We start from the raw sequence: 1,104,076 nt of genomic DNA, 5'->3' as shown, positions 1-1,104,076 counted from the left end.
CCTTGCAGCGCTGGGGTTCTGGGTTCAAATCCCACCAAGGACAACATCTGCAAGGAGTTTGTATGTTCTCCCTGTGTTTGCGTGGGTTTTCTCCGGGTACTCCGGTTTCCTCCCACATTCCAAAAACATACTGTTAGGGAATTGAGATTGTGAACCCCATTGGGGACAGCGATGATAATGTGTGCAAACAGGTAAAGCGCTGCGGAATATGTTAGAGCTATATAAAGATTATTATTATACGCACTGCATCGCCTAATCCCCGACTCCCTCGATCTCCTGCAACAAAAATAAAATAAACCAACATAAAATACTCCCTGCCCGATGTAGTCCATTTAATAATGTGTCCCACAACAATCTCCTGTGTAGAACAGTCACATGAGGAGATGTGACTTCTCTACCCGGCCTCCGTCGATACACTGACAGGAGCTAATCTGTCCTGCAGTGCATCACTGAGATTTCACCAGAGTTCATGATCTCACTTTACGGCACTGCTGCTCTCAGCGGTACCGCAAGTGACAGAACGAACTCCAGTGATGCACTGCAGTGGGCGATCACCTCCTGTAAGGCTACTTTCACACTAGCGTTAACTGCAATACGTCGCAAAATACGCCGAAAATACGCATCCAGCAAAAGTTCTTGCTGGATGCATTTTTTCATCATAGACTAACATTAGCGATGCATTTGCGACGCATTGCCACACGTCGCGTCCGTTTTGCGACGCTTGGGCGTGTGGTAGCGGACCGTCGGGAGAAAAAAAACGCACAGCGACGGGTCGTTCCCGACGCTAGTGTGAAAGTAGCCTTAGTGTATCACCGGAGGCCGGTAGAGCGGTCACCTCTCCTGATGTGACTGTTCTATACGGGAGATTGTCGTTGGACACTCGTTATTAAATGGACTACATCGGACAGGGAGTAGTTATGTTGGTTTATCATTTTATTTTTTATTTTTGTTGCAGGGGAATGAGGGAGTCGGGGATTAGGTGTTTGGAGAGTATGAATATTGTATGTGAATATGTAATTTTTTTTTTTTTTTTATAATTGAGCACATCATTGGTTCATGCTGTCTCTGTTATATGTGACAGCAGACATAGCCGGATGGGAGTAGTAGTCCCATCACACAATGCTTGGATACACACACAGACACCCGCAGACACCTGCACGCAGACACCCGCGCACACACAGATTTACACAGACACCCGCAGACAGACACACATATATTCTCCGCTCACACAGCACAGCCGTTGCGGTCCAACTCCGGTGGGCCCCCTCACCCCTCGGGGCCCCATAGCAGTCGCATGGCCTGCCGCCCTTGGCGGTACGCCACTGGATCTGATGTACAAACACTGAGAGATCCAGCTCTGATGCCTCGTGCAGATTAGCGTGGACGAGCACTGTGACTGCGCTGAATGAACCCAATGATGGTACAGACTAAATTGCATGTGGCTTCAGAGTTGGGTTTCTCAGCGCTGGCGCATCGGATCACTACTAGACAGGCGTCATATTTATTGTCGTACTGGGATCTATACAGCTGGACCACTAGATTCAGTAGTAAAATCGTCCTGAAAGTTTCCCTTTAAGAGCAGCTGATCATTTGCCAGAAGTGGATAAAGAGATTGTAACAATGATTTAGTAAGAAAAAGGTTTGTGGATCAGAATATGCTAATTTTATGCTAATGACCGGGCTCCTGACTGAATGTGAGGCAATCAGCGCCGAGAGATTGTATAACGCCACAAAATATCATCCAGAATAACAGACAGAAATCAGAAGGACACATAATCCCGGGATTTTTGCTCCAGGACGTTTGTACTTTTGCATAAAAATGGGAATAATTATAAATGAATCTTACAGTATTTCCTGATCACTGATCTATAAATAAAGGACATTTACACCGATGTCACAGTCGTCTTTTTCTGTTACTTTTATTGTGGAATTTAATAAAATGTTTCCCATTCTATTATAATTACAAAACGCTACAAATGCCGGAATATTAGAAAAGTGCAATTCATTCTATTGGGGATAACACTGGCCAACAGTGAAAATGTTTCTGAAATGAAAATAGCTGGTTTGTAATAATTTTAGCATCCTAAAAACGAATATGTTACTTAAAAATCATTATTAGCTCTTGTTGCTGAGATACAGGTCATTTAAGATTATTATGCAGGAAAAGAGGGAAATTTTGAATTTTCAACAAATGTGTATTGGTAAACCTGATTACAGACCTGTTGAACCAATGTCAGCCATTTTATTCATTGTGTCTGCATAGTTTGTACTAATTGAAGTCTCTTTCTCTTGTTGCAGTAATTTTGTGGAGAGAATTTACACTTTGAAAATGCCTCGTAAATGTGCAAATATTGTTAACAATTTTTGTTACGTGTGTGGTTATGTGACATTTGCCAACCAAAGAAGACCAATTACTCCACTTGTGAAGACTGCTTACCATCATTACTTTGCTTATACGTGGCACTTAAATACGTGGCACTTATACGTGGCACTTAAATACGTGGCACTTATATACGTTGCATTTTGAGACCTATAATTTTTCCACATTTTGGTCCACAGAGTCATGTGAGGTCTTGTTTTTTGCGGGACGAGTTGACGTTTTTATTGGTAACATTTTCGGACACGTGACCATTTTTTATCACTTTTTATTCCGATTTTTGTGAGGCAGAATAACCAAAAACCAGCTATTCATGAATTTCTTTATACCGTTCTGCGTTTGGTAAAATTGATAAAGCAGTTTTATTCGTCGGGTCAGTACGATTACAGAGATACCTCATTTATATCATTTTTTAATGTTTTGGCGCTTTTATACGATAAAAACTATTTTATAGAAAAAATAATTATTTTGGCATCGCTTTATTCTGAGGACTATAACTTTTTTATTTTTTTGCTGATGATGCTGTATGGCGGCTCGTTTTTTGCGGGACAAGATGACGTTTTCAGCGGTACCATGGTTATTTATATCCATCTTTTTGATCGCGTGTTATTCCACTTTTTGTTCGGCGGTATGGTAATAAAGCGTTGTTTTTTGCCTCGTTTTTTTGTTTTTTTTCTTACGGTGTTTACTGAAGGGGTTAACTAGTGGGACAGTTTTATAGGTTGGGTCGTTACGGACGCGGCGATACTAAATATGTGTACTGTACTGTGCAATTTATACTCTTGTAATGAATTCTTATCGCTACCTACAGCACATACTTCCATGGCGTGTATCTAAAAAACGAGAGCTAATTAAACAATTCTGTGGGTATATTTGAGTTTCTCGACCCAAAATTAGTAATATTTGCCTATTTTCATCAAAGAAACATAAAAAAAGTTGTTTTTTGTTGGCCTGTGTAATAAACTTACTGGGGAGTTTATCTCCAGAAATATAACACCTTCCGGGCAGTCGCGTTACTTTTTACATAACGTTATTTTTCCGTCAGTCTGGTCGTATGAGGAATATTACGGGAGTTGTTTTGGATTTCATTTTTCCTTCGCTTAGTGTGGGATAAAGATGAGCTGGAAACTTGTTCTGCAGATCTGTGTGATTGTGGCGATATTGAGTTTTTTTTTTGCAGATTTTATTGGGTTTAATAAACTGTTGTCATTTTATGCCCCCATTACTGTTAGGTTCTAATTACTACTGTACATTCTGGGGGGGAAGTTGTAGCGATGGAACAAGCGTCAATTTTAAGTTTTAATTTCTTTTCCTTTACAGAGTTTAACGTGGGGGAATTGATTTTATAATGAATGATCAGACTTTTATGTATGAAACATTACTAAGTCTGCATATTTTTCATTTTTTTTTTCTCAATAATTATGTTTGGAGTGTAAATGTGTGGGGGTGATTTAAACTTATTGTTTATTTAATATGAAAAAAATACATTGAAATCCAATTTAAGGTACATGTGTTTTTATCTGTAATCAATATTTGTTCCATGTTTTGGGGAGGCCGGTAAAATAAAAACGGCACTTCTGGTATATTTTTTTTTCACTGCGTTCGCCATGTAGGTCAGAAGTTGGACAATTTTGTAATCGGGGTCATTACTACTGTGGCAATATCAATTATATGGGGTTTTGTTTTTATATATAATAATAGGTATTAAGCTTACCGTTAATGATGTTTCCAGGAGTCCATCCTGACAGCACTATGGAGGATGTCCTCCTCCCCCTTGCTGGGACAGGAAACACACGAGAGTTCAAAAGGTCCGGTCCCACCCCCAATCCTCAGTGTTGTAACAAGAACTGCCTCAATGGAGATGCAAAAAAATTATATTTAATGGAAAAGAACATAACACCATGCATTGGAACATATTACATCATATGTTAGGAACATAGTACAGACATGTCAGATTCACATTACAATAGCATAACTATATTAACAGGGAGGGAATTACCCATGCTGTCAGGATGGACTCCTGGAAACATCATTAACGGTAAGCTTAATACCTATTTTCCAGGACGTCATCCTGACAGCACTATGGAGAGTACCAAAGCACCTCCTCAGGGTGGGATTACCGCTTGGAGAACCTTTCTCCCGAATGCAGTATGCTGACTGGACAGAACATCAAGTTTATAATGTTTGCAAAAAGTATTCGCACTAGCCCATGTAGCGGCCTTACAAATCTGCTCTAGAGAGGCGCCTGCCCTCTCCGCCCAAGAAGTAGCCATCCCTCTAGTAGAGTGTGCATGGAGACCCTTTGGAGGTGGGATGCCCTCCGACTGGTAGGCCTCGGAGATCACAGATGTGATCCACCGAGCAATGGAGGCCTTAGAGGCCTTTTTACCTTTATTCTTACCGCCAAACAAAATAAACAGATTTGGGTCAATGCGCCATGAGTTGGTGGCTGACAGGTAGTCGATGACCGCCTGTCTGACATCAAGGGAGTGCAGAGCTTCCTCTTTAGCATTAGAAGGGTTACAGCAAAAGGATGGTAACACTATCTCCTGGTTTCTATTTTTGGGGGTTCCCACTTTTGGGATGAACGAGGGATCTAGTTTAAGGACCACACTATCATCCCTGATCTGAAGGTATGGGTCCCTAGTGCACAGGGCTTGAATTTCCCCCACCCTCTTAGCCGTGGTGATCGCCACCAGGAATGCCGTTTTACGAGTCAGGGCCGAAATGGACATGTTATCCGTCGAGGCATAGTTATTTTTGCAGAGGAATCTCAGGACAAGATTAAGGTCCCAAGGAGGAGATAATTGCCTAATGGTGGGGCGCAACCTTCGAGTGGCTCTGATAAATCTAACTATCCAGGGGTGTGTTGCCAGGGGATAGTCTAGAAAGGAGCTAAGTGCCGAGATCTGCACCTTCAAGGTACTTGGCCTAAGCCCTTTATCGAACCCAGCCTGCAGAAAATCCAGAATTCTGGGTAAGTCGGGAGTGCCAGCCGGAACCTCAGACCTGCCACCCTCCAGACAGAAACGCCTCCAGATCTTCAAGTAGATTGCTGACGTGACCAGCTTCCTACTAGCCTTGATAGTGGCTATGACTTGGTCAGACAGGCCTCTTGCCTTCAGGATGTTCCTTTCAGGATCCAGGCTGAGAGATGTAGCTTCTGTGGGTCCGGATGGTACACTGGGCCCTGGTGGATTATGTCTGGTCTGTGAGGGAGCTCCACTGGACTCTATCGCCAGGTCTACTAGAAGAGAGAACCAACTCCTCCTTGGCCAGTATGGAACCACCAAAATTACTCGAGCCTGTTCTTCCTTGATCTTCCTGAGAACAGCCTGGATTAGTGCTATAGGAGGGAATGCATATGAGAGGGGCTCCGTCCAAGCTTGACTTAGACCATCTATCCCTTCTGGCAGATCCCGAGGGTTCAGTGAGAAGAACCTTGAGACCTTCGAGTTTCTCCTGTTTGCGAAGAGGTCTATACTGGGAGTGCCCCAACGCCGGCACAAGTCCTGGAAGATGTCCTGGTTGAGTTCCCACTCTGTTGCAAACACTCTTCTTCTGCTCAAGTAATCTGCTATGACGTTCTGGGAGCCTTCTAGATGGATTGCAGAGATGGAAAGGACCGACCTTTCTCCCCGCCAGCTCCTGGAGAAGATGGTGCCTTGGGCCTCCTTGGTGTTTTAGGAAGGAAACAGTTGTCACGTTGTCGGACAATATCCTGACGTGACGATTCTCCAGAGTGCGACGATTTCTTCTCAGGGCTTCCCAGACAGCATACAGCTCTCTGAAGTTGGATGAGTTGCCGACGACGTCTGGAGGCCATCGTCCCTGGAGGATCCGCCCTTCTAAGTGAGCTCCCCAGCCCCAGGCGCTGGCATCTGTAGTAACTACCACGTAGGGATCGGTAGTCCATAGTACCCCGATTCTTAGATTCTTTGGGTCTGTCCACCAAAGGAGGGATCTTCGTACTGGATCTGGTAGATATAAAATACTGTCCAGAGAAGATTGACGACGGTCCCACTTGGAGAGGATTAAGCTCTGCAGTGGTCTTGAATGGAACTGTGCCCATCTTACGCATGGTATGCATGCCGTCATTAGGCCTAGCGCTCTCATGGCCATTCTTATTGAGACTCTTCGTTCTAGTAGGAGTCTGATCTGAATTTGTATTGCTTCCAGCTTGGATTCGGGTAGTAGGGATATTCTGTTTGCAGAATCCAGACACACACCCAGGAAGACCTTTTTGTGCTCCAGAACCAGGTCTGATTTCTGCCAGTTTATGATCCATCCCAAATGTTCCATTACCGCGATGGTTCGGTTCCTGTGATCCGATAGGATCTCTGGTGTTCTTGCTATCAGGAGAAAGTCGTCGAGATATGGGACTATTATAATCCCCCGGTTTCTTAGGACAGCCACGATCTCCGCCACCAGCTTTGTGAATACGCGAGGTGCTGAGGCAAGTCCAAACGGAAGGCACTGAAACTGGTAGTGGCAGGTCCCGGATGGCAGAACTACCGCGAACCTCAGAAGCCTCCGAGATAGATGGTGGACAAGGACCTGATAATAGGCACTCTTCAAGTCGAGAGTGCACATTACCGCATTCTGGTCTATGAGAAGGATTGCAGAACGGATGGACTCCATAAGAAATCTCTTGTACCTGACCCAGGCATTCAGAGGTTTCAAGTTTACGATTGTGCGAGAGTCGCCTGATGGTTTCGTTATGGAGAACAGGGAAGAGTAATGTCCCTGGCCTACCTCTAGCGGTGGAACTGGTACTATGACTCCTGAGGAAAGCATATCCATTAGGTCTTTTAACATAGGAGAGTCTTGCATAACCACCGTAGGTACGATGTACCTGTCTGGTGGAGGGGAGTAGAACTCTATACTGTAGCCTTCTGACACTGTCCGAAGGACCCATTGATTTTGAGTGACTCTGCCCCAGTTTGCTGCAAAATGGCGAAGCCTTCCCCCTATAAGAGTGGCGTCATTGCGATTTAGATTTAGAGGAGGGGCTGTTCTTACTACCGTGGCCACGGGACCCCCTGTTAAAACCTCTATTGGACCTTCCCCCTCTGAAGTCGGACCTGTAGTCGGACTGTCTTCTAAAGGGAAACCCTCTCCGAAAGGACTGAGGCCTCTTAGGCTTGTCCTCTGGGAACCCTTTTTTCTTGTCTGAGGCTGACTCTAAGATAGTATCAAGGGAAGGACCAAACACCCTTGCACCTGAGAAGGGAATCGAACACAATTTTGTCTTGGACGCATTATCGCCCGACCAAGACCTTAGCCAGACCGCTCTTCTAGCCGCATTGGACAATGATCCATTTCTGGCTGAAAATCTGACTGACTCGGCCGTCATGTCAGATAGAAAAGCTGTGGCAGACTTCATTATGGGGAGAGAGTTTAGGATCTCTGACCTTGGGGTCTTATTAGAGAGGTGCTCCTCTAATTGACCCATCAAAAGGTGCATAGACCGGGCTACCGAGGTAGCTGCAATGTTGGTCTTAATTAGAGCCGCAGAAGACTCCCAGGCTCTCTTTAGCAATATGTCTACCTTTCTATCCATCGGATCGCGCAAGCTTGATGAGTCCTCGAACGGGATAGCTGTCTTTTTGGCGACCTTCGCCACCGGGACATCCAACTTGGGTATCTCGTCCCACAGCTTTACATCGTCCGGCTCAAAGGGTAGGCGCGCCTTAAAGTCTTTAGACAACGTCAGCCGACGTTCTGCCTCCTTCCACTCTTCAAGCACCATAGCCTTGATATGCTCGCTAACTGGGAAGACAGTCTGCCGACGCGACATAAGTCCCCCAAACATCAGGTCCTGCCTGGATTGTGGCTTAGATGTTTCTTCTACTTGCATGATGCATCGCACCGCCTGCACCAGCTCATTCGTGTCCTCCGCCTGGAAAAGGTATTTCCTCTGATGGTCCTGGCTCCCAGAGGGAAGCTCGCCCTCTTCCTCAGAGACAAGGTCTTCAGAGTCAGACCTGTCGTCAGAAGTATAATCCAGCTCCCGTCTGGCCCTTTTGCGGCTGGGCATAGGGCTGGACTTTTCCACCATGGTAGCCAGAGAAGCTTGGACCTCTTCCTTTATTAACCCCTTAGCGACCTTTGACGCATACGCTGCGTCATGAAAGTCGGTGCCAAAACGACCTATGACGCAGCGTATGCGTCATGGAGGGATCGCGCTCCTGCAGATCGGGTGAAGGGGTTAACTCCGATTTCACCCGATCTCCAGGAACAGGGGGAGTGGTGCTTCAGCCCAGGGGGGGTGGCTTCACCCCCTCGTGGCTACGATCGCTCTGATTGGCTGTTGAAAGTGAAACTGCCAATCAGAGCGATTTGTAATATTTCACCCAAAAAAACGGTGAAATATTACAATCCAGCCATGGCCGATGCTGCAATATCATCGGCCATGGCTGGAAAACCTAATCTGCCCCCACCCCACCCCACCGATCGCCCCCCCAGTGCTCCGGTGCGCGGTCCGCCCCCCTAATTAGTTCTGTCCGCTCCTGCGTCCTCCTGTCCGCTCCCCCCGTGCTCCGGTGCCCCCTCCCTGTGCTCCGGTCCCCCCCCCGTGATCCGATCACCCCCCCCTACATACTTACCTGGCCTCCCGGTGTCCGTCCGGCTTCTCCATGGGCGCCGCCATTGTCCAATATGGCGGGCGCCTGCGCACGCAGAGTCTGCCGGCTGGCAGATTCGTTCCAGATCTATTTTGATCACTGCGATATAGCCTATCGCAGTGATCAAAATAAAAAAAAGTAAATGACCCCCCCCCCCCCTTTATCACCCCCATAGGGAGAATAATAAAAATAAATAAAATATATATTTTTTTTTTTCTGCTAGGGTTAGAACTAGGGTTAGAATTAGGGTTAGAATTAGGGGTAGGGTTAGGGGTAGGGTTAGGGCATATGCACACAGTGCAGATTTGGCTGCGAATCCGCAGCGGATTGCCGCGGATCCGCAGCGGATCGGCCGCGGATCCGCAGCGGATTGGCCGCTGCGAATTCGTAGCAGTTTTCCATCAGGTTTACAGTACCATGTACACCTATGGAAAACCAAATCCGCTGTGCCCATGGTGCGGAAAATACCGTGCGGAAACGCTATGTATTTTCCGCAGCATGTCAATTTTGTGCGGATTCCGCAGCGTTTTACACCTGTTCCTCAATAGGAATCCGCAGGTGAAATCCGCACAAAAAAACACTGGAAATCCGCTGTAAATCCGTAGGTAAAACGCAGTGCCTTTTACCTGCGGATTTTTCAAAAATGGTGCGGAAAAATCTCACACGAATCCGCAAAGTGGGCACATAGCCTTAGGGTTAGGGTTGGAATTAGAGTTAGGGTACCGTCTCACAGTGGCACTTTTGTCGCTACGACGGTACGATCCGTGACGTTCCAGCGATATCCATATGATATCGCTGTGTCTGACACGCAGCAGCGATCAGGGACCCTGCTGAGAATCGTACGTCGTAGCAGATCGTTTGGAACTTTCTTTCGTCGCTGGATCTCCCGCTGTCATCGCTGGATCGTTGTGTGTGACAGCGATCCAGCGATGCGTTCACTTGTAACCAGGGTAAACATCGGGTTACTAAGCGCAGGGCCGCGCTTAGTAACCCGATGTTTACCGTGGTTACCAGCGTAAAAGTAAAAAAAAAAACAAAAAAACGTACATACTCACATTTCGGTGTCCTTCAGGTCCCTTGCCGTCTGCTTCCCGCTCTGACTGTCTGCCGGCCGGAAAGTGAGAGCACAGCACAGCAGTGACGTCACCGCTGCGTTCTGCTCTCACTGTACGGCGGCACTCAGTCAGAGCGGGAAGCAGACGGCAAGGGACCTGAAGGACACCGAAATGTGAGTATGTACGTTTTTTTTTTTTTACTTTTACGCTGGTAACCACGGTAAACATCGGGTTACTAAGCGCGGCCCTGCGCTTAGTAACCCGATGTTTACCCTGGTTACCCGGGACCTTGGCATCGTTGGTCGCTGGAGAGCGGTCTGTGTGACAGCTCCCCAGCGACCACACAATGACTTTCCAACGATCACAGCCAGGTCGTATCGCTGGTCGTGATCGTTGGTAAATCGTTATGTGAGACGGTACCCTTAGGGTTGGAATTAGGGCTAGGGTTGGAAATAGGGTTAAGATTAGGCTTGTGGTTAGGGTTAAGGATAGGGTTAGGGTTGTGTTGGGGTTACAGTTGTGGGTAGGGTTGGGATTAGGGTTAGGATTAGGGTTGGATTTAGGGTTACGGGTGTGTTGGGGTTAGGGTTGTGATTAGGGTTATGGCTACAGTTGGGATTAGGGTTAGGGGTGTGTTGGGGTTAGTGTTGAAGTTAGAATTGAGGGGTTTCCACTGTTTAGGCACATCAGGGGTCTCCAAACGCAACATGGCGCCACCATTGATTCCAGCCAATCTTGCGTTCAAAAAGTCAAATGGTGTGCCCTCCCTTCCAAGCCCCGACGTGCGCCCAAACAGTGGTTTACCCCCACATATGGGATACCAGCGTACTCAGGACAAACTGGGCAACAACTATTGGGGTCCAATTTCTCCTGTTACCCTTGCAAAAATAAAAAATTACTTGCTAAAACATAATTTTGAGGAAAGAACAATTATTTTTTATTTTCACGGCTCTACGTTATAAACTTATGTGAAGCACTTGGGGGTTGAAAGTGCTCACCACACATCTAGATAAGATCCTTTTGGGGTCTAGTTTCCAAAATGGGGTCACTTGTGGGTTTTTTCTACTGTTTAGGCACATCAGGGGCTCTGCAAATGCAACGTGACGCCCGCAGACCATTCCATCAAAGTCTGCATTTCAAATGTCACTACTTCCCTTCCGAGCCCTGACGTGCGCCCAAACAGTGGTTTACCCCCACATATGAGGTATCAGCGTACTCACAACAAACTGGGCAACAAATATTGGGGTCCAATTTCTCCTGTTACCCTTGTGAAAATAAACAATTGCTTGCTAAAACATCTTTTTTGAGGAAAGAAAAATTATTTTTTATTTTCACGGCTCTGCGTTGTAAACTTCTGTGAAGCACTTGGGGGTTGAACGTGCTCACCACACATCTAGATAAGTTCCTTGGGGGGTCTAGTTTCCAAAATGGGGTCACTTGTGGGGGGTTTCTACTGTTTAGGCACATCAGGGGCTCTGCAAACGTAACATGATTCCCGCAGACCATTCCATCAAAGTCTGCATTCCAAATCGTCACTACTTCCCTTCCGAGCCCCGCCATGTGCCCAAACAGTGGTTTACCCCCACATATGGGGTATCAGCGTACTCAGGAGAAACTGGACAACAACTTTAGGGGTCAAATTTTTCCTGTTACCCTTGGGAAAATTAAAACATTCTGGGCTAAAAAAATATTTTTGAGGAAAGAAAACACATTTTTTATTTTCACGGCTCTGCGTTATAAACTTCTGTGAAGCACTTGGGGGTTCAAAGTGCTCACCACACATCTAGATAAGTTCCCTTGGGGGTCTAGTTTTCAAAGTGGGGTCAATTGTGGGGAGTTCCTACTGTTTAGGCACATCAGGGGCTCTGCAAACACAACGTGACGCCCGCAGAGCATTCCATTAAAGTCTGCATTTCAAAACGTCACTACTTCCCTTCCGCTCCCCGACGTGTGCCAAAACAGTGGTTTACCCCCACATATGGGGTATCAGCGTACTCAGGAGAAACTGCACAACAACTTTTGGGGTCCAATTTCTCCTGTTACCCTTGGGAAAATAAAAAATTGTGGGTTAAAAAATCATTTTTGAGGAAAGAAAAATAATTTTTTATTTTCATGGCTCGGCGTTATAAACTTCTGTGAAGCACTTGAGGGTTCAAAGTGCTCACCACACATCTAGATTAGTTCCTTGGGAGGTCTAGTTTCCAAAATGGGGTCACTTGTGCGGGAGCTCCAATGTTTAGGCACACAGGGGCTCTCCAAACGCGACATGGTGTCCGCTAATGATTGAAGCTAATTTTCCATTCAAAAAGCCAAATGGCGTGCCTTCCCTTCCGAGCCCTGCCGTGCGCCCAAACAGTGGTTTACCCCCACATATGAGGTATCATCGTACTCAGGACAAACTGGAAAACAATATTTGGGGTCCAATTTTTCCTATTATCCTTGGGAAAATAAAAAACTCCGGGCTAAAAATCATTTTTGAGGAAAGAAAAATATTTTTTTATTTTCATGGCTCTGCGTTATAAACTTCTGTGAAGCACCTGGGGGTTATAAGTGCTCACTATGCATCTAGATAAGTTCCTTGGGGGGTCTAGTTTCCAAAATGGGGTCAATTGTAGGGGAGCTCCAATGTTTAGGCACACAGGGGCTCTCCGAACGCAACATGGTGTCCACTAATGTTTGGAGCTAATTTTCCATTGAAAAAGTCAAATGGCGCGCCTTCCCTTCCAAGCCTTGCCGTGCACCCAAACAGTGGTTTACCCCCACATATGAGGTATCGGCGTACTCAGGAGAAATTGCCCAACACATTTTAGGATCCATTTTATCCTGTTGCCCATGTGAAAATGAAAAAATTGAGGCAAAAACAAATTTTGTGTGAAAAAAAAGTACTTTTTCATTTTTACGGATCAATTTGTGAAGCACCTGAGGGTTTAAAGTGCTCACTATGCATCTAGATAAGTTCCTTGGGGGGTCTAGTTTCCAAAATGGGGTCACTTGTGGGGGAGCTCCAATGTTTAGGCACACGGGGGCTCTCCAAACGCGACATGGTGTCCGCTAAAGATTGGAGCCAATTTTTCATTCAAAAAGTCAAATGGCGCTCCTTCCCTTCCGAGCCCTGCCGTGCGCCCAAACAGTGGTTTACCCCCACATATGAGGCATCAGCGTACTCAGGACAAATTGGACAACAACATTCGTGGTCCAGTTTCTCCTTTTACCCTTGGGAAAATAAAAAAATTGTTGCGAAAAGATCATTTTTGTGACTAAAAAGTTAAATGTTAATTTTTCCCCTCCTTGTTGCTTCTGCTGCTGTGAAACACCTGAAGGGTTAATACACTTCTTGAATGTGGTTTTGAGCACCTTGAGGGGTGCAGTTTTTAGAATGGTGTCACTTTTGGGTATTTTCAGCCATATAGAACCCTCAAACTGACTTCAAATGTGAGGTGGTCCCTAAAAAAAATGGTTTTGTAAATTTTGTTGTAAAAATGAGAAATCACTGGTCAAATTTTATCCCTTATAACTTCCTAGCAAAAAAAAAATTTCTTTCCAAAATTGTGCTGATGTAAAGTAGACATGTGGGAAATGTTATTCATTAACTATTTTGTGTCACATAACTCTCTGGTTTAACAGAATAAAAATTCAAAATGTGAAAATTGCAAAATTTTCAAAATTTTCGCCAAATTTCCGTTTTTTTCACAAATAAACTCAGAAATTATCGACCTAAATTTACCACTAACATGAAGCCCAATATGTCACGAAAAAACAATCTCAGAACCGCAAGGATCCATTGAAGCGTTCCTGAGTTATTACCTCATAAAGGGACACTGGTCAGAATTGCAAAAAACGGCAAGGTCATTAAGGCCAAAATAGGCTGGGTCATGAAGGGGTTAAGGACCTCATCTCGGATAATAGGGTGGGCTGCTCATCTCTCATAACCTTAGATGTGCAATCTGCACATAAGGTTTTGCCATGAGTGTCCGGGAGTTTTGCATTGCATATCGGGCATCTACTGGACTTCCCAGAAGCCTTTCCAGATTTCTTAACTTGGCCAGGGGGGACAGCTGGAGTTCCCTTATCCTTAAATGATATAAGATAGGGAAAGTAACAGGGTGACTCTTATTACCAGGGTGCAGGGGGAGTTTGCGCTCTGCGCACTTACCCCATCCTCAGGTGGCATGCTTTCCATGGCTCCAGAGTATCGGTGCTCCTTGCGGCTGTCAGCGTCTGCCTAAGCGCTACAATTCCTGAGTCCACGCTGGAGCGCACACCTCCCCTGTATCTCCAGCGTTACCGGAAGTGCCGGTAACGAATGGCGCAAACCGGAAGTGACGCGGTCCCCGGAACTTCCGCCGGAAGAGTCAGAGCGCGGTGTCCACGCTGCCTGGATGCTGCCGACCTCGGGGACCGCGTCCGCAGCCGAGAGCCCCCCACCGGGAGGAGCGGCCGCTGGTCTTTGGAGCAGAGGGACCCCCCTCTGGAGGGTTTCTGCCCTGAGCCTCTTGACAGGGGGAAGGATTTGGCAAGCCGCACGATCCCCCTGAGCTCCGGTAAGCTGCGCAGCTTCTCTCGTGCGTCCCTTGCAGGGACAGGAAAAACACTGAGGATTGGGGGTGGGACCGGACCTTTTGAACTCTCGTGTGTCTCCTGTCCCAGCAAGGGGGAGGAGGACATCCTCCATAGTGCTGTCAGGATGAGGTCCTGGAAAAATAAATAGGAAAATGTGAGTTTTTGTTTTCCATTTCGTTAACTTATTATCAGGGATATGACCTTAAATCCCCTCGATCACTCATAATCCCCTGCAATACAGCCCTCTAACCACTTACAGGGGATGTCCAGTAATGTAGAACCGCTTTCTATTATTGTTCCCCACAAAAGTAAAGTATACTGACTGCCTATGGTGTCAGCGCTGTGTTTCTCAGCGGCCATGTGGCATTGTAATGGCAAGTGACTGCTGCAGCCAATCACTAGTCGCTGACTGACTGCAGTGGCCACCTGACACTGTCAACAAGCAATCACAGCTCTGACAACGCAGGAGAGGTGCCGCTATGGGAGGTAGGTATATGTGTTTTTAATTTTATTTAGTGGCACACTAGAAGATAAGGCGTTATCCAGCTTAGGACAACCCCTATAAATGTCACAGATCATAGGTTCTCTAAAACAATCTTTTTTTTCCTCTTCTGGGAGACAGCCATGTGGCAGCAGCTGATGGGTAGAGTAGTAGACACCTGAACATGAGTCAGTGATGCAGCAACAAAAAAGGCAAATACAATTCTGGGATGTATTAACAGAAGCATAGAGTCTAGATCACGTGAAGTCGTTATTGCCCTCTACTCCTCTATGGTCAGACCTCATCTGGAATACTGTGTCCAGCTCTGGGCACATTTAAAAAAAAACACATCAACAAACTGGAGCAAGTTCAGAGAAGAGCGACCAGAATGGTGACCGAGATCCAATCAGAGAGCAGAAGTCAATGCCATAGAGTCAATTAAATCAATTTTATTAACAAAAATCTAAAATGGTACAAGACCATGTAAGAAATGGAGATACAGTACAAATGTGACTGCCCAATCCCATAGCACCCACAGTTATTAGATGTCTTCATATCCAGTTCATCCCTCAAATCCAATTATTAATACAGTTACATGTATAGCCCTTTTACAAAATATTCACAATATGACTCAATTAGTCCAAAGTTGAGACTTTAAACACGTCGGTATATTAAGGCTATAACAAACCTTAGTGCATGGAATATCAAAATAATATCTGAGGGTTTCAATTGTAGGTTTAACAGAATGGTGATCGGTCTGCAAACCACGTCCTATGAGGAACGGTTACAGGATTTGGGAATGTTTAGCTGCAAAACCGAAGACTGAGAGGAGACTTAATAGCTTTTGTCCATGTTCTCCCAAAGTGTGCCCGCATATGTTCTAAATAAAGAACTTTCGCACAAGAGACCGGTGAGTGCACTTCTGTTTTTTCTTTGCCTGGATGTTTAAAGGGATTGTCTCCCACTAGGACAACCTCGTGTTAAACTAAATGTTCACCCCAATAAAATAATAAAGCCTATACTATACCTATACTCACCTCCTGTGCCGTTCCCACAGTGGCTGTTATGACCCCCTCGGGGCTGTGATGTGCTGTTGAGATGCCCGGCACCAATCAGCGCTGGTGTCGCTGTCTCCATCTTCGGACAAACTGAACGTGAAGAGGAAGTCCAGGATGAGGGGGTGAGTTTGGATCGGGATACCCTCCACGAGGCTGGAGGTTGTGGTCTGTATACAGACAGTGAACTTCAGTCTTGTGAACACAGCCTACAACTAATTCTGTAATGGTGCATGTATACTAACGCAGATCGTGTTCGTTCGTGCGTGTCGCCATTTCTAATCACCTATATATTTTGGCATGGTGGGGGGTCCATTTGAAACTTCGCACCGGGGCCCATAACTTTGTAGTTACGCCACTGCCTCACACAGTCAGGATTTTACATCAGTATTTGTAGCCAAAACCAGTAGTGGAACAATTAGAGGAAAAGTATAATAGAAACATATGCTCCACTTCTGAATTTATCACCCACTCCTGGTTTTGGCTTACAAATACTGATCACACACAAGAAAGAACAGTATACTGTGCTATAAAAAGAATTGCCTTTATTGAACAAATACTACAATATGTAGCCAAATCATTAAATTACATTTATATCAGATACCAATAGGTATTAGTACATGAACACTACTTGATAGATTAGGAAAATACATCAACGATGACTACCCGTGAACTCAAAATTCGAGTTAGAGAACATGTAAGGGATATTGAAAAATCTAAGTCCAATAAGAACACCAGTGAGGAGCCTCTGAAAACAATACCGAGGCACTTCAGGGATTTTCACAATTCGGATTCAAGCCTGCTGAAAATAAGAGCAATAGATCAGGTATCAGTAGGACAGAGGGGTGGGGACCTTTTTAAAAAGTTGGCGCAAATTGAAAGTCGCTGGATATATCGTCTAAAAACAGTGACTCCATTGGGGTTAAATGAGAATTTTGGATTTAGCTCTTTCTTGTAGACTTTTTTTGGTGAATATAAATAATCTATGGTTGGTAATTTTAACTTTTAGGGTGGGTGTTTTTATAATATATGGTCTGGAAGAACCGGGTCCATATTGTCATTATTGTTATTGTTGTTGTTTTATTTTATTCTTAATGTTTTATTGTTGTAATTATGTCATAGGTTACTCTATATCAATATCGCTGGTGGCCCATATATTTCATCTATTATACGTGGGATGCAAGCATACAGCGCCTGTATTGGATCTGGACACTTATTGATCCAGGAGGAGAAAGTCCACCACTTGAAGGCTCACAAATCTGTATTTTCAGTTTTCTTCTTTCACCTGTATGTTTTTACCGATATCTCCTGACTGGATATCAGGTTATTATGTATATATCATGTAACTTTTAGCTTTAATTAATGTCACCTTATTCACCACATGATATGGTATATGCTGCTATTATTCTGTTTTAAAATATTTTTGTAATTGTTATTAATGGTAGCTCGGCGATTGGTGGAGCTGATTGCCCTTAAGTAGTATGTGAGCACAGTATAGGTAGGCACATGATGACGGATTTTTTGTTAATAGGCGGAATGGCAATCTGTCATCAGCCGGTATTAATATATTTGCACTATTTCACTAAGCACGATGGCACTTTAAATTTTGAAGTGGACTTTTTTACCTCCATTCATTCTGTTGTGACGTGTGTGCAGCTGTCACTTCCGTCGGTGCGATGGCAAGCGGGCACTAGGAGCAGGACGCCTGCGCTGTCTCTATGACGGCCCAGGTATGTGCTTGCGTTCCACGGCCGCAAACCAGGACACCTAGGAGACGGAGTTTGCCGGCTGCGCACGCGCAGTATACAACGGATATGATGTCAGGATTAGTAACAGGCGGGACCATGCTAAAACGAAACTGGTTCCCTCATTGGATATTGGTTCCTATTTAAGATGTACACACTCTCCCTATAACGTTCGCCTCCTGACGAAGGGACGAAACGCGCGTTGGGGCGCTTTGGAAAACCACGCTGGTCAAGTCACCTCTCCAGTAAGTGCTTACTTTATATATCTTTATGTAACCATTTAGGGATTTAGGTGTCTATCTTGTGAGGACATCACCAGGGTTAGTATTGAGAGTAGCACGGTGCACTTTTTTCATGGAGGGTAGACCAGACTTACGTTGATGTATTTTCCTAATCTATCAAGTAGTGTTCATGTACTAATACCTATTGGTATCTGATATAAATGTAATTTAATGATTTGGCTACATATTGTAGTATTTGTTCAATAAAGGCAATTCTTTTTATAGCACAGTATACTGTTCTTTCTTGTGTGTGATCTATACCTTGGTCAGTTATATGTGCCACTATATGTTAAGGGGATTTTGTGTCTTACAAATACTGATGTAAAATACTGACCAAATACTGCTAGTGTGACGGCAGCCTTAGGATGATCAATGAGTGGAACAGGCGGCCACGAGACGTGGTGAGTTCTCCTGCAATGGAAGTCGTCAAACAGAGGCTGGACAGACATCTGTCTGGGATGATTTAGTGACTTCTGCTTTGAGCAGGGGGTTGGACCAGATGACCCCGGAGGTCCCTTCCAACTCTACCATTCTATGATTCTATAGCAGTAGGCCCATGACTCAGTGGCGTGTCTAGGGGGGCAGCCGGGGCATGTGCCCAGGACGCAGCTGACAGGGGGGTGCAGTCAGGCCACCTAATGTGGCGGTCCGCAGTGTCTCTCCCGGCGGCTGCGTTCTGCCGCCCCCCCCCCGGACTTAGAGTCAGTTGTTCTCTGTGCCGATTGTCAAGCTGACAGTTGGCACAGAGAAGCTGCAGCGCCGGCTCCCAACATGTGCGGACATACCGTGTGCGGCTGCACCGGTCCACGGAGGTGGAGGGGCCCCTGCAGGGTGGCTGCGGCGGACAGGGAGAAATCCCTGCAGCTCCGCTGCTTACAAGAGAAAATAAAAAAAAGTATTTTCACTATATAACTGGATTAGTATAAACCACGTCTTACAAAAAAACTAATACCATAAAATTATGATTTTATTTAAATGTATCTAAAATGAAACAATGTCCTAAAAACTTCACCACCAGGCAAAAATACCACTACACTAAATAAACTCACGATAGGTCGGGGGGCTGGGTGTCCCTATTGTGTCCTATCCATCCCTGCCTGATCCCTATCTGCGGAGGTTGGCACCCTCTTGAGCGCAATATGTCGCCCCCGCTCCTCGGCTGCTCACCCTTAGTGTCCCTAACAGGCTCTCAAATTATGGATGATAGGGAGTATTCATCCTTCTGGACAGGAACGTTCACAATCATAAGTCATAGACTATTCCAAAATACAAAGATTGCTCTCAGGGAATTCCAGATCTAACAATGTATATGGGCACACAGTGAACCAAACACTTAGGGCTGCACAGTGTTTCCACCCCAGACGGTATCACTAAAACCCCATTTAACAAGATCCTGCAGTATCTCTGCACTGAGGTTTAATCATTTGCAGCTCTTGAGACCAATTCGATATGGTGTGCTTTTTGCAGTGTTATCTCAGCATGCTTTTAGGTGCCTCTTAGTTAGATGTTGGCAATAAGAGGTATATTGTGCAGTACCCTCAATATGTCACTGCAATGTCTCTCCACTGAGGCTTAGTCATTACAGCTCTGCTGAGACCCTTTTAATGTGGTGTACCTTTTTACAGTGTCATCTCAGCATGCTTGTTAGTACCCCATATTCAGCGAAATATTAGCCATATAGGATATTTTGTGCAGTGTCCTCAATACATATTCTAGAGATACTAAATCATGGATATTCATCAGAGGCCTCAGTGACATACCCTATTTTTAAAAGGCCTACAGCCAATAATAATATTTATGATTTCATAATATGTCTTCTTGTCACCCTAAAGGCCTCATTACCCCTAGACCTGCACCAGACCCATGTGCATTCCAGAGTTTACCATATATCTATATATACAAGGAGAGAACCTATCGCACTATGCCCCAACATTGGCAGCCATTAGTTTGTGCCCCACATAGAGAATCAACCATCAACAAGATGATAACACCAATCACAATCGGTCTAATTTGTCTACATTCGGTAGATATATGGTTAACAAAGACATCTACTGCACTGTGCCCAAAGGAAAAACATCAGAGGCCAACAAGGTGACAGTGTTAATCCTTATTGCTCCCACTTATCTGTGATCATATTTCGCCTCGACGCGTTTCCCTCCCATGATATAGTTCTTCAGGAGACATATGGGAATATCCGCGTCCTTCAGACATCAGATTCACATAGCGCCTGGCTGCAGGTGTCGTTACCACTTGTGGCCCTTGTGTCTTTAACCCCTTCCCGACATGTGACGGTATAGTACGTCACATGTCGGGACCCCCGCTTTGATGTGCGCTCCGGTGGTGAGCGCACATCAAAGTCGCGACATGTCAGCTGTTTTTTACAGCTGACATGTGCGCGCAATAGCGGCGGGTGAAATCGCGATCACCCGCCGCTATTAACTAGTTAAATGCCGCTGTCAAACTCAGACAGCGGCATTTAACTACCGCATCCGGCCGTGCGGCCGGATATGAGCGCATCGCCGACCCCCGTCACATGATCGGGGGTCGGCGATGTGTCAGGAAGGTAACCATAGAGGTCCTTGAGACCTCTATGGTTACTGATTGCCGGTGGCTGTGAGCGCCACCCTGTGGTCGGCGCTCACAGCACACCTGCAAATCTGCTGTGTAGCAGCGATCTTATGATCACTGCTGCATAGCAGAGCCGATCGGGTTGTGCCTGCTTCTAGCCTCCCATGGAGGCTATAGAAGCATGGCAAAAGTAAAAAAAAAAAGTTTTTAAAAATGTGAAAAAAATAAAAAAAATATAAAAGTTTAAATCACCCCCCTTTCGCCCCAATCAAAATAAATCAATAAAAAAAAAACCCAACCTACACATATTTGGTATCGCCGCGTTCAGAATCGCCCGATCTATCAATAAAAAAAAAGCATTAACCTGATCGCTAAATGGCGTAATGAGAAAAAAATTCGAAACGCCAGATTTACGTTTTTTTGGTCGCCACGACATTGCATTAAAATGCAATAACGGGCGATCAAAAGAACGTATCTACACCAAAATGCTATCATTAAAAACGCCAGCTCGGCACGCAAAAAATAAGCCCTCACCTGACCCCAGATCACGAAAAATGGAGACGCTACGAGTATCGGAAAATGGCGCAATTTTGTTTTGTTTTGTTTTTTGCAAAGTTTGGAATTTTTTTTCACCACTTAGGTGAAAAATAACCTAGTCATGTTAGGTGTCTATAAACTCGTAGTGACCTGGAGAATCATAATGGCAGGTCAGTTTTAGCATTTAGTGAACCTAGCAAAATAGGCAAGCAAAAAACAAGTGTGGGATTGCACTTTTTTTGCAATTTCACTGCACTTGGAATTTTTTTCCCGTTTTCTAGTACACGACATGCTAAAACCAATGATGTCGTTCAAAAGTACAACTCGTCCCGCAAAAAATAAGCCCTCACATGGCCAAATTGACGGAAAAATAAAAAAGTTATGGCTCTGGGAAGGAGGGGAGCGAAAAACGAAAACGGAAAAACGGAAAAAGCTCCGGGGGTGAAGGGGACATGGCTTTTCTAGGGTAACATCAAGTAGGAGATGCAATAGGGCTCCTGTCTGTAAGTTTCTCCATTTCTGCAGTGGATCTCAGGGCGTCACCTGTCTTATACTCAGAGCGCTTCCAAGTGTAGACCCTGAGTTGTATTAAAGGGAACCTGTCACCACGTTTTTTCGGTATGAGATAAAAATACCGTTAAATAGGGCCTGAGCTGTGCATTACACAGTGTATTTTGTGGACCCCGATTCCCCACCTATGCTGCCGAAATACGTTACCGAAGTAGTCGTTTTCGCCTGTCAATCAGGCTGGTCTGGTCAGATGGGTGTGGTGTCCTCCCCCAGATCTTGCGTAGTTTTCCGTTGGTGGCGTAGTGGTGTGCGCATGTCCAAGGTCCCGAATCCTCTGCCAGGGGTGTGAAAACAACAGCGATGTCCGTTATTCCATTGGTGGTCGGTGGGCGCGGCCATCTTGCTTTGGCCGCAGAAGCGGCGCTCTGCTGGCCGCGGCTTCACGAAAATGGCCGCGGGCATCCGCGCGTGCGCAGATGGCTATTGCGGCGGCCATTTTCGTGAAGCCGAGATGCGAATTCTGCTTCACGAAAATGGCCGCCGCGATAGCCATCTGCGCACGCGCGGATGCCCGCGGCCATTTTCCTGAAGCCGCGGCCAGCAGAGCGCCGCTTCTGCGGCCAAAGCAAGATGGCCGCGCCCACCGACCACCAATGGAATAACGGACATCGCTGTTGTTTTCACACCCCTGGCAGTGGATTCGGGACCTTGGACATGCGCACACCACTACGCCACCAACGGAAAACTACGCAAGATCTGGGGGAGGACACCACGCCCATCTGACCAGACCAGCCTGATTGACAGGCGAAAACGGCTACTTCGGTAACGTATTTTGGCAGCATAGATGGGGAATCGGGGTCCACAAAATACACTATTGTAATGCACAGCTCAGGCCCTATTTAACGGTATTTTTATCTCATACCGAAAAAACGGGGTGACAGGTTCCCTTTAAACCTAAACACCCTCTAGGCGCTAGAGGTACACACCGCTTACTGCGCATGCGCCGGCATTCCCCCATCTCCTCGTGGTGTCCAAAACATCACTGAGAACTCCCCCATGTCACTAGGCGGAGACAACGCCGGCGTTCCTGCGCATGCGCGGTAAGATCTGCTGCACCGCCGTAGCTTCCTCCATGTCACTGGACGGAGCCAGCGGTGGTGCTCCTGCGCATGCGCCGTGCTATCCATAGATAGCCCACTGTGCACACGGGACTTTATCCTGGCTTATGCCGGGCGAAACCTTCGGCATTAGACCTTTTCTCATGGGGCTAGGTATTAGTCACCCTCCTGCTATGCTAAATGTCCCCTGAAAGGGATTAGTACCGCATTCCATTATTTTTAAAGGGGCATCCCATAACATTGGTATCCCTCTAGATACGCGGCATCCCGATTATAATAACAAAGCTCCTTATGGCAATCTTATGGATAAAATGGCCACAGCTGTATGTCCCGTATTATCTCTATTGGGATCATATCCGTCTGTAAATGTCATTTAATATATATTTATGACCTACATTCTGAAGATCCATTGGGTTGCTTTTTGTAATATCAGTCTATTCCAGTCTCCCACCTCCCATTTTGTTTCACCACCCCCAGGAGAGCACCTCGCGGTTTCCTTCATGGACGTCCTTCACATGACGCGCTATGGGGGTCTCTATCATTCCTGACGTCCCCAAATGTTCGCTAATCCTCCTTCTCAATTCTCTTTGTTTTGCCAATATAGTTTCTAGGACACGAGCAGGCAGCCATGTAGACCTCCCCTATAGTCTTACAATTGGCGAAGTCCCTACAATCAAATCTCTTGTTATTAGAGGCACTTTCCAATGTCTTTCCTGTCACTATATATTTACAGAAAGAACAGTTTCCACCCCTGAATGTGCCACAGACTCCTCTCAGGCCACGTGCCCTCCTGTTCTGCTCGTTTATAGTGACTGTGTACAAGTCCATCCCTCAGAGCGTCCTCTACGATACCTGACCTGGGGTTTGTCCGGGAGAATATCTGCCAATGTTTCATCAGTGTGAGGAATGCTCCAATGGTTTTTAAGGATCCTGTGTATCCGCTCTGCCTGGTTATCATACACGCCTATAACCCTCAAGATGTCTGTCTCTTCTTTCTTCCTCCTTGGATGAAGGAGCCTGTGTCTATCTCTCCCCAGGACATCTCTAATGCTGGGGCCAGAACCTCATCCGGGTAGCCCCGGCCTCTGAACCTCTCCCTTCACTCGTACACCTGTGTCCTAAAGGTTCCTGGATCTGAGCAATTTCTTTTTGCTTTTAAATATTGTCCCCGTGGGATTCCCCTTTTCAAAGGGACGGGGTGGTGGCTCTCCCAGCGGAGGAGGGAATTAGTGGCTGTGGGTTTACGAAACAACAATATTTAAGAGCAAAAAGAAATTGCTCAGATCCAGGAACAAGTATGTAACACCAGGGGGCGCCATAACAAGTATGTAACACCAGGGGGCGCCATAACCAGTATAGTAACACCAGGGGGCGCCATAACCAGTATGTAACACCAGGGGGCGCCATAACAAGTATGTAACACCAGGGGCGCCATAGCAAGTATGTAACAGCAGGGGACGCCATAACCAGTATGTAACACCAGGGGGCGCCATAACAAGTATGTAACACCAGGGGGCGCCATAACAAGTATGTAACAGCAGGGGCGCCATAGCAAGTATGTAACAGCAGGGGACGCCATAACCAGTATGTAACACCAGGGGGCGCCATAACAAGTATGTAACACCAGGGGGCGCCATAATAAGTATGTAACACCAGGGGGCGCCATAATAAGTATGTAACACCAGGGGGCGTTATAACAAGTATGTAACACCAGGGGGCGCCATAACAAGTATGTAACACCAGGGGGCGCCATAACAAGTATGTAACACCAGGGGGCGTCATAACAAGTATGTAACACCAGGGGGCGCCATAACAAGAATGTAACACCAGGGGGCGCCATAATAAGTATGTAACACCAGGGGGCGTTATAACAAGTATGTAACACCAGGGGGCGCCATAACAAGTATGTAACACCAGGGGGCGCCATAACAAGTATGTAACACCAGGGGGCGTCATAACAAGTATGTAACACCAGGGGGCGCCATAACAAGTATGTAACACCAGGGGGCGCCATAATAAGTATGTAACACCAGGGGGCGTCATAACAAGTATGTAACACCAGGGGGCGCCATAACAAGTATGTAACAGCAGGGGGAGCCATAACAAGTATGTAACACCAGGGGGCGCCATAACAAGTATATAACACCAGGGGGCGCCATAACAAGTATGTAACACCAAGGGGCGCCATAACAAGTATGTAACAGCAGGGGGCGCCATAACAAGTATGTAACACCAGGGGGCACCATAACAAGAATACAATAGCAGGGGGCGGCATAACAAGAATGTAACAGCAGGAGGCGCCACAACAAGTGTGTAACAGCAGGGGGCGCCATAACAAGTATGTAACAGCAGGGGGCGCTATAACAAGTATGTTACACCAGGGGGCGCCATAACAAGTATGTAACACCAGGGGGCGCTATAACAAGAATGTAACACCAGGGGGCACCATAACAAGAATACAATAGCAGGGGGCGGCATAACAAGAATGTAACAGCAGGAGGCGCCACAACAAGTGTGTAACAGCAGGGGGCCCCATAACAAGTATGTAACAGCAGGGGGCGAAATAACAAGTAACACGTATGTAACAGCAGGGGGCGCCATAACAAGTATGTAACAGCAGGGGGCTCCATAACAAGTAAGTAATAGCAGGGGGAGCCAGAACAAAAATGTAACACCTGGCGGAATCATTACAAGTGTGCAACACCAGAGGGCACTATGACAAGTGTGCAATAGCAGGGAACGCCATAACAAGGAAGTAACACCAGGGGCGCTATAACAAGTATGTATCATTGGGCAGCCATAGTAAACATGTAACATTAGAGGGCGCCATAACAAATTTGTAACACCAGGGGGCCCCTTACCAAGTATGTAACAGCAGGTGGTGTTATAAGAAATATATAACAGAAGGGGGCGCCATAACAAGTATAAAACAGCAGAGGGCATCATAATAAGTTTATAATAAACCATTCTTAGACCCCCTCCCATACTGTTTTCTCACACATCTTCCCTGCCCATACTGTCTCATCACACATTCTGAGCCCCCCGGCCATATCTCCTAGGTCATTCTTGCATAAGACTATTTTCTTCGTATTTTATTCACTTTTTAGGGCTCATACCCATTTGCGAGAAAAAAACGGTCTGTAATCTGGACCGAAAAAACGGATGAAAACTATGCAATTGTCATGCGATTTTTTTTAATCGCAACATCCGTATGACATCTGTATTACATCCGTGTGCAATGCGATTTTAACATGAGCTTTTACATACAGCAGTTCTCTGACATTTACACATCGTTTTACAACTAAATATTCTTCAAAACACACACATAGATAGATAGATAGATAGATAGATAGATAGATAGATAGATAGATAGATAGATAGATAGATAGATAGATAGATAAGCCGGCAATTCCTGTGCGCTTACACACTGACAGGTTGCAATAGAATAGATAATATAAATCCATAAAAAAAAAGAACATGGAAGCAATTAGCCATAAAAATGTCAAAATTTTATTGGAATATTTTAAAAACAATAACATATGAACATATTCAATGATAAATACAAAAAAGGGAAGGTAAAACTATACAGAAACCGCCAAAACACACGCAGGCAAAAAAATTGCGTTCAGGAACAGATATAATAAATGTTTTACCCCCAAAAAATGCGCAAAACTCCAAAGACAATGTCTCCAATTAGTGGTACATTATACGCAGGAAAAGAGGCTTGTGTAAATAACCCAAAGCAAAAAAGGCCCTACTTTCCTATATTAGATATATAAACTCCGTGTTTATGATGAGGGCAGGGGACCTAAATGGCTATCAGCCTAAACTCCAAGCATGCTATATAAATAAATAAATCCATTGGAGCAGCACGAGGGGGAAAACATTAGATGTCATTACCTGCGGGTGTTGGCGGCAATTTTTTTGCCTGCGTGTGTTTTGGCGGTTTCTGTATAGTATTACCTTCCCTTTTTTTGTATTTATCATTGAATATGTTCATATGTTATTGTTTTTAAAATATTCCAATAAAATTTTGAAATTTTTATGGCTAATTGCTTCCATGTTCTTTTTTTTGATGGATTTATGGCTTTTTTGAAGCATGCCACACTACTAGGCAGTTATTTATATTTTTGATGTATAGATAATATAAATGTCTACACATAGTATATGTATCTATATATTTAGCAAGCAAAAACATAGATCAGGCACTCACCCAACGTAGCTGTGATAAATGTCCTTTATTCGCTGAACTCAGCGTTTAGACTTCCATGGAGAGGCGGCAGGAGAGTGAACAGGAGAGGGTGCGGGGAAAGAGGTGAGGACGACGGCCGTTTCGCACAAATGTGCTTCCACGGGTCCAAGTGCAAACAACACACATGTCACTTCCTTTTAAGGGGATGGACAATAACGTGAAAAAATGTACAACTGTGCAAACAATAATTAAAAGTACAATTTGCAATAGAAAAGCATACAAAGACATACTATGATCGCAACTCAGCGAACAAAAGGTACTTTATCTAAAAAGTTTCAGGCTGCGATTATATCGTGTATTTTTTCTATAAGAACACCGCCATATCCAGCTTGTCATTCAAGCCAATTGGACCCTGCGCATTGGTGTTTAAAATCCACCTTGCTTCATGTTGAAGCAGCATTTTAATTTCGATCTCCTCCTTGGGGTGGAACTTTAACCATTTCCAGACCTGCAAACCGCAGAACTTCAGGATTTGCACCATGTCGGTTTTTTATATGCTCAATTAGCCGCAATGAACCTTTCCCTGTGGAAATTGATTTATAGTGTTCCCTGAATCTGATAAACAGGGGGCGGATAGTCTTACCGATATAGAAGAATTGGCGTGCACCACCCTCATGTGCTGATGTCTTGGAAGTGTGGAAGTCTGTACAGCTCCGTTTAATGAAATTAACCTGGTAAGAGCATTTCACCGAGTGCCGCAAATTACTCTGAATCTTTAAACAGTTCATCAAAGACTTGTGTCGGTGTGCTGAGCACAGGTGTCAAATCACCAGGTGGAATAAGAAGCACATTATGGAAAATTCGGAAGAAGTATTAATGGATGCAGACATGAACACTCCGAGGGAGTCTGGTTTACTGGCAGGCAGAGAGGGTGCGGTGGAATTCTTTATGGACTGCAACCATAAAGATGAATTGGAAATGATCAGCACAAAGACATTAGAAATGAAGATCCAAACATTGGCTGAAAAAGAAATAAAATTGTATTGGACTATAAAATCGTTAAAATCTTACGTAGATTGCAACCGTGTCCCAAGAGGATTACGTGTATACAAGGACATGTCACAATTTTCGGAAGATGCGTCTTTTAAAGAAGCATGGGAGCAAATCCATCTAGAATGCTCACAAAAACTGCTACTATTAGTAATTTCGCAAAATGAAAAACAGTACGAGCAATTATGTGATCAACTGAACAAAGCAAAAAGAGAACTTTGCGCAAGAGTAGCAGACACGCAGTTTAACATGTTCCTGAAAAAACTGGAGAAAAAATTGGTAGTAATTCAGATTGAAACAAAACAAAATAAAAAAGAAAAATTTCTGCGGGATAGAAATGATTTTGTATCAGGGCAGGTCTTCTCCTGGAACAAGCACAGGAGAGGATTTTCGTTTAGGAGTCGCACTAATAGAAGTTTCAACAAGAAAAAATCAATGAAAGACGGATGGATTACGGATTCAGACTCGAGCGGAGTGGAGGAACAGGGAGATGAGCGCAATACGGCCACCACATCACAATCTACTGAAGTCCCTTTAGGAAGAAAATTAGACGAGGGGGCCGGGGACATCGTAAAACAAAAGAAACGCAAGCAGGTGTTGTGGAGGAAGTGAACAGAACTAATGACCAACTTCGAGTAATCAACCTGTCCAATAAAGTGTTATCAGCTGACCAGGAGCGAGTTTTATCTTTAGGTTTAAACTTTTGTATACCTGAACAATTCAATTTAACCAACTTCAAAATAGACCTCTTTAAAAGCATAAGAAAAATCCATCTGCACAAGCACTTTGCTAGTAATAAAACGAAAACGCAGACGAGAAGTGAACCAACAACAGAGCTCCCGGCCACCATAGGAAATTTAGGTTTCATGGCTTTCCCACCTGTTGACAACAGTGAAATAGATGATACAGCGTTATTGGCAGGTCTGTGTGATGGAGCAGACGATGTTGAAATTGCCAGAGAGAAAGATATTTGTGGAACAACACCTGAACCCTTCAAAGGAGGAATTAAGTCTAAGTATATGCCAGTTATTTCCCCGGGGAATTCTATAGATTTATTTCATGATTTGGTCCTGAAGGATGTGGAAGCACTTTTGTACCGTATACCCCAAAAAAATCTAACACAGAATGAGGAAAAAGCGTTGCAAGAAATGCAACAATGGAAAGATGTTGTCATCAGAAAAGCAAATAAAGGGGGTAACATCATTATATTGGATAAAAACTATTATATCACGGAGGCCTTATCCCAGCTTAATGATAAAACAACTTATGTACCATTAAATAATAATCCCACGACAAAATTTAGAGAAAAATTACGTGCTTTATTGAACAAATTTGTAACGCAGGGCACCGTATCCAAGGCCAGAGCAGAAAAATTGCTGCCTGAATACCCTAAAACTCCACACTGGTACAGTATTCCCAAGATTCACAAGAGTGCTACACATCCTCCAGGACGCCCCATAATCTCGGGGAAAGAATCACTAACCGAGCCTCTCTCACAATTCTTGGATTGGCTCTTAAAACCTTTGTTACAAAAAATCCCGTCCTTTGTTAAGGATTCAGGAGAATTTTTATCAGTTTTGAATAAAATTGACTGGCAATCTAGCTTTACCCTGGCTTCGATAGACATCGTAAGCTTATACACACGGATTCCCCAAAAAAGTGGTCTGGAAGCAATTAAAAAAATTCTATTGAACACTGAGAAAGACATGAATTTTATAACCTTCATTTTGGAAAGTCTAGAATTTGTGTTATCGCATAACGCCTTTAAATTCCTGGACAAGTGGTACTTGCAATGCACAGGCACGGCCATGGGCACGCCGGTCGCATGCGTTTTTGCGAACCTGTTCTTGGCGGCCTTTGAAGAGGAATACATTACATCTATTTCGAATCCCTTCCTTCAACATATGAAATTATATTTAAGGTTTGCCGATGACATTTTTATTATTTGGGACGGTTCAAAAAATGCCTTTGACCATTTTGTAGAGCATCTAAATTGTGTAAATAAGGAGAATATGCGATTCACTTCCACCTATGGCGATAGCCAGTTAGAATTTCTAGATGTAAAAATCAATGTCATCAATGGTGACCTCGTGACTAAGGTACATAAAAAACCCACGGCCACAAACAACTTACTCCATTATAATAGTGCACACCCGTGGAGAACAAGAAAAAGCATACCGTACAGTCAAATGGTTCGTTATAGAAAGATAAACAACAATGATGCAGTTTTTAAGGAGCAAATCGCAGAGCTCAAAACAGGGTTTTTAAAAAGAAACTATCCCGCTAGTATACTGATAGATGCTGAACGCAGAGTAGAAAAATTGTCACAAAATGCGTTGCTAAAAAATCGTAAAAAAACTCAACAAGGGACACAAAAACAACAAAAGTTTACCTTTGCCTTTACTCATAGCCAAATGGACAGGGAAATATACTCGGCAATAAGAAAAAATTGGCACGTCCTGCAAAGCGATCGAGAGCTCTCTAAAATTACTACCCTAGAACCACAATTCGCCTATAAACGTACCAAAAATCTGGGTGATCTTTTAGTCCATAACCGCCTTTTACCTGAAAATCTTAATTGGCTTGAAAAATCTTTACCGCAGGGAAACCACAAATGTGGAAACTGTAATTACTGCCATTTACATCTAACGCAAAATCCCCTCCGTATAGGTGCGACAATACACACGGTTCGGGATTTTATCTTATGTAGAAGTAAGTATGTAGTATATATAATTTATTGTCCATGCCAATTCTTCTATATCGGTAAGACTATCCGCCCCCTGTTTATCAGATTCAGGGAACACTATAAATCAATTTCCACAGGGAAAGGTTCATTGCGGCTAATTGAGCATATAAAAAACCGACATGGTGCAAATCCTGAAGTTCTGCGGTTTGCAGGTCTGGAAATGGTTAAAGTTCCACCCCAAGGAGGAGATCGAAATTAAAATGCTGCTTCAACATGAAGCAAGGTGGATTTTAAACACCAATGCGCAGGGTCCAATTGGCTTGAATGACAAGCTGGATATGGCGGTGTTCTTATAGAAAAAATACACGATATAATCGCAGCCTGAAACTTTTTAGATAAAGTACCTTTTGTTCGCTGAGTTGCGATCATAGTATGTCTTTGTATGCTTTTCTATTGCAAATTGTACTTTTAATTATTGTTTGCACAGTTGTACATTTTTTCACGTTATTGTCCATCCCCTTAAAAGGAAGTGACATGTGTGTTGTTTGCACTTGGACCCGTGGAAGCACATTTGTGCGAAACGGCCGTCGTCCTCACCTCTTTCCCCGCACCCTCTCCTGTTCACTCTCCTGCCGCCTCTCCATGGAAGTCTAAACGCTGAGTTCAGCGAATAAAGGACATTTATCACAGCTACGTTGGGTGAGTGCCTGATCTATGTTTTTGCTTGCTATACATAAAGTCTCGATTTACTTTTCTTCGGTGCACCACCCTCATGTGCTGATGTCTTGGAAGTGTGGAAGTCTGTACAGCTCCGTTTAATGAAATTAACCTGGTAAGAGCATTTCACCGAGTGCCGCAAATTACTCTGAATCTTTAAACAGTATCTATATATTTAATACAGAGCTAGATACCAGAAAAGCCGGTAATTCAATTCTCGGCTTTTGCTATCTCCTTCCCAAACCAGACAGTATATGAGGCATGGTTACATACAGTAAACCATCTCATATCCCTTGTTTTTTTACATATTCCTCACTAATAATGTTACAAGTGTATGTGTGCAAAATTTGGGAGCTCTATGTGTTAAAATAAAGGGTTAAATCACGGAAAAAAATGGCGTGGGCTCCCGCACAATTTTCTCCGCCAGAGTGGTAAAGCCAGTGACTGAGGGCAGATATTAATAGCCAGGAGAGGGTCCATGGTTATTGGCCCCCCCTGGCTAAAAACATCTGCCCCCAGTCACCCCAGAAAAGGCACATCTGGAAGATGCGCCTATTCTGGCACTTGGCCACTCTCTTCCCACTCCCTGTAGCGGTGGGATATGGGGTAATAAAGGGTTAATGTCACCTTGCTATTGTAAGGTGACATTAAGCGAGATTAATAATGGAGAGATGTCAATAAGACACCTATCCATTATTAATCCAATATTAGTAAAGGGTTAAAAATACACACACACACACACACTAAGAATAAAGTATTTTAAAGAAATAAATAAACACATGGAGTTTTATTATCTTTAGTGTATGCTCAATCCAACTGACGACCCTCGTTCTTCTGTAAAAAAAAAAAAAAGGAATATAAAAAAGCAACAATATCCCACACCGGTCCGATGTCCCACAATGTAAATCCATCTGAAGGGTTAAATACAGATACATACAGGTGCTCTGCTAATGCGACTGCTCCTGGCTGTAAAACACTGGGGAATGAATGAAATTATGGTAACGGAGCTTCGGGGACTTGCGATGCCGTCATAGAAGCTGCGCCCCCTGGTGGCATAAACTCATTTGAACTGTAGCATGAGAAAATATTCAGAAAAATTCTGACTTTTCCCGGTGCCTGCGCACTGCAGTACTTTGCTCTGCCCTCAACAGGGCAGACAAAGTAAGCCAGCACAGGAGCTGCAGCGTGAATACAAGAACAGGACGTCATCCGATGAACATGGGAGGCCCCTGACCAGACCACGACGCCCATTGGACCGGACCACAGCAGGACCGCCCCTGGGTGAGTATAATCTAACTTCTTTTTCTCATCAGGTTACATCGGGGGCTTATCTACAGCATTACAGAATGCTGTAGATAAGCCCCTGATGCCTGTGGGCTTAGCTCACCTTCGATTTTGGGGGTGACAGGTTCCCTTTAAGATATACCCTCTGGTCGTGACATCAGTGAGTGGGCTGAGTTATGAAATGCACTCCTCTTTTCTCAGAGGGACTGAAGCGTACTGAGAACTCCTAATTGTCATAACTCAGGGATGGTACCCCGTATAGCAACCACGGAACGACCATTCTTCCAGACATGAGCTGGGTGTTAATTTGAGCCCAAATATGAAGTATCTGTATGACCCGGTTAAGCAGAAATCTATCTTATTCTACTGGTGTTAGAGCTTATAAAAGCCACTGTGTGATGGCTCTGCTGGGGCACATTATAAAAATGTAAGATTCACACCTCTATCAATAATTGGGTCAAGTTATGCCCTACTAATAAGTTTGTACGTGAACAAACAAGCACACATTACCACAGCTGCCTTTCGCCAGCTTAAGGCCGTAAAATACTCAGCGGGGGGCTGCTGCATGAAAACGTATTATTTTGTGATCACTATCACCCAAGTGACCCCCTTCTGTACTTGTAATATTATATTATTGTCACAATCCTGTTTTCGCTCCTGGACCTGCAGATTTCTTCTCAGTTGTGACCAGAGGCTTCATCACCTCGTTACCGGGAGGATTGTTATGAGGCAGAAGAACTTCCCGGCCTCTGTCTGCCCCCATGATCACTATGTGACACGTTTTATTCAGGCCCTAATATATCACAAGTTTTCTATAAATGTTTATTATTTCTAGAAAATCTCCAGCTTTCACTTTCGCTCCAGCTCTCACCTCTCCGTGCTCCTTCTGCCCGGTAACTGCTGATCAGCTGAAGATTCATTTTTCCATTGGAGGAAGCTGCACCTCCCGTCCAATCAGCGCTGAGCTCCGCCCTCCAGTGTACAGTGACTGTAACATTCTTACATTGTATCTGTCCTGGGTGACACTGATGTTCTCTTCTTCTTTGGGTCCCCCCATATATTGGGGCAGGAGGAGGATGTTGCCCCTCATGGTGCTTCTCCTGCACGTGTCTGCAGTGTGCTCTGGTGAGTATGGAGGGTGATCAGTGATTGTACCTGATATTAGAGGATTATTACGTCTTATTTATGTCGTATGTTGTGATTGTAGTTTATGTATCAATGTGTTGTCGTCTATAAGAGGCAGAAATCCATTAGAGAAGCTGCACCTGTCGTGTTCTCCGTAGTGAGGAGGACATGGCGCTGTTTCTGGGGTCTCAGCGTCGGCTCCAGGGATCGGTGTGATCACCGTGTGACCGGATCCAGGAGACCCCGATGTAGGACAAGGCTGAAGTTGGCTTCTTGTTCTTTTTTTATGGTTAACAAGTTAAATTATGAGCAAAAATTATCTAAAAAATCTAATAACCTGCAGTGCGCGGCCCGGAGGTGAATACACCTGAAAGTGGCTACAAAATCTATATAAGTGGCTCAGAAATGGGCACCAAAGGGACTAGTCAAAGGGTTAAATGATGTTGGGCAACTAATCTCACACAGTGATCACACAGAAGGGAATGATCTGAGATGGCCCAAATGAGCTCCTGGCAGAATAGCATCACAGTGCGCAAATCACCACCTATTAGGGATTCTAATAAGTAACGTGTGTTTTTAAAGGGTTAAATGACTTTGGAGATCACAATCCGCTCCTATAGGCCGATCTACGTGGTTCTCGGCATCACAGCAGGTGAGATCCATTGTGCCGGGTGCAGGGAATCGCGGTGATGGTGAGAGATCAGCGGCACAAAGTCATTTAGGCTGGTTTCACACTTGCATTTTGATCTGCAGCGTTTTAAAAAAAAACGCAGGTGGCGAAAAAAAGCATGTAAACGCATGCAAACGCTGCGTTTTTTAGACGCATGCGTTTTTGCATGCAGAAAAAAAACCGCAGCGTTTTGACGCGTTTACATGCGTTTTTTCCTGCGTTTGCGTTTTTGAAACGCATGCTGAGAAGTGTGTGACAGCTGCCAATCATCAAAATCAACTAGAAAACCCACTATTAATAGAATTAGCTAGGGTTAGGGGTAGGGTTAGGATCCCTAGGGTTAGGGTTAGGGTTTTTATTAGAATGTCCTGGTCACCAGGTCACTGACAAGCCACCCCCCACCATCAAGGTGATAAAGGGATCCAAACCCTACCCCTAACCCTTGGGATCGAAACCCTAACCCTAACCCTAACCCTTGGGATCCAAACCCTAACCCTACCCCTAGGGATCCAAACCCTAACCCTAACCCTAACCCAAGTTATCCTAGGGATCCATAGGGATTGGCTATTATGTTGACCTGGAGACCAGGACATTCTTATAATAAAAAGCTTTGTTCAATGTGGACACCCCAAGATATACGGTATTGCTATAGAGTACTAAAAGTATAAACTCGGAGAGTATTCACTGTCATATTGTTAGGGTTAGGGGTAGGGTTAAGGGTAGGGTTAGGATCCCTTTATCACGCTGATGGTGGGGGGTGGCTTATCAGGGTGTATTCTTGTTTTTTTCTATAAAAACACATGCGTTTAAAACACAAGCAAACACATGTACGCAAAAACGCATGCGTTTCCATTTACATCAATGTATTTTTTGACGCAAATCAAACGAAAATGAACGCATGCGGTTTTTTGCGGCAAAAAAAGCATCTGAAAATTACTACATGATGCATTTCTGCAACATGCCGCATGCAGCCAAAAAACGCTTTTAATGTTAAACATAGGGAAAAAAACGCATGCGTTTTTTTTTTCCAAAAACGCTGCAGATCAAAACGCAAGTGTGAAACCAGCCTTATCTCTCCGAGCTCCAGTTTCTCCTTCACAATAGGTGACAATTGTCCGTTTGCTCGTCTGATGCAGATTTTAGGCTCAGAACCCGTTTGGGCCGGATACAGGGACCTGATTATGATTCTTGGCATCTCCTGTGTGTGACTGATGTGAGATCAGTGACTAAAGGTCACAACCCTTGTAAAACACCGGTGACTGATGTGAATCTCTGACAATTCACCGTCTGACACTTTGATGCCATTTTTGTGCCACTTATATATTTTTTGCAGCTGTTTTCATGTGCGTTCACCTCCGGGCGCCGCACTGCGCTGTATTTTATTATTGTGATAACTTTATTAAACTTGTAAAAAAGAAAAAGTTAACAAATGAGAAAATGAACAAATAAGAAACCAACTTTCTCACAGTTTCCTCCAGCTCTCACCTCTCCGTCCTCCCTCTGCCCGGTAACTGCCGATCAGCTGGAGATTCATTCTCCTATTGGAGGACGCTGCACCTCCCGTCCAATCAGCGCTGAGCTCCGCCCTCCTGTGTACAGTGCCTGTGATATTGTTACATTGTATCCATCTTGGGTGACACTTACATTCTCCTCCTCGGGGTCCCCCCATATGTCCATCAGCCATGAGGTGTAAAGAAAGAAATGAGTATCACCGGCCGAGCCGCAAATATTTATTTTACTCACTTATATAGCCCCATTAATTCCACAGCTTTACAGAGATCATCATCGCTGTCCCCATTGGGGCTCACAATCTACATTCCCTATCAGTATGTCTTTATATTGTGGGAGGAAACTGGAGGAACAGGAGGAAACCTATGAGAACACGGGGAGAACATACAAACTAAATAACATAAATAAACCCCTGAAACCCCCAAACCCCGAACATAGCGGTGAACAGAAAAAAAAATGCAGCGCCCCCACTGCCGCAGGGCCGAGGGGTACCCGGCACCGGGTCTCTGGGCTCCTGCTCTGGGGTTGTCACGGTGGCTAGACCCGGTCCGTGGCCCTGCCGTGGGGCGCACAGTCAGTAATGATAGATGTAGCGGTGGTGAGGCTGTAGTGATACGATGTAGCGGTGCAGTGCAGCAAATAACGAGGACACCAGGTTGCAGTCTCTTTACCTCTTTACTGATGATCTCTGGGTCCTCAGTCCAGAATCCAGATCACCAGGCTGCGCAAGTCCGGCCGGTCCAATGGCACCTTCAGAGTTCTCTTAACAGGTGGAAATCTGTGCCTTCCTTCTAGCGCTAAGTGTTGCGGTCCTTCCCTGCTGTGCTTACGGAAAGTCCCCACAACTGTTGTGTCTGTTTCTTAAGTTCCCTCACAACTCGATTAGATGATCTTCTACTAATCTCCATCCCTCCCTGATGTTGCGGTCAGGACGGCACCCGTTTGACGGGTAGGCTCGGAGCTCTTCCGGGACCCTAGAGTCGCCCCTCTCCACAAGTTGCCCCCCAAGACTGCATAGGTGATTAAGGTGAGACAGCCCGCCTGAGACTGACTGTCCTGCCTTGGTTCGAAGTATTGCCTGAAGCTCTATGTAGAAATACTTCCTTCGGCGTTCCGGCCACCGGTTATTTGCGCCTCAGTAGGATGTTGCCTCGGTCTTACAGCACGACCCCTACTGGTATTCTCCTTCTGCTTTGATCTCGTTTCTCACTCAGCACAATCTATCTCGCTTCCAGTCCCTTCTTGGGCACCGCCGCTATTCTGAGCAGGCACGGTCCCGTTACGTTCGCTCAAGTTGCCAAGCCCCTGTCAGGATCCCACCCCTGACAGGGACCCTACTGAATCTTCTCCCGCAACACCCTCTGCCACAGGGTGCTGCCTGGTTCCCATCCAGTCAGCTTTCTCTCTAACTTCCTGCCTGACCCCCAGTTTTACCTGTGTGTGGAGAGTGGCCTAGTAAATAGAACCCTTAGCTCCCCCTGGAGGCCCGGCGGTGAAATGTATTGGTGTCTGTGATACCTGATCAGATGAACTCCTTCAGTGCCATCAGACGTACCATAGCTCCCCTTAGTGGCGGAGCCACAGTACTGCAACGACCAGGACTCTGGGGCGCTGCACTCCCCCCCCGGTTAAATCCAGTACTCCGGGACTGGGAAGAAAACAACAATACAAGTTAGCAAAAAGACATACATTTAGTTGAGTGCAAATAACAATAAGTATACTTGAGCAGAGCTTCCCTTTATGGGAGGTGAGGACACTTGAATGTTACAAACATGGTTAAATAACATAGCAACATGCTATAAATAACTTTTCTTACCCAACCGGGTATTCTACTTGGTACAATTACTGGAACAATAATTTAACATTGCCTTTAAAGGACGTACACTCTAAATCCACTAAAGACCTTCTTATAATCACATTATAAGGCAATTTAACTTTTACATTCTCCTTCTTTAAATCTGCAGGACCGCCTGTCCTAACGGCACCAGACCTACTGCCTCTCCTTTCTTACAGGACCGCTCCTTTCAGCCCGAGCCTTCTGTCTTTTCAACTACTATACATAGTATAGAACATAACATACTTTCAGTTTAGGACCACTGAGCCATCTTCATATGGCTCCTAGGAGGACTCACTGACTAACCCCTACGGGCTCACTTTCTGTCCCCTGTAACACATTATTAACTCTTTCTTGACAATAAACTAACTTTCTACGGAGGACTCAGGGTTTACCTTCTATCCCCATTTTCTATCAACATTATCAACTATTTTCTTATAACATCAATTTTCATCATTACTCTCTTACTAGTAACTATGCAGGACACTGTGCCTACCCCTACGGGCCTACTGCATCTTTCTTCTAGCTCTCACACTTCCTTCTAAAGAACATTATCAACATTTCTTCTTTTTACAGTTAACCAGTTCAATACACATAACTTCTGCATATAAACACTATCATTTTCTTTCAAAGCATTATTATCACGTTACTGTTCTAAAGCAGTATTACTCATAAGTACACAGTTGAACATCCCCTTTAAGAGGGGATCAAGTCTTTCTGAGGTAGCATATCTTCTCAGGCTACCAGTCCATACTCAGCAAAGGCTCCGGTGCGGTATCTTCGCAAAGAGTCTCTCTTTAAGTAAAACCAGTAGGAAGCGCCTTTAAGAAGGTGCAAACTATTTACAATGAGTTTGTATCATGCATTGTTCATGATCGCGGCAGTTCTGGAAACTTTTGTAAAACTTGCAACAAAGTAAACAAAAACAATAGGGATCCCGGGTCAACAAAGGGATCCCTTTAAAAGTTAACCCTAAATGGGTTCAGCAGTAAATCAGGAAACGAACAGTTAAATGAGCTATTTACAATTTTCAGGGTTCGAGGTTTATGCTTGCTCAGGTGGCCTTGGTCCCTGACCTCCGCCGGTTGCGGCATCCATGCTGGTGGCAGGTCCCGCAGGGGCCATCAGATCACCTGGTGTCTGGATTTGGAGGCTGACCTTGCTTGCAAGTTCAGTAGGCGCTACTAGGCGTACGGTGGTGATGGTCACAAGATCTGGCAAGTCTGGATTGGCCATGATCGGGGCAACAGGTGACACTCCCTCAGGGTCACATCGCCGGACATTCTGAGCACACCATCCTTGTGCATTCCGGTGACGGGTGTACGTCACCTGATCCCCCTTTCGTAGTGGATCGCCATCCCGGTCGCAGCAGGGAGTTTTCACGTTGTAACCAGCAACAAAGACATCAGTTGGAAACCCCGGTTCCTGTATGGAGCCCCATCCCTTCTTCGGGTGGAAGACCGACACAGTTCCCCCATTCACCACGTCTTTCCTGCCATGCACAGACTTCTTGCGTTGCGTTTCTTGTTGTTCAACTTCGTCGCGATTCTTCCAGTGCTGGATCAAGCATTGATTGTACTGTTCCCAGGTAAGTATTGCAATGGTGAGACCATCCCCCGGGGCCCCATCCGGCTCAACCCAGGGGGTGTCCCACCGGAGCATCACCCCGTCCGGGCCCACGTCTATGGGTTCTCCCCACCTGGTCGGTAGCGGCGGTATCAACTTCCCCATCGCGCTGGGGGCGAGGACCACCCTCTCGACTGTGAACGAAGGGTTACTGTTGCGGGGAGGATCGATCGCGGGAGCGGGATCGAGCAGGGACGCAGGGGTGTCTTCCGTACCTGCGCCTGATATGATTCCACCGATGTCGATCTGGTCCACTGACGAGGGTGCTGGAGTCGGCAGCAGCTCGGACCGCGGCTCCTCCAATGCGATCCCTGGATGCGGCTCCGCCCGCCGCGGTTCCTCCTCCGCTGCCTCTGAGGTCAGGATGGGTAAGCTCAGCTCCGCTGCCGGTCCCAAGAACTCCGGATCCTTCCACTGCAGGGGACATGGGTCTGCCCCCGGTGGATGAGGGCAAGCCGGGATTGCTCCTTCCTCGTTCCGGCACTTGCTGTTCATCATCGTAGTCTGATGGTCGGTGGCAGTGCATGCATCGGACTCCGCCATTTCTCCAGGGCCGAGCTTCTCCGTCACCCTGTTCCCGCCGTTGCAAATCAGGGGGCGGTTCTCCTCGGATACTGGGTAGATCGTCCTCTCGCAGCAGGAGTCGGAGGGGGCGGTAGCCATTTCTCGCGCCACTCTGGTAGTCTCCTCCCATGGCACGCCCTCCTTCTTCTCCGACGTAGCAATGGCGGCGGCTTTTGGCGGGAACTTCTCTCAGCAAAGGGCAATACACAGTCTCTCAATAAAGTACAGTAAATCACAGTTCTAAGGCACACATGACCTGATTCTTCAGGCTTAAGTAATCCTGTTCGTGACGCCAAGTTTGCAGCGCCCCCACTGCCGCAGGGCCGAGGGGTACCCGGCACCGGGTCTCTGGGCTCCTGCTCTGGGGTTGTCACGGTGGCTAGACCCGGTCCGTGGCCCTACCGTGGGGCACACAGTCAGTAATGATAGATGTAGCGGTGGTGAGGCTGTAGGGATACGATGTAGCGGTGCAGTGCAGCAAATAACGAGGACACCAGGTTGCAGTCTCTTTACCTCTTTACTGATGATCTCTGGGTCCTCAGTCCGGAATCCAGATCACCAGGCTGCGCAAGTCCGGCCGGTCCAATGGCACCTTCAGAGTTCTCTTAACAGGTGGAAATCTGTGCCTTCCTTCTAGCGCTAAGTGTTGCGGTCCTTCCCTGCTGTGCTTACGGAAAGTCCCCACAACTGTTGTGTCTGTTTCTTAAGTTCCCTCACAACTCGATTAGATGATCTTCTACTAATCTCCATCCCTCCCTGATGTTGCGGTCAGGACGGCACCCGTTTGACGGGTAGGCTCGGAGCTCTTCCGGGACCCTAGAGTCGCCCCTCTCCACAAGTTGCCCCCCAAGACTGCATAGGTGATTAAGGTGAGACAGCCCGCCTGAGACTGACTGTCCTGCCTTGGTTCGAAGTATTGCCTGAAGCTCTATGTAGAAATACTTCCTTCGGCGTTCCGGCCACCGGTTATTTGCGCCTCAGTAGGATGTTGCCTCGGTCTTACAGCACGACCCCTACTGGTATTCTCCTTCTGCTTTGATCTCGTTTCTCACTCAGCACAATCTATCTCGCTTCCAGTCCCTTCTTGGGCACCGCCGCTATTCTGAGCAGGCACGGTCCCGTTACGTTCGCTCAAGTTGCCAAGCCCCTGTCAGGATCCCACCCCTGACAGGGATCCTACTGAATCTTCTCCCGCAACACCCTCAGCCACAGGGTGCTGCCTGGTTCCCATCCAGTCAGCTTTCTCTCTAACTTCCTGCCTGACCCCCAGTTTTACCTGTGTGTGGAGAGTGGCCTAGTAAATAGAACCCTTAACTCCCCCTGGAGGCCCGGCGGTGAAATGTATTGGTGTCTGTGATACCTGATCAGATGAACTCCTTCAGTGCCATCAGACGTACCATAGCTCCCCTTAGTGGCGGAGCCACAGTACTGCAATGACCAGGACTCTGGGGCGCTGCAAAAACACTGGAGCAAACTTATAACAGACGTTAAAAATGGCGCAAATTAAAAGAAAATTAGGTGCAAATGGACAACAAGTGAAAAACACCAAAAGTTGCCAAAAAAAGGAGCAAATACAATAATGATTCGGGCCCATAGTCTTCAGTGTGCAGTGAGCAGGATACATAAAAAGTGCACACAGGAAGCTGAGAGAGGTTCTGCAGCAGCTGCAGTGACCTGTACAGTACATGACCCCAGCTGCTGCAGAACATCTGTCAGGAACTTAAAGGCCTGAGCTCTTGCTGTAACTCCCATAGACTTTAACCCCTTACCGACATCTGCCCTACATGTACCGTGCAATGGGAAGTGCGCTCCAGCAAACCGCCATACATGTACGGTGCGACAATAACGTAGAAAAAGTGAAATAGTTTATAAAAATAAATAGGGGAAAGTATAAAAAAAAGAAAATAATATTTTACAAGTAAAAATGCTGTTTTATCTATAAAAACATAAGAAAAGGAAAAGAAGTGCATATTTGGTATCAGCAGATTCAGAACGAACCAATCTATAAAAATAGATTGATTTTAGTGTGGAAAAGTAGCAAAACATAAAAAAAAACTTTATAAGACTGGTGTCTCTGCCATTGTAATGACCCGAAGAATAAAGCTGCCTGATCACGTTTATCGCGTGAAAAAAACAAACATTTATGAATTTCTGCCTCTTGTTCACCGAGCCACCCAAAATAAAAAAAACGATCAAAAATTGCTCTCTAGTCCAAAATGGTACAAATAAAAACATCAACTCATCTCGCAGAAAACAAGCCCCACATAGCTCAATCAGCGGAAAAATAAACAGTTTTAACTCTCAGAATGCGGTGATACAACAACAAATACTATTTTTGTTAATCATTGTTTAGCAAAAAAAGCTAATTATGAAAATACTAATTAACCCCGACGTCGCTGTAATTGTACTGACCCGAAGAATAAAGTCGTCTTATCACGTTTACCGCACAGTGAACGGAAAATAACGTAAGAACATTAAAGACAATTCCTGAATTACTTTTTATTTATTCTGTTTCTCACAAATTGGAATAAAAATCAAATTAAAAATATTATGTACCCCAAATGGCACCAATGAAAACGTCAGCAAAACACAAGCCCCTACTCAGATCTGCTGTCTGTCAATGGAAAAATAGAGGATGTCCATGTTTCTAGTAGTTCAGAGGCGCTGGAAAAGCGACATGGATCTCAGAAACATTCCAGTAAAATCCAAGCTCGGAGCGCACGCACCGACAGTGTCCACAAGCGCAGTGTGGACTAGCGTTATTTTGAGCCGTAACGGGAGTAGTTTCAACTGATTGTGAGAGTGTCGGACCCCCACCAATCTTATATTGAGAGTAGTCTACGTTCACATTTGCGGTCTGCGCCGCAGTGTCGGGCGCCGCAGCGTCGCCGCATGTGTCATGCGCCCCTATATTTAACATGGGGACGCATGGACATGCGTTGCACTTGCGTTTTGCGACGCATGCGTCACTGAGGCGCACGCGTCCGGGCGCAGAGGACGCAGCAAGTTGCATTTTTGCTGCGTCCAAAATCAACCAAAAAAAGGACGCATGCGTCGCAAAACGCAGCGTTTTGCATGCGTTTTGCTGCGTTTTTGTTTGCGTTGTGCGTTGCGTCGCCGACGCTGCGGCGCACAATGCAAATGTGAACGTAGCCTTAGTCGTCAGTTGTTAGGCTGGTTCCACATTTGTGGATGGGGGGCTGCATACGTCCTCCGTGAAGCTCCGCCCACCGCCGCACCTCCTTCGGTCAGCTCCGCCTACATCGGCATGCGTTGCGTTCGGCGCAGGTCGCCGCACCGTCAAAACGACGCATGTGGAGGCATCTGCATACATCGGCATGGCCTGCGTACCTAATGGTAAAGACAGGGTACGCACGCCGCATGCCGACGTAGGGGGAGCTGACCGGAGGAGGTGCAGCGGTGGGCGGAGCTTCACGGAAGACGTACGCAGCCCCCTAAAAGCCAAATGGCGTTCTGTGTCTTCCGAGTCCTATTGTATATCTAAACAAAAATGTATGACCACATATATGGAAGCAAGGAGAGGAAGGAGGAGTGACCTCAGCACAGCCGTCCAGGTAATCATAAAATAAACTTTATTCAGTTCTCAAAGCATACAAATTGTATAAAAACAAGCTGACGCGTTTCTGGCACGTTAGTGCCCCTTAGTCACCTATGCTGGTGGGTGCGCCACAGGCCGGGCTTACCTTGCAGGGACGTAATAAAGTGACTACTAGGTATTCGCTGGAGCTCTGATGGTGACAATAGGCTTTGCCGCCTGTAGTCACCAGGTACCACTCAAGGGCATTCCCTGGATTTGCAGGGTATGAGATACTGAGAGGCGTAGTCAGACAGTCCGAAGTCTGCAGGCATCACAGAATCAGTAAACTTAGCCGAGGTCTGGAGCAGAGAGGTCAGGTGGGACGGTAAACAAGCCGGGTCATTAATGGGTGGCAGAATACAGAGGCATGAACAGGTACAATCAGAATTAGTAGGAGGAGCTGCCTAATAAAGACCCAGCTAGCACGGGATAGGCCAGGGAAGCTAATCTCTGCAGGACCCAGCAAGGTTCAATTCCTGCAGAGACCGGCCATGCCACCTGTGAAGATCTGAGGTTATGGGTTGTAATAATCACCTAGGCAGGTTAACGACGCTACTATTTTTTATTTCTTACATCCATGGTTTTACAACTCTGGGTAGATGGGCAAAATACATTGCCCCAGTACACAAGATGCCCTCCCTGGGGCCGGTAGGCTCACTGCCCCTGTACCAGGCGATACTCACTGTCTCCCAACTTTTGGTTGTCCCACAGATTTTGTATCTCCAGCCAGTATAGTCTGTAGTCACAGTCCTTGCTACTCTAGACGACCGGTAACACAATGTAAAGTCCATGTATTCAGCAGCAACAGTCCCTAATAAAGTTCCTGAAATCCAGACAACATATCCCTCAACAGTAGCACCTGTGTTCAGCCCAGCCGGCATCCGATCTCCAAACTCCATCCATCCATGTGCTCCAGGACCACATGGTAGATCCTCTCCCTTCGACGCCACTCTCCCAAATCTCTGACTAAACATGTGGCTTCTTCCCCCCTTCCTGGTATCAGCCCCCTGAATGGGCAGAAGTGTACACACCATCCCTCTTAAACATTTGCTTTTAGCTCAAGGAATGAAGAATGTTTCAGAAGTCTGTCACCTGGGATTGCATGTGAGACCCCCTATGGTGACCGCTCCTCAGGGTCTCCTATCTCCATCCCCACTATGGGCCTAGTGGCTGGGAGAACAATGACTTGAGGCCCCTGAGATACAGATGAGATTAATAGAATGATTGCTTTACATTTACCTTTAGCAATCTCCTGTCTGACCTTAAGTATACTTAACATCCAACCAGCACATCTTCCTCTGCTTGCTGTCACTGAATGGAAACATTGATTCCTGAGGATGAACTGAGCAGCAGGCAAATCACTAATAAAACACAACAATATCAACGTAACCAGTGCTCCGTGCTGGAAAAAGTCTGCATCCTGTAGAGCTGTGGACTCCGCTCTACATCCATTCGTCCAGTAGTCTTTAGTAAATGGCCAACTCCTCACACCTCCCCTGAGGCTAAATGAAAGCCATGCAGATGCAGCAGTGCTGCAAGACTAACGGGGCAACCTGATGCACGGAGAAACCGCACACTGAGAAGAGACGCTGCAGAGGCATGCGACTTACCACCGTGACAGCTATCTATTCCAAAAGTCAAATGGTGCTTCTTTCCCTTCTGAGCCCTGCCGTGCTCCCAAACAGTAGTTTTCCACCACGTATGGGGTATCAGTGTAATCAGGAGAAATTTCACAAATCTAGTTTTTCATTTTCATGGATCAATGTTATAAAGCACCTGTAGGGTTCAAGATACTCACCACACTACCTTGAGAGGTGCAGTTTCAAATATGGGGTCACTTGTGGGTTTTTTTACTGTTGAGGAATATCAGGGGCTCCGCATACGTGACATGGTGGCCACTATCTATTTAAAAAAACAGCAAAATAAGGCAGAGATGCTTACCTAAAACCCACAAGAACAGAAGCAGTCAAAAAGTCCAATTATATGCAAAATATCAAAATCTTTATTAGAAATATAGGTGAACAGACAGCAGGGGATGAATTCCCCATGATAGCCTCAACACATCTAGAAGGGGCACAGATAGGTGTGCAACAGATTATCCGATGCAAGGCATAATATACCACCCATTTTATCAACACATATAACAGTCAAGTGACATGAATCGCCATAAAGCATAGATACTTGAGTAGTACATACCCTTAGATAGAAATAGTGGTCACTGCGCACACCCTATCGCGCCCACCCCAACGCGCGTTTCGGCGGATGCCTTTCTCACCCCTTGAGAAAGGCATCCGCCGAAACGCGCGTTGGGGTGGGCGCGATAGGGTGTGCGCAGTGACCACTATTTCTATCTACGGGTATGTACTACTCAAGTATCTATGCTTTATGGCGATTCATGTCACTTGACTGTTATATGTGTTGATAAAATGGGTGGTATATTATGCCTTGCATCGGATACTCTGTTGCACACCTATCTGTGCCCCTTCTAGATGTGTTGAGGCTATCATGGGGAATTCATCCCCTGCTGTCTGTTCACCTATATTTCTAATAAAGATTTTGATATTTTGCATATAATTGGACTTTTTGACTGCTTCTGTTCTTGTGGGTTTTTGATATTATTCCGAATTGCAGTCTGTCCACTACAAGTCCTATTCAGTGCCTGAACTCTACGATTCATGAATTTTTTTTTTTATTGATTATAGGCGCTGATATGTTTTCTATTGTATATTAGAGATGCTTACCTGCCTAGGCCTCAAACAAATCCACTATCAGGATGCAGTGGACCCATGTGGTTGAAGATACACAGGTGCAGCATAACCGATGAGGCAGCCACTCTCAACCTGCCAAACTAATGGAGACCCGCGTCAAGGGTCCCCACTTTTTTTTGGAGGATCTTTGAATTCTCTTTTTGTGCTTATGCTGTTTAGAGTTAGGACTCATGAGCGTGGGGACCCTTGACGCGGATCATGAGCTTCCGTATTTTGGCCAAAATATCAACTAATACCTCACATAAAGATTTTTTTCTTATGTGTTTTTTGCACTTTTTTTCGGGTGCAGTTGGGCCCATTTTTGTCTTGTAAACTGTGGTGTCTGTTCACATGGGGTGCATTTGGTTAGCGCTGGGAAGGCCCGCCTGATCTAATAGAAGGGTGTGACTACTAGGCTTGCCTGGATGCTGTGCATCTCCATTGTGTGAACAGCGCCGCTTACAAGTCTTTTATGTGCAGCAATGTGCCAAGCAGCCACCCCCTCCATTAATTTGGCAGGTTGAGAGTGGCTGCCTCATCGGTTATGCTGCACCTGTGTATCTTCAACCACATGGGTCCACTGCATCCTGATAGTGCATTTGTTTGAGGCCTAGGCGGGTAAGCATCTCTGCCTTATTTTGCTGTTTTTTCTAATTTTTGGAGGATCTTTGAATTCTCTTTTTGTGCTTTCACTATCTATTTCAGCCAAATTTGATCTCCAAAAGTCAAATGGCACTTCTGTTCCGAGCCTTGCTGTGCGCTCAAACAGTAGTTTTGTACCATATCTGCACCATATATGGGGTATCTGCTTACTCAGGACAAATTTAGTGGTCCATTTTCTCCTGTTACCCTTGTGAAAATGAAAAACGTGGGGCTGAATCAACCTTTTTTTTTTTTTTTGTTTAGAAAAATTAGAATGTTCATTGTTCCCTGGGAAGCACCTAAAGGGTCAATAAACTTCTTGAATGTTGTTTTGAGCACGTTGGGGTATTTTCTGTTTCATAGGTCACTCAAAATCACTTCAAATGTGATGTTGTCCCTATAAAAAAAATAAAAAATTGGTTCTGTAAATTTAGTTGGAAAATCGAAAATTGCTGATAAACTTTTAGGCTGTGTGCACACGTTGCTGATTTTTCACGTTTTTTTCGCTACAAAAACGCTATAAAACTGCAAAAACAGCATACATTATGCATCTAATCATTTAGAATGAATTCCGCAATTTTTGTGCACATGATGCATTTTTTTCCGCGAAAAAAACGCATCGCGGTAAAAAATGCAGCATGTTAATTAATTTTGCGGATTTTTTGCGGATTTCCCACTATATAATGCATTGGGAAATGTCCGGAAAAATCCGCAAAAAAAACGCACCAGAAATGCGGTAAAAACGCGCAAAAAATGAGCAAAAAACGCATGCAGATTTCTTGCAGAAAATTTCAGGTTTTTCTCAGGAAATTTCTGCAAGAAATCCTGAACGTGTGCACATATCCTTAATGCTTGAAATTCTGATTAAAAAATGATTCTTAAGTAAAGTAGACATGTGGGAAGTGTTATGTAATAACCATTTTGTGTTGGATAATTACCGTATCTGATTTAAGGGCATAAAATGTCAAAGTTTGAACATTGCAAAATGTTCACATTTTTGCTAATTTTTTTATATGTTCATAAATAAATACAAATTGTATTGTTTTAAATTTACCACTAACATAAAGAACAATGAAAAATCATGGACTTACTATAATTTGCATGATAAAAAGAGGTTCTGCACCAGATGCAGTGTGTATAACAGATAATGTTTTTTTCCTGACTGTAATATTATACAATATACTGTATATCATAATGTGAGGGGCAGAGTGCGCATTACAAGCCCGTACAGACCGGAGCGCCATTACACCCTGTACAGACTGGAGCACCATTACACTCTGTACAATGAACACTCTCACATATAGAAATCCTCCCAAAAAAGTGCAATAAAAGACAATATTTAGCTAAAAGAAAAATTTATACTTTATTGAAAATAATATCATGTATTAAAAAAACTGTACAGCTGATAATAGGAGCACATAGGGTTAAAGTACAAAGCAAGCCCAACAATTAATAATACATTGTTATGACCCCAATGGCGAGGGTCTCAGAGATATCAGCAAGTCTGCGAAGTACAAAAATCCAGCTCATAGGGCAGTGGTAACTGGGTTGACCATATATCTACTCCTAACGCCAACCCTAGAAGTAGCCGGGAACATGCCTACGTTGGTCGCTAGATGTCTCGCGCAGCCGGAGAGCTAACTACCCCTAGAAGAGGAAAACAAAGACCTCTCTTGCCTCCAGAGAAAGGACCCCAAAAGTAGGATACGAGCCCCCCACAAATAATAACGGTGAGGTAAGAGGAAATGACAAACACAGAGATGAACTAGGTTTAGCACAGAGAGGCCCACTTACTAATAGCAGAATATAGTAAGATAACTTATATGGTCAACAAAAACCCTATCAAAAAATCCACGCTGGAGATTCAAGAACCCCCGAACCGTCTAACGGCCCGGGGGGAGAACACCAGCCGCCCTAGAGCTTCCAGCAAGGTCAGGATACAGATTATATACAAGCTGGACAAAAATAGCAAACAAAAACAAATTGCAAAAAGCAAAAAACAGACTTAGCTTAATGAAGCAGGAACCAGGATCAGTGGACAAGAGCACTACAGATTAGCTCTGATATCAACGTTGCCAGGCATAGAACTGAAGGTCCAGGGAGCTTATATAGCAACACCCCTGACCTAACGACCCAGGTGAGCATAAAAGGAATGACAGACATACCCAGAGTCAAATCCCTAGTAGCCACTAGAGGGAGCCAAAAAGTAAATTCACAACATACATATACCAATATACCATACAAAAAAAGTATAAAATTATATATATATATATATATATATATATATATATATATATAAAGATGTGAATAATACTCAAAAAAACAATACTCAAACGAACAATGTGAAATCATACACTGTAGATTATCAATTATATTGATGTTTCAATGTCTAGTGTATAAACATAAATATGTGACAAATAAAACCATACTACATAAAAGTGATAATAATTAATGAATGCTGTAAAATGTGCAACAGTGCAAAAAAATGCAAACAGTGCTTGATACCACAATCTATAATGGGTGTACACGCCCCCCGGAAGATGGCAAGCGTCGAAACGCACGTAGGGAGCAGGAGCACGATAGGTATGAGGAGCCCTTAACTTATTTGTAATATTTACCTGCTATTTAAATGTATATTTATCGCACTGCAGCACTTTATACTATTTTCTGCACGGCAGTGCTTCTTATTAAGTGATTGTTGTGAATTCCGCTCTTGGGCTCCCTCCGGTGGTTGTAAGTGGCACTTTTGTGAGTTCTGCTCTTGGGCTCCCTCCGGTGGTTTTAAGTGGTACTGCTGCCCTTGGATTTAGTAGTCAGCAGCTGCTTCCACTGATTGTCTTTCTGGCTCGGCTATTTAGCCTGGTTCTATCCTTCAGCCTGTGCCAGTTGTCAATGGTTCCTGGTTGGATTCACATCTCTGCTTGGATTTCCCTGATATTCTGACCAGTTCAGCAAATATAAGTCCTTGCTTTGTTCTTTTGCAGTCCACTTGTTGTGGACTTAATCTTTCTGCACTTTCTATGTTTTTTCTAGTCCAGCTTGTCAGTATGGATTTATTCAGTTAAGCTGGAAGCTCTGGGAAGCAGATTTACCCTCCACACCTTTAGTCAGGTGTGGAGATTTTTGTAAACTCTGTGGTGGATTTTTCTAGTTTTTAATACTGACCGCACAGTATTCTGTCCTGTTCTATCTATCTAGCTAGACTGGCCTCCTTTGCTACATCCTGGTTTCATTCTGCGTATGTCATTTCCCTCTTACCCCTCTTCTGAAGTTCCTGAGTTTTTGTCGGATTTCCAGGATGTATTTCATGAGCCCAAGTCCAGTTCCCTTCCTCCACATAGGGACTGTGATTGTGCTATTAACTTGATTCCTGGCTGTAAGTTCCCTAAGGGCCGACTTTTCAATCTGTCTGTGCCAGAGCATGCCGCCATGCGGAGTTATGTTACGGAGTCTTTGGAGAAGGGGCATATTCGGCCGTCTTCCTCACCATTGGGAGCGGGATTCTTTTTTGTTGCCAAGAAGGATGGCTCCTTGAGACCCTGTATTGATTATCACCTTCTTAATAAGATCATGGTCAAATTCCAATACCCTTTACCTTTGCTTTCTGATTTGTTTGCTCGGATCAAGGGGGCTAGTTGGTTTACTAAGATGGACCTTCGAGGGGCATATAATCTTGTTCGTAATAAACAGGGTGACGAGTGGAAAACTGCATTTAATACGCCCGAAGGCCATTTTGAATACCTTGTGATGCCTTTCGGGCTCTCTAATGCTCCTTCTGTATTTCAGTCCTTCATGCATGATATTTTCCGCAATTATCTTGATAAATTCATGATTGTGTATTTGGATGATATTTTGATTTTTTCCGATGATTGGGAGTCTCATGTGAAGCAGGTCAGGATGGTATTCCAGATCCTTCGTGATAATGCTTTATTTGTGAAGGGGTCTAAGTGCCTATTTGGAGTTCAGAAGGTCTCTTTTTTGGGTTTCATTTTTTCTCCCTCGTCTATAGAAATGGATCCTGTTAAGGTCCAAGCCATTCATGACTGGATTCAACCCACTCATGACTGGATTCAACCCACATCTGTGAAGAGTCTTCAGAAATTTTTGGGCTTTGCTAATTTTTATCGCCGTTTCATTGCCAACTTTTCCAGTGTGGTTAAGCCCCTGACCGATTTGACGAAGAAAGGCGCTGATGTGACGAATTGGTCCTCTGCGGCTGTTGAGGCCTTTCAGGAGCTTAAACGCCGATTTACTTCTGCCCCTGTGTTGCGTCAGCCGGATGTTTCTCTTCCTTTTCAGGTTGAGGTTGACGCTTCTGAGATTGGGGCAGGGGCCGTTTTGTCTCAGAGGAGTTCTGATGGTTCTTTGATGAAACCGTGTGCCTTTTTTCCCAGAAAGTTTTCGCCTGCGGAGCGCAATTATGATGTCAGCAATCGGGAGTTGTTGGCCATGAAGTGGGCATTTGAGGAGTGGCGACATTGGCTTGAGGGAGCCAAGCACCGCGTTGTGGTCTTGACCGATCATAAGAATCTGATTTACCTCGAGTTGGCCAAGCGGCTGAACCCTAGACAGGCTCGATGGTCCCTGTTTTTCTCCCGTTTTGATTTTGTGGTCTCGTATCTTCCGGGATCTAAGAATGTTAAGGCTGATGCCCTCTCTAGGAGTTTCTTGCCTGATTCTCCTGGAGTCCTTGAGCCGGTTGGCATTCTTAAGGAAGGGGGTGATTCTTTCTGCCATCTCCCCTGATTTACGGCGGGTGCTTCAGGAATTTCAGGCTGATAAACCTGACCGCTGTCCTGTGGGGAAGCTGTTTGTTTCTGATAGATGGACAAGTAAGGTAATTTCTGAGGTTCATTGTTCGGTGTTGGCTGGTCATCCTGGGATTTTTGGTACCAGAGATTTGGTTGCTAGGTCCTTTTGGTGGCCTTCCTTGTCGCGGGATGTGCATTCTTTTGTGCAGTCCTGTGGGACTTGTGCCCGGGCCAAGCCTTGCTGTTCCCGCGCTAGTGGGTTGCTTTTATCTTTGCCGGTCCCTGAGAGGCCCTGGACGCATATTTCCATGGATTTTATTTCGGATCTTCCTGTTTCCCAGAAGATGTCTGTTATCTGGGTGGTTTGTGACCGGTTCTCTAAAATGGTCCATTTGGTACCTTTGCCTAAATTGCCTTCCTCCTCTGATTTGGTTCCATTGTTTTTTCAGCATGTGGTTCGTTTGCATGGCATTCCGGAGAATATTGTGTCTGACAGAGGTTCCCAGTTTGTTTCTAGGTTTTGGCGGGCCTTTTGTGCTAGGATGGGCATTGATTTGTCTTTTTCTTCGGCGTTTCATCCTCAGACAAATGGCCAAACTGAGCGAACTAATCAGACCTTGGAAACCTATTTGAGATGCTTTGTGTCTGCTGACCAGGATGATTGGGTGGCTTTCTTGCCGTTGGCCGAGTTTGCCCTTAATAATCGGGCTAGTTCGGCTACTTTGGTTTCGCCTTTCTTTTGTAATTTTGGTTTTCATCCTCATTTTTCTTCAGGGCAGGTTGAGCCTTCTGATTGTCCTGGTGTGGATTCTGTAATGGACAGGTTACAGCAGATTTGGACTCATGTGGTAGACAATTTGACGTTGTCTCAGGAAAAGGCTCAACGTTTTGCTAACCGCCGTCGGTGTGTTGGTCCCCGGCTTCGGGTGGGGGATTTAGTCTGGTTATCTTCTCGTCATGTTCCTATGAAGGTTTCTTCCCCTAAGTTCAAGCCTCGGTTTATTGGTCCTTATAAGATTTCTGAGATTATCAATCCGGTATCTTTTCGTTTGGCCCTTCCAGCCTCTTTTGCCATCCATAATGTTTTCCATAGATCTTTGTTGCGGAGATATGTGGTGCCCGTTGTTCCCTCTGTTGATCCTCCTGCCCCGGTGTTGGTTGATGGGGAGTTGGAATATGTGGTGGAGAAAATTTTGGATTCTCGTTTTTCGAGGCGGAGGCATAAGTATCTTGTCAAGTGGAAGGGTTATTGCCAGGAAGATAATTCTTGGGTTGTTGCCTCCGATGTCCATGCCGCCGATTTGGTTCATGCTTTTCACTTGGCTCGTCCTGATCGGCCTGGGGGCTCTGGTGAGGGTTCGGTGACCCCTCCTCAAGGGGGGGGTACTGTTGTGAATTCCGCTCTTGGGCTCCCTCCGGTGGTTGTAAGTGGCACTTTTGTGAGTTCTGCTCTTGGGCTCCCTCCAGTGGTTTTAGTAGTCAGCAGCTGCTTCCACTGATTGTCTTTCTGGCTCGGCTATTTAGCCTGGTTCTATCCTTCAGCCTGTGCCAGTTGTCAATGGTTCCTAGTTGGATTCACATCTCTGCTTGGATTTCCCTGATATTCTGACCAGTTCAGCAAAGATAAGTCCTTGCTTTGTTCTTTTGCAGTCCACTTGTTGTGGGCTTAATCTTTCTGCACTTTCTATGTTTTTTTCTAGTCCAGCTTGTCAGTATGGATTTATTCAGTTAAGCTGGAAGCTCTGGGAAGCAGATTTACCCTCCACACCTTAAGGGTATGTTCACACGATCCTGATTTCAACCTTTTTTTTTTCAGGACAAAAACCGCAGCTCTTGGCAGAAAACGCAGGTGCGTTTTTGGTGCATTTTTGGTGCGGTTTTTAGTGCGGTTTTTTAATGCAGTTTTCTCTGCAGACTGTCTGTGTTTGACACAAATAAAGCTTTAACTGCAGTGGGGGAAAAAAAAAAGAAATGATGTCATTTCCTTGTCCAACCCGTTTCTTCTTCCATCCTCCATTTTGGGACTAAACACCAAAATGAGTGGACGTGTTTTGAATGACAGCGCTCCGCAGAGTGCTGAGCGTAGGCCAGATCACAGCCCACGGATCCAGCTCTATCCAGCTATTTAAGTCTACGTTCACATTTGCGGTCTGCGCCGCAGCATCGGGCGCCGCAGCGTCGCCGCATGCATCATGCGCCCCTATATTTAACATGGGGGCGCATGGACATGCGTCGCACTTGCGTTTTGCGCCGCATGCGTCACTGCAGCGCACGCATCCGGGCGCAGAGGACGCAGCAAGTTGCATTTTTGCTGCGTCCAAAATCAATAAAAAAAAGGACGCATGCGGCGCAAAACGCAGCGTTGTGCATGCGTTTTGCTGCGTTTTTGTTTGCGTTGTGTGTTGCGGCGCCGACGCTGCGGCGCACAACGCAAATGTGAACATAGCCTAAGTGCCACGTATTTAAGTGCCACGTATCACGTATTTCAGTGTCACGTATTTCAGTACCACATATTTAAGTGCCACGTATTTAAGTGCCACATATTTAAGTGCCACGTATTTCAGTGCCACGTATTTCAGTGCCACGTATTTCAGTGCCACGTGCCACGTATTTCAGTGCCACGTATCACGTATTTCAGTGCCACGTGCCACGTATTTCAGTGCCACGTATTTCAGTGCCACGTGCCACATATTTCAGTGCCACGTATCACGTATTTCAGTGCCACGTGCCACGTATTTCAGTGCCACGTATTTCAGTGCCACGTATTTCAGTGCCACGTATCACGTATTTCAGTGCCACGTACCACGTATTTAAGTGCCACGTATCACGTATTTCAGTGCCACGTATTTCAGTGCCACGTATTTCAGTGCCACGTATCACGTATTTCAGTGCCACGTGCCACGTATTTCAGTGCCACGCGCCACGTATTTCAGTGCCACGTATCACGTATTTCAGTGCCACGTGCCACATATTTAAGTGCCACGTATCACGTATTTCAGTGCCACGTGCCACGTATTTCAGTGCCACGTATTTCAGTGCCACGTGCCATGTATTTCAGTGCCACGTATCACGTATTTCAGTGCCACGTGCCACGTATTTAAGTGACACGTATCACATATTTAAGTGACACGTATCACGTATAAGTGCCACATATTTAATTGCCACGTATTTAAGTGCCACGTATCACGTATTTCAGTGCCACGTGCCACGTATTTCAGTGCCACGTATTTCAGTGCCACGTATTTCAGTGCCACGTATCACGTATTTCAGTGCCACGTGCCACATATTTAAGTGACACGTATCACGTACTTAAGTGACACGTATCACGTATAAGTGCCACGTGTCACGTATTTAATTGCCACGTATTTAAGTGCCACGTATCCCACGAAGATTTTCCATGGAGAACAGACACATCCAGAGACATGTCTGCTCTCCACGGCTGCAGCAACACACTGACAGGAGCCATAGTTCCTGTCGGTGTGTCACTGCGCATGCGCGAGCGAGTTTACCGGCGGTCATTGACCCCGGCACTCTCGCTTAACAGCAGTGCTGCGTGGGAAAGTTCAACGCAGCTGTACTGCCGTTAACCGAGACGCCGGAGTCATTGAACTCCGGAACAGTACGCGATACACTGCTAGGAGCTTCGCTCCTGGCAGTGTATCGCCGGAGAGCAGGGGATCGGCGTGGGACACTCGTTTTATGGATTCTGCGGACAGGGAGTATGGATTTGATTTTTTATTTTGTGATTTTTTCCTGGAGGATCGAGGGCTTCGCCTACAAGTGTGCTGTTGGTGAGTATATACTCTATGTTATGTGTTGTATGTACTGTACTGTGTGTCATGTATGTGTATTGTGTGTAGGTGTTTTGTGTAACTTTACAATTGTGCTAAGTCGCCGGACACAGGGACAACTCTCCCATCCTAATACCGGATGGGAGTAGTAGTCCCATACGGCGACTTAGCACAATGGTGGCACTAGCGTCGCATGGGGACACACACACGCACACGCACACGCACACACACAGATACACACACAGACACACATACATACACACACATACACACACACACATACCAAATCAATCAAACGGCCGACACGATCCCCATGCGACGGTATGCCTCCATGTCTCTCCGCCCAAGCACTTCCGCCCACGCACTTCCGGCCGCTTCCACCGCACTTCCGGCTGCAGCGGTTCTGCACCACAAACCGCAATAAAACCCGCAGATATATTTTTGATCTGCGGGTTTTACTGCGGGTTTGACCTCACAATGGAGGTCTATGGGTGCAGAACCGCTGCTGTTTCGGGCAAAGAAGTGACATGCTCCTTTTTTCCCGCAGCTATTCAGCGCGGTTTGTTTTTTTTAATTCAGGATCATGTGCACAGCGGTTCCTGTTTTCCATAGGGTACAATGTACTGTACCCTGCATGGAAAAAAGCTGCGGAACCGCAGCGGCAGAACCGCTGCGGTTCTGCAGTAAAAAACGCACTGTGTGAACATGGCCTTAGTCAGGTGTGGAGATTTTTGTAAACTCTGTGGTGGATTTTTCTAGTTTTTAATACTGACCGCACAGTATTCTGTTCTATCTATCTAGCTAGACTGGCCTCCTTTGCTACATCCTGGTTTCATTCTGCGTATGTCATTTCCCTCTCCACTCACAGTCAATATTTGTGGGGGGCTGTCCTATCCTTTGGGGATTTTCTCTGAGGCAAGATAGCTTTCCTGTTTCTATCTTTAGGGGTAGTTAGTCCTCCGGCTGTGACGAGGTGTCTAGGAAGTGACAGGAACATCCCATGGCTACTTCTAGTGTTGTGTTAAGCTCAGGAACTGCGGTCAGTACAGGTACCACCTCCTCCAGAGCACGTCCCATGTTGCTCCTAAACCACCAGTTCATAACAGTGATTCCTATTTGGGATATACTCAGTGCTATTTTTAGCACTAAATGGTGGCCCGATTCTAACGCATCGGGTATTCTAGAATATGTATGTATGTATATAGCAGCCACATAGTATAAAGCACAGGCCACGTAGTATATAGGAGCCATGTAGTATATAGCAGACAAGCAGTATATAACAGCCACGTAGTATATAACACAGCCCTCGTAATATATAGCACAACCCACGCAGTATATAGCACAACCCACGCAGTATATAGCACAACCCACGCAGCATATAACACAGGCCACGCAGTATATAACAGGCCACGCAGTATATAACACAGGCCACGCAGTATATAACAGTGGCCACACAGTATATAACAGTGGCCACACAGTATATAACAGTGGCCATGCAGTATATAACACAGCCCATGCAGTATATAACACTGCCCACGTAGTATATAACACTGCCCACGTAGTATATAGCAGCCACGTAGTATATAACACTGCCCACATAGTATATAACACAGGCCACGCAGTATATAACACTGGCCACATAGTATATAACACAGCCCACGTAGTATTTAGTAGTGTGCGCACCATATCCCTGTAAAAAAAAATTATTAAAATAAAAAAGTTATATACTCACCCACCGGCGTCCAGCGAAGCTGTCACAATGCGCGCGCTGCTGCCGCCAGCTTCCATTCCCAGCGATGCATTGCGAAATTCCCAGATGACTTAGTGGTCTCACGAGACCGCTAAGTCTTCAGGGTAATGTCGCAATGCATCTCTGGGAACGGAAGCTGGCGGCAGCCGCGTGCGTATCGGTGGCCGACAGAAGGTGAGAATAGCAGGTTTTTTGTTTTTTTATTATTTTTAACATTAGATCTTTTTACTATTGATGCTGCATAGGCAGCATCAATAGTAAAAAGTTGGTCACACAGGGTTAATAGCAGTGTTAACGGAGTGCGTTACCCGTGGCATAACGCAGTCCGTTAACGCTGCCATTAACCCTGTGTCAGCGCTGACTGGAGGGGAGTATGGAGCGGCGCCGGGCACTGGACGGAAGTAGGGAGGGACTATTTCTTGGCCGGACTGTGCCCGTCGCTCCAATCAGCGATGCGGGATTTCCGTTACAGACAGACACAAAGACAGACAGAAGTACTCCTTAGACAATTATATAGTGGACTAGATGGTGGCCCGATTCTAGCACATCGGGTATTCTAGAATATGTATGTAGTTTATTTATGAAGTTTTCAGAATAATGCAATTTATACACAGGATTCAGCCAGCCGGCTGCGACCTATTAGCGAAGCGTGGTTCAAATTCCGCGCCAATTGTGGGCGGACGGCACCTGTCGCTAACTGTTCGTGGCCGGGCGTGACCAATCAGTGAAGCCAGGGCCGGCTCCAGGTTTTTGAGGGCCCCGGGCGAAAGAAGTCTCAGTGGGCCCCCTGTTGTGAACTCCGTTCTCGAACTCCCTCCTGTGGTCATGAATGGTACTTCGGCGAGTTCTGTCTGCGGACTCCCTCTGGTGGCTGTGAGTGGAGCTACTAGTGCTTAAGGTTCCTTCTCAGCTGTCCTCGTTTGTGGCTACGGGCTGCTCTATTTAACTCCACTCGGATCATTGATCAATCAATGATTGCTTTACATTTACCTTTAGCAATCTCCTGTCTGACCTTAAGTATACTTAACATCCAACCAGCACATCTTCCTCTGCTTGCTGTCACTGAATGGAAACATTGATTCCTGAGGATGAACTGAGCAGCAGGCAAATCACTAATAAAACACAACAATATCAACGTAACCAGTGCTCCGTGCTGGAAAAAGTCTGCATCCTGTAGAGCTGTGGACTCCGCTCTACATCCATTCGTCCAGTAGTCTTTAGTAAATGGCCAACTCCTCACACCTCCCCTGAGGCTAAATGAAAGCCATGCAGATGCAGCAGTGCTGCAAGACTAACGGGGCAACCTGATGCACGGAGAAACCGCACACTGAGAAGAGACGCTGCAGAGACATGCGACTTACCACCGTGACAGCTATCTATTCCAAAAGTCAAATGGTGCTTCTTTCCCTTCTGAGCCCTGCCATGCTCCCAAACAGTAGTTTTCCACCACGTATGGGGTATCAGTGTAATCAGGAGAAATTTCACAAATCTAGTTTTTCATTTTCATGGATCAATGTTATAAAGCACCTGTAGGGTTCAAGATACTCACCACACTACCTTGAGAGGTGCAGTTTCAAATATGGGGTCACTTGTGGGGTTTTTTACTGGTGAGGAATATCAGGGGCTCTGCATACGTGACATGGCGGCCACTATCTATTTAAAAAAACAGCAAAATAAGGCAGAGATGCTTACCTAAAACCCACAAGAACAGAAGCAGTCAAAAAGTCCAATTACCCCCTGGCGATTCTTGTCACTTGACTGTTATATGTGTTGATAAAATGGGTGGTATATTATGCCTTGCATCGGATACTCTGTTGCACACCTATCTGTGCCCCTTCTAGATGTGTTGAGGCTATCATGGGGAATTCATCCCCTGCTGTCTGTTCACCTATATTTCTAATAAAGATTTTGATATTTTGCATATAATTGGACTTTTTGACTGCTTCTGTTCTTGTGGGTTTTTGATATTATTCCGAATTGCAGTCTGTCCACTACAAGTCCTATTCAGTGCCTGAACTCTACGATTCATGAATTTTTTTTTTATTGATTATAGGCGCTGATATGTTTTCTATTGTATATTAGAGATGCTTACCTGCCTAGGCCTCAAACAAATCCACTATCAGGATGCAGTGGACCCATGTGGTTGAAGATACACAGGTGCAGCATAACCGATGAGGCAGCCACTCTCAACCTGCCAAACTAATGGAGACCCGCGTCAAGGGTCCCCACTTTTTTTTGGAGGATCTTTGAATTCTCTTTTTGTGCTTATGCTGTTTAGAGTTAGGACTCATGAGCGTGGGGACCCTTGACGCGGATCATGAGCTTCCGTATTTTGGCCAAAATATCAACTAATACCTCACATAAAGATTTTTTTCTTATGTGTTTTTTGCACTTTTTTTCGGGTGCAGTTGGGCCCATTTTTGTCTTGTAAACTGTGGTGTCTGTTCACATGGGGTGCATTTGGTTAGCGCTGGGAAGGCCCGCCTGATCTAATAGAAGGGTGTGACTACTAGGCTTGCCTGGATGCTGTGCATCTCCATTGTGTGAACAGCGCCGCTTACAAGTCTTTTATGTGCAGCAATGTGCCAAGCAGCCACCCCCTCCATTAATTTGGCAGGTTGAGAGTGGCTGCCTCATCGGTTATGCTGCACCTGTGTATCTTCAACCACATGGGTCCACTGCATCCTGATAGTGCATTTGTTTGAGGCCTAGGCGGGTAAGCATCTCTGCCTTATTTTGCTGTTTTTTCTAATTTTTGGAGGATCTTTGAATTCTCTTTTTGTGCTTTCACTATCTATTTCAGCCAAATTTGATCTCCAAAAGTCAAATGGCACTTCTGTTCCGAGCCTTGCTGTGCGCTCAAACAGTAGTTTTGTACCATATCTGCACCATATATGGGGTATCTGCTTACTCAGGACAAATTTAGGGGTCCATTTTCTCCTGTTACCCTTGTGAAAATGAAAAACTTGGGGCTGAATCAACTTTTTTTTTTTTTTTTTTTAGAAAAATTAGAATGTTCATTGTTCCCTGGGAAGCACCTAAAGGGTCAATAAACTTCTTGAATGTTGTTTTGAGCACGTTGGGGTATTTTCTGTTTCATAGGTCACTCAAAATCACTTCAAATGTGATGTTGTCCCTATAAAAAAAAATAAAAAATTGGTTCTGTAAATTTAGTTGGAAAATCGAAAATTGCTGATAAACTTTTAGGCTGTGTGCACACGTTGCTGATTTTTCACGTTTTTTTCGCTACAAAAACGCTATAAAACTGCAAAAACAGCATACATTATGCATCTAATCATTTAGAATTAATTCCGCAATTTTTGTGCACATGATGCATTTTTTTCCGCGAAAAAAACGCATCGTGGCAAAAAACGCAGCATGTTAATTAATTTTGCAGATTTTTTGTGGATTTCCCACTATATAATGCATTGGGAATTGTCCGGAAAAATCCGCAAAAAAAAACGCACCAGAAACGCGGTAAAAACGCGCAAAAAACGCATGCAGATTTCTTGCAGAAAATTTCAGGTTTTTCTCAGGAAATTTCTGCAAGAAATCCTGAATGTGTGCACATAGCCTTAATGCTTCAAATTCTGATTAAAAAATGATTCTTATGTAAAGTAGACATGTGGGAAGTGTTATGTAATAACCATTTTGTGTTGGATAATTACCGTATCTGATTTAAGGGCATAAAATGTCAAAGTTTGAACATTGCAAAATGTTCAAATTTTTGCTAATTTTTTTATATGTTCATAAATAAATACAAATTGTATTGTTTTAAATTTACCACTAACATAAAGAACAATGAAAAATCATGAACTTACTATAATTTGCATGATAAAAAGAGGTTCTGCAGCAGATGCAGTATGTATAACAGATAATGTTTTTTTCCTGACTGTAATATTATACAATATACTGTATATCATAATGTGAGGGGCAGAGTGCGCATTACACCCTGTACAGACTGGAGCACCATTACACTCTGTACAATGAATACTCTCACATATAGAAATCCTCCCAAAAAAGTGCAATAAAAGAAAATATTTAGCTAAAAGAAAAATTTATACTTTATTGAAAATAATATCATGTATTAAAAAACTGTACAGCTGATAATAGGAGCACATAGAAAGTACAAAGAAAGCCCAACAATTAGTAATACATATACCAATATACCATACAAAAAAGTATAATATATATATATATATATATATATATATATATATATATATATATATATAAAGATGTGATTAATACTCAAAAAAACAATACTCAAACGAACAATGTGAAATCATACACTGTAGATTATCAATTATATTGATGTTTCAATGTCTAGTGTCTAAACATAAATATGTGACAAATAAAACCATACTACATAAAAGTGATAATAATTAATGAATGCTGTCAAATGTGCACCAGTGCAAAAAAATGCAAACAGTGCTTAATACCACAATCTATAATGGGTGTACACGCCCCCCGGAAGAAGGCAAGCGTCGAAACGCACGTAGGGAGCAGGAGCACGATAGGTATGAGGAGCCCTTAACTTATTTGTAATATTTACCTGCTATTTAAATTTATATTTATCGCACTGCAGCACTTTATACTATTTTCTGTACGGCAGTGGTTCTTATTAAGTGATTCCTATTTGGGATATACTCAGTGTTATTTTTAGCACTAGATGGTGGCCAGATTCTAATGCATCGGGTATTCTAGAATATGTATGTATGTATATAGCAGCCACATAGTTTAAAGCACAGGCCACGTAGTATATAGGAGCCATGTAGTATATAGCAGACAAGCAGTATATATCACAGCCACGTAGTATATAACACAGCCCTCGTAATATATAGCACAACCCACGCAGTATATAGCACAACCCACGCAGTATATAGCACAGCCCACGCAGCATATAACACAGGCCACGCAGTATATAACAGGCCACGCAGTATATAACAGTGGCCACACAGTATATAACAGTGGCCACACAGTATATAGCAGCCATGCAGTATATAACACAGCCCACACAGTATATAACACAGGCCACGCAGTATATAACACAGGACACACAGTATATAACACAGGCCACGCAGTATATAACACAGGCCACGCAGTATATAACACAGGCCACGCAGTATATAACACAGGCCACGCAGTATATAGCACAGCCCACACAGTATATAACACAGGCCACGCAGTATACAACACAGGCCACGCAGTATACAACACAACCCACGCAGTATATAACACAGGCCACGCAATATATAATACAGGCCATGCAGTATATAACACAGCCCACGTAGTATATAACACAGCCCACGCAGTATATAACACAGGCCACGCAGTATATAATACAGGCCACGCAGTATATAACAGTGGCCACGCAGTATATAACACAGCCCACGCAGTATATAACACTGCCCACATAGTATATAACAGTGGCCATGCAGTATATAACACAGCCCATGCAGTATATAACACTGCCCGCGTAGTATATAACACTGCCCACGTAGTATATAGCAGCCACGTAGTATATAACACTGCCCACATAGTATATAACACAGCCCACGCAGCATATAACACTGGCCACATAGTATATAACACAGCCCACGTAGTATATAGTAGTGTGCGCACCATATCCCTGTAAAAAAAAATTATTAAAATAAAAGTTATATACTCACCCACCGGCGTCCAGCGAAGCTGTCACAATGCGCGCGCTGCTGTCGCCAGCTTCCATTCCCAGCGATGCATTGCGAAATTCCCAGATGACTTAGTGGTCTCACGAGACTGCTAAGTCTTCAGGGTAATGTTTCAATGCATCTCTGGGAACGGAAGCTGGCGGCAGCCGCGTGCGTATCGGTGGCTGACAGAAGGTGAGAATAGCAGGTTTTTTGTTTTTTTATTATTTTTAACATTAGATCTTTTTACTATTGATGCTGCATAGGCAGCATCAATAGTAAAAAGTTGGTCACACAGGGTTAATAGCAGCGTTAACGGAGTGCGTTACCCGTGGCATAACGCGGTCCGTTAACGCTGCCATTAACCCTGTGTCAGCGCTGACTGGAGGGGAGTATGGAGCGGCGCCGGGCACTGACTGGACAGAAGTAGGGAGAGACTATTTCTCGGCCGGACTGTGTCCGTCGCTCCAATCAGCGATGCGGGATTTCCGTTACAGACAGACAGAAAGACAGACAGACAGAAGTACTCCTTAGACAATTATATAGTAGACTAGATGGTGGCCCGATTCTAGCACATCGGGTATTCTAGATTATGTATGTAGTTTATTTATGAAGTTTTCAGAATAATGCAATTTATACACAGGATTCAGCCGGCCGCGACCAATTAGCGAAGCGTGGTTCAAATTCCGCGCCAATTGTGGGCGGACGGTGCCTGACGCTAACTGTTCGTGGCCGGGCGTGACCAATCAGTGAAGCCAGGGCCGGCTCCAGGTTTTTGAGGACCCCGGGCGAAAGAAGTCTCAGTGGGCACCCCTCTAACACATACCATGATTCATGATGCACAGATACAGCACAGAAATATAGCACAGCCAAGTAGCATATAACAGCCCACGTAGTATATAGCACAGCGATGTAGCATATAACACAGGCCACGTAGTATATAACACAGCCCACGTAGTATATAGCGCAGCCATGTAGCATATAACACAGCCACATAGTATATAGCACAGCCCACATAGCATATAGCACAGTCCACGTAACATATAGCACAGCCATGTAGCATATAACACAGCCACGTAGTATACAGCACAGCCACATAGTATATTGCACAGCCACACAGTATATGGCACAGCCATGTAGTATATAGCACTGCCCACGTAGTATATTGCCCAGCCACGTATATTGCACAGCTACATAGTATATAGCACAGCTACGTAATATATACCACAGCCCATGTAGTAGATAGCACAGCCCATGTAGTATATAGCACAGGCCACGTAGTGTATAACACAGCCCACGCAGTATATAACACAGACCACATAGTATATAGCACAGCCACGTAGTATATAGCACAGCCCATGCCGTATATAGCACAGCCCATGCAGTATATACCACAGCCCATGTAGTATATAACACAGCCCACGTAGTATATAGCACAGCCACGTAGTATATTGCCCAGCCACGTATGTTGCAAATCCACGTAGTATATAGCACAGCCTCGTAGTATATAACACAGCCCACGCAGTATATAACAGCCCACGCAGTATATAACAGCCCACGTAGTATATAACACAGGCCACATAGTATATAACACACCCCACATAGTATATAGCACAGCCACGTAGTATATTGCCCAGCCACATATATTGCCCAGCCACGTAGTATATAGCACAGCCCACGCAGTATATAACACAGCCACGTAGTATAATGCCAAGCCACGTAATATATTGCACAGCCACATAGTATATTGTTCTGGATTCTGTTGGTGGGCTCCCTCTGGTGGTTACTGCTGGTACTGGGTGACTTTGGTGGGTTGCGGCCTTTGGTTTCCACCTGTCCATCAGAGGCTGGGTGTTTCCTATTTTACCTGGCCTTTCTGTCATTTCCCTTGCCGGCTATCAATGTGTTCAGATGTGCTCTGTTTGGTTCCTGCCTACCTGCTCCCAGATCTTTCAGGATAAGCTAAGTGCTGATTTTCAGTTGTTTGGTTTTTGGTCCAGCTTGCTTAGAATGTCTCTATGCTAGCTGGTTGCTCTAGTGGACTGAGGTTCTCCCCATGTGCCATGAGTTGGCACATGGGTTCTTGTAATCTCAGGATGGTTTTTTTGATTAGGGTTTTTTGCTGACCGCTCAGTCCCCCTTTTGTATCATTCTGCTTTCTAGTTTTTAGCGGGCCTCTATTTGCTAAAGCTATATACATCATCTCTATGTGTGTGCCTTCCTCTCATTTCACCGTCAATACATGTGGGGGGCAACTATACCTTTGGGGTTAATTCCTCTGGAGGCAAGTGAGGTCTTGTTTTCTCTGCAGTACTAGTTAGCTCTTAGGCTGGTGCGTGGCGTCTAGAACCAACGTAGGCACGCTCCCTGGCTATCTCTAGTTGCGTTTGTCAGGCGTAGGGCAGCGGTCAGCCCAGGTTCCATCACCCTAGAGCTCGTCCGATATTTGTTATACTTTGCTTGTCCTGTGCTATCCCTAGCCATTGGGGATTCATGACAGTATAGCCGGCCAACAAAGTGTTAATTGTTTGGGCTGAAGCAGGAGGAAAAGAAGTGTTCAAGGAAAATTTTTTTTTTTTTCCTTCAGAGTTTTGCTGCCTAGCCCTTAATTGCTGTCTAGCTGCTTCTTACCTCCTCTTAACCCTTGAATGGCTCTGATCTTAGCTGTTTATCATGGATGTCCAGAGTTTGGCTTCCAGCCTGAGTAATCTCGCGGCAAAGGTTCAAAACATACAGGATTTCGTTGTTCACACTCCCATGTCTGAACCTAGAATTCCTATTCCAGAGTTTTTTTTTCTGGAGATAGATCTACCTTCCTGAATTTCAGGAACAATTGTAAATTGTTTCTCTCTTTGAAATCTCGCTCCTCTGGAGACCCTGCTCAACAGGTCAAGATTGTTATATCGTTCCTACGGGGCGACCCTCAGAATTGGGCATTTGCATTGGCACCAGGGGATCCTGCGTTGCTCAGTGTGGATGCGTTTTTCTGGCATTGGGATTGCTCTATGAGGAACCTAACCTAGAGATTCAGGCTGAAAAGGCTTTATTAGCCCTCTCTCAGGGGCATGATGAAGCGGAAATATATTGTCAGAAATTTCGGAAATGGTCGGTGCTTACTCAGTGGAATGAGTGCGCCCTGGCTGCAAACTTCAGAAATGGTCTTTCTGAGGCCATTAAGGATATTATGGTGGGGTTCCCTGCGCCTACAGGTCTGAATGAGTCTATGGCTATGGCCATTCAGATTGATCGGCGTTTACGGGAGCGCAAACCCGTGCACCAGTTGGCGGTGTCTTCTGAACAGGCACCTGAGACTATGCAATGTGATAGAATTCAGTCCAGAAGTGAACGGCAAAATTATAGGCGGAAAAATGGTTTGTGTTTTTATTGTGGTGATTCAGCTCATGTTATATCAGCATGCTCTAAACGCACAAAAAGGGTTGATAAATCTTTTGCCATTGATACTCTGCAGTCTAAGTTCATTTTGTCTGTGACTCTGATTTTTTCACTGTCTTCCATTTCCGTCGATGCCTATGTGGATTCAGGCGCTGCCCTGAGTCTTATGGATTGGTCATTTGCTAAACGCTGCGGTTTTCGTCTGGAGCCTCTGGAAGTTCCTATTCCTCTGAAGGGAATTGATTCTACACCATTGGCTATGAATAAACCGCAGTATTGGACACAAGTGACCATGCGCATGACTCCCGTTCATCAGGAGGTGATTCGCTTCCTTGTACTGTATAATTTACATGATGTACTAGTGCTTGGTTTGCCATGGTTACAAACTCATAATCCTGTCCTGGACTGGAAAACAATGTCTGTGCTAAGCTGGGGATGTCAGGGGGTTCATGATTATGCACCTCCGATTTCTATCGCTTCATCGACTCCTTCGGAGATCCCTGCGTTTTTGTCAGATTATAAGGATGTTTTTGAGGAGCCTAAGCTCAATTCGCTCCCTCCTCATAGAGAGTGTGACTGTGCTATAGAATTGATTCCTGGCAGTAAGTTCCCTAAGGGTCGTTTATTTAATCTGTCACTGCCAGAGCATACTGCTATGCGGAATTATATTAAGGAGTCCTTGGAAAAGGGACATATTCGTCCATCTTCGTCCCCTCTGGGAGCAGGTTTTTTTTTCGTGGCAAAAAAAGATGGTTCCCTGAGGCCTTGTATAGATTATCGCCTTCTGAATAAGATTACAGTCAAATACCAGTATCCATTGCCATTATTTACTGATTTGTTTGCTCGCATTAAGGGGGCTAGGTGGTTCACTAAAATAGATCTTCGTGGTGCGTATAATCTGGTGCGGATAAAACAGGGTGATGAGTGGAAAACCGCATTTAATACGCCTGAGGGCCATTTTGAGTATTTGGTAATGCCTTTTGGACTCTCCAATGCTCCGTCAGTCTTTCAGTCCTTTATGCACAATATTTTCCGTGCATATCTGGATAAGTTTATGATTGTGTATTTGGATGATATTTTGGTGTTTTCTGATGACTGGGAGTCTCATGTTCTACAGGTCAGGAAGGTGTTTCAGGTTTTGCGGGCCAATTCTCTGTTTGTGAAGGGCTCAAAGTGTCTCTTCGGAGTCCAGAAGATTTCTTTTTTGGGGTACATTTTTTTCTCCTTCTACTATTGAGATGGATCCCGTTAAGGTTCAGGCTATTTGTGACTGGACACAACCTACATCTGTTAAGAGCCTTCAGAAGTTCTTGGGGTTTGCTAATTTTTATCGTCGGTTCATTGCTAATTTTTCCAGTATTGTTAAACCTTTGACTGATTTGACTAAAAAGGGTGCTGATGTTGCTGATTGGTCTCCTGCGGCCGTGGAGGCCTTTCGGGAACTTAAGCGCCGGTTCTCTTCTGCTCCTGTGTTGTGTCAACCAGATGTTTCACTTCCTTTTCAGGTGGAGGTTGATGCTTCCGAGATTGGAGCGGGGGCGGTTTTGTCACAGAGAAGTTCTAATGGCTCGGTGACGAAGCCATGTGCTTTCTTCTCTAGAAAATTCTCGCCCGCCGAGCGCAATTATGATGTGGGTAATCGGGAGCTTTTGGCCATGAAGTGGGCATTTGAGGAGTGGCGTCATTGGCTTGAGGGTGCTAAACATCGCGTGGTGGTCTTGACTGATCACAAGAATCTCATTTACCTTGAGTCTGCCAGGCGTTTGAATCCTAGACAGGCTCGTTGGTCATTATTTTTTTCTCGTTTCAATTTCGTGGTTTCATACCTGCCAGGTTCAAAGAATGTGAAGGCAGATGCTCTTTCCAGGAGTTTTGTGCCTGACTCTCCTGGAGACACGGGGCCTGCTGGTATCCTTAGGGATGGGGTAATATTGTCCGCCGTATCCCCAGACTTGCGACGCGCATTGCAGGAGTTTCAGGTGGATAAACCGGATCGATGTCCACCAGAAAGACTGTTTGTTCCGGATGATTGGACCAGTAGAGTCATCTCCGAGGTCCATTCTTCTGTGTTGGCTGGTCATCCTGGAATATTTGGTACAAGAGATTTGGTGGCCAGGTCTTTTTGGTGGCCTTCCTTGTCTAGGGATGTGCGTACCTTTGTGCAGTCTTGTGAAGTGTGTGCTCGAGCTAAGCCTTGCTGTTCACGGGCTAGTGGGTTGTTGTTATCTTTGCCCATCCCGAAGAGGCCTTGGACGCACATTTCCATGGATTTTATTTCTGATCTCCCGGTTTCACAGAAAATGTCCGTTATCTGGGTTGTGTGTGACCGCTTTTCTAAGATGGTTCATTTGGTGCCCTTGCCTAAGTTACCCTCCTCCTCTGAGTTGGTTCCTTTGTTTTTTCAGAACGTGGTTCGTTTGCATGGGATTCCGGAGAATATCGTTTCTGACAGGGGATCCCAGTTTGTGTCTAGATTTTGGCGGACGTTTTGTGCCAAGATGGGCATTGATTTGTCTTTCTCGTCTGCATTCCATCCTCAGACGAATGGCCAGACGGAGCGAACTAATCAGACCTTGGAAACTTATTTGAGGTGTTTTGTTTCTGCTGATCAGGATGACTGGGTTGCTTTTTTGCCACTGGCCGAATTTGCTCTTAATAATCGGGCTAGTTCTGCCACGTTGGTCTCTCCTTTTTTTTGTAATTCGGGGTTTCATCCTCGTTTTTCCTCTGGTCAGGGGGAATCTTCGGATTGTCCTGGAGTAGACGTGGTGGTGGACAGGCTACATCAGATTTGGAATCAGGTGGTGGACAATTTGAAGTTATCTCAGGAGAAGACTCAGCAGTTTGCTAATCGCCGTCGCCGCGTGGGTCCCCGACTTCTTGTTGGGGACTTGGTGTGGTTGTCTTCTCGTTTTGTCCCTATGAAGGTCTCTTCTCCTAAGTTCAAGCCTCGGTTCATCGGTCCTTATAGGATCTCGGAGATTCTTAACCCTGTATCTTTTCGTTTGGATCTCCCAGCATCGTTTGCTATTCATAATGTGTTCCATCGGTCGTTGTTGCGGAGGTATGAGGTACCCGTTGTTCCTTCGGTCGAGCTTCCTGCTCCGGTGCTGGTGGAGGGAGAATTGGAGTATGTTGTTGAAAAGATCTTGGATTCTCGTGTTTCCAGACGCAAACTCCAGTATTTGGTTAAGTGGAAGGGTTATGGTCAGGAGAATAATTCTTGGGTGGTCGCCTCCGATGTTCACGCGACTGATTTGGTCCGCGCCTTCCATAGAGCTCACCCTGATCGCCCTGGGGGTTCTCGTGAGGGTTCGGTGACCCCTCCTCAAGGGGGGGGTACTGTTGTGGATTCTGTTGGTGGGCTCCCTCTGGTGGTTACTGCTGGTACTGGGTGACTTTGGTGGGTTGCGGCCTTTGGTTTCCACCTGTCCATCAGAGGCTGGGTGTTTCCTATTTTACCTGGCCTTTCTGTCATTTCCCTTGCCGGCTATCAATGTGTTCAGATGTGCTCTGTTTGGTTCCTGCCTACCTGCTCCCAGATCTTTCAGGATAAGCTAAGTGCTGATTTTCAGTTGTTTGGTTTTTGGTCCAGCTTGCTTAGAATGTCTCTATGCTAGCTGGTTGCTCTAGTGGACTGAGGTTCTCCCCATGTGCCATGAGTTGGCACATGGGTTCTTGTAATCTCAGGATGGTTTTTTTGATTAGGGTTTTTTGCTGACCGCTCAGTCCCCCTTTTGTATCATTCTGCTTTCTAGATTTTAGCGGGCCTCTATTTGCTAAAGCTATATACATCATCTCTATGTGTGTGCCTTCCTCTCATTTCACCGTCAATACATGTGGGGGGCAACTATACCTTTGGGGTTAATTCCTCTGGAGGCAAGTGAGGTCTTGTTTTCTCTGCAGTACTAGTTAGCTCTTAGGCTGGTGCGTGGCGTCTAGAACCAACGTAGGCACGCTCCCTGGCCATCTCTAGTTGCGTTTGTCAGGCGTAGGGCAGCGGTCAGCCCAGGTTCCATCACCCTAGAGCTCGTCCGATATTTGTTATACTTTGCTTGTCCTGTGCTATCCCTAGCCATTGGGGATTCATGACAGTATATAGCACAGCCCACATAGTATATAGCACAATATAGCACAGAGACGTAGTTTATAACACAGCCCACAGTATATAACACAGCCCATGCAGAGTATAACAAAGCCCACGTAGTATATAGCACAGCCCACGCAGTATATAACACCGCCCACATAGCATATAACACAGGCCACGTAGTATATAACACAGCCCACGTAGTATATAGTACAGCCACGTAGTATATAGCACAGCCCATGCAGTATATAACACAGCCCACGTAGTATAACACAGGCCACACAGTGTATAACAGCCCACGTAGTATATAACACAGCCCACATAGTATATAGCACAGCCCACGTAGTATATAGCACAGCCACGTAGTATATAACAGCCCACATAGTATATAACACAGCCACATAGTATATTGCACAGCCACATAGTATATAGCACAGCCACGTAGTATATAACACAGCCACATAGTATATAACACAGCCCACGCAGTATACAGGTCCTTCTCAAAAAATTAGCATATAGTGTTAAATTTCATTATTTACCATAATGTAATGATTACAATTAAACTTTCATATATTATAGATTTATTATCCACCAACTGAAATTTGTCAGGTCTTTTATTGTTTTAATACTGATGATTTTGGCATACAACTCCTGATAACCCAAAAAACCTGTCTCAATAAATTAGCATATTTCACCCGTCCAATCAAATAAAAGTGTTTTTTAATAACAAACAAAAAAAACATCAAATAATAATGTTCAGTTATGCACTCAATACTTGGTCGGGAATCCTTTGGCAGAAATGACTGCTTCAATGCGGCGTGGCATGGAGGCAATCAGCCTGTGACACTGCTGAGATGTTATGGAGGCCCAGGATGCTTCAATAGCGGCCTTAAGCTCATCCAGAGTGTTGGGTCTTGCGTCTCTCAACTTTCTCTTCACAATATCCCACAGATTCTCTATGGGGTTCAGGTCAGGAGAGTTGGCAGGCCAATTGAGCACAGTAATACCATGGTCAGTAAACCATTTACCAGTGGTTTTGGCACTGTGAGCAGGTGCCAGGAAGCATGAAGTGCTCCAAAATCTCCTGATAGCTAGCTGCATTGACCCTGCCCTTGATGAAACACAGTGGACCAACACCAGCAGCTGACATGGCACCCCACACCATCACTGACTGTGGGTACTTGACACTGGACTTCAGGCATTTTGGCATTTCCTTCTCCCCAGTCTTCCTCCAGACTCTGGCACCTTGATTTCCGAATGACATGCAAAATTTGCTTTCATCAGAAAAAAGTACTTGGGACCACTTAGCAACAGTCCAGTGCTGCTTCTCTGTAGCCCAGGTCAGGCGCTTCTGCCGCTGTTTATGGTTCAAAAGTGGCTTTACCTGGGGAATGCGGCACCTGTAGCCCATTTCCTGCACACGCCTGTGCACGGTGGCTCTGGATGTTTCCACACCAGACTCAGTCCACTGCTTCCTCAGGGTCCGGTCACCTCTTCTCGTTGTACAGCGTTTTCTGACACATTGTTTCCTTCCAACAGACTTACCATTGAGGTGCCTTGATACAGCACTCTGGGAACAGCCTATTTGTTGAGAAATTTCTTTCTGGGTCTTACCTTCTTGCTTGAGGGTGTCAATGATGGCCTTCTTGACATCTGTCAGGTCGCTAGTCTTACCCATGATGGGGGTTTTGAGTAATGAACCAGGCAGGGAGTTTTTAAAAGCCTCAGGTATCTTTTGCATGTGTTTAGAGTTAATTAGTTGATTCAGAAGATTAGGGTAATAGGTCGTTTAGAGAACCTTTTCTTGATATGCTAATTTATTGAGACAGGTTTTTTGGGTTATCAGGAGTTGTATGCCAAAATCATCAGTATTAAAACAATAAAAGACCTGACAAATTTCAGTTGGTGGATAATGAATCTATAATATATGAAAGTTTAATTGTAATCATTACATTATGGTAAATAATGAAATTTAACACTATATGCTAATTTTTTGAGAAGGACCTGTATAACAGCCCACGTAATATATAACACAGCCCACGTAGTATATAACACAGCCCACGCAGTATATAACACAGCCCATGTAGTATATAACACAGCCCACATAATATATAACTCAGCCACGTAGTATATTGCCCAGCCACGTATATTGCACAGCCACATAGTATATAGCACAGCCACGTACTATATAACAGCCCACGCAGTATATAAAACAGCCCACATAGTATATAACACAGGCCACATAGTATATAACACAGCCCACGTAGTATATAACACAGCCCACGTAGTATATAACACAGCCCACATAGTATATAACACAGCCCACGTAGTATATAACACAGCCATAGTATATAGCACAGCCACATAGTATATTGCCCAGCCACGTATATTGCACAGCCACGTAGTATATAGCAGACACGTAGTATATAGCACAGCCCACGCAGTATATGACACAGCCACGTAGTATAATGCCCAGCCATGTAATATATTGCACAGCCACGTAGTATATAGCACAGAGACGTAGTATATAACACAGCCCATGCAGTATATAACATAGCTACGTAGTATATTGCCCAGCCACGTAGTATATTGCACAGCCACATAGTATATTGCACAGCCACATAGTATATAGCACAGCCCACATAGTATATAACACAGCCCACGCAGTATATAACACAGCCCACGCAGTATATAACACAGCCCACGCAGTATATAACACAGCCCACGCAGTATATAACACAGCCCACGCAGTATATAACACAGCCCACGCAGTATATAACACAGCCCACGCAGTATATAACACAGCCCACGCAGTATATAACACAGCCCACGCAGTATATAACACAGCCCATGCAGTATATAGCACAGCCATGTAGTATATTGCACAGCCATGTAGTATATATCACAGCCCACAGCATAGACAGCATCAATAGTATAAAGTTGGTCACACAGGGTTAATAGCAGCATTAACGGACTGCATTACACCGCGGCATAACACAGCCATTAATCCTGTGTGAGTGCTAACTGGAGGGGGCACTGACAGGGAGTAGGAAGGGGCGAATTCACGTCCGGACTCTGCCCGTCGCTGATTTGCGGGATGCGGGATTTCCATGACAGACAGACGGAAGTGACCCTTAGACGATTATTTAGATATTATATATATATAATTACACATACATACACACACACACAGTACAGACCAAAAGTTTGAACACACCTTCTCATTTAATGATTTTTTTCTGTATTTTTATGACTATGAAAATTGTACATTCACACTGAAGGCATCAAAACTATGAATTAACACATGTGACTACTGATGCCTACCTCTTGAAGCTCATCAAGAGAATACCAAGAGTGTGCAAAGCAGTCATCAAAGCAAAAGGTGGCTACTTTGAAGGACCTAGAATATAAGACATAATTTCAGTTGTTCACACTTTTTGTTAAGTATATAATTCCACATGTGTGAATTCATAGTTTTGATGCCTTCGGTGTGAATGTATAATTTTCATAGTCAAGAAAATACAGAAAAATCTTTAAATGAGAAGGTGTGTTATGGACCTGGTGGTTAGGTGCACCAGGAATGACCTGATAGTTAAACACGGAATCGGGACGAGCTCTGGGGAAATGGGAACTCTGCTGACCGCAAACCCTACTCCTATCAACACAACTAGAAATAGCCGTGGAGCGTGCCTGACTCTGCCTAGATGCCTCTCTTCACAGCCTAAGAGCTAACTACCCCTAAAGAAAGGAAACAAAGCCTCACTTGCCTCAGAGAAATTTCCCCAAAGGCAAAAGCAGCCCCCCACAAGTATTGACTGTGAGATAAGAGGAAATCACAAACACAGGATGAAATAGGTTTTAGCAAAGAGAGGCCAGTCTAAGTAAACAGATTGAGGATAGAAAAGGGATCTTTGCGGTCAACACAAAAAGCTACAAAAAACACGCAGAGTGTGCAAAAAATACCCCCGCACCGACTCCCGATGCGGTGGTGCCACTCTGCACCCCCAGAGCTTCCAGCTAGCCAGGTAGTTTCATGATAGCAAGCTGGACTAGAACTTAGCAAGAAAAACCATATGTAACAAATGAACAAGCAGGAACTTAGCTTGTGCTGGAGTAGACAGGTCCTCAGAAAGATCCAGGAGAGATCTGAACCAGTACTAGAACATTGACAGCTGGCATGGAGTAACGATCTGAGTGGAGTTAAATAGAGAATCCAGCCTAGCCCTAAACGAGGTCAGCTGGAGAAGGAATCTCAGAACCAGCAGCTCCACTCACAGCCACCAGAGGGAGTCCACGGACAGAACTCACCGAAGTACCATTCATGACCACAGGAGGGAGTTCGAGAACGGAATTCACAACAGTACCCCCCCCCCTTGAGGAGGGGTCACCGAACCCTCACCAGAGCCCCCAGGCTGATCAGGACGAGCCAAATGAAAGGCACAAACTAAATCGGCAGCATGGACATCAGAGGCAACAACCCAGGAATTATCCTGACCATAGCCCTTCCATTTGACCAAGTACTGAAGTTTTCGTCTCGAAATACGAGAATCCAAAATCTTCTCCACCACATACTCCAACTCCCCCTCGACCAACACCGGAGCAGGAGGATCAATGGAGGGAACCATAGGCGCCACATATCTCTGCAGCAACGACCTATGGAACACATTATGGATGGCAAAAGAAGCAGGAAGGGCCAAACGAAATGATACAGGATTAAGAATTTCAGAAATCTTATAAGGACCAATGAAACGAGGCTTAAACTTAGGAGAAGAAACCTTCATAGGAACATAACGAGATGATAACCAAACCAAATCCCCAACACGAAGTCGGGGACCAACACGGCGACGGCGGTTAGCGAAACGTTGAGCCTTCTCTTGGGACAAGGTCAAATTGTCCACCACATGAGTCCAAATTTGTTGCAACCTGTCCACCATAGAATCCACACCAGGACAGTCCGAAGGCTCAACCTGCCCTGAAGAAAAACGAGGATGAAAACCAGAATTACAAAAAAAAGGCGAAACCAAAGTAGCCGAACTGGCCCGATTATTAAGGGCGAACTCAGCCAATGGCAAGAAGGTCACCCAATCATCCTGATCCGCAGAAACAAAGCATCTCAGATAAGTTTCCAAAGTCTGATTGGTTCGTTCGGTTTGGCCATTTGTCTGAGGATGGAAAGCCGAAGAAAAAGACAAATCAATGCCCATCTTAGCACAAAAGGACCGCCAAAACCTTGAAACAAACTGGGAACATCTGTCAGACACGATGTTCTCCGGAATGCCATGCAAACGAACCACATGTTGGAAAAATAATGGAACCAAATCAGAAGAAGAAGGCAATTTAGGCAAGGGTACCAAATGGACCATTTTAGAGAAGTGATCGCAAACCACCCAGATGACCGACATCCTTTGAGAAACAGGAAGATCTGAAATAAAATCCATGGAAACATGCGTCCAAGGCCTTTTCGGGACCGGCAAGGGCAAAAGTAACCCACTGGCACGAGAACAGCAGGGCTTAGCCCGAGCACAAGTCCCACAAGACTGCACAAAAGAACGCACATCCCGTGACAAGGAAGGCCACCAAAAGGACCTAGCCACCAAATCTCTGGTACCAAAAATCCCAGGATGACAAGCCAACACCGAACAATGAACCTCAGAGATAACTCTATTAGTCCATCTTTCAGTGACAAACAGTTTCCCCGCTGGACAACGGTCAGGTCTATCAGCCTGGAACTCCTGCAGCACCCGCCGCAAATCAGGGGAGATGGCAGACAGAACTACCCCCTCTCTGAGAATACCAGCCGGCTCAGGAACCCCAGGAGAATCAGGCACAAAACTCCTTGAAAGGGCATCAGCCTTCACATTCTTAGAACCCGGAAGGTACGAAACCACAAAATTGAAACGGGAGAAAAACAGCGACCAATGAGCCTGTCTAGGATTCAACCGCTTGGCAGACTCGAGATAAGTCAGATTCTTGTGATCTGTCAAGACCACCACGCGATGCTTGGCTCCTTCAAGCCAATGTCGCCACTCCTCGAATGCCCACTTCATAGCCAACAACTCCCGATTGCCAACATCATAATTACGCTCAGCAGGCGAAAACTTTCTCGAAAAGAAAGCGCATGGCTTCATTACAGAGCAATCAGAACTTCTCTGAGACAAAACAGCCCCTGCTCCAATTTCAGAAGCATCAACCTGGACCTGAAAAGGGAGCGAAACATCTGGCTGACACAACACAGGAGCCGAAGAGAAACGACGTTTCAACTCCTGAAAAGCCTCAACGGCCGCAGAGGACCAATTCACCACATCAGCACCCTTCTTGGTCAAATCAGTCAACGGTTTAACAACACTAGAAAAATTAGCGATGAAGCGACGGTAAAAATTGGCAAAGCCCAGAAATTTCTGAAGGCTCTTCACAGATGTAGACCGAGTCCAATCATAAATAGCTTGGACTTTAACAGGATCCATCTCGATAGTAGAAGGGGAAAAATGAAGCCCAAAAAGGAAACCTTCTGAACTCCAAAGAGACACTTAGATCCCTTCACAAACAAGGAATTAGCACGAAGGACCTGGAACACCATTCTGACCTGCTTCACATGGGACTCCCAATCATCCGAAAAGACCAAAATATCATCCAAATATACGATCATGAGTCTATCCAGATACTTTCGGAAGATGTCATGCATAAAGGACTGAAACACAGAGGGAGCATTAGAAAGGCCGAATGGCATCACCAGGTACTTAAAATGGCCCACGAGCGTATTAAATGCTGTTTTCCATTCATCGCCCTGTTTAATACGCACGAGATTATACGCCCCTCGAAGGTCAATCTTGGTGAACCAACTAGCCCCCTTAATCCGAGCAAATAAATCAGACAGTAGAGGCAAAGGGTACTGAAATTTGACCGTGATTTTATTAAGAAGGCGGTAATCTATACAAGGTCTCAGAGAACCATCCTTCTTGGCCACAAAAAAGAACCCTGCTCCCAATGGTGACGACGACGGGCGAATATGCCCTTTCTCCAAGGACTCCTTTATATAACTCCGCATAGCGGCGTGTTCTGGCACAGACAAATTGAAAAGTCGTCACTTAGGGAACTTGCTACCAGGAATCAAATTAATAGCACAATCACAATCCCTATGAGGAGGTAGGGTACTAGACTTGGGCTCATCAAATACATCCCGTAATCAGACAAAATCTCAGGGACTTCAGAAGGAGTGGAGGAAGAAATTGACAATAATGAAACATCCCCATGTACCCCTTGACAACCCCAACTGGACACCGACATCAATTTCCAATCCAATACTGGATTATGGACCTGCAGCCATGGCAAACCCAACACGACCACATCATGCAGATTATGCAACACCAAAAAGCGAATATCCTCCTGATGCGCAGGAGCCATGCACATGGTCAACTGGGTCCAGTACTGAGGCTTATTCTTGGCCAAAGGCGTAGCATCAATTCCCCTCAAAGGAATGGGATGCTGCAAGAAAAAACCACAGCGCCTGGCAAACTCTAAGTCCATCAAATTCAGGTCAGCGCCTGAATCCACAAATGTATAACAGAATAGGATGACAAAGAGCAAATCAGAGTAACGGACAGAAGAAATTTAGGCTGTACAGTACCAATGTACAGTACCAATGGTGACGGACCTAGCGAACCGCTTAGTGCGCTTAGGACAATCCGAGATAGCATGAGTGGAGTCACCACAGTAAAAACACAGCCCATTCTGACGTCTATGTTCTTGCCGTTCAGCTCTGGTCAAAGTCCTATCACATTGCATAGGCTCAGGCCTCTGCTCAGAGGATACCGCCAAATGGTGCACAGTTTTGCGCTCACGTAAGCGCTGATCAATCTGTATAGCCAAGGACATTGATTCATTCAGACCAGCAGGCGTGGGGAACCCCACCATAACATCCTTAAGGGCTTCAGAAAGACCCTTTCTGAATATTGCTGCCAGGGCACACTCATTCCACTGAGTAAGCACAGACCACTTTCTGAAATTCTGGCAATATACCTCCGCTTCATCCTGACCCTGACACAAAGCCAGCAAAATTTTCGCTGCCTGATCCACAGAATTCGGTTCATCATAAAGCAAACCCAGCGCCAGAAAAAACGCATCTACATTACGCAATGCAGGATCTCCTGGCGCCAGAGCGAATGCTCAGTCTTGAGGGTCGCCACGCAACAAAGAAATAATGATTTTTACTTGCTGAATGGTGTCACCAGAAGAGCGGGGTTTCAGAGCAAGAAACAGTTTACAATTGTTTTATAAATTCAGAAATTTAGATCTATCCCCAGAAAATAAATCAGGAATTGGAATTCTAGGCTCCAACATAGGATTCTGAACTACATAATCTTGAATGTTTTGTACCCTTGCAGCGAGTTGATCTACACTAGAGGACAGACCTTGAATGTCCATATCCACACCTAAGTTCTGAACCACCCAGAGTTTAAGGGGAAAAGAAAGGCAAAACACACTGCAGAGAAAAAAAAATGGTCTCAGAACTTCTCTTTTCCCTCTATTGAGATGCATTAACACTTTGTTGGCCAGCTGTACTGTTATGGACCTGGTGGTTAGGTGCATCAGGAATGACCTGATAGTTAAACACGGAATCGGGACGAGCTCTGGGGAAATGGGAACTCTACTGACCACAAACCCTACTCCTATCAACACAACTAGAAATAGCCGTGGAGCGTGCCTGACTCTGCCTAGACGCCTCTTCACAGCCTAAGAGCTAACTACCCCTAAAGAAAGGAAACAAAGCCTCACTTGCCTCAGAGAAATTTCCCCAAAGGCAAAAGCAGCCCCCCACAAGTATTGACTGTGAGATAAGAGGAAATCACAAACACAGGATGAAATAGGTTTTAGCAAAGAGAGGCCAGTCTAAGTAAACAGATTGAGGATAGAAAAGGGATCTTTGCGGTCAACACAAAAAGCTACAAAAACCACGCAGAGTGTGCAAAAAATACCCCCGCACCGACTCCCGATGCGGTGGTGCCACTCTGCACCCCCAGAGCTTCCAGCTAGCCAGGTAGTTTCATGATAGCAAGCTGGACTAGAACTTAGCAAGAAAAACCATATGTAACAAATGAACAAGCAGGAACTTAGCTTGTGCTGGAGTAGACAGGTCCTCAGAAAGATCCAAGAGAGATCTGAACCAGTACTAGAACATTGACAGCTGGCAAGGAGTAACGATCTGAGTGGAGTTAAATAGAGAATCCAGCCTAGCCCTAAACGAGGGCAGCTGGAGAAGGAATCTCAGAACCAGCAGCTCCACTCACAGCCACCAGAGGGAGTCCACGGACAGAACTCACCGAAGTACCATTCATGACCACAGGAGGGAGTTCGAGAACGGAATTCACAACAAGGGTGTGTCCAAACTTTTGGTCTGTATTGTATGTAAGTGAGAGACACACACACACATATATATATATATATATATATATATATATATATATATATATATATTTTTTTTTTTAATTTCATACAGAGCTAGATAGCAGAAAAGTAATTCAATTGCCGGCTTTTGCTATCTCCTTATCAAACCCGACAGGATATGAGATATGGTTACATACAGTAAACCATTTCATATCCCCTCTTTTTTTACATATTCCTCTCTACTAATGTTAGAAGTGTCTGTGTGAAAAATTTGGGGGCTCTAGGTGTTAAAATAAAGGGTTAAATCACGGAAAAAACTGTTGTGGGCTCCCGCGCAATTTTCTTCATCGGAGTGGGAAAGCCAGTGACTGAGGGCAGATATTAATAGCCTAGAGAGGGACTACGGTTATTGCCCCCCTGGCTAAAAACATCTGCCCCCAGCCACCCCAGAAAAGGCACATCTGTAAGATGTCTATTCTGGCACTTAGCCACTCTCTTCCCACTCCACTGTAGCGGTGGGATATGGGGTAATAAAGGGTTAATGTCACCTTGCTAATGTAAGGTGACATTAAGCCAAGTTAATAATGGAGAGATGTCAATAAGACACCTATCCATTATTAATCCAATAATAGTAAAGGGTTAATAATACACACACACATTATGAATAAAGTATTTTAATAAAATAAATACACACATGGGGTTTTAATATCTTTATTGTATGCTCAATCCACCTGAAGACCCTCGATCTGTGAAAAAAAGAAAATAAAAAGCAACAATATCCCATACCTGTCCGGCATACAGTCATATCCCACGATGTAAATCCATCTTAAGGGGTTAAATAATTTTACAACCAGGAGCTTGCTAATGCAACTGTGGCTCCTGCTTATAAAAACTAGAGAATGAATGGAATGCAGGGGAACCTAGCATCGTAGACTTGCGGTGCTGCACCCCCTGCTGGCATAAACTCATGAACTCTAGCGTGGGAATTTTTCTGAATATTTTCTCACGCTAGAGTTCATATGAGTTTATGCCACCAGGTGGCGTATCACCGCAAGTCTACGAAGCTACGTTCCCCTGCATTCCATTAATTCCCCAGTTTTTACAACCAGAAGCGACAGCTGCATTAGCAGGCTCCTGGTTGTAAATTTATTTGTATCCTGTACATACATGTCTATCCTGTACATACGCGTGTATCCTGTACATATGCGTGTATCCTGTACATATGCGTGTATCCTGTACATATGCGTGTATCCTGTACATACGCATGTATCCTCTACATACATGTGTATCCTGTACATACATGTGTATCCTGTACATACGCGTGTATCCTCGACATACGTGTGTATCCTCTACATACATGTGTATCCTGTATATACGTGTGTATCCTGTACATACATGTGTATCCTGTACATACGTGTGAATCCTGTACATACTTGTTTATCCTGTACATACATGTGTATCATCTACTGTACATACAGTGGGGCAAAGAAGTATTTAGTCAGTCAGCAATAGTGCAAGTTCCACCACTTAAAAAGATGAGAGGCGTCTGTAATTTACATCATAGGTAGACCTCAACTATGGGAGACAAACTGAGAAAAAAAAATCCAGAAAATCACATTGTCTGTTTTTTTATCATTTTATTTGCATTTTATGGTGGAAAATAAGTATTTGGTCAGAAACAAAATTTCATCTCAATACTTTGTAATCTATCCTTTGTTGGCAATGACAGAGGTCAAACGTTTTCTGTAAGTCTTCACAAGGTTGCCACACACTGTTGTTGGTATGTTGGCCCATTCCTCCACGCAGATCTCCTCTAGAGCAGTGATGTTTTTGGCTTTTCGCTTGGCAACACGGACTTTCAACTCCCTCCAAAGGTTTTCTATAGGGTTGAGATCTGGAGACTGGCTAGGCCACTCCAGGACCTTGAAATGCTTCTTACGAAGCCACTCCTTCGTTGCCCTGGCGGTGTGCTTTGGATCATTGTCATGTTGAAAGACCCAGCCACGTTTCATCTTCAATGCCCTTGCTGATGGAAGGAGGTTTGCACTCAAAATCTCACGAAACATGGCCCCATTCATTCTTTCATGTACCCGGATCAGTCGTCCTGGCCCCTTTGCAGAGAAACAGCCCCAAAGCATGATGTTTCTACCACCATGCTTTACAGTAGGTATGGTGTTTGATGGATGCAACTCAGTATTCTTTTTCCTCCAAACACGACAAGTTGTGTTTCTACCAAAGAGTTCCAGTTTGGTTTCATCAGACCATAGGACATTCTCCCAAAACTCCTCTGGATCATCCAAATGCTCTCTAGCAAACTTCAGACGGGCCCGTGTCATGTTCCCAATGGCAGGGAATTGTAACAACAGAACACGGGCAAAAACAGGACGAGCTCTAGGGTGATGGAACCTGAGCTGACCGCGATCCTGAACCTCAACACTCAACTAACAGTAGCCGGGGAGCGTTCCTGGGGGGACTCTAGACGCCTCGCGCCAGCCGGAGATCTAGCTTCCCCTATCAGAAGAATCACAGACCTCGCTTGCCTCCAGAGACATATTCCCGCAGAAATAGCAGCCCCCCACATATAATGACGGTGAAATGAGAGGAAGGCACAAACGTAGTTATGAAAACAGATTCAGCAAAAATGAGGCCCGCTAAAAGCTAGATAGCAGAGGATACAAAAGGTGAACTGCGCGGTCAGCTTAAAACCCTTCAAAATACCATCCTGAAATTACTTGAACTCATGTGCCAACTCATGGTACATGAGTGGTAATTTCAGCCCACTAGAGCAACCAGCAGCAGAGAATTACATATCTGCAAGCTGGACTAAAAACATGAAAGCAAACATGAAACAGGGAAATCCAGACTTAGCTTGTCTTGAAGGCTTTAGGAGCAGGTAGCAAAGGTAACAGAGACACACTGATACATTGATAGCCGGCAAGGGAATGACAGGAAAGCCAGGTTAAATAGGAAACACCCAGCCTCTGATGGACAGGTGGAAACCAGAGACCGCAACCTACCAAAGTCACCCAGTACCAGTTGTAACCACCAGAGGGAGCCCAAAAACAGAATCCACAACAGTACCCCCCCCTTGAGGAGGGGTCACCGAACCCTCACGAGAACCCCCAGGGCGATCAGGATGAGCTCTATGGAAGGCGCGGACCAAATCAGTCGCATGAACGTCAGAGGCGACCACCCAGGAATTATCCTCCTGACCATAACCCTTCCACTTGACCAAATACTGGAGTCTACGTCTGGAAACACGAGAATCCAAGATCTTCTCAACAACATACTCCAATTCTCCCTCCACCAGCACCGGAGCAGGAGGCTCAACCGAAGGAACAACGGGCACCTCATACCTCCGCAATAACGACCGATGGAACACATTATGAATAGCAAACGATGCTGGGAGATCCAAACGAAAAGACACAGGGTTAAGAATCTCCAAGATCCTATAAGGACCGATGAACCGAGGCTTGAACTTAGGAGAAGAGACCTTCATAGGGACAAAACGAGAAGACAACCACACCAAGTCCCCAACACGAAGTCGGGGACCCACGCGGCGACGGCGATTAGCAAACTGCTGAGCCTTCTCCTGAGACAACTTCAAATTGTCCACCACCTGATCCCAAATCTGATGCAGCCTGTCCACCACCACGTCTACTCCAGGACAATCCGAAGGCTCCACCTGACCAGAGGAAAAACGAGGATGAAACCCCGAATTACAAAAGAAAGGAGAAACCAAAGTAGCAGAACTAGCCCTATTATTAAGAGCAAATTCGGCCAGTGGCAAAAAGGCAACCCAGTCATCTTGATCAGCAGAAACAAAACACCTTAAATAAGTCTCCAAGGTCTGATTAGTTCGCTCCGTCTGGCCATTCGTCTGAGGATGGAATGCAGACGAGAAAGACAAATTAATGCCCATCTTGGCACAAAACGTCCGCCAAAATCTAGACACAAACTGGGATCCCCTGTCAGAAACGATATTCTCCGGAATCCCATGCAAACGAACCACGTTCTGAAAAAACAAAGGAACCAACTCAGAGGAGGAAGGCAACTTAGGTAAGGGTACCAAATGAACCATCTTAGAAAAGCGATCACACACAACCCAGATAACGGACATTTTCTGTGAGACAGGAAGATCTGAAATAAAATCCATGGAAATGTGCGTCCAAGGCCTCTTCGGGATAGGCAAGGACAACAACAATCCACTGGCCCGAGAACAGCAAGGCTTAGCCCGAGCACACACTTCACAAGACTGCACAAAGGTACGCACATCCCTTGACAAAGAAGGCCACCAAAAAGACCTGGCCACCAAGTCTCTAGTACCAAATATTCCAGGATGACCAGCCAACACAGAAGAATGGACCTCGGAGATGACTCTACTAGTCCAATCATCCGGAACAAACAGTCTTTCTGGTGGACAACGATCAGGTTTATCCGCCTGAAACTCCTGCAATGCACGTCGCAAGTCTGGGGAGACGGCGGACAATATTACCCCATCCCTAAGGATACCAGTAGGCCCAGAGTCTCCAGGAGAGTCAGGCACAAAACTCCTGGAAAGAGCATCTGCCTTCACATTCTTTGAACCTGGCAGGTATGAAACCACAAAATTGAAACGAGAAAAAAACAACGACCAACGAGCCTGTCTAGGATTCAGACGCCTGGCAGACTCAAGGTAAATCAGATTTTTGTGATCAGTCAAGACCACCACACGATGTCTAGCACCCTCAAGCCAATGACGCCACTCCTCAAATGCCCACTTCATGGCCAAAAGCTCCCGATTACCCACATCATAATTACGCTCGGCGGGCGAGAATTTTCTAGAAAAGAACGCACATGGCTTCATCACCGAGCCATCGGAACTTCTCTGTGACAAAACCGCCCCCGCTCCAATCTCGGAAGCATCAACCTCAACCTGAAAAGGAAGTGAAACATCTGGTTGACATAACACAGGAGCAGAAGAAAACCGGCGCTTAAGTTCCTGAAAGGCCTCCACAGCCGTAGGAGACCAATTAGCAACATCAGCACCCTTTTTAGTCAAATCAGTCAAAGGTTTAACAACACTGGAAAAATTAGTAATGAACCGACGATAAAAATTAGCAAAACCCAAGAACTTCTGAAGACTCTTAACAGATGTAGGTTGTGTCCAGTCACAAATAGCCTGAACCTTGACGGGATCCATCTCAATAGTAGAAGGAGAAAAAATGTACCCCAAAAAAGAAATCTTCTGAACTCCGAAGAGACATTTTGAGCCCTTCACAAACAGAGAATTGGCCCTCAGAACTTGAAACACCTTCCTGACCTGTAGAACATGAGACTCCCAGTCATCAGAAAACACCAAAATATCATCCAAATACACAATCATAAACTTATCCAGATATTCACGGAAAATATTGTGCATAAAGGACTGAAAGACTGAAGGAGCATTAGAAAGTCCAAAAGGCATTACCAAATACTCAAAATGGCCCTCAGGCGTATTAAATGCGGTTTTCCACTCATCACCCTGCTTTATCCGCACAAGATTATACGCACCACGAAGATCTATCTTAGTGAACCACCTAGCCCCCTTAATGCGAGCAAACAAATCAGTCAATAATGGCAATGGATATTGATATTTGACTGTAATCTTATTCAGAAGGCGATAATCTATACAAGGCCTCAGGGAACCATCTTTTTTAGCCACGAAAAAAAAACCTGCTCCCAGAGGGGACGAAGATGGACGAATATGTCCCTTTTCCAAGGACTCCTTAATATAATTCCGCATAGCAGTATGCTCTGGCACTGACAGATTAAATAAACGACCCTTAGGGAACTTACTGCCAGGAATTAATTCTATAGCACAGTCACAATCCCTATGAGGAGGGAGCGAATTGAGCTTAGGCTCCTCAAAAACATCCCGATAGTCAGACAAAAACGCAGGGACCTCAGAAGGAGTAGATGAAGCGATTGAAATCAGAGATGCATCATCATGAACCCCCTGACATCCCCAGCTTAACACAGACATTGTTTTCCAATCCAGGACTGGATTATGAGTTTGTAACCATGGCAGACCAAGCACTAGTACATCATGTAAATTATACAGTACAAGGAAGCGAATCACCTCCTGATGAACGGGAGTCATGCGCATGGTCACTTGTGTCCAGTACTGCGGTTTATTCATAGCCAATGGTGTAGAGTCAATTCCCTTTAAAGGAATAGGAACTTCCAGAGGCTCCAGACTAAAACCGCAGCGTTTGGCAAATGACCAATCCATAAGACTCAGGGCAGCGCCCAAATCCACATAGGCATCGACGGAAATGGATGACAGTGAACAAATCAGAGTTACAGACAAAATGAACTTAGACTGCAGAGTACTAATGGCAAAAGATTTATCAACCTTTTTTGTGCGTTTAGAGCATGCTGATATAACATGAGCTGAATCACCACAATAAAAACACAATCCATTTTTCTGCCTATAATTTTGCCGTTCACTTCTGGACTGAATTCTATCACATTGCATAGTCTCAGGTGCCTGTTCAGAAGACACCGCCAACTGGTGCACAGGTTTGCGCTCCCGTAAACGCCGATCAATCTGAATGGCCATAGTCATAGCCTCATTCAGACCTGTAGGCGCAGGGAACCCCACCATAATATCCTTAATGGCCTCAGAAAGACCATCTCTGAAGTTTGCAGCCAGGGCGCACTCATTCCACTGAGTAAGCACCGACCATTTCCGAAATTTTTGACAATATACCTCCGCTTCATAATGCCCCTGAGAGAGGGCTAATAAAGCCATTTCAGCCTGAATCTCCAGGTTAGGTTCCTCATAGAGCAATCCCAGTGCCAGAAAGAACGCATCCACACTGAGCAATGCAGGATCCCCTGGTGCCAATGCAAATGCCCAATTCTGAGGGTCGCCCCGCAGGAAAGATATCACAATCTTGACCTGCTGAGCAGGGTCTCCAGAGGAGCGAGATTTCAAAGAAAGAAACAATTTGCAATTGTTCCTGAAATTCAGGAAGGTAGATCTATCTCCAGAAAAAAACTCTGGAATAGGAATTCTAGGTTCAGACATAGGAGTGTGAACAACAAAATCCTGTATGTTTTGAACTTTAGTAGCGAGATTATTCAGGCTGGAAGCCAAACTCTGGACATCCATGTTAAACAGCTAAGGTCAGAGCCATTCAAGGGTTAAGAGGAGGTAAGAAGCAGCTAGACAGCAATTAAGGGCTAGGCAGGGCCGGCGTTAGGGGCAGGCAGACTAGGCAGCTGCCTGGGGCCCCCGCTGCCCTAGGGGCCCCCAGCCAGGGGCAGACATACTGCTGATGGCACTGCTCCGGGGCCCAGAGGTGGAGGGGGGCCCCTGCAGGCAGGCCCGGTATCATGCAGGGTCGGGCCCCTCTCACTCCCTCCTGTAATCACGGAACACCGGGTGCCGGGGAGAGAGCGGGGCGCGAAGTGCAGGAGATCAAAAAGGGGGCGTGTCATGCAGGGAGAGACGCTGGCCAATGAACGCTTTCCTTACCTCACAGTGACTAGACTGAGGAGAGCGCTCACTGGCTGCCATCTGTCCCCCTGCATGGAGCGTCCCAATCGTGAGTACTCGCCTACAGTCAGGGGCCCCGGCTGCACAGCATATAGAGACATCAGTGGAGGAAGAGCAGGACTTCTTCTGCTCCCTCCACTGTTCTGTTCAGAGCAGGCTGCAGCGTCTCCTCACAGAGAAGAGATGGGGGAGGAGCTCACTGCAGGGGACAGCACGGCAGCAGCAGGGGGCCGATATCAGGTGCTGTCTGCTCTGTGCCCCATCCCCCACAGCGGGGTCTGCAGCCCTCTCCAGCTGAACTGACCTGCAGGGCTCATCTGATCACCTATAGAAGATTAGTATGTATGTATGTATGTATATGCTTGTATGTGTATGTGTGCATCTGTGTGTATCTATGTGTATGTTTCTATCTGTGTGTGTGTGTATCTGTGTATGTACGGTATATGTGTGTATGTATGGTATAGTTGTATGGCTGTGTGTGTATGCATGTACAGTATGTGTGTATCTGTGTATGTGCAATAATTTGTATGGATATATGGTATATATGTATGTTTATGTGCATGTACATACAGTATATGTGTATGTACGGTATGTGTATATACTGTATGTGTGTATGTACGGTACGTGTATGTGTATCTGTATGTTCGGTATATGTGTGTGTATGCATGTACGGTATATGTATGTATGTACGGTATGTGCATTTGGGTGTATTTTATATGTATGTACGGTATGTGTGTACTATATGTATATAACTGTATCTGTATGTACGGTATATGTGTGTGTATCTGTGTGTATGTACGGTATATGTGTGTACGGCATTTGTGTTAATGTACGGTATATGCATGTGTGTATGTACGGTATGTGTATGTATGATGGTATATGTATGTGTATCTGTTTGTATGTATGATATATGTATGTGTTTGCATATACTGTATGTGTATCTGTGTGTACGTACGGTGTATGTATGTGTATTTGTGTGTATGTATGGTATATGTATGTACGGTATGTGTATACTATATGTGTATATAACTGTATGTGTGTATGCATGTAATGTGTATGTCTGTGTGTGTATGTACGGTATGTGTATCTGTGTGTATGTACGGTGTATGTATGTACAGTATATGCCGGAACAAAAATCATTGTTCTCATCAGCACATCGCCCAGTTAAAACTGCAGATATTCTGCTAAGATGATACTATATGGGGACAGATTGATTTACTAGTGATCATTCTGTCCCCAGCCAGTGTAAAGAGGCTGGAAACAAGTGGCGAATGACTTCAATATTGTTGATCACGCTCGTTTAGTGGCCTGAAATCAGCGCATGTAGCTACAACCAAAATGTTTCTGTTGGTGCAATATGTTAGCATTTGGGGCCCCATTTTAAACTTTTGCCTAGGGCCCCACTTTGCCTAAAACCGGCCCTGGGGCTAGGCAGCAAAACTCTGAGGGAAAAAAAAAAAAAAATTCTCCTCAACACTTCTTTTCCTCCTGCTTCAGCCCAAACAATTAACATTTTGTGGGCCGGCTATACTGTCATGTTCCCAATGGCAGGGAATTGTAACAACAGAACACGGGCAAAAACAGGACGAGCTCTAGGGTGATGGAACCTGAGCTGACCGCGATCCTGAACCTCAACACTCAACTAACAGTAGCCGGGGAGCGTTCCTGGGGGGACTCTAGACGCCTCGCGCCAGCCGGAGATCTAGCTTCCCCTACCAGAAGAATCACAGACCTCGCTTGCCTCCAGAGAAATATTCCCGCAGAAATAGCAGCCCCCCACATATAATGACGGTGAAATGAGAGGAAGGCACAAACGTAGTTATGAAAACAGATTCAGCAAAAATGAGGCCCGCTAAAAGCTAGATAGCAGAGGATACAAAAGGTGAACTGCGCGGTCAGCTTAAAACCCTTCAAAATACCATCCTGAAATTACTTGAACTCATGTGCCAACTCATGGTACATGAGTGGTAATTTCAGCCCACTAGAGCAACCAGCAGCAGAGAATTACATATCTGCAAGCTGGACTAAAAACATGAAAGCAAACATGAAACAGGGAAATCCAGACTTAGCTTGTCTTGAAGGCTTTAGGAGCAGGTAGCAAAGGTAACAGAGACACACTGATACATTGATAGCCGGCAAGGGAATGACAGGAAAGCCAGGTTAAATAGGAAACACCCAGCCTCTGATGGACAGGTAGAAACCAGAGACCGCAACCTACCAAAGTCACCCAGTACCAGTTGTAACCACCAGAGGGAGCCCAAAAACAGAATCCACAACAGGCCCGGACATGTACTGGCTTAAGCAGTGGGACACGTCTGGCACTGCAGGATCTGAGTCCATGGTGGCGTAGTGTGTTACTTATGGTAGGCCTTGTTACATTGGTCCCAGCTCTCTGCAGTTCATTCACTAGGTCCCCCCGCGTGGTTCTGGGATTTTTGCTCACCGTTCTTGTGATCATTCTGACCCCACGGGGTGGGATTTTGCGTGGAGCCCCAGATCGAGGGAGATTATCAGTGGTCTTGTATGTCTTCCATTTCTAATTATTGCTCCCACTGTTGATTTCTTCACTCCAAGCTGGTTGGCTATTGCAGATTCAGTCTTCCCAGCCTGGTGAAGGGCTACAATTTTGTTTCTGGTGTCCTTTGACAGCTCTTTGGTCTTCACCATAGTGGAGTTTGGAGTCAGACTGTTTGAGGGTGTGCACAGGCAGGGCCGGCTCCAGGTTTTCATGGGCCCTTGGGCGACAGAACCTCAGTGGGCCCCCTTGTGGAGCAAATCATGTGGCGACAGTAAAACAGCAGGGACCACAGAGACCCAAATATTTTATTTAGAAAAAAACTATGTAAACTTTATAAAAACACTAGTGCAAAATAGAGAAAGTGCAATATATCAGGGAAACTTTTGATAAATTAGCTTCTCTGTAAGTTGTAAACTTCTAAACAAATTTAAACAATTTATGCCTTTTGCTAGATCTTTAACAGTAGTTACTTTTCTTAGGTGCTCCTTTAAACCTTTCTTCTTGATTTCTCTGAAGCAAAACGGTGTATAACGTCATTAAAATCTACACACTCAGCTTCTTCTGCCTCAATGGAAAGAACGGCCAAAGCATTTAACCTGTCCTGAGACATCTGGGACCTGAGGTAGTTCTTAATCAGCTTCAGTTTGCTGAAGCTCCTTTCAGCTGATGCCACTGAGACAGGAACAGTTAACAGCAATTGCAATGCTAAAACAAGATTAGGAAATGTCAAGTACAGTGAGTGAGACACTATATACTGCAAAGTCTCTTGTGGGCTTAGATGATCATCTGGCAACATCCTAGCCAGTGTTTTACATTCTTCCAGCATATCCTCCCCATCAACTGCTGGATCAGAAAAGTTTAAACAGTGTTGCTCTAGCACCGATCCATCAGAGGCTGATTTCTTGAGGTCCGTTAGAAATCCAAATTTGGTAGTGAATTGTTTCAAAAAATTAAATCTTGTATCTATTTCCTCAAGGACGGTGTTAAGCAGAGGCTTGAAGTAAGTTTCTTCAAATTCAGTCCTTGTGTCTAAAAATGACGATCCACTACTTGCTTGCTGGCATGCTGGCTCTTGACAATCTTTATCACTGCATTGTCGAGTTTTTTTTCTCATTCTGTGAGTTGGGTACACAATCGGGATATCGAGCTTTTCACAAATACCAGCAGCTTTACTTTCTGCTGTTTTGAATCCTGATGACAAATATTCTTTAAAAGAAGCAGTCACAGATTCGACAAGTGGAAGGACATCAGCGAGATTAATGGTCTTTGTCTGGACAGCCAGGCTAATTTGATTAACCTGCAGAAGGACATCATACCAAACACATAATGAGACAACAAAAGGGTATGAGCATATGCAGTCTAATAAAAACTTTGCCTCGCTGTATGTGTCACTTGAATATGTAGTAGTAGTACCATGTACAAATACTTCTAGGGCTTCGACAAGCTTGGGAAACTGTAATAAAACAGCTTTCAATGATTGAAGACGAGCACACCACCGTGTCTGAGACAAAGCCTTAAGTGTCAACTGTGACAAATGCTCTTTGGCCACTTCCCACCTTTTTGTCGCTCCAGAGAAAAATGTATAAAGGCGATTTAGGACGTCATAAAAACGTTTGGCTTTGCTCGAACTTTCAGCAGCGTGTACAATGACAAGGTTCCAATTATGTGGCGAGCAGGGTACAAAAAAGGCATAGGGATTTTTTTCTAAAATTATGGCCTGCACTCCTTTGTATTGCCCCCTCATATTGGCACCATTGTCGTAGCATTGACCTCGAATGTCAGATACACATAATCCATGTTCGCTCAGTCTTTCCAAAACAACTCCTGCAAGACTTCTTCCAGTTGTTTCTGTGACATGAACGAATTGCAGAAAACTTTCCTTTACCTCCACTGTTTTTGTTATTTTATCAATCTCCACATATCGCAGCACAAGTGACAACTGCTCTTTTTTGGAGATGTCTGGTGTACAGTCCACTATTATACTGAAAAATTTAGCTTGTTTTACCTTTTGAATTATTATTTCAATCACTGCTTCTGCGATCAGTTGCAAGAACTTGTTTTGCATATCCTTACTTAGGTAGTGGACATTGGTTCCTTCTTTAGCACGCTGCAAGTGTTCCTTCAGAACCAGATCAAAATCGGAGATTAACTCCAGTAACTGCAGAAAAATTCCATTTTGTTCTGTAAACACTGTATCTGACGATCCTCTAAATGGCAGATTATTTTTTGCCATCCATCGAATAACTTTTAACAATCTCAACAATACTTCACGCCACCGCTGTTCTTCTAAACGGAGTTGTTGGCGCAAATCTTTATCAATAGTTCTCTCTGAACTGATGCTTGCCTCTAGCTCTTTCCACTTGACATAATTAGACATGTGGCTGCTAGATACTTCATGGAGGTGCAAAGATCCCTTACCACCGACATGCTTCCAGTCTTTAAATCCACCTGGGCTGGAGAATATTGATCTACTTTGATTGTCAAATAACCGACAACAAAAACAATATATGGAGTCACCAAGCATTGAGTATATTAGCCAATCACGTGGAACCTTTTCTCCAGTACCTATCACCCTGTAATAATGAACAGAAGAAAATCGTCTCTTACTACCATCCGGAAAATCTGTGAGTGGAAAATCGTGAAGATTTACTTGTTTAGGTCCCCTTTTGATAGTTTGGCATCTCTGAAGGTTGGTGATTACATCAGGCCATTTTGCTGGATCATCACTGAGTTCTGGCACAGGTCCAGGATGACAGGGCAGGACTGGCTGGTCTGGAGAATCCAAAGGCATGTCACCTATTTCCTCAATGTTGGAACACGCTTCTAATGAGCCACTAACATTTGGCTGCACATCAGACATGGTAGAAATCACAGATTCTTCATTCTCTTTAGATGCACTCTTCCTGAAGAAACGATCAATAGAAGGTAGCTTCTTGATTTTGTCCTCCAATAACTGTTTATCTTTTCTTTTCTGACTTCCAGACTTGTACTTCTTTGTAGGAGGTCCATGTTGACTTGCCAGTTCTTGGCCTTGATCCGTGCTATCCATTTTAGCCTAAAAAAAATAAAAAGGGATCGCCGCCATCATCTCCGCATCACCGTCATTATTTTTCCTATCACCGCCATCATGTCTCGATCATCTCTGCATCACCGCCATTATTCTCTGCATCAGCACCATCATGTCCCCATCATCATCATCTCTACATCACTTTCATTATTCTCTGCATCACCGCCATTATAAGACCACACCGGGTACCACTCCTTTCAGCTAAGAACAGGAAACTGAGGCTACAATTTGCACAAGCTCATCGAAATTGGACAGTAGAAGATTGGAAAAACGTTGCCTGGTCTGATGAGTCTCAATTTCTGCTGCGATATTCGGATGGTAGGGTCAGAATTTGGCGTAAACAACATGAAAGCATGGATCCATCATGGTGTCATGGTGTGGGGAATATTTTCTTGGCACACTTTGGGCCCCTTAGTACCAATTGAGCATCGTTGCAACGCCACAGCCTACCTGAGTATTGTTGATGACCATGTCCATCCCTTTATGACCACAATGTACCCAACATCTGATGGCTACTTTCAGCAGGATAATGCGCCATGTGCATGTCATAAAGCTAGAATCATCTCAGATTGGTTTCTTGAACATGACAATGAGTTCACTGTACTCAAATGGCCTCCTCAGTCACCAGATCTCAATCCAATAGAGCATCTTTGGGATGTGGTGGAACGGGAGATTCGCATCAGGGATGTGCAGCCAACAAATCTGCGGCAACTGTGTGATGCCATCATGTCAATATGGACCAAAATCTCTGAGGAATGCTTCCAGCACCTTGTTGAATCTCTGCCACGAAGAATTGAGGCAGTTCTGAAGGCAAAAGGGGGTCCAACCGTTACTAGCATGGTCATATATATATATATATATATACCATGCAGTGTACTTACAAAAATGCTGTCAGGCGGTGAGCGGCAGTGGCTTCAGCGGACAGGATGCTCGCATCCCCGGCGTTGAGTGTGCGCTGATGTTCCACAGCGGCTTCAGCGGCTCAGTTTGCGCTGCCATGCGCCGTGGCTCCAGCGGACCGGACGGCTCCCTGTGTCTGCGCTCCTATGTCACATAGGACCAGTGGCGGACACAGAGGCCAAAGGGCCCATGTTCAAAGAATGGTCCTGGGCCCCCCCCTCCCCCATATATAGTGTATAACGCAGCACTTCCACATGTAGTTCAGTCAAGGGAAGGAAAGTAATGTTTATTCATTATATTGGCTGTGTGCGCACACACTCATTCTCACTCACGCTGCCACGCACACACACGCACGCACGCACACGCACTCACACACACACACACACTCACACACTCACACATATATACAAATACATATGATATATACACAGTAACACATATGTATATACATAGTGGACGTTAATTGAGTACTTACTGGCTGCTGTCTGCTGGTTCTGGCGGGCAGGTGTGGTGACAGTGGTGTGCAGCGTATATACAGCGGCGGTGAACCTGCCGATACGAGGGGAGATGGGGAGATCGAGATGGGCAAGTGGACGGCCGAGTCCGACGGCCGTGGTCTGGAGCCGGTGGCTCTGTGACTGTGACACAGACAGAGCCACCTGTGTCCTGCGAGCCGGCGGGTTCTGCGTCCGGAATTCCGCCGGGGTGCAGCAGTGGCTCGCTTCCGGGTCCAGCAAGCAACGGCTGAAGGACGTTCCGCGTGGAGGGGCCGGGCAACATATGGCTGGGCGGGGCTTTCAGCGGGGACTCAGTCTCCTCCGTCCCCTCTGTCTCTGGATCGGCGAGTCGGCGGCCAGTCCCAAGTAAGAAAAAAAAAATAAAAAAAAATTGCCGTCGGATCCTGGGGGCCGGGGGGCCCCCAGAAGTCAGGGGGCCCCGGCATCTGCCCGACCCTGCCGTCCGCTGACGCCGGCCCTGTGCACAGGTGTCTTTTTATACTGATAACAAGTTTAAACAGGTGCCGTTACTACAGGTAATGAGTGGAGGAAAGAGGAGACTCTTAAAGAAGAAGTTACAGGTCTGTGAGAGCCAGAAATCTTGATTGTTTGTTTCTGACCAAATACTTATTTTCCACCATAAAATGCAAATAAAATGATAAAAAAACAGACAATGTGATTTTCTGGATTTTTTTTCTCAGTTTGTCTCCCATAGTTGAGGTCTACCTATGATGTAAATTACAGACGCCTCTCATCTTTTTAAGTGGTGGAACTTGCACTATTGCTGACTGACTAAATACTTTTTTGCCCCACTGTACATGTGTACCCTGTACATACGTGTGTCATCTACATACATGTGTATCCTGTACATACAGTGCCTTGCGAAAGTATTCGACCCCCTGGAACTTTTCAACCTTTTCCCACATATCATGCTTCAAACATAAAGATACCAAATGTTAATTTTTGGTGAAGAATCAACAACAAGTGGAACACAATTGTGAAGTTGAACGAAATTTATTGGTTATTTTAAATTTTTGTGGAAATTTAAACACTGAAAAGTGGGGCGATAGTAAGGAAGGCATTCGGCCTTCCCTTCCAGATCTCTAAACATATGCCACTATTTGGTCACCTGGAATTTCCCCAAGGAACAGAAATCAAAAGAGCGATAGGACAAGCAGGCGATAACATCAAGAAAGCAGGGGATATTATGCATACAGACAGGGCTGCCATCGTAATGCCCTGAGTGGCGTATGGGGCCCGGTGGCAGAGGGGGCCCGCAACGAGCCCCGTCTCTTCTGCTCATCGGGTCCGGGCCCCAGAGGCAGGCGGCTTCTATCGGTAACTGAACCTGCATCCGAGACGCAGGTTCAGTTACTCTATTGCAGCCTTTCGGGCCCGCACTGCAAAGGTTAAAGCCACCAGCCAATCGGAGGCTGACAGCAGACGTCAGCGCGCATCGCCGGAGTATGACGTCATTGTCATTCGCCGGCGAGTGCGCGCTGAAACGCCAGGAGGGATCTTCGCTTCGCCGCAGGAGCGCGGCCAGGTAAGAAGAAAGGTTTTTTATTTTTTTAACTGAAAGCTGCAAGCTGCAATGTGGACCATGTGTCTCCATCCAGCCCGGCACAGAAGGGAGACAGGGAGCAGAATGGAGACGAGGGGGCAGAATGAGACAAGGGGGCAGAATGGAGACAAGGGGGCAGAATGGAGACAAGGGGGCAGAATGAGACAAGGGGGCAGAATGTGTTCTGCAAGCGGTGCTCTAGATAATTGTTATTTCCTGCAGAGACGAGCCCTGGCTGGATGAAGTGACAGCGGTCTGTGCTGGATGAAGATTAAAAGCAAAGATGAAGGACTTCACCTAGACGTCACTGGTGAGTCAGTGTGTTAAACTAATGCTATACACTGTATACTATATACAGTGGTCCTGTGTTGTGATCCTAGTGGTAGAGGATCGCAGAAGTTCCAGCTAAGTCCGCAAACACAAAATCAGCTCATAGGGAGGTGGTAACTTGGCTGACCGTATATCTAATCCTACCGCAACAACTAACAGTAGCCGGGGAACGTACCTACGTTGATTCTAGACGTCTCGCACCAGCCGGAGAACTAACTAACCCTTTCAGAGAAAATAAGACCTCACTTGCCTCAAGAGAAGGGACCCCAAAGTTATGATACAAGCCCCCAACAAATAATAACGGTGAGGTAAGAAGAAAAGACAAACATAAGTATGAACTAGATTTAGCAAAGTGAGGCCCACTAATTAATAGCAGAAAATAGAAAGAGGACTTATACGGTCAGCAAAAAAACCTACAAAAATATCCACGCTGAATATCCAAGAACCCCCGCACCGACTAACGGTGTGGGGGGAGAATATCAGCCCCCTAGAGCTTCCAGCTAAAATCAGAAATCACATTGTAACAAGCTGGGACAAAATAGCAGTAATGCGAATAAACAAAAATAGGAAAGCAGGACTTAGCTTATCTTGCAAAAAGCAGGAGACCAGGAGACAGGAGCCAAAAGACAGACTGACAACATCGATTCCAGGCACTAGACTGAGTATCCAGGAAGTCTAAATAGGAACACCCAAGGCCTAACGAACCAGGTGGGTACAAACCTGGAGAAAGGCAATCCAATTGTCATACCGCTAGTGATCACAAGAGGGAGCCAAGAAATACAATTCACAACAGTACCCCCCCTTTAAGGAGGGGTCACCGAACCCTCACCATGACCACCAGGGCGATCAGGATGAGCCGCGTGAAAAGCACGAACCAAATCGTCCGCATGAACATCAGAGGCGACCACCCAGGAATTATCCTCCTGACCATAGCCCTTCCATTTGACCAGATACTGAAGCCTCCGTCTAGAGAGACGAGAATCCAAGATCTTCTCCACCACGTACTCCAACTCGCCCTCAACCAAGACCGGAGCAGGAGGATCAACAGCAGGAACCACAGGCACAACGTACCGCCGCAACAAAGACCTATGGAACACATTGTGAATGGCAAACGACACCGGAAGATCCAAACAAAAAGAAACCGGGTTAAGGATTTCCAAAATTTTATAAGGACCAATAAAGCGAGGCTTAAACTTAGGAGAGGAAACCTTAAGAGGGACATACCGAGAAGACAACCAAACTAAATCCCCAACACGAAGTCGGGGACCCACACCGCGGCGGCGGTTGGCAAAACGCTGAGCCTTCTCCTGTGACAATTTCAAGTTGTCCACCACATGATTCCAAATCCGCTGCAATCTATCCACCACAGAATCCACCCCAGGACAGTCAGAAGATTCAACATGACCCGAGGAAAAACGAGGATGAAAACCAGAGTTGCAGAAAAATGTCGAAACCAAAGTAGCGGAACTAGCCCGATTATTGAGGGCAAACTCAGCCAACGGCAAGAAGGTCACCCAATCATCCTAATCCGCAGAAACAAAACATCTCAAATAAGCCTCCAGCGTCTGATTAGTTCGCTCAGTTTGGCCATTAGTCTGAGGATGAAAGGCAGATGAGAACGACAAATCAATGCCCATCTTAGCACAAAAAGATCGCCAGAACCTGGACACAAACTGGGATCCTCTGTCAGACACGATATTCTCAGGAATGCCATGCAAACGAACCACATTCTGAAAGAACAAAGGAACCAGATCGGAAGAGGAAGGCAACTTAGGCAAGGGCACCAAATGGACCATCTTGGAAAAGCGATCACACACCACCCAGATGACAGACATACCTTGAGACACCGGAAGATCTGAAATAAAATCCATGGAAATGTGTGTCCAGGGCCTCTTCGGGACTGGCAAGGGAAAAAGCAACCCGCTGGCACGAGAACAGCAAGGCTTAGCCCGAGCACAAATCCCACAGGACTGCACAAAAGAACGCACATCCCGCGACAAGGAAGGCCACCAAAAGGACCTAGCCACCAAAGCTCTGTTACCAAAAATCCCAGGATGCCCTGCCAACACCGAGGAATGAACCTCAGAGATAGCTCTGCTGGTCCATTTATCAGGAACAAACAGTCTATCAGGTGGGCAAGAGTCAGGTCTACCAGCCTGAAATCTCTGCAACACACGTCGCAAATCAGGAGAAATGGCCGACAAAATTACTCCCTCTTTAAGAATACCAGCCGGCTCTGAGACTCCCGGAGAGTCAGGCACAAAACTCCTAGAAAGAGCATCAGCCTTCACATTCTTTGAACCAGGCAGGTATGAGACCACAAAGTCAAAACGGGAGAAAAACAACGACCAACGAGCCTGTCTAGGATTCAGGCGCTTAGCAGACTCGAGATACATCAAATTTTTGTGATCAGTCAAGACCACCACATGATGCTTAGCTCCCTCGAGCCAATGACGCCACTCCTCAAATGCCCATTTCATGGCCAACAACTCCCGATTGCCCACATCATAGTTCCGCTCCGCAGGCGAAAATTTCCTAGAAAAAAAAGCACAAGGTCTCATCACAGAGCAACCAGGGCCTTTCTGCGACAAAACAGCCCCTGCACCGATCTCAGAAGCGTCCACTTCAACCTGAAAGGGAAGTGAGACATCAGGCTGGCACAAAACAGGCGCCGAAGTAAACCGGCGCTTCAGCTCCCGGAAAGTCTCTACGGCTGCCGGAGCCCAATTATCCACATCAGAACCTTTCTTGGTCATATCCGTCAAAGGTTTAACAACGCTAGAGAAATTAGCAATAAAACGACGGTAGAAATTAGCAAAACCCAAGAACTTCTGAAGACTCTTAACAGACGTGGGTTGAGTCCAATCATGAATAGCTCGGACCTTGACTGGGTCCATCTCCACTGTAGAAGGGGAAAAAATGAAACCCAGAAAGGAAACCTTCTGCACTCCAAAGAGACACTTTGAGCCCTTCACAAACAAAGCATTATCACGCAAAACCTGAAACACCATCCTGACTTGCTTTACATGAGAATCCCAATCATCAGAAAAAAACAGAATATCATCCAGATAAACAATCATAAATTTATCTAGATACTTCCGGAAGATGTCATGCATAAAAGACTGAAACACTGAAGGAGCATTAGAGAGCCCAAAAGGCATCACCAAGTACTCAAAATGACCTTCGGGCGTATTGAACGCAGTTTTCCATTCATCTCCCTGCTTAATGCGCACAAGGTTGTACGCACCACGAAGATCTATCTTGGTGAACCACTTGGCACCCTTAATCCGAGCAAACAAGTCCGACAACAGTGGCAAAGGATACTGAAATTTGATCGTGATTTTATACAGAAGCCGATAGTCTATACAAGGTCTCAAAGACCCGTCTTTTTTGGCCACAAAAAAGAATCCCGCACCAAGAGGGGAAGAGGATGGACGAATATGTCCCTTCTCTAAAGACTCCTTTATATAAGAACGCATTGCGACATGTTCAGGTACAGATAGATTAAATAAACGTCCCTTAGGAAATTTACTACCAGGAATCAAATCTATAGCGCAGTCACAGTCCCTATGAGGAGGGAGGGCATTGGACCTGGACTCACTAAATACATCCTGATAGTCCAACAAATACTCCGGAACATCAGAAGGAGTAGAAGAAGCAATAGACACCGACGGGGAATCGCAATGAATTCCCTGACAACCCCAACTTGACACAGACATTGCCTTCCAATCCAAGACTGGATTATGGGTCTGTAGCCATGGCAGACCTAAAACGACCAAATCATGCATTTTATGCAGAACAAGAAAACGAATCACCTCCCGATGTTCAGGAGTCATGCACATGGTCACTTGTGTCCAATACTGCGGTTTATTCTCCGCCAATGGCGTAGCATCAATTCCTCTAAGAGGAATGGAATGTTTTAAAGGCTCCAGGACAAAACCACAGCGCTTGGCAAACGACAAGTCCATAAGACTCAGGGCAGCACCTGAATCCACAAGTGCCATAGCCGGGTAGGAAGACAATGAGCAAATTAGAGTTACAGACAAAATAAACTTAGGATTCAAATTACCAATGGTGACAGGACTAACCATCTTTGTTAGGCGCTTAGAGCATGCTGAGATAACATGTGTAGAATCACCACAGTAAAAACACAACCCATTCTGACGTCTATGATTTCGTCGTTCAGCTCTAGTCTGAATTCTATCACATTGCATTAAGTCCGGTGTCTGTTCAGACAGCACTGCCAGAGGATTAGCAGATTTGCGCTCCCGCAAACGCCGATCTATCTGAATGGCCAGAGCCATAGAATCACTCAGACTTGTAGGAATGGTAAAACCCACCATCACATTCTTAATGGCTTCAGAAAGGCCATTTCTGAAATTTGCGGCCAGAGCACACTCATTCCATTGAGTGAGCACGGACCATTTCCGAAATTTTTGGCAATACACTTCAGCCTCATCCTGGCCCTGAGAGATAGCCAGCAACGCTTTTTCTGCCTGAATTTCAAGATTGGGCTCCTCATAAAGTAAACCGAGCGCCAGAAAAAACGCATCAATATTTGCCAATGCCGGATCTCCTGGCGCCAATGCAAAAGCCCAATCCTGAGAGTCGCCACGCAAGAAAGAGATAACAATTTTAACTTGCTGAGCTGAGTCTCCAGACGAACGCGGTCTCAAAGATAGAAACAATTTACAATTATTCCTAAGATTCCTAAATTTAAATCGATCACCAGAGAAAAGCTCAGGAATAGGTATCTTAGGCTCTGACATAGGACTGCTAGTAACAAAATCCTGAATGCTCTGCACTCGTGCAGCAAGCTGATCCACACTAGTAATCAGAGTCTGAACATTCATATCTGCAGCAGAGCTTCAAGCCACTCAGAGAAAAAGGGGAAGAGAGAGAAAAAAAAACAAAAAACTCAGAACTTCTTTTCTTTTAATCCCGCTTCTGCAATGCTTTAATGGCCTGGAATACTGTTGTGATCCTAGTGGTAGAGGATCGCAGAAGTTCCAGCTAAGTCCGCAAACACAAAATCAGCTCATAGGGAAGTGGTAACTTGGCTGACCGTATATCTAATCCTACCGCAACAACTAACAGTAGCCGGGGAACGTACCTACGTTGATTCTAGACGTCTCGCACCAGCCGGAGAACTAACTAACCCTTTCAGAGAAAATAAGACCTCACTTGCCTCAAGAGAAGGGACCCCAAAGTTATGATACAAGCCCCCAACAAATAATAACGGTGAGGTAAGAAGAAAAGACAAACATAAGTATGAACTAGATTTAGCAAAGTGAGGCCCACTAATTAATAGCAGAAAATAAAAAGAGGACTTATACGGTCAGCAAAAAACCCTACAAAAATATCCACGCTGAATATCCAAGAACCCCCGCACCGACTAACGGTGTGGGGGGAGAATATCAGCCCCCTAGAGCTTCCAGCTAAAATCAGAAATCACATTGTAACAAGCTGGGACAAAATAGCAGTAATGCGAATAAACAAAAATAGGAAAGCAGGACTTAGCTTATCTTGCAAAAAGCAGGAGACCAGGAGACAGGAGCCAAAAGACATAGACTGACAACATCGATTCCAGGCACTAGACTGAGTATCCAGGAAGTCTAAATAGGAACACCCAAGGCCTAACGAACCAGGTGGGTACAAACCTGGAGAAAGGCAATCCAATTGTCATACCGCTAGTGATCACAAGAGGGAGCCAAGAAATACAATTCACAACAGTCCTGTGTACAATGTCACCAGTGATCACTGAATTACCTTTACATTATACACTATATACAGAGCACCAGTGTATAATGTCACAGGTGATCACTGTATTACCTGTACAGACACTTATGGTGATATTAGTATTGTGGGCTTTTTTTTATTACTGATCAGTATTGTAGTATTCAGTCACTATGTGGTGGTAATATGCTGTCCGGCCATGGTGAGGCGGTATTTGTTCCTTATATGTGCTATTATTTGGTCACTATGTGGTGGTAATATGTGGTCTGGTCACGGTGTGGTGGTATTTGTCCCCTGTATGTGGTATTATTGGTGATCATATGGTGGTAATATGTGATCTGGTCATGGTGTAGTGGTATTTGTCCCCTGTATGTGGTATTGGTCATTTTAAAAATTAAAAAATAAATAAAAACATACCTAAATTGTATTGGATACTTTTGTTTTATGTTTAATAGGTTACAGTAGGGTAGGGCCCGACCTTGTCGTGGTGGCGGCTTTAAAAATCTTTTGACTGTGGACAGTTCAAGGGGTGGAGGCGAGGCTGGGGTGGAGCCTGGGCGGAGTCTCAAGGGGGCCCCGAAAATTTTGCCAGTATGGGGCCCCGAAATTCCTAGTGGCAGCCCTGAATACAGAGGTTAAAAGATGGCTGAGCCCACAAGAAATCATGGACAAATTCCATATAGAAAGCAGACACTTCCTACAGGTCATGCAGGTCCATTCTTTTTTGCTTTTCTAGACTTTGTAGGCTGTTTAATGAAGTGGAACTACATATTCTAGATAATAGAGTGGGTATGAGCACTCAGAATGCGAGCATATCCTCAATATACCACACTGTAAGGCCGGTTTCACACTTGCGTTTGTAGCAGCTGCGGACTTCCTCCGTGAAGCCCCGCCCTCCGCCGCTAGCTCCGCCTATTTCTGCATGTGGCCGGTGTACCTATCTTTAACATTAGGTATGCAGGTCGTGCCGCAGTATGCGGATGCTTCCGCATGCGTCGTTTTGACGATGCGGAGACCAGCGTAGGACGCAGCTTGTAGCAATGTTTTATTTTTCCGCATCGTCAAAACGACGCATGCGGAAGCATCCGCATACTGCGGCACGACCTACGCACCTAATGTTAAAGATAGGTACACCGGCCACATGCACAAATAGGCGGAGCTAGCGGCGGAGGGCAGGGCTTCACGGAGGAAGTCCGCAGCCCTCCGCAGCTGTTACAAACGCAAGTGTGAAAGTAGCCAAAGACATAAATTCCTGAAGTTAAAGCAGAACAAGCTGTTTAAGACTTGGGAGAAATGGACCGGGGATAAGGATATCGCAGAGACAACTCTACAGGGGTGGGAACAGGTAAAAAAAATCCATTTTATGTGAAAGATGGAGGGAAACCTATTTTAAGCTGATGCATACAGCATTATATGGTCTCAATATCCCGTCCTCTCCTAGATTCCCCGACAGGATTACAGCGTGCCCTAAGTGCGGAATGCCCTCAACGAATCTCTGGCACGGGGTGTGGGAATGCAGGGCAGTTAGAGAGAACTGGAGACAGGTAGGGGAGCAGGTTCCATCGTGCTGGGGAATCCATCTCCCACAAACGCCACAAACCGCCGGAGACACAACTCACAGGAGTTAAAGCAAAGATCCCTAAAAACATCCACACATTCTTAGTTGTAGCCTTACGTGGTTTATTTGGCAAATGGCTTAAACCAAACGCCCCATCGGTGGTGATGATAATAGCCCAGATGAAACACTTACTGGAAATTGAATTACCGTATATACTCGAGTATAAGCCGACCCGAGTATAAGCCGACCCCCCTAATTTTGCCACAAATGACTGGGAAAACTTAATGACTCGAGTATAAGCCTAGGGTGGAAAATGCAGCAGCTACCGGTAAATTTAAAAAATAAAAATAGATACCAATAAAAGTAAAATTAATTGAGACATCAGTAGGTTAAGTGTTTTTGAATATCATTATTGAATCAGGAGCCCCATATAATGCTCCATACAGTTCATGATGGGCTCCATAAGATGCTCCATATTAAAATATGACCCATACAATGCTGCACAAATACGGATTATGGCCCCATAAGATGCTCCATAGAGATATTTGACCCATATGCTGTTGCTGTGATTAAAAAAAAAATCACATACTCACCTCTCAGGCCCCCAGCACTTGCTATACTCACCTTTCCCGTTCTACTGCCGAGCGCCGCTGTGTCTTCCCCGTCCTCTGCACCTACTTTCAGGCAGAGGGCGGCGCGCACTAATCACGTCATCGCGCCCTCTGACCTGAGCGTCACTGCAGAGGATGCGGAAGACAAAGCGGCGCCGACGGTGGAACAAGGGACAGGTGAATATCGCGCACTGCCCCCGTTATACTCACCTGCTCCTGGCACGGTCCCTGCACATCTGTTCCCCAGCGCGGCTCCACCCCTATGGGAATGGAGTACATATTCATTACTGTAATGAGCGGTACCATGTGACCGCTCACTACAGGAAGAAGCTGCCGGCGCCCAGAGAACCAGGGACCTGCAGGGACAACGCCAGGAGCAGGTGAGTATTATTAGACAGCTCCGCTCCCCCTCCCCTGCCGACCCCTGGGAATGACTCGAGTATAAGCTGAGAGGGGCAATTTCAGCCTAAAAAAATGGGCTGAAATTCTCGGCTTATACTCGAGTGTATACGGTAATAGAGGCGGAAAGGAGTAAAGAAAAATCTGCAGGGAAAGTATTTCCGCTGTGGAAAACGTTCATTGGTTTCCACTATAGTCCCCATGAAATATCGAGAATGATTAGTCCCTTCCGCCACACAGAATGGTGCTGTCTGGTGGATCTGAGCGGGACGTTGGGGGTCTTGGGAACTATTCCAGATGTATAATGTCTATTAAAGATACAACATATATTACCGTAGAACGACACTCTGGACAATGCAAAATACAGTAAAAGAGATTCTCTCCCTTCCCCTATTCCCCTTCTATGTAGTCAGTCTGTCCTTTCTTTCTCTTACTGTTTCCCCAAAATGTGTGTTACAAGGCACTGACGGAGATCTATCTATGTATCTATATACTATTGTAAAAAAGTTATGCGGATCTGTTGTCTGACAAGTAAGATTTATATATGTACTTTTGGTAATTTACAGTGTCATTGCCGATGCTATATCCTATGCTACGTTATCCTATCCAATGTCATGTTCAAAAAAATCAATAAAAATAATGTTTAATAAACAAAAAAAAAATATATATATATATTATTATCCTGTATATACGTGTATCCTGTACATATCTGTGTGTCCTGTACATACGTGTCTCCTCCTGTGAGTGGTGTCCTGTATGTGTGACGTGTAACACTCTGTGTCTCTCAGACAGTCACTCTCTGCGGTATTATCACACGGTGGTCTCAGCTCCGGGGTCCGGGCTGCCGGAGTTCTCATCAGTTGGATATGTGGATGATCGGGAGATTGTGAATTATAACTCAGACAGCGGCAGAGCCCGACCCAAGGTCCAGTGGATGGAGAAAATGGAGGATGGATACTGGGAGGAACAGACACAGATCAGCAAAGGGAATGAGGCGGCATTCAGACATAATGTGAGGACAGCGATGGAGCGATTCAACCAGAGCGGAGGTGAGAAATATACTGTACTAGATGGCAGCCCGATTCTAAAGAATCGGGAGTCTAGAATCCATATATACTTTATTTATTCAAATGTAAGAATAATACAATAAATAATAGTAAGAAAGAACAAAAAATGGCTGCACTCACCAGCTCTTGACAATTCTTGTTATTTAAGGTACAGTTACACAGGATCCATGAACATGCTTATGAGGGGAGTGATGAAAGACATCAGACAACAACTTTGCGTGTTGTGGCAAATGCCACAACAACGGTTCTTTGCTTAAGAACAATAATGTAAATAATAAATAATATGTATCAATAACTATGTATATTGGTATGTTCTTTCTTGGCACAAATTGCAGGAAGTAGTATTCTAGGCAATTATATATTAGATGGGCATTTCCTGAAGGAAATACATGGTGCTTGAACAGCGCTACCAGCTTTACAGCAGCACTTTTCACACACGGGACTGGGGGGCGCGCTTACTTTTGCACCCGGGGCCGGGGGCGCGCTTACTTTTGCACCCGGGGGCGCGCTTACTTTTGCACCCGGGGGCGCACTTACTTTTGCACCCAGGGGCGCACTTACTTTTGCACCCGGGGGCGCACTTACTTTTGGGGCCGCACTTACTTTTGGTGGGCGGGGCTCCTCGGCCTCCGATTTGGTGGGCGGGGACCCTCGGCCTCCGATTTGGTGGGCGGGGCCCCTCGGCCTCCGCTTTGGTGGGCGGGGCCCCTCGGCCTCCGCTTTGGTGGGCGGGGCCCCTCGGCCTCCGCTTTGGTGGGCGGGGCCCCACGGCCTCCGATTTGGTGGGCGGGGACCCTCGGCCTCCGATTTGGTGGGCGGGGACCCTCGGCCTCCGATTTGGTGGGCGGGGACCCTCGGCCTCCGATTTGGTGGGCGGGGACCCTCGGCCTCCGATTTGGTGGGCGGGGACCCTCGGCCTCCGATTTGGTGGGCGGGGACCCTCGGCCTCCGATTTGGTGGGCGGGGACCCTCGGCCTCCGATTTGGTGGGCGGGGACCCTCGGCCTCCGATTTGGTGGGCGGGGACCCTCGGCCTCCGATTTGGTGGGCGGGGACCCTCGGCCTCCGATTTGGTGGGCGGGGACCCTCGGCCTCCGATTTGGTGGGCGGGGACCCTCGGCCTCCGATGTGGTGGGCGGGGACCCTCGGCCTCCGATGTGGTGGGCGGGGACCCTCGGCCTCCGATGTGGTGGGCGGGGACCCTCGGCCTCCGATGTGGTGGGCGGGGACCCTCGGCCTCCGATGTGGTGGGCGGGGACCCTCGGCCTCCGATGTGGTGGGCGGGGACCCTCGGCCTCCGATGTGGTGGGCGGGGACCCTCGGCCTCCGATGTGGTGGTCGGGGCCGGGCCCCTCGGCCTCCGCTTTGGTGGGCGGGGCCGCTCGGCCTTCGATTTGGTGGGCGGGGACCCTCGGCCTCCGATTTGGTGGGCGGGGACCCTCGGCCTCCGATTTGGTTGGCGGGGCCCCTCGGCCTCCGATTTGGTGTGTGCTCTGTCTGGGGCCACTGTGCTCTGCCTGGGGCCCCATATGCTGCCTGGGGCCCCTGTGCTCTGCCTGGGGCCCCATGTTCTGCCTGGGGCCCCTGTGCTCTGCCTGGGGCCCCTGTGCTCTGCCTGGGGCCACTGTGCTCTGCCTGGGGCCCCATGTTCTGCCTGGGGCCACTGTGCTCTGCCTGGGGCCCCATAAGCTGCATGGGGCCCCTGTGCTCTGCCTGGGACCACTGTGCTCTGCCTGGGGCCCCATATGCTGCCTGGGGCCCCTGTGCTCTGCCTGGGGCCCCTGTGCTCTGCCTGGGGCCCCATATGCTGCCTGGGGCCACTGTGCTCTGCCTGGGGCCCCATATGCTGCCTGGGGCCCCTGTGCTCTGCCTGGGGCCCCTGTGCTCTGCCTGGGGCCACTGTGCTCTGCCTGGGGCCCCATATGCTGCCTGGGGCCCCTGTGCTCTGCCTGGGGCCCCATATGCTGCCTGGGGCCCCTGTGCTCTGCCTGGGGCCCCTGTGCTCTGCCTGGGTGTAGGACACTGGTGACGTCACTTATCTCCGGACATTAGCTCCGGACATTAGCTCCGGACATTAGCTCCGGACAAAGCCACGGAAGTTGGCACAAATTGCAGGAAGTAGTATTCTAGGCAATTATATATTAGATACACTATATACACTACACTGTATACACTATATACACACTGCACTGTATACACACTACACTGTATACACTATATACACTACACTGTATACACTATATACACACTACACTGTATACACTATATACACACTACACTGTACACACTATATACACACTACACTGTATACACTATATACACACTACACTGTATACACTATATACACACTACACTGTATACACTATATACACACTACACTGTATACACTATATACACACTACACTGTATACACTATATACACACTACACTGTATACACACTACACTGTATACACACACTACACTGTATACACTATATACACACTACACTGTATACACTATATACACACTACACTGTATACACTATATACACACTACACTGTATACACTATACACACTACACTGTATACACTATATACACACTACACTGTATACACTATATACACTCTACACTATATACACACTACACTGTATACACTATATACACACTACACTGTATACACTATATACACACTACACTGTATACACACACTACACTGTATACACTATATACACACTACACTGTATACACTATATACACACTACACTGTATACACTATATACACACTACACTGTATACACTATATACACACTGCACTGTATACACCAGGGGCGTAACTACCGCGGTCGCAGCGGTCGCCATTGCGACCGGGCCCCGCAGGTCAGGGGCCCCGGGCCGGCAGGTCTGAGCAGGGCCAGGCTGGCCATCGGGCACTTCTGGCAAATGCCAGAAGAGCCGATGCCAGTAGTGGGCCGCTGCACTGTTCCTCCCCCGGAACCCCCCCCAGTGCCGCCGCCGCCGCATTTAACTATACCGGCGTCTATGACACCGGGATAGTTCAATGCAATGATGGGAGGAGAGAGCGTCACCTGACGCTTCCTCTCCCATCATTCCCCGCTCTGCCTCTGACAGTACACTGCGGGTGCGCGATGACGTCATATCATCGTGCACCTGCAGTGTCCTGGGCAGACTGCAGCCGCCAGGAGCAGCGCGGGCAAAAGGAAAGGTGAGGAGAGTTTTTTTTTTTTTTTCTTTTTAACCGGACTGTGGGGCCATTATCGGGGGGGGGGGGGGGGGGGATGAGATGAGATGTGGGCTTTGCTCTATATATCCCTGTGCGGGCTCTGCTGTATATACCCCTGTGGGGGCTGTGCTGTATATATCCCTGTGCGGGCTCTGCTGTATATATCCCTGTGCGGGCTCTGCTGTATATACCACTGTGCGGGCTCTGCTGTATATACCACTGTGCGGGCTCTGCTGTATATACCACTGTGCGGGCTCTGCTGTATATACCACTGTGCGGGCTCTGCTGTATATAACACTGTGCGGGCTGTGCTCTATATACCACTGTGCGGGCTCTGCTGTATATACCACTGTGCGGGCTGTGCTCTATATACCACTGTGCGGGCTGTGCTCTATATACCACTGTGCGGGCTGTGCTCTATATACCACTGCGGGCTGTGCTCTATATACCACTGTGCGGGCTGTGCTGTATATACCACTGTGCAGGCTCTGCTGTATATACCACTGTGCGGGCTGTGCTGTATATACCACTGTGCGGGCTCTGCTGGATATACCACTGTGCGGGCTGTGCTCTATATATCCCTGTGCGGGCTGTGCTGTATATACCACTGTGCGGGCTGTGCTGTATATACCCCTGTGCGGGCTGTGCTGTATATACCACTGTGCGGGCTGTGCTGGATATACCACTGTGCGGTCTGTGCTGGATATACCCCTGTGCGGGCTCTGCTGTATATACCACTGTGCGGGCTGTGCTGGATATACCACTGTGCGGGCTGTGCTCTATATACCACTGTGCGGGCTGTGCTGTATATACCACTGTGCGGGCTCTGCTGTATATACCACTGTGCGGGCTCTGCTGTATATACCACTGTGCGGGCTCTGCTGGATATACCACTGTGAGGGCTGTGCTGTATATACCCCCTGTGCTGGCTGTGCTGTATATACCCCTGTGCGGGCTGTGCTGTATATACCCCTGTGCGGGCTGTGCTGTATATACCCCTGTGCGGGCTGTGCTGTATATACCCCTGTGCGGGCTGTGCTGGATATACCACTGTGAGGGCTGTGCTGGATATACCACTGTGCGGTCTGTGCTGGATATACCACTGTGCGGTCTGTGCTGGATATACCACTGTGCGGGCTGTGCTGGATATACCACTGTGCGGGCTGTGCTGGATATACCACTGTGCGGTCTGTGCTGGATATACCACTGTGCGGTCTGTGCTGGATATACCACTGTGCGGTCTGTGCTGGATATACCACTGTGAGGGCTGTGCTCTATATACCCCCTGTGCTGGCTGTGCTGTATATACCCCTGTGCGGGCTGTGCTGTATATACCCCTGTGCGGGCTGTGCTGTATATACCCCTGTGCGGGCTGTGCTGTATATACCCCTGTGCGGGCTGTGCTGGATATACCACTGTGAGGGCTGTGCTGGATATACCACTGTGCGGTCTGTGCTGGATATACCACTGTGCGGTCTGTGCTGGATATACCACTGTGCGGTCTGTGCTGGATATACCACTGTGCGGGCTGTGCTGGATATACCACTGTGCGGGCTGTGCTGGATATACCACTGTGCGGGCTGTGCTGGATATACCACTGTGTGGGCTGTGCTGGCACCCAACACCATGTTGCAGTGCAGGAGATTCCTGCAACAGTCCGAGGCGTATCTAGGGGAAGCGGGGCGGGGGAAGGTGGGGGGGTTGTGGGGGCGGGGGAAGGTGGGGGGGGGTAGGGGGGGGGGCCCCATTTGGAAGTTCGCACCGGGGCCCATAACTTTGTAGTTACGCCACTGGTATACACTATATACACACTACACTGTATACACACACTACACTGTATACACTATATACACACTACACTGCATACACTATATACACACTACACTGTATACACTATATACACACTGCACTGTATACACTATATACACACTACACTGTATACACAATATACACTCTACACTGTATACACAATATACACACTACACTGTATACACTATATACACACACTACACTGTATACACTATATACACACTACACTGTATACACACTACACTGTATACACTATATACACACTACACTGTATACACTATATACACACTACACTGTATACACTATATACACACACTACACTGTATACACTATATACCCACTACACTGCATACACTATATACACACTACACTGTATACACTATATACACACTACACTGTATACACTATATACACTACACTGTATACACAATATACACACTACACTGTATACACTATATACACACTGCACTGTATACACTATATACACACTACACTGTATACACTATATACACACTACACTGTATACACTATATACACACTACACTGTATACACTATATACACACTACACTGTATACACACTACACTGTATACACTATATACACACACTACACTGTATACACTATATACACACTACACTGTATACACTATATACACACTACACTGTATACACTATATACACACACTACACTGTATACACTACACTGTATACACTATATACACACTACACTGTATACACACTACACTGTATACACACTACACTGTATACACTATATACACACTACACTGTATACACTATATACACACTACACTGTATACACTATATACACACACTACACTATATACACAATATACACTACACCGTATACACTATATACACACTACACTATATACACAATACACACTACACTATATACACACTACACTGTATACACTATATACACACACTACACTATATACACAATATACACTACACTGTATACACTATATACACACTACACTGTATACACTATATACACACACTACACTATATACACACACTACACTATATACACACTACACTGTATACACAATATACACTACACTGTATACACTATATACACACTACACTATATACACAATACACACTACACTGTATACACTATATACACACACTACACTATATACACACACTACACTATATACACAATATACACTACACTGTATACACTATATACACACTACACTATATACACAATACACACTACACTGTATACACTATATACACACTACACTGTATACACTATATACACACACTACACTATATACACAATATACACTACACTATATACACACTACACTGTATACACTATATACACACACTACACTATATACACACTACACTGTATACACAATATACACTACACTGTATACACTATATACACACTACACTATATACACAATACACACTACACTGTATACACAATACACACTACACTGTATACACAATACACACTACACTGTATACACTATATACACACTACACTGTATACACTATATACACACTACACTATATACACTATATACACACTACACTGTATACACTATATGCACACTACACAATACACACTACACTATACACAATATACACTACACTGTATACACTATATACACAATACACACTACACTGTATACACTATATACACAGTACACTGTATACACTATACACACTACACTGTATACACTATATACACACTACACTGTATACACACTACACTGTATACACACTACACTGTATACACTATATACACACTACACTATATACACACACTACACTGTATACACTATATACACACTACACTGTATACACTATATACACACTACACTGTATACACTATATACACACTACACTGTATACACTATATACACACTACACTGTATACACTATATACACACTACTGTATACACTACACTGTATACACACTACACTGTATACACTATACACACACTACACTGTATACACACTACACTGTATACACTATATACACACTACACTGTATACACAATATACACACTACACCGTATACACTATATACACACTACACTGTATACACTATATACACACTACACTATATACACAATATACACACTACACTGTATACACTATATACACACTACACTATATACACACACTACACTATATACACACACTACACCGTATACACTATATACACACTACACCGTATACACTATATACACACTACACTGTATACACAATATACACACTACACCGTATACACTATATACACACTACACTGTATACACTATATACACCCTACACTGTATACACTGTATACACACTACACTGTATACATACGTATGTATCCTGTACATATCTGTGTATCCTGGACGAGGTCATATGTGTTTCTGTTTTGACATAAAAGTTGAGTTTTTATTGGCAATACATTTTTCTGTTATTGTTTTGTGCCTTTTTCTCTTCTTTTCTCCTTGGTTCCCACTGTGGGGCCTCATTATTTTACTCTCCGGTCGCTGGTGTAAGAGGTGGTAATGCTGATGTGTCCCCTGACACCTGTCCTGCACACCTTGCTGATGGAAGGACCTCACAGGTCACACCCAGAGGTTGTTACTTGTCAACCATCGCTTCCCCACAATTAGGGGTTTCGAGCTGCCTAGTGGATGAAAGTAGCAGCCCCCTCCCTCTATTAACCATTTAGATGCTGCTGCTATTGACAGCAGAATCTATGGTGGATAAATGGCCATGACTGGTGCCAGCACCGATCGTGTTTGTTTCTGCAGGGTGTCTGCCGTATTATACATCTAGATCCGGGACATTTCACAAAAAAAATAAAATCTTTTTTTTTTTTTTAATTATAGACAGTTTTTCATTTTTAATCTGAATTTTTTATTTTTGTTCTTTTAGCTAAACTTAGTCCAAGTAAATGTAAAATATCCCCCTATAATTCCCTCCCGGGGGCTTCTTGACGTCTGTCTCCTCGGCTTCAGCAGTAACGAGTTACAGTGGGGCAAAAAAGTATTTAGTCAGTCAGCAATAGTGCAAGTTCCACCACTTACAAAGATGAGAGGCGTCTGTAATTTACATCATAGGTAGACCTCAACTATGGGAGACAAACTGAGAAAAAAAAATCCAGAAAATCACATTGTCTGTTTTTTTAACATTTTATTTGCATATTATGGTGGAAAATAAGTATTTGGTCAGAAACAAAATGTCATCTCAATACTTTGTAATACATCCTTTGTTGGCAATGACAGAGGTCAAACGTTTTCTGTAAGTCTTCACAAGGTTGCCACACACTGTTGTTGGTATGTTGGCCCATTCCTCCATGCAGATCTCCTCTAGAGCAGTGATGTTTTTGGCTTTTCGCTTGGCAACACGGACTTTCAACTCCCTCCAAAGGTTTTCTATAGGGTTGAGATCTGGAGACTGGCTAGGCCACTCCAGGACCTTGAAATGCTTCTTACGAAGCCACTCCTTCGTTGCCCTGGCGGTGTGCTTTGGATCATTGTCATGTTGAAAGACCCAGCCACGTTTCATCTTCAATGCCCTTGCTGATGGAAGGAGGTTTGCACTCAAAATCTCACGATACATGGCCCCATTCATTCTTTCATGTACCCAGATCAGTCGTCCTGGCCCCTTTGCAGAGAAACAGCCCCAAAGCATGATGTTTTCACCACCATGCTTTACAGTAGGTATGGTGTTTGATGGATGCAACTCAGTATTCTTTTTCCTCCAAACACAAAAAGTTGTGTTTCTACCAAACAGTTCCAGTTTGGTTTCATCAGACCATAGGACATTCTCCCAAAACTCCTCTGGATCATCCAAATGCTCTCTAGCAAACTTCAGACGGGCCCGGACATGTACTGGCTTAAGCAGTGGGACACGTCTGGCACTGCAGGATCTGAGTCCATGGTGGCGTAGTGTGTTACTTATGGTAGGCCTTGTTACATTGGTCCCAGCTCTCTGCAGTTCATTCACTAGGTCCCCCATGTGGTTCTTTGGTTTATGCTTACCGTTCTTGTGATCATTTTGACCCCACGGGGTGAGATCTTGAGTGGAGCCCCAGATCGAGGGAGATTATCAGTGGTCTTGAATGTCTTCCATTTTCTAATTATTGCTCCCACTGTTGATTTCTTCACTCCAAGCTGGTTGACTATTGCAGATTCAGTCTTCCCAGCCTGGTGCAGGGCTACAATTTTGTTTCTGGTGTCCTTTGACAGCTCTTTGGTCTTCACCATAGTGGAGTTTGGAGTCAGACTGTTTGAGGGTGTGCACAGGTGTCTTTTTATACTGATAACAAGTTTAAACAGGTGCCATTACTACAGGTAATGAGGGGAGGAAAGAGGAGACTCTTAAAGAAGAAGTTACAGGTCTGTGAGAGCCAGAAATCTTGAATGTTTGTTTCTGACCAAATACTTATTTCCCACCATAATATGCAAATAAAATGTTAAAAAAACAGACAATGTGATTTTCTGGATTTTTTTTTCTCAGTTTGTCTCCCATAGTTGAGGTCTACCTATGATGTAAATTACAGACGCCTCTCATCTTTTTAAGTGGTGGAACTTGCACTATTGCTGACTGACTAAATACTTTTTTGCCCCACTGTATCACAGGAGATCGCGGCCGCCGTCATCGGCTGATATAACACAATGTTGTTAGGAAGAATTGGAAGCAACACAAAAGTCACAACATAAAGTCAGCGGGAACCGTAGTGAGAAACCGGTCACAGAGATCAATCCTCACCGTACAGCAGCCAAGAGGTAATGCAGCCGGACATCAGCAGAGTCCACTGTATCCGGGGACACAGAGGTCTCATCAGCCGGACCCCACATTACAGAACCGCAATGTCTCCGGTTACACAGAGGTCTCATCAGCCGGACCCCACATTACAGAACCACAATGTCTCCAGTTACACAGAGGTCTCATCAGCCGGACCCCCACATTACAGAACCGCAATGTCTCCAGATACACAGAGGTCTCATCAGCCGGACCCCACATTACAGAACCGCAATGTCTCCGGGGCACAGAGGTCTCATCAGCCGGACCCCACATTACAGAACCGCAATGTCTCCAGTTACACAGAGGTCTCATCAGCCGGACCCCACATTACAGAACCGCAATGTCTCCGGGGCACAGAGGTCTCATCAGCCGGACCCCACATTACAGAACCGCAATGTCTCCGGTTACACAGAGGTCTCATCAGCCGGACCCCACATTACAGAACCGCAATGTCTCCGGGGCACAGAGGTCTCATCAGCCGGACCCCCACATTACAGAACCGCAATGTCTCCGGGTACCCAGAGTGTTATGACCCCAATGGCAGAGGGTCTCAGGAATAATGCTAAGTCAGTAAATTCAGAAAACCAGCTCATAGGGCAGTGGTAACTGGGCTGACCATATAACTAATCCTAGCACCACAAATACCAGCAGCCGGGGAACGTTCCTACGTTGATCCTAGACGTCTCGCGCCAGCCGGAGAGCTAACTACCCCTAGAAGGGAAAAGAAAGACCTTTCTTGCCTCCAGAGGAAATACCCCAAAAAGTTGGATAGAAGCCCCCCACAAATAATAACGGTGAGGTAAGAGGAAAAGACAAACATAAGAATGAGCTAGGAATTTAGCAAAGAGAGGCCCACTAGCTAATAGCAGAATATAGAAAGATAACTTATATGGTCAGCAAAAAATCCTATCAAAAATATCCACACTGGAAATTCAAGAACCCCCGAACCGTCTAACGGCCCGGGGGGAGAACACCAGCCCCCTAGAGCTTCCAGCAAGGTCAGGAATCACATTTAGTACAAGCTGGACAAAAATGATAGCAAACAAATAACCCAAAAAACAAAGAAGCAAGACTTAGCTTAATTTAGCACGAACCAGGACCAGCAAACAGGAGCAAACAGAATGTGTCTGATAACACCGATGCCAGGCACTGGACTAAGGTTCCAGGAGGTTTATATAGCAACACCCCTGAAGTAACGACCCAGCTGGGTGCAAACAGAGGGAAGGAAATCCCAGAGTCATATCACTAGTAACCACTAGAGGGAGCCAAAAAAGTCTAATTCACAACAGTACCCCCCCCTTAAGGAGGGGTCACCGAACCCTCACCAAGACCACCAGGGCGATCAGGATGAGCAGCGTGAAAGGCACGAACCAAATCGGCCGCATGCACATCAGAGGCAACCACCCAGGAATTATCCTCCTGACCATAACCCTTCCACTTGACCAAATACTGAAGCCTCCACCTGGAGAGACGAGAATCCAAGATCTTCTCCACCACGTACTCCAACTCGCCCTCAACCAACACCGGAGCAGGAGGCTCAGCAGAAGGAACCACAGGCACAACGTAGCGTCGTAACAAAGACCTATGGAACACGTTGTGAATGGCAAACGAAACCGGAAGATCCAAGCGAAAGGACACAGGATTAAGGATTTCCAATATCTTGTAAGGACCGATGAAGCGAGGCTTAAATTTAGGAGAGGAGACCTTCATAGGAACAAACCGAGAAGACAGCCACACCAAATCCCCAACACGAAGTCGGGGACCCACACCGCGGCGGCGGTTGGCAAAACGCTGAGCCTTCTCCTGTGACAACTTCAAGTTGTCCACCACATGATTCCAGATCTGCTGCAACCTATCCACCACAGAATCTACTCCAGGACAGTCAGAAGGCTCCACATGTCCCGAGGAAAAACGAGGATGGAAACCAGAGTTGCAGAAAAATGGCGAAACCAAAGTAGCGGAACTAGCCTGATTATTTAGGGCAAACTCAGCCAATGGCAAGAAGGTCACCCAATCATCCTGATCTGCCGAAACAAAACACCTCAAGTAAGCTTCCAGAGTCTGATTAGTTCGCTCAGTTTGTCCATTAGTCTGAGGATGAAAGGCAGACGAGAACGATAAATCAATGCCCATCCTAGCACAAAAGGATCGCCAGAACCTGGAAACAAACTGGGATCCTCTGTCAGACACAATATTTTCAGGAATGCCGTGTAAACGAACCACATTCTGAAGGAACACAGGAACCAGATCGGAAGAGGAAGGCAGCTTAGGCAAAGGCACCAAATGGACCATTTTTGAAAAGGGATCACATACCACCCAGATGACAGACATACCCCGAGACACCGGGAGATCAGAAATGAAATCCATGGAAATATGTGTCCAAGGCCTCTTCGGGACAGGCAAGGGCAAGAGCAACCCGCTGGCACGGGAACAGCAAGGCTTAGCTCGAGCACAAGTTCCACAGGACTGCACAAATGACCGTACATCCCGTGACAAGGAAGGCCACCAAAATGACCTAGCCACCAGATCTCTGGTGCCAAAAATTCCCGGATAACCTGCCAACACCGAGGAATGAACCTCGGAAATGACTCTGCTGGTCCACTTATCAGGAACAAACAGTCTGTCAGGTGGACAAGAGTCAGGTCTACCAGCTTGAAATCTCTGCAACACACGTCGCAAATCAGGAGAAATGGCTGACAAAATAACTCCTTCTTTAAGAATACCAACAGGTTCTGTGACTCCAGGAGAGTCAGGCACAAAGCTCCTTGAAAGAGCATCAGCTTTCACATTCTTTGAACCTGGTAAATACGAGACCACAAAGTCAAAACGGGAGAAAAACAATGACCAGCGGGCCTGTCTAGGATTCAAGCGTTTAGCAGACTCGAGATACATCAAATTTTTGTGATCAGTCAAGACCACCACACGATGCTTAGCACCCTCGAGCCAATGACGCCACTCCTCAAATGCCCACTTCATGGCCAGTAATTCCCGATTACCCACATCATAATTCCGCTCAGCAGGCGAAAACTTCCTAGAGAAGAAAGCACATGGTCTCATTACCGAGCAATCAGGGCCTCTCTGTGACAAAACGGCCCCTGCTCCAATCTCAGAAGCGTCCACCTCGACCTGAAAGGGAAGTGAGACATCAGGCTGGCACAAAACAGGCGCCGAAGTAAACCGGCGCTTCAACTCCTGGAATGCCTCCACGGCTGCAGGAGCCCAGTTAGCAACATCAGAACCTTTCTTGGTCATATCCGTCAAAGGTTTAACAACGCTAGAAAAATTAGCGATAAAACGACGGTAGAAGTTAGCAAAACCCAAGAACTTCTGAAGACTCTTAACTGACGTGGGTTGAGTCCACTCATGAATAGCTCGGACCTTGACTGGGTCCATCTCCACAGCAGAAGGGGAAAAAATAAACCCCAAAAAGGGAACTTTCTGTACTCCAAAGAGACACTTTGAGCCTTTAACAAACAAGGCATTCTCACGCAAAACCTGAAACACCATCCTGACCTGCTCCACATGTGAGTCCCAATCTTCAGAGAAAACCAGAATATCGTCCAGATAAACAATCATAAATTTATCCAGATACTTCCGGAAAATATCATGCATAAAGGACTGAAATACTGAGGGAGCATTAGAAAGCCCAAAAGGCATCACCAAGTACTCAAAATGACCTTCGGGCGTTTTAAATGCAGTCTTCCATTCATCACCTTGCTTAATACGCACAAGGTTGTATGCACCACGAAGATCTATCTTGGTGAACCACTTGGCACCCTTAATCCGGGCAAACAAGTCCGACAAGAGAGGCAAAGGATACTGAAATTTTACAGTGATTTTATTCAGTAGCCGATAGTCAATACAAGGTCTCAAAGATCCGTCCTTCTTAGCCACAAAAAAGAATCCCGCACCAAGAGGGGAAGAGGATGGATGGATATGCCCCTTCTCCAGAGACTCCTTGATATATGAACGCATTGCGGCATGCTCAGGTACTGACAGATTAAATAATCTTCCCTTAGGAAATTTACTACCTGGAATCAAATCTATGGCGCAGTCACAGTCCCTATGAGGAGGCAGAGCACTGGATCTGGACTCACTGAATACATCCTGATAATCAGACAAATACTCAGGAACTTCCGAAGGAGTAGAGGAAGCAATAGACACCGGCGGGGAATCAGTATGAATTCCCTGACAGCCCCAACTTGACACAGACATTGCCTTCCAATCCAGGACTGGATTGTGGGTCTGTAACCATGGCAGACCCAAAACGACCAAATCATGCATTTTATGCAGAACAAGAAAACGAATCACCGCCCGATGTTCAGGAGTCATGCACATGGTCACCTGCGTCCAAAACTGCGGTTTATTTTCCGCCAATGGCGTAGCATCAATACCTCTAAGAGGAATAGGATTTACTAACGGTTCAAGAACAAAACCACAGCGCTTGGCAAATGACAGATCCATAAGACTCAGGGCAGCACCTGAATCCACAAACGCCATAACAGGGTAAGAAGACAATGAGCAAATTAAAGTCACAGACAAAATAAATTTAGGTTGCAAATTACCAATGGCGACAGGACTAACAACCCTTGTTAGGCGTTTAGAGCATGCTGATATAACATGTGTAGAATCACCACAGTAAAAACACAACCCATTCTGACGTCTATGATTTTTCCGTTCATTTCTAGTCTGAATTCTATCACATTGCATTAAATCAGGTGTTTGTTCAGACAACACCACCAGAGGATTAGCGGTTTTGCGCTCCCGCAAACGCCGGTCAATTTGAATAGCAAGCGCCATAGAATCATTCAGACTTGTAGGAATGGGGAAACCCACCATCACATTCTTAATGGCTTCAGAAAGGCCATTTCTGAAATTTGCGGCCAGAGCACACTCATTCCACTGAGTAAGCACGGACCATTTCCGAAATTTTTGGCAATACACTTCAGCTTCATCCTGACCCTGAGAAATAGCCAGCAAGGCTTTTTCTGCCTGAATTTCAAGATTGGGTTCCTCGTAAAGCAATCCGAGCGCCAGAAAAAACGCATCAATATTCGCCAATGCCGGATCTCCTGGCGCTAACGAGAAGGCCCAATCCTGAGGGTCGCCCCGCAAGAAGGAGATAACAATTTTAACTTGCTGAGCAGAATCTCCAGATGAACGGGGTCTCAGAGAAAGAAACAATTTACAATTATTCTTGAAATTCCTAAACCTAAATCGATCTCCAGAAAACAATTCCAGAATAGGTATTTTAGGTTCAGACATAGGATTACTGGTAACAAAATCTTGTATACCCTGCACACGAGCTGCCAGCTGGTCTACACTTGTAATCAAGGTCTGGACATTCATGTCTGCAGCAAGCACACGCCACTCAAAGGTAAAGGGGAGGAAGAGAAGGAAGGAAAAAAAAACAACTCAGAATTTCCTTTCTTATTATCCCACTTCTGCAATGCTTTAAACATTCAATATTGGCCTGGCATACTGTTATGACCCCAATGGCAGAGGGTCTCAGGAATAATGCTAAGTCAGTAAATACAGAAAACCAGCTCATAGGGCAGTGGTAACTGGGCTGACCATATAACTAATCCTAGCACCACAAATACCAGCAGCCCGGGAACGTTCCTACGTTGATCCTAGACGTCTCGCGCCAGCCGGAGAGCTAACTACCCCTAGAAGGGAAAAGAAAGACCTTTCTTGCCTCCTGAGGAAATACCCCAAAAAGTTGGATAGAAGCCCCCCACAAATAATAACGGTGAGGTAAGAGGAAAAGACAAACATAAGAATGAGCTAGGAATTTAGCAAAGAGAGGCCCACTAGCTAATAGCAGAATATAGAAAGATAACTTATATGGTCAGCAAAAAATCCTATCAAAAATATCCACACTGGAAATTCAAGAACCCCAACACCAGTCCCCTAGAGCTTCCAGCAAGGTCAGGAATCACATTTAGTACAAGCTGGACAAAAATGATAGCAAACAAATAACCCAAAAAACAAAGAAGAAAGACTTAGCTTAATTTAGCACGAACCAGGACCAGCAAACAGGAGCAAACAGAATGTGTCTGATAACACCGATGCCAGGCACTGGACTAAGGTTCCAGGAGGTTTATATAGCAACACCCCTGAAGTAACGACCCAGCTGGGTGCAAACAGAGGGAAGGAAATCCCAGAGTCATATCACTAGTAACCACTAGAGGGAGCCAAAAAAGTCTAATTCACAACACCAGAGGTCTCATAAGCCGGACCCCACATTACAGAACCGCAATGTCTCCAGTTACACAGAGGTCTCATCAGCCGGACCCCCACATTACAGAACCGCAATGTCTCCAGATACACAGAGGTCTCATCAGCCGGACCCCCACATTACAGAACCGCAATGTCTCCAGTTACACAGAGGTCTCATCAGCCGGACCCCACATTACAGAACCGCAATGTCTCCGGGGCACAGAGGTCTCATCAGCCGGACCCCACATTACAGAACCGCAATGTCTCCAGTTACACAGAGGTCTCATCAGCCGGACCCCCACATTACAGAACCGCAATGTCTCCAGTTACACAGAGGTCTCATCAGCCGGACCCCACATTACAGAACCGCAATGTCTCCGGGGCACAGAGGTCTCATCAGCCGGACCCCACATTACAGAACCGCAATGTCTCCAGTTACACAGAGGTCTCATCAGCCGGACCCCCACATTACAGAACCGCAATGTCTCCAGGGCACAGAGGTATCATCAGCCGGACCCCCACATTACAGAACCGCAATGTCTCCAGTTACATAGAGGTCTCATCAGCCGGACCCCACATTACAGAACCGCAATGTCTCCGGGGCACAGAGGTCTCATCAGACGGACCCCCACATTACAGAACCGCAATGTCTCCGGGTACACAGAGGTCTCATCAGCCGGACCCCACATTACAGAACCGCAATGTCTCCGGGGCACAGAGGTCTCATCAGCCGGACCCCCACATTACAGAACCGCAATGTCTCCGGGGCACAGAGGCCTCATCAGCCGGACCCCACATTACAGAACCGCAATGTCTCCAGATACACAGAGGTCTCATCAGCCGGACCCCCACATTACAGAACCGCAATGTCTCCGGTTACACAGAGGTCTCATCAGCCGGACCCCACATTACAGAACCGCAATGTCTCCGGTTACACAGAGGTCTCATCAGCCGGACCCCACATTACAGAACCGCAATGTCTCCGGGGCACAGAGGTCTCATCAGCCGGACCCCCACATTACAGAGCCGCAATGTCTCCGGGGCACAGAGGTCTCATCAGCCGGACCCCCACATTACAGAACCGCAATGTCTCCAGATACACAGAGGTCTCATCAGCCGGACCCCCACATTACAGAACCGCAATGTCTCCGGTTACACAGAGGTCTCATCAGCCGGACCCCACATTACAGAACCGCAATGTCTCCGGGGCACAGAGGTCTCATCAGCCGGACCCCCACATTACAGAACCGCAATGTCTCCGGGTACACAGAGGTCTCATCAGCCGGACCCCACATTACAGGACTGCAATGTCTCCGGGTACACAGAGGTCTCATCAGCCGGACCCCACATTACAGAATCACAATGTCTCCGGGGCACAGAGGTCTCATCAGCCGGACCCCACATTACAGAACCGCAATGTCTCCGGGTACACAGAGGTCTCATCAGCCGGACCCCACATTACAGAACCGCAATGTCTCCGGGTACACATAGGTCTCATCAGCCGGACCCCCACATTACAGAATCGCAATGTCTCCGGTTACACAGGGGTCTCATCTGCCGGACCCCCACATTTTTGTATTGCTGCTGAATATCTGGATTATTGCTTTGCTGACGTCCGATTCATTATTATTATTGAGCGATGACAGAACAGAGGGTCTCTGAAGGTCGGATACAGGGTCCGATGGGCCGACGACCCAACACCACAATCTGCTGACCGAGCCGTTCTCTTACTGCCTTGTAGGTTGTGTTCACACTGATGTTTGTGGAGCAGAAAACGCTGCAGAAACCACTGGAAAAAATGTTCAGAAGAAAGAACATAATTATGTAACAACAACTCGCTGTTCACATTGTGCAATAATCTGTTCAGTCTTTTCAGCTTCTTTTAAATGCTCAGACTCACAAGACGGCAAAGAAGATTGTAGATTCTCCAGGAAACGCTCAATACTTACTGTAGACGTTAATGGGAAGGATAAGGTGATTTTTCTTGCACTTTTTTTAAGTATTTTTGTCACAAATAACGAAAGTTTTCTTTTCTTTATGGAGACAAAAAACACTCAGGAAACAGCAAAAAACAGAAGTAAAAGACGCTTTAGGTTCACAAAACTCCAGGGAACAAAATAATGTTCTAAAACGTCTTCTGCTTAAAAGTGTAAATTTTTAAATGACGTAAAAAGACACAGTGTGAACACAACCGTAACCTGTCAGACTGAGGGGGGAGAGAAGGGGCCAAGAATGCTCTGTATCACAGTTTATGGCCACAGAGTGAAGGTGAAAAGCCAGAGGGGGCTGAGAACAGAAGAGGCCGGTGTGAAGGGGTTAACCCCGACCACCTCTGCTGCACAGGAGAAATAACAGCGGAAAAGCAAACAGAGAAGGAAGGGGTTAACCCTCTTACAGGGAAAGGTGAGGAGCTGATCACACTGTATTACTCAGGGGAGGAGGATCAGGCAGGAGAAGAGGAGGTCGGGGAATGGAGGAGGCACAGGAAGGAGAGGAGGTCGGGGAATGGAGGAGGCACAGGAAGGAGAAGAGGAGGTCGGGGAATGGAGGAGGCACAGGAAGGAGAAGAGGAGGTCGGGGAATGGAGGAGGCTCAGGAAGGAAAAGAGGTAGGAGAATGGAGAAGGCACAGGTAGAAGAGGAGGTCGGGGAATGGAGGAGGCACAGGCAGGAGAGGAGGAGGTCGGGAATGGAGGAGGCACAGGAAGGAGAAGAGGAGGTCGGGGAATGGAGGAGGCTCAGGAAGGAGAGGAGGTCGGGGAATGGAGGAGGCTCAGGAAGGAGAGGAGGTCGGGGAATGGAGGAGGCACAGGAAGGAAAAGAGGTAGGAGAATGGAGAAGGCACAGGTAGAAGAGGAGGTCGGGGAATGGAGGAGGCACAGGCAGGAGAGGAGGAGGTCGGGAATGGAGGAGGCACAGGCAGGAGAAGAGGAGGTCGGGGAATGGAGGAGGCTCAGGAAGGAGAGGAGGTCGGGGAATGGAGGAGGCACAGGAAGGAGAAGAGGAGGTCGGGGAATGGAGGAGGCACAGGAAGGAGAAGAGGAGGTCAGGGAATGGAGGAGGCACAGGAAGGAGAAGAGGAGGTCGGGGAATGGAGGAGGCTCAGGAAGGAGAAGAGGAGGTCGGGGAATGGAGGAGGCTCAGGAAGGAGAAGAGGTCGGGGAATGGAGGAGGCACAGGAAGGAAAAGAGGTAGGAGAATGGAGAAGGCACAGATAGAAGAGGAGGTCGGGGAATGGAGGAGGCACAGGCAGGAGAGGAGGAGGTCGGGAATGGAGGAGGCACAGGCAGGAGAAGAGGAGGTCGGGGAATGGAGGAGGCTCAGGAAGGAGAGGAGGTCGGGGAATGGAGGAGGCACAGGAAGGAGAAGAGGAGGTCGGGGAATGGAGGAGGCACAGGAAGGAGAAGAGGAGGTCGGGGAATGGAGGAGGCTCTGGTGGAGAAGCTGCACACAGAGGACATTAGTGGGGGCTTCCTGCTGAGCTCGTGTCCCCAGTTCTTTGCTGACAGACGGGAGATGTCGCAGGGAGACGCAGCAGTTACTGATCCAACAACCGTCCGCGCTGTGATCCGGCTGCTCGGGGGTTAACCAGTGTGCGGGGAGGAGCGTGCACAGCAGATGACTGACAGCCGCACAGCGCGTACATCTCTGCCTCCTCCAGGACCTGCGCTGTCTGCTGCCTGGTCACGTGCAGCATCTCCGTACACGTCACTGCTCCACCTGCAGCCTCCACTGATGACAGACAGCTCTACTGTCCAATGAATCACATCACTCAAAATACTATTATCATTATCAGAAGATGAGAATCACTTGCGCCCGAAAATGGCGAATGTCTCCTAGTAATCTCCGCTCTCTACACATCTGCCGCTGGGGGCGCTGTATCCTCAGGGCTGTAGAAGGCGGCGATAAAGAATAAGAACCAGCAATGGTCACTGAGGGGTTACACGATCTCATGTAGTGACGTCAGACTGTGGTCGGTGCACGATGTCTCCGCTGCTCTACATGATCTGTGGCCGATTACACACAGCGGATATCGGGGATTATGGGAAACACCGGGAACATTCATCACTGGACCGTCAGGCTGATATTTCTTCTTTGCTCCTGTGTTGTCTGCAGGTTTCCATTCCTTCCAGGTGATGTCCGGCTGTAAGCTGAGAGATGACGGCGGGATCACTGGGTACCATCAGTTCGGATATGATGGGAGAGAGTTCCTGGCCCTGGACACACAGACGTGGACATATGTCCCCACCATGGCGCAGGCGCAGGCGCAGATCACCGCACAGAGATGGAACAGTCCAGATCTACAAGTGGGGGAGAGATACAAGAATTATGTGGAGAATATCTGTACCGAGTATCTGAAGAAATATGTGGAGAACGGGAGAGAAGATCTGGAGAGGAGAGGTGAGCGCTCATCATCATCATCATCACAGCCCCGCTGTCCTGTCACCTCTGTGTGATTATGGTCATTGCTGTACTTGTAGTCCCCGCTGTCCTCACACTGAACCCCCCCATATAGGTAATAAGCCCCTGTCGGCTCCTGATGGTTCTTCTGTGAATCCATCTTGTCTTACAGCTCCATGTTGTCCTGTTCCTCGGTTCTTCCTTCTAGACATGTCTGACAGCTCGGGGTCACTAGTCCGGGGCGTCCTACACAGACTGACATGGTGCGATCAGTGCGGAGCGGCCACATTGTGCAGGACACAGCCGGTGTCCAGTCATTTATACATTTCCAGGAGGAATAACAGAGGAACCACAGAATGCAGAAACCTAAGAAAAGATGCTCCAGAATTGTCCTAATATAGACGAGTGCGGAGAGGAGACGGCTTCTCTTTAACCCCTTATCGACATTTGACATACCGGTACATTCAGGGTCTTCTCCCTGTCTCTGGTGCGGGCTCAGGAGCTGAGCCACCACATCCCGGCAGATGATGGCTGCTCTATTCATCCATCATCTGCCGCTAAATGCTGGGGGTGAAGCCGAGCTCCAACCATGGCTGTTAATCTGTCAAATGCCGCTGTCAATCGCTGAGAGCAGCATTTACAGCAAACGTTTATTCTAAGCGCCCATCAGCTTCCCGCAGCACGATCGTGGGGAGCTAATGAGCTGTCATGGCAGTCGGGGGTCTGCTGAACACCCCTGTCCCTGTCATGACGGAGCAGAAGACCCTCCTGTAGCTTCACAGGGGACCCCAATTTGTACTATATACCCTATAAAGTAAGAAGTGATGAATGTGTCACATCAACCCCAAGATGGTATTAATAAAAAACACCAACTCCGTGCACACAGTCCCGTCCCTCACAGCCCCGTCACCTGAGCAGTGAACGTTACAGGTTTCGGGAAATAACGACAGAAGCAACATTTTTGTTCTTTAACCCCTTCACCCCCAAGGGTGGTTTGCACGTTAATGACCGGGCCAATTTTTACAGTTCTGACCACTGTCCCTTTATGAGGTTATAACTCTGGAACTCTTCAACGGATCCCGGTGATTCTGACACTGTTTTCTCGTGACATATTGTACTTCATGATAGTGGTAACATTTCTTTGATATTACCTGCGTTTATTTGTGAAAAAAATGGAAATTTGGCGAAAATTTTGAAAATTTTGCAATTTTCCAACTTTGAATTTTTATGCCCTTAAATCACAGAGATATGTCACGCAAAATACTTAATAAGTAACATTTCCCACATGTCTACTTTACATCAGCACAATCTTTGAACCAAAATTTTTTTTTTGTTAGGGAGTTATAAGGGTTAACAGTTGACCAGAAATTTCTCATTTTTACAACACCATTTTTTTTAGGGACCACATCTCATTTGAAGTCATTTTGAGGGGTCTATATGATAAAAAATAACCAAGTGTGACACCATTCTAAAAACTGCACCCCTCAAGGTGCTCAAAACTGCATTCAGGAAGTTTATTAACCCTTCAGGTGTTTCACAGGAATTTTTGGAATGTTTAAAAAAAAATGAACATTTAACTTTTTTTCACACAAAATTTACTTCAGCTCCAATTTGTTTTATTTTACCAAGGGTAACAGGAGAAATTGCACCCCAAAAGTTGTTGTGCAATTTGTCCTGAGTACGCTGATACCCGATATGTGGGTGTAAACCATTGTTAGGGCACATGGCAGAGCTTGGAAGGGAAGGATCGCCATTTGACTTTTCAATGCAAAATTGACTGGAATTGAGATGGGACGCAATGTTGCGTTTGGAGAGCCCCTGATGTGCCTAAACATTGAAACCCCCCACAAGTGACACCATTTTGGAAAGTAGACCCCCTAAGGAACTTATCTAGGTGTGTGGTGAGCACTTTGACCCATTAAGTGATTCACAGAAGTTTATAATGCAGAGCCGTAAAAATAAAAAATCATATTTTTTCACAAAAATGATCTTTTCGCACCCAATTTTTTATTTTCCCAAGGGTAAGAGAAGAAATTGGACCCCAAAAGTTGTTGTACAATTTGTCCTGAGTACGCTGATACCCCATATGTGGGGGTAAACCACTGTTTGGGCGCAAGGGAGAGCTCGGAAGGAAAGGAGCGCCGTTTGACTTTTCAATGCAAAATTGACAGGAATTGAGATGGGATGCCATGTTGCGTTTGGAGAGCCCCTGATGTGCGTAAACATAGAAACCCCACAAGTGACACCATTTTGGAAAGTAGACCCCCTAACGAACTTATCTAGATGTGTGGTGAGCACTTTGACCCACCAAGTGCTTCACAGAAGTTTATAATGTAGAGCCGTAAAAATAAAAAATAAAAATTTTCCCACAAAAATTATTTTTTAGCCCCCAGTTTTGTATTTTCCCAAGGGTAAGAGAAGAAATTGGACCCCAAAAGTTGTTGTCCAATTTGTCCTGAGTACGCTGATACCCCATATGTGGGGGGGAACCACCGTTGGGCGCATGGCAGAGCTCGGAAGGGAAGGAGTGGCATTTGGAATGCAGACTTAGATGGATTGGTCTGCAGGCGTCACATTGCATTTGCAGAGCCCCTGATGTAACTAAACAATAGAAACCCCCCACAAGTGACCCCATATTGGAAACTAGACCCCCCAAGGAACTTATCTAGATGTGTTGTGAGATCTTTGTACCCCCAAGTGTTTCACTACAGTTTATAACGCAGAGCCGTGAAAATAAAAAAATAAAAATTTCCACAAAAATTATTTTTTAGCTCCCAGTTTCGTATTTTCCCAAGGGTAACAGGAGAAATTGGACCCCAAACGTTGTTCTCCAATGTGTCCCGAGTACGCCATATGTTGGGGTAAACCCCTGTTTGGGCGCACGGGAGAGCTCGGAAGGGAAGGAGCACGGTTTTACTTTTTCAACGCAGAATTGGCTGGAATTGAGATCGGACGCCATGTCAAGTTTGGAGAGCCCCTGATGTGCCGAAACAGTGGAAACTCCCCAATTATAACTGAAACCCTAATCCAAATACACCCCTAACCCTAATCCCAACCCTATTCCCAACCGTAAATGTAATCCAAACCCTAACCCTAACTTTAGCCCCAACCCTAACCCTAACCCTAATGGGAAAATGGAAATAAATACTTTTTTTCATTTTAAAATTTTTCCCTAACTAAGGGGGTGATGAAGGGGGGTTTGATTTACTTTTATAGCGGGTTTTTTAGCGGATTTTTATGATTGGCAGCCGTCACACACTAAAAGACGTTTTTTATTGCAAAAAATATTTTTGGCGTTACCACATTTTGAGAGCTATAATTTTTCCATATTTTGGTCCACAGAGCCTTGTGAGGTCTTGTTTTTTGCGGGACGAGTTGACGTTTTTATTGGTAACATTTTCGGGCACGTGACATTTTTTGATCGCTTTTTATTCCGATTTTTGTGAGGCAGAATGACCAAAAACCAGTTATTTATGAATTTCTTTTTTTGGGGGGGGGAGGCGTTTATACCGTTCCACGTTTGGTAAAATGGATAAAGCAGTTTTATTCTTCAGGTCAGTACGATTACAGCGATCTCTCATTTATATCATTTTTTTATGTTTTGGCGCTTTTATATGATAAAAACTATCGCTTTATTCTGAGGACTATACCTTTTTTATTTTTTTGCTGATGATGCTGTATGGCGGCTCTTTTTTTGCGGGACAAGATGACGTTTTCAGCAGTACCATGGTTATTTATATTTATATCCGTCTTTTTGATCGCGTGTTATTCCACTTTTTGTTTGGCGGTAGGATAATAAAGCGTTTTTGCCTTTTTTTTCTTTTTTTTTTTTTAACGGTGTTCACTGAAGGGGTTAACTAGTGGGACAGTTTTATAGGTCGGGTCGTTACGGATGTGGCGATACTAAATATGTGTACTTTTATTGTTTTTTATTTAGATAAAGGAGTGTATTTATTGGAACAATATTTTTTTTTATCATTATTTATTTAGGAATTTTTATTTATTTATTTTTTTTCCACACATGTATTTTTTTTTTTTTACCTTTTTACTTTGCCCCAGGGAGAGACATCACAGTAAAGTGTCAGATCAGCGATCTTAAGTGCACAGCAAGGAGGCTTCCCGGCGCCTGCTCTGAGCAGGCGTTGTGACGTCACCTCCCTGCAGGACCCGGATGCAGCCCCGAGGCCATTTTGGATCTGGGGACTGCAGGGAGGAGACGCTCGGTACAAGGTGAGCACATCGCCTTGTATCGAGGGTCTCAGGGAAGCACGCAGGGAGCCCCCTCCCTGCGCGATGCTTCCCTGTACCGCCGGAACACTGCGATCATGTTTGATCGCAGTGTGCCGGGGGTTAGTGTGCCGGGGGCGGTCCGTGACCGCTCCTGGCACATAGTGCTGGATATCAGCTGCGATAGTCAGCTGACACCCGGCCGCGCTCCCCCCGTGAGCGCGGCCGATCGCTCTGGACGTACTATTCCGCCCTTGGGAAGTAGGGCCCACCCCACATGGACGGAATAGTACGTCCAATGGCAGAAAGGGGTTAAAGTATTTCCAAAATCTTTAATAAATCTCTGCATGTTTAGTATCCCTGTAATCGCACTGACCTGGAGAATCGTGCTGCTGGATCATTTTTACCCTGTAATGAATGCTATAAAAAACAAACAAAAGGCTATTCTAGAATTTTCCAATTTTTTTTTTCCTCACAATTTTTCTTCACTTACCATTTTTTCCTGTTTCCTTAATTTCATGGTGAAATGGACGGTGTCATTCAAAAGTGCAACTTGTCCTGCAGAAAGCAAGGTCTCATGCGGCTTTATAGACAGAAAAAAAAGTTATGGCTCCTATAAGAAGGGAAGACAGAAACAAAAATGTAAAATTGCCATGTCAGGAAGGGGTTAATATCAATCACGTATCATTGTACTGACACGAGATTGGCAACTATATAAATATAAATAGAAACCAGCACAAATTGAAAAACCCAAACACAAAAATAAGGAATATAAAAAGTAATTCAATCTTTATTATGCAAAGTATAAAAACCTTGGGGTGAAGCACAGATTCAAAAGGGAAAATTCCAACAAAGACAAGAGTGGTCATCACCCTATTATACTGGAACTTAAATAAATAAATACACTAATGCATAAATTAATCGTATACCATCTGATGTGAACAGCACTGGCATACAGCATTACATAACTCATCTGTGTGTGACCATGATCAGATTAAGGACAAGTGCTGTGGCTCCATCTAGTGGTTATGTGCAAAAATGCAGAACTTAAGGTAGATATAATAAGAACTGCTGTCCCAAGTAGTGATGAGCGAGTGTACTCGTTGCTCGGGTTTTCCGGAGCACGCTCGGGTGACCTCCGAGTATTTATGACTGCTCGGAGATTTAGTTTTCATCCCCACTAGTGTTGAGCGATACTTTCCGATATCGGGAAATATCGGATCGGACTGATACCCCAAAAATATCGGATATCGCCGATTCCAATACCGGAAACCAATGCAAGTAAATGGGACACAAATATCGGAATGAAAATAAACCCTCTCTTTCCTTGCACGTCCAGTTCGGGAGGGGGGAAGAGTGTGGGCGGTGCATGGGCGGAGACTGTGCATGTCTGTGTGTGAGGGCGGGGTCTGTGCGGGCCTCTCGGGGGTCTGTGCGGGCCTGCTGGGGGTCTGTACGAGCCTCTCGGGGGTCTGTGCGGGCCTGCCGGGGGTCTGTACGAGCCTCTCGGGGGTCTGTGCGGGCCTGCCGGGGGTCTGTACGGGTGTGTACAGGCATCGTCCGATGGGACTACAAGTCCCATCGGGCTATGCCTGCTACAATGACAGTGATTGACACATTAGCCAATGATGGGACAGTAGTAGTCCCATCATCCGGCTAATGTGTTGAATGTAAAAAAAAACCACAAACATACATACATACTACATACATACATAGCACATACTACATACATACAACATACATACTACATACATACAACATACTATATACTACATACATACATACAACATACAGTACAGACCAAAAGTTTGGACACACCTCATTTAAAGATTTTTCTGTACTTTCATGACTATGAAAATTGTACATTCACACTGAAGGCATCAAAACTATGAATTAACACATGTGGCATTATATACTTAACAAAAAAGTGTGAAACAACTGAAATTATGACTTGTATTCTAGGTTCTTCAAAGTAGCCACCTTTTGCTTTGATGACTGCTTTGCACACTTTTGGCATTCTATTGATGAGCTTCAAGAGGTAGTCACCGGGAATGGTCTTCCGACAATCTTGAAGGAGTTCCCAGAGATGCTTAGCACTTGTTAGCCCTTTTGCCTTCACTCTGCGGTCCAGCTCACCCCAAACCATCTCGATTGGGTTCAGGTCTGGTGACTGTGGAGGCCAGGTCATCTGGTGTAGCACCCATCACTCTCCTTCTTGGTCAAATAGCCCTTACACAGCCTGGAGGTGTGTTTGGGGCCATTGTCCTATTGAAAAATAAATGATGGTCCAACTAAAAGCAAACCGGATGGAATAGCATACCACTGTAAGATGCTGTGGTAGCCATGCTGGTTCAGTATGCCTTCAATATTGAATAAATCCCTGTTATGAACTATACTTTTTGGCTCCCTCTTGTGGTCACTCGCGGTATGGCTCTTGGAGACTCTTTCCCCAGGTTGGTCGTCACCTGGTTCGTTAAGACTCTGGGTGTTCCTATTTAAACTTCCTGGAGTCTTAGTCCATTGCCTGGCAACTATGTAATCAGTCCTTGTCTGGTTGCTCTTGTCTACTGGTCCTGATTTTTGCAACAATAAGCGAAGTCCTGCTTTCTTGTTTTTTGTATTATTCTGTATTTTGTCCAGCTTGTTCATAATGTGATTCCTGATTTTGCTGGAAGCTCTAAGGGTGCTGATATTCTCCCCCCATACCGTTAGTCGGTGCGGGGGTTCTTGGATATTCAGCGTGGATATTTTTGTAGGGTTTTTCGCTGACCACATAAGTCCGCTTTCTATATTTCTGCTATTATTTAGTGGGCCTCTCTTTGCTGAATCTAGTTCATACTTACGTTTGTCCTTTCCTCTTACCTCACCGTTATTATTTGTTGGGGGCCTGTACAGAGGCGTAGCTAGGGGTTCAGCTCAGGGGGGGGCGAAAAATCTGAGTGGGCCCCTAACCAATAGCCCTGATTGCAACTGAGGTGGTGCACTCTATTCGTGGGTATAGGAGAACCTCAGCACATTACAGTGCTGTAACTGAAAAAAATCTCTACACAAAAAACAATACTGATTATACCGTCATATGATGATCTCATAATTGTAGATACCAGTGTTGCAGAATATACAAGAGTTTACAATACAGACAATAACTTACAGGTGATGTTCTTTTTGATAATCGTTCACTTTTACACCTTACTCAGACCGACATGCCAACTTCTTCCAGCCAGGACTCCTCTGCAGAGATTACAACAAAGACACATTTGACTTCTCACACATTTCCAGCCCAGTACCCATCTATCTCCAACCTGCACAAAGTACTCAACCCAATACTGAGCCACTTCTGTCACGTGTCCCTACTATTGCACCTGCTGTGTGATACAAAAGCAATGCTCCTCATACTGCCTCACATAATAATGCCACCATTGGGACCTTTACATAGTAGAATGTCTCTTTTGTCCCCCCACAGTAGCTCCCACACTGTATGTAAACCACCCCAGTTTATGACAGACCCCACAGTAACACCCACACTGTATATAGGCCCCCATACCGCATGATGGCCCCCACAGTAGCCTTTAAACTGTACTGTATAATGGCTTCCGCATTAGCTCCCATGCTGTATAATGGCCTCCGAATTAGCTCTAACACTGTATGATGGCTCCCAAAAATAGCTATCATGCTGTATACTGGCCCCACATTAGCTCCCATACTGTATATTGACCCCTGCATTAGCTCTCACACTGTATACTGGCTCCCGCATTAGCTCATCCGCTGTATAATGACCCCCAAATTAGCTCTAACACTGTATAATGGCCCCCGCTGTAGCTCCCATGCCTTTTATTCTGGTCTCTGTCGGTCCCTGTTTGTGGACTACATCTTGCACAGTGCTGATATATATAACAAAGGGCTAAATAGAAGAAAACAGAAACAGCCAGTGGGTGTATATAGAGGCCAGCGTATGTGAATAGCTCCCTTAATGTACCCAGGTAACCCTAAAAGAAATACTATTGTCTGGGCAAGACCCCAAAGAGGGGACCAGAAAGAAAGAGGGAAATAGAAGAGAGGGAGGTAAAATATTACTCATGTAAAGAAGAAAGTGCACACCCTGGTAGGTCTTCTCTTTTATTTCCTTTTCTGCATTTGGGGGGTCTAGTTGGCCAGACTGAGTATATGTTCAGGGGTCTTGTTATCATCTATACGCACCTACTGGCTGTTTGTATTTTCTTCTATTTGGCTCTTATACCATACCAAGTTATACCATATATTTGGGTTTTCACGCTTGCCACCCTGGATTTACAATATGATATGATAGGACCCTCTCCCCGGCTACAGGACCAAGTCACAGAGTGTGTATCTGGAGAGAGAGAGAGGGAGATTTGAAAGCAGCACTAGCAAACAGTGTGTAATATCAGCTGTCAAACCCAAACATTGCAGGCATTTACCGATCTTCAATGCAGCAGCAAAAAAAATGAAAAAACAGAATTTTGGTTCTCCTGGATAAAGGTTCTCAGTAGAACCGACATGTGGCTGAGCCCCAATGGGCTACTAAACACTATTTTTTAATTTTGTCAATGGTGCGCTGCCTTATTTTTTTGCTACTATAAATTTTTACATATGTATGTATATATATATATATATATATATATATATATATATATGCACATACAGTGTATATATACAGGGAAAGACACATTCTTGTTTGTGCTGTCCTGCAGCTGGGGTGACTTCTATCAGGGCAGTGCATGATAGTTACTATTTGTCAGTGGCTCTATCTGAGGCATAATGAGATTTATGGCAGCTGATTTGCATTGGCAGAGTCAGCTGATATGTTTAAAAGTTCAAGTAGACTAGCGCCATAAATCTACTGTGCCTCAGATACAAGACCACAAATACAAGAAAATAAACAATCCAGGACTTGTAGGGCAGCAGCGTCCTGCCCCCTCCTCACTGCACAGACACAACCCCCCCTGCACGAAGCAGCCCAAGTTCTAAATACTCACAGCACCACCTTGTCTTTGCTCCTCTCCGGCGGGAAGAAGTCAGAAGCCTCAAGGCAGCAACTGCTGCGTGGTGACGTCTCTCGTGCAGTCTCTCGTGCAGTCTCTCCTGCAGACACACAGGGTGCAATGGGGGCGTGTGCTATAGAACGGACAGTGATAGTGCAGGGAGATTATGTCTCCCCACACTTCAGTGGAGAGAACTACATCGGCGTGCTGCGTACACCTGCATAGTTAACAGTGGCAGTAACTCTGAGTGGGCCCCCTCAGAGCAAGGGGCCCGGGGCGACCGCACCCTCTGCCCCCCTGGTAGCTACGCTACTGGGCCTGTATCTACTTTGGGGTACCTTTCTCTTGAGGCAAGTGAGGTCTGTATTTTCTCTGAAAGGGTTAGCTAGATCTCCGGCTGGCGCGAGACGTCTAGAACCAACGTAGGTACGTTCCCCGGCTGCTATTAGTTGTGGGCTAGGATCAGGTATGCGGTCAGCTCAGTTACCACCTCCCTAAGAGCTCTTTTTTATGTTTGCAGACTTCGCTGAAGACCCTGAGATCCTCTGCCATTAGGATCACAACAGTATGCCAGGCCACTGAATAGTTAATGCATTGCAGAAGTGGGATTAAAAGAAAAAGAAGTTCTGAGTTTTTTTTTTCTTCCTTCCCCTTTATCTCTGAATGGCTTGAAACTCTGCTACAGACATGAATGTGCAAACTCTGATTACTAGTGTGGATCAGCTTGCTGCACGTGTGCAGGGCATTCAGGATTTTGTTATTAGCAGTCCTATGTCAGAGCCTAAGATACCTATTCCTGAGCTGTTCTCTGGAGATCGATTTAAATTTAGGAATTTTAGGAATAATTGTAAATTGTTTCTATCTTTGAGACCTCGTTCGTCTGGAGACTCAGCTCAGCAAGTTAAAATTGTTATCTCCTTCTTGCGGGGCGACCCTCAGGATTGGGCTTTCTCATTGGCGCCAGGAGATCCGGCATTGGCGAATATTGATGCGTTTTTTCTGGCGCTCGGATTGCTTTATGAGGAGCCCAATCTTGAAATTCAGGCAGAGAAGGCTTTGCTGGCTATTTCTCAGGGCCAGGATGAAGCCGAAGTGTATTGCCAAAAATTTCAGAAATGGTCCGTGCTTACTCAGTGGAATGAGTGTGCTCTGGCCGCAAATTTCAGAAATGGCCTTTCTGAAGCCATTAAGAATGTGATGGTGGGCTTTCCCATTCCTACAAGTCTGAATGATTCTATGACGCTGGCCATTCAGATTGATCGGCGTTTGCGGGAGCGCAAATCCGCTAATCCTTTGGCAGTGCTGTCTGAACAGACGCCTGATTTAATGCAATGTGATAGAATTCAGACTAGAACTGAACGGCAAAATCATAGACGTCAGAATGGGTTGTGTTTTTACTGTGGTGATTCTACACATGTTATATCAGCATGCTCTAAACGCCTAACAAAGTTTTTTAGTCCTGTCGCCATTGGTAACTTGCAGCCTAAATTTATTTTGTCTGTGACTTTAATTTGCTCATTGTCTTCCTACCCTGTTATGGCGTTTGTGGATTCAGGCGCTGCCCTGAGTCTTATGGACTTGTCGTTTGCCAAGCGCTGTGGTTTTGTCCTGGAGCCTTTAGAAAATCCTATTCCTCTTAGAGGAATTGATGCTACGCCATTGGCAGAGAATAAACCGCAGTATTGGACACAAGTGACCATGTGCATGACTCCTGAACATCGGGAGGTGATTCGTTTTCTTGTTCTGCATAAGATACATGATTTGGTCATTTTGGGTCTGCCATGGTTACAGGCTCATAATCCTGTTCTGGATTGGAGGGCTATGTCTGTGTCAAGTTGGGGTTGTCAGGGAATTCATGCTGATTCCCCGCCGGTGTCTATTGCTTCCTCCACTCCTTCAGAAGTTCCTGAGTATTTGTCTGATTATCAGGATGTATTCAGTGAGTCCAGGTCCAGTGCTCTTCCTCCTCATAGGGACTGTGACTGCGCTATAGATTTGATTCCTGGTAGCAAGTTTCCTAAGGGACGATTATTTAATCTGTCGGTACCTGAGCATGCCGCGATGCGTTCTTATATAAAGGAGTCTTTGGAGAAAGGACATATTCGTCCATCCTCTTCCCCTCTTGGTGCGGGATTCTTTTTTGTGGCCAAGAAAGACGGATCTTTGAGACCTTGTATAGACTATCGGCTTCTGAATAAAATCACGGTTAAATTTCAATACCCTCTGCCACTATTGTCGGACTTGTTTGCTCGGATTAAGGGTGCCAGTTGGTTCACCAAGATAGATCTTCGTGGTGCGTACAACCTTGTGCGCATTAGGCAGGGAGATGAATGGAAAACTGCATTTAATACGCCCGAAGGTCATTTTGAGAACTTGGTGATGCCTTTTGGGCTCTCTAATGCCCCTTCAGTGTTTCAATCCTTTATGCATGACATCTTCTGGAAGTATCTAGATAAATTTGTGATTGTTTATCTGGATGACATTTTAGTTTTTTCTGATGATTGGGATTCTCATGTAAAGCAGGTCAGGATGGTGTTTCAGGTTTTGCGTGATAATGCTTTGTTTGTGAAGGGCTCAAAGTGTCTCTTTGGAGTACAGAAGGTTTCCTTTTTGGGTTTTATTTTTTCCCCTTCTGCTGTGGAGATGGACCCAGTCAAGGTCCGAGCTATTCATGATTGAACTCAACCCACGTCTGTTAAGAGTCTTCAGAAGTTTTTGGGTTTTGCTAATTTCTACCGTCGTTTTATTGCTAACTTTTCTAGCGTTGTTAAACCTCTGACGGATATGACCAAGAAAGGTTCTGATGTCGCTAATTGGGCTCCTGCGGCCATTGAGGCCTTCCGGGAGCTGAAGCGCCGGTTTACTTCGGCGCCTGTTTTGTGCCAGCCTGATGTCTCACTTCCCTTTCAGGTTGAAGTGGATGCTTCTGAGATTGGTGCAGGAGCTGTTTTGTCACAGAGAGGCTCTGGTTGCTCTATGATGAAACCATGTGCTTTCTTTTCCAGGAAGTTTTCGCCGGCTGAGGGGAACTATGATGTTGGTAATCGGGAGTTGTTGGCCATGAAGTGGGCATTTGAGGAGTGGCGTCATTGGCTCGAGGGAGCTAAGCATCGTGTGGTGGTCTTGACTGATCACAAAAATCTGATGTATCTCGAGTCTGCTAAACGCCTGAATCCTAGACAGGCTCGTTGGTCATTGTTTTTCTCCCGTTTTGACTTTGTGGTCTCATACCTGCCTGGTTCGAAAAATGTGAAGGCTGATGCTCTCTCTAGGAGCTTTGTGCCTGACTCTCCTGGAGTCTCAGAGCCGGCTGGTATTCTTAAAGAGGAAGTGATTTTGTCGGCCATTTCTCCTGATTTGCGACGTGTGTTGCAGAGATTTCAGGCTGGGAGACCTGACTCTTGTCCACCTGACAGACTGTTTGTTCCTGATAAATGGACCAGCAGAGTTATTTCCGAGGTTCATTCCTCGGTGTTGGCAGGGCATCCTGGGATTTTTGGTACCAGAGATTTGGTGGCTAGGTCCTTTTGGTGGCCTTCCTTGTCACGGGATGTGCGTTCTTTTGTGCAGTCCTGTGGGACTTGTGCTCGGGCTAAGCCTTGCTGTTCTCGTGCCAGCGGGTTGCTTTTGCCCTTGCCCGTCCCGAAGAGGCCTTGGACACACATTTCCATGGATTTCATTTCAGATCTTCCGGTGTCTCAGGGAATGTCTGTCATCTGGGTGGTGTGTGATCGTTTTTCCAAGATGGTCCATTTGGTGCCCTTGCCTAAGTTGCCTTCCTCTTCCGATCTGGTTCCTTTGTTTTTTCAGAATGTGGTTCGTTTGCATGGCATTCCTGAGAATATCGTGTCTGACAGAGGATCCCAGTTTGTGTCCAGATTCTGGCGATCTTTTTGTGCTAAGATGGGCATTGATCTGTCATTCTCGTCTGCCTTTCATCCTCAGACTAATGGCCAAACGGAGCGAACTAATCAGACGCTGGAGGCTTATTTGAGATGTTTTGTTTCTGCGGATCAGGATGATTGGGTGACCTTCTTGCCATTGGCTGAGTTTGCCCTCAATAATCGGGCTAGTTCTGCTACTTTGGTTTCGCCATTTTTCTGCAACTCTGGTTTTCATCCTCGTTTCTCCTCGGGTCATGTTGAGCCTTCTGACTGTCCTGGGGTGGATTCCGTGGTTGATAGGTTGCAGCGGACTTGGAATCATGTGGTGGACAACTTGAAGTTGTCACAGGAGAAGGCTCAGCGTTTTGCCAACCGCCGCCACGGTGTGGGTCCCCGACTTCGTGTTGGGGATTTGGTTTGGTTGTCTTCTCGGTTTGTCCCTCTGAAGGTCTCCTCTCCTAAGTTTAAGCCTCGCTTTATTGGTCCTTATAGAATTTTGGAGGTCCTTAATCCGGTGTCTTTTCGTTTGGATCTTCCTGTGTCGTTTGCCATTCACAATGTGTTCCATAGGTCTTTGTTGCGGCGGTACATTGTGCCTGTGGTTCCTGCTGTTGACCCTCCTGCTCCGGTCTTGGTTGAGGGCGAGTTGGAGTATGTGGTGGAGAAGATCTTAGATTCTCGTCTCTCTAGACGGAGGCTTCAGTATCTGGTCAAATGGAAGGGCTATGGTCAGGAGGATAATTCCTGGGTGGTCGCCTCTGATGTTCATGCGGCCGATTTGGTTCGTGCCTTTCACGCTGCCCATCCTGATCGCCCTGGTGGTCGTAGTGAGGGTTCGGTGACCCCTCCTTAAAGGGGGGGTACTGTTATGAACTATACTTTTTGGCTCCCTCTTGTGGTCACTCGCGGTATGGCTCTTGGAGACTCTTTCCCCAGGTTGGTCGTCACCTGGTTCGTTAAGACTCTGGGTGTTCCTATTTAAACTTCCTGGAGTCTTAGTCCATTGCCTGGCAACTATGTAATCAGTCCTTGTCTGGTTGCTCTTGTCTACTGGTCCTGATTTTTGCAACAATAAGCTAAGTCCTGCTTTCTTGTTTTTTGTTTATTTGTATTATTCTGTTTTTTGTCCAGCTTGTTCATAATGTGATTCCTGATTTTGCTGGAAGCTCTAAGGGGGCTGATATTCTCCCCCCATACCGTTAGTCGGTACGGGGGTTCTTGGATATTCAGCGTGGATATTTTTGTAGGGTTTTTCGCTGACCACATAAGTCCGCTTTCTATATTTCTGCTATTATTTAGTGGGCCTCTCTTTGCTGAATCTAGTTCATACTTACGTTTGTCCTTTCCTCTTACCTCACCGTTATTATTTGTTGGGGGCCTGTATCTACTTTGGGGTACCTTTCTCTTGAGGCAAGTGAGGTCTGTATTTTCTCTGAAAGGGTTAGCTAGATCTCCGGCTGGCGCGAGACGTCTAGAACCAACGTAGGTACGTTCCCCGGCTGCTATTAGTTGTGGGCTAGGATCAGGTATGTGGTCAGCTCAGTTACCACCTCCCTAAGAGCTAGTTTTTATGTTTGCAGACTTCGCTGAAGACCCTGAGATCCTCTGCCATTAGGATCACAACAAATCCCCAACAGTGTCACCAGAAAAGCACCCCCACACATCACACCTCCTCCTCCATGCTTCACGGTGGGAACCAGGCATGTAGAGTCCATCCGTTCACCTTTTCTGTGTCACACAAAGACACGGTGATTGGAACCAAAGATCTCAAATTTGGACTCATCAGACCAAAGCACAGATTTCCAGTGGTCTAATGTCCATTCCTTGTGTTCTTTAGCCCAAACAAGTCTCTTCTGCTTGTTGCCTGTCCTTAGCAGTGGTTTCCTAGCAGCTATTTTACCATGAAGGCCTGCTGCAAAGTCTCCTCTTAACAGTTGTTGTAGAGATGTGTCTGCTGCTAGAACTCTGTGTGGCATTGATCTGGTCTCTAATCTGAGCTGCTGTTAACCTGCGATTTCTGAGGCTGGTGACTCGGATAAACTTATCCTCAGAAGCAGAGGTGACTCTTGGTCTTCCTTTCCTGGGGCGGTCCTCATGTGAGCCAGTTTCTTTGTAGCACTTGATGGTTTTTGCAACTGCACTTGGGGACACTTTCAAAGTTTTCCCAATTTTTCAGATTGACTGACCTTCATTTCTTAAAGTAATGAAGGCCACTCATTTTTCTTTACTTAGCTGCTTTTTTCTTGCCATAATATAAATTCTAACAGTCTATTCAGTAGGACTATCAGCCGTGTATCCACCAGACTTCTGCACAACACAACTGATGGTCCCAACCCCATTTATAAGGCAAGAAATCCCACTTATTAAACCTGACAGGGCACACCTGTGAAGTGAAAACCATTCCCGGTGACTACCTCTTGAAGCTCATCAAGAGATTACCAAGAGTGTGCAAAGCAGTCATCAAAGCAAAAGGTGGTTACTTTGAAGAACCTAGAATATAAGACATATTTTCAGTTGTTTCACACTAGTACATAATTCCACATGTGTTAATTCATAGTTTTGAAGCCTTCCGTGTGAATTTACAATTTTCATAGTCATGAAAATACAGAAAAATCTTTAAATGAGAAGGTGTGTCCAAACTTTTGGTCTGTACTGTACATACATACAACATGCCACATACATACAACATACTACATACATACAGCATACATACAACATACTACATACATACAACATACATACATACAACATACTACATAAATACCACATACATACCACATACATACTACATACGTACAACATACTACATACATACATACTACATACATACATACATACATACATACATACTACATAGATACATACATACAACATACAACATACCACATACATACATACATACATACTACATACATACAACATACTACATACATACTACATACAATACATTCATACATTACATACATACATACAGTACATATAACAAAGAGTACATACTCACCATCACTTGTCATTTTGATCCCTGAAGCCAGTGTCATCTGTAAAAAATATTAAAATAACAAACAAACAATATACGCCCTGATCCGCAGAAATCCACGAGTGTCTCATGACGATCACCCGTGGAGAACAGCAGCGTCAGCTGATGCGACCGCTCTCTAGGGACCCCAGGAATACAATGATGGGAGGAAGGTATCCTTCCGCACTGTATTCCTCCGCCACTGTAAAAAAATAGTCCCTAGTCTCACTTTTGGCACTGCTGTGTGAGAAAGTTCCCACACAGCAATTGCCATAAAGTGAGTCCAGTGAACTACAGTAACCTCTCAGTGATGCACTGCAGGAGCCATTGTCTCCTGTCAGTGTGTCACTGAAGGTCCTATAGAGCAGTGACATCACCCGATGTCACTGTTCTATAGGGGAGATTGTCGTGGGACACTCGTTATTAATTGGACTACTGCGGACAGGTAGTATACGGTTTATTATTTTACGTTTTTTGCAGGTGCTGAAGTATGGTAAGTATGGTTAAATTAAGAATAATAAAATACTTTTTTCTGGCTGTGTCTTTATTTTGTTTTTAACTCTCACTACTCTAGGATTAATAATGGATAGGCGTCTTATTGACGCCTCTCCATTATTAACCCTGCTTAATGTCACCTTACAATAGCAAGGTGACATTAACCCCTGATTACCCCATATCCCACCGCTACACGGGAGTGGGAAGAGAGGGGCTAAGTGCCGGAATTGGCGCATCTGACAGATGCGCCATTTCTGATGCGGCTGCGGACTGGTATTTGTAGCTGGCCAATATTTGTAGCCTCAGAAGGGGATAATACCCATGGCCCCTCTCTAGGCTATGAATATCAGCCCGCAGCTGTCTGCGTAGCCTTTCTGGCTATAAAATATAGGGGGACCCCACGTCATTTTTTTTGGGGGGGGGGGTCTCCGTTTTAATAGCCAGTAAAGGCTACGCAGACAGCTGCGGGCTGATATTCATAGCCTGGGAGGGGCCATGGGTATTATCCCCTTCTGAGGCTACAAATATTGGCCCCTGGCCGTCTGCTTTCCCCTTCTGGCGCAGAAAACTGCGCGGGAGCCCACTCCATTTTTTTTCCCGGTTTTTTTCTTTATGTTCATTAACCCCTTTCTGCCAGCTGACGGAATAGTACGTCAGCTGGCAGATCCCCTGCTTTAAGGTGGGCTCCGGCGGTGAGCCCACCTTAAAGCCGCGACATGTCAGCTGTTTTGTACAGCTGACATGTGCGCGCAATGAGCGCGAGCGGAATCGCGATCCGCCCGCGCCCATTAACTAGTTAAATGCCGCCGTCAAGCGCTGACAGCGGCATTTAACTAGCGCTCCCGGCCACGCGGCCGGAGGTGCTCGCACTGCTGACCCCCGTCACATGATCGGGGGTCAGCAGTACATCGCCATAACAACCAGAGGTCTCCTTGAGACCTCTATGGTTGTTGATGGCCGAATGCTTTGAGCGCCACCCTGTGGTCGGCGCTCAAAGTACACGACCATTTCTGCTACATAGAGGTGATCTGTATTTCACCTCGATGTAGCAGAGCCGATCGAGTTGTGCATGCTTCTAGCCTCCTATGGAGGCTATTGAAGCATGCCAAAATTAAGAAAAAAAAGTGTTTAAAAATATTAAAAAAATAAAAAAAAAATGAAAGTTCAAATCACCCCCCTTTCGCCCCAATCAAAATAAAATAATTAAAAAAAAATCAAACCTACACATATTTGGTATCGCCGCGTTCAGAATTGCCCGATCTATCAATAAAAACAAAGGATTAACCTGACCGCTAAATGGCGTAGCGAGAAAAAAAAATCAAAACGCCAAAATTACGTTTCTTGGTCGCCGCGACATTGCATTAAAATGTAATAACGGGCGATCAAAAGAACGTATCTACACCAAAATGGTATCATTAAAAACGCCAGCTCGGCACGCAAAAAATAAGCCCTCACCTGACCCCAGATCATGAAAATTGGAGACGCTACAGGTATCGGAATATCGCAAAATTTTTTTTATATTTTTTTTTAGCAAACTTTGGAATTTTTTTTCACCACTTAGATAAAAAATAACCTAGACATGTTAGGTGTCTATGAACTCGTAATGACCTGGAGAATCATAATGGCAGGTCAGTTTTAGCATTTGGTGAACTTAGCAAAATAGCCAATCAAAAAACAAGTGTGAGATAGCACTTTTTTTGCAATTTCATCACACTTGGAATTTTTTTCCCGTTTTCTGTTACACGGCATGGTAAAACCAATGGTATCAAAAGTACATCTCGTCCCGCAAAAAATAAGCCCTCACATGGCCATATTGACGGAAAAATAAAAAAGTTATGGCTCTGGGAAGGAGGGGAGCGAAAAACGAAAACGAAAAAAGCTCCGGGGGCGAAAGGCCGATGTTAATTAACCCCATCTATGGATATATCTATCTATAGATTTATCTATAGATACATAGATGTTTCTATGCATATATCTATCTGGCTAATTTCACACATCACGTTTTTGCCGTCAGGCACAACCTGGCGAGTTTTGAAAAAAAAATAAATCTTTTTTTTCTGCTGGATCCGTTTTTTCTCAGAGTTGTATTAGCGCCGGATTGCACCTGATGGCCACATGTTTCATCCGTTTTTTGCCGGATCCGTCAAAAAAGCTGTTTCCGCCGGACGGAAAACACAGAGGAATGGTTTTTCTGTCTGGCGAAAAAACGCACAGCGACGGATCCGTCGAAAAAAGTATGAAACTGAGATGTGAAATGATGAATACGGCCTCCGAATCTGTTTTTTCATGCATGTTTCCATTCAAATCATGCACATTTTCCATTCATTTATTTATTTCCAAAAACCAGATAGATATATAGATAGAAACATCTATGTATCTATAGATATATCTATAGATAGATATATCTATAGATAGGCCGATGTTGATTAATGAACTCAAAGAAAAAAACGGGAACAAAATGGAGCAATTTTCTGCGCCAGAGGGGGAAAGCAGACGGCCGGGGGCCAATATTAGTAGCCTGGGAAGGGGTTAATACCCATGGCCCCTCCCAGGCTATGAACATCAGCCCGCAGCTGTCTGCGTAGCCTTTACTGGCCATTAAAATAGGGGGACCCCCCAAAAAAATGACATGGGGTCCCCCTATATTTTATAGCCAGAAAGGCTATGCAGACAGCTGCGGGCTGATATTCATAGCCTAGAGAGGGGCCATGGATATTGGCCCCCCCAGCTACAAATACCAGCCCGCAGCCGCCCCAGAAATGGCGCATCTGTAAGACGCGCCAATTCCGGCACTTAGCCCCTCTCTTCCCACTCCCGTGTAGCGGTGGGATATGGGGTAATAAGGGGTTAATGTCACCTTGCTATTGTAAGGTGACAGTAAGCCGGGTTAATAATGGAGAGGTGTCAGTAAGACGCCTATCCATTATTAATCCTAGAGTAGTGAAAGAGTTAAAAACAAAATAAAGACACAACCAGAAAAAACTATTTTATTATTCTTAATTTAACCATCCTTACCATACTTCAGCGCCTGCAAAAAACGTAAAGTAATAAACCGTCTACTCCCTGTCCGCCGTAGTCCAATTAATAACACGACGATCTCCCCTATAGAACAGTGACATCGGGTGATGTCACTGCTCTATAGGACCTCCAGTGACAGCTATATTTTATAGCCAGAAAGGCTACGCAGACAGCTGCGGGCTGATATTCATAGAGGCCCATACAGACCCTCGGCAGTCCCACACAGACCCCTGACGGTCACGCAGACAGCTGCAGGCTGATATTCATAGAGGCCCATACAGACCCTCGGCAGTCCCACACAGACCCCTGACGGTCACGCACAGACCCCCGGCAGGCCTGCATAGACCCCCGAGAGGCCCGCACAGACCCCGCCCGCACACACAGACACGCAGTCTCCGCCCACGCACCGCCCACACTCCATTATAGTGCATCATGACATCATTTCAGTAGCCAATCACAGCCATGCCATTAGTTAAAGGGAACCTGTCACCACGTTTTTGGAAGATGGGATAAAAATAGCGTTAAATAGGGGCAGAGGTGGGCGTTACATTAGTGTGTGTGTTATGCGTTTATTACCCACCTAAGTTGCCGAAATAACTTTGCAAAGTCTCCGTTTTCGCCTGTCAATCAGGCTAGTCTGGTCAGATGGGCGTTGTCTTCACCCAGATTTGGCGTAGTTTTCCGTTGGTGGCGTAGTGGTGTGCGCATGCCCAAGGTCCCGAATCCTCTTCCAGGGGATTTAAAATAGCGCGGTGTTCGTTATTGCATTGGTGATCGGTGGGCGCGGCCATCTTCCTTTGGCCGCGCGTGCGCAGAAGCGGCGCTCTGCTGGCCGCGGCTTCAGGAAAATGGCCGCCGCGATATCCATCTGCGCACGCGCGGCATCGCGGCGGCCATTTTCCTGAAGCCGCGGCCAGCAGAGCGCCGCTTCTGCGCACGCGCGGCCAAAGGAAGATGGCCGCGCCCACCGATCACCAATGCAATAACGAACACCGCGCTATTTTAAATCCCCTGGAAGAGGATTCGGGACCTTGGGCATGCGCACACCACTACGCCACCAACGGAAAACTACGCCAAATCTGGGTGAAGACACCACGCCCATGCGACCTGACCAGCCTGATTGACAGGCGAAAACGGAGACTTTGCAAAGTTATTTCGGCAACTTAGGTGGGTAATAAACGCATAACACACACACTAATGTAACGCCCACCTCTGCCCCTATTTAACGCTATTTTTATCCCATCTTCCAAAAACGTGGTGACAGGTTCCCTTTAACATGGCTAACATGCCTAACAGGATGTGCCCACACTTCTTAGGATCCTCATTGGCTGATTAGAATAAAACTGGCTCATTGCATTATGGGAACTTCCGATTCCGGTATTCGATATTGTAAAAGTATCGGAACTCCGATACAGCGAATATCAGCCGATACCCAATATTGCAGTATCGGAATGCTCAACACCAATCCCCACAGCTGAATGATTTACAGCTATTAGCCAGGCTGAGTACATGTGGAGGTTGCCTGGTTACTAGGGAACCCCCACATGTAATCAAGCAGGCTAATAATAATAATCTTTATTTTTATATAGCGCTAACATATTCCGCAGCGCTTTACACACATTATCATCGCTGTCCCCGATGAGGCTCACAATCTAAATTCCCTATCAGTATGTCTTTGGAATGTGGGAGGAAACCGGAGAACCCGGAAGAAACCCACGCAAACACGGAGAGAACGTACAAAGTCAGTAGCTGTAAATCATTCAGCTGCAGCGATGAAAACTAAATCTCCGAGCAGTCATAAATACTTGGAGGTCACCCGACCGTGCTCTGGAAAACCCGAGCAACGAGTATACTCGCTCATCACTTATTACAAGAATATATATAGGAATAACATTAGTGTGCCACATTAACTGATTTATGGAAAAATATGCATAATATTAAATTAATAAGTATAAATTATAGCTCAAGGCCTGAAGAAATTAGAGAAAGTCAGCGAGTGTAGCACACCAGTTAAAGAGAGATATGGGGGCACAGAGCAAGTAATCAAAAAATCACAGTCGTATTCCAATGTGAAAGCGATCAGGCAAGAAGAAGTGTGTGCTAGTGGTATGTCATAACAAGCAAAAATGAGAACATCCTGCACAACACGTATATAGATTGAGAAGGAAAAGAAACTGCAGCACTCACCATTGACTCTTCTTTTCTTTTATTCAATAAAACAAACCTTTGTAGGTTGTGGCATTCTGAAAGGCTTAGGCGTTACGAGGGGAGCGGGGTTGTGCAGGAACGAGACGGACGACGGCCGTTTCGCGCTGTTGCGCTTCTACGGGTCCATGTGATTGTGCTTATGATGTCATATCCTTTTATAGGATTGAGACATCTCACATTTTACTACTATGTGCAAAAATACAGTGATGCGTTAAAAACAACAATGAACTCGAACTACACAATATGGAAAAAACAATCACTAGATGAAAACCGACATGTCGATTTTTTCATTGAGACCCCAGGGGCCTTGCGCATTGGTTTTTAAGATCCACCTGGCTTCTCTTTGCAGAAGTAATTTATTGCGATCACCTCCCTGTTTTGGGAAATTAACCATTTCTAACCCCGCAAATTTTAATACATTAGGGTTACCACCATGACATTCGTGTATGTGCTTGACTAAACGAACTCTCCCTTTCCCCGTAAGGATTGAATTATAATGCTCTCGGAAGCGCACCATAAGGGGTCTTATGGTTTTCCCTATATAAAAACGATTGCAGGGACAGAATATAACATAAACAATAAATTTACTTTTGCAAGTTATGAAATCCTTCACAATGTGATGATGTGTGCCTATTTTTAAAGACATTATAATTAGAAAAGCTGACAAAGGGGGCAACCTAGTGATCCTAGATAGGGCATACTACATTGAGGAGGCTTTATCACAGCTCAGTGATCCGAATACATATCAACTATTAGAAAAAAATCCCACCAATGTTATTAAGGATAAACTACGGTCATTATTACGTAAATATGTAGAAAAAGGTACCATCTCAAAAAAGAGAGCAGAAAAATTAATACCTGAATATCCCAACTATCCCAACTGGTACAGTATCCCGAAAGTTCACAAAAACGCGGAAAAACCTCCTGGACGTCCGATCGTATCCGGAATAAATTCGGTCACGGAACCCCTTTCACAATTTATTGATTGGTCCTTAAAACCCCTACTATATGAAATCCCTTCTTTTATTAAGGACTCAGGAGACTTTCTCCTGGCTATAAAGGACTTCATTTGGCAACCTACATTTGCCCTCACATCTATAGACATTACTAGTTTATATACCAGAATTCCTCAACAAAAGGGCATAGATGCAATTCGTTGTATTCTATCTAACACTGCAAAAGATGAAGATTTCATTTCATTTATAACAGACAGTTTGGGGTTTGTATTGTCCAACAATACATTCAAATTTTTAGATCAGTGGTATTGTCAGAAGGTTGGTACCGCGATGGGTACCCCGGTGGCATGCGTCTTCGCGAACCTGTTTCTTGCAGTGTTTGAGGAGAGGCATGTCACCGGCCCCAAAAACCCCTTTTTGAAACACATACGGCTTTTTTTGCGTTTTGCGGACGATATCTTTATTATTTGGGACGGGGGCGAAGAAATTTTCAACAGTTTTGTAAAATATCTAAATGAAAATGAAGATAATATGAAATTTACATCTATTTTTGGAGGTAATGAAATAGATTTCTTAGATGTTAAATTAGAGATCCAGGAGGGTGTATTAATAACAAGCGTCCACAGAAAAAGTACGGCGACGAACAGTGTTTTGCACTTTAATAGCGCCCACCCGTATCACACAAAGCGCAGTATTCCATTTAGTCAAATGGTCAGATTAAGAAAAATTAATAACAATAATGAGATCTGTAAAGAACAGATTCAAGATTTAAAGGCGCGCTTTAGGGAAAGAGGTTATCCGGAGCCTCTGCTTCAACAGGCTGAGGCACGAGTGTCTAAATTATCTCAAGTGGATCTTTTGAAAAAGGGTAACAAAGGGAAAAATTATAAGAATAAGAGGTTAGAAAACCATAATGAAAACCGCAGATTTCCCTTTATTTTTAAGCACACTCCAGTGGATAGCTTAATACATGCTGCGATTCGTAAAAACTGGCACATCCTTCAAAAGGATCCAGATTTTACAGCAGCGTCCCCATTATTTTCATACAAACGACCAAAAAATATAGGAGACTTAGTTGTGAAAAATCGCATAGATAATCGCAACTTAAATTGGATTGAGAAATCTGCCCCACCTGGCAACCATAAATGCGGAAATTGCAGCATGTGTGCTTTTCATATGACAGATAGTTCTTTAAAAATAGGCACACATCATCACATTGTGAAGGATTTCATAACTTGCAAAAGTAAATTTATTGTTTATGTTATATTCTGTCCCTGCAATCGTTTTTATATAGGGAAAACCATAAGACCCCTTATGGTGCGCTTCCGAGAGCATTATAATTCAATCCTTACGGGGAAAGGGAGAGTTCGTTTAGTCAAGCACATACACGAATGTCATGGTGGTAACCCTAATGTATTAAAATTTGCGGGGTTAGAAATGGTTAATTTCCCAAAACAGGGAGGTGATCGCAATAAATTACTTCTGCAAAGAGAAGCCAGGTGGATCTTAAAAACCAATGCGCAAGGCCCCTGGGGTCTCAATGAAAAAATCGACATGTCGGTTTTCATCTAGTGATTGTTTTTTCCATATTGTGTAGTTCGAGTTCATTGTTGTTTTTAACGCATCACTGTATTTTTGCACATAGTAGTAAAATGTGAGATGTCTCAATCCTATAAAAGGATATGACATCATAAGCACAATCACATGGACCCGTAGAAGCGCAACAGCGCGAAACGGCCGTCGTCCGTCTCGTTCCTGCACAACCCCGCTCCCCTCGTAACGCCTAAGCCTTTCAGAATGCCACAACCTACAAAGGTTTGTTTTATTGAATAAAAGAAAAGAAGAGTCAATGGTGAGTGCTGCAGTTTCTTTTCCTTCTATATCTATTTTGGATTGCCGCATGTGTTTGCATAGCACCACCCTAGTTGGCTCAAGATCGCTATATCCCGACAGCCTAAAGGAAGGATCGCTATATAAGGACATTGCACAAGTGGATGCCACTTCGGTGCCAGTATATTCTTTATTTATACGTATATAGATTGTGATTACATATTTACCACTGTCCCTCTTACACGCATTTCGCAGCGTCGGGGTTTCCTCAGAGAGGGTATGAATAAGTGTTCCAAAGGCGTTTTATATAGGTGTCTAATAAACCACAAGACATGGATTGATTGAGAATATATGGCGAATGGGAGTAACATTCAGTTTCAGAGGGGATTATCCAGGCATTGGCTGCGAGCAAGCAACCCGACCGCCCAGCACGATACTTTATTGGTATCTCCTGGGCAGGGGAGGAAGCAAAAGACAATACTGACATTACAGCAGGGGATCACAGTGGATTCATTTTGTGAGGTAAAATATTTCACTGACTGTTTTTTAAAAATATTTTACCTCAAAAAATGTGTCCTCTGCGATCTCCTGCTGTAATGTCAGTATTGTCTTTTGTTTCTTCCCCTGCCCAGGAGATGTGGTATGTTGTGTACACGGTCAGACACAGACAATTTTTAAAATTAATTTTTGTTCGTCGGAAAACCTCTTTAACCCCTTAGTGACATAGCCAATTTGGTACTTAACCCCTTCACCCCCGGAGCTTTTTCCGTTTTTCCATTTTCGTTTTTCGCTACCCTCCTTCCCAGAGCCATAACTTTTTTATTTTTCCGTCAATTTGGCCATGTGAGGGCTTATTTTTTGCGGGACGAGTTGTACTTTTGAACGACATCATTGGTTTTAGCATGTCGTGTACTAGAAAACGGGAAAAAAATTCCAAGTGCAGTGAAATTGCAAAAAAAGTGCAATCCCACACTTGTTTTTTGCTTGCCTATTTTGCTAGGTTCACTAAATGCTAAAACTGACCTGCCATTATGATTCTCCAGGTCACTACGAGTTTATAGACACCTAACATGACTAGGTTATTTTTCACCTAAGTGGTGAAAAAAAATTCCAAACTTTGCAAAAAACAAAACAAAACAAAATTGCGCCATTTTCCGATACTCGTAGCGTCTCCATTTTTCGTGATCTGGGGTCAGGTGAGGGCTTATTTTTTGCGTGCCGAGCTGGCGTTTTTAATGATAGCATTTTGGTGTAGATACGTTCTTTTGATCGCCCGTTATTGCATTTTAATGCAATGTCGTGGCGACCAAAAAAACGTAAATCTGGCGTTTCGAATTTTTTTCTCATTACGCCATTTAGCGATCAGGTTAATGCTTTTTTTTTATTGATAGATCGGGCGATTCTGAACGCGGCGATACCAAATATGTGTAGGTTGGGTTTTTTTTTTATTGATTTATTTTGATTGGGGCGAAAGGGGGGTGATTTAAACTTTTATATTTTTTTTATTTTTTTCACATTTTTAAAAACTTTTTTTTTTTACTTTTGCCATGCTTCTATAGCCTCCATGGGAGGCTAGAAGCAGGCACAGCCCGATCGGCTCTGCTATGCAGCAGTGATCATAAGATCGCTGCTACACAGCAGATTTGCAGGTGTGCTGTGAGCGCCGACCACAGGGTGGCGCTCACAGCCACCGGCAATCAGTAACCATAGAGGTCTCAAGGACCTCTATGGTTACCTTCCTGACTCATCGCCGACCCCCGATCATGTGACGGGGGTCGGCGATGCGCTCATATCCGGCCGCACGGCCGGATGCGGTAGTTAAATGCCGCTGTCTGCGCTTGACAGCGGCATTTAACTAGTTAATAGCGGCGGGTGATCGCGATTTCACCCGCCGCTATTGCGCGCACATGTCAGCTGTAAAAAACAGCTGACATGTCGCGACTTTGATGTGCGCTCACCGCCGGAGCGCACATCAAAGCGGGGGTCCCGACATGTGACGTACTATACCGTCACATGTCGGGAAGGGGTTAATGACCGAGCCAATTTTTACAATTCTGACCAGTGTCACTTTATGAGGTTATAACTCTGGAACGCTTTATCGGATCCCGCTGATTCTGAGATTGTTTTTTCGTGACATGTTGTACTTCAAGTTAGTGGTAACATTTCTTCGATATTACTTGCGATTATTTATGAAAAAAATGGAAATATGGCGAAAATTTTTAAAATTTTGCAATTTTCAAACTTTGTATTTTTATGCCCTTAAATCAGAGAGATATGTCACAAAAAATAGTTAATAAATAACATTTCTCACATGTCTACTTTACATCAGCACAATTTTGGAAACAATTTTTTTTTTTGTTAGGGAGTTATAAGGGTTAAAAGTTGACCAGCAATTTCTCATTTTTACAACACCATGTTTTTTTTAGGGACCACATCACCTTTGAAGTGATTTTGAGGGGTCTATATGATAAAATAAACAAGTGTGACACCATTCTAAAAACTGCACCCCTCAAGCTGCTCAAAACCACATTCAAGAAGTTTATTAACCCTTTACGTACTTCACAGGAACTAAAACAATGTGGAAGAAAAAAATGAACATTTTACTTTTTTTTGCAAACATTTTACTTCAGAACCATTTTTTTTAATTTTCACAAGTGTAAAAACAGAAATTTAACCACAAATTTTGTTGTGCAATTTTTCCTGAGTACGCCGATACCCCATATGTGGAGGTAAACCACTGTTTGGGCGCACCGCAGAGCTTGGAAGTGAAGGAGCACCGTTTGACTTTTTCAATGCAGAATTGGCTGGAATTGAGATCGGATGCCATGTCGCGTTTGGAGAGTCCCTGATGTGCCTAAACAGTGGAAACCCCCCACAAGTGATACCATTTTGGAAACTAGACCCCTTAAGGAACTTATCTAGATGTGTGGTGAGCACTTTGAACCCCCAAGTGCTTCACAGAAGTTTATAACGTAGAGCCGTGAAAATAAAAAATCTCATTTTTTCTACAAAAATAATCTTTTTGCCCCCAAATTTTTATTTTAACAAGGGTAACAGGAGAAATTAGACCACAAAAGTTGTTGTACAATTTCTCCTGAGTACGTTGATACCCCATATATGGGGGTAAACCACTGTTTGGGCGCACCGCAGAGCTTGGAAGAGAAGGAGTGTCGTTTTACTTTTTCAATGTAGAATTGGCTGGAATTGAGATCGGACGCCATGTCACGTTTGGAGAGCCGCTGATGTGCCTAAACAGTAGAAACCCCCCACATATGACACCATTTTGGAAACTAGACCCCTTAAGGAACTTATCTAGATGTGTGGTGAGCACTTTAAACCCCCAAGTGCTTCACAGAAGTTTATAACGTAGAGCCGTGAAAATAAAAAAATCGAATTTTTTCTACAAAAATGATCTTTTTGCCTCCAAATTTTTATTTTACCAAGGGTAACAGGAGAAAATGGACCCCAGAAGCTGTTGTACAATTTGTCTTGAGTACGCCGACACCCCATATGTGGGGGTAAACCACTGTTTGGGCGCATGGCTGAGCTCGGAAGCAAAGGAGCGCCATTTGACTTTTCAATGCAAAATTGACTGGAATTGAGATCGGACGCCATGTCGCGTTTGGAGAGCCCCTGATGTGCCTAAACAGCAGAAACCCCCCAAAAGTGACCCCATTTTGGAAACTAGACCCCCCATGGAACTTATCTAGATGTGTAGTGAGAACTTTGAATGCCCAAGTGCATCACAGAAGTTTATAATGCAGAGTCGTGAAAATAAAAAATATATATTTTTTAACAATAAAGATTTTTAGCCCCCAAGTTTTTATTTTCACAAGGGTAACAAGAGAAATTGGACCCCAAAAGTTGTTGTCCAATTTGTCCTGAGTATGCTGGTACCCCATATGTGGGGGTAAACCACTGTTTGGGCGCACGGCAGAGCTCGGAAGGGAAGGAGTGCCATTTTGGAATGCAGACTTTGATAGAATTGTCTGCGGGCGTTATGTTGCGTTTGCAGACCCCTAATGTACCTAAACAGTAGAAACCCCCACAAGTGACCAAATTTTGGAAACTAGACCCCCTAAGGAACTTATCTAGATATGTGGTGAGAACTTTGAAAGCTCAAGTGCTTCACAGAAATTTATAATGCAGAGTAGTGAAAATAAAAAAATATATTTTTTTCCAACAAAAAAGATTTTTAGCCCCCAAGTTTTTATTTTCACAAGGGTAACAGGAGAAATTGGACCCAAAAACTTGTTGTCCAATTTATCCCGAGTACGCTGATGCCCCATATGTGGGGGTAAACCACTGTTTGGGCGCACGGCAGAGCTCAGAAGGGAGGGAGTACCATTTGACTTTTTTAGCTCAAAATTGGCTGTCGTGTTTGGAGACCCCCTGATGTACCTAAACAGTGGAAACCCCCCAATTCTAACTCCAACCCTAACCCCAACACAGCCCTAACCCTAATCTCAACCCGATCCATAATCCTAATCACAACCCTAACGATAATCACAACCCTAACCCCAAAACAGCCCTAATCTCAACCCTAACCATAACCCTAATCAAAACCCTAAATCCAACACACCCCTAACCCTAATCCCAACCCTAACCCTAATCCCAACCCTAATCCCAAACGTAACACTAATCCCAACCCTAATCCAAACCCTAACCCTAATCCCAACTCTAACCCTAACTTTAGCCCCAACCCTAACCATAACTTTAGCCCCCGTCGTCACAAAAAAGTTCAATGTAACCTTTTTTTTGTACGTCGCGTCCGCCATTTCCGCGGATGCGTGGCCGTAACTCTGCCCCCTCCTCCCCAGGACATAGACTGGGCAGCGGATGCGTTGAAAAACTGCATCCGCTGCCCACGTTGTGCACAATTTTCACAACGTGCGTCGGTACATCGGGCCGACGCATTGCGACCGCCCTGTACCGACGCAAGTGTGAAAGAAGCCTAAGGCTACTTTCACACTAGCGTCGTACTCGGCCCATCGCAGTGTGTCGGGCCGACGTACCGAGGCTAGCGTTGTAAGCGCCGCACAACGGGTGCAGCGGATGCTGTTTTTTCAACGCATCCGCTGCCCCATTGTGAGGTGCGGGGAGGCGGGGGCGGAGTTCCGGCCACGCATGCGCGGTCGGAAATGGCGGACACGTCGCACAAAAAAAGTTACATGTAGTTTTTTTTGTGTCGACGGTCCGCCGAAGCACGACGCATCCATCGCACGATGGATGCGACATGTGGCAATCCGTCGCAATGCGTCGCTAATGCAAGCCAATGGAGAAAAAACGCATCCTGCAAGCACTTTTGCAGGATGCGTTTTTTCTCCAACGAAGCATTGCGACGGAAGCCAAAAAACGCTAGTGTGAAAGTAGCCTAACCCTAACCCTAAATTTAGCCCCAACCCTAACCCTAACCCTAACTCTAACCCTAACCCTAACCCTAACTCTAACCCTAACCCTAACCCTAAATTTAGCCCCAACCCTAACTCTAACCCTAACTCTAACCCTAACCCTAACTCTAACCCTAACCCTAACTCTAACCCTAACTCTAACCCTAACCCTAACCCTAATTTTAGCCCCAACTTGTCTTCTCCTGCCGGCCGGCAGATGGCAGCAGATGGCGGGCGCACTGCGCATGCGCCCGCCATGATGAAAAAGCCGGCTGGCAGGAGAAGACAGAAGAGGATCCAGGGACCCCGGGTGAGTATGATAGGGTCCTCGAATCCCCCTATTTCTCTGTCCTCTGATGTGCGATCACATCAGAGGACAGAGAAATAACTGATCGCTTTTTTTTTTTTTTTTTTTGCGGTCGCCGGTAAACTGTTAATTACCGGCGATCGCAAAGCAGGGGTCGGTGCAAACCGACCCCGATCATGTTCTTTGGGGTCTCGGCTACCCCCGGCAGCCGAGACCCCAAAGAACATCCGGGTGCCGGGCGGCGGGCGCACTGCGCGTGCGCCCGCCATTCTTTCCCGGAAAAAAGATGGCGGCGCCCATGGGGAGACACGAGGAGCACCGGGGGAGGTAGGTAAGTATTGGGGGGCTATTGGGGGCCATCGGGGACCACATTTCTCTGTCCTCCGATGTGCGATCACATCGGAGGACAGAGAAATTAAACGGCAAATCGCGTTTTTTTTTTTTTTGTTGCGACCGCCGGTAAACGGTTAATTACCGGCGATCGCAACTCGGGGGTCGGTAAAAACCCCCCGAATCATGTTCTCTGGGGTCTCGGCTACCCTCGGCAACCGAGACCCCAGAGAAAATCCGACTCTGGGGGGCGCTATTCACTTTTTCCACAGCGCCGTTAATTAACGGCGCTGTGGATTAAGTACCCTTAGCGGCCGCCGTTAAAAGGCGTATCGGCGGTCGTTAAGGGGTTAAAAAGCAAATATCAACGTCAACATGGCTCCTCCTAAAAAGTACGCCAATGACAATGAAAGTAAACAGCAAAGGCGCAACGTTGAAGACAACAAAGGGCAAATGAGACTCTTGAAGAGCAACAGCATCACTGGGCCAAAAACAATGCATATAAGCGCAGGCGTCAAGCACATGAGTCCCCTGATGCAAAAGTCATTAGATTATCACAGGATTCCATTAGGCAACAACAGCGCCGCATGCCTGCCCCACCGTGACATTACCGCCCTCCCGATGCGATAACATCCGGCCCCCATCTAGTTTGTAATAACTCCCTCTTTTACATGCCCCCCTTACCCAGTATTGAGTGTAAAGAATATAGGACACGCCCCCGATGCGTGATTGGTTCCCCAGCTCCACAAGAAAGGGAGTGTGCCAATAGAATATGTCGGTGGGAGTGTACACCCTACGTGGGTAAGTGCTTAGCGCCGCTCCCCGGTAGCGTGACGTGTGCGGTGTCCAGGAAGCAGCGTCACACGCCATCCTGTGTAACTCCGCCCCCAGACATCCTAGAGTGAAAGGGGAGTGTCCGGAACATCGCTGGATAGACCCGTCGCCATGGACACCAGACAGGACAACACACCGCAAGCGTTCAGCATATAAGATGAAACAGGAAGCTCAGGATGGACATATCGCTGCTGAGCTAAAGCACATTCACTATCCACACATTGCTTATCTGGTAAAATGGCCACCTTAATTTGTGCAGGCAATTATTAGACAAACAGAACACACGTGAATGTGACATATAAACCACACAAGCGAGAAAAATCAAAAGTGCAAGTGCCTCTAAAAGTGCCAATGGGTTAAATATTGAAAATAATATAAATTTAAAAAAAAAATTAAATTGAAAATAATAATTTCATCAGAAAATACATCTGGATGTTTTACAAGTGTTATATAGAAATTAAATCATTCAAAGTATATAAATATATATGTATTAGGATTAATTTATACATTAGTGTATTTATTTATAAATAGGGTGATTACCACTCTTGTCTTTGTTGGAATTTCCCCTTTTGAATCTGTTTTTTAGCCTACTGTTTTTATACTTTGCATAATAAAGATTTAATTACTTTTTATATTACGTATTTTTGTGTTTGGGTATTTCAATTTGTGGTGGTTTTCTAGAAATTCCCATTTCACCCCACTTTTGTGGAGTCCATAACTATAAATAGCTGGTCCGTTAATGACGATTGTCATACATGTAAGGAGACATTACGGAGATCACAGGCAGATTTCGGGTGCTCTTGCATTGTTCTGGCAGCCGTGCGTTGGCCCCGTTGGGGCTTGTGTTGGCGTATTCACTGACGGGCCATATCCTGTAATGGTGTCCACATAGCAAACGTGCGCTCTGCCGTGCAACATTTTCAGGAGTGTACGCCTACTGGAGGGGGACACAAAGATGTAGTCTGGGTGTCCATCTCCCGTAAGTGCGTCATTTTCATCATTTTCAGGCGTGTGCTATGTACGTGTGATCTGGTAGCGGCTGCTCAGGTGCGGCTCTAATCGTAATACGAGTAGCAGTAAAGCTCCGCACTCAGTAGGATTCTGTGCAAGAATTGTGGATTTATTATCAGTCAAGGACAGTCCGTGATAAACAGCTTACATTGACGTTTCGGCCAATCATAGACCTGGTATGTGTGGTGAATGTATACCAATCATAACTGTACAGTGGACTGTGAGCCGTGTGGTTATAAGCGGTCAGTGCTGCAGTGTGGTGACATGGTCACTATCAGAAATGCATCAGAGTAGAGACCCCCAGACAGGAGACAGATCAGATCCGTGCTGCACAGACCCCATTTATACCTTCTTCTTCCCTCTCAGTTCGGCCCCAGGTGAAGGTGTCCGGTCAGGAGAAAGGTGACACCGTGAAGCTTCACTGCCAGGTGTACGGATTTCACCCCCGAGCTGTGGATGTGAAGTGGATGAAGAACAAGGACGAGGTTCACTCATATGAGACCACACACGTCCTCCCCAATCCTGACGGCACCTACCAGATCAGGGTCAGCGCAGAAGTGACCCCCAAAGATGGCGACAGATACTCCTGTTATGTGGATCACCACAGTCTGGAGGAGCCGCTGTACATTGTGTGGGGTGAGTAGTGTCCATACTGGGCGGATGATGGGGTAATACTGGAAAATGTCATGACTGGAGATCACTATTGTGACATGTAATTGTATAGTCACAGGCATATTATTAATATGAAACAACTGAACCGTTCCGTATAATAGTAACTGCAGAATAATCTGTGCTGTGTGTACAGGAGGAAAAACACGATATCTGGCCATTATATCACTTGTATCTGAGGAATAACACGATATCTGGTCATTATATCACTTGTATCTGAGGAATAACACGATATCTGGCTATTATATCACTTGTATCTGAGGAATAACACGATATCTGGCCATTATATCACTTGTATCTGAGGAATAACACGATATCTGTCCATTATATCACTTGTATCTGAGGAATAACACGATATCTGTCCATTATATCACTTGTATCTGAGGAATAACACGATATCTGGCCATTATATCACTTGTATCTGAGGAATAACACGATATCTGGCCATTATATCACTTGTATCTGAGGAAGAACACGATATCTGGCCATTATATCACTTGTATCTGAGGAATAACACGATATGTGGCCATTATATCACTTGTATCTGAGGAATAACACGATATCTGGCCATTATATCACTTGTAGCTGAGGAATAACACGATATCTGGCCATTATATCACTTGTACCTGAGGAATAACACGATCTATGGCCATTATATCACTTGTACCTGAGGAATAACAGGATATCTGGCCATTATATCACTTGTACCTGAGGAATAACACGATATCTGGCCATTATATCACTTGTACCTGAGGAATAACACGATATCTGGCCATTATATCACTTGTATCTGAGGAAGAACACGATATCTGGCCATCATATCACTTGTACCTGAGGAATAACACGATATCTGGCCATCATATCACTTGTATCTAATGAATAACACGATATCTGGCCATTATATCACTTGTATCTGAGGAATAACACGATATCTGGCCATTATATCACTTGTATCTGAGGAATAACACGATATCTGGCCATTATATCACTTGTATCTGAGGAAAAACACGATATCTGGCCATTATATCACTTGTATCTGAGGAATAACACGATATCTGGCCATTATATCTCTTGTATCTGAGGAATAACACGATATCTGGCCATTATATCACTTGTATCTGAGGAATAACACGATATCTGGTCATTATATCACTTGTATCTGAGGAATAACACGATATCTGGCCATTTTATCACTTGTATCTGAGGAATAACACGATATCTGGCCATTATATCACTTGTATCTGAGGAATAACACGATATCCGGCCATTATATCACTTGTATCTGAGGAATAACACGATATCCGGCCATTATATCACTTGTATCTGAGGAATAACACGATATCTGGCCATTATATCACTTGTATCTGAGGAATAACAAGATATCTGGCCATTATATCACTTGTATCTGAGGAATAACACGATATCTGGCCATTATATCACTTGTATCTGAGGAATAACACAATATCTGGCTATTATATCACTTGTATCTGAGGAATAACACGATATCTGGCCATTATATCACTTGTATCTGAGGAATAACACGATATCTGGCCATTATATCACTTGTATCTAATGAATAACACGATATCTGGCCATTATATCACTTGTATCTGAGGAATAACACGATATCCGGCCATTGTATCACTTGTATCTGAGGAATAACACGATATCTGGTCATTGTATCACTTGTACCTGAGGAATAACACGATATCTGGCCATTATATCACTTGTACCTGAGGAATAGCACGATATCTGGCCATTATATCACTTGTACCTGAGGAATAACACGATACCTGGCCATTATATCACTTGTATCTGAGGAATAACACAATATCTGGCCATTATATCACTTGTATCTGAGGAAAAACACGATATCTGGCCATTATATCACTTGTATCTGAGGAATAACACGATATCTGGCCATTATATCTCTTGTATCTGAGGAATAACACGATATCTGGCCATTATATCACTTGTATCTGAGGAATAACACGATATCTGGTCATTATATCACTTGTATCTGAGGAATAACACGATATCTGGCCATTTTATCACTTGTATCTGAGGAATAACACGATATCTGGCCATTATATCACTTGTACCTGAGGAATAACACGATACCTGGCCATTATATCACTTGTATCTGAGGAATAACACAATATCTGGCCATTATATCACTTGTATCTGAGGAATAACACGATATCTGGTCATTGTATCACTTGTACCTGAGGAATAACACGATATCTGGCCATTATATCACTTGTACCTGAGGAATAGCACGATATCTGGCCATTATATCACTTGTACCTGAGGAATAACACGATACCTGGCCATTATATCACTTGTATCTGAGGAATAACACAATATCTGGCCATTATATCACTTGTATCTGAGGAAAAACACGATATCTGGCCATTATATCACTTGTATCTGAGGAATAACACGATATCTGGCCATTATATCTCTTGTATCTGAGGAATAACACGATATCTGGCCATTATATCACTTGTATCTGAGGAATAACACGATATCTGGTCATTATATCACTTGTATCTGAGGAATAACACGATATCTGGCCATTTTATCACTTGTATCTGAGGAATAACACGATATCTGGCCATTATATCACTTGTATCTGAGGAATAACACGATATCCGGCCATTATATCACTTGTATCTGAGGAATAACACGATATCCGGCCATTATATCACTTGTATCTGAGGAATAACACGATATCTGGCCATTATATCACTTGTATCTGAGGAATAACATGATATCTGGCCATTATATCACTTGTATCTGAGGAATAACACGATATCTGGCCATTATATCACTTGTATCTGAGGAATAACACAATATCTGGCTATTATATCACTTGTATCTAATGAATAACACGATATCTGGCCATTATATCACTTGTATCTGAGGAATAACACGATATCCGGCCATTGTATCACTTGTATCTGAGGAATAACACGATATCTGGTCATTGTATCACTTGTACCTGAGGAATAACACGATATCTGGCCATTATATCACTTGTACCTGAGGAATAGCACGATATCTGGCCATTATATCACTTGTACCTGAGGAATAACACGATACCTGGCCATTATATCACTTGTATCTGAGGAATAACACAATATCTGGCCATTATATCACTTGTATCTGAGGAATAACACGATATCTGGCCATTATATCACTTGTATCTGAGGAATAACACGATATCTGGTCATTATATCACTTGTATCTGAGGAATATCACGATATCTGGCCATTATATCACTTGTATCTGAGGAATAACACGATATCTGGCCATTATATCACTTGTATCTGAGGAATAACACGATATCTGGTCATTATATCACTTGTAGCTGAGGAATAACACGATATCTGGCCATTATATCACTTGTATCTGAGGAATAACACGATATCTGGTGATTATATCACTTGTATCTGAGGAATAACACGATATCTGGCCATTATATCACTTGTATCTGAGGAATAACACGATATCTGGCCATTATATCACTTGTATCTGAGGAATAACACGATATCTAGCCATTATATCACTTGTAGCTGAGGAATAACACGATATCTGGCCATTATATCACTTGTAGCTGAGGAATAACACGATATCTGGCCATTATATCACTTGTAGCTGAGGAATAACACGATATCTGGTCATTATATCACTTGTATCTGAGGAATAACACGATATCTGGTCATTATATCACTTGTATCTGAGAAATAACACGATATCTGGCCATTATATCACTTGTATCTGAGGAATAACACGATATCTGGTCATTATATCACTTGTATCTGAGGAATAACACGATATCTGGTCATTATATCACTTGTATCTGAGAAATAACACGATATCTGGCCATTATATCACTTGTATCTGAGGAATAACACGATCTCTGGCCATTATATCACTTGTATCTGAGGAATAACACGATATCTGGTCATTATATCACTTGTATCTGAGGAATAATATGATATCTGGCCATTATATCACTTGTACCTGAGGAATAACACGATCTCTGGCCATTATATCACTTGTATCTGAGGAATAACACGATCTCTGGCCATTATATCACTTGTATCTGAGGAATAACACGATATCTGGTCATTATATCACTTGTATCTGAGGAATAACACGATATCTGGCCATTATATCACTTGTATCTGAGGAATAACACGATATCTGGCCATTATATCACTTGTATCTGAGGAATAACACGATATCTGGCCATTATATCACTTGTATCTGAGGAATAACACGATATCTGGCCATTATATCACTTGTATCTGAGGAATAACACGATATCTGGCCATTATATCACTTGTATCTGAGGAATAACACGATATCTGGCCATTATATCACTTGTATCTGAGGAATAACACGATATCTGGTCATTGTATCACTTGGTTATCTTTGCATCATTTTTGGAGAGCCAAATTCAATTTTTTTTTATTTATTATGGGATGGAATCCTATTCATGCCCCCTGATTAGGAGCGCCACGCAGCCTTCTTTTTTTGTAGTTCCCTTTAAAGTTAATCAGTCTGAGGACAAATCCATAGAACAATCCAAGAGGTCAAGTATAAAAATAATTATCAGAGATGCCCTTGCCAGGTTCATGCTATGTTCCCGGTGATCCCAGATATCTGTTGGAGATGTGCAACAGAAAAGGGGACATATGTTCATATCTGGTGGAAATGCCCGCCTATAAAAAAACTGTGGACGTTAGTCTTTGATCTTTATAATAAATTATCTATTCGCAAAATACAGCCCACGGTAGAACTAGCCCTTTTGTCTCTGTGTGACCTATCGATCTCTGGGTTTAAGAGGAGTCTTCTCAGACATTTTCTCACAGCAATCAGGAACTTGATCCCCCGATATTGGAAGCAGGATCGTTACCCCTCAGGCTCCGATTTTGTTGCGGAACTGAATGATATTTACAGAATGGAACAATTGATAAACCAGTCCACTGGTGATCCTGAAAGATTTTATAACGTTTGGGCTCCATGGATTGTATTCAGGGAGACCCCAGAGCTGGACACGTGGCTATCCGGATTCTAACTTACATTCGAAACTGCCCCGGATGCGTCCACAATGTGGATGCTGCCCCTTAACCCCAACCTGCCATCATGGCTTGAAATCAATGTCTGCATTAACATTGGCTTCTCCATTGCTTCACGGGGACTGGGACCCACCTGGGGGAGGGACCGCATTCCCTATACTTATCGCACCCTTCTATCTTTACCCGCATTCCCCTCCTTTCTTCTTTCCTATAACTCTCTCCTTTCCTAATTGCCTTTTCTACTTAGTGTCGTTCTCTTTTAAAATAAATGACTCAATTAGTGAGTAATGATTAGTTTTCATTGCTATTATTTACGTGTTATAATAATAATAACTTTTGTTATTGTATCGAATGTGATAACATTGGCATTGGCCAATAGCACTCGGAAACCGCTGGGACTTCATCTTCACAATTGAATTTTAGGTTGTATCCTAATATTTTAACCAACTGTGTTTCAGCGTTGTTCCATTTCTGTATTGTTCATTTGCTTCAATAAACTTGATTTATACAAAAATAATTATCAGGAGTGTATTGCACCAGGAGCTGTAATAACACTCATAATGGGTCAGGGAGTGAGTGTAAGGGAAAGAATGACACAGGGCACTGAGGCTGAGCCGTCGGGTTGGTGGCACTGACCATTATACATGAAATTAAACTATAATCCCTGGTGACAATACAGGAGGAGCTCAGAGGACAGTGAAGTATTAGGATGGCACCAACATCAGTGACAGGCGGTGCAGAACCGCGGCCAGGTGAATATGTGACACCCGTCCTCTCAGTACAGGGACAGCACAGGACTTACAAGGCTTCTTTTTCCTGCACTTCCCTCTTGTCTTTCTTGAAATTCAAGTTTTTTCTGTTTCTGCTAAATGATAAGGACCAAGTCAGTGTAGTATGGAGGGGCAGTATATTGTACAGTCAGTCTTGGCAGTGTCACTGCATGTGGCAGATATATATATACATGTGGTCACCAGACATGAAATCAGGAGCTTTATAGGCGACCAGGAGAACATGTGGATTTTCTTTTGCAGATTTCATTTTCAAAAGGGTTAACTATGTGGCAGAAATCACCGACAGACCGGTGACATATCCGGCATGTTGTGGATGTGAAAATCTGCAGTGGAAAATTCCACTACATGTGACTGAGGTTTTGTGACACTAAGTCTAGTTTCGCGCTGGGACGTTGTTGCAGATTTTGGTGCAGAATCAGCAGTGAAAATCTTCTACAAATCTGCAACCTCTGATCATGTCCTAAGGGGGCGCTGCATTAAGATATGGAAATGTAGAGGGTGCACATGTCTGTAACACTACACGTGTCATCAGTACAGCAGAGGAGACTAATGTGAGGCTGATACATGACGCTCTCTGTGTAATCCACAGATCAGATTTACATTTCTGTTTTCCAACTAGAACCAGAGAAGTCCAGTGTCTGGGTCATCGCTTTGGTCGTAGCTCTGGTGGTCGTCGCTGTTCTCGGCATTGGTGGATTTATCTTCTATAGAAGTAAGTGTCAGTAATCCCGCACTTATCATGAGATACTCTGCTAAATAAACAGCAAAAGATGTGATGAATGCATTTGTAAAATTTTTCTTTCACACCCGTCAGTAAAGTGTACCTGTCATATCAGATGACTGTCCAGAATAAACTGTCCTAGAATCATAGAAAGTTAGATTTGTAGTTGGACCTCCAGGGTCATCGTGTCCAAGCCCTGCTCAATGTAGCATTCACTAAACCATCTCAGACAGATGTCTGTCCAGCCTCTGTTTGAAGACTTCCATTGAAGGAGAACTCACCTCCTCTCGTGGCAGCCTGTTCCACTCATTGATCACCCTCACTGTCCTGCGAGGACATGAAGAAAAACACTTATCCCTGGGCTTTACATCACCTGTATCCTATAGTTTTCTACAGTTTTCCCCTCTGTCTCTAACATTCAGTTGTCTCTGAGCTAGTTGTAGGAGAATAGCTGCTCTGATGTCTCTCATATACAGTCGCTGCCAAAAGTCTTGAAATTGACACGAATTTTGGTTTTCACAAAGATTGCTGCTTCCTTTTATAGGGGCATTAACTTTAGATTATTATGAAGAGTGATCATATGAAATAATACAAATTGCAAAGTCATTCATTGCCACGGAGACACATACAGTCATCATTGCTTTGCACCAAAAGTGCTTTACAGGCAAGGACATTGCTACTTTTAAAGATTGCTCCTAAATAAACCATTATTCATCATCAAGAACTTCAAAGGGAAAGGTTCAATTGCTATGAAGAAGACATCAGGGCGCCCAGTAAAGTCCAGCAAGTACCAAGATCGTCTACTATAAAGGATTCAGATGAAACAGAGGTGGGGAAATCTTTTTTCTGCCAAGGACCATTGGGAAATTTATAACATCATTCGCAGTCATACAAAAGTATCTGTCATGCTGCTGCAGTGCAGTATTGAGCAACCTCCACCAGACCAGGGGGAGCTAGTGAGGGAAGTGAGGCTGCACACACAGAGTAGCACTACAGAGCAGCCGCACAGGCACCACCAAGTGGCGAGAGAGTGGTCAGACAAGCCAAGTCAAAAAACAGAAGCAGCAGTACCAGAGGTTGCAGCAGTACATGTGGTCAGGAACAAGCCAGGGGGTTCAGCAACGGTTGGAAGCGGATAAGACAAAGACAGAAGGCAGAAGCGAGTCCGAATACAAGCCAAGTCAAAACCAGGGAATCAAACAAACTTACAGGGAAACACTGGGAAAGGGCAGAAAGAGGGAGTCAACAGACACGGGGCAAGTCAGGGATCACAGCAGGACACGCCGAAGGCAGAACTATAGCTGACACCGCCAGCAGGATGCATCGGAGCTAAATAGCAAACCTGAACCCAGAATGAGGCAGAGAAAAGTTAACCCTTGACATGATCCTCCCGAGAAAAGGGCAGACAGGACAAAACCCCGAAACGGATCATGACATATCAACTTTAAAATGATTCTGCTATATCTGGCCAAAGATTTACAGTGCCTTGCGAAAGTATTCGGCTCCCTGGAACTTTTTTAGAACACGCTTAAAACTGTGGGGATTAATCGTAATAACCTGGGTAGTGCACTCCAAAGAATTGACGTAGCACGTGAAAAGTCTTGGAGACGGGAGAGGGATGTTCTGATTATTGAAGATGTTAACCTCAGGTCATTAGCAGAACGGAGCGCACGGGTAGGGTGGTAGGCGGAGACCAGGGAGGAGATGTAGGGTGGTGCTGAGCCATGGAGTGCTTTGTGGGTGAGGGTAATAAGTTTGTACTGGATTCTGGAGTGAATAGGTAACCAGTGTAATGACTGGCACAAGGTACACAGGATACACGCATACAGTGCCTTACGAAAGTATTCAGCCCCCTGGAACTTTTCAACCTTTTCCCACATATCATGCTTCAAACATAAAGATACCAAATGTAAATTTTTGGTGAAGAATCAACAATAAGTGGAACACAATTGTGAAGTTGAATGAAATTTATAAGGTATTTTAAATTTTTGTGGAAATGTCAAAAACTGAAAAGTGGGGTGTGCAATATTATTCGGCCCCTTTACTTTCAGTGCAGCAAACTCACTCCAGAAGTTCATTGTGGATCTCTGAATGATCCAATGTTGTCCTAAATGCCTAATGATGATAAATATAATCCACTTGTTACAAAAGTATAAATGTAAACACTGGCGCTCTGCAAAGGACTGGCCCAAGGGTGAGATTAGTATAGAGAGCTGCAGGTTCTGTGTGTGCCTGCTGGAAAGCAAAGCCTAAAAATATCGACAATATATCACTGCGCTACTTCATACATGTGTGGAGGACAATGGTAGTGGGGGGGTAATGGTGAAGGTGAAAAATTTGTAAATGAAAAGAAACTTACTGCGATTATGCCAAAATAACGGTTCTGATGAAAAGGTAATGGGTTTAAGAAGGTGATGGTCCCAGCATTTGGTGGAGTAGGGTCTAGTGTGTCCTATAAGCGAAAGGAGTTTTTGATATTAACAATAAAACTTTTATTATGCAGTAAATAGTGGTGGTATGTCTGTAATTGTACTTACTGGAGTGCCGTGAGGCAGTGTGACCCCTTAAAGAGTTGGTGTAGATAGATAGGTTGGTAGTTAATCCGTTGATGCTGCGTTAGTATGCTGCCATTCAAAGGGAGGTATTTTGTCCTGTTAGCATAACATGTAGTCGCTAGGACTTAGCTGTTCGGAGTATAGTGAACTCAGTGATTAAATGGTTCTGCCGTGAGTGGAAATATCAGGATTCAAAAGCAGTACTTACTGTGTGGAGCCTGGATGCAGAGGAGGCGAGCGGTGTGCCTGTGTCTGGATAACTAACCGTTGTGCTGCAGAAGGTGTCCCCTATAGGTGTGCGGGGAACCGCTGCCCTGGAAGCCGATAATAATCACAGGTGCCCCGGCCGGAAGCACGCTGTGTCTGCGGCGGGAATGAAGTGGGCGGAGTTTTGGGGTGACGTCACCTAAGTGTGGATGGGTGCGCAGGAGGAACAGAAAACCGCTTGTGTGTAATCAGGTCTCCGTATAAATGCTCCTGCTCTGTGATAGTCTCAGAGTTCTGTTTGACGCACAGAGAGCATCATGCAGACCAAGGAACACAACAGGCAGGTCCGTGATACTGTTGTGGAGAAGTTTAAAGCTGGATTTGGATACAAAATGATTTCCAAAACTTTAAACATCCCAAGGAGCACTGTGCAAGCGATCATATTGAAATGGAATGAGTATCACACCACTGCAAGTCTAACAAGACCCGGCCGTCCCTCTAAACTTTCATCTCAAACAAGGAGAAGACGGATCAGAGATGCAGCCAAGAGGCCCATGATCACTCTGGATGAACTGCAGAAATCTACAGCTGAGGTGGGACAGTCTGTCCATAGGGCAGCAATCAGTCGTACACTGCACAAATCTGGCCTTTATGGAAGAAGAAAGCCATTTCTCAAAGATATCCATAAAAAGTGTAGTTTAAAGTTTGCAACAAGCCACCTGGGAGACACACCAAACATGTGGAAGAAGGTGCCCTGGTTAGATGAAACCAAAATAGAACTTTTCGGCAACAATGCCAAACGATATGTTTGGCGTAAAGGCAACACAGCTCATCACCCTGAACACACCATCCCCACTGTCAAACATGGTGGTGGAGGCATCATGGTTTGGGCCTGCTTTTCTTTTGGGACAGGGAAGATTGTTAAAATTGATGGGAAGATGGATGGAGCCAAATACAGGACCATTCTTGAAGAAAACCTGTTGGAGTCTGCAAAAGACCTGAGACTGGGACGGAGATTTATCTTCCAACAAGACACTGATCCCAAACATAAAGCAAAATCTACAATGGAATGGTTCACAAATAAACGTATCCAGGTGTTAGAATGGCCAAGTCAGAGTCCAGACCTCAATCCAATCGAGAATCTGTGGAAAGAGCTGAAAACTGCTGTTCACAAACGATCTCCATCAAACCTCGCTGAGCTCGAGCTGTTTGCCAAGGAGGAATTGGCAAGAATTTCCATCTCTCGATGTTCAAAACTGATAGAGACATACCCCAAGCGACATGCAGCTGTAATCGGAGCAAAAGGCGGCGCAACAAAGTATTAAGTTAAAGGGGCTGAATAATAATGCACGCCCCACTTTTCAGTTTTTGAATTTCTACAAAAATTTAAAATAACCAATAAATTTCGTTCAACTTCACAATTGTGTTCCACTTGTTATTGATTCTTCACCAAAAATTTACATTTGGTATCTTTATATTTGAAGCATGTGTGGGAAAAGGTTGAAAAGTTCCAGGGGGCTGAATACCGTACTTTCGCAAGGCACTGTAACTAAAGATTACAAGTCAAAGATTTAAGTCAGATATTATATCTCTAGACTCCGGAGGGAGCAGACGTGCCTATCTACTCTCTGCAAGTCAGAGGAGATATCACGGCGCCGTGCTACTGGCAGCCAATTGCAGCAGCAGCTACTCTTTTTTGTTTCTTTTGTCTCTGTATGTTGTCTGTTCTTTTGGACTTTCTACTGGCTTTGGTACTTTTATGGACTCCTAATTTGTAACCGCGGATTGATGGATGGTTTATACTCTGTGGATCGCACTGTTCCTGTATGACGGACCATTGTGGGAAGGCGGAAACCATTCACCCATACAACCAACTGCCTCTGGACACGCAGCTCTGGATCAGCACCTGGATCTGCCACTTCTACGTACATCCCCCCTACAGGTACATGCAACTCTTAAATGGATACCAGTGATGCGACGCACCCATGGACATGAATCTAATGCAACCACTACCAGCCACAGTTCCACAATATACACAGCTTCTACCTTGTTGGTTACTGATGCAGCCATCCGTGTACAAAGGAGAACACTGGAAACAGTCAGATATGGCGCGTACTGGAGCAAAGGACAGGGACACTGATCTGCTGGTTGCCCCTAACTCTGTCACTAAACGTGTTGTGTATTCAAGGGATCGACTTCTGAAGCTGAGCAGGATGAAGGCTACTCCAGCTGTGGCCATACCACTCGTTCCCCGTGAAGTGTGGAGACCTTTCAGAGGCTGCAGAGCAGTAAAAAGGTGAAGTCCAGGAGAAGAAGGTTTAAACCAGCAGTCCCATCCATTATCATGGGTAATGTAATAAGACGGATGAACTGCCAGCCCTGTGTAAAACCCAGATGGAGTTCAAGGAATGCAGTCTCATGTGCTTTACAGAAACCTGGTTACATGGGGAGGTCCCGGATTCAAGTGTCTCGATTCCAGGGTTTCACATGGTTCGGGCTGATAGAGACAAAGTTAAGTGTGGTAAGAAGAAGGGGGGTGGGGTGATACTATACATTAATAACAGATGGTGCAATCAGTGGCATGTAATTGTGAAGGAAAGTCATTGCTGTCAAAACACTGAACTCTTAGCAGTTGTCCTCAGGCACTACTATCTACCAAGAGAATTCTCCATTTGCATTACAGTAGTCATGTATAAACCTCCATCCGCAAACCAAGAGTCAGCTGGGGAAGTATTGTCAGGGGTGTTAGATCGCCTTCAGACAAAGCACCCAAACTCCTTAACTAATCTCTGGGGACTTTAACAGAGCCATGATCTCAAAGGCTCTTGCAAAGTTCTATCAATATGTAAAATGTGCCACAAGGGACAACAGTATATTGGATCTCCTCTATGCGAATGTTAAAGACACATATTCATCGACTGCACTGCCCCCATGGGGAAATCAGACCACAACCTAATACTATTGTCTCCATCATACCAACCTGTTGTTCGCAAACAACCAGTGACAATAAAGCTAATCAGGAAATGGACTCCAGCGGCTGAGGAGGCGGCTCTACAAGACTGCTTTGACCTCACAGACTGGGCGGTGATATGCGACAGGGGAGAGCATGATGATGTAAATGATATTGTCGGGCGAGTAACTGATTATATAAATTTTGGTACTGACACTTGTACCAGCTAAAAAGATTTGATGTTATGCAAATAACAAGCCTTGGATTACAAAAGAATTGAAACACTTACTAAACAAGAAAGGGGAAAATTAAGAATGCCCATGAGGCGTTCCTATTTAAATTCGAAAAGAAATTGTCACACAATAATTCCATGGAGGTGTGGTCGGGCAGGAAACAGCTAACTGGGTTTAATGCAAAGCCGGAGCAGGGGGAAGTGGATCTGCCCATGGCTAATGAAATGAATGAGTTTTTCAACAGATTCAGCAACACAAGCACAGCGTCATTAGGAATGGGGGACGGAGCCGGGGACCTATCCGCAGCATTGACATTGGGGGATAAACTGCCTGCTTTCACTGTCTCCCAAAGCGACGTGAGAAAACATTTTCGTAGACTAGTTATTGGCAAACCAGCTGGGCCTAATGGCCTCAGTCCACGTGTCCTCAGAGCCTTGTGCAAACCAACTGTGTAGTGTCTTCCAGCACGTGTTTAACTGGAGCCTCCAATCACAGGGGGTACCAGAACTGTGGGAGACCACCTGCCTGGTGATAGTTCCCAAGATCACTTTTCCAACTTCCCTACAAGACTACCGTCCAGTGGCCTTAACATCACATGCTATGAAGTCCTTGGAGAGAATAATACTCGCCTACTTGTGTCCGAGGGTGAGGGCTTTTACTGACCCCCTACAGTTTCCGTACCAGCAGAGATTAAGGGTGGATGATGCTGTAGTGTCTCTGCTACATACAGTACATTCATTCTTGGAGAATGATGGATCTGTAGTTCGCGCCATGTTCTTTGACATCTCAAGTGCTTTCAATACCTTACAGCCGCCTTTACTACGTAATAAGCTGACTGATATGGCGGTAGATAAGGGGATAGTGAACTGGATAAGCGACTACCTGACTGTAAGGATGGGGGAGGTGGTATCTGGCAGTGTACAGAGCAGTGTTGGAGCCCCTCAGGGTGCAGTGCTGTCGCTCTTCCTCTTCACATTGTATACAGCTGACTTTCAGTATAAATCAGATTTTTGTCACCTCCAAAAATTCTCAGATGACTCAGTGATTGTAGGGGACATTGTGGGGGCCGAGGAATATAGAAGGGTGGTTTCTGACTTTGTGGATTGGTGCCGGACTAACTGTCTAGAACTAAATGTAAAGAAAACCAAGGAGTTGGTGGCGAGTTATAGAAGGAAAAAGGAGGATTACTTATCGATCAATATTGCTGGCCAGGAGATTGAGATTGTTGAGAGCTACAAATATTTGGGGGTTCACCTTGACAGTAAACTCGATTGGAGATGTCATACGGAGAAGGTTTACAAGAAGGGAATGAGCAGACTGTACTTTCTTCGGAAGCTCAGGTCATTCAATGTGTGCAGTAAAATGCTGGAAATGTTCTACCAGTCCGTTGTGGCAAACGCCATTTTTTTTTTGCTTTTGAGGAGGTATTGGAGGATTCAGAAGAAGTGTAGGGCTATAATGATCAATAATACACACCCACTATACGAGCTGTTCTTGAAGCAGAAGAGCACATTCAGCAGTCGTCTAATCCTACTAAGGTGCAAGAAGGAGAAATTCAGGAAATCGTTTGTACCTACTGCTATGGGGATGTGTACTGTAATAATTTCTTAAGGGTGGTAGACAACAATGACTGATTGCAGGTGTATTAATGTAAATTAACAGTGACTTACTGTATATACCTGTACTAGCCACATTTATTTGTAATGTTGGTATACTTGTGCAAGATTTGTGTCCTAATATTTTATGCACTGCTGTTGGTATTGCTGCTGTAATACCGTAATTTCCCCCGGGATCAATAAAGTGTATCGTATCGTAACACACCCCTAACGAGATGCTGCTGCTCCTCTTTGGGGAGGCCGTGATGTTAGGTGGCACTGATGATGGGGCTCCTCACAACTTTCAGGTTTTCATCAATCTGTAGCGCTGTTGACTCTTCGAGATGCTAAATTTTGTTAAGAACTTGTAGCAGTAAGCTGTGATGAACACTGATGCACATTTCACTGTATGTCTCCTTAAAGGAAACCTGTCACCCCTTTCCCCCCAGGTGTTTTAACTAAAAGAGCCACCTTGTGCAGCAATAATGCTGCATTCTGTCAAGGTTGCTCTTTTAGTTCGGGTCCCTTCAAAAACGCTGAAATAAATCGCTTTTATAATGTGCCCTTCATACCTGAAGTTTGCCAGGGGGGCATGTCTTTTCCCCCCTCCGTGCGCAGGACGCCGCCACCATTTCCTACCTGAACGTCCCTGGCGCCTGCGCTGTAAGTTTTTTTTGGGGGGCATGCACAGTTTGCGCTGCCCTTCGACTCCCATCACATGATGGGAACTTACAGCGCAGGCACCGGGGACGTTCAGGAAGGAAATGGAGCCCGGAGGCCCTGAGTGATGGCTGGGAGGCGTTTGTGTCAGGGGGGAAAAGACAGCATTAGTGCTGCAGAAGGTGGCTCTTTTAGTTAAAAACGCCTGGGGGGGGGTGACAGGTTCCCTTTAAAGTCATCAATGCTCATGTAACAGTGATAGCACTTAAGCAATGTTAGGTCTGCAGTATACATCACATAGGAGACACAGTGACTGCTGTACATATGTCACTAGGTAACAATGAAACTGCTTAATAAATTACACAAAAGACACTGAGACTGCTGTATATGCATCATATAGGAGACATTGAGGCTGCTGCATATGCTTAACATCGGAAAAACACTGGGACTGCTAAATATGCATCACATAGGCATCACTGTGACTGCTGTATACATTACATAAAAGTCACTGCAACTGCTGCATTCATCATAGAAACTAGCAGGATAAACGCGCAGATCACACTCCACCCACAAAGAACCTCTTGACACTGGCACAGAACATAGTTAGGACATAATTCAGCAGTGCGTGCGCCACGGCATTCAGTAGTGAATGATGCGTGCACAGTCTAGGGAAGAATTAAAAGGCAGGGTGCTAGACAGACTGGTCTGGTGGCCCAAGTACTGCGGCTCCCGGTAATCTGACCGAGGGCTAGAACAAATTACATCATGTTCATAGTTTCCCCACCCCTGACCAAAGGGATCGGTTGAACAGCAGTGCAGAGCTTGCTTTGAAATAGCATCAGGCAGGTGTTAGTGCAGCTGCACGCACAATGGGACTAACGCTTTCAGAGGCTGGCAGAGTTTAAAGAAGGGCATCAAAGAAGCCACTTCTCTCCAAGTCAAACATCAAGGACAAACTGATATTCTGCTGGAAACACAAGGATTTGGAAAATGATTATCTGGGGAGGAAAAGGTGAGCGCTACAATGAGTCCAATGTCTGTCAACAGTACAGCATCTTGTGAGCATTCATGTGTGGGGGCTTTTCATCCATGGAGGGGGCTCACTCACAATTTGCCTAGGATCACTGCCTTGAATAAAGAATATGCAAATTGCCTCTTCAGAGAAAAAGAGGACTTGAACTCTATAGCGCCACCTATTGGAAGTAGCGATCCTACAAGTCACAATCAACCCTTTAACGAGTCTTGCAATATGACAGGATAAATAGCCAAATCAGTATCTCAATTCCCAGACACGCGTGTCAACACTAAAAATATCAAGTCTTTACATAAACTTGATGTATTTCTCAATAAATGTATATGGTAATTAGGCTATGTTCACACTAGGCATTTTTTCAGCTTTTTTAACGCAAATTTTCAGCTGCATTTTACAGTACTAGCTGGCAAAGTCTGAGATTTCAGAAATCTCATGCACACAGCTTGTTTTTTTGTCATCAGTATTTTGTGCCTTTGCTTGTTTTTTGCAGAACAGAGCATGTCACTTTTCACGTTTTTTCAGTGTTTTTCACTCATTGAAAGTAATGGGTGGTGAAAAAAACGCTGCAAAAAATGCAGGTATCTGTTTTTGCTGCGTTTTTTGTGCCAAAACCTGATGAACTAGAAAATGATTTTATCTTTGCACTATACTTTATCAGCATGCACAAGAAACAAATGTAGCTTGGCAAAATGCAGCAAAAAAATGCAACAAAGACCAAGCAAAACCTACTTTTTGGGGCATGTTTCTTACTGCCTAGAGAGCAGGTTTTGCTGCAGAAAAAAAAAGCTGAAAACCGCCTAGTGTGAACATAGCCTTTTATTTCAAAACTTGATGCATGGACCTCAAGCCTGTAAGAGGGGAATTTTTTTTCCACTAAGAAACAAGGGGAGAAGCCCTCCTTAGCACGCCAAGCAACCATCAAAAACTGTTATAGCAATGAAATTAGCGTCCAGCAAGACATCAAGCAGAGATTGAAGCTATAGAGAGTAACTATATGCTAGCACAAGCAGTGGCCATCATGAGGAGCGTGGAGGCAAAGAGGAACCAGACCGAGACCTATTGGAAAGTCAAGTGGATTGGGCTCTAAGGCAGTTGCCAAAAAAATAAACCATCTGACGTTGATGTTATCTCTACAGAACTGCTCAAACCAGGTCTAAGAGCCGCACTCACAGCACTATGTCAGAAAACCTGAAAGATCTGCACATGGCAGAAGGACTGGAAAAAAAAATCAGCTTTTATCCCACTGCTGAAGAAAAGCAACGCCATGGACTGCACCATCTATAGAATCATAGAATGGTAGAGTTGGAAGGGACCTCCTGGGTCATCAGGTCCAACCCCCTGCTCAAAACATGATTCACTAAATCATCCCAGACAGATGTCTGTCCAGCCTCTGTCTGAAGACTTCCATTGAAGGAGAACTCACCACCTCTCGTGACAGTCTGTTCCACTCATTGATCACCCTCACTGTCAAAGTTTTTTCTAATATCTAATCTGTGTCTCCTCCCATTCAATTTCATCCCATTGCTTCTAGTCTTTCCTTGTGCAAATGAGAATAATGATGATCCTTCTACAATGTGACAGCCGTTGAGTTATTTGTAGACAGCTATTAAGTCTCCTTTCAGTCTTCTTTTTTGCAAGCTAAACATTCCCAAATCCTGTAACCGTTCCTCATAGGACATGGTTTGCAGACCGGTCACCATTCTGGTCGTTCCTCTCTGAACTTGCTCTAGTTTGTTGATGTCTTTTTCAAAATGTGGTGCCCAAAACTGGACACAGTATTCCAGATGAGGTCTGACCAAAGAGGAATAGAGGACAATAACGACTTTGCTTGATCTAGACTGTATGCTTCTGTTGATACATCCCAGAATTGCATTTGCCTTTTTTTGCTGCTGCATCACACTGTTGACTCATGTTCAGTTTATGATCTATTAGTATACCCAGGTCTTTTTCACATGTGCTGTTGCTTAGCCCTATTCCTCCCATTCTGTATATGCTTTTTTCATTTTTATTGCCCAGATGTAGTACTTTGCATTTTTCCTTGTTAAAAACCATTGTTAGTTGCTGCCCACTGCTCCAGTTTATTTGTATCTTTTTGAATCCTCTATCTCTTCTCTAGTATTAGCTATCCCTCCTAGCTTTGAGTCATCAGCACATTTAATCAGTGTATGCTCAATTCCTTCATCTACCGCTTTCAGTGGGTGATAGATCTACCGATGGACATCCGGAATATATAATTCTTATCTGTCTAGCCCAAATCGGTGCCGCTATATATAACTTTAATAGAACAAAGAAACTCAGGGCTTCCACACCAGTTTTGGCTGGTATTAGATGGGAGGAGGGAATAAGTAGTTTGTAGCTAAGCCATAAAACTGCTCATACATTGGTATCAAGTTGCACAGAGTATCCGCCATAGGGCTTTGTTTGTTGTACGAGCGAATGCAGAGGGGGAGAAAGGGGGGTCAAAGCTGCAGCGTGTGTGTCTGTGCCATGTACCTTCTAGAATTAATCTCACATTATGATATTTCTACATTATCGTGACACCCAGCCATTTTCATTAGGTGTTTTTTTTTCTACATTTTCGACTGAATCACAATTCAACGGCAAAAAAGCAAAGTCCGATTCTCATTAGTTGATAAATTGATAACTGATAGTAAATTAAACTTGAAAATTACTTGTCAGTTTCATGTTATTTCAGTGACCATTGTGGGATTTTCTTACTTTAGCAGAAGGCACCAACAATGTTGTCCATGTCTGTATTATACCCTCAGGGTATGTGCACACTTAGGTTGGATCTCTGCGGATTTTTCCGCACCAGTTTTTGAAAATCCACAGGTAAACCGCACTGTGGATTACCTGCGGAATTACAGCAGATTTACCGTGGTTTTTGTGCAGATTCCATCTGCGGTTTTACACCTGCGGATTCCTATTGAGGAGCAGGTGTAAACCGCAGCGGAATCTGCACAAAGAATTGACATGCTGTAGAATGTAAACCACAGCGTTTCCACGCTTTTTTTTCCGCAGCATGCACACTGCGTTTTTTGTTTTCCATAGGCTTACATGGTACTGTAAACTCATGGAAAACCGCTGCGGATCCGCAGCAAAATCCGCACCGTGTGCACACAGCCTCATGCTTTGCCTAATTTGCTGTGTTATATCTTAGGGTTGGGGAATCCTTACTTTTCTCCTTGGTCTGTGGGTGCCCTTCCATATTTTATTTGTAGGGGCTCCTGACTGTCTATTGTCTCCCCTCATCTCTCCCCCATTACATTAGATTATTATTATATGTCACCAATGATAATGGCGTCTTCAGGTTTCTCTTCCTAATTCCATCTTATCTGCTTATTTCAGAAAGAAACGCCGGATACAAGGAGACCGACAGTGAGTATTCTGCACATGTGGCTCTGATGGAAGGTTTTGGCAGATTTGCTGTAAGGTCACGGCCGGCATTAAGGAAACACATGGATGTCTTGTGTCCCCAGAGGGAGCGCTGATCTTACAGAGCGACTCTCCATTCTGGATCATAGAGGACAGAGACCCAAGTGGACGACCCCGTCTGTTCCATACACCATAATTACACCCGAGTGGTGCAGGATCAAAAACACATGGCTGCTTTATGTCAAACACAGCACCGGCCCCGTCCACAGGTTGTATGTGATGGATCGGAGCTCAGCCCCATTTACTACAATGGAGCTGCAATACCAGACATGACCTGTGGACAGGGGTGGCGCTGAGTTGGTAGGAAAGCAGACGAGTCTCTAACATACCCCTTTTAGGTTTACAGTAAAGAGAGTCTGCCCCCAAAACTCACATTAAACCTTTTATACATTCATATAGGGGACTTAGCCTCCATAAAATACTTGTAGATTAGATTTTACTTTTTTTGTTTTATATAAAAACAGTTTTAGTTATGTAAATGGGGGTCCTCCGTGTACCCATGGAATGGCCAAGGGCTCAGTGCACCATTCCGCTCCTGTAATTACAATCCTCCACATCTCCACTCATATTGGTTAACATCACTCACTGAGGAGCGCTGCCTGACCTGAATTCCCAGCTCTGCACACACTGACACTGCAGGGGCCAAGAGCTCACACAGTGTCAGTGTGTCCGGGTGCATTCTGATCCCTGTCCTGTCTGCAGCGGCTGCTCACAGGATCACACGGTAGGGGACGGCCAGTGCTGACAGGAGAGGAGAGCGCTCTCACACTGTACCTGCCCACACTCACTCAGCTCCTGCAGTCAATTGTCCTAAAGCAAGGGAATGTGCAATACATGAAATGTGAATAGCATAATGGCTTGTGAAATCTATGAAAAAACACATATGTGAGCCCATCCACCACCGTCAAGGTAATCTCATGGATCGGATGGGTCCCTGACCTGTCTACCTAGTGTGAACACTTACCTCTGGCTAATAACATGGTAAAGCCGGCATTTATAGGAAGGTCGGAACCAACTGTGTTTGGATGTAATTAAAATCACAGCAAGGTGAACATTTGGTTTCGACCTTCCTATAAATACAGGCTTTACCATGTTATTAGCCAGAGGTAAGTGTTCACACTAGGTAGACAGGTCAGGGACCCATCCGATCCATGAGATTACCTTGACGGTGGTGGATGGGCTCACATTTTTTGGCCAAATTTTGTGCTAAGCATCTCGTGTGTTTTTTCATAGATTTCACAAGCCATTATGCTATTCACATTTCATGTATTGCACATTCCCTAGCTTTAGTACAATTGACTGCAGCCATTGATCTATTCCTGCTACGGTGTGATCCTGTGTGCAGCGAGCGGCTGTTACATACAGTAGAGGGATCAGAACGCAGTTGCACCCTGACACTGTGTGTGCTTTCAACCCCTGTAGTGTCAGTGTGTGCAGGTCTGAGGATTGTAATAGAGAGGGTGGTACGGTGCCCTGAGCTCTTAGCCACAGCAATGGTGCACTGAGGACCCTTCATTTACATTTCTAATAAAACTGTTTTATATACAATGAAAGAAGTAAAATCTATAGCACAGGTCTTATTTTATAGGGGCTAAATTTCCTATATGAATGTATCAATGGGGGTCAATTAGAATTTTGTGGATGACAGACACTCTTGAAAGGGAAACTGTCACCAAGTGTTTGCTATGCCATCAGAGAGCAGCATAATGTAGGGGCAGAGACCCTGATTCCCACTTAATGGGCTGCTTGTTGTCATTTTGATAAAATTACTGTTTCATCAGTTGTAGATCTAGCAGTTCTCTGAATGCTGAGCTCTGTATAACCCCACCCACACCACTGATTGGCAACTTTCTGCCTATGCACAGGGTATAACGTTAAGGAACAAGACGTGCACTCTCGCTACTGTTGGTGCAGACTGAACATGGAGGGACACTCCAGAATATAGTCATATACAACAACAGTCGCACTCAAGAAAGAGGTTTTCAGATTTTTAGTTTAGCTGAAAAACGTGATTTTCTTTATTGCAAACACCATAAAAAAGGTGTCACCGCAGTGTTTCAAGGTAGGTGCACACACCAACACCGCAGACACCAGTGCTTTCGTTGCTATAGCCCCTAACGGGACTCCTACACCCCTCCAGGGATCTGTGCCCTCCGCTCTGTCTCTACAACTGTAAGTAAGGTTTGAGAAAGACCTTGTGGGTCAAAACGTTACCTACCTTGAAACACTGCTCCACTTTCTACTCACATTTCATCTGTGACATCTTATAAAACTGTGGGATTTTGCTATAAATCATTTCCTATTTTCACAGCTTCGGACACATCCTCCGTCCCCAATATTACGGCCAACGCCTAATGGTGAGTGGTGATGTCTTCTGTAAATGCCGCCGCCGTGCAATGAAGGGAGAATTAGGGTATGTGCACACGCTGCGGAATGGTGTGCGGATTTTTCCACACTGATCTTGGTAAATCCGCTGGAAATCCGCACTGCGGATTTACTACGGAATTACCGCGGTTTTTGTGCGGATTCCACCTGCGGTTTTACACCTGCGGATTCCTATTGTGGAGCAGGTGTAAACCGCTGCAGAATCCGCACAAAGAATTGACATGCTGCGGAATAAACAATGCTGCATTTCAGCGCATTTTTTTCCACAGCATGGGCACTGCGGATTTTGTTTTCCAAAGGTTTACATGGTACTATAAACGCATGGAAAACTACTGTGAATCCGCAGTGGCCAATCCGCAGCGTGTGCACATAGCCTTAGGAGAAACGTAATGGAGGAAAGTAGGAAAGGGATTGTAAAGAAATTGTGGGGAAGAAAAGTGAGTTTTGTCTTTTTTTCATATATACTGTATAGTGATCATTTATAACGTGATCGTCACTTACAAAAGGAGAATATAAATGCGGTATATTCCTGGTACATGGACGGTGTAGACTGGGGGAGCAGACAGATTCCTTTACAGCTGGTCAAACACTAAAAATGGAGAAAGGCAAAAACTATCAGTGCAGGAGAAGGTTCTCTGTTACAGCCTGGGAGAGACGCCGTTATTAATAATATTCAGTCCTCCCTTCTCTACTGGGAATATAGAGAATCTATCACCTTTTTTTCTGTCCCATTTGAGGCCAGAATAAAGTAAGTGCAGAGAACCTGATTCCATCCCTGGGTCACTGGGCTTCTTGCTGTAGTTTGATAACACGCTGTTTTATCTGCTGCAGATCTTCTAGTCCTCTCAGTGATGAGCTCCTGCTCTGTAGTTCTATATATTCTTTAGCTTAAGCTGGAGTTACACTAAACGACTTACCAACGATCACGACCAGCGATATGACCTGGCCGTGATCGTTGGTAAGTCGTTGTGTGGTCGATGGGGAGCTGTCACACAGACAGCTCTCTCCAGCGACCAACGATCAGGGGAACGACTTCGGCATCGTTGAAACTGTCTTCAACGATGCCGAAGTCCCCCTGCAGCACCCGGGTAACCAGGGTAAACATCGGGTTACTAAGCGCAGGGCCGCGCTTAGTAACCCGATATTTACCCTGGTTACCATTGTAAAAGTAAAAAAAAAAAACACACTACATACTCACATTCTGATGTCTGTCACGTCCCCCGCCGGCGTCCACAGGGTTAAAACTGCCTTCGGCAAGAGCGCTGCTAATATGCATGCGCTGCTGCCGAGAGCTTCTCTGCACTGAATGTGTCAGCGCCGGCAGTAACAGCGGTGACGTCACCGCTGTGCTCTGCTTTACGGCCAGCGCTGACAGTCAGTGCAGGGAAGCTCTCGGCAGCAGCGCATGCATATTAGCAGCGCTCTTGCCGAAAGCAGTTTTAACCCTGTGGACGCCGGGGGACGTGACAGACATCAGAATGTGAGTATGTACTGTTTTTTTTTTTTAACTTTTACAATGGTAGCCAGGGTAAATATCAGGTTACTAAGCACGGCCCTGCACTTAGTAACCCGATATTTACCCTGGTTACAAGTGAACACATCGCTGGATCGGCGTCACACACGCCGATCCAGCGATGACAGCGGGTGATCAGCAACCAAAAAATGGTCCTGATCATTCCCATCGACCAACGATCTCCCAGCAGGGGCCTGATCGTTGGTCGCTGTCACACATAACGAGATCGTTAGCGGGATCGTTGCTACGTCACCAAAAGCGTGACGTTGCAACGATATCGTTAACAATATCGTTATGTATGACTCAGCCTTTAGTCTATCCTAGCCATACAGCTCTGACTGTCAGTTTTCTATGGGCCATAAGCTGTCAGTCAGTGCTGAGTTTAAAAACAATAAACATTGCACCATGATTTACAATAATAATTATTCTAGAATATTGAAACTAGAAAATGGTTAAAAAAGTGCTATATAATGTATATATGAAACATTCGTCTGCAAAATTGCTATGAAAAATACAGTAAATATATGTGAGCTTAACTGCCACGTCAAGGCGTCTTTCAAAAATTGGGTCCCTGTCCTAATATGTCACCTCTCCTGGGGGCAGGAATGGACCAGCTAACTACTTAAAATCACCTGTAGCTGATGGAAGTGGGAGTGCATATGTCCAAAAAGGGTTTGATACAAATAGAGAAAAAGACCAGCACATACAAGCTAGTGTGAACATGTGCCAACCAAAAAAGCGTATAACTTTAAAAACTATAAAGGTTGCACCATGATTTACCAAGAATCAGTACTCCAGAACATTGAAACTGCATTACTGCCATAAAAAATGGGGAAAAAATGCCCTGTATAATATACAGTGGGGCAAAAAAGTATTTAGTCAGTCAGCAATAGTGCAAGTTCCACCACTTAAAAAGATGAGAGGCGTCTGTAATTTACATCATAGGTAGACCTCAACTATGGGAGACAAACTGAGAAAAAAAAATCCAGAAAATCACATTGTCTGTTTTTTTATCATTTTATTTGCATATTATGGTGGAAAATAAGTATTTGGTCAGAAACAAAATTTCATCTCAATACTTTGTAATATATCCTTTGTTGGCAATGACAGAGGTCAAACGTTTTCTGTAAGTCTTCACAAGGTTGCCACACACTGTTGTTGGTATGTTGGCCCATTCCTCCATGCAGATCTCCTCTAGAGCAGTGATGTTTTTGGCTTTTCACTTGGCAACACGGACTTTCAACTCCCTCCAAAGGTTTTCTATAGGGTTGAGATCTGGAGACTGGCTAGGCCACTCCAGGACCTTGAAATGCTTCTTACGAAGCCACTCCTTTGTTGCCCTGGCGGTGTGCTTTGGATCATTGTCATGTTGAAAGACCCAGCCACGTTTCATCTTTAATGCCCTTGCTGATGGAAGGAGGTTTGCACTCAAAATCTCACGATACATGGCCCCATTCATTCTTTCATGTACCCGGCTCAGTCGTCCTGGCCCCTTTGCGGAGAAACAGCCCCAAAGCATGATGTTTCCACCACCATGCTTTACAGTAGGTATGGTGTTTGATGGATGCAACTCAGTATTCTTTTTCCTCCAAACACGACAAGTTGTGTTTCTACCAAACAGTTCCAGTTTGGTTTCATCAGACCATAGGATATTCTCCCAAAACTCCTCTGGATCATCCAAATGCTCTCTAGCAAACTTCAGATGGGCCCGGACATGTACTGGCTTAAGCAGTGGGACACGTCTGGCACTGCAGGATCTGAGTCCATGGTGGCGTAGTGTGTTACTTATGGTAGGCCTTGTTACATTGGTCCCAGCTCTCTGCAGTTCATTCACTAGGTCCCCCCGCGTGGTTCTGGGATTTTTGCTCACCGTTCTTGTGATCATTCTGACCCCACGGGGTGGGATTTTGCGTAGAGCCCCAGATCGAGGGAGATTATCAGTGGTCTTGAATGTCTTCCATTTTCTAATTATTGCTCCCACTGTTGATTTCTTCACTCCAAGCTGGTTGGCTATTGCAGATTCAGTCTTCCCAGCCTGGTGCAGGGCTACAATTTTGTTTCTGGTGTCCTTTGACAGCTCTTTGGTCTTCACCATAGTGGAGTTTGGAGTCAGACTGTTTGAGGGTGTGCACAGGTGTCTTTTTATACTGATAACAAGTTTAAACAGGTGGCATTACTACAGGTAATGAGTGGAGGAAAGAGGAGACTCTTAAAGAAGAAGTTACAGGTCTGTGAGAGCCAGAAATCTTGATTGTTTGTTTCTGACCAAATACTTATTTTCCACCATAATATGCAAATAAAATGATAAAAAAACAGACAATGTGATTTTCTGGATTTTTTTTTTCTCAGTTTGTCTCCCATAGTTGAGGTCTACCTATGATGTAAATTACAGACGTCTCTCATCTTTTTAAGTGGTGGAACTTGCACTATTGCTGACTGACTAAATACTTTTTTGCCCCACTGTATATATGAAATATTTATATGCAAAATTGCTATGAAAAATACAGTAAAAAAGTAGGTACTTGGCCCATAGATTGGCCAATATATGTGAGCCCAACTGCCATGTCAAGGCGTCCTTCAAAAGTTGGGTCATCTCATCATCATCCTTGCAGCTAAACCGAGGTCCACCTATGTAGTTTGGCCTCCTTGTTGTTTAATACTCTGATATTGATGAGCTATCCATAAGGAAGGTCATCAGTATCAGACTGGTGGGGGACTTACATCCGGCTGCTGAAGTGTTTTATTAGTTGCTTTTCATAACAATCACACCAATTCAATAGCATAGAGTGATGGTAGTGTAACTTGATTGACGTAGGGTGACAGTAGTGTCACAACCTTGTGGGTTTTAACCCTTCATCAAGTTTAAACCAGCAAGAACCAGATACGAAATTTAGTGTGATATTTCTCAGCAGTGTGAGGGATGTGATCTCACTTTCAGCCACTGTAACATGGTCCGGGTCATTATAAAGGGGTCTCATAATAGTGAAGAAAGGGTCCATTGTGGAGAGTTCTGGAGAATTAGGAGAACGGGAGAAGGCCTGATGGACACCTTGCAGCATGGAGATAATGAGGTTTATTTAATGAGATTTGAAAGACGGTGGATGAGGAATGATACAGTCTGTAACTCTACTGGAAAGTACGGACGTCCTTGCCGTATCCAAAGATGCTGTCTGAAAGATTAATCTTTGCTGTTGGGTGACATGGAGGCTGCTGTAAAAGCCCATGTGTTGCATCTACAAAGCAGTTGTTGACTGGTGCAGTGAGCTAAGGGGAAATGGTCATCAGCCCTTGGGTCAGTACCAGAGGGAGGGAAAATGACAGAATCAGAGATGTGGTCAGGAAACTACCTTCCTTCGCCCCTGTGCTCCACTGTATGTCTGTGCTGTCAATACTGGACCTACTGAAGAAATTTGGGCTGAAAATCTCGGCTTATACTCGAGTATATACGGTACGTTCTAAAAGTAGATGCATAGAACAAAACCAAGCAACTGAGTCAAAAATATTAGGCTTTCAATTTTTTAAATGAGGAAAAATGAACCAATATCACGTGTCTGAGTGTCAAAAGTATGTGAAACTTTAGAATTAGCAAGGTGAAATTAGTCTGATGCTTTCAATCAATGGAATGTCAATCAGGTGTAAGTGGATGTCCTGTTTCAGAAATCTATCAAAGTCTGATCATCACATCATGTTTGTAGTAGTGTATCATGGCACAAAGGAGATTTCTGAGGACATCAGAAGAGTAGTTGTTGATGATCATCAGGTTGGAAAAGGTTACAAAACATCTCTAATTAGTTTGGAATTCAACAAGCCAGTCAGACATATTGCACAGATGAAAGAAAATCACCCTCCCCAGGAGTGTTTGATCAAAAATGATCACTCTAAAAGTAAGGCGTATTAATAGTCCACGAGGTGACAAAGGAACCCAAGGTAAACTCTAAGCAACTAAAGGCTTCTCTCACATTAGTCAATATTCATGAATCCACCATCAAGAGGACACTGAACAATAATGGTGTGTGGTGTGCATGGCAGGACTGCAAGTCATTTCTCCTCAAAATGAACATTGCTGTCTGCCTACAGTTTGCTAACGATCACCTGGACAAGCAAGAAGGCTAAAAGGAACAATGTTTTGTGGATGGACGAAACAAAATGAGAGCTTTTTGGTTTAAATGAGACACATTGGTTTGGAGAAAGAAATACCCTGCATTCGAGGATAAAAACCTCATGCAATCTGTGAAACACAGTGGTGTCATGGTTTGGTCCAGTTTTGCTGCATCTAGGCCAGGATGGCGGCCATCACTGATGAAACTATAGCATTCAGAGGAAAATGTCACAACATCTGTCCATGAGCTGAATATCAAAGGGAACGTCTGTCATCCTCCAAGACAATGAACCAAAGCACATAAGTCGTTCTACAGAAGAATGGTTAAAGAAGAATAAAGTTTGAGTGAACAAGTCACAGTCCTGACCTTAGTGCTATAGTGGAAGGAGCTGAAGTGAACAGTTATGGGAGAAAATCCAAAGGTGAAGCTGTTTTGTAGAGAGAAATTAGCCACAGTTCCTACAAGTCGATATGCAGGACAAACCAACAATTACTGGACACATTTAGATGCAGTTATTGCTGCAAATTGCAAAACTCCAGATATTGAGAGCAAAGGTTCACAAACTTTTGATCATTTTCCTCAATAATAAAATTGCAAAATCTAATATTTTTGACTCATTTGTTTGGATTCTCTTCATCTACTGATAAGATCTGATGTAGTTTTAGAATTTAGAAATTTATACAGAAATATGGAAAATTCCAGAAGGGTGCTTTTAGAATCACCCTTGCTCTTTCTTCTCTTATCTTTTTGATAACCAATGGAATTAACATCATTGGCGGTAAGGCATAAGCTAGGTCAAACTTCCAAGGATACTGGAGCGAGTCTATCATGTCTGGATGATCCGCTGCGTTTAGGGAGGCGAACATTTGCACCTGTCTGTTTTTTCTGGTCGCAAATAAATCTATTTGTGGAAGACCCCATATGTCTACTATGCTTCTGAATATTTGAGGATTGAGAGTCCATTCTCCTTGGAGCAGCGTGTGGCGACTGAGGAAGTCGGCTTTTAAATTCTCTACTCCTCTGATATGGAGAGCCGTGAGGGATAGAAGATTAACTTCCGCTAAATTGAAGATATTTGTCACTGAAGACTTTAGACTTTCTGATCGCGTTCCGCCTTGACGATTTAAATATGTGACTACTGTCATGCTGTCCGACAGGATTCTTACGTGAGATCCTCGGAGCTGGGGAAGGAAAAATTTTAAAGCATGATTGACTGCTTTCAGTTCCTTACAATTGGAGGACTGCTGAATCTCCACAGCACTCCAGCGACCTTGAGCTATATTCTGACCCAGATGGGCCCCCCACCCCTCTGGGCTTGCGTCAGTGGTAATTATTTTAGAGGGTTTTATTGTCCATGGGACTCCTCCGGACAAGTGGTTTTTATCTAACCACCAGACCAATGAATTAAGCACCTCTTCTGAAAGGGCGATTTTTGTATTCTAATGTCCTTGACAATGAAATTGCGCCAAAAGGATCTCATGTTGTAAGGCCCTAGTATGATATTGGGCCCATTGAACTGCAGGGATGCAGGAAGAGAAAGAGCCTAAGAAGGACATGGCATCCCTTAGTGACATTTGAGTATTAGCGCTTGCCATACTAACTTTCGAGATTATGGCCAACTTCTTGGATTCTGGTTAGAGACATCTCTGACTTATAGAGTCCAAGATTAGCCCCAGGAAGGACTGCAGGGTTTCTGGATGAAGTCTGGACTTCTTGAAATTCACGATCCAACCTAAAGCCTGCAAAGATGAAATGGTATTAGCCAAGCATTCTTTACATTGTGAGGCAGAATTTCCAACTATTAAAAAATCATCCAGGTAAGGTACGATTAGTGTATCCTGATGTCGCAGATAAGCCATAACCTCGAGCATAACTTTCGTGAAAATGCGAGGAGCCATTGAAAGGCTGAATGGCATAGCTGTAAATTGGAAGTGACGGATCCGGCCTCCTAGGTTGACTGCCACCCTGAGGTAGTGTTGGTGTTCTGCATGAATGGGAAGATGGTAATTCGCATCCTTCAAATCTAGACCCGTCATAAAACATCTAGGAAATAAAAGTTTAATAGTAGACCTGATTGATTCCATCTTAAAGGTGTGATCATATAAAAAAAGAATTTAATTTTCTAAGGTTTATTATAGTACGGAATGAACCATCCGGTTTGGGAATCAGAAATAAAGGAGAATAAAATACCCTTCCTTCCTGATTCCTTGGTACTTCTATAAGAACATTTTTAGCCAAAAGGCTGAAAATGTCAACTGGAGCACCTTTTGCTGTTCTGGTGCTCTCAGGGATGTTACAATGAAAGTATCTTGTGGTAGTCGGAAGAATTCTAATCTTAGTCCTGATTTTATTAGGCGGAGGATCCACTGATTTGAAGTTATATGTTCCCATTGTCGGTGAAAAATTCTTAGTGTTTCACCTACTGGTACTTCCTTACTGACGGTGTCTACTGCGTCTAGCTGTTTCGGAGTTACTAAATAAGGCACCTTTCTGTTTTCTTTCCCTCGTTTCCCAACGATCTCTTTGTGGTTCATACGGCCTCCTCTTAAATGGCCGTCTTCTAAACACTCTCCTATAGGAATGAAGAAACTATTTAGGAAAGCCCTTCCTTCTTTCTCCTGCTTTACTGAGTAGGTCATCAAGAACCTTACCAAACAAGAACTCACCCTGGCACGGAATTGTACATAGTCTAGATTTGGACTGTGCATCCCCTTTCCATCCCTTGAGCCAGAGAGCTCGACGAGCCGCGTTCACTAGGCCAGCTGATCTAGCTGCCAGACGCAGAGAATCGGCTGATGCGTCAGCCAAGAATGCTGCAGCACTTCTAATCAACGGAATTGCTTGTAGGATCCTTTCTCTCGTCACCTTGCCTTTGACCTGTTGCTCTAGCTGGTCTATCCACACTAACAGTGACCTCGCTGAGCATGTGCTCGATATGGCTGGCTTAAAGGGAACCTGTCACCCCCCTCAGGCGTTTGTAACTAAAAGAGCCATCTTGTGCAGCACTATTGCTGCATTCTGACAAGGAGGCTCTTTTAGTTATGCTCGCTGCACACGCTGCAATTAACGCTTATAAAATGTGCCCCCTCATACCATGAAATGGTCTCAGGGGCGGGTCTATCCCTCCTAATCAGACGCAGCACAGCCGTCACTCCAGGCCTCTGCGTGCTGCCTCCTCTTGCTTCATTAGCTTCCCTGGTGCCTGTGCTGTTAGTTCGAAAGGCAGCGCAATTGCGCATGCCCGGAAAAAATACTTACAGCGCAGGTGGCGGGAATGCTAATAAAGTAAGAGGAGGCGGCGCCTGGCGCGCACAGGCCCGGAGTGATGGCTGTGCTGCGTCTGATTAGGGGGGAAAGACCCGCCCCCGGGACCATTTCACGGTATGAGTGTGCGCTCCGACCACATCCGGTTTGGCGTGGCAGAGCGCACTTACCCGTGAGATGCTGCCGCCGCCACCTCCTATGCCGGCGGATCCGCACCACTAGCGCTCCCCTCCATAGGCCGGGCTGGCTGCCCGGAATCTGCCAGAAAAGTCCAGGGGGGAGGCTGCATGCAGTGGCTCCCCCGCCGCTGCTACTGATGCCGCAGCCCGTGCTGTTCACATGGAAACCACAGAGGCGGGTGCACAGCTCAGGATACTCCATGTAGATATTCCAGGGTTTCCAATAGGAACAGGAAACCAACGGAGGAGGAGAGGTGGACCGCCCTTTTGTCTCTGTAGGTTTCCTGTTCCTATGGGCGGGTCCCTCTCTCAAAGTGGGTGCGGTCGTGGCGAAGGGTAAAAAATCTACAGTCACACAATTATCTCTATATATAACTGTACAGTCGTCACTCAGAGGCGTCGTGTCCTTTACACAATATGTCGCCTCTCGCTTTCTGGCGTAGTAAGGTTCATGTAGTGACATATACATATATTATTGGTACTTTCCCGTTATAGAAGGTGATGGAGCACTTAGGACATTATTAGACCGGTGTAATAACCTCTAATGGGAGCGGTTTGTACTTTTTGTCATTACAGAGCCGGACGAGAGACGTCTTCTGCCTCTATCCTTGTGGACTGAAGAATCTCCCCATTTATCAGTCATTGCTTCATTTCATTGTGTGTGATTGTACAGGAACCGGCTGTATACAATAATCTCATTATTATTTAGTCTAATCCCGGAATAAAATGACCGCTTAGAAAAAAAACAATTACAAAGCAGAATTGTGAGGCCTCCGGCTGGGTCCTGGTAATGGTGGTCACATTATTTTCTCGGAGATTACAGGAAGTTTTTGGGTGAAGTCTTTACATATTTGTGTGTCTTACACCGTTATTCTCATTAATGGCGCATTATACTGGGGACGGGATGCTTGTATATGACATTATGTCACTTTATTTCATGCTTTTTTACATTCGCTATAACATTTTCTGGAAGGATTTAGGTTTCATTTTCTAGTAGCTTCAGTCTTGTTCTGATTTGGGTGATATTTTTCTATTTGTACGATTTGATATCAGGACAGGAAACATCGGAGAACAGAGCAAATGTTGTATTATACCGGAGGGGTCATTATCCGTTCTTACTTGTTACACAGGGAAATGTCTGCTGGTAGCAGATTAAAAAATCGTTCTTCATCCTCCTGACTCTCGAGGTTCCATGTAAGGCCTCTGTCACATGTCCGTGTTTGTCATTCCATTCTTTCTTTATCCATACCGGAAACACATGGCTGGCACACTGACCCAAAACATGGTGACACCGGTACTGTTATTCCGGTACTGATTTCATACGGGCGTGTAAAGGGGCCTTAGATGGCACTGCAGAGCGCTCACCGTTATCGGCTCCGCATTGATCACTCATCAGGGTAATAACGCCGACTGCATCATCTGATCCCAGCGGGAAGAGGAGGATCGGGGTTGAGTTATTATACGGAGAATGTATAGGAATGAGTTTAATACAAACAGAAAAACTGACCAGCACTTCCCAACTAGTGTGAACAGGTGCCGGCTAACACAACAATTAAGAAACTGCAAGCTGCACTCTGGATTGTTTAGAATGGTAAATCTAGAAAATTTGAACCGCATTACGGCCATAGAAAATAGGTTAAGTGCTATATTCCGTATATATGGCATTTTGGGAAATATATACATAATATAGCACTTACCAATTTTCTATGGAAGTAATGCAGTTCCAATTTTCTAGATTTACCATTCTAAACAATCCAGAGTGCAGCTTTGTATTTTCTTATTAGGGAGGAGTTTCATAGAGAAACTAGTGGTACGACTGTATATCACAAGTGCAACAATAATACCGGTATTGTAGTGATCCGATGTACAAACACCGAGAGATCCAGCTCTGACGCCTCGTGCAGATTAGCGTGGACGAGCGCAGTGAACGTCCAGACTAATCTGCATGTGGCTTCAGAGCTGGATCTCTCAGCGCTGGCGCATGGGAGCACTACTAGACAGGCATCTTATTTAGGCTGCCGTTACACTAGCAGTATTTGGTCAGTATTTTACATCAGTATTTGTAAGCCAAAACCAGGAGTGGGTGATAAAGCCAGAAGTGGTGCATATGTTTCTGTTATACTTTTCCTCTATTTGTTCCACTCCTGGTTTTCGCTTACAAATACTGATGTAAAATACTGACCAAATACTGCTAGCATGACGGCAGCCTTATCGTCATACTGGGATCTATACAGCTGGACCACTAGATTCAGTAGTAAAATCTTCCTGACAGGTTCCCTTTAAGAGCACCTGATCATTTTGCCAGAAGTGGATAAAGCGATTGTAACAATGATTTAGTTAGAAAAATGTTTATGGATCAGAATATGCTAATTTTATACTAATGACCGGGCTCCTGACTGAATGTGAGGCAATCAGCCCCAAGAGATTATATAACACCAAAAATATCATCCAGAATAACAGACAGAAATCAGAAGGACACATAATCCCGTGATTTTCTGCTCCAGGACGTTTGGTTTTTTTTTTGTATAAAAATGGGAATAATTATAATAAATATAAGTGCCTCTTATATTATGTGGAGCTGATATAAATGTATGTTACAGTATTTCCTGATCACTGATCTATAAATAAAGGACATTTCCACCGATGTCACAGTCGTCTTTTTCTGTTACTTTTATTGTGGAATTTAATAAAAATGTTTCCCATTCTATTATAATTACAAAACGCTACAAACACCAGAATATTAGAAAAGTGCAATTCATTCTATTGGGGATAAGAAACTTACTGGGGAGTTTATCTCCAGAAATATAACACCTTCCGGGCAGTCGCGTTACTTTTTACATAACTTTATTTTTCCGTCAGTCTGGTCGTATGAGGACTTTTACGGGAGATGTAATTTTAGATTTCATTTTTCCTTCGCTTAGGCTACTTTCACACTAGCGTCGGGAACAACCCGTCGCTGCGCGTCGGGCCGACGTTCCCGACGCTAGTGTGGTCTCCGCCGCACAACGGGGGCAGCGGATGCATATTTCCCACGCATCCGCTGCCCCATTGTGATGTGCGGGGAAGTGCGGGGAGGTGGGGGCGGAGTTCCGACTGCGCATGCGCGGTCGGAAAAAGCGGACCGTCGGGAGCAAAAAACGTTACATGTAACGTTTTTTTCTCCCGACGGACCGCTACCATACGCCCAAACGCCGCCAAACGCATTCACCGTTTGGAAATGCGTCGCAAATGCGTCGCAAATGCGTCGCTAATGTTACTCTATGACGAAACAACGTATCCAGCAAAAACTTTTGCTGGATGCGGCGTTTCGCAAAAACGACGCATTTGCGACGTATTGCAGTTAACGCTAGTGTGAAACTAGCCTTAGTGTGGGATAAAGATGAGCTGGAAACTTGTTCTGTGTGATTGTTTTTTTTCCAGATTTTACTGGGTTTAATAAACTGTTGTCATTTTATTCCCCCATTACTTTTATGTTCTAATTACTACTGTACATTCTGGGGGGAAGTTGTAGTGAAGGAACAACAATGGCAATTTTAAGTTTACATTTTTTTTTTCATTTACAGAGTTTAACGTGTGGGGGAATTTATTTTATAATGAATGATCAGACTTTTACGTATGAAACATTACTAAGTCTGCATATTTTCCTTTCTTTTTTTTTTTTTTTATAAATATTTATGTTCGGTTTGCAAATGTGTGGGGGTGATTTAAACTTAGTTTTTATTTAATATATGAAAAAAATACATTGAAATCCAATCCATCTGTTTTTATCTTTAAACAATATTTGTTCCATGTTTTTTCACTGCAGTTCCCAGGTAAATTCAGAAATTGGACAATTTTTGTAAGCAGAGTCATTAGTAATGTGGCAATATCAATTATGGTATGTGTTTTATTTTTTTTTCTATAATAAATGGGAAAATGTGTTTTTTTTTTCCATCTTGTTAACTTATTATCAGGGATATGAACTTAAATCCCCTCGATCACTCATAATCCCCTGCAATACAGCCCTCTAACCACTTACAGGGGATGTCCAGTAATGTAGAACCGCTTTCTAACTATTATTCTTCCCCCCAAAGTAAAGTATACTGACTGCCTATAGTGTCAGCGCTGTGTTTCTCATTGGCCATGTGGCATTGTAATGGCAAGGGACTGCTGCAGCCAATCACTAGTCGCTGATTGACTGCAGTGGCCACCTGACATTATGTCAACAAGCAATCACAGCTCTGACAACGCAGGAGAGGTGCCTGTATGGGAGGTAGGTATATGTGTTTTTAACCCCTTCCCGACCTGTGACACAGCGTATGCGTCATGAAAGTCGGTGCCAATCCGACCTGTGACGCATATGCTGTGTCACAGAATGATCGCGTCCCTGCAGATCGGGTGAAGGGGTTAACTCCCATTTTACCCGATCTGCAGAGACAGGGGGAGTGGTACTTCAGCCCAGGGGGGGTGGCTTCACCCCCCCCGTGGCTACGATCGCTCTGATTGGCTGTTGAAAGTGAAACTGCCAATCAGAGCGATTTGTAATATTTCACCTATGAAAATGGTGAAATATTACAATCCAGCCATGGCCGATGCTGCAATAGCATCTGCCATGGCTGGAGACCCCGATCTGCCCCCACCCCACCCCACCGATCGCCTCCCCAGTCGTCCTTTTTGCCCCGATCTCCGTTCCGCTCCCCTCCTCCCTCCTGTCGGCTCCCCTGGTCCTCCTGTCCGCTCCCCAGGTCCTCCGATCCCCCCCGTGTTCCGGTCCCACCCCCCCATACTTACCTAGCTCCGATGTCCCTCCCGGTGTCCGTCCGTCTGCTTCATGGGCGCCGCCATCTTGGAAAATGGCGGGCGCATGCGCAGTGCGCCCGCCGAATCTGCCGGCCGGCAGATTCGTTCCTGCACATTTTGGTCGCTGTGATAAGTTCTATCACAGCGATCAAAATAAAAAAAATAGTAAATAAATCACCCCCTTTATCACCCCCATAGGTAGGGACAATAATAAAATACAGAAAATATAATTATTTTTGTTTTTCCATTAGGGTTAGGGTTAGGGGTAGGGTTAGGGGTAGGGTTGCACTTAGGGCTAGGGTTGCACTTAGGGTTGCACTTAGGGTTGCACTTAGGGCTAGGGTTGCACTTAGGGCTAGGGTTGCACTTAGGGTTGCACTTATGGTTGCACTTAGGGCTAGGGTTGCACTTAGGGCTAGGGTTGCACTTAGGGTTGCACTTGGGGCTAGGGTTGCACTTGGGGCTAGGGTTGCACTTGGGGCTAGGGTTGCACTTGGGGCTAGGGTTAGAATTAGGGTTAGAATTAGGCTATGTGCACACGGTGCGGATTTGGCTGCGGATCCGCAGCGGATTGGTCGCTGCGGATTCGTATCAGTTTTCCATCACGTTTACAGTACCACGTAAACCTATGGAAAACCAAATCCGCTGTGCCCATGGTGCGGAAAATACAGCGCGGAAACGCTGCGTTGTATTTTCCGCAGCATGTCAATTCTTTGTGCAATTCCGCAGCGTTTTACACCTGCTCCATAATAGGAATCCGCAAGTGAAATCCACACAAAAAACACTGGAAATCCGCGGTAAATCCGCAGGTAAAGCGCAGTGCGTTTTACCTGCAGATTTTTCAAAAACTGCGGAAAAATCCACACAAATCCGCAATGTGAGCACATAGCCTTAGGGTTGGAATTAGGGGTAAGACTAGGGTTAGGGGTGTGTTGGGGTTAGGGTTGTGGTTAGGGTTGGGATTAGAGTTAGGGGTGTGTTGGGGTTAGTGTTGGAGTTAGAATTGAGGGGTTTCCACTTTTTAGGCACATCAGGGGGTCTCCAAACGCGACACGGCGCCACCATTGATTCCAGCCAATCTTGCGTTGAAAAAGTAAAATGGTGCTCTCTCCCTTCCGAGCCTCGACGTGTGCCCAAACAGTGCTTTACCCCCACATATGGGGTACCAGCGTACTCAGGAGAAACTGATCAACAACTTTTGGGGTCCAATTTCTCCTGTAACCCTTGGGAAAATAAAAAATTGCGGGCTAAAAAATTATTTTTGAGGAAAGAAAAATGATTTTTTATTTTCACGGCTCTGCGTTATAAACTTCTGTGAAGCACTTAGGGGTTCAAAGTGCTCACCACACATCTAGATTAGTTCGTTGGGAGGTCTAGTTTCCAAAATGGGGTCACTTGTGGGGGGTTTCTACTGTTTAGGCACATCAGGGGCTCTGCAAACGCAACGTGACGCCCGCAGAGCATTCCATCAAAGTCTGCATTTCAAAACGTCACTACTTCCCTTCCGAACCCCGACGTGTGCCCAAGCAGTGGTTTACCCCCACATATGGGGTATCAGCGTACTCAGGAGAAACTGGACAACAACTATTGGGGTCAAATTTCCCCTGTTACCCTTGGGAAAATAAAAAATTCAGGGCTAAAAAAAATTTTTTGAGAAAAGAAAAATTATTTTTTATTTTCATGGCTCTGCGTTATAAACTTCTGTGAAGCACTTGGGGGTTCAAAGTGCTCACCACACATCTAGATTAGTTCGTTGGGAGGTCTAGTTTCCAAAATGGGGTCACTTGTGGGGAAGCTCCAATGTTTAGGCACACAGGGGCTCTCCAAACGCGACATGGTGTCCGCTAAAGATTGGAGCCAATTTTTCATTCAAAAAGTCAAATGGCGCTCCTTCCCTTCCGAGTTCTGCCGTGCGCCCAAACAGTGGTTTACCCCCACATATGAGGTATCAGCGTACTCAGAACAAATTGGACAACAACTTTCGTGGTCCAGTTTCTCCTTTTACCCTTGGGAAAATAAAAAAATTGTTGCTAAAAGATCATTTTTGTGACTAAAAAGTTAAATGTTCATTTTTTCCTTCCATGTTGCTTCTGCTGCTGTGAAACACCTGAAGGGTTAATAAACTTCTTGAATGTGGTTTTGAGCACCTTGAGGGGTGCAGTTTTTAGAATGGTGTCACTTTTGGGTATTTTCAGCCATTTAGAACCCTCAAATTGACTTCAAATGTGAGGTGGTCCCTAAAAAAAATGGTTTTGTAAATTGTTGTAAAAATTAGAAATCACTGGTCAAATTTTAACCCTTATAACTTCCTAGCAAAAAAAAATGTTGTTTCCAAAATTGTGCTGATGTAAAGTAGACATGTGGGAAATGTTATTTATTAACTATTTTGTGTCACATAACTCTCTGGTTTAACAGAATAAAAATTCAAAATGTGAAAATTGCAAAATTTTCAAAATTTTCGCCAAATTTCCATTTTTTTCACAAATAAACGCAGAAATTATCGACCTAAATTTACCACTAACATGAAGCCCAATATGTCACGAAAAAACAATCTCAGAATCGCTACGATCCGTTGAAGCGTTCCCGAGTTATTACCTCATAAAGGGACACTGGTCAGAATTGCAAAAAAACGGCAAGGTCATTAAGGCCAAAATAGGCTGGGTCATGAAGGGGTTAATTTTATGTAGGGGCACACTAAGTTAAGGGGTTATCCAGCTTTGGACAACCCCTATAAATGTCACAGATCATAGGTTCTTAAAAACAATCTTTTTTTTCTTCTTCTGTGAGACAGCCATGTGGCAGCAGCTGATGGGTAGAGTAGTAGACACCTGGCATTAGTCCCATGACTTATGGAGACAATTTCCCATCCTCCAGTAGTGACCAGTATGTGGTTACTGGGAGATGAGCTTCACGTTTGGGAAGTAGTTCATATTCTTCAAGCCTTAATCGGGGAGGGATTTCCCAGAATACAAGACTGGTCACCTTACAATATGGAGACAACCTGCACAGAGGCTTCTCCAAGCAATAAATATATGTGAGCTGAACTATTAAGGCTGTGTGCCCACGTTACGGATTTTTAGCGTTTTTTCGGCGGTTTTCTGCTTAAAAAACGCTTACATTAAGCATCCCATTATTTGAATGCATTCCGCAATTTTTATGACCATGCGTTTTTTCCGCAAAAAAAAAAACGTATCGCGGAAAAAAAACGCAGCATGTTCATTAATTCTGCGGAAAATCTGCGGATTTGCCACTATATAATATAGTATCAGGACGCTCCGGAAAAATAGTAAAGAAAAAAAGGGAGCGGATTTCCTGCGAAAGGAGTCCGGTTTTGTTCAGGAAAATTCTGCGAACATTCTGCAACGTGGGCACATAGCCTAACACTGGAGAAGAATCATCAAATGCCAAACCCACGCCGACACCAAGCCCCACTGACAGCGATGGCATCAGGGGTCAAAGGAGTAGAAACATTTCTCAGTGATTTTAATGCAGTAATATAGCTGGGAACCACTGAGTTATAGATGATGTAGATCCATAGACGATTAGCATCGTTCATACATATTGTATATGATTTCTATGATATTAGATTTTAAATGGTACCAGCAGTTATAAAATATGATATATAAAGCAGATAATTGCACTCAGATCTGTACTGGTTAATAGAATGAATAACTTTATAATAAATATGTAAGAATAAGCCGTATCCTGTATATAACCACAGTCTGATCATACAGTGTAGGACCAAAGTAAAGAGACGTGACAATGTCCTCCTCACCACTGCCAGGAAGATCAGGATTAGCCCATTTATGTTTTTTCGTGAAATGATGTCCAATTTGCCTTTTTTTTTCTGTTTTTTTGTGTTGTTCCAATACACACAGGAAATGAACATGTGTATAAAAATATTTGTAATTGCGATCATTTTCTGGAAGAAATACATTATTTTCTGTAACAATTTCAAGGGTGCCCAAACTTTTGGCCATGACTGTATATTAGGGTTGATCGAATAACACAACACATGCTTGGAGAGCCCAACAAAAAGGTCATCCATGCAGTAGTGACAGAGGCATAGATGAGCATCACGCAGTGAACTCATTCCCTGTGCGCTTCCATCGGGACAACGCAATGCGATCGCGTTGTCCTGATGGTCTCCATGGAGACCCCCAGACCCAAGATGGCCACGGCGTCCTTCCGGGTCCTGCAGGGAAGGTGGCCTCCCAGTGCCTGTGGAGAGCAGGACCTGAGACGCCTCCTTCCCTGCCTGTCAGTCTCTCCTCCGATGTTCTGCAGTGCAGATCGTCAGATCAGTAATATGATGTAATACAGTGATGACAGAGGCCAGACGGAGTCCAGAGTAAAGGTACCTTCACACTAAGCGACGCTGCAGCGATATCGACAACGATGCCGATCGCTGCAGCGTCGCTGTTTGGTCGCTGGAGAACTGTCACACAGACAGCTCTCCAGCGACCAACGATGCCGAAGTCCCCGGGTAACCAGGGTAAACATCGGGTTACTAAGCGCGGGGCAACGATGCCGAAGTCCCCGGGTAACCAGGGTAAACATCGGGTTGCTAAGCGCAGGGCCGCGCTAAGTAACCCGATGTTTACCCTGGTTACCAGTGTAAATGTAAAAAAACAAACACTACATACTTACATTCGCGTCCCCCGGCGTCCGCTTCCCTGCACTGTGTAAGCGCCGGCCCTAACAGCAGAGCGGTGACGTCACCGCTGTGCTTTGCTTTCCGGCCGACACTGACACAGTCAGTGCAGGAAGCTCTGAGCAGCAGCGCGGACGCCGGGGGACGTGACAGACATCAGAAGGTGAGTATGTACTGGTTTTTTTTTTTACTTTTACAATGGTAACCAGGGTAAATATCGGGTTACTAAGCGCGGCCCTGCGCTTAGTAACCCGATATTTACCCTGGTTACCATTGTAAAACATCGCTGGCATCGTTGCTTTTGCTGTCAAACACGACGATACACGCCGATCTGACGACCAAATAAAGTTCTGAACTTTCAGCAACGACCAGCGATATCACAGCAGGATCCAGATCGCTGCTGCATTTCAAACACAACGATATCGCTATCCAGGACACTGCAACGTCACGGATCGCTATCGTTATCGTTGTAAAGTCGCTTAGTGTGAAGGTACCTTAACTCTGCTGCCTCATTATAGTGAATGGATCACTCGGGGGTTTCATCTGTCACGTCACTCTGAGATTTAGATGAAAACCCCGATGTAAGTGCTCAGTGTAGAACACTGGATGTGATGTTACGTAAAATGCTCCCAATAAAAGCTTCAACTCAATCCACAAAAAAGCAAGCCCCCACTCAGGTCTGTCATCTGTTAACGGAAATATAGGGGCTTCCACGTTACTGGTAGTGCAAGGCTCTGGAAAAGCGAAATGGCTCCTCACCCCAAAAAAGAAATTCAGCAAATTCTCCACTCCCAAATTTCCCCCTTCCGAGCCCCAGTGTGCCTAAGGCCGGTTTCACACGTCAGTGGCTCCGGTACGTGAGGTGACAGTTTCCTCACGTACCGGAGACACTGACACACGTAGACCCATAAAAATCAATGCATCTGTTCAGATGTCATTGATTTTTTGCGGACCGTGTCTCCGTGTGCCAAACACGGAGACATGTCAGTGTTCGTGGGAGCGCACGGATTACACGGACCCAATAGAGTCAATGGGTCCGTGTAAAACACGGACCTCACACGGACATTCTCCGTCTGGGGTCCGTGTGCGTGCAGGAGACAGCGCTACAGTAAGCGCTGTCCCCTCCACATGGTGCTGAAGCCGCGATTCATATCCTCTCTGCAGTAGCGTTTGCTGCAGAGAAAATATGAATAATAGTGTTTAAAATAAAGATCTATGTGTCTGCCGCCCCCCCACCCCCTGTGCGCCCCCCCGCTGGTCAGAAAATACTTACCCGGGTCCCCCGTCGGCTGTCGCTCCTTCCTGGTCTGGCCGCGGCTTACTGTATGCGGTCACGTGGGGCCGATCATTTACAATCATGAATAGTCGGCTCCGCCCCTATGGGAGGTGGAGCCACATATTCATGACTGTAAATGATCGGGCCCACGTGACCGCATACACTAGAAGCCGCGGCCAGACCACGAAGGAGCGACAGCCGACGAGGGAGCGGGTAAGTATTTTCTGACCAGCGGGGGGGCGCACAGGGGGTTGGGGGGCGGCGGACACATAGATCTTTATTTTAAACACTATTATTCATATTTTCTCTGCAGCAAACGCTACTGCAGAGAGGATATGAATCGCGGCTTCAGCATGATGCAGAGTGGGTACCACACGCTCCGTGTGGTACCCACTCGCCATACGGGCGGCACACGTGTGCCGCACGTATGGCCTCCGTGAGTTCCCAGGCACACGGACACGGATAACTCCGGTACCGATTTATTCCGGTACCGGAATTATCTGGACGTGTGGGACAGCCCTAAACCACATTTAGCGCCCACATGTTTGGCATTTCTGTAGTGATGAGAGCCCGCCTAACTTACAGGTGCATGTCTCCAGAAACACGGGCTGGGCATATCGTACTGGTGACTACAACGGCAGTTTGCAATTTCCACTTAGTAACATCCTCTGCTGCTTGTTTCTGGAAAACACCCATGGAGTCAAGATCACCACTACACCTGTAGATAAATTACCAACCTGGTAGAATTTCCAAAATTGGGTCACTTGATGGGGAATTCTGCTTTTCCAGCTCAGTATATGGAGTCCGCAAACTATTCTAGGAAACTCTGCGCTCCATGAGGCAAACAGAGCTCCGTCCCTCCAAAGTCTCTCCGTATAGCAGTACTGTACAGCCACATATGGGGTATTTCTACATTCAGCAGAAATTGTGGGACAAATTTTGGTGCCATTTTTACTGTTTTCCCAGTATGAAAATGTAAATTTTGAGGCTAACACAATTTTGGTGGTAAAAATGTAAATTATGGGGGGTTCTGCTGTTCTGGCTCTGCCAATGTAACATGGCACCCTCAAACCAATGCAGCGAAATCTGCACTGTAATATGTCGCTACTTCCCTTCTGAGCTTTGCACTGTGCCTCAAAAGTTGACCACATATGGGGTATGGGTGAACTCACGAGGAATTGCAAAACTAATTGTATCTCGCAATTTCTCCTGTTACCCTCATGAAAATGCAAAAACAGATTTTTGCGGGAAAAATGTTATTTTTTTTATTTCACGGCTTAACGTTATAAACTTCTGTGAAGCACCTAGGGTTTCAAGGTGCTCAATACACATCTAGATAAGTTCTCAAAGGGATCTGGTTTCCAAAATGGTGTCACTTGTTGGGGGTTTCCACTGTTTAGGTACATCAGGGGCTCTCCAAACATGACATGGCGTCCACTAATTATGCCAGCAAGTTTTACATTCAGAAAGTGAAATGGCACTCCTTCCCTTACAAGCCCTGCCGTGTGCAAAACAGTAGTATTGCCCCACATATGGAGTATCAGTATGCTCAGGATAAATTGCACAACAAATTGTAGGGTCCATTTTCTCCAGTTACACTTGTGAAAGTAAAAAAAATTAGGTCTAAAGGAAAATTTTTGTGAAAGAAAAGTAAATGTTTTTTTTTTTTCACATTCCAAAAATTCCTGTGAAGCACCTGAAGGGTTAATAAACTTCTTGAATGTGGTTTTGAGCACCTTGAGGGGTGCAGTTTTAGAATGGTGCAATTTTTGGGTATTTTCTGTCAAAGTCACTTCAAATATGAGGTGGTCCCTAAAAAAAAAAAATGGTTTTGCAAATTTAGTTGGAAAAATGAGAAATCGCTGGTAAACTTTTCACCCTTAGGCTAAGTGCACAAGTTGCGGATTTGATTGCAGTTCCGCAGCGCTTTTTGCTGCACGGAATTGCATCAAATCTGCAGTGTAGTGCACAACCAATGTAAGTCTATGGGAGCCGCAGACTTGTGCACATGCTGCGGAAAACGCCGCACCGAAACGCAGCTTTTTTTCTTCCGCAGCATGTCACTTCTTTTGTGCAGAACTGCAGCGTTTCTGCACCCATAGACTTGAATTGAGTCGGGCACATCCGCAGCAAAACCGCAGATGTAAAAAAGATCTGCGGTTTTGCTGCGGATGTGGGTATGAGAAACGCTGCAATTCGGGAGGAGGGAAGTGTGTGGGTGGGGTCTGCGGGCTGTTCGGGTGTGTGCGGCGCTGTGCGGTACTGTTCGGATGTGTGCGGGGCTGTTCGGATGTGTGCGGGGCTGTTTGGGTGTGTGCGGGGCTGTTTGGGTGTGTGCGGGGCTGTTTGGGTGTGTGCGGGGCTGTTCGGGTGTGTGCTGGGCTGTGCGGGGGGTCTTTGTGGGTGTGTGTGTGTGCAGGCATCATCTGATGGGACTACAAGTCCCATCGGGCTATGCCTGCTACAGTGACAGTGACTGACACATTAGCCAATGATGGGACAGTATTAGTCCCATCATCCGGCTAATGTGTTGAATGTTAAAAAAAACACATATACACATGTACACAACATGCACCATGCAACATACACCATGCAACATGCCACATACAACATGCAACATGCCACATACAACATGCACCATGCCACATACACCACCATGCCACATTCAACATACAACATGCCACATGCAACATGCCACATACACCATACAACAAGCCACATACAACATGGACCATGCAACATGCCACATGCAACATACACCATGCCACATACACCATGCCACATACATCATGCCACATACACCATGCCACATACAGTACATACATATAGACATACAGTACATACAATATAGAGTACATACCGTCACCTTGATCCCCGAAGTCAGTGTCACCTGTAAAAAAATATTAAAATAATAAACAAACAATATACTCCCTGTGTCCACAGATATCCAATTAAAACGAGTGTCCCACGACGATCTCCAGTGGAGAGCAGCCACATCAGCTGATGCGACCGCTCTCCAGGAATACAATGACAGAAGGTATCCTTCCGTAATGTATTCCTCCACCCCTGTGAGAAATAGTCCCAGCCTGCAGATGTCTGCGTAGCCTTTCTGGCTATAAAATATAGGGGGACCCCAAGTCATTTTTTTTTGGGGGGTCCCCCTATTTTAATAGCCAGTAAAGGCTACGCAGACAGCTACGGGCTGATATTCATAGCCGGGGGGGGGGGGGGCATGGATAATAGCCTCTTCCCAGGATACAAACATTGGCCCCCGGCCGTCGGTTTTCCCACTCTGGTGCTGAAAATTGCGAGTGAGCCCACGCCATTTTTTTCCCGTTTCATTTTTGTTCAGTACCATGTAAACGTATGGAAAACAAAATCCGCAGTGCACATGCTGCAGAAAAAAACATTCCAAAAAAGCAGCTGTTTTTTCCGCAGCATGTCAATTCTTTGTGCGGATTCTGCAGCGGTTTACACCTGCTCCTCAAAAGGAATCTGCAGGTGTAAAACCGCAGGTGGAATCCGCACAAAAACCGCGGTAGCAGTGAAGTTTACCTGCTGACTTTGCAAAAACAGTGCACATAGCCTTAGGCTACTTTCACACTAGCGTCGTACGACGCACGTTGCAATGCGTCGTTTTGGAGAAAAAAAGCATCCTGCAAAGTAGCCCCCAGAATGCGTTTTTTCTCCATAGGCTTGCATTAACGACGCATTGCCACACGTCGCATCCGTCGTGCGACGGATGCGTCGTGTTTTGGCGGACCGTCGGCACAAAAAAAGTTACATGTAACTTTTTTTGTGCGTCGAGTCCGCCATTTCCGACCACGCATGCGCGGCCGTAGCTCTGCCCCCTCCTCCCCGGACATTACAATGGGGCAGCGGATGCGTTGAAAAACTGCATCCTCTGCCCCCGTTGTGCTTCCATTTCACAGTATGCGTCGGTACGTCAGCCGGACGCACTGCGACGGGCCGACGCTAGTGTGAAAGTAGCCTTACAGAGTTATTACCTCATAAAGGGACAGTGGTCAGAATTGTAAAAATTGGCCCGGTCAGGAAGGTGAAAACAGGCTTTGGGGCAAAGGGGTTAAATAAACATTTAGGGAGAACTTTTGTTGCAGACCACCCCTTTAGCCTCTGCATGCCGTCATCCACAAACTTCTCATATATTCAAGGAAAATTCACAGACCTCCTCACACACAGTATATAGTGTACGACCCCCAGCCCATCACACCACAGCCCCTCAGAGGACACACATTACATTCATTTACAGTGTAAGGTGTAGTAGACGACCCCCAGCCCCTCAGTGTAAAGTGTAGTAGACCCCCAGCCCCTCATAATATACAAGGTCACATACACCCATCACCTCATAACACACGTTTGCAGACCCTTATTATAGCCCCTCTCACAGTACAATGCAATGTACACCCTGACACCTGTCACCACACAGTGACCCCACAGTGACACCCACCTCCCCTCACTGTACATAAACTATTAGCTGCCATCTGCATCTCACCATCGTGTCCCCGGCCAGGAGCTGCTTACTGCAGCCGGAGGGAAACAGGCGGCACTGACACCGCACAGTCCTGACTGCAGGGAAGGAGCCGGGAATCCTCCTCACCGGGCTCTGCTTGTTACAACATGGCGAGGAACAAGTTGCGGTATTTAAAGGTGCAGTGCCGCTAAAGCAGCAGGCGGCCGGGTGGCCCTAAATAGCTGCTGAGGGTCCGACCTGGGGGCATCTACCCCCTGCCCAACCCTCCACTAGGTGCAAGAGAGATAGCACCTCCATGTTATCTGAGGTAACAGAGAGATGGATGGAGCGTCCTCCATGTTACCTGAGGAAAGTGAGAGAGATAGAGCCTCCTCCATATTGTCTGAGGTAACAGAGAGATGGAGCCCATGTTATCTGAGGTGACTAAGATAGCTGGAGCCTCCTCCATGTTATGTAAGGTAACAGAGAGAGATGGATGGAGCCTCCTCCATGTTATCTGAGGTAACTGAGAGCTGGAGCCCATGTTATCTGAGGTAACTAAGAGAGATGGAGCCTCCTCCATGTTATCAATCTGAGGTAAGGCCGGTTTCACACGTCAGTGGCTCCGGTACGTGAGGTGACAGTTTCCTCACGTACCGGAGACACTGACACACGTAGACCCGTAAAAATCAATGCATCTGTTCAGATGTCATTGATTTTTTGCGGACCGTGTCTCCGTGTGCCAAACACGGAGACATGTCAGTGTTCGTGGGAGCGCACGTATTACACGGACCCATTAAAGTCAATGGGTACGTGTAAAACACGGACCTCACACGGACGTTCTCCGTCTGGGGTCCGTGTGCCTGCAGGAGACAGCGCTACAGTAAGCGCTGTCCCCCCCACATGGTGCTGAAGCCGCGATTCATATGTTCCCTGCAGCAGCGTTTGCTGCAGAGAAAATATGAATAATAGTGTTTAAAATAAAGATCTATGTGTCCGCCGCCCCCCACCCCTTGTGCGCCCCCCCGCTGTTCAGAAAATACTCACCCGCTCCCTCGTTGGCTGTCACTGCTTCCTCTCTGCCCCGCGCCTCCTACTGTATGCGGTCACGTGGGGCCGCTCATTTACTATCATGAAGTCAGCTCCGCCCCTATGGGAGGTGGAGCCACATATTCATGACTGTAAATGATCGGCCCCACGTGACCGCATACACTAGAAGCCGCGGCCAGACCAGGAAGCAGCGAGGGAGGCGGGTAAGTATTTTCTGAACAGCGGGGGGGGGGGGGGGCGCACAGGGGGTGGGGGGGCGGCGGACACATAGATCTTTATTTTAAACACTATTATTCATATTTTCTCTGCAGCAAACGCTGCTGCAGGGAACATATGAATCGCGGCTTCAGCACGATGCAGGGTACCACACGCGTGGGTACCACACGCTCCGTGTGGTACCCATTCGCCATACGGGCGGCACACGTGTGCCGCACGTATGGCCTACGTGAGTTCCCAGGCACACGGACACGGATAACTCCGGTACCGATTTATTCCGGTACCGGAATTATCTGGACGTGTGGGACAGCCCTAACAGAGAGAGATGGATGGAGCCTCCTCCATGTTATCTGAGGTAACAGAGATGGAGCCTCCTCCATGTTATCTGAGGTAACTGAGAGATGCAGTCTCCTCCATGTTATCTGAGGTAACTAAGAGATGGAGCCTCCTTCATGTTATCTGAGGTAACTGAGACAGATGGTGCCTTCATGTTATCTGAGGTAACTGAGACAGATGAAGCCTCCTTCATGTTATCTGAGGTAACTGAGAGAGATGGAGTCTCCTCCATGTTATCTGAGGTAACAGAGATAGCTCCTCCTCCATGTTATATGAGGTAACTAAAAGAGATGGAGCCTCCTCCATGTTATCTGAGGTAACTAAGAGAGATGCAGTCTCCTCCATGTTATCTGAGGTAACAGAGATGCAGTCTCCTCCATGTTATCTGAGGTAACTAAGAGATGGAGCCTCCGTCATGTTATCTGAGGTAACTAAGAGAGATGCAGTCTCCTCCAAGTTATCTGAGGTAACAGAGATGGAGTCTCCGCCATGTTATCTGAGGTAACAGAGAGATAGAACCGCCTCCATGTTATCTGAGGTATGTTAAATATTAATTATTAATTGAATTATTCTTATTTTCAATTCTGTACTGAACACATTGCTTCTTGCTGACATTACAAAGGGCTATTTCTGTGTATGTAGCTTAGAGTATAAGTCAACAAAATATAAAGGGGAACACGTGGTCTGTGGTCTGCCTATCGCAGCTGACATCCGGCACTATGTGCCAGGAGCGGTCACGGACCGCCCCTGGCACATTAACCCCCGGCACACTGCGATCAAACATGATCGCAGTGTACCAGCGGTACAGGGAAGCATCGCGCAGGGAGGGGCCTCCCTGCGTGCTTCCCTGAGACGATCGGTACAAGGCGATGTACTCACCTTGTACGGAGCGTCTCCTCCCTGCAGTCCCCGGATCCAAAATGGCATCGGGGCTGCATCCGGGTACTGCAGGGAGTACTTCCGGGTCCAGTGCAGGCGCTGGTAAGCCTGCAGCGCTGTCAGTCAGATCGCTGATCTGACAGAGTGCTGTGCAAACTGTCAGATCAGCGATCTGTGATGTCCCCCCCTTGGACTCCAGGCGCTCCTTCCCTTCCGAGCTCTGCCATGCGCCCAAACAGTGGTTCCCCCCCACATACGGGGTATCAGCTTACTCAGGACAAATTGGACAACAACTTTTGGGGTCCAATTTCTCCTGTTACCCTTGGGAAAATACCAAACTGGGGGCTCATAAATCCTTTTTGTGAGAAAAAAAAAGAATTTTTATTTTCACGGCTCTGCGTTCTAAACTAGTGAAACACTTGGGGGTTCAAAGCTCTCAAAACACATCTAGATAAGTTCCTTAGGGTGTCTACTTTCCAAAATGGTGTCACTTGTGGGGGGTTTTAATGTTTAGGCACATCAGGGGCTCTCCCAACGCGACATGGTGTCCCATCTCAATTCCAGTCAATTTTGCATTGAAAAGTAAAATGGCGCTCCTTCCCTTCCGAGCTCTGCTATGCGCCCAAACAGTGGTTTACCCCCACATATGGGGTATCAGCGTACTCAGGGCAAATTGCACAACTTTTGTGGTCTAATTTTTTCTCTTACCCTTGGAAAAATAAAAAATTGGGGGCGAAAAGATCATTTTTGTTAAAAAATATGATTTTTTATTTTTACGGCTCTGCATTATAAACTTCTGTGAAGCACTTGTTGGGTCAAAGTGCTCACCACACATCTAGATAAGTTCCTTAAGGGGTCTACTTTCCAAAATGGTGTCATTTGTGGGGGGTTTCAATGTTTATGCACATCAGGGGCTCTCCAAATGCAACATGGCGTCCCATCTCAATTCCAGTCAATTTTGCATTGAAAAGTAAAATGGCGCTCCTTTTCCTTCCGAGCTCTGCCATGCGCCCAAACAGTGGTTTACCCCCACATATGGGGTATCAGCATACTCAGTACAAATTGTACAACAACGTTTGGGGTCCATTTTCTCCTGTTACCCTTGGTAAAATAAGACAAATTGGAGCTGAAATAAATTTTGCGTGAAAATGACTCAAAATGACTTCAAATGAGATGTGGTCCCTAAAAAAAAAATGGTGTTGTAAAAATGAGAAATTGCTGGTCAACTTTTAACTCTTATAACTCCCTAACAAAAAAAAATTTTGCTTCCAAATTTGTGCTGATGTAAAGTAGACATGTGGGAAATGTTACTTATTAAGTATTTTTTGTGACATATCTCTGTGATTTAAGGGCATAAAAATTCAAAGTTGGAAAATTGCGAAATTTTCAAAATTTTCTCCAAATTTCCATTTTTTTCACAAATAAACGCAAGTTATATGAAATAAATTTTACCACTTTCATGAAGTAGAATATGTCACGAGAAAACAATGTCAGAATCGCCAAGATCCGTTGAAGCGTTCCAGAGTTATAACCTCATAAAGGGACAGTGGTCAGAATTGTAAAAATTGGCACTGTCATTAACGTGCAAACCACCCTCGGGGCTTAGGGGGTTAACATTGGCCAAGCCAGCCAGTTTTGATTTTTTGTGCTATTTTTGCGTGAATTTCCTTCACCTTGCACACGGGGGAAGAGAGAAGAGCTTCGCTTGGTTTTGTGCAAGTTTTCAGGAATTCCACTTCAAAACTTCAAGTCACAAAGATCTCACAAGAACCTATGAGTAAGGAGACTTAGCAGGTGTCAGACGGATTGACAAGCACTAGCATTGGAAGTGCTGAAGACAGACGTGCTGAAAATAGACGTGCTGATGATCAGAGCCCAGCATTGTAAAGCAAAGGAACTACAAGCTGAGATATTTCAAGGTAAGAAAAATGGATAGCTTATTTGCAGAATGCAAGATAGCAAATCCAAAGTTAGATTCTAAGCTAATATCTAGGAAAAAAGAAAAAGCAAATTAAAAATGTTTTACATATGGTTTATGTATTTAACAGGTTTGTTACAGAGAAGTCCAAAAAAGACTGTGTAGAAAGAATTTCTAAGGAAATGGAAACTAATGATGTTCCCAAGATTGACTGTAATGTGGAGAATAAACAAGATGTGACGCACGTGTCTGTAATGACCACTCAAGGTGACCTTGTGTCTCATGATGAAAAACAAGATGGAGAAAACGTAGGAGACATGTCAGGGACAGATGTACAAGGGCCACTAAAAATAGAAGACGACTCAGAGGCCCAACTTCAAACTAAATCTAGGAAAATCTTGTTAAAATTATGCAAAATCATTCCTGCATATGATGACAAAATCCATGTGTGCAGAAATTCAGAGATATTTGAGAGTTTTGCTGATAAGTTTGATTTGACTAATGTGGAGAAAAATCAGTTGTTTAAAATGTGACTTCCAGTAACTTTTTCCAGAAGGTTCTCATTAAAAATGTAGAATGATGAGTTCCATGAAATGACTGATATAGAAAGATTAAAAATTTTGATATTCTGGATTAAAAGAAAATTATCCAGATGTTGATATTCTTCTAAAATTTAAGATTGGCCGGATAGAATGCACTTTTACATTCATGTCCATATTTGAAAGGTTGTACAAAACTGTCATTACAAATTGTAATAATCAATGATAAATTGTTTTGTAAACAAATTTGGATTCCTAAATCCTGCATCTCGTGTTATTGCGTCACAAAAAGATTCTTTATTTGAATGTGCGCAATCCCTTGATTTTTGTAGAAAACATGAGAATTTTGAAAGGAAAACAAATTATACTAAGTTTTTTAAAACAGATATAATTAAATCGTATCAGAAGCCAAAATCAAAATTTCCAAAACTGACCCAAAATCACATCTATGAAGCACGAAGAAAATTACATATTTGTTATAAGCCTTATAAAATGATTAAGGACTCGGAGTCCTCCACTGAAGCTGCACTGAAAGGGTTAAAAGCTGACGGGCCAGATCTCTCTGTAAAGATGGCGGAAATTGATAGACAGAAACAGTTGAGCATAAGAAGTGAGCTGACTACTCCATTATCACAGCTCATAAGTCTAAAGATGGCAATTTTGAATAGAAGTTTTCAATAAATTATCGACAGAGAGATAAATTTTGGTTTAGGAATTTGCTAAAACTGTAATTATATTATATAATGTGTAAATGAGTTATGCAATGTATTATTTATTAATATGTAATTATTTTATACAATATAATTCTGCAGTTGTGTGTGTATGTATATATATATATATATATATATATATACATACATACACTCACCGGCCACTTTATTAGGTACACCATGCTAGTAACGGGTTGGACCCCTTTCGCCTTCAGAACTGCCTCAATTCTTCGTGGCATAGATTCAACAAGGTGCTGGAAGCATTCCTCAGAGATTTTGGTCCATATTGACATGATGGCATCACACAGTTGCCGCAGATTTGTCGGCTGCACATCCCAAAGATGCTCCATACAAGGCAGGATGGATCCATGCTTTCATGTTGTTTACGCCAAATTCTGACCCTACCATCCGAATGTCGCAGCAGAAATCGAGACTCATCAGACCAAGCAACGTTTTTCCAATCTTCTACTGTCCAATTTCGATGAGCTTGTACAAATTGTAGCCTCAGTTTCCTGTTCTTAGCTGAAAGGAGTGGTACCCGGTGTGGTCTTCTGCTGCTGTAGCCCATCTGCCTCAAAGTTCGACACACTGTGCGTTCAGAGATGCTCTTAGGCCTACCTTGGTTGTAACGGGTGGCGATTTGAGTCACTGTTGCCTTTCTATCAGCTCGAACCAGTCTGCCCATTCTCCTCTGACCTCTGGCATCAACAAGGCATTTCCGCCCACAGAACTGCCGCTCACTGGATTTTTTTTCTTTTTCGGACCATTCTCTGTAAACCCTAGAGATGGTTGTGCGTGAAAATCCCAGTAGATCAGCAGTTTCTGAAATACTCAGACCAGCCCTTCTGGCACCAACAACCATGCCACGTTCAAAGGCACTCAAATCACCTTTCTTCCCCATACTGATGCTCGGTTTGAACTGCAGGAGATTGTCTTGACCATGTCTACATGCCTAAATGCACTGAGTTGCCGCCATGTGATTGGCTGATTAGAAATTAAGTGTTAACAAGAAGTTGGACAGGTGTACCTAATAAAGTGGCCAGTGAGTGTATACAGGTCCTTCTCAAAAAATTAGCATATAGTGTTAAATTTCATTATTTACCATAATGTAATGATTACAATTAAACTTTCATATATTATAGATTCATTATCCACCAACTGAAATTTGTCAGGTCTTTTATTGTTTTAATACTGATGATTTTGGCATACAACTCCTGATAACCCAAAAAACCTGTCTCAATAAATTAGCATATTTCACCCGTCCAATCAAATAAAAGTGTTTTTAAATAACAAACAAAAAAACCATCAAATAATAATGTTTAGTTATGCACTCAATACTTGGTCGGGAATCCTTTGGCAGAAATGACTGCTTCAATGCGGCGTGGCATGGAGGCAATCAGCCTGTGACACTGCTGAGATGTTATGGAGGCCCAGGATGCTTCAATAGCGGCCTTAAGCTCATCCAGAGTGTTGGGTCTTGCGTCTCTCAACTTTCTCTTCACAATATCCCACAGATTCTCTATGGGGTTCAGGTCAGGAGAGTTGGCAGGCCAATTGAGCACAGTAATACCATGGTCAGTAAACCATTTACCAGTGGTTTTGGCACTGTGAGCAGGTGCCAGGTCGTGCTGAAAAATGAAATCTTCATCTCCATAAAGCATTTCAGCCGATGGAAGCATGAAGTGCTCCAAAATCTCCTGATAGCTAGCTGCATTGACCCTGCCCTTGATGAAACACAGTGGACCAACACCAGCAGCTGACATGGCACCCCACACCATCACTGACTGTGGGTACTTGACACTGGACTTCAGGCATTTTGGCATTTCCTTCTCCCCAGTCTTCCTCCAGACTCTGGCACCTTGATTTCCGAATGACATGCAAAATTTGCTTTCATCAGAAAAAAGTACTTGGGACCACTTAGCAACAGTCCAGTGCTGCTTTTAAGTGGCTTTACCTGGGGAATGCGGCACCTGTAGCCCATTTCCTGCACACGCCTGTGCACGGTGGCTCTGGATGTTTCCACACCAGACTCAGTCCACTGCTTCCTCAGGTTCCCCAAGGTCTGGAATCGGTCCTTCTCCACAATCTTCCTCAGGGTCCGGTCACCTCTTCTCGTTGTACAGCGTTTTCTGCCACATTGTTTCCTTCCAACAGACTTACCATTGAGGTGCCTTGATACAGCACTCTGGGAACAGCCTATTTGTTGAGAAATTTCTTTCTGGGTCTTACCCTCTTGCTTGAGGGTGTCAATGATGGCCTTCTTGACATCTGTCAGGTCGCTAGTCTTACCCATGATGGGGGTTTTGAGTAATGAACCAGGCAGGGAGTTTTTAAAAGCCTCAGGTATCTTTTGCATGTGTTTAGAGTTAATTAGTTGATTCAGAAGATTAGGGTAATAGGTCGTTTAGAGAACCTTTTCTTGATATGCTAATTTATTGAGACAGGTTTTTTGGGTTATCAGGAGTTGTATGCCAAAATCATCAGTATTAAAACAATAAAAGACCTGACAAATTTCAGTTGGTGGATAATGAATCTATAATATATGAAAGTTTAATTGTAATCATTACATTATGGTAAATAATGAAATTTAACACTATATGCTAATTTTTTGAGAAGGACCTGTATATAGTATATAGTAAATACTGTAGCATATTTGTATAAGTAGAGATTGTATAACTGTATTTTTATATGTATAGTGAAATAATTAAAATTTATTCCAGTAATAATAATTAGAATTACATTAATTACATTTTATAAATATATACATATGTATAAGATATTTAAATTGTTTTGTTTTTGAATAAATATGAAATTAATCTTATTTTTTATTTTTCCTTAGAGCTTTCATTTCAAAGGAGGGATTGAACAAAAAAAAACCTCTTACATGAATTTATGTCTTTATTTACACAGGAAGTTATAATAACTGCATGATTTTATATATATTTATATATTTAACACTTAAGAGAAAATAATATATAACTAACAATCTAAAATTTGTGTACTGTAATTTTTGTTCTGTAACATAATCTAAAACTTGTTTTTTTCACTGCGTGGTGCATGACGTGACAACTGTGAGTTAAAAATAAGGATATCATATACCCTTGTTTTAGTGTAAGGGTATGTGCACACGTTGCGGATTCTCTGCGGATCCGCAGTGTTTTTTGCAGTGCAGAAACACTGCAGATCCGCAATTGATTTACAGTACAATATAAATCAATGAGAAAAAAAAATGCTGTGCACATGTTGCGGAAAATCCGCTGCGGAAACGCTGCGGTTTAAAAGACGTATCATGTCATTTCTTTTTTGTGAATCTGCAGCGTTTTTGTACCCATTCCATTATATAAAACCGCAGGGGTGAAAAACGCAGCAAATCCGCAAGAAAAACGCAGCAAAAACGCACAAAAAAACGCTGCGGAACCGCACAAAAAACCGCAGGTGAGTTTTCTACCAGGAGAGGCAGAATCCGCACCAGAAATTCCTAAGCCTAATCCACAACGTGTGCACATAGCCTAAGAAGAATTTAGAAAGCTCCTCAGCCTTTACAAGTCAAATGGATTCAGTTGCAGGCCTGTACCAAATATAGCTGTAGAACAAATGCTCAAGTTTCTTATGGATGAATCCTAACTATAGGTTAAGACAAAAATGTTAGCTAATATGTATTTGGGGAATATTCAAAGAAATATTAAAATATTAAATTTAATAGTTTACAATGCGCATTGATAATTAGAATACAATATTTTGGGTTAATATACATGCATTCTTATTCTTTGTATGTGAAATATGTATTGTGAACCTCTATGTGTGTCACAGTCTGAGTGACGGATGACAGATGAGCGTATGAGCAGCTGCTAAGAGTGAAGTTAACGTAAGAGAGAGTAATGTGGAATGTATGCACAGTATGAAGAGGCCTCATGACTTATGGTATGTTGGAAAAAAAACAACTTGTGTTTATGGGAAATAATGCGATTCAGTTAAATTATTACAATATTAAGATATATTTAAATATTATTTACTCAACATTAGTGTTGAGCGATACCGTCCGATACTTGAAAGTATCGGTATCGGAAAGTATCGGCCGATACCGGCAAAGTATCGGATCCAATCCGATACCGATACCCGATACCAATACAAGTCAATGGGACTCAAGTATCGGACGGTATCCCTGATGGTTCCCAGGGTCTGAAGGAGAGGAAACTCTCCTTCAGGCCCTGGGATCCATATTAATGTGTAAAAGAAAGAATTAAAATAAAAAATATTGCTATACTCACCTCACCGAGGGAACCGGCAGCGTTCTTTGCTTAAAATGCGCGCGTGTCCAGCCTCCCGTGACGTCACGGCTTGTGATTGGTCGCGTCGCCCATGTGACCGCGACGCGACCAATCACAAGCCAGAACGTAATTTTAAAATCCTGAAGGACCTGAAATTACGTCACGGCTTGCTGTGATTGGTCGCGTCGCGGCCACATGGGCGACGCGACCAATCACAAGCCGGGACGTCACGGGAGGCAGGACACGCGCGCATTTTAAAATGCGCGCGTGTCCAGCCTCCCGTGACGTCACGGCTTGTGATTGGTCGCGTCGCCCATGTGACCGCGACGCGACCAATCACAAGCCAGAACGTAATTTTAAAATCCTGAAGGACCTGAAATTACGTCACGGCTTGCTGTGATTGGTCGCGTCGCGGCCACATGGGCGGCACGCGACCAATCACAAGCCGGGACTTCACGTAAGGAAGTAAACGCGCGAATTTTAAGCAAACAACGCTGCCGGTTCCCTCGGTGAGGTCCAGGCTGCGTCGGACAGGTGAGTATAGCAATATTTTTTATTTTAATTCTCTCTTTTACACATTATTACATTAATGTTGTTTCGATACCGATACCCGATACCACAAAAGTATCGGATCTCGGTATCGGAATTCCGATACCCGCAAGTATCGGCCGATACCCGATACTTGCGGTATCGGAATGCTCAACACTACTCAACATATATTTCTATATTTTGTTTGTAATTATTATTACTTGATTTAGTTAATAGTGAATAAGTGCAATCACACATCAATATGGTTTAATCAAGAAAATCTACATTTAGAATAATTTTTCCAAATTATAATCTTATGATATCTAGTGTTTTTTTTTAGTTACATAGATGGGTACACATCTTCAAACAAATATATGGCACAAGCTGATATGACAGTTATAAAATTAATTATTAATTTTGGTTTTTACAAATTAATTTTTTCATAAAGTATTATTTTTGGTAATAAGGGGGAAATGTGTTTTTGATCCAGATTACATCATCACATTTCATCAATACCTCTTCTTCACACATTTTAATAAAGAAAAAAATATGAATAAGGTATTATTGGGTACAATAACATTAAGTATTATAAAAGTCATTTTTTCTCTAATGAAGGGTATTATATGCAAAGTTGCATAATTTCAATATTTTGGTAATCCAAGGTTATGACAACATCTAGATAATGGAAATATTAAAGGGAATGTGTTATTGAGACATAACCTCAGCATTTATCATCAACATATAAAGGCCTTATTTTTATTTTTATTCTCATTTTTATTTTTCATTTTTTCTTCAATTTTTATTTTTATTCTCATTTTTTTTCATTTTTTATTTTTCTTCAATTTTTATTCATAATTTTTATTTTTTATCTCAAGAAAAAAATCAATATTTAATAAAGTAATGTCTAATACAAGGATATTGCTTTATCAAATATAGTGATCATATGGTTTCATTATATAAGAAATGTTTCAATTCTGAGTTAAATACAACAATTCTTTCACTCATTCATTCATTTATTCATATATATTCTTATTTTGGTTCATGATTATGCATTTTTACATATTATTGGTCTAATAAATATAGTTTATTAATAAAGTTTTAATAATAAATATCACCACTTGTTACATAAAAGACACACTGACATCTATGGGTTCAAAAAGAAATTACACCTATGACATAAAAATGTCCTATCATATGAAGAATATGGTTAATAATGTATTATCATTTATTATTATTATTTTGTTTTTCCAAATATAAATTCCATATTAATATTCTGATAATAATGATATGGATATTATTGATTGCTATGGTAAGCTATGATATTATAGGTTAGGAAAATTACCAGATTTGGTATAGAATTGGTATAGGGAATGAAGACTTCAATCAAGATACTGAAGTTACGTTAATAAAGACTTTTCATATTTTTAAATTCAATTGATTCTTAAAAGTTGCAAGAAGAAAAAGCCGTTATCCAGAAGTTCCACAAGGTAACAATGCTATGATTTCTGAGAAATAATAGACTGTGTCAAATACAATTCATGTCATCAGTCACAACTACAGCATCCATTACTGACAACTATGAGTACTGTATCTAAACTGACAACCACAATTGGAGAAGACGATGATCCTATGATGCTAAGATGAACTGTGTTATTATGTTTTATCATGTTCCAGTGGTTTCCTATCACCTATAAGACTTCCATGAAAGCTGGTGAACAATCAGGTAATTGTCAGGACGCTTCAACCCTGACATGTGTCCTGTGCGCTAAGGACTGGTTATGGTGCTATGATTAGCAGGGAAGAGTCAATGTAACCCTTGCTGTGCCGACCAAAGATGTCACACCTGTTCCAAGACCAATGCGGATGATATGGAGATTCCAGATGATTTCCAAGGCGAGCCAATGTAAGTCCAGGTCTTTAAAGGTGACACTGCACAGATATTAAAGCTACATTTCATCTATGGACTTTGTTTTCTTATCAACATTTGAATTTATGGACTTTGACACATGACACACAGTCTCTACAATATCTACATGCCATCATCTATTTCAAAAGAATTATAATAAAGATTGTTTTAAAAGAACCAAGAAGAAGACATCAAGATGAAGACCAGATGACATCAGACCTGAGATGCTTTAATTATGTATAGGGAAGTATAATTATATATTTGATATGAATAGTAGTCACGGCTTACCATAACATGGATTTACATATCATTATGTTATTGAGTAAGTATAACAATATTATTATTATTTATATTATTATTTACTAAATTATTTTGCCAAGAAAGAAGATCTTATTAATATGTTTTATTTGAGGGTTCCAATCAATGTCTGTCACCCTCAAAAGGGGGAATTGTTAAATATTAATTATTAATTGAATTATTCTTATTTTCAATTCTGTACTGAACACATTGCTTCTTGCTGACATTACAAAGGGCTATTTCTGTGTATGTAGCTCAGAGTATAGGTCAACACCATATAAAGGGGAACACGTGGTCTGTGGGACACATTTATAAACGTCTCTTAGGAGGGTGTGGTTGCTTTTTGTTACGTGGGGGCTGTCATCTCCTGCCTTCACCATCATTCTCCATGGACATCAGACAAGTCACGCAAGGAAGGAACAGCTGGTAGCCATAATAATTTCAGACTTCACACAAACAGATGGTTTTTACCATTCAGAACTTTGGGAAAGATGAGTAACAAGCACTGATATTTACACATGGACAATCTGTTCGTAACTATTTCATCTACCTTTATGTTTTGCTGCAATTTGGTTTTTCTGTGGACAATTCAATAAACCACTACTTTTTTTTATGAGAATATCATGACATTTTTTCTTTAACCCCTTCATGACCCAGCCTATTTTGGCCTTAATGACCTTGCCGTTTTTTGCAATTCTGACCAGTGTCCCTTTATGAGGTAATAACTCAGGAACGCTTCAACGGATCCTAGCGATTCTGAGACTGTTTTTTCGTGACATATTGGGCTTCATGTTAGTGGTAAATTTAGGTCGATAATTTCTGAGTTTATTTGTGAAAAAAACGGAAATTTGGCAAAAATTTTGAAAATTTCGCAATTTTCACATTTTTAATTTTTATTCTGTTAAACCAGAGAGTTATGTGACACAAAATAGTTAATAAATAACATTTCCCACATGTCTACTTTACATCAGCACAATTTTGGAAACAAATTTTTTTTTTGCTAGGAAGTTATAAGGGTTAAAATTTGACCAGTGATTTCTCATTTTTACAACAAAATTTACAAAACCATTTTTTTTAGGGACCACCTCACATTTGAAGTCATTTTGAGGGTTCTATATGGCTGAAAATACCCAAAAGTGACACCATTCTAAAAACTGCACCCCTCAAGGTGCTCAAAACCACATTCAAGAAGTTTATTAACCCTTCAGGTGTTTCACAGCAGCAGAAGCAACATGGAAGTAAAAAATGAACATTTAACTTTTTAGTCACAAAAATGATCTTTTAGCAACAATTTTTTTATTTTCCCAAGGGTAAAAGGAGAAACTGGACCACGGACGTTGTTGTCCAATTTGTCCTGAGTATGCTGATACCTCATATGTGGGGGTAAACCACTGTTTGGGCGCACGGCAGGGCTCGGAAGGGAAGGAGCGCCATTTGACTTTTTGAATGAAAAATTGGCTCCAATCTTTAGCGGACACCATGTCGCGTTTGGAGAGCCCCCGTGTGCCTAAACATTGGAGCTCCCCCACAAGTGACCCCATTTTGGAAACTAGACCCCCCAAGGAACTTATCTAGAAGCATAGTGAGCACTTTAAACCCCCAGGTGCTTCACAAATTGATCCGTAAAAATTAAAAAGTACTTTTTTTTTCCCCAAAAAATTATTTTAGCCTCAATTTTTTCATTTTCACATGGGCAACAGGATAAAATGGATCCTAAATTTTATTGGGCAATTTCTCCTGAGTACACCGATACCTCACATGTGGGGGTAAACCACTGTTTGGGCACATGGTAAGGCTCGGAAGGGAAGGAGCGCCATTTGACTTTTTGAATGAAAAAATTATCTCCATCGTTAGCGGACACCATGTCGCTTTTGGAATGCCCCTGTGTGCCTAAACATTGGAGCTCCTCCACAAGTGACCCCATTTTGGAAACTAGACCCCCCAAGGAACTTATCTAGAGGCATAGTGAGCACTTTAAACCCCCAGGTGCTTCACAAATTGATCCGCAAAAATGAAAAAGTACTTTTTTTTCACACAAAATTTCTTTTAGCCTCAATTCTTTCATTTTCACATGGGCAACAGGATAAAATGGATCCTAAAATTTGTTGGGCAATTTCTCCTGAGTACGCTGATACCTCATATGTGGGGGTAAACCACTGTTTGGGTGCACGGCAAGGCTCGGAAGGGGAGGCGTGCCATTTGACTTTTTGAATGGAAAATTAGCTCCAATCGTTAGCGGACACCATGTCGCATTTGGAGAGCCCCTGTGTGCCTAAACATTGGAGATCCCCTACAAGTGACCCCATTTTGGAAACTAGACCCCCCAAGGAACTTATCTAGTTGCATAGTGAGCACTTATAACCCCCAGGTGCTTCACAGAAGTTTATAACGCAGAGCCGTGAAAATAAAAAATAATTTTTCTTTCCTCAAAAATGATTTTTAGCCAAGGATTTTTTATTTTCCCAAGGGTAATAGGAGATATTGGACCCCAAATGTTGTTGTCCAGTTTGTCCTGAGTACAATGATACCCCATATGTGGGGGTAAACCACTGTTTGGGCGCACGGCAGGGCTCAGAAGGGAAGGCACGCCATTTGGCTTTTTGAATGGAAAATTAGCTCCAATCATTAGCGGACACCATGTCGCGTTTGGAGAGCCCCTGTGTGCCTAAACATTGGAGCTCCCGCACAAGTGACCCCATTTTGGAAACTAGACCTCCCAAGGAACTAACCTAGATGTGTGGTGAGCACTTTGAACCCCCAAGTGCTTCACAGAAGTTTATAACGCAGAGCCATGAAAATAAAAAATAATTTTTCTTTTCTCAAAAATGATTTTTTAGCCCACAATTTTTTATTTTCCCAAGGGTAACAGGAGAAATTGGACCCCAAAAGTTGTTGTCCAGTTTCTCCTGAGTACGCTGATACCCCATATGTGGGGGTAAACCACTGTTTTGGCACACGTCAGGGTTCGGAAGGGAAGTAGTGACGTTTTGAAATGCAGACTTTGATGGAATGCTCTGCGGGCGTCAGGTTGCTTTTGCAGAGCCCCTGATGTGCCTAAACAGTAGGAACTCCCCACAAGTGACTCCATTTTGGAAACTAGACCCCCAAGGGAACTTATCTAGATGTGTGGTGAGCACTTTGAACCCCCAAGTGCTTCACAGAAGTTTATAACGCAGAGCCGTGAAAATAATAAATGTGTTTCCTTTCCTCAAAAATATTTTTTTAGCCCAGAATTTTTTATTTTTCCAAGAGTAACAGGAGAAATTGGACCCAAAAGTTGTTGTCCAGTTTCTCCTGAGTACGCTGATACCCCATATATGGGGGTAAACCACTGTTTGGGCACATGCCGGGGCTCGGAAGGGAAGTAGTGATGTTTTGGAATGCAGACTTTGATGGAATGGTCTGCGGGCATCATGTTACGTTTGCAGAGCCCCTGATATGCCTAAACAGTAGAAACCCCCCACAAGTGACCCCATTTTGGAAACTAGACCCCCCAAGGAACTTATCTAGATGTGTGGTGAGCACGTTCAACCCCCAAGTGCTTCACAGAAGTTTACAACGCAGAGCCGTGAAAATAAAAAATCATTTTTCTTTCCTCAAAAAAGATGTTTTAGCAAGCATTTTTTTATTTTCACAAGGGTAACAGAAGAAATTGGGCCCCAATATTTGTTGCCCAGTTTGTTGTGAGTGTGCTGGTACCCCATATGTGGGGGTAAACCACTGTTTGGGCACACGTCAGGGCTCGGAAGGGAAGTAGTGACATTTGAAATGCAGACTTTGATGGAATGGTCTGCGGGCGTCACATTGCATTTGCAGAGCCCCTGATGTGCCTAAACAGTAGAAACACCCCACAAGTGACCCCATTTTGGAAACTAGACCCCCCAAGGAACTTATCTAGATGTGTGATGAGCACGTTCAACCCCCAAGTGCTTCACAGAAGTTTACAACGCAGAGCCGTGAAAATAAAAAATAATTGTTCTTTCCTCAAAAATTATGTTTTAGCAAGTAATTTTTTATTTTTGCAAGGGTAACAGGAGAAATTGGACCCCAACAGTTGTTGCCCAGTTTGTCCTGAGAACGCTGGTACCCCAAATGTGGGGGTAAACCACTGTTTGGGCGCACGTCGGGGCTTGGAAGGGAGGGAGCACCATTTGACTTTTTGAACGCAAGATTGGCTGGGATCAATGGTGGCGCCATGTTGCGTTTGGAGACCCCTGATGTGCCTAAACAGTGGAAACCCCTCAATTCTAACTTCAACACTAACCCCAACACACCCCTAATCCTAATCCCAACTGTAGCCATAACCCTAATCACAACCCTAACCCCAACACACCCCTAACCACAACCCTAACCGCAACACACCCGTAACCCTAATTCCAACCCTAATCCTAACCCTAATCCCAACCCTAACCCTAATCCCAACCCTAACCACAACTGTAACCCCAACGCACCCCTAACCCTATCCGTAACCCTAACCACAAGCCTAATCTTAACCCTATTTCCAACCCTAGCCCTAATTCCAACCCTAAGTCTAATTCCAACCCTAACCCTAAGGCTATGTGCCCACGTTGCGGATTCGTGTGAGATTTTTCCGCACGATTTTTGAAAAATCTGCAGGTAAAAGGCACTGCGTTTTACCTGCGGATTTACAGCAGATTTCCAGTGTTTTTTTGTGCGGATTTCACCTGCGGATTCCTATTGAGGAACAGGTGTAAAACGCTGCGGAATCCGCACAAAGAATTGACATGCTGCGGAAAATACATCGCAGCGTTTCTGCACGGAATTTTCCGCACCATGGGCACAGCGGATTTGGTTTTCCATAGGTGTACATGGTACTGTAAACCTTATGGAAAACTGGTACGAATTCGCAGCGGCCAATCCGCTGTGGATCCGCAGCCAATCCGCTGCGGATCCGCGGCCAATCCGCTGCAGATCCGCGGCCAATCCGCTGCGGATCCGAGGCCAATCCGCTGCGGATCCGCAGCCAAATCCGCACTGTGTGCACATGCCATAACCCTACCCCTAATCCTAACCCTACCCGTAACCCTAACCCTACCCCTAACCCTACCCCTAGTTCTAACCCTAGTTCTAACCCTAACCCTAGTGGAAAAAGAAAAAAAAAATATTTTCTTTATTTTATTATTGTCCCTACCTATGGGGGTGATAAAGGGGGGGGTTTATTTATTATTTTTTTTATTTTGATCGCTGTGATAGAACCTACCACAGCGATCAAAATGTACTTTGTAATTAATCTGCCGGCCGGCAGATTCGGCGGGCGCACTGAGCATGCGCCCGCCATTTTGGAAGATGGCGGCGCCCATGGAGGAGGCGGACGGGCACCGGGAGCCTCGGTAAGTATAAGGGGGGGAGATCGGGGCACGGGGGGGGCGTCGGAGCACGGGGGGGTGACATAGGAGCACGGGGGGAGCGGACAGGAGGACGGGGGAGTGGAGCACAGGACGGAGGGGACTACGGGACAGATCGGTGGCTTGGGGGGGCGATCGGTGGGGTGGGGGGGGTCACTTCAGTATTTCCAGCCATGGCCGATGATATTGCAGCATCGGCCATGGCTGGATTGTAATATTTCACCAGTTTTTTAGGTGAAATATTACAAATCGCTCTGATTGGCAGTTTCACTTTCAACAGCCAATCAGAGCGATCGTAGCCACGGGGGGGTGAACCCCCCCTGGGCTGAAGTACCACTCCCCCTGTCCCTGCAGAACGGGTGAAATCGGAGTTAACCCTTTCACCCGCTCTGCAGCGACGCGATCATTCCATGACGCCACATAGGCGTCATGGGTCGGATTGGCACGGGTTTTCATGACGCCTACGTGGCGTCAAAGGTCGGGAAGGGGTTAAGAATGCACCTGGTAAAGTCCTGATTAAATAAATGTGCGAAAATTAGCATATCTAACAAGGTAACTAAGGCAGATTGAACCTCCTCCATGTTTTGTGAAGTAACAGAGAGATGGCGCCTCCTCCATGTTATCTGAGGTAATAGAGAGGGATAGAGCCTCCTCCATATTATCTGAGGTAACTAAGAGAGATGGAGTATCCTCCATGTTATCTGAGGTAACTAAGAGAGATAGAGCCCATGTTATCTGAGGTAACTAAGAGATGGAGTCTCCATGTTATCTGAGGTAACTAAGAGGAGTATCCATGTTATCTGAGGTAACTAAGAGAGATGAAGTCTCCACGTTATCTGAGGTAGCTAAGAGATAGCGCCTCCTCTGTGTTCTTGTCACGACACAGAGGTCGGGTGGCCCAGGAGCTCCTTCCCTGTCACTACACTACAGGGCGCCCTACTTCCGGGGACACTTCTGAAGGTGAAGATGCTGGGGTCTCCGCCCTTGCCTTATCTCCCAATTATCCTTCCGTCTGTTATCCTCCCCCACCCAGGGAAGAGGGGGCGCTACTGTGCACCAAAGTACACCAACCTGACAAACAAGGCAACACAAACAAGGGTTAACAGAAAACTCCAGGCATACGAAATATTCACTCACATATAACACAGGAATCCATCGGGGCGTGGAGGTAGAGGTATAAACCAAAATAGAGAAAGATAAGGAATTACCACACATACAAACCAAACAACAGTCACAGATAACTCCTCCAATTCTCATATGTACTCCTCTCCCTCCGTTAGCCATGCAGCAATAAAGTTAAGCTAGCTCTGACAAGTATTAGTAACAGAGTCCAGATTATAAAGGGGAAAGTAGTTGCTAACCAAGCTCAGCTGTGAGTACAGGGGTCCCAACATGGCCGATTAACCTCTATTCTGCCAGAAGAAATAAACATTTAAAATGAATATTACTCCAAGAAAGAAAAAGTTTTACACACTTCCATATATTAAATAACAGTAATAATCTTTATTTCAAAATCCAATAAAATTGATAAAAACATGGGGTGATTACCACAGATACAGAGAACAAAGGTGGGTATATCTGGGACTGTAAACCTCCTACACGTACAAATATTTATCTGTGTATACCTAAGAATATAATTGTTTTACCCTATTATGCACATACAAAAATCAGATATACGATACATTTAGCTCATTATTAGCATATCAGATTATATTGACAGAGAAATTTGTTTTGTGCAAACGAGGGCACATCCAGACACAGGTAAAAGTCCCATTTGTCTAAGGCAAAGTTGCAATCAATATATGAGGCGTGGGAGGTTTTGCTCACAGCAGCACAAAACAAATGTATACTTAAATCCACATTTTCATATCAAAATGATGTGTACAGTAATGTCAGCCATAATAATATAACGCAAGAAGCATTATTAAATGAATATAGGTATACAGATGGTATAGTTACCTTGAAGATATAACCCGGAAGACCCACCACACCCGACGCACGTTTCGATATGAAATACTTTGTCCTGAAACATTTAACATTAAGAAGTGCTTCTTCTCAGCGTCGGAGTAGAAGCAATCAGACGCTGCGGTCTTCTGGCTCCACACTGTCGCGGTAACCTCGTGACACTTGTAGTGCCAATTCCTGAGACTCCAAGAAGAGGTACGAACCCCCTACCTGAACTTATTCTGTTTACCTCCCCCAAAACCCTGACCCATTTCCTCTCTTCCAATCCAAAACCCTACAGGACCACAAGTCCACAACTACTGCCCCACATTTGACCCCTTGTTAATTTAATTCTTTACTCCCCCCTTCCCCACATGCACACACTCTACAGGTCCTTCTCAAAAAATTAGCATATAGTGTTAAATTTCATTATTTACCATAATGTAATGATTACAATTAAACTTTCATATATTATAGATTCATTATCCACCAACTGAAATTTGTCAGGTCTTTTATTGTTTTAATACTGATGATTTTGGCATACAACTCCTGATAACCCAAAAAACCTGTCTCAATAAATTAGCATATCAAGAAAAGGTTCTCTAAACGACCTATTACCCTAATCTTCTGAATCAACTAATTAACTCTAAACACATGCAAAAGATACCTGAGGCTTTTAAAAACTCCCTGCCTGCTTCATTACTCAAAACCCCCATCATGGGTAAGACTAGCGACCTGACAGATGTCAAGAAGGCCATCATTGACACCCTCAAGCAAGAGGGTAAGACCCAGAAAGAAATTTCTCAACAAATAGGCTGTTCCCAGAGTGCTGTATCAAGGCACCTCAATGGTAAGTCTGTTGGAAGGAAACAATGTGGCAGAAAACGCTGTACAACGAGAAGAGGTGACCGGACCCTGAGGAAGATTGTGGAGAAGGACCGATTCCAGACCTTGGGGAACCTGAGGAAGCAGTGGACTGAGTCTGGTGTGGAAACATCCAGAGCCACCGTGCACAGGCGTGTGCAGGAAATGTGCTACAGGTGACGCATTCCCCAGGTAAAGCCACTTTTGAACCATAAACAGCGGCAGAAGCGCCTGACCTGGGCTACAGAGAAGCAGCACTGGACTGTTGCTAAGTGGTCCCAAGTACTTTTTTCTGATGAAAGCAAATTTTGCATGTCATTCGGAAATCAAGGTGCCAGAGTCTGGAGGAAGACTGGGGAGAAGGAAATGCCAAAATGCCTGAAGTCCAGTGTCAAGTACCCACAGTCAGTGATGGTGTGGGGTGCCATGTCAGCTGCTGGTGTCGGTCCACTGTGTTTCATCAAGGGCAAGGTCAATGCAGCTAGCTATCAGGAGATTTTGGAGCACTTCATGCTTCCATCGGCTGAAATGCTTTATGGAGATGAAGATTTCATTTTTCAGCACGACCTGGCACCTGCTCACAGTGCCAAAACCACTGGTAAATGGTTTACTGACCATGGTATTACTGTGCTCAATTGGCCTGCCAACTCTCCTGACCTGAACCCCATAGAGAATCTGTGGGATATTGTGAAGAGAAAGTTGAGAGACGCAAGACCCAACACTCTGGATGAGCTTAAGGCCGCTATTGAAGCATCCTGGGCCTCCATAACATCTCAGCAGTGTCACAGGCTGATTGCCTCCATGCCACGCCGCATTGAAGCAGTGATTTCTGCCAAAGGATTCCCGACCAAGTATTGAGTGCATAACTGAACATTATTATTTGATGGTTTTTTTGTTTGTTATTAAAAAACACTTTTATTTGATTGGACGGGTGAAATATGCTAATTTATTGAGACAGGTTTTTTGGGTTTTCAGGAGTTGTATGCCAAAATCATCAGTATTAAAACAATAAAAGACCTGACAAATTTCAGTTGGTGGATAATGAATCTATAATATATGAAAGTTTAATTGTAATCATTACATTATGGTAAATAATGAAATTTAACACTATATGCTAATTTTTTGAGAAGGACCTGTATATTGTCATGCGGCCTGTACACCCAATTTTGGGCTCCCTGGTCCTCCTGTAACGTAGGAACTGATTGGCCATGTAAAGTTATTGCTGAATTTGTCTTTGAGCTACATGCATATATAAAAAGTTGGGGATGTGAAATCTGGCTGACAGATTCCCTTTAAAATTTCCACCCTTGAGATGATGACACTCCCTGATGAAAACATGTCGAAACACAAATCGGGGTTGATACCATCCCAGGGGAAATTGTTTGACTTGGGTATTTATGCCTTACTTTCATAAGTATGCTTTTTTATACATTTATGAATTTTGGTGGCAGTTTATCTCATACGTTCCTTTGCTATAGCAGTGTGCACCATGTAATAGTCTGCTGCCCTCTTGTGGCCATTTAGATATACTACACCTTTGTATCACTCAGCTGTTGTGATTGATGCTGGAGACGTAAGCCCCTGACAATACATCCCAATCTATAGGTGCACAGTGAGATGATCATGGGTTCGCATTGTGAAAGAATGTGCACCGCACAGTTTAGATTTAACAATTTACCTTTGTAAGTAACATTGTTTTCTGCTTCATTGTTTTATACTAAAAAAATGAGAACCTGACGGGGGGGGACAATACTAGGAGGGCGATAGACCTAATCGATGTTGCTAATAAAAAGAAATTACAGTCTCTTATACTAAGTTTTGACTCAGAAAAGGCATTTGATCCCCTCAATTGGTCCTTTCTATTTGAGACGCTGAAAGTGTTTGTCTTTTCGGGCCCTTTCATGACATCTATTAGAGTAGTGTATAACTCCCCTTCTGCCTCTATTAAGTTTCCCTTCAATACTTCTCCCCATTTAAAATATCTAATGGGACCCGCCAGGGCTGCCCTTTATTGCCTTTATTACACGTTTTATGTATAGAGCCTCTGGCGGCAATGATTAGGCAAAATCCAAATATATCAGGGGTAGAGGCTCGAGACCAGATGTTTAAGATTTCTTTATTTGCAGATGACGTCCTTTTGGCCCTAACCAATTTACATATTACGTTACCCAATGTAATGGAAGTTATTAAAAAATATGAGGAATTCTCAGGGTATAAGCTGAACACTTCAAAAACAGAGGCCCTCCTTTCAGAGTTCACCCTTTCCCCTTCTCTTCCCTTCCTTATGTGTGTCCTGTCTTTTTGTTCGTCTATTTGAGGTTACATTTATTATATCTGGGTTTTGCATATGTTCTATTTAGGTCAGGGAATCAATCTGGATCTTTTTGTTTCTTATTCTCTGTATTGTAAAAGTTTGTCTTGAATCATTCTCATTTGTCAAAATTTGTCAAAACTTTAATAAAAATTTACAGTTTAAACAAAAAAAAGAAAAGAGAAACCAAAAGGCCCTGGTTCTGGTTCTGTTGGGTAATGGATATACAGATACAGTCGGCTTCTACAGCAGAAACTTTTGCCATCATGAACTCAATCGTAGGGCCACATTGTGATGATGACGCGGCCTTACTAGGTATACAGGCAATAAGGCTTCTTTTTTGCAGGATGAGTTGCAGTTTTGAATGAAATCATTGATTTTATCATATAAGGTCCTAAAAAATGGGGGAAAAAATCCAAGTGTGGTGAAATTGATAAACCTTGATAGATTAGACATTTATGGATGCGGCGATAGTAAATACCGTATATACTCGAGTATAAGCCGACCCGAGTATAAGTCGAGACCCCTAATTTTGCCACAAAAAAACTGGGAAAACTTATTGACTAGAGTATAAGCCTAGGGTGGGAAATGCAGCAGCTACTGGTACATTTCAAAAATAAAAATAGATACCAATAAACGTAAAATTGATTGAGACATCAGTAGGTTAAGTGTTAAAATGTGCCACATGTAATGCTCCATACAGTTCATTATGGCCCCATAAGATGCTCCATATAAAAATGTGCCACATATAACGCTCCATACAGTTCATTATGGCCCCATAAGATGCTCCATATAAAAATGTGCCACATGTAATGCCCCATACAGTTCATTATGCAATAAAAAAAAAATGACATACCTCTCGTTGTTGCCCGCTGCTCCCCAGCGTCCTGTCTCTCCATAGTGACTGTTCAGGCAGAGGGCGGCGCACACACTAAGGCTACTTTCACACTAGCGTCGGTACGGGGCCGTCGCGCTGCGTCGGCCCGACGTACCGACGCATACTGTGCAAGCGCCGCACAACGGGGGCAGTGGATGCTGTTTTTCCACGCATCCGCTGCCCCATTGTGAGGTGCGGGGAGGTGGGGGCGGAGTTCCGGCCGCGCATGCGCGGTCGGAAATGGCGGACCGTCGGCATAAAAAAAGTTACATGTAACTTTTTTGCTGCCGTCGGTCCGCCACAACACGACGCAACCGTCGCACGACGGTTGCGACGTGTGTCAATGCGTCGCTAATGTTAGTCTATGGGGAAAAAACGCATCCTGCAGACCACTTTGCAGGATGCGTTTTTTCGCCGAAACGGCGCATTGCGACGTATGCAAAAAACCGCTAGTGTGAAAGTAGCCTAATACGTCATCGCACCCTCTGACCTGAACTGCAGAGGATGCGGAAGACGGAGCAGCGATGGAACAGGGAAAAGTGAATATGAAATACTCACCTGCTCTCGGCGCGGTCCCTGGCAGCTTCTCCCGGACAGATGGTCTCCGTGCGCCGGCACCTTCTTCCTCTATTCAGCGGTCACTGGTACCGCTCATTACAGTAATGAATATGCGGCTCCACCCCTATGGGAGTGGAGTCGATATTCATTACTTTAATGAGCGGTACCACGTGACCGCTGAACAGAGGAAGAGCTGCGGGCGCCGGAGACCATGGGACATGCAGGGACCGCGCCAGGAGCAGGTGAGTATGTGACAGTCGCCGCTCCCCCTCACCCGCAGATTCCCCCCCGCCGACCATGTCTCAAGTATAATGCGAGAGGGGCACTTTTAGCCCAAACAAATGGGCTGAAAATCTCGGCTTATACTCGAGTATATATGGTATGTTAATTTTGTTTTTATATCTTTACTTTTAATGGTGGAAAAGTGGATGGATGATTAAAAATTTTATGTTTTTAATTCTCTAAGTATTTTTTTAAACTATTTTTTTAATAAAATTTTCCCTTTCTTTTCTTTCGCACCGCTAGACAACTTCAACGTCCAATTGCACCTGTACTATGTAATGTAATGCAGTATATATTGCATATGTTCCACAGGCTGCTTTTCAACAGAACACCATCATGACAGACATAGGGGTCTTAAGCAGACACCGGTTGCCATGACAAACAATGAGCACCCTGCAGTCACCTCATTGGAGGGGCCAATGGGCGCATGGAACAGCATACCCCCTTGACAACAGCATTTAAAGGGTTAGCGGCAGCAAAGTAAAATCAGTTCTACTCGCTGCGGTCAGTGGCTTTAAACCCCTTTCCAACATCGGGCGTAATAGTACACTGATGTCGGACTCCCTGCCTTTGATGTGGGCGCCGGCGCTGAACCCACATCTTTTCTGGCATATGTCAGCTGTCTTGAACAGCTGATATGTGCCTCTAACATCCGCGGGTGGAATCGCAATCCACCCGCGACTGTTAACCCGTTAAATGCCGCTGTCAGGCTCTGACCGAGGCATTTAACTTGCTCTCTGCAAGCACATCGGAAACCCGCCCATCGGTGACCCCGTCACATGATCACGGGTCACCAATGGGTTTCTCATGACAACCAGAGGTCTCCAGCAGACCTCTATGGTTGTCACTGCTGGATTGCTATGAGCTCCGCCCGGTGGTCGCCGCTCATAGCAAGTGAGCAATTCTGCTACATACAGGTGATCCGGGTCACCCGACTGTAATCCAGGGCATTTACACTGTCCTGGATCTTCATCACTACCAACTACTATGTTACTTTCTTTTTTTTGTCTTTTGAAATTTTGTGCCTCTAAAAGTTTTAATTTAGGATGAAGATAATTTTCTTGAGACTAAACTCTTCTAAATTAGTGCACGCGCTGTAAGAATGAAATCCATTTTCACTGTTATCTGTTCAGGCGGCAGAACCATTAACAATGCAGATATTAGCCGCTGTCTGGAAATGATGTTTCCCATTATGATACCTTGCATTATACTGGGAGATACTGACGCATCTCTGAATACATTTATATCGGGAAGAAGCCGGCGTCCATTGTGCATCCACTTCTCTGGCAGAACATCAGGTACGGATCCTCATTGTGGTCCCTGCATTAGTATGACAATAGGAATATCAGGTGAGACGGGGACAGCCGCGGTCCTGGGTACTCACTGCTCACCAGACAGCAAATTGTAGACATAAAGTCATATTAGGATTTGTCCACAGGGATCGTCCCACTGATCACATAATACAAGGCAAGGTTTATGGAGCGAGGACATAATTAGCACCTTATGTGGTTGGATTTGAGCCCAGGAACCCAGAGCTGATACAGGGCTACCCACTGAGCCACCGAGCTGATATCCAGAGATATACAATATTCATTCCCAGGTGGACAACCACAACCTGCAGGATGAGCAGCCAATAGCAGTCACAGAACCACCTCCCACACGGATGCCATCACCACAGCCACATCAAGCCCCATACCAACACCGCCCACATGTGAAGTTTCCTACTCCAGCTGCACCTGCCCAACATGGCCACTTCAACATACCCAATGTAGGAGAGTGGTCACATCACAACATGGGTATGCTCGGCATGGCCATTCTGAGGGATATACACAAATGGCCCACGCCAATCCACATGATTATGTAAATCCTTACCCAAGTGCCCAGTACCAAGTTCCACCACAGGGCCCTTCCTTGGTCAGTAATCCAGCCTCATCCACCTCTTAGGGTCACAATCTGGTTGGGCCGCAAACTAGCCAAACCACTCATGCTGTCCTCCCGCCATCACCTCCATCTACATGCCATAATTTGTAAGGATTTATCTACTGTACTATTCTTCTTAAACACTTCATAAATGACATGTTTAGTGATATAATAGAAAAAAAATTGTTCCATGTATAAATACGTGGTAGAAATATTGGTTCTTTTAATCTTGTTTTTAACATATAATTAGGATGAGACTATTTAGAAAATCACACTTGAGGATATGATCACCTTTTTTCTTTGGGCTTGTTCAATGCATTCAGGTTGAAATGCTGAGCAAGTTGTGTTATGATGATAAGGATGTATTTATTCTGGCACTTCGGTATTTGTTTTTGTGTGTCCCATAGCGGTGGAGCCGCATATTCATTACTGTAATGAGCGGTACCATGTGAACACTCCATACAGGAAGAAACTGCGGCGCGTGGGAACCAGGGACTGCACCGTGCCAGAAGCAGGTGAGTATAGTGGGGAGGGGGAGCGCTGCGCGATATTCACCTCTCCTCGTTCCAGCCGCCGCTCCGTCTTCAGGCTATGTGCACACTTTGCGGGGTCCTCTGCGGGTTCTCCCGCAGCGGATTTGATAAATCTGCAGGGCAAAACCGCTGCGGTTATCCCTGCAGATTTATCGCGGTTTGTTCCGCGGTTTCCGCTGCGGGTTTACTCCTATACTATTGATGCTGCATATGCAGCAATATGCAGCATCAATAGTAATGTTAAAAATAATAAAAAATGGTTTATACTCACCCTCTGATGTCCCGATCTCCTTGGCGCTGCACGTGGTGGTCCGGTTCCAAAGATGCTGTGCGAGAAGGACCTTCGTGACATCACGGTCATGTGACAGCGACGTCACGGTCATGTGACCGCGACGTCACCGCAGGTCCTGCTCGCACAGCAACCCTGCAACCGGACGGCCGCGTACAGCGCTGAGAGGTGAGTAAATCATTATTTTTTATTTTAATTCTTTTTTTTTTTTACACTAATATGCTTCCCAGGGCCTGGAGGAGAGTCTCCTCTCCTCCACCCCGGGTACCATCTGCACATTATCCGCTTACTTCCCGCATCGTGTGCACAGCCCCATGCGGGAAGTTAGCGGATCAATGCATTCCTGTGTGTGCAGAATCGCAGCGATTCTGCACAAAGAAGTGACATGCTGCGGAATGTAAACTGCTGCGTTTCTGCACAGCGGATTGCGGTTCACATAGGGTTTACATGTAAATGTAAACGCTATGGAAACTGCTGCGGACCCACAGCTGTAGAAACGCTGTGGATCCGCGGTAAAACCCGCAAAATGTGAACATGGCCTCAGCGTCTTCTGCAGTGACGCTCAGGTCAGAGGGCGCGGTGACATGGTTAGTGCGTGCCCTCTGCCTGAGCATCAGTGCAGAAGACGCTGAAGACGGAGCAGCGGCCAGAACGAGGAAAGGTGAATATTTAAAGTGCCGGGGGCCTGAGCGACGAGAGGTGAGTATTTGATCTTTTTTTTTTTTTTATCGCAACAGCAAGTGGGGAAAGTGTCTGTATGGAGCATCTATGGGGCCATAATCAATGTTTGTGCAGCATTATATGGGGCAAATATCTCTATGGAGCATCTTATGGGGCCATAATCAACATTTGTGCAGCATTATATTGGGCAAATGTGTCTATGGAGCATGTTATGGGGCCATTATTAACCTTTATGCAGGATTATATGGAGCATATTTTTTGTTTAAAAAGTTTTTTATTGAAGGATACAATATTCGTGTACACAAATTATGTAATACAATAAACAATGTATAAGTATACAGTTCTACATCTCCTGGGCATCATATAATTGAAACATGTAAAATTGCAATCAGGGTCCAAGAGAAAATAAGATTAACAGCATTACATAATCAAAAGGAAATGACCTTCCTTTTTAACTTATTTTGTTTCTTGTTTAAACACCAAAATAAAGATAAAAGAACAAACAAATAACTTTACATTATTAGAATCACATTAACCTACTGGTAACAATTATTAAGTGCATTGTCGCTTCAATCACACCCTAGCATGTCCTTCATGTCGAATCGGGGGATCTCCTGCCAGTATCCTATTAATATACCATGGGGACTGTTCAAAGCAGGCTATAAGATGGTTTCTCATCTCCTCAGAGAACAAATCAATAAAACTCTCCCAAGTATCAAAAAAGCGGGACACCATGCGATCTTCGCCCAACTGTGCCTCTATCCATTCCATACGAAACACATGTTTTAATTTATTTAAGAACATTGACAGCGTAGGAGGTTCCGCAGTTATCCATTGTTGTAAGATACATTTTTTCCCCACCATAGACACTATAGAGATCAGACGTTTGGCCCCTCTTGTAATTCTCGAACCCTCTCCCGGCCATATTCCCAATATCGCCCACTCCGGCGTACAAGGCATATAATTTAGAAGATGATCTAGACAAAAGTTTTTCACCTCACTCCAAAATCCCATAATCACCTTACAATCCCAAAACTGATGGAAAAGGTCAGCCCCAGGGGCTTCACACTTCAGACAATCAGCCGATTGGGATAAGCCCATGAGAAACGAACGATGTGGGGATACATATGTGCCATGGTACAACCTAAGCAACATCTCCCTATAAGAAGAGGCCGGTAAGGCCTTCCATACATAAGACATTGTCTTGAGGATATGTTCCAAAGTCAAATCTGGAAAACGAGTAAGCCATTTTGGAAGGCCTGTTTTTCGTTTAGTATAGTCCATCTCCCCTCTCAACAAACTATAGAATCTGGAAGTAGAGTAAAATAATAAAGACCCATTTCGTAACATGGTGTCTAGTGGGTTCTCCCAATCAAGCTCCGATAACCGATCTCCTACCCCTGTTGCATAAACCTCCAGGATTGCACAATTCGCAAGACAACCCATTGTCAAAGGAAGGTATCGCCGAGTATTTGTCCAGGAGTGTGGTCTACGTGTCGCGGGATCCACTATAGAGCCCACTGTCACCGCCCGAAACCTAGTGCTCCAATTCTCCACCCCACATCTCAACCCCACGTCTCGATTCCCAAATATTGGCAAGAAAAGTGAGGAATGTGCATTAAGTAAAAATTTATGGCGTATCCTATGCCATATCGTCCACATCACCATTATCAAAGGATTATCCAATACTGAGGAGGGTAACAGCTCCTTATGTGTATGCAGGAGATATAACAAATTGGTATGAGGTATCAAATTCTGGTCTAATTGAGTGTTAGTGTAAATGGAAGTATCATGAACCCAATCTTTGAGATAACGAAGCAGCGCCGCTAGGTTATAATTCTCCAAATTTGGAAAATTAATGCCTCCGTTCGATATACGTTGTTCCAATATAGCCATGCTAATAGCATGATGCTTCTTCCCCCAGATGAAAGTGCGAAACATACCATTTATTAGCCGCAATTCACTAGAGGAAAGCAATATTGGAAGAGACTGTATAAAATATAAAATCTGCGGGAAAACCACCATTTTTAACAAATATGCCCGACCTAAATATGTAAGCGTTAAATGCTGCCATCCATCTAGTTCCCTTTTGATTTTTTGGATAAGAGGAGAGAGGTTACTTCTCTGGAGATCATGAGGGTTCCTAGTTATAAGCACCCCCAAATAAGGCAAAGCTTCCCTGCACCATTCAAAAGTATACAATCCTGCCCATGGTGGCTTACGCGCAGCGCGTAAATTAAGTGCCTTGGATTTAGTTGGATTAATCGAATATCCAGACATAGTCCCCAATTTGTTCATGAGGGCCATGATTTCAGGAAGGGCCTCCTCTGGATTAGCAATGTATAGCAAGATGTCATCAGCAAATGCCGTGAGCTTCAGGCTCAGTCTCCCCACCCGTATTCCTTTAAACAATGTCAAGGATTCCAAAGCACGTATAAGAGGATCGAGGGCAAGGTTGAATAAAATGGGGGAAAGTGGGCAACCTTGACGAGTACCTCTAGTTAGCTCCACCTCCTCTGTTAATTGTTGATTAACTATGATTTTGGACATAGGTGAATTATATAATAATCTGATCAAAGCCGCAAATCTCTCACCAAATCCCTGCTTTTCCAACACCGCCTGTATCCAATGCCACTCAACACTATCAAACGCAGCCTCTGCGTCCAGACTCAGCAATATATTGGGAGAGTTCTTATTTCTAGCTGAAACTATGGTGGCAGCAATTGCCGTACGAATAGCAATAGTCGAGTGTCTGTTTCGGGTGAAACCATATTGGTTAGGTGACAGAATCTCAGTGAGAAACGTCTGTATTCTATTAGCCATAATCTTTGCCAACAGTTTATAATCTAGATTTAACAAGGATATAGGTCTGTATGATGTTATCTGCGTTGGGCTCCTACCTGGCTTTAAAATTAGGGAAGTCAATGCAGAATTAAAGGAAGTTGGAGAAGCGCCTCCATACAAATAATAATTAAATAGATCCTTGAGGAGAGGGACTATATCTGAAGATAGCAATTTGTAATATTCTGCAGGTAAACCATCCGGTCCTGGTGACTTATGATTTGCCAATGCATTAATGGCAGAGCTTATTTCCATTAATGTGATAGGCATCTCCAGAGTCACACGCTGAGAATCTGTCAACATTGGTAATTTCAAAGAATTTAAAGAATGTGCTATGGAGGAGATGTCCCCTCCCCGTGTGGAGTAAAGAGCCGTGTAATGAGCGTGAACCGCCTGTAATATGTCTTTGCTATTAGTCAGGTGGGACCCTGATATGGGATCCACTAAAAGCGGAATTTTCTGTCTGGGGCCTTTTGGATTTGCCAACCTAGCCAGTAAGGTTCCTATTTTATTACCCCATCTAAAGAAATGTTGTCTGTTAAAATCTACTTTCTGTTGGGCTATCTTAGTCAAATGTGCGTTCAATAACGATAAAGCATCCTGCCATTGCGACCAATCCTCTGGAACATTAGATCCCAAGTACCGTCTGTAGGCCAATATGGCCAGTCCCTGGAGGTCTCTCGTTTCCTGACCTGCTTTACGCTTTTTCCCTACCACGTATGCAATAATTCTCCCTCTCATTACTGCCTTGCCCGTCTCCCACATAAGTACAGAGTCATCCCAGTGCTGTATATTATCATCCACAAAATTACCCCACTCTTGTTTAAGGAATGTCTCAAACTCTCTGCTTTTAGACAAGTAGGCTGGGAATCTCCATGAGCCCAGCTGACGCGGGTCACGACCACAGCGAAGGAGCAAAGTGATAGGAATATGATCAGAAATCCCAGCATCCCCTATAGCTGCTTCCATCACCCCCGACAAAAGAGACTCACCTACCAAAAACATGTCAATACGTGAGAGGGATTTATGTGCCTTAGATATGCAGGTGTAGTCCCTCTCCGTCGGATGTAGTACTCGCCATATATCTACCAGGGGAGTGTCACGCATGAGGTTAGTCAGGCCAGGTCCCGGTCCGAAGTAGGAAATGGGCAAAACCGCAGACCTATCTAATTGCGGATCTAGCACAGCATTGAGGTCACCCCCCACCACCAAGTTAGGCAAGTCCATTGTTAAAATCATCTGGGAGACAGATGCAAAAAAGGCGGCATTATCAGCATTGGGGGCATAAATGTTGAACAACGAGTAAGGGGTATCTTCAATAATCACTTTCATAAGAAGGAACCTACTCTGAGGGTCAGTCACCACGTCCCCCGGAGTCACCCGTAAATGTCTAGCAAAGGCTATGGCCACTCCCCGTTTCTTAGAAGAATATGTGGTAGCATAAGTCTGGCCTAACCAGTTATCTTTCAATTGTAATGTATCCCTATGTGACCAATGAGTTTCCTGTAAAAATATAACATCAGGCTTAGCTCGTTTGAGTGCCTGTAATACACGACGCCGTTTTACCGGCGAGTTAAGGCCCACTACATTCCATGATAAGATTTTTAACGGATTACCTGTCTCTTTTCGGCCAGACATGCGCGAAGTTGTCATCATGGTGGATAGAAGGGACAAAGAGGTAGAGCATTTCCAATGTATAGGAACACATAGGGTTTCGGAGTCCCAGCTGCTCCGCCACCCTCTAAAGTAAATAGGTGTGTGACATCATTAGCAACAATACACTTATGCGACAATACAACAACCAGTTTCTTATTTTTATACAAAATTAATATGGAGCATATTTTAATATGGAGCATCTTATGGGGCCCATCATTAACTTTATGGAGCATTATATGGGGTGTATTTTGTATGGAGCATTATATGGGGCCCATCATGAACTGTATGGAGCATTATATGTGGCTCCTGATTCAATATGGATATTCAAAAACACTTAACCTACTGATGTCTCAATTAATTTTACTTTTATTGGTATCTATTTTTACTTTTGAAATTTACCGGTAGCTGCTGCATTTCCCACCCTAGGCTTATACTCGAGTCATTAAGTTTTCCCAGTTTTTTGTGGCAAAATTAGGGGGTCAGCTTATACTCAGGTCGGCTTATACTCGAGTATATACGGTAGTTGTAATTTGAAAAGAAAAAAGGAAGAAACTCACACAAACATAAAATCAGATGATTCAAGGCTTAAAAAAAAAAAAAAATTTGATAGGTCCCAAGTTGAATCCCTGAACAAATATCAAGAACACAAGTAACACACATGCATGTTTTCACAATTTTAACACATACTTTTTTTTCACAATTGCGCATCAAAAATTTTAATTTGATTTCTCCAATACAAAATATAAAGAAACATAGTCTTGTGACATATCAAATGAAAGCCGGTACCGTTCTGAAAAAAATGATGCCTCTGCCACCTCTTTATCTTCATTCTAGCCCAAGATATTATAAAAAAAATGTAAAGCCATACCAGGACAAAATTTGTGCTTTTTCAAAACTTTAGAAATCTGTAAAAAATTAACTGATTAAGAAAAAAAATCTAAACTTTTAATTTGTAATTAACAAAGTTGTACTTCATAAAAACAAAAAATAAAAAAAATCTAAAGACGTCAGGTAAAAAAAATATTCATATTTGGATTACTTGATATGGAATGAGCCTTATGCAAGATAAAAATACCCCCTTAATTACTTGCATGGAGAATGGCTGCAATACCAGACGTAACCAGTGAGTAAAAGTGGCGCTGTTACGGAGAAAAAGCAGACTTGTAACCTTGACTAATCGACTGCTGCCAACCTGACTCTCACCATACAATAAATGGAAACGTTCATAAGACATTATATCCTTTATTTTTATTTCACAGTTATAATTACATCGGTACAATATAAAGGGTGTTTCACATAAGAGGAATTATTTTCTGAGATATGGAGCGAATGACTAAGGGTACTGTCACACAGTACCATTTTGATCGCTACGACGGTACGATTCGTGACGTTCTAGCGATATCGTTACGATATCGCAGTGTCTGACACGCAGCAGCGATCAGGGATCCTGCTGAGAATCGTACGTCGTAGCAGATCGTGTGGAACTTTCTTTCGTCGCTTGATCACCCGCTGACATCGCTGGATCGTTGTGTGTGACAGCGATCCAGCGATGTGTTCGCTTGTAACCAGGGTAAACATCGGGTAACTAAGCGCAGGGCCGCGCTTAGTAACCCGATGTTTACCGTGGTTACCAGCGTAAACGTAAAAAAACAAACAGTACATACTTACATTCCGGTGTCTGTCCTCCAGCGTCTCAGCTTCTCTCCACTGTGTGAGCGTCTGCCAGCCGGAAAGCCAGCACAGCGGTGACGTCTGACGTCACCGCTGTGCTTTCCGGCTATGGCGCTTACACAGTGGAGAGAAGCAGAACGCCGGAGGACAGACACTGGAATGTAAGTATGTACTGTTTGTTTTTTTACGTTTACGCTGGTAACCACGGTAAACATCGGGTTACTAAGCGCGGCCCTGCGCTTAGTTACCCGATGTTTACCCTGGTTACCGGGGACTTCGGCATCGCTCCAGCGCCGTGATTGCAACGTGTGACCGCAGTCTACGACGCTGGAGCGATAATCATACGATCGCTGCGACGTCACGGATCGTGCCGTCGTAGCGATCAAAATGGTACTGTGTGACAGTACCTTAAGCGTCAGTACAGGATAATCATACATTGAGGAATTATGGCTCCTTGTGGACACAATATTTATACTAATGGCACCATCAGGAATCCTGTAATAACAGGACGTGCAGAATGTAAGCCGCCTGGGCATCCATCACCAACAGGACTGTCGGGGCCCAGAAGGTTGGCAGACTCTCCTGCTTCTAATTCTGAGAGTCTCCAAGACTTTGCCTCAGAGATGATCAGGCCCTGTTACCTGATTGTGCCTGTAGAGCCCCCTCGTCACATAGGACATTGGTATAATAAGATGATAGGACGGGCCCCACTACAGACTGTGCATTAGGGCCCTGGAAGCTTCCAGTTATGTCTCTGCAGATAATGGTCACTTAGATATGAAGGGAAGAAGTCAACCGAACATCAGAACATCACCGGCAGCATCGGGACTGTGGGAGCGACAATAGTCTGATAACAGAAAAGTTCCCAGTTAGCACCATTTTATAATTAGCACCACATCAGCTGAAGTCATTAACACAAAAATAAATTACAGAAGTTTATAAGGAAATGTGGAAGCTCGGAATCACTGATGTAAAAGGGATCATTATATCGGCACCTACAGGCGCAGCACCAGGCGATAATTAGTACCTGCAGAAGACCACGCAGCAGTACCAGCTATAGCTGCATTAGATATAAGTATCTTACTATCGCAGATGCTACAGACGTACCAGGAGATCGCACTTATTTCCATGTGTAAACAATAATACTTGTATAAGAGGAGACCATGTCTTCCAGGGAGCAGCAGCGCAGCTGATGTTTTCATAATGACCACAGCACAGCGTTTTCTTTGCTGATTGCAGCCACATGTCCACATTGCAGCTGCACCTCCACCCATACATTGTATAGAGCAGAGTTGGTCACATGGCTGCTGTAAGTAATAGATCTAGCACCACAATAGGGGTTGTTCAAAAATCACAAATTTCTGATAGCTGATTGGCTGTGAAGAATCAAATTTTTCTTTCCAAAATTATTAATTTGTATGTCTTAGAAAGATAACCTCTCAATCTCTTTCCATCAAATCACCAGATCGGATGGCACCACAAATCCTCACTACATATCAGAGAAGGCCTCGTGTAACGAGTCAGATCTAAAGGAGGTTTTCTGAGATTGAACAAACTTTGAAGAGAGCTAATTTGCATATTTGTTTTTCCATAGAGCATTGCCTGTAAGTCTCTATACACCACCTGGATCTCTTCAATAAGAACCAGAACATCTCTAATTTTATTTAAAGACTAACCACTATTTTCATTTTTATTTCATTAATCAATAGTATACAAATAATAAGCAACTTAGTAATATATTTTATCAGAGAAATCTGCTTCTTTATGAATTCAGGGATAAAATAGGTCTTCAGTGAGGACCTAGCATTATATTGGGCAAATGTGTCTATGGAGCATCTTATGGGGCCATTATTAACCTTTATGCAGGATTATATGGGGTGTATTTTGTATGGAGCATCTTATGGGACCCATCATGAACTGTATGGAGCATTATATGGGGCTCCTGATTCAATATGGATATTCAAAAACATTTAACCTACTGATTAATTAATTTTACTTTTATTGGTATCTATTTTCACTTTTGAAATTTACCGGTAGCTGCTGCATTTTCCACCCTAGGCTTATACTCGAGTCATTATGTTTTCCCAGTTTTTGTGGCAAAATTAAGGGGGTCGGCTTATACTCGGGTCGGCTTATACTCGAGTATATACGGTAGTTGTAATTTGAAAAGAAAAAAGGAAGAAACTCACACAAACATAAAATGTCAGATGATTCAAGGCTTAAAAAAAACAAATTTGATAGGTCCCAAGTTGAATCCCTGAACAAATATAATCAAGAACACAAGTAACACACATGCATGTTTTCACAATTGTAACACATACGTTTTTTTCACAATTGCGCATCAACATTTTTAATTTGATTTCTCCAATACAAAATATAAACAAACATAGTCTTGTGACATATCAAATGAAAGCCGGTACCGTTCTGATAAAAATGATTCCTCTCCCAGCTCTTTATCTTCATTCTAGCCCAAGATATTATAAAAAATGTAAAGCCATAACAGGCCAAAATTTGTGCTTTTTCAAAACTTTAGAAATCTGTAAAAAATTAACTGATTAAGAAAAAAAATCAAAACTTTTAATTTGTAATTAACAAAAGTTGTACTTCATAAAAACAAAAAATAAAAAAAATCTAAAGACGTCAGATAAAAAAAAATTCATATTTGGATCACTTGATATGGAATGAGCCTCATACAAGATAAAAATACCCCCTTAATTACTTGCATGGAGAATGGCTGCAATACCAGACGTAACCAGTGAGTAAAAGTGGCGCTGTTATGGAGAAAAAGCAGACTTGTAACCTTGACTAATCGACTGCTGCCAACCTGACTCTCACCACACAGTAAATGGAAACGTTCATAATACATTATATCCTTTATTTTTATTTCACAGTTATAATTCCATCGGTACAATATAAAGGATGTTTCACATAAGAGGAATTATTTTCCGAGATATGGAGCGAACGACTGAGCGTCAGTACAGGATAATCGTACATTGAGGAATTATGGCTCATCGTGGACACAATATTTATACTAATGGAACCATCAGGAATTCTGTAATAACAGGACATGCAGAATGTAAGCCGCCTGGGCATCCATCACCAACAGGACTGTCAGGGCCCAGAAGGTTGGCAGACTCTCCTGGTTCTAATTCTGAGTGTCTCCAAGACTTTGCATCAGAGTTGACCAGGCCCTGTTACCTGATTGTGCCCGTAGAGCCCCCTCGTCACATAGGACATTGGTATAATAAGATGATAGGACGGGCCCCACTACAGACTGTGCATTAGGGCCCTGGAAGCTTCCAGTTATGTCTCTGCAGATAATGGTCACTTAGATATGAAGGGAAGAAGTCAACCGAACATCACCGGCAGCATCGGGACTGTGGGAGCGACAATAGTCTCTGATAACAGAAAAGTTCCCAGTTAGCACCATTTTATAATTAGCACCACATCAGCTGAAGTCATTAACACAAAAATAAATTACAGAAGTTTATAAGGAAATGTGGAAGCACGGAATCACTGATGTAAAAGGGATCATTATATCGGCACCTACAGGCGCAGCACCAGGCGATAATTAGTACCTGCAGAAGACCACGCTGCAGTACCAGCTATAGCTACATTAGATATAAGTATCTTACTATCGCAGATGCTACAGATGTACCAGGAGATCGCACTTATTTCCATGTGTAAACAATAATACTTGTATAAGAGGAGACCAAGTGAGGAAAGGCTGTTCGGTTCCTTCCTGTCTTCCAGGGAGCAGCAGCGCAGCTGATGTTTTCATAATGACCACAGCACAGTTTTTTCTTTGCTGGTTGCAGTCACATGTCCACATTGCAGCTGCACCTCCACCCATACATTGTATAGAGCAGAGTTGGTCACAGGGCTGCTGTAATAGATCTAGCACCACATTAGGGGTTGTTCAAAAATCACAAATTTCTGATAGCTGATTGGCTGTGAAGAATCACATTTTTCTTTCCAAAAATTATGAATTTGTATGTCTTAGAAAGATAACCCCTCAATCTCTTTTGATCAAATCGACAGATATGATGGCACCACAAATCCTCACTACATCTCAGAGACGGCCTCGTGTAACGAGTCAGATCTAAAGGAGGTTTTCTGAGATTGAACAAACTTTGAGGACAGCTAATTTGCATATTTGTTTTTCCATGGCGCATTGCCTGTAAGTCTCTATACACCACCTGGATCTCTTCAATAAGAACCAGAACATCTCTAATTTTATTTAAAGACTAACCACTATTTTCATTTTTATTTCATTAATCAATAGTATACAAATAATAAGCAACTTTGTAATATATTTTATCAGAGAAATCTGCTTCTTTATGAATTCAGGGATAAAATAGGTCTTCAGTGAGGACAGATTTTCCTATTACTGAGTTAGGAGATAACATTTGGTGCTTGTAAAATTCTATGGAGGGGGAGGAGCTAGAGGTAGACACAGACATTCTGCTTCAAGTCCTCCTGAAACAACAGTTCCACTTTTCTTTTTTTTGCCATAGATTTAAAGTGTAGCTGTCATGTCAGAAGTAGAATGTCTGTTTCGGCCTCTAGCTCCTCTCTCCTCCCCTCTGCATAGAATTTTATAAGCACAAACTGTTATCTTTTAGCTCAGTAATGTGGAAGTCCGAATTCTCTGAAGCCACATTTTACCCATAGATTGAGAATTATGAGACTGAATTAGTCTCGGTGGAGAAAGAAGCAGATTCTTCTGATAAGAAATATGACAAAGTTTCTTATTTTCATGTATACTATAGATTTATGGAAAAAAATGTAAAAGATAGTTACTCTTTACACCCAATTAATAAGAGAACATAGCTACTTCCTTAAAGGGATTGTCCACTATTGGGAAGTGCTCAGAGAGGAGGAGCAGAGACAGAGACTGTTATCTACAGAACTCAGCCTTTAGGTGACTTTACACCTCCCAATTTACAGCATGAAAAAAAACACCAATCAGTAATTATTTACAGATCACCGGTGTTTTATTAGCCGGTTTATAAAGGCAGACCGTGCACTAAACCATCTACCGTGGATCTGTAATAAATTGTTCTGCCATTGTTCTCGGCAGCTCGAGTCCTTTTTATACAGGATGATGTGCTGCAGAGAATAATGATATTTTGTGTAGCAGAAAGGATAATTTTATGTGCCGATGATCGTGAAAATAGAGTTCCTAGGAACCCCCGTTGCAGTTCAAAGGCACCTTTAGTCTTGATTGTCAATCAAGCAGCGTGGGGCGCTGCCGGACAGGGAAAACTAAGGAGAAGCCGTGGACTGCAAGTGTACATTCAGCTGCCAGCGCACTTGCAGTCTAATTTTCTAATTTACATAAAGATAAAAATAAGAATTTTCCTGTAGTGAAGCAACAGATCAGGAATATAAAGGTCTTGTTCTAATCAGTGCGTCACAACCTCTGGTTTCCCACCTAAACCACTGCTGACAGATTCCATTTAAAGGGGTTGTCCTGGATAAGAAAAACATGGCTGCTTTCACCCAGAAAATAACAACAGGGGTGGCGCTGTCTCTGGAAGAAGAAAACCATGATTTTCTAGTCCAATACAATCCCTTTAAACAGCCCATTAATAAATGAAAACATTGCATCGGGGGCTGTGACCGCTACCTGATGTCTACGACTGTTATCCGACACATTATCACTTCTGATTATTAGTTACAGATGTCGCATTGATGGACATTTATAGTAATAGTTCCTGTAATTCTAAGATCAGATATGCGACCGTCTCTCCACTATCTTTTTTTAATTTAATTATTTTTTTAAACTTTTTTATAACAGACCCAAATTAAAAAAGTCACCATTTTTTATATATTTGCACAAAAATTTCAAAATGAGCTCAATGTCTAAAGAAGCATCCCCGTTTCATAAAAATGCATGTGATACAATTGTCTTACTTTATTGTATCAATATATTAGTTTTAAGCTCTTTGTATGCTGTCAATAGCATCAATTATTGATTACATCCAATGGATAAATATTGACGCTAAATGCCTTCATGTTTTTCATTTTGCAGCATTTTATAGGTTGAGCAGTGCTGGAGAGCAGCTCTCTCTTCCCCTCTCCCAGTGGAAAATCCCAGCAGAAACTAAAACAGTAATGGCAGCTGGATAGTGCATACAGCAGCATGTAAATCATTGTTTGCCTCTCTCCACTAGTGCTACTTATCATTTTCCAAACGTCACGATTTTTACTGATTACATTCAGCAAAACCATATGAAACAATTCACCAAATTCAGCTACAGATGTTTTGCAACTATAGGTATTGACTACTAAAAAAACTACTGCAATACACTGAGCAAATATATGCCATAAGGCAAGTTGGATGTAAACGTACTTTCTTCTGGGAAGCATAATTTGCCATTGACAGGTGGTAGGAAAAATATATTTACAATCCCCAACAAATTGATGCTTTCATATTAGTTTAGAACTTTCTGTTATACAAAAATATTTTTCCTTTTTTGCTGAAACCGGAAAATCCCTTTAATTTGTCCATTGACCAATCCATTTTATAGGTGTACTAGCCCTTTAGAAAATTGACCGGGGTAGGTATGTGAGAAGAAAATAGACTTAATTCTTAGAATGGAACCCTTTACGTTGCTGCACATCCTATCCTTATGAAGACACGTTTTCCTGATCCTAAGCTGACATTGAGCTTGCAGTGCTGTCATAGGGAAAAGTAGAGGAGAGGTTCAGCACGGAAATGCTAAATCTGGACTTTTTTCATATTCCTTTTTTTAACACTAAAGGGTTAATGGGCACAGATCTAATATATCTGCAATCAGACAGGAGCTTTACAAATGAGAGTTTCTTGTACAGTGAAGTTTTTCCTTTCTGGACATCCTCATTGTGACCACACCTACTGGCAGAAATCGGAATTGCACCCCAGTTCAAAAAAAAAACCTTCTGCCTCAGTTCCTGCATTGTAGGTGTTGCAGCGTCGGATATGTCACTATTAGTTATGGCTGAACATGGTACAGTAATGGACTTGATGGAAACAATGGCTCAGCCTCCGGGGGGGAAATCTTCGTTTCTTGCACACGTGATGCAGCACTGAGACTGGATGCCTTTCAGAGAACACTTCCCAACAGATTTCACAGTATTGCAGAAATTAATTGACAGCTTGTCTTTTTTGCAGGATAGATCTGTGCGAAGGAAAACAGAAGAAAAACATCAGAAAGGAAATAAATGTGGGAGATCAATCAAACAAAGAACTAACAGACGGCAAATATAACACCTACATATATGATATGGAGAGAAGTATAGGACACATGTCTGAGTCTATGAATTCCCATTTCTCATTCAGCCCCTCAACCCCCTGTGTATAATTTTGTCCCCTCGCCAATAATGTCTGGCCACTTAGTTCCAAATGTTAATGTTTCAGCACAAGACATTGTAGACAATTGTAGCTTCAGATTTATGGGAACAGTTTGCAGTAGGCCCTTTCCTGTTCCCCATGATGGTGCCCAGTACACAAGGTCCATACAGACATGGAGAGGGGAGTTTGGTGGATGAACATGAGCGGAGTCCACACCCTAACTCCATCCAACACCAATAATGGTGATTGTGAGCCCGGCCTCCCCCCAATATCAGGTTCTGACCTCCAAATGCTCTTCTGAGTGAAGGGGCCAAAAATCACAACAGAGACCGCCAACATCTTGTACAAATCTTTCCAAGAAAAGTGGGAGCTTTTATATCTGCAGAGGGAAAGGTTCCATAAATCTGCCTAACTCCTTTGCATCAAAGCAGGATTTACCTTCCCGACTAGGCTAAATTTTTCAATTCAGACCTGCGTCAATTTACGAGGTAATAAAATTAGAATGCTTTCACATATTCCAGTGATCCTGAGAATGTTTTTTCGTGACACATTGTACTTTATGTTAGTAGTAAATTTTGGTTGATATGATTTACGTTTATGAAATTATCTAAAATTTGTGAAAAAATTGCCATTTCCAAACTTTGAATTTCTATGCTTATAAAATAAATGTTCATAGCATACAACATAGTTAATAAATAACATTTACCATATGTCTACTTTATGCAGAATTATTTTTTATATAACTTTTTTCTCTTGGGATGTTAAAAAAAGTTAAAAGTGTGGCAGAAATTTTTCATTTTTTCATTAAGTTTACAAAACCTGTATTTTTAGGGACCACATAAAGTTTGAAGTGACTTTGAGGGACCTGAATGTCAGACAATGCACAAACAAGACCCAATTTTAAAAATTACCTCCCTCAGAATAATTATAACTTTCAGGTGCTTCAGAAGAATTAGTGCAAACTAGAAAGAAAAATTATGTTTTTCTTACTAAAAATGATGTTTTAAGCCTTGAATTTTTCATTCTAACAAGGGTAAAAGGAAAAAATGGATCCCATAAGTTGTTGTGAACTTTCTTCTGAATACACTGATACCCCATATGTGGTGGGAAACTACTGTCTGGGCAAATGGCGGGGCTCGAAAGAGATGGGGTGGTATTTGATTTTTGGTGAGCAAATTTAGCAGGAATAGATTGCGAAAACCATGTCACATTTGCAGAGCCCATCATGTGCCACAACAATCAACAAATTTATTAACGTAATTGATTAATATATCTAATTAATTGATTAACTGACCAGCACTTCCTATTGAATTATAGATGTGAATATAAATATAAAAAAATTGTTGTATGAAAAAGTGCTGAAAATAAATTAAAGCAGCTAATTAACTGATTAATACTAATTAACTAGTGCAGCACCTCTAAATTATAGATAGAGAATATGCATATGTGTATCTGCTGTAGGGGTTCACTCTGGCACCAGTTGAGGTAGGCACACGCATGACGTTACTTGGCGCAGAACAGGTAGACTTATTATAGTGCATAAATCACCAACACAAAAGAGGAGCAAACAGTCCTCCAGCATACAAAGAAGAATAAGGACAACCATTTATAAGTCCAGTTCTCTCTCAACTCCTGTCAAGGAGACCAGCACCAAGAAGTCTTTCACCCCTCACTCACAGATACAACTGAGGCAGCTGCTGCCTTAATCAAGCCTCTCAAACCCTGGAAGTGGAGAATGGGAACGGCCAGTCCCACACAGCTCTTCGGGCTGTTCCTAAAACCCGGACCCAAAATCCAAGCCCATTAAAAAAACTCTCTCAGCGCGAACAGTGGTGGAGCCTGCTTTTCCAGGCTTCACATCACAGAGGTTAACAACCTCAGTGACACATATCTCCTGTCTAGGACCTATGCAGCTGCCTTTTTACACTACATGTAGTACAAAAATAAACTAGCTATAAAATAATTAATAAAATGAAATGAATTATGATGTACAAACTAATTGACATAATTACTAATAGTTGATCGATAAAACAATTGCGATCAATTTATTTAAAATGTATACATTTTATATATGTATTACAAATTTAAGCTTATTTAGTTTAATTGTAAGAATATAAATCTAATAAATTAATTATGAATGATCTAATGTGTCTAATAAATTGATGTGATTAACTGGGAAATAGAAGGGCATTGATTTGTGTGTATGTGTTTTTTTGCAGCATGTCAAGGTCGCTTACCGATAAAGTTCTTGTCAGAAGCGCTTGTCACGCTGTTTCTCCTCTGGTCACTCACTGACAGAAGACTGGAGGAGAAAAATTTTATGCATAAAGAAAATCACCACTTTGTTAATGAAGTATTACACAGTGAGTTGTTAATGTAAAAGAGGGCAGGTCACGTCCTCCAGAGAGAGAGAGCTAGAGAGACGCTCCTGAACAGAAAGCTCCACTGCATGAACTCTACAGTCACTAATGACAATAACTTTAATTACGGTCTATAGCGCTATCATATTCTGATGCACTGTTTAGGGTACAGGGAAAAGACGTTTCCAAAGTGGACAACCCATTTAGAAAGGAAAGTGAAGCGTTTCTACTACAAAAGGAAAAAAAAATATTTTAACAATGAATTTAAAAAGGAACATCCACAAAAACCAGAAGACAAGATTTACAATATTGATTTTCGATATCACAGAAAATCTAATCATTTTCATGCGGCCTGTGAGGAATCTAAAGAACGTTGCGTAAGTGTGAAGAAAAATCATGAATCTGGACCTGGTGGGAGTCAAATCAGGAAACAAAACTCGGCAGCCAAAGTTTCCCTTATTTTACAACGTTTAAATACAAGTAAATTAAATGAGGACCGGAGTGTTCTCTTTACCTAATTACAACATTATTATTATAACCTCGGCGAACCTCCTCCAGGGTAGACAATATTGAACTTATCTCATAGCGCTGGAGTTACATTGATCACTGTATGGCGGTATAACACGAGCACTGTATTTAGTTAATAAATGCTCTTTTTCAGCTGGTTTTATGTTAGTCATATGTCCATCATGCCGTTCCTAGAGGAAGACAAATCTTCTGTATTTGATCCCTTGTTCAGATTAGACATGAACGCCATGTACCCCGATTGCTCTTCAGAAGAGCCTTTCTCCCGTTATGGGGGCACTGTGGTATTTTGTAATCTTTTGCCAATGACAGCCATATCCCCGTCCAATAATACCCACTCTGTAATTTTTGTTGCCATCATTACGGCCAACTTCCCATCCGTCCCAGATCCAGCTGAACATTCGTGGATGTGGTAATCTGTCTCTCTGTCCCGGGAGGTCATCGGCCTCTGGAGTATCCATTGCTACTGTTGTTTCAAATTTGCTTAAAAACTTTTTGGATTTTATTTCTCTTATGTCCAAACCTATTCGAAATTCATATATATATGTGTGAGAGTGTAGCCTTAGCTGAATATTGTTACACACTTGTCCCTGATATCACAGGCTATGCTTCCTTCACCTCGGTCCGCTGCCCTCTGTTGTGCTCCATGTCGGATTTTGCAGGTTGCCTGGCTTGGCTCCGTGACTTCATCCCCCTAGTCCTACTTAAAGTCCATCAGGACACACAACTGTGTTTAGGATCCAGATTCAAGACTTTATTTTAGTGTACTCCACTTCCTGTGTACACCATGCTTAATCTGCTTCATTCCCTGCTGACTTCCACGATATCCATCCTGCTGTTCCCAAGATTCCTGAGTGTGCCACGTTCTCGCTCACCACGTGCCATCCTGCCGGCTGCACTAATGAACCTGGGTCTTTGTGGGTCTACTTCACAAGGCGAACCTAACAATTTTGGTTTGTGACTGTATTTTGGACCCCACAATATGTTGGGTAGACCACCATTATTTTCAGCTGTTGCTTCTACGTCTACATGCTCAGCTTGGGAATTTTGACTCTATAACATAAATTTATACCTATAGTTGAGTGGATGATGACAGTGCAGCGCCCCAGAGTCCTGGTCGTTGCAGTACTGTCGCTCCGCCACTAAGGGGAGTGATGGTATGTCTGATGGCACTAAAGGAGTTCACCTGACCAGGTATCACAGACACACATTACACTTCACACTCCGGCTACCAGGGGGAGTGGTTCTATCTAGTAGGCCACTCCTCACACTCTGGTAAAACTGGGGGTTGGATAGGAAGTTGGTGAGAAAGTAGCTGGGAAGAGCTTGAGAGAGGATCTGTCAGGGGTGGGATCCTGACAGAGGCCTAGGAAAGGACCAGCAGCGAAGTATATTGTGGAGAAGTGAGAAACGGGATCACAGCACAAAGGAGATAGAACCAGGAGTCGTGCCTCAAGATCAGCAACATCCTTCTGAGGCGCGTAGCCGGTGGCCGGAACGCCGAGAAAGTAAGAGACTCCACGCGTTACTTTGAACTACGGCAGGGCAGTTAGTTATAGGTTGGCTGCCTCACCTTTACACCTAATGAAGACAACGGAGGCAATAGTGGGAGAGGGGCATCTCTAGGGCCCCTATAAAATAGCTCCAGGCCTACCCCGTCATACCGGTGCGTCCCTTCCATATCATCTGGGGGACGGAGAGAAAGAACAGAAACATACACGACAGTTGTGAGGACTATCCCGTGGTGCTCAGCAGGGAAGGACTACAACACCCAGGCGCTAGAAGGTACACACTGATTTCCACCTGCAAAGGGAACTCTGGATGTGCCTTCGGACCGGCCGGTCTCAGCCAGCCCTGTTTGCAGTGCTCTGGATTGCAGACCCTGAAGCCTTCAGTAAAGAGACTGCAACCCTGTGTCCTCATTATTCATCGCGACTTGCATAACGCACCACCATCACACCTTTCATTGGACGCCCCTTAGCAGGGTCACGGACCGAGCCTAGCCACCGTGACAACCCCAGAACTGAGACAGAGAGGCCCGGTACCAAGTACTCCGTGGCCCTGCGTCTGGGGGCGCTCCAACAGACCCAGAGGAATGGGGAAATTTACCTTGAAGAGTGAACATAGCCTTCCTCATATTAGAAGAAAAACAGCCTGTAAAGCGCTGCCTTGAATGATTTCCAATACGTCGCCTTTTCACATCATAAGTGGCAAAGTGTTTGTGTGCCGAAGCTTTCACATCTACCTATTCAGATCTGCATTTCTTCCAAGGTTGAAAAAACATTTAGTAACAAAGTTTTAAAGTTGAATAACAGTATTAAGGCCGCTGGTTGAGGGTGGATGATGATAGTCGATTCGATTTTTAGTTGTACAATTAGTTTCCTCCAAGGCTCGAAGAAAAAGTCTGATTTTTGTGTGCACAACAGCATCCCTAATGGCCGTGCGTGACTTTGCAGCTTAGTCAAGTGACATACACTAATGGAAACTGCAATTATTTTGGGAGCCCTCTTTTTGAGAGAAAATTATTGCGCCCCCTATTATGATTTTTATTAATGGCAATGAAAAGACCAAAATGGCCATAGCAGAAGAAACGACACCTTGGAGGTGAGGGGAACCTATGTGACCAAGCCTCAGGCAGAAAGACTGTTCCCACTACTGTGGCAACACTACTTATCCGGGTCTGGAAGGTGGGACTCAGACTAATGATGCAGCAGCTCAGCGACCCACATGTGGACACTCCGTGCAAGCTTTCCTGTACACGCTGGAACAGATAAGGGCATGGAAATTGCTCGTGTGCAGATGTAATTCATCCTCCAGCCAAACTGCAGCCTGACACTATTTACTATAAGAAAGGTCACACAAATAGGGTTCAAAGAAAAATAATGTATTAATTGGTAAAATAGCCGGGATCCAGTCACAAAACAAGGATAAGATTATTAACCTGAGAGGCTGGTCTAGAAATCAGACCTCCAGGTTAACTCTATAAATTAGGCCTTTACACTGAGAAACTTGTTCACAGATTGAGGGGCAGCCAAGCTGATGTGATCCATTTCATATTCATCCCCCCTCAGGGAGCAGAATGCCGGACTGCAAAGTTGAGACATTTCTGTAGGTTTTCTCCCTTTTATTTTACAACTGTTTTGCATATTTGTGTGTCACTTTATTTCCATATTTTTTATATCCTTTTATTGTAAGCACTGTACCTTTTCTATTAAAGCTTAAAACTTTAATAAGTTTGAACCTTGTATGCTCTAAAAAATCCATAGCCTTAGAGTGTGTGACCCTGCTGATTGGCAGACAGTAGTAGTAATATTTCCGGGACTCATCGCCCGTGTATTTGGTGAGTGGTGGCAGCGTGTGTGAGCGGGGTGCATGTGTCAGAGTGTGATTTATGCTCCCACTGCAGCATAGGACAGAGGCTGAATACTGGACTGAGTGAGAGGAGATAGATTAACCCTTGCAGGCACAGATTAACCCTTGCAGGCACAACACGTGACAAATTGCAAATTCCAAAGACATACTGATAGCTAATTTAGATTGTGAGCCCCATTGGGGACAGTGATGATAATGTGTGCATACTGTAATGCACTGCGGAATATGTTAGTGCTATATAAAAAAGGCCTTAGGCCTACCAACACACACCTGTGTCTTGCAGGACCTTTGCCGCCTGTCTCTGGTATCCAGGACCTCTGCTGCCTGTCTGCGGCATCCAGGACCTCTGCTGCCTGTCTGCGGCATCCAGGGCTTCTACTGCTTGTCTGCAGCCTCCAGGACCTCTGCTACCTGTCTGCGGTCTCCAGGACCTCTGCTGCCTGTCTGCGGTCTCCAGGGCCTCTGCTACCTGTCTGCACTCTCCAGGACCTCTGCTACCTGTCTGCAGTCTCCAGGGCCTCTGCTACCTGTCTGCAGTCTCCAGGACCTCTGCTCCATGCCTGTCGTCTCCAGCAACTCTGCTACCTGTCTACGGTCTCCAGGACCTCTGCTTCCTGTCTGCGATCTACAGGACTCTGCTTCATGTCTGCGCGTTCTCCAGGAACTCTGACACCTGTCTGCAGTCTCAAGGAACTCTGCTACCTGTTCCCGGACTCCTGTCTGTCCGCAGTCTCCCATAGGTTTACTTCCTTTTTTCCCACATACCTCGGCTGCCTGCTGCACTGATGCCCATGGCTCGTGTGCCCACCTGGAACTTGGGCTTTAAGGATCCACCTCACCTGGTGAGTCTAAGGGTATGTGTCCACGTTCAGGATTGCATCAGGATTTGGTCAGGATTTTATGCAGGTAAAATCCTGACCAAATCTGCACCTGAGGTCACTGGCAGGTCACCTGCGTTGTTCTTGCGTTGTTTCAGCATTGTAAGGACATGCTGCGTTCTGAAAAGACGCGCCGCATGTCCGTTTCCACGGGTCTGACGCATGCATCTTTTAATGCATAGTGGAGATGGGATTTCATGAAATCCCCTCCACTATGCTGTAACATCTGGACGCTGCGTGTTTGACGCTGCGGCTCTACGCAGCGTCAAACATGCAGCGTTTCCTGAACGTGGAAACATACCCCTAAAGTTAGGTGGAGTAGTTTTAAGGGTTGCATAGATTTCCGTAATAATCAGGCATATATGTTTGCCCTGCTAAAATCAATGCAGATTTGTAATATATCTTTATTTTAGACTTCCATTATTCTTAAACAAATCTGCAAATCCCTTGCACTTCCTGCAGACACCACTAGGGAGGGCTCACTGCACACTGTTTTTGAGCTCCCCCTAGTGGTGGCTGCAGCCAGACTGAAGTTTATAAATTACCTCCAAGTCTACGCAGGGGATTCGGAGCGCTGTATCAGACACAGAAACTAATCTCCAATTGCTATAAACCTACAATACAATTTAAAGCAAAGAGTGAATAATTACTGAACAACTCCTGAAAATCAGAATGGGCGACATTCCCTATAAGTACATGGTCACGGCTTTGACTGCTGCACATTTATTTCTCTTCCATGCTGGTCATACAGTGCAGGAATATAATAGTGTCATACTGATTTCCATCTATACTCGCAGTACAACATATCATACTCTGCTTATAGGGAACATGACAATTCCCCCCGATCGAGTGCCGTGAATTCACGCAGACATTACAGATATTAATTATCTCCATTTTTCCGCGGATATTCTGAGATCACAGCGGGGCCTGTAAACAATAATGTGCTGAAGCGAGGATGTCACACTAATTGTAGGCGCCTAGACGACAAGTGTACCGGGTTAGCATCTATAGAAAATCTTCCGTTATGTTGTCAGATAAATTGCAGATAATTGGCTGATTGGATACTTAACCTTTGTGTAATATACACCGAGTGCTACATTGTGATAATAAAGGAATACAAGTCATTAAATTGCAGGCGTCCTACATACACCAGGAGGGGAAATTATCGGCACGTATCCGCTGTGACTCACAGATCATGTCGGGTTCACAGGCTGCGGAGACGTACCATCCTACCTGTGAATGACCCCGACACTGAACTGAACCTATGGACTAGAAATCTTCCCTCTCTGCCTATCTGCCTCCATCCGTGATGATGAGGACAATTGCCCTCAGGTCAGAACCACCGATGACCTTCCAGCTTACTTAAGGGGGTTGCTCAACTCTGGGGACAATTTTACTATTTTATTTTACTTAATTGAATGTATTTGGGGGCTAAAAATAATTATTGCTATTCAGTTTCATTACAAATTTTGCACCGTTTTGCTTTTTTTAAACAATAGCCAGAAAAATTATAGAAGGCAAATGGAGGAACATTTTTAATGAAACACAACTACAAACATGATTTTTTTTTTTAGCCGAAAGTTCGTGAATTTAAGAAATAAAAATTGTACCTGGACGACCTCCGGGTCAGCCAACTATGGCAAGCCTGTTAGACCATACTGAGATCATGGTCTAAGAGGCTTTTGTCAGTGCAACACTGACAGGTATAATGCATTACAGAGCAGGGACAAAGTAAACAAGTAAAAGTAAAATAAAAAATATATATATTTTTTAAAAATCATAAAATAAATAAATGAAGAAAATGAAAAATATTAAACCAATAAATAGGTATTTTTATGTAAAAATAAATAAAATAAACGGTATAATCGTGTCTGGAACAACCCAACCTACAAAAGTTTTACACTATTTAACCCCTTCAGTGAACGCCGCAAATTTTTGGTAAATAAAGTGCCCCAAAAATATGCTTTTTCTTATAACGCCCAAAAAGTGGAATAAAACACAATCAAAAAGTAAAAATGGTAACACTGAAAACGTCAACTTGTCCCGCATAAACCAAGCCGCCATGCAGCTCCATCAGCGGAAAATAACAAAAAAAAGTTATAGCTCTCAGAATAAAGCGATGCAAAATAGTCTTTATTGTGTAAAAGCAGCAATACATAAAAAGTTATAAATCTGGTAAGGCTGTAATCATACTGACTAGTGATGAGCGAGTATACTGGTTGCTTGGGTTTTCCCGAGCACGCTTGGGTGATGTCCGAGTATTTGTAAGTGTTCGGAGATTTAGTTTTTGTAGCCACAGCTGAATGATTTACAGCTGCTACACAGCTTGAATACATGCGGGGATTCTATAACAACCAGGCAACCCCCACATGTACTCAGGCTGGCTAGCAGCCGTAAATCATGCAGCTGCGTCACCAAATCTAAATCTCCGAGCACTTACAAATACTCGGAGACCACCCAAGCGTGCTCGGGAAAACCCTAGCAACGAGTATACTCGCTCATCACTAGTACAAACCCAAAGAATAAAGCTGCCTTATCATTTTTACCATTTGGGAAATGGCATAAAAAACACAAAACAGTTCCTGAATTGTTGTTTTTTGTTCAGTCTGCCTCCCAAAAATCGGAATAGAAAGTGATCAATCAAAAAATGTCACGTGCCCAAAAATGGTACCAATAAAAATTAAAAGTTCGAAAATAGCAAAATTTTTGACAAAATTGCGATACTTTTGTGTTTATTTGTGAAACTATCGGCCAAAATTTACCACTAACATGAAGTACAATGTGTCACAAAAAAAAACAGTCTCAGAATCACTGGGATATGTTGAAGCTTTCCAGAGTTGTTATCACATAAAGTGACAGTGGTCAGAATTGTAATATTTGGCCCAGTTAGTAAGGTTAGAACATTCTCGAATTAAGCATTTACCAAATACAAAGTAGAAAATCACTGGAGTTTGAGAACTATTTATTACCGTACGTAGAGTAGGAGACCTGGCTGCAGTACTACTCCAGCAATGACCACATCCTGGGGAACATAGGATTGACCTTGTTATATTAGCACAATCCGATCCTGGTTTTCCCCAGTAGATATTAGATTATAGTAGATGTAAACCAGATTGTCTATGGATCCTGAGGAATTCAGAATAATATGTTTGGGGCAAGTTTCAGTTGGTCACACTGCTGCCTATAGCCTCCACCCAAAATGTTTTTTTGCCTAGGATTGTCCATCAGCCTTACAGTGAATTTACATTTTACTGACATAAGAAAATGTTTATTAATAAATCAATGTAAATCTACGGTAGAATTCACACTGGGTGGGACCATGTCAGAGATGACCTTGACTTAGCGGCTTGGATTGTGATGAAATGGGATGATGCTGAGAAATAAGAAATCGCAGTCTGTAGGAACAGATCTATACATGTATAAGAGTGTGATGTACTTGCAATCCGATGACAATAATATAGTACATGGTATATAAGTACCAATGTTTCCATCCAATAGACCTTCACTGTTCCGACTATAGGAAACCTGTCCTTCATATTAATAATGCACAGATCCCTGCTCAGACTCAGTTCTCATTACTTATGCAAAGTCTCGATGACTACCTTATGTAATTGCCGAGGACAATCGTCATTAAGAACAATGTGCAATTACCGAACCTCCGCAGTGTGGAACAATTAACGCCAGGTAAGTACTTTACATATACCGTAGTTCACGTACATTACATTTAGTTCTACACAAGGCTCCGATGTTAACTAGAACAAAGGATTGTGAAAAGTTTCATCTGTTTTCACCATCTCTATTTTGTATATTCTCATATATGTTATTAAATGGAACCCGTCATTAGGAATTGGACTCCCAGACGGTTCTCCTGCAGCTTTGGAGGTTTTATTCCCAAGCCTGTTTAAGGTGACCTGGTGTAATCTATGCTCCAGAGAAGTCATCCTCTTCTGGATAGACTGGGTACGCAATCACACACCAGCAGTACATGTGCACATGCGTACTGTCCACCAAACATACCAGAAGCTGCTGGTGGGAGCTTGTAGTGACCTATCCAGCCTGTGGGACATCAATCAAATCGGGAAATGACCAGCCACCCAGACTTCTTAAAAAAATAATTACTCCACCCCAGTGATGGTATATAAACTTGTTTATTAAAAATGGCCTCCCTCTTTGCGGAGCCAACTTGATGAGTATAATGGTTCAGCAGAACTTGGGGGAATTACAGTACTTACAAAGGTAGTTTACTGCAGCCAAGACTTTTCCCTCTGTTACTACATCAAACGTTAGGCTTTCTGCCACCCATGGTAAAGATTCTCCCTCCCCTGAATTAATACCTGTAGATATAGAAGTAAGTAATTGGCTAAGGTGAGTGATATTATGTCTGTGTAATGGGAGAAGGAGATACATTTATGATCCCAGTAGGACTTGTTTTAGCTAAGTCTTCCTGTGTCCAGAAGATGGTTCCTCCCGGGTCATAGCTAAGACTTCCTGTGGCCAGAGGAAGGTTCCTCTCCCTTAGAGCTAAAATATCTTGTGTCCAGAGGATTGTTCTTCCCCTTAAGATCAAAGATTTCCTGTGTACAAAGGATGTTTTTACCCTTCAGTACAAAAACTTTCTGTGTCCAGAAGGCTGTTCCTCCCCCTCAGAGCAAAGGTTTCATGTGTACAGAGAATGGTTCCTCCCCTCAGTGCTAAGGACTTCCTGTGTGCAGAGGATGGTTCCTCCCCCTCCGAGCTAAGATTTCCTGTGTGCAGAGGATGGTTCCTCCCCTCAGTGCTAAGACTTCCTGTGTGCAGAGGATGGTTCCTCCCCCTCTGAGCTAAGATTTCCTGTGTGCAGAGGATGGTTCCTCCCCCTCAGTGCTAAGACTTCCTGTGTGCAGAGGATGGTTCCTCCCCTCAGTGCCAAGACTTCCTGTGTGCAGAGGATGTTCCTCCCCCTCAGTGCTAAGACTTCCTGTGTGCAGAGGATGGTTCCTCCCCCTCAGTGCTAAGACTTCCTTTGTGCAGAGGATGGTTCCTCCCCCTCAGTGCTAAGACTTCCTGTGTGCAGAGGATGGTTCCTCCCCCTCTGAGCTAAGATTTCCTGTGTGCAGAGGATGGTTCCTCCCCCTCAGTGCTAAGACTTCCTGTGTGCAGAGGATGGTTCCTCCCCTCAGTGCTAAGACTTCCTGTGTGCAGAGGATGTTCCTCCCCCTCAGTGCTAAGACTTCCTGTGTGCAGAGGATGGTTCCTCCCTTTCAGTGCTAAGACTTCCTGTGTGCAGAGGATGTTCCTCCCCCTCAGTGCTAAGACTTCCTGTGTGCAGAGGATGGTTCCTCCCCCTCAGTGCTAAGACTTCCTTTGTGCAGAGGATGGTCTCTCCCCCTTGGAGCTAAGACTTTCTGTGTCCAGATGGCTGTTCTTCCCCCTCGGAGAACTGTGTATATGCACAATTGCACTGGAAACCTAGCAGTCCCTGTGATGAAGTGCTGGTTCTGTCCACTAGGCTAAGGCACCATTTTGTGCATTTTTCTGCATTGTAGTGCATAATAAATGCAGTGTATTCCAGTTCCAGCAAAGAACTTTCATGTTTACAACGCTTTTATTAATGTTGTGGAAACTGACCTGCGGTACGATTTTGAAATCCGCAAGATGTTAATTTCTCTTGCGGCAACTATGTTTTATTTGCAGATTTTCCCCAAAGATTTGAATGAATGAGGAAAATTTGCAGGTAAAAAACTCATATGCATTTTAATTGCGTTTCCGCAGCAGAAAAGCACTAAAAATGCCTTTAATCTGCATATGACAGTACAATACAGTTTTATCAAAGCTAAGTAACAGAAAGCATCAAAAAACAAAGTAGTGTTTGACATGCCAAAAAGAGATAAAAACCAGAGATGAAAAAAATGAGATAAACATGCATTTAGAAAAAAACACTAAAAATAACGCAAGTAACCTCACATAGAATTTGGTGTAGAAAATCTGCAACATCAAAAACTTCCCAAATGCTAATGGTGGGACCTTAGACTTACATTTATAATGGCAGCTCAGCATTGTACTGGAGTGGACATACAAGCTTCTGAGATGTAGATGAGGCACGCACACAACTGAGAGAGCCCAGGAGAGGACATGCTGCAGTGCTGTTTTTTTAGGCTTTCTCCTTGTAACTTACCTGAGACTTTAGAGCATTCCTGGTTATTGCATGAATGACTTTCCTGAGGTTTTGGTTCTTTGGCGCAATCACTGTCGTTCACAGTCCGGTTATTATCGGTGTTGACACACTGCACGGTTCTTTGTTGGACGCCTTCCCCACAAGATGCCGAACACTGGAATAGACATTACATTAAATGAATTCTACTTTTCATATGTGCTCAGATTTCCTCTAGTTATAATTACTGGTGGGCGAACCCCTGGATGTTCAGGTCTGGCGGGTTCAGCCAAACAGTGTAAAAAAAGAGTTTGGTGCGAGTACCAGAACAGTACCCGAACCCAAACCCCATTTAGATGAATGGAGGGCCCGAACATCCGTTGTTTGCCTCGCTGTCAGTAATGATCTCAGAGCCGCCGGTGATTCTTGCGTTGTCATGCAGATGACATCATGGGAATCACCCGATGTTTGGGGTTCCAAACCCGAACAGTAACATGGACTTCATGGAGAAGTCCGTGTTTGGGGTCTGTGCCGAACAGTAGGTATTTGTTAGGGACCCCGAACTTTACTGTTCAGGTTTGCCCTTCACTAGTTGCAATGTTGGGATATAATGGATAAATGTAAAACATGAGCGAGATTCCATGTGAAAACACACTCGGAGAATCATAAAGTCAATGGATGACCTATGAAGTGGTGTATCCAGGGGGGAACAGCCGGGGCATGTGCCCCAGGCGCAGCCGACAGGGGGGTCGCCAGCAGGCCGCCTGATGCAGCAGTCCAAGGAGGGGGCTCCCCGTCGGCGGAATTCTGCCACCCCCACACTGAGATTCTTCCATTCTCTGAGCTGGCTGTCAAATTGACAGCCGGCTCAGAGAAAGTGCTGTGCGTCGGTTCTTCAGACGCTAGTACCCTTGATCTATGCCCTGACCGCCGGAGGCACTTGTGGTTTGTGGAAAGTGCTCCAGCCCCAGACGGCTGGGTAATGGAGGCTGGAGCTGAAGACACCGAACTGCCAGAAGGAGAGATGCGGGCGGTGCTGTATGCTACTATGCGGGCTGTGCTATATACTACTATGCGGGCTGTGCTATATACTACTATGTGGGCTGTGCTATATACTACTGTGTGGGCGGTGCTGTATACTACTATGTGGGCTGTGCTATATACTACTATGTGGGCTGTGCTGTATACTACTATGTGGGCAGTGCTGTATACTACTATGTGGGCTGTGCTGTATACTGCTATGTGGGCTGTGCTGTATACTGCTATGTGGGCTGTGCTGTATACTGCAATTTGGGCAGTGCTGTATACTACTATGTGGGCTGTGCTGTATACTGCTATGTGGGCTGTGCTGTATACTGCTATGTGGACTGTGCTGTATACTACTGTGTGGGCGGTGCTGTATACTACTATGTGGGCTGTGCTATATACTACTAAGCAGGCTGTGCTGTATACTACTATGTGGGCAGTGCTGTATACTACTGTGTTCCTCAGATTTCTCCACCACATGCAACTGCACCCGGGAAGGGAGGGGATTGGGGCAGAAATCAGGACATTATGGGGGCAGAAATCTGAGGACATTATGGGGGCAGAAATCTGAGGACATTATAGGGGCAGAAATCTGAGGGGGGGCGCCAAACTGATCCTTTGCCCCGGGTACAGGAAGAGCTAGATACATCTCTGGACCTATTTGTACGCAAAAACTAAATTACCCAAAATGTCTTAAATAGGTTCCCTTCTCAATCCTTATGTTCATTGTCTTATAAAATAGCAACACCTATACTCACCTCCGGTGCCGGCGCTGTTCCAGTGCTGTTGGCACTGGCTCTCCCAGGGCTCATATGACATTGTGTCACATGATTTCTGTGGCCAATCAGTGCTAGATTCACTCTCCCCAACTTCAGACAAATCACATACATCTGGAAGAAGTCAGAGCTGCTGTTGCTCTCACTTTGTCCGGATGTCAATTATATCCATAGGAGAGGACAATGAAGCCAGATACGATTGGCAGCAGGGATTGCATGACATAACAATGTTGCGCAAGCCCTGGGAGAGGTGGTGCAGACACTGCTGGAACAGTACTGGCACCAAAGTTGAGCATAGGTATTATTATTATATAAAGGGGAACGTAGGGACTGAGAAGGGGTTGTCAGGGTCGTGTATGAACCTGGATGATACCACTCATCAGAAATATTGGTAATGTTCGTTAAGAAATTACATTTTGGTCATACAAATAGCCAGACTCACTAGTGTATGGGAACCTCCTGACAGTTAAATTTTTTTGGGGAAAAGAAGGATTAAATATGTTGGTATTTAACACCCTTGACTGTTAGGCATAATGAGAGAACTCTGCTTATTCAGCCCCAGTCTATACAGCAAAGCTGACAAGTGAGTTACAGAAATGAGGAAGTTGTGGCTTTAGTTGCCAGAGTGAGAACTGTAATATTTTAAGATATTTTATGTGGATAGTTGCAAAACATTCCCTAAAATGTGAAAATATGCTTTTGCTCATATATGTATGATGGTCAATGGACCACATGGACTTATAATGGCTGAGTTCTGTTAAGGTCTCTGTCCTCCTGACGCTGTCGATGACATTTGCTGATATTACAGGATCATTAGCAATGTTCTATCACATAATAAGACCAGGAGGATTCGCACAGTGATCTGGGGTCACGTACAAGCACGTCACATTTAGGGATGACCTGGGTCCACTGAGGATGTAAATCTTCTCCTTGGAAGGAGATGTAGAATGTCCTTGATGCCTGGATGTACATTTTACATTATGTAACATAAATTAACACAAACACAAAGTCCTGGTGACACGAAGATTAATTAGGAAACATTCTATAATAGAAGCTTCAAAACTAATAGATATGAAGTAATTTACTGCCGATCACTGGGAATTGTCTGATCGTTTCTACACGTGATTATAAAGGAAAGTAGAGAGCCAGCACTTTTTTTTTGACGTTTGTAATTTTTCATGTAGGAGTAAATCATTTTAATAAGGTTAATTGCAGCTTGTAGTTCAGATGGATGATAAATGGTTTATGTGATCGCAGGAATGGCTGGATGCAAATGCTACATGTAATAATAGTAACAGGACTCATATATTATTATTATTATAAAAAAAATACATAAAATACATGTATATGATTCTAAAAAATACTAGTATACATATAATTAACAATTTAAAGAAGTGTTAAAATCCTAATAAAAAAATATATTCATACTAATAATACATATAACTATAACTTTAGTTAATGCTAATAGTTCAAATAATTCATATAATATATAATGCTACTAATAAAAAATATTAGTACCAACAATAATATACTATATAGTATTAATACATAATTATTTTTTAATAAATACAAATAATAATGATACTAATAATACATAACTAATAATACATATAACAAAAATATATGAAGCATTTAAAGGGGTTGTTTGGTCAGCTCCTGTCTCCTCCTAGGAGTGTTCGGCTTATTAGAATGTACTGATGTAGCGTACGGATGATGGCAGTGATGGGTCAGCTCCTGTCTCCTCCGAGCGTTCTGCTTATCAGAACGTACTGATGTGGAGTGCAGATGATAGCAGTGATGGGTCAGCTCCTGTCTCCTCCTCTGAGAGTTCTGCTTATCAGAACGTACTGATGTGGAGTACAGATGATGGCAGTGATGGGTCAGCTCCTGTCTCCTCCGAGTTTTCTGCCTTTCAGAATGTACTGATGCAGAGTACAGATGATGGCAGTGATGGGTCAGCTCCTGTCTCCTCCTCTGAGCGTTCTGCTTATCAGAATCTACTGATGTTGAGTACAGATGATGGCAGTGATGGGTCAGCTTCTGTCTCCTCATCCGAGTGTTCTGCTTATCAGAACGTACTGATGTGGAGTACAGATGATGGCAGTGATGGGTCAGCTCCTGTCTCCTCCTCCGAGTTTTCTGCCTATAAGAATGTACTGATGTGGAGTACAGATGATGGCAGTGATGGGTCAGCTCCTGTCTCCTCCTCTGAGCGTTCTGCTTATCGGAATGTACTGATGTGGAGTACAGATGATGGCATTGATGGGTCAGCTTCTGTCTCCTCCTCCGAGTGATCTGCTTATCAGAACGTACTGATGTGGAGTACAGATGATGGCAGTGATGGGTCAGCTCCTGTCTCCTCCTCCGAGTTTTCTGCCTATCAGAACGTACTGATGTGGAGTACAGATGATGGCAGTGATGGGTCAGCTCCTGTCTCCTCCTCTGAGCGTTCTGCTTATCAGAATGTACTGATGTGGAGCACAGATGATGGCAGTGATGGGTCAGCTCCTGTCTCCTCCTCCGAGTGTTCTGCCTATCAGAACGTACTGATGTGGAGTACAGATGATGGCAGTGATGGGTCAGCTCCTGTCTCCTCCTCTGAGCGTTCTGCTTATCAGAATGTACTGATGTGGAGTACAGATGATGGCATTGATGGGTCAGCTTCTGTCTCCTCCTCCGAGTGTTCTGCTTATCAGAATGTACTGATGTGGAGTACAGATGATGGCATTGATGGGTCAGCTCCTGTCTCCTCCTCCGAGTGTTCTGCTTATCAGAATGTACAGATGTGGAGTACAGATGATGGCAGTGATGGATCAGCTCCTGCCTCCTCCTCTGAGTGTTCTGCTTATCAGAATGATCTCCTGCAGCAGCTCATCCCCAGAGTTAGTGACACACAGGAGCTGAGCCATCACTGCCATCATCTGTACTCCAAATGTTCTGATATCAGTGCAGCTGGAGGCAGCAAATAGACTGGGGAAAAGTCGTGGTTTGGAAACCACTTACATGCAGTTATTTACAGGAATTAAGACAAATCTCCCCCCAAAAAAGTGATTTGCAAAGTTTAATAACTTTATATGTTGGCCAAAAGTATGGAAAAAAATGAAAATTGAGTTACTCTTTAACCTCTTAAAGGGATTTTCTATTCTTACAAAGTGAGACATATTGCTAGGATATGCTATAATTTTATAATTAGTGGGGGTTCAACTATTAGGACCCCCAACAATCCTAAAAAAATAAAAGGATGACAGATTCCTTAGTAATTTTCTTCCTGTACAGCAGCACTCCTGGAGACGCGGGGGCACCTGCAGTTCTCTCTATGGCGCCCCCTGCAGCATGGGCTGCTCTGATATGGATTCCTAATAGCGCACTGATATATACGTTGTACCTCCGTCCAGTTGCTTGCCCTCCAGCTAACACACGGCTCCAGGCTGCAGTTTAATGTGACAATCGGACTCTTTTTCAAATCACATCGATTTTCTTTTGGGCAAAACACGTCTCGATGTCGGACTCCATTTCCACAGGTCTTTGAACACTGAAATTAGAAGTAATGTACAAACTTTCTATGAACACGTAATTTATCCCTGTACAATACACTGCAGCATAGAATCTCTTAAGGAATCTCCCAGGAAGCTCTGCCTGAGATCACCTACCCCCCCCCCCCCCCAGCCCACTATCTGACCACTCAGATGTTACAGCCTCTATTAATGGCGATGGCGATACTTTAAGGGTTAAACTCTGAACCAATAGCAGCGGTTACTGTGGGGCATGTTATATAGTCCATACCTGCCATGTATTGAGAGGGCCTAACTTCTGAGCACCCTCTATAAACCTGGACTTCAGGAAGGGGTTAAATAAAGTTAAGAGGAGCTTTCAAATTTTCTATAAATCAAGCTTTATCTCTGCTTAAAAGAAAAGTTCTACAACTTTCTAATATACTTTGTGTCTCTCCTGCACTGATTGTTCTTTCTCAAATATCTGTCTACAGTTCTGTCTTCAGTGAGGTATCATATTACAGCGGCTGCTGCTTGTAAAAGTCTATGGAGAGAGGAAAAGGACTGGAAGGAAACACAAGCAGAGAAGAACAAAGGGAAAAAGCTGCAGCTTCTGGCAAAACTACTAAATAAAGAACATGTAATGCCCGGAAATAGTGTTATTCCTCATGTGCACACACGCGTCAGAGTATTCTGATACCACAAGAATGTGTTCAGCATAAACTTAAATAAAATTTGGTGAAATATTCAAAATAATTTTAAAAAAATCACTCTTGCAAAATTCAAGTGGATTTTAGAGCAGATTCTGAAGCTGAAATTCCATCCCAAATACACAAGGAGTGAACCTTAATGTTTGTGGTGTCCTCCGCAAAGTCGGTACATAATAAAAGAGATGATGAAGCTCTCATGAGGATGTGAGGAGGAGAACCTACGGGGGAGTGTAGAAAAACAGCTGCAGATTTAGCCCACACAAAGGTGAAATGTGCAGCCATTCTGTAACCTGTCGAAAATTTTCAAATTTGAAGCAAAACCAATTTATTGCCGAGGTGCGAAAAAGATAATGAGAGGGTAAAAATGGCAAATGGATGGACATGGTGGAGAGATAGAGCAGAGGAAAGAAAAGGAGCTAAAGGTAGGATGAGATGGGGGAGAAGGAGAGAGAAAAAAAGAGGGAGAGGTGGAAAAATAAAAGGACGGAGGGGAAAGAGAGAACGTGGAAAAGGAGAGAATGAAGGGAAGGAGTCCTTACCCTTTTTAAGGAATATTTTGTGGAATTATTAAGTCTCCATTTACCCAGCTGGAGATTTAGAAGGAGCTTTGGTGGGAAGTAAATGTGAGTTGTGGCTCCTGCTTGTTGTGTGTCCCATCTCTTCATCATCCTCGACGCGCGTTGTGTATCATTCTACCATTTTATGGTAAATTCTGACACTGATAGTTACTGGTGACATGGAGATTACCGCACTGTCATCTTCGCTGATGGATTGGATCAAATAGGCACAGACGGCATAAAATAGTGAGCCAGAACCTGGAACTCAGGGGGCAACATCAATACCTTTTATTGTATGTTTTATGGGGGGGCTATCACTCCTGGGAAACTTATATCACTATGGTTATCCTTGTTCTATATAAGGCGACCTACAGGAGGATACATCATTACAAAATCCTCCACAGGCTGCAATTCACATCACAACCACTGGGCGGCCACATACATACACATAGAGCATAAACATCTTCCGACAGCGTATCAGAATTTTTTTTTTCCGAGCTGATCATCTGATACTCCTGGTTTCAGCGTAGTTAAAGTCAAGCAGAATTACGAAAGGACATGTCTAGAGGTTGTATACTGCTACCGTGATGCGCAGCTTTCAGTATTACACAGATCACCATGTCTATGTGTTTTCGGCACACTACCTCGCTCCACGGTTTGGCGAGCCACGACAGGCACGGTTCTGGATTACAGGAGGTGTTCTGCAGCGGGTTGTGCCCGGGACTCTGACAGTGGAAGGGTCTCAGGGGGCGGTTTTCACGGATATCCATGCACTGGATCTCTCGGGTCATGAATCCACTGCCGCAATTAGTCGAACACTGCGCAAGAAATAAGATACACAAGGCTTGTAGGTATATAGATATATACATATATGTGTTCTGAGATGGAGAGAAATGTGGAGGACATCGATAAGCATACGCCGGCAGCACTAGTGATGGAGGATAACATTTTGCTCATTTTGCTTTTGCTCCAGACGATTCATACATCACCATATTACTTCCATGGCCGGAGATCCAATTCTGTGATACCGAGCTCCAAATCTCCTGCAGAGAAACCCGCACCTTAACCCATAGGGGTGGAGTCGCATATTCATCACTGTAATGAGCGGTACCACGTGACCGCTCACACAGGACAGGCTGCAGGCGCTGAGAGGAGGCATCGCAGGAGCTGGGTGAGTATTTCTCTGCAAGCGGCCGGTTGCGCGGGGAGTCGGAAGGGGTTGTTTTGCGGGAGGTGACCCCAAACTTTATTTTTAACAGAAAAAAACTTGATCTTTCATCCCTTCTCTCCTGCAAGCGCTGATTTCAGCTGAGCAGGACAGAAGGGATGAATGCTGGCTTCAGCACCACACGCTGGGGACAGCGCTTACTATAGCGCTGTCTCTCCTGCAAGGTCCGTGTGGTCCTCAGGCGGCACACGGGCGGTACACGGCTGTCGCACGTGTGCCACACTGATGTGCCACATGAGCACACGGACACAGATAACTCTGGTACCGTTTTCTCCGGTACCGGAATTATCTGGACGTGTGAGACTGGCCTTAGGCCGGGATCACAGATACACGAGATACGACTGAGTCTCGCAGGTGAAAACCGAGCTCTGGCATCGGCACTCTGGAGCGAAGCGTGCAGCTCCATCGTCCGCTACAGAGTGCCAGCACCAGAGCTTGGTTTTCACCTGCAAGACTCGGCCATATCTCGTATATGTGTGATCCGGGTCTAACACAGAGGGCACCTGCCCTGTACGGAGTGGGCTCAGCTCCAATTACCTACACCTTAACCCCTTGAGGTACATGTACATCAAGGTGCAAAAGGGGCTAAAGAGCTCACTGTACTGATTATGTATTGAACTCCAGGTGCAGAGAGCGCCCTCTAGTGGTGACTGGAGGCAGCTAAGATCAGTTAATTTAACTTTCTATGCTGGGGACTTGGAGCTCTGCACCCCCCAATATATATATATATATATATATGTAATCTAGTCAAAAAGGACACATTTTGGAGATAAAAAAAAAGTAAAAGCCGAAAATTCACTTTAAGGGCCATTTTTTATGTATAGAAGTTGTATGGCCGTGTAAGCGCTGCTCCTCCAATACAAGCGCCGACACGACCAAAGGATATGAAGAAAGACAGAATCATCTCAATGATACTGTGACAATAATGGCACATAATCCCCACCTTGCTCCAGTTCCCGGACCTCCAGTACGCACATGGACGGAGGTGACATCTTCTCGCAGGGTCCGGCTTTTTCACGCCTCCACAGTCGTCTCCATCTCCGGTGCTGCAGACCACGGGCCTCCAGTACGCGCCCACGCCGCATGTCGTAGAGCACTGTAACGAGAGCGGATCTCATCAGCTTACGGAAAACACATTCGATTTATGGAAAAGAGAGCAGGCGCTACTTGTGTATTTTTATACATTTTCCAAAAACGAGGGCTGGACTCTGATGATGTGGATAACGGTTCCACTCTTACTGGAGATGGTTTTAACTTTTTTTTAGGTTACACATTCAGGATTCCCAGTTATGGTAACTTTCAAATGTCGCGGACGACCACGGTAAGAGCAACGAAAAGCCACGAAAATCCTCCTGTGTGGACAGTCGTAGTATTTTCCTATAATCACCACTAGAGGGAGCTCAGAGCATAGAGATTTCTATACCTGGACAGGAGAGGAGCCCCATCAATAACAGCTATGGGATACCCGAAATGTGTCACTCTTTTAATTTAGCGTTTTTATAAAATGTGTGATTTTATAAAAAAAAAAAATACTTGTTGAGCTTCTTTTTTTTCATTTAGGTATTAATGTTCCATGGGAGTCTGCCATTTGTTTTCTTCAGTGTAACTGTACCACTTACACAAAGGGTATAGGAAAGTAAGTGTGGTATTTCACCCCATCTGCTATGCTGTGAACATGGCCAGACGGCATAGGGCTGTGGCAGCGTGTTAATAGTAGGGTGGATGGTAGCATTCTGGATCCACCAATACAGGGGAAAGGTGCTGCACTGGGATTATTAACAATATTCTCCCCACCTACAGACAACAGAGTAGGAGGCGCTATGTCCCACTAGGGGGCGCAGTTCCCCCACATTTGCAGGAATAGATATATACAAGTTTGCATTCCTAGCGCATTCCAAGCCAAATGTGAGAATTTGCTCCCTCTAGTGGCGAAGAGTAAGAAATAAGTAAAATGTTTATTTTTTCATATGTTTTAAATTGTAATATATATAATATAACTTAAGAACATATGAAACATTAATGCTGTAATACTTTATCAGGAATTCATATCTTTTTCCTGATAATCCCTTTTATTACATCTGTTGCTAGATTAATTGAACAATTAGGGAGCACAATAACAAGTATGGGGCAGCACGGTGGCTCAGTGGTTAGCACTGCAGCCTTACAGCGCTGGAGTCCTGGGTTCAAATCCCACGCAGGACAACATCTGCAAGGAGTTTGTATGTTCTCCCCGTGTTTGCGTGGGTTTCCTCCAGGTTCTCCAGTTTCCTCCCACATTCCAAACGACATACTGATAGGGAATTTAGATTGTGAGCCCCATCAGGGACAGTGATGATACTGTGTGCAAACTGTAAAGCGCTGCGGAATATGTTAGCGCTATATAAAAATAAAGATTATTATAAGTATGTAACAGCAGAGGGCGCCAAAATAAGTATGTAACAGCAGGAGATGCCATAAAAAGAATGTGACACCAGGGGGCGCAATAACAGGTATGTAACACTGGGAGACGTCACAACAAATATGTAACAGCAGGAGGCGCCATAAGTACAATGCTGTCCATGTTTTTGAATATTTAATAATAAAATGTTATAATTTTAGTAAGAAATATGTCCTACTTTAGCAGAGATAAGATTTTCAATGCGTTTTGGCATTGATTCATCATGGAACCACACTTGTAGGACGCTGTTTATCATGCGTTCTTTGGTTGTACAGTCCATTTTGCAAAGACGTCTCTTCACAATGCTCCACAAATTTTCTATAGGATTTAAGTCTGGTGAATTGCCAGGCCAGTGCAGCACTTTTACTATCTTCTTCCAGGAATTTCTTCACACACTTGGAATTGTGGCATGGAGCCAAATCTTGTTGGAATGTCCCTTCAAATTTACTAATGAACGGCACAATAAAACGTCTATGTATTTGGATGAATTCATCATACCATCAGCTGTAAAAAAGCCCCAAAACGTCTGTTTTTAAGCGTGTTTTACAGTTTGTTGATATGATCAGCTCGCAATGGTTCATTTTTGCTTCTAATAAAAACACTTGTTCTGTACACTTGAACAAAAAGATGGGTTTCATCACTGAAAATTACCTTTTTCCACTGGCTAGTGACTGGTAACCAACTTACGATTTTACTTAAAAAATGCTTTGCCCCAATTAATTTGCACAGCGCTGTATGTAACACCAGGGGGCGCCATAACAAGTATGTAACACCAGGGGGCGCCATAACAAGTATGTAACACCAGGGGGAGCCATAACAAGTATGTAACAGCAGAGGGCGCCATAACAAGTATGTAACAGCAGGGAGCGCCATAACAAGTATGTAACAGCAGGGGGCGCCATAACAAGTATGTAAGACCAGGGGGCCCCATAACAAGTATGTAACACCAGGGGGCGCCATAACAAGTATGTAACACCAAGGGGAGCCATAACAAGTATGTAACACCAGGGGGAGCCATAACAAGTATGTAACAGCAGGAGGCGCCATAACAAGTATGTAACACCAGGGGGCGCCATAACAAGTATGTAACAGCAGAGGGCGCCATAACAAGTATGTAACACCAGGGGGAGCCATAACAAGTATGTAACAGCAGAGGGCGCCATAACAAGTATGTAACACCAGGGGGCGCCATAACAAGTATGTAACACCAAGGGGAGCCATAACAAGTATGTAACAGCTGGGGGCGCCATAAAAAGTATGTAAGACCAGGGGGCCCCATAACAAGTATGTAACACCAGGGGGCGCCATAACAAGTATGTAACACCAGGGGGAGCCATAACAAGTATGTAACACCAGGGGGCGCCATAACAAGTATGTAACAGCAGGAGGCGCCATAACAAGTATGTAACAGCAGGGGGCGCCATAACAAGTATGTAACACCAGGGGGCGCCATATCAAGTATGTAACACCAGGGGGCCCCATAACAAGTATGTAACACCAGGGGGCGCCATATCAAGTATGTAACACCAGGGGGCCCCATAACAAGTATGTAACACCAGGGGGCGCCATAACAAGTATGTAACACCAGGGGGCCCCATAACAAGTATGTAACACCAGGGAGCGCCATAACAAGTATGTAACACCAGGAGGCGCCATAACAAGTATGTAACAGCAGGAGACGCCATTATTAACCACTTAACTGCAGAAGCTTTTTTCGGTGTAGCGTTATCGGTTTTCGCTCCCCTCCTTCCCAGAGCCATAACTTTTTTATTTTTCTGTCAATATGGCCATGTGAGGGCTTATTTTCGGGACGAGTTGTACTTTTGAACGACATCATTGGTTTTACCATGTCGTGTACTAGAAAACGGGAACAAAATTCCACGTGCTGTGAAATTGCAAAGAAAGTGCAATCCCACACTTGTTTTTTGATTGGCTTTTTTACTAGGTTCACCAAATGCTAAAACTGACCTGCCATTTAGATTCTCCAGGTCATTACGAGTTCATAGACACCAAACATGTCTAGGTTATTTTTTATCTAAGTGGTGAAAAAAAATTCCAAACTTTGCTAAAAAAAAAACAAAAACATTACGCCATTTTCCGAGACCCGTAGCGTTTTCATTTTTCGTGATCTAGGGTTGGGTGAGGGTTTATTTTTTGCGTGCCGAGCTGGCATTTTTTATATTACAATTTTGGTGCAGATACGTTCTTTTGATCGCCCGTTGTTGCATTTTAATGCAATGTTGCAGCAACAAAAAAAACGTAATTCTGGCGTTTTGACTTTTTTTCTCCTTACGCCGTTTAGCGATCAGGTTACTCCTTTTTTAATTGATAGATCGGGCGATTCTGAATGCGGTGATACCAAATATGTGTAGGTTTGATTTTATTTTGAATGGGGCGAAAGGGGTGTGATTTGAACTTTTATATAATTTTAAAAACATTTTTTTTACTTTTGCCATGCTTCACCATGGAAGGCTAGAAGCTGCCACAACTTGATCGCCACTGCTACATAGGAGCGATGCTCAGATCGCCCCTATGTAGTAGAATTGCAGCATTGCTATGAGCGCCGACCACAGGGTGGCGCACACAGCAATCTGGCACTGACAACCACAGAGATCTCTAGGAGACCTCAGGTTGTCATGCCAACACACCGGTGGCCTGCAATCACGTGACGGGGGTCAGCCGTGCGCGTATTGGCAGCCCGATGGCTGGCCAAAAGCACGATTTAAATGCCTCTGTCAGAGTTTGACAGCGGCATTTAACTGGTTAATAGCCACGGCTGGATCGCGATTCCACCTGCAGCTATTGTGGGCACATGCCAGCTGTACTAAACAGCTGACATGTGCGGGTAAAGATGTGGGCTCACTACCACCCCCTTTGCAGAGAAACAGCCCCAAAGCATGATGTTGCCACCCCCATGCTTCACAGTAGGTATGGTGTTCATTGGATGCAACTCAGCATTCTGTCTCCTCCAAACACCACAAGTTTTGTTTTTACCAAACAGATCTACTTTGGTTTCATCAGACCATATGACATTCTCCCAATACTCTTCTGGATAATCCAAATGCTCTCTAACAAACTGCAGACTGGCCCGGACATGTACTGGCTTAAGCAGGGGGACACGTCTGGCACTGCGGGATCTGAGTCCCTGGTTGCGTAGTGTGTTACTGATGGTAGCTTTTGTTACGGTGGTCCCAGCTCTATGCAGCTCAGTCACTAGGTCCCCCGTGTGGTTCTGGGATTTTTGCTCACCGTTCTTGTGATCATTTCGACCCCACAGGGTGAGATCTTGCATGGATCCCCAGATCAAGGGAGATTATCAGTGGTCTTGTGTGTCTAGCATATTCGTTTTATTGTTTCCACAGTTGATTTCATCACACAAAGCTGCTTGTCTATTGCAGATTCAGTCTTCCCAGCCTAGTGCAGGGCTATGATTTTGTTTCTGGTGTCCTTCGACAGCTCTTTGGTCTTCACCATAGTGGAGTTTGGAGTCAGACTGTTTGAGGTTGTGGACAGGTGTTTTTTATACTGATAACAAGTTCAAACAGGAGCCATTACTACAGGTAATGAGTGGAGGACAGAGGAGCCTCTTAAAGAAGAAGTTACAGGTCTGTGAGAGCCAGAAATCTTGCATGTTTTCAGGTGACCAAAAACTTATTTTCCACCATAATTTGCAAAATAAATCTTGCAAAATCAGACAAGGTGATTTTCTGGATTTGTTTTCTCATTGTGACTCTCCTAGTTGTGGTCTACCTATGATGTCAATTACAGGCCTCTCTCATCTTTTTAAGTGGGAGAACTTGCACAAATGGTGGCTGACTAAATACTTTTTTCCCCACTGTAAAAGTTTGGGAAAAAGTAAAAATTGAAAAAAGATGAAAAAGTTGTTGATAAGGAGCAGGAGGGCGTCAGCATGATGGGGAGTGGTGCATGTGTATACCAGTCTGCGTGTGTATACCATTGTGAGTATGATCCCTTCTTGCTGAGATCCCAGAGATCTGGTCATGGTAGAATATAGAGCAAAAGTGACAGACGACACTTGAATATCGAAAGGTAAAACTTTCACTTGGACCTGAGCTGTGAGATCCCCATATGGGGAGAGGATCCTGCTGAAGGAAAGGTCTGACCCCTCAGCTGTGCTGGACTCTTACTGTAGTTACATTATACATTATGGTTTCATTTGTCACTTTTTAGAATACTAAAGCTCATGGGTTCCTATAAGGTGAGATGTCAGGACACAGATGGCGTTCTGTGCGGAGCTGTAACAGATGGGCAGGATGGGACCCCACTGCAGCCCCACGGTATAATATTATAAGGAGCGAGAATCCGCTTCGCGTCTGACAGTCGTCGTCACCTTTGTCCTTACGCCTTCTCACCTCCGTCCTTCCTTGTGACTCTTCTATCTCTCTGAGATTTGAAGTTACCTTTTAATACAAGTAATTTCATGTCCATGGAGCTGTGATCAGGGAGACAAAAATGTATTGCCACAGGTAGATCCATCATTCTTTTTTCTCTTATTGTGTGTCAATGAGAATTCATCCTTGTTCTAAGGTTTTGCTCTGTCTCCCCCACATATAGTCCCCCTGATGGACATTTAGTACAAATAATTAAGTACACCACATTAGATTCTCATCGCCACACAATAAGAGAAAAAAGAATGGATCTACCTGTGGCCAAATATTTTTGTCTCCCTGATCACAGCACCATGGACATGAAATTACTTGTATTAAAAGGGAACCTAAATTCTCAGAGAAACAGAAAAGTGTGGGAGTATAAACTCATGACAACCTTTGACACACTCAGTGCAGGAATGAATGTGTCTCATGGATTTATGGTTTTTTTTACATAAGTTAAGGAATTTGCTCCTTAGACCTTATGGGGGCATCATAACGAAGAACGAGACCCCAATCAGAGGACAATAAAACATTCACACTCCTTATCTGTGAACTGTTCCAATATTTATGTTTATGCCTCTCCCATAATGATAGTTCTGCTTCACGTTACTTGTCTTATCTATTGCATTATATCTCTGCTGTGTTGTGTATAAATATGTGATTCTTCAGATTTTGTATTAGTCTATGCCCGATGAAGAGACCTGAGTAGTCTGGAAAGCTCGCAATTTGTCATCTTTTCAGTTAGCCATTAAAAGGTATCAACCACTGAGGACTCTCAATTCTAAATATTTTTCTATCTATCCTTCCATCATTTATAGGAGATAGATAACAGATAATTGCTGGTATATCGATATAATAGACACGGCAGATACACAATATGAGATACAGACGCCTCCATCACATTTGCTCTTTTCCCCTACAAGGTTGCCCTCGCTCTTGCTCTCGCTTTTGCTCTTGCTCTCACTATTTCTATTTGCGGTTTGTTACTAAGTTCTTTCTGCTGAACAGTTTGTTCTGGAAACCTGACATCTGCCCTGTCCACGCGAGCCACGCGCTGGAATTGAGAAATAATGATGAGAGTAGTAGATAAAAACCAGCAGCGACACAAGGAATACATTGGAAAATGATTTAAAAGCCGAGCTGAAAGCTGCCGCCGAGAACACGGATATTCAGCTTTTTACCTGCTGACACATTTCTGTGGTTTATTATTTGTGTTACGCTGTTAGGACATGGAATGGGATATTTAAAGGGAAACCGCGCACAAATCTAATGGTTCCTGTGGGAACTTTCACACAAATTGTCCAGATTCACCAATAACGATGTTCCAGCACAGACTGTTCTCGCGGTCGTCCATGTCACAGGAAGTGATGACATCCCATTGGTTGGTCACCTGACTGCTGTGGCCTGTGATTGGCATATGGCTCTAACCACCTGATTTGTCCAGCCAGTCAGAGGCCTCAGCTGTGAGGTGACCAAATAAAGGGAAGTCATCACTTCCTGTCCCCTGAAAGACCCGGAAAATGGCCTCTGCTGTATTGTAGGGGGTTAGAACCGGTGAGTGCTTCTATTTTTTTCTTATTTTATAACGTTCCCTGCCTTTTGAAAATTTTGTTTGGAAGTCGGACAACCCCTTTAAGGAAATAAATGTCTCAGTGTAATATTTCTTTTTCATGCTGCTTCTACATTGTGCCTTTTGATTTTGAGTTTGCTCCCATTCCTTTTGTCCCTTCACATTCTACTATTGTCCTATAATTGCTGACTGAGGGATATTCTCCATGGACAAGAGCAATAGTAATGTCCAGTGGATACTTGAAATATTTCCAGGAGGAATAACAGAGGCACAATGCAGCTCTTAGAAAAGAATTGTTATAAAGATGACTGCTTTCTTGTAGGTGCAGAACCACTTGGGTCCACGGCCATGTCTGGTATTCACTTGATTGGGTCTAAATTACAATATCAAAAAAATTAGATACACGTCACTCCGTATTAGAGTGGGTGCTCGGAGAAGGATACCACTCCCTCAATAAATATATTGGTATATCAAAAATTCCCCTTTTTTCTCCCCTTTTTTTCCCCTTTTTTTCTTTTTCCTTTTTTTCCCCTTTTTTATCTCCTCCTTTTTTCCCCTTCTTTCTTTTTTTCTTTTTCCTTTTCTTTTTCTCCCCTTTTTTTTCCTTTTTTTTTCCCCTTTTTTCCCATTTTTTTCTTCCTTTTTTCTCCTTTTTTCCCCTTTTTTTTGTTTTTTCTTATTACCTTTGAGCTACATATACATTTTTCTTCATAATCTCTTTCTCCTTATGTTTTTTTTTTAATATTTTTACATTTGCCCATATGGTGCTTTTTTCTCCATACCTCAATGGTACTAATTTAATGATGGCTATGTAACTGACCATAGGGCTTATTTTCTGCATATACGCTCTATACTACACTACATGTTTTGTGAATATAAGGTTATTCACTAGTCACAGTTACATTTGATTCATCCTAATCTGTGTTGGAATGTCAATTCAATGATACGTATATACCATGTAATGTTATGTTATGCAACTTCATGTGATTTTGTATATAATGAGAACTTTGTTTCTTTGTATTTGTAATTCATTTTATAAGGCATATATTGATACATCGGCCCGTTTTTTTGTTTTTTGTTTTTGATACTAGTCTGATGAAGGTCTAAATATAAGACCAAAACGTTACGAATATTTGGATTGCTTCATTATAATAAATCTTCACTTGCAAAATTCATTGGAGTGCCGGAATTTTTGATATATATAAATTACAATATCAGTCATGGCCTATTCCCAAGGGTGGCGCTATTTCTGGAGAAAAAAAACCATCTAAAAATAGTGAAAAATTGTACAAACATTTTTCAGAACTTTTCATTATTTTATAGAGCTTCTTACCTCGCTCCAGTCGCCCACTATCCAGTATATGGTGTCCGTCCTATTCCCTGAGGGCTCGGTAGTGTTGTCGCTTGCTGTGTCGTTCAGTATACTGCTGTTTTGAGTCTTCTCTATGTCTGGAGATACCTCCTGGGAGATATTATGGCCAGGCGCTGGCAGCTGATCATGGTTGGCTATGTCCACCACTTCTGGATCCTGCTCATCCCAGTCCTCATACGTAGTATTCTCAGGTGGACTCCCAGTAGTTGGCGGCAGGTTAAGCGGTCTTGAGCTTTCCGTCGTGATCATCACCGGAGATGACGATTGAGGGTGGATTGTGTGGTTCTCCGGGTGAACCTTCACTCTACCCTTGTGTCTCTTACTCCTGGACTCGATGATGTTGTTACTTTCAGCATCGTAGTAGATGTCCGGCTCCTCGGTTGGGACGTCACTTGACTCAAAGTCTTTTTGGGTGTCTGGTTCTTGAGTCAGATAGTCGTACCTCGGGGTTACGTCCGGCATTCGAGTACAGTTGGGTGGAGAGCTGGTGGCATTGAAGAACAAGCCAAGGTCACCTTGTGTCACGTTTTCATTGTTTGTTACGAGGGTCTCATTGACTTCTTTGGGATTGGGGGAAACTTCAGTTGAATTTGTGGCAACTTTTTTCTTGTTACTGGACACGAGGACGAAGTTGTATTTGTAGACCACGTTGAAGCGGGTGGAGTTGGGAATGTCGTAGATTTGGAAGTCTTCTTCTATTGAGTTGGCGGGAGGGAGCGGTGAGGCTGTAGTAGATGGTGGGGTGGTCTCTGCACTTTGCTTCGGAGCTTTAGTTGCTGATGGAAATCTGGGATTCTTTTTAATCAGGAAGAAACGTCTCTTGGGTCCGTGTGTAGTCTTGGGGTAGATTTTGAGGGTTGTTTTGAGGTTCTTGTATTTGGGAGGAAGTTGGTCTGTTTTTTTCTGGAAGGGGCACTGCTGAAGTCCACAGAGAGCTTTGGAGTAGGGTTTTTTAGAAGGGTCACATGATTCGTTGTTGTATTTTGGACATGTCACGTTACGGGTTCGGATGCCACCTCCACATGAGACCGAACACTGAAATGTGAGGAGAAACAAGTATCTTTATACATATATGCTGGTATCAGAACAGATGTAAAACTATAGGACTGCAATAGTTGTGGGAACTCAGAGTAAAAATCACCCACGATATGCAAATTTTTCCTTTCTCTACTCATAGCTATGCCTCTGATGGATTGCACTCCTAGTGGTCTGGCATGGTACTGCAGTTAAGTCATGCAGAAGGGATATGAAAACAAACATTACTTTCTCCAAACCATCTAAAATAAAAGTAAAGCAACCTCAATTAACGATATCTCACTCTTTAATGTACACAGCTCCTGTGCAGTCCTATGTGTCTCTACGGAGACAGACTAAAAGCAAACTCTGTGTAGTCTGGCCTCACAGGTACGTTACCCTCTGGTCCATCAGACACTTCTTCCACCAGGATCAGACTGCACAGAGTGGGTGTGCTTGTAGTCTGTAACCATGAAGACACATAGTACGGCATAGGAGCTGTATACATAAAATGAAAAGATACTTGTAATCAAGACTATTTAATATTTTTTGGGGGCGGCTGGTGAGGGTCAGATCCCAGAAAATAATGCCCTTTTTTTCATTGCAGATCCGATTCATCGATGCTCCCATCAATGCAGCCATTTAATATACTGCAGCCAAACTGTAGCTCAGCCCTTAGAGCTGAGCTACAATACCAGACTCAGTCTTATGCAATGGATGGTGCAGAGTCAGGAACAGCAGTAAAGGGGTCCTTTCATGCTTCTGATTGGTGGGGGTCCAAAATAATCATTGCTTACATATTCATGGTCCATATAAAGGATAAAGGAAGACCATGTGCAAAATGTATACACTGGGTATGGTTACCGCAGAGTCTGAGGGAGCGAAGCACGGTCTAGGGACACAGGGTAAACCCAAATGGGGAACCCGACGTCCGGACCTGCACTACTACTTATAGTGCAGAGGACCAGGTTTGCTTAGAGTGATCCTTTACTAACCCATCATAGACCAGCATCCATGTTTACCTCGGTCCAGTTGCTCACGGACCAGTCGGAGGGACATGATATGTCTCGGTTGCAGGACATATAGTTTTTCGGTTTGGTGAGATGGTGGCAGTCCTGAGAAGACAAGGCTTGTTCATCCGACCCCACTGTTCTGATGCACAGGACCGTCCTCTTCTTCTCACCAGTCGGGCCGCAGGTAGCCGAGCATTCCTGCCAATCCCCGGTCCACCACCTGAAAGCAGAGACGCATCGTGATATCACCAGAATGGAGGAAATGGCTCGTTACAAAAATTAAGAAAAAAATCCTTAGCTGTTATTTGTTTGCCCCTGGACTATAAGACACTATCTATCTATATAATCGTCTAAGGGGTACTTCTGTCTGCCTGTCACGGAAATTCCGGCCCGACCAATCAGCGGCGGGCACAGTCTGGCCGCGAATTCGCCCCTTCCTACTCTGTCAGTGCCCCCTCCAGTCAGCGCTCACACAAGGTTAATGGCTGCGTTATACCGCATTATGCCGCGGTGTAACGCAGTCCGCTAAAGCTGCTGTTAACCCTGTGTGACTAATTTTTTACTATTGATGCTGCCTATGCAACATCAATAGTAAAAAGATCTAATGTTAAAAATAATTATTAAAAATAAAAAATCATTATATACTCACCTTCCGACGCCTTTCCCGCTCCTCGCGATGCTCCAGGCCATGCATTGTGGTCTCACGAGATGATGACGTAGCGATCTCGCGAGACCGCTACGTCATCATCTCGCGAGACCGCAAAGCATTCTTGGGACCGAAGCGTCGCGAGGAGCATCGGTAAACGCCTCGCCTGGATCCGGGGGCCGACGGAAGGTGAGTATATAACTATTTTTTATTTTAATTCTTTTTTTTAACAGGGATATGATGCCCACATTGCTATATACTACGTGGGCTGTGTTATATACTACGTGGGCTGTGTTATATACTGCGTGGGCTGTGTTATATACTACGTCTCTGTGCTATATACTATGTGGGCTGTGTTATATACTACGTGGCTGTGCTATATACTACGTGAGCTGTGCTATATACTACATGACTGTGTTATATACTACATGGGCTGTGCTATATACTACGTAGCTGTGCAATATACATGGCTGGGCAATATATTACGTGGCTGTGTATATACTACGTGGGCTGTGTTATATACTACGTGGCCTGTGTTATATACTACGTGGTCTGTGTTATATACTACGTGGGTTGTGTTATACACTGCGTGGGCTGTGCTATATACTACGTGGGCTGTTATACACTGCGTGGGCTGTGTTATACACTACGTGGGCAGTGTTATACACTACGTGGGCTGTGTTATACACTGCGTGGGCTGTGTTATACACTGCGTGGGCTGTGCTATACACTGCGTGGGCTGTGCTATATACTGCATGGGCTGTGCTATATACTACGTGGGCTGTGCTATATACTGCGTGGGCTGTGCTATATACTACGTGGCTGTGCTATATGCTACGTGGGCTGTGCTATATACTACGTGGCTGTGCTATATACTTCGTGGGCTGTGCTATATGCTACGTGGGCTGTGCTATATGCTACATGGTCTGTGTTATATACTACGTGGCCTGTGCTATATACTATGTGGCCTGTGCTATATGCTACGTGGCTGTGCTATATGCTACGTGGGCTGTGTTATATACTACGTGGGCTGTGTTATATACTACGTGGGCTGTGTTATATGCTACTTGGCTGTGGTATATTTCTCTGCTGTATCTGTTCATCATGAATCGTGGTATGTGTTAAAGAGGGGGGCCCACTGAGACTCTTTCGCCCCGGGGCCCTCAAAAACCTGGAGCCGGCCCTGGCTTCACTCATTGGTCACGCCCGGCCGGCCGCGAACAATCAGCGACAGTCCGGCCGTGAATTGGCACGGAATTTGAACCACGCTTCGCTAATTGGTCAGGCCTGGCCGAATCCTCTGTATAAATTGCATTATTCTGAAAACTTCATAAATAAACTACATACATATTCTAGAATATCCGATGCGTTAGAATCGGGCCACCATCTAGTACCTTATAAAAGCCAATCAGTAAGACTCATCTTTTATTCCTGACCCAAAAAAATTCAGTAATACCCCTCGAAATATGGAGAGATTCCCAAAAATCCATCCTCTTATTTGCTTTTTTTACCTTGATAAATGGTAGATACCCCTCCCTAACTGGCATTATATCTACATACCCAGGCTGGGGGTAGAGGGGCTGCCAGATTTTGCGGCAAGACAAGTATCCCCCCAAACATGTTAAGAAAATACTGATGTAATTATAGTTTGTCCTTTCAGCTTTTTGCTGAAATCTGACATAAAATGTCCAAAACCAAAGTTATACAGCCCTAACCCTAGAAATAACCATAGCTCTAACTCGGGATGGAAAAAGCGTTAAAAAAACACTATAAGACAATTTTTGCTTTTAATTATATTTGGAACAGTTTTCGCAGAAGGTCACTGTCTCTTCTCTTGTAAAACTGCAAGTTAAAAAAGAGGAAGAAAACTGTCTGGCTGAGCCTCTGTCCTTTCATTTGCTGCCTATTCAGAGCACAGTAGTTCAAATAAGTTAATGTCAGCTGCATTAGGCTGACCGAGATGACAAAGCTGACTTTATTTATTCTGAGATATTTGATAATGTTGGTTGCTGCCTATGCGGAGCGCAGGAGCTAATGACAAACTCATCATGACTGGTGTCCTCTGCTTAGTGGCTGAAGGCACCATCACAGATAACAAAGAAGACAACCGCAGAACTTGTGCCGTTACAACAGGCGATTCTTGCACGTGTCGTTTATTGGTCATCTTGGACCATATGAAACTGGGTCCAATGGGTGGGGGGCACGAAATGCTGAGACCATAGAGGTAGTGCCAAAAAACAAGGATTAGCAAAAGTCAATAGGGCTGTGCTATCCCTTTAAGAGCTGCTACACATGGCGACCAGTGTGTGACATTTCCCAGTTTGTACAGGTGACACCTGCGCTGATGGGAGCAGCCACGTCCTCTGCGTGTCACTGTGTGCAGCTCGCGGCTGCGGAGAGGATCCCGTCAGATAATCACTGTAATCAATCGTGTCACATTTCCCCTCTGCAGCGACGAGAATTATCAGGAGGAAATAGATGGAGCAGCGCTAGATTGTTTCATCATTAGGCCAATGGGAAATCCAACACAATGCGCCAGATGTAAGGAGGAAACATTATCACAGCGGCCCCGGCTCCATCCCCACATAGTACTGTGAGAGGCTCCATCTATGAGATCTTACACCAAATCTCACAATACAAACTGTACACAGTATGGCACACTTCTCTTAGACCTGATGAGACTGGTGTACTTACTGTGAAAACTTATTTTAGAATGTCTGTATAATTTTTTTAGGAAGTTTAACATACACATCATCATCTAGTCTAATGAACAGTCCCTCAGTGTCCCTCCTCCCTGCTGCCGAATCTCTGCCTACCTATCCTGATTGACAGCCCCTCAATGTTCCTTCTCCAAGTGTTACTCAAGCTCTGCCCATCTAGCCTGACTGACAGCTCCTCAGTGCCCTCCCTCCTGCTGAATCTTCACCCATCTAGCCTGACTGACAGCTCTTCAAAGTCCCTCCTCGTTGCTTCTTTATGTCCAACAACCTAGTCTGGTTGTCAACTCCTCAGTGTCCCTCCTCCCTGCTGTTGAATCTCCACCCATACTGGAATACTGCAATCTTACTTATTTCACAATTGGGTGACAATACATAGGTGCCCTGCGATCATGTTCTGGGTGACAATACATAGGTGCCCTGCGATCATGTAATTTGAGAGCAGCATGATGTAGGGGAAGAGACCTTGATTCCAGCTGTGTATCAATTACTAGTACATGTTGTCATTTTAATAAAATCAGTATAATATCAGCAGGAGATTATCAGTACAGGACTAAGTACCCCGTGCCTCCTGGTCCAGCCATGCCCACATCACTGATTGGCAGATTTTTACCTATGCATAGTGTACATAGAAAGCAGCCAATCAGTGGTGTGGGTGAGGTTATGCAGGGATCAGCATTCCGAGCTCTGCTAGATCAGCAGCGGAGAACACTGTGATTCTATCACTACTGCAGCAAGCAACACATCGCTGGAATCAGGGTCTCTAACCCTACATCATGCTACTCTTATAGCAAAAACTTGATGGATTTCCTGTAATGCATTTGGGAAAGAAGACAGGGAGATGGACAGTATATTGGGATATATAATTATATATATATTTTTTTATTATTTTGTGCATTTCCATTTTGAAAGCTTTTTTGACGTCCTCACAATCTTCTTTCTGTAAACACCATTTAGGGAAGACGCAAAAGTGCAGAATAAATCAGAAGAGTAGCCGAACCGCAGTATTCAGCTCCACGGCCATGATCAGCGTCATCCACGGCCCACAATCGCCCGGATCCGTTCATCATCTTATGTAACAGACGTCTCCGCACTCTCAGACATAAAAACACATTAAGAGGAAATCAAACAGGATTGCGTCTGGCGTCTCTGCAGATAACACACAATTTGTAGGAGTTCTGTTCCGATCTGCACAAACTGCAGTAATACCGACAAACGCTGTTATCTGGAATAAAACCCTTCACAGCGCAGCGCTTTTAAAGTCATCATTTTTTATTTTTCCACTCAAGGACAGGAGTTTATCTTTTAAGTATGTTGCACTTTTCTATGGAACCATTTTGGGAATATATATATATATATATATATATATATATATATATATATATATAGTATTGAATAACATTATGGTGGAGTGCAAAAAACAGCAATTTGTATTGTTTTTTTAGCTCTTTTTTTCTACAGTATTGTTATGTGATATAAATAATACATTCACCAGTTGTTACAATCCAGTTTATATACTGTCTTTTCTTAGCTTTTACTTTTTTTTTTGCACTTTTTTTAGGCTCACCACTGTGGAACTACCCACTCATCAAACAGATAGAAGTCCTGTGCCATCTACCTTGTCATAAGCATTGATCCCATTGGTTGGCTGCAGCGGTCAGGAGGCACTGGAGTCATGATGTCACCACTGCCAACTGTAAATAATCATCAGGAACAGTGGTGCAGAACTTGTGCTGGAGCGATGAGTAAACTACTGTTATTTTTAACCTTCAGAAGCCCTTGAGTTAATGGAGAGGTGAGCAAAACTCTAATGACAACAATAGATTTGCTCGAACCGTCCGGCAGATTGGCTGGGGTTTGAGCCACCCACCCACTTAATGGATGGGTGAGTGTCACGCACAGTGTGGGAAGACTAAATGCAACACGAAGGGATGAGGGGAGGGGAGGCCAACACTAGGGAAGAGGGAAGTGGAGAACCCTAGGCAGATCTAAAGTCACCCTGTCTGCCCTAAACATCCCTACATAGGTTCTGCACCTATCACCGAGCAGGAACCTAATCCTTGCCTGACCCTGGCGATAAGCATTCTCACTACAAGTAAAGACAGCTGGGATAGACAAAGAAGGGGAACACTTATTTTGAGAAGACTCAGAGACATAATACAGATGTCCTCCACCAGCACCAAAGAGGACAATAGCCGACTGCTATAGCTCCAAGCCTCAACAGGGGGAAATAGAAATATCACCGGCGATTCCCAGAAGCAGCTAGGAAGTTTATAAACACTCAGGTCTAGGTGTGTCAGTTAGAGCCATGGGGGGAAGTTGCCACTGGGTTCAAGAGTCAGAAGGACTAGGAAGGCGTCTGCAAAGCCAACCGCAGATCTTCTGCAGAAAGATGCTGTGTCTGCAGCCTCTGTCACACCCGTAACAGTGAGCCTCGGCGCCCTAAAAAATGAAGATCTGGCTGGGCATAAAACCAGAGAACCTAGAAGGAGGTGGCATGAGGAGTCAGGTGCGGATCCAGGACACATGAGAATAAAGGTAGCAAATTGGTAGCCGGTTGACCGTCATTTTGATGGATTCATGCAACTCAAATTCCTAAAATTTCAGATTCGTCAAAATTCAAAAATTTGAGGAAATTCATAATGACTTTGAAAATTTACGGATCATTTTCCAAAAGTCTAGAACTGTCGAGAAAGCTCTGTCCGCTCCTCGACGAATGCACGAAACAGAACAGAAGTAGATGACGGATAATATGATTTCGACTGACACTAAACAGGTTTAGTACAAAATCCTCCAATAATGGGTCTGTGGCTTCAATTTGGGCTGAGAAATCCAGTCTGATTATTTCTAATTGACGCGCAAACGATGAGCAGACTCCGGCCAAAAACCAGATAATCGGCTCATGCATTTCATGTCATGTCCTTTAAATCACAGACATTGCTTACAATGTCCATTCATAGGAGTGCGGGTTATTATCAGATAATGGGACCAGCATTACCCCGGCCATAATGATCTGTGCGGCTGGTGCCATAAATCAGCATTAGAGAATGAGAAATCTCATATTAAAGGGAAATGCCATCTGCAAATTCAGCAATAAGAGAGGACTAAATGGGAGGAAAATGCACAAATATTACATCTGCAAAATATGGTAATTAAATTGCCGTGCGACTCCGCGCTGACCTCTTCTGCCACATGTAACTGGATGTGGGGAATCATGTCATGGCCACCGCTGTTTGCTCTCTGTCTACTGTTATATTTTACATACATTTTTGACAAACAAACATTTGAACCTCTTGTCGGGATGGCTAATACATCTCTGATCGCCGGGGACCCCCATAATCACAACAATGATGGACTTCAGCTCTCCATTACAAAGGAGGTTCTTGCAGAGCCAAATTGTGCCAGTTTTGGAAAAAATGTGTCCTAATTACAACATGTGATTAAACGCTTATTTGAGCAGGTTTGCAACATTTTGTTACCGCAATTAGTGAAAATTGTAGCCAAAAATGATTGCAAAATGTTACTCACCTATACTGATTCCAGCACCAGTTTGCACATCTTCCTTCTTTGGCCTTTGTCTCTCTCTGATGTCATCACTTTTATCATGACACGCGCCTCTGTTGTCATGTCTCTGGGCCTTCTAAGGCCTGTTCAGGCAGCTGCATGACACCTGAGTATTCAGGTAGTGCAGCTTTCATGCTGGCTACCTTGCTTGGTCTGCCATAAGACAAATCTAACCTAGCATCACTGGTCTATGCCTCAGTGCTTCAAAAGTGTGTCTCCAAACACATCTCTGCCATCTTGCATATTCCATTTGGCTTCAACAAGGTGCATGTCTGCCAATCCAGCTCTGCTGTGCCTGGGTGCAGTCAATACACTTGGCTATGCTACAGCAAGATGCTTGTGTGCCAATCCAGCAAGGCTTTTTCTGGGTGTGTCAATGCTCTTGCCTTTGCTACAATGAGGTGGCTGTCGGCCAATCTGGCTCTACTATTTCTAGATGCTATTTACACATACTGAACCAATCTGAAGGACTGCTAAAAAAATGTAAATGGTACTTACATGGATACATCACCAGAACTACCGTCAGTACATGAATACATCATCAGAACCAAGTTTTAAGTATTTGTGAAGGTTTTGCAGAACTTCTGCTCAGTTTCTGCGCCAAACCCCCCCCCCAGTGTGAACACACCCAAAATTATATTGAGATTTTGGAGCAAAAACTAATCAGAAACTCAACTAAATCCTCCTCATAATCTCAAAACTAAGTTTTGAGGATGTTTCAGTTTTAACATGTCAGTACATGAATGCATCACTAGGACCACTGTCAGTACATGAATACATCACTAGGACCACTGTCAGTACATGAATACATCACTAGGACCACTGTCAGTACATGAATACATCACTAAGACTACCGTCAGTACATGAATACATGAATACATGAATACATGAATACATCACTAGGACTACCGTCATTGGTCAAATGGCGGAAGTATGTAAATAAATGTATATAAATACTACATTAGAGTACGGTGACCATAGTTGTGGCCAGCATAGTCATACAGGATCTAAAAAAGAGAAGGGTTAGAGACCAATAGAAGAATGTCAATTGAAATAGGAACCCCTTTAATGATTTATCACAACATTTGCAGTGGTGGGCCCCTTTAAAAGTCAAACATTGTTATCTCTTATGTAACAAGATGGAAATGTTTCCAGTTCTTCTATTTTCTCTGCACAGAGAGACATTATCAGAGCAAGTGAGGAATCAAAGTCAACCTTGGATGTGTGCGGAAATGTCATGCTATGATCAGAGACAGTTTGTGTTTTTCTTCCTGGTAATCCACCCTACAATCAAGAAATGTAGGCACAAGTGTTTGTGGTGATAGCGGCAGCTGTGTGAGTCTTTTATGTCAGAATGAAGGTTATATAAATCAACGCTAAGTATTGATCGATCTCTTAAAGGGAACCTGCCAGCAGGATTTAGAGCTGTATTCTTGTGTGCAGAACCTCATGTTATACAGAAGTGCCATAAAGCGAGAAGCCCTCGTCTACAGGAAGAAAACCATCTTGCTAGTGCCTCCTATTGAATGTAGCAACTAGTGACGAGCGAGCACTAAAATGCCCAGATGCTCGTTACTAGAATCAAGCAAATATTAATGGTTGGGTGCTCGTTTCAAGTAAGGAGCATAATAGAAGTCAATAGGAAATTTGAGCATTTTTCCTGGAGATTCTCCCAATAGGGGCCGGAAGATCACTGAAATGGATGGAAACAACGCCCGAATGGCATGGGAACAGCATGGCTAAGACCCCTGGATGCATCTCTGACCCCCAAGCCGCTGCTGGGAACAACGTTGTCAGAGTATTACGCCAATTTTACGGACTGACAATAAAACAAATAAGAACCAAAGATCAAATGAATTTTAAAGGAAAAAAATGTCAGGAAATTATTCCTGTGTAATGACTTGTATATAAGGCAATACAAAAAAAGAAGAAAAAAGCCATCTCTCACTGTATTTCCTTATTTTTTTTTTTAGCAATAAATAAATAAGACAAAAAAAAATAAGGGCTCCTTCCTATTTTTAATAACCAGCTAAGGCAAAGCAGACAGCTATTAGCCAATATTATCAGACTGGGAAAGGCCATGGTTATTGCCCCTTCCCAGCTTGTCCCAGAATTGACATTCTTCTATTGTTCTCTAACCCTTCTCTTTTTTAGATCCTGTATGACTATGGTGGCCACAACTATGGTCACTGTACTCTAATGTAGTATTTATACACAAAGTTTATATACATTTATTTACATACTGCCGCCATTTGACCAATGACGGTAGTCCTAGTGGTGTTTCATGTACTGACGGTGGTCCTAGTCATGTATTCATGTACTGACGGTGGTCCTAGTGATGTATTCATGTACTGACGGTGGTCCTAGTGATGTATTCATGTACTGTCAGTGGTTCTTTTTATGCAGCAATTTAACATGCTTCATGTTAAAACTGAAACATCCTCAAAACTTAGCTTTGAGATTATGAGGAGGATTTAGTTGAGTTTCTGATTAGTTGTCCCAGAACTGGCACATCACATTATATGCGCCAATGCTGGCACCCTGCCTCAGCTCTTCCCGATTGTCCTAGTGTGGTGGCAATCGGAGTAATGAGATTTGGAGTTGATGACAACTGTGATTTGTATAAACCTTTAAGGTTACCCAGCAGTCTGATATAAAACAGCGATTTCGCCTGGTCACGTGGACTGGAGTTCCCAGCTGCTGGAACCGCTGGAGGCTGTGAACTCTGTCTCAACAGCTGGGAACTCCAGTAACCTTAACGGCTCCCAACTGTGTGCACATGGTGCATGTTTTATCGTGTTTTGTATTGCGTTTTTTACCTATGTTTTTGTACAGCAATGAATGTTGTTTAAAGCTAGTTGGAAAAAAGGCTTAGCTAAAGAGATAGATAGAGGGATTGATAGAGAAATATCCAGAAGCTTTCTAGGAATAAATAAAAAAAATGGCATGGTATCCCCCCCTTTAGGCTATGGGTTGAACTAGATGGACTTAAAGTCTTCCTTCAACCTTAAAAACAATGTTACTATGTAATAACCAGCTAAGGGAAAGCAGATCGCTTTGAGCTTATATTATCACGCTGTGGAGGCCCCTTGTTTATTGGGCCCTCTCGTGTCAAACCAGCACACACTACCGGATCTCGTAGTGCTGCACTATAGCCAGCAGTGTATGTGACCGGTGGTGTTGTGAACTATACTTTTTGGCTCCCTCTTGTGGTCACTAGCGGTATGGCCTTGGATTGTCTTTCCCCAGGTTGGTAGTCACCTGGTTCGTTAGACCCTGGGTGTTCCTATTTAAACTTCCTGGATTCTTAGTCCATTGCCTGGCATTAATGTAATCAGTCCTTGTCTGGTTGCTCCTGTCTACTGGTCCTGATTTTTGCAAGATAAGCTAAGTCCTGCTTCCTTATTTTTGCTCATTTGTATTGTTTTTTTTTTTGTCCAGCTTGTTCATAATGTGATTCCTGATTTTGCTGGAAGCTCTAAGGGGGCTGATATTCTCCCCCCACACCGTTAGTCGGTGCGGGGGTTCTTGGATATTCAGCGTGGATATTTTTGTAGGGTTTTTCGCTGACCGCATAAGTCCGCTTTCTATATTTCTGCTATTATATAGTGGGCCTCTCTTTGCTGAATCTAGTTCATACTTACGTTTGTCCTTTCTTCTTACCTCACCGTTATTATTTGTTGGGGGCGTATCTTTACTTTGGGGTACCTTTCTCTTGAGGCAAGTGTGGTCTGATTTTCTCTGAAAGGGTTAGTTAGTTCTCCGGCTGGCGCGAGACGTCTAGAACCAACGTAGGTACGTTCCCCGGCAGCTATTAGTTGTGGGTTAGGATCAGGTATGCGGTCAGCTCAGTTACCACCTCCCTATGAGCTGGTTTTTTATGTTTGCAGACTTTGCTGAAAACCCTGAGATCCTCTACCATTGGGATCATAACAGAATGCCAGACCGAGTGAATAGTTAATGCATTGCAGAAGTGGGATTAAAAGAAAAGAAGTTCTGAGTTGTTTTTTTTTCTTCCTCCCCTTTATCTCTGAGTGGCTTGAAGCTCTGCTGCAGACATGAATGTTCAGACTCTGATTACTAGTGTGGATCAGCTTGCTGCACGTGTGCAGGGCATTCAGGATTTTGTTATTAGCAGTCCTATGTCAGAGCCTAAGATACCTATTCCTGAGCTGTTCTCTGGAGATCGATTTAAATTTAGGAATTTTAGGAATAATTGTAAATTGTTTCTATCTTTGAGACCTCGTTCGTCTGGAGACTCAGCTCAGCAAGTTAAAATTGTTATCTCCTTCTTGCGGGGTGACCCTCAGGATTGGGCTTTCTCATTGGCGCCAGGAGATCCGGCATTGGCAAATATTGATGCGTTTTTTCTGGCGCTCGGATTGCTTTATGAAGAGCCCAATCTTGAAATTCAGGCAGAGAAAGCTTTGCTGGCTATCTCTCAGGGCCAGGATGAAACTGAAGTGTATTGCCAAAAATTTCGGAAATGGTCCGTGCTTACTCAGTGGAATGAGTGTGCTCTGGCCGCAAATTTCAGAAATGGCCTTTCTGATACCATTAAGAATGTGATGGTGGGCTTCCCCATTCCTACAAGTCTGAATGATTCTATGACGCTGGCCATTCAGATTGATCGGCGTTTGCGGGAGCGCAAATCCGCTAATCCTCTGGCGGTGTTGTCTGAACAGACACCGGACTTAATGCAATGTGATAGAATTCAGACTAGAACTGAACGGCAAAATCATAGACGTCAGAATGGGTTGTGTTTTTACTGTGGTGATTCTACACATGTTATATCAGAATGCTCTAAATGTTTAACTAAGTTTGTTAGTCCTGTCGCCATTGGTAACTTGCAGCCTAAATTTATTTTGTCTGTGACTTTAATTTGCTCATTGTCTTCCTACCCTGTTATGGCGTTTGTGGATTCAGGTGCTGCCCTGAGTCTTATGGACTTGTCGTTTGCCAAGCGCTGTGGTTTTGTCCTGGAGCCTTTAGAAAATCCTATTCCTCTTAGAGGAATTGATGCTACGCCATTGGCGGAGAATAAACCGCAGTATTGGACACAAGTGACCATGTGCATGACTCCTGAACATCGGGAGGTGATTCGTTTTCTTGTTCTGCATAAGATGCATGATTTGGTCGTTTTGGGTCTGCCATGGTTACAGGCCCATAATCCAGTTTTGGATTGGAGGGCTATGTCTGTGTCAAGTTGGGGTTGTCAGGGAATTCATTGCGATACCCCGTCGGTGTCTATTGCTTCTTCTACTCCTTCTGAAGTCCCTGAGTATTTGTTTGACTATCAGGATGTATTCAGTGAGTCCAGGTCCAGTGCTCTTCCTCCTCATAGGGACTGTGACTGCGCTATAGATTTGATTCCTGGTAGTAAGTTTCCTAAGGGACAATTATTTAATCTGTCGGTACCTGGGCATGCCGCGATGCGTTCTTATATAAAGGAGTCTTTGGAGAAAGGACATATTCGTCCCTCCTCTTCCCCTCTTGGTGCGGGATTCTTTTTTGTGGCCAAGAAAGACGGGTCTTTGAGACCTTGTATAGACTATCGGCTTCTGAATAAAATCATGGTTAAATTTCAATATCCTTTGCCACTATTGTCAGACTTGTTTGCTCGGATTAAGGGTGCCTGTTGGTTCACCAAGATAGATCTTCGTGGTGCGTACAACCTTGTGCGCATTAAGCAGGGAGATGAATGGAAAACTGCATTTAATACGCCCGAAGGTCATTTTGAGTACTTGGTGATGCCTTTTGGGCTCTCTAATGCCCCTTCAGTGTTTCAGTCCTTTATGCATGACATCTTCCGGAAGTATCTAGATAAATTTGTGATTGTTTATCTGGATGACATTTTAGTTTTTTCTGATGATTGGGATTCTCATGTAAAGCAGGTCAGGATGGTGTTTCAGGTTTTGCGCGATAATGCTTTGTTTGTGAAGGGCTCAAAGTGTCTCTTTGGAGTGCAGAAGGTTTCCTTTTTGGGTTTTATTTTTTCCCCTTCTGCTGTGGAGATGGACCCAGTCAAGGTCCGAGCTATTCATGATTGGACTCAACCCACTTCTGTTAAGAGTCTTCAGAAGTTTTTGGGTTTTGCTAATTTCTACCGTCGTTTTATCGCTAATTTTTCTAGCGTTGTTAAACCTCTGACGGATATGACCAAGAAAGGTTCTGATGTTGCTAATTGGGCTCCTGCGGCCGTGGAGGCCTTCCGGGAGCTGAAGCGCCGGTTTACTTCGGCGCCTGTTTTGTGCCAGCCTGATGTCTCACTTCCCTTTCAGGTTGAAGTAGACGCTTCTGAGATCGGTGCAGGGGCTGTTTTGTCGCAGAGAGGCTCTGGTTGCTCTGTGATGAGACCATGTGCTTTCTTTTCCAGGAAGTTTTCGCCTGCTGAGCGGAACTATGATGTTGGTAATCGGGAGTTGTTGGCCATGAAGTGGGCATTTGAGGAGTGGCGTCATTGGCTCGAGGGAGCTAAGCATCGTGTGGTGGTCTTGACTGATCACAAAAATCTGATGTATCTCGAGTCTGCTAAACGCCTGAACCCTAGACAGGCTCATTGGTCATTGTTTTTCTCCCGTTTTGACTTTGTGGTCTCATACCTGCCTGGTTCGAAAAATGTGAAGACTGATGCTCTCTCTAGGAGCTTTGTGCCTGACTCTCCTGGAGTCTCAGAGCCGGCTGGTATTCTTAAAGAGGGAGTAATCTTGTCGGCCATTTCTCCTGATTTGCGACGTGTGTTGCAGAGATTTCAGGCTGGTAGACCTGACCCTTGTCCACCTGACAGACTGTTTGTTCCTGATAAATGGACCAGCAGAGTTATTTCCGAGGTTCATTCCTCGGTGTTGGCAGGGCATCCTGGGATTTTTGGTACCAGAGATTTGGTGGCTAGGTCCTTTTGGTGGCCTTCCTTGTCACGGGATGTGCGTTCTTTTGTGCAGTCCTGTGGGACTTGTGCTCGGGCTAAGCCTTGCTGTTCTCGTGCCAGCGGGTTGCTTTTGCCCTTGCCCGTCCCGAAGAGGCCTTGGACACACATTTCCATGGATTTCATTTCAGATCTTCCGGTGTCTCAGGGAATGTCTGTCATCTGGGTGGTGTTTGATAGTTTTTCCAAGATGGTCCATTTGGTGCCCTTGCCTAAGTTGCCGTCCTCTTCCGATCTGGTTCCTTTGTTTTTTCAGAATGTGGTTCGTTTGCACGGCATTCCTGAGAATATCGTGTCTGACAGAGGATCCCAGTTTGTGTCCAGATTCTGGCGATCTTTTTGTGCTAAGATGGGCATTGATCTGTCGTTCTCGTCTGCCTTTCATCCTCAGACTAATGGCCAAACGGAGCGAACTAATCAGACGCTGGAGGCTTATTTGAGATGTTTTGTTTCTGCGGATCAGGATGATTGGGTGACCTTTTTGCCATTGGCTGAGTTTGCCCTCAGTAATCGGGCTAGTTCCGCTACTTTGGTTTCTCCATTTTTCTGCAACTCTGGTTTTCATCCTCATTTCTCCTCAGGTCATGTTGAGCCTTCTGACTGTCCTGGGGTGGATTCCATGGTTGATAGGTTGCAGCGGACTTGGAATCATGTGGTGGACAACTTGAAGTTGTCACAGGAGAAGGCTCAGCGTTTTGCCAACCGCCGCCGCGGTGTGGGTCCCCGACTTCGTGTTGGGGATTTGGTTTGGTTGTCTTCTCGGTATGTCCCTCTGAAGGTTTCCTCTCCTAAGTTTAAGCCTCGCTTTATTGGTCCTTATAGAATATTGGAGGTCCTTAATCCGGTGTCTTTTCGTTTGGATCTTCCTGTGTCGTTTGCCATTCACAATGTGTTCCATAGGTCTTTGTTGCGGCGGTACATTGTGCCTGTGGTTCCTGCTGTTGACCCTCCTGCTCCGGTCTTGGTTGAGGGCGAGTTGGAGTACGTGGTGGAGAAGATCTTAGATTCTCGTCTCTCTAGACGGAGGCTTCAGTATCTGGTCAAATGGAAGGGCTATGGTCAGGAGGATAATTCCTGGGTGGTCGCTTCTGATGTTCATGCGGCCGATTTGGTTCGTGCCTTACACGCTGCCCATCTTGATCGCCCTGGTGGTCGTAGTGAGGGTTCGGTGACCCCTCCTTAAAGGGGGGGGTACTGTTGTGAACTATACTTTTTGGCTCCCTCTTGTGGTCACTAGCGGTATGGCCTTGGATTGTCTTTCCCCAGGTTGGTAGTCACCTGGTTCGTTAGACCCTGGGTGTTCCTATTTAAACTTCCTGGATTCTTAGTCCATTGCCTGGCATTAATGTAATCAGTCCTTGTCTGGTTGCTCCTGTCTACTGGTCCTGATTTTTGCAAGATAAGCTAAGTCCTGCTTCCTTATTTTTGCTCATTTGTATTGTTTTTTTTTTTGTCCAGCTTGTTCATGTGATTCCTGATTTTGCTGGAAGCTCTAAGGGGGCTGATATTCTCCCCCCACACCGTTAGTCGGTGCGGGGGTTCTTGGATATTCAGCGTGGATATTTTTGTAGGGTTTTTCGCTGACCGCATAAGTCCGCTTTCTATATTTCTGCTATTATATAGTGGGCCTCTCTTTGCTGAATCTAGTTCATACTTACGTTTGTCCTTTCTTCTTACCTCACCGTTATTATTTGTTGGGGGCGTATCTTTACTTTGGGGTACCTTTCTCTTGAGGCAAGTGAGGTCTGATTTTCTCTGAAAGGGTTAGTTAGTTCTCCTGCTGGCGCGAGACGTCTAGAACCAACGTAGGTACGTTCCCCGGCTGCTATTAGTTGTGGGTTAGGATCAGGTATGCGGTCAGCTCAGTTACCACCTCCCTATGAGCTGGTTTTTTATGTTTGCAGACTTTGCTGAAAACCCTGAGATCCTCTACCATTGGGATCATAACACGGTGGTGACTTCAGTAAGGCTACCGAACGGCACACTGAGGGCAGCGTGGGAATTGATGGCTGTGACCGACGGTAACGTTCCTGACTTGTCAATGTGACCTTCTCTCGCCCTGTTCCCATATGCTGCTACAGCATATTAAGCTTTATTCTATGAACGAGCACATGCTGTAGAAGTCAGTGCATCAGTGCAAAGCAAGGTTTGGCTGGTTGTAAGCAGCTTTGGAAGATACGTTCCCCTAAGGGGTTATTACCATGTTCATAAATCAATATTTTTGGATTGCGCTTGTTTACTTCTGTAATTTACTGCTCATTAAAATTTGCAGCTGTTCTTGAGATATTAATTCTTTTCTTCTGTTTACAGCTAGTTGTAAATTGCAAAATTGCTTGTATTTACAAGAATTTCCAACAATATCCATCTATGAAGAAGGGAATATCTCTTTAAAAAAGAACAGCTGTGTATTGTGCATTATCGGAAAGACTTTGGGGTATATAATGCAATATTTAATTTAGGCTTTTACTTCTTTTATGTGGATACTGGCTAGCCCTTAACAAAAATAATACAGTATTTTGAATATTTCAGTTTAGCAATGTTTTAATTTTTACACTAACCACTGACACTTCTTATTTACTTGCAGCTTATGCTTCAGCTTTACTGTGTGAACTTGGATTGGCCAGCAGAGTCATCTCATGATAGGAAGAAAGCATAATCATTAGGGTTAGCAAAGACATTGCATTGTCATAAGAGGGTGGGGGAGATGAACACAGCACTATTGTAATATAGGTCACAGTGAGTTGGCCCCTCAATACCCTACACAAAAGGATGGTCCCCACACACAGTATGCTAGATCCCACACAATATAATGGACCCCACATCCCCCAAACACACTATGATGGACCTCACAGCCCTCCACACACAGTACGTCGGACCCCTCATCCCTCCCACCCACACACAATATAATGGACCTCACATCTCCAAACACACAGTATGATAGATCCCATATACCCCCTTTCAATATGGTGGGTCCAACCCCCACACACAGTATGATGGACTCCACTCTCCAACACACAATATAATGGACCCCACATTCCTCCTTCATACAGTATAATGGACCCCACATCCTCCCCCCACACAATATGATTGACCTCACATCTCCCACACACAGTATAATAGATCCCACATCCCTCAAACAGACAGTATGATGGACCCACTTCCCCCACACACAATATAATGGACATCACATCCCCCCACACACAATATGATGGACCCTACATCCCCCACACACAGTATGATGGACCCTACATCCCTCACACACAGTATGATGGACCTTACATCCCCCACACACAGTATGATGGACCCTATATCCCTCACACACAGTATGATGGACCCTACATCACCCACACACAGTATGATGGACCCTACATCCCCCACACACAGTATGATTGATCCCACTCCCCCCACACACAACATAATGGACATCACATCCCCCCACACACAGTATGATGGACCCTACATCCCCCACACACAGTATGATGGACCGTACATCCTCCACACACAGTATGATTGATCCCACTCCCCCCACACAAAATAATGGACGCCACATCCCTCCCATACACAGCATAATGGACATCACATCCCCCCTCACAGTATGATGGACCCTACATCTTCCACACATGGTATGATGGACCCCACATTCCCCACACACAGAATGATGGACCCCAAAGCCCCCAAAAAGTAAGATGCCGTCACAGGTCTCAACAAGTGCTGACTGGCACAATAATAAAAAATATTTTTCAATAGTTGTAAGGCCGCACCCTAAAATAGCATAGTCTCTCAGGACTCAGAAGCGCACGTCCTTACCAGGGGGTCCAACCCAGTCCACAAATCCGAATATAAATGAAGAAAGGACAGCGCCACTCCAGGATGTGAAGAAAGCAATTTACATTTTAATCTGCCTCCTGCGGCAACGTTTCGGTCCGAGGACCTTTGTCAAGCACAGTACAAAAACACATTTCAACCACCATTATATATCTATAGACACACCCATTAATTAAGCAGTAACCAATAGGTGACCATCTCCCTTAGAAAACCACACAATATAGCAAAATACAATGTTACAAGTATAAAAACAGTCCCACAAAAACAGTCCCACATAGGTCCCATTAGTTAACAGAGTCCAGCTACTCCTGATCGTTCCCAAAGGTACACATATATCCATAAACCCCATAAAACGTACCCAACTCCCAAGAAGTAAACAAGACACATCGCACCAATCAGGACAAATGCATTAATAATTGCCATAGTGATATAGGCGTGTATAGGGCAGAAATCACCCAATTACAAAGATATGCATCCACATCCTATGACCGGCCCATAGCCGGCATGCAATGCGCAGCACCGCGCCAGCTCATAGGATGTTTACCCAGTCCGTCGGTCCTTATCACCGGAAGTGACAACGTCTCACCGAAAGAAACCTATTGCGCATGTCAGAGGTTCATTTACAAACACGCCGTACATGTCCATGGGGTTATACTGCTCAAAGGCTGCACTGCGCATATCCACTTTGTCATAGTGACGTCTCGCCGAAAAAATCCCATTGCGCATGTCAGAGGTTTATTTCACAATCATGCCGCAAATGTCCATAGGATTATTCTGCTCAAAAGCTGCACTGCGCATATCCACGTCATCAACCCGTTTAAGCACCATATTGTGCATGCCCACGGCTCATTTTTCTCCAGTGTCAATGTATATGACAGTAGTTGTCCATAGAAACATATTGCACATATCCCGATTCCATATTGCGTCAATGTTCATGCATATAGCCCCGCTGGTCTCCAATCAGCACTCCATATATAGGATATCTCGGGGATCCGTCAGATGTTCCTCCGATCCGGAGCAAGAATGTGTCACATGATGGGGTACCTATTCAGATCTTATCTGGTAACAATTAAATCTCATTAATTATTCCATTATTCCATACGACTGCATATTTTGGGGTGCCTTCATGGTATGCAAACATATAAGTAAACAGATATCACCCTTTTCAGGATATAAACATACCTGTAATATAATGTTACATATTGACCTAAATACAACCGCCAACACATAAATAAAGAAAAACATACCAAGGGGAAAAAAATAGGAAAAATAGTTCACACAAATACTAACAGTATCATATGGGATATTTATCAATTCAGGGAACTGGCTTATCAGGCTTATCAGGGACGTCAAATCAAAAATCTCACATAAGAACAATATATAAGAGGTTAAAAACAATATACCGATTTGTGCATCACAAGAATCACATTTAAAAAAGACAACTTTGTGGATATTCAATATTTAATCCCTTCGGGGAAAGTGTATCGAGCTCATATATCCATTTGAGTTCTTTTCTCTTAAGGATAGCAACACGATCTCCTCCCCGTCTTAGTATAGGAAACCAACCATGTGGAATCCTCAACCCGCACACCCCTCAGAGATCCAATAAAGTCACTAGTATCCCTAACGTAGGATGGCGCAGAAACTGCAAACCTCCTTAGTAAGTGATCTAGGAAAATCGCCACTTTGTTGCACAAGGAACCCCTACCCGACACAATCGGGCGACCAGGGGGTCTCTGAAGATCAAAGAGGGATCTGCAAACTACTCTTAGTCGTCCGAGCTTGGGCAATTTCCCATGTCTCGGATGCGCGTGTTGCAATAATATGGTGAAAGGGGCATGTTTTTTTCATCCCCATACCGGTAAAAAGTATATGATTCAAAAACGTTATACATGCAAGAGCAGTTTTGTGATCTACGTCCTTAGTTGCCCTTGTGGCTTGTACTATGTGGGTGAGACCACAAAGGAGATCAGGACAAGGATCTCCAAACATAAAAGTACAATTAGGACAAAGCTCATTGACCTTCCGGTACCTAAGCATTTCTATGAATTGAAACATTCGGTGAACCAACTCAGATATAGGGTTATAGATGATGTCCCTATACTAAGACGGGGAGGAGATCGTGTTGCTATCCTTAAGAGAAAAGAACTCAAATGGATATATGAGCTCGATACACTTTCCCCGAAGGGATTAAATATTGAATATCCACAAAGTTGTCTTTTTTAAATGTGATTCTTGTGATGCACAAATCGGTATATTGTTTTTAACCTCTTATATATTGTTCTTATGTGAGATTTTTGATTTGACGTCCCTGATAAGCCTGATAAGCCAGTTCCCTGAATTGATAAATATCCCATATGATACTGTTAGTATTTGTGTGAACTATTTTTCCTATTTTTTTCCCCTTGGTATGTTTTTCTTTATTTATGTGTTGGCGGTTGTATTTAGGTCAATATGTAACATTATATTACAGGTATGTTTATATCCTGAAAAGGGTGATATCTGTTTACTTATATGTTTGCATACCATGAAGGCACCCCAAAATATGGAGTCGTATGGAATAATGGAATAATTAATGAGATTTAACTGTTACCAGATAAGATCTGAATAGGTACCCCATCATGTGACACATTCGTGCTCCGGATCGGAGGAACATCTGACGGATCCCCGAGATATCCTATATATGGAGTGCTGATTGGAGACCAGCGGGGCTATATGCATGAACATTGACGCAATATGGAATCGGGATATGTGCAATATGTTTCTATGGACAACTACTGTCATATACATTGACACTGGAGAAAAATGAGCCGTGGGCATGCACAATATGGTGCTTAAACGGGTTGACGACGTGGATATGCGCAGTGCAGCTTTTGAGCAGAATAATCCTATGGACATTTGCGGCATGATTGTGAAATAAACCTCTGACATGCGCAATGGGATTTTTTCGGCGAGACGTCACTATGACAAAGTGGATATGCGCAGTGCAGCCTTTGAGCAGTATAACCCCATGGACATGTACGGCGTGTTTGTAAATAAACCTCTGACATGCGCAATAGGTTTCTTTCGGTGAGACGTTGTCACTTCCGGTGATAAGGACCGACGGACTGGGTAAACATCCTATGAGCTGGCGCGGTGCTGCGCATTGCATGCCGGCTATGGGCCGGTCATAGGATGTGGATGCATATCTTTGTAATTGGGTGATTTCTGCCCTATACACGCCTATATCACTATGGCAATTATTAATGCATTTGTCCTGATTGGTGCGATGTGTCTTGTTTACTTCTTGGGAGTTGGGTACGTTTTATGGGGTTTATGGATATATGTGTACCTTTGGGAACGATCAGGAGTAGCTGGACTCTGTTAACTAATGGGACCTATGTGGGACTGTTTTTGTGGGACTGTTTTTATACTTGTAACATTGTATTTTGCTATATTGTGTGGTTTTCTAAGGGAGATGGTCACCTATTGGTTACTGCTTAATTAATGGGTGTGTCTATAGATATATAATGGTGGTTGAAATGTGTTTTTGTACTGTGCTTGACAAAGGTCCTCGGACCGAAACGTTGCCGCAGGAGGCAGATTAAAATGTAAATTGCTTTCTTCACATCCTGGAGTGGCGCTGTCCTTTCTTCATTTATATTGGCACAATAATAAAATCTTCTCTCTTGCCCCGTTCCACTGATGTGCTGCTCAATCTAGTGACTCAGACACACAGACTGAATGGTGGAACAGTTCCGCTCTGCCCCCACATCCCAACTAACTGGCTCCATTGCGGCTGTGTGGACTGTCACTATTAACATTCCCCCCATCTCCATCACTTCCTGGAGACTATAGTAGGGTGTTGACCAAGTTCTGTCCATTTACTCCCATTCATTGCACCTGCCTTACAGCACACAAAGCCTGAAGGAAAAAAGTGCATTTCCAATATGGCTGCCCACATGGAAGTCATTAAAATAATGTTAATGTTCCTTTAAATGCAGCTCATATAAACCTATAAATGAAGGTTGTAAACCAAAGAATATCTTCCTTACACCTGCTCATGCGCTGAGATGTCCGGTGGGCTCCTGCCTTCTATAGCCGCCATGTTCTAGGCAGAATCTCCTCCCCAACTACTGTAACTCTCACCATCAAAGCTCGTAGCTTGAATATTAATGCAGCGCTGTCTCATGCATCAGAAAATTATTTGTTTTCTTGCTACATTTTTTTTTTTTATAAATCAAACACATTTCCCTGTGAAGGTCTAAAGCGAAAATCTGCTTAATATTCTGGAATATAATACGTGAGCGTCTTTCTGGCCAATCTCCCGCTCACGGTTCAGTAAACTAATAAATTAATTTTATGGATTTTAAATATTTCGAAACGTTCGCTTCATTGGTCCTGCCATGGAGAAGAAGTATGAATGCAGCACATGTGAGGCAGACGGGAGTTTGCGAGTTAACTCTTCTTTCTGCTTCTGTACATGGACTACCATAAGGCTGTGTTCACACATTGCAAGTTTACTGCGGATTTTCAATCTGGATTTGCAAATGTAAAATCTGCAGAGAATTACAGTAGTAATAAAATGAATGAGAATATTAATAAGGTCGGTAAATTCCATGCTAAAAATTGAACTGTGGCGCACAATTTTTTTTCTGCATCATGTAATGTCTTTGGAGGATTATCACCGTGCGATGCGGAGGTTGAAGGCTGATAAAATGAGAAGGAAATACAGTTTGGGGAAGACAACACGATGGGCAGTATGAGGACATGGTGTGAAAAAGGGCACAAAATGGAAATGGAGAGGGGGCAACGTGAAATGGAGGCAAAGTATGGAGAGAGGTTAGCGTGGGGGGCAGTGTGGAGATATAGAGAGTATAAGGGAAAACCCTGGAGAGCGGGCATCCATGGTGTAGAGTGACTGTGGTTCATACGGGAAGACAATGGGGTGATTATAGATAATTAAAACAGCCAAAGTGGAAGCCATATACCATAGGAGGCTTAATTAGTTCATAAAAAGGACAGATATTGTTATGAAGAGGGCAGTTTAATAACACTATCTTATTTTTAAGGGCACCATGTTAGGATGTGCTGCAGAAGACTGGAGAAGAGGGAATCTGGAGAGACGAGCTGTGGATGTGAAAAGTAATCATGGTGTTCGGACAAGATGGAGACGAAAAGAAAGAAAAGACTCAATCAGAGCAGATGTCACCGGTAAGGTACCTGGGTATAAATGTTTACTTGTTGATCATTACCATGTTCCATCAGTACTTTGGTTTCTGTATGGTCAGCAGTCTCATGAAGACTGATAACTCCCAGCATCTTCTTACTACAGTATTGTTAAAGAGATACTGGGAGCTGTAGGTTAATGAGATACAAATGTATATTGACCTGACTTAACATTACAATTGATTGCTTACTAAGGTTGGTGATGGTGCTTCTGGTGATGTACAGTACTAATGTACTGATGGTAGTTCTTGTGTCATATTCCTGTGCTGATAGCGGTTTTGTTGATGAATTCATGTAGTGATGGTTGTTCTGGTGCTGTGTTCATGTACTACTGATGGCACTGGAGATGCATTCATCACTAGAACCATCATCAGTACATGAATATGAAACCAAAATCATCAGTACATAAGTAGAACACCAGAGCCATCAACAGTACATAAATACAGCACCAGAACAATATTCAGTAAATAAGTATGTCACTAGAACCACCATCGTTATAGGAATATAAAACAAGAATCACCATCAGTACATGAGTACGTCACCAGAACTACCATCAGTACATGAATACAGTACCAGATCCACCATCAGTTTTGTTGTAAACTGTGTTTGTCACATGACAGACTAAAATCAATCATCTGCATTTGTATCCTATTATCTGTAATGGGGTCTGTTTACTTTACATAAGGGCATCCATAAAATGATGGACACCTTAACTGAAAACAAACGGCACACATTATGGTTAAGTCATTTTAGTTTCCATGACTGTTCTTGGGTCTGACATTTAAAATATAGGACATCAGGAATGAATATTGCTATTTGTCCCTATTTTCTAAATGGTCCACAAACTGTGAATGATTCAATATTTACCTTCGAAAATATGCTCCCTATTGAGGCTTTCCCCTAAAGTAGATAACTTTTTAAAAAAAATTTGCAGGTATTTTTTGGTGAAAAAGATAACAAAGCTAGTGGAAGTGGTTGTCAGAGCTTGACACCTGACCTATTGGTGAGGGAGGGGGGATTGCAGTAGGGGTCCTCTTAGTCTCTGACCCATTCCTTTACTTGGGGGCCGAAGGTTCATCGGGAGGTTAAGGAGGGCAGGAGAGGGGGCTTCATCTGCCTAGGGCCTTAAAATACTTTGTCCTGGCCCTGGTAATAATCAGAAAGGGAGAGGAGATGGGAGCAAAATAGATGTTTGGTCTTTAATTGAGGTGGGTGACTGGGTAACCAAAGACAACTTTCCATAGACCCCAAGATGGCTGCTCATAGTTTCGGCTTCTTGTCTTTACATATTTACTTACTCCCATAAGTAACGTACTATGAAGCTGCCGGGATCAGGAACATTCATGATCACATGCTTCACGGCATGGTCCTTCGCAAGCGGGTGTCCTGTGGATTTATTTGGTTTAAAGCTAAACTGGGGAGTGGAAACATTTTCTGGATTGACTTATTATTGTAGGGAAGAACCTGGTGTTTTTTTTTTTAAATTTAGTTGCAGACTGTAAATCTGAAGAGCATTGTCGGGATGATGGAAGCAAAGTAGTACAGAACCGATTTGCTGCATGTCTAAAAGGGATAAGGTCAGTGATCAGAAGCTCGAGGCGCTGGTGGACAGTAGAGCAGGACGTCAGTGGTCGGCTAAGAAACTGGTAAACTACACAAAATGTTTGGGAGGAAATAAGGCAACTTTATAAATGTAGCTGCAGTCCTATGTAATGCCACAGTGCAGCAAGGGGTCTGGTGGGACATGTCACAACGTCACTGGAAATATAAGCATCTTTATGTGATTGGATTCATGGAATCAGCGCTAGGGGTGTGCGGTGGGAGGTTTTGGTGAAATTTAAGCCAAGGTACAAAGTGTTACGGGAGTGTCACCAAAAGTATAGGCATTTCTATATTATTGGAACCATTGTACCACCACTTAATGAGACGACCCTGAAACTATAGGCACCTGTATGTGATTGGAGTCTTTGCACCAATACTAGGGAGTGGTGGGAAACAAACTCGGAGTGGAGGGGCACCAATGGAACTAAACCTCTATGTGATCAAAATCATTGTATCATCATTAGGGGGCTTGGGTAGGACATGTGCCCTAAGTGCTGAAGGTAGAGGGGGCACCCGTGGAACTATGGGAGCTTCTATGTGATTGGAATCATTGCAGAAGTTGGGGATCTTGTTGGACATGTGCTCTCAGTGGTGGGGGTTGACTTGAACTTTAGGCACTAGGTGGGCTTCTGCGGCTTGTGCTCAGGGACCTAAAAGTGGAGGGGGTGCCACTGGAACTATAGTCAATAGTGTCATGATCTCCATGGCCAGAGAACTAGCATAAGCCTCTATAGGAACAAGCTCTTGGAAGATGTAACTGTACTGACCATGAACTAAACCTACCGCATCATCTAGAAGTAGCCAGGTAGCATGTCCTACTTTTTATCCCTATATGCCCAGCGCCGGCCGGAGAACTAAATAATGCTAGCAGAGGGAAATATAAGACCTGACTCACCTCTAGAGAAATGCCCAAAAGGAGACAGAAGCCCCCCACATATATTGGCGGTGATATGAGATGAAACAACAAACGCAGCAGGAAAATAGTTTTAGCAAATTTGAGGTCCGCTTTCTAGATAGCAGAAGACAGAAAGCATACTTTCATGGTCAGTAGAAAACCCTAACAAAACACATCCAGAAATTACTTTAGGACTCTGGCATTAACTCATAATACCAGAGTGGCAATTCCTGATCAACAAGAGCTTTCCAGACACAGTAACGAAACTGCAGCTGTGAACTGGAACCAAAATACAAAAACAAAACATGGACGAATGTCCAACTTATCTAGTAGATGTCTGGGAGCAGGAACAAGCACAGAGAGGCTTCTGATAACATTGTTGACCGGCAAGCATCTAACAGAGAAGCCAGGTTATATAGCGACACCCAGATCTAATCAGAACAGGTGAACAGGGAAGATGATGTCACAAGTTCAATTCCACCAGTAGCCACCGGGGGAGCCCAGAATCCAAATTCACAACAGTACCCCCCCCTCAAGGAGGGGGCACCGAACCCTCACCAGAACCACCAGGGCGATCAGGATGGGCCCTATGAAAGGCACGAACCAGATCAGAGGCATGAACATCAGATGCAGTGACCCAAGAATTATCCTCCTGGCCGTATCCCTTCCACTTGACCAGATACTGGAGTCTCCGTCTGGAAACACGGGAGTCTAGGATTTTTTCCACAACGTACTCCAACTCACCCTCAACCAACACCGGAGCAGGAGGCTCAACGGAAGGCACAACCGGTGCCTCATACCTGCGCAATAACGACCGATGAAAAACGTTATGAATAGAAAAGGATGCAGGGAGGTCCAAACGGAAGGAAACAGGGTTAAGAATCTCCAATATTTTATACGGACCGATGAACCGAGGCTTAAACTTAGGAGATGAGACCCTCATAGGGACAAAACGAGAAGACAACCACACCAAATCTCCAACACAAAGCCGAGGACCAACACGACGGTGACGGTTGGCAAAAAGCTGAGTCTTCTCCTGGGACAACTTTAAATTGTCCATCACCTGCCCCCAGATATGATGCAATCTCTCCACCACCGCATCCACTCCAGGACAATCCGAGGATTCCATCTGACCGGAGGAAAATCGAGGATGGAACCCCGAATTACAGAAAAACGGGGAAACCAAGGTGGCAGAGCTGGCCCGATTATTGAGGGCGAACTCCGCCAATGGCAAAAAAGCAACCCAATCATCCTGGTCAGCAGACACAAAACACCTCAGATATGTCTCCAGGGTCTGATTAGTCCGCTCGGTCTGGCCATTAGTCTGAGGGTGAAAAGCAGACGAAAAAGACAAATCTATGCCCATCCTAGCACAAAATGCCCGCCAAAATCTAGACACAAATTGGGTTCCTCTGTCAGAAACGATATTCTCAGGAATACCATGCAAACGAACAACATTTTGAAAAAACAGGGGCACCAACTCGGAAGAAGAAGGCAATTTGGGCAGGGGAACCAAATGAACCATCTTAGAAAAACGGTCACACACCACCCAGATGACAGACATCTTCTGAGAAACAGGCAGATCTGAAATAAAATCCATCGAGATGTGTGTCCAAGGCCTCTTAGGAATAGGCAAGGGCAACAATAATCCACTAGCCCGAGAACAACAAGGCTTGGCCCGAGCACAAACGTCACAAGACTGCACAAAGCCTCGCACATCTCGTGACAGGGAAGGCCACCAGAAGGATCTTGCCACCAAATCCCTGGTACCAAAAATTCCAGGATGACCTGCCAACGCAGAAGAATGCACCTCAGAGATGACTTTACTGGTCCAATCATCAGGAACAAACAGCCTATCAGGCGGACAACGATCCGGTCTATCCGCCTGAAACTCCTGCAAGGCCCGCCGCAGGTCTGGAGAAACAGCTGACAAGATAACTCCCTCCTTAAGAATACCTGTGGGGTCAGAGTTGCCAGGTGAATCAGGCTCAAAACTCCTAGAAAGGGCATCCGCCTTAACATTCTTAGAACCTGGTAGGTACGATACCACAAAATTAAACCGAGAAAAAAATAATGACCAGCGCGCCTGTCTAGGATTCAGGCGCCTGGCGGTCTCAAGATAAATCAAATTTTTGTGGTCAGTCAATACCACCACCTGATGTCTGGCCCCCTCGAGCCAATGGCGCCACTCCTCAAACGCCCACTTCATGGCCAAAAGCTCCCGATTCCCAACATCATAATTCCGCTCAGCGGGCGAAAATTTACGGGAAAAGAAGGCACAAGGCCTCATCACGGCGCAGTCAGAACTTTTCTGCGACAACACTGCCCCAGCTCCGATCTCAGAAGCGTCGACCTCAACCTGAAAAGGAAGAGTCACATCAGGCTGACGCAACACAGGGGCAGAAGAAAAACGGCGCTTAAGCTCCTGAAAGGCCTCCACAGCATCAGGGGACCAATTAGCAACATCAGCACCCTGTCTAGTCAAATCGGTCAATGGCTTAACGACATCCGAAAAACCAGAAATAAATCGACGATAAAAGTTGGCAAAGCCCAAAAATTTCTGAAGACTTTTAAGAGAAGAGGGCTGCGTCCAATCACAAATAGCTTGAACCTTGACAGGATCCATCTCAATGGAAGAGGGAGAAAAAATATATCCCAAAAAGGAAATTCTCTGAACCCCAAAAACGCACTTAGAACCCTTGACACACAGAGAATTAGACCGCAAAACCTGAAAAACCCTCTTAACTTGCCGGACATGAGAGTCCCAGTCATCCGAAAAAATCAGAATATCATCCAGATACACTATCATAAATTTATCCAAAAAATCGCGGAAAATATCATGCATAAAGGACTGGAAGACTGAAGGGGCATTAGAAAGACCAAAAGGCATCACCAAATACTCAAAGTGGCCCTCGGGCGTATTAAATGCGGTTTTCCACTCATCCCCCTGCCTGATCCGCACCAAATTATACGCCCCACGGAGATCAATCTTAGAGAACCACTTGGCCCCCTTTATGCGAGCAAACAAATCAGTCAGCAACGGCAATGGGTATTGATATTTAACCGTGATTTTATTCAAAAGCCGATAATCAATACATGGTCTCAAAGAGCCGTCTTTTTTTGACACAAAGAAAAAACCGGCTCCTAAGGGAGATGACGATGGACGAATATGTCCCTTTTCCAAGGACTCCTTTATATATTCTCGCATAGCAGTATGTTCAGGCACAGACAGATTAAATAAACGACCCTTTGGGTATTTACTACCCGGAATTAAATCTATAGCACAATCGCACTCCCGGTGCGGAGGTAATGAACCCAGCTTGGGTTCTTCAAAGACGTCACGATAATCAGACAGGAACTCAGGGATTTCAGAGGGAATAGATGATGAAATGGACACCAAAGGTACGTCCCCATGAGTCCCCTTACATCCCCAGCTCAACACAGACATAGCTCTCCAGTCAAGGACTGGGTTGTGAGACTGCAGCCATGGCAATCCCAGCACCAAATCCTCATGTAGATTATACAGCACTAGAAAACGAATAGTCTCCTGGTGATCCGGATTAATACACATAGTCACTTGTGTCCAGTATTGTGGTTTATTATTAGCCAATGGGGTGGAGTCAATCCCCTTCAGAGGAATAAGAGTTTCCAAAGGCTCTAAATCATACCCACAACGATTGGCAAAGGACCAATCCATAAGACTCAAAGCGGCGCCAGAGTCGATATAGGCGTCAGTAGTGATAGATGACAAAGAGCAAATCAGGGTCACAGACAAAATAAATTTAGACTGTAAAGTGCCAATGGAAACGGATCCATCAAGCTTCCTAGTACGCCTAGAGCACGCCGATACAACATGAGTAGAATCCCCACAATAGAAACACAACCCATTTTTCCGTCTAAAATTCTGCCGCTCGCTTCTGGACAGAATTCTATCACACTGCATGCTTTCTGGCGTCTTCTCAGTGGACACCGCCAGATGGTGCACAGGTTTGCGCTCCCGCAGACGCCTATCGATCTGAATGGCCATTGTCATGGACTCATTCAGACCCGCAGGCACAGGGAACCCCACCATAACATCCTTAATGGCATCAGAGAGACCCTCTCTGAAAGTAGCCGCCAAGGCACACTCATTCCACTGAGTAAGCACAGACCATTTACGGAATCTTTGGCAGTAAATTTCAGCTTCATCTTGCCCCTGCGATAGGGACATCAAAGTTTTTTCTGCCTGAAGTTCCAAATGAGGTTCCTCATACAGCAAGCCCAAGGCCAAAAAAAACGCATCCACATTGCGCAACGCAGGATCCCCTGGTGCCAATGCAAAAGCCCAGTCTTGAGGGTCGCCGCGGAGCAAGGAAATCACAATCCCAACCTGCTGTGCAGGGTCTCCAGCAGAACGAGATTTCAGGGACAAAAATAGCTTACAATTATTTCTAAAATTCTGAAAGCTAGATCTATTCCCTGAGAAGAATTCCGGCAAAGGAATTCTCGGCTCAGATACCGGAGCATGAATAATAAAATCTTGCAAATTTTGTACTTTCGTGGTGAGATTATTCAAACCTGCAGTTACACTCTGAAGATCCATTATTAACAGGTGAACACAAAGCCATTCAAAGATTATAAGGAGAGAAAAAAAAAAGAAAGACTGCAGCATAGACAGACTGGCAAGTGATCCAATTAAGAGCACAGAGGAAAAAAAAAAAAAAAAAAAAAAAACTCTCAGCAGACTTCTTATTTCCCTCCTTTCTCAGCCAAGGATTTTAACCCTTTAGTGGGCCGGTCAAACTGTCATGATCTCCATGGCCAGAGAACTAGCATAAGCCTCTATAGGAACAAGCTCTTGGAAGATGTAACTGTACTGACCATGAACTAAACCTACCGCATCATCTAGAAGTAGCCAGGTAGCATGTCCTACTTTTTATCCCTATATGCCCAGCGCCGGCCGGAGAACTAAATAATGCTAGCAGAGGGAAATATAAGACCTGACTCACCTCTAGAGAAATGCCCAAAAGGAGACAGAAGCCCCCCACATATATTGGCGGTGATATGAGATGAAACAACAAACGCAGCAGGAAAATAGTTTTAGCAAATTTGAGGTCCGCTTCCTAGATAGCAGAAGACAGAAAGCATACTTTCATGGTCAGTAGAAAACCCTAACAAAACACATCCAGAAATTACTTTAGGACTCTGGCATTAACTCATAATACCAGAGTGGCAATTCCTGATCAACAAGAGCTTTCCAGACACAGTAACGAAACTGCAGCTGTGAACTGGAACCAAAATACAAAAACAAAACATGGACGAATGTCCAACTTATCTAGTAGATGTCTGGGAGCAGGAACAAGCACAGAGAGGCTTCTGATAACATTGTTGACCGGCAAGCATCTAACAGAGAAGCCAGGTTATATAGCGACACCCAGATCTAATCAGAACAGGTGAACAGGGAAGATGATGTCACAAGTTCAATTCCACCAGTAGCCACCGGGGGAGCCCAGAATCCAAATTCACAACACAATAGTATGTGATTATAATCATTGTATGATGACTGGTGGCAAGGAGCATTGGAACATCACTGGAACAATGGGCACTTCTATGTAACTGAAATAATGATATCAGGGCTAAGGTGTATGGTGGGATTGGTTCCTTAGATGCTGGTGGAGTGACCGCCAGGGCCTAGGGCTACTCGGTACCGGGTCCGGTCGTCATTACAGTAAAGGGGTGGTCACGGAGGCAGCGACCCGGTCTGTGGCCCTGGGAGTCCAAATTAAAGGGACGTCTTTAAAGGGGTTATTGAAATAAGAATATTCGTGACGTCACCTGTGGTATTCAGTCAGGGATGACCGACGCTGCTTAAAGGGGTCCTCTGGGGAGTGATGGCACTGCAGCACGGATGGTATGGCGTCCCACAGGTGAAGCTGGATCCCCATGGCTCCCGGTGTATTTGGCAAAGATGGTGTGGTGCCACAGTCCAGGGTACCAGCAACAGGTGATGGTGGAGTCTAGGCAGCCTGGAAACGAGTTGAATTCCCCTTGTAAGGTCAGATTGGGAGTCTTCCACTATGCGCTGTATAAAGGTCCCTTACTGCCTATGGCTTCTTTCAAGGTCCTCTCACTCCTTGTCCTGGGACAGTACCTGCATCTTAGGCAACGCGACCCGCGTTACAGGGGTCGCTATCCACGGTGACTCCGGGCTCTGGATGTTGCTGTATCTCAGGGTGTAGATGTGGGCAAGTTACTTTCAATCTCCTGCCCTCCAGTTTCTGCTGCGGGGCATGGAGTCCCACACAGCCTCGGGCTCCCGGTGCCCGATTTCTGCGCTTTAGCATGGAGGGAGCCCAATCGCAGCTCTCCTCCAGCTCCTCGCTTCTCTTGTGCTCCTTCACTGTCTCAACAGACTGAATTAACTAACTCCTCCTCCAAACCAGAATATATATATATATATAGGGAAGCTCCCCTGAAACTGGGTCTAGAGCTCCCCCTTCTGGCCTGGGGTCAGAACATGTGGCATGTCCAGGTTACCTGTCAGGATCCTCCTTGTTTCCAAGCATGGCATCACCTTCCCAGAGGGGAAGGCAGTACCACTGTGGTACCCAAACTCCTGGGGTGCCACAATGGGAATGTAGGGGTCGTCACTGGAACCAAAAGCACTTTTATGAGAATCTAATCATTGTTTCACCACCAGGGAGAGGGGAAGGGAGTGCAGGGGGTTTTGTTCTTTAGGTCCTAGGAGTCTGGGGACACCGGTGGGACTATAGGCACTCCTATGTAATCTAAATCTTTGTACCAGTCCTTTAGGGTCTAATGTGGCTTGTGCCCTGGGTACTGGAGGTGGACGTGGTGCCGCTGGACCTATAGGCTCTTCTATGAGGTTGTACTGTGTTTATGAGCGTTGCTATGTGACTGACAGTCGGCCATTCGTGTGTGTCTCGGGCTGCTCTACTTAGGCTCATCTCCTCCACATCTGAATGTATTGTATCTGAATTGCTGGCAGCAAAATCCTGTCCACGATAATCACAAATATAAAACATGATGATTTACAATTTAGAAAAGGGAACGTGCTAATAGAGAAATCCATGTAATGTGGCGCTCGCCCCGACGCGCTCCTCACCAGCTGCTCGCATTGTACTAAATGCAAAGTAATGGAAAGTTATTCATACTATTGACTCCTGAAGAGATGAAGCCCTGAGCCGAGCCGTCGAGCAACGGAGCACAAATGTCTTGTTGATATTCAGCGTTTGTGAGATTAATCCCGTAATTGCAAACTGCAGAGTGACTCTAATGTGACATTCGATTATTTTACATGTCTGGATGTTAACCCTTCACTGTAGTCATAGTGAGAGTCCTCGGAGGACAAGCCTTACATTCCCACTATCACTTCTGTATATTTCTGTGTCCATCCAGTTGACAATAAGAATATTTCCACTGAAAAAAATAAAAATACATGCAACTGAATTTGACTTTTTCAAAGGAGCAGAATATGCTGTGTATATAAGCGGGGGTGGTCCTTTTAGAGGTAGGTGTGGTCTACAGAGATGGGGTGTGGCTTATAAAAAAAAGTGGTACACATCAATTTGTATAAAGGTCATATCATACTCTATAATGGCCATGAAAGGGAATCTAGGTGAGAACACTAAGGGGCTTCAATAGGGGCATAATTACTGTGTTCTTTCCACAATACATATTCCTCTCACCTGTTGTATTTTTTTGGGGGTGAGGGGGTATTTAGAACTTTTACTATGGATCCCCAATGAATGCGGGGTAAGCCGACTTTGGGAGCAAATATTAAAGGCTTATTGCAAAAAAAATCTAGTATTTCCCTATCCACATGACAGAGGATAAAGTGTTGACCCGCAGTAATCCAGAGAATGGGGCTCTGAAAACCCCTGAGAATTTGATTTTCTGGGAATAACCCTTTAAAATTTCTTGACAACGCAGCTGTTCTACTTGCTGATCTTAAAACTTCAAAAGGGGATACGAGCAATGTTCCTGCCTGACAAAATTCTCCATAAGGACGGACGTGTCGTGCATCCATGTTGTTGACGATGCAATGATGAAGGCTCCTACTGAATTACTGCAAGCAGAGATCCTGGAAACTGTGAGGAGTGTAAGAAACATTACCCCTTAGACCTCAGACCAGAGCCTCTCATCCCAGCCAAATCAGTTCTCATACTTTGCACTGACGACAGGCAAAACCCCCGAAACACCACGTCTGCAAATTGAGATTCTGATTTGGTTTTTATCCTAAGTCACATTTCAAGGCCCGTTAAAGGGTCAACAGTGACTTGTAGGATCGCTACTTCCTATAGGTGGCGCTACAGCGTTCAAGTCCTCTTCCTCTCTCAAGAGGCTGTTTCTATAGGACGTAAACTGGACAATTGTCTACACTTTCACCAGGTCGGCGTGTGCTCACCTGGCCGGGCAGTCCTGCAGGTTGCACTTCTTCTGCCTTGACATCGGCTGCTCGTTGGGATCACAGAAGGTATATTTCACCACACCTTTTCCTTTGCTAACACATCTGGCAACCTGGCGCTGAACCCCTGGGAGGGAGATAAAGGAGCCATTAGAGATGTAGCAGTGCCGAGGTTGTCATTTCAATGTACCGTCAGGTAATACAAGTTCTGAGTCATCTTCGATCCGGAGGGAACAATTTAATGATAAATCATCTCTGCAACATCAAAATGGGCAACGTAAAGCCTCAATGCAAAAACGTGGCCGCGAACTATCACAAGTCACATAATATTGAGTAAAGGGAACTATTGGACTGTAAAACTGTAAAAACCTATGTTCATCAGTTCTGATTATCTGAATCTGTAGCTTAATTGCACACTGTTGTTTCCTCAATCTTTGCATAAATCAATAGTGTAAGTGAATATAAAAAAACTTTGTAATATATTTTATTAGACATCTATGCTTATTTCTCCACTTATAAGCCACTTCTTCCCCCTTCGTGCCTCCTGTAGGCATTATTTACTGTAAAAATCCATCCTGTTCAAGGTAAGACAGACTGCTAGCTCACTGAGGAATCAGATTACAGCAGACAATTGAAGCTTATGAAAAGGGAGGGAAGGAAGGAGGAGGAGAATGAGAGGGAAAGGTGGAGAGATGACAGATATCTGCTGCTTTATAGTAAGTGTTCTATTTCACCCAGGAGCAGGATTCACTGCTACTCTGCTCAGCACTGCTGTATAATGTCGTCCATGCTACTAGAAAACAGTAGTAAGTGGATTACTTCACTCCAGGGCTGGAATCATAGCTACACTGCTCGGCACTGCTGTATAATATCCTCTATGATGCTGCTGCTTTCTAGTTAATGCTTTATCTTATTCCAGGGCTGGAATGAAAGCTACACTGCTCGGCACTGCTGTATAATATCTTCTATGCTGCTTTCTAGTAAATGTTTTATCTCACTCCAGAGCTGGAATCACAGGTACACTGCTAACTTCCAGTCATAGGGGTAGTGCAGGGAGTGGGAAAAGTCACCAGTCACTACACAGTGAGCGCAGCTGTAATCACTCCCCGGCACTATGATTGACAGCCTGGACAGCAGCATGTGTCTTCACACGAGGCTGTCAATCAATACTCAGTTGTGCTCCGCCCCAATGACTCAAAACAACTAGTCTCAAGGAGGATAAAACTTAATTTTCTCCCTGTAGCCGCTGCTCCAGTTATCCCACCAGCCAGGATTTTTACCTGCAGTCTCTTTAAATGACTTTAAGGCTTAGGCACTTGGAGGAATTACAGCTCAGTACTAGGGTTGAGCGAAACGGATCGGTCATTTTCATAAATCGACGACTTTTAGGCAAAGTCGGGTTTCATGAAACCCGAACCGATCCTAGTGTGGGATCGGCCATGCGGTACACGATCAGAGCGCCAGAGTCGCGTTTCGTATGACGCTGTTACCGCCGTTTTTCATCCAATGAAGGAGGACGCAGAGTGTGGGCAGAGTGATGACATAGGTCTCTGTCCCCACCATCTTAGACAAGGGCATGGCAGTGATTGGCTTGCTGTCTGCGGCGTCACAGGGGCTATAAAGGGGCGTGCACGCCGACCGCCATCTTACTTCTGCCGATCTGAGCATAGGGAGAGTTTGCTGCAGTTAGTCAGAAGCAGGGACAGAGTTAGGGAGGAAATAAAAAAAAAACCAAACCGCTTGTGCTGGAGCGATTTTCACTGTCCCACACCACCTTTTTGTGCAGGGACAGTGGAGGTCGTATTTTAGTGCAGCAGCTGCATAGCTGTGTGCACGGTGCTGTGCAAACCAACTGCTTTTTTCAAAGCAAAAATCCTGTTGCTCCTTTCTGCCCAGTTACCTGTCTTGTTTATTTGTCTACCATTTTTTTTGTTCAGCAGTCCTTTTTATTGCTGCCATACTTGTCCTGAGATCATTGTAGGAAGCTTGTTATTGCAGTAATTTTTTTTATTTATTTTTTTTATAATAATTACAGCCACTTTCTGCCACGTTCATAGTGTTGTGTTATACCACTGGGCCAGAGTTGTGGTTCAGTGTCTCCCCCCAAAAGTGAGATAGTAATTCTCACACAGTTTATATTCTGCTGTACTGCTAGTGTATCGTATATCAGGCAGCCACTTTCTGCCACGTTCATAGTGTTGTGTTATACCACTGGGACAGAGTTGTGGTTCAGTGTCTCCCCCCAAAAAATGAGGAAGTCTGGTGGAAGAGGCCGTGGGCGGGGGTTGCCAGCTAGTACTGATGGTGGTGGTGGTGCTGCATCTGGTGGTAGTGGCAAAAGCACAGTAGCACCTAAGGCTGGAGGTGTTGAGCCTGCGTCATCATCTGGCTACACAAGGCCTCGAAGGCTCCCTTACCTGGGAGTAGGAAAACAGCTTTTAAAGCCGGAGCAGCAGGAAAAAGTTTTGTCTTTCCTTGCTGACTCAGCCTCTAGCTCTTTCGCCTCCTCTTCCCAAAGTTCAAAATCTAAGAGAGGCCAGTCGTCAGTGGATGCTTCCGGTCCAGAAAAAGACGTTTCCTTGTGTCCTTCTCCCAAACCAAAAGTGATGGATGCGTCAGGCGACACTACAGGTTACTCCATGGAGCTCTTTACCCATACCGTGCCAGGGTTAGAAAGGGAAATTGTACACTGCCCATTACAAGAAGAATCGGACATGGTGTGCACTGATGCACAGCCACAGCTAGATTATGATGCTGTTCCATTGACTCAGATCACTACATTGACCTCGCAGTTTCCTGAGCCAGAATCTGACCCTGATGAGACTATGGTGCCCTGTCCCGAACGCTATAGCACCGGCTTACACGGTGACACTGAGGAAGGTGCACATGACATTGTGGAGGAGGAGGTGATAGATGACCCAGTTCTTGACCCAGATTGGCAGCCATTGGGGGAAGAGGGTGCCGCTGGCACTAGCTCACAAGCAAAGGAGGGTTATCCGCAGCAACACCAATCTACATCGCAACAGCTGTCACCAGCCAGGCCCGTATCAGGCCCAAAACGTGTGACAAAAACAGTTTTAGGACAGCGTGGCCAACCGCTGAAAGTTGCACAGCGTGCAATGCCTGAAAAGGAATTCCATAGTAGGAAGAGTGCAGTGTGGCATTTTTTTGACCAAGATCCCAATGATCAGTCTAAAGTGATCTGTAAGAAATGCTCAACGACCTTTAGCAGAGGGAAGATTCTTAAAAATTTAAATACAACGTGCATGCGTAGACATTTAACCAGCATGCACTTGCAAGCCTGGACTAATTACCAAACGTCCTGTACCGTTGGTGCACCTGGTACACTTAAGTACAATTAAGTGTCTCTGGCGGTGGGGGTGCACACCCAACGTCAGACACACCGTCGTAATATGAGGGGCCCTGGGCCAGTACCGCCGCCCACGAGAGAGTGTTCCCTCCCCCAGCTCAAACAGTGCTCCACCGCTGTTTAGTCGGTGCTGTTAAATCCTTCAATGGCACTGCCAATACAAATTGAGAGATGATAGTAAATATATACAGGGATCATGCCCTCCATTTTGACCTGTGAATACTGTGCACGAACTACCACTATCTGGTACTCAGCAGAGGAACCCACCACTGTACGTTGCTTTGCCACCTGTTTATTTACGAACATTTTTTTTGCAGACATTTAGCCCGCTTTACTATTTAGGCCAACGTACTGTGTCAGCCACTTATTCCAGTTGTCCTCCACCGAACAAAGCAGTGCCACCAGTTTACTCCTGTTACCAGTTTAGAACTGCATTGAGCCAACTTTTTTATTTTAGGCCTAGTATGTCTGTCTGCGCCACTCCTAGCAATCGTCCTCCGCTGACCAAACCAGTGCTGCTTGTGTACCCCTGTTACCCATTTTAAACTGCATTGAGCCAACTTTTTTATTTTAGGCCTAGTAAGTCTGTCTGCGCCACTCCTACTAATCGTCCTCCGCTGACCAAAACAATGCTGCCTGTGTACCCGTTACCCATTTTGAACTGCATTGAGCCAACTTTTTTATTTTAGGCCTAGTAAGTCTGTCTGCGCCACTCCTACTAATCGTCCTCCGCTGACCAAAACAATGCTGCCTGTGTACCCGTTACCCATTTTGAACTGCATTGAGCCAACTTTTTTATTTTAGGCCTAGTAAGTCTGTCTGCGCCACTCCTACTAATCGTCCTCCGCTGACCAAAACAATGCTGCCTGTGTACCCGTTACCCATTTTGAACTGCATTGAGCCAACTTTTTTATTTTAGGCCTAGTAAGTCTGTCTGGGCCACTCCTACTAATCGTCCTCCGCTGACCAAAACAATGCTGCCTGTGTACCCGTTACCCATTTTGAACTGCATTGAGCCAACTTTTTTATTTTAGGCCTAGTAAGTCTGTCTGCGCCACTCCTAGCAATCGTCCTCCGCCTAACAAAACAATGCTGCTTGTGTACCCCTGTTACCCATTTTTAACTGCATTGCACCTACTTTTTTTATTTTAGGCCTACTAAGTCTGTCTGGGCCACTCCAGTCCTGACAATCGTCCTCCGCTTAACAACGCTCTGCCGCCTGTGTACCCCTGTAACCAATTTTAAACTGCATTGAGCCAACTTTTTTAATTTAGGCCTACTACCTGTGTCTGTCTGCGCCACTCAATACAGCTGTCCTTCACTGCACAAAGCAGAGCCTCAATTTGCAGCCGATATCACATATTAAAGTGCATTTGGCCTACTAGTTTGGTTGGGCCTACTAACGGTGTCTGCCGCTCCTTGGTATTCTCCTGTGTTTTTCTCCTGAGCTTCAATCTTCAGGCTTTCGGCCTATAGGAATTTTAAAACTGCATTTGGCCTACTGGTTTGGTTGGGCCTACTAACGGTGTCTGCCGCTCCTTGCTGTTCTCCTCCACTGAACAAAGCAGTGCTGCCTGTTTACTCCTGTTACCAATTTTGAACTGCATTTAGCCTACTTTATTCTTTGGGCCTATATCTGTGTTTCCTCCTCATCCTGCCCATTGCCCAGCCACTGCTAGATGAGTCTGCCGGTACATTGACCCAGACCACTACATTCCCCTTGCACTCTACATAGCCAGTATCTGACCCTGCAGAAAGTCTGGTTCCCCTTCCCGCATACTATACGACCTTACACGGGGACAAAGAGGAAGGTGCAGATGAAAGTGCAGGTTCCTTCAACAAGTGGGTGGGGCATACTCGTTGGCGACGTCACTGGCACAGGGCCCCTCATAGTACGCAAAAGTGTCTCTGCCGGTGGGAGGCGCCCCCACCGTCAATCACAATGCCGTACTTTGAGGGGCCCTGTGCCAGTGGCAATGCGAATGAGTGTGCCCCCCCTGCTTGCTCAGGATCACAGCACTTGCAAAGTTGAAATACTTACCTCTCCCTGCTCCACCGCCGTGACGTAGTCCGCGTTTCCTGGGCCCACGAAAAACTTGAGTCAGCCCTACTCCCCCCACAACTGTTGCCAAATGACCCCCAAATTTTCAATGGCTAACTATTATTATAAGGTAAATTAAGATTGACAAGCTTAAGTAACAAGAATTGATGTTTTTGGCATTAAAATGGGCTCTGTTGGTGTTTTCCTGTCCTCCACTCACTGCCGACTTTGATTCTCCATAGACTTGCATTGGATTTCGTGTTTCGGTCGGATCCCCGACTTTTCGCAATAATCGGCCGATTTCACCCGACCCGACTTTTGACAAAGTCGGGTTTCGCGAAACTCGATCCTGAAAAAGTAAAAGTCGCTCAACCCTACTCAGTACAAGTTCAGCCAACAGTGCATCATATTGGCCTCCCTGTTCCTCCAAATACCTCTGATTTTGTGCATCATGTTCTATCAGATGCCAAATAGTAGAGAAGTTTCCATAGAAGCATTGTTATTAGGACAGAGTACATCTGTTGCATGGTGCCGTACAAAGGCGCCATATAGTGTCATGCCGAGCATTTATGGCTCCGTACTATGGAATCATAGTGACTGCATGCGCCGCTGTGTAAGTCAGTTCTGTCCATATTATTCCCTTTGTTCTTTTACCTTCATTGTTGCTTTTGTTAAGGTTTTTCTCCATCTGGATCATTTAAAGTCAAACACATTTTTCTCTTTCTATCTTGAGCCAATGTCCCTGCTCAGCCCTACAATGTACAGCGATGTTTTGCTGCAGAAACACATAATTACAGTCCTAATTATGTAAAAACGCACATATTGTATCGGTATGTATGAGGCGCCGGCCTTGGATGCAGCACATCTCATGGTATTATATAGCAGTGACCCCTCACCATCACAAAAGTGCATCTAACGGCGAAGGAGCAAAGCAAGGAAAATATAAGCAAAAGGCAAATAAATGTATAAAACCTCCTATAGGGAACATAATCAAAGCCACATAATAAATTCTGACCTTGGTGGAAATGTTGGGAAATGTAATAAGAGATGAAGTCGATACAAATGAATAAACAGGAGCAGAAAGGAGAGAAAAAGGGAATAAAACCGGAACATTCAACACGTGAAAAACTCAATAATAATCATAGAAACATGAATTCAGGGTCGCAGGACGCACAGAGCATCCAACAGTTTTTTTCTCCATCTTATTTCTCGTTTACGTGCAACAATAATTGGGGACGAGATCTTTTTCGTTCCCGACCATCGGCCTGTCCAAGAAAGGACTTCATAGAATCCTAGAATGTTAAAGTTGGAAAGGACCTTCAGGGTCATCGTGTTCAACCCCCTGCTCAATGCAGGATTCGCTAAACCATCTCAGACTGATGTCAGTCCAGCCTCTGTTTGAAGACTTCCATTAAAGGAGAACTCACCACCTCTCGCGGCAGCCTGTTCCACTCATTGACAATGCAATTTTAGTGTAAACCACTTTTTTCTTTGCATCTGCGACAGAGGTCAGATAAGCTCAGACCAACAGAGTAAGAAATGTAAAACAGCATTGTGATAAAAAGGGTCATATATAGCAAGATCCGTGTTCATTCCTATTCCGAAGAAGGGAGATGCTACCGATTGTGGAGACTATTGGACGATTGAGCTCCTATCTCATGCCAGTAAAATACTACTGAAGATCCTACAAAGACGGTTGCGGCCTTACTTTGACAAAGAGCTGCCAAAGGAACAAGCAGGATTCCGAAAAGGCAGAGGAACAAGAGATGTGATTGGTAACATTAGATGGGTAATGGAAAAGGCCAATGATACAACAAGATCTATTTTTGCTTCATTGACTGTATACAGCAAAGCATTTGACTGTGTTGATCATCAGAAACTTTGGAATACCATGAAGGATATGGTTGTGCCGAAACATCTGATCAGCCTCATTAGGAACCTTTACATCAACCAAGAGGCAACAGTGCGAACGGAACGTGGTGACACGGCATGGATCAAAGTAGAGCGAGGAGTCAGAAAAGGCTTATTACAGAGTGTCAAGATGGAAAGCTCGAAAATGGGTCTGCTAGTCACCACAAAGAAGACAAAGATATTAACCACTGCCCAGTACGAACGGGACATATTTGAGATGGATGGCGAAGAACTGGAAGTTGTAAAGAACTTCAGCCTATTTGGATCGATGATCACTCAAGATGCAGCGACGACACCGGAAGTCAATAGGCGTATATCTATGGGCAAATCAACAAGGAAGTCAGTAGATAAGGTCTTTAAATTGAGGAACATTTCACTGGCGATGAAGACATGGCTTGTACATAGTGTGGTCGTTTCTGTACTAACATATAGATGTGAAACCTGGACGATGAAGAAACAAGACAGAAGAAGAATGGATGCCTTAGAAATGTGGCGCTCGAGAAGGATGTTATCAATACCATGGATGCATGGATGGCAAGAAGAACAAACAAATCCATCTTGGAACAAATCAAGCCAGACATGTCACTCAAAGCAAGAATCACCAAGCTAGGACTTGCGAACACATGATACGAAGAGAACAATCACTGAAGAAGGACATCATGGTTGGAGGAATAGAAGAAACAAGGCAAAGATGAAGACCGGCAACCCGATGGCCTCATACAATCAAAATAACATTGGAGAAGACCCTGCTGGAACTATCTAGGCTTGCTCAAGATCGATCTTCCTACAGAGCATTCATCCATCTATTCGCCATGGCTCAAGATCGAGAAGAAGGCTGTTATATAAAATAATTATAGTACCCATATGAGTGTCATACAGACACAAGTCAATATTGTGCCTCATATCAAAGTAAACAATTCGTCATTTAGTACTTTTCCATCCGTGGAGTGGCCACACATAGACACATGTACTGTAGCATCAACCTCATATGATAGAGTATCATATTATTTTTCAAAACTGGTCATCTTATGCCACTGTTTCTAAGTAAGGAGGAAAAGTAAGGCAGAACACACTTATATCTATGCTGTGTCCAATGCAACCAATAGATATTATTCAAGCTTCTAGATCAGATCTAATCGTAAACACAAATGTACAGAAGAGGGCTTTTAACCTCGCGCCATTCATCTTCTGCTATGGGAACAACATTTCGATCCATCATATATATAGTACCTCCATTTACACTAAGTGCCATCAGAAACAAAGAATGAGGCAGTGTGCTCAGCACAGACCACAATGTCCGAGATCTCGCGTAAGACCCTGTCATGCGACAGTAGGTTAATGGCGATGTAACGTACTTTATGTAAGTAGCGCCATTACTCAACCAGCTGAACGATGATGTATATCATATGGTACACTTATCCAGAGAGAGAGATGAAGTATGGTACATATAGGATACATTTGCAGAAAGCATCATTTATACATATCTGAGGGTCAAGACCATGAATCTTTTGCCACATTATTCATAGGAAAATGACAAGAAGAGAAAAATTGTCCTTGAGCTCGGAATATATAGGAATCATAATGCAACAGACAGTCCATGCAGCTGCTATGGGGGCCTAAAGAGGTGGGCTTCAGCCCTGTTATTTATGTCACATTATTTATACAATGCTTTGAAAAACTATTCATAGCTTGTGAAGCTTTCCACATTTAATGAGATCTTGCTTTTTAGAGGCCGTAATGGCACAGCGAATATAAAAAACGTAGAGTAGGACTGCCCCATTATGAGAATGCCGTGAAGTGGCGGGTGGCTCAAAGAATTGATCAATTGTTTGCTAAATGTCTCATTTTTGAAACTCCGTTAGAAATTAATATGTGCATGTGCACTTTATGTTTTGCGTTCTGACCACAAGCAGCGCTGGCTTCTCCCCCTTTTTTACTTTCCACATTTTTCACGTTACAGCCACAAACATAAGTGTATTTTATTGGGATTTTATGTGATACCAACACAAAGTAGCAAGTATTTCTGATGTGTAAAGTAACTGATCCATGGTTTTCTAATTATTTTAAAAATATAAATCTGAAAATGTTATGTACATTTGTATTCAGCCCTTTGTAGTCTAATACCCCTAAATAAAATCCTGACTGACCGATTGTCTCCAGAAGTCACATAATTAATAAATTGAGTCCACCTGTGTGTAATGTTTCCTCAGTATAACTACAGTTGCTTTGTGAAGGCCTCAGAAATTTGGGTAAGACCATTAGGGATCAAACAGCATCATGAAAACCAAAGAGCCCACCAGACAGGTTAGGGATAAAGTTGTGGAGAAGAACAAAGCAGTATTAGGGTATAAAAAACAGCTCAAGCTCTGAACCTCTAATGGAGCATTGTTCAATCCATCATCCAAAAATGGAAGGAGTATGGCACAACTGCAAACCTACCAAGACTTGGTTGTCCACCTAAACTGACATCTCAAGTTAGGAAAGTGCTAATCAGAGAAGCCAAGAGGCCTATGGTCACTCTGGAAGAGCTGCAGAGGTCCACAGCCCAGGTGGGAGAATCTGCCCACAGGACAACTATTAGTCATATACTCCACAAATCTGACCTTTATGGAAGAATGGCAAGAAGGAAACCATTTTTGAAAGCAAATCACAAGTTGTCCCGTTTGCAAAAATCCATGTAGTGGACACAGCGAGCATGTGGAGAAAGGTGCTCTGGTCAGATGAATCCAAAGGAGAACTTTTGGGGCTAAATGTAAAATGCTATGTGTGGTGCAAAACTAGCACTGTACATCACCCTGAAAACACCATCCCCAACATCAGACATGATGGTGGCATCATCCTGCGTTAGGGAGGCTTTAGTTCAGCAGGGTCAGGGAAGCTGGAGAGAAATGAAGGGGAGATGGATATAGCTAATACAGAGCAATCCTGAAGGAAAACTGCAAAAGACTTGAGACTGGAGCATACTTTCACCTTCCAACAGAACAGCAACCCTAAACATCATATCAGAGCTACAATGGAGTGTTCAGATAAGAGCATGTTCACGTCTTTTGTGAACAGCCCAGTCACAGTCCAGACCAAAATCCTATTAAGAATCTGTGACAAGACTTACAAATTGCTGTTCACAGATGTCTCCATCCAATCTCACTGAGCAAGAGCGAGTGTGCAAAGAAGGGGCAAAAAAGTCACCTCTAGATGGGCAAAGCTGGGAGAGACAAACACCAAAAGACTGCAGCAGGAATTGCAGCAAAATGTGGTCCTACAAAATTCTGACTCAGGGGGCTTGAATACACGTCGCAATTTTCAGATTTATATTTTTATTAAAATTTATAGAAAACTCCCAAGTATCATTTCCTTTACACATTTTTGCTGCTTAGTGTTGGTATCACATACAATCTCAATAAAATACATTTAAGTTTGTGGGTCTAACGTGGAAAATTCATGGGGTATGAATACTTTTTCAAGGCACTGTAGATTATGAAATTCATCAGCACAGAAGCTGCAGAAGAGTTTTTTTCTACATTAATCAGTAATCAATGCTCAGAGTCCATTCCTTAGAAAACAGATTTCATTGCTCTTGCTTTATTGTATACTCAAGGACTTTTCAATTTTCGGCATAAAACCAATGCACGGCAGCTCTGATTTACTTTCCAAGCATGTAGACTTCTATTACATTACTTCTGACTTGATTCTTACTTTAATATTTTAAAAAGTTTTATGAGTCACAAAAACAGTTCACACATCAGAAAAATTAGGAATGCAGGGTACAGAATCTGAGAAACAAACCGCCCGCAGCAAGAGCACGTCATCAGGAACATAATCAGATCACATCAGCCGCTTCTGCTCTCTAAAAGCTAAAAAAAAAGCAAAAACAGAAACATAAAAAAAATCTAAAATATACAGTATAGAATATCTGGTTCCATGAAAAATGGCCAAAGGAAAAATGGCCAAAGACATGAATGCCAACACAGAAAATTGCCTATATGGAAAATTGCCTACATGGAAAATTGCCCACATGGACAAAATAACAGTTTATTAAAACAGTTTATTAGCCCCTTCACAACATCGGCTGTACATGTATAGCACATGTCGGAAACAGAGGTATAGAGCAGGCTCACGCAGTGAGCCCGCCCCATACTCAGCAGGAGATGGCTGTGTACTACAGCCAGGACCTGCCACTAACAATCGCGGGTGGAGCAGTGCTCCGCCAGTGATTGTTAACATGTTAAATGCCACTGTCAATACTGGCGGCATTTAATATGTGCCAACGTGCATCATTTTCTCTGCCCATCAGCTCAACTGTGACGTTGAAGAATAAATGGAACAGGCTGCCACGAGAGGTGGTGCGTTCTCCTTCAATGGAAGTCTTCAGAGGCTGGACAGATATCTGTCTGGGAGGATTTAGTGAATCCTGCTTTGAGCAGGGGGTGGGACATGATGACCATGGTGGTCCCTCACAACTCTAACATCGCCTCGGTGTGTAACATCCAAGTCAGCATGAGAACGGCCACGACAAACTTCAGTGGATCTTTCTGGGACGTCTGGAGCTTAAGGCCCAAATTAGACATGGAAGAGCCTGCCTTATTCTTTTCCACAAATGAAGGTCAGATGGAAAACCATGTATGGAAGTTGGGACAGGATTCATGAGAGCTGCGGAGCAGGGTGGAATATCCCAGGGGCCAGACATGCTATCGAGGAGAGGAATAGCTCAGGCTAAAAGTACCGCACGACAACTTATTGTGCTGTAACAACAATTAAATTTGGATAGATCAGTAAAGTTAAAAAGTTTGAAAAGGATAAAGTGTCTTCTGCTGTTCCTGGATTCAGGATCGTGGAGACATAGAAGGTCTCTGGCCAAAATATGAGTGTTATACAATTCACACAGCGCACAAGGGAAACGGGACACTACTTACTTGTGGGGTGCCAGGGTGTGGCAACAAAGCAGCCCCTCACCCGTGACTACCGCCCTGTGCACCTTACACCAGCGCGGTCCTGTAATAGGAGCCACAGGGGTAATAAGTCCGTTCATGACATTTCTTCCTCCTGAATCTTCCCCATCACTTGTGACTGATATTACTGAGAAGTGGAAGGAACCGCAGCAACTCAGCCACGAAGGGGAGACCACGTAACGTTATAGAGCAGGGCTTTGTACCAATTTTTGCATTAAAAAGTGCTAGTTTTATCCATCCATCCATCAATCCGTCTATCATACATTTACCTACATATGAATGTTCAGACCTACTAAAGAAGAACTCCCCACAGCTTCTTCCTCCAGTTTATATTGGCCTCTCTCCTCACTGTAGCTTTGTGCGAGGCTCTACGTATTAGTAGTAATAATGTCCTTTATGGAAATTAGGGCATGAGTGAGCATGTGTAATAGGTAAAACCAAAAAAGTTCCTAATTAGGTCTGGGTAAGGTAGTAAATTTTTTTATATAAAAAAAAATAAATATGCATATAAATATATAACTACCCAGAAGTACCAATAAGGAAAAAAGACAGGGTATAAATATGAATTTATAATTTTATTGCATAAATATCAATGAAAATTAACAGACAAACAGGTAATACGATGCAAGAAACAGCTGAAGAGAGTCGGCAGTATAAACATGAATAGATGCCGAACAGAGAAAATTGAAAAACTACATGGCCACCGACATCGCAGCATGAGGTGCAAAAAGCGATAATAGCACCTGGGGCACTGCACTGAAAAAAGTCTGCCGTGAGAGATTAAATATAGATAGGAAAACGTGGTCCACGTAGATGGAGGTAACCATACGATATAAATGGCTAGTCACTGCCACTAGTTACGAATGATCCACCAGGCGTAATGGGAAGAGTAACCCTATATTTAAGTGCCTAATGGCAAACTATAATGAACGCACAGTGGACAGAACCCTCCATAAGATAATTACATGAACCGTTTACCTTCAGACATAGTGCAGGTCGTCAGCTGACGAAGCCGAGGACGGTGAAACGCGCGTCGAGGCTTCTGCGTGGTACACCGGCGCCCCAGCATACGGCCTGCACTATGTCTGAAGGTAAACGGTTCATGTAATTATCTTATGGAGGGTTCTGTCCACTGTGCGTTCATTATAGTTTGCCATTAGGCCCTTAAATATAGGGTTACTCTTCCCATTACGCCTGGTGGATCATTCGTAACTAGTGGCAGTGACTAGCCATTTATATCGTATGGTTACCTCCATCTACGTGGACCACGTTTTCCTATCTATATTTAATCTCTCACGGCAGACTTTTTTCAGTGCAGTGCCCCAGGTGCTATTATCGCTTTTTGCACCTCATGCTGCGATGTCGGTGGCCATGTAGTTTTTCAATTTTCTCTGATCGGCATCTATTCATGTTTATACTGCCGACTCTCTTCAGCTGTTTCTTGCATCGCATTACCTGTTTGTCTGTTAATTTTCATTGATATTTATGCAATAAAATTATAAATTCATATTTATACCCTGTCTTTTTTCCTTATTGGTACTTCTGGGTAGTTATATATTTATATGCATATTTATTTTTTTTTATATAAAAAAATTTACTACCTTACCCAGACCTAATTAGGAACTTTTTTGGTTTTATGTATGTAGCTTCAGGGATATGGTCCCAAGTAGCTATGGTGACCACTTTGTAGGTTTTTATGTGTAATAGGTAAGTTGACCTGAACCAGAAAGGGGGCATGCCATGAAGAGTAGTTGCCTTTGCCCCACATAATTTTCAACCTACGTATATCTCTCAATGGTGGAGTGGTACGAGGGAGCATGCGAGATAGGTAATCTTTGCAGTCTGCATGAGGTTTTGCAGTCTGTATATATATATATTTAAGACTCACCCGCTCCACATGTGGCACTGCAGTCTGACCAGCTCCCGTACTTCCAGACATAAGCACTATCCACCTCATTGTCCGAGCTGACATCTTTCTGTATGATGTATTCATATATAACCCCAGGGTTATTTTCCTGAAACAGAAGCTAAGCACACATTGTATCAATGTCTGATCCACAGGCTTATATTCAGTATTTAAAAAGTTCAGCAATCTGGGTGATTTCTCAAGCCTTTGCATGAAACATTCCCATTTGGTTGTATCTATAGTTCTCTGAGACACCAAATCTGCTGCTGAGACATAAAGATATACAATAAGAATCTGGTTACCTGCAGCCACCACTAGGGGGAGCTCAGGAGCTTACTGCATACTGTGCAATCATTAAGCTCAATGTATAGTCAGTATGCAGTCAGTATGTAGTAGTGGCTGCAGGCAGCAAAGATTTCATTGTTTACCCCTTTACCTATGCAGAAGATCTGAGGCTCCATATCAGATTTATTATTATAAACAACGATTAAGAAAATATTCAGCACAGAATTTTGTACCTAAAAATTACATGATAATAAAAACTGAAAAGTGTACTTACTGATTTCCCATTCTTTTGCATGTTTGTCACACCTAAATGTTTCAGATCACTAAACAAATTTAAATATTAGACAAAGATAACACAAGTAATCACAAAATGTAGTATATAAATGAAGGTCTTTATTATAAGGGAAAAAGAAATCCAAACCTACAGGGCCCTATGTAAAAAAGTGATTGCCCCCCATAACCAATAAATTCACTGTGGTTTATCACATCTTTAGGAAGCTGAGTTCAAATTCCCTAGCCACACGCAGGCCTGATTACTGCCACACCTGTTCTCAATCAAGAAATCACTTAAATAGTACCTGCCTGACAAAGTGAAGTAAACCAAAAGATCCTCAACAAATAGACATCATGCAGCGATAAAAAGAAATTCTGGAACAAATGAGAGACAAAGTCATTGAGATCTCTCAGTCTGGAAAAGGTTATAAAGCCATTTCTAAAGATTTGGGACTCCAGTGAATTACAATGAGAGCCATTATCCACAAATGGCGAAAACATTACCCCAAAATTACCCCAAAAGCACAGCAATGACTCATCCAAAAGATCACAAAATACCCCAAAACAACATCCAAAGAACTGCAGGCCTCACTTGCCTCACTTAAGGTCAGTGTTCGTGACTCCACCATAAGAAAGAGACTGAGTAAAAATGGCCTGCATGGTAGAGTTCCAAGATGAAATCCATAGCTGAGGAATAAGAACACCAAGGCTCATCTCAGTATTTAAAGAAAACATCTTGATGATCCCAAAAACTTTAGGGAGAATACTCCATGGATTGACGAGACAAAAGTTGAACTTTTTGAAAGGTGTATGTTACATTACATCTGGCATAGAAGTAACACAGCATTTCAGAAAAGGAACATCATACCAACTGTAAAATATGGTGGTAGTGTGATGGTCTGATGTTTTGCTGCTTCAGGACCTGAAAGACTTTTTGTGGTAAATGGAACCATGAATTCTGCTTTCTACCAAAAATCCTAAAGGAGAATGTCTGGCCATCTGTTCGTGGCCTCAAGCTGAAGAAAACTTGGGTTATACAGCAGGATAATGATCGAAAACATACCAGCAAGTCCACCACTGAATGGCTTAAGAAAAACAAAATTAAGACTTTGGAATGGCCTAGTCAAAGTCCTGACCTTATTCCAAATGAGATGCTGTGGCATGACCTTAAAAAGGCGGTTCATGCTCGGAAACCCTTCAAGGTGGCTGAATTACAACAATTCGGCAAAGATGTGTGTCCAAAATTCCTCCAGAGCGTTGTAAAAGACTCATTGTCAGTCATCACAAATGCTTGATTTCAGTTGTTGCTGCTAAGGGTGGCCCAACCAGATATTAGGTTTAGGGGGCAATCACTTTTTCACACTGGGCCCTGTAGGTTTGGATTTCTTTTTCCCTAATAATAAAGACCTTCATTTAGAAACTGCGTTTTGTGTTTACTTGTGTTATCTGTGTCTAATACTTACACCTGTTTGATGATCTGAAACATTTAAGTGTGACAACCATGCAAAAGAATAGGAAATCAGGAAGGGGCAAACGCTTTTTCACACAACTGTATATGAATATATAAAATGTCTGTTTTTTCCTAGAACTAGTTAGATTCCTGAAATACTTAATGTAACATTTTACAGGAAGGGTAATACCATGTGGTAGTTTAGGGTTTGGACCCTTTTTTCTAAGATTGGACCCATGCACACATAGCGAGCTCCATAAAGCCATCTTGGGTGGTTGACACACAACCCAGACCCCAACCCCATCCAACATATTTAGGAAGATGACAATCACAAGCCAAACTTTATTCTCCAACATTGGTGCCTAACATCACAAGATCCCTAGGACACCCCAATATCTTGTGGATCCCATCTCCATGAGGTTGTGATGAGTCAAAAATATTGGCCAAACCACCAATAAGAACTGGTTGGACCCAACCAGTTCTTATTGGTGGTTTGGCCAATATTTTTGACTACTTAGTGTAGATACGCCTATGGAAGAAGGGGCACATTGCTTGTAGGTCACCCAGGGTTCCAGTCTATACAACCAGCCCCGAGCACCACGTACAAACATTTAGCTTCCTAACGGATTCTAGGGGTAATGTTTCCTCTGCTTATCGAGTAACTGCGCTGGCTTCGGAGAGTTTCTGATGATCACCATTTCCATACGTGCTGCCACTAAAACCTTGAACACATTTATAAAACCCAACGCACATGTGAAAATCCCCTTCAGCTGCCGCCACTTCAGCAGCTCAAACATTTCATTTCTGTCTGCAGGAATATCAATGAGCTTGCGTATTCCTGATCCCGTCATGTAATGTTTTATTAACCTGAGGAATAATAAAGGAACATCTGAACCTACAAATGTTTACAAAGCAATATCCGGTTGTGTCACACAGAAGTCTTCTCCGAGGTTGCATTCATCACGCGCTTTCCTGTAATTACCTGGATCCAGATGGACTCGTTGGTGGGCCCCGAGGCGGTGAGGTTTTCCAGATCTTCACTCCTCTCGTAATGAAATGTTGTCCCGGCCACCTTGTAATCTCCAATCCATTGTATAATGAATCCGCCGTTTAGATAATATTTCTCAGGGTCTTCGCTTCTCATGGCGAGAAAATTTCCAGCAGCTGCGACTTCTTGTATTTTTATGGCTCTGGCACCTTTTGGAATAATGCCAATATCAATATATCCTGAGAGAAGAAAACAGGAAAGGTTCAGAATGTTCTAGGGGGACAACCCTTATCAGATCACTAAATGATTACATTTCCGAATGATCCTATATAGAATACCATACAATACCATAGGTTTAGGCAATTTTTAGATCGCGTGTATTTTCCAGAGGAAAAAATCCAAGGCTGATGGTCAGATTTTAGGCACAAATTTGTAGTTTGCACAGATGCCCCATCTTGCACAGAATATCATTTAGAGATACACTTTATGGACCAATAAGCAATGATATGTCAACGTTTATTGAAGTTCTGTTGTGGGCATGTTCTACAGCAGACCTGGGCAAAGTGGGGCTCTTTGGCTTTTCCTATCTGGTCCCCGGAGGGCTGGAAGTTGTGGCTTAATGCACCATGCATTGTGGGAGGAGGGAGTTCATGGCACCATTCAGCCTGTGCGTTTTGAGTCTCAAACGAGCAGTCGTGATGATGTCACTACATCGTACCTGCTGTACTGAGCATCAGTTGCGCAATGTGTAGACCTGACAATCAGTGGAATGGGATTAAGTGAGTAGTTTTAATTTACTTATTTTTCATTCTACATTTTCAGTGAGTAGTTGAAGGGAACTGTGTGTGAGGTTCTGTGGGGCCATCATATAGTGAGGGGGATTTGTAGTGTCCATTATATTGTACGTGGTAGCTGTTCAGGGGGAATAATCATATCTAGGGGGTCATCATACTGTGTGGGGGAGCTGCGGGGTTATCATACTGTGTGGTGAGGAGGTCTGTGTGGGTATCAAATTGTGTGTGGGAGTTGTGGGGTCGTCATACTGTGTGGCGTGAATAGGGGAATCATATTGTGTTTGGGGGTATCATATTGTGTGGGGGTCTGTGTGGGCCATAATACTGTCTGGGGAAGCTGTGGGAGCATCATACTATGTGTCTTTTGACCCAAGTACATCTATACTTATTAAACAAAAAGGTTCTACAAAAGTGTAATAAAATGGCCCCTCTAAAGTAATTAATTTGGCAGTTCTTCCTAGTCATGTGTCAAGATCTGAATAAACAACTAATGAGAACTGTGTCTCAACTGACATAGGAGCTGCATTGTAAGCATGCATACTGGGGCTGCTGACGAAAGGCTGTAACAGGAGAATAAATAAATATTTTCCTCCACTTACTGATTATGGAGAACGGAGGTTGGAGAAAAAGTACTTTGTCAGCTGAGCAGAAGATGTATTTCAATTTCTGTTACAGCCCTTCTCTGGCAACTCACTAGTATGTGTGCTTACGATACAGCTCTACTGTCAGTTAAGACACAGGTCTCAGAAGCAGTGCTTCTTCAGACTAAAACCTGTCCTGACAGGTGACTAGGACAGCCTGCTGCTTGAATTACATGACCAAGGGCATTTTATTACATTATTGGAGAAACACTTAAAGGCTAAATAACAGGAGCAGTTTAAGCTTTATTAAAAGCTTATGTGGTTTTTATTAGGTGCTACTGATAACAACCGAAATTATAATAAGTCCTATGTAACTTATCTTAGCAAAGCAGTAACAGACGTAATCCTGAGCAATATTAAGTAATAAAAATTAATATAAACTAATTGATCAGGCTGTGCTCAGCTCTCTCTTGCTGACTGGCCCCAGTGGTCCTGTGATAAGAGAACAGTGACTTCCGGAGCTGCAGGATCACCAGGGTGATGGCCAGTGAGTATAGCAAATTTTGTTATTTTCACAGAATCCATGCGCCCGGCTAGGATTGTACTTAGTCTAGATAACCCCTTTAAGGAGTTAATAATACAACTGACATGTAAATAATTCACATAAAACCTCTGTGAATTGTTGTAAACTTCGTCTTTCAAGTCAAGAAGAAAAATATAATTACCAAATCCTTCACTTTGATGGAAAGTTTTCCTAACGGTCTGGCAGCTCGATCCGTCTCCCAGGCATATTCCACATCGGTCCTCGGTGGCATTGGAATTTATTTCATAGTCACAGCCCACGCTCTGCAAGAAACACATTACCATGAGAAGCAGATAGCTCCAAAGTGCAATCATACAGTGGAAGAAATAGCTGCTGAGCGGTAACATGGCTGCCCCACTCCGGGCAGAGCCTGGCACCACTTGAGTTTTCTATTGAAGAGATAGCATAAGGTCAATCCAACCCTCTCCAATCCAACCCATAGCTTGACCCAATTACAGATGAAGGATGGTGGAGATAGGATACGGATTTACTGATGTTCATAAAAGAGAGAAACTAATTCTCAAGTCTAGGTGATGAGCAGCATTGGTGGAAGCCAAATTCACCATGTCTGAAGCTCCTCACATGCCAATTGCTTCTTCAGAGAGGAAGAAGTATTTAACTCTAGTGCAACCTATTGGGAGTAGCTAACCTAAAAGTTAATATCGACCCTTTAACGATCCGTGCCATCTGACTTAGGATAAAAGTCAAACCAGTATCTCAGTTTGAAGACACAGTGTTTCGGGGTGTTGCCCCTCGTTAGTGCAAAGTATAAGATCTGATTTTGCTGTATGAGAGATTCTGGCAGGGGTCTAAAGGGTAGCATTTCTTCTTTGGAGAGTGACATGCCTGGCATGCCAGTGAAAGGAGGCTTGTAAACATTACCCCTTAGATAAAGCCCCCCATACACATTAGACTAATGTCGGATATACTTGCCAATATCGACACGTGTAACCGAGAGTTTAATGTGTAATATTGTTGGAGTGATAATTTTGTCCAATTTTGGACTAACAATCCTTTTATTCTTGGCAAGATAAGCCTCCACCAGCTATGTCTACCAGCGGCTTTCTCGTAGAAAACACAGGATCGTTCGGCAGAGTGAATGGTAGAATCGGGTGCGATAGAAGTTGGCCAAGAGATCAGCCAAACCATTGTTCGTTAAATAGCTACCTAACATTTTTGGTGGGCTTTTCACCACTTAAATTACCCTAGATCAAGGGTCTGCACATGAGCATCATCTCCACCGAGGTCTATGGAGGTATCCTCTTAAATTTCAAGGGAACAACACAAATACAGTATATGCCCACATTACACCTATTCTCGGATAGAGTCACGAGACAGCCATTGAGAATCCTAATTTTCTCAGTAGGTAGGGTCCAAATGGTGAGAGTTATATAAGTAACCCATATACATAGTGACTATTAGAGAAGTAATTAGTACATTCTGGGTGAGGCAGATCATGGTAAGAAGGTCCAGTGTGCGCCATGAGAATGGAGAGGTAGGGAACAAATATGACCTCTTCTCTATTCACTGTCTATATGAATGCTGGTACACTACAGATCCTAAAGACCAAGGGAAGTGAATAAAGTGGTGATCACTCATGAGCACTAGCATACACTCACTTGGTATGTAGCTCATTCTTGTAATTGGTGAAGGTCCAAGCGGTCAGACCCCAGTGGTCATTCATTAATAACTTAAACTGTGGATAGGTATTAAATGATATTCTTGGAAGTGACCTTAATAGGAAGAATTGATAGTGCAGAATCTGCATCATGTTCCCCACGTGGTCCTATATTCTGGGAGGAATTGTACAGTTTAGAATTTTCACACAGACCATACATGCATCGGACTGAATATCAATATATGAATATCGTCCAATGGTTTGTATAGACTGGGCTGTGAACGGAGTGGGGCTTATTCATGTACTGCAGCTCAGCTCCTATAAAAGTAAATGTGATCTAAGCGTCAGAACCTACGAATGGCCACTACACGGAGTATGGAGATGGACTGTGAACATCCGGAGGCTCTGGGACTTGCAAACAGGTGATCATCGGGGCACTGGGTGGCACTGATCTGATGATCAATCCCAAGGATAGGTCTTCAATATCAAAGTCCTTGACAAACTCGTTGATAATAATTGAAGCCCAAGCTTCTTAAAACTTGTGAAGTGCCCCCAAATTTATAAAAATGTGATGGACTCCTTCAGAGATAGACACACCCCATAGACTCACTCAGCCTGAAAATTGTTGGAAAAATGGCTAAAAAAATTAAGACAACTAATTAAATTAATTTTTAAATGCGAATGTACGCATTTGTAATGTAATGGAACAAAGTAACTTCTCGATGACGTCAACTGTCTCTTTTTGCACACCAACCATTGTTCAAACTCACTAGAATTTTAAAACATTAATTGACATTAAAGGGTTTTTACCATCTAGGTTATCAATAGGTACCTGATTACTTGTCGGTCACTGGGGACCACCTCAGATCCCGTGGACAAGGGTCTGAAAAGCCCCATTGGAATAGAGAGGTAACTGAGCTGGGCGTTATCGCTCCATTCAAGGGACTGCTGGTTGATAGTCACATGCTGTTCTATTTGACGGCCCAACTTTGGGTTGGTGGTGATCCCAGTAATGAGACCCCCAGTAATTAGCATCCTGTGGATTAGTATTAAATGGCTGAGATGGGAATAGATCTTTATGGATCCAGTAGATGTTGCCAGAAACAGAATAACTTCACATATTCTACGACTAAGGGCTTTGGCCAGAAACGCGTTAGAATGTTGGACTCTTTTTAATCTGTCTGGACAACACTTTTTCCTTTTAATGGAATAAAATAAAAAGCAAATTGTATTTGTATCCAGCCTATGGATCGTTTTTTTCGAACTCCACAGTGAGAGGGTTAATGGAGCAAGTGGAGGACCCTCAGAAGTGCCCTGTGGCCGCGCTCCAGTTTATTACGAGTTGGTTAGCAGAAATATGAAGTGAAGGACAGAGCAATGAGCAGAGAAGCCCTTTAATGAGATTAATAGCTATAATCGTTGGTGCTTGAAATTGCCTATGTTACATGATTTGTTAATCACGACATTAGTATTCCACGGGAAGAAGTAATGACCGAGGCACCCACGCGGCTCGGACAGTGATGTTATAGAAGGCTCAGCCGTCGTGCCACTTGTGGCGTAAGGAAGGAACAATGTAATTAAATGGACAGTTTATCGGGTTCAGAATGTCGGACGCATCGTCTATTTCGCTGCTGTAAAATTCAGTCTGGTCCGTGTTGAATTTATCTGATGCCGCAGTAGAGGACTGTTCAAACCTTGGTAAGATGAAGAAATGGTTGGAAGGGACTGTTCAATTGCCAGTGTTATTATAGAGGTAGTCTCTCCACGGAGCATTATTTCTTGTAGAGTATGTGGTGCTACTATGAGGCAGCATAGCCCGTGCCTATAGGTTTGTAACATGGGCCTATGGGGCCTTCATGTGCTGTCGTATAGGGTCTGTACAAGAGGATCTACCCGGTCTTATGATGACCAGTATATAGAGTTACCACCAGACGGAGCAAGAATCAACAGTGCAAATACTTTAGAAGAAGACAATATGGCCATTATTAGGTGTTTCGGTTCAGATCGGTGTCCTAATTCGTCTAATTAACACAAGGGGAAAAATTTGTGCAGGACTTCTTTCTAATAAAGATTTCCATTGTTATTGTACAGCTACATAAAAAACACCAGGAATGGCAAAACTCTGCACTGTATTGTGAATTTTCAGCTCCTTATAGGGATGGTAAAGAATTAGAAAAACATAGCCACTATTTTCCCTAAAACTGTCCACAGGCTGGGTCGGAATTGGGGGTTAGCTGTATTGAAAAGAATGCGATCGAGCTGCAATATAACGCTCAGCCTTGGGACAGACATGGGGAGGGTTTTGGAAGAAAGCAGCCATGTTTCTCTAATTTTAGGCAGCTTTTTTTAAGCAGTCCAGGAGCCCTTGGGCATGGGGAGAAAAGTCAGAGCAAGGGGAGAAAAGTCGGAGCAAGGGGAGAAAAGTCCAAGCCAGGGAAAGTCTAGAGGAGTCCAGCCATGGAGAGAAAAGTCTGGACACAGGGCAAAGAGGAAGAGTTACTAGAAGAAGAGCCCCAGCATGGGAAGGAGTCCGGCACAGAGAAAAAAAAAGAGGATTCCAGTAAAACAGTGTGAGGAAGGTAAAAATCCACGTATAATTAATTAATTTTAAAATCATGTAAATGTTCACCATGTCCAGCAGCTCATATGATAAATCTCCACACTTCAGCTGTTGGCAGCCTTACTCATGGTTTTAGCATGCTAGTCCAAAAGTCAGATATAAACAAAACAGTTAAAAACACATGTCTCTAATGTCTCTATTAGATCAAAGTGAAGCAGTTATAATGAATCAACTGGTGTTATTCAGGATCAAACATAGCGAGGAATATGGTGGAGAAACTGAGATCCTCAGGATGGAGCCAGTGGTGAATAAATCGGTGGAGGACAGGGCCACCGGATCCATCTTCCACCAATTATCATGTCAGTCAGGAGACTCTGTGAGCAGGAGAAAGTAGCATAGTGCTGGGGGAATGGGAGTAGGGGTGAGTTATTGGTGGTCTTGTTTTTTAAATGTGTATGGATATTTGTATGTTTATTGGAGGCTAGGGGTGGGGCCCACAGTGCAAATATGGAGGAGTCACACTGTATATATGGAGGCTATGTGGGGTGCTCACATTGTATTAATGGAGGCTATATGGGGCTCACACTGTATATATGGAGGCTATGTGGGTCAGCTCAGATTGTATATATGGAGGCTATGTGGGGCTCACACTACATATATGAGACTATGTGGGGCTCACACTACATATATGAGGGTATGTGGGGCTAACACTATATATATGGAGACTATGAGGGGGGCTCATATTGTATACGTGGAGGCTATGTGGGGCAGCTTACACTGTGTATATGAAGGCTATGTGGGCCTTACACTGTCTATATGGAGGTTATGTGGGGGCTCATACTGTATATAGGAGGCTACGTGAGGGCTCATACAGTATATGAGAGGCTATGTGAGAGTTCATTGTATATAGAGAGGTTATGTCGGGGCTCATACTGAATAAAGGGGGGCTGTGTGTCGGCTCATACGTTATATAGGGGGATGCCTGCATACTTAGTTCTGCGCAATATAAAGTGATACAATTAATATTCATATAAATTATTATAATTAATATGTTGATAATAATATTGAGAAGAATTAATTTCAGCCTATTGGTTCATCTCTCCACCACAGTCATGGTCTTTCATATGACCCCTGTAAGACAACGATCAGTCCTAATATTCTGAACAGCCATGTTGGACCTAGCAGCCATCTTGCACGAAGTTTAGCCAACTGATTTTGCAACTAATAAGATGCGGGTCTCGGAGCTTTAGCAGAATGGAGACACAGAATGACATCGGGGATAGTAAATAAGTGGTAGTATATGGTAGTAAGTAGTGTATCTGTTACAGTGATACAGAAACCAGAACAATACAGTTGTCAATATGTGAAGAGTTATTTGAGTAGGCTACAGGTAGAGAGGTGAGTAATGACATTAGCTAAGAGAGACATGTAGATTTATAGACTGTAATGCAGTTTGGGCTAATACTCATTAATGCTGTCATGTTGTGTCATTATATACTTTGTTCTAAAATACACATCTTTGTCGCAATGTGTAGCTTTCTTTGTCTAAATAATGTATAAAAAGCCCCCATGCCATAGTTCGGGGCCAGACCATTGCCATATATCCCAGCGTTGCGTTATTTGTCTGGACACTTGCGAGTGTCTACGTGCTTGTACTCACCTCCTTCTTTATCTGCTCTGTTGCGCTTCTCTGTATAAACCTCAGCCTCGGCTTCAAGGAGAATTGCGTACAGTGTCATCTCGGTCCTTTCATCTCTCAGTAAGGACTTTCTTACAACCCCTTGGGAAAATTAATTCCCCGCCCCTGGTCTAGATATTTGTAGATGATTTCCCAAACAGGCTGAAGGGGCCTTCATCAGGCTAAATATATTTGTAGGAAGTACAGGAACTGAGCTCCAGAAAATGGGGATGAAGATATTGTTTCTGATGAAGCCTCTTCAGACTGGAGGAATGATTGTCTGGAGAAGAGAAGGAGATGCTGCCATGAGTCCTGTGTCTGGAACAGTAAAGCATCTAGACACCACTCATGTGTGGAGGCTACTCATCCATAGAGGGTGCTCAGTCACAACATTGCCTAAGAACACAGCTGTTAATAAAGAGTAAAAAACCTCCAAGAGCAACTTATCCAATCATCCAGGAAAATGTGGGGATGATACACTTTCACCCATGATGAAGACAATGTCAGAAGGGAAAATTGAGAACTATGTGGCTCGGGGAACAAAACATTGACTTTTCGGGTCCATGACTGGAAGCTTCCCAGATCCCAGTGCCATTGAGAACCCGCGGTCAATTCTCAAAGAGCGACAAACAAAACCCAGCAATTGTGAAAACCTTGAGCTCTGATGAGACAAGAACAGGTGGTCATTAGTCATGATCTGCCCATAAGACAATATCCAGCTGCCGGGGCGAAGGGCAGAAGTTTGAAGAAATAAGGGGCATCACTGAGAAAGTTGAGGCTTTTCCGAAACTTCATGTATTTGTCACTAAATGTGTATAAATGTATGAAACGCTTGTATGCAGTAACCGTAAGAAAAAAAAAGATCGAAAAACACTCAAGCAGCAAAATATGAAAACCAAACTTGGTGTCAGTCTAAAAACTTTTGGCCACAACTGTACAGATGGGAAAAGGCCATAATGGGGAGGAAAGTCTAATAAGCGATTCTTTGTGGACTCCTCTCCACTAGTGATGAGCGAGTATACTCGTTGCTCGGGTTTTCCCAAGCACGCTCAGGTGATCTCCGAGTATTTGTTATTGCTCGGAGATATAGTTTTCATCACCTCAGTTGCATGATTTACGGCTGAAAGATACGGTGAATACATGTGAGGAATGCCGGTTTGTTAGGGAATTCTCACATGTATTCAGCATATCTGGCAGCCGTAAATCATGCAACTGAGGCGATGAAAACTATATCTCCGAGCAATAACAAATACTCGGAGATCACCCGAACGTGCTAGAGAAAACCCGAGCAGCGAGTATACTCTATCATCACTACTCTCCACATATCCATCTGTTTGGAAGCCAGTTTCTACCTTTTGAGAACATGAGTTTCTTTTCTGTAATCATGGGACATGTCTGGATTTCTGCTGTGGATTTGGCTTGTGGAAATACTGAGGATTTACCGAAGATCTTATCCAATGCATTGCCTCCGCAGCAAAAACTTACAGGTTGTGGATGTCAAATCCTGACAAAAGATAAGATATCATAAGTTCTCCATATCACTCGTCCTATAATACACATATAAGGAGAGGGACATACTGCCCATGTTCTCAAAGACACATGCATTGTTGCAGTGTATTTTAATGTGTAAAGTGTATTGTGAAATGTGTTATTGGTGACAGTGTTGTGTTCTGCCCAATAGTAGGGAGAATTAGAGTTAATAGCTGACACTAGCCCAGAGTGGGAAGGGCTAAAGTGAAGAGACAGGGACAGTTTCCTGTTAGACGTTAGATAGGGCCCAGCATCTGACAGAAGCAGACCTAAGGTCTGACTAGTCAGCAGAGCTGTGTGACCTGCATGTCCCTGATGTGAGTGGAGACCGAGGCAGTGAATAGCGAGATCTGATATAAAGGAAGGAAAAGTGACACAAGGACAAAGTGATGCAACAAAGATAGGTCCTGAGACAGTGGATGACCGACCGGATGAATGTATTTTCTATACATTTTTCCTATATGATGATGTGAGTCAGTCATTAGTCCGACTTTCTGTGCTTAGTGAGGGATGGGGAGCCATGATGCTTCTTAGCTGGAAGGAGCTAATGAGTCTCGTTGTTACTGAATCTAATTCCATTGGCCCTAACTTAATTACCAGACATTCATGCCGAGCTCATAAGTGAAGCTCTACACAGCGACATGACACCTTTTATTTGCTAAAATGTTGTGAAATGTTCCCTGTTCTTCATGTCTTTGATGGAAATTCTTTCTCCTATGATTTCAGCCTTGGAGATATTCATTTTCCACATGCGATGCAGATTATCATAGGGAATAGCAATCAGAAGGACGAGGGTTGTTATTGTGACACCATTCATTTCATGTGTCACTGGGAAGCCGATCACCACAGAAGAGGTAAAGAACGGCTTGTAACATAGTCACTGACAGAGTAATAGGCCGGGATCAGTCCATCTTAAGAATAGCAGAGACATGAGGACGCGGGAAATAACTATTAGAGAAACAGAATAATGGAGGACACAGTCATAGGGAACATCAAAACGGTATTGACTATTATGGATATTCATCTTTTTGGACTTTTTTATTTTATTATTATTATTATTATTATTATTGGTCTTCAGTTCCAGCTTGAGCTATGGTGACTTGATGGATGAACGTTCTGTAGGAAGATCTATCTTGAGCAAGTCTAGATAGGTCCACCAGGGTCTTCTCCGCTGTTATCTTGATAATATAAACCCATCGGGTTGCCGGTCTTCCTCTTCACCTTGTTCCTTCTATTCTTCCGACCATCATGTTCTTCTCTGATGATTAATCTCTTCATATTATGTGTCCAAAGTAGGCAAGTTGTAGCTTGGTGATCCTTGCTTACAGTGACATGTCTGGCTTGATTTGCCCCAAGATTGATTTGTTTTTCTTCCCATCCATGGTATTGATAACCTCCTTCTCCAGCATCACATTTCGAAGATGTTGAACCTTCTTCTGTCTTGTTTTTTTTTGTCCAGGTTACACGTTCCTATGTTACTACAGAAAAGAGCAAACTATGTACAAGCCGTAGTAATTATGCAATGTCAACCTCTCATACCCTCTTCACTCATTTAAATTCCCCCTGAAGGTGCAATTGTATGATGGATCTCTATCTAATGGTCGAACACCACGGCGTATATTCGGTCAGCGTGCTCTTTGGGTGTGCCACGGACCTCACACAGATCTTATAGACTTATAGACTGAGTTCAATTGGCCTATCTTTCTGTTACGCGTGTAAAAAGAAAAACAAAAATCACAGCATATCCTATTCTGATACGTTTTGCAGATCAGAAGAGGTAGCTCCGGCGCCCGCCTGCAATGTGGTCAATCACACAGAGCCAATCACGTCTATTATTTGTAAACGCTTCCAGAAGTGCAATTTTCTGTTAGATTTCTACAAAAAGGGATCAACATATCATATTTATCCCAAAAATGGTATCAATAATAACTTCAGCTCAGGACACAAAAACCCAACCATCGATCGAAAAATAAAAAAAGTTACAGGTCCCTGAAAATGGTGACATACATCACATTTTTTTTCTCAAATTTCTGAATTTTTGAAAACCTCTAAAATAATGTAAAACATCAATAAGTTTGGTATCGGTGTAATCGTGCTGAGCTAAAGAATCGTGTTGTTCGGTCATTTTTGCCACACAATGAGTACCACAAAAATTAAACCCAATGAGTAATGACTGAATGTTTTTTTTTTTGCATTTTCATTGCACTTGTAAGTTTTTATCACTTAATGGTAAAATAAATGGTGTCATTCTAAACTACCGCTTGTCCCAAAACAAAAGCAAAACAAGCCGTCATATGGTTATGTGGATGGAAATATGCAAAAGTTATGATTCCACGATTGAAGGGCAGGAGAAGTCGAAAAAACAAAAATGAAAAATTCCTGAGCTATTTAACCCCTTCATGACCCAGCCTATTTTGGCCTTAATGACCTGGCCGTTTTTTGCAATTCTGACCAGTGTCCCTTTATGAGGTAATAACTCAGGAACGCTTCAACGGATCCTAGCGATTCTGAGATTGTTTTTTCGTGACATATTGGGCTTCATGTTAGTGGTAAATTTAGGTCGATAATTTCTGAGTTTATTTGTGAAAAAAAAGGAAATTTGGCAAAAATTTTGAAAATTTTGCAATTTTCACATTTTGAATTTTTATTCTGTTAAACCAGAGAGTTATGTGACACAAAATAGTTAATAAATAACATTTCCCACATGTCTACTTTACATCAGCACAATTTTGGAAACTATTTTTTTTTTTGCTAGGAAGTTATAAGGGTTAAAATTTGACCAGTGATTTCTCACTTTTACAACAAAATTTACAAAACCATTTTTTTTAGGGACCACCTCACATTTGAAGTCAGTTTGAGGGTTCTATATGGCTGAAAATACCCAAAAGTGACACCATTCTAAAAACTGCACCCCTCAAGGTGCTCAAAACCACATTCAAGAAGTTTATTAACCCTTCGGGTGTTTCACAGCAGCAGAAGCAACATGGAAGTAAAAAATGAACATTTAACTTTTTAGTCACAAAAATGATCTTTTAGCGAAATTTTTTTAATTTTCGCAAGGGTAAAAGGAGAAACTGGACCACGAACGTTGTTGTCCAATTTATCCTGAGTACGCTGATACCCCATATGTGGGGGGTAAACCACTGTTTTGGCACACGTCGGGGTTCGGAAGGGAAGTAGTGACGTTTTGAAATGCAGACTTTGATGGAATGCTCTGTGGGAGTCAGGTTGCGTTTGCAGAGCCCCTGATGTGCCTAAACAGTAGGAACTCCCCACAAGTGACTCCATTTTGGAAACTAGACCCCCAAGGGAACTTATCTAGATGTGTGGTGAGCACTTTGAACCCCCAAGTGCTTCACAGAAGTTTATAACGCAGAGCCGTGAAAATAATAAATGTGTTTCCTTTCCTCAAAAATATTTTTTTAGCCCAGAATTTTTTATTTTTGCAAGGGTAGGAGAAATTGGACCCCAAAAGTTGTTGTCCAGTTTCTCCCGAGTACGCTGATACCCCATATGTGGGGGTAAACCACTGTTTGGGCACATGCCGGGGCTCGGAAGGGAAGTAGTGACGTTTTGGAATGCAGACTTTGATGGAATGGTCTGCGGGCATCATGTTACGTTTGCAGAGCCCCTGATATGCCTAAACAGTAGAAACCCCCCACAAGTGACCCCATTTTGGAAACTAGACCCCCAAGGAACTTATCTAGATGTGTGGTGAGCACGTTCAACCCCCAAGTGCTTCACAGATGTTTACAACGCAGAGCCGTGAAAATAAAAAATCATTTTTCTTTCCTCAAAAAAGATGTTTTAGCAAGCAATTTTTTATTTTCTCAAGGGTAACAGGAGAAATTGGACCCCAATATTTGTTGCCCAGTTTGTTGTGAGTACGCTGATACCCTATATGTGGGGGTAAACCACTGTTTGGGCACACGTCAGGGCTCGGAAGGGAAGTAGTGACATTTGAAATGCAGACTTTGATGGAATGGTCTGCGGGCGTCACGTTGCATTTGCAGAGCCCCTGATGTGCCTAAACAGTAGAAACACCCCACAAGTGACCCCATTTTGGAAACTAGACCCCCGAAGGAACTTATCTAGATGTGTGGTGAGCACTTTCAACCCCCAAGTGCTTCACAGAAGTTTATAACGCAGAGCCGTGAAAATAAAAAATAATTGTTCTTTCCTCAAAAATTATGTCTTAGCAAGTAATTTTTTATTTTTGCAAGGGTAACAGGAGAAATTGGACCCCAACAGTTGTTGCCCAGTTTGTCCTGAGTACGCTGGTACCCCAAATGTGGGGGTAAACCACTGTTTGGGCGCACGTCGGGGCTTGGAAGGGAGGGAGCACCATTTGACTTTTTGAATGCAAGATTGGCTGGAATCAATGGTGGCGCCATGTTGCGTTTGGAGACCCTTGATGTGCCTAAACAGTGGAAACCCCTCAATTCTAACTTCAACACTAACCCCAACACACCCCTAATCCTAATCCCAACTGTAGCCATAACCCTAATCCCAACCCTAACCCCAACACACCCCTAACCACAACCCTAACCCCAACACACCCGTAACCCTAATTCCAACCCTAATCCTAACCCTAATCCCAACCCTAACCCTAATCCCAACCCTAACCACAACTGTAACCCCAACACACCGCTAACCCTATCCGTAACCCTAACCACAAGCCTAATCTTAACCCTATTTCCAACCCCAGCCCTAATTCCAACCCTAACTCTAATTCCAAACCTAACCCTAAGGGTATGTGCCCACGTTGCGGATTCGTGTGAGATTTTTCCGCTCGATTTTTGAAAAATCTGCAGGTAAAAGGCACTGCGTTTTACCTGCGGATTTACAGCAGATTTCCAGTGTTTTTTGTGCGGATTTCACCTGCGGATTCCTATTGAGGAACAGGTGTAAAACGCTGTGGAATCCGCACAAAGAATTGACATGCTGCGGAAAATACAACGCAGTGTTTCTGCACGGAATTTTCCGCACCATGGGCACAGCGGATTTGGTTTTCCATAGGTGTACATGGTACTGTAAACCTGATGGAAAACTGCTACGAATTCGCAGCGGCCAATCCGCTGCGGATCCGCGGCCAATCCGCTGCGGATCCGCGGCCAATCCGCTGCGGATCCGCAGCCAAATCCGCACATGCCATAACCCTAACCCTACCCCTAACCCTACCTGTAACCCTAACCCTACCCCTAACCCTAACCCTACCCGTAACCCTAACCCTAGTTCTAACCCTAGTTCTAACCCTAACCCTAGTGGAAAAAGAAAAAAAAATATTTTCTTTATTTTATTATTGTCCCTACCTATGGGGGTGATAAAGGGGGGGTTTATTTGTTATTTTTTTATTTTGATCGCTGTGATAGAACCTACCACAGCGATCAAAATGTACTTGTAATGAATCTGCCGGCTGGCAGATTCGGCGGGCGCACTGAGCATGCGCCCGCCATTTTGGAAGATGGCGGCGCCCAGCGAGGAGACGGACCGACACCGGGAGCCTCGGTAAGTATAAGGGGGGGAGATCGGGGCACGGGGGGGCGTCGGAGCACCGGGGGGTGACATAGGAGCAGGGGGGGAGCGGGCAGGAGGACGGGGGAGCGGAGCACAGGACGGAGGGGACCGGACCCCATAACGGAGGACTGGGGGGGCGATCGGTGGGGTGGGGGGGTCACTTCAGGTTTTCCAGCCATGGCCGATGATATTGCAGCATCGGCCATGGCTGGATTGTAATATTTCACCAGTTTTTTAGGTGAAATATTACAAATCGCTCTGATTGTCAGTTTCACTTTCAACAGCCAATCAGAGCGATCGTAGCCATGGGGGGGTGAAGCCACCCCCCCTGGGCTGAAGTACCACTCCCCCTGTCTCTGCAGATCGGGTAAAATAGGAGTTAACCCTTTCACCCGATCTGCAGGGACGCGATCATTCCATGACGCCACATAGGCGTCATGGGTCGGATTGGCACAGGTTTTCATGACGCCTACGTGGCATCATGGGTCGGGAAGGGGTTAAGGGATTAAAATAATAAGAACTCTTAACCCACTGGACACAGGTCTCCTGTCCTTATTATCAGTGGGCCCTCGACTGGAATTAGAGTTTTGTTGTACAATTAGGATGGAAACACAGAACATATCATATACATAGAAGATGCAGTCGTCGCCTGTTACCATGTGATATAATAGGAGGAAAACCATTAGTAAATTGCGCTTGGTTTGAGGTTAATGATCGCCATTTAGATTGGAGTTTTCTGCTGCTGAAATTTACTTTAATTGGTAAATTTGCTTTAAACCTTAGTGCATTTACAAAAGGCGCCTCCATTAAGGGTTTAACCCCGTGCTTGCTTCCATTTGCAATACCAATTATTTCATCCCAGAGGCTCATATAGCCTGTCGCCATGTCTCATCTCAGTGCTGAAAAATTCCATAAAATCTGAGGTCTAATTGCAGAACAAGACGCCATATGATGCAATGAAATGTCCTGACGCTCAGTTTTTTTCTCTGTCTGTGTGTCTGACGGAAGGAGAGCTCCAGAGAAGGGTTTATGTGCAACTGTGCTGGACTCGGTTGATTGTAACCTAAGCAGGCGGAATCCCGAAGGCCTAAGGACTGTGATATAAGTTATCGTTGTGTTTCTCATTTTTGACAGAGCGGCTGTGCTTATTTTGTTGAACCCTGCACTGGTTATGCCGTGGTTTAAATAAACCAGCAGAAGATACGTTCCTATCGCTACCTCTGAGTGAGTTGACCACATGCAGGTAACGTTCCAGGAACACGTGTAGCTGCTGCAGATGCTGGGTAAAGGATGGTATAAGGATGGAATAGCGCTCATACAAAATGGAGGAGATGATCAAGCACCTTATACTAAGCCAGCAGCAGCACCAGTAGCACCGAGAGCAGCAGCATGGCCAAGAACAGCAGCACCGAGACAAATCTTTCTCACAGTTTTCGAGAGGATAGCTGACTGAGAGAGACTTCAACCAGAGCAGTGAGTGTAGGTGCTGGCGCCATATTTGACAGGTGAACCCCAAAAGGTGTATTAAGACATAGCACTGCAGGATGCCAAGGAATATGCCAAGCTAAACCCCCTCGCTTGCAGATGTTTGACTTGCTACATCTAGTCCAAAAGTGGCTACAGCCAGGGTCTTCCACTCTTGCCCAGATAGTCGAGTGTACATGTATGGTGATGGACAGATTCATCCATTCCCTTCTCAAGACGGTGCAGACCTGGGTTGCCCAACGTGACCCTAGGAAAGTGGATGATCTAGTTGTCCTAGTGGAGAGGTATCAGATTGCTGAGAAAGCTCTAGGGAAATAGGATGTTATGACTTCTCTATACTGGAATACCCAAAAGAGGGTGGGCTCGCCACGGAGAGGGGGTCTAGAGTCAAATACGGGGAACGTCCAAATTCCGCTGAAGACGTGTTCTGTTGGTGATGTCACAATCCTGGACACATTCAGTGGGGAGAAAAAGTATTTAGTCAGCCACTAATTGTGCAAGTTCTCTCACTTAAAAAGATGAGAGGCCTGTAATTGACATCATAGGTAGACCACAACTATGAGAGTCAAAATGAGAAAACAAATCCAGAAAATCACCTTGTCTGATTTGGTAAGATTTATTTTGCAAATTATGGTGGAAAATAAGTATTTGGTCACCTAAAACATGCAAGATTTCTGGCTCTCACAGACCTGTAACTTCTTCTTTAAGAGGCTCCTCTGTCCTCCACTCATTACCTGTAGTAATGGCACCTGTTTGACCTCGTTATCAGTATAAAAGACACCTGTCCACAACCTCAAACAGTCACACTCCAAACTCCACTATGGTGAAGACCAAAGAACTGTCGAAGGACACCAGAAACAAAATCGTAGCCCTGCACCAGGCTGGGAAGACTGAATCTGCAATAGGCAAGCAGCTTGGTGTGATGAAATCAACTGTGGGAGCAATAACAAGAAAATGGAAGACATACAAGACCACTGATAATCTGGGGCTCCATGCAAGATCTCAACCCATGGGCTCAAAATTATCATAAGACCTTGTGAATGACCTGTATAGTGCTGGGTCCACCGTAACAAAGGCTACCATCAGTAACACACTACACCACCAGGGACTCAGATCCTGCAGTGCCAGACGTGTCTGTCGTGAATTCTGTTTTTGGGCTCCCTCTGGTGGTTACTGGTGGTACTGGCTGACTTTTGTCTTGCACCTGTTCCCATCAGGAAACTGGGAGTTTCCTATTTAGTCTGGCTTCTCAGTCATTCTAGTGCCGGCAATCAATGTTACCAGAGCACCTCTGTTGCTTGCTACCTGCTCCAAGTCTGCAATTCAGCTAAGTTGGATCTTTGGCATTTTTTGTGTTTGTTTGTCCAGCATGCATTTATATTTCTCTTGCTGCTGGAAGCTCTAGTGATCTGAAATTACTACTCCGGTGTCATGAGTTGATAACGGAGTTAAAGTAATTTCAGGATGGCTGTTTAGGGTTTTGAGGTGACCGCGAAGTCCTCTTTTGTATTTTCTGCTATCTAGTCAGAGGGCCTCTCTTTGCTGAATCTATATTCATACTGCGTACGTGTTTTCCTCTTACCTAACCGTTATTATATGTGGGGGGCTACTATCACTATTGGGGTTTCCCTGGAGGCAAGCCAGGTCTGTGTATTCCTCTACTAGGGGGTAACTAGATCTCCGGCTGGTGCGAGGTGTCTAGGGATAATCGTAGGCACACCCCCTGGCTACTATTAGTTGCGTGTTAGGTTCAGCGTCGCGGTCATCTGAGATTCCATCATTCCTAGAGCTAGTCCGTTTTTGCCTGAGTCCCTGCCATTGGGAACCATGACAGTATTGCCGGCCGCAAATGTATTAAAGGTATTGGCTGAAGAAAGAGAGAAAAGAAGAAGTTTCTGACACTTTTTTTTTTTTTTTTTACTCAGAAGTTCTGTCTAGCCATAATTGCAATCTGCTGCTTTTTTCTCTCCTCTTAACCCCTGAATGGCTCAGATCTCAGCTGTTGAGAAATGGATATCCAGAGTTTAGCTACAGGCCTGAGTGCTCTTGCTTCTAAGGTTCAAAATATCCAAGACTATGTTATACATGCTCCTATGTCAGAACCCAAGATTCCTATACCTGAGTTCCTTTCTGGAGATAGATCTCGTTTTTTGAATTTTAAGCACAATTGTAGATTGTATCTTTCTCTGAGATCTCGTTCCGCTGGAGACTCTGCTCAGCAGGTTGGAATTGTGGTTTCCTTGTTGCGGGGTGACCCCCAGAATTGGGCATTTGCATTGGCACCAGGGGATCCTGCGCTGCTCAATGTGGATGCGTTTTTTCTGGCACTGGGGTTGCTCTATGAGGAACCTAATTTGGAGATTCAGGCTGAAAAGGCCTTGATAGCCCTCTCTCAAGGGCATGATGAAGCTGAAATATATTGTCAAAAATTTCGAAAATGGTCTGTGCTTACTCAGTGGAATGAGTGCGCCCTGGCGGCGAATTTCAGAGAAGGTCTCTCTGACGCCGTTAAAGATGTCATGGTGGGGTTTCCTACGCCCACAGGTCTGAATGAATCCATGACTATGGCTATTCAGATTGATCGGCGTTTACGGGAGCGCAAACCTGTGCACCATTTGGTGGTGTCTTCTGAGCAGACACCGGAGATTATGCAATGTGATAGAATTCTGTCCAGAAGTGAACGGCAGAATTATAGGCGTAAAAATGGGTTGTGCTTCTACTGTGGTGATTCTGCTCATGTTATATCAGCATGCTCTAAACGCACAAAAAAGGTTGATAAGTCTTTTGCAATTGGCACTTTACAGTCTAAGTTTATTTTGTCTGTAACTTTGATCTGTTCATTATCATCTATTACTGTGGATGCCTATGTGGATTCTGGCGCTTCCTTGAGTCTTATGGATTTGTCCTTTGCCAGACGTTGTGGGTTTAGCCTAGAGCCTTTGGAAGTTCCTATCCCTCTGAAGGGTATCGACTCCACACCTTTGGCTAGGAATAAACCACAATACTGGACACAAGTGACTATGTGTATGACTCCTGACCATCGGGAGGTGATTCGCTTCCTTGTGTTGCATAACTTGCATGATGTCTTAGTGCTTGGATTGCCATGGTTGCAAACTCATAATCCAGTCCTTGACTGGAAAACAATGTCTGTGTTAAGCTGGGGATGTCAGGGGGCTCATGGGGAAGTACCTTTGGTTTCCATTGCTTCATCTACTTCCTCTTAAATTCCGGCATTTTTGTCTGATGTTTTTGAGGAGCCCAAACTTAGTTCTCTCCCCCCTCACAGGGATTGTGATTGTGCTATAGACTTGATTCCGGGCAGCAAGTTTCCCAAGGGTCGTTTGTTTAATCTGTCTGTGCCTGAGCATGCTGCTATGCGGGAGTATATTAAGAAGTCCTTGGAAAAGGGACATATCCGTCCATCCTCATCCCCTTTAGGAGCAGGTTTTTTTTTCGTGGGTAAAAAAGATGGCTCCCTGAGGCCCTGTATTGATTATCGCCTGTTGAATAAGATTACAGTCAAATACCAGTATCCTTTGCCACTATTGACTGATTTATTTGCTCGTATTAAAGGGGCAAAGTGGTTCTCTAAGATTGATCTTCGGGGTGCGTATAATTTGGTGCGGATTAAGCAGGGAGATGAGTGGAAAACTGCATTTAATACGCCCGAGGGCCATTTTGAGTATTTGGTAATGCCTTTTGGTCTTTCTAATGCTCCTTCAGTCTTTCAGTCCTTTATGCACGATATTTTCCGTAAATACCTGGATAAATTTATGATTGTGTATTTGGATGATATTTTGATTTTTTCGGATGACTGGGAGTCGCATGTTCAACAGGTTAGGAAGGTTTTTCAGGTTTTGCGGGCCAATTCTTTGTTTGTAAAGGGTTCAAAGTGTATTTTTGGGGTTCAGAAGATCTCCTTTTTGGGGTATATTTTTTCCCCTTCTTCTGTTGAGATGGATCCTGTCAAGGTTCGGGCTATTTGAGATTGGACGCAGCCTACTTCCCTGAAGAGTCTTCAGAAGTTCTTGGGCTTTGCTAATTTCTATCGTCGATTTATAACTGGGTTTTCAAGTGTTGCTAAACCTCTGACTGATTTGACTAAGAAGGGTGCTGATGTTGCCAATTGGTCCTCTGCGGCTGTGGAGGCCTTTCGGGAGCTTAAGCACCGCTTTTCTTCCGCCCCTGTGTTGCGCCAGCCTGATGTTTCGCTCCCTTTTCAGGTCGAGGTTGATGCTTCCGAGATTGGAGCGGGGGCGGTTTTGTCGCAGAGAAGTCCCGATTGCTCAGTGATGAGACCATGTGCATTCTTCTCTCGAAAGTTTTCGCCCGCCGAGCGAAATTATGATGTTGGTAATCGGGAGCTCTTGGCTATGAAGTGGGCATTTGAGGAGTGGCGTCATTGGCTTGAGGGTGCTAGACATCAGGTGGTGGTCTTGACTGATCACAAGAATCTGATTTACCTTGAGTCTGCCAGGCGTCTGAATCCTAGACAGGCGCGCTGGTCGTTGTTTTTCTCCCGGTTTAATTTTGTGGTTTCTTACCTGCCGGGTTCAAAAAATGTGAAGGCAGATGCCCTTTCTAGGAGTTTTGAGCCTGACTCCTCTGGTGATTCTGAGCCTACGGGTATCCTTAAGGATGGGGTGATTTTGTCTGCTGTCTCCCCAGACTTGCGACGTGCTTTGCAGGAGTTTCAGACTGATAGGCCTGATCGTTGTCCGCCTGGGAGACTGTTTGTTCCAGATGAATGGACCAGTAGAGTCATCTCGGAGGTTCATTCTTCTGTGTTGGCAGGTCACCCTGGAATTTTTGGTACCAGAGATTTGGTGGCCAGGTCCTTCTGGTGGCCTTCCCTGTCTCGGGATGTGCGTGCCTTTGTACAGTCTTGTGATGTTTGTGCTCGGGCCAAGCCTTGCTGTTCTCGGGCTAGTGGATTGTTGTTGTCCTTGCCTATTCCGAAGAGGCCGTGGACGCACATCTCTATGGACTTTATCTCGGACCTCCCGGTTTCTCAGAAAATGTCCGTCATTTGGGTGGTGTGTGACCGTTTTTCTAAGATGGTTCATTTGGTACCCTTGCCCAAATTGCCTTCTTCATCTGAGTTGGTTCCTTTATTTTTTCAGAATGTGGTTCGTTTACATGGTATCCCGGAAAACATCGTTTCTGACAGGGGGTCTCAATTTGTGTCTAGGTTCTGGCGAGCGTTCTGTGCCAGGATGGGCATTGATTTGTCTTTTTCGTCTGCATTCCATCCTCAGACTAATGGCCAGACGGAGCGAACTAATCAGACCTTGGAGACTTATTTGAGGTGTTTTGTGTCTGCTGATCAGGATGATTGGGTCGCCTTTTTGCCGTTGGCAGAGTTTGCCCTCAATAATCGGGCCAGTTCTGCCACTCTGGTTTCTCCTTTCTTTTGCAATTCAGGGTTTCACCCTCGTTTTTCATCTGGCCAGGTGGAATCTTCGGATTGCCCTGGAGTGGACACGGTGGTGGATAGACTGCACCGGATTTGGAGTCATGTGGTGGACAATTTGAAGATGTCTCAGGAGAAGACTCAGCAGTTTGCTAATCGTCATCGTCGTGTGGGTCATCATCTCCGTGTTGGGGACTTGGTGTGGTTATCTTCTCGTTTTGTCCCTATGAAGGTCTCTTCTCCTAAGTTTAAACCTCGGTTCATAGGTCCTTATAAGATTTTGGAGATTCTTAATCCTGTATCTTTTCGTTTGGACCTACCAGCATCTTTCACCATTCATAATGTCTTCCATCGGTCGTTGTTGCGGAGGTACGAGGTACCGGTTGTTCCTTCTGTTGAGCCTCCTGCTCCTGTGCTGGTGGAGGGTGAATTGGAGTATGTTGTGGAGAAGATTTTGGACTCTCGCGTTTCCAGACGGAGACTTCAATATTTGGTTAAATGGAAGGGATACGGTCAGGAGGATAATTCTTGGGTGACTGCCTCCGATGTTCATGCCTCTGATTTGGTTCGCGCCTTTCATAGGGCGCATCCAGATCGCCCTGGTGGTTCTCATGAGGGTTCGGTGCCCCCTCCTTAAGGGGGGGGGGGTACTGTTGTGAATTCTGTTTTTGGGCTCCCTCTGGTGGTTACTGGTGGTACTGGCTGACTTTTGTCTTGCACCTGTTCCCATCAGGAAACTGGGAGTTTCCTATTTAGTCTGGCTTCTCAGTCATTCTAGTGCCGGCAATCAATGTTACCAGAGCACCTCTGTTGCTTGCTACCTGCTCCAAGTCTGCAATTCAGCTAAGTTGGATCTTTGGCATTTTTTGTGTTTGTTTGTCCAGCATGCATTTATATTTCTCTTGCTGCTGGAAGCTCTAGTGATCTGAAATTACTACTCCGGTGTCATGAGTTGATAACGGAGTTAAAGTAATTTCAGGATGGCTGTTTAGGGTTTTGAGGTGACCGCGAAGTCCTCTTTTGTATTTTCTGCTATCTAGTCAGAGGGCCTCTCTTTGCTGAATCTATATTCATACTGCGTACGTGTTTTCCTCTTACCTAACCGTTATTATATGTGGGGGGCTACTATCACTTTTGGGGTTTCCCTGGAGGCAAGCCAGGTCTGTGTATTCCTCTACTAGGGGGTAACTAGATCTCCGGCTGGTGCGAGGTGTCTAGGGATAATCGTAGGCACACCCCCTGGCTACTATTAGTTGCGTGTTAGGTTTAGCGTCGCGGTCATCTGAGATTCCATCATTCCTAGAGCTAGTCCGTTTTTGCCTGAGTCCCTGCCATTGGGAACCATGACACGTGTCTCCCTGTTTAAGACAGTACATGTCCGGTCCAGTCTGAAGTTTGCCAGAGAGCATTTGGATTATCCAGAAGAGTATTGGGAGAATGTCATATGGTCGGATGAAACCAAAGTAGAACTGTTTGGTAGAAACAAAACTCATCGTGTTTGGAGGAGATGCTGAGTTGCATCCAAAGAACACCATACCTACTGTGAAGCATGGGGGTGGCAACATCATGCTTTGGGGCTGTTTCTCTACAACTCTTTACGACTGATCCATGTACATAAAAGAATGAATGGGGCCATATATCGTGAGATTTTGAGTGCAAACCTCCTTCCATCAGCAAGGGAATTGAAGATGAAACGTGGATGGGTCTTTCAGCATGATAATGATCCCAAGCACACCGCCAGGGCAACGAAGGAGTGGCTTCATAAGAAGCATATGAAGGTCCTGGAGTGGCCTAGCCAGTCTCCAGATCTCAACCCCATAGAAAACCTTTGGAGGGAGTTGAAAGTCCGTGTTGCCAAGCGAAAAGCCAAAAACATCACTGCTCTAGAGGAGATCTGCTTGGAGGAATGGGCCAACATACCACCAACAGTGTGTGCCAACCTTGCGAAGACTAACAGAAAACGTTTGACCACTGTCATTGGCAACAAGGGATATATAACAAAATATTGAGATGAACTTTTGTTAATGACCAAATACTTATTTTCCACCATAATTTGCTAAATAAATCTTCCCAAATCAGACAAGGTGATTTTCTGGATTTGCTTTCTCATTGTGACTCTCATAGTTGTGGTCTACATATGATGCCAATTACAGGCCTCTCATCTTTTTAAGTGGGAGAAATTGCACAATTGGTGGCTGACTAAATACTTTTTTCCCCACTGTATACATGATGGCCACCTGTCCATCCATTCCCCACATATACATGGCGACCCTTTCTCTATCCGTTCCTCACATATAAACATGGTGGACCCCTCCCCATCCGTTCCCCACATATACGTTGCGGCCCCCTCCAGCCATCCTCCACATATACATGATGACCCTCTCTCCATCCATTTCTCCAGCCTTGCCTGGTGGTCCCCTGTACTCCCCGTAGCTGTAAGTCCCACCTGCTTTGTGTTTTATCTTCTCCAATAAAATGGCCGCTGATTGTACGGCTCGACAAGAGTAATTAATTACCGCCTTAAAAAGCTAAAATAAACCTGTTCCCACGTAGCGCATCTTATAAATATTCTAATAAGTCTCTGCTGCTGATTAGAAGTAAATGAACACGGAGCGTCTCACGCGAGGAGAGTCGGAGTCAATATACACACAGAAGATTAAACGCCGTCTATTGATGGACGCCGCAGACAAGACGCGCATTTCATCTGCCTGATTAAGTTCTCCTGTGACTTATTATCCGGAGACGTTCGGATGAGATCCCGAGAACATAAGTGAATTACAAGCCCGGACTAAACACAAGGAAGAAACAGCATTAACATAAACTATATGTACGTGTCAGATTAATGAAATCAGCTTATTCCTCAGCCCAGATGTGGCGGCTCGTCACCGGAACTTACCCAGCGCTTCGTTTTTGTCATTTTACCAAATTTTTTAAATGCAAGAACCAATTACAGTAGGATATCAAAAAATAAGATCCCGGCTTCACCGCTAACATGAGTGTGTATTATTAAAGATTCAGCAAAAAGCAACTGTTTCCTCTGTGTAATATGTGTTTATTTACTAATATACTTCATTACTAATGTATATTCACCTGCTCGGCTTCAACGCAAAATTAGAGCTTCCACCGCCTTCTTTTTTGGTGATGGGCTCCTAGGGGGCTGGCTATCAGGCTTATTTCAATAGCTAAACCAGCCCCCTTTACTGTAGATGGAAAATTGTCATGGTTCACTGTTAAAATGGGCAGTCAGACAGTCCCATGCCGGGTCCATGTGCCAATACCTAACAGTGGGGCATAAATATGTCTGCTGTGAACCAAGCTTAGATCCACATTTTTGCATTGATTTATTTCTTGGTACATTTTTACAGTCTTAAGAAATATATATCTTTTTTTTTTATTTATGTATTTTTTAATGTAAAATTCCAAATGTCCAAATATTAAAATTCTGACTGCCTGCGGTCACCACTAGGGGGAGCTCAGCAATAACTTCTTGTAGTGACAGCTAATAATGGCGATGGAGTAGAAGTCCTGATGTTCTGCGATATCTCGTGCATTTGCGTCTTAAAGGGGCGCCCAAAAGTAGAAAGTAGGAGTCCACTTTATTCCACTCATATGTCTGGTATTGCATCTCAGCGCTATTTACTTGAATGGACTATAGCTGTTATACCAGACGTGGTATTATTTGTGGGAGAAAAAAAATCTAATTTTTTTAAAGGTGCATACATCCCGCTTATAAAATTTGGTGCCTAATATGGAGCAAGTTCTGATGAGATTTTTTTTAAAATAATAATTGCATTTTATGCAACTAACTCGACAGATAGGTAAACATGTTATTCTGGAGCGAAACCTACAAAAATAAGTTTCAAATAAATTCTGAGCTACAGTTCACACCTCAGACATGATGGCGGCCCCTAGAAACATAATAGAATTATAAACATGAATTAAAAACATACAATCAGAAAATAATAACAGACTATAAAGTACACAATAATGAATAAAATAAATATATAAAAATTGTACAATCCATTTAAGTTTTTTTTTTAATCCTCCATTATGGACTGTCACTAACGCTCCTTGGTACAGTGTATAAATGTAAATCTAAATCTTATTAATATTTTTATTTTATGTGAAATATTGTAAATGATTCTCCATTTCTATTCTACGAGGCGTCGGGACATGGTCCAGCGTGAAATACTGAAGTAAGTGAGACATACCAAATACCTTACACATGCCATTAATGCAGACGTCGCGGCTGTCGCTCCCCTCGAAACACGGAGTCCCGTCAATGACGGCGTCGAGGAGCTTGTTCACGTAATTCGCTTCTGTGTTTCGGCAATGAAGTTCACAGGGATTAGCTGTGGGGAGAGTGAGGACAGGATGAGCAAGTGATCGCAGCCGTCCGCCTGGGTCCACGTTTAGTGATAGTATCAATATTCCAGATCAGTGGTCCCTAAAGAGGATTTTGGGGGTCATCAATACCTAACTAAAGGCAGTAACTGGCATAACATTACAAAAGAACCACTAATTACTGCTCCTCATCACTCATCATTCTAAAAATTGTTACTCCTCTAACTATAAAGAAGTCTACAATCAGGCCGTTTTTCCTTCATGGGTCCATGGATTTGCGGTACAGTTTTCCGAATAAGTATTTCCTGCATATGGCACAGTATAAAGTGAAGGAATAGTAGACGTTTATTCACCCTTTTCCCCAAATCTCAATACACTATTGGGTCACAGCAAAACTTTATACTGGCTGCAATTCACATCACAACCACTGGGTGGCTATCACAGCTATATGTGGCCACCCAGTGGTTGTGATGTGTATTGCAGCTAGATTAGAGTTTTACTATGGCCCAATATTATATTGATTTTGTATTGTTTATAAATATAGTATACATTTCTGACAGTATCACAAAGTCAGGTTTTTTTTAGTCTAACCTAGCCAGCCTTAGAATATTAGGACTATTGTTAGAAAAGTACACTTTTGCTCGCGCATACAAACCGGCAGATATCAGTAGACGTTACACTGACAGCGCTAACAACCAATGTGAAAGGGAGTAGGGTCGGATTACCCCTTTAAATGATAACATCCATTTTGCCACAAGGTGGCGCTCACTGCCTGCATATTTATAGCATTCCCATTGAAGTCTATATCTTCCTGCTCAGGAAGAAAATACGGTATAATACAGTCTGACTTCTGTGTTCTTCTTATTACATGACTTGTGCGGAAAGTTCTCTGCACTTAAATTTCACCACAACCCTTGTTTCCCAGATACAACCCCAAAATATCCATTTTAATAATATTTTGTAAGAAAGGTGACCCACTCTTAAAGACACATGTGCGCCTACTACACCAGAGCCGTATCTCCCACAATAACGACATATAAAAGGAAAGAGAAAAATAAAGTTCTGCACAATGTAACAAGCAAATGACACAACAAAGCCGCCAGATGTTCCTGCGCTCCTCGGCTCATGTGTGATTTTTGGGACTATGTAAATGGAAATGTGGAATCCCCTTTAAGAGGATTTCCAATTTTTTACATGCCTGTTTTAGTAAACGCTGTAATAATTATTTTGTTCACATGGTATTTCTAAAGTATTATTTCTTAGGACTCTGCATTGTGCTGTTCCTCTGTTATTCCTCCTATGAATTTCTGAATAAAGTGACAACTGGGTGTTACTAATTAGGGGCGTGTCTCTGTAGACTCTCACAATGACCAATCAGTGCTGCCCGAGTCAGACTGTATGGCGACACATCCTTTCTGCCACTACAAGGTGTCTGTCTAATTCAACCAATGCAGAGGCTGCTGTAATCACAGGACTTTGTTATCTAGCGGATTCCTTCTACTGTACAAAGTTTGTGTATTATTTAGCTCCCTATTGCCGAAGGTCTCTTTCTTCTGTTATTGGGGAACTCACAGTGAACATATGGAATATACACCTCCGAATCCAATGCACGAAATATATATATACAGTATATATATATTTATATATATATATATATATATATATATATATATATATATATGAATATGGTCACTTCCAGCTGCACAATAAGAAAAAAAAGAGCCACTACTAGGTGCCACCACCAATCATTTCTACAGGCTGATAGGACACCAATTACAGGTAGTGTATGGCTTCAAGGGTGCGGTTTATAGAACAAGAGGAACAGAGCTATTAAATTTCATATATCTAATCCAGAAAATTTGCACTGTTTATAAAAAATATACAAGATGATACAAAACAATATGATACATACAATTGCATGAAATGAAAAGGAATAATGAAAGAGAATTACTAAACCTGATATCATGGAAATGGCTCAGAGCTTAGTGAAAGGAGGTACTCTTTAGTAAAACGGTTAGACCCCTTAGAAAGCTGTACTTTCCAAGGACTGACAAAGGATCAAACCCAATTTATGCTTTTATTAGATAAAAGTTTCGCCCACATACTGTACCGCCCCTTGATGAGCTCATGTGGAGGCTGGTTGTGGAATGTGCTCACTCTTCAGGATTTTATGAGATTCCCAATGTACATGATATCTTCACCCCTGGAGGTCCCAAGTGGGAGATATTGTCACTGTGTTTCCTATTGCGATACTACCTTTTGATAGAGATGGAATATGGCATGTGTAGCATCACCTATCGAAGTTGGAGGGGTTCTAATGGCCCTATGGTGATGTGAGTGAATACATCATATCTATCACTTCGCTACAACGCCATAAATATATCTTCCATAAATATCAGATCAATGCAAACGCCCAATATTCATATCTGGACACCGGAGACAGTGTCTTACTGCAATTGTCCAGTTTTTCTTTTGTAGAGTTACCTCTGAAGGTGTTAGATTTTTCACTTCTCTGCTTCTTGAATATACTGATCTCAGACTCTATGTATTTTTTCCCATTAAATCTACCTCTTGTAAATACCTGGTCATTGCAGGGGCTTCTACTTCAATGGAGGTTGAAGTGTCAGCTCTCTTTCTACTTTCCCTACTTTAATTAGTTTTTCACTACCTCAGTTATAATTAGTCTCATATGTTTACTGTAGGGTGATTTTTTCCCTCCTGGGAAAGATCTGTATGTATTTTCATTTTTCCTTACGACAAGTATCCTGTTGCTGAAGGATACATAAATAAACATGGTAGTAAGGAGAAAATCTGCTGAAATTTGATTCAGCAGTTTGCTCAAATTTGGCAAGAAAATTGATGAAAATTAATGAATTTATTCAGATTTGAACTGATTGACTCAATTTTAGCTATGGCGGGGTGCACGGACATTGGCAACTCACTGAACAGAGAATAGCTGGAGAATCGAGCTGCGACTCACTGATGTAAATGTCTGAGACATGAACATTCCTATATGGCATCTTGCATTGGTACAAGGGATTAGGGCTGAGCTGCAATACCAGGTGCCGTCCATGGGCAAGTGTGGCGCTGTCTCACCCCGTTTAGTACGTCTTCCCACATACCTGTGTTATATATGGGATACCATGAATGCAGCTCATTTTTATAGAGCACGGTGTCAAACTCGGCGCACTGCATCTGACGGAAGGACGGCCGGTTCTTAGGACAGGGGTTCGTCTTACACATTCTGTATCGCTTCCTTTCCCCAGTACAATATTTCCCTCCAAACTTTGGTCTAAAAACAAAGAAATAAAAAAATATTAAAAAAACTCAAAAATAATGCAGGTAAAAATTGTGAAAATTAATTACCAATCCCTTTAAAACTTCTATAAATTTGCAGTAAGTCAATGCGTGTCTACAGCTCCTATGCAGAGCAATTGGTCTCCGTGGTAACAGACAACAATCAAACTCTGTGTAGTCAGATTGTGCTGTAGAATTTACTGTTGACTCTACATTAAATTAATGGCTAATTGTAACCTAATGGAAGAAATAGAGAATGGATGGTAGTCTGTAACCCAAAATGGTCGATTTTTATTTTTGCTCTTTTTGTGAATGATGTGGTTGCAGCCGAATATCTGTGTGATACTCACTCTGGGTTATTACATTTCCGCTCTGCGCTCTGTACCCCGGCGCCGCACGTTCGTGTACAGTGCGACCATGACGTCCATGACCCCCAGGCTCCATTTACAGTGTCCGGTTGTTTTCCTACGGTGACACACGCACCATTGATGCACCACTGCAAAGGGACAACATTCATGGTCAAAACAGATAAATAATAAATAATAATAATTTTTTCTGTCCACTGATGACTCATTTTTTGAAGGTTTTATTGATACCAATTTGTGGTTTACTTACACAATCTTTTCATCGCTTTTTATTCCTTTCTTTTAGGAAGGAATAATGACGAAAAAACAGAAATTTGTGTATTTAGTTCCCAGTGATCTATACAGTATCACCTATACTCTTTTCACTAGGGTCAGACACTGACAATTTGGGGCCCCTGTGCAAGAAATGTGTTTGGACCCCCCTACTTTTACGGTGACCAAGTTACAGATATATATACTGTGTAATCTCTCATTATGTATATTGCCTTCCCTTATTACACAGTGTCCTCTCTTGTTATGTACAGCACCATCCCTTATATATTGGATTCTCATTATTTTTCTTACTTTTAGCGCCCTGTTCTATATTACATACAGTCCTCTGGTCTTCTGTTCAGATGCTGCCCCATCAGTAGTCATTTTATATCTAACAAGAGAAGGGAATATGTAATAAAAGAGGGCATTGTGAATAACAAAAATAACAAGAATAGGCCGTGCAAGGGACGGTGCTATACATAGAAAGATAATACCATATATTAATGGGACAGTACTGTACTTAACGACAGAACACTACATAATAAGGGACCACCCCATACATAACTAGAGAGGATGCAACATAATAAGGGACTCCCGTTCCAGTAATAATATCCCCTCATACTGGGCCCATTCCTGGGATAATGTCTTCCATTCTGGTCTCATTCTTGGTAGAATGTATCCCATCCAGGGCTGCTTCCTGGCATAAAGTGCCTCCTTCTGGTCTCCTTCTTTTGATAAAATGCCCCATCCTGGTCCATTTCCTGGTATAATGTGCCTCATCCTGATCCCTTTCATTTGATAATGTGCCCCATCCTGGTCCGTTTCCTTGTATAATGTGCCCAATCCTGGTCCCCTTTCTTTGATAATGTACCCCATCCTGCTACATTTTCTGGTATAATGTGCCCCATCCTGGCTCATTTCCTGGTATAATGTGCCCCATCCTGATCCCCTTCATTTCATATTATTCCCCATCCTGGTATAATGTTCCTCATCCTGGTATAATGTGCCCAATCCCGGTATAATGTTCCTCATCCTGGTCTCCTTCCTTTGATAATGTGCTCCATCCTGGTCCGTTTCCTTGTATAATGTGCCCAATCCTGGTCCCCTTCCTAGGATAATGTGCCCCATCCTGGTATAATGTACCCCATCCTGGCCCATTTCCTGGTATATTGTGCCCCATCCTGGCCCATTTCCTGGTATAATGTGCCCCCTCCTGATCCCCTTCATTTGATATTATTCCCCAACCTGGTATAATGTTCGCCATCCTGGTCCCCTTCCTTTGATAATGTGCCCCATACTGGTCCATTTCCTTGTATAATGTGCACCATCCTGGTATAATGTGCCCCATCTTGGTATAATGTGCCCCATCCTGATCCCCTTCATTTGATAATGTGCCCCATCCTGGTATAATGTTCTTCATCCTAGTCTCCTTCCTTTGATAATGTGCCCCATCCTGGTCCGTTTCCTTGTATAATGTGCCCCATCCTGGTCCCCTCTATTTGATAACATGCTCCATCCAGGTTCCCTTCCTAGGATAATGTGCCCCATTCTGGCCTCTTCTATTGATAATGTGCCCCATCCTGGTCCATTTCCTGGAATAATGTGTCCTCTTCGGTTCTCCATTACATAAAAAAAAAAGATTATTCCAAAACTCCTCCATATCCCACACCGTGCTCTTTTACAGCCACTGCAGGAGCTGGGAGCTGAGTTCAGCTTGGGCACCATGGCGCATGATGCCAGCGCCATGCACCGGAGTAACGGGCTCCCCGGTGTCAGCGGCCGGCCTCTTATTGGTCTGCATCTTGTTTTGCAATGCAGGGAGTCGTAGTGTATTTCAGCTGAATGTGGCTCTGAGGATGCACATCCAGCAGAAATAATCGCTGGTGCCGGCATGCTCCCTTTCACCTTCAGCTGCACTGGACACACTGGCGATATGTCTGCTGCTGATTTTCACCAAAGAACCCCTTTGAGTTAGCCTCTCCGTACTCGCTATTGACCTCTTTTCTGTTCCATCCACAGTTTCTCGACAGCTTTCCACCCGTTTTGTGTAAACTACGGTTTCTCCATTAATATAATTGCCTATAGGTCTTAGATTCCTGCCCACCTTTGAGGACCCTCACAAGCCAAAGTAGATATTACTACTTCCAAATTTGCTTCCTCTTTTTTTGCAAGAGGTGCCCTAGTTTCTATCCCAACTAGGGCTACAAGAATATGCAAAGCAGGATCCTCAATCAAGGATCTAATCTCAGTCATCTATGGTAAATTACTTAAAAGGGTTCTCTGGGGCAATCGGCACTCCCGCCATTTTGCTGTTCCTGGTGCCGGCAGGAAGTGATCAGTTGCAGAGCTGGACAACTCCATCAACTGCATAGTGGCCACGGCCCGATACTGCACATCTGCCCCCTATTCGAATCAATAGCTGGTAGTTGCCACTAAACAATTGATGGACCTGCACAACTGATTACTTCTGGCCACCGTCCACACCGGAAACAACTGATCGGTGGATGTGTCGGGTGTCGTATCCCCACCAATGACCTATCGTAAGAATAGTCCACAATCTGAAAGTCCAAGAGAAACCCTTTAATCCAGCCCCAGAATAGTTAGCGTGTCACCTGCGAATGTCTAATAGGGATGGGTCCTTGTCTGACAATAAAAGGCTCCTCATTTGAATAAATCAGTCTAAAACTGCCACGTGTATAACCTCCTACACACAGGCTTAATACAAAACACCAGTTTTTTGGTAACCAAGTTCTGCATAGTCTAACTCCGGTTATTCTGCCAGTCTGTTGGAGAAGCGGCTTCCCCGGAGGGTCATTGTTTTTTTTCTCCTGGAACTATTATTTATGCTGGTGGTAACATCCCTTACTCATCGAGTCCTATCTATCATTCTCCCACTGGACCCTCGGTCCTATCTCTCAATTTATTTCCTATGGTTGTTGGGTAGGTAGTGACCAGATGACTTCTGCACAGTTTCACAGCAGCTCGGTGCCTAATTACTTCCCAATGGAAACAGACGTCTCTCCCCTCTGTACTCAGCCTAGATACTAGTGCCAAGGACATCAGAAGCATAGACCACTGCATATGATGGAGAGGTTCAGTAAGGCGTGGGATCTAGGGGACATCAACGCGGCTGCTCTTGATACATGGAGAATATACGACTGACTTTATTCCCCTTCTTCCCTCTCTTTCCTTCCCCTTCCTTCTACGTTTGTCCTTAGTTATCAATATATTAGATTATTTTTAGTCAAAGGAAAGTTTTCATCAGAAAATATAATGACCTTTGTACACCCTCATTAACTGCTTCCATGCAAAAGTTAGAGGCGGGATCCAACCATTGAATTGGCCCCTGGGGCCAATGTGAAAATTGCAAGATCTTACAATTTTAATTTTTTAATACAGATTGTGATATGTAAAAAACAAGCAAAAAAAACAAAAACCATTACCACATAGTTTTTAAGAATAGATTTAACACAAAAACACAAAAATCTGATTTAAACAATAAGTCATTTTTATTTTTTTTAACGGCCTTGTGCTCGATCTCAAGCCATGGCGACTTGATGGATGAACGCTCTGTAGGAAGATCGATCTTGTGCAAGCCTAGGTAGGTCCACCAGGGTCTTCTCCACCATTATCTTGTTTGTTTCAAGGTTACTAGTTACTAGTTATTAGGTTACTAGTCTACCTCTTTGTCTTGTTCCTTCTATTCTTCTGACCGTGATATCCTTCTACAGTGATCACTCTCTTCATATGATGTGTCCGCAAGTCGTAGCTTGGTGATCCTTGCTTCAAGTCACATGTCTGCCTTGATCTGTTCCAAAACTGATTTGTTTGTTCTTCTTGCCGTCCATGGTATTGATAACATCCTCCTGCAGCACCACATATTGAAGGCATCGATTCATATTTTGTCTTGTTTCTTTATCATCCAGATTCAGCATCTTTATGTTCCACAGAGAAGACCCAACTATGTTGTGAATTCTGCTCTTGGGCTCCCTCCGGTGGTTGTAAGTGGTAGCGCTGCTGTCTCTGAATCACAGCATTTATCAGGTGTTTTCACTTTTTGCAATTTGGACAGGGCTATTTAGTCTTGCTTCACCCTTTAGTCAGTGCCAGTTGTCCGTTGTTCCTGGAGGATTCACATCCCTGCCTGGTCTCTTCTGCTTTGCAGTTCTTTTCAACAAAGATAAGTTCTGGCCTTGATTTTGCTGTCCACATGCTGTGGTCTTATTGTTCAGTTATTTTCCATGTTTTGTCTTGTCCAGCTTGGTCTGTATAAGGATTTGTTTAGCCAAGCTGGTATCTCTGGAGATGCAGATATACCCTCCATGTCTTTAGTTAGCTGTGGAGTTTTTGTATTTTCTGTGGTGGATATTTTCTAGTGTTTTAATACTGACCGCATAGTACTCTGTCCTGTCCTTTCTATTTAGCTAGAAGTGGCCTCCTTTGCTAAATTCTCATTTCAGTCTGTGTATGTTTTTTCCCTCTCCTCTCACAGTCAATATTTGTGGGGGGCTGCTGTTATGAACTATACTTTTGGGCTCCCTCTTGTGGTCACTCGCGGTATGGCTCTTGGATTCTCTTTCCTCAGCTTGGTAGTCACCTGTTCGTTAAGACTCTGGGTGTTTCTATTTAAACTTCCTGGAGTCTTAGTCCATTGCCTGGCATCCATGTAATCAGTCCTTGTCTGGTTGCTCTTGTCTACTGGTCCTGATTTTTGCAACATAAGCTATGTCCTGCTTTCTTGTTTTTTGTTTATTTGTATTATTCTGTTTTTTGTCCAGCTTGTTCATAATGTGATTCCTGATTTTGCTGGAAGCTCTTAGGGGGCTGATATTCTCCCCCCATACCGTTAGTCGGTACGGGGGTTCTTGGATATTCAGCGTGGATATTTTAGTAGGGTTTTTCGCTGACCACATAAGTCCGCTTTCTATATTTCTGCTATTATTTAGTGGGCCTCTCTTTGCTGAATCTAGTTCATACTTACGTTTGTCCTTTCCTCTTACCTCACCGTTATTATTTGTTGGGGGCCTGTATCTACTTTGGGGTATCTTTCTCTGGAGGCAAGTGAGGTCTGTATTTTCTCTGAAAGGGTTAGTTAGATCTCCGGCTGGCGCGAGACGTCTAGAACCAACGTAGGCACGTTCCCCGGCTGCTATTATTTGTGGGCTAGGATCAGGTATGTGGTCAGCTCAGTTACCACCTCCCTAAGAGCTAGTTTTTATGTTTGCAGACTTTGCTGAAGACCCTGAGATCCTCTGCCATTAGGATCACAACAGGCTGCCTGTTCTTTGGGGATTTTCTCTGAGGCAAGATAGTTTTCCCTTTTCTATCTCTAGGGGTAATTAGTCCTCCGGCTGTGTCGAGATGTCTAGGGAGCGCTAGGTACATTCCACGGCTACTTCTAGTTGCGGTGTTAGGTTCAGGGTCTGCGGTCAGTACAGGTACCACCTTCTCCAGAGTACGTCCCATGCTGCTCTTAGGCCACCAGATCATAACACAACTATGAATGAGCCATGTCTTCGTTACCAGTGAAATGTTCCTCGATTTAAACATCTTGTCCAGTGACTTCATTGTTGATTTTCCCATTGCTATTCTCCTATTGATTTCCAGTTTCATTGCTTTATCTTGAGTGATCATCAATCTGAGTAGGTTGATGTAAATCGGTTGTGCAGACAGTCCCAAAAAATTTCACGTATGTCGGTCAAATCGAAGTTGGAAACAGCCTGTTGTCTAGTTCGATTATGCAGTGTGACTTTAATCTTTACTGTCAGAAGTTCATTATCAGTTCCACAGTCAGCTCCTGGCGTTGTTTTCACGGTAATTATAGACAACCTCCATCTTTGGCAAACACATATGTACTCAATCTATCTTCTAATCTTCTTGTAGGCCCCATTCGGGGATGGCAGAAGGTATTAAAGGTGGACAGATGATTTTTCATACAAAATGTGACACTAGTCACTACTCAATGTGATGCTAGTCACTACTAATGGACTTTCCGTGAGGCAAGATAGTCAAGAGGTCCGGGATCAGTACCAAAAGGGTTTGTAATAGACAAAGGTAAAAGACAAAAGTGTAGTCAGGTCACAGTCCGAGGTTAGAGTATAAGGAAGGTAGCGGATCAAGTCAAAGGAGTAAGTCAAATGGATGATCAAGGGTAAATCCACAGAAGAAATACACACACCACGTATGCTAAATAGCCTCGTAATTACCAAGAATGGATGAGACCTGGATGAGATCTCACAGACCTAGACAGATAAGAAGGCTGAGCTGTCATTCACAAAATTCACACCTCTGCCTCATATTGAGTGGTTGAGCTGTCACTTACAAACCTGACAGCTCAGCAAGCCCTCGATCCCATAGGGCAGCAGAGCTGTCATTTAGAACGTCCATAGGACACCATGATTGGTTGAATCATGACAGAAAAGTCAATGAAATGTCTTCCAGCCTCGTTTCATTCAGCTAGTCTAAAGATTACAACCATGGTTCCATGTTTTACATGGGCCACTTTGGCATTCAAGTCTCCGATGATATTGAATAAGTCTTGTTTTAGCTTTTGTTGATTTCCTCTTGAACTTGATTGTAGAATAGTTCAACATCCTGCTCCTTGGCTTCTGTTGTTGGTGAGTACACCTGTGACATGGATTGTCGCTCCTCGTAGTCGTATCGATATGACTATCACTGACTGCATTGTACTTCAGGACACTGACGGACAATATTCAGTTGCAAATAAAAGTGACACCGTTTCGTCTTAGGTTATCGGGTGATCATTGCCAGATTAGTAGACCCAATGTTTGTTTGACTGGAAATGTCTGGATTGAGTCCATCTTGATTTGCTAATTCCAAGTAAGTTGAGTCCTTTTGTGTCCATTTTGGCTTTAACAACGTTGAGTTTGGGATGATAGTTTCCCTTCATTTGTTCAATGTCATACTTGTTCTCAATTCTATGACTGACTTCACGCGAACGTTTAACATTGCATTACCTCCAATTTTTTGGGTGTGAATAACTCTCAATTAGTGACTTATTCATTTGAGGCAAATTCATCAAACCATTTGCATATTTTTTTTTTTCAAGTCCTCTTTTTGTTCTTTAGTTAGTTTTCTGATTTTTACATTTTTCTGGATGAAAAGCAGCTTTTTTTATTTAAAAAAGCTGCTAAATTTGGTGCAACTCTACTTCAGTCACCTCCCTTGGTGATTTTATGTACATCAGTTATTTTACAGATTTTTTTGTGAAACATGTCCCTTTTCCTTCTATGAAGTCTCAAAAAGACAATTTTTAGGCCCTGTGCAAAATTTATGATTCGCATGCGCCATTTCAATGAATTTGACACAAAATATCTCACCGAAAAACCACAAATAAAAAAAAAGTAACTTAGCAAAAAATGCAAATAATGAATTGGGGCCTTTATATAGAACTTCACTTGTTTAATAAAGTAAAAATATCATGACTTTTTCTTTCCGTTCTGGTGGATGTCCACCATTGTCCTATTATTTCCTGATACAGATGTGTCAAGATCATTGTACACACCTGCTTTACGGGTAATTAGACTTTAAAAAAACTTTTTATTTTATCAGCTGGGCCCAGTGGCAGGAGACTCAGACCAATGGCTGAAATGAAGGCACAGAAGCATGTGAAGAGTGAAAAGTCTATGATCCCATGGTCTTCTTGTGAGCATGAATCGACAATTAAATATTGTTTTCGGCATACATAAATTTGCCTCGTTCGGATACTACCACCCCCTACATCTCCATTGTGAGCACTTGCGGCTCGTTATCTTTATTGCTTCTTGGATTATGGACTGAGTGGTTTTGCTAACGAACTATTACAAGACAATTCTGAAAATGCCAATATCGCTCAGACCGCACATAATGTCTCAGGTACTGAATGAGAAGGCAGAGCAGCGTGGATACGTCTTATCTGCAGTCGATGCCCTATCTCCTCGTTCAGCATAATTATGATATCTGTAATATGCGGTTACCAAGGTTCCTCCTGCAGAAATTGATTTTTTAATACCCAGTGGTGAGAGCGGTCCCATGTCTCTTAGGCAATCTACATTAAAAGGGCTCGTCCATCATATTGTAGGTCAAACATAATCAACACAAGATGGAAGATTCCACAACTTTATAATATACTTTATGTTTCAATTAATCTCCATTTTCAAGTTCTCTCCTTGTCAGTAAAGAAGAACGATCAGAGGCTGAAAACAGGACTTATTACAGTGGACCATTGTAACAGTTTCACTGACAGCAATCTTGGAAATAATGAGCGACTGAAACATAAAATGTAAATTAGAAAGGCAGGCATGCAAATTAGCTTTCTCACAGAGTAAAGCAGAGCCATCAATTGGAGATAGCTACGATATAAGTCAATGTCCAGCTATTTAAAGGGGAAACATCACTTGCCATAAATATGTAATTGTGTTCCCCTAGTATAAATGCCGCTGTTCTCCTGAATCCGGCATTATTTTTCTTTTGTTCCTGTGCCTCTCTGTTCCTGAGATATAGCCCCTTATTCCCTGTATGGAAATCTAGACTTGCTAGGCAACTGGGCGTGGTCCTCAATGCTTCCTTGTGGGTGTCTTCATGAGGGCCACGCCCCTTAAGCTTACAAAATTAGATTTATATACAAAAGAGTAGGAGGTCATATCTCAGGAACGCTGAGGCGCAGGAAGAAAAGGAAAACAACGCCGGATTCAGGAGAACAGCGGCATTTACACCAGGTTAAAAAAAAATCTATATTTAATGGGCCTCCAATAGGTGGCTCACTCTTCTGGAAGATAGAAAATTTGCTTTCTTATTTTTTTGTCATAAAGCATTGAAAAGAAGACTCCATAATTCACTGATCTTCTTAAGGTAATTAATTCCCCTTTCCCCAAAAATAAATGCAAAAAAGAAAAAGCTGCAGTGCTGCAACACACAACCTGACCTATAGACACGAGAAGCGCTAATTCTGGAAGAAAGCATTCATACATATTGTATAATGTTTTTCTTAAGCTCATATAACACAAAGGTTCCTGAAGGTAGGGTTAATAGATACATAGGTGCTAAAAATTAAAAATACCTTATTTTCCCCACATCTGGTCCCATCCGCTGTAGCGTCAAGTTTGGATCTGCATGAATCCCTTACTGCACACCACAAAGTCTGGCACACATTCTGCAAAAAAATAAAAAATGGAGCAAACCATAAGATATCACCTAATGCTAATTAACACTGTACTATCTTGTACTGTAACTTTGCATTAGCTTGTGATAAGTTGCCTAAGAACAAGAATCTGAAAGTTTGAACACCCCCATGCAACTCCATGGTACAGGTATGTAATGGTTAATATGTTAATTTCCTCCTCGTTCCTTCCATTTTTATCTGACAGGACAGCAGGGGTGTAGCTTTACTTTCCTGGTCTTTCTTGCAGGAAGAACCGCAGGGGCGGGATCAATCTGCAGGAAAATTACTTGCAGACAGAGACGGTTGGTGATTGTGGAGAAATGATGAGTGGTAGCCGATCTGAGACATTCATTTTACATTTCTTTCAATTTTTATGACAAAATTGAGTTGATGACCCCTGCCGAAAATTACCGATAGGTAGTCCTCATGGAAGTGTTTAGCTGAAGCTCAGGTTTTACCCGGCAGCCAGGGCAGCTGAAGGCTGTATTTCTGTCATCTTCGTGTATGAAATAGAGGTACCAATGGGACTGTTAGTTCTACTAGTCTCAGTGAACACAGGACTGGTCACGAGATCACAGGATCCTGGTAGTTTAAGGTTGTGAAGACCCACTGTAATAGGACTGGTCTCAGTTACACTAAAACATGTTTATCATAAAAATTCAATATATAAAGCAAGTCAACCAATACTGTAGCCTTCTTGACCTGTGAGTGACAGTTCGACAATAAAAATAAAGTGGAAAAAGCAAACAAAAATTTATAATTTCAGAAAAAATAATTGACTATACCCAATTACTTTTGCAAATCTAACCAAAACAAATTATTCTAAAATAGAAGTGTAGTAGTATGTAAAAATGTGGCTTAAAAAAGTTTATTTTTACTGTTGTTTTCAACTATTTGCCTAAAATTCTATAAAAAATAATAAAGAAAGAAAAAATAAAAGTCACAAAAATCACACCCATTAAATAAAAAAGCTATAGCTGGTCACCTAACACATACTAAAGAGTCCAAAATATTCAGGACCTCATTACAGAACTTATACATTAGTCAGCTTACAACAAAATAGGTGACGAATATATGATTGCGGGGGTCAGACAGCAGGACCCCTCATCGATCACATGAGCGAGGGTCCCACCGTCCTGAGTGACCACAGCTCCAATAACTGTTTACAACCGAACCTATTCCTCAGGAGGTCCCTGCAGTCGGATCACAAAGTGATCATCCATTTATCACCTTCCCTGTGGGTAGGTTACGGTATATACGGCATGTTGTGTAGAGGACGACCCTTTTAAAGGTGGAGCTATTTAAAATTTTTCAATCACTCCTGTGTACTCTCCACATTTCTTATTATTATGTTCATGGCTGCTGTAAAACACGTGAGTCACTGTGCGGTATCATTTATTAATCCATTTACGGTATTATTTTATTACACTTATCAGTGAAGATCTTTGTATAATTTAAGGCTGGGTTTTGGACACATTTTTCCATCATATCTCAGTACATATTAAATTAATTTTGCATACACCATATTAGATCAATTTGTGTATTGTTTGCTTCACTGCCTCACTATTCCCAGGAAATCTAGATTAATAATGTAAGAGTACACCCGGCTTGTTGGTATTAGGCACCTCATCCATAACAGCTGCATTACTATTACTCTAGTTAATCATTATCCCGTGTATCGGGGACTACATATGTTTCCATTATTATGATTATTTGCCAGGGTTCAGGTCTCTAATGGCCGCGCTAATAAGTATGGAAAGCCGCTAATCTGATTAAATTAACTGGCGGGAGCATTTTGAGATGCATATTAGACATATTGCAGCACCGCGACCCCCAGCATACCTTTTAGACAACCTTATCTGGCCTCGTCCTCGGCTAGTTTTTCGAGAAATGTGATAATGAGAAGTAGAGGTGTAAGATGAATATTTACAACCTGCAAATCCAGGAAACAGGACGAAACGTGATAATCCGAGAGGCACAAGATCCTCCGGTGCGGAACGGGATCTCATACATTACTAGCCCCTATAAACCCAGCCCGGTGTAGAGGAGTATGGAACAAGTCACTGGGGTCTAAGTCGTGGCCGGCAACCTAATAACTAACCACATAATAATAAATACATTTCCACATGGTGAATCAGTCTGAAAGAGCAGAAATATCTAAAAAATGGTCATTCTTGATTGATCTCCTATTTTTGATTGTTTGGCAGACTTTCCTGAAGACGTGTGGGTTAGCACTGGGGCAGGGCTCCTGCTGCAGCAAAATGCTTCACAGTCAGAAAAAAAGGTCTGAGTTTTGTAAAAAAATAAATAAATAAAATTAAAAAATGGGTGAAATTACTTTTTTTTTAGGAATTTATGAGTACTTTATTAATTATTTCTCATGAATTTGATTTTTCTGCCATCTTCGTGTATTAGCACCAGGTGTAGCAAACAGCTGTAAAGAGTAGATCTCTAGAGGGTGATTTTTGTGTGTAGCCTGCACTGAAGAGCAAATCTGGATGGGGGTAAGATAGGAAACCCTGAGCTCGGCATGCTGGCTTGGTGTGATTCAGTGGAAAAGCTTCGACTGTCATTATACCAGTAACGGGGGCTCTGGGTGTCACTACTGGGCGTGGAGCAGGAGCTGGATGTGCCTCGCGACCTTCTCTCAGAGCTGAATGTGTCTCTCAAGGTGAGAAAGTTTGAGGACCTCTGATGTATACTATGGTGAGATAGTGATCTCATCTCTCCAGATCCAGTGCTGCGTTGCTTCTCTTCTCCGGACTGTCTCTTGTATTCTCTGGCACATTGGGTTTGCCACAGACATGTTGCTGAGTCATATAAGCCCGGTTGCCTGAGTATTCAGGTAGCTTGAGTTCTACTACTTTATTGTTCTAGCTCAACGTCATCTGCTCTCCGTTATGACGAATCTGCTGTTCCAGCTTGTCTGATCTGTTGGGTGGCTCTGCTGCTCCAGACTGTTAGATTCCGTGCCCACTTCAGTAACCCCACTATACCAGCTATCTAGCATCAGGTCTGCACACCAACAAGACCAATATTCCATATCAGCTACTACAGGTTTCGGCTACAACCACAACGCTGTTCCAGCTCATCCACACATGGTCTCCCCCATTAGAACTCCACTGTTCCAGTTCTGCTACATACAGTCTTCTCTACTCCAGTTTAGCTACTTCAGATTGGCTACACTTCTGCAGGTCTCTACATCCCCAGTACTGCTACACTACAGACTCATCCACCTGCTGCGCCAGCACCTCCTGTCCGTGCTGCGTAACATCTGTTTATCCAGACAGAGGTTTTGAGGATCAAAAATAACTTTTCATCCTAACGTTCCCTTGATGGTTTGAAGATTTACTTTCTAGTCTGTGTTGAGCTACATAAACCTGTATATGAGGATAAACATATGTCTTGGGCTAATAATTATGGGATTTGGGCTAGTCGTTATGGGATTTTACCTTTATAGGAATGACTTGCATAAGTCAAAGTAAAAAAGGAAACATTGATAAAAGTTTAGGAATTAGGAATAGCAGCCAGGAGCAACAAACTGGGCCTGATGGAGTTGCCTGGGGGCCAATGTGGTCATTTAGAAGTTGGTATTGTGCAGTTTTTAGCATATGGACTCACATCCACTAGTTGGCAGAAGGTAGCGTTGGGCCCGTACTGCAGCTGGCACTGGTGGTTGACGTCATACAGCACTCCTGGGGCGATTAGCGGGAGCTTAAAATCCTTCTTTGCAGGTAAGTCATCAAGGCAGGACCCCCATCCGCGACTGTAGAGCAAGAAGAGAACCAAATCAGAAGCCACCTTATAAAGCATGGATTCCCCAATGAATAAGGAGCTTAGCAACTTTAAGATCTATCCATTATTACTCTTCTGGAAACCGCCAACAAGTATGAACTGCTGTTTATGGATTTTAGTCTTTCGTGCCTGTTTAGTAGTTTTGAGAGCAACACATGATTGTCTGCCCTACATAACCTGACGCACGAATGCCCTGATAATCATTAATATAGGCACACGGGTGTATAAGGACGTAAAAGGACCCATCATTCTTTAGAATCATAGATCGAACTATCAAACTCTACAACTCCTGCTTATTGATGGTGATTTTTTTTTCAGTGCTCCTTAGCAGTACTAACACAATGCTACGCTAGTCCATGTGGCTGTATCTGGTACTGCACTGAAGCCCCATACATGTAAATAGGGCAGAGTTGAAGTCCCAGATACAGGTGCATAGATCCAAAACGCTGTGTGTTGACAAACTAAAGTGGAAAAATTCCCTGCAGAGTCACTGAAGGTTTGAAAAACTTCTAAAAAGCGAATTAACTTTTTATAATTATCAACATTTTATATTCATTTCTCATTATTTCTTTTCCAGTGCAGGGCTGAAAAACTCCTAAATGCTGTAGATCTAAATGATACCTGCTGTTACCTGCTGCCACCACCAGAGGGAGCTGCATATTGTGTTATTATTGAGTGCGCTGTATAAATGTATACAGGCAGCACTTGAGTGCCATCTAGTGGCGGCTGTTGGCATCCAGAATGTTTTATTTGAATCTATGTCTATACTGGGGGTTTGGAGCTCTGAATCAGGAAAAAAAAACCTCAAACTTATAAGGAAATAATCACAGAAATCAGAATCGAATTTTAAAGCTATTTAGGTAAAAAAAATGTGCTACAAGGGAGACATAGATTTTATGGCTGCAGGGGTGGGACATGGACAGATATTAACAGTATCAAGGGGTAAACTGAATCACAGGTGACTCACTCTAAAAAACGTGTAATATATTCTTTGCTGCAGGGCGACCATGTCAGCGGCGAGGTGTCATACTGCAGCTGACGGGACATTATATATGGCTGTCCTCCTGAAGATTCACAGTCGTTTCCTTGGCCATCGTGCTGGATTCCAAAACTGGATGAAAATCAGAAAATCATAAACCTTATTCATACAATCGTATTAGAATTTCAAGATACACATTTTTAAAATACGTAAAATGGGTCTAAGGGTCATGTGACAATACAATTGAATTCACTCGATATTAATAAATACCGCGCTCCAAGGGTTTAAAAATAGTTGGAAATAAACCAAAAGTTAGATGCTAATTCACTTTGGACCGGTAAATTTAGCAGCATATAGGGGCAGTGTACAGCACTATTGTCAAAACAGCCGTTGGCTACAACCAATATAACCAACAGTTTGAAGTAGCTTACAGTTAATACGTGCCTTAAATACAATTAGAATAATCGGCTGATAACCCACATACCATACTGGTTTCGCTGCTTGCTTAAGGTGAAAAATGGTCCCAGATGTGTAAGGTGCTCTACCGCGGTGGACCGAGGGAGGTGGTCCTTTGGGAGCGGTGGCGATAAGCAGGGAGCACGGCGATACCGCTTATCCAGCGAGAAGACCGGGTACCGATGCACAGTACAGAGCCAGGAACCGTCCCGGCCGGAGACGATCCTGGTTGTACTGGAATAATGGCCGGCGCTGCTAGGCAGCGTGTGACGTCACAGGCCTACGGAGTCTCGTTTGGGACACAAAGCAAACCAACACGTTTCGGAGTGTACCGCACTCCTTCCTCAGGGTTACCCCGAGGCCATTATTCCAGTACAACCAGGATCGTCTCCGGCCGGGACGGTTCCTGGCTCTGTACTGTGCATCGGTACCCGGTCTTCTCGCTGGATAAGCGGTATCGCCGTGCTCCCTGCTTATCGCCACCGCTCCCAAAGGACCACCTCCCTCGGTCCACCGCGGTAGAGCACCTTACACATCTGGGACCATTTTTCACCTTAAGCAAGCAGCGAAACCAGTATGGTATGTGGGTTATCAGCCGATTATTCTAATTGTATTTAAGGCACGTATTAACTGTAAGCTACTTCAAACTGTTGGTTATATTGGTTGTAGCCAACGGCTGTTTTGACAATAGTGCTGTACACTGCCCCTATATGCTGCTAAATTTACCGGTCCAAAGTGAATTAGCATCTAACTTTTGGTTTATTTCCAACTATTTTTAAACCCTTGGAGCGCGGTATTTATTAATATCGAGTGGTTTATTTGCTGTGGCAGAGTGTGCACAGATCTGCCTTAATACCTGCAGCACTTGGGTTGGTCTTCTTAGTAGCGCCAGTGTGCTTTATTGTTGTGACAATTGAATTCATTTTTTTATTGACAATCCTTTAAGTCCCAAGTTTACAAATTGCTCTGAGTTCTCTAAATGTATACCCCAACTACTGCTGCATGTTACCTGGTTGTATTTGTCATCACCACACCCCTCACACCACATCATGTCCTGCTATTGGTTGAAGTTGCTCATCACAAACTTTTGCTCTGCAGCTATTGGCTGAAGCTGCTCCTCACAGACTTCCTGCTTTGCTGCTATTGGCTGAAGCTGCTCCTCACAGACTTCCTGCTTTCCTGTTATTGGCTGAAACTACTCATCACAAACTTCCTGATTTGCTGCTTTCAACTGAAGCTGCTCCTTGCAGACTTCCTGCTTTGCTGTTATGTACTGAAACTGCTCCTCACAAAGTTCCTGCTTTGCTGCTATTAACTGAAGATGCTCCTCACAGGTTTCCTGCTTTGCTGCTATTGGCTGAAGCTGCTCCTCACAGGCTTCCTGCTTTGCTGCTATTGGCTGAAGCTGCTCCTCACAGGCTTCCTGCTTTGCTGCTATTGGCTGAAGCTGCTCCTGGCAGACTTCCTGCTTTGCTGCTATTGGCTGAAGCTGCTCCTCACAGATGTTTTCTGCTCTGCTCGCCTCTGCATACACTCTGTGTATAAGACTGGGAACACTGCTTTGTTACAACAGTTTTCGCTGCTTTCTGGTTATCCTTAAAAGGGAGCAGAATTCCCAGTGTTACGGGTATTTTGTGCAGAGTGCATGTGCAGCGCCCCAGAGTCCTGGTCGTTGCAGTACTGTGGCTCCGCCTCTAAGGGGAGCTATGGTACGTCTGATGGCACTGAAGGAGTTCATCTGATCAGATATCACAGACACCAATACATTTCACCGCCGGGCCTCCAGGGGGAGCTAAGGGTTCTATTTACTAGGCCACTCTCCACACACTGGTAAAACTGGGGGTCAGGCAGGAAGTTAGACAGAAAGCTGACTGGGTTGGAACCAGGCAACACCTTGTGGCAGAGGGTGTTGTGGGGGAAGATTCGGTAGGGCCCCTGTCAGGGGTGGGATCCTGACAGCGGCATGGCAACTGGACAGAACGTAACGGGACCGTGCCTGCTCAGCATAGCGGCGGTGCCCAAGGAAGGATTAGAAGCGAGATAGATTGTGCTGAGTGAGAAACGAGATCAAAGCAAGAAGGAGAAACACCAGTAGGGGTCGTGCTGTAAGACCGAGGCAACATCCTACTGAGGCGCAAACAACCGGTGGCCAGAATGCCGAAGGAAGTATTTCTATATACAGCTTCAGGCAATACTTCGAACCTACGGCAGGACAGTCAGTCTCAGGCGGGCTGTCTCACCTAAATCACCTATGCAGTCTTGGGGGGCAACTTGTGGAGAGGGGCGACTCTAGGGTCCCGGAAGAGCTCCGAGCCTACCCGTCAAACGGGTGCCGTCCTAACCGTAACATCAGGGAGGGACGGAGGATTAGCAGAACATCATCTAATCGTGTTGTGAGGGAACTTAAGAAACAGACACAACAGTTGTGGCGACTTTCCGTAAGCACAGCAGGGAAGGACCGCAACACATAGCGCTAGAAGGAAGGCACAGATTTCCACCTGTGAAGAGAACTCTGGAGGTGCCATCGGACCGGCCGGACTTGCGCAGCCTGGTGAACCATATTCCGGACTGAGGACCCAGAGATCTTCAGTAAAGAGGTAAAGAGACTGCAACCTGGTGTCCTCGTTATTTACTGCACCGCACCACCACCACTATAGCATCATCCATCATATCTATCACTGTGCGCCCCTCAGCAGGGTCACGGACCGGGCCTAGCCACCGTGACAACCCCGGAGCTGGGACTCAGAGGCCCGGTACCGGGTACCCCTCGGCCCTGCGGCAGTGTGGGGGCGCTCCATTTTGGCGTCACGAACAGGATCTACTTAAGCCTGAAGAATCAGGTCATGTGCGCCTTGGGACTGTGATTTATTGTGCTTGGACTGTACTTTATTGCAAGGACTGTGCTGTGCCATTTGCCGCCAAAACCGCCGCCATTGCAGTGCAGGAGAAGAAGAGGGGCGTGGAGTAGGCGTAGACAAGCTGGAAAGCGCGAAAGACAATGACCGCCCAGTCTAAATATTGCTGTGTCCTGAGGACGTGTCCGTCAGCCGTCGAGGCCCGCCTCCTGATTTTCTATGCTGGGCGGAAACCGAAGAAACGAAACTATGACTCAGATGAAGTGGAGCTGGAGACCAGGGAAGGCCTGCAGAAAAGAATGGCCCCGCATCGGCCCCCGACACCGGAGGATTATTCTGATATGCCCCCGCTGGAAGATTGGGGTCCGTGGGAGCTGTCGATGGGGCATCCTTTGCCTGCACGGTCCCCAGCCCGTGTGCCTCCCCCAGGGGAAAGGAGTGGCGCCGGAGGAGCTACCACGAGTGAAGGTACCCAATGCCGCGACCCCTGGGGAGGCCACCTCACCTCTGCACACGACCCGGCCACTGCTGCGACCGGTGGCGCCCCGGTATCCCCGCCGTCTGGCATCAATACACCAGGGGGGCATGACCTCGGGCCCTTCCCCTGGGGGGAGTATCGGAATCACCTGATCGCGGAGTTCCAGCGAGAAGTGGAGCGGGAGGCGCGAGGCGAGCTGCTGGAGGGCTCCCTGCCGAAGTGGGGCGTTGTAATTGTCTACCAGCCCCAGGAGGGGAAAGGCTTCGTGCAGGAGATCGGAACAGCCCTGAGGGTCCGTGTCACCCGGGAGGAGGTGGAGCCCTGCCTGCATGGAGACGGCGCCAAGTCCCTACTGCAGCCGGGGGATGTGCTGACATACCGCCGGCATCTAAAGGGAAGCAGATGGTGGGCCCGGGATATGCAGCGCTGCACAGCCGTTCTGGCGGTATCCCGAACCGAGGGGGAGGAGCTGGCCGCTGAAGCTGCTGCTGCCGCCGCTGCCAGCATCATCCATCGACCCACACAGACACTCATCGCAGCGCATGACCTGGTCGTGCAGGAGACCCGAACCCACGGGGTACACCTGGCCGCGGGAGTGAACTTGGAGTCCGACCTGCCTGAGCCACAGAGGGCCACCTGCCAGGTGAAGCCTCGGTGGGGGCTACCGAAAAATGAGTAAGATACTGCATTGAATGTACATAGTTCTTAAACTGTTTGTTTTCTGATTTGCTGCTAAACCCATCTAGGGTTAACTCTTAAAGGGATCCCTTTGTTGACCCGGGATCCCTATTGTTTTGTTTACTTTTTCCAAGTTTTGCAAAAGTTTCCAGAACTGCCGCAATCATGAACAGTGCATGATACAAACTTCCTGTAAATAGTTTGCACCTTCTTAAAGGTGCACCCTACTGGTTTTACTTAAAGAGAGACTCTTTGCGAAGATACCGCACCGGAGCCTTTGCTGAGTACGGACTGGTAGCCTGAGAAGATGTGCTACCTCATAGAGACTTGGTCCCCTCTTAAAGGGGATGTTCACATGTTGCACTTAAAGAAACGGTATTGCTTTAAGACAGACAGATAGCAATAATGTCCTGACGAGAGAAAGTGATGATAATGCTCACATTTAGGGTACTGTCACACAGTACCATTTTGATCGCTACGACGGTACGATTCGTGACGTTCTAGCGATATCGTTACGATATCGCAGTGTCTGACACGCAGCAGCGATCAGGGATCCTGCTGAGAATCGTACGTCGTAGCAGATCGTGTGGAACTTTCTTTCGTCGCTTGATCACCCGCTGACATCGCTGGATCGTTGTGTGTGACAGCGATCCAGCGATGTGTTCGCTTGTAACCAGGGTAAACATCGGGTAACTAAGCGCAGGGCCGCGCTTAGTAACCCGATGTTTACCGTGGTTACCAGCGTAAACGTAAAAAAACAAACAGTACATACTTACATTCCGGTGTCAGTCCTCCAGCGTCTCAGCTTCTCTCCACTGTGTGAGCGTCTGCCAGCCGGAAAGCGAGCACAGCGGTGACGTCTGACGTCACCGCTGTGCTTTCCGGCTATGGCGCTTACACAGTGGAGAGAAGCAGAACGCCGGGGACAGACACCGGAATGTAAGTATGTACTGTTTGTTTTTTTTACGTTTACGCTGGTAACCACGGTAAACATCGGGTTACTAAGCGCGGCCCTGCGCTTAGTTACCCGATGTTTACCCTGGTTACCGGGGACTTCGGCATCGCTCCAGCGCCGTGATTGCAAAGTGTGACCGCAGTCTACGACGCTGGAGCGATAATCATACGATCGCTGCGACGTCACGGATCGTGCCGTCGTAGCGATCAAAATGGTACTGTGTGACAGTACCCTTAGAAGTTATATGTATCCAACTAGTTAATTGTAAAGAAATGCTGATAATGTTCTCTGATAGAAAGATGCAGTAGACCCGTAGGGATAGACGTAGTGTCCTGCATACCTGTCAGTAAGGAAGTTTAATGTTTTATAGAAAGTGTTTAATAATGTGTTAGAGAACGAGGACAAGAAGTGAACCCGTAGGGGTTAGTGGTGAGTCCTCCTAGGAGCCATATAGAAATGGCTCATTGATCCTAAACTGAAAGTAATGTTATGTTCTATACTGTGTATAGTAGTTGAAAAGACAGAAGGCTCGGGCTGAAAGGAGCGGTCCTGTAAGAAAGGAGAGGCAGTAGGTCTGGCGCCGTTAGGACAGGCGGTCCTGCAGATTTAAAGAAGGAGAATGTAAAAGTTAAATTGCCTTATAATATGATTATAAGAAGGTCTTTAGCGGATTCAGAGTGTACGTCCTTAAAGGCAATGTTAAATTATTGTTCAAGAATTTGTACTAAGTAGAATACCCGGTTGGGTAAGAAAAGTTACTTATAGCATGTTGCTATGATATTTAACCATGTTTGTAACGTTCAAGTGTCCTCACCTCCCATAAAGGGAAGCTCTGTTTAAATATGCTTATTGTTATTGCACTCAACAAATTGTATGTCTTTTTGCTAATCTGTATTGTTGTTTTCTTCCCAGTCCCGGAGTACTGGATTTAACCGGGGGGGAGTGCAGCGCCCCAGAGTCCTGGTCGTTGCAGTACTGTGGCTCCGCCTCTAAGGGGAGCTATGGTACGTCTGATGGCACTGAAGGAGTTCATCTGATCAGGTATCACAGACACCAATACATTTCACCGCCGGGCCTCCAGGGGGAGCTAAGGGTTCTATTTACTAGGCCACTCTCCACACACTGGTAAAACTGGGGGTCAGGCAGGAAGTTAGACAGAAAGCTGACTGGGTTGGAACCAGGCAACACCTTGTGGCAGAGGGTGTTGTGGGGGAAGATTCGGTAGGGCCCCTGTCAGGGGTGGGATCCTGACAGCGGCTTGGCAACTGGACAGAACGTAACGGGACCGTGCCTGCTCAGCATAGCGGCGGTGCCCAAGGAAGGATTAGAAGCGAGATAGATTGTGCTGAGTGAGAAACGAGATCAAAGCAAGAAGGAGAATACCAGTAGGGGTCGTGCTGTAAGACCGAGGCAACATCCTACTGAGGCGCAAACAACCTGTGGCCAGAACGCCGAAGGAAGTATTTCTATATACAGCTTCAGGCAATACTTCGAACCTACGGCAGGACAGTCAGTCTCAGGCGGGCTGTCTCACCTAAATCACCTATGCAGTCTTGGGGGGCAACTTGTGGAGAGGGGCGACTCTAGGGTCCCGGAAGAGCTCCGAGCCTACCCGTCAAACGGGTGCCGTCCTAACCGTAACATCAGGGAGGGACGGAGGATTAGCAGAACATCATCTAATCGTGTTGTGAGGGAACTTAAGAAACAGACACAACAGTTGTGGGGACTTTCCGTAAGCACAGCAGGGAAGAACCGCAACACATAGCGCTAGAAGGAAGGCACAGATTTCCACCTGTGAAGAGAACTCTGGAGGTGCCATCGGACCGGCCGGACTTGCGCAGCCTGGTGAACCGTATTCCGGACTGAGGACCCAGAGATCTTCAGTAAAGAGGTAAAGAGACTGCAACCTGGTGTCCTCGTTATTTACTGCACCACACCACCACCACTATAGCATCATCCATCATATCTATCACTGTGCACCCCTCAGCAGGGTCACGGACCGGGCCTAGCCACCGTGACAACCCCGGAGCTGGGACTCAGAGGCCCGGTACCGGGTACCCCTCGGCCCTGCGGCAGTGTGGGGGCGCTCCACATGCTGACTGAGGAGGACGTCTGTGTACATTAGTTTCAACCCATAACCACAGGGCAGAAAGTAATGTCAGGGAAGGGGTTTGCTTTTGGCAACTTGTGCTGTACGGCCCAAGCTCCCCCCATCTAATTTACTTTGATATACACCCTGAGTTACACATTACTAAATTAGAAAATGTAAGGGGACAACTCCTCTAAATATCATTTCAAGTTTTTCACGCCTATAAGCCAATGAAGGATATATTTTGCCAGACATAAATATTTGGATGGAAACTTCCATCTTATCTGTGAGATTAGTAACACATTCCTATATTAATACAATTAACAGTTGATCTAAATGTGAAATGATAAGATGTGCGGATTTATTAGATTATCCTATTAATGTAAAAAAATATCCGCTATATTTATAGCTAAATGAATATGACCATAACCGTCTATTACACTGTGTTCTGTCTCCGCCATCTAATTTGTTGCCTCCAATTATTTGTTTGCATAATCGCAGTTTCTCAGTATACAGTATTGATATATTCATGCCTGTATTCATCTGTAGTGCTTTGGCTCCCTCTAGCGGTCAGAGATATGTTGACTGTTCTATTTTTCTGCTATGTATTTTTTATGTCTGATCCTCCTTTGCAATGCATTATGGTAGCTCAGCCCACATTTCCCTCCAGTTTTCATTCACTTCCTCTAGTTTGCCTTCCAGGGAAGACGCTTACACTTCATTCCCCTTGCGATTGCATTGCCGGTATGTCTTTATGTTTTTTCTCTAGATATTTCTGCTCTATATTAGCCTAGCTTAACCAGTTGCACTCCTAGTTCAGTTACTAGCCTTCTAAATGTAATGCATAATGTTTATCATGTGTAGTATGTATCGTTCTATACCATGTACTGATTCCATGTATATCATTGTTCACAGTTTCACCGCATCAATATACCACTACGTTTAATAAAGCACAGACTCAACCACAGTCTCCTTATTGGACCCCGGTATAGCGGTTTAGCTGACTGGATAGCTACAATAAGCCTGCCTTATTTAGTGAGGACAGAACACACTGACTGATAGAGAAACCAAATCAGATATCCGGACGTTTCATATCATTTATCGCTATCAATTAACCAAACGCCATGAAGACCAAAGAGACCTCCGAACAAGTCAGGGACAAAGTTGTTGAGAAGTACAAGTCAGGGTTGGGTTATAAAAAATATTCGAATCTATGATGATCCCGGGAGCACCATCAAATTCATTATCATCAGATAGAAAGACCATGGTACCACAACAAACCTGCCAAGAGAAGGCACCCCCAAAACTGTCTGCCCGGGCAAGGAGGGCATTAATCAGAGAGGCAGCTCAGAGGCCAAAGGTAATCCTCAAGGAGCAGCAAAGTTCCCAAGCAGAGCCTGGAGTAACTGTCCATAAGAACACAATAAGCCGTACACTCCATAGAGGTGGCCTTTATGGAAGAGTGGTCAGAAAAAAGCCTTTACTTACACACAAAAATTGTAAAGCTCATTTTGAGTTTGACAAAAGACATTAGGGAAACTCCCCAAATGTATGGAGGAAGGTGCTTTGGTCAGATGAGACCAAAATTTAATTTTTTGCCCAACAAGGTAAATGTCTGGAGCCAAACCAACACAGCTCATCACCCCAAGAATGCCATCCCCACAGTGAAACATGGTGGCAACATCATGCTGTGGGGATCTTTTTCAGCAGCAGGGACAGGGAAAATAATCTGAGTAGAGGGGAAGATGGATGGTGCGAAATACTGGGATATTCTTGAGCAAAACCTGTTTCAGTCTGTCAGTGATTTGAGACTGGCACGGAGGTTCACCTTCCAACAAGACAATGACCCAAAGCAGACTGCGAAAGCAACACTAGTATTTTAAGGGGAGACGTGTAAATGTTTTGGAGTGGCCTTAATCCAATAGAGAATCTGTGGTCAGACCTGCAGATCACTGTTCACCAGAAGAAACCATCTACCTGGAGAGAGCTGGAGCAGTTTTGCCTTGAGGAATGAGCAGAAATCCCAGTGTCAAGATGTGGAAAGCTCAGAGAGAATTATCGAAAGTGACTTGCAGCTGTAATCTATCTATCTATCTATCTACAGTATCTTTAGTAAACTGGAGGAGCAGAAATACAAATGATAGGTGCTGAAGCCTCCTGGCTATATACTCAATTTGTCCATTTCATAGAAGAAAATAAAGTGAGGCAGCACTCAAATAAAATCATGTAAAAAGTGGACTTTTATTAACCCACTAGATGGTGGCCCGATTCTAACGCATCGGGTATTCTAGAATATGTATGTAGTTTATTTATGAAGTTTTCAGAATAATGCAATTTATACAAAGGATTCGGCCTGCCGGCCGCGACCAATTACCGTAGCGTGGTTCAAATTCCGCGCCAATTCGCAGGCGGACTGCGACTGTCGCTGATTGCTCGCGGCCAGGCGTGACCAATCAGTGAAGCCAGGGCCGGCTCCAGGTTTTTGAGGGCTCCGGGCAAAAGAAGTCTCAGTGGGCCCCCCCTTTAACACATACCACAATTCATGATGCACAGATACTGCAGAGAAATATAGCACAGCCAAGTAGCGAATAACACAGCCCACGTAGTATATAACACAGCCCACGTAGTATATAGCACAGCCACATAGTATATAACAGAGCCCACGCAGTATATAACACAGCCACGTAGTATATAGCACAGCCCACATAGTATATAGCACAAACACGTTGTATATAGCACAGGCACGTAATATATAGCACAGACACATAGTATATAGCACAGACACGTAGTATATTGCCCAGCCACGTAGTATATTGCCCAGCCACGTAGTATATAGCACAGACACGAAGTATATAGCACAGCCCACGTAGTATATAGCACAGACACGTAGTATATAGCACAGCCCACGTAGTATATAGCACAGACACGTAGTATATAGCACAGCCCACGTAGTATATAGCACAGACACGTAGTATATAGCACAGCCCACGTAGTATATAGCACAGACACGTAGTATATAGCACAGCCCACGTAGTATATAGCACAGACACGTATATAGCACAGGCACGTAATATATAGCACAGACACATAGTATATAGCACAGACACGTAGTATATTGCCCAGCCACGTAGTATATAGCACAGACACATAGTATATAGCACAGACACGTAGCATATAGCACAGACATGTAGTATATTGCCCAGCAACGTAGTATATTGCCCAGCCACGTAATATATTGCACAGCCACGTAGTATATTGCACAGCCACATAGTATATAGCACAGAGACGTAGTATATAACACTGCCCATGCAGTATATAACTCAGGCCACGTAGTATAGAGCACAGCGATGTAGTATATTGCCCAGCCACGTAATATATACCACAGTCACGTAGTATATAGCACAGCCCACATAGTATATAGCACAGAGATGTAGTATATAACTCAGCCCACGTAGTATATAGCAATGTGGGCACCATATCCCTGTTAAAAAAAGAATTAAAATAAAAAATAGTTATATACTCACCTTCCGTCGGCCCCCGGATCCAGCCCAGGCATTTACCGATGCTCCTCGCGACGCTCTGGTCCCAAGAGTGCATTGCGGTCTCGCAAGATGATGATGTAGTGGTCTCGCGAGACCGCTACGTCATCATCTCGCGAGACCGCAATGCAAGGACCGGACCGTCACAAGGAGCAGGAAAGGCCTGGGCTGGATCCGGGGGCCGACAGAAGGTGAGTATATAATGATTTTTTATTTTTTTTTATTATTTTTAACATTAGATCTTTTTACTATTACTGCTGCATAGGCAGCATCAATAGTAAAAAGTTGGTCACACAGGGTTAATAGCAGCATTAACGGAGTGCGTTACACCGCGGCATAACGCGGTCCGTTAACGCTGCCATTAACCCTGTGTGAGCGCTGACTGGAGGGGAGTATGGAGCAGGCACTGACTGCGGGGAGTAGGGAGCAGCCATTTCGCTGCCGGACTGTGCCCCTCGCTGATTGGTTGTGGCCGTTTGACCGCAACCAATCAGCGACTTGGGATTTCCATGACAGACAGACAGACAGACAGACGGAAGTGACCCTTAGACAATTATATAGTAGATGTGGTGACATTTTGGTCCTATCAAATAACCTTTTTCTAGCCTGTAAAATGGGCTCGTGAAAGTTTTTGTGGTGGGACCAAAACATCGCATGGCTTAATAAAAGTGCACTTTTTACACAATTTTATTTGAGTGCTGCCTCTTTTATTTAATTTTATTTTTTCCATCCATCCATCCATCCAACCATCTCATCTATCCATGCATCCTATCCATCCAATCCATCCACCCATCCATCCATTCCATTCATGTATTCATCCCATTCATCCAATCCATTCATCCTATCCAGTCCTTCCATCCCATCTATCAATCCATCCCATCCATCGATCCATCCACCCCATCCATTAATTCATCCCATCTCATCCAATCCATACATCCATCCATTTATCCATCCATCCCATCCATATATCCATCCAATCCATACATCCCTTCCATCATCCATTGATCCATCCGCCACATCCTTCCATCTCATCCATCCATCCCATCTATCCATCTCATCCATCCATTGATCCATCCATCCATCCATTGATCCATCCATCCATCCATCCTTACCTGTGTCCAATCTCATGGGCGATGGTAAACGCCATTGGAAGGCCTGAGTCTTCATTGATATTGCAGCTTCTGGACGGCTGACACATCCCAGACAGATGGGACAATCCCAGAGTTTCACAGGGGCTGTTTCTTCCTGCACAGATATCCTTCCTAAAATAAACAAAAATTGTGAATTCAAAGTTTCATATGCAGAAATTATAGACAATAGAATTATATATATACTGTATATATATATACAGTATATGTATATATATATATATATATATATATATATATATATATATATATATATATACACAGTATATATGAAAATATCTAAAATTAATATAGACATAGTATTCTTTTGTTTCCCTCACCGTTCTTAGGAATTCTTTTAAGAAATGAAACCGGGCGATTGCTCAGTGATTTACAAATGGGATTAACACTTCATATATTCCATGTGTGTAGTTAATAGTATCGATCAGCCACAGATCTATTGGAATGACTTTCATTTATCAGCATGGTGACACATCGAGGTGTAAGGATGCAAAGCTAGGAGACCTGTGTCCTAGAGCATACTTATCCATATGCAATGGCATCCACTAAATATGACCCGGGGCCATAATTAATAGATATTCCTCAGCTAATATCAGCATAACATAATAGGATCCTCAAGAACAATGCATCAAAATATGTTGTATCCTATATCCTAATGATTAAATGGCTAAGAAATCGACCAAACATTTCTACTGAGACCTACAGTAAGCTAGAAATAATTTACTGACTTAGTGAGCATGCTCTGTGACATGTGCAGAGGTCACTGTGCAGAGAGGGAGGAGGAGCGCAGCTGTCTATGGTGGATCCAGACATATCCTTCTTCATTATAACCCTGCCTTTCATAATATTAAGCCCTTCAAGACACAGGATGTAATAGTACGTCCAATTTCTGGTCCCTTAGTTTTGGGTGGTTTGAGCCATCATACCAGTTGTGTTACATAGACGGCATTTGCAGGTGACTGCAGCGTTTGGAGCTTTCTACATTTACCGCAAATGCTGTGGTCAGTCTCTGACAATGGAATTGAAATGACATAAATGCGTGTGCCAAATCACGATCGATGGAGAGGTAATAAGTTACCATACAAGCTGCGGGGTCTGCTGAAAGACCAATCACTGCTATCTTAGTACTCAGCCACAGGCCGAGCTTCAGGGAACGGCAATTTCCTCAGATACAGCAATACTGTGCTAGTGTGGTATATGGTATAAGCAATCAAACGAGTTCCCTAAGGGGACTAAAAAAAAGAAGAAAAAAAAAAGAGAAAATAAATAAAAATCAGAATTAAAAATGTCCCCAATAAAAAATAACAGCTAAAAATATATTTCATATTGCTGCACTCAAATTTTTTTGATCTATTAAAATTTAAAATTAAGTTATTAAGTAATTAATTTAAGTTTAATTAAGCTAAGTTAAGTGACCCAATCAGTATATGCTGCTATATGAAAAAAAAAAAAAACAACTAAAAATGGCAGAATTTAGGTTTTTTGGGGGCTAAAAATCCAGCAAAAAATGCAACAAGAGTGTTCTATGTAGCCCAAAATGGTATCAGCAAAAATGTCAGCTCACCATACCAAAAGGCAAACTGTCAGACAGCTCCACTGATGTAAAAATTAAAATATTACGAATCTCGGGGAAAAAAAAAGCAAAAAATACTTTATAAAAATGTTGCTACAAGTTTGGCATTGCGGTAATAGTGCAGACCTGGAGAAATATAGTAACAGGATACTTTCACAGAATAATGAATGGCGGAGAAGAAAAAACCAAAGAACTATTGCAGAACTGCGTTTTTGGTTTTTCCAATTTCATCATACTTGGACTTTATTTCCGATACAGAGAATGGTAAAGTGAACGGCGTCATTAAAACTACAACTCATAGACGGATGAAATAAAAAGTCATGGCTCTCAAAAGAAGGGGAGGAAGAAACAAATGTCCAAAAATGGAATATCGCTTGTCTACAAACTGAAAAGTGATGTCCACAATACAGGACGAGTCCGCACACCGTGAGGGCCACCGCTCAGTGTGAAATATAGAAAGTGGTAAGCAGAATTATATACACTCACTGGCCACTTTATTAGGTACACCTGTCCAACTTCTTGTTAACACTTAATTTCTAATCAGCCAATCACATGGCGGCAACTCAGTGCATTTAGGCATGTAGACATGGTCAAGACAATCTCCTGCAGTTCAAACCGAGCATCAGTATGGGGAAGAAAGGTGATTTGAGTGCCTTTGAACGTGGCATGGTTGTTGGTGCCAGAAGGGCTGGTCTGAGTATTTCAGAAACTGCTGATCTACTGGGATTTTCACGCACAACCATCTCTAGGGTTTACAGAGAATGGTCCGAAAAAGAAAAAAAATCCAGTGAGCGGCAGTTCTGTGGGCGGAAATGCCTTGTTGATGCCAGAGGTCAGAGGAGAATGGGCAGACTGGTTCGAGCTGATAAAAAGGCAACAGTGACTCAAATCGCCACCCGTTACAACCAAGGTAGGCCTAAGAGCATCTCTGAACGCACAGTGCGTCGAACTTTGAGGCAGATGGGCTACAGCAGCAGAAGACCACACCGGGTACCACTCCTTTCAGCTAAGAACAGGAAACTGAGGCTACAATTTGTACAAGCTCATCGAAATTGGACAGTAGAAGATTGGAAAAACGTTGCTTGGTCTGATGAGTCTCGATTTCTGCTACGACATTCGGATGGTAGGGTCAGAATTTGGCGTAAACAACATGAAAGCATGGATCCATCCTGCCTTGTATGGAGCATCCTTGGGATGTGCAGCCGACAAATCTGCGGCAACTGTGTGATGCCATCATGTCAATATGGACCAAAATCTCTGAGGAATGCTTCCAGCACCTTGTTGAATCTATGCCACGAAGAATTGAGGCAGTTCTGAAGGCAAAAGGGGGTCCAACCCGTTACTAGCATGGTGTACCTAATAAAGTGGCCGGTGAGTGTATATATATATATTATATATATATATATATATATATATATATATATATATATATATATATATAATATGTTTATAAACAAAGAAAGAAAAATGTTCAAAAGAGATTTCCCGTAATTACTTCAAGGCTACTCTGGGACAGTTCTACGTCATAAATGTATTGGATGAATCACTGGAACCAGAACTTACTGATTCAGCAAATGGAAAAGTATTGTAAAAGCTTAGAAGTCCAATTCCCCTAATTACCTGTCGGTCAATATTCTCCTCCATGCTGTCCATACAGATTTATGGCGTGATTAATTATGGACAGTTCTGGATCGGTGAGTGCAAATAGCAAGGAATATAGATGACATAAAGCGGGTCACCCTGATCGAATTTTCACATTGATTCATCTGGGTCATGAATACAGAAAACTTACCATTGTGACATCCTCCCATACCCTCTGCGTGTCCATTTCAGCTGGCTGTCCGTATGTCCGTGTGCTCAAGTGGCACATACGTGCGGCATCCGTTTGCCGCCCGTGTGCCGCCTGAGGACCACACGGACCGTGCAGGAGAGACAACGCTACACTAAAGCGCTGTCCCCCCCGCATGTGGTGCTGAAGGCAGAATTCATCTCTTCTCCCCCAGCGTTCGTTGGAGAGAAGAGATGAAAGATCTTTTTTTTTTTGGGGGGGGGTGAAAAATAAAGTTTGCATGTGCGTCCGCGTCCCCCCCCAGTGCGCCGCCTGCCCCCTTGCCGCAGAAATACTCACCTAGCTCCCGCGACGTCTCCTCTGTCCTCTCCGCGCTGGCAGCTTCTCCTGTGTGAGCGGTCACGTGGTGCCGCTCATTACAGTCAGTGAATATTCCCTGACTGTAATGAGCGGTCCCACGTGACCCCTCACACAGGAGAAGCTGCCAGCGCTGAGAGGAGAGAGGAGACATCGCAGGAGCTAGGTGAGTATTTCTTCTGCAAGGAGCCGGGCGGCGCACTGGGGGGGGGAGGCGGGGGCACATGAAAACTTTATTTTTCACAAAAAAAAAACAAAACTTGATCTTTCATCTCTTCTCTCCGGCGGGGGAGAAGAGATGAATTCCGCCTTCAGCACCACACAGGGGGGACAGCGCTTACTGTAGCGCTGTCTCTCCTGCGGGCGGTACGTGCACACGGAGGAGAGTGCACACTGTTCTCCGTGTGCACGTGTGCTGTCCGTATTGTGGTCCGTGCTGCCGGTAGAAAACGGACATGTCTACGTGTTTTCAGCACGGACATACGGTCCGTGTGAAAACACGCCCATGTGCATAGACCCATTCATTTGAATGGGTCTACGTGTGTCAGTGTCTCCGGTATGTGAGAAAACTGTCACTACACGTACCGGAGACACTGACGTGTGAAAGAGGCCTAATACAGCAGCTCCTCTTCTTTCTCAATCAGTACAGTGCATTAGTTTCCCATGAACGTCTCCCTTTTTTAGTGCTGCTGTCACGTCGCAGCTATGCAGGTAGATGCACACTCCACTAGAATGCAGTAGAGTGGAGGGAAGACTGCAACACTTGCCAGAGCAGACCTGCAACGATGCAGCGAGGCCACCACCAGGTGGCAACAGGGTAGTCAAACAAAACACGTCAAAAACCAGGAGAGTAACGTAGTACATAGGGGAAAATCAACTCAGAGTCAGAGACACGCCAGAGGGTCAATTCCAGACAGAAACAAGAGTATCAGGAGCAAAAGACAGAGACAGGTCTGAGACAAAGCCGAGTCAAGTACCAGAGAGTCCAAACACAAAGGGAAAACACTGAGTCAGAATGGGGGAAGGGGAATAAACAGACACGGGAACAGTCAGGGATCACAGCAGGACAAATCAGGATATAACCAGAGTCAGCTACTCATGAAGTAGGCAGAAGCTATAACTGACACCGCCCGCAGGATGCATTGGAGCTAAGTAGCAAACCTGGACCCAGAATGAGGCAAAGTTAACCCTTGACATGATCAGCCCGAGAAAAGGGCAAACAGGACTAAAACCCGGACCGGATCATGACAGTACCCTCCTCTCAAGGGGGGGGCAACGGACCCCCAGGTTTACCAGGATAACATTCATGAAACGCCCAAACTAGACGATCAGCATGGACGGAACGTGCCAGAACCCAAGATCGCTCCTCAGGACCGTAACCCCTCCAATGGACCAAGTACTGAAGCGAATTGCGAACCCTCCTAGAATCAACTTCATACTCAGTATGACCATCGACCAAGACAGGAGGCATAGGGGATGGTGACCTAGCAGAGGAAGGTACACATGGCTTAAGAAGGGACTTATGGAATACATTGGGGATCCGAAGTGACGGAGGTAAGCGTAAACGGAAGGCAACTGGGTGGACAACCTCAATGACCTCGTAAGGACCAATAAACTTGGGACCCAGCTTTATAGAGGGAACTTTCAGATGTATGTTCTTGGTAGACAACCACACCTTTTCTCCCACCAGCAACTTAGGTCCCACAGACAGTTGCTTATCAGCAAAATGTTTTTGTTTGCCCTGAGCCACCCCAATGTTCTTTTGAACCTCCCTCCACACCTCCTCCAGCCGGTGAACCACTGAATCAGCCCCTGGACACCCCGAATCCAGCCTGGAAAATTCACCAAAATGGGGGTGAAAACTATAGTTACAGAAGAGAGGTGCTAGTGGACTGATTAATCCGATTATTAAAAGCAAACTCAGCCACGGGCAATGAAGAACACCAATCATCCTGCTGAAGCGTAGCAAGACACCGCAAAATCTGTTCAAGTGACTGATTGGTCTTCTCCGTCTGATCGTTGGTCTCGGGATGGTAGGCCAAGGAGCAGGTCAAGCAAATACCCAAAGTTTTACAAAATGCCCTCCAAAATTTGGACACAAATTGTACCCCTCTATCAGATACCACACTCAAAGGAACACCATGCAGCCACACAGCGTGCTCAACAAATAACTTAGATAGTGTTTCCGCATTGGGCAATCCTGCCAAAGGTACAAAATGCACCTGTTTACTGAATCTGACAGTCACTACCCAGATCACAGTTTTACCATTGGAAGGAGGGAGTTCAGGTATAAGATCCATGGACAAATGAGTCCAAGGTCTATCCGGAATTGGCAATGGCACCAATTCCCCGGCTGGCTGGTTATGGGAGTTCTAGGCACGGGCACAGGTATCACAAGCAAACACAAACACAGTGACATCAGAGGCCATGGAGGACCACCAAAACAGTCTAGCAATGGCTTTCTGGGTGGCCAAGATCCCTGGCTGTCCACTGAGAACAGAATCGTGGAACTCCCGGAGAACCCTCAACCGATACTGAATCGGGACAAAAAGCTTAATGTCAGGTAAAGACAGAGAAGCAAGAGACTGAGCCTTCTGAATTTCAAGCTCCAATTCAGAGGATACCCCAGCAACAACCACCCCGTGCTGAAGAATGGAGGAAGGAGGTTCGGGGGGTGATATCGGATCAAAACTGTGATATAAGGCATCTGCCTTGACATTCTTGGAACCAGGCCGAAAGGTGATAGAAAAATGAAAGCGAGAAAAAAAAGTGACCACCTCGCCTATCTAGGAGTTAACCGCTTGGCAGACTCAATGTAGGACAGGTTCTTGTGGTCCATAATCACTGTGCTCCGATGAACCGCCCCCTCCAAAAAGTGCCTCCATTCTTCAAAAGCCAATTTTATGGCCAATAACTCCCAGTTGCCAACATCATAATTTCTCTCCGCAGAAGAAAACTTCCTGGAGAAAAAGGCACATGGTCCTAAATTGGTCAATGTAGAGGGTCCCTGAGACAACACTGCCCCCACTCCCACCCCCGATGTGTCCACCTCTACAATGATTGGTTCTGACGGATCGGGCTGAACCAATACAGGAGCAGACATAAAACACTTATTTAATGTAGAAAATGTTTCAACCATCAGGGGTGATTAGACCTTGAGATCAGCCCCCTTGCGAATGAGATCGGTGAGTGGCTTGACCACCTGAGAAAACCCTTTGATTAATTTTCAATAATAATTGGTTAAACCCAGAAAACGCTACAGACCCTTGAAGTCTCTGGGTTGCACCCAATCAACATTGGCCTGTACCTTTCCGGGATCCATCCGAAACCCATTGGCAGAAAGGATGAACCCCAGAAATGAAATCTTCTAGCCCCAAACGAACATTTCTCAGGTTTAGTGATTATAGAATTTCCCCGTAACCTATGAAGAACAGCACGTAAATAACCAATGTGGGATTCCTTGTCAGGAGAGAAAACAAGGATATTGTCCAGGTATACAACCAAAAAGCACCCGATAAAATCAGAAAAAACATTATTCATGAAGTTCTGAAACACCGCAGGTGCGTTCGTGAGACCAAAGGGCATGGCCAAATTTTCAAACAGACCTTCAGAAGTGAGAAATGCCGTTTTTCACTCATTCCCCTCCCAAATGTGGGTAACTTTATATGCTCCCCTGAGATCACGTTTGGAAAACCACTTAGCCTCAGACAATTGGTTAAAAAGATCTGGTATGAGTGGGAGTGGGTAAGTATTTCACACCATAATTTTAGTTAATTCGTGGAAATCAAGGCACAGGCGTAAACCACCATCTTTTTTCTTAACAAAAAAAAAATCCAGCTGCCACAGGAGAAACAGAGGGACGGATGTGACCTTTGCGTAGACTATCAGAGATATAGTTTTTCATAGCGGTTCGTTTCGGGCCAGAAAGATTGTACAACCGGCCATGGGCAATTTAGAACCCGGAATAAGATATATAGTACAATCATAAGGACGATGTGGTGGCAAGACCTCAGCCTCTTTTTCGGAGAACTCATGCCCAAAATCCTTCAGGTACTCCGGAATACCCTACAGATTAATGGCAGACACTAAAACAGTAGAAAGACAACGTGGAACAATTAGGACCCCATTTAACAATATTACGAGATCCCCAGTCTATAACAGGATTATGCCTCTGTAACCAGGGTAACCCCAACACCAGGAACCCACCTTGAGGAGGAACTCCTCAGAGACAAACTTAATAACATTTTGAGCCAACGGTGTCTTATCAATGGCAATGATATGGATGGGAGTCTCTAGCCTAACTGTCCCTAACTTTAGCTTGGACACCAGACTAGAGTCAATGAAGTTCATGGAAGATCCACAGTCCACAAAAGCTAGAGTAGATGCGTAACTACAGTACAGACCAATAGTTTGGACACACCTTCTCATTTAAAGATTTTTCTGTATTTTCATGACTATGAAAATTGTAAATTCTTTTTAATGATGAGATGACTCTGCTGACTTTGTGCTCTAATGATAATGAGAAGACTCTACTGACTGTCTTCTGATAATAAGATGACTCTGCTGACTCTGTCCTCTAATGAAAATGAGATGACTCTGCTGACTCTGTCCTCTAATGATAATGAGATGACTCTGCTGACTCTGTCCTCTAATGATAATGAGATGACTCTGCTGACTCTGTCCTCTAATGATAATGAGATGACTCTGCTGACCCTTCTGTTTAATGATAACCAGTCTATGCTGCTAATGTCAGCCTCTAGCAATGATGGGATGACACTCTCTCTCTAATGTTAATGAGATGACTCTGCTGAATGTGCCCCATTCTACACAAGTAAACAAAATATCTTATTTAATGATCTGTCCTTCTCTAGTGAAATGTTACCTTTAAAAGGAAACAAACAAATAAATGCCTTTTCTATGTGACCGATAAATACCTTGTTAATAACACGGCGACATCGTGATGTGCTGGGTGGGAATCACTTTTTGGGTTTATGCTTTTCTGCCACTTACAGAAACTGGACAAAGTCTGATCGGCATGGTGGACGATTTTCAAGCCTTCCTGAACAAGAAACAGTGAGATCAAGACATTTTTCCACTACACCAATTCATTTACATTTCATAGATATCTTTTAATACAATAGGGGCAAACATTATTCATCCTCAAGTGCTGCAGAATAAATAGGAGATTTTAAAGAAAAACATTGTATATAGGTAACGTAACACAAAAAAGAACAAGGCATCCACCACCGGATCCGGTTTGATGCTACCAGATCTTCTATTTACTCAAAGATCATTGAAATAAGATGGGGGAAAATAAGCCTCAAGTTCTTCTCTACCATGATGTGATGGGTGTAAAAACAAGACTAGTGTAACAGCCCAGGGCATGACATGCCTATATATGAGGGGTAGATTTTTGGGCATGACTGCGTACTGTACATCTTTGTGATATAGTCACTGTATACTGTAAGTCTATAGAGCATCAGTACAAGGCGCCATAGGCTTTCCTTGTAATAGCGAGTTCCGGCTCACGCATAGTGTGTAGAACGAGCCGTGTTGTGAATTTGGATTCTGGGCTCCCCCGGTGGCTACTGGTGGAATTGAACTGGTGTTTTCATCTTCTCTGTTCACCTGTTCCCATCAAGATGTGGGAGTCGCTATATAACCTTGCTGCTCTGTTAGTTGCTGGCCGGTCAACAATGTTATCAGAAGCCTCTCTGTGCTTGTTCCTGCTCCTAGACAACTACTAGATAAGTTGGACTCTTGTCCATGTTTGTTTTTGCATTTTTGTTCCAGTTCACAGCTGTAGTTTCGTTACTGTGTCTGGAAAGCTCTTGTGAACAGGAATTGCCACTCTGGTGTTATGAGTTAATGCCAGAGTTTTAAAGTAATTCCTGGATGGTGTTTTGATAGGGTTTTCAGCTGACCATGAAAGTGTCCTTTCTGTCTTCTGCTATGTAGTAAGTGGACCTCAAATTTGCTAAACCTATTTTCATACTACGTTTGTTATTTCATCTTAATTCACCGCCAATACATGTGGGGGGCCTCTGTCTCCTTTCGGGGTATTTCTCTAGAGGTGAGCTAGGACTAATATTTTCCTCTGCTAGCATTATTTAGTCCTCCGGCTGGTGCTGGGCATCTAGAATCAACGTAGGCATGCTACCCGGCCACTGCTAGTTGTGCGTTAGGTTTAGTTCATGGTCAGCTCAGTTCCCATCTTCCAAGAGCTAGTTCCTATATATGCTGATGCTATGTTCTCTTGCCATTGAGAACATGACAGTTTGACCGGCCCACAAAGTGTTAATTGTTTGGGCTGAAGCAGGAGTAAAAGAAGTGTTTAAGGGAATTTTTTTTTTTTTTTTCTCCCCTCAGAGTTTTGCTGCCTAGCCCTTAATTGCTGTCTAGCTGCTTCTTACCTCCTCTTAACCCTTGAATGGCTCTGTGTCCACCTGTTTGTAATGGATCTTCAGAGTGTAACTGCAGGTTTGAATAATCTCGCCACGAAGGTACAAAATTTGCAAGACTTTGTTTGTCATGCACCTGTATCTGAGCCGAGAATTCCTTGGCCGGAATTTGGCGGGAATAGATCTGGGTTTCAGAATTTTCGAAATAATTGCAAATTATTTTTGTCCCTGAAATTTCGCTCTGCCGGAGACCCTGCACAGCAGGTCAGGATTGTGATTTCCTTGCTCCGGGGCGACCCTCAAGACTGGGCTTTTTCATTGACACCAGGGGATCCTGCGTTGCTCAATGTGGATGCGTTTTTTCTGGCCTTGGGGTTGCTTTATGACGAACCTCATTTGGAGCTTCAGGCAGAAAAAACTTTGATGTCCCTATCTCAGGGGCAAGATGAAGCGGAAATTTACTGTCAAAGATTCCGTAAATGGTCTGTGCTTACTCAGTGGAATGAGTGCGCCCTGGCGGCGACTTTCAGAGAGGGTCTCTCTGATGCCATTAAGGATGTTATGGTGGGGTTCCCTGTGCCTGCGGGTCTGAATGAGTCCATGACAATGGCTATTCAGATCGATAGGCGTTTGCGGGAGCGCAAACCAGTGCACCATCTGGCGGTGTCCACTGAGAAGTCGCCAGAGAGTATGCAGTGTGATAGAATTCTGTCCCGAAGCGAGCGGCAGAATTTTAGACGGAAAAATGGGTTGTGTTTCTATTGTGGTGATTCTACTCATGTTATATCAGCATGCTCTAAGCGCACTAAAAAGCTTGATAAATCTGTTTCCATTTGCACCTTACCGTCTAAGTTTATTCTATCTGTGACCTTGATTTGCTCTTTGTCATCTATTACCACGGACGCCTATGTCGACTCTGGCGCCGCTTTGAGTCTTATGGATTGGTCCTTTGCCAAACGCTGTGGGTATGATTTAGAGCCTTTGGAGACTCTTATTCCTCTGAAGGGGATTGACTCCACCCCATTGGCTAATAATAAACCACAATACTGGACACAAGTAACTATGCGTATTAATCCAGATCACCAGGAGATTATTCGCTTTCTGGTGCTGTATAATCTACATGATGATTTGGTGCTAGGATTGCCTTGGCTGCAATCTCACAACCCAGTCCTCGACTGGAGAGCTATGTCTGTGTTGAGCTGGGGATGTAAGGGGGCTCATGGGGATGTACCTGTGGTTTCCATTTCATCATCTATTCCCTCTGAAATTCCTGAGTTCCTGTCTGACTATCGTGACGTCTTTGAAGAATCCAAGCTTGGTTCATTACCTCCGCACCGAGAGTGCGATTGTGCCATAGATTTAATCCCGGGTAGTAAATACCCAAAGGGTCGTTTATTTAATCTGTCTGTGCCTGAACATGCTGCTATGCGAGAATATATAAAGGAGTCCTTGGAAAAGGGACATATTCGTCCATCGTCATCTCCCTTAGGAGCCGGTTTTTTCTTTGTGTCAAAAAAAGACGGCTCTTTGAGACCATGTATCGATTATCGGCTTTTGAATAAAATCACTGTAAAATATCAATACCCATTGCCGTTGCTGACTGATTTGTTTGCTCGCATAAAGGGGGCCAAGTGGTTCTCTAAGATTGACCTTCGTGGGGCGTATAATTTGGTGCGAATCAGGCAGGGGGATGAGTGGAAAACCGCATTTAATACGCCCGAGGGCCACTTTTGAGTATTTAGTGATGCCTTTTGGTCTTTCAAATGCTCCGTCAGTTTTCCAGTCCTTTATGCATGATATTTTTCGCGATTATTTGGATAAATTTATGATTGTGTATCTGGATGATATTCTGATTTTTTCGGATGACTGGGACTCTCATGTCCAGCAAGTCAGGAGGGTTTTCCAGGTTTTGCGGTCTAATTCTTTGTGTGTGAAGGGTTCTAAGTGTGTTTTTGGGGTACAGAGGATTTCCTTTTTGGGATATATTTTTTCTCCCTCTTCCATTGAAATGGATCCTGTCAAGGTTCAAGCTATTTGTGATTGGACGCAGCCCTCTTCTCTTAAGAGTCTTCAGAAATTTTTGGGCTTTGCTAACTTTTATCGTCGATTTATTGCTGGTTTTTCGGATATTGCTAAGCCATTGACCGATTTGACTAAGAAGGGTGCTGATGTTGCTGATTGGTCCCCTGACGCTGTGGAGGCCTTTCGGGAGCTTAAGCGCCGTTTTTCCTCTGCCCCTGTGTTGCGTCAGCCTGATGTTGCTCTACCTTTTCAGGTTGAGGTCGACGCTTCTGAGATCGGAGCTGGGGCAGTGTTGTCGCAGAAAAGTTCTGACTGCTCCGTGATGAGGCCTTGTGCCTTCTTTTCCCGTAAATTTTCGCCCGCTGAGCGGAATTATGATGTTGGGAATCGGGAGCTTTTGGCCATGAAGTGGGCGTTTGAGGAGTGGCGCCATTGGCTTGAGGGGGCCAGACATCAGGTGGTGGTATTGACTGACCACAAAAACTTGATTTATCTTGAGACCGCCAGGCGCCTGAATCCTAGACAGGCGCGCTGGTCATTATTTTTCTCTCGGTTTAATTTTGTGGTGTCATACCTAACGGGTTCTAAGAATGTTAAGGCGGATGCCCTTTCTAGGAGTTTTGAGCCTGACTCGCCTGGTAACTCTGAGCCCACAGGTATCCTTAAGGATGGAGTGGTATTGTCAGCCGTTTCTCCAGACCTGCGGCGGGCCTTGCAGGAGTTTCAGGCGGATAGACCGGATCGTTGCCCACCTGATAAACTGTTTGTTCCTGATGATTGGACCAGTAGAGTCATCTCTGAGGTTCATTCTTCTGCGTTGGCAGGTCATCCTGGCATTTTTGGTACCAGGGATTTGGTGGCAAGGTCCTTCTGGTGGCCTTCCCTGTCACGAGATGTGCGAGGCTTTGTGCAGTCTTGTGACGTTTGTGCTCGGGCCAAGCCTTGTTGCTCTCGGGCTAGTGGATTATTGTTGCCCTTGCCCATTCCTAAGAGGCCTTGGACGCACATCTCGATGGATTTTATTTCAGATCTGCCTGTTTCTCAGAAGATGTCTGTCATCTGGGTGGTGTGTGACCGTTTCTCTAAGATGGTCCATTTGGTTCCTCTGCCCAAGTTGCCTTCTTCTTCCGAGTTGGTTCCTCTGTTTTTTCAAAATGTTGTTCGTTTGCATGGTATTCCTGAGAATATCATTTCTGACAGAGGGACCCAATTCGTGTCTAGATTTTGGCGGGCATTCTGTGCTAGGATGGGCATAGATTTATCTTTTTCGTCCGCTTTCCATCCTCAGACGAATGGCCAGACCGAGCGGACTAATCAGACCCTGGAGACATATCTGAGGTGTTTTGTGTCTGCTGACCAGGATGATTGGGTTGCTTTTTTGCCATTGGCAGAGTTCGCTCTCAATAATCGGGCCAGCTCTGCCACTTTGGTGTCCCCGTTTTTCTGTAATTCGGGGTTTCATCCTCGATTTTCCTCTGGTCAGGTGGAATCTTCGGATTGTCCTGGAGTGGATGCTGTGGTGGAGAGATTGCATCAGATCTGGGGGCAGGTGGTGGACAATTTGAGGTTGTCCCAGGAGAAGACTCAGCTTTTTGCCAACCGCCACCGTCGTGTTGGTCCTCGGCTTTGTGTTGGGGATTTGGTGTGGTTGTCTTCTCGTTTTGTCCCTATGAGGGTCTCTTCTCCTAAGTTTAAGCCTCGGTTCATCGGCCCGTATAAGATATTGGAGATTCTTAACCCTGTTTCCTTCCGTTTGGACCTCCCTGCATCCTTCTCTATTCATAACGTTTTTCATCGGTCATTATTGCGCAGGTATGAGGTACCGGTTGTGCCTTCCGTTGAGCCTCCTGCTCCGGTGTTGGTTGAGGGTGAGTTGGAGTACGTTGTGGAGAAAATCTTAGACTCTCGTGTTTCCAGACGGAGACTCCAGTATCTGGTCAAGTGGAAGGGATACGGCCAGGAGGATAATTCTTGGGTGAATGCATCTGATGTTCATGCCTCTGATCTGGTTCGTGCCTTTCATAGGGCCCATCCTGATCGCCCTGGTGGTTCTGGTGAGGGTTCGGTGCCCCCTCCTTGAGGGGGGGGTACTGTTGTGAATTTGGATTCTGGGCTCCCCCGGTGGCTACTGGTGGAATTGAACTGGTGTTTTCATCTTCTCTGTTCACCTGTTCCCATCAAGATGTGGGAGTCGCTATATAACCTTGCTGCTCTGTTAGTTGCTGGCCGGTCAACAATGTTATCAGAAGCCTCTCTGTGCTTGTTCCTGCTCCTAGACAACTACTAGATAAGTTGGACTCTTGTCCATGTTTGTTTTTGCATTTTTGTTCCAGTTCACAGCTGTAGTTTCGTTACTGTGTCTGGAAAGCTCTTGTGAACAGGAATTGCCACTCTGGTGTTATGAGTTAATGCCAGAGTTTTAAAGTAATTCCTGGATGGTGTTTTGATAGGGTTTTCAGCTGACCATGAAAGTGTCCTTTCTGTCTTCTGCTATGTAGTAAGTGGACCTCAAATTTGCTAAACCTATTTTCATACTACGTTTGTTATTTCATCTTAATTCACCGCCAATACATGTGGGGGGCCTCTGTCTCCTTTCGGGGTATTTCTCTAGAGGTGAGCTAGGACTAATATTTTCCTCTGCTAGCTTTATTTAGTCCTCCGGCTGGTGCTGGGCATCTAGAATCAACGTAGGCATGCTACCCGGCCACTGCTAGTTGTGCGTTAGGTTTAGTTCATGGTCAGCTCAGTTCCCATCTTCCAAGAGCTAGTTCCTTTATATGCTGATGCTATGTTCTCTTGCCATTGAGAACATGACAGAGCCGGCTATTCGCAACTGCAGTGTCGACACTGAGAAGAGAAGAAAACCGGCTCTAAACAATGGAGAAAGGTGAGTGTATTAATACACTCACACTACATTACATGTTTGGACACACATTCAATGAATAAAAAACTTATTGGGAGACTTTTTAAAAGGATACCTGTAATTTCAGAATAAACTTTCGTATATAAGGAATAACATTGATTCTGGCCATTATATGACTTCTTAGTCCTGTATTTTTGCCCACTGCAGGTGTTCTCTACAATATTCAGTTGTCTCTGAGCTGGTGGGTGGAGACTAGCTGCTATGATGTCTCCAGTATACAGCACACACAAACATGAGGAATTCTTGCTCTCCTGCCTGTATGCAGCACATGTTCAGAAGCAGCGGTACTAAGCTGTGTGTAGACGGTTTAATCACTCACTGTATATTAGGAGCACTGTGAGTGACAGCTCAGCCACCCTGCAGGATCTGGAGTGGCCTGGACTGTCAGTATCGTGAGTGACAGCCTAGTCGTCCAATCAGATGTTGGGGTGTGTGGGGCTGTCAGTATTTTGATTAACACCCCTGCTGCTCAATCTGGCCTAGCCTGCGGGCGTTCCTCCAGGTGTCCTCCATTCTTGATAATTCACTATCTATTTAGTTGACTAGCTATGAGCAGAGCATTGTCAGTTGTAACTTTGCTCAGTGATGCGTGTGCTTTGCTCTGTGTCTGATTCCCTGATCTTGTTGCTGGACCTTGGATTTGTTTTGTCTATTTGTGTGTATTATCCTTTGTTTTTACGCTCTCTGACTTCAGGTACCTGACCCCGCACTTGGCCTCTGACTATCCATTTCTCTTTATCTTGACATAGCCTCTTGGGATTTGACCCCAGATTGTGACTTGACCATGCCTTTGTCGAGCCCTCCTGGTATCTGACCTCGGACCTCTTGACTATTTCATGGCTTGTCCATGACTAGTTATTCAGCATCACATTGGGTAGCTGTGAATCCATCTCTCTGGTGAGGTTCAGATGTAGCAAAGATTACCATGACTCACAATGCATCATCTTGATAACAGAAAATTATCTCAATAAAGATCATTAAGATAACAATACACAATGTATGGACTGTAGTTACTGTGGAAGTCAAAGTACATTTTTTTCTGCTGTAATATCTCACGCTGAGTCACTGTAACCTCTGCTAGATCTATAATACACGTACAGAAAAGCAGCAGAAGCCAGGTGAGAATTACACAGTACTGCTGAGTAGTGTAGCTGTGAATCCAGCACTGGGGTGACAGAAACACTTAAAAACCCAGTAGCACAGGTTGATGTCTATGTCTCTTTCTCTCTTTCACTTTCACTTTGCTTCTCTCTCCATAGACTAAAATATTCAGGTGTAATCTAATCGTGGTGAGGCAGACAATACGTCTTACCTTTAGAAGAAATTATTTAATACGTTTTTAGAATTAATGATGAGATTAGGAGACAGAGGCAGGGGAAGTGAAGTGAAGAAAGCAGCAGATTTCTCTGATTAGATATATCACAAAGTTTCTTCTATTCTCCTGTACTATTGCTTTATATAAACTTTATTGGGTTTACATCTTCACACATGGTCTATGAGGTTTTCCTATAAGTGGTGAGCATCTTGTGGCAGCGACATTATGAATTGGAGCTTTTAACACTGATTTCCCTAAGGTGAAGAAGCATAAATCTCGCTGTAAAATCCACATCCAATGACATTGATTATTCCATTGATGCCAATAGTCTGACAAGTCTGAAAGCAAATGTGAATCCAAACAGCCTGACAACAGGGGTAATAAATTGACCAAATATTGGCACAATACGTGAGGCCTGTGACCGCTGCGGACCTCGTATCTACAGTCTGAGCTGCGGTTTAATTCTTCTTATTATTGCAGTAGTTTATGTGTCTGACAGCAAAACGAGGCTGCTCCTTTATGACCGGACTGTTGTAGATGATCTCGCCGACGCATTTGTGTCCTCCACATCAGCAGCGGTGCCCAGTTGCCCGCGTCGTGCCAGTACAGGATGCCAAAAGGCCGATGGTTAAAGGAGTTTTGCATTGTTAGATATATTATCTTCGATTGAGTTGCAGAGATTAGTGATTGGCTGCAGAAGTGGCGTGAGCTGTCAACATGATGTCACCGCTGCAGCCAATCACTGAGGCAGGAGACGTCATTTAACCCTGAGCTGGCACTGGACCAGGGGAGGGTGAGAACTGGATGATTTCTTTATTACAGGAAAGTGGAAGTGGAGAAATCATAACAATACAATAAATATAAATGACGTAAACGATCCGATGACGAGCGGTGATACAACGTCGCCATTTACCTCTTCTTCTTCCAGCAATATTACCCGCACCACTTTTATGTGAATTGCGTTCCCGACGCTTGGGTCATGGAACAATCCGGCTACCTGTTAGAAATAATGAGAGATCATTAGCGACCTGTGATAACCCAGGAGACGAATATTGCAGCTCACATGTCATCAAACCAGTGAGCGTGGAAGGAATGAGAACAATCACTACATTGTCTGAAGGAAAAGTGTAAGAACAGCTTTAGAACAAGCAGGAATACTAAGGCCGTGTTCACTCCTCGCAGAAAACTTCCGTTGAGGATTTGATGGATTTTGACGATGCTGCATGAGTTACTGGCAGGTTTCGTTGCAAAGTTGGTTGCAGATTTCATCCTACTTCATTACTAAACATTTAATAAGGCGAACTTCTGCAGAAGAATCGGCTCAGATTTGTAATTTGCAAATTGCTGCCGCCTCATCATCTTAAGGTTTTGTTTACATGATGTAGCTACATTGCATTTTTTTGCCACAAGTGCAGCAAAAATGGATGGTTTTAAAAAAGTTGCTGAAAAATGTTGTGGCTCTACTGCAATTGAGGCCAAAAAGTGCAATGCAGTCGCAACACGTGGACGCAGACTAAGTGGGTAAAATTGTAAAGTACTTGCAAATACGAGCAATTTTGCAACTTACATTTTGCTCTAAAAATCCTTTGTTATCAAGAATGGAGCTATTCAATTCAATAGTTTACTGTTTGTTGCCAAGTTTGCCGCACACTTCTGCAGTCTATCAGCAGTGGCCGGTCTCCTGGGCTTACAATTTCAGCTCTGAAGCTGACCGGATCGTTTCACCGCCCTTTTGCTTCTCCTATGTCACAGAGACAAAGCGTTCTCTGCTAGCAGCTTCGGAGAGTGCACAATTCTACGGAAAGGTGCAAATGTGCCGCTGGTCCTGACTGTCAATCATCAGGAGTACCCCGCCACCGACAGGCAGGAAGCCTGGAGGCAGGAGAGAGGAGCGCTCCTGAAGAAAGGATTGTCAGACCACCTCTGGGGTTGTCCAGTAGATAAAAAATATTTTTTCATAGAGCAGAGACTGGTTTAAAAGGAATAAAAGAAGTCACACTTCCCCTCACCGATCCCCCACAACTCCGCTCCGACTCAGTGTTGGCTGGGTTTTCGACACTAACAGTAAATGAGATTGCTGGACTCAGCTTGTAATTGGTTGAGAGAACATTCCCTGGCATTTCTGAGGACCAGCAAGGGCAAGGAAAGTGTCAGAATGGATTTGGTCGGGGGTCGGTGAGGGATTCACTACTTTTATTTATTTTTTTTTAAATCCTGTAGCTCTACAAAACATGTTTTTTATCTGTTGAACAACCCATATAAAACCATGGAGGTAAGGACTACCAACAAAATTTTTTGTAAAAATAGAAAGTCTGTGTATAATTCCCCTGCGGCGCCCCCACAGGAGAAAGGCAGGATTACACATCGGCCGTTATAAACAATGGACTTTCATTTATTCTCTGATACCCTCATTTGTTTAAGCTTGTGATGGAGGAGAGATAACACTTTGGACAGAACATACCATATTCATCACGGTGAAGATGTAGGATTCTACGCTCTCACTCCCATGATATTCAATCATTTTAGTGTCTGCAACAACCAAGGTTTCCACCCATCGTTCTTTGCTGACTGACCGTGGTGAGATTTTTCTATTTTTCAGATGTGTCCTCTCCCACTTCTCCCTCTGGCGTTCTTGCTGGAGAACAGAGCGGAAGTTATCTATAAAACATGAAAAAGATTCGAAGACTGGTAAGACTAAATTAATGTAACAGGTGCTTCTCCATTATCCTGGTGCCCTCTCTTCGTATTACAATGTATCACAGTAATTTTTTCCATTATTTGGACACCATAGTCATTACTAAACTAATGGACCTAGAGATACAATGAATAAAAAAATGTAGGAAATGCATCAGTCACATGGGTGAGGACCACCATCTGTCATGGCACTCCTGGAGGCTTCTGTGGGAAGAATCACCAAACATAGGTGGCACTACAGGCACCATCCATGGGGAGAATCACCAAACAATGGTGGCAATACAAGAGCCATCTGTGGGAAGAATCACCAAACATTGGTGGTACTACAGGAACCATCCATAGGGAAAATCACCAAACATCAATGGTACTACAGGAACCGTCCATGGAGAGAATCACCAAACATTGATGGCACTACAGAAGCTATCTGTGGGAAGAATTACCAAACATTGGTAGCACTACAGGAGCCATCCATGTGGAGAATCACCAAACAGCGGTGGCACTACAGGAACCGTCCATGGAGAGAATCACTAAACAGCGGTGGCACTACAGGAACCGTCCATGGAGAGAATCACTAAACAGCGGTGGCACTACAGGAACCGTCCATGGGGAGAATCACCAAACATTGGTGGCACTACAGAAGCCATCTGTGGGAAGAATCACCAAACATTGGTAGCACTACAGGAGCCATCCATGTGGAGTCACCAAACAGCGGTGGCACTACAGGAACCGTCCATGGGGAGAATCACCAAACATTGGTGGCACTACAGAAGCCATCTGTGGGAAGAATCACCAAACATTGGTAGCACTACAGGAGCCATCCATGTGGAGTCACCAAACAGCGGTGGCACTACAGGAACCGTCCATGGGGAGAATCACCAAACATTGGTGGCACTACAGAAGCCATCTGTGGGAAGAATCACCAAACATTGGTAGCACTACAGGAGCCATCCATGTGGAGTCACCAAACAGCGGTGGCACTACAGGAACCGTCCATGGGGAGAATCACCAAACAGCGGTGGCCCTACAGGAGACATCTATGGTGAGAATCGCCAAACATCGGTGGCGCTACAGGAATCATATATGGGAAGAATCATCAAACATTGGTGGCACTACAGGAACCGTCCATGGGGAGAATCACCAAACAGCAGTGGCACTACATGAACCATCTGTGGGAAGAATCACCTCACATAGGTGAAACTACAGGAGTCATCTGTGGGAAGAATCACCAAACATAGGTGTCACTACAGGAACCGTCCACGGGGAGAATCACCAAACTGTTGCTTTACTACAGCAACCATCCATGGGGAGAATCACCAAACATCAGTGATACTACAGGAGCCATCCATGGGTAGAATCACCAAACATCAGTGATACTACAGGAGGCATCCATGGGTAGAATTACCAGACCAAACATCAGTGGTACTCCAGGAGGCATACATGGGGAGAATCACCTAACATCGGTGGCACTACAGGAGTCATATATGGGAAGAATCACTAAACATTGGTGGCACTCTTAAAGACCGATTGGGAGAATGGCCAAAACGTGGATGTCACTCTTGGATGCACCTATGAAGAGCTTCATCAAATATTGGTGGCACTCCTAGAGGCATCCATGACAAGACCAAACCACTTGTGGGTGATGAAGGTGGAACCCCTCATTAGTAGCACTCTCATACTATCTGCCATTGGGGGAGTACAATATTCACACACGCTTCCTGTTCCCAGTATGTGATCAGACTGGGAGAGGGTCGGTACTGGGATGTTCCCAATGTTTTGTTTTGATGTTGGCAGAGTTTTTTTTGCCACTTCTTATGGAGACAAGACATTACGGCTTAGTTTTGATAGGGACACAACCCAAGGAATGTTCTTTTCTAACTTCAGCTTTAGGAAAATGATGGGGGACAGCCATCCCTCTCTCCTGCAGGACTATACCAAGCAAAGGTTTCTTTTATGGAGAGGGCCTGGAGGAGTGCGTCCAGAAATAAGGCATGGTTATGGTAGATATTTTTATTGTCTTATGTCTTTATGTGTATGGGGGCGTTGTGACACAAGATCTTGGGAGATAAGGAGCCAATGCTCCAATCCTTTTGTTCTACGAGAGATAATCCATCAGAGGTGTCCAGCAGCGATCTTCCACCAGTGTGCTACTGAAATCCCATGCATAGTGAGCTGGATAGAGTGTCCATGAGTACGGGAAGTCAGGAGACATACACAGCAGGCAGAAAAATCAGCATTTTAATACCTATTTCCAACTTTGATGAGTCTCACAAAGAGGATCCCAAATAGAAGACCATAGGCAGAGAAACCGGTTGCTGTTGTGAATTCCGTTCTGGAGCTCCCTCCTGTGGTTGCTAATGGTATTTTTGTGAGTTCTGCCCTTGGGCTCCCTCTGGTGGTTTCGAGTGGTACTGCTGCTCTTTTAGGTAGCTGTAGCAGCTGCCTTCACTAATCGCCTTGCCTGGGTTTGTTATTTAAACCTGCTCTGGGCTTTAGTTCATGCCAGCTGTCAATGTTTCAAGATTGGATTTGGTCTTCTCCTTGGATATTTCTCATGGCCTGTTCATTTCAGCAAAAGATAAGTTCTTGCTAGTTCTTGTTAGTCCATTTGCTTGGACCTTATTTCTCAGTTTTTGTTAGGTCTTTTTGTCCAGCTCGTCATTATGATATATTCAGGCTAGCTGGAAGCTCTGGGGAAGCAGATTTGCCCCTCCACACCGTGAGTCGGTGTGGAGATCATTTTTTGTGAACTCTGCGTGGATTTTTAGTTTTGAATTCTGACCGCACAGTATCCTTTCCTATTTCTGTCTATTTAGATTAGTATTTGGCCTCCTTTGCTAAAATCTGTTTTCATCTCTGTGTATGTTATTTCCCCCTCCACTCACAGTCAATATATGTGGGGGGCTATCTTTCCTTTTGGGAATTTCTCTGAGGCAAGATAGTTTTCTATTTCCATCTTTAGGGGTAGTTAGTTCTTAGGCTGTGACGAGGCGTCTAGGGAGTGACAGGAACGTCCCACGGCTATTTCTAGTGTTGGCGTTAGGAGTAGGGTTTGCGGTCAGAAAAGTTACCACCTCCTCAGAGCTTGTCCATGTGTCCTTTTAACCACCAGGTCATTTCAGTGTTGTTCCCTAACCACCAGGTCATAACAGTACAGCTGGCCCACAATGTGTTAAATGCATCTCAAAAGCGGGAAAAGAAAGTTATGAGTCATTTTTTTTTCCTTTGTAGCTTGTTTTGTCTTTTTTTTCCCCTTGATCTCTGGGTGGTTCAGGATTCTGGTGCTGATATGGAGGTTCAGGGTCTGTCCTTGCGTGTGGATCAACTCGCTGCAATGGTACAGAGTATCCAAGATTATGTTGTCCAGACTCCAGTTTTAGAGCCTAGAATTCCTATTCCTGATTTGTTTTCTGGGGATAGATCTAAATTTTTGAACTTTAAAAATAATTGCAGATTGTTTTTTGCTCTGAGACCCCGTTCCTCTGGTGACCCCATTCAGCAGGTGAAGATTGTTATTTCTTTGCTGCGTGGCGACCCGCAGGACTGGGCATTCTCCCTTGAGCCAGGAAATCCTGCATTGCTCAATATTGACGCATTTTTTCAAGCGCTCGGATTGCTGTATGACGAGCCTAATTCTGTGGATCAGGCAGAAAAGACTTTGCTGGCTCTGTAACAAAATAGTAGTCAAGCCGCACCCTAGACATGTAGCATCTCTATGGACAACAGGGTGCACGTCCTTACCAGGGGATCCATCCCGGTGTCTAAGTCCAAGTCCAAATATAAAAAGGGGACAGCACCACAGCAGTTGTGAAAAAAGAACCACGTATTTATTCCACCTTCTGCAACGTTTCGGTCCGCAGACCTTTATCAAGCATAGTACAAAGACAATCCAACCACCATTATATACCATTAATCCCACCCCCTCAATTGACTAGCAACCAATGGGACGGTTCAATACAATAAGAAAACGTACATCATAATATAAACATATAAATACAGTTAAAAACCACATCTCATAAGCAGCCCACCATATGTACTAACCATTAGCAGGGTTATACCATCCCTGATCGCTCCCTCTATGTGAATTATCCACAAAAAAACAGGAATATATCCCCCACGTCCTTATAGTAAACAGCAGCGATCGCACCAATCCACGCGGTGCGTCAGCCGCTGTCATAGCAACGGGGCGTATCCATAACGGCGACAGTCCAATCATATTCATGGAGCTCCCACGTGATACAAACGTCATATGTCCAGCATGCACTGCTCGCCCGTGTGGTAGCACATTGGTTGATTCTCCAAAACATCAGTTCCATAGCGCGCATGTCCATGACGCCATCTTCCCCTCACTCCTCTGTGCGCAAGTCCCAGTTCAAAACCCCGGCAACCTCCATACGCCGGAACAGACCTAGCACAACTGCGCATGTCACAAGGGACTCTCCTAGGATACCATATGATGTCTCGGGCGCGCACAATAGCAGGGTCAGATAGCATCCACACATAGATGGCAGTCAGTTTCAAAATAAGGGGAACTTCATAGTATTTCATCATTCCAGGTCCACATGTAAGGATGAAGGATAACACAACCCAGCCGGGTCTCGGCCATTCCATATGGACCTGAAATGAGAAATCACATATACGGGGAGAAACCAACATCTAAATACGCTATCCATGGAGACATATAAAAAATAGAATAGATCTTCAGACTAACATAGATATGAATACTATATAAGTCTCCACATATAGGGATATATGTTACCACTGGTTCATAATATATAAGCAAGGGCACCATTCCCTCCTCATATTAATCAATAAATAAACCTATAGCCGCACATACACATTAAGTGCCATAACCATCACATAATATTCCTTACATATGTATTTACCTATGGGGACCAATTGCATATATACTTATCCATAAGGGGCAATTCCATATTAAGGGGGCTGTTCTGATTAACACCATAAAACACTATACAACATAGGTTAAAAACAAAATCATACCGACGATGAAACTGCAATGAATCCATAGAACGTTTATAGGAGACAACTCTGTGGATAATCAATATTTGAACCCCTTGGGGAAAGTGTGTCTAACTCATATATCCACTTTAACTCTTTTCTTTTGAGAAGAGAAATCCGATCCCCCCCACGTCTAAGTATGGGTACATCGTCTATAACGCGATATCTGAGCTGATTAATCGAATGCCCTAGGTCATGAAAATGCCGGGGTACTGGAAGGTCAATAAGCTTTTTTCTAATCGTGCTTTTATGCTTTGAAATTCTAGCTTTGACCTCCATTGTGGTCTCCCCTACATAGTAGAGACCACAAGGGCAGCTCAGGACATACACCACAAAACTACTTTTGCAAGTATAACGTTTACGTATTGCATACTCCTTTCCAGTATGGGGGTGGTAAAATACCGCCCCCTTAAGGAGATTATTGCAACTTGCACAGCCGAGACACGGAAAATTGCCCATGCTTGGACGGCTCAAAGTAGTCTGTAGGTCCCTCCTTGTGCTGCCCACATCCGAAACCACTAACTCATCCTTCAGACTCCTATTTCTCCTATACGAGAATAACGGAGGCGATTGAAACTCGCTAACATTACTATGACCCCTACTTAATACCGACCAATGTCTCCGGATAATCTCTGAGATCTGGCCACTCTGGCTGTTGAATGTTGTAACAAATGGTATCCTCTTTTTGGAATCAAGAGCCACCCTGGGAGTCAGGAGCTCATCCCTACCTTTACTCAATGTTTTTATTTTAAATTTGTCCAAATCTCTCTGTGGATATCCTCTCATCAAGAATTTTTGGCACATCTCATTGAGTCTTGTATCTATCCTGGATTCATCAGAGACAATTCTCCTGACCCTCAGAAGTTGGCTCCATGGCAGAGATTCCACCATTCTATGTGGGTGTTCACTAGAAAAGTGTAAAAGGTTATTTCTATCCGTCTGTTTAACAAACAGGTCAGTATGCAACAACCCCTCGTTCTTATAAACACTTGTATCCAGAAATTGTATCTTTGTCTGAGAGCTTTCCATAGTAAAACCCAACCCAGGATAGATGTTATTCAAATAAGAATGGAAGTGCACAAGCTCATTGTATCCTCCATCCAAAATTAGAAAAATGTCGTCGATGTAGCGCCGCCAGCCCCTCACATGGCTCTAAAACTGTGACCTGTACACATGTTCACCATCCAGGACAGCCATATAGATATTTGCATAAGTGGGGGCCACATTGGACCCCATGGCTGTCCCACGGCGCTGCAGGAAATAATCATCACCGAAGAGGAAAAAATTCCTCCCCAGGATGAACTCCAGCAGCGTCAGGGCGAACTGTGCACAGTCAGGAGCCATGTCGGAGCCGGCCAACGCCACACCGACGGTAGATAGTCCCATGGCATGTTCAATAGATGTGTACAATGAGGTAACATCAAAAGACACCAGCCACCTGGAGTCACTGACCTGTAAACCCTCCAAGGACCTAATAAAGTCACTTGTATCCTTAACATAGGATGGTGTGGCAACCGCAAATTTTCTCAGCAAGTGATCAAAAAAAATTACTACCTTATTGCAAAGAGACCCCCTGCCCGACACAGTCGGGCGGCCAGGGGGTCTCTGTAGGTCCTTATGAATCTTAGGCAGGGTGTACAGGACAGGAACCACTGGATGTTCCACCTTCAGATATTTAGCCAGTTTATCATCAATTAAACCACTGTTAAGTGCCTCCTCAATTATCAAATCCAATTCCAATTTAAATCTCTGGGCTGGATTCACTTGGAGTCTCTCATACACCTCCATGTCAGAAAGCTGTGATCTAATCTCCCCCACATAGTACGCAGTATCCATCACCACCAAGGCCCCGCCCTTGTCGGCTGCCTTGATGGTGATGGATTTGTTGTTTTTCAGAATATTAATCTCTTTACGTTCTGCATATGTTAAATTAGAACGACTCCATCCCCTCCCCTCATGCTTAAGTCTGGCTACATCAGCCTTTACCAATTTACAGAAGGTCTCCACAACCGGATCCTGAACCGGAGGCACAAAATCACTTTTGTTGAAGAGACCAAACATATCGAGGGAGAGATGTGTCCGGGGGTCTGATGTCACAGCCCTCTCTTTTCCTGAAAAAAATGTTGCCAACTTCAACCGTCTAAAAAACAGATACAGATCATTATCAATATTAAACCAATTTGCCCTGCTTGAGGGGCAAAAAGAAAGCCCTTTGGAGAGCACTCTGACCTGCAAATCTGAAAGAGTTAGTGAAGAAATATTTACCACCAAAGAAGTTCACTCATTTATTTCTTCTTCCCTTTGGATCTCGTCACCAAGCCCTGGTTCTCTCTTTCTATGTTTCCTGCCACCCCTGTGGCCCCTCCGTCTCCTTGAGGAAGGACATGGAGGTGTATGAGAGACTCCAAGTGAACCCAGCCCAGAGATTTAAATTGGAATTGGATTTGATAATTGAGGAGGCACTTAACAGTGGTTTAATTGATGATAAACTGGCTAAATATCTGAAGGTGGAACATCCAGTGGTTCCTGTCCTGTACACCCTGCCTAAGATTCATAAGGACCTACAGAGACCCCCTGGCTGCCCGATTGTGTCGGGCAGGGGGTCTCTTTGCAATAAGGTAGCAATTTTTTTGGATCACTTGCTGAGAAAATTTGCGGTTGCCGCACCATCCTATGTTAAGGATACAAGTGACTTTATTAGGTCCTTGGAGGGTGTACAGGTCAGTGACTCCACGTGGCTAGTGTCTTTTGATGTTACCTCATTGTACACATCTATTGAACATGCCAGGGGACTATCTCGGTGTGGCGTTGGCCGGCTCCGACATGGCTCCTGACTGTGCACAGTTCGCCCTGACGCTGCTGGAGTTCATCCTGGGGAGGAATTTTTTCCTCTTCGGTGATGATTATTTCCTGCAGCGCCGCGGGACAGCCATGGGGTCCAATGTGGCCCCCACTTATGCAAATATCTATGTAGCTGTCCTGGAGGGTGAACATGTGTACAGGTCACAGTTTTGGAGCCATGTGAGGGGCTGGCGGCGCTACATCGACGACATTTTTCTAATTTGGGATGGAGGATACAATGAGCTTGTGCACTTCCATTCTTATTTGAATAACATCTATCCTGGGTTGGGTTTTACTATGGAAAGCTCTCAGACAAAGATACAATTTCTGGATACAAGTGTTTATAAGAACGAGGGGTTGTTGCATACTGACCTGTTTGTTAAACAGACGGATAGAAATAACCTTTTACACTTTTCTAGTGAACACCCACGTAGAATGGTGGAATCTCTGCCATGGAGCCAACTTCTGAGGGTCAGGAGAATTGTCTCTGATGAATCCAGGATAGATACAAGACTCAATGAGATGTGCCAAAAATTCTTGATGAGAGGATATCCACAGAGAGATTTGGACAAATTTAAAATAAAAACATTGAGTAAAGGTAGGGATGAGCTCCTGACTCCCAGGGTGGCTCTTGATTCCAAAAAGAGGACACCATTTGTTACAACATTCAACAGCCAGAGTGGCCAGATCTCAGAGATTATCCGGAGACATTGGTCGGTATTAAGTAGGGGTCATAGTAATGTTAGCGAGTTTCAATCACCTCCGTTATTCTCGTATAGGAGAAATAGGAGTCTGAAGGATGAGTTAGTGGTTTCGGATGTGGGCAGCACAAGGAGGGACCTACAGACTACTTTGAGCCGTCCAAGCATGGGCAATTTTCCGTGTCTCGGCTGTGCAAGTTGCAATAATCTCCTTAAGGGGGCGGTATTTTACCACCCCCATACTGGAAAGGAGTATGCAATACGTAAACGTTATACTTGCAAAAGTAGTTTTGTGGTGTATGTCCTGAGCTGCCCTTGTGGTCTCTACTATGTAGGGGAGACCACAATGGAGGTCAAAGCTAGAATTTCAAAGCATAAAAGCACGATTAGAAAAAAGCTTATTGACCTTCCAGTACCCCGGCATTTTCATGACCTAGGGCATTAATCAGCTCAGATATCGCGTTATAGACGATGTACCCATACTTAGACGTGGGGGGGATCGGATTTCTCTTCTCAAAAGAAAAGAGTTAAAGTGGATATATGAGTTAGACACACTTTCCCCAAGGGGTTTAAATACTGATTATCCACAGAGTTGTCTCCTATAAACGTTCTATGGATTCATTGCAGTTTCATCGTCGGTATGATTTTGTTTTTAACCTATGTTGTATAGTGTTTTATGGTGTTAATCAGAACAGCCCCCTTAATATGGAATTGCCCCTTATGGATAAGTATATATGCAATTGGTCCCCATAGGTAAATACATATGTAAGGAATATTATGTGATGGTTATGGCACTTAATGTGTATGTGCGGCTATAGGTTTATTTATTGATTAATATGAGGAGGGAATGGTGCCCTTGCTTATATATTATGAACCAGTGGTAACATATATCCCTATATGTGGAGACTTATATAGTATTCATATCTATGTTAGTCTGAAGATCTATTCTATTTTTTATATGTCTCTATGGATAGCGTATTTAGATGTTGGTTTCTCCCCGTATATGTGATTTCTCATTTCAGGTCCATATGGAATGGCCGAGACCCGGCTGGGTTGTGTTATCCTTCATCCTTACATGTGGACCTGGAATGATGAAATACTATGAAGTTCCCCTTATTTTGAAACTGACTGCCATCTATGTGTGGATGCTATCTGACCCTGCTATTGTGCGCGCCCAAGACATCATATGGTATCCTAGGAGAGTCCCTTGTGACATGCGCAGTTGTGCTAGGTCTGTTCCGGCGTATGGAGGTTGCCGGGGTTTTGAACTGGGACTTGCGCACAGAGGAGTGAGGGGAAGATGGCGTCATGGACATGCGCGCTATGGAACTGATGTTTTGGAGAATCAACCAATGTGCTACCACACGGGCGAGTAGTGCATGCTGGACATATGACGTTTGTATCACGTGGGAGCTCCATGAATATGATTGGACTGTCGCCGTTATGGATACGCCCCGTTGCTATGACAGCGGCTGACGCACCGCGTGGATTGGTGCGATCGCTGCTGTTTACTATAAGGACGTGGGGGATATATTCCTGTTTTTTTTGGGATAATTCACATAGAGGGAGCGATCAGGGATGGTATAACCCTGCTAATGGTTAGTACATATGGTGGGCTCCTTATGAGATGTGGTTTTTAACTGTATTTATATGTTTATATTATGATGTACGTTTTCTTATTGTATTGAACCGTCCCATTGGTTGCTAGTCAATTGAGGGGGTGGGATTAATGGTATATAATGGTGGTTGATTTGCTGGCTCTGTGTCAGGGTCAGGAAGCAGCAGAAATTTACTGCCAGAAATTTAGAAAGTGGTCTGTGCTCACAAAATGGAATGAGGATGCCCTGGTAGCGATTTTCAGAAAGGGTCTTTCTGAAGCCCTTAAAGATGTTATGGTGGGGTTTCCCACGCCTGCTGGTCTGAATGAATCAATGTCTTTGGCCATTCAGATTAATCGGCGCTTGCACGAGCGCAAGGTGGTGCACCATATGGCAGTGTCCTCTGAGCAGAGTCCTGAGCCTATGCAATGTGATAGGGTTTTGACTAGAGCAGAATGGCAGGAATTCAGACGTCAGAATGGCCTGTGTTTTTACTGTGGTGATTCTGCTCATGCTATTTCTGATTGTCCGAAGCGTACTAAGAGGGTCCCTAGGTCTGTTACCATTAGTACTGTACAGCCTAAATTTCTCTTGTCTATTACCCTGATTTGCTCATTGTCGTCCTTTTCTGTTATGGCATTTGTGGATTCTGGCGCTGCCCTGAACTTAATGGACTTAGAATTTGCCAAGCGCTGTGGTTTTTCCTTGGAGCCTTTGCAGAGCCCTATTCCCTTAAGGGGGATTGATGCTACGCCATTGGCCAAGAATAAACCTAAGTACTGGACACAGTTAACCATGTACATGGCTCCAGCACATCAGGAAAATATTCGCTTTTTGGTGTTGCATAATTTGCATGATGTTGTTGTGCTGGGTTTTCCATGGTTACAGGTACATAATCCAGTGCTGGATTGGAGATCTATGTCTGTAACTGGTTGGGGTTGTCAAGGGATACATAGTGATATTCCTTTCATGTCAATTTCCTCGTCCCCTTCTTCTGAAGTTCCTGAGTTTTTGTCGGATTTCCAGGATATATTTGATGAGTCCTTTATGCATGATATCTTCCTGAATTATCTGGATAAATTCATGATTGTATATTTGGATGATATTTTGTTTTTTTCCGATGATTGGAAGTCTCATGTGAAGCAGGTTAGGATGGTATTTCAGGTCCTTCGTGCTAATGCGTTGTTTGTGAAGGGGTCTAAGTGCCTCTTTGGAGTTCAGAAGGTTTCTTTTTTGGGTTTCATTTTTTCTCCCTCGGCTATTGAAATGGACCCTGTTAAAGTCCAGGCCATTCATGATTGGACTCAACCCACATCTGTAAAGAGCCTTCAGAAATTTTTGGGCTTTGCTAATTTTCATCGCCGCTTTATTGCTAATTTTTCTAGTGTGGTGAAGCCTCTGACCGATTTGACGAAGAATGGCGCTGATGTGATGAATTGGTTGAGGTTGACGCTTCTGAGATTGGGGCAGGGGCCGTTTTGTCTCAGAGAAGTTCTGATGGCTCTTTGATGAAACCGTGTGCTTTCTTCTCCAGAAAGTTTTTGCCTGCTGAGCGTAATTATGATGTCGGCAGTCGGGAGTTGTTGGCTATGAAGTGGGCATTTGAGGAGTGGCGACATTGGCTTGAGAGAGTCAAGCATCGCGTGGTGGTCTTGACTGATCATAAGAATCTGATTTACCTCGAGTCTGCTAAGCGGTTGAATCCTAGACAAGCTCGGTGGTCTCTGTTTTTCTCCTGTTTTGATTTTGTGGTCTCGTATATTCCGGGATCTAAGAATGTGAAGGCTGATGCCCTTTCTAGGAGTTTTTTGCCTGATTCTCCGGGAGTTCTTGAGCCGGCTGGGATTCTCAAGGAGGGGGTGATTCTTTCTGCCATCTCCCCTGATTTGCGGCGGGTACTTCAGGAGTTTCAGGCTGATAAACCTGACCGCTGTCCAGTGGGGAAACTGTTTGTTCCTGATAGATGGACTAGCAGGGTGATTTCTGTGGTTCATTGTTCGGTATTGGCTGGTCATCCTGGGATTTTTGGTACCAGAGATTTGGTGGCCAGGTCCTTTTGGTGGCCCTCCTTGTCGCGGGATGTGCGTTCGTTTGTGCAGTCCTGTGGGACTTGTGCTCGGGCTAAGCCTTGCTGTTCCCGTGCTAGTGGGTTGCTTTTGCCTTTGCCTATTCCTGAGAGGCCCTGGACGCATATTTCCATGGATTTTATTTCTGATCTTCCTGTTTCTCAGAAGATGTCTGTCATCTGGGGGGTGGTTTGTGACCGGTTTTCTAAGATGGTCCATTTGGTACCTTTGCCTAAGTTGCCTTCCTCCTCTGATTTGGTTCCATTATTTTTTCAGCATGTGGTTCGTTTGCATGGTATTCAGGAAAATATTGTGTCTGACAGAGGTTCCCAGTTTGTTTCTAGGTTTTGGCGGTCCTTTTGTGCTAGAATGGGCATTGATTTGTCTTTTTCTTCAGCATTCCATCCTCAGACAAATGGCCAAACGGAGCGAACCAATCAGACCTTGGAAACCTATTTGAGATACTTCGTGTCTGCTGATCAGGATGATTGGGTGACCTTTTTGCCGTTGGCCGAGTTTGCCCTTAATAATCGGGCTAGTTCGGCTACCTTGGTTTCGCCTTTCTTTTGTAACTTTGGTTTTCATCCTCGTTTTTCTTCGGGGCAGCTTGAGCCTTCTGACTGTCCTGGTGTGGATTCTGTGGTGGACAGGTTGCAGCAAATTTGGACTCATGTGGTGGACAATTTGACGTTGGCTCAACGTTTTGCTAACCGTCGTCGGTGTGTTGGTCCCCGGCTTCGTGTTGGGGATTTGGTCTGGTTGTCTTCTCGCCATGTTCCTATGAAGGTTTCTTCTCCTAAGTTCAAGCCTCGCTTTATTGGGCCTTATAGGATTTCTGAAATTATCAATCCGGTGTCTTTTCGTTTGGCCCTTCCAGCTTCTTTTTCCATTCATAATGTGTTCCATAGATCCTTGTTGCGGAGATATGTGGTACCTATGGTTCCCTCCGTTGATCCTCCTGCTCCGGTGTTGGTTGAGGGGGAATTGGAATATGTGGTGGAGAAGATTTTGGATTCTCGTTTTTCGAGGCGGAAGCTTCAGTATCTGGTCAAGTGGAAGGGTTATGGCCAGGAGGATAATTCTTGGGTTGTTGCCTCCGATGTTCATGCTGCCGATTTGGTTCGTGCTTTCCATTTGGCTCGTCCTGATCGGCCTGGGAGCTCTGGTGAGGGTTCGGTGACCCCTCCTCAAGGGGGGGTACTGTTGTGAATTCCGTTCTGGAGCTCCCTCCTGTGGTTGCTAATGGTATTTTTGTGAGTTCTGCCCTTGGGCTCCCTCTGGTGGTTTCGAGTGGTACTGCTGCTCTTTTAGGTAGCTGTAGCAGCTGCCTTCACTAATCGCCTTGCCTGGGTTTGTTATTTAAACCTGCTCTGGGCTTTAGTTCATGCCAGCTGTCAATGTTTGAAGATTGGGTTTGGTCTTCTCCTTGGATATTTCTCATGGCCTGTTCATTTCAGCAAAAGATAAGTTCTTGCTAGTTCTTGTTAGTCCATTTGCTTGGACCTTATTTCTCAGTTTTTGTTAGGTCTTTTTGTCCAGCTCGTCATTATGATATATTCAGGCTAGCTGGAAGCTCTGGGGAAGCAGATTTGCCCCTCCACACCGTGAGTCGGTGTGGAGATCATTTTTTGTGAACTCTGCGTGGATTTTTCGTTTTGAATTCTGACCGCACAGTATCCTTTCCTATTTCTGTCTATTTAGATTAGTATTTGGCCTCCTTTGCTAAAATCTGTTTTCATCTCTGTGTATGTTATTTCCCCCTCCACTCACAGTCAATATATGTGGGGGGCTATGTTTCCTTTTGGGAATTTCTCTGAGGCAAGATAGTTTTCTATTTCCATCTTTAGGGGTAGTTAGTTCTTAGGCCGTGACGAGGCGTCTAGGGAGAGACAGGAACGTCCCACGGCTATTTCTAGTGTTGGCGTTAGGAGTAGGGTTTGCGGTCAGAAAAGTTACCACCTCCTCAGAGCTTGTCCATGTGTCCTTTTAACCACCAGGTCATTTCAGTGTTGTTTCCTAACCACCAGGTCATAACAGGTTGCCTTGATGGGTTAACAATAATATTACAATACGTTAATATGTTAAAGAATCTTATTCATTTATTCCCATAAACAACGTCATATTGTCACAGCCGGTTGGGTGCAATCACTGGATGATTTGATATTTATGTGAAGTTTTGCATCAAAGAAAATGTTTTTTTACATAATGCAGGAGCAATTTCTTCATTTTTTCGGAGGCTTCAGCGGCTGAACGCATCTCTGGAATATTCCCACCTGGCTTCAGACACATTTCACAATGACAAGTGGCTGATAAGCAATTTACTCCATATGAGAACAGGCTGATGTTCTGCATAGATAATTTCCAGGGATCATGACCCGGAAACGAATCAGCATCATTTTCTTACTATATTCCTGTATTTCACAGAACAATGCTGCTATTGAGTGTTCTCAGAATTTGGACGTCAATAAAAAGTTCTCGTATGCCCCAGATTTCTCCAACGCCCCCAACCCAGTCAGGGTAAAGCTATGCTTAGAGATAGTTTGTTACAGACGGATTCTACTGATGGTATCGTTCTTACTGTTTAAAGAAAAAATCCAATTTTTTTTCCATCACATTATTTTTCCAATTTCCAATTTTTTCATCAAATTATTCTTAGGTCCGAAATTGCAAAAAAAAAATGGAGCTGCATAGATACTGATTTGAAACATAACATGTTAGATACCATCAGCCACCACTAAGGGGAGCTCAGGAGTTTATTGCATACATGTCATATATACAGTAGGCTCCTAAGCTCCCTCTAGTGGAGGCCGAGGGTAGTAAGAATTTTCGGATTTTTAGGAGTTTTTCTAGAACTCCCTTTTCTTTGAGTAAACAATCCAAACCATAGTCATCATAAGTTTTAATTTACTGCCATTGAAAAATTCTTAGCGGTTGGCTGGCATAGATGTGACTCATTTGTGATTCTCTCTCGCTTTCCGCTGAAGCTTGGGAACAAACCTTTCAGTTCATTCATGGGATCTTGACTGCTATCTACAGCAGTTTTTTCAGCATTTTCAGCTGAACAGATTGATATATAATATTAAGGGAAATAATTTATTAAAACTCTAAGTGCAGTCTTACTTCTTCTATGAGTGTGCTCACAGAGAGAGCTGTCAATCACAGAGTAGAACCGCCCACATGGCTGCTGACCATACGGAGACTCATCAAGCAGTTTATGCCCGTTTTCTCAGGCAATACTGCTTTAAATGAAGCAAAATTTTACCATATTACAGCAGCCATTTTTATGTTAGATATATAGCTGTATATGAGTCTGCTCTTCCTTTATAGCAAGCTGCCAGCACACTGGGCTGCAAAGTCAACAGGACAGGTTCCCTTTAATGGAAAATCTTACTTTTGTACAATATAACTTGCAATTACTTTATTCTAATTAATAATTATTAATAAATATTATATTTTTTTCCTTTTATTTTTAATCAACTGGAAAGCTGCACATTTATATTTGGTGATTTTACTCTCTGGAGAGGTTATAAAAAACGTCTCTCTCTCTCTGGAGTACCCGACACAATGCACTGATGTGAATGGGCACCATCAATACTTCATACTGCCAAGTCTCCCCAGCATAGGAAGAATCATCCAAATTTCATCCAGAAAACTTGATTTTCGGATCATCTTCAATTGATTTTAGAATAGTGCGTGCTACAGGTTTTTTTTCTCATGGACGGTCAACCCAAGAAAAGAGCCCTATGGAATAACATGGGTCAGTGTGCTGTTTGTCTGCCGTCCGATCAAAAATCATACAGCACACAACCAATTTATACATTCACCTACATGAGCCCTGAGGTCTCGGACACTGACTTTTAATATGGCTACCTAGGTGGTACTTGTGAGTTTCATTCTTCTTCAGGGAGCTAATTTGCAAGTTTTACCAATTAGAATCTACTCCCAGCTTTTTATCTTTATTTGTTTTAGCTTTTTTCCAAAAACTAATACTACAAGTAAAAATAAGAAACTTTGTAATATATCCTATCAGAGAAATCTGCTTCTTTCTCCTCCTGGACTGATTTTTCACTCTCAGTACTCTCAATTCAGGGATAAATTTTGTCTTCAGTGTAGACAGATTTTCCCATTACTGAGATAGGAGATGACAGTTGGTGCCCATAAAGTTCTATGGAGAACAGTAACTACTATTTCAGGAGAACTTACAGCAGAATGTCTGCCTCTGCCTCTAGCTCCTCCCTACAATGTCTGTGTGTTCCTCTAGCTCCTCCGTAGAATGTCTGTGTCTGCCTCTAGCTCCTCCCTAGAACGTCTGTGTTCCTCCCTAGAATGTCTGCGTGCTCCTCTAGCTCCTCTTTAGAATGTCTTTGTTCCTTTAGCTCCTCCCTAGAATGTCTGTGCGATCCTCTAGCTCCTCCCTAGAATGTCTGTGTGTTCCTCTAGCTCCTCCCTAGAATGTCTGTGTGTTCCTCTAGCTCCTCCCTAGAATGTCTGTGTGTTCTTCTAGCTCCTCCCTAGAATGTCTGTATGTTCCTCTAGCTCCTCCCTAGAATGTCTGTCTGCCTCTAGCTCCTCCCTAGAATGTCTTTGTTCCTTTAGCTGCTCCCTAGAATGTCTGTGCGTTCCTCTAGCTCCTCCCTAGAATGTCTGCGTGCTCCTCTAGCTCCTCCCTAGAATGTCTGCATGCTCCTCTAGCTCCTCCCTAGAATGTCTGTGTTCCTCTAGCTCCTCCCTAGAATGTCTGTGTGTTCCTCTAGCTCCTCCCTAGAATGTCTGTGTGTTCTTCTAGCTCCTCCCTAGAATGTCTGTGTGTTCCTCTAGCTCCTCCCTAGAATGTCTGTGTGTTCCTCTAGCTCCTCCCTAGAATGTCTGTATGTTCCTCTAGCTCCTCCCTAGAATGTCTGTCTGCCTCTAGCTCCTCCCTCCTCCATAGAATTTTAAAAACACCAACCGTCATCTCCTATCTCATTAATGACTTCACTGAATACAGATTTTAACCATTAATTGAGAAGACAGAAGGAGGAGAAAGAAGCAGATTTCTCTGCTAAGATATATTACAATGTTGCTTCTTATTATCACATGTACTAATAATTTTAAAATAAAAATTACAACAAGTAAAGCCGTCGTCCTCCACCAAGATTGATGTCATGAAGCAAAAGTTCAATTTTAATGTTGTTTGACAACTTCTCAGTGACCCTTTAATAGGGAAAGCGGCAGCATGGAAATAACATAATGTTACGGCCAATACACGGCGGCAAAGTCAATTTCTTTCTCTTGATTTTGTTGCAAATAATACGTTTTGCGTTGGAGCGATATTAAATTACTGTAATGGTGGAGGCGAACAAGCCATTTATCGCTGTCACATGAATTACTAATGTGCAGCGCTCGCTGTCGGTTTCATTTTCGCTGTGAAATGTGTTTTTCATGGTTGAAATTAAGGAAAAACTTCAAAGAGTTTCAGATAAATAATCCTGCGGTATTTACCACCAGTTTACAGACAGATACGTCCAGGGGCAGTAATTATCACCTGCCCAGCGAGGCCGCATTCTGGCTCAGATATCATTAACTTTTCTCTCCTAGGGTTGGAATCAAACAATAAATGAAGAAAACTAAGAAGCAAAGTAATTTGGAGCAAAACTTTAGGGAAATAGAGTAACTGAGGAAAATAATATTGTTATATCCTAAAGGAAATGTATCCCATGGTCGTGCCTTACTAATCAAAGCCATAAAATGAAACATCAGAAAATGATTCAGTTTATGGGTAGTGTTGTGGGTATGCTCAGTGACTTGTGCGTGTTCAGTGTTGTGGGCATGCTCAGTGACCTGTCTAGTAAGAGGGCATGGTCAGTGTTGTGGGCATGCTCAGTGACCTGTCTAGTAAGAGGGCATGGTCAGTGTTGTGGGCATGCTCAGTAACCAGCCTAGTAAGAGGGCATGGTCAGTGTTGTGGGCATGCTCAGTGACCTGCCTAGTAAGAGGGCATGGTCAGTGTTGTGGGCATGCTCAGTGACCTGTCTAGTAAGAGGGCATGGTCAGTGTTGTGGGCATGCTCAGCAACCTGTCTAGTAAGAGGGCATGGTTAGTGTTGTGGGCATGCTCAGTGACCTGCCTAGTAAGAGGGCATGGTCAGTGTTGTGGGCATGCTCAGTGACCTGTCTAGTAAGAGGGCATGGTCAGTGTTGTGGGCATGCTCAGTGACCTGTCTAGTAAGAGGGCATGGTCAGTGTTGTGGGCATGCTCAGTGACCTGTGAGGTGAGAGAGCATGCTTAGTGTGATGGGCATGCTCAATGACCTGTGTGGTGGGAGGGCATGTTCAGTGTTGTGGGCATGCTCAGTGACATTTCTTGTAAAAGGGTGTGGTAAGTGTTGTGGGCATGCTCAGTGACATGTGCAGTGAGAGGGCATGCTCAGCGTTGTGGGCATGCTCAGTGACTTGTTTGGTGAGAGGACATGCACAATGTTGTGGGAATGCTCAGTGACCTGTGCAGTAAGGCTACGTTCACATTTGCGGTGTGCGCCGCAGCGTCGGCCGCCGCAGCGTCGCCGCATGCATCATGCTCCCCTATATTTAACATGGGGGCGCATGGACATGCGTCGCACTTGCGTTTTGCGCCGCATGCGTCGCTGCGGCGCCCGCGTCTGGGCGCAGAGGACGCAGCAAGTTGCATTTTTGCTGCGTCCAAAATCAATTAAAAAAAGGACGCATGCGGCGCAAAACGCAGCGTTGTGCATGCGTTTTGCTGCGTTTTTGTTTGCGTTGTGCGCTGCGGCGCCGACGCTGCGGCGCACAACGCAAATGTGAACGTAGCCAGAGAGCATGCTCAGTGACATTTAAATACTTTTGCCGTTTTCACACTGGTTTTGAGCAGTTCCGGTCAGGACTGGGGAGTGGACAACGCTGCTAAACAGCGCACGAGATTGCGCTAAGGCAAAAATAATCCTTATTTTAGCTATAAGATCTATTTGCGACTTTTAAGTAATTGCACCAAAATAATAATAATAATTGTGACATACATAAAATGAATCCAGGGGAGATGTGTGTGTGTGTGGAGGCTGCTAAAGTACATTTGCGGAAAAACTTAGCAAATTTTCAAAAAGCTGCAAATAATGAATCAGGAAGAAACATCTGTAAACCCCACCAACAATGGCGAATTGAAAAAAAAACAAACAGATGAGCAAATAGAAATTTGACTTTAAAAAGGAGGAAAGAAAATGATTGATAGGGTTCAATACAATTCAAAAATAGCTAAAAACCCCACAAAACAATAATGTATCCGCCTATTAGGATCTGATCCATCAAGCAGTTTGTAAAACTTTTTTAAATGTTGCTAATTATGCATATTGTATTATTGTCTCTTCAAAGAGGAACAAAACTAGAACTCTAGTGCCACCTAATGGAAGGTAGCAATCCTACAAGTCAATGTCGACCCTTTAACGAGCCTTGACACATGACTTAGGATAATAGCCAAACCAGAATCTCAATTTGCAGACACTGTGTTTCGTCAGTGCAAAGCGGAGATCTGCCAAACCAGATCGCTGAAGAGACAATTTGCATAATTAGCATATTTCCAAGAGGAGCATTGCAGCTTTGAGTCTCCTCATCTCGGCATGCTTAGCATGTCACTCTCCACAAGGAGAAACAATACTTCTTGCACATCGGTTGGACGCCTCTCACTCAGCCAAACCAGATCTCCACTTTGCACTGACGAGGGGCAGTACCCCGAAACACAGTGTCTGCAAATTGAGATTCTGGTTTGGCTATTATCCTAAGTCATGTGACAAGGCTCGTTAAAGGGTCAACATTGACTTGTAGGATTGTTACTTCCAATAGGTGGCACTAGAGTTCTAGTTCTCTTCCTCTCTGAAGAGACAATTTGCATAATTAGCATATTTCCCAGAGGAGAATTGCGGCTTTAATTCTCCTCATCTTGTCATAGTTAACATGTCAATCTCTGCAAAGAGAAATTATACTTCTTGGATATTACATGTTGCTCAAATTCTTGCAACTCAAACTCCAAAATGACCGTTCTCATCTCATACATGGAACCCTGAGCTCATGCTCTGCTGCCGGAGAGCACGGCCCGGTCCTTGTATCGGCACCAGGATGGAGTCTGACAATTAGTTATTCAGAATTTAATGTGTCAGAGTTTAGTTGGAGAAAGAAATAATATGACAGCATTAGGTGCAGTCGCTGAGCGGCAGCGGTGATGGATTTACTAAGGCCATCACCCAACATCAATCAGCTCCAATGTATGGAATCATTCATGTGGCAAAATGTACAGAAATGACCCCAAGCATGTAGGAAATAGAACATACTAAATTAATTTACCAAATCCTTCACTGATTATGATTTTCCATGTTTTTCTACGGAATGAGTGGAGTATAGGTATAGTCTACAGAGTCTATCTATTATCTATCTATCTATTATCTATCTATCTGTCCTTAGTCTGTACTTTCTACATCCTGTATTATACTCCAGAGCTGCACTCACTATTCTGCTGGTGCAGTCACTGTGTACATACAATACATTACATATCCTGATTTACATCCTGTATTATACTCCAGAGCTTCACTCAGTATTCTGCTGGTGCAGTCACTGTGTACATACATTACATTGCTGACCATGAGTTACATACTGCATTATACCCCAGATCTGCACTCACTATTCTGCTGGTGCAGTCACTGTGTACATACATTACATTACATATCCTGATTTACATCCTGTATTATACTCCAGAGCTGCACTCACTATTCTGCTGGTGCAGTCACTGTGTACATACATTACATTGCTGACCATGAGTTACATACTGCATTATACCCCAGATCTGCACTCACTATTCTGCTGGTGCAGTCACTGTGTACATACATTACTGATCCTGAGTTACATCTATACTCCAGAGCTGCACTCACTATTCTGCTGGTGCAGTCACTGTGTACATACACTACACTACTGATCCCGAGTTACCTCCTGTATTATACTCCAGGGCTGCACTCACTAATCTGCTGGTGCAGGCACTGTGTACATATATTACATTACTGGTCCTGAGTTACATCCTGTATTATACTCCAGAGCTGCACTCTATATTCTGCTGCTTATTGTATACACCCTGTAGTGAAATATGTATAGGTATGAATGTATGTCTAGCAGTAATTTAACATTTTAACATCTGTCCTGAGACTGCAGGTTTCACAGGGGTCACAGCATATGTTATCCTGAGAAGGCAGTCTCCTGTCTCCAATCTCACCAGGGGGTCTTGTTTAACACCTTCTGGCCCTTTTGAAGAGAGATGTCAATTACAGACTGACTATCTATCTATGAGAAATGTTATACAAAGAGTTTCAGAGGAAATAATATGGTGGAGTGGCCGTGGTCCAGTAACAAACCAGAAATTATAATATTAACCTGAGAGGCTGGTCTAGAAATTTGACCTCCAGGTTGACTCTATAAATTAGGCCTACACACAAAGAAAGATGTTCACATGTGGGGGCAGCCTGGAAGCTGATGTGATCCATTCCATATTTCTCCCTCCCTCAAGGACAGAGAATCAGAATGCAAAGTTTGATATATCTGCAAGTTTTCTCCATTTTAATTTCTAACTGTTTGCATATTTGTATGTCACTCTTTATTCCCATATTTTTGTACACTTTTTTTATTCTAAGCACTGTACCTTTTCTATTAAAGCTTAAAACTTTAATAAGTCTTAACCTTGAATGTTCTAAAGAATCCATAGCCTTAAAGTGTATGATCCTTAAGATTGACAGACAGTAGTAGTAAATTTCCGGGACTTATTGCCCATGTGTTCGGTGAGTGGTGGCAGGGTGTATGAGCAGGGTGTGTGGCCTGTGTCGGTGTGTGATTTATGCTCCCATTACAGCATAGGACAGAGGTTAAATGCTGGACTGAGAGAGAGGAGGTAGATTAACCCTTGCAGGCACAACCCCAAGTCACGTGCTGAGAAGCGGGTACATGACAGACCCTCTTCTAGTAGTTGAGCTCCTATGATTACGTTACTTTTATCACTTTCCTCCTTTGTTACATATTCTCCCCTCTTGTTCTCTGTTGCTTCTTCTCCTCTTCGCTTCCTTCTTCCTCCGGATCCTGTGTTGCTGATCTGTGTCTGTCCTGCATTTCTGCAGTTGGTGTCTGTACTCGCTGCTCGGCTCGTACAGTATCACTGGCTGTCTTGTGTCGCTGATTGCAGCTCTTGTCAATATGATCCGGACTTGTGAGCAGGAGGCACAATTGTTGATGGACAGGCATGAAATAATAAATGATATGACCTCTACGCCGTGTTACCCAGGTGACATCGACTGTAAAGCTGCAGTGTATTTGCGCTCTGCTCAGTTCTGCCACTAGAAATTTCAGGGCCCTATACTGGCAAAATTTTCGGGGGGCCCTTGAGACTCCACCCAGGCTCCACCCCTCGAACTGTCCACAGTCCCACCGATCTCTCTTGGAAAAACTCCACTTCTCACCTATCACACATTAACAGTTCCCATCACCAGATCACACATATAGCCGGCAGCTTTTGCTTTGGCCAAAAGATTTTTTAAGCCGCCACCATAACACGGTAGACACTTTTGGCCGGGCCCTACTCTACTGTAACCTATTAAATATTTGTTAAAATATGCAATACCATTTAGGTATTTTTAATTATTTTTCAATTTTTAAAATGACCATTAATATCACATTCAAAGCACAAATACCGCTACCCCATGTCCAGACCACATATTACCACCACAGTGATCGAATAATATCAAATACAGGGAACAAATACCACAACACCATGACCAGACCACATATTACCACCAATGACCGAATAATATCACATACTGTACAAGGAACAAATACCACAACACCATGACCAGACCACATATTACCACCAATGACTGAATAATATCACATACTGTACAAGGAACAAATACCACCGCACCATGTCCAGACCACATATTACCACCACATAGTGACTGAATACTGCAATACTGATCAGTAATATAAAAAAAACACAATACTATCACCATCAGTGCCATTATACACAGGAGATCTGTACTTAGTATGCAGTGTCTGTGTACAGGTAATAGTGATCACTGGTGGTATTATACACAGAAGCTCTGTATATAATGTATAGGTAATACAGTGATCACTGGTGACTTTATACACAGGATCTCTGTATATAGTATACAGTGTATAGTGTCAGTGTATAGGTAACACACTGACTCACCAGTGACGTCTCTAGGTGAAGTCCATCATCTTTCATCCAGCATAGACCGCCATCACTTCTTCCAGCCAGGGCTCATCTCTGCAGAAAATAACACAGTAATCTCGAGCTCCGCTTGTAGAACACCTTTTACTAATTTTTCCCAACTTCTAAATTACACCACATGAAGAAAAAAAGGCGACATAGTATCACTATACACAGTAACAGGACCGGCCCCTGCAGTAATAATATCTCTTAATTAGCCCCTATGGTAATAATATTCGCCATCCTGGCTCCTGTGTGTCTCATTCCTGGTGTCAGCCATATGTTCCCCCATCCTGCCCTCATGAGTATCCATTCTGCCCCATATGATCTCCCCATCCTGCCCCATCTGTCTCCATCGTATCCATCCTGCCCCATGATCCAATCATGCCCCGTATCTCCATTATGCCCCCTATGTCTCCAGCATTCTGCCCCCAATGTGTCCAGCATTCGGCCCCCAGTGAGTCCAGCATTCTGCCCCAGTGTGTCCAGCATTGTGCCCCCAGTGTGTCCAGTATTCTGCCCCCAGTGTGTCCAGTATTCTGCCCCCAGTGTGTCCAGTATTCTGCCCCCAGTGTGTCCAGCATTCTGCCCCCAATGTGTCCAGCATTCTGCCCCCAGTGTGAACAGCATTCTGCCCCAGTGTGTCCAGCATTCTGCCCCCAGTGTCTCCAGCCCCCTGCCCCCAGTGTCTCCAGCATTGTGCCCCCAGTGTGTCCAGCATTGTGCCCCAGTGTGTCTAGCATTCTGCCCCAGTGTGTCCAGCATTCTGCCCCCAGTGTGTCCAGCATTCTGCCCCCAGTGTGTCCAGCATTCTGCCCCAGTGTGTCCAGCATTCTGCCCCCAGTGTGTCCAGCATTCTGCCCCCAGTGTGTCCAGCATTCTGCCCCCAGTGTGTCCAGCATTCTGCCCCAGTGTGTCCAGCATTCTGCCCCCAGTGTGTCCAGCATTCTGCCCCAGTGTGTCCAGCATTCTGCCCCCAGTGTGTCCAGCATTCTGCCCCCAGTGTGTCCAGCATTCTGCCCCAGTGTGTCCAGCATTCTGCCCCCAGTGTCTCCAGCACCCTGCCCCCAGTGTCTCCAGCATTGTGCCCCCAGTGTCTCCAGCATTCTGCTCCAGTGTGTCCAGCATTGTGCCCCCAGTGTGTCCAGCAGTCTGTCCCAGTGTGTTCAGCATTCTGCCCCAGTGTCCCTAGCATTGTGCCCCTGTGTCTCCAGCATTCTGCCCCCCGCCCCGTGTGTCCAGCATTCTGCCCCAGGGCCCCCCGGATAGCCACTCTCAATAATAAAAAAAAAGTTCTTACCTGGCCGCGCTCCTGTGGCGAAGGCGAAGCTCCCTCCACTCAGCTGATGTGCGCACTCGCCGGTGACTGACAATGACATCAGACGCCGGCAACGTGCGCGCTGCGGCTGATGTCAGCTGCCAGCCTCCGATTGGCTAGCGGCTGTTAACTATTGACGTGCAGGCACGGGCCCGCACATCAATAGCTTTGCAGCCGCAGCGCCGCTAAGGGCCCAGTTTAGCCTGCCGGTAGGGGCCGGTGTGCAGATGAGACGGGCCCCATAAGCCAGTCAGGGCAGTAATGCCCTGATGGAGGCCCTGGAGCCTCTGCTGTGGGGTGTAGAATTATTTATCCTCACAGAGTAAAAGGGTTAACGCTACATTTAATTCCTGGCATCCTGGAATAATCCGTACAGAACATGATGGGGGTTATCAGCAGGGGAACACTCAGGGGTGACCCTCATATGGTGTAACTAGTCTTGTAAAGCTAAGAGATCACTAACTGGCTTTTCGTAGCCTCGGTAATGGTTAGAAGTATCGATGTAAGTACACCTTTGTGGACAATTTATGGATTTTTGGCTAGAAATTGTTTTCCAATTGGGTTTCGATAAAAATGTTGACATTTGACTTCTATCACACCCTCTGTCTTGCACTGACTATTGCTGGGTGTAGAATGACCTAACTGAAAATCCTTCAGTGAGTTTGTTCTTGTGGTACAATGGGAGAATTTATATCTCTTTTCTGTTAGTTTCTGAGCTCCTCTCAGCTGATTTATGACCACAGATCACATCCAAGGTGAATGTGCCGGGAAACAAGAAACTTGTAAAAGCAAAAATGTTACTGAAACCTAATTACACAAATTGATACATACATTTAAGTTAAAAAAAAGTCCTAAGAGGTGGACAATCCGTTAAACTTTTTAATCCCCCAAAGTTACACATTTAAGCCCTGCCCAATGACTGCTCAGGAATACCCTTTAAAGTACACTTTTGGGTGTGTTTGGCACCCTGTACCCCCTTTACAGGTAGAACTGCAGGACATTGCCAGTAAAATCGGAACGGTTGGCCATTAAGCATAGAAGCTTGTGATAGAAGATACTGATTTTACCCACAGCCTCGTTCCTCTACATAGGAAGTCATCAGTGTTATCAATGGTGGCACATTGTAGAGGGGGGGTCCTTTCTGCAAGTGCCACCCCCTACTCCATATGGTGCACGACAAATGAGATGTCACTTTATAGAAAGACTTTACAGAGCCTTGCGAAAATATTCGGCTCCCTGGAACTTTTCAACCTTTTCCCACATATCATGCTTCAAACATAAAGATACCAAATGTAAATTTTTGTTGAAGAATCAACAACAAGTGGAACACAATTGTGAAGTTGAACAAAATTTATTGGTTATTTTAAATTTTTGTGGAAATTCAAAAACTGAAAAGTGGGGCGTGCAATATTATTGGGCCCCTTTACTTTCAGTGCAGCAAACTCACTCCAGAAGTTCATTGTGGATCTCTGAATGATCCAATGTTGTCCTAAATGCCTAATGATGATAAATATAATCCACCTGTGTGTAATCAAGTCTCCACAAGGAACACAACAGGCAGGTCTGTGATACTGTTGTGGAGAAGTTTAAAGCCGGATTTGGATTCAAAATCATTTCCAAAACTTTAACCATCCCATGAAGCACTGTGCAAGCGATTATATTGAAATGAGAGTTGTTGTGAATTTGCTTTTTGCTCCCTCTAGTGGTTACTAGTTTTTTGACTCTGGTTTTTCTGTCATTCCTTTTATCCGCACCTGGGTCGTTAGTTAGGGGTGTTGCTATATAAGCTCCCTGGACCTTCAGTTCTATGCCTGGCAACGTAGTTATCAGAGCTAGTCTGCTGTGCTCTTGTCTACTGATCCTGGTTCCAGTTATATCAGCTAAGTCTGCCTTTTGCTTTTTGCTATTTGTTTTGGTTTTGTATTTTTGTCCAGCTTGTTCCTAATCTATATCCTGACCTTTGCTGGAAGCTCTAGGGGGGCTGGTGTTCTCCCCCCGGACCGTTAGACGGTTCGGGGGTTCTTGAATTTCCAGTGTGGATTTTGATAGGGTTTTTGTTGACCATATAAGTTACCTTTCTTTATTCTGCTATCAGTAAGCGGGCCTCTCTGTGCTAAACCTGGTTCATTTCTGTGTTTGTCATTTCCTCTTACCTCACCGTCATTATTTGTGGGGGGCTTCTATCCAGCTTTGGGGTCCCCTTCTCTGGAGGCAAGAAAGGTCTTTGTTTTCCTCTACTAGGGGTAGCTAGATTCTCCGGCTGGCGCGTGTCATCTAGAATCAACGTAGGAATGATTCCCGGCTACTTCTAGTGTTGGCGTTAGGAGTAGATATATGGTCAACCCAGTTACCACTGCCCTATGAGCTGGATTTTTGTATTCTGCAGACTTCCACGTTCCTCTGAGACCCTCGCCATTGGGGTCATAACAGTTTGCCAGGACCGTATTAAATGTTTAATGCATTGCAGAAGAGGGATTATAAGAAAGAAGATTCTGAGTTTTTTTTTTTTTTCTTCTTCCCCTTTACCTCAGAGTGGCTATGCTTGCTGCAGACATGAATGTCCAGACCTTGATTACAAGTGTGGACCAGCTGGCTACTCGTGTGCAGGGCATACAAGACTATGTTATCAGAAATCCTAGGTCAGAACCTAAAATACCGATTCCTGAACTGTTTTCCGGAGACAGGTTTAAGTTTAGGAATTTCGTGAATAATTGTAAATTGTTTTTGTCCCTGAGACCCTGTTCATCTGGAGATTCTGCTCAGCAAGTAAAAATTGTTATTTCGTTCTTACGGGGCGACCCTCAGGATTGGGCTTTTTCGCTGGCGCCAGGAGATCCGGCATTGGCTGATCTTGATGCGTTTTTTCTGGCGCTCGGTTTACTTTATGAGGAACCCAATCTTGAGATTCAGGCAGAAAAGGCCTTGCTGGCTATGTCTCAGGGGCAGGACGAGGCTGAAGTGTATTGCCAAAAATTTCGGAAATGGTCCGTGCTGACACATTGGAACGAGTGTGCACTGGCCGCTAATTTTAGAAATGGCCTTTCTGAAGCCATTAAGAATGTTATGGTGGGTTTTCCCATTCCCACAGGTCTGAATGATACTATGGCACTGGCTATTCAAATTGACCGGCGGTTGCGGGAGCGCAAAACCGCAAATTCCCTCATGGTGTTGTCTGAACAGACACCTAATTCGGTGCAATGTGATAGAAAAACCGCAAATTCCCTCATGGTGTTGTCTGAACAGACACCTGATTTAATGCAATGTGATAGAATCCTGACTAGAAATGAGCGGAAAATTCATAGACGCCAGAATGGCTTGTGCTACTACTGTGGTGATTCTACACATGTTATCTCAGCATGCTCTAAACGTATAGCTAAGGTTGTTAGTCCTGTCACCGTTGGTAATTTGCAACCTAAATTTATTCTGTCTGTAACTTTGATTTGCTCACTGTCATCTTATCCTGTCATGGCGTTTGTAGATTCAGGTGCTGCCCTGAGTCTCATGGATCTCTCATTTGCTAAGCGCTGTGGTTTTACTCTTGAACCATTAGAAAATCCTATTCCTCTTAGGGGTATTGATGCTACACCATTGGCAGCAAATAAACCGCAGTATTGGACACAGGTTACCATGTGCATGACTCCTGAACACCGCGAGGTGATACGTTTCCTGGTTTTACATAAAATGCATGATTTGGTTGTTTTAGGGCTGCCATGGTTACAGACCCATAATCCAGTCCTGGACTGGAAGGCTATGTCAGTCTCAAGTTGGGGCTGTCGTGGTATTCATGGGGATTCCCTGCCTGTGTCTATTGCTTCTTCTACGCCTTCGGAAGTTCCGGAGTATTTGTCTGATTATCAGGATGTCTTCAGTGAGTCTGAGTCCAGTGCACTGCCTCCTCATAGGGACTGTGACTGTGCTATAGATTTGATCCCGGGCAGTAAGTTTCCTAAGGGAAGACTGTTTAATCTGTCGGTACCTGAACATACCGCTATGCGTTCATATATCAAGGAGTCTCTGGAGAAGGGACATATTCGTCCGTCTTCTTCCCCTCTTGGTGCGGGATTCTTTTTTGTGGCAAAAAAGGACGGATCTTTGAGACCTTGTATTGATTATCGGCTTTTGAATAAGATCACTGTCAAATTTCAGTATCCTTTGCCGCTGTTGTCTGACTTGTTTGCCCGGATTAAGGGTGCCAAGTGGTTCACCAAGATAGACCTTCGTGGTGCGTACAACCTTGTGCGCATTAAGCAAGGTGATGAATGGAAAACCGCATTCAATACGCCCGAAGGTCATTTTGAGTACTTAGTGATGCCTTTTGGGCTCTCCAATGCGCCTTCAGTTTTTCAGTCCTTTATGCATGACATTTTCCGGAAGTATCTGGATAAATTTTTGATTGTTTATCTGGATGATATTTTGGTTTTTTCTGATAATTGGGATTCGCATGTGGAGCAGGTCAGGTTGGTCTTTAAAATTTTGCGTGAAAATTCTTTGTTTGTCAAGGGCTCAAAGTGTCTCTTTGGTGTACAGAAGGTTCCCTTTTTGGGGTTCATTTTTTCCCCTTCTGCTGTGGAGATGGACCCAGTCAAGGTCCGAGCTATTCTTGATTGGACTCAGCCCTCGTCAGTTAAGAGTCTTCAGAAGTTCTTGGGCTTCGCTAACTTCTACCGTCGTTTTATCGCTAATTTTTCTAGCATTGTGAAACCTTTGACGGATATGACCAAGAAGGGCTCCGATGTAGCTAACTGGGCTCCTGCTGCCGTGGAGGCTTTCCAGGAGTTGAAACGCCGGTTTACTTCGGCGCCTGTTTTGTGCCAGCCTGACGTCTCACTTCCCTTTCAGGTTGAGGTGGATGCTTCGGAGATTGGGGCAGGGGCTGTTTTGTCGCAGAGAGGCCCTGGTTGCTCTGTTATGAAACCTTGTGCCTTTTTCTCTAGGAAGTTTTCGCCTGCCGAGCGAAATTATGATGTGGGCAATCGGGAGTTGTTGGCCATGAAATGGGCATTTGAGGAGTGGCGTCATTGGCTCGAGGGTGCTAAGCATCGTGTGGTGGTCTTGACTGATCACAAAAATCTGATGTATCTCGAGTCTGCTAAACGCCTTAATCCGAGACAGGCCCGCTGGTCATTGTTTTTCTCCCGCTTTGATTTTGTTGTCTCGTATTTACCAGGTTCAAAGAATGTGAAGGCCGATGCTCTTTCCAGGAGCTTTGTGCCTGATGCTCCTGGAGTCACTGATCCTGTTGGTATTCTTAAAGATGGAGTTATCTTGTCAGCTATTTCTCCGGATCTGCGACGTGTGTTGCAGAGATTTCAGGCTGATAGGCCTGAGTCTTGTCCACCAGACAGACTGTTTGTCCCGGATAAGTGGACCAGCAGAGTCATTTCCGAGGTTCATTCCTCGGTGTTGGCAGGTCACCCGGGAATTTTTGGCACCAGAGATCTGGTGGCCAGGTCCTTTTGGTGGCCTTCCTTGTCAAGGGATGTGCGGTCATTTGTGCAGTCCTGTGGGACTTGTGCTCGAGCTAAGCCTTGCTGTTCTCGTGCCAGCGGTTTGCTCTTGCCCTTGCCTGTCCCGAAGAGACCTTGGACACATATCTCCATGGATTTCATTTCTGATCTTCCGCTATCTCAGGGCATGTCCGTTATCTGGGTGATATGTGATCGCTTCTCCAAGATGGTCCATTTGGTTCCTTTGCCTAAGCTGCCTTCCTCTTCCGATCTGGTTCCTGTGTTTTTCCAGAACGTGGTTCGTTTGCACGGCATCCCTGAGAATATTGTGTCAGACAGAGGATCCCAGTTCGTTTCCAGGTTCTGGCGATCCTTTTGTAGTAGGATGGGCATTGATTTGTCGTTTTCGTCTGCTTTCCATCCTCAGACTAATGGACAGACGGAGCGAACCAATCAGACTTTGGAGGCTTATTTGAGGTGTTTTGTCTCTGCTGATCAGGACGATTGGGTGACATTCTTGCCATTGGCTGAGTTTGCCCTTAATAATCGGGCTAGTTCCGCCACCTTGGTTTCGCCTTTTTTCTGCAACTCTGGTTTCCATCCTCGCTTTTCTTCGGGTCATGTGGAGCTTTCTGACTGTCCTGGGGTGGATTCTGTGGTGGATAGGTTGCAGCAGATCTGGAATCATGTGGTGGACAACTTGAAGTTGTCACAGGAGAAGGCTCAGCGCTTTGCCAACCGCCGTCGCGGTGTGGGTCCCCGACTACGCGTTGGGGATTTGGTATGGCTTTCTTCCCGCTTTGTTCCTATGAAGGTCTCCTCTCCCAAATTTAAACCTCGTTTTATTGGGCCTTACAAGATATTGGAAATCCTTAATCCTGTATCTTTTCGTCTGGATCTTCCTGTGTCGTTTGCTATTCACAATGTATTTCATAGGTCCTTGTTGCGGCGGTACATTGTGCCTGTAGTTCCTTCTGCTGAGCCTCCTGCTCCGGTGTTGGTTGAGGGCGAGTTGGAGTACGTGGTGGAGAAGATCTTGGATTCTCGCCTCTCCAGGCGGAGGCTTCAGTACCTGGTCAAGTGGAAGGGCTATGGTCAGGAGGATAATTCCTGGGTGGTCGCCTCTGATGTTCATGCGGCCGATTTAGTTCGTGCCTTTCATGCCGCTCATCCTGATCGCCCTGGTGGTCGTGGTGAGGGTTCGGTGACCCCTCACTAAGGGGGGGGTACTGTTGTGAATTTGCTTTTTGCTCCCTCTAGTGGTTACTAGTTTTTTGACTCTGGTTTTTCTGTCATTCCTTTTATCCGCACCTGGGTCGTTAGTTAGGGGTGTTGCTATATAAGCTCCCTGGACCTTCAGTTCTATGCCTGGCAACGTAGTTATCAGAGCTAGTCTGCTGTGCTCTTGTCTACTGATCCTGGTTCCAGTTATATCAGCTAAGTCTGCCTTTTGCTTTTTGCTATTTGTTTTGGTTTTGTATTTTTGTCCAGCTTGTTCCTAATCTATATCCTGACCTTTGCTGGAAGCTCTAGGGGGGCTGGTGTTCTCCCCCCGGACCGTTAGACGGTTCGGGGGTTCTTGAATTTCCAGTGTGGATTTTGATAGGGTTTTTGTTGACCATATAAGTTACCTTTCTTTATTCTGCTATCAGTAAGCGGGCCTCTCTGTGCTAAACCTGGTTCATTTCTGTGTTTGTCATTTCCTCTTACCTCACCGTCATTATTTGTGGGGGGCTTCTATCCAGCTTTGGGGTCCCCTTCTCTGGAGGCAAGAAAGGTCTTTGTTTTCCTCTACTAGGGGTAGCTAGATTCTCCGGCTGGCGCGTGTCATCTAGAATCAACGTAGGAATGATTCCCGGCTACTTCTAGTGTTGGCGTTAGGAGTAGATATATGGTCAACCCAGTTACCACTGCCCTATGAGCTGGATTTTTGTATTCTGCAGACTTCCACGTTCCTCTGAGACCCTCGCCATTGGGGTCATAACAGAGAGTATCATACCACTGCAAATCTAACAATGAAAAACAGGGTTGATTCCAGCTCCACAAAGATGCCTTGAATAAAATTAAATCCTTTATTGGTGCATATTTAAAAGACAAGGGTTGTCATGCTCTCCATGATAAAACGGGAAACGAGCTACGCGTTTCGATCTGTTACAGATCTTTTTCAGAGCTACATAAACACAGACATATCAACATTTTAAAGGTACTACCAACCAATCAGCATGAAGTACAAAAACATGTGACTTAAGGTCCTTCTAATGCAATACAAAAATCATTTTTTTAAAAACAACATATTTATGTAAAAATTCATTACAATGTGAATATACATAAAAAGGATGGAAACGAAAAATTATATAAACAGCTCATAATGTGATGTTAGTAATGATACATTAACTCGTTACGTTTATTAAGACCGGCTGGAAACCGGGTGTTTAGGTGATAGATCCAAAAGGCTTCACGTGTAAGAAGACAACGTTTGAAATTCCCACCTCGCTGAGGTTTGTTAACACGTTCAATGCCATGTGCCAAAAAATATTTGGTGCTGCAAGCATGTTGAGTAATAAAATGTCTGGATGCAGCTGAAACTGATCGAGAAGAATTACCTGCATTTTCTATGTCATATAAATGTTCATTGATCCGTACTTTTAGCTTACGTGATGTGCAGCCAACATATGACAATTGACACATAGTACAATCAATTTTGTATATCACAAAGGCAGTATTGCAATTAATGTATTGTTTGATAATAAAATTTTGTGATTTATCAGAGTTAGTGAATGACTTATTAACTGACGTGTGGGCGCACATTTTGCATCTATTACTGCCGCATTTGTAAAACCCATTATGATTTAACCATGTTTTACTTATGTTTTTATCTGAGCGGAACATACTCGGAGAAATTCTGTTGCCTATAGTGGCAGCCCTTCTGGGAATTACATTAATGCCCGTGTCAAGAATTCTTGCCAGACTTGAATCCTCATAGAGGATGGGTAGAAATTTATTAATAAGGTTTTTAATTTTACTAAACTGGGGACTAAATTGAAAACAAATAAAAGGTTTTTTATTTCTATCTCTATTGATTGGGTTTGAAACAGATTCATTTGTACTAATTGGTATAATTAAATCGTGACGATCTCTGTGATCAACAATTTTACGAGCCCTGTTTAGCATCCAATGTGGATAGCTACGACGTTTTAATTTATTGGCTGCCATTTTAATTTCATCTTTTAATACTAAATTGTCACTACAATTTCTCTTGACTCTGACAAACTCACCAACCGGTATAGACTGAATGGTATGTAAAGGGTGTCCACTTCGAGCATGTAGAATAGAATTGCCGCTAAGAGATTTATGGTGGGTTTTTGTCTCTATAACATGATCAGCAATACCAATTAAATTTAAATCCAAAAAACTAATTTCATTTTGATTAAATCTGTGAGTAAACCGTAAATTATAATCATTCAAATTCAAATAATTGATGAAATCAGGTATGGCAGATACATCGGCAGACCAAATGATAAGTAGATCGTCGATGTATCTGCCATACCATTGGATGCAGGAAAAAAAAGGATTGGAAACAGAAAAAATATAATTATGCTCCCAAAATGCCATGACTAGGTTAGCCAAAGAGGGTGAGAATTTAGCCCCCATGGCCACACCTGTTTTCTGTAAATAATAACGAGAATCAAATGTGAAAAAATTGTGAGTCATAAGGAAAAAAGTAACCTGTAGAATATATTGTTTTAAATCCACAGAATAATTACTAAGACTGTCTAACTGAAACTGTAAAGCCTGCATAGCTACACAGTGTGGAATACATGAATACAGTGAGACCACATCGCAGCAGAGCCACGTAAATTTTGCTGACCATTTTTTATCAGAAAAAACTCCCAAGACTTCCCGTGAGTCCTTGATATACCCAGGGATTTTACTTACAAGCGGTTGTAATAGGGAATCAACCCATTCACAGAGATGCTCATTAGCTGAGCCAATGCCAGATACTATTGGTCTTAGGGGGGGGATCCTTTCGCTTTTGTGTACTTTTGGTAAGCCATGTATGATGGGGCACACAGGGTCTTGTACAATTAGATAATCCGATTGTTTTTTAGTTATAACCCCCAAACTGACACCCTCTTCGATTATTTTGATTGTTTCATTTTTAAATTCCATGGATGGATTTCCCTTCAGTTCAATATAGGTGGATGAATCAGACAACAATTCCATTAGTTTGAAATGATAATCAGTTACATTAAGGACAACCACTAAACCACCTTTATCAGACATTTTAACTATAATATCTTTCATGTCCTGTAACTGATGTAAAGCTTGCCATTGCTTCCCTGAAAAATTGTTATCAAATTCAGATCTATTGAGGGTTACATTCTGATCCAGATTACGCAATTCTCGCTCCATCACCTCCTGGAATCTGTCCATACATTCGGATCTGGACTGGATGGGATAAAAATTGGGGTTTTTTGTTGTAAAATTATGAGATTGGTTAGTTGTTATTACATTTGCCTGGTTCTCATTGTATAAAGATTGTAAAGAAACTAAAGAAACCTGATCGAAAAAATCCATTCCATGAAATTCATTAGTTTGGGAAGAGATCTCTTGTTGTTGTTGTTCAACATCTCCTGCATTATCCACATTGGTCAAAAAATGCTTTTTAACTGTTAAATTGCGGATGAACTTGTTGATATCCAAAAGGGTGGAAAATAAATCAAATCTCTGGCTGGGGACGAAATTCAAACCAAGGGATAAAACCGCAAGTTGATCATTAGTTAGGACTCTAGATGATAGATTCAAAACATTGTCATTATTGTTCACTTGAACATGCGTCTCCTGTTGCGCGTTGTAACACCTTGATTTTCCACGATGTTTTCTGCCCCCACGCCTTTGGCGTTTTTTGAATGCCGAAAAAACTTTTTCTTTCCACCCGCTCCTGCATCATTAACAGACACATCTGATAAACTGCGATTATTATCCGAAGAATCTGGATCGGAGGAAGTAAAATTCACATGCATTTTTGCTGCCGTTTGTCTAAAGTGAGACTGGTTTCTTTTCAAAATAGATCTGGGAGTTCTATTTATGTTCTCCCACTGCCCCCATTCATAGACTTTATTAGTAGCATAGTCATTCATGTCTCTAGTAAACTTTCTCTTTTTTCTCTCCATAATGTCATCCTCTAATGTAGAGATATTTTCATGCATTTTCTCCACGAGAGAATCAAACTGAGACAAGTCCTTATATTGTACTAATAGCGCATTAACATCTTCCATTTGTTTCTGTATTTCATTCAATTTCATATCCTCATATTTGACAATAAGCCTCATTAAATTCAAAGAGCAATTGCTCAAAATATTATTCCATTCTTCTTGAAATTCTGATGAAAAAATAGTAGTAGGAATCTTTTTAATGCGTAATCCACGTGGGATCATATCCTTTGCCAAGTAATTGTTCATAGTAGTTTGATCCCACCAAACTTTTGTCTCCTGTGATAGGAGTTTTTCCAAATTATTCACATTGTCCTGTAAATCAGGTGCGGTTTTGGGATCTGCACCATCTTGTGAAAACACACGTGCTGCCTTCTGAGATCTATCACGAGATAGGATGGTAGCCATAGAAATAATAAATCCAAATACTGTGCAAACAGTCCCGTAAATATTTTCAAATATATATATAGTCAATTTAAAATATGGGAGCAGTGTTCGGGAGCAGCGGCAAACGGTATCGTAAACACAGAAAAACAAAAAGCCAGCTCACCAGACAACCGTTGGTAGGTGCACGGAAACTCCACGCCGATCCACGTGGTGAAATATAACAATGAAAAACAGGGTTGATTCCAGCTCCACAAAGATGCCTTGAATAAAATTAAATCCTTTATTGGTGCATATTTAAAAGACAAGGGTTGTCATGCTCTCCATGATAAAACGGGAAACGAGCTACGCGTTTCGATCTGTTACAGATCTTTTTCAGAGCTACATAAACACAGACATATCAACATTTTAAAGGTACTACCAACCAATCAGCATGAAGTACAAAAACATGTGACTTAAGGTCCTTCTAATGCAATACAAAAATCATTTTTTTAAAAACAACATATTTATGTAAAAATTCATTACAATGTGAATATACATAAAAAGGATGGAAACGAAAAATTATATAAACAGCTCATAATGTGATGTTAGTAATGATACATTAACTCGTTACGTTTATTAAGACCGGCTGGAAACCGGGTGTTTAGGTGATAGATCCAAAAGGCTTCACGTGTAAGAAGACAACGTTTGAAATTCCCACCTCGCTGAGGTTTGTTAACACGTTCAATGCCATGTGCCAAAAAATATTTGGTGCTGCAAGCATGTTGAGTAATAAAATGTCTGGATGCAGCTGAAACTGATCGAGAAGAATTACCTGCATTTTCTATGTCATATAAATGTTCATTGATCCGTACTTTTAGCTTACGTGATGTGCAGCCAACATATGACAATTGACACATAGTACAATCAATTTTGTATATCACAAAGGCAGTATTGCAATTAATGTATTGTTTGATAATAAAATTTTGTGATTTATCAGAGTTAGTGAATGACTTATTAACTGACGTGTGGGCGCACATTTTGCATCTATTACTGCCGCATTTGTAAAACCCATTATGATTTAACCATGTTTTACTTATGTTTTTATCTGAGCGGAACATACTCGGAGAAATTCTGTTGCCTATAGTGGCAGCCCTTCTGGGAATTACATTAATGCCCGTGTCAAGAATTCTTGCCAGACTTGAATCCTCATAGAGGATGGGTAGAAATTTATTAATAAGGTTTTTAATTTTACTAAACTGGGGACTAAATTGAAAACAAATAAAAGGTTTTTTTATTTCTATCTCTATTGATTGGGTTTGAAACAGATTCATTTGTACTAATTGGTATAATTAAATCGTGACGATCTCTGTGATCAACAATTTTACGAGCCCTGTTTAGCATCCAATGTGGATAGCTACGACGTTTTAATTTATTGGCTGCCATTTTAATTTCATCTTTTAATACTAAATTGTCACTACAATTTCTCTTGACTCTGACAAACTCACCAACCGGTATAGACTGAATGGTATGTAAAGGGTGTCCACTTCGAGCATGTAGAATAGAATTGCCGCTAAGAGATTTATGGTGGGTTTTTGTCTCTATAACATGATCAGCAATACCAATTAAATTTAAATCCAAAAAACTAATTTCATTTTGATTAAATCTGTGAGTAAACCGTAAATTATAATCATTCAAATTCAAATAATTGATGAAATCAGGTATGGCAGATACATCGGCAGACCAAATGATAAGTAGATCGTCGATGTATCTGCCATACCATTGGATGCAGGAAAAAAAAGGATTGGAAACAGAAAAAATATAATTATGCTCCCAAAATGCCATGACTAGGTTAGCCAAAGAGGGTGAGAATTTAGCCCCCATGGCCACACCTGTTTTCTGTAAATAATAACGAGAATCAAATGTGAAAAAATTGTGAGTCATAAGGAAAAAAGTAACCTGTAGAATATATTGTTTTAAATCCACAGAATAATTACTAAGACTGTCTAACTGAAACTGTAAAGCCTGCATAGCTACACAGTGTGGAATACATGAATACAGTGAGACCACATCGCAGCAGAGCCACGTAAATTTTGCTGACCATTTTTTATCAGAAAAAACTCCCAAGACTTCCCGTGAGTCCTTGATATACCCAGGGATTTTACTTACAAGCGGTTGTAATAGGGAATCAACCCATTCACAGAGATGCTCATTAGCTGAGCCAATGCCAGATACTATTGGTCTTAGGGGGGGGATCCTTTCGCTTTTGTGTACTTTTGGTAAGCCATGTATGATGGGGCACACAGGGTCTTGTACAATTAGATAATCCGATTGTTTTTTAGTTATAACCCCCAAACTGACACCCTCTTCGATTATTTTGATTGTTTCATTTTTAAATTCCATGGATGGATTTCCCTTCAGTTCAATATAGGTGGATGAATCAGACAACAATTCCATTAGTTTGAAATGATAATCAGTTACATTAAGGACAACCACTAAACCACCTTTATCAGACATTTTAACTATAATATCTTTCATGTCCTGTAACTGATGTAAAGCTTGCCATTGCTTCCCTGAAAAATTGTTATCAAATTCAGATCTATTGAGGGTTACATTCTGATCCAGATTACGCAATTCTCGCTCCATCACCTCCTGGAATCTGTCCATACATTCGGATCTGGACTGGATGGGATAAAAATTGGGGTTTTTTGTTGTAAAATTATGAGATTGGTTAGTTGTTATTACATTTGCCTGGTTCTCATTGTATAAAGATTGTAAAGAAACTAAAGAAACCTGATCGAAAAAATCCATTCCATGAAATTCATTAGTTTGGGAAGAGATCTCTTGTTGTTGTTGTTCAACATCTCCTGCATTATCCACATTGGTCAAAAAATGCTTTTTAACTGTTAAATTGCGGATGAACTTGTTGATATCCAAAAGGGTGGAAAATAAATCAAATCTCTGGCTGGGGACGAAATTCAAACCAAGGGATAAAACCGCAAGTTGATCATTAGTTAGGACTCTAGATGATAGATTCAAAACATTGTCATTATTGTTCACTTGAACATGCGTCTCCTGTTGCGCGTTGTAACACCTTGATTTTCCACGATGTTTTCTGCCCCCACGCCTTTGGCGTTTTTTGAATGCCGAAAAAACTTTTTCTTTCCACCCGCTCCTGCATCATTAACAGACACATCTGATAAACTGCGATTATTATCCGAAGAATCTGGATCGGAGGAAGTAAAATTCACATGCATTTTTGCTGCCGTTTGTCTAAAGTGAGACTGGTTTCTTTTCAAAATAGATCTGGGAGTTCTATTTATGTTCTCCCACTGCCCCCATTCATAGACTTTATTAGTAGCATAGTCATTCATGTCTCTAGTAAACTTTCTCTTTTTTCTCTCCATAATGTCATCCTCTAATGTAGAGATATTTTCATGCATTTTCTCCACGAGAGAATCAAACTGAGACAAGTCCTTATATTGTACTAATAGCGCATTAACATCTTCCATTTGTTTCTGTATTTCATTCAATTTCATATCCTCATATTTGACAATAAGCCTCATTAAATTCAAAGAGCAATTGCTCAAAATATTATTCCATTCTTCTTGAAATTCTGATGAAAAAATAGTAGTAGGAATCTTTTTAATGCGTAATCCACGTGGGATCATATCCTTTGCCAAGTAATTGTTCATAGTAGTTTGATCCCACCAAACTTTTGTCTCCTGTGATAGGAGTTTTTCCAAATTATTCACATTGTCCTGTAAATCAGGTGCGGTTTTGGGATCTGCACCATCTTGTGAAAACACACGTGCTGCCTTCTGAGATCTATCACGAGATAGGATGGTAGCCATAGAAATAATAAATCCAAATACTGTGCAAACAGTCCCGTAAATATTTTCAAATATATATATAGTCAATTTAAAATATGGGAGCAGTGTTCGGGAGCAGCGGCAAACGGTATCGTAAACACAGAAAAACAAAAAGCCAGCTCACCAGACAACCGTTGGTAGGTGCACGGAAACTCCACGCCGATCCACGTGGTGAAATATAACAATGAAAAACAGGGTTGATTCCAGCTCCACAAAGATGCCTTGAATAAAATTAAATCCTTTATTGGTGCATATTTAAAAGACAAGGGTTGTCATGCTCTCCATGATAAAACGGGAAACGAGCTACGCGTTTCGATCTGTTACAGATCTTTTTCAGAGCTACATAAACACAGACATATCAACATTTTAAAGGTACTACCAACCAATCAGCATGAAGTACAAAAACATGTGACTTAAGGTCCTTCTAATGCAATACAAAAATCATTTTTTTAAAAACAACATATTTATGTAAAAATTCATTACAATGTGAATATACATAAAAAGGATGGAAACGAAAAATTATATAAACAGCTCATAATGTGATGTTAGTAATGATACATTAACTCGTTACGTTTATTAAGACCGGCTGGAAACCGGGTGTTTAGGTGATAGATCCAAAAGGCTTCACGTGTAAGAAGACAACGTTTGAAATTCCCACCTCGCTGAGGTTTGTTAACACGTTCAATGCCATGTGCCAAAAAATATTTGGTGCTGCAAGCATGTTGAGTAATAAAATGTCTGGATGCAGCTGAAACTGATCGAGAAGAATTACCTGCATTTTCTATGTCATATAAATGTTCATTGATCCGTACTTTTAGCTTACGTGATGTGCAGCCAACATATGACAATTGACACATAGTACAATCAATTTTGTATATCACAAAGGCAGTATTGCAATTAATGTATTGTTTGATAATAAAATTTTGTGATTTATCAGAGTTAGTGAATGACTTATTAACTGACGTGTGGGCGCACATTTTGCATCTATTACTGCCGCATTTGTAAAACCCATTATGATTTAACCATGTTTTACTTATGTTTTTATCTGAGCGGAACATACTCGGAGAAATTCTGTTGCCTATAGTGGCAGCCCTTCTGGGAATTACATTAATGCCCGTGTCAAGAATTCTTGCCAGACTTGAATCCTCATAGAGGATGGGTAGAAATTTATTAATAAGGTTTTTAATTTTACTAAACTGGGGACTAAATTGAAAACAAATAAAAGGTTTTTTTATTTCTATCTCTATTGATTGGGTTTGAAACAGATTCATTTGTACTAATTGGTATAATTAAATCGTGACGATCTCTGTGATCAACAATTTTACGAGCCCTGTTTAGCATCCAATGTGGATAGCTACGACGTTTTAATTTATTGGCTGCCATTTTAATTTCATCTTTTAATACTAAATTGTCACTACAATTTCTCTTGACTCTGACAAACTCACCAACCGGTATAGACTGAATGGTATGTAAAGGGTGTCCACTTCGAGCATGTAGAATAGAATTGCCGCTAAGAGATTTATGGTGGGTTTTTGTCTCTATAACATGATCAGCAATACCAATTAAATTTAAATCCAAAAAACTAATTTCATTTTGATTAAATCTGTGAGTAAACCGTAAATTATAATCATTCAAATTCAAATAATTGATGAAATCAGGTATGGCAGATACATCGGCAGACCAAATGATAAGTAGATCGTCGATGTATCTGCCATACCATTGGATGCAGGAAAAAAAAGGATTGGAAACAGAAAAAATATAATTATGCTCCCAAAATGCCATGACTAGGTTAGCCAAAGAGGGTGAGAATTTAGCCCCCATGGCCACACCTGTTTTCTGTAAATAATAACGAGAATCAAATGTGAAAAAATTGTGAGTCATAAGGAAAAAAGTAACCTGTAGAATATATTGTTTTAAATCCACAGAATAATTACTAAGACTGTCTAACTGAAACTGTAAAGCCTGCATAGCTACACAGTGTGGAATACATGAATACAGTGAGACCACATCGCAGCAGAGCCACGTAAATTTTGCTGACCATTTTTTATCAGAAAAAACTCCCAAGACTTCCCGTGAGTCCTTGATATACCCAGGGATTTTACTTACAAGCGGTTGTAATAGGGAATCAACCCATTCACAGAGATGCTCATTAGCTGAGCCAATGCCAGATACTATTGGTCTTAGGGGGGGGATCCTTTCGCTTTTGTGTACTTTTGGTAAGCCATGTATGATGGGGCACACAGGGTCTTGTACAATTAGATAATCCGATTGTTTTTTAGTTATAACCCCCAAACTGACACCCTCTTCGATTATTTTGATTGTTTCATTTTTAAATTCCATGGATGGATTTCCCTTCAGTTCAATATAGGTGGATGAATCAGACAACAATTCCATTAGTTTGAAATGATAATCAGTTACATTAAGGACAACCACTAAACCACCTTTATCAGACATTTTAACTATAATATCTTTCATGTCCTGTAACTGATGTAAAGCTTGCCATTGCTTCCCTGAAAAATTGTTATCAAATTCAGATCTATTGAGGGTTACATTCTGATCCAGATTACGCAATTCTCGCTCCATCACCTCCTGGAATCTGTCCATACATTCGGATCTGGACTGGATGGGATAAAAATTGGGGTTTTTTGTTGTAAAATTATGAGATTGGTTAGTTGTTATTACATTTGCCTGGTTCTCATTGTATAAAGATTGTAAAGAAACTAAAGAAACCTGATCGAAAAAATCCATTCCATGAAATTCATTAGTTTGGGAAGAGATCTCTTGTTGTTGTTGTTCAACATCTCCTGCATTATCCACATTGGTCAAAAAATGCTTTTTAACTGTTAAATTGCGGATGAACTTGTTGATATCCAAAAGGGTGGAAAATAAATCAAATCTCTGGCTGGGGACGAAATTCAAACCAAGGGATAAAACCGCAAGTTGATCATTAGTTAGGACTCTAGATGATAGATTCAAAACATTGTCATTATTGTTCACTTGAACATGCGTCTCCTGTTGCGCGTTGTAACACCTTGATTTTCCACGATGTTTTCTGCCCCCACGCCTTTGGCGTTTTTTGAATGCCGAAAAAACTTTTTCTTTCCACCCGCTCCTGCATCATTAACAGACACATCTGATAAACTGCGATTATTATCCGAAGAATCTGGATCGGAGGAAGTAAAATTCACATGCATTTTTGCTGCCGTTTGTCTAAAGTGAGACTGGTTTCTTTTCAAAATAGATCTGGGAGTTCTATTTATGTTCTCCCACTGCCCCCATTCATAGACTTTATTAGTAGCATAGTCATTCATGTCTCTAGTAAACTTTCTCTTTTTTCTCTCCATAATGTCATCCTCTAATGTAGAGATATTTTCATGCATTTTCTCCACGAGAGAATCAAACTGAGACAAGTCCTTATATTGTACTAATAGCGCATTAACATCTTCCATTTGTTTCTGTATTTCATTCAATTTCATATCCTCATATTTGACAATAAGCCTCATTAAATTCAAAGAGCAATTGCTCAAAATATTATTCCATTCTTCTTGAAATTCTGATGAAAAAATAGTAGTAGGAATCTTTTTAATGCGTAATCCACGTGGGATCATATCCTTTGCCAAGTAATTGTTCATAGTAGTTTGATCCCACCAAACTTTTGTCTCCTGTGATAGGAGTTTTTCCAAATTATTCACATTGTCCTGTAAATCAGGTGCGGTTTTGGGATCTGCACCATCTTGTGAAAACACACGTGCTGCCTTCTGAGATCTATCACGAGATAGGATGGTAGCCATAGAAATAATAAATCCAAATACTGTGCAAACAGTCCCGTAAATATTTTCAAATATATATATAGTCAATTTAAAATATGGGAGCAGTGTTCGGGAGCAGCGGCAAACGGTATCGTAAACACAGAAAAACAAAAAGCCAGCTCACCAGACAACCGTTGGTAGGTGCACGGAAACTCCACGCCGATCCACGTGGTGAAATATAACAATGAAAAACAGGGTTGATTCCAGCTCCACAAAGATGCCTTGAATAAAATTAAATCCTTTATTGGTGCATATTTAAAAGACAAGGGTTGTCATGCTCTCCATGATAAAACGGGAAACGAGCTACGCGTTTCGATCTGTTACAGATCTTTTTCAGAGCTACATAAACACAGACATATCAACATTTTAAAGGTACTACCAACCAATCAGCATGAAGTACAAAAACATGTGACTTAAGGTCCTTCTAATGCAATACAAAAATCATTTTTTTAAAAACAACATATTTATGTAAAAATTCATTACAATGTGAATATACATAAAAAGGATGGAAACGAAAAATTATATAAACAGCTCATAATGTGATGTTAGTAATGATACATTAACTCGTTACGTTTATTAAGACCGGCTGGAAACCGGGTGTTTAGGTGATAGATCCAAAAGGCTTCACGTGTAAGAAGACAACGTTTGAAATTCCCACCTCGCTGAGGTTTGTTAACACGTTCAATGCCATGTGCCAAAAAATATTTGGTGCTGCAAGCATGTTGAGTAATAAAATGTCTGGATGCAGCTGAAACTGATCGAGAAGAATTACCTGCATTTTCTATGTCATATAAATGTTCATTGATCCGTACTTTTAGCTTACGTGATGTGCAGCCAACATATGACAATTGACACATAGTACAATCAATTTTGTATATCACAAAGGCAGTATTGCAATTAATGTATTGTTTGATAATAAAATTTTGTGATTTATCAGAGTTAGTGAATGACTTATTAACTGACGTGTGGGCGCACATTTTGCATCTATTACTGCCGCATTTGTAAAACCCATTATGATTTAACCATGTTTTACTTATGTTTTTATCTGAGCGGAACATACTCGGAGAAATTCTGTTGCCTATAGTGGCAGCCCTTCTGGGAATTACATTAATGCCCGTGTCAAGAATTCTTGCCAGACTTGAATCCTCATAGAGGATGGGTAGAAATTTATTAATAAGGTTTTTAATTTTACTAAACTGGGGACTAAATTGAAAACAAATAAAAGGTTTTTTTATTTCTATCTCTATTGATTGGGTTTGAAACAGATTCATTTGTACTAATTGGTATAATTAAATCGTGACGATCTCTGTGATCAACAATTTTACGAGCCCTGTTTAGCATCCAATGTGGATAGCTACGACGTTTTAATTTATTGGCTGCCATTTTAATTTCATCTTTTAATACTAAATTGTCACTACAATTTCTCTTGACTCTGACAAACTCACCAACCGGTATAGACTGAATGGTATGTAAAGGGTGTCCACTTCGAGCATGTAGAATAGAATTGCCGCTAAGAGATTTATGGTGGGTTTTTGTCTCTATAACATGATCAGCAATACCAATTAAATTTAAATCCAAAAAACTAATTTCATTTTGATTAAATCTGTGAGTAAACCGTAAATTATAATCATTCAAATTCAAATAATTGATGAAATCAGGTATGGCAGATACATCGGCAGACCAAATGATAAGTAGATCGTCGATGTATCTGCCATACCATTGGATGCAGGAAAAAAAAGGATTGGAAACAGAAAAAATATAATTATGCTCCCAAAATGCCATGACTAGGTTAGCCAAAGAGGGTGACCCTCTTTGGCTAACCTAGTCATGGCATTTTGGGAGCATAATTATATTTTTTCTGTTTCCAATCCTTTTTTTTCCTGCATCCAATGGTATGGCAGATACATCGACGATCTACTTATCATTTGGTCTGCCGATGTATCTGCCATACCTGATTTCATCAATTATTTGAATTTGAATGATTATAATTTACGGTTTACTCACAGATTTAATCAAAATGAAATTAGTTTTTTGGATTTAAATTTAATTGGTATTGCTGATCATGTTATAGAGACAAAAACCCACCATAAATCTCTTAGCGGCAATTCTATTCTACATGCTCGAAGTGGACACCCTTTACATACCATTCAGTCTATACCGGTTGGTGAGTTTGTCAGAGTCAAGAGAAATTGTAGTGACAATTTAGTATTAAAAGATGAAATTAAAATGGCAGCCAATAAATTAAAACGTCGTAGCTATCCACATTGGATGCTAAACAGGGCTCGTAAAATTGTTGATCACAGAGATCGTCACGATTTAATTATACCAATTAGTACAAATGAATCTGTTTCAAACCCAATCAATAGAGATAGAAATAAAAAAACCTTTTATTTGTTTTCAATTTAGTCCCCAGTTTAGTAAAATTAAAAACCTTATTAATAAATTTCTACCCATCCTCTATGAGGATTCAAGTCTGGCAAGAATTCTTGACACGGGCATTAATGTAATTCCCAGAAGGGCTGCCACTATAGGCAACAGAATTTCTCCGAGTATGTTCCGCTCAGATAAAAACATAAGTAAAACATGGTTAAATCATAATGGGTTTTACAAATGCGGCAGTAATAGATGCAAAATGTGCGCCCACACGTCAGTTAATAAGTCATTCACTAACTCTGATAAATCACAAAATTTTATTATCAAACAATACATTAATTGCAATACTGCCTTTGTGATATACAAAATTGATTGTACTATGTGTCAATTGTCATATGTTGGCTGCACATCACGTAAGCTAAAAGTACGGATCAATGAACATTTATATGACATAGAAAATGCAGGTAATTCTTCTCGATCAGTTTCAGCTGCATCCAGACATTTTATTACTCAACATGCTTGCAGCACCAAATATTTTTTGGCACATGGCATTGAACGTGTTAACAAACCTCAGCGAGGTGGGAATTTCAAACGTTGTCTTCTTACACGTGAAGCCTTTTGGATCTATCACCTAAACACCCGGTTTCCAGCCGGTCTTAATAAACGTAACGAGTTAATGTATCATTACTAACATCACATTATGAGCTGTTTATATAATTTTTCGTTTCCATCCTTTTTATGTATATTCACATTGTAATGAATTTTTACATAAATATGTTGTTTTTAAAAAAATGATTTTTGTATTGCATTAGAAGGACCTTAAGTCACATGTTTTTGTACTTCATGCTGATTGGTTGGTAGTACCTTTAAAATGTTGATATGTCTGTGTTTATGTAGCTCTGAAAAAGATCTGTAACAGATCGAAACGCGTAGCTCGTTTCCCGTTTTATCATGGAGAGCATGACAACCCTTGTCTTTTAAATATGCACCAATAAAGGATTTAATTTTATTCAAGGCATCTTTGTGGAGCTGGAATCAACCCTGTTTTTCATTGTTATATTTCACCACGTGGATCGGCGTGGAGTTTCCGTGCACCTACCAACGGTTGTCTGGTGAGCTGGCTTTTTGTTTTTCTGTGTTTACGATACCGTTTGCCGCTGCTCCCGAACACTGCTCCCATATTTTAAATTGACTATATATATATTTGAAAATATTTACGGGACTGTTTGCACAGTATTTGGATTTATTATTTCTATGGCTACCATCCTATCTCGTGATAGATCTCAGAAGGCAGCACGTGTGTTTTCACAAGATGGTGCAGATCCCAAAACCGCACCTGATTTACAGGACAATGTGAATAATTTGGAAAAACTCCTATCACAGGAGACAAAAGTTTGGTGGGATCAAACTACTATGAACAATTACTTGGCAAAGGATATGATCCCACGTGGATTACGCATTAAAAAGATTCCTACTACTATTTTTTCATCAGAATTTCAAGAAGAATGGAATAATATTTTGAGCAATTGCTCTTTGAATTTAATGAGGCTTATTGTCAAATATGAGGATATGAAATTGAATGAAATACAGAAACAAATGGAAGATGTTAATGCGCTATTAGTACAATATAAGGACTTGTCTCAGTTTGATTCTCTCGTGGAGAAAATGCATGAAAATATCTCTACATTAGAGGATGACATTATGGAGAGAAAAAAGAGAAAGTTTACTAGAGACATGAATGACTATGCTACTAATAAAGTCTATGAATGGGGGCAGTGGGAGAACATAAATAGAACTCCCAGATCTATTTTGAAAAGAAACCAGTCTCACTTTAGACAAACGGCAGCAAAAATGCATGTGAATTTTACTTCCTCCGATCCAGATTCTTCGGATAATAATCGCAGTTTATCAGATGTGTCTGTTAATGATGCAGGAGCGGGTGGAAAGAAAAAGTTTTTTCGGCATTCAAAAAACGCCAAAGGCGTGGGGGCAGAAAACATCGTGGAAAATCAAGGTGTTACAACGCGCAACAGGAGACGCATGTTCAAGTGAACAATAATGACAATGTTTTGAATCTATCATCTAGAGTCCTAACTAATGATCAACTTGCGGTTTTATCCCTTGGTTTGAATTTCGTCCCCAGCCAGAGATTTGATTTATTTTCCACCCTTTTGGATATCAACAAGTTCATCCGCAATTTAACAGTTAAAAAGCATTTTTTGACCAATGTGGATAATGCAGGAGATGTTGAACAACAACAACAAGAGATCTCTTCCCAAACTAATGAATTTCATGGAATGGACTTTTTCGATCAGGTTTCTTTAGTTTCTTTACAATCTTTATACAATGAGAACCAGGCAAATGTAATAACAACTAACCAATCTCATAATTTTACAACAAAAAACCCCAATTTTTATCCCATCCAGTCCAGATCCGAATGTATGGACAGATTCCAGGAGGTGATGGAGCGAGAATTGCGTAATCTGGATCAGAATGTAACCCTCAATAGATCTGAATTTGATAACAATTTTTCAGGGAAGCAATGGCAAGCTTTACATCAGTTACAGGACATGAAAGATATTATAGTTAAAATGTCTGATAAAGGTGGTTTAGTGGTTGTCCTTAATGTAACTGATTATCATTTCAAACTAATGGAATTGTTGTCTGATTCATCCACCTATATTGAACTGAAGGGAAATCCATCCATGGAATTTAAAAATGAAACAATCAAAATAATCGAAGAGGGTGTCAGTTTGGGGGTTATAACTAAAAAACAATCGGATTATCTAATTGTACAAGACCCTGTGTGCCCCATCATACATGGCTTACCAAAAGTACACAAAAGCGAAAGGATCCCCCCCCTAAGACCAATAGTATCTGGCATTGGCTCAGCTAATGAGCATCTCTGTGAATGGGTTGATTCCCTATTACAACCGCTTGTAAGTAAAATCCCTGGGTATATCAAGGACTCACGGGAAGTCTTGGGAGTTTTTTCTGATAAAAAATGGTCAGCAAAATTTACGTGGCTCTGCTGCGATGTGGTCTCACTGTATTCATGTATTCCACACTGTGTAGCTATGCAGGCTTTACAGTTTCAGTTAGACAGTCTTAGTAATTATTCTGTGGATTTAAAACAATATATTCTACAGGTTACTTTTTTCCTTATGACTCACAATTTTTTCACATTTGATTCTCGTTATTATTTACAGAAAACAGGTGTGGCCATGGGGGCTAAATTCTCACCCTCTTTGGCTAACCTAGTCATGGCATTTTGGGAGCATAATTATATTTTTTCTGTTTCCAATCCTTTTTTTTCCTGCATCCAATGGTATGGCAGATACATCGACGATCTACTTATCATTTGGTCTGCCGATGTATCTGCCATACCTGATTTCATCAATTATTTGAATTTGAATGATTATAATTTACGGTTTACTCACAGATTTAATCAAAATGAAATTAGTTTTTTGGATTTAAATTTAATTGGTATTGCTGATCATGTTATAGAGACAAAAACCCACCATAAATCTCTTAGCGGCAATTCTATTCTACATGCTCGAAGTGGACACCCTTTACATACCATTCAGTCTATACCGGTTGGTGAGTTTGTCAGAGTCAAGAGAAATTGTAGTGACAATTTAGTATTAAAAGATGAAATTAAAATGGCAGCCAATAAATTAAAACGTCGTAGCTATCCACATTGGATGCTAAACAGGGCTCGTAAAATTGTTGATCACAGAGATCGTCACGATTTAATTATACCAATTAGTACAAATGAATCTGTTTCAAACCCAATCAATAGAGATAGAAATAAAAAACCTTTTATTTGTTTTCAATTTAGTCCCCAGTTTAGTAAAATTAAAAACCTTATTAATAAATTTCTACCCATCCTCTATGAGGATTCAAGTCTGGCAAGAATTCTTGACACGGGCATTAATGTAATTCCCAGAAGGGCTGCCACTATAGGCAACAGAATTTCTCCGAGTATGTTCCGCTCAGATAAAAACATAAGTAAAACATGGTTAAATCATAATGGGTTTTACAAATGCGGCAGTAATAGATGCAAAATGTGCGCCCACACGTCAGTTAATAAGTCATTCACTAACTCTGATAAATCACAAAATTTTATTATCAAACAATATATTAATTGCAATACTGCCTTTGTGATATACAAAATTGATTGTACTATGTGTCAATTGTCATATGTTGGCTGCACATCACGTAAGCTAAAAGTACGGATCAATGAACATTTATATGACATAGAAAATGCAGGTAATTCTTCTCGATCAGTTTCAGCTGCATCCAGACATTTTATTACTCAACATGCTTGCAGCACCAAATATTTTTTGGCACATGGCATTGAACGTGTTAACAAACCTCAGCGAGGTGGGAATTTCAAACGTTGTCTTCTTACACGTGAAGCCTTTTGGATCTATCACCTAAACACCCGGTTTCCAGCCGGTCTTAATAAACGTAACGAGTTAATGTATCATTACTAACATCACATTATGAGCTGTTTATATAATTTTTCGTTTCCATCCTTTTTATGTATATTCACATTGTAATGAATTTTTACATAAATATGTTGTTTTTAAAAAAATGATTTTTGTATTGCATTAGAAGGACCTTAAGTCACATGTTTTTGTACTTCATGCTGATTGGTTGGTAGTACCTTTAAAATGTTGATATGTCTGTGTTTATGTAGCTCTGAAAAAGATCTGTAACAGATCGAAACGCGTAGCTCGTTTCCCGTTTTATCATGGAGAGCATGACAACCCTTGTCTTTTAAATATGCACCAATAAAGGATTTAATTTTATTCAAGGCATCTTTGTGGAGCTGGAATCAACCCTGTTTTTCATTGTTATATTTCACCACGTGGATCGGCGTGGAGTTTCCGTGCACCTACCAACGGTTGTCTGGTGAGCTGGCTTTTTGTTTTTCACTGCAAATCTACCAAGACCCGGCCGTCCCTCTAAACTTTCATCTCAAACAAGGAGAAGACTGATCAGAGATGCAGCCAAGAGGCCCATGATCACTCTGGATGAACTGCAGAGATCTACAGCTGAGGTGGGACAGTCTGTCCATAGGACAACAATCAGTCCTACACTGCACAAATCTGGCCTTTATGGAAGAGTGGCAAGAAAAAAGCCATTTCTCAAAGATATCCATAAAAAGTGTTGTTTAAAGTTTGCAACATGCCACCTGGGAGACACACCAAACATGTGGAAGAAGGTGCTCTGGTCAGATGAAACCAAAATCGAACTTTTTGGCAACAATGCCAAACAATGTGTTTGGCGTAAAGGCAACACGGCTCATCACCCTGAACACACCATCCCCACTGTCAAACATGGTGGTGGCAGCATCATGGTTTGGGCCTGCTTTTCTTCAGCAGGGACAGGGAAGATGGTTAAAATTGATGGGAAGATGGATGGAGCCAAATACAGGACAATTCTTGAAGAAAACCTCTTGGAGTCTGCAAAAGACCTGAGACTGGGACGGAGATTTGTTTTTTTTTACAATAAGACAATGATCCCAAACATAAAGCAAGATCTACAATGGAATGGTTCACAAATAAACGTATCCAGGTGTTAGAATGGCCAAGTCAAAGTCCAGACCTCAATCCAATCAAGAATCTGTGGAAAGAGCTGAAAACTGCTGTTCCCAAACGATCTCCATCAAACCTCACTGAGCTCGAGCTGTTTGCCAAGGAAAAATGGGCAAGAATTTCGGTCTCTCGATGTACAAAACTGATAGAGACATACCCCAAGCGACTTGCAGCTGTAATCGCAGCAAAAGGTGGCGCAACAAAGTATTAAGTTAAAGAGGCCGAATAATATTGCACGCCCCACTTTTCAGTTTTTGAATTTCCACAAAAATTTTAAATAACCAATAAATTTTGTTCAACTTCACAATTGTGTTCCACTTGTTGTTGATCCTTCAACAAAAATTTACATTTGGTATTTTTATGTTTGAAGCATGATATGTGGGAAAAGGTTGAGAAGTTCCAGGGGGCCGAATACTTTCGCAAGTCACTATATGTGTGGGAACAGTGGCCACAGGTGGATTAAACCCATGGAGCTACTTTCTCAAAAAGGAAGTCTACAGCACAAATCCTAGGGTCAGCTGAAAAAAAATGAGTTGTTTTTAGTTCAATGTTGCCCTTATTTCTCCAAAGTTTTGGTATTTGGGCACCATACCATGAGGTAGAGATGATATTAAAGAGTCACAATACCCTAGTTTGGAGACACGGGGGTCAGAGGTTGCCCTGGATCGCTAGCCGAAACTGCATGGACCAGGAAACATCCCACTGAATGCCCACTCTCTTTTACCATGGGCATAATACTACTCAGACAACACAGGGTGAGGATGAAACAGTGCGGCAATACTTTATTTGTTTTTTTTATCTATTTGCATAGTTTTTCCTCCTCTGTTTTGAAAGTCAACAAGCTAGCTGGCCTGGACAATGTGTAATCAACATATCAGCAAACATTATTGTTCAATTATCATGCATCTCTAGCCATCCAGGATAACAGCACGATATGTTACATCCAATGTCAACTTACAAGTCAATATTACAGAATTATACAAAACAAAAGTCTGTGTTTTCTTGACCAGCATGAAAGAAACACATAAATTCAAAAGTCAACATATAGATAAGTCTATTCCTCCCGCCTTGCTGAAAGTAGACATCTGGCTAATTACAATAAAATGCTGTATGGATTGGTCACACCTGGTCTGAAGATTACCTTTTCATACCATGGAGCAGGTCCACGGTAGTGACAATGTGCTTGGCAAGTTCTTCATCAGAATCATGGGAGTCTCTAACAATTACTAGGCCGCATGTGAAATCGAGATGTGTGTTGTGCCACGGCACCATAGCAATTTTGTGGCCAAGTGATTGGAACAGGTTCCCCAGATGCTGCCCTGGTCCAGCTGCAATGGTGTACCATGGTGGATACATTACCAGGGTAATGCAAGTCTTTTTGCCCATCCCAAAAATGTGAAGCCTATCTACGTACCGTCCTGGTATAACCATTTGTAAAGATCATGACCGGACACTATATGGAGGAGGTGGTGGCACTCATACAAGGCACCATCCAAGGCAGCAGGACTCAGAGGACCATCAAACCAAATGAAAGGGATGCATTCTTCCTCACGTGAGACACATATCGTCTCAATACTGAGATGCTTTCTTTTCTTCTCGCCACATTTAATTATTTATGTGAATTATCGGAACACACATATTATGGGATTACACATTCCCTGGAGTTCAGCAACCATAAACCTGCAGGAAGATAATTGGACATTGAGCATTCACAGTGGATACAATGAAATAAAAGGAGGAAAATAAACCTTGGAAATTCCGAGAATCGTACATGAAATGTAATCATCATAATAATAAATAGACGTTTAGCGTCCGGCGCGGTGCGGACGGGTAGAATGAGTAATGGAGTCGTTATGTTTCACAACTATGTAGCAACTTGCTGAGAATAATAGATACGATAGAATCCAAAGAAAGTAACAATCAGGAAAACGTTCCAGAATCTTGAGATTTCTTAGATTGCTTCTTCTTGATTGCTTGTTCCTTTGCTCTTGCTCTGCAGTAGCTGTTGCAGAATTATCGTGCTCCAGAGCTGCTTTTATATTTTGTGTCAATGCTCCTCCAGTTCCCTCTGCCGCATCGGAGTAATTAACATGTTTTCTCCATATTCCTGCATATAGAGGCACAATTATGTATTTAAAAATTTAGGGTCTAAGGGATAACGTTTCTCATTGTGTAGAGTGATAAGTGCCAAACCTGGGATGTCATAGTGAGGAGACTTATAAGCAATGCATGCTCCTCTGGGAAATTAAATATGGATATTGTTTCTTCAAAGAGGAAGAGGAATAGAACTTTAGCAACACCTGTTTCCAAGAGTTGGCGTTAGAGTTCTAGTCCTTTTCCTCTCTGAAGAGAAAATTTGCATATTTAAAAGATATACGGTATAATCCAGAACTAAGAGTTGCATCATCGCTCTTCCAGTAAGAAATCAAACTGTCTTGCTAGCGCCACCTTTTTGGATGTAGCCTCCCTATAAATCAATGTCCGACCCTCTGATATGTCTTGCACTATGACAAGGGATATTATCCAAGCCGCCAGCACCGACTACAGGCAGCTGTTTCATGCTACTTGGCCTTGTTCGGATGAAGCACAGTTTCGCCCGCTGAATGAGATGCCCTTGATGAAGCTGGGATGACAGATTTTCCTAAATGCTGTTAACCCCTCCCCAAAAAAGAGTGAGATTTTATTATTTCTTCAATCCTCCAACCCTCAAAATGTTAAATTTAATAAATTATATGTATCCTAAAATGGTCCTATTTAAACATATGACTCCTGTAAAGAACAAACTTACGTATGGTGGAAAAATGTACCGTAAATGGTTTAGCTTTTGCAATCCAGTAACACAAAAAAACCTTAAATATTAACCCTAAACCCTAAATGTTAAACGTAGAAAAACATTAAAAAAACTATATTAATTTGTAGCATGGTAATCACACTAATCGTAACCACACTGACCGTAGTCAAACTGACCGTAAACGCACTGACTGTAATCACACTGACCGTACACACAGGGTATTGGAGTCAGTGTATGGCAAGGGGGTCTTGTGGCATTGGCACTGTATTGACTTGGCAATCAGTCTCATTCAAACTGGTTGACAGTGCTTTCTGTCCTCATGAGCTTCCCGGAGTGAACCAATCTGTCCGCAAACGTTCCACGCTTGTGGGTCGCAGTGCACATATGGGAAGTTCATTTACTAGTGACATGTCATGCGCCATCAAGTCATCAGCATCACTGATTAACAACTCATCCGTATTGGTGAAAAATTTGCATAATTAGGCATCCACCCATCACCCTGACACAACCCTGGAAGAAGTAAGGCAAAACGCGCGTCGGGGTGACTGGGCACTACGGCTGACACCTTGAGTGTGACACAATCACAGGTAATATATGTTTTTTCTTTTCTTTTCTTTTGCCGTTTATCTGCACATTAGTCCCAATATGTTGTATTCGCTGTCTGTGATACTCTGTATTACATCTATTGTGCTTGTGACTATACATAGTCAGTGGGCAATGTACAATATTGATATGTTTGATGTGGACATTAGAAATATGGATTTTCTCTTGCTAGTTTTATACCATCTATATATGAAGCACTTTCTTTACTGTGACAATAGGCATATTAATATTTTGTAGTTTATATCTAGATATAAATATTACTATTATATTTCATTTTGCAATATGGCGAGTGATCTGCAACAAATATGAGAGACACATATGATTTTGATCCTAAGGTCGGATGAAAATCGACAATGTAAGTCAATGGGTCTGTGAAAAAAATCACACCGCACCCGGATGACATCCAATTTTCAAGGACTGTCATAAGGAAGTAGGTAGAGAATTTTAAAAATGTCTCATGTATGAGAAAATCTGATGATACTCGTAGCAGACTCTGATCGACTGTGATTAAACTCAGATCAAAGTCTGATCAGAATAATCGGTCCAATTTTCTTGTACGGGCAAAAAAAAATAATCCGATATCTGGATGAGCCCTTAGTTGCGCACACCTCGCTGTAGCACGTGTAGGCGACACCGCGTCTCGTGATGCACTGAGGAGGGAAGGGCGTCCAATCCAGAAAGCTACCAGAAAGGATGGTTAACTACCTTCCATACTTGCGGAAATTTGCTGAAAGAAAACCCTATGTGAATAAATAACTAAGGGGGAAATTGCTTTTTTTCTTTTTAAAATTCCTCCCAAAAAGATTTAAGAAAGTTAATGTTTTACTTCTTTTGCACCCCCAAGTAGTGTTAATAAATGCAAATTATCTTGTAAAAAACCCTGCCCTCACAGGTCGACAGCAAATTAAAAAAGTAATTGCTCTCAGTATTGGTGATGCAAAAATTAAATGAGTAAATACAGACGGACAGAAAAAAATAAACTTTAGTCTGAGAGAAGGCTCCTTCCCTGTCACTAATGCTAGGGGCGCCCTAGCTTGCCCTGTTCCCCGGATTATTTCTGATGGTGAAGATACCGGGGTCACGTACCTTGCCATAGCTCCTGAATCTGCTCTCAGTCTGTACCCTTCCCCCATCTAGGGAAGCAGGGAGTAGTAGTATACCGTAATACACCAACCAAACTAACAAGGTAATATGATCAGGGATAATGAAAAATACCTAACATACAAATATACACACACATAACAGATGAATGCTCCGGGGAGTGGAGGATGGAGTTAAATCAAGGTAGGAGAAGAATGGGAATTATCACACAAAAAACCTAGCAACAGTCACAGATAAACCCACCAAACACCTTCCCCAATAACCACAAACAACCTCCATCCATGCAGAAAAAGCTTCTCTGACAATGAGTGCTAGCCAGGACCCAGTTTTTATAGAAAATGGGAGTGGCTAACAGTGCACAGCTGAGAGCCTTAATGCAGGAAAGCTTCCAGGAGCTCTCAACTGTGCAGATTAACCCCTGCCCTGCTAGAAGAAACCAAAACCTGCTCCGTTTAATATGAAGGTGAAGTGCTTCTAATCAGTGCAGGAGTAAGAGAAATCAGACGCTGGAGTCTTCTGGCTCCTCTCTGTCGTGGTAAACCCATGACATATTTATTGACCAGTCATTTTCCAAAATAATGTCCTTCCGTGAATGCCAGATCAGAAGGAAGCAGATGTTTTTTTAAAACTGTATGTAATAGGATGGGAGACTGTGCTGCTCCATGCAGAGACATGAGGAGCATATAACAATTATTTTATCCTAATGGGAGCTTATTATCGACATATTTCACTGTATGGCGACATCGCAAATAGCCATCATTAACAACTAAATTCCCCACCTCACTTTCTCTTCTACATAGGGGATTATTGTAATGAAAGGCAGACATATCTTTCAGTTATTCAGAATATATTAATGGCTGTATCTAAGGACTTCGACTGATAAATGCACCCTGAAGGGAATGTAGAATCAGTTTTTAAAATACTCTTTTTTATTTATAAAGTATTACTATTAAACCCCTAGGGCTCTATCCACATGTTGCTTTTTTGCTGCTTTTTATCTGCAGCCAAAACCTGATTTATTGGCAGTAAAAAAGAAGACTTAGCTGCATTTTTAGGATCCCAAAGTTCAGCTTTGCTTCCCTTGGACAGGCATGAACAATACAGAGTGTTAGGCCACCAATGCAAGATGTGTGTGACACTATAAAACTTTTTTTTAAAAGGGCAATTTGATTAAATAGTTAAGTGAAAAAAGTTTTTTATGCCTTAAAAATAGTGACTATTCTGAACAAAAAAGTTTATATGAGTTCATGAAAAATTACAAATGTAAAAACAGAGGAGGGAGTTGAATTGGTCGGGCATGGTTTACCTAAGACATTGGCAGAGCATTGAGTTCGTCAGGCATGGTTTACTTTCACATATCACTAATTTAATTAGTGACGTAACTGATTCTCTGTTCATAATTGCTTGATAAGCTGTCCATAATAAAAAAGGTCAGTTGTCAAAGACAGTATTGCCGGTTTTGTCGAATAGCCTCGCTCCATTTTGGTGTATTTTATGGTCTGGTGCTACTCTTCTGTCCTGGTGGTGTTTCCTTTTGGCTCCTGACTACTACCAGCATTGTCATAACATTGCAACCCATGAAAGTCATGTAAGTTCTGACCTCAGCATGAAATGTGCCACAACGTCATGACAATATCAGCACTGAAGAAGACATTGCGCAGGACCAGGACGGTAAAGTGACTACAGTCTCAATTTTTAAATGATTGGACACCAACATGTCTTTATTTGATGCCTCATCTCATGGCTGATGGCAGCCTGGACATCGGGATTGTGTAGTTGTTACTGGGGTTGTATTGATCAAAGTTAAAGGGGTATTCCGGTCAAAGCGAATTATCATGTATCCGCTGGAGCTGCACTTCTCGCCATAGTTGGGGATTGTATCTCCTATTCTTCAATGCTTCTCCAGAGTTGTTAAATGGAGCGACAAGTCATGCATTCACTCTGTTGCTTCATTCAAAGTCTATGGAGCTTAAGATCTTCATAATTACCATAGGCTTGAATGGTGCCCATGTGTCAGGATGCATGTGCAACCTGATGCTTTATTCAATGCTTCCTGGCCAAAGGGAGAACCAAGAAGAAATTAAGGAAACACATGTCTCATCGTCTGATGGTCTAACAGTCTGTCAGGCTGTGACTGTTCATTATTAGGGAAAGGTGCCCTGCACTGTCCCTAGAACTGGAGCCCTAACTATCCCTGCTCCCAAAGGTACCTCTAAAGGTGAGGAGGTTTGGGCCACCAAAATGTTAATGTTAATGTTCTACTGTAATACCCTAAGCTGTCCTCTCCCTAGGAGGCCTGAACAGATATGTTCGTGTATAAACACGTAACAGGTATAACAAAAAGCAACTTACATACAAAACACTCACCAAAGGTAGAGAGGAATAAAGAGAAGGATAGGACTGTACAAACCAAATGGGAACAGGATAATGGAGAAAGCATTCATACAAGATAGCATCCGACAATCCAGCAATCTCTAGCAACAACATCAACAAACTCCAACTTCAGCACAGCAACTCAAGCAAACCAGGAAGTAAACTTTCACAGGTAGGGATGAGAAGGTTTGGCAAGTTTTTATAGAGAGAGGAAATGAGCAGGTCAGGAGCAGCTGTGAGAAGGAGATGCATGTCTCTAACCAGCATAGAAAGAGTCAGTAACCTCTTCAGCGCCAAAGGAAACAAAGTCCACGAGGAACCAAACACACTGGCCTGCGATTCACAACATGTAATGATCACCTAACTCCAGATCTCACAGGAGAACATGACACAATTGGGACACAATTATTACAAATCCAGTGAATTGCTGAGAATGGATAAACATTCTAATCCTGAACCATAAAACACCGGTAATGTGGTTCCCCACTAGTGATGAGCAAGTGTGCTCGTTACTCGAGATTTCCGAGCATGCTCGGGTGTTCTCTTAGTATTTTGGACCTTCTCAGAGATTTAGCTAGATTTGGCGGCTGCTAGACAGCCTGAATACATGTGGGGGTTGCCTGTTTGTTAGGGAATCCCCACATGTATTCAGGCTATTTAGCTGCCGCCAAATCATGCAGCTGCGGTGACACAAACTAAATATCCGAGCACGAGAACGCCCAAAATACTCAGAGAACACCCCAGCATGCTCGGAAATCTCAAGTACCGAGCATACTCGCTCATCACTATTCCCCACCATTAATATTCATTTAGAATTGTTCTGCTCCAGACAGAACCAGATGTGGTGGATAAAACACAACATCATTTTTTGCTGACATCAGTACCTATCATTAGGAAATGAATCATGAAGAAAACGCAGCAGCACTCACCGATCCTGAAGTCAAAGGTTCCTTTATTCAAATATGAATATACATCTTCACGGAACAGGGGAACAAGGCATTGAAAGGAGTGTGCAGGAGGAGACGACGTCCGTTTCGTGCTTCACACAGCACTTCTATGGGTCCATGTCTGAAGGAAGTGACGCTGGAAGAAATAGGTGAGTATACACAGACTCCACCCGCGTCACAAACCAATCAGACATGAAAAGGTGCATAATGTGAAAATAAAAACACTTAAAAACAAAAGCACAATTTGCATAAGATAACGATGATAGACAAATTGACATAGCAAACGAATTCTATTCTACAAAAACTCTAACTTCCACATTTTTTAGCCCACAAGCACCATGTGCGCAAGGCGCAATAACCAGAAGCAGACTTACCATGCTTCACCCGAGGTGCATGAGCCCATAGATAACAAAGGAAATAGAGTGTAGAGGCATACTCATATAGTTATACAAACTTCTATTGCTCATAAGACATAGATAATACCACTATCAATATTAGAAATAACAAAATTATATGGACTCAGGGTCTCTAACACAACCGGAAAAAAGACATATGTATGTAATTACTCAACAAGGTACGATGCTTTATAGGAAGACCGACATGTCTATCCTATCATTGAGACCAGCAGGACCCGTAGCACAAGTACGCATGATCCATTTGCCTCCTGTTTCAATAATAATTTATGCAGGTCACCCCCCTGTGCTGGTAATTTGACTTTTTCAATACCTGCAAATGTCAGGACCCCAGGGTTGCCTCCATGGGATTCTCTGACATGTGCAATCAATCTCGGAGCCCCCTTTCCCGAAAGAACGGACTTACAATGTTCTCTAAACCGAACGTACATCTTACGGATAGCTTTTCCGATGTAGAACCTCTTGCAAGGGCAAAAGACTACATAAACGACATACTCAGTTTTACAAGAAATGAATTGTTGTACCGTGTGCACTATTGATCCAACATTCAAAATTGGTCCAGGAATGTGAGATTGACAGAATTGGCAATGGCCACACCGAAAGTTACCTTTGAGAGCAACTTGATCTAACCAGGTAATTTTTTCTTTATCTTTTTTAACGCGATTGTGGACTAAAACATCCCTAATACGCGTACTGCATCTATTGGAGATCAGTGGTCCCCCAGCAACACTTCCCATCAGGTCTTTGTCCCTCTCCAAAACGTGCCAGTGTTTTCTGATAATCTGATTTCCTGATCCATAGGGCCGTATTGGAAACAAAACGTAAACCGTCGATCTGGTGATCCGTGGCCAGATTTCCTGGCTTCTCGGGATTGATGACTAACACGTTCAAAAGTAGGCTGCAATAACTCATCTGGGCACCCGCTCTCATGTAACCTCTGGCATAATTCTTTTGATTGCTGTTCAAAGCCCCTCTGTGTGTTGTTAACCCTACGTATTCTCAATAGCTGGCTAAAGGGTATTGGATTCTTTGTGTGATTCGGATGAAAGCTATTAAAATGTAACACTGAGTTCACAGCAGTAGGCTTACGGAAAACAGAAGTGCACACTCTGCCCTCCTGGATGTCCAATGATACATCTAGAAAGTCCAACTTAGTGCCCCCAAAATTATGGGTAAATGACATTCCCATGCTATTAGTCCTATTCAGAAAATCTACGAAGGATATAAATTCATTTTCGGTACCGTCCCACACTACAAAAATATCGTCTACATATCTTAGATATAATTTTATATGTTTCAAAAAAATGTTTTTTATTGAATACACATAGTCCTCTTCAAAAACGGCCAAAAATAAGTTTGCAAAAGTGCATGCAGCCGGGGTCCCCATGGCAGTCCCCGTGGTCTGTCTGTACCAAACGTCTAGGAATGTAAATGCGTTATGCGTCAGTATGAAATTGAGGCTCCCACAGACAAAATCAATATAAGTGGCGCTCTTATCAACAGTTTCTAGAATCTGTCTAATTGTGTCTACCCCTAAGGCTTGCGGGATATTGGTATACAGACTAACCACGTCGATGGATGCCAAGGAGAACCCCGGCTGCCACACGAAAGTCTGAACATGGTCCAAGAAGGAATTGGTGTCCTTAATGTAGGACGGGACATGTTGTGAATTCCGTTCTCGGGCTCCCTCCTGTGGTCGTGAATGGTACTTTGGTGAGTTCTGTCCTTGGACACCCTCTGGTGGCTTTGAGTGGAACTGCTGATCTTTGAGGTTGGCTTTCTCAGCTGCCCTCGTTTATTGCTTCTGCTGGCTTCCCTATTTAACTCTGCTCAGATCGTTAGTTCATGCCAGCTGTCAATGTCTCAGTACTGGTTCAGATCTCTCTTGGATTTCTCAGATGACCTGTCTACTCCAGCAGAAGCTAAGTCCCTGCTAGTTCATTTGTTGTTCATTGGTTTTTGAATATATTTCTCAGTACATGCTATGTTTCTAGTCCAGCTTGCTATTATGATATTTCCTTGCTAGCTGGAAGCTCTGGGGGTGCAGAGTTGCACCTCCACACCGTGAGTCGGTGTGGAGGTCTTTTTGCACACTCTGCGTGGTTTTTGTAGTTTTTTATACTGACCGCACAGTTCCCTTTCCTATCCTCTGTCTATCTAGAGAAGATTCGGCCTCCTTTGCTAAAATCTGTTTCATTCCTGTGTTTGTCACTTCCCTCTTAACTCACAGTCAATATTTGTGGGGGGCTACCTTTCCTTTGGGGAATTTCTCTGAGGCAAGGTAGGCTTCTATTTCTATCTTTAGGGGTAGTTAGCTCTTAGGCTGTGAAGAGGCATCTAGGGAGAGTTAGGCACGCTCCACGGCTATTTCTAGTGTGTGTGATAGGATTAGGGATTGCGGTCAGTAGAGTTACCACCTCCTCAGAGCTTGTCCTAGGTTTTCCGTTTTAACCATCAGGTCATTCCGGGTGTTCCTAACCACCAGGTCCATAACAGGGACATTATTTAAGAGAGGACGCAGGAGCCAATCGATGTACTGGGAGAGGGGCTCAGTGAGCGACACTATCCCAGACACGATCGATCTCCCAGGAGGATGTGTGATGGACTTGTGGATTTTGGGGAGATAGTACCAGTGTGGTTTAGTAGGAAAGGTCGGAAGTAATTTTTCAGCCTTTCTTTGCGTTATTATTCTCTCCTCCACTGCTTTTCTTAACCCTGCTGTTTTGTTCGCATTTACTATACACTTGTAGTGTTCCGGGTCACTATGACCCGGCTTATTAAACCTTGATTTTAGACACTCTAACTCCATTTTTTTTTATACTTTTTGCTTACTAGACTGTTTGTGAACATGTTTGGTAGTAAAAAAAAAAAGAAAAATGAACTAGAAATCTTTTTTTTGTTGTTTTTATTCTGAAAAAACAGATCAATGAGCAAAACGAAAATAGAAAACTACACATATTTTGTAAAAAAACAAAAACAAAACATGTGTACTGATAAGAGCAGAGAAGATAAGAACCCTTCTGAAAACAAGCAGATAAGCCAGGAAGACAGACTTACTTAGCAAAAAAAAATTATTTGCAAGACTTTACAGCTCAGCTTTACAAAAAAAAAACGTCTTAGACAGCGCGTTCTGAGCAGTCCGTTTTGCGCACAATATACACGCGTAGTGCACACCTAGTGATCTCTCCGGATGCACTCTACATTTTAGAATAGACTGCGCACCAAAAATAATCAATATAAAGCCATTTTTCTGGTGCGCAGATCTCAATGCATACCCCCGGTAGAGCGCGTGTATGACCCCATTGAAATAATTTAGGAAATAAATCAATTGATATACAATAGTAGATCAAATAAATAGACCCAACTGAGGTTATAACTCCGTTATTTCACTGAAAATATGGCCTCACAGCTGTAAAAAATGATGTTGGGTCACTATGACCCGAACACAACAAGCGTAACTTTTTGCGTGTAGCAAAAAGTAAACGAAAAAAAAAAATAAAATACTCATAGGTAGGTCCCCCCAAATGAGGAAAAGTCAAGGAGTCTCAAGTTTTATAGACTTACAGAAAAAAATCTACAGGGCCGCAAAAGTCTGTTCGGGTCACTATGACCCGAACAGAACATTAGGGTTAAAAAAGTACATAGTTCCCCTTTGAATTTATGTGTGGGGTCTCCCTTCAACCTCACATAAGTTGTTGAATCCAACAATTGACGCTCTGCCTCTGATAAGTAAGCCTCTCTAGGTATCAAAACTGTTTTTCCCCCTTTGTCCGCTGGACGTACAATGACGTCTGACCAACTAGCTATCTCTCTCATTGCTTTCATCTCCATGTTGGTGAGATTGGGGGGGCTTTTTTATATATCAGGGCTTCCATATCTTTGAGGACTAGGGTTTCAAAGAGATCTACCATATTCCCAGGGGAAACTGGAGGCATATACGTGGATGGCACTCCACCAGTAAAAGGGGCATAATTTGCTACTTCCGACTCATTGTCATCCGGCACCGTATCAGCCAGCTATTGAGAATAAGTATCGTTAACAACACACAGAGGGGCTTTGAACAGCAATCAAAAGAATTATGCCAGCGGTTACATGAGAGAGGGTGCCCAGATGAGTTATTGCAGCATACTTTTGAACGTGTCAGTCATCAATCCCGAGAAGCCAGGAAATCTGGCCACGGTTCACCAGATCGACGGTTCACCTTTTGTTTCCAATACGGCCCTATGGATCAGGAAATCAGATCCATTATCAGAAAACACTGGCACGTTTTGGAGAGGGACGAAGACCTGATGGGAAGTGTTGCTGGGGGACCACTGATCTCCATTAGGCGCAGTACACGTATTAGGGATGTTTTAGTCCACAATCGCGTTAAAAAAGATAAAGAAAAAATTACCTGGTTAGATCAAGTTGCTCTCAAAGGTAACTTTCGTGGGGCCATTGCCAATTCTGTCAATCTCACATTCCTGGACCAATTTTGAATGTTGGATCAATAGTGCACATGGTACAACAATTCATTTCTTGTAAAACTGAGTATGTCGTTTATGTAGTCTTTTGCCCTTGCAAGAGGTTCTACATCGGAAAAACTATCCGTAAGATGTACGTTCGGTTTAGAGAACATTGTAAGTCCGTTCTTTCGGGAAAGGGGGCTCCGAGATTGATTGCACATGTCAGAGAATCCCATGGAGGCAACCCTGGGGTCCTGACATTTGCAGGTATTGAAAAAGTCAAATTACCAGCACAGGGGGGTGACCTGAATAAATTATTATTGAAACAGGAGGCAAATGGATCATGCGTACTTGTGCTACGGGTCCTGCTGGTCTCAATGATAGGATAGATATGTCGGTCTTCCTATAAAGCATCGTACCTTGTTGAGTAATTACATACATATGTCTTTTTTCCGGTTGTGTTAGAGACCCTGAGTCCATATAATTTTGTTATTTCTAAATTGATAGTGGTATTATCTATGTCTTATGAGCAATAGAAGTTTGTATAACTATATGAGTATGCCTCTACACTCTATTTCCTTTGTTATCTATGGGCTCATGCACCTCGGGTGAAGCATGGTAAGTCTGCTTCTGGTTATTGCGCCTTGCGCACATCGTGCTTGTGGGCTAAAAAATGTGGAAGTTAGAGTTTTTGTAGAATAGAATTAGTTTGCTATGTCAATTTGTCTATCATCGTTATCTTATGCGAATTGTGCTTTTGTTTTTAAGTGTTTTTATTTTCACATTATGCACCTTTTCATGTCTGATTGGTTTGTGACACGGGTGGAGTCTGTGTATACTCACCTATTTCTTCCAGCATCACTTCCTTCAGACATGGACCCGTAGAAGCGCTGTGTGAAGCGCGAAACGGCCGTCGTCTCCTCCTGCACACTCCTTTCAATGCCTTGTTCCCCCGTGCCGTGAAGATGTATATTTATATTTGAATAAAGGAACCTTTGACTTCAGGATCGGTGAGTGCTGCTGCGTTTTCTTCATTATTCACTACTGTTTGATCTTTGATTTCCACGCAAGCACCTCCTGTTACTTATCGGATTAATCACTGATTGAAAGTCTTCATTCAGCGTCTCTCAGGACTCTGCAGCTGTGCGGCTCATTTTTTTCTTTTGTTTCACTATCATTAGGAAATAATTGCCATCTCAGGATGTCAGAAGAGGAAATCTTCTTACTTCTTGTCATTTCTTCACTGAAAAAATACTTTTACATAAGTGAAACTTTTCGTGTGATATTTCCACTTAATACAATTGATGACATAATGAGGGCGCTCCCTTACAGCCAATTATGTGATTTCTGCATAGCTGTCATTCTGACAGCTCTAATGAGTATATGAGCGAGCTGCTGAACAGAAGTGAGTGATGAGAGGATGCTGCTGAGAGCCGCTACCTCGGGTGAAGTGCAATAAGTGTCTTTCACAAAATGAACATCGCCAAAAATATAAATATCTCAGATCTTATCTGCATTTCAGTAAATTTTTCATTTCATAGAATTGTACAGAACACATACTTGAAACCATAAGTTTACATGCACTATATAAAAAGACACATCTGCATATTGTTCTCAATGTCTGACATGAAATCAGAATAAACCTTTCCCGTTGTAGGTCAATTAGGATTACCATAATTATTAATATTTGCCAAATGCCAGAATAATGAGAGAGAGAGAGAGAGAGAGAGAATGTTTCAAGGCATTTTTATTACTTACTGCAACGTCAAAAGTTTACATACACTAAGATTACTATGCCTTTAAACAATTCTGGACTGCCCATATGATGATGTCATGTGTTTGGAAGTTTCTGATAGTTTTTTTGCAACATCTGAGTTAATTAGAGACACACCTGTGGATGTATTTTAATGCACACCTGAAACACACTGGTTATTTGTAGCATCATTGGAAAGTTTCAAGAAATCAGCCAAGACATTAGGAAGAGAATTGTGGACTTGAACAAATCTGGCTCATCCTTGGATACAATTTCAAGATACCTGAAGGAGCCTCATTCATCTGTACAAACAATTATACGCAAGTGCAAACAAGATGGGAATGTCCAGCTATCATACCGCTCAGGAAGGAGACGGGTTCTGTGTCCCAGAGATGAACGTGCTTTGATCTGACATGTGCATATCAACCCAAGGACAAAAGCAAAAGACCTTGTGAAGATGATGGCGGAAGCTGGTAAGATTGTGTCAATATCCACAGTGAAACAAGTGCTCTATCAACATAGGCTGAAAGGCCACTCTGCCAGGAAGAAGCCATTACTCCAAAAGAAACATAAAAAAGCCAGATTGATGTTTGCAAATGCACATAGGAACAAAGATCTTAATTTTTGGAGACATGTCCTGTGGTCTGATGAAACTAAAATGGAACTTTTTGGGCATAATGACCGTCGTTATGTTTGGAGGAAAAAGGGAGAATCTTGGAAGCCTAAGAACACCATCCCAACTGTGAAACATGGGGGTGGCAGCATCATGTTGTGAGGTTGTTTTGATGCTTGAGGGACTGGTGCACTTCACAAAATAGATGGCATCATGAGAAAAGAAGATTATGTGGCAATACTGAAGCAACATCTCAAGACATCAGCCAGGAAGTTAAAACTTGAGTGGAAATGGGTCTTCCAAATAGACAATGACCCGAAGCATCTTGCCAAAATGGTAACTCAATGCTAAAGTTTCTGTCTCCAATGCTACAGGATGTGAGTTTGAATCCTGCCATTCATCCCACTTGTTTGTTGCAGAAGACACAAGACACAACAGCTCTCCAGGAACAGCAGAGCCAGTGCTGTTCTGGGAGGTGAGTATACACTCTTTTTTTATTTTATATGGGTTACTGAATTGATTAAACTGTGGTTGTGCAGTAGTGTTCAACCCCTTTAAATATAATTTTGCCAAACATATACATAGGTACTACACGTTAACTTTCTTACGGGTTTAATGAAGAAAAAAAACAACACAGGCCAGACTTTACTCCATTTACTGAGTACTGTAAATGAACTGTTCACTGCATTGTATAGATTATTATGATTAAAGTGAAATCAAATGTGCTGATGTTGTTAATTGATTTCTGCCATCTAGTTTTAAACAGTGTACTTATAAATGTGCTAGTGAAATTGTCTTTCATTATTTTCTTATTGGAAAAAATATCAGTGACTTTTATTTTACCCCTTAATAAAAAGTTATATACTCTAGGTACCGTACCTGTACAGTGGGGCAAAAAAGTATTTAGTCAGTCAGCAATAGTGCACGTTCCACCACTTAAAAAGATATGAGGCGTCTGTAATTTACATCATAGGTAGACCTCAACTATGGGAGACAAACTGAGAAAAAAAAATCCAGAAAATCACATTGTCTGTTTTTTTTATCATTTTATTTGCATTTTATGGTGGAAAATAAGTATTTGGTCAGAAACAAAATTTCATCTCAATACTTTGTAAAATATCCTTTGTTGGCAATGACAGAGGTCAAACGTTTTCTGTAAGTCTTCACAAGGTTGCCACACACTGTTGTTGGTATGTTGGCCCATTCCTCCATGCAGATCTCCTCTAGAGCAGTAATGTTTTGGGCTTTTCGCTTGGCAACACAGAATTTCAACTCCCTCCAAAGGTTTTCTATAGGGTTGAGATCTGGAGACTGGCTAGGCCACTCCAGGACCTTGAAATGCTTCTTACGAAGCCACTCCTTCATTGCCCTGGAGGTGTGCTTTGGATCATTGTCATGTTGAAAGACCCAGCCACGTTTCAACTTCAATGCCCTTGCTGATGGAAGGAGGTTTGCACTCAAAATCTCACGATACATGGCCCCATTCATTCTTTCATGTACCCGGATCAGTCGTCCTGGCCCCTTTGCAGAGAAACAGCCCCAAAGCATGATGTTTCCACCACCATGCTTTACAGTAGGTATGGTGTTTGATGGATGCAATTCAGTATTCTTTTTCCTCCAAACACGACAAGTTGTGTTTCTACCAAACAGTTCCAGTTTGGTTTCATCAGACCATAGGACATTCTCCCAAAACTCCTCTGGATCATCCAAATGCTCTCTAGCAAACTTCAGACGGGCCCGGACATGTACTGGCTTAAGCAGTGGGACACGTCTGGCACTGCAGGATCTGAGTCCACGGTGGCGTAGTGTGTTACTTATGGTAGGCCTTGTTACATTGGTCCCAGCTCTCTGCAGTTGATTCACTAGGTCCCCCCGCGTGGTTCTGGGATTTTTGCTCACCGTTCTTGTGATCATTCTGACCCCACGGGGTGGGATTTTGCGTGGAGCCCCAGATCGAGGGAGATTATCAGTGGTCTTGTATGTCTTCCATTTTCTAATTATTGCTCCCACTGTTGATTTCTTCACTCCAAGCTGGTTGGCTATTGCAGATTCAGTCTTCCCAGTCTGGTGCAGGGCTACAATTTTGTTTCTGGTTTCCTTTGACAGCTCTTTGGTATTCACCATAGTGGAGTTTGGAGTCAGACTGTTTGAGGGTGTGCACAGGTGTCTTTTTATACTGATAACAAGTTTAAACAGGTGCCATTACTACAGGTAATGAGTGGAGGAAAGAGGAGACTCTTAAAGAAGAAGTTACAGGTCTGTGAGAGCCAGAGATCTTAATTGTTTGTTTCTGACCAAATACTTATTTTCCACCATAAAATGCAAATAAAATGATAAAAAAACAGACAATGTGATTTTCTGGATTTTTTTTTCTCAGTTTGTCTCCCATAGTTGAGGTCTACCTATGATGTAAATTACAGACGCCTCTCATCTTTTTAAGTGCTGGAACTTGCACTATTGCTGACTGACTAAATACTTTTTTGCCCCACTGTATAACATGCAAGAAGAAGAATATTATTTAGATCTTTAGGCAGAGTAAATCCTCTCATAAAAAAGTTTCTGTCAGCAATGCTACAGGTGGTGAGTTTGAATACTGTGAAAAAAAAACCACACACTTCGACAAAAGCAAATAATTAACTATGTTAATCTACAGAGCGTAGACAGATATCAATGTCCTGAGCTGAAGAAAGAGAATTTACACTTGGAAAAAAAAACGAGCACAGTATGTCCGCCTCTGTTCTAACCTGATAAACATTTTGTACATGATTTTGACAGTAGTTCTATTCCCAGCATAGGAGACTGCTTCACATTGCTGCACCAACTTGCTTTAAGTTTAGTTTTGGTTAGAGAAAAAACTGCTTAAAGGGCAAATGTTATCTGTCACTAAACCAGTAAAAAAAAAAAAACCCTGGCCTTGTTGCCCTTACCCTCTACAATAGTTAAAACTGCGTTTGGTGCAAATATCAGTCTAATATGTCCAGGTGTTGTCCCAATTCTTATGCATTTGTAAAGAATGGTTGGTTCCTCTTTATAAGACTTCTGACAGCACGAAAGGTGCTGGAACTTGTACTACTAATTAGCTCTTATTTTAACGAATGTAAGAGGAGTTGCAGTTCCTAAGATGGCCACTATGCAGTGTATTGAGCTGTGCCGTTTCGGCTCCATTCACAGTTTACATATGTTCTTCCAATAATGGGGATCTGAGTTGACCTTTAATATCATGTGATGTATAATTATTCCTATAAATGTGTCTAGGAAGATATGTGACAAGCGATAAAGCCATCATTACAGCTTCCACATGGTGACCTGAGAGGAGACGATGACCCCAGGACTTTTATTATAGGGGATTATTTATAGGTGATGCTCATATATCGCGCTGCACCGTTTATGACTTTTACCCCATGTTATTGGGATCCTCATTGATTTTCCAATAATAACTATTTTCCGGCCTCCAATCACTAATGTGCATTTACAGCTGTTTTTTAATGCATCTATTGTATATATAGAATCTGGATAAATAAGTGCCCCCCTCCTCGGTGAAGCCGTCTTCACCCTTTAATCTCTTTTGCGCTTTGTCGGAGATTTATAGCTCGGGGCTCCGGAATTAATCAGACTGTTCTTTGCTGAACGCCATAAAAGTGAACAATAAGAAAATCGCTTAGAATTTTGTTTTTGAACTTGGTCACCTTGTATCTTTATAGGCTATAAATATAATTCCGTCCCGATGGAGGAATACCTGATGTGTTTGTACTTTACAAAACGGAAATTGTGTCCTTGTATTGTGAGAAAGGAAGAACGGGCCAAGTGACAATCAAAAGCCTTCGAAACTTGCTCGCTAAACTCATGATTGGCCGACATTTATTCTTCCTGATCGCCCATAAACATGCATGCTGAGCTAGGATGAGTGTGCATGTGTGGAGAAGGGACATAAAAAAGCTGCCGTTCTTCTGGCAGCAGCTTATTCTCCCTAGAAACAAAAGGATCAGTCATAAAAATCCAACATGTCCAATCCTTCTGTCTCCCAACCATACACATTGTGCCCTTACCAAAATTGGTGGGATTGGCTAGCGCTAATGGAGAGCTTTAAGGGTTAATCTCAAAATTGCAAATTATCACCTATCCAATGAGATCCCAACCGCTGGGACCCCCAGTGATCCCAGGAATGAGACTCTATATCCCAGGAACCCGTCTCTGTAAAGCCCGACTGGAATGGCGTAGAGATGGGACTATTCACTGGGACTGGCAGAGAATGTTAAGAACAGGGCTCACTTATCTGACAGTCCCATAGACAATGAAGGAGCAGAGCATGCGCACCCCTGCTCCATTCAAGATGGTGGTCTGCAGAGCTGGGATCCACAGTCCTGTTATCGGGATCGCTGGTGTCCCAGTGGTCAGACTCCTACTGATCATTGATTTATCCCATATACTTACAACTTTACTAATTACCTTTTATATAACAAAGAAATTAGCAACTTGACAACTAATATGGAAGACAGCGAGCAACAGCGTCATGGGACACACATCTTATTCATTGACATCTGGTTATTCATTTAGTCCAATTTCTCTTGGAATCCATTGCCCCCCCTTCCCCCCATGTATAACCTCTGGTCTCATTAACTCCAGTGTATAACATCCAGCCCCATTGCCCATCGTGTATAACATCTGGTCCCTCACATCTAGTCTATAACATCCAGCCTCCTCGCCCCTGGTGTATAACATCCGGACCCTCACATCTAGTGTATAACATCCAGCCCCCTCGCCCCTGGTTTATAACATCCAGCCCCCCGAAGTATAACATCCAGTCCCATCGCCCCTGGTGTATAACATCCAGCCCCCCGATGTATAACATCCAGCCCCATCGCCCATGGTGTATAACATCCAGCCCCTCACGCCTAGTGTATAACATCCAGCCCCCTCGCCCCTGGTGTATAACATCCAGCTCCTCACACCTAGTGTATAACATCCAGCCCCTCGCCCCTGGTTTATAACATCCAGCCCCCCGATGTATAACATACAGCCCCTCGCCCCTGGTTTATAACATCCAGCCCCCCGAAGTATAACATCCAGTCCCATCGCCCCTGGTGTATAACATCCAGCCCCCCGATGTATAACATCCAGCCCTATCGCCCATGGTGTATAACATCCAGCCCCTCACGCCTAGTGTATAACATCCAGCCCCCTCGCCCCTGGTGTATAACATCCAGCTCCTCACACCTAGTGTATAACATCCAGCCCCTCGCCCCTGGTTTACAACATCCAGCCCCCCGATGTATAACATCCAGCCCCATCGCCCCTGGTGTATAACATCCAGCTCCTCACACCTAGTGTATAACATCCAGCCCCTCGCCCCTGGTTTATAACATCCAGCCCCCCGATGTATAACATCCAGCCCCCTCGCCCATGGTGTATAACATCCAGTCCCTCACACCTAGTGTATAACATCCAGCCCCCTCGCCCCTCGTGTATAACATCCAGCTCCTCACACCTAGTGTATAACATCCAGCCCCTCGCCCCTGGTTTATAACTTCCAGCCCCTCGCCCCTGGTTTATAACATCCAGCCCCATCGCCCATGGTGTATAACATCCAGCCCCTCACACCTAGTGTATAACATCCGGTCCCTCACCCCTTGTGAATACCATCAAGACACATCGCCGCTGGTGTGTAACATCCGGCTCCTGGCCCCTACTGTATAACATCCAGCCCCATCACCCCTGGTGAAAGATATCTGGACCCTCACCCCTACTGTATAACATCCAGCCCCCTCGCCCCTGGTGTATAACATCCAGCTCCTCACACCTAGTGTATAACATCCAGCCCCTCGCCCCTGGTTTATAACATCCAGCCCCATCGCCCATGGTGTATAACATCTGGCCCCTCACAACTAGTGTATAACATCCAGCCCCATCGCCCATGGTGTATAACATCCAGCCCCTCACACCTAGTGTATAACATCCGGCCCCTCATCCCTTGTGAATACCATCAAGACACATCACCGCTGGTGTGTAACATCCGGCTCCTGGCCCCTACTGTATAACATCCAGCCCCATCACCCCTGGTGAATAATATCTGGACCCTCACCCCTACTGTATAACATCCAGCCCCCTCGCCCCTGGTGTATTACATCCAGCTCCTCACACCTAGTGTATAACATCCAGCCCCTCGCCCCTGGTTTATAACATCCAGCCCCCGATGTATAACATCCAACCCCCTCGCCCATGGTGTATAACATCCAGCCCCTCACACCTAGTGTATAACATCCAGCCCCCTTGCCCCTGGTGTATAACATCCAGCTCCTCAAACCTAGTGTATAACATCCAGCCCCTCGCCCCTGGTTTATAACATCCAGCCCCATCGCCCATGGTGTATAACATCCGGCCCCTCACAACTAGTGTATAACATCCAGCCCCATCGCCCATGGTGTATAACATCCAGCCCCTCACACCTAGTGTATAACATCCGGCCCCTCACCCCTTGTGTATACCATCCAGACACATCGCCGCTGGTGTGTAACATCCGGCTCCTTGCCCCTACTGTATAACATCCAGCCCCATGACCCCTGGTGAATAATATCTGGACCCTCACCCCTACTGTATAACATCCAGTCCCATCGTCCCTGGTGTATAACATCCAGCTCCTTGCCCCTAGTGTATAAAAACCAGCCCCATCACCCCTGGTGTATAAAATTGGGCTCCTCGCCCCTCTAGCCCCATCGCACCTGGTTTATAACATCCAGCCCCCCCGGTGTATAACATCCAGCCCAATTGCCCCTAGTGTGCAACATCCGGCCCCTCTCCCATAGTGTATAACATCCAGCCCCATCGCCCCTGGTTTATAACTTCTGGCCCTCCACCATGCCTTGTGTCTTTACTAACTTTTGATAGAACGACCGGTGGTACAGAGCTCACCAATACCAGCGCTGTCCTGTAATAGGAGTCCCCAGTGTAACAAGTCCGTCCATGACATTTCTTCCTCCTAAATCTTGCCCCATCACCTGTGAGTGATATTATCAAGAAGTGGGGACCCCGTAATGCTACAGAATGGGGGGGTCAAGTGCTGAGGCGCGGATGGCAGAAAAGTCACCTAAGCTATGCTGCCCCCTAACTGCAGAGTCCAGACCTCCTTTCGTATCAACATCAGCACAAACACTGCACCCCCACTGGGAGCTTCAGGCCGAGCAGCTTCATGCAGCCGTACATCACCAAGCACAATGCTGAGAGTCGGATGGGATTGTGTAAAGCCGCCACCACTGGACTCTGGAGCAGACGTGGTCTGTGCAGTGACGGATCGCACTTCTTTATCTGGGATCTGATGGAGGAGTCTGGGATTGGTGATTCCAGGAGGACGTTACCCCCTGACAGCATTGTGCCCCCTGTACAGATGGTGGAGGAGGGATGATGCTATGGGCTGTTATCAGGGGGCGGCCTCGGCCTCTTAGCCCCATTGAAGGGAAATCTTAATCTTCAGCACAAGACATTGTGGACAATTATAGCTTTAGCTTTGTGGGAACAGTTTGGGATTCGCCCTTTTCTGTTCCCCATGACTGAGTCCAGTGCACAAGCTCCATACAGCCATGGAGGGTAGAACATGGAGAGTCCTGACCTCAGCTCCATCCTATAATGGAGATTGTGAGCCCGGGCTCCTCCCAATACAAGACTCTGACTTTACAAATGATCTACTAGATAAAGGGGAAAAAAAGTCTTACAGACTCTTACAAAATCTTCTAGAAATCCTTCCCAGAAGAACAGGAGCCATTATATCTGCAAAAGAGCGACTCCATATTAATGTCTATGGACGTAGAATGGGAGGTCAGAAAATCTCCTGTGTATGTAAAGTGGAGGGGGGGTCACATACTTTTGCCTATTTATGTTATCATCTATACAAGGATAAAAAGGTTATTTGATATTTGTCTGGTTCTGGGGATCCAACTCTCAGGATTCTCAAGGATTTCCATCGCTCTTTGTTACCTCTATCAGATTTTGAATGAAGTGGCTGTATGCTGGACTACTTTATATAAAGAGGGGAATATTAGGCACCAAGTTACCAATCAGTTTAAGTTACTGTGTTGGAAGCAGGAGGAATGGACGAGTGTAATGGTCTGAGCATCTTTGACAATGGACAACTAAGTACATGTGATGCTGGACAACTAGGTCAAAACGTATCCAAAACAGAAGGTCTTGTGCGGTGTTTCCTGTATACAGCAGGGCTTGTAGAGTGTTCCTGGGCTAGTAGATACCAAAAGTGGGTCAAATAAGGTGTATGGGTTTGTGAAGCTGCCAACTGGTTAGACGTTCCCATTCTGACCCTTATGCCCTGCTGAAAGTGGCTAAATTGGGCATGTGAACATCAGAACTAGACCATGGAGCAATGGAGGAGGCAGGGCCAGTTTTAGACAAAGTAGGCCCTTGGGCAGCTGCCTTGTCTACCTGTCCCTAACGCCGGCCCTGGGAGGAGGCCTACTCTGATGAATCACATTTTCCAACCAGTACTGTGCGAGAACATTTGACAGCTCTAAAGAGGTCTACCATGAACAGGCTTTACATTGCTACTCCATTTTCCAGATCCCAGGGGGTCACTCTGGCTTTCTTTCTTTAACACCTATACAGGGATGTGGGCTTAATAAAGAGCCCTAGGATGGGGCCACGGAGTTAGCTGTTGCTCGGTGGTGCAAGCTGTCAAGTGGAATAGTCCCATAGCTGGGTCAGAACCAGGTCATAATAGGGACAAATTAACAAGGCAGGAGAGTAGTCAAAAAACGAGCCATGGTCAAAATCAGGAAAGTCTAGAGGGAGTCAAGCAGGAGGATGAACATTTCTTCAGTAGCAAGTCAAATTATAACTGGCAGTGGACTGCAGGCTTTCAGGAGCTTAAAGAGAATGTGTCAGCAGGTTTCTGCTACATAATCTGAAGACAGCAGGAGATAGAGGCTGAAACCCAGAATTGTGCATACTGTTGTTTACTAACTGTGAAGGATTTATCATTAAGAGATTCACATTGTCCGGCAACGCCCCCTTCTGTGATAAGCAGCTCACCATCTATGGACTTTGTACATAGAGAGCCTGGTGGGCGCGGGGTTAGCTATTCACAGTCGCTGGGTAGTGACAACAACAATCATCAGAGTCGCTGAATGCAGTGGGAGCCAGCGATGATGATGAGCATTGTCGTCAGTACCCGTCACCTGTCAATAGAGGTCACTTTACTACTATTCACAGTCGCAAGAGTCAAGGAACCTGGACAATGGCAGAGCTTCATGTTAATATTTTGGGTAATAAATTGGTGAACAAAGGACATTCTCTTGTTTTTATTTTCTGTCTTTTGACATTTTTCAAGTATCGTTTTCTGGACTACAACGGATTTGTTGGATTATGGCGAAACTGCATGGGACGGGAATTTTTAAAAATTTTTTCAATACATTGCTGAATGAGCAATAGTGTGGGTAAATCTTTATTCAAATATAGTGTTTTTTTCGGAATGTGTGTTTTTATTTTGTATTACCGGGTTAGTAATAGGGGTATCTGATAGACACCTCTCCATTACTAACCCCAGGGGTTGATGGCAGCTGTGATTTTTGTTAAATCATAGCTGTCATCAATCCCAACTACCACTGCCACCAGGGCAATCAGAAAGAGCCAGGAAAAGAGCCAGAATTGGTGCATCTAATGTGATCCTATCTCTAGCGAACCAGTGAGTTCTCATCCTGACCTCCTCAAACCTATCCACGGGGCTCAGGTGACCGGTGGGTCCAAATCCTGGCTTCCCCAAATGTATCCATGGGGTCAGTTATGGTCAATGGAGCAGATCTGTATTCTTTCAGCCAGAGCCGTTAGCCCTAAGCTGGCATCCTGTAGAACGTCAAATCTGTGTTCCTCGTCATAGATCCATGATCTGGCAGCTATCATGTAGAGTCTTCCTGGCCATGGTTTTGTCAAGAGTCTCTTTTTTATCTTTGGTTCTCTTGGATCAATATTATTACAGAGCCTTATCCCCTTTTTATAGTTCACATGTTCTTCATACCATTATTCACAGGTCAAGGGGAAGGAGTGCTGAGAATTAGGGTTGAGCGAAACGGGTCGATCATTTTCAAAAGTCGCCGACTTTTGGCTAAGTCGGCGTCTCATGAAACCCGATCCGACCCCTGTGCTTGTCGGCCATGCGGTACGCGACTTTCGCGCCAAAGTCGCGTTTCAATGACGCGAAAAGCGCCATTTCTCAGCCAATGAAGGTGAACGCAGAGTGTGGGCAGCGTGATGACATAGATCCTGGTCCCCACCATCTTAGAGAAGGGCATTGCAGTGATTGGCTTGCTGTCTGCGGCGTCACAGGGGCTATAAAGGGGCGTTCCCGCCGACCGCCATCTTACTGCTGCTGATCTGAGCTTAGGGAGAGGTTGCTGCCGCTTCATCAGAAGCAGGGAGAGCGTTAGGCAGGGTCCACTAACCACCAAACCGCTTGTGCTGCAGCGATTTCCACTGTCCAACACCACCTTCGGTGTGCAGGAACAGTGGAAGCTATTTTTTTTTTTTTTTCCCCTCAGCGCTGTAGCTCATTGGGCTGCCCTAGAAGGCTCCGTGATAGCTGTATTGCTGTGTGTACGCCACTGTGGAAACCAACTGCTTTTTTCAAAGCACATATCCTCTTGTTCCTTCCTTTCTGCACAGCTATCTTTTTTGTTTGTCCACACTTTTTATTTAATTTGTGCATCAGTCCACTCCTATTGCTGCCTGCCATACCTGGCTTACATTACTGCAGGGAGATAGTAATTGTAGGACAGTTTTTTTTTTTTTTTGTTTTTTTTTTGTGGGAGATTAAGATTGGCATTTCTGCTACAGTGCCATCCCTGTGTGTGCCATCTCTCACTGAGTGGGCCATAGAAAGCCTATTTATTTTTTCCGTGATTTGTGTTCTAAAATCTACCTCAACACAGAAACACTACATCAATCAGTGGGAGAAAAATATTGGCCTCAGTCAGGGCTTGTGTGCCACTGCTGTGTGTGCGCTATCATTCAGTGGGCTATAGCAAGCCTATATTTTTTTTTTTTTTTTTTTTTTAATATTATTTGGTTTCAAAAGTCTCCCTGAAAAAAAAAAAAAACCTAAAAAAACAGTGGGAGAGTAATATTGCCCTTTCAGCTTGTGTGCCAGTCTTGACTCCTGGGTGTGCCACCTCTCTCCCTCTCATTCAGTGGGCCATAGAAAGCCTATTTATTTTTTTTTTTAAATATTATTGGGTTTCTAAAGTCTCCCTGAAAAAAACAAAAAATACATAAAAAAACAGTGGGAGAGTAATATTGCCCTTTCAGCTTGTGTGCCAGTCTTGACTCCTGGGTGTGCCACCTCTCTCCCTTTCATTCAGTGGGCCATAGAAAGCCTATTTTTTTTTTTTTAATATTATTTGGTTTCTAATTCTCCCTGAAAAAAAAAAAAAAACCTAAAAAAACAGTGGGAGAGTAATATTGCCCTTTCAGCTTGTGTGCCAGTCTTGACTCCTGGGTGTGCCACCTCTCTCCCTCTCATTCAGTGGGCCATAGAAAGCCTATTTATTTTTTTTTTTAAATATTATTGGGTTTCTAAAGTCTCCCTGAAAAAACAAAAAATACATAAAAAAACAGTGGGAGAGTAATATTGCCCTTTCAGCTTGTGTGCCAGTCTTGACTCCTGGGTGTGCCACCTCTCTCCCTTTCATTCAGTGGGCCATAGAAAGCCTATTTATTTTTTCCGTGATTTGTGTTCTAAATTCTACCTCAACACAAAAACACTACATCAATCAGTGGGAGAAAAATATTGGCCTCAGTAAGGGCTTGTGTGCCACTGCTGTGTGTGCTATCTCTCATTCAGTGGGCTATAGCAAGCCTATTTTTTTTTTTTTTTTTTTTTTTTTTAATATTATTTGGTTTCTAAAGTCTCCCTGAAAAAAAAAAAAAACCTAAAAAAACAGTGGGAGAGTAATATTGCCCTTTCAGCTTGTGTGCCAGTCTTGACTCCTGGGTGTGCCACCTCTCTCCCTCTCATTCAGTGGGCCATAGAAAGCCTATTTATTTTTTTTTTTAAATATTATTGGGTTTCTAAAGTCTCCCTGAAAAAAACAAAAAATACATAAAAAAACAGTGGGAGAGTAATATTGCCCTTTCAGCTTGTGTGCCAGTCTTGACTCCTGGGTGTGCCACCTCTCTCCCTCTCATTCAGTGGGCCATAGAAAGCCTATTTATTTTTTTTTTTAAATATTATTGGGTTTCTAAAGTCTCCCTGAAAAAACAAAAAATACATAAAAAAACAGTGGGAGAGTAATATTGCCCTTTCAGCTTGTGTGCCAGTCTTGACTCCTGGGTGTGCCACCTCTCTCCCTTTCATTCAGTGGGCCATAGAAAGCCTATTTATTTTTTCCGTGATTTGTGTTCTAAATTCTACCTCAACACAAAAACACTACATCAATCAGTGGGAGAAAAATATTGGCCTCAGTAAGGGCTTGTGTGCCACTGCTGTGTGTGCTATCTCTCATTCAGTGGGCTATAGCAAGCCTATTTTTTTTTTTTTTTTTTTTTTTTTTAATATTATTTGGTTTCTAAAGTCTCCCTGAAAAAAAAAAAAAACCTAAAAAAACAGTGGGAGAGTAATATTGCCCTTTCAGCTTGTGTGCCAGTCTTGACTCCTGGGTGTGCCACCTCTCTCCCTCTCATTCAGTGGGCCATAGAAAGCCTATTTATTTTTTTTTTTAAATATTATTGGGTTTCTAAAGTCTCCCTGAAAAAAACAAAAAATACATAAAAAAACAGTGGGAGAGTAATATTGCCCTTTCAGCTTGTGTGCCAGTCTTGACTCCTGGGTGTGCCACCTCTCTCCCTCTCATTCAGTGGGCCATAGAAAGCCTATTTATTTTTTTTTTTAAATATTATTGGGTTTCTAAAGTCTCCCTGAAAAAACAAAAAATACATAAAAAAACAGTGGGAGAGTAATATTGCCCTTTCAGCTTGTGTGCCAGTCTTGACTCCTGGGTGTGCCACCTCTCTCCCTTTCATTCAGTGGGCCATAGAAAGCCTATTTATTTTTTCCGTGATTTGTGTTCTAAATTCTACCTCAACACAAAAACACTACATCAATCAGTGGGAGAAAAATATTGGCCTCAGTAAGGGCTTGTGTGCCACTGCTGTGTGTGCTATCTCTCATTCAGTGGGCTATAGCAAGCCTATTTTTTTTTTTTTTTTTTTTTTTTTTAATATTATTTGGTTTCTAATTCTCCCTGAAAAAAAAAAAAAAACCTAAAAAAACAGTGGGAGAGTAATATTGCCCTTTCAGCTTGTGTGCCAGTCTTGACTCCTGGGTGTGCCACCTCTCTCCCTCTCATTCAGTGGGCCATAGAAAGCCTATTTATTTTTTTTTTAAAATATTATTGGGTTTCTAAAGTCTCCCTGAAAAAACAAAAAATACATAAAAAAACAGTGGGAGAGTAATATTGCCCTTTCAGCTTGTGTGCCAGTCTTGACTCCTGGGTGTGCCACCTCTCTCCCTTTCATTCAGTGGGCCATAGAAAGCCTATTTTTTTTTTTTTTAATATTATTTGGTTTCTAATTCTCCCTGAAAAAAAAAAAAAAACCTAAAAAAACAGTGGGAGAGTAATATTGCCCTTTCAGCTTGTGTGCCAGTCTTGACTCCTGGGTGTGCCACCTCTCTCCCTCTCATTCAGTGGGCCATAGAAAGCCTATTTATTTTTTTTTTTAAATATTATTGGGTTTCTAAAGTCTCCCTGAAAAAACAAAAAATACATAAAAAAACAGTGGGAGAGTAATATTGCCCTTTCAGCTTGTGTGCCAGTCTTGACTCCTGGGTGTGCCACCTCTCTCCCTTTCATTCAGTGGGCCATAGAAAGCCTTTTTTTTTTTTGGTTTTTTTAATATTATTTGGTTTCTAAAGTCTCCCTGAAAAAAACAAAAAAAACATAAAAAACAGTGGGAGAGTAATATTGCCCTTTCAGCTTGTGCGCCAGTCTTGACTCCTGGTTGTGCCACCTCTCTCTCTCTAATTGTGGGCCATAGAAAGCCTTTTTTTTTTTTTTTTTAATATTATTTGGTTTCTAAAGTCTCCCTGAGAAAAAAAAATAAATAAATTAGGTGGGAGATTAATATTGACATTAGTGCTTGAGTGACAGTCCTGCGTGTGTGTCATCTCTGTGATTTTGTGCCACAGAAAACAGAGTGTGTAACATTGTGCCTGATTTTCCTTGTGGTCTCACCAACCTGTTAAGGGATATTGAAATCATACTGAAGTTATAGCTCACCGTGTAAGTTGTTTGATAGCAACAAATAAAGTTACTTTGGTTAAGATTTTAAAACAATGAGGAAGTCTGGTGCAAGAGGTCGTCGTGGGCGTTCATTGTCAGCTGGTAATGATGGTAGTGGTAGTGGAGCATCAGGTGGTCGTGGGGATAAAAATATTCCACCTAAGTCTGGAGCTGTGGAGCCAGTTTCGTCGTCAGGCTACACAAGGCCTCGAACGCTCTCTTTTCTGGGAGTAGGAAAACCGCTTTTAAAGGCGGAGCAGCAACAGCAAGTTTTGGCTTACATTGCAGACTCAGCCTCTAGCTCTTTTGCCTCCTCTTCCGAAACTGGTAAATGTAAAAGCAGCGCGTCGCTTGTGGATGTTCACGGTCAGGGACAAGTCGCTTCCTTGTCCTCCTCAGCAAAAACTACAACAAGAGAGAAGGATGCAGCAGGCGACACAACGGGTCACTCCATGGAGCTCTTTACACATACCGTCCCTGGCTTAGAAAGTGAAACATTTAACAGGCCATGCCCATTACAAGTATATTCTGACATGGAGTGCACTGATGCACAGCCACAGCCAGAGTACTATGCTGCTCCTTTGACTCAGACCACCACATTGCCCTCTCAGGGTACAGATCCACAATCAGACCCTGATGAGACTATGTTGCCCCGCCACGAACGCTATACCACCGACCGACACAGTGACACAGACGAAGTTGCACACGAGCTCGAAGAGGAGGTAATAGATGACCCAGTTATTGACCCCGATTGGCAGCCATTGGGGGAACAGGGTGCAGGCGGCAGTAGTTCAGAAGCGGAGGTGGAGGAGGGGCCGCAGCAGGCATCAACATCGCAACAGGTTCCATCTGCCGGGCCCGTATCTGGACCAAAACGCGTGTCAAAGCCAAAACCTGTTGGAGCACAGCGTTGCCATCCGGTTAAAGCTCAGTCTGCAATCCCTGAAAAGGGATCAGAGTCTAGGAAGAGTGCAGTCTGGCATTTTTTTAAACAACATCCAACTGATCAGCGCAAAGTCATCTGTCAAAAATGTTCAACTAGCTTAAGCAGAGGTCAGAATCTGAAAAGTCTAAATACTAGTTGCATGCATAGACACTTAACCACCATGCATTCTCAAGCCTGGACTAACTACCAAACGTCCCTCAAGGTTGTAGCACCCTCGGCCAATGAAGCTAGTCAGCAACGCAACATCCCTTCCGTCACTGTAAGGCCACCATTTTCCGCACCACCGGCAGTATCTGTGCAGGTTTCTTTGCCAGCCAAAAGCAGTCAGGGTCAGGGAATCACCAGTTTTGTAGGAGGAAATATTGCATGTAGGGCACCGGCGGAAACAATACCGTCTCCAACCGTCTCTCAGTCTGCCATGTCCACCGGCACACCCGAAAGTTCCACGATCTACAGCTCTCCAGTCCAGCTCACCCTACATGAGACTCTGGTTAGAAAAAGGAAGTACTTATCCTCGCATCCGCGTACACAGGGTTTTAACGCCCACATAGCTAGACTAATCTCGTTAGAGATGATGCCCTACCGGTTAGTTGAAAGCGAAGCTTTCAAAGCCCTGATGGAGTACGCTGAACCACGATACGAGCTACCCAGTCGACACTTTTTTTCCAGAAAAGCCATCCCAGCCCTGCACCAGCATGTTAAACAGCGCATCGTCCATGCACTCAGGCAATCTGTGAGTACAAAGGTGCACCTGACTACAGATGCATGGACCAGTAGGCATGGCCAGGGACGTTATGTGTCCATCACGGCACACTGGGTGAATGTGGTGGATGCAGGGTCCACAGGCGACATCAATTTAGGGACAGTTGTGCCTAGCCCACGGTCTAGGAAACAGTTGGCTGTAGGCGTTCGCACCCCCTCCTCCTCCTCCTCGTCCTCCTGCAGAAGCTACAGCTCTTCCACAGAACGCAGTCGGCCAACCACTCCATCGGCAGATGACACTGTTGCACACCAGTTGTCCCATTATGGGCCAGCTACTGCCAAGCGTCAGCAGGCTGTATTGGCTATGAAGTGTTTGGGCGACAACAGACACACCGCGGAAGTTCTGTCCGAGTTCTTGCAACAAGAAACGCAGTCGTGGCTGGGCACAGTAGATCTTGAGGCAGGCAAGGTAGTGAGTGATAACGGAAGGAATTTCATGGCTGCCATCTCCCTTTCCCAACTGAAACACATTCCTTGCCTGGCTCACACCTTAAACCTGGTGGTGCAGTGCTTATTGAAAACTTATCCTGGGTTCTCCGACCTGCTCCTCAAAGTGCGTGCACTTTGCTCACATATCCGACGTTCGCCTGTACACGCCAGCCGTATGCAGACCTATCAGCGGTCTTTGAACCTTCCCCAGCATCGCCTAATCATAGACGTTGCAACAAGGTGGAACTCAACACTGCACATGCTTCAGAGACTGTGCGAACAGAGGCGTGCTGTTATTTATTTGTGGGAGGATACACGGGCAGGCAGTAGGATGGCAGACATGGAGTTGTCAGGTGTGCAGTGGTCGAAGATACAAGACATGTGTCAAGTCCTTCAGTGTTTTGAGGAATGCACACGGCTGGTTAGTGCAGACAACGCCGTAATAAGCATGAGCATCCCCCTAATGCGTCTGCTGATGCAAAGTTTGACGCACATAAAGGAGCAGGCGTCTGCACCAGAGGAAGAGGGAAGCCTTGATGACAGTCAGCCATTGTCTGGTCAGGGCAGTGTACAGGACGAGGTAGCGGGCGAAGAGGAGGTGGAGGACGAGGAGGATGATGGGGATGAGTATATTTTTAATGCGGAAACTTTCACGGGGGCACAGGAAATTGGTTGCGTGTCACGGCCGGGTTCTGGTTTTTTGAGGGACACAAGTGACGTAGATTTGCCTGCAACTGCCCCTCAACCAATCACAACCGGAGATTTGACAAGTGGAACTTTGGCCCACATGGCGGATTATGCCTTACGTATCCTACAAAGGGACACACGCATTACGAAAATGATGAACGATGACGATTACTGGTTGGCCTGCCTCCTTGATCCACGCTATAAAGGCAAATTGCAAAATGTTATGCCACATGAGAACTTGGAACTAATATTAGCAACCAAACAATCAACTCTTGTTGACCGTTTGCTTCAGGCATTCCCAGCACACAGCGCACGTGATCGTTCTCACACGAGCTCCAGGGGGCAGCAGACTAGGAGTGTTAGGGGTGCACACATCAGAAGTGGCGTTGGACAGAGGGGTTTTCTGACCAGGTTGTGGAGTGATTTTGCTATGACCGCAGACAGGACAGGTACTGCTGCATCAATTGAAAGTGACAGGAGACAACATTTGTCCAGTATGGTTACTAACTATTTTTCATCCCTTATCGATGTTCTCCCTCAACCGTCATTCCCATTTGATTACTGGGCCTCCAAATTAGACACCTGGCCAGAATTGGCAGAATATGCATTGCAGGAGCTTGCTTGCCCGGCAGCAAGTGTCCTATCAGAAAGAGTATTCAGTGCTGCAGGGTCAATATTAACCGAAAAAAGGACTCGTCTGGCTACCCAAAATGTTGACGATCTAACATTCATTAAAATGAACCACAACTGGATTTCAAAATCTTTTGCCCCACCTTGCCCGGCCGACACCTAGCTTTCCTATGAAAAGCTCTTGCCTGTGAATTACTTTTCTAATGTCTAATTTGCTGCTGCAGATTGTACAGCATACGACATGTTTACACCTCCCTAAATGGCCAAACTCCCCACACGGGGCCGTGGTATCGCGACTTGGCGCAAGCACCCGTGAGACTGCTGTTTGTCTGAAGAGGTGGGTGTGCTCGCTTTTGGTTGACGGCATTGCTACTGGGTCCCTCATAGTACAATGTAGTGTCTCTGGCGGTGGTGGTGCGCACCCAACGTCAGACACACCGTTGTAACATGAGTGGCCCTGGGGCGGTCCCGCCGGCCTCAAGAGAGTTCCCCCCTACCCCAGCTCAAACTGGGCTGTACTACGTGCAAAATTATGTCGCACAGCTCCACCAATCTTTAGTCTATTCGCTGACATCATTCAATGTCTGGCACTGACAATACAAATTTGTAGACATCTATGATGCAACTTAAAGTAGTCTGTGTCTGTGTCCTATATTGGCACCATTAAATAGTTACTGCCAAATTACTATGTCAGAAACACAGCAGATGAGCCCACCCCTGTACCTAAGTATGCCATCTTTTTTTTTGTTTTGGTTGTTTTGCGAGACATTAACATCTATTTATATTTTGGGAGTACTGGGACAGACACTCCTTGCACTACTCCTCCACTCAGCACCAAGCTGCCTGCCCGTGTATCCATGTAACCGCTGTAAAACTGCCATGAGCCTATTGTTTGTTATTTTAGGCCTTTGATAGCCTGTCTGCGGTCCCTACTCCTCCACTGACCACCAAGCTGCCTGCCCGTGTATCCATGTAACCGCTGTAAAACTGCCATGAGCCTATTGTTTGTTATTTTAGGCCTTTGAAGCCTTTCTGCGCTCCCTCCTTCCACTAGTCCTCCACTGACCAGACCACTGCTGCCCGTGTACCCCTGGAACCAATTTTAAAGTGCCTACAGCCAGCCCATTTTATTGTGTTAGGCCTTCGAAGCCTGTCTGCGGTCCATACTTCCACTAGGCCTCCACTGACCAGACCACTGCTGCCCGTGTACCCCTGGAACCAATTTTAAAGTGCCTACAGCCAGCCCATTTTATTGTGTTAGGCCTTCGAAGCCTGTCTGCGGTCCCTCCTTCCACTAGGCCTCCACTGACCAGACCACTGCTGCCCGTGTACCCCTGGAACCAATTTTAAAGTGCCTACAGCCAGCCCATTTTATTGTGTTAGGCCTTCGAAGCCTGTCTGCGGTCCCTCCTTCCACTAGGCCTCCACTGACCAGACCACTGCTGCCCGTGTACCCCTGGAACCAATTTTAAAGTGCCTACAGCCAGCCCATTTTATTGTGTTAGGCCTTCGAAGCCTGTCTGCGGTCCATACTTTAAATACTCCTCCACTCACCACCAAGCTGCCTGCCCGTGTATCCATGTAACCGCTGTAAAACTGCCATGAGCCTATTGTTTGTTATGTTAGGCCTTTGATAGCCTGTCTGCGGTCCTTACTTTAAATACTCCTCCACTCACCACCTAGCTGCCTGTGTATCCATGTAACCGATGTAAAACTGCCATGACTGCCTACTGTTTGTTATTTTAGGCCTTTGATAGCCTGTCTGCGGCCCCTACTTGCAATACTCCTCCACTGACCACAATGCTGCCTGGAGTGCCTGCCTGTGTATCCATGTAACCGATGTAAAACTGCCATGACTGCCTACTGTTTGTTATTTTAGGCCTTTGATAGCCTGTCTGCGGCCCCTACTTGCAATACTCCTCCACTGAGCACAATGCTGCCTGGAGTGCCTGCCTGTGTATCCATGTAACCGATGTAAAACTGCCATGACTGCCTACTGTTTGTTATTTTAGGCCTTTGATAGCCTGTCTGCAGCCCCTACTTGCAATACTCCTCCACTGACCACACCAATGCTGCCCGTGTACCCCTGGAACCTATTTAAAAGTTCATAGAGCCTAGTTATATATTTTATTTACTATTAATAAGCCCATGATGGACTACGCTGTACCACGCTACAAGCTAACCAGTCGACACTTCTTTTGCGAGAAAAGCCATCCCAACCCTCCACCAGCATGTAGAAGACCGCATTGTCCATGCACTCTGGCAATCTGTGAGTACAAAGGTGCACCTGACAACAGACGCATGGACCTGTAGGCATGGCCACGGAAGATTACGTGTCCATTACGGCGCAATGGGTTAATGTGGTGGATGCATGGTCCACAGGGGACAGCCTACTAAGTCTGTCTGCAGTCCCTAATTCAAATTGTCCTCCACTGTCTAAATCGGAACTTCCACCTTCTGGCTTTCGGCCTATAGTATCAGAAATTAAACTGCATTTGGCCTTCAACTTTGGTTAGGGCCTACTAACGGCTTCTGCCCCTCCCTGGTGTTGTCCTCAACTAAATAAAGCTGAGCTTCAACCTTCCGGCTCTCATTAAGTGGTTTTTAAAAAAAAATGGTGGTTAGGGCCTACTAACGGCTTCTGCCCCTCCCTGGTGTTGTCCTCAACTAAATAAAGCTGAGCTTCAACCTTCCGGCTCTCATTAAGTGGTTTTAAAAAAAAAAAAAATGGTGGTTAGGGCCTACTAACGGCTTCTGCCCCTCCCTGGTGTTGTCCTCAACTAAATAAAGCTGAGCTTCAACCTTCCGGCTCTCATTATGTGGTTTTAAAAAAAAAAATGGTGGTTAGGGCCTACTAACGGCTTCTGCCCCTCCCTGGTGTTGTCCTCAACTAAATAAAGCTGAGCTTCAACCTTCCGGCTCTCATTAAGTGGTTTTTAAAAAAAAATGGTGGTTAGGGCCTACTAACGGCTTCTGCCCCTCCCTGGTGTTGTCCTCAACTAAATAAAGCTGAGCTTCAACCTTCCGGCTCTCATTAAGTGGTTTTAAAAAAAAAATGGTGGTTAGGGCCTACTAACGGCTTCTGCCCCTCCCTGGTGTTGTCCTCAACTAAATAAAGCTGAGCTTCAACCTTCCGGCTCTCATTAAGTGGTTTTTAAAAAAAAATGGTGGTTAGGGCCTACTAACGGCTTCTGCCCCTCCCTGGTGTTGTCCTCAACTAAATAAAGCTGAGCTTCAACCTTCCGGCTCTCATTAAGTGGTTTTAAAAAAAAAAAAAAATGGTGGTTAGGGCCTACTAACGGCTTCTGCCCCTCCCTGGTGTTGTCCTCAACTAAATAAAGCTGAGCTTCAACCTTCCGGCTCTCATTAAGTGGTTTTTAAAAAAAAATGGTGGTTAGGGCCTACTAACGGCTTCTGCCCCTCCCTGGTGTTGTCCTCAACTAAATAAAGCTGAGCTTCAACCTTCCGGCTCTCATTAAGTGGTTTTAAAAAAAAAATGGTGGTTAGGGCCTACTAACGGCTTCTGCCCCTCCCTGGTGTTGTCCTCAACTAAATAAAGCTGAGCTTCAACCTTCCGGCTCTCATTAAGTGGTTTTTAAAAAAAAATGGTGGTTAGGGCCTACTAACGGCTTCTGCCCCTCCCTGGTGTTGCCCTCAACTAAATAAAGCTGAGCTTCAACCTTCCGGCTCTCATTAAGTGGTTTTTAAAAAAAAATGGTGGTTAGGGCCTACTAACGGCTTCTGCCCCTCCCTGGTGTTGTCCTCAACTAAATAAAGCTGAGCTTCAACCTTCCGGCTCTCATTAAGTGGTTTTAAAAAAAAAATGGTGGTTAGGGCCTACTAACGGCTTCTGCCCCTCCCTGGTGTTGTCCTCAACTAAATAAAGCTGAGCTTCAACCTTCCGGCTCTCATTAAGTGGTTTTTAAAAAAAAATGGTGGTTAGGGCCTACTAACGGCTTCTGCCCCTCCCTGGTGTTGTCCTCAACTAAATAAAGCTGAGCTTCAACCTTCCGGCTCTCATTAAGTGGTTTTAAAAAAAAAAAAAATGGTGGTTAGGGCCTACTAACGGCTTCTGCCCCTCCCTGGTGTTGTCCTCAACTAAATAAAGCTGAGCTTCAACCTTCCGGCTCTCATTAAGTGGTTTTTAAAAAAAAATGGTGGTTAGGGCCTACTAACGGCTTCTGCCCCTCCCTGGTGTTGTCCTCAACTAAATAAAGCTGAGCTTCAACCTTCCGGCTCTCATTAAGTGGTTTTAAAAAAAAAATGGTGGTTAGGGCCTACTAACGGCTTCTGCCCCTCCCTGGTGTTGTCCTCAACTAAATAAAGCTGAGCTTCAACCTTCCGGCTCTCATTAAGTGGTTTTTAAAAAAAAATGGTGGTTAGGGCCTACTAACGGCTTCTGCCCCTCCCTGGTGTTGCCCTCAACTAAATAAAGCTGAGCTTCAACCTTCTGCTCCAAATTACCATTTTAAAAAATGCAATAGGCTTTTCCGGCCTACTAAAGGTGTCTGCCCCTCCCTGGTGTTGTCCTCAACTGAACAAAGCTGAGCTTCCACATTCTGGCTTTCGCCCTATACTATCAGATATTAAACTGCATTTGGCCTACTAGTGTGGTTAGGCCCTTGAAACAGTGTCTGCTGCTCTTGGGTTTGCTACTCCACTGAACAAAGCAATGCCGCCTGTTTAGTCCTGTTACCAATTTTGAACTGCATGTAGCCTACTTTATTCTTTGGCCCTATATCTGTTTCCTCCTCATCCTGCCCATTGCCCAGCCACTGCTAAATGAGTCTGCTGGTACATTGACCTAGACCACTACATTCCCCTTGTACTCTACACAGCCAGAATCTGACCCTGCTGAAAGTAAGGTTCCCCTTCCCGCATGTTATACCACCTTACACAGGGACAAAGAGGAAGGTGCAGATGAAAGTGCAGGTTCCTTCATCAGGTGGGGGGGCATACTCGTTGGCGACGTCACTGGCACAGGGCCCCTCAGAGTACGCAAAAGTGTCGCTGCTGGTGGGAGGCGCCCCCGCCATGCAAACACACCGCCGTACTTTGAGGGGTCCTGTGCCAGTGGCAATGCGAACGAGTGGGCCCCCCCTGCTTGCTCAGGATCACAGCACTTGCAACTTTTAAATACTTACCTTTCCCTGCAACACCGCCGTGACGTAGTCCGCATTTCCTGGGCCCACGAAAAACTTGAGCCAGCCCTACTCCCCCCACAACTTTCCCCCAATTCCTTATGCCCAACTATTATTATACAGTTAATTAAGATTGGCAAGCTTCAGAAACAAGAATGGATGTTTTTGGCATTAAAATGGGCACTGTAGGTGTTTTCCTGGCCTCCACTCACTGCCGACTATGCTTCCCCATTGACTTGCATTGGGTTTCGTGTTTCGGTCGATCCCCGACTTTTAGCGATAATCGGCCGACTGCACTCGACTCGACTCTGGACAAAATCGGGTTTCCCAAAACCCTACTCGATCTTAAAAAAATGAAAGTCGCTCAACCCTACTGAGAATAACTCGCATTGTTTGATTATTTGGTTTATCCTTCAATGTTTGAAAATCAATAAACTGCATGGCCTGGTATAATGTATAATCAACATACCAGAAAACATCATTGTTCAGTGACCCTGCATCCCTGTTTCGAAAAGATAACAGTACAATAAACTGTAGGAGCTGATATAAGAGGTAAATAACAACCATTCATTAATTTACAAATATCAATTCGACCTACAAGAAGAGTCAAAATAAAGATAACAGTCTATGCCTCCTGGTTTACTGAAAATAGACGTCGGGATAATTAAGAATTTAAGATTAAATGCTGTGTTGTCACAGTAAGTAATTATACCAAGGAACTGAAATATGGGAGGATAATGTATATACAATGTAGACTGTGTAAATATAATGAGCAGATCTTCTCCAGCTGCTCTCCTCCTGTAGATATATTGCATAGGGGTGCATTCATAACTGCATAGGGATACAGCGATACCTCCACAATACGGCCCCGATTTCAGCTAAGCTATAGAATGAGATATAATCTCAGATTACGGCAAATTTGCTACAGTTACTGGACAGGAATCCCCAGAAACCAGTTTTATCAAAAACTGCAATTACCTAAAGCATAGCCACTTTCTCCATAGAGCAAATAATCAACATATGCAGATAAATAATCCATTGTTGCACTGGAGTCTTATATCATGGTGCCACATTGTATCGGTTACACAATGCATAGAGCGTGCCGGGCTACGGAGGGGATAGCTCAGACGCCATGCAGAATTGTGTATGTGACATCACAAAGTGGAGCCGGTTATCACAGTATCTAGCCTAATAAATATTGGGATCAATATATTTATCTAGAAAGAGCTCCTTAAGGACAATTACAGGCCAGATAACGCAGCACTTACAGCCGACGCTCACATATCTGCACCGCAGAGCCGGACGCCATGTTCTAGGTCTGATGGACACTTCATCGAACAGGTTGTAATGTACACACAGCATGGCAAGGCATATAGATCTGTGTTTTCACTGCTCTTAATTGCAGCAGTTAATGAATACATTTTACACGACAAAATGTTCTGCACCATTTATTCAGAAATCAGCATCGAGTAAACAGGCGCCGAATGCGTCATTTTCCATATTAATGGTCGTTATCCGTGTGGCTGCAATGAGCTGATGTTCACTGGAGGGAAGTTTTCTTACTATTATTACAGTATGGCAGAGGAATTGTTCTTTTTGTTGCTTGATCAATTGGGGTAACCATATTGGAAGCATGTAAGGGGTAAAACACGCCTTTCCTTTTCAGCAACGGTCCCTTGCATGGGTCTTTCATATGGACAAATGTGGATTAAAAACTCGTGAGAATATTTATTAGTTTATATTGTGTACACGTGATTATATGCACTTGATATGCAATTTTATATTGCTTTCATGCCTTTGCTTCGCTGGTTATTGCGTATCAATGGGCTGAAAACAGAATGAAAGGACAAATTGTGGCTGAAGCCGCATGGCGTGCTATGGAAACCTGCTACACTGATAGAAGGTAAGATAGGAGTAGATTCGGCCACTGTGGATTAGGCCTGTGGGCGGAGAGACCAAGGGAGGAGAAATACTGAGGCCAGGACCTGGCTGCCAGTAGGAGAGGCAGGAAGGACTGAAGGATGTGGCAGTGGAGGACCTGAGGTTACAACCGTGATGTGGGCCAGTGTGGAGATGAGAAGGAAGGTGACCTGCCAGCATTTCAGATGGATCTGGCGTGTTTGTCCCATGGCAGACGGTGGACACTAATGGCATATCTTCAGATATTGTCTGGCCTTGGAGGAGGTGGGTTCACTAATATCCTGGGGCTGTGGGATAGTCAGTCCGATGAGGAAGCTAGTATAGTGCGAGACAATCTAATGAAGATCTTGGGTCTTGTGGATCAGAAAAATAGTCACGGTGAGATCTGGTTGCCCTGCGGGGCTGGTCTGCTACATTCACGATCTAGACTGGACTGGGTAAAATATACGGAGGGTAGTGTGGCATAACGGATGCCCTTAAAAAATAAGTGGGAACATTAATCCTTCAGCAGGGTCTAGTTTTAGGGACAGTTTCAGAGTGCGAAGACTGAGGCAGAATTTCTGTGGGGTAATGCAGTCCTGGATGTGGCCTGTGGGAGGTGAACAGGGACCTCAGAAAAGTTCTTTGTTTTGTCATTATGATTTATATTATAGTATTATAAAATTGGGCCCGGTTGTACTGTATTGCAACTGTCAAGCTGCGACATGGGCATAATGACCCTCCAGGTCTGATCGGTCTCTTTCCTGTTTTCCTGCCCTTTGGATCCTCGCTCTCCTGTGAATTTCCTGGTTTAGGCTCCTGACCTTTGATTCTGCCTTTATTTGCTCCTTCTGGATTATTATACCTTTATTGTTCTGACCATGTAAGTGCTCTACAGTTCTGTATTTCCGCTTAGTCCAGCTACAGTACCGGCCTGTGACTTCTCTCATGACTATGACCTGGGAATCTAACCAGTTACATCCAAAACCTCCTTGTGAAAAGTGGAAGAATCCATTTATACTGTTTATAGCCCATCAATCTGCAATTGTAGTTGGGGGTTATATTACTGTACCAGCAGCTATTACATTTGCGTTATTATTATTATTATTATTATTATGCAGCGCCCCAGGGTCCTGGTCGCTGCAGTAATGTAATTTTTATCTTGGGGAGAGTGATGTTACGTTTGGAGGCAAAGAAGGACAACTGAATCCAGGTATCACAAACATGCAACACATTACGCATTCCAGGCCACCAGGGGGAGCTCTGCTCCTATTTATTAGGGCACTCCTCACACTTAGGTAAAACTGGTTGCCTGGGGAGGAAGTTAGATAGTTGCTGGCTGAGCTTCGCTCAGGTAGTTGGTCCCTGGCAGCGGTGGGATCCTGTCAGAGATCGAGACAGAAGGACATGGAGCTGTGCCTGCCCTGAGAGCTGCAGCTTCTAGAGAGAGACACTGAAGGAGAACTGTATTGTAGAGAGGGTGAAGAAGTCGTAGCAAAGGTTGTGGTTACCTGGAGGAGTTCTTCCCTACACAGGCTGCCTCCTTCTGAGGCGCAGGATCCCGGTAGCCAGAACACCGAGGGAGCAACGATCCTTTATGCCTTGCTCCAGAGACCGGCAGGACAGCTAATTTCACGTTACCTGTCCACCCCTACACCCAGGAGGCAAGGTGGCACCCCTTAGAGGCTGGGGCATGATAGAGTCCCTGTAAAACGCCTCAAGCCACCGGTCATACGGGTTTGTCCTATCCATCTGGGGGACAGAGAGAGAGAGATATAACCTCTACAACATCTGTGAGGACCTTATGAGAAGCTTAGCAGTAAGGGACTACAACACCACGGCGCTAGAGGAAGGCTACTGATTTCCACCTGGATAAGGGGACTCTGGACCTGCCTCCAAACCGGCCGGACTCTGCCTGCCCTGTGATCTGGTGCTCTGGACTGTGGATGCTGAAGCCTTCAGTTAAGGTAAAGAGACTTCAACCTTGTGTCCTCGTTCTTCACTGCGCCTCTCACCTTCCACCATCTACACATTGGCAAGCCCTGGGGATACACTTCACCTGTGGGAAGGTATACCATCTAGCTGCCATTACATCACCCCAGAGGACCCCTTAAAGCAGCGTCATCACCCTGACCGAATACCACAGGTCACGAACATTCCCCTTTAAAGACCTTTCCCTTTTACACGGACGTCCCAGGGCCACAGACCGGGTCAGCCACCATGACATCCCCCCGTGAACCGAAGGACTCGGCACCGAGTACCCCGCTGCCCATGGGGGCGCTCCAATTACATGCCTTCTTTTCTAAATAACAAAATGCAGCAACGACATCGGAAGTCAATAGGAGACTAACTCGTACATAGTTTGGTGTGTTCTGAGGTAGCATGCGGACTGCGAACCCTGGACGATAAAAAACACTGAAGAAGATTTGACACCTTTGAAATGTGCTGGAGAAAGATGTTATCAATACCATGGAAGGGAGGAAGATCCAACAAATATTCGGGAACATATTAAGCCAGACATATCCCGTGAAGCAAGGATCACCAAGCTACGACATGTCTACTTTGTTCTCATCATACAAAGAGAACAATCACTGGGGAAGGACATCATGGTCGGAAGAATAGAAGGAACAAGGTGACGAGGAAGACCAGCAGCCTGATGGCTTTATGCTATCAAGATAACAGCAGAGAAGATCCTGGTGGACCTATTTAGACTGGCACAAGATCGATCTTCCTACTGAGCGTTCATTCCAGTTGCCATGGCTCGAGATCCAAACGTGGTAAAATAAATAAATAATTAATTTCTAAGTATTTCTAGGGTATTATTTGTCCTATTAGAGGTAGCTAACCTGTCATTCAATGTCTGATCTGTAACAAGCCTTACCCATTTCTATATCTTCCAGTAGAAGACTTTTTAACCCCTTCACTACCTGTGACATACCTGTAAGTCTAAAATAGTGTCCCTGCCTTTAATGAGGGCTCACAACCTGAGCTCACATCTTTCCATGCACTTGATGGCTGAGTTAATCAGCCATCAAGTGCCTTTAACAGCCGCGGGTGGAGTTCGAATTGAATGTCGTTGTCACTAACAGCGGGATTGAACACACGCCACCTGGAAGCGGGTCACAAATCTTGCCAATCGGCGCTCCTGTCACGAGATCACAGGGAGCTGATGGGTTGTCACGCCGATTTAGCAAAAAATAAAAACAATTAATCTGATTGGTAAACCTCGTAAAGAGAGAAAAAAATTGAACCACTAGAATTAAATTTTTTGGGTTGCTGCAGCATTGCAATAAAAGGCAATAGAAACATCTACCCCTATATGGTATCAACAAAAACATCAGCTTAGGGCACCAAAAAAAGCTCTCACACAGCCTCAGATACCAAAAAATGAAAATGCTACAAGTCTTGAAAAATGAAAACCCACACAAATAAGAGCAAATTCGTTGAGGAGAAGGGATATACGTCCCCTGATGATTCTATGGGTGAAACGTGCGTAGGGGCCATTGCATCAGGCCGCATACCTTCCACTTTTGGACATATCACTAGATGTAAGCACAGTCTGCCTCCAGGTAGATAAGGTCCACTTTGGACAGTCTTATTCTGGGATTTGGGCACTCATCTATTGATATCTATTTATTACTTTATATTTTCCCTTCATTCTACGTGTGTATTGGTCCATGTTTTTAGGAATTCTCAGCTTTTTCACTTTGTTAATTTTATCTTTGTGTTAATAAAGATGTACATTTTAAAGATGTAAATTTTATGAGACTTTATTGCACCTATTTTTCTTGTGTCAGTAATAAGTCTTGAAAAACGCCAACGAAACCTAAATTTTTTAGTTTTATAAACTACCAATTTTTTTTCACCACCTAAATAAAAAAAACAAACTACCCTATACATATTTGGTATCTGCGTACTCGTACTCACCTCGGGAATCATACTGCCAGGTCAGTGTTACCACATAATGAACATGACAAATAAAAAACCCCGAAAACAATTCTGGAATTGCACTTTTCTATGCAATTACAACGCACTTTGAATTTTTTCCCATTTTCCAGTACATTATATGGTAAAATGAATAGTGTCTTTCAAAAGTAAAGCTCGTCTTGCAAAAAGTTTCTGATCTTTGATTTTCTCACGTTTTCCATCCGTCCTATATGAGACACATTCCGGTCTCTTTGTTCTTGCTCCCATAAAACTCTTCTGCGGATTCGGTTTCGCTAATTGAGGTTGCTATAATTTAATTGCGTCCCCGTCAATTACGTTTCTGGCACAATTAAAATGCATGTTAATGTAATGAGCGTCTCATCAAAGTCTGCGGCCACCATTCAGCGTGCCTTTGTCATCCGGTATGGCAGGGAGATAACCGCGGTGGTCCTTTCCTCCGCCATTCCGGACCCTCTTAATTGTCATGGCCATTTACATGGAGGTTACATTGACAATTCATTTTTTAAATAGCCCAGAGGGGAATTGTATTCTGGAGAAGCCTTTTACACTGTGATCCAAGGGCAAGTCAGCCGCATGAAGTGACGCGACCTTCAGACTGAAAAGGACTGGATAAAGCAAGGAAATTGCTGATAATTACGAGACATGAACAGGAGGATTCTGTCCATACATGCTTTATCGTAAGGATGTAATGCCATCATTTACTTGAGGGTTTATTGTTTAAGACGCGCAGCAGACGCCAATGTGGAAAATATAAAACGTGTGATAAATTACAGAGGCTGCAGTACCGCTGAAGACCAGCGGGGGCACATGCCATCATTACAGCATGCATTATCTATAACATTATAGCTATTAGAACCCAATGATGTACAGACTATGATTCTCCCGCCGTTGGAAAACTACAAATCCCAGCACGACCTGACAACCTGAGATTCCTCCAGTATGACCCTTTAAAAATGTATAGTATCCCTTTAACAAGCTTGTCAATGAAAATAGTAAAGACACGATAGTACTGGATAATTTTCCAGCCTTATAATATTGATGACTAATGCTCAGGACACAACATCAATATTAGATGAGTGGGGATTCGAGTCGACCTCGGACTCATTCACTATTCAGCCGCTTTAGCCTCCAATGGTGACTGGCTGTAAACAGTGAACTTAGCCAAACAGAACAGCGCCGTTCACTGTGTAGTGGCTGGTTTTGAGTATTGCAGTTTAGCTAAGTTGCAGTACCTGGAATGGCCACTAGACATGAAGCCCCACTCCGTGTAGCACAGGCGATCAAATGATCGCAGCTTCAAGTCTCCCATGAAGACTATTGAAGCTAGTAAAAAGTGAAAAAAAAGTTTTTAAAAATATTAAAACATTTTAAAAAATATAAAAGTTCAATTCAGTGCCCATTCACCCTATTTAAAATAAAACAATATGAAAAAAAATACACATATTTGGCATCGGCGCGTTCAGAATCGCCCAATCAATATATAAAAAGAATCTAAACGGCGTAACGAGAAGAAAATCAAAATGTCAGAATTGTTTTTTTGGTTGCTGCAACATTGCATTAAAATGCAATAATGGGCGATCAAAAGATCGTATCTGCACCAAAATGGTATCATTAAAAACGTCAGCTCGCCCCGCAAAAAATAAGCCCTCACCCAACCTGAGATCACAAAAAATGGAGATGGCAACTTCTTTTTTCCTTTTTTGACAAACTTTGGATTTTTTTTTCACCATCTAAATAAAAAAGAACCTAGACATGTTTGGTGTCTATGAACTCGTATTGACCTGGAGAATCATAATAGCAGGTCAGTTTTTGCATTTAGTGAACATGGTAAAAAAAAAAAAAAAAACAATTGTAGAATTGCACTTTTTTTTTGCAATTTCACCGCATTTGGAATTTTTTCCCTGTTTTCCAGTACATGACATGTTAAAACCAATGGTGTCGTTCAAAAGTACAACTCGTCCCGCAAAAAACAAGCCCTCACATGGCCATATTGACCCAAAAAATAAAAATGTTATGGCCGTGGGAGCAAAAAACGGAAACGCAAAAACAGAAATACCCCTGGTCCTTAAGGGGTTAATAGATGATGATCCCCAACAAATATGGACTCCGCATTTCCTATGAGGCTGTTTGATAATTGGTTTCCTATAAAAGGTGACCACTGAATGGCTATGTATGGCCAACGTCATACTGAGGAGTCATCGCGTGGTGTGGACAGGTGCGTATCGGTCATGCTCCCTGGCGTGTCTGGTAATAATACCTGTCACCGATGGTTAATGTGAACGTCATCCAGGCGAGCGATGTTTGTTTTCTCGGCTCCCCATCATCTATAGTTGGAATACAGGGTTATTATTATTTTGTTTGTTCCAAGCTACAAAGCTTTCCGACTAATTGAATTAAGCCGTCTAATTGCCTGCCTGCTAGCCTGGAATTTCTTTACCGTTCTCGTTAGTGGAGGCAGCTGTTTCCTACGATTTATGAACTCGCTGCAAAAATGTAAAAAAAAAAAAACATAAAAAAATAAAAAAGATCAAAATCCAAACTGGATTATATAAAAGCTAAAAAAAAAAACCTTTATGTAAAGCGAGAGACAGAAAAACAAAGCAGAGCTGATAGCCAATGTGTGTGCGGAAACTCAGCTAGGAGGGAGGCTTAATGCAAACCACCATCGTTTCGCCTGTAGGAATTTGCTTCCTTCTAAATCAATAACACAAAGATTGTCCGAAATGATACAGATACAGCAGAGCCGCAGCCCTGTCATAGTCACTTCCTGGTAGCCCGGTCATAGTCACTTCCTGGTAGCCCAGTCATAGTCACTTCCTGGTAGCCCGGTCATAGTCACTTCCTGGTAGCTCGCTATATCACGTGACGTGTATCAATCCTCCACCCGCCATCACTCCATGCATACTGACTGGGGGCAGAGGCTGCTATAATCCCAGGACTTTACCAATGTTTCCTTTAAAGGCACACAAACACACACCAACATTGGCTCAGTTTGGGAGACACATTCAGGTGAGTCTGAATTAAATCAGTCAGAATCCAAAATATCCCAAAAAAGATGTTTATTATGATCTGAAGTCCTTAGTCCACTGTAGCTCCCTGGATTTCCACCACTAGTCTGGGTTTCCACCACCACTCACCTTCTTCAAGCTCTTCAGTGAGAGCAGAAATGGGCTACGAGGTTTGTCGTGACGTGGCAGTGGGCTTCATACTGTCTGATCAGAATGTTAAACTAAGAACCTCATGTTCAGGTATATATATTTTTGCCTAGCAGGTATATATATTTTTGCCTAGCAGCATTAGATCAATGTATGACTTTTGGAGGTGCTGTCCATTCCTTTTCTTTTTCAAATAATAAATAGTAAGTATATACCCCACAAGTTTAGCTAACCGTCCTCCACTCTAAGCCTCTGGCAAAGTCTGAGCAATACAAGCAAGGTCCTTCATCTTCCACACATGACAGGGAGGGCCAGGGCCATAGTCATGGCTGAGACTAATGGTCTTTGCGCACCCTGGCCTTCCGTCACATGCAAAGAACGAACGTCTACCTGCCTCTCTGTAATCCGTACTTTCCGGATCTCTTCTGAGCTGTTGCAGACTCTGTTCACATGAATTCACACAAATTGAGACATAGTCCAACTTGAACTTCAAACATAAAACTTTACTTGTTTCTGTTCGCAGCACATCCTTTTCAGTTACATTTACAGCAGCGTGTTCCATACAATCCACATTTCTCACTTTCCCTGCTTCTCCTCTTTTGGCCTCCAGTACATGTCCGGATCGTACCACCTCTTGCGGTAACGCAGCTTTCTCTCTGTCCAAACGCACTGTGCTTGCGAATTCCCTCAGCCGTTTCACACTAGATCTGAGGGCATTAGCCCATGCAATAAGTTTCCACATTATGGAGTTACCTGTCTCCCCGTACTGTCCTGGCCCTACTCTCAGCCTTCATTTCAACACTGCTGTCAGTCCGCTGCTCAGCTATACTTCTGGCCCAGTGGGCCCTGGATGGCTAGGTACTGGCTAGGTACTGCACCTTAACATTGCAGAGCTGCTGGGTAGACTGGGCTCTGGTGCCAATTTATGCTGCCTGGCCCCTACTAACTCTAACTCCTAAACTCTTCCCATCTTACCCCAGCTAGCTCCTCCAATGGTTAACTATTTACTAACTTCACATTTCCTATCTCTAGAGTGTTTCACATGCCCCCCTCTAGTGACCAAACTGAGACACTACACTTCCCCTATTTAACACCATAGATATTCATACATTAGCAGCAAAAAATACGTAATAATCTACTTCAAGGGGGGGAAAAAGGGTAGAGTGTGGAACCGTTTCTCTACCCCCTTACACACACATACTACTACATACTACAGCCTGGCTGCTTTATATAGGCCATTAAAAACCCAAGGATGGAGATATGGGAGCAGCCAGTCGCACCCATCGCTCTTGACTGCTCCTAAATCTGGACCTTGCTATGCCCATCTGTGCTGGAGCCTGTTTTCTGGGTTCACATTATAGAGGTTAACCACCTTAATGACATATATCTCCCCTCAATGACCTACGTGGTGGCCATCCTTCAATATTTACAGAAATAGAAATGAGCTGCAGTACCAGAAGCAGCCAGAGAACACAAGTGGCACTATTTCTGGTAGAAAACAGCTACGTTTTTCTAATTTCATAAATCTCATTAAATATTGAGTCTTGACCTTAACTTCAGATTTTATTCTGACCAAAGTGAAAAGTTTTTTCCTGTTAACGCTGCAGAATCCTACTAACACTTCTGGTGACTGACTGCAGGACATTATAGAGAGAATGTTCTACGGTGTGTAAATCAATATAATCCTTCCAGGATCGATGGGGAGATAAAGGTTAATGGCCCTTAACATAATTATTTTACTACAGTCTTAACTGCACCCAAACACCGAGCTCATATCAATAAATCTGGGCCTGAGCTTCACGGTATATTCACAACAGCAGGAAAGAGTGACAATATTATACAGTAAAGCTAAAAATTATGATAAATGTTGTCTGCAACCCCAGGTATAAGATATCTCCAAGGATATGTTATTCTCCATGGTATAGATAGTTATTTTCTTATTATTTATTTTATAATGAGCTCTGCTGTTTCTGATTTAATGGTTGGGCCCCACTGCAAAATTTTGACATGGGTTCTCCCTGCATCTTGGTCAGATGTATGGGACCTTGTAGCATTCGAAATCCTATAAACACATGAATGTTCATCCTGTCCCCATCATGGTATATATGTCTCCCATCCTGGTATGTATGTCTCCCATCCTGGTAGGTATGTCTTCCATCCTGGTATGTATGTCCCCCATCCTGGTAGGTATGTCTTCCATCCTGGTATGTATGTCCCCCATCCTGGTATGTATGTGAACCATCCTGTTATATATGTCCCCCATCCTGGTATATATGACCCCCATCCTGGTATGGATGATTCGTGATGCCACCTGTGGTGTTCAGCCGGGATGGCCGATGCTGCTTAAAGGGACCACTGGGGCTGATGTTAATGCAGCTTGGATGGTTTTGCTCTCCACAGGTAGAGCGGGCCCCAGGGCTACCTGGTACAGTTGGTAGGGGATGGTAAACGATGGAATGCAGGACTGAGGACGCTAGTAATGATTGAGGGACACAAGGGTAGCAGTTTCCTTTACCTTTTACTAATGAAATACGGGTACAGTCCAAGGTACAGGTAGCAGGTGGTGTTGGGGTCCGGGCAGCCCGGAAACAGCTTGGGATCAATTAGCCAGGTGGGTTCAGAGGCCTACCTTCTGCGGTGTATACTCTGACCCTTGCTGGCTGAGGCTCTGCTCAAGTCCTCTCAGTGTCTGTACTCCCAACCCGTATGGCTGACAGCCTGAGCCGGTCATGGGCACTGCCTTCTCACTGGCAGCCCCAGGCTCCTGACCTGCTGTGTTGCCTCTGGGTGTCAGTTGGGGTTAGGACACTTGGAATCTCCTGCCCTCCGGATTTGGTGGCTGGGTATGCAATCCTCTCACCACCACGGACTCCGGTATCCGGTCTCCTTGCACTTTATCTTGGGGTGAGCCCAGTCACAGCTCCAGACCCCAGTCTCCCTCCTCATGTCCTTCCCTTCCCTTCAGTGTCTCACACTCAACTCCCTAACCCCGCCTCCAGACCAGAACTTATAGGGAAGCTACCCTGAATCTGGGTTTAGGGCTCCCCCTTCTGGCCTGGAGTCAGGAAGGTGTTGTATGTTAGTGTTACCTGCAAAGTGGATCCCTCCTTACCTCCAGGCATTACATCACCTCCCCCGTGAGGAAGGCAATGCCATTGTGGCAACCGGACTCCTGGGGTGCCACATAAGCAGGAATCATAGTCGGGCTATAGCTGGAGGTCAGTACATGGAGCAGCAGTATAGTTGGGAGGATAAGCAGGTAAAGTAGTCAGGATATAGCCAGAAGTTGGTACACAGAGCAGCAGTGTAGTTGGAGGATAAGCAGATAACGGAGTCAGGATATAGCTGGAGGTCGGTACACGGAGCAGCAGTAGGATCTTGAGGAAAAGCATCAGGTGGGAAGACGCTAGACTAAAGGTTGGAGCACAATATTCTCGCAATAAAGAAAGTGCAATGCCAAGTTTAAGTAGGGTGCCCAATCAGGAGATCACAGGGTGAGCCAATCAGTAAGTTGGGATGGAGACCTCAGGAACAACACGGATACTAGTATCTGATTTTGCAAGGAACTGTCCAGCGAGCTGAATAGCTCAGAGGGAAGATCTGCTGCCTGGTGCACAAAAGCTGCTGGGTTCGAATTCTGACAGCTGGCACCCTATAATTGTGATAGGGCACCCCCGTTCACCATTGGCCGTCCATCAATGACCCTGTGATGCCACCTAAATGTAATACACTACACAATGAAAAATCACAGAAACGGTGAAACAATATTAAAAAAATTAAACAAATGCAGATTTACATCAGGAAAGTTCACTAGAATGAGTGCCAAACAGAACATCCACTCACTGGTAGAGATGGGTGAACCCAAACAGTTCATGCACAGACCCCAAACATGGACTTCTGCTGGAAGCCTGTTTTACTGTTTGGGTAATTCCCATGCTGTCATGGCATGTCATGATTCTGGCTGTGTCTTTTTTACAATCTAACTATGGGGTTAGTAATGGGCGTGTCTTATAGACTCCTCTCCATTACTAACCCATGGGCTTGATGTCAGCTGACAACACAAAGCTGACATCAACATAAAGGTGAGTATTATGGTTGTTTGTTATTTTCTGTCTTTTACAAGTGACATGGGCTTCAGTGGATCAGGCATAAGGTTCTTGCTTATTTTTATTTCAAATAAAGGAGTCTGTGTCATTATTTCAATTACAGGATTTTGTTCTGTTTTTTTTTTTTTACAATCTAATTATGGGATTAGTAATGGGGGTGTCTTATAGACACTTCTACATTACTAGCCTGTGAGCTTGATATTAGGTGACATAAAACAGCTGACATCAACCCCACAACCTTTACCCCATTTGCCATTGCACTAGGGCAATAGGAAAGAGCCGAGTAAAGTGACTGCAGGCTGCTATTTTTCTCCATGGTCCCTTACAAGTCTGAGAATACTAGCCCCCACCTGTTTGCTTTAGCTTTCTGGTTTTCAAAAAAGGAAGGGACCCTGAGCCATTTTTTTAAAATTATTTATTTAAATAATGTGAAAAAAACAGCGTGGGGACCCCTCTTTTCTTGATAACCAGCCATGATAAAGCTGACAGCTGAGGGTTGCAACCCACAGCTCTCAGTTTTGCCTGTGCTGGTTATCAAAAATAGAAAGTCCTCACGTTTTTTTTAAATTATTTATTTATTTATAGCACAGGCGCTGGCTGAGGAATACTTCCATCAGTGGTGCTCTTGCTGCTATCAGCGACAGCAGGCAGTGACTGATGGAAGTAGAACTCTCTCATCATCTGACAGCGTTCAAACAGCAGCACTCTGAATGGCTGTAATGATCTTTCCGCTGATCAGAGCCCATGTTTTGCCACACTGTCAAACAGGTGTCACAGTGGCAAACAACGGATGTTCAGGCCCCCCATTCATCAGATAAGTTGGGTTTGGGTTCAGGTACTGTTCTGCTACCCGAACCAAATTTTTTTTTTAGATGTTTGGCCATACCCACCTGATCCGAACATCTACAGGTTCGCCCATCACTACTCGCTGCTGAGCTCTTTTTCGTTTTTGCGTTTCTGTTTTTCGCTTCCCTTCTTCCCAGAGCCATAACTTTTTTATTTTTCCATCAATATGGCCACGTGAGGGCTTGTTTTTTGCAGGACAAGTTGTACTTTGAACGACATCATAAACACCAGATGTCTACAATCAGAAAAGTCTGACATTCAGACTCAATAGCATTTTAAGGTATTCCTTACGTGGACGTATATAGAGTAAACATGAGGCTAACCTTCCAATATAGCATTCCCATGTTTGTATCCAGTGACACCAGACATTTCCACTTCTCAAAAGAAACTCCCCAGACATAATGCGTCATTAATGCGTAAGGAGCTGGCCACTTACTAAAGTAGACAATGACTCTAAGGGATGCACTGGTTACGTTGATATTATTGTTGTGTTTCATTAGAGATTTGCTTGCTGTGTTTTATTAGAGATTTTCTTGCTCGTCAGTTCATTCTTAGGAATCAATGTTTCCATTCAGTGACTGTAAGCAGAGGAAGACGTGCAGGCTAGACCTTATGCATACATAAGGCCAGACCCAAGAGTAGTAATCAAGGAACTCTATCATTTTATTTTTCTCCCAGCCACTAGTCCCATTGTGTTGATGGGGATTGTAGACCTAATGGAGCCGTCACTAGAGGGAGTCTCAAATGCAGTCCCAGGAGATGGGCTTCTGGAATATTCTTCATTCTTTGAGCTAAAAGCAAATGTTGAAGGGGGAAGGAGAAAAAGAAGCCACATGTTTTAGTCACAGAGTTGGGATAGTGACATTGAGGGGAGAGGATCTAGGCTGAGGTCCTGGAGCCATGGATGAATCGCCTATGGAATTTTGGAAATCGGTTACCGGCTGGGTTGGATTCCCCATGGCTAAGGGATCTTTGTCTGGATTCCATGAACTTTCACACCACGGACGCACATCCTGCTGAAGTAGTGGCTGTGGTTGGCGGATCCTCCTCCCACATGGGCCCAGTTGTGGTCTCACCCTCTGCAACAGTGATCGTTAACTCCCTGCCATTTTCCTCCAAAAAGAAACATGCACAATCAGGTTTGTCGAGCGTATTCTCAGTGGGGAGAAAAGGTGACTATTCACTTTAGATATCTTCTAAGCTATATCTCCTGACTAATCTATACAAATAAAACTCAGCAAAATGTTCAGGTGTTCTCTATAGGGAGAGCAAGGTAACTACCTGCAGAACAAAAGGATCAGGCAAGAGAGAGGATTGGGAGGCCCCCCATATAGAATTTTATCTAACATTTATGGGCTCTGTAGACTCCTCTGGTGGGGGCTTACCTCCCATGAAAACAAGGGATCAGGCTTGTTAAAATATACATGCCCAATCCTTCTTTCCTCTTTGGTAATCAGTCCGGGAGACAGAGGAAGTCTCCATATATTTGATGGTAGTCAAAATTGATCAGGCTGATGTTCAGCTAATATATATGGCTTCAATTGAGATGCATGAAAACCTTTCAGTATGTTTGGCTGGGGGAAACGTTCTGTAACAGAAATCTCCCCTACCTTCATCATCAGCTATTTAAGATCAATCTTCATTACATTGCATAACATAAAAAATTAAGCTACAAGTGAATTGCCGAGTGGGCACAGTTGGCATCCTACGATAGCTCCATGTTCACGGTCACTGAGCTCTTCAGTACGACCCCATCTATATCTATGGTGCTCGCATCACTGTGTGCTTCTTTTTATGGATCTGCTTGTAATGGATGTGACTAAAACTGAAAAACGTAACAATTGGGAGGTTCACAAACTTGTGACCATATACCATGCATAAATATCTTTCTGACTATATGGGCAATATCATCTGCAGATTGGGAGGAATAGAACTAAGCAACAGCACATATGAAAAAGACTTGGGTATACTAATAGATCACTGACTGCACATGAGTCAGCAGTGTGATGCAGCAGCAAAAAAGGCTAATACAATTCTGGGATGTATTAACAGAAGCATAGTATCTAGATCACGTGAAGTCATTATCCCCCTCTACTCCTCTTTGGTCAGACCTCATCTGGAACACTGTGTCCGGATCTGGGCACCACATTTTAAAAAAGACATTGAAAAAGTGAAGCAAGTTCAGAGAAGAGCTACTAGGATGGTGAGCGGAATGTAAAGCATGTCCTACGAGGAACGGCTAAAGGATCTGGGAATGTTTAGCTTGCAAAAAAGAAGACTGAAAGGAGACTTAATAGCTGTCTACAAATGTCTAAAGAGCTGTCACAGTGTAGAGAGATCATCATTATACTCATTTGCACAAGGAAACATGAGCAGCAATGGAATGAAACATAAAAAGGGAGAAGATACAGTGACAGGGTGATCAATGAGTGGAACAGGCGGCCACAAGAGGTGGTGAGTTCTCATTCAATGGAAGTCTTCAAACAGGCTGGACAGATATCTGTCTGAGATGGTTTAGTGAATCCTGCATTGAGCAGGGGGTTGGACACAATGATCCCGGAGGTCTTTTCCAACTCTAACATTTTATGATTCTATGGAGTGCTATCTTGCCTTTCACTCACCAGTCAAATCTTAGTTTGGGGTCCATCTTATTCTCCCACTTATACCTCCCTGCTATGGCCAAAAAGTTCATACTCCCCATTACAAGTTACTTTTAACATATTAAAGAGGATCTGTTACCAGATTTCACAATACAACGTACTTGCATAATTAGATAGGTCACTTAGACATGATGATGCCAATACATGTACTTTGAAAATACTAGTCCAACGAGTCCAGGGTTCACAAGCTGATCAGTAGCAGTGGCAGCCATTCTGACATTATTTTCATAGTAAGTATACCAGCCTCATCAGATTTAAGAGATCTATTTAATATTGTATCCTATGAAATATGGCGACACATCTACTGTAAATGATATATTACCGGCAGAAATATTTGCTCTCTTCATTGGCAAAAAGCCAAGATCAGGAATTTTTTTTTAAAAAGAAGCCTGAAATGCCAATTATCACCTGTTCTCTACATGAATATCCAATCCTGACGACATCCTGACATCTCGTCTTCTTCTGTATCCAAACATATCTGTTACCGGTGAGATAGCTGGAGGTCACAATATCATCTTTCCCATTAGGCCAGCGTCACACCTAACGTATAAAAATACGGTCCGTTTTTTACGGCCAAGATATGCAGAAATGTTCCCCAACAGTTACCCGTATGTCATCCGTGTGCAATGCGAGGATGCGATTTTTTCTCAAAAAAGTATCCGTATTTCGCCAGCTTGCAAAATGGACATATAATCGATCCACGGCCTCAAATATTTGTGACAACGTATATATAGTCTATATACAGTATATTTGTCAGTGAGACACATACATATATATATTTATATTTCATACAGAGATAGAAGAATAGCTGATAATTCAATTGTCAGCTATTGTTAAATCATTACCGAACCCGACAGGATATGAGACATGGTTTACATACAGTAAACCATTGCATAAGATTTTTAGTTTCAACAAGTTTTTATTTTCAAGATAAATCCAGAAAGCTTTACAACAAAATCCCACGCAGGGGAGTATACTTAAATATTATCAAAATTCAGAATAACTTTCATGGTATTTAAACAATACAAACAAACACATAGACAAAGACAGGTAAATGGAAAGAACAAGAAGGAAGGGGGGGGGAGTAAGAGATCCATAACTGCATCATAGTGATACCAATCAATCAATCAATGGTCAGGTATAAGGAGCAAGACCAATAGAAACCATCAGATATTAGATTAGCCTCATAGAGATAATGTTAAGGCCTGATCAAGATTACTGTTAGAATTCCTTTCAATCCACGGTCTCCACACTTTATAATATGACTCCCAGGAGTCCTCTCTTGTAGCTTGTATTCGTTCACATAGCATGATAGTGTTCATCTTGTCAATTACTGGGGAGAGAGACAGGGTAGCTGTTTTCCATTTCGCTGCAATGTGCAGCTTAGCAGCAAGAAATAGTTGATTAACTAAATTATGGAGCTTGTTGGAGAAGCCCGGGTATCTGGCCCCCAGTAGGAACACTGTTTCTTCTAACTGGATCGCCCCACCATACAGCTCCTCTACAATAGATTTGATTTTTGACCAAAAGGCGGAGACGACCGGGCAATCCCACCACGTATGCCTCAGATCTCCCAGGGCACCACACCCTCTGAAACACCGATCTGATATGTTTGGGAAGATAGCATGTAGCTTGCTCGGGACTAGATATGTTCTATGTAGAAGTTTGATAGACGTCTCAACTATAGAAGTCTGGAGACTGCCCTTGGTGAGGGAGCAACAACATTTTTGCCAATCAGATGGGGACATTATCTTATTAAAGTCATTTTCCCACTGTATCATATATTTGAGTTTTACATCTTCTGGTATTGCATTTAGGTTCGAATAAATTAAAGAGATAGCTCCTCCGCCCAGTGGGTCACTCAAGCATATTTGTTCATAACCCGATGGGCGGTGGATGGTACCATGTCTCAGTATCTGTTCAGCGAAATGAAAAATTTGGATGATACGCAATATTTCAGAGCTTGGTGGAGAGTATTTTTGGATGAACTCGTGCTTGGTAAGTAGAGTGTTAAATGGTGAGGTAAGCTGTTTAAGGGTAATTAAACCCCTAGATGTCCACCAACTGAAAGGGCGAGGATCCAACCCTGGGGAGAAAGCTGGATTGTGAAAAATATGAGTCATTAAGGAGGACCTGGATTGCAGGGAGTGTTTAAATCTCTCCTTCCTCCACAGCAACAGGGAGTGTGCTGTAAAGGGGGCTAACTTATGAATCCCTTTCGGGAGTCTCTGCAACGTCCACATAAGGCCAGGAAGGGTGAATGGGGATAGGAGGTGAGATTCGAGATTTACCCATCTGGGAGTGCTGTGTTTGTCCGCATTAGCACTAATTAGCTGGGCTAGTTGGGCCGCTCTATAATATAAGATGAAATTGGGTAGGGACAGACCTCCCCGTCTTCTGTTAATGAACATAGTCTTAAGCCTTATTCTAGGCCTCTTCCCCTGCCATATGAATTTAGAAATCATATTGTGAATATCTAGCAACGTTTTGGCAGGGAGAGGAATGGGCAAGGATCGAAAGACATACAAAAATCGTGGTAAGGAAACCATCTTAATGGCATGGAGTCTACCCAACCATGATAAGGGCATGGACGACCATCTGGCTAGGTCCGATTTAAGGTTAGTAATTAAGGGAGCGTAATTCCATTTAAATAAAGCCGACCTATGGGAAGTTAAATTTATGCCGAGATAGGATAAGTATTGCTCTTTTCTGGTAAATTTGAATTGCGCTGTTATGTTGTTTTGTGTATCCCTGGGAGTGTTAATAAACAGGGCTTCGGATTTATCTACGTTAATCTTGAGGCCTGAGACCATTTCAAATTCATGGAGAGCGACAAAAAGATTTGGGAGTGTAATTATGGGATTGACCAAGGACAAAAGCAGATCATCAGCAAAAAGGCTAGCTTTGTAGTGGTCACCTCTGATTGTAGGACCATTAATGTTAGGGTTGGTTCTGATAGCTTCCGCTAATGGTTCCATGGCTAGGGCGAAAAGAGCTGGGGAGAGCGGGCACCCTTGCCTGGTGCCACGTTGGATGTTAATAGGGGTAGGTTGGTTTGAAGGTAACTTTAGATAGGCCGTAGGGTGGTCATACAGGAGTTTAAGGCAAGATATGAAGCCACTCGGGAAGCCAAATTTCGCAAGAACTTCAAACAAGTACGACCACGACACCGAATCAAAGGCTTTCTCTATATCGAGTGCTAACAATAGTAAGGACTGTTTGGAGTGATTAGCTAAATGTATTAAATTAAGGTTCCTCCTAATATTGTCCGGACCCTGTCTTCTGGGAATGAACCCCACTTGATCCCGGTGAATTAGGGTAGGCAGTATTTTATTTATTCTGGCCGTGATTATAGATGTAAAAATTTTTAAGTCTATGTTTAGCAGTGAGATAGGCCTGTAGTTTTTGGGGTAAAGATGATCTTTCTTCGGTTTTGGAATCACAGTGACGTGGGCAACGTAAAATTCGGATGGCATTTGGGCTCCGTTTAATAAAGCATTACAGAAGCTTTGTATATGAGGTATAAGAATGCTGTCAAATTTTTTATAATACTGCGCGGTGAGCCCATCAGGCCCCGGAGCCTTATTTTTTTTCAAATTTTTGATCGTTGCCTTTATTTCTTCAGAGTCGATTGGCGCTTGAAGGTGTGCTATATCAGAATTTGGGACTTTAGGTAATATCAGGTCTTTGAGGAAGTTCTGGATGCGAGTTGGAGAAGGAGGTCGTGGGAGAGAGTAGAGACTTTGGTAAAATTGCTGAAACGTTTTATATATTGCATCAGGGTGGGCAGTGGTATGGCCTGAAGAATCTTTGATATGGGGGATATTATTCAGGAGCTCTCTACTCTTAAGTTTACGGGCCAACATGCTGCTTGGTTTGTTTGCATATTTGTGAAAGGTAGATTTCGTCCAAGCCAGGGCTCTTTCTGATCTGTTTGTTAAAATGGTATTGAGTTGTAATTTAGTTTCACAAATTTTCTTAATTAGATAAAGTGAGGGGAGGTTTTGGTTTGCCTGTTCTAATTTTGAGAGTTTATTTTCTAGTTGTGATTGTAGCTCAGACCTTTGCTTTTTTTTGCTAGAGGCAATTTTAATTAGCGTCCCTGTTATAAATTTTTTGTGCGCCATCCACACATTTCCCGGGGACACTTCTGCAGTATTGTTGGTTTGGAAATATAGATTCAGTTCGTCCTTTATGGTAGATAAAACCGATGGGTCTACTAGTAGGGATTCATTTAATCTCCACCTGAAGAGTCTAGAAGAGGTAATGGCAAAGTTAAATGCAGAAAGGACCGCATCGTGGTCTGACCAAGACGATACGATGTGCCGGGAGAATAAAACTGAGGGGAGGGTTCTGGAAGATGTGAGATGTAGGTCAATTCTGGAATAGGACTTTTGTGCAGGTGAAAAGTAAGTATATCCCCTCTGAGGGCCATTTTGCTCTCGCCAGATATCGGCCAGACAATTTACTTTCAGCATTTGTAGAATCTTTTTCCTGTCTATTTTTGATATGTCAACTCGATTTAGGGAGCTGCTGTCAAGCGACGGGCTGAGAGTGAGATTAAAATCGCCACACCAGATAAGGTGATGATATGAGAGTGAGGCTAATTTTGATAGGATTAAACGCATGACCCGAGTTTGAGTGGCGGTTGGCAGGTAACTATTAACAATGCATATATTTAGACCCTGTAGGGTTCCCATCAGGATAATGAATCTGCCTTCAGAGTCGGAATACGTGTTAGTGGGTTGGAATGGAAAGCTGTTTTTAATTAGGATAGCCACACCCCTTGTTTTGCGGTCCCAAGTTGAAAGGAAAAATTTTGAATAATGTGTGTCCAGGAAATTGGGTTGGGATGAATTGGAAAAATGGGTTTCCTGAATACAGATTACATCCGGATTGTGCTTCTGATAATCGAGGAAGGCCTTTTTACGTTTTACAGGTGAGTTAAAGCCCCTAACATTATGGGAGAGCACTCTACACATGTTTAGTTAAATGAGTATTGCTAGAAGAATGCAAACTATCACCTCCCACCTGACCTCGGCCTATGAATTCACCATCACAGCCATAATCTCTATGTGGGAACAAAGGGAAAGAGACAAACAAGGGGAGGACGGCGACACAAAACATAGCAGAAGTTTTCCAAAGGGCATTGAGCCCACAAAGTATGGCGATCTGGGGTCCCATATTAAAAAGGACGCCAAAAATCGCCAGGGTTGGGCAGCATGATACAACCCTTAGGACCCCATCCCTTGAATCATATAAAGTTGACTGTATAATAAGGGGAGAGAGGAGAAGAGAAGGGGCGGGGGAGAGGGATGGGAGGGAAGAAGAAAAAGAAAAAAGGGGGGGGGGGAGAAGGGAGGGGAGGGGTAAAGAGGGGAGGGGTAAAGAAGGGAGGTGGGAGTAGGGAGGGTAGAGAAGGGAGGTGGGAGAAGGGAGGGTAGAGAAGGGGGGGGAGAGAAGGGGGGGGAGAAGGGAGGGTAGAGAAGGGGGGGGAGAGAAGGGAAGGAGGGAAGGGGGGGAGGGGAAGGGGGGAAGGGAAGGGGGGGAGGGGAAGGGAGAAAAAAAAAAAAAATTATAAGGGAGGGGGGAAGGAGAAAGGAACTAGATAATGCATTAGCAGGTAATACAACAACTGTAGATAGACCGAACATTAACTGCTAGGTAGTTAACCTAAAACCAGAGCAGGGCAAAGATAACAACTGGCCCCATAGAATAGCCTAGAGAGACATGAATTATTTTGGGGATGTCAAATCTTGAGATATGCAAATCAGGTAATCTGAGTGTCTTGACTTCTTGCTTTGGGGTGGATTGTCCACTCCCTTGTTGGCCTGGGTTTTCTTTGTGGAAGCGAGGGAGTCTCTGAGGATAGTGGAATGCTAGCCTTTATCAAGGCCTGGGTTCCTTCCTCTAGTGACCGGCAGGTATAGAGCTGAGACTTAAAGGTGAAGATAAGAGCGAATGGAAAACCCCACTTGTATTTAACCTGAGCCTCTTGTAGGGAGGTAGTAATTGGTCTGAGGGCCCTTCTTCTGGCCAATGTAATGGGCGCAATGTCTGCATAAATGTGCACTGAGTCTGGTAAGCCAGGTAAGATAGATTGGTTTCTAGCCGCCAGCAAGATCTGATCGCGGGTCTCCTCATAGTGCATCTTTAGTATTACATCTCTGGGCATAGCATTAGATCTTGGCTTACCCAGTGCCCTGTGTATTCTTGTAATATGGAGAAGGGCAGGGTCTAGGTCAGGTAGTAGGGCTGCAAAAAGGGCTGCTGCTGTATCTTTAAGGGCAACCACATGTTCGGGAAGTCCTCTAATTCGAATGTTGCTTCTTCTGGACCTGTTCTCATAGTCCTCACATCTCAATTCCAACTCAGTAATACGGTCGGTATGTCGCTTGAGGGTCTCCTGATCTTCCTCCAGCGCGTCAGAGACAACATCCATTTTTTCCTCCAAGTTATTTGTGCGCTGTGCTAGGTCTTGCAACTGGGATGAAATACTCTGCATGGCGGTGGTAAGCTCCTCTCTGAAGGTTTCTTGCAAGGACCTCGTGAGGGCAGCCGTTGAAATCATTGCTTCAGAGTTTGGGGAAGCATCATCCCGCTCTGCGCCCCCACTACTCCGAGTTTCCGGAGCAGACGGAGGGTTAGTTGCTGCAGCCATTTTGGAGGGGGTGCCGTTCATAAGGAGGTCTGAAATGGTGCGGCTCGTCGGCTGTGCTGCGCCCCTCTTTTTTGGCATTACTGATTGTCCTGCTCTTAGAGGCAGACTGTCCCCGGGAGGGGAATATTTACAATGTTTCGGTCGCTGAAAAGGGTTGAATGGGGTCCGTCGGGTAGCAGAGCTCAGCACAACAAGACTGTCATTGCCGTACTCTGCACATGCGCCCCGTCAATAGAGTTTTATCTATTTGCTGATTTCACTTAGTTGCAAGATGAGCTGCATGTAGAGGGAGGCCACATGGGCTGGAAGCCAGTGGTACTGCTTTTAGTGTGCTCAGTCCCGGTCACAACGTCTGCCACCTTCTGCTGAATTAAAGTGCCTCGTACTCAGGGCGGCAGTAGGCAATGGGGCTGCAAGAGAGAAGGCGCAAGTGTAGGCTGCAGGTGGGGGTGTGATCTCAGCACAAGGTGTCCATTGCATAAGATTTTTATATGTCCCTCGCTAATAATGTTAGTAGTGTGTTTGTGTAAAATTTTGGAGCTGTAGGTGTTAAATTAAAGGGTTAATTGACGGAAAAAACTGGCGTGGGCTTCTGCACAGTTTTCTCCGCCAGAGAAGGAAAGCCAGTGACTGAGGGCAGACATTAATAGCCTAGAGCAAGACCATGGTTATTGCCCCCCCTGGATAAAAATATCTGCCCCCAGCCACCCCAGAAAAAGTGCATGCGCCTCTTCTGGCACTTAGCCTCTCTTTTCCCACTGCCCTGTAGCTGTGGCATATGGGGTAATAAGGGGTTAATGTCACCTTGCTATTGTAAGGTGACATTAAACCTGGTAAATAATGGAGAGGCGTCAATAAGACACCTATCCCTTATTAATCCAATAGTCTGAAAGGTTTAAAAATACACACACGTTAAGAATAAAGTATTTTAATGAACGAATGAAACACACAGGTTTTAACATCTTTATTGTACGCTCAATCCAAGCGAAGCCCTCAAACTTTTCACCTTCTATAGACAAAGTCCCATTTCCCACTTCCTGTAAAGAGACAAAGTCCGACCCCCCACTTTCTGTAGACAAAGCCCTGCATTCACTTTCTGTAATTCCACTGGAGCTTGTATAACAGATAACAGAGGTGGCACTTCTTATAATAATGCAGGAAGTGTAGGAAGTCTATATATATATATATATATATATATATATATATAACTGTGCTCATAAAATATATCAGGGACATAACTAATTAAACTCTGTTCCCCCAACTACAATATTATCTCAAGAAACAGCAATTACTGCTATGTTACTGTCCTCAAATCCTGCTCTGCAGCTATTGACTGAAACTGATTTACAGATTTTTTTTCTGTGCAGCTATTGGCTGAAAAAGTGACTCACAGACTTCCTGCTCTGCAGCTATTGGCTGAAGCTGCTCCTTGCAGACTCCCTGCTCTGCAGCTATTGGCTGAAGTTGCTCCTCACAGACTTCCTGCTCTGCAGCTATTGGCTGAAGTTGCTCCTCACAGACTTCCTGCTCTGTGGCTATTGGCTGAAGCTGCTCCTCACATACTTCCTGCTCTGCAGCTATTGGCTGAGCTGCTCCTCACAGACTTCCTGCTCTGCAGCTATTGGCTGAAGTTGCTCCTCACAGACTTCCTGCTCTGCAGCTATTTTCTGAAGCTGCTCCTCACAGACTTCCTCTTCTGCGGCTATTGGCTGAAGTTGCTCCTCACAGACTTCCTGCTCTGCAGCTATTGGCTGAAGTTGCTCCTCACAGACTTCCTGCTCTGTGGCTATTGGCTGAAGCTGCACCTCACATATTTCCTGCTCTGCAGCTATTTGCTCAAGCTGCGGCTCATATACTTCCTGCTCTGCAGCTATTTTCTGAAGCTGCTCCTCACAGACTTCCTGTTCTGCGGCTATTGGCTGAAGCTGCTCCTCACAGACTTCCTGCTCTGCTGCTATTGGCTGAAACTGTGGCTCACAGACTTTCTGCACTGCCCGCCCGCCCACTGCCAGTACTTTGCACACAATTCCTGTAATACTGGGATCTCGGCATCTAGTTGTAATCAAAGGAAATTAGAAACTGCTTGCAGGTCATGTTAAAATGGTGATCGTTCTGCGGCATCAATGTAAAGTCACAGAGAGATTGTATGCTTACTGCATCTTTGCTTTGGTTAGCACAGACCTCGCAATAACAATCCAGATCTCGTAGTTAGATGATTAGATAATTCTGGGATCTGTAATACTGGGATCTCGGCATCTAGTTGTAATCAAAGGAAATTAGAAACTGCTTGCAGGTCATGTTAAAATGGTGATCGTTCTGCGGCATCAATGTAAAGTCACAGAGAGATTGTATGCTTACTGCATCTTTGCTTTGGTTAGCACAGACCTCGCAATAACAATCCAGATCTCGTAGTTAGATGATTAGATAATTCCCCCTCCATCCATCATTCAACAACACAAAATAAAATTCATTTGTACTATTGAAACCTGCAGAGAACACATTTCATGCTCTCGCAATTGTGTTTGCTACCCTCTGGCATCAAATGCAATTTTAATTAGTTGCCTACTATTTCATTATTTTCATTCCAGTGATAAGAATTATAATGTTATTATTTATAAAGTGGAGACAAAAGCTGCAATAAATATGACTGATATCTGTGTGTACAGAAAATAGATTAGGAGACTGCATTTGTTACACAGTCCATGTATTTGTGGGTTAGGAACCATACACATGGCCAAGAACAGAGCTGCACCATCTTTGCCACCATACAGGTGCCTTCAGAATGGGATGCACCAACTCCAAGTGCTGCCATATAGGTTCCATCAGAATGAGATACACGACCTCCATATGCTATCCTACAGGCTCCATCAGAGTGAGATGTACCACCTCCAAGTGCTGCCGTACAGGCACCATCAGAATTCGTTGCACCACCTCCAAGTGCTGCCATATAGGTTCCGTTATAATTAGCTGCTCAACCTCCATGTGCTGCCATATAGGCTCCATCAGAATGAGATACACCACCTCCAAGTGCTGCTGTATAGGCTCCATCAGAATGAGATACATGACCTCCAAGTGCTGCCATACAGGCTCTATCAGAATGAAATGCACCACCTCCAAGCGTTGCCATACAGGCTCTATCAGAATGAGATGCACCACCTCCAAGCGCTGCCATACAGGCTCTATCAGAATGAGATACATGACCTCCAAGCGCTGCCATACAGACTCCATCAGAATGAGATAGACGACCTCCAATCGCTGCCATACAAGCTCCATCAGAATGAGATAGACGACCTCCAAGCGCTGCCATACAAGCTCCATCAGAATGAGATGCACAACCTCCAAGTGCTGCCATACAGGCTCTATGAGAATGAGATGTATCACCTCCAAGCGCTGCCATACAGGCTCCATCAGAATGAGATAGACGACCTCCTAGTGCTGCCATACAGATTCCATCAGAATGAGCTGCACCACCTCCATGTGCTGCTGTACAGGCGTCTTCAGAATGAGCTGCACCACCTCCATGTTCTACCGTACCGGCTCCATCAGAATGAGATGCAGCACCTCCATGTGCTATCGTACAGACTCCGTCAGAATGAGCTGTACCACCTCCAAGTGCTGCCATACAGGCTCCATCAGAATGAGATGCACCACCTCCAAGTGCTGCCATACAGGCTCCATCAGAATGAGATGCACCACCTCCATATGCTACCATACAGGCTCCATCAGAATGAGATGCACCGCCTCCATGTGCTATCGTACAGACTCCGTCAGAATGAGCTGTACCACCTCCAAGTGCTGCCATACAGGCTCCATCATAGTTACATAGTTACATAGTTACATAGTTATTAAGGTTGAAGGAAGACTTTAAGTCCATCTAGTTCAACCCATAGCCTAGCATGCCCTAACATGTTGATCCAGGGGAAGGCAAAAAAACCCCATGTGGTAAGAGTAAGCTCCATCATGGGGAAAAAAATTCCTTCCCGACCCCACATACGGCAATCAGACTAGTTCCCTGGATCAACGCCTTATCAAGGAATCTAATATATATACCCTGTAACATTATACTTTTCCAGAAAGGCATCCAGTCCCCTCTTAAATTGAAGCAATGAGTCACTCATTACAACATCATGCGGCAGAGAGTTCCATAGTCTCACTGCTCTTACAGTAAAGAATCCGTGTCTGTTATTATGCTTAAACCTTTTTTCCTCCAGACGTAGAGGATGCCCCCTTGTCCCTGTCAGCGGTCTATGATTAAAAAGATCAGCAGAAAGGTCTTTGTACTGTCCCCTCATATATTTATACATTAACATAAGATCACCCCTTAGTCTTCGTTTTTCCAAACTAAATAGCCCCAAGTGTAATAACCTATCTTGGTATTGCAGACCCCCCAGTCCTCTAATAACCTTGGTCGCTCTTCTCTGCACCCGCTCCAGTTCAGCTATGTCTTTCTTATACACCGGAGACCAGAACTGTGCACAGTATTCTAAGTGTGGTCGCACTAGTGACTTGTATAGAGGTAAAATTATGTTCTCCTCATGAGCATCTATGCCTCTTTTAATGCATCCCATTATTTTATTTGCCTTTGTAGCAGCTGCCTGACACTGGCCACTGAATATGAGTTTGTCATCCACCCATACACCCAGGTCTTTTTCATTGACGGTTTTGCCCAGAGTTTTAGAATTAAGCACATAGTTATACATCTTATTACTTCTACCCAAGTGCATGACCTTACATTTATCCCCATTAAAGCTCATTTGCCATTTATCAGCCCAAGCTTCTAGTTTACATAAATCAGCCTGTAATATAAAATTGTCCTCCCCTGTATTGATTACCCTGCAGAGTTTAGTGTCATCTGCAAATATTGAAATTCTACTCTGAATGCCCCCTACAAGGTCATTAATAAATATGTTAAAAAGAAGAGGGCCCAATACTGACCCCTGTGGTACCCCACTACTAACCGTGACCCAGTCCGAGTGTGCTCCATTAATAACCACCCTTTTTTTCCTATCCCTGAGCCAACTCTCAACCCACTTGCACATATTTTCCCCTATCCCCATTATTCTCATTTTATGTATCAACCTTTTGTGTGGCACTGTATCAGAATGAGATGCACCACCTCCAAGTGCTGTCATACAGGCTCTGTAAGAATGAGATGCACCACCTCCAAGTGCTGCCGTACAGGCTCCATCAGAATTCAATGCACCACCTCCAAGCCGTGCTATACAGGTTCCATTAGAATTAGCTGTGCAGCCTCCATGTGCTGCCATACAGGCTCCATCAGAATGCGATACACGACCTCCAAGTGCTGGCATACAGGCTCCATCAGAAAGAGATGTGCGACGCCCGATAGGGCCATGGGGTACTCAGGCCGGGTCGGAAGGTTCTTCAGGTGGTTGTCACGGCAGCAGTGACCCGGTCCGTGGCCCTGGGCATGCAATAAAATGATGAGGGAAAGTTTACAGGGGATTTAACATGACGCCACCTGTGGTTTTCGCAATGGATGGCCGACGCTGCTTAAGGGGACCGCTGGGGCCGATGGTGACGCAGCTAGGATGGTTCTGTTCCCCACTGGTACTACAGGCTACTGGTACTGTTCTAAGGGTTCGTGGATATTGGGGTGCAGGACTGAGGGTGTGAGAAATGACTGGAGGATACAATGGCTTTAGTTTTCTTTACCATTACTTGTTAGCTGAAGGTTCAGTCCGGGGCACAGGTAACAGAAGGTAATGGAGATCCGGGCAGCCTGGAAGCAATTTGGGATCCACCTGGCCAGGTGAGTTTGGAGGTCCTCCTACTGCGCTGTCCTCTTAGGTCCCTGCTGCTTTAAGCTCTGCTCAGGTACCTCTCCCTATCTGGCAGTACCCACATGGCTGGCCAGTTGAGCCTATTACAGGTGTCGCTCCTTCGTGGTGGCTCCAGGCTCTGGGATGCTGCTGTGCCGCTGGGTGTTAGATGGGCCAGGAGACCTGCAGTCTCCTGCCCTCCAGATTTAGCTGCCGGGACTTCAGTACACGTGCAACCATGGACTCCGGTGTCTGGCTTCTGGCACTCAGTTCTGGGGTGAGCTTGGTTACAGTTCCTATCCCCAGGTTCTCTTTGACTTCTCTCTTCTCTCAGACTCTGACTAACTAACTCCGTCTCCAGGCCAGGACTTATGAGGAAGTGCAGCGCCCCAGAGTCCTGGTCGTTGCAGTACTGTGGCTCCGCCACTGAGGGGAGCTATGGTTCGTCTGATGGCACTGAAGGAGTTCATCTGACCAGGTATCACAGACACCAATACATTTCACAGTCGGGCCTCCAGGGGGAGCTAAGGGTTCTATTCATTAGGCCACTCCTCACATACTGGTAAAACTGGGGGTCAGGCAGGAAGTTAGGAGAGAAAGCTGACTGGATAGGAACCAGGCAACACCTTGTGGCAGAGGGTGTTGCAGGGGAGGATTCGGTAGGGTCTCTGTCAGGTTTGGGACCCTGATGGAGGCCTAGCAACAAGGAAGAAGGTTATGGGACCGTGCCTGCGCAGTATAGCGGCGGTGCCCTAAGAAAGGATAAGAAGCGAGATAGATTGTGCTGAGTGAGAAACGAGATCAAAGCAAATAGGAGAATTCCAGTAGGAGTCGTGCTGTAAGACCGAGGCAACATCCTACTGAGGCGCACAACCGGTGTCCGGAACGCCGAGGAAGTATTTATACATCTAGCTTCAAGCAATACTTCAAACCAACGGCAGGACAGTCAGTCATAGGCGGGCTGTCTCACACCAATCACCTAAGAAGACATAGGGGGCAACCTGTGGAGAGGGGCGACTCTAGGGTCCCGGAAGAGCTCCGAGCCTACCCGTCATACGGGTGCCGTCCCAACCATAACACCGGGAGGGACGGAGGATTAGCAGAACATCATCTAATCGAGTTGTGAGGGAACATCAGAAACAGACACAACAGTTGTGGGGTACTTTCCGTAACCACAGCAGGGAAGGACCACAACACACAGCGCTAGCAGGAAGGCACAGATTTCCACCTGCAAAGAGAACTCTGGAGGTGCCATTGGACCGGCCGGACTTGCGCAGCCTGGTTATCTGGATTCCGGACTGAGGACCCAGAGATCTCCAGTAAAGAGGTAAAGAGACTGCAACCTGGTGTCCTCATTATTTACTGCGACCGGCAATTCACAACTACACCATCATTCACCACTACTCTTTCACCGGACGTCCCCCACTGACCAGCAGGGTCACGGACCGGGTCTAGCCACCGTGACAACCCCAGAACAGAGACTCAGAGGCCCGGTACCGGGTACCCCTCGGCCCTGCGGCAGTGGGGGCGCTTCAGAAGCTTCCCTGAAACCGGGAGTTAGAACTCCCCCTTCTGGTCTGGAGTAAGGAAAAGTGTTGGATGCTGTGGTTACCTGGTAAGGGGACCCCTCCTTGCTTCCAGGCATGACATCACCCCTTGTGAGGGAGGCAATGCCACTGTGGCAACCAGACTCCTGGGGTGCCACAGATGCACCACCTCCAAGTGTGACTGTACAGGTTCCATCACAATGAGATGCACCACCTCCATATGCTGCCGTACAGGTTCCATCATAATTATTTGAACCACCTTCAAGTGCTGCCATAAAGGTTCCATTAGAATTAGCTGTGCAACCTCCATGTGCTGCCCTACAGCCTCCATCAGAATGAGATGCAGCACCTCAATGTGCAGCCGTTCTAGCTCTATTAGAGTGTAGACAAATGTAATCAGCATATAGCCCTGTATCCTAAACAGTGGGGCCTTTTTGTGTGCTGTCTAGCTGGATAGGTGGTGGGTAGAGATGAGTGAATTGATTTAAGACAAATTGAATTAGCTTAGAATTTAAAAAAAATTCGGTTCACCAAAGCCCACGTTTAATTTCATTCAGTCCAGTCAAATCAAGCAAAATGTCCACCAGCTGATTCCATTTAGGGCTGAAAAGGGGTTAAAAACATACAAGAAAACCCAGGGCTCCCGGCCCTTTGCTTGCTTGTTTTCTTCCTCTGACTTAAATTGTCTCTTATGCCTTCACTCAGCAACACCCATGGTCTTGGGTGACGTCATAATGTCGCATGAGAGCAACTGAGCACTGGAGGTGGCGAAAGGCGAAGAAGACCAAAGATGGTAGTCTGAAGCTGGAGGGAGTAAATGAGCGAGGGAAAGACCACATCGGGAGCTGTGGCACCATGACAGGTGAAGGGCATGGTGAAAATAGTAAACGGAGGGGTTTAAAAATTAAAAAAATTGTTATAATCTGGGTCCTGGAGAGAGATCAGAACACAATAAATGGCTTTTACCAGCGATAAATAATTTTGATGCAAATTGAGTTTCTTGGCAAATTTCGGCAGATTTGCTCATCTCTAGTGGCAGTGCATTAATAATAGGCAGAGCAATGGGGGGAGGCTTCTGCTGCAGACAGATGCAGAACAAAGACATTGGATCGTGAAGAGGTTAATTGAGCAGAGACCCGATCTCTTGAGTCCCAGAGAAAAGATTTCTTTATGTTAGCATGGTGACTGTTTGCTGCCCTGCTGCCTCGTGTAGGCGACTTTTGTAGGCGACATTTGTGGTGTGACGCTATTAAAAAAGTAAGTTTTGCAAGACTACTTAAATTAATTTCTTCACGGACATGCTGGGCAGCTTTGGAGGAGTCAACATGTCATTGGTGACAGATTGAAATTCCATTGACAGATTTACTTTAATTATATTTCAATTTACTAACAAGAAGTAGGGAACCTAAAAATAGTAAAATAAACTCATTTCATTATTTAAGCGCTGCACTTTATACAAAACCAACAATTCTCTTTCGCGGGACCTGGTTTTTGCAAGTATTTCCACACGGTTAGCGGCTGTATGGGCCTCTACTGGGAATCCCATAAGGTGTTTTTGGGTGCTTCCAGCATATGGCTTCTTTTGGTCTGTACACCTTCAGGGGCAATGATTCTGGTGTCATTGGGTCAGTTAAATCATGCCTTATGTCTATCATGTGGTCCCATGTTACGGTAACAGTTACTGACTGGCCAGGTGATAAAGTCAGCGGAGGTTCTAGGGGTCCCACCAGGGTGTCTTCAGCTACCTCGGGCAGTTTGCATACCTGTCTCGCCAGTGCCGGTGTCCTCCGCTGGGGCCTGGATCGCTGGTTGCAGGGCCTGGTGCTGCGGCGTTGTCATCTCCGTTGGCAGCGTCTCGCTTTCTGGCTCCGCCGGAGTTACACGTGCAGGCTCCGGGTCTTTCGTCGGTGACGTCATCTTTCTCCGCAGCGCCTTACTTTCTGGCTACTCCGGGGTCAACGGCACAGGCTCCGGATCTCCTGTTGGTGACATCTCCTGCAGCAGCATCGCTCCCTCCAGCTCCGCTTGGGCTGTGAGCGCTGGCAATGTGGTCTGATGCTGCGCGGTCGTCATCCTCCGGATCAGGGACTCTTTCCAGGCAGCCACCGCTGTCATCTGGGTCCGCAGGAGTCGTCGGGCCAATTCCTCCATCTCCGTTGGGAGGAGTTCCGGATTCAAGGTAGTCTCCAGGTTCTGTGTTTCTGTTTCTTGTTGCACTGGAGTGGGGAAATCCTTTCTGGTGTCGGCAGGTTACGGCTGTTAGAGTCTGCTTTTTTTACCATCCGCCATCTTGTTGTGGTTTTCTGGCTGCTGGTCTTTTTCCCCTGGTGCTGGGTTGTCTTGATCAGGTGATTGTATCACCCTTTATTACCCAGCACCTGCCTCCCAGTCCTTGCTGGACAACAGTGTTAATCCGCTAGAGTTCTGGCTAGGTGCTTAGACAGCTTTCTCTGTTTGATATTTTACAGTTCTGGGATCTCTGGTTCTGCTATCTTTTGTTTCTGTTTTCAGTTTGTTTCTGCAGCCTTCTCTGTGTTTCCTATTAGGAGGTGACATGTTTTTTGTACCCAGTTCTTAGATCTTTTAGAGATCTCGTTCCCCTTATCTATAGGTCTTCGCTGAGTTTAGACTAGGATCGTCGGTGGGTCTTTTTGCAAGGAATGGGTCGCCCACTCTATCGTAGGGTTTCAGCCTAGTCTTAGTGCAGGGTCAGCTTTCCTCCTTCTCTCCTAGTTCTGTGCTGCAGTTCCGTAACACCAGCGGCTCTCCATTCCTGTCCGCCATTGCTTTTTCTGGGTAGCGTGCAGCCATGCTGCGGCCACACTTTCCTGCATCTTCCTCCTGCTCCATCTCTCGAGTTTCTGGGTGGTGTCTTTCCCACTTTCCCGCCGGCCATCTCCGGGGGCGGATCCGTCCTGGTGACGGACATCTTTGGTTGGTATTAGAGTCTCTGTAGGGGGTGGATCCAGCTTTCGCTCCGGTTCTTGAACTCCACCCATGGCAACAAATCTTCCTCCTTTATCCGCCTCGCGGTGCAGCAATGGCGGCCATTAAACAATTTTACACAGTCCATTATAGTCCATGGTGGACAGGACCCATTTCATTGGGTTGGTCCATCCTTTTTGCGATGCCAAAGTTGAGTCGAACACCAGGGCAATGGGGATACTCGGCACTGGGTCCAGTCGCTCTTAAAGGGGATGTCACGGTGGCTGCGACCCAGTCCATGGCCCTGGGACTCAATTAAAGGGGAAAGGTCTTTTAAGGGAATTGTGAAAGTCTATTTTCGTGATGCCACCTGTGGTTCTCGGTCAATAGGGACCGACGCTGCTTAAAGGGGTCCTCTGGGGTGATGTTGTGGAAGCAAGATGGTGACGCTTCCCACAGGTGAAGCGGGGTCCCCAGGGCTCCCAAGGGGTATGGTAACGATGGTGTATGCTGGCAAATAAGTGGAGGACACAGAGTGGTAAAATCTTTACCTGGTTTACTGGCAGTAGCAGTCCACAGTCCAGAGTACCAGGAACAGGTGATGGTATGGCCCGGCTGGCCTGGAGGCAATGATAGATCTCTCTCCCAGGTGAGGTCCGCAAGCCTTTCCTCCTTGCGCTGATGTTGAAGGTCCCTGCTGCCTGAAGTTTGACGGCAAAGTACCCCTTCCTTCCCCTGTCCTGGGCAGCTTGAGCCGTTTTACAGGGTCTCTATCATGACCCGGGCCCTTCAGGTGCTGCTTCGTCTTCAGGTGTGGTCTGGCAAATTACATACTGTTCAATGCCCTCCGGTTCTGTCGCGTGTCCTGGAGCACAACACGAACTCAGGCTGACGCTGCCCGGTTTCTGTGCTTTGGCTCTGAGGGTGTCCGGTTGCAGTTCCCCTCTGAGCCCTTTTCACTCCTTTGCTCCTTCCCTCAATAGCTCCACCACATTCAACAGCACCCCTCGGGTTCTCGTCCTACCTTGGAGCTGCAGCTCAGTCCTGGCTGCACAGCTCCGTAGTCTGCACTCTGTTCCAGACTTCCTTTCTCTTCAGTGTCTTTCTCCGTCTGACCTAACTCTTCCTCCAGACCAGAGCACTTAAAGCTGCGGGAAGCTCCCCTGAATCCGGGTCCTGAGCTCCCCCTTCCGGCATGGATTCAGAACGTGTTGTGTGTGGCTGCCTTACCTGGTAAAGAGAATCCTCCTTGCCTCCAAGCATGATATCGCCCTCCCCGAAAGGAAGGCAACATCACTGTAACGACCGGTTACCTGGGGTGTTACAAAAGACTAAATAGAAATCAGCAGTGTAGAGAACATTATTCAGCAATGCTAAGCAGTGCTGCTGTGAATCTAACTCTGAGATGAGATGAAACACTTACTAGAAAGCTTCAACAGAAGTCTGAATCTCTCTCACTCTTCCTATCTTCATAGACTTTAATAGAATAATGTAATCTGTTCCTTCAGTGATCTTACTGTCTTCTTGAGAAAGAGAAACTTTAGAATTGTTTTTTTAGATTGAATGATACACTCAGGAGGTGGGGGTAGAAGTGACTCATAAGTGGAGAAAGAAGCACATTTCTCCAATAAGATATATTACAAAGTTTCACTTGTTTTTACTTCCACTACTTATTGAAGCCCAGTATATTATAACAGTGGCAATTTCCGATGTTCTTTGGTTTAGGATGGTTAAAATACATTGCTGCATATGCAAACTAAGCTTTTAATTATGCTTATTACAAAAAGCAGTGCAATCTCAGCGCCTGCTGATGTGGTTAATTGATGTTAATGATACAACTGACATTATTTATGCACTAAGGGTTTATGTGAAATGGAAATGTTCACCCATGCGGTCAGTTTTCCTGTTAGTATTTATGGTATAATAGGAAATCTCTCAGGCGTGTGCGGCTATAAAGACGATCCAATGAGAGAAAACCAAGATGACTTCTGCACAGAAAGCAGACTCCATAACTGTATGACAGATTCACGCTCATTTATTTATCTCTGATTATCATTTTAATCTACAGGTCCATCTGCTGGGGACGGACACTGGACGGACACTGCCGCTCCTGTCCTCACTGCACCTCTAGACCACCTACATAATCACAATGACCCAGATTCATAATTCGTGTTTTTCTTTTTTTTGTCTTGAGGTATTCTCTGATGTTTATTGCGCCAAATTTATCAGACTGGTGCATGCGGTTCAAGAATTTTGCGCAAAGTGAAAAAAAGGGCTTCTTTTCTGCCATTTTTGCAACTTTTTTGTGAAGCAAAAAAGCCGATATTAAAATACAATGTCACAAAAGATGTGACTTTTGAAAAACATGCATAAAACTTCACAAACGGGTAACTGGAGGAGAGTGACATGAAATTTTGTGACTTTTTAAAAAGTCTTGATTGACGAATCAGCTGAAAACATATGGAATTATTAAGCTCTGCCCACAAAGAGGAAAAAAAGAATAAAAAACAGGTGATTGCATATGAAATAGACAAGGCGGTAGATATATAGATAATATATAGATAATAGATAAATAAATAGATAATAGATAGATAGATAGATAGATAGATAGATAGATAGATAGATAGATAGATAGTGTAGCACAGCCAGGTAGGGCAGGGTTAAGGGTACTGTCACACAGTGCAATTTTAATCGCTACGACGGCACGATTTGTGACGTTGCAGCGTCGTATAATTATCGCTCCAGCGTCGTATACTGCGGTCACACGTTGCAATACACGGCGCTGGAGCGATAATTTCATGACGTATTTGCGATGTAGAAGCCGTTGGTTACTGTGCGCACATCGTATACAACCTGTGTCACACGATGCAATCATGCTACCACAGCGGGACACTAGACGACGAAAGAAAGTTTCAAACGATCTGCTACGACATACGATTCTCAGCGGGGATCCGGATCGCAGTAGTGTGTCAGACACAACGATATCGTAACGATATCGCTAGAACGTCACGAATCGTGCCGTCGTAGCGATCAAAATTGCACTGTGTGACAGTACCCTAAGTCTTAGCTCTGCAGGATTTAATTAGATGCACCTGTCTAGCTTTTTAGTAGAACCAGGGTCTGTGTTCACTATGTGTGTGAGTTTGCTGGAAGGAGCAGAGTTGAGTGTGCTGCTGGTGAGTGACCAGCCAAAATGTGAGCTGTAGCTGAGAGAGAGACATGACAGGGTCTCTATCTGAATGCAGACTGCATGGATCAGCTAGGAAAGCCGAGAAGTCTGTGTGTTGGAATTGTAGAGAGCCGTTGAGTGTGAACTGTGTGTGGAGTTGAATATGCCTGTGTGAACATTACCTAATGCTTACCTGACAGAGTGAATCCTTACAATAGATAGATGATAGACAGATGATAGATACATAGATGATAGATAAAAGATAATAATAGACAGATAATAGAAAGATACATAGCTAATAGATAGATAATAGATATATACAGAATAGATAGATAATAGATAGATAATGTATAGAGAATAGATACAGAATAAATAGATAATAGATAGATAATAGATAGATACATAGATGCAGAATAAATAGATAACAGATAATAGATAGATAATAGACAGAGAGATAAAGATAGACAATATATAGATAAATAATAGATAGATAATAGATAAATATCATATAGATAATAGATAGATAATAGATAGATGATAGATAAGAGAGATAACAGATAGATAATAGATAGATAGATAGATAATAGATAATAGATAGATAGATGATAGATAATAGAGAGATAACAGATAGATAATAGATATATATATATATATATATATATATATATATATATATATATATATATATATATACACTCACTGGCCACTTTATTAGGTACACCTGTCCAACTTCTTGTTAACAATTTCTAATCAGCCAATCACATGGCGGCAACTCAGTGCATTTAGGCATGTAGACATGGTCAAGACAATCTCCTGCAGTTCAAACCGAGCATCAGTATGGGGAAGAAAGGTGATTTGAGTGCCTTTGAACGTGGCATGGTTGTTGGTGCCAGAAGGGCTGGTCTGAGTATTTCAGAAACTGCTGATCTACTGGGATTTTCACGCACAACCATCTCTAGGGTTTACAGAGAATGGTCCGAAAAAGAAAAAAAATCCAGTGAGCGGCAGTTCTGTGGGCGGAAATGCCTTGTTGATGCCAGAGGTCAGAGGAGAATGGGCAGACTGGTTCGAGCTGATAGAAAGGCAACAGTGACTCAAATCGCCACCCGTTACAACCAAGGTAGGCCTAAGAGCATCTCTGAACGCACAGTGCGTCGAACTTTGAGGCAGATGGGCTACAGCAGCAGAAGACCACACCGGGTACCACTCCTTTCAGCTAAGAACAGGAAACTGAGGCTACAATTTGTACAAGCTCATCGAAATTGGACAGTAGAAGATTGGAAAAACGTTGCTTGGTCTGATGAGTCTGATTTCTGCTGCGACATTCGGATGGTAGGGTCAGAATTTGGCGTAAACAACATGAAAGCATGGATCCATCCTGCCTTGTATGGAGCATCTTTGGGATGTGCAGCCGACAAATCTGCGGCAACTGTGTGATGCCATCATGTCAATATGGACCAAAATCTCTGAGGAATGCTTCCAGCACCTTGTTGAATCTATGCCACGAAGAATTGAGGCAGTTCTGAAGGCAAAAGGGGGTCCAACCCGTTACTAGCATGGTGTACCTAATAAAGTGGCCGGTGAGTGTGTATATATATATATATATATATATATATATATATATAGATAGGTAATAGATATATAATAGATAGATAATAGACAGAGAGATAGCAGATAGGTAATAGAAAGATAGATAATAGATAAGATCATAGACAGATAGATAGATAGATAGATAGATAGATAGATAGATAGATAGATAGATAGATATATGACAGTAGGGATTAGCAAATCTTTGAAATTCAAATTTATAAATTTGTCAAATTTTCCCCATAAAATTGATTTGTGGAGAATGTATTTGTCATGATTTCAAAGTGCTCCAAAACCTCCAATTCCCTGAAAACTTTCCCTAACACTGCTGAGCTGTCACACACTATCTGCACAGTTTCATGCTGGAACTGTATTACGGCTTTCTTATTATTATTTATTATGCTTTGCTTATATAGTGCCAACATAATCAGGAGCGCTTTACAGACGTTATCATCACTGTCCCCATTGAGGCTCACAAATCCCTATCAGTTTGTTTTTGGAATGTGGGAAGAAACTGGAATACCCAGAGGAAATCTATGCTAACCACTAGAGTTGAGCGACTTTTACTTTTTTAGGATCGAGTCGGGTTTCGCGAAACCCGACTTTGTCAAAAGTCGGGTCGGGTGAAATCGGCCGATTATTGCGAAAAGTCGGGGATCCGACTGAAACACGAAACCCAATGCAAGTCAATGGGGAAGCAAAGTCGGCAGTGAGTGGAGGACAGGAAAACACCTACAGTGCCCATTTTAATGCCAAAAACATCCATTCTTGTTTCTGAAGCTTGTCAATCTTAATTTACCTTATAATAATAGTTAGGCATTGAAAATTGGGGGTCATTTGGCTAAAGTTGTGGGGGGGTAGGGCTGGCTCAAGTTTTTCGTGGGCCCAGGAAACGCGGACTACGTCACGGCGGTGGAGCAGGGAGAGGTAAGTATTTCAACTTTGCAGGTGCTGTGATCCTGAGCAAGCAGGGGGGCCCACTCGTTCGCATTGGCACTGGCACAGGGCCCCTCAAAGTACAGCGGTGTGTTTGCATGGCGGGGGCGCCTCCCACCAGCAGAGACACTTTTGCGTACTATGAGGGGCCCTGTGCCAGTGACGTCGCCAACGAGTATGCCCCCCCACCTGATGAAGGAACCTGCACTTTCATCTGCACCTTCCTCTTTGTCCCCGTGTAAGGTGGTATAGTGTGCGGGAAGGGGAACCAGACTTTCAGCAGGGTCAGATTCTGGCTGTGTAGAGTGCAAGGGGAATGTAGTGGTCTGGGTCAATGTACCAGCAGACTCATCTAGCAGTGGTTGGGCAATGGGCAGGGTGAGGAGGAAACACAGATATATGCCCAAATAATAAAGTGGGCTATATGCAGTTCAAAATTGGTAACAGGACTAAACAGGCGGCATTGCTTTGTTCAGTGGAGGAAAACTGTAATGAGTGGCAGACACAGTTAGTAGGCCCAAGTAATAAAGTGGGCCAAATGAAGTTCAAAATTGGTAACAGTAGTAAACAGGCGGCACTGCTTTGTTCAGTGGAGGAGAACACCAAGCAGCGGCAGACACCGTTAGTAGGCCCAACCAAACAAGTAGGCCAAATGCAGTTTCATATTTCATATAGGCTGAAAGCCTGAAAATTGAAGCTCAGCTTTGTTCAGTGGAGGAGAACAGCAAGGAGCGGCAGACACCGTTAGTAGGCCCAACCAAACAAGTAGGCCAAATGCAGTTTCATATTTCATATAGGCTGAAAGCCTGAAAGTTGAAGCTCAGCTTTGTTCAGTGGAGAACAGCAAGGAGCGGCAGACACCGTTAGTAGGCCCAACCAAACAAGTAGGCCAAATGCAGTTTAATATCTGATCTAGGCCGAAAGCCTGAAAATTGAAGCTCAGCGATATTCAGTGGAGGAGAAAAGCAAGGAGCGGCAGACACCGTTAGTAGGCCCAACCAAACAAGTAGGCCAAATGCAGTTTTATATTTTATACAGGCCGAAAGCCTGAAAATTGAAGCTCAGCTTTGTTCAGTGGAGGAGAAAAGCAAGCAGCGGCAGACACCGTTAGTAGGCCCAACCAAACAAGTAGTCCAAATGCAGTTTAATATTTCATATAGGCTGAAAGCCTGAAAATTGAAGCTCAGCTTTGTTCAGTGGAGGAGAACAGCAAGGAGCGGCAGACACCGTTAGTAGGCCCAACCAAACAAGTAGGCCAAATGCAGTTTCATATTTCATATAGGCTGAAAGCCTGAAAATTGAAGCTCAGCTTTGTTCAGTGGAGAACAGCAAGGAGCGGCAGACACCGTTAGTAGGCCCAACCAAACAAGTAGGCCAAATGCAGTTTAATATCTGATCTAGGCCAAAAGCCTGAAAATTGAAGCTCAGCAATATTCAGTGGAGGAGAAAAGCAAGGAGCGGCAGACACCGTTAGTAGGCCCAACCAAACAAGTAGGCCAAATGCAGTTTTATATTTTATACAGGCCAAAAGCCTGAAAATTGAAGCTCAGCTTTGTTCAGTGGAAGAGAAAAGCAAGCAGCGGCAGACACCGTTAGTAGGCCCAACCAAACAAGTAGTCCAAATGCAGTTTAATATTTCATATAGGCTGAAAGCCTGAAAATTGAAGCTCAGCTTTGTTCAGTGGAGGAGAACAGCAAGGAGCGGCAGACACCGTTAGTAGGCCCAACCAAACAAGTAGGCCAAATGCAGTTTCATATTTCATATAGGCTGAAAGCCTGAAAATTGAAGCTCAGCTTTGTTCAGTGGAGGAGAAAAGCAAGCAGCGGCAGACACCGTTAGTAGGCCCAACCAAACAAGTAGGCCAAATGCAGTTTAATATTTCATATAAGCTGAAAGCCTGAAAATTGAAGCTCAGCTTTGTTCAGTGGAGGAGAACAGCAAGGAGCGGCAGACACCGTTAGTAGGCCCAACCAAATAAGTAGGCCAAATGCAGTTTAATATTTCATATAGGCTGAAAGCCTGAAAATTGAAGCTCAGCTTTGTTCAGTGGAGAACAGCAAGGAGCGGCAGACACCGTTAGTAGGCCCAACCAAACAAGTAGGCCAAATGCAGTTTCATATTTCATATAGGCTGAAAGCCTGAAAATTGAAGCTCAGCTTTGTTCAGTGGAGGACAGCTGTATTGAGTGGCGCAGACAGACACATGTAGTAGGCCTAAAATAAAAAAGTTGGCTGAATGCAGTTTAAAATAGGTTACAGGGGTACACAGGCGGCATTGGTTTGTTCAGCGGAGGACGATTGTAAGGAGTGGCGCAGACAGACTTTGTAGGCCTAAAATAAAAAAGTAGGCTAAATGCAGTTCAAAACTGGTAACAGGAGTAGACTAGCAGCATAGGTTTGTTCAGTGGAGGACAACTGTAAGGAGTGGATGACACAGTTAGTAGGGCAAAATAATAAAGTGAAGTAAATGTCTGCCAAAAAAAGTTTTATAAATAAACAGGTGGCATAGCTACGTACAGGGATGGGCTCCTCTGCTGAGTAGCAGACAGTGGTAGTTGGCGCAAAGTATTAACTGGTCTAAATGGAGGCCAGGGCCCCTGTATATTTTTACTATCATCTATCATTTCAACACATTTTTATTGGCAGTGCCATTGAAGGATTTAACAGCACAGACTACACAGTGGTGGAGCCGGGAGAGGTAAGTTTTGCAAGTGGTAGAGCGCTGTTCGAGCTGGGGGAACACTCTCTCGTGGGCGGCGGTACTGGCCCAGGGCCCCTCATATTACGACGGTGTGTCTGACGTTGGTTGTGCACCACCACCGTCAGAGACACTTCATTGTACTATGAGGGACCCTGTGCCAGAGCCGTCGCCCAAGAGTGGGCACACCCACCTGGATAGGCAAATGGCACTCGCACGGGTGCTTGCGCTAGGTGGTGACCACGGCCCTGTGGGGGGAGTCAGCCCATTTATGGAGGTAAAAAAATGGTCTATGGTGGACATTCAGCAGCTGCAAATGGAGGAATTGGAGCAGCCAGTAAGAGGAGTCCAAAAGCAAGACATTTTTCAGGCAAGCTACGTGTCAGCAGGGGAAGGTGGGTGTCACGCCGTATGCGGCGATAAAGGGGCAGGACGGCATACTGGGACCCGCACCTGTCCCTGCCACTATAATTGGGCCCTGGCTTTCCCTTTTCTCAGGGGTACCTATGATGGTTAGGAGGCCTGAGCCGCCAGCGTATCCCTGTCACCTGTGCAGGCCCTATCAGTGGCCCCCTCTCCCCCCAAAGGAGGTGGACAGCACCAGTGTAACAATACAACAAATATCAGGGTATACAGACAAGGTAACTAATAGTCTCAAACTCACCAAATGCTCACACAACCACAGAGGAAACACAGAGAAGGGAAGAGAAGGAATAAATTAGGCAGGTTTAACATGCAACCAAAACAGCAGACACCAATCTCTGTAACTAAACCTCCAACTCCCACACTATGCTTCTTCAACCTCCAAGCCAGGCAGTAGAACTGATCACTGACAATAGCTGAAGTCAGGACTGGGTCTATATAGAGGATCAGATTACAAAATCCACTTCAGTTGAGAGACCCAGCTCTCAGCAACACAGAAATAAGGAACTCCTGCACTGCTGGCACAAAGCAGCCAGGTCAGAATACAGGTGAACGAGGCCCAGAGCACTGCGGTTCTCTGGAACCTCTCTGTCGCGGTAAATAATTAGAAATCCATGATTGGTTCATTTTAATGAAGGTTAGATCATCAACATTTTGGGTAGCCAGACGAGTCCTTTTTTCGGTCAGTATTGAACCAGCAGCACTGAATACTCTTTCTGATAGCACCCTAGCAGCTGGGCAAGTGAGCTCCTGTAATGCATATTCTGCCAATTCAGGCCAGGTGTCTATTTTAGATGCCCAGTAATCAAAGGGGAATGACGTGTGAGGGAGAACATCGATAAGGGAGGAAAAATAGTTCGTAACCATACTGGACAAATGTTGTCTCCTGTCACTTTGAATCGATGCAGCAGTACCTGTCGTGTCTGCGGTCATTGCGAAATAACTCCACAACCTGGTCATGAAACCCCTCTGTCCAACGCCACTTCTGATTTGTGCACCTCTAACACCTCTGCCATGTTGCCCCCTACAGCTCGTGTGAGAACCATCACCGCCTCTGTGTGCTGGGAATGCCTGAACCAAACGGTCTACAAGAGTTGCTTGTTTGGTAGCCAATATTTGCTCAAGGTTCTCATGTGGCATGATATTTTGTAATTTCCCTTTATAGCGTGGATCCAGGAGGCAGGCCAACCAGTAATCGTCATCGGTCATCATTTTTATAATGCGGGGGTCTCTTTTTAGGATACACAAGGCATACTCAGCCATGTGGGCCAATGTTCCAGGTGTCAATTCACTGCTTGTGCTGGGTTGAGGAGCACTTTCTTGCAAATCAACATCACTTGTCTCCCGCAAAAACCCTGTACCTGACCTTGCAACGCCACCATTTTCTATTGCCCCCTGAGAAGCATCCTCCTCCCATAAATATTCATCCCCATTATCCTCCTCCTCCTCCTCTTCGTCCTCCACCTCGTCCGGGAGAGTTCCCTGAGCAGACAATGGCTGACTGTCATCAAGGCTTTCCTCTTCCTCTGGTGCAGACGCCTGCTCCTTAATGTGCGTCAAACTTTGCATCAGTAGACGCATTAGTGGGATGCTCATGCTTATGATGGCGTCGTCTGCACTTACCATCCATGTGCATTCCTCAAAACACTGAAGGACTTGACAGAGGTCTTGTAGCTTCGACCACTGCACACCTGACAACTCCATGTCTGCCATCCAACTGCCTGCCCGTGTATGTGTATCCTCCCACAAATACATAACAGCACGCCTCTGTTCGCACAGCCTCTGAAGCATGTGCAGTGTGGAGTTCCACCTTGTTGCAACTTTGATTATTAGGCGGTGCTGGGGAAGCTGAAGCTGATGGTTCTGCATACGGCTGGAGTGTACGGGTGACCGGCGGATGTGCGAGCAAAGTCTTCGCACCGTCAGGAGCAGAGCTGGTAACCCCGGATAACTTTTCAGGAAGCACTGCACCACCAGGTTCAATGTGTGAGCCAGGCAAGGTATGTGTTTCAGTTCTGAAAGGGCTATGGCGGCCATAAAATTCCTTCCGTTATCACTGACTACCTTGCCTGCCTCAAGATGTACACTGCCCAGCCATGACTGAGTTTCTTGCTGCAAGAACTCGGCCACTACTTCCGCGGAGTGTCTGTTGTCGCCCAAACACTTCATTTCCAACACAGCCTGCTGACGCTTACCACTAGCTGTTCCATAATGGGACACCTCGTGTGCAACACTGGCAGCTGTGGATGGAGTGGTTGTGCGACTGCGCTCTGTGGATGAGCTTTTGCTTCTGGAGGAGGAGGAGGGGTGTCGAACGCCTACTGTCAACTGTTTCCTAGACCTTGGGCTAGGCAGAACTGTCCCACTATGGCTGTCCCCTGTGGACCCTGCATCCACCACATTAACCCAGTGCGCCGTGATGGACACGTAACGTCCCTGGCCATGCCTACTGATTCATGCATCTGTTGTGAGGTGCACCTATCTACTCACTGATTGCCTGAGTGCATGGACAATGCGGTCTTTGACATGCTGGTGGAGGGCTGGGATGGCTTTTCTCGCAAAGAAGTGTCGACTGGGTAGGTCATAGCGTGGTACTGCATAGGCCATCAGGGCTTTGAAAGCTTCGCTTTCAACCAAACGGTAGGGCATCATCACTAACGAGATTAGTCTAGCAATGTGGGCATTCAAACCCTGTGTACGCGGATGAGAGGATGAGTACTTCCTTTTCCTAACAAGTGTCTCTTGTAGGGTGAGCTGGACTGGAGAGCTGCATATGGTGGAACTAGCGGGGGTGGTGGTGGACATGGCAGATTGAGAGAGGGTTGGTGATGGTATTCTTGATGTTGGCCTACATACAGTGTTTCCTTCCAAGAACCTGTTGACTCCCTGACTGCTTTGGCCTTGCAATGATACCTCCACATTTGCTGCAGGTGGTGTCCTAAATAGTGGGCTTACAGTGAGGGAAGCAATGTAGCATTGCTGACTACCTTCATTCTGAGCGGGTGCACCAACGTTACGGGACGTTTGGTAGTTAGTCCAGGCTTGCAAGTGCATGCTGGTTAAATGTCTACGCATGCACGTTGTATTTAAATTTTGGACATTCTTCCCTCTGCTAAAGGTCTTTGAGCATTTCTTACAGATAACTTTGCACTGATCATTCAGATCTTGGTAAAAAAATTCCCACACAGCACTCTTCCTACTATCGAATACCTTTTCAGGCATTGCACGCTTTGCTACTTTCACCGGATGGCCACGCTGTCCTTAAAGTGTTTTTGGTTTTGTCAAGCGTTTCTGACCAGATACGGGCCTGCCAGATGAAAGCTGTTGTGATGTTGATGCCTGCTGCGGATCATCCTCCTCCGCTTCAGAGCTACTGCCAGCGGCACCATGTTCCACCAATGGCTGCCAATCTGGGTCAACAACTGGGTCATCTATCACCTCCTCTTCAATGTCCTGTGCACCTTCCTCTGTGTCACCATGTAAGGTGCTATAGCGTTCGGGACGGGGCACCATAGTCTCATCAGGGTCAGATTCTGGCTCAGTACACTGCGAGGGCAATGTTGTGATCTGAGTCAATGGAAAAGCATAATAATCTAGCTGTGGCTGTGCATCAGTGCACTCCATGTCCGATTCATCTTGTAATGGGCTGTGTCCTATTTCCCTTTCTAACCCTGGCACGGTATGTGTAAAGAGCTCCATCGAGTAAACTGTAGTGTCGCCTGCCGCATCCTTCACTTTTGCTTTGGGTGAAGGACACAAGGAAGTGACTTGTTCCTGACCGTGAGCATCCACTGACGACTCGCTGCTTTTAAATTTGGAACTTTCGGAAGAGGAGGCGAAAGAGCTAGAGGCTGAGTCAGCAAGGAAAGCCAAAACTTTTTCCTGCTGCTCCGGCTTTAAAAGCGGTTTTCCTTCTCCCAGAAAAGGGAGCCTTCGAGGCCTTGTGTAGCCAGACGATGACGCTGTCTGAACAACTCGAGCCTTAGGTGCTATTTTGCTTTTCCCACTACCACCAGATGCTCCACCACCACCACCATCATTACCAGCTGGCAATGACCGCTCACGGCCTCTTCCCCCAGACTTCCTCATTTTTGGGAAAATGTAACCAAACTAACAACCGTTATATGATACTGTAAAACAAGGTAGAGGGTGTATATAAACTTGTTGAGAATTTAAATCTCCCTTTATTATGTGGGAGACTGCTGCAAAAATCAGGCCCACTGTATTACACTACACAATGTAAGTGGCAGAAAGTGGCTGGCAGATATACGACAAACAGAAGTGACGCAGATCCACTTAGCGGCAATTTAAATCTCCCTTTTTTGTGTGGGAGACTGCTGCTAAAAACAGGCCCACTGTATTACACTACACAATGTACGTGGCAGAAAGTGGCTGGCAGATATACGACAAACAGAACTGACGCAGATCCACTTAGCGGCAATTAAAATCTCCCTTTTTTGTGTGGGAGACTGCTGCAAAAATCAGGCCCACTGTATTACACTACACAATGTACGTGGCAGAAAGTGGCTGGAATATATATATATAACAAAAAGGGACCGTACTACAATAACAATCTCCCTACAATGATCTCAGGAAAAGTATGGCAGCCAGCAATAAAAAGGACTGCTGCACACAAAAGTGGGGACAAATAAACAATAGAACTGTGCAGAAAGGAGCAACAGGATTTTTGTTTTTAAAAAAGCAGTTGGTTTGCACAGCGGCGTACAAACAGCAATGCAGCTATCAGGGAGCCTTATAAGCTACAGAGCTGATGCACAGAAATATAGCCTCCACTGTCCCTGCAAAGAAAAGGTGGTGTTGGACAGTGGAAATCGCTACAGCACAAGCGGTTTGGGGGTTAATCTTCCCTCCCTAACTATATCCCTTCTTCTGACGAAGCTGCAGCAACCTCTCCCTATGCTCAGATCGGCAGAAGTAAGATGGCGGTCGGCGTAAACGCCCCTTTATAGCCCCGTTTCGCTCAACCCTACTAACCACTAAATCACAATGCTGCCCTTTTTTCCCTATGTGTAAGCTTTGATCTGTGTCATCCATTCACTATCCAGATTCACTGTAAGTAGCAGCTGAGTTCCCTGCCTTGGCTTTTAATACAAGCTGTGATAATCCTTTCAGAGGTACATAGTGTGGTGTGATAGCTGCAAGGCATTATAAGGACGTCAGCCCGGGCCGCGCCCAAGGTCACGTGAGTCTTCCTTAGTTTGTGCAATCTTCTATAATGTGTAAAATGTCGATGGACATTTTTGGAAATTCACAAGAAGCAAAAATGTTTCTACTTTACTGGTTTCAGTAAGTTTCTAAAAAAAATAGCCACAAATTTGACTTAAATCTAACGACATTGTTCATCTCCATTACATGGATGGAAGTAAAAGATGCCTCATGGACCTAAGTTGCTTGAACTTGTTAACCTTCATCCCAGCGTTGGTCCCGAGAGGTGCGGGGGAGAGTGCTCTCCCGGTGGTACTGTACCTTCTCTTTTATATATAGAGCATTGTACAGTAAGGAAATAATACATTAATGGAAAGGTTGAACATCTTAATTATATCAGCGCGTTTTAGACATTCACGGGGACAATAACAGCATGCTCTCAGCTAGGAAATCACGGCTTGGTATTGTCTGTATTGTGTTCTTTAATAGATGTGCTTATACATTTTCTATTGTACGTCCACTAGCGCAATGTCACATATCAATTATTAAATGGAGACAGAGCTGCAGACTCAGAAGACTAAGTACTGAACTGTATGAATATAATTTCTGGCCAGAACATAAAGCCCCTGTAATGTCACGTCAGGGAAAAACGTTCCATTACATGTAATATTCTTCATTATTATCAATATTAAGTAATGCTGGTAGATAAAGAGGAGTGAATCGATTTGATGTGAATCCATGTAGAATTCTTTTTAACTTGAACAATTTGCAATTTGATTCAAGAGAATCGTCTAAAATGGTCTTTGTCATTTTACACACTGTAGAAGATGGCATCAGCCACAAATACTCACATGACCCGGGGTGTTGCCTCGTGGGCTTCCCCATAATGCATTGTAGCTATCACATCATCATGGCTAATCAGGATAGATTCTCACAGCCTGTATAAAAGCTGAGGCAGGGAATGCAGCTGCTATTTCCTGATTTATCTGGATAGTGAGAGGACGTCACAGCTTAGCCATAGAGCTAGGGAGAGAAACATTACATATAGTGTGAGACAGCATAACAGGGACGATTCACCCTTTTACCCATAGCCATATATATTGAGGTTACTATGACATTATTAAGGTCACTATGACATTATTGAGGTCACTATGAATTACTAAGGGGGTGTTTTTTTTGTATTAAAATTATGAAAAGGGTTTGATACAGTCATAAGACACCCCAGAGTGTTACACATGTTTTTTTCAGAACAATTAGATTACCTGAGATTTGCCATAAATAAGCAAATTTGAATTGAAAATGTTTTCTCAATCTCTTCTGGAAGAAAGGAATATCATTCTGCATTTGCACTTAGATCTACTGTAAAGACATGGATTTTTCTGCTGCGAGTGAGGCAGACAGAGCTGCTTTTCTTGCGATAAGGACACAGAGTTGTTTACAAAAGATACCATACCCTGGCAAATACTGGGAAATTAGACTGAACGTCTTGGCTGATCATAATACACTGCTCAACAAAATAAAGGGAAAACTAAAATACCACATCCTAAATGTCCTCGAATGAAATATTTTGGTTGAACTTGTAAATCTTTATTCGTTACATAAGGGAATGCCTTGAGAACGATAAAACAAAAAAAATTATCACTGTAAATCAAAATGAATATCCCATGGAGGCCTGGAGTTGGAATGTTGCTCAAAATCAAAGTGGTCAATCAAATTACAGGCTGATGCAACTTCAGAGAAAATGCCTCAAGACAAGGAAATGATGCTCAGTAGTGTGTGTGGCCTCCACGTGCCTGTATGACCTCCGTACAATGCCTGGGCATAGTCCTGATGAAGCGGTGGATGTTCTCCCGAGGGATCTCCCCCCTGACCTGGATTAAAGCAACAGTCTACTCCTGGACAGTCTGTGGTGCAAAGTGGCATTGGTGGATGGAACGAAACATGATGTCCCAGATGTGCTCAATTGGATTCAGATCTTGGGAACGGGCGGGCCAGTGCATAGCATCAATGCTTTCATCATACAGGAACTGCTGACACACTTCAGCCACATGAGGCCTAGTATTGTCCTGCATTAGGAGGAACCCAGGGCTCATTGCACCTGCCTATGGTCTCAAAATGGGTTTGAGGATCTCATCCCGGTACCTAATGGCAGTCATGGTACTTCTGGCTAGCACATGGAGGGCTGTGGAGCCCTCCAAAGAAATGCCTCCCCAACCCATTACTGACCAACTGCCAAACCAATCATTCCGGAGGATGTTGCAGGCAGCAGATCGCTCTCCACGGCGTCTGCAGACTCTGTCACATCTGTCAGATGTGCTCAATGTGAACCTGCTCTCATCTGTGAAGAGCACAGGGTGTCAATATAGAATCTGCCAATCTTGGTGTTCTCTGGCCCATGCCAATCGCCCTGCATGGTGTTGGGCTGTAAGCATAATATGCAATTGTGGATGTCGGGCCATCATTCCATCCTCATGGAGTCTGTTTCTGACAGATTGAGCAGACACATGGATGTTTGTGGCCTGCTGGAGGTCATTTTGCAGGGCTCTGGCAGTGCTCCTCCCTTTCCTCCTTGAACAAAGGCTGAGGTAGTGATCCTGCTACTGGGCTGTTGCCTTCCTACGGCCCCGTCCACATCTCCTGGTGTACTGGCCTGTCTCCTGGTATGTGCTTTATGCTCTGTACACTGTGCTAACAGACATAGCCACCCCTCTTGCCACAGCTTGTATTGATGTGCCATCCTGGATGAGCTGCACTACCTGAGCAACTTCTGTGGGTTGTAGACTCATACCTACTGTACCGCTAGGGCTGAGAGCAATGACAAAATGCAAAAGTGACCAAATCAACTGCCAAAAAGTTTGAGAACAGAGACATGGTCTATGGTCACCCCCTGCAGAACAACTCCTTTATAGGGGCTGTCTTGCTAATTTCCTATCATTTCTACCTATTGTCTGTTCCATTTGTGCAACAGCAGGAGAAATTGATTCACAATCGGTGTTGCTTCTTAACTGGACAGGTTTATTTCACAGGCGTGTGATTGACTTGGAGTTACATTGTGTTCAAGTGTTTTATTTTTTTGACCAGTGGATATCTGATATTCAGGAACTATTCTTGAGTGGAGGTTATTCTGACTCATGGATATGTAGAACACAGTGGTGCCTGGATAGGCCTCTCTTTTCGGGCGCTTCCGTATTCACCTGTACTCACGTTCATACCGATTAATCAGACAGCTTAACTCAGCCACAATCTCATGTAAGAAAACTCCAGGAAAAGAGGGTTGCTTTAACTGAAATTCTTGTATTATGATGAAAGTAGCAGGTAAAAAGGAATATTCAACAGAGGACATGTAGTAGGATGCATGCAGATGGAAGGATGATAACAAAATGGAGAATGAGGGAGGGAACAACATACATACAGGCCTACAGGGAGAGAGTTGGGACAAAATACAGGGAAAGGCAAACTTCTGTCTAGAAAGAAGGATTGAACACAAGCAATGCGAATATTAAATGATTTCTCAAGTCGTGAGACATGACAGAGGTCAGGGGCACAACTTTCCCTTTCTTATAATTTAAGAATCTTTATTATTACAGGTCCACGATCTGCAGTGAAATATTAAGAAGGATCGAATACGAACAACATATCAATGGCGGAAAAAGTTTGTTTGCTGTGAGAGAGGCAGAAAGAGCTGCTTCTCTCGCCATGAGGACACAGAGTTGCTCACATGAGACCTCACACTGACCAATACTGGGGAAATAAATGAAAAATATTCAATCTTGTATGTTTTATACTTTAGAGTTATTTTGCAATGATTTATTATATCTTCCATTGCCGTATTTTCTATTCACTTGATTGTGGTGGTAATTATGAACCTGTCGTCATATCTCATTACTGTGTTTTACCTGTCACAGATATAAAGTCTCCTTATGTTTTACATCATAAAAGCAATTACATTCTCATTCACCTTGAAGTTTAATTAATGAAAAGCTCGGTGCATTACAATTCAATCAGGTAACATCATGGAACAGCGAGGAGCTCGGCGTAATTGCAGATTCTAAATTGCAGGGTGACTGTCATTGAATACGTTAGGATGTACCAGACTGGGTGACATGAATGCTGCTTTCACACCTCCAAAGAGAATAATATTCACTAATAGCACACTTTACACTATTAGGCTTTTCTGTTTCTGACTGCACGACCCTCTTTCGGAAAACACAAAACCAGGCGGCGGTCACTTGTTCAACGAGGATCCGGCTGCTGAAATCCCTTATGAAGCCAATGTCGTCATGAGGACTAAGTTTTTGTTCCAGTTTCTTAGGGTCCAGGCAGGGATTTTTTAAGGAAAAAAAGCTACCAGGTTGGTGAGCGAACTGCAAAGTATGTCCTATGAGGAACAGTTAAAGGATCTGAGAATGTTTAGCTTGCAAAAAAAAAGGATAAGAGGAGACTTCATAGCTGTCTACAAATATCTGAAGGGCTGTCACAGTATAGAGGGATCATCATTCTCATTTGCACATGGAAACACGAGAAGCAATGGGATGAAACTGAAAGGGAGAAGATACAGATTAGATATTAGAAAAAACTTTTTGACAGTGAGGGTGATCAATGAGTGGAACAGGCGGCCACGAGAGGAGGTGAGTTCTCCTTCAATGGAAGTCTTCAGACAGAGGCTGGACATATGTCTGTCTGAGATACTTTAGTGACTCCTGCATTGAGCAGGGGGTTGGACCCCGGAGGTCCCTTCCAATGCTAACATTCTTTGATTCTAAGAAAGCAGTTATGCCACACGTTCTCTCTTTTTCTTCCATCATACTTTTACGCTGTATGGAATGCCAAATATGTGTATAAGGGCTGGTGCACTCGTCCAGTTTTCTTCCACAAGAGCTAGCCATGATTTTCACAGCACTCAAGGTCCTCAGAAAAAATTGGAGACTTGTCTGATTTTGATCCAAGGGGTCAGATCAAAATCGGCAATGCACGTCTACGAATTCATGAAAAAAATCAGACCACGTTCAGGTGCAATTCAAGTGTGGTCCAAGTTTCACGGACTGACATAAAGATGAAAGTGGAGAAACTTTTTCTTTTTTCTCTACAAATACGAAAGAAACTGATGACACTTGGATCACACCCTGGTCAATGTCTGATGAGAATAATGACTCCAGTTTTCATGACTGTGGAGACATCGGCTTTGTGAATATCGCCCATAACTTAGTGTCATGGACCATATATTAATTAGGACATCTTATTTATTATGACTCTTTCTCTTTAATTGATGGTTTACACAGATTTTTTATTATATATATGGAGCACCCCTACTGCCGCAGGGCCGAGGGGTACCCGGTACCGGGCCTCTGAGTCTCTGCTCTGGGGTTGTCACGGTGGCTAGACCCGGTCCGTGACCCTGCTGAGGGGCGTCCAGTGAAAGATGTGGATGGTGGTGATGTTGTGGTGCAGGTCGCAGTAAATAATGAGGACACCAGGTTGCAGTCTCTTTACCTCTTTTCTGAAGGCTTCAGGATCCTCAATCCAGAGTACGGTTAACCTGGCTGCCTGAGTCCGGCCGGTCCAATGGCACCTCCAGAGTTCCCTTTGCAGGTGGAAATCTGTGCCTACCTTCTAGCGCTTGTGTGTTGTGGTCCTCCCCTGTTGTGCTTACGGGATAGTCTCCACAACTGTTGTGTCTGTTTCTGAAGTTCCCTCACAACTCGATTAAGATGTTCTGCTTCGTCCCCCAGATGATATGGCTAGGACGCACCCGTATGACGGGTAGGTTCGGAGGTATTCCGGGACCCTAGAGTCGCCCCTCTCCTATTGTTGCCCCCTATGTCTTCTTAGGTGATTTAGGTGAGACAGCCCGCCTATAACTGACTGTCCTGCCATAGGTTTGAAGTATTGCTTGGAGCCTAGTACTTCCTCGGCGTTCCGGCCACCGGTTACGCGCCTCAGTAGGATGTTGCCTCATCTCACAGCACGACTCCTACTGGTATTTCTCCTTGTTGCGTTGATCTCGTTTCTCACTCAGCACAATAAACCTCGCTTCTTGTCCTTTCTTGGGGTACCGCCGCGATGAAGTGCAGGCGCGGTCCCGTAACGTTCTTTCTGTTTGCTAGGCCTCTGTCAGGATCCCACCCCTGACAGGGACCCCCCTGAATCTTCCCCTGCAACACCCTCTGCCACAGGATGTTGCCTGGTTCCCATCCAGTCAGCTTCTGTCTAACTTCCTATCCAACCCCCAGTTTTACCAGATTGTGAGGAGTGGCCTAATACATAGCACCCTTAGCTCCCCCTGGAGGCCAGACTGTGAAGTGTATTGGTGTCTGTGATACCTGGTCAGGTGAACTCCTTCAGTGCCATCAGACGTACCGGAGCCCCCCTTAGCGGCGGAGCATCAGTACTGCAACGACCAGGACTCTGGGGCGCTGCATATATATATATATATATGTACACACATTTTTAATTTTTTTTCACAATCTTAAGAAGCTTTTTCCACTTTTGATTTAACATTGTTTGAAATTTAATTTTAGTTTTTGTGCTTTTGGGTTTTTCTGTTAACATGGAAGTAGCCGGGCTTGTGATAAGTTGCAGTTTTTCATGACACAATCCATTTTACTGTATAATTTATTGGGATAGAGGAATAATAAAAATATTTACAAGGTTTCACTTTTGCAGCATTTATTTTGGGGTAATCTTAACCTGACAAATTGATTCTTCAGATCATTCTGATCACGGCGATAACAGACTTGCATTTTGTTTTCTATGTTTCAATAGCTAAAAAATATTCAGGACTTTGTAATAAATTTTGTTTTTTGTCGACATTTTCTGATACCCGTACATTTTTTTTGAGCTGTGTGAGAGCTTTTTTTTATGATTGGTAAGCTGTCATTTTCATTGATATCATTTTGGGATACATATTACATTTTGATTCCCTTTCAGTCCATTTTCTTTAATGCAAGAGCACTTATGGCTTTTATATTTGTTTTCTTTTACCATTTGGGTTGCCATAGATCAGGATTTAAGGGAGGAGCGATAACAAAATATTTTTTTTTAATTTTTACATTTTTTATTTTAATATTTTTGGATGGAATAAAGGGAAGGTGATGATTCAACTTTATTGCGTTTGCATCTTTTTAATTAACTTTCACTTACTGTATTTTTCGGTGTATGAGACGAACTTTTAACCCCTCAAAATCTTCTTAAGGCTGCCGTCACACTAGCAGTATTTGATCAGTATTTTCCATCAGTATTTGTAAGCCAAAACCAGGAGTGGGTGATAAATACAGAAGTGGTGCATATGTTTCTATTATACTTTTCCTCTAATTGTTCCACTCCTGGTTTTGGCTTAAAAATACTGATATAAAATACTGACCAAATTCTGCTAGTGTGACGGCAGCCTAAAAGTCAGGGGTCTTCTTATACGCCGGGCAGATGCGGACCAATGTGCATATGGTGAGTGGGGGGGAGTGATCCCGATGACAAAGAGAGGGGGCGTCTCACAGGGAAGGAATAAGGGGAGTATCCCCTTATTACCTCATAGTGGCAGCGATGCTCTTGTGCTGGGCGGCGGCGGCGGTGACGGCTCCTCTTTGTGCAGTGTGGGGGCTTTTGCTGGGGGGAGGCGGTGGCATATCTTTGTGCAGCGTCTGGGCTCCGCCTACATTTCCTCAAAGCCCAGAGGCCCCGACAGCTCCATTGCTGCGATGCGGTGGCCTCTGGGAAAATGGCCGCTGGGGCAGCGCATGCTCAGATTCAGATCTCGTCCCGGGATCTCAGGAGACGAGATCTGAATCTGAGCATGCGCCAAAGATACGCCGCCGCTGGCCCCAGCACAGAGCCCCCACGCAGTACAAAGAGGAGCCACCACCGCCACCCCCAAGCACAGAGAGCATGGCTGCCACAATGAGGTAATACGGGGATACTCCACTTACACCTTCCCTGTGAGGCAACCCTTCTCTTCGTCATCAGGACAACCCCACCATATGTGCAGCGCCCCAGAGTCCTGGTCGTTGCAGTACTGTGGCTCCGCCACTATGGGGAGCTATGGTACGTCTGATTGCACTAAGGAGTTTCTCTGACCAGGTAACACTCACACCACACTTCACACTCCGGCCACCAGGGGGGGTGGTTCTATCTAGTAGGCCACTCCTCACACTCTGGTAAAACTGGGGGTTGGACAGGAAGACAGAGAGAAGTAGCTGGGAAGAGCTAGTGAGAGGACCTGTCAGGGATGGGATCCTGGCAGACTCCTCAGAGCAGAACAAACCAGTGAACAACGGGAATACAGTAAAGAGGAATTAGGACCAGAAGGAGTCGTGCTGTTAGACCGAGGCAACATCCTTCTGAGGCGCAAACAGTCGGTGGCCGGAACGCCGAGCAAGTAAGAGACTCTAAGTACTACTGCAAACCACGGCCGGACAGCCAATTATAGGTTGGCTGTCCCAGTTAACACCTAAGCAGACAACGGAGGCAGCTGTGGGAGAGGGGCGACTCTAGGGTCCCGGAAGAACTCCAGGCCTACCCCGTCATACGGGTGCGTCCTACCATATCATCTGGGGGACGGAGAGAACGAATATCAGAGACAGACAGAAACAGTTGTGAGGACTATCCCGGGAGCTCAGCAGGGAAGGACTACAACACACAGCGCTAGAAGGTAGACACTGATTCCCACCTGTAAAGAGAACTCCTGATGTGCCTTTGGACCGGCCGGTCTCAGACAGCCCTGTTGACAGCGCTCTGGACTGAGGACTCTAAAACCTTCAGTAAAGAGGTAAAGAGACTGCAACCTGGTGTCCTCATTATTTACTACGACCTACACTGCACCGCAACATTACCTTCGCATCTATCATTGTGCGCCCCTCAGCAGGGTCACGGACCGGGTCTAGCCACCGTGACAACCCCAGTACAGAGACTCAGAGGCCCGGTACCGGGTACCCCTCAGCCCTGCGGCAGTGGGGGCGCTGCATATGCACATTGGTCACCCAACCCTATAAGCTGACACACGGCGTATAAGAAGACCCCCGACTTTTAAGAAGATTTTATATTTTAACTAGAAAAGTTGGGGGGTCGTCTTATACGCCCAGTCATCTTATACGCCGGAAAATACAGTATATTTTTTTTAAGTCCTCTCCTAAATAATTGTGGTAACTGGCATGGAAGAAACAGAGGGATCTTTCCCAGTTCTCGTTTCCGTACTTCTGCCACCATTTTTGGTGATTGTAACTCCAATGAGGATGACCGTCGGAGATCTAAGCATTTCCTGATGCTCCTCCAAGACATCACACTTGTGGTGGTCACAGCAGCCTTGGGCGGAGGATTCCACCAGTGTAATTTCACATGCAGTGTGACATACCGGTAAATCCAACAGGAGGCTGTAGCAAATGCGGTGTCGGTGTTCACCACTAAATGCACGTTCCATTATTACATTTTAAACAATTCAATGTTAAATACAAGGTCACTAAGGTTGTGTGTAATGTATGTATATCCTCGGGAAGATTTACATAAAGATTACTGATTCTTCCATTTAATCCCTACAGCCAAATACACAGAAGAAATACTAATGAGCGGCATCACTGATGTAGTATTAAAGCAAAGCTCAGTCAACAATTAAAGTTTTGAATCCTCGCGCCATATCTGGGAGCAGAACGTAAACTCTCTTGTGCTCCATACTTTTCCTGCCCATAGCCGTATTAAGTCCAATCTGCACCTACGGAGGTTGTGGAGAACCAGAGTGCTCTGGAGTATTGAGGGTTTGTCGTTGCTCTCTGCTGGGCTTTACGTCTTGTGTAGAATCTGTACCACATGATATTGGCGGGAAAATGGAAGGAGCTCAGGGAATGTCTCCCTATATTAGGTTATTATTCTACCTCTTTCTTGATCAGGTGTTCACTGGGCTTCAAAGTCAGGACCTGCCGGGACGGAGAATCAGGAACAGTCTGCTCTGCTATCTATGGGAGGATTTTCTCAGAATGAATCCCTCAAAACCCATCATGTCTTGGTTTATATCTGCATAAGCCGTCTGAGATCGGCACATTTATTTGAGCGAAACTGAATTGCACTTGAACTCTTTTTGTAATTTTCTGCCCAAATTCAGCAAAGTGAAGGCTAGATTCCATCGCCATTTTGCTGTCCTGTTGACGGCTGTCAAGTGGTAAAACATTTTTTTTTAGTAAGTTTCCTCACTCCCAACTTGTCCCAGGAATCTTCGCTGCCTTTGGTGCCTACTGCACACCAAAAACCTGGTCATGACCAGACATCTTGTTCTAGAATGATGAAGACACCAGACCTTGGAGGTCATGGTGCGTCATGACATAGTGCCATCATGACTTGCCCTGACCTCTGACACCTGCTTATGGACAGAAGCCGTATACTAGAGTGAAGAAAGCGGTACGCATATGTGGAAAAAAAGCACAGAAGATCAGATAGTAGGCAGTGGACAGCAGTGGTGCCAGAATAGGTGAGGTGAGCATAATTGGGAATATTCAATTTGCGGGGAATAACTGGTGTTTGTATTGCAGCCACAGCGTACTCGCACATACTCTGTATGTCAAAGGGAATCTGTCCCCAGGGACGTATATGGCCTATTAATATGGGCATACAGGTAATAGAAATGTTACACTAGTCCTATCTGTATGCATCACATTAGTGGTCTAGATGCTGAGAAATCTTATTTTTTACTTATGTTAATGATTTTTTTTTTGCGGTACCTGGAAGAAATCGTTGCCTCCTGTCTTCATTATAATAATAGCCCCTTCCCATGCACATCAGTTGTGGCTCCAGAATCCTTCTGTGGGCACTTACCGGAAGCACGTCGCTAATCCCTTCCATCGATGACCCCGTCACATGATCGCGGGTCACCGATGGGTTAGCATGACAACTAGAGATCTGCAGCAGACCTCTAAGGTTGTCATTGCCAGATTACTATGGGAGCCACTCCATTTTTCGGCGCTCATAGCAAGTGAGCATTTTTGCCACATACAGGCGATCTGATCATCGCCTGTGTGTAGCAGAGGCGATTGAAGTACGGCAGCTTTTAGTCTCTTATGGAAAATATTGAATCACACACAAAGTACAAAAAAATGTTTTTAAAAATATATAAAAATTAAAAAAGTATAAAAGTTCAAATCACCCTTTCACCCCATTAAAAAAAAACAAAAAATACCAAATAAACATATACACATACACAAATATCAAATATACATGTTCAGAATCGCCCGATCTATCAATATATAAAAAAATTGACCAGATCGCTGAACAGCGTAAAGAGAAAAAAATTCAAAACGCCAGAATTACATTTTTTGGTTACTGCTACATTGCAATAAAATGCAATAACTGGCAATCAAAAGTTTGGATCTACACCAAAATGGTATCAATAAAAACGGCATCTCGGTGCGCAAAAAATAAGCCCTCACCCAATCCGAGATCACAAAAAATGGAGACGCTACGGGTCTGGGAAAATGGTGCCTTTTTTTATAACAAATTTTGGAATTATTTTTCACCCCTTAAATAAAAAAGAACCTAGACATGTTTGGTGTCCATGAACTCGTAATGACCTGGAGAATCATAATGGCAGGTCAGTATCAGCATTTATTGAACATGGTATAAAAAAAAAATGTGGAATTGCAATTTCACACACACATTTTTTTCACATTTTTCAGTACACGATATGTTAAAACCAGGAGTGTAACAATCAGAGGAAAAGTATAATAGAAACATGTCACCACTTCAGCATTTTTTACCCACTCCTGGTTTTGGATTAGACATATTGATGTGAAATACTGACCGTGATTTTACTGGATCTATCCCCTAGAACAAATGCCACCCTAGGGCACCATGGATAATGAATATAACCAATAACACAATAAAGAACATAACCCACTAGAGGTGCTGGGGATTGTTGTAACCATTGAGCTTCTCTAATACTACTATTTATTTTACTCATTTACATAGCGCCTTTAATTCCGCAGCCTTTACGGACATCATCATCGCTGTTCCCATTGGGGGTCACAATTTAGGTTTCCTATCAGGATGTCTTTGGAGTTTGGGAGGAAATCCGAGAACATGGTGGAAACTCAAGCAAACATGGGGAGAACATACAAACTCCTTGCAGATATTTTTCTTGGTGGAAATCGAACCCAGGACCCCAGAGCTGTAAGTGCTACTGTGCCTCTGTGCTGCCCATTGTGAATATTACCATGAATACTATCCCTAATGTCTAAATCACTCTATGAAAAATTTAATGTAGATCAGTATTATTTTTTTTGGTGGCTGGGGTATTCTTATTATTTTTACCCTTAGCTACCAATTTGCTTCTAAGTCCCTTTTGAAAGCCATTCTTCTTGCTTTAGCCACAAATCGTCTCCATAAAGTCAATAATTTGCATCACAGAGCTATTTGTCGGAGCTCATTTTATACATTTCTGCAGTTAATTACGCCTCTGAATGGGATCGGAGGTTTTCTTTCGGCTCTATTACTCTTCTATTTACAGGGGAGATTTTCCCTTTCTAAGCCGTAATTCCCTATAATGTCCATGACTGTGTTGTATTGTTATACCGCACTTATGGCTTCCATTAGGTTTGCTCCCTTGTCTACACACTGTAATTGTATTTTTCCTGTTACTACAAACGTGCAAATTGGTTCGAGGCTAATCAAATTCACCAGAATTTTTTGGGAAAAAAAAATCAGGTTCTCCAGAACCTTATTTTTTTGTGATTTGCCATTTTGCCGATTTGTAGAGGACCAGAAGAAAAAACAAAACAGGACCTCGCCACTCATGTATCCGACGGCTGCCGCCCGCCTCTGAGCAGCTCTCACCGACAGTGTGTGCGACGTTCTCTTGGCTCTTCCGTCATCTTCACTGGGCGCCGGGTCTTTTTGCATTGAATAGGCCTTTGAAGCCACAACGCACATATTGATGTCGGAGGCCAATTCGGCACCAGAAGGCCCAGTAGTGAGTGGGGATTCTGGACGAGCCAGAGAAGACATAGCTCGTGAGCCGGATGGATGGAGCTGTGTAGATTACAGGTTGTTGCGCAGATGACTAGGAGCTACGCGGATGTGCAGATGACTAGGAGCTACGCGGATGCGCACTTGTCTGGGAGCTGCACCAATGACTGAAGGGAGCTGATGGATGCACCGGCGGGAGGTGACCCGACAGGTTAGTCATTTTTTTCTTCCTACAATGTCTGGAGAGATCTAAAAATACAATTAGCAAAGTTCGATTTGCATTGGATAACTTTGAAGCAAATCAAATTTCCTGCTTAAATTCAAGCGAGGCTACCGAATTCTAATTTCGACAGATTTATTCATCATTCCATTTTTCATTTTTCATGTTCCTTTGGCTTTTTCTTTCCTATATTTTATCACTTACAGATAGTGAATCTCTTTTATCAAAATTATGGCTGACTGCAAAATGTATTAACTGACCAAGAAAGTTAAACCATTTTAACATTTTCGAGACATAGGAAGTACAAAGTCAGGTGCAAGTGTATGTAGCAGGCTCAGGAGCTGCACCCGCAAGTGCAGGCTGTTTTATACAAGCCTCTAACAGCAGCAATAGGATCCAGCTCCGATCACTGCTGTTCACCTACTTAAAGGAGTGGTTGGAGTGGTGCAACACCAGTGTCGGTGTCCATTCAGGTGCCCATTAGCCACCCCTGCAACATAAAGACGGGCTGCTCGTGCACTGCCATAGCAGACTGACGATAGCGGAAGGCCTCAGTCACTGCCATCTTTGTACTCCTATGAAGACCAGCCTGTGACTTGGCTTCATAGGAGACTGTTGTGATTTTTACCATATACTCCAATACGGAAGTATTGGAGTATATAGTAGAAAGCGACTAAACCATCATGCAGATCCAAGTCATTAGAGAGAATAAAAAAAATAAGAGTAATAATAAAAAAATGATTTTTAAAACATAAAAAAATAATAAAAACATAAAAGTTTGAACCACCACACCTTTCCCAAAACAAAACTAAACAATAAACAGAAATAAACATTTAATATCACCACATCCAATCTATGAAAATATAAAATTATTTTCCCATAGAGTAAATGGTATAAAGGGGAAAAAAAAAATCACAATTCCAGATTTTCTATTTCTTGGGTAACCGCATCGCCCTCCGAAAATGCAATAAAAAGCGACAAAACGCTGCATAAATATTGTGCTGTATCAATAAAACCTACAGCTTGGTGCACAAAGAAAACAAGACATTTGATGGAAAAGTGAAACAAACAAGAAAATTTTGGCACAAACAATATGTAAGTTAAAATAAAGTTTACAAAGCTTTAACCACAAATAAATTTAAAAAAAATACAAATCTAGTATCACAGTAATCATGTGGATGCAGACGATAATGCTGTCAGGTCATTTTTACCACTCACTCAACATCCTAAAGACGAAATCTAAAAAACAGTCATGGAATTGCATTTTTTTCTACATTTTTAATGCACTTGTCATTTTTGTATAACATTCTTCAGTACATTATATAATAATGCAAATGGTGTCTTTCAAAACGACAACTCGTCCCTCAATAAACAAGCCTTTACAGGCAGTTTTGGACTGGGGTGGCAAGGACCCACCAGTTACATTGACTCTGGTGACCCACTATTCAGCTTCATGCACATACTATTATTACCCTCTTTCACAAATGTACTTCTGCTTCTATATAAATATAAACTACGTAGTTTGTTTAATAAATGGTGAGATCCTTTTATATGTACATAGTGAATTAATATGTGGCTCAACTACTGCTCATGTTGTGGGTAAGTGGCTTACTCTTGTTTAGGGGCCCACCGGAGGATTCTCCTGTTCATGGCCGGCTCCAGGTTTTTGAGGGCCCTGGGCGAAAGAGTCTCAGTGGGCCCCCCCTTTAACACATACCACGATTCATGATCGCATATAACACAGCCATGTAGTATATAACACAGCCCACGTAGTATATAGCACAGCCACGTAGCATATAACACAGCCATGTAGTATATAGCACAGCCACGTAGCATATAACACAGCCACGTAGTATATAGCACAGCCACGTAGTATATAACACAGCCACTTAGTATATAACACAGCCACATAGTATATAGCACAGCCACGTAGTATATAACAGCCACGTAGTATATAGCACAGCCACGTAGTATATAGCACAGCCACGTAGCATATAGCACAGCCACGTAGTATATAGCACAGCCACGTAGCATATAACACAACCATGTAGTATATAGCACGCTCTCTCCTCCATCATTTGCTTTGAACTTTACCGGCAGACGCCGGTAAAGTTCAAAGCGGCGGGGGAGTTGGCGCTTGCGGCAGGCGGGCCCCCCTGCCTCACAGGGGCTCCATAGCAGCTGCGTGATGTGCCGCTAGCTGAGGGCCCCCGGGGGAGCGGGCGCCCTAGGCACTGGCAGCTGCCTGCCCCTAATGCTGGCCCTGAATGGGCCCCCTGTCTCACCAGGGCCCCGGCACTTGCCCGGGTACGCCAGGTGCTGATGCTGGCCCTGCACCTGTTATGCGGAGGGCCAGTCCGAGCCTGTTTACCAGGTGTATACATGCAAAATTACAAAAGTTATAAAAAGGGAGAATAAAGCTAAATCACAAAATATACAATTTAGCCATTCAGTGACAAAACAACATATGACAACCTGCCACATCCCAGGATTATAGATTTTGCAGTCTGTATTATGTATCACCCTGCCGAATCCTATATATATATATATATATATATATATATATATATATATATATATATATATATATATATATATGTCACTCAAATAAAATCAGTTTGTGTCTCAGTAACCATTGAGTCAAGTTTCAACACATAAATGGGTCATCTGGCATTCTTATAAAAAAGGGATAGTCCTCCTTACCAATCCTTCATTAATGATGTCACATTGATCATTCCAGGAAGGACTGCAGTAAACCATTAGCCTCAGCAGTGACATTTGTATGAAATATAATTATTTTTTTTGGCACACAATAGCAAAAACAGAAAGATAAAACATAAGTAAAAACATATGAGGACAACCACTCACAACCCCCTGCAATGAAAGAATTCAATAAGTGCAATAAATATAACAATCACATAACTCCAAGGCAATATAGCCCATAGTATATATAATATCCAATGCACCCTGGAAAATGAATAATTCAAAGCATGAAGGTTGGACGATGCCTAGTACGTCCTGAGCAGAAATCAAATCAGGGTATAACCCCTAGATTCTGGGGATCCAGCATAAGGCATCCCTGCAATTAGGGTTGTTAGTGAGAAAATCCAAACCTGGGCTGTGATGACAAAGCTGTGAGTGACAATAAATTTAAGCAAGCTAATGGTGGTGACCCATAGTGACTAAGCCACAACAAGGAAAGGTGGCCAAAGATGGCCTAATGCATCAAAGAAAACACAGCAATGAGGCCAAGAAAAAATGGACCAGGCAGGAACGTCCAACCGGATGGGGATGTGTGTGGGGGAACCCAGAAAGGCCCCACGTGTATCGCCGTAACCACTATGGCTTCGTCTTCCCCTGACATCCCCATCTCCAGCCATGAAGAGAACAGGGCAGCGAAGCTCCACCAATGAAAGAACAAGGCAGTAAGGCTACTACCAAAACAACAGAACTGGATTATATGGTCCCATCCATTAAAAGGAAGGCTCTAGTGATAAGTAAATCTGATGAAATTTGAATTCGGGAGTTTTCTTGAAGTTGACCAGGTAATTCATAAGAACATAAATATGTGGTGAAAAAACGTTGCTGCTCACCTGCCTAACTACCACAGGCCCCTGTCTGGTCATATGCATGTACTTTTTGGATTTTTAGAGATCATCATTAGCTGCCAGTATTTCCAACCACAAATAAGCCTCCGACTCATGAGCTGCATGGCCAAGGCCTAGTCAGCAATACGTAGCATGATGTCATGATCTAGGAGGCCTATTTGATGCGATGCTGGAAGCCCTACCAGAGATTGAAGATCACAGAAGAGGACGTGTAGAGTATTCTTTTTCAAAGCCCTCTATAATTCAGCAAAATGGCCGCCCTATCACACGAAGTGAATGAGAGAATGCAAATTGTTTTGTAAAATTCGGGGCAAATTCAATCCACCATGAAGCATCATCTCTAGAAGTTTCCCATTCCTGGGGTAAAATCGAGGGACCTGAGATTGTATTAGGAAATGAAATGCAGAGAAGTAGAGCTACCGAGAAGCTCTACTTCTCTACATTTCCCATTAATGTACATGTAGAATTTGCTTTGTAAAATAGGTAACGTGAAGTTTTGTGGAGAAATTAATCCAAATATGTAAAAAAAAAAAATAAGGTTGACATTATCTGAAAAGATCTCATCAGAAAGAGGTAACACACAAAAAAAGAACCAAATGGTCCTCAAGCCTTAAATTGGAGTTACGGGTTGAAGAAACCCCCAAAAAGACTGTATGGTGTGCGAGCTCCATGTTTTCTACACGATTCCTGTTTTTGAAGTCAGGTTTAAGCAGAGATCAATCATTTACAATGCAGGAATAGCCGCCAGTGCCAGAGGTAGCGCTTCTGAATCATTTCATCACCGCAACTTAACATACATATAGTGAAATGAAATTCCTACCAATTAGTCCACACGAGCGATTCCCAGTGACGTGAAGGTCTCTGCGATGCCGCTGCCGGGGTGCCGCTTCTCTCTTGTATATTATATGCTTATGATGCCTCCCTGCAGCTTCTTTATTATGTAAAGGTTCAATGAAATAATCTCCGTGGGGAAGACGGAAAAATCCGGCCTGAAATGTAGATAAAAGATTAGAGATGAAAATTATCTGCATAAAAAATGTAAAAAGAAAAACATATTTAATGCTTGAAGCTGTAAAAAGAAAAAAGTATCTACCCAAGAAAGTCCAGATGATATTATCCAGCTGTGTCCTTCTCATGCCTCCCAATATATACACATTGTAAATTTACACTAATCAGCTTTACATTGCTAGTGGCTCATGATGAATGCTAAATTTGATTCACTTTTATCTAACTTTACACCACTTAGGTTGGATATTTTTTTATTATACAAATTTTTTACCCCCAAAATTTGGCATATATGAAGCCACGGCAACTTTGTGGCAAACTTCCTCCTGTCAATGAGCCGCAAACAGGGACTAGGAGAGACAAATTGTGCCAAAACATACCAAAATTTGGTTAAGACATGTTCACAACAGCAAAAGTTCCTACAGAAATGCTCCAAAAAAAAAAATAGTGAGGAGCACTTGTGCTATAGAAGTACTTGAGGAATCACAGGTATGTATTTGGGTTTCGGAGACCTTAAAGGGTTTGTCCAATGAAAAGAGGTTTTCACCTATCCATGGGATTAGTGATAATTTACACATCCAACCACCGAAACCTCCATCGATGGCCAGAACAGGGGTCATTCTCATTAGTATGGAGCATGGTGTGCTTGCCCAGCTGCTGCTGGGTCTACTGAGCTCCGCACTCAGATTTCTCCACCAGTCCCATAGAGAAAGAATAGAGTTACCCATCTACAGCCCCACAACTCTGGTCTCCAGCTATGTTCCTTTGCTGGATCTTCAAAGTATATCCCCTCTGTAATGCGGAGCGTTTCAGTGAAACATATATTTGGTTGCAATCTTGCATCTGACAGCTTGTGGTTTCGGCACAATGGATCACATGTTTTCTTAAACTGAAAATAGGCAAATCGATTCGCAAGAAACCTGGTTCAGTGTCCCCATCAGTGATGTGTATCTGCCGGACAAGAACCCTGCAAACAGCCTCCTACCTGCTGGCACCCCCTGCGCCTCTTTTGATTTGTAGGTACAGTGGGGTGATGTTGGTACATGACATGACGTACGCGTGATATAAAGCTGGGCCAACTAATTAGAAGAGATGACCATGGGCCACTGGTATGGTTGCTGGACCAGGGTCTTGTGAGTCGATTCTTTGAATTCTATTTTTACCCTTTACATCCTTTTATTATATTTTGGAGACAAGTCTGGAGATGCTGCAGCCATGGTAGCACGTTTTGACCACCCAGGCCGCTCACAGTAGCATGAGTAACATGCAGCTTGGGATTGTCATGTTGAAAATTGGCTCGTGGGACACTTTGGAGAAATGACCGCACCACTGGTGCAGAACCTTCCTCAGACGACCATTAATAACCTCAATGATAGCGGACGAGGCTGGAGGTGCCGGGATTTCTGCACATGGCTCAGACTCCAGACTAAAACAAATCAAAAGGTTTTGAAAATTTTGTTTCTATATTTTCACCATTTGCAGATCAGTAATTTGTTTCCTGTGATTTTGATGATTCCAATACTTATGATTCTCAGTGTTGCAGTTTGAGTGCTTTCCAAGTGTAAAAAAAAATCATATTTTTTAATCTGCTGCCTGTTGTACTCCACACTCAATCCTATGCTCCTTTGATTTATTACTAATGTATATACTAAGCACAAACCTTGGTTGCTAAAACAATGCATAAAAAAAGAGAAAGAAAAATTTCCTGAATATCAGAGTCTCATCCATTGAGCGACTTCACTGACTAATTTATTTATTTTTCTAGTAGTACAATTAATAGATAATAGAGTCATTAGTATGTTTCGTTCCTATATCCCAAGGACTTCCATTCTCGACTAATCAATATGGTTTGTCTTGTAATGATATGCGGGAAACATCTGCAATTGGAAGCTGATTTTCTCCCTTGGCCTCCTCTGCTCACGCGATGAATAAACATGATTGATGGACACAACTAGTAATGGAACGTATGGAGCAAAGGTTCTCGGCGAATAAGAGATAAAATAATAAAGGATAATGAATTCACAGTCATCATCAGAATAAGACAAACCAAGAGCGGCAGTTGGGATTGTACTCCACCTGGCAGCAAAATAACGGATCTTTTCTATTAATCATGTGACATAATAAGATCTACTCCATAAAATTGAAGCATTTTGCACAAGGACTGGAAATGTCTAACAATAATAATATTTCTAGCCCCTCCACCATAGGGAGGGCGCCGGAGCAACAATTATCCTCTGTTGCTAGTTTCCGGTTTCAGCTAGTGTGTGCTTCTGAAGTGTTCTGCCAGTGCCCCGCTTACACTGTTTGTCTCTGCAGACTATCAGCTACCTGTTACTCAGCTATCCTGGATGACATCTGTTCTGTCTACACCATTTCTGTATCATGCCGCCATTCAGCCATCCGTACCTCTGGACAATGCCAGTACTTCCGGCACCAGCTCCTACCCGTACCCCCGGAACCCACCGATCAGCTCCACATCATCAGCTTACTCTGCTTGTCTGTCTGTCCCACTGGGACAGCTGCCACGAGTCTGGGGTCTAACTGGAGGTAGCACCCGTGTCCCCAGGCAGTCCAATCTGACCATGTTCGAGAGAACTTACCATGGGTGTCTGGGGCTCACGTAGTAACACCCCCTTCGGAGCCCCCCAGACCGTGTTCCCGAGGTTCCACAAAAAATATCAATTAAAAGGAATGTAAACTTCACCATCTGTGCCTCCGTTTACATTCGTTACGACAAGACACAAAGACAAAACAGCGATAACAGAAAGCAACGAACACTCACCAAAGGTAGAGAGGTTTATAGGGAAGGATAGGCATGTACCAGCCAAATGGGAACAGGACAATGAGGAAAGCATTCACCCAAAAACAGCACACAACAATCACCAGTAGCAACAAAGATCTCCTATTCAGCACAGCGTCTCCAAAGAGCTAGCAAGAAAAGCTTTAACTGGCAAGTCAGAGAAGGTCTGGTCAGGTTTTATAGGGAGAGGTAATGACCAGATCAGAAGCAGCTGAAATGGAGCTGCAAGTTTCTGATAAGCAGAGAAAGGGTCGTTAACCTCCTCAGCACCAAAGGAAACCAAATCCGTTTAATATAGGACACACACACAGGCTAAATGGAATATCTGAATCAAAATACGTAGCGATCTTCTAACCCCAGATCTCCCAGGAGGACGTGACACACTCGTGACAAGTGCTGAGTCTCGTTGTTGTTCCCAGTGTCTGCAGTACAGATGACAAATTTAAAGTAAACAGTAAAAGAAAAAAGTTTTTAAAAATATAAAAATAAAAAACCACAAAAGTTCAAATCAACCCCCTTTTAGCACATTGAAAATAAAAAATACACATATTTGGCATCGCTGCATTCAGAAACAACCGATCTCTAAAAATATAAAATAAATTGATCTGATCGGTAAAGAGAAAAAAAAATAAAAATTCCAGAATTCTGTGTTTTTGCAATAAAATACAATAAGAGGTAGTGATGAACGAGTGTACTCGTTGCTCGGGTTTTCCTGAGCACGCTCGGGTGCTCTCCAAGTATTTGTAAGTGCTCGGAGATTTAGTTTTCATCGTCACAGCTGAATGATTTACAGCTACTAGTCAGCTTGAATACATGTGGGGATTCCCTAGCCACCAGGCAACCCCCACACGGCCCATTGGTCTGCCATTACACTGGAATCCAAGTGATGGAGGAGTAATCCTTAATTTTTCCTATGGTGTGAAGTTAGGATACAGATCACACCTGATCTGTGTGGGGTTCCAGCTAATAGTTGGGGTAGTCTACCCACCAAAAATGGATTTTCAATGTAATATGGGTCAGGAAAGTAACTAGAAGCCCATTCTATATGGCAGCCGGATATTGCTCACTAGACCGTGTAATAAAAATCTGCAAACATAAAGGTTATTACTTTTTCTGTAATTGGTTTTCACGATTTGGGTCATGTATTTCCATCTTTTTATGGCTTTAATTATTCCTAGCAATTTGAATAAAGTGACTTTTAGCTGAAGTCGCTTGTAGTATGGTTTATTGTAATCTGATTTAATCAATATATTCATCTGCCGGGAATGATTTAGAAGCTTGGAGGTATGAGAACAAAGAGAGATCGACCAGATACAAAGCTCACTGTAGACGGTAAATGTCTAAATAATGGCAGACATCACTGCCGAGCGGCTCGGGGAACAGAAGCCGCTTTGACAGGAGCTATCACATGCTATTTCATAGTCCTTCATTTCGAGTCTCAAGTAAACTCCAACAACTGATGATGAGAAAATGTTCTAATGGAGCTGGACGTGAACTTTTTATGTATGCTGTTTACTGGGTATGCAAATAAAAATCCATGTACCTCCAATAATCTGGAAATTTGTTGCTGAGGTTTAAGATTTCCAGACTTTAAAAGGGTTTTCTCATTTTATAAAGTGAAGGCTATGTGGCTTGGATATGCAATCGCTTAATGATTGATGGGGTCTGACCTTTGGGAACTGCGGCATAGCTCTATTCTGGGAGTGAGTGGCCACTGTAATAATGTTTATTGATGTCACATGTGCTATAAAAGAAAGAGCTGAATAAAATACAGCTACAAAGAAACAGAACCCAATTTACTGAATATATACAGTAACAGAACCAAGATCACTCTATATACACAGTAAAGGAACCAAGATCACCGTGGAGCGCCCCCACACCACCGCAGGGCCGAGGGGTACCCGGAGCCGGGCCTCTGGGTCTCAGTCCTGGGGTTGTCACGGTGGCTAGACCCGGTCCGTGGCCCTGTCTGTCAGTGGGGGACGTCCGGTGCAGTAAGTTGTGTTGTAACGGTGCAGTTGTGGGGTGCAGGTCGCGGTAAATAACGAGGACACCAGGTTGCAGTCTCTTTACCTCTTTACTGGAGATCTCTGAGTCCTCAGTCCAGAATACGGTTCACCAAGCTGCGCAAGTCCGGCCGGTCCAATGGCACCTCCAGAGTTCTCTTCACAGGTGGAAATCGGTGCCTTCCTTCTTAGCGCTATGTGTTGTAGTCCTTCCCTGCTGTGCTTACGGAAAGTACCCCACAACTGTTGTGTCTGTTTCTTAAGTTCCCTCACAACTCGATTAAATGATGTTCTTCTAATCGTCCGTCCCTTCCTGATGTTACAGTTAGAACGGCACCCGTTTGTCGGGTAGGCCTGGAGTTCTTCCGGGACCCTAGAGACGCCCCTCTCCCGCAATTGCCTCCCAAGACTTCATAGGTGATATGTGTTAGACAGCCCGCCTTAAACTGACTGTCCTGCCGCTGTTTAGAGTATTGCTTGAAGCTGAATGTTATAATACTCCCTCGGCGTTCCGGCCACCGGTAGTGCGCCTCAGTAGGGTGTTGCTCCGGTCTTACAGCACGACCCCTACTGGAATTCTCCTATCGCTTGATCTCGTTTCTCACTCAGCACAATCTATCTCGCTTCTAGTCCTTTCTTGGGCCCCGCCGCTTCCCGGAGCTGGCGCGGGCCCGTTACGTTCTTTCCAATGCCAAGCCTCTGTCAGGATCCCACCCCTGACAGAGACCCTACCGTCTCCTCCTCCACAACACCCTCTGCCACTAGGTGTTGCTTCGTCCAATCCAGTCAGCTTTCTGATCTAACTTCCTGCCTGACCCCCAGTTTACCCACTATGGTGGGGAGTGGCCTAATGAATAGAACCCTTAGCTCCCCCCGGAGGCCCGGCTGTGAAATGTATTGGTGTCTGTGATACCTGATCAGATGAACTCCTTCAGTGCCATCGGACGCACCATGGCTCCCCATAGTGGCGGAGCCACAGTACTGCAACGACCAGGACTCTGGGGCGCTGCACTCCCCCCTGGTTAAACACAGTACTCCGGGACTGGGAAGAAAACAACAATACAAATTAGCAAAAAGACATACAATTTTGTTGAGTGCAATGACAATAAGTATACTTGAACAGGCTTCCCTTTATGGGAGGTAAGGACACTTGAACGTTACAAACATGGCAAAAATATCATAGCAACATGCTATAATTAACTTTTCTTACCCAACCGGGTATTCTACTAAGTGCAAACATTATTAACCAATAATTTAACTTTGCCTTTAAGGATATACACTCTTAGTCCGCTAAAGACCTTCCTATAATCACATTACAAGGTATTTTTAACTTTTTCATTCTCCTACTTTGGATCTGCAGGACCGCCTGTCCTATCGGCACCAGACCTACTGCCTCTCCCTTCTGTTACAGGACCGCCCCGTTCAGCCAGGGCCTACTGCCTTTTCAACTACTATACACAGTATAGAACATAACTTTACTTTCAATTTTAGAAGCACTGAGCCATCTACGTATGGCTCCTAGGAGGACTCACTACCTAACCCCTACGGGTTCACTTTCTGTCCTCTGTAACACATTATTAACTCTTTCTTTACAATAACTAACTTACTATGGAGGACTCAGGGTTTACCTTCTATCCCCATTGCTTGTCAACATTATCAAACATTTTCTAGAACATTAAATTCCATCTTTACTTTCCTACTACCGACTATGCAGGACACTATGTCTACCCCTACGGGCCTACTGCACCTTTCTTCCAGCTCTCACACTTCCTTCTAAAGAACATTATCAAGATTTCTTGTACAATTAACTAAACCATTACATACAACTTCTACATGTAAACATTATCATTTTCTCTTTAAGCATTGTCATCACATTACTGTTCTAAAACAGTATCACTCATAAGTACACTTTTAGCATCCCCTTTAAGAGAGGATCAAGTCTTTCTGAGGTAGTACGTCTTCTCAGACTACCAGTCCATTCTCAGCAAAGGCTCCGGTGCGGTATCTTCGCAAAGAGTCTCTTTCTAAGTAAAACCAGTAGGAAGCGCCTTTAATAAGGTGCAAACTATATACAGGAAGTTTGTATCATGCACTGTTCATGATTACGGCAGTTCTTATAACATTGTGGAACAAAAAAGCAAAAATGAAAGTGAAAGCAAAAATAAAAAGCAATAGGGATCCCGGGTAAACAAAGGGATCCCTTTAAGAGTTAACCCAGGACGGGTTTTAGCAGCAAAATAGCAAGGAAATAAACAGTTAACTATTTACAGTTTCAGGTTTCCGAGGCTTAGTTGGACGGCTTCCAGGGCTGCACCTGGCACTTAACCCCTCTTGGCCCGGGAAGGGTGAAGTCCAGGGTTGCACCCAGTGCTGGACAAACGCCGTTAATCCGTCTCTCATGTACGGTTAGGTCATGCACAGCGATGGAGGTCTGCGCAGCTTGAGTAGGGGCATTTGCGGCAGCAGAGGCAGCGGATGCTGCAAGATCAGTCACTGGAACGGAGTCAGCAGCTGTGGCACCAGCAGTCACGGGAGTGGTGTCAGTCATCAGGGCAGGGTCGTCCTTCATACCTGCTTCAGATGCGGTCCCTCCGGTGCCGGTCTGCTCCGTCTGCGCTGGGGTCTGGAACGCTGGTTGCAGGGCCTTGTGCTGCGACGTTGTCATCTCTGCTTGCAGCACCTCGCTTTCCGGCAGGGCCTTGCTTTCTGGCTTCGGAGCGCTTGAACTTCTTTCTTGCTCCGGACCAGACGAGGCTGCCGACAGACGTCTGGCGAGGCTCCCGATGATGGTCTTCTTCCACTCGGCCTCAGTGCTCAGCTGCATCCGCCGGGGTTGGTGGATCAGCTCGTCCGCTCCGGTCTGCAGGAGGTCAGCGTCAACTGTGGAGGTCTGGCTGCGGTGCCTCTCCAGGTAGCTGGGGGAGTCCTCGGCTCCGACCCCACGCTCCGGCTCCGGGCGGCTGGCCATGGCGTCCTCCATGTTGCTCGCTTCTTCTTCCTGGTCCTTTTCCCGCTCTCTTCTTCGTGGGCGGTTTCGTTTTCGTTGTCTCTGCCCACCATTAAGGATCAGGAGGCGGATCTCGGCTGCTGACGGACACGTCCTCAAGGGGCCGAGATAGTTAGACTGGGCGACCATTGTCTTTCACGCTCTTCAGCTTGTTCACGCCCACTTCCACGCCCTTCTTCTTCTCCTGCGCTCTCCTTAGCGCTGTAATGGCGGCGGTTTTGGCGGGAACTTCTGGCGGCAAGTGGCAACACACAGTCCTTGTAATAAAGCACAGTCCAAGCACAACAAATCACAGTTCCAAGGCACACATGACCTGATTCTTCAGGCTTAAGTAGATCCTGTTCGTGACGCCAAGTTGGAGCGCCCCCACACCACCGCAGGGCCGAGGGGTACCCGGAGCCGGGCCTCTGGGTCTCAGTCCTGGGGTTGTCACGGTGGCTAGACCCGGTCCGTGGCCCTGTCTGTCAGTGGGGGACGTCCGGTGCAGTAAGTGGTGTTGTAACGGTGCAGTTGTGGGGTGCAGGTCGCGGTAAAAAACGAGGACACCAGGTTGCAGTCTCTTTACCTCTTTACTGGAGATCTCTGAGTCCTCAGTCCAGAATACGGTTCACCAAGCTGCGCAAGTCCGGCCGGTCCAATGGCACCTCCAGAGTTCTCTTCACAGGTGGAAATCTGTGCCTTCCTTCTTAGCGCTATGTGTTGTAGTCCTTCCCTGCTGTGCTTACGGAAAGTACCCCACAACTGTTGTGTCTGTTTCTTAAGTTCCCTCACAACTCGATTAAATGATGTTCTTCTAATCGTCCGTCCCTTCCTGATGTTACAGTTAGAACGGCACCCGTTTGTCGGGTAGGCCTGGAGTTCTTCCGGGACCCTAGAGACGCCCCTCTCCCGCAATTGCCTCCCAAGACTTCATAGGTGATATGTGTTAGACAGCCCACCTTAAACTGACTGTCCTGCCGCTGTTTAGAGTATTGCTTGAAGCTGAATGTTATAATACTCCCTCGGCGTTCCGGCCACCGGTAGTGCGCCTCAGTAGGGTGTTGCTCCGGTCTTACAGCACGACCCCTACTGGAATTCTCCTATCGCTTGATCTCGTTTCTCACTCAGCACAATCTATCTCGCTTCTAGTCCTTTCTTGGGCCCCGCCGCTTCCCGGAGCTGGCGCGGACCCGTTACGTTCTTTCCAATGCCAAGCCTCTGTCAGGATCCCACCCCTGACAGAGACCCTACCGTCTCCTCCTCCACAACACCCTCTGCCACTAGGTGTTGCTTCGTCCAATCCAGTCAGCTTTCTGATCTAACTTCCTGCCTGACCCCCAGTTTACCCACTATGGTGGGGAGTGTGTTGTGAAATTGGATTCTGGGCTCCCCCGGTGGCCACTTGTGGAATTGAACTTGTGTGCATCATCCCCTCTGTTCACCTGCTCCTATCAGGATGTGGGAGTCGCTATATAACCTTGCTCCTCTGTCAGTTTCTTGCCGGTCAACAATGTAATCAGAAGCCTTCTGTGCTTGTTCCTGCTACTAGACAACTCCCAGCTAAGTTGGACTTTTGTCCTTGTGTGTTTTTGCATTTTGTTCCTGTTCACAGCTGCTGTTTCGTTACTGTGTCTGGAAAGCTCTTGTGATCGGAAATTGCCACTCTGGTGTTATGAGTTAATGCTAGAGTCTTAAAGGAATTTCTGGATGGTGTTTTGATAGGGTTTTCTGCTGACCATGAAAGTGTCCTTTCTGTCTTCCTGCTATCTAGAAAGCGGACCTCGATTTTGCTAAACCTATTTTCATACTACGTTTGTCATTTCATCTAAAATCACCGCCAATATATGTGGGGGCCTCTGTCTGCCTTTTGGGAAAATTTCTCTAGAGGTGAGCCAGGACTGTCTTTTCCTCTGCTAGGATTAGGTAGTTCTCCGGCTGGCGCTGGGCATCTAGGGTTAAAAAACGTAGGCATGCTACCCGGCCACTTCTAGTTGTGCGGCAGGTTTAGTTCATGGTCAGTATAGTTTCCATCTTCCAAGAGCTAGTTCTCATATATGCTGGGCTATGTTCTCTCGCCATTGAGAATCATGACAGTTTGACCGGCCCAAAAAAGGGTTAAATTACTGGCTGAGAAAGGAGAGAAAAAAGAAGTCTGCTACAATTTTTTTTTTTTTTTCCTCTAGTTCTGAGTGTGCTCTTAATTGAATCACTTGCTAGTCTGCCTATACTGCAGCCTTCCTCTCTTTCTCTCCTTCTAATCCTTGAATGGCTCTGTGTTCACCTGTTTCAAATGGATCTTCAGAGTGTAGCTACAGGTTTGAATAATCTCGCCACAAAGGTACAAAATTTGCCTGAGCCTAGAATTCCTTTGCCTGAATTCTTCTTGGGGAATAGATCTCACTTTCAAAATTTTAAAAATAATTGCAAATTGTTTTTGTCCCTGAAGTCTCGCTCTGCCGGAGACCCTGCACAGCAGGTCAGGATTGTAATTTCCTTGCTCCGGGGCGACCCTCAAGACTGGGCTTTTGCATTGGCACCAGGGGATCCTGCGTTGCTCAATGTGGATGCGTTTTTTCTGGCCTTGGGGTTGCTTTATGAGGAACCTCATTTAGAGCTTCAGGCGGAAAAGGCCTTGATGTCCTTGTCTCAGGGGCAAGATGAAGCTGAAATATACTGCCAAAAATTCCGCAAATGGTCTGTGCTTACTCAGTGGAATGAGTGCGCCCTGGCGGCGATTTTCAGAGAAGGTCTCTCTGATGCCATTAAGGATGTTATGGTGGGGTTCCCTGTGCCTGCGAGTCTGAATGAGTCCATGACGATGGCTATTCAGATCGATAGGCGTCTGCGGGAGCGCAAACCTGTGCACCATTTGGCGGTGTCTACTGAGAAAACGCCAGAAAATATGCAATGTGATAGAATTCTGTCCAGAAGCGAGCGGCAGAATTTTAGACGAAAAAATGGGTTGTGCTTCTATTGTGGTGATTCAACTCATGTTATATCAGCATGCTTTAAGCGTACTAAGAAGCCTGACAAGTCTGTTTCAATTAGCACTTTACAGTCTAAGTTTATTCTATCTGTGACCCTGATTTGTTCTTTGTCATCTATTACCGCGGACGCCTATGTCGACTCTGGCGCTGCTTTGAGTCTTATGGATTGGTCCTTTGCCAAACGCTGTGGGTATGATTTGGAGCCACTGGAGGCTCCGATACCTCTGAAAGGGATTGACTCCACCCCATTGGCTAGTAATAAACCACAATACTGGACACAAGTGACTATGCGTGTTAATCTGGATCACCAGGAGGTTATTCGCTTTCTGGTGCTGTATAATCTACATGATGTTTTGGTGCTGGGATTGCCATGGCTGCAATCTCATAACCCAGTCCTCGACTGGAGAGCTATGTCTGTGTTAAGCTGGGGATGTAAAGGAACTCATGGGGACGTACCTTTGGTTTCCATTTCATCATCTATTCCCTCTGAGATTCCTGAATTCTTGTCTGACTTTCGTGACGTTTTTGAAGAACCCAAGGTTGGTTCACTACCTCCGCACCGGGAGTGCGATTGTGCCATAGACTTGATTCCGGGTAGTAAATACCCTAAGGGTCGTTTATTTAATCTGTCTGTGCCTGAACACGCTGCTATGCGAGAATATATAAAGGAGTCCTTGGAAAAGGGACATATTCGTCCTTCGTCATCTCCCTTAGGAGCCGGTTTTTTCTTTGTGTCTAAGAAAGACGGCTCTTTGAGGCCGTGTATTGATTATCGACTTTTGAATAAAATCACGGTTAAATATCAATATCCGTTACCACTGCTTACTGATTTGTTTGCTCGTATAAAGGGGGCCAAGTGGTTCTCTAAGATTGATCTCCGTGGGGCGTATAATTTGGTGCGAATCAAGCAGGGGGATGAGTGGAAAACCGCATTTAATACGCCCGAGGGCCATTTTGAGTATTTGGTGATGCCTTTTGGTCTTTCAAATGCCCCTTCAGTCTTCCAGTCCTTTATGCATGACATTTTCCGCGATTATTTGGATAAATTTATGATTGTGTATCTGGATGATATTCTGATTTTTTTCGGATGACTGGGACTCTCATGTCCAGCAGGTCAGGAGGGTTTTTCAGGTTTTGCGGTCTAATTCCTTGTGTGTGAAGGGTTCTAAGTGTGTTTTTGGGGTTCAAAAGATTTCTTTCTTGGGATACATTTTTTCCCCCTCTTCCATCGAGATGGATCCTGTCAAGGTTCAGGCTATTGGTGATTGGACGCAACCCTCTTCTCTTAAGAGTCTTCAGAAATTTTTGGGCTTTGCTAACTTTTATCGTCGATTTATTGCTGGTTTTTCTGATGTTGTAAAACCATTGACTGATTTGACTAAGAAGGGTGCTGATGTTGCTGATTGGTCCCCTGATGCTGTGGAGGCCTTTCGGGAGCTCAAGCGCCGCTTTTCTTCCGCCCCAGTGTTGCGTCAGCCTGATGTTGCTCTTCCTTTTCAAGTTGAGGTCGACGCTTCTGAAATCGGAGCTGGGGCGGTGTTGTCGCAGAGAAGTTCCGACTGCTCCGTGATGAGACCTTGTGCCTTTTTTTCCCGTAAATTTTCGCCCGCCGAGCGGAATTATGATATTGGGAATCGGGAGCTTTTGGCCATGAAGTGGGCTTTTGAGGAGTGGCGTCACTGGCTTGAGGGGGCCAGACATCAGGTGGTGGTATTGACTGACCACAAAAATTTAATTTACCTTGAGTCTGCCAGGCGCCTGAATCCTAGACAGGCGCGCTGGTCGTTGTTTTTCTCTCGGTTTAATTTTGTGGTGTCGTACCTACCGGGTTCTAAGAATGTTAAGGCGGATGCCCTTTCTAGGAGTTTTGAGCCTGACTCCCCTGGTAATTCTGTGCCCACAGGTATCCTTAAAGATGGAGTGATATTGTCTGCCGTTTCTCCAGACCTGCGGCGGGCCTTGCAGGAGTTTCAGGCGGATAGACCTGATCGTTGCCCACCTGGTAGACTGTTTGTTCCTGATGATTGGACCAGTAGAGTCATCTCTGAGGTTCATTCTTCTGCGTTGGCAGGTCATCCTGGAATCTTTGGTACCAGGGATTTGGTGGCAAGGTCCTTCTGGTGGCCTTCCCTGTCACGAGATGTGCGAGGCTTTGTGCAGTCTTGTGACGTTTGTGCTCGGGCCAAGCCTTGTTGTTCTCGGGCTAGTGGATTGTTGTTGCCCTTGCCTATCCCGAAGAGGCCTTGGACGCACATCTCGATGGATTTTATTTCGGATCTGCCTGTTTCTCAGAAGATGTCTGTCATCTGGGTGGTGTGTGACCGTTTCTCTAAGATGGTCCATCTGGTTCCCTTGCCTAAGTTGCCTTGTTCTTCCGAGTTGGTTCTTCTGTTTTTTCAAAATGTTGTTCGTTTGCATGGTATTCCTGAGAATATCGTTTCTGACAGAGGGACCCAATTCGTGTCTAGATTTTGGCGGGCATTCTGTGCTAGGATGGGCATAGATTTGTCTTTTTCGTCTGCTTTCCATCCTCAGACTAATGGCCAGACCGAGCGGACTAATCAGACCTTGGAGACATATTTGAGGTGTTTTGTGTCTGCGGATCAGGATGATTGGGTTGCTTTTTTGCCTTTGGCGGAGTTCGCCCTCAATAATCGGGCCAGCTCTGCCACCTTGGTGTCCCCGTTTTTCTGTAATTTGGGGTTTCATCCTCGATTTTCCTCCGGTCAAGTGGAATCTTCGGATTGTCCTGGAGTGGATGCTGTGGTGGAGAGGTTGCATCAGATTTGGGGGCAGGTGGTGGACAATTTGAAGTTGTCCCAGGAGAAGACTCAGCTTTTTGCCAACCGCCGTCGTCGTGTTGGTCCTCGGCTTTGTGTTGGGGACTTGGTGTGGTTGTCTTCTCGTTTTGTCCCTATGAGGGTTTCTTCTCCTAAGTTTAAGCCTCGGTTCATCGGCCCGTACAAGATATTGGAGATTCTTAACCCTGTGTCCTTCCGTTTGGACCTCCCTGCATCCTTTTCGATTCATAATGTTTTTCATCGGTCATTGTTGCGCAGGTATGAGGTACCGGTTGTGCCTTCCGTTGAGCCTCCTGCTCCGGTGTTGGTTGAGGGTGAGTTGGAGTACGTTGTGGAAAAGATCTTAGACTCTCGTGTTTCCAGACGGAGACTCCAGTATCTGGTCAAATGGAAGGGATACGGTCAGGAGGATAATTCTTGGGTCACTGCCTCTGATGTTCATGCCTCCGATCTTGTCCGTGCCTTTCATAGGGCTCATCCTGATCGCCCTGGTGGTTCTGGTGAGGGTTCGGTGCCCCCTCCTTGAGGGGGGGGTACTGTTGTGAAATTGGATTCTGGGCTCCCCCGGTGGCCACTTGTGGAATTGAACTTGTGTGCATCATCCCCTCTGTTCACCTGCTCCTATCAGGATGTGGGAGTCGCTATATAACCTTGCTCCTCTGTCAGTTTCTTGCCGGTCAACAATGTAATCAGAAGCCTTCTGTGCTTGTTCCTGCTACTAGACAACTCCCAGCTAAGTTGGACTTTTGTCCTTGTGTGTTTTTGCATTTTGTTCCTGTTCACAGCTGCTGTTTCGTTACTGTGTCTGGAAAGCTCTTGTGATCGGAAATTGCCACTCTGGTGTTATGAGTTAATGCTAGAGTCTTAAAGGAATTTCTGGATGGTGTTTTGATAGGGTTTTCTGCTGACCATGAAAGTGTCCTTTCTGTCTTCCTGCTATCTAGAAAGCGGACCTCGATTTTGCTAAACCTATTTTCATACTACTTTTGTCATTTCATCTAAAATCACCGCCAATATATGTGGGGGCCTCTGTCTGCCTTTTGGGAAAATTTCTCTAGAGGTGAGCCAGGACTGTCTTTTCCTCTGCTAGGATTAGGTAGTTCTCCGGCTGGCGCTGGGCATCTAGGGTTAAAAAACGTAGGCATGCTACCCGGCCACTTCTAGTTGTGCGGCAGGTTTAGTTCATGGTCAGTATAGTTTCCATCTTCCAAGAGCTAGTTCTCATATATGCTGGGCTATGTTCTCTCGCCATTGAGAATCATGACAGGAGTGGCCTAATGAATAGAACCCTTAGCTCCCCCCGGAGGCCCGGCTGTGAAATGTATTGGTGTCTGTGATACCTGATCAGATGAACTCCTTCAGTGCCATCGGACGCACCATGGCTCCCCATAGTGGCGGAGCCACAGTACTGCAACGACCAGGACTCTGGGGCGCTGCAACCGTATATAAACAGTACCAGAACTATGAAGCCTTATATGTGTGATTGCACGAGCAAAAAAAAGTAATCTAAGCACCAGGATACACAGTCAATGATATGTTCTTCACATATCTGGTAGTGGCTATACATAATCGGATAGTAACCAGTCTTCAATGCTGTGTTGAGCGACAGAAAACCGACTGGCACATCCAAACTAGTGCGAATACCAGGAGCAGCTACCTCCATATACGATATACAAAAAAAGATTGCACTCTATCGTGCCAAAGCAAGTCGACTATGAAATACATAAAATATGAATAGCAAAATGGCTTTTTGAACATTAGGAAAAATATTTGAGACGCTTTGCACAGAATTTGACCAAATAATGTGAGCCCATCAACCATCGTCAAGGTGGCCTCATTAATCTGATCCCTGTCCAAATGTGAACACTTACCGAAGGCTAATGTCTGTATGCATGGGTGAATGTGGACACCTCTCTCAGTAAAGCCTACTTATATGGGTTGGCCTGAACCAAGTGTGATGAGATGTAATTACAAACCAGATGTGTTGTCACACATTTTCTGTACGGTTTATTCGGTGTTTTATGGATTTTACTCCCTAATTCTATGGCAAAACTGTGACATCCTCTCACTATACAGATTCACTCCAAAATGGCTGCTGCATTCCCAGCCTTTGCTTTTATACAGGCTGCAGACGTTCCTCCTTATTGGCTGTGGCTGTGCTATTCTATTTGATGTGAAAGCAGTGAGACATGATGGGAAAACCCGCCTGGCCGTCTTCAAGGTCTTCTCTGGTTGGTACAATCTTCTGCAATGTGTAGCATGCCATTTTGGGCAATTTGCATAAATCGAATCACAAATTTCCAAAACTTCAATATGAATTAGATTTGCATAAGCTCATCTCTAGTAATAAGGCATCTTGTCTTTATATCATTATATTTGCGTATTATGTGTTCAACCATCTATAATAATTTCATCATGTATTATTAAAAATATCTACATAAGAGCTAGAAAAATATATATTGAAAACAGTGTTAAACAGGGGGTGCACTCACAGGTACAAACTGCTGCATTTACTTACCAGCAGTGCACATGCACCAGCGACCAGTGCGACACAATGGGTATATATTTATTGCAGAGCATCCTGTTTCCAGTATTGAAGAATCACAGGATACCACTCATGCCAGTGAGACAGTATACATATCAGTTACTAGTGTCTGATCGCAGAAGTAATCATTCACAATGCTTTCTGCATAGATACAGTACCACATCCAGGACTACTATAAACATATGGTAACAGAGTCAAGATTACTATATAAATACAGTACAATAACTAAGCTTACTTCCTAAATACAGTACCAAGCATGCTACATAAATACAGTAACAGAACCAAGCTTGCTGTGTAGAAGCAGTGCCATACTCAAGTCTACCATGTATGATTACTGGATAGATACAGTAACCGAACCAACATAGTTTACTACATAAATACAGTAACAGAACTAAGCTTACTGTAGACATATCATAAGAAAACCAAGCTTACTACATTAAGAAGAAAAAAAGAACTGAAAGCAACACAATAGGAAATTAAAAAGTCATTTGGGATTATTCACAGTTGTACCACTGGATGAATAAACTTGAATCACTTGAATTTCTTGGAGTGCTGCTCACACTTCCTTTTTTTACCTGAATTGAAGAGGTTTTTTTTTTTTTTGCTTTGACTGCATTGCTCCATTTATTCATTGCTTAACTTTACTATATATAAACAGTAAGAGTACAAAGCATACTGCATAAATAAGCTACCAGAACCAAGCTCAGTACATAGATATTAGAACAAAAAAAGTTTACTACATCGATACATTAACAGAATCTTGCGTAATGTATAGATAAAGGACCGAAGCAAAACTTACTGCATAGATACAGCATCAGAACTGATATTATTGAATAGATACAGTACTAGAACAAAGCTTATTACATAGATACAGTAACATAACCAAATATATTATGTGGATATAGTAACAGAACCAAGCTTACTGCATAGACACAGTACAATGCCTAAGTTTACTACATAAATACAGTACCAGAACCAAGATCCTTAGATACAATAAAAGGACCAAGCTTACTTTAAAAATATGATAACATAATCCACTTTGCTGTATAAATACAGTACCAGAACTGGGTTTATTGAGTAGATACAGTAGCAGAAGCAGGATTATTACATAGATACAGTACCAGAATCAATCTTACTACACACATATAGTAACAGAATAGAGATTATTGCATAGATTCAGAAGCAGAAAAAAACTTAGTACAAAAATACAGTAATATACTATATCTATAGCGCCAACATATTTTACAGCACTTTACAATTGAGAAGGAACTTTAACAAACATAAGACATTACAGGCTAACACATAGATCAACACATGCAAAATGAGTGAGGGCCCTACTTGAAAGCTTACACTCTGTAAGATAGATAGATTAGATAGATACAGATAGATAGATGAGATAGATACAGTATCATAACTAAGAGTATTACACAGATACAGTAAGAGAACCATACTTGCTATATACAGTTGTGCTCAAAAGTTGACATACCCCGGCAGAAATGTTGCTTTCTTAGCCTTTTTTCAGAGAATATGAATGATAACACCAAATCTTTTTCTCCACTCATGGTCAGTGGTTGGGTGAAGCCATTTATTGTCAAACTACTGTGTTTTCTCTTTTTAAGTCATAGGACACTAAAAGAGACTATGACCCCAACAGGAAACAAAGAGGAGGTCAAGTTCCACCAAGTCACAGGTTGCAATAAAATGAAGTGGCTAGAACCTGGACCCAATATCACCTGAGACCACAAAAAATGCTGAAACAACCCCCATATGGGACCTAGACTGCTGGAAAATTCTAGATCAAGTACGATCTATCAAGTATCTTGATACCTTGAAAAAAACAACATTTTGATCCAGAACCAGTGAAACACTTCTGATCTGGTAGCCATCTATTGAAGGAAGCAGGATTTCTCAGCAAAGATTTAAGAGGCTGTTGGAACCAACACCAAACACGAGTCAACTTCTTCCCACCTTGCAGTCAACCTCACAAGCTACATGCAACAGTAAAGTGAAGGGTAGACATCAGCGAGACAGGAAAATTAGAAGAGACAGGCAGATTGAGCATCTGTCATCTCGTACATTTACCGGTAATGAAAATCTCCAGTCCTGCATGGTATGCATGGATGACTAAAGATTGGCAATCACCCATACTCCATATAATAAAGTAGATGAAAATGAAGTGTGGTTTGTTTTGTCTACAGAACCATCCTTGTCATGTCCAACGACTAAGGCCTCTTTCACACTTCAGTCTTTTGGCGTCAGTTTGAATCCGCCGTTTTCATCAAATAGTGGATCCGCCATTTTTTTGGGGCGGATCCGGTATTTTCCCATAGACTTGCATTAGCGACGGATTGTGACGGATGGTCGTCCGTTCCATCCGCCATGTGACGGATCCGTCGAAATTTGGCGGACGTCATCTAGACATAGACGGACATTATAAAGTTTTTTGTCTGCGCCGAAATGGCGGTTCGCAACGGATCCGTCGCATCCGCCATTCCATAGAATGGGCGCCTATGGGCAACGGATCCATTGCGACCGTCATTTCAGCGGATCCGTCGCCCCAATCCGCTTTTTCAATTGCGCATGCTCCAAAAAGTAGATACTTTTCCCAGACAACCCCCAAGTAACCGATCCGTCAAAAAACCGGATCCGTTAGAACCGTTTTCTCAACAATTGCGACGGATCCGTCGATCCGTCACTATGTCGGAGCTGACTGACGCCAAAGAACTGAAGTGTGAAAGAAGCCTAAGGAATCATATAGTATTGTATTGTTGCTGAGTAGCTATGCAATAAGGTTGCCTTTTAGAGTTTGTCCTCCCTCTCTCATTGTTTGCCAATCTAGCTCTGATATCAGATACCTCTCCCTTCTTCTTCCTCATTCTGAGTATATCAGCCATGTTAAGGAGCTCATGTCTTGGATCTCTGGTTCAGAATCGTCTTTTTTACCTACTGTAACTGTGCATAGCTACAAGAATTCAGCTTGAGAACAAACTTTCTTTCTGTAATCTTCATATGAACCTCTACAGTCGAGTCAAGGTATTTGATGAAGTCTCTTCGTGTGAGTATTAGTATATAGAGACAGTCATGAAATGGTCTCTCAAGATCCCCACTCTCGCAGTCTAGTTATGGAGAAAAATCTATCATATTCTCTACTCTTGACATCCAACATGAGACCAGGCATTAAAAAAAATGACAATATCATTTCACAGAGTTCATATTTGTATGGTAACTTTGACATTTCCACCATGGATGCTTTACATTCCTCCTCAGTTGTATTGTTCTTACTATTGCTTACCTCAAAAGATAACCAAGACATATCTTCTGGAGACGGAAAAAAAAAACCATTAAGATTTTTGTCCTGAACATGATGGGATGTATGCTGGCATTTATGTCACCCACTGCCGAGCCAGTGACTCAAATGACATTTAACATGTTTAATCAAAAACTAAATAAAAATACATACGAAAATTAAATAAAAATTGACAAATACGCCAAAATTACAGTCTTGTGCATATTTTCTTTTCAGAATTTCCATTCGTAGTACTGTCATTTCAATCTTACGCTTTGAATGGCTCAACATTCTCCTCTATTATTACCCAAAACTGTAATTTAAAATTGCATGAATACAATCGGAAAGAGCCAGCTTGCCCTTGTTCCTCATGCGCCGGAGTTTTCATTTCTTGTGCACAAATTAATCTGAGCGACTTCCAGGGATTTTGAACCACAGCTGGAACATATATTAGGAAATCATAGTTTTTATATGCTTAAATTCTAATAAACAAGTTTTACTCGGGGAAAGTGAGAGGTCTGGACTGAAATAATGCCCAAATCAAGTGCAAGCAAGCAATTTACTGCCCGCCATAAACCCCTACATAGCCCCGTCTATACTGGCATTGAAAGATACGCACACCATTGACATGTCAAATTAGGAGCAAAAAGCATCAGTTTGTCTCGATATTTCCTTCGTGCCATCGTCCACTGGTCACTATTTTTCAGAGGTTACCCACCAAGAGCTTTGATCTGAGAACATAAATTATTTGCAGGTCTGAATTGTGTAGAAGACTGCAGAAAACTTCATAGTTTCCAGAGTTGAGTCTAGAAAAATACAACAGTCCTTTTTCAAAGATATTTTATTCTCAGAATTTTAAAAATTCCCATGCCCACAAAGGGTTAAATGTTATCCTCTTTTGGTCATAAAGATGGTGAAATTTACATTCCCTGGAGCGTATTACCAATGTTGACGTTGGCAATGTAGGATGTGTGAGGGCCGTCCTCGGTATCACCCAGGAATGACTTTAATTCTGCCCCAAACTAAATGGGACCACTCGTGTGGTTGGGGCTTGTACGTTTTTGATGAGGACATTGTTGACAGGAGTCATCAAGAAATTGGGACAATCCAAGACTCTGGGTAACCAAGAGGCAGTACTACTCCCTAATAGCACGCAAGAAGCCCAGAGTTTTTCGATATCAGTCAAATGTATATTTTTATACTCTAGGGTCAATACAGACCCTTTTAGAGCATAAATAATAAAAGTAGGTGAAAACGATAAAAAAAAGTAATTCAAATATATTATATGAAATTTCAAAGGGTTAACGTACTATTTTTATGCAACTCTCCAACAATCCACCAGTAGAGATAAGCAAATTCTCCTCGAAAGTCACAAAAAAAATTGGATTTGCCAGAATGCAATTAGCTTTGCAATGTGATATGCACAAATTACAAAAAGGGCTAAGAAATAGGTGTTAAAAAGAGAGTCAAAAACTTGTGATAATAAAAAAAATCATACTTTAATTTTTAAACCATTTTTGAATAGGCACAAAATTTAGATTCTGGCAAATCCAATTTTTTCTAGTGAAAATTGGAAGTGAATTCGATTAGTCTTGATGAACCGATTCACTCATCTTGCTGATGAATTGTTAGAGAGATCCTGGAAAAAAATAACTGAAGTCATTTATATTTCTGGAGTGATCTACACAGAAATCGAAGGGAGATGATCTACATACAGTCAGGACTTTGTAGATCAAGGATTGATGTTATTCCCAGTCTTTGGCTTTTGTAGCCATTCCAGTTTCTTGCATATCTATAACATGTCCTTTAAGGTCTTTTGAAAGTTGTTTGCCTCAAGGCATGACTTGCACAAGCCGATTTTCTTGAGATTAACTGATTTGTCAGTAACCAGGCTTTGTGTGCCTCACTATTTTTTTTTTGCGACTCTCCAACAATCCACCAGTAGAGAGAAGCAAACCGTGAATTCACCTCAAAATTCGCAAAAACTTTTTTGCAACTTGATTGAAATTGAAACAAAGAGCTAAGAAATATTGGCTAAAAAGGGTGTTAAAAACATATAATAAAAAAGAAAAATAGGATTCACTTTGTTAACTCTTTTTGATTTCGCACATAGTCATGACTTTGCAGATTAGGGATTGATATTACTCCCTGGTCTTTGGCTTTTGTAGCCATTCCAGTTTGTTGCTGTCACGGGAAGCCTAGGTAGGCAAGAGCTAATAACCCGGGCCCCTGCGATTTCCCTGAACATTGGGAAACCCTGACTGACCCTCTCCCAGAGTTTACACTGATGGTGTGCATGTCTGGGCCTCCATCCTCACCCTGTCTCCTGTTTCAACCCTTGGCTGAAACCACCACCCACCACCCAATGAAGAGACCACTCACCAATACCCACAGTTAGCACAGACAAGGAATAACGGAAAATATACACCACGCCGCAGTCACACAGGAATACTCTAAGTGCACAGGGCAAAACAAATACAAATATTGGAAGGAGGAAAATATGATAAAGGGAAATACACCACCAGATACGATACTCCTTTTCCTAGACCACCACTCCAGACCGAGATAACCAAGCACAAGACAGAAGCTATAATCGGTGACGCCCAATGTTCAGAAGAACTATTTAAAGGCAGTGAGCGTGACCCAGCTTCCAATCCGAGCACCAGCTAAATTAACCCCGGACCAGCTAGATAAAATCTAGCCGACGCCACTGAGCGCATACTGGCCAAAAGCGGAATTACCGCTGTCTGTCGAACGCCCTAGTATGAACAGCGTCCGACATGACACTTGCATCTCCATAAGAAACTGGAACTGTTTTAAGGTCATCTGAAAGTTGTTTGCGTTGAAGCATGGCAATTTTCTGAAGATTTGTCAGTAATCAAACTCTGTGTGCCTATACATAATGGACACTCACAATTCCAGTTTCATCTCAAAGACCACACTTTATTAGTAGTGATGAGCATACGTGCTGGGATAAGGTGTTATCTGAGCATGGTCGTGTGCTAACTGAGTGTCTTCGACGTGCTTCAAAAATATGTTCGAGTCCCGTTGCCTCCATATCTCTCGGCTGTTCGACAGCCAGAACACATGTAGGGATTGGCTGTTTGTTAGGCAATTGTTATGACCCCAGTGGACAGGGTCTCAGAGGAACGTGTAAGTCTGCGAGATTCAAAAATCCAGCTCATAGGGCTGTGGTAACTGGGTTGACCAAATAGCTACTCCTAACGCCAACACTAGAAGTAGCCGGGGATCATGCCTACGGATCGCTAGATGACTCGCGCCAGCCGGAGAATCTAACTACCCCTAGGAGAAGAAAACAAAGACCTCTCTTGCCTCCAGAGAAAGGGACCCCAAAGCAAGATACAAGCCCCCCACAAATAATAACGGTGAGGTAAGAGGAAATGACAAACACAGAAATGAACCAGGTTCAGCAAAGAGAGGCCAGCTTACTAATAGCAGAATATAGCAAGATAACTTATCTGGTCAACAAAAACCCTATAAAAATCCACGCTGGAGATTCAAGAACCCCCGAACCGTCTAACGGTCCGGGGGGAGAACACCAGCCCCCTAGAGCTTCCAGCAAAGGTCAGGATACAGATTGGAACAAGCTGGACAAAAATACCAAACAAAACAAAAGCAAAAAGCAAAGAAGAAGACTTAGCTTGAAATACAGGAACCAGGATCATAGGACAAGAGCACAACAGATTAGCTCTGATTTCAACGATGCCAGGCATTGAACTGAAGGTCCAGGGAGCTTATATAGCAACGCCCCTGAACTAACGGCCCAGGTGAGGATATAGGAAAAGACAGAAGCTCCAGAGTCAAATCACTAATGACCACTAGAGGGAGCAAAAAGCAAAATCACAACAGTACCCCCCCCTTAGTGAGGGGTCACCGAACCCTCACCACGACCACCAGGGCGATCAGGACGAGCGGCGTGAAAGGCACGAACTAAATCGGCCGCATGAACATCAGAGGCGACCACCCAGGAATTATCTTCCTGACCATAGCCCTTCCACTTGACCAGGTACTGAAGCCTCCGCCTGGAGAGACGAGAATCCAAGATCTTCTCCACCACGTACTCCAACTCGCCCTCAACCAACACCGGAGCAGGAGGCTCAGCAGAAGGAACCACAGGCACAACGTACCGCCGCAACAAGGACCTATGAAACACGTTGTGGATAGCAAACGACACAGGAAGATCCAGGCGAAAGGATACAGGATTAAGGATTTCCAATATCTTGTAAGGACCAATAAAACGAGGTTTAAATTTGAGAGAGGAAACCTTCATAGGAACAAAGCGGGAAGAAAGCCACACCAAATCCCCAACACGTAGTCGGGGACCCACACCGCGGCGGCGGTTGGCAAAGCGCTGAGCCCTCTCCTGTGACAACTTCAAGTTGTCCACCACAAGATTCCAGATCCGCTGCAACCTATCCACCACAGAATCCACCCCAGGGCAGTCAGAAGGTTCCACATGACCCGAAGAAAAACGAGGGTGGAAACCAGAGTTGCAGAAAAACGGCGAAACCAAGGTGGCGGAACTAGCCCGATTATTAAGGGCAAACTCAGCCAACGGCAAGAAGGTCACCCAATCGTCCTGATCAGCAGAGACAAAACACCTCAAATAAGCCTCCAAAGTCTGATTAGTTCGCTCCGTCTGTCCATTAGTCTGAGGATGGAAAGCAGACGAAAACGACAAGTCAATGCCCATCCTACTACAAAAGGATCGCCAGAATCTGGAAACGAACTGGGATCCTCTGTCTGACACAATATTCTCAGGGATGCCGTGCAAACGAACCACGTTCTGGAAAAACACAGGAACCAGATCGGAAGAGGAAGGCAGCTTAGGCAAAGGAACCAAATGGACCATCTTGGAGAAGCGATCACATATCACCCAGATAACAGACATGCCTTGAGACACCGGAAGATCAGAAATGAAATCCATGGAGATATGTGTCCAAGGTCTCTTAGGGACAGGCAAGGGCAAGAGCAACCCGCTGGCACGAGAACAGCAAGGCTTAGCTCGAGCACAAGTCCCACAGGACTGTACAAATGACCGCACATCCCTAGACAAGGAAGGCCACCAAAAGGATCTGGCCACCAGATCTCTGGTGCCAAAAATTCCTGGGTGACCTGCCAACACCGAGGAATGAACCTCGGAAATGACTCTGCTGGTCCACTTATCAGGCACAAACAGTCTGTCAGGTGGACAAGAATCAGGCCTATCAGCCTGAAATCTCTGCAACACACGTCGCAGATCTGGAGAAATAGCTGACAAGATAATACCATCCTTAAGAATACCAACAGGTTCAGCGACTCCAAGAGCATCAGGCACAAAGCTCCTGGAAAGAGCATCGGCCTTCACATTTTTTGAACCTGGTAAATACGAGACAACAAAGTCAAAACGGGAGAAAAACAATGACCAGCGGGCCTGTCTAGGATTCAGGCGTTTAGCAGACTCGAGATACATCAGATTTTTGTGATCAGTCAAGACCACCACACGATGCTTAGCACCCTCGAGCCAATGACGCCACTCCTCAAATGCCCATTTCATGGCCAATAACTCCCGATTGCCCACATCATAATTTCGCTCCGCAGGCGAAAACTTCCTAGAGAAAAAGGTGCAAGGTCTCATAACAGAGCAACCAGGGCCTCTCTGCGACAAAACGGCCCCTGCTCCAATCTCTGAAGCATCCACCTCAACCTGAAAGGGAAGCGAGACATCAGGCTGGCACAAAACAGGCGCCGAAGTAAACCGACGTTTCAACTCCTGGAAAGCCTCCACGGCAGCAGGAGCCCAATTAACCACATCGGAGCCCTTCTTGGTCATATCCGTCAAAGGTTTCACAATGCTAGAAAAGTTAGCGATAAAACGACGGTAGAAGTTAGCGAAACCCAAGAACTTCTGAAGACTCTTAACTGACGAGGGCTGAGTCCAATCAAGAATAGCTCGGACCTTGACTGGGTCCATCTCCACAGCAGAAGGGGAAAAAATGAACCCCAAAAAGGGAACCTTCTGTACACCAAAAAGACACTTTGAGCCCTTGACAAACAAAGAATTTTCACGCAAAATTTTAAAGACCATCCTGACCTGCTCCACATGCGAGTCCCAATTATCAGAAAAAAACAGAATATCATCCAGATAAACGATCAAAAATTTATCCAGATAGTTCCGGAAAATGTCATGCATAAAGGACTGAAAAACTGAAGGGGCATTAGAGAGCCCAAAAGGCATCACCAAGTACTCAAAATGACCTTCGGGCGTATTGAATGCGGTTTTCCATTCATCCCCTTGCTTAATGCGCACAAGGTTGTACGCACCACGAAGGTCTATCTTGGTAAACCACTTGGCACCTTTAATCCGGGCAAACAAGTCAGACAACAGCGGCAAAGGATACTGAAATTTGACAGTGATCTTATTTAAAAGCCGATAGTCAATACAAGGCCTCAAAGATCCGTCCTTTTTAGCCACAAAAAAGAATCCCGCACCAAGAGGGGAAGAAGACGGACGGATGTGTCCTTTCTCCAGAGACTCCTTGATATATGAACGCATAGCGGTATGTTCAGGTATCGACAGATTAAACAGTCTTCCCTTAGGAAATTTACTGCCTGGAATCAAATCTATTGCACAGTCACATTCCCTATGAGGAGGCAATGCACTGGACCTGGACTCGCTAAAGACATCCTGATAATCAGACAAGTACTCCGGAACTTCCGAAGGCGTAGAAGAAGCAATAGACACAGGCAGGGAATCCTCATGAATACCACGACAGCCCCAACTAGACACTGACATAGCCTTCCAGTCAAGGACTGGATTATGGGTCTGTAACCATGGCAGCCCCAAAACAACCAAATCATGCATTTTATGTAGAACGAGAAAACGTATCACCTCGCGGTGTTCAGGAGTCATGCACATGGTAACCTGTGTCCAATACTGCGGTTTATTTTCTGCTAATGGCGTAGCATCAATACCCCTAAGAGGGATAGGATTTTCTAATGGTTCAAGAATAAAACCACAGCGCTTGGCAAATGACAGATCCATAAGACTCAGGGCAGCACCTGAATCTACAAACGCCATGACAGGATAAGATGACAGTGAGCAAATCAAAGTTACAGACAGAATAAACTTAGGATGCAAATTACCAACGGTGACAGGACTAACAACCTTAGATATACGTTTAGAGCATGCTGAGATAACATGTGTAGAATCACCACAGTAGTAGCACAAGCCATTCCGGCGTCTATGAATTTTCCTCTCATTTCTAGTCAAGATTCTATCACATTGCATCAAATCAGGTGTCCGTTCAGACAACACCATGAGGGAATTTGCGGTTTTTCTATCACATTGCATCACATCAGGTGTCTGTTCAGACAACAACATGAGGGAATTTGCGGTTTTGCGCTCCCGCAACCGCCGGTCAATTTGAATAGCCAGGGACATGGTATCATTCAGACCTGTGGGAATGGGAAAACCCACCATAACATTCTTAATGGCCTCAGAAAGGCCATTTCTAAAATTAGCGGCCAGTGCACACTCGTTCCAATGTGTCAGCACGGACCATTTCCGAAATTTTTGGCAATACACCTCAGCCTCGTCCTGGCCCTGAGACATAGCCAGCAAGGCTTTCTCTGCCTGAATCTCAAGATTGGGTTCCTCATAAAGTAAACCGAGCGCCAGAAAAAACGCATCAATATCAGCCAATGCCGGATCTCCTGGCGCCAACGAAAAAGCCCAATCTTGAGGGTCACCCCGTAAGAATGAAATAACAATTTTTACTTGTTGAGCAGAGTCTCCAGACGAACAAGGTTTCAGGGACAAAAACAATTTACAATTATTCCTGAAATTCCTAAACTTAAATCGGTCTCCTGAAAACAGTTCAGGAATCGGAATCTTGGGTTCAGACCTAGGATTTCTGGTAACATAATCTTGTATACCCTGCACACGAGCGGCAAGCTGGTCCACACTTGTAATCAAGGTCTGGACATTCATGTCTGCAGCAAGCTTTAAGCCACTCTGAGGTAAAGGGGAAAAGAAAAAAAAAAAAATGAGAGAGGGAAAAAAAAAACCTCAAAATTTTCTTTCTTATAATCCCACTTCTGCAATGCATTAAACATTTAATACTGGCCTGGCATACTGTTATGACCCCAGTGGACAGGGTCTCAGAGGAACGTGTAAGTCTGCGAGATTCAAAAATCCAGCTCATAGGGCTGTGGTAACTGGGTTGACCAAATAGCTACTCCTAACGCCAACACTAGAAGTAGCCGGGGATCATGCCTACGGATCGCTAGATGACTCGCGCCAGCCGGAGAATCTAACTACCCCTAGGAGAAGAAAACAAAGACCTCTCTTGCCTCCAGAGAAAGGGACCCCAAAGCAAGATACAAGCCCCCCACAAATAATAATGGTGAGGTAAGAGGAAATGACAAACACAGAAATGAACCAGGTTCAGCAAAGAGAGGCCAGCTTACTAATAGCAGAATATAGCAAGATAACTTATCTGGTCAACAAAAACCCTATAAAAATCCACGCTGGAGATTCAAGAACCCCCGAACCGTCTAACGGTCCGGGGGGAGAACACCAGCCCCCTAGAGCTTCCAGCAAAGGTCAGGATACAGATTGGAACAAGCTGGACAAAAATACCAAACAAAACAAAAGCAAAAAGCAAAGAAGAAGACTTAGCTTGAAATACAGGAACCAGGATCATAGGACAAGAGCACAACAGATTAGCTCTGATTTCAACGATGCCAGGCATTGAACTGAAGGTCCAGGGAGCTTATATAGCAACGCCCCTGAACTAACGGCCCAGGTGAGGATATAGGAAAAGACAGAAGCTCCAGAGTCAAATCACTAATGACCACTAGAGGGAGCAAAAAGCAAAATCACAACAGGCAATCCCTACATGTGTTGCAGCTGTCGAACAGCCACGTGGACTCGAACATATTTTTGAAGCACGCTGAAGACTCAGTTATAATTATTATTTATTATTATAGCGCCATTTATTCCAAGGCGCTTTACATGTGAGGAGGGGTATACATAATAAAAACAAGTTCAAGATTCTTAATCAATACAAGTCACGACTGGTAAATGAGGAGCGAGAGGACCCTGCTCACGAGGGCTCACAATCTACAAGGGATGGGTGAGGATACAGTAGGTGAGGGCAGAGCTGGTCGTGCAGTAGTTTGGTCTATTGGTGGTTACTGCAGGTTGTAGGCTTGTCAGAAGAGGTAGGTCTTCAGGTTCTTTTTGAAGGTTTCGATGGTAGGCGAGAGTCTGATGTGTTGGAGTAGGGAGTTCCAGAGTAGGGGGGATATGCTGGAAGAATCTTGTATGCGATTGTGGGAAGAGGAGATAAAAGGGGAGTATAGAAGGAGATCTTCTGGAGATCGGAGGTTGCGTGTAGGTAAGTACCGGGAGACGAGGTCACAGATGTATGAAGGACACAGATTGTGGAAGGCTTTGTATGTCATGGTTAGGGTTTTGTACTGGAGTCTCTGGGCAATGGGGAGCCAGTGAAGGGATTGACAGAGGGGAGAGGCCAGCGAATAGTGGGGGGACAAATGGATTAGTCGGGCTGCAGAGTTTAGAATAGATTGGAGGGGTGCGAGAGTGAGAGGGGAGGCCACAGAGCAGGAGGTTACAGTAGTCGAGGCGGGAGATGATGAGGGCATGGACTAGGGTTTTTGCAGATTCTTAGTAAGTGGTAAGGGCCTGGATATGTGGTTTTAGCACTCGAGCATACTCGGTCAGATGGTCACTCCAAGGTAAAGTCAAGCAATGGATCTTCATCCTGTCTCCAGCATATGATAAGTAGAAGCTACAAGAAAAACACATTATGCTAAGGTATGTCTTCTGCATACCTTTACAACAATTTCTATACGATGAATCAAGTTATCAAATAGTTTAAAAAATGGTAGAAAGTTTATATTCATTAATCAAAATAGACTATGCCTGCACGTTGTCATGGGGAACTCTGCAAACACAACATTTTCCCATTGAGAACACATCGATATTTTTCCTTGTTTTCCGAAAATTGATTTTCCTATAAAAATTGATTGGATTTTTGAAGCACTTCAGCGTTATTTGTTGGGCGCAAGGATTTTACCCTAAAGAGACCTGCAGAATTCAAAGCAAGTAAGGTAAACTGCTCTCGCCAGGCGGGAGGTGTGGGTTTGCTGGATTGTGTCTCGTAAATCAGCAGTTTTACTCTCAACGATCTCTCACTGCTCGGAATAAATTTCAGTATGAAGAGCGAGACTGATTCATGGTCATTGAAACAGATGAGATGAAAGATTTCTTAAAATTAAAGTGCACCTCAACATATGAATAAATCAGGACTCTCAGCAGAAAAAAATTTACAGTACCAGCAGGTTATGTGTGCTGCACTGCAAATAACGCTCCACAAGCCAAGTTTCTATACCATAAGGCATCATTCACATGTCTGTAATTTTTCTTGTATTCAAAAAATCATCCCGAGCGTCATCAATTTTTTTTTAGCATCAATGATTATTCAAATACAAAAATAATAAAAAACTGAAAATCTCCTCTGATCCTCTACAATGTAATCACGGACAGCACAGGACTGCACACTGATGTCGTCCATGTGCTGTCCCTGATTTTCATGGACTTCTACAGGGACTTTTAATCAAATACACAAGAGGACGTGTTTCCGTGATTTTTTTGTTACAAACACACAGTCCACAAAAAAACACGGACAAGTGAACATCCCCATAGACTGTAATGAGTATGTACTCTAGCCGTGAAAATCGGAGAGGGATCTGCAAAATGTCTCCTCAGAGAGGAAGCGGGCTTGAACTCTAGCATCACCTATTGGAAGCAACGATCCTAAAAGTCAATATCGACCCTTTATCGAGCCTTGTCACACGACTTAAGATAAAAGCCAAACCAAAATCTCAGTTTCCAGACACGGTGTTTCAGGGTATTGCTCCTCATCAGTGTAAAGTTTGAGATCTGATTTGGCTAGGTAAAACGCTTAAGACTCGGATCTCAGGGGTAAGATTTCTCCTTGTGGAGAGTGACATGCCAGGCCTGGCATGTCACAGTGAGGAGACTTCTACGAACAAAAATATGATTCACAGAGGTCTCAAGGAGGCCTTTAGCTAATTACAAGGAAGTAATCCAATTAAACAGTAGTTACCCAGACAGCCTCTGTCCATACACCCTATTAGTGGACCCACTCTAGACCCTCTTCTATGAGCCACCAATCCCACTTTGCTGGCCATGGCATGTGCTTCTATTACATGGATGAGCATTCACTTGAACTGTTGCCATGTAATATATATACAGACTTTGCACGTTTGGCATCCAGAAGTTGCTCAGTCAAAAGGCAGAACCTTTTTGAGATGTGTTCATGTTCCATTTAAAGGGCAAAGTCAATCCATGTCCATTCTCCTCTCGTTTTCCACCTCTTTCCACCCCATTACCAACCTTTTTGATACTTCCAGGAGTTCCAAGATGCCTTCGTTTTTTTTCCGGAGGCCTTGGAAGTTCTAGGAAAGTTGACAGATGGAATACTACATTTCCACTCTTAGGGCTCGTGCAGACGACTGTATTTTTGATCTGAGTGCAATCCGACAAATATTGGGACGCACTCGGACCAATGTTATCATATGGAGCTGTACACACGTCCAAGTTTTTCCTTGAGACGAGTCTGTCTGAGGAAATATTTGCAGCATGCAGGGTTTGCATCAGAAAATGAGATCTCAAACGGCAATACAAGTCTACGGGTCCAAGGAAAACTTCAGACTTCACTTGGATGACATCTGCGTGCGGTCCGATTTTCACGGACTGAGAAAATGGATAAGGTGGAGAAAGTTTTCTCTTCCATATTCTCCACATCCGAGAAAATTGGATCACACTATGATCACACTATGATCACACTCTGTCATAATAGGCCCGATTCTCTCGGATGAGAGAAAATATGGTTGTGTGATCATAGCCTTAGAGAAATATACAGTTGACTTGATGATGGCAGCTGATTGCCGGGGTTTTCAGATGTTGGACCAACAGTGGTCAACTGTTGCACCGTCAATTATAAGAGGCTGTCGTGGTCAGACCATTGGGACTTTATCACTATGTAGATCATATAATGGGCATTCTCTTGTAAATGTCTGTTAGGACCTATCAGTTAAGGCAACTATTCTTTATGTACATACGCAATACACTGGTATACTGTACATGACTAATAAAAACGCAATTATTGTCTATACTTGCTGAAAAACGTAGCAAAAAAAACCACATAACGTGACACAAATTATTTGTGTTTCCTCCAAAAAGAAACTAATAAAATGAAATGTGAACATACAATATATATCTTCAAAATGGTACATGTGCAAACTGCAACTTGTCCCATAAAAATTTTTTTTTTTCGGAATGACGAGATAAAAAATCCAAAAATGTTGTTTGATCGTGAAGAATAAAAAAGTAACTTAATGTCCTTGAAATTCTAAAACAAAAATGTGAAAAATCAATCATGGCACTAGTTTGCCCCCAGCAGCAAGAGGATTGCAGAAAAGATCCTTTTCTTTTGCTGATCTTCTCTGATTGTCTCTTCTCCCAGTGCTTTCACTCTTCAAAAAAATTCCTTCCTGCCCTTCATCCTCATCATTCCGTAATCGGCACAAAGTCTTTTGGGAAAATGGATCAAGAAACCAACCAGCTCCCTTCTGAGTGTGAACATGATATGGTGACATGGAAGATACTTCAGCTCGGAAACAACCTGCCAATCTTCTGCTCCTTCACGTGAAAAATAATCACATAAACAGCATACCTACAACAATTTGAAAAGAACTGTGGGACGTGAAGGGTGAGACCTAGAGGTTGGCACCTTACAAGGTAATCAATCCTCGTTCCTCCACTACGGTCTGGTTATTTTCAAAAGCACAAAGCACTTTGATTCCCTGGAGAAGGTCACCAAAGGTATGGAAGGAGGAAAAACAGCAAGAAAGAAGAAAAAAAAAGTAACCAGCAGTGATGAAACATATACAAGAGTAATTAGAGGTATAGAGGTGAGACTTCACTTGTGATAAGACCTCTGTAGGTATCAGATATCCACTGCTACTGCTTGGAATTATTTATAAAAATGTAATAAAATACAAGATAAAATCAGTGAAGTATCTGCTCAGCACAAGTCTTTTTGGAATGATATTCACATATGTGTCAGCAATAAGCAGAAAGCTTTCAAGGGAAGTTGTCATCAGGATTTCCCTTCCAACTATTGATATGTGCATGGAACTCATTCAAAGGCAAGTCCAGCAATATCTTTACATGGCCAGTCCCATCCTTAACTACTGAGAAATCTGCATTTGAATTGAGACGCAAATGACTCCTGAAGTGCTTTTCCCATGAAAAAGCTCTTCTTGTCACAGTTCCACCCCTCAGTGTGTCTGGGATGCAGTTACTGACAGCTCAGCCATCCAGTTTGGTACAGGGACATGCTAAAGCTGTCCGTAATTTGATTGACAGTTTTATCATCCAGTTTAGTGATGGGCATGCTGAGCTGTCAGTGTGTTGATTGATGGCTCAGCCGTGCAATCTGAGACTGGGAGGTGCTGGCTGTCTCCAGGTGTTCATTGTCCCATGTGATTGCCAGGCTACTGAACTGGGCTGTTTCTCCAAGACCTCTGCCAAATGTACATTCACCTACTGTGTGGTTTGTGGCTCTGTGCCTTGCATTCTGTTTATGGATCTTTCATTGCCTGACCTTGAACCTCGTTCTGACCATCCATCTGTTTAACCCCTTCTGCTCTGATCACATATCCTCCTGGTATTCTGATCTTGAAACGTTACCTGACTATGCCTTTGTCTCTACCTTCTGTTGATCGTACCCTCCTGGCTTCTGACCTTGGATTTCTTGACTATCCCGACTCACGGCTTGGCCATGAGAAGTGACTTAACATCACTCTTCCCAAACCTGCAACACTCCGGCACTATTCCTTACGCAGCGTCGCCTCCTTCTGCTTGTCAGAGACATGTGAAGTTGCACAGAAAAGGAATCGGCAGTCAAGTTGAAAGAGGCAGCATGGGGCAGGGAATAGAGCCAGAGGGACAGAGAATTGTAAAGTGCTACCATGCACTGAAAGCACTTCAGCCTCAATTGCATATTCACTCATATGCTCATTTGTCAGTAATGGGGTAAAAGCCTGGCAATATAAAGGAATTGCTAAATTTGTCTTTGAAAGAGCAACATGTGCATATAAATAGATTAGGGGGCGAAATCCTACTGACAGAGTCCCTCTTGCTCTAAGACCCTCATATAAAGAACTTTTGGAAATCATATGACTGACTCTAGTGATATAGATAGAGTCTCACTGTAGTACGGTCACCAGCCACTGTCTTTACAAGTTCGATAGCCTATATTAGATTTCTTCTCTTTCCTTTTAGTCTACTTTAAACATTGCTTGAATCACTGCCTATGCTGCTGTAATCACAGGACTTTTGTTTGGTTAGTAAGTGTCCTTTACATACACACAGACAGCTTATAATTCCCTGTCAGGGTAACAAATGTATTTAGTTTTAGTTCTCTCTCTACTTTCTATTTCTTTACCGATCTGTTTTTTTCAGCTTATATCAGCAGGGAGGAAGTAAATGGCTGCAGTAACTTAAATCCTTCTATGTCCTATAATGAAATGCTGGTAAATGAAGCTACCAAACAATATAAAGCATCATTCTTTAATCCTAAGGTTGAATGTTGAGTTTACATATTAAGGCTATGTGCACACGTTCAGGATTTTTCGCGTTTTTTGGGCCGTTTTCCACGGGAAATATGCTTAAAAAACACAAACATAAGCATCCCATCATTTTTAAAGCATTCTGCAATTTTTGTGCACATGATGCGTTTTTTTCCGCGAAAAAAACGCATCGCGGTAAAAAATGCAGCATGTTCATTAATTTTGCGGCTTTTTTGCGTTTTTCACACTATTTAATGCATTGGGAAGCTCCGGAAAAAAACGCACAAAAAACGCGTCAAAAACGCGAAAAAAAAAAACGCATGCAGATTTCTTGCAGAAAATGTCTGGTTTTGTTCAGGAAATTTCTGCAAGAAATCCTGACGTGTGCACAGAGCCTTCAAGGCATATCCTCAGATGGTTTTAAGTGGATCATTGGAGGTGCAGATCTAGCAAATTTGCATAGTATGTCTGTTTTAACACAAAGCGCATTTGTGTCCAGCTGCTCTATTGAAATATTATTGTGCTGCTTCTGTACGCTTTCATGGAAATATATGACAAAGATAGTAGATCTCATTTTGTCAACTATATTATTGTTATTATTATTATGCATTTATTTTTAGAGCACCATTTATTCCATAAATAATAATAAAGCCAAAGTGAAGATTGAGTTCAACTTTAAATGGTCATTGTCATTTCAACAAACTTGGCCTAAATCAATATACAAGTGAATATAAAAAAATCTGTAATCTATCCTACCAGAGAAATATGATTTTTTTTCTCCACAAATGAGCCATTTTTCCCTTCCTGAACTCATCATTCACTATTAAAAACTACAAAAAAAAATAAATTTTCTTCCAAATAAGACTGACGGCTAGTTTACTAAGGAATTAGATTACAGCTGTCCATTAAAGTCTATGAAGATGGAAGAAAGAGGTACCAGGATATAGGCACAAACACACACAGACCTGTTCAGCTTCTTCCTTAGTAAGTGTTATATCTCACCCCAGACCTGAATTTAGACCTATACTGCTCAATACTGCAGCATAATGTCTTCCATACAGCTTCTGCAGCTTTTTCGTAAGTGTTTTGTCTCATCCGGTAGCAGAATTCACAGATACACTGCTCAGTAATGTCCACCATTCTGCAGCTTTGAAGTGCTTTATCTTTCTAGTAGTTGGATTCACAGCTATAATGCTCAGTATTGCTGTATTATGTTCTCCATGCTGTTGCTTATTTTGAACATGTACTACATAGAGATTACTAATTAGCAGATTAATCTGTAGAGAATCGAGTTTGAGTCTAATGTCCTGAAATGTGCAGATCCACATGAATTTGAACATTTAAAGGTTTGATTTGTGTTTTGCAAAAAAAAAAGTTTGCCCGGAACTATTTCCAATACATTTCCAAAAATCAGAGAGCAGGCTAACATTATTTTGTGGCACTACGCCGGCCTCCCCATAATGTCCTGCAGCTACTGCATTTTACAGATTATCATACCTTGTATAGTGGTAGTCAATACCTGGGCCTTCAGAAATTACATATAGTTATAGTATATAGTTATTAAGGTTGAAGGAAGACTGTAAGTCCATCTAGTTCAACCCATAGCCTAACCTAACATGCCCTAACATGTTGATCCAGAGGAAGGCAAAAAAAAACCATGTGGCAAAGAGTAAGCTCCACAATGGGGAAAAAAATTCCTTCCCGACTCCACATACGGCAATCAGACTAGTTCCCTGGATCAACGCCCTATCAAGGAATCTAGTGTATATACCCTGTAATATTATACTTTTCCAGAAAGGTATCCAGTCCCCTCTTAAATTTAATTAATGAATCACTCATTACAACATCATACGGCAGAGAGTTCCATAGTCTCACTGCTCTTACAGTAAAGAATCCGCGTCTGTTATTATGCTTAAACCTTCTTTCCTCCAGACGTAGAGGATGCCCCCTTGTCCCTGTCACCGGTCTATGATTAAAAAGATCATCAGAAAGGTCTTTGTACTGTCCCCTCATATATTTATACATTAAAATAAGATCACCCCTTAGTCTTCGTTTTTCCAAACTAAATAGCCCCAAGTGTAATAACCTATCTTGGTATTGCAGACCCCCCAGTCCTCTAATAACCTTGGTCGCTCTTCTCTGCACCCGCTCCAGTTCAGCTATGTCCTTCTTATACACCGGAGACCAGAACTGTGCACAGTATTCTAAGTGTGGTCGCACTAGTGACTTGTATAGAGGTAAAATTATGTTCTCCTCATGAGCATCTATGCCTCTTTTAATACATCCCATTATTTTATTTGCCTTTGTAGCAGCTGCCTGACACTGGCCACTGAATATGAGTTTGTCATTCACCCAGGTCTTTTTCATTGACGGTTTTGCCCAGAATTTTAGAATTAAGCACATAGTTATACATCTTATTACTTCTACCCAAGTGCATGACCTTACATTTATCCCCATTAAAGCTCATTTGCCATTTATCAGCCCAAGCTTCTAGTTTACATAAATCATCCTGTAATATAAAATTGTCCTCCCCTGTATTGATTACCCTGCAGAGTTTAGTGTAATCTGCAAATATTGAAATTCTACTCTGAATGCCCCCTACAAGGTCATTAATAAATATGTTAAAAAGAAGAGGGCCCAATACTGACCCCTGTGGTACCCCACTGCTAACCGCGACCCAGTCCGAGTGTGCTCCATTAATAACCACCATTTGTCTCCTATCCCTGAGCCAGCTCTCAACCCACTTACACATATTTTCCCCTATCCCATTACTCTCATTTTATGTAACAACCTTTTGTGTGGCACCGTATCAAAAGCTTTTGAAAAGTCCATATACACTACATCCACTGGGTTCCCTTGGTCCAGTCCGGAACTTACCTCTTTATAGAAATTGATCAGATTAGTCTGACATGATCGGTCCCTAGTAAACCCGTGCTGATACTGGGTCATGAGGTTATTCCTCTTCAGATACTCCAGCATAGCATCCTGTTATGACCCCAATGGCGAGGGTCTCAGAGGAACGTGGAAGTCTGCAGAATACAAAAATCCAGCTCATAGGGCAGTGGTAACTGGGTTGACCATATATCTACTCCTAACGCCAACACTAGAAGTAGCCGGGGATCATTCCTACGTTGATTCTAGATGACACGCGCCAGCCGGAGAATCTAGCTACCCCTAGTAGAGGAAAACAAAAGACCTTTCTTGCCTCCAGAGAAGGGGACCCCAAAGCTGGATAGAAGCCCCCCACAAATAATGACGGTGAGGTAAGAGGAAATGACAAACACAGAAATGAACCAGGTTTAGCACAGAGAGGCCCGCTTACTGATAGCAGAATAAAGAAAGGTAACTTATATGGTCAACAAAAACCCTATCAAAATCCACACTGGAAATTCAAGAACCCCCGAACCGTCTAACGGTCCAGGGGGAGAACACCAGCCCCCCTAGAGCTTCCAGCAAAGGTCAGGATATAGATTTGGAACAAGCTGGACAAAAATACAAAACCAAAACAAATAGCAAAAAGCAAAAGGCAGACTTAGCTGATATAACTGGAACCAGGATCAGTAGACAAGAGCACAGCAGACTAGCTCTGATAACTACGTTGCCAGGCATAGAACTGAAGGTCCAGGGAGCTTATATAGCAACACCCCTAACTAACGACCCAGGTGCGGATAAAAGGAATGACAGAAAAACCAGAGTCAAAAAACTAGTAACCACTAGAGGGAGCAAAAAGCAAATTCACAACAGTACCCCCCCCTTAGTGAGGGGTCACCGAACCCTCACCACGACCACCAGGGCGATCAGGATGAGCGGCATGAAAGGCACGAACTAAATCGGCCGCATGAACATCAGAGGCGACCACCTAGGAATTATCCTCCTGACCATAGCCCTTCCACTTGACCAGGTACTGAAGTCTCCGCCTGGAGAGGCGAGAATCCAAGATCTTCTCCACCACGTACTCCAACTCGCCCTCAACCAACACCGGAGCAGGAGGCTCAGCAGAAGGAACCACAGGCACAATGTACCGCCGCAACAAGGACCTATGAAATACATTGTGAATAGCAAACGACACAGGAAGATCCAGACGAAAAGATACAGGATTAAGGATTTCCAATATCTTGTAAGGCCCAATAAAACGAGGTTTAAATTTGGGAGAGGAGACCTTCATAGGAACAAAGCGGGAAGAAAGCCATACCAAATCCCCAACGCGTAGTCGGGGACCCACACCGCGGCGGCGGTTGGCAAAGCGCTGAGCCTTCTCCTGTGACAACTTCAAGTTGTCCACCACATGATTCCAGATCTGCTGCAACCTATCCACCACAGAATCCACCCCAGGACAGTCAGAAGGCTCCACATGACCCGAAGAAAAGCGAGGATGGAAACCAGAGTTGCAGAAAAAAGGCGAAACCAAGGTGGCGGAACTAGCCCGATTATTAAGGGCAAACTCAGCCAACGGCAAGAATGTCACCCAATCGTCCTGATCAGCAGAGACAAAACACCTCAAATAAGCCTCCAAAGTCTGATTGGTTCGCTCCGTCTGTCCATTAGTCTGAGGATGGAAAGCAGACGAAAACGACAAATCAATGCCCATCCTACTACAAAAGGATCGCCAGAACCTGGAAACGAACTGGGATCCTCTGTCTGACACAATATTCTCAGGGATGCCGTGCAAACGAACCACGTTCTGGAAAAACACAGGAACCAGATCGGAAGAGGAAGGCAGCTTAGGCAAAGGAACCAAATGGACCATCTTGGAGAAGCGATCACAAATCACCCAGATAACGGACATGCCCTGAGATATCGGAAGATCAGAAATGAAATCCATGGAGATATGTGTCCAAGGTCTCTTCGGGACAGGCAAGGGCAAGAGCAAACCGCTGGCACGAGAACAGCAAGGCTTAGCTCGAGCACAAGTCCCACAGGACTGCACAAATGACCGCACATCCCTTGACAAGGAAGGCCACCAAAAGGACCTGGCCACCAGATCTCTGGTGCCAAAAATTCCCGGGTGACCTGCCAACACCGAGGAATGAACCTCGGAAATTACTCTGCTGGTCCACTTATCCGGGACAAACAGTCTGTCAGGTGGACAAGACTCAGGCCTATCAGCCTGAAATCTCTGCAACACACGTCGCAGATCCGGAGAAATAGCTGACAAGATAACTCCATCTTTAAGAATACCAACAGGATCAGCGACTCCAGGAGCATCAGGCACAAAGCTCCTAGAAAGAGCATCGGCCTTCACATTCTTTGAACCTGGTAAATACGAGACAACAAAATCAAAGCGGGAGAAAAACAATGACCAGCGGGCCTGTCTCGGATTAAGGCGTTTAGCAGACTCGAGATACATCAGATTTTTGTGATCAGTCAAGACCACCACACGATGCTTAGCACCCTCGAGCCAATGACGCCACTCCTCAAATGCCCATTTCATGGCCAACAACTCCCGATTGCCCACATCATAATTTCGCTCGGCAGGCGAAAACTTCCTAGAGAAAAAGGCACAAGGTTTCATAACAGAGCAACCAGGGCCTCTCTGCGACAAAACGGCCCCTGCCCCAATCTCCGAAGCATCCACCTCAACCTGAAAGGGAAGTGAGACGTCAGGCTGGCACAAAACAGGCGCCGAAGTAAACCGGCGTTTCAACTCCTGGAAAGCCTCCACGGCAGCAGGAGCCCAGTTAGCTACATCGGAGCCCTTCTTGGTCATATCCGTCAAAGGTTTCACAATGCTAGAAAAATTAGCGATAAAACGACGGTAGAAGTTAGCGAAGCCCAAGAACTTCTGAAGACTCTTAACTGACGAGGGCTGAGTCCAATCAAGAATAGCTCGGACCTTGACTGGGTCCATCTCCACAGCAGAAGGGGAAAAAATGAACCCCAAAAAGGGAACCTTCTGCACACCAAAGAGACACTTTGAGCCCTTGACAAACAAAGAATTTTCACGCAAAATTTTAAAGACCAACCTGACCTGCTCCACATGCGAATCCCAATTATCAGAAAAAAACAAAATATCATCCAGATAAACAATCAAAAATTTATCCAGATACTTCCGGAAAATGTCATGCATAAAGGACTGAAAAACTGAAGGCGCATTGGAGAGCCCAAAAGGCATCACCAAGTACTCAAAATGACCTTCGGGCGTATTGAATGCGGTTTTCCATTCATCACCTTGCTTAATGCGCACAAGGTTGTACGCACCACGAAGGTCTATCTTGGTGAACCACTTGGCACCCTTAATCCGGGCAAACAAGTCAGACAACAGCGGTAAAGGATACTGAAATTTGACAGTGATCTTATTTAAAAGCCGATAATCAATACAAGGTCTCAAAGATCCGTCCTTTTTTGCCACAAAAAAGAATCCCGCACCAAGAGGGGAAGAAGACGGACGAATATGTCCTTTCTCCAGAGACTCCTTGATATATGAACGCATAGCGGTATGTTCAGGTACCGACAGATTAAACAGTCTTCCCTTAGGAAATTTACTGCCTGGGATCAAATCTATAGCACAGTCACAGTCCCTATGAGGAGGCAGTGCACTGGACTCAGACTCACTGAAGACATCCTGATAATCAGACAAATACTCCGGAACTTCCGAAGGCGTAGAAGAAGCAATAGACACAGGCAGGGAATCCCCATGAATACCACGACAGCCCCAACTTGAGACTGACATAGCCTTCCAGTCCAGGACTGGATTATGGGTCTGTAACCATGGCAGCCCTAAAACGACCAAATCATGCATTTTATGTAAAACCAGGAAACGTATCACCTCGCGGTGTTCAGGAGTCATGCACATGGTAACCTGTGTCCAATACTGCGGTTTATTTGCTGCCAATGGTGTAGCATCAATACCCCTAAGAGGAATAGGATTTTCTAATGGTTCAAGAGTAAAACCACAGCGCTTAGCAAATGAGAGATCCATGAGACTCAGGGCAGCACCTGAATCTACAAACGCCATGACAGGATAAGATGACAGTGAGCAAATCAAAGTTACAGACAGAATAAATTTAGGTTGCAAATTACCAACGGTGACAGGACTAACAACCTTAGCTATACGTTTAGAGCATGCTGAGATAACATGTGTAGAATCACCACAGTAGTAGCACAAGCCATTCCGGCGTCTATGAATTTTCCGCTCATTTCTAGTCAGGATTCTATCACATTGCATTAAATCAGGTGTCTGTTCAGACAACACCATGAGGGAATTTGCGGTTTTTCTATCACATTGCACCGAATTAGGTGTCTGTTCAGACAACACCATGAGGGAATTTGCGGTTTTGCGCTCCCGCAACCGCCGGTCAATTTGAATAGCCAGTGCCATAGTATCATTCAGACCTGTGGGAATGGGAAAACCCACCATAACATTCTTAATGGCTTCAGAAAGGCCATTTCTAAAATTAGCGGCCAGTGCACACTCGTTCCAATGTGTCAGCACGGACCATTTCCGAAATTTTTGGCAATACACTTCAGCCTCGTCCTGCCCCTGAGACATAGCCAGCAAGGCCTTTTCTGCCTGAATCTCAAGATTGGGTTCCTCATAAAGTAAACCGAGCGCCAGAAAAAACGCATCAAGATCAGCCAATGCCGGATCTCCTGGCGCCAGCGAAAAAGCCCAATCCTGAGGGTCGCCCCGTAAGAACGAAATAACAATTTTTACTTGCTGAGCAGAATCTCCAGATGAACAGGGTCTCAGGGACAGAAACAATTTACAATTATTCACGAAATTCCTAAACTTAAACCTGTCTCCGGAAAACAGTTCAGGAATCGGTATTTTAGGTTCTGACCTAGGATTTCTGATAACATAGTCTTGTATGCCCTGCACACGAGTAGCCAGCTGGTCCACACTTGTAATCAAGGTCTGGACATTCATGTCTGCAGCAAGCATAGCCACTCTGAGGTAAAGGGGAAGAAGAAAAAAAAAACTCAGAATCTTCTTTCTTATAATCCCTCTACTGCAATGCATTAAACATTTAATACTGGCCTGGCAAACTGTTATGACCCCAATGGCGAGGGTCTCAGAGGAACGTGGAAGTCTGCAGAATACAAAAATCCAGCTCATAGGGCAGTGGTAACTGGGTTGACCATATATCTACTCCTAACGCCAACACTAGAAGTAGCCGGGGATCATTCCTACGTTGATTCTAGATGACACGCGCCAGCCGGAGAATCTAGCTACCCCTAGTAGAGGAAAACAAAAGACCTTTCTTGCCTCCAGAGAAGGGGACCCCAAAGCTGGATAGAAGCCCCCCACAAATAATGACGGTGAGGTAAGAGGAAATGACAAACACAGAAATGAACCAGGTTTAGCACAGAGAGGCCCGCTTACTGATAGCAGAATAAAGAAAGGTAACTTATATGGTCAACAAAAACCCTATCAAAATCCACACTGGAAATTCAAGAACCCCCGAACCGTCTAACGGTCCAGGGGGAGAACACCAGCCCCCCTAGAGCTTCCAGCAAAGGTCAGGATATAGATTTGGAACAAGCTGGACAAAAATACAAAACCAAAACAAATAGCAAAAAGCAAAAGGCAGACTTAGCTGATATAACTGGAACCAGGATCAGTAGACAAGAGCACAGCAGACTAGCTCTGATAACTACGTTGCCAGGCATAGAACTGAAGGTCCAGGGAGCTTATATAGCAACACCCCTAACTAACGACCCAGGTGCGGATAAAAGGAATGACAGAAAAACCAGAGTCAAAAAACTAGTAACCACTAGAGGGAGCAAAAAGCAAATTCACAACAGCATCCCTTAGAATGCCCTCCAGGATTTTACCCACAGTAGAGGTTAAGCTTACTGGCCTATAATTACCGAGTTCAGTTTTTGCCCCTTTTTTGAATATTGGCACCACATTTGCTATACGCCAGTCCTGTGGTACAGACCCTGTTATTATGGACTCTTTAAAGATTAAAAATAATGGTCTATCAATGACTGTACTTAATTCCTGCAGTACTCGGGGGTGTATCCCATCCGGGCCCGGAGATTTGTCAATTTTAGTTATTTTTAGACGCCGCTGTACTTCCTGCTGGGTTAAGCAGGTGACATTTAATGGGGAATTTTTATCACTAGTCGTTTTGTCTGCCATGGGATTTTCTTTTGTAAATACTGATGAAAAAAAGTCATTTAGCAGATTGGCTTTTTCCTCATCCTCATCCACCATTTCCCCCAGACTATTTTTAAGGGGGCCAACACTGTCATTTTTTAGTTTCTTACTATTTATATAGTTAAAGAATATTTTGGGATTATTTTTACTCTCTCTGGCAATGAGTCTCTCTGTCTCAATCTTTGCTGCCTTGATTTGCTTTTTACAGAATTTATTTAATTTTCTGTATTTATTTAATGCCTCCTCACTACCTATTTCCTTTAATTCTCTAAATGCTTTCTTTTTGTCCCTTATTGCGCCCCTTACAGCTCTATTTAGCCATATTGGTTTCCTCCTATTTCTAGTATGTTTATTCCCATACGGTATATACTGTGCACAGGTCCTATCCAGGATGCTAATAAATGTCTCCCATTTTCTTTGTGTATTTTTATGTCTCCGGATATCGTCCCAGTTAATTGCACCAAGATCCTCTCTCATCCGTTGGAAATTTGCCCTCCTGAAATTTAGTGTCCGTGTAACCCCCCTACTACCCATCTTATTAAAGGTTACATGAAAACTTATTATTTTGTGATCACTATTCCCCAAGTGACCCCCAACCCTTATATTTGATATGCGGTCTGGCCTGTTGGTTAATATTAGGTCTAGCAGTGCCCCCCTCCTTGTTGGGTCCTGAACCAGTTGTGAAAGGTAATTGTCTCTCATAGTTGTCAGACACCGATTACCTTTGCTGGAACTGCAGGTTTCTGTTCCCCAATCTATTTCAGGGTAGTTGAAGTCCCCCATAATAATGACTTCTCCTTGAGTCGCAGCTTCATCTATTTGCTTTACGAGGATATTCTCTGTTGCTTCCATTAGTTTTGGAGATTTATAACAAACCCCTATCAGTAATTTATTATTTTTTCCCCCTCCCCTTATCTCCACCCACAGGGACTCCACATTTTCATTAAATTCACCTATATTATCACGCAGGATGGGTTTTAAGGAAGATTTTACATATAGACACACCCCACCCCCTCGCTTATCTGTACGGTCATTTCTGAAAAGGCTATAGCCCTGCAAGTTAACAGCCCAGTCATGGCTCTCATCCAGCCACGTCTCAGATATCCCCACCATGTCATAATTATGCTCCAACAACATTAGTTCTAATTCGTCCATTTTGTTGGCGAGGCTTCTGGCATTAGTATACATGCACTTGATGTTACTCTCTGTACCTCTATTCTTTCTTAAATTATTAACTGTTCTAACCCCACCCCCCATGCCACCGCCACCCCCAACTTCCTTATTTGTGCCCAGCTCTCTATCTGCACTATCTTCCCCTCCTATAAAATGAATACCCTCCCCCCCAATCCCTAGTTTAAACACTCCTCCAACCTTCTAACCATTTTCTCCCCCAGCACAGCTGCACCTTCCCCATTGAGGTGCAGCCCGTCCCTGGCGTAGAGCCTGTAGCCAACTGAGAAGTCGGCCCAGTTCTGCAGGAACCCAAACCCCTCCTTCCTACACCAATTCTTGAGCCACTTATTAACCTCCCTAATCTCCCGTTGCCTCTCTGGCGTGGCACGTGGTACAGGCAGTATTTCGGAAAATACCACGTTGGAGGTCCTTGCTTTCAGCTTGCAGCCTAATTCCCTGAAATCATCTTTAAGGACCTTCCACCTACCTCTAACTTTGTCATTTGTGCCAATGTGCACCATGACTGCTGGGTCCTCACCAGCCCCTCCCAGTAATCTGTCCACCCGATCAGCGATGTGTCGGACTCGAGCGCCAGGTAGGCAGCACACCGTCCGACGATCCCTGTCTTTGTGACAGATTGCCCTATCTGTTCCCCTAATAATTGAGTCCCCCACTACCAGCACCTGTCTGGCCTGCCCTGCTCTCCTATTTCCCTCCTTACTGGAGCAGTCACTCCTCCGACTTTCAGAGGACATGCCTGGCTGCAGCAGTGCTACCCCTGTACTGGCACCCCCTCATCTGCAAACTTAGCAAACTTATTGGGGTGTGCCAGATCAGGACTAACCTCCCTGGCACTCTTCCCTCTACCCCGCCTTCTATCTGTCACCCAGCTAACTACCACACTGTCCTGCAGCTCCATCCTACCATCCCCCTCCTCATCTATCCCATTGAGTGTCTGCTCTGTGAGCAGAAGACTCCTCTCCATATTGTCTATGGATCTCAGTGTTGCCAGCTGCACATTTAGATCCAGTATCTGGGTTTCCAAATGCACAACGTGCTCACATCTCGCACAGCAGTATGCACCCTCGACCGGCTGGTCAAGGACTGCATACATGTGGCAAGATGTGCACTGGATGGCATTAACAATTGTGGAGCACATTTCCTAATGGGGATTGCACCACACAGAAACGTTAATTAAAAATAAATACAAAGTATTAATTTAAAAAAAAAAAAAAAAAAAAAAAAACAGAAGCAATTCCTCCCTTGGAAACTCCCTGATTCCAAAGTCACTGAATCACAAGTCACACACTTACCGCCGTTCACACTTACGCTCAGGCTCAGGTCACACTCAGCTCGCTCACACTCGCTGTGCTGAAGATTTATAGATTTTTTTTTTTTCTCTATCTCCCCTCAAAAGCAATCCACCTTGCTGTTCAGATGCACTTCCAAAAAGGAGAATTAGAGGTTCCCAGTGTAGTACAGGTTGTATGGCAGGGACGTTTTCCATCTGAACAGTCATTGGGTAAGTATCTGACACCTATAGAGTGTAAGCTCTTATGGTCAGCGAAGTCCTCTCTTTCTCCTGTAGAGTGTAAGCTCTTATGGTCAGCGGGGTCCTCTCTCTCTCTTTCCTGTAGAGTGCAAGCTCTTATGGTCAGTGGGGTCCTCTCTCTCTCTTTCCTGTAGAGTGTAAGCTCTTATGGTCAGCGGAGTCCTCTCTCTTTCCTGTATAGTGTAAGCTCTTATGGTCAGCGGGGTCCTCTCTCTCTCCTGTATAGTGTAAGCTCTTATGGTCAGTGGGGTCCTCTCTCTTTCCTGCATAGTGTAAGCTCTTATGGTCAGCGGGGTCCTCTCTCTCTCCTGTAGAGTGTAAGCTCTTATGGTCAGCGGGGTCCTCTCTCTCTCCTGTAGAGTGTAAGCTCTTATGGTCAGCGGGGTCCTCTCTCTCTCCTGTATAGTGTAAGCTCTTATGGTCAGCGGGGTCCTCTCTCTCTCTTTCCTGTAGAGTGTAAGCTCTTATGGTCAGTGGGGTCCTCTCTCTCTCCTGTAGAATGTAACCTTTTATGGTCAGTGGGGTCCTCTCTCTCTTTCCTGTAGAGTGTAAGCTCTTATGGTCAGTGGGGTCCTCTCTCTTTCCTGTAGAGTGTAAGCTCTTATGGTCAGTGGGGTCCTCTCTCTTTCCTGTAGAGTATAAACTCTTATGGTCAGTGGGGTCCTCTCTCTCCTGTAGAATGTAACCTGTTATGGTCAGTGGGGTCTTCTCTCTCCTGTAGAGTGTAAGCTCTTATGGTCAGTGGGGTCCTCTCTCTCCTGTAGAGTGTAAGCTCTTATGGTCAGTGGGGTCTTCTCTCTCCTGGAGTGTGTAAGCTCTTATGGTCAGTGGGGTCTTCTCTCTCCTGGAGTGTGTAAGCTGTTATGGTCAGTGGGGTCCTCTCTCTCCTATAGAGTGTGAGCTCTTATGGCCAGTGGGGTCCTCTCTCTCCTATAGAGTGTGAGCTCTTATGGCCAGTGGGGTCCTCTCTCTCCTGTAGAGTGTAAGCTCTTATGGCCAGTGGGGTCCACTCTTTCTCCTGTAGGGTGTAAGCTCTTACGGTCAGTGGGGTCCTTTCTGTCTCTCTCTCCTGTAGAGTGTAAGCCCTTTTGGTCAGCGTAGTCCACTCTTGCTCCTGTAGAGTGTAAGCTCTTATGGTCAGTGAGGTCCTCTCTCACTATCCTGTAAATTTTTAGCTTGTAAGATCAATGAGGTCCTCTGTCTCTCCTAAAGAGCGTAAGTTCTTGAATAGATTCCCTTGTTTCTAATAGAAACAGGGGAGCAAGGATCACTCTTGTCTGTGTGTGCTGTGTATGGGAGACATCATAGTAGTTAGATCGACCCACTAGTTCAGAGACAACTGAAAATTATAGATAGAACTTTCAGAGGGGAAAACTGGAGAAAAATGCAGGACAAAGAAGTACAAATTACGGCCAGAGGTTGTTTCAGTACATGTACACACAGGACAGCTTATTCTGATGTCACCAGATACAACAAGTTCGCTTTGGTGTGCTTTAGCAGTTACATACGTGAGCTAACATGAGTTAGTAAACCTTCATAGTGGTGTTCAGTATCGTCATAGTGTTTGCTACATGAAATAAGTCACAACTCGCATGCCTTTATAGTGATCAAAGTAAATCAGCATGGAGCTAGAAGACCTGACTGCCGACTCCTGACACTAATGATTGTTGATGGATCGCTAACCTTGAATGCATGAATCCATCTTCTACCACATTGTATAAGATGACAATGAATGTGACAACCTAAACATTCCACTCGGATCTTTCTTCTACCGCACCGTGGTGACAGCTTGTTACTGACAAACACACCGCAATAACATGAACATAGATGGAAAAGTCACCAAAGTAAGTCTTTTATCAGAAAGAAAACTATAGAAAATACTGTACTGAATATGGAAAGTATTGTATTTTTCGGGTTATATAAGATGTAATTTTTTCCCAAAAATTTGGGAGGAAAATGTGGGTGCGTCTTATAATCCAAAGGTATCTTACCTGGGGGCGAGGGCGGTAGAGCGATGTCACAGGAGCCAGGGTCGTTGATTCAGGAGGCCGGAGGCGGCAGGAGGAGTGGGGCGATGCTGTCTATCCCACCCTCTCGGAAGATGTTGGTGCTGGTGAACAAAGGTCCCCTCTCTCGTACATATCACTGGGGTAGGCTTCGGAAAAATGGTAGCGCATGCGCAGATGGAGAGCTCGGGAGATGAGATCTTGACTCCTCAGATCTGAATCTGTGCATGCGCTCCTCCAGTGGTCATTTTCCCAAAGCTCACAGCAGGGTTATGTACAGGAGAGGGGACCTCTGCCGACATCTTCTGAAAGGATGGGACTTGCAGCATTACCCCACTGCTCCTGCCACTGTCGACGACCTCATAATCAGCGACCCTTCAGAGAGGATGGCACCCACAGCATCGCTCACTCCTCCTGCCGCTGTCAACGACCTCCTGAATCAGCGACCCTTCTGAGAGGACGACACCCACATCATCACCCCACTCCTCCTGCTGCCAACGACATCGTGAATCAGCGACCCTTCTGAGAGGATGGGCCCACAGCATCACCTCACTCCTCCTGCCGCTGTCAACGACCTCCTGAATCAGCGACCCATCTGAGAGGATGACACCCACATCATCACCCCACTCCTCCTGCCACCAACGACATCCTGACTCAGTGACCCTTCTGAGAGAATAGGCCTACAGCATCATCCCACTTCTCCTGCCGCCAACAACATCCTGAATCAGTGACCCCTCTGAGAGGATGGGCCCACAGCACCACCTCACTCCTGCCAACACCAATCTCCTGAATCAGCTACCCTTCTGAGAGGACGGCACCCACATAATCACCCCACTTCTCCTGCCGCCAACGACATCTTGAATCAGTGACCCTTCTGAGAGGATGCGCCCACAGCATCATCCCACTTCTCCTGCCGCCAACAACATCCTGAATCAGTGACCCTTCTGAGAGGATGCGCCCACAGCATCACCTCACTCCTGCCGACACCAAGCTCCTGAATCAGCGACCCTTCTGAGAGGACGGCACCCACATCATCACCCCACTCCTCCTGCTGCCAACGACATCCTGAATCAGTGACCCTTCTGAGAGGATGGGCCCACACCACCACCTCACTCCTGCTGACACCAACCTCCTGAATCAGCGACCTGGCTCCTGTGACCTCGCTCCTCCGCTGCCCCCCAGGTCAGCTACCGTTAAATCGTATTACAAGACACACCACCATTTTATTTAAAAATGTTTTTTTTCCTATTTTCCACCCCAAATTTTGGTGCATGTCTTATAATCCGCAAAATACAGTAATCGTTTCAATCCCTCACGATGTTCGAGCCATCCGGTTGCAGTCAGTGAATGAGAACATTCTTGAGTATAATGTGGCCTGAAGTAGGTGTGCTTGCTGCAATAAATCAGTAGCAACAGTGCTATAAGGCGTTGAGCGATTGCCATCACATTCAGATTGTGGCCAAAAAGGCTCTCGATGCTTAGTAGGAGACAGTATTCGGCTCAGACTGGCCCACGATGGAAGCGGAGAATCCTCCGGTAGGCTGCCCCTGTGAAATTGATTCACAATTTGCAGTAAGAGGTATAATCTAATAATTAATTAATTAAACAAGCTAGCCAAATTAATACTATAAAGAAGCAAAAGTAAATTTGTGTACTAGGGTCAGGTAGCTGACCAGTGGGCACCAAGAATCAGTGTTACTGATAGACCTTTGCCAGTCCAGTCCGACACTGTATAGTACTATAAGGCTGCGTTCACGTCTGCCTTAATTGCAGATTATGCTACATTTGCTAATAAAAAAGAACTAGATCCAGATCTATATTTTCACATAAATGATGAACACCTTCGAGGGACCATTGAAGTGCATTGGGGGCGTGGTAATGTACTCAGAATGTATTGACATGCCCCAATGCACTTCCATGATAAATTGCATGTGGCTTCAAACTTTGATTTCTTGACGCTAGCACATCGGATCACTACAAGACAGGTATCATTTTTACTGTTGCACTGGGATCTATACAGACGTACCACTAGTCTCAGCGGTAACATTGTTCTGACAGGCAGGTTCCCTTTAATCATTGAATTCCTCCAAATGTGAAATGCAAACCCGAAAAACCAATTCCACCTCTTGTATCCGTAAGTATTATCCTCCAGTCTGTCACTGTCACCCATCATACTTATCATGATTTATAGTAATGGTCCTGTCTGAACCTTCCAGTCTCGTCTACACTGCACCTAAAGTATAATGGCGAGCAGCAGAGGCGCTCCAGATTACCTGCCATCCCCGAGCTCACATAAAAGAAGATTTCTTGTTAAAAAGCTTCTGGAAAAGCTTGGTTGCTACTTAAAGTGGTTGTACGGGATTAATAAAACATGGCTGCTTTCTTCTAAAAACAGCATCTTGCCCGTCCATGGGTTGTGTCTGGCATTGCAGCTCAGCTCCATTGAAGAGAATGTGGATGACCTGCAATACCAAGCACAACCTGCGAACGGGTGTGGTGCTATTAGATACTGTAAGATGCGTTCATTAATATAGAGTCAGGATTCTAGGACCCGTTGGTACTGAACACATTTATGACCTGTCACTTTCTTTGCCATTTCCGTATACAGGAGGGTGGTAGATATAGTAGAGAGAGTGCAGAGGCATTATGTACTGTTTTCACCACTACCGGCTATATATACTATTGCTAGGTAGCATTATTCACACATAGTTAAGTACTCAGCCCAGGTCAAGAAATACCCAGTAGGCTACCAGAATGCCAACTGTAGTGGTGAGAAAGTCAGAAGGACTGCTCGATAGTAGAGAAAAGTGAGTTGTGTCCTTTAACAACTATTGCACTAAAATGTTAGTGAGAAGTCATGTTCAGAAAGCAGCGTGAAGTCAGCACCATAAGAATATCCCCACTACAATTTAAGCATAACAGAAAGTATAAAAGTTTCCATTTCCCACTATAGAAGTAGTCAGACACATGGAGAAAAAGAAGGAGGAAGAAGCGGTAGAGCCTAGAGGAGAAAGTCTGCATTACAGCAAGATAGAAGTGAGGATGAGTAGCACTCAGTATGAAATATGTATCGATTGCTAAACAAACATTGATTATGGCACAAGTGTTCTTTTGTTAAGAAAAAAAAAACGTTGGTACAAAAGTGGTGCAACACGGCTGCTCTAATACAAAATTAAATGAGCTGCCGTTCTGTGCAAACTTTGTGAAAGAACTACTGTATATTAAGATTGTAGAGCGTGATGTTTGTTTAAAGCTTACTATATCTGTATAATGGGTTACCTTGAGCCTAAACAGAGCACCACAGAGGAGCAAATAGGAAGCTACAGTCACTCCTACTATCTTGCTATCTTTGTAGCTTTTTTCAAGTGGATGAGAATGGTCCACATGCCTAGAGTACCAACATTGCTGAGAGTAAGAGAGGACTACTGCCCCAGAGGGAAGCAAAGATGCTTAGTCTTGTAAGGAGAGCATCTACCATTTAGGTGAAATTTAGTTTAGAGAGTCTGCACCAGAGGGAATCTAAATGAGTGAAGAGAGGTACCACCATAGAGTAAGAAGTACCCGGGTGAGTAGACGAGGGCCATCATAAATTAGGGTTTGCCATTGGATGAAGAGAAATGCCAGCACAAAGTAAAGAGAACCTGAGTATAAAGGGGTGTGCCACTACAGAGTGAGGAGTGTCTGAGCGTGGAGGAGTGGCACCATAGTGAGGAGTGCCTAAGTGTGAAGAGGAGTGCTTGAGTGTGAAGAGGAGTGCCTAAGTGTGAAGAGGAGTGCCTGAGTGTGAAGAGGAGTGACACTACAGAGTGAGGAGTGCCTGAGTGTGAAGAGGAGTGCTTGAGTGTGAAGAGGAGTGCTTGAGTGTGAAGAGGAGTGCCTGAGTGTGAAGAGGAGTGCCTAAGTGTGAAGAGGAGTGCCTGAGTGTGAAGAGGAGTGCTTGAGTGTGAAGAGGAGTGCCTGAGTGTGAAGAGGAGTGGCACCACAGTGAGGAGTGCCTGAGTGTGGAGAGGAGTGCCTGAGTGTGAAGAGGAGTGGCACCACAGTGAGGAGTGCCTGAGTGTGAAGAGGAGTGCCTGAGTGTGAAGAGGAGTGCCACTACAGAGTGAGGAGTGCCTGAGTGTGAAGAGGAGTGCCTGAGTGTGAAGAGGAGTGACACTACAGAGTGAGGAGTGCCTGAGTGTGAAGAGGAGTGACACTACAGAGTGAGGAGTGCCTGAGTGTGAAGGTGCCTGAGTGTGAAGAGGAGTGGCACCACAGTGAGGAGTGCCTAAATGTGAAGAGGAATGCCTGAGTGTTAAGAGGAGTAGCACCACACTGAGGAGTTCCTAAATGTGAAGAGGAATGCCTGAGTGTTAAGAGGAGTAGCACCACAGTGAGGAGTGCCTAAGTGTGAAGAGGAGTGCCTGAGTGTGAAGAGGAGTGACACTAGTGAGGAGTGTCTGAGTGTGAAGAGGAGTGCCTGAGTGTTAAGAGGAGTAGCACCACAGTGAGGAGTGCCTAAGTGTGAAGAGGAGTGCCTGAGTGTGAAGAGGAGTGCCGGAGTGTTAAGAGGAGTAGCACCACAGTGAGGAGTGCCTAAGTGTGAAGAGGAGTGCCTGAGTGTGAAGAGGAATGCCTGAGTGTGAAGAGGAGTGACACTACAGAGTGAGGAGTGACTGAGTGTGGAGAGGAGTGCCTGAGTGTTAAGAGGAGTAGCACCACAGTGAGGAGTGCCTAAGTGTGAAGAGGAGTGCCTGAGTGTGAAGAGGAATGCCTGAGTGTGAAGAGGAGTGACACTACAGAGTGAGGAGTGCCTGAGTGTGGAGAGGAGTGCCTGAGTGTTAAGAGGAGTAGCACCACAGTGAGGAGTGCCTGAGTGTGAAGAGGAGTGCTTGTGTGTGAAGAGGAATGCCTGAGCGTGGAGAGGAGTGGCACCACAGTGAGGAGTGCCTGAGTGTGGAGAGGAGTAGCATCACAGTGAGGAGTGCCTGAGTGTGCAGAGGAGTGGCACCACAGTGAGGAGTGCCTTTTTGTGAAGAAGAGTGCCACCACAGTGTGGGTCTTAGTGTGAAGAGGAATGCCACCTCAATAAGGGCCTTGTTGTGAAGAGGAGTGCAACCAGAGAGTTAGTAGAGCCTGAGTGTGGAGTACCTTTTTGTAAAGAAGAGTGCCACCACAGTGTGGGACTTAGTGTGAAGAGGAGTGCCACCACAGAGTGAGTAGAGGGGTGTATGGATATAGTGCATGAGGAACTGATATGTGGTACCTGTGTGGATTTGGGAGTGAGCAAGATTGTCACATTGAAACCATCAAGCTCATTATAGCCATCAAGTTCGTATCCTCTTTGCGAGTAAAATTGTTGGACCGTCTCTTCTGTACGCCTGCATTTTTTCCATCATCACTAAGCAAGAAAATCATTCTACCACCAAGGGCCACTACAGCCCATACTCCTAAAGAGTCACACTGCCATCCAAACTCCCCTTACAGGCTATTTCTATAGGGCCACCAATAGTGAAGCCCAGCTCTGTGCTCGGTTTATATATCACACTTGATATTTTGCAAATTAGAAACTGGTTCACTTTCTTCAAAATAGACCATTCTGTGTCATTATCAGGGGGTCAGAATGCTGGAAAATAATCTATCAGAAGAGCAGAGACAAGGTTAATTGACTTATTACTTGCGGAGCTGGATGGAGTTAATGGCTCCTATTTACCAGCGAGGAGACATCAGGGACTCAGACTGAAGCAGCTCTGGTGGTCGCATGGGGTCTATTCTCTAGCATATGGTGCCAGGTGAACCCATCATACTGGATAAATGAGCTATAAAACCTTCTATCTTCTCCCTGGGGCGGTGTAGATGGGAGTCGCTAACCTTTGTACCGCTATGCTACTCATGTTTTGGAGCTCTTACGAGTGGAATGGAAACTTTTCGTAGAAGAAAAGATAATCATTTCACAAGCCATGATCCGTGTCTTGCAGACACTTACTAACTGCAACCGTGAGAAGTTTTCAATATATACTGTATATATATATATATATATATATATATATATATATATATATATATATATATATATATATATATGTAATCGCTCATATACTTCAACTCAATATATGGATAAAATATCAATGCATGTAATAAAGCATCGATGTGAGCTTGGAATGGTAGTGTGGTAGAAAATGTGTCCTTGTATGTTGTATCCTGAGGACGTTCTTCTCCCTTCATTTCTCCTCCTTATCTCCGGTAGTCACATTGACCAGAACAATTACTGATAAGCAATGAAAGAGAGCCATGAGACTTGTAGCATCTTAGCACATGTACAGCTCTAGAGTGGATTTTGCTTAGCTGATTTGCCGTGTTAAGTGACCACAACCAATTGGCTAAAACTTTGCCGATCGGTGGTTAGTTAACCTGTTCAGACAGCCCAACTGCACTTGCCATATGCACAGAATGATCTGTACTAGATAGGTTGCCATTGTTCTCAGCAGCAAAGGTCTTGCTTTATACAGGACAATATACTGCCAAGAATGATGATTTTTTTTACTTTCCCTCAATGATCAAGTGTTTTGCTCATTCTTCTGGTGATTGTCAGCCTTTTCACAATGCACAATTATTGAGCAACAAGTATTTCTAGGAACACTCATGATCAGTAACTAGTGTTAATGCACCCCTAGAGTGAGAGGTTTGGCACAGCTGATAAGGATGAACTATTGTAGACTGTATAAAAGCTGAGTCAGGGAATGCAGCATTTTAAAGTGAATCTGGACAATGAAAAGACATGACAGCTCAGAGTTTAATAAATAGGGAAAAAAAGTCATAATACACAGAGCAAACTGTACAGATAGTGTGTTGAGGGCAGAGCAAGGTACTGCAGAGCGCAGGCGCTGGGCCCCTCTGAGCTTTCCCGGCGCCTGCACACTGCAGTACTTTACTCTGCCCTCAACAGGGCAGATAAGTATGCCTGCGCAGGAGCCCGATAACGGGGAGCCATGAAGCAAGCAGACGAGCAGCATCACAAAAAGACGGGAGGTGCCAAACTAGGACCTGCGACACCCATCGGACCGGACCGCCTTCCAGGTGAGTATAATAAAACTTATTTTTTTCTCTTGCAGGTCAGATCGGAGGCTTATATACTGCATTATAGAATGCAGTATGTCAGCCCTGAAAGGCAGTGGCAGTAACTCGTATCAGCCAAACCTGATGACAGGTTCCCTTTAACATCCTCACATAGTTTCTTTGAATGAGGGCGATCACGTGATAAGGATAAACGATCAACTCCAGGGTCTCAGATACTGGAGGTTTCTTTGCCTACCGGGTAATAAATTCTCTTTTATCTCAGTGCCACCTTTATATGACCTTTTAAATGGAACCTGTTAAGTAAGATATCACTTTTAAGCTGCAGATATGGGGCTAATATGTAGGATAATAGCGTAAGGAAGTTGGCTGGTTGCTGTATTGAAAGAACAACTCCAATAAGAAAACAAACTTTATTCCTCACGGGAGCTGTTGGCTTTCAGTCATACAAGTGTGCCCCAAAGCATATTACTGCCCCCACCATGCGTCACTGCAGCTGGGGTGTTCTTTTGAACTCATGCCTTTTGAAATTATGGCCAAAAAGTTCAACTTTGGTGTGGAGACACGAAAGTTCAGCGGGTGCTCAAGTCTGCTGGCCCGAGACCATGGACCAGGGCTCATCCTACTGAGCGTCCGCTCTCTTTTTCCTGTGGGCATAATACTACTCAGACAAAAGAGGGTGAGGGGAAAACAGCATGGCAATACTTTTCTGAACCACAAAAGAGTCAATAACACATAGAACAGACCCTCAAAATACCCAAAATGTTGAAAAATTACACCCTGGCGCTCACTTGCATGGATTACAGCAGCTGCAACTCCTGGGCTTCCGGGTTGGACTACCCCCACCTGTGATACCCTGACATGCCACTGAGGCATGTGGCCAGGTGACCAGATGGCCACAACCTGGCTTCTCTGAACGTCTCCATGAAGTCAGGTGACTGGTGGGTCCCAATTCTGGCTTCCCGAAATGTATCCATGGCGTTCAGGAGACTGTTGGGTCAAAATCCTGGCTTCCACAAATGTATCAGTGATGGGTTCAGTGATGGTCAATGGAGCACATCTGTATTCTTTCAGCTGGGGCCATGGTCCCCTAAGCAGGCATCCTGTAGAATGTCAAATCTCTGTCCCTTGAGAGCCATGATGTCCTGTAGAGTGTTACTGGCTGTGGTTTTGTAAAGTATCTCTGATTCTTTCAGAAGGATAGAACATCCCTTTTTATATCCACTTCTGTGGCTCAGGTCATCATCCGCAGGTCATGTTGGAGGTGGAATGAGTTAAACTCTCATTATTTGAGTAATCAATTTGCTAAGTTCGTCCTTATGTGTTTTGTAGGTTAACATAACTAGCTCTCCTGGTACAATGTGTAATCAACATACTAACAAATTTCTATTGTTCAATTACCCTGCGTCCCTGTTATACAAGATAACAGAAAATAAATTTCAACAAACATCAACTCAAAAGTCATACGATCAATAGTCTGTTTCTTAACCAACCAAAGAAAACATATAAACTCAAAAGTTAACAAAGATAACAGCGTATGTCTCCTGGCTTACTGAATTTACATCTGGATAATTAAGATTAAATGCTGTGTTGTCACACTTGGTCTCATGAAATTATGTCGGTTTGGCAAACCATAGCCAGTTTTGGATGTTTTTCTTTATATTAAAAGGCTTCCATCTTGTCACCTACCCCAGAGGCCAGACAGATGAAGAAAATGGGAGATTGTAGTCACATTACACAATCACTAATTGACAAAAATTCCTGCAGCTCCTTTAATGTTGCTAAAGACCTCTTGGCAGCTTTCCAGACCAATTTCTTCAAGTCTTTTCATCATTTTTTGAGTGACGACCAGTCAATGGTAATGACACTGTTGTGCCAAATTTAAGACTCTTCTATATAACAGTCTTCAGTGCCCTACAATACTGTATATCTAATGCTTTGGAATTTTTTTGTACCCTTCTCTTGACTGATAACTATCGACAACAAGATCCCTTTGCTGTGCTGTCAGCCGTTAACAGACCAAGACTTTTGATGCAAAATGCAGCTAATAAAATGTTAGGAAAATCCTCTTAAAACAGTGAAACATTACAACCCCTGGCAAAAATTATGTAATCACCGGCCTTGGAGGATGTTCATTCAGTTGTTTAATTTTGTAGAAAAAAAGCAGATCACATACATGGCACAAACTAAAGTCATTTCATATGGCAACTTTCTGGCTTTAAGAAATAATAAAAGAAATCAAGAACAAAAAATGTGGTAGTCAGTAATGGTTCTTTTTTTAACCAAGCATAGGGGAAAAATTATGGAGTCACTCAATTATGAGGGAAAACATTATGGAATCAAGAAAAACAAACAAACAAAAAAACCCTCCAACACATCACTAGTATTTTGTTGCACCACCTCTGGCTTTTCTAACAGCTTGCAGTCTCTCAGGCATGGACTTAATGAGGGTCACACAGGACTCTTCATCAATCTGGCTCCAACTTTCTCTGATTGCTGTGGCCAGATCAGCTTTGCAGGTTGGAGCCTTGTCATGGACCATTTTCTTCAACTTCCACCAAAGATTTTCAATTGGATTGAGATCCGGACTATTTGCAGGCCATGACATTGACCTTATGTGTCTATTTTCAAGGAATGTTTTCATAGTTTTTGCTCTATGGCAGGATGCATTATCATCTTAAAAAATGGTTTCATCATCCCCAAACATCCTTTCGATTGATGGGATAAGAGAAGTGTCCAAAATATCAACATAAACTTGTGCATTTATTGAAGATGTAATGACAGCCATTTTCCCAGTGCCTTTACCTGACATGCAGTCCCATATCATCAATGACTGTGGAAATATGCATGTTCTCTTCAGGCAGTCATCTTTATAAATCTCATTGGAATGGCACCAAACAAACGTTCCAGCATCATCACCTTGCCCAATGCAGATTCGCGATTCATCACTGAATATGACTTTCATCCAGTCATCCACAGTCCACAATTGCTTTTCCTTAGCCCATTGTAACCTTGTTTTTTTCTGTTTAGGTGTTAATGATGGCTTTCGTTTAGCATTACTGTATGTAAATCCCATTTTCTTTAGGTGGTTTCTTACAGTTCGGTCACAGACGTTGACTCCAGTTTCCACCCATTCATTTCTCATTTGTTTTGTTGTGCATTTCCTGTTTTGGAGACATATTGCTTTAAGTTTTCGGTCTTGAAGCTTTGATGTCTTCCTTGGTCTACCAGTATGTTTGCCTTTAACAACCTTCCCATGTTGTTTGTATTTGGTCCAGATTTTAGACACAGCTGACTGTGAGCAACCAACATCTTTTGCAACATTAAGTGATGATTTACCCTCTTTTAAGAGTTTGATAATCCTCTCCTTTGTTTCAATTGACATCTCTCGTGTTGGAACCATGATTCATGTCAGTCCACTTGGTGCAACAGCGCCTATTTCAGCTGGATGTTCCTGCAGGTGTTAGTTTTGAGAATGAAAATTTACAAGGTGAGTCCATAATTTTTTCCCTCATAATTGAGTGACTCCATAATTTTTCTCCTATGCTTGGTTACAAAAAGTACCATTACTGACTACCACATTTTTTGTTCTTGATTTCTTTTACTGTTTCTTAAAGCCAGAAAGTTTCCATTTGAAATGACGTTAGTTTTGTGCCATGTCTGTGATCTGCTTTTTTTCTACAAAATGAAACAACTGAATGAACATCCTCCAAGGCCGGTGATTCCATAATTTTTGCCAGGGGTTGTATATGGAATCAATCAGGATCACTGTGAATTTTGGTGGCCATGTACTGACTACTATGTAACGTGTATAAATGTGATGAACTCTTTCTGAACACAATCACATGCCCAGTTATTAGAAACTTATGCAACCACATTATTTTAGTTTATTTTTTTATTTTTATTTCACCTTCAAAATGATTTCATTTTTTTTCTCAAAGGTTTTGTATGGATTATGGTCAACGTATGGTCAATGGTGTAAAAAGGTCAGAAACGATTATTCGTGTTAGTATTTTTTACATGACAAATCTCTATACAGTATATACGGACCTGTGATTGATATAATTTTCATACATCATTGCATTTCGTGCAGGCAGGGAATTGATTTGAACCATCTCTATATTGTAGTCACATCCTGTAAGTTCAAAAAGTTAAGTCGATATTTTATGAAAAGTTCTTCCGGCCTCCGGAGCAGCCAATAACATGTAATCAGCATAAAAAGCAATCTATCCGTGTCCTACAATGGCACGACTCTCCTCAACAGGAGGGGCAGAACGGAGATGGGATATTCTACTGGAGCAGTTTCAATCAGGTTCAGGCAGAATTGCTTGTCGAGGTCAGATCAGTTGTCATCGAGCGGCAGTTACAGATTGCTATATTCTAAGACCGGAATTCTAATGAACTCTCGATCCTGTCCAGGAACAGAGAAACCTTCTAAAATTGCAGAGAAACTAGCAGGAAACCAGAATAACATTCATATGTCAGCATACAGGATGCAGAGAAGGTGCACTACCACTGCTCACTGCGCCGTACAAAAGGGAAGGTGTCACAAAAATGTACACTTTTTTTCTGAAATGTATTTTTAAATATTTTTGAACTTTTTTTCATATACAATCCAAAAAAAAAAAAGTATTCTTGCAATTTTCATAATGACCACTAGGGCTATTTTATATTCCGTTCTTCCTATCCTTTCAGGAAGAGTTCCCAGCAGACTCATTATCATCAGAGGCAGAATGGCAATGACCAGCTGATAACACAGGATCCACCAATCACAATAGGGGATATGCCAGCAGACTTTGTTCATGCATCTGGGTTCGAACCTTAGAGCATGGAGTTTGTGATCGACTTCTCTGTCCACCGAGCCACTGCATGTACACTGTCTCATATACATTTCTCCAGGTGTTTAGTTTCTGTTATCCCTGATTCAGTCTTTTTAGGGTTACAGGTGTTTTCCGTTACTCATTTGTCTGCCCCATCACCTTTCGGGTGCGGCTTTATATACATTCCCCTTGCTGGTATTTCCTACTGGTGATAGTCTCATTTGTATGTCCAGCCATACTGTTGTAGTTTAAGCCAGACATTCCCTTTAGTTTTTGTGAGTCTTCTGTTATTCAGATTTACGCAAAATTACTCATAGACTGACTGCAGAACTCACTTCTGATTGGTTAAGATTAGATATGTAAAGAATTAGAATATGTAAAAAATAAATGAACTTTTTTTAAATAGTTTTGCACAACATTGAAAGTTACAAAACTTTGCAAATGACTTTAATAGGGGATTTTTCTTCATTCCTGAAAAAAAATTGCATGTAAATGGTTTCCAAACCGCAGCTTTTCCCCAGTCTATATTGATACCTTTAGCTGCATTGATATCAGGACATGTTCAATTAGAGTACAGATGATGGCAGTGATGGGTCAGCACCAGTGATGAGCAAACGTGCTTGGAGAATGTCTTATCTGGGTGTTATCCAAGCATCTGGCCGTGCTCATCTATTATGTTCGAGTCCCTGCAGCTGCATGATTTGAGTTTGGGGATTGCCCAACAAAAGGAATTCCAACATGTGGGGATTGCCTACGAAATGGCAAAAATTACAGGTTTTGCACCGTCTCACAAATTACCTGTCTACAGGGGAGCAATGATCGCGGTCGCAGAGGATGCAAACTCAACCAGAACTATGGGGGAGTGGGACCCGCTGACACCAGCGCCTATTTCAGCTGGATGTTCCTGCAAAGACGCACTTTCAGCTGAAAAGTATTTCAGAACCACTGGGTGCCCGTATTGCAATGTACATGAATCAGAGGCCGGCTCCTGACATCAGTGGGTAAGTCCCAGGCGGTGCATATGCGGCGCCCCACACCACCGCAGGGCCGAGGGGTACCCGGTACCGGGCCTCTGAGTCTCTGCTCTGGGGTTGTCACTGTGACTAGGCCCGGTCCGTGACCCTGCTGGTGGGGAGGCGACGTACAGTGAATGATAGATGTAGATAGTGGTGGTGGTGAGGCTGTAGTGGTGCGGTGCAGTAAATAACGAGGACACCAGGTTGCAGTCTCTTTACCTCTTTACTGTAGATCTCTGAGTCCTCAGTCTGGAGTCCGGATAACCAGGCTGCGCAAGTCCGGCCGGTCCAATGGCACCTTCGGAGTTCTTTTAACAGGTGGAAATCTGTGCCTTCCTTCTAGCGCTATGTGTTGTAATCCTTCCCTGCTGTGCTTACGGAAAGTCCCCACAACTGTTGTGTCTGTTTCTTAAGTTCCCTCACAACTCGATTAGATGATGTTCTGCTAATCCTCCGTCCCTCCCTGAAGTTACGGTTAGGACGTCACCCGTTTGACGGGTAGGCTCGGAGCTCTTCCGGGACCCTAGAGTCGCCCCTCTCCACAAGTTGCCCCCCAAGACTGCATAGGTGATTTAGGTGAGACAGCCCGCCTGAGACTGACTGTCCTGCCGTAGGTTCGAAGTATTGCCTGAAGCTGTATGTAGAAATACTTCCTTCGGCGTTCCGGCCACCGGTTGTTTGCGCCTCAGTAGGATGTTGCCTCGGTCTTACAGCACGACCCCTACTGGTATTCTCCTTCTTGCTTTGATCCCGTTTCTCACTCAGCACAATCTATCTCGCTTCCAGTCCCTTCTTGGGCACCGCCGCTATGCTGAGCAGGCACGGTTCCGTTACGTTCGCTCAAGTTGCCAAGCCCCTGTCAGGATCCCACCCCTGACAGGGACCCTACTGAATCTTCTCCCGCAACACCCTCTGCCACAAGGTGTTGCCTGGTTCCCATCCAGTCAGCTTTCTCTCTAACTTCCTGCCTGACCCCCAGTTTTACCAGTGTGTGGAGAGTGGCCTAGTACATAGAACCCTTAGCTCCCCCTGGAGGCCCGGCGGTGAAATGTATTGGTGTCTGTGATACCTGATCAGATGAACTCCTTCAGTGCCATCAGACGTACCATAGCTCCCCATAGTGGTGGAGCCACAGTACTGCAACGACCAGGACTCTGGGGCGCTGCACATAACAGTGACATCATATGTCGTCCATAGCAGGCACGCCAAGGTCAGAGAACAGCAGCAGAACGGGGAACATTATTACAGGATGGCGGACAGATACTACTGGAAAGGTTCAGGATAGTGACATTACAGCAGGATGGTGGACATTATTACTGAAAGGGGCCCATGATTTGGACATATACCGTATTTTTCAGACTATAAGACGCACCGGACCATAAGATGCACCCAAATTTTCAGAAGGAAAATAGGGAGAAAAAAATAATGTGTCAAATGGGGTCTGTCTTACAGTCCGAATTCAACTTACCGGGGGAGGATCGGCAGCGCTGGTGGAGTATGGTCACAGGGGGTGTTCGGTGGTCCGGCTATATGACTCCTATCCGAGGCTGGTGCGGCAGCCTCTGGGAAATCCCATCCCAGGCTGGTGTGGCTGGTGTGGCAGGTTCGGTGGTGGTACTCTGTGGTGCAGGGGGCATTTTGTGAAAGCCCAGAGGCCCCTGCACCTCCATTGCTGCAATACGGTGGTGTCTGGGAAAACGGCCGCCGGGGGCAGCGCATGCGCCGCCCTCGGCAGCCGTTTACATGGAGGCCACTGAATCGCAGCAGATTGAGATCCCATTGCTGACATCTCAATATGAGCATGCGCTGCCCCCGGCAGCCATTTTCCCATAGGCCACGGCATCGCAGCAATCGATGTGCAGGGGCATCCGGGCTTTCACAAAATGCCAGCGGAGCCCCCCGCACCACAGAGCACCACTGCTGAACCTGCCAAACCAGCCTGGAAAAGGAGTGTGTTAATCGCCCTACAGCCTCGGACCGGGGCCGTCACAGAGTTGCCCGACTCCTGCTGCCCCAGTGTTTGTAAGTATATATGGACTATAAGACACACCCCCATTTCCCAAAAAAAATTTTAGGCGCAAAAAGTGTGTCTTTTAGTCTGAAAAATATAGTATTACTAGAAGGGGTCAGGATGGAGATATTACAGCAGGATGGGGACATTATTACTGGAAGGGATTAGGATGGGGGACATTATACCAGGGAGGGCCCAGGGTTTTCGACATTATTATTGGAAATGGTCCAGGATGGGTAACATTCTTACTGGAATGGGCACAGGATGTTGTACATTACTATTGCAAGGGGCCCAGTATGGGGGGCTTTATTACTAGTGTGGAGATCAGATTGAAGAATCCATTTTGTCTTCCTTTTCAGAGACGTCTGGCTTAATATGAGGAAGACTTGAGCAAAATAGACATTTCCTTTTATGGACGCATTCCTTTGTGATATTGTAACTTACATTCCAGAAGTGAACGTTATCAGTAGAATAGATACTCTTTGTTAGAGGATATGAGTGCTTGTACGCATGTCTGTAAATGCTTATCTCTTTGCTATATAAAAAGGAGGGGTGAGTCCCAGTGAGTCAGAGGCGAGCTCCTGGGCGATCCCTGCATATGAATACACATCTCTTGTGCTGTGTGTTATTACTTGGATCTCTCTACATCAGAAAGCCAGGGACGGATAAGGACTCAACATTTCTGGCCGCCCGAACAGGGACCCGAGGCGAGAGTATTTACTCAAGATTTACCTGCGGATACGGACAACGGAGATCTGGGATAATGGACGGCAAATAAAAAAAAAAACCTGGCCAGGTAAGAGACATTATTAGTTCTCTTTTATCTGCCCTGTATTATCCGAAAGATCTCTATGAGCCGTGTCATGCTGGGTTAGTCTAGTAGTGAGTAGATACCTATAGAACTCGGGTTACCATATTGTATAGATTTATGAGTCTAGTCCCTGGCAGTGTGTGAACAGTGTGTGAACAGTGTGTGAACAGTGTGTGAACAGTGTGTGAACAGTGTGAAGGTTGTGACATGTTGTGAAAGAAGAATAGAAGTACGTAGAACAATAAGCCACGATTGTTAGAACAAGGTTATTGGTGAAGTCAGCCTAACTGGGTTATGAGGTAGCGTCCTTCTGGGAGACCTCCGCCCATGCTTGACTCTCCTATAGAACTTGTTTCTACATTCCCTGGATAAGGTGTGATAGAATGAGCCCAGGACGCGGTTTTCATGAGCCTGGGACAAGTATGCTAACTGACACAGAAAGTTTTGTGATCTGTATGGTGTTGCTGGGTCTGTGTGCATAATAGCACTTAAGTACGTCCTGCATATTAGAAGAAACAGAGCAGACAAGCCCTTCAATATTTTAGCTCCCTAGGAGAGAAGGCAACGAGACGCCACCAACAGAGGAAGTGGTTGTCCAAACGTCACCTGGGGTAGAAATAGCAAATATTGAAAGGATATTTTAGCTCCCTAGGAGAGAAGGCAACGAGACATCACCACAGTGATTGTCCAAACGTCACCTGGGGTAGAAATAGCTAAAATGAGAAATAAACAGACCAAAACTGTCTTAGGACAAGTGGAAGCAGCAGATATCATACAGGAAAGATGTGGAAAGGCAGTCAGAAGTCAGATTAGAAGAGTAAGAGAAAAATTGGGAATTTCAGAAGCACTTATGTTCAGTACAGAATGGGAAAGACTGAGTAAAGAACGAGGTGGAATTATTAAAGACAATGGGTGGGAAGAAATCATACATTGTATGATAGAGGTCTCAAAAACAGCTAAAGAGGAGAATTGGAAGTATGATCCAGACACTTCCAAATGGATCATGGGAAAGGGAAAAAGTTGTAATATAATCCCACCACCTTACCTAGATCCAAAAGCCCAATCATTTGTACCATCTGGAAGAACAGAAGGAGGAAAACAGAGGGAAAGGGGATCTACGGGTGTGATTATGCAGAAATTTGGGCAAAGTATTGAAGAATATAGTCAAGAACTAGAAAATAGCTTTAGGGATGAAGGATTGGATTTGACTGATGCTTCAGTAAGGAGACTTTTTACAAAACAATTAATAGAGGGGCTAGATCCGAAAATCAGAGAAAAATTTAAATCCTCTACTCCAGATTGGAGAACAATTGAACAACCAAATATTGTGAAACAGCGATGTTTAGGAATAGCCATGGATATGAGAGAGAATCGTAAGCCTGTTAGAATAGCACAAGCTAATACAGGAGGAAGAGTGAGACACAATTTTCCTTGCCACTACTGTAAAAAGCCAGGTCATTTCCAAAGAGAGTGCAGGAAAAAGTTGGCAGATATAAAGTCAGGCAAATTTGTTCCCAGAAATAACCCTCTCCAAACGGACAACCAGCAGAAATCTACCATCGTAGATGGTCCCATACCAGATTCAGATTGACTCGATGTGTTACAAACTTCCCTACCAGCTAGAAGACCTATGATACAGGTGAATGTGGGGGGGAGAGAGATTCCATTTTTGATAGATACAGGTGCAACTTCCTCAATTTTGAATCAAGATTTTCTTCCAAATCCGGAAGATATTTCAGAACAAACAACTTTTGCTGAGGGTTATGATGGGGTAATTCGAACACTGCCATATACTGTGCCCCTAGAGGTCTCATTAGGACCTAAATGTTTTGCATCCAGATTTTTGTATGCCAGAGGTGCCCCAACATGTCTGTTAGGAACTAATGTACTAAAGAAATTAGAAGCTAACATCAATTTTAGGGAAGATGGCACAGTTATGTTGACTATCCCTGATGATGCAGAATCATTAGAACAATATGTCAGAATTCAGGCTTTTGAGGATTATGCTGAAGAAAAAGAGTACACCACAGATCTAGATCTCTCAATGGTCCCAGAAACACTGTGGGCACAGGGTGACACTGATGTGGGATTATTGCATATTTCTCCTGTAAAATTATCTGTGCAACCAGGAACTGTTCTCCCACAGCTCAGACAATACCCTGTGAGTGCCCAGCAGGAACTAGCAATTACAAAACAGATAGAGGGATATAGAGAGAAAGGAGTTTTGGTAGAGATACAATCACCTGCTAACACTCCTCTGTATCCAGTCAAGAAGAGAACTCTTGATAAGGGTTCTATGCCCAAATATCGTATGGTACATGATCTAAGAGAAATAAACAAAGTTCTAGATCCAATCACCCCAGTTGTACCCAATCCTCATACGTTACTATCACAGATACCAGCCAGTTCTCAAGTGTTTACTGTAATAGATCTTTCAAATGCATTTTTCTCGGTTCCTTTACACCAAGATAGTTGGCATTTGTTTGCATTTACATTTAAGGGCAAACAGTTGGCGTGGACACGCCTTCCACAGGGAATGATACACTCCCCTACTCTTTATTCAAATGCCCTACAAACAGTTCTTCAAAGGTTTGAACCCGAACCACAGGTAGTAATTTTGCAGTATGTGGATGACATACTACTTTGCTGCCCAGATCTAAAAACCGCAGAAAGGTCTACTGTGAGTTTACTATGTTTTCTAGAAAAAGAAGGGTGTAAAGTGAATAGACAAAAGCTACAAGTTTGTCAGATCAAAGTGGTCTTTCTAGGTCATTGCATTTCTCAAGGTAAAAAGCATCTTACACCTCAAAGAACTGAAGCAATAAGACAGATGAATGAGCCTAGAAATCATAAACAGCTACGAGCATTTTTAGGAATAGTGTCTCATTGTAGACAATGGATTATACATGCCAGTCAACTAATGCAACCACTGTATGACTGTGTAAAAAATGAACCTTATTTGTTGACAAAAGAAGGTCAGATTTCGTTCCAACAATTAAAAGATGCCCTTGTTTCAGCTCCAGCGTTAGGGCTACCAGACTACACAAAACCATTTCAGCTTATGGCTGCAGAAGTTGATTCCCATGCTACAGGAGTTCTTACCCAGAAGCATGCAGGGAAACAAAGACCAATTGCATATCTTTCAGCAAGGTTAGATCCCGTAGCTAGAGCAGCGCCAACCTGTGTACGTGTAGTTGTTGCTGTCTCACTATTGTTGGACAAAGCATCAGAAATTGTCCTAGAGCATCCACTCACAGTTCAAACTACACATGATGTTTATGGGATATTAAACCAGGTCCAACCAAAACACATTTCCATGGCCAGACATTTGCGGCTGCAGTGTTCTTTGCTGCTCCCCTCTACTATCACATTTGCAAGGCTTCAGACTCTCAATTTAGCTACACTGCTACCTCTCGAGTCTGAAGGGGGGAATAAGGACACTGATCCACACGCAAATTTTTTCCCTACAGACACACATGATTGTACAGAGCTCATTTTACAAGAGACGGTAGGCTTACCCAATGTATCCGAAACACCACTTCAAAATCCAGATTTAGAGCTGTTTATAGACGGTAGTAGGTTTGCAGATGACACAGGTAATTTCCATACAGGGTATGCAGTTGTGTCAGAATCTGAAACTCTCAAAGCAGAACCTCTTCCACCGAAACAGTCTGCACAAGAAGCAGAACTAACAGCATTGATTGAAGCGCTAAAAATAGCTGAGAATCAGACAGCTAATATATACACTGATTCTAGGTATGCACATGGTATTGTGTTTGACTTTGGAGTAATCTGGAGAGCTAGAGGTTACATGACAGCGTCAGGCCAACCTGTAAAACATGCTTCTCTGATCAAACAGATCTTAGAGGCTGCACAAGAAACAAAAGAAGTAGCAGTAATTAAGGTAGCTGCACATGTGAGACTCGACACTAGGGAATCTAGGGGAAATGATAGGGCTGATAAAGCAGCCAAGGCAGCAGCGGTCAAACCCTTACAGCAAGTTCATACTGTAAACCCCACAGAAAATACTGAAGATAGACTGAGACAAGCACAGGAAGATGCAGGAGAAGAGGAGAGGGACAGGTGGAAAAAGGAAGGGGCAGAAGAACAAGCAGGAATTTGGAAGAAAGATGGACTAATATGTCTACCTAGAGCCTGGTACCCGATTGTAGTTGGTGGACTACACCACCCTACTCATGTGTCTGCAAATGCAATGACACTACTGGCAAAGCAAGTCTGGTTGGCTCCAGGTTTTGGCAACTATGCAAGAGACTATTGTGCAACATGCGCTATATGCCTGGCACATAATCCCGGACAGACGACAAAGACCCCTATGAAGCACCACGTCCGACCTCTCTATCCGTTTCAGCGATTACAAATAGACTTTATCCAGCTGCCAAAAAGTAATGGGTATGAGTATGTGTTGGTGTGTGTGGACATGTTCTCAGGGTGGCCAGAGGCCTATCCAGTTCGGAAGGCTTCAGCTAAAAACACTGCTGTAAAGCTAGTTGCCGAACTGATACCCCGTTACGGTCTCCCTGAAGTGATCAAGTCAGATAGGGGTACTCATTTCACTGGAGAAATATTTCAAAATGTACTGAAAATGTTGGGTGTTGAAAGTCAGTTACACACTCCATACCATCCTCAAAGTTCTGGTAAGGTGGAACGCATGAATGGAACTTTAAAATTAAAAATACAGAAAGCCATGGCTGAAACAGGAAAGCCTTGGACAGAATGCCTTACACTGGCCCTTTACTCAATACGCAATACCCCAAGGGGTAAGACTAAACTGTCTCCATATGAAATTTTGTTTGGCAGGACTGCCAATTTAGGATGTTATTTTCCACAACAACTTGTGTTAAATATTGAGTCATTGACTTCTTATGTGCAAAATCTTCAGAAACAATTAACTAAGGTGCATGCACAAGTTTTTGCTTCCCTTCCAGATCCTGACAACATTGAAGGAAGTCACAAATTGGAACCAGGTGATCAAGTCTATGTAAAAAGACACACCAGAAAGGCTCTTGAACCAAGATTTGACGGACCCTTCCAAGTCCTGTTGACAACACCTACATCAGTCAAGCTTGAAGGAAAGGCATCATGGATAAATGCAAGCCATTGCAAAAGAGCAGTATAAAACTCATAACATTGATGTTAATAGTATTAACCTCAACGGAGGCATGGGATAGACTAAATTCTTTAACCCCTTTGAATAATAGATTCGTGCAACATCATAGAAAATTAGTACATGACATTTAAATTAAAGGACGTACAACGACTCAGAGATCAGTATGATAAAGACAATGACCAGAATAAGGATAGCTGGTGGTCTGATACTTTCTCTTTTCTCAACCCAGCCAACTGGTTCAGAGGAATCGGTGGGTGGGTTGCTGGGATTATGCAGAGCATAATACATATAGTTATGATTATTGTAGTCATATACGTACTATTCCAGATTGTGCTCAAGAGTATCTCAGTATGCACAGATAAATTTTGTGTAATAGATGCAAGAGTATAAATTTTCTTCTTTATTCTTATGTTATCCTCTAGTGATTCTAATTAATATTACTGTACTAATCTTTGTTTTTTTTATATTTTAGTATACTTATTGCAAAACAAAGAAAAGGTTGTGAGAGTTAAACGGAAGAATTGATACTAGATTTGATTCTCTTATTAATGATATAAGCGTGTACATGTGTAATACCAAAAATAAAGGCTTTGTCTTTGGCCCTGTGGTAATCTAAAATATGGATATGTTAAAGGGGATTTGTGATAGATCATAAAAGGAATATGTCAAAGGGGGGAATTGTGGAGATCAGATTGAAGAATCCATTTTGTCTTCCTTTTCAGAGACGTCTGGCTTAATATGAGGAAGACTTGAGCAAAATAGACATTTCCTTTTATGGACGCATTCCTTTGTGATATTGTAACTTACATTCCAGAAGTGAACGTTATCAGTAGAATAGATACTCTTTGTTAGAGGATATGAGTGCTTGTACGCATGTCTGTAAATGCTTATCTCTTTGCTATATAAAAAGGAGGGGTGAGTCCCAGTGAGTCAGAGGCGAGCTCCTGGGCGATCCCTGCATATGAATACACATCTCTTGTGCTGTGTGTTATTACTTGGATCTCTCTACATCAGAAAGCCAGGGACGGATAAGGACTCAACACTAGAAAGACCACAGGATGGGAGAAGAGTCTCACGATGAAGGACATTAGTATAGGATGAGAGACATTATTACATTATGGGTGGAAGAAACATGTAAGTCGTTATAGGATTTAGAATACTACAAGGGCCCATAAATTTGACCAACATGTAGGTGGGGTCCTAATTTTGCATCGGGCCCCATCAGTCTCTACTTATGCCACTGCTTGTCTATTTCAATGTGAAGCATTATTAATGAAAGGAGAACTGTCACCAAATCAAGAAATCCGGTGTCTCTTTTTAAAAATTGGCTACTGTGTATATGCTAATTGTCCCAAGGGTACAACTAATGAGTTCAGAGGCAGCAGTCAGACCCAGGGGCCCTAGTGCCTGAGGGGCCCAGAATTTTGAAAGTACATGGTAGATGGGACCCTATAATAGGAAAGAGAACATGTCTTTCATTTGGGACCAGGCTCATCAAATCATGCCTCTGAAATGTTCCCCCTCTTATTATTCTATGTCACACGTATGCTAATTAATTAGCATACGTAGCTCCTCCCCTAAGAGAATCCTTTCTCGACAACTCTAAACCTATGCATGTCATATATCAAACTGATCACAGCAGAAAGGGGCATTCATATCAAGACTTTATTTTACTAGAAGGTCCTGAAATTAAATATTAACATCATTAGTGCATGGAAACAGCACATAATACCCTCCTTCCATCCCTCTACACATACTTGTTCAGCTCATTCCTGGCATACTGGTTATTTTATAAAGTGACGATACCAGAGGTTAATAGGAAAATAAAAGTCAATCACCGGTTGCTTCATTATGCTAATTGTCCACCTCTGCACGCCAACCTTTGTGATATACCGCGATTATATATTTTTTTTAATATGAGGGGTAATAAAAAACCTGGATCAATTATGTGTAGATTGCATACGATATGTGACAAACTTTATAGCTTTTAGTCAGAGAGGAAATATCTGCGCCTGTATTTAGCTGGCGCCTGTAAAAAGAACTCATTTGCATATTAATTTAGTGGTAATTAGGAGTCATTGCGCATTAGCCAGTGGGTATCGTAAGGCTTCATTATTTATATTGGCAGCTGGCGAGGGATGGCAAAGTGACAGGATGAAGAGAATAAAAGAAAAATGACAGCGCAAGCCAATACGGAGGCAGCTATGGATGGGAGGACAATGTACAGAGCTGTGCACAAGTGTTAGGCAGATGTGATAAAAATGCTGCAGAGTTAGAAGCTTTCGAAAATAGAAATGTTCATAGTTTCTTCTTATCGCTTAACAAAAGTGAATATACAAAAGAGAAATCTAAATCCCACTAATATCTGGTGACCGCCCGTCGCCTCCATCATTGGTATCTGGTGACCGCCCATGGGAGGTGCCGGACCAAGACCAGTGACACCGCTCGGACCGGACCGCCCCACAGGGGAGTATAATAAAAGGTCTTTCTTTCCTCTTCCAGGTCGGGTTGGGGGCTTATACAGCATTAAATAATACTGTATATCTGCCCTGAAAGGCGGTGGCCGTGTCTCATATAAGCCAAACCTGGCAACAAGTTCCCTTTAGATAGCAGTGTGCAATACTGCATGTCCCCTGTAGAGGCCGCTCTAGGGAAAATGAGCAGCTTCCCTCATTGACCAGATTCTTAACACTCAGCGATCAGTCGATCGATGCGGCGTCTTATAGGTAAGAGATCGTTGCCGGTAATATCAGAATATCTTTAACTTTATACCCTAAGACTAAGTAACGCTGCCTTTCAAGTCTCATATTTGGGCACAACGAAGCCCATTATATCAATCATCACGTTCTATAATAGAACTCTTACTGAGATTACTTATTTATTACTCGCCGGTGTAATTACAGAGATCATTACAGTTTGTGATTTATCGCTCCCATGCTTCACACCTTAAGGGTATGTTCACACGTTCCTGATTTCAATCCTTTTTTTTCAGGTCAAAAACCGCAGCTCTTGGCAGAAAACGCAGGTGCGTTTTTGGTGCGTTTTTGGTGCGTTTTTGATGCGGTTTTTGTTGCGGTTTTTAGTGCGGTTTTTTATGCAGTTTTCTCTGCAGATTGTCTGTGTTTGACACAAATAAAGCTTTAACTGCAGTGGGGGGAAAAAAAAAAAGAAATGATGTCATTTCCTTGTCCAACCCTTTTCTTCTTCCATCCTCCATTTTGGGACTAAACACCAAAATGAGTGGACGTGTTTTGAATGACAGCGCTCCGCAGAGTGCTGAGCGTAGGCCAGATCACAGCCAGCGGATCCAGCTCTATCCAGCTATTTAAGTCTACGTTCACATTTGCGGTCTGCGCCGCAGCGTCGGGCGCCGCAGCATCGCCGCATGCGTCATGCGCCCCTATATTTAACATGGGGGCGCATGGACATGCGTCGCACTTGCGTTTTGTGCCGCATGCGTCACTGCAGCGCACGCATCCGGGCGCAGAGGACGCAGCAAGTTGCATTTTTGCTGCGTCCAAAATCAATCAAAAAAAGGACGCATGCGGCGCAAAACGCAGCGTTGTGCATGCGTTTTGCTGCGTTTTTGTTTGCGTTGTGTGTTGCGGCGCCGACGCTGCGGCGCACAACGCAAATGTGAACATAGCCTAAGTGCCACGTATTTAAGTGCCACGTATCACGTATTTAAGTGCCACGTATTTCAGTGCCACGTATTTCAGTGCCACGTATTTCAGTGCCACGTATCACGTATTTCAGTGCCACGTGCCACGTATTTAAGTGCCACGTATCACGTATTTCAGTGCCACGTATTTCAGTGCCACGTGCCACGCATTTCAGTGCCACATGCCACGTATTTCAGTGCCACATATTTAAGTGCCACGTGCCACGTATTTAAGTGCCACGTATCACGTATTTCAGTGCCACGTGCCACTTATTTTAATGCCACGTATCACGTATTTCAGTGCCACGTGCCACGTATTTCAGTGCCACGTGCCACGTATTTCAGTGCCACGTATTTCAGTGCCACGTGCCACGTCTTTCACTGCCACGTGCCACGTATTTCAGTGCCACGTGCCACGTATTTCAGTGCCACGTATCACGTCTTTCAGTGCCACGTATTTCAGTGCCACTTGCCACGTATTTCAGTGCCACGTATCATGTATTTCAGTGCCACGTGCCACGTATTTAAGTGCCACGTATCACATATTTAAGTGACACGTATCACGTATAAGTGCCACGTGTCACGTATTTAATTGCCACGTATTTAATTGCCACGTATCCCACGAAGATTTTCCATGGAGAACAGACACATCCAGAGATATGTCTGCTCTCCACGGCTGCAGCAACACACTGACAGGAGCCATAGTTCCTGTCGGTGTGTCACTGCACATGCGCGAGCGAGTTTACCGGCGGTCATTGACCCCGGCACTCTCGCTTAACGGCAGTGCTGCGTGGGAAAGTTCAACGCAGCTGTACTGCCGTTAACCGAGACGCCGGAGTCATTGAACTCCGGAACAGTATGCGATACACTGCTAGGAGCTTCGCTCATGGCAGTGTATCGCCGGAGAGCAGCCGATCGGCGTGGGACACTCGTTTTATGGATTCTGCGGACAGGGAGTATGGATTTGATTTTTTATTTTGTGATTTTTTCCTGGAGGATCGAGGGCTTCGCCTACAAGTGTGCTGTTGGTGAGTATATACTCTGTGTTATGTGTTGTATGTACTGTACTGTGTGTCATGTATGTGTATTGTGTGTGTGTTTTGTGTAACTTTACAACTGTGCTAAGTCGCCGGACGCAGGGACAACTCTCCCATCCTAATACCGGATGGGAGTAGTAGTCCCATACGGCGACTTAGCACAATGGTGGCACTAGCGTCGCATGGGGACACACACACGCACACACACGCACACACACACATACATACATACACACAGACACACACACATACATACACACAGACACACACACATACACACACATACACACACACAGACACACACACATACATACACACAGACACACGCACATACATACACACAGACACACACACACACACATACCAAATCAATCAAACGGCCGACACGATCCCCATGCGACGGTATGCCTCCATGTCTCTCCGCCCAAGCACTTCCGCCCACGCACTTCCGGCCGCTTCCCCGCACTTCTGGCTGCAGCGGTTCTGCACCACAAACCGCAATAAAACCCGCAGATATATTTTTGATCTGCGGGTTTTACTGCGGGTTTGACCTCACAATGGAGGTCTATGGGTGCAGAACCGCTGCTGTTTCGGGCAAAGAAGTGACATGCTCCTTCTTTTTTCCCGCAGCTATTCAGCGCGGCTTTTTTTTTTAAATTCAGGATCATGTGCACAGTGGTTCCTGTTTTCCATAGGGTACATTGTACTGTACCCTGCATGGAAAAAAGCTGCGGAAGCGCAGCGGCAAAACCGCTGCGGTTCCGCGGTAAAAAACGCACTGTGTGAACATGGCCTAAGGCAGGAATCCGTCACTTTTTAATAAAAACAACAAATTAAAATGGGAATGGGAAGGAAAACCGGGCATCATATGGATGAGTATGACAGACGTCACCGGGAACTGTCAGAAATGAGAGTCGCATTAACCGTATCCAGGGCCGGTTTTAGACAGAGTGGGGCCCTAGGCAAAAGTTTAAAATGAGGCCCCTAATGCTCACATATTGCACCATGACACTCAAACATTTTGGTTGCATTGACATGCGTTGAGTTCAGACCATTCGATGCGCGTGATCGACAATATTGAAGTCGTTTGGCTCTTGTTTCTCGGCCTCTTTACACTAATGAAGAATGATGGGGACAGAACACTAATAGATCAATCTGTCCCCATACAGTATCATGTTATCAGCAGCAGGGCTGGCGAGTCGGAGTCAGTGTCCATTTTGGTGGAGTTGGTATCAAAAGCACAGACTCTGACTCCTTAAATACAGTATATAATACATTGGGTGCAGGATGTGCTGTCATTTTTTCATAATAATGTGGGAAAGTTATGAAATGTCCTATAAATGAGCATTTTGCTAAATCGTGAATGATTGCCATCATGTTAATATACACTCACTGGCCACTTTATTAGGTACACCTGTCCAACTTCTTGTTAACACTTAATTTCTAATCAGCCAATCACATGGCGGCAACTCAGTGCATTTAGGCATGTAGACATGGTCAAGACAATCTCCTGCAGTTCAAACCGAGCATCAGTATGGGGAAGAAAGGTGATTTGAGTGCCTTTGAACGTGGCATGGTTGTTGGTGCCAGAAGGGCTGGTCTGAGTATTTCAGAAACTGCTGATCTACTGGGATTTTCACGCACAACCATCTCTAGGGTTTACAGAGAATGGTCCGAAAAAGAAAAAAAATCCAGTGAGCGGCAGTTCTGTGGGCGGAAATGCCTTGTTGATGCCAGAGGTCAGAGGAGAATGGGCAGACTGGTTCGAGCTGATAGAAAGGCAACAGTGACTCAAATCGCCACCCGTTACAACCAAGGTAGGCCTAAGAGCATCTCTGAACGCACAGTGCGTCGAACTTTGAGGCAGATGGGCTACAGCAGCAGAAGACCACACCGGGTACCACTCCTTTCAGCTAAGAACAGGAAACTGAGGCTACAATTTGTACAAGCTCATCGAAATTGGACAGTAGAAGATTGGAAAAACGTTGCTTGGTCTGATGAGTCTCGATTTCTGCTGCGACATTCGGATGGTAGGGTCAGAATTTGGCGTAAACAACATGAAAGCATGGATCCATCCTGCCTTGTATGGAGCATCTTTGGGATGTGCAGCCGACAAATCTGCGGCAACTGTGTGATGCCATCATGTCAATATGGACCAAAATCTCTGAGGAATGCTTCCAGCACCTTGTTGAATCTATGCCACAAAGAATTGAGGCAGTTCTGAAGGCAAAAGGGGTCCAACCCGTTACTAGCATGGTGTACCTAATAAAGTGGCCGGTGAGTGTATATGAACTCTCGTCTGTTCAGCCAGTATTTAAAAATCTGCATGACACACAAACACACACACACACACTATCACTGTGTGTCTATACCCAGTCATATATATATGTATATATATATATATATATATATATATATATATATATATATATATATATATATATATACATACACATATATCACACATTTAAACACACATACACCTACATGGCACATGCTTATACACACACTTATACACACATACAGTACAGACCAAAAGTTTGGACACACCTTCTCAGATTTTTCTGTATTTTTATGACTATGAAAATTGTAAATTCACACTGAAGGCATCAAAACTATGAATTAACACATGTGGAATTATATACTTAGCAAAAAAGTGTGAAACAACTGAAAATATGTCTTATATTCTAGGTTCTTCAAAGTAGCCGCCTTTTACTTTGATGACTGCTTTGCACACTCTTGGCATTCTCTTGATGAGTTTCAAGAGGTAGTCAATGGAAATGGTCTTCCAACAATCTTGAAGGAGTTCCCAGAGATGCTTATCACTTGTTGGCCCTTTTGCCTTCACTCTGCGGTCCAGCTCACCCCAAACCATCTCGGTTGGGCTCAGGTCTGATAATGATGGCCACTCGTTTTTTTTTACTTAGCTGCTTTTTTCTTGCCATAATACAAATTCTAACAGTCTATTCAGTAGGACTATCAGCTGTGTAGCCACCAGACTTCTGCACAACACAACTGATGGTCCCAACCCCATTTATAAGGCAGGAAATGCCACTTGTTAAACCTGACAGGGCACACCTGTGAAATGAAAACCATTCCCGGTGACTACCTCTTGAAGCTCATCAAGAGAATGCCAAGAGTATGCAAAACAGTCATCAAAGCAAAAGGTGGCTACTTTGAAGAACCTAGAATATAAGACATAATTTCAGTTGTTTCACACTTTTTAATTCCACATGTGTTAATTCATAATCTTTTATTTATTTTTATATAGCGCTAACATATTCCGCAGCGCTTTACAGTTTGCACACATTATCATCACTGACCCCGATGAGGCTCACAATCTAAATTCCCTATCAGCATGTCTTTGGTATGTGGGAGGAAACCGGAGTACCTGGAAGAAACCCACACAAACACGGGGAGAACATACAAACTCCTTGCAGATGTTGTCCAAGGTGGGATTAGAACCCAGGACTCCAGCGCTGCAAGGCTGCTGTGCTAACCACTGAGCCACCGTGCTGCCCATTCAATTCATAGTTTTGATTCCTTCAGTGTGAATGTACAATTTTCATAGTCATGAAAATACAGAAGAATCTTTAAATGAGAAGGTGTGTCCAAACTTTTGCTCTGTACTGTACATGTACATGGCACACACTTAAACACACACACATACATGGCATGCACTTATACACACATATGGCACGCACTTATACACACACATACACGGCACGCATTTATATATATACACTCACAGCACTCATTTATACAAACATGCATAAATGGCACACACATGCTGCACAACAAATTTGATACATGTGATTCACATAAACACACACACATAGCTCACAGACAGCACATAGTACACATAGTACACACACCTCACATACATACACTGCACACACCTCAGATATATGCTTTATGCTGGAGGGAATGAGATGTTCCACACTGCAGCTCCTCCTCTCCTGCTCCCAGCAGCACTGTCCCAGCAGACACCTCCCTGCCCTCTCCTCTACTGGGGCTGCTGACAAGAGCAGGAGGAGCTGACAGCAGGACAGGAGCCATTTCCACCAGGAGCAGCACACACAGTGCTGCACTACTTACCTCACAGCTCAGGTTGGTAGCTGCCATCTCTAGCTCTCTCCCCTCACAGGCCCCGTGCAGGAGGACAGGAGCACTGGCCATGAGCACCTCTATCACTCTGATGGGGGAGGTTCAGTGGCCGCTGCTCCTGTGCTTCACTGCCACTGTGCCAGAAACATCCAGGGTCCAGACAGTCCCAGAGTACATGGCCTGTGGTGACGTCACATGGCAGGTCACCTGATCGTAATGTCACTACAGGTCCTTAACCTGTCTCTACATCGGAAGCTTCACTGATAATGCTCTTTTCAGTGAAGCTTCTGCTGTAGATGCTGGGGGCCCCCAAGGGAATGGGGGCCTGAGGAAGCTGCCTAGTCTGCCTGGCCCTAACAGTATCATAGATGGCCAAGAGCGCAGGTTCCCAGCCTCTCCCCAGTCTCATCACTCAGGATTTCTAGCTGTCTGCCCATTTCAAAACTGTATGCTATTATCCTGTAGTAGATATGATCAAATAGTCACTTTAGTGTTAACACAGTTTGCATAAATCTATAGCACAAGCAATTTTAATAAACGTTATAATTTGGCTGATCAGATGCTGCTTCTTTCCCCATTTAGGAGACACATCTCTTAGCCCCTGCCTCCTGAATCCTTTATTGACTATGAAAAGCTCAAGACAAAACAGACTGCCACTGAGGGATCAGATTTCAGCCTTTGGAGAAAGGAGAGATTAAAGGGAACCTGTCACCCCCAAAATCGCTGGTGAGCTAAACCCACCAGCATCAGGGGCTTATCTACAGTATTCTGTAATGCATTCTGTAATGCTGTAGATAAGCCCCCGATGTATCCTACAAGATGAGAAAAAGACGTTAGATTATACTCACCCAGGGGCAGTCCGGGTGCGGTCCGGGTGCAGGAGCCAGGAAAGGTCAGAGAGGCCCAGCACCTGCGCACTAGTACTTTGCCCTCAACAGGGCAGACAAAGTACGCCGGCGCAGGAGACGCAGCGTTAAGACCAGAAGAGGACGTCATCTGATGAAGATGGGAGGCCCCGGACCGGACTGCGACACCCATTGGACCGGACCTCAGCGGGGATCGCCTCTGGGTGGGCCTCTTTTTCTCATCTTTTAGGATACATCAGGGGCTTATCTACAGCATTACAGAATGCTGTACATAAGCCCCTGATGCCAGTGGGCTTACCTCACCCGCGATTTTGGGGGTGACAGGTTCCCTTTAAGAGAAACTGCTGCTTACTTGTTGTAAGTGTTTTATCTCATAGCTGGATTCACAGCTACATGGCTTAATACTGCTGTATAATGTCATCTATGCTGCTGCTGCATCTGAACTTCAGAGTCAGGAGAGCAGGAATCCCCCATGCCTGTGTGTGCAGTGTATGAGAGACATCATATCAGCTAGTCTCTCCTCACTAGCTCAGAGGCAAATGAAAATTAGAGGCGAAAATTATGTAAAATCCGGAATCAAAGGCCAGAAATAGTGTAATTCCTCATGTACCTTCAGTGCAGCAAGAATGTCCATTCTGCTGTATAGTAGGTGCAACAGCCGGTGACCACATCTACATCGGTAGCTAAATGTACATATATTAGTCACCCAGCTAGGACACAGCCTGAACTCATACAAGTAGCTCTACTAATGCAGGTATTTGAAGTATATGTACAGCTCCATAGACTTTAATAGGCAGCTGTAAATACACTCAGGAGGCTGCAAGCAGTTTGGATAAGTAATACATTGCAATCTGTAAATAAAAAATGGCGTCATGAAAAGGTCAAAGGGTTACAGTGCTCACACCCATCGACTGCCAGACACAGCGCTTACACTTTGTAGTGGCTGTGACTGGTATTGCAGCTAAGTTTCATTCACTTGGACGTACAGCGAGCTGCAGTACCAAACATGGCCACTACAGAATTTATGGCGCTGTGTGTGGCGGAAGGATCAGAAGGGGAAGAACCCAAAATAATAAGATATTGATGGTTTACCCTTAGAGCCATGCTACTTGTGGTCCCTAATACGGAAGATGATTGACAATTAGAGTTAAGGGAGGGCTCAGCCTTAGCGCAAACTATAGAGTGTTACTGGACCAATTTACAAGACTGAGGCACAATTGCCACTTATCTCCCCCGTGTTCCTGCACGTGGAGTGACATTATTTTTTACAATTATGGTGGCCACTTTATGATGGAAACAGCCATTGATAAGACATCTGGAAGCATTGTGCACCACAGTTACCATAAAGTATAGAAAGCGGAGAGAAGAGGTGCGGGAGCCGGAGAGATCAGGGGCGCACTGTATTCCTCTCTTATGTCTGCAGCTGAAGCGCGGCGCTGGTAAAGAGATCGCAGGGAGCGCAGGGCTTAGTGTGATATTTTACAGTCACAATCATACAGTTATTTATCTTCCAGGTTTTATTACAAAAGCTCTTGTGCCGCTGAGGCTTCTGCGTCATACAGTTGGCGCAGCGACCGGATGATCCTCCACTTCTCCTGCTCTTACGTCAGTATTATGAAACGTATCATTCCCTACAACTCTGTAGCACACGAAAGTGGGTTTAGCTTGACATTGGTATTGTCGATGTTAGGTGGGGTGATTTAACTTACACCCAACATTCCCTTAACCCCTAGGGTCCCCCTTTCTTCCCAAATAAAGGCATTAAAGACAATGTTGGATAACAATGGCCACAGCAGCCTTTTATTATAACAAACAAATATTAAACAGTAAATAAATAACAGTAAATAAATAACCAGGGATGGGTCCTTGAAGCTTGAAAATCTGGTGATTAACCATACCGAAAAAACTGTGGACAACAACCGACCATAACTTACTCCCAGCCGTTACCCCACTGGCTCGGGAGCACCAAATAACCCCAAAGGATGCCACTGTCCACTCAAACCCTGAGGATCAGGCCAAACATAGGCAAAATTCCCCAAAAATCACCAGACCAGAGAACCAAAATATAACACCAACTGAGGAATCCATATACCCACGGACCCCCAGAGCAATTTAGCACCAACTTCAAGGACCCCCCCCAACCGCCACAACGAGGGTCTTTTGACCACCTCAAAGACCCGAGACCCACCCACACCGAACTGCTATGGCTCTCTCGATACCATTTTGTAAACCAAGTGCCCATATATCTGTGCCCACAGCATTCAAATGCACACCATCTCCCAACAAAAATTCTTCACCCCCATCCTCCAGCTCAAAATGCCGCACAGCCACACCACCGTTCCGAAGGACAAAACCGGACACCGCCCGATTAACTTTAATTCTTGCCTTATTAATCCTATCAACAGATCTGGAGTAACGCTAGCATCTACGCGGAACAATATCCGACCAAACCACCGTCATGCCACTAAATGACAACCATAACCGTATCAAGTCGTGTTTAATGTCCCTAACCAATTCGCGGCAAGGGCGAACCCCCAAGTCGTTTTCCCCCACGTGTAGCACCAAAATATCTGGAGGCATATCAAGCCGTGCACTACTGTGGACCTCTTGAATGACCCTGTTCCATTCCATGCCCCTGAAACTCAACCAACGAACAACTGCCACGTCCCGATGAAAACAGAGCTGCCTTCCTTCATGCCGCATATCAGCCCACCGTGCACCCCAGTGGACGTAGGAATGGCCCAGGATCCAGACCAAGACGGGTTTGGCACCTACAGCAAAAAGAGAAACTTAGCAACAAATCTTACACAGTAACAACAAATCACCCCCACGTTGTCCAAAGAAAACATCCCCACCCCTTAAGGCCTAATGTAACTCTTATAACGCTTGGAATCCCACCTACCGATCCTCTGTACCACTTCCGGTGCCAAACCTCCCGCCACTGCTTCAGTTGCCGCCCCGATTAGAAATGAATGGGACGCGAACCGAGCAGCGTCCAAACCCAACAAAGCCAGACCTTGCCGGAAAACTGCCACAAACTGAAACTTCGAAGGAAATGAACCGTCAACATCACACAATAACGGTCCCGTCCTGTCCGGCTGAAAATGAACAAAAACCTGAAAACAACGGATCGGGCACATCAAAGAATCAGCTACTGCACCCAAAACCACCCATTTACCCTTTCCTTCTTGATCCGTTTTAGACCGCCGAATCCAAAATTCTAGCTGACCATTAGAGAGTAACACATCCCTAGCCAACAAACCTCCTTGCCTACACCTGCTCGGAGCCACGAGTTCCCCAATCCTTAACGCCCCAAAGAAAGCCAACGAAAAAGCCAAGCGAAAAAGTGCAACCTCAAACTCAGAGACGCAAATAACTGACAAACTCTCCAACAATTGCTCTAACAATTGAAAAGAGACCGGGCTCCTCCGATCAACCTGATCACCCCTTTGTCTAAACCCCTTAAGCGCCTGCCTTAGCAAAAACATTTTTGTCAAATCTCTCTGCCCCCTAAGCCTAAAGCCAAAAGCCAATGTTGCACTAATTCGCCCCGCCTTTGCTGCGGACCACCCTTCAGTGGCCCCACTACTCACCACAGCAATAAAGCACCCACCTGATCGTCTCCGGAACCGCTGATCCTACATGACTCAAACCACCCCTCCCATAACCCCCATACTGATTGATAAGCGGCCCAAGTGCTGGGAGCCAAAGAGGACCGTATTAAATGCTCTGCCGCCCTGAGACCATTCTCCAAAGTTCCAATGGGCATTCCAGACCCAGTTCCTCCGCCTCCGGGGCCAGCAAACGGAAATGCTCCTACTGCAAAAGAGAATTAATCAGCAATGGAATTCTGAACACCAGGCACATGTGAGGTTGTAACATGCAAATTTATTGACAGACAAGACAGAACCAACTGCCGAAGAACCCATATCACTGGAGGTGACGATGCCGATAAACTATTGATCACGCACACCACACCCATATTGTCGCAATTGAAACGGACTCTCCTGTTTTGAAACTCAGCTTTCCACAAATGTACCGTCACCAGAATGGGAAAAATCTCCAACAGAGTTACATTCTCGACCCAACCTTTTGTAAACCATTCTTTGGGCCACCTCATCGCATACCACTGTCCTTTGAAATAGGCCCCAAAACCAATGTCACAGGAAGCATCCGTACACAATTCCAAATCCGTATTGCCCACAATGTCATCCATGAACAATGAACGGCCATTGTAGTCCGCCAAAAACCGATCCCAAACTTCCAATTTAGCCTTGTGCTCGCCTGACAGGCGCACAAAATGGTGCGGCGCCCGCACCCCACTCGTGATGGAGGCCAACCTCCGAGAAAAAACCCTCCCCATCGGGATGATGCGGCAAGCAAAATTCAATTTACCAAGAAGCGATTGAACCTCACGCAACGGCAGCTTTTTCAAACGCCTCGCCCTCGCCACTTCCACGTAATGCAACAACCTTCTCCTCCGGTAACCGAAACTCCCAGTTGACAGTATCAATCACAATGCCTAAAAAGGAAAGGCTCGTACATGCCCCTCTATCTTACCTGGAGCCAGAGGCACGACAAAACGTTTTGCCACCCAACATACCGTCTTCAAAATTAACTCACAGCATCTGTACTGCGCAGGTCCAATGCACAAAAAATCGTCCAGGTAATGTATCAGGGAATCAAAACCTGAAACGTCCCGAACAACCCACTCAATCAAAGAACTAAACGCCTCAAAATAGGAGCAAGACAAGGAACAGCCCATTGGTAAACATCTATCAACAAAAAACCCCTGTTCCAAAAACATCCCAACAACCTCGAACTCTCGGGGTGAACAGGTAACAAACGAAAAGCGGATTCAATATCGGTTTTAGCCAGAAGGGCCCCCTTACCACAACGACGTACCCAGCGAGCAGCTTCATCAAAAGACAAATACACCACAGAACAAAGATCCGGGTCAATCCCATCATTTACCGACCTGCCACGCGGATACAAATGGTGAATCAGTCTAAATTTGTTCGGTTCTTTCTTCGGCACAACGCCCAAGGGGGAAACCACCAAGTCTACCAATGGGGGAAACTGAAAATGTCCGGACATTCTGCCCAAAGCAACTTCTTTACTCAATTTCTCCTAACAATCTCAGCATATTGCTACGCTGACCTGAGATTCTTTACAGTCGCAGGAATTTTAAAAGGAAGGGCCGGGATCCTAAAACCTTCCTGAAACCCCGACAACAAAAGATATGCCCTACTCCTGTCTGGGAACCTATTTAGATAGGGGACCATAGCATCCAGCTTCACTGGTGTCACCCCCTTTTGAATTATTCGATTCTGACTTAAGCTTACTCTTTTTGAAACATCTCGCGGCCCCGTGAGAGGACCCATTGCAGTGCGATCACACGTGCTTGAACTTGCGTGTGGATCCAAATTTACACTGGCCATCTTTAAATTGCCAGCATAAACCATGTTTCTGTACTCCTGATTGACCCCCGGCCCCTTGAGCATTCCCTTGCAAGGTGGACTGGCCGGTGACCCCGGCCCCCCCGAAAGGAATGACCCAACCTCATCAGTGCCATGACCCGAAGCCACAAACCAATATCCTTCTGATCCCATCGGATTGCTGGGAGTATCGCTTTTCTCTGCCTAAACTGCTTGTTGTAGCAAAGCCACGCCTGGCCCCTATACACCCTATGCGCTTCCCCAATCGAATCCATGTAGCAGAATAGGCCGGAGCAATTCTCAGGCGCCTTCTCCCCTACCACACTAGCCAAAATGGCAAACGCCTGTAAACAATTAACAAACGTCTGTGGTATGAGGCACCACCTCCGTTTTTCCTCCTCTTCCATCTTACTCTCATCTTTTTTACCTTTAAAGGGACACTGTCACCTGAATTTGGAGGGAACAATCTTTAGCCATAGGGGCGGGGTTTTCGGGTGTTTGATTCACCCTTTCCTTACCTGCTGGCTGCATGCTGGCTGCAATATGGGATTGAAGTTCATTCTCTGTCCTCCGTAGTACATGCCTGCACAAGGCAATCTTGCCTTGCGCAGGCGTGTACTATGGAGGAGAAGGAGGAGAAGGAGCCAGACCGGCTGATGGACTCCTTCCAGACTGGGGCCTGCTAGGGCGCTTGCAGACAGGCACCCGGCCCGGAGGGTCCCTGGAGGGGCTCCTGCGCTGGGGCTGTGACCGAAGAGGCACGTTGGGGGATCACCGCTCAGTAGGCCGTACCCGCGCCGCGCGCCTGCCGGGTCAACCGACGCCGACCCCCCGCTGCCTCCGATAATGGCCGCCACCTGATTCTCCAGCCATCCGGGCGGCTGCCTCTCCGCTGCCAACCGAAGAGCCTCCAGGACCTGCGCCACAGACCCCATGGTGAGTGCTGCAATATGGAGACTGCTCCCCGCGAATCCAGAGCGGGAACTGCTAAACTCCTCCCACACCAGCCCTATAAAATCCCCCTCCTTTGCATAACCCCCCCCATTAATGATATCACCACCCCATGTCATGTTGGCCTTTGCCTACGCCGCGGGGGGGAGGGGCGGCTTGCTACGGCCTGTACTAAGTCCCTCTTCTATGCTCGCCCAGTACTCATAATGCATCAACTGACAAATAGTGCCCAAAGTCGAGCCCTTTAGTGTTTCTACCCACTATGATGCCTCTTACATCCCTCCTGTTCAGCATGATGACTATTCAACAGTATGATGCCCCACACACAAACATAGTATGATGCCCCACACACAAACACAGTATAATGCCCCACATACAAACACAGTATGATGCCCCACACATAAACACAGTATTATGCCCCACATACAAACACAGTATGATGCCCCACACACAAACATAGTATGATGCCCCACATACAAACACAGTATGATGGCCGACATGCAAACACTTTATGATGTCCCACACACAAACACAGTATAATGTTCCAAAATGAATCTCATACATACAATATGATGCCCACTCAGTGCCCCCTCACAAAGTATGAGGCCCCACAGTGCACTTCATATATTATGATGTTTCCACAGAGATTCCTATAAGTATGATGCACCTACGTTGACACACTCACACCTAATGATGCCCACGCAGTGCCAGTACACAATATGGTGCACCCATAGTACCCCAGCAAAGATGATACCATCACAGTGCACATCAGACAGTATGATTTCTCAGCAGTGCCCATCCACATAGTGTAATATGGTTCAGTGCTCCATGCATTGACATCCCTGCAATACCCTTGAAAACCTAGCCATCACCATGAGTTACTACAGGCATCACCGAGCTGCTGCCTTGCTTCATTATAGACATCACTAATCGCGTGCCATAATTCACTTTAGACATCATGCAGCCCCTACCATGTTTTAATGTAGGAATAACTGAGCCCCCACCATACTTCACTGTAGACATCTTAGAGCCACTGCCATGCTTCACAGTAGGCAACACTGACTCATTGTAATGCTTCACTTTAGGCATCACTGAGCCACCGCCATGCTTTAAGTAAGCATCATAGAGCCACCACCATGCTTCTTTGTAGGCATCATCAAGCCACAGCCAAGCTTCACTGAAAATATCACAGAGCCATCGCCATGCTTCACTGTAAGCATTCAAAGCCTCTGCGATGCTTCACTGTAGAGATCACTGAGCTATTGCCATGCTTCACTGTAGGCATTATTGAGCCACCATCATTATTTACTATAGATATCACCAAGCAACCACCATGCTGCACTTTAGGTATCATAAAAATCCCTACAATGCTTCACTGTAGGCATCAACAAGTCCCCATGAACCAACAATGAAACCACAGTGCCTGCTGCCACCATATCTTTCGGTAGGTGTTTTTCAGTTTTTGATCACTGTCTTCCTCATAAATCCGGTGGTAGTCAGTGACTGCTTCCTCTTTCTGCCAGGTCTAAGTAGTGTAGCCAGTGTTCTTGTTACTATGAACTTGTGAACTCTGCTTCCAGCTGTATTACTAGGTATATTCAATAAGTTTGCATTCATTTATCTCCTTTTCCTGGGTTGTGCAGGTAAAGATTTATACTTTTTGGAGAACTTTCTTGACAACTCAGTAATATTAGTGACCTGGAGGTCATTGCCCACAGGGAACGGGCTAAGATTCCTCAGAAACACAGCCAGAAGCTGATGTCTGGTTATGTATGATGTATGCAGCAGTTCATAACAGCCAGAGGGGCAGCAGGTCATAACAGCCAGAGGGGCTCTACTTCTGATAAGTACTGAAGATGCTGGTCATGAAGGAGGTGGGTAATACTGAAACTGCAGTAGTCAGCAAAAGTGACATTTTGTGGTGAATTTGGAGGAACCTATTGTTATATTAGTTGTATAGAATTTACATTCTTCTTATTTCTTTGTTCATTACAAATAGCAGAAAGCTTGTACATTTTGCAAAAAAACATAATTTGTACTTGGGGTGAATAAGTATTGATTGTGGCTGTATTCTGGGTATAGGTTTAACCCTTTAACGGGGTTATAAGATGGACACAGGAAAGGTGAAAAATATTAGAGGTGAGCAAATTTATTTGAATCAAATTGAATTTGCCTTGAATTTTACAAAAAAAAATAAATCCGGATTCACCAGTTGCTTAATTTTTTGAGATTCCTTTCGAGCAAATCCAGCAAAGCGGTGGGCAGCAGATTACGGCTGGGAAAAGGTTGAAGGGAAAAAAGCTTAATCATACATAAGTGAATGTGGCTGGGTTGGAGGGCATGGGGGACCTGACAGGTTCCCTTTAAAAAAAATATTTTACTCACCTCTCCTCATCCATCACTGTACCTGTCCCCCCCAATCAGCTACTCTGTCTTCTATCTTTCTTCCAGATGGGTCTTCCATTCACTTGGCCGTAGGTGATGGATGGTCAACAACGTCAGCGATGGAAGACCCGGATGGGAGGAAAGATTGGAGAAACAGTGGTGGCTGACAAGTAATAAAAATTTTGAACACTTCCTCATTGATTCAATTGGCATCTAATTTATTCCTTGCAAATTGAATTTCCCCCTGAATTGAGCCAATTTGCCTGAACTGAATTTTTTTCAAGCATAATAAATTTACGGTGGGGGGCCCGACCGATTGGACCTTCACTGATCTCAAGAACAGGGGTTCTAAAGTGTCCAGCATAAATGGTCCTAGTGTGTATGCATGACCACAGGCATCGAATGAAGTTTACGACCCCTCATTGCTCTTATGATCGCCGGGGGTTCCACTGAGCCTTTTCTCATTTTTTCTCTCCATGTTGCAGTATGAGGGTTCTATTTTTGCGGGAAGAGTTGTAGTTTTTAGTAACGCTTTTTTTTTTGGTGTAGGTAAAAAAAAAAACCTGTCATGTTTAGTTTTGCGTTTTATACTTTTTTCACAATTGCACATTTTTATGGAAAAACATAATCATTTTCTCTTCCTGCATTCTCATAGCAGTAGGTTTTTTTTATTTTTCTGCAGTCGCACAGTACGGGGTGCTGTCTACAGAACTGTGCAAATTAATTGGGACAAAGCATTTTTTAAGTAAAATCGTAAGTTGGTTACCAGTCACTGAATCAAACCAGTTTTAATCTATAATAAATAAATCTTGGTCAAAAGTGGAAAAAGGAAATTTTCAGTGATGAAACCCATCTTTTTGTTCAAGGGTACAGAGCAAGTGTTGTTAGAAGAAGCAAAAATGAACCATTGCGAGCTGATCATATTCAACAAACTGTAAAACACCCTTAAAAAAATGTTTTGGGGCTTTTTTACAGCTGATGGTACAGGGAGCTTATTTCCTGATGATGGTATGATGAATTCATCCAAATACATAGACATTTTAAAACGTTTTATTGTGCCATTCATTCGTAAATTTGAAGGGACATTCCAACAAGATTTGGCTCCATGCCACAATTCCAAGTGTGTGAAGAAATTCCTGGAAGAAGATAGTAAAAGTGCTGCACTGGCCTGGCAATTCACCAGACTTAAATCCTATAGAAAATTTGTGGAGCATTGTGAAGAGACGTCTTGGCAAAATGGACTGTACAACCAAAGAACGCATGATAAACAGTGTCCTACAAGTGCGGTTCCATGATGAAGAATTGAAGAATTTATGCAAAAACTTGGTGGAATCAATGCCAAAACGCATTGAAAATCTCATCTCTGCTAAAGGAGGACATATTTCTTACTAAAATTAGTATGTAACAGTGCATTATAACATTTTATTATTAAATATTCAAAAATATGTGTTTTTTTGCTTTGTCCCAATTAATTTGCACAGCATTGTAATTTTGTGGATCGAGTCAAAAGTATGGAGAAATCGTCGCATAAAACTAAATATCAAAGTAGGCGCCGGCAACTCTACAGAGGATTTATCAAAAGGAAACCGTGAGAATATTAATTATGGGAAATGTTAATTGAGGGAATTTTAATTACGTATATCATAACAAACAGATAAGAAATGAGACTTCAGTCGGAGACTTCTGGGGAATGAAGAGACAACGACAGCCAAACACAAAGTTCTAAGAAGAGTGAGGAGGGTACATGACTCCTGGATACAAGATGGACCCTCTCTCCACCTTAAAGGAATGATAAATACAATATTGTAATACCCCCCACAGTCCGACATACCGTCAGACAGCCATAAAGAACGGTGTGCACTGGTTTGCCATTCTAGCAGAGCCAGTAAACTGTAAAGGGTCATGACAATAACACATTCTTTAAATTAGGTTTTTGGGTTATACAGTATCTGTTTTTTTCCATATCACAATTATTTTTGGTTACACTGATGAAGGTCATTTGACCAAAACGGGTGTACTTATGGACTGCAATTAAAATCAAGAAATTTGTTCCAAAATTCCTTTGAGTGCCAAGTTTTTGATAGCTGTCTATTGTGCATGGACAAAGAGTTATAGATTGGACAAATAATTAAGACAGGAAAAGGTCTTTTAAGAGAGTTGGAACAAAGATACTAGTGTTTACACATAGATAGCAAAATGGAAGGGGCTTAGTCCACAGGAAATGCATCTTGAATTCAGGTGACACTTCTGTTTCCTGTGAGGCAAATTATGTATATTGACCCAGACGTATGTCTGCAAAGGAACATTAGAAATATTGGAGTCTGTATAGATCTGATAGTGATGGGACATACATTTTCAATTTCTGGGCAAATCGGGGAAGAAGATACATGTTTTTTTCATAACTATAACCCCTGCCTATAAGCCACAAATCAATTGTGGACAGACTGCTGACAATAGCCATGTCATGTTTGGTCTCTTGGGAAAGGTAAAAATCCCAATAAGAAATATGTTGGTGATCTCGAACGTCTGTGATCATCAGGAGTGAAGTTATCGCATATGTTGGGAATTTCATAAAATCCTGAAGGGCTGAGGACATCCTACAAGCCGGCCCACGTGATGTCATCACAGGGTTGGTGTGCGGGTGTAACTCTGGTACTGGTAAAATGTCAAGACACATTATGATATGTGCTGAATTCTGAGGAAGATACATACCAGTGTAGGCTTGATCCCAGAAGTCTGATTGCTTTCATCCACTAAGCTGAATCATCTCTGTGATTGGCATACTAATTCTTTTGTTAATCCCTTTTATTTTCTGTAATTGAATATGCCGTTTTGCTTTGTCCTCTTTGTAAAATCTTTTGTATATTTTTTATAAACTCTGCCTATCGTTTGGATTAAATATAAAATGTAATAGGCTTCTAGAACCAGAATTAGGCCTCCAGTTAGCCTGTAAAACACAACTGGTGGTGGCAGTGATTAGTCTGGAGTTATCATGGAGTTTGCAGTGACTGTTTTGGGGGTATTTACATATATGCCATGCTTTGGAATCGGAGGTGTATACCATACGCTCACTGTTAGTTTCCTGATAACTGGCCTATTAGTGTAAACAGCCTTTGGCCTCCTCCGTTGATCATCAGTCAATCAAGTAATTGTCAGGATGATAGGGGGCAGCAGTATGCTGTTTGCTCCAAAGACAACAGCAGATGGATTTGAGAAACGACCCCCCTGGCTGCGATCTTTGACAAATTGGTGGCAGCAGTGGCATTCTAAGTGTCCCCTCCTTGACAGGTTTCATTAAACATTTTACACTGTTTGGCTTCTACAGGATCTTTGATTCCATGCACATGGAACTTTGATGTGGATCGAGGTCATAAATCAGAGGAACCCAGAAAAATACAAAGAAAAGACTGTGAAACCCTCCCAATAAACTGATTCCAGATTCATGGAACTCAGCATGCAACCACAGTGTTCTGCGATGACAACTGGATTGCTCTTAGTCGGAAAATCATTTGTGTTGCAATAGGACAATGACCCAAAACACCTTCAGGCAATGTCACCAAGAAGGAGATGGATGGAGGCTGCGTCAGAGGACACGGTCCCTACTTTCACCGGACCTCAACCCAACTGAGATGGTTGGGGATAAATTGGACACAGACTGAAGGTAAAGCAGCCGATAAGTGCTCAGCACGTCCTGGAACTCCTTCAGGACTGTTCGAAGCCATTCCAGGTGAAAAATTGATGAAGCTGCTGGAGAGAATACCAAGGAGGTATAAAGCCATAATCTGAGTATCTAAAGTGTAAGACATATTCTTGTTTGTTTCACATGTCTCTTTACTCCTTAATGGAATGTGCACGTTATAGATTCAGACTACAGGCAGCAAAACCAAGAAGGAACACTTCAGGAAACAAAAAAAAACGATCATGTATATATGCTGGCAATGCTGTCATCATGTTTTGAGGTTCAGGACTTCAGTCAGGATTGTACTGGCCCACAGGAGAACAGAAGAATCCTCTGGTGGGCCCCTGTGCCACCACCCTCTTATATGAGCGGTACTTGGCACAATATGCTTCAATCACTATGTACAGACACAGGCAGCATCTAATTCATTTAACAATCTACCAAGTTCATTGTTATATAAATTTGTGATTGAGAATAATGTCACATTTGCATGTGGCTGAAAAGTGGGGCCCTGGAGTTGGTCACTAGTAGGCCCCTGCACCCCAGTCCGACACTGACCGCAGCTATCTGTTTCCGTTGTGTACCTTGGCGATTCCTCGTCTGCTGATCACTTTTGCATTGTAATATAAAGGTCGTGCGAACTCTATTCAGTTGGAAACAGAAATTTCATGGAATGTGTGGAATGTGTGTGACACCCGGGATGTCAGACAGATGGACTATAGTGAATGTCACATACGTTTTATGGTCTCACATTTCCTGGCATGCACACGTAGAAAGCAAACAATAGCTGGACTTTATCCCAGATGGCTTCCAAGAAATGCTCCCGGCAAATTGATCATGAAAGCGTGATGTGAGATTCGACATGCCAGAGTCACCTCTAAGTGATGCCGGGATCAATAACGTCTGAAGAGCAGCGGTACTCCAGAGCAACGGAACATGTCAAACTGCCCAAAATATCAATGTACCCACAACGGTTATCATGAAAACACAAATTCATTAATCATGGTACCAGTGTATAACCTGTAACAACACCCCCCATATGTATTATACTTGTGTCTTCTGATGTGGTCTTTCTTACCCCCTCAAGCAGTCAGGTTTAGGTGTGCTACCTCTGCATATTTTCCAAAAGTCCTGGATTTGCGAGGACTGTCCCAATTATTTGGGAGCCGTCTCCGAAAATTTGGGGATATCTTGGAATGAAAGGAGATGTTGTCTACACAAACGTAACCCTTGAATAGGTACAACAGGGTGGGGTTAGTGAGTGGTTCCATATGCGGGGACAGATATCCCAAAATTGTCAATATCAATGTTGATAATCATGACTCTGCATCCCTAATAGCTACTTTACTTTTAGGCCAAGTTCACATGTTCAGTATTTGGTCAGTATTTTTCCTCAGTGTCTGTAAGCCAAAATCAGGAGTGGAACAATCAGAGGAAAAGTATAATAGAAACACTTCACTACTTCTGCATTTTTCACCCACTCTTGGTTTTGGCTTACAAATACTGATGTAAAATACTGACCAAATACTGAACATGTGACTGTGGCCTTAGCTTTACTTTTTCTAATTACTGTACTTAGGGAGCGAAAAAAAAAAACAGATGTCCAAGGGAGAAAGTTTCATAAAGTCAGTTGTTTAGAGACTCTTAGAAAATGAGAAAACAGCTCTGGTCCTGCATGAGACTCTGTCCCCGAAGAAGTTCTCCTTCCTGCCAACATCTTCGAACACCAGGAAGATATTTGAAAAAAGGAGACTCCTAATGATATGACTGAGCCCAAACACTCACATGGGGATGAACAAACCAGGGGAGATGATAAACTGCACACCACAGGTTAATATACAGACTAGGCAAATCCCTAACCTGACCCTGATTTGGCCCTGCCTGAATGCGGAAGTTGGCATCCCAAAATGGGAAAAGTGCTGAGGAGGGGAACACACAAACAAACTGCAGGAGAAGCAATACAGAAAAACTCAAGAAGATAATCCCTCACTGGGGATCTGGGACTCCAAACATCCATCTAACCTGGAATATAGCCCGCAACAACTGTAGGTGCCAGGAGAGTATAAATAACCCATCTGTAGATGGGATAGGACAAACCAAAGTGAGGATGTGAAAACACCTGCATAGAAGCAACACAGCAAATCAAAGACTAGAACATTATCAGCAGTTGGACAGAGACAACACAGGCTATGGTCCAACAGAGAAGGAAACTGATGACACAGTCAGTGATAACCGGATCGAGCCTCAGAGCTGAGCAATGAAACCTGGTAGGGATGGCAAATCTCCTAGGCACTTCCTAAAGTGTTTCTGGAATGGTTCCTGTGTCTGACATTGCAATGCTTTATATTTAAACCGTTCCAATAATAGCCAAGATTTGTGCCACATTTGTGTAACCACTATATGAGAAGTCTAACATTGAGAAAACACCTGATCCAGGTTAAGAGTACATAATTCATTGTGTAATCCATGTGTGGTGTCTGGGGTTAAGCGTCATCATAATCCACAAACTCAAACTTACTTCTTGTGATGTCACATCAGATTCTTTCTCATTTCTGGGCTCTGGAAACTGATGGGGTGGGTGGAGCTTGCCACATTGGTAGGCAGGGCTGCATTCAGCAGAGCTTATTCAGTATCTGTGAATGATGCCAGTCTAAGGCTAAGTGCAACATGAAGGGGAAAGGGAACCAAACACTAGGGAAGAGGGGAGTGGAGACCCCTAGGCACCTCTAATGTCACCCTGTCTACCTTATCATCCCTATATAGGTTCTGCACCTATCTGTTATGACCTGGTAGTAACGGAGCAGCAATGATATGACCTGGTGGGAACGGAGCAGCACTGATATGACCTGGTGGGTACGGAGCAGCACTGAAATGACCTGGTGGGTACGGAGCAGCACTGATATGACCTGGTGGATACGGAGCAGCACTGATGTGACCTGGTGGGTAAAATAGATCATGGACTAGCTCTGAGGAGGTGGTAGCTTTACTGACCGCAATCCCTAATCCTAACACAAACACTAGATATAGCCGTGGGACGTTCCTGTCACTCCCTAGACGCCTCTTCACAGCCTAAGAACTAACTACCCCTCAAGATGGAAATAGAAAACTATCTCGCCTCAGAGAAATTCCCCAAAGGAAAGATAGCCCCCCACATATATTGACTGTGAGTGGAGAGGGAAATGACAAACGCAGGGATGAAAACAGATTTTAGCAAAGGAGGCCAACTCTGACTAGATAGACAGAAATAGGAAAGGGCACTGTGCGGTCAGTATATAGAACCTAAAAATCCACGCAGAGATTACAAAAATAACCTCCACACTGACTCACGGTGTGGAGGGGCAACTCTGCTTTCCCAGAGCTTCCAGCTAGCCTGAAGATTTCATATTGACAAGCTGGACAAAAAGAGACATAACTTTAAACTGAACAGTAAGTACAAGAACTAGCAAGAACTTATCTTATGCTGACATGGACAGGCCATCAGAGAGATCCAAGGAGAAGACTGAGTCTAACCCAGAAAAACATTGACAGCTGGCATGAATTACAGACCAGAGCCCTGTTAAATACCAAGGCCAAGGGAGCCAATTAGTGAAGTCAGCTGCCAGGCCAAACTCCAGGAGCAGCAGTTCCACTCGAACCCACCAGAGGGAGCCCAAGGGCAGAACTCCCAAAAGTACCATTCACAACCACAGGAGGGAGCCCAAGAACGGAATTCACAACACCTATCGCCGAGTGGAATATCAAAACCATTCCTGACCCTGGCGATAAGCCCTGCATAGGGGAGGACAGGAGGTGCTCTATTCAAACCCCACTACCACTAAAGACAGGTGGGATACACAAACAAGGGGAACACTTAGCTTGAATGGATTCAGAGAGAAACACAGACATCCTCCAGCAACACCAAGAAGGAAGATAGCCAACTGCTATGGCTCTAAGCCTCAACAGGGAAATGGAAATAGAAATATCAACTGCAACTTCCAGCAACAAGCCAGCAGAGATTGATGCCGGGCACAACAGGCGGGTGGGTAGCAAGTACCTGCTTGTTAGTTTTAAGGCCCATAGTAGAAAAAAATAATTTATCCCAGATAGCTCATTTAATGGCAACCTATTGACTTTTTTCTGATATTTTGCCATCACGGGCAGTGAGCGAGCAGCTTTGTGCTGGTATATAATATTTTGTGCACAACGAGCATCGATCGCTTTTTACTCCATGGGAGATCTTCTATGAATAATTGAGTTAGACATGCTTGCACAATCCATTACATGAGGGAGACATTCATCCGCTTCTCACTTTTTGACTGAATTTAGCCAGCCTCGGTTAATTACACGATGGAGAAACAAGTGTTTTACTTCAATTAATTTAATTAGCTGAAGGTGATTAAGCCGAGCAGAGAATGAAATGGAAAAAAATAAATAAAAATCATCTGATTATCAAACTCATTTGTGTATCTGGTATGAGAGATCGAGCGATGCATAATGAAGCAATGTATATGGATATTGCATGTGTTATCATCAGTTCAGGGGCGAAAAAAAACCTGACCCGCTACATACAACCCAAAGCACAGGTCAGGGTAATTTTACAAAAATTGTGATTTTTTTTTAATCCAAATTTTTTGTGACTTGCTTCACGCTACTTCAGCAATATAGTTTGTGTAGGGCCGAGAAAGGTGTGAAAAAAAATTAATAGACGGGGAAAAAACTCCACTGCTGACCTGTCCCTCAGATCTCACCAGTCTTTCTGGTCCTTCTGCATTGCACGCGAAGTCCTCTTCCTGCATCTTCACTCTATGCCTGTGCAAACATCAGCAAACCGAACTTAAATTGTAGGCCAAATTTGAGTGAACTGACAAATTTGAATTTCAGAAAATTTGCTCTTGACTAGAGGAAAGTTATCAGTCGTTCCGTAAGTTGATGTGGAAGCTGGAAAAATGGGCCAAATTGTGACCTCTTGTAGATCAGAGCATGTCCAAAATGGTTGGGTTTACTGTGTTTTCACAAGAAAGGAAAACTGGAGAATTGGTGACAGGCTCATGGGCACCCAAGACTCCCGTTCACATGAATGATAGAGTTACAGTTTCATTCACAAACACCATACAATTTTGAACCGTCCCGATGCTCCATGGACCCTTTCATTGGCTGATCCTGGGGAGTTGACTCTTAAATTTTTGCTGAAAACCTTGGTTCCAGGCAAAATGTGGATGGGACACGTAGCACCTACATAAACATACAAGACCCCAATTCATGGCTGTAGGATTCTCTACCGTCAATACCTTTTTCAGTAGAATAATGTTCGGTCAGGAATGGTCTGAAGAACATGACAAAGATCAAGGTGGTGATTTAGTTCCTATTGAAATTTTGGGACTTTGGAAACATCATCTATTGGATGGGCTGGAGAGCAAGTCTGATCCTTCGAGCAACGCACAAGACTTACAGGATCTGCTGCTGATGTTTCATTCATTTTTTGCAGTTGCATTTTTCAAGGCTAGACTTTATATACCACTTGGATATTTATTTTTTATTCCAATCATTTAAAAATATTTGGCTGTCGTGAAAACCTTGAGCCGTGACGCTAAATCAGACCAACATTCATCCTAATGAATCGCTGCAGACAGCATTTTACATCACGTACTGTAAGTCTGCCTCTCTCCAGCCTATAAATATTTAATCACCGATGGCTGGGTATAATGTGGCGACTTACAAGTGGCGACAGTCAGTAGATGGAAGACATTGCTTGCTGAGTTATCTGCATGAAGATGTCTGAATACTGAGATCCTTCAGCAATTGGCTTTCTTGGTTATTCACTTTCTGTAATTTTTTTTATACTTACTTTTTACATATTATTGCAGATTTTAATGCATTTTTAAGCTTTGGACATTTTATGTCAGTTATAGGTATCATTCTTCTGATCTATCACTGTAGGGATGCTAGGGTCTAAAGGGTAACATCTCTCCTTGTAGTGGGTTCCATGCCAGTGTAAGGAGACTTATAGGCCATGCAATGTTACTCTGGGAAGTTAAATATGCAAATATCTTCTTCAGAGTAAAAGAGAACTTGAACTCTAGCGCCTCCTATGGGAAGTTGCAGTCCTAAAATTCAATGTCGACCTTTTATTGAGCCATGAGTTAGTATAAGAAGCCAAACCAAGAACTCCATTTACATACACTTGTTTCGGGGTATTCGCCCCTCATCAGTGTAAAGCAGGAGGTCTGTTTTGAATGGATGAGATATTAGGTATCTATAAAGGTATTTATTTATAACAATGGTGTTTTTACTGCATGAAAACCCCAGATATTTCCTACCAAAGACTCTACAAAAGGTTTTATTTTGGCAGCTCTGTTTCCACTCTGTTTATAATATTGCTTTTTCCTTTCAGGACCATGGAGGGCTAATGTCAGTTTTTCCCCCGCTGGAAATCTGGTGTAACTGCAGTGCTGTTAGGTCAGCTGATGTGATGGTGACCACTCCCACCATCCTTTAAATGGTCACCTGATGCATCAGCTGACTGTTGGTAATAGAATTTCTCTGTTAAGACCAGCCTGGCAGAAGCAGCTCTCTGGTGTCAGCCACTTCGGATGTTTTGGAGTCCAGTTGCTGTGCTATCTGCGGTGTGGAGCTTGGCAGCATTGTCTGAAAGCTAAGTGTGGTGTTTTCTCCTCGTCTCTTTTGTGTTTGTCACTGTCCCCTGTGTGGTACTATCTGCAGTGGTGAGGTTAGTGCTCCTTGTCGGCCAGTGAACTAGCCAGGGCAGTGCTAGGTGTCAGTGAGGGATGAGGTTCCTGACGGCAACAGGGGGAAGAACCCACTTAGGGCGTTAGGGGAGTGCAGAGTCAGGCTCAGGTTTGAGCAGGAGGTGACCATTCCTTCATTTCCCTATTGATAGAGCCTTCCTCGCCCTTTTCCATCTCGTTGTTTGCTTGTTGTGCCTTGTTGAATCGTGACATCCTTAGTACAGAGGATGTGCACTCAGTTGCTGTTTTATAAAGACAGCACTCGGGTCCAACTGCTGGGAATGGAGCTAGTTTCGATCACAGCTGGTTAACCTCTTAGATGCCGCTGTCAATTGTGACAGCGGCATTTAAAAGGTTGGAAAAATTGGAAGTTGACCCCTCTTCCTGTCATATCTGTACATTAATGAAGATCAGCATGCAGTAATTTAACAATACACTGCAATATTACAGCACTAGAGTATATTGCACAAGTGATTGCAAGCTCAAGTCCCCCACGAAAACCAGTAAAAAAATGAATTAAAATATTAAAAATAAAAAACATATAAAAGATTACATCACCCAAACCTTTTTTTCCTGGGGCATAATTGAAAAGGTTAAATTTTTTTAACTACCGAGTAATTGAACAAATAAAATATCAGAATATTTATTGCATATGGTGACTGCCAAAAAAATAAAAATAAATAAATAAGGAAGAATTGCTGTTGTTTGGACTCTCAAAAAATAGAGTAAAAAGAGGCAAAAATGGTAATGATAAAAACAATATCTTGGACTGCAAAAATCAACTCCTGATACAACTTTATTGGCTAAAAAAAACAAACAACTTATAGCTCTTGTATGGAGAGGAGGAAAAATAAGAAGCCAAGAAGGGTCCAGAGGGAATCAGCCAGGAGCTGGGGCTAATGATGACTCGTAGGCAGCCTGCTGATCACGAAGGCAATCACTCACTAACAACACATTCACATGCTTACATGGTCCGAAGAGAATGAATGATGATGTTTGGGCAACAAGGGCATCGCTGAAAATGAAGCCATGAAGGTTTGGTAATGAAAAAAATATTTGTTTTTTTTAAGTGATTTTATTATTATTATTATTATTATTATTATTATTAATAATAATAATAATAATAATAATAATAATAATAATTCTTGGTTGGACAATCTCTAAGAAAACTACAAAGCAAAGAAATTTCACTCCTCTTCTGATTTTATTTTAAATTAATAGTGGTTAAATATAATAAGACACGAAGATTTCCTTCCATCATTTACTGAATATAAATAGCGGAATTAACATAGATCATGCCGATACTGTCCCTCAGAGTCCCATGAAGGCCAGGGTTAATTAGTAGGAACCTAACCTCTGTATATTATTACCTCCGTTGCAGCATGGATTTGCCTTTTACTATGGGAATATCGGCGGAAGGCAGAACAGGATGAGATTTCAGACTTGCGCTTCTGGGGAATTTGCAAAGCCTCAAATCCATTATTTTTCTAAAATATACACTACCGTTCAAAAGTTTAGGGTGACCCAGACAATTTTCTGTTTTCCATGAAAAGTCATACTTTTAGTAATCAAATGAGTTGCCTAATGAATTGAAAATCTAGTCCAGACATTGACAAGGTTCGAAAAAAAGATATTTATTTGAAATAATAATTTTCTCCTTCAAACAATGCTTTCGTCAAAGAATGCTCCCTTAGCAGCAATTCCAGCATTGTAGACCTTTGGCATTCTAGCAGTTAATTTGCTGAGGTAATCTGGAGAAATGTCACCCCATGCTTCCAGAAGACCCTCACACAAGTTGGTTAGGCTTGATGGGCACTTTTTTGCACCATACGGTCAAGCTGCTCCCACAACAGCTCAATGGGGTTTAGATCTGGTGACTGCGCTGGCCACTCCATTACAGATAGAATACCAGCTGCTGCTTCTTCCCTAAATAGTTCTTGCATAATTTAGAGGTGTGCTGGTTGGAACCCGTTTGTGCTCTCCTCTGAAGGGAGTAGGACACACCGTTGTAGGAAATCTTCAGTTTCTTGGCAATCTCTCGCATGGAATAGCCTTCATTTCTAAGAACAAGAATAGACTGTCGAGGTTCACATGAAAGTTCTTTTTTTCTGGCCATTTCGAGAGTTTAATGGAACCAACAAATGTAATGCTCCAGACTCTCAACTAGCTCAAAAGAAAGTCAGGTTTATAGGTTCTCTAATCAGCCAAACTGTTTTCAGCTGTGCTAACATACTTGCACAAGCGTTTTCAAGGGTATTCTAACCATCCATTAGCCTTCTTACACAGATAAAACACAAAGTACCATAAGAACACTGGAGTGATGGCTGTTGGAAATGGGCCTCTGTTGTGAACTCTGTTTTCAGGCTCCCTCTTGTGGTCACAGGTGGTATTGTGTGACTTTTGTTTTGGGCTCCCCCTGGTGGCTTTGTTTGTTATCCTGCGGGTCTGTGGCTGGATCAGCTGCCTCGTTATTCACTTGGGAGTTTCCTATTTAGCTCTGTTTCACTTCCACTTGTTGCCGGCTGTCAATGTATTCAGTGCTATTCTGATTACTCCTGATTATCTTCGGTTTCAGTCTCTTCAGGAGAAGCTAAGTTCTGTTTAATTATTTTTGGCTCATCAGTCTGCAATATGATTTCTATGTATGATGAGTTTAGTCCAGCTTGCTAATATGTGATTTCTTGCTGCTGGTAAGCTCTGGGGTACAGAGTTGCTTCCCCCGCACCGTTAGTTGGTGCGGGGGCTCGAGCAATCTCTGCGTGGATATTTTGAATAGGGTTTTTAATTGACCGCACAGTTCCCTTTCTATTTTCTGCTATCTAGTGTGAGCGGGCCTCATTTGCTAAATCTAATTTCATCTCTGCGTTTGTGCTTTCCCCTTAACTCACCGTTAATATTTGTGGGGGGCTATTCTATATCTTTGGGGTCATTTCACTGAGGCAAGGGAGGACTTTCGTTCCCTTTAGGAATAGTCAGTTTCTCAGGCCGTGAAGAGACGTCTAGGATTTTCAGGTAACGTTCCACGGCTACCTATAGTTGTGTTCGGATAGGATCAGGTTGCGGTCAATTCAGTTACCACTTCCCCAGAGTTTGTAGTCTGTTTAGTTACTTAGCTAGTCCTACTTGCGATCCTTGCCACTAGGATCATAACAGGCCTCTATACACCTATGAAGATTTTGCATTACAAACCAGATGCTTGCAGCTAGAATAGTCATTTACCACATTAACAATGTATGGAGTGTATTTCTGAATCATTTAATGTTAGCGTCATTAGAAAAAGATGTGTTTTCCTTTAAAAAATAAGGACATTTCTAAGTGACCCTAAACTTTTGAATGGTAGTGTACGTCTGAGCATCTACAACATCGGAGAATGGAAAGTTCCCAGTCTCTGAAGTATTACTACACTGACTTCATATTTTGTTTTATGTATGAGTGTTCCTGATTTTACCTTTCAGAACACTTTTCATTCCATTGATTTGGTTTAAATTGGAACTGTACTGTCAACAAACTTTGCATACATCAATAGTTCCGGTGGATACAAAAAACTTGTTTCCCTCCCGCTGCCTCTTGAACTGGTAATCCACTCTGAAAAAAACAGCTCAACTGTCATGGCAGTGAGATGTCATGTTACACCCCCTATTATAGTCTATCAAGAGAAGGGGTGGGGAAGAGTGAGTGAGTGAGTGAGTGAGTGAGAAAGTGAGTAGAGTAGATCTGTTATAAAGCTCAGCATGGTCTTTTTGTGTCTCCTCTTTTCTCACTCTGCTCCTCATGAGAGCTGGATTCACAGCCATACTGCTCAGTGCTCACTACTAATGTACAATGTCCGCAACACCTCCTCTGCATCTGTCTGTCTGCTAACTAGGGAATGCAGAGCAATAATTTTTCATGACTGTTCTGGGGAGAGATCGTAGCAGCTGTTCTCAAACCACTACGTCAGAGTGAACTGAAAATTAAAAGATAGAGCCTTCAGAGAGAGAAACTGGTGAAACTGCAGGATACAAGTCATATAATGGCTAGCGGTAGTGTTATTCCTTATGTACACATATGACAGCTTCATCTGAAAAGTCATTTGAAACCACAGCTAGCCTTTATAGGGGTTGTCTGAAAGTAATATGAATTTTCATCCTAAATATCTCTCTATTTATTTTAATAATGTAATAGTTTTTCTAATATGGTTTAATTAATAAGTCCCGCATTATCAGTGACATCAGTTTCAGGGGCTGGGCTAGTCTTTGCTCTACTGTGCATGCGTTGGTCATCATTTCGACGTACAGTCAGTACAAGCTCATTTCTTACTGTACAATATTCTACTCAGTGCACAGTGACAGTGCGCTCGCTTGCTGGCTGTAATAAGAGGTGATGATCTGGCAAAAGTGCACACTGTCAGTGCACATTGTAAAGACAGAATATAGCAAACAGAGACCAGCGCTTCCCCAGAAAGTAAAGTCTGTTCTGAGGATGGGACTTGGCTCTATTGTCGCGTTCTCGCCTTACAATGTGAACTGACAGTGTGCTCTCTTGCTGGGTTTTCACTTCTTTTCAGACCCGGCAATGGAGCACGCTGTCTCTGTGCACTAAGAAGAATATTGCAGAGTTAGAAGGGAGCTTGTACTCAGCATATGTCAGAATTGACAACCAACGCATGCGCAATAGAGCAGGAACTAGCCCAGCCCCTGAAACAGATGTAACTTATAACACTTCGTTTCAGGGTATGACAGAAGCTTTGGCAGTGACCTCAGCTTCTGCTCCTTAATGATGGTTTTGTTTGATTATCCCAGCATGCACTGGGGATTTTTTAATGAAACGTCATCAAAACAAAAGAAAAAGAATAAAATAAAATAAAAAAGTTAGATTACAGAGGGAAGGATAGGAACTTTTTTTTAACTAAACCATATTAGAAAAATTATTATATTATTAAAATAAATAGAGAGATATTTAGGATGAATTTAGGATATTAGTTTCGGACCACCCACTTAAGTCTTGATGCTGAATTGGTCCCCGGAATTTAAAGGGAAGTTTCCATCAAGGAAATTTATGGCATATCATCAGGATGAGACTGGAGCGCCCCCACTGCCGCAGGGCCGAGGGGCACCCGGTACCGGGCCTCTGTGTCTCAGTTCTGGGGTGGTCACGGTGGCTAGACCCGGTCCGTGACCCTGCTAAGGGGCGTCCAGCGAAGATAGAACGTGATGATGTTGGGGTGTGGGGTGCGATGAATAACGAGGACACAGAGTTGCAGTCTCTTTACCTCTTTACTGAAGGTCTCGAGGTACTCAATCCAGAGCACTGTTAACAGGGCTGGCTGAGACCGGCCGGTCCATCGACACATCAGGAGTCCCCTTAACAGGTGGGAATCAGCGTCTACCTTCTAGCGCCTGTGTGTTATAGTCCTTCCCTGCTGAGCACCACGGGATAGTCCTCACAACTGCTGTGTCTGTCTCTGATATCCGTTCTCTCTGTCCCCCAGATGATATGGTTAGGATGCACCCGTATGACAGGGTAGGCCTGGAGTTCTTCCGGGACCCTAGAGTCGTCCCTCTCCCACAGCTGCCTCCGTTGTCTGCTTAGGTGATTTGGGTGAGACAGCCAACCTATAATTGGCTATCCTGCCGTGGTTTGCAGTATTGCTTAGAGTCTCTTACTTGCTCGGCGTTCCGGCCACCGACTGTTTGCGCCTCAGAAGGATGTTGCCTCGATCTTACAGCACGACTCCTTCTGGTCCTATCGCCTGCTGTATTCCCATTTTCTCATTTTTTTGTCCTTTCTTAGGAATCTGTCAGGATCCCATCCCTGACAGGTCCTCTCTAGCTCTTCCCAGTTACTTCTCACTGTTCTCCTGTCCAACCCCCAGTTTTACCAGAGTGTGAGGAGTGGCCTACTAGATTTCCAGGACAGGGGCCGGAAATTGCAGCCCAAACAAGGACCGTGAAATATGGCTGTGTGCATGGAATCTTAGATGGTTTGTTCCAAACCAATAAAGTCTTTGTGACAAACTGACGTTGCAGCAGTTCCTTTAGAGTATGGGTTTGGCACACAATTATGGGACAAGGTGCCAGATTTAAAGGGTTATTCCTAAAATATTATGTTATCCCCAAACTACAGGATAGGGGCTAACACACTGATCACAGGGGGCATGGAAGCTGTGACTCCCTTCACCATCTAGAAATCGGCGGCTCCGGAACATCTCGTTTGAATGGAGCACAGATGTCTAGACTTGACCTCCACTTCATACAACATCCATGATCCTGCACACTATACTTGGCTATTTCCAATGGTACCATAGAGAACAGAGTGGAAATGGAGCATGTGCTCCTGGGGTCCATTGCAGATATTGTTCTTCCGAGCCCCCTCAATTTCCACAGATCGATTCCAAGGAACATTGGGAATCCCAACAATCTATCAGTGTCCCATAGATAGGGGATAACTACCTAACAGTAGGGGCTATCTTATTTTAGAGGGTTAAATGCCATGTTTGTAGATACTGCTATGGAGTTCAGCTTTAAGAAAATTTATATTCGCACATCTATCTATCTATAGCTAATCCCAGACGTGCGTGTCTGCTCTGCTGAAAGCCGGAGATCTCTAGACCAGATGGTCACTCCCAAGAGGCCATTATCCAGAAGTATAATTCCTGTACTGGCTTGTAATAGTTTGGTGTGCCGGAAGGCAGCCCCTCCAGACCAGTGCATTGTGAGGTTGTATGGCTTGGGATGAACCTTTTCACATCTAATACCAAGAACATGCAACCATGCAATGAAGGAACCTTGTCAATAGACATTAGTCCGAACAGGGCAAAATGCACACTATCTGCTCCACTGCCAAAGTACTCTCCATCTGAACCAATAATGTCAAAAAGTCTGTCGCAGTGCAAAGTCCTCTGGGCTTTTGTCTCCCGTTCCATAGTCTCATAGAGTGCAATTCACAGCCATGCACTGGCACAAGGTCCCCGACCTACAAGCCTTACAGTACCTTTCACAATGACAAAAAAACCCATTCTGCTCCGATATCAGTAAGGGCCAGTATAGCAGTGCCCAGGAGCAGAACGCTTCTTAGGATGGACCTCTGCTACCTCCATTGGCCGCCATGTGTATGGATCCATTCTCCTTCGCTTTGCATTTTTTTGTATGCTATTTAGGACGTATTTCATTATTTTCTTCAAGCCATGAAACAGAATGCCGCCACATTCCGCAAACTGACCTGTTATTCAGGACAGAAGACGTGGGAGAGAAGGCTCCATTATCTCAGCGCACAGACCTGTTCTGTCAATACCCGACATGACTCCACACGAGCAGCTCTTTATTATGTCCGCCATTCAGTTCATTACCATCCAAAATTAATAACGATTCCATTCAGGGGATTGGAATTTGTAGCCTGAGAGAATTACTAGAAATCTGAGAATATGTTCAGCTCCTTACAACAGAGCTGTATTCAGAGGTAATGTTTTCAGTTCTCCTGGAACAACGAATATGGTGGTGCTATTAAGGCCACGTATGGACGCTGCAGACATGAAATGGTCTCTCAACTTTCAGACAACATGATCTTATTTTCACAAATCATTACATTTAAAAATTATGTTCTTTTAGCCTCCTCAAAAAAATGGTTCCAAAGTACCCACCACTAACCTCTCGGTTTAACTTTCTGTCTACTGACTGTTGTCAAGTGTAATCCTTTTTTAAACAGAGAAGCAGAAACATCTGAGAGGGAATATAGCAAGTAGGAGGCAGGTCTTTCTCTCTACAGGAAATATGAAATGCTTTTTTTGTCTCTCTACAGGAAGTTTGAGGGGGTCTTTGTCTCTCTACACTAAGTGGGGGAGAGTATCTTTCTCTTCACAGTAAGTGGGTGAGGGTCTTTGTCTCTACAAAAAGTGGGAGAGTGTTTTTGCCTTTCTACGTTAAATATGTTAGGGTCTTTATCTCTATACTATAAGTAAAGGAGGGATTATGCCACTCTACAATAAATTGTGGAGGGACCTTTCTCTCTGTTCAGTAGGTGGGTGTGAGGGTCTTTGTCTTTCTACAGTAAGTGGGGGAGAGTTTTTACCTCTCTACAGTAAGTGGGGGAGAGTTTTTGCTTCTACACAACAAGTTGGGGAGGGTCTTTTATTCCTCTTTATAGTAAATAGGTGAGGGTCTTTGCTTTCTACAGTAAGTGAGGGAGGGTCTTTGCTTTCTACAGTAAGTGAGGGAGGGTTTTTGCTTTCTACAGTAAGTGAGGGAGGGTCTTTGCTTTCTACAGTAAGTGAGGGAGGGTCTTTGCTTTCTACAGTAAGTGAGGGAGGGTCTTTGCTTTCTACAGTAAGTGAGGGAGGGTCTTTGCCTTTCCATTGTAAGTGGTCAAGAGTCCCTGTCTCTCAAGAGTAAATGGAGGAGGGTTTTTGACTCTCTAAAAGACGATTGAGAGAGTTTTTGTTATTCTAGAGTAAATAGGTGAAGGTCATGGAAAGTCCCGACCACATATTATGGAGAGGCAGTCTCTATACAGTATGCGGGGGAGGGCCTGTCTCTGTAGATTAAGTGGGGGAGGGTCCTTGTCTCTCTACAGGAAGTGGGGATGGTCTATAGGAAATTGGAAGTGGGCATTTGCCTCTCACCCGGAAGTGGAGGTGGGTTTTTGTCTTTCCACCTGAAGTGAGGATGGGTCTTTATCTCTTTTCATATTTTCCTGTCTCTTCACAGTAAATACAGACATAACAAAGAGGCAGAGGAAGCCATTAGATAATGGCAAGAGTAACTCATGTTTGGAAAAGGAGAGCAAGGAAGTTTCTGTATCTATAGTGAAATTTTATGAAGAGGAACTAAAAGCTGAAAAATAATGAATAGCAAGTTAAAAGCATGAGAATCAGGACAGTTCCTGCACATATTAGACTGGTATGTGCCAAAAAATTACTTTCTACCTCGCCACCCTTGTCCAGGGGTTGTATCTGGTGTTGTAGCTCAGGTCTATAGAAGTGAGTGGAGCTGAACTGCAATACCAAACACAACCTGTGGATGAGTGTGGCGCTGTTTTTGAAAAAAGAAAAATATAGCCATGATTTAATTATCCTGGATAGGATGAGTTGCAATATCGGACATAGCCCTACAGGGAGCAGCATTTTTCTAAAAAAAAAACAAAAAACTTAGAAACTGCTTTAGTAATAGTTAGAATTACACAAGAGAACTACAGACAGATATGAATCGGTAATTTCAAGTGAAAAATCCCTACATGCTGTTATATTATTCCCCACAATGACTTGTAACGTCGTTGACTCCCTAATTTTAGCGAGTAATCCTTTCCAAGTGCACAGATGTTTGCTACTGGGACATGACAATATCTTAATTTTTGCGAATCTGATGTATTGCTTTCCAGTGTCAGGCCGGTAATGGAATTCAAATTCTAGTCCTTTAATATGAGAATTTTGTGTTTCATTGCCGCAGGGTCCTTGTGTGTGCAGCGATGTTGGAGGATTATTGCCAGGAGATGAGGCAGATTCTCTGTGATCAGCCAGAAAACTGGAGTAACGTAAGGATATGTGACCTTAAATCTTCTGCAATGATGAGTTATACCATCTAATACCTCACCGCCTCGGCCGTTGTTCTCATACTGATCCCATAAACTAAGGCGATAAGGTTAGGAAAGTGGCAAGTGCCCGTTTCCTCCACCATCTGTGGCTACTAGCATCCTTCTCCAAAATCCAAAGGAAAAATCCTTCCTGCATTAGAAGATGTGGAAATACATGGCCTGAGCAATGTCAGTTGGGCCGTGATATTTATGCATTGTACAGTATGTCGGTATTATTTATGCATTACACACTTAATAGAAAAGAGCTTGTAAGTGCAGCATATGTTTTGCTATCTAGCAGCGGTGGTCGGTCTTCAAGGCAACAAACTGTTAAAAAAAAGTCTTAATATCTCAAGAACAGCTGAACATTTTAAGATGCAGTAAATTTCAAAATTCCTTGTATCCACAAGCACTATCCGACAATATCGATCTATGAAGATGGGAACATAACCCTGTAATTAATTTATTTAAAAGGCTCCTGCCATCTACAAGCATGCATGATCTAACTGGACAGACCGAAAGGAGTGTGACTACAGGATCAGACTGTTTGTAGTCTGTTACCATAGAGACCTTACAGAGATTTTCCATAATTTTACAAAATTTGTTCCAGTATAGAAAATTTTATAAAATGTTCTCACAACTCCAGTGCTCTCTCCTGTTTCTGAAAATGATTACATCCCGTCTATAAGTCATTTGACCGCTGCAGCCAAACGCTACTGTTCATGTTATTGCCGAGGTCATTGATTGACTGCAGAGAACAAGTAACTAATGGACAGGACTTTTTTATCTCTGGTTCTCTGAGGGAATCACCAGAGCGGTGGTGCTGGCATAGTGAGGATTTCAAGGGGTAAGCAATACTTATTTCTGTATTTTAACATATTGCAAAATATAAAATCCCTTTAAGGTCTGCATAGGAGCTGTGCACACAAAACGGTAGCGGCTTTAGAATTAAAACTATGTAAGGGCTTGCCTAATTTTTCATTTTACATTTATTGGAACACTAATTTTATTTTAGAAGGTGGAAAATCATAGTCTTCGATAAATGTTGAGAGGAACTAATAAATGTCCCCGGCCAAAGAATGATCGTCATCCTGTACAAATTCAGCGGCGAGAACATCAGAGACCGTGAGAGTTGGCTCGGCCAGGGAATGTCCTGTTCGGATCCCGGCACAGAGGCGTCGTTCCAATGGTGCAGTTTATCAGGCCTACACAGCTGCACGAGCATTGAAATGATTAAATCACATTTATCTTCCGCTAAACACCTGGGACTCCGGATAGGAGCGAGATATGGATCAATGACCGGATGACGCAGTTGTCAAGTGTTTACAAGCAGTCCAGGCCAAATATTGTATATTTGTTATGCACCTGAGCCCCGCCGCACGTGAAAACATCGTAAATAAGACAACAATGCAAAACACAACAACAAAGCATCCGGGATATTGTTAAAATCATGTCATTTAGTGCAAAAAAAAAACAGCAAAAAAAAAGCACCAGAGAAGAATTTTTTTATGCTTACAGCAGACGAAGGGTTAATCTATGAACAAATGGATAGCAGCTGGCAGCAGTGATAAAGAGGGAAACTAGTTTGTAGAGAACATACACTATGTTGCAGCAGCGTTTGTAGCGTGAACAAGACAAGATAACAAGGGGAAATGCCCCGCTTAAATATTTGGTTGACTTTACATACTGAGATTATGAATGTTTTTGATTTATTCTGTCTGAATCTACAATACTCAGCAATACGGACCCACAGTGATTGTGTTCAAACGCTGAGAATTTTAAGGAAGTATTCACGAAACGTGCGTCGGGGCAGAGGGAAACACAGTCAGAGACCACAGTACTACATAGGATCTTCATGATTCCGGACTTCTATAGGTAAAAACTCTTCTGTCACGCTGTAGTACTGAGGGTTAATGAAGGGTAACACAGACTCCACTAGGTAGCAACAGAGTGGAGAGTGAGCTGAATATCCTGCTAGGAAGCAGATCCACAGTAATACAGCGAAGCTACCACGAGGTGGCAGCGGAGTAGTCAGAGAGCCGAGTCAATACCAGAAGCTAATGCAGTATCAACGGGAAAAACCTAGGAGCAGAGTCAGACGAGAGCGAAAGATCAATACCGGTTAGTAGCGGAGATACCAAAAAGGAGGGACAGAATCAGGTCAGAGCCAAGCTAAAGTCAGTACTAGGGAATCTAAAAACACAAGGGAAAAGGAGCAGGGACAGGTACAGCAGGACAGATCAGGAAATCACCAGAGCCAGCTAGCATGCCGAAGGCAAGCAATATAACTGGCACTGCACACAGGTAGCAGCGTCAAGATACAGCAGACCAGACACGGGACCAAGGCAGGGAAAGTTAACCCCTTACATGATCAGACTGGGAAAGGAAATCCAAAACCAAAACCCGGCCTGGATCATGACACCTTCACTTTATTTTTGACAAGGTGCTCTAGGCATTTGGACATTAGCACTAAAAGGTCACTTGGCCTATAAGCACTTGCACTTTCTGATCATTGAGAACTCTCAATACAGCTAATCTAAACAAGCCTGTGACTATGTATGTTATATATATAACCTATTAAATGCAAAAAAGAACCCTCTGATATGATCAATGCATCTTATTACTACTTATTACTACTATTTTATTTAGGGATTAGTGTTGTGAATTCCGCTCTTGGGCTCCCTCCGGTGGTTGTAAGTAGCACTTTTGTGAGTTCTGCTCTTGGGCTCCCTCTGGTGGTTTTGAGTGGTATGGCTGCTTCTTGGATTTAGCATCAGCAGCTGCTTCCACTGATCGTCTTTCTGGCTCGGCTATTTTAGTCTGGCCTTATCCCTCAATCAATGCCAGTTGTCAATTGTTCCTGCTTGGAGTCACGGCTCTTTTGGATTTCCCTGACACTCTGACCTGTTCAGCAAAGATAAGTCCTTGCTTGTCCTTTTGCAGTCCTCTTGTTGTGGACTTTATTGTTCAGCACATTCTATGTTTTGCTCATTTGTCCAGCTTATCAGTATGGATCTATTCAGCTAAGCTGGAAGCTCTGGGCAGCAGATTTTGCCCTCCACACCTTTAGTCAGGTGTGGAGATTTTTGCATTTCTCTGCGGTGGACTTTTTCTAGTTTTTATTACTGACCGCACAGTGTTCTGTCCTGTACTGTCTATCTAGCTAGAAGTGGCCTCCTTTGCTAAATCTTGTTTCATTCTACGTGTGTCATTTCCTTCTCCACTCACAGTCATTATTTGTGGGGGGCTGTCTGTCCTTTGGGGATTTTCTCTGAGGCAAGATAGCTTTCCTGTTTCTACCTTTAGGGGTAGCTAGTTCTCCGGCTGTGACGAGGTGTCCAGGGAGTGACAGGAACATCCCACGGCTACTGCTAGTGTTGTGTTAAGATCAGGAACTGCGGTCAGTATAGTTACCACCTGCTCAGAGCTAGTCGCATGTCGCTCCTAAATTACCAGTCCATAACAGATTAGCTGATATGCAGCCCCTCACACATGAGGCACCTTCTGTTTTGTTTTATCACTACCAACTGTTTTGCTGATCTTAATAGTAATGAAATAAAGTATACTGTTCTTAATAATTCCCCCTCAGTGGTTATCTTTGTATGCTTTTTCCCTCTTATGTGGATTGATTAGAGGCAATACATGTTAATTTGCATAATAATGACTTATAACCTGAATGCATTGTAATAAAACACAAAAAAACAGATTAACAATATATAAGGTATAAATAGACAGAGGGAGATACATGATGTAATGAGTAGAACAATGGGTGCCCTTCGGCAGAGCAATAATGCAGTTATAATCACAGCTGTCTTGGCTTTTTCTGGTAAATTATGGCATTGCAAAGAATTTATTAAATGAAAAAGGCATTCTGCTAATGAGTGAAGTAAAATGATGTGCTCAAATCAACTGTTACTTGCCAGTATCGGCTCTAGGGCCAGGTCCATGCCCCCTTCTTCTATGGCCACCCACCTTTACTGTGCCTCACGCCAAATTTTACAAGTAAAATTCAGTGACATCACAAAACATCTAATCAAACTCCTGTTGTTTCTACCAGCTGAATGTACTTATTGGCTCAGTTCTGCAATTACCCCTTCGTCTGCTGTAAGAATAACAAACTGTTATCTGGGCTTGTTCACACTACAAAAGCTGCTTCTAATACTGGTAAGTATAAACACACTCCCATACAATACAGGTGAGGTAACAGTTGATTTCCTCAAATCAACTGTTATTAGCCTGTATCAGATATGGGTCCTGGTCCTGCTCCCTTCCTTTATGGCCACTACCCTTTAATGTGCTGCACGCTGGGTTTTACAAGTTATCCAGTAAACTTCAGTGACATCATCAACCAAGGACGTTTTCGTCCGTCTTTGAGATTCATGTGTGTCTGAGTATTGAGTAAGGTTTATGTTCAGATACCTTGTGCCTTGCAGTTTGTCACCCCAGTTCTTTCAGCTGCAATCATCTCAACAAACTCCTGTTCATTTCTACAATCTGCATTTACTTATTGACTCAGACCTGCAATTACCCCTTCATCTGCTGTAAGCATAACAAACTGTTATCTGGACTTGTTCACACTACAAAGGCTGCTTCAATACAGGTGAGTACAAATGCTTCTGTATGATACAGGCGAGGTTACATTTGATTTCCTCAAATCCATTGTTACTCACCTGTATCAGATATGGGGCCTGGTCCTGCTCCCTTCCCCTATGGTCACCACCCTTTACTGTGCTGCACGCTGGGTTTTACAAATTACCAAGTGAACTTAAGTGACATTGCAGCGCCCCAGAGTCCTGGTCGTTGCAGTACTGTGGCTCCGCCACTAAGGGGAGCTATGGTACGTCTGATGGCACTGAAGGAGTTCATCTGAGCAGGTATCACAGACACCAATACATTTCACCGCCGGGCCTTCAGGGGGAGCTAAGGGTTCTATTTACTAGGCCACTCTCCACACACTGGTAAAACTGGGTGTCAGGCAGGAAGTTAGACAGAAAGCTGACTGGGTTGGAGCCAGGCAACACCTTGTGGCAGAGGGTGTTGCAGGGGAAGATTCGGTAGGGTCTCTGTCAGGGGTGGGATCCTGACAGAGGCTTGGCAAACTGAGAGAACGTAAGGGGAGCGTGCCTGCTCAGTATAGCGGCGGTGCCCAAGGAAGGACTAGAAGCAAGATAGATTGTGCTGAGTGAGAAACGAGATCAAAGCAACAAGGAGAATACCAGTAGGGGTCGTGCTGTAAGACCGAGGCAACATCCTACTGAGGCACAAACAACCGGTGGCCGGAACGCCGAAGGAAGTATTTCTATATACAGCTTCAGGCAATACTTCGAACCTACGGCAGGACAGTCAGTCTCAGGCGGGCTGTCTCACCTAAATCACCTATGCAGTCTTGGGGGGCAACTTGTGGAGAGGGGCGACTCTAGGGTCCCGGAAGAGCTCCGAGCCTACCCGTCAAACGGGTGCCGTCCCAACCGTAACATCAGGGAGGGACGGAGGATTAGCAGAACATCATCTAATCGAGTTGTGAGGGAACTTAAGAAACAGACACAACAGTTGTGGGGACTTTCCGTAAGCACAGCAGGGAAGGACCGCAACACATAGCGCTAGAAGGAAGGCACAGATTTCCACCTGTAAAGAGAACTCTGGAGGTGCCATTGGACTGGCCGGACTTGCGCAGCCTGGTGATCCGGATTCCGGACTGAGGACCCAGAAATCTTCAGTAAAGAGGTAAAGAGACTGCAACCTGGTGCCCTCGTTATTTATTGCACCGCACCACCACCACCACCATTATCCATTATATCTATTACTGACTGTGCGCCCCTCGGCAGGGTCACGGATCGGGCCTAGCCACCGTGACAACCCCAGAGCAGAGACTCAGAGGCCCGGTACCGGGTACCCCTCGGCCCTGCGGCGGTGGGGGCGCTACAACTTGGCGTCACGAACAGGATCTACTTAAGCCTGAAGAATCAGGTCATGTGTGCCTTGGAACTGCGATTTATTGTGTTTGGACTACTTTATTGCAAGAACTGTGCTGCGCCATTTACCGCCAAAATTCGCCGCCATTGCAGCGCTGAGGAGAGCGCAGGAGAAGAAGAGGGGCGTGGAATAGGCGTAGGCAAACTAAAGAGCGCGAAGGACAATGACCGCCCAGTCTAAATATTGTTGCATTCTAAGGGCGGGCCCGTCGACAGGAGAGATCCGCCTCTTGATCTTCTATGGCGGGCGGAGACCGAAGAAACGAAACTATGACTCAGATGAGGTGGAACTGAAGACCAGGGAAGGCCTGCAGAAAAGAATGGCCCCGCATCGACCCCCGTCACCAGTGGATTACTCTGATATGCCCCCGCTGGAGGACTTGTATCCTTGGGAGCTGCCGATGGGGCATCCCATGCCTGGACGGTCCCCGGTTCATACGCCTTCCACAGGAGAGGGGAGCGGCGCAGGAGGAGCTACCGCAAGTGAAAGTACCCAGTGCCGCGACCCCCGGGGAGGCCACCTCACCCCTGCACACGGCCCGGCCACTGCTGCGACCAGTGACGCCCCGGTGTCCCCGCCGTCTGGCACCAATGCACCGGGGGGGCATGACCTTGGGCCCTTCCCCTGGGGGGAATATCGAAACCACCTGATCGCAGAGTTCCAGCGAGAAGTGGAGCGGGAGGCGCGCGGAGAACTGCTGGAGGGCTCCCTGCTGAAGTGGGGCGTCGTGATCGTTTACCTGCCCCAGACGGGAAAGGGCTTCGTGCAGGAGATTGGGACAACCCTGAGAGTCCGCATCACCCGGGATGAAGTGGAGCCCTGCCTGTGCGGGGACGGCGCCAAGTCCTTCCTGAAGCCGGGGGATGTGGTCACGTACTGCCGGCACCTAAAAGGGAGTAGCTGGTGGGCCCGGGATATGCAGCGCTGCACCGCCGTTCTGGCGGTATCCCGCACTGAGGGGGAGGAGCTCGCCGCTGAAGCCGCCGCTGCCGCCGCCGCTGCTGCCAGCATCATTCATCGGCCCACACAGACCCTTATTGCAGCGCACGACCTGGTCGTGCAGAAGACCCGAACCCACGGGGTGCACCTGGCCGCGGGAGTGAACTTGGAGTCCGACCCGCCTGGGCCGCAGAGGGCCACCTGCCAGGTGAAGCCTCGGTGGGGGATACCGAAAAATGAGTAAGATACTGCATTATTTGTAAATAGTTCTTCAAACTGTCTGTTTCCCGATTTTTTGCTGCTAAACCCGTCCTGGGTTAACTTTTAAAGGGATCCCTTTGTTGACCCGGGATCCCTATTGTTTTGTTTGTTTTTCTAAGTTTTGCACAAGTTCTCAGAACTGCCGCAATCATGAACAGTGCATGATACAAACTTTTTGTAAATAGTTTGCACCTTCTTAAAGGTGCTCTGTTGTGATTTTGCTTTTTGCTCCCTCTAGTGGTCATTAGTGATTTGACTCTGGAGCTTCTGTCTTTTCCTATATCCTCACCTGGGCCGTTAGTTCAGGGGCGTTGCTATATAAGCTCCCTGGACCTTCAGTTCAATGCCTGGCATCGTTGAAATCAGAGCTAATCTGTTGTGCTCTTGTCCTATGATCCGGGTTCCTGTATTTCAAGCTAAGTCTGCTTTCTTGCTTTTTGCTTTTGTTTTGTTTGGTATTTTTGTCCAGCTTGTTCCAATCTGTATCCTGACCTTTGCTGGAAGCTCTAGGGGGCTGGTGTTCTCCCCCAGGACCGTTAGACGGTTCGGGGGTTCTTGAATCTCCAGCGTGGATTTTTATAGGGTTTCTGTTGACCAGATAAGTTATCTTGCTATATTCTGCTATTAGTAAGCTGGCCTCTCTTTGCTGAACCTGGTTCAATTCTGTGTTTGTCATTTCCTCTTACCTCACCGTTATTATTTGTGGGGGGCTTGTATCTTGCTTTGGGGTCCCTTTTTCTGGAGGCAAGAGAGGTCTTTGTTTTCTTCTCCTAGGGGTAGTTAGATTCTCCGGCTGGCGCGAGTCATCTAGCGATCACCGTAGGCATGATCCCCGGCTACTTCTAGTGTTGGCGTTAGGAGTAGCTATTTGGTCAACCCAGTTACCACAGCCCTATGAGCTGGATTTTTGAATCTCGCAGACTTACACGTTCCTCTGAGACCCTGTCCACTGGGGTCATAACAGTATGCCAGGCCAGTATTAAATGTTTAATGCATTGCAGAAGTGGGATTATAAGAAAGAAAATTTTGAGTTTTTTTTTTCCCTCTCTCATTTTTTTTTTTTTTTTCTTTTCCCCTTTACCTCAGAGTGGCTTAAGCTTGCTGAAGACATGAATGTCCAGACCTTGATTACAAGTGTGGACCAGCTTGCCGCTCGTGTGCAGGGTATACAAGATTATGTTACCAGAAATCCTAGGTCTGAACCCAAGATTCCGATTCCTGAACTGTTTTCAGGAGACCGATTTAAGTTTAGGAATTTCAGGAATAATTGTAAATTGTTTTTGTCCCTGAAACCTTGTTCGTCTGGAGACTCTGCTCAACAAGTAAAAATTGTTATTTCATTCTTGCGGGGTGACCCTCAGGATTGGGCTTTTTCGTTGGCGCCAGGAGATCCGGCATTGGCTGATATTGATGCGTTTTTTCTGGCGCTCGGTTTACTTTATGAGGAACCCAATCTTGAGATTCAGGCAGAGAAAGCCTTGCTGGCTATGTCTCAGGGCCAGGACGAGGCTGAGGTGTATTGCCAAAAATTTCGGAAATGGTCCGTGCTGACACATTGGAACGAGTGTGCACTGGCCGCTAATTTTAGAAATGGCCTTTCTGAGGCCATTAAGAATGTTATGGTGGGTTTTCCCATTCCCACAGGTCTGAATGATACCATGTCCCTGGCTATTCAAATTGACCGGCGGTTGCGGGAGCGCAAAACCGCAAATTCCCTCATGTTGTTGTCTGAACAGACACCTGATTTGATGCAATGTGATAGAAAAACCGCAAATTCCCTCATGGTGTTGTCTGAACGGACACCTGATTTGATGCAATGTGATAGAATCCTGACTAGAAATGAGAGGAAAATTCATAGACGCCGGAATGGCTTGTGCTACTACTGTGGTGATTCTACACATGTTATCTCAGCATGCTCTAAACGTATATCTAAGGTTGTTAGTCCTGTCACCGTTGGTAATTTGCATCCTAAGTTTATTCTGTCTGTAACTTTGATTTGCTCACTGTCATCGTATCCTGTCATGGCGTTTGTAGATTCAGGTGCTGCCCTGAGTCTTATGGATCTCTCATTTGCTAAGCGCTGTGGTTTTATTCTTGAACCATTAGAAAATCCTATCCCTCTTAGGGGTATTGATGCTACGCCATTAGCAGAAAATAAACCGCAGTATTGGACACAGGTTACCATGTGCATGACTCCTGAACACCGCGAGGTGATACGTTTTCTCGTTCTACATAAAATGCATGATTTGGTTGTTTTGGGGCTGCCATGGTTACAGACCCATAATCCAGTCCTTGACTGGAAGGCTATGTCAGTGTCTAGTTGGGGCTGTCGTGGTATTCATGAGGATTCCCTGCCTGTGTCTATTGCTTCTTCTACGCCTTCGGAAGTTCCTGAGTATTTGTCTGATTATCAGGATGTCTTTAGCGAGTCCAGGTCCAGTGCATTGCCTCCTCATAGGGAATGTGACTGTGCAATAGATTTGATTCCAGGCAGTAAATTTCCTAAGGGAAGACTGTTTAATCTGTCGATACCTGAACATACCGCTATGCGTTCATATATCAAGGAGTCTCTGGAGAAAGGACACATCCGTCCGTCTTCTTCCCCTCTTGGTGCGGGATTCTTTTTTGTGGCTAAAAAGGACGGATCTTTGAGGCCTTGTATTGACTATCGGCTTTTAAATAAGATCACTGTCAAATTTCAGTATCCTTTGCCGCTGTTGTCTGACTTGTTTGCCCGGATTAAAGGTGCCAAGTGGTTTACCAAGATAGACCTTCGTGGTGCGTACAACCTTGTGCGCATTAAGCAAGGGGATGAATGGAAAACCGCATTCAATACGCCCGAAGGTCATTTTGAGTACTTGGTGATGCCTTTTGGGCTCTCTAATGCCCCTTCAGTTTTTCAGTCCTTTATGCATGACATTTTCCGGAACTATCTGGATAAATTTTTGATCGTTTATCTGGACGATATTCTGTTTTTTTCTGATAATTGGGACTCGCATGTGGAGCAGGTCAGGATGGTCTTTAAAATTTTGCGTGAAAATTCTTTGTTTGTCAAGGGCTCAAAGTGTCTTTTTGGTGTACAGAAGGTTCCCTTTTTGGGGTTCATTTTTTCCCCTTCTGCTGTGGAGATGGACCCAGTCAAGGTCCGAGCTATTCTTGATTGGACTCAGCCCTCGTCAGTTAAGAGTCTTCAGAAGTTCTTGGGTTTCGCTAACGTCTACCGTCGTTTTATCGCTAACTTTTCTAGCATTGTGAAACCTTTGACGGATATGACCAAGAAGGGCTCCGATGTGGTTAATTGGGCTCCTGCTGCCGTGGAGGCTTTCCAGGAGTTGAAACGTCGGTTTACTTCGGCGCCTGTTTTGTGCCAGCCTGATGTCTCGCTTCCCTTTCAGGTTGAGGTGGATGCTTCAGAGATTGGAGCAGGGGCCGTTTTGTCGCAGAGAGGCCCTGGTTGCTCTGTTATGAGACCTTGCGCCTTTTTCTCTAGGAAGTTTTCGCCTGCGGAGCGAAATTATGATGTGGGCAATCGGGAGTTGTTGGCCATGAAATGGGCATTTGAGGAGTGGCGTCATTGGCTCGAGGGTGCTAAGCATCGTGTGGTGGTCTTGACTGATCACAAAAATCTGATGTATCTCGAGTCTGCTAAACGCCTGAATCCTAGACAGGCCCGCTGGTCATTGTTTTTCTCCTGTTTTGACTTTGTTGTCTCGTATTTACCAGGTTCAAAAAATGTGAAGGCCGATGCTCTTTCCAGGAGCTTTGTGCCTGATGCTCCTGGAGTCGCTGAACCTGTTGGTATTCTTAAGGATGGTATTATCTTGTCAGCTATTTCTCCAGATCTGCGACGTGTGTTGCAGAGATTTCAGGCTGATAGGCCTGATTCTTGTCCACCTGACAGACTGTTTGTGCCTGATAAGTGGACCAGCAGAGTCATTTCCGAGGTTCATTCCTCGGTGTTGGCAGGTCACCCAGGAATTTTTGGCACCAGAGATCTGGTGGCCAGATCCTTTTGGTGGCCTTCCTTGTCTAGGGATGTGCGGTCATTTGTACAGTCCTGTGGGACTTGTGCTCGAGCTAAGCCTTGCTGTTCTCGTGCCAGCGGGTTGCTCTTGCCCTTGCCTGTCCCTAAGAGACCTTGGACACATATCTCCATGGATTTCATTTCTGATCTTCCGGTGTCTCAAGGCATGTCTGTTATCTGGGTGATATGTGATCGCTTCTCCAAGATGGTCCATTTGGTTCCTTTGCCTAAGCTGCCTTCCTCTTCCGATCTGGTTCCTGTGTTTTTCCAGAACGTGGTTCGTTTGCACGGCATCCCTGAGAATATTGTGTCAGACAGAGGATCCCAGTTTGTTTCCAGATTCTGGCGATCCTTTTGTAGTAGGATGGGCATTGACTTGTCGTTTTCGTCTGCTTTCCATCCTCAGACTAATGGACAGACGGAGCGAACTAATCAGACTTTGGAGGCTTATTTGAGGTGTTTTGTCTCTGCTGATCAGGACGATTGGGTGACCTTCTTGCCGTTGGCTGAGTTTGCCCTTAATAATCGGGCTAGTTCCGCCACCTTGGTTTCGCCGTTTTTCTGCAACTCTGGTTTCCACCCTCGTTTTTCTTCGGGTCATGTGGAGCCTTCTGACTGCCCTGGGGTGGATTCTGTGGTGGATAGGTTGCAGCGGATCTGGAATCTTGTGGTGGACAACTTGAAGTTGTCACAGGAGAGGGCTCAGCGCTTTGCCAACCGCCGCCGCGGTGTGGGTCCCCGACTACGTGTTGGGGATTTGGTGTGGCTTTCTTCCCGCTTTGTTCCTATGAAGGTTTCCTCTCCCAAATTTAAACCTCGTTTTATTGGTCCTTACAAGATATTGGAAATCCTTAATCCTGTATCCTTTCGCCTGGATCTTCCTGTGTCGTTTGCTATCCACAACGTGTTTCATAGGTCCTTGTTGCGGCGGTACGTTGTGCCTGTGGTTCCTTCTGCTGAGCCTCCTGCTCCGGTGTTGGTTGAGGGCGAGTTGGAGTACGTGGTGGAGAAGATCTTGGATTCTCGTCTCTCCAGGCGGAGGCTTCAGTACCTGGTCAAGTGGAAGGGCTATGGTCAGGAAGATAATTCCTGGGTGGTCGCCTCTGATGTTCATGCGGCCGATTTAGTTCGTGCCTTTCATGCCGCTCGTCCTGATCGCCCTGGTGGTCGTGGTGAGGGTTCGGTGACCCCTCACTAAGGGGGGGGTACTGTTGTGATTTTGCTTTTTGCTCCCTCTAGTGGTCATTAGTGATTTGACTCTGGAGCTTCTGTCTTTTCCTATATCCTCACCTGGGCCGTTAGTTCAGGGGCGTTGCTATATAAGCTCCCTGGACCTTCAGTTCAATGCCTGGCATCGTTGAAATCAGAGCTAATCTGTTGTGCTCTTGTCCTATGATCCGGGTTCCTGTATTTCAAGCTAAGTCTGCTTTCTTGCTTTTTGCTTTTGTTTTGTTTGGTATTTTTGTCCAGCTTGTTCCAATCTGTATCCTGACCTTTGCTGGAAGCTCTAGGGGGCTGGTGTTCTCCCCCCGGACCGTTAGACGGTTCGGGGGTTCTTGAATCTCCAGCGTGGATTTTTATAGGGTTTTTGTTGACCAGATAAGTTATCTTGCTATATTCTGCTATTAGTAAGCTGGCCTCTCTTTGCTGAACCTGGTTCAATTCTGTGTTTGTCATTTCCTCTTACCTCACCGTTATTATTTGTGGGGGGCTTGTATCTTGCTTTGGGGTCCCTTTCTCTGGAGGCAAGAGAGGTCTTTGTTTTCTTCTCCTAGGGGTAGTTAGATTCTCCGGCTGGCGCGAGTCATCTAGCGATCACCGTAGGCATGATCCCCGGCTACTTCTAGTGTTGGCGTTAGGAGTAGCTATTTGGTCAACCCAGTTACCACAGCCCTATGAGCTGGATTTTTGAATCTCGCAGACTTACACGTTCCTCTGAGACCCTGTCCACTGGGGTCATAACAGTGCTCCCTACTGGTTTTACTTAAAGAGAGACTCTTTGCGAAGATACCGCACCGGAGCCTTTGATGAGTATAGACTGGTAGCCTGAGAAGATATGCTACCTCATAAAGACTTGGTCCCCTCTTAAAGGGGATGTCCATCTGTGTACTTATGAGTAATACTGCCTTAAAACAGTAAAGTGATAACGATGCCTTGAAAGAAAATGATAATGTTTACATGTAAAAGTTATATGTATTGAACTAGTTAATTGTAAAAGAATGCTGATAATGTTTCCCGAAGGAAAGTGAAAGTTAGAAGAAAGATGCAGTGGGCCCGTAGGGGTAGACGCAGTGTCCTGCATAGTTGCTAGTAAGAAAGTAATGATGGAAGTTAATGCTTTAAGAAAATGTTGATAACGTTAATAGAAAATGAGGATAGAAGGTAAACCCTGAGTCCTCCTAGGAGCCATATAGAGATGGCTCAGTGCTCTTAAAATCGAAAGTAATGTTATGTTCTATACTGTGTATAGTAGTTGAAAAGACAGAAGGCTCGGGCTGAAAGGAGCGGTCCTGTGAGAAAGGAGAGGCAGTAGGTCTGGTGCCGTTAGGACAGGCGGTCCTGCAGATTTAAAGAAGGAGAATGAAAAAGTTAAATTGCCTTATAATGTGATAATAAGAGGGTCTTTAGCGGATATTGAGTGTACGTCCTTAAAGGCAATGCTAAATTATTGTTCAAGAATTTGTACTAAGTAGAATACCCGGTTGGGTAAGAAAAGTTACTTATAGCATGTTGCTATGATATTTAACCATGTTTGTAACGTTCAAGTGTCCTCACCTCCCATAAAGGGAAGCTCTGTTCAAGTATACTTATTGTTATTTGCACTCAACAAATTGTATGTCTTTTTGCTAATCTGTATTGTTGTTTTCTTCCCAGTCCCGGAGTACTGGATTTAACCGGGGGGGGGAGTGCAGCGCCCCAGAGTCCTGGTCGTTGCAGTACTGTGGCTCCGCCACTAAGGGGAGCTATGGTACGTCTGATGGCACTGAAGGAGTTCATCTGAGCAGGTATCACAGACACCAATACATTTCACCGCCGGGCCTTCAGGGGGAGCTAAGGGTTCTATTTACTAGGCCACTCTCCACACACTGGTAAAACTGGGGGTCAGGCAGGAAGTTAGACAGAAAGCTGACTGGGTTGGAGCCAGGCAACACCTTGTGGCAGAGGGTGTTGCAGGGGAAGATTCGGTAGGGTCTCTGTCAGGGGTGGGATCCTGACAGAGGCTTGGCAAACTGAGAGAACGTAACGGGACCGTGCCTGCTCAGTATAGCGGCGGTGCCCAAGGAAGGACTAGAAGCGAGATAGATTGTGCTGAGTGAGAAACGAGATCAAAGCAACAAGGAGAATACCAGTAGGGGTCGTGCTGTAAGACCGAGGCAACATCCTACTGAGGCGCAAACAACCGGTGGCCGGAACGCCGAAGGAAGTATTTCTATATACAGCTTCAGGCAATACTTCGAACCTACGGCAGGACAGTCAGTCTCAGGCGGGCTGTCTCACCTAAATCACCTATGCAGTCTTGGGGGGCAACTTGTGGAGAGGGGCGACTCTAGGGTCCCGGAAGAGCTCCGAGCCTACCCGTCAAACGGGTGCTGTCCCAACCGTAACATCAGGGAGGGACGGAGGATTAGCAGAACATCATCTAATCGAGTTGTGAGGGAACTTAAGAAACAGACACAACAGTTGTGGGGACTTTCCGTAAGCACAGCAGGGAAGGACCGCAACACATAGCGCTAGAAGGAAGGCACAGATTTCCACCTGTAAAGAGAACTCTGGAGGTGCCATTGGACCGGCCGGACTTGCGCAGCCTGGTGATCCGGATTCCGGACTGAGGACCCAGAGATCTTCAGTAAAGAGGTAAAGAGACTGCAACCTGGTGCCCTCGTTATTTATTGCACCGCACCACCACCACCACCATTATCCATCATATCTATTACTGACTGTGCGCCCCTCGGCAGGGTCACGGATCGGGCCTAGCCAACGTGACAACCCCAGAGCAGAGACTCAGAGGCCCGGTACCGGGTACCCCTCGGCCCTGCGGCGGTGGGGGCGCTACAACATCATCAACCAAGGCTTTTTTCGATTGACTTTGTGATCCATCTGAGTATTGAGGTTTTATGTTCAGTTACTTTGTGCCTTGGAGTTTGTCACCCCAGTTCTTTCAGCTACAATCATCTCAACAAATTCCTGTTCATTTCAACAATCTGCATTTACTTCTTGGCTCTGACCTGCAATTACCCCTTCATCTGCTGTAAGCATAACAAACTGTTATCTGGTCTACAAACACTTCTGCAACAGAGTGTAGCTTTTCAACAATCTAGTTTTCCGATTTATCGCTGCTGTTAATGGCTAGCCATTTCTTTACTAATTATCGCATAATCTGCTGTAAGCATAACAAACTCTTCCCTAGAGTTGTTCACACTACAAGCCCTGGCCCAACTATATATCTTCAGTTCTTTTGTATGTCCACATCCCTGGATCTGTGTCTCTGGTGTTTCCTGCACCGCTGTCAGCCTGCTGTCCAAGATACTTTGCTGTCCTGGTATATCTGGAAAGTCCTGCCCGCTTTGCCATTGCCTTCGGGCCGAATTGTTCATCCAGACCAGCGACTTACATTGTCCATCTCACCACGTGAGTCCACAACATAAACTTCATTTTGGAGTTTCCTACAGTTCTTAGGAAATATGGGTGACAACCATTAGTGGAACTGCAAAGGTGGCCAATAGGTTCAATAGTGGTCATCAGATAAAGTGTGCTCCAGGAAAGCCAATGCTATAACTCAGAGCGTGAGAACAGTTCATCAAACTACTCTGCCCATGGAAAGAAAATGACAACAGGGTGGGGTCATAATTCCATAGCCACACCCATTTGACTCCTGTGGATGACTGGAGATAGCAAATGGGATCCTGACAGAGATTACAGCTTTGCTAATCGTTTTCCATTCATTTCTGAGGAAGTCACAACCCGAGAAAAATATACCCTGAACTGGAGATTTAAGAAATAACTGTGGATCCGCTTATATAAGCCCAGCGCAGTCATTAGCAGCACGCGGCATCTGCTATACATACGCGGCACTAAACCTGAGCCCAGGAGTTATAAGAAATAGAATTTTTAATTGTAATTTGACAGATTAGTCATCGCCCGGAGTTCTCCATCACTTGTATCTCTCGCCTGGTAAATGAATTTCTTTGAAGTGTCAGCGAACGTCAAACAGATTAATTAATGCCGAGTGAGGGAGCCATAATCTTCTCTAATAGAAAGGTGGGACAGGAAAGATCTCCGGAGAAACGTGTGCGCAGCCTAAATACACTGCACGGAATTATCAGATGTCAGCACCTCCGGGTAGTTATAGTGTATAGTCCTGAAGTGCACAGGATCACTCAGGGATGGCCCCTGGGGGGCCGGGCTCTGATAAGCCACGCACCGCGTCAGGGGGCTGTCCCACTAACATCAGGACTGTGGGACCAATCTCTGACATTTTCTGCAGATGGGAACAGGAGTAAAAACAGGAACTGAGTGAGCTGAATGTCTGTATGTCTAGTATGTGGTCTGTATTGGTTTAGGGGGTCTGCCCAGGTGTCTGTGGAGCGGCCCCCAAACGCAGAGCAGCGGGGTACTCGGCACCGGGTCTCTCGGTTCTGGGGATGTCACGGTGGCCTGACCCGGTCCGTGGCTCTGCTAAGGGGCGCCCAATTAAAGATGTAGGTGACGGTGTAGGTCGCAGTAAATAACGAGGACACAGGGTTGCAGTCTCTTTATCTCTTTACTGAAGGCTTCGGCATCCGCAATCCAGAGCACTGCTAACAGGGCTGGCTGAGACCGGCCGGTGCGAAGGCACATCCAGAGTTCCCTTTGCAGGTGGAAATCAGTGCCTACCTACTAGCGCCTGTGTGTTGTAGTACTTCCCTGCTGAGCACCACGGGATAGTCCTCACAACTGTCGTGTATGTTTCTGTTCTTTCTCTCCGTCCCCCAGATGGTTTGGATAGGACGCACCCGTATGACGGGGTAGGCCTGGAGTTATTTTATAGGGACCCTAGAGACGCCCCTCTCCCACAATTGCCTCCGTTGTCTTCATTAGGTGTAAAGGTGAGACAGCCAACCTAGAGTTAACTGCCCGGCCGTAGTTCAAAGTAATGCGTAGAGCCTGTTACTTCCTCGGCGTTCCGGCCACCGGCTACACGCCTCAGAAGGATGTTGCCGATCTCGGGGCACGACTTCTCCTGGTTCTATCTCCTTTGTGCTGTGATCTCGTTTCTCACTTCTCCACAATATACTTCGCTTCGTGTCCTTTCTTAAGATGCCGCCGCAATGAGGTGCAGGCACGGCTCCGTAACGATCTGTCCTTTTCACTAGGCCACTGCCAGGATCCCACCCCTGACAGGGACCCCCCATCTTCCCAAGCAACCTCTTCTCTCACTAGATGTTACCTGGGCAAAACCCAGTCAGCTTCTCCTCTAACTTCCTATCCAACCCCCAGTTTTACCAGAGTGTGAGGAGTGGCCTAATACATAGAACCTTTTGCTCCCCCTGGTGGCCGGAGTGTGAAGTGTAGTGTGTGTTACCTGGTCAGGTGAACTCCTTTAGTGCAATCAGACGTACCATCACTCCCCTTAGCGGCAGAGCGACAGTACTGCAACGACCAGGACTCTGGGGCGCTGCACTGTATACGTTTATTAGTACAGACAGGAGTCTGTATTAGATTATGGGTCTGGTATGGGGTATGTACTGGTTTATGGGTCTTGTCTGGGGTCTGCATTAGTTTGGAAGCTCTGGTCTGGGGTCTGTGTTAGTTTATGGGTCTGGTCTGAGGTCTGTATTACTTTATGGGTCTGGTCTGGGATATGTATGCGTTTATGGGTCTGGTTTGGGGTCTGTATTAGTTTATGGGTCTGGTCTGGGGTCTGCATTACATTATGGGTCTGGTCTGTGATATGTATTTGTTTATGGGTCTGGCTTGGGGTCTGCATTAGTTTATGGGTCTGGTCTGGGGTCTGTGTTAGTTTATGAGTCTGATCCGGTGTCTGCATTAGTTTATGGGTCTGGTCTGGGGTCTGTATTAGTTTATTGGTCTGGTCTGGGGTCTGTAGTAGTTTATGGGTCTAATCTGGGGTCTGTATTAGTTTACTGGTCTGGGGTTTGCAATAGTTTAGAGTTTTGGTCTGGGGTCTGTGTTACTTTATGGGTCTGGTCTAGGATATGCATTTGTTTATGGGTCTGGTCTGGGGTCTGCATTAGTTTATGGGTCTAGTCTGGGGTCTGCATTAGTTTATGGTTCTAGTCTGGGGTCTCTATTAGTTTATGGGTCTGGTCTGGGGTCTGCAATAGTATATGGCTTTGGTCTGGGGTCTGCATTAGTTTATGGGTCTGGTCTGGGGTCTGTATTAGTTTATGGGTCTGGTCTGGGGTCTGCAATAGTTTATGGTTTTGGTCTGGGCTCTGCATTAGTTTATGGGTCTGGTCTGGGGTCTGTATTAGTTTATGGGTCTGGTCTGCGGTCTGCAATAGTTTATGGTTTTGGTCTGGGGTCTGCATTAGTTTATGGGTCTAGTCTGGGGTGTGCATTAGTTTATGGTTCTGGTCTGGGGTCTGCATTAGTTTATGGGTCTAGTCTGGGGTGTGCATTAGTTTATGGTTCTGGTCTGGGGTCTGTATTAGTTTATGGGTCTAGTCTGGGGTGTACATTAGTTTATGGTTCTGGTCTGGGGTGTGCATTAGTTTATGGTTCTGGTCTGGGGTCTGTATTAGTTTATGGGTCTGGTCTGGGGTCTGCAATAGTTTATGGTTTTGGTCTGTGGTCTGCATTAGTTTATGGGTCTAGTCTGGGGTCTGCATTAGTTTATGGTTTTGGTCTGGGGTCTGTATTAGTTTATGGGTCTGGTCTGGAGTATGTATTAGTTTAGGGGCTCTAGTCTTGGTTGGAGTACCCTGTAGTATTGGGGGCTTATCACATCGCTCAGTGGATTCTGCTCCCCAGTGGTTGGTAATTAGGGGGTCTCCACCTGCACTCACCTCATACAATGTCTCCTTTTTCTTTGTTCTTTTATTGAATTCCGCACATAGGAATAAATCTGGTAGAGAATTTTCTGCCATTATTTCAGGATTTTCAGCAATTTCCTCCTGATGTTGAACTTTTTCCCTTTTTTCAGATTTCAGAAGTCTTTCCTCTGCTAAGTCTCTTACATATCTGAATGCTGACACTTAATGTGATTTCCTCTTCCGGGACCCTATTAAATACACCCACGTGTAATATCCTAACACTTCACTATTCTCTTTCTGAGTCTGCAGAAGACATTACTACTTCTGAGCTTCCTTTACTGCTCCACAATCACGTCGCTCGCTGGACGGGTACATTCTTAAAGGAAATGCAATGACGCAGGTAATGGGGGATATAGATTTCTCTTCTCAGGAGACAGATTCACCAGATGGAAATCTTGCTCCTCATTATAATAAATTTCCAGTCTTAAATACCATTTTCTGTTCTCTAAGTTTAATAGTTTCAACATTCGGTACGGATTGTGCTCTAATTCCCCTGCAAAGGCAAAAGCAAACACATGCAGTGTCTGCAGCCACCACAAGAGGGAGCTATAGAGCTGACATCATACTGATTGTATGCCGTCAGCTCGGAAGCTCCCTCTAGTGGTGGCTGCAGGTATGCTCTAAATCTGTGTATCACTAAAATGGAGAAGTATAAACACATCTGCCTCCTCAAGCCCTAAGCATTTGTCCTAGTAATAGGTAAAATGATGCTGTAACATCAAACCTGTACCCCTGCAGAGTACCATATAATGTGTGACACCGTATGCATAAAGTGAGCTAGTTTTAAAGCAATAGTTGCATACCATGTGTCTCCCCTGCAATAAACTCATGCTATACACAATGTGAAGGTTGCAGCTAATCAGCAACCATTACGCCTGCTCCGGAGGTTGATGTCAGGAAGACACCACATGAAGTGTTGAGAAGGTAAGAACATTTTTTTACCACCACCCTGTTCAAGTAGTGGAAAACCCCTTTTAGTTGAAAAATACATAAGTCCATCAAGTCCAACCTATAGGGAAGCAAGAAAAATCCTAACAAGCAGAAGAGAAGTGCTCCACATTTGGGGTAAAATTCCTTCCTAACTCAGAACATGTAAGAAAAAAATCCCTGGATCCATGTTCTGTCCTTAGAAAAGCAGTACCCAAAACCTGAAAGAAAAAAATCCCCTTAAAAAACAATATTGAGCTCACTGCTCTTACAGTCAAGAATCCCCTCAAAGCTATGATCGGGAAACCTATTTAGTGGCCAATAAAAGCTAAAGATAATCGCTGTTTCAATTTTTTCCCCATAAATCAATAGAACAAGTGAAAATAAAAGGCTTTGTAATATATCTAATCAGAGAAATCTGCTTCTTTCTCCTCCTGGACTGATTATTCATTCTCAAAATTCTCAATTCATGTGTGAATCCTGTCTTCAGTGAGTACAGACGTTCCCATCACTGAGAGAGCAAAAGTTGTTTGGCGCTCATAAAATATGTATCTGCCTCTAGCTCCTCCCTAGAATGTCTGTGTCAACCTCTAGCTCCTCCCTAGAATGTCTGTGTCTGCCTCTAGCTCCTCCCTAGAATGTCTGTGTCTGCCTCTAGCTCCTCCCTAGAATGTCTGTGTCTGCCTCTAGCTCCTCCCTAGAATGTCTGTGTCTGCCTCTAGCTCCTCCCTAGAATGTCTGTGTCTGCCTCTAGCTCCTCCCTAGAATGTCTGTGCCTGCCTCTAGCTCCTCCCTAGAATGTCTGTGTCTGCCTCTAGCTCCTCCCTAGAATGTCTGTGTCTACCTCTAGCTCCTCCCTAGAATGTCTGTGTCTGCCTCTAGCTCCTCCCTAGAATGTCTGTGTCTGCCTCTAGCTCCTCCCTAGAATGTCTGTGTCTACCTCTAACTCCTCCCTAGAATGTCTGTGTCTGCCTCTAGCTCCTCCCTAGAATGTCTGTGTCTGCCTCTAGCTCCTCCCTAGAATGTCTCTCTCTGCCTTTAGCTCCTCATTAGAATGTCTGTATATGCCTCTAGCTCCTCCCTAGAATGTCTGTATATATCTCTAGCTCCTCCCTAGAATGTCTGTGTCTGCCTCTAGCTTCTACCTAAAATGTCTGTCTTTGCCTCTAGCTCCTCCCTAGTATATCTGTGTGTTCCTCTAGCTCCTCCCTAGAATGTCTGTCTGCCTCTAGCTCCTCCCTAGAATGTCTGTCTCTGCCTCTAGCTCCTCCCTAGAATGTCTGTGTCTGCCTCTAGCTCCTCCCTAGAATGTCTGTCTCTGCCTCTAGCTCCTCCCTAGAATGTCTGTGTTCCTCTAGCTCCTCCCTAGAATGCATGTCTCTGCCTTCAGCTCCTCCCTAGAATGTCTGTGTGTTTCTCTAGCTCCTCCCTAGAATGTCTGTGTTTCTCTAGCTCCTCCCTAGAATGTCTGTCTCTGCCTCTAGCTCCTCCCTAGAATGTCTGTGTTCCTCTAGCTCCTCCCTAGAATGTCTGTGTTCCTCTAGCTCCTCCCTAGAATGCATGTCTCTGCCTCTAGCTCCTCCCTGGAATGTCTGTCTCTGCCTCTAGCTCCTCCCTAGAATGTCTGTGTTCCTCTAGCTCCTCCCTAGAATGTCTGTGTTCCTCTAGCTCCTCCCTAGAATGTCTGTCTCTGCCTCTAACTCCTCCCCTTTCTACTAGCTCCTCCCAGGGGTTGTGGGAAGGCCACACAGGAGTGCTGACTTATTATGGGTAAGTTCATGTTGCTTCAGTGATATGTATGAACATGGGACATATTGGCTTATATGTTAACATGGGGCTTTGGTCTCTAAGGAATGATTCCTCATTGTAGGATTATTGGTAAATTAGGGACCTTTGATACTCACCCAGGTCACAACACGGATGTGTGTCCTACCTTCAGTGTACTGGTTGGCTTTTCCTCCTCCACATGTTGGAATCTTTTTATGTATTCTGTCATGTATGTAATTGTTTGTATGTTATTTTTTGATATTGGGAATTAAATAAAATATCTATAAATCTTTTACAATCTCTGGTGTCTATGCTCCCTTTTTCGCTAGTATATGATAGCTCCTCCCCTTTCTATAGAATATTATGTGCACTAACCGTCATCTCCTATCTCAGTAATGGAGATAATTGTCTTCATTGAATACACACTTTACCCCTAAATTAATAATGAAAGCTCAGTCCAGGAGGAGAAAGAAGCAGATTACAGATATATGACAAAGTTTATTTTTTTTCCTGTCCTATTGATTTATGGAATAAAAATGTAAAGGACGATGACGCTGTAGGCAATTCTTACTTTCTATGTGACGTATGCTATAGTTTCTGTATATTATTTGTCTTTTTCCATTTATCACGTGGTCCATATCTGTACAGTGTTTCTATAGCTGATCACTTGTGGATCTGTTCTAGTTTTTCCCTATTGTATTCAGTATTAAAAACAGTAGCAAAAATGTCAGGAAATAGCGAGATCCAGTTATTCCATTTCCTCACTTTTTTGGATATATACATTACACACACTCATTTATTTACGTATTTATTTTTTCTTTCTATTATTATTTTCTTTTTTTTAATTTATTTTCTTTTTTTTTTAAGACGTTGCATCCCAACAGTAGTCCTGCTTTCTTTTTTATTTTCACTTTATGGCATTTATTGTTTGTGTAAATAAATGTGACATGTTATTAGTTTTTACAAAAATTTTTTTTTTGTCTGAGTGCCAAAGGCTTTAGATACTATTAAATCCTAACTAGAGTCTAGAAAGCGAGGTTTGGTCAAAAGGGTTTGTCACATCTGAGGGGGGTCCGGTCTGACACCCGGTACCCCATGATGAGCTGTTTACAGGTATGACATGGTAGTAAACAGTGGATGGAGCTGGAACAGCACAGTCTAATGGCCGTTCTTGGGTACTGCAGCTCAGATCATAGTCACCTAAATTGGCGCTGAGTTGCAGTACCGAGAACGGCCACTACATAGTGTATGGCGCTGTTTAGGCTTCATACACTATAGGAGCTGCAAAAAGCTGATCAGTGGCGGCCTAACGTCAAGGAAAGGTCACCAATATTAAAGTCCTGGACAAACCCCTTTAAGAGAATTTGTAAACTACAGCAGATTGAAAGATGGTATGCACCATAGTTTTGGCACAAAAGTTGATTTAAAGCAAACTAGTCAAAAACTGCAAAAAAAAAGTTTCTAGCACGTCTGGCAAAATGACCCAAATTGTTCCCCTAGCGTCAGCCAGTGTGATACATTTTCTTCCTCTCCGATTTAGTACCATCTTATTATTAATAAATCTGCCCCAATATCTCATCTAATCCAGGAGACTAAAATGCACGTAAATGAGACATTCCCTTTAAGAGCGGAGCAGCGGGGACTATATAGGATTATGGGCTTACAGCCGCCCTTACACAATGTTATTCCATGGGGTGAAGAAATGCTAAAACTTTTAATACATCATCTAAAAGTCAATTTAAGACTCAGTTTGGTCCATAATTAGAAGAGTCGGGGATTTAGCCCACGAGATGGGAACGCCGCCGTCTGCACTTATAAATTCCTTCCCTCGTTCATATCGCGCCATGATTTTCTCCAGTAATTGACATTATTCGGTTTATTATGGTAATTATATGTAATCTATTGGAAGCAGATTTCCCAATGGATTTTGTATACGAAAAACTGAAAAAAAAAAAATCGCTATTTCAGATTTGACCAAAATCGAGGGAAAGTTTACTGCGTTTAATGAAGTGATGAAATCCCCGGACAATAATCACTCTGGAAGACACGTCTGCTGAACGTACGCCGCCGCCTTGTATGCCAAAGTGAGAGAGATAGGTGCCGCTGGGATTCTCCAAACACAGGGACAGAAAAGGTTCAGTCTTTCGTCCTCAGGACACATACCATTGGAGTTCCTCTCTCCAGCCCTACTGAACTCGGACTGCCTCTGGAGGCCAGCTATTTAAGCCCCAGACCACACCCTGGGGTGGAGATAAGGTGGATAACCTCCCACCCACTCTATGGATGTCCACAAAAAACAGCCCTTTTACAAATTGTCTGTTAACCCCTTGCAACACTTAATGTGCTGTAATGTGCTGAAGGAAAACTCCTGGGTTTCACATCACTGAAGCCATTAACCTCTGTGAAACATATCTCCCCTCCAGCACCTCGCCAGTGACTTTGTCACAATGTGCACATTACCTTAGAGACAAAATCTGCATGTAAGGCCAGCGTCACACTCAGCGTAAGACAATACGGTCCTTTTTTACGGCCGTAATACGGAGGAATGTTCCCAAAATAGTGATCCGTATGTCATCCGTAGGCAGGGTGTGTCAGCGTATTTTGCACATGGCATCCTCCGTATGTAATCCGTATGGCATCCGTACTACGAGATTTTCTCGCAGGCTTGCAAAACCGACATCTAATGGATTTACGGCCTCAAATGTTCGGTAAAACATATATACAGTGTATATATATATGTATATATATATATATATATATATATGTCATTGAGACACATACTGTATATATATATATATACATATATATTTATATTTAATTCAGCGCGAGATATGTGAACAGCCGGTAATTCAATTGCTGGCTTTTCATTTCTCCTGCACAAACCCGACAGGATATGAGACATGGTTACATACAGTAAACCATCTCATATCCCCTTTTTTTTTGCATATTCCACACTACTAATGTTAGTAGTGTGTATGTGCAAAATTTGGGCGCTGTAGCTGCTAAAATAAAGGGTTAAATGGCGGAAAAAATTGGCGTGGGCTCCCGCGCAATTTTCTCCGCCAGAGTGGTAAAGCCAGTGACTGAGGGCAGATATTAATAGCCTGGAGAGGGTCCATGGTTATTGGCCCCCCCGTGGCTAAAAACATCTGCCCCCAGCCACCCCAGAAAAGGCACATCTGGAAGATGCGCCTATTCTGGCACTTGGCCACTCTCTTCCCACTCCCGTGTAGCCGTGGGATATGGGGTAATGAAGGGTTAATGTCACCTTGCTATTGTAAGGTGACATTAAGCCATGTTAATAATGGAGAGGCGTCAATTATGACACCTATCCATTATTAATCCAATTGTATTAAATGGTTAATAAAACACACACATTATTACACAGTCCTTTAATGAAATAAAGACACAGGGTGTTGTAATATTTTATTAGACTCTTAATCCACCTGAAGACCATCGTCCTGAAACAAAGTTAAAAAAACAAACAACAATATTCCATACCTTCCGTCGTTATGTCCCACGATGTAAATCCATCTGAAGGGGTTAAATCATTTTACAGCCAGGAGCTGTGCTAATGCACTCGCTCCTGCCTGTAAACCCTGGGTACTGAATGGAAAGCAGGGGATTGTCCTGTACTTATCTTGAGTTGCGGTGATGCGCCCTCTGCTGGATGTCCTCATGAACTGGAGCCTTGGAAAAGTTCCCACGCTCGAGTTCATATGTATGTAAACCATGTCTCATATCCTCCTCGGGTTTGGGAAGGAGAAATGAAAAGCCGGCAATTGAATTACCGGCTTTTCACTAACACCGCTGCGTATTTCTCGCAGGTCACACTGCTGGTCCGTGTGTAATCCGTATTTTTCTCGCCCCCATAGACTTTCATTGGCGTATTTTTTGCGCAATACGGTGAAAAACGCAGCATGCTGCGATTTTCTACGGCCGTACAAGACCGTATATTACGGATGCGTAATATACGGCTGATAGGAGCAGCCCCATAGAGATTCATTGGGCCGTATGTAATGCGTATTTTACGGATGTATTTTCTGCGCTCTTACGTCCGTAAAACTCACTAGTGTGACGACGGCCTTAGAGGTGGATATACCTTGCTGCCAAAATTCCAACGTTGCAGATATTGGTGCAGAAATTTCTATGCCTAAAATCTTGGTTATAATTGCACCTCAATGGGGTTGTTTCAGTTACTTTAGGAACATGTATTATTTCTACTTAAATACGTGTATTTGGTGCTAAAAATCATTTTTGTAATTGGGTTTTATTAAAAATTTTGCACCGTTTGCCTCCTGCATCCTCCGTGCTGCGCTGTCTATTGCAAGCTGCAGAATGAGTTAACTGAGAATCCGTCAGTGAGCTCGCTATGACGACCTGATGAGGAGTTTGTGACGCCTTTATCTGTGGTTTTTTTAGCTCCTTTCAGCTCGTTTGTGATTACCGACAAGAAAGTATTACCTAGATATTTTTTAGCTCCTCTCAGGACCACATGTGCAGAAAAATCGAGATCCTGTAATAGCAAAACGGTGCAAAATTTTTTAATGAAACCCGACTGCAAAAATAATGTTTAGTCCTGAATTCATGCATTTAAATAAAAAAAAAAGGAAAAATTGGACAACTCCTTGAAATGAATTGAGACATTGAATTCTAGCCATCACCACTAGGTGGCACTAGAGAGATAGTTTTCTTCTAGCTTTAATTTGCATACTTGTTTTCCCATGGAGCATTGCTGAATGCTGATTAATAATCAGACAAGCTAACGAGTTTTATCAAGTATCACTCAAACCTTGACCCCCTGTATTGATCTGCTCCGCTCTGTAGCGGGGGCTCATTTAATACAGGCTGCTGATGCTGGCACCGATTGACAGCACAAATAGATGGCACATTCCTCATGTAAAGCATCACCTTGTTGTGTCTACGTAGCTGGAATAATTCCAGAAATATGCAATTAACAACCGCGACGTCCATAATGATGTATCTCATATTGCAGCTGTCAGCATGATACATGGGCGGTGCTGTCAGTGAGCCGTCTATAGCGCTGTCACTGCACCATGGAGGCTTCAGGTTCCTGCCATATAGCAAGTCCTATGCCCTGAATGACCAGCGTGAACAGAGCCAGTGGCAATGCATCCCTATGTGCTTAAAGGGATTGTCCACCTTAGGATACAATTTCTAATTTTTTTTGCCAAATTTCATGTATTTTGGGCTAAAAATCATTTTTGTAATTGGGTTTCATTAAAAATTTTGCACCGTTTGCCTTCTATATCCTCTGAATTACGCCGTCTATCGATGGCTGCAGAATGAGTTAAATGAGAATCTGTCAGCGAGCTCATTCTGACAAGCTAAGTGGAGAGTTTCTAACTCTTATCTGTCTTTTTTTTTTTGCGCCTATCAGCTGATTTATGACCACAGAGTTGTATGTGCAGGGGAAATAAAAAGTCTGTAGAGCCAAATGGTGCAAACATTTTAATGAAACCCATGATTATTAGCCCCAAATACATGCATTTAAGTTAAAAAAAAAAAAAAGGATCCAAATAACCCTTTAAGGGGGTTGTCCAGCTGACATTAGTATCCATATAGGCTTATAGAGAGGTCTAAAGAAAAATAAATAAATTAAGTAAATAACAAATAATTTAAATAATAATTTAGAGGGGTTACCCGAGGATATCATTACCTTTATTACGGTGCACTGAGGTGGCATTAATACTTTCTAAAATAGGCAAAATTATTGGGTCAGGGAGCACAACAACTGCCTTGCAAATAAGAAAATTAAATGCAAAAAAAGAACTCGATAAAAACTCTTCAACGCCATTCAGAACCCTCATTCATTATAAAAGACTAAATATCCAAAGTGATCAAAATTAAAAGAGGACACTAAACAATACATTATATCTTAGTATGAATTTTGCAAATTTAAAAAAAAAATATATATATATATATATATATATATATAACTGTATTTTTTTTTACTATTTTTTTTTTACAATGTAGTCCTAATAAATTTACAAAGGTTGAAAAAAAGTAAAAAATAAAATTAGGTTATATGAAAAATGGTGAAAACGCTAGAAGCGTCCGGTCATTTACACTAATCATTAATGGGTTAATGAACCCATTTCTTGATCTCTGCGTAGTCCAGGCTGGTGCACAAGAAGCTGATAGAATAAAACATCTGCACCGTGTTACACTGATATAATACTACAGCCCCTCGTGATAGAGGATCGTGCAGCCCCGTGTGCAGCTGGAGCCACGGGTGAGGCTGGAGCCACGGGTGAGGCTGGAGCTGAGGCAACAGAGGAGCTGCAGATACTCCAGTGTCATAGACATGGCTATGGGGGTGTAGAGGCAGCAGACGCACCTGGGCCCTGGAGCCGGAGGGGTCCCAAAGGTCTCTCTGCCACATCAGACCCCAGTGTTACAGATGACACATGGCAAGTGGGGGCCTGGTGCAGATTTTGCATTTTCACAGTGAATTTCACCTTTTGCCTTCAGAAACATTGAATTGCTCTAACACAAAAATTGAAAAAAAAATTGAAAAAAAACCCCGCCAACTTTGTATTGTTTTTCCAACTGCAGATTTATCGTTCCGGAAAATACACATCGTATGAGTCTGCTGTACATGCGCCCCTGGCCATTTTTGGGGCATACGAACAACCTTTCGGTCTATTTTCATTGAATTTTTCGTTCGTGAGTCGACAAAACCAAACACAGCGATTCTGCTCTTTAGATTATTTTTATGTTCCAGGAAATGGAAAGTGATATGAAATGTAAACATTTGTTCTATTTTTCATTTGTTCCCCCCATTGTGTTAGTCTCCCAAGTGGACATGGACCTGCGATCACATGCTCATTTGTACAATATGAATCATCAGCACTTCGCAATCACTTTATGCCCATGTTTATCCAATTTAATGTCACTGTAATAATTGACCGCAGCATCTAAGGGGATAAACTGGTGCAATCAGAGCTAACCTACAACCGTTCAAGTATGGCGTATGTCACCAGTGAAAATCTGGGTCAAATGCTATCCTGAGGAGCAGTGGCCCTGAGCAATCGACAGGGTTTTCCAGTTGCGGACACCAGGCCCAGAAGCAGCCTTTGGGTTCATGAACAAGGCATTGTGTGTGCAGGAAGCTAACGAGATACTCAGATCAGACTTCACTCTCCTCTCTGTTTGGGTGCTGCTTTGAAGTTCCATCCGTTCAGCTGACAAGCCCTGCGATGTGCTGATAATTAGAAAGTATATCGCAGGGCTTGTCAGCTGAAGGGACGCACTTGTGAGCTCGGTCATGCCTGGTGCCATATGAGTATGCTGATGCTTTGAAGTGCCGTTTCCAAGTAGTGAGGAGAGTGAAGTCTGATCTAAGCATGCGTTCCCAGAATGTTGTCACTCACCGAGACGTAGCTTCACCAGTGACGCAGAGCCAGAATCAGTACAGAAGGATACTGTATATGACCCACAGAGAGGTAAGACTACAGGAGCAGGGCTGGTAATAAAAGTATATAAGAAAAGTGTTAGCCAGGAAGAGATAGGACTAATGAAAGGTAGTTAAGTCAGTAGCAGAAAACCTCTTTAAAAGTTAAGTGGGGACTTAAGTATTATTGTTAGGCCGGAGACACACTGGTGCGAGAGACGGCCGAGTCTCGCTGGTTAAAAGCAAGCTGTGGCACCTGCACTCCGGAGCGGAGCGTGCGGCTCCATAGCAATACATGGAGCTGCACGCTCCGCTCCGGAATGCAGGTGCCACAGCTTGCTTTTAACCAGCGAGACTCGGCCGTCTCTCGCACCAGTGTGTCTCCGGCCTTATAGGGGCACTAAGACTACAGTGACCATCTAAGGTGCACATGGAGCATTATTACATTCTAGGAGCATAATGTGGGCACTGTTTTCTAGAGCACTTGTGAAACACCCGCCAGGGCCAAGGAGTACTCGGTACCAGGTCCGGTACTTAAAGGGATGTGTCACGGCGGTAACGACCCAGTCTGTGGCCCTGGGTGCCCATGTTAAGGGAAAAGTCTTTAATAGTGTTGAGCATTCCGATACTGCAAATATCGGGTATCGGCCGATATTCGCTGTATCGGAATGCCGATACCGAGTTCCGATATTTTTGCGTTATCGGAAATCGGAATCGGGATCCATATTCATGTAAAAAATAAAGAATAAAAATAAAAAATATGGATATACTCACCCACCGACGGCCCCTGGCTCTCAGCGGTGCAACCGGCAGCCTCCGTTCCTAAGAATGCAGTGAGTGTAGGACCTGCGATGACGTCGCGGTCTTGTGATTGGTCGCGTGACCGCTCATGTGACCGCTCACGTGACCGCGACGTCATCGAAGGTCCTTCACTCTGCATTCTTAGGAACGGAGGCAGACGCTTGCAGTGGTGACAGCCAGGGGCCGTCCGAGGGTGAGTATATCCATATTTTTTATTTTTATTCTTTATTTTTTACATGAATATGGATCCCAGGGCCTGAAGGAGAGTTTCCTCTCCTTCACACCCTGGGAACCATCCAGGATTGCTCCCTATTACGTTCCGATATTTGTGTCCCATTGACTTGTATTGGTATCGGGTATCGGTATCGGCGATATCCGATATTTTTGGGATATTGGCCAATCCAATCCGATACCGATACTTTCAAATATCGGACGGTATCGCTCAACACTAGTCTTTAAAGGGATTTTGTGAATAAAGTTTGTTCGTGACACCACCTGTGGTTCTCAGTCAGTGGTGACCGACGCTGCTTAAATAGGTCCGCTGGGGTGTTGTTATGGCAGCTAAGATGGTATGGCTTTCCACAGGTGAAGAAGGGTCCCCAGGGCTCCCAGTGTAGTGGGGACAGGTGGTGTAGAAAGAAACGGAGGACACAGGGTTGCAGTCTCTTTACCTTTTTACTGAAGGTTCAGGCAGCCGTAGTCTAGGGTACTGAATCACAGGTGTTGATGGTCCAGCCGGCTTGGAATGGAATCTAGAAACCCCCTTACCAGGTGGGGTTGGAAGCCTTCCTTTTAGCACTGTGATGAAGTCCCTCGCTGCCTTAGGCCTCACACAAGGTCCTCACATGTTCTCTCTGTCCCCCTTTAGGTAGGACAATACCTGTATGACAGGTAACTCGAGCATCTTTATAGGATCTCTATCACGACCCAGGCTCTATTGTTTTACTGTGTCTTCAGGTGTGTGGTGGACAGGTAACTTGCAATCAGCTGTCCCTCCGGTTTCTGCTGTGAGATGAAGAATCCTGCACAACCTCGGTCTTCCGGCTACCGGTATCTGCGCTCAGTAGGGAGGTAGCCCAGTCACAGCTATTCTCCCCTAGTTCTTTACTCTCCTGTGCTTTGTTTCTCCTTCACACTCTCTACAATCAGTTCTGCTTTCTTTTCTATCTCTTTCCTTAGAGCTGCAGCACTTCTCGTGGCTGCACGGCCCCTCTGCTTCCTTCTCCTCTGTCTCTCTGACAGGAACTGACTAACTTTCCCTCCAGACCAGAATATATCTAGGGGAGCCACACACAAACTGGATCAGAGCTCCCCCTTCTGGCCTGGAGTATGAACATGTTGCATGTCTGTGATTACCTGATAAAAGAGATCCTTCATCGCTTCCAAGCATGACATCACTCTCCCCATGAGGAAAGCAATGCCACTGTAAACAAAACAGGAACCTGGGGTGTTACACTTGCACAGTGCATTAATATTTTCTAGGGGGCAATTTTACCATCTAGAGGGCATTTTACCAAGTAAGGGGCACAGTGGTGGCATTATTATATGGGGCTCAGTGGTGGCATTATTATGTGGGGGCACAGTGGAGGCATTATTATGTGGGGGGCACAGTGGAGGCATTATTACTATGTGGGGGGCACAGTGGATGCATTATTATTATGTGGGGGGCACAGTGGAGGGATTATTATGTGGGGCACAATGGTGGCAATATTATGTGGGGGGCATAGTGGAGGCATTATTACTATGTGCGGGGCACAGTGGAGGCAGTATTATGTGGGGCACAATGGTGGCAATATTATGTGGGGGCACAGTGGAGGCATTGTTACTATGTGGGGGCACAGTGGAGGACTTATTATGCGGGGCACAGTGGTGGCATCATTACTATGTGGGGGCACAGTGGAGGCATTATTACTATGTGAGGGGCACTGTAGAGGCAGTATTATGTGGGGGCACAGTGGAGGCATTATTATGTGGGGCACAGAGGAGGCATTATTACTATGTGGGGGCACAGTGGAGGCATTACTATTATGTGGGGGGCACAGTGGTAGCATTATTATGTGGGGGCACAGTGGAGACATTATTACTATGTGGGGGACACAGTTGAGGCATTATTATGTGGGGGCACAGTGTTGGCATTATTATGTGGGGGGAACAGTGGAGGCATTAGTATGTGGGGGGCACAGTGGAGGCATTATTATGTGGGGTACAGTGGTGGCATTATTATGTAGGTGCACAGTGGAGGCATTATTACTATGTGGGGGGCCCAGTGGAGGCATTATGTGGGGGGGGCACAGTGGTGGCATTATTATGTGGGGCAGCAAGAGGAGCGCTGTTATTGTGCCCCATGAAGGTCTCTGGATACTATATCTGTACTACGCACAATGCGTGGAGCCATGAGGTCCTGTGATATGCATGTTGGAGGGGTTTTATTTCCAGCAAACTAATTTTTATAACTAAAAAAAATAAAATAAATTGCTTACTAATTTTAAAACCTCTCTCTTTTACGGAAGACCCGTGTGTGTATAAATACGTCACAGTTCTATGAGGGGCCCCGGGTGGGCGGCCAACGTGGATGTGAGTGCAAGGATAATTTCAGGCTGTCATCACAGAGACCTGACAAGTGGGAATGTGTAAAGGTCTCAGAAAGGTCCTGAGGTGATAATTGCCGACGTCAGCTCTATAACTGGTGTGTTAGACACCAATGAAGTCTTCATTCCCTGCAGGAGATGCCTCACTGACAGACAATGGAGCATGCGACGTCAGCTAAAAAAAAGTCCTGGATGCGCTAAAGGACAGTGACACCGAAAGCTGATCTAAAAATCTTGGCAAGATCTGTAAACCTGTTAAGTGTTTGTTTTTTAAGAAATTTGGAGTAAAAAGTATTAAAGTATTAAACAGCTGCTAGATTCTGGATTTATACATCACGAGCTGCTACAACTTCTTCTTGAGAGGATGCGATTGTGCTGCGAGCAGGATGAGCTTTGTGCAGGGCTACTGCCTCCGAATGGAGAAACAAGAGTTTTCATTCATTGGCTGCGAAAATAAATGATAAAAATGGTAAAAATATCATATTAAAAAACTGTATGCACTGACTGAGCTTTATAGATCATTTGTATAAAGACTAAAAGCTTTCAGTGGATGTTCAGGTCTTAGATATTAAGGGCTTTTCCTTGTGCACATAACAGTATTTCCAGTCCAAGTGTGAGCCGATTGCACTCGGACCAATGTTATTTTATGGGGCTGTGCACATGTCCGAGGAAAAAAATTGCAGAGTGCTCAAGTTGCATCCGGTGTCTGGAAAGCACTCTGCCATGCACGTTACTGAAAAAAAAATTTGACTGCACTATTCGAGTATGGTTCGATTTTCACAATGGAGAAGATGGAGACATTTTTTCACGAGGGTCCGGAAGATTGCGGCATCTGGTTTTACAAACTCCTGCACTGATTAGAAGTATTTCACCATTTTATTATACAATGCAGATTTTTTCCTTGCCGGCAGTGCAAGGGTTAATCTGTTCAAGTGAAGCTCCCAGAGCTTTTCCCGCTTGGATTGTCTCAGCTGTTCAGTGTTGGCCTCTCCCTTCTGCTATATACCGTATGTTCAACACTGGCACTTAGGAATTGCCAGTGTTAGATCTTACTGCCTGGCTCAGGAGTTGGAGGTGTTATTCGTGGATGTAGGAGGCCTTTGGTGTGTTGTTCAGGAGATTGCTGCTTGAAGTTTTGTTTGTGTGTACATCCTCAACCTCTCCTATTTGGTTTCCCCTTCCTTTAACTCCCTGTGTTCCACTCTGCTATTTGGTAAGTATATATTCTATGATTGTTATTTTCATTTATCCCTGTCCATCTTCCCTTGTTTGTCTGGTTAGTATAATCCTTTACACTTCCCACTGGCCTGGGTGGGAGAGGGGACCGATAAGGATTAAAGTTTGTTACCTACTGATACATGTATCATCAATAAATGAAAAAAGTAAAGAAAAGTTTAAAGTTCACAACCTAAGATGTAGTCATGGGCCACGAAGCGCATTTCGCATTTGCTTCTTCTTGGGGGGGGAAGAAGAAGCAAACATGAAATGTACTGATATGACATCAAGCGCTAAGCACTTTGTAATACTCATCTAGCATTTTAGTTAGCGTATTAATGTATATCATATGTGCATTTACCTAATGTAAGCAGTAATCCAGCTTACAATCATGTTATTTACCCTGTGAGATTTGAATCAAGGAATTTGAATACTAAATGAGATTTGACCTCTTTATGACAAAGTAACCTGTATTTGTACTCTTTCTATTAACAATATTGCACACCTGGTGTTTTTGCCTATATTATACCTGTATCTCCATTTGAAAAGATTTTTATTAAATTTTGAATGTTTATTAAAGGTGAAAAACATTTTTAAAAATACTTGGCATTGACTTTCCTTTATCTGTAGCAGTATATATTAAGGGAAGTTCCATTCAACTAGGCCTGACTGAGGGGTACCAGACCACCACCCACCTGATATTGATGATCTATTATTTGATAGTGCTACTAGTTGGTTCTGGTTGATATTGTGTATTCTGATGTTCCTATGGCTTAATTCTGCACTGTCGCATTTGGGGACTTCTTTACTTCTCTGGATATTGACCTTGGCTGACTCCTGACCGCTTCCTTCCTCTTCCTGTGCTTTGATGTCTATCTTCTTACTTCTGTGTATGACCTCACTCCATCATCATTAACTGTGACCTGTTATTTGGCCGCTACTCCTGGATTTGTGACCCTACAGACGCCCTGCAGCAAAAGTCACTTCCCTGTATAAGGGTGAAAGATGACCCATAATATTATGATCTTTCCATTTCCCTGGGGGGGCATTTATTTTTGCCTTCTCATTCTCAGAATCTTCAGAATAGAGCAATAGGTTTGGAAAAAGGCATCCAAACCCTCCACAGACTGCTCTGCTCACAGCAGAGATCAAGGAGGAGGAACACAGAGCCAAGATCTCCTGTGGAGCATGCTCTGGGTCTAGGGGTCACTTTTTCTCTCTTGGGGGGCCACTAAGCTGGCTTAGAAGTCTTAAAAGTCTGTGTATGTGTGGCGCCCCAGGGTCCTGGTCGTCACAGTAGCATTGCTTTCCTTATGGGGAGAGTGATGTTACGTTTGGAGGCAAGAAGGGATAACTGTCACCAGGTAAACACAAGCTTGCAACACATTCACATTCCAGGCCACCAGGGGGAGATTTTGATCCTATTTACTAGGTGACTCCCCATATTTAAGGTAGTTTGGAGTGAAACGTTAGAATAGTTCTTGCCAGGAGACAGACTAGATCAGTCTGAGGCAGAAGAGGGTTTACGGAGCTGTGTAGCCACAGTGCTGCAGCTCCTGGAAAGAGATATACAGAAAGCTGAATAGATTGCAGTGAGTGTGTAGGAGAGCAAAGCACAGGAGAGGATACCAGTGGGAGACCAGCCATGAGCAGGCTGCCTCCTTCTGAGGCGCAGAGACCGGTAGCCAGAACACTGAGGTTGTAAGGCCCTCTACGACTTACATCAGAGACCGGCAGGACAGCTGAACTTCACGTTACCTGTCTGCCCTAATACCCAGGAGACACGGTGACACCTTTAGAGCCCGGGGCGTGCTAGAGTCCCTATAAACAGACTCAAGTCACCGGTCATACGGGTTATGTCCTATCCTATATGGGGGACAGAGAGAAAGAGAACATCTGTGAGGACCTTATCTGAAGCCATAGGCAGTAAGGGACTGCAACACCACAGCGCAAGAGGAAGGCTTTGATTTCCACCTGCATAAGGGGACTCCTAACTTGCCTCCAAGCCAGCCGGACCCTGCCTGCCCTGTGATCTGGTGCCCTGGACTGTGGCTGCCTGAGGACTACAGTAAACAAGGTAAAGAGACTGCAAACCTGTGTCCTCATTATTTACTGCGCCATTCACCATCTTCCATCTACACACCGGGAGCCCTGAGACATACTTCACCTGTGGGAAGGTATACCATCTAGCTGCCATAACATCACCCCAGAGGACCCCTTAAAGCAGCGTCGGTCCCCACTGACCCAATACCACAGGTTGTGTCATGAACATAAACTTTATTCCCTTTAAAGACCTTCCTTTTAACGTTGATGCCCAGGGCCACGGACCGGGTCTCAGCCACCGTCACATCCCCCTCTGAACACAGGACCCGTACCGAGTTCCCTACTGCCCTGTGGGCGCGTCATATGCAGAGTAGTTCTTCTCAGACAAAAGTAAGCAGCCATTTGGATCGGAATGACAGTGGGGTCTGTCTAATGAACTACTGCATGTTTAGCACAATAAGCACATTTTCTTGCCATTATCTATTTCCTTGGATATACGAGTAGATATTAGGCTGTGTTCACACTTATTCAATTATTCACCTGTCCTGGCTTCAATGCCAGGCACTGAGTCCTCCTTTTCATTCAGCCTTAAGCAACCCAATGCACTCCTGTGACATAAATCTCTTGGGCCATATAGTCCAGCCCAGGTGGCCGGACATTGCCTTGAGTATTCAGGTAGTTGGCATTCACGCTACTACTGTAGACTTTTTGCCAACATTTGTATTGAACTCTATGACAAATGCAGCTCTGCTACTCCTTTCTCATATTTCTAGGTAACACTGCTAAATTGCCAGGCCAGCTCTGCTTTTTAAACTCTGTTACAAACTCAGCTCTACAACACTGGTTCTTCATCACTGAGCACAACTCTACTATCGCTGTGCCAGTTTTTCCATATTAAACTCCCCTGCAAACTTAGCACTGATACATCGCAACGACATCTCAGCTATATTGAATTTTGCTGCAAATTTACTTTAATTGCATCATTGAGTCAACTGCGCTTCATCTTTGTACTTAGTCCACTAGACCAGTTACCATTACTCCAACTCTGCTCCATTTCAGATTACAACTCTGCTACTCTAGTTGTCATAAAGTAGTTGTCGTGCTTCCTCATCTGCCACCGTTGTTCCTACAAATCTCCCTGCTGCACCAGTGCCACATGTCTGTGCTGCATTAGAACTGCATACCTAGACCTTCAACAATCTACCTTAGCAGACATAACAGTTCAAGGACTCCATCAGGAGTTCAGTTGGCCGATCGGTTACCTTTTGCAGCATTCTCACCTTCAAAATGATTTAAACATTGGGTAAACCCCAGTAGCCGGCCATATTAAATTAACAGAGTCCATAAGTCACTTCCAAGATCTGCGATTGGGTACGAAGGATCAGATGTAGTGTAATCATTGTCTATTTCCAGTGTAGTTTTTGGGAAACCAATCATTATACTAAATGGTCCACCAGGTGTCTTCCCTCTACCGGTGGATACACTTTACCAGTCACCTATTGGAAGGGTCATCAATGTTTTAGTACTGAGGGACTTCTGTAACTTCAGCATTTGCTCTCTTGAACCTTCACCAATGACCATCTCCTTCCATAGGAAAGTATGAAGCTGAACCTCCTGGTCCTTCTCCCTTTATATGTTTTCATTTTTTAATTTCTTTCTTTATTTTTTCTTATTTTGACATTTGATTTGTAGTTGATGATCGAGCACTAAAATGCTCGAGTGCTCGGTACTCGAATTAGCCACGTTTGATGCTTGTAGGGAGCATAATGGAAGTGAATGTGAAACTCGAGCATTTTTCTGGAGGACGGTCTCTCTGTCTCTCTCTGTCTCTCTCTGTCTCTCTGTCTCTCTCTCCTAGAGTTCTGCAGCTCACAAAGCGTCCGGCAGACAGAGGAGTCGCTAAGCTCCCGGCAGGGGAAGACCCCGCTTCAGAGCGGCGCGTGGCTCAGATGATTCAAATGAGCTTCTCATGGGGACCCGAGCACTCGAGCACCACACAATACCAGGCACCGCTCAATACTTGATCGAGCACCCCGATGCCAAGCACACTCGCCCATCACTATGGATTTGTACTTAGAGAAGGTGATTCTATTTGACCCTTGGTGGGTTTCCTCGGTGCCGCTTACACGCTTTCCATCACCATCATGTACAATGTCCTACGGGAAAAGTCAAGTATGTAAAAAATGTGCAGGTGTATGCTTACAGTGTATGCTTAGCAGGTTTGCTTTGGCTGCAGGGCATTTTTCAACTCGGTTTTTCATGTTTAGCTGATTACATGAAATTAGATGTCACCTTAAACTTCACCTTTCAAAAAGAAAAAAAAATGTGTGCAGAGTTTCCCTAGAAAGAGAAATATACTCTATAGGAATCCAGGACTGTGCACTGTGCCATGGTGGTGGCTTTATGGTGGTGGCTGCAGCGGGTGCGGCAGATCTTGGCCTCCGATCTGCGTCTTTCCAATTGTTGTGAAAACTACAACTCTTAATATGTCCTGACAGACACTAGATTAATTTGGTAAATTTTCAAGGTACTGTGGGTCCGAATCTGCCACTTGTAGGCACGAAACTAATCGCTCATGTACTCTAGTGGGGCTATATTTATTTTTTTGCACTTCGGCAGCTCAAATGCAAAATTGCAAGCTGTTCTTTACAATCCCCAGCAGCTGCCGCCTGTCACTGGGCTGCACAGCAGAAGTAGTCACTTCATGCTCTGTAGAGATCACTTTTCAGCAGTTATCTCATTATCCTCAGAGACAGGATTCTAATGACAGAGAGTAAGCGATTGTGCATCTCACATTCTCCGCTTTGCTGCAGCAGGACCTCTGCACAGGTCATGGAGCACTCCCACAACACTTTCAATTAACATCTTCAGACTATTGCTGCCTATGGTCCATATGACTGATGTAGAGTATATCTCCAAATTGTTACTCCCATGTCCCAACTCCATTCTCAAGCTTTTTGTCCTTCCTCTGCTGCAGCTGGCTCCCTCTTCACCTTCTTGCACATGCTTGCTGTGTCCTCTATATGGCTTTTTGCAAACTGCTTTCAAAAATGCCTTTCTTCTTGCCACTCTTCCATAAAGGCCAGATTTGTGGAGTTCACGATTAATAGTTGTCTTGTGGACAAATTCTCCCACTTGAAATGTCAATCTCTGCAGCTCCTTCAGTGACCATGGGCCTCTTGGCTGCTTCTCTAATTAGCGTTCTCCTACCTTGGGAGGTCAGTTTAGGTGGACAACCATGTTTGTGTAAGTTTGGAGTTGTGTCATACTCCTTCCATTTTGGGATGATTGATCAGTGCTCTATGAGATGCTCAGAGCTTGGGCTATATTTTTTTTTACAACCTAACCCTGCTTTCTTCTCCTCCACAACCTTATCCCTGACCTATCTGGTGGGCTCCTTTGTTTTCATGATGTTTGATCCCTAATATTCTCACACAAACCTTTGAGGCCTTCACGGAACAGCTGTAGTTATACTGAGAAGAAATGACACACAGGTGGACTCAATGTCCTAATTATGTCTAATTGGTCACTCAGGATTTTATTTAGGGGCATCAGACTACAGGGGGACTGAACACAAAAGCACGTCACAATTTTCAGATTTATATTTTTTTAAATATTTAGAAAACCTTGTATCATTTCCATTACATGTCACAAGTATTTGCTCTTAGTGTGGGTATCACAGAAAATCCCCAAAATACATTTCAGTTTCTGGGCGTCACGTGAAAAATGTTGAAAAGTTCACAGGGTATGAATACTTTTTCAAGGCATTGTAATTAGAGTCAATGTCGCAGCTAACCTATCGGCTTAACTAACCTACCATTTAGGTGTCTTCTGGCACGACCGGCTCTGTTATAACTGAAAGGTTATGCTACCACGTGCCACTCTGCTACAAAGGTGCTTCCTGATCCACCTAGCTCTGCTACATCCGCTGGGATATGCTGCATCAGATCACTTTGCTACCTATCAAGTACAGTACAGTTTGCTACATCGTTATACTCTGCTGCATCAGACTTACCGTATTCCATTTTGCTCCACTGTTCCAATCTGCTACATCCTTCGGACTTTGATTTGTCACCATCATTCCATTCTGCTGTATTACGGCTTTGACATGTCACTATGTCTATCCCTCCCTCTTGGTTTCTTACTCTACATTTCTAAGTTGCCATCCAGTCTCTACATCCTCCATGGTGATTCCACTGCACCAGCATCACATGTCCGGGCCGCACTACAACTGCTCATCATGGCGAAAGGCTTCATAAATCCATCTCACTAGGGAAGACTTAACATAAATGCTCAGAGACCATACTGATGTGCAGAAAGTAATAAAAAAATATATATATATAATTATAAAATACAGACAGATTGGAAAAAATATTCTGAGTATTTTAATTATTAAAAATAATATAGATTTCCTTTAAGAATAGGTTAAACTAGTTGTACAGAAGAAACAGCGCCCCACCTGTACATGTCTGGCATTGCAGCCCAGATATACTGTAGTGACTAGAGCTGAGTTGTAATACCACACACAACCTGTGGGCAGGAGGGGCGCTGCTCTATAATGAAAATAGACATGATTTTCTAATCCTGTACAACTCCTTTAATATCTGGATAATGGCTTTTTGTAGAATACAGATTCTCTTTTCGTCTCAGGAGTAGACTCACGAGACCGAAGTATATGTAGTAGTGATAATATATTATATTAATGAAAGTTGGGTCTTCTCAATTTTTATATCGCACCTAGACAGTAACGTAATTGTGAGATTTGTAATATTAGCTTTAAATTGGTTGATCGATGCTTTTACCAAGGCAGGATATTAAATCGAGATTTCTAAGAACTGAAAATGGAGATAAATGGCGTCTTATACTGAGTGCAGAATAATGGGCACAGTCGGAGCCGCACTAACGGATTCATTCACCCCCGCAGAATGTGTAGTAATTGCATTGAGTTGATGTGTTGAGGCGTACTCCAACTTTGTCAGACTAAATTCCCCCCAAAAAAATCATAGTCGACATTCTCACATCCAAGAGCAATTTTTTTTCTTAGGTGTCGTCCCAGTTGCAACAGATTTTTTCACATTCCTTTTTTTTTTGCAGATTCCAATGGCCAAGTATGATCCTCAAATCGGTTGAGAATAGGGCGCCTTCTGAGTCTCACCGACCTGTTATTAAAACTCTATGGGTCACTGTGCTGTCGAGAGAAGAAGGCCACCACTAGGACATGCCAAATGGATGTGTGAACGTTGGGGGGAAATTGATGGCCCATTGGGGTGACAACACTTGATAATGGATACAGCATTCCCAATTACTGCCATATTAATAAAATTGGTGTGAAAATGGGTAGGGAAAATAAAGAATTAAAGATTTTTTTCAATTTTTTTACTTTTTTTCCTGCCATCTTTTTTTGTTTTTCTACTTCTCCAAAAATCACAACTTTAACTTGATCGTAAGTTTGTCTAGAGGAATATTGGCTCGGAAATGGCATTCAAACATTGTGAACTTTTCATCCCAGCGTTCAGCTGTTTTACTCTGCTGATCTCGGAGAACATCCCCGAACACCAATTTCCTATGTAATGAAAGCTAAAAGAGGCCATAAAATGCAAATACCATTTCCCATCTACACCCACAGGGAACGGAATATTGGCAGCAAGCGAGAATCTGTGGAACACATGTTGTGCAAATGGTTCCAATATCTGGAATCCAACACATAGCATCAAATTCATAGAAAAGATCCGTAAGGCCACATTTGTATCGGGAGCCCCCACTGCAGATGCTGTCCTATTTAATGGAGCATGCATCTCTATTCTTCCCGCCAAGATGGTGGACCCCATTATTCAGATGTATCCATCCTTGATTTTCTGCAAAATTCTGGAAGTAGTGGCTCAAACTCAACTCATTCTCATAAACATTAGTCAAGCCCACCACATGCTGAATTTTCCCACCTTCTAGGAAGCCATTATGATCCCGATTCATCATTCTCCTTGTTTTTTTGTCTAGTTTTGCACTTAATTCATGGATTTTAGCCATTCCAGATGTTTTCGCCTAATTTGTCAAATGCAAATGTTTGCAAATTTGGACCAACTCCGTTCTAGTCCTTCATTTTTTTTTTGAGAATATCAGTATTTAGAAGACGTTATTTGTGCCATTTTTGCAATCCTGGGATTTCAATAAAAGAAAAAAAAATTCTAGACTTAACATGTTAGAAGTTTTGTCAAACAGTTTTGGCAGTAAAGTTTCTGCAGTCCACATTGAGAGGCACGTGGAAGGGGGCAGAGATCAATCATAGATCCCAGGATTACAGCAGGAGTCTTCAGGGGTTCATCTGCCGCACCGCTTGGCTCTGTCTGGTACCTGGTGGAGTGTAGGTGTGCAAATGTCTACAGCAATCAGAAAGCAGGGAGCATGATGTCCGCAGAGACCCAGGACCCTTCACTTTCCTCCGACTCATCTGCTCATAGACGATGCAACATAGAAAAGAAAATCAGCGGAGCATGAAAGGCTCCAACGCTCCTGCTTAGCTCATATCACCCCTGACCTGGACTGTTTTCCCAATCTTACCACCTGTTATAAGTGTCTTATGCTTCTATATGTTTCAGGCTTGTGTCATAGCAATGAGAAGAACCAGAAGACTGGTCCTGGGGCCCACTACACCCATGATACAATCAGGATGGGGTAATAACCTGTAAATGAAGAGGACTCAGGACTTAAGTCCACCACGTAACATTATCCAGCCGGTATCGGCCACTAACAGCGTCAACCGGAGCAAAACTCCAGTTGCTGTTGTCTAACCCCTCGATACCATAGACTTGGCCTTATTAGGAAATTTGTATTTTTAATCATTAATTTTATTGTTGAACATCTCCAGCGCTGTCGGTCACTCCAAAAATGTAATAAACCTGAAAGTTTACGAAATTAAAAGTGCATTGTTATCGTTCTTAGGAGAACATCTTTGTGTGAAGAATTATTGGACAACTAAGGAAAAATGTAAATTTTCCTTCCCAATTATTTATTTTAATCAGTTATAATGATAATAAGAACCAAAAAACGTCAGTATACAAAATACATTCCTTAAAATTGCACCAAAAATCTTATTGACCAATATGGCCGCCCTTCTTTTCCATAACAGTCATAAGCTCCATCCATAGAGTTTGTTGATGATCAACTTTTTGGGCAGCATCAACCACAGTCCTAGACATTGATCAGAGAGGTGACAGTTCTCCTTCACCATAAATTTCTAATTTATGAAGGGTCCAAAAGTTGTCAGTAGGGTTTAGGTCCGGAGAGGAAGGGGCTTGGTCATTATCCTTTCATCAGGCATTTCCTGGTTCCGAGCAGTGGAGAGTTTGATGCAGCCTGAACAATCCTGGTTCTCTTGAAAGCAGCAGACTTTTTCATGTACCACTGCTAGAAGAAAGTGTTTTCTAAAGACTGGGAGTTGCTCTTATCTCATCAGTACATAAAACCTATGAACAATCTGTATTCAGACATTTCTTGGCCCAGTTTTGACGTTTACACTTTTGTGTCTTGCTCAGTGGTGGTAGGGCTCAGCTTCCTTACCTCGGCCATGTCTCTGAGCACTGAACACCTTGTACTTCTGGGACTTGCTCAGTGGTGGTCAGACTCAACCTCCACACCTCGGCCATGACTCTGAGTACTGAACACCTTTTACTTCTGGGACTTGTTCAGTGGTGGTCAGGCTCAACATCCACACCTCGGCCATGTCTCTGAGCAATGAACACCTTGTACTTCTGGGACTTGCTCAGTGGTGGTCAGGTTCAACCTCCACACCTTGGCCATGTCTCTGAGCACTGAACACCTTGTACTTCAGGAACTTGCTCAGTGGTGGTCAGGCTCAACCTCCACAACTCAGCTATGTCTCTGAGCACTGAACACCTTGTACTTCTGGGACTTGCTCAGTGGTGGTCAGGTTCAACCTCCACACCTTGGCCATGTCTCTGAGCACTGAACACCTTGTACTTCTGGGACTTGCTCAGTGGTGGTCAGGCTCAACCTCCACACCTCGGCCATGTCTCTAAGCACTGAACACCTTGTACGTTTATGGACTTGCTCAGTGGTGGTCAGGCTCAACCTCCTCACCTCGGCCGTGTCTCTGAGTACTGAACACCTTGTACCAAGGAGGCTGCAGCTCACAAATATGACGGTACTGGAGGATAATGGATTCCTGGTCACTTTACATATGATTCTTCTCAAATCTTTGGTGTCTTTTTTCTCAATGCGCTTTTTACGACCCTGGTGACTATTTGCAACAAAATTTTTTTGGTTCTATAATCGCCTCAATATCTGAGCAATTTCAGGACCTGTACTCTCTGTAAGACTGGTAAAAATTTGTAACTCTTCAGAGTCAGTGACATTTTGTTTTTGGACCATTTTGCCTAAAGAAAACAAGCTGCCTAATAATTCTGCATACCCTGAAAAAGGGCGTTGTATCATTAGTCCACACCTCCCTCATTACACATCACCTGATCTGCTTCATCCAATCAGCATTCACGTTTATGGAGGTGGAAAATCTGCATATAAATGGTGATATGGTCACTCACTTGCTTAATAATTCTGCACTGTGTATACAAGACCATCATTTTCTCTACAGTATATACTACAATAGTGCAGCAGAGTATAGGCCAGGAGATCAAAATAGATTCAAGTTCCCTAGAGGGACTAAAAAATAATTCAGTAAAATAAATCACCCTAAGGGCACAATCAGACGGCCACATAAATCGGAACGAGATCGGAAAGCAGTGCATGGATTAGCCGGCAGCTCTCCTGACCCGATCATGCCAGCTTCATCTGTTGTCACACTCAGGTCGGGAGAGCCGCCGGCCAGTCCGTGCACTGAGTTCCGATCTCAAAAAATAAATATAATGCTCAGACTGTTTTGGTCACCTTCCACCCTCTTACAATGGTGCCACCAACTGTGAATTTCGTTCCTCGTGGGTGGTGCCTTTACATCAAGACATGATGGCAGAAAAGTAGCATGAACTTCGGGGGTCTCAATGCCAAACCAATACCAGGGTCCCCACACATACAATTTCTCACTTATAATACTGGTGTCTTCTTACTGTACATGGCAGAGGGGCCTCTTAGGCCGCAAGGTCGGGTCCGACCACTTCCCATATATTTATGTCCATAGCCAGTAGGTGAAAAAAACAGTACAAGACAGTATGCAGAGTTTATATTCTTTTTTTTTTAACTGGATGCCGATAAGCCAGAGATTGACCATTGTACAACCAGGGATAGCGTCGGCGTAAACGTCTATTGCCCACTTCTAAGAATTTTCTATAACGCCCATGTTATTGTATCTCGCCCAAACAGATTATACATAAAACTTTTTTATCACTAATAACACATTACGGCGAGTTATATTGAACGCCAATAGACCGTGACCCGCTGTGCCTGTTCTGATCTACAGTAATGGAGGCGCAGGAAAGGTGACGAATTCCCCTCCTACACCCACCTGCTCGGAGTAACATTAATTTTATGTTGTCATAATGAAATTTAATGAGTTTTGTTTCCTTTCTGTTATTTCGCTTATTGCTGATTTTTTAATTACGATTATTACCGGTATTTTTTTTTTTTAACTTTCTGGTTATGGAAAGCGGAGATGTGACAGTAAAATTACATAGTTACTGTGATGTATAAGACGACGTGTGAATGGAATATTTCCTCCAGACATTCTGTAACACCTTAAACATCGTTTCCTAACATTTCGTGAAATGACTTAATAATCCGGGCAGTTTTATTGCTTGGAGCGACAGCGTGACCTACCGCACAATGCAGCCTGTAGCCCGCACATCGATGTCTTCTTGCTCTCGCTGTGTACATGTCAGATACGCTTTGCCCGCTTCCTCGGATTACTTAGTATTTCACTTTCTTTCAAATCCGAATTAATTGCAGGAGAATTTCTTGAGGCATCTACAAAAGCCAAATATCTGCGTAGGATTTTCCTTTCATCCTAAATCATAGGCAATGGATGGTAGAACTTGATGCCACCTCAGGGGCTCCCACACGCTTTGTGCAAACGTTGACCAAACCAGCTGATTTCGGTAGACTGAATGACCATCTGATTTGTATGGGGCACTCCAAACTTGTTTCATTTTAACCCCCTGATCATTTTGTTCCTCCATGAGATAAGACTCAGCCGACATTTACTTTCTTCTCTCTCCTAGGAATGAGAAAAAACTCCCAAAATTAGATTTGGTAGAGTCGCTAATCTCACGTGGCAAATTTGATTTGATCTGTGCAAAATTGGTCTGGATTGAAAGTAACCCAATATCAAAGATAATACCTTTATTATGCTCTGAGGCCTCTCCAAACTCAAAAACATTACATATGAATGAGAGAAAATAGGATAAAAAGTAATAAAAATACATTATACTTTTCCAAAGTCCTCACATGATTGCAGCAACTATCAGATCCTCTGCACAGATCTTTGTTTTTTCCATGACTCAGGCTGGTGATGGGCCACATGTTGTCACATGGGGGTGGTACAAATCAAAGTATCCATTCTCATAAATTAAAGACATTGTTCAATCGTGGTCAATAAACTGTGCTATGTAGAAAGCTGGTTCCGCGGGGGCGGATCTTGACACCGTGAATTTGAATATCTGTGTCTTCTCCGCCTCCTCAGGCTCAGCGCTATGCATAAAACCGTGCATAACCTTCTATGTTGTGCTTTTTTAAAAATGCTAAATGTAGAAATTACATTTTAAATTAAAACAGAAATACAGTCGCCCTCACTGTTTGTTAGTCTGCTGCATTTTCCACATGATTCATGTCAGTCTTTGAGAAATCCTGCCGAGAACACAAAGGTTGATCTGCTGCGGATCAGTTGGTCGCAGGCTGTAGCTTCACCCTTTTTAGCCAAGGCTGTGTGGCTCAGCAATTAATTGCCCTACTGCGCACAGGGCAGTGGGGGGAGGCTCCTGCTGCAGCCAGTTGTCGAACAGTCACAATAGTGAGGAGAAGGAGGAGGAGGGAACATGGTTGAGTTCATTAAATTCACAGAAGACTTCTTTATACATTTCCCAGATTTATTTGTCATATGAGACAAAATAAAAGAAAAGAAAAGGAGATCCAGGGAAGAAGTGTCGGGAATAATTCATCCATCATCCGCTTGGCTTGTGAGCCTGCATCAAAGTCAGGGAGGTGGCATGTGACGTACCAGAATGTCATATGTCAGTAATGGGTTTAAACCCATTCCGCCCCTCATTTTATGATATGTTGCAGTCTAAAGAGACCACCGAGCTTAATAAAGGCAACAGGCGCTCTTTTGATTCAAACTGAATTTACTCTGGATTAAATTTCACCTGATGACAGATTCAAGGCAATCTGCCCATAAGGAATTTCGAGAGATGTGCTCTTCTCTAGTAATGTGTATAATGACGTGGAAGGGTGGGAGCTTAAAGGCTGCCATACACATTAGATGGTTTGGTTGATCGTACAGCCGGCAGCCATCTCGGATATCACTCCCACATACTGGAGCGCTCGTTTGGCTGTGTTCTTCTTGAGAGAGCAATCATCTGCCGGTAGCTTGCCACCTGAGTTGTATTCATTGAGTGGCTGCTGGCCAGTGGAGCGAGTTGGCAGAGAAAAGTCAGAAGACCAGGTCTGTATCAGGAGGTCAAAGTCAAGAACAAAATCAAGAATCACCCCCAAAATGGCTGGTGAGGTAAGCTCACCGGCATCAGGGGCTTATCTACAGCATTCTGTAATGCTGTAGATAAGCCCCCGATGTTACCTGAAAGAGGAGAAAAAGACGTTAGATTATACTCACCCAGGGGCGGTCCCGGTGCGGTCAGGTCCGATGGGCGTCTCAGGTCCGCTCTGGCGCCTCCCATCTTCATTCCATGACGTCCTCTTTGGGTCTTTACGCCGCGGCTCCGGCGCAGGCGTACTTTGTCTGCCCTGTTGAGGGCAGAGCAAAGTACTGCAGTGCGAAGGCGCCGGAAAGGTCAGAGAGGTCCGGCGCCTGCGCACTGCAGTACTTTGCTCTAAAATCACATTTCTTTAATCTGGCCTAGCCCCTCACCTCCCTAATCAAACTATTTCCTGTTCCCCATTCCTAACCTTTCCCCATAATCTTGTCCCTCCTGTCATCTGCTCCCACTCCCTCCATGCACTCAGTGGCACTTTGTACCCGTACTTTTATAGATATTGGATGATGACCGGTTCATGCCCAATTATTTGAATCCCCGTATTTATTACAATGATGGACCCTACAAGATTGGCGCTTTTTACCCTTTGTGTCCCCCCATTTCCTCATAGATTATAAGCCATAATTATAATTATAATTGCCAACACCAATGTTGGTGATTTTGTGCCTGTGCCTTTCACTGCTTGCTCAGGTTCTGTACCTGCTCTACCTTTAATTAGTGCTTTCCTTTAACTGTAATGGTGCACATACATGTTTTTTTGTTATAATTTTACTCAAAATTGTGGCTTTATTACACAGCGAAAAAACTAAAAAATCATACCTTTAATTTAGCTTTGCTATAAAGTTGTACTACTGCATAATGTGACTGATCATTGAGATCTATAAGGCTACGTTCACACGATCCGGATTTTGATCCGGATCCGTAGCGGATTTTCAGCTGCGGATCCGGATCAGTTTTCCATGTTGGTTACAGTACAATGTAACCCAATGGAAAACCAAAACCGCTGTGCTAACGATCCGTTTTTCCGCTGGAAAATCCGCGCGGATTTTCCAGCGGAAAAAAGAAGTAGCATGTCAATTCTTTCAGCGGATTCCGCACCGGTTTTCCAGCAGCTCCAATAGGAAACTGCTATTGGAAACCCGCAGTGGAAAACGCTGAAGAAAAAGGATCAGAAAACGCAGCTCAAATTCACTGCGGAATTTAGCTGCCGTTTTCCAAAAACGGGCAGGAAAAAAAAAGGATGGAAATCCTGATCGTGTGAACGTAGCCAAAAGCAAAATTAGGTATCCATAGATGTGTACGGACCCTACTGAACTTTAGAATGTCTACAATGGACCTGCCAAAACAATTGTATCAAGTTACAAGGGATTTTGCATTATGGAGATATTCTCTCTTACACCATATGGCGCCATAGAAACCTGCATAAATGCATGCACACCGATAGCTTATACATCTGACTGCGGACTGCCACTGCAAAAGTCAACTGTTTTCTGAGTTGTTTGAAGCACTGAACCTCTATTAAAGGAAACCTGTCAGGACGATTGTATTATTAAACTAGTGGTATGTCTGTAAAGGTCCTAGTACGACAATAAAAATGACACCTGTCTTGTTGTAATCGGATGTGCCAGCGCTGAGAAATCAAGCTTTGAAGTCACAGGCAAATTTGCTGGGAAGTGCATTGGGGGCGTGTCAATACATTTGAAGAGCACTTCCAGGCTAATTTGCATGTTATTTCAAAGCTTGATTTCTCAGCGCTGGCACGTCGGATTGCTACAAGACTGGTATCATTTTTATCGTTGCAATAAGACCTATACAGCTGTACCACTAGTTTTTGTAGTAATATCGTGCTGATAAGTTTCATTTAAAGGGATATTTACTGATGAGATAACCCTTTTAAAGAATCCAAAATGTCAGAATTCAATTTTTTTGCAGCCAGACTCTCACAGATAGAAACAAATACTTGTACGTAAAGGATTATCCATATTGTTCCCTTCAAATATTGCAACTTGGCACTTATCACGTATAATGCTTCTTCAGCATTATTCTGTGTAAACTAAATTATTTAAAATCGCTGAGAAAACAACAACACTCGTTATTCATACGCCGTCCGCATGGCTGCTCCCTTTCTTCTACAAAAGGATAAAGTTCTTCAAAGCGATCCTTTAAAATGCCAAACAAGCGGAGCGGCCCATTGTCTAAATCCAGTGTCCAAAACAGGCAGCTGGTACCGTCTGCGCTTTCACTGTCAACAGACGGTTTCTGGCTGCTTTATATCGGGTTATTAATATCCAAGCCGGAAAAAAAAAAGGGACAGCTGTTTCTCTACATTTTGTAAGTCAAACAGAATATCGGAAAAGCTTTGTAATTCTGAGACCAGCGCAAAAATAAAGGGGCAGCAGCGTTCTTGTCTAAATTTAAAGGGGGATTCCAGTTTCAAGTGAGCACAGACAGCTTAAACGTTCTCGAATTATAAAGTTCTCCAACTTTCTAATACATATTGCCCCCTGATTAATCATTTTTTTAAATCACTTTTCTTTTTGTCTTGTGGCATTCGATTTTTTTTTTGTGCCAAATTCTTCAAAATGGCGCTCACAATTTATGAATTTGGCAAAAAAAAAAAATTTCTAAATGCTCTTTATTTTTTTAAAATTTTTTTTTTTGCAATTTGTTACAGTACAAAAAGTTGCAAAATATATAAAAAGACGGAGAAAATGCACCAAAAACTCAACCAGAAACCTCACTCCAGAGAGTAAAACTGAAGTGAGATGCACCAAAAAAGTGCAACATTTACTGTAGTAAAAACAAAGTTGCATTTTATGAATCTGTCTAAAACATTGGATAAGAAAAGTTGTTGAAGGAAAAAAAGGCTTAAAAAAAGACATGTAACGTAAAAAAAGGCACAAAATGTATAGGAAATAAGGCGCAAATACTGACGCCTCTAAAAGAAGAGCAAATTACTCCAGAAAACTGAAGAATCGGGGCCTCTGTATTCAATTTCTCTCCATTTTCTAAATCTGTACTTGCTGTTAATGGAGCATGTTTAAATTATCGCTATACATCGCTGGACCTGCTCTCAGCAATGTAGAACATGCTCTGTGAGCTATGCATCACCGTCTCCAGACTGATACACATCAGCAGATAGATGTGTGTAAGCTGGTGCTGATGTACTTAGCTCACAGAGCATTATCTACACATGATACAATTATGATTAGCTCACAGAGCATGGTCTACACTTGATACAGTTACAATTATGTTTAGCTCAAAGAGCATTGTCTACACTTGATACAATTACAATTATGTTTAGCTCACAGAGCATGGTCTACACTGGATACAATTGTAACCAGTATAGACAACGCTCTGTGAGCTAACCATCCTGAAACAAACCCAGGCTGATACATTATATCAAACCTGCAGAGATTTGTGCATTTGGCTGATGTGTTTAGCTCACAGAGCATTGTACACCACTAGATACAATTGTAACCAGTGTAGACAATGCTCTGTGAGCTAAATATCCTTAAACCTAGGCTGATACATTATATCAAACTAGTATCAAACCAGTAAAAAGATCAGTGCAGCTACTGTTGATGTGTTTAGCTCACAGAGCATTGTCCACCACTAGATACAATTGTAACCAGTGTAGACAATGCTCTGTGAGCTAAACATCCTAAAACCGAGGCTGATACATTATATAAAACCTACAGAGAGATCCGTACAGCTGCACCCGATGTGTTTAGCTCACAGAGCATTGTCTGCACTGGATACAATGTGCACCCACTTCTCAGCTGAAAGCAGTAAAAACAACAGAAAGGCATACAAAAGGCAGTATAAGGGGCTAAAAAGGATTATGCGTTTTTTCCACCCAATCAAAGGTAGATTTTAACACAGTTGTAACCTCCGGATGTCACAGTGCTGCTGATGCAAATGATTGCCATAGGCTGCTGATCTGGTTCAGCAGTACCATGTTGAGTCTGCGTCATATTTACAGCAAGCAAACCTAGGCCGTCCACTTGTCATTTTAAAGCTTTCTTTTCTGTAATTTCAGGCAACATAATACTGCAATATACTGCAAAGATAATTCCGCCATATACAGCCGACATGACATATCGTCCAAATATTGTGCGATACAACAATTTCCAAATATTACCACCAGGGAGTCAAAAACAAACACCGGTCAAGTGTATATTGTTCCCATTACTAACCCTCCATATTGACCCATTACACTAAATAGGAATTGATAAAATATGAACTGTTAAAGGATTAATAAACTTTTAAAAAAGTTTTGTTGTAGCTGCTCTTTAGCAGTGACGATTAGTTGACCTCCACCGTCAAAATTACTAAGAAGTGTCTACAATGTATCAAGACTTATTGTAAATTTTAGTGACCCCTGGATTCAACAAATAATAATATAGAAAAATCACGGAAACAATCAGTGGAACATGACAATTTGATGCAGAAAAAACAATTTGTAATAAGTCCAAGTTGCAAAAATAATAAAGTTGCTAATGTAGCTGTAGAATTCTTCACCTTTCCCCTGCCGCCAACTCTCAGATGACATCTCATAAGTTGGCCAATCCAATCTCATCTTTCGGAAGTGATGAGTCGACCATAAAGACATAACAAGAGAAGCCCATGACTTTTTGACCCACTTTCGTCACTTCACATCTCCATGGACAGAAATGCGTTGAGGACAACAAACATTGGAGGAGGGAGAAGAATTCTAGAGATGAGAACATGAGAACATTGATGTCTCCACATCGAGGACTCAACTACAGGGACAACTACAGCTGAAGCTATATTGGTGGCCATATTGGTTGTCAAAGGCTTTTCTGTGATAACTAAGAAATGATAAACTTGTAAAAAGTGTAGAAAACAATGACTTTTCAGATCTTTATATAATATCAACTAAGGTTCTTCTTACCAGTCCATTGCAAGCGCTAAACGTTGCGTATCCGATCCCGACCTCAGGATGTAGCACCGTGCCGGTGAGATGACAGGTAAGTCCCAATCGAGGGGTAATCCTTACTCCACTTTGGTTCCCAGTTCGTCGTTCAAGAATATAGTCATCAGACAGAAATCCTTCATTTATGGTCATGTTAAAATATAAGTCCATAGTTCCCTGCTGGACCCTGTAGTGCACCTTCTCAGGATGGGAGTGCCGCTTCCTTCGCCTGAGATTTTCATGATGGGTTAGGGTATAGGATAAGAATTGTCCATACTCATCTACCTTGACAGGATCAACCAGTTCATACTCTGGAGGAACGTTCCTAGTGAGATGTTCTGAAAGAACCGAGAGATGGAGAAACTTAGTATCTTACGTCCGTACAACAATAACAATAAAGGGCTCTCTCCATTATATAAAATATAACGACACCAACCAGACTCAGCCCAGCTTTCATTTTACCAAAACTATCTAGAGGTCCAAAGCTACATTGTCCGTCAAGCCTTTGTCTGGGCAAAAAAGATGGTACATGACACATATTTGCCTCTTTTTGGGAAGTCGCATTGGGGAAATTCCAAAATTAGATGTAAAGATTTGACTGTCAAAGCATACTCCAAGCGAGAAGAGGAATATGATCTCCTTGAAATAAATACAGATTGGGACCTTGCGGCTTATATAAGTTTTTTCCATGATTACACTACTTTCCAACTAACCGGTAAGCTGGGGGAGGTTGCCGATGAATCCAACAATGATTAAAAATATAAAGGAGCTGGAGTAGCCCAGGAAGAATCTCAGTTGTCCTTTCTAAGCATTTATTCATACATTCATATAAAACCATTGCTGCACGTTTTGGCAGTGAACCGGTGCCTTCTTCAGACCATAATGCAGAAAGAATCATCAGAGATGTATAAACATGATAAATCAAGAAAAGTAAATGACGTCTTACATCTGGATCACAACAGTAGAGAAGATGGGAAATAATTGTCACAACTGGTAAAGCCCCCGGTGTTGGGTTTGAGCCCAGACCTCCGGTAGTTGGCATGTACCAGTGTTTACGGTAATGCCACAGAATTAGGACTCAAGATCAACAGATATTTGTAACAATCCACAAATACTACTGTGCAAAATGAAAGGCAAAAAAAGAGAAAGAAGAAGTGGCCGGCCTGTTCTCAGCACAGGAACATGTGACAATGCTCCAAAGGCTTTTTGGCACATGGGAGCCGACTCCTCAAGACGGGATAGCACATGCTCACGCAACACCAGTCTTACTGGAGTACAATGTGCTGGTGCTTCACCTTTGTGCACTGTGCAAGCAATAATACTCCATTTCTGTCTAAATAATATGCAGACTACGCATAACTCTGACTACAGGAGGACACAAAATACTGGCCTGTATGTCTCACATGAAAAGTTGTGATGGGACACTGTAGATAGAAGTTTGACAACTCGAGTTAAGGCTTCAATAGACAGAATTTGAACAAGTCACACCAACTAGAAGGTTCCAGGTGAACCTTGGGAATTCATCCCTCTGCAGGGATCTGGATTTATGCAGGGCCCCTTGGGTTGTGTCAGTGGAGTGGCTGCTGGTCTGGGGAGCAAGCTGGCAGAGAAAAGTCAAAGAATGCTTGGTCTGTTTCTGGAGGTCATGGTCAGGATTAAAATCAAGAAATGTTGCTTCTTTTCAAGACTTTTACGCCACTTTTGTGGTATAAATGCTCTGATGAGTCTGCCCCATGGTGTTTCAGGACACTTTGACATTGATGGTGTAACATACAGTGCCTACAAGTAGTATTCAACCCCCTGCAGATTTAGCAGGTTTACACATTTGGAATTAACTTGGCATTGTGACATTTGGACTGTAGATCAGCCTGGAAGTGTGAAATGCACTGCAGCAAAAAAGAATGTTATTTCTTTGTTTATTTATTTTTTTTAAATTGGGAAAAGTTTTTTCAGAGGGTCATTTATTATTCAACCCCTCAACCCACCAGAATTCTGTTTGGTTCCCCTAAAGTATTAAGAAGTAGTTCAGGCACAAAGAACAATGAGCTTCACATGTTTGGATTGATTATCTCTTTTTCCAGCCTTTTCTGACTATTTAAGACCCTCCCCAAACTGGTGAACAGCACTCATACATGGTCAACATGGGAAAGACAAAGGAGCATTCCAAGGCCATCAGAGACAAGATCGTGGAGGGTCACAAGGCTGGCAAGGGGTACAAAACCCTTTCCAAGGAGTTGGGCCTACCTGTCTCCACTGTTGGGAGCATCATCCGGAAGTGGAAGGCTTATGGAACTACTGTTAGCCTTCCATGGCCTGGACAGCCTTTGAAAGTTTCCTCCCGTGCCGAGGCCAGGCTTGTCCGAAGAGTCAAGGCTAACCCAAGGACAACAAGGAAGGAGCTCCGGGAAGATCTCATGGCAGTGGGGACATTGGTTTCAGTCAATACCATAAGTAACGTACTCCACCGCAATGGTCTCCAATCCAGACGAGCCCGTAAGGTACCTTTACTTTCAAAGCGTCATGTCAAGGCTAGTCTACAGTTTGCTCATGATCACTTGGAGGACTCTGAGACTGACTGGTTCAAGGTTCTCTGGTCTGATGAGACCAAGATCGAGATCTTTGGTGCCAACCACACACGTGACGTTTGGAGACTGGATGGCACTGCATATGACCCCAAGAATACCATCCCTACAGTCAAGCATGGTGGTGGCAGCATCATGCTGTGGGGCTGTTTCTCAGCCAAGGGGCCTGGCCATCTGGTCCGCATCCATGGGAAGATGGATAGCACGGCCTACCTGGAGATTTTGGCCAAGAACCTCCGCTCCTCCATCAAGGATCTTAAGATGGGTCGTCATTTCATCTTCCAACAAGACGACGACCCAAATCACACAGCCAAGAAAACCAAGGCCTGGTTCAAGAGGCAAAAAATCAAGGTGTTGCAGTGGCTAGTCAGTCTCCTGACCTTAACCCAATTGAAAACTTGTGGAAGGAGCTCAAGATTAAAGTCCACATGAGACACCCAAAGAACCTAGATAACTTGGAGAAGATCTGCATGGAGGAGTGGGCCAAGATAACTCCAGAGACCTGTGCCGACCTGATCAGGTCTTATAAAAGACGATTATTAGCTGTAATTGCAAACAAAGGTTATTCCACAAAATATTAAACCTAGGGGTTGAATAATAATTGACCCACACTTTTATGTTTAAAATTTATAAAAATTTAACTGAGCAACAAAACTTTTTGGTTTGTAAGATTTATGCATCTGTTAATAAATCCTGCTCTTGTTTGAAGTTTGAAGGCTCTAACTTATTTGCATCTTATTAAACCTGCTAAATCTGCAGGGGGTTGAATACTACTTGTAGGCACTGTATTATTTACTTTTGTCATTCATCTTATGTTATACCTCTCCATACATCTCTGTAGCTCAGAAGAATAAATTGTTTGTTTTCACCTCTTTTGTATCTGTGTAACCCTTCCCGTCGTGCTGTTGAGTGCCGTCCAGCCACTTTATGTTTCTTGCCTTTTTTATTCCTTACTAGTATTTATTATGGATTGTCACAAACATCTTGTGACCTGGAGTCCTGGTTCAGTGGCCGAGCGGCCAACATTGGTGCAGTCTAAATTCTGGAGCTCTGGACTCAAACTCAGTCATTTAGAAATTCTATTTTTCATCTTCTTTGGTGCTTTGACCATTGACCTGTATGTAAGATGTCATTTTGTTTTCCTGTTTACTCTTGTATATGTGCGGCGCCCCAGGGTCCTGGTCATCACAGTGGTATTGCTTTTCTCTCGGGGAGAGTGATGCTACGTTTGGAGGCAAAGAAGGACAACTGCATCCAGGTATCACAAACATGCAACATATTTCACACTCCAGGCCACCAGCTTGTTATTGCTGATCTGCTATGAGTGCCTTCCTGTGAACAGCGTTCATAGTAGATGATGATTTTTGCTTCACATAGCAGGGTTGGAGCGCTGCTATGTGTAGCACAAGCGATCAGAAGATTACAGCTTCAAGTTTAATGAAGTAAGTGAAAAAAATGATTTTTTTAAAGATATTTGAAAAAATTAAAAAATATAAAAAGTTTAAATCATCCCCCTTTTTCCCCATTCAAAATAAAACAATCAAAAAAACAAAAAATACACAATATTTGGTATCACTGCATTCAAAAACGCCTGATCTATCAAAATATAAAATGAATTAATCCAATCGGTAAACGGCGTAAAAAAAATCAAAGCGCCAGAATTACTTTTTTTTGTATGCCACAACATTGCAATAAAATGTAATAACAGACGATCAAAACATTGTATCTACTCCAAAATGGTATAATTAAAAACGTCAGCTCGGCACGCAAAAAATAAGATGTCACCCGGCCCCAGATCCCGAAAAATGGGACGGAACGGGTATCGGAAACTTTTTTTTCACCACTTAAATAAAAAAGAACCTACACATGTTTGGTATCTGCGAACTCGTAATGACCAGGAGAATCATAATGGAAGGTCAATTTTAGCATTTAGCGAACATGGTAAAAAAAAACGTCAAAAAACATTTGTGGATTTGCACTTTTTTTTCAATTTCACCACACTTGGAATTTGTTTTTTCCATTTTCCAAAAATTAGATGATAAAAGGAATGGTGTTGTTCAAAAGTACAACACATCCCGCAAAAAAAACAAGCATTCACATGGCCGTATTGACAGAAAAAATGTAAAAAGTTATGGCTCTGGGATGAAGGGGAGCAAAAAACAAAAAAGGCAAAAACAGAAAATCACAAGCTCATGAAGGGGTTAAGATACTAAAATTATGCAAAAACTATGGACGTTTAATATTTGATCAAAGAATCATCTCACCGAGTCACTACAGCCACACAATGAATGCTGCTATAAAAAAAAGATTGCGTTTTGTTCCCACCATTTCATCTCAATTACAATGTTTTTCCTTTTTTCCAGTCATCATATGGTAAAGTGAATTGTGTCATTCAAAAACTACAACTCAACACGCAAAAAACAAGCCCTCGTATGGCCATGTTGAGGGACAATGAAAAAAAGTTAAGGCTCTTAGAAGAAAAGGAAGAAAAAACAAAAATAAAAGGTAAAAATGAAAATTTGCTTTGTTCGGTTGAAGAGGATGCGGAACGCTTTTTTAATGAATGTGCGAATAAGTGTTGAAAGGACGCTGGAATTTCCTTTTCAGCTTTATTCTCATTTGCACATGGAAACAAGAGAAGCAATGGGATGAAACTGAAAGGGAGAAGATACAGGTTAGATTAGTAACTGCATTACACACCAGAATATATCCCCATATCTGCAATGGTACATAGAAAATTCATAGACACCCTTATGGGCATGTGTAGGTACAGATTTGTAATCCTCACAGAAAAGGTATATTCCTACAAGAATATGAGTATAGAGATAGAATGACCAGAAAATCTCCGGTGCCCAATGAGGGTGAGTCCAATAAATCAGATATTTACGTACACGACGAGTTAAAGTGCAGTATGTAGGAACACAGATTCAACAAACAATGTAAAGTGGACACTGATCATAGTGCTTATTTGCAAGCTAAATCAGGTTATGCTATAAACCTATTACCTGTGTCAGTGCTGTTTAGCATATGGTTGCCGAGTGGCACGCTGTCTCTCACGACCCCAATGCGCGTTTTGCTCATGCTTCTTCCTGGGGGCATAAACTCCCCAGACCAGACCCTGTGAATAAATGCAACTCCCCAGACAACACCCCATGACAACAAAACCTCAGACTTGAACAAACGCAACTCCCCAGACCAAACCCTGTGAACAAACACAAACCCCCAGACCACACCCCATGAACAAATGCATAACCTCAGACCACACCCCGTGAACAAACGCAAAACCCCAGACCATGCCCTGTGAACAAATGTAAACCCTAGACCACGCCCCATGAACAAACATAAACCCCAAACCACACCCCTTGAACAAACGCAAGCCCCATATCAGACCCCATGAAGAAACAGAAACCACAAAGACCAGACCACCTAAACAAATACAAACCCCATGAACAAACACAAGACTAGAACCCTTAAATAACGCAAATCCCAAACCAGACCCTGACAACAAACTCAAACCCCTAGATCAGACACCCTAAACAAATACAAACCCAGCAAACCATGGTCTGTAGTCCATTCTTTTAAAAAAAAGAATTCAGTAGGAACTTGAAACGGATAGTAAAGGTGCCATTGAATGTTCTTTCACTCCCCCCCTTTTTGTAGAATGCGTTCTTAACCCCTCATCATGATTCCTTTTTTCCTGAGAACTTAAAAACAAGTCTATGTAGTACATGAAGGAAGTTTCCTATTGCGCACATGTGCCATGTAGATGAATGTAGATACAAAAATGGTGGTCACCCAAATAGGTAGCGTGGATCCTTAATTAACGTGTCCTGAAGAAGGCACTAAGCCTTCATACACCCCCAGGAGCTGGAGTATGACATCCAAAGACATATACGGGGCTGTACCGACCTCCGTCTGGCAAATTATGGCTACCGGTGACTTTTACATTATGTCATTGACTTCATCGCTTTGTATTTTTCCAGATGTAAGGTTGTACTTTATGGACTTTGGTCATTTTGTATGTAAACTACAGTGTGTGAATTCAGGAGAGGAATCTAATATAATATTGCGCGTCTAATGCTTCTCCTTATGTATTTGGACATTTTTCGAGATGAAATAAACATCTGCACTTCGTTATTTCCATGTCCAGTTTGACATTGACCTTAAAACTGGGGTTCAGCAATATTTTCCCTGAAAAGCAGAAATACTCAGAATGGAGATAATGTTATCTGACTCTTCCCATCCCAGTTCTTCTTGCAGCTGTGGACAGAAAAAGGTGAATTATTTACACCGTGACCTTCCGGTCTTCCCGCGAATCTCACCTAATTGGAGACTTAATCTGCTTCTTAGAAAACTTTGAAAAACTTTTTAATGACTTTTTAATTCAATTAAATATTTATTTTCTAATCCTGTAGAAAATAAAACCAAGCGTGGGTATCCATCACGGAGTGGGTTGGGATCTGTGCAGCGGGCTCAGTAGCTGTTCCCGCTCTCCAAAAGGCAGGTGCCGACTGTGTTGTACAGCCAGCATCTGCCTCTAGTACGGGAAATAAGTGCAGACTCCTATCACTGCTGCATAACTATTTAAATAACATTGTCAATCACTGAAATAAAGTCTAACGTAAAAAGATAGCCAAAAAAATCTAAAAATAAATACAAAAATATATTAAAAAAGTGTAAAAAGAAAAGTTTTCCCTAGTAAAAAAAATAAAATAACAAACATCCAGTATCTCAAAATGAATTAATCTGCAGAGAAAAAGCCCCACAAAAAATAAAACAGAAGCGTCCGTATTGTCGTTTTTAGGTCCCGGTACCTCACCCAAAACTATAATACAGGGCGATGAAGATACAGTCATGGCTGAAAGTGTTGGCTATGAAATTATTCCAGAAAATTAAGTATTTATCCCTGAAAATTATTGCAATTCCACATGTTTTGTTATACATAGGTTTATTTATTTTGCGTGTATTGGACGAACATAAAAAAAGAGAAAAAAAAGGCAAAATGGACAAAATTTCACACAAAAACCCCAAAAATGGGTCGAAAAAAATTGTTGGCACCCATAACTTAATATTTTATTGCACACCCTTTGGAATCAATAACTGCAATCAATCACTTCCTATAGATTAAATCAGAAGGTCATCACAAGGTCATTGGTCACCAATGAGATTTCTGTGGGTAATATCTGATGATATTGCCCGATGTGATAGTTACGTCACATACACAAACACTGAACGTTCCAACGAGCGGCTTTCGCCTTTCTGTGCTTGAAATGTCGTGAGCAATTTGCCAGACTCTTTGGTCAAGTGGATTATCAGTGAAAGAAGAATCAATAGGTCGAAGGAATGAGACTCTCGGGAGCGCTGCTCGTATGATTTTCTCTATTTTTCTACATCCATGCTTGACATGGGGGTGGCAGGAAAAAGAAAAACTGTATATTAAAGCAAACGTACTACAACAGAAAACCAAGCAAATGAGCCGGACTATACGCTGGTAAACGTGCAAAATGTAAGACGCACGTTCACACTGGGGTCATTTCACAAAGAAAACCCCAGAAACAAAAAGGCCAAAACAAAATAAGCACATAAATAGTAATAGTACATGTAAATAGCATGGGGTTCTAAGTTAATGCTATTTTGATCATCCTACCACGACAAGGTGACCCATCAGGACGGTCCTAACCTCTCTCTAATTTCAAAAGCTTACCGTGTGACGTCAATGTGAATAAGGGCAGAAAAGGACAGGGGAAAACTGAGACACCCCTCCTGAAAGGTACAGGCTGTCCTCGTGGGATGGCTTTGATACCTTTTTGTAATAGTGTTAACTAAGTACCCTACGTTCTGTCTGGTAAATAGTAGAAAAGCAATAGTATAGCCTGAAGATATCAGCGGCAACTGGTGGGTCTCTCTATATATATATTATCTATATATTATCCATTATCTATCTATCTATTATCTATCTATGTATCATCTATCTGTTATCTATTATCTATCTACTATATAATTGTCTAAGGGTCACTTCCGTCTGTCCTTCTGTCTTTCTGTCACGGATATTCATTGGTCACGGCCTCTGTCTGTCATGGAATCCAAGTCGCTGATTAGTCTCGCCAGCTGCCTGTCATGGCTGCCACGACCAATCTGCGACGGCCACAGTCCGATTAGTCCCTCCCTACTTCCCGGCACCCGCTCCATACTCTCCACAGTCACCGCTCACACAGGGTTAATGCCAACGGTAAAGGACCGCGTTATGCTGCGGGTAACTCACTCAGTTACCGCCGCTATTAACCCTGTGTGACCAAGTTTTTACTATTGATGTTGCCTATGCAGCGTCAATAGTAAAAACATCTAATGTTAAAAATAATTAAAAAAAATAAAGAATCATTATATACTCCCCTTTCGCTGCCTTTCCCGCTCCTCGCGATGCTCCGGTGACCGCTCCATGCAAGCGGCAGGTTCTGGTGGCAAGGATGGTCTGCGAGAAGGACCTGCCATGACGTCACGGTCATGTGACTGCGACGTCATCACACCCTGGGACTGGTAGCTGCCGCCTGCACCGCACACAGGCGACAGAACTGCAAGGGGCCCTTGGAAGGTGAGTATATGTTTATTTTTTATTTTTAAACCTGTGACATACGTGGCTGGGCAATATACTATGTCACTGGGCAATATACTACGTAGCTGGGCAATATACTACGTGGCTGGCCAATATACTATGTGGCTGGCCAATATACTACGTGGCTGGGCAATATACTACGTGGCTGGGCAATATACTACATGGCTGGGCAATATACTACGTCACTAGGCAATATACTACGTGGCTGGGCAATATACTACGTGGCTGGGCAATATACTACGTGGCTGGGCAATATACTACGTCGCTGTGCAATCAATCGAATCGGGCCACCATCTAGTCTATTATATATCTACCTATTCAGACACGTAGTGAACACAGCAATAGATGTATATCACTAATCATGATAAATAGTATAATAGATCTTATAAACAGTGAGTGACATATATCTGCTGTATAAGGAAGAATGGCAGAACATTCGGAAATGTGTGACTACCCAGGAGAGAAAGGCCGAATGTGTGGTCAAGGAAGGAGAGGACAATAGGATTAAGGCTCGAATACCTTTATTAATGAGGGCAATAAGACGTAGCACTACAACAAAAGAGGTGCCCGCACAAGTAATAAAACATGATTATAAAAAGCAATAAAATATAATATATTAAAAGCCAAAACACCCGGTAATATATGCAGAAGGATAATGTGCAGGTAAATCAGCCTAAATGACAAGAGGGCCCACAAGGAAAGTGCCTGACAGTGTCAGTGTGACACTGAATATTAATGTAACTGGGATAATGAAACAGGTGGACATCGGAGCATCAAGGCAAATACAGAAAAAATAGAAAAGAATAATCATTAGAAACTGTGCAGTGAGAAGAAATACCACTAAAGTGTAAAACTATATATGGACAATAAATAGAACAACACGCAATAATTATGTAGGGTGTCCAAAATACAGGAGAGCAGGTCAGTCAGGAATATGAGGTGCAAAAGCCGATCAAAAGAGCAAGTGTGACTGCGGGGAGTCACTGAGAATACAGAAATATGAGCGAGGTGCCATGCCTGAGGGTACATGGGATCGGAGGGGCGAGGGGTGTGCGGGCATCGTATCTCCTGATCATATTTATGTGGTGTTAGGTATTCGAGCCTTAATCCTATTGTCCTCTCCCGCCTTTCTCTCCTGGGTAGTACTAGTCACACATTTCCGAATGTTCTGCCATTCTTCCTTATACAGCAGATATATGTCACTCACTGTTTATGAGATCTATTATAGTATTTTTCATAATTAGTGATATACATCTGTTGCTGTGTTCAATGCGTGTCTGAATAGATAGATAGATAATAATAGTTAATAGATAGATAATAGATAGATAGATAAATAGATAATAGATGATAGATAATAGATAGAAAATAGATAGATAATAATAAATAGATAATAGATAGATAGATAATAGATAGATAGATAGATAGATACAAAAAATGAAGGCAGCACACCAGTTCAGGGAGAAAAAATATGACTATTAAATTGCCCAAACTGGTGACGTTTCTCAAGGCTCACAATCATGTGCTGAAACATTGCCATTTTGGGCAATTAAATAGTCACATTTTTTCTCCCTGAACTGGTGTGCTGCCTTCATTTTTTGTATCTATCTATCTATCTATCTATCTATCTATCTATCTATCTATCTATCTATCTATCTATCTATTATCCACCTATTATCTATGTATTATCTATCATCTATATATCTATCTATCATCTATCTATCTATCATCTATCTATCTATTATCTATCTGTCCATCCATCATCTATCTATTATCTATTATGTATTATCTATCTATCATATCTATTATCTATCTATCTATCTATCTATCTATCTATTATATATCTATTATCTATCTATTATCTATCTATTATCTATCTATCTATCTATCTATCTATCTATTATCTATCATATCTATTATCTATCTATCTATCTATCTATCTATCTATCTATCTATCTATCATCTATTATCTATCTATCATCTATCTATCTATCTATCTATCTATCTATCTATCTATCTATCTATCTATCTATCTATCTATCTATCCGTTTCTGCAACTGACATGAGCTGGGAGGAAGTAAACGGCTGCAATATTTCGAGTCTTCTCCTTCTCTCATACTGAACCAATGAATGAATGGAGAGTGCATCCCAAGGAGCCAAATGAAGATAGTAACCGTCACAGAGCATTGTTAATTTTGTTTTTTAATTATAGATGCTTAAATGGAAAAATAATTACACTGCTGTCCCATAGAGACAGGATGCAAACATTGCTATTCCTATCCTTTGTTGTAGGTGTTTACACTGTGGAAAATGCAAAAGCAGGAAAGGCTTGGAAGAATAATGCCGCGCTCGCAGATAGAACGATGCTACAATGGGATGCTACAATTATAAATATATATATGTTTTTTATTTGAACCAGTCACAATCATGGAATCTGTATGGTAAATGAAACCAGCGATAACACCTAAGTCTCAGGGAGAAGGTCGGCAGTTTCATTTTTTTTAAAGGGTTTGTGCACATTAATATATTATAGGTCCATGTAACCAAAGCATGGCCCCCATGACGTTTATGGGCCGATGGTGCAGGTCTTATTCCATACTGAGGCTGTAATACTGATTCCATCATAGATAATAATCCCGCCATGCCCATGGACGCAGTATTACGGCGTTATTCTTCTGCTGTAGACTAACTGTTGTGAATTTGCTTTTTGCTCCCTCTAGTGGTTACTAGTTTTTTGACTCTGGTTTTTCTGTCATTCCTTTTATCCGCACCTGGGTCGTTAGTTAGGGGTGTTGCTATATAAGCTCCCTAGACCTTCAGTTCAATGCCTGGCAACGTAGTTATCAGAGCTAGTCTGCTGTTCTCTTGTCTACTGATCCTGGTTCCAGTTATATCAGCTAAGTCTGCCTTTTGCTTTTTGCTATTTGTTTTGGTTTTGTATTTTTGTCCAGCTTGTTCCAAATCTATATCCTGACCTTTGCTGGAAGCTCTAGGGGGCTGGTGTTCTCCCCCCGGACCGTTAGACGGTTCGGGGGTTCTTGAATTTCCAGTGTGGATTTTGATAGGGTTTTTGTTGACCATATAAGTTACCTTTCTTTATTCTGCTATCAGTAAGCGGGCCTCTCTGTGCTAAACCTGGTTCATTTCTGTGTTTGTCATTTCCTCTTACCTCACCGTCATTATTTGTGGGGGGCTTCTATCCAGCTTTGGGGTCCCCTTCTCTGGAGGCAAGAAAGGTCTTTGTTTTCCTCTACTAGGGGTAGCTAGATTCTCCGGCTGGCGCGTGTCATCTAGAATCAACGTAGGAATGATCCCCGGCTACTTCTAGTGTTGGCGTTAGGAGTAGATATATGGTCAACCCAGTTACCACTGCCCTATGAGCTGGATTTTTGTATTCTGCAGACTTCCACGTTCCTCTGAGACCCTCGCCATTGGGGTCATAACAGTTTGCCAGGCCAGTATTAAATGTTTAATGCATTGCAGAAGAGGGATTATAAGAAAGAAGATTCTGAGTTTTTTTTTTCTCCTTCCCCTTTACCTCAGAGTGGCTATGCTTGCTGCAGACATGAATGTCCAGACCTTGATTACAAGTGTGGACCAGCTGGCTACTCGTGTGCAGGGCATACAAGACTATGTTATCAGAAATCCTAGGTCAGAACCTAAAATACCGATTCCTGAACTGTTTTCCGGAGACAGGCTTAAGTTTAGGAATTTCGTGAATAATTGTAAATTGTTTTTGTCCCTGAGACCCTGTTCATCAGGAGATTCTGCTCAGCAAGTAAAGATTGTTATTTCGTTCTTACGGGGCGACCCTCAGGATTGGGCTTTTTCGCTGGCGCCAGGAGATCCGGCATTGGCTGATCTTGATGCGTTTTTTCTGGCGCTCGGTTTACTTTATGAGGAACCCAATCTTGAGATTCAGGCAGAAAAGGCCTTGCTGTCTATGTCTCAGGGGCAGGACGAGGCTGAAGTGTATTGCCAAAAATTTCGGAAATGGTCCGTGCTGACACATTGGAACGAGTGTGCACTGGCCGCTAATTTTAGAAATGGCCTTTCTGAAGCCATTAAGAATGTTATGGTGGGTTTTCCCATTCCCACAGGTCTGAATGATACTATGGCACTGGCTATTCAAATTGACCGGCGGTTGCGGGAGCGCAAAACCGCAAATTCCCCCATGGTGTTGTCTGAACAGACACCTAATTCGGTGCAATGTGATAGAAAAACCGCAAATTTCCTCATGGTGTTGTCTGAACAGACACCTGATTTAATGCAATGTGATAGAATCCTGACTAGAAATGAGCGGAAAATTCATAGACGCCGGAATGGCTTGTGCTACTACTGTGGTGATTCTACACATGTTATCTCAGCATGCTCTAAACGTATAGCTAAGGTTGTTAGTCCTGTCACCGTTGGTAATTTGCAACCTAAATTTATTCTGTCTGTAACTTTGATTTGCTCACTGTCATCTTATCCTGTCATGGCGTTCGTAGATTCAGGTGCTGCCCTGAGTCTCATGGATCTCTCATTTGCTAAGCGCTGTGGATTTACTCTTGAACCATTAGAAAATCCTATTCCTCTTAGGGGTATTGATGCTACACCATTGGCAGCAAATAAACCGCAGTATTGGACTCAGGTTACCATGTGCATGACTCCTGAACACCGCGAGGTGATACGTTTCCTGGTTTTACATAAAATGCATGATTTGGTCGTTTTAGGGCTGCCATGGTTACAGACCCATAATCCAGTCCTGGACTGGAAGGCTATGTCAGTCTCAAGTTGGGGCTGTCGTGGTATTCATGAGGATTCCCTGCCTGTGTCTATTGCTTCTTCTACGCCTTCGGAAGTTCCGGAGTATTTGTCTGATTATCAGGATGTCTTCAGTGAGTCTGAGTCCAGTGCACTGCCTCCTCATAGGGACTGTGACTGTGCTATAGATTTGATCCCAGGCAGTAAATTTCCTAAGGGAAGACTGTTTAATCTGTCGGTACCTGAACATACCGCTATGCGTTCATATATCAAGGAGTCTCTGGAAAAAGGACATATTCGTCCGTCTTCTTCCCCTCTTGGTGCGGGATTCTTTTTTGTGGCAAAAAAGGACGGATCTTTGAGACCTTGTATTGATTATCGGCTTTTAAATAAGATCACTGTCAAATTTCAGTATCCTTTACCGCTGTTGTCTGACTTGTTTGCCCGGATTAAGGGTGCCAAGTGGTTCACCAAGATAGACCTTCGTGGTGCGTACAACCTTGTGCGCATTAAGCAAGGTGATGAATGGAAAACCGCATTCAATACGCCCGAAGGTCATTTTGAGTACTTGGTGATGCCTTTTGGGCTCTCCAATGCGCCTTCAGTTTTTCAGTCCTTTATGCATGACATTTTCCGGAAGTATCTGGATAAATTTTTGATTGTTTATCTGGATGATATTTTGGTTTTTTCTGATAATTGGGATTCGCATGTGGAGCAGGTCAGGTTGGTCTTTAAAATTTTGCGTGAAAATTCTTTGTTTGTCAAGGGCTCAAAGTGTCTCTTTGGTGTACAGAAGGTTCCCTTTTTGGGGTTCATTTTTTCCCCTTCTGCTGTGGAGATGGACCCAGTCAAGGTCCGAGCTATTCTTGATTGGACTCAGCCCTCGTCAGTTAAGAGTCTTCAGAAGTTCTTGGGCTTCGCTAACTTCTACCGTCGTTTTATCGCTAATTTTTCTAGCATTGTGAAACCTTTGACGGATATGACCAAGAAGGGCTCCGATGTAGCTAACTGGGCTCCTGCTGCCGTGGAGGCTTTCCAGGAGTTGAAACGCCGGTTTACTTCGGCGCCTGTTTTGTGCCAGCCTGACGTCTCACTTCCCTTTCAGGTTGAGGTGGATGCTTCGGAGATTGGGGCAGGGGCCGTTTTGTCGCAGAGAGGCCCTGGTTGCTCTGTTATGAAACCTTGTGCCTTTTTCTCTAGGAAGTTTTCGCCTGCCGAGCGAAATTATGATGTGGGCAATCGGGAGTTGTTGGCCATGAAATGGGCATTTGAGGAGTGGCGTCATTGGCTCGAGGGTGCTAAGCATCGTGTGGTGGTCTTGACTGATCACAAAAATCTGATGTATCTCGAGTCTGCTAAACGCCTTAATCCGAGACAGGCCCGCTGGTCATTGTTTTTCTCCCGCTTTGATTTTGTTGTCTCGTATTTACCAGGTTCAAAGAATGTGAAGGCCGATGCTCTTTCTAGGAGCTTTGTGCCTGATGCTCCTGGAGTCGCTGATCCTGTTGGTATTCTTAAAGATGGAGTTATCTTGTCAGCTATTTCTCCGGATCTGCGACGTGTGTTGCAGAGATTTCAGGCTGATAGGCCTGAGTCTTGTCCACCTGACAGACTGTTTGTTCCGGATAAGTGGACCAGCAGAGTCATTTCCGAGGTTCATTCCTCGGTGTTGGCAGGTCACCCGGGAATTTTTGGCACCAGAGATCTGGTGTCCAGGTCCTTTTGGTGGCCTTCCTTGTCAAGAGATGTGCGGTCATTTGTGCAGTCCTGTGGGACTTGTGCTCGAGCTAAGCCTTGCTGTTCTCGTGCCAGCGGTTTGCTCTTGCCCTTGCCTGTCCCGAGGAGACCTTGGACACATATCTCCATGGATTTCATTTCTGATCTTCCGCTATCTCAGGGCATGTCCGTTATCTGGGTGATATGTGATCGCTTCTCCAAGATGGTCCATTTGGTTCCTTTGCCTAAGCTGCCTTCCTCTTCCGATCTTGTTCCTGTGTTTTTCCAGAACGTGGTTCGTTTGCACGGCATCCCTGAGAATATTGTGTCAGACAGAGGATCCCAGTTCGTTTCCAGGTTCTGGCGATCCTTTTGTAGTAGGATGGGCATTGATTTGTCGTTTTCGTCTGCTTTCCATCCTCAGACTAATGGACAGACGGAGCGAACCAATCAGACTTTGGAGGCTTATTTGAGGTGTTTTGTCTCTGCTGATCAGGACGATTGGGTGTCATTCTTGCCGTTGGCTGAGTTTGCCCTTAATAATCGGGCTAGTTCCGCCACCTTGGTTTCGCCTTTTTTCTGCAACTCTGGCTTCCATCCTCGCTTTTCTTCGGGTCATGTGGAGCCTTCTGACTGTCCTGGGGTGGATTCTGTGGTGGATAGGTTGCAGCAGATCTGGAATCATGTGGTGGACAACTTGAAGTTGTCACAGGAGAAGGCTCAGCGCTTTGCCAACCGCCGCCGCGGTGTGGGTCCCCGACTACGCGTTGGGGATTTGGTGTGGCTTTCTTCCCGCTTTGTTCCTATGAAGGTCTCCTCTCCCAAATTTAAACCTCGTTTTATTGGGCCTTACAAGATATTGGAAATCCTTAATCCTGTATCTTTTCGTCTGGATCTTCCTGTGTCGTTTGCTATTCACAATGTATTTCATAGGTCCTTGTTGCGGCGGTACATTGTGCCTGTAGTTCCTTCTGCTGAGCCTCCTGCTCCGGTGTTGGTTGAGGGCGAGTTGGAGTACGTGGTGGAGAAGATCTTGGATTCTCGCCTCTCCAGGCGGAAGCTTCAGTACCTGGTCAAGTGGAAGGGCTATGGTCAGGAGGATAATTCCTGGGTGGTCGCCTCTGATGTTCATGCGGCCGATTTAGTTCGTGCCTTTCATGCCGCTCATCCTGATCGCCCTGGTGGTCGTGGTGAGGGTTCGGTGACCCCTCACTAAGGGGGGGGTACTGTTGTGAATTTGCTTTTTGCTCCCTCTAGTGGTTACTAGTTTTTTGACTCTGGTTTTTCTGTCTTTCCTTTTATCCGCACCTGGGTCGTTAGTTAGGGGTGTTGCTATATAAGCTCCCGGGACCTTCAGTTCAATGCCTGGCAACGTAGTTATCAGAGCTAGTCTGCTGTGCTCTTGTCTACTGATCCTGGTTCCAGTTATATCAGCTAAGTCTGCCTTTTGCTTTTTGCTATTTGTTTTGGTTTTGTATTTTTGTCCAGCTTGTTCCAAATCTATATCCTGACCTTTGCTGGAAGCTCTAGGGGGCTGGTGTTCTCCCCCCGGACCGTTAGACGGTTCGGGGGTTCTTGAATTTCCAGTGTGGATTTTGATAGGGTTTTTGTTGACCATATAAGTTACCTTTCTTTATTCTGCTATCAGTAAGCGGGCCTCTCTGTGCTAAACCTGGTTCATTTCTGTGTTTGTCATTTCCTCTTACCTCACCGTCATTATTTGTGGGGGGCTTCTATCCAGCTTTGGGGTCCCCTTCTCTGGAGGCAAGAAAGGTCTTTGTTTTCCTCTACTAGGGGTAGCTAGATTCTCCGGCTGGCGCGTGTCATCTAGAATCAACGTAGGAATGATCCCCGGCTACTTCTAGTGTTGGCGTTAGGAGTAGATATATGGTCAACCCAGTTACCACTGCCCTATGAGCTGGATTTTTGTATTCTGCAGACTTCCACGTTCCTCTGAGACCCTCGCCATTGGGGTCATAACAACTAACCCCGTGACATAGTGTTCCTCCATAAGGCGGCACACAAACCTATGACTCCATAGTTCGGAGGCTCGCGTTCGTCCTGCGACTCTGTACAGATCCACCGCCATTTCCCACTTCACCTAATAAGTCCCAACAATCCGCCAATATCAGGACAATCTACTAATGGATTTCCATGGCTCACGGGGCTCCTAAATCGCAGGGTAAATGCGGGATATTGATTTCATGTTACGCTAATGGAATGACCAATAAATCATTTTTATAGAAAAACACTGTAGATAGAGGACAAGAAAAGAGTCATCAGCAATAAAGTGCGCAGAGCCTGTATGACGGCGGAGGGATGACCCCTTACTATGGATCCATGTGCTGCCGTCTGGTGCGTCAGAGCCTCGGGGTCACAGGAGACATTTGTAATGTGGCATGTGACGGAACGTTTCCTGAAAATCAGTGAAAAATCCATCTGTGTCCATCTGTCTGGAGCACAGTATGGACCCCCAGAGGGTGGAAAGTCTCATTTCTATCTATTCGAAAGGGAATGTCCAGTGAAGGTATAAATTGGTGGAGAGGAGGACATCTTCTGGGACCAACGCACAGCCAATCCCTGCATGTGTTGTGGCTATCAGCCGCGAGACTTGCAGCCGCAGGGACTGGAACATACTTTTCGAGCACTCCGAATTCACTCGGTTAGCACCTGAGCATGTTCAGATAACACCTTATTCCAGCAGGTTCTGTCACCACTCGTTATCAGCTATATCAGGACAGGTTATCAGGACAACCCAATAATAATAATTTCCAGTATATACAGATTGATGGGGGTCTGAATTTTAGGACCACCACTAATTCTTACAATGAAGGGGTCACAGTGCTAGTTAGGCTCCTTTCCAACGTTAACAGTTCATGCATGGTCCACAAAGTCCAAATCTTCCCTGGTTCTCCTGACCAAAACTAAGCCTCATAGGAAATATATGAAGCTGTCGTGGGTCAGGAGACCCAGGGATGGTCAAGTCATGGTGTGTAGAACTAGCCTTAGACTTTATGGTTCCTCCTGGCTTGGCTGAGAATGACCTTCTACCGTGGAGCTACAGATGGTCTATTCGTATCTTTCTTCAAGCCTCCAAATACAACGCATCATAGCAACATGCTAGAAAAATAACAGGCTGGAATAGACACCACAACCACCGGACGGCCACAAATAAAGTAGTAGAAACTCGAGATGAGTGAATTTGATCTACTAGAAACATTTCCTGACAGAGCATCACCGAAACATGATTTACTTCCATGGTGGTCCATGGTGGTCAATTTCACGAAAGCTGAGAGCAGAAGTAAAGACAGACACGTGAACATTGCAGTTCCCTGCTCAGGAGGCTGACAGGAGCACCACTGTCCAGGAAATCTCAAGATCATCTGCTGGCGACATATACATCCACTGCAGATGCAGATGGCAGGCTCAGGAGCTGAGCGCGCTCTGTACATTGCAGGTGCCAGCTGTGCTATACTGTCGACACCGGACGATAAGTGGTGAAATTGGAGCTAGCTCTGATTGCAGCAGTTTAACCCCTTAGATACCACTGTGATATGCGTACAATATGCCACGTGCAGTAAGTCCAGGACTGAGCTTTGAGTATTTTACTACTTCCTTCCTTCATTGCAACTAATGATATTTAGATACTGGACGTAGGAAATCTGATGACATGTGTTTCTCGTCAGACATTTCCTGTGCACATGTTGTTACTGTCAGCGAGCTCCATAAGTGGAATGTGTCCGGTCCTTGGCACATAATCGGCCATTTAATGCTTCATAGGCCTCACAATCTGGGATGTTCTTATCAGTAAATGAAGCGGACGCCATGCGGCTCAGCAGCGCTTTGTCTCCTTCGTGTCTCCTTGAACAGCGACTTCTCTTGATACATATTTTTCCATAATGTTATCACTAATCCTTCAGATAAAAAAAAAGTGAAACTCACTGAATTTACACGTGAAAAGTGACATTAAAGCCTGCGGAGATGAAACAGACCGAGCGCCCTGCGGCCTGAGCATATCTGTCCGTGCGAGGACCTCCCATGTGGAGCCGCACATCGTCAGAGGGCTCAGATCTGACCATGAAGAAGAATGATGGACGTGAGAAAAGCCGGAGAGACCACGTATATCTGCAGGGCTGGAGCCGTTGTATATAATCTCCGATAACCACGGGGCACTACAAACACCAGCATGGGAACAAGAAAATAGGGAAAACAAAGAAAAGAAAAAGTGCTCAGACTTTGGGCTTCAGTTCCTCTACATTTCCAAGATATTCAACATTGGCTGTCAGTGAATGACGACACTAGTTTCCATTCAAAGTCAGTGACCCTGTACGTCGCCGGTCCTGCTCTCAGCTGATACAAAGTATCCAGTGTAGACCATGCTCTGTGAGGCAGACAATGCTCTGTGAGGCAGACAAAGCTCTGTGAGGCAGACAAAGATCTCTGAGGTAGACAATGCTCTGTGAGGCAGACAATGCTCTGTGAGGCAGACAATGCTCTGTGAGGTAGACAATGCTCTGTGAGGTAGACAAAGCTCTGTGAGGCAGACAATGCTCTGTGAGGCAGACAATGCTCTGTGAGGTAGACAAAGCTCTGTGAGGCAGACAATGCTCTGTGAGGTAGACAAAGCTCTGTGAGGCAGACAATGCTCTGTGAGGCAAACAGTGCTCTGTGAGGCAGACAATGCTCTGTGAGGCAGACAAAGCTCTGTGAGGCAGACAAAGCTCAGTGAGGCAGACAATGCTCTGTGAGGCAGACAATGCTCTGTGAGGTAGACAAAGCTCTGCGAGGCAGACAATGCTCTGTGAGGTAGACAATGCTCTGTGAGGCAGACAATGCTCTGTGAGATGGAGAATGCTCTGTGAGGCAGACAATGCTCTGTGAGAACCAAATTCTGATGAACATAATCAGTGGTAGAGAGTATCTATCATCACAAATAACATAAATTGTAGAAATAAATCTAACAGTCTACCATCTATGCATGGATATATGGATAACTGCAAAAGAACTAAGCAAGAACAAACAACTAATAGGCAGTCATAGAATCCAACAATCACAACTTTATTAGATCAAATTTTTAAAAAATGTATCACATCAGACAGTCGGGCTCAACAGGGCCAAAAGATGGTATCCAGATAATACCCACATACAAAAAGCCCAAGGTAAGGTATGTCTCTGGTATAAATCATATATAGATATATAGGTAGACCAGCAATATACTCAAGTAAGGAACATGTGGGTGTCTACATAGTATAAACATCACAAATATCGCAGCACAATAGCCTATAGAACACATCACATATTCCTATAATGGTTTTAGATCACAAAATACCTTTCCATATTACCTTATCAATGAGGATGCAGACACCCAGGGACACCCTTTCACCCCGACGCGCGTTTCGGTAGTGTTACCTTCCTCAGGGGGCGCACAAATGTGACAGGGCATAGAGTTTAAATAGAAAATCGAGAATGTGCGCAGGATCATGTCACCGTGCGTCGCCCTACATCCGATGAGCCGCAGCCAAGTTGGCGGCCACCAACCAGAAACATGTGGGGCCCCACGTGACCCGGAAGAAGACGTACCGCTGGTGCAGGCATCAACGGACGAAGTCGCAGACCGGCACGTGCGTACTGCACACAAGAATAACAAGGGGCCATATCAACTGAGGGCAATGCAAAGGGCAAATTGCCTATAGCAGGTATACAGTGTGGATGCTCTGTGAGGTAGACAATGCTCTGTTTGGTAGACAACGCTCTGTGAGGCAGACAATGCTCTGTGAGGTAGACAACGCTCTGTGAGGCAGACAATGCTCTGTGAGGTAGACAATGCTCTGTGAGGTAGACAACGCTCTGTGAGGCAGACAATGCTCTGTGAGGTAGACAACGCTCTGTGAGTTAGACAATGCTCTGTGAGGCAGACAAAAGCTCTGTGAGGCAGACAAAGCTCTGTGAGGCAGATAATGCTCTGTGAGGTAGACAATACTCTGTGAGGTATACAATGTACTGTGAGGCAGACAATGCTCTGTTTGGTAGACAACGCTCTGCGAGGCAGACAATGCTCTGTGAGACAGACAATGCTCTGTGAGGAAGACAATGCTCTGTGAGGCAGACAATGCTTTGTGAGACAGACAATGCTCTGTGAGACAGACAATGCTCTGTGAGACAGACAATGCTCTGTGAGGCAGACAATGATCTGTGAGGAAGATAATGCTCTATGAGCTAAACACAGCTGCAGCTGCATGGATCTCTCTGCTGGATTCTTACAATGTATCAGTCACTCACAGAGCATTGTCTACACTGGACACATTGCATCAGCTGAGAGGAGGACCGGCGATGTACAGGGTCACTCCCTGGGAAGCCCTTCCTAACGGAGTGAACAGGACCGATTGCTCTACAATTGCATCCAGGAGCACAATGAGCACTAAAGTATATGAGAACATTGAATATATGAATACTACCTGGACTATATGGAGAAAAGTATGTGCCCCCTGTAAATTCTCCCTCCAGGAGCTGTTCTAACCTCCCATCCTAGATCCATAGACATTATTATGGAGCTTCCCCTCTGCAAATATAGCGGCTCTCACTCTTCTGGGGAGGATTTCTATAAAATCTGTGGGGGGTTTTCCCCCTTCATCCAGAAGAGCATTTGTGGAGTTAGACCCTGATGTTGGGGGGAGGCTGGTCTCACAATCTCCATTACTGGTGTAGGACAGGTCTGGGGTCAGGACTAGTGATGAGCGAATATACTCGCTACCCGAGATTTTTTCGAGCACGCTTGGGGGTCCTTCAAGTATTTTTTACTGCTCGGAGATTTTGTTTTTCTTGCCGCAGCTGAATGATTTACATCTGTTAGCCAGCATAAGTATGCAGCGCCCCAGAGTCCTGGTTGTTGCAGTACTGATGCTCCGCCGCTAAGGGGAGTGATGGTACGTCTGATGGCACTGAAGGAGTTCTCCTGACCAGGTATCACAGACACCAATACACTTCACAGTCTGGCCTCCAGGGGGAGCAAAGGGCACTATGTATTAGGCCACTCCTCACAATCTGGTAAAACTGGGGTTTGATAGAAAGTTAGAAGCTGACTGGGTTGGAACCAGGCAACATCCTGTGGCAGAGGGTGTTGCAGGGGAAGATTCAGGGGGGTCCCTGTCAGTGGTGGGATCCTGACAGAGGCCTAGCGAACTAGACAGAACGTTAAGGAACCGCGCCTGCACTACATCGCGGCGGTATCTCAAGAAAGGACAAGAAGCGAAGTATATTGTGGAGAAGTGAGAAACGAAATCATAGCAAAAAGGAGATAACACCAGTAGGAGTCGTGCCGCAAGATCGAGGCAACATCCTACTGAGGCGTGTAGCCGGTGGCCGGAACGCCGAGGAAGTATTGGACTCCAAGCCTAACTTCAAACCAACGGCAGGACAGTTAATTATAGGTTGGCTGTCTCACCTAAATCACCTAAGCAGACATAGGGGGCAACTGTGGGAGAGGGGCATCACTAGGGTCCCGGAAGAACTCCAGGCCTACCCGTCATACGGGTGCATCCTATCCATATCATCTGGGGGACGGAGAAGAACATCAGAAACAGACACAACAGTTGTGAGGACTATCCCGTGGTGCTCAGCAGGGAAGTACTACAACACACAGGCGCTAGAAGGTAGGCACAGATTTCCACCTGCAAAGGGAACTCTGGAGGTGCCATCGGACCGGCCAGTCTCAGCCAGCCCTGTTAGCAGTGCTCTGGATTTAGCATCTTGAAGCCTTCAGTAAAGAGGTAAAGAGACTGCAACCCTGTGTCCTCGTTATTCACCGCGACCTGCACCACGCACCACCACCTACACCTTTCATTGGACGCCCCTTAGCAGGGTCACGGACCGGGTCTAGCCACCGTGACAACCCCAGAACTGAGACAGAGAGGCCCGGTACCGAGTGCTCCGCAGCCCTGCGTCTGGGGGCGCTCCAAGTACATGTGGGGATTGCCTGGTTGCTAGGGAATCCCCACATGTAATCAAGCTGGTTAAGAGATGTAAATCATTCAGCTGCCGCAAGAAAAACTAAATCTCCGAGCACAAAAAAATACTCGGAGGACCCCCAAGCGTGCTCGAAAAAATCTCGGGTAACGAGTATATTCGCTCATCAGTAGTCAGGACTCTACATATTCTCCCCTCCATGTCTGTATGGAGCTTGTGCACTGTGCTCAGTCTTGGGGAACAGAAAAGGGCGAACCCCAAACTGTTCCCACAAAGTTGAAGCTACAATTATCCACAATGTCTAGTGCTGAAGCATTAAGACTTCTATTCAATGGGTCTAACTAAAGGCCCAATGCTGACCCCTGATAACAGCTCATAGCATTATCCTCCTCCACCATCTGTACAGGGGGTACAATGCAGTCAGGGGTTAACGTCCTCCTTGACTCACTAGACTCCTCCATCAGACACCAGATAAAGAAGTGCGATCCGTCACTGCACAAAACGGCTCCTCCAGAGTCCAGTGGTGGCGGCTTTACACCACTCCATCCGACACTCAGCATTGTGCTTGGTGATGTACGGCTGCATTCAGCCATGAAGCTCCCGGCAGGGGCGCAGTGTTTGTGCTGATACCAGAGGAGGTCTGGGCTCTACAGTAATGGGGTCAGCAGAGTGGTGATGACTTTTCTGTCCTCTGCTCCTCAGCACTCAGTCCCCACTCTGTAATGTCACGGGGTCTCCACTTCTCAATAATATCAATCACAGGTGATGGAGAAGACTTTTAAGGAAGAAATGTCATGAATGGACTTGTTACCCGGGTGACAGGACTGCGCTGGTATAGGTGAGCTCTGTACCACCGGCCATTCTGTCACATGTAACTAAAGACAGATGGCATGGCGGGGGGCCGGAGATTATACACCAGGGAGCGAGGGGCCGATGGCATAAACGGGGCCAAATGTTACACACCGGGGGCAATGAGCTTGGATGCTAAACATCGGGGGCAATGAGATCAGATGTTACACACCGGGGGCAATGACATCGGATGTTACCACCGGGGGCAATGAGATCGGATGTTACACATTGGGGGCAATGAGATCGGAGGTTACACACCGGGGCAATGAGATCGGATGTTACACACCGGGGGCAATGATATCGGATGTTACACATCGGGGGCAATGAGATCGGATGTTACACATCGGGGGCAATGAGATCGGATGTTACACATCGGGGGCAATGACATCGGATGTTACCACCGGGGGCAATGAGATCGGATGTTATACACCGGGGGCAATGAGATCGGATGTTACACATCGGGGGCAATAAGATCGGATGTTATACACCGGGGGCAATGAGATCGGATGTTACACATCGGGGGCAATGAGATTGGAGGTTACACACTGGGGGCAATAAGTTCAGATGTTACACATCGGGGGCAATGATTTCGGATGTTACACACCGGGGGCAATGATTTCGGATGTTACACACCGGGGGCAATGAGATCGGATGTTACACACCGGGGGCAATGATTTCGGATGTTACACACCGGGGGCAATGAGAACGGATGTGACACACTGGGGGCAATGAGATAGGATGTTACACATCGGGGGCAATGAGTTCGGATGTTATACACCGGGGACAATGAGATCGGATGTTACACACTGGGGGCAATGAGATAGGATGTTACACACCGGGGGCAATGAGATCGGATGTTACACATCGGGGGCAATGAGATCAGTTGTTACACACCGGGGGCAATGAGATCGGATGTTACACATCGGGGGCAATGAGATCGGATGTTACACACCGGGGCAATGAGATCGGATGTTACACATCGGGGGCAATGAGATCGGATGTTACACATCGGGGGCAATGAGATCAGATGTTACACATCGGGGGCAATGAGATCGGATGTTACACATCGGGGGCAATGAGATCGGAGGTTACATATCGGGGGCAATGAGTTTGTATGTTACACATCAGGGACAATGAGATCAGATGTTACACACCGGGGGCAATGAGATCAGATGTTACACACCGGGGGCAATGAGATCGGATGTTACACATCGGGGGCAATGAGATCGGATGTTACACACTGGGGGCAATGAGATAGGATGCTACACACCGGGGCAATGAGATCAGATGCTACACACCGGGGGTCAATGAGATCAGATGTTACACACCGGGGGGCAATGAGATCGGATGTTACACATTGGGGGCAATGAGATCGGATGTTACACACCGGGGATAATGGGATAGGATGTTACACACCGGGGGGCAATGAGATCGGATGTTACACACCGGGGGCAATGAGATCGGATGTTACACACCGGGGACAATGAGATCGGATGCTACACACCGGGGACAATGGGATCAGATGTTACACACCGGGGGCTATGAGATCAGATGTTACACACCGGGGGCAATGAGATCAGATGTTACACACCGGGGACAATGAGATCAGATGTTACACACCGGGGACAATGAGATCAGATGTTACACACCGGGGACAATGAGATCGGATGTTACACATTGGGGGCAATGAGATTGGATGATACACACCGGGGAAATGAGATAGGATGCTACACACCGGGGGCAATGAGATCGGATGTTACACACAGGGGGCAATGAGATAGGATGCTACACACCGGGGACAATGAGATCGGATGTTACACACCGGGGGCAATGAGATCGGATGTTACACACTGGGGGCAATGAGATAGGATGTTACACATCGGGGGCAATGAGATCAGATGTTACACACTGGGGGCACCATACCGACATTATTATTAAGGGTATTGTGTGGGGATGTGCTGCACAAGACTGCAGAAGAGAGAAGTCTGCAGAGATGAGATGTGAATATCAAAATTCATCATAGGTCTGCATCTGCACAAGATGGAGACGAAAAGATGAGAGCGACTCCAATCGGAGAAGACGTCACCAATAAGGTACCTAGGTGTAAATGTTTATTTGTTATACTACCTGTGTGCCATCAGTACTGTGGTTCCTGTGTGGTCCGCAGTCTGATGATGACTATTAACAACTCCCAGTATCAGCTTACCCTTGTGGACATACTGGGAGTTGTAGGTTCTTGCGATACATGGGGCTGACCTGACATCAAACAATTACAGTATTAAGCGTGGCAATATATTCAAGTAGTAATGATGGTTCTGGTGCTATACTCATGTACTTATGGTGATTCTGGTGCTGTATTCATGTACTGATGTTGGTTCTGGTGATGTTTCATATGTAAAGACTGTGAAATACGGAAATACAGTTGTGAAACTACAATTTCCAACATTCTCTAACTCTCTGGCTTATGAGACGTGATTTAGTTGGAGCTTCAAATATAGGTCATGCTACACAATAGTATAATATAGTGTATGTAAACTGTACATGATCATAGACAGTCTCCATGGAGTATATATCTTATATGATTACACTGCATCCTGTATACTTGTCCTTTGGGAAGACTATCACTTAAACAAAAACAATTTTCACTGTACGTTTGGGTGATTATATAGAATAGGTTTTTTTCAGAGATGGGTGAACCGATGGATGTTCAGATGAACATTTTTAACCCCTTCACCCCGAAGCCTGTTTTCACCTTCCTGACCAGGCCAATTTTTAACAATTCTGACCACTGTCACTTTATGAAGTCATAACTCTGGAACGCTTCCAAGGATCCCACTGATTCTGAGAATGTTTTCTCGTGACATATTGTCCATCATGAAACAAAAATTTCTTTGATATGACTTGCGTTTATTTCTAAAAAAAATGGAAATTTAGAGCAAATTTTGCAATTTTCAAATTTTTAATATTTATGCCCTTAAATCAGAGAGTCATATCTCACAAAATAGTTAATACATAACATTTCCTACATGTCTACTTTACATCAGCACAATTTTTGAAACATTTTTTTTTCTTTTGTTAGGGAGTTAGAATTTTTTCTTTAGTGACCACCTCACATTTGAAGTGACCTTGAGGGGCCTATATGACAGAAAATACCCAAAAGTGACACCATTCTAAAAACAGCACTCCTCAAGGTGCTCAAAATCACATTCAAGAAGTTTATTAACCCTTTAGGTGCTTCACAGGAATTTTTGGAATGTGGAAGGAAAAAACAAATATTTACTTTTCTTTCACAAAAAGTTGTGCTATTTATCCTTAGCATGCTGATAACCCATATGAGGGGGAAATCTACCGTTTGTGCACACGGCAGGGCTCAGAAGGGAAGGAGCACCATTTCACTTTTTGAATGTAAAAATTGCTGGCATAATTAGCAGACACCATGTCATGTTTGGAGAGCCCCTGATGTGCCTAAACTGTGGAAACCCCCAACACGTGACACCATTTTGGAAACTAGACCCCTCCTGGAACTGATCTAGATGTGTGGGGAGTACATTAAACCCTCAGATGCTTCACAGAATTATATAATGTTGAATCGTAAAAATTAAAAAAAAAAATCAAATTTTCCCCACAAATATGTTTTCAGCACAAAATATTGCATTTTTATAAGGGAAAAAGGAAAAATTGCACCATAAAATGTGTTGTGCAATTTATCCTGAGTGCGCAGATGCCCAATATGAGGGAGAAAACTACTGTTTGGGCACACAGCAGTGCTCGGAAGTGATGGAGCGTCATTTTACTTTTTTAATGTAAAATTTCCTGGAATCAATAGCGGACGCCATGTTGTGCTTGGAGAGCACCCGATGTGCCCAAACAGTGGAACCCCCCCTAAGTGACACCATTTTGGAAACTAGACCCCTAAGGGAACTTATCTAGATTTGTATTGAGCACCTAGAACACACAGGTGCTTCACAGACGTAGAGCAGTGAAAATTAAAAAAAAATCACATTTTTCCCAGATGAATCTTTTTTAGCTCAAAATTTTGCATGTTCAAAAGGGTAAAAGGAGAAATTGCTTCACAAAATTTGTTGAGCAATTTATATCTATTGTGAGCATGACAATACCCCATATATGGAGGGAAAAAAAGGGTGCACGGCAGGGCTTGGAAGGGAAGGAGCGCCATTTGATTTTATGATTGTAAAACTTACTGGAATAATTAACGGATGCCGTGTCACATTTGGGGAGCCCCTGATGTGCCTAAACAGTGGAAACCCCCAACAAGTGACACCATTTTGGAATACAGAACCCTCAGGGAGCTTATCCAGATGTGTATTGAACACCTTGAACCCCCAGGTGCTTCACAGAAGTTTATAATGTTAAGCTGTGAAAATTTTTTTAAAAATCACATTTTTCCTGCAAAAATTGTTTTAGCTCCAAATTTTGTATTTTCACAAGGGTAACACAAGGGTGGACCCCACAGCTTGTTGTTCAATTTCTTCTGAGTATGCTGATACCCCATATGTGGTCGAAAACTGCTTTTGAGGCACAGTGCAAAGCTCAGAAGGGAAGTAGCACCATATTACAATGCAGATTTCGCCACACTGATTTGAAGGTGCCATGTTACATTGGCAGAGCCCCTGAGGTGCCAGAACAGCAGAACCCCCCATATTTGACCCCATTTTACAAACTAAACCTCTCAATGAATTCATCTAGGGGTGCAGTGATTATATTGACATCACAGGTGTGCCACAGAATTTTATACCATTGGGAAGTGAAGAGAAAACAATTTATATTTTTACCACCAAAATTGTGTGTTAGCCCCAAATTTTACATTTTCATGCTGGGAAAACAGTAAAAATGGCACCAAAATGTGTCTGCTGAATGTAGAAATACCCCATACGTGGCTGCTCAGTACTGCTTAGCCACACGACGAGACTACCATCACTACAGAAATGCCAAACATGTGGGCGCTAAATGTTGTTTAGGCACATGGGGTCTCAGAAGGGAGGGGGGCCCTTGGATGTGGGAGCGGAGAATTTGCTGAATTTCTTTTGGGGGGCGAGGAACCATTTTGCTTTTCCAGAACCTTTGTGCTATTAGTAGCATGGAAGCCCCTATATTTCCGTTAACAGATGACAGACCTGAGTGGGGACTTGCTTTTTTGGGAATTGAGTTCAAGCTTTTATTGGGAACATTTTACATAACGTTTGGGATCACATTTATCCCGCCCCCTACGTTGAGCACTTACTTTGGGGTTTCCATCTAAATCTCCGAGTGACGTGACAGATGAAAACCCCGATGGATCCATTCACTATAATGAGGCAGCAGAGTTACTCTGGACTCCGTCTGGCCTATGTTCAGTGTTGTCCTTCTTTTTAGAAGTGAATAAAACTGTTTCCGACGCCACTTTTATGCAATCCTAAAAAGACAGACACCGCCATATCACAGTTCCTATGGTGCCCACAGTGCCTCCATCTGCCACATTATAGGGAATTTTCCACCGGGGGTTCTGTCTGAATCACGTATTTCAAGGAAACCTCTGTCTAAGAGCACAGTCCTCGATTTTGTAAAACTAGCCAAGGTAACGCTGACAGCTGACAGCTGCAGCCTGAAGCTGTCGGCTTTACCTGCGCTGGTTGTCAAAGATACAAGTGACTGCACATCATTTTTTAAATTTCTATCTATTTATTTCTATGAATGAGAGCAGGCGTACGATGATGAAAGTAGTACATGATCAGCATGTGAGCCGCTGATCAGAACTGCTGGCTCACATGCTGTCATCTGTATAACAGGGTGAGAACGCAGTGCTCTGACCGGCAGTATCGAACTTACCGCCAATCAAAGCTAGTGTTTCTCGCGCTGTCACACAGATGACAGTGTTGGAAACACCAGCTGTTCGGGATGCTGAACCTGATTAGTAACTCGGACTTCCAGGAAAAGTCCATGTTCAGGGTCCGTGCACGGACAATAGGTGTTCAATACGGACTCCGAACTTTCCCATTCGGGTTCGCCCATAAGTAGTTTTTATATCTGTCCTAATTATTTCATTTGTTTGTCTTGAAGCTTTTATTTTTTCATGCACGGAAATATTGATCTGAATATAAGTAACTAATTCTCATGGCCTCAAAGAACAGAGTTGCCAGACTGGAGCACTTAAATGGTGCAATTTGGTTCAGGCGAAATTCTACTGAATAATCAACATATATCTGTAGATACACAGCGGGTGAAATAAGAATTGAACAATTCACCGATTTTGTGTAATAATGAAAAATGACATTGGAAAACGTATTAAACACATGAAAAAAGAGAGGTGCAAAAAGACATGGAAACTTCTGACACCAGCTGAAATCTATCAGAAATTAGAAAGCAATCCTGCCTCTAAGTGACAAATAATATCAACTGGTTCAACTGATGGCCTATAAAAAGGTATAAAAAGGTGTCTTATTACCAAGGTGCCACATAAGAAACATCTCATGAAGGGTATAACCAGTGAGCTGTCTCAAGACCTTCACAACCTTATTGTTGCAAAACTTATTGATGGCATTGGTTACTGATATCTGGTGACAATTTCATGTCAATAGCACCTTTGTAAATAAATTTACTTAGAAAATTGGTGTGCAATACTTATTTCACCTGCTGTATGTGATATATAGATAGATAGATAGATAGATAGATAGATAGATAGATAGATAGATAGATAGATAGATATCAATGTAGAGTTCTACAGGTTTCTAATATATTGAATGCTTCACCATTTTCAATGTCTTTATGTCTTTGCTGTCAGTGAATGAGAACAATGTCTATCTAATTTATTAATTTTCAAGATATTTGCTGTCAGTGAATCAGAAGTCTCTCATTTCCATTTATCTGCAGTAACCCTGTCCATCTCTCGTCCTGCTCTCAGCTGATACAATGTATCCAGTGCAGACAATGCTCTGTGAGCGAACCATCGAGCTCCTGACTGATACATTGAAACAATCCAGCAGAGATCTGTGCAGCAGCTGCTGATGTTCTGCTCACAGAGCATTGTCTGCACTGGATACATTGTATCAGTCTGGAGTCACAGAGCATTGTCTGCACTGGATACATTGTATCAGTCTGGAGTCACAGAGCATTGTCTGTACTGGATACATTGTATCAGTCTGGAGTCACAGAGCATTGTCCGCACTGGATACATTGTATCAGTCTGGAGTCACAGAGCATTGTCTGCACTGGATACATTGTATCAGTCTGGAGTCACAGAGCATTGTCCGCACTGGATACATTGTATCAGTCTGGAGTCACAGAGCATTGTCCGCACTGGATACATTGTATCAGTCTGGAGTCACAGGGCATTGTCTGCACTGGATACATTGTATCAGTCTGGAGTCACAGAGCATTGTCTGCACTGGATACATTGTATCAGTCTGGAGTCACAGAGCATTGTCTGCACTGGATGCATTGTATCAGTCTGCAGTCACAGAGCATTGTCTGCACGGGATACATTGTATCAGTCTGGAGTCACAGGGCATTGTCTGCACTGGATACATTGTATCAGTCTGGAGTCACAGCATTGTCTGCTCTGGATACATTGTATCAGTCTGGAGTCACAGAGCATTGTCTGCACTGGATGCATTGTATCAGTCTGCAGTCACAGAGCATTGTCTGTACTGGATACATTGTATCAGTCTGGAGTCACAGAGCATTGTCTGCACTGGATACATTGTATCAGTCTGGAGTCACAGAACATTGTCTGCACTGGATACATTGTATCAGTCTGGAGTCACAGAGCGGTGTCAGTACTGGATACATTGTATCAGTCTGGAGTCACAGAGCATTGTCTGCACTGGATACACTGTATCAGTCTGCAGTCACAGAGCATTGTCCGCACTGGATACATTGTATCAGTCTGCAGTCACAGAGCATTGTCTGCACTGGATACATTGTATCAGTCTGGAGTCACAGAGCATTGTCTGCACTGGATACATTGTATCAGTCTGGAGTCACAGAGCATTGTCTGTACTGGATACATTGTATCAGTCTGGAGTCACAGAGCATTGTCCGCACTGGATACATTGTATCAGTCTGGAGTCACAGAGCATTGTCTGCACTGGATACATTGTATCAGTCTGGAGTCACAGAGCATTGTCCGCACTGGATACATTGTATCAGTCTGGAGTCACAGAGCATTGTCCGCACTGGATACATTGTATCAGTCTGGAGTCACAGGGCATTGTCTGCACTGGATACATTGTATCAGTCTGGAGTCACAGAGCATTGTCCGCACTGGATACATTGTATCAGTCTGGAGTCACAGGGCATTGTCTGCACTGGATACATTGTATCAGTCTGGAGTCACAGAGCATTGTCTGCACTGGATACATTGTATCAGTCTGGAGTCACAGAGCATTGTCTGCACTGGATGCATTGTATCAGTCTGCAGTCACAGAGCATTGTCTGCACGGGATACATTGTATCAGTCTGGAGTCACAGGGCATTGTCTGCACTGGATACATTGTATCAGTCTGGAGTCACAGCATTGTCTGCTCTGGATACATTGTATCAGTCTGGAGTCACAGAGCATTGTCTGCACTGGATGCATTGTATCAGTCTGCAGTCACAGAGCATTGTCTGTACTGGATACATTGTATCAGTCTGGAGTCACAGAGCATTGTCTGCACTGGATACATTGTATCAGTCTGGAGTCACAGAGCGGTGTCAGTACTGGATACATTGTATCAGTCTGGAGTCACAGAACATTGTCTGCACTGGATACATTGTATCAGTCTGGAGTCACAGAGCGGTGTCAGTACTGGATACATTGTATCAGTCTGGAGTCACAGAGCATTGTCTGCACTGGATACACTGTATCAGTCTGCAGTCACAGAGCATTGTCCGCACTGGATACATTGTATCAGTCTGCAGTCACAGAGCATTGTCTGCACTGGATACATTGTATCAGTCTGGAGTCACAGAGCACTGTCCGCACTGGATACATTGTATCAGTCTGGAGTCACAGAGCATTGTCTGCACTGGATACATTGTATCAGTCTGCAGTCACAGAGCATTGTCTGCACTGGATACATTGTATCAGTCTGGAGTCACAGAGCATTGTCTGCACTGGATACATTGTATCAGTCTGGAGTCACAGAGCATTGTCTGCACTGGATACATTGTATCAGTCTGGAGTCACAGAGCATTGTCTGCACTGGATACATTGATTCAGTCTGGAGTCACAGAGCATTGTCTGTACTGGATACATTGTATCAGTCTGGAGTCACAGAGCATTGTCTGTACTGGATACATTGTATCAGTCTGGAGTCACAGAGCATTGTCCGCACTGGATACATTGTATCAGTCTGCAGTCACAGAGCATTGTCCGCACTGGATACATTGTATCAGTCTGGAGTCACAGAGCATTGTCCGTACTGGATACATTGTATCTGCTGAGAGCCGGAATATACAGGGTTACTGTCACCTAATGGAAAGAAGAGCGTTAGCAGAGAAAATTGAAAAATGAGATGGATAGACGGACAGATGAAGGACAGATCCAATCATTATCCAGATCGAAAAGTGTCCTTTCCAGTGAAATGACAGCTGTCGCTCCTCGTCCCCCCTACACATCGGACATGTAGTGTGTAACATCTTCTCTTCGCCCCCCCCTATATGGTGTAAGTCCATGCAGTCCATAACGCGCACAGGCTACTAATACAGCGATGTGCCTGTACAGCCGTGTCACAGAGCGTCCATGCCTATATAGCCGTGCCACAGATCATATACGCTGCTGCCATACACTGTACAGGGCGTATGTGGCAGCATCTCCATCATAAATACCGCCATATACTGCACACATAGGAACAGCCAACAGCGACCCAAACACAGCGCCACACATAAAGGAATGATCATACAGTGCTAATAATACTAGTAATACTACTCATACATAAGGGTCTGTCCCAGACTGAATCATCGCAGACTTCCTTGGCCGTATTTGGAGTCACACAGCTCCCACAGCGGTGTATGAGCTGTAATGATTGGGAGTTACTTTACATAGAAATATTTTACACCTTCAAGAAGAAATGGAGGACAGCCCCTCCACCAAGGAGCCAGGAATGACAGGGGAGCTGTATACAGAGCCTTACTGTGTGTATAGTGTCACCATCCTGCCTTGTCTAGGCCTGACATCATCATTAACTTCTCACCTTCTAATAATACTAATAATGATAAAGAGATGACTCTACTCATTCTGTCTCAGTCCACACAGCAAAGCTGAAAAGTGAACTGCATGAAGCAGGAAGTGTCAGCCTTCTCTGTGCTCTAGTGGTCAGTGTGAGAACTGCAACATTTCAAAACACAACATTTTACATGGTGATCACCTACAGCAGCTGACGTGTATTATGAGGTTCTGCAGCAGCTGGGGTGTATTATGAGGTTTTGTAGCAGCTGAGGAGTATTATGAGGTTCTGCAGCAGCTGGGGTATATTATGAGGTTCTGCAGCAGCTGAGGTGTATTATGAGGTTCTGCAGCAGCTGAGGTGTATTATGAGATTTTGTAGTAGCTTAGGTGTATTATGAGGTTCTGCAGCAGCTGGGGTGTATTGTGAAGTTCTGTAGCAGCTGAGGTGTATTATGAGATTCTGCAGCAGCTGAGGTGTATTATGAGGTTCTGAAGCAGCTGATGTGTATTATGAGATTTTGTAGTAGCTTAGGTGTATTATGAGGTTCTGCAGCAGCTGGGGTGTATTGTGAAGTTCTGTAGCAGCTGAGGTGTATTGTGAGATTCTGCAGCAGCTGAGGTGTATTATGAGGTTCTGCAGCAGCTGAGGTGTATTGTGAGATTCTGTAGCAGCTGAGGTGTATTATGAGGTTCTGCAGCAGCTGAGGTGTATTATGAGGTTCTGCAGCAGCTGAGGTGTATTATGAGATTCTGCAGCAGCTGAGGTGTATTATGAGGTTCTGAAGCAGCTGATGTGTATTGTGAGATTCTGTAGCAGCTGAGGTGTATTATGAGGTTCTGCAGCAGCTGAGGTATATTATGAGGTTCTGCAGCAGCTGAGGTGTATTATGAGGTTCTGCAGCAGCTGAGTTGTGTAATATGACATTTCACTTTAGCTTAAATCCTCTATGTTTCCGTTGTAGCTGCTGAAGAACCTCTTTTTTTTATTAAAGATGGAGCAGTACAATTTATTGGTTGTCACTGTAGAAGGCATTTCCCACAATAGTGATGTGTCACAGATTGATATGGCAAAAGAGATAAGCAGCTGCTCGCAGCGCCGCTCGTCTCCCTGTAATCATCAGATTCTGATATCACAAGATAGGATTAAATATGACTGATGTATAATGTAAATATGTAAAGGGACAAATCACAGAAACACCAAACAGCCATAAGGTAGCCTGACACAGGAAACAGCAGGCGGCGCACACACAAGTCACTCACCTTGCGTGCTGTGTAGAAGGTGCCTGTCTGCCTGACGGACATCTCCACCTCTGCAAGAAGAGACCATGTAGAGAAAGGGAATCAAAAAGGGAACATGCCAGTCTCTGCGCGCACATGGCAGCATGTCTGAGACGGCCGCGAAGGAAGCGCAAAAATCTTCATTAAAAGCGCAAAAAGAAGGATTTCCAGAGAGTGAGTGGAGCACACACGAAGCCCAGTGTCCTGGTGCTGGGGGGACAGTGCATTCCTGTATTTGGGAGAGGGGAGTGATTCCAGGCCCAAGTGTCTGGTTTCTTAAGAGGAGGGTTTCATCTGGGAGTTCCCAGGGATCCTCTCCTTACATACTTTTGGTCTTAGATTCTAGTGTTTCATTAGCCCCAGGAAAATCTTCACTTTCCACTCCACACAATAAACTTTCTGTGACCCTCCTTCCATGTCGGCGGAGGCAAACAGCCTCCATCTGTGTGCGAGGTAGCAGAGCTGAGATTGCTGAGAAGTGCAGCGTCTGCATGGAGCCTGTATGTTCTCCTCATGTTTGGTGGTTTTCCTGGGCTTCTCCCACATTCCGAAAACTCATAGACGACCCTAATGGATGGAGACTGGTGGGAGCGATGTCGATACCTGTACACCGCCGTGGAGTTTATTGGCGCTATACTAGCAATGGAAATGTTATTCTTTGGAGTTTGTCATTTGCTTTGACCACAGGACCAATGATGGAGCCTCCATTCGTTTTTGGATAGTGTATATACAGCTACGTCATGTACCGTATACCCCAACTTGAAGAACACAGCATGGCACAACTATGTTTTATAGCGAACCATGCCAGTTCCTTTTATGTACCCACGCTAAAATAGTGCCGCCACTCAGTTAATGTGATGTCGAACTGATGCCCCCACACAGTAGCATGCCCCAACAGTCCTCCACACTGTATGATGTGATTGTGACCAGTGTCCTCCCCATATATAAAATGTTGCACCCACACACAGTATGATGGCCCCTGCGTTTCCCCAACAGATTGGAAAGAACATGATGCCCCCAGTGTCCACAACACACAGTATGATGCATCCAGTGCCCCCCACATACAGTAAAATGCCCCAGTATGATGCATCCAGGGCCCCACCCTACAGAATATGATGCCCCTAATGTCCCCCACATATACTATGATGCTTGCAGTGTCTCTCCTCACATTATGATGCCCACAGGGTTCAGTGTCCCTCTCAGAGTATGATGCCCATAGTGTCTCCTCATATAGCATGATGGCCCCAGTGTTCCTCTCATATACAGTATAATGCCTCCAGTGACCCCCACACACAGCATGATGCCTTCAGTATCTTCCACAAACACGTTATGATGACCATAGTTTCACCCCATATAATGATGCCCCCATTTGTCTCATCATATAGTATGATTGCCCAGTGTCTCCCCACACAGAAAATAATTCACCTGGTGTCCCAGACATACAGTAATGGCCAAAAGTGTTGGCACTCTTGAAATTGTTTCTGAATATGAAGTATTTCTCCCAGAAACCCTCAACTTAATATTTGGTTGTAAATAACGGCAATCAAGCGCGTCCTATAAACAACAAGCTTCTTACACCTCTCAGTTGGAATTTTGGACCTCTCTTCTTTTGCAGACTGCTCCATGTCTCATATTTGAAGGCTCCTTCTCCCAACAGGAATTTTATGATCTCTCCACAGGTGATGAACGGGATTTAGATTCGGACTCATTGCTGCCACTTCAGAACTCTCTAGTGCTTTGTTTCCATCCATTTCTAGGTGCTTCTTGAAGTATGTTTGGGGTCACTGTCCAGCTGGAAGACCCATGACCTAGAACGCAAACCCAGCTTTCTGACACTGGGCACTACATTGCGACCCAAAATCCTTTGGTAATCTTCAGATTTCATGAAGCCTTGCACACAGTCAAGGAACCCAGTTGAGAGGCAGGAAAACATCTTTGAACCGCCACCATATTTGACTGTAGGTACTGTGTTCTTTCTTTGTAGGTCTCATTCCATTTTTGGTAAACAGTAGAATGTTGTGCTTTACCAAAAAGCTCTATTTTGGTCTCATCTGTCCAATCTGTCCACAAGATGATTTACTAGAAGGATTTTGGCTAACTCACATACACTTTGGCAAACTGCAGTCAATGATTTTTTATGTCTCTGTGTCAGCAGTGGGGTCCTCCTGGGTCTCCTGCCATAGCGTTTCATTTCATTCCAATGTCGACGAATAGTTTGCACTGACAATGATGCACCCTGAGTCTGCATGACAGCTTGAATTCCTCTGGACCTTGTTTGGGGCTGCTTATCCATCAACTGAACTATTCTATGTTGCAACCTTTCATTATTTCTTCCGGCCACGTCCAGGGAGAGTAGCTACAGTGCCAAGGGTTGTAAACTTCTTGATTATGTTGCACACTGTGGACAAAGGAACATTAAGATCTCTAGGGATGGACTTGTAACCTTGAGATTGTTGATATTTTTCAAGAATTTTGGTTCTCAAGTCCTCAGACAGTTCTCTTCTCCTCTTTCTGTTCTCCATGTTTTTTGTGGCACACACAGATACATAATGCAAAGATTGAGCCACCTTCTCCCCTTTTTAGCTGGTTTCAGATGTGATTTTTATATTGCCCACACCTGTTACTTGCTACAGGTGAGTATGAATGAACATCACATGCTTGAAACAAAACTAGTTTATTCACAATTTTGGAAAGGTACCAACAATTTTGTCTGGCCTATTTTGGGGGTTTTGTGAGAAATTATGTCCAATTTTCCTTTATTTTTAAGTTTCTTTTGTGTTGTTCCAATACACACAAAGGAAATAAACACGTGTATAACAAAACATATGTAACTGCAATAATTTTCTAGGAGAAATACTTATTTTTTTGGAACAATTTCAAGGGTGCCAACACTGCGGCCATGAATGTAGTATGACTCACCCAGTGTTCACGACACTGTATGGTGACCCGATTCACAGTATAATTTCCCCAGTTTCCCCTTGCACAGTATGATGCCCACAGTTCCCCTCCCACAGCATGATGTCCCCAGTGCCCAAAGTATCACCCCACATAATATAACGCCCCCAGCATGTACTCCACACACAGTGTGATGCCCTTCGTGTCACCCAACACAGTATGATTGCCCTGTGTTCCTCACATACAGTTTGATTTCCCCAGTGCCTCCCACACATTACAATGTCCCCAGTGCACCCCACACACATTTTAATGTCCCCCACACAGAGTATGATGTTCCCAGTGCTTCCCTCTACACAGGGTGATGCCTCAGTGCCCTCCATAAACACAATACAGTTCTTCTAATCTTCTGCCACAGTATGATGCCCCTCAGTGTCCATATACACAGTATCATGTCCCCAGTGTTCTCCCCACACAGTATGATGTCCCAGTTCCCCCCAAACACAGTATGATGCCACTGTGTCCCCCATACATACAGTATTATGCCCCCAGTGTTCCACACACATTATCATATCTCCAGTGTCCACATTATGACACCCGAAAGCCCTCCACACACAGTATAATAGCCCCACGGCTACCACATATGTTATGATGTCCTCCATCCCCCTCAACCACCACACGCAGTATGATGTCCTCATGTACATATGATGTCCCTACAGTCCCAGCCACACAGAATGATGTCCCCACACATTACCATAGCCCCACACAAGCACCACACTTGCCTGTCAAATATTTGCTTCCTGCTTCTGTGCTGCCCATATAGGTAGAGCCTGCAAACCTGCCCAGATCTTCAGGTCATGGGACATTCTCAGGCATGGTCTTCAGGCTCCACCTAGACAGAATGATGAAGTCAGGACCCGTCAGCTCCTTACATCCACATTCACCTCTACCTGTGTACTGAGGACATGGATGTGGGTCACCCGCCAGGGCCTGGGGTACTCGGTACCGTGTCTGGTCGCTTTTAAAGGGAATGTCACGGTGGCTGTGACCCGGTCCGTGCCCTGGCGCTCAATTAAAGGGGAACGGTCTTTTAAGGGGAATTGTGAAAGTCTATTTTCGTGAGCCACCTGTGGTTCTCGGTTAGTAAGGGCCGACGTCGCTTAAAGGGGTCCTCTGGAGTGATGTTATGGCGGCTAGGTGGTGACGCTTCCCACAGGTGAAGCGGGGTCCCCAGGGCTCCCAAGGTGGTGTATGGCAGGGATGATGTGTGGCCGGTAAATAAGAGAGGACTCAGGGTTGCAGTCTTTACCTGGTTTACTGTTGGTAGCAGGTCACAGTCCAGGGTACCAGCAACAGGTACAAAAGGAGTCCAGGCAGCCTGGAAACAAGTGGAAATCCCCTTGGCAGGTCAGGTTGGGAACCTTCCACTTTACACTCACTATTAGTCCCTTGCTACCTGAAGTGTCCTCACAAGGTCCTTGTTCTTCCCTGTCCTGGGACATTACCTGTATGGAAGGCAGCTTGAGCCGTTCCTTCTGGGGTCTCTGCAGGGTGACTCCAGGCTTCAGAATGCTGCTGTACCACAGGTGTTGTACGGGCAGTTTACGTATAGTCCTATGCCCTCCGGTTCTGTCACGTGACTTATAGTCTCCCACGACCTTGGGCTCCCGGTGCCCGGTTTCTGCACTCTGGCTCACAGGAGGCCCACTCGCAGCCTCCCAGAGCTCCTAATCTCTCCTCTGCTCCTTTCCTTTCACTGTCTGCTCCAGACTAAACTGACTCCTCCTCCAGACCAGGATCCTTATTCAGGGAAGCTGCCCTGAATCTGGGTTTAGAGCTCCCCCTCCTGGCCTGGATTCAGAAGGTGTTATGTGTGTGGTTTACCTGCCAAAGGAATTCCTCTTGTTTCCAGTGATAGTACTACCCTCCCCAAGAGGAAGGCAGCACTATTGTGGTACCTGAACTCCTGGGGTGCCACAGATGTAGATGCAGTTGGGTCATACCCATGGCCTCACCAAATTTAGAATCTTATACATTTAGCTTTCATTTAAAAAAAAAACTCAACCAAATATACAAAAAAAAAATATTCCCCCAGTTTCATTCCGACAATGAGAAGACCAGATCTCTGCTCTGTGCTGTGCCTGGTCCAGGAGCAGCATACGCGATGTAGTGAGGTCATGACACCTCCTGTGCGGAGCCTCTAGAGCTGAAGGCTCCGCCATTATATTCACCTGGATGTGCATCCTAAAGACACATATGGCACAACATGCAGCCCACCTTCCAGGAGAACAGGACATCTCCTCTCATCTGGGACCATCCTGCAGGATCTAGGAGATGGGACTGGTTCTGAATTCCAGTCCCATGTGTATGGTGCAGTTCCTGTACAAAGTATGGAAAGACCCCTATATAGCGCTAATAAGCAGGATCCTGGTGGTGGGTGAGGGGAGTTGGACCCCCACATATCACAATGCAAGTATTCAATGACCAATCACCACGTTTATATAAGGACGTCATGCTCTTTCCATTCTTCTTAGCCTTTGGCTGCGTGATAAGATATTCAGTGTGGGAGCGAAGAATTCTGAGGAATCCAGCAAATATTCCAAATTCTCAGATAATCATTCTTCTGGCAGGAAAAAAAGGAGATAGGAATAGGAAAGCGTCTTCCTATGTCTCTCAATCATTTTTTTGCCTTTTTTGTTAAACAATTCTTCCAAGTACTTTTATACTGTCGGCACCATATGGCAGTACTATATGTTACTGTTATAACAGTACTGAATAACAGTGTTAATTGTCCCTTGCATATATTGTTATAATGGCAGGTCAGTGTTAGCATTTAGTGAATACTAGTAGTACACCCGCGGCTTCGCTCATGGAAAATACGTCAAATTGTTGATTATGGTAGCTAAAGTCAAATTTTCAGTGTCACCTGAAGGAGCTCACATCTCAGTAATGAAAACCGCCTCACAGTCAGACTTGTCTAGTTGCACATAGCAACCAATCAGAGCTCAGCTTTCACTTTACCTCAGCAGTCTCAGTGATGAAAGCTCTCTGTATAGTAAGCAATAATGACAATCTTACTGTGAGGCATTTTTCGCCTGACCAATATTGCTGCTCAGTAATGTTCATCTGTGTGCGTAGGGTGCATCCATCTGAGTGTGTCTGCATGCGTGTGTGGTCCTTGCATGCGTGCGTGTGTGTGGTGTGCATGTGGTATTTGTGGGGTGGTGTTTGTGTTGTGTGGGTCTAGAGTGGTCTGGTGTTTGTGTGGTGTGTTGTGGAATTTGTCTGGTGTTGTGCTTGTGGGTTTGTGTATGTGTGCTGTGTGTGTGATGTTTGTTTGGTGTTTGCGAAATGTTTGTGTGTTGTGTGTGGTGGTGCGGCCCCTTTAGCAGCGACTCTTTGGCGCCGTCGCTATAATCCGTCCCTGTCAGTCACAACTGTTGTTTTCCCATCAGCACTTTTACTTTCACCTTCACATTTCTCCATTATATGTATAGGGCCTAACTTCGGGGGCCCCAATCACATGCCAGGGAACACTAGTGAGATTTAACGTGCGCAGTATTCTGCTCTTGTGGGTGGAGAGGGGGCGTGCCAAATTTCACCCAAATCGGGCAAGAACTGTGGATTTGTATAGAGCGGGCTACTACAGAATTTGAGTTTTATATACAGTATATAGATGATGAAAAAAAATCCCCAAAACAATTGTGGAATTGCACTTTTTTTTTCAATTTCACTATACTTCTAATTTTTTTTCCTGTTTTCCAGTACACCATATGGTAAAATCAATTGTATCGTTCAAAAGTACACCTTGTCCTGCAAAAACCAAGTCCTCACATGGCCATATTGACGGAAAAATATAAAAATTATAGCTCTGGGAAGAAGGAGAGAAAAAAACAAAAACGGAAAATCCCAAGGTTAAAGAAAGGGGTTAAAGAGTCAATATTGACTTTTAGGATTGCTATGTCCAATAGTTGGTAGTAAAGTTTCTGACCTGTTGCTATTTTATGAGGCTATTTACATAGTGATATTTCCTAAGCAACATTACGTGGCCTATAAGTCTCCTTACGCTTTTCATAAGGAGCACATTTTGGCAAAAACCTAGCTTTGAACAGGTGTGGACTCAGTGCTGTGGTCACCATATACTTTTAAGGTCTATAGAAGGGTCTTCATTAGTGTTGAGCGATACCGTCCGATACTTGAAAGTATCGGTATCGGAAAGTATCGGCCGATACCGGCAAAGTATCGGATCCAATCCGATACCGATACCCGATACCAATACAAGTCAATGGGACTCAAGTATCGGACGGTATTCCTGATGGTTCTCAGGGTCTGAAGGAGAGGAAACTCTCCTTCAGGCCCTGGGATCCATATTAATGTGTAAAAGAAAGAATTAAAATAAAAAATATTGCTATACTCACCTCTCCGACGCAGCCTGAACCTCAGCGAGGGAACCGGCAGCGTTGTTTGCTTAAAATTCGCGCTTTTCTTTCCTTACGTGAAGTCCCGGCTTGTGATTGGTCGCGTGCCGCCCATGTGGCGGCGACGCAACCAATCACAGCAAGCCGTGACGTAATTTCAGGTCATTCAGTATTTTAAAATTACGCTCCGGCTTTGTGATTGGTTGCGTCGCAGTCACATGGGCGACGCAACCAATCACAGCAAGCCGTGACGTAATTTCAGGTCCTTAAGGATTTTAAAATTACGTCCCGGCTTTGTGATTGGTTGCGTCGCAGTCACATGGGCGACGCAACCAATCACAAGCCGTGACGTCACGGGAGGCTGGACACGCGCGCATTTTAAAATGCGCACGTGTCCAGCCTCCCGGCTTGTGATTGGTTGACCGCGACGCAACCAATCACAAGCCGGGATGTCACGGGAGGCTGGACACGCGCGCATTTTAAAATGCGCGTGTGTCCAGCCTCCCGTGACATCACGGCTTGTGATTGGTTGCGTCGCCCATGTGACTGCGACGCAACCAATCACAAAGCCGGGACGTAATTTTAAAATCCTTAAGGACCTGAAATTACGTCACGGCTTGCTGTGATTGGTTGCGTCGCCCATGTGACTTCGACGCAACCAATCACAAAGCCGGAGCGTAATTTTAAAATACTGAATGACCTGAAATTACGTCACGGCTTGCTGTGATTGGTTGCGTCGCCGCCACATGGGCGGCACGCGACCAATCACAAGCCGGGACTTCACGTAAGGAAAGAAAAGCGCGAATTTTAAACAAAGAACGCTGCCGCTTCCCTCGGTAAGGTGCAGGCTGCGTCGGAGAGGTGAGTATAGCAATATTTTTTATTTTAATTCTCTCTTTTACACATTTTTACATTAATGTTGTTTCGATACCGATACCCGATACCACAAAAGTATCGGATCTCGGCATCGGAATTCCGATACCCGCAAGTATCGGCCGATACCCGATACTTGCGGTATCGGAATGCTCAACACTAGTCTTCATGTTTCTGCAGGAGCTTCCCCTTGCCCTGTATTTAATCTTCACACTACATGCTCCTGGATATTCCGCTCCTTGGATCCTCAGTAAATTCAGATGTTTGCAGCAAACAATGGCCGCACATTCCTGGGAAGACAAGTGAATAATGTAAATAATCTGCATTTTTGAGACGTCCTCGTCACAGGAAGGAACAAGCTCGTCTCCTATAGTAAACTGCTATTCAGGACTCTGAAAGGAGATATATGGGGTTTTGGCCTTTGTGGTGTCTTGTAAAGCAGAAAATGAGACGTCGGACCAACACGACTTGTGCTACTTGTCTGCAACCTACAATTTAGAAGTGACGACAAAGCCAAATTGCAGACGGATCACATGTGCTGAAGTCTTTGACGGAAAGGTTGTGCCTGACGTGTAACCAGAAAACCAAGTGTTGGCTATTTTGTGACGGTCACAGTCGATCATGAGTCGCAATAAGACTTTGTCCAATGGAGCATGAATGGTCATCTTTGTAGTAGTAAAGTATATTTATTCATCTCCTTTGTGATTTCTTCCATCAGATGTCATATTTATAGACCATCACTTCCTAATCTGAATGGCAGGAACCCTACGACACTCGTGTAGCTGCTGCTGGTGGACATTATTGACAGGTTCTCAAGGAAAGAGTGGAGCAGAGACCATAAAATGGGCAGATTGTGAAGTCACCTGTAGCAGGACAGGGCCCTTCCCAAACTGTTGGAAAATATTCCCTATAGCATTATCCTCCTCCACCATCTGTAGAGCGGGCACAATGCAGTCACGGGGTAATGTCCTCCTGGAATTACCAAACCCAGACTCCTCCATCAGAGAAGTGTGACCCGTCACTGCACAGAACAAGTCTCCTCCAGAGTCCAGTGGTTGCAGCTTTACACCACTCCATCCGACGCTTGGCATTGTGCTTGGTGATATAAGGGTTGCATGGCCAAGTAAATGTACGTGAAGCTCCCAGTGTACAGTTCATGTGGTGATGTCACTTTGTTAGGCAGTTTAGAATTTCATAGCAAGAAATTACATTAATGTGTCTCGCACTTCAGCATTTGGTGGTCCACTCGGTGAGATCACATGGTCACCTCTCAGGGGGTTTCAGCCACAATCTGACTCACTTCCAGTCTACAGCCATTATTTATACACTCTGATGCCAAAGAGCGTCTAGAGGCAATCATTAGCATTACAGGCAAATGTTCAGTCCATCAAATGTGCCGCGTGTGGGAAAGAGTCATCCAGCCATCAATGACATTGATACAGTTATTAATATGTTTTAATGATCAAACTAATTCACTTTCCGTGTAAAATTTTTCTTAGTAACCACTGTGAATCCCTGACCTAGAACTGGAAGTTAATTACATATCTAATTACAGTCATTTGCCACACATTTACATCAATCTCATGTAACGTCACTTTATTGTAATTATTTGCTTGTATTTCAAAACTGTATTTGTTAAAAGGAACCTGTCACTTTGGAAAAGGGGCACTAAGGGCAGCATGCTATAGAACAGGAGAAGCCGAGAAGAGTGATATTCAGGCTTGGAGGAAAAGATTCAGTATGACTTGTACTCTATATATTGAAACTGTTTCTCACTTTAGACTTAAGAGTCAAGTAGGCGGTACTAATCTGTGAACGACAGCTGAGCCCTGAATAAGGACTACTAAACATGGATTTAAATATGCAAAATAGACGTTAACTGATTCTTCCTCCTGAAAGGAATATATCAGTCTCGTCAGCTTCTCCTCCTCTGTAACCTACTGCTTTCAGGTGAGACTCTATGTGCAAATGTTACAGGTTCCGTTTAAGTTATACTTGTCAAGAGGATTGTCAAATTTATAATACTAACATTGCATATGGAGAAAAAGTAATATCCTAACATTCAGTATGTGCCAAACTAGTGAAGCACAGCTGGAACAGTAATGACAGTTGAAGCCGAGCTGGTAGAGTGGAATGGTGCAGACTTGGAACAACAGAGCTGAGAATTCAGCAACTAACGTAGTAGAGCTGGAAAAGTGGATGCTTAGGAAAGCAGCTGAGATAAAGGCTGCTGAAGTATTAGAGCTGGAAATGTGGAGACGTAGGGTAGCAGAGCTGAGATAAATGCAGCTAAACTAGCAGAGCTGAAATAAAGGCAGCTAAACTAGCACAGCTGAGATAAAGGCAGCTGAAATAGCAGAGCTGAGATAAAGGCAGCAGAAAAAGTAGAGCTGAGATAAAGGCAGCTGAAGTAGCAGAGCTGAGTTAATAGCAGCTAAACTAGCAGAGCTCATATAAAGGCAGCTGAAATAGCAGAGCTGAGATAAAGGCAGCTGAAGTAGCAGAGCAGAGATAAAGGCAGCTGAAGTAGCAGAGCTGAGTTAAAAGCAGCTAAACTAGCAGAGCTCATATAAAGGCAGCTGAAGTAGCAGAGCTGAGATAAAGGCAGCTGAAGTAGCAGAGCTGAGATAAAGGCAGCTAAACTAGCAGAGCTGAGATAAAGGCAGCAGAAATAGCAGAGCTGAGATAAAGATAGCTGAAGTAGCAGAGCTGAGTTAAAAGCAGCTAAACTAGAAGAGCTCATATAAAGGCACCTGAAGTAGCAGAGCTGAGATAAAAACAGCTGAAGTAGCAGAGCTGAGATAAAGGCAGCTGAATTAGCAGAGCTGAGAAAAAAAGGCAGCTAAACTAGCAGAGCTGAGATAAAGGCAGCTGAAGTATCAGAGCTGAGATAAAGGCAGCTGAACTAGCAGAGCTGAGATAAAGGCAGCTGAAGTAGCAGAGGTGAGATAAAGACAGCTGAAGTAACAGAGCAGAGATGAAGGCAGCTGAAGTAGCAGAGGTGAGATGAAGGCAGCTGAAGTAGCAGAGCTGAGAAAAAGGCAGCTAAACTAGCGTGTATATGAAAGTTAAGTGATTATTTTCCTTACAAGCTGTCATAGAAACTTCTGAGAGGAGCCTCCCAGCTCAGGGCTCACACTTCCTGAGGTAACTTCCAGGTCTGGGCGGTTCAAGCTGCCTGGGAAGGCAGGGGAAGCAGACACTACTGCTGCCAGCATAATTTTCCATGTGAGTCCACGCTGAGGGGACATTTTTCTCCTCATAATCATAATTTCCTCAACAAAAGAGTGAAGCCTCATCCAGTTAAGAGAGATCACGCTACACTTGTGCCCTCTTGAATGCTGGTTATCCTGTTTGCTTCTAACCAAAACCAGATCCACGTAGCTGCCAGGCCACCGAGTCACTGACCTCATTTAACCTACCCCCTGCGAAAGGGAACAGTAGGCTCAAAACTGTGAGTACTTCCACACTTTAGTGTGTTTCCACGGAGAACCAATCTATGAAGGACCCTCCATCAGTGTAATATTTCTTGGACTAAGCATAGCACTTCTTCTAATAGCAAGTGAAGAGAACTCTGCTCCAGCTGCCCTGAGAGGCCATAACCTTGCTTGTCTCATGAGGAGAGAAGACTATACCCTGTTACCTCTTACAGTAAAATTATTATGTTTACAGGTTCACCTGCATGTCTGGCTGCTTGAGAGCGCACAAACACCATAGCTCCTAACTGTCCCTCATTGTGCGGGACTGTCCCGATTTGGAGGCTTTGCCCCTCAGTCCCGCACGGGACTCTGCTTCTCCCGCACACAGCAGGAGAAGCAGCAGACACGCCCCCTTGTTTAGGCCACTCCCCTTCCATATGTTGTTCTTCCAGTGTGTGGTACAGCTCAGAGAGGGAGAAAGAGAGAGGGGACATTTTGAGGTACGTAACACCAGGGCTTACCTGCCGGTCACAGCCTTGGTGCCAATGTAAGCAGCAGTGGAGGGAGCTAAAATGCCTAGCTAATCCTGCGTGGAATGAGTGGGGCTGAGCAGGGTGGGATGGACACTCATAGCCTCCTCTGTTATGGCCTCGGTTGCTGTGATAGCAGAGTGACGTATCAGTAGTCTGTGCAGTAGTCCAGACAGTGAATGCTGGAGGAGGAGAAGCAGCTGCAGCTGCAGCTCCCTGGGAGAGGGTGAGGACGCTAGGTGTTGTGAATTCTGCTCTTGGGCTCCCTCCGGTGGTTATAAGTGGTAGCGCTGCTGTCTTCGATCACAGCATTTCATCAGGTGTGTCCACTTAATGCAATCCACTGGGCTATTTAGTTTTGCTTCACCCTTTAGTCAGTGCCCGTTGTCCATTGTTCCTGGAGGATTCACATCTCTGTCTGGTCTCTCCTGCTTTGCTGTTCATTTCAACAAAGATAAGTTCTGGCTTTGTTTTTGCAGTCCACATGCTGTGGGCCTTATAGTTCAGTGCATTTCTATGTTTTGTCTTGTCCAGCTTGGTCTGTATAAGGACTTGCTCATCCAAGCTGGTATCTCTGGAGATGCAGATATACCTTCCATACCATATTTTCTAGTGTTTTAATACTGACTAGTGTTGAGCATTCCGATACCACAAGTAGGGTTGAGCGAAACGGATCGTTCATTTTCATAAGTCGCCGACTTTTGGCAAAGTCGGCGTCTCATGAAACCGACCCGATCCCTGTGTGGGGTCGGCCATGCGGTACGCGACTTTCGCGCCAAAGTCGCGTTTCAATGACGCTAAAAGCGCCATTTCTCAGCCAATGAAGGTGGACGCAGAGTGTGGGCAGCGTGATGACATAGATCTCAGTCCCCACCATCTTAGAGAAGGGCATTGCAGTGATTGGCTTGCTTTCTGCCGCGTCACAGGGGCTATAAAGGGGCGTTCCCGCCGACCGCCATCTTACTGCTGCTGATCTGAGCGTAGGGAGAGGTTGCTGCCGCTTCTTCAGAAGCAGGGATAGTGATAGGCAGGGTACATAAAGCCACAAACCGCTTGTGCTGTAGCGATTTCCACTGTCCAACACCACCTTTTGTTTGCAGGGACAGTGGAAGCTACATTTTTTTTTCCTCAGCGCTGTAGCTCATTGGGCTGCCCTAGAAGGCTCCCTGACCCTGATAGCTGCGTTGCTGTGCCTGTGTGTACGCTGCTGTGCAAACCAACTGCTTTTTTCAAAGCACAAATCCTGTTGTTCCTTCCTTTCTGCACAGCTATCTTGTGTGTTTGTCCACACTTTTGTGTGCAGCAGTCCTTTTTCTAGCTGCCTGCCATACTTTACTGAGATTACTGCAGGGAGATAAATATTGGCAAGTCTGCCTCTGTGCCATTGCTGTGTGTGGCATCTGTCTCTCATTGTGTGCCACCGAAAACCACTGTGTAATACTTGGCCATTTATTTTTTGGGGGTAAATTCTCCCTGTAAAAAAAAAAATTATTAGTGGGAGATAAAGGTTGGCAAGTCTGCCTCTGTGCCACTCCTGTGTGTGGCATCTGTCTCTCATTGTGTGCCACCGAAAACCACTGTGTAATACTGAGCCTTTTTTTTTTTTTCTAAATTCTCCCTTTTAAAAAAAAAAAAATTAGTGGGAGATAAATATTGGCAAGTCTGCCTCTGTGCCATTGCTGTGTGTGGCATCTGTCTCTCATTGTGTGCCACCGAAAACCACTGTGTAATACTGGGCCTTTTTTTTTTTCTAAATTCTCCTTTTTAAAAAAAAAAAAAATTAGTGGGAGATAAATATTGGCAAGTCTGCCTCTGTGCCATTGATGTGTGTGGCATCTGTCTCTCATTGTGTGCCACCGAAAACCACTGTGTAATACTGGGCCTTTTTTTTTTTTGGGGGGGGGGGTAAATTCTCCCAGAAAAAAAAAAATAGTGGGAGATTAAGATTGGCATTTCTGCTTGAGTGCTGGTCCTGTGTGTGCCATCTGTCTCAAATTATTGGGGCACAGAAAACCTAGTGTGTAACATTGGGCCTGATTTTCCTTTCAGTGTCAGGCACCTATAAAGGTATATATAAATCCTACAGAAGTTTGAGTTCACCTTATAAGTTGTTTTACAGTAACAAATACCGTTACTTTGGTTACGTTTTGCAAACAATGAGGAAGTCTAGTGGAAGAGGTCGTGGCCGTGGGCGGTCATTGTCAGCTGGTAATGATGGTAGTGGTGGTGGAGCATCAGGTGGTCGTGGTAAAAGCAGTACAGCACCTAAGTCTCGAGTTGTTGAGCCAGGTTCGTTGTCTGGCTACACAAGGCCTCGAACGCTCTCTTTTCTGGGAGTAGGAAAACCACTTTTGAAGCCGGAGCAGGAGGAACAAGTATTGGCTTTCATTGCTGACTCTGCCTCTAGCTCTTTCGCCTCCTCCTCGGAAAGTGCCAAATGTCAGAGCAGTGCATCGTCAGAGGATGCTCCCGGTCAGGAACAAGTCGCTTCCTTGTGTCCTTCACCCAGAACAACAGTGAAGGATGCGTCAGTCGACACAACAGGTTACTCCATGGAGCTCTTTACACATACCGTTCCTGGGTTAGACAGTGAAACAGTTAACAGGCCATGCCCATTAGAAGTTGAATCGGACATGGAGTGCACAGATGCACAGCCACAGCCAGATTACTATGCTGTTCCTTTGACTCAGACCAGAACATTGCCCTCGCAGTGTACTGAGGCAGAATCAAACCCAGCGGAGACTATGGTGCCCCGTCACGAAAGCTATACCACCGGCTTACACAGTGACACAGACGAAGTTGCACACGACATAGAAGAGGAGATCATAGATGACCCAGTTGTTGACCCCGATTGGCAGCCATTGGGGGAACAGGGTGCAGGCGGCAGTAGTTCTGAAGCGGAGGAGGAGGAGCCGCAGCAGGCATCAACATCACAACAGGTTTCATCTACCGGGCCCGTATCTGGCCAAAAACGTGTGGCAAAACCAAAACCTGTTGGAGAACAGCGTGGCCATCCAGTTAAAGAAGCTCAGTCTGCAATGCCTAAAAAGGTATCCGATAGTAGAAAGAGTGGACTCTGGCATTTTTTTAAACAACATCCAAATGATCAGCGCAAAGTCATTTGTCAAAAATGTTCAACTACCTTAAGCAGAGGTCAGAATCTTAAAAGTCTAAATACAAGTTGCATGCATAGACATTTATCCACCATGCATTTGCAAGCCTGGACTAACTACCAAATGTCCCTAAAGGTTGCAGCACCCTCGGCCAATGAAGCTAGTCAGCAACGCTACATCCCTTCACTCCCTGTAAGCCCACCATTTCCCGCACCACCTGCAGTATCTGTGCAGCTTTCGTCGCCAGGCCAAAGTGCAGCGCCCCAGAGTTCTGGTCGTTGCAGTGCTGTGGCTTCGCCGCTAAGGGGAGCCATGGTACGTTCGATGGCACCAAAGGAGTTCCTCCAATCAGGTATCACAGACACCAATATGTTTCACAGCTGGGCCTCCGGGGGGAGCTAAGGGTGCTATTCATTAGGCCACTCCCCACCATAGTGGGTAAACTGGGGGTCAGGCAGGAAGTTAGAAGAGAACGCTGACGGGATTGAACGGAGCAACACCCTGTGGCAGGGGGTGTTGTGAAGGGAGAGACTGTAGGGTCTCTGCCAGGGGTGGGATCCTGGCAGAGGCTTGGCATTGAAAGAACGTAACGGGTCCGCGCAGGCTCCTGGAAGCGGCGGGACTCAAGAAAGGACTAGAAGCGAGATAGATTGTGCTGAGTGAGAAACGAGATCAAGCAGAAGGAGAATACCAGCAGGGGTTCTGCTGAAAGAGGCAGCACCCTGCTGAGGCGCAATACCGGTGGCCGGAACGCCGAGGGAGTGGATTAGAATACAGCTTCAAGCCATACTCCAAACAGCGGCAGGACAGTCGGTCTCAGGCGGGCTGTCTACCACATATCACCTATGAAGTCTTGGGGGGCAATTGCGGGAGAGGGGCGACTCTAGGGTCCCGGAAGAACTCCAGGCCTACCTGACAAACGGGTGCCATTCCAACCTGAATACAGGGAAGGGGTGGATTACAGAGGAACATCAAATCGAGTTGTGAGGGAACTTAAGAAACAGACACAACCGTTGTGGGGTTACTTTCCGTGAGCACAGCAGGGAAGGACTACAACACATAGCGCTAGAAGGAAGGCACAGATTTCCACCTGAGAGGAGAACTCTGGAGGTGCCATTGGACCGGCCGGACTTGCGTAGCCTGGTGAACCGTGTTCCGGACTGAGGACTCAGAGATCTCCAGTAAAGAGGTAAAGAGACTGCAGCCTGGTGTCCTCGTTATTTACCGCGACTTACACCCCACAACCGTACCGCTCCATCGCTACCATTACTACCACTTATTGCACCGGACGTCCCCCACTGACGGACAGGGCCACGGACCGGGTCTAGCCACCGTGACAACCCCAGGACTGAGACCTAGAGGCCCGGCTCCGGGTACCCCTCGGCCCTGCGGCGGTGTGGGGGCGCTCCAAACTTGGCGTCACGAACAGGATCTACTTAAGCCTGAAGAATCAGGTCATGTGTGCCTAGAGACTGTGATTTGTTGTGCTTGGACTGTACTTTATTGTAAGACTGTGCTGCGCCATTAGCCGCCAAAAGTTCCCGCCAAAAGGCGCCGCCATTGCTACACCCAAGGGGAAGGAGGGCGTGTTATGGGCGGAGACTCCCAGTGTGGCGCGAGAAATGGCTACCGCCCCCTGCACTTCTGGCTGCAGAGGAATGACCTGCCCCAAAGCAGAAGAGAAACACCCCTTGATATGCAACGGCGGGAAGCGGGTGACGGAGAAGCCCGACCTCGGAGAAATGGCGGAGCTAGGTGCATGCACTGCCACCGACTATCAGGCAGCGATGATGAACGGCGAGTGCCTGAGCGAGGAAGAAGCAGTTCCGGCCTGCCTTTCTTCACCGGAGATGGACCGGAAGCCTGCGGATCCGACAGCGGAGTTACGTCCACCAATCCCGACCTCGGAGTTAGAGGAGGAGGAACCACAGCCAGCGGAGCGGAGTCGGAGCATCCCATTGGAGGAGCCCCGGTCCGGGCTGCGGCCGACTCCAGCGTCCTCGTTAACGGACCAGAGCGACACCGATGGAACCACATTAGGCGCAGGTATGGCCGACGTCCCTGCTCCCCTTCACGAGCCCGCTTCTATGACCCACCTCCATCTCAGTAGGGAGCGACTTATCTCGGCAGGGCTAATGGTGCTATCCCCCGATGACCTGGGAAGGATGGTGCCACCGCTGTCGACTGGAGTGGGGGAGCCTGTGGATGTGAGCTTAGATGGAGTAGTTCTTCGGTGGGACACCCCCTGGTTTAGAGCAGATGGATCCCGGGAGAACGGGTCCACTCTTGCGGTGCTTACATGGGAACAATATAGACAGTGCTTGATTCTGCAGTGGAAAGGACGGAAAGGAGCTGAGTCGATGGGCCCATCGAAAGTACAACAACCCCCCCCGGCATGGGATGACAGAGACGCGGTAAGGCGGGGCACTGTGTTGGCCTACCATGTAAAAAGGGGGTGGGGCCTCATACACGAGCCGGGGCTGGATACTGAAGTTTTCGTTGCGCATTGTAACGTGAGGGCTCCCTGTTGTGGCCGAAGCGGAGAACCGTTACAAAAGGGGGATCCAGTGACCTACAGCCGCCACCAGAACCCGCTCGGGTGGTATGCACGGAATGTTCGGCGGTGTATGTCTGGAGCCGCGACCCTTACCGCCTCGGACCTGGTCCCAGGAGCACCCGATCTTGTCACCATCGCAACGGTGCGCCTGGTTGCGGCCACCGAGTTGGCCAGTCGAGTTCATCTGCACGTTCGAACCGCGGACACTGGCACCACAGCGGCTGGGGGGCAGGAGCCCGAGCCACCAGAAGAAGAATAAACCTCGATACCATGAAAATGTAAATAGTTACTGTTTGTTCTTTTAAAGTTGCTGCTAAACCTGTCCAGGGTTAATGGATCCCTTTGTTGACCCGGGATCCCCTTTGTTTGTTTTTCTTTTTCTTGAAGTTTTTGCACCAAGTTACACAAACTGCAGAAATCATGGACTGTGCATGATTCGGACTTTCTTTTGTAAATAGTTTGCACCTTCTTAAAGGTGCTCCCTACTGGTTTTAGCCAAAGACACTTTGCGAAGATATTTGCCCTATTGGTTTGAGCCAAAGACACTTTGTGAAGATACAGTACCTTTCCTACCGGTTCTAGTTAAAGACACTTTGCGAAGATACCATACCGGAACCTTTGCATGGGCTGGTAGGCTGAGAAGACGAGCTACCTCGGAAAGACTTGGTCCCCTCTTAAAGGGGATGTGAGAAACTGAACTTGAGAGATACTGTTGCAGAACAGTAATGCCATAATGATGCCTTGAAAAGAAATGTAACTGTTTTACATGCTAAGTTATATGTGTTGAACTTGTTGAAATGTGAAATCTAAATAATGTTTTGCAGAAAGAAAAGATGCAGAGAGCCCGTAGGGGTAGATGTAGAGGTCTGCATAGTTGAAAGTAAGGAAGTAATGATGAAGGTGAGGATAGAAGGTCAACCCTGCGTCCCCATAGAAAGTTACTTTGTTACTAAGGACAGAAGGTGAACCCGTAGGGGTTAGAGAGTGAGTCCTTAAAGGAGCCGAGTAGAGCGGGCTCAGAGTTCTTTAAACGAAAGGAATGTTATGTCTATACTATGTATAGTAGCGAAAGGCAGTAGGCCCTGGCTGAACGGGGCGGTCCTGTAAAAGAAAGGAGAGGCAGTAGGTCTGGTGCCATAGGGACAGGCGGTCCTGCAGGTTCAAAGTAGGAGAATGTGAAGTTACCTTACCCTGTAATGTGATTATAGGAAGGCCTTTGGTAAACTAAGAGTGTATGTTTCTTAAAGGCAATGTTAATTTATTGTTCCAGAATTTGCACTAAGTAGAATACCCGGTTGGGTAACAGGAGTTATGTATAGCCTGTAATTTATAATGTTGACCATGTTTGTAACGTTAAAAGTGTCCTCACCTCCCATAAAGGGAAGCCTGTTCAAGTATACTTATCGTTTTGCACTCAACAAAATTGTATGTCTTTTTGCTAAACTTGTATTGTTGTTTTTCTTCCCAGTCCCGGAGTACTGTGTTTAACCAGGGGGGAGTGCAGCGCCCCAGAGTTCTGGTCGTTGCAGTGCTGTGGCTTCGCCGCTAAGGGGAGCCATGGTACGTTCGATGGCACCAAAGGAGTTCCTCCAATCAGGTATCACAGACACCAATATGTTTCACAGCTGGGCCTCCGGGGGGAGCTAAGGGTGCTATTCATTAGGCCACTCCCCACCATAGTGGGTAAACTGGGGGTCAGGCAGGAAGTTAGAAGAGAACGCTGACGGGATTGAACGGAGCAACACCCTGTGGCAGGGGGTGTTGTGAAGGGAGAGACTGTAGGGTCTCTGCCAGGGGTGGGATCCTGGCAGAGGCTTGGCATTGAAAGAACGTAACGGGTCCGCGCAGGCTCCTGGAAGCGGCGGGACTCAAGAAAGGACTAGAAGCGAGATAGATTGTGCTGAGTGAGAAACGAGATCAAGCAGAAGGAGAATACCAGCAGGGGTTGTGCTGAAAGAGGCAGCACCCTGCTGAGGCGCAATACCGGTGGCCGGAACGCCGAGGGAGTGGATTAGAATACAGCTTCAAGCCATACTCCAAACAGCGGCAGGACAGTCGGTCTCAGGCGGGCTGTCTACCACATATCACCTATGAAGTCTTGGGGGGCAATTGCGGGAGAGGGGCGACTCTAGGGTCCCGGAAGAACTCCAGGCCTACCTGACAAACGGGTGCCATTCCAACCTGAATACAGGGAAGGGGTGGATTACAGAGGAACATCAAATCGAGTTGTGAGGGAACTTAAGAAACAGACACAACCGTTGTGGGGTTACTTTCCGTGAGCACAGCAGGGAAGGACTACAACACATAGCGCTAGAAGGAAGGCACAGATTTCCACCTGAGAGGAGAACTCTGGAGGTGCCATTGGACCGGCCGGACTTGCGTAGCCTGGTGAACCGTGTTCCGGACTGAGGACTCAGAGATCTCCAGTAAAGAGGTAAAGAGACTGCAGCCTGGTGTCCTCGTTATTTACCGCGACTTACACCCCACAACCGTACCGATCCATCGCTACCATTACTACCACTTATTGCACCGGACGTCCCCCACTGACGGACAGGGCCACGGACCGGGTCTAGCCACCGTGACAACCCCAGGACTGAGACCTAGAGGCCCGGCTCCGGGTACCCCTCGGCCCTGCGGCGGTGTGGGGGCGCTCCAAAAGCAGTCAGGGAATCACCAGGTTAGTAGTAGGAAACACTGCATGTAGGGCACCGGCAAGAATACCATCTCCAACCCTCTCTCAGTCACCCTTGTCCACCGGCACCACCGCTAGTTCCACGATCTCCAGCTCTCCAGTCCAGCTCACCCTACATGAGACTCTTGTTAGGAAAAGGAAGTACTCATCCTCGCATCCGCGTACACAGGGTTTGAACGCCCACATTGCTAGACTAATCTCATTAGAGATGATGCCCTACCGGTTAGTTGAAAGCGAAGCTTTCAAAGCGCTGATGGACTACGCTGTACCACGCTACGAGCTACCCAGTCGGCACTTCTTTTCTAGAAAAGCCATCCCAGCCCTCCAACAGCATGTTAAAGACTGCATCGTCCATGCACTCATGCAGTCTGTGACTACATAGGTGCACCTGACAACAGATGCATGGACCAGTAGGCATGGCCAGGGACGTTACGTGTCCATCACGGCACACTGGGTGAATGTGGTGGATGCATGGTCCACAGGGGACAGCAATATTGGGACAGTTCTGCCTAGCCCACGGTCAAGGAAAGAGTTGGCTGTAGGCGTTCGCCCCCCTTCCTCCTCTTCCTCCTCCTCCTGCAGAAGCGAGAGCTCGTCCACAGACCGCAGTCGCACATCCACTCCATCCGCAGCTGCCACTGTTGCACACCAGGTGTGCCATTATGGGACAGCTAGTGGCAAGCGTCAGCAGGCTGTATTGGCAATGAAGTGTTTGGGCAACAACAGACACACCGTGGAAGTCCTGTCCGAGTTCTTGCAGAAAGAAACTCAGTCATGGCTGGGCACTGTACATCTTGAGGCAGGCAAGGTAGTGAGTGATAACGGAAGGAATTTCATGGCTGCCATAGCCCTTTCCCAACTGAAACACATTCCTTGCCTGGCTCACACCTTAAACCTGGTGGTGCAGTGCTTCCTGAAAAGTTATCCGGGGTTACCCGACCTGCTCCTCAAAGTGCGCAGACTTTGCTCGCATATCCGCCGTTCGCCCGTACACTTCAGCCGTATGCAGAACTATCAGCGGTCTTTGAACCTTCCCCAGCATCGCCTAATCATCGACGTTGCAACAAGGTGGAACTCCACACTGCACATGCTTCAGAGACTGTGCGAACAGAGGTGTGCTGTTATATTTTTGTGGGAGGATACACATACACGGGCAGGCAGTTGGATGGCAGACATGGAGTTGTCAGGTGTGCAGTGGTCGAAGCTACAAGACCTGTGTCAAGTCCTTCAGTGTTTTGAGGAATGCACACGGCTGGTTAGTGCAGACAACGCCATAATAAGCATGAGCATCCCCCTAATGCGTCTGCTGATGCAAAGTTTGACGCACATAAAGGAGCAGGCGTCTGCAGCCGAGGAAGAGGAAAGCTTTGATGACAGTCAGCCATTGTCTGGTCAGGGCCGTGTAGAGGACGCGTTAGCGGGCGAAGAGGAGGAGGAGGATGAGGAGGATGATGGGGATGAGTACTTTTTTAATGAGGAAGCTTCTCCTGGGCCAACAGAAATTAGTGGCGTTGCAAGGCCGGGTTCTGTTTTTTTAAGGGAGACAAGTGACGTAGATTTGCCTGTAACTGCCCCTCAAACCAGCACAACCGCAGATTTGACAACTGGAACTTTGGCCCACATGGCGGATTATGCCTTACGTATCCTCAAAAGGGACCCACGCATTATTAAAATGATGAGCGATGATGATTACTGGTTGGCCTGCATCCTTGACCCTCGCTATAAAGGCAAATTGCAAAATATTATGCCACATGAGAACCTCGAACAAATATTAGCAACCAAACAAGCAACTCTTGTAGACCGTTTGATTCAGGCATTCCCAGCACACAGCGCCGGTGATGGTTCTCACACAAGCTGCAGGGGGCTACAGGGCAGAGGTGTTAGAGGTGCACAGATCAGAAGTGGCGTTGGACAGAGGGGTTTTCTGACCAGGTTGTGGAGTGATTTCGCAATGACCGCAGACAGGACAGGTACTGCAGCATCTATTCAAAGTGACAGGAGACAACATTTGTCCAGTATGGTTACTAACTATTTTTCATCCCTTATCGATGTTCTCCCTCAACCGTCATTCCCATTTGAATCCTGGGCATCCAAATTAGACACCTGGCCTGAATTGGCAGAATATGCATTGCAGGAGCTTGCTTGCCCAGCAGCCAGTGTGCTATCAGAAAGAGTATTCAGTGCTGCTGGTTCAATATTAACCGAAAAAAGGACTCGTCTGGTTACACAAAATGTGGATGATCTCACCTTCATTAAAATGAACCACTCCTGGATTTCAAATTTTTTTGCCCCACCTTTCCTGGCTGACACCTAGCTTTCCTCTAAAAAGGTCTTGCTTGTGGACTGGTCTTACTGATTGTTCCAATCTCTTAATTTGCAGCAGCTGTTTGTCCAGCATACGACATGTTTACACTTCCCCCAATGGGAAAACTCCCCAAACGGGGCCGTGGTCTCGCCACTTGGCGCAAGCACCCGTTACAGTGCTGTTTATCTAAAGAGGTGGGTGTGCCCGCTTTTGGTCGACGGCACTGCCACTGGGTCCCTCATAGTACAATGAAGTGTCTCTGGCGGTGGTGGTGCGCACCCAACGTCAGACACACCGTTGTAACATGAGGGGCCCTGGGACGGTACCGCCGGCCACAAGAGAGTTCCCCCACCCCCCCAGCTCAAACTGTGCTCTACCACGTGCAAAATTATCTCGCACAGCTCCACCAATGTTTAGTCTATGCGCTGACATCATTCAATGCCTGGCACTGACAATACCAATTTGTTGACATCTATGATGCTAGTTAAAGTAGTCTGGGTCAGTGTCCTATATTGACACTAGTAAATACTAAGTTACTGCCAAATTACTTTGTCAGAAACCCAGCAGATGAGCCCACCCCTGTACCCAAGTATGCCACCCTTTTTTTTGTTGTTGTTGTTTTGCGAGACATTAACATCTATTTATTTTTTGTGAGTACTAACTGTGTCAGACACTCCTTGCAATCCTCCTCCGCTGACCCCAATGCTGCCTGTGTATCCATGTAACCGATTTAAAACTGCCATGAGCCTATTTTTTGTTATTTTAGGCCTTCATTAGCCTGTCTGCGGTCCCTCCTTGCAATACTCCTCCGCTGACCCCAATGCTGCCTGTGTATCCATGTAACCGATTTAAAACTGCCATGAGCCTATTTTTGGTTATTTTAGGCCTTCGTTAGCCTGTCTGCGGTCCCTCCTTGCAATACTCCTCCACTGACCACACCAATGCTGCCCGTGTACCCCTGGAACCTATTTAAAAGTTCATAGAGCCTATTTATATATTTTATTTAATATTAATAAAGCCATGATGGACTACGCTGTACCACGCTACAAGCTAAACAGTCGACACTTCTTTTCCGAGAAAAGCCATCCAAACCCTCCACCAGCATGTAAAAGACTGCATTGTCCATGCACTCTGGCAATCTGTGAGTACAAAGGTGCACCTGACAACATACGCATGGACCTGTAGGCATGGCCACGGAAGGTTACGTGTCCATTACGGCGCAATGGGTTAATGTGGTGGATGCATGGTCCACAGGGGACAGCCTACTAATTCTGTCTGCAGTCCCTAATTCAAATTGTCCTCCACTGTCTAAATCTGAGCTTCAACCTTCTGGCTCTCATTAAGTGCTGTTTTTTAAAAAATTGGTGGTAAGGGCCTACTAACGGTGTCTGCCCCTCCCTGGTGTTTGTCCTCAACTGTATAAAGCTGAGCTTCAACCTTCTGGCTTTCGGCCTATAGTATCAGATATTAAACTGCATTTGGCCTTCAACTACGGTTACGGCCTACTAACGGTGTCTGCCGCTCCCTGGTGTTGACCTCAAGTGAATAAATCTGAGCTTCAACCTTCTGGCTCTCATGAAGTGCTGTTTTTTAAAAAATTGGTGGTTAGGGCCTACTAACCGTGTCTGCCCCTCCCTGGTGTTTGTCCTCAACTGTATAAAGCTGAGCTTCAACCTTCTGGCTTTCGGCCTATAGTATCAGATATTAAACTGCATTTGGCCTTCAACTTTGGTTACGGCCTACTAACGGTGTCTGCCGCTCCCTGGTGTTGACCTCAAGTGAACAAATCTGAGCTTCAACCTTCTGGCTCTCATTAAGTGCTGTTTTTTAAAAAATTGGTGGTTAGGGCCTACTAACGGTGTCTGCCCCTCCCTGGGGTTTGTCCTCAACTGAATAAATCTGAGCTTCAACCTTCTGGCTCTCATTTTTTTTATTTTTTTTTAAATTGGTGGTTGGGGCCTAATACCTCTGTTTGCCGCTCCCTGTTGTTCTCCTCAAGTGAATAAATCTGAGCTTCAACCTTCTGGCTCTCATTAAGTGCTGTTTTTTAAAAAATTGGTGGTTAGGGCCTACTAACGGTGTCTTCCCCTCCCTGGTGTTTGTCCTCAACTGTATAAAGCTGAGCTTCAACCTTCTGGCTTTCGGCCTATAGCATCAGATATTAAACTGCATTTGGCCTTCAACTTTGGTTACGGCCTACTAACGGTGTCTGCCCCTCCCTGTTGTTCTCCTCAACTGAATAAATCTGAGCTTCAACCTTCTGGCTCTCATTAAGTGCTGTTTTTTTAAAAATTGGTGGTTAGGGCCTACTAACGGTGTCTGCCCCTCCCTGGTGTTTGTCCTCAACTGAATAAATCTGAGCTTCAACCTTCTGGCTCTCATTTTTTTTTTTTTTTTTTTTTAAATTGGTGGTTGGGGCCCACTAACGGTGTCTGCCGCTCCCTGGTGTTGTCCTCCACTGTATAAAGCTGAGCTTCAGTCTTTAGGCTTTTGGCCTATAGTAGCAGATATTAAACTGCATTTGGCCTACTAGTGTGGTTGGGCCCTTAAAACAGTGTCTGCTGCTCCTGGGTTTGCTACTCCACTGAACAAAGCAATGCCGCCTGTTTAGTCCTGTCCTGTTACCAATTTTGAACTGCATTTAGCCTACTTTATTCTTTGGCCCTATATCTGTTTCCTCCTCATCCTGCCCATTGCCCAGCCGGTGCTAGATGAGTCTGCTGGTACATTGACCTAGACCACTACATTCCCCTTGCACTCTACACAGCCAGAATCTGACCCTGCTGAAAGTAAGGTTCCCCTTCCCGCATGTTATACCACCTTACACAGGGACAAAGAGGAAGGTGCAGATGAAAGTGCAGGTTCCTTCATCAGGTGGGGGGGCATACTCGTTGGCGACGTCACTGGCACAGAGCCCCTCAGAGTACGCAAAAGTGTCGCTGCTGGTGGGAGGCGCCCCCGCCGTGCAAACACACCGCTGTACTTTGAGGGGCCCTGTGCCAGTGCCAATGCCAACGAGTGGGCCCCCCCTGCTTGCTTAGGATCACAGCACTTGCAAACTTGACATACTTACCTCTCACTGCTCCACCGCCGTGACGTAGTCCACGTTTCCTGGGCCCACTAAAACCTTGAACCAGCCCTACCCCCCACAACTTTTGCCAAATGACCCCCAATTTCCAATGCCCAACTATTATTATAAAGTTAATTAAGATTGACAAGCTTCAGAAACAAGAATGGATGTTTTTGGCATTAAAATGGGCACTGTAGGTGTTTTCCTGGCCTCCACTCACTGCCGACTATGCTTCCCCATTGACTTGCATTGGGTTTCGTGTTTCGGTCGATCCCCGACTTTTAGCGATAATCGGCCGACTGCACTCGACTCCACTCTGGACAAAATCGGGTTTCCCAAAACCCGACTCGATCTTAAAAAAATGAAAGTCGCTCAACCCTGACCACAAGTATCGGGTATCGGCCGATACTTGCGGTATCGGAATTCCGATACCGAGATCCGATACTTTTGTGGTATCGGGAATCGGTATCGGGATCGATATTAATGTGTAAAATAAAGAATAAAAATAAAAAATATTGATATACTCACCCTCTGACGCGCCCTGGTTGTAACCGCCAGCATCCGTTCATAAGAATGAGTGCTTGAAAGACCTTAGATGACGTCGCGGCTTGTGATTGGTCGCGTTGCGATCACGTGACCGCTCCGCGACCAATCACAGGCCGCGACGTCATCTAAGGACTTTCAAGCACTCATTCTTATGAACGGATGCTGGCGGTTACAACCAGGGCGCGTCAGAGGGTGAGTATATCAATATTTTTTATTTTTATTCTTTATTTTACACATTAATATGGATCCCAGGGCCTGAAGGGGAGTTTCCTCTCCTTCAGACCCTGGGAACCATCGGGATACCTTCCGATACTTGGTGTCCCATTGACTTGTATTGGTATCGGGTATCGGTATCGGCGATATCCGATACTTTTCGGGTATCGGCTGATACTATCCGATACTGATACTTTCAAGTATCGGACGGTATCGCTCAACACTAATACTGACCGCATAGTACTCTGTCCTATCCTTTCTATCTAGCTAGAATGGCCTCCTTTGCTAAATCCTGATTTCAGTCTGTGTATGTTAATTCCCTCTCCTCTCACAGTCAATATTTGTGGGGGGCTGTCTATCCTTTGGGGATTTTCTCTGAGGCAAGATAGTTTTTCCGTTTCTTTCTCTAGGGGTATTTAGTCCTCCGGCTGTGTTGAGGTGTCTAGGGAGTGACAGGAACATCCCACAGCTACTTTTAGTTGCGGTGTTAAGTTCAGGGTCCGCGGTCAGTACAGGTACCACCTTCTCCAGAGTACATCTCATGCTGCTCCTAGGCCACCAGATCATAACAGCTAGGCTAATCAATGTGGCTTGCTATTTTTCCCCACTGGCAACCTCACCAATAATTCCCATGCAATTGAGCCTCATTGGGTGCTGCAGCCTTGTAAAGCCTGACATTAAGCTTAGCCTGACACAGAAATTGGCGGAGCAGTGCTGTCCCCCTCCCCCCATGGCCTGAGCAGAGGCCAACATAACATTGGATTGGAGGTTGGGGGATATAGGCTAATTAAGGGGAGGTCATCATGGCGGGTGGTATAAAAGGTCTGGTTGGGGGTGGCGACCGGTCAGTTCCCGCTCTCTGGACTCAGGAATTGTGGTACTCACCATGGCCAATGTTGACAGAATTCTGGAGGGCCTTAGGGCTGTAGCAGCTCTGCACCCTGATGGCTGGCTGGAAGAGCAGGTGTCCAGGATTATTGGAGGGAGCATGGGGGCAGCGGCGCTTGCATCACCACCCGAGCGGCTATTCCATCGGACCAGGCCCCCTGAACGGTTGTCCCCGGAGGTGGCTCCTTGGGCCCCCTGCAGGTGAAGGAGCCCCTCTAGAGACCCTCCAGACCGGGCGCCGGTAAGTTCCAGGGCCAGAAGGCCCCGGCCTGGGAGGAATCCTACAGCCAGGCGGGGCCTGTCGGCGGCTGCTCGGCCTTCGCCTCGTGGAAACAGGGAGGCGGAGCCGGGCACGTCAGGCAGCGCGCGGGGCCCAGCAGGTCGGGAGGCCGCTGCGGCGATGTTCCTGTCGCGCGGCCTGCCTCATCACCTTCCTCGATCAGCGCAGGAGTCGACGCTTCTGCTGGAACAGGCGGTTTGTTGCAAGATGGTGTTGGGCTGGCCCCCTCTCCTACGGCAGGGTGTTCTCCTGCTCTCTGGAATCCCGGCAGTGGGGCATCTTCATTACTCGGGCAGGCAGCAGATGCTAGTTGGTGTGCTGCAGGACTGTCTGGGCAGGCACTTACTCCTGTCAGGAACCGGGTGGCAGGGCTTTTTTCTGATGCCGTTTTTCAAGTGGAGCAGCTCTTGTCCGACGTTCACAGTTCACGCCAGGTTTCACCGGGTCTGGATTTCGTGCTCCAAAGACGTCAGGATCCTGGTATTCTGGCTGGAGGGGTCACAGCCCCCTTGCAGCCTGGTATGTGTCCATGTCTGGTCTATGTCCTCAAAACGTATCTGTACCGGTTGTTAGTGGTAATCGGAGTGATGCATGTGGTGTGAATGTGGCTGGGGGATCAGCTGTTTCTGAGAGTGCGGGTGTTCGGGAAGTGTTGGACAATATGCGGGATTTGTTAGTTAGGTTGGAGGGAGGATTGACTGAGCAGAGGCATTTGGCAGCATGGGTAGGCCCGCATGGGGGCCCTGTTGGTTCATTAGCAGCAGCAGCGTTGCCATCGGCTCCAGTTTCCGTTTCGGTACAGACAGAAAAGGAGAAGGAATGCAGGGTGCATTTGGATGATAGGGCACATGGGGAGGTCTATGTCTGTTTTGAAGGTCCTTTGGGGGCCCATCTTAAAAAGGGGGTCAAGGAGAAGATTTTCAAAGATGAATATGTTGAGATATTTTCTGTGCTTCCTTTGGAAAAATTTAATTTGGACAAGGGCAAAAAAGAGGATAACAAAAAAGAGGATGAAGAAAAGTGGAGGTGGCGTTTGATTCCTCAGACGTTTATCAATTGGCTTCAGGCGTTTGCAATTTTAGCTAGTGTGATTGGGGAGAAAGCGCTGGAGAACTGCGGTGGGTTATTTTGTTATATGGATTCCATTGGCGAGGCCCACAGGGTTTATGGGGGTCAGGCGTGGCTCCGATACGATGAACAATTCAGACAGCAAAAAGCCATTCGGCCTGCTCTTAGATGGGATCAAAAAGACATCGGGCTATGGTTAAGGGTTATGGCACAGTATAAGTTCGGTCATTCCTTTCATGGGGGAACCGGAGCTTCCAGTCAGGCTAATCAACCCAGTGGGTCAGGTTCCTCGGGTCAATCGGGACAATCAGGAGGGCACAAACTGGGTTTATGCTGGCAATTTAATGAGGGTCCATGCAGGTTCGGGGACAACTGCAAATTTAAACATCTTTGCTCCCATTGCAGTGGGGCCGCAAAATGCTTCAAAAAAGCCAAGTCTAAGCCAGGGGCTGGTAATACCCATGGAGGAGACACCGGTGAAGTTGGAAAAGATGGCCCCTTATCTAAGTAGATACCCTGATAGGGCGAAGGTGGATTTGCTGTTTTCTGGTTTTCAAGACGGTTTCGTTATCCCGGCTGCTAATCTTGTTGTTCCGCAAGTTATTAAAAACTTGCGTTCGGCAGCGTTGTACTGCAGCGCCCCAGAGTCCTGGTCGTTGCAGTACTGTCGCTCCGCCACTAAGGGGAGTGACGGTACGTCTGATGGCACTAAAGGAGTTCACCTGACCAGGTATCACAGTCACACATTACACTTCTCACTCCGGCCACCAGGGGGAGCAAAGGGTTCTATGTATTAGGCCACTCCTCACACTCTGGTAAAACTGGGGGTTGGATAGGGAGTTAGAGAGAAGCTGACTGGGTTGTTTTTGGAATGGGGTTTTTTTTGTAGATAGGTGTTTGCCAATGGGTTGTTCGCTATCGTGCTCTCTATTTGAGGCTTTTAGTTCATTTTTGGAATGGGTGGTACGAGAAGTGTCTGGTTGTGATTCTGTCATTCATTATTTAGATCATTTTTTGTGCGTCGGCCCAGCTGGGTCCAACCGTTGTCACAGGTTGTTGAGAGCTATCCAGTGGGTGGCAAAATCTTTTCGGTGTTCCTTTGGCTCCTGGTAAGACGGAAGGCCCTAATATGTGTCTTTGCTTCTTTGGCATTGTTATTGACACGGTACTGTGGGAGTTCAGGTTGCCGGATGAGAAGGTGGTTGGTCTTCGGGCGGAAGTGACTAGGGCTTGTCGCTTGAAATTGTCTTTGCGTGAGCTACTGTCGTTGTTAGGTAAACTTAATTTTGCATGTCGAGTTATGCCTATGGGGAGGGTTTTTTCGAGAAGGTTGGCCAGCGCTACGGCTGGAGTTCGGGCTCCTCATCATTTCATCAGGTTGTTAGCTGAGCTACGGGAGGATTTAGCAGTCTGGAATACGTTTTTGACAAATTATAATGGCCGCTCCTTGATTATAAAGGATGTGATTGACAGTGACACGCTGGAGTTCTTTACGGACACTGCTGGTGGGATTGGTTTTGGAGCGTATTTTCGGGGCCAGTGGTGTGCTGAAAAGTGGCCCGAGGCTTGGGTTTCTTCAGGTTTGGTTAGGAATATCGCGTTGTTAGAGATTTTTCCTATTCTGGTGGCGGTCCATTTGTGGGAGAAGGATTTTCGTGACAGGCGTGTTCATTTTAACTGTGATAATATGGGTGTGGTATGCGCAATCAATGGGCTGACGGCGTCGTCACCTCCAGTAGTTCGTGTGCTGAGACAGTTGGTTTTGGCATGTTTGGCATTGAATGCACATGTGACGGCATCACATGTGCCTGGTTTACGGAATTCTATCGCTGACTCTCTTTCTCGTTTACAGTTCGACCGTTTTCGGTCGTTGGCCCAAGAAGCAGAGGTCATCAGCTTGGAATGCCCTGCGGAGCTTTGGCAGGTGGTATTCGAGACGCTGAGGTGTTGATAAGGTCGTCGCTGGCTCCTAGAACTTGGGAGGCTTATCCGGCGGTTTGGTTACCTTGGGAGGGCTGTTATGATCCTTAGTGGCTGAGGATCACAAATAGACCAGCAAGTGAAATAAACTTAGGACTAGCTCTAGGGAGATGGTAACTGGACTGATCGCAAATCTGAACCTATCCATCACAACTAGAGGTAGCCGGTGAACGTGCCTAAAAAATTCCTAGACGTCTCGAGCCAGCCTGAGGAACTAGCTACCCCTAAAGAGAAAGAAAGACCTCGCTTGCCTCCAGAGAGATAATCCCCAAAGATATAGAAGCCCCCAACAAATATTAACGGTGAAGTAAGAGGAAGGCACATACATAGGGATGACATCAGATTCAGCAAAAGAGGCCCACTAGTACTAGAAAGCAGAAAATAGAGTGGAGCGCCCCCACTGCCGCGGGGCCGAGGGGTACCCGGCACTGGGCCTCTGAGTCTCTGTTCTGGGGTTGTCACGGTGGCTAGACCCGGTCCGTGACCCTGCTGGTCAGTGGGGGACGTCCGGTGATAGTAAAGTGAGTGATGGTGTAGTTGTGAAGTGCTGGTCGCAGTAAATAGCGAGGACACCAGGTTGCAGTCTCTTTACTTCTTTACTGAAGATCTCTGAGTCCTCAGTCCGGAATCCAGATAACCAGGCTGCGCAAGTCCGGCCGGTCCAATGGCACCTCCAGAGTTCTCTTTGCAGGTGGAAATCTGTGCCTACCTTCTTGCGCTTGTGTGTTGCGGTCCTTCCCTGCTGTGCTTACGGAAAGTCCCCACAACTGTTGTGTCTGTTTCTCATGTTCCCTCACAACTGTAATGTTCTCCCTTTTTACGTCCCCCTGATCTTACGGTTAGGACGCACCCGTATGACGGGGAGGCTCGGAGCTCTTCCGGGACTCTAGCGTCGCCCCACTCCTGTTGGTACCTCCCTAGGTCTTCCTGGGTCTGGGTGAGACAGCCCGCCTGTAACTGACTGTCCTGCCGTAGGTTTGAAGTATGGCTTGAAACACTGTACTTCCTCGGCGTTCCGGCCACCGGTTGTGCGCCTCAGTAGGATGTTGCCTCGGTCTAACAGCACGACTCCTACTGGAATTCGCCCTCTGCGGTGATCTCGTTTCTCACTCAGCACAATATATCTCGCTTCTGTTCCTTCCTTAGGGCACCGTCGCTATTCTGAGCAGGCACGGTCCCGTAGCGTTCTCTCAAGTTGCCAGGCCTCTGTCAGGATCCCACCCCTGACAGGGACCCTACCGAATCTTCCCCTGCAACACCCTCTGCCACAAGGTGTTGCCTGGTTCCCATCCAGTCAGCTTTCTTTCCTAACTTCCTGCCTGACCCCCAGTTTTACCAGTATGTGAGGAGTGGCCTAGTGAATAGAACCCTTAGCTCCCCCTGGAGGCCCGACTGTGAAATGTATTGGTGTCTGTGATACCTGGTCAGATGAACTCCTTCAGTGCCATCAGACGTACCATAGCTCCCCATAGCGGCGGAGCCACAATACTGCAACGACCAGGACTCTGGGGCGCTGCACTCCCCCCCGGTTAAATCCAGTACTCCGGGACTGGGAAGAAACAACAATACAGGTTAGCAAAAAGACATACAATTTTTGTTGAGTGCAAATAACAATAAGTATACTTGAACAGAGCTTCCCTTTATGGGAGGTGAGGACACTTGAACGTTACGAAACATGGTTAAATAACATAGCAACATGCTATAAATAACTTTTCTTACCCAACCGGGTATTCTACTTAATACAAATTCCTGAACAATAATTTAACTCTGCCTTTAAGGATGCACACTCTAAATCCATTAAAGACCTTCTTATACACATTATAAGGCTTAAGCAACTGTGCTACATTCTCCTTCTTAACATCTGCAGGACCGCCTGTCCTAACGGCGCCAGACCTACTGCCTCTCCTTTCTTACAGGACCGCTCCTTTCAGCCCGAGCCTTCTGTCTTTTCCACTACTATACACAGTATAGAACATAACATTCTTTCAGTTCAAGGGCACTGAGCCATCTCTATATAGCTCCTAAAGGACTCAGGGTTTACCTTCTATCCTTATTTTTCTATCAACATTATCAAATATCAAACTTCCATCATTACTTTCCTTACTGACAGGTATGCAGGACACTATTTCTACCCTCACTGGTCTGCTGCATCTTTTTCCTAACTGTCTTTCAAAGAACACTATCTGCATTTCTTTACAACTAACTAGTCAAATACATATAACTTTACATGTAAACACCATCATCATTTTCGCTTGCTATGACATTATTGCTTTCTATCAGTCTTAAAGCAATATCACTCTTTAAATGCAACAGCAAACATCCCCTTTAAAAGGGGACCAAGTCTTCACAAAGTAGCGTATCTTCGCAAGCTACCAGTCCGTTCTCAGTAAAGGCTCCGGTGCGGTATCTTCGCAAAGAGTCTCTTTTCAAAGTAAAACCAGTAGGAAACACCCTTAAGAAGGTGCGAACTATATACAAGAAGTTTGTATCATGCACTATTCATGATTGCGGCAGTTCTTGAAACTTGTGCAAAACTTAGAAAAAATAAACAAAACAATAGGGATCCCAGGTCAACAAAGGGATCCCCTTGGAGTTAACCCTGGACGGGTTTAGCAGCAAATCAAGAAAACAAACAGTTAACTATTTACAGTTGATAAAGCATTTATGCTTACTCAGTCTTCTTGTAGTGTAGGGAGTGGTCTCCTTCCAGGCCTCACCCGGCCAACGGGCCGCGTTGGTACAGCAAGGGCCGATCCTGGCTCCAGCAGCGACAGGATCCCTCGCCGGGATGCCCTCCTAGCTTGTGGGCGAGCGCGACCCAGAGGCACGCGGTGGACCCGGACCCCCTGAGGTTCCGCGGGGACGGGCTCTGGCACCTTTTCCACAGACGGCTCATCCTCCGGCGTTCCGGCAGCAGCCTGCAGGGCGACGCACCGCTGGACACCCCGAGCTATCCAGCCGGTTCCACCCGCTTCCCTCCTCCACCGGGTGTAGGTCACGGCGTCGCCAGGCTCCAGGTCGGAGTCATGCCTTCCTCCACGGCGCTCGACTTCCTCACGGTCAACGCGGACCTGCAGTGGCTCCCCGATCTCTTGGATAACTCCCTTTCCGTGTCGGGAGTTAAAGGAGACCACCACACCCCAGTGGGACGGTGGGGTTTCTTCCACACTGGTTAGATCAACCTGGGCTGCAGGCTGAGGTCTGTTCCGCCAGGCTGCCATGAGGCGCCGCAGATGTTCGGCCTCCGGCAGGATCCTCAGGCCCGATGCGCGCGGCTCACACTCTGCCGCGGCCTGGATGGAGGAAGCAGGGGACACTGGGGACAGGCGGACCTCCGTAGGCTGGCCCAACCGAGCGATCACACGGGCATCGGCTTCCAAGCGGTAGGCTATCCGCCGGGCCTCGGCTGCGGCCACGCACTCCTCGGACGGCGACCGGGGCGGTCGGCCCATCGTTGGCTCCGCAAGGGTCAATTCCTGTAGTGATGGCGTATCCCGGGTTGCATCGGGCTGCGCAGCCTCCTGCCGAGTCTGGTCATTCCCACACGGTGCTCCTGGCGTCGCCATTTTCGCTTCCTCTCCAGTGTCCTCTTCCCGCGGTCTCTTTCGTGGGCGGCCCCGTCTCCATGGTCTCCACCCTCCAAACAGGATCAGGAGGCGGACCTCGGCTGCTGACGGACACGTCCTCAGGACACAGAAACACTTAGACTGTGCGGCCATTGTCCTTCGCGCTCTCCAGCTTGTCTACGCCCACTCCACGCCCCTCTTCTTCTCCTGCGCTTCTCCTCAGCGCTGCAATGGCGGCGGTTTTGGCGGTTAATGGCACAGCACAGTCCTTGCAATGAAGTACAGACCAAGCACAGTAAATCACAGTTCCAAGGCACACATGACCTGATTCTTCAGGCTTAAGTAGATCCTGTTCGTGATGCCAAAATGGAGCGCCCCCACTGCCGCGGGGCTGAGGGGTACCCGGCACCGGGCCTCTGAGTCTCTGTTCTGGGGTTGTCACGGTGGCTAGACCCGGTCCGTGACCCTGCTGGTCAGTGGGGGACGTCCGGTGATAGTAAAGTGAGTGATGGTGTAGTTGTGAAGTGCTGGTCGCAGTAAATAACGAGGACACCAGGTTGCAGTCTCTTTACCTCTTTACTGAAGATCTCTGAGTCCTCAGTCTGGAATCCAGATAACCAGGCTGCGCAAGTCCGGCCGGTCCAATGGCACCTCCAGAGTTCTCTTTGCAGGTGGAAATCTGTGCCTACCTTCTTGCGCTTGTGTGTTGCGGTCCTTCCCTGCTGTGCTTACGGAAAGTCCCCACAACTGTTGTGTCTGTTTCTCATGTTCCCTCACAACTGTAATGTTCTCCCTTTTTACGTCCCCCTGATCTTACGGTTAGGACGCACCCGTATGACGGGGGGGCTCGGAGCTCTTCCGGGACTCTAGCGTCGCCCCACTCCTGTTGGTACCTCCCTAGATCTTCCTGGGTCTGGGTGAGACAGCCCGCCTGTAACTGACTGTCCTGCCGTAGGTTTGAAGTATGGCTTGAAACACTGTACTTCCTCGGCGTTCCGGCCACCGGTTGTGCGCCTCAGTAGGATGTTGCCTCGGTCTAACAGCACGACTCCTACTGGAATTCTCCCTCTGCGGTGATCTCGTTTCTCACTCAGCACAATATATCTCGCTTCTGTTCCTTCCTTAGGGCACCGTCGCTATTCTGAGCAGGCACGGTCCCGTAGCGTTCTCTCAAGTTGCCAGGCCTCTGTCAGGATCCCACCCCTGACAGGGACCCTACCGAATCTTCCCCTGCAACACCCTCTGCCACAAGGTGTTGCCTGGTTCCCATCCAGTCAGCTTTCTCTCCTAACTTCCTGCCTGACCCCCAGTTTTACCAGTATGTGAGGAGTGGCCTAGTGAATAGAACCCTTAGCTCCCCCTGGAGGCCCGACTGTGAAATGTATTGGTGTCTGTGATACCTGGTCAGATGAACTCCTTCAGTGCCATCAGACGTACCATAGCTCCCCATAGCGGCGGAGCCACAATACTGCAACGACCAGGACTCTGGGGCGCTGCAAGAGCAGGGGTCTATGCGATCAATAAAAAACCCTTACAAAATATCCATCCTGAGATTTCAAGAACCCACGCACCGACTAACGGTGTGTGGGGAGAAACTCAGTCCCCTAGAGCAACCAGCAAGCGAGGGAATCACATTTTAGCAAGCTGGACAAGAAAACATGATAAACACTGCTGATCAAAAAATGAGCAAACAAAACTTAGCTTGTCCTGGATGGACTGGGAGCAAGGTAGTCAGAAGGAATCTGAGTAGCACTGATTACATCGACAGCCGGCAACAAGTGAAAGCAAAACAGAGCTATATAGGAACCTCCCAGAGGATAACGAACCAGCTGATAGCCAGAGACCAGCAGGATAACAAACAAAGTCACCAGGGGGAGCCCAAAACAAAAGTCACACCATACCACCAGTGACCACAAGAGGGAGCCTGAAAACAGAGTTCACAACAGTACCCCCCCTTGAGGAGGGGTCACCGAACCCTCATGAAAACTCCCAGGGCGATCAGGATGAGCCACATGGAAGGCACGAACCAAATCGGCCGCATGAACATCAGAGGCGACAACCCAAGAATTATCCTCCTGACCATAGCCCTTCCACTTAACCAAATACTGGAGCCTCCGTCTAGAAATACGAGAATCCAAGATCTTCTCCACCACGTATTCCAATTCTCCCTCAACCAGCACCGGGGCAGGAGGCTCAACCGAAGGAACCACAGGCACCACATACCTCCGCAACAACGAGCGATGGAACACATTATGAATAGCAAATGATGCCGGGTGGTCCAGACGAAATGACACAGGGCCAAGGACTTCCAGAATCTTATAAGGACCGATAAACCGAGGCTTGAACTTAGGAGAGGAGACCTTCATAGGAACGAAGCGAGAAGACAACCACACCAAGTCCCCAACGCGAAGTCGGGGACCAACACAGCGACGGCGGTTGGCAAAGAGCTGAGCTTTCTCTTGTGACAGCTTCAAATTGTCCACCACATGATTCCAAATCTGATACAACCTATCAACCACAACATTCACTCCAGGACAGTCAGAAGGCTCCACCTGACCCGAGGAAAAACGAGGATGAAACCCCGAATTACAAAAAAAAGGAGAAACCAAAGTAGCAGAACTAGCCCGATTATTAAGGGCAAACTCGGCCAACGGCAAAAAAGTAACCCAGTCGTCCTGATCAGCAGAAACAAAACATCTTAAATAAGTCTCCAAGGTCTGATTAGTTCGCTCGGTTTGGCCATTCGTCTGAGGATGGAAGGCCGACAAAAAAGACAAATCAATGCCCAATTTAGCACAAAAGGTCCGCCAAAATCTAGACACAAACTGGGATCCTCTGTCAGAAACAATGTTCTCAGGAATCCCGTGCAAACGAACCACATTTTGAAAAAACAGTGGAACCAACTCGGAGGAGGAAGGCAACTTAGGCAAGGGCACCAAATAGACCATCTTAGAAAAACGATCACACACCACCCAGATGACAGACATTCTCTGAGAGACAGGGAGATCTGAAATAAAATCCATGGAAATGTGCGTCCAAGGCCTCTTCGGGACAGGCAAAGGTAACAGCAAACCACTGGCATGAGAACAGCAAAGCTTAGCCCGAGCACAAATTCCACAAGACTGCACAAAGGAACGCACATCCCGTGACAAGGAAGGCCACCAAAAAGACCTGGCCACCAAGTCTCTGGTACCAAATATTCCAGGATGGCCTGCCAACACCGAAGAATGAACCTCGGAGATGACTCTGTTGGTCCATCTATCCGGGACAAACAGTCTCTCCGGTGGACAGCGGTCAGGTCTATCCGCCTGAAACTCTTGCAGCACACGTCGCAAATCTGGGGAGATGGCAGACAAAATCACCCCTTCTCTAAGGATACCAGCCGGCTCAGAATCTCCAGGAGAGTCAGGCACAAAACTCCTAGAAAGAGCATCAGCCTTCACATTCTTCGAACCAGGCAGGCACGAGACCACGAAATCAAAACGAGAGAAAAACAACGACCAACGAGCCTGTCTGGGATTCAGCCGTTTGGCCGACTCGAGATAAATCAAATTCTTGTGATCAGTCAAGACCACCACACGATGCTTAGCTCCCTCGAGCCAATGTCGCCACTCCTCAAATGCCCACTTCATAGCCAACAGCTCCCGATTACCGACATCATAATTCCGTTCGGCAGGCGAAAACTTTCTTGAAAAGAAAGCACATGGCTTCATCACAGAGCCATCGGAACTTCTCTGCGACAAAACAGCCCCCGCTCCAATCTCGGAAGCATCAACCTCCACCTGGAAGGGAAGTGAGACATCTGGCTGACATAAGACCGGAACCGAAGAAAACCGACGCTTCAGCTCCCGAAAGGCCTCCACAGCCGCAGAGGACCAATTAGTCACATCAGAACCTTTCTTGGTCAAATCCGTCAAAGGCTTAACAACACCAGAAAAATTAGCTATGAAGCGACGGTAAAAATTAGCAAAACCCAAGAACTTCTGAAGACTCTTAACAGATGAAGGCTGCGTCCAGTCATGAATAGCCTGAACCTTGACTGGGTCCATCTCAATAGTAGAAGGAGAAAAAAATGAAACCCAAAAAAGAAATCTTCTGGACTCCAAAAAGACATTTTGAGCCCTTCACAAATAAAGCATTGTCACGCAGGACCTGAAAGACCATCCTGACCTGCTTAACATGAGACTCCCAATCATCCGAAAAAAACAGAATATCATCCAGATACACAATCATAAATTTATCCAGATATTCACGGAAGATGTCGTGCATAAAGGACTGAAAGACTGAAGGAGCATTAGAAAGTCCAAAAGGCATCACCAAGTACTCAAAATGGCCTTCAGGCGTATTAAATGCAGTTTTCCATTCATCACCCTGTTTTATACGCACAAGGTTATACGCACCACGAAGATCTATCTTGGTGAACCAACTAGACCCCCTAATGCGAGCAAACAAATCAGTTAACAATGGCAAAGGATACTGAAATTTGACCGTGATTTTTTTCAAAAGGCGATAATCAATACAAGGTCTCAGGGAACCATCCTTCTTAGCCACAAAAAAGAATCCTGCACCAAGAGGGGATGAGGACGGGCGAATATCTCCCTTCTCCAAAGACTCCTTTATATAACTCCGCATGGCAGCATGCTCCGGCACAGATAAATTGAAAAGTCGTCCCTTAGGAAACTTACTACCAGGAATCAAATCTATAGCACAATCACAGTCCCTATGAGGAGGTAGAGAATTGAGTTTGGGCTCCTCAAATACATCCTGGTAGTCTGACAAAAACGTAGGGACTTCAGAAGGAGTGGACGAAGCAATTGACACCACAGGAGCGTCACCATGAATTCCCTGACAACCCCAACTTGACACAGACATAGCTTTCCAATCCAGGACTGGATTATGAGTCTGCAACCATGGTAGACCCAACACGACAACATCATGCAAATTATGCAATACAAGAAAGCGAATCACCTCCTGATGAACAGGAGTCATGCACATGGTTACTTGTGTCCAGTACTGAGGTCTATTCGTAGCCAATGGTGTAGAATCAATTCCCCTTAGTGGAATAGGGAATTTTAAAGGCTCCAAATCAAAACCACAGCGCCTGGCAAATGACCAATCCATCAGACTCAGGGCAGCACCTGAATCTACAAAAGCATTAACCGGGTAAGATGACAGGGAACAAATCAGGGTAACAGACAAAATGAACTTAGGCTGTAAAGTACCAATGGTGACAGATTTATCAACCTTTTTTTGCGCTTAGAGCATGCTGAGATAACATGAGCTGAGTCACCACAGTAAAAGCACAACCCATTTTGCCGTCTATAATTTTGCCGTTCACTTCTGGTCAGAATTCTGTCACATTGCATAGATTCAGGTGTCTGTTCAGAAGACACCGCCAAATGGTGCACAGGTTTGCGCTCCCGCAAACGCCGATCAATCTGAATGGCCAGAGTCATTGACTCATTCAGACTTGCAGGCGTAGGGAACCCCACCATGACATTCTTAATGGCTTCAGAAAGACCTTCTCTGAAATTTGCAGCCAGGGCACACTCATTCCACTGAGTAAGCACCGACCATTTCCGAAATTTCTGGCAGTACACCTCTGCTTCATCTTGCCCCTGCGAGAGGGCCAATAACGCTTTTTCAGCCTGGTTCTCAAGATTAGGTTCCTCATAGAGCAATCCAAGGGCCAGAAAAAACGCTTCTACACTAAGCAATGCAGGATCCCCTGGCGCCAATGCGAAGGCCCAATCTTGAGGGTCACCACGCAAAAAGGAAATGATAATCTTAACTTGCTGAACGGCATCACCAGAGGAACGAGGTTTCAAAGAAAGAAACAACTTACAATTGTTCTTAAAATTCAGGAACCTAGATCTATCTCCAGAAAACAACTCCGGAATAGGTATTCTAGGCTCAGACATAGGACTGTGAACAACAAAATCCTGAATACTTTGAACCCTAGCAGCAAGATGATCCAGACTGGAAGCCAAGCTCTGGACATCCATGTCAGCAGCTGAACTCAGAGCCACACCAAGATTAAGAGGAGGAGAGAAGCTAGCCACAGCAGCTAGACACACGGCAACAAAAAAAAAAAATAAATTTCTCAAGGCTTCTTTTCTCCTGCTTCTGCCATGCAATTAACACTTTGCGGGCCGGCTGTACTGTTATGATCCTTAGTGGCTGAGGATCACAAATAGACCAGCAAGTGAAATAAACTTAGGACTAGCTCTAGGGAGATGGTAACTGGACTGATCGCAAATCTGAACCTATCCAACACAACTAGAGGTAGCCGGTGAACGTGCCTAAAAAATTCCTAGACGTCTCGAGCCAGCCTGAGGAACTAGCTACCCCTAAAGAGAAAGAAAGACCTCGCTTGCCTCCAGAGAAATAATCCCCAAAGATATAGAAGCCCCCAACAAATATTAACGGTGAAGTAAGAGGAAGGCACATACATAGGGATGAAATCAGATTCAGCAAAAGAGGCCCACTAGTACTAGAAAGCAGAAAATAGAGCAGGGGTCTATGCGATCAATAAAAAACCTTTACAAAATATCCATCCTGAGATTTCAAGAACCCACGCACCGACTAACGGTGTGTGGGGAGAAACTCAGTCCCCTAGAGCAACCAGCAAGCGAGGAAATCACATTTTAGCAAGCTGGACAAGAAAACATGATAAACACTGCTGATCAAAAAATGAGCAAACAAAACTTAGCTTGTCCTGGATGGACTGGGAGCAAGGTAGTCAGAAGGAATCTGAGTAGCACTGATTACATCGACAGCCGGCAACAAGTGAAAGCAAAACAGAGCTATATAGGAACCTCCCAGAGGATAACGAACCAGCTCATAGCCAGAGACCAGCAGGATAACAAACAAAGCCACCAGGGGGAGCCCAAAACAAAAGTCACACCATACCACCAGTGACCACAAGAGGGAGCCTGAAAACAGAGTTCACAACAGAGGGCATATTGGCAAAAGGGTCTTATGGGCTGGGCGTGCAGGAACAGGTGGGTGCTTTGTTATCCTGGTTGAGTACGTGGGCCTCTGAAGGGTGGTTGGTGGCAAAAGTGTCACGGGTTATGGCAGCTCTGGCTTTTGGTTTTAAATTACGAGGTCAGCAAGATTTGTCTAAGGTCTTTTTGGTAAAACAGGCTGTAAAAGGATTTCGCAGGAGACGTGGTCATGGGGATGATAGGCGGCCTGTATCTTTTAGCTTGTTGGAAAAGTTGGGAGGGATTTTGACATCTGTATGTACATCGGATTTTGAATGTCGTTTGTTCAGGTTGGCTTTTTCGTTTGCCTTTTTTGGGGCGCTGAGGCTTGGTGAACTGGTGTCACCCAGCAAGATGATGATGGGGGGTATTTTAGCGAAGGATGTGCTGTTGTCATCTGGAGGTGTCGCGTTTTGGTTGCGTCGGTCTAAAACTGATCAGGAAGGAAGAGGTAGGAAGGTCGTGCTGGGAACGGTTTCTGGTTCAGATATGTGTCCAGTAAATTGTTTGGCAAGTTTGTGGATGCTGCGGCCTCATCGGGATGGGGCTTTATTATGTCATGCTGACTCTGCATTTTTATCTAGGTATCAGTTTACTGTGGTCTTCAAGAAGGCAGTTTATTTGTTGGGCCTGGATAACTCTTGTTTTGCGCCTCACTAGTTTAGGATTGGGGCGGCAACGGAGGCGGCATTGGGCAGTTTGGGGGTTGATGTTATACAGTGTATTGGAAGGTGGCAGTCAAATAGGTATTGCAGCAAGTGATCTTGGAACCTTAATTTTTTCGTAATTTTATGGTGCTTTCATGTCACGTGTTTTAGGTGTTTTTTTCTGAGATTTTTGTTTTTATGTTTTTTCAGATTCTCTGCCATTATTGGTTTGGATCTTCGGCCATTCCTTTGTCCATTGGGGAGCTTTGCGTGCCGACATGCGGCAGGAGGGTAGACAGCTTGGTTTTGAATGAACAATGGCGGTGGTATGTTGGCTCGGTTCCTGGGGGATGTCCTAGAGCAGGGTCTTGCGGGAGGTACATAACAGTGTTAGTTTGTTTAGGGCCCTGGATATTTTGGTTTTGCACGTTGGTGGGAACAATTTGGGGGTGCAGCCTTTTAGGGAATTGGTTAAAGACGTAAAACAGGATTTGTTGCGTTTGTGTGTTTTGCATCCCGGTTTAACTGTTGTTTGGTCTGAAATTGTACCACAGAAGCGTTGGCGAAACATGCAATCTTGTGTCAAAATTAACCAATTAGGCCAGAATAAAGGTGAACAGGGTGGTGTCGTCTTTCGTATCCCGAAATGGGGGTGTAGCTGTGCGGCATTTTGAATTGGAAAAAGGAGAAGGTGCGTATTGGTTGGCTAACTGTGTTCATTTGAATGCGGTTGGAAGTGATTTTTGGGCTCTGGGTTTACAGAATGGTATTGAAAGGGCCATAGCTTTTCGGTATGGTGGGGTCTTGGGCCTTTGATAGGTTCAATGGCCCTCTTTGTGGCGGCTGGGGGGAGTCCTTGGAGTTGGTGGAAATTGGTATGGGGGATCCATTGGCATATGGGTCCCCTCTTTTCGGAGTTCAACAGGTTTCGGATCTGGTGAATTGTGGAGGGGAGTTTCGGCTGGGGTGGTCGAATCCCCTAGAAGTTTATCGTGGACAGTGAAACCTTTGAGTTTCTTGGTGCTCCCGAGCCAGGGTGGTAATGGCTGGGAGTAAATTGGTGTTAGTGTTATGTTCACAATTATGTTTTGGGTAATCACCAGATTCTTGGGAACTTCAAGGACTCCTCCTAGTATAAGAGTTAATATATTGTGTGTAATTATTTAATTGTTATGTTAAAATAAAGGCTGTTGTGGCCTAGTTATTCCAAAAAAACTGTTGTCCATGTTTTTATTTGGGTAAATTTGAATACGGGTAATGAGCAATAGATGGGTTGGTTGGTTAAAAGGTGTGGGGGTTGGGTGGTGTCCCTTTATGCCCCAATAACTCAACAATGCCAGTGTCAAGAAATGGCCAGAGCAGGGCCGTTCCCCTCCCCCCACGGCCTGGGTGGAGGCCAACATGACATTGGATTGGAGGTTGGGGGATATAGGCTAATAAAGGGGAGGTCATCGTGGGGGGGTGGTATAAAAGGTCTGGCTGGGGGTGGGGATCGGTCAGTTCCCGCTCTCTGGACTCAGGAATCGTCTCGCCCTCCCGCCCCTTTTCAATATATGGGCTGAAATCTTAGGTAGGGTTTATCGTTATTTATTTGTTTTTCTTTCCGGGTCATTGCGGCCAAGGCGGCTGGGGTGAGTCCTTGGAGTTGGTGGAAATTGGTATGAGGGATCCATTGGCATACGGGTCCCCTGTTTTCGGAGTTCAACAGGTTTCGGATCTGGTGAATTGTGGAGGGGAGCTTCGGCTGGGGTGGTCGAATTCCCTAGAAGTTTATCGTGAACCCTTTGAGTTTCTTGGTGCTAATATGTTCGCGATTATGTTTTGGGTAATCACCAGATTCTTGGGAGCTTCAAGGACTCCTCCTAGTATAATAGTTAATATATTGTGTGTACTTATTTAATTGTTATGTTAAAATAAAGGCTGCTGTGGCCTAGTTATTCCAAAGAAACTGTTGTCCATGTTTTTATTTGGGTAAATTTGAATATGGGTATTGAGCAATAGATGGGTTGAGTGGTTAAAAGGTGTGGGGGTTGGGTGGTGTCCCTTTATGCCCCAATAACTCGACAATGCCAGTGTCATGTATCATGTGCTTTATATTGAGACAGCAAATCGTGGCACAATTGCTGGTACGTACTACACAATGTAAAATTACCCTCGGCTCTGCTCCGCACACACACGGCTTCACTCGGTACACCTCGTACACACACATGCGGCTCCGCTCGGTACACCGTACACACACGCGGCTTCGCTCGGTACACCTCGTACACACACACGCGGCTCCGCTCGGTACACCTCGTACACACACGCGGCTCCGCTCGGTACACCTCGTACACACACGCGGCTCCGCTCGGTACACCCCGTACACACACACGCGGCTCCCCTTGATACACCTCATACACACACACGTGGCTCCGCTCGGTACACCTCGTACACACACGGTGCTCCGCTCGGTACACCTCGTACACACACACACATGGCTCCGCTCGGTACACCTCGTACACACGCATGTTCGGCTCCGCTGTATAGATCAGCTGACATGTGCCCGGTTCAGTGCAGGCTCAGCGCCGAAGCCCACGCTGATCCAGGGTTTTTATTACCTATGTCATACTATTACGGCATAGGTAATAAAGGGGTTAAAGAACAGCAGCAGAATGGGGGGCATATACCAGGATAAGGAATATATATTACCAGGATGGGGGATATATACAGTATACCAAGAAGAAACCCAGTATAAGGGACATGTACCAGTGTGTGTATATATATATATATATATATATATATATATATATATATATATATATATATATATATATATATATATATATATATATATATATATTGTAGGGATTTCACTCACTCAGGTGCGAAGGCTGACACTCAGGAGGCAGGTTCCTTTGACCCCTTAATGACAGCCAATACGTCTTTTAACTGGCCTGAGATATAAGAGATCAGCCTCCCCATACAGGTGACAATCCTGCAGCTGTCGGCTGTACATTATAGCTGACAACTTGCTGCATCAGCCACAATCAGTGTTTGCACCGTCCATATCTGTTTAACCCCTTAGATGCTGCTGTCAATAGTGACTACATCAATATAAATGGTTAACAGAGTGTGGGGGCTTCCTCTTTATCCCAATTGCTGCCCTCAGATCATGATTTTGTGGTCCTGATGTTTGCCATGTCAATTCACGACCAAATAGCGGCCTAAGAATCTGGCAGCTGTAGTAATCTGTTCAGAAGTTAGAGACATTTACAGTGCCTACAAGTAGTATTCAACCCCCTGCAGATTTAGCAGGTTTAATAAGATGCAAATAAGTTAGAGCCTTCAAACTTCAAACAAGAGCAGGATTTATTAACAGATGCATAAATCTTACAAACCAAAAAGTTTTGTTGCTCAGTTAAATTTTTATAAATTTTAAACATAAAAGTGTGGGTCAATTATTATTCAACCCCTAGGTTTAATATTTTGTGGAATAACCTTTGTTTGCAATTACAGCTAATAATCGTCTTTTATAAGACCTGATCAGGCCGGCACAGGTCTCTGGAGTTATCTTGGCCCACTCCTCCATGCAGATCTTCTCCAAGTTATCTAGGTTCTTTGGGTGTCTCATGTGGACTTTAATCTTGAGCTCCTTCCACAAGTTTTCAATTGGGTTAAGGTCAGGAGACTGACTAGGCCACTGCAACACCTTGATTTTTTGCCTCTTGAACCAGGCCTTGGTTTTCTTGGCTGTGTGCTTTGGGTTATTGTCTTGTTGGAAGATGAAATGACGACCCATCTTAAGATCCTTGATGGAGGAGCGGAGGTTCTTGGCCAAAATCTCCAGGTAGGCCGTGCTATCCATCTTCCCATGGATGCGGACAAGATGGCCAGGCCCCTTGGCTGAGAAACAGCCCCACAGCATGATGCTGCCACCACTATGCTTGACTGTAGGGATGGTATTCTTGGGGTCGTATGCAGTGCCATCCAGTCTCCAAACGTCACGTGTGTGGTTGGCACCAAAGATCTCCATCTTGGTCTCATCAGACCAGAGAACCTTGAACCAGTCAGTCTCAGAGTCCTCCAAGTGATCATGAGCAAACTGTAGACGAGCCTTGACATGACGCTTTGAAAGTAAAGGTACCTTACGGGCTCGTCTGGAACGGAGACCATTACGGTGGAGTAAGTTACTTATGGTATTGACTGAAACCAATGTCTCCACTGCCATGAGATCTTCCCGGAGCTCCTTCCTTGTTGTCCTTGGGTTAGCCTTGACTCTTCGGACAAGCCTGGCCTCGGCACGGGAGGAAACTTTCAAAGGCTGTCCAGGCCGTGGAAGGCTAACAGTAGTTCCATAAGCCTTCCACTTCCGGATGATGCTCCCAGCAGTGGAGACAGGTAGGCCCAACTCCTTGGAAAGGGTTTTGTACCCCTTACCAGCCTTGTGACCCTCCACGATCTTGTCTCTGATGGCCTTGGAATGCTCCTTTGTCTTTCCCATGTTGACCATGTTTGAGTGCTGTTCACAAGTTTGGGGAGGGTCTTAAATAGTCAGAAAAGGCTGGAAAAAGAGATAATTAATCCAAACATGTGAAGCTCATTGTTCTTTGTGCCTGAACTACTTCTTAATACTTTAGGGGAACCAAACAGAATTCTGGTGGGTTGAGGGGTTGAATAATAAATGACCCTCTGAAAAAACTTTTCCCAATTAAAAAAAAAAAAATAAACAAAGAAATAACATTCTTTTTTGCTGCAGTGCATTTCACACTTCCAGGCTGATCTACAGTCCAAATGTCACAATGCCAAGTTAATTCCAAATGTGTAAACCTGCTAAATCTGCAGGGGGTTGAATACTACTTGTAGGCACTGTAGGTGATAAAAATACACATTTTCATTTCTGTCATGCCACTTTGCATTAATTCCTGTAAAGCACCTGAAGGGTTAATAAACTACCTGACTGCAGTTTTCAATATGTCAGGGGGTGCTGTTTTTAACATGGTATCACGTTTGGGGGTTTCCCAATATATGAGATCCCTAAAGTCACTTCAAACATGGATAAGTCTCTAAAAAAATAAATTTTGTAAATTTCCTTGAAAAAATGAAAAATTGCTGCTACATTATTAATCCTCCTAAAATGCTATCAAAATAAAAGAACATTTTACAAATGGTGGTGATGTAAAGCCAACATGTGGGAAATGTTAATTATTAATGGTTTGCTGTGGTATGGCCATCTGGATTAAAGGGATAATCATTAAAATTTTGAAAATCGCTAATTTTTTAACATTTTTCTCAAATTTTTTATATTTTTTATAAATAAACACAAAACATATTGACCTAAATTTACCATTATCATAAAGTATAATGTGTCACGAAAAAACAATCTCAAAATCACTGGGATTTGTTGAAGCGTTGCAGAGTTATTACCACATAAAGTGACACTGGTCAGATTTCAAAAATTTGGCTCCGTCACTAAGGGGTTAAAAGTTCACAGGGTTTATTAGTTCATAAACCACATGGCAAAATAACAGCAAACAAATAGCCTTTAGTTCAGGAAAAGAAAAACAAAGTGTCCAGTCCACCAGGCTCAGTCATGTAACCTTAACACACTCAGGAGGGTTTCACCTCCACACATATCTACTGTGTTAAGCATTAGCCTGTCTTATATAGAGCTAACCACACCCAGCAACCCATCACATGATTAGCCATGTGGTCTGACCTCACCACAGGTCCTGGAACACACATATATACATGGTTATATACAATAAAGAAATACTCCAAGCTACATTACAGCAACAAGCCACCTATGCGACACATATCTCCCGTCAACTACACACCCTTTAGCCATGCTACAATATATATATATATATATATATATATATATATATATATATATATATGTACAGTATATGTATATATACACTGTATATTAGCTATTGAACATTCTATGCCCGGGTGGCGAGCATTTATATTGTTATATGGTCTCCATCCTGGTATGTGCTGCTTCCATCCTGCGCCCTAATCTTGTCATGTGCTGCTACCATCTTGCACCCCCTTCCTGTCATGTGCAGCCCCATCCTGCACCGTCATTCTGTTTAGTGCGCGTCCATCTTGTCATGTGCTCCCATCCTACTCCCCAATCCTGTCATGTGCCCCCATCCTGCACCCCAGTCCTGTCATGAGCTGCCCTTGCTGCGTCCCATTCTGTCATGTCCTGCTCCCATCCTGCGTCCCAATCCTGTCATGTGCTCCCATCCTGCCTTGCCATCCTGTCATGTGCTGCTCCCATCCTGCGCCCCATCCTGTCATGTGCTCCCATCCTGCGCCCCAATCCTGTCATGTGCTCCCATCTAGTGCCCAATCCTGTCATGTGTTCCCATCCTGCGCCCCAATCCTGTCATGTGCTCCCATCCTGCGTCCCATTCTGTCATGTGCAGCCCCCATCCTGCACCCCATCCTGTCATGTGCTCCCATCCTGCGTTGCCATCCTGTCATGTGCAGCCCCATCCTGCACCCTAATCTTGTCATGTGCTGCAACCGTCTTGCGCCCCCTTCCTGTCATGTGCAGCCCCCATCCTGCGCTCTCATCTTTAGTGTGCCTCCATCTTATCATGTGCTACTCTCTTCCTGTGCCCCTATCCTGTCATGTGCTCCCATCCTGCTCCCCAATCCTGTCATGTGCTCCCATCCTGCACCCCATTCTGTCATGTGCTGCTCCCATCCTGCTCCCCCATCCCCATTATACAGTATGGAGCATCATGTGTAGCCATATTTTTTGTTTATAATTATTGTTTATGAAACTGTGATCAGCAGTGCTAAATGGGTGCGGTTGGGGCGTGGATATGGGTGTGACTAGTTGTGAAATTGGTGGGGTTAGAGGAGTGGCTTAAAATTTGCCGTGGTACGCTGCGCGTGCCCCAATCCTTGTCCCTCTTTCCCTTCTTAAAAACTTAGGAGATATGCAAACACCACTGGTGCTCCAAAACCTGCACCCAAACACCACCGCTACAGGAGTGCCCCTGGGATGTCCTATAAGATCCACAAGTGCCACCTTGCGCTATTGATAATTGTGGACACGAGGGAAGTGTTGAGGGGTCCAGCGATCCACTTCAGCTACCGTGACATCATTATCTGCTGCCAGTGGGACTTCATGCCCCAGCTGACCCTTCTGCAACATCTGGCGCCTCCCCAGTGGCCCACCACAGTTTTTGGCGTCACGAACAGGATTCATCTGTGTGCCTATATCAGAGACTGTCTGATTGTGAGCAGTCACCTCAGCATCTACACAATGAGTGAACCCAGTGACAACAGCCAAGCTGGTGCTAGCAGCCCTTCAGTGCCCATCGCATGCAACATGCCGTTCTCTGTCCCATTTTATAATGGGGCACCCTGGTTGCCACTCTACATGGGGGAGCAACACACCTTCAGGGACCTCCATGACAAGTTGCTGGCTCTCTTTCTGTTTTACCCCTTCTCTCCAGAACAGCAAGTGCAGATCCTGCTGGGTCAGCTTGAGGGTGCTGCTTTCAGGGAAGTTCAATACTGGCCCCCATCAGAGAATAGAATGTCTGAGCAAATCCTTGTGAAACTGAAGAATGCCTGTGAAGATACATCCATCTCTGAGGTCAAGATGAGATTCTTTGCAAGACGGCAACAGCCAGGTGAGATCCTATGGGACTATGCGCTATCCCTCCAAGAGGCTTTCTCCGCTGTTCTATAGGTTGACACCCCCCCAGCCCCCCCATTCCGTGAAAATGTGAACTCTGACAAATCCTGATAGACTGTTTCATATAGGGGGCAGGTTCTGAACTGTGCCAGAGCCAACTCTGCATGCTTGCTCCACAACATCCCAGCTTCACCTTTGCAGACTTCAAGACCCTAGCCATCTGTGTCCTCAGCAATTAATATACACAGGGAAACTCTGTCACCCTTGCTCCTCTAACTGGGTCTGTTCCTGCTACTCCTCCATCTTTCCAGATGACATCGCCCATACCATGCAAGCTACACAAGCTGAGCAAACTCCCGCTGTGCACTCCAAGGCTTCCCTTGAAACCTGTTTAGATGACATTGCCAGAGGACTCAAGTAGGTCTCCCAGCAGATCAAAAACCTTATTATTCCACCTTCACACTCCAGGTAGCTACTTCAGACCCCTGGTGGACTGAGCTGAATGTCGGAGATGCCACTACTCCAGTAGAGAGAGAATCAATGGAGTTCTGAACGTTGCCAAGCATCATCATCAAGCATTCAGTAAGCACCCTTTGGATTTTGGTAAGACTACTCTGATTCAGCATCAAATCCTCACAGGTGATCATCCTCCCATCAAGGAGAGACATTGTTCCATATCACCTGCAAAGTATCAGCCTGTCAAGAAAATGCTTCAAGACATGAAAGAGGCTGATGTCATATGTGAAAGTCAAAGCCCTTGGGCTGCACTGCTGGTCCTTGTTAGAAAAAAGATGGCTCCATCCATTTCTGCGTGGATTACCGCAAATTAGACAACATCACACACAAGGATGCCTACCCCTTGCCACGGATTGAAGAGTCTCTGACTGCTCTTGGATCTGCTTCCTTCTTTTCTACCCTCGACTTAACCTGCAGATACTGGCAAGTTCCCATGGTGGCAGAAGACAGAGAGAAGACTGCCTTTACCACATCAATGGGGCTTTTTGAATTTAACTTTATGTCTTTCGGGCTTTGCAATGCCCCTGCTATGTTCTAATGGATAATGGAGAGATGTCTTGGCCACAAAAATTTCCAGAGTGTCCTCCTTTACCTTGATGATATCATTGTTTATTTACGGGCATATGAAGACCACATTCATCATCTGTCCGAAGTCTTCAAGGTACTAAGCCAACACATGGCCTCAAAATCAAGCCCTCCTAATGCCACTTTCTAAAACAACGAGTCAACTACCTTGGACATGTGGTAAGCGTGGAAGGGGTACAACCTGACCCCGACAAAATTGCTGCAGTTCAAAACTAGAGAACGCCAACTACCATCAAAGAAGTCTGAAGTTTTTGGGGATTTGCAGGCTACTATCGCCACTTTATTCCTCACTTTGCTCAACTGTCTGAAGCACTTACTGAGTTGCTATGGGGATGTCCCAAGGAAAACTACAATCGAAGGATTCTAGTAGACTGGACAAATCGTCAAGAACAATCACTCCCAACACTGAAGACACTTCTTTCCCAACCACTTATCCTGGCCTATCCTGATTACACTCAGCCATTCCTTTTGTATACAGATTCTACCGTAGCTTCCAAGGGCTAGGTGCTGTTTTGTCCCAGGTCCAGAACAACAAGGAGCATGTGATTGCTTACGCCAGCCGCAGCCTCAGAGGAAGTGAGGAGAATGATAACAACTACAGTTTGTTCAAGCTTGAACTGTTTGCACTTGTCTAGGCTGTTACAGAAAAATTCAAGAATTACCTGGCTGCCACACCCTTCATTGTCTATACAGACTATAATCTGCTAGCACACCTGGATACTGTCCGGCTAGGAGCCATGGAACAACAGTGGGCTTCACGCCTAGCAAACTACAAATTCATAGTCAAATACTGTAGTGGCAAATCAAATGTCCTGACTGCCTGTTGGAGAAGAACCACCCCGAGAAGACATCTGGGAAGAGGTAGATATGCCTCCTTTGTACTCAAGGTTTGCCCAACAGAGTGCCATCATTGCCTCTGCTGAAAAGGAAGAATCTCATTCCAAGCCACCTGCTCAACCTCTTCAAGAACCTTCCCTGTGGAAGAAATTACAAGAAGAGAGCAGAGTCCTGGGAGAACTCCATGATGTCCTTACTACTGGAAGAGTTCCAACCTGGCTACGACAAGCCTATCCTGCCTCTGGAGACAGAGAAAACGCCAGTTTGTCCAGAAAGGGCTCATAATGAGAAACACTTCCGACCCTGTCTCAGGAGACAGACTTCACCAAATACTCATTGCACGGAGAGATGCACGGGTCATCCTTGAAGCCTATCATGATCGTTCTGGCCATTTCAGTGTCCAGAAAACTGAAGCTACCAACCACTGAAGGTTTTACTGTGTCGGTATGAGCAGAGTACAAAAGGTATCCTACCTGCTCTGTACAGGGACTAGGTACTTCATAATGTATCCTTCTTGAATAATATGCCCTCTTGGCATTTACATACTTAGATTTACCAGATTAATATGTGTTCTTTTTCTAGTTAATATAACAGGTCAAGGACTGTGCCTGGTTCACAAAGCCAAGAAACGTCATTAACCCCATTTACATGTAACAGTATTATAGTTAGTTCATCATTTTAAATGTGTGTATTTCTTCTGGCAGAACAGGGGTTAATCGGCTATGTCTGAAATCCCTGCACTCACAGCTGTGCTCGGTTAGCCACTTCTTTTCCCTTTATAATCTGTGCTCTGCTACTAATCCTCATCAGAGCTAGCATTTGCTGGATGGCTAACAATGGGAGGGGAGCACATATGAGAAGGAGAGTTGAAGGAGTTATTAGTGACTGTTGCTTGGTTTGTATGTGTGGTAATTCGTTATCCTTATCTGCTTTTGTTTATTCCCTTACCTTCACACCTCAGTGCATTCTTATGTTACATGTTAGTGAATATTTTGTATGCCTGAAGTTTTCTGTTAACTCGTGTCCGTGTTGCCTTGTTTGTCGGGTTGGTGTACTAATGTGCACAATAGCCTCCCCTCTTCCCTCGGGGGGGATGAGAACAGACGAAGGGCTAACTTAGGAGATCAGGCAAGGGCGAAGGCCCCGGCATCTTCACCTTCAGAAGTATCCCGGGGAGCAAGATGAGCTATGGTTCCCCCTAGTGTTAGGGACAGAGAAGGAGCCCCTGGTCCCAGGTCACCGACAGCTGTGTCATGACACCATGCCTCCTGAGACCCCATTCCACCACTGACACCTTCCAGGTAAGCTACCTTTAAAAGGAAATATAAGACCACCGCCATTTTATTAAAAACTATTTTTCCTTATTTTCCACCCCCAAATTTGGGGTGGATCTTATGGTCTATTGTGTTTTATAATCCGCAAAATATGGTATATTCTTTAGGAAAAGTTGCATGATTAAATTCAGGGTTTGTGTCTTTCATGAAAATTAGTTTATTTGCCCAAATGTAAGGCTTACAATAATTCACAGTTGCAGTTGTAGGCGATCCATCCAGCGTGAGATCTGCTGCTTTATGCAGAGGAACAACTCGTCTTCTGTACGACTTTTGCCACCCACGCTTAGAATCTGGAAAACTGCTTGGCAGTGCTTAACTTTAACAAAACCAAAAAAATGATCCAGAGCATTTATTGGTATAAGTAAGCAATGCATAGGTGCGCATTCACACTGCGGCCATTTAACAGAATCGGAATCCTAGGCGAAAGTGGGTAATCACTGTCTATTGTTGGTATCATACCAGGCGCCCAATCATGAAGGCTTCATCACCTGAACTGGTCGCAGTGGTGTATCATTTTGTGAGGTGGCCAGAGTGGTAAGGGTGGTGAGGGTCTGTTGTGTTCCCACAATCTGACACCCCACAAGAAGATAATGTCCTGTCTGTTGTGTGGATCATGATAAATGCATGACACTCAGTTTTACATTTGAGATCTCCACGGGTTGCACGGGTCCTGGTTCCAGATGTCACGACACATTGAATCACAGACTCCATGTGCACTTTTAGCAGTTCGAGTGTACTCAACACCAAGGAATCCATGGCAGTCTCAGTACAGTCTGAGCTTTCCCTCTCCATGCTGGCTCCTCTGGCCTCTGAGATGCTCGTCCTGGCTCTGCAGTCCCAATGCTTCTACACCCACTTTCCTGTTCTGGTTCCCCCTCCGACTCCCTTCGCTGGGAGATTAAAAAGGTTCCATACCCAAACCTGTTTCAGGCCATAGGCCCCAGATTCTCCAGGGGATACCGTTGATCATAATGGCGGCTGTCCACATTCTGCTTTTCCCAAAGTCTTGTGCTTCCCCGTACTGTGTGGCCCTCTGGCTTATGCTGCCTCCTCTTAAATCACTGTCCAGCACTATCTTGATGTTGCAACTATGCCTACTCCAAACATACTCTCTCTGACTAAATTGATATCAGGATGTGTCCTACTGGTTTTACCGATCCTACCCCTCCCAACTGGGAAAGTCCCTACACTGGGGATGTACTTATCTCTGCTTAACCCTTAGCTAACTGTATATAACTATTTCTTAACCTAAAGTGCCTCCCACCATTTTTTCCCAGTTCCTAACTTTATCTAGCCCTTTCACTGCTATACTAATTTACTATCCTCTCCCTATGCTATCACAATATCATAAAACACATTCTGTTTTATACAACATTAGTTATTTACATATTAATCTGAAAACATTCTATAACATAGTTCACGTTTTATGCTAATGTTTCTGACATACCCTTACAATGGACTGTGGAAAACATGAACTGTCCCTCTCCATAGCTGCTGCTCCACATGTCTACAGTGCAATTAATTTTTTAGCTCAATGCCAAGTCAAGAGAGCAAAGGCAGGGGAGAAAAAAAGGGGGTGTTTAAAGACACTAATAACCTATTATTATCACAATAGAAACCTGAATAATGGAAGGGGAAAAAAACACTTTATACTCCATACAAAAGAGAACATTCAAGCATAAAACACTTAAGAAGGCAAAAAGCATTTAGGTCTCCACAATAAATATATATACAGAGATCTAACAAACAAATGCAAAACAGACAATTGTTAAAATACAAAGGTAGAAAGATAAATAGCCAATAATATACGTTTGAGATTTTTCCAGTAAATAAAGATTATACTGGAAAAAAAAGGACCACATAAAAAACAATAATAGAGATAAAATATATATAAAGATATTATAGGTAACATATCATAAAAGTTGTGTGCTACGCCAAGAAAGGATCAGATAAAAATGGAAAAGTTATAAGCCCATGGGTTCCACCATGCTTCATCAGGGGTGTGAATGTTTTCCATTTATGTAGGTATATATAGAAGATAAACTAATTAATTTTTAGGTTTTGTAGAAACGAAAAATGTACAAAGTGCCCTCTTGTTCAGTTTTGGTTGATGTAGGCATCAGAACAAGGAGTGGGAGGAACAGATAAGAGACTGATAGTAATGAAATACCAGTCGTAGTGATGGTGGACTGCACCACCAAGAATGGACAAGCTGGAACTGGAAATGACGTAGCAGCATCACACGCAAACTAATCACGGTGTGCATGTCACTGTGGACCGCACCGCCAGAAATTATATCTACGGAAGTGGTGCAAGAGGTATAAGGCTGCGGATCCACAATGGAACCCATAAAAGGTGACATCATCATGATTGAAATACAGGGACCCTTTTAGTAAAGGTATAATATGGCATGGAACGCACCGCGAGACAATGTCACAAGAGGCAAAAGGAACACATTATAAACAAAGGACCTTTTTTAATTAAAAGGAGAAAAAAAAAAGATAAGCCGCCCAAAAAAGTAAAAAATAAGGCACTGCGCATTGGTATGATGTGTACAGACTTAAAATGGTGACACTCACACTTTGTGATTTAGACAATCACAGATAAATCAAAACCAAACAAATGAGCTGGAGCACGTGTCGGGATAAGTGAATGTGTAGATGCACATTCATACTTTGGCCATTAAAAACATTACCTAGAATAAAAAGTAGTTATAGTAAATGTAAAAAACATGGGGGACTTAGTTGACGCCGTTTTCATCAAAAAAGCATAATAACCATCCAACGGCGACAAGGTTTCACAGCCAGGAAGATCACAATTAAAGGTCTGGAATTGTAGAAATTTTCTTTTGTATTTGTCAAAAACTGTTATTCACCATTCAAATAACAGAAAACTGACCGGCACATCAAAAACTAGCCTGAACAGATGCATACCAAAAAAAAGCTACTTACATGTACAATATATGAAAATGGTTGCACTCCATCGTGTTAAAGCATATCAATGTGAAATATGAATGGCAAAAATGGCTTTTAAATATTAGGAAAAATACATGAGACGCTTTGCACAAAATTTGGCCAAATAATGTCTGCCCATCAACCAACGTCAAGGTGGTCTCATGAGTCTGTAGAGTCCCTAATCATTGTGAACACCTCTCTAAGGCTAATGTCTGAATGCATGGCTGAATGTGGACACCTCTCTCAGTAAAGCCTACATTTATGGGTTGGCAGGAACCAGCTGTAATTAAAATCACCACATGGTGAAGGGCGGAGTGCTTAGTCAGAAAGCTAGCATGCAAATAACAGAAAACTGGCCAGCACATCAAAAATTAGTCTGAACAGGTGACCCATCAGACTCATGAGACCACCTATGCATTCAGACATTAGCCTTAGAGAGGTATTCACAATGTTCAGGGACTCATCAGACTAATGAGGCCACCTTGACGTTGGTTGATGGGCAGACATTATTTGGCCAAATTTTGTGCAAAGCATCTCTTGTATTTTTCATAATATTCAAAAGCCATTTTTGCTATTCACATTTCATATATTTCACATTGATATGCTTTAACATGACTGAGTGCAACCATTTTCGTATATTATTCACCATTCTCAAAGTATTGCACAAGTAATACAAAAAACATGCGCAGTCAATTGTGAAAAGCAAGTTCACAATCTCTGACTGACACTGATGTCATATTTTTTTGCTTTGACTTGCTGTTGCTTTATAGTGCGTTAAGAATGAATTTGTAACTCTTATTGAAATGCAGCAGGATGGATGTAGCTCCACCATGTCACTGATCAATCACACTGGGTCTGGCACTGCCACTGACACCTCTCTTATCTCTCTTACCCAGTGTCGGACTGGGGTGCCAAGGGCCCACCAGTACCAATGACTTTGGGGGCCCACTTTTCACCTGCATACAAACATTACACTTCCCTTGTTCACAAATTTACCTATATCTCTATATAATAATAAACGTGGGTAGTTTGGTTAATGAATGATGAGATGCTGCTTTATTTCTGTAGAGTGAATCATGTGAATTATGACAATACTGCCCAAACAATGTTGTTGGGGGCACAGATCTGCATACGGGCCCACCGGAGGATTCCCCTGTTACCCTACGGGCCAGTCCAAACCTGCTCTTACCCCATATCAATTGAATCTTTGTATTATTTGCAGAGTACAACACTCATCTTCATTGCTGCACTTTTACAACACATTACTATATGGTCTATTTTGTAATGTTCTAGGGATTTCTCTTCTTGTGTCTGTTGCTGCGCTGTGAGCTCTGACATCCTCTCTTTATCCAAAATCACCCTAAGATGGCTGCTGTATTCCCTGTTATGACCCCAATGGCGAGGGTCTCAGAGATATCAGCAAGTCTGCAAAGTACCAAAATCCAGCTCATAGGGCAGTGGTAACTGGGTTGACCATATATCTACTCCTAACGCCAACCCTAGAAGTAGCCGGGGAACATGCCTACGTTGGTCGCTAGATGTCTCGCGCCAGCCGGAGAGCTAACTACCCCTAGAAGAGGAAAACAAAGACCTCTCTTGCCTCCAGAGAAAGGACCCCAAAAGTAGGATACAAGCCCCCCACAAATAATAACGGTGAGGTAAGAGGAAATGACAAACACAGAGATGAACTAGGTTTAGCACAGAGAGGCCCACTTACTAATAGCAGAATATAGTAAGATAACTTATATGGTCAACAAAAACCCTATCAAAAATCCACGCTGGAGATTCAAGAACCCCCGAACTGTCTAACGGCCCGGGGGGAGAACACCAGCCGCCCTAGAGCTTCCAGCAAGGTCAGGATACAGATAATATACAAGCTGGACAAAAAATGCAAACAATAACGAATTGCAAAAGGCAAAAAAGCAGACTTAGCTTAATCAAGCAGGAACCAGGATCAGTAGACAAGAGCACTACAGATTAGCTCTGATATCAACGTTGCCAGGCATTGAACTGAAGGTCCAGGGAGCTTATATAGCAACTCCCCTGACCTAACGACCCAGGTGAGCATAAAAGGAATGACTGACAAACCCAGAGTCAAATCACTAGTAGCCACTAGAGGGAGCCAAAAAGTAAATTCACAACAGTACCCCCCCCTTAGTGAGGGGTCACCGAACCCTCACCAAGACCACCAGGGCGATCAGGATGAGCGGCGTGAAAGGCACGAACTAAATCGGCCGCATGCACATCAGAGGCGATCACCCAGGAATTATCCTCCTGACCATAGCCCTTCCACTTGACCAGGTACTGAAGCCTCCGCCTGGAGAGACGAGAATCTAAGATCTTCTCCACCACGTACTCCAACTCGCCCTCAACCAACACCGGAGCAGGAGGCTCAGCAGAAGGAACCACAGGCACAACGTACCGCCGCAACAAGGACCTATGAAATACGTTGTGAATGGCAAACGACACCGGAAGATCCAGGCGAAAGGATACAGGATTAAGGATCTCCAATATCTTGTAAGGACCAATGAATCGAGGCTTAAATTTGGGAGAGGAGACCTTCATAGGAACAAATCGAGAAGACAGCCATACCAAATCCCCAACACGAAGTCGGGGACCCACACCGCGGCGGCGGTTGGCAAAACGCTGAGCCTTCTCCTGTGACAACTTCAAATTGTCCACCACATGATTCCAGATCCGCTGCAACCTATCCACCACAGAATCCACCCCAGGACAGTCAGAAGGCTCCACATGTCCCGAGGAAAAACGAGGGTGGAAACCAGAGTTGCAGAAAAATGGCGAAACCAAGGTGGCAGAACTAGCCCGATTATTAAGGGCAAATTCAGCCAATGGCAAGAAGGTCACCCAATCATCCTGATCAGAAGAGACAAAACACCTCAAATATGCCTCCAGAGTCTGATTAGTTCGTTCCGTTTGTCCGTTAGTCTGTGGATGAAAAGCGGACGAAAACGACAAATCTATGCCCATCCTACCACAAAAGGATCGCCAGAACCTGGAAACAAACTGGGATCCTCTGTCCGACACAATATTCTCAGGAATGCCGTGCAAACGAACCACGTTCTGGAAGAACACAGGAACCAGATCAGAAGAGGAAGGCAGTTTGGGCAAAGGAACCAGATGGACCATCTTGGAGAAACGATCACATATCACCCAGATGACAGACATGCCCTGAGACACCGGAAGATCCAAAATGAAATCCATAGAGATGTGTGTCCAAGGTCTCTTCGGGACAGGCAAGGGCAAGAGCAACCCGCTGGCACGAGAACAGCAAGGCTTAGCTCGAGCACAAGTACCACAGGACTGCACAAATGACCGCACATCTCTTGACAAGGAAGGCCACCAAAAGGACCTGGCCACCAGATCTCTGGTGCCAAAAATTCCCGGGTGCCCTTCCAACACTGAGGAATGAACCTCGGAAATGACTCTGCTGGTCCATTTAGCAGGCACAAACAATCTGTCAGGTGGACAAGAGTCAGGCCTAAAAAGGGAACCTTCTGTACACCAAAGAGACACTTTGAGCCTTTAACAAACAAAGAATTTTCACGCAAAATCTTGAAAACCATCCTGACCTGTTCCACATGCGAGTCCCAATCATCAGAAAAAACCAGAATATCATCCAGATAAACGATCAAAAATTTATCCAGATACTTCCGGAAAATGTCATGCATAAAGGACTGAAAAACTGAAGGTGCATTAGAGAGCCCAAATGGCATCACCAAGTACTCAAAATGACCTTCGGGCGTATTGAATGCGGTTTTCCATTCATCTCCTTGCTTAATGCGCACAAGGTTGTACGCACCACGAAGGTCTATCTTGGTGAACCACTTGGCACCTTTAATCCGGGCAAACAAGTCTGACAACAACGGCAAAGGATACTGAAATTTGACAGTGATCTTATTCAAAAGCCGATAGTCAATACAAGGCCTCAAAGATCCGTCCTTTTTAGCCACAAAAAAGAATCCCGCACCAAAAGGGGAAGAAGAAGGACGGATATGCCCCTTCTCCAGAGACTCCTTGATATATGAACGCATCGCGGTATGTTCAGGTACCGACAGATTAAACAGTCTTCCCTTAGGAAACTTACTGCCTGGAATCAAATCTATTGCACAGTCACATTCCCTATGAGGAGGCAATGCACTTGACCTAGACTCGCTGAAGACATCCTGATAATCAGACAAATACGCCGGAACTTCCGAAGGCGTAGAAGTAGCAATAGACACGGGCAGGGAATCTCCATGAATTCCATGACAGCCCCAACTTGACACTGACATTGCCTTCCAGTCCAAGACTGGATTATGGGTCTGTAACCATGGCAACCCCAAAACAACCAAATCATGCATCTTATGCAGAACAAGAAAACGTATCACCTCCCGATGTTCAGGAGTCATGCACATGGTAACCTGTGTCCAAAACTGCGGCTTATTTTCTGCCAATGGCGTAGCGTCAATACCCCTAAGAGGGATAGGATTTTCTAATGGCTCAAGAACAAAACCGCAACGCTTGGCAAATGACAGATCCATAAGACTCAGGGCAGCACCTGAATCTACAAACGCCACGACAGGATACGATGACAGTGAGCAAATCAAAGTTACAGATAGAATGAACTTAGGTTGCAAATTACCAATGGCGACAGGACTAATAACCTTAGTAAGACGCTTAGAGCATGCTGAGATAACATGTGCAGAATCACCACAGTAGTAACACAAGCCATTCTGGCGTCTATGAATTTTCCGCTCATTTCTAGTCAAGATTCTATCACATTGCATTAAATCAGGTGCCTGTTCAGATAACACCATGAGGGAATTTGCGGTTTTGCGCTCCCGCAACCGCCGGTCAATTTGAATCGCCAGGGCCATGGAATCATTCAGACCTGTGGGAATGGGAAAACCCACCATCACATTCTTAATGGCTTCAGAAAGGCCATTTCTAAAATTTGCAGCCAATGCACACTCGTTCCACTGGGTCAGCACGGACCATTTCCGAAATTTTTGGCAATACACCTCAGCCTCGTCCTGGCCCTGAGACATAGCCAGCAAGGCTTTTTCTGCCTGAATCTCAAGATTGGGTTCCTCATAAAGCAAACCGAGCGCCAGAAAAAACGCATCAATATCAGCCAATGCCGGATCTCCTGGCGCCAGTGAGAAAGCCCAATCCTGAGGGTCGCCCCGTAAAAAAGAAATAACAATTTTCACTTGCTGAGCGGAGTCTCCAGAGGAACAGGGTTTCAGGGACAAAAACAATTTACAATTATTCCTGAAATTTCTAAACTTAAATCGGTCTCCGAAAAACAGTTCAGGAATCGGTATCTTAGGTTCTGACATAGGATTTCTGGTAACATAATCTTGTATGCCCTGCACACGAGTAGCAAGCTGGTCCACACTTGTAATCAAGGTCTGGACATTCATGTCTGCAGCAATCACAAGCCACTCAAAGGTAAAGGGGAAAAGAAAAAAAAATGAGAGAGAGAAAAAAAAAAAAAAAAAAAAACTCAGAACTTTCTTTCTTATAATCCCACTTCTGCAATGCATTTAACATTTAGTACTGGCCTGGCAAACTGTTATGACCCCAATGGCGAGGGTCTCAGAGATATCAGCAAGTCTGCAAAGTACCAAAATCCAGCTCATAGGGCAGTGGTAACTGGGTTGACCATATATCTACTCCTAACGCCAACCCTAGAAGTAGCCGGGGAACATGCCTACGTTGGTCGCTAGATGTCTCGCGCCAGCCGGAGAGCTAACTACCCCTAGAAGAGGAAAACAAAGACCTCTCTTGCCTCCAGAGAAAGGACCCCAAAAGTAGGATACGAGCCCCCCACAAATAATAACAGTGAGGTAAGAGGAAATGACAAACACAGAGATGAACTAGGTTTAGCACAGAGAGGCCCACTTACTAATAGCAGAATATAGTAAGATAACTTATATGGTCAACAAAAACCCTATCAAAAATCCACGCTGGAGATTCAAGAACCCCCGAACCGTCTAACGGCCCGGGGGGAGAACACCAGCCGCCCTAGAGCTTCCAGCAAGGTCAGGATACAGATAATATACAAGCTGGACAAAAAATGCAAACAATAACGAATTGCAAAAAGCAAAAAAGCAGACTTAGCTTAATCAAGCAGGAACCAGGATCAGTAGACAAGAGCACTACAGATTAGCTCTGATATCAACGTTGCCAGGCATTGAACTGAAGGTCCAGGGAGCTTATATAGCAACTCCCCTGACCTAACGACCCAGGTGAGCATAAAAGGAATGACTGACAAACCCAGAGTCAAATCACTAGTAGCCACTAGAGGGAGCCAAAAAGTAAATTCACAACAATTCCCTGCCTCAGGTTTTATACAGGCTATGATAGTCCTTCCTGAATAGCTACATTTTATGTGATAGCTTAAAGTCACTATGGGAAGCCCATGCATGGCATGAGGCTGCGTGAGCTTTATGTGGATGATGAAATCTTGGCAATGTGTAAAATGGCAACAAGTTTTTTTTTATAACAAGAAAAAGGAAAAAGTCATCTCACCCAACTGAGGCCAGGGACCCAAGATACGGACAGGTAAGCAGTGCGGCAGAAGTTTACTTTTTCTTCACTTTATTTTTTTGGGTGATTTGTGCAAATTGAATCCCAATCTGTGAAAATTATTTGGAGTCCGCTGTCCCAGCTTTGCTACATCGGTCATAATTGTTCCAGCTCTGCTACATCAGACATTGCTGTTCCATTGTGGTTTCTCTTCTACAGCCCATTGCATCCTGTGCAATACTTCACCCTGACAGCCATTCTGCTGCACCATCGCTATTTGTCCGTGTTACTCAAGAACTGCTCCACCAGACAAGATGTTTCAAAGATTATCATCACCCCAAATCAGAAAAATGACTATACGAAGATCAGGACAAGTCTTAAGCCTTGTGTTGGGTAATGTGTCTCATACACACTGACATATTTGTACAGTGCCTAGTTATCTGCATCATACTATATGGTGCCCAAATAGCAGTCCCATACGCAGACCAAATACTCACAACATAATATATTGTACAGCGGCCTTTCAATGCTGCCTTGGATCCATCCCTTTCTCCTGGATGGACTCATGTAAAATAGTAAATAGAGTTGTGTTGTGGTTGTTGCTAAACACAGTTATGAAATAATATAGCAAAAAAAAGCTTTACCTTTATAGTATGTTGTCCTTCATGTACTGAGAGCTTAGTGTACGTTCACATTTGCGGTCAGCGCCGCAGCGTCGGGCGCCGCAGCGTCGCCGCATGCGTCATGCGCCCCTATATTTAACATGGGGGCGCATGGACATGCGTTGTGCTGCGTTTTGCGCCGCATGGCCGCCGCATGGCCGCAAGCGTTGGACGCAAGAAACGCTTCAAGTTGCATTTTTTTTGCGTCCAACTTTCGGCCAAAAAGGACGCATGCGGCGCAAAACGCAGCGTTTTAGCGTGCGTTTTGCTGCGTTTTTGCTTGCGTTGTGCGCTGCGGCGCCGACGCTGCGGCGCACAACGCAAATGTGAACGTAGCCTTAGATGGAAATTGGGAAACTGCGGGGTTTGCTGCCCACCATCCAGGAACAGAGAAGGCTGTTTTGTGGGGTTAGGAAAAGAGTCCTTTTTACGTGTATTCCAACGGATTTTTCATTTTTGTGGATATCCATTCCATTTGTAGAATGCATTAGGCACGTGCCCCCAACAAAAACAAGAAAAAGGCGCTAATAGGGTGTGTACAGTATGTCTGGAGAGAATTGACAACACACTGGCCAAAAAGCACTACCTTGAAAAGCTGTGCTGCGGACATAACTTCAGTAGGAATACAAAGCCAAAAGAGACTGCCATCAGTATCCTAGAACCCAGTGGAAAGTACAAAACCTTACTGGGATATAAAAGGAGCTTCTATGTAACAGAAGGCGCTCTGCTTGGTGCCGACGACCAGATGGAAATGTAGAAGGGGAATAAAAGCTCTTTACTGAGATAACATCAGGTACAACGCGTTTCAAGGCTAAATTTTGTTACTTGAGAAAGAGGCCAAAGAGACCCAAAACGCGTAGTAACTGACGATATCTCAATAAAGAACTTTTATGCACCTTCTGGGCCAAAAAAAACGTTCTCCGTCACACAGAAGGTCCATTTATTTATAGATTTGCTTTGAACATTAGAAAGAAAAAAAAAAGTCTGCCCCAATAATATCTTCTTTTTTTTCCTGTTAGCCACAATTAAGAGGTTAATAATACACAGTCAGACCTAACACACACTAAATGAGTTAATGGGGCACGAGAGGAAGCGCGTGGTCCTAAGTCTTGTTATTACTGCTGATGCCAGTTTGTTGTGAATGGGAGGTTAAGATGCTATAAAGCTGGTTTACTGAGCGGTGACTCATGTAAACTAATGGACTAAACAGTGGAAATGCACAAGCAAGAAACAGATACATGTAAACTACTTGTTCTAATTTTTATATCATACTACAAGGTCTGATAATATTCCCACAGAAAACAGAATACCTGTGTCTGAATGCTGCCCTATAACACTTAGGGTGACCTGTCACTTGTCATAAATATATATTCTCTTTAAATAATACTCCCATATAGTCAAGGGTGTAACGACCACGATCGCAGAGCTCACGTCTGCGACCAGACCTATGCTGATGGAGGTCCGCTGACGACAGCTCAAACTTCAACAGGATGTGCATCCTTGGATGCACATTCAGCTGAAGTGTTTCACGGTGCAGAGACCCATCGGATCCATGTGCGAAAGTACACACTGATGGACAATCAAAGGCCAGCAGTTTACGCTCGTATGCACATGACTAGAGGTGCATGGTAGTGCCTAGCCAGTCTCCAGACCCTTGTAGATTTGTGTGCTCAGATAACTTTGACCAAGTTTTCAGACCTTAATTAGCCTGTTAGCGTTATGGCTTGTTCACGATCATAGTTAGGAAAGGTCAGGAGATGCAAATTTCCCAGCTTTATAAAAACCCAGCCTCATCTAACCTTGTGCCAAAAACAGCAGCCATGGGTTCATCTAAGCAGCTGCTTAGCCCTCTGAAAATGAAAATGGTGGAGGCCCACAAAGCAGAAGGATAGAAGAAGATAGCAAAGCGATTTCAATTTGCCCTTTCCTCAGTTCAAAATGTAATTAAGAAATGGCAGCTACCAAGAACAGTGGAGGGCAAGATAAGGTCTAGAAGACTGAGCAAAATTTCAGAGAGTGCTTCTCGTAGGATTGCTAGATAAGCAAATCAGAACCCCCACTTGACTGCAAAAGACCTTCAGAAAAATTAAGCAGACACTGGAGGAGTTGTACATTGTTCTACTGTTCAGAGACACCTGCACAAATAAGGCCTCCATGGAAGAGTCATCAGAAGAAAACCTCTCTTGCATCCTCACCATCAAATTCAGTGTCAGAAGTATGCAAAAGAACATCTAAACCAGCCTGATGCATTTTGGAAACAAGTCCTGTGAACCAATGACGTTAAAATAGAACTCTTGTTCTACAATGATCAAAGGTATGTGTGAAGAAAAAGGCACAGAATTTCAGGAAAAGAACATCTCACCAGCCATTAAGCATGGGGGTGAATCAATCATGCTTTGGCACAGGAAACATTTTACGGGTAGAGGGAAGAATGGATTCAAGGAAATTTCAACAAATTTATCATGCAAGCATAACACCATCTGTAAAAAAGCTGAAATTGAAAAGAGGATGGCGTCTACAAATCAATAATGACACACATCAAAATCAACAATAGGTGACCTCAAAAGGCGCAAAGTGTTGGTTTTACAATGGCCCTCACAGTCCCCTGATCTGAACATCATTGAAAATCTGTGGCCAAACCTTAAAATAGCAGAGGATGGAAGATGACCCAGGAATCTCACAGAACTAGAAGAATAATCCAATGAAAAATGGATGAAAATCCCTCAAACAAGAATTCAAAGAATCTTGTCTGGCTACACAAAGTGTTTACAAGCTGTGATACTTTCAAAAGGGGGTGCTACTAGGTACCAACCATGCAATGTGGGACTATTTTCCTTTTTGTAATTTTTAAAATGTAATTGATGAATATATACTGTATGTGGTATTATTCAATCACTATGTGGTGGTAATATGTGGTCCGGCAATGGTGTGACAGTATTTGTCCCTTATTTGTGCCATTATTCGTTCACTTTGCGGTTGTAATATGTGGCCCTGCCATGGTTTGGAGGTATTTGTTCCTTGTATGTGGTATTATTTGGTAACTATGTGGTGTTAATATGTAGTCTGGTCATGGTGTGGCGGTATTTGTTCCTTGTATGTATTATTATTCAGTCACTATGTGGTGGTAATATGTGGTCTGGTCATTATGTGGCGGTATTTGTTCCTTGTATGTGGTATTATTCAGTCACTATGTGGTAGTAATATGTGGTCTGGTCATGGTGTGGCGATATTTGTCCCTTGTATGTGGTATTATTGGTCATTTTAAAAAAATGTATGTGGTTGATTCCCTTAAAGACAAATACATAAAAATATACATAAAAAGAGTATTAGATATTTTAAGAAATGTTTAATAGGACAGAGTAGAGTAGGGCCCAGCCTAAAGAGTCTACCTTGTCGTGGTGGCGGCTTAAAAAGTCTTTTGGCCAAAATAAAAGCTGCTGGCTATGGATGTGATCTGGTGATGGGAACTGTTAATGTGTTAATGGTTAGGATGTGGTGCAGAAGAGGGGATTATCGAAGAGGTGGGACTGTGGAAGGTTTGAGGCATGCTGGGGTGGAGCCTGGGCACCAAGGGGGCCTGAAATTCCCAGTGGCAGCCCTGAGTGCATACATAGTGCCATACTGTGCTCAGATTTGTCTGAAAATGATCAGAGTGCAATATTTTGATCCATACTTTGCCCAAGTATTGCAAAACAGCAAAGCAGAGTCTAAGATCGTACTTGGAATCAAAAGCTGATAAAATAGCGCAAAATGTACAAAATTCTTAGTATATTTGTACTATTTATTGCCAAATAATCCTCACTACGGTTATAAAATATAAAACATATTCATCATATGGATTACTCATTTTGGTCATATGTACAAGGGCACATAATTTACCACCATGAAAAGAGGCGACGGTTGCCCAGAGCCTTCCGGTGCTGTGTAGAAAGCTATATGACAGTATTATGTTGGGCACCTTTTGGCGGTGTTATTTATATTCTGTGTGATTTTTACATTGTTACTTGGTAGCTTCTAATGGGGCATTTATAAAAATGTTCTAAACTATCCAAATAAAAAAACCTATAAATAAACGAAATATAAAATGTAAATATATAATAATAACAGTAATAATAGTAATAATAATTATTATTATACATTTACTATTTATGTATATATATATATATATATATATATATATATATATATATATATTTTATTCATTTTATTGACTGATTTTATTTCATTTTTATTATTATTAATAATAATAATAATAATTAGTGTCATTGTATATGTTTATTTTATTCATTTTTATTGAGTGACTGTATTTCACTTTTTCATTTTAATAATAATAATAATAATAATTATTATTATTATTATTATTATTATTGAATTATTATTGAATATTTTATTATATTCATTTTTGTAGATAGATTTTATTTCATGTTTACTACTACTACTACTACTACTACTACCAATATAATAATAATTAGTATTAGTATCATTATTATTGTATATTTTATATGTATTCATTCATTTTTATTGATTGTATTTATTTTTTTATAATAATAATTCTTATTATTGAAAACAATGAAAATAATAATTTCATACATTTAATGCAAATAATAATTTGCATTATTATTAATAATAATAATAAATATTATTATTATTATAAAATGAAATACAATAAATACAAATAAATAAACAAATTATAAAATATACAATAATAATAATGGTGATTATTATTAATAAAAATTAAAATAACGGAGATAAAATCATCCAACTAGTGGCATATAGGAATCAAGAAAAGAATATCTGTATGGTGTTGCCACCATGATTGCTGCGTTCATCACATACATCAGCTGCGATTATGCGGATTACGTGAACCACCATCGCACGCGACACCGCAGACTCCTCGCTCCTCGGTTAGTTAAAGGGCAGAGGCTTAGTTATTACACCAGCGAAATATCAGACACGCTCCCCTCCAGTCCTCCCGATGTGGAGCAGATGGCTCCATGTTATTATTACTCGCTTTCCAGGTCGCAGTTTCATCTTACAGAAAAAAAGAAAAAGAAATTAATAAAAAAAAAATAGAATAAAGTGAAAATAACAACATAATAAAGTGAATCCAGCACTGAAACATCGTCTGCTACATTGTGACATTTCTTTTCATTCTATTCTTTTATTAAAGGTGTTTTTGAACCCCTTAAAAATTGGGCTTGATGCTACATCATAAACAATAAAAATAATTAATAAATAAATAAAAATAATTTGAGATGCCAATAACCATTGAGCGAAACTATTTGGTTCGAATAAAATTTGTGGCAAATTTTAGCCGCTCACTGAACTCAATGATTGACTTGTGATTTGCTTTGAGCTAATTGACTAAAATGTCCAGCAACATTTTATACGAAGATTTGTAAGCTTGGCTTAAAAATAATTTTATCTCCATCTCTGTGGGAGGGGGGAATGATTTTTAAGCCAAGTTTTCAAATTGTCGTTCTCGGCAGCACATCATCCTGTGTAAACATGCGATGTGCTGCCGATAACATGATGGTATAAGAGCACAGAACCATCGCTTTAATGGTCTCTCTGTGTGCATAGAATTTGGGTTAGCTATTGTTTACCTGCCGCAAGCATGCCCATTGTTTCGAAGAGTTTTTGTTACAGACCATTGTGTTCAGAGATCCGCGGATTGTTCATTTAAATCTAAAATCGAGTTTGCATAAGTCTTCAACCCCATCAGAGTTGTACTCTGTGACAATATTTTTCTTTGATGATATTTGCTTCCCAGCATTAAGGGGGTTGAACACTTTTGCAAATTAATATATTTATATTTACATTATTTTTATTTATTTCAGGGATATATTTCAGCGTAATTATTGTTATTATTCACTTTCTTTAGTTTTTCCCATTAGTTTACAATGACATTTTTTTTACTTTACTTTACGTGCAGAGAACGTCCCCAATCATCTCAGAGGTGCATCAGAGGAGCACGTGTGACAAATACCGTGATTGCACATGATTAATGTCAGTAATCACCACTTGTGCGCTTCACTTCCGAAGCTTTCAGACGTGTCCAAGGTCAAAGCGTGTTTGCGTTATAGAAACGTAGCCGCCGTCCCTTTAAAAAGGAACGTCAGACAAAAATACTGTCAGATAAGCCGACCCGTCACATGCCATAAATATGCATTATTATTGCCTGCCAAAATAGGATTTTTTTTCTCCATTTTTTAGGGGTCGTAATAACACCACAGGCTGTATTCGCTACTGCACTTCATTCGCATCCACTCAAAGTGTAATACCAGATACGGCCTGCGGATAAGAGAGGCGCTGTTTCAAGAAAAACAAAACAGCAACTATTTTTCTTATCCTGGACATCCTCTTGAAAGAGAAAATGAAGCATTTAAAGGGAACGTGAAAACGACCTAAGGTCTTTTTCAGTTAGACTGTTCATTTTGGAAGTGCACATGAATATTAGCAGCAATAAAAAGACTTGTCCTATCTTTTGTATCAAAGCGTCTAATGAGCGGGTGCCAAAGTCATTATAAAGGGAGGGGGAAAAGGTGAGCTGTGACATAACCTATTGTCAGCGCTGGATTCTGTGTTATCTACTGTATATAGAGGTCTTATCAGTCATTGTATAGGAGGAGGAGGTGAGCTGTGACATCACCTATTGTGAATGGTGGATCCTGTGTTATCTACTGTATATAGAGGTGTTATCAGTCATTGTACAGGAGGAGGAGGTGAGCTGTGACATCACCTATTGTGGATGGTGGATCCTGTGTTATCTACTGTATATAGAGGTGTTATCAGTCATTGTACAGGAGGAGGAGGTGAGCTGTGACATCACCTATTGTGGATGGTGGATCCTGTGTTATCTACTGTATATAGAGGTGTTATCAGTCATTATACAGGAGGAGGAGGAGGTGAGCTGTGACATCACCTATTGTGAATGGTGGATCCTGTGTTATCTACTGTATATAGAGGTGTTATCAGTCATTGTACAGGAGGAGGAGGTGAGCTGTGACATCACCTATTGTGAATGGTGGATCCTGTGTTATCTACTGTATATAGAGGTGTTATCAGTCATTATACAGGAGGAGGAGGAGGTGAGCTGTGACATCACCTATTGTGAATGGTGGATCCTGTGTTATCTACTGTATATAGAGGTGTTATCAGTCATTGTACAGGAGGAGGAGGTGAGCTGTGACATCACCTATTGTGGATGGTGGATCCTGTGTTATCTACTGTATATAGAGGTGTTATCAGTCATTATACAGAAGGAGGAGGTGAGCGGTGACATCACCTATTGTGAATGGTGGATCCTGTGTTATCTACTGTATATAGAGGTGTTATCAGTCATTATACAGGAGGAGGTGAGCTGTGACATCACCTATTGTGAATGGTGGATCCTGTGTTATCTACTGTATATAGAGGTGTTATCAGTCATTGTACAGGAGGAGGTGAGCTGTGACATCACCTATTGTGAATGGTGGATCCTGTGTTATCTACTGTATATAGAGGTGTTATCAGTCATTGTACAGGAGGAGGAGGTGAGCTGTGACATCACCTATTGTGAATGGTGGATCCTGTGTTATCTACTGTATATAGAGGTGTTATCAGTCATTGTACAGGAGGAGGAGGTGAGCTGTGACATCACCTATTGTGAATGGTGGATCCTGTTTTATCTACTGTATATAGAGGTGTTATCAGTCATTGTACAGGAGGAGGAGGAGATGAGCTGTGATATCACCTATTGTGAATGGTGGATCCTGTGTTATCTACTGTATATAGAGGTGTTATCAGTCATTGTACAGGAGGAGGAGGTGAGCTGTGACATCACCTATTGTGAATGGTGAATCCTGTGTTATCTACTGTATATAGAGGTGTTATCAGTCATTGTACAGGAGGAGGAGGAGGTGAGCTGTGACATCACCTATTGTGAATGGTGGATCCTGTGTTATCTACTGTATATAGAGGTGTTATCAGTCATTGTACAGGAGGAGGAGGTGAGCTGTGACATCACCTATTGTGAATGGTGGATCCTGTGTTATCTACTGTATATAGAGGTGTTGTCAGTCATTGTACAGGGGGAGGAGGTGAGCTGTGATATCACCTATTGTGAATGGTGGATCGTGTGTTATCTACTGTATATAGAGGTGTTATCAGTCATTGTACAGGAGGAGGAGGTGACCAGTGACATCACCTATAGTGAATGGTGGATCCTGTGTTATCTCCTGTATATAGAGGTGTTATCAGTCATTATACAGGAGGAGGAGGAAGTGAGCTGTGATGTCACCTATTGTGAATGGTGGATCCTGTGTTATCTCCTGTATATAGAGGTGTTATCAGTCATTATACAGGAGGAGGAGGAGGTGAGCTGTGATGTCACCTATTGTGAATGGTGGATCCTGTGTTATCTCCTGTATATAGAGGTGTTATCAGTCATTGTACAGGAGGAGGTGAGCTGTGACATCACCTATTGTGAATGGTGGATCCTGTGTTATCTCCTGTATATAGAGGTGTTATCAGTCATTATACAGGAGGAGGAGGAGGTGAGCTGTGACATCACCTATTGTGAATGGTGGATCCTGTGTTATCTACTGTATATAGAGGTGTTATCAGTCATTGTACAGGAGGAGGAGGTGAGCTGTGACATCACCTATTGTGGATGGTGGATCCTGTGTTATCTACTGTATATAGAGGTGTTATCAGTCATTATACAGGAGGAGGAGGAGGTGAGCTGTGACATCACCTATTGTGAATGGTGGATCCTGTGTTATCTACTGTATATAGAGGTGTTATCAGTCATTGTACAGGAGGAGGAGGTGAGCTGTGACATCACCTATTGTGGATGGTGGATCCTGTGTTATCTACTGTATATAGAGGTGTTATCAGTCATTGTACAGGAAGAGGAGGAGATGAGCTGTGACATCATCTATTGTGAATGGTGGATCCTGTGTTATCTACTGTATATAGAGGTGTTATCAGTCATTGTACAGGAGGAGGAGGTGAGCTGTGACATCATCTATTGTGAATGGTGGATCCTGTGTTATCTACTGTATATAGAGGTGCAACGCCTAATGTTATCCACTCAATATAGCCATGAAGTGAAACTAATATAGCACCAAAAAAAACAACTTCACATAGGGCAAATACAACATAGAAAAGCTTTATTAACCACATAACAATACAAATAAACAAAGTCTGGGTAAACTCCTAAGACACAGGAAACCGGAGGGCAATCCAGACAGACACTCCAAAAAAGTATTAATACAAAATATACACTCACCGGCCACTTTATTAGGTACACCATGCTAGTAACGGGTTGGACCCCTTTTGCTTTCAGAACTGCCTCAATTCTTCGTGGCATAGATTCAACAAGGTGCTGGAAGCATTCCTCAGAGATTTTGGTCCATATTGACATGATGGCATCACACAGTTGCCGCAGATTTGTCGGCTGCACATCCCAAAGATGCTCCATACAAGGCAGGATGGATCCATGCTTTCATGTTGTTTACGCCAAATTCTGACCCTACCATCCGAATGTCGCAGCAGAAATCGAGACTCATCAGACCAAGCAACGTTTTTCCAATCTTCTACTGTCCAATTTCGATGAGCTTGTACAAATTGTAGCCTCAGTTTCCTGTTCTTAGCTGAAAGGAGTGGTACCCGGTGTGGTCTTCTGCTGCTGTAGCCCATCTGCCTCAAAGTTCGACGCACTGTGCATTCAGAGATGCTCTTAGGCCTACCTTGGTTGTAACGGGTGGCGATTTGAGTCACTGTTGCCTTTCTATCAGCTCGAACCAGTCTGCCCATTCTCCTCTGACCTCTGGCATCAACAAGGCATTTCCGCCCACAGAACTGCCGCTCACTGGATTTTTTTTCTTTTTCGGACCATTCTCAGTAAACCCTAGAGATGATTGTGCGTGAAAATCCCAGTAGATCAGCAGTTTCTGAAATACTCAGACCAGCCCTTCTGGCACCAACAACCATGCCACGTTCAAAGGCACTCAAATCACCTTTCTTCCCCATACTGATGCTCGGTTTGAACTGCAGGAGATTGTCTTGACCATGTCTACATGCCTAAATGCACTGAGTTGCCGCCATGTGATTGGCTGATTAGAAATTAAGTGTTAACAAGAAGTTGGACAGGTGTACCTAATAAAGTGGCCAGTGAGTGTAGATAATAATACGTCCATGTAATTTGGTCACAGTGCAGATGGTCACATGCAGATATACACCATAGATTATAAAAGACTTAAATAAGTGATTATATGAGCAATATACAAGTAAAGGTATAGTTACCAGAAGGAGCGCTATAAGGAAGCCCACCAACACCCGACACGCGTTTCGCACTGAAATGCTTCGTCTGGAGGACGGAGGTGAGCTGTGACATCATCCATTGTGAATGGTGGATCCTGTGTTATCTACTGTATATAGAGGTGTTATCTGTCATGATTCTCAATGGCGAGAGAACATAGCCCAGCATATATGAGAACTAGCTCTTGGAAGATGGAAACTATACTGACCATGAACTAAACCTGCCGCACAACTAGAAGTGGCCGGGTAGCATGCCTACGTTTTTTTATCCCTAGATGCCCAGCGCCAGCCGGAGAACTACCTAATCCTAGCAGAGGAAAGACAGTCCTGGCTCACCTCTAGAGAAATTTTCCCAAAAGGCAGACAGAGGCCCCCACATATATTGGCGGTGATTTAAGATGAAATGACAAACGTAGTATGAAAATAGGTTTAGCAAAATCGAGGTCCGCTTACTAGATAGCATGAAGACAGAAAGGGCACTTTCATGGTCAGCAGAAAACCCTATCAAAACACCATCCAGAAATTACTTTAAGACTCTAGCATTAACTCATAACACCAGAGTGGCAATTTCCGCTCACAAGAGCTTTCCAGACACAGTAACGAAACAGCAGCTGTGAACAGGAACAAAATGCAAAAACACACAAGGACAAAAGTCCAACTTAGCTGGGAGTTGTCTAGTAGCAGGAACATGCACAGAAAGGCTACTGATTACATTGTTGACCGGCATGAAACTGACAGAGGAGCAAGGTTATATAGCGACTCCCACATCCTGATAGGAGCAGGTGAACAGAGGGGATGATGCACACAAGTTAAATTCCACAAGTGGCCACAGGGGGAGCCCAGAATCCAATTTCACAACAGTACCCCCCCCCTCAAGGAGGGGGCACCGAACCCTCACCAGAACCACCAGGGCGATCAGGATGAGCCCTATGAAAGGCACGGACAAGATCGGAGGCATGAACATCAGAGGCAGTGACCCAAGAATTATCCTCCTGACCGTATCCCTTCCATTTGACCAGATACTGGAGTTTCCGTCTGGAAACACGAGAGTCCAAGATCTTTTCCACAACGTACTCCAACTCACCCTCAACCAACACCGGAGCAGGAGGCTCAACGGAAGGCACAGCTGGTACCTCATACCTGCGCAACAATGACCGATGAAAAACATTATGAATCGAAAAGGATGCAGGGAGGTCCAAACGGAAGGACACAGGGTTAAGAATCTCCAATATCTTGTACGGGCCGATGAACCGAGGCTTAAACTTAGGAGAAGAAACCCTCATAGGGACAAAACGAGAAGACAACCACACCAAGTCCCCAACACAAAGCCGAGGACCAACACGACGACGGCGGTTGGCAAAAAGCTGAGTCTTCTCCTGGGACAACTTCAAATTGTCCACCACCTGCCCCCAAATCTGATGCAACCTCTCCACCACAGCATCCACTCCAGGACAATCCGAAGATTCCACTTGACCGGAGGAAAATCGAGGATGAAACCCCGAATTACAGAAAAACGGGGACACCAAGGTGGCAGAGCTGGCCCGATTATTGAGGGCGAACTCCGCCAAAGGCAAAAAAGCAACCCAATCATCCTGATCCGCAGACACAAAACACCTCAAATATGTCTCCAAGGTCTGATTAGTCCGCTCGGTCTGGCCATTAGTCTGAGGATGGAAAGCAGACGAAAAAGACAAATCTATGCCCATCCTAGCACAGAATGCCCGCCAAAATCTAGACACGAATTGGGTCCCTCTGTCAGAAACGATATTCTCCGGAATACCATGCAAACGAACAACATTTTGAAAAAACAGAGGAACCAACTCGGAAGAAGAAGGCAACTTAGGCAAGGGAACCAGATGGACCATCTTAGAGAAACGGTCACACACCACCCAGATGACAGACATCTTCTGAGAAACAGGCAGATCCGAAATAAAATCCATCGAGATGTGCATCCAAGGCCTCTTCGGGATAGGCAAGGGTAACAACAATCCACTAGCCCGAGAACAACAAGGCTTGGCCCGAGCACAAACGTCACAAGACTGCACAAAGCCTCGCACATCTCGTGACAGGGAAGGCCACCAGAAGGACCTTGCCACCAAATCCCTGGTACCAAAGATTCCAGGATGACCTGCCAACGCAGAAGAATGAACCTCAGAGATGACTCTACTGGTCCAATCATCAGGAACAAACAGTCTACCAGGTGGGCAACGATCAGGTCTATCCGCCTGAAACTCCTGCAAGGCCCGCCGCAGGTCTGGAGAAACGGCAGACAATATCACTCCATCTTTAAGGATACCTGTGGGCTCAGAATTACCAGGGGAGTCAGGCTCAAAACTCCTAGAAAGGGCATCCGCCTTAACATTCTTAGAACCCGGTAGGTAAGACACCACAAAATTAAACCGAGAGAAAAACAACGACCAGCGCGCTTGTCTAGGATTCAGGCGCCTGGCAGACTCAAGGTAAATTAAATTTTTGTGGTCAGTCAATACCACCACCTGATGTCTGGCCCCCTCAAGCCAGTGACGCCACTCCTCAAAAGCCCACTTCATGGCCAAAAGCTCCCGATTCCCAATATCATAATTCCGCTCGGCGGGCGAAAATTTACGGGAAAAAAAAGCACAAGGTCTCATCACGGAGCAGTCGGAACTTCTCTGCGACAACACCGCCCCAGCTCCGATTTCAGAAGCGTCGACCTCAACCTGAAAAGGAAGAGCAACATCAGGCTGACGCAACACTGGGGCGGAAGAAAAGCGGCGCTTGAGCTCCCGAAAGGCCTCCACAGCATCAGGGGACCAATCAGCAACATCAGCACCCTTCTTAGTCAAATCAGTCAATGGTTTTACAACATCAGAAAAACCAGCAATAAATCGACGATAAAAGTTAGCAAAGCCCAAAAATTTCTGAAGACTCTTAAGAGAAGAGGGTTGCGTCCAATCACCAATAGCCTGAACCTTGACAGGATCCATCTCGATGGAAGAGGGGGAAAAAATGTATCCCAAGAAGGAAATCTTCTGAACCCCAAAAACACACTTAGAACCCTTCACACACAAGGAATTAGACCGCAAAACCTGAAAAACCCTCCTGACCTGCTGGACATGAGAGTCCCAGTCATCCGAAAAAATCAGAATATCATCCAGATACACAATCATAAATTTATCCAAATAATCGCGGAAAATGTCATGCATAAAGGACTGGAAGACTGAAGGGGCATTTGAAAGACCAAAAGGCATCACCAAATACTCAAAATGGCCCTCGGGCGTATTAAATGCGGTTTTCCACTCATCCCCCTGCTTGATTCGCACCAAATTATACGCCCCACGGAGATCAATCTTAGAGAACCACTTGGCCCCCTTTATACGAGCAAACAAATCAGTAAGCAGTGGTAACGGATATTGATATTTAACAGTGATTTTATTCAAAAGTCGATAATCAATACACGGCCTCAAAGAGCCGTCTTTCTTAGACACAAAGAAAAAACCGGCTCCTAAGGGAGATGACGAAGGACGAATATGTCCCTTTTCCAAGGACTCCTTTATATATTCTCGCATAGCAGCGTGTTCAGGCACAGACAGATTAAATAAACGACCCTTAGGGTATTTACTACCCGGGATCAAGTCTATGGCACAATCGCACTCCCGGTGCGGAGGTAGTGAACCAACCTTGGGTTCTTCAAAAACGACACGAAAGTCAGACAAGAATTCAGGAATCTCAGAGGGAATAGATGATGAAATGGAAACCAAAGGTACGTCCCCATGAGTTCCTTTACATCCCCAGCTTAACACAGACATAGCTCTCCAGTCGAGGACTGGGTTAAGAGATTGCAGCCATGGCAATCCAAGCACCAACACATCATGTAGGTTATACAGCACAAGAAAGCGAATAATCTCCTGGTGATCCGGATTAATCCGCATAGTTACTTGTGTCCAGTATTGTGGTTTATTACTAGCCAATGGGGTGGAGTCAATCCCTTTCAGAGGTATCGGAGCCTCCAATGGCTCCAAATCATACCCACAGCGTTTGGCAAAGGACCAATCCATAAGACTCAAAGCAGCGCCAGAGTCGACATAGGCGTCCGCGGTAATAGATGACAAAGAACAAATCAGGGTCACAGATAGAATAAACTTAGACTGTAAAGTGCTAATTGAAACAGACTTGTCAGGCTTCTTAGTACGCTTAAAGCATGCTGATATAACATGAGTTGAATCACCACAATAGAAGCACAACCCATTTTTTCGTCTAAAATTCTGCCGCTCGCTTCTGGACAGAATTCTATCACATTGCATATTTTCTGGCGTTTTCTCAGTAGACACCGCCAAATGGTGCACAAGTTTGCGCTCCCGCAGACGCCTATCGATCTGAATAGCCATCGTCATGGACTCATTCAGACTCGCAGGCACAGGGAACCCCACCATAACATCCTTAATGGCATCAGAGAGACCTTCTCTGAAAATCGCCGCCAGGGCGCACTCATTCCACTGAGTAAGCACAGACCATTTGCGGAATTTTTGGCAGTATATTTCAGCTTCATCTTGCCCTGAGACAAGGACATCAAGGCCTTTTCCGCCTGAAGCTCTAAATGAGGTTCCTCATAAAGCAACCCCAAGGCCAGAAAAAACGCATCCACATTGAGCAACGCAGGATCCCCTGGTGCCAATGCAAAAGCCCAGTCTTGAGGGTCGCCCCGGAGCAAGGAAATTACAATCCTGACCTGCTGTGCAGGGTCTCCGGCAGAGCGAGACTTCAGGGACAAAAACAATTTGCAATTATTTTTAAAATTTTGAAAGTGAGATCTATTCCCCGAGAAGAATTCAGGCAAAGGAATTCTAGGCTCAGACATAGGTGCATGAACAACAAAATCTTGCAAATTTTGTACCTTTGTGGCGAGATTATTCAAATCTGTAGCTACACTCTGAAGATCCATTTGAAACAGGTGAACACAGAGCCATTCAAGGATTAGAAGGAGAGGAAGAGAGGAAGGCTGCAGTATAGGCAGACTAGCAAGTGATTCAATTAAGAGCACACTCAGAACTAGAGGGAGAAAAAAAAAAAAAAAAATTGTAGCAGACTTCTTTTTTCTCTCCTTTCTCAGCCAGTAATTTAACCCTTTTTTTGGGCCGGTCAAACTGTCATGATTCTCAATGGCGAGAGAACATAGCCCAGCATATATGAGAACTAGCTCTTGGAAGATGGAAACTATACTGACCATGAACTAAACCTGCCGCACAACTAGAAGTGGCCGGGTAGCATGCCTACGTTTTTTTATCCCTAGATGCCCAGCGCCAGCCGGAGAACTACCTAATCCTAGCAGAGGAAAAGACAGTCCTGGCTCACCTCTAGAGAAATTTTCCCAAAAGGCAGACAGAGGCCCCCACATATATTGGCGGTGATTTAAGATGAAATGACAAACGTAGTATGAAAATAGGTTTAGCAAAATCGAGGTCCGCTTACTAGATAGCATGAAGACAGAAAGGGCACTTTCATGGTCAGCAGAAAACCCTATCAAAACACCATCCAGAAATTACTTTAAGACTCTAGCATTAACTCATAACACCAGAGTGGCAATTTCCGCTCACAAGAGCTTTCCAGACACAGTAACGAAACAGCAGCTGTGAACAGGAACAAAATGCAAAAACACACAAGGACAAAAGTCCAACTTAGCTGGGAGTTGTCTAGTAGCAGGAACATGCACAGAAAGGCTACTGATTACATTGTTGACCGGCATGAAACTGACAGAGGAGCAAGGTTATATAGCGACTCCCACATCCTGATAGGAGCAGGTGAACAGAGGGGATGATGCACACAAGTTAAATTCCACAAGTGGCCACAGGGGGAGCCCAGAATCCAATTTCACAACAGTTATCAGTCATTGTACAGGAGGAGGAGGTGATCTGTGACATCACCTATTGTGAATGGTGGATACTGTGTTATCTACTGTATATAGAGGTGTTATCAGTCATTGTACAGGAGGAGGTGAGCTGTGATATCATCTATTGTGAATGGTGGATCCTGTGTTATCTACTGGATATAGAGGTGTTATCAGTCATTGTACAGGAGGAGGAGATGAGCTGTGATATCACCTATTGTGAATGGTGGATCCTGTGTTATCTACTGTATATAGAGGTGTTATCAGTCATTGTACAGGAGGAGGTGAGCTGTGATATCACCTATTGTGAATGGTGGATCCTGTGTTATCTACTGTATATAGAGGTGTTATCAGTCATTGTACAGGAGGAGGAGGTGAGCTGTGACATCACCTATTGTGAATGGTGGATCCTGTGTTATCTACTGTATATAGAGGTGTTATCAGTCATTGTACAGGAGGAGGAGGTGATCTGTGACATCACCTATTGTGAATGGTGGATCCTGTGTTATCTACTTTATATAGAGGTGTTATCAGTCATTGTACAGGAGGAGGTGAGCTGTGATATCATCTATTGTGAATGGTGGATCCTGTGTTATCTACTGTATATAGAGGTGTTATCAGTCATTGTACAGGAGGAGGAGATGAGCTGTGATATCACCTATTGTGAATGGTGGATCCTGTGTTATCTACTGTATATAGAGGTGTTATCAGTCATTGTACAGGAGGAGGTGAGCTGTGATATCACCTATTGTGAATGGTGGATCCTGTGTTATCTACTGTATATAGAGGTGTTATCAGTCATTGTACAGGAGGAGGAGGTGAGCTGTGACATCACCTATTGTGAATGGTGGATCCTGTGTTATCTACTGTATATAGAAGTGTTATCAGTCATTGTACAGGAGGAGGAGGTGAGCTGTGACATCACCTATTGTGAATGGTGGATCCTGTGTTATCTACTGTATATAGAGGTGTTATCAGTCATTGTACAGGAGGAGGAGGTGAGCTGTGACATCACCTATTGTGAATGGTGGATCCTGTGTTATCTACTGTATATAGAGGTGTTATCAGTCATTGTACAGGAGGAGGAGGTGAGCTGTGACATCACCTATTGTGAATGGTGGATCCTGTGTTATCTACTGTATATAGAGGTGTTATCAGTCATTGTACAGGAGGAGGAGGGGAGCTGTGACATCACCTATTGTGAATGGTGGATCCTGTGTTATCTACTGTATATAGAGGTGTTATCAGTCATTGTACAGGAGGAGGAGGTGAGCTGTGATATCACCTATTGTGAATGGTGGATCCTGTGTTATCTACTGTATATAGAGGTGTTATCAGTCATTGTACAGGAGGAGGAGGTGAGCTGTGATATCACCTATTGTGAATGGTGGATCCTGTGTTATCTACTGTATATAGAGGTGTTATCAGTCATTGTACAGGAGGAGGAGGTGAGCTGTGATATCACCTATTGTGAATGGTGGATCCTGTGTTATCCGCTTTGTATAAAGGTGTTATTGGTCATTTTAATCCCGTCTCTGATGGTAATGAGTCTGCTGAAAACTTTTCCTGAATGGACAAGACGACGTATGAGTTAAAAAAAAGCCCTATCGGCCACTATGAAAATGTGATTTTTTTTCTAGATCTCTGCTTTGTCATTGAACAGGAACCTTTATTATTGCATCCAATGGACCATCCTCTGTCCGGGTCACATGAAGCGCACACACGCACTGACAGGCACAGAGAGGCCCCATGGCGAAAACAATATCCGTGCCCTGTCCAGTCCAATCACCATCATAATGCACAATTCCACCTGCTTTGGAGCTCAGAATGGCCCCTCTCACCTCTTGGGCCCCTGTGCGGCTGCACAGGCTGCACTGTTGATATGTCCGCCCCGGGATGGCTCATTACAAGACATAATGGTCCCGTAACTGTAACCAACCGTTCACCTGTGTGTCCATCTCGTGTCCAGGACAGGTAAGTAATGAAAGTCCATACTCAATGACTGCAAGCAGAGTTCTTGGAAAAGTGAAATATTAGTACGATTTGTAGTTTGTAAAATGAGGCTGGCGTTACTCCTGTGCCACCTTGATGACTTGGCTACTATCTTCTACGGAATACACGTACATTGAGGCTTTTTCACATCCATTCAGCAATGAAAAGACATTTTCTGATCTCGTCTTTATTAACCGCCTATCATGCGCTCTCCGATATCATCCTAGAGGCCTCGTAACGTGATCCGGATTATTACCGCCGACACGATCAATACAAAACAATCACAAAACTTGACTTATAGCAACATAAAAATAGAGCTGTGGTCTGAAAATCCCTGGATCTCCTCCTCCTCCTCCTCCTCCTCCTCATCTGCAAGGAGCTATTTCTAGGAACTTACACCACGATCTCCCCCTGGTGGCCATTGGAAGGTATTGTCTTTTTTTTTCTGTGTTGCCTATACTGATACATTCGCAAGTGTTGTAATAAATATTTACACTAGTTCCCCTTGTTACAGTGCAGGATGTACCAGGCACAATGTATCCAGGAGAGGGAAGTGCTGCTGACTCCCACTGGATCCCTGCCACTCACACACAGTATTATTGCATGGCCACTTAAAGGGCATGTTTATCCTGCATCCCTTTAAGCAGTGTGCTCTCTGGAGGCAGCACTTCAGCACCTTGGAGAACACCTCCTGTCACTCCAGCACCCTGGATAGCTGCAGCAGCAGGCACTGCGCATGCTCCAGCACAGGGCTAGCCCTGCATGATGTGGGCTATAAGTTGGAGCCATGAAGAAGTGCTGCAGACTTTCCCCTCCTCGCTGGAGGGCAGACACCTAGGACTGTGTGCACATTACTGCCCCTGGGGGCGTCCTGGGCTGATTGGAGGCAGATGAAGGTCGGACATGCCCTGCTGGGCAGTGAGGGTCGCCCATCGCAGGTGGTCTGGCTGCAGGTGAGCCCCCTTTGTGCCATGGCATGGGCTTTACTGGCTCAGTAGCAGCGACCATGCAGGAGGCAGAGCAGAGCGACCTGCTGGGGATGTTCCCACTTTTCTTCGAGGAGAAGCAGCTGAACGGGAGCAATGAGACCCTGCAGGACTTCTTCAGGGGCTTCAGCTTGGAGAAGTCGGACATCATCGGGGACAGCTCGGCCATAGTGAGGATCATGATCTCCATCGTGTACTCGGTGGTCTGCGCCCTGGGGCTGGTGGGCAACGTCCTGGTGCTCTACCTCATGAAGACCAAGCAAGGGTGGAAGAAATCCTCCATTAACCTCTTTGTGACCAGCCTGGCCATCACCGATTTCCAGTTCGTCTTGACCTTACCATTCTGGGCAGTGGAGAATGCCCTGGACTTCAGCTGGTTGTTTGGCAAAGCCATGTGCAAAATCGTGTCCTATGTGACCGCCATGAACATGTACGCCAGCGTGTTCTTCCTCACCGCCATGAGTGTGGCCAGGTACTACTCCGTGGCTTCAGCGCTGAAATCCAAGCGCAGACCCATAGGATGCTCGGCCAAGTGGGTGAGTGTCTTGATCTGGATCTCAGCCATCCTTGCATCTTTGCCCAATGCCATTTTCTCCACCACCGCCACTGTCTCCAGTGAGGTCCTCTGCTTGGTCAAGTTTCCAGTCAATCATGGCAATGCCCAGTTCTGGTTGGGGCTTTACCATGCCCAGAAGGTTCTGGTGGGCTTTGTCATCCCCTTAGCCATCATCACTATTTGTTATTTACTGCTGGTTCGTTTTATCAGTGACAGAAATGTCAGTTCCTCCAGCACCAAGAGGAGATCTAAGGTGACCAAGTCTGTGACCATTGTGGTCCTGTCCTTCTTTCTCTGCTGGTTACCCAACCAAGCATTGACTACGTGGGGGATCTTGATCAAGCTGAATGTGGTGCAGTTTGGCTATGAGTACTTTACCACCCAGGCTTACATTTTCCCCATCACAGTTTGCCTGGCACACTCCAATAGTTGCCTGAACCCAATTCTTTACTGCTTGATGCGCAGGGAATTTCGCAAAGCCTTGAAGAACCTTTTCTGGAGGATGACTTCTCCTTCTCTTACCAACATGCGACCCTTCACTGCCACCACCAAACCTGAGCAGGATGAGCAGGGTCATGGCATGGTGCCCCTCAACCCTGTGGAGCCTGATGTGATCTGTTACCCTCCTGGAGCTGTGATCTACAATGGCAGATACGATCTCCTACCCAGCAGCTCCACAGAGCAGCGCTACTAGCCTGCCAGGGACTGGACAAGGACTGGCCACCAGGAGACATGGAGGTCCCATATTCCAGGATCTAGCCTTTATGTGACAGTTAAAGGAACATGCCTTTATATATATACAAAGATGCATATAGGATATGCCTATGTCAAGCACATTGTGCCTACAGATGGAGCACAGCTGGAATTGTCGGGACATGTAGAGATGGAGTTGAAGGGAGTTGTAGAGATGAAATTAACAGGAGCTGTAGATAATAAATTGTCAGGAGTTGTAGAGATGGACTTGAAGAGAATTGTAGAGATAGAATTGTCAGAAGATGTAGATTAAATTGTCAGGAGTTGTAGAGCTGGAATTGTCAGGAGTTGTAGAGATGCACTTGAAGAGAATTGTAAAGATCGAATTTTCAGGAGTGGTAGAGATTAAATTGAAGTTGTAGAGATGGAATTGCAGGGATTTGTAGAGATGGAATTGTCAGGAGTTGTAGAGATGGAGTTGTCAGGAGTTGTACAGATGGAATTATCAAGAGTTGCAGAGATGGAATTGTAGGGATTTGTAGAGATGGAATTGTCAGGAGTTGAAGAGATGGAATTGTCAGGAGTTGCAGAGATGGAATTGTCAGGAGTTGTACAGATGGGATTGTCAGGAGTTGCAGAGATGGAATTGTCAGGAGTTGAAGAGATGGAATTGTCAGGAGTTGAAGAGATGGAATTCTCAGGAGTTGCAGAGATGGAATTCTCAGGAGTTGTACAGATGGGATTGTCAGGAGTTGCAGAGATGGAATTGTCAGGAGTTGCAGAGATGGAATTGTCAGGAGTTGAAGAGATGGAATTGTCAGGAGTTGCAGAGATGGAATTGTCAGGAGTTGCAGAGATGGAATTGTCAGGAGTTGCAGAGATGGAATTGTCAGGAGTTGTAGAGATGGAATTGGCAGGAATTGTACAGATTAAATTGTCAGGAGTTGTACATATTGAATTGTCAGGAGTTGTACAGAAGGACTTGAAGAGAGTTGTAGAGATGGAATTAAAGAGAGTTGTGGAGATGGAATTGTAGGGAGTTTTACAGCTTTATGCTGTTAAATGTGAATATAACAAATTCAGCTCTGCTACATCTGTATCAAAGACTTTTTCTATTTTATGTCAGGATCTTTCCAGAGCAGTTATTGAAGATGTTCTTTCTAATCAGACGCTTTTGGATACAATTGGTAAACGTCATTGGATATACTATAACACAATATCACTTGGGGTATGTTCACACCATGCGTTTTTTTTTCTCTGTTCAAAATTGCAAGGATTTTACAGCTGTTCATGTAAAAATAGCCTCAACATGTTTTTTTTTTTATTAAAGTGAAAATTTTGCATAAACTCAATGTGGGAAGAAACATGCATACAAATCATTAGACATACGGTCACTTCTGATTAGGGTTATTTTCTTCCATTCAATAATGTTTGTGTGTTTTTATAGATGTAGCAGAGCCCAATATGTCATTCACCCGTCTCCATGTCTGATGCGTGTTTGTCATGTAGCACATGGTGATGTTTATCAGGCGAACGTAATAAAGGTGAGCAAAACATAAAGCCCAATGAAGGACACATTCGGCACTGCTACATCGGTGTATCCGCGCCTTCTGTATACACTGTGGGGAGGATTTTTGGACCCTGAGAGGAGCAGAGTAAATATCCACTTTATGTGCCATCTGCTCAGCGCCACACGCTCGCTTTTTATGACCCATTCAGCCATATAGCAACCACTTAAAGGCGCAGATTTAATCGTCCCGTATTTAATGACAACACGTTTTCCATCAGCTCCAGAGGTTTCTAATTATTTCTTCTTTTTTTTTGTTTAAATAAAGAAGTATTATTTTGTTAATGAAAATGCAATAAAGTGTGATCTCTATTACAGACACTAACATGAGCCAGTGTAGCAGAGCTGGGTTTGTCAGTGGCACACGCTGCTGCAAAACAATCTAAATGACTGCAGCCTATGAGGGAACTTCAGGTAATAGGGGGGCAGAGGTCCGACTATTATCAGGAGCTGTAATGGGCTTCTCTCTCTGGAGCACCTGGGGTGTTGGAGCGTGACATATCCAGCCCATTGACTTTTATTGAGAACTGTGTAATACTTTACCCTGCGGTGGTGCTGTAGACAACTGAATATTTTGTTTCTAGGTTCTTACTGTATTTTCACTGCTCAACATTGAAATTATAACACCAAGAAGGAATAGTAGTGGAATGATGGAAATCACCGGAGACGTCACCGAAATAGTGGAAAAATGGAAACAACATTTTCATAATATCTTGATTTCTTCAATCTGGAGTCTGAGGCACGTGCAGAAATTCCCGCACTTCCAGCCTTGACCGATCTCACTGAAGTTATTAATGGTTGTCTGAGGAAGGTTCAGCTGCAAATCATCAAGATCCGCTGCTGGCAGCTGTTTTGTAATCACTGACCAATGATGTCCCAGATGTGCTCCTTGGAGACAAGTCTGGAGATGCTGCAGCTATGGGAGCAGGTTTAGGCCACACAGGCCATTCACAGTCACAGCAGCACCAGATATAGGAGACCTGGGGTTGTCCTGTTTAAAAACAGCTCCTGGGACACTTTGCAGAAATTACTTGACCACTGGTTACTCTATCAAATCAATGTAATGCCAGGCTGTTAGTCAACGTGGAATAAAGACAAGAGGGGTCCGGCTACCGTAAATTATTATTATTATAAATTTTTATAGCAACATTTATTCCATGGCACTTTACATGTGAATGGGGCAAATATAGACAAGTACAATAAACATGAGTAAAACAAGGCACACACAAGTACAGGAGGAGAGAGGACCCTGCCCGCGAGGGCTCACAATCTGCAGGAGATGGGTGAGGATACACTAGGAGAGGGTAGAGCTGGTCGTGCGGCGGTTCAGTAGACTGGGGATCACTGCAGGTTGTAGACTTGTCGGAAGAGGTGGGTCTTCAGGTTCCTTTTGAAGGTTTCTGTGGTAGGCGAGAGTCTGATGTGTTGGGGTAGAGAGTTCCAGAGTATGGGGGAAGCACGGGAGAAGTCTTGGATGCGGTTGTGGGAGGAAGAGATGAGAGAGGAGAAGAGAAGGAGATCATGAGACGATCGGAGGTTGCGTGTAGGTAAGTACTGGGAGACCATGTCACAGATGTATGGAGGAGACAGGTTGTGGATGGCTTTGTATGTCATTGTTAGTGTTTTGAACTGTAATTGTGGCACCTCCCCCCATATTCCCAGAAAAAGGACCATTGTGTTGTTCTCTCATGAAGAACTTTTCATGGCATTGACTAAGTTGTCTCGTTAGATTAGAAGAACAGAACATAGTGATCCATTCTGTACTCAATGGATCACTAGATCTATGCCAAGCCTAAGGTGTCAACAGTGTTTACACCAACCATCAGAAAGTACAACATTCGGCTATGTGCCAGGCATACAGCTACAGGTGCCCATTGACCTCATGCCACCGATCTCAGGCCATCATGGTGCAAAACAGCACAGCCCTCATAGGAACATGAAACAATGATGGAGATTGTACTGTATATAGCATAAGAACAGTGAAACAATGTCTCAAATAAATGTAATCTTTAGTTATTGAAATAATGTAATTACACGGAAAAACTTAGAAACGGACACAGAAAATGGCCATGTATAGTATAATACACTATATGTGAAGGTAAAAAGCTAGAGATAGTAGTAATAACCAAAATGGTCAATGCCACTGTATAGAAATAGTAAAAAAGGGCCAAAAACTCATATATAAGCTTTAAATACCTACATTGATGGCAATAATGTCGGCCGCGTGTCCTCTGCCCCTATGCGTGTTTCGCAAATCTTAGGAGGTGCCTGATGGTGCAAAGCAATGGAGGCTGGAATGGAGGTCTGTCCTATTTAGTGATGAGTCCTGCAATTGTCTTAAATGCAAAGCTATCTGGAGTTTGGTCTGACAAACATGTGGGAGGCATTCTTCAACACAACACCAGGCTGCATGTTGCTTGTGCTATTGTAAGTGGCCTAAACCAGCCCCCATGGCTGCAGCGTTCCCGGCCCTGCCCTCATGGCTGCAGCATCTTCAGACTTGTCTCCTTTGGCTGCAGCATCTCCAGATTTGTCTTCTGTGGCTGCAGTGTCTCCAGACTTGTCTCCTGTGACTTTAACATCTCCAGACTTGTCCCTGTGGCTGCAGCATCTCCAGACTTGTCTCCTGTGACTTTAGCATCTCCAGACTTGTCCCTGTGGCTGCAGCATCTCCAGACTTCTCTCCTGTGACTTTAGCATCTCCAGACTTGTCCCTGTGGCTGCAGCATCTCCAGACTTGTCTCCTGTGGCTGCAGCATCTCCAGACTTGTGTCCTTTGGTTGCAGCATCTCCAGACTTGCCTCCTGTGGCTGCAGCTCCTCAGACTTGTCTTCTGTGGCTGCAGCAGCTCCAGACTTGTCTCCTGTGACTGCAGCATCTCTAGACTTGTTTCCTGTGGCTGCAGTGTCTCAAGACTTGTCCCCTGTGGCTGCAGCATCTCTAGACTTGTCTTCTGTGGCTGCAGCATCTCCATACTTGTCTTCTGTGGCTGCAGCGTCTCCATACATATCTCCTGTGACTGCAACATCTCCAGACTTGTCTCCTGTGACTGCAGTGTCTCCAGACTTGTCTCCTGTGGCTGCAGCAGCTCCAGACTTGTCTTCTGTGGCTACATCGTCTCCAAACTTGTCTCCTGTGGCTGCAGCATCTCCAGACTTGTCTCCTGTGGCTTCAGCATCTCCAGACTTGTCTTCTGTTGCTGCAGCAGCTCCAGACTTGTCTCCTGTGACTGCAGCATCTCTAGACTTGTTTCCTGTGGCTGCAGTGTCTCAAGACTTGTCCCCTGTGGCTGCAGCATCTCTAGACTTGTCTTCTGTGGCTGCAGCATCTCCATACTTGTCTTCTGTGGCTGCAGCGTCTCCATACATGTCTCCTGTGACTGCAACATCTCCAGACTTGTCTCCTGTGACTGCAGTGTCTCCAGACTTGTCTCCTGTGGCTGCAGCAGCTCCAGACTTGTCTTCTGTGGCTACATCGTCTCCAAACTTGTCTCCTGTGGCTGCAGCATCTCCAGACTTGTCTCCTGTGGCTTCAGCATCTCCAGACTTGTCTTCTGTTGCTGCAGCATCTCCAGACTTGTCTCCTGTGGCTGCAGCATCTCCAGACTTGTCTCCTGTGGCTGCAGCATCTCCAGACTTGTCTCCTGTGGCTTCAGCATCTCCAGACTTGTCTCCTGTGGCTGCAGCATCTCCAGACTTGTCTCCTGTGACTGCAGCATCTCCAGACTTGTCTCCCGTGATTGCAGTGTCTCCAGACTTGTCTTTTGTGGCTGCAGTGTCTCCAGACTTGTCTTCTGTGGCTGCAATTTCTCCAGACTTGTCTCCGCCAAGCTCATCTGGGACGTCATTGGTCGGTGATTACACAGGAGCTGCCAGCACCTGATCTTGATGATTGACCCAAGAGCAATCAGCGGCATAAGCTTCCTCAGAAGACTATTAATAATCTCAGTGATAGCAGCCATGGCTGCAAGTGCCGGGATTTCTGCACTTAGTTCAGACTCCAGACTGTAAAAATTTGCAAAGTTTTGAAAATGTTGGTTCCATTTTTTCATCATTTGCAGATCATTATAAAATAATATAAAATACATCAGAAATTAGAAATGTGGGGTATGGCTGTATTATGGGAACAAACACTGTGATGGCAACAGCAGTGAGAGTGAATCAGCTCACTCAAAAAGTAATATCAGTGGTATAAAACTTTACACTGACTCAGTGAGTGTGCGCTCGGCACAGCGTATCAGGTAGTCATGCTCTATATCACTGCTCTAGAGGTGGCCTCAGATATCACATATGGGTTCAATTTAGGCATATGCTGCTAGAGTAATGTGTACACCTGTGCTCGGTCCCCAAAGGTGATGATGACCGGTCCATCAGTTGTGGAGAAGAGATCCAGAGGTGGTCGAGGGTGGATGTGTGGTCGAACACCGTGATGTGACTACTATAGAATCAGCTACCACATACTATAAAAGCAGAGAATCTGGAAACTCTGATATCCCGGGTATCACCATAATTATAGAGGGCGGATTACCTGATACTTTATGCAGGGCAAAAGCTGAATGAGGGCAAAACGTAATAATGTTTGCAAATCATCAACATGGTAATGTATCCTGTGATCAGGGCTGGAGATGGAGGGGCCTCAGCAATGGAAGAGCAGAGCAAAAGGTGGTCGCCCAGGCTCACACACACGAAGGGGCCCACCAGAAGTTACTACCATTTACAATCATATCGCTGTGCGCAGCACATGTTGCTTTACACCTGTAACCTATAGAATGAAGGGAGCACGCACAGGTGCTGGCACAGGTGGTGTCATGATGTCATCATATCACTCCACCCGCACTCGGGCGCTGACAGTGCTGCCACAATCAGGGATAGGTGAGTATATAGGGCTTTGGGTGACAACATACTTTATGTAGAAGAGTGTTAGTGGCCTCATTCTGTGTATAGAGTGCAGTGGGGGACATCATACATTATGTAGTGGGCTGTGGGGCATCATACTGTACATAGGAAGTTGTCAGGACTATCAAACTCTATAAGACACTGTGGGACATTATCTTATATATAGGTGGCTGTGGGGGTCCATATTGTATAAATGGAATGTCAGGGACATACTTTATGGGGTTTACTGTACGGCATTCATACTGTATATAGGAAGCTGTGGGTAACGCTCGTGCCCTGACTGGTTGGCGCTAGCATGGGGGCGTGGCTCCACTGTGCCACAAACCAGACTACCCTGGAAGGGGCGTGACTAAGCAGCTACCTTGGTGTTCACTGGAGCCTCTGATGGTGAGGTCAGGCTTGTGCGACAGGTAGCTGCCAGGTGCCACTCCTGGGTGGTGTCTGGCTGTGGCTGCTGATCTCACTGGGGACGGAACACAGGCAGGCAGGCGGGCACAGCTGAGACACTGGCAGTCAGGCGGGCACAGCTGAGACACTGACAGACCGGCACGGCTGGCACTCTGGCATAACAGGTACTGACTAGGTAGGAACCGGAATACAGGCAGGTATATGGAAACAGGTAGGGACCTGTTCAGGCAGGAGGGTATATGGGAACAGGTAAGAACCTGACCCGCAAGTAGCAGAACGGAAATAGAGCAGGACCGCAAGGAGCGGATACAAAGCAGAACCACAGGAGGCGGAGCTAAGAGCAGAATCACAGGAGGTGGAGCCAAGAGCAGAATCACAGGAGGCGGAGCTAAGAGCAGGAATGTAGGAGGCGGAGAAAAGGGTAGAAATGTAGGAGGCTGAGCTAAGAGCAGAACTGCAGGAGGCAGAGCTAAGAGCAGAGCAGAAGGAGACAGAGCCAAGAGCAGAACCACAGGAGGCATAGCTAAGAGCAGAGCTGAAGGAGGCTGAGCAAAGAGCAGAACCACAGGAGGCATAGCTAAGAGCAGAGCTGAAGGAGGCAGAGCCAAGAACAGAACTGCTGGAGGCGGAGCCACGAGCCGAACCACTGGAGGCAGAGCCAAGAGCAGGAACGTTGAGCGGAACTGCAGAGCGAGAGCAGAGCGGAACAGAGCAGAGCCGCAGGTTTGCGGCAAGCAGAGCAGGAAGGTGTAGAGCCACAGGTTGCGGCAGGCAGAGCAGAGCCACAAAGGCGCAGCAGAGTGGAACAGAGGAGAGCCATGGGTTTGCAGAGAGCAGAGCAGGAAGGTGCAGAGTCACAGGATGCGGTGGGCAGAGCAGAGCTGCAAAGTGCGCAGCAGAGCAGAACATAGCAGAGCCACAGGTTGAGGTGAGCGCAGCAGGAAGGAATGGACACAAGAGTACACACAGCTGAGAGGGAAAAGCAAACAAACAACAGGAACAGATATAGACCAGAGTACAGACAGGATCAGGAATGAGGCAAGACACAGAGACAAGGAATCAGACCAGGGTACCAAGCCCCACTGGGTTGGCTGAAACAAGAGACACAGGTTCAGGCCAGTGTACAAAGCCCCACTAACTGAGGGAAATAGTTGCCCAGGCATCCTCCAATGAGTGGGGATGCCTTAAGTATGTGAGGCCTCTTGGCAATTGGCAGGGAACACCTTAGGAAGGGGCAAACATTCTCAATAAGAATCATGAATTGCCAGCGATGCCCCCCTATGCACACAGCCAGGAAGCATGCATAGAGCAGGCAGGAGACATGAGGCACACAGCATTGAGCTGGCAGAAGAGATAAATCACAGCATTGCATGGAGTAGTGAGTAAGTTGGTGTGTAAGGCAGGTGGGGGATGGGAGGCCATGCACTGATGCCAGCAGGGTTGTTACACTGTGGGGGCATCATGCTGTATATAGGGAGCTGTGAGTAACTCGTATTGTATATAGGGAGCTGTGGGAGACATCATACTGTATATAGGGAGCTGTGGGTACATCATACTGTATATAGGGAACTGTGGGGACATCATACTGTATATAGGGAACTGTGGGGACATACTGTATATAGGGAGCTGTGGGCACATCATACTGTATATAGGGAGCTGTGGGGATATACTGTATATAGGGAGCTGTGGGGACATACTGTATATAGGGAACTATGGGGACATACTGTATATAGGGAACTGTGGGAACATCATACTGTATATAGGGAACTGTGGGAACATCATACTGCATATAGGGAGCTGTGTGGACATCATACTGTATATAGGGAACTTTGGGAACATCAAACTGTATATAGAGAACTGTGGGAACATCATACTCTATATAGTGAGCTGTGGGGACATCATACTGTATATAGGTAGCTATGGGGATATTATACTGTATATAGGAAGCTGTGGGGATATCAGACTGTATATAGGGAACTGTGGGAACATCATAATGTATATAGGGAGCTGTGTGGATATCATACTGTATATAGGGAACTGTGGGGACATCAAACTGTATATAGGTAGCTGTGGGGATATCATACTGTATATAGGGAACTATAGGAACATTGTACTGTATATAGGGAGCTGTGGGGACATCATACTGTATATAGGGAGCTGTGGGAACATCATACTGTATATAGGGAGCTGTGGGAACATCATACTGTATATAGGGAGCTGTGGGGACATCATACTGTATATAGGGAACTGTGGGAACATCATACTGTATATAGTGAGCTGTGAGGACATCATACTGTTTATAGGGAGCTGTGGGGATATCAGACTGTATATAGGGAAGTATGGGAACATCATACTGTATATAGGGAGCTGTGGGGACATCATACACTGTGTACACAATTATTAGGCAGTCAGTACTTTGACCATATTACTATTTTTCTGCAGATTTTCCAGCGCTGACCTGTATATACTTGATGCTTATTGGATGAAGCAGACCAGGTGATGTATATTTGTGTAATGAGGAGGCGCAGCCTCAGTATACAGCGCCATTTATCAGAGTGAACAGAATTATTAAATACCCTGTTTTGCTCAGGTAAAGTGGCCTAAAAAAGATTTTACTGATTCTGAAAAGTCAAAACTTGATAAAAGTCTTATAGGAGGATGCAGCTCCTGAGATTGTTACACAAAATATATCACACAAACTAGATTATTTGTTTTAATGTTTTTATATTTGTAAAGTAGTAAAACCCTATGTACATTGGGTGTTGCTGCAATCATACAGACCCCCATGATTAATTTAACACCTCATTTTGACTGCACAATTAATGCAGTAAAAACAATCTCCAACTCCCTCTCATCACCCTAAAAAAACAAAAGCAATTTCCAAAAATGGCACCCTTTTTACTCTACCATTGTTTCAACCACAACAATTCTGCTCACAAATGCCTTATGATGCCACTATCATCAGGGAGTCTCCTTCTTTTTCTTCATTTCCTTAAGAAACAATAAGGAGAAAAATCACAAATCTCCAGATCATTGGGGATTTTTTCATGTCAAAGGAACAGTCCTGACAAAAATCCTGCAAGGTGCAAAGAAAAGAAGAGAGTGCTGCTGAGGAGATTGCCAGCAGAGTGTTGCAACTGACCATAAAGTGTCACAACTTTCCCTCCAATTATATATCGCATTCACCACTGAGCACCATTAAAAGGGGCCTTTTTATTCACATATCTAGCAAAAAATGCTGCAATTGGCCCCGATGTGGGGGAACCTCCCAGAGTGCTGAGGGAAGATGACTGCTGTCAGGGATACGATGAACTTTTTCCTCCGCAAGACGTGGTTACTAGCACACGGACAGGAGCAGATGTAACATTTATTATGTAATTTGAAACATTTATTTATATTATTATTAGAGATAAATCATTTTGGGGCACCTTACTCCAGCGGCTGTAGGTCCAAGACTGACATAAAAAATGCCAGCCTTTATATGAAGTGAAATGATGAGACTTCTCCTTTAAATATTAGACAGGTTTAGAACTTTTCCTGTATAAAGAATATGGCTGATAAACGATAACACAGAGAATCTCTTTAACTCAATGACTGACTGCTGAGGAAGTGTCAGTAATCACACTGAGTTCTGCTCTATTTCCAGCACTTTGTAATTATACCCAGCTCCGGAGTGAGACCAGTGGAGAGAGTAGACTGTCTGCCATTACATGTCTCATACAGGAAAATGCCAACAGGAAACCATCAACAGGTTTGGCCAATATAAGATACAGCCACCATCTTTCAGGGCTGATATAAAACATTCTATAATGCTGTATATCTGCCCTCAACCCGACTGTCATGACCGACAAGGTTAAGTCCAGTGGGCGACACAACATACACCAACAACAGGATGGAATGGGGTAAGGAAGGCCCTAACCGTAGGGAACGAAGGATGGGACACCTCCTGAACTCCAACTTGTGCCTTTCCCTAAACTCTTCTTATGCCCTAAGCGGGTCCTTCCCCCCTGCTGCCGTCACGTGACTAGTCCCCGATTGTCAACTCTCTAATCCCTGGCTATTGTACTGGCCAGCAAGGTCACTACCCTCACCACTTCAGATGGTAAATAACACAGGGAGAGAGACAACAACAAGACAGACAGAAAAAGGGGCAAAAGTACCATCCCTGCTGTAAAGGCCCACACAACAGAGGATAAGGCACCAGTACGACGAACTCCATGAAAACAGCAGAATCTCCACTGAAACCAGAGAGCTCTTTACTCCAGGCCGGTCATCATAGATAGATTACTCTATCACCAACAGTCAGCTAATGGGTCATGGGACTTTTTGACCAGCAACAAAGCAGCTGCCAGCAAGGAAACTGACATTAATCCTTGCTGGCCCGAAAGGAAAAAAGCTACATTTAAATTATAGTGGAAAGAGAGCTGCCATGAATCCAAAAATGAATCGTGACACCCACTTTACCCACTTTGGGGGCGGTCGGGTCTGAGAGGTGTCGATGTTCTTGGTCCAGCACCTCTCTTTTTGTGATGGCGTCCTCTTTCTTCCTTCTTGTGATTGACTTGTCCCTATGTCCACACAGTGTTCCCTGGTATCGCGTCCTGTGCAGGTGTACTTCTCTGTCCTGACTAGGGCACAGTAAAGTACTGCAGCGGGCAGGTGCCGGGAATGGTCAAAGAGGTCTGGAGCATGCGCACTGTAGGACTTTACTCGGCCCCAGGTCAGGACAGAAAAGTACGCCTGTGCAGGAGCGCAATGCCAGGGACATTGTGTGGATGATGTAGGGACACAAGAAAGAGGACGGCGATCATAAAAAGAAGGGAGGTGCCGGACCAAGAAAAGCGACACCCGTTGGACCAGATTACCACCCAGGTGAGTATAATAAAAGCTCTTTTTCTTAGCTTGCAGGCTGGGTTGGGGGCAGATATACAGCATTATAGAATGCTTTATACCAGGTCTGAAAGGCGGTGGTCTTATCTCATATCAGTCAAACCTGGTGACAGTTTGCTTTAAGCTATTGTAAGGGCGTGTTCTTTTATTACCCTGTATAATGCCTCCTGCTTCTGATTGGTCAATGTACTGCAGGGGAAGAAGTAAAACAATCACTGGTTGTTCAACTCCAGATTTTGGCTTACAAATACTGATGTAAAATACTGACCAAATACTGAGTGCGTGTCATCGTGAGTTGTGACTTTAGCACCTTCCCGATATACGACGTACTGCTACATGATATTTTGCAGTGACTTCCTGCAAATACACATACTGTTACGTCATGCATTAGAATGCCTATTGGTTATCGGGTAAAGATGGCTGCTGTCCGCATGTGTGTACAACCTGTGGCCGATGCACCATGATCAGTCTTATGACCCACTGATCAGAGTCCGCTGCAGATGCCAATTTAAAAAAAAAAAACCGTAAAAAATGTAAAAAACCCCAACTCTAAAATAATTAAAGAAAGAGTGAAAAAAATAGAATAGTGTAGGTGTAGGGACAGCATAACCTGTAGTAAAAATACGGTAGTAATTAGCTTATATTACAGTATTTTTTTACTAAAACATAGAAGTACAGTTATTGTCAGGTGCAGGCGCTCAGTAATTGTGTTTCCTGACATCCGCCTAGTAAAAGTAAGTTAGTGTAGCATCAGAATTTTAGTAGACAATTTTTATAGTAGTTTTTTTCTGCTAAAATATATATACAGTTGCGTGTGTCCAGTAATTTTGCTTTTACTGACGTGACATCAGATCACTGCAGTTTATATTTATTGTAGCTTCAGAAACTTTCTGCAGTAATTATTTTACTTCAGTTTTTTCTTCTAAACCATAGAATTAGTTGGCATCGGTTATGTGCGGGCGTTCAGTAATTGCCTTTACTGATGTTTGCCCAGCTCATTTTCAATTCTTATATTCTTTTTTTTAGTTTTTTTTCTCTTTTAATTTTATTTTATTCTTTTCTATTCTTTTATTTTTCATTGTTGTCTTCTATTCTTTTTTCAATATTTTATTATAATCCAATAAATAAAGTTGACATCAAACACCTGAATATTTATACAATACATTTGTATTCATCATTTTCTCTTCCCACCCCCACTTCATCATTTGCTCTCCTTTACACTCCCAATTCAGCATTTGCTCTCCATACCACCCACTTCCAATTCAGCACTTGCTCTCCCTACTCCCAATTCATTTGCTCTCCCCCCACTCCCAAGTCATGATTTGCTCTCCATGTCCTAATTCATAATTTCCCTCCTTCCCAATTCGTCATTTTCCCCACACCCAAGTCAACATTTGCTCTCCACCCCACTCCCAAGTCATTATTTGCTCTCCCCCACTCCCACTTCATTATTTGCTTTCCCCACTCCCAATTCATTATTTGCTCTCCACCCACTCCCAATTCATCATTTGCTCTCCCCACCCCCGACTCCCAATTCATCATTTGCTCTCCCCCCACTCCCAATTCATTATTTGCTCTCCACCCATTCCCAATTCATCATTTGTTCTCCACCCCACTCCCAAGTCATTATTTGTTCTCCCCCACTCCCTTATTTGCTTTCCCCCACTCCCAATTCATTATTTGCTCTCCACCCACTCCCAAGTCATCATTTGCTCCACCCCACTCCCAAGGCATCATTTGCTCAATCCCCACTCCCAATTTATCATTTGCTCTCCCCACCCCTGACTCCCAATTCATCATTTGCTCTCCACCCACTCCCAATTAATTATTTGCTCTCCACCCACTCCCAATTCAACATTTGCTTCCCGCCTCACTCCCAATTCATCATGTGCTCCCCACCCCACTTCCAAGTCATCATTTGCTCTCCACCTCACTCCCAATTCGTCATTTGCTCTCCACCCCACTCCCAATTCATCATTTGCTCTCCCCCACTCCCAAATCATCATTTGCTCTCCACCCTACTCCCAAGTCATTTGCTCTCCCCCACTCCCAATTCATCATTTGCTCTTCACTCTACTCCCAAGAGATTTGCTCCTCACTCCGAAGTTATCATTTGCACTCCTCTACTCTCAATTCATCATTTGCTCTCCACCCCACTCCCAATTCATCATTTGCTCTCCCTCCACTCCCAAGCCATCATTTGCTCTCCACCCCACTCCCAAGTCATCATTTGCTCTCTCCCCACTCCCAATTTGTCATTTGCTCTCCCCACCTCCGACTCCCAATTCATCATTTGCTCTCCACCCATTCCCAGTTCATTATTTGCTCTCCACCCACTCCCAATTCATCATTTGCTCTCCAACCCACTCCCAGTTCATCATTTGCTCACCCACTCTCAATTCGTCATTTGCTCTCCCCCACTCCCAATTAGTCATTTGCTTTCCACCCCACTCCCAATTAATTTGCTCTCCCCCACTCCCAATTCATCATTTGCTCTCCACCCCACTCCCAAGTAATGTGAGGGGTCTATGGGGAGTGTACTATAAAATATGGAGGACTAAGGGGCACATTATACTATGTGGAGGACTATGCGGCACATTATACTATATGGAGGACTATGGGGTGTGTAATATGCTATGTGGACGTCTATGTGGATAACTATGTGGTGCATTATACTAAATGAGCAAAATGTTAAATAGCCAACTAACATGGTAGCAATAATTACCTCAGAAATCTGTACCATTAATAGGAAAAGGACCTAACGACCTATCATCAAAATACATATTGACAACAAAAAAACAGATGATACAAGGTCAAACACAATATCATATGAAAATATAAACTTTATTGAAGATTACTAAAAAACAAATGCATGGAGGTGATACAAATAGTGGCGCCACAGCGAAACACGCTGCAAAGAAACGCCAGAGGCGCGTACACAGGGATACCAGTCCTCAATACCTAGTGTGCGTTTTATTTAAAGGTATAATCCAAAAAAAACAGAATAGAATATACAAAAAAGGGCTAGGGGGATTGAGATGTTGGAGGTGGGTATCCGTGGCGGTGGCACGTTCCAGAGGCTGGCAAGAATTGAGTCCAGGTGGATCTGGACTCTTAATACGGTCCAGCCTATGGGTCTCAATGACAACATTAGCTTTGCTCCCTTTCTGTGATCGTTGGATTCTGCTGTGGTGTGGCGCCACATTGGAATCGTTGCTTTTGTTTTTAAATTTTTATTCTTAACGTGTTTTCTTCTTTCTAGTTGTAGTCGTCCCCGTAATATGTATACATTGGTATGCATCTATTCCTCCTCTCGGATCAAGTCTGGTTTACCATCTATCTCCTGTTGGGATTGTGATGCCATTATATGAAGGAACAACACTTCTTTGCCATCTTCCTGTTGGTACATCGGTATACATCTATTTCTACTCTTGGATCAAGTCCTGTTTACCATCTATCTTTTGTCGGGATTGTGACGCCACTATATGAAGTACTATTATGGACTGTTTTCCTCCTCCTCAAGCTTCAGTCGGAAGATCAATATGCATGCAGTGGCGGTTTATTTAACTATATATGTCTGTTATATATATATTTTTTGGAGGGGGGCTACCATGTAGGTGATGGTTATATTTAGATTTATATTTATATTAGTTGCGCATGATATCACTGGTATTTATTAACAACATACCTCCTAAATATAGTTGCAATTATGCTTGACCTTGCTGCAATTGTGATGTCTCTCGTATAGTATATATTTTTATATATTGGGGTGGTGCTTTTTGTCTTGTGTTATGGTTTTGTCATTGATTATAACCCCGTATTAGTTATGTCCTTGGTCGTCATGCTGATGGTTTTTGCTTTGACACTGTTATATTAGTTACGAGACCAGCATATTTAGATAGATTTGATAGATTGCAGTGGGTATGCGAAGCATTCTATTAGTCGCCGATTTTTACATCTGTTTTCAGTTAATTGTTTAAATTTGTTACTTACTGCGCATATCTGTCTTGTTGCCATGTTGATGGTTGGCGTCCTTGCGCCTGCGCACGTCCGTAGCTGTGATTGGACGCCTTTGGTCACATGGGGCCCCTGTGTTCACTGGCGTCCGTCTATGTCTTTCGGAGTGTGCCGGTTGCTAGGATATGGCGTTACCATTTCCGGGTTGTGGTGGATTATACTTCCGGGGTCGTCCCTTTATATATTCGCTATGTTATTGGTATGCATGCCCCCTGAGGAAGGTTTATTACCGAAACGCGCGTTGGGGTGGAGGCGCGTCCACAGGAGTTCCAGTCCTCTTGCGGTAGGTACTTTTCTGCGGAGTTACTTGTGCATACTCTAGACAGGCAGCAATGTATTTCACTGCTACATCGTGGGATAGTAGCTCTATACCCAATATGGGTGTTTATATGGTACACTGCTAATATATCAGGTGTACCTTTGTGCAAGGTCTTTGATTATTCTTAGTACATGCCTGCCAGCAGTTTAGCGCCTGCTACATAACGATTATGTTATATATGGGTATATTTAGTTTGTTTTTGCTTATTTTTTATAGCTTTTTTTTGTATATTCTATTCTGTTTTTTTTGGATTATACCTTTAAATAAAACGCACACTAGTTATTGAGGACTGGTATCCCTGTGTACGCACCTCTGGTGTTTCTTTGCAGCGTGTTTCGCTGTGGCGCCACTATTTGTATCACCTCCATGCATTTGTTTTTTAGTAATCTTCAATAAAGTTTATATTTTCATATGATATTGTGTTTGACCTTGTATCATCTGTTTTTTCGTTGTCAATGAGCAAAATGTTGCATAATTATCGAGTGATTTGATTGGTTATCACAGAACAAAAATTATTGTTCTCAGCAGCACTTCGCCTGGTGAAAACTACAGATATGCTGCTGATAATATGATACTGTATGGGGACAAATTGATTTGCTAGTGATCGTTCTGTGCCCGTCATTCTTCTTCAGACGGTGTAGGCCAAAGAGGCCAGGAAATAAGCATCGAACAACTAGTGTTGAGCGATACCGTCCGATACTTGAAAGTATCGGTATCGGAAAGTATCGGCCGATACTGGCAAAGTATCGGATCTAATCCGATACCGATACCCGATACCAATACAAGTCAATGGGACTCAAGTATCGGACGGTATTCCTGATGGTTCCCAGGGTCTGAAGGAGAGGAAACTCTCCTTCAGGCCCTGGGATCCATATTAATGTGTAAAAGAAAGAATTAAATAAAAAATATTGCTATACTCACCTCTCCGACGCAGCCTGGACCTCACCGAGGGACCCGGCAGCGTTCTTTGCTTAAAATGCGCGCGTTTACTTCCTTCCGTGACGTCACGGCTTGTGATTGGTCGCGTGCCGCCCATGTGGCCGCGACGCGACCAATCACAGCAAGCCGTGACGTAATTTTCAGGTCCTGAATGCAGAATTAGGCATTCAGGACCTGAAATTACGTCACGGCTTGCTGTGATTGGTCGCGTCGCGGTCACATGGGCGGCACGCAACCAATCACAAGCCGTGACGTAATTTTAAAATGCGCGCGTCTCCTGCCTCCCGTGACGTCACGGCTTGTGATTGGTCGCGTCGCCCATGTGACCGCGATGCGACCAATCACAAGCCGGAACGTAATTTTAAAATCCTGAATGCCTAGAATTAGGCATTGAGGACCTGAAAATTACGTCACGGCTTGCTGTGATTGGTCGCGTCGCGGCCACATGGGCGGCACGCGACCAATCACAAGCCGTGACGTCACGGAAGGAAGTAAACGCGCGCATTTTAAGCAATGAACGCTGCCGGGTCCCTCGGTGAGGTCCAGGCTGCGTCGGAGAGGTGAGTATAGCAATATTTTTTATTTTAATTCTTTCTTTTACACATTAATGTTGTTTCGATACCGATACCCGATACCACAAAAGTATCGGATCTCGGTATCGGAATTCCGATACCCGCAAGTATCGGCCGATACCCGATACTTGCGGTATCGGAATGCTCAACACTACGAACAACTTCTTCAATATAATGTAGGAGAACGTGGTCAAATTCTGCGCTGTTTAATCATGTAGTCCAATCATTCTTCTTATGTGGTATTTCCTGATGAAGGAGTTCTTTGAAACTCAGAAACGCGTTGAATAAAGACCACTTTTTAACAATACCTTTGGACTACATGATTCAGTAGCGCAGAATTTGACCACGTTCTCCTACATTGTATTCTCAACACCTGGTCCCTCATGGATCTGTGGATCTGTGGATCTGCAGCAGTGAATCTTCCCAATGCTTATCTTAAGCTACATCTGGTGAGTGCTTTAACCTTCCATTGACTGCTTAATCTCGGATAAAACCCTATTGCGCTATTTTCCTCCAACAGTTTTCATAACTTCTTCAATATGGTTGATCACTCTCGTTTAGCGGCTTGAGATCAGCGCATGTAAATACAATGGAAATGTTTCTGTGTGATGGTGCAATATGTTAGCATTTATACTTTTGCACAGGGCCCCACTTTGCCTAAAACTGGCCTTGATTATAATAAAACACGATAAAAATGCCGCCTTTACTACAAAATGGCACCAATAAAAACTACAGTTTTTAGTGCAAAAAATATGTCTTGTACATCATACAAAAAAAGCAAAACTTACAGTTCACAGAATATTGGACACAAACCAAAATAATTTTTTGTAACAGGCAAAAAAAAAGACAAAAGACAGCGGTAGAATTGCTGTTTATTTCATAATCCTTTCAATAAAGAGTTAATAAAAGTTTGTTAATAATTGATATGTCCCCCAAAATGATGCCACTGACTAATACAACTCATTCCGAAAAAAACAAGCCCTCATATGACGTCAGCGAAAATATAGAAAAGGAAAGCAATAATAGAAAAGTGAAAAAAAAAAAGGTCTGACAGAAAAACTGGTTGTGACACCAAGGGGTTAATGAATAAAATATAAATGAGAAATAAATGATGGAAGAATATGTGCATTTTTCCAGTGCGGGAAGCGTGACTCACTGTCATAGGAGGTTGCGATGGTATCTCGCCACAGTCGCTCAGGGTCCTATTTCTGTCTTCTGAAACTCCACTCACTTTTTATTCTTTACCTTTTTCTGACTCCTATACAGTCCGTGACAGGGTCCCTAGGTGCTCCCAGCAGTAATGTCCGCTTTCCTCCACCTCTTATGTGCTGCATCTCAATCTATGTCACTGCAAAGCACAAGCACGCTTTTACATGTCAGCGGCCGGCTCCATGCGGACCTCCGCTAACAAACTGATCTTCCTCTTCTTCTGCTGCCGGTGCACCACCAATCTCACTGTTTGGCGGACCTGCTGTAGAAATGCTGCCGGTGCACCACCGATCTCACGCTCTTTGGCGGCCCTGCTACAGAAATGCTGCCTGTGCACCACCGATCTCACGCTCTGTTTGGCGGCCCTACTGTAGAATTATTTTCTAGAATTAGGCATTCAGGACCTGAAAATTACGTCACGGCTTGTTGTGATTGGTCGCGTCGCGGTCACATGGGCGGCACGCGACCAATCAGAAGCCGTGACGTCACGGAAGGCAGTAAACGCGCGCATTTTAAGCAAAGAAGGCTGCCGGTTCCCTCGGTAAGGTGCAGGCTGTGTCGGAGAGGTGAGTATATCAATATTTTTTATTTTAATTCTTTATTTTACACATTAATATGGATCCCAGGGCCTGAAGGAGAGTTTCCTCTCCTTCAGACCCTGGGAACCATCAGGGATACCGTCTGATATTTGAGTCCCATTGACTTGTATTGGTATCGGGTATCGGTATCGGATTAGATCCGATACTTTGCCGGTATCGGCCGATACTTTCCGATACCGATACAGTATCGGACGGTATCGCTCAACACTAATTAGGAGGGTTAACTGAAAACCAAACATGAGCAACGTAAGACCACCCATGTCCCAGCTGCACAAAACAATTGGATTTGTAGAGTTTTTGTAGTGCTTTTTACTGTAAAAAAAAAGTCAGGATCAGGATTTTCCTGTTTTTTACCATGAATTTCATAGTCATTTTTTATGCGCATTTTTTTTTTTTTTGCATATAGAGATGTCTATAGGAAAATGTTTAGATAAAAGGACGACACCAAGAAGATACTGCAATTATAAAAATAGCAACAGCTAGAAAAATGCTCCAAAAATTGTGGAGAAAAAAATAAAAATAAAAAGTACAACGTGTGCAGAGCTTTGATGCCTTCCTTTTGTTTCTTAGCCAACAACATGTGGATGTAGGGAAAAACCAATGCTGTGTGTGTGAATCTGTACGAGCACGTCAGCGACAAACGTGCTCTTCTCTCCTCCTTACTAAAATGGACTAAAACGTGTTTTGAGTATTTTAAGTGTATTGAACGGTTTAATGTAAATACGGTTTTATAACTAAAAGTGCTGTTACCTGATAACAGAGAGATGGGGAATATCAGGGTAACAGCACTCCGGAACTTTTCAACCTTTTCCCACATGTCATGCTTCAAACAAAGAGATCAAATGTAAACAAGTGGAACACAATTGTGAAGTTGAATGAAATTTATTGGTTATTTTAAATTTTTGTGGAAATTAAAACTGAAAGTGGGGCGTGCAATATTATTCGGCCACTTTAACTTAATACTTTGTTGCGCCACCTTTTGCTGCGATTACAGCTGCAAGTCGCTTGGGGTATGTCTCTATCAGTTTTGTACATCGAGAGACTGAAATTCTTGCCCATTCTTCCTTGGCAAACAGCTGGAGCTCAGTGAGGTTTGATGGAGATCGTTTGTGAACAGCAGTTTTCAGCTCTTTCCACAGATTCTCGATTGGATTGAGGTCTGGACTCTGACTTGGCCATTCTAACACCTGGATACGTTTATTTGTGAACCATTCCATTGTAGATTTTGCTTCATGTTTGGGATCATTGTCTTGTTGGAAGACAAATCTCCGTCCCAGTCTCAGGTCTTTTGCAGACTCCAACAGGATTTCTTCAAGAATGGTCCTGTATTTGGCTCCATCCATCTTCCCTGTCCCTGCTGAAGAAAAGCAGACCCAAACCATGATGCTGCCACCACCATGTTTGACAGTGGGTATGGCGTGTTCAGGGTGATGAGCTGTGTTTGGTTTCAACTGACCAGAGCACCTTCTGCCTCATGTTTGGTGTGTCTCCCAGGTGGCTTGTTGCAAACTTTGAACAACACTTTTTATGGATATCTTTGAGAAATGGCTTTCTTCTTGCCACTCTTCCATAAAGGCCAAAGGTACAATGTACGACTGATTGTTGTCCTATGGACAGACTGTCCCACCTCAGCTGTAGATCTCTGCACTTCATCCAGAGTGATCATGGGCCTCTTGGCTGCATCTCTGATCAGTCTTCTCCTTGTTTGAGATGAAAGTTTAGAGGGACGGCCGGGTCTTGGTAGATTTGCAGTGGTATGATACTCCTTCCATTTCAATATGATCACTTGCACAGTGCTCCTTGGGATGTTTAAAGTTTTGGAAATCATTTTGTATCCAAATACGGCTTTAAACTTCTCCACAACAGTATCACAGACCTGCCTGTTGTGTTCCTTGGTCTTCATGATTCTCTCTGTGCTTAAAACAGAACCCTGAGACTATCACAGAGCAGTTCCTACTGCTCCTACTTTTTGACACCTCACCAGTTCCTACTGGTGCTACCACAGCTGCCACTGCAGACACAAATCACCGGCACCTCCGGCTGCCGATCACAAGCCGCTGTTGCTTCCACGGCAACTCCAGCTGCTGCAGAACCTCTTGCTGCCACTGCACTGCACGTAACCACCGCAGACTTCGTGGACCCGCCGATCCACAGCAAACTTCGTAACCCCGCCGAGTTACCGCCAGACGCCTTCAGTCTTCGTGGCCCCGCCAAGCCACAGCAAGTTGATCAGAGAAGAAAAAAAAAAATACATGGACCCGCCCGTCCACAGCAAACATCTGCACACATGCTTTATACGAAAAACACAGTCTCTCACTGACCCCGGTCAGCACGGCACAGACTCCTGTCTGTTACACACCCGGCTTTATAGCCCAAACACAGTTTCTCACTGACCCTGGTCAATATCACACGGACTCCTGTCCGTTAACTGTTGGTGTTGGCCACACAGGTTCCTGGAACCCTCTTCTCCTCAGAGGTATGCCACAAACAGCAGTTCTCACTGACCCCGGTCAGAATAACACAGACTCCTGTCTGTTACCTGTTGGTGTCGGCCACACAGGTTCCCGGATCCCTCTTCTCCTCAGAGGTATCCCACAAACAACAGTTCTCACTGACCCTGGTCAGTATTACTCACGGTTGTCAAGACCATCCACTCTTCTGGCTCAGACCAGCCAGCGCTGCAACATGTGCTCCTTGGATCATTGCCCGCAGTCTAGCACCAATTGTAAGGATTTTACTCACCCAGATGCGTAGGAGGAAACAGGAGGCACATTCTCTTCAATGTCTAATTGGGTTTATTTGCTCCATAATCCATCAAGGCAGCAACAAAAAGGTTAACAGTCCGTACATCAGGCCGACACAGCATTAATGTCCATAGAAGAGCTCTGCTCTTCTCAGGCCTGTGGGCACACAGACTGTGCAATGTCCAGCACTCAGGATCTATCTGAAGTCACGGACAAAGAAAGGCTTCTCCCTCTCTTCACACAGACTACTCTGTAGCGTCCACCCTGGACACATGGAAATCTGTCCACCCTGACAGACTCCCAAAACTCACTACCATGTGCAGCTAAACACACCTCCTTTAGGTAGCCTGTAACCACACACACAGGTGAGGTAACATCACATGCACTGTCACGTGATCATGACATCACTGCAGGTCCTCAAACTCCTGCAGGGAAAAGGGTACAGTGAGCACCCCCACTCAGAGGTGAGGTATATGGGTAGCCAGACACAGCGATAATAATGTCTGTAAAGAGCTGCGGAATAAGATAGCGCTATAAAAGCAGAGCATCATAAATAAAAAAAAAATATTTCAGTAAAAAGGTGGGTAGTTATACTCCGACACTATTTCGTGGTAATATACAATTATGACATGGTGGTACTTTGTGGTTTAATATTGGTATATTAGTTTTGGTATAGTGGTCTTGTTCAGTAACAATATGGTGATATTTGTTGGTTTCTCTATGTCTACAATTTATTGTTGTTTTTTCTATGATGTATGCATATTTTATTTGCAGTCTTTTTTTAATGCGGTTAGGAGGGAACAGATGTCTTTATAGAAACCAGAACACAACAGTGACTCATACGTCTGACCAAGAGGTTGGTGGGAACCCAGGTCCAAACATCGCAAAGGGAACATAGGACTAGGACTTGTTTTGCCGCTGACTGCCTCCATATTACTGGGATGTCATAAAAGCTCCTGTAGATAATATTTGAGGAGGTCCCAATGCACATTTTTGCATATCTTAAGCAAGATTCCTTACTTGGCCGGGACCTTAATTTACCTGTCGTCTTCTCCAGCTACAAATCTAACTATGGAAAGAGCATTAGATAAACCTTAAGGCCACGTTGGACACATTTCTGTGGATTTTTATCACTCATTTTCTTTTTTATTTTACTATTTTTCCCATTTTGCTTTACATTCCATGTGGTTGGACTAAGACAAAGACAAACCGAGCCCACGAGGTGCAGATAAAGCCAAATCCGTTCAGCATGTTCCATCTTGTTCTCAGACACTCAGACAACAACCACAAAAACTGTCTCAAAAGGAAGACAGAAAATGCAAAAAATAGCGAGAAATATAAAATAAAAACACCTAATATCTGAAGCTTTCGAGATGCCGGAGTTCCAGCTTCCAGCACTATAACAGATTTATGAGAATGCTACTGATGTTTCGTTCCCAATCTATCAGTTCAGTTTAAAATCCTTTCATGAAAAAAGCCTAATAATTCTAGAAATGCAGCAGTGGCGATTGTGATTTGTTTTTCAAGGAAATGGATGTGAATTCAAAGAATTTTTCTTATTGAACAGAACATATTGTTAAAATATATATGAAGATGAAAATGTAAGAAAGATGAAAATTTTGCTTGTGAAACCCTTGTATAGTCTCACTGGAATACCAACACTTCTTGGAGAAAGAGGATAGAATGTTAGCCCCCCCGCGTAAACCTGAAAGAAATATAGCGGGGGTCTCATGGCCTCATGGACCCTGTCATTTAATATGACTTTCTGTCAGAAGAAAGGTCAAATAAAGGTCAGGTCAGTCATCTCTGAAAGTGTGACACTGGTTTTATCCAGTTTTTTCTGGTATGTTTGGCAGCTATTGTAACGGTTTTCTATTGGCTGTTAGCAGCTTTGCCGCTCTTTTTTTGAATATATAAACACCTGTTTTGTGGTATCTGGTCATTCTGTCAGTGGAAGAAGATAAAGAAGACACATACCCCAGTGTTATGACCCCAATGGCGAGGGTCTCAGAGGAACGTGGAAGTCTGCAGAATACAAAAATCCAGCTCATAGGGCAGTGGTAACTGGGTTGACCATATATCTACTCCTAACGCCAACACTAGAAGTAGCCGGGGATCATTCCTACGTTGATTCTAGATGACACGCGCCAGCCGGAGAATCTAGCTACCCCTAGTAGAGGAAAACAAAGACCTTTCTTGCCTCCAGAGAAGGGGACCCCAAAGCTGGATAGAAGCCCCCCACAAATAATGACGGTGAGGTAAGAGGAAATGACAAACACAGAAATGAACCAGGTTTAGCACAGAGAGGCCCGCTTACTGATAGCAGAATAAAGAAAGGTAACTTATATGGTCAACAAAAACCCTATCAAAATCCACACTGGAAATTCAAGAACCCCCGAACCGTCTAACGGTTCGGGGGGAGAACACCAGCCCCCCTAGAGCTTCCAGCAAAGGTCAGGATATAGTTTTGGAACAAGCTGGACAAAAATACAAAACCAAAACAAATAGCAAAAAGCAAAAGGCAGACTTAGCTGATATAACTGGAACCAGGATCAGTAGACAAGAGCACAGCAGACTAGCTCTGATAACTACGTTGCCAGGCATTGAACTGAAGGTCCAGGGAGCTTATATAGCAACACCCCTAACTAACGACCCAGGTGCGGATAAAAGGAATGACAGAAAAACCAGAGTCAAAAAACTAGTAACCACTAGAGGGAGCAAAAAGCAAATTCACAACAGTACCCCCCCCTTAGTGAGGGGTCACCGAACCCTCACCACGACCACCAGGGCGATCAGGATGAGCGGCATGAAAGGCACGAACTAAATCGGCCGCATGAACATCAGAGGCGACCACCCAGGAATTATCCTCCTGACCATAGCCCTTCCACTTGACCAGGTACTGAAGCCTCCGCCTGGAGAGGCGAGAATCCAAGATCTTCTCCACCACGTACTCCAACTCGCCCTCAACCAACACCGGAGCAGGAGGCTCAGCAGAAGGAACTACAGGCACAATGTACCGCCGCAACAAGGACCTATGAAATACATTGTGAATAGCAAACGACACAGGAAGATCCAGACGAAAAGATACAGGATTAAGGATTTCCAATATCTTGTAAGGCCCAATAAAACGAGGTTTAAATTTGGGAGAGGAGACCTTCATAGGAACAAAGCGGGAAGAAAGCCATACCAAATCCCCAACGCGTAGTCGGGGACCCACACAGCGGCGGCGGTTGGCAAAGCGCTGAGCCTTCTCCTGTGACAACTTCAAGTTGTCCACCACATGATTCCAGATCTGCTGCAACCTATCCACCACAGAATCCACCCCAGGACAGTCAGAAGGCTCCACATGACCCGAAGAAAAGCGAGGATGGAAACCAGAGTTGCAGAAAAAAGGTGAAACCAAGGTGGCGGAACTAGCCCGATTATTAAGGGCAAACTCAGCCAACGGCAAGAATGTCACCCAATCGTCCTGATCAGCAGAGACAAAACACCTCAAATAAGCCTCCAAAGTCTGATTGGTTCGCTCCGTCTGTCCATTAGTCTGAGGATGGAAAGCAGACGAAAACGACAAATCAATGCCCATCCTACTACAAAAGGATCGCCAGAACCTGGAAACGAACTGGGATCCTCTGTCAGACACAATATTCTCAGGGATGCCGTGCAAACGAACCACGTTCTGGAAAAACACAGGAACCAGATCGGAAGAGGAAGGCAGCTTAGGCAAAGGAACCAAATGGACCATCTTGGAGAAGCGATCACATATCACCCAGATAACGGACATGCCCTGAGATAGCGGAAGATCAGAAATGAAATCCATGGAGATATGTGTCCAAGGTCTCTTCGGGACAGGCAAGGGCAAGAGCAAACCGCTGGCACGAGAACAGCAAGGCTTAGCTCGAGCACAAGTCCCACAGGACTGCACAAATGACCGCACATCCCTTGACAAGGAAGGCCACCAAAAGGACCTGGCCACCAGATCTCTGGTGCCAAAAATTCCCGGGTGACCTGCCAACACCGAGGAATGAACCTCGGAAATGACTCTGCTGGTCCACTTATCCGGGACAAACAGTCTGTCAGGTGGACAAGACTCAGGCCTATCAGCCTGAAATCTCTGCAACACACGTCGCAGACCCGGAGAAATAGCTGACAAGATAACTCCATCTTTAAGAATACCAACAGGATCAGCGACTCCAGGAGCATCAGGCACAAAGCTCCTAGAAAGAGCATCGGCCTTCACATTCTTTGAACCAGGTAAATACGAGACAACAAAATCAAAGCGGGAGAAAAACAATGACCAGCGGGCCTGTCTCGGATTAAGGCGTTTAGCAGACTCGAGATACATCAGATTTTTGTGATCAGTCAAGACCACCACACGATGCTTAGCACCCTCGAGCCAATGACGCCACTCCTCAAATGCCCATTTCATGGCCAACAACTCCCGATTGCCCACATCATAATTTCGCTCGGCAGGCGAAAACTTCCTAGAGAAAAAGGCACAAGGTTTCATAACAGAGCAACCAGGGCCTCTCTGCGACAAAACGGCCCCTGCCCCAATCTCCGAAGCATCCACCTCAACCTGAAAGGGAAGTGAGACGTCAGGCTGGCACAAAACAGGCGCCGAAGTAAACCGGCGTTTCAACTCCTGGAAAGCCTCCACGGCAGCAGGAGCCCAGTTAGCTACATCGGAGCCCTTCTTGGTCATATCCGTCAAAGGTTTCACAATGCTAGAAAAATTAGCGATAAAACGACGGTAGAAGTTAGCGAAGCCCAAGAACTTCTGAAGACTCTTAACTGACGAGGGCTGAGTCCAATCAAGAATAGCTCGGACCTTGACTGGGTCCATCTCCACAGCAGAAGGGGAAAAAATGAACCCCAAAAAGGGAACCTTCTGTACACCAAAGAGACACTTTGAGCCCTTGACAAACAAAGAATTTTCACGCAAAATTTTAAAGACCAACCTGACCTGCTCCACATGCGAATCCCAATTATCAGAAAAAAACAAAATATCATCCAGATAAACAATCAAAAATTTATCCAGATACTTCCGGAAAATGTCATGCATAAAGGACTGAAAAACTGAAGGCGCATTGGAGAGACCAAAAGGCATCACCAAGTACTCAAAATGACCTTCGGGCGTATTGAATGCGGTTTTCCATTCATCACCTTGCTTAATGCGCACAAGGTTGTACGCACCACGAAGGTCTATCTTGGTGAACCACTTGGCACCCTTAATCCGGGCAAACAAGTCAGACAACAGCGGTAAAGGATACTGAAATTTGACAGTGATCTTATTTAAAAGCCGATAATCAATACAAGGTCTCAAAGATCCGTCCTTTTTTGCCACAAAAAAGAATCCCGCACCAAGAGGGGAAGAAGACGGACGAATATGTCCTTTCTCCAGAGACTCCTTGATATATGAACGCATAGCGGTATGTTCAGGTACCGACAGATTAAACAGTCTTCCCTTAGGAAATTTACTGCCTGGGATCAAATCTATAGCACAGTCACAGTCCCTATGAGGAGGCAGTGCACTGGACTCAGACTCACTGAAGACGTCCTGATAATCAGACAAATACTCCGGAACTTCCGAAGGCGTAGAAGAAGCAATAGACACAGGCAGGGAATCCCCATGAATCCCACGACAGCCCCAACTTGAGACTGACATAGCCTTCCAGTCCAGGACTGGATTATGGGTCTGTAACCATGGCAGCCCTAAAACAACCAAATCATGCATTTTATGTAAAACCAGGAAACGTATCACCTCGCGGTGTTCAGGAGTCATGCACATGGTAACCTGTGTCCAATACTGCGGTTTATTTGCAGCCAATGGTGTAGCATCAATACCCCTAAGAGGAATAGGATTTTCTAATGGTTCAAGAGTAAAACCACAGCGCTTAGCAAATGAGAGATCCATGAGACTCAGGGCAGCACCTGAATCTACAAACGCCATGACAGGATAAGATGACAGTGAGCAAATCAAAGTTACAGACAGAATAAATTTAGGTTGCAAATTACCAACGGTGACAGGACTAACAACCTTAGCTATACGTTTAGAGCATGCTGAGATAACATGTGTAGAATCACCACAGTAGTAGCACAAGCCATTCCGGCGTCTATGAATTTTCCGCTCATTTCTAGTCAGGATTCTATCACATTGCATTAAATCAGGTGTCTGTTCAGACAACACCATGAGGGAATTTGCGGTTTTACTATCACATTGCACCGAATTAGGTGTCTGTTCAGACAACACCATGAGGGAATTTGCGGTTTTGCGCTCCCGCAACCGCCGGTCAATTTGAATAGCCAGTGCCATAGTATCATTAAGACCTGTGGGAATGGGAAAACCCACCATAACATTCTTAATGGCTTCAGAAAGGCCATTTCTAAAATTAGCGGCCAGTGCACACTCGTTCCAATGTGTCAGCACGGACCATTTCCGAAATTTTTGGCAATACACTTCAGCCTCGTCCTGCCCCTGAGACATAGCCAGCAAGGCCTTTTCTGCCTGAATCTCAAGATTGGGTTCCTCATAAAGTAAACCGAGCGCCAGAAAAAACGCATCAACATCAGCCAATGCCGGATCTCCTGGCGCCAGCGAAAAAGCCCAATCCTGAGGGTCGCCCCGTAAGAACGAAATAACAATTTTTACTTGCTGAGCAGAATCTCCAGATGAACAGGGTCTCAGGGACAAAAACAATTTACAATTATTCACGAAATTCCTAAACTTAAACCTGTCTCCGGAAAACAGTTCAGGAATCGGTATTTTAGGTTCTGACCTAGGATTTCTGATAACATAGTCTTGTATGCCCTGCACACGAGTAGCCAGCTGGTCCACACTTGTAATCAAGGTCTGGACATTCATGTCTGCAGCAAGCATAGCCACTCTGAGGTAAAGGGGAAGAAGAAAAAAAAAAAAAAAACTCAGAATCTTCTTTCTTATAATCCCTCTTCTGCAATGCATTAAACATTTAATACTGGCCTGGCAAACTGTTATGACCCCAATGGCGAGGGTCTCAGAGGAACGTGGAAGTCTGCAGAATACAAAAATCCAGCTCATAGGGCAGTGGTAACTGGGTTGACCATATATCTACTCCTAACGCCAACACTAGAAGTAGCCGGGGATCATTCCTACGTTGATTCTAGATGACACGCGCCAGCCGGAGAATCTAGCTACCCCTAGTAGAGGAAAACAAAGACCTTTCTTGCCTCCAGAGAAGGGGACCCCAAAGCTGGATAGAAGCCCCCCACAAATAATGACGGTGAGGTAAGAGGAAATGACAAACACAGAAATGAACCAGGTTTAGCACAGAGAGGCCCGCTTACTGATAGCAGAATAAAGAAAGGTAACTTATATGGTCAACAAAAACCCTATCAAAATCCACACTGGAAATTCAAGAACCCCCGAACCGTCTAACGGTTCGGGGGGAGAACACCAGCCCCCCTAGAGCTTCCAGCAAAGGTCAGGATATAGTTTTGGAACAAGCTGGACAAAAATACAAAACCAAAACAAATAGCAAAAAGCAAAAGGCAGACTTAGCTGATATAACTGGAACCAGGATCAGTAGACAAGAGCACAGCAGACTAGCTCTGATAACTACGTTGCCAGGCATTGAACTGAAGGTCCAGGGAGCTTATATAGCAACACCCCTAACTAACGACCCAGGTGCGGATAAAAGGAATGACAGAAAAACCAGAGTCAAAAAACTAGTAACCACTAGAGGGAGCAAAAAGCAAATTCACAACACCCCAGGATGGAGAATCTCCTGCAACAGCTCCTGACTAGAGCCGACGGCGAGGATGGAGCGGACTGGCTGAGACAGTGCCTGGCTATGAAACCTATTTTAGCGCCTGCTGATGCTGTCCCTCATCCTCCAGAAGATACCTTTCGGTCGCCGTGTCAAGCCTCTCCGGTCCTGCCGACACCCACCGCTTCAGGGAGGCGCAGGAGGCAAAGGACCCCATACTCTCCGAAGTCGCTGTTGCCGCCTGCTTCCAGCCGCAGTGTCCTAGAAGGAAGAAGGAAGTCACGGCGCCGCCCTCCTCAGAAGTCTCGCAGCCCAGCGCGAGACTTCCACCGCCAGCGTCATGACAGAGCGCCGACCGCCTCATCTGAAGTGGCCGGGATGTCTTCAACACACCGCAGCCGTAAAAGCGCTGCGGTGTCATTGGATGCTATAACAGCGGTGGCTTCTGCAGCTGCGGTCCAGACCACCGGTTCGGGAGGACCCCCTGTCGTCACACTCAGAAGAGGATGAAGAAACGCCGCTTACAGCAGCTTCCCATATGAGCTTGCCCAACATGGAGGGCTCGAGCTCCAGCTGCTGTATGGAGCAGAGAAACGACGAGCATTCATCGAGGGGTGAGACTTTCAATGTTCCTTTGTCTGTTCCACACTCACATTTAAAAGACATCATAAAGAAAAGTGTTAGCTGAAACTTTAAGAGAAGCTATTCCCCCCCCCTTGCTGTCACATCAGCTGTCACATCAGCTGTACACAGTGCTGCAATTTCTGACATTTCATCAGCTAACACCGCCCCTGTTAACTCTTTTAATGAAGCTCTGACATGCGAACTGTCTCCCTTAGGATTCCATTTAAGCCCTTCTGTTAAAGAGCTTATTTGGAATAATCATTTAGTCGATATTTTTTCTTTACTGCCTAGAAAGGACCAGCTTTCAAAATCCGAAAAGAATGATGAGAAAGCTGATTCAGATGAATTTAAACGCACCAACTTTAAATCTTTCAATAACTGGGTGCAAGCTTTTTCTATTTTTGCTGCAGTTTTGGGTGAAAAATCTCCCCATCTCTGCAACAAGTTATTTCAGCCCCCTTCTAGTTCAAGTAAACGCGGTGTTTGTTTCGCTTTCAACGATTCCTTTTGTAAGTGGAACAACAACTGTAGATTCCGCATGAATGCTCGTTCTGTGGTAACTCACACCCTATGTCTAAATGTTTTAAGTAACAAGCAGGTCATCAGTCCTCAGGTAAGGAGCCTAATTCAAAAAGCACAGACCCAGTGATTCTGGCAAACATGTCAGTATGCCTAAGCAAATATCCCGACCAGGGGACCAGTGAGCTGCTTTTTAATGGTTTTTCAGAATGATTTTTTATCCCACAATTTAAAGGGGCGGGCTGTTCTGTTGTTCCTAATTTACCCTCTTTAAAGGCTCACCCTGAGGCAGCTAGGGATAAAATTATTAATGAAATTCAGCTAGGCAGAGTTTCAGGCCCTTTTTTAACCCCGCAGTTTGTTAATTTCCATATATCACCATTGGGTATTGTACCAAAAAAAAAAAAAAAAGATGAGGGCTCTTTCCGGCTAATTCACCACTTATCATATCCGCTGGGTTCATCCATGAACGATGAAGTGGACAAGGCTTTATGCTCCGTGTCCTATTCATCTTTTGATTCTGCATTAGAAATCCTCAAGAAATTTGGTTTTAATGCTTTAATGTCCAAGTCAGATATTAAGTCTGCTTTTAGACTCCTTCCTGTTCACCCGTGCGGTTTTAATTCTTTAGGTTTTTATTTTGATGACTGTTTTTTTTATCCAAATGTGTGAGCACTTCGGTGTTCCTATTGCTCACAGAAAAACAGTTGGTCCATCTAGATCTATCGAATTTCTGGGAATCACTCTTGATTATCAAAAAATGGAATCTGACTTCCTGATGAGAAAATTTTTAAACTGCGCATTGCGTTATCAAATTTTTTAGCCAAGAACAAGGTCACTCTTAAGGAAATTCATTCATTGTTAGGTCTATTGCATTTTGCGGTTTGCGTCATTCCTATAGGTCGGGCTTTTTGCAGAATTTTATAGGATGCCACTTAAGGTGTATCTTCACCTCATTCGCATGTTAGTATCCGTTCTGACCTAAAGGAAGACGCTAGAATTTGGCTCTCCTTTTTGTCAGAGCATAACGGCAGATCTTTGTGGCAGTCATTTTTTGTCTCTGGCGATTCTTTTCCCTTTCTTTTCACAGCGGATAGCCAGCGTGGCTTCAGTATTTTATTTGACTCCCATTGGATGTCCATCCTGTGGCCAATAAGTTGGGTGTCTAAGAAAGTAACTTCAAACGTAATGGTGTTGGAACTTTTTTCTATTTTTGCAGGAATATTAATTTGGAGATCACTAATGCAGAATTCCAGGATTTTACTCCTTTCCACTAACCAGGCAGTAGTTGTTTTTATTTATTTTTATTTATTTTTTTTTTTTTCTATCAACACGTTATCTTCTAAAAATACTTTTGCTGCCAGAATTTTGAGACAATTGGTTTTACAATGCCTGAAAGCAAAGTTGGGAAAGAGCAAATTTCTTTTCATAACTGACTCTTTACAAAATCGTCAGTGGTCGAATATTTTCCTGCAGGTTCCCAACGTGGATTCGGAAGGACCCTCTTACCCCTTTCAATTTGGGACATGATTGCACTCTGATACAGTATTTTATAAAAAAAAAAAAAAAAAAAATCGTTATCTAATAGATCATGGGCTGTCTATTCGGCTGCATGGCTGAATTGGAACAATTTTTGCAACCTACATTATTTTGACCCAACAGTTTCTAATCCGGTAGCAGCACTAAAGTTTGCTGAATCTATAGTACAAAACGGTTTGTCTTACTATGCAATAGCGAAATGCCTAGCAGGAGTTTCATTTTTCCTTAAACTTTCTGGCAGTATTGCTTTAACTAATCTTTTTCCAGTAAAGCAGTTTAGGAAAACCAATTTTATACCTGACTCGAGACGACCTATTTCCCTGTCTTTATTGAAAGAATTGTGCTCCTGTCTCATCCACGTTTGTGTAAATTTTAAGGAAGCCTTATTATTTAGCTCTATTTTTTTCTCTGTCCTTTTTTGGAGCATTTTGCGTTGGTGAGGTGGTTTCTGTTAAGAAATCAGAGCCTTCGGGACTCATGATTTCGGATGTCCAGATTCATGAGTAGTTTTTTTTAATTTTTTTTTATTTTATTTATAAGAAAATTAAAGACCGATTAATTAGGCAGGGGATCTAGGTTGAAAATTAACGCGATCCATGTCTCTATCATTTGCCCTGTTGATAACACGGCAAATTGGATTAAGGTCAGACCTATGGGACAGGGCCCATTATTCATTCATAGAGATTTTTCTCCTGTTACTGTCTTTCAATTTAATTTTGTCCTAAAGAAATGTTTACGCTTTTTGGGTAAAAAACACCTTAAAATCACATCTCATTCGTTTAGAATCGGAGCAGCTACGGAGGCCTCTAGGGCCGGGCTTTCCGATTCAGGGATAAAGGAATTGGGAAGATGGAACTCCAAAAGGTTCAAATTATATGTACGACTTGATCTGTATGACTATTAATTATTGGTTTTCTTTCAGGTCCGCTAGTCATTTGGATAGTCGGACATTCTTTTATCTTCTGGGCCAGGAAGAGGGCCAGCCAACGATCTTATGCTGAAAATTTATCCTTTAATCCTTCTGATATTCAGGTTTGGTGGCATGGAGTTCGCGGCTTGAAATGGCATTGCCTGGTTGCTGAAGTGAAGAAATGGCTAATTAAATTTCCTTCCCCTGATTTAATTATATTTCATGTAGCTGGGAATGATCTGGGAATGATCTCGGAAAAATCAGGACTCTTGACTTATTATCGGCCATTCGATCCGATATTATTTATCTTAAGCAAATTCTGCCTGATTCAAACTTCGTTTTTTCAAGATTATTCCCAGACTTTTGTGGCACGACAATAAATTTTCTTTTTTAGATAAAATCCGGAGAAGGGTCAATAAATCCATGGAAAAAATTTTTCTTTTAATTTCAGGGTTTTCATTCCGGCATTTGGATTTGGAGGGTTTTTTACCGGGCCTTTATAGGCTTGATTTGGTTCATTTATCTGATATTGGCCTTGATATTTTTAATTTGGACCTACAAACTATCATTGAAAAATGGCTGTGTGGTTTGGGGGGGCCATGTCTCGCTGAGTCATGGCCTTGTGGGAAAATCACCCATGTCTGGGTGGATTGGTTTATTGGAAAAGTTTGGTACTTTGGTTTTATAATTTATGGAGTTTATTTATTGGTGATTAATTAATTTATGTAACCCTAAATAAACTACACGGCCATTTTTATCCACAATGAAAGCGTTTTGTGTTTTTATTGTATGAATGGGTTCTATGAGGCCATGTTAGCCCCCCCGCGTAAACCTGAAAGAAATATAGCGGGGGTCTCATAGCCTCATGGACCCTGTCATTTAATATGACTTTCTGTCAGAAGAAAGGTCAAATAAAGGTCAGGTCAGTCATCTCTGAAAGTGTGACACTGGTTTTATCCAGTTTTTTCTGGTATGTTTGGCAGCTATTGTAACGGTTTTCTATTGGCTGTTAGCAGCTTTGCCGCTCTTTTTTTGAATATCTAAACACCTGTTTTGTGGTATCTGGTCATTCTGTCAGCGGAAGAAGATAAAGAAGACCCCACCCTCCCTCCCCTGAATTCTTGTAATTTTACTGTCGTGTAGTTTAATTGTGGGAAAATCACCCATGTCTGGGTGGATTGGTTTATTGGAAAAGTTTGGTACTTTGGTTTTATAATTTATGGAGTTTATTTATTGGTGATTAATTAATTTATGTAACCCTAAATAAACTACACGGCCATTTTTATCCACAATGAAAGCGTTTTGTGTTTTTATTGTATGAATGGGTTCTATGAGGCCATGTGTTCCGACACCTACTCATGGAACACATAATGTAAGACATACCATGTATATGGAGCGCCTGCCAGGGCCTAGGGGTACTCGGAACCGGGTCCGGACTAGGTAAATATGATATACTAGATGTTTCCAGCCAGCTAACGCTCGGCACGCTCATTGCTGTCTAATTAACGCTGCTGGTGATTAAACTAAAGTAAATAATGACAACATTCAATAGCGCTTACGCAGGTGGTAAATTAACTTAAAATGAAGTTAATAACAATAGTGTGGTAATGTGGTGGGGGGCGGGATTGTGTGTGGTAATGTGGTGGGGGGCGGGATTATCTGTGGTAATGTGGTGGGGGGCGGGATTATGTGTGGTAATGTGGTGGGGAGCGGGATTATGTGTGGTAATGTGGTGGGGGTGAGATTATGTGTGGTAATGTGGTGGGGGGCGGGATTATGTGTGGTAATGTGGTGGGGGGTGGGATTATGTGTGGTAATGTGGTGGGGGGCGGGATTATGTGTGGTAATGTGGTGGGGGGTGAGATTATGTGTGGTAATGTGGTGGGGGGCGGGATTATCTGTGGTAATGTGGTGGGGGGTGGGATTATGTGTGGTGATGTGGTAGGGGGTGGGATTATGTGTGGTGATGTGGTGGGCGGGCGGGATTATGTGTGGTGATGTGGTGTGGGGGCGAGATTATGTGTGGTAATGTGGTGGGGGGTGAGATTATGTGTGGTAATGTGGTGGGGGGCGGGATTATCTGTGGTAATGTGGTGGGGGGTGGGATTATGTGTGGTGATGTGGTAGGGGGTGGGATTATGTGTGGTGATGTGGTGGGCGGGCGGGATTATGTGTGGTGATGTGGTGTGGGGGCGAGATTATGTGTGGTGATGGGGTGGGGGGCGGGATTATGTGTTGTGATGGGGGCGGGATTATGTGTGGTGATGGGGTGGCGGGATTATGTGTGGTGATGGGGTGGGGGCGGGATTATGTGTGGTGATGTGGTGGGGGGGCGGGATTGTGTGTGGTAATAGGGTGGGGGGCGGGATTATGTGTGGTAATGGGGTGGGGGGGCGGGATTGTGTGTGGTGATGTGTTGAGGGGGCAGGATTATGTGTGGTAATGTGGTGGGGGGCGGGATTATCTGTAGTAATGTGGTGGGGGTGGGGTTATGTGTGGTGATGTGGTGGGGGGCGGAGCTACTGTGCAGGGGCGGGATTAGCGAGTAATCACGATGCCTCTTATATATATAGATTTTCAAATGATGCACAATGCACAAATTCATCAAGTGTACATGACTGGTCCTAGACTACTCATATAACTGGGTTACTTGTTCTACAGGCTCTCTGATGAAATATTAGGTGAATTGGTTTTGAGCTATGAGCATTCCATGCGGGTATGTGCTGTGATTAACAAAGTTTGGCGGCTATTAACCGTTTCTTTGTTTTTTTCGGTGACTTATTCTGGGTGTTATTTCACTTCTATATATTACTGGGCACACCTTCTGAGGGTCTGGATCCTTGTGTTTGGGTATATATCTTTATTAGCTCCATTATTGTGATCAACTAGTTACCCATTTATATGAGTAGCCTAGGACCATTCATGTACATTTGGGCATTGTGCATCATTTTAAAATATATCATATTTACCTAGTCAGCTGAGTTCTGTGTGGATAACATGTCGTTGTTCCTCTGTAAACATTGTCTTTAAATGTTTTTATTGTGTGGTTTTTGTACACCTATATCAATAAAAATTGGTTTATTTAACCCCTTAACGACCGCCGATACGCCTTTTAACGGCGGCCGCTAAAGGTACTTAAACCACAGCGCCGTTAATTAACGGCGCTGTGGAAAAAGTGAATAGCGCCCCCCAGAGTCGGATTTTCTCTGGGGTCTCGGTTGCCGAGGGTAGCCGAGACCCCAGAGAACATGATTCGGGGGGTTTTTACCGACCCCCGAGTTGTGATCGCCGGTAATTAACCGTTTACCGGCGGTCGCAACAAAAAACAAACAAACCGCGATTTGCCTTTTAATTTCTCTGTCCTCCGATGTGATCGCACTTCGGAGGACAGAGAAATAGGGTCCCCGATTGCCCCCGATAGCCCCCCAATACTCACCTATCTCCCCCAGTGCTCCTCGTGGCTCCCGATGGGCGCCGCCATCTTTTTTCCGGGGGAAAAATGGCGGGCGCACGCGCAGTACGCCCGCCGCCCGGCACACGGAAGATCTTTGGGGTCTCGGCTGCCGGGGGTCTCCAAACACGACAGCCAATTTTGCGCTAAAAAAGTCAAATGGTGCTCCCTCCCTTCTGAGCTCTGCCGTGCGCCCAAACAGTGGTTTACCCCCAATATGGGGCATCAGCATACTCGGGATAAATTGGACAACAACTTTTGGGGTCCAATTTCACCTGTTACCCTTGTGAAAAACTTGGGGGCTAAAAATCTTTTTTGTGGGAAAAAAAAATATTTTTTTATTTTCACTACTCTGCATTATAAACTTCTGTGATGCACTTGGGCATTCAAAGTTCTCACTACACATCTAGATAAGTTCCATGGGGGGTCTAGTTTCCAAAATGGTGTCATTTGTGGGGGGTCTCCACTGTTTAGGCACATCAGCGGCTCTCCAAACGTGACATGGCGTCCGATCTCAATTCCAGCCAATTCTACATTGAAAAAGTAAAACGACACTCCTTCTCTTCCAAGCTCTGCGGTGCGCCCAAACAGTGGTTTACCCCCACATATGGGGTATCGACGTACTCAGGAGAAATTAGACCACAAAAGTTGTTGTGCAATTTCTCCTGTTACCCTTGTGAAAATAAAAATTTGGGGGCAAAAAGATCATTTTTGTAGAAAAAATGCGATTTTTTTATTTTCACGGCTCTACGTTATAAACTTCTGTGAAGCACTTGGGGGTTCAAAGTCCTCACCACACATCTAGATAAGTTCCTTAAGGGGTCTAGTTTCCAAAATGGTATCACTTGTGGGGGGTTTCCACTGTTTAGGCACATCAGGGGCTCTCCAAACGCGACATGGCATCCGATCTCAATTCCAGCCAATTCTGCATTGAAACAGTCAAACGGTGCTCCTTCACTTCCAAGCTCTGCGGTGCGCCCAAACAGTGGTTTACCTCCACATATGGGGTATCGGCGTACTCAGGAAAAATTGCACAACAAAATTTGTGGTTAAATTTCTGTTTTTACACTTGTGAAAATTAAAAAAAATGGTTCTGAAGTAAAATGTTTGCAAAAAAAAGTTAAAAGTTAAGTTTCAGTTCCTGTGAAGTACGTAAAGGGTTAATAAACTTCTTGAATGTGGTTTTGAGCACCTTGAGGGGTGCAGTTTTTAGAATGGTGTCACACTTGGTTAATTTCTATCATATAGACCCCTCAAAATGACTTCAAAGGTGATGTGGTCCCTAAAAAAAACATGGTGTTGTAAAAATGAGAAATTGCTGGTCAACTTTTAACCCTTATAACTCCCTAACAAAAAAAAAATTGTTTCCAAAATTGTGCTGATGTAAAGTAGACATGTGGGAAATGTTATTTATTAACTATTTTTTGTGACATATCTCTCTGATTTAAGGGCATAAAAATACAAAGTTTGAAAATTGCAAAATTTGAAACATTTTCGCCATATTTCCATTTTTTTCATAAATAATCGCAAGTAATATCGAAGAAATGTTACCACTAACTTGAAGTACAATATGTCACGAAAAAACAATCTCAGAATCAGCGGGATCCGATAAAGCGTTCCAGAGTTATAACCTCTTAAAATGACACTGGTCATAATTGTAAAAATTGGCTCGGTCATTAAGTACCAAATTGGCTCTGTCACTAAGGGGTTAAACATCTAGTCTGATATGTGATGGTCCCCCTTCTTGTTTATAACATGTTTCTTCTTTTGGGATTCAAGTTCATATATTGACATGTTTTCTAGGGGTTGACCACTTATTTATTTATATTGACCCTGATATTCGATGGTGCCCTCCATATGTTTAAACTCACCATAAAACTCAGCATTGGAAATATGCAAAAGAAGATCTAAACAAGCCTGATGCATTTTGGAAACAAGTCCTGTGAACCGATGAGGTTCAAATAGAACTCTTTGGCAACAATGATCAGAGGTATGTGTGGAGAAAAAAGGGCACAGAATTTCAGGAAAAGAACATCTCGCCAACCATTAAGCATGGGGGTGGATCAATCACGGTTTGGGGTTGTTTTGTAGTGAATGGTATAGGAACATTTCACGGGTAGAGGGAACAATGGATTCAATGAAATTTCAACAAATTCCTCATGCAAACATAACACCATCTGTAAAAAAGTTGAAGGTGAAAAGAGGAAGAGGATGGCTTCTACAAATAGATAATGACCTAAACACACGTCAAAATCCACAATAGACTGCCTCAAAAGACGCAAGCTGAAGGCTTTACAATGGCCCTCACAGTCCCCTGATCTGTACATCATTGCAAATTTGTGGTTAGACCTCAAAATAGGAAAGGATGCAAGACGACTCAGGAATCTCACAGAACGGGAAGAATTTTCCAAGGAAGAATGAAAGGAAAGCCCTCAAACAAGAATTGAATGACTCTTGTCTGGCTAGAAAGCTTTTACAAGCTGTGCTACTCGGTACTTACCATTTTCCTTTTTGTAATTTGTAAACAAAAAATGATCCCAGAGGGTTCCACTGCGGCTGAGGCCTTAATGTTGATGCTTAGATGCTCAGATGCCAGCCTAGAGATGTTGAGGGACCTCTCAGAGAAGAAGCCCATCTCTGAGTCAGATAAGAAGAAGGTATTCTGGGACAAGGGCAGAGGTTACCAGGAGACTGTTCCCTATAACCCCCAAAATGAGGCTGAGGGAAAGACAGCTGGTTGTGCCCGATCGGTTTAGGGAGGAGTTGTTGCAGATTGCCCATGAGATCCAGCTGACTGGACACTTGGGGGGGGGGGGGATCAGCAAAAGGCTCATTTGTCCCACCACTTCTAGTCACCTAAATTGGAGACAGATGTTGCCAACTACTGCCATGCCTGTATCACACAAAAAGTGGGGAAGTTGGGATCTGCACGCAAAGTTTCCCTGACCCCTTTGCCGGTGATAGAGGAGCTGTTCCTGAGAATAGCTGTGGACATCGTTGGTCTGCTGGCCAGCTCTGGCAGCACTGTAAAACATTTCATCTATACTGTGGTAAGCTGTGCTACCTGGTACCAGAAGCAGTGGTGCTGTGTCCTCAATTAGGGCCGATAAAGTGGCAGATGCCCTTTTGGACATATTTTCTCGAGGAGGATTTCCCAGGGAGATGCTTACAGATCAGAGGACTCAGTTCATGTCGCAGTTAAAATAAGCTCTCTGTAAGAAAATTTAGGTGCAGCACCTGGTATCAAGCTTGTATCACCCACAGACCAATGTCATGTGTGAACGATTCAATGCTACCCCTAAGCAGATTCTAAACATGCTGGTTGAGTCCCATGGGTGTCACTGGCTTCTCTAGCCCTAGGGAATCTTCTGCACCACTAGCAATTAATTCGGATTGCAATACCGCCCCATGTAGTCTGAGTTCATCCTTTCGTGTAGCTTCACAGGCTGAGTGCGCCCCAGACCCCCGACATCTCGTGGACTGGTTGCCCCAGGCCATTAGATGGAATCATACTGAAGGGTATTTTCAGCAATCCACTCCCCCGAGTATTAGCTAACTGCAGCTCCAGCGGGTAACATCCTTTGATAACATACATAAACATCAAATACATTTAACCCCTTAGAGTTTCAGGGAGCAAACCATCAGCCCCCACGACTGCTACAAGAACATGGTGCAGGCCCAGGCCAACCAGAAGATGTGGTACAACAGAAATGCCCGGGAGTGGTTGCACAAAGTGGGTAAGAATGCGTGGGTCCTAAATCATATGACCCAGAACAAGCTTCAAGTGTCCTGGGAAGGTCCATATCTCATACATCAGCGCCTCAACAATGTTAATTATGGAGCGCCCCCAAGGGCAGCGGGGTACTCGGTACCGGGTCCTTCGGTTCACAGGGGGATGTCACGGTGGCTGACCCGGTCTGTGGCCCTAAGGACGTCCGTGTAAAAGGGAAAGGTCTTTAAAGGGGAAATGTTCGTGACGCCACCTGTGGTATTCGGTCAGGGTGACCGACGCTGCTTTAAGGGGTCCACTGGGGTGATGTTATGACAGCTAGATGGTATACCTTCCCACAGGTGAAGTGTATCCCCAGGGCTTCCCAGTGTGTAGATGGTGGATGGTGAGAGGCGCAGTGAAGAAAGAGGACACAAGGTTGCAGTCTCTTTACCTTTTTACTGTAGGCTTCAGCATCCAGAGTCCAGAGCACCAGACCACAGGGCAGGCAGAGTCCGGCCGGTTTGGAGGCAAATCCAGAGTCCCCCTTATCCAGGTAGAAATCAGTAGCCTTCCTCTAGCACCTGAGTGTTGTAGTACCTCCCTGCTGAGCTTCTCGGTAAGTTCCTCACAACTGTTGAAGATGTTACAGATGTTATGTCCCTCTCTCTGTCCCCCAGATGGATAGGACAAACCCATATGACCGGTGGCTTGAGGCGCTTTACAGGGACTCTATCATGTCCCAGCGGGTGCCACCTTGCCTCCTGGGTATAGGGCGGGCAGGTAACGTGAAATTAGCTGTCCTGCTGGTCTCTGAAGCAAGGCATAAAGGACTGTTGCTCCCTCGGTGTTCCGGCTACCGGGATCTTGCGCCTCAGAAGGAGGCAGCCTGTGTAGGGCAGAACTCCTTTGCTATGACTTCTTCACCCTCTCTACAATACAGTTCTCCTTCAGTGTCTTTTTCTGGAAGCTGCCGCACTCAGGGAAAGCACAGCTCCGTGTCCTTCTGTCTCGGCCTCTGACAGGATCCCACCCCTGTCAGGGACCAACTACCTGAGCGAAGCTCAGCCAGCAACTCACTAACTTCCTATCCAGGCAACCAGTTTTACCTAAGTGTGAGAAGTTCCCTAATAAATAGGAGCATAGCTCCCTCTGGTGGCCTGGAGTATGAAATGTGTTGCATGTTTGTGATACCTGGTAAAGAGATCTCCTTCATTGCCTCCAAACGTAACATCACTCCCCCCTAGAGGAGAATGATATTACTGCAACGATCAGGACCCTGGGACGCTGCAATTACATGGTCACCATTGACCACACCAGGAAGAGGCAGAAGGTCTTCCATGTCAATATGATGAAAGCTCATCATAACAAGGAAACATGTGCCCTTCCTGTGTGTAGCATGCCTGATGAAGTCAAGAGTCAAGTCCTGGTGTATTTCCTAACAGCAGCCCGGGAAGGAGGGTCGATTGAGGACATGGAATTTAACCCGCATCTATCCATGGACAAGAGGTCCCAGCTGCAAGAGGTGTTCCGGCCCTACCTGAAAATCTTCACAGGTGTACTAAGAAACACGCAGCTAGCCATGAACCAGATAGACACTGGGAGATCTGTGGACCACACCACGCAGATCAAGACATGATGTCTAGCCTTGGGCTAGACTCAGAAACAAGACTATGCCATGCAAGACTACTCTTCCACTGGTCAAGCACTGAAGGTCTGGTGAGGACCCCAATCCAGGATTGGACTTCTGAGATAATGACTAAGAGGTGCGAATGAGCTGGGCCCTTACTGTCCACACTGACATACAGTACAGGGGTCAGTCGGTGGTGGTGCAACAGACGAGGTGGGGAATGTCTGGAGTGCAGGAGGCACAGAGAGCACTGATTGACTTTGTCAAAAGGACTTGCAGCCTAGTGGGAAAAATCGGAGACCCCCGCTAGGGCCTACTATATAAAGAGGATCCTTGTAGTGGCACCCTTATCACTGACGATTACTCTCATCAGAAATGGAATATATGTAACGTAGTGAAGTCTCCCTGTAGGACTTACAGTGCATTGATAACCACTATGACATTATTGTATATGAATACAGTACTCTGTAATTACTCTGCTATCCCTGAACTTATCTTGTTCACAACATCCCCCATTTTCAATAATCACACAAGGGGAATAAATAGTTATGTTAATTACTTCCGCTTTGTCCTTATCTGCGTGTTGCATTCAGTGACTCGCTTACATATATATCACACAACCCATGAGAACTGACTTTACAATGGAAACTAATGTCAACGATGTGAATATCTCTAAGGAGAATTAAATAATACATTTGGTTTTATACTTGATCTATTTTCTATTACTATGTGTATAGAATCCAATCTTCCATGAGTTCGGTGATGAATTTATGTCTTGCTCCCCGTGGTCCTTACACGTTATTATCACATTACGTGCTGACGCTCCCGATTCCTTATAATTTAATGTATATTCTACTTATGGAAGGAAATGTGCCATAATCCGATTTCAGTATTGACTTTGGAGTCAGGCGATAAACCGCAGGCTCGTTTCTTTCCCAATGGATCTAAGTGAATTATTTCTTACTTTGTCTATAAGGCCTTGTGGAGATTTTGTTTTCCACGTAGGAATCTATTTGCTTCAATGTTAAGTGTAATTTAAATCAGCATTTATTCTTTTATGGAAATAATAGAAAGGTCAAGAAGACTGAAACTGTAGGATGAACATATGGGGAAATATATGACATTTTCCAATCAATGCACTTTAATATAAGCCGCGCAGAAATTACTCGAGACCAGTAGATCAATTAATGCTTGCAAAAGACAACGTGCATTGGTGGAATGTGGCCAATGGCTCAGAATCAACAGAGCGCACATTTGATGGATACATAAGAACATTCCTTTAGTGTTCACAGTCGACCCATAAGATTGGATTTTGAGGGTGCAGCATTGGCAGGTATACCTGGGTATTGGTGCACAAAGGCATTCCATTCGCATAAGAAGAAACCATGGTGGGTGGAGGTCACAGCTGCAAGTTTCTCTTTGGACCATGGAGATTTAAATGGTCATTGCCATTTTTGTGAACGTTTCATAAATCAATAGTACAAGTAAATTAATTTTTATGGAGGAGAGAGAAGCAGAGAGAGTGTCACAGACCTGCAACGGTCTACTAATTGTATTTGCTTCGACTGAGATGAAGAGGTTGATCTTCCAAGCTCCAGGTCTGGTGGATACATGGGCCATGGGCATCGGTGCAGCAGACTGGAAGGCAAGCAGGAAACAAGAACCAGAAGCAATGGAGGCCACAGACAGACAGCACACCGGAAAACAGATATGGAGCAGGCGCTAGAAGCCATGGAGGATGCTGGCAGACAGGACACTGGAAAACAGGTAGGTAGCATGTACTAGAAGCAGTGGAGGCTGCAGGCAGACAGGACACTGGAAAACACGTATTGAGCAGTTACCAGAAGCAGTGGATTTGACAGGACCCCGGAAAGCAGTTATGCAGCAGGTACTGTAGCCTGCAGACAGGACACTGGAAAGCAGATATGGAGCAGGTGCTACAATCACTGGAATCCCAGGTAGACAGGACAACAGAAAGCAGATATGGAACAGGTGCAAAAAGTCCTAGAGGCCACAGGCAGACAGGACAATAGAAAGCAGGTATGGAGCAGGCACAAGTAGCACTGGAGACCGCAGGCAGACAGGACACCGGAAAGCAGGCATGAAGCAGGCACCAGTAGTACTAGAGGCCACAGGCAGACAGGACACTGGAAAGCAGATATGGAGCAGGTGCAAGAAGCATGGAGCGCCCCCACGTTAGGGCAATGGGGTACTCAGCACCGGGTCCTTTGGTTCGGGGGATGTCACGGTGGCCCGACCTGGTCCGTGGCCCTTTGAGGGGCGCCCAATGAAAGGGGAAAGTTTGTACGGTGTTCGTGACGCCACCTGTGGTATTCGGTCAGGGTGACCGACGCTGCTTAGGGGTCCGCTGGGGTGATGTTATGGCAGCAAGATGGTATATCTTCCCACAGGTGAAGTGTCTCCCCAGGGCTTCCCAGAAGTGTAGATGGTGATGGTGGAAGATGTAAGGTGCAGTGAATAACAACGACACAAGGTTGCAGTCTCTTTACCTTTTACTGGAAGCTTCAGCATCCACAGTCCAGGGTACAGACCACAGGGTAGGCAGAGTCCGGCCGGTCCGAAGGCAAATCCAGAGTCCCCTTATCCAGGTCGAAATCAGTAGCCTTCCTACTAGCACCTGTGTGTTGTAGTACCTCCCTGCTGAGCTTCTCGGTAAGGTCCTCACAACTTTCGTGGATGTTTCTGATGTCTTCCTCACTGTCCCCCAGATGGTATGGATAGGACAAACCCATTTGACTGATGGCCTGAGGCTTGTTTATAGGGACCCTAGAGACGCCCCAACCCCCACAATGTGCCACTGTGACTTCATAGGTATTAAGGTCGGGCAGCCAACTTGGAATTGACTGTCCTGCTGGTCTCTGAAGTAATGCGTAGTGTCAATTACTCCCTCGGTGTTCCGGCCACCGGCTACGCGCCTCAGAAGGAGGCAGCCTACCTGGAAGGATGGACTCCTTTGTTACCTTCGGACGTAATATCACTCACCCTGGTGGAAGAATGACATCACTGCAACGACCAGGACTCTGGGGCGCTGCAAGCACAGGAGGCTGCAGGCAAATAGGACACAGAAAAGCAGATATGGAGCAGGGACAAGAAGCACCGGAGGCCGCAGGCAGACCGGACACGATGTGCCTTAGTGGAGCTGATACAATCACATGATAACATACCGTGCCACTTGCAAAGCCCGACATGGAGCAATACAAAGTTCAGTGAATCGGAATGAAGGTTGCAGAGCCCAGACCCGGGACAGGTGTGTAACAGTATTTTTTCACCTTCAGTTCTGAGTTCACAGAAACTCTGCTCAGTACGGCTGTTCATTGTCCTCTATGCTGCTGCTTCTGAATATGTGCTACAAAGAGACAGGAAAACAGGAGTCCTTCATGCCTGCGAGTGCTGTGTATGGGAGATGTCATAGCAGCTAATTCTCTCCATCCACAACATAAGAGACAGCTGTCAAATAGAGCCAGAGCTCACCTTATACATTTACATGTTTGTGCCTGATTGTATAAGAAAGTGCAAGTGTATCAGCCATCTCTAGCTTATAACTCCAGCTTCCCAAGGCCTTATTTTTGGAGAACTAAAAGGTGGTCCATAGTTTTACAATTAAGTTTGTTAATCCCTGTGAAAAGCCAGAAAAAGTCATTGGGAGCCAAAGCTGCAATGTGTTGTCCTAGATATATTCTAGAAAATGGTTGGGGGTCTCAGCGCCTATATTACACAATGAAAACATCAGGCATAAACTAATTATAAAACCTAAGAAGCAATAGGAAGTACAGTAATAATGAATAATGTTTGTAGCTGAAACTAGGCACCCAAGGGCCCAAAATGGCTCCTTTTTCATGTATGTGGAGCGCCCCCACCGCCGCAGGGCCGAGGGGTACCCGGTACCGGGCCTCTTTGAGTCTCTGTCCTGGGGGTTATCACGGTGGCTAGACCCGGTCCGTGGCCCTGTCAGTCAGTGGGAGACGTCCAGTGAAAGAGTGGTGAATGGTGGTGTAGTTATAACGAGGACACCAGGTTGCAGTCTCTTTACCTCTTTACTGAAGATCTCCGGGTCCTCAGTCCAGAATACGGTTTACCAGGCTGCGCAAGTCCGGCCGGTCCGATGGCACCTCCAGAATTCTCTTTGCAGGTGGAAATCTGTGCCTACCTTCTTGCGCTTGTTTGTTGCGGTCCTTCCCTGCTGTGCTTACGGAAAGTCCCCACAACTGTTGTGTCTGTTTCTCGTGTTCCCTCACAACTGTAATGTTCTCCCTTTTTACGTCCCCCTGATCTTACGGTTAGGACGCACCCGTATGACGGGGAGGCTCGGAGCTCTTCCGGGACTCTAGCGTCGCCCCACTCCTGTTGGTACCTCCCTAGCTCTTCCTGGGTCTGGGTGAGACAGCCCGCCTGTAACTGACTGTCCTGCCGTAGGTTTGAAGTATGGCTTGAAGCACTGTACTTCCTCGGCGTTCCAGCCACCGGTTGTGCGCCTCAGTAGGATGTTGCCTCGGTCTAACAGCACGACTCCTACTGGAATTCTCCCTGTTGCTTTGATCTCGTTTCTCACTCAGCACAATCTATCTCGCTTCTAGTCCTTCCTTGGGCACCGCCGCTATGCTGAGCAGGCACGGTCCCGTGACGTTCTCTCAAGTTGCCAGGCCTCTGTCAGGATCCCACCCCTGACAGGGACCCTACCGAATCTTCCCCTGCAACACCCTCTGCCACAGGGTGTTGCTTGGTTCCCATCCAGTCAGCTTTCTCATCTAACTTCCTGCCTGACCCCCAGTTTTACCAGTATGTGAGGAGTGGCCTAGTGAATAGAACCCTTAGCTCCCCTGGAGGCCCGACTGTGAAATGTATTGGTGTCTGTGATACCTGGTCAGATGAACTCCTTCAGTGCCATCAGATGTACCATAGCTCCCCTTAGTGGTGGAGCCACAGTACTGCAACGACCAGGACTCTGGGGCGCTGCATATGAAGATACTAAAAACCAACTGGGGGTAACTGTTACAGCAATGAAGACCCAAAATCTGGACGTTCAAATGCAAAACAATACAAAAGTTTGATTATTTTTAATTTTAATTATTTTACAAAAATGTTCGTTTTTTTATCACATATAGCAGCTCAGTAGAAATCAGAGTTTACTCCACATATCTGACAAATATTGCGACAAAACAGCAGCCAATCAGTGACGCGGCAGAAGCGGAAATTACAACAACCACCACACTCCCAGCGAGGCTGACCAAGAATCCGAGACCACCGCCAACAATGATCTGGGCCAACTGCACCATGCAGGTAAGAGCCGCACAGTCGATTCCTTTTCCTCGGTGAACTTTGTTCATCTTTCCATCAAGCTGTGCTTTGCCCTGAAGGATCAAAAAGCAGGAAATTAGGTTTAGTATGTGTGAGTCACCAAACCACAGGAAGAGTCATGTCATCCATGATAGAACAAGGCATTACCATATATGACATCCCGAGACCCTCGACAATTTACAAATGTATTCCTTATTAGGCCCATGATGTTCTTGGCCAGCGGGGTGCAACCTGCATTACTCTAGTTCTTGTGAAACTTCAATGTTCAACGCTCATATTCAAAGGCTCCGAGGAGAATTACAATTTACATTCTTATGTCAACTGAAGCCGAGCCCACCCTAGACTGTCATTACTGAAAGGTCTCGGAACCCAGACGTCATAAGCACCCAGAAGGTGCCCCTACAATTACACATGGACACTTCACACTCTACAGGAGAGAGGACCCTGCACATAAGAGCTGACACTCTACAGGAGAGAGGACCCTGCACATAAGAGCTGACACTCTACAGGAGAGAGGACCCTGCACATAAGAGCTGACACTCTACAGGAGAGAGGACCCTGCACATAAGAGCCGACACTCTACAGGAGAGAGGACCCTGCACATAAGAGCTGACACTCTACAGGAGAGAGGATCCTGCACATAAGAGCTGACACTCTACAGGAGAGAGGATCCTGCACATAAGAGCTGACACTCTACAGGAGAGAGGACCCTGCACATAAGAGCTGACACTCTACAGGAGAGAGGATCCTGCACATAAGAGCTGACTCTCTACAGGAGAGAGAGGACCCTGCACATAAGAGCTGACACTCTACAGGAGAGGACCCTGCACATAAGAGCTGACACTCTACAGGAGAGAGGACCCTGCACATTTGTAGCCAAATCCTCCATCACAGCTGAATTAATACAGTGAGATTAATGTATTTTTTTTTTTCACACAGGACTTTTCAAAAACGATTTCCTCCTTCACTACTGTACGATTCATCGGTCTTATCAATATCAACTATACTCATCTAATGCTGACAGGGGGAAAACAGGTGACCACTGCAGCCAATCAGTAGTTGCTGACTGGCTGCAGCAATTACAGTACTTAATGCATTCTATTCAAGTGGGGATAAGAGCCAGGTGACCGCTGCAGCCAGTCAGGGTCCACTAACTGGTAGCAACAGTCAAGGCAATGCAACGAGCTAAAAGACTGATGAATAGTGATGAGCAAGTGTACTCATTGCTCGGGTGGTCACGGAGTATTTATGACTGCTCGGAGATTTCGTTTTCATCACCGCAGCTGAATGATTTACAGCTACTAGCCAGCCTGAGTACATGTGGGGGTTGCCTGGTTGCTAGGGAATCCTCACATGTAATCAGGCTGTCTAGTAGCTGTAAATCATTCAGCTGCGGTGATGAAAACTAAAATCTCCGAACACTCCGAGCGTGCTCAGGAAAACCCGAGCAACAAGTATACTCGCTCATCACTACTGATGGGGACACCGGAAGCAATATGGAGGAATATTGGGGATCTGTATGGGCGTTAACTTGATGATCGCTGGGACCCCTCATTGACCTGGAGAATGTTACAAGTATCAAAAGATTACTGGTTGAGCATGTGCACCTCGCTCGATTCATCCACAGAACTAGCGGTGCACATATTTGTCAATGCATCCATTCGTAGGGACACTGCAGAGCCCCTTTCTCGGGATGGGAGGCTGGAGTCCTGTACATAGCTGTAACACATTAAAGAGTTTGTGCAGCGCCCCAGAGTCCTGGTCGTTGCAGTACTGTGGCTCCGCCACTAAAGGGAGCCATGGTACGTCTGATGGCACTGAAGGAGTTCATCTGATCAGGTATCACAGACACCAATACATTTCACCGCCGGGCCTCCAGGGGGAGCTAAGGGCTCAATTTACTAGGCCACTCTCCACACACAGGTAAAACTGGGGGTCAGGCAGGAAGTTAGTTAGAAAGCTGACTGGATACGAACCAGGCAACACCTTGTGGCAGAGGGTGTTGCGGGAGAGGATTCGGTAGGGCCTCTGTCAGGTTTGGGACCCTGATGGAGACCTGGCTACAGGAAAGAACGTAACGGGACCGTGCCTGCACAGAATAGCGGCGGTGCCCTAAGCAAGGAATAGAAGAGAGATATATTGTGCTGAGTGAGAAACGAGATCGAAGCAAATAGGAGAATACCAGTAGGGGTCGTGCCGTGAGATCGAGGCAACATCCTACTGAGGCGTGTAGCCGGTGGCCGGAACGCCGAGGAAGTATACAGACATCTAGCTTCAAGCAATACTTCAAACCTACGGCAGGACAGTCAGTCTCAGGCGGGCTGTCTCACATTTAATCACCTATGCAGTCTTGGGGGGCAACTTGTGGAGAGGGGCGACTCTAGGGTCCCGGAAGAGCTCCGAGCCTACCCGTCATACGGGTGCCGTTCCAACCAGAACATCGGGAGGGACGGAGGATTAGCAGAACATCAACTAATCGTGTTGTGAGGGAACTTAAGAAACAGACACAACAGTTGTGGGGTACTTTCCGTAAGCACAGCAGGGAAGGACTACAACACATAGCGCTAAGAAGGAAGGCACTGATTTCCACCTGAAAAGTGAATTCTGGAAGTGCCATTGGACCGGCCGGACTTGCGCAGCCTGGTGATCTGTATTCCAGACTGAGGACCCAGAGATCTTCAGTAAAGAGGTAAAGAGACTGCAACCTGGTGTCCTCGTTATTTACCGCGACCTGCACCCCACAACTGCACCACTATCACGACTTGTTTCACCGGACGTCCCCCACTGACCGGCAGGGCCACGGACCGAGTCTAGCCACCGTGACAACCCCCAGAACAGAGACTCTGAGGCCCGGTACCGGGTACCCCTCGGCCCAGCGGCGGTGTGGGGGCGCTCCAACTTGGCGTCACGAACAGGATCTACTTAAGCCTGAAGAATCAGGTCATGTGTGCCTTGGAACTGTGACTTATCGTGCTTGGACTGTACTTTATTGAAAGGACTGTGCTGTGCCATTAACCGCCAAAACCGCCGCCATTGCAGCGCTGAGGAGAAGCGCAGGAGAAGAAGAGGGGCGTGGAGTAGGCGTAGACAAACTAAAGAGCGCGAAGGACAATGACCGCCCAGTCTAAATATTGTTGCATTCTAAGGGCGGGCCCGTCGACAGGAGAGATCCGCCTCTTGATCTTCTATGGTGGGCAGAGACAACGAAAACGAAACCGCCCACGAAGAAGAGAGCGGAAAAGGACCAGGAAGAAGAAGTCCGCGACATGGAGGACGCCATGGCCAGCCGCCCGGAGCCCGAGCGTGGGGTCGGAGCCGAGGACTCCCCCAGCTACCCGGAGGGGCACTGCAGCCAGACCTCCACAGCTGACGCTGACCTCCTGCAGACCGGAGCGGACAAGTTGATCCACCAACACCTGCAGGCGCAGCTGAGCACTGAGGCCGGGTGGAAGAAGACCATCATCGGGAGCCTCGCCAGATGTCTGTCGGCAGCCTCGTCTGGTCCGGAGCAAGAAAGAAGTTCCAGCGCTCCGAAGCCAGAAAGCAAGGCCCTGCCGGAAAGCGAGGTGCTGCAAGAGGAGATGACAATGTCGCAGCACAAGGCCCTGCAACCAGCGTTCCAAACCCCAGCGCAGACGGAGCAGACCGGCACCGGTGGGACCACGTCTGAAGCAGGTATGAGAGACAACCCTGCCCTGATGACCGACACCACCCCAGCGACTGCTAGTGCCACAGAAGCTGACTCCGTTCCAGTGACTGATCTTGCAGCAGCCACTACCTCTGCTGCAGCAGATGCCCATACTCAAGCTGCGCAGACCTCCATCGCTGCGCATGATTTAACCGTATATGAAAGATGGATTAATGGCGTGTGTCCAGCACTGGGTGTATCCCTGGACCTCACTTCTCCCAGGCCAAGAAGGGTTAAGTGCCAGGTGCAGCCCTGGAAGCCGTCCAACTAAGCCTCGGAAACCTGAAACTGTAAATAGTTAACTGTTTATTTCCTTGCTGTTTTGCTGCTAAAACCTGTCCTGGGTTAACTCTTAAAGGGATCCCTTTGTTGACCCGGGATCCCTACTGTTTTCGGTTGTTTTTGCTATTTTTCCCCTGTTATCAAGAACTGCCGCAATCATGAACAATGCATGATACAAACTTATTGTAAATAGTTTGCACCTTCTTAAAAGGCGCTTCCTACTGGTTTTACTTAAAGAGAGACTCTTTGCGAAGATACCGCACCGGAGCCTTTGCTGAGTATGGACTGGTAGCCTGAGAAGATATGCTACCTCATAAAGACTTGATCCCCTCTTAAAGGGGATGTTCATCTGTGTACTTATGAGAAATACTGCCTTAGGGCAGTAAAGTGATAACGATGCTTTGAAAGAGAATGATAATGTTTACATGTAGAAGTTATATGTATTGAACTAGTTAACTGTAAAAGAAATGCTGATAATGTTCCTTAGAAGAAAGTGTGAAAGCTAGAAGAAAGGTGCAGTAGGCCCGTTGGGGTAGACAGAGTGTCCTGCATAGTTGTTAGCAAGAAAGTAAAGATAGAAGTTAATGCTCTAAGAAAATGTTTGATAATGTTGATAGAAAATGAGGATAGAAGGTAAACCCTGAGTCCTCCGTAGAAAACTAGTTTATTGTAAAGAAAGAGTTAATGATGTGTCACAGAGGACAGAAAGTGAGCCCGTAGGGGTTAGTCAGTGAGTCCTCCTAGGAGCCAGATGAAGATGGCTCAGTGTTCCTAAATTGAAAGTATGTTATGTTCTATAATGTGTATAGTAGTTGAAAAGACAGAAGGCTCGGGCTGAAAGGAGCGGTCCTGTAAGAAAGGAGAGGCAGTAGATCTGGCGCCGTTAGGACAGGCGGTCCTGCAGATTTAAAGAAGGAGAATGTAAAGTTAAACTTGCCTTATAATGTGATTATAAGAAGGTCTTTAATGGATGCCGAGTGTACGTCCTTAAGGGCGATGTTAAAATTATTGTTCAAAGAATTGCACTAAGTAGAATACCCGGTTGGGTAATAGAAGTTATTTATAGCCTGTTGCTGTAATATTTAACCATGTTTTGTAACGTTCAAGTGTCCTCACCTCCCATAAAGGGAAGCTCTGTTCAAGTATACTTATTGTTATTACACTCAACAAATTGTATGTCTTTTTGATAACTTGTATTGTTGTTTTCTTCCCAGTCCCGGAGCACTGGATTTAACCGGGGGGGGGAGTGCAGCGCCCCAGAGTCCTGGTCGTTGCAGTACTGTGGCTCCGCCACTAAGGGGAGCCATGGTACGTCTGATGGCACTGAAGGAGTTCATCTGATCAGGTATCACAGACACCAATACATTTCACCGCCGGGCCTCCAGGGGGAGCTAAGGGTTCTATTTACTAGGCCACTCTCCACACACAGGTAAAACTGGGGGTCAGGCAGGAAGTTAGTAAGAGAAAGCTGACTGGATAGGAACCAGGCAACACCTTGTGGCAGAGGGTGTTGCGGGAGAGGATTCGGTAGGGCCTCTGTCAGGTTTGGGACCCTGATGGAGACCTGGCTACAGGAAAGAACGTAACGGGACCGTGCCTGCACAGAATAGCGGCGGTGCCCTAAGCAAGGAATAGAAGAGAGATATATTGTGCTGAGTGAGAAACGAGATCGAAGCAAATAGGAGAATACCAGTAGGGGTCGTGCCGTGAGATCGAGGCAACATCCTACTGAGGCGTGTAGCCGGTGGCCGGAACGCCGAGGAAGTATACAGACATCTAGCTTCAAGCAATACTTCAAACCTACGGCAGGACAGTCAGTCTCAGGCGGGCTGTCTCACATTTAATCACCTATGCAGTCTTGGGGGGCAACTTGTGGAGAGGGGCGACTCTAGGGTCCCGGAAGAGCTCCGAGCCTACCCGTCATACGGGTGCCGTTCCAACCAGAACATCGGGAGGGACGGAGGATTAGCAGAACATCAACTAATCGAGTTGTGAGGGAACTTAAGAAACAGACAACAGTTGTGGGGTACTTTCCGTAAGCACAGCAGGGAAGGACTACAACACATAGCGCTAAGAAGGAAGGCACTGATTTCCACCTGAAAAGTGAATTCTGGAAGTGCCATTGGACCGGCCGGACTTGCGCAGCCTGGTGATCTGTATTCCGGACTGAGGACCCAGAGATCTTCAGTAAAGAGGTAAAGAGACTGCAACCTGGTGTCCTCGTTATTTACCGCAACCTGCACCCCACAACTGCACCACTATCACGACTTGTTTCACCGGACGTCCCCCACTGACCGGCAGGGCCACGGACCGGGTCTAGCCACCGTGACAACCCCCAGAACAGAGACTCCGAGGCCCGGTACCGGGTACCCCTCGGCCCAGCGGCGGTGTGGGGGCGCTCCATTTGTACTAAGCGCCTTGAGCAAAGTTTGTCTAAATCCCCATGTCGAAACAGGAGGATTATGATCCAAACTCCCCCCCCCCCTCGAGAAGCCATATTTAATTCCCTACAAAAGAGGACCCACAGCTTGGGACAGAGTGAACTCGTGAAATTCGACAGACTCTTTGGGCGTAGCAAGGGTGGCTGTCATGTGCTAGTTTGAGAAGCCATGAAGATACTGAGAAAGTGATTTAGTTTCCAGGAGCACCTCCCAGATCCAGAAGCAAGGAGAAGACCACGTTTCACGGAGCTGGCAGAGAGCCGTGCGCACCACCGTACTAAACTGCTGGGGCCCCCCGGGACTGCATCTGAGTCCCCAACATCACCGTGAGTTTGTTCTTGTTTTGTGCACATGTCAGGGCCTAGTGTAGGCTTCAATAGACAGAACACGGCAGCCGTGTGGCCTGCTTAGTAAAGGCCAGGGAGGTTATACATAGAGTAGCATCATTCTTTGTTTATTGTTTGCATTTGCTTGTGTGACGTATATTGATTCTGTAACACGTTACTAAAAATCACAAGGCGCTAAGCACATATGCCCAGAACAGCGGCAGGCAAACCAGTCAATGGGGTGTATGTGACTAACAGAAAACCAATGTATAATATAAAAGGTTGCCGCGCTGAACGGCACTTACAGCATGAAGTAACGTCCTGTGTGAACAAATAGCCACTTTACTGGCGATGTCCTCCTTCCCGGTCAAAAAAATCCTTAGCAATGGGAGCGTCCTCCCTGAAGGTACAGTCCCCCGGAGAAAGAACTCGCCGCCGTGTGTCAGCGTTGGCCACGGCCGATGGCGCCGCCGACAGCGTAGCGAGGTGAGCGGGGGGCGTGGTAGGATGGTGACGTCACCTGTCCGCAACTGACGGACGTGTGCAGGGGCCAATCCCGACGCGTTTCGAGGGCAACGTCCCTCTTTCCAAAACTAATAAGTACTATTCAAAAAACCTTATAAAAAAGCTCAATCTCCTGATTTAGTCCTTTAGACACTTTGGCCCCTAAAGGACTAAATCAGGAGATTGAGCTTTATGCTCTGTAAGGTCTCTTTATAGTGATACAAAGTATGTTCTTGGGCCCTCCGGATATATTTTAAAGCGTTTGGAGATAACGGAGAAGCCATGGTTATCTCAGAAAGCTGCGCACAATTTTATCTATTTTACATATTTTGATATATTTTTTTATAATAAAGGTTTTTTATAAATTTTAAGAAATGGCGAATAACATGTTCACATATGTGTGCGGCGCGGAGTGAGTTTTTGCGCTTGTCAGTAGGCTTTTTTATGAGGTTTTTTATAAGGTTTTGGTAGAACTTATTAGTTTTGGTTTTATCCAGTAATTAAATAAAGATTGTGTTTTATAAATATTATAAATATCGTATTGGTTTTAGGGATACAGATGTAGCCATGAGCTCTTTGGGTGTCCATTGTTTAGCATTGTAAAGTAGCATCTGATTACTCACAAATGGGCCAGAATAAGTAGGTAGCAGCTGGCGAAATGTGTCACTCACTGTCAAATTGTGAGGTTACAGGAGCGTGGGTAGGATATATAAGAACAGCGGCAGTGCAGGCGCCATACCTTGAGAAAGAGGGACGTTGCCCTCGAAACGCGTCGGGATTGGCCCCTGCACACGTCCGTCAGTTGCGGACAGGTGACGTCCCCATCCTACCACGCCCCCCGCTCACCTCGCTACGCTGTCGGCGGCGCCGGCGGCCGTGGCCAACGCTGACACACGGCGGCGAGTTCTTGCTCCGGGGGACTGTACCTTCAGGGAGGACGCTCCCATTGCTAAGGATTTTTTTGACCGGGAAGGAGGACATCGCCAGTAAAGTGGCTATTTGTTCACACAGGACGTTACTTCATGCTGTAAGTGCCGTTCAGCGCGGCAACCTTTTATATTATACATTGATTCTGTAACAGTTGGAGCACCGTGCTATTTGACGGACAGGCTAAAGAATATAACTCTTGCAAATTTTCTTTTGCCATTGTATACCCCTGTTTGCATCTTCCTCATCCACTTCATTCCTTGCCTTCCAATAAATTTACCTTTTGTTGTTTGCACCTCATCTTGTGTACGGTAGTCTCCCTGCACCTTGGTGGTTCCCCGGCCATCGTTTCAAGGGGGTATCATAATATGGTAAAATATGACATAATATGGTTTGGGGCAGTGTAGGAGCATCATACTGTGTATTGGGGGGCTGTGAAGGCATCATACTATGTATGGGGGGGGTCTATAGAGGAATCATACTATTTTGTGGAGGCACTGTGAGGTCATCATTCTGTGTTGACAGCTTTGGGGGCATCATACTGTTTTGAGGACTGTAGGGAATCATACTGTGTGTGGGGGAACAATACTGTGGGAGGCCCAAACAGTGTTTGTGTGGGGCTGTAGGAGCATCATAGTGTGTCGGGCTCAAAATGCATGATGGGTCTGTGTGGCCACCATACTGTGTGAGGGGCACTGTGGGAGCCTTATAATGCATGTTTGAGTCTCTGGGGGCATCATATTGTATATGCGAGGGGGCTGTGGTGGGCAACATACTGTGTAGGAGGAGAATGTACTGTGGGGTACCGTGCATGTTTGATGGGCACTTTGGAGGGGCAATAAATGCTGTGCGATGTGGGAATTATTTCTGTGAGGGGCTGGGCGAGGTTAGGGATGTGGATTAGTCTAAAATAGAAAGCGCCCCTGTATTTTAAAGTTGGGAGGTACTGCAGCCTGGGAAAAGTGCAAAAGTAGATGGAGAGCTACTTCAGAGTATCTTTTGCAGTCTCTAAAGCAGACAGCGCTCCGAGACTGAAGGGTGACTAGTAAAACCTTAGTAATGAGCTGTACACTGAAAAATCTCTCCATTCTTGAGAATCGGGAGGATTTTAATAAGAGGTAAATAGCAAAGTTGCTTGTTTTTATAAACAGTTAAATAGTAAGGTATATTTGCGCTTAGGCCCCTTGTCCGTTATGGGATAAAATATCCTCTTATTATATAGATGGATTGTGTTCCAAGTCTGTTTAAACATGTTTTTATAAGCACTTTGCAATTTTACCCATTAAAAAGACAACTCCCTTAATATTAGAGATCGCTTAGAAGAGCCAGAAACACTCTGATACTTTAGGATAAAACCTCCCACGTACCTCCATAGGGAATGCTGAAAAAGGTTTTTTATGTGAGCAAGTTCCATTATCCATTTCCCAGGAACCTTGTATAAACATCTGTAAGGCCTAAAATTTCTTAAAGAAAGGGGCGTCACCCATTACAACAAAACACCAGAGATTGTCTGTCCACTGTCTCCCACATTATGTCTTCCTTCTAGCCAAAATTGAATTTGTCAAAAACTTAACTCTTTTTGTTTCCCCTCTCTACTAACCTACATGATCCTGAAATTGCAATCTCTGTGCGTGGTTCTACCATAACTCCTCGTCACTTTATAGTTATACTGTATTTGACTGAAAGCTTTCATTCATTCCCTACATCTGATCACTCACTCGCTCGCTCGTGTCCCCTGCACCTTAAAAACATCTCTAGAAATTGACCTTTTCTTACCTTTGACTCTGCAAAAACTCTTACCGCTGCTCACATTTATTCTCATCCTGACCACTGCAGTGCCAGGATCATATTTCTGACCAAACGCTACACAGCTGCCTCCGCGCTGTGCCAGTTATTGCACTGGTTGCTTATCCGCTACAGAGTATAATACAAACTTATCACTCCTATACACTAAGCTCTCCACAGCTCTGAACTGCCCTACATCTCCTACCTCATCTCGGTCCATCTTCTATAAGCCAAACCCCTTATTCATCTTCGAGACTTTTCTTCTGCTAAAGCAAAAATCCAGCAGATTCTTCTTTTAAAAACCATAACTAATATTAAAAAAAATATAAGAGGTCAAAACTTCATCTCCAAAAAAATCTTTGCACAACTTTTTAAACGCGTTTCAGACAACTGTCCTTTTTAAACAAAGGTATGGCTTTCACCAGAAAAATCTGATACTGAATTTTCGCTTTTGCTTCTGATAATCTCTTGTCATAATACAAGTCTCCAAGCAGTGGATCCTCTTATGGGGAGTTGACTTTTTCTTCTCTCTTGTGCTGCACCAGTTTTCTGGAATGCGATACCCCAGACAATCCAGTTAATTCCTAGTATTCATAGATTAAAGCATGCTCTAAAAACACATTTCTTTAGACTAGCCTATCACCTCAACACACTAATCTAAACAACCATTCTCGGTTTGCTCTTCCACCCACTCAGTAGCACTTTGTACTTGTACTCTTGGCCCTCACTCCTCTTGTTATGGGTTGAATTATATGTTATTATGCAGTGTTTTATATTGTTTGTACAAGAACCATCTGAATTGCAAATTACTGCCGGTAATGTTGGAGCTATGGAAATAAATATTATAATTAAGGAGAAGATGGCAGGTGAAGCACCATAATTCTCTACCTAATGTTGTAAGAACATATGAACATGTTTAAAACCAAACATGACCTTAAAGAGAAATCTATTTCATGACCGAGATGGAGGTATCTGCTTCCAGGTCCCGGCCACGAGAGTTGAAAACACAAAAACAGATAGAAATGAATTACAGTTATGGAAACACCACAGTAATGTGAGCTATGGTGTTGGTTCAACTCCATTAATTTTTGCTTGACAATTTTCAAAACCCTGTGTTTGGTGGTTGCGACTTAGAAGCAGTTATTCCAATCTCATTCTTATCTCAGACATGAAAGGCAAACAGTATAAGATGTGGCCAACATTATGGGAAAGAGGAATGGAAAGGCTCACACAATCTCTTGCACTATGCTCAATTCTTAACCCGACCCTACACACAGATCCCCTTAGTGGTATATCTTCTGATATGTCTCAGTGATGCATTTGCTTTGTTGTCAAATTAGAAGACTTGGGTTCTCGGCTAACATCAGGTACAGTGGTTCAAGCTCTTCTACAGCCTTCTTTGTACTAGGTTTTCTTTAAAAAAAGAATTATCATTACAAAGTAATCTATTTTCTATTAACTGGTTTGATGTTAATTTGATGCTAGAATTTCATAGGCATCATCAACGTTGTGTATTATAGCCCCCAAATTATATCCAAAAGGTAAACCATGCTCTGCAACCCCCTTGATCACTAGATGAATGAGGTTGATGTCCATGCCCTTCCTGCTCCTGTTCACGTCACTCCATATCTGATAAAGTTTATGATACGCTCATTGGAAACCAAGGGTCAGTGACGTAGCATGAGATTTCCACGTGGAAGCTTTCAAAGCCCAAGAGACATGTCACTCATTCAAGTGCATCCCAGACTCACTGATATATCATATTTTTTAAACATATGAAAGTGAAACTCCAAATTTGGATCCGCCATGAGATCCTAGGGCCAAAATCCTTATACTCTGGTCCCCGAAATGCAATTTTACAAGGAGCTCTGTGCACTAAACTAAAAATGTCCCTAAACTACAGGGTATACCAAAATGGCTGCCACCTTTTATGATGTCACTTCCTGATTTGCAGCTATTGGTTGAAACAGATTCTCGCAGACTTCCTATCTCACCTGCCCCTTTGTAAAAGCTCTGACCATAATACTGAAATCTCACTAGTCAAAAGCTAGAGGAGCAGCCGAAGCTATGATCAAAATGGATCCTTCGTGACTTAATTGCTAGTCCTCTATCCTAGAAGAATTCATCTTCGTTTAGTCCGCAGGATTCTGATCCTTGAGATTAGCACAAAGATGGACTTTCCTTCATTCTGAGGTGTTGGAGTCTGTTTTGTTAATGAAAAGAGATTGTTCGATTGGAACAAGTTATCCACCATTCATAATGTAGGCAACAACTTTTAGATTGGTGGTGGTCTAAAGGGTGGGACCTTCTCTGCTCACCTGAACAGGACACTTTTATACCCATAAGAGTGAAGCAGTGGTGCGCATGCTCAACTGCCAGAGCACTGTTCTCCACGGTGTTCTCCAGCAGGTAATAAGTGGAATTATGGTCAACATTCACACTGCAGCTCCATTCTACTGGGGATAAAAGAGCCATGTTCTGATGGGCACCCAACAGACAGACTCTCACTCTCCTTGGAATTGTAGGAGCCTGCAGTGACTGGGAAAAGACTTGATAAAGTGACTAGTAGAACAGCCCACTGAAAAACCATGCAAATGGGACTGATCTGTGATACCAGGTACTGCCAAAATATACAGCAGTATTCCCCCCTTCCAGGCGATAAAGAAAGGCTTTATATATCCATTGTGATGCTTTTCGGATAAATTTCCACCATCAACATTTTCTATTAGCTATCTTGGGCTTCTAGCAATAGCGATCTAACTGAACAAGAATATTCTTGCAGTTTTATGTACTGCGCAATGAGTCTGGCACCTATTTCTTTAGATTAAACACAGTAAATTTCACCATTGTGTCCAAACGCCACATGTGAGCTCTGGGAATAAAAAAAAGACATCAAAGCTTTGTAGGCTGGAAGCGAAAATATGACCTATTTCCCCTGACTTTAACAGTGAGCTACCTGGCGGCCATGCTGTCTAGATGAAGTTATATTGATCGTCTGTCGTAGAGAAACAGATTAATCTCAGTATTAACGAGAAAACACCAATTGCAAAGGCTGGGCAGTGTCGAGGATGGAAGGAAGAAAGATTTGTTAAAGGTCATTTCCAATCTATTTGTCCTCTATATATGAATGCTTACATCTGTATTGGTGGTGATCGAACACCAAAATGCTCAGTACTCGAATCGTGCAGGTCGGATGGACTCAACTCTAGTAACCACTATAATGGAAGTCAATGGGAAGTTCGAGAATTTTTCCGGCAGACTCTACCCGGAGGGCTGGGAAGGCAGGAATATCACTGAAGGTTCGAGTGGAATGGGAACAGCATGGGGATGCATCTCTGACTCCCAGGTCGCTGCTGGGAACAATGGTGTCAGAGTATTACTCCACTTTTACAGACTGACAATAAAACATACAAAAAATAAGATAAAATGGATTTTACAGGAAAAAAATGTTAGGAAGCATTCTTTCCTGTATAAGGACTTGTATATAAGGAAAAATTAAAAAGAAAAAAAAAAAAACGCCTCCTCCACCCCTTAACCCCCAAGGGTGGTTTGCAAGCTAATGACGGGCCAATTTTTACAATTCTGACCTCTGTCCCTTTATGAGGTTATAACTCTCGAACGCATCAACGTATCATGGTGATTCTGATATTGTTTTCTCGTAACATATTGTACTTCATGATAGTGGTAAAATTTCCTCAACATTACTTGTGTTTATTTGTGAAAAAAACGGAATAGTGCCTGATGTTAGCTGTGATAATCAGCTGACACCCGGCCGCTATTGGCCGCGCTCCCCCATGAGCGCGGCTGATCGCCAATGACGTACTATCCCGTCCATGGAAATTAAGTCCCAGGTCACATGGATGGGATAGTAAGTCCAATCGCAGAAATTGGTTAATAGCCGGGCTACATATCATATTTCTCCATCGCCTATAACTACAGTAGATGACATACTAGAGGGGGAAGTAAAACTGCACCCACCGGTAGTCACTGGTAAATGTAATTTTAAACATTTTACTACCATATCTGGGTGTGGTGTGTGTGATATGGTCAGACACATCCAGTTTAATTTATGAAGGAGGGACTTAAACTGACAAAGCCTATGGGGACAATGCAAGAACTGCCAAAGACTTAAACTGCCATTTAAGCAGTCTAGAAATGTGCCTTTTTAGTGATTGGGAGGGTGACTGGGTATTTTCACTTACGTTCCAAGGCCTGAGGAAGACACAACTGAAGGCTGTGCTGGGACAAGGAAGTGGATATGGTTACTGATGGTGCTTGCGAATGTGTAACAACAGGTGCAGGGTGGGATGCATCCACACCTGCATCATGGACAGGGGATTAACAAGGACACAGAACAAGGGAAAAGGCTGTGTTGTAACCCACAAACACGGATTGTGGACCCAGGTGTTCAACCCACCTACCCGGGTGCTTTGATGACATGTGCCTGAGCATGCTGGTGGTGGTCAAACTGGTAAAGGTCAGGCATCTGCTGATACTGGTACAGCACAAGTTGCAAATGACCATTTGTTTATCTTCCAATACCTTCTTTAAGGGAAAACCTAACCCTTGGCCTGGGAACTTCACACGTCTGGGTGCTCTGGGGAACAGTTGCCCGCCTTCTCCCTATGGCCACCCCACTGCCTTAGTGCCTGTTGGGGTGCTGTGGATCCTTTCCCGCTGCACTTCTGGCCTTGCTCTGCATAGCACCTTCCCAAGTTGGGTCAGTGACTTAATCGTCTACCACCTCATCTTCCAATTAGGCACTCTGTCCATCCTGACTTATTGACTTCACAACATCCCTTGTTGACAACTGTATAATCATCCTCTACCTCTTGAAACACTAATTGCCATTCCCCACCATCATCTTCTACTCACTGTGGGTGCTCAAATATTTGGGCATCCCTATACATGAGCTCCTCGTGTCCCTCTTGAAATGTGCAGGGCGAGAGGCCAGAATCAATCAATGGAAATGATCGCTTGTCTCCTAGGAGTCACCATGATGAAAGGAATGAGGATTTTGTGGTCCAGACTCTTGGATAGTGAGACGGGACCGTGTTGAAGTCATGGTGGTGCTGGGAAATATACTGAAAGCATTATCTGCTATACAATGGACCACCGGTTTGCACTGTTTTGGCTTCAAGACTGGTGTACCTGGAGTGCCCACTAGAGCCGTGGGGTACTCGGGCCGAGTCAGGCAGTTCTTCAGGGATTGTCACGACAGCGGTGACCTGGCCCATGGTCCTGGGCGTCCAATAAAATTGAGATGAACTGAGGAGTTTATAGGGGACTAGATGGTGGCCAGATTCTATTGCATCGGGTATTCTAGAATATGTATGTAGTTTACAGCCACGTAGTATATAGCACAGCCACGTAGTATATTGCCAAGCCACGTAGTATATTGCACAGCCACGTAGTATATAGCACAGAGACGTAGTATATAACACTGCCCATGCAGTATATAACCCAGGGAACGTAGTACAGAGCACAGCGATGTAGTATATTGCCCAGCCACGTAGTATATAGCACAGCCCATATAGTATATAGCACAGAGATGTAGTACCGTATATAACACAGCCCACGCAGTATCTAACACAACCCACATAGTATATAGCAGTGTGGGCACCATATCCCTGTTAAAAAAAAAAAGAATTAAAATAAAAAATAGTTATATACTCACCTTCCGGAGCCCCCGGATCCAGCCAAGGCGTTTACCGATGCTCCTCGCGACGCTCTGGTCCCAGGAGTGCATTGCGGTCTCGCGAGATGATGAAGTAGCGGTCTTGCGAGACCACTACGTCATCATCTCACGAGACCGCAATGCATGGACCGGTCACCGGAACGTCGCGAGGAGCGGGAAAGGCATTGGCTGGATCTGGGGGCCCACGGAAGGTGAGTATATAATGATTTTTAATATTTTTTAAAATTATTTTTAACATTAGATATTTTTACTATTGATACCGCATAAGCAGCATCAATAGTAAAAAGTTGGTCACACAGGGTTAATAGCAGCATTAACAGACTGCGTTACACCGCAGCATAACGCGGTCCATTAACGCTGCCATTAACCCTGTGTGAGCGCTGACTGGGGGGGGGGGGGGAGTATGGACTGCGGGCACTGACTGCGGGGAGTAAGGAGCGGCCATTTTGCCGCTGGACTTTGCCCGTCGCTGATTGGTCGTGGCCTTTTTGCCGCAACCAATCAGCGACTTGGGATTTCCATAACAGAAAGGAAGACAGACAGACAGAAAGACGGAAGTGGACCTTAGACAATTATATAGTAGATTAGTTCATGACACCACCTGTGGTGTTCGGCAATTGATGGCCGACGCTGCTTAAGGGGACCGCTGGGGCCGATGGTGACACAGCTGGGATGGTTCTGCTCCCCGCAGTTGGAGCGGGGCCCCAGGGCTACCGGTACTGTTAGTGAGGGATCGTAGACGTTGGGGTGCAGGACTGAGGGTGCGGGAAATAACTGGAGGACACAAGGACTGCAGTTTCCTTTACTTTTACTTGTTAGTTGCAGGTGCAGTCCAGGGCACGGGTAACAGGTGATGATGGGGTCCGGGCAGCCTGGAAGCAACTTAGGATCCACCCAGCCACGTGGGTTTGGAGGCCTTCCTTCTGCACTGTTCTCTTAGGTCCTTGCTGCTTTAAACTCTGCTCAAGTTTCTCTCCTGCGTGTTGCTTCTAACCTGTTTGGCAGACAGCGTGAGCCTATCATGGGCACTGCCTTTTCACTGGCAGCTCCAGGCTCGTGGTCTGCTGTGGTGCCTCCGGGTGTTTGGTGTGGCCAGGGAGCTTACAGTTCCCTGCCCTACAGATTCGGCTGTTGGGGCATACAACATCCACACAGCCAAGGACTCTGGCATACTGTTTTGTCAGCGCTCTGTTCTGGGGTGAGCTTGGTTACAGCTCCACTCCCCAAGTTCTCCTTGACTCCTCTCCTCTCAGACTCAGCCTAAGACTACTCAATAACTAACTCCACCTCCAGGCCAGAACTTATGAGGAAGCTCCCTTGAAACCGGGTGTTAGAGCCCCCCCTTCTGATCTGGAGTCAGGGATGTGTTGGATGCTGGTGTTACCTGGTAAAGGGACCCCTCCTTGCTTCCAGGCATGTCATCACCCCCTGTGAGGGAGGCAATGCCACTGTGACAATTGGACGCCTTTGGTGCCACATACTGCTCCCCCCTGCAAAGTGAGACAGGAAGTTAGGTCTTGTGGATGAGCGTATTTGTTGTTCTCCTGCAGGAGACACAGTTTCACATGGCCCACGGCCTTTGCGTGCACCATCAGCAGCATGTCCACTTCCCCGTCCCTTACCACACACTTTGCGCTTTTTAAATTAGGTATATATGCCTGCAAACTTTACAGTATTAATAGAGAGTAAAAAAAAGGTTTGCCCTGACAAAGCAGCGGTGGTATACTACTACTGCAATAGTAATATTAAACCCTACCTAGATGCCTCTAATTCTAAACTTTCTCTCCACTGAATGCAGGTAACAGCGGTTTTACTACAGAAAGGAAAATATTTTGCCCTTCTACTTGTGCAACCCTCTCATGTTCCACTAATGGTCCTCACTCCTTATCTGAAGGTCACTATTCCTCTGTAGGTGTTCTCTTCCAAGTCCTCTGCAGCCTTTTCCCTGTACATCCCTGGATGTCATCGTTTATGAATTGATCCTAGAAGTCCTCCTACTTTGCAGTCTTGCCTCTGTCCCTCCCCGAGTCTCTTCCTCTGTAATCCTACCTTGTTTCACTTTGGTGGTCTCGCTTAAGTTCTTTCTTTTGTCCTTGACAATCTTACCCTGTCAGATAAATACAAGTGGTTTGTCAATCTGTAGAGAGCACTCGTTAGATAATAAAGACCTGTGATTACAGCAAAAAAAGACCCCAATTCAAGTAATAGGTAACTGTGCTAGAAAAATTTGTCTCTCTTCAACAGCCCCATAGATAGTTAATGGATAGGTAACAACGTGTTTTTCCTGGAATAGGTCTTTAATGTTCTCATTCTGGAAATGAAGCACAACTTGTTTGTTACAGAAATCTATTATCAATTTTCCTCAGTTGCCTTCAGGATTTGGTGACATTCAGCCCTACAGCTGAAATAACAAGTCTTCACAGTCATGATAAAATGTCAGGTGAAGAAAATCATAAAAAGAAGAATCATTTCAGAACTTTTCCCACCTTCATTGTCCCCCATAATCTGGACAAATCCATTGAAAAAACAAACTGAAATCATTTTAATGAAGGAAAAAAAATGAAATAATGTGGTTGTATAAGTGCGAACACCCTCCTATAATAGATGATGTGGTTGTGTTCAGAATAGGTCAATCACATTTACACTCTTGTTACACAGTGCTGCATGGCTGTCATCATTTAAAAGGATTCTGATTAACACCATATAAAGTTTATCTGTTCTTGTAGGGTTCATCAAACATTTTATAAGTTGCATTTTACAGCATACGCTGAAAACAACATACAACACAGCAAAGGGACCTCATTGTTAAAAGTTATCAGCTAGGAGTAGGGTACAAAAATAATTACAAGGCATGGAGCACTGTGAAGATGTCATCATGAAGTGGCTTAAATTTGGCACAGCAGTGACATTACCTAGTATTTGGTCATCATTCCTAAAGGTATGTTTGGCTAATCACCAAAAGAACACCATACCCACAGTTAAGCATCTTGGAGGCAGCATTTTGCTTTGGGGCTGTTTTTCAACAGCTGTAACTGTGGCTTTAATAAAGGTGGAGAGAATTATGAAAAGTTTCAAGTATTAGTACATTTTGCTACAAAACCTTCAGGTTTCTGCTAAAAAGTTGAAAATGAAGAATTTCACCTTACAGCACGACAACTATCCTAAGCGACCTCCAAATCAGGAAAAGAATGGCCTCACCAGAAGAAAACTAACGTTTTGGAATTGACCAGCCAGAGTGAAGACCTGAATCCAAGTGACAATCTGTGGCTGACTTGAGGAGGACGCTGTGCTCAGGACATTTGGAGCAAAGATTGCAATTCTAGATGAGCCATGTGCTAATGGATTTGTACCAAAAAAGGCTGAATGTTGAAGTTCCCTTTGAATTTATTACAGTAAAGTATTAGTTTAAGGGTGTGCATTGCTATGCAAACACGTTGTTAGTTTTTTATTTTGTTCCAAAAAAGGTTTCAGTTTATTGTTTAATGGATTTGTACAGACTATGGGTGACATTAAAGATGGAAAAAGTTCTGAAATGATTGTTCTTGGTATGATTTTTTCCGTGACAGAAGTCTTGCATTACAACATGCCTCATCGAAAAATAAAACTACCGTTACATGGGGGTGAAAGTTAAATTTCAACCTCTTTTTACAGCTCAGTCAAAGCTCTTTTTTCTGGGATCACAGTCCCATTAGTAACTGTACTCACCTCCTTGCCTAGGGGCAGACACACCAAGGCTCAGGGTACCTAAAGACACAAGGACTTCGTTACAGATTTTAGGATGTGGGAGCTTCTAATTATGTCAATGTTTAGGAGTCACGCTCCATTTAATTACCAATTTGTAAATATCGCCTAAGTTATAATTAGGACCAGATATATTTAAACAGTGGCAGAATCTCCGTAATTTCAGCTCTGCAGGCCACTGTTTGAGACTTAAAATAAAACAACCGAGATGCAATTGAAGTGTAGACTTTCAGGTTTACTTCAGGTGTTGAACAATAATATCCTGTGAAACATTTAGGAAATTGCGACCATTTTTCTACAAAGCCTCCTCATTTCAGGAGCTCAAAAGTAATCTGACAAATTAGCTTTACCATGAATGAAATGTTCATTTTTACTACTATGTAGAGAATCCTTTGCAGGAAATGACTTGTTGAAGTCTGGAGGCCATGGACGTCACCAAACACTGGGTTTCCTCCTTTGTGATACTTTGCCGGTCTTTACTGCAGCTGACTTTAGTTGTTGCTTATTTCTGGGTCTTTTTGTATTACGTTTTGTCTTAGTCATGTGGAATGCTCCTCAATGGGTCGGAGATCTGGCAATTGACGCGGCCATTGCACAATATTCAACTTCCTCGCTTTTGTATTATGTTTTGGGCCATTGCCCATCTAAACTGTCAAGCGCCATCCGATCAACCTTGCTGCATTTGGTTGAATCTGAGCAGAAAGTATTGACCTGTACAAACAGGATTCATCCGGCTGCTTCTGTCTTCAGTCACATCATCAATAAGCACTAGTGACCTGGCGCCATTGGAAGCCATTCATGCCCATGCCATCACACCGCCTCCACCATGTGTTACAGAGGATGTGATGTGCTTTGGATCATGAGGTGTTCCAAGCCTTCTCCATACTTTTTCTTCCCATCATTCTGGTACAGGTTGATCTTCGTTTAATCTGTCTAAAGAATGCTTTTCCAGAACTGGGTGGCTTCTTTAGATGATTTTAGGCAAAGTCTAATCCGACTTTTCTATTTAAAGGCTGATTAATGGTTTTCACCTTGTGGTGAACCTTCTGTATTTGCTCTCATGAAGTCTTCTCTTTATGGTAGACTTAGATACTGAAACACCAACTTCCTGGAGAGCACTTGGTGGATCTTGTGAGGGATTTTTTCTTCACCATGGAAAGGATTCTGAAATCATCCACCCCTGTTGTCTTCTGTGGACGTCTTGGTTAGGTCTTTTTGAGTTCCCAATCTCACCCTTGCTCTCTATTTTTGGAGAATGTACCAAACTGTTGATTTGGGCACTCCTAACATTTATGATTCTCTGATGTATTTCTCCTTTTTCAGCTTATTGATAGTCTGTTTCACTTCCACTGAGAGCTTTTTTGCCGCAAGTTGTGGGTTCACAGCAACAGCTTCCAAATGCAAGTGCCACACCTGGAATATGCTCCAGACCAACTGCTTTGATGAAGGATTAACAAGGAAAAAGCCCATGCAGGCCATTAAAGAGCTTTTAAGATAAATGTCCACTTACTTTTGATCTGTTTAAAAAGAGGCAGCTCCATATTAAAGAGCTGTAATTCCTAAACGCTTACTCTGATTAGGAGGTGAACACCATCAAATTAAATCCGAGAGTCTGCACTTTAAGCCCATATATATTATATAAATACCCTGAAAACATTTTGGTAAACAGCTAAATTGACAAAACTTGTGTCACTGTCTAAATATTTCTGGACCTAACTGTATGTCTAAACTTGGCCTCAACAAATCAACTAGACCATGGGCACACTTTTCGATATGTTCTTGGCAGCCCCTGAAAAGGGCACAGATGTCATACTACTGTTTCATAAGCTGCTCGGTACATAAAGACTATAATTTATAGATTTTTACGCCCGTGGCTCGATAACCATAGAGCAGTGTATCGTTCAAATGGACTGATTGACCATCTCTGAAGACAACAAAAGTAATGTTTTCTTTAAATCCGAAGTGGATGTCCAAAAGTATGCATCGACTTGCCACAAAAGTTCATTCACCCTGCGTACACATATCACCCATGTATAAAACTGTGGGTCGACCTCCAAACCTTCTCCATTTCTGGCAAAATATTACCACTAATGTGCTTAGCCTTTGAAGGCATGGCAGCAGAAATAATGATTTGCCTCAATTTGTGAAAGTGATTTGATATTCATTCCATTCTCTCTGAAATCTTTTCTCGTTTGCATATTTTCGCCAAGCGTCTATTGTTAATGGCTGCGACCGTAAGAAAGGGAAGAGGACAAAACATTAAAAGAATTCACAACAAGGAACCCAGGAACTGTACCGAATAGTTTCAGGGTAAACTGTCTAACTGGATATATGGCTTTCATTCCAAGTTAATGACACGTTTCCAGATAACGGCCTTTGTTAGCAAACACGTAAGCTGGCACATTAACGAGCCCTGCCGAACATCAAAATACAACAGATACTTTCAACTTTATCCTCACAATGGTGTTCAGAAAGACATTCTAAGCCTCGAGGACACAGACAGTTTTTTGTTTGCTTTTTTCAACCATACGTTTCGAGAGCCAAAGCTTTTTAATTTTCCCACCGACATAGCTTGAATTTTTACAAGACAAGATGTATTTTCTCTAACCCCCAATGACCGAGCCCTTTGAAGGCTTTTGCCTCTTCTTTTCTGAGCTGTTTTTCATTTTTGTGCTTTCTTTTATAAATTCTTACAAATGGAGTTATGAATTATATCAATCACAGGCTTAGGTCATATGAAGACCAACTGAGGCCCCTATGTGCGCACCGCCGGGTAGATAATACATTGTGTGTGTATAAAAATGAATTAGCAAATAGCTGGCAATTCTCGATAGCTAAAACACAATGCCCCCCTCGTTACCAGCTAGGTGCTAAACCATAGGTGAAAAAAGGGTCTCAGAAGCCCCAACACTTTGAATTCTCAGCTATAAGAGCCCAAATAACATAAACAATATTTTTATGTTATCTTTAGAATAATCCAAGTTTGAAACAATCCCTGGATATATCTGCAGCACCCCAGGTAGCCGGTTGCTGCAGTGATGTTGCCTTCCCTTCGGGGAGGGTGATGTCATGTTTGGAGGTAAGGGGGATTCTTTCTATCAGATAAGACACAACACATCTGAATCTAGGCCAGGAGGGGGAGCTCAGGACCCGGATTCAGTGGAGCTTCCTTACACTTTATGTATCCTGGTCTGGAGGAGGAGCCAGTCAGTCTGAGGGAGACAGTTGGTCTCCAGGAGAGCAGAAGGACGTCTGGAGCAGACGTAGGGGCCGAGCAGCCATGAGGGAGCTGCTACACCTGGAAAGAGTGAGAGGCAGAAGGAGAGTTGAATTGTGGAGGAGCTTAGAGGGAAAAAGCACAGTGGAGGAAAGGGCTCAGGAGGGGAAAAGCAGAAGGACACCCTCAGAGCCAGAGCGCAGAAGCCGGGTACCCGGAGCCCGAGGTCGTGTTGTTCTCCAGGACGCATGACAGAACCGGAAGGCATAGTACTATATGTCAATTGCCTGTAACAAGTCTGAGGTGCAGCAGTGACCTTAAGAGCCGGGTCATCTAAGAGACCCTATAAACAGGCTCAAACTGCCTATCGTACAGACATCTGTCTTAGGACAGGAGAGAGGGGACCCTGTCAGCAAGCTTTAAGCGGCAGGACCTCGCCATCTGGCGCAAGTAGGAAACGCTTACGGACCTCACCTGGGAGAGGGATCTCTTATTGCCTCCATGCGGGCCAGACTACAGCTACCCTACACCTGGTACCCTGGACTGAGGACTGCTACCATCAGTAAACCAGATAAAAAAGACTGCAAACTCTGTCCTCCACTTATTTGTCAGCATACACCATCTTTACCATACACCTTGGGAGCACTGGGGACTCCGCTTCACCTGTGGGAAGCATTACTATCTTGCTGCAACAACATCACCCCAAAGGACCCCCTTAAGCAGCGTCAGTCCCTACTGACCGAATACCACAGGTGGCGTCACGAACAATAGACATTACAAATCCCTTTAAAGACCTTTTCCCTTAGTTGGGCGCCCAGGGCCACGGACCAGGTCACAGCCATGTGACATCCCCTTTAATAGCGACCGGACTCGGTGCAGAGTACCCCGCTGCCAGGTGGGCATTCCATATGCATGACCGGGGAACATATTGGTGTCATGGTTCTGTCTATTTCATGGTTGTGGTATCTTTGGGGTTAATCTTTTGGAGCCTCCATTTGGCATCAGTGAGGCCTTTTGTAGCCTCTCTGTGTGTTCCGATCTTGTCGGTTATACTTGTGCCCATGGCTGAGGTGGTCGACCCCGCTGTGCCTTTGTGCCTGTATTTTGTGAGATTGTTTGGTTTTGTCCCAGTCTGTCTTCCTGTTGCTGATTCTGCCTGCTGATTGTGTACTTCACTTGCTCTCTTGGTTCTGACTTTTGGCTTGTCTCCTGGTTTCTCTTTTGGCTTCCCCTTTTGTACTGCCTGTCCTGTCTGGTAACTTTGACCTCGGCTTTGGTTTGACCACCCCTGCGCGCTTACCCCTTTTGCGGTGTCCTGGTATCATCGCCGCCGCGCTCTCCTGCTTGATGCTGCAGACCTGCGGCAGACTCCGCCTCCGTATCACGTGACCGGTCACGTGCCGCAGGTCCTGTTACAGCATCTAGCTGACTTTGTTATCGCTCGGCTCTGCTGCTCAAACACCTTGCCCACTTCTGCTACCTCTGGACCCCTTGACTCCCTGGTGAGTCAGTTTTAGTATCCTGACTCAGACTCAGGCTATGTCTATAGCAGGGATCCTGACAATTGGTATCTGTTGGAAAAAATCATTGAGTTGAAAAGTGTTGAGTTAGCTGTCAAGCCACCGAAATGTAACATCTCCCCAAATTATGGATTTATCATACTCATGTGGTGTATGTATGTTCCGACAGCCATATTGCTTCATTGGGGGAAAATAAGAAATTAGGGCCAAAAGTGGGTTAACATCGAATCTAATGAGCCATCCCCCTCTTAGTGAGGGGTCTGGAGAGCCCCTTTTATAATATGTAATCTACCGAAAATCTGGGTAAGACCCAAAAAGAAGCAACGTGCATAGATCTGTCCATACTTTCCACAACGTTCTCCTCTCCCAGAAGCGCTCATAGATGCAATTTGTAAGTAGTAACTTTAATTTTGTCCATTTTATACTGTTTTTGCCTGTATAGACGTCTTTTTATGATTTCACGCTTGTAAACTTTAAGCGCTGAACTCTTTTTAAATCTAACATGTAATAGGTTTGTTCTTTGCTGCTCGAAATGTACCTACAATCCTGAAGAAGGAGAGTACAGCTTTGTTATGTTACCCTGTGTATGTCAGAGTGCAAGAAGAGTATCAGGTTCCCTATCCAATCATATAACAAATCCATATATCCATAAATATGGGGAAAAGGAAGAGAGCCACCGATAATATTAAAATAGTTACATTTTATGAAGGATAAATGGTAGAAGCACACAATATTAAAAAAGCACACAATATGAAAAGCAGTAATACCGTAGGGGAACATTTTGCAGAGGGTAGCGTGCGTGGGATATTATGGAGAGGGTAGTGTGCCTGGGATATTTTGGAGAGGGGCAGTGAGGGGGGATATTTTGGAGAAGGGCAGCGTGGTGGGGATATTTTGGAGAAGGGCAGTGTGGTGGGGATATTTTGTGGAAGGGCAGCGTGGTGGGGATATTTTGGAGAAGGGTAGCATGGTGGGGATATTTTGGAGAAGGGCAGTGTGGTGGGGATATTTTGGAGAAGAGCAGTGTGGGGGGATATTTTGGAGAAGAGCAGTGTGGGGGGATATTTTGGAGAAGAGCAGTGTGGGGGGATATTTTGGTGAAGGACAGTGTGGTGGGGATATTTTGGAGAAGAGCAGTGTGGGGGGATATTTTGGAGAAGGGCAGTGAAAGGAGGGGATATTTTGTACAGAAAGCACAGGCAATTATTTATTCACATACTCATACTTATGGGGCAGTATAATGATACATACATTTTTAGGGACACAGTGTCAGGAATTGCTGCAGAAGACAGAGCAGAGGGAAGTCTGCAGCGACGAGCTCTGGGTATGAAATCACATCATGGTGTCTATGCTACATTAAGCCAAAAAGGGATGGGAATGACTTCAATCATAGAAGATGTCAAATATAAGGTTCTTGGATGCAATTGTTTATTTGTGATACTGACTAGGTCTCATCACTTCTGCGGTTCCTGTATGTTCCACAGTCTGATGGTGACTTAACAACAACTCCCAGTGTCTCCTTACCATTGTTAAAGACATACTAGGAGTTGTAGGTTCATGAGATACAACTGAACACAGGGGGCTGACCTGACATTGAAATTGATCACTGGTGATTTATTCATGTACTGATGGTGTTTCTGGCTCTGCACTCATGTACTGACAGTGGTTCTAATATTGTACACAAGTAACAATAAAAAAAATAGTTTCATGGCTATGTTAAAAGTTAAAAATCCTCAAAACTTTGAATTTTGAGATTACAAGAGGATATGGCAATATTCTGAGCAGAAATTGGGCAGGTTCTCTTACTTAAATACTCAAAAACTCGGTTCTGGTGATGTATTGATGTAAGTACCCCTTTAAATTTTGTGCGGCTCTTGGAATTAGTCCAGCTTGGCATTGTGGCCCTTGACCCAAAAACGGTTGTTCATCTCTGCAGTATATTGTAAAACTAACAATCTCTTATTAAGCCCAGTGTGAAGCGATGCATACAGATGCCTACACAAATTAAATATGGTTACCATAGATAGACTACAATGACAAAGGTCTGTTAGAGGCAGATGCTGACTGTAAAACACAGCCGGCACTGACTATGTATGGAACGGGATCAACTCCTGAGCCCACTCCATACCTCTGCATATACATGAAGGTCTCATGTCCAGGAGCTTTTTTTCCTAATTTCAATTACTTTTCCTTCATGGTGGTTTATACTGTACGTTGTATTCCTATTGAGGTTTAATGAAAGGGTTAATAGTAGAGATGAGCAAATCTATTCCACATGAATCACCAGCATGTCAATTTTTTAGGGATTTGCTGGATACAGACAATTTGCAATTCTCTTTGTGCGAGTTGCCTAATGATATGACCATGGCCTTGTTACACATTGCAGAAAACTGTATCAGAAAGAGAAGACTCAAAATGACCTTCGGCACCACAATGCGGGCTACGCCACAATGCCTGGCAGCTATCACATCATATAGTTTGAAACAATCAGGAGAGACTATCATTGGCTGTATTAAAGCCAAGTCAGGTCATACAGCAACCATTTGGAGGTGACTCTAGATAGCGAGAAGACATCACTGCTGACAGCAGCTTAGCCAACGAAATAGGGAATGAAAAGTATAAACCACTATAAAGACTATACAGTGAGTGAGATCGAAAAAAGAATAGTGAGATCGAAAAAAGAATAGTATAGATTTAAATTGATAAGGAATGAAATAGGAGGGTCACCGTCTCCGCGAGGTCGGAGGGTCACTGACTCCATGAGGTCGGAGGGTCACCGTCTCCGTGAGGCCAGAGGTCACCATCTCCACGAGGCGGGAGAGTCACCGTCTCCGCTTTGTGGAAGAGTCATCATCTTCGCGAGGCGGGAGGATCATCGTCTCTGTGAGGCGGGAGGGTCACCATCTCCATGAGGCGGGATGATCACAGTCTCCGCGAGGCGGGAGGGTCACCGCTTCAGCAAGGCAGAAGGGTCACTGCCTCCACGAGGCAGGAGAGCCACTGTCTCCACAAGGCGGGAGGGGCACCATCTCCGCGAGGCAGACACCATGATTCTCCTTACTGGACCAGTGTAGTTATAGTACTGTTGCAATTCTATCACATAAATACGCCTTTTCAGCACATTTAAAAACTTTCAATCTACGGCAAACTGAATTTCAAAAGATTCTGTCATCGCTAGGTAATGGAGAACCACTAGCTATCCATCTGATGGATGTCCTGTCCACCTTTTATCTCCAGTTAATTTTGTCTAAAGTATCCATCCATATTCTACTAATAGACTACGCGCTTCTTTTTATCCTTTTCCTCTAAACCCATGTATTCATTGCACTTGGCAGGACCGGTGACATCTGCTCAGTGCGATCTGTAGACATAATAACTGGATGGAGGATTAAACAGAATTATTTTATTTTCAGTACTCTAAATGCTAATCTCATCTCCGGACCTGTCTGTGGTCTCGTGGCGAGGACTGTCCTGTGGGAAGGGAGATGAAAGGCAGAAGAGGGAGGGATGCTAATGGAAGGAGATCCCTTTACTGATCAACGAGTCTGGAGCGGAGGAGAACCAGATCACATACTGATAACGTAATGTCAGGCCAAAATATCAGGGACTAAAATCCAGGAAAATTCCTTTAATTTAGAATTTAAGAATTCGAAAACTAAAATGTACACTCACATGTGCAAAGTTTTCAGTGTCAATTTAGAAGCAGAAAACAAAAATTTGTTGAATGCTGCAAATTTATGATAAATGTACGCACGGCATATTTGGCGCAATTCTGCAGCATTACGGATCATTCATACGTCCGATTCTCTCGTACAAGTGCAAACCATGTTTTTCACGGATATCACTTATACCTGTGATAGTCTTTAGGGCCATTCACATGATCGTGATTTTTCGCAGACCATGCGGTCCTCAGTAAATCGTGGAGTCATGTCCGATTTTAATCCGAGGAATGCAACAAAATCGACAATACAAGTCTGTGGTTCCGTGAAAAAAAAAAAAATGGGATCTCATTCAAATGACATCCAAGTGCAGTCTGATTTTCATGGACTGTCAAAACGTTTTCCCCCATGTACAAGGAAATCTAATGAGGCTTGAATCAAAGTCTGATAAAAACGGTCTGTTTTTCTTGTACGTGGAAAAATCTGACTTCTAAATGAGCCATGAAATAGCATCAGCTACTCAGACCATGGGTGACATCTAGTGAAAGTTCCCTTCCTGACATCTACCCTTTATGAACGGTGGATGTCGGGTGCGTGTATGTAGAGCAGGCTCAGGAGCCGACATCAGTCCCTAACAGCAGCTATTGGAGCTCCGACTACTACTGTTTAACCAGTTAAATGTCAGTCTCAGATATTTCGGCGTTGAGAATTGTTCCAAAATCCAACATGCTCCTTTACACAATGAGATCACGTCCTAAGTGGCTCTTCATAGGAAATTATTAATTTTACTGTATACTGAAACATTGAAGTATCAAATCGTTGCAGGTTCAATTTCACTTGGGGGACTAAAGGAAAAAAAATGTAAAAACTATGGAAAAAAAAGTCTAAAAAGTAAGCAATATGAAAGTTTAAAAAAGCATGTAAAAATATGAAAAAGTGTAAGCAAATTAATTTAAAAAAAAAAAAAAAAATATGAAGTCTAAAACATGTAAAAAAAAACAAGAAAAAGTCCAAAACAGTAAAAATGAAAGTTTAAAAAATATGAAAAAGTTTAAAAGAAAATTTAAAAAAAATTAAAAATCAAGAAGAACATTTTTAAAAAATATTGAAAAAATAAAAGTAATTATTTAAGGTGGTATTAGCTTCCAGATTCCGTGACAACTAAAATGAGATAGGAGTCCGTGCCCCTCAGCTGGACAGGAAGCCCAGCGCAAAATAAAAAAAAACAAAAAAAAACACCTACTTCATCCTTTGGTAGTTTACAGAGTATTTGCAGGAGGAGTCGCCCCTATAAGTACACTCGATGATAGAAATCATCATTATGAACGCTTCTGACATGTTGAAATAGAGAACATTAGGAATTAGAAGGGGGCTGTCATTGTTTCCGGAAAATAACGCTATCACCGAGGATAGCACCAGTGAGAGATTAAAACCAAAATGCTCAGATAGGGACGGACTGACGATTGTGATCATTTGTAATCCTGCCTGAAAAGAAGGAGCCTCTGAGCTCTGAAAGCTTGCAATCATATTTTCTGGAATACTTTTGTCATCATTGGGCAGAAAAGTATTCACATCTCAAAAAGGGAAAAATCCAAAACCATGAACACTCCCCCCCACCACACACACAGGAAAACCATTTCTCAACTTGAGGAGAGACTTATACCTACATACATATATGCTTAAGAGTCTCAAGTTAAGACAGGAGCGCCAGAAACGTCGAAACACAAGAACAGAAAACTTCTCGGAGTCCCTTATGGATAAGGCCAGGTATGGTTAGAAATTCTCTCGAAAGTAAAGTAAAAAGCAATAAAAAAGTTGTAAGAAGCTCAAAATTGTCCCTCACATCCCAAAAAACAAGACCTCACACAAGTCCATCAATTGAAAAATAAAAATGGTGACAAAACCCCAAATTTGTACCCACATTTTACCCACCGACCCCCAACTTCAACAGATTACAGATGGTTGCTGGGGGGCAAACAACAGCACATTGTTAATGAAATCTTTCAAGTAGGTAGTGTACAAAAATAGAGATATTCATGAAGATATTCATTTTACTACTGAGATTGAGCCACAAAAATTCAAAAACGACTCCAGTCATAAATTACCTCTTCTTCTCTGTGGTACTCAGAGATCAGGTTAAACGGCACCGTATACAAAGTACTTGACATCACCCCAAACATGGAACACAGGACCAGCGTGGAGTAAACGTTGGGGAACAATCCTATGAAGCCTGTTCCTAATCCAAACAGGAGGTAGCCAACAAAATAAAGACCCTTTAATCCAATGAACGGTAGAAGAGCCTTCTGGAGGTCTGCAAAGAAAAGTGTAAAAAAGAAAAAAAATCTAATTAGTTACAGAATACACCTTTACATATAATTCAGAATTTGTGAACTGACAACTTAGCATATAGTCCTATAAAATGTTTTCAAAAAATTTGTGGAGCTATTGGACAATTTTTCAAAAATTGTTGGTTGTTGCAAATTGCAAAATAAGGACAAATTAAAGATTCTTTTTTCTCCACAGAGAGATGGATTTTGGAAAAAGATGTCTTTATGTTAAATAGACTTCAAAAAGGGTGCCAACAATATTATCTGGCCCATTATTGAGGTTGAGTGTCAAATTATGTCCAATTTGCCTTTTCTCTTCCTCTGATTTTTTGTGTTGTTCCAATATACACAAAGGAAATAAACGTGTATAACAAAATGTGTATTTGTAACCATTTTCAGGAACAATTTCAAGGGTGCCAACACTTTCAGCCATGACTGTGTGTGTGTAATATACACAAACTGCTGTCTAGCTTTTTCAGATTTCTGTGTCAGCAGTGGGGGTCTCCTTCCATAGCATTTTTATTTTATTCACATGCGGAAGGATAGTTTGCGCTGCAACTGATGCCCCCTGAGCCTGCAGGACATCTTGAATTTCTTTGGAACTTGATTGGGGCTGTTTATCCACCATCTGGACTATCCTGTGTTGTAACCTTTCATCAATTTTTCTCTGCCGTTGATTTCCAGGGAGATTAGCTACATTGGCATGGGTTGTTGTGCTGTTCAGTTTATTCTGATAGACTTTCAGCCATACACGGACATTTATGTAATGCGAATATACTTAGTTCTATCATCTATTATATTTGTTATACTTTGCTGCCATCTACTGGCCATTGCTGTATTACACTGTAATATTTGTTATGGTACTTCCCATAATACCTCTCGGTCTTTAGCTCCTCCTATCTTTTTCCTTCTCTTCCTGTTTTGTATTCCGTGCCATCTTAGATCTCACATGTGCTGCAGAGCTGGAGAAAGGATTCTCTTGTTACCTCCAACCTGGAGCTTCTCCATGCTTGGTGTGGCACACACAGACACACAATGCAAAGACTGAGTGAACTTCTCCTGTTATGGACCTGGTGGTTAGGAGCACCCGGAATGACCTGATGAGTAAACTAGTAATCGGAACAAGCTCTGGGAAAGTGGGAACTCTGCTGACCGCAAACCCTACTCCTATCACACAAACTAGAAATAGCCGTGGAGCGTACCTAACTCTCCCTAGACGCCTCTTCACAGCCTAAGAGCCAACTACCCCTAAAGATAGAAATAGAAGCCTAACCTTGCCTCAGAGAAATTCCCCAAAGGTAAAGGCAGCCCCCCACATATATTGACTGTGAGCCAAGAGGAAAGTCACAAACACAGGAATGAAACAGGTTTTAGCAAAGGAGGCCAGACTTCACTAAAATAGTCAGAGGATAGCAAAGGGAACTCATGTGGTCAGCACAAAAGACCACAAAAAACCACGCAGAGTAAGCAAAAAGACTGCCCACACCGACTCACGGTGTGGAGGTGCCACTCTGCACCCCAGAGCTTCCAGCTAGCAAGCGAATATCATGATAGCAAGCTGGACTGGAAATTAGCAGTACTAAGAAATATATTCAGGAAGCAGTAACAACAAATGAACTAGCAAAGACTTAGCTTCTGCTGGAGTAGACAGGTCCTCAGAGAAGTCCAAGAGAGATCTGAACCAATACTGAAACATTGACAGCTGGCATCAAGTAACGATCTGAGTGGAGTTAAATAGAGAAGCCAGCAAGCAATAAACAAGAGCAGCTGACAAAGCCAACCTCAGTGACCAGCAGTTCCGCTCAAAGCTACCAGAGGGAGCCCAAGAGCAGAACTAACCAAAGTACCATTCATGTCCACAAGAGGGAGTCCGAGAACGGAATTAACAACAGTACCCCCCCCTTGAGGAGGGGTCACCGAACCCTCACCAGGGCCCCCAGGCTGATCAGGACGAGCCAAATGAAAGGCACGAACTAAATCGGCAGCATGGACATCGGAGGCAACAACCCAGGAATTATCCTCCTGACCATAGCCCTTCCACTTAACCAGGTACTGAAGCTTCCGTCTCAAAATACGAGAATCCAAAATTTTTTCCACCACATACTCCAACTCCCCCTCAACCAACACCGGAGCAGGAGGATCAACAGAGGGAACCATAGGCGCCACGTACCTCCGCAACAACGACCTATGGAACACATTATGGATGGCAAAAGAAGCTGGAAGGACCAAACAAAATGACACAGGGTTGAGAATTTCAGAAATCTTATAAGGACCAATGAAACGAGGCTTAAACTTAGGAGAAGAAACCTTCATAGGAACATAACGAGAAAACAACCAAACCAAATCCCCAACACGAAGTCGAGGACCAACACAACGACGGCGGTTAGCGAAATGTTGAGCCTTCTCCTGGGACAACGTCAGATTGTCCACTACGTGAGTCCAAATTTGCTGCAACCTGTCCACCACAGAAACCACACCAGGACAGTCAGAAGGCTCAACCTGCCCCGAAGAAAAACGAGGATGAAAACCAGAATTGCAGAAAAAAGGCGAAACCAAAGTAGCCGAACTAGCCCGATTATTAAGGGCGAACTCAGCCAATGGCAAGAAGGTCACCCAATCATCCTGATCAGCAGAAACAAAGCATCTCAGATAGGTTTCCAAAGTCTGGTTGGTTCGTTCGGTTTGGCCATTTGTTTGAGGATGGAAAGCCAAAGAAAAAGACAAATCAATGCCCATCTTAGCACAAAAGGACCGCCAAAACCTAGAGACAAACTGGGAACCTCTGTCCGACACAATTGTTATGACCCCAGTGGACAGGGTCTCAGAGGAACGTGTAAGTCTGCGAGATTCAAAAATCCAGCTCATAGGGCTGTGGTAACTGGGTTGACCAAATAGCTACTCCTAACGCCAACACTAGAAGTAGCCGGGGATCATGCCTACGGTGATCGCTAGATGACTCGCGCCAGCCGGAGAATCTAACTACCCCTAGGAGAAGAAAACAAAGACCTCTCTTGCCTCTAGAGAAAGGGACCCCAAAGCAAGATACAAGCCCCCCACAAATAATAACGGTGAGGTAAGAGGAAATGACAAACACAGAAATGAACCAGGTTCAGCAAAGAGAGGCCAGCTTACTAATAGCAGAATATAGCAAGATAACTTATCTGGTCAACAAAAACCCTATAAAAAACCACGCTGGAGATTCAAGAACCCCCGAACCGTCTAACGGTCCGGGGGGAGAACACCAGCCCCCTAGAGCTTCCAGCAAAGGTCAGGATACAGATTGGAACAAGCTGGACAAAAATACCAAACAAAACAAAAGCAAAAAGCAAGGAAGCAGACTTAGCTTGAAATACAGGAACCCGGATCATAGGACAAGAGCACAACAGATTAGCTCTGATTTCAACGATGCCAGGCATTGAACTGAAGGTCCAGGGAGCTTATATAGCAACGCCCCTGAACTAACGGCCCAGGTGAGGATATAGGAAAAGACAGAAGCTCCAGAGTCAAATCACTAATGACCACTAGAGGGAGCAAAAAGCAAAATCACAACAGTACCCCCCCCTTAGTGAGGGGTCACCGAACCCTCACCACGACCACCAGGGCGATCAGGACGAGCGGCGTGAAAGGCACGAACTAAATCGGCCGCATGAACATCAGAGGCGACCACCCAGGAATTATCTTCCTGACCATAGCCCTTCCACTTGACCAGGTACTGAAGCCTCCGCCTGGAGAGACGAGAATCCAAGATCTTCTCCACCACGTACTCCAACTCGCCCTCAACCAACACCGGAGCAGGAGGCTCAGCAGAAGGAACCACAGGCACAACGTACCGCCGCAACAAGGACCTATGAAACACGTTGTGGATAGCAAACGACACAGGAAGATCCAGGCGAAAGGATACAGGATTAAGGATTTCCAATATCTTGTAAGGACCAATAAAACGAGGTTTAAATTTGGGAGAGGAAACCTTCATAGGAACAAAGCGGGAAGAAAGCCACACCAAATCCCCAACACGTAGTCGGGGACCCACACCGCGGCGGCGGTTGGCAAAGCGCTGAGCCCTCTCCTGTGACAACTTCAAGTTGTCCACCACAAGATTCCAGATCCGCTGCAACCTATCCACCACAGAATCCACCCCAGGGCAGTCAGAAGGTTCCACATGACCCGAAGAAAAACGAGGGTGGAAACCAGAGTTGCAGAAAAACGGCGAAACCAAGGTGGCGGAACTAGCCCGATTATTAAGGGCAAACTCAGCCAACGGCAAGAAGGTCACCCAATCGTCCTGATCAGCAGAGACAAAACACCTCAAATAAGCCTCCAAAGTCTGATTAGTTCGCTCCGTCTGTCCATTAGTCTGAGGATGGAAAGCAGACGAAAACGACAAGTCAATGCCCATCCTACTACAAAAGGATCGCCAGAATCTGGAAACGAACTGGGATCCTCTGTCTGACACAATATTCTCAGGGATGCCGTGCAAACGAACCACGTTCTGGAAAAACACAGGAACCAGATCGGAAGAGGAAGGCAGCTTAGGCAAAGGAACCAAATGGACCATCTTGGAGAAGCGATCACATATCACCCAGATAACAGACATGCCTTGAGACACCGGAAGATCAGAAATGAAATCCATGGAGATATGTGTCCAAGGTCTCTTAGGGACAGGCAAGGGCAAGAGCAACCCGCTGGCACGAGAACAGCAAGGCTTAGCTCGAGCACAAGTCCCACAGGACTGTACAAATGACCGCACATCCCTAGACAAGGAAGGCCACCAAAAGGATCTGGCCACCAGATCTCTGGTGCCAAAAATTCCTGGGTGACCTGCCAACACCGAGGAATGAACCTCGGAAATGACTCTGCTGGTCCACTTATCAGGCACAAACAGTCTGTCAGGTGGACAAGAATCAGGCCTATCAGCCTGAAATCTCTGCAACACACGTCGCAGATCTGGAGAAATAGCTGACAAGATAATACCATCCTTAAGAATACCAACAGGTTCAGCGACTCCAGGAGCATCAGGCACAAAGCTCCTGGAAAGAGCATCGGCCTTCACATTTTTTGAACCTGGTAAATGCGAGACAACAAAGTCAAAACGGGAGAAAAACAATGACCAGCGGGCCTGTCTAGGATTCAGGCGTTTAGCAGACTCGAGATACATCAGATTTTTGTGATCAGTCAAGACCACCACACGATGCTTAGCACCCTCGAGCCAATGACGCCACTCCTCAAATGCCCATTTCATGGCCAACAACTCCCGATTGCCCACATCATAATTTCGCTCCGCCGGCGAAAACTTCCTAGAGAAAAAGGCGCAAGGTCTCATAACAGAGCAACCAGGGCCTCTCTGCGACAAAACGGCCCCTGCTCCAATCTCTGAAGCATCCACCTCAACCTGAAAGGGAAGCGAGACATCAGGCTGGCACAAAACAGGCGCCGAAGTAAACCGACGTTTCAACTCCTGGAAAGCCTCCACGGCAGCAGGAGCCCAATTAACCACATCGGAGCCCTTCTTGGTCATATCCGTCAAAGGTTTCACAATGCTAGAAAAGTTAGCGATAAAACGACGGTAGAAGTTAGCGAAACCCAAGAACTTCTGAAGACTCTTAACTGACGAGGGCTGAGTCCAATCAAGAATAGCTCGGACCTTGACTGGGTCCATCTCCACAGCAGAAGGGGAAAAAATGAACCCCAAAAAGGGAACCTTCTGTACACCAAAAAGACACTTTGAGCCCTTGACAAACAAAGAATTTTCACGCAAAATTTTAAAGACCATCCTGACCTGCTCCACATGCGAGTCCCAATTATCAGAAAAAACCAGAATATCATCCAGATAAACGATCAAAAATTTATCCAGATAGTTCCGGAAAATGTCATGCATAAAGGACTGAAAAACTGAAGGGGCATTAGAGAGCCCAAAAGGCATCACCAAGTACTCAAAATGACCTTCGGGCGTATTGAATGCGGTTTTCCATTCATCCCCTTGCTTAATGCGCACAAGGTTGTACGCACCACGAAGGTCTATCTTGGTAAACCACTTGGCACCTTTAATCCGGGCAAACAAGTCAGACAACAGCGGCAAAGGATACTGAAATTTGACAGTGATCTTATTTAAAAGCCGATAGTCAATACAAGGCCTCAAAGATCCGTCCTTTTTAGCCACAAAAAAGAATCCCGCACCAAGAGGGGAAGAAGACGGACGGATGTGTCCTTTCTCCAGAGACTCCTTGATATATGAACGCATAGCGGTATGTTCAGGTATCGACAGATTAAACAGTCTTCCCTTAGGAAATTTACTGCCTGGAATCAAATCTATTGCACATTCCCTATGAGGAGGCAATGCACTGGACCTGGACTCGCTAAAGACATCCTGATAATCAGACAAATACTCAGGAACTTCCGAAGGCGTAGAAGAAGCAATAGACACAGGCAGGGAATCCTCATGAATACCACGACAGCCCCAACTAGACACTGACATAGCCTTCCAGTCAAGGACTGGATTATGGGTCTGTAACCATGGCAGCCCCAAAACAACCAAATCATGCATTTTATGTAGAACGAGAAAACGTATCACCTCGCGGTGTTCAGGAGTCATGCACATGGTAACCTGTGTCCAATACTGCGGTTTATTTTCTGCTAATGGCGTAGCATCAATACCCCTAAGAGGGATAGGATTTTCTAATGGTTCAAGAATAAAACCACAGCGCTTAGCAAATGAGAGATCCATAAGACTCAGGGCAGCACCCGAGTCCACAAACGCCATGACAGGATACGATGACAGTGAGCAAATCAAAGTTACAGACAGAATAAACTTAGGATGCAAATTACCAACGGTGACAGGACTAACAACCTTATACGTTTGGAGCATGCTGAGATAACATGTGTAGAATCACCACAGTAGTAGCACAAGCCATTCCGGCGTCTATGAATTTTCCTCTCATTTCTAGTCAGGATTCTATCACATTGCATCAAATCAGGTGTCCGTTCAGACAACAACATGAGGGAATTTGCGGTTTTTCTATCACATTGCATCACATCAGGTGTCTGTTCAGACAACAACATGAGGGAATTTGCGGTTTTGCGCTCCCGCAACCGCCGGTCAATTTGAATAGCCAGGGACATGGTATCATTCAGACCTGTGGGAATGGGAAAACCCACCATAACATTCTTAATGGCCTCAGAAAGGCCATTTCTAAAATTAGCGGCCAGTGCACACTCGTTCCAATGTGTCAGCACGGACCATTTCCGAAATTTTTGGCAATACACCTCAGCCTCGTCCTGGCCCTGAGACATAGCCAGCAAGGCTTTCTCTGCCTGAATCTCAAGATTGGGTTCCTCATAAAGTAAACCGAGCGCCAGAAAAAACGCATCAATATCAGCCAATGCCGGATCTCCTGGCGCCAACGAAAAAGCCCAATCTTGAGGGTCACCCCGTAAGAATGAAATAACAATTTTTACTTGTTGAGCAGAGTCTCCAGACGAACAAGGTTTCAGGGACAAAAACAATTTACAATTATTCCTGAAATTCCTAAACTTAAATCGGTCTCCTGAAAACAGTTCAGGAATCGGAATCTTGGGTTCAGACCTAGGATTTCTGGTAACATAATCTTGTATACCCTGCACACGAGCGGCAAGCTGGTCCACACTTGTAATCAAGGTCTGGACATTCATGTCTGCAGCAAGCATAAGCCACTCTGAGGTAAAGGGGAAAAAAAAAAAAAAAAAAAATGAGAGAGGGAAAAAAAAAACCTCAAACTTTTCTTTCTTATAATCCCACTTCTGCAATGCATTAAACATTTAATACTGGCCTGGCATACTGTTATGACCCCAGTGGACAGGGTCTCAGAGGAACGTGTAAGTCTGCGAGATTCAAAAATCCAGCTCATAGGGCTGTGGTAACTGGGTTGACCAAATAGCTACTCCTAACGCCAACACTAGAAGTAGCCGGGGATCATGCCTACGGTGATCGCTAGATGACTCGCGCCAGCCGGAGAATCTAACTACCCCTAGGAGAAGAAAACAAAGACCTCTCTTGCCTCTAGAGAAAGGGACCCCAAAGCAAGATACAAGCCCCCCACAAATAATAACGGTGAGGTAAGAGGAAATGACAAACACAGAAATGAACCAGGTTCAGCAAAGAGAGGCCAGCTTACTAATAGCAGAATATAGCAAGATAACTTATCTGGTCAACAAAAACCCTATAAAAATCCACGCTGGAGATTCAAGAACCCCCGAACCGTCTAACGGTCCGGGGGGAGAACACCAGCCCCCTAGAGCTTCCAGCAAAGGTCAGGATACAGATTGGAACAAGCTGGACAAAAATACCAAACAAAACAAAAGCAAAAAGCAAGGAAGCAGACTTAGCTTGAAATACAGGAACCCGGATCATAGGACAAGAGCACAACAGATTAGCTCTGATTTCAACGATGCCAGGCATTGAACTGAAGGTCCAGGGAGCTTATATAGCAACGCCCCTGAACTAACGGCCCAGGTGAGGATATAGGAAAAGACAGAAGCTCCAGAGTCAAATCACTAATGACCACTAGAGGGAGCAAAAAGCAAAATCACAACACACAATGTTCTCCGGAATGCCTTGCAAACGAACCACAAGTTGAAAAAACAATGGCACCAAATCAGAGGAGGAAGGTAATTTAGGCAAGGGTACCAAATGGACCATCTTAGAAAAGTGATCACAAACCACCCAGATGACAGACATCCTTTGAGAGACAGGAAGATCTGAAATAAAATCCATGGAAACATGCGTCCAAGGCCTCTTCGGGACTGGCAAGGGCAAAAGCAACCCACTGGCACGAGAACAGCAGGGCTTAGCCCGAGCACAAGTCCCACAGGACTGCACAAAAGAACGCACATCCCGTGACAAGGAAGGCCACCAAAAGGACCTAGCCACCAAATCTCTGGTCCCAAAAATCCCAGGATGACCAGCCAACACTGAGCAATGAACCTCAGAAATAACTCTGCTAGTCCATCTATCAGGGACAAACAGTTTCTCTGCTGGACAACGGTCAGGTCTATCAGCCTGAAACTCCTGCAGCACCCGCCGCAAATCAGGGGAGATGGCAGACAGAATTACCCCCTCTTTGAGGATACCAGCCGGCTCAGGGACTCCCGGAGAATCAGGCACAAAACTCCTAGAAAGGGCATCCGCCTTCACATTCTTAGAACCTGGAAGGTATGAGACCACAAAATCGAAACGGGAGAAAAACAGTGACCATCGAGCCTGTCTAGGATTCAACAGCTTGGCAGACTCGAGATAAGTCAGATTTTTGTGATCCGTCAAGACCACCACGCGGTGCTTGGCTCCCTCAAGCCAATTTCGCCACTCCTCGAATGCCCACTTCATAGCCAGCAGCACCCGATTGCCAACATCATAATTATGCTCAGCAGGCGAAAACTTTCTAGAAAAGAAGGCACATGGCTTCATCACAGAGCCATCAGAACTTCTTTGAGACAAAACAGCCCCTGCTCGAATCTCAGAAGCATCAACCTCGACCTGAAAAGGGAGCGAAACATCTGGCTGACGCAACACAGGGGCCGAAGAAAAACGGCGTTTCAGCTCCTGAAAAGCCTCAACGGCCGCAGAGGACCAATTCACCACATCAGCACCTTTCTTTGTCAAATCAGTCAAAGGTTTAACCACACTAGAAAAATTAGCGATGAAGCGAAGGTAAAAATTAGCAAAGCCCAGGAATTTCTGGAGGCTCTTCACAGATGTAGGTTGAGTCCAATCATAAATGACCTGAACTTTAACAGGGTCCATCTCGATAGTGGAAGGGGAAAAAATGAAGCCCAAAAAGGAAACCTTCTGAACTCCGAAGAGACATTTAGACCCCTTCACAAACAAGGAATTAGCACAAAGGACCTGGAATACCATTCTGACCTGCTTCACATGAGACTCCCAATCATCCGAAAAGACCAAAATATCATCCAAATATACAATCATGAATCTATCCAGATACTTTCGGAAGATGTCATGCATAAAGGACTGAAACACAGATGGAGCATTTGAAAGCCCGAATGGCATTACCAGGTACTCAAAATGGCCCTCGGGCGTATTAAATGCTGTTTTCCATTCATCGCCCTGTTTAATACGCACAAGGTTATACGCCCCTCGAAGATCTATCTTGGTGAACCAACTAGCCCCCTTAATCCGAGCAAACAAATCAGACAGCAGAGGCAAAGGGTACTGAAATTTGACCGTGATTTTATTGAGAAAGCGGTATTCTATACAGGGTCTCAGAGAACCATCCTTCTTGGCCACAAAAAAGAACCCTGCTCCCAACGGTGATGAAGACGGGCGAATATGCCCTTTCTCCAAGGACTCCTTTATATAACTCCGCATAGCAGCGTGCTCTGGCACAGATAAATTGAAAAGTCGGCCCTTAGGAAACTTACTACCAGGAATCAAATTTATAGCACAATCCCTATGAGGGGGTAGGACACTGGATTTGGGCTCATCTAATACATCCTGGTAATCTGACAGAAACTCAGGGACTTCAGAAGGAGTGGAAGCAGAAATTGACACCAATGGAACATCGCCATGTACCCCTTGACAACCCCAACTAGACACAGACATTGATTTCCAATCCAATACTGGATTATGAACCTGTAGCCATGGCAAACCCAACACGACCACATCATGCAAATTATGCAACACCAAAAAGCGAATATCTTCTTGATGTGCAGGAGCCATGCACATGGTCAACTGAGTCCAGTACTGAGGTTTATTCTTGGCCAACGGCGTGGCATCAATTCCCCTTAATGGAATAGGATACTGCAAAGGCTCCAAGAAAAAACCACAGCGCCTGGCAAACTCCAAGTCCATCAAATTCAGGGCAGCGCCTGAATCCACAAATGCCATAACCGAGTAGGATGACAAAGAGCAAATCAGAGTAACAGACAAAAGAAATTTAGGCTGTACAGTACCAATGGTAACAGACCTAGCGAACCGCTTAGTGCGCTTAGGACAATCAGAGATAGCATGAGTGGAGTCACCACAGTAAAAACACAGCCTATTCTGACGTCTGTGTTCTTGCCGTTCAGTTCTGGTCAAAGTTCTATCACATTGCATAAGCTCAGGCCTCTGCTCAGAGGATACCGCCAAATGGTGCACAATTTTGCGCTCACGCAAACGCCGATCAATTTTGGCCAAGGACATTGATTCATTCAGACCAGCAGGCGTGGGGAATCCCACCATAACATCCTTAAGGGCTTCAGAAAGACCCTTTCTAACAATTGCTGCCAGGGCACACTCATTCCATTGAGTAAGCACAGACCATTTTCTAAACTTCTGACAATATATCTCCGCTTCATCCTGACCCTGACACAAAGCTAGCAAGATTTTCTCTGCCTGATCCACTGAATTCGGTTCGTCATAAAGCAATCCAAGCGCCAGAAAAAACGCATCTACATTAAGCAATGCAGGATCTCCTGGCGCAAGGGAGAATGCCCAGTCTTGAGGGTCGCCACGCAACAAAGAAATAACAATTTTTACTTGCTGAATGGGGTCACCAGAGGAGCGGGGTCTCAAAGCAAGAAACAGTTTACAATTATTTTTGAAATTCAGAAACTTAGATCTATCCCCAGAAAACAAATCAGGAATTGGAATTCTAGGCTCTAACATCGGATTCTGAACTACGGTTATGATCCTAGTGGCTGAGGATCACAAAATGGACTAGCTAAGTTTATGAACATAGACACGAGCCAGGGCCGGACTGGCCATCGGGCAGTTCTGGCAAATGCCAGAAGGGCCGGTGGCAGTAGTGGGCCGCTCGAGTGTGCTGCTGTCGGCACACTCTCCCCGCTGTCGGCGCACTCCCGGCCCCGCATTCAACTATACCGGCGTCATAGACGCCGGTACAGTTGAATGCAATGATGGAGGAGAGAGCGTCTGCTGACGCCTCCTCTCCCATCATTCCCCGCTCTGCCTGCCGCTGACACTGCGGGTGCGCTATGACGTCATATCATCGCGCACCTGCTGTGTGACCGGGCGGGCAGTCTGCGACTGCTGAGACCACCAGAGCCAGAGCAGCGCGGGGCAGGAGGAAAGGTGAGTAGAGTGTTTGTTTTTTTTTTCAATGAGTGATGACTTGATTGTGGAGCTATTGGGGGGGGTGCTGCATTCCATTCTATGGGCCTCTGCTGCATTATATTCTATGGGCTTGTGCTGCATTCCATTCTATGGGCCTCTGCTGCATTATATTCTATGGGCCTGTGCTGCATTCCATTCTATGGGCCTCTGCTGCATTATATTTTATGGGGCTGGCTGCATTCCATTCAATGGGCCTCTGCTGCATTATATTCTATGGGGCTGGCTGCATTCCATTCTATGGGCCTCTGCTGCATTATATTCCATGGGGCTGGCTGCATTCCATTCTATGGGCCTCTGCTTCATTATATTCTATGGGCCTGTGCTGCATTCCATTCTATGGGCCTCTGCTGCATTATATTCTATGGGCCTGTTCTGCATTCCATTCTATGGGCCTCTGCTGCATTATATTCTATGGGGCTCGCTGCATTATATTCTATGGGGCTGTGCTGCATTCCATTCTATGGGCCTGTGCTGCATTATATTCTATGGGCCTGTGCTGCATTATATTCTATGGGCCTGTGCTGCATTATATTCTATGGGCCTGTGCTGCATTATATTCTATGGGCCTGTGCTGCATTCCATTCTATGGGCCTCTGCTGCATTATATTCTATGGGCCTGTGCTGCATTCCATTCTATGGGCCTGTGCTGCATTCCATTCTATGGGCCTGTGCTGCATTGTATTCTATGGGCCTGTGCTGCATTGTATTCTATGGACCTGTGCTGCATTCCATCCTATGGGCCTGTGCTGCATTCCATTATATGGGCCTGTGCAGCATTATATTCTATGGGCCTGTGCTGCATTATATTCTATGGGGCTGTGCTGCATTATATTCTATGGGGCTGTGCTGCATTATATTCTATGGGGCTGTGCTGCATTCCATTCTATGGGCCTGTGCTGCATTATATTCTATGGGCCTGTGCTGCATTGTATTCTATGGGCCTGTGCTGCATTCCATTCTATGGGCCTGTGCTGCATTCCATTCTATGGGCCTGTGCTGCATTGTATTCTATGGGCCTGTGCTGCATTATATTCTATGGGCCTGTGCTGCATTCCATTCTATGGGCCTGTGCTGCATTATATTCTATGGGCCTGTGCTGCATTATATTCTATGGGGCTGTGCTGCATTATATTCTATGGGGCTGTGCTGCATTATATTCTATGGGGCTGTGCTGCATTATATTCTATGGGGCTGTGCTGCATTCCATTCTATGGGCCTGTGCTGCATTGTATTCTATGGGCCTGTGCTGCATTGTATTCTATGGGCCTGTGCTGCATTGTATTCTATGGGCCTGTGCTGCATTGTATTCTATGGGCCTGTGCTGCATTCCATTCTATGGGCCTGTGCTGCATTCCATTCTATGGGCCTGTGCTGCATTCCATTCTATGGGCCTGTGCTGCATTCCATTCTATGGGCCTGTGCTGCATTATATTCTATGGGGCTGTGCTGCATTATATTCTATGGGGCTGTGCTGCATTCCATTCTATGGGCCTGTGCTGCATTATATTCTATGGGGCTGTGCTGCATTATATTCTATGGGGCTGTGCTGCATTCCATTCTATGGGGCTGTGCTGCATTCCATTCTATGGGCCTGTGCTGCATTATATTCTATGGGCCTGTGCTGCATTATATTCTATGGGGCTGTGCTGCATTACATTCTATGGGGGCTGGCTGTATTACATTCTATGGGGCTGTGCTGCATTACATTCTATGGGGGCTGTGCTGCATTGTATTCTATGGGGGCTGTGCTGTATTACATTCTGTGGGGCTGTGCTGCATTACATTCTATGGGGGCTGTGCTGCATTACATTCTATGGGGGCTGTGCTGCATTACATTCTATGGGGGCTGTGCAGCATTACATTCTATGGGGCTGTGCTGTATTATAGTCTATGGGGGCTGTGCTGCATTACATTCTATGGGGCTGTGCTGTATTACATTCTATGGGGGCTGTGCTGTATTACATTCTATGGGGGCTGAGCTGTAATGCTGGATACAGCTGTAATTATATGTTATATAGTCGTGTTACACTCCCCTCACTTCTTGTAGCCTACAAGTGTACAAAGATATTATACAGTCACCATGTGACAAGTGGGCCTGTGTGACTTCAAATGCCAGGGCTGAATTTTAGTCCCAGTCCGGCCCTGGCTGCATTCCATTCTATGGGCCTCTGCTGCATTATATTCTATGGGCCTGTGCTGCATTCCATTCTATGGGCCTCTGCTGCATTATATTCTATGGACCTGTGCTGCATTATATTCTATGGGCCTGTGCTGCATTGTATTCTATGGGACTGTGCTGCATTCCATTCTATGGGCCTCTGCTGCATTCTATTCTATGGGGCTGGCTGCATTCCATTCTATGGGCCTCTGCTGCATTATATTCAATGAGGCTGGCTGCATTCCATTCTATGGGCCTCTGCTGCATTATATTCTATGGGCTTGAGCTGCATTCCCTTCTATGGGCCTTTGCTGCATTATATTCTATGGGGCTGGCTGCATTCCATTCTATGGGCCTCTGCTGCATTATATTCTATGGGGCTGGCTGCATTCCATTCTATGGGCCTCTGCTGCATTATATTCTATGGGCCTGTGCTGCATTCCATTCTATGGGCCTCTGCTGCATTATATTCTATGGGCCTGTGCTGCATTCCATTCTATGGGCCTCTGCTGCATTATATTCTATGGGCCTGTGCTGCATTCCATTCTATGGGCCTCTGCTGCATTATATTCTATGGGGCTGGCTGCATTATATTCTATGGGGCTGTGCTGCATTCTATTCTATGGGCCTGTGCTGCATTATATTCTATGGGCCTGTGCTGCATTCCATTCTATGGGCCTGTGCTGCATTATATTCTATGGGCCTGTGCTGCATTGTATTCTATGGGCCTGTGCTGCATTCCATTCTATGGGCCTGTGCTGCATTATATTCTATGGCCTGTGCTGCATTGTATTCTATGGGCCTGTGCTGCATTGTATTCTATGGGAATGTGCTGCATTGTATTCTATGGGCCTGTGCTGCATTGTATTCTATGGGCCTGTGCTGCATTATATTCTATGGGCCTGTGCTGCATTATATTGTATGGGGCTGTGCTGCATTATATTGTATGGGGCTGTGCTGCATTATATTCTATGGGGCTGTGCTGCATTATATTCTATGGGGCTGTGCTGCATTCCATTCTATGGGCCTGTGCTGCATTATATTCTATGGGCCTGTGCTGCATTGTATTCTATGGGCCTGTGCTGCATTCCATTCTATGGGCCTGTGCTGCATTGTATTCTATGGGCCTGTGCTGCATTGTATTCTATGGGCCTGTGCTGCATTCCATTCTATGGGCCTGTGCTGCATTCCATTCTATGGGCCTGTGCTGCATTCCATTCTATGGGCCTGTGCTGCATTCCATTCTATGGGCCTGTGCTGCATTATATTCTATGGGCCTGTGCAGCATTATATTCTATGGGGGCTGTGCTGCATTACATTCTATGGGGGCTGTGCTGCATTACATTCTGTGGGGCTGTGCTGCATTACATTCTATGGGGGCTGTGCTGCATTACATTCTATGGGGGCTGTGCTGCATTACATTCTATGGGGGCTGTGCAGCATTACATTCTATGGGGCTGTGCTGTATTATAGTCTATGGGGGCTGTGCTGCATTACATTCTATGGGGCTGTGCTGTATTACATTCTATGGGGGCTGTGCTGTATTACATTCTATGGGGGCTGAGCTGTAATGCTGGATACAGCTGTAATTATATGTTATATAGTCGTGTTACACTCCCCTCACTTCTTGTAGCCTACAAGTGTACAAAGATATTATACAGTCACCATGTGACAAGTGGGCCTGTGTGACTTCAAATGCCAGGGCTGAATTTTAGTCCCAGTCCGGCCCTGACACGAGCTCTAGGGAGGTGGTAACTGAACTGACCGCAAACCTGATCCTAACCAACACACTAAAGGTAGCTGGTGAACGTGCCTAAAATCCTGGACGTCTCGACGCAGCCTGAGAAACTATCTACTCCTGGAGGGAAAGTAAGACCTCACTTGCCTCAATAGAAATCACCCCAAAGATATAGGAAGCCCCCAACAAATAATAACGGTGAGGTAAGGGGAAAACACAAACGTAGAAATGAAAACAGATTCAGCAAATGAGGCCCGCTAATATTACATAGCAGAAGACAGATAGTGAACTGTGCGGTCAGTAAAAAACCCTATGCAAAATATCCACGCTGAGAATACAAGAACCCCCACACCAACTAACGGTGTGGGGGGAGAAACTCAGCCCCCTAGAGCTACCAGCAAGCAAGGAAATCACATATTAGCAAGCTGGACAAGAAAACAAAAATAAACCAAGAAACATATGACCACTGATGGTCAAAAAATGAATCAAGCAAAACTTAGCTTCTCTTGAAGAGACTGATAACGAAGGACTGCAGGAGAGCTCCAAAATAGCACTGAAGACATTGACAGCAGGCAACAACTGAGAGTCCAGGTGAACTAAATAGGAAACCAGCTAAGAGATAACGAGACAGCTGATCCTGCCACAGACCTGCAGAAAGACACAAAGAACCACCAGAGGGAGCCCAAAGACAGCATTCACACAGTACCAGTTGTGACCACAAGAGGGAGCCCAAAAACAGAGTTCACAACAGTACCCCCCCCTTGAGGAGGGGTCACCGAACCCTCATCAAAACCCCCAGGGCGATCAGGATGAGCCACATGGAAGGCATGAACCAAATCGGCCACATGAACATCAGAGGCGACAACCCAGGAATTATCCTCCTGACCATAGCCCTTCCACTTAACCAAATACTGAAGCCTCCGTCTAGAAATACGAGAATCCAAGATCTTCTCCACCACGTACTCCAATTCGCCCTCAACCAGCACCGGAGCAGGGGGTTCAACAGAAGGAACCACAGGCACCACATACCTCCGCAACAAAGACCTATGGAACACGTTATGAATGGCAAACGACGCTGGGAGGTCCAAACGAAATGACACCGGGTTAAGGATTTCCAAAATCTTATAAGGACCGATGAGGCGAGGCTTGAATTTAGGAGAGGAAACCTTCATAGGAACATACCGAGAAGACAGCCATACCAAATCCCCAACAAGAAGTCGGGGACCCACACCGCGACGGCGGTTGGCAAAGCGCTGAGCCTTCTCCTGTGACAACTTCAAATTGTCCACCACATGGTTCCAAATCTGCTGCAACCTATCCACCACAGAATCCACCCCAGGACAGTCAGAAGGCTCAACCTGACCCGAGGAAAAACGAGGATGAAAACCAGAATTGCAGAAAAAAGGCGAAACCAAAGTAGCAGAACTAGCCCGATTATTAAGGGCAAACTCGGCCAATGGCAAAAAAGTCACCCAATCATCCTGATCAGCAGAAACAAAACATCTTAAATAAGTTTCCAAGGTCTGATTAGTTCGCTCGGTTTGACCATTCGTCTGAGGATGGAAGGCCGACGAAAAAGACAAATCAATACCCATCTTAGCACAAAAGATCCGCCAAAATCTGGACACAAACTGGGATCCTCTGTCAGACACAATATTTTCAGGGATGCCGTGTAAGCGAACCACATTCTGAAAAAATAGAGGAACCAAATCGGAGGAGGAAGGCAACTTAGGCAAGGGCACCAAATGGACCATTTTGGAAAAACGATCACACACCACCCAGATGACAGACATTCTCTGAGAGACTGGAAGATCCGAAATAAAATCCATGGAAATGTGCGTCCAAGGCCTCTTCGGGACAGGCAAAGGCAAAAGCAAACCGCTGGCACGAGAACAGCAAGGCTTAGCCCGAGCACAAATCCCACAGGACTGCACAAAGGAACGCACATCCCGCGACAAGGAAGGCCACCAGAAGGACCTAGCCACCAAATCCCTGGTACCAAAAATCCCAGGATGTCCTGCCAACACCGAAGAATGAACCTCGGAAATAACTCTGCTGGTCCATCTATCTGGGACAAACAGTCTCTCTGGTGGGCAACGGTCCGGTCTATCCGCCTGAAATTTCTGCAGCACTCGTCGCAAATCTGGGGAAATGGCAGACAAAATCACTCCCTCTCTGAGGATACCAGCCAGTTCTGAAACTCCCGGAGAGTCAGGCACAAAACTCCTAGAAAGAGCATCAGCTTTCACGTTCTTCGAACCAGGCAGGTACGAGACCATGAAATCGAAACGGGAGAAAAACAACGACCAACGAGCCTGTCTAGGATTCAGCCGCTTGGCAGACTCGAGATAAATCAGATTTTTGTGATCAGTCAAGACCACCACAACACGATCCTTAGCTCCCTCAAGCCAATGTCGCCACTCCTCAAATGCCCACTTCATAGCCAACAACTCCCGATTACCAACATCATAATTTCGCTCGGCAGGTGAAAACTTTCTTGAAAAGAAAGCACAAGGCTTCATCACAGAGCAATCAGAGCTTCTCTGCGACAAAACAGCCCCTGCTCCAATCTCAGAAGCATCAACCTCGACCTGAAAAGGAAGAGAGACATCAGGCTGACACAAAACAGAACCCTTCTTGGTCAAATCCGTCAAGGGTTTAACCACGCCAGAAAAATTAGCAATGAAGCGACGGTAAAAATTAGCAAAACCCAAGAACTTCTGAAGACTCTTAACAGATGTAGGCTGAGTCCAGTCATGAATAGCCTGGACCTTGACTGGGTCCATCTCAATAGTAGAAGGAGAAAAAATAAAACCCAAAAAGGAAACCTTCTGTACTCCGAAGAGACATTTTGAGCCCTTCACAAATAAGGCATTAGCACGCAGGACCTGAAATACCATCCTGACCTGCTTCACATGGGACTCCCAATCCTCAGAAAAGACCAAAATGTCATCCAGATACACAATCATAAATTTATCCAGATATTCTCGGAAGATGTCATGCATGAAGGACTGGAACACAGAAGGAGCATTAGAGAGTCCAAAAGGCATCACCAAGTACTCAAAATGGCCTTCGGGCGTATTAAATGCTGTTTTCCATTCATCCCCCTGCTTAATGCGCACAAGGTTATACGCACCACAAAGATCTATCTTGGTGAACCAACTGGACCCCTTAATCCGAGCAAACAGATCAGACAACAATGGCAAAGGATACTGAAATTTGACCGTGATTTTATTTAGAAGACGATAATCTATACAAGGTCTCAGAGAACCATCCTTCTTGGCCACAAAAAAGAATCCTGCACCAAGAGGGGAGGAGGACGGGCGAATATGTCCCTTCTCTAAAGACTCCTTTATATAGCTCCGCATTGCGGCATGTTCTGGTACAGACAAATTAAAAAGTCGTCCCTTAGGGAACTTACTACCAGGAATCAAATTTATAGCACAATCACAATCCCTGTGAGGAGGCAGGGCACCGGATCTGGGCTCATCAAATACATCCTGGTAGTCCGACAAAAACTCAGGGACCTCAGAAGGAGTGGAAGAAGCAATTGATACCAAAGGAGCATCGCCATGAATCCCCTGGCAACCCCAACTTGACACAGACATAGCTTTCCAATCCAGAACTGGATTATGGGCCTGCAGCCATGGCAGACCCAACACGACAACATCATGCAAATTATGCAGCACAAGAAAGCGAATCACCTCCTGATGTACAGGAGTCATGCACATGGTCACTTGAGTCCAATTTTGAGGCTTATTCTCAGCCAATGGTGTAGCATCATCTCCCCTCAGTGGAATAGGGAATTCCAAAGGCTCCAGGACAAAACCACAGCGCCTGGCAAACGACAAATCCATCAGATTCAGGGCAGCACCTGAATCCACAAAAGCCATAACCGAGTAGGATGACAAAGAACAAATTAACGTAACAGACAAAATGAATTTAGGCTGTATGGTACCAATGGTGACAGGTTTAGCAATTTTTTTAACGCGCCTAGAGCATGCTGAGATAACATAAGTTGAATCACCACAGTAAAAGCACAACCCATTTTGACGTCTATGATTTTGCCGCTCAATTCTGGTCAGAACTCGGTCACATTGCATAGACTCAGGTCTCTGTTCAGAAAACACCGCCAGATGGTGCGCAGATTTGCGCTCCCGCAAACGCCGATCAATCTGAATGGCCAAAGCCATTGAGTCATTCAGACTTGCAGGCGTGGGGAACCCCACCATAACATTCTTAATGGCTTCAGAAAGACCTTCTCTGAAATTTGCAGCCAGGGCACACTCATTCCACTGAGTAAGCACCGACCATTTCCGAAATTTTTGACAATACACCTCAGCTTCATCCTGGCCCTGAGAAAGAGCCAACAAGGCCTTTTCTGCCTGGTTCTCAAGATTAGGTTCCTCATAAAGCAGTCAAAGCGCCAGAAAAAACGCATCCACATTCAGCAATGCAGGATCTCCTGGCACCAGAGAGAAGGCTCAATCTTGAGGGTCGCCACGTAACAAGGAGATAACAATTTTAACTTGCTGAGCGGAATCACCAGAGGAACGAGGTCTCAAAGATAGAAATAATTTACAATTATTCTTAAAATTCAGAAACCTAGATCTATCTCCAGAAAACAACTCAGGAATAGGTATTTTTGGCTCTGACATAGGGCTATGAACAACAAAATCCTGAATGCTTTGCACCCTTGCAGCAAGATGATCCACACTAGAAGTCAGACTCTGAATATCCATGTCTGCAGCTGAACACAAAACCACCCAGAGATTAAGGGGATGAGAGAAGCTGGACAGACTGCAGCAAAGATAGAGAGAAAAAAAAAAAATTGTACTCAGGGCTTCTCTTATCCCACTTCTGCGATGCATAAAACACTTCTTTGGCCTGCTGTACTGTTATGATCCTAGTGGCTGAGGATCACAAAACGGACTAGCTAAGTTTATGAACATAGACACGAGCTCTAGGGAGGTGGTAACTGAACTGACCGCAAACCTGATGCTAACCAACACACTAAAGGTAGCTGGTGAACGTGCCTAAAATCCTGGACGTCTCGACGCAGCCTGAGAAACTATCTACTCCTGGAGGGAAAGTAAGACCTCACTTGCCTCAAGAGAAATCACCCCAAAGATATAGGAAGCCCCCAACAAATAATAACGGTGAGGTAAAGGGAAAACACAAACGTAGAAATGAAAACAGATTCAGCAAATGAGGCCCGCTAATACTAGATAGCAGAAGACAGATAGTGAACTGTGCGGTCAGTAAAAAAAACCCTATGCAAAATATCCACGCTGAGAATACAAGAACCCCCACACCAACTAACGGTGTGGGGGGAGAAACTCAGCCCCCTAGAGCTACCAGCAAGCAAGGAAATCACATATTAGCAAGCTGGACAAGAAAACAAAAATAAACCAAGAAACATATGACCACTGATGGTCAAAAAATGAATCAAGCAAAACTTAGCTTCTCTTGAAGAGACTGATAATGAAGGACTGCAGGAGAGCTCCAAAATAGCACTGAAGACATTGACAGCAGGCAACAACTGAGAGTCCAGGTGAACTAAATAGGAAACCAGCTAAGAGATAACGAGACAGCTGATCCTGCCTCAGACCTGCAGAAAGACACAAAGAACCACCAGAGGGAGCCCAAAGACAGCATTCACACAGTACCAGTTGTGACCACAAGAGGGAGCCCAAAAACAGAGTTCACAACAAACTACATAATCTTGAATGCTTTGTACTCTTGCAGTGAGATGATCCACACAAGAGGACAGACCTTGAATATCCATATCTACACCTGAGTCCTGAACCACCCAGAGATTAAGGGGAAAAGAGAGACAAAACACACTGCAAAGAAAAAAAAAATGGGTTCAGAACTTCTCTTATCCCTCTTTTGAGATGCATTAACTCATATTCAGTGGCCAGTGTCAGGCAGCTGCTACAAAGGCAAATACAATAATGGGATGTATTAAAAGAGGCATAGATGCTCATGAGGAGAACATAATTTTACCTCTATACAAGTCACTAGTGAGACCACACTTAGAATACTGTGCACAGTTCTGGTCTCCGGTGTAGAAGAAAGACATAGCTGAACTAGAGCGGGTGCAGAGAAGAGCGACCAAGGTTATTAGAGGACTGGGGGGTCTGCCATACCAAGATAGGTTATTGTTATACACAAAGGAAATAAACATGTATATAACAAAACATGTGTACAGTAGATAATATGAATGAATAGGATTAATATTATTTCTCAGCGACTGAATCTACTTTACATCTACGTGAATGGCGCAAGACTTCCAGGCTTCACACATACGAATAGCATATATACATGAGGAAATTGGACTCCATATTTATAGGAATGACTCGTGGCTTCAAACTATTACTTACATGAGTACAAGGATGAGGAGATGGCATTAATACACATGCCCCAGCATCCTACTTCTACTCCTCGCTCGTAGATGAGGTAATCTGTAGAGTTATGAGGAGCATACGGATTCCCATGGTAAACAATCTAAAGAAAAAAAAATACAGACATGTAAAATAAAATATTTAAAAAAATAAAAATTTACTCTTTTTCTACAATGCTTCTTTCATTTTCTCCACTGTTGTTGAAGTTTCCCCAACCCACCACTGCCAAAAAGAAAGAAAGGGCATCCAGCTCTTTACACTCCAGCAATCAGATCTAATTTGATTGTTGTTTTAGGCAGTAAGTGTTCATTTTTAATACAGCGCCCCCACAGGCAAAACGAAGTATTGCATTATTAGATTAGAAATCAAAGATGTGACTATGTAATAATATAGGAAAATGTCTGGTTGTCCAAAGAGAAAAAAAACAAAACACAATTTGTAAAGCAAATGTTAAAGAAAGATCCTGAAAGTCCGGTATTAATTCAGAATTTCCTATTTTATTTCAGACATTCCTTTTAGGATGAATGCTCAATTCTGACATCTTGACCTTAGTTCAAACAGTCACTCAGAAGACACTATAATAGGCCTAAGGGGCATTATAACTTTCTCCTGATGTCTGACGTACACAGTGTATAGCATGGGCTATACAGTTTTTAGTATGTGCATATTGTATATTCATTATGTAAACTAGGGGGCGGGGCACTGAGGGATCAGTGACCTGTCAGCAGTCTGCATTATGAATACCTAATCAGAGTACCACATGAAGACCTCCACAGGCCTCCCCCGAAGCACGAGCATATCATTAACTCAAAACTAAAAATATAGATTAAACAACAACCACAAGACGGATTCCATCACCAGGTATCATTAATCAGTATAACGGCTCCGACCTGACACTGTCTGTAGGTTACTCAGCACAATCCTGCAGACAGGTTCCCTTTAAGAACATAGGGAGAATTATCAAATAAAGAGGGGAAAAAATGAAGTAAAAAAAAAAAGTGTTTATAAAAAATACTTTATGTATTGAGTTGTAAAGTCCCTGCTCTTTCCCTGATCATGCAGCTTTTTTCAGTTTTGCGCTGCGTTGCTCCATTGCAGAGATGTTCACAATTGTAGTTTTGGAGCTCAGTGTGTGTAATCTTTGTTTGTAGTGCAAGTGGGCATGTCTTCAGAGTCTTCTCTGGGGGGCGTGTGCTTTAATAGCTTCCTCCCAGATGCTGCCAATCATAGGTTGCAGCTGATCTAGCAGTCTATTAGTCTCAGATGCAGCAGAGCTGTGATTGGCTGCATCTGAGAGGAAGGGGTGAAAGAACACGGCCCCACAGAAGACTCTGAAGAAGCGCACAGTTGGACTACAAGCATAGATTTCACATACTGCGATCCAAAAGCAATAAATGTGATTATCTCTGCAATGGAGCAACACTGCACAAAATGGAAAAGAGCGGCAGAATCAGGGGAGCTCAGAGATTTTTACAAAGTAATTAAAAAAGCCCCCCATTAACTTTTTTCCCCCTAGACATGAAAGTATACTGTAGTCTCAGTGTTTTAATACGCTTACCTACCATTGTCTTCTCAGGTATCTAGAGCTGTTCTGGTCCTCTTCCGAGTGATGTCACGACTCTTCAGACTCTCTGGACCACACTGCGCTCTGTGTGTAATCCAGAATTAGCTTTTACAATGTAAGTCTATGGAGCATCAGAACAAAACTCTGTTGACATTGTAAAAGAGACTTCTCAGTCACATATAGAGCGCAGAGTGATCCGGAGAGTCTACATTGCATTCACATGACTTAGAAGAGGCGCTGGATGGACTGTGTCTGCGTTTGTGTATACTGTATATACATACATCGATCCATTGCATATTCACATTTGTTGTTCTGAAGCGCAGTATGTGAAATCTCTGCTTCTACTGCCACTTTATTCCAGGAGGCATGCGTTTTCTCACAGTTCATCAGCGTATGAGATTACCACAATAGACAGCGTCTGGGAGGGACTGGTGAAAGAGCAGGACCCCAGAGAATACATTGAACAAACATCTAGTTGTGCTGAAAACAGAGATTTCACATACTGCTCTCCTGAAACAACCAATACAAATACCTCGGCAATTACATTTTGCACTGCAAAACTAAAGAGCAGCAGAATCAGGGGGATGAGAAGTGTGTGTGTGTGTGTGTGTGTATGTGTGTGTATGTGTGTGTATGTGTGTATGTGTGTATGTGTGTATGTGTGTATGTGTGTATGTATGTATGTATGTATGTATGTATGTATGTATGTATGTATGTATGTATGTATGTATGTATTGTGATGTAGTGACCCCTGTAACAGGTAGGGGGCGCTGCATGGTCTCCCCGGTATGTGCACGGAGTCGTATTGAGGCCGTGAGAATCGACCTGCAGTGATGTCAGGATCACGTGACCAGCTCAGGTGATCCATTACTGTGGGTGTGGTTACGGGTACATAATGTGGCCAGGGTGTGGGTCACATGATCTTCTGTGTGGTTCCTGTGTGGTTCCAGTGTTTGGATCGGATAGGTCCAAGTGCAAGGTCCTGGAGGCCTGTGTGGGAAGACCTGGGAGGAGGCTTCCTGGAAAGCACATGGCTTGGACCTGGTGGCCTGTGGTGTTGGACTAAGTCCTGAATAGCACCCAGTCAGGCCACATGCCTCTGTGGTGGACGGTCCCAGGTGGGATGGACGTTCTGAAGACCACAGTGTGATCATGGTCCTGGACAGTCTGTGTTAGAAGCTCCTGTGAGTGGAGTCTTCTTGGAGCACCTGAGAGACTGTGGACCTGGATGATCGGTGTTGGGGAAGCTACCGGCCTTCGGTGGCTCTGGACTGACTGTTGTGTGCCGGCCAGGCAAGTTGGTGAACCCTGTAAGGCAGTTTCCCCAGGAGAGAGGACTGACAAGGAGTCAGCAGACGGAGCAGGAGCTCCCATAAGGTACCATTGACTGATGGTGCTTGTTATGTTCTATGAACTGTGTGGTAACCCACCGCAACTGGTCAGGAGAGGACCAACATGTTTAGTTGCTGCAGACTAAGGATATGAAACTTGATGTGATGTCCTGGTACAGTGTGTAAATGGACTGTTCATGATGTGGTTTATGATACCTTAATAAACCAAATAGACTGTTTTGTTTTTAAAACCCGTGCCCGTGTGCTGAATATCGCGGCCAAGCGAGTGTCCCCCAATACACTCAGTAAGAGTAGTCTTACTGTATGTATGTATGTATGTATGTACGTACGTACGTACATACGTACGTATATTATATATATATATATATATATATATATATATATATATATATATATATATATATATATATATATATATATATATATATATATATATATATACACACTCACTGGCCACTTTATTAGGTACACCTGTCCAACTTCTTGTTAACACTTAATTTCTAATCAGCCAATCACATGGCGGCAACTCAGTGCATTTAGGCATGTAGACATGGTCAAGACAATCTCCTGCAGTTCAAACCGAGCATCAGTATGGGGAAGAAAGGTGATTTGAGTGCCTTTGAACGTGGCATGGTTGTTGGTGCCAGAAGGGCTGGTCTGAGTATTTCAGAAACTGCTGATCTACTGGGATTTTCACGCACAACCATCTCTAGGGTTTACAGAGAATGGTCCGAAAAAGAAAAAAAATCCAGTGAGCGGCAGTTCTGTGGGCGGAAATGCCTTGTTGATGCCAGAGGTCAGAGGAGAATGGGCAGACTGGTTCGAGCTGATAGAAAGGCAACAGTGACTCAAATCGCCACCCGTTACAACCAAGGTAGGCCTAAGAGCATCTCTGAACGCACAGTGCGTCGAACTTTGAGGCAGATGGGCTACAGCAGCAGAAGACCACACCGGGTACCACTCCTTTCAGCTAAGAACAGGAAACTGAGGCTACAATTTGTACAAGCTCATCGAAATTGGACAGTAGAAGATTGGAAAAACGTTGCTTGGTCTGATGAGTCTCGATTTCTGCTGCGACATTCGGATGGTAGGGTCAGAATTTGGCGTAAACAACATGAAAGCATGGATCCATCCTGCCTTGTATGGAGCATCTTTGGGATGTGCAGCCGACAAATCTGCGGCAACTGTGTGATGCCATCATGTCAATATGGACCAAAATCTCTGAGGAATGCTTCCAGCACCTTGTTGAATCTATGCCACGAAGAATTGAGGCAGTTCTGAAGGCAAAAGGGGGTCCAACCCGTTACTAGCATGGTGTACCTAATAAAGTGGCCGGTGAGTGTATATATACATATATATATATATATATATATATATATATATATATATATATATATATATATATATATATATATATATATATATATATATATATATATATATATATATATATACGCATACAGATAGTGACAGGTCCATTTAACACAACTTCAAATCCTAGAAAGTTCCAGTAAGGAATTATTTAGCCAAAGCCAAACAGTCAGATTAAAAAAAGACAAGTTGGTGTCCAAGGGGGAAAATTCATGTCTAAGCTTTGTTCTTTTGTTTTTGCTTAGCTCACCTGTCCCATATAATCGGTAAAGAAAAGCATGTTGGAGAGGAAAGCCGTCCATCCGATTAGGTGACTCACACACAGGTAGCGATAATGTGACGGCATTGTTAAGAGAGCGTAGAAAAGAGACTTCAGGGTCATTCGCTTTTGTGCCTAAAAAAAAAATAAAATGAAGAGAATATATATATATATATATATATATATATATATATATATATATATATATATATATATATATACAGTATATATAATAGAAAACTAACAGATGAGCAAGCCTGATATTAACATATTTGTGTTCATCTCCCAAAAGCTGGGGACTGAACACGCATCGTTTCTCCCTTCTGTCTGCCCTTCTACAGTACAGACCAAAAGTTTGGACACACCTTCTCATTTAAAGATTTTTCTATATTTTCATGACTATGAAAATTGTACATTCACACTGAAGGCATCAAAACTATGAATTAACACATGTGGAATTATATACTTAACAAAAAAGTATGAAACAACTGAAATTATGTCATATTCTAGGTTCTTCAAAGTAGCCACCTTTTGCTTTGATGAATACTTTGCACACTCTTGGCATTCTCTTGATGAGCTTCAAGAGGTAGTCACCGGTAATGGTTTTCACTTCACAGGTGTGCCCTGTCAGGTTTAATAAGTGGAATTTCTTGCCTTATAAATGGGGTTGGTGTAACAGAGTGTCACCCCAGCCTGTACACATGGACCATACTTTAATCAGGCTTACATTACCATTCCTTGCCCTGTATCTGGTGGGGGCATGCTTGTCTTTGTTCCCCTCTTCAGGGGGCATCTCCAATACACAAACCTGTAGAGAGACTGCAGACACGGATTCTGGAACTTTCTTAATCCTTAGAGCTATGTTTAAGGGGGTGGGTGTTGGGATCAGCCCCTTTGTTGGGCAGAGATACTAAGAGTGGTAGGACAACAAGCCACATCTTCTGTTAGTCGATGCTGTGTGCTTTGAAGGACAAGGATCTGCTGCTGCAGCTGGATCCTGGTATCATGTATGGAGATTGGAGATCATTTTGCCACATGGAATTGTGAGGTCTCACCACCCTACTAGATTTAAGGACTGAATCTGAAGACTGTGTTGTGAGGTGACTTGGGAAGGGCTGGGATCTTATGCTGAGGCGAGATTCTGGTGCCAGAGTGTGGAGGGTAAAAAGCTGCCACATTGGACTGTGTTGTGTCCCTAATCTGCTGGAGCCATTGAATTCACTAAAGGACTATTTCTATTTCTCTGGCGTCAGATTGCCGGGTGGCACCCCCGGATCTGCTCCCTTTGTGTGGACTCATTGTGGACACTGCAGAATTACTTTCTTTTCAGTTGTCTCAGTTCCCTGCTCCAATAAATCTTGTTGGATTGTTTATCGGCCTGGTGTCTCTTTCTGCTCTGTCGTATACCCCGCATAAAATAGACCATCAGTGGCCATCTTAAATAGTGTGGAACCCACATGTGGGCCAATCACCATCAAGGGCGGCCTTTAATACATAAATCCAAAATAGCACATAATATGTACATCCAATAAAAGATCATGTCATTGTGGCGATACAGTATACCATAATTAGACATATCATATAAAAATACATATCAAAAACAAAAGAAAAATAGAAGTACAGCCATATAGGGACACCCCATGTCAAAATATCAGCCAATCACATCCCCGTTGTAGAATTGTCATGGTGATCACAACCCTGTATACATAGAGGCTGTCCAATCGCAATAATCGCTGATAAATGCGCCAAAACTGACCTCACACTATCACATCCTGAAGTCCAGAGGCTGCAAGACGCCGGCGCACGCGCACGCACCGGCGTCTTGCAGCCTCTGGACTTCAGGATGTGATAGTGTGAGGTCAGTTTTGGCGCATTTATCAGCGATTATTGCGATTGGACAGCCTCTATGTATACAGGGTTGTGATCACCATGACAATTCTACAACGGGGATGTGATTGGCTGATATTTTGACATGGGGTGTCCCTATATGGCTGTACTTCTATTTTTCTTTTGTTTTTGATATGTATTTTTATATGATATGTCTAATTATGGTATACTGTATCGCCACAATGACATGATCTTTTATTGGATGTACAGATTATGTGCTATTTTGGATTTATGTATTAAAGGCCGCCCTTGATGGTGATTGGCCCACATGTGGGTTCCACACTATTTAAGATGGCCACTGATGGTCTATTTTATGCTTGATAAAGGCTGATTTCCAGCCGAAACGTTGCATGTTTGTAATGGCAGAATAAAGAAGTTTGAATTTTTCTTCACCTGAACATGGATGCTGCTCCTTTTTTCATTGACTGTGTGAGTATTGGTCCAGTTGGATTCATGGACTGTGGAGCGTGCACCGTGGATATCTGAGTGCTGCTGGTTAAACCTGTTTTTTTGCCTGTCGTATACCCCGTCACAGTTGGGATCATCACTTGTGTTGTGCAGAAGTCTGGTGGATACACAGCTGATAGTCCTACTGAATAGACTGTTAGAATTTGTATTATGGCAACAAAAAAGCAGCTAAGTAAAGTTTATCCGAGTCACCAGCCTCCGAAATCGCAGGTTAACAGCAGCTCAGATTAGAGACCAGGTCAATGCCACACAGAGTTCTAGCAGCAGACACATCTCTACAACAACTGTTAAGAGGAGACTTTGTGCAGCAGGCCTTCATGGTAAAATAGCTGCCAGGAAACTACTGCTAAGGACAGGCAACAAGCAGAAGAGACTTGTTTGGGCTAAAGAACACAAGGAATGGACATTAGACCAGTGGAAATCTGTGCTTTGGTCTGATGAGTCCAAATTTGAGATCTTGGTTCCAACCACCGTGTCTTTGTGCGACGCAGAAAAGGTGAACGGCTGGACTCTACATGCCTGGTTCCCACCGTGAAGCATGGAGGAGGAGGTGTGATGGTGTGGGGGTGCTTTGCTGGTGACACTGTTGGGGATTTATTCAAAATTGAAGGCATTCTGAACCAGCATGGCTACCACAGCATCTTGCAGCGGCATGCTATTCCATCCGGTCTGTGTTTAGTTGGACCATCATTTATTTTTCAATAGGACAATGACCCCAAACACACCTCCAGGCTGTGTAAGGGCTATTTGACCAAGAAGGAGAGTGATGGGGTGCTACGCCAGATGACCTGGCCTCCACAGTCACCAGACCTGAACCCAATCGAGATGGTTTGGGGTGAGCTGGACCGCAGAGTGAAGGCAAAAGGGCCAACAAGTGCTAAGCATCTCTGGGAACTCCTTCAAGATTGTTGGAAGACCATTCCCGGTGACTACCTCTTGAAGCTCATCAAGAGAATGCCAAGAGTGTGCAAAGCAGTCATCAAAGTGAAAGGTGGCTACTTTGAAGAACCTAGAATACAAGACATATTTTCAGTTGTTTCACATTTTTTTGTTAAGTATATAATTCCACATGTCTTAATTCATAGTTTGGATGCCTTCAGCGTGAATGTACAATTTTCATAGTCATGAAAATACAAGAAAAATCTTTAAATGAGAAGGTGTGTCCAAACTTTTAGTCTGTACTGTATATTTGCGGAACGTGTGCGTCTTCAATTAAGGGAAATTTTATTTTCCCCAAATTTGTTATTGGTAACAAAGTAAGGTGACCCTTATACACAGATATTTAGCTAGTCCCAGAAAATACACCAGGCTTGAAGATATAAAGATACAGTATATGTTTCCATTCAGAGGCAGCCACTGCTCCTGCTCTCCACTTCTACAATTTATCCAGTGCAGACCATGCTCTGTGAGCAAAACTTCCCGAACTCCAAACTGATACATTGTAACAATCCAGCAGAGATCTGTGCAGCTACTGATACAATGTGTCCAGCACAGACAATGCTCTGTGAGCGAAACATCAGCAGCCGCTGCACAGATCTCTGCTGGATTGTCCAGTATCAGTCTGGAGGTCGGGATGTTTCGCTCACAGAGCATGGTCTGCACTGGATACATTGTATCAGCTGAGATCAGCACCAGCTATATACAGGGTCACTGCCTCTGAATGGAAACAAGAGAGTTCTCATTCCCTGACAGATAGACATCTTGAAAATGGCAAAAACTGAAATACAAAACATCTTGGAAAGTTTCAAAACTTTTCATTTATATAACAATACAAGCCGGTTCTTGAGTTTATAGGGCACGTCGGTGTCTATTTTAATACATTTCTGGGTTATTTAACAAGTCTTCTTCTTCCTGCATTATCTGCGGCTTGTACAGATTACTTTGTGCTTTTCTCCTTTCTGTGCCATAAATGATCACTTAGCACATTTTGATCTCAGCACAAATTGTATAGTAGCAATTATCAGAACTCAGTACCCCTTCAGTGAAATCTCCATTTATATGCCTGAGAAGCAAGTGTATGGATATTAGCGGAGTGTATGGAGTTCATCCTGAATCCTGGATTATTACATTATGGGGGAAGTTAGCTGAACTAGTGTAAATGGGAGTCAATCAAAGCTTTACATAACTGCACCGTGTTCCAAATTATTATGCAAATGATATTTTTCTCCGATTTTCCTAAATGGTCGGTGCAAATGACAGTCAGTCTAATAAAAGTCATCACCCGTTAGATTATACATCGAATTTTATTGAAGAAACCTCCCAGTGATAACAGTATAGTCTCCAAAATGAATAAAACCCTCACAATGCACTGTTCCAAATTATTAGGCACAGAAGAATTTCTAGACATTTGATATAAAGAACTGAAAATGCTCATTTGTGGAATTTGCAGCACTAGGAGGTCATATTCACTGAACAAAAAGCTATTTAACTCCAAAACCTCCTAACAGGCCAAGTTACATGTTACCATAGGAGCCTTCTTTGATGTCACCTTCACAATTCTTGCATCCATTGAACTTGTGAGTTTTTGGAGAGTTTCTGCTTGTATTTCTTTGCCTCCCAGAGCTGCTGGTTTGATGTGAACGGCCTCCCACCCTCATAGATCTTTTGCTTGATGATCCTCCAAAGGTTCCCTATAGGGTTGAGGTCAGGGTAAGATGGTGGCCACACCATGAGTTTATCTCCCTTTATGCCCATAGCAGCCAATGACTCAGAGGTTTTCTTTGCAGCATGAGATGGTGCATTGTCAGCATGAAGATGATTTTGCTCCTCAAGGCACGTTTCTGCTTTTTATACCATGGAAGAAAGTTGTCAGTCAGAAACTCTATATACTTTGCAGAGGTCATTTTCACACCTTCAGGAACCTTAAAGGGCCTTACCAGCTGTTTCTCCATGATTCCGGCCCAAAACATGACTCCTCCACCTCCTTGCTGACGTCGCAGCCTTGTTGGGACATGGTGGCAATCCACCAACCATCCACTACTCCATCCATCTGGACCATCCAGGTTTGCTTGACGCTCATCAGTCAACAAGACTGTTTGGAAAAAACTTTTAGCTCTCAGTCACCAAGAACCAAGTATAACTGCTTCCTCTCCATTTGCTATAGCATCTCCCCTTCTACCAGGTGTATGACACAAATGCCTTAAGGGGTTTGTCGACTTGAAAGATCCCCTTAAAGGCATTGTCTCAACGTATAACACTTCAAGGCAGGCGCTTACTTGCCATCTGCGTGAAATGAAGGGTCAATGAAATCTCCTTACAGACCGGTGTATTGAGGGATATTATTGGTGAAGTGCTTTATTTTCTTGACATCCTGCAGAGCATATCGTGTCAAGAACACGGAGCAAGACGAGCGCGGCGGCTGCTAATAAAGAACAAGTCTGGCTTTTTACACTTTCGGGAAGTTTTCGCAGCCTTGGGGTACTTTTTTCATTTCACACTCCTGTACTCTTGGACACCGAGGGATTTACACTCTTGGTTCTGACAAAATGAGCTCTGCCGCGTCTCACACCTCAGGCAGTAAAGAAAAGAAAAACCTTAAAAAGTATCTGGCCCGGAGATAATATGCCATTAGCGAGCTTGTTGTGGCCATCCTCCTCCATTCTCGTCCTTCTCCCCTGTGCTTTACATACAAAAAAAAAAATCTATATTCCCCAAGTGCTGAATGTTGGCAACTGGAGATCATCAACTGAGTTTCCACTTACAGTAGTCGCAAATTTGTGCAGGTCAGATGTAGTCGAGCCGAGTTTGTCACGTCTCGCAATGCGCTGAAACATCATACAATACCTTAGGGTTCCCAAACGAATAATGGCAAGGTGAACTTTATGACTATCCATGGTGCTTATACATTAGGGAACATGGATCCTAGGAGCCTGCACATGACTTCGTAGTAGAGCCCTATGTCAAGGGTGAGCAAAAAAAAAAAAAAATAGGAGGCCTTCAGCCAAAACTTAAATCAGCCCCCCGGTGCCAAATTTTCCCACCAATGACAGAAGAACCTGGCAGTTTTTCTCCCAGTATACTCTTCCTGCCGTGCTTTAGTTTTTGTTTTGTTGTTTTATTTCCCTTCTTCCAAGAATCACAACATTTTTGTTTTTCCCATCAGCATAGCCATATGAGAGTTTACTTTTGAAAAAAAAAAAAAAATTCCAGGTTTGTTGAAATTGGGGAAAAAAATGCAATTCCGCCATTTTTTTTAATTCACTTTATGTTAAAAATTACTTGTTTTGTTTGCTTTTTATTGCATTTTTGGGGTGAGGCATGGCGACTGAAAAATGGCAATTTAGAAGTGTTTATTTTATGGGTTAAATAACTAAAGATTTCGATAGTCAGGTGGCGAGAAGGGAGAAAATGAGGAGGATTCTAAATTTTTGATTTTCGTTATTTTTAGATTTTAATTTTTCTAATTTCCCTTAGGGGACATTAACATGCGATCATAGTTCTATACACTGCAATAAGACTGACAATCTATTACTGTTATCAATATACTATAATAAGTCTGTATTGCAGAAAAAAGCTAAAATCGTGGTCTCCTGTGAAGCCCGTCCTATGGCAGCCATGGGTGCCTTCAACAGGCTCTCGGCTGACAAGGCAGCCCATCCCCACCACTCGATCAGCTTTAAAAGGGTTCTCCACTACTTTAACATTGATGATCTATCTGCAGGATAAGTTATCAATGTCTTATTGGTGAGGGTTCAACACCCGGCACCCCCGCCGATCAGCTGTTCCCGGTGTCAGCGGCAGCTGGAACCGACTAGTTATCGAGCTGTATAGCCGTGTTGGCCAGGTATTGAACCACCTATTGATTTGAATAGGGGGCAGATGTGCAGTATCCAGTAGCGGCACCTATACAGTAGACAGAGCTGAACTGTGCAGCTCGGTAACTGGTCAGTTCCGGCTGTTGTCGACATAGAGAACAGCTGTTCTATGGAGATACCGGTCAGACATTGTTGACCTATCCTACAGATAGGTCGTCAATGTTAAAGGGAGTGGACAACCTTTTTAACTGCTGCTTCCAAGGAGCATTTAGGAGGGATAGCAGCTATCGGAGTTCAGCTCTGATTGCTGCTGTTACAGACAGCTGCATGCTGTATACCACAGCTAGCATCGATCAGATATGATGGGGTCTTATCTCCTGAGTCCACTTCCTACATCTTCATCATGCCAGATGCACACCAGAAAGGTGTTCTTCCATCATTCTTCTGCCAAACCTCACAGAAACCACTAACTCCAGGAGGCATATTCATTCAGAGAGGCAGAAACAGTCCGTGGAGAGACGAGGGATAGACATGGAGAAATGTGGCATCTAAAAATGGGGACAGTGGAGGTCAAAATCTGTCAGCAGAGGGTGAATGGATCCACTTTATCAATATAGTGCAAAACATTTAGCTTCGTAAAATCCCCCATGGAGTTTCAATAAGTGGCTTTAGCTGCTGCTTGATAAAACTGTACATTTCCAGGGCCAATCGTGGACTCACTCTTGGCCTTCAGAATCCATTGAGAAATTAGTGGATTCGAGACACTGTCCTAAGAAAAATCATGATTCCCTTATAAAAATACATAATTCATGGATGGCTTGCGCCTGATCGATTACTCTAGCCTAACGGCATGAGTACAGGAAGAGGAAGTCACTCAAGTGGCTGTTGATTGGCTGTTTGTTGCAAGTCCCCGTTGGAGAGCGTCTTTGACATGAGGCACATGATGTGGCATATATGTGGCCAGCCCAAGCTATAATTAGTGGTAAAGTAAGTGCTGCTGGAATTCCCTCTACAGAGGTCCAACTACAAATGTAAACAGAGTGTGGGAAACTGCTCCAAAGAATGGAGATGGAGTGCAAATAAGTGTACAGCTCGCCTCTCAAGAAGAATGGCCATATCAACCAGCACCATTATGGAGCCCCTTTGTATTGTTTACAAGAGGACCCTTCATGTAGACCTGATTACCATCACTAGGTCTGGGGGCACATATTGAACACAGCCAGGGTTGATTTCTGACAGGTGGGGTTACTTATGAAAACATAGACTGCATCAATGATTGAGGGTCTTCCCAAAAAAGTAGGTAACTGGCCTTCTGTTATGTGGCATAAAATACAAAAATACTAATTTTACAGGTCACAGTAGTTGAGAACATATATATATTTAAAGAGTTATTTAAAAAAATGGAAGGTATTCTCCATCCATAGGATTGGGAATAATCTACCTAATTGCTTGGAGTCCAACTAGTAGGAGAACCAGGGTTACTCAAAACGGGGCTCTGTGACTGGATATCAGTCCTATCTTGAATCCTTGACCTCCACTCTATTTATTGTCTATGGGACCACCAGAAAATCATATTCCGTTTGAGCCTCTTAGTGCTCTAATCCTGACCCGCGCATACAGACCATAGGGGATGGACACTGCTCCATTTATACATTAGTCTGCACACAGGACCAGCTTATTTACCAGCCTTCACCATAGGCATCTCAGATGGTTTCAGGGATTTCAGACTGGTCAACCTGGTACCACCACTGCCACTCAAGTCTCAGGTCCAAATCCCACTTACTATGCCAAGAGCAAGCAGTTCATAACTTATGTACTAGGGTTGAGCGAAACGGGTCGGCCATTTTCAGAAGTCGCCGACTTTTGGCAAAGTCAGGTTTCATGAAACCCGACCCGACCCCTGTGTGGGGTCGGCCATGAGGTCGGCGATCTTCTGAATCTGGTATCGGAATTCCGATAACGAGTTCCGATATGTTTGCAATATCGGAAATCGGTATCGGAATCCACATTTAAGTGTAAAATAAAGAATTAAAATAAAAAATATTGATATACTCACCTCTCTGACGCAGCGTGGACCTTACCGCTGGTAACCGGCAGCCTTCTTTGCTTAAAATGAGCGCGTGAATGGCCTTAGATGACGTCACGGCTTCTGATTGGTCGCGGCCGCCCATGTGACCGCCACGCGACCAATCACAAGCCGCGACGTCATCCCTCAGGTCCTAAATTCCCTTCTAGGAATTTAGGACCTGAGGAATGACGTCACGGCTTGTGATTGGTCGCGTGGCGGTCACATGGGCGGCTGCGACCAATCAGAAGCTGTGACGTCATCTAAGGCCATTCACGCGCTCATTCTTAAGAAGGAAGGCTGCCGGAAAGAAGCAGGGCGCGTCCGAGGGTGAGTATATACCTAATAGGAATATACTCACCCTCGGCTTCTTTCCGGCAGCCTTCCTTCCTAAGAATGAGCGCGTTCAGGGCCTTAGATGACGTCACGGCTTCTGATTGGTCGCGACCGCCCATGTGACCGCCACGCGACCAATCACAAGCCGTGACGTAATTCTCAGGTCCTAAATTCCTAGAATTAGGAATTTAGGACCTGAGAATTAAGTCACGGCTTGTGATTGGTCGCGTGGCGGTCACATGGGCGGCCGCGACCAATCAGAAGCCGTGACGTCATCTAAGGCCATTCACGCGCGCATTTTAAGCAAAGAAGGCTTCCGGTTCCCTCGGTAAGGTGCAGGCTGCGTCGGAGAGGTGAGTATATCAATATTTTTTATTTTAATTCTTTATTTTACACATTACTATGGATCCCAGGGCCTGAAGGAGAGTTTCCTCTCCTTCAGACCCTGGGAACCATAGTATCTCATTGCACTGCATTGGGTTTCGTGTTTCGGCCGACCCCGACCCTGACTTTTTTATAGGATCGGCCGAATTCACTCGACCCGACTTTTGAGAAAGTCGGGTTTCGTGAAACCCGACCCGATCCTATAAAAATAAAAGTCTCTCAACCCTATTATGTACAACTCTTTGATCCCAAACACGTCACCCAGTACTAAGATGGTGCAGTGATGAACAGAGACATGACAGGATTAACATGAGACAGTTTACCCAATGCGAGGCAGGCAAGTGCAATGACTCTTAGTGAGGGCAAATACATGGTTACAAAACAGCGTTAAAATAGATTTTCAGGGTTTAATGCCTAAATTGAGGCACTACTCTTGGTGGTTACTGTTATGACCCCAATGGCGAGGGTCTCAGAGATATCAGCAAGTCTGCGAAGTACAAAAATCCAGCTCATAGGGCAGTGGTAACTGGGTTGACCATATATCTACTCCTAACGCCAACCCTAGAAGTAGCCGGGGAACATGCCTACGTTCGTCGCTAGATGTCTCGCGCCAGCCGGAGAGCTAACTACCCCTAGAAGAGGAAAACAAAGACCTCTCTTGCCTCCAGAGAAAGGACCCCAAAAGTAGGATACGAGCCCCCCACAAATAATAACGGTGAGGTAAGAGGAAATGACAAACACAGAGATGAACTAGGTTTAGCACAGAGAGGCCCACTTACTAATAGCAGAATATAGTAAGATAACTTATATGGTCAACAAAAACCCTATCAAAATCCACGCTGGAGATTCAAGAACCCCCGAACCGTCTAACGGCCCGGGGGGAGAACACCAGCCGCCCTAGAGCTACCAGCAAGGTCAGGATAAAGATTATATACAAGCTGGACAAAAATAGCAAACAAAAACAAATTGCAAAAAGCAAAAAACAGACTTAGCTTAATGAAGCAGGAACCAGGATCAGTGGACAAGAGCACTACAGATTAGCTCTGATATCAACGTTGCCAGGCATTGAACTGAAGGTCCAGGGAGCTTATATAGCAACACCCCTGACCTAACGACCCAGGTGAGCATAAAAGGAATGACAGACATACCCAGAGTCAAATCCCTAGTAGCCACTAGAGGGAGCCAAAAAGTAAATTCACAACAGGTTACATGATAACAGTCTCTTAGCTGGGCAGTTACACCACTAGGAGGCACAATGCTTGGAAGTTGCAATAACGGCAGAAATGGTCTTTGACTGAATAACAGATGGTTTTCTTCAGCAATAAATAGGACTATGGGTGTTGAGCGATTATCCCGGGACTCCTCCTTGCAGTATCACACTCAGAGCAGTTTGCAGTCCCAAACCATACCACAGCACAACACATGGTCACAGGCCACAGCTTCACTCACTGTGTAAAGTCATGGCACCTCTCAGTGCTACAGGCCTCAGATCCACTTTGTTTTGGTCCACAGGGTCACTTTAATGTCATGTCTTAGTATCTTCCCATGGGTGGAATCAGGTTAGATAGGCAGGTACAGTTAACTGCTCTAGGCCACTCTAAGGCATCTCACGTAGTAGTTGCTCGGGGGTCAATCTTTTCAGTCAGGCCGTTCTTCCACTTATCTGAAGTCTATACCAAGTCGTCATCAGAGCCACTTTACACCGTCCGTCTGCCTCAATGTTGCAGCTGTGGCCAACAGGTGTCTCAGCTTTTCAGTGCATCATATACCTAAATGAACCCCCTTTGCCTAGTTGCACTAGGAGGGGATGAAGGGTTTTCAAAGGATCATGGACATTTTTGAGAGGTTTGTAACAAAGCAAAGGCAGCTCTGTCATTTTGGACATTATTTTTACTCCTTTTACCGCACAGGTTAATTTATGTTAGATTTTCATTCATCAGACTTGTACAGATGTGGTTTCTTTACAAATTAAAAAAGAAATAAGTGACTTAAATTTATTTAAAACTTTTTTTTTTTTTATTAACTTTTTACTTCATGTACTTTATGGGAATGCAAGTAGGTCCCAAGCTTCCCATCAGTTCCCCATAACCATGTTGTGGGTCATGTGTGAACCATCTCTGGTTGGAGCCAAGTGTTCCACAGCCAGCGCTTGAGCCCACTCCATACATCCACAGCACAGGAGTCCATTCAAAGCATTCACCCCCAGTCTAGGACGTACTGGTACCTCCTACATTGGTAAGGGACTACTTCTATAGACTGAACGGATGATCCTTCTCGTATGCGACTTCTTCTCGAGCCCCCCCATTCTCAATCTCAGAGGAGCTCCCAGCCATCAGATATGTATGTCTTCTCTCATTTTCTTCCTTCTATAAATGAGTTGAGCTGAGTGAAGAAATTCACATGACCTTAGTCAGGTGCCCACTCTAAGGCCTCCAACCTACTAACATCCCTAGCGACTTTTCCGATTAGTAGGCCCGGCATGACATCACATGTGTGTGTGCGCCTACTTGTCACAAGAAGTGTCAGGGATACCAGTGAAGCGATGGCCGGGGGACCACCACGGTGCAGGAAGACTACCGTACACAAGATGAGGCGCAAACAACAAAGGGTACATTTATTGGAAGGCAAGGAATGAAGTGGATGAGGAAGGCGCAAACAGGGGTATGCAATGGCAAAAGATAATTTACAAGAGTTATATTCTTTAGCCTGTCCGTCAAATAGAACGGTGCTCCAACTGTTACAGATTCAATATATGCCACACAAGCGAATGCAAACAATAAACAAATAATGATGCTACTCTACGTATAACCTCCCTGGCCTTTACTAAGCAGGCCACACGGCTCCCGTGTTCTGTCTACACTACAGCCTACACTATGCCCTGACATGTGCACAAAACAAGAACAAACGAACGGTGATGTTGGGGACTCAGATCCAGTCCCAGGGGCCCCCTACAGTCTAGTACTGTGGTGCGCACTGCTTTCTACCAGCTCCGTGAAACGTGGTCTTCTCCTTGCTTCTGGGTCCCGGAGATGCTTCGGGAAACTGTAAATCCCTTTCTCGGTGTTATCGTGGCTTCTCAAACTCACACAGGACAGCCACTCTCGCTACACCCGGAAAAGTCTGTCAAATTTCACAAGTCCACTCCGTTACAGGCTGTGGGTCCTCTCTTGCAGCAAAATAGCACAAAGTTCTCTCTGCAGCAGCTCCAGCTCACACACGCTGTTCAGGCTCCACCCCCACCCTCTGCACAGTCCAGTTCATTCACACAGTCTATTGCAGGGGAGAAGCAGAACATTCCATCAAGCCAGACAAGGGATGCTGTCTCTTAAAGTGACAGCGTGTTCCTTACTGTCCATAACAGCACCACCCTCTTACACGAGCATGTGAGACGAGATTTCCAGGGCTCCCAACTACTTGGACTACTGATGTGGTATGTGAACTTATTTGCTCATGTATAGTGTCACATGGTCCATAAATAGTGCCCCCTTCCTGAAGCATCTGTCCACTCCATCTACCCCGCGTTTCAGCCGTCACCACACATGGGATCTAATCGAATCATGTGCAGATGGATGTTAAATATAGTGATAGGCTTCCATTAGTGTTCCGAGGCGTCCACGTTCTTCAGTTTTTGTGTTCTATTCTTTTTCATCACGTAAAATAGTCTGTTATTATACTGAAGGAGCAGACAATGGTGGTGATGGCACCTCTTGTCTATAAAGGCGTGGACAGTGCGGTACTCATCAGATTGAGTCACCCTGCGTGTAATTACACAACGCTCCACAGACTTTAGAGCCTTTATGGATGTTGATTGTTGAGAGTTTATTCCCATTGATTTTAATAGACGACATTATCCACGAAGGACTCTTCATAAAGGAGCTTGGTATTCACGACACGCTCAGTCTCCCAGCGCGCGGATCCAGGGATCCCTGTGCACCCGATAGATGGATCTGCAGCTCGCACCGGGCAGATATTTTCGCTTTACCCTTTCTCAACATATAAGAATACTCTGCAACACTTTTTCTATACAGTGAGTCAGAGAGGAAAAATGCCCTTCAATGGAGGATGACCTTTTTTTGTGTAATCTTTAAGCAAGGTACCTATGGCTGACATATGCTTCTGTTTATTGTACAGTGTCATAAGACGCCGCTTTACATTCTGTGTACAATTTGGGAGAAATTTCCCCCAAATGAGCAGCAGACGTATCCTCTATTTGCCTACATATAGACATAAATGCCAGTACATGGACAGGGGCTTACACAGAAGAGAGGGGGACACTTACCAAGATCAAGCTGAGCACTCCAATTAGGGCGGTGCAGCCATTTTTCCCCGTGAGCACTCTGTGCAAGCAAAGTATTTTGCACCCCCTAAAACTCCCCGAGTTCCTTCCACTAGTCCAGTATTAAAACTTTTATTCCCCAAGAACATATTGTACTTTAAGAAAATCCGGATGTAGTTATTATAATTCACCTTTAACCCTCCAGATTGTTTTTTGTTTTTGCTGAAATCCGGCATAACATTTTAATAATACGTTCTAAGTTATTTTATTACTTTTTTATTTAACCATTTTCTATCCCAATCTTAATCCTAGACCTAGCTCTTGCACTTTAAGGCTAGAAAAAAAATATATAAAAAAAAAAATGATAATGTTAGCGTTCTAAGGTTATATTATTTTGAGACGGCTCTCACAGCACGTTTCCTACTCTCCTCTCACAAATCAGTGTACAATTCAATGCGGTTGCTGTGTATGGAGAGTATTCAGAGTGGTGCAGCCCATGACAAAGACAGCAACCAGGAGGATGAAGCTCACTTCATTGCACGGACAGCATTGGTATCTTCCTGGCTGATGGACTGGCACTCGCAGCTCCACAAAGAAACGGTCAAGTGCAGTGGTGTCTTGGACCATTTGACAGCGGTGGGAGAAAGGGTGCAAAATTTTATGCCCCTATAGAATTTGGTACCCGCTGCATGGATGAAGGATATTTGGCACTCAAGCCTGAGGACCTAGTATCTTTCCTTCCCTTTACCTTATTTCCATGACCCTTTGGAAAATTCTCTACCCTACGGTTTGCTATAAATCTAGTTCCTCTGAGGAAGAGAGTCCTTGCCGGCCAATAACCAGTAAACCTTGGCCTGCTCTCCATAATCTGCCTCTGTGGTACATTGGCTCTTGGACAGTAGACACAAGATGGACGTCCCAAATTAGCAAAATGTTTCCTTAGTAGAGATGAAACGTCCGATCCGCAGAGGATCGACTGATTCCTGAGCATGTCTCTCTCTTCTCCTGATTGCAATTTATTAACTCAGCTCTGCCTTAGTCTACAAGGCTCTTGGACATGGCAAACCTGGACGCCATTGTTAGGTCCTCATTTAAATAGTCAACTACACGGTTTAACGGCCTGGATTGGAGTTCTGTCTGATCTCGGACATTGGAGTGGGGTGTTGGCTGACCCGCAGAGGAGGTTATTGTGAGCTCTTCTCCTCGCACCATTGTAAGGAGGTTGCTTTCCCTGCTCCTTGCCTGGAACCACTTAGTCAGACAGCTGGGTTGTTGGGGGGAAGACTTTCTGCCCTGGACAGAGGGGACCAGGGGACTGCTGGGAAGAGAGGGGAGTGGTCAGAAAAGTGCGGGAGAGAGAGCGCGCCAGAGAGGGGACAGCGTGCCAGAGAGAAAGCAGGCTGCAGCACCGCACTCCCCATGACAGAGTGCTCCCCGTGAGGGCACTAAGGCTGGAGTGAGAGTGAGGACTTGGAAGCCTCCATAATCTGAGAAGACTCTTCCCCTGACAGTGCAGAGACAGTGACTCAGTGCAGCCCTGGTGACCGCAGTGACAATCAAAGATCCCTAGTGTGATAAGTAACTGCCCAGTGTGTGTGTGACATCGTTATTGCAGAGAAGCTGCCAGGCTTACGGAGACTCCTGCAGCAGTGACGGAGAGACTGTGCCATTTCCTGGTTCCAGTTTCACTTTGAGAAGAACAGGCTGCAGAGACTTAACCCCAGACTTTCCAGGAGACACAGAAAAGACCAGAATCTCAAGCCCTGCTGGTGACTGTATCCACGTTGGTAAAAGGACCCTCCAGTCAGGATCTCCCTGGGCTGATAAGTTACAAGAACACTCGTTAACCCTTTTGATTCCGCTTAAGTGTTTACTGTTTTACTTGACTCTATTAACCCCGTTTACTCCCTGCGAGGAGAATTCTACCCCTGTTAATAAATCCCCTTCAACAGTTGGTCTGTCTGTTCCGTGGTGACATACTCAACCCTGCACTCTATTACACTTGGCGTAGTCGGCAGGATGTCACATGGTAGCACGGAAGGGGCAGACCAAGCAGTTGAGGGAGGCCCCAGGTCTAGCATCTCCCTGGGAGCCATGTTAGTTAACCTACCAAAATTTTCAGGGAGCAATGTCATGTTGTGGAGTTGGACGGAGCGCATCTGAGGGATGATGCGGATGCATCCCATGACACCGGCTCTGCAGGCGGAAATAGCGGTGATGGCCCTAGAGGGGGATGCACGAGACTCTTATGCTCAGACCCCCCCAGGCGAGAGATACCCTGGACAAAGTATTACGTATACTTGAGGAGACGCATGGGGACCCCACTGACGTAGGGGAGCTGCGCATGCAACTGTTCCGCCGGGTACAAAGAGAGGGGGAGACCGTGACGCAATATATGAATGCACTGCAGGAGCTTCATACTGCCATTATATGGAAGGACGGCGTAGGTGTGGGGTCAGTTGACGTTGTGCTGCAAGACCAACTGGTGACAGGCTTGCGAGATGTGTTGATGAAACAGGCCCTGCGAGAGCGCATGCGTGTAAAGCTAGATATGACTTTCTCTGAGGTCGGGAGTGAGGCACGCACATGCGAGCAAGAGCAAGGGGTGGTAGTGCCAGTGGGAAAGGTATGGAGCAGGGAGGTAACAGCCCCTCAATGGTTAGAAGACTTGAAGAAGGAGGTTGAACGAGTCCGTGAGGAGGTGGCTGAATATAAGAAGATCCCTGCTGCAGAGTACAGCCCTCTAGTGCGAGAAAGAGAGACGGCCCCCCCAAAGTGAGACTAGTGCCGCTCGGCGAAGAAGACTGCCTAGATGCTACAACTGCAGAGCACCCAGTCAAAATGAAGAGGAGGCAATGTGGACCCGAGATTCCCAGCTGAAGATAAGAAGAATCTGGGAGGAGATTGAGAGTCTGGGGAAAGCCCTTACTGCGGTTTTGGGGACCAGCGGCATACCCCGAGGTAACGTGCGGAAGCCACCAGAAAGAGATATAGGAGAGGTGGAGAAGGTGTCAGGCATCTCTGGTGAAATGACTGCGCTATCCCAACACGTAAAGGCGAACCTGGTGAATCTACAGCCTGGGTCTGAAGGTTTTGTTGGTGAGACTCAGTCCAGCGGGAAGAAAGTAACATTCACTCGAGAAGACCACCAAAGTGCTTTACTACCCTGTCCAGCACGAGTTCCTGAAGAAGGAGAGAAAGTGCCAAGTGTTCCTGCGACACTCGTTTTCAATGTCCGAGCCGATGAGAAGGAGGAACCACTGATGTCGTCCCGAGGTGAAGAATGTGCTGGCTGTCAGCTCACCAGTTCCTGATCGGACAGGGGAAATGGAGCAGCTGTGTGAGACAGGGTGTGTGGCTGAGAAGCCCTGGGAAATGATGCCCGCAGAGCCCGGCGCAGATGACAAAGAGTCCGGCCTGCATGGTCTTAATTCATCTGACTCAAGCTTTGACGAGAATGCTCCTGTCAAAGAGAGGAGGAGCTATGGAGAAGAATTGCTTGTACTAAGCCCCCAAACTGAGGAGCCCGAAAAAGAAGTCCCTAAAGTTTCCGATAACGAAAAGGAGGATGAATCATCTACGCAGACATCTGCTAGCGGCAAAGCTAAGAAGAAGAAGAAGAAAAAGAAGAAGAAAGCAGTTGTTGATGAAGCAGAGAAAGCATATCTCAACCTGACTGATGAGCAGCTCCTAAACCATTTAGTCTGGGAGTATGTACAAGAAGAAAGGCAGAAGGAGATGCAAGAATCGCAGGTATCTGACTCCCCACCAAAGAACAAAGAGAAGCACGAAGGGTCCTCGCCCATGGAATGGCGAGCTTTAAGAGAGGGGGAATGTAAGGAGGTTGCTTTCCCTGCTCCTTGCCTGGAACCACTTAGTCAGACAGCTGGGTTGTTGGGGGGAAGACTTTCTGCCCCGGACAGAGGGGACCAGGGGACTGCTGGGAAGAGAGAGGGGAGTGGTCAGAAAGAGAGCGCGCCAGAGAGGGGACAGCGTGCCAGAGAGAAAGCAGGCTGCAGCGCCGCGCTCCCCATGACAGAGTGCTCCCCATGAGGGCACTAAGGCTGGAGTGAGAGTGGGGACTTGGAAGCCTCCATAATCTGAGAAGACTCTTCCCCTGACAGTGCAGAGACAGTGACTCAGTGCAGCCCTGGTGACCGCAGTGACAAGCAAAGATCCCTGAGTGTGATAAGTAACTGCCCAGTGTGTGTGTGACATCGTTATTACAGAGAAGCTGCCAGGCTTACGGAGACTCCTGCAGCAGTGACGGAGAGACTGTGCTATTTCCTGGTTCCAGTTTCACTTTGAGAAGAACAGGCTGCAGAGACTTAACCCCGGACTTTCCAGGAGACACAGAAAAGACCAGAATCTCAAGCCCTGCTGGTGACTGTATCCACGTTGGTAAAAGGACCCTCCAGTCAGGATCTCCCTGGGCTGATAAGTTACAAGAACACTCGTTAACCCTTTTGATTCCGCTTAAGTGTTTACTGTTTTACTTGACTCTATTAACCCCGTTTACTCCCTGCGAGGAGAATTCTACCCCTGTTAATAAATCCCCTTCAACAGTTGGTCTCTCTGTTCCGTGGTGACATACTCAACCCTGCACTCTATTACACCATCACTGTGCTTTATAAGTAAAGCAGTTTTGTGTAATGACCCATTGACCCTGATCAATTATTATGGCTTAGGGTGGGAGGAGCTTAAAGGGCACCTGTCAGACGCTGTATAAAGTGTCATGTGACCTTATCATCCTTAGCGTTAAGTCAGAGCGTGTAACGGATTCTTTACTGTCATTTGCTCTTTTATGAGCACCATAGTCATAATAGGCCGTGCATGATTGACTGACAAAAGAGAACACTAGAGAACACTCAGCCCGAGGAAGGCGCTCCTATGTATAAATCGTACCTTCGAGTCGTCTTCTTCCTCGCCTTCCACAATAGACAGAGATCTTACTTTGGGTGCCTTCTTCTCGATGTTATTATTCTGGGCGCCGTCTATGGATCCGTACGCATTAAACGCCTCATATTTTAGAAGCAGTTTGGTTTCGGAGGTCTCGTCTTTCAGCGGAGTCTCTGGGATGCTGCACAGGTGTACGACGAGGAACAGGAGGAAGACCAAAGAGGAGAAGAAAAACATGACCTGAAATTCAGAACCCATCAACCTTCCGAGAAAAGTGGATCCCCAATCTATCGCTCCAGTGAGATATCCCAACGCTCCTCCTAGTCCTGCAGGAGAATCAGAGAGAATATATTTATCAGGTGGGGGTGGGAATATAATACCTATTATCTATAAAATACCAACATAATCCAGAGACAACGCCATCACATTAGCCCTTGTCCATAAAAGTGGTGCCCAAAATCACCTGATCGCTGTGGATCGAGCTCTCAAGAACAACAGCTGTTCATTTTCCCTATAGCGGCCACTAGAGGAAAATATGTGGTATTACATGTAACCATTCAACTGAATGGCCCTCTGCGTAGCATATAGGAGGACCAGGTCCACCAGCATGGTGGGCATTGCTTATTTCTGGGGTCTCGGGTGGGAAACTAGCCTCATTGTAAATTCAAAAAAAAGATGAGAGCGCTCCAAAGTGATCAGACTCACTCCAAAACGCCACCATATAGATAATAGCCTGCCGATACAAATAGTGACCAAGTAATGGGGTTTGTCTATAGGGTCAGACTACACCTTGTTCGATTGTAGTCTGCAACCATGGAAATACATTGGTCTGCATAGGAGCTGTAAACATAAAACGGTAGATTTTTGTTTTCAAGCTTTTTGCAAAGTTCATTCATTTCCTATTTTTGATGCAATGAAGAGATAAAAACGAGGACGGTAAAAGTGGACAGAAGCTTTAATTTCCTTTACAATGTACATGTGGGTGGATAGAATAAATTGTCGGCAAGGATGTCTCAATCCAAGGCTTAAAAAAAAGAAAAACAGAAAATGGTTCCAAGGAAATTTTCAGCAGGATTTAATAACAGTATTCATCTATACTTTTCATCAAGGTCTGATAAAGCAGCGTGAAGCGGCTTCTCTGAAATTATACATTGTGAAGATGCTCAGGAGAGCTGGGGGGGAGGGAAATACTGAAATAAAGTGGTAAAAAGAAAGATAACCAACTGCATCACATGTAATTAAAAAAGCAAAGTCCAACTGGGGAAAAGGCTGCATTCATAGAACATGAAAAATTACAGCCGTCACCACTAGAGGGAGCCCAAACACACACTGAATATGAAACAATGAGCGCCCCCTAGTGGTGGCAACAGGCATGTAGAATTTGCTCAATTACCACGTTGTCTATGTAGAGAATGACTCTTCACACTAAAAAGTCTGAAAGTTAAAAAATAAAGAACACTTTTTTATTTTATGTAAAATTCATGAACCCATGGGAAATTTTGAAGAATCTGTCGCAAAAAAAAAAACCATCAATGAATACACAGGCAAAAACATGAAACCCACAAAAGTATGAATAAGGATCTATTTTTTTCCCCAAATCTTCCAAATTTTAGAGCCGAATATATTTTGATAAAGGTCAAAACTTTTTCTGCTGTATTGACCTAAGTTTTAAAACCTAACCTGCTGACTACCTGCAGCCACCACCAGGGAGAGCTCTGGTGCTTATTGCATACTGTTTATACATTGAACCCAGTGATAAGGCTGTATGCAGTGAGCTCCCCCTTGTGGTGACAGCAGGTAACCGCCTTGTGATAGTTTAAAATCTACTATGCAGCAGGTTTGGAGGTTTGTACCAGAATAAAGACCAATCTGACCGCTATAAAGAAATATTAGAAAATAAATCAACACAGAACTTTGGGCCTAAAAAGGATATGATGAATAAAGATGTAAATTATATTTATGGAAATATTTTATAAAGTGATGTATCATAATTAAGTTACTGTTAGTATCTTATCGCTATATTCAGCCCATTTACGTGTTTCCCTTTGACTTGCGCTCCTTGCTTACAGTCCAGAGAAGAAGCAGCTGCCATGACACATTACACAATTGCTTCCACATTAGGCCTCATTTATCAGGCAGATTTTCTTGGTGTTGTGCGGTCTCCGGGAGATCCATTGTGGGGAGCATTAATCATTGGTTAAGCCACAAATTGCTGTCACCCGATATTATACAAATTCTACAATTATTACATGAATCAAATCGATAACAAGAGTCATTATACAGACATTAACGAGATCGTCTGCTGTTATTAATGGCCGGTTCCCGCAGTCATTCCTGGATAACAATGATTTTCTTTGGAGCTCATGGACACAGCAGAGTAGGGTGCAGCAGAGCTGTAAGCCAGGGACTGGGAGCCATACAGCAGTGCTAAGGGGGTGGGGTGAACCATGTACCAGCATACCAAGGGTAAACCACCCACCAGGGCCCCGGGGTGCAACGTGTACCAGCATACCAGGGGTAAACCACCCACCAGCGCCCCTGGGGTGAACCATGTACCTGGATCGCCCCCACGTTAGGGCAATGGGGTACTCGGTACCGGGTCCCTCGGTTCGGGGGATGTCACGGTGGCTGACCCGGTCCGTGGCCCTTTGAGGGACGTCCAATAAAAGGAATAGAGTTTTTATGGTTTCGGGAAAGGTCTTTAAAGGGGAAGTTCGTGACGCCACCTGTGGTATTCGGTCAGGGTGACCGACGCTGCAGTGAGGGGTCCGCTGGGGTGATGTTATGGCAGCTAAATGGTATACCTTCCCACAGGTGAAGTGTATCCCCAGGGCTTCCCAGAAGGGTAGATGGTGATGGTGGACGATATAAGGCGCAGGGAATAACGAGGACACAAGGTTGCAGTCTAGGACAAACCCGTATGACTGATGGCCTGAGGCTTGTTTATAGGGACCCTAGAGACGCCCCGACCCCACACAATTTGCCACTGTGTCTTCTTAGGTATTAAGGTCAGGCAGCCAACTTGGAATTGACTGTCCTGCCGGTCTCTGAAGTAATGCGTAGAGTCAATTACTCCCTCGGTGTTCCGGCCACCGGCCACGCGCCTCAGAAGGAGGCAGCCTTTACAGGGCAGAACTCCTCCCGGTGTTTTCTCCTTGTGCTGTGACTTCGTTTCTCACTCTCTACAATACACTTCTCTTCGTGTCCTTTCTTAGGATGCTGCCGCACGTGGGGCAGGCGCAGCTCCGTAGCTTTCTGTCTCGCTAGGCCTCTGTCAAGATCCCACCCCTGACAGGGACCCTCTGTCTGCAGCTCCGATGTTCCTCCTTTCCCCGTCTGCCTGACAGGTGTTGCCTGGGCAAAGCCCAGCCAGCTTCTCCCTAACTTTCTATCCAGCCCACCAGTTTTACCTTTCTGTGAGGAGTGCCCTAGTAGATAGGAGCAAGGCTCCCCCTGGTGGTCTGGAGTGTGAAGTGTAGTGTATGGTTTGTGATACCTGGTAGGAAGATCTCCTTTAATACCTTCAGACGTAATATCACTCCCCCTGGTGGAGGAATGACATTACTGCAACGACCAGGACTCTGGGGCACTGCATACCAGCATACTAGGGGTAAACCACCCACCAGCACCCTGGGGTGAACCACGTACCAGCATACCAGGGGTAAACCACCCACCAGCGCCCCGGGGTGAACCGTGTACCAGCATACCAGGGGTAAACCACACAGCAGCATCTCGGGGTGAACCGTGTACCTGCACACCAGGGGAAAACCACCCACCAGCGCCTCAAGGTGAACATGTATCAGCATACCAGTGGGTAAAACACACAGCAGCACCCCGGGGTGAACCGTGTACCAGTATACCAGTGGTAAACCACCCACCAGCGCCCCGGGGTGCACCGTGTACCAGCGTTCCAGGAGTGAACCACCCAACTGCGCTCCAATTTGAACCGTGTACCTGCATATCTGGGGTAAACCACACAGCAGCCCCTAGGGGTGAACTGTGTACTAGCATACTAGGGGTAAACCACCCACCAACGCCCCGGGGTGAACCGTGTACCTGCATACCAGGGGTAAACTACACAGCAGACCCCCGGGGTGAACCATGTAGCAGCATACCAGGGATAAACCACCCACCAGCTCCCCGAAGTGAACCATGTACCAGCGTACCAGGGGTAAACCACCCACCAGTGCCCCGGGATGAACCATGTATCAGCATACCAAGGGTAAACCATCGACCAGGGCCCAGGGGGTGAACCATGTACCAGCATACCAGGGATAAACCACCCCCCAGAGCCCCGGGGTGAACCATGTAGCAGCATACTAGGGGTAAACTGCACACCAGCACCCCGGGGTGAACCATGCACCAACATATGAGGAGTAAACCACAGACACTGCGCCCCAGGGGGAATCATATGCCAGTGTACCAGTGGTAAACCACACACCAGTGGTCCGGGGGGAGGGGACAGTATGCCAGAGTACCTGTGGTAAACCACACACAGCACCCAGGGGGAACCATATGCCAGTAGGCTAGGGTAAACCAGAGACCCAGTGCCCCGGGGGGGGGGAGCCATATGCCAGCCTACCAAGGGTAAACCACACACCAGCATCTCGGGCATGGGGAGGGATCATAAACTGGAGCTCTGCAGGGGAGTGATAATAATCCAGCGCTCCAGGAGGGAAAAGACCATAAGCCAGTGCTCCAGGGGGATGTGACGCGTCCACAGGGCCGTGGTGTACTCGGTACCAGGTCCTGCGGTTCACAGGGGGATGTCACGGTGGCTGACCCGGTCCATGGCCCTGGGCATCAACGTTAAAGGGAAAGGTCTTTAAAGGGAATAAAGTTTGTGTTCGTGATGCCACCTGTGGTGTTCGGTCAGTAGGGGCAGACGCTGCTTCAAGGGGTCCGCTGGGGTGATGTTATGGCAGCTAGATGGTATAACTTCCCACAGGTGAAGTATATCCCCAGGGCTCCCGTGGTGTAGATGGAAGATGGTGAAGAGTGTAGTAAAGAACAAGGACGCAGGTTTGCAGTCTCTTTACATTGGTTAATGAAGACTTCAGCATCCACAGTCCAGGGCACCAGATCACAGGGCAGGCAGGGTCTGGCCGGCTTGTAGGCAAGTTACGAGTTCCCTTACCCAGGTGGAAATTAAAAGCCTTCCTCTAGCGCCGTGGTGGTGTAGTCCCTTACTGCTTAAAGCTTCACATAAGGTCCTCACAGATGTTATCACTCTATGTCCTCCGGGTAGGATAGGACATAACCCTTATGACTGGTGGTTTGAGGCTGTTTATTGGGACTCTAGCATGCCCTGGCCTCAGAGGGGTGCCACCGTGCATCCTGGGTGTTAGGTCGGACAGGTAAAGTAGAGATCAGCTGTCCTGCCGGTCTCTGATGTAAGTCGTGGAGGGCCTTACGATCCTCGGTGTTCCGGCTACCGGTTTCTGTGCCTCAGAAGGAGGCAGCCTGCTCGGGGCTGGTCACCCCCTGGTCTCCTGCACGCTCTCTGCAATGTATTCGGCTTTCTGAATGTGAGGAAATCAATGCTACTGTGAAGACCAGGACCCTGGGGCGCCACAGGAGGGGTGACCATTCATCAGCACACAAGGTCGGCACCGCCTGCACTGTCAGATTTATATTGCATCCGACAGAAGAACCCTCATTACATGGAGATACAGCAAGTTCCCCCATGTAATTCTATGGTAACCCCTATGGTGATGATAACACGGCCATGTGCAAAGACTTTATTACATCTAAGTGATCTTAACTCCTTCTCGTCCTGCACCATGTACACATTATACTGGCGGCTTCAGCACAGAGAAGTAAATTCATGAACAGCGATGTTCCTCACATCAGACTTAATGATGGGGCGTTTTCATATGTGATGGATTTATTGTCGCAGCTCATAAGCTGCTGACTTCTCTGTATGTCAGATGTTCTGAAACTTGGATGCAATGGGATCATTTTTAAATATGGTTATTCTAAAATAGTCGCCTAAACAGACAGCAGACTCCCTGCTGTGACTGGTCAGGTAAAAAAAAAAGTTTTTTTAAAAAAATTCTCAGAGAATATTAGACTGGACGTGTGACATTGGCCATTTCGGAAGGATTTATTTTGTCCTCTTCGCGTCTTCATTTTGACCTTGTGGCCAGTCCCCGGTGGTCTTGGTGCACAGATAGCAGTTCTAGTGCTGAGATTGGGAAGCTGCGGGACCACAATCACCGGTTGGTGACGTGCGCCCAGTCTCATGACCACGGAGCCCCCCTTGCTCTACAATATGGCTTGGAATGATCAGAGACCTGTACCAGCTCTTACCAGTGAGCAGCGCGTGGTAGTGCAGACCGCGCTCCTTGTCCTGGTGCGAGCACACATCAAACAGGTAGGCCTTTATGGGTCCATCAATGAAATCTGCCGCAAAGTCAAAGGCCACAACTCCGAGCATGGTGATGACGATGGCCCATGTCTTCTTCTCCGAGCTACTGCTGTTCGTAAATATAGCTGCAATAGAAAAAAAAAAAAGAACTGTTACACTGTGACGCACCAGCCTGTGCTCAAGATGTAGCAGATGTTCTGTATTGTATCTGATGACACAATGAGCCGAGATATCTCCCCGGGTCACCTGCAGCCAGAAGGTAAAATCATATGATGTGCTGCGATATGACAGCACCACCCGGCTCCGCTTCCCCGGCCGGTCACAACTATTGATGCCAGGTTGCTTAACTGTGCACATTCGTTTTAAGTATGGAGGCAAAAGGAAACATAGTGGGGTGTCAGGTACTACTACCCGTACTGGAAGTCATCACTCACAACAGAGGGAGGAAAGAACAGTGTAATCTACATCTCTGTTCAGAAGAAGACAAAGGAAAGGAAAGCGGAAGGGGAAAAGGAAGGCGGAAGGGGAAAAGGAAGGCGGAAAGGGGAAAAGGAAGACGGAAAGGGGAAAAGGAAGACGGAAAGGGGAAAAGGAAGGTGGAAGGGGAAAAGGAAGGCAGAAGGGAAAAAGGAAGGCAGAAGGGAAAAGGAAGGCAGAAGGGAAAAGGAAGGCGGAAGGGAAAAGGAAGGCGGAAGGGAAAAGGAAGGCGGAAGGGAAAAGGAAGGCGGAAGGGAAAAGGAAGGCGGAAGGGAAAAGGAAGGCGGTAGGGGAAAAGGAAGGCGGTAGGGGAAAAGGAAGGTGGAAGGGGAAAAGGAAGGCAGAAGGGAAAAGGAAGGCGGAAGGGAAAAGGCGGAAGGGAAAAGGAAGGCGGAAGGGAAAAGGAAGGCGGTAGGGGAAAAGGAAGGCGGTAGGGGAAAAGGAAGGCGGTAGGGGAAAAGGAAGGCGGTAGGGGAAAAGGAAGGCGGTAGGGGAAAAGGAAGGTGGAAGGATAAAGGTAGGCGGAAGGAGGAAGGAAGGCGGAAGGGAAAAGGAAGGCGGAAGGGAAAAGGAAGGCGGAAGGGAAAAGGAAGGCGGAAGGGAAAAGGAAGGCGGAAGGGAAAAGGAAGGCGGAAGGGAAAAGGAAGGCGGTAGGGGAAAAGGAAGGCGGTAGGGGAAAAGGAAGGCGGTAGGGGAAAAGGAAGGCGGAAAGGGGAAAAGGAAGGTGGAAGGGGAAAAGGAAGGCAGAAGGGAAAAGGAAGGCAGAAGGGAAAAGGAAGGCGGAAGGGAAAAGGAAGGCGGAAGGGAAAAGGAAGGCGGAAGGGAAAAGGAAGGCGGAAGGGAAAAGGAAGGCGGTAGGGGAAAAGGAAGGCGGTAGGGGAAAAGGAAGGTGGAAGGATAAAGGTAGGCGGAAGGATAAAGGAAGGCAGAAGGGGAAAAGGAAGGCAGAAGGGAAATAGGAAGGAGGAAGGAAGGCGGAAGGCGGAAGGGGAAAAGGAAGACAGAAAGGAAAAGGCAGGCGGAAGGGGAATAGAAGGTGGAAGGGATAAGGAAGGCAGAAGAGAAAAGAAAGGCGGAAGAGAAAAGGAAGGCGGAAGAGAAAAGGAAGGCGGAAGAGATAAGGAAGGCGGAAGAGAAAAGGAAGGCGGAAGAGAAAAGGAAGGCGGAAGAGAAAAGGAAGGCGGAAGGGAAAAGGAAGGCGGAAGGGAAAAGGAAGGCGGAAGGGAAAAGGAAGACGGAAGGGAAAAGGAAGACGAAAGGGAAAAGGAAGACGAAAGGGGAAAAGGAAGGCGGAAAGGGAAAAGGCAGGCGGAAGGGAAAAGGAAGGAGCAAGGGGAAAAGAAGGTGGAAGGGGAAAAGGAAGGCGGAAGAGAAAAGAAAGGCGGAAGAGAAAAGGAAGGCGAAAAGGAAGACGGAAGGGAAAAGGAAGGCGGAAGGGAAAAGGCTGACAGAACGGAAAAGGAAGGCGGAAGGGAAAAGGAAGGCGGAAGGGGAAAAGGAAGGCAGAAGATGAAAAAGAAGGCAGAAGAGAAAAGGAAGGCGGAAAAGAAAAGGAAGGAAGGCGGAAGAGAGAAGGAAGGCGGAAGGGAAGGCGGAAGGGGAAAGGAAGGCAAAAGGAGAAAAAGGAAGGAGGAAGGGGAAAAAGGAAGGAAGAAGGGGAAAAAGGAAGGAAGAAGGGGAAAGGAAGGCAGAAGGGGAAAGGAAGGCAGAAGAGAAAGCAGAGAAGAGAATGGAAGGAAACGGGAATCAGACAAAAAGAAAGAAAGAGGAACGAGAAAGGAAGGAAGAAAGAAAGAAAAGAAAAAGAATTGGCACAGTGCAAGAGGTGTGTTTTGTATAGGATAAATATTTTTGTTACTAATCGAAGAAATAGAATAAAAAAGAATCATTGGATATAATTTTTTAATTGGGTTAATACCAGAAATATGTACTTTAGAAGTTGTTCAAGCCTTATTTGCACAAAATAAGTTGTGACGTTTCACTTTTTTGTGGTTTGTCATTTTTAAAAAATGATGAAAGAAGTGATTGGGGTTTAGTGAGAAGGGAGCGGCCTCTTCATGACAGATTTAGCATAATTTACCCAAGAAATGGCAGACATTATGTAGCAAATCCAGAATTTATCAAGGCAGGCACTGAATTGTTTTTTGGGAGCTGTTGTGAAATTGGATTCTGGGCTCCCCCGGTGGCCACTTGTGGAATTGAACTTGTGTGCATCATCCCCTCTGTTCACCTGCTCCTATCAGGATGTGGGAGTCGCTATATAACCTTGCTCCTCTGTCAGTTTCTTGCCGGTCAACAATGTAATCAGAAGCCTTCTGTGCTTGTTCCTGCTACTAGACAACTCCCAGCTAAGTTGGACTTTTGTCCTTGTGTGTTTTTGCATTTTGTTCCTGTTCACAGCTGCTGTTTCGTTACTGTGTCTGGAAAGCTCTTGTGATCGGAAATTGCCACTCTGGTGTTATGAGTTAATGCTAGAGTCTTAAAGGAATTTCTGGATGGTGTTTTGATAGGGTTTTCTGCTGACCATGAAAGTGTCCTTTCTGTCTTCCTGCTATCTAGAAAGCGGACCTCGATTTTGCTAAACCTATTTTCATACTACGTTTGTCATTTCATCTAAAATCACCGCCAATATATGTGGGGGCCTCTGTCCGCCTTTTGGGAAAATTTCTCTAGAGGTGAGCCAGGACTGTCTTTTCCTCTGCTAGGATTAGGTAGTTCTCCGGCTGGCGCTGGGCATCTAGGGTTAAAAAACGTAGGCATGCTACCCGGCCACTTCTAGTTGTGCGGCAGGTTTAGTTCATGGTCAGTATAGTTTCCATCTTCCAAGAGCTAGTTCTCATATATGCTGGGCTAAGTTCTCTCGCCATTGAGAATCATGACAGGGAGCACAGCTAGGCAAAGATGTGACCAATTTATCAAAAGGCTGGTGTCTCAGTAAATTTTCCTATTGACTTGATATTGCTCTGAAATCTTAAAATAAAACCAGACGTTCCTATTAATTACAGACACAATTTCAGGTGTATCCAAAATTAAAAAGCACAAAATCCTCCAGTTTGGTTAAATCCCTCCTCGGTGTCAGTGCAGGACAGCACAGCACCAGGGGTTAATCTGCAGATATCACATTTTGGAATTTTAATGCTTCATTTGTACTGAAATTAGTTTTAAATGAAAATGGCCTTTTTTGGTATGCTACCTCTATCAACTGTGAAGAAGGAAAATTATTTCGAGAGCTTCATCTCTTGCAGTCACAGCTGATCCTGAATTCTCAGAACAGATAATGCCAACTAATGCCACTTAATGTGACTGCCAACATAAACGGAAATCTTGACCATCTTTTCCATAGGTTGTTTCTAGTGTAACAGCTCAGCCTCATGCCAGTAAGTGGGGTGATGTTTCAGAAACATCAATCAGTAAGTTTACTGGGATTTCCAAATTCTGAGAGTATTAGTGCCCTCCCTCCCCTAGCACAGCAGACAGTCACAGCACAATGTCAACTATCAACTAACTAACTAGAGTAGTAATCCAGGGTGCCGGTCCTCAGCACATTCTTCTGCAGGAGCTGTATCTGGTATTACAACCCAGCCTCAATAAATAAAATACTGCAATATCAGACATTCATAGAAAAGGGATTTTTCTCTAATGTAACATAATCCCAGATCTGTCACCAGATTTCACAATATAAACTGCATACCTTTTAACTCGATCTTTTAGGCCTAATGAGGCTGTTGTATTTACATTGAAAATCCATGTCTCATTGGCTATAATGATTAATGAACGTTTAACTCAATCCCCACCCACTCTTCATGATTAACAGATCCTCAGGTGTTCCTTCTCCCTGTTGATTCTCCATCCACCAAGCACGACTGAAAGCTCCTCAGTGTCTCCCCTCCCTGCTGATTCTCTGCCTGCTAAGCACAATTGAAAGCTCCTCAATGTCTCTCCTCCCTGCTGACTCTCCTCCCACCAACCACAACTGACAGCTTCCCAGTGCCCCTTCTTCCTATTGCTACGGAGATCTCGCTGTTCAGTACGAGTGGCAAATATCAATCATGCTGGGTGGAATACACTTTGGCTCAAGGTTGGAATCATAAAATGCACATCTTAATCTTAGGATCATATATCCATTCTGATATTGATTTTCAAAGTAAATACACCAGGTTTATGAGGTCTAACAGATCTATGTTAACATGTGCGCATATTGTATTATGAAACCTGGTGACATGTCTGCTTTCATAGTGTATCCAGCAGGCGTCGCACGGCGTGCATGTGTTGAGGCGGTAGGCCAGTCTGAAGAAATACGTTTTTTGAGCACGCTAAAAACTGTGTGGATTGGGGATTAATCGAATTATCCTGGGTAGTGCATTCCAGAGAATTGGCGCAGCATGTGAGAAGTCTTGGAGATGGGAGCGAGAGGTTATTTAGGATGTTAACCTTAGGTTATTAGCAGAACAGAGGGCACGGGTAGGGTGGTAGACTGAGATGAGGGAGGAGATGTAGGGTGGTGCTGAACAGTGGAGAGCTTTGTGGGTGAGAGTGATAAGTTTGTATTGAACTCTGGAGTGGATGGGTAACCAGTGTAATGACTGGCACAAGGTAGAGGCATTGGTATAATGGTTGGTGAGGAATATGATCCTGGCTGCAGCATTCAAGATAGATTGGAGCGGGGAGAGTTTGGTAAGAGGGAGAACGATTAGTAGAGAGTTACAATAGTCCAGACGAGAATAAATAAGAGAAACAGTGAGTTTTTGCAGAGTCGAAAGAAAGAAAAGGGCGAATTCTAGAAATGTTTTTGAGGTGTAGATAACAAGAGCGAGCCAGTGATCAGATGTGGGGGGTGAATGAAAGCTCGAAATCAAGCATGACCCCAAGGCAGCGGGCATGTTGCTTGGGAGTAATGGTGGAACCACACACAGAGACGGCAATGTCAGGCAAAGATAGGTTAGTAGAGGGAGAGAACACGAGGAGTTCAGTTTTTGACAGGTTTAGTTTCAGATAGAGGGAGGACATGATGTTAGAGACATCGGTAAGAATCACTTGTGTTTTCTAGAAAGGCAGGCGTGATATCAGGAGAAGAGGAGTATAATTGGGTGTCATCAGCATAGAAATAGTACTGGAACCCAAATCTACTGATTGTTTGTCCAATAGGGGCAGTATACAAACAGAAGAGGAGGGGGCCTAGGACTGATCCTTGAGGAACCCCAACAGTAAGGGGAAGGTGAGAGGAGGAGGAACCAGCAAAACATACAGTGAAGGATCGGTCAGAGAGATAGGAGGAGAACCAGGAGAGAACGGTGTCCTTGAGGCCAATGGAGCGGAGCATAGTGAGTAGGGGCTGATGATCCACAGTGTCGAATGCTGCAGTGAGATCCAGGATAATTAGCATGGAGTAGTGACCATTAGATTTAACTGTTAGTAGGTCATTAGAGACTTTAGTGAGGGCAGTTTTAGAAGAGTGTAAAGAAGGGAAACCAGATTGAAGATGGTCGAGAAGAGAGTTATCTGAGAGATAGCGGGTAAGACGGGAGTGGACCAGGCATTCCAGGAGTTTAGAGATGAAGGGAAGATTAGAGACAGGTCGAGGGATGGTTTTTTAAGTAATGGATGTATGATGACATGTTTAAATGAGGAGAGAAAGATACCATAAGAGCAAGAAAGGCTGAATATTTTTGTTAGGTGAGAGGTGACAGCAGAGGAAAGTGACTGGAGGAGATATAAGGGAATAGTGTCACTGGTGCAAGTAGAAGAGCGAGAACATGCAAGGAGCCCGATTACTTCTTCTTCTGTGACTAGTTCAAAGAGAGAGTGAGCTAGATGCAGTGGGGGAGTGAAGACAGTGCATGGTATGAGGGGATTGGGAGAAAATTTCCTGTCAGATATGGTCAATTTTTTCTTTGAAGTAATTGGCCAGATCGTCAGCGCGGAGATCCGTGGTTGGGGCCTGTACTCTAGGATTGAGTAGGGAATGAAAAGTGTCAAAGAGACATTTAGGATCATTGGATAGTGAGGTGATGAAGGTGTTGAAATAGGTTTGTTTGGAGAGGTGAAGGGCAGAGTTGTATGTTTTAAGCATAAACTTGTAATAAATGAAATCTTCAGGTAGATTAGATTTTCTCCACAGACATTCGGTGCACCTGTAGCATCGCTGTAGGAAACGTGTTTGCAGCATGTGCCAGGGTTGTCACCGTCTGTGCTGTGTTGTTCTATGTATAGGAGGTGCAGCTTCATCCAGGGCACTTTGCACTGAAACATTATAATGAAACACTGCAGAGGCAGGACATGAGAGGGAGGAGAATATGGCCAATGATGGCTGCAACTTCTTCATAAGTTTCTAGGCGTTAATGGCACGTATATTTGTATAAGTGTGGAAAGTGGGGATGTCCTGAGCGGGATGACAATTCTTAACAGAAAATGAAAGAAGGTTGTGGTCAGAGAGCAGGAGACAGGAGTTGGTACAATTATGCACTGAGCAGTGCCAGGAGAAGACCAGGTCCAGGGAGTTTCCATCTTAATGCATAGGAGAGCTAGTAAACTGAAAGGCAGAAGGAAGAGGTTAGAAATAAAAGGTGAGTGGCAGATGGAGAGAGGGGAAAACCAATGGGGATGTTGAAGTTTCCCATGAAGAGGGTGGGGATGTTACAGGAGAAAAAATGTGAAAGCCAAGTGTCAAAGTGATCCAGGGAATATTAATGAGATTTGAGGGTTTTCAGAGTGTAGTAGTTGAGGGGATCGACTTACTATAACATGAAAGGCCGGGGTTGGGAGAGATATGACCAGTGACTAGGAGAAGGAGGATAGAAAGAGTGACCAGATGGTTAAGTGATTTGTGAGAGCATCTCTTGTGTTGGATGGTTGGACTGAATGGATCTGTGCAGTTTAGCATTGTGAAAAGAGCTTGCGTGCTGTACATAGGAAAGGAAAGGACAGAGGGACTGATAAAAATGGAGTGTAAAGAGTTTGTGCAAGAACGGTGGAGGTGTGTGAATGCAGCAGCCAGAATATAAATTAGACAAATGCATATGGTGCATATTTAATGCAATGCAAGTGTACCGGAAATAGGTTTCTTTAATGTCTTACCTGCCTCCTGCCCTGTCTAACTTTCATGATTAACTGCAGGGGATTTTTGAAAAAATTTACTTGAAATAAAATGTGCATAAATGCCCCGTCTGAATATATAGGAGCTTTGCTCTCAGATCTATAACAAATTTGACTCGTTAGCAATCAATCAACTAAGTTAAGACAGCAGGAGACAATAAATGGAGAGATAAATAAACAAGTTTGCAGGCCAGCATGGATCATAAAAAGTCTTTGAACAAGTGACATGAGCTTACAGCATCAAGGACCATCTCAGTAAGATGAATGAACTATATACCATTAAATCTGCTTGTAGAGATGGAAAGAGGTCACAGGAGACATGCAGGACATATACAGCAGATGAATGAACTACATACCATTAAATATACATAGTGGGGATCCAGTCCTGTTATGTGTAGCAGAAATTCTCATCTGCTATGAACGCAGGCCACAGAGCAGCCCTCATAGCAGATTGGCAGTGACAACCACGGGGGTTTCGGGCAGTCCCTGGATTGTCATGCCAACCCATTGGAGCCCTGTGATTATGTGACAGTGGCGCCCTTGGGCAAAGCTAGTGACGCGATTCCGATGCGATCATGTTAAATGCAGCTGTCAAAGATTAACAGTGACATTAACCATGTTAACAGCTGCGGGTGGATCGCGATTCCACCCGTGGCTGTTAGGAGCACATGTCAGCTGATAAAATCAGCTGTCATTTGCCAGAAAAGATGCAGGCTAAGCTCCGGAGCCCACAACAAAGGGCGAGACACCACATATGATGCATATATATGTCATATGTCATGAATGGTTGAAACAACAGGCCGTGGAAGTCCACATAGGTAGAGATTCTGAAGCCATAGTAAAAACCCTTCCCCAAAATGCCACCGCTTTGCTGTCCAGGTATCTATTTAAATATGGCTTCATCGGCTCTAATTTCACCGGCGTCATCCCTTTTACCTGCAGTTTCTCCAGATTTTCCCTTTCCTTTTTTAAAACACTTGGGAGTAGCTATTGGATCACCTTAAACTGGAGCATTCGTGCTCAAACTTGCACAATGCCCCAAAATTGCACTCTCTTTTTAAAACTGCAGCAAAGTTCATTCCAGGTACCCACCCTAGATTCCCCAAAATTGGCAGAACCTCAAGTGGACTTGGGAAAGTACTGAGAAGCAGACTAGGGTGCAGTCATCAACCAGAACCACATGTTAACAGCTTTATGATTCCATTGGAAACTAGGCTGGACTGACGTTCACTGCAGAAACTTTTCATCGTACCAAAGCCAACCAATAACCCCATAAAAGTAGGTTGCCGCACATCTGGTAGCAAAGAAATACAAAAGTTATACCACTAAGAGTAAAGAGATGCAAAAACAATGCTTTCCCTAAAATATTTTTTATTGTGTGAAAGCACCAAAAGATAAAAAAATATATATACGAGGTATCACAGAAATCGTACTGACCCGAAGAATAATGCCTTATCATTTTGCATATATGGTGAATGGTGTAAAAAAAAAAAAAACAAATTCTCGAATTGCTGGTTTTTGTTCACTCTGCCTCCCAAAAATTTAAATAAAAAAAGAGATCAAAAAATGTTATGTGGCCGAAAATGGTACCAATAAAAACGTCAACTTGTCCTGCAAAAAAGAAGCCTTCACATGACTCTGCCAGCAGCAATATATAAAAATTATAGCTCTCAATATATGGAGATGTAGAAACTTTATTTTGCAAAAAAGATTTTTTTGTGTGTAACAGCAGCCAAACATAAAAAAGATATAAATCTGGGATCACTGTAATCACACTGACCCAAAGAATAAAGTCATCAAATCACTTATACCGCACAAGAAGTGGCGTAAAAATAAATAAAACCAAATTCTTCACCTGCTGTTGATTTGTTCATTCTGCCTCCCAGATATCGCAGTAAGGCTTGGCGCATATTTATCCTGTGCTCTATACTGAATCCTTACACCGGAGTTTGTGTAAATCTCTGAAATACGTGATTCAGACAGAATCCCCAGTGAAAGATCCCCTATAATGAGGCAGATGAAGACAATGAGGACGTTCTCAGGCATATGACCCGGTGGTGTCTGTCTTTTTAAGCGTGCATAAAAGCGCAGTCCGCCACAGTTTTGTGCACTTTTGAAAAGAAGGAAACCTCTAAAAACAGGTAACTGCTGCCTCATTATAGATAGTGAATGAAGTCCCTTGGGGTTTCATCTGAATCACGTTATTTGAAGATTTAAATGGAAACCCCGATGTAAGTGCTCAGCGTAGAGCGCAGGATAAATGTGATCTCAATTGTTATGTAAAATGTCCCAATAAAAGCTTCAACTCAATTCACAAAAAAAGCAAGCCCCATTCAGGTCCATCATCTGTTAAAGGAAATATAGGGGGCTTACACATTACTGGTAGTACAAAGGCTCTGGAAAAGCGCTACGATTCCTCACTCACTGCCAAAAGAAGACCAGTGAATTCTGCACTTCCATATTCAAGTGCCCCCTTCTTTCTGAGCTCACAGTGTGCATAAAACACATGTTTGCCATTTCTATAGCCTACTTAATTTATGAGTGCATGTGTCAATAAGCACGAGCTGGGCATAATGTATGGGCACTACAATGTATTGGGCACTACACTGGCAGATTAGCAATCTTCTCTGAGCAACATCCACTGCGGCTTGTTTCTGGACTAATGATGATCAAACATGCTTGGATAATGTGTTAACTAGTGTTGAGCGATACCGTCCGATACTTGAAAGTATCGGTATCGGAAAGTATCGGCCGATACCGGCAAGGTATCGGATCTAATCCGATACCGATACCCGATACCAATACAAGTCAATGGGACTCAAGTATCGGACGGTATCCCTGATGGTTCCCAGGGTCTGAAGGAGAGGAAACTCTCCTTCAGGCCCTGGGATCCATATTAATGTGTAAAATAAAGAATTAAAATAAAAAATATTGATATACTCACCTCTCCGACGCAGCCTGCACCTTACCGAGGGAACCGGCAGCCTTCTTTGCTTAAAATGCGCGCGTTTACTGCCTTCCTGTCATGATCTCAATGGCAAGAGAACATAGCATAAGCATATATAGGAACTAGCTCTTGGAAGATGGGAACTGAGCTGACCATGAACTAAACCTAACGCACAACTAGCAGTGGCCGGGTAGCATGCCTACGTTGATTCTAGATGCCCAGCCCAGCCGGAGGACTAAATAAAGCTAGCAGAGGAAAATATTAGTCCTAGCTCACCTCTAGAGAAATACCCCGAAAGGAGACAGAGGCCCCCCACATGTATTGGCGGTGAGTTGAGAAGAAATAACAAACGTAGTATGAAAATAGGTTTAGCAAATTTGAGGTCCACTTACTACATAGCAGAAGACAGAAAGGACACTTTCATGGTCAGCTGAAAACCCTATCAAAAAACACCATCCAGAAATTACTTTAAAACTCTGGCATTAACTCATAACACCAGAGTGGCAATTCCCGTTCGCAAGAGCTTTCCAGACACAGTAACGAAACTACAGCTGTGAACTGGAACAAAATGCAAAAACAAACATGGACAAGAGTCCAACTTATCTAGTAGTTGTCTAGGAGCAGGAACAAGCACAGAGAGGCTTCTGATAACATTGTTGACCGGCAAGCAACTAACAGAGCAGCAAGGTTATATAGCGACTCCCACATCTTGATGGGAACAGGTGAACAGAGAAGATGAAGACACCAGTTCAATTCCACCAGTAGCCACCGGGGGAGCCCAGAATCCAAATTCACAACAGTACCCCCCCTCAAGGAGAGGGCACCGAACCCTCACCAGAACCACCAGGGCGATCAGGATGGGCCCTATGAAAGGCACGAACCAGATCGGAGGCATGAACATCAGATGCATTCACCCAAGAATTATCCTCCTGGCCGTATCCCTTCCACTTGACCAGATACTGGAGTCTCCGTCTGGAAACACGAGAGTCCAAGATTTTCTCCACAACGTACTCCAACTCACCCTCAACCAACACCGGAGCAGGAGGCTCAACGGAAGGCACAACCGGTACCTCATACCTGCGCAATAATGACCGATGAAAAACGTTATGAATAGAAAAGGATGCAGGGAGGTCCAAACGGAAGGAAACAGGGTTAAGAATCTCCAATATCTTATACGGGCCGATAAACCGAGGCTTAAACTTAGGAGAAGAGACCCTCATAGGGACAAAACGAGAAGACAACCACACCAAATCCCCAACAGAAAGCCGAGGACCAACACGACGGTGGCGGTTGGCAAAAAGCTGAGTCTTCTCCTGGGACAACCTCAAATTGTCCACCACCTGCCCCCAGATCTGATGCAATCTCTCCACCACAGCATCCACTCCAGGACAATCCGAAGATTCCACCTGACCAGAGGAAAATCGAGGATGAAACCCCGAATTACAGAAAAACGGGGACACCAAAGTGGCAGAGCTGGCCCGATTATTGAGAGCGAACTCCGCCAATGGCAAAAAAGCAACCCAATCATCCTGGTCAGCAGACACAAAACACCTCAGATATGTCTCCAGGGTCTGATTAATCCGCTCGGTCTGGCCATTCGTCTGAGGATGGAAAGCGGACGAAAAAGATAAATCTATGCCCATCCTAGCACAGAATGCCCGCCAAAATCTAGACACGAATTGGGTCCCTCTGTCAGAAACGATATTCTCAGGAATACCATGCAAACGAACAACATTTTGAAAAAACAGAGGAACCAACTCGGAAGAAGAAGGTAACTTGGGCAGAGGAACCAAATGGACCATCTTAGAAAAACGGTCACACACCACCCAGATGACAGACATCTTCTGAGAAACAGGCAGATCTGAAATAAAATCCATCGAGATGTGCGTCCAAGGCCTCTTAGGAATAGGCAAGGGCAACAATAATCCACTAGCCCGAGAACAACAAGGCTTGGCCCGAGCACAAACGTCACAAGACTGCACAAAGCCTCGCACATCTCGTGACAGGGAAGGCCACCAGAAGGACCTTGCCACCAAATCCCTGGTACCAAAAATGCCAGGATGACCTGCCAACGCAGAAGAATGAACCTCAGAGATGACTCTACTGGTCCAATCATCAGGAACAAACAGTTTATCAGGTGGGCAACGATCAGGTCTCTCCGCCTGAAACTCCTGCAAGGCCCGCCGCAGGTCTGGAGAAACGGCTGACAATACCACTCCATCCTTAAGGATACCTGTGGGCTCAGAGTTACCAGGCGAGTCAGGCTCAAAACTCCTAGAAAGGGCATCCGCCTTAACATTCTTAGAACCCGGTAGGTATGACACCACAAAATTAAACCGAGAGAAAAATAATGACCAGCGCGCCTGTCTAGGATTCAGGCGCCTGGCGGTCTCAAGATAAATCAAATTTTTGTGGTCAGTCAATACCACCACCTGATGTCTGGCCCCCTCGAGCCAATGGCGCCACTCCTCAAAAGCCCACTTCATGGCCAAAAGCTCCCGATTCCCAACATCATAATTCCGCTCAGCGGGCGAAAATTTACGGGAAAAGAAGGCACAAGGCCTCATCACGGAGCAGTCAGAACTTTTCTGCGACAACACTGCCCCAGCTCCGATCTCAGAAGCGTCGACCTCAACCTGAAAAGGTAGAGCAACATCAGGCTGACGCAACACAGGGGCAGAGGAAAAACGGCGCTTAAGCTCCCGAAAGGCCTCCACAGCATCAGGGGACCAATCAGCAACATCAGCACCCTTCTTAGTCAAATCGGTCAATGGCTTAGCAATATCCGAAAAACCAGCAATAAATCGACGATAAAAGTTAGCAAAGCCCAAAAATTTCTGAAGACTCTTAAGAGAAGAGGGCTGCGTCCAATCACAAATAGCTTGAACCTTGACAGGATCCATTTCAATGGAAGAGGGGGAAAAAATATATCCCAAAAAGGAAATCCTCTGTACCCCAAAAACACACTTAGAACCCTTCACACACAAAGAATTAGACCGCAAAACCTGAAAAACCCTCCTGACTTGCTGGACATGAGAGTCCCAGTCATCCGAAAAAATCAGAATATCATCCAGATACACAATCATAAATTTATCCAAATAATCGCGAAAAATATCATGCATAAAGGACTGGAAAACTGACGGAGCATTAGAAAGACCAAAAGGCATCACTAAATACTCAAAGTGGCCCTCGGGCGTATTAAATGCGGTTTTCCACTCATCCCCCTGCCTGATTCGCACCAAATTATACGCCCCACGAAGGTCAATCTTAGAGAACCACTTGGCCCCCTTTATGCGAGCAAACAAATCAGTCAGCAACGGCAATGGGTATTGATATTTAACAGTGATTTTATTCAAAAGCCGATAATCAATACATGGTCTCAAAGAGCCGTCTTTTTTTGACACAAAGAAAAAACCGGCTCCTAAGGGAGATGACGATGGACGAATATGTCCCTTTTCCAAGGACTCCTTTATATATTCTCGCATAGCAGCATGTTCAGGCACAGACAGATTAAATAAACGACCCTTTGGGTATTTACTACCCGGGATTAAATCTATGGCACAATCGCACTCTCGGTGCGGAGGTAACGAACCAAGCTTGGATTCTTCAAAGACGTCACGATAGTCAGACAGGAACTCAGGAATTTCAGAGGGAATGGATGATGAAATGGAAACCACAGGTACATCCCCATGAGCCCCCTTACATCCCCAGCTCAACACAGACATAGCTCTCCAGTCGAGGACTGGGTTGTGAGATTGCAGCCAAGGCAATCCTAGCACCAAATCATCATGTAGATTATACAGCACCAGAAAGCGAATAATCTCCTGGTGATCCGGATTAATACGCATAGTTACTTGTGTCCAGTATTGTGGTTTATTATTAGCCAATGGGGTGGAGTCAATCCCCTTCAGAGGAATAGAAGTCTCCAAAGGCTCTAAATCATACCCACAGCGTTTGGCAAAGGACCAATCCATAAGACTCAAAGCGGCGCCAGAGTCGACATAGGCGTCCGTGGTAATAGATGACAAAGAGCAAATCAGGGTCACAGATAGAATAAATTTAGACGGTAAGGTGCAAATGGAAACAGATTTACCAAGCTTTTTAGTGCGCTTAGAGCATGCTGATATAACATGAGTAGAATCACCACAATAGAAACACAACCCATTTTTCCGTCTAAAATTCTGCCGCTCGCTTCGGGACAGAATTCTATCACACTGCATACTCTCTGGCGACTTCTCAGTGGACACCGCCAGATGGTGCACTGGTTTGCGCTCCCGCAAACGCCTATCGATCTGAATAGCCATTGTCATGGACTCATTCAGACCCGCAGGCACAGGGAACCCCACCATAACATCCTTAATGGCATCAGAGAGACCCTCTCTGAAAGTCGCCGCCAGGGCGCACTCATTCCACTGAGTAAGCACAGACCATTTACGGAATCTTTGGCAGTAAATTTCCGCTTCATCTTGCCCCTGAGATAGGGACATCAAAGTTTTTTCTGCCTGAAGCTCCAAATGAGGTTCGTCATAAAGCAACCCCAAGGCCAGAAAAAACGCATCCACATTGAGCAACGCAGGATCCCCTGGTGTCAATGAAAAAGCCCAGTCTTGAGGGTCGCCCCGGAGCAAGGAAATCACAATCCTGACCTGCTGTGCAGGGTCTCCGGCAGAGCGAGATTTCAGAGACAAAAATAATTTGCAATTATTTCGAAAATTCTGAAACCCGGATCTATTCCCCGAGAAAAATTCCGGCAAAGGAATTCTCGGCTCAGATACAGGTGCATGACAAACAAAATCTTGCAAATTTTGTACCTTCGTGGCGAGATTATTCAAACCTGCAGTTACACTCTGAAGATCCATTACAAACAGGTGGACACAGAGCCATTCAAGGGTTAAGAGGAGGTAAGAAGCAGCTAGACAGCAATTAAGGGCTAGGCAGCCAAACTCTGAGGGGAAAAAAAAAAAATTTCCCTTCAACACTTCTTTTTCTCCTGCTTCAGCCCAAACAATTAACACTTTGCGGGCCGGTCAAACTGTCATGATCTCAATGGCAAGAGAACATAGCATAAGCATATATAGGAACTAGCTCTTGGAAGATGGGAACTGAGCTGACCATGAACTAAACCTAACGCACAACTAGCAGTGGCCGGGTAGCATGCCTACGTTGATTCTAGATGCCCAGCCCAGCCGGAGGACTAAATAAAGCTAGCAGAGGAAAATATTAGTCCTAGCTCACCTCTAGAGAAATACCCCTAAAGGAGACAGAGGCCCCCCACATGTATTGGCGGTGAGTTGAGAAGAAATAACAAACGTAGTATGAAAATAGGTTTAGCAAATTTGAGGTCCACTTACTACATAGCAGAAGACAGAAAGGACACTTTCATGGTCAGCTGAAAACCCTATCAAAAAACACCATCCAGAAATTACTTTAAAACTCTGGCATTAACTCATAACACCAGAGTGGCAATTCCCGTTCACAAGAGCTTTCCAGACACAGTAACGAAACTACAGCTGTGAACTGGAACAAAATGCAAAAACAAACATGGACAAGAGTCCAACTTATCTAGTAGTTGTCTAGGAGCAGGAACAAGCACAGAGAGGCTTCTGATAACATTGTTGACCGGCAAGCAACTAACAGAGCAGCAAGGTTATATAGCGACTCCCACATCTTGATGGGAACAGGTGAACAGAGAAGATGAAGACACCAGTTCAATTCCACCAGTAGCCACCGGGGGAGCCCAGAATCCAAATTCACAACACCTTCCGTGACGTCACGGCTTCTGATTGGTCGCGTCGCGGTCACATGGGCGGCACGCGACCAATCACAACAAGCCGTGACGTAATTTTCAGGTCCTGATGCCTAATTCAAGGCATTCAGGATTTGAAAATTACGTCACGGCTTGTGATTGGTCGCGTCGCGGTCACATGGGCAGCACGCGACCAATCACAAGCCGTGACGTAATTTTCAAATCCTGAATGCCTAGAATTAGGCATCAGGACCTGAAAATTACGTCACGGCTTGTTGTGATTGGTCGCGTCGCGGTCACATGGGCGGCACGCGACCAATCAGAAGCTGTGACATCACGGAAGGCAGTAAACGCGCGCATTTTAAGCAAAGAAGGCTGCCGGTTCCCTCGGTAAGGTGCAGGCTGCATCAGAGAGGTGAGTATATCCCTATTTTTTATTTTAATTCTTTCTTTTACACATTGATATTAATCCCGATACCGATTCCCGATATCACAAAAGTATCGGATCTCGGTATCGGAATTCCGATACCCGCAAGTATCGGCCGATACCCGATACTTGCGGTATCGGAATGCTCAACACTAGTGTTAACCCAGCATGCTTGGGTGTTATCGGAGTATCTTGGGCGTGCTCAGATAATATGTTTGAGTCTCTGCGGCTGCAATCCCTGCATGTGTTGGGACTGTCTAACAAACAAGCCGCAAAACATAAAATGTATCATCCGAGCAAGTGCAAGATACTCTGATAACATCCAAGCATGCTCAGATAACACGTTATCTGAACACATTTGCTCATGACTAGTAATCATCCATGGAGTCAAAATCATCATTTAACCTGTAGATAAACTATTCTACGATATTCTGTTTGCCAAGAATCAAATAGGGCTCCGTCCCTCCCAAGTCTCGCCATAAGTACAGCCAATATGGTGGATATTTCCATTTTCAACAAAAGCGTCAATGGTATAAAACTCTGTGAGGCACATGTGGTATCAATATAATCACTGCACCCCTAGATGAATTCATTGAGAGGTGTAGTTTGTAAAATGGGGTCATATATGGGGGGGTTCTGCTGTTTTGACACCTCAGGGGCTCTACTAATGTGACACGGCTCCCTCAAACCATTCTAAGAAAAATCTGAACTCCAAAATGGTGCTCCATTCCTTCTGACCTTTGCACTGTGCCTCAAAAGTAGTTTTTGACCACATATGGGGTATTGGCGTACTCAGTAGAAATTACTTAACAAAATGTACCATTCATTTTCTTAAATTATCCCTTTTGAAAATTAAAAGCTTGGGACCAAAACAACATTTTAGTGAAAAAATGGTCATTTTTTATTTACACGGGCTAATGTTTCACAATTCGGTGAATTGCCTAAAAGTTAAAAATGCTCACTACATAGCCAGAAGAATTCCTCTAGAGGTGTAGAAAAATATTTAGAATTGAGAGTCCTCAGTGGTTGATACCTGTTAATGGCTAACCGGAAAGATGGTAACAAACTGCAAACTTTCGAGACTACTCAGGTCTCTTCATCGGGTAAAGACTAATTCAAATTCTGAAGAAATCACATATTTATACACAACACAGCACAGAGAGAAAGAAGGCAATAGATAAGACAAGTGACGGGATAGACATAGATATTGGAACAGTTCATAAATAAGGAAGTCTTAATGTTTTATGGTCCCTTGCATGGGTCTGGTTCTATGTTGTGATGACCCCAGAAGGTCTGAAGAGCAAATTCCTTAATTGATGCAAAAAGATACAAATCCATGCAAAACATTCATTCCTGCACTGAGTGTGTCAAAGGTCTTCATGAGTTTATACTCTAGAGGTGTAGTTTAAAAAAAAAAATGAGGTTAATTGTAGGGGTTTCCACTGGTTTGGTACGTCAATGGCTCATCAAATGTGACATGGCATTTGCTATTGATTCCAGACTGTTTTTGGGTTCCAAAAGTCAAATGATGCTCCTATCCTTACGAGCCCTGCCGTGCGCCCAAACAGTAGTTTTCCACCGCATATGGGTTATCGGTGTACTTAGGACAAATTGCATGGTTAATTTGGGGCTAAATCAATATTTTTGTGGAAAAAAGTAACATTTTAATTTTTTCATTCCACATTGCTTTGATTCCTGTGACACATCTGAGGGGTTAATACTTATTAAATGTGGTTTTGAGCACTTTGAGGGGTGCAGTTTTTGGAATGGTGTCATTTTTGTGTATTTTATAGGGTCATATAGGCCCCTCAAAGTCACTTCAAATGTGATGTGGTCCCTGAAAATTGGTTTTGTAAATTGTTAGAAAATCGAACATTTCTTTTCTACGTTTAAAAAAGTATACAGATATAAAAGTAGACATGTGGGAAATGTTATTTATTAACTATTTCATGTGTTATAACTGATTTAAGGGCATAAAAATAAAATTTTGAAAATTGTGACGTTTTCAAAATTTTCACCAAATTTCAAATATTTTCACAAATAAATGCAAGTTATTTTGAACAAATTTTACCGCTGTCATGAAGTACAATATGTCACAAACAAAAGTCTCAAAATCATGGGGATCCTTTGAAGTTTTCCAGAGTTATTACCTCAACGTGACAGTGGTCAGAATTGGTCCGGTCAGGAAGGTGAAAACTGATTTGGGCTGTTCAGGGGGTTAAAGTTATTGTATACCTGGCTGGAATTGTGCACCAGGCTCTGACACATGCTAGCTGCGTTTGGGCAGCAGAAGTTAGTTGCTAAGCATTTTCAGAACAATTGGACGCTTTTCAGAATTGAGATTTGCAGTTAATTTACTCATTGAAAATCAATTTTGGGAGGAAAATTCATCAAAGTTATCAAATTCGAAGCTCAAAAGATTCATTCAACTCCAGTGAAGCACAAATCATTTGCTGATTTACATCCAGCCAACTAACTACTGTAAAACCTCAAGACTTTGGCATCTGTGCCAACAATCCTCTGCCCGGCATCCTGGGCACCAAAACCACTTACTAGCCCTGGCAATGGAGAACTCACACCGATTCAGGGTCGTTCAAACCTTTTTTGTTAACTTCTACATCTGAGTTCAATGACTTTTTTAATGGACCTGTTCATTTGAATGATTTGGATTCGATTTGCAAATCAAAACCAAAGAAAGGTCTCAGAAAAACAAAAATGTTATTTTTGCCATTGATTTCTTTTCTTCATACAGTCATTCCGAAAAAGAAAAATTGTCAAGTGCAAATACATTCTAATGGGTGCACAACCCGTGACCCCCAGGCGGCCCCCACTGCTCCTATATGCAGCTGTAGACCGCTGGGCCGGCAGCTCCTCTACAGCTCTGCAACCAATCAGCACTTTCCTTCAATGCAAAGGAGAGCGCTCATTGGTTATTACAAACTCCTGTCAGTGGTAGAATCTCTATGATGGGTGCTTACATTAACCAATGAGGCACTGGATATGCCAGGGCCCATACGTGAGCAGTGTGTGTGCTGCCTGTGTCTGATACGTGAGCAGTGTGTGCTGCCTGTGTCTGATATGTATGTGGTCGTCATGTATAATTATAATCAACAAACAAAGTAGAACTCTGTAGCGCTATAGTGTGCAAACATGAAATCTAAGAAATTTGATTTGCATTACTGCACTAGAAAATATGTAAAATTGGAAATACTTTAAAATTATCCAATTCTTGCTTACCGGGCAACCACGATAAGGCGATTCTTGTTGCTGGGAATCTGCCTAATGTGAATCTTCTCTTAGGCAACAGCCTACATTTATATGAGAAGGTAGGATCCTGCTGTAGCTCTGCAGCACTATAGCATGCAAACTTTTTGCTGGGAGAATCGCCTTATCGTGACTGCCGGGTACACATGAATTGGGCAATTTATGCAATAAGTATTCTCAATATTTCGTATTTTCTAGTGCAGTAATGCTATTCAAATATCACATATTTCATGTTTACATGCTATAGCGTTACAGAGTGCTACTTCAATTATTGGTTATATATGTTGATGGCTTCTGTAGCAGTAGCTCCTGTTCACATCTGATTTGTTTGGAAGTGATGGTCAGTCTTTTGATATTTGTGTGCTACCTGTGTCTGCTATGTGAGCGCTGGGTGTGTGCTGCCTGTGTCTGATATGTGAGCGGTGTGTATGCTGTCGGTCCCTCTTCGACCGCTTACAATCTGGCTTCCGGTCACACCACTCCACTGAAACTGCCCTAACTAAGGTCACCAATGACCAATTAACTGCCAAGGCCAAGCGACTGTCCTCCTCCTCCTGGACCTGTCCTCTGCCTTTGACACAGTGGACCATTCCCTATTATAACAGATCCTCTCATCCCTTGGCATCACAGACTTGGCTGTTATGGTTCTCAATGGCAAGAGAACATAGCCCAGCAAACATAGAACTAGCTCTTGGAAGGATGGAAACTAAACTGACCATGAACTAAACCTGCCGCACAACTAACAGTAGCCGGGTAGCGTAGCCTGCGTTTTATCCCTAGACGCCCAGCGCCGGCCGGAGGACTAACTAATCCTGGCAGAGGAAAATATAGTCCTGGCTCACCTCTAGAGAAAATTCCCCAAAAGGCAGACAGAGGCCCCCACAAATATTGGCGGTGATTTTAGATGAAATGACAAACGTAGTATGAAAATAGGTTTAGCAAAATTGAGGTCCGCTTACTAAATAGCAGGAAGACAGAAAGGACACTTTCATGGTCAGCTAAAAGCACTATCAAAACACCATCCTGAAATTACTTTAAGACTCTAGTATTAACTCATAACATCAGAGTGGCAATTTCAGATCACAAGAGCTTTCCAGACACAGAAACGAAACTACAGCTGTGAACTGGAACAAAATGCAAAAACAAACAAGGACTAAAGTCCAACTTAGCTGGGAGTTGTCTAGAAGCAGGAACATGCACAGAAAGGCTTCTGATTACAATGTTGACCGGCATGGAAGTGACAGAGGAGCAAGGCTAAATAGCGACTCCCACATCCTGATGGAAACAGGTGAACAGAGAGGATGATGCACACCAGTTCAATTCCACCAGTGGCCACCGGGGGAGCCCAAAATCCAATTTCACAACAGTACCCCCCCCTCAAGGAGGGGGCACCGAACCCTCACCAGAACCACCAGGGCGATCAGGATGAGCCCTATGAAAGGCACGGACCAAATCGGAGGCATGAACATCAGAGGCAGTCACCCAAGAATTATCCTCCTGACCGTATCCCTTCCATTTGACCAGATACTGGAGTTTCCGTCTGGAAACATGGGAGTCCAAGATTTTTTCCACAACGTACTCCAACTCGCCCTCAACCAACACCGGAGCAGGAGGCTCAACGGAAGGCACAACCGGTACCTCATACCTGCGCAATAATGACCGATGAAAAACATTATGAATAGAAAAAGATGCAGGGAGGTCCAAACGGAAGGACACAGGGTTAAGAATCTCAATATCTTGTACGGGCCGATGAACCGAGGCTTAAACTTGGGAGAAGAAACCCTCATAGGGACAAAACGAGAAGACAACCACACCAAGTCCCCAACACAAAGCCGAGGACCAACCCGACGCCGGCGGTTGGCAAAAAGCTGAGTCTTCTCCTGGGACAACTTCAAATTGTCCACTACCTGCCCCCAAATCTGATGCAACCTCTCCACCACAGCATCCACTCCAGGACAATCCGAAGATTCCACCTGACCAGAAGAAAATCGAGGATGAAACCCCGAATTACAGAAAAAGGGAGACACCAAGGTGGCAGAGCTGGCCCGATTATTGAGGGCAAACTCCGCTAAAGGCAAAAAAGCAACCCAATCATCCTGATCTGCAGACACAAAACACCTCAAATATGTCTCCAAGGTCTGATTCGTCCGCTCGGTCTGGCCATTAGTCTGAGGATGGAAAGCAGACGAGAAAGACAAATCTATGCCCATCCTAGCACAGAATGCTCGCCAAAATCTAGACACGAATTGGGTACCTCTGTCAGAAACGATATTCTCCGGAATACCATGCAATCGGACCACATTTTGAAAAAACAGAGGAACCAACTCGGAAGAAGAAGGCAACTTAGGCAGGGGAACCAAATGGACCATCTTAGAGAAACGATCACACACCACCCAGATGACAGACATCTTCTGAGAAACAGGAAGATCCGAAATAAAATCCATCGAGATGTGCGTCCAGGGCCTCTTCGGGATAGGCAAGGGCAACAACAATCCACTAGCCCGAGAACAACAAGGCTTGGCCCGAGCACAAACGTCACAAGACTGCACGAAGCCTCGCACATCTCGAGACAGGGAAGGCCACCAGAAGGACCTTGCCACCAAATCCCTGGTACCAAAGATTCCAGGATGACCTGCCAACGCAGAAGAATGAACCTCAGAAATGACTTTACTGGTCCAATCATCAGGAACAAACAGTCTACCAGGTGGGCAACGATCAGGTCTATCCGCCTGAAACTCCTGCAAGGCCCGCCGCAGGTCTGGAGAAACGGCAGACAATATCACTCCATCCTTAAGGATACCTGTAGGTTCAGAATTACCAGGGGAGTCAGGCTCAAAACTCCTAGAAAGGGCATCCGCCTTAACATTCTTAGAACCCGGCAGGTAGGACACCACAAAATTAAACCGAGAGAAAAACAACGACCAGCGCGCCTGTCTAGGATTCAGGCGTCTGGCGGACTCAAGATAAATTAGATTTTTGTGGTCAGTCAATACCACCACCTGATGTCTAGCCCCCTCAAGCCAATTACGCCACTCCTCAAAAGCCCACTTCATGGCCAAAAGCTCCCGATTCCCAACATCATAATTCCGCTCGGCGGGCGAAAATTTACGTGAGAAAAAAGCACAAGGTCTCATCACGGAGCAATCGGAACTTCTCTGCGACAAAACCGCCCCAGCTCCGATTTCAGAAGCGTCGACCTCAACCTGAAAAGGAAGAGCAACATCAGGCTGACGCAGCACAGGGGCGGAAGAAAAGGAGCGCTTAAGCTCCCGAAAGGCCTCCACAGCAGCAGGGGACCAATCAGCAACATCAGCACCCTTCTTAGTCAAATCAGTCAATGGTCTAACAACATCAGAAAAACCAGCAATAAATCGACGATAAAAGTTAGCAAAGCCCAAAAATTTCTGAAGACTCTTAAGAGAAAAGGGTTGCGTCCAATCACAAATAGCCTGAACCTTGACAGGATCCATCTCGATGGAAGAGGGGGAAAAAAATATATCCCAAAAAGGAAATCTTTTGAACCCCAAAAACGCACTTAGAACCCTTCACACACAAGGAATTAGACCGCAAAACCTGAAAAACCCTCCTGACCTGCTGGACATGAGAGTCCCAGTCATCCGAAAAAATCAAAATATCATCCAGATACACAATCATAAATTTATCCAAATAATCACGGAAAATGTCATGCATAAAGGACTGAAAGACTGAAGGGGCATTTGAAAGACCAAAAGGCATCACCAAATACTCAAAGTGGCCCTCGGGCGTATTAAATGCGGTTTTCCACTCATCCCCCTGCTTAATTCGCACCAAATTATACGCCCCACGGAGATCTATCTTAGAGAACCACTTGGCCCCCTTTATGCGAGCAAACAAATCAGTCAGCAGTGGCAACGGATATTGATATTTAACCGTGATCTTATTCAAAAGCCGATAATCAATGCACGGCCTCAAAGAGCCATCTTTCTTAGCCACAAAGAAAAAACCGGCTCCTAAGGGAGATGACGAAGGACGAATATGTCCCTTTTCCAAGGACTCCTTTATATATTCTCACATAGCAGCATGTTCAGGCACAGACAGATTAAATAAACGACCCTTAGGGTATTTACTACCCGGAATCAAATCTATGGCACAATCGCACTCCCGGTGCGGAGGTAATGAACCAAGCTTAGGTTCTTCAAAAACGTCACGATATTCAGTCAAGAATTCAGGAATCTCAGAGGGAATAGATGATGAAATGGAAACCACAGGTACGTCCCCATGCGTCCCCTTACATCCCCAGCTTAACACAGACATAGCTTTCCAGTCAAGGACTGGGTTATGAGATTGCAGCCATGGCAATCCAAGCACCAACACATCATGTAGGTTATACAGCACAAGAAAGTGAATAATCTCCTGGTGATCCGGATTAATCCGCATAGTTACTTGTGTCCAGTATTGTGGTTTATTGCTAGCCAATGGGGTGGAGTCAATTCCCTTCAGGGGTATAGGAGTTTCAAGAGGCTCCAAATCATACCCACAGCGTTTGGCAAAGGACCAATCCATAAGACTCAAAGCGGCGCCAGAGTCGACATAGGCATCCGCGGTAATAGATGATAAAGAACAAATCAGGGTCACAGATAGAATAAACTTAGACTGTAAAGTGCCAATTGAAACAGACTTATCAAGCTTCTTAGTACGCTTAGAGCATGCTGATATAACATGAGTTGAATCACCGCAATAGAAGCACAACCCATTTTTTCGTCTAAAATTCTGCCGTTCACTTCTGGACAGAATTCTATCACATTGCATATTCTCTGGCGTCTTCTCAGTAGACACCGCCAAATGGTGCACAGGTTTGCGCTCCCGCAGACGCCTATCGATCTGGATAGCCATTGTCATGGACTCATTCAGACCCGCAGGCACAGGGAACCCCACCATAACATCCTTAATGGCATCAGAGAGACCCTCTCTGAAATTCGCCGCCAGGGCGCACTCATTCCACTGAGTAAGCACAGCCCATTTACGGAATTTCTGGCAGTATATTTCAGCTTCGTCTTGCCCCTGAGATAGGGACAACAAGGCCTTTTCCGCCTGAAGTTCTAACTGAGGTTCCTCATAAAGCAACCCTAAGGCCAGAAAAAACGCATCCACATTGAGCAACGCAGGATCCCCTGGAGCCAATGCAAAAGCCCAATCCTGAGGGTCGCCCTGGAGCAAGGAAATCACAATCCTGACCTGCTGAGCAGGATCTCCAGCAGAGCGAGATTTCAGGGACAAAAACAACTTGCAATTATTTTTGAAATTTTGAAAGCAAGATCTATTCCCCGAGAAAAATTCAGGCAAAGGAATTCTAGGTTCAGATATAGGAACATGAACAACAAAATCTTGTAAATTTTGAACTTTCGTGGTAAGATTATTCAAACCTGCAGCTAAACTCTGAATATCCATTTTACACAGGTGAACACAGAGCCATTCCAGGATTAGAAGGAGAGAGAGAGAGAGAAAGGCTGCAACATAGGCAGACTTGCAAGAGATTCAATTACAAGCACACTAGAACTGAAGGAAAAAAAAAAAAAAAATATTCAGCAGACTTCTCTTATCTCTCCTTTCTCTGTCAATTAATTTAACCCTTTTTGGCCGGTCAAACTGTTATGGTTCTCAATGGCAAGAGAACATAGCCCAGCAAACATAGAACTAGCTCTTGGAAGGATGGAAACTAAACTGACCATGAACTAAACCTGCCGCACAACTAACAGTAGCCGGGTAGCGTAGCCTGCGTTTTATCCCTAGACGCCCAGCGCCGGCCGGAGGACTAACTAATCCTGGCAGAGGAAAATATAGTCCTGGCTCACCTCTAGAGAAAATTCCCCAAAAGGCAGACAGAGGCCCCCACAAATATTGGCGGTGATTTTAGATGAAATGACAAACGTAGTATGAAAATAGGTTTAGCAAAATTGAGGTCCGCTTACTAAATAGCAGGAAGACAGAAAGGACACTTTCATGGTCAGCTAAAAGCACTATCAAAACACCATCCTGAAATTACTTTAAGACTCTAGTATTAACTCATAACATCAGAGTGGCAATTTCAGATCACAAGAGCTTTCCAGACACAGAAACGAAACTACAGCTGTGAACTGGAACAAAATGCAAAAACAAACAAGGACTAAAGTCCAACTTAGCTGGGAGTTGTCTAGAAGCAGGAACATGCACAGAAAGGCTTCTGATTACAATGTTGACCGGCATGGAAGTGACAGAGGAGCAAGGCTAAATAGCGACTCCCACATCCTGATGGAAACAGGTGAACAGAGAGGATGATGCACACCAGTTCAATTCCACCAGTGGCCACCGGGGGAGCCCAAAATCCAATTTCACAACACTTGGCCCTTTCCTGGATCTTGTCATACCTAACAGACAAGTCATTCAGTGTCTCCCACTCACACACCACCTCCTCACCTATCTGTCGGAGTCCAGCAAGGTTCAGTCCTAGGGCCCCTGCTCTTCTCCATTTACACCTTCGGCCTGGAACAACTCATAGAATCTCACAGTTTTCAGTATCATCTTTATGCCGATGACACACAAATCTACATCTCTGGACTAGATATCACCTCCAACCTACTAACCAGAATACCACAATGTCTGTCCGCTATTTCATCCTTCTTATTTCTAAAACTTAATATGGACAAAACCGAATTCATCATCATTCCTCCATCTCACTTGACTCCCCCAACAGACCTATCCATTAAAGTAAATCGCTGCCCAGTCTCTCCCCAGTCCCACAGGCTCGCTGCCTCGGGGTAATCTTGGACACTGATCTCTCCTTCAAACCACATATCCAAGCCCTTTCCACTTCCTGCCAACTTCAACTCAAAAATATTTCATGAATCCGTACATTCCTCAACCAAGAATCTGCAAAAAGCCTAGTCCATGCCCTCATCATCTCCCACCTCGACTACTGCAACCTCCTGCTCTGTGGCCTCTCCTCTAACACCCCTCCAATCTATTCTAAACTCTGCAGCCCAACTAATCCACCTGTCCCCCCGCTATTCCCCTGCCTCTCCCATCTGTCAATCCCTTCACTGGCTCCCCATTACCCAGAGACTCCAGTGCAAAAGCCTAACCATGACGTACAAAGCCATCGACAACCTGTCTCTTCCATACAACTATGACCTTGTCTCCCGGTACTTTCCTGCACGCAACCTCAGATCCTCACAAGACCTCCTCCTCTACTCCCCTCTTATCTTCTCTTCCCACAACCGTATACAAGATTTCTCTCGTGCATCCCCCATACTCTGGAACTCTCTACCACAACATATCAGACTCTCGCCTACCATGGAAACTTTCAAAAAGAACCTGAAGACCCACCTCTTCCAACAAGCCTACAACCTGCAGTAACCACCGATAGACCAAACCGCTGCATGACCAGCTCTATCCTCACCTACTGTATTCTCACCCATCCCTTGTAGATTGTGAGCCCTTGTGGGCAGGGTCCTCTCCCCTCATGTACCAGTCATGACTTGTATTGATTAAGATTATTGTACTTGTTTTTATTATGTGTACCCCTCCTTACATGTAAAGCGCTATGGAATAAATGGCATAATAACATAGCTCCCAACCATCCCTCATTGTGTGGGACTGTCCCGGTTTTGAGCATTTGCCTTGCTGTCCAGCACCGGACGCTATGATCCCGCAGACAGCAGGAGATTCAACCGACACGCCCCCTTGTGTTAAGCCATGCCCCGGGCCCTTACCCTTCCATATGGCTGCCTGCTTTCTGTGCACAGGACCTGTGATGAGGTCAGAGGAGGGGAGGAGTCAGGGGTAACATGATCGGGACCTCCGTGGCTTGCAGGACTCAGCTGCCTGTGCTGGTTGCCAACTTGCCACATGGACGGTGCTGCAGCCGCAGGATAAGGTAAGTAATGCCTTGTGTGGGGTCAGGAGGTGTACAGTGTGGATGTAGCAGAGCCGTGTGTGTACGAGGTGTATGGAGTGGAGCCGTGCGTGCGAGGTGTATGGAGCGGAGCCGTGTGTGTACGAGGTGTATGGAGCGGAGCCGTGTGTGTACGAGGTGTATGGAGCGGAGCCGTGTGTATACGAGGTGTATGGAGCAGAGCCGTGTGTGTATGAGGTGTATGGAGCGGAGCCGTGTGTGTATGAGGTGTATGGAGAGGAGCCGTGTGTGTATGAGGTGTATGGAGCGGAGCCGTGTGTGTATGAGGTGTACGGAGCAGAGCTGTGTGTGTGTGTGTGTGTATGAGGTGTACGGAGTGGAGCAGTGTGTGCAAAGTGTAAGGAGCGCAGCCGCGTGTGTAGGAGTAGCTATGTGTAGCCATTATATGGTATGAAGTATCATGTGCGGCCAATATACAGTATGGAGCATCATGTGCAGCCAATATACAGTATGGAGCATCATGTGCGGTCATTATACAGTATGGAGCATCATGTGCGGTCATTATACAGTATGGAGCATCATGTGCGGTCATTATACAGTATGGAGCATCATGTGCAGTCATTATACAGTATGGAGCATCATGTGCAGCCAATATACAGTATGGAGCATCATGTGCGGTCATTATACAGTATGGAGCATCATGTGGGGTCATTATACAGTATGGAGCATCATGTGCAGCCAATATACAGTATGGAGCATCATGTGCGGTCATTATACAGTATGGATCATCATGTGCGGCCATTATACAGTATGGAGCATCATGTGTGGTCATTATGCAGTATGGAGCATCATGTGGGGTCATTATACAGTATGGAGCATCATGTGCAGCCAATATACAGTATGGAGCATCATGTGCGGTCATTATACAGTATGGAGCATCATGTTCGGCCATTATACAGTATGGAGCATCATGTGTGGTCATTATACAGTATGGATCATCATGTGTGGTCATCATACAGTATGGAGCACCATGTGTGACCATTATACAGTATGGAGCACTGTGTGGCCATATTTTTTGTTTATAATTATTGTATATGAAACAGTGTGATCAACAGTGCTAAATGGGTGTGGTTGGGATGTGGATATGGGTGTGACTAATTATGAATGGGTGTGGTCAGAGGCGTGGCCTAAAATTTCCCCCTTTGTCCCTCATTCCCATCTTCAAAAGTTGGGAGGTATGTAATAATAATAATATTATTATTATTAATATGTGAGCGGTGTGTGCGCTGCATGTGTGATATGTGGGAGGTGTGTGCGCTGCATGCGTGATATGTGGGAGGTGTGTATGTGTGCTGCCTGTGTCTGATATGAGCTGTAAGGTCTTATATAGACAGGTGTGCGCCTTTCGAAAACCAAGTCCTATCAGTTTAATTACACACAGCTGGCCTCCAATGAAGGAGTAGAACCATCTCAAGGAGGATCACAAGGAAATGGACAGCAAGTGGCTTAAATATGAGTGTCTGAGCAAAGGGTCTGAATACTTATGACCATGTGATATTTCAGGGTTTTGTTGTTTTTTTAACCCCTTCACCCCCAAGGGTGGTTTGCACGTTATGGACCGGGCCAATTTTTACAATTCTGACCACTGTCCCTTTATGAGGTTATAACTCTGGAACGCTTCAACGGATCCTGGTGATTCTGACATTGTTTTCTCGTGACATATTGTACTTCATGATAGTGGTAAAATTTCTTTGATATTACCTGCGTTTATTTGTGAAAAAAATGGAAATTTGGCGAAAATTTTGAAAATTTCGCAGTTTTCCAAATTTGAATTTTTATGCAATTAAATCACAGTGATATGTCACACAAAATACTTAATAAGTAACATTTCCCACATGTCTACTTTACATCAGCACCATTTTGGAACCAAAATTTTTTTTTGTTAGGGAGTTATAAGGGTTAAAAGTTGACCAGCAATTTCTCATTTTTACAACACCATTTTTTTTTAGGGACCACATCTCATTTGAAGTCATTTTGAGGGGTCTATATGATAGAAAATACCCAAGTGTGACACCATTCTAAAAACTGCACCCCTCAAGATGCTCAAAACCACATTCAAAAAGTTTATTAACCCTTCAGGTGTTTCACAGGAATTTTTGGAATGTTTAAATAAAAATGAACATTTAACTTTTTTTCACACAAAATTTACTTCAGCTCCAATTTGGTTTATTTTACCAAGGGTAACAGGAAAAAATGGACCCCAAAAGATGTTATACAATTTGTCCTGAGTACGCCGATACTCCATATGTAGGGGTAAACCACTGTTTGGGCGCATGACAGAGCTCGGAAGCGAAGGAGCGCCATTTGACTTTTCAATGCAAAATTGACTGGAATTGAGATGGGACGCCATGTTGCGTTTGGAGAGCCACTGATGTGCCTAAACATTGAAACCCCCCACAAGTGACACCATTTTGGAAAGTAGACCCCCTAAGGAACTTATCTAGATGTGTGGTGAGCACTTTGACCCACCAAGTGCTTCACAGAAGTTTATAATGCAGAACCGTAAAAATAAAACAAAATTTTTTTCCCACAAAAATTATTTTTTAGCCCCCAGTTTTGTATTTTCCCAAGGGTAACAGGAGAAATTGGACCCCAATAGTTGTTGTCCAATTTGTCCTGAGTACGCTGATACCCCATATGTGGGGGGGAACCACCGTTTGGGCGCATGGGAGGGCTCGGAAGGGATGGAGCGCCATTTGGAATGCAGACTTAGATGGAATGGTCTGCAGGCATCACATTGCGTTTGCAGAGCCCCTAATGTACCTAAACAGTAAATCCCCCCCACAAGTGACACCATTTTGGAAAGTAGACCCCCTAAGGAACTCATCTAGATGTGTTGTGAGAGCTTTGAACCCCCAAGTGTTTCACTACAGTTTATAACACAGAGCCGTGCAAATAAAAAATATTTTTTTTCCACAAAAATTATATTTTAGCCCCCAGTTTTGTATTTTTCCAAGGGTAACAGGAGAAATTGGACCCTATATATTGTTGTCCAATTTGTCCTGAGTACGCTGATACCTGATATCTGGGGGTGAACCACCGTTTGAGCGCATGGCAGAGCTCGGAAGGGAAGGATCATCATTTGCAATGCAGACTTAGATGGATTGGTCTACAGGCGTCACATTGCGTTTGCAGAGCCCCTAATGTACCTAAACAGTATAAACCCCCCACAAGTGACCCAATATTGGAAACTAGACCCCCCAAGGAACTTATCTAGTTGTGTTGTGAGAACTTTGAACCCCCAAGCGTTTCACTACAGTTTAGAACGCAGAGCCGTGAAGATAAAAAAAATAAAAAATTTCCCCCCAAAATTATTTTTTAGCCCCCAGTTTTGTATTTTCCCAATGGTAACAGGAGAAATTGGACCCCAAAAGTTGTTGTCCAATTTGTCTTGAGTACGCTGATACCCCATATGTGGGGGGAACCACCGTTTGGGCGCATGGGAGGGCTCGGAAAGGAAGGAGCGCCATTTGGAACGCAGACTTAGATGGAATGGTCTGCAGGCGTCACATTGCGTTTGCAGAGCCCCTAATGTACCTAAACAGTAGAAACCCCCCACAAGTGACACCATTTTGGAAAGTAGAACCCCTAAGGAACTTATCTAGATGTGTTGTGAGAGCTTTGAACCCCCAAGTGTTTCACTACAGTTTATAACGCAGATCCATGCAAATAAAAATTATTTTTTTTTTCCACAAAAATTATTTTTTAGCCCCTAGTTTTGTATTTTCCCAGGGGTAACAGGAGAAATTGGACCCCAAAAGTTGTTCTCCAATGTGTTCCGAGTACGCTGATACCCCATATGTTGGGGTAAACCCCTGTTTGGGCGCACGGGAGAGCTTGGAAGGGAAGAAACACTGTTTTACTTTTTCAACGCAGAATTGGCTGGAATTGAAATCGGACGCCATGTCACGTTTGGAGAGCCCCTGATGTGCCTAAACAGTGGAAACCCCCCAATTATAACTGAAACCCTAATCCAAACACACCCCTAACCCTAATCCCAACGGTAACCCTAACCACACCTCTAACCCAGACACACCCCTAACCCTAATCCCAACCCTAATCCCAACCGTAAATGTAATCCAAACCCTAACCCTAACTTTAGCCCCAACTCTAGCCCTAACCCTAACCCTAGCCCTAACCCTAATGGGAAAATGGAAATAAATACATTTTTTACATTTTTTTAATTTTTCCCTAACTAAGCGGGTGATGAAGGGGGGTTTGATTTACTTTTATAGCGGGTTATTTAGCGGATTTTTATGATTGGCAGCCATCACACATGAAAGACGCTTTTTATTGCAAAAAATATTTTTTGCGTTACCACATTTTGAGAGCTATAATTTTTCCATATTTGAGACCACAGAGTCATGTGAGGTCTTGTTTTTTGTGGGACGAGTTGATGTTTTTATTGGTAACATGTTCGGGCACGGGATATTTTTTTGATCGCTTTTTATTCCGATTTTTGTGAGGCAGAATGACCAAAAACCAGCTATTCATGAATTTCTTTTGGGGGAGGCGTTTATACCGTTCCGCGTTTGGTAAAATTGATAAAGCAGTTTTATTCTTCGGGTCAGTACGATTACAGCGATACCTCATTTATATAATTTTTTTTTGTTTTGGCGCTTTTATACGATAAAAGCTATTTTATAGAAAAAATAATTATTTTGGCATCGCTTTATTCTGAGGACTATAACTTTTATTTTTTTGCACATGATGGTGTATGGCGGCTCGTTTTTTGCGGGACAAGATGACGTTTTCAGCGGTACCATGGTTATTTATATCCGTCTTTTTGATCGCGTGTTATTCCACTTTTTGTTTGGCGGTATGAGAATAAAGCGTTGTTTTTTGCCTCGGTTTTTTTTTTTTTTTTACGGTGTTCACTGAAGGGGTTAACTAGTGATATAGTTTTATAGGTGGGGTCGTTACGGACGTGGCGATACTAAATATGTGTACTTTTATTGTTTGATATTTTTTTTTATTTAGATAAAGAAATGTATTTATGGGAATAATATTTTTTTTTATTTATTTAGGAATTTTTTTTTATTTTTTTTTTTTTTACACGTGGACATTTTTTTTTAACTTTTTTACTTTGTCCCAGGGGGGGACATTACAGATCATTGATCTGGCAGTGTGCACAGCACTCTGTCAGATCGACGATCTGCTGTGCAGGGCTGCAGGCTTACCAAGTGTCTGCTCTGAGCAGACACTCGGTAAGACACCTCCCTCCCTGCAGGACCCGGATGCCGCGGCCATCTTGGATCCGGGACCTGCGGCGAGGAGGGAGGTAGGAGACCCTCGGAGCAACGCGATCACATCGCGTTGCTCTGGGGGTCTCAGGGAAGCCCGCAGGGAGCCCCCTCCCTGCGCGATGCTTACCTATACCGCCGGCACACCGCGATCATGTTTGATCGCGGTGTGCCGGGGGTTAATGTGCCGGGGGCGGTCCGTGACCGCTCCTGGCACATAGTGCCGGATGTCAGCTGCGATAGTCAGCTGACACCCGGCCGCGATCGGCCGCGCTCCCCCCGTGAGCGCGGCCGATCGCGTATGACGTACTATTCCGTCCTTGGGAAGTAGGGCCCACCCCACATGGACGGAATAGTACGTCTAATGACAGAAAGGGGTTAATAAATATGCAAAAATTTCTACAGTTCTGTTTTTTTTCCAGTCAAGATGGGGTGCAGAGTGTACATTAATGAGAAAATAAATGAACTTTTTTTAATTTACCAAATGGCTGCAAAGAAACAAAGAGTGAAAAATTTAAAGGGGTCTGAATACTTTCCGTACCCACTGTCGCTTTTGTCTCTTTTTGATATGGAGGTTTTGTTTTTTTCTATTTTTTTTTTGCTTCTTTGTTTGATACTTCCTATTATTTGTCTTGACAAAATTTGTTCATATAGTCATGCGTGGATTACATGCATTTTAAGTGAGTTTCCACAGCGAAAAATGCTCTAAAAACACTTATGCAAATTGCCTCTTCTGAGAAAAAGAGGACTTAACTCTATAGCGCCACCTGTTGGAAGTAGCGATCCTACAAGTCACAATCAACCCTCTAACGAGTCTAAAAACACTTATGAATTTTTACCTGTATCTCCCGCAATTCTATGGGGAAAATCAGAAGATGAAACTCGGCGTACCACCAAGACGACTGGGCATGTTGAGGGTTTGAAATGCGCGCCACAGCAGCATAAAAAAGGGGAAGAGCGGTGGCATGAGATTTCTACAAATCCCATACCATTTGCTGGAACGGTAAGGCTATGTGCACACGTTGCGGATTGGGGTGCAGAATTTTCCGCACAAAATCTGCATCACCTAGCAGAAAACGAAGTTGCAGATTTGCCGCGGATTTTATGCTTTTTTGTTGCGGAACTGATGCGGATTTTGTGCAGATTTTCTGTGTGTTTTACCCCTGCGGATTTCTATAATGGAAGGGGTCAGAAACGCTGCAGTTCCGCACAAAAGAAGTGACATGCTACTTCTTTTGATCCCCAGCGGTTTTCATGTGGATTTTTCCACACCATTAGCACAGCATTTTTTTTTCTATTGATTTACATTGTACTGTAAATCACTTTGCGGATCTGCAGCGTTTCTGCCCGGAAAAAAATCAGCTTTCTTTGTACCAAATTGGCACTGAGGTAAAACCCTTAATATTCGGACACTGGTTGCTATGACAACTACATATGTACATACATGTGTAGTTTTCTGATCGTGTATCCGTAGGAACCAGAACGGTCGGTATGGCTATGTTCACACGTTTAGTATTTCATGTACTTATAAGTGGTGATGTGTTTCTATTATGCTTTTTCTCTGATTGTTCCACTCCTGATTTTGGCTTACAAATACTGATGTAAAATACTGACCAAATACTGCTAGTGTGAATATGGCCTGAGGCCTAGGCTAGGAGTTAGTGGGAAACAGTTGCCCATAGCAACCAATCAGCTCTTAGCTTTCATTTTTAAAAAAGGTCTTTGAAAGAGGAGAGCTGGAATCTGATTGGCTGCCAGGTAATTGTAATAAATCAGTTATTCTACTTACCGGTTACCGCCGTGTCGCCATTGAGGTAGAGCGTCATTCCCAAAATCATCAAAATCCCCAACGTAAGAATATAAGGTCTGCGTCTCCCCCAGCGAGACCGACAGTGATCACTGGCCGATCCTACCACCGGCTGGAGAAGGAAACCCAAGATGGGGCTGATGAGCCAGACCAGGCTGTACAAGCTTTTAGGGAGTCCAACACTCAGCAGAACAGGGGTGACAAATGCAGCTTCCACCGCGTAACAAAACTCTCTACCAAACATGGCCATGCCGTGCATAATAAGCCTGCCAGTCGACCTTCTGGGGGGCTCCACCAAATTGAAGACCCCCTCCATCTGCTCAAGGCTGCTGCTGTACTCCATGCCAGCCGAAGGGGGTTGCTTGCTGTTACTGGCAATGATGGGAGTAGTAGTAGGGGCCTGATACTCCACATCCTTGGAGAGAGTCATGGTTTGTTAGTGAGGGTCAGACGTTTGCTCCTTTCTAATGGAGCAGCTTTAGGCTTCCAGGGAAGGCGTGACTCCTCACATAGCTGGACGATCACAAGTTTGGGAGAAAGCAAAAAAAAAAAATAGTCATGTGAACATCAACTTCAGACGTCTTAACTCCACGCGGTTCATTTGTTTCATATTCACGAATTCAGGCGAGGTATCATACTTAACGAGCCTCATCCCAATGCCGCCTCGTTATAAAGCAAGGTGTCTGCAATATCCAGGATTGTTAGGCTATGTGCACACTTTGCAGATTCCACTGCGGATTTTTCCGCAGCGGAATTCCAAAATCCGCAGTGAAAACCCGTCGCGGTTTTTACTGCGGATTTATCGCGGTTTTTACTGCGGATTCTTATGTGGTTTTTCATCTGCATTTTCTTATTGGAGCAGGTGAAAATCCGCAGAAAAGAAGTGACATGCTGCGGAATCTAATCCGCAGCGTTTCCGCGCGGCTTTTTCCGCAGCATGTGCACAGCGTTTTTTGTTTCCCATAGGTTTACATTGTACTGTAAACTCATGGGAAACTGCTGCGGATCCACAGCAAAATCCGCAAACTGTGCACATAGCCTTAGAGTATATGCACACTTTGCGGATTTGGCTGTGGAATTTTCTGTGCAGATTCTGCGCGTTTTGTGTGTGGATTTTTTGCTGATTTGCTGTGGATTCTGTGTGGATTTCATGGGTTTTTTACCCTTGCGGATTTCTATTATGGAATGGGTGCAGAAACGCTGCAGATCCTCAAAAACAATTGACATGGTCCTTTTTTGAATCTGCTGCCTTTTCCGTGTGGATTTTTTCCGCACCATTAGCACAGCATTTTTTTTTTCCCCATTGATTTACGTTGCACTTTAAATCACTTGCGGATCTGCAGCGGATCTGCAGCGCTTCTGTGCGGAAAAAAACGCTGCGGATCTGCAGGTAATCTGCAACGTGTGCACATACCCTTGGGGTATGTTCACACTGGGTGTTTTTGCTGCTTTTTTTTCTGCAGCAAAACTTGATTTCTTGGCAGGAAAGAAGCTGCTGCAAAAACGCGGGTTTCGGTGTATTTTTGGTGCGTTTCTTGTTGCGGATTTGGTGCATTTTTTGGACTAACTCGTGTCTCTTTGTCCATGCTAATGTCCATGACTTTTCTGCAGAAAAAGAGCTTCAAATAATGATACCTGCGTCTTTGCAGCGTTTTTTCAACACCTACTTAGGCTATGTTCACATGATCCTTTTTTTGCTGCTGTTCCGCAGCGCTTTTCCGCATCCTTTTTCCATGCAGGGTACAGTACAATGTTACCCTATGGAAAACAAAAACCGCTGTGCCCACTATCCTTTTTTTCTCAGGCAAATCAGCGCGGATTTGCCTGCAGAAAAAAAGAAGTACCATGTCACTTCTTTCTGCGGATTCAGCTCCTATTTTCAACAGGCACCAATAGGAAAGTGCTGTTGAAAACCCGCAGAGGAATCTGCAGAAGAAACTGCAGGAAAATCAGCAGTGCAGTTTTGCACTGCGGGTTTTCCAAATCAGGACCTGAAAAAAAAAGGATCAAAAAAAGGATCGTGTGAACATGGCCTAAGCCAATAGGTGAAAAACACTGAAAGAAGTGACATTCTCTATGTCCAAAAAAAAGCAGCAAAGCACAAATTCCTGATGACAAAAAAACCAATGTGCGTGCATGTGATTTCTGAAATACCATAGGCTTTGCTGGTACCGTAAAAAGCAGCTGAAAATTAACATAAAAAAACCGCAGCAAAAACTACCCAGTGTGAACATACACTTAGGCTCGTTGTTGACAGTTTTTTGTGGCAGATTTTTCATTGAAATAAATAAGGAGAATTTTCCGCACCAAAATCCTCCAAAAACCTTTTCAAACTCTCTTCATATTCATTTGTATGAGAAATCCACTTTGAGGATTAAAAACTTTTGAAAAAACTCCTGGAGGAAAAGGGTCTGTTACTTCTTAGAAGAAGATACTGGGGGAATCCGCTTCAAATTATGCACTGTCCAATCACAAAGCTGCAAAAAAACGTTCAGGGTTCTTCAAAATCGCTTCAAGAAAAAGAAAACTCTTCCAAATAATTCTGCACGCTGAGTTTTTTTATTTTGCTGTGTTTTCAAAGGAGAAACTCTTCAGCGTGTAATTTAGACACTGGCACCGCTGCCGAGTTTACGAAGGCAAATCCTGCTCTGCATCTGAGCGAGCAGTCAGTTAAAGTGCTGCCGCTTGCTTAGGCTACTTTCACACTAGCGTCGGGAACAACCCGTCGCCGTGCGTCGGGCCGACGTTCCCGACGCTAGCGTGGTCTCCGCCGCACAACGGGGGCAGCGGATGCATTTTTCCCACGCATCCGCTGCCCCATTGTGAGGTGCGGGGAAGTGCGGGGAGGTGGGGGCGGAGTTCCGGCCGCGCATGCGCGGTCGGAAAAAGCGGACCGTCGGGAGCAAAAAACATTACATGTAACGTTTTTTTCTCCCGACGGTCCGCTACCACACGCCCAAGCGTCGCAAAACGGACGCACCGTTTGGCAATGCGTCGCAAATGCGTCGCTAATGTTAGTCTATGACGAAAAAACGTATCCAGCAAGAACTTTTGCTGGATGCGTAGTTTCGGCAAAACGACGCATTTGCGACGTATTGCAGTTAACGCTAGTGTGAAAGTAGCCTTACAGTCGCTGCCGCTCACTGTATTGAATGGTAACTGAAAGCTGGAGACTGCTGGGAAGAATAATGTTCATTCTTGGAGATGGGAATGCACATGGCGCAGGCAAAGCCAAAGCTCTCACGACTGCTTTTCTTCATATTTTCTCACCCATGCAATCACAATTTCCTGCATGACCTTGCATCTCGTGACCAGAGCTTACTATACTACATCATATATGATGCTGGGTGTCGGAGCAAGAAAATATGAAGGAACCCTCTTATATGATCTAAATTTTTGCAAAAATTATTTCCAAAAATTGCAATTTACCTGTAGGTATATTCACTAGTTGTGGTTGTGTAGCATTTTTGAAACATCACTACAAAGTTGTCCACCCTTTGGTGTAAATGTTTTGTTTTTTTTTTACTTTTTTTTTTTTACTTAAATGCATATACTTTGGAGCTGAGAATAATTTTTGCGATGAAACATTTAGCACCGTTTGGTTTTTGGTTTTTGTTTCCCTGCACATTCAAGTTTGATATGATCCTAAATCAGATGAGAGAAGCTCAGAAAAAGAGAATCAGACTAAGCTCACTGAGAGAGTCTTAGTTACTTCATTCAGCAGGCAGCAATAGTTAGCTCAAAGAAGGGAAACGCTGCTAAATTTTTAATGACACCAAATAGTAAAAAAAAATTTTTTAGCTCAAAATACATACATGTAGGGAAAATAAAATGTCCCCAAAGGTGCACAACCCCGTTGGAAAAGCGCAGCTAAAAGCAATAAAAACAATTAATCTGTATGCGTGAATCCACCCTCAGGGTCATACATGCACGGTAATGCCTACGCATGCTTAGGCCGGTTTCACACGTCAGTGGCTCTGGTACGTGAGGTGTCAGTTTTCTCACATACCGGAGACACTGACTCACGTAGACACATTAAAGTCAATGTGTCTCTGCACATGTCAGCGTGTTTTCGCGGACCATGTGTCCATTTGAAAAACACGGAGACATGTCAGTGTTCGTGGAAGCGCACGGATCACCCATTAAAGTCAATGGGTCCGTGTAAAACACGTACCGCACACGGATGCTGTCCGTGTGCCGTCTGTGTGCCGTGCAGGAGACAGCGCTACAGTAAGCGCTGTCCCCCCAGCTTGTGGTGCTGAAGCCGCCATTCATTTCTTCTCTCCAGCAGCGTTCGCTGGAGTGAAGAAATGAAAAATCATTGTTTTGGTTTTTTTTTGTGCGGTTGAAATAAAGATCTTTGTCACCACCACCCTCCCACCCCCTGTGCGCCCGGCCGCTGGAAATAAAATACTCACCCAGCTCCCTCGATGCGTCCTCTCAGCACCGCAGCTTTCTCCTGTATGAGCGGTCATGTGGTACCGCTCATTACAGTGATGAATATGCGGCTCCACCTCCCCTACATTAGCTCACATGTTATATAATTTCTCCCACACTTTATGAGGACCCCCACAGATCTCCTTACAATGTATGAGAGCTCCTCACACTGTATGAGGGCCCCCACAGTAGTCCCCAAACTGTATGATGACCTCCACTTTAGTGCCCAAACTGTATAATTGTCCCCACGTTAGTATACAAATTGTATAATTGCCCACGGATTACTAGGGTGTGTGTTATAGGAAGATTGCCGAGGTGGCAAGCTGAAACATGACTGAAGAAAGAAGTGTCAGAGCTACCCAGACACTACACTGAGAAGAGAGCTTGACAGGAGGGAGCCAGCAGTTAGTGCTTATGGCCTGAAGCCCGAAACACAGCTGTGGAATGTGGGCCCAGGGCAGCTAGAAAGCAATAGGGCTGAAGAGGCAACGTGTAAGCTGGTATTGAAACCATAGAACTAAAAGACTAGGCTGGCCAGGTGGGAGGCATCTTGTATAAAAGACTTCCACTCCCCTAGGTAGTCTTTATAATCTTTATTTATATAGAGCCAACATATTCCGCAGTGCTTTACAGTTTAACAGTTTCAAACACAACAGTCATAAGTAACAACGTTAACAATACAATAATTAAAGCACAATAAGATGACCCTGCTCGTGAGAGCTTACAATCTGCAGTGAGGTAGGGGAGATACAAAGTACAGGTGTGTATTTACAATTATGTATTTACAATGATGGTCCAGCCATCTTCAGGGGGTGGGGGATAGATGGAGATATGCAAACTATGCAAATTGTGGATGGTCCTAGTATCTTGGGGTAGAGCATTCCAGAGGATTGGCGCAGCACGGGAGAAGTCTTGGAGTCGGGAGTGGGAGGTACAGATTAGTGCAGAGGTTAGTCGAAAGTCATTTGTAGAGCGCCGTGGTAGGTTATGCCGATAGACAGAAATGAGGGAGGAGATGTAAGGGGGTGCCGCACTGTGAAGAGCTTTGTGGGTGAGAGCAAGTACTCTGAATTGTATCCTGTAATGAATGGGCAGCCAGTGTAATGACTGGCGAAGAGGGGACACGTCTGAATACCAATTAGCCAGATGGACGACCCTCACTGCTGCATTAAGGATAGACTGAAGAGGGGAAAGTCGAGTAACAGGGAGGCCAATTAATAGAACATTGCAGTAGTCCAGGCGGGAGTGGATCACGGTGACAGTGAGGGTTTTTGTTGTTTCCATGGTGAGAAAAGGGCGGATTCTAGAGATGTTCTTTAGGGTAAGCAGCAAGAGCAGGTAAGAGATTGTTTATGGGATGTGAAGGAGAGATCGGAGTCAAATATAACACCCAGATAGCGTGCCTGCTGCCGGGGTGTTATTATGGTGCCACCCATGGAGAGGGAAATGTCAGATTTAGGGAGGTTTTTAGATGGCGGGAGCAGGAGAAGTTCAGTTTTGGAGAGGTTGAGTTTGAGATAGAGAGCGGACATGATGTTGGAGACTTAAGACAGACAGTCAGTGGCGTTCTGTAGTACCACGGGAGTAAGGTCAGGGGATGACGTGAATAGTTGTGTGTTATCGGCATAAAGATGGTACTGAAAGCCAAATCTGCTGATGGTCTGTCCAATTGGGGCCGTGTAGAGAGACAAGGGAAGTGGGCCAAGGACTGAGCCCTGAGGTACTCCGACAGTGAGAGGAAGAGGAGATGAAGTGGAGCCAGAGAACAGAACACTGAATGAGCGGTCAGAAAGATAGGAGGAGAACCAGGAGAGAGCAGTGTCCTTAATGCCTAGTGACTGGAGCCTAGAGAGTAGTAGACGGTGGTCAACAGTGTCGAAAGCTGCAGAAAGGTCGAGAAGAGAGTGGTCACCGTTACATTTTGCTGTCAGGTCCTTGGTCACTTTGATGAGTGCAGTTTCTGCTGAATGTAGGGGGCAGAAGCTGGAATGTGAAGGATCTAGGAGGGAATGAGTGGAAAGGTAACGTGTAAGGTGGGAGTTGACCAGGCGCTCCAAGAGTTTAGAGATGAAGGGGAGATTGGAGACTGGTCTGTAGTTATTTGTGCAGGATGGATCGAGAGCGGGTTTCTTTACTAATGTAGTAATGATAGAGTGTTTGAATTGTGGAGGGGAAAATGCCAAAGGAGAGGGAGAGATTAAAGATTGTAGTTAGGTGAGTTGTGACGGCTGGAGGAGATGTGAGGGAATGGGGTCAATAGTGCATGTAGTCGGACGAGAAGAAGAGAGGTGTCTGGAGACTTCTTCTGTGATGGGATTGAATGTGGAGAGTGAGCCAGGGGAAATGCAGGGAGGGATGGGAGTCACAGCACTTGGTGGCTGGGAGCAGATTTCCTGACGGATGTTATCTGTTTTCTCTATAAAGTGGGAAGCCAGGTCATCAGCACGCCAAGCAACGTAGTAAATTATTAGCTAGAAAGATGTACTGCTAGTGAGTTGTGAGGTCCCTTGGTCCCAGTGTGGCCAGAGCCTGAACGTTACTCCCTGGTTCCGGTGTGGTCTGTTCTGTGTCCGTAGTCTCTCGGTCCCGATGTGGCCCATCCTGTGTCCGTAGTCCCCGGGTCCTGGAGTGGCCAGTGCCTGAACTTACGCCCCTGGATCAGGAGCGACCAGTGCCTGAGCCTCGTTGGAGATCCTGTTTGTTGGGCACTCCATGCATGTGTCATGCCTGTAACAAAGCTGTGACACATGCAGCTGTGGGGCAGAACAGCTAGTCAGCCGGCGCGATCCAGGAATCCGGTTTCCCTCTGCAGCTTATTCAGAAGCGCTACAGCTTGATGAATAAGCAGGGACCCGGGCAAATTTGCTCAATTCTAGTCATAGGCAGCATTTCTCTTACTCCAAACACAGTGATACCTCAATTTTTGCCTCATCTGACCACAGCACCTTCTCCCAATCACTCACAGAATCATCCAGGTGTTCACTGGCAAACATCAGATGGGCCTGCACATGTCCTTCTTGAGCAGGGGGACCTTGCGGGCACTGCAGGATTTTAAACCTTTACGGCATAATGTGTTACCAATGGTTTTCTTGGTGATTCTGGTCCCAGCTGCCTTGAGATCATTAAGAAGTTCCCTGAGTGTAGCTTTCGGCTGATCTCTCACCTTCCTCATGATCAAGGATACCCCACGAAGTGAGGTTTTGCATGGTGCCCCAGATCGATGCTGATTGACAGTCATTTTGTATTTCTTCCATTTTCTTACTATTGCACCAACAGTTGTCTCCTTCTCACCCAGCATCTTACTTATGGTTTTGTAGCCCATTCCTGCTTTGTGCAGGTCTATGATCTTGTCCCTGACATCTATAGAAAGCTCTTTGGTCTTGCCCATGTTGTAGAGGTTACAGTCTGACTGATTAATTGAGTCTGTGGACAGGAGTCTTTTATAAAGGTGACTATGTAAGACCCCTGTCTTTAATGCAGGTAAGGAGTTAATTAGGAGCGTCTAACTGGTCTGTAGGAGCCAGAACTCTTAATTGTTGGTAGGGGATCAAACACTTATTTCTCACTGCAAAATGCAAATGAATTTATATAATTTTTACAATGTGATTTTCTCAATTTTATTTTTGATATTCTATCTATCAATATTAAAATTAACCTACCCTTAAAATTATGGACTGTACATGTCTTTGACAGTGGGCAAACTTACAAAATCAGCAAGAGATCAAATTTATTTCCCCCACTGTGTCTATTTATTTATTTATCTAAATGTAAAAACTGATACAAATATATATATATATATATATATATATATATATATATATATATATATATTATCAAAAAAAGAGGCAGCACTCCATGTTTCAAAGTAAAAAAATGTGCAGGATTTAATCACATCTTAAGGCGACGTTTCAGCTCGCAATGAGCTTTTCTCAAGGCTTGAGAAAAGCTCATTGCGAGCTGAAACGTCGCCTTAAGATGTGATTAAGTCCTGCACATTTTTTCACTTTGAAACATGGAGTGCTGCCTCTTTTTTTGATAATATTTGAACTTGGATGATCGGTGGACTGGTTATCTGGGGGCCTTGCACCCAAAGATAAGTATATCTGTGCTGTTCCTTTTTTTTCACTATATATATATACTAGCTATTGAACCCGTTCTACGCCCGGGTGGCGAGCATTTATATTGGTATATCGTCTCCATCCTGGTATGTGCTTCTCCCATCTTGCTCTCCCATCCTGTCATGTGCTGCTCCATCCTGCGCCCCCATCCTGTCATGTGCTGCTCCACCGTGTCATGTGCTGCTCCATCCTGCATCCCCATCCTGTCATGTGCTGCTCCACCGTGTCATGTGCTGCTCCATCCTGCGCCCCCATCCTGTCATGTGCTGCTCCACAGTGTAATGTGCTGCTCCATCCTGCATCCCCATCCTGTCATGTGCTGCTCCACCGTGTCATGTGCTGCTCCATCCTGCGCCCCATCCTGTCATGTGCTGCTCCACCGTGTCATGTGCTGCTCCATCCTGCATCCCCATCCTGTCATGTGCTCCCATCCTGCGCCCCCATCCTATCACGTGCTGCTCCATCCTGCGCCCCCATCATTGCGGGCGGCTGTGCGGAGTGCGGGCGGCTGTGCTGAGTGCGGGCGGCTGTGCTGAGTGCGGGCGGCTGTGCTGAGTGCGGGCGGCTGTGCTGAGTGCGGGCGGCTGTGCTGAGTGCGGGCGGCTGTGCTGGGTGCGGGCGGCTGTGCTGGGTGCGGGCGGCTGTGCTGGGTGCGGGCGGCTGTGCTGGGTGCGGGCGGCTGTGCTCGGCTGTGCTGGGTGCGGCGGCTGTGCGTGGCTGTGCTGGGTGCGGTGGCTGTGGTAGGCTGTGCTGGGTGCGGCGGCTGTGGTGGGTGCGGCGGCTGTGCGTCGCTGTGGTGGGTGCGGCGGCTGTGCGTGGCTGTGCTGGGTGCGGCGGCTGTGGACGGCTGTGCTGGGTGCGGTGGCTGTGCTGGGTGCGGCGGCTGTGCGTGGCTGTGGGCGGCTGTGCGTGGCTGTGCTGGGTGCGGCGGCTGTGCTGGGTGCGGCGGCTGTCCTGGGTGCGGCGTCTGTCCTGGGTGCGGCGGCTGTGCGTGGCTGTAGGCGGCTGTGCGTGGCTGTAGGCGGCTGTGCTGGGTGCGGTGGCTGTGGACGGCTGTGCTGGGTGCGGCGGCTGTGCGTGGCTGTGGGCGGTTGTGCGTGGCTGTGCTGGGTGCGGCGGCTGTGGACGGCTGTGCTGGGTGCGGTGGCTGTGCTGGGTGCGGTGGCTGTGCTGGGTGCGGCGGCTGTGCTGGGTGCGGCGGCTGTGCTGGGTGCGGCGGCTGTGCGTGGCTGTGGGCGGCTGTGCGTGGCTGTGGGCGGCTGTGCGTGGCTGTGGTGGGTGCGGCGGCTGTGCGTGGCTGTGGTGGGTGCGGCGGCTGTGGGTGGCTGTGCGTGGCTGTGCTGGGTGCGGCGGCTGTACTGGGTGCGGCGGCTGTACTGGGTGCGGCGGCTGTGTGTGGCTGTGGGCGGCTGTGCGTGGCTGTGCTGGGTGCGGCGGCTGTGGACGGCTGTGCTGAGTGCGGCGGCTGTGCTGGGTGCGGCGGCTGTGCACGGCTGTGCTGGGTGCGGCGGCTGTGCTGGGTGCGGCGGCTGTGCTGGGTGCGGTGGCTGTGCGTGGCTGTGGGCGGCTGTGCGTGGCTGTGCTGGGTGCAGCGGCTGTGGACGGCTGTGCTGAGTGCGGCGGCTGTGCTGGGTGCGGCGGCTGTGGACGGCTGTGCTGGGTGCGGCGGCTGTGCTGGGTGCGGCGGCTGTGCTGGGTGCGGTGGCTGTGCGTGGCTGTAGGCGCCTGTGCGTGGCTGTGGGCGGCTGTGCGTGGCTGTGCGGGGTGCAGCGGCTGTGCGTGGCTGTAGGCGGCTGTGCGTGGCTGTGCTGGGTGCGGTGGCTGTGGTGGGTGCGGCGGCTGTGGGTGGCTGTGCTGGGTGCGGCGGCTGTACTGGGTGCGGCGGCTGTGTGTGGCTGTGCTGGGTGCGGCGGCTGTACTGGGTGCGGCGGCTGTGTGTGGCTGTGGACGGCTGTGCGTGGCTGTGGGCGGCTGTGCGTGGCTGTGCTGGGTGCGGCGGCTGTGCTCGGTGCGGCGGCTGTGCTCGGTGCGGCGGCTATGCATGGCTGTGCTGGGTGCGGTGGCTGTGGTGGGTGCGGTGGCTGTGGACGTAAGTGGCGTAAGTAATAAATAGCTGTGGCATGAAGTGCCACAGCCTCATGGCACAGCAATTTGTTACTTGCGGAGGGTGAGTATACTTACCTGTCCCGTTCCACCGACGCCATTCCGGGCCATGAATATCCCCCTGCTCCCGGAATCGGCGCCTGCGCAGTCCGCGCTTTCCGGCGCCATTTTCTTGAAGACACATTGCTGTGTGTCTTCAAGAAAATGGCGCCGGAAAGCGCGGACTGCGCAGGCGCCTTTTCCGGCACCAGGAGGACAGATTTTCTGTGTCCTCCTGGTGCCGGAAAAGGCGCCTGCGCAGTCCGCGCTTTCCGGCGCCATTTTCTTGAAGACACACTGCAATGTGTCTTCAAGAAAATGGCGCCGGAAAGCGCGGACTGCGCAGGCGCCGATTCCGGGAGCAGGGGGATATTCATGGCCCGGAATGGCGTCGGTGGAACGGGACAGATAAGTATACTCACACTCCGCCTCCTGGCTCGTCCCTGTTTCTCTGTTGGAGATCGCGGTGTGCGTTCAGCGCTTACGCATACTGCGATCTCCTGGGAGCGTCGCTCTGTGGGGTCCAGACTGCGCCGGCGCTTGCGCTTGCGCAGTCTATAAAGGCTTCGGACAGAGTGACGCTCCCAGCGTTATATTATAGATATATAGATATCTATATATCTATATATATATCTATATATCTATATATATATATATATATATATATATATATATATATATATATACTAGATGGTGCCCGATTCGAACGCATTGGGTTTTCTAGAATATGTATGAAGTTTATTTATGAATATTTTAGAATATTACATTGAATACACAGGATTCGGCCGGACTGCACCTGTCGCTGATTGTTCGCTGCCGGCCATGTAGTATATAACAGCCCACGTAGTAAATAGCACAGCCACGTAGTATATTGCACAGCCACGTAGTATATTGCACAGCCCACGTAGTATATAGCACAGCCTACATAATATATTGCACAGCCACGTAGTACATTGCACATCCCACGTAATATATTGCACAGCCCATGTAGTATATTGCACAGCCCATGTAGTATATTGCACAGCCCATGTAGTATATTGCACAGCCCATGTAGTATATAGCAATGTGGGCACCATATCCCTGTTAAAAAAAAATAATTAAAATAAAAAATAGTTATATACTCACCTTCCGTTGGCCCCCGTATCCAGGTGAAGCAGTTACCGATGCTTCTCGCACGCTCCGGTGCCAAGAGTGCATTGCGGTCTCACGAGATGATGACGTAGCGGTGCATGGAGTGGTCACCGGGTCGTCACGAGGAGCGGGAAAGGCCGGTTCTGGATCCAAGGGGCCGAAGGACGGTGAGTATATAACGATTTTTTATTTATTTTATTATTTTTACATTAGATCTTTTAACTATTGATGCCGCATACGCAGCATCAATAGTAAAAAGTTGGTCACACAGGGTTAACAGCAGCGGTAACGGAGTGTGTTACCCACGGCATAACGTGGTCTGTTACCGCTGCCATTAACCCTGTGTGAGCGCTGACTGGAGGGGAGTATGGAGCGGGCACTGACTGCGGGGAGGAAGGAGCGGCCATTTTGCCTCCGGACTGTGCCCGTCGCTGATTGGTCGTGGCCGTTTTGCCGCGACCAATCAGCAACTTGGATTTCCATGACAGACAGAGGCCGCGACCAATGAATATCCGTGACAGACAGACAGAATGACAGAAAGACGGAAGTGACCCTTAGACTATTATGTAGTAGATATATATATTTCTGTGAAAGTGTTTGCCCCCTTACTGATTTCCTATTCTTTTGCATGTTTGTCACACTGAAATGTTTCAGATCACCGAACAAATGTAAATATTACACAAAGATAACACAAGTAATCACAAAATGTAGTTTACAAATTAACGTCTTTTTTATTAAGGGAAAGGAGCAAACACTTTTTCAATATATATGGAGTGATCTATTCCAAGTGTTTATTTCTGCTAATGTTGAGGATTATGACTTACAGCCAATGATAACCCAAAAGTCATTATCTCAGTAAATTAGAATAATTAACAAAAAATACCTGCAAAGGCTTCCTAAGGGTTTATAAAGGTCTCTTAGTCTGTTTCAGTAGCTCCACAATCATGGGGAAGACTGCTGACCTGACATGTCCAGAAGGCAGTCACTGACACACTCCACAAGGAGGGGAAGCCACAAACGGTCATTGCTAGGGTTGAGCGAAACGGATCAGTCAATTTCATAAGTCTTCGCGCCAAAGTCGCGTTTCGTATGACGCTTTAACCGCCATTTTTTCAGCCAATGAAGGAGTGTGGGCAGCGTGATGACATAGGTCTTGTCTTGCTTTCTGCGGCATCACAGGGGGTGGGGGTAGAAACGCCATCTTACCGTTTTGGATGTAGCGATTTACACAGTCCGAGGAATGTACTGATTTACACTGTGTCCGAGGAGAGAGAGAGAGAAAAAAAAAATCCCTATTGACTTGCATTGGGTTTCGTGTTTTGGTCGGCCACCCGACTTTTCACAATAATCGGCCGATTTCACACGATCCGACTTTCGAGAAAGTCGGGTTTTACGAAACCCGACTCGATCCTAAAAAGGCAAAAGTCGCTCAACCCTAGTCATTGCTAAAGAAGCCGGCTGTTCACAGAGTGCTGTATCCAAGCATATTAATGGAAAGTTGAGTGGAAGGAAAAAGTGTGGTAGGAAAAGGTGCACAAGCAACCGGGATAACTGCAGCCTTGAAAGGATTGTTAAGAAAAGGCCAATGGAAAATTTGGGGGAGATTCACAAGGAGTGGACTGCTACTGGAGTAATTGCTTCAAAAGCCACCACAGAGCCAGAACCACGTAAGCAGAGCCAGAACCATGTAAGCAGAGCCAGATCTCTATGAACAGAGCCAGAATCATGCGAGCAGAGACAGAACTGTGTGAGCAGATCCAGATCCATGTCAGCAAAGCAAGATCCTTGTGAGCAGAGCCAGATCCTTGTGAGCAGAGCAAGATCCATGTGAGCAGAGCCAGATCCGTGTGAGCAGATCCGTGTGAGCAGAGCTAGATCCATGTGAGCAGTGCAAGATCCTTATGAGCAGAGCAAGATCCATGTGGGCAGAGCAAGATACATGTGAGCAGAGCAAGATCCATGTGGGCAGAGCAAGACACATGTGAACAGAGGTGAACAGAGCAAGATCCATGTGAGCAGAGTCAGCCCGTGTGAGTGGAGCAAGATCCATGTGAGCAGAACCACATCTGTGTGGGCAGAGCTAGCACTGTGTGAGCAGAACCAGAACCATGTAAACAGAGCCAGAACTGTGTGGGCAGATAGGTGAGACCCAGACAATTGTGAGACCAGATAGAGGACCTAGGACAATTGTGTGAGCTGTGACCTGAGGCACACAATATGGTAGAGGTGACCGAGGCCAAGCGTCTGAGGATGGAGGCGGCCAGCGTAATGCATTGCTGAAGTGACTGAAAAGTAAGAGACGTGCAGCCTACTGGAGCGGCACATTTGTCTTCCGATAGGGCCTGTGCGGTGCATATCACGGTAGACGTAGTAAATAAGTGACGACGGTAGTGACCATTGGGTAGACGCTGACACGTCATACACCGAGGTGTTAGATCGGGAAATGAATACTTACAGTAACCTCACATTTATTTGTAAAGCAGCGTTGAATTGTCACTAGAATCTCTACTCAGAACTGATCACATTGTAAATTCTTTACTGGATTCCAGTCCTCTGCTAACCCATTAATATTGTACCCTAGTGTGAGGAGCTGGCCATGGACCAAAGACTATTGGACCAACGCCCGTAGAGTGGAGTCCACGGCTCTATAGGATATAGACTTTTCCGGAACAGTGCAACTGTTGTGTCAATATTGTTGTGTTTTATTTGAGATTTTATTGCTTGTCAGTTCATACTCAAGAATTAATGTTTCCATTCAGTGACAGTAAGCAGAGGAAGATATGCGGGCTAGATCTTAAGCATACATAAGGCCAAACCCAAGATTAGTAATCAAGGAACTCTATCATTCCATAGTTCTTATAGTCACTAGTCCCATTGTGTGGATGGGGATAGTAGACCCATTGGTGCCGTCCCAGGGGATGTTTTGCTGGAATATGCTTTATTTTTTGAGCTAAAAGCAAATGTTTAACGGGGATGGTGTAATTCAGGGGACTGATCCCAAGGAGGGAGGAGAGAAGCCACGTTTAGTTATGGGGTGGGGAGAGTGACTTCGAGGGGAGAATATCCAGGCTGCAGTGGATGGATGGCCTATGGAGTTTTGGAGATCGGTTGCCAGCTGGGCTGGATCCTCCTACTATGGTTGAGGGAACTGTCATCTTAATTTTTCAAATTTTCTTGAGGATTGTTGGTTCGGGACACATGGACATCGGTTGTATTATTTGTCGTTTGGAGGATCATGGACTCTGACTATAGACTACTGTCGGGAGATACAAAATCTGAGGGCCATCCAAAAGTTAGGAGACAGTGAGTATCGCCTGGTAAGGGGGCAGTGGGACTATCAGCCCCAGGAAAGGGATCTTGTGTACTGAGGATATTGTATTTTGACCATCTACCTGGATTTGTTGTGAAACCATGGACTTATGGAATAAAAAATAGTTGCATCGTTATCCTGCCTAGGTGATTATTATAGCTCATAACTTCAGATCCTCACACCTAGTTACCCAACTTTTTTTGTTAAGTAAATAATCTTGGTTCAAGTTAGCACTGTGTCCTTAACTTCTGCACCATTGTATCCTCGCACCTGTTTACACAATGTGGTGAAACGCTACCTGAGTGGGTTGGGGAACACTCGCTTGGCATGGGATTTAAGTGCTCAGGCATGTTTTCTCCACGTAAAGTCTTATTCGGTTTATTAAACATTATAAACCAGAACACAAACAGTTCATTACATAGATCAACGGAACACTAAACCGCCGACAGTTTGTTCCAATGGCAGATACGTCTCTACCCGTAACCCTTTGTTATCTGGAGTTACCTTACAGGAGCTCCGGCTCCACACACTGACTCCCGTCAATGCTGGTTCCCAGGGGAAAGCTGCCCCACTGGGATCACCGTCCTTGTGATCAGGGCACCTCGGATAGTCCAGACCCACAGTAGGAACTGTAGCTTCCCCAACACATAGGCCATCAGTCCATGGTCTCACCAGGTGCTTCCAGGACTCCAGTCCACTCCAGGACAATCCAACACCCTGAGCATTCAGATCCACGGTCTCTCTAGGTGCATCCAGGAAACCTCCACTCACAGGAGCTTCCAACACCTACCATCCAGGACCTTGCACATGGACCAAACAGATCAATATACTCTGACCATGTGACCAGACCTCAGTCACATATGGTTGTAACCACTCCCCTTGATGGGAGTGTGTGTAGTTAGCCAGTCCCGCCCAGCTCACCAGCTAACCCTATAAGCCCGCCCTTATAAGTAAACACAATAAACTCTTGTGCTTCTATAAGTCCCAACATAACCATATCATTTGGGGCTTACAGCGCAGAGCACCTCTGCGACACATACCGGCCATTTACAATCCTGCCGGACTTTGTCTCCTCACCATAATTATGCCTCCAAGCGCATCCTGAAGCACACATACAGCGCCCCCTGACTGTAACATGGGTTAAGGCACCACAACGCACATAACCTGAAGTATATTCCTTGTTGGTTTGAAAACTCTTCTATAGTGGAATGATTTGATGTGATCATTCCACATCTTATTCCCATCATGGACTATCATACAGAAAGCCAAACCTTGCTTTGAATTGATGAGGAGTAAAACCCCGAAACAGGTGTCTGTGAAGCGATCTCCGATAGGTGGCACTAGCTAGTAATCCTTCTTTCTGAGAGATAATAACTTTGACCTGACAGCGAGTAATACAAGCTCATCCAAGGGTTTTCATTACTTTCAGTGGAAAGATCAGTTAGCCGCAACATCTATCGAAACATGAAAAAGATGTGAAATGTTGTGCACACAGCTGAGAATCTGCTTTATAATGATGATATTCTACAGACATGTTACACTCCAGCCCTCTCCCTTGCCTTGAGAAATCTCTGCTGGATATGACTTGCATGCGTTTCCTTTTTTTCCCCATAATATTATATGGCTACGACACAACCTGCTGCTCAGTTTCAGCTGTGAACTGCATGAAAAATTAACAAAGCTCCAGATAAGAGTATGTGGAAAACTGCAATTCGCTCTGCTTATAAAAGACACTGAGGCTTGTAAATGGTGGAGAAGACCTTGGAGCGGCTCGACATCACAAAAACTTTTGCTAAGAGCAGAGATAAGATGTGTAATTATAGGATAATGAAGATTTCAAAGACTGGCCCGGCGGGCAATGCACCGGTGACGTCTTCCAGGCTTGTGTGTATGATGTGCACTATACGAGTACAATCACCCAGATTCGCACAGGTCTATTTGGTTTGACTGTTGCCTATATCTGGTTAAAAACTTTATTTCTACTGATCTTTGTATTGGTGTCCATTTTTTTGATGAAGATCTCGTAAATGGAAGTTTTTAGAGAGCTGAAAACGGTGTAAAGTTTTGAGAAGAACCTGATTTACCCATTGCTAAATGTGGTACAGATTGCTCCCATTGTTAGGCCATAAATTAATATTTGGCTTTGTACTCAATTTTTGGGGGAATATCTAGAGAAATAGTGAAAACAGTAAGTCCTAGAGAGCTGAAACGAGGTGTAAAACCTTCCAAAGAGCCTGATTCACCAAAGAGTCAAATTTGGGGCAAAGTGGTCTAGTTGCTTGGCTGTAAACTTAGGTTTAATCTTCCGTTTCACAGCAAATATCCCAAGTTTTGTGTTAAGTTTTTTGGAGATCTTAGAGACCTAAAACCTGGTGTAAAACCTTCCGAAATTCCATTATTTATCTACTTGGCAAACATGGGGCAGATTGGTGCAGTCGTTTGGCTGTAAATTAATATTTATGTTTTCCATTTTGTGGTCAAATATCTTGAACAGTAGGTCATAAAGAGCTAAAACACTGTTTAAAACCTTCCCGAGTTACCTGTATACCAAACGTAGGGTAAGTTATCCAGTACTTTGGCTGTAAATTAATATTTACTTTGGTATTATATTTTTTGTGAATACAGTATAGAGAGTACATATCGTAGAGCTGAATTCCATCTTAGGAAGTGCCTGATTTACCTATGTGCCAATTTTGGGCAAATTGATCCAGTTCTTGGCTGTAAATCAATATTTGCTTTTGTATTGCATTTTTTGTGAACATGTATAGAATAGCAGGTCCTAAAGAGCGGAATCCCATCTTTGGAAATGCTTGATTTACCTATCGGCCAACTTTGGTCCAGATTGACCTATCTTTTGGCCATGCATAAAGAACGGACAACAGACATCAGAAAGTTATTATATATATATATATATATATATATATATATATATATATATATATACATTATGTATATACACTGCTCAAAAAAATAAAAAACACTAAAAGTTGCACAACTCCAAGTCATTCACACTTCTGTGAAAGCAACCTGTTCCGTTATGAAGCATCACCGATTGTGAATCAATTTATCCTGCTGTTGTGCAAATGGAAATTAGGCATTTAGCAAGACAGCCCCTATAAAGGAGTGGTTCTGCAGTGGGTGACCACAGACCATTTCTCTGTTCTCATGTTTTTTGGCTGTTGTTTTGGTCACTTTTGCATTGTCATTGCCCTCACCCCTAGAGGTACACTAGCATCAGGCAGTGTCTAAAACCCAAAGAAGATGGTAGAAGGTAGTGCAGCTCATCCAGGATGGCACATCAATGCGAGCTACGGCAAGGTTTGCCGTGTCTGTCAGCATAGTGTCCAGAGAATGGAGCAGATACCAGGAGACAGGCCAGTAAACCAGGAGATGTGAAGGGGACCATAAGAGGGCAACAACACAGCAGCAGGACCGCTACCTCCTCCTTTGCACAAGGACGAACAGGAGCAATGCCTGAGCCCTGCCAAATGACCTCCAGGAGGCCACTAACATCCAAGTGTCTGTCCAAACTGTCAAGACACAGACTCCATGAGGGTGGTATGAGGGCCTGATGTCCAAAAGTGGGTGTTGCGCTTACAGCCCAACACCATGCAGGGCCATGGGCATTTGCCCTAAAAATTGAAGATTGGCAGATTAAACATTTTCACCTTGTGCTCTTCATGAATGAGAGTAGGTTCACAATGAGCACATGTGACAGATTCTGGAGATGCCATAGAGAATGTTCTGCTGCCTGCAACATCCTCCAGGATTACCGGCTTGGCAGTGGGTCAGTAATGGGGTTGGGATGCATTTCTTTGGAGGGTCACAAGTCCACTTGGTGCAACAGCTCTCCAAGGTGTGATCACTCTTTTTTAGATGCAGACTTATGAGCAGATCTAATTTGATGCAGGTGTTATTTTTGGATATGAACATTTACAGGGTGAATCTATAATTTTTTCCTCAGAATTGAGTGATTCCATAATTTTTACCCTATGCTTGGTTAAAAAAAGTAACCATTACTGACTTCCACATGTTTTGTTCTTGATTTCTTTTAGTGTTTTTTAAAGCCAGAAAGTTGCCATTTGAAAGGACTGTAGTTTTGTGCCATATCTGTGATCTGTTTTTTTTCTACAAAATTAAACAACTGAATGAACATCCTCCAAGGCCGGTGATTCCATAATTTTTGCCAGGGGTTGTAATATCTGGGTTAGTGTTATGACCCCAATGGCAGAGGGTCTCAGGAATACTGCTAAGTCAGTAAATACAGAAAACCAGCTCATAGGGCAGTGGTAACTGGGCTGACCATATAACTAATCCTAGCACCACAAATACCAGCAGCCGGGGAACGTTCCTACGTTGATCCTAGACGTCTCGCGCCAGCTGGAGAGCTAACTACCCCTAGAAGGGAAAAGAAAGACCTTTCTTGCCTCCAGAGGAAATACCCCAAAAAGTTGGATAGAAGCCCCCCACAAATAATAACGGTGAGGTAAGAGGAAAAGACAAACATAAGAATGAGCTAGGAATTTAGCAAAGAGAGGCCCACTAGCTAATAGCAGAATATAGAAAGATAACTTATATGGTCAGCAAAAAATCCTATCAAAAATATCCACACTGGAAATTCAAGAACCCCCGAACCGTCTAACGGCCCGGGGGGAGAACACCAGCCCCCTAGAGCTTCCAGCAAGGTCAGGAATCACATTTAGTACAAGCTGGACAAAAATGATAGCAAACAAATAACTCAAAAAACAAAGAAGCAAGACTTAGCTTAATTTAACACGAACCAGGACCAGCAAACAGGAGCAAACAGAATGTGTCTGATAACACCGATGCCAGGCACTGGACTAAGGTTCCAGGAGGTTTATATAGCAACACCCCTGAAGTAACGACCCAGCTGGGTGCAGACAGAGGGAAGGAAATCCCAGAGTCATATCACTAGTAACCACTAGAGGGAGCCAAAAAAGTCTAATTCACAACAGTACCCCCCCCATAAGGAGGGGTCACCGAACCCTCACCAAGACCACCAGGGCGATCAGGATGAGCAGCGTGAAAGGCACGAACCAAATCGGCCGCATGCACATCAGAGGCAACCACCCAGGAATTATCCTCCTGACCATAACCCTTCCACTTGACCAAATACTGAAGCCTCCGCCTGGAGAGACGAGAATCCAAGATCTTCTCCACCACGTACTCCAACTCGCCCTCAACCAACACCGGAGCAGGAGGCTCAGCAGAAGGAACCACAGGCACAACGTAGCGTCGTAACAAGGACCTATGGAACACGTTGTGAATGGCAAACGAAACTGGAAGATCCAAGCGAAAGGACACAGGATTAAGGATTTCCAATATCTTGTAAGGACCGATGAAGCGAGGCTTAAATTTAGGAGAGGAGACCTTCATAGGAACAAATCGAGAAGACAGCCACACCAAATCCCCAACACGAAGTCGGGGACCCACACCGCGGCGGCGGTTGACAAAACGCTGAGCCTTCTTCTGTGACAACTTCAAGATGTCCACCACATGATTCCAGATCTGCTGCAACCTATCCACCACAGAATCTACTCCAGGACAGTCAGAAAGCTCCACATGTCCCGAGGAAAAACGAGGATGGAAACCAGAGTTGCAGAAAAATGGCGAAACCAAAGTAGCGGAACTAGCCCGATTATTTAGGGCAAACTCAGCCAACGGCAAGAAGGTCACCCAATCATCCTGATCTGCCGAAACAAAACACCTCAAGTAAGCTTCCAGAGTCTGATTAGTTCGCTCAGTTTGTCCATTAGTCTGAGGATGAAAGGCAGACGAGAACGATAAATCAATGCCCATCCTAGCACAAAAGGATCGCCAGAACCTGGAAACAAACTGGGATCCTCTGTCACACACAATATTCTCAGGAATGCCGTGTAAACGAACCACATTCTGAAGGAACACAGGAACCAGATCGGAAGAGGAAGGCAGCTTAGGCAAAGGCACCAAATGGACCATTTTTGAAAAGCGATCACATACCACCCAGATGACAGACATACCCCGAGACACCGGGAGATCAGAAATGAAATCCATGGAAATATGTGTCCAAGGCCTCTTCGGGACAGGCAAGGGCAAGAGCAACCCGCTGGCACGGGAACAGCAAGGCTTAGCTCGAGCACAAGTCCCACAGGACTGCACAAATGACCGTACATCCCGTGACAAGGAAGGCCACCAAAATGACCTAGCCACCAGATCTCTGGTGCCAAAAATTCCCGGATGACCTGCCAACACCGAGGAATGAACCTCGGAAATGACTCTGCTGGTCCACTTATCAGGAACAAACAGTCTGTCAGGTGGACAAGAGTCAGGTCTACCAGCTTGAAATCTCTGCAACACACGTCGCAAATCAGAAGAAATGGCTGAAAAAATAACTCCTTCTTTAAGAATACCAACAGGTTCTGTGACTCCAGGAGAGTCAGGCACAAAGCTCCTTGAAAGAGCATCAGCTTTCACATTCTTTGAACCTGGTAAATACGAGACGACAAAGTCAAAACGGGAGAAAAACAATGACCAGCGGGCCTGTCTAGGATTCAAGCGTTTAGCAGACTCGAGATACATCAAATTTTTGTGATCAGTCAAGACCACCACACGATGCTTAGCACCCTCGAGCCAATGACGCCACTCCTCAAATGCCCACTTCATGGCCAGTAATTCCCGATTGCCCACATCATAATTCCGCTCAGCAGGCGAAAACTTCCTAGAGAAGAAAGCACATGGTCTCATTACCGAGCAACCAGGGCCTCTCTGTGACAAAACGGCCCCTGCCCCAATCTCAGAAGCATCCACCTCGACCTGAAAGGGAAGTGAGACATCAGGCTGGCACAAAACAGGCGCCGAAGTAAACCGGCGCTTCAACTCCTGGAACGCCTCCACGGCTGCAGGAGCCCAGTTAGCAACATCAGAACCTTTCTTGGTCATATCCGTCAAAGGTTTAACAACGCTAGAAAAATTAGCGATAAAACGACGGTAGAAGTTAGCAAAACCCAAGAACTTCTGAAGACTCTTAACTGACGTGGGTTGAGTCCACTCATGAATAGCTCGGACCTTGACTGGGTCCATCTCCACAGCAGAAGGGGAAAAAATAAACCCCAAAAAGGGAACTTTCTGTACTCCAAAGAGACACTTTGAGCCTTTAACAAACAAGGCATTCTCACGCAAAACCTGAAACACCATCCTGACCTGCTCCACATGTGAGTCCCAATCTTCAGAGAAAACCAGAATATCGTCCAGATAAACAATCATAAATTTATCCAGATACTTCCGGAAAATATCATGCATAAAGGACTGAAATACTGAGGGAGCATTAGAAAGCCCAAAAGGCATCACCAAGTACTCAAAATGACCTTCGGGCGTATTAAATGCAGTCTTCCATTCATCACCTTGCTTAATGCGCACAAGGTTGTATGCACCACGAAGATCTATCTTGGTGAACCACTTGGCACCCTTAATCCGGGCAAACAAGTCCGACAAGAGAGGCAAAGGATACTGAAATTTTACAGTAATTTTATTCAGTAGCCGATAGTCAATACAAGGTCTCAAAGATCCGTCCTTCTTAGCCACAAAAAAGAATCCCGCACCAAGAGGGGAAGAGGATGGATGGATATGCCCCTTCTCCAGAGACTCCTTGATATATGAACGCATTGCGGCATGCTCAGGTACTGACAGATTAAATAATCTTCCCTTAGGAAATTTACTACCTGGAATCAAATCTATGGCGCAGTCACAGTCCCTATGAGGAGGCAGAGCACTGGATCTGGACTCACTGAATACATCCTGATAATCAGACAAATACTCAGGAATTTCCGAAGGAGTAGAAGAAGCAATAGACACCGGCGGGGAATCAGCATGAATTCCCTGACAGCCCCAACTTGACACAGACATTGCCTTCCAATCCAGGACTGGATTGTGGGTCTGTAACCATGGCAGACCCAAAACGACCAAATCATGCATTTTATGCAGAACAAGAAAACGAATCACCTCCCGATGTTCAGGAGTCATGCACATGGTCACCTGCGTCCAAAACTGCTGTTTATTTTCCGCCAATGGCGTAGCATCAATACCTCTAAGAGGAATAGGATTTACTAACGGTTCAAGAACAAAACCACAGCGCTTGGCAAATGACAGATCCATAAGACTCAGGGCGGCACCTGAATCCACAAACGCCATAACAGGGTAAGAAGACAAAGAGCAAATTAACGTCACAGACAAAATAAATTTAGGTTGCAAATTACCAATGGCGACTGGACTAACAACCCTTGTTAGGCGTTTAGAGCATGCTGATATAACATGTGTAGAATCACCACAGTAAAAACACAACCCATTCTGACCTCTATGATTTTTCCGTTCATTTCTAGTCTGAATTCTATCACATTGCATTAAATCAGGTGTTTGTTCAGACAACACCACCAGAGGATTAGCGGCTTTGCGCTCCCGCAAACGCCGGTCAATTTGAATAGCAAGCGCCATAGAATCATTCAGACTTGTAGGAATGGGGAAACCCACCATCACATTCTTAATGGCTTCAGAAAGGCCATTTCTGAAATTTGCGGCCAGAGCACACTCATTCCACTGAGTAAGCACGGACCATTTCCGAAATTTTTGGCAATACACTTCAGCTTCATCCTGACCCTGAGAAATAGCCAGCAAGGCTTTTTCTGCCTGAATTTCAAGATTGGGTTCCTCGTAAAGTAATCCGAGCGCCAGAAAAAACGCATCAATATTCGCCAATGCCGGATCTCCTGGCGCTAGCGAGAAAGCCCAATCCTGAGGGTCGCCCCGTAAAAAAGAAATAACAATTTTAACTTGCTGAGCAGAATCTCCAGATGAACGGGGTCTCAGAGAAAGAAACAATTTACAATTATTCTTGAAATTCCTAAACCTAAATCGATCTCCAGAAAACAATTCCGGAATAGGTATTTTAGGTTCAGACATAGGACTACTGGTAACAAAATCTTGTATACCCTGCACACGAGCTGCCAGCTGGTCAACACTTGTAATCAAGGTCTGCACATTCATGTCTGCAGCAAGCACACGCCACTCAAAGGTAAAGGGGAGGAAGAGAAGGAAGGAAAAAAAAAAAACTCAGAATTTCCTTTCTTATTATCCCACTTCTGCAATGCTTTAAACATTCAATATTGGCCTGGCATACTGTTATGACCCCAATGGCAGAGGGTCTCAGGAATACTGCTAAGTCAGTAAATACAGAAAACCAGCTCATAGGGCAGTGGTAACTGGGCTGACCATATAACTAATCCTAGCACCACAAATACCAGCAGCCGGGGAACGTTCCTACGTTGATCCTAGACGTCTCGCGCCAGCCGGAGAGCTAACTACCCCTAGAAGGGAAAAGAAAGACCTTTCTTGCCTCCAGAGGAAATACCCCAAAAAGTTGGATAGAAGCCCCCCACAAATAATAACGGTGAGGTAAGAGGAAAAGACAAACATAAGAATGAGCTAGGAATTTAGCAAAGAGAGGCCCACTAGCTAATAGCAGAATATAGAAAGATAACTTATATGGTCAGCAAAAAATCCTATCAAAAATATCCACACTGGAAATTCAAGAACCCCCGAACCGTCTAACGGCCCGGGGGGAGAACACCAGCCCCCTAGAGCTTCCAGCAAGGTCAGGAATCACATTTAGTACAAGCTGGACAAAAATGATAGCAAACAAATAACCCAAAAAACAAAGAAGCAAGACTTAGCTTAATTTAACACGAACCAGGACCAGCAAACAGGAGCAAACAGAATGTGTCTGATAACACCGATGCCAGGCACTGGACTAAGGTTCCAGGAGGTTTATATAGCAACACCCCTGAAGTAACGACCCAGCTGGGTGCAGACAGAGGGAAGGAAATCCCAGAGTCATATCACTAGTAACCACTAGAGGGAGCCAAAAAAGTCTAATTCACAACAGGTTAGCAAGACCAGTGAGCTGAATAGTTCAGAGTGAAGAGCTGTTGCCTGCTGCACAAGAGCTGCGGGGGTTTGAGTCCTGAGACCTGGTCTGGGAGGAGATCCCTCTGGAGAACATCTGCCGCCTCATCAGGAGCATGCCCAGGTGTTGGTGTTGTAGGGAGGTCATACAGGCACATAGAGGCAACACACACACAACTGAACATCATTTCCTTGTCTTGAGGCATTTCCACTGAAGTTGGATCAGCCTGTAATTTGATTTTCCACTTTGATTTTGAGTATCATTCCAAATCCAGACCTCCATGGGATAGTAATTTTGATTTACATTGATTATTTTTATTTTAACTTGTACTCAATGCACCTCCCTCATAAAACCATAAAAGTTAATGATGGTCTTTCAGGAATCGTTAGTCCAGTTTGACCGAAACAGTTCCGGTATAAGCCATGATAATAGTGTGGAATAAGTATTCTCTACTTTTCTGCTGCACTAGAGAGGTGGATTCTCGAACTTCTGAGTCCAGATTAGCAATTCTAATGCAGCGCGGACAGATGACAGCACAGCAGGGAGATCCGAACAGAACAATGGAAGCTGTAGTGCCAAACAACAGCAGGAGAAACAAACGTGAAAAACACAGTCTGAAGAAGCAGAGCTGCGATAACTGTGAAGCTATGTTTACACAAAATTGGTTTTGGTCTTGTTCATTAATTCACTGTTTATGTATAAAAACAGCCGATGACAATATAGATCAAAAAAGTCAACCATTTTTTTCTGGTGAAAATAGTCGTGTGAACGTAGCCTAAGGGAGCATTCAGATGTCCATACAAATCCATCTGAGATCAGACTGCAATGCAAGGACTGGTCGCAGGCCTCCCGACCAGAGCGTGACAGTACGATCTTGGACCAATTTGTAAGGACGTTTGAATGCGACCTTACAAGCATAAAAATGTTTTATGTCCCATGGAAGCAGAGGAGCCCCTGGCACATAGCTCACAGAGTTCAATACAGAACTGGAAGCTGTATGGCAGACTTGACTCCACACTATAGCAGAGCTGAATTTGCCACGAGGTCCAATGCTGAACTAACAGTGATATAGCAGAGCTAATTCAGTGATATAATAGAGCCGAGTTTGTTACAGAGTCCAATGCAAAACATTCCGAAGACTTACCGATACAGCAGAACTGAGTTTGTCACAGAGTCTAAGGAAGTACTCACCAACAATATAGCAGAGTTCCCGGTGTGTAGCAAAGATGAGGTTGTTACAGGGTCTAAGGCTGTGAAGAAGTCCCAAGTGGCTTCAATGATGCCAACTACCTGATTACTCAGGCTGCGAGCTACCCGAACAGGTGAATGAGGCCTGAGAGCATGTCCTCTCAGGATAGCCTTACAAAGTAGAGCAGAGAATGCTGTCCGAGACAGGAGGAAGAAGGAGAAGCCAGAACTGAAACTCAGACATTTGAAATCTTCCCCAATGTCTCCCCTCGTGATTCGGGAAGGCCCCAAAAGAGTGAATTGGGGATCAATAAGGTGCATAAGTAGATAAAGGTGCAACGCTGAAAAAGCAGGGGTCAGGCTGATTATGGGTGTTTGTGAGCGAGGGTCCAAGCAAGTGAAATATTGATATATATTCCGAACCTCTCTTCCCTCCATTCATGACAGAACCTTCTTGCTTGCTTTCTTACCGACTGTTTCTCCAAGATTTGTGAAGTGAACCCCCACACTCATGAGCCAGCTACCCCACACAACCTTGGAGTCCACAGAGGAACAGTCAATTGGCACTTATTAGCAAACCAAAATAGCACGTCCAAATGGGTGGTCAGGTATTGGAGAAAGAAAAAGTTTTTGGCAGCAGACCACAGCTGATAAATACTTGTTCTTCAGCCTTTTGGACAATATCCTAATGCCTCACTTCTCTCTCCTAACCCTACTCCCTTCTCCTACCTAAGTTCTTGCTTTTGGCACTTTTCTATCCTTACGCTCCTTACTTCTGCCCCATAGCTAGCTGACTCATGACTGTGATAGATACACATAAAATGCCACCCCCCGATGTCAACAGACAAGAAGTTCTGCTCCAGCAAAGATATTGCAACTGCTAATTGACAAAATCTTGTGCCTGTGTCCACCTAGATCTCACACGAATAGTAAATGTCAGAGCTTCACCTACAGAAAGCTGAAGCCGAGCCGAGCTTGTCTTTGGTCACTTTAGCACTGTCTGTACTGAGTTTAAAGGGTTTTTCCCAGAATTGAAAATTAGCCCCTATAAAGAGTATGAGGGGTAAGTTACTGATTGTTGGGGGTCCGACTGCTGGGACTCCAAATGATCCTGAGAATGGAGCTCTTTATCATGAACATCCGGGCTCTGCAGTAGCAGAGATGTGTCTGTTCCACCTCCACTCCATTCATGGTCCAAATCACAATTCCGAATTGATGAATGTACTAATGTCACGGGTGTGTCAGGTGTGACAGACACTCATCCTGGATCTGGAAGTGGTGCATCCAAGTATCACCAAAGATCGTCCAGGATCCAGTAATGTCCTGATCCAGGTCAGGGAGATCACTCAGGACACCATCTGCTGTCTCATCAAGAGAATGGCCAGATGTCAGGATTGCACACAGGTACGAGCAACTGAGTCACAATGTGAGTTGCCAATGCATGTAGAAAAGCCGCGGAGACACCATCACGTGTTTCTCAACGCAAGCAATAAATAGCCAGGTCTTTCACCGGGAAGGAACAACCACGGGAAGGGCAGCATCCAATAAAGGAAAACCACCTATGCCAAAACATGGTATCCATCCACATACAGCTGTTTCGGGGTATTTGCCCCATCATGAGTGTGGAGAAGGAAACTGGCTATTAGGAGCAGTGCCTAGTGAAAAGGCTATGAACATAAGAATGAATGACTTCGGGGAGATCAAAACATCCAACACCGCGGAGACACTATCACGTGTTTCTCAACGCAGTGATCCAGAACACTGCCCCCATCCCTTATGGGAAATATGCAAATGCATGTAGAAAAATGTGAGTTGCCATGATAAAAGTCACGTGAATAGGATTCGCCCATGATTTAAATAGCTTTTTTTTATTTTCAGGGTGATTCAGAATCCTATTAGATAGAGAGAAAAAAAAAAAAAATCTATAAATCTTCAGCACAGCGAGTGTGAGCGAGCTGAGTGTGACCTGAGCGTAAGTGTGAACGGCGGTAAGTGTGTGACTTGTGATTCAGTGACTTTGGAATCAGGGAGTTTCCAAGGGAGGAATTGCTTCTGTTTTTTTTTTTTTTTTGTTTGTTTTTTTGGTTTAATTAATACTTTGTATTTATTTTTAATTAACGTTTCTGTGTGGTGCAATCCCCATTAGGAAATGTGCTCCACAATTGTTAATGCCATCCAGTGTACATCTTGCCACATGTATGCAGTCCTTGACCAGCCGGTCGAGGGTGCATACTGCTGTGCGAGATGTGAGCACATTGTGCATTTGGAAACCCAGATACTGGATCTAAATGTGCAGCTGGCAACACTGAGATCCATAGACAATATGGAGAGGAGTCTTCTGCTCACAGAGCAGACGCTCAATGGGATAGATGAGGAGGGGGATGGTAGGATGGAGCTGCAGGACAGTGTGGCAGTTAGCTGGGTGACAGATAGAAGGCGGGGTAGAGGGAAGAGTGCCAGGGAGGCTAGTCCTGATCTGGCACACCCCAATAAGTTTGCTAAGTTGGCAGATGAGGGGGGTGCCAGTACAGGGGTAGCACTGCTGCAGCCAGGCATGTCCTCTGAAAGCCGGAGGAGTGACTGCTCCAGTAAGGAGGGAAAAAGGAGAGCAGGGCAGGCCAGACAGGTGCTGGTAGTGGGGGACTCAATTATTAGGGGAACAGATAGGGCAATCTGTCACAAAGACAGGGATCGTCGGACGGTGTGCTGCCTACCTGGCGCTCGAGTCCGACACATCGCTGATCGGGTGGACAGATTACTGGGAGGGGCTGGTGAGGACCCAGCGGTAATGGTGCACATTGGCACAAATGACAAAGTTAGAGGTAGGTGGAAGGTCCTTAAAGATGATTTCAGGGAATTAGGCTGCAAGCTGAAAGCAAGGACCTCCAACGCGGTATTTTCCAAAATACTGCCTGTACCACGTGCCACGCCAGAGAGGCAACGGGAGATTAGGGAGGTTAATAAGTGGCTCAAGAATTGGTGTAGGAAGGAGGGGTTTGGGTTCCTGCAGAACTGGGCCGACTTCTCAGTTGGCTACAGGCTCTACGCTAGGGACGGGCTGCACCTCAATGGAGAAGGTGCAGCTGTGCTGGGGGAGAAAATGGTTAGAAGGTTGGAGGAGTGTTTAAACTAGGGATTGGGGGGAGGGTATTCATTTTATAGGAGGGGAAGATAGTGCAGATAGAGACCTGGGCACAAATAAGGAAGTTGGGGGTGGCGGAGGCATGGGGGGTGGGGTTAGAACAGTTAATAATTTAAGAAAGAATAGAGGTACAGAGAGTAACATCAAGTGCATGTATACTAATGCCAGAAGCCTCGCCAACAAAATGGACGAATTAGAACTAATGTTGTTGGAGCATAATTATGACATGGTGGGGATATCTGAGACGTGGCTGGATGAGAGCCATGACTGGGCTGTTAACTTGCAGGGCTATAGCCTGTTCAGAAATGACCGTACAGATAAGCGAGGGGGTGGGGTGTGTCTATATGTAAAATCTTCCTTAAAACCCATCCTGCGTGATAATATAGGTGAATCTAATGAAAATGTAGAGTCCCTGTGGGTGGAGATAAGGGGAGGGGGAAAAAATAATAAATTACTGATAGGGGTTTGTTATAAATCTCCAAAACTAATGGAAGCAATGGAGAATATCCTCGTAAAGCAAATAGATGAAGCTGCGACTCAAGGAGAAGTCATTATTATGGGGGACTTCAACTACCCTGAAATAGATTGGGGAACAGAAACCTGCAGTTCCAGCAAAGGTAATCGGTTTTTGACAACTATGAGAGACAATTACCTTTCACAACTGGTTCAGGACCCAACAAGGAAGGGGGCACTGCTAGACCTAATATTAACCAACAGGCCAGACCGCATATCAAATATAAGGGTTGGGGGTCACTTGGGGAATAGTGATCACAAAATAATAAGTTTTCATGTAACCTTTAATAAGATGGGTAGTAGGGGGGTGACAAGGACACTAAACTTCAGGAGGGCAAATTTCCAACGGATGAGAGAGGATCTTGGTGCAATTAACTGGGACGATATCCTGAGACACAAAAATACACAAAGAAAATGGGAGACGTTTATTAGCATCCTGGATAGGACCTGTGCACAGTATATACCGTATGGGAATAAACATACTAGAAATAGGAGGAAACCAATATGGCTAAATAGAGCTGTAAGGGGCGCAATAAGGGACAAAAAGAAAGCATTTAGAGAATTAAAGGAAGTAGGTAGTGAGGAGGCATTAAATAAATACAGAAAATTAAATAAATTCTGTAAAAAGCAAATCAAGGCAGCAAAGATTGAGACAGAGAGACTCATTGCCAGAGAGAGTAAAAATAATCCCAAAATATTCTTTAACTATATAAATAGTAAGAAACTAAAAAATGACAGTGTTGGCCCCCTTAAAAATAGTCTGGGTGAAATGGTGGATGAGGATGAGGAAAAAGCCAATATGCTAAATGACTTTTTTTCATCAGTATTTACAAAAGAAAATCCCATGGCAGCCAATATGACTAGTGATAAAAATTCCCCATTAAATGTCACCTGCTTAACCCAGCAGGAAGTACAGCGGCGTCTAAAAATAACTAAAATTGACAAATCTCCGGGCCCGGATGGGATACATCCCCGAGTACTGCAGGAACTAAGTACAGTCATTGATAGACCATTATTTTTAATCTTTAAAGACTCCATAATAACAGGGTCTGTACCACAGGACTGGCGTATAGCAAATGTGGTGCCAATATTCAAAAAAGGGGCAAAAACTGAACTCGGTAATTATAGGCCAGTAAGCTTAACCCCTTAATCCCATATGACGTACTATACCGTCGAGGTGGGGTGGGCCTTAATTCCCGGTGACGGTATAGTACGTCATACGCGATCGGCCGCGCTCACGGGGGGAGCGCGGCCGATCTCGGCCGGGTGTCGGCTGCATATCGCAGCTGACATCCGGCACTATGTGCCAGGAGCGGTCACGGACCGCCCCCGGCACATTAACCCCCGGCACACCGCGATCAAACATGATCGCGGTGTACCGGCGGTACAGGGAAGCATCGCGCAGGGAGGGGGCTCCCTGCGGGCTTCCCTGAGACGATCGGTACAAGGTGATGTACTCACCTCGTACCGAACGTCTTCTCCCTGCAGGCCCCGGATCCAAAATGGCCGAGGGGCTGTATCCGGGTCCTGCAGGGAGCACTTCCGGGTCGGAGCAGGCTGCAGATGAAAGCTGCAGCCTGCTCTGATGAAAGTATGATCGCAGATCTGATAGAGTGCTGTGCACACTATCAGATCTGCGATCTGTGATGTCCCCCCCTGGGACAAAGTAAAAAAGTAAAAAAAAAAATTTCCACATGTGTAAAAAAAAAAAATAATAATTCCTAAATAAATAATAATAAAAAAAAAAATATTATTCCCATAAATACATTTCTTTATCTAAAAAAAACAAACAAAAACAATAAAAGTACACATATTTAGTATTGCCGCGTCCGTAACGACCCAACCTATAAAACTGGCCCACTAGTTAACCCCTTCAGTAAACACCGTAAGAAAAAAAAAAAAAAAACGAGGCAAAAAACAACGCTTTATTACCATACCGCCGAACAAAAAGTGGAATAACACGCGATCAAAAAGACGGATATAAATAACCATGTTACCGCTGAAAACGTCATCTTGTCCCGCAAAAAACGAGCCGCCATACAGCATCATCAGCAAAAAAATAAAAAAGTTATAGTCCTCAGAATAAAGCGATGCCAAAATAATTATTTTTTCTATAAAATAGTTTTTATCGTATAAAAGCGTCAAAACATAAAAAAATGATGTAAATGAGATATCGCTGTAATCGTACTGACCCGAAGAATAAAACTGCTTTATCAATTTTACCAAGCGCAGAACGGTATAAACGCCTCTCCCAAAAGAAATTCATGAATAGCTGGTTTTTGGTTATTCTGCCTCACAAAAATCGGAATAAAAAGTGATAAAAAATGGTCACGTGTCCGAAAATGTTACCAATAAAAACGTCAACTCGTCCCGCAAAAAACAAGACCTCACATGACTCTGTGGACCAAAATGTGGAAAAATTATAGGTCTCAAAATGTGGAGACGCAAAAACTTTTTTGCTATAAAAAGCGTCTTTTAGTCTGGTTTCACACTTGCGTTTTTATCTGCATGCGTTTTTTAAAAAAAACCGCATGTGTGAAAAAATGCATGTAAACGCGGTAAAACGCATGCGTTTTTATAGAAAAACAAGAAAACAAGAAAACAAGAAAAAACCCTAACCCTACCCCTAACCCTACCCCTAACCTGAAATACGTGGCACTGAAATACGTGGCACTGAAATATACGTTTATATACGTATATACGTATATAAGTGCCACGATATTTCAGTGGCCACGTATATAAGTGCCACGTATTTAAGTGCCACGTATTTAAGTGCCACGTATTTAAGTGCCACGTATTTCAGTGCCACGTATTTACGTGCCACGTATTTTTCAGTGCCTGAAATACGTGGCACTGAAATATACGTTTATATACGTATATACGTATATAAGTGCCACGATATTTCAGTGGCCACGTATTTAAGTGCCACGTATTTAAGTGCCACGTATTTAAGTGCCACGTATTTCAGTGCCACGTATTTACGTGCCACGTATTTTTCAGTGCCTGAAATACGTGGCACTGAAATACGTGGCACTGAAATATCGTGGCACTGAAATATCGTGGCACTGAAGTATTTACGTGCCACGCATTTTTCAGTGCCTGAAATACGTGGCACTGAAATACGTGGCACTGAAATACGTGGCACTGAAATACGTGGCACTGAAATATACGTTTATATACGTATATACGTATATAAGTGCCACGATATTTCAGTGGCCACGTATTTAAGTGCCACGTATTTAAGTGCCACGTATTTAAGTGCCACGTATTTAAGTGCCACGTATTTAAGTGCCACGTATTTACATGCCACGTATTTACGTGCCACGTATTTTTCAGTGCCTGAAATACGTGGCACTGAAATACTGTGGCACTGAAATACTGTGGCACTGAAATATGTGGCACTGAAATACGTGGCACTTAAATACGTGGCACTTAAATACGTGGCACTTAAATACGTGGCACTTAAATACGTGGCACTTAAATACGTGGCACTTATATACGTGGCACTTATATACGTGGCACTTATGACTGTCAGAAAATGTTCAGTAAACGGTTAGGGGTAGGGTTTCAGGTAGAATTGGGGAGTTTCCACTGTTCAGGCACATCAGGGGCTCTCCAAACGCGACATGGCGTCCAATCTCAATTCCAGCCAATTCTGCGTTGAAAAAGTAAAACAGTGCTCCTTCCCTTCCGAGCTCTCCCGTGCGTCCAAAAAGGGGTTTACCCCAACATATGGGGTATCAGCGTACTAGGGACAAATTGAACAACAACTTCTGGGGTCCAAGTTCTCTTGTTATCCTTGGGAAAATAAAAATTTGGGGGGCTAAAAATCATTTTTGTGGGAAAAAAAATATGTTTTATTTTCACGGCTCTGCGTTGTAAACTGTAGTGAAACACTTGGGGGTTCAAAGTTCTCACAACACATCTAGATAAGTTCCTTGGGAGGTCTAGTTTCCAATATGGGGTCACTTGTGGGGGGTTTGTACTGTTTGGGTACATCAGGGGCTCTGCAAATGCAACGTGACGCCTGCAGACCAATCCATTTAAGTCTGCATTCCAAATGGCGCTCCTTCCCTTCCGAGCTCTGTCATGCGCCCAAACAGTGGTTCCCCCCCACATAGGGGGTATCAGCGTACTCAGGACAAATTGGACAACAACTTTTAGGGTCCAATTTATCCTGATACCCTTGTGAAAATACAAAACTGGGGGCTAAAAAATCATTTTTGTGAAAAAGAAAAATAATTTTTATTTTCACGGCTCTGCGTTATAAACTGTAGTGAAACACTTGGGGGTTCAAAGTTCTCACAACACATCTAGATAAGTTCCTTGGGGGGTCTAGTTTCCAATATGGGGTCACTTGTGGGGGGTTTGTACTGTTTGGGTACATCAGGGGCTCTGCAAATGCAACGTGACGCCTGCAGACCAATCCATTTAAGTCTGAATTCCAAATGGCGCTCCTTCCCTTCCGAGCTCTGTCATGCGCCCAAACAGTGGTTCCCCCCCACATAGGGGGTATCAGCGTACTCAGGACAAATTGGACAACAACTTTTAGGGTCCAATTTATCCTGATACCCTTGTGAAAATACAAAACTGGGGGCTAAATTTCATTTTTGTGAAAAAGAAAAATAATTTTTATTTTCACGGCTCTGCGTTATAAACTGTAGTGAAACACTTGGGGGTTCAAAGCTCTCAAAACACATCTAGATAAGTTCCTTAGGGGGTCTACTTTCCAAAATGGTGTCACTTGTGGGGGGGTTTAATGTTTAGGCACATCAGGGGCTCTCCAAACGCAACATGGCATCCCATCTTAATTCCAGTCAATTTTGCATTGAAAAGTAAAGTAGCGCTTCTTCCCTTCTGAGCTCTGCTATGCGCCCAAACAATGGTTTACACCCACATATGGGGTATCGTCGTACTCAGGACAAATTGCACAACAATTTTTGGGGTCCAATTTCTTCTCTCACCCTTGGGAAAATAAAAAATTGGGGGTGAAAAAATAATTTTTGTGAAAAAATATGATTTTTTATTTTTACGGCTCTGCATTATAAACTTCTGTAAAGCACTTGTTGGGTCAAAGTGCTCACCACACATCTAGATAAGTTCCTTAGGGGGTCTACTTTCCAAAATGGTGTCACTTGTGGGGGGTTTCAATGTTTAGGCACATCAGGGGCTCTCCAAATGCAACATGGCGTCCCATCAATTCCAGTCAATTTTGCATTGAAAAGTCAAATGGCGCTCCTTTGCTTCCAAGCTCTGCCATGCGCCCAAACTGTGGTTTACCCCCACATATGGGGTATCAGCGTACTCAGGACAAATTGTACAACAACTTTTGGGGTCTATTTTCTCCTGTTACCCTTGGTAAAATAAAACAAATTGGAGCTGAAATAAATTTTGTGTGAAAAAAAGTTAAATGTTCATTTTTATTTAAACATTCCAAAAATTCCTGTGAAACACCTGAAGGGTTAATAAACTTCTTGAAAGTGGTTTTGAGCACCTTGAGGGGTGCAGTTTTTAGAATGGTGTCACACTTGGGTATTTTCTATCATATAGACCCGTCAAAATGACTTCAAATGAGATGTGGTCCCTAAAAAAAAATGGTGTTGTAAAAATGAGAAATTGCTGGTCAACTTTTAACCCTTATAACTCCGTCACAAAAAAAAATTTTGGTTCCAAAATTGTGCTGATGTAAAGTAGACATGTGGGAAATGTTATTTATTAAGTATTTTGTGTGACATATGTCTGTGATTTAAGGGCATAAAAATTCAAAGTTGGAAAATTGCGAAATTTTCAAAATTTTCGCCAAATATTCGTTTTTTTCACAAATAAACGCAAGTTATATCGAAGAAATTTTACCACTAACATGAAGTACAATATGTCACGAGAAAACAATGTCAGAATCGCCAAGATCCGTTGAAGCGTTCCAGAGTTATAACCTCATAAAGGGACAGTGGTCAGAATTGTAAAAATTGGCCCGGTCATTAACGTGCAAACCACCCTCGGGGCTTAAGGGGTTAACCTCTACTGTGGGTAAAATCCTGGAGGGCATTCTAAGGGATGCTATGCTGGAGTATCTGAAGAGGAATAACCTCATGACCCAGTATCAGCACGGGTTTACTAGGGACCGTTCATGTCAGACTAATTTGATCAGCTTCTATGAAGAGGTAAGTTCCGGACTGGACCAAGGGAACCCAGTGGACGTAGTATATATGGACTTTTCCAAAGCTTTTGATACGGTGCCACACAAAAGGTTGTTACATAAAATGAGAGTAATGGGGATAGGGGAAAATATGTGTAAGTGGCTTGAGAGCTGGCTCAGGGATAGGAAACAAAGGGTGGTTATTAATGGAGCACACTCGGACTGGGTCACGGTTAGCAGTGGGGTACCACAGGGGTCAGTATTGGGCCCTCTTCTTTTTAACATATTTATTAATGACCTTGTAGGGGGCATTCAGAGTAGAATTTCAATATTTGCAGATGACACTAAACTCTGCAGGGTAATCAATACAGGGGAGGACAATTTTATATTACAGGATGATTTATGTAAACTAGAAGCTTGGGCTGATAAATGGCAAATGAGCTTTAATGGGGATAAATGTAAGGTCATGCACTTCGGTAGAAGTAATAAGATGTATAACTATGTGCTTAATTCTAAAACTCTGGGCAAAACCGTCAATGAAAAAGACCTGGGTGTATGGGTGGATGACAAACTCATATTCAGTGGCCAGTGTCAGGCAGCTGCTACAAAGGCAAATAAAATAATGGGATGTATTAAAAGAGGCATAGATGCTCATGAGGAGAACATAATTTTACCTCTATACAAGTCACTAGTTCGACCACACTTAGAATACTGTGCACAGTTCTGGTCTCCGGTGTATAAGAAAGACATAGCTGAACTGGAGCGGTGCAGAGAAGAGCGACCAAGGTTATTAGAGGACTGGGGGGTCTGCAATACCAAGATAGGTTATTACACTTGGGGCTATTTAGTTTGGAAAAACGAAGACTAAGGGGTGATCTTATTTTAATGTATAAATATATGAGGGGACAGTACAAAGACCTTTCTGATGATCTTTTTAATCATAGACCTGAGACAGGGACAAGGGGGCATTCTCTACGTCTGGAGGAAAGAAGGTTTAAGCATAATAACAGACGCGGATTCTTTACTGTAAGAGCAGTGAGACTATGGAACTCTCTGCCGTATGATGTTGTAATGAGTGATTCATTAATTAAATTTAAGAGGGGACTGGATACCTTTCTGGAAAAGTATAATATTACAGGGTATATACACTAGATTCCTTGATAAGGCGTTGATCCAGGGAACTAGTCTGATTGCCGTATGTGGGGTCGGGAAGGAATTTTTTTCCCCATGGTGGAGTTACTCTTTGCCACATGGGGTTTTTTTGCCTTCCCCTGGATCAACATGTTAGGGCATGTTAGGTTAGGCTATGGGTTGAACTAGATGGACTTACAGTCTTCCTTCAACCTTAATAACTATGTAACTATTGGTTCATTTTGATGACTGAGATAGACCCTACAACAGTGATCAAAATGAAAAAATAGTAAATCAACCCCCCTTTGTCACCCCCTTAGGCTGGTTTCACACTTGCGTTTTGATCTGCAGCGTTTGTACAGAAAAAAACGCATGCGTTTTTTTCCCGTTTAACATTAAAAACGCATGCGTTTACATAGACAACAATACGTTTTTTTGCGGCAAAAAAACGCCTCTAGAAATTACTACATGTTGCATTTCTGCGACAGAACGCATGCAGCAAAAAAACGCATGCGTCGTTAAACGCGGCCAAACGCGTACAAAAAACGCATGTTTTTTTGCTGCATGCGTTGTCGCAGAAATGCAACATGTAGTAATTTCTAGAGGCGTTTTTTTGCCGCAAAAAAACGTATTGTTGTCTATGTAAACACATGCGTTTTTAAGCACATGCATTTGCTTGCGTTAAAAACGCATGCGTTTTTATAGAAAAAAACAAGAATACACCCTGTTAAGCCACCCCCCACCATCAAGGTGATAAAGGGATCCTAACCCTAACCCTACCCCTAACCCTAGGGATCCAAACCCTACCCCTAACCCTAACAATATGACAGTGAATACTCTACGAGTTAATATTTTTAGTACTCTATAGCAATACCGTATATCTTGGGGTGTCCACATTGAGCAAAGCTTTTTATTAGAAGAATGTCCTGGTCACCAGGTCAACATCCCTATGGATCCCTAGGGTTAGGGTTTGGATCCCTTTATCACCTTGATGGTGGGGGGTGGCTTATCAGTGACCTGGTGACCAGGACATTCTTCTAATAAAAAGCTACCCCTAACCCTAACCCAAACCCTAGGGATCCAAACCCTAACCCTACCCCTAACACTAACCCTACCCCTAGGGATCCTAACCCTATCCCTAACCCTAGCTATTTCTATTTATATTGGGTTTTCTAGTTGATTTTGATGATTGGCTGCTGTCACACACTTCTCAGCATGCGTTTCAAAAACGCAAACGCATGAAAAAACGCATGTAAACGCCTCAAAAGCCGCGTTTTTTTTACCGCATGCAAAACGCATGCGTCTAAAAAACGCAGCGTTTGCACGCGTTTACATGCGTTTTTTCACCTGCGTTTTTTTTTTTAAACGCTGTGTTTTTAAACGCAAATGTGAAACCAGCCTTAGTTAGATAAAAATAATGAAATAAAAAAATTGTAATTTTTTTTCCATTTTTTGCAGTTAGAGTTAGGGTTGGGGCTAGGGTTAGAGCAGTGGTTAGGGTTGAGGTTGTGTTGGAGTTAGGGTTGTGTTGGGGTTAGCGTTGAGATTAGGGTTGAGGGTGTGTTGGGGTCAGGGTTGGGCTGTGCTAGGGTTGGAGTTAGAATTGGGGTTTTTCCACTGTTTAACTACATCAGGGTGTCTCCAAATGCGACATGGTGCCCGCCATCATTGATTCCAGCCAATTTTGCGTTCAAAAAGTCAAACGTGCTCTCTCCTTGTTGAGCCCTGCCATGCACCCAAACAGTGGTTTTCCCCCACATACGGGGTATCGACGTACTCAGGAGAAATTGCACAACAAATTTTGAGGTCTTTTTTCTCTTATTACTTTTGTGAAAATTTAAAAGGTTGGGTCTAAAGTGATTTTTTTGTGACAAAAGTTAAATATTAATTTTTTCCTTCCACATTTCTTTAGCTCTCGTGATGCACCTGAAGGGTTAATAAACTTCTTAAATGTGGTTTTGAGCAGCTTGAGGAGTGAAGTTTTTAGATTGGTGTCACTTTTGGGTATTTTCTGTCACATAGTCCTTTCAAAGTGACTTCAAATGTGAGGTGGTCCCGCAAAAAAATGGTTTTGTAAATTTTGTTGGAAAAAATTAGAAATAACTGGTCAACTTTTAACCCTTACACTTTTAACGTCCTAACAAAACAAACAAAAAAAAAAGATCTTTCCAAAATTCTGCTGATGTAAAGTTCACATGTGGGTAATATTATTTATTAACTATTTTGTGCGATATGACTCTGATGATTTTAGGGCACAAAAATTAAAAGTTTAAAAATTGCAAAATTTTAAAAATTTTGGCCAAATTTCCATCTTTTTCATGAATAAGTACAAGTCATAGTGAAGAAATGTTACTACTATCATGAAGTACAATATGTCACGAGAAATTTTTTTTTAGAATCAGTAGGATATGTTGAAGAGTTCCAGAGTTATAACCTCATAAAGTGACAGTTATCAGAATTGTAAGAATTAGCCCAGTGATTAAGGTCAAAATTGTCTTGGTCACTAAGGGGTTAAAATACCCCAAACTCTTTTTAGGTATATTTTTCTTTAAGGGAATGTGTCACATACATTTTTTAAACTAATTGAAAGCAGATTGTGATAACTTGGATAAATGCATGTATAGATATCACAAGACATTACAGGTGACTCGATTTACTTCCTTGGGAGAGTTTTCTAGTAAAGTAATTAGCCAGGACTCCAGCATGCCACGCCGTTTATACAGTGTCTCGGTTGTGCTGCCCCATTGCAGGCTGTGCTGCGTGTCTCACCCAGTCCGAGCCTCTTCTCTTTGCTTCTGCTCACCGGGCCCCATACACTTGTAATGGAAGTGATGCCCTGATGGCGGCCCTGGGCGCCGCCTGCATGACTGAAACCCAAACATTACCAGAAGGAATAAAGTTACATCCCTGTTGCTGAGAGGAAATTAAGGTTCTGAACACTATTAAGCTGCAGGTTAACCCCATATCTGCAGGTTAATAGGATCTTTTCACCTGACTGGTTCCCGTTAATTAGTGAATAAGATGTGGTAACTGACTTGGAGCTATGTTTGAGTACACACAGTACTACACAGACAGCTGACATCTCCGTGATCCAGCCTTAAAAAGGCCTTGGGCGATTATGTCAGTTATTTGCCAGGTAAGAAAAGTCAGGACAGGTGTGTTACATTGAGCTGTAGTGATGTGATGGAGACTAGCTGATATGATGATCCCATACACAGCATACACAGACATGAGGGATTCCTGCTCTCCTCTTTCTATGTAGTACATGTTCGGAAGCAGCCACAGCAAGGAAGACATTGCACAGGAGTACTGAGCAGTTTAGCTATGAATCCGACTCTAGGGTGAAAGAAAACACCAGAAAGTAGCAGCATGCATGACATTATACAGGAGCACTTAGCTGTGAATCCAATAGTGCAGTGAAATAAATTACCAGAAAGTAGCAGCATGGATGACATTATACAGGAGCATTTAGCGGTGTAGCTGTGAATCCAATACTGCAGTGAAATAAAATACCAGAAAGTAGCAGCATGGATGACATTATACAGGAGCATTTAGCTGTGTAGCTGGGAATACAACACTACTGTGAAATAAAATACCAGCAAGTAGCAGCATGGATGACATTATACAGGAGCACTTAGCTGTGTAGCTGTGAATACAACACTGCGGTGAAATAAAATACCAGAAAGTAGCAGCATGGATGACATTATACAGGAGCATTTAGCGGTGCAGCTGTGAATCCAATACTGTGGTGAAATAAAATACCAGAAAGTAGCAGAATGGATGACATTATACAGGAGCATTTAGCTGTGAATCCAATACTGCAGTGAAATAAATTACCAGAAAGTAGCAGCATGGATGACATTATACAGGAGCACTTAGCTGTGTAGCTGGGAATACAACACTGCGGTGAAATAAAATACCAGAAAGTAGCAGAATGGATGACATTACACAGGAGAAATTAGCTGTGTAGCTGTGAATTCAACACTTAGCCTTGGTCTGTATGTATCCATGCTTATCTTTGCTCCTCTCTCTTTTCCCATCCCCTCTCCAGACTTTAACAGGCAGCTGTAATCTGATCGCTCAGTGTGTTTGTTTTTTTATATTCATTTTTGATTTATGCTAAATTAGCTGAAATGACAGCGACCATTGCAACTCGAGCACTGCTAAATACCAACACACTAGATGAACATTAGAAAAAGGAAACAAAATATAAAAAAATTCTTCTTTAATTAAAGTCTTATTTCTCAAATATAGATTATTTTATAGTATTATTTTTTATCAAAATTACTAGTAATGAGCCAGTTATTAGTTATAGATGACAAGGCTGTTCGTGTCTTCCATGATGTGAGGTTAGAGCTGAGATTTCGGGTTATGGCATGAAATCACTCTAGAAGATTTAAGATCAGAGATTTCTTTAGCACTAAAGCCGTGTTCTGCCAGCACTTCATGTGTGTGCTCCCCGATGAAAGGATCCCTGCTGGAGGACGGCTCTGCGGGGGTTCGGGAGAGCAGCGGGGCCGGCCGCGGACTCACGTACCCTTCATCGTTAGAGAAGAAAGATCCTCGCTCTTTATTGTGCTGGTGGATTGCGACATTGTCGAAGGATAAGACCGGCGTCACGCACGCATCCGTGCCATCAAAGATCTGACACCACTGATCTTGCGTCTTTTCCAAAAACTTTACGGCAAATTGCTTCTTCATTTCGGGCCAATCGGAAAAGCTCATCTGATCGGGAAGGTCGGAAGGATCGAGATCGAGTCCTGCGGAGCAGAAAATGATAATGAATTGAAACAAAGTTTATTAGAAAGTTGTAGAACTTGTAATTACTGATGCAGATTGCGCACGGGCATCAGCAATCCTACTAATTATTCTGCTTTATTTTTTTCCTTTTGCAAATAATGGATCCAGACTTCAAAGCACTATTGGCATTTCTACCTGAGCTGCATCTGTTTGATCATCTGTTGTTGGGTATCCTGGGACCAGGGGCTCCTTCCCTGTCCCTAACACTAGGTGCGCCCTAGCTCACCCTGTTCCCCGGATTACTTCTGATGGTGAAGACGTCTGGGCTACGTACTTTGCCTTAGCTCCTGAATCTGCCCTCAGTCTGTACCCTTCCCCCATCCAGGGAAGAGGGGAGTAGAAGTTTACCGTAATACACCAACCAGATTAACAAGGTAATACGAACAGGGATAAAGGAAAATACTAATCATACAAATATACTCACACAAACAACAGAGGAATGCATCGGCTAGTGGAGGTTAGGGTAAAACTAAAGTAAGAGAAGGTGGGGAAATAAACACACACCCAAAACCTAGCTACAGTAACAGATAAACCCACTAAATGCTTTCTCCAATAACAACCATCAACAAGCTTCAGCAATGCAGAATAAGCTATCCTCTGACAATGAGTGCTATCTAGGACCCAGATTGTAAAGGAAATGGGAGTGGCTAACAGTGCTCAGCTGAGAGCCTTAATGCAGGAAAGCTTCCAGGAGCTCTCAACTGAGCAGATTAACCTCTGCACTGCTAAAATAAACCTGCACCCTTTAATATGAAAGTGAAGTGCATCTAATCAGTGCAGGAGTAGGAGAAATCAGACGCTGTGGTCTTCTGGCTCCTCTCTGTCGCAGTAAACCCATGACACCAAAGCTGTAACCGACAGCCAACGTCCCGCTGCAGTGGCCTGGACCAAACCCCTTAGATGCCTTGGTCTAAAGCAATCACAGCACCTTGGTAGTTAGACAAAAGTTATGGGTGTCAGAAAAAAGGTAATATAAAAATAAATCAGGTTTTTTTTTACAAAATGTTTTTCAAACTTGAAAAATAGAGGGGAGCAAAAATATTTGCAGGACATTGATCCAGGTGTCTCATTGATAGTCTGTGACAGCCGGACTAGAGCCCTGCTAATTTTCTGTGGACATCTCTTCTGATTAGTAGGCCTGGCACAACATGATCGTTGTGGGGAGATGCAGGAATGCTATTGTGACACTAGAAAAAGGGGAACTGTCCTGGTCGAGGGGCCCCGATCTACCGATATAACAAGTGGACCAGGGTCGAGATGCAGGAATGCTATTGTGATGCTAGAAAAAGGGGCACTGCCATGGTCCAGAGGCCCGATCTACCGATATAACAACTGGACTAAGGTTGAGATGCAGGAATGCTATTGTGATACTAGAAAAAGGGGCGTCGTCCTAGTCCAGAGTCCTCGGTCTACCAATATAACAACTGGACCAGGGTCGAGATGCAGGAATGCTAATGTGACGCTAGAAAAAGAGGCACTGCCATGGTCCAGAGACCCCGGTCTACCAATATAACTGGACCATGGTCGAGATGCAGGAATGCTATTGTGACGCTAGAAAAAGGGGCACTGCCATGGTCCAGAGACCCTGGTCAACCAATATAACTGGACAAGGGTCGAGATGCAGGAATGCTATTGTGACGCTAGAACAAGGGCACTGCCATGGTCCAGAGGCCCCGATCTACCAATATAACAGATGGACTAGGGTCGAGATGCAGGAATGCTATTGTGATGCTAGAAAAAGGGGCACTGCCATAGGAAAGAGGCACCGATCTACCGATAAAACAACTGGACTAGGGTCGAGAAGCAGGAATGCTTTTGTGACACTAGAAAAAGGGCACTGCCATGGTCCAGAGGCCCCGATCTACCGATACAACAACTGGACCAGGGTCGAGATGCAGGAATGCTATTAAAACGCTAGAAAAAGGGGCACTGCCATGGTCCAGAGGCACCGATCTACCGATAAAACAACTGGACTAGGGTCGAGATGCAGGAGTGCTATTGTGACACTAGAAAAAGGGCACTGCCATGGTCCAGAGGCCCCGATCTACCGATACAACAACTGGACCAGGGTCGAGATGCAGGAATGCTATTAAAACGCTAGAAAAAGGGGCACGGCCATGGTCCAGAGGCCTCCGATCTACCGATATAACAACTGGACCAGAGTCCAGAGAATCTTCTCAATCAACTTTAATATTATATTTATGTAAAATTTTGGTATCGCTCAATCAGAGAGACTGGCGTAATAAAGGTATCACAATATATATGCTGCAAAGTTAATAGTACGAAATTTTTCATGCAAAAATCTAAGCTGAAATTGCCATTTTTGTTCAAGAAATTAATAAAACTCAGTCAGCAAGTTGTATGTGTCTCAAAAATGCGCCATTGATAATATAAGTCATCCTTCAAAAAACATGACCCTAAATAATAGTAACTCCTGGTATGCCACAAAGAAAATGCAAAAAAAAAGTTCATTTTAAAGGGTTAAGACAACGGGAACATTCCATACAATACAGAACATTCCAAAACTGAAGACCTAACAGTCACAAGTTGCATTTGTAACATAGGACAGCTGATCTGCCCTTGGCGGGATAATATCGCTTCTTATTAATGGGCTTCACGTGATTTCCGGAGACAGTAAGAGTCTCATTCACGTTTGTCAGCCGCCTCTCCCCCCTCTCCCCACTCCTCCTGTCACACACAATATATCAGCCGTCCAGTAGTTGAGCGCTCGGAATTCACATGCGAAAAATAAAAAAGGAAAGGCTTCATGAGTAGAGCAACAAAAAGGGAAATCCGGCGCCTCGACGGGGACACGGTAACAAAGTAATCTAATATGGAGCGTTCCTGGAAGATAACGATGAATCCCGCACATTATCTGCACACCGACACCGAATTATTCCATTAACACAAAAAGTGGATTTAATGCGGTAAAATAGCAAAATGTTATCATCGCTCGCGCTTACACAATTGGATATCGGCCAGAAAATGACAGAAGACTGTAAAATGCCGGTAGGAAGACGAAATCCGAACATGAGTGATGGACAGGAAATATAGGAAATTACTGATGAGTTACTACAAGGAAGATAAGAGGGAACGTAAAGTGTTCTTCCAAGGACGGAGCGAGTCCTCCGAGCGGGTCCCCGCAGGACGGGGATGTGAAGCTGCAAGCGCTGAGCTCAGTGGGTAATATCTGTGAAGCTACAAGCACTGAGTTCAGTGGGTAATATCTGTGAAGCTGCAAGCACTGAGCTCAGTGGGTAATATCTGTGAAGCTACAAGCACTGAGCTCAGTGGGTGTCATCTGTGAAGCTACAAGCACTGAGCTCAGTGGGTAATATCTGTGAAGCTACAAGCACTGAGCTCAGTGGGTAATATCTGTGAAGCTACAAGCACTGAGCTCAGTGGGTAATATCTGTGAAGCTACAAGCACTGAGCTCAGTGGGTAATATCTGTGAAGCTACAAGCACTGAGCTCAGTGGGTAATATCTGTGAAGCTACAAGCACTGAGCTCAGTGGGTAATATCTGTGAAGCTGCAAGCACTGAGCTCAGTGGGTAATATCTGTGAAGCTACAAGCACTGAGCTCAGTGGGTGTCATCTGTGAAGCTACAAGCACTGAGCTCAGTGGGTAATATCTGTGAAGCTACAAGCACTGAGCTCAGTGGGTAATATCTGTGAAGCTACAAGCACTGAGCTCAGTGGGTAATATCTGTGAAGCTACAAGCACTGAGCTCAGTGGGTGTCATCTGTGAAGCTACAAGCACTGAGCTCAGTGGGTAATATCTGTGAAGCTACAAGCACTGAGCTCAGTGGGTGTCATCTGTGAAGCTACAAGCACTGAGCTCAGTGGGTAATATCTGTGAAGCTACAAGCACTGAGCTCAGTGGGTAATATCTGTGAAGCTGAAAGCACTGAGCTCAGTGGGTGTTACTAGCGAAACTGCAAAGACTGGGCTTAGTGTCTAATAACTTACCCTTCAAAAGTTCTTTATAGAATTGGGGCTCAATAGCTCCCACCGCCATGTACTTTCCATCCACGGTCACGTATGTGTTATAGAACGGCGCTCCGCCGTCCAGCATGTTCTCGCCCCGAGGTCTGCTCCACAGTCCTAACTTCTGTGACTTCCAAACAAATGATCCCAGATACGCGGCACCTTCCACCTTGAAAAAAAAGGGAAATAATGGAGTTAATGGAAATGCAGAACAGAATACATTATTTTCCTATATTGGGTGTACGGGATTAGGGTTTCTTAGCACTGCAGCGATATGAGAAATTAATAAGCGGCAACACATCTGACCTGGCGGCCGCTTATCTCTTCATACAGTTTAATAGTGGATTCAATGCTCCCCAACTGCGGTTTTTTAGTTGGAGCACACTTATGTGCGATATATATACATCTGCCCAATACCTATCACCAGCAGGAGCCTCTCCCCACTTTGTCTATTCTGCAGTAAACATTCATTTCTCGGTTTACGGTTTCTTTATGAAAGGTGCGAGCAAAGAAAACACAATATTTCTCTGTTTGCTTTCTCACGTTAGATATTTACATAAATAACTGGAAGACTTGAGAATGTACTAACGAGCGGTAACGAGGTGTGATGCATTATTAATGAGTGCGTCCTCAGTTCTCACACTACCCTGGCAATCTGCCAAACCGAATACATTACCAGGGAAATGTGGCACTGGCCACGATATTGGTCCTCGGAGAAGCCGCTCGTGGTACGAGTAGATGCTCCACTACCTATTTCAGGGCTGGTGCTGCCTACACGACATAATGGTGGACCGCACAGTAGATACAGATGTAGCAGAGCGGAATCAGCGCTTCTCCTCCAGGAGGCTTCTTGTGCTTCGATTAAGAGGACGCAAACTGTGATCCCGAGTCACAAATAACTAATTAGCTCTATCGTTCCCTAAAACTCAATTAAAGTACTTATAAAATCATGTTCGGGACTTAGACCTCATAAAATCAGACTCGTACTGTAGATTTTATATGTAGTGCCTTGAAAAAGTATGGAAAATGTGTGATCAGCAATTTTCACCTCTGGGATTTTTGTCTGGACTGTGACACAGGAATATGCTCTGATCTCAACCATCCATTGTTGCTCTGGCACGATGTTTAGGGTCTTTGTCCTGCTGAACCTACGCCCCAGTCATAAGTTTTTTGCAGCCTCTAACAGGTTCTTCTTCAGGATTGCCCTGTATTTAGCTCCATCCATCTTCCCATCAACTCTGACCAAGTTCTCTGTTCCTTCTGAAGAACAGCCTCCCCACAGTATGATGCTGACACCACCATATCTGACAGTGGGGATGGTGTTTTCAGGGTGATGTACAGTGTTAGTTTTCTGCCACACATAGCATTTTACATTTAGCCCAAAAAGTTCTCCTTTGGTCTCATCTGACCGGAGGACCTTCTTCCACATGTTCGCTGTCTCCCCCATGGATTTTTAAAAATTACAAACGGGGCTTCTTATGGCTTGCTTTCAAAAATGGCTTTCCAATTGCCACTCTTCAATAAAGGTCAGATTTGTTGAGTATTCGACTAAGGGCACTGACAGACAGACTAATTTCTAATGTGAGGATGGCATCACAGTGCACAGACTAGACCGGCACCTCTTCTGACCAGAGCTTGACAACATGATGTATTGCTATGCAGCTGTCACGCTCAGGTCAGGAGAACGGATGGTCAGTCCGAGGATTGCGATGAGAAACACTGCAATAGGTCTGCTCCCTCATAGTTGTCCTGTGGACAGATTCTCCCCCTTCAGCTGTGGATCTCTGAAGCTTCTCCACAATGACCATGGGCCCCTTGGCTGCTTTCCAATTAGGGTTCTCCTTCCTTGGGATGTCAGGCTAGGTGGACAGCCATGTCTTGGTAGATTTGCAGTTGTGCCATACTCCATACTTCCATTTTTGGATGATGGATTGATCAGTGCTCTGTGAGATGTTCAGAGCTTAGGCTATTTTTTATGACCTAACTCGGCTTTCCTCTTCTCCACAACTTTATCCCTAACCTGTCTGGTGGGCTCCTTGTTTTTCAAGATGCTGTTTGATCCCTAATGTTCTCACGCAAACCTCTGAGGCCTTCACGGAACAGCTGTAGCTATACTGAGAATAAATTATATATAGATAAACATAAACCATACAGAACAACATTAGTGTAAAGGTGACAAAGAGACCCAGGCCCTGTGTGGCTGTCTCCAAGGTACATCTTATAGGACACTCCTGAACATGATATCAAACATAAGAAAAACAGAGCAAAAAGTCCAAAAATATAAAAAGGTGTAAATTTATTAATGACAAAATTACAATCAACACATGATAACAACAGACTAGGATCAGGTGATAAGGCTGAACAATGTCCTGACTTAAACAGCTGTCATTTTAAATGGGTAAAGTGCTCAAGTGCCAGAGAACCCCCCCCCCCCAAGTAAGGGGAATTAAGGGGAATAAGGATCAGTATACACCAACGACTATAATAGTAATGTGCGCTATAACGTTGGAACCCGAGTCCCCACACTGCTATACGTGCTTACCCATGGCTAAAGAAGTCAGGACATGTGCCTCATTGCCACCGACGAGCGTTTCGCTTCTTTCTCAAGGTGCGGTGTTCAGCCTTATTACCTGATCCTAGTCTGTTATTATCATGTGTTTATTGTAATTTTGTCATTAATAAATTTATACCTTTTTATATTTTTGGACTTTTTGCTCCGTTTTTCTTATGTTTGAGAAGAAATTATACTCACGTGGACTCAATTTACTAACTATGTGAGTTCTGGAGGCGATTGGTCTCTCAGGATTTTATTTAGGGGTATCAGACTACAGGGGGCTGAATACAATTGCACGTAACAATTTTCAGATTTAGATTTTTAAACTATTTAGAAAATCGTGTACCATTTCCTTTACACAAATATTTGCTACTTTGTGTTGGTGTCACAGAAAATCCCAACAAAATACATTTAAGTTTGTGGGTGTAACGTGGAAAAGTTCATGGAGTATGAATACTTTTTCAAGGCACTGTAAATAAAATGTTTTATTACATTTACAAATGAGGGGAATTTAGTGCACCATTGGTGTGGCCTAGAGTTCAGTGCACCATTGGTGTGGCCTAGAGTTCAGTGCACCATTGGTGTGGCCTAGAGATCAGTGCACCATTGGTGTGGCCTAGAGTTCAGTGCACCATTGGTGTGGCCTAGAGTTCAGTGCACCATTGGTGTGGCCTAGAGTTCAGTGCACCATTGGTGTGGCCTAGAGTCCAGTGCACCATTGGTGTGGCCTAGAGATTAGTGCACCATTGGTGTGGCCTAGAGATTAGTGCACCATTGGTGTGGCCTAGAGTTCAGTGCACCATTGGTGTGGCCTAGAGATTAGTGCACCATTGGTGTGGCCTAGAGTTCAGTGCACCATTGGTGTGGCCTAGAGATTAGTGCACCATTGGTGTGGCCTAGAGATTAGTGCACCATTGGTGTGGCCTAGAGTTCAGTGCACCATTGGTGTGGCCTAGAGTCCAGTGCACCATTGGTGTGGCCTAGAGATTAGTGCACCATTGGTGTGGCCTAGAGTTCAGTGCACCATTGGTGTGGCCTAGAGTTCAGTGCACCATTGGTGTGGCCTAGAGATTAGTGCACCATTGCTGTGGCCTAGAGATTAGTGCACCATTGGTGTGGCCTACAGTTCAGTGCACCATTGGTGTGGCCTAGAGTCCAGTGCACCATTGGTGTGGCCTAGAGATTAGTGCACCATTGGTGTGGCCTAGAGTCCAGTGCACCATTGGTGTGGCCTAGAGATTAGTGCACCATTGGTGTGGCCTAGAGTTCAGTGCACCATTGGTGTGGCCTAGAGTTCAGTGCACCATTGGTGTGGCCTAGAGATTAGTGCACCATTGCTGTGGCCTAGAGATTAGTGCACCATTGGTGTGGCCTAGAGTTCAGTGCACCATTGGTGTGGCCTAGAGTCCAGTGCACCATTGGTGTGGCCTAGAGATTAGTGCACCATTGGTGTGGCCTAGAGTTCAGTGCACCATTGGTGTGGCCTAGAGATTAGTGCACCATTGGTGTGGCCTAGAGATTAGTGCACCATTGGTGTGGCCTAGAGTCCAGTGCACCATTGGTGTGGCCTAGAGTCAGTGCAGTGTCAGTGTGTACAGGGGTGAGGCAGCGCTTCAAAGCGAGAACTGTCAGTAAACATAAAGAGAAGTGCAGCTAATGGGAAACATAAAGCTCTTGGCTACACCAAGGATGCACAGAGGATTACATATGTAATAAAACTTTTATTTATATATAAAACTGAATGACTAAAATCTGAATTACAGGTATGATTTTCATATGGGCTAAGTATATACAGTCGTCTTAAAAGTGTTTGCCCCCTTCCTGATTTCTTATTCTTTTGCATGTTTGTCACACTTAAATGTTTCAGGTCACCAAACAAATGTGAAATATAAGACAAAGATAACACAAGGAAACACAAAATGCAGTATTTAAATGAATGTCTTTATTATTAAGGGAAAAAGAAATCCAAACCTACAGGGCCCTGTGAGAAAAAGTGATGACCCCCCACCTTAAAACATAAATTAAGTGTGAGTTAGCACATCTTTGGGAAGCTGACTTCACATTCCCTAGCCACACGCAAGCCTGACTACTGCCACACCTTTTCTCAATCAAGAAATCACTTAAATGGGACCTGCCTGACAAAGTTTAGCAGACCAAAAGATCTCCAAAAGCTAAACATCATGCCACGATCCAAAGAAATTCTGTTGAACAAATGAGAAACAAAGTAATTGAGATTATAAAGGTTATAAAGTCATTTATAAAGCTTTGGGACTCCAGCAATCCACAGTGAGAGCCATTATCCATAAATAGCAAAAACATGTAACAGCTGTGAACCTTCCCAGGAGTGGTTGATTGACCAAAATTATCCCAAGAGCGCTGCGACGACTCATCAAAGAGGTCACAAAAGACCCCAGAACAACATCCAAAGAACTGCAGGTCTCACTTGCCTCAGTTAAGGTCACTGTTCATGACTCCACCATAAGAGACTGGTCAAAAATGGCCTGCATGGCGGAGTTCAAAGATGAAAACCACTGCTGAACATAAAGGCTCGTCTCAGTTTTGCCAGAAAACATCTTGACGATCCCCAAGACCCTTGGGAAAATACTCTGTGACTGACAAAAGTTGAACTTTTTGGAAGATGTTTGTCCCATTACATCTGTGCAGAACACACACAGCATTTCAGAAAAGGAACATCATACCAACAGTAAAATATGTTGGTGGTAGTGTGATGATCTGGGGCTGTTTTGCTGCTTTAGGACCTGGAAGACGTGCTGTGGTAAATGGAACCATGAATTCTGCGGTCTACCAAAAAATCCTGAAGCAGAATGTCCGGCCATCTGTTTGTGACCACAAGCTGAAGCGCACTTGGGTTACGCAGCAGAACAATGATCCAAAACACACCAGCAAATCCACCAATGAATGCCTTAAGAAAAACAAAATTAAGACTTTGGAGTGGCCTAGTCAAAGTCCTGACCTTAATCTGATTGAGATGCTGTGGCAGGACCTTAAAAAGGCGGTTCATGCTCCGAAACCCTCCAATGTGATTGAATTACAATTCTGCAGAGATGAGCGGCCAAAATTCCTCCAGAGCGTTGTGAAAGACTCACTGCCAGTTATGGCAAATGCTTGATTACAGTTGTTGCTGCTAAGGGCGGCCCAACCAGTTAAAAGGTTTAGGGGTCACTTTTTCACACAGGACCCTGTAGGTTTGGATTTTTTTTCCCTTACTAATAAAGACCTTCATTTATAAATTGCATCTTGTGATTACTTGTGTTATCTTTGTCTAATAGTTACATTTGTTTATTGATCTGAAACATTTAAGTGTGACAAACATGAAAAAGAATAGGAAATCAGGAAGGAACTGTATATGGTGTAATGGGCTGGAGCCCTGGACTGTATTCTGCCTCCTGTACCAGCGTGCTCTATGTGGCGGGAATAGGAGGACTCTGAGGATAAGGGAGGATACATTTTATTTTTTTATTGGGCTGGCACAAAGGTGACATTATTACTTTTTGAGGGGCCACTCGGCATTAAAGTGATTGCTCATCTCTGGGGACAATTTATTTGTTTTCTCTTTACGTAAATTAATGTATTTTGGACTAAAAAAAAATTATTTTTGCAATTGAGTCTCTTTAACAAGTTTGCACTGTTTTAGTTTTTACAGGCTCTTTAATTTCCTGCATATTCACTCTACCGTCAGAATGAGCTCGCTGACGGATTCTCAGTTGACTCATTCTGCAGCCAGTAATAGACAGTGCAACACAGAGGTTCTAAAAGGCAAACAGTGCAAAAACTTTAATAAAACCCAACTACAAGAATAACTTTTAGCCCCAAATACATGCATTTAAATAGGAAAAATGGTGAACTACTTTCTATACGAGGCACTTCAAGGTTGAATTATTTGTTTTAAGGGAGAATTCAGGGGGAATTATTACTGGTTTAGGGGGCACAATACTTGCCCCGTGTGCGGGTAACCCTGAGTGGTATTATAATCACACACTGCGCCTGTACACATCTCTGCTGCAGTATTCCAACATCTGTCCTAGCAAAGTGACTCCGGCAAAATCACAAACTCAGCTCTGCTACATCGTAATGTAAAATCCGGAATAAGGCAATTTTATATATTCAGATAATATCAAGACTAAGCTTATATAGAGGTGAACTTCCATCCCCCCCCCCCCCACATAAAAAATAAAAGTGTGGGGCATTCCTGACCTTATTATGAAGCCTAAAGAGCTGTTTCGGCTCCTAGTGGGCGGGGCAGCCTGTAGAGTTGGTCTGGCTCCTAGTGGGCGGGACTTACCATGCTAGAATCAATGACCTGCCCTCGCCCAGATCGGGTACGTTCAAACAGAGACATGACGATACCCAGAGCACACGTATAACTTCCCCCAGCAAAGTCAGCAAGCATGTTCATGGGGAAAGTTGGGTTCTCGTGTTTTTTTCCGAGTCTTGAGAGCAAACCTAGAAAATTGACAAATCAAAGAAAGTCCCTAATAATTAAATTTATGATTGAAAAAAAAAAAACTGGGCTGATATGTCAGCTGTTAATTTAGTACTTGGCTTTCCCAGACTCCTGAATGCATCCCATTTCCCTACACATCAGGGGTCTGAGAAGGTTCAGTGACAACTCTTGTGGCTAGCATTGGTCACTCAGCTTTCCTTGACCTTGGAGTATTCCTTAAAGTGACAGCACCTGATATGTACAGGTCTCCTATGTAGTCCATTAGTACAAGTCATGTATGCGTGACTCCATTCATGGACTATTCAAATAGACGTTTACTCCAAATTTTCATCAAAATGCATCAAATTGAAAGTAAAAAACACCAAATAATAATTTCCTATAGAAATAAACATACAAACTGCACTGTGTATTTACATGGAAATAAAAGAGTGGGAAGGGTTAATGATTTAAAGGGAATGCCCAGATTTACATAAAGAAAACAATCTTTGTATAAATGAAAAGTTTTACAACTTTCTGATTAAATTATGTTTAATTTGCCCATTGTTTTCAAGATCTGTGCTCACTGTCAGTGAATGAGAACACTAGGTTTTTGTTTTCATTTATGGCCGCTACCTTTGTACTAAAAGAAGCCAAGCCTGTAGCTGGGCATCATAGGAGATTATTACCGTACATGTTTGTATATACTGTAATATAATAATAGTGCAGCATAAAGTACAAGCAATCAAGCGATCGCAAGTTCTAATCCCCTTTGAAAATGTAAAAAAAAATATATAAAAAATAATGAAAAAAATATAAAGAATAAAATTCTAAAATAAATAACATACAAAAAAAATGTTGAAAAAAAAGCATAATCAGTACTACCACCATGTCTGTAAGGCTGGTTTCACACTTGCGTTTTGATCTGCAGCGTTTTCGCGCTAAAAAACGCATGCGGTTTTTTTCCTATACTTAACATTAAAAAACGCATGCGCTTTTTAGCATGCGTTTTGACACGTTTTCGGCAACGCATGCAATTTTTGACGCGTGCGTTCATTTGCAGAAATGCAACATGTAGTAATTTCTAGCGGCGTTTTTTTTGCCGCAAAAAAACGCATGCGTTTATTCGCGGCAAAAAAAAAACACATGCGTTTATTCGCGGCAAAAAAATGCATTGCTGTCTATGTAAACGCATGTGTTTTTACCGAAAAACACAAGAAAACAAGAAAAAACAAGAAAACCCTAACCCTAGCTAATTCTATTAATAGTGTGTTTTCTAGTTGATTTTGATGACTGGCAGCTGTCACACACTTCTCAGCATGCGTTTCAAAAACGCAAACGCGGGAAAAAACGCATGTAAACGCGGGAAAACGCCGCGTTTTGCTGCGGTTTTTTTTTTGGGCGCAAAAACGCATGCGTCTAAAAAACGCGTTTACATGCGTTTTTTCACCACATGCGTTTTTTTTTTAAAACGATGCAGATCAAAACACAAGTGTGAAACCAGCCTAAAAAAAACATTTTTGGTCATTTAACTTACCCCCACCATAAATGCAAAAAAAACATCATTTATAATATAAAATGGTACAAATGGACAGCTCAGCAGCAAAAAAAAAAAACAAAAAAAAAACAAGCCCTCAGGAGGCTGCATCGATGAAAAAAAAAAAAGTTAGGGGTCTCCAAAAATGGGGACGCAAACCAATTTTGTCTCGACAGTTACCGTAAGTAGGCAAAGTCATGTGACCACTAAGCTCCGCCCAGAACGGCAGTTGGAAAAGACGGAACCTAATTCAAATACAAATCGGAATGTTTTCGATTCCATTCTATAAATAACCGAAGAGTCTGTTAACCCATTCAGGACGCAGTTACTTTTATCAATCTTTATTTTTTTATTACTGTACTCTTACAGCCATCACGGCCTCACTCTAGGATTCTGGGAAGCTTCTTATAGCCTCATTGTGGGGTCATTCCTCATCGCTTATACTTTGACCCTGGGCCGAGTGTGTGTGACCCTGTTGTGCCTGTGCTACTTTATGCTTGTATGGTTCTGATCTGGTTCTGTCCCCGTTAAGAGTTCTGCCTGTCCCTCCTGTACTGCGCTGCTATCTCCGTGTATGACTCCTTGCCTACCTTCTGACTATTCTCTGCTCGCCCCTCCTGTACTGCGCTGCTATCTCCGTGTATGACTCCTTGCCTACCTTCTGACTATTCTCTGCTCGCCCCTCCTGTACTGCGCTGCTATCTCCGTGTATCACTCCTTGCCTACCTTCTGACTATTCTCTGCTCGCCCCTCCTGTACTGCGCTGCTATCTCCGTGTATGACTCCTTGCCTACCTTCTGACTATTCTCTGCTCGCCCCTCCTGTACTGCGCTGCTATCTCTGTGTATGACTCCTTGCCTACGTTGTGACTATTCTCTGCCTGTCCCTCCTGTACTGCGCTGCTATCTCCGTGTATGACTCCTTGCCTACATTCTGACTATTCTCTGCCTGTCCCTCCTGTACCGCGCTGCTATCTCCGTGTATCACTCCTTGCCTACCTTCTGACTATTCTCTGCCTGTCCGTCCTGTACTGCGCTGCTATCTCCGTGTATGACTCCTTGCCTACCTTCTGACTATTCTCTGCCTGTCCCTCCTGTACTGCGCTGCTATCTCCGTGTATCACTCCTTGCCTACATTCTGACTATTCTCTGCCTGTCCCTCCTGTACTGCGCTGCTATCTCCGTGTATGACTCCTTGTCTACCTTCTGACTATTCTCTGCCTGTCCCTCCTGTACTGCGCTGCTATCTCCGTGTATGACTCCTTGTCTACCTTCTGACTATTCTCTGCCTGTCCCTCCTGTACCGCGCTGCTATCTCCGTGTATCACTCCTTGCCTACATTCTGACTATTCTCTGCCTGCCCCTCCTGTACTGCGCTGCTATCTCAGTGTATCACTCCTTGCCTACGTTCTATTCTCTGCTCGCCCCTCCTGTACTGCGCTGCTATCTCCGTGTATCACTCCTTGCCTACCTTCTGACTATTCTCTACTCGCCCCTCCTGTACCGCGCTGCTATCTCCGTGTATCACTCCTTGCCTACCTTCTGACTATTCTCTACTCGCCCCTCCTGTACCGCGCTGCTATCTCTGTGTATGACTCCTTGTCTACATTCTGACTGTTCTCTGCCTGCCCCTCTTGTACTGCGCTGCTATCTCCGTGTATGACTCCTTGCCTACATTCTGACTATTCTCTGCCTGTCCGTCCTGTACTGCGCTGCTATCTCCGTGTATCACTCCTTGCCTACATTCTGACTATTCTCTGCCTGTCCGTCCTGTACTGCGCTGCTATCTCCGTGTATGACTCCTTGCCTACCTTCTGACTATTCTCTGCCTGTCCGTCCTGTACTGCGCTGCTATCTCCGTGTATGACTCCTTGTCTACCTTCTGACTATTCTCTGCCTGTCCCTCCTGTACTGCGCTGCTATCTCCGTGTATGACTCCTTGTCTACCTTCTGACTATTCTCTGCCTGTCCCTCCTGTACCGCGCTGCTATCTCTGTGTATGACTCCTTGTCTACATTCTGACTATTCTCTGCCTGTCCGTCCTGTACTGCGCTGCTATCTCCGTGTATGACTCCTTGCCTACATTCTGACTATTCTCTGCCTGCCCCTCCTGTACTGCGCTGCTATCTCAGTGTATCACTCCTTGCCTACGTTCTATTCTCTGCTCGCCCCTCCTGTACTGCGCTGCTATCTCCGTGTATCACTCCTTGCCTACCTTCTGACTATTCTCTACTCGCCCCTCCTGTACCGCGCTGCTATCTCTGTGTATGACTCCTTGTCTACATTCTGACTGTTCTCTGCCTGCCCCTCTTGTACTGCGCTGCTATCTCCGTGTATGACTCCTTGCCTACATTCTGACTATTCTCTGCCTGTCCGTCCTGTACTGCGCTGCTATCTCCGTGTATGACTCCTTGTCTACCTTCTGACTATTCTCTGCCTGTCCCTCCTGTACTGCGCTGCTATCTCCGTGTATCACTCCTTGCCTACATTCTGACTATTCTCTGCCTGTCCGTCCTGTACTGCGCTGCTATCTCCGTGTATCACTCCTTGCCTACATTCTGACTATTCTCTGCCTGTCCGTCCTGTACTGCGCTGCTATCTCCGTGTATGACTCCTTGCCTACATTCTGACTATTCTCTGCCTGTCCCTCCTGTACTGCGCTGCTATCTCCGTGTATGACTCCTTGCCTACATTCTGACTATTCTCTGCCTGTCCGTCCTGTACTGCGCTGCTATCACCGTGTATGACTCCTTGTCTACCTTCTGACTATTCTCTACTCGCCCCTCCTGTACTGCGCTGCTATCTCCGTGTATGACTCCTTGCCTACATTCTGACTATTCTCTGCCTGTCCGTCCTGTACTGCGCTGCTATCTCCGTGTATCACTCCTTGCCTACCTTCTGACTATTCTCTACTCGCCCCTCCTGTACCGCGCTGCTATCTCCGTGTATCACTCCTTGCCTACCTTCTGACTATTCTCTACTCGCCCCTCCTGTACCGCGCTGCTATCTCCGTGTATCACTCCTTGCCTACCTTCTGACTATTCTCTACTCGCCCCTCCTGTACCGCGCTGCTATCTCCGTGTATGACTCCTTGTCTACATTCTGACTATTCTCTGCCTGCCCCTCTTGTACTGCGCTGCTATCTCTGTGTATGACTCCTTGTCTACATTCTGACTATTCTCTGCCTGTCCCTCCTGTACTGCGCTGCTATCTCCGTGTATGACTCCTTGCCTACATTCTGACTATTCTCTGCCTGCCCCTCCTGTACTGCGCTGCTATCTCCGTGTATCACTCCTTGCCTACATTCTGACTATTCTCTGCCTGCCCCTCCTGTACTGCGCTGCTATCTCCGTGTATCACTCCTTGCCTACCTTCTGACTATTCTCTGCCTGTCCCTCCTGTACTGCGCTGCTATCTCCATGTATCACTCCTTGCCTACATTCTGACTATTCTCTGCCTGCCCCTCCTGTACTGCGCTGCTATCTCCGTGTATCACTCCTTGCCTACATTCTGACTATTCTCTGCCTGTCCCTCCTGTACTGTGCTGCTATCTCCGTGTATCACTCCTTGCCTACATTCTGACTATTCTCTGCCTGTCCCTCCTGTACTGCGCTGCTATCTCCGTGTATCACTCCTTGCCTACCTTCTGACTATTCTCTGCCTGTCCCTCCTGTACTGCGCTGCTATCTCCGTGTATCACTCCTTGCCTAAATTCTGACTATTCTCTGCCTGTCCCTCCTGTACTGCGCTGCTATCTCCGCGTATCACTCCTTGCCTACATTCTGACTATTCTCTGCCTGTCCGTCCTGTACTGCGCTGCTATCTTTGTGTATCACTCCTTGCCTACATTCTGACTATTCTCTGCTCGCCCCTCCTGTACTGCGCTGCTATCTTTGTGTATCACTCCTTGCCTACATTCTGACTATTCTCTGCTCGCCCCTCCTGTACTGCGCTGCTATCTCCGTGTATCACTCCTTGCCTACCTTCTGACTATTCTCTGCTCGTCCCTCCTGTACTGCGCTGCTATCTCCGTGTATCACTCCTTGCCTACCTTCTGACTATTCTCTGCTCGCCCCTCCTGTACTGCGCTGCTATCTCCGTGTATGACTCCTTGCCTACATTCTGACTATTCTCTGCCTGTCCCTCCTGTACTGCGCTGCTATCTCTGTGTATCACTCCTTGCCTACCTTCTGACTATTCTCTGCCTGTCCCTCCTGTACTGCGCTGCTATCTCCGTGTATCACTCCTTGCCTACCTTCTGACTATTCTCTGCCTGTCCCTCCTGTACTGCGCTGCTATCTCCGTGTATCACTCCTTGCCTACCTTCTGACTATTCTCTGCCTGTCCCTCCTGTACTGCGCTGCTATCTCCGTGTATGACTCCTTGCCTACATTCTGACTATTCTCTGCCTGCCCCTCCTGTACTGCGCTGCTATCTCCGTGTATGACTCCTTGCCTACATTCTGACTATTCTCTGCTCGCCCCTCCTGTACTGCGCTGCTATCTTTGTGTATCACTCCTTGCCTACATTCTGACTATTCTCTGCCTGCCCCTCCTGTACTGCTATCTCAGTGTATCACTCCTTGCCTACGTTCTGACTATTCTCTACTCGCCCCTCCTGTACTGCGCTGCTATCTCCGTGTATCACTCCTTGCCTACCTTCTGACTATTCTCTACTCGCCCCTCCTGTACCGCGCTGCTATCTCCGTGTATGACTCCTTGTCTACATTCTGACTATTCTCTGCCTGCCCCTCTTGTACTGCGCTGCTATCTCTGTGTATGACTCCTTGCCTACCTTCTGACTATTCTCTACTCGCCCCTCCTGTACTGCGCTGCTATCTCCGTGTATGACTCCTTGTCTACATTCTGACTATTCTCTGCCTGTCCGTCCTGTACTGCGCTGCTATCTCCGTGTATCACTCCTTGCCTACATTCTGACTATTCTCTGCTCGCCCCTCCTGTACTGCGCTGCTATCTCCGTGTATCACTCCTTGCCTACATTCTGACTATTCTCTGCCTGCCCCTCCTGTACTGCGCTGCTATCTCCGTGTATCACTCCTTGCCTACCTTCTGACTATTCTCTGCCTGTCCCTCCTGTACTGCGCTGCTATCTCCATGTATCACTCCTTGCCTACATTCTGACTATTCTCTGCCTGCCCCTCCTGTACTGCGCTGCTATCTCCGTGTATCACTCCTTGCCTACATTCTGACTATTCTCTGCCTGTCCCTCCTGTACTGCGCTGCTATCTCCGTGTATCACTCCTTGCCTACATTCTGACTATTCTCTGCCTGTCCCTCCTGTACTGCGCTGCTATCTCCGTGTATGACTCCTTGCCTACCTTCTGACTATTCTCTGCCTGCCCCTCCTGTACTGCGCTGCTATCTCCGTGTATCACTCCTTGCCTACCTTCTGACTATTCTCTGCCTGTCCCTCCTGTACTGCGCTGCTATCTTTGTGTATCACTCCTTGCCTACATTCTGACTATTCTCTGCCTGTCCCTCCTGTACTGCGCTGCTATCTCCGTGTATCACTCCTTGCCTACATTCTGACTATTCTCTGCTCGCCCCTCCTGTACTGCGCTGCTATCTCTGTGTATCACTCCTTGCCTACATTCTGACTATTCTCTGCCTGCCCCTCCTGTACTGCGCTGCTATCTCCGTGTATCACTCCTTGCCTACCTTCTGACTATTCTCTGCCTGTCCCTCCTGTACTGCGCTGCTATCTCCATGTATCACTCCTTGCCTACATTCTGACTATTCTCTGCTCGCCCCTCCTGTACTGCGCTGCTATCTCCGTGTATCACTCCTTGCCTACCTTCTGACTATTCTCTGCCTGCCCCTCCTGTACTGCGCTGCTATCTCCGTGTATCACTCCTTGCCTACATTCTGACTATTCTCTGCCTGTCCCTCCTGTACTGCGCTGCTATCTCCGTGTATCACTCCTTGCCTACATTCTGACTATTCTCTGCCTGTCCCTCCTGTACTGCGCTGCTATCTCCGTGTATCACTCCTTGCCTACATTCTAACTATTCTCTACTCGCCCCTCCTGTACTGCGCTGCTATCTCCGTGTATGACTCCTTGCCTACATTCTGACTATTCTCTGCCTGCCCCTCCTGTACTGCGCTGCTATCTCCGTGTATCACTCCTTGCCTACCTTCTGACTATTCTCTGCCTGCCCCTCCTGTACTGCGCTGCTATCTCCGTGTATCACTCCTTGCCTACATTCTGACTATTCTCTGCCTGTCCCTCCTGTACTGCGCTGCTATCTCCGTGTATGACTCCTTGCCTACCTTCTGACTATTCTCTGCCTGCCCCTCCTGTACTGCGCTGCTATCTCCGTGTATCACTCCTTGCCTACCTTCTGACTATTCTCTGCCTGTCCCTCCTGTACTGCGCTGCTATCTTTGTGTATCACTCCTTGCCTACCTTCTGACTATTCTCTGCCTGTCCCTCCTGTACTGCGCTGCTATCTCCGTGTATCACTCCTTGCCTACATTCTGACTATTCTCTGCCTGTCCCTCCTGTACTGCGCTGCTATCTCCGTGTATCACTCCTTGCCTACATTCTGACTATTCTCTGCCTGCCCCTCCTGTACTGCGCTGCTATCTCCGTGTATCACTCCTTGCCTACCTTCTGACTATTCTCTACTCGCCCCTCCTGTACTGCGCTGCTATCTCCATGTATCACTCCTTGCCTACATTCTGACTATTCTCTGCTCGCCCCTCCTGTACTGCGCTGCTATCTCTGTGTATGACTCCTTGCCTACATTCTGACTATTCTCTGCCTGTCCCTCCTGTACTGCGCTGCTATCTCCGTGTATGACTCCTTGCCTACATTCTGACTATTCTCTGCCTGTCCCTCCTGTACTGCGCTGCTATCTTTGTGTATCACTCCTTGCCTACATTCTGACTATTCTCTGCCTGTCCCTCCTGTACTGCGCTGCTATCTCCGTGTATCACTCCTTGTCTACATTCTGACTATTCTCTGCCTGTCCGTCCTGTACTGCGCTGCTATCTCCGTGTATCACTCCTTGCCTACCTTCTGACTATTCTCTGCTCGCCCCTCCTGTACTGCGCTGCTATCTTTGTGTATCACTCCTTGCCTACCTTCTGACTATTCTCTGCCTGTCCGTCCTGTACTGCGCTGCTATCTCCGTGTATGACTCCTTGTCTACCTTCTGACTATTCTCTGCCTGTCCCTCCTGTACTGCGCTGCTATCTCCGTGTATCACTCCTTGCCTACATTCTGACTATTCTCTGCCTGTCCCTCCTGTACTGCGCTGCTATCTTTGTGTATCACTCCTTGCCTACATTCTGACTATTCTCTGCCTGTCCCTCCTGTACTGCGCTGCTATCTCCGTGTATCACTCCTTGTCTACATTCTGACTATTCTCTGCCTGTCCGTCCTGTACTGCGCTGCTATCTCCGTGTATCACTCCTTGCCTACCTTCTGACTATTCTCTGCTCGCCCCTCCTGTACTGCGCTGCTATCTTTGTGTATCACTCCTTGCCTACCTTCTGACTATTCTCTGCCTGTCCGTCCTGTACTGCGCTGCTATCTCCGTGTATGACTCCTTGTCTACCTTCTGACTATTCTCTGCCTGTCCCTCCTGTACTGCGCTGCTATCTCCGTGTATCACTCCTTGCCTACATTCTGACTATTCTCTGCCTGTCCCTCCTGTACTGCGCTGCTATCTCCGTGTATCACTCCTTGCCTACATTCTGACTATTCTCTGCTCGCCCCTCCTGTACTGCGCTGCTATCTTTGTGTATCACTCCTTGCCTACATTCTGACTATTCTCTGCTCGCCCCTCCTGTACTGCGCTGCTATCTTTGTGTATCACTCCTTGCCTACATTCTGACTATTCTCTGCCTGTCCCTCCTGTACTGCGCTGCTATCTCCGTGTATCACTCCTTGCCTACATTCTGACTATTCTCTGCTCGCCCCTCCTGTACTGCGCTGCTATCTCCGTGTATGACTCCTTGCCTACCTTCTGACTATTCTCTGCTCGCCCCTCCTGTACTGCGCTGCTATCTCTGTGTATCACTCCTTGCCTACATTCTGACTATTCTCTGCCTGTCCCTCCTGTACTGCGCTGCTATCTCCGTGTATCACTCCTTGCCTACATTCTGACTATTCTCTGCTCGCCCCTCCTGTACCGCGCTGCTATCTCCGTGTATCACTCCTTGCCTACCTTCTGACTATTCTCTGCCTGCCCCTCCTGTACTGCGCTGCTATCTCCGTGTATCACTCCTTGCCTACATTCTGACTATTCTCTGCCTGTCCCTCCTGTACTGCGCTGCTATCTCCGTGTATCACTCCTTGCCTACATTCTGACTATTCTCTGCCTGTCCCTCCTGTACTGCGCTGCTATCTCCGTGTATCACTCCTTGCCTACATTCTGACTATTCTCTGCCTGTCCCTCCTGTACTGCGCTGCTATCTCCGTGTATCACTCCTTGCCTACATTCTAACTATTCTCTACTCGCCCCTCCTGTACTGCGCTGCTATCTCCGTGTATGACTCCTTGCCTACATTCTGACTATTCTCTGCCTGCCCCTCCTGTACTGCGCTGCTATCTCCGTGTATCACTCCTTGCCTACCTTCTGACTATTCTCTGCCTGTCCCTCCTGTACTGCGCTGCTATCTTTGTGTATCACTCCTTGCCTACATTCTGACTATTCTCTGCCTGTCCCTCCTGTACTGCGCTGCTATCTCCGTGTATCACTCCTTGCCTACATTCTGACTATTCTCTGCTCGCCCCTCCTGTACTGCGCTGCTATCTCTGTGTATCACTCCTTGCCTACATTCTGACTATTCTCTGCCTGCCCCTCCTGTACTGCGCTGCTATCTCCGTGTATCACTCCTTGCCTACCTTCTGACTATTCTCTGCCTGTCCCTCCTGTACTGCGCTGCTATCTCCATGTATCACTCCTTGCCTACATTCTGACTATTCTCTGCTCGCCCCTCCTGTACTGCGCTGCTATCTCCGTGTATCCCTCCTTGCCTACCTTCTGACTATTCTCTGCCTGCCCCTCCTGTACTGCGCTGCTATCTCCGTGTATCACTCCTTGCCTACATTCTGACTATTCTCTGCCTGTCCCTCCTGTACTGCGCTGCTATCTCCGTGTATCACTCCTTGCCTACATTCTGACTATTCTCTGCCTGTCCCTCCTGTACTGCGCTGCTATCTCCGTGTATCACTCCTTGCCTACATTCTAACTATTCTCTACTCGCCCCTCCTGTACTGCGCTGCTATCTCCGTGTATGACTCCTTGCCTACATTCTGACTATTCTCTGCCTGCCCCTCCTGTACTGCGCTGCTATCTCCGTGTATCACTCCTTGCCTACCTTCTGACTATTCTCTGCCTGCCCCTCCTGTACTGCGCTGCTATCTCCGTGTATCACTCCTTGCCTACATTCTGACTATTCTCTGCCTGTCCCTCCTGTACTGCGCTGCTATCTCCGTGTATGACTCCTTGCCTACCTTCTGACTATTCTCTGCCTGCCCCTCCTGTACTGCGCTGCTATCTCCGTGTATCACTCCTTGCCTACCTTCTGACTATTCTCTGCCTGTCCCTCCTGTACTGCGCTGCTATCTTTGTGTATCACTCCTTGCCTACCTTCTGACTATTCTCTGCCTGTCCCTCCTGTACTGCGCTGCTATCTCCGTGTATCACTCCTTGCCTACATTCTGACTATTCTCTGCCTGTCCCTCCTGTACTGCGCTGCTATCTTTGTGTATCACTCCTTGCCTACATTCTGACTATTCTCTGCTCGCCCCTCCTGTACTGCGCTGCTATCTCTGTGTATGACTCCTTGCCTACATTCTGACTATTCTCTGCCTGTCCCTCCTGTACTGCGCTGCTATCTCCGTGTATGACTCCTTGCCTACATTCTGACTATTCTCTGCCTGTCCCTCCTGTACTGCGCTGCTATCTTTGTGTATCACTCCTAGCCTACATTCTGACTATTCTCTGCCTGTCCCTCCTGTACTGCGCTGCTATCTCCGTGTATCACTCCTTGTCTACATTCTGACTATTCTCTGCCTGTCCGTCCTGTACTGCGCTGCTATCTCCGTGTATCACTCCTTGCCTACCTTCTGACTATTCTCTGCTCGCCCCTCCTGTACTGCGCTGCTATCTTTGTGTATCACTCCTTGCCTACCTTCTGACTATTCTCTGCCTGTCCGTCCTGTACTGCGCTGCTATCTCCGTGTATCACTCCTTGCCTACATTCTGACTATTCTCTGCTCGCCCCTCCTGTACTGCGCTGCTATCTTTGTGTATCACTCCTTGCCTACATTCTGACTATTCTCTGCTCGCCTCTCCTGTACTGCGCTGCTATCTTTGTGTATCACTCCTTGCCTACATTCTGACTATTCTCTGCCTGTCCCTCCTGTACTGCGCTGCTATCTCCGTGTATCACTCCTTGCCTACATTCTGACTATTCTCTGCTCGCCCCTCCTGTACTGCGCTGCTATCTCCGTGTATGACTCCTTGCCTACCTTCTGACTATTCTCTGCTCGCCCCTCCTGTACTGCGCTGCTATCTCTGTGTATCACTCCTTGCCTACATTCTGACTATTCTCTGCCTGTCCCTCCTGTACTGCGCTGCTATCTCCGTGTATGACTCCTTGTCTACATTCTGACTGTTCTCTGCCTGCCCCTCTTGTACTGCGCTGCTATCTCCGTGTATGACTCCTTGCCTACATTCTGACTATTCTCTGCCTGTCCGTCCTGTACTGCGCTGCTATCTCCGTGTATCACTCCTTGCCTACATTCTGACTATTCTCTGCCTGTCCGTCCTGTACTGCGCTGCTATCTCCGTGTATGACTCCTTGCCTACCTTCTGACTATTCTCTGCCTGTCCCTCCTGTACTGCGCTGCTATCTCCGTGTATCACTCCTTGCCTACATTCTGACTATTCTCTGCCTGTCCCTCCTGTACTGCGCTGCTATCTCCGTGTATGACTCCTTGTCTACCTTCTGACTATTCTCTGCCTGTCCCTCCTGTACTGCGCTGCTATCTCCGTGTATGACTCCTTGTCTACCTTCTGACTATTCTCTGCCTGTCCCTCCTGTACCGCGCTGCTATCTCTGTGTATGACTCCTTGTCTACATTCTGACTATTCTCTGCCTGTCCGTCCTGTACTGCGCTGCTATCTCCGTGTATGACTCCTTGCCTACATTCTGACTATTCTCTGCCTGCCCCTCCTGTACTGCGCTGCTATCTCAGTGTATCACTCCTTGCCTACGTTCTATTCTCTGCTCGCCCCTCCTGTACTGCGCTGCTATCTCCGTGTATCACTCCTTGCCTACCTTCTGACTATTCTCTACTCGCCCCTCCTGTACCGCGCTGCTATCTCCGTGTATCACTCCTTGCCTACCTTCTGACTATTCTCTACTCGCCCCTCCTGTACCGCGCTGCTATCTCTGTGTATGACTCCTTGTCTACATTCTGACTGTTCTCTGCCTGCCCCTCTTGTACTGCGCTGCTATCTCCGTGTATGACTCCTTGCCTACATTCTGACTATTCTCTGCCTGTCCGTCCTGTACTGCGCTGCTATCTCCGTGTATGACTCCTTGTCTACCTTCTGACTATTCTCTGCCTGTCCCTCCTGTACTGCGCTGCTATCTCCGTGTATCACTCCTTGCCTACATTCTGACTATTCTCTGCCTGTCCGTCCTGTACTGCGCTGCTATCTCCGTGTATCACTCCTTGCCTACATTCTGACTATTCTCTGCCTGTCCGTCCTGTACTGCGCTGCTATCTCCGTGTATGACTCCTTGCCTACATTCTGACTATTCTCTGCCTGTCCCTCCTGTACTGCGCTGCTATCTCCGTGTATGACTCCTTGCCTACATTCTGACTATTCTCTGCCTGTCCGTCCTGTACTGCGCTGCTATCACCGTGTATGACTCCTTGTCTACCTTCTGACTATTCTCTACTCGCCCCTCCTGTACTGCGCTGCTATCTCCGTGTATGACTCCTTGCCTACATTCTGACTATTCTCTGCCTGTCCGTCCTGTACTGCGCTGCTATCTCCGTGTATCACTCCTTGCCTACCTTCTGACTATTCTCTACTCGCCCCTCCTGTACCGCGCTGCTATCTCCGTGTATCACTCCTTGCCTACCTTCTGACTATTCTCTACTCGCCCCTCCTGTACCGCGCTGCTATCTCCGTGTATCACTCCTTGCCTACCTTCTGACTATTCTCTACTCGCCCCTCCTGTACCGCGCTGCTATCTCCGTGTATGACTCCTTGTCTACATTCTGACTATTCTCTGCCTGCCCCTCTTGTACTGCGCTGCTATCTCTGTGTATGACTCCTTGTCTACATTCTGACTATTCTCTGCCTGTCCCTCCTGTACTGCGCTGCTATCTCCGTGTATGACTCCTTGCCTACATTCTGACTATTCTCTGCCTGCCCCTCCTGTACTGCGCTGCTATCTCCGTGTATCACTCCTTGCCTACATTCTGACTATTCTCTGCCTGCCCCTCTTGTACTGCGCTGCTATCTCTGTGTATGACTCCTTGTCTACATTCTGACTATTCTCTGCCTGTCCCTCCTGTACTGCGCTGCTATCTCCGTGTATGACTCCTTGCCTACATTCTGACTATTCTCTGCCTGCCCCTCCTGTACTGCGCTGCTATCTCCGTGTATCACTCCTTGCCTACATTCTGACTATTCTCTGCCTGCCCCTCCTGTACTGCGCTGCTATCTCCGTGTATCACTCCTTGCCTACCTTCTGACTATTCTCTGCCTGTCCCTCCTGTACTGCGCTGCTATCTCCATGTATCACTCCTTGCCTACATTCTGACTATTCTCTGCCTGCCCCTCCTGTACTGCGCTGCTATCTCCGTGTATCACTCCTTGCCTACATTCTGACTATTCTCTGCCTGTCCCTCCTGTACTGTGCTGCTATCTCCGTGTATCACTCCTTGCCTACATTCTGACTATTCTCTGCCTGTCCCTCCTGTACTGCGCTGCTATCTCCGTGTATCACTCCTTGCCTACCTTCTGACTATTCTCTGCCTGTCCCTCCTGTACTGCGCTGCTATCTCCGTGTATCACTCCTTGCCTAAATTCTGACTATTCTCTGCCTGTCCCTCCTGTACTGCGCTGCTATCTCCGCGTATCACTCCTTGCCTACATTCTGACTATCCGTCCTGTACTGCGCTGCTATCTTTGTGTATCACTCCTTGCCTACATTCTGACTATTCTCTGCTCGCCCCTCCTGTACTGCGCTGCTATCTTTGTGTATCACTCCTTGCCTACATTCTGACTATTCTCTGCTCGCCCCTCCTGTACTGCGCTGCTATCTCCGTGTATCACTCCTTGCCTACCTTCTGACTATTCTCTGCTCGTCCCTCCTGTACTGCGCTGCTATCTCCGTGTATCACTCCTTGCCTACCTTCTGACTATTCTCTGCTCGCCCCTCCTGTACTGCGCTGCTATCTCCGTGTATGACTCCTTGCCTACATTCTGACTATTCTCTGCCTGTCCCTCCTGTACTGCGCTGCTATCTCTGTGTATCACTCCTTGCCTACCTTCTGACTATTCTCTGCCTGTCCCTCCTGTACTGCGCTGCTATCTCCGTGTATCACTCCTTGCCTACCTTCTGACTATTCTCTGCCTGTCCCTCCTGTACTGCGCTGCTATCTCCGTGTATCACTCCTTGCCTACCTTCTGACTATTCTCTGCCTGTCCCTCCTGTACTGCGCTGCTATCTCCGTGTATGACTCCTTGCCTACATTCTGACTATTCTCTGCCTGCCCCTCCTGTACTGCGCTGCTATCTCCGTGTATGACTCCTTGCCTACATTCTGACTATTCTCTGCTCGCCCCTCCTGTACTGCGCTGCTATCTTTGTGTATCACTCCTTGCCTACATTCTGACTATTCTCTGCCTGCCCCTCCTGTACTGCTATCTCAGTGTATCACTCCTTGCCTACGTTCTGACTATTCTCTACTCGCCCCTCCTGTACTGCGCTGCTATCTCCGTGTATCACTCCTTGCCTACCTTCTGACTATTCTCTACTCGCCCCTCCTGTACTGCGCTGCTATCTCCGTGTATGACTCCTTGTCTACATTCTGACTATTCTCTGCCTGCCCCTCTTGTACTGCGCTGCTATCTCTGTGTATGACTCCTTGCCTACCTTCTGACTATTCTCTACTCGCCCCTCCTGTACTGCGCTGCTATCTCCGTGTATGACTCCTTGTCTACATTCTGACTATTCTCTGCCTGTCCGTCCTGTACTGCGCTGCTATCTCCGTGTATCACTCCTTGCCTACATTCTGACTATTCTCTGCTCGCCCCTCCTGTACTGCGCTGCTATCTCCGTGTATCACTCCTTGCCTACATTCTGACTATTCTCTGCCTGCCCCTCCTGTACTGCGCTGCTATCTCCGTGTATCACTCCTTGCCTACATTCTGACTATTCTCTGCCTGCCCCTCCTGTACTGCGCTGCTATCTCCGTGTATCACTCCTTGTCTACCTTCTGACTATTCTCTGCCTGTCCCTCCTGTACTGCGCTGCTATCTCCATGTATCACTCCTTGCCTACATTCTGACTATTCTCTGCCTGCCCCTCCTGTACTGCGCTGCTATCTCCGTGTATCACTCCTTGCCTACATTCTGACTATTCTCTGCCTGTCCCTCCTGTACTGCGCTGCTATCTCCGTGTATCACTCCTTGCCTACATTCTGACTATTCTCTGCCTGTCCCTCCTGTACTGCGCTGCTATCTCCGTGTATGACTCCTTGCCTACCTTCTGACTATTCTCTGCCTGCCCCTCCTGTACTGCGCTGCTATCTCCGTGTATCACTCCTTGCCTACCTTCTGACTATTCTCTGCCTGTCCCTCCTGTACTGCGCTGCTATCTTTGTGTATCACTCCTTGCCTACATTCTGACTATTCTCTGCCTGTCCCTCCTGTACTGCGCTGCTATCTCCGTGTATCACTCCTTGCCTACATTCTGACTATTCTCTGCTCGCCCCTCCTGTACTGCGCTGCTATCTCTGTGTATCACTCCTTGCCTACATTCTGACTATTCTCTGCCTGCCCCTCCTGTACTGCGCTGCTATCTCCGTGTATCACTCCTTGCCTACCTTCTGACTATTCTCTGCCTGTCCCTCCTGTACTGCGCTGCTATCTCCATGTATCACTCCTTGCCTACATTCTGACTATTCTCTGCTCGCCCCTCCTGTACTGCGCTGCTATCTCCGTGTATCACTCCTTGCCTACCTTCTGACTATTCTCTGCCTGCCCCTCCTGTACTGCGCTGCTATCTCCGTGTATCACTCCTTGCCTACATTCTGACTATTCTCTGCCTGTCCCTCCTGTACTGCGCTGCTATCTCCGTGTATCACTCCTTGCCTACATTCTGACTATTCTCTGCCTGTCCCTCCTGTACTGCGCTGCTATCTCCGTGTATCACTCCTTGCCTACATTCTAACTATTCTCTACTCGCCCCTCCTGTACTGCGCTGCTATCTCCGTGTATGACTCCTTGCCTACATTCTGACTATTCTCTGCCTGCCCCTCCTGTACTGCGCTGCTATCTCCGTGTATCACTCCTTGCCTACCTTCTGACTATTCTCTGCCTGCCCCTCCTGTACTGCGCTGCTATCTCCGTGTATCACTCCTTGCCTACATTCTGACTATTCTCTGCCTGTCCCTCCTGTACTGCGCTGCTATCTCCGTGTATGACTCCTTGCCTACCTTCTGACTATTCTCTGCCTGCCCCTCCTGTACTGCGCTGCTATCTCCGTGTATCACTCCTTGCCTACCTTCTGACTATTCTCTGCCTGTCCCTCCTGTACTGCGCTGCTATCTTTGTGTATCACTCCTTGCCTACCTTCTGACTATTCTCTGCCTGTCCCTCCTGTACTGCGCTGCTATCTCCGTGTATCACTCCTTGCCTACATTCTGACTATTCTCTGCCTGTCCCTCCTGTACTGCGCTGCTATCTTTGTGTATCACTCCTTGCCTACATTCTGACTATTCTCTGCTCGCCCCTCCTGTACTGCGCTGCTATCTCTGTGTATGACTCCTTGCCTACATTCTGACTATTCTCTGCCTGTCCCTCCTGTACTGCGCTGCTATCTCCGTGTATGACTCCTTGCCTACATTCTGACTATTCTCTGCCTGTCCCTCCTGTACTGCGCTGCTATCTTTGTGTATCACTCCTTGCCTACATTCTGACTATTCTCTGCCTGTCCCTCCTGTACTGCGCTGCTATCTCCGTGTATCACTCCTTGTCTACATTCTGACTATTCTCTGCCTGTCCGTCCTGTACTGCGCTGCTATCTCCGTGTATCACTCCTTGCCTACCTTCTGACTATTCTCTGCTCGCCCCTCCTGTACTGCGCTGCTATCTTTGTGTATCACTCCTTGCCTACCTTCTGACTATTCTCTGCCTGTCCGTCCTGTACTGCGCTGCTATCTCCGTGTATGACTCCTTGTCTACCTTCTGACTATTCTCTGCCTGTCCCTCCTGTACTGCGCTGCTATCTCCGTGTATCACTCCTTGCCTACATTCTGACTATTCTCTGCCTGTCCCTCCTGTACTGCGCTGCTATCTCCGTGTATCACTCCTTGTCTACATTCTGACTATTCTCTGCCTGTCCGTCCTGTACTGCGCTGCTATCTCCGTGTATCACTCCTTGCCTACCTTCTGACTATTCTCTGCTCGCCCCTCCTGTACTGCGCTGCTATCTTTGTGTATCACTCCTTGCCTACCTTCTGACTATTCTCTGCCTGTCCGTCCTGTACTGCGCTGCTATCTCCGTGTATGACTCCTTGTCTACCTTCTGACTATTCTCTGCCTGTCCCTCCTGTACTGCGCTGCTATCTTTGTGTATCACTCCTTGCCTACATTCTGACTATTCTCTGCTCGCCCCTCCTGTACTGCGCTGCTATCTTTGTGTATCACTCCTTGCCTACATTCTGACTATTCTCTGCTCGCCCCTCCTGTACTGCGCTGCTATCTTTGTGTATCACTCCTTGCCTACATTCTGACTATTCTCTGCCTGTCCCTCCTGTACTGCGCTGCTATCTCCGTGTATCACTCCTTGCCTACATTCTGACTATTCTCTGCTCGCCCCTCCTGTACTGCGCTGCTATCTCCGTGTATGACTCCTTGCCTACCTTCTGACTATTCTCTGCTCGCCCCTCCTGTACTGCGCTGCTATCTCTGTGTATCACTCCTTGCCTACATTCTGACTATTCTCTGCCTGTCCCTCCTGTACTGCGCTGCTATCTCCGTGTATCACTCCTTGCCTACATTCTGACTATTCTCTGCTCGCCCCTCCTGTACCGCGCTGCTATCTCCGTGTATGACTCCTTGTCTACATTCTGACTATTCTCTGCCTGCCCCTCTTGTACTGCGCTGCTATCTCCGTGTATCACTCCTTGCCTACCTTCTGACTATTCTCTGCCTGCCCCTCCTGTACTGCGCTGCTATCTCCGTGTATCACTCCTTGCCTACATTCTGACTATTCTCTGCCTGTCCCTCCTGTACTGCGCTGCTATCTCCGTGTATCACTCCTTGCCTACATTCTGACTATTCTCTGCCTGTCCCTCCTGTACTGCGCTGCTATCTCCGTGTATCACTCCTTGCCTACATTCTGACTATTCTCTGCCTGTCCCTCCTGTACTGCGCTGCTATCTCCGTGTATCACTCCTTGCCTACATTCTAACTATTCTCTACTCGCCCCTCCTGTACTGCGCTGCTATCTCCGTGTATGACTCCTTGCCTACATTCTGACTATTCTCTGCCTGCCCCTCCTGTACTGCGCTGCTATCTCCGTGTATCACTCCTTGCCTACCTTCTGACTATTCTCTGCCTGTCCCTCCTGTACTGCGCTGCTATCTTTGTGTATCACTCCTTGCCTACATTCTGACTATTCTCTGCCTGTCCCTCCTGTACTGCGCTGCTATCTCCGTGTATCACTCCTTGCCTACATTCTGACTATTCTCTGCTCGCCCCTCCTGTACTGCGCTGCTATCTCTGTGTATCACTCCTTGCCTACATTCTGACTATTCTCTGCCTGCCCCTCCTGTACTGCGCTGCTATCTCCGTGTATCACTCCTTGCCTACCTTCTGACTATTCTCTGCCTGTCCCTCCTGTACTGCGCTGCTATCTCCATGTATCACTCCTTGCCTACATTCTGACTATTCTCTGCTCGCCCCTCCTGTACTGCGCTGCTATCTCCGTGTATCCCTCCTTGCCTACCTTCTGACTATTCTCTGCCTGCCCCTCCTGTACTGCGCTGCTATCTCCGTGTATCACTCCTTGCCTACATTCTGACTATTCTCTGCCTGTCCCTCCTGTACTGCGCTGCTATCTCCGTGTATCACTCCTTGCCTACATTCTGACTATTCTCTGCCTGTCCCTCCTGTACTGCGCTGCTATCTCCGTGTATCACTCCTTGCCTACATTCTAACTATTCTCTACTCGCCCCTCCTGTACTGCGCTGCTATCTCCGTGTATGACTCCTTGCCTACATTCTGACTATTCTCTGCCTGCCCCTCCTGTACTGCGCTGCTATCTCCGTGTATCACTCCTTGCCTACCTTCTGACTATTCTCTGCCTGCCCCTCCTGTACTGCGCTGCTATCTCCGTGTATCACTCCTTGCCTACATTCTGACTATTCTCTGCCTGTCCCTCCTGTACTGCGCTGCTATCTCCGTGTATGACTCCTTGCCTACCTTCTGACTATTCTCTGCCTGCCCCTCCTGTACTGCGCTGCTATCTCCGTGTATCACTCCTTGCCTACCTTCTGACTATTCTCTGCCTGTCCCTCCTGTACTGCGCTGCTATCTTTGTGTATCACTCCTTGCCTACCTTCTGACTATTCTCTGCCTGTCCCTCCTGTACTGCGCTGCTATCTCCGTGTATCACTCCTTGCCTACATTCTGACTATTCTCTGCCTGTCCCTCCTGTACTGCGCTGCTATCTTTGTGTATCACTCCTTGCCTACATTCTGACTATTCTCTGCTCGCCCCTCCTGTACTGCGCTGCTATCTCTGTGTATGACTCCTTGCCTACATTCTGACTATTCTCTGCCTGTCCCTCCTGTACTGCGCTGCTATCTCCGTGTATGACTCCTTGCCTACATTCTGACTATTCTCTGCCTGTCCCTCCTGTACTGCGCTGCTATCTTTGTGTATCACTCCTAGCCTACATTCTGACTATTCTCTGCCTGTCCCTCCTGTACTGCGCTGCTATCTCCGTGTATCACTCCTTGTCTACATTCTGACTATTCTCTGCCTGTCCGTCCTGTACTGCGCTGCTATCTCCGTGTATCACTCCTTGCCTACCTTCTGACTATTCTCTGCTCGCCCCTCCTGTACTGCGCTGCTATCTTTGTGTATCACTCCTTGCCTACCTTCTGACTATTCTCTGCCTGTCCGTCCTGTACTGCGCTGCTATCTCCGTGTATGACTCCTTGTCTACCTTCTGACTATTCTCTGCCTGTCCCTCCTGTACTGCGCTGCTATCTCCGTGTATCACTCCTTGCCTACATTCTGACTATTCTCTGCCTGTCCCTCCTGTACTGCGCTGCTATCTCCGTGTATCACTCCTTGCCTACATTCTGACTATTCTCTGCTCGCCCCTCCTGTACTGCGCTGCTATCTTTGTGTATCACTCCTTGCCTACATTCTGACTATTCTCTGCTCGCCTCTCCTGTACTGCGCTGCTATCTTTGTGTATCACTCCTTGCCTACATTCTGACTATTCTCTGCCTGTCCCTCCTGTACTGCGCTGCTATCTCCGTGTATCACTCCTTGCCTACATTCTGACTATTCTCTGCTCGCCCCTCCTGTACTGCGCTGCTATCTCCGTGTATGACTCCTTGCCTACCTTCTGACTATTCTCTGCTCGCCCCTCCTGTACTGCGCTGCTATCTCTGTGTATCACTCCTTGCCTACATTCTGACTATTCTCTGCCTGTCCCTCCTGTACTGCGCTGCTATCTCCGTGTATCACTCCTTGCCTACATTCTGACTATTCTCTGCTCGCCCCTCCTGTACCGCGCTGCTATCTCCGTGTATGACTCCTTGTCTACATTCTGACTATTCTCTGCCTGCCCCTCTTGTACTGCGCTGCTATCTCCGTGTATCACTCCTTGCCTACCTTCTGACTATTCTCTGCCTGCCCCTCCTGTACTGCGCTGCTATCTCCGTGTATCACTCCTTGCCTACATTCTGACTATTCTCTGCCTGTCCCTCCTGTACTGCGCTGCTATCTCCGTGTATGACTCCTTGCCTACCTTCTGACTATTCTCTGCTCGCCCCTCCTGTACTGCGCTGCTATCTCCGTGTATGACTCCTTGCCTACATTCTGACTATTCTCTGCCTGCCCCTCCTGTACTGCGCTGCTATCTCCGTGTATCACTCCTTGCCTACATTCTGACTATTCTCTGCCTGTCCCTCCTGTACTGCGCTGCTATCTCCGTGTATCACTCCTTGCCTACATTCTGACTATTCTCTGCCTGTCCCTCCTGTACTGCGCTGCTATCTCCGTGTATCACTCCTTGCCTACATTCTAACTATTCTCTACTCGCCCCTCCTGTACTGCGCTGCTATCTCCGTGTATGACTCCTTGCCTACATTCTGACTATTCTCTGCCTGCCCCTCCTGTACTGCGCTGCTATCTCCGTGTATCACTCCTTGCCTACCTTCTGACTATTCTCTGCCTGTCCCTCCTGTACTGCGCTGCTATCTCCGTGTATCACTCCTTGCCTACATTCTGACTATTCTCTGCCTGTCCCTCCTGTACTGCGCTGCTATCTCCGTGTATGACTCCTTGCCTACCTTCTGACTATTCTCTGCTCGCCCCTCCTGTACTGCGCTGCTATCTCCGTGTATGACTCCTTGCCTACATTCTGACTATTCTCTGCCTGCCCCTCCTGTACTGCGCTGCTATCTCCGTGTATCACTCCTTGCCTACATTCTGACTATTCTCTGCCTGTCCCTCCTGTACTGCGCTGCTATCTCCGTGTATCACTCCTTGCCTACATTCTGACTATTCTCTGCCTGCCCCTCCTGTACTGCGCTGCTATCTCCGTGTATCACTCCTTGCCTACATTCTGACTATTCTCTGCCTGTCCCTCCTGTACTGCGCTGCTATCTCCGTGTATGACTCCTTGCCTACCTTCTGACTATTCTCTGCCTGCCCCTCCTGTACTGCGCTGCTATCTCCGTGTATCACTCCTTGCCTACCTTCTGACTATTCTCTGCCTGTCCCTCCTGTACTGCGCTGCTATCTTTGTGTATCACTCCTTGCCTACCTTCTGACTATTCTCTGCCTGTCCCTCCTGTACTGCGCTGCTATCTCCGTGTATCACTCCTTGCCTACATTCTGACTATTCTCTGCCTGTCCCTCCTGTACTGCGCTGCTATCTTTGTGTATCACTCCTTGCCTACATTCTGACTATTCTCTGCTCGCCCCTCCTGTACTGCGCTGCTATCTTTGTGTATCACTCCTTGCCTACATTCTGACTATTCTCTGCTCGCCCCTCCTGTACTGCGCTGCTATCTCTGTGTATGACTCCTTGCCTACATTCTGACTATTCTCTGCCTGTCCCTCCTGTACTGCGCTGCTATCTCCGTGTATGACTCCTTGCCTACATTCTGACTATTCTCTGCCTGTCCCTCCTGTACTGCGCTGCTATCTTTGTGTATCACTCCTTGCCTACATTCTGACTATTCTCTGCCTGTCCCTCCTGTACTGCGCTGCTATCTCCGTGTATCACTCCTTGCCTACATTCTGACTATTCTCTGCCTGTCCGTCCTGTACTGCGCTGCTATCTCCGTGTATCACTCCTTGCCTACCTTCTGACTATTCTCTGCTCGTCCCTCCTGTACTGCGCTGCTATCTCCGTGTATCACTCCTTGCCTACCTTCTGACTATTCTCTGCTCGTCCCTCCTGTACTGCGCTGCTATCTCCGTGTATCACTCCTTGCCTACATTCTGACTATTCTCTGCCTGTCCGTCCTGTACTGCACTGCTATCTCCGTGTATGACTCCTTGCCTACCTTCTGACTATTCTCTACTCGCCCCTCCTGTACTGCGCTGCTATCTCCGTGTATCACTCCTTGCCTACATTCTGACTATTCTCTGCCTGTCCCTCCTGTACTGCGCTGCTATCTCCGTGTATCACTCCTTGCCTACCTTCTGACTATTCTCTGCCTGTCCCTCCTGTACTGCGCTGCTATCTCCGTGTATCACTCCTTGCCTACATTCTGACTATTCTCTGCCTGTCCCTCCTGTACTGCGCTGCTATCTTTGTGTATCACTCCTTGCCTACATTCTGACTATTCTCTGCTCGCCCCTCCTGTACTGCGCTGCTATCTCTGTGTATGACTCCTTGCCTACATTCTGACTATTCTCTGCCTGTCCCTCCTGTACTGCGCTGCTATCTCCGTGTATGACTCCTTGCCTACATTCTGACTATTCTCTGCCTGTCCCTCCTGTACTGCGCTGCTATCTTTGTGTATCACTCCTTGCCTACATTCTGACTATTCTCTGCCTGTCCCTCCTGTACTGCGCTGCTATCTCCGTGTATCACTCCTTGCCTACCTTCTGACTATTCTCTGCTCGTCCCTCCTGTACTGCGCTGCTATCTCCGTGTATCACTCCTTGCCTACCTTCTGACTATTCTCTGCTCGTCCCTCCTGTACTGCGCTGCTATCTCCGTGTATCACTCCTTGCCTACCTTCTGACTATTCTCTGCTCGCCCCTCCTGTACTGCGCTGCTATCTCCGTGTATCACTCCTTGCCTACATTCTGACTATTCTCTGCCTGTCCCTCCTGTACTGCGCTGCTATCTCCGTGTATCACTCCTTGCCTACCTTCTGACTATTCTCTGCCTGCCCCTCCTGTACTGCGCTGCTATCTCCGTGTATCACTCCTTGCCTACCTTCTGACTATTCTCTGCCTGTCCCTCCTGTACTGCACTGCTATCTCCGTGTATGACTCCTTGCCTACCTTCTGACTATTCTCTACTCGCCCCTCCTGTACTGCGCTGCTATCTCCGTGTATCACTCCTTGCCTACCTTCTGACTATTCTCTGCTCGTCCCTCCTGTACTGCGCTGCTATCTCCGTGTATCACTCCTTGCCTACCTTCTGACTATTCTCTGCTCGTCCCTCCTGTACTGCGCTGCTATCTCCGTGTATCACTCCTTGCCTACATTCTGACTATTCTCTGCCTGTCCGTCCTGTACTGCACTGCTATCTCCGTGTATGACTCCTTGCCTACCTTCTGACTATTCTCTACTCGCCCCTCCTGTACTGCGCTGCTATCTCCGTGTATCACTCCTTGCCTACATTCTGACTATTCTCTGCCTGTCCCTCCTGTACTGCGCTGCTATCTCCGTGTATCACTCCTTGCCTACCTTCTGACTATTCTCTGCCTGCCCCTCCTGTACTGCGCTGCTATCTCCGTGTATCACTCCTTGCCTACCTTCTGACTATTCTCTGCCTGTCCCTCCTGTACTGCGCTGCTATCTCCGTGTATCACTCCTTGCCTACATTCTGACTATTCTCTGCCTGTCCCTCCTGTACTGCGCTGCTATCTTTGTGTATCACTCCTTGCCTACATTCTGACTATTCTCTGCTCGCCCCTCCTGTACTGCGCTGCTATCTCTGTGTATGACTCCTTGCCTACATTCTGACTATTCTCTGCCTGTCCCTCCTGTACTGCGCTGCTATCTCCGTGTATGACTCCTTGCCTACATTCTGACTATTCTCTGCCTGTCCCTCCTGTACTGCGCTGCTATCTTTGTGTATCACTCCTTGCCTACATTCTGACTATTCTCTGCCTGTCCCTCCTGTACTGCGCTGCTATCTCCGTGTATCACTCCTTGCCTACCTTCTGACTATTCTCTGCTCGTCCCTCCTGTACTGCGCTGCTATCTCCGTGTATCACTCCTTGCCTACCTTCTGACTATTCTCTGCTCGTCCCTCCTGTACTGCGCTGCTATCTCCGTGTATCACTCCTTGCCTACCTTCTGACTATTCTCTGCTCGCCCCTCCTGTACTGCGCTGCTATCTCCGTGTATCACTCCTTGCCTACATTCTGACTATTCTCTGCCTGTCCCTCCTGTACTGCGCTGCTATCTCCGTGTATCACTCCTTGCCTACCTTCTGACTATTCTCTGCCTGCCCCTCCTGTACTGCGCTGCTATCTCCGTGTATCACTCCTTGCCTACCTTCTGACTATTCTCTGCCTGTCCCTCCTGTACTGCACTGCTATCTCCGTGTATGACTCCTTGCCTACCTTCTGACTATTCTCTACTCGCCCCTCCTGTACTGCGCTGCTATCTCCGTGTATCACTCCTTGCCTACATTCTGACTATTCTCTGCCTGTCCCTCCTGTACTGCGCTGCTATCTCCGTGTATCACTCCTTGCCTACATTCTGACTATTCTCTGCCTGCCCCTCCTGTACTGCGCTGCTATCTCCGTGTATCACTCCGTGCCTACATTCTGACTATTCTCTGCCTGTCCCTCCTGTACTGCGCTGCTATCTCTGTGTATCACTCCTTGCCTACATTCTGACTATTCTCTGCTTGTCCCTCCTGTACTGCGCTGCTATCTCCATGTATCACTCCTTGCCTACATTCTGACTATTCTCTGCCTGTCCCTCTTGTACTGCGCTGCTATCTCCGTGTATCACTCCTTGCCTACATTCTGACTATTCTCTGCCTGTCCCTCCTGTACTGCGCTGCTATCTCCATGTATCACTCCTTGCCTACATTCTGACTATTCTCTGCTCGCCCCTCTTGTACTGCGCTGCTATCTCCGTGTATCACTCCTTGTCTACCTTCTGACTATTCTCTGCCTGCCCCTCTTGTACTGCGCTGCTATCTCTGTGTATGACTCCTTGTCTACATTCTGACTATTCTCTGCCTGTCCCTCCTGTACTGCGCTGCTATCTTTGTGTATCACTCCTTGCCTACATTCTGACTATTCTCTGCCTGTCCCTCCTGTACTGCGCTGCTATCTTTGTGTATCACTCCTTGCCTACATTCTGACTATTCTCTGCCTGTCCCTCCTGTACTGCGCTGCTATCTCCGTGTATGACTCCTTGCCTACCTTCTGACTATTCTCTGCCTGCCCCTCCTGTACTGCGCTGCTATCTCCGTGTATCACTCCTTGCCTACATTCTGACTATTCTCTGCCTGCCCCTCCTGTACTGCGCTGCTATCTCCGTGTATCACTCCTTGCCTACATTCTGACTATTCTCTGCCTGCCCCTCCTGTACTGCGCTGCTATCTCCGTGTATCACTCCTTGCCTACCTTCTGACTATTCTCTGCCTGTCCCTCCTGTACTGCGCTGCTATCTCCGTGTATGACTCCTTGCCTACATTCTGACTATTCTCTGCCTGTCCCTCCTGTACTGCGCTGCTATCTCCGTGTATCACTCCTTGCCTACATTCTGACTATTCTCTGCCTGTCCCTCCTGTACTGCGCTGCTATCTCCATGTATCACTCCTTGCCTACCTTCTGACTATTCTCTGCCTGTCCCTCCTGTACTGCGCTGCTATCTCCGTGTATCACTCCTTGCCTAAATTCTGACTATTCTCTGCCTGTCCCTCCTGTACTGCGCTGCTATCTCCGCGTATCACTCCTTGCCTACATTCTGACTATTCTCTGCCTGTCCGTCCTGTACTGCGCTGCTATCTTTGTGTATCACTCCTTGCCTACATTCTGACTATTCTCTGCTCGCCCCTCCTGTACTGCGCTGCTATCTTTGTGTATCACTCCTTGCCTACATTCTGACTATTCTCTGCTCGCCCCTCCTGTACTGCGCTGCTATCTCCGTGTATCACTCCTTGCCTACCTTCTGACTATTCTCTGCTCGTCCCTCCTGTACTGCGCTGCTATCTCCGTGTATCACTCCTTGCCTACCTTCTGACTATTCTCTGCTCGCCCCTCCTGTACTGCGCTGCTATCTCCGTGTATGACTCCTTGCCTACATTCTGACTATTCTCTGCCTGTCCCTCCTGTACTGCGCTGCTATCTCTGTGTATCACTCCTTGCCTACCTTCTGACTATTCTCTGCCTGTCCCTCCTGTACTGCGCTGCTATCTCCGTGTATCACTCCTTGCCTACCTTCTGACTATTCTCTGCCTGTCCCTCCTGTACTGCGCTGCTATCTCCGTGTATGACTCCTTGCCTACATTCTGACTATTCTCTGCCTGCCCCTCCTGTACTGCGCTGCTATCTCCGTGTATGACTCCTTGCCTACATTCTGACTATTCTCTGCTCGCCCCTCCTGTACTGCGCTGCTATCTTTGTGTATCACTCCTTGCCTACCTTCTGACTATTCTCTGCCTGTCCGTCCTGTACTGCGCTGCTATCTCCGTGTATGACTCCTTGCCTACATTCTGACTATTCTCTGCCTGTCCCTCCTGTACCGCGCTGCTATCTCCGTGTATCACTCCTTGCCTACCTTCTGACTATTCTCTGCCTGCCCCTCCTGTACTGCTATCTCCGTGTATCACTCCTTGCCTACGTTCTGACTATTCTCTACTCGCCCCTCCTGTACTGCGCTGCTATCTCCGTGTATCACTCCTTGCCTACCTTCTGACTATTCTCTGCTCGCCCCTCCTGTACTGCGCTGCTATCTCCGTGTATCACTCCTTGCCTACCTTCTGACTATTCTCTGCCTGTCCCTCCTGTACTGCGCTGCTATCTCCGTGTATCACTCCTTGCCTACCTTCTGACTATTCTCTACTCGCCCCTCCTGTACCGCGCTGCTATCTCCGTGTATCACTCCTTGCCTACCTTCTGACTATTCTCTACTCGCCCCTCCTGTACCGCGCTGCTATCTCCGTGTATGACTCCTTGTCTACATTCTGACTATTCTCTGCCTGCCCCTCTTGTACTGCGCTGCTATCTCTGTGTATGACTCCTTGCCTACCTTCTGACTATTCTCTACTCGCCCCTCCTGTACTGCGCTGCTATCTCCGTGTATGACTCCTTGTCTACATTCTGACTATTCTCTGCCTGTCCGTCCTGTACTGCGCTGCTATCTCCGTGTATGACTCCTTGCCTACATTCTGACTATTCTCTGCCTGCCCCTCCTGTACTGCGCTGCTATCTCCGTGTATCACTCCTTGCCTACATTCTGACTATTCTCTGCCTGTCCCTCCTGTACTGCGCTGCTATCTCCGTGTATCACTCCTTGCCGACATTCTGACTATTCTCTGCCTGTCCCTCCTGTACTGCGCTGCTATCTCCGTGTATGACTCCTTGCCTACCTTCTGACTATTCTCTGCCTGCCCCTCCTGTACTGCGCTGCTATCTCCGTCTATCACTCCTTGCCTACCTTCTGACTATTCTCTGCCTGTCCCTCCTGTACTGCGCTGCTATCTCTGTGTATCACTCCTTGCCTACATTCTGACTATTCTCTGCCTGTCCCTCCTGTACTGCGCTGCTATCTCCGTGTATCACTCCTTGCCTACATTCTGACTATTCTCTACTCGCCCCTCCTGTACCGCGCTGCTATCTCCGTGTATGACTCCTTGTCTACATTCTGACTATTCTCTGCCTGCCCCTCTTGTACTGCGCTGCTATCTCCGTGTATCACTCCTTGCCTACCTTCTGACTATTCTCTGCCTGCCCCTCCTGTACTGCGCTGCTATCTCCGTGTATCACTCCTTGCCTACATTCTGACTATTCTCTGCCTGTCCCTCCTGTACTGCGCTGCTATCTCCGTGTATCACTCCTTGCCTACATTCTGACTATTCTCTGCTCGCCCCTCCTGTACTGCGCTGCTATCTCTGTGTATCACTCCTTGCCTACATTCTGACTATTCTCTGCCTGCCCCTCCTGTACTGCGCTGCTATCTCCGTGTATCACTCCTTGCCTACCTTCTGACTATTCTCTGCCTGTCCCTCCTGTACTGCGCTGCTATCTCCATGTATCACTCCTTGCCTACATTCTGACTATTCTCTGCCTGCCCCTCCTGTACTGCGCTGCTATCTCCGTGTATCACTCCTTGCCTACATTCTGACTATTCTCTGCCTGTCCCTCCTGTACTGCGCTGCTATCTCCGTGTATCACTCCTTGCCTACATTCTGACTATTCTCTGCCTGTCCCTCCTGTACTGCGCTGCTATCTCCGTGTATCACTCCTTGCCTACATTCTAACTATTCTCTACTCGCCCCTCCTGTACTGCGCTGCTATCTCCGTGTATGACTCCTTGCCTACATTCTGACTATTCTCTGCCTGCCCCTCCTGTACTGCGCTGCTATCTCCGTGTATCACTCCTTGCCTACCTTCTGACTATTCTCTGCCTGCCCCTCCTGTACTGCGCTGCTATCTCCGTGTATCACTCCTTGCCTACATTCTGACTATTCTCTGCCTGTCCCTCCTGTACTGCGCTGCTATCTCCGTGTATGACTCCTTGCCTACCTTCTGACTATTCTCTGCCTGCCCCTCCTGTACTGCGCTGCTATCTCCGTGTATCACTCCTTGCCTACCTTCTGACTATTCTCTGCCTGTCCCTCCTGTACTGCGCTGCTATCTTTGTGTATCACTCCTTGCCTACCTTCTGACTATTCTCTGCCTGTCACTCCTGTACTGCGCTGCTATCTCCGTGTATCACTCCTTGCCTACATTCTGACTATTCTCTGCTCTCCCCTCCTGTACTGCGCTGCTATCTCCGTGTGTCACTCCTTGCCTACATTCTGACTATTCTCTGCCTGTCCCTCCTGTACTGCGCTGCTATCTCCGTGTATCACTCCTTGTCTACATTCTGACTATTCTCTGCCTGTCCGTCCTGTACTGCGCTGCTATCTCCGTGTATCACTCCTTGCCTACCTTCTGACTATTCTCTGCTCGCCCCTCCTGTACTGCGCTGCTATCTTTGTGTATCACTCCTTGCCTACCTTCTGACTATTCTCTGCCTGTCCGTCCTGTACTGCGCTGCTATCTCCGTGTATGACTCCTTGTCTACCTTCTGACTATTCTCTGCCTGTCCCTCCTGTACTGCGCTGCTATCTTTGTGTATCACTCCTTGCCTACATTCTGACTATTCTCTGCCTGTCCCTCCTGTACTGCGCTGCTATCTCCGTGTATCACTCCTTGCCTACATTCTGACTATTCTCTGCTCGCCCCTCCTGTACTGCGCTGCTATCTTTGTGTATCACTCCTTGCCTACATTCTGACTATTCTCTGCTCGCCCCTCCTGTACTGCGCTGCTATCTTTGTGTATCACTCCTTGCCTACATTCTGACTATTCTCTGCCTGTCCCTCCTGTACTGCGCTGCTATCTCCGTGTATCACTCCTTGCCTACCTTCTGACTATTCTCTGCCTGTCCCTCCTGTACTGCGCTGCTATCTCCATGTATCACTCCTTGCCTACATTCTGACTATTCTCTGCCTGCCCCTCCTGTACTGCGCTGCTATCTCCGTGTATGACTCCTTGCCTACCTTCTGACTATTCTCTGCTCGCTCCTCCTGTACTGCGCTGCTATCTCTGTGTATCACTCCTTGCCTACATTCTGACTATTCTCTGCCTGTCCCTCCTGTACTGCGCTGCTATCTCCGTGTATCACTCCTTGCCTACATTCTGACTATTCTCTGCTCGCCCCTCCTGTACCGCGCTGCTATCTCCGTGTATGACTCCTTGTCTACATTCTGACTATTCTCTGCCTGCCCCTCTTGTACTGCGCTGCTATCTCCGTGTATCACTCCTTGCCTACCTTCTGACTATTCTCTGCCTGCCCCTCCTGTACTGCGCTGCTATCTCCGTGTATCACTCCTTGCCTACATTCTGACTATTCTCTGCCTGTCCCTCCTGTACTGCGCTGCTATCTCCGTGTATGACTCCTTGCCTACCTTCTGACTATTCTCTGCTCGCCCCTCCTGTACTGCGCTGCTATCTCCGTGTATGACTCCTTGCCTACATTCTGACTATTCTCTGCCTGCCCCTCCTGTACTGCGCTGCTATCTCCGTGTATCACTCCTTGCCTACATTCTGACTATTCTCTGCCTGTCCCTCCTGTACTGCGCTGCTATCTCCGTGTATCACTCCTTGCCTACATTCTGACTATTCTCTGCCTGTCCCTCCTGTACTGCGCTGCTATCTCCGTGTATGACTCCTTGCCTACATTCTGACTATTCTCTGCTCGCCCCTCCTGTACTGCGCTGCTATCTCCGTGTATGACTCCTTGCCTACATTCTGACTATTCTCTGCCTGCCCCTCCTGTACTGCGCTGCTATCTCCGTGTATCACTCCTTGCCTACCTTCTGACTATTCTCTGCCTGTCCCTCCTGTACTGCGCTGCTATCTCCATGTATCACTCCTTGCCTACATTCTGACTATTCTCTGCCTGCCCCTCCTGTACTGCGCTGCTATCTCCGTGTATCACTCCTTGCCTACATTCTGACTATTCTCTGCCTGTCCCTCCTGTACTGCGCTGCTATCTTTGTGTATCACTCCTTGCCTACCTTCTGACTATTCTCTGCCTGTCCCTCCTGTACTGCGCTGCTATCTTTGTGTATCACTCCTTGCCTACATTCTGACTATTCTCTGCTCGCCCCTCCTGTACTGCGCTGCTATCTCCGTGTATCACTCCTTGCCTACATTCTGACTATTCTCTGCTCGCCCCTCCTGTACTGCGCTGCTATCTCTGTGTATGACTCCTTGCCTACATTCTGACTATTCTCTGCCTGTCCCTCCTGTACTGCGCTGCTATCTCCGTGTATGACTCCTTGCCTACATTCTGACTATTCTCTGCCTGTCCCTCCTGTACTGCGCTGCTATCTTTGTGTATCACTCCTTGCCTACATTCTGACTATTCTCTGCCTGTCCCTCCTGTACTGCGCTGCTATCTCCGTGTATCACTCCTTGCCTACATTCTGACTATTCTCTGCCTGTCCGTCCTGTACTGCGCTGCTATCTCCGTGTATCACTCCTTGCCTACCTTCTGACTATTCTCTGCTCGTCCCTCCTGTACTGCGCTGCTATCTCCGTGTATCACTCCTTGCCTACATTCTGACTATTCTCTGCCTGTCCGTCCTGTACTGCACTGCTATCTCCGTGTATGACTCCTTGCCTACCTTCTGACTATTCTCTACTCGCCCCTCCTGTACTGCGCTGCTATCTCCGTGTATCACTCCTTGCCTACATTCTGACTATTCTCTGCCTGTCCCTCCTGTACTGCGCTGCTATCTCCGTGTATCACTCCTTGCCTACATTCTGACTATTCTCTGCCTGCCCCTCCTGTACTGCGCTGCTATCTCCGTGTATCACTCCTTGCCTACATTCTGACTATTCTCTGCCTGTCCCTCCTGTACTGCGCTGCTATCTCTGTGTATCACTCCTTGCCTACATTCTGACTATTCTCTGCTTGTCCCTCCTGTACTGCGCTGCTATCTCCATGTATCACTCCTTGCCTACCTTCTGACTATTCTCTGCCTGTCCCTCTTGTACTGCGCTGCTATCTCCGTGTATCACTCCTTGCCTACCTTCTGACTATTCTCTGCTCGCCCCTCCTGTACTGCGCTGCTATCTTTGTGTATCACTCCTTGCCTACATTCTGACTATTCTCTGCCTGTCCCTCCTGTACTGCGCTGCTATCTCCGTGTATCACTCCTTGTCTACATTCTGACTATTCTCTGCTCGCCCCTCCTGTACTGCGCTGCTATCTCCATGTATGACTCCTTGCCTACCTTCTGACTATTCTCTGCCTGTCCCTCCTGTACTGCGCTGCTATCTCCGTGTATCACTCCTTGCCTACCTTCTGACTATTCTCTGCCTGTCCCTCCTGTACTGCGCTGCTATCTCCATGTATCACTCCTTGCCTACATTCTGACTATTCTCTGCCTGCCCCTCCTGTACTGCGCTGCTATCTCCGTGTATCACTCCTTGCCTACATTCTGACTATTCTCTGCCTGTCCCTCCTGTACTGCGCTGCTATCTCCGTGTATCACTCCTTGCCTACATTCTGACTATTCTCTGCCTGTCCCTCCTGTACTGCGCTGCTATCTCCGTGTATGACTCCTTGCCTACCTTCTGACTATTCTCTGCCTGCCCCTCCTGTACTGCGCTGCTATCTTTGTGTATCACTCCTTGCCTACATTCTGACTATTCTCTGCTCGCCCCTCCTGTACTGCGCTGCTATCTCTGTGTATGACTCCTTGCCTACATTCTGACTATTCTCTGCCTGTCCCTCCTGTACTGCGCTGCTATCTCCATGTATGACTCCTTGCCTACATTCTGACTATTCTCTGCTCGCCCCTCCTGTACTGCGCTGCTATCTCCGTGTATGACTCCTTGCCTACATTCTGACTATTCTCTGCCTGTCCCTCCTGTACTGCGCTGCTATCTTTGTGTATCACTCCTTGCCTACATTCTGACTATTCTCTGCCTGTCCCTCCTGTACTGCACTGCTATCTCCGTGTATGACTCCTTGCCTACCTTCTGACTATTCTCTACTCGCCCCTCCTGTACTGCGCTGCTATCTCCGTGTATCACTCCTTGCCTACATTCTGACTATTCTCTGCCTGTCCCTCCTGTACTGCGCTGCTATCTCCGTGTATCACTCCTTGCCTACATTCTGACTATTCTCTGCCTGCCCCTCCTGTACTGCGCTGCTATCTCCGTGTATCACTCCTTGCCTACATTCTGACTATTCTCTGCCTGTCCCTCCTGTACTGCGCTGCTATCTCTGTGTATCACTCCTTGCCTACATTCTGACTATTCTCTGCTTGTCCCTCCTGTACTGCGCTGCTATCTCCATGTATCACTCCTTGCCTACATTCTGACTATTCTCTGCCTGTCCCTCTTGTACTGCGCTGCTATCTCCGTGTATCACTCCTTGCCTACATTCTGACTATTCTCTGCTTGTCCCTCCTGTACTGCGCTGCTATCTCCATGTATCACTCCTTGCCTACATTCTGACTATTCTCTGCCTGTCCCTCCTGTACTGCGCTGCTATCTCCGTGTATCACTCCTTGCCTACATTCTGACTATTCTCTGCCTGTCCCTCCTGTACTGCGCTGCTATCTCCATGTATCACTCCTTGCCTACATTCTGACTATTCTCTGCTCGCCCCTCTTGTACTGCGCTGCTATCTCCGTGTATCACTCCTTGCCTACATTCTGACTATTCTCTGCCTGTCCCTCCTGTACTGCGCTGCTATCTCCGTGTATGACTCCTTGCCTACATTCTGACTATTCTCTGCCTGTCCGTCCTGTACTGCGCTGCTATCTTTGTGTATGACTCCTTGCCTACCTTCTGACTATTCTCTGCCTGTCCGTCCTGTACTGCGCTGCTATCTCCGTGTATGACTCCTTGTCTACCTTCTGACTATTCTCTGCCTGTCCCTCCTGTACTGCGCTGCTATCTTTGTGTATCACTCCTTGCCTACATTCTGACTATTCTCTGCCTGTCCCTCCTGTACTGCGCTGCTATCTCCGTGTATGACTCCTTGCCTACCTTCTGACTATTCTCTGCCTGTCCCTCCTGTACTGCGCTGCTATCTTTGTGTATCACTCCTTGCCTACATTCTGACTATTCTCTGCTCGCCCCTCCTGTACTGCGCTGCTATCTCCGTGTATCACTCCTTGCCTACATTCTGACTATTCTCTGCTCGCCCCTCCTGTACTGCGCTGCTATCTCCGTTCCCCTCTCCTCTACTCCAGGGTCCCTGTAGAATCCTGCACTCATCTCCAGCAGCAGGACGCTAAGCCCCGCCTCCTGTGGTCACATGATCGCCGGTCCTTCTGCTTCCTGCTATCCTCAGCGTCCCCTCTCACCACGCTGCTCAGGTCCCATCCCCACACCATCTGACCCCGGCTCTCCCGCAGTGTGGATGAGTCACCCTGCTCAGCTGTGGCAGTTCACTGGTGCTGACAGGATCCTGATAAGCTCCAGACACATGAGCTTTTTCATTTAATGCTCATTTTTATCCTCTTATCAAGGGGGGCGTGGCACACAGGATGATTATGCAGAGAAGCTTAAAGTCACGCCCCTGAGGATCCTGTGAGACAAACCTCCTTGGAAAAGATCAAAGATAAAATTTTATTTAAAAAAAAAAAAAAAAAATTAATTCTCAGGGGAAAAACGGGAATAAAATAACAAAAAAAATGGGCACTTTTGACCCGATGACAGGTCGTCTTTAAGGATATAGTCTCTACAGACCCCCCTCCACATACCTGAGACGGAGACATAATTAAGGTCGTGACCCGCAGATTTCGCATATTTCCCAGACTGCCCAAATCCACTCAGCCGTGCGTATATGAGCTGTGGATTTTCCTTTAGTAAAACCTCAGGCCCGATACCCAGATTTTCCATCACGCCTGTAATTCAGAGCACAAATACACATGTAACTATGTGTGACCTCCTTAACATTCTCAAAATATATTCCCTTAAAGGGTATGCAGATTTTTGCAAAAACCATACTCCCGTTTTGTGTACACAGCTCTTATGCAGATCTAGTTGTCCCTGAGGTTACAATCTGCAAACAGACCCTCTGTGAAGTCAGATTATACAGTATGGAAATGTCTACCTATCAGCCACAAACACTAAATGATAGGAGACCAAGATTGCTTGGAAATGTGGTTAATTTTGGCTCCGTTAGAAGCATTTCAGGGTCCTGGAGTGGCCTAGCCTGTCTCCAGAACTGACCCCAATAGAAAATCTTTGGAGGCAGCTGAAACTCAAAGTTGTTGTCAGCGTAAGCCCAGAAACCTGAAAGATCTGTATGGAGGAGGGGGCCAAAATCCCTGCTGCAGTGTGTGCGAACTGGGTCAAGAACTACAGGAAAACCCTGACCTCTGTAATTGTAAACAAAGGCTTCTATACCAAATATTAAAGTTCTGTTTTTCTATTGTATCAAATAATTATTTCATGCAATAAAATGCAAACTAATTATGTAAAAATCATACAACGTGATTTTCTGGATTTTTTTTTAAGATCTTGTCTTTCACAGGTGAAGTGTACCTACGATAAAAATTACAGACCTCTCCATTCTTTGTAGGGGGGAAACTTGCAAAATCGGCAGCGTATCAAATACGGTACCTATTTTCCCCATTGTACATAATACCGTAAAATAAAATGTGGTGGGCTTCTCCACTATCATACTGTGCTGATGCAGTTTATAGGGTGTTGCCGCCCATTGTGTATCTGTATCCGGGAACTACATTGTTTTATGCACTGCAATCTCCAGGAATCTTAGTCGGAGGAATCTAAAACAAGTCTGTGCAGCATTAAGAGTCAGTCTGTGTACAGCAGACATTCTCTACATAGCATTCCATATTTGTAAAATAGTCAAAAGTTAGGCACAACTGGTTCCTGCAATAGTTTTCCTTGTTCTTATTGGAACGTGCACATTGTAGATTCAGACTGAAGGCAGTAAAACCACGAAGAAACATATGGGAACAAGGAGTAAAGAAACACATGAAAAAAAAACCCCAGAATATGTGTTACACCTTTGATTCATCAAAATACCCCCTTTTACTCTGATTACAACCTTATACCTCCTTTTGACATCTCTGAAGCGGCTTCAGCGGGTGTCACCTGGATTGGCTTCCAAAGTCTTGAAGGAGCTCCTAGAGGTGCTGAGCTCTTGACGGCTCTTCGCCTTCACCCTGCGTCCAACTCATCCTAAACCATCTCAGTTGGGTTGAGGTCAGGTGATTGTAGAGGCCATGTCCTCTGAAGCAGCCCCCATCCCTCTCCTCTTCGGTGATATTACCCTTACATAGCCGGGAGGTGTTTTGGGCCATTTTTCGGGTCAAATTATTGTCCCATTAAGCTAAGACCAGATGGGATGGAAGTCGCTACAGAATGATGTGGTAGCCATTCTGGTGAAGTGTGCCACGGATTTGGAATAAATCACCAACAAGGTCACCACCAGAGCACCCCCACACCTCCTCTCCATGCTTCACCACAAATGTACAAACGATCCACTCACCTTTTCTTCATCTCACAGAAACATGGTGGTTGGTACCAAAAATCAAAAATTTTGACACACAGACAACAATACAAATTTCCACTGATCTTATGTCTAGTTTTTGTATTTCTTGGCCCCAACAAGTCTCTTCTTCTTTTGTGCAGTTGTCAGTATTTGCTTCTTTGTAGCACTTTGACCGTAAAGTGCTCCTCACTGTCTCCTCTGAAAAGGTTGATGTTGAGATGTATCTGCTACTTGATATAATTTTTGAGGGCTTTTATCTAATTTGCAGTCAGTTTTTGGCTTCTGAGAAAGGTAACTCTGATGAACTTATCCTCTGCAGCAGGTGTTATGTTTTCCTTTCCTTTTATGGGGCAGTTCACGAGACAATTTTATCATAGCTATTTGTCATACATCTGCTTCCCTGTCCACTGAGCCACAGCAGATACACTTTTTCTATGGGTGTTCAGTTTCTTTTATTCTTGTTTCAGTATTGATTGAGTGACAGATGTTTTCATTTACTCAGTTGTCTGTCCTATCACCTTTCGGGTGCGGCTTTATATACTTTCCCCCTCTGCTGGTATTCCCTGCTGGTGATAGTCTCAGTACGTAGTTTATCCTTTATTTTTTATTTCATGGTTTCTTTTACTCACTCTGGGATCACTTTTTATTTTAACACGTTCCCTTCTCTAGGAAATTTGCACTCTGCTCTGCCCTCTGGTTCTTTAGGAGGAACGTGAATCGCTCGACAGCCTTTCAGGCAAAATGGGTCCAAGTTGCCTTCATCTAGTCTGTGGTTAGGGCTTCCTCGACTCTTGTAGGCACCAGTAGGGACTGCTGGGTCAAGATCTCTAGTGTGCACATGAAGTCAGTTGCAGTTTTTAGTGTGTTACCTATTTACCCAAATGAGTTGCTACACTATCATAACAGCTTGATGATTTTCATGATTGCACTTGAGGATACCTTCCGTGGTCTATCAATATTCCGGATTGACTGACCTTCATGTCTTACAGTTAAGACGGACAAATGTCCGTCATTATTTAGGTGAGTGGTTCTTGCCATGTTCTGGTTTACAACAGTTATTGAAAAAGAATCAGAACTGTAAAGAGCTATGTACCTACACAACCTCTGCCAAATACACTGTATGGTCGCAGACACTTTCTGAAGATCAGTGATTCCACAAACGAATCCTTCACAAGGCAACCTGTTCACTGGAAGCCATTCCAGGTGAAACCTGACGAAGGTGGAGAACAGAATGTCAACGGGGTGTAAAGTTGTCAGAATAAAAGTGGGGTACATTGAGGAAGCTAAGATTTATTACATATTCTGCTTAGTTTCACATGTGTTTTACTCCTTGTTTCCATATGTGTTACTTCATGGTTCTGTCTGAATCTAAAATGTGCATATTGCAAGAAGAACAAGGAAATCCATTGCATTGAACAGGGGAATCTAAACTTTTGACCAGTACTGTAGGTAGAGACATTGTGATTTTCCCTTTATTAGGAGTGGAGGACTCTTTACCTAAGTCCTGCAACACGACAGGAAATTCAGAGCGCTGGAAGAGTAGTCTCTAAACCTCCCCAAAGGCACAAGCGACCAGTAGGAATATTTCACTGGACTTCTTGATAAATATTTCTTCGGTTATTTGTAGTATTTAAAAATATTAATTGCCCACAACTTCATACCCTCAATGGAAGTTTTACACTCTGCGGCATCCGATGCAACACTCTGAAGTCGGCATGTCGTAGAAGTTGTAAGATAGCGCTTACTGAGTGTGTTGGGGGACACTGACTTGGCCACGATATTCAGGCACACAGGAACGGGTTTCTCACACAAACAGTCCATGCGGTTTATTTTTATGCAGCATCAACCGGGTCATGCACAGTCCTCCTTTGACTAGTTCCCGGGGGTGTCCATGCACCGTATCAATGTCTACTTTCATAGCATCACGACATGAGACTGCAATCTCTAAACAAGCTGGTCCTCTTCTGACCAGTTACCATGGGTGACCGCACAGTTCATAGAAAACCCCATTATCTGGAGTTACCATTCTGGAGCTCCTGCTCCACACGCTGACTCCTTGTCATTCCACACTCATGGGAAGCAGCGTAACGGGGATCACTGTCCTGTCCAGGGCACTCACAACAGTCCAGACCCTCAGAAGGTCAGTAGCTCCCTAATGCAGTGCCACTCTCTCCCTGCACATTCGGCCTTTCCATGTGCTATTCAGGACGTCGGTCCCCATCTGGGACCTTCCAACACACAGGCCTCTCTGTGTTCTATTCAGGACGTCCATCCCCACTTGGGACCATCCAACACACAGGCCATCAGGTACCAAAGCCTCACCACATGCTCTTCAGGGAGATAGAACTCCCAACACATAGGCTTTTCCAGGACCCTACATATGGACCAAACAGATCCAAACACTCTCCCCCAAGTGACCACACCATGGTCACATTATGTAAATGTAACCCCTCCCCTGGGTGGCAGGTGTGTGTGGTTAGTCAGAACCGCCCAGCACTCCAACTAACCCTGTAAGCCTCCCTTTACAACTACATTCTAGGCTTACAAAGCAGTCTCCCTCTGCGACACATACCGGCCATTTACAATCATGGCGGACACTGTTTCATTATCACCATTACAGTTACGCCCCCATGTGTATCCTGAGAACATAGAGTGCCCCCTAGCTGTAACGGGTCACTGCATCACAAAGTATTGGGTCAGATTGTCTATTAACTCAGAATTCCCTAACAAGTTGCAAAAAATAAGTTTTCCAAAAATGGACAACCCCTTTAAAAAGGATGCTTGCTGTATCATCTCTAACAGGGTGTAAGAAAATGGGTTTAGGAAACCAGATGACCGCTTGGTAAAAAATACGTGTATCGTCGCAATAACTTACCGTGACGGAAAGGCTCAATGAGGACGTCGGACTGCTTACATAACGTCTTCAGGACACTGATCCCTTGGGGGGTCTTCAGATTTAAAGCTATCGATTTTTTACCCCGTGCCATAGTGTCACTTGAAAACGTAGTGTTGGCTTTATCCACCCGGATGACTTTGGCCCCGAAGTCAGCGAGTATCATTCCACAGAATGGAACAGGGGCCAGTCCGGCCAGTTCCAGCACTCGGACCCCAGCCAAGGCCATTGCTGCCTACGTAAAGGACAATACAATTAGCACCGAGCGTCCATTATGATTACACATCAAATCCACCACTGGGTAATCACCTATTACTGAGCTTCTCACAAAATAACTACCGAAGGAGTGAAAAATCCACATCCAAAATCTTCTACCGTTTTGAGTATACAGTTCCTGTGCACATCTATATGTGTAACACGGTAACAGACAACAAACCCAGTGCAGTCTGACCCCGCAGTCACTCTTCCTTTCGACTGCCCCCTACTTCTTGTTAGCCTACCTATTATAAAGGTCGGCACAGGAGCTGTATACAGAAAATGGAGGGAGAGTTTTTTTGATGGGAAATGCTTGCAACGTTGCTTCTTTTCCATTTTTGAAGCACTCAAATAATAAAAAATAAAATGTGTCTGCGGGGAGGAGATCATTGTGTAGGAAACATTTTGCATATTGCAGCCCAGTTTCTAATTTTGCTTCATTAGATCCAGAAGCTGCATATTTATGGCACTGTATCCTCCTGTTACCTGATTTGGGGGGGATCTAAAACAAGTCTGTGCAGCACAGAAAAGCAGTCTGTTGTACAGCAATTCTTAGAAATTGCCTACTGTTAACTGACTTTTACCCATGTGTGCCAATGGGACAGCTTTCTACATGATATTGCATGGAGTCTATTCATAAGAGAGGGTCCTGAGTGTAGGACCCTCCTGTATGATGTCCTAAGACACTAGCAGTGCATACGGACAGGCGTTGCCAATAGTTTTCTTTTCTACGGCAGAGCAAGCAATAAATTAACAACTTTGCTCAGGATCTCAGGACTCAAGGACGTTCTGTCAATGATTGAGAAATTCTAAACTTCTAAAGAGTGACAATAATGTGGATTTATCACCAAGATAGGACGGGTGATAACGGGCCGACGGCTGAGAGTCCAACAACTGGGACTACACACAGCAGTACCCGCACTATATACACACAGCAGTACCCGCACTATATACACACAGCAGTACACGTACTATATACACAGCAGTACCCGCACTATATACACACAGCAGTACCCGCACTATATACACAGCAGTACCCGCACTATATACACACAGCAGTACACGTACTATATACACAGCAGTACCCGCACTATATACACACAGCAGTACCCGCACTATATACACACAGCAGTACCCGCACTATATACACACAGCAGTACCCGCACTATATACACACAGCAGTACCCGCACTATATACACACACAGCAGTACCCGCACTATATACACACAGCAGTACCCGCACTATATACACACAGCAGTACACGTACTATATACACAGCAGTACCCGCACTATATACACACAGCAGTACCCGCACTATATACACACACAGCAGTACACGTACTATATACACAGCAGTACCCGCACTATATACACAGCAGTACCCGCACTATATACACAGCAGTACCTGCACTATATACACACAGCAGTACCCGCACTATATACACACAGCAGTACCCGCACTATATACACACAGCAGTACCCACACTATATACACACAGCAGTACCCGCACTATATACACACAGCAGTACCCGCACTATATACACACAGCTGTACCCGCACTCTATACCAACAGCAGTACCCACACTATATACACACAGCAGTACCCGCACTATATATACACAGCAGTACCCACACTATATACACACAGCAGTACCCGCACTATATACACACAGCAGTACCCGCACTATATACACACAGCAGTACCCACACTATATACACACAGCAGTACCCGCACTATATACACACAGCAGTACCCGCACTATACACACAGCAGTACCCGCACTATATACACACACAGTAGTACCCACACTATATACACACAGCAGTACCCGCACTATACACACAGCAGTACCCACACTATATACACACAGCAGTACCCGCACTATACACACAGCAGTACCCACACTATATACACACAGCAGTACCCGCACTATATACACACAGCAGTACCCACACTATATACACACAGCAGTACCCGCACTATATACACACAGCAGTACCCACACTATATACACACAGCAGTACCCGCACTATATACACACAGCAGTACCCGCACTATATACACACAGCAGTACCCGCACTATATACACAGCAGTACCCGCACTATATACACACAGCAGTACCCGCACTATACACACAGCAGTACCCGCACTATATACACACACAGTAGTACCCACACTATATACACACAGCAGTACCCGCACTATACACACAGCAGTACCCACACTATATACACACAGCAGTACCCGCACTATACACACAGCAGTACCCACACTATATACACACAGCAGTACCCGCACTATATACACACAGCAGTACCCACACTATATACACACAGCAGTACCCGCACTATATACACACAGCAGTACCCGCACTATATACACAGCAGTACCCGCACTATATACACACACACAGCAGTACCCACACTATATACACACATGTACCTGCTCTGTCTGCTCTGTTCTCGGCTCCTCTCTCCTTCAGACACTTCCTGCTGCAGTTTCCTCCCCCAGGAAGCTGTCAGTGTTCTCTGCCCTCAGACTTCTCTGACACTGATCTCTGCTCTCTGTGTCTCCAGCATGTCAGGATAGTTCATTAATCATAGAACACTATCTGCAGATCAGATAACTAGATCTACTAATGTTTATTTGGTCCTGCCAATAAAGCTTCTTTGAACTGAATTGATAACAGGAGGGTAGTGGTAGTAACATCTAGTAGACAGAATATATCATAAAGCAGTGTAATATTGTCTTCTCTTATGTAAGAGGTAGAAATTTAATGTAGTATATAGTATATACAGCCTTCCTCCATGTACTCTATAGTATATACCTGCAGTGTAGTATACGGTATATACAGCCTTCTTCCATGTACTCTATAGTATATACCTGGAGTGCAGTATACGGTATATATAGCCTTCTTCCATGTCCTCTAAAGTATATACCTGCAGTGTAGTATATATTTTATACAGCCTTTGTCATGACTCAGCTGTTGGGTGACTCCGGACCAGGGGCTCCTTCCATGTCCCTAACACTAGGGGGCGCCCTAGCTCGCCCTATTCCCCGGTATACTTCTGAAGGTGAAGATGCCGGTGCCTCCACCCTTGCCTTATCTCCTGAATCAGCCCACAGTCTTATCCTCCCCCACCCAGGGAGGAGGGAAGCTGCCGTGCACCTCAGTACACCAAACCGATGAACAAGGCAACACAAACAAGGGTAACTGAAAATACAAACCATACAAATATTCACTGGAGAATAGGACGGGGGGAAAGCAAAATAAGAGGAGGGAAGGGAATTATCACACTTACAAACTACGCAACAGTCACAGATAACTCCTCCAAACTCCTCATATAACCACCAAAACACCTCACCTCCAAGCGATGCAGCATAAGCTAGCTCTGACAATGTGTTTCAATCATGACCCAGATTATAAAGGAGATGGGAGTGGCTAACCGAGCTCCCAACATGGCTGATTAACCCCTGTTCTGCCAAAGAAATTAATACCATTTAAAAGGAAGGTGAAGTGCTTCTTTTCAGCGCAGTCAGATGCTGCGGTCCTCTGGCTCCTTTCTGTTGTTGTAACCACGTGACTGTACCCCCCTTCTACGAGGGAACTCAGGAGTGGGTTTATTGGGGTGTGCCACGTGAAAAGACTGTATCAGTCTGGCCACATGGACGTCAGATGCTGGTACCCACATCCTCTCCTCAGGACTGTATCCCCTCCAACAACCTAAACGTTAATCCATTATCTGAAATTCTAGGTTTCCATTGACAATGACAGGAGATGGTGGTAGTGGTGATGGTACAGAAGATGCAATGCATGTTTTGAAAAGAGATTGATGAAATACATTATGGATCCTAACAGTGACGGCAAAGCAAGGCGGAATGCTACGGGATTGACAATGGCTACAATCTTATAAGGACCGATAAACCTGAGACCCAGTTTCCAAGATGGAACCTTCAACTTAATGTTTCTAGAGGACAACCACATCAAGTCACCAACACACAGGTCCGGACCCACCAAACGTCTCAGATCAGCCCCACTCTTATATTTGGATCCCATCTTCCTCAAATTATTAGTTATCCTCTGCCACACGGACTTACTAGATGATGAAAACCATTCCTCTTCAGGTAATCCAGAAGAACGATTCTTATTAAATGAGCTGAAATGAGGATGAAACCCATACGCCCCAAAAAATGGGGACTTACCAGTAGATTCATGACGATTATTTACTGCAAATTCGGTTAACAGTAAGTAGGTAATCCAGTCCTCCTGATTCTCAGACACAAAACACCTAAGATATGTCTCCAGATTAGATTTAACCAGTTCAGTCTGCCCATTAGACTGTGAGTGAAATGCAGAATAAAATGACATGGATCCCCAGAGGAGTGCAAAATGCCCTCCAAAACATGGAAACAAACTGTACTCCCCCAGGGTCAGAAACAATATCTGTCGGGAACCCATGTAATTTTACAATTTCCCTGACGAAAATTTACGCCAAGGACTTGGCGTTCTGTAAAACTGGTAATGCAATAAAATGAGACATCTTACTGTCATGATCCGTTCCAGGGTTTAATTCTGTCTACCCTTTTTCTGGGCGGATCATGTCAAGGGTTAACTTTGCTCTGCCTCATTCTGGGTTCAGGTGTGCTATTTAGCTCCGAGGTATCCTGCTGGCGGTGTCAGCTATAGTTCTGCTTTCGGCATGTGAACCTGACTCTGGCAGCTCTTGATCTGTCCTGCTGTGATCCCTGACTTGCCCCGTGTCTGTTGACTCCCTCTGTCTGCCCTTTTCCCAGTGTTTCCCTGTTTGTTGGCTTGATTCTCTGGTTTTTGACTTGGCTCGTATTCGGACTCGCTTCTGCCTTCTGTCTTTGTCTTATACGCCTCTGACTTTTGCTGAACCCTCTGGCTTGTTTCTGACCATGTACACTGCTGATACTATTGGTACTTCTGCTTCTAATGGTTTTTTGACTCAGCTTGTCTGACCACTCTCTCGCCACTTCATGGTGTCTGTGCTGCTGCTCTGTGTGTGCAGTATTACTTCCCTCTCAATCTCCCCCTAGTGGAGGTTGCGCTATACTGCACTGCAGCAGCATGACATTATAGCTGACCATACATTTAAAGGGATTTCTGCATTTTTTTCTCTGCTCTGTTTGCTATGGATCCGCTCCATACCTTGGATCAAATGGACAGTTTAACAGTGTTGATACAAGACCTGTTTGTGGAACAGAGGGCCTTGTCCTTGTCTCATAACCACCTGCAAAGGGAGCTTTCTGACACAGTAAAATCATTGCAGACTGACTGTAAGCACTCTAACACTGTTGACGTCTCATTGCACTCTCCTGAACCTACAGTCAAGCTCCCAGATACCTTCTCCGGGAAGAGGGAGAGATTCCATACTTTTAAGGAGAGTTGTAAGCTATTTTGTTCTCTTAGGCCCCAATCTTCTGGAGATGAGAGTCAACGGGTGGGGATAATCATTTCCTTTCTGCGGGAGGAACCTCAGTCGTGGGCTTTCTCTTTACCTGCTTCTGCCTCAAACG

At 44.6% G+C, this 1,104,076-nt stretch overlaps 5 protein-coding genes and 1 long non-coding RNA gene across 7 annotated transcripts; 2 read left to right on the top strand and 4 right to left on the bottom strand.

Annotated features, from left to right (window-relative positions):
* The first annotated feature begins 33,823 nt into the window (after positions 1-33,823).
* Positions 33,824-192,723, top strand: LOC143804119 (class I histocompatibility antigen, F10 alpha chain-like). Of its 2 annotated transcripts, none has more exons than XM_077281877.1 (8): positions 33,824-33,967; positions 105,473-105,733; positions 125,912-126,196; positions 159,066-159,335; positions 165,869-165,961; positions 178,552-178,581; positions 180,950-180,995; positions 190,656-192,723. In XM_077281877.1, exons 1-7 carry the CDS (start codon positions 33,871-33,873, stop codon positions 180,991-180,993), a joined length of 1,080 nt encoding a protein of 359 aa, XP_077137992.1. In that variant the 5' UTR covers positions 33,824-33,870; the 3' UTR covers positions 180,994-180,995; positions 190,656-192,723. The 2 variants fall into 2 exon arrangements, with proteins under 2 accessions (XP_077137992.1, XP_077138002.1); XM_077281887.1 differs by lacking the exon at positions 33,824-33,967 and adding an exon at positions 96,300-96,360.
* On the bottom strand, positions 133,322-135,444 carry LOC143793671 (uncharacterized). The gene is made up of 3 exons (XR_013220188.1): positions 135,415-135,444; positions 134,618-134,768; positions 133,322-133,651 (listed from the first exon to the last, which is right to left on the bottom strand). It is a non-coding gene; the product is annotated as an uncharacterized LOC143793671 (long non-coding RNA).
* A 53,409-nt stretch (positions 192,724-246,132) lies between the features above and the next one.
* Positions 246,133-756,639, bottom strand: ADAMTS12 (ADAM metallopeptidase with thrombospondin type 1 motif 12). Its single transcript, XM_077281848.1, has 24 exons — positions 756,349-756,639; positions 720,459-720,817; positions 560,529-560,697; positions 405,838-406,034; positions 404,290-404,373; positions 395,650-395,774; positions 386,961-387,110; positions 374,787-374,930; positions 373,646-373,790; positions 369,923-370,015; positions 360,598-360,743; positions 360,073-360,242; positions 356,825-356,958; positions 332,948-333,068; positions 330,842-331,086; positions 327,834-327,972; positions 313,678-313,804; positions 279,898-280,108; positions 277,823-278,896; positions 269,035-269,187; positions 267,508-267,681; positions 265,491-265,637; positions 260,328-260,481; positions 246,133-246,865 (listed from the first exon to the last, which is right to left on the bottom strand). Exons 1-24 carry the CDS (start codon positions 756,470-756,472, stop codon positions 246,726-246,728), a joined length of 4,725 nt encoding a protein of 1,574 aa, XP_077137963.1. The 5' UTR covers positions 756,473-756,639; the 3' UTR covers positions 246,133-246,725.
* Positions 756,640-838,278: 81,639 nt separating this feature from the next.
* Positions 838,279-841,749, top strand: RXFP3 (relaxin family peptide receptor 3). The gene has a single exon (XM_077281832.1). The coding sequence runs from the start codon at positions 838,613-838,615 to the stop codon at positions 839,870-839,872; it is 1,260 nt and encodes a 419-aa protein (XP_077137947.1). The 5' UTR covers positions 838,279-838,612; the 3' UTR covers positions 839,873-841,749.
* Positions 841,750-887,217: 45,468 nt separating this feature from the next.
* SLC45A2 (solute carrier family 45 member 2) lies at positions 887,218-1,005,515 on the bottom strand. Its single transcript, XM_077281822.1, has 7 exons — positions 1,004,895-1,005,515; positions 969,922-970,104; positions 963,616-963,935; positions 944,532-944,675; positions 939,974-940,097; positions 917,367-917,572; positions 887,218-887,526 (listed from the first exon to the last, which is right to left on the bottom strand). Exons 1-7 carry the CDS (start codon positions 1,005,340-1,005,342, stop codon positions 887,302-887,304), a joined length of 1,650 nt encoding a protein of 549 aa, XP_077137937.1. The 5' UTR covers positions 1,005,343-1,005,515; the 3' UTR covers positions 887,218-887,301.
* Positions 1,005,516-1,046,325: 40,810 nt separating this feature from the next.
* Positions 1,046,326-1,101,108, bottom strand: AMACR (alpha-methylacyl-CoA racemase). Its single transcript, XM_077281813.1, has 6 exons — positions 1,100,978-1,101,108; positions 1,098,259-1,098,511; positions 1,093,621-1,093,764; positions 1,057,763-1,057,923; positions 1,050,888-1,051,074; positions 1,046,326-1,046,875 (listed from the first exon to the last, which is right to left on the bottom strand). The coding sequence occupies exons 2-6, from the start codon at positions 1,098,503-1,098,505 to the stop codon at positions 1,046,466-1,046,468; spliced, it is 1,149 nt and encodes a 382-aa protein (XP_077137928.1). The 5' UTR covers positions 1,098,506-1,098,511; positions 1,100,978-1,101,108; the 3' UTR covers positions 1,046,326-1,046,465.
* Positions 1,101,109-1,104,076: the final 2,968 nt, after the last annotated feature.

This window comes from Ranitomeya variabilis, chromosome 1 (genome assembly GCF_051348905.1).
Source record: "Ranitomeya variabilis isolate aRanVar5 chromosome 1, aRanVar5.hap1, whole genome shotgun sequence".
Taxonomy (NCBI): Eukaryota; Metazoa; Chordata; class Amphibia; order Anura; family Dendrobatidae; genus Ranitomeya; species Ranitomeya variabilis.
Note: the sequence above shows the minus strand (reverse complement) of the source record. Positions and strands in the feature narration are given on the sequence as shown.

Coding starts and splice junctions, on each gene's coding strand:
- LOC143804119 (XM_077281877.1), top strand. CDS start 33,871: ATGTTCTCTTCTTCTTTGGGTCCCCCCATATATTGGGGCAGGAGGAGG. Junction 105,734..125,911: donor GCGATTCAACCAGAGCGGAG/GTGAGAAATATA, acceptor TGTTGTCTGCAG/GTTTCCATTCCTTCCAGGTG. Junction 165,962..178,551: donor TGGATTTATCTTCTATAGAA/GTAAGTGTCAGT, acceptor TGCTTATTTCAG/AAAGAAACGCCGGATACAAG.
- ADAMTS12 (XM_077281848.1), bottom strand. CDS start 756,472: ATGCTGCCATGTGCGCGCAGAGACTGGCATGTTCCCTTTTTGATTCCC. Junction 356,959..360,072: donor GTATCCCATATATAACACAG/GTATGTGGGAAG, acceptor CTCTCCCCACAG/CTAATCCCTGTGAACTTCAT. Junction 327,973..330,841: donor ACGAGTCCATCTGGATCCAG/GTAATTACAGGA, acceptor ATGTGTGCTTAG/CTTCTGTTTCAGGAAAATAA.
- RXFP3 (XM_077281832.1), top strand. CDS start 838,613: ATGGGCTTTACTGGCTCAGTAGCAGCGACCATGCAGGAGGCAGAGCAG.
- SLC45A2 (XM_077281822.1), bottom strand. CDS start 1,005,342: ATGACTCTCTCCAAGGATGTGGAGTATCAGGCCCCTACTACTACTCCC. Junction 940,098..944,531: donor TTACCGATTATATGGGACAG/GTGAGCTAAGCA, acceptor TTTTTTCTTTAG/ATTGTTTACCATGGGAATCC. Junction 917,573..939,973: donor CTCCTCATCCTTGTACTCAT/GTAAGTAATAGT, acceptor TTTTCTTTGCAG/ACCTCCAGAAGGCTCTTCTA.
- AMACR (XM_077281813.1), bottom strand. CDS start 1,098,505: ATGGCCTTGGCTGGGGTCCGAGTGCTGGAACTGGCCGGACTGGCCCCT. Junction 1,057,924..1,093,620: donor TAATTATGTCTCCGTCTCAG/GTATGTGGAGGG, acceptor TCAATTTTCTAG/GTTTGCTCTCAAGACTCGGA. Junction 1,051,075..1,057,762: donor AGGTCATTGATTCTAGCATG/GTAAGTCCCGCC, acceptor TTTTTTTTCAAG/GTGGAAGGTGCCGCGTATCT.